At 53.2% G+C, this 1,104,729-nt stretch overlaps 20 protein-coding genes, 2 long non-coding RNA genes, 192 other non-coding genes and 4 pseudogenes across 229 annotated transcripts in view; 118 read left to right on the top strand and 100 right to left on the bottom strand.

The window, feature by feature from the left end:
- LOC102449828 (uncharacterized) overlaps window positions 1-11,857 on the top strand; it is a 33,856-nt gene extending 21,999 nt beyond the window's left edge. Inside the window, exons 4-6 of the mRNA XM_089773351.1 lie at window positions 1,096-1,296; window positions 2,508-2,603; window positions 2,887-11,857. Coding sequence (XP_089629477.1) covers window positions 1,096-1,296; window positions 2,508-2,603; window positions 2,887-5,063 — 2,474 coding nt within the window. The 3' untranslated portion in view covers window positions 5,064-11,857. The remainder of the gene's footprint in view (window positions 1-1,095; window positions 1,297-2,507; window positions 2,604-2,886) is intronic.
- A 19,813-nt stretch (window positions 11,858-31,670) lies between these two features.
- On the bottom strand, window positions 31,671-36,211 carry LOC142820497 (uncharacterized). The gene is made up of 3 exons (XR_012897716.2): window positions 36,066-36,211; window positions 34,932-35,066; window positions 31,671-32,209 (listed from the first exon to the last, which is right to left on the bottom strand). It is a non-coding gene; the product is annotated as an uncharacterized LOC142820497 (long non-coding RNA).
- Window positions 36,212-36,348: 137 nt separating this feature from the next.
- Window positions 36,349-52,781, top strand: LOC102454163 (E3 ubiquitin-protein ligase TRIM11-like). 2 transcript variants are annotated; one of them, XM_075909487.2, is made up of 7 exons: window positions 36,349-36,518; window positions 37,902-38,338; window positions 39,465-39,560; window positions 41,865-42,095; window positions 42,615-42,637; window positions 42,736-42,839; window positions 48,207-49,170. In XM_075909487.2, exons 2-7 carry the CDS (start codon window positions 37,922-37,924, stop codon window positions 48,497-48,499), a joined length of 1,164 nt encoding a protein of 387 aa, XP_075765602.2. In that variant the 5' UTR covers window positions 36,349-36,518; window positions 37,902-37,921; the 3' UTR covers window positions 48,500-49,170. The 2 variants fall into 2 exon arrangements, with proteins under 2 accessions (XP_075765602.2, XP_075765601.2); XM_075909486.2 differs by lacking the exon at window positions 48,207-49,170 and adding an exon at window positions 50,660-52,781 and having other exon boundaries at window positions 36,407-36,518.
- Window positions 52,782-56,047: 3,266 nt separating this feature from the next.
- On the top strand, window positions 56,048-56,121 carry TRNAI-AAU (transfer RNA isoleucine (anticodon AAU)). Its single transcript has one exon. It is a non-coding gene; the product is annotated as a tRNA-Ile (tRNA).
- A 2,170-nt stretch (window positions 56,122-58,291) lies between these two features.
- Window positions 58,292-58,363, top strand: TRNAE-CUC (transfer RNA glutamic acid (anticodon CUC)). The gene has a single exon. It is a non-coding gene; the product is annotated as a tRNA-Glu (tRNA).
- Window positions 58,364-59,628: 1,265 nt separating this feature from the next.
- LOC149521690 (small nucleolar RNA U3) lies at window positions 59,629-59,844 on the bottom strand. The gene has a single exon (XR_016347867.1). It is a non-coding gene; the product is annotated as a small nucleolar RNA U3 (small nucleolar RNA).
- Window positions 59,845-60,771: 927 nt separating this feature from the next.
- On the bottom strand, window positions 60,772-60,844 carry TRNAA-AGC (transfer RNA alanine (anticodon AGC)). The gene has a single exon. It is a non-coding gene; the product is annotated as a tRNA-Ala (tRNA).
- Window positions 60,845-61,511: 667 nt separating this feature from the next.
- On the bottom strand, window positions 61,512-61,727 carry LOC149521688 (small nucleolar RNA U3). Its single transcript, XR_016347865.1, has one exon. It is a non-coding gene; the product is annotated as a small nucleolar RNA U3 (small nucleolar RNA).
- A 2,987-nt stretch (window positions 61,728-64,714) lies between these two features.
- Window positions 64,715-64,788, top strand: TRNAT-CGU (transfer RNA threonine (anticodon CGU)). Its single transcript has one exon. It is a non-coding gene; the product is annotated as a tRNA-Thr (tRNA).
- Window positions 64,789-66,759: 1,971 nt separating this feature from the next.
- Window positions 66,760-66,875, top strand: LOC142824524 (U5 spliceosomal RNA). Its single transcript, XR_012899382.2, has one exon. It is a non-coding gene; the product is annotated as a U5 spliceosomal RNA (small nuclear RNA).
- Window positions 66,876-70,528: 3,653 nt separating this feature from the next.
- LOC142824500 (U1 spliceosomal RNA) lies at window positions 70,529-70,680 on the top strand (annotated as a pseudogene).
- Window positions 70,681-73,963: 3,283 nt separating this feature from the next.
- Window positions 73,964-74,045, bottom strand: TRNAS-AGA (transfer RNA serine (anticodon AGA)). Its single transcript has one exon. It is a non-coding gene; the product is annotated as a tRNA-Ser (tRNA).
- A 3,416-nt stretch (window positions 74,046-77,461) lies between these two features.
- TRNAF-GAA (transfer RNA phenylalanine (anticodon GAA)) lies at window positions 77,462-77,534 on the bottom strand. The gene has a single exon. It is a non-coding gene; the product is annotated as a tRNA-Phe (tRNA).
- Window positions 77,535-79,163: 1,629 nt separating this feature from the next.
- On the bottom strand, window positions 79,164-79,237 carry TRNAM-CAU (transfer RNA methionine (anticodon CAU)). The gene has a single exon. It is a non-coding gene; the product is annotated as a tRNA-Met (tRNA).
- Window positions 79,238-80,032: 795 nt separating this feature from the next.
- Window positions 80,033-80,105, top strand: TRNAK-CUU (transfer RNA lysine (anticodon CUU)). The gene has a single exon. It is a non-coding gene; the product is annotated as a tRNA-Lys (tRNA).
- Window positions 80,106-81,267: 1,162 nt separating this feature from the next.
- On the top strand, window positions 81,268-81,349 carry TRNAS-GCU (transfer RNA serine (anticodon GCU)). The gene has a single exon. It is a non-coding gene; the product is annotated as a tRNA-Ser (tRNA).
- A 3,567-nt stretch (window positions 81,350-84,916) lies between these two features.
- TRNAT-UGU (transfer RNA threonine (anticodon UGU)) lies at window positions 84,917-84,990 on the bottom strand. Its single transcript has one exon. It is a non-coding gene; the product is annotated as a tRNA-Thr (tRNA).
- A 5,525-nt stretch (window positions 84,991-90,515) lies between these two features.
- On the top strand, window positions 90,516-90,588 carry TRNAR-CCU (transfer RNA arginine (anticodon CCU)). Its single transcript has one exon. It is a non-coding gene; the product is annotated as a tRNA-Arg (tRNA).
- A 3,119-nt stretch (window positions 90,589-93,707) lies between these two features.
- Window positions 93,708-93,779, top strand: TRNAC-GCA (transfer RNA cysteine (anticodon GCA)). Its single transcript has one exon. It is a non-coding gene; the product is annotated as a tRNA-Cys (tRNA).
- A 455-nt stretch (window positions 93,780-94,234) lies between these two features.
- On the top strand, window positions 94,235-94,306 carry TRNAE-UUC (transfer RNA glutamic acid (anticodon UUC)). The gene has a single exon. It is a non-coding gene; the product is annotated as a tRNA-Glu (tRNA).
- A 2,594-nt stretch (window positions 94,307-96,900) lies between these two features.
- On the top strand, window positions 96,901-96,982 carry TRNAS-GCU (transfer RNA serine (anticodon GCU)). Its single transcript has one exon. It is a non-coding gene; the product is annotated as a tRNA-Ser (tRNA).
- A 2,287-nt stretch (window positions 96,983-99,269) lies between these two features.
- Window positions 99,270-99,343, bottom strand: TRNAI-AAU (transfer RNA isoleucine (anticodon AAU)). The gene has a single exon. It is a non-coding gene; the product is annotated as a tRNA-Ile (tRNA).
- Window positions 99,344-101,264: 1,921 nt separating this feature from the next.
- Window positions 101,265-101,346, top strand: TRNAS-AGA (transfer RNA serine (anticodon AGA)). Its single transcript has one exon. It is a non-coding gene; the product is annotated as a tRNA-Ser (tRNA).
- A 1,327-nt stretch (window positions 101,347-102,673) lies between these two features.
- Window positions 102,674-102,747, bottom strand: TRNAT-AGU (transfer RNA threonine (anticodon AGU)). Its single transcript has one exon. It is a non-coding gene; the product is annotated as a tRNA-Thr (tRNA).
- Window positions 102,748-104,962: 2,215 nt separating this feature from the next.
- Window positions 104,963-118,137, top strand: LOC102450800 (E3 ubiquitin-protein ligase TRIM11-like; annotated as a pseudogene). Its single transcript, XR_016347857.1, has 7 exons — window positions 104,963-105,784; window positions 106,609-107,155; window positions 108,417-108,512; window positions 110,590-110,820; window positions 112,841-112,863; window positions 112,962-113,065; window positions 116,093-118,137. The product of XR_016347857.1 is annotated as an E3 ubiquitin-protein ligase TRIM11-like (transcript).
- A 9,712-nt stretch (window positions 118,138-127,849) lies between these two features.
- On the top strand, window positions 127,850-127,923 carry TRNAT-UGU (transfer RNA threonine (anticodon UGU)). Its single transcript has one exon. It is a non-coding gene; the product is annotated as a tRNA-Thr (tRNA).
- A 778-nt stretch (window positions 127,924-128,701) lies between these two features.
- Window positions 128,702-128,806, bottom strand: TRNAR-UCU (transfer RNA arginine (anticodon UCU)). The gene is made up of 2 exons: window positions 128,770-128,806; window positions 128,702-128,737 (listed from the first exon to the last, which is right to left on the bottom strand). It is a non-coding gene; the product is annotated as a tRNA-Arg (tRNA).
- Window positions 128,807-131,218: 2,412 nt separating this feature from the next.
- Window positions 131,219-131,291, top strand: TRNAA-CGC (transfer RNA alanine (anticodon CGC)). The gene has a single exon. It is a non-coding gene; the product is annotated as a tRNA-Ala (tRNA).
- A 32,426-nt stretch (window positions 131,292-163,717) lies between these two features.
- On the bottom strand, window positions 163,718-172,978 carry LOC112545764 (zinc finger protein RFP-like). Its single transcript, XM_075909483.2, has 7 exons — window positions 172,402-172,978; window positions 168,559-168,654; window positions 167,908-168,138; window positions 167,575-167,597; window positions 166,772-166,887; window positions 165,758-165,817; window positions 163,718-164,864 (listed from the first exon to the last, which is right to left on the bottom strand). The coding sequence occupies exons 1-7, from the start codon at window positions 172,816-172,818 to the stop codon at window positions 164,347-164,349; spliced, it is 1,461 nt and encodes a 486-aa protein (XP_075765598.2). The 5' UTR covers window positions 172,819-172,978; the 3' UTR covers window positions 163,718-164,346.
- Window positions 172,979-189,979: 17,001 nt separating this feature from the next.
- On the top strand, window positions 189,980-206,566 carry LOC142821490 (uncharacterized). Of its 2 annotated transcripts, XM_089773352.1 has the most exons (10): window positions 189,980-190,430; window positions 190,836-191,293; window positions 194,619-194,714; window positions 195,266-195,496; window positions 195,799-195,821; window positions 196,511-196,623; window positions 197,188-197,247; window positions 199,185-199,385; window positions 202,913-203,026; window positions 203,323-206,566. In XM_089773352.1, exons 2-10 carry the CDS (start codon window positions 190,922-190,924, stop codon window positions 204,480-204,482), a joined length of 2,370 nt encoding a protein of 789 aa, XP_089629478.1. In that variant the 5' UTR covers window positions 189,980-190,430; window positions 190,836-190,921; the 3' UTR covers window positions 204,483-206,566. The 2 variants fall into 2 exon arrangements, with proteins under 2 accessions (XP_089629478.1, XP_089629479.1); XM_089773353.1 differs by lacking the exon at window positions 202,913-203,026.
- A 7,144-nt stretch (window positions 206,567-213,710) lies between these two features.
- On the top strand, window positions 213,711-213,784 carry TRNAI-GAU (transfer RNA isoleucine (anticodon GAU)). Its single transcript has one exon. It is a non-coding gene; the product is annotated as a tRNA-Ile (tRNA).
- Window positions 213,785-217,069: 3,285 nt separating this feature from the next.
- Window positions 217,070-217,141, top strand: TRNAE-CUC (transfer RNA glutamic acid (anticodon CUC)). Its single transcript has one exon. It is a non-coding gene; the product is annotated as a tRNA-Glu (tRNA).
- Window positions 217,142-218,628: 1,487 nt separating this feature from the next.
- Window positions 218,629-218,710, bottom strand: TRNAF-AAA (transfer RNA phenylalanine (anticodon AAA)). Its single transcript has one exon. It is a non-coding gene; the product is annotated as a tRNA-Phe (tRNA).
- A 511-nt stretch (window positions 218,711-219,221) lies between these two features.
- Window positions 219,222-219,293, bottom strand: TRNAG-UCC (transfer RNA glycine (anticodon UCC)). The gene has a single exon. It is a non-coding gene; the product is annotated as a tRNA-Gly (tRNA).
- Window positions 219,294-222,952: 3,659 nt separating this feature from the next.
- TRNAE-CUC (transfer RNA glutamic acid (anticodon CUC)) lies at window positions 222,953-223,024 on the bottom strand. Its single transcript has one exon. It is a non-coding gene; the product is annotated as a tRNA-Glu (tRNA).
- Window positions 223,025-234,460: 11,436 nt separating this feature from the next.
- On the top strand, window positions 234,461-236,628 carry LOC149521681 (uncharacterized). Its single transcript, XM_089773379.1, has one exon. The coding sequence runs from the start codon at window positions 234,547-234,549 to the stop codon at window positions 235,918-235,920; it is 1,374 nt and encodes a 457-aa protein (XP_089629505.1). The 5' UTR covers window positions 234,461-234,546; the 3' UTR covers window positions 235,921-236,628.
- A 12,022-nt stretch (window positions 236,629-248,650) lies between these two features.
- On the top strand, window positions 248,651-248,724 carry TRNAM-CAU (transfer RNA methionine (anticodon CAU)). Its single transcript has one exon. It is a non-coding gene; the product is annotated as a tRNA-Met (tRNA).
- Window positions 248,725-266,428: 17,704 nt separating this feature from the next.
- On the top strand, window positions 266,429-266,501 carry TRNAF-GAA (transfer RNA phenylalanine (anticodon GAA)). Its single transcript has one exon. It is a non-coding gene; the product is annotated as a tRNA-Phe (tRNA).
- An 8,270-nt stretch (window positions 266,502-274,771) lies between these two features.
- On the top strand, window positions 274,772-274,844 carry TRNAQ-UUG (transfer RNA glutamine (anticodon UUG)). The gene has a single exon. It is a non-coding gene; the product is annotated as a tRNA-Gln (tRNA).
- Window positions 274,845-277,821: 2,977 nt separating this feature from the next.
- Window positions 277,822-287,683, bottom strand: LOC102452274 (uncharacterized). The gene is given in 5 exon segments (XM_089773363.1): window positions 277,822-279,588; window positions 279,591-281,120; window positions 281,409-281,522; window positions 282,741-282,934; window positions 285,680-287,683. Coding segments are annotated over 5 exon segments (2,022 nt in total). The 5' UTR covers window positions 285,832-287,683; the 3' UTR covers window positions 277,822-279,556.
- A 16,168-nt stretch (window positions 287,684-303,851) lies between these two features.
- On the top strand, window positions 303,852-311,688 carry LOC142821529 (uncharacterized). Its single transcript, XM_075912723.2, has 5 exons — window positions 303,852-304,842; window positions 305,451-305,651; window positions 307,578-307,640; window positions 308,942-309,082; window positions 309,394-311,688. The coding sequence occupies exons 1-5, from the start codon at window positions 304,839-304,841 to the stop codon at window positions 309,930-309,932; spliced, it is 948 nt and encodes a 315-aa protein (XP_075768838.2). The 5' UTR covers window positions 303,852-304,838; the 3' UTR covers window positions 309,933-311,688.
- Window positions 311,689-317,503: 5,815 nt separating this feature from the next.
- Window positions 317,504-317,575, top strand: TRNAE-UUC (transfer RNA glutamic acid (anticodon UUC)). The gene has a single exon. It is a non-coding gene; the product is annotated as a tRNA-Glu (tRNA).
- An 8,296-nt stretch (window positions 317,576-325,871) lies between these two features.
- On the bottom strand, window positions 325,872-325,980 carry TRNAA-UGC (transfer RNA alanine (anticodon UGC)). The gene is made up of 2 exons: window positions 325,943-325,980; window positions 325,872-325,917 (listed from the first exon to the last, which is right to left on the bottom strand). It is a non-coding gene; the product is annotated as a tRNA-Ala (tRNA).
- Window positions 325,981-327,396: 1,416 nt separating this feature from the next.
- Window positions 327,397-327,468, bottom strand: TRNAC-GCA (transfer RNA cysteine (anticodon GCA)). Its single transcript has one exon. It is a non-coding gene; the product is annotated as a tRNA-Cys (tRNA).
- Window positions 327,469-329,480: 2,012 nt separating this feature from the next.
- Window positions 329,481-329,585, bottom strand: TRNAR-UCG (transfer RNA arginine (anticodon UCG)). The gene is made up of 2 exons: window positions 329,549-329,585; window positions 329,481-329,516 (listed from the first exon to the last, which is right to left on the bottom strand). It is a non-coding gene; the product is annotated as a tRNA-Arg (tRNA).
- A 2,468-nt stretch (window positions 329,586-332,053) lies between these two features.
- TRNAS-ACU (transfer RNA serine (anticodon ACU)) lies at window positions 332,054-332,135 on the top strand. Its single transcript has one exon. It is a non-coding gene; the product is annotated as a tRNA-Ser (tRNA).
- Window positions 332,136-333,324: 1,189 nt separating this feature from the next.
- On the top strand, window positions 333,325-333,396 carry TRNAE-UUC (transfer RNA glutamic acid (anticodon UUC)). Its single transcript has one exon. It is a non-coding gene; the product is annotated as a tRNA-Glu (tRNA).
- A 4,197-nt stretch (window positions 333,397-337,593) lies between these two features.
- Window positions 337,594-337,667, top strand: TRNAT-UGU (transfer RNA threonine (anticodon UGU)). The gene has a single exon. It is a non-coding gene; the product is annotated as a tRNA-Ile (tRNA).
- A 3,742-nt stretch (window positions 337,668-341,409) lies between these two features.
- Window positions 341,410-341,483, bottom strand: TRNAT-AGU (transfer RNA threonine (anticodon AGU)). The gene has a single exon. It is a non-coding gene; the product is annotated as a tRNA-Thr (tRNA).
- A 1,733-nt stretch (window positions 341,484-343,216) lies between these two features.
- On the bottom strand, window positions 343,217-343,310 carry TRNAI-UAU (transfer RNA isoleucine (anticodon UAU)). The gene is made up of 2 exons: window positions 343,273-343,310; window positions 343,217-343,252 (listed from the first exon to the last, which is right to left on the bottom strand). It is a non-coding gene; the product is annotated as a tRNA-Ile (tRNA).
- Window positions 343,311-347,524: 4,214 nt separating this feature from the next.
- Window positions 347,525-347,598, top strand: TRNAT-UGU (transfer RNA threonine (anticodon UGU)). The gene has a single exon. It is a non-coding gene; the product is annotated as a tRNA-Thr (tRNA).
- Window positions 347,599-353,607: 6,009 nt separating this feature from the next.
- Window positions 353,608-353,689, bottom strand: TRNAS-GCU (transfer RNA serine (anticodon GCU)). The gene has a single exon. It is a non-coding gene; the product is annotated as a tRNA-Ser (tRNA).
- A 1,153-nt stretch (window positions 353,690-354,842) lies between these two features.
- Window positions 354,843-354,915, bottom strand: TRNAK-CUU (transfer RNA lysine (anticodon CUU)). The gene has a single exon. It is a non-coding gene; the product is annotated as a tRNA-Lys (tRNA).
- Window positions 354,916-358,273: 3,358 nt separating this feature from the next.
- Window positions 358,274-358,346, bottom strand: TRNAK-CUU (transfer RNA lysine (anticodon CUU)). Its single transcript has one exon. It is a non-coding gene; the product is annotated as a tRNA-Lys (tRNA).
- A 1,599-nt stretch (window positions 358,347-359,945) lies between these two features.
- On the top strand, window positions 359,946-360,017 carry TRNAC-GCA (transfer RNA cysteine (anticodon GCA)). Its single transcript has one exon. It is a non-coding gene; the product is annotated as a tRNA-Cys (tRNA).
- A 731-nt stretch (window positions 360,018-360,748) lies between these two features.
- Window positions 360,749-360,830, top strand: TRNAS-UGA (transfer RNA serine (anticodon UGA)). Its single transcript has one exon. It is a non-coding gene; the product is annotated as a tRNA-Ser (tRNA).
- Window positions 360,831-380,845: 20,015 nt separating this feature from the next.
- TRNAS-AGA (transfer RNA serine (anticodon AGA)) lies at window positions 380,846-380,927 on the bottom strand. Its single transcript has one exon. It is a non-coding gene; the product is annotated as a tRNA-Ser (tRNA).
- Window positions 380,928-383,576: 2,649 nt separating this feature from the next.
- On the bottom strand, window positions 383,577-383,651 carry TRNAR-CCU (transfer RNA arginine (anticodon CCU)). The gene has a single exon. It is a non-coding gene; the product is annotated as a tRNA-Arg (tRNA).
- Window positions 383,652-384,377: 726 nt separating this feature from the next.
- Window positions 384,378-384,459, top strand: TRNAS-AGA (transfer RNA serine (anticodon AGA)). The gene has a single exon. It is a non-coding gene; the product is annotated as a tRNA-Ser (tRNA).
- Window positions 384,460-390,034: 5,575 nt separating this feature from the next.
- TRNAI-UAU (transfer RNA isoleucine (anticodon UAU)) lies at window positions 390,035-390,128 on the top strand. Its single transcript has 2 exons — window positions 390,035-390,072; window positions 390,093-390,128. It is a non-coding gene; the product is annotated as a tRNA-Ile (tRNA).
- A 2,553-nt stretch (window positions 390,129-392,681) lies between these two features.
- TRNAR-UCU (transfer RNA arginine (anticodon UCU)) lies at window positions 392,682-392,786 on the bottom strand. Its single transcript has 2 exons — window positions 392,750-392,786; window positions 392,682-392,717 (listed from the first exon to the last, which is right to left on the bottom strand). It is a non-coding gene; the product is annotated as a tRNA-Arg (tRNA).
- A 9,509-nt stretch (window positions 392,787-402,295) lies between these two features.
- On the bottom strand, window positions 402,296-413,907 carry LOC112545380 (uncharacterized; annotated as a pseudogene). The gene is made up of 9 exons (XR_016347856.1): window positions 413,346-413,907; window positions 411,889-411,984; window positions 411,068-411,298; window positions 410,843-410,865; window positions 410,024-410,139; window positions 409,405-409,464; window positions 407,299-407,499; window positions 405,093-405,206; window positions 402,296-404,812 (listed from the first exon to the last, which is right to left on the bottom strand). The product of XR_016347856.1 is annotated as an uncharacterized LOC112545380 (transcript).
- An 11,698-nt stretch (window positions 413,908-425,605) lies between these two features.
- On the top strand, window positions 425,606-430,330 carry LOC142820491 (zinc finger protein RFP-like; annotated as a pseudogene). The gene is made up of 5 exons (XR_016347835.1): window positions 425,606-425,896; window positions 426,205-426,227; window positions 426,946-427,061; window positions 427,260-427,358; window positions 429,491-430,330. The product of XR_016347835.1 is annotated as a zinc finger protein RFP-like (transcript).
- On the bottom strand, window positions 430,331-450,813 carry LOC102454544 (zinc finger protein RFP-like). 2 transcript variants are annotated; one of them, XM_089773354.1, is made up of 10 exons: window positions 450,694-450,813; window positions 449,045-449,498; window positions 447,566-447,670; window positions 446,748-446,978; window positions 446,416-446,438; window positions 445,244-445,359; window positions 444,469-444,528; window positions 442,329-442,529; window positions 439,398-439,511; window positions 430,331-439,104 (listed from the first exon to the last, which is right to left on the bottom strand). In XM_089773354.1, the coding sequence occupies exons 1-10, from the start codon at window positions 450,795-450,797 to the stop codon at window positions 438,212-438,214; spliced, it is 2,301 nt and encodes a 766-aa protein (XP_089629480.1). In that variant the 5' UTR covers window positions 450,798-450,813; the 3' UTR covers window positions 430,331-438,211. The 2 variants fall into 2 exon arrangements, with proteins under 2 accessions (XP_089629480.1, XP_089629481.1); XM_089773355.1 differs by having other exon boundaries at window positions 438,968-439,104; window positions 439,282-439,511.
- Window positions 433,190-433,263, bottom strand: TRNAT-AGU (transfer RNA threonine (anticodon AGU)). The gene has a single exon. It is a non-coding gene; the product is annotated as a tRNA-Thr (tRNA).
- A 464-nt stretch (window positions 450,814-451,277) lies between the features above and the next one.
- Window positions 451,278-828,249, top strand: LOC142824458 (uncharacterized). Its single transcript, XM_089773350.1, is given in 10 exon segments — window positions 451,278-451,735; window positions 451,925-452,343; window positions 454,180-454,275; window positions 712,251-712,481; window positions 715,088-715,110; window positions 821,723-821,838; window positions 822,412-822,471; window positions 824,418-824,618; window positions 826,636-828,081; window positions 828,084-828,249. Coding segments are annotated over 10 exon segments (2,955 nt in total). The 5' UTR covers window positions 451,278-451,404; the 3' UTR covers window positions 828,116-828,249.
- LOC102456062 (uncharacterized) lies at window positions 454,180-464,882 on the top strand. Its single transcript, XM_089773364.1, is given in 8 exon segments — window positions 454,180-454,275; window positions 454,867-455,095; window positions 455,405-455,427; window positions 456,116-456,231; window positions 456,921-456,980; window positions 461,610-461,723; window positions 462,030-463,428; window positions 463,430-464,882. Coding segments are annotated over 7 exon segments (1,914 nt in total). The 5' UTR covers window positions 454,180-454,275; window positions 454,867-454,972; the 3' UTR covers window positions 463,509-464,882.
- LOC142820495 (uncharacterized) lies at window positions 469,122-473,640 on the top strand. Its single transcript, XR_016347849.1, has 3 exons — window positions 469,122-470,533; window positions 470,909-470,985; window positions 471,218-473,640. It is a non-coding gene; the product is annotated as an uncharacterized LOC142820495 (long non-coding RNA).
- Window positions 471,857-471,930, bottom strand: TRNAT-AGU (transfer RNA threonine (anticodon AGU)). The gene has a single exon. It is a non-coding gene; the product is annotated as a tRNA-Thr (tRNA).
- On the top strand, window positions 473,796-473,885 carry TRNAY-GUA (transfer RNA tyrosine (anticodon GUA)). Its single transcript is given in 2 exon segments — window positions 473,796-473,832; window positions 473,850-473,885. It is a non-coding gene; the product is annotated as a tRNA-Tyr (tRNA).
- Window positions 477,213-477,284, top strand: TRNAE-CUC (transfer RNA glutamic acid (anticodon CUC)). The gene has a single exon. It is a non-coding gene; the product is annotated as a tRNA-Glu (tRNA).
- TRNAI-AAU (transfer RNA isoleucine (anticodon AAU)) lies at window positions 478,194-478,267 on the bottom strand. Its single transcript has one exon. It is a non-coding gene; the product is annotated as a tRNA-Ile (tRNA).
- Window positions 481,338-481,419, top strand: TRNAS-UGA (transfer RNA serine (anticodon UGA)). Its single transcript has one exon. It is a non-coding gene; the product is annotated as a tRNA-Ser (tRNA).
- Window positions 484,214-484,296, top strand: TRNAL-UAA (transfer RNA leucine (anticodon UAA)). Its single transcript has one exon. It is a non-coding gene; the product is annotated as a tRNA-Leu (tRNA).
- TRNAL-CAA (transfer RNA leucine (anticodon CAA)) lies at window positions 488,882-488,990 on the top strand. The gene is made up of 2 exons: window positions 488,882-488,919; window positions 488,945-488,990. It is a non-coding gene; the product is annotated as a tRNA-Leu (tRNA).
- Window positions 490,536-490,608, bottom strand: TRNAV-AAC (transfer RNA valine (anticodon AAC)). Its single transcript has one exon. It is a non-coding gene; the product is annotated as a tRNA-Val (tRNA).
- Window positions 493,108-493,223, bottom strand: LOC142824523 (U5 spliceosomal RNA). Its single transcript, XR_012899381.2, has one exon. It is a non-coding gene; the product is annotated as a U5 spliceosomal RNA (small nuclear RNA).
- On the bottom strand, window positions 495,198-495,271 carry TRNAT-AGU (transfer RNA threonine (anticodon AGU)). Its single transcript has one exon. It is a non-coding gene; the product is annotated as a tRNA-Thr (tRNA).
- Window positions 502,173-502,255, top strand: TRNAL-UAA (transfer RNA leucine (anticodon UAA)). Its single transcript has one exon. It is a non-coding gene; the product is annotated as a tRNA-Leu (tRNA).
- On the bottom strand, window positions 503,251-503,323 carry TRNAR-CCG (transfer RNA arginine (anticodon CCG)). The gene has a single exon. It is a non-coding gene; the product is annotated as a tRNA-Arg (tRNA).
- On the top strand, window positions 504,620-504,835 carry LOC142820571 (small nucleolar RNA U3). The gene has a single exon (XR_012897798.2). It is a non-coding gene; the product is annotated as a small nucleolar RNA U3 (small nucleolar RNA).
- Window positions 507,073-507,154, top strand: TRNAS-CGA (transfer RNA serine (anticodon CGA)). Its single transcript has one exon. It is a non-coding gene; the product is annotated as a tRNA-Ser (tRNA).
- TRNAM-CAU (transfer RNA methionine (anticodon CAU)) lies at window positions 509,817-509,890 on the bottom strand. Its single transcript has one exon. It is a non-coding gene; the product is annotated as a tRNA-Met (tRNA).
- TRNAK-CUU (transfer RNA lysine (anticodon CUU)) lies at window positions 514,453-514,525 on the bottom strand. Its single transcript has one exon. It is a non-coding gene; the product is annotated as a tRNA-Lys (tRNA).
- TRNAR-CCU (transfer RNA arginine (anticodon CCU)) lies at window positions 516,516-516,588 on the top strand. The gene has a single exon. It is a non-coding gene; the product is annotated as a tRNA-Arg (tRNA).
- TRNAR-UCU (transfer RNA arginine (anticodon UCU)) lies at window positions 519,901-520,005 on the bottom strand. The gene is made up of 2 exons: window positions 519,969-520,005; window positions 519,901-519,936 (listed from the first exon to the last, which is right to left on the bottom strand). It is a non-coding gene; the product is annotated as a tRNA-Arg (tRNA).
- On the top strand, window positions 526,134-526,215 carry TRNAS-AGA (transfer RNA serine (anticodon AGA)). Its single transcript has one exon. It is a non-coding gene; the product is annotated as a tRNA-Ser (tRNA).
- On the bottom strand, window positions 527,209-527,281 carry TRNAF-GAA (transfer RNA phenylalanine (anticodon GAA)). The gene has a single exon. It is a non-coding gene; the product is annotated as a tRNA-Phe (tRNA).
- On the bottom strand, window positions 528,960-529,033 carry TRNAM-CAU (transfer RNA methionine (anticodon CAU)). Its single transcript has one exon. It is a non-coding gene; the product is annotated as a tRNA-Ile (tRNA).
- Window positions 535,863-535,971, bottom strand: TRNAL-CAA (transfer RNA leucine (anticodon CAA)). Its single transcript has 2 exons — window positions 535,934-535,971; window positions 535,863-535,908 (listed from the first exon to the last, which is right to left on the bottom strand). It is a non-coding gene; the product is annotated as a tRNA-Leu (tRNA).
- TRNAC-GCA (transfer RNA cysteine (anticodon GCA)) lies at window positions 537,406-537,477 on the bottom strand. The gene has a single exon. It is a non-coding gene; the product is annotated as a tRNA-Cys (tRNA).
- On the bottom strand, window positions 541,028-541,143 carry LOC149521660 (U5 spliceosomal RNA). Its single transcript, XR_016347864.1, has one exon. It is a non-coding gene; the product is annotated as a U5 spliceosomal RNA (small nuclear RNA).
- On the bottom strand, window positions 543,140-543,213 carry TRNAT-AGU (transfer RNA threonine (anticodon AGU)). The gene has a single exon. It is a non-coding gene; the product is annotated as a tRNA-Thr (tRNA).
- Window positions 550,349-550,420, top strand: TRNAE-CUC (transfer RNA glutamic acid (anticodon CUC)). The gene has a single exon. It is a non-coding gene; the product is annotated as a tRNA-Glu (tRNA).
- Window positions 554,739-554,821, bottom strand: TRNAL-UAA (transfer RNA leucine (anticodon UAA)). Its single transcript has one exon. It is a non-coding gene; the product is annotated as a tRNA-Leu (tRNA).
- Window positions 561,865-561,938, top strand: TRNAR-CCG (transfer RNA arginine (anticodon CCG)). The gene has a single exon. It is a non-coding gene; the product is annotated as a tRNA-Arg (tRNA).
- On the bottom strand, window positions 564,901-564,982 carry TRNAS-GCU (transfer RNA serine (anticodon GCU)). Its single transcript has one exon. It is a non-coding gene; the product is annotated as a tRNA-Ser (tRNA).
- On the top strand, window positions 566,304-566,408 carry TRNAR-UCU (transfer RNA arginine (anticodon UCU)). Its single transcript has 2 exons — window positions 566,304-566,340; window positions 566,373-566,408. It is a non-coding gene; the product is annotated as a tRNA-Arg (tRNA).
- TRNAI-UAU (transfer RNA isoleucine (anticodon UAU)) lies at window positions 569,877-569,970 on the top strand. Its single transcript has 2 exons — window positions 569,877-569,914; window positions 569,935-569,970. It is a non-coding gene; the product is annotated as a tRNA-Ile (tRNA).
- On the top strand, window positions 571,171-571,243 carry TRNAV-GAC (transfer RNA valine (anticodon GAC)). Its single transcript has one exon. It is a non-coding gene; the product is annotated as a tRNA-Val (tRNA).
- TRNAR-UCU (transfer RNA arginine (anticodon UCU)) lies at window positions 572,409-572,513 on the bottom strand. The gene is made up of 2 exons: window positions 572,477-572,513; window positions 572,409-572,444 (listed from the first exon to the last, which is right to left on the bottom strand). It is a non-coding gene; the product is annotated as a tRNA-Arg (tRNA).
- On the bottom strand, window positions 578,243-578,315 carry TRNAR-CCU (transfer RNA arginine (anticodon CCU)). The gene has a single exon. It is a non-coding gene; the product is annotated as a tRNA-Arg (tRNA).
- Window positions 580,198-580,302, top strand: TRNAR-UCU (transfer RNA arginine (anticodon UCU)). The gene is made up of 2 exons: window positions 580,198-580,234; window positions 580,267-580,302. It is a non-coding gene; the product is annotated as a tRNA-Arg (tRNA).
- On the top strand, window positions 585,366-585,439 carry TRNAT-UGU (transfer RNA threonine (anticodon UGU)). Its single transcript has one exon. It is a non-coding gene; the product is annotated as a tRNA-Thr (tRNA).
- TRNAT-AGU (transfer RNA threonine (anticodon AGU)) lies at window positions 588,586-588,659 on the bottom strand. The gene has a single exon. It is a non-coding gene; the product is annotated as a tRNA-Thr (tRNA).
- TRNAF-GAA (transfer RNA phenylalanine (anticodon GAA)) lies at window positions 594,147-594,219 on the bottom strand. The gene has a single exon. It is a non-coding gene; the product is annotated as a tRNA-Phe (tRNA).
- Window positions 600,078-600,186, top strand: TRNAL-CAA (transfer RNA leucine (anticodon CAA)). Its single transcript has 2 exons — window positions 600,078-600,115; window positions 600,141-600,186. It is a non-coding gene; the product is annotated as a tRNA-Leu (tRNA).
- Window positions 601,678-601,750, top strand: TRNAQ-CUG (transfer RNA glutamine (anticodon CUG)). Its single transcript has one exon. It is a non-coding gene; the product is annotated as a tRNA-Arg (tRNA).
- TRNAY-GUA (transfer RNA tyrosine (anticodon GUA)) lies at window positions 603,488-603,577 on the bottom strand. Its single transcript is given in 2 exon segments — window positions 603,488-603,523; window positions 603,541-603,577. It is a non-coding gene; the product is annotated as a tRNA-Tyr (tRNA).
- TRNAS-GCU (transfer RNA serine (anticodon GCU)) lies at window positions 604,724-604,805 on the bottom strand. Its single transcript has one exon. It is a non-coding gene; the product is annotated as a tRNA-Ser (tRNA).
- TRNAR-UCU (transfer RNA arginine (anticodon UCU)) lies at window positions 607,246-607,318 on the top strand. The gene has a single exon. It is a non-coding gene; the product is annotated as a tRNA-Arg (tRNA).
- TRNAR-UCG (transfer RNA arginine (anticodon UCG)) lies at window positions 612,118-612,190 on the top strand. Its single transcript has one exon. It is a non-coding gene; the product is annotated as a tRNA-Arg (tRNA).
- On the bottom strand, window positions 614,435-614,508 carry TRNAT-AGU (transfer RNA threonine (anticodon AGU)). Its single transcript has one exon. It is a non-coding gene; the product is annotated as a tRNA-Thr (tRNA).
- Window positions 617,634-617,716, top strand: TRNAF-AAA (transfer RNA phenylalanine (anticodon AAA)). Its single transcript has one exon. It is a non-coding gene; the product is annotated as a tRNA-Leu (tRNA).
- Window positions 619,340-619,412, bottom strand: TRNAR-CCG (transfer RNA arginine (anticodon CCG)). The gene has a single exon. It is a non-coding gene; the product is annotated as a tRNA-Arg (tRNA).
- LOC142824519 (small nucleolar RNA U3) lies at window positions 621,038-621,253 on the top strand. The gene has a single exon (XR_016347866.1). It is a non-coding gene; the product is annotated as a small nucleolar RNA U3 (small nucleolar RNA).
- TRNAE-CUC (transfer RNA glutamic acid (anticodon CUC)) lies at window positions 622,575-622,646 on the bottom strand. The gene has a single exon. It is a non-coding gene; the product is annotated as a tRNA-Glu (tRNA).
- On the top strand, window positions 624,660-624,731 carry TRNAG-UCC (transfer RNA glycine (anticodon UCC)). The gene has a single exon. It is a non-coding gene; the product is annotated as a tRNA-Gly (tRNA).
- TRNAI-AAU (transfer RNA isoleucine (anticodon AAU)) lies at window positions 630,434-630,507 on the top strand. Its single transcript has one exon. It is a non-coding gene; the product is annotated as a tRNA-Ile (tRNA).
- Window positions 636,822-636,895, top strand: TRNAT-AGU (transfer RNA threonine (anticodon AGU)). The gene has a single exon. It is a non-coding gene; the product is annotated as a tRNA-Thr (tRNA).
- Window positions 642,702-708,381, bottom strand: LOC142820484 (uncharacterized). The gene is made up of 6 exons (XM_089773369.1): window positions 708,194-708,381; window positions 704,732-704,847; window positions 704,114-704,173; window positions 648,993-649,211; window positions 645,808-645,921; window positions 642,702-645,516 (listed from the first exon to the last, which is right to left on the bottom strand). Exons 4-6 carry the CDS (start codon window positions 649,195-649,197, stop codon window positions 644,108-644,110), a joined length of 1,728 nt encoding a protein of 575 aa, XP_089629495.1. The 5' UTR covers window positions 649,198-649,211; window positions 704,114-704,173; window positions 704,732-704,847; window positions 708,194-708,381; the 3' UTR covers window positions 642,702-644,107.
- Window positions 649,567-657,309, top strand: LOC142824461 (uncharacterized). Of its 4 annotated transcripts, none has more exons than XM_089773365.1 (5): window positions 649,569-650,395; window positions 651,785-651,844; window positions 653,796-653,996; window positions 655,262-655,375; window positions 655,609-657,309. In XM_089773365.1, the coding sequence occupies exons 3-5, from the start codon at window positions 653,810-653,812 to the stop codon at window positions 657,135-657,137; spliced, it is 1,830 nt and encodes a 609-aa protein (XP_089629491.1). In that variant the 5' UTR covers window positions 649,569-650,395; window positions 651,785-651,844; window positions 653,796-653,809; the 3' UTR covers window positions 657,138-657,309. The 4 variants fall into 4 exon arrangements, with proteins under 4 accessions (XP_089629492.1, XP_089629494.1, XP_089629491.1 ...); XM_089773367.1 differs by having other exon boundaries at window positions 653,796-654,028; XM_089773366.1 differs by lacking the exon at window positions 655,262-655,375 and having other exon boundaries at window positions 649,567-650,395.
- TRNAI-AAU (transfer RNA isoleucine (anticodon AAU)) lies at window positions 669,400-669,473 on the bottom strand. Its single transcript has one exon. It is a non-coding gene; the product is annotated as a tRNA-Ile (tRNA).
- TRNAT-CGU (transfer RNA threonine (anticodon CGU)) lies at window positions 672,604-672,677 on the bottom strand. The gene has a single exon. It is a non-coding gene; the product is annotated as a tRNA-Thr (tRNA).
- LOC142824517 (small nucleolar RNA U3) lies at window positions 674,760-674,975 on the top strand. Its single transcript, XR_016347870.1, has one exon. It is a non-coding gene; the product is annotated as a small nucleolar RNA U3 (small nucleolar RNA).
- LOC149521653 (uncharacterized) lies at window positions 691,569-703,695 on the bottom strand. The gene is given in 4 exon segments (XM_089773356.1): window positions 691,569-695,825; window positions 697,453-697,653; window positions 700,962-701,021; window positions 701,589-703,695. Coding segments are annotated over 4 exon segments (2,262 nt in total). The 5' UTR covers window positions 701,725-703,695; the 3' UTR covers window positions 691,569-693,960.
- Window positions 718,505-724,225, top strand: LOC149521652 (uncharacterized). The gene is given in 3 exon segments (XM_089773370.1): window positions 718,505-721,259; window positions 721,566-722,961; window positions 722,963-724,225. Coding segments are annotated over 3 exon segments (1,650 nt in total). The 5' UTR covers window positions 718,505-721,090; the 3' UTR covers window positions 723,048-724,225.
- TRNAF-GAA (transfer RNA phenylalanine (anticodon GAA)) lies at window positions 729,429-729,501 on the top strand. The gene has a single exon. It is a non-coding gene; the product is annotated as a tRNA-Phe (tRNA).
- TRNAT-AGU (transfer RNA threonine (anticodon AGU)) lies at window positions 731,542-731,615 on the bottom strand. Its single transcript has one exon. It is a non-coding gene; the product is annotated as a tRNA-Thr (tRNA).
- On the top strand, window positions 736,946-737,035 carry TRNAY-GUA (transfer RNA tyrosine (anticodon GUA)). Its single transcript is given in 2 exon segments — window positions 736,946-736,982; window positions 737,000-737,035. It is a non-coding gene; the product is annotated as a tRNA-Tyr (tRNA).
- Window positions 740,194-740,265, top strand: TRNAE-CUC (transfer RNA glutamic acid (anticodon CUC)). Its single transcript has one exon. It is a non-coding gene; the product is annotated as a tRNA-Glu (tRNA).
- TRNAR-UCU (transfer RNA arginine (anticodon UCU)) lies at window positions 744,858-744,962 on the bottom strand. The gene is made up of 2 exons: window positions 744,926-744,962; window positions 744,858-744,893 (listed from the first exon to the last, which is right to left on the bottom strand). It is a non-coding gene; the product is annotated as a tRNA-Arg (tRNA).
- TRNAR-UCU (transfer RNA arginine (anticodon UCU)) lies at window positions 746,321-746,425 on the top strand. The gene is made up of 2 exons: window positions 746,321-746,357; window positions 746,390-746,425. It is a non-coding gene; the product is annotated as a tRNA-Arg (tRNA).
- TRNAE-UUC (transfer RNA glutamic acid (anticodon UUC)) lies at window positions 749,007-749,078 on the top strand. Its single transcript has one exon. It is a non-coding gene; the product is annotated as a tRNA-Glu (tRNA).
- TRNAR-UCU (transfer RNA arginine (anticodon UCU)) lies at window positions 752,583-752,687 on the top strand. Its single transcript has 2 exons — window positions 752,583-752,619; window positions 752,652-752,687. It is a non-coding gene; the product is annotated as a tRNA-Arg (tRNA).
- Window positions 753,784-753,857, top strand: TRNAI-AAU (transfer RNA isoleucine (anticodon AAU)). The gene has a single exon. It is a non-coding gene; the product is annotated as a tRNA-Ile (tRNA).
- Window positions 756,858-756,951, top strand: TRNAI-UAU (transfer RNA isoleucine (anticodon UAU)). Its single transcript has 2 exons — window positions 756,858-756,895; window positions 756,916-756,951. It is a non-coding gene; the product is annotated as a tRNA-Ile (tRNA).
- On the top strand, window positions 759,726-759,799 carry TRNAT-UGU (transfer RNA threonine (anticodon UGU)). Its single transcript has one exon. It is a non-coding gene; the product is annotated as a tRNA-Thr (tRNA).
- Window positions 763,895-763,968, top strand: TRNAI-AAU (transfer RNA isoleucine (anticodon AAU)). The gene has a single exon. It is a non-coding gene; the product is annotated as a tRNA-Ile (tRNA).
- Window positions 767,311-767,392, bottom strand: TRNAS-GCU (transfer RNA serine (anticodon GCU)). The gene has a single exon. It is a non-coding gene; the product is annotated as a tRNA-Ser (tRNA).
- On the top strand, window positions 770,946-771,018 carry TRNAC-GCA (transfer RNA cysteine (anticodon GCA)). The gene has a single exon. It is a non-coding gene; the product is annotated as a tRNA-Cys (tRNA).
- Window positions 772,893-772,974, bottom strand: TRNAS-UGA (transfer RNA serine (anticodon UGA)). The gene has a single exon. It is a non-coding gene; the product is annotated as a tRNA-Ser (tRNA).
- Window positions 773,703-773,774, bottom strand: TRNAC-GCA (transfer RNA cysteine (anticodon GCA)). The gene has a single exon. It is a non-coding gene; the product is annotated as a tRNA-Cys (tRNA).
- On the top strand, window positions 775,942-776,013 carry TRNAK-UUU (transfer RNA lysine (anticodon UUU)). The gene has a single exon. It is a non-coding gene; the product is annotated as a tRNA-Glu (tRNA).
- Window positions 780,771-780,852, top strand: TRNAS-ACU (transfer RNA serine (anticodon ACU)). The gene has a single exon. It is a non-coding gene; the product is annotated as a tRNA-Ser (tRNA).
- Window positions 785,332-785,404, bottom strand: TRNAK-CUU (transfer RNA lysine (anticodon CUU)). Its single transcript has one exon. It is a non-coding gene; the product is annotated as a tRNA-Lys (tRNA).
- Window positions 796,159-1,080,362, bottom strand: LOC142826104 (uncharacterized). Its single transcript, XM_089773349.1, is given in 10 exon segments — window positions 796,159-797,414; window positions 797,416-799,147; window positions 799,451-799,564; window positions 802,726-802,926; window positions 804,213-804,272; window positions 805,855-805,970; window positions 806,669-806,691; window positions 807,006-807,236; window positions 807,824-807,919; window positions 1,079,809-1,080,362. Coding segments are annotated over 10 exon segments (3,030 nt in total). The 5' UTR covers window positions 1,080,181-1,080,362; the 3' UTR covers window positions 796,159-797,329.
- Window positions 842,084-842,165, top strand: TRNAL-UAA (transfer RNA leucine (anticodon UAA)). Its single transcript has one exon. It is a non-coding gene; the product is annotated as a tRNA-Ser (tRNA).
- Window positions 842,152-851,619, bottom strand: LOC102461618 (zinc finger protein RFP-like). 4 transcript variants are annotated; one of them, XM_089773372.1, is made up of 8 exons: window positions 850,276-851,600; window positions 849,911-850,006; window positions 848,953-849,183; window positions 848,600-848,622; window positions 847,745-847,857; window positions 846,989-847,009; window positions 846,658-846,684; window positions 842,152-843,453 (listed from the first exon to the last, which is right to left on the bottom strand). In XM_089773372.1, exons 1-8 carry the CDS (start codon window positions 850,690-850,692, stop codon window positions 842,906-842,908), a joined length of 1,476 nt encoding a protein of 491 aa, XP_089629498.1. In that variant the 5' UTR covers window positions 850,693-851,600; the 3' UTR covers window positions 842,152-842,905. The 4 variants fall into 4 exon arrangements, with proteins under 4 accessions (XP_089629498.1, XP_089629501.1, XP_089629500.1 ...); XM_089773374.1 differs by lacking the exon at window positions 842,152-843,453 and adding an exon at window positions 843,708-845,644 and having other exon boundaries at window positions 846,882-847,009; window positions 850,276-851,619; XM_089773373.1 differs by lacking the exon at window positions 842,152-843,453 and adding an exon at window positions 843,708-845,644 and having other exon boundaries at window positions 846,867-847,009; window positions 850,276-851,618.
- Window positions 853,485-853,556, bottom strand: TRNAC-GCA (transfer RNA cysteine (anticodon GCA)). The gene has a single exon. It is a non-coding gene; the product is annotated as a tRNA-Cys (tRNA).
- Window positions 854,917-855,010, top strand: TRNAI-UAU (transfer RNA isoleucine (anticodon UAU)). Its single transcript has 2 exons — window positions 854,917-854,954; window positions 854,975-855,010. It is a non-coding gene; the product is annotated as a tRNA-Ile (tRNA).
- Window positions 856,358-856,431, top strand: TRNAT-AGU (transfer RNA threonine (anticodon AGU)). Its single transcript has one exon. It is a non-coding gene; the product is annotated as a tRNA-Thr (tRNA).
- Window positions 859,267-859,429, top strand: LOC142824501 (U1 spliceosomal RNA). Its single transcript, XR_012899361.2, has one exon. It is a non-coding gene; the product is annotated as a U1 spliceosomal RNA (small nuclear RNA).
- Window positions 860,513-860,594, bottom strand: TRNAS-AGA (transfer RNA serine (anticodon AGA)). The gene has a single exon. It is a non-coding gene; the product is annotated as a tRNA-Leu (tRNA).
- On the top strand, window positions 861,340-861,412 carry TRNAR-CCU (transfer RNA arginine (anticodon CCU)). The gene has a single exon. It is a non-coding gene; the product is annotated as a tRNA-Arg (tRNA).
- Window positions 864,047-864,128, top strand: TRNAS-AGA (transfer RNA serine (anticodon AGA)). The gene has a single exon. It is a non-coding gene; the product is annotated as a tRNA-Ser (tRNA).
- On the top strand, window positions 866,375-866,448 carry TRNAM-CAU (transfer RNA methionine (anticodon CAU)). The gene has a single exon. It is a non-coding gene; the product is annotated as a tRNA-Met (tRNA).
- TRNAM-CAU (transfer RNA methionine (anticodon CAU)) lies at window positions 866,947-867,020 on the bottom strand. The gene has a single exon. It is a non-coding gene; the product is annotated as a tRNA-Met (tRNA).
- Window positions 871,502-871,583, bottom strand: TRNAS-GCU (transfer RNA serine (anticodon GCU)). The gene has a single exon. It is a non-coding gene; the product is annotated as a tRNA-Ser (tRNA).
- TRNAA-AGC (transfer RNA alanine (anticodon AGC)) lies at window positions 873,687-873,759 on the top strand. The gene has a single exon. It is a non-coding gene; the product is annotated as a tRNA-Ala (tRNA).
- On the top strand, window positions 873,879-873,983 carry TRNAR-UCG (transfer RNA arginine (anticodon UCG)). The gene is made up of 2 exons: window positions 873,879-873,915; window positions 873,948-873,983. It is a non-coding gene; the product is annotated as a tRNA-Arg (tRNA).
- Window positions 875,995-876,066, top strand: TRNAC-GCA (transfer RNA cysteine (anticodon GCA)). Its single transcript has one exon. It is a non-coding gene; the product is annotated as a tRNA-Cys (tRNA).
- TRNAE-UUC (transfer RNA glutamic acid (anticodon UUC)) lies at window positions 876,524-876,595 on the top strand. Its single transcript has one exon. It is a non-coding gene; the product is annotated as a tRNA-Glu (tRNA).
- Window positions 883,217-883,290, top strand: TRNAT-UGU (transfer RNA threonine (anticodon UGU)). The gene has a single exon. It is a non-coding gene; the product is annotated as a tRNA-Ile (tRNA).
- On the bottom strand, window positions 883,901-883,973 carry TRNAR-UCG (transfer RNA arginine (anticodon UCG)). The gene has a single exon. It is a non-coding gene; the product is annotated as a tRNA-Arg (tRNA).
- Window positions 889,749-889,820, bottom strand: TRNAC-GCA (transfer RNA cysteine (anticodon GCA)). The gene has a single exon. It is a non-coding gene; the product is annotated as a tRNA-Cys (tRNA).
- TRNAE-UUC (transfer RNA glutamic acid (anticodon UUC)) lies at window positions 891,937-892,008 on the top strand. The gene has a single exon. It is a non-coding gene; the product is annotated as a tRNA-Glu (tRNA).
- TRNAS-UGA (transfer RNA serine (anticodon UGA)) lies at window positions 896,235-896,316 on the top strand. Its single transcript has one exon. It is a non-coding gene; the product is annotated as a tRNA-Ser (tRNA).
- On the top strand, window positions 899,336-899,407 carry TRNAE-UUC (transfer RNA glutamic acid (anticodon UUC)). Its single transcript has one exon. It is a non-coding gene; the product is annotated as a tRNA-Glu (tRNA).
- Window positions 901,722-901,830, top strand: TRNAL-CAA (transfer RNA leucine (anticodon CAA)). Its single transcript has 2 exons — window positions 901,722-901,759; window positions 901,785-901,830. It is a non-coding gene; the product is annotated as a tRNA-Leu (tRNA).
- TRNAA-UGC (transfer RNA alanine (anticodon UGC)) lies at window positions 905,277-905,349 on the bottom strand. The gene has a single exon. It is a non-coding gene; the product is annotated as a tRNA-Ala (tRNA).
- On the bottom strand, window positions 911,045-911,152 carry TRNAL-CAA (transfer RNA leucine (anticodon CAA)). Its single transcript has 2 exons — window positions 911,115-911,152; window positions 911,045-911,083 (listed from the first exon to the last, which is right to left on the bottom strand). It is a non-coding gene; the product is annotated as a tRNA-Leu (tRNA).
- Window positions 921,548-921,629, top strand: TRNAS-AGA (transfer RNA serine (anticodon AGA)). The gene has a single exon. It is a non-coding gene; the product is annotated as a tRNA-Ser (tRNA).
- TRNAE-CUC (transfer RNA glutamic acid (anticodon CUC)) lies at window positions 924,574-924,645 on the top strand. Its single transcript has one exon. It is a non-coding gene; the product is annotated as a tRNA-Glu (tRNA).
- Window positions 925,950-926,165, bottom strand: LOC142821709 (small nucleolar RNA U3). The gene has a single exon (XR_012898395.2). It is a non-coding gene; the product is annotated as a small nucleolar RNA U3 (small nucleolar RNA).
- Window positions 927,830-928,045, bottom strand: LOC142821714 (small nucleolar RNA U3). Its single transcript, XR_012898401.2, has one exon. It is a non-coding gene; the product is annotated as a small nucleolar RNA U3 (small nucleolar RNA).
- On the top strand, window positions 930,114-930,187 carry TRNAT-AGU (transfer RNA threonine (anticodon AGU)). The gene has a single exon. It is a non-coding gene; the product is annotated as a tRNA-Thr (tRNA).
- On the bottom strand, window positions 931,371-931,452 carry TRNAS-AGA (transfer RNA serine (anticodon AGA)). The gene has a single exon. It is a non-coding gene; the product is annotated as a tRNA-Ser (tRNA).
- TRNAI-AAU (transfer RNA isoleucine (anticodon AAU)) lies at window positions 933,413-933,486 on the top strand. Its single transcript has one exon. It is a non-coding gene; the product is annotated as a tRNA-Ile (tRNA).
- Window positions 936,216-936,287, bottom strand: TRNAE-UUC (transfer RNA glutamic acid (anticodon UUC)). The gene has a single exon. It is a non-coding gene; the product is annotated as a tRNA-Glu (tRNA).
- On the bottom strand, window positions 937,466-937,547 carry TRNAS-GCU (transfer RNA serine (anticodon GCU)). Its single transcript has one exon. It is a non-coding gene; the product is annotated as a tRNA-Ser (tRNA).
- On the top strand, window positions 941,914-941,985 carry TRNAC-ACA (transfer RNA cysteine (anticodon ACA)). Its single transcript has one exon. It is a non-coding gene; the product is annotated as a tRNA-Cys (tRNA).
- TRNAE-UUC (transfer RNA glutamic acid (anticodon UUC)) lies at window positions 942,443-942,514 on the top strand. The gene has a single exon. It is a non-coding gene; the product is annotated as a tRNA-Glu (tRNA).
- On the bottom strand, window positions 952,504-952,577 carry TRNAI-AAU (transfer RNA isoleucine (anticodon AAU)). The gene has a single exon. It is a non-coding gene; the product is annotated as a tRNA-Ile (tRNA).
- On the top strand, window positions 955,043-955,115 carry TRNAA-AGC (transfer RNA alanine (anticodon AGC)). The gene has a single exon. It is a non-coding gene; the product is annotated as a tRNA-Ala (tRNA).
- On the top strand, window positions 955,962-956,034 carry TRNAA-AGC (transfer RNA alanine (anticodon AGC)). Its single transcript has one exon. It is a non-coding gene; the product is annotated as a tRNA-Ala (tRNA).
- TRNAQ-CUG (transfer RNA glutamine (anticodon CUG)) lies at window positions 957,497-957,568 on the bottom strand. Its single transcript has one exon. It is a non-coding gene; the product is annotated as a tRNA-Gln (tRNA).
- Window positions 959,627-959,709, bottom strand: TRNAL-UAA (transfer RNA leucine (anticodon UAA)). Its single transcript has one exon. It is a non-coding gene; the product is annotated as a tRNA-Leu (tRNA).
- Window positions 961,168-961,249, bottom strand: TRNAS-AGA (transfer RNA serine (anticodon AGA)). Its single transcript has one exon. It is a non-coding gene; the product is annotated as a tRNA-Ser (tRNA).
- Window positions 963,049-963,120, top strand: TRNAG-UCC (transfer RNA glycine (anticodon UCC)). The gene has a single exon. It is a non-coding gene; the product is annotated as a tRNA-Gly (tRNA).
- TRNAT-AGU (transfer RNA threonine (anticodon AGU)) lies at window positions 971,748-971,821 on the bottom strand. The gene has a single exon. It is a non-coding gene; the product is annotated as a tRNA-Thr (tRNA).
- TRNAT-AGU (transfer RNA threonine (anticodon AGU)) lies at window positions 973,363-973,436 on the top strand. The gene has a single exon. It is a non-coding gene; the product is annotated as a tRNA-Thr (tRNA).
- On the bottom strand, window positions 975,313-975,394 carry TRNAS-AGA (transfer RNA serine (anticodon AGA)). The gene has a single exon. It is a non-coding gene; the product is annotated as a tRNA-Ser (tRNA).
- On the bottom strand, window positions 980,445-980,660 carry LOC149521633 (small nucleolar RNA U3). The gene has a single exon (XR_016347871.1). It is a non-coding gene; the product is annotated as a small nucleolar RNA U3 (small nucleolar RNA).
- On the bottom strand, window positions 983,677-983,759 carry TRNAL-UAA (transfer RNA leucine (anticodon UAA)). Its single transcript has one exon. It is a non-coding gene; the product is annotated as a tRNA-Leu (tRNA).
- LOC112545506 (U5 spliceosomal RNA) lies at window positions 987,556-987,671 on the top strand. The gene has a single exon (XR_003088985.3). It is a non-coding gene; the product is annotated as a U5 spliceosomal RNA (small nuclear RNA).
- Window positions 990,935-991,098, top strand: LOC149521631 (U1 spliceosomal RNA). Its single transcript, XR_016347873.1, has one exon. It is a non-coding gene; the product is annotated as a U1 spliceosomal RNA (small nuclear RNA).
- TRNAR-CCU (transfer RNA arginine (anticodon CCU)) lies at window positions 994,651-994,723 on the top strand. The gene has a single exon. It is a non-coding gene; the product is annotated as a tRNA-Arg (tRNA).
- Window positions 996,720-996,793, top strand: TRNAM-CAU (transfer RNA methionine (anticodon CAU)). Its single transcript has one exon. It is a non-coding gene; the product is annotated as a tRNA-Met (tRNA).
- On the top strand, window positions 997,813-997,885 carry TRNAV-AAC (transfer RNA valine (anticodon AAC)). Its single transcript has one exon. It is a non-coding gene; the product is annotated as a tRNA-Val (tRNA).
- On the bottom strand, window positions 999,449-999,557 carry TRNAL-CAA (transfer RNA leucine (anticodon CAA)). Its single transcript has 2 exons — window positions 999,520-999,557; window positions 999,449-999,486 (listed from the first exon to the last, which is right to left on the bottom strand). It is a non-coding gene; the product is annotated as a tRNA-Leu (tRNA).
- Window positions 1,003,484-1,003,555, bottom strand: TRNAQ-CUG (transfer RNA glutamine (anticodon CUG)). Its single transcript has one exon. It is a non-coding gene; the product is annotated as a tRNA-Gln (tRNA).
- Window positions 1,005,083-1,005,165, bottom strand: TRNAL-UAA (transfer RNA leucine (anticodon UAA)). Its single transcript has one exon. It is a non-coding gene; the product is annotated as a tRNA-Leu (tRNA).
- TRNAS-UGA (transfer RNA serine (anticodon UGA)) lies at window positions 1,007,957-1,008,038 on the bottom strand. Its single transcript has one exon. It is a non-coding gene; the product is annotated as a tRNA-Ser (tRNA).
- Window positions 1,010,540-1,010,644, top strand: TRNAR-UCU (transfer RNA arginine (anticodon UCU)). The gene is made up of 2 exons: window positions 1,010,540-1,010,576; window positions 1,010,609-1,010,644. It is a non-coding gene; the product is annotated as a tRNA-Arg (tRNA).
- TRNAK-CUU (transfer RNA lysine (anticodon CUU)) lies at window positions 1,011,758-1,011,830 on the bottom strand. Its single transcript has one exon. It is a non-coding gene; the product is annotated as a tRNA-Lys (tRNA).
- Window positions 1,012,505-1,012,598, bottom strand: TRNAI-UAU (transfer RNA isoleucine (anticodon UAU)). The gene is made up of 2 exons: window positions 1,012,561-1,012,598; window positions 1,012,505-1,012,540 (listed from the first exon to the last, which is right to left on the bottom strand). It is a non-coding gene; the product is annotated as a tRNA-Ile (tRNA).
- On the top strand, window positions 1,015,288-1,029,487 carry LOC102444447 (E3 ubiquitin-protein ligase TRIM39-like). Of its 2 annotated transcripts, XM_089773376.1 has the most exons (6): window positions 1,015,288-1,016,613; window positions 1,017,876-1,017,971; window positions 1,019,998-1,020,228; window positions 1,021,373-1,021,395; window positions 1,021,494-1,021,597; window positions 1,028,343-1,029,487. In XM_089773376.1, exons 1-6 carry the CDS (start codon window positions 1,016,197-1,016,199, stop codon window positions 1,028,903-1,028,905), a joined length of 1,434 nt encoding a protein of 477 aa, XP_089629502.1. In that variant the 5' UTR covers window positions 1,015,288-1,016,196; the 3' UTR covers window positions 1,028,906-1,029,487. The 2 variants fall into 2 exon arrangements, with proteins under 2 accessions (XP_089629502.1, XP_075772591.2); XM_075916476.2 differs by lacking the exon at window positions 1,017,876-1,017,971 and having other exon boundaries at window positions 1,015,289-1,016,613.
- On the top strand, window positions 1,040,474-1,040,545 carry TRNAQ-UUG (transfer RNA glutamine (anticodon UUG)). The gene has a single exon. It is a non-coding gene; the product is annotated as a tRNA-Gln (tRNA).
- Window positions 1,046,118-1,046,190, top strand: TRNAA-UGC (transfer RNA alanine (anticodon UGC)). The gene has a single exon. It is a non-coding gene; the product is annotated as a tRNA-Ala (tRNA).
- TRNAI-AAU (transfer RNA isoleucine (anticodon AAU)) lies at window positions 1,051,251-1,051,324 on the bottom strand. The gene has a single exon. It is a non-coding gene; the product is annotated as a tRNA-Ile (tRNA).
- Window positions 1,054,019-1,054,090, top strand: TRNAG-UCC (transfer RNA glycine (anticodon UCC)). Its single transcript has one exon. It is a non-coding gene; the product is annotated as a tRNA-Gly (tRNA).
- On the top strand, window positions 1,054,602-1,054,683 carry TRNAF-AAA (transfer RNA phenylalanine (anticodon AAA)). Its single transcript has one exon. It is a non-coding gene; the product is annotated as a tRNA-Phe (tRNA).
- On the bottom strand, window positions 1,056,103-1,056,174 carry TRNAE-CUC (transfer RNA glutamic acid (anticodon CUC)). The gene has a single exon. It is a non-coding gene; the product is annotated as a tRNA-Glu (tRNA).
- On the bottom strand, window positions 1,057,077-1,057,149 carry TRNAA-AGC (transfer RNA alanine (anticodon AGC)). The gene has a single exon. It is a non-coding gene; the product is annotated as a tRNA-Ala (tRNA).
- LOC102457051 (uncharacterized) lies at window positions 1,067,380-1,079,712 on the bottom strand. Its single transcript, XM_089773273.1, has 9 exons — window positions 1,079,708-1,079,712; window positions 1,076,359-1,076,554; window positions 1,075,560-1,075,772; window positions 1,075,229-1,075,251; window positions 1,074,456-1,074,571; window positions 1,073,846-1,073,905; window positions 1,072,135-1,072,335; window positions 1,069,407-1,069,520; window positions 1,067,380-1,069,110 (listed from the first exon to the last, which is right to left on the bottom strand). Exons 1-9 carry the CDS (start codon window positions 1,079,710-1,079,712, stop codon window positions 1,067,990-1,067,992), a joined length of 2,049 nt encoding a protein of 682 aa, XP_089629399.1. The 3' UTR covers window positions 1,067,380-1,067,989.
- Window positions 1,080,363-1,082,136: 1,774 nt separating the features above from the next.
- Window positions 1,082,137-1,090,156, top strand: LOC102461210 (zinc finger protein RFP-like). Of its 3 annotated transcripts, XM_089773383.1 has the most exons (7): window positions 1,082,451-1,083,032; window positions 1,084,966-1,085,061; window positions 1,085,474-1,085,704; window positions 1,086,009-1,086,031; window positions 1,087,144-1,087,259; window positions 1,088,133-1,088,192; window positions 1,089,046-1,090,156. In XM_089773383.1, the coding sequence occupies exons 1-5, from the start codon at window positions 1,082,616-1,082,618 to the stop codon at window positions 1,087,199-1,087,201; spliced, it is 825 nt and encodes a 274-aa protein (XP_089629509.1). In that variant the 5' UTR covers window positions 1,082,451-1,082,615; the 3' UTR covers window positions 1,087,202-1,087,259; window positions 1,088,133-1,088,192; window positions 1,089,046-1,090,156. The 3 variants fall into 3 exon arrangements, with proteins under 3 accessions (XP_089629507.1, XP_089629508.1, XP_089629509.1); XM_089773381.1 differs by having other exon boundaries at window positions 1,082,137-1,083,032; window positions 1,085,474-1,087,259; XM_089773382.1 differs by lacking the exons at window positions 1,088,133-1,088,192; window positions 1,089,046-1,090,156 and having other exon boundaries at window positions 1,082,137-1,083,032; window positions 1,085,474-1,086,031.
- An 11,959-nt stretch (window positions 1,090,157-1,102,115) lies between these two features.
- LOC149521625 (zinc finger protein RFP-like) overlaps window positions 1,102,116-1,104,729 on the bottom strand; it is an 8,808-nt gene continuing 6,194 nt past the window's right edge. Inside the window, exon 8 of the mRNA XM_089773371.1 lies at window positions 1,102,116-1,102,818. Coding sequence (XP_089629497.1) covers window positions 1,102,259-1,102,818 — 560 coding nt within the window. The 3' untranslated portion in view covers window positions 1,102,116-1,102,258. The remainder of the gene's footprint in view (window positions 1,102,819-1,104,729) is intronic.

The raw sequence follows: 1,104,729 nt of genomic DNA, 5'->3' as shown, positions 1-1,104,729 counted from the left end.
CAGCCACTTTTGGGGATGTCCCACGGGGCTGTGGGGGAAGCCGAGGAGCCTGCCTCAGAGTCTCTGCTGTCTCTGCCAGCCAGATTTGGTGACTTGGAGGGCCAGATCCAGCCCATAGCCTGGCTTTAAGAGCTATAGAATGCCTGTTTGGTTTCTGTGCCTGCTTAAAGCTGACTGGCTCACACTGTAAAACAGGAGCAGGGAACCTTTGGCCTGAAGAGCTGGATCTGGCCCCTGAAGCTCAGGGAACCCTCGATATTGGGGAGCCTGCTCTGGTCCCCAACACAAAAAAGATTCCTTTTTTAATCCCTTTTCAAATAAAGCCAGAAACAGTTTACACTTAGCAATGTCTAGATTGCAGCAAAGCTATGCATCTAAGGAACACGTCCGAAAAAGCGGATATGTTCTTCCACCATCCTTTAAACCTCATTTCAGGAGGAAGAAGGGATGGCTCGAAAGATAAGGTTTTTACGAAATTTGGTGCTATGGGGTAATAGAGCTCTATGCCTGGCTAGCTGGGCCAAGTGTAATGGCTTGTGTCACAGACGGGGTCAGACTGCAGGGCTAATATTCCTCTTGGATAGTGTAAATCTATAAATGTTAGGGTCTCATCCTGCAAACGCTCACCAAATGTGTTTAATAATAAACATTCGACTGGCATTAACTTCATTTCATCTCTGTTGTGGGGAGGGGTAATAAAGTCTCTGTTGGTTTAGTCCCTATGAAAGGACCTGACTCTGTACTACAAGTATATGGAGGAAAACTAGGTATTTTAGCTGCAGGAACCTAAATTTAGATCCCTTCACAGGCAGCATAATTAGTGGATTGTTTCTGAAAAACACTGGGTGCTCAGGATTGAATGCAATTGTTGCAGGTGCAGTAATGTTGAAACTCAAGCTAGGTATTGAGAGAAATGAATGTGGATTTGGGATCTAACTCATGTGTTGTCTTTATGAAATATCTAGACTCAGCATTTGCCCATAAGGGCAGAGTCTAGCATATGTGTAACCAGGGACACAGTTTGGGCAGAATGGGGGTGTGGAAAGGAATAAAGCCTTTCTGAAATGTCTCCAATTGCCCTTCACCCCCTAACAGGCTGCAGAACACCCATGTCTGTCTCCAGCTCAGCCCCTGGCCTGCAGAGCCAGGGACAGGAAATGGCCGTGGCGAAGCCAGTGACCTTCAAGGAGGTGGCTGTGTATTTCTCTGAGGAGGAATGGGCTCTGCTGGACCTGGGCCAGAGAGCCCTCTACTGGGATGTGATGCAGGAGAATTATGAGGCAGTGAGCTGGCTGGGTAAGGATTCTTGTCCCCTTGTGTAACAGAAGCTGGGTGGGCTCTGGAGCAGCTTGGTTGGGTTTGGTTCAGGGTCCCTCATTGCCCCCATCCCTAACGTCAGGAGTATCCACCCCAGTAATCCTGGCTCCTGTGAGAGAGACTGTCCCCTCTGCGACCCCTCCTAGGAGAAGCAGGTTCAGGGACATAACAGTGGTGCTGCTCTTCCCACAGCCAAGGTTTCCATGGACTTCCCATCATCTTGCCTATGTTTTACCTTGGCCAGAGGTGTCAGTGGAAGGGCCCAGACAAGAACAGCAGGTACTAGAGTTGTGGGGCTGGGTGTGACTCCTCTTAGGTCCTGCAGGCTCTCCTTGTGCCGGTGGCCAGAGCCCCTGGGAGGACAGTGCAATCTCAGAATCCTTTTCTGCTTCTGGTAGATTGTTTCCAGCCCAGAGGGGCACCAAATGGCTGGCCTGACTGACCACAAGAGAGAGGCTGGGAAACCCCAAAAAGGCTGTACCTGGGGAGCTGAGCTGCAGGAACACCCTGACACCCTGTGGAAGCAGCAGCTATTGTGGGCAGCTGGCAGGGACCACCGAGGCACAGGCATCAGGAGCATGGAGCTTAGGCAGTGCCTGAAGCAATCAGCCAAGGGTTCATTTTGCGGCTGGGACAACTTTACCTGCCTCCTTCTGGCCCAAGTAGAACATCTGAGCCAAAGAACAGGGTGAGCCAAGCCCCCCAGCAAGGAGCTTTGTAGACAGAGCCCTTGGGCACCTAGAGCTCTGCTGAGTCCTTTCTCTCCAAGTCCTAGTGACCTGCCATGTGCAGCTACAGTCTGTACCCTGCCTGGGGGCCTCGGTGTCAGACCTGCCAGCCCTCACTATAGCGCCCCTTCTGAGCAGTGGGGTCCTGTCCTGTCCTGGGGAGGGAGGGATGGAAAGGGCCATGGGGGAGACTTAGATGTACTTTAGAGAGTGCAGTAGAGTGCTCCGCTCCCCTGGGGAATCATCTGGGCCATTCCAGAGGAAGAGGGGATGCATCTTTACTGCAGGTTAGTGTGTTCTGGGATCTTGTACCAGCCAGAGCCCAGTCTCTGCAAGGTGGGGAAGGTGCCTCTCTTAGAGGGCGACTCAGATCCTGACTCTGGAAGGAGTAATGGCACAGACCTTAATAAACAAGATCAACTCTTTTAATTGCTCCCCAAACTGTATTTCCTGTCTCCAAAGCTCATGTGATCTCCTGGGAGGAGCAGGAAGAGGAGCTACAGATCCCATATCTCCAGGGCTGTGAGAGAGGGGAGATCATCAGTAACACCCACACAGGTGAGCAATTAGCTAAACTGACTCAGAATCTAATTTCTGTGTCCTCATAGCAGATTTCAGTTGTGCATTTTCATAAAATCTGACTGACCCTTCAGCCTCTCTTGAACACCAATTGGAGGGTGCTGGGTGGGCAAAAGGGTTTGGGGGAAGGAGGGTGAACTTAGCTCATGATTATTCAATCTTTCCAGCCATTTTTGGGGTGTTGTCCTCCTTTTCTATTCCCCTTTTATAGTTTTCTTTCAGCAAACTGAGTGATTTCTGTCTGGATTCTCTTTCCCAACAGATGATGGGAGGCTGAGTGAGGACCATGACAAAAGTCTTCAGGAGGAAAGACCAGAGCGAATGGCTCCATGTGGGATTATGTTGGGAATATCTGAAGGGCATGTTTCTCAGAGTCCTAAGCAAGGAGAGACCTGTAAGAGACAGCATAGCCCACAAAGGCATCAGGGAAACCATCCAGGAGTGGGACAAGGTAAATACAGTCTCAGAAGCAGGAGGTTAAAAACAAACACAGAAATTGTTCAACAGAAAATCCCCCATCAAGAGTCACCCTGTGCAACTCTTATAAAACATGGAAGAGCCCACACAGGAGAGAAACCCTTCATCTGCTCTGCCTGTGGGAAAGGCTTCAGTCGAAGGTCGCACCTTTCTAGACATAAAAAAATCCACACAGGAGAGAAACCCTTCATCTGCTCTGCCTGTGGGAAAGGCTTCAGTCGAAGGTCGCACCTTGCTAGACATAAAAAAATCCACACAGGAGAGAAACCCTTCAGCTGCTCTGCCTGTGGGAAAAGCTTCAGGGAGAGTTCAGCCCTTGTTGCACATAGGAGAACCCACACAGGAGAGAAACCCTTCAGCTGCTCTGACTGTGGGAAAATCTTCAGTGCAAGTTCATACCTTGCTAGACATAAAAAAATCCACAGAGGAGAGAGAACCTTCAGCTGCTCTGCCTGTGGGAAAAGCTTCATTCAGAGCTCACACCTTGTCATCCATAGAAAAATCCACACAGGAGAGAAACCCTTCAACTGCTCTGCCTGTGGGAAAAGCTTCATCTGGAGGTCACACCTTACTAGACATAAAAAAATCCACACTGAAGAGAAACCCTTCAGCTGCTCTGACTGTGGGAAATGCTTCAGTAAGAGGTCACAGTTTGTTAGACATAGGAGAAGCCACACGCAGGAGAAACCCTTCAGCTGCTCTGACTGTGGGAAATGCTTCAGTAAGAGGTCACAGTTTGTTAGCCATAGGAGAACCCACACAGGAGAGAAACCCTTCAGCTGCTCTGACTGTGGGAAAAGCTTCAGTACGAGTTCACACCTTGCTAGACATAAAAAAATCCACACAGGAGAGAGAAACTTCAGCTGCTCTGCCTGTGGGAAAAGCTTCAGTCAGAGCTCATACCTTGTCATCCATAAAAAAATCCACACAGGAGAGAAACCCTTCAGCTGCTCTGCCTGTGGGAAAAGCTTCAGTCGGAAGTCACAACTTGTTTTGCATGGAAAAATCCACACAGGAGAGAAACCCTTCAGCTGCTCTGCCTGTGGGAAAAGCTTCAGGGAGAGTTCAACCCTTGTTGCACATAGGAGAACCCACACAGGAGAGAAACCCTTCAGCTGCTCTGACTGTGGGAAATGCTTCAGTAACAGGTCACCGTTTGTTAGCCATAGGAGAGCCCACACAGGAGAGAAACCCTTCAGTTGCTCTGACTGTGGGAAATGCTTCAATAACAGGTCACAGTTTGTTAGCCATAGGAGAGCCCACACAGGGGAGAAACCCTTCAGCTGCTCTGACTGTGGGAAAAGCTTCAGTCACAGGTCAAACCTTGTTAGGCATAGGAGAACCCACACAGGAGAGAAACCCTTCAGCTGCTCTGCCTGTGGGAAAAGCTTCAGTCGGAAGTCACAGCTTGTCATCCATAGAAAAATCCACACAGGAGAGAAACCCTTCAGTTGCTCTGACTGTGGGAAATGCTTCAATAACAGGTCACAGTTTGTTAGCCATAGGAGAGCCCACACAGGGGAGAAACCCCTCAGCTGCTCTGACTGTGGGAAAAGCTTCAGTCAGAGGTCAAACCTTGTTAGGCATAGGAGAACCCACACAGGAGAGAAACCCTTCAGCTGCTCTGACTGTGGGAAAAGCTTCAGTCGGAAGTCACACCTTGTCATCCATAGAAAAATCCACACAGGAGAGAAACCCTTCAGCTGCTCTGCCTGTGGGAAAAGCTTCAGTCGGAAGTCACACCTTGTCATCCATAGAAAAATCCACACAGGAGGGAAATCCTTCAGCTGCTCTGCCTGTGGGAAAAGCTTCAGTCGGAAGTCACACCTTTTCTTGCATGGAAAAATCCACACAGGAGAGAAACCCTTCAGCTGCTCTGAGTGTGGGAAAAGCTTCAGGTTGAGTTTAACCCTTGTTGCACATAGGAGAACCCACACCAGAGAGCTGCTTCAGCTGCTCTGACTGTGGGAAATGCTTCAGAAACAGGTCACAGTTTGTTAGAGATAGGAGAAGCCACACAGGGAGAAACCCTTCAGTTGCTCCGACTGTGGGAAATGCTTCAGTAACAGGTCAGTTTGTTAGACTTAAGAGAATCCACACAGGGGAGAAACCCTTCAGCTGCTCTGACTATGGGAAAAGCTTCACTCGGAGGTGACACCTTGTTAGGCATAGGAGAACCCACACAGGAGAGAAACCTGTCAGCTGCTCTGACTGCAGGGGAATACTTCAGTGTGAGTTCAAGCCTTGTGGCACATAGGAAAACCCACATAGGGGAGAAACTCTATATTAGAGGTGGGCAAAAGCCTCTCAATGGGCAGAATCGAGCCCACTTAAAGTTTTGATTCTGTCTGCTAATGGGCACGTGCTGCTAGGGAATGAGCTCAGCCCCATTCCCCTTCCTGTCATGCAGACACTGGAGAGGAGGCAGCAATGGGGCTGAGGCTTCACTGCATGATCTAGAGCCAGCCCCAGAGCCTGAGGGCACTGCTACCCCAGCAGCTCTGCCTTCTAAGGCTGACTCATGGCCACAGCAATGGTATCTGTGTCACCAGAGCCATGTGGCCATGGCAGGGTGCCTCTGAAGTGGCTCTGGGCTGCATGGCTGTGGCAAGAGCCCCTCTGGCCCCAGGCCATGTGGCTGCAACAGCTATGCCTCTGGTCTCCAGGGCTGACCCACAGCTGCATGGCTGTGGCAGTGTTGTCTCCAGCCTGTGGTGTCCTCTGCAGCAGATGGGACAGCATTGCTTCAGATGTTGCTGTAAGGGAGCACAAGTCAGGTAATGTTCCCCTTCATTCCCAGAACCCCCATTCCATTCCCTTCAATTCCCTCCCCCCAACACCCAGCACCCCCAGCTTGCTCTGACACCCTCCCTTGTTCTTGCACCCTCTACTTGGCCACACGCTGCACTTTCCCTTGTTCCTGCTTCCTCCATCTGGCCAGACACTCTACACGCAGCCTGCTTCTGCACTCCAGCTCTCTCCCAGCTCTTGCACCCCATCCCTATTCTGTTTGCTATCAGTCTTGCCTCACACAGTATCCCTCATTTTTGTACCTATCCCAGAGCCTAATGGTGTTTGTAAAATCCACTAACTCCAGAACCCCAGAAAAGTAAATCTGGTCTATGGTAAGCCCTGAACCTCAGTCCCCCTTCCTTTCTCCTCACCCTATGAGGCTGGGGCAGCAGAGGAGTGAGGTGCCTCAGTTGGGCCACATCAGTGAGTTTTTGGGGGGGGGGTGGAGGAGTTTTTTGGCTTCTCACTTGTGTGGTCACCAACTGATTTTTCTGTGGGTCAGTGATCCCCAACTCAAAATTGGTTCTTCACTCTTGCCTTAAAGAAAACATTGAAGCTTTTTATGTTAGTTGTAATGTTCTTCTTATTTGAAATGAAGTTTTACTAAGTAACATGAGAAACTCAAAATGCTTAATCTGTTTTATAATGTAAATTAAACTGATCTCCCCAGCTGCAGTACTAGCAAAATAATGAAAGTGTAATTATATAATTAACCATGAGTGTCCATTAGCAACTGGTAGTCCATGAAAAGGTTTGCATTCACCCACGTGGCCTACAGGGTGTGTGGCGGAAAGAGCCCCTCCCACTCTCCCTGGAGAGTCCATGGCCCCAGAGAGGCAGGTTAAATCTTTGTACACCCCTTTGGAACTGCTGACTCCTGTTGTTCTTCTAAACTACTGGCTGAGCAATCCCTAAGCAGGGCTGTGGGTCTGTAGCTCATCGGAGGGCACTCTATTCTGATCAGTCAGGGTGCGAAACTCCAGATTGATGGTGAGTTGCAAAATTAGGGCTTCTGGGTCCTATTCCTAGTGTTGTTCCAGACTGGCTGTGTGATGTCAGACAAGGCCCTTTGCCTTTCTCAGCCTTCGTGCCTCCCTCTGTCAGTTGGATGTAATGATTCTCCTGCCTGCCCCATGGCAGGGGCAGCTGGGGAGCTGTAAGGAGACATGTAAGAGAGTTACTATCAGCAGTGAATAATAGGAGGTGCGCTATCACCTGGAGTCAGTACAGATACTGGGGTAGTGCGCTGCCCCGCACTAGAGGTGGCCCTGGACTGTGGGCTGGAGATCAGGAGGGGCATCTGCACGGCCAGAAGCAGCTGGTGGTGCCGCAATCGCAAACCGCTGGGCAAACACGGCGCGACCAGATGATGCCGCCGGTGACATCACATGTGAGCCCCGGAGGGATGGGATGGGGAGCGCGGGGGCGGGGCCGGCAATAGATGCCGAGGCAGGCAGTTTAAAAGGGGCAAGGAGCCCCGATGAAGGGGGTGGTGAGCCGGAGCGAGGCAACACACACCTCAGGAGGAGAGGGATGGTACGTCTGGCTCTGCACTGGGAGCCATAGGAGTTGGGGAAGAAGTGGCCCAGGGCAGGGCCGTGGAACCCGTGAGTGGAGGGTTTAGGGGCTACAGCCCCCTCCACCGAGTAGGGACAAGAGTCCCTGCCTTAGGGGCCGGGGCTAGGAGAGAGGAAGGGCCCAAGCCCCCTTCCCTGACCTGGGGGTCCATTTACGCTGAACCCCTAGGGGCTCTTGCAAACACAAACACAGTCCAGAGTAGGACCGGTCAGAGAGAACCACGTGTAGGTGCCTAATGCCATAGACATTTTCCGTCTCATATGGGTGAAGTCTGGGACAATTTGTGGGAACTGTTGATGCCCCCTTCCATTGTTCAGCATCCCATGTGAACCCCCCCCCCAACCAGTGCACACAGGGCCAGAAGCAGGCAAGTCTTCTTGTGACCACTAGATGGTTCTGCAACATCCCAATCTGATTATCTGGATATTTGATGATCTGATCTGGGCTCATCCTAATTCAATATGGCTCATGGGGCTCTACCCTGTAACAGCTGCTACCGCCAATGGTATTGCTATTGTATTGTGTGTCAGGGGACTGCTGGCACCTCACTAAAACTGATCAGGACAGGGTGGGTTAAATATCCCCCAGCACCAACAGGTAGAGGAAGGGTTGATGGGAATCAGGGCCTTTAAACAGCTGACAGTTCCTGGGGGCCAATGAGGGAAGGCCAAGGCTACAGGGCAGCATGATGGATAAGGGGGACAGCTAATAAGGGAGCCAAGATGCTGGAGTAGGGTCATATCCTCTATATGAGCTGCAATTGCTCAGATCGGGTTCAGACAAAGTGGGGCTGAGCTAGAGAGAGAGCAGAGCCCAAGCTGAGCTAGGGAGCAGGGTTGGGTGAGCCAGAGAGAGACAGAAAGCAGCCAGGCAGCATGACAGTGCTGGGTGCAGAAGCAGCCCAGACAGCTCTCCTGTGCACAGAGCAGGCTGCAGGCACCAGAGTGGGGAAAGAAGCAGCCCAGAGGCTGGGAGGCAGACCAGCATCAGTTTGGCAGCAGAATGGGGCTATTGTTGGAGCAATTCAGAGCTGGGAGCAGCTAGGCAGAGCGAGCGGGAATCCTGGGTTGAGGGCCTGGCACTAGGAGATCCCACCAGTCCAAAGGCCTGGCGAGCCATTCTTGGAGGGAATCATTACCCTGATGCTGAGAGGGGAAGGGTTGACACTGATGAGGAGGGTTCTGCCACCTAGCACCTGAAGGCCTATGGCCACCACCAGAGCAATTGTCTGACACACAGCAGAGCTGAGCACTGGAAAGGAAGCTTGGGGCAGTCTCTGAACTTCCCATAGGTATATCAGATAGGTGTGTGTGATGTCCTCAAGCCACACAGCATGACTGTGTGTTTTCTTTTAACCTTTCTCATTTTCCCTTTCCTTAATTGCTATTTAATAAATGGCCCTTGCTCTGACCTGCATGTAGCCATAGAATCATAGAACTTGAAGGGAACTGGACCATTGAGTTCAGTTCCCTGCATTCATGACTGGACTAAGCACCATCTAGACCATGCCTGATGGGTATTCGTCTAATCACCTCTTTAAAATCTCCAGTGATAGGGTCAGGTCTGTTCCCCATTCTGGCACTCTGAGTGCAGAAGGTGAGGGCCCACAAGAGACCTTAAAAATACTTTGCCTCTCTAGGCTTCTGCGTAAAAGCTCCCCAAGGTCACAGATTCTCTGCCCTTTGGAGACAGGCTGCTACCACCATGTGAAAACCTCTTTTTCTCTTGAACCCAGGACGAAGCATTTAGAACTTCTTCTAGATGCCACATGAGATCTTGGGGGGCAGGGGAGGGGAAGAATACCTGTAATGTCTGATTACATGCTTAAGACTGAGAGGTCAGCTTACACAGAACTCCTATTTCCTTCTAGGACACAAGAATCAAATCATCACCTTCAAAAAAGGTGATTTTATTAACAAAACAAAAAGTTATACTTGATAAAGCATACTTGGTTGCTAGGTGTTTTAATGCAACTGAGAAAAGAACATTAATAGCAAAGCGAAATTCATCCCTGGGATTCATCGTAAGGTTACAGTGGAGGGGAAGGGGGAGAGGGACCATTGACTTAGCACAGAGAAGTTTAACCAAACAACCAAACAAATCAAATAATCTTATTATATCTAAATAGATATTTCCAGTCTACTCATACCTGTGCTTTCAAGGTCCAGTCTATTTCCGTGCCCTGTATTCTTTGTAGGTAAGGTAATTCTGCCTGGTTCAATTCATCTTGTTCCTCCAGCTCCTGACTTAAAACTCACACAAAGGAACATAGGTGGATTTCTCTTCCAAGTCAAATGCCAATACTTTATTTTTGGTTCTGGCTTCCTGCCCACATTTTCTAGCTACCTCGATTGAACTCTTTTAGTTACTGAATATGGAGATGTTTAGAAAAGGTCAGCACTCCTCTCCATCACACACCTCTCAAATCACAGACTGGGCCAGACGGGCGGTCCATACTGGCTGTGATTTTTTTTCTGGCTGTTTAGGCGAAAACATAATATACCTGCTCACAATAAATTCACTGCTGAATATACAAAGAACTAAACAAGATCCCCATGCATGCCCAGAATACAATGACTTAGATATAGGGAGAGTTTTAACTGGCTTAGTCCAGAAAACTTTCATGGGAGTGTGCATCAGCCACTTTGTTAGAAGCTCCTGAGATGTGTTGTATGTCAAAGACAAAGTCTTGGGGAGCCAAACTCCACTGCAGGAGTATCCTGTTAGTCTCTTTGACCGTGTGAAATCATTTCAGAGCAGAATGGTCAGTCTGTAGATGAAAGTGCCATCTCCAAATACATGGCTTCTCTAGAGTGTATATGCATTCCTTCTCGGAGACAGACCAGTGGCTTTCCAGCTCTAAGAGCTTTTTATGGAGGAACACAACAGGGTGGAAATATTGATCTGGCCAGTATGAAACCCTCTCTCAGTTCCTACCCCAGACATGTGTGTTTCTTTTTCTGATTTATCTTTGCATAGGACTGTGGTTTTACATGAAGGGTAAGCAGAGCTCAAAGCTGTGCAGAGGTCTTGCCAAGGGCACATCTGCTTCTCCACAGTCCATGGCTGCTCAGCAGCTTTTGTAACTCTGACCAAGCACCTTACCAAACTGTCTTACTTCAGAGGCTGGACCAGCCAGACTCTGCTTTCAGGTTTGGAGGGTAAGTAGGAAGAAACAAATAGCTTAATGCAAATAAATGCAAGATGTGTTAGATATTACAGGTGATATAAAAAGAAAAGACAAGAGAAGGCTTATAACATCCCTTTGGCTTGTTGGTGACTCCTGACTCCCAGAGCTTGGGGACAGTGTGAGAGTATCATAGTTGAGCCATAGGGTTCAGCATCAAACCAGCCCCCACCTGTGGGATGTGTAATTGTGCTGGAATCTGGTTATTCTTGTCTGTGGACAACAGGAAACAGTCTGATGGTCCACACGGAGAATCCTTTTGGAATGATGTAGAGCAGTGGTCTCCAACCTTTTTACTCCCAAGATCTGTTTAAATCTCAGCACAGGCGAAGATCTACCGCCCCGCCCTTTCTATTCTCCTCCTGTCCATCACTTGCTATCCCCAGCCCTTACTTACACCCTCTGATAAAGTTTATTTTTAAATTATGCGATACATACAATTAAAATCACGTGTTTATAGTTATGAAATAAATGGTCTGTTTTTTATACATGCTATTTAAATCTAAAATGAAGCATTTATAATTATACATTTTGTGGGGACAGAGTAATGCGGCTGGGGGCAGGGGAGAGGGAACAGGGTGCTGGGAGGGCAGAGGACAGGGTTCTGCAGCAGGGGACAGAGTGCCAGTGGGGACAGGTTTCTGCAGCTGGGGACAGGGTGCCAGTGGGGACAGAGTTCGGGGAGTGGGGACGGGAATAGGGACAGAGTTCTGTAGCTGGGGATAGGAGAGTGGGGACAGAGTTCTGTAGTTGAGGACGGGAGTGGGGACAGCATTCTGTAGCTGGGGACAGGGGAGTGGGGATGGGAGTGGGAACAGCGTTCTGTAGGTGGGGACAGCGTTCTGTGGCTTGGGAGTGGGGGCTGGGGAGTGGGGTGCCAGTGGAGGCAGAGAGTCCCTTGTATCTCCCTCCTCCCAGCATTCTCCGCCCCCCAGGGAAACCAGCGCATCCCTGCACAGCAAAGCCCCACACGCGCGCGCCTGCCCAGGGGGCCAACCCCCCCCATGCAGGGAAGCCCCGTGCTGGGAAGCCCCGCGTGAACACCTGCCCCGGGGCCAACACCCCCCCCTGCGCGCACTAGGAAACCCCCTGTGTGCCTCTCGCGGGGCTGACTCACCCCTCCTGTGCAGTTCAGGGGGCTAGCAGAGCAGCGAGCGCACTTCTGGAATTGCCAAAAGTGGCACTAAGCTGCGGGACTTCTGAAGCCAACACTACTTCCGTTTTCTCTTGAGGTAAGTAGTGGGGCTTCTGGGGGGTGGGAGGGAAATGGGGGCGGGGTGGACAGGACGCCTCACGAGCGACTGGTCGAGGCCTCGAGATCGACCAGTAGCTCGCGATCGATCTGTTGGTGACCACAGATGTAGAGGCAACTGAGGGCTCTGTTTTGCTGCCTACAGCAAATCCTCCAGGAACTGCATGGTACTGGGTGGAAATAGTGTCACTTGTGCAGCAGCACAGAGTAGTTTGCATATTAAACTCTGATGCCAAATGAATACTTGGAGAAAGCGGCTCCTGATTACATATTCAGTGTTCAATACCACAAGATTCATAAGGACTGTGGTTGGTTCTTTGATTTGAGGCAAAGGGCTTGTTCTCACTGCCTAGGTGCTCTGGAAATGAGACTCTGCACAGCCAGGAAAATCAGCTTTTTTCCTTCCTTTACTCTCACTGTGGCATTAATGAAAGCCACAGTGGTGCCCAGCCCAGCAGGTTCTGCTCACAGTGGGTCACCTAGCCCAGCCAGCTTCTTAAGGTTCCAATTCACTTGAATTCATGGTCCCACAAATGTGGCATCGAATTTGTGGCTCACACACATGCACAAACCCAAAGCCAAACTCCAAAGCCGGCTCTGCTGCAAGAGCTGCCCAGGGACCCTCCTTTGGCCCAGCAGGGACTCAGGGATTCAGCCGGATTGTCCCTCAGGGACACAGCGACCCAGACTCACCTTTGGTTTTTGAACAGACACTTGAAGGCACAGGAGACCTGGGGCCCAGCAGCTTCCTGCCCTGCCAGGTCTGACTTTAAGAGGTCCGGTGGGAAGAAGGAAGGGCCACTTGAGGGGCTTAGCCCCTGGCTGGCTCTGCCTGTGAACAGCAGGAAAGAGACACCCCTGCCCCTGCGGAATGTGGCTCTGGGCACGAGTCCCAATGCTCCCCATGCAAAGAGAAAATGAAGGGGAGGGGCTCCCAGGCTCTGCTCTTGCAGAATCACCCACCTGGGAGAACAAAATTGATTTGTGGCACATTGTGCACAATGAGGAATGCAAATGTGACGGGAGAAGCTGTGGAAGGCAGAGACCCAGCATATCCCCTGCCTCCTTACGTGTCACTAGAAACACTCTGCTGTATTACCCAGGAACTCAGTAATGACAATGACATTAATAGAATTTACACTAGGATCTGATCTTGATTTTGATTTTGTTCCTGACACCAGAAGCACAGGTCCCTGACATTGTATCTCTCACCAGTGGATTCTTATGGCCCCAATAAAAACACAACTCAAATATAAATTTAACCAGGCTATTAAAAGAATGTGAACAATACACAGCATATGACAACACAGAAATTAACCCCAATACAACCGGTAAACCAGCCCCACACCCTCGAACCAGAAGAGAAAGAAGATAGAAAAGAATCCCCCAATATAGCAAGGTAAGTTAAAACACTTTACAGGTGTCTGGCTTAGATGGGAGATGACACTTGGCAGATGGAGGGAAAGATTCAAGCAGCCTAGGACCTTCTACCATTCAGCAGGTAATCTGCTGTCTGGGAGGAACGCTAGGTGATCCCACACTGCTATTCAGGGCTCCAGGCCAATCACAGACTCCTTGAGCTTCCAAGGGCTTTCACCACAAGGATCAAGATCCAGGGTGAGTGGAAGGAACCAGAGAACCCTGCTGAGTGTCCCCTAAACACAAGTCCCCACACCCTTTGGTGGAGGCTGTGAAGGGAGGTGCCCACAGTGATTCAAAGATTCCTGTCACTCAGGCAGCTTCTTTACTGTGGCTGGATCTGTAGGCCTCACTCCTAGCCTTCACCATGAAGAGAGCAGAACCACACACGCTGTCAGGTGGATGACCACGAAGCAGTAGCCAAGTGTTCAGGAGGAGCAGCTCCACCCCTCAGACTGACAGTTCTTTTCATAGCAGCAAGGGGGTTGAGTACACTGTCTCTGTGCCATGTGCAAAATGTCCTGTGGCTTGTGCAGCATTGTGCACCCCTGAGGTAATTTTCAGGTTTGACATGAAGAACCAGATGGAGCTGGTTTTCCAGTGCAGGGCACAATCCAAGATGGAGTTTAGTAAGACAAAATGGAGTCCATCATACTAATAAAGAGTCTTTAGTCCTTACAGTATCTGCCTAAGGATTGCCTGTTCTGTAAAAGCTGCACCCTGGAAATGAGAAAGCAGCTAAAGTGACCCTGGTGGGATTTGAACCCATAGTCTTTGAACAATTGGCCTGGCTCATACTTATAAATACAGCACAGAATACCAATATGCTTTTAATCGCATTACAGAATCTGATGAGCTTGCTATCTCTGTTCTCTTCTTTGCAGCATGGCAATTGCTGGGGGAAAAGAAAGGGGAGCTGGGTCTGTCTTTTTTGGGAGAGCAAGTAGGAAGAGACAGGGGCCACTGAGCTGCCCTGACAGCAACAACAAGTGAGGAGGTTAGGTCTGCAATTGGAGAACATGGGCATCAATCCCACTGTCTCTTGTGTGCTAAATGAGTACTCTACCACTTGAGCTAATTCCCCTGCTTGCTAGCTTTTCTTCTGCCCCACCTCTCTTGTTTCCCAGCCGACAACATTCCTGTGGCTGCTGGAGGCTCCTTTCTGAAAGGGCCACTGATGAGACTGACACCCGTGGGCCGGCTATCTCAGAGGTGTAGAACGTGGTGCTCATATGACACAGATGCGTCTTAAGAACAAGCCCCTAATTTCAAACCATAATGGGCTCGCTATTCCGATGTCCCTGCAAACCTCATGGCACGAGGAGTGAGGGACGTTTTGGAACAGCAATTTATTTCGAAAGGAGTGCGTAGCCAGGGCCGCATTACAGAATAAGCTATTTCAACATTGACTGGAAATAAGCTACACAATTGTATCGCTTATTTTGAGCTATGTAATGCACCCCTAGTGATTTAGAGCCCAGCTCTGCCCCCAGCTCTGTACCCCACCCACCAACCTGCTGACTTACTCGCTGCCAGGGATCTGTTTGCATTGGCCTCTTCTGTCTGGAACCAGGTTTAAGCCATGACTGAGACTCTGAGCAAGGGGGGGGGGGGGGTCTGAGTGTGGTAGGGAGTGTGTGGGTTTCTCTTGCTCAGCTCTTCTCCCCCAGCAATTGCTCTGTTGCAAAGCAGAGAAGGAGGGACAGGTGCATTGCTGGGCTCTGGTGCAGTGGAAAGTGTGTTGGAGTTGTAAGCAGATGTGCTCAGGGTGAGCTCAGATTAGTCATTCAAAGGTGGTTGGTTCAAATCCCACCAGAGTTGCTTTAGCTGCTCTATGATTTCCACAGGAGCTTTTACAATACAGGCTGGACCTGCTCCTGTTGCATGATGGGAGTGACAGGGAGGTTGTGACCCCAGGACCTCTGTGTGAGACTCCTGGGTGGGGTCACAGTACACAAGAGAGAGTCCTTGAGTACCACATGCTGGCCACCAAGTCCTTCTCCATGGTTGTCTGAGTGCAAGAGATGTGCCTCTAACTCCCTGGTCGGGGAGGGGACAAACACAGGGCCAGTTGAAAGGGGCTCTGACACTCCAGCAGCGGGGATGTCCGGCCCTTCAGCCGGATTCAGACCAGGCCGGTCAGAGCCTTTGGCGCTGGCTAAGGGGGATTCGTCACTTGCTTCCTTGGGAGCCAGGGTCACATTGCAGAACTCCCCAGGGCTGTCCCACGGCACTGCCAGGCCAGACCCAGCCTCTCTCCCATGTCCTCAGCAACGTGGCTGCATTTTATCCTTCCCCTTCAGTAACAACCGGCCATTCCCTGCCAGCCCCAGCCACTGTGGGTCCTGCTCCCTTCATCAGGAGCAGCATGAGCACCAGCATAGCTCCCTGCTGAGGCTGCAGCTGTGGGAGACAAGATGTCAAGACTTCAATTTTCGCCCAGGACTCTGAGCCAGCTGCACATACCTACTGAGAACTGATTTTCATAGAAGGTGTCAGTCCTTCCTGTGTATCTGACTTCTTCAAAGGGGCTGTATCAGGCACCTAAAAGTTAAGGAAAGAACATTTAGGAGGGTGAATTTCTGTTACTATTTCCTGTGTTCCCTAGTGGCCTAATGGACAAGGCACTGGTTTCTTACACCAGCAATTGTGGGTTCAAATCTCACCTGGGGTTGAGAGTTTCCCAATCATAAGTCTTCATTGAGACAATTGGCAAGTATGCTCTGCAGGAGCTGTTCAAGTCCTTTACTAGAAAATGCTGACACTGGTGTTAGGGGTGTGTGTGGGAGCAGGGCTGGCCTTAGGCAGATTGGACTGATTCCCTGTAATCAGGCCCTGCACCTAAGGGGGCCCTTTGTCCCTGAACCTGGAAGTGCTGGTGAGTGACTATTCAGAGCTGGGGCCCTGCTCCAGCAATATGGGGAGCTGGGTCTCTCCCCTGGCTTTGCCTGGAGTGGGCCCAGGCCCCCCCTGTGTGTCCTCCCACCCTACCCCCAGAGCATCCCCTTTGCCCCTGGACTGTCCCTGCCATGTGTAGTTCAGTGCAACTCCCCCTTGCTGGCTGCTCCTGCCATGTGCAGTTACAGGTGTGCGGGGAGAATGCTGGGGCATGATGTGATGTCACCACCCAGGATTTTAAAACTTCTGGGAGGCACATTGCGGGGCATGGCTGGCTCCGGGTTCAGCCTCCGGGGCCTGAGTGCAGACTCCGGCCCCGCAAAGTGGAAGGCAGAAGGTAGGGAAGGGGCCTGTGCGGAGGGGAGGCCAGAGGGGAAAGGGCTGGGGGGGAAGGCACCAAGAAATGGTGGAGGAGAGACAAAAGGCAGGGGGCCAAGTGCAGACAATGAGGGAACAGGCAGGAGGGGAGGTGTCAGTGGGAGGGGGACAGGGTGATCCTGGGAGAGGAGAGGCGAGGAGAGGGGAAGGGCATTGAGGGCTAGAGGGGGAGGGAGAGGTGCTGGGAGAAGGCGTGAAAGAAGGGGTGGGCATGAGAAAGGTGGAGATGGGGAAAGGCATGTGTGGGAGCACAGGGGGCAGGAGGGGAATGGGTGCAGAGAGTGGTGTGAGGGTGGTCATCAGGGATAAAGAGAGCAAAGGGGGAAGGGGCAGTGAGAGAAGGGGGAGGCGCCAGAAGTGTGCAGGGCTAAGGGAAGGTGCAGGTGCCAGGGGATTTTGGGGTGAAGCAGAAGGGCAGACACCTGCAGAGGAGGGAACAGCACCAGAGGAGAGAAGCAGGGAAGGTGTGTAGAAGGAGGTGTTAGAAGAAGGGTAGCTCACCTGATCAGAGTGGGGCTACTGGAGGAGTGGGCACAGGGGGGAGAGAAGGGCTGGTGGAGGGGGGCAGGTCGCAGGAGGGCTGAGGGCAGTGAGAAGGGCAGGAGTCAGGACAGCAGAGGAGAGTGAGGAGTTGGGGGGCAGCAGGCACCAAGGAAGATGATGGAGCAAGGGGAAGAGACATGGCAGTAGAGAGAAAAGGTGAAGATTTATAAAATATTTATTAATAACTTGGTATGCTGCCCATGGCCAGTTTGTTTGCGCCCTGCAGTGCAGTTTGGGTTTATGTGCGGATCAACACGTGGCTGGCGAGTGGGAGTCAAAACAAAAAAGTTGTCAGTGTAATGATCTTCTGTTGATATGTGTTTTAGTAGTTAAATTCTTGGACTGTCATTGCTCATGAAAAGTGCTGACACATGGGCAGATATCGGGTAAATATTGCATTTTATTAATATCAGCAGAACTGACTTAAATGGGGCCTGTGTATTGTGTAGTCTTGCCTTAATCTTTGTATTCATGCCTGTCAGTGTGAGAGAAGCGATTTGTATATATTTGCTTACATATGCAACCACGCTTAAGCTGAGGCCCTCAGCGTGTTCTGTAAGTATCAGTGTGGCCCCTGGGGCTTCCAAGGTTGAGTTGCCCTAGCTCATCCCTGACAGGTGTCTGTCTAACATGGTCTTAAATATCTCCAGTGATGGAGATTCCACAATCTCAATAGGCAATTTATTCCAGTGTTTAACCACCCCGACAGACAGGAAGTTTTCCCTAATGTCCAACCTAAACTTCCCTTGCTGCAATTTAAGCCCATTGCTTCTCGTCCTAACCTCAGAAGCCAAGCAGAACAATTTTTCTTCCTCCTCCTTATGATACTCTTTTAGATACTTGAAAGCTGCTCTCATGTCCCTTTTTGGTCTTCTCTTTTCCAAGGTAAACAAGGCCAATTCCTTCAGCCTTGCCTCAGATCTCATATTCTCTAGACCTTTCATCATTTGTGTAGATCTTCTCTGGACTTTCTCCAGTTTCTCCACGTTTCCTGAAATGTGGCACCCAGAACTGGACATGATACTCCAGCTGAGGCCTAATGTAGATGGCTCATTCCCTGCCTAGGGGACGTGAGATTGGGCAGGTTAATTTCCAGTCCTCCTGTTTATTCTTTTCCAAAGCCAGGAGGGCACAGTAGTTCTGATGGGGGCTCTGCAGGAAGGCAGCCTGGACTGCCCCCCTGCCTGAAACCTTGTGCAGTTTTTAAACAGCTGTCCAGCCCACCCTAGAGGTGACTGCATTTCAGCGTGCCTGAAGCAACACTGCACCAGTAATGGACAGGAGAATGGTCCCGGGCATGGCTTGCTCATGACTGCTTCAGTCCCATCGATGGACCTCAGCCTCTTTCCTTCCACTCCCCCGCTTTGCAATGGGGCTGTAGACTCTGGGGGAGAGGGCTGGAGACAGGCAGAGGTGTCTCCCTGCAGCAGATGTAGACACGTCTCTGTATTAATCATTCTCTCATTGAAGTTATTAGCTTTGTAGTGAGTCCTTTTACATGGAAACTTTGTATTATGTCTTGGTAGACTAGTCCCTAGGACAAGTGAGGCAGAGACTGTCCCTGTGGGGTGAATGAGGTGGGAATGGATAAGGTGGAAGGTGAGTACCTCTGGGCAGTTACAAAGGTTGGAGTGGGGATGGAAGACCAATGAGCCCTGGGAAGTGGGCCCATTGAAAGGAGACTGAACCTGTGGATGCCGTGGCGGTCAGCAGCAAGGGCCTGCTTTGGGAAGCCCCCTCTCTGGAGGTAAATGTGGCAGCATTGAGACACAACCCAGAAGCAGGCTCCACAGACACTAATTGCAGAATCATGGGATGGCTCTCACAGCTCTTGCACATGCACAAGATGTTAGATCTGCAGAAGGGGGGGCAGTGGCACAGTGAGGGGGCTGGAGGAGTCAGTTGCCCTTGGGAGAAAAATAATATGAAATTTAGTTTAAAATATATGTCACACATTTCTAAAAGGAATACCATATCTCCTGCCTTTTTTCTATTTTTGTCTTTTTAGACCCCCCAGTTAACATTTTCAAAAGCACTTGAGTGACTAAAGTCATTTTTGAAAATTGGACTTGGAAATCTAAGCTCAGATTTTCAAAGATAATTAAGCTCCTAAAGAGACAGTTGCCAACTCGGATCTTCAAAGATATCTATCTGATCTTTACACACCTTTGAAAATCTGGTCAAAAGTGTCCTAGTCAGTTCTGAACGTGAGATGTAGGAGCCCAGGCCTAATTCCTTCAGGCTTTTTTTTTTTTAATTTGAACATTTATTTACACTAATTCCCCTCCTTTCTCTTTCACTATCCAATAAATGCATGGATCAAATTTATAGGTGCTTTGTGAATATGCTGACTTGAGAGTGGAAAGATTTCATATTTTTATGTATGATTCCTGGTAACCCAGCTCAAATATGAAAAACTAGGTTGATACATGTTCATATCAGGAGCTGTTGAATTGAGTTCACCATTTGCAGTATCTTATTAGGATGTTTAGTGGAGAAGATTTTATTTATACTGTGGGCAAAGCATGGTCTCACAAGAATTCCTCCATTGTTTTACCATGAGTCTCAAAACATTTGGTGAGAGAAATGTAGCCGTGTTAGTCTGGTGTAGCTGAAACAAAATACAGGACTATGGAGTACTTTAAAGACTAACAAGATGGTTTATTAGGTGATGAGCTTTCGTGGGCCAGACCCACTTCCTCAGATCAAATAGTGAAAGAAAATTGTCACAATCATATATACCAAAGGATACAATTAAAAAAATGAACACATATGAAAAGGACAAATCAAATTTCAGAACAGAAGGAGGATGGGGGGGCAAAGGTAAATGTCTGTGAGCTAATGATATTAGAGGTGATAACTGGGGAAGCTATCTTTGTAATGGGTAAGATAATTAGATTCTTTATTCAGACTCAGATGTAAAGTGTTGAATATTTCCTAAAGGCCTAGAGTCAATTGATTATGTAGGAATCTCAGCTTTCATTTAAAAAAAGTTCTCTATACTTCTGGTCCTTACAGCTAAGGAGGAAAGCTTTAAAACATGAACCCTAAATACTCAAGAAACAAAAGGCCAATAAAAATCCAACATGTTTTAGTTTCAAAAAATCTTATGATTCTCATAACTTTGTATAGGCATTCCTTATGATTTTTGGGTTGGCAATACTGCTCTTTGATTGGTGAATTTAGAGAGGTCTCTCCCTTCAGTTTCTCTTTCCACCCTCCTTTTTTGTCACAGGTCATCAGAGAATCATAGAGACAATGGGGAGTAGGGTGAGCCCATGACTATGGTTAATGACTGGTCAGGGTGACTAACTATTATCAGCCAGTGGTCCGAATGAGCTATCTACTGCCATCTGTTAATCAACTGTAGGAAAAGGCTTCACGAGCAGACCTTATTTATATAGACATACCTATTTTGCCACAGAGATCAGTAGACACACTTGCTGTGTCAAGGTGATCAATTTTGGCTGTTTTGGGTTGAAATTCACTTAAGACTTGGAGCTAGGAGAATGAAATGTTGTTATCCATATTGTATGATTAAAAGGTAAAAGACCTGAACTTAATATGACCTGGCTTAGGGTCTACCATAACTTGAACACTAAGCAGAGGATAGTGAGTCACATCTAACTGAAAATCACAGAAGATGGAAACAGGTTTTATTTCTGGTGGTGTAGAGTCTATTTGGGAGTCTGCAATTATATCTGACACTTTACATCCAGGCTGTGTCTACATTGGCACCCTTTTCTGGAAAAGGGATGCTAATGAGACCAGTCGGAATTGCAAATGCCCTGGGGATTTAAATTTTCCCCATGGCATTTGCAATTCCGACTGGTCTCATTAGCATCCCTTTTCCGGAAAAGGGTGCCAGTGTAGACACAGCCCCAGTGTTTAAAGGCAGAGCTGACTAGAATCAATTGAGAGTCCTTGTCTTGTCTCAGTGATTGCTTGAGCAAAAATCTTTGATAAAATCTTATCTTGGTCCTTATCTTGATAAACTCAACATGCAGGCAGTGTGTTGAAGGGCAGTGCAAAGGAGGCAATGGTGGGGAGGTACCATATTACTTAGTGAAATCATTGGGGCTGAAATCACTAAGGGCTGGAATTTGACCACAGAACTGACACTTTCTTAACAAAGACTCAATTTTTGCTATTTAAAAGTAAATCAATGTAACAGAAAACTGCAACGCTCTCTGGTAACTTTTTAAAAATCAAACTTTAAACTTTATTGAAAAGATTGGCTAGTTTGCAATTGAAAATATTTGACCTACACTTAAGGCAGCTGATTTAATTTTGTGTAAAATTTTGCATAATAAAGGATGGCATTTTTTAAAAATGTTCAACTATATTGATACACATTTTGATCAGCTCTACTTCTGATGTGATATTTGTGTGTGGTTGTGGTTTGTTGTGTGGGTGGGTTTTTTTTTCCTCAACAAAGAATCCCGGGTGGTGGGGCCCCGCCAAAACTGTTTGAATTGGGCCCTGCACTTCCTAAAGCCGGCTCTGTGTGGGAGGAGGGGCAGTGTTTGCTATAACACTGCTATTTACTGTTGAAGGATTCTGTGAGATACTGTTTATATGAATGAGATACAGTGTTAAGGTCATCATCAGAGCCAGATGGCTGGGGGAGAATGTGAGGTGAAGACTTACTGTCAGGCTATGTCTACATTGGCAAGATTTTGCGCAAATATTTTTAACACAAGAGTTTTTGCATTAAAGTATTTTCGCAAGAGAGCATCTACACTGGCATGTGCTTTTGCGCAAAAGCATCCGTGCCAGTGTAGATGCTCTCTTGTGCAAGAAAGCTCCGAGAGCCATTATAGCCATTGGGCTTTCTTGCACAAGAAATTCATGTTGCCTGTCTACACTGGCCGCTTGTGCAAGAACAGTTGCACAAGAGGGCTTCTTTCTGAGTAGGAGCATCATAGTTCTTATGCAAGAAACACTGATTTCACACATTAGAACGTTAGTGTTCTTGTGCAAGAATTCCCTGCCAGTGTGGACAGGCAGCATGTTTTTGTGCAAAATCATGCCAATGTACACACAGCCTCAGTGTGTAGCCATTGTCAGGGTACACACATTTTTCCTATTCCACATGGGGATAGGAAAAAGGTGAGCAAAGGCTGCACTTGTAGTTGAACCCAGGATCTCCTGTTTACAAGGCAAGTGCTTTAGCCAGCTAAGCCATCACACTCTCCTTAAGCAAGGCTTTAAACTGTTCTACTTTATGGTTCCAGACAACTTCATTGCCTCCCAAAGTTTGGTCATTTCCCATTTCCCACCAGCCTTCCAGCCCTGGCGGTGTCTGGCTCCCTGGGCACAGAAAGCTACAGCTCAGTGGGCAGAGGCTCTAACATGTATATCTACCCCACCTGTCTGGACTGTAGAGTTGGCCTTGAGGTTTGGCAGGGTTGTGTGGAGGAAGAAGTGCAGCAAATGTTGAGCATCTGGATTGTAAACTCCTGGTTCTCCGGGTTTGGGATGGAGCCCTCAGGGACCTAGCCTCCTTTGATTTGGTTCCTTCCTCAGGGCACAAAATTGACAACAGAGAATTCCCCTGCAGCAATTTGTGTTGGCCAAACAGTTAGCCACCGAATATTTGCCCAAGTGTAAGTAGAGCAACTGAAGAAAGCAGTTAGTGTGGTGTAGTGGTTCTCACCTTTGCCCGATAGACACAAAGTCCTTGGTTTGAAACCAGTCAGAAAAACAACATTCCTTCTTATTGGGGCTCCCCTTGATGCCCACAAGGCAGTTCCAGTGCAGAGATGAACAGCTTCAGGCATGTGTTGTGTGCTGGTAGACAGCTCAGCAGGTTAGGCTGAGATTGGAGGAGGCAGGGCTAGGGCTGAGACTTCTCAGTGGTGCCTTGCCTGGGACCAGGTCATTGGGGCCACACAGTCCAGGGCCCACCCTGGAAGTGCCACTACTTTGGCTGTGCACCTTTTGGGCATTATGGCCATTGCCTTTGCTGCAAGAGGACACTAATCCACATAAGGTCCTGCCTTATGCCCAGACCCCACCCACTCCAATCCTCTCGCTTTGCTCTCCCCCAACACCCTGCACCCCCAGTTTGCTCTGACACCCTCCCTTGTTCCTGCTCCCTCTCTCCTCACCTGCTCCTTTATCCATGTTCCTTTTGCACCCTCTCTCCTGGCCACATACAGCTCTTTGGCACTTCTCAAGCCAGGCCCCACAGGTAACCACTGGTCCAGGAACCAGCTCTTGGAGCTCAGCTTGCACTGGAAATGGCAGTTTCCCACCACATCTTGCCTGAGAAGAGGTGACTTATTCCCCTTACTTCTTACCTTACATCTCCACTCCCTTCAAAGGTCAGTATCTGTCTCCTTAGGGTGCTGCCCCTCTGCCACTGGGCTGGGAGTGGGCGACCACAGTTTCTGCTATTGGGCTGAGAAGTCTCATCAGACTCTTCCATTCATGGTGTTAGTTGGCCTGCGCTGCCCGAGAGGGAGCTTTCCCAGTGTCCATTGGTCTTTCCTGAGGCTCTGTGTAGGGGGATTGGGCTTGGCCATCGTTTCTGCAGGAAATGCCTCTTCTTAGGTACAGCAGCTCCCAGGAGTTCATGTAACTTCTTCTCAGATTGGGAAAGGGTTGACTAAGGGGCATTGGGACAGAGGCTTATGTAATGAGAAGAGGGGTGCAGAAAGTAAATAAGATTTTTTTCTCTTACTCAAGAACCAGGGTGACAGAATGAAACTTGTAAGTAATCAAGTTAAAAATAAACCAAAAGGAAGCATTTTTGCACCCAGTGAAACTCCTTGAAGGTGAAATCTACCTGAAGGTCCAAAAAAGAACTGGATAATTTAATGCAGGAAAGGTCAATCAATGGCATTTAACGAGGATGGACAAGGCAGGTGTCCCTAGCTAGTGTATTCCAGAAGTTAGGAATGGGTGATGGGAGGGATCATGTAATAATTGTCTGTCCTGAGGATTCCCTAGGAACAGAGAAATTGGCTGCTGTGGTGGGACAGGATCCTGGGCTAGATGGACACCTGGCATGGCCCAGTCTGGCTGTTTTGTCTGGTTTCTGTTCTTGCCCCCTCAGGGAAAGGGAGAATGGACCCCCATCTTGAAGGGGACAGAAAGTCTGCGAAAGGCTAGTGTAAGTGAGCAAAGAAACAGCTTTTAGCCATCCCTGGTGGTCTAGTGGTTAAGATTCAGCCCTTTCACTGTTGAGGGCTGGGTTTGATTCCCAGTCAGGGAAACCTGCCTGAGGGTTTCCCATGACAACTGCTTAGCCAGTTCTCTTACCTCATGGTAACAGCTGTGACCCAAGAGGTTATTTCAAGGCCCCTTCCCACCTCTCTCTGCCAAGACAGCACCTGTCATTTTCACAAACTTTTCAGAAGGGCCAGAGCTGGGTGACTCAAACTGCCCCTCCCCTCTCTCACATGGGCAGTGCTGCAGAAAGCTCTGTGGCACAAACAGCATTCGCCCATACACAGTCCTAGCACAGCACTAGCTCAGCACAAGATCCATTGGTTCAGTTTGGTTGTTGAAGGAGACAACCCAGAACTGGCTCCAGCCCCCACTCAGTAACCTGGGGAAATGACCCACCAGGCCTGGGCCCCTTGGAGAGGCAACGATTCCCCACTGGCCAGGGCAGAGCCTCCCTCTGACACAGTCATGGAGCCTTCTCCCCCTGGGCCTGCCTCCCCCTTCACTCAGCTCACTGCTTCATGCTGCCAGGGAGGGGCCTCACTGCGAGAGCCGCCTGGGCAGGTTGTTGCCACAGAGACACGTCCCAGAGCAGGAGGGATGCTCTGACCGACACTGAGTGTTGCTCAGCACTGGGGTGAGACAGGGAAGGACAAAAGGGTCAAATGGCGCCTGCAGCATTTCAGAACAGCCCCCAGCCCCACCCCTACGTACCAGCCCTTCACTCAGCCCTTGCTGGGCTCCACTGGGTGTTTCCTGGACTCAGGCCTCTTCGGTGCCGGCCTAAGGGCTCTAGGGAAGACATGGCAGCTCCGTGGGCAGAGTCCTGAGCCCCTGGCTGGGCAGGGCTCATTAAGCAGCTGTGGCACTGGGCTATGACTTTTGGTGGGGAACAGCTCCCAGGGCTGCATGTTTCCATGCTATTAATGGAGGAGGTGGGGGTCTGGGATGGAGGTTAGGTGTAGCCAGGAGCTTGGGGCAGGGGATTGGCATGCAGGAATGGGTGCAGGGGTTTGCGTTGTGACCTGGGGCAGGAGATTGGGGTGCAGGATCTGGGAGGGGTGTGGGTTTAGGGGGGCAGAGGGTTTGGTTTACGTGGGGTACCAGTGGGTTGAGGGAAGGGAGGGGTTGGGGTGTCAGATGCAGGCTCTGGTTGGGAGACTTACCTGGATCACTCCTTGCCAACAGCCCAGCACATTTCTCTGGCAGCCTGCCCTACCCCCACACAGGCTACAGGGGCCATAAATAAGTGCCTGGGTGGACCAGGGATGGTGCTTCACGCAGCCAGAAACCAGCCAATGGGATTGTGCTGGGAGCAGGGGCGGCTCATGAGCTTATGCAGACTAGGCGGTCCCCTAGGGTGCACGTCACAGCCATTGACGGCCATGCAGGTGGGGGCACTGATCGTGCCTTCCGCCTGGGGTGCCAGCTACCACAGCCGGCCTCAAGCCACTCCTGGCTGGGAGCAGGGACACTAACGGCCCAGCAGTCCCTATTCTCAGCAGCGTGTGAGGGTGGGGCAAGGCATGACTTGATGGGCTGGATCCAACCCACTGGCCTATATTGCCCAGGCCTGGCGTAGAAGGAACCTTGGCTCTGGGGGAAGGGCGCTGTGGAAAGGCCAGTCCTGCCTTCCCGAGCAGTGCATGACAACATCCATTTTGAGTGGCAAAGCCGCCAACTTCCAGACAGAGAATTAGAGGACAGAGAGGCCTTTTGCAACAGCTAAAGTAGCTCAGTTAGGATAGCGTTAGACTGGTTCCCTGGTTCAATCCCAGGCTTTGGCATATAGCAGCACGTGGCAAGGACTTCTCTAGTAACCTGGAATTGCTCCTGTGTTTGACCAGTGTGTTATGCTTTTTCAACCACTGCTTTTTACTGACAAATCATATTAATCTGATTAGCCCCTCCTCCTTCCCAACTTTTCTTTGGTGTTGCTGCTTCCTTAGCTAACACCCAACCAGTGCAGGCTCTAGATATGGGAACAAGGGCTGTGGGTCAGGGTGATGTGCTGATGAGGGCACATTTGGATAGTCTCATGGGAACTTCCCTGGGGTCAGGCAGCTAGGCAAGAGGGAAACTCAGCAGCCAGGTCAGGTGGGGCTGGAGAACAGAGAAACTCACTCACTTGTCTCAGCTGGAGACCACAGGTAGCAAGAATTTGGGTCATCAATTAAATCAGTGAATTGGTCACAAGACATGAACCTCTTCTCCTGCCACAGGGGAAGGTAGTTGGGCCAAGGGCCTAAGTCCCTTTCAGCTTCCAGGAGAAGGAGGGAGCTGAGAGGAGCAGGAAGGTGGTTTACAGATTATTTCAGAAGGGTTTTCTCATGAAATAACCGCACTGCACCTGCATAGCTGCCCTTGCTCCATGTGCCCAGAGGAGGGAAGGTGGGTTGGGGGCCTTGACTATTGAGCCTGGCCCTGCTACTCTTCCCTGGAGGCAAGAGGAGCAACCTGGCAGTGGCTGATACAGGGACCAAATGTGGGTGTTGGGTGAAGCAGCACAATACACAACCTCAGCCCCCCTCCATCTCTAGCCAGGCTTTTACCTTCTAGGCCCCAGCTTGCAGCAGCCTCCCCACTGACCCAGCCAGGCCAGACCCTAATTCTAGTGGGCCCCAGTCACTGAGCAGGGAGGGAATAAAGACTATACTGCTCATTCTTGCGCAACAAATCCCCTCTTGCGCAGATCCGTTCTGCTGCTTATTTTCAGGCAGAACGGCTCTGCACAAGGGGGGTGTTTTTGCTCAAGAAGGAGCAGTGTAGACAGCAGTGTAGATAGCTCCTTTTTGCACAAAAGCCCATGCTGCAAAAATGGTGTCTCATTAGGTATGCAAATGAGGCATGATGATAGTCATCTCTGCACCTCATTTGCATATCTTATTGCACAACAATGTGCAGTGTAGACATAGCCCAACTGATTTCATGCAGGATCAGTCTGACCTTCCTGGTCTGTAGACCAAGCCCAAAAGTGCTATGAACGAGATCTACAGACTGTGCAGTGTTTGTTTGGAGCTGAGGGCTGTGTCATTGAACAGCTCTCTGCTTCTGCTATTCTCCTGACAAGAAGCCTTCACTTTGAGAAATTAAAACATTTTCTGCTAGTTTGGGATCGCATCCTCTGTGATTTGGAGGCCTTTTCCTGCAGAAGTAAAAGGAAGCCAAAGCACATGGAGGGTGAAAATCCAGGAGCTACCAGACCCACCCTAGCAGGTCCCACTGGCTGTGTCTACACTGGGCCACTTATTCCGGAAAATCAGCCGCTTTTCCGGAATAAGCTGCGAGCTGTCTACACTGGCCCTTGAATTTCCGGAAAAGCAACGATGCTCTACTGTACAAAATCAGCCGCTATTCCAGAAAAGCTATTCTGCTCCCGCTCGGGCATAAGTCCTTATTCCGGAACACTGTTCTAGAAAAGGGCCAGTGTAGACAGCCCAGTAGTCTTTTCCGGAAAAAAGCCCCGATCGCGAAAATGATGCTCGGGGCTCTTTTCCGGAAAATCGCGTTGGCCACAGACGCTTTTCCGGAAAAAGGGCTTTTCCGAAAAGCAGCCTGCCAATGTAGATGCTCCTTTTCCGGAAACACTGAAAACGGAATAGTATTCCGTTTTAAGCAGTTCTGGAAATTCATGCCAGTGTAGACACAGCCACTGAGATTTCAACTCAGATTGTGGGATTCAGAGTGCTGCCCACTACACCATTGGACCTGTGGTGTGAAAGTAGGGTGGGCACCTCTCACTCTCAGCTCTCAGGCTGGCCTCTGCTCTCGTGGCTTCCCTCCAGCTGCTTCATCTCTCAGGCATCTTTGTCCTGCCCCAGCTCTGCTGCTTGCACAACAAATTCCTTGTTAGGACCACTCAAAATCTGGGGGCAGTGAGGTCCATCCCACCTGAGATGTCTGTTGTACAAAAGCCTCTTATTCCCTATCAGTTTCTAACACTGGATCAGACACAATAACATTTGCTACATTGTCTGCTGTCCCTGCTGGGAGAGAGCTGTCCCCTACCTGCAGTTCATCTCAGGAGCTCTGGACACTGACACCCCCAGGGAATCACAAGGGAGTGTCCCGCTGGCTCTCCTGTCCCAGCAATTGCAGTCAGAGCCCTGCCTTGCCAGTGCCAGTCACAGCAGCTTCTGCGCCTGCTCCAGGCTTGTGGTTTCCTTCATCCCAATGCTCTTCTCCAACCAGCCTTTTCCTAAACCAGCAGTTCCATGGGTGGCCAGGGGAGGCCTCTCCTGTGTCCCAGAAGAACTTAGGAAAATGTGAGCCAAGGCTACAGCAAGGCACCACTGGGAGTTGAACCAAGGCAAGTTCTTTAGTCAGCTAAGCCATGGTGCCCTTTTTAGTTAGGGCTATAATACAGAGGTTTTCTGAGATACCTCTTGTATCCCTGAAAAACTCCACCATGTCCAGGGAACAGGTCCACTTTTTTGGATCAGTTTTCAAAAAAGTGGGCATGTTATTTCAGAAGCCCTGTATTCTTCATTTTATTAGGAATAAGGGCTTTTCTGAAAGAGGAGGTTTTTTCCACATTTGGGCTCATGTAGATGGGCCAAATGTCAGAAAAGCCTCTTCTGAAAAATGAAAAGTGTCTCTAACACTGTTCTACTTTATGGTCCCAGACCACACCTTTGATTTCCAAAGTGAAGCCATTTCTCATTTCCTTTCAGCCATGGGGGTGGGTCTCAAGGCCTGTGTGGCCCAAGAAATGTGATTGGCAGCTGGTACCCACAAACTTTTTGTCAATTGCAGTGCAGGACTCTGAAGACATAGACCCAAGGTAACCTTGAGCTAAAGCTCAGCTGGAAGAAAAAGAACTTCTTTTTCAAGCTTGAGTTAAACCAGCGATCAAAGAATCATTTACCAAACACACACGACAGTTTGCCGCTCTACCAGCTGCGTCATTGAAGGGTGCCTGAGTGATGCTGGTTTGTCCAGGTTGGCCCTTCCACTAGTGTCAGGGCAAGTGCTCCCCCATGTGGATGACATCGCAGGTGAAGGGCAGAAGAACCCAGAAGCACAGGGGTTGTCACGGGTACTTCACATGCAGAAGGACCCCTGAGTCAAACCTGAGCTAGATCCATCCATGTCACAGCAAAAGGAAGAAAGTTGGGTTCTTCTCATGTGTCTTCTTTGTTCCAGAGTTTCTAGGGGCGTAGGAGGTGCAGGTCCACAAAAAACAAACCACTTAAGTGAATCTTGGTCTAGTCTCTCACTTGTGCCTGCTCCTGAGACTCCCTTCCTTTAACACCAGCGGCCAATAGGCAGAGCCTGGCAGCTGCTGGGACTAGATGTGAGACCATCAGGGGAAGCAGCGATAAACACAAACTCATCCCCCTGCATCTCTAGCCAGGCTGGTAGGTTCCATGGGCCCAGCCTCCCAGGCCAAAGACCAAGCTCCAGTGGGCATTAGACACCCACCAGGGGGCACAAAATTATTATATTTTTACCAGCCTGAGGACAAAGAAGCCAAAGCACATGAAGCGGGAGAGTTTTGCAACAACGAGCACAGGCAGATCCCACTGAGAAGAGACCTCACGCTGTAGACTTCAGAGCCTTGAGTGCTGTGATCTCATCTCTCAGGCTGCCGCGGCTCTCCTCCTGGCTTCCCTCCAGCTGCCCCATCCCAGCTGCTTGTTTATCTTTTGTGTTTTATTTAATACCCAGCTCTAGTAGAAGCCGTGTGACACTCTCCCCTCCCCCATCATGGCAAGCACAGGTCGCTGCCCCCAACCAAACTCTGAAATGACCCCCGTGCTTTTCCCCCCAGCAGGAACCCAAAGAGAGCAAAGAGCAGAAGTACTGGAAGCTGGTGGGGGTGCCCTCTGGTTTTGGAATAGGGTGTGTCTACACTTGATTCCTCCTTCAAGGGAGGGATGCAAATGTAGACATCTGAAATTGCAAATGAAACGGGGATTTAAATATCTCATGCTTCATTTGCATAATCGGACTTCTTCATTTCCATAATAGAGCTATTTCGGGACCTCAAATTCAGTCCCCTTGGGGTTATTTTAAGAGAAAACCCTTCCCTCAAAATAACCCTTATGACCTAGAAGACAGATGTCCCTAGGGAGAAGATAAGAGCCTCCAAGAGAACCACCCCTCTACTATAGTAGGGGAATTAGCTCAAGTAGTAGAATGCTTGATTAGTATGCAAGAGGCAGGAGGATTGATAACCACACTCTACACTGGTGGGGGAATCCACCTCTTCCTTTTCAGAGGCAGAGCCAGCCAGGGGGCTAAACATCTCCAGTAGCCTCTTCCTACTTCCTCTGCCCAAAAGCCAACCATAGTGGGGCAGCATGCTGCTGGGTCTGAAGCTCTCATTGCCTAGCAGTGACAGAAGCGATGAAGACAGGCTCCAGAGGGGCAGAGTGGCCCTGCTGGGAAAGTGCCTGCTACACAGGAGACAGGCAAATTATACACCTTATTTCTAGTTTAGAGTGCTGTGTAGATGCACCCTCAGACATTGCTGAGCTGCACAAATACAAATAAATGAATAAAATCTGCAGAAGGATTTCATCCGTCAGCCTTCCCACAGAGCTGAACCTGCCCCACCTTTGAAGAAGGAAAGATTTGAGATATGGAAACAACTGAAAGATTTAAAACCCTGTTTCCTAGATAACAGGGAACAGTATAAGAACATAAGAATGGCCGTACTGGGTCAGACCAAAGGTCCTTCTAGCCCAGTATCCTGTCTGCCGACAGTGGCCAGCACCAGGTGCCCCAGAGAGGATGGACCAAAGACAACGATCAAGCAATTTGTCTCCTGCCATCTCTCTCCAGCCTCTGACAAACAGAGGCCAAGGACACCATTTTATCCCCTGGCTAATAGTCTTTTATGGACCTAACCTCCATGAAATTATCTAGCTTCTCTTTAAACTCTATTATAGTCCTAGCCTTCACAGCCTCCTCTGGCAAGGAGTTCCACAGGTTGAATACACGCTGTGTGAAGAAGAACTTTCTTTTATTGGTTTTAAACCTGCTACCCATTAATTTCATTTGGTGTCCTCTAGTTCTTCTATTTAGGAAACTAATAAATAACTTTTCTTTATCGGCCCTCTCCACACCACTCATGATTTTATAGACCTCTATCATATCCCCCCTCAGTCTCCTCTTTTCTAAACTGAAAAGTCCCAGTCGCTTTAACCTCTCCTCATATGGGACCCATTCCAAACCCCTAATCATTTTAGTTGTCCTTTTCTGAACCCTTTCCAAGGCCAAAATATCTTTTTTGAGGTAAGGAGACCACATCTGTATGGGCTCAAACAGTGCTCCGCACCGAGCCCATTAAATAACATAGTATTAAATTTCAAGCATAAAGTGTAACAACCATTTCATGTCATGTATCCATACAAATCATCATATTTTATTTGCTAAATCAAGAAGATGGACAATTTTCTTTTATGCCTCAAAGGAACAGATACGTATAAGAAGCAAATGGCAACTGAAGAAATTGCAATGTTAATGTTCTTAGTATTTGATTTCATAATAAATAAAGTCACGAACCTTGTTAATTATCCCTTGTTTCAGTATTTTTTCTTCAAAAACAATCTAAAAATATCTCTAGCTTAGCTGTTTGTTAGCAATCAGTGGGCACCAAGCCAGGATGGTGCACATCCGCACAAGCACACACGACCTCACTAGGAGTTCACATTATGAAACTTACAACACCCATGGATAGAAAATCTCAGAGGCAGCACAGCTGTCTGCCCATCTTCTTCTCCTCCATTTGCAGCCACAGCCCCTTTCAGCCACTGGAACACCCCAGGAAAAGCAGCAGGAATGGAGCCAAGTAGAGAGTCAGGTTGGGGGTGGGGGACAGGCAAAGCTCATCTTGCCTTTCAGGGCCACTGGCAACAGCTTCTCTCTTGTGTGCTGCTGCGGAGAAAAACATGCCTGAGAGAAGTGGTTGTCTCAAAAACACTAAGACAGTTGCCAAAGTAGCTTGTTTGGGCCAATATTTGTCTAAAGATCCCTGATTCAATCCCATGTTTTGGCAGAAGCCTTTGCCCGTGTGGCTTAGTCTGTTTTGGCATCTCTCCATCTCTGTTAAATAAACATCTGGGCTACGTCTACACTGGCATGATTTTCCGGAAATGCTTTTAACGAAAAAGCACTTTTTTGCGGAAAAGCGTCCGTGGCCAATCTAGACGCGCTTTTCCACAAATAAGCCCCGATCGCCATTTTCGCGATCAGGGCTTTTTGTGGAAAACAAATCTCTGCTGTCTACAGTGGCCCTTTTGCGCAAAAGTTTTTCGGAAAAAGACTTGCCCAAACGGGAGCAGCATAATATTTCCAGAAAAGCACTGATGATTTTACATGAGATCGTCAGTGCTTTTCCGGAAATTCAAGCCGCTAGTGTAGACAGCTAGCAAACAGTGAGATGATGATCAAACACAAGAGCAAGTCTGGGTTGGCAGAGAGATCCCTGCTATAGCCTGGGATTGAACACAGGACCGTTACATTTTCAGTCTAATGTTCTCCCAACTGAGCTACTTTGGCTGCTGCAAAAGGCTGGGGGGGGGGAGAAGGGGTGCGTCTGGACTCTAATTCTCTGTCTGGGATGTTTGGCAGCCGTGCCGCACAAAATGAACGTCGTCATACCCTGCCCAGGAAGGCAAGACTGGCCTTTCCACAGCACCCCTCCCCCACAGCCCAGAGCCAAGGTTCCCTCTAAGCCAGGCCTGGACAATACAGGCCAAAGGTCTGGATCTAGCCCATCAAGCCATCGGATCTGGCCTGCAAACGCAGCAAGAAGCCTCAGGCAGATTCCCTGCTTCCCCCATCCCCACACACCAGTGAGAAAAGGGTTTCATAGCGGTAGGGAAGGGGCTTCATGTGCTGTCCCTGCTCCTAAGTCTCCCAATCAGAGCCTGCCTGTGTCACCCCAGCCCTTCCCTTCCTCCACCCACTGGCACTCCTCATGTGTGAGGAAGTGGGGACTTTTGGGGGTTGAAAAGGGGGTGTTGCATACAGGGGGGCACTCAGTGCCTGGAAGTTACTGGATGAATGTGACAAAGGTGGGGAGTTTGTTGTTTCAGAGAACAGCCCAGAGTTGGAGCCGTGGTGTCTGGGACCCTGGTAACCCCAACCCTGCTCAGAGGACACAGCGGGTTCTGGCCAGATGACAGACAATGGGCTGCAGAGAGGGACCCTGGCAACCGGCCCAGCTGAGCCCAGCAAGGGGAGAACATTGGACCGACAAGAGGTGGTGGAGGAAAGAGGGGCCAGGCGACCCTCTCACCTGGGGAGAAGACAATGAACTGGGGAGGTTTGTTGCTGGGGATATTGGAGGCTCTGCTGGGAGACTGGGACCTGTTTCTCTGGGGACTCAGAGCAGAGCAGGCAGGGCTGAGGGCCCAGGTCTACTGGTCTGATAAATCCTTTGCTGTGTTCAAAGCTCAATAGACCCTCCTATTTGGTGCTGGCTGAGAGTTGCTCTGGTCTAGAGAACAGGATAGCGCTATTCCTTCTGGGAGCGGAGGCCCTGGGGGTCCAGAGGGAGTGGACCCCCCGAAGGACCTCACAGTGGAGGCAGGCGATCAAAGGTCCTGAGAGGCACTGTCCTGGAGGTGGAGGGGCAGATCCCTAAGGTGAGAGTGGGCCTCCCTCATGACAGGGGGACCACACTAGAGGAGACTCCCTGAGAAGGGGCTGCCACACTAGCAAGGCAGGTTCCACCCAGAAGCCAAGCGTGGGCTTGACCTGTGAGCTCTGACATGATGATGAAAGAGCACAGACGTAGCAGATTTCATAAACACTCTAACCAACTGATCTAGCTGGCCTATCAGAGCCTTCCTCACATGTGACCCTTTCAAAAAGGTGCCTTAGGCAGCAGCAAGAACTGGCAATTCCAGGGGCTCAAACACTTCACAGCTGCCATGGCAAAAAGGAAGCCAAAGAGACTTTGCATCTGCTAGGAAACATCTCAATTGTCACCCCAGATGAGACTTGAACCCACAGTCCCTGACTTAGGAAGCCAATGCCTTGTCAATCAGGCCACTGGAGCACACTAGGGGCAGTAAAAAGCCACAAATTCCCTTTTACAAATGCATATTCCTCTACTTTTAGCTGCCAGATTCAAGCCCTTGCAAAGAGACAGAAACACAGGAAGGATTGATCACACCCCTCCAAAAATCAGCTCTCAGGAGGCACCTCCAGCTGCCCCAGAGTGTGGGTCACCGCACACTAGCCATGGGTGAAAATTCATGCCTTGATGTCTCGTCTCCCACAGCTGCAGCTTTAACAGGGAGCTGTGCTCATGCTGCTCCTGGGGAAAGGAGCAAGTCCCACAGGGGCTGGGGGGGGGGGGGGGGAAATGGCCGGTTGTTACTGAAGGGGAAGGATAAAACACCGGTTGTCAGTGAAGGGGAAGCCTGGCAGCATCATGGGACAGCTTTGGCATGTGACCTGGCTCCCAAGGCTGCCATTGCAGAATCCCCCTCAGCAAGTGCAACAGGCTCTGCCCGGCCTGGTCTGAATATAGCTGAAGGGCTGGACGGCCCAACTGCTGGAGTGTCAGAGCCCCTGTTAATTGGACTTGTGTTTGTTCCCTTCCGAACCAGGCAGAGCAGGGCCCACACTCTCAGCAGGGACTTACAGGCACATCTCTCACACCCACAGCACTGGGCCAACTATGGAGTAGGACTCACAACAACAGGAAAGCGAGGACAAGAATCACAGAATGGGGGTTCCACAACCTCAGCTTTGGATCAGCAGTTTCTTGCCAGATGACCTGCGTGGAAGGGGGGTGTCACGGCATGATGAATGCAGAAGTGGGGGCCAGCAAGTGTACCCCAAAGCCTTATCTACCAGTCTTTGGTATAAAACTTCCCCCAAAATCTTAAAAACCTAGATCTTGGGAATAAAACTTCCGCTGCCACCATCCAAATGTTGCTAAAGAAACCAGGGGAAAGATCATTTGGGAAATCTCACCCCTAAAATAAAAATCAGGGCACACTATTAACCAATGCCAGGTTAATAAAAAGAAAGGAAAGAACTTTTATTATTACAACAATATTCCTGTTGCAAGCATAATGACTAGATAGGAAGGTAACAAAATATACTCATGGAGAAACTCCATGGGCCTAGAACTTAGTTACAAAGAAAAGCCAAACCATCTTTTAGGCAGTGCCAGATCTCAGATCCCATACCCAATCCTTAAAACAATAAAACCTAACGAGACTACCTAAACTTTACCCTACTTACAGAAAATGAAGAATGGTGCCTTGCAGAGAGAGAGAGAGAGAGACATGCTTGTCCCTCTCTGTAGCTGCAGAGAACTCTCTCCCCGAGACAAAAGGAGAAAGGGAAAAACCCAAATTCCTTTGTCCCAGGTTGAAAGTCCCACCTACGTTCCTATTGGTCACTCCACCTGGCTAGGTGTAGTTAACCCCTTAATCCCCAGGCTGCTGGATAACCCCCATAATCATGACAGGGGGACTTGCGGGGGGACTTGCGGGATCCGAAGAGGCAGGGAGGAGGCAGCAAGGGGGCAGGGAAAGGGCTGATGGGGGCAGCAGAGGGAACAACCCACCGGCTGCCCCGCCCCCACCTTGTCAGTTTTATCCTGGGGAGCAGCTCGCCACACACCACCGGTGTCGCTGTCACGTGATCTCTACCTTCCACCCCCCCCAAGTCCCTGATTTGGGGGGAGGGGGGCAAAAGCTATTTATCTGCCCCGCCCCCATCTGATATGTCATCTGCTCTGCCCGCATCCGCCCGCCCACTTCACCTCAGCGCCTCCGATTCCTCTTGCCCTGCACGCCACTGACCGGATGTCGAACCAGGCGCGCGGCGAGTAACGGCCCCAACGGCTCCTTCAGAATTCGCGCCACAGAGTCAGACACTGCAGCAGGCCCCGCCCACATGGGCGGGGCAGGGAGTGACTGGCGGGGAAGGACGCACTGAAAACCCGGCCGGCGCGCGGCAGAAGAAGGGGGGAGGGGTCGGACCGCGCGTGCGCAGCGGGTGGGTGACTCCGGTCTGGGATCCGCGCCCGGGCTTAGCTCTAACCCGGAGCTGCCTGGCCCCGCCTCCGCCTCGCACGATTGGGCGCCCGGGCCGGGCGGCAGCAGCGAAGGCAGGGGGCGGGGCCGGCACCGCGTGTCACGACGCGGGGGGTTCCGCACGTGCCGCGGAGCCGGAGCGCTGCTGCGAGTTCGGCCCGGCGGGGCCTTTCCCCGGGGTGAGAGCGGGGCGGGACCTTGGTCTGATGGGGGGGGGGCCCCCAAAGCGGGTCACAGCCCGTGTCAGAAGGGGGCAGCTGGGGGGCACAGAGCGACTCTGGTACCTGGGGGGGTAGGGCGGGTCGGACAGAAAAGGGAAAACGGGGAGTCGGATCAGCCTCTGACCCAGGCAGCAGGGTGCCCCGGGGGGACACTGTCACGGTGGGGGGGGGGGAGATGGAGCCAGAAGTCTCCAGGGCAGTTGGGGGAACCGCAGCGGGGGAGGGGCAGCAGCTGGGACGGGTAGAGTGGGGCTGAGTCTCGGGGGGTGACTCTGCCCTCGACCCCAGTGACCCAGCCGTGCCCTGTCGCTGGCACAGAACAGCCACGTACCCGCCCAGGCCCTGGCTGTGTCTGAGCAAGGGGGGCAGCCCCCTAGAGCCCATGGTCCTGAGCTTGTGGGGCCAGAGGGGAGGGGAACATGAGGGCCTGGAGCAGGTGTCTGTGGCCACTCTGGGTCCTGCCCTGGGGTGGTGGGGGCCCTTATCACCCCCATTCTCCTCCCCACCTGGGGCAGTAGAACACCCTGTTGGGGGGGCCACCCCTGCCTTAGCTGCTGGGGGACACTGGTCCCCAAATGGGACCCTGTCTCTGATGATCATTAATGATGGGATGAGTCACGTGCCTCAGCAGCACCCCAGTATGATTGAGTGCAAAGGGGAACAGAATTTGATTGTGAAACATGAGGGGTAAATGGGGGTGATTAATCCCACTGCCCCTTCTGGCTCCCAACAAGGAGAGAGACTCAGGGCAGCATCTTCCTTCCAGAAAGGAGATGATGCTGCAATTAAAAGCTGTGAGGAAAAGCCCCAGACCTGAGAGGATTTTTGCTCAGTAACTGACAGTGGCCGTGGGACCAGCCCGTTGATGACACTGAGCAAAATCCCACTGCATCCGCCAGACAGTGACACACCTAAGCAAAGTAGGAGCAAACAATTTGTATAGATGCCCCAGGATCCCTCTCCAGTCCCAGCTCGCTGTAAGGGACGCAGTACTTCAGCTTCTGCCTAGGCCTATTAACTGGACCAGTGCCAGCTTCTGGGTGCCTTAAGAAACACCTGGCCCTGTAGCATCAGAGAGACTAGCAAAAAATCTGGAGAATGTCATGAGCTTCTGTGGCACAACCCACTGCCTCAGATGGCAAACACGGAGCAGTGGGCGGTACCCACTAAAACTCATTGGTTTTTAAGCTTCTTTTAGTTACAGACTAACACGGCTCCCCCCAGAGACTTTTAAACAGGCAAGGTTCTGTGTGTCTGTAACTGCCTAAGTTGTCTTAGGTACCTTGGTACTTGTTTGGGGCATTTCTGGGGCTCTGACTTTGGCGGGTTTTTTTCTTTCAGGGCCGGGTTGCGGAGAGGTCATGGCTGCCAGCGACCTGGCCAGGAGCTTCCAGGAGGAGGTGACGTGTCCCATCTGCCTGGAGTATTTCACAGACCCGGTGTCTATCGAGTGTGGGCACAACTTCTGCCGGGCCTGCCTCAGCCAGTGCTGGGGGGAGTCGGAGCCCAACTTCTCCTGCCCCCAGTGCAGAGAGACAATCACACAGAGACACCTGCGGCCCAACCGCCAGCTGGGGAACCTGGTGGAGCTGGTGAAATGCCTGCGGCTCCCGATGGGGCCAGCACTTGAGGGGCAGCCAGGGTGCGAGAAGCACCAGGAGGCCCTGAAGCTCTTCTGCCGGGAGGATCAAGCTCCCATCTGCGTGATCTGCAGAGAGTCCTGGGCGCACCAAGCGCACAAGGTGCTGCCCATCGAGGATGCTGCCCAGGAGTACAAGGTAGGGACCAGGCTCTGCAGGGCGGGTTCTGGGCCTTGGCGCTCACTGTGGTGTTAGGGTGACATGGGCAGCTCACATAAACTTAATTATATCGGTGCTGACTCTACAGCCAGTGCTGTCCCCAAAAGGACATGAGATCTAGGGCACCCTCCCCACCCTCAGCTGCATCCAGCCTCTGCTCCACCCCTTCCCCCAATTCCAACTCCTGCTCCACCCCATTGTCCCCTGACATGAACCAGGTGTCACTGGGTGGTCTGATGTGGGGCAACAGCAGGGGTCGGCCGCCATTCCTGCTCTTCCTGTGGTGGCGGGATCTGAAGTGGACCGGCAGCCTGCTCTGCCCTGCCACCCTCTCAGCTGGGGCCCCCCCCTTCTCCATGGTACAGCGAAGTGAAGTAACCGTGGCTGGGGACGCTCTGCTACCGCGGTGACATTGGGCACAGCTATCCAGAAGACCATGGCTCAGCAGAGTTGGAGCAGGGACGTCCTCAGCGTCCCGGCTGGAGCAGCCTCTGTCCCTGGCGGGCCTGGGAGCGCAGAGGCAGGAGCCAGCAGTGAGGTCCCACGTAGTCCGGTTAACTGGCCAAGCATTAGGTTAACTGGATGTTTGTCTGGTTAGTGGGGATTTTGCAGCCCTCGCACGGCACGGTGCTGCGCTGGGCGAATGAATCTCTGCCCAAGGAGATGAGAACGCCGGGTTTCCACAGCCCAGGAGCGGTTACAATTACAGGTGTCTGCTCCCCCAGACCCAGGGCTCCCTTGTCCCTCCCTTTGCTGTGAGGGAGGCCCCCAGGGGCTGCGGGAGAGGAGAGTGTGAATCTGGTGTCCAGGTCTAGAGTGCGGTGTAGCAATGTTCCCGCCCCAGCTCCTCTGACCCACTGGCTGGAGGGACGTGACACCTGAGCTAACACGCTGGGTGGAGTTGCCCTGAGTGGCTGCGGGAGGCAGAGCCCCTGCTCGGAGCCGGGCATCTCTGCCTCCACGGTGCCTTTGGGGCTGGCAGAGCTGAGCGGTTGCCTCCTTCCAGGCTGGCTCCCTGCGTGCGCGGGGAAGGCTGGTGTGTGAGGTGCTCGCCATCCCTCGGACAGGCAGATAACAGCTGTTTGTCATCCACGATGCCCTGCAGGAGAAACTCCAGGGGGCCCTGGGCCCGCTCAGGAAGCAGCTGGAGGAGGCCCAGGCGCTGACGTCTAAAGAGGAGGAGAAAACGACAGAGTGGCAGGTGGGTGTCTGGGTTTCTCTCCCAGGGGTGAGAGGCCGTAAAGCTCTAGGGCGCGGGTGTGAAGCTTCTCTGGTTCCTTGCCCTGTAACACAGGAGTGGTGCCAGCAGCATCAGGCTGTGTCGCTGGTGGGGGTCTCAGCACAGCAGCTCCTGACCCTGGTGGGGTGATGCAGACCCACTCCTGTGCGCTCTGATAGGGTCACACTAGCAATAGTGGGCGCAGTGTTTTCATTATATCACGGATCTCACTTCACTCCCGCAGGTGCAGGGGGCACAGAGGCTGTTTCAGCCCGTGGGGTTCAGGGGCCTCCATGAAATAGCTCCACGGTGTCTTTGCAGCCTGGAGGACACAGGGGTTGTTCCTTTCCCCTCCTCCACCCACAAAGCCTGCAGTGCATCTGTCCAGGGCCTGGGCCAGACACTAGAGCTGGGCAGAGGATTCACCCCCCTGAGAGAGGTTCAGAATCACTCGGCCAGTTGGCTGGGGCATGCTGGGAGCTGAGCTCTTCTGAGCATTGAACCAGCTGCTCTTTGTGAAATCTGTGTTATGCTTCAAGAAAGCACACAAGATCTTTTATAGGGGAAAAGGCAGTACGCCGCATTGAGTGAGAACACAACAATTGCATATGCTTTTCAGTCACTCACACTCCCGCCAGACGATGTCATAGTTATCAGTCCAGAGTCTGGATCAATGTAATGGCCAGTTAGATCGATCACAGAGGGAGAGCAGGGCCTTTGTTGGTCGATCGATCCGATGCTCCTCTGGAGGTGGTAGCAAGATGAACCCAAGGTTCCATAGCAAAGCACCCTGCATTTATAACCCTTTTCTCTGTTGAAGTCTGGAATTCTGCTGTGTCAGAGAGTGTTCTCTGGTGTTCTCTTGGTTATGTCAGTAGTTCCCAAAACATCTCCAAAGGCTCATCCTGTAATCAATCGTCTTTCAGGGGTGCTAGCTCTGCTTTGATGCTGTCCATCTGCCAATAACCCAATCATTCTGTGACTAGGGGTGCGCACGGATGGTTAGGAATGGTCCTTCTGACGCCAGTGAGTCTGTTTTCACCCAGGCTCCATCCCTCTTTGCTTGGCCATCTGGTTCTGAGCCACAACTTTCACATCTTTATCCCGATACATACATAACTCTTCCACACACAAACAAACTTTTACAAGCCCTTGCAAAGAAAAGCATAATACATCAATATGAACAAAGCATCTCATATTGGGCAAAGCAAAGGACATTGTAAATCAAACAATTAAGACTTCAACCTTCAACATTTCTCTGATCTTATTAACATAGACATAATACCAACACTCCTTCTCTCTACTTTCTAAACTCACTACACTTTAAAACCAAGGGATATATATCTTACTAAAGGGCTTAATTTAATAAAATGATAATTGGTTACCTTACATTGCTACGTTATTAAACCTAACATACAAATATAGAAAGAATAAAACTTTAAATCCTAACATCTGCCTCAGGGTGCGTCTGTGCAGGGCACCCACAGCCAGCTGGGCCTAGCACCTGAATCATTGCCCAGGGGCCTGGGTGGGCTTATCCAGCCACTGCTGCTGCAACTCCCCTGCTACCAGCACCCGAGCTAGCTAGATCAAGACTAGCTGGGGTGTATCTGCACATGGTGCTATCACACCTCCACTGCAGCCAGGACACCGCTGAAGGAGCAGAGCTGGGTGGCGGGTTAGTGTGAAGCCAGGCAGAGCGTGGTCACCTCACAACCTCTGCTGCCATCATGTGGCCACCTCATCCCAGTCACCTGCTGCTGCTCCTGTGACCGTCGTTGGCCTTGTCTGTATCCCGGGGATGAACCCCTGGGGCAAAATGGGTGTGTGTGAGACACACCAGCAGCCGGGGTGAGAGGAGAAAAGGGTGTCTCACTAGCCAGGTAGAAATGGCTTTTTACAAGGGCTGAAATGCGCAGAGCTGGGTGCCTCTGGTTCTGCATCTGATGCTGTATTCAGAGCCCTGCGGCTGGGGACTGATTTGTAGACGACTGACCCACAGGCATTCCTGTGGCCTGCACCTGGAGCCCCCTGTAAATCTCTCCTGTTCCCCCCATTTCTTCCCATTCCCCTGTGTGCATCCCATGGCACCTGCAATAACACACTGCAGCTTTCCCTAGCACCCTGGATAACCCCATTGACCAAACCCAAAAACGTTATGGTACGTTTCCCAAAGAAGGAAATATACCTACAAACCAGACACTGATCTAACATTCCCTGTGCCATGGACTGAGGCCCCGTCTGTATCTGTAACTCAGCATCTGACCTGTGTTTTCCTTTCTCCAGAGGAAAGTGCAGGCGAAACGGGAGACAATTGCCGCTGAATTTAACAATCTGCACACGCTGCTGAGGGAGGAGGAGCAGCTGCTTCTGCAGAGGCTGGCGGAGGAGGAGCGGGAGACTCTGCAGCGGCTACAGGAAAATGTCTCCAAACTCTCCCAGCAAAGTGCCTCCCTGCAGCAGCTGATCTCAGAGATCGAGGGGAAGTGTCAGCAGCCGGTTACTGAGCTGCTGAAGGTGAGAAGGCGTCAAAACTCTGCCTCCAGCCAGAATCACAGCTCGGATCCATGGGTTTGGAGCCCAGGAGTGAGAGTAAATGTGCTATGTGCGGTGCTCACAGGCGATATCCGGCCAAGGGCTCCATCAGCTCCAAACATTACAGCTCGTGTAGGAGGGGAATTCTGATTATGGAGATCCAGGGAGGTGATGGGAAATTAAATGGATGATGCAAAATGATACGGGGCTAAACCCATCCCTTCTGTGAGTCCAGAACAATGAGCTCAGCACAGTCGCTAAACACAGATACGGATGGGCTGGGTCCCTAGGAAGGAAAGCTACTGAGCTACATTCCTGCCTCACTTATGGAAGTGGAACAAGTGCTAATGCAAAATGGTGGAGGAGATTTTACCATCAAAACAATGAAGCCCCAAAGTGTTAATCTATTTTCTACATGAAAAGTTGGTGCCCAGAATGGAAAATGCTCCATTTCATGCCCCCAGTGCTAATACAGAGCATCGATTCTCTTTCTCCTTTCAGGATGCGAAAAGCACATTGAGCAGGTGCGTGTCCCGTTTTCACTGCCCTCCTATTCTTGGTGGGGGCCCTGTGGTGATGCCGGCACAGAGCAGCTGATGATGCTGAGACGTTTGCTTCCTAGGAGTGAAAACATGAAACTCCAGGGACCTGAAGCCATTTCTGCCGACCTGCAGCGCGGGTATAAAATTTGTCTTGATATGAGGGAAGCTCTGAACAGATTTGCAGGTGAGTGGAGCCCCTGGGACATCGAGCTGTTTGGTGCGGGGGGCTCTGGGCAGAGCCTGGGGCCCCTGGTCCCAGCTGGCAGGCTGTGAGCTGTGCAGTAGCTGGAGGCTGATGGGCTCAGTGCTGGGGAGTTTTTCTGCTGCTCACACCCACCTGCTGGCTCTTGCCCAGGGACCGGTACTGGCCCCATTACCCTAACATCCTGACCCTCCATGGCTGGGGGTCATTGCTGCCACTGAGCAGGTGCTGTGAGGCCTGGCCTGGCCCCATGTGCTGAGGGCTGCACAGATGGGTCCCAGGGCGTGTCTGTGCCTCTCTCCTGGCACATGGTGAGGGCTGGCCGAGCTCCTTGGTCCGGGGAGGGGCCGGTCTAGCTGCTGCGCCCTGGCCTGGGCGATTTGCTGCTCAGTGATTTGCTGCTCGGTGGGTGAGACTCCCTCTCCAGTGCGACCCTGTTGCTGTCTGAGCCTGAGCTGCCCCCGTCCAGACCCCCCAGAGCCCAGCACAGAGACCCAGGGCAAAGGCAGACACATGGCAGCGAGGGGGGCAGAGAGGAAGCTCCAGCAGAGGGAGGGGAGCTGGGAGGGGTCAGAGAGCTCTGGCTGGGAGTGATGCTCAGGCCCCTTCATCCTACCCCTGCTGCTTTGCCCTCCCCACCGCCCTCCAGCAGGGGCAATGGAAGGGGCCCCGCCAGGTTTGTGTGTCCAGGTTGATGGAGGCTGCACAGTCGATGCCGGCTGCAGGGCCAGGAGCTCTGGGGAGCAGGAGGCCCAGGCTGTGGGGGAAGCAGCTGGGAGCGATTCTGGTCTCCACCTGCTGCTGCTCCTCCGGGGTCAGGCTCCTTGGCCAGGGGTCTTGGCCGTTCCAGCTGCCGCTTGCTCCGTGTGGGGCGGTGCCAGGCACCTGGTCCGTGTGGGAGCCGTGGGTGTCTCCTGCGTGTGGGTGATCTCACCAGACCCCGGCTCACACAGGTGCTGGAGCTTTGTTGCCGTGGCTGCCGGGCCTCTGGGGCGCTGGAGCAGAATTTCTTCTGCTGACCCCCTGGGCCTTTGTCAGTGTCTTGGCCTGACTGCTCTCCAGAGCCACACGCTGGGGGCTTCTGTCCTGCTCTGCCAGTGGCCCCTGTAGACGGTCACTGGGCTACTCTACTTGCTTGGGCAGGGTTGTTAAGAACCCCGCACCTGGGCCTACAAATGGCAGAGCTGTTCACTAGCCCAGTCCAAGCGCTTCACATCCCCTCCTGGGAACCCCCAGAAATGCTGAATCCCATTTAGCGTCTGCCCCAGCGCCCTGGCCCAGAGCCGGCTGTGCCCTAGTGCCGCTGGCTGTATCATTTCCCTGGGGCGTCCTTTCAGGGTCCCGCAGGGAGCCGCTCCAGCGCCCCAACTGCCAAGCTATGAGTCTGGGGGTGCGGCTCAGGTATCACAGATAAGCCGTGGGGCGTCTGAAACCCCTGGCTGGTCTCTCCCTCTGACCCTCCTCCGTGCAGTGTGCTGGGTTCATGGCCAGACACCCATTTGGGAGAGCGAATGTCCCACGGGCTGGAGTGTGTCTGGGCCGTGCTGCCGTCAGCCTCCTTGGCGAGCCACAGAGCCGGCAAGATGGACACCAGCTGGTGGGGTTTGTCCTGCAGCATTAAACACAGCTGGGTAGATGCTGGGGTTAGGGCCGGAGCCTGGGTTTGAACTTCCCCTGCAGTCCCCGGGCTTCAGAGCCCCCGCTCCAGCCTGAGCCGGAAGGTCTTTACGGCTGGTTTTGTGCTGTAGCAGGAGCCCCACAAACCTTGGTCTGCCCGCCCCCTCCGGCTCTGGGAGGTGCTGCCTGGCTGTGTAGCCGAACCTGCTGTGCCTGCAGAGCCGGGTGTGAGACCCCCAGTGCGTCTGCTCCAGGGCTGGGCAGGAGGAGCCGGGGGAGGCTGGGGCAGTTGCTAGCTGGGGACACCTGCGCCCCTGGGCTCTGGGGGGGCTCTGTGGCCAGTGCCGGTGCTGGGAGACGCTGGGGCAGCGGCAGAGGGTCTGTGCCGCTCGCAGGGCCCAGGGGACACGTCGCTCTGGGCAGAGAGTTCAGGCTGGAGCCGAGTCTCCACTGGCAGCCGGGTCTGTGGGCTGAGATCAGGGCTGGGGGGATTTTCCTGGCCAGGGCACATTTCACAGCCGCTCTGGAGTGTCCAGCTGGTGCCCTGAGCCCGGCCTGCCTGTCACTGTCAGCTGCTCAGGCAGGTTTGCAGAGGGGCTGGGCAATCGGGTGCTAATGGTTCATCGGCAGAACAATTCGATTTGGGGTCCAGTGAAACGGTTCCTGGCCCCAGGCTGAGTTTGCTGGCGAGTGTCCATGGACAGAGCCAGGTGCCGCCGCTTCCCTTCCAGCCTGTAGCCCAGGGGCTGGGACCCAGCTGGGAGCCCCAGGTCCCTTCCCTGTGTGGGGCGGGGCAGGGATGGGAATGTGGGTCCCCCCTCAGGTGGGGGCTGGAACCGCTGGGCTCCGGGGGTCTGACGTGGGGTCCCTCAGTCTCTGCTGCTGCAGATGCTCCCCTGGGTCTAAACACGGCCCAGGGCCCTGGGCAGAGCGTGGGGGTGAGACTGGCTCTGCAGCACAGTGGGGCAGCCCCACCTGGGAGCCCAGAGTCCACCCCAGTGACCTGCAGTTACTGACCCATAACTCAGTGAGGGGAGGGGCGCGGCCCCGGCACAGCAGCGTCTGAGGGAGCCGGGTTCCCTTGCACCGATGCAGCTGCCCCCGTGCAAACCCCCAGTGCAGCCACGTGGTGTGAACTGGGACTGGCCCCAGTGCAGCTTCTCCAAGGAGGAGGGGGCAGGAAGTGGGGAATTGCCCCTCCCCTCCCCCGTACCACCCTCATTGGCAACAGCCCATTGGTTTGCAGTTGCACCCCCCTCCCATCCTCCACTGCCCTGCCCCTCCTAGGATCCCTAGGGAAGGGGCTGGGAGAGGGAAATGACGGCCTGTCCCACGTCTACCCTCCTCTTCCTATGTCCGTCCTTACGCTCCACCCCCTCGATCTCCTGCCCTTCCCCTTCCCCTCCCCACACCTTCCTGCTGCCTCCCCCTTCCCTCACTGCCCTCCAATGCCTGCCCAAACCTCCTTCTTCTGTGCCCAGCCCCTCACCGCCCTCTGCCCCGGTTCTCCTCATGCCCCTCTGCCACCTCACATGTGACTGGCCCCACCCCCCACCTTCCTCATGCCCCCCTCCTTTCACCCCCTCTGTCCTGGCACCCACCTCCCTCCCCTCCCCTTTCCTTTTGTCTGCCCCTCCCTTCCCCCTTCTGTCCCCTGGCACCTGCCCCTCCCCCTGCCTTCTGGTGCCCTCCCTTCCCTTGCCCCCTTCAACCTCCAATAGCTGTCTCCTTGTTGGCCCTGGGGCCTGTCCCACTCCAGGCTGCACCCCTGAGCCCCGGCACCTGCCCTTTCTCCTGCTCCTTGTGCCCGCTAGCCCCAGGCATCTGCCCCACCTAGGCCTCAGCATGAGCCCTTCCCTCACACTGCCCCTTGCCTCACACTCCTGCCTACCCCCCTCCACCTTCCCCTTAGTTCTGCCCCTCCCCTCCTCCCTGCCTCCGGACACCTGCACCGTCCCCAAACCACTGGTGCCAGCCCTTTTGTGCTCCCCTCCCCTGGCCTCCTGGGCCCACCTCTCCCATCTGCCAGCCTGGTGCAAGTCCCTGCCCTTGACCCCTTTGTGCCCCCAGATGTTTGCTCCTTCCCTTCCCTCCTCCTCTAGCCCATTGGTGTCCTCCCCTCCCCTTCTCACCTCCCAACCTCTGGGTCCCACCCCTCTATTCACTTTCCTCTGCCCCCCTTGTGCCCTGCCTTCTCCACACCAACTCTCCCCCCCGTGCTGCCCTGCTCCCTTGTCCCCACTCTGCCCCCTGGTGCCTGCCCCTCTGTTCTCTGCCCTGCTTGTCTCTGCCCCTCTGCTCAGCCCCCTCCCTCATGAGAGACTGCTCCTTCCCTTGCCCATCTCTGTTCTCCTGGCACCTGCCCCTCATGACCCTCCCCCTTGATAACAGCCCTCCCCTTGCCACCCTTTTGCCCCTTGGGGTCTGCCCCCCAACCCCTTCTCACCTCTCTCTTTCCCTTTGTCACCTGCCCCATCTCCCACCCCCTCCTTGCCCCTGGGGCCACGTGAGGCCTGGAGAATGTGGGCAGGAGAGACCGTGAGTCAGGAAGTGTCATTTCCCCTTCACCGCACACAGGAGCCAGGGGCACCCAATGACGTGACCAGGCAACAAGACTGACCCACATAAAGGCAGCGTTTCGTCAGGCAGCGCAGTCGGCCGGCGGGGCTCTGCCGGGGGTGGGGTGAAGGCCAAAGTCACAGCATGGTCAGAAAGGGCAAGATCCGTTCACGGAGGGTCGCTCCGTCAGTGGCTCTGAGCCAGGATGGGCAGGGATGTGCCAGCCTGATCTGAGTGTCCCCAGTCTCTGGGGACCGGACACTGGGAGTGGGCGACAGGTTGGATAGTGGGGGAGGTCTGGAGAAAAGTCTTTGACACACAGTCCCACAGACCCATGTTCTGGCTGCTGCTGTTTCTAAGCCACCGTTCCCTCTACTGCTCCGTCCCCAATCGCCCGGCCCCGGCACCTTCTGCTCGCCTCCCTCCCCCCGATGCCCTCAGCCCATCCCTCAAGGTCCCACCAGCTCTGAGAGGGCAGCTCTGAGTGGGGAACCATGTGGCTAGTGCAGGCCAGGCTTACCCCTCTCTTCCTTCCCCCTCCTCCCCCCCACACACTGTCCCCAGAAGTGCTCAGCTCTGAGAGCTCTGTGACTGCACCTCCAGTCATAACTGAACCAAGCCAAAGTCTCTATCTGGCCCAGGTGACAAGGAGTCCTGTGGCACCTTATAGACTAAACAGATGTATTGGAGCATAAGCGAAGGCCCACGAAATCTTATGCTTATGTTCCAATACATGTTAGTCTATAAGGTGCCACAGGACTTCTTGACTCTTTTGCAGATCCAGCACAAACTCTGTTATCTGTCCCAGGCAGCTCTGTCTCTGCACGGGAGAGAGGGGCCAGCAAACCGGGCCTGTGGGGCTAGCAAACCCCTGGGCCACCTGCCCTCTCCTCACCAGCACCCGGCAGCCCCACACTGCTCCCCAGCACAGAGCGGCTGGGGGTGGCCAGGGCTTTACCTGTCACCGGAGAGGGGCTGGGCTCCAGCACGTTTGTTACTTTCCCAGCTGATGAGTCAAGCCCAGAGGTGCCAGGGCTGGGAGCCGCCGGGCCCAGTGGTCTCAGAGGGGGCCACATGAGTTAGTATCTTTAAAAAGCCTCAAAAACCAACAAGTGGTCCTGTAGCACCTGAGAAACCAACAACAACTCTAGTCGTCTCTCTGTTCGTCTGTAGGCGCTGCAGGAATTTGTGAGCCCAGAGGTGCCAGGGCTGGGACGAGCCCGGATTCGGTGCTGAGGGTGCCTCCCCCAGGCAGGCCCAGCCCAGCTCTGCTGCTGCCCGTCACTCAGACACTAAAAGGGTCCCGGCATTTCATGACCCCACATGGCACCTCAGTGGTTTGTGCCCAGCCCCAGACAGAACGGATCCCGGGCTCTGTAGGCCGGGCCCCAGGCAGGGCAGGCGTGTCCCTGGCAATACAGGCTGGGCCTGGTGCCTCCCCCACTCATCTCCTCACGAGCTGTTAGGGGGGGGGGGTGCTCCTTCAGACCCGGTTTACACACTAGTGGGTTGGCCAGAGCAGCCGGACCAGCCCCGTTGACACCAGCACAGAGAGCAGCCGGGAGAGCTCGTCTGGGCCCTGCTGTCACACCTGCTCTGCGCGCTCGGAAGAGTCAGGAGCCACCCAGTGGACCAGCAGAGCGTTCACGTGGCCACAGCCCGTGTGTCTCCTGGGTGCGCCTCAGTGCACGTCATAAAATGTATTCCGCACACAGCTAGGAACAGTTGGAGGGAGCACTGGTGTACACCCCCCTGGGTGTCCTAGGGAAACCCCAGCTGGAACCTGCCCCTCCCTTCACCCCCCCTCTGTTCTCATGGTGCCTGCTTCTCTTGCCCTCATGGCCCCCCTTCTGCTCCTCTCATCTGCCCCTCCCTTTCCCTCTCTGAGCATCATCCTGTCCCCTACCGCCCACCCCACCCCACCCCACCAACACCTTCCCAGCCTTCCCCCGCTCCTCCTGCCCTTTCCCCTCACTGTCTCCCCTTGGCTCCTATTAGCCCTGGTACCTGCCCCTCCTCCTGCCCCACTGCTGCCCGTCTGCCTGCTCCTCCTCTGCCCTCTGCCTTTCACCCCTCCCCCGGTACCTCTCTAGCCCCCTGGCACTCACCCTTCCCCCGCCTTCCCACCCACTGAGGATCAAACCTGCCACCACCACCCCCATCTGCTCTGGTGCCTTCCCCATCCCTGTCCCCCAGCATTTGTCTCCCCTCTTCCACTCTGCCCCTTCTTGCTTCCCCTTTCTCCTCCTGCCCCACCCCTCTCCCCTCAGCACAAACTCCTTTCCCCTCCCCCATCCCCACTCTGGTACCTCACATTCCCTCCTCCTTCTGCTTTGTTCTCCCCTGCCCCTCGCCCTCTGCCTCCCTGATCCTGCATCTCATCCCCTCTAGCCCCTGGTACCAGCCCCTCTGGTCACTTCTCCAGCTCCCTGAGGCCCCTCTCTGCCTTCACCTTCATCAGAATCACAGAACTGGCAGGGAACTCGAGAGTCATCGAGTCCAGTCCCCTGCCCTCACGGCAGGGCCAAGCACCATCCAGACCATCCCTGACAGGTGTGTGTCCAACCTGCTCTTCAAGAGCCCCAGGGATGGAGACTCCACAACCCCCCAGGCAACTTATTCCAGTGTCTCACCCCCAACAGGCAGGAAGTTTTTCCTAATGTCCAAACTCAATCTCCCTTGCTGCAGTTTCAGCCCATTGCAGCTTGTCCTGTTCTCAGATGTCAAGTAGAACAACTTCCCCCCCTCCTCTTTGTGACGCCCTTTTAGATACTTGAAAACCGCTCTCATGTCCCCTCTCAGTCTGCTCCTTTCCAAACTAAACAAGCCCAATTCCTTCAGCCTCCCCTCCTAGCTCATGTTCTCTTGACCTTTCATCATTCTTGTTGCTCTTCTCTGGACCTTCTCCAATTTCTCCACCTCTCTCCTGAAATGTGGGGCCCAGAACTGGACACAAGACTCCAGCTGAGGCCTGATCAGCGCAGAGCAGAGCGGAAGGACGATTCCTCGTGTCTCGCTCACAGCACTCCTGGGAATCTGCCTCCCTGGTGCCTGCTCTTCCCTTTGCCCCTCGGCCTGCCTGGGGTCTCCTCCCTGGGCCCCCCTTTGGGTCCTCTGGGCCCCACCCCATCTCTGCCGCACTGGTGCCCACATCTCCTCCCCCCTCTGCCTTCCTAGGGCCTGCCCTTCCCCACACCCCTCTGTCCACACCCCTTCTGCTCCCTTCCTCCCCCTCTGCCCTCCTTGCATCTGCCCCTCCACCCAGCCCTCCTGGGGACTGCCCCTTCCCTCAGCCTTCTGTCCCCTTGTGCCTGCTCCTCTTGCCCCACATTGGCCCTCCGGTTGCTCCCTCCCCTCCAGCCCTCCCCCTCTGCCCCATCATCTGCCCCTCCCCTTTCCTCTCCCAGCATTATCCTGCCCCTCCCCCCAGTGACAGCTTCCCACCGCTCCCCCGCTCCTCCTGCTCTTTTCCCGCTCTTTTCCTCACCGGCAGAGGGGCCCTGACTCCCCTCAGACAATAACACCCCCCCCACACACAGCGATTAACGGGGGGGGCAGGTTAATTTCCCACTGACCCCAGGGATCCGCCCCTGCCCCCGGCCCTGACTCTGTGACTCTCTCCCCAGTGGACGTGAAGCTGGATCCAGACACGGCTCATCCCAACCTCGTCCTGTCTGAGGATCGGAAAAGTGTGAGACTCGGAGACACGCACCAGGATCTGCCTGACAACCCGGAGAGATTTGAGAAATATCCCATTGTGCTGGGCGCCGAGGGGTTTGTGGGCGGGAGGCGTTACTGGGAGGTGGAGGTGGGAGACAAGACTAAGTGAGACTTGGGGGTCTGCAGGGAATCTACGAGCAGGAAGGGGGAGTTCACCCACAAAGACTACTGGAGACTCACGCTGAGGAATGGGAATCAATACTCTGTCTCTCCTACTACCCTCCCCATGAGCACCAGGCCCAGCCGGGTGGGGGTTTTCCTGGACTACGAGGCGGGCGAGGTCTCGTTTTACAATGTGACTGACAGGTCCCATCTCTTCACCTTCATCGACACCTTCTCTGGGACGCTCCGCCCGTATTTCTACCCTGGGGGCACCAACGCGGCTCCCCTGACCATCTGCCCGGTGCCAGCCCAGGCCAGAGGGAATCCTTGCCCCTGATACTGACCCTGCGGCACCGACTGGCCCCTCCCAGCGCTGCTGTTCCTCCCTCCAGTAATGGGAGCTGGATACTGCAGGTACCTGGATGTTTTGTGCCAACCGGTCACTGCCCCTTTCCCTTTGTAACTGGAGCCTCCAGTGGAAAACCGGACACCTGGCAGCCCAGCCCAGGCTGGGTGAATAGGACTCCCTGGCTGGAAAGAACCCAGGCTGCCTTTCCCCCCGCCCTGGCTTTGCTCCACCCCAGCACAGGGTGAAACTGCTGCGAAATGTGGTCAGACAGTGCTGCCCTCACCTTGCCCCATCCCCTACCCCAGAGGGAGCAGATGGTGGGGGAGGGAGAAGGGGACTTTCACTCTTGTCCGAATTTTCTAACGCTGTGACATCTCAATGTCAAATATGAAGGGAAAAAATGGATGCGGAACCTTTTCTTTTACATTTCAGCAGCTTTTTATTAAAAATCTATTTTTAGAAATGGAATGATTGACCTTTATTCTTCCCTCATGTCGATATCAACGTTTGACGTGTTTACATTTGTATACAGTGTGTGTATTTCAGCTGCGGCACTTTGAGAAATCCAAAACATTTCTTCGCACCCAATTCATTATGGCATTGTCAGACTGTTCAGTGACAATGTCCATGTGTCATAACCAGCACAGCGACATGTGTGTGCAGCTGCTCCCTCGCTCTCTTGTCTTGACTGGCTTTCTCTAGAAAGCAGGGCTCATACACCCCCTCCTGCGCTGTGCCTTCAAACATTCATAGGTGAAAAAAACCACAGAATGAATTAACCAATCTAATTAGATCCACGTGATTTCATAACATTCTTTGGGCTTTTGGCTGCATTAATTCATGCGATTTTCAACTTTCTAATACATATCATTAGTAATTGAGATATGACCCCTCCCTGCCTGCTCCTGCATCAATTAATACCACACAGTCCCCAACCTCACATCCTGTCTTCCTCTCCATAGAAATCTCTGCTGCAATAACCTCTTTTTAGTTTATTTTATTCACAGCCGATGTACTGTCAGTGTCCGCTGTTGATTTCAGTGAAGTGTTGGGCTCTTCATGTCCTTGGTTATAAAGACACAACAAATGTAGTTCGGTAAAGAAACAGAGAAGGGATCCTTTTACTGAGTCATCACAAATTAACTTAATTGTATTGAAGACACTGGCACATAATGACAAATAACATGGAATTTGGTGAAGCTTGCTTTCTTCCCAGCCATAAATCAATGGAAAGGATGATACTTTTGTTGTCATACCATACGTTTAGAGTATGTCTACACCGCAGTGTTATTTTGACATGTCGAAATGATGGTGAGCTGGAGGACTTCCTACTCCAACTCCTGTAACCTTCGTTTTAGGAGGCATAAGGGAAGTCAGAGGAAGAGAGCTCTTTCTCACACTTCCTCCTGCTGTGCAGACAGCGCCAAAACCTGAGTGAAGTGATTGAGACTGCAGCAACACAATTGACATAGCTCAAGTTGTGTCGCTGAATTCGGCTCTAGTCCTGCTGTGCAGATCTGCCCTTAGTACAGGGGTGGGCAATCATTTTTGATGGGGGGGGGGGGGCACTCTAAGATTTTGGAAAGTGGTCGAGGGCTGCACTTTTCCATGCTATTAATGGAGGAGGTGCAGGGTCCGGGATGGAGGTGCGGTGCACAAGGGAACTTGGGGTGAGGGATTGGGGTGCAGGAGGGAGACGATTCTGGGAGGGAGTTGGGATGAGACAGGTAGTTGTGATCTAGGACAAGGGACTGGAGTGCAGGGGTTTGGGATGTGACCTGGGTCGAAGGGGATTGTGACTGGGACAGGAGATTGGAGTACCAGATCTGGGAGGGGGTGTGGGTGTAAGAGGGGGACAGAGGGTTTGGGTATGTTGGGGGGGCAGAGAGTTGGGGCAGGAAAGGGCGGGGGTCCCAGATGCAGGCTGTGGCCAAGAGACTTACTTGCCAGCTGCCAAACTGGCCTGCCAGCCTGCAGAGCTTAAAATGCTTCCCAGCCAGCTGGCTGGCCTGCCTGGCCATGTGCTTCATAAATAACTGAGCCCAGGAAAAGGGGCGCACTTCTGCTTGGCTGCCTGTTACTCCAACAAACAGCTCCCATTGGCCGGTTTCTGCCTGAAACTGGCCAATGGGAATGTGCTGGGGGGCAGGCCAACTCCTAAAACTTCCCCCCTCTCCTCCAGTTTTAAATAGAAACAGAGCCCTGCACGGCAAGGGGCAAGCTGGGGAGTCTGCCTGGGGCTCCGTGCTGCTTCCGCAGGCTGGATCCAGAGCCTTGGCGGGCTGTATCTGGCCTGCAGTTCGTATTTTGCCCAGGCCTGCCTTAGTGTGGTGGTGAGTTGTGTGGTGCATCACACAGCAGCAACAGTTACAAGGCGCTCTCTCCTGTGGCCTCCCCAGGCTTTATGAAAATCAGCTTCTGACTATGAACATGCATAACCCAAAGATGCTTTAGACTCGGTGCCTCCCGTTACAGATCGATCTGACACTTGCGACCTGCGGAATCAGTGTGTCCTCTGTGTGTGCCTGTATCATTCTTGAATGTGAAGCTAGACAGATGAAATGTGAATCTGGTTTTAATTCTCAATGTGCTAATGAAGAAAGAAAGAAAGAAAGAAAGAAAGAAAGAAAGAATTGGGTTCTTCCCATGTGCTTTTTTGTCCCAGCGTCTCTAGGGGAGCAGGAGGTGCAGAGCCACAAAAAACAAACCACTTGCGTGAATCTTGATCCAGCTCACGGTGAGCAATCGAGGAGAAAGTTACCCAAATTCACCTTTGTTTTTTAAACACAAATCTTGAAGGGAAATGAGGGCTGGGGCCCAGCAGCTTTCTGCCTCAGCAGGGCTGGCTTTTGGGGAGAGCAAATAGGCGGGGAGGGAGGGCCCTTAGCCCCTTGGGGAAAAGGGAAAGAGGGGATCCTCCATCACTGGAGAACATGGGTATCAATCCCCCGGCCTTCTAAGCAAGCACTCTGCCACTTGAGCTAATTCCTCCCCCTGTGAGCAGTGCTCCTGTCCCACCCACCTTTTTCCAGAGCCCACAATGTCCCTGCAGCTGCCCCATGTTCCTTTCTGAGACGGCCACTTGTGGAGCTGTTTGCTGTGGGCCGGCGAGCTTGAGCGTGGTGTTTATCATGTCAGGGTGGTGGGTTTGAGTGCTGGCCACTGGACACTCTCAGCAACCCAGCCTGTCTTCATTCAGCTGACTGCCATGTCCAGCTGGCCCCAAACAGAGACAGGTTAAGTGGTTTGTAGAGAGCAGTATGGGTGGGACTAGGGCCTAGGATGTGCAGGGCCAGCCTGCGAGGAGGGGGCTCTGGCCTCCTCCTTTCCTCCCTCTCTCAGCTACTTTTTTCAGTGGGGGCTAGCCAGCTGCCTTCCCCAGTAGCAGGCACAACTCTTGTCCTGCCTCCACTGTCCCCAGTGGGGTGACCTGATGGCCCAAATTCATGCTCCTGCTGTCTCTACCCCAGTGCGCCCTGTGGGGGGCCAGTTCCCCAGCCCAAGCCACAGAGGGAGGCTCCATGATTACTCCCTCAGGCTAAGGGAGAGCCATAAGAGGGGGCCTGGGCCTTCCCTGGACACCAGCTGCCCAATGCACAGAACCAGTCCCACCCCACCCCCAACACCTCCCACAGGCAGGAGCAGCAGGACAATGCCCCCAAGGTACCAGCTCTCCTGTTGCCCTGGGACGCAGTAACGATTAATTTAAATCTAATATTAGATGCGCCCTGACTTGTAGTGCAGATGGTAAATATCCCAAGTCCTAGAAGACGGTATTGCCGATGACTCGTGGCCGTATCTATCACCGGCGCGTGGTTTTCCAAATAAAACTCCGAGTCACAGTTTGGGGCCAAACCATATATTATAAATTTAAGATACAGAACAGCATGTAACAATAACTCTATAATCCTCCCTATCCCTGAAGACAAAGTAGATAGTAAAGACCCCTAAACAATAGGACTATACATTACATTCACGTGGCCTAGAACAGCTGAGGCGCTCACGACCTCTAGGCCTTGGCTAGTTGCAAGCCGAGGCAGAGGAACAGTGAGGGGATCCCTCGATGTCACTTCAGGATCAGACCCTCTGGTTTGATGATGGATGGGATATGGACTATAAAGTCGAAGGCCTTCCGCTCTCCGGTAATAATCCAATGGGGTCCAAATGGTTGTCACCCAGGAAGTCTCCACAGGCATAAAAAACCCAAAAATAGAACCCACCACACTCACACAAACACTACACTGACTAAGCTCACACTCTCTCACTCATTCTACCATTTACGCTACCACAGAGAGACATTCTACAGAACCAAACGCAATCAGGAACCCAGCAAGAAAAAGGAAACCTGAACCGCTACTGAACTGGGGTATTTAAGCACTCTCCGGCGGGAAGATTCCAAAGGTGCTGAGTGCACTCTTTTGGGGGTGAGGTGCATAACATTTTGAATCGTGTACAACTGTTTTGAGCCGAGTGCAGAACAATTTGGTACCAAGTGCAAAAAATTAGAATGGGGTGCAGAGCACTAGTACCATGTGCAATTTGGAAAGGCAGGAAACTTCCAACTGGCAAACTTCCTTGGTTCGAACTAAGATAGATGGTTCGAACCAACTGCCTGAGTCTGGTTTAATCAGGACTCATAACACACTACTTCACCATTTCCCATCCACACAACCAATAAACATACAAGCTGAGGTAACATCAGTGCGCCATGCCGGCCACCAGCCACCTTGACCAAACCTCAAAGCGTCTGGACTAGTGAGCCCACATCACAATGTGCTGCTAGTGGCCCTGTCAGAGAAGAGGCACCTTTCTGAAAGGCCCATTTGTGAGCTCAGCTCCTGAAGGCCGGCTAGCTCAGTTGGTTAGAGTGTGGTGCTAATAATGCCAAGGTCGTGGGTTCAAGCCCCATGTTGGCCACATAGTTGTTTGCTGTTGTGACTACTCTCCCTCCCCCCCAGGCACACACTCTAGCTGCCTGCTATGGACAGGGAAGCAGAAACAGGCAAAAGGCTGAGAGCTTTGCAGGCCTGAGGCCAGAGAACTGGTAGGAGGAGGATGCAGCCTGCACAGACCCAGTGGCTAAAAGGGTCTGGCCAGCTTTCCCCTAATGGCAGGGAAAACTCTTCTCTTCCCTCCATTGTCCCCAGTGGGGTGACCTGATCCCAAATTCCTGCTGCTGCAGTGGCTGGCCCAAGGCTCCTCAGGCCCAAGCCACAGAGGGAGGCTCCATATGTCCAGGTGATGGGACCATGTGCCCAGCCCACAGAGCTGCTGCCAACCACCTAGTCACCTGCTTCAGTGGCCCAGCAGCCCCTCCCCCAAAACCTGCTCCTGCTCAAGGCCCCCCTGAACCCACCCAGGCTCCTGCTCCTCTGACTCTGACTTCTGCACTAGCCAGCCCACATCTCAGTGAGTCGCCCGTTGCCCCATCAGAGACGAGCTCGTGGCAGCGGCAGAGACGTCCCTGCACTGCCTGTGGGGTCTTTCCCAAAGGGCCCCTTGTGGGCTGCTGGCTCAGCTGTTTAGAGCTTGATGCTGATAACGCCCAGGTCGTGGGTTCAAGCCCCATGCTGGCCACAGGGGTGTCTGGTTTGGTGACAGGGAAGGAGACAGAAGCCCTGGGAGGTGAAGCAGCAGGAGGGAAGCGAGGAGCAGAGTGTCAGCTGCCAGCCGAGAGTCACAGGTGCCCTCTGCCTCGGTGCCCTCTGCCTCCTGGGACCGCCCCTCCCTGAGCCGCCAGCCCCCTGTCTCTCACTGTGGGCCCCGTGGGGAGTCCACTCGCTCTGGGCTCCGGGGGCCTCCCGCTCCCACAGGGAATGACACAGCCCTGTGCCCTCGCCCAGAGCCACTCCCAGCCCGTGTGAAACAGGAGGGTTCATTGAGCGTCTGACACAGCACAGGGACCCAGGCAGGCAGCAGGGGCTGCGGGTGAGGAGTGAGGGCACCAGAGGGGGCAGGGAAACAAGTAGCACCAAGACTCTTGCCACCAGGGTCTGGCCACCCGACTCCCTGCCCAGGCTGCTGGGCCCCCGACCACTTCAGCTGCCAGGTCAGCCCGGGAGCTAAGGCAGGAATGGGGGGAAGGAGCCAGTCAAACTGCAGGTGGCAGGAAACACCAGTCGCACCTTCCTGGGCCGGGCACGACGGCATCATGTTAGTGACACGGCTGCCAGACATCCCGGACAGTTAATAACCAGCTAGAGGGGTTTATGGGTAGCTCAGTGTGGGGAGCCTAAGATGAAACATTTAAAGGTCCCTGGTTCAATCCCAGGCTTTGCCATGTCTCTCAGTGCAGCAGGGCCCTCTCTGGTCCCCTTGCCGTGCTAGTGCCCTGTGACATCCCCGCATCCATCTTAGCCACAGCCCAGCACTGGAAACTCCCGTCCATCTGATTAACCCCCTTCACTTCCAACCCTGCCTCAGAGTCCTTGCTTTCTTGGCTAAAGTCCCCTCCCTTGTGCGTGTGGCTGGCAGTGGTTACTAGATGGATCCATTTACATGTAGCTTCACTGAAACCCCCCTTGTTGGCCTGCGCCCAGGTCAGTCCATGTCACTGGCTCAGGGGTTTCTCCCCCCAGCACACTGCAGAGAAAGCCCTGGTGTGTGAAAGGGCCTCAGGGAGCCCAGAAACCAAGTTAAAAATAAACCAAAAGGAAATATTTTTGTGCCCAGTGGAACTCCTCGCCATAGGATGTTGTGAAGGTGAAATCTACAAGAAGGTCCAAAACAGAACTGGACAATTTAATGCGGGAAAGGTCAATCAATGGCATTTAAGCAGGATGGACAGGGCAGGTGTCCCTAGCTGGTGTATAACAGAAGCTGGAAATGGGCAACAGGAGGGATCACTTGACAATTGTCTGTCCTGAGGATTCCCTCGGGACAATGAAATTGGCTGCTGTTGTGAGACAGGATCCTGGGCTAGTTGGACAACTCACATGACTCAGTCTGGCTGCTTTGATGTTCTGTTTGGTTTCTGTTCTTGTCGCCTCTGGGCAAGGGAGAATGGACCTGCCCCCCCATCCTCAACTGGACAGAAAATGGCCTATGAAAGGCTAGTGTAGGTGAGCAAAAAGGCAAGTTTCATGAGTCCCTGATGGTCTAGTGGTTAGGATCCAGCACTCTCACTGCTGTGGCCTGGGTTCGATTCCCAGTCAGGGAAACCAGCATGCAATTTCATGTGACAACTGCCTAGTCACTTTTCTCACCTCAGTGTCACATGTGACAGCAGCTGTGATACAAAAGGTTACATCAGGCTCCTTCCCACTTCTCTGGCACTGCTAAGACAACACTTGTCATTTTCAGAAGGGGCAGAGTTGGGTCACTCAAACTTCCTCTCCCATGTGGGCAGCACTGGAGGAAGCTCTGTGGCACACACAGCACTAGTCCATTGGTTCAGTTTGGTTGTTGAAGGAGACAACACAGAACTGGCTCCAGCCCCCGCTCAGTAACCTGGGGAAATGACCCACCAGGCCTGGGCCCCTCGGAGAGGCAACGATTCCCCACTGGCCAGGGCAGAGCCTCCCTCTGACACAGTCCTGGAGCCTTCTCCCCCTGTTTTTACCTCTCCCCCACAACTCAGCTCTCACTGCTCGTCAGTGTTCCTGTTCCAGGAGCAGGTGAGTTTTGTCTTGTGAACCAATATTGAGGTCGTGTGTCTCTGTTCGGGGGTGAGCCCCCGCGGCGCCTGCCAGTTACTAACAAATATCTTAGCTACACGTTATGGGAGAAAGACACTAACCCAAGGGATAATTAACTCTGGGCTGCAGCTAGTCTCTGCCTCCCGCATGGCCACTAGGGAACAGATGGGAGACAAGGCATGAGGCAGATCCAAGGGGCTGGCTAAATCCAGAGTGAGAAGCAAATGGAAAAAGACCCAGCAGCAGGTGAGAGAACAGCATGAAGACATCAGGATCAGGACCAGAGCAGTTCGGCTATGTCTACATTGGCAAGATTTTGCGCAAAATCTTGCCGCCTGTCTACATTGGCCGCGAGTATTTACGCAAGAACACTGAGTTTGTAATGTACAAAATCAGTGGTTCTTGCGCAAATACTCTGACGCGCCCACTCACAGATAAGCCCTCTTGTCAAGTATTCTTGCGCAAGAGGGCCAGTGTAGACAGCAACGTTAATTTCTTGCACAACAAAGCCCAATGGCTAAAATGGCCATCGAATCTTTCTTAAACAAGAGAGCATCTGCATTGGCACGAATGCTTTTGCGCAAAAGCACATGCCAGTAGAGATGCTCTCCTGTACAAATGCTTTAATGCAAAAATTCTTGCATTAAAAATATTTGCACAAAGTCATACCAGTGTAGATGTAGCCTACAAGTAAATCCAGGAATTAAACAAAAACCAAGACAAAACAAAGTGAAATCCCCATTCCTCTCTACTGCAAAACTAATGTTGAACTTTTTGACAGTAGCTAACCACTCAGCCTGTGCTCTCTTCCTCCAGTTTCCCCACAGGAAAGAAAGAACAATCATCAACAACAGACAGCATTTAAACTAAAGCAACACTGTCTGCTTGCTTCATGCTCAGAAGAGAACACTGTCACTCATCTTCATGGACAGCAAGACCAACCACTTTCAGCTGTATTTCTCTAGTTACCAACTATAGAAATGATCCCTGAAAGTACAGTCTTATTAACACCTGCTGCCCCACACACCCACACTTGTGTGCATTCACTTTCTCCTCATGAGGAATGTTTTCACACAACACTTAGAAAACTAAAGAACAGAAATAATCTCAGCAAAGTGCTTGTCCCATTCAAACACGCTCCACCAGGTTTAGAAATCTGCATATTAGAATATGCTCCATGTCCCTGTTTACAGAAACACGCCTCCTGATTAGCATGTGGAGCACCTGGCAGCCAATCAAAATTTCCTGGGCTACGTCTACACTGGCACCCTTTTCCGGAAACACAACCCTTTAGTCCAGAGAACACATCTGCTCTTCTGAATTTTATGAAGAGATGTTCCAAAAAAAAAAGGTTGTTTTTTTTCTGACATTTGGCCCAGTGTAGACAGGCCAAATGTTGGAAAAGCCTCTTCTGAAAAAAGAAGCAGAAAAAGCTACGCAAATTGGGGTTTGCAATATGTCTACAGTGAGGTGTAGACATAGCCTGAGTGTTGGTCAGTGCTGGTAGGAGACAGGGAGGGACAAAAGTATCTAAAGGCACCTGCAGCCTTTCAGAACAACCCCCAGCCCAACCCCAAGTACAAGCCCTTCCCTCCACCCCTGTTGGGATCTACTGGGAACTGTCTGGACTCAAGCCCACTCCGGTGTGAGCCTAAGGATTGCCTGTTCTGTAAAAGCTGAACCCTGGGAATCAGTAAGCACCTAAAATGACTCTGGTGGGATTTGAACCTATAAGTTTTGAATGATCAGCTTGGTTTATATTAACCACTGTAGCTTAAAAGTCCAACAGGCTTTCTATTGCACCACAGAGTGGTAGTCTTGCTATCTCTGCAGCATGGCAATTGCTGGGTGGAAAGAAAGGGGACCCAAGTCTTTCTTTTTCCAGGAGAACAGAGCCACTGAAAGTAAGGGGTGAGAACTAAGCTGCAGTTGGAGAATGTGGGCATTGATCCCACTACCTCTCGCATGCTAAGCGAGCGCTCTACCACTTGAGCTAATTCCCCTGCTTGCAAAAGCCTCTCCTGCCCCACCTACCTTGTTCCAGAGCCCACAACATCCCTGTGGCTGCCCAAGGCTCCTTTCTGAAAGGGCCACTTGTGAGACTGACACCCGTGGGCCGGCTAGCTCGAAGGTTTAGGACGTGGTGCTCATATCACACAGACGTGTCTTAAGAGCAAGCCCCTTATTTCAAACCATAACGGGCTCGCTATTCTGACGTCCCTGTAAACCTCATGGCACAAGGAGGGAGGGGCGTTTCGGAATTGCGATTTATTTTGAAATAAGCGCTGTGTAGTCAGCACCGAATTACAAAATAAGTTATTTCAAAATTGACTCGAAATAAGCTACATAATTTGCATCACTTATTTTGAGCTGTAGGACGCACCCCAAGGCCTCGTCTAGACTGGCATGATTTTCCGCAAATGCTTTTAACAGAAAAGTTTTCTGTTAAAAGCATTTGCAGAAAAGTGTCTGTGCCACTCTAGATGCGCTTTTGCACAAAAAAGCAGCCACTTTTGTGCAAGATCACTCCAATGTCCACATAGCCCAGGATCAGGACCAGAGTAGTAGAAGTAAAACCAGGAACTCAAGAAAAGCCAGGACAGGGTGATAAAGGGAAATCCCTCCTTCTCTCTACTTCAAAACTAATTTTGAACTTTTTGACAGTAACCAACCACTCAGCCTGTGCTCTCTTCCTCCAGCTTTTCAACAGGAAAAAAGGAACAATCATCAATAGCAGACAGCAATAACATTAAAGCAACACTGTCTGCTTGTTTCATGTTCAGAAGAAAACATTATCACTCATCCTCATGGTTACCAAGACCAACCACTTTCAGCTGCATTTTTCTAGTTACCAACTATAGAAATGATCCCTGAAAGTACAGTCTTAGGCGGGCCCTGCTCGCTACACACCCACCCTCATGTGCATTCACTTTCTCCTCATGGGGAATGTTTTCACACAACACTTAGAAAACTAAAGAACAGAAATAATCTCAGCAAAGTGCTTGTCCCATTCAAACACGCTCCACCAGATTTAGAAATCTGCATATTAGAATATGCTCCGTGTCCCATTTTACAGAAATATGCCTCTTGATTAGCATGTGGAGCACCTGGCACCCAATCAAAATCTCTTGCTGTTTCTTCCTGAAACTGCAGTTCCTGGGGCTCCTTTAAGTCAGGGGTAAGTCTGTGGACCAGCTGGGTCCAGGAAGCTTTGCCTGCCGGGCTGAGGTGGAAAGTGACTAAGTAGAAATACTTGATTACGCTACTCAAGACCTTTTTTGGGTATTTGTACTTTACTCAAGTTATTTATTTTTGTCACACTTTGACTTTTAATCAAGTTGGGTTTTTTAGACAATATTGTACTTTTTACTCCACTCCCATTTCCAGAGGCGCTGGGTTGCTCACGACTTGCATCCTTCTGATTTGCTAAAGCCCAGCTGCATGTGCAAGCACCAGTCATCCAAAAAACAGCCAATCCACAAGCACAATGCCCCTGCCAAGGAAGAAGCCTTTTAATAGCTGCTCCAACACCTTGGCTACGTCTACACTGGCCCCTTTTCCGAAAGGGGCATGCTAATTTTCAACTTCAGAATAGGGAAATCCATGGGGGATTTAAATATCCCCCACGGGATTTAAATAAACATGGCCACCGCTTTTTTTCGGCTTGGGGAAAAGCCGGAAAAAAACGTCTAGACTTGCGCGATCCTCCGGAATAAAGCCCTATTCTGGAGGATCTCTTATTCCTACTTTGAAGGCTTATTCATCTGTCCCTGACGGTCTAGTGGCTATAATTCAGCACTTTCACTGCTGGGGCCTGGGTTCAATTCCCAGTCATGGACACCATGGCTTTCACCTGACATGTGTCTATTAATTCATGTTACCTTATTGTTACAGCAGCTGTGCCCCAAGGCAGTGTGGACACAGGACAGGGGTTTCAGCACTGCCATGGATGCTCCTGCTCAGAAGCACAGCTCACACATGGTAGCATGGATGTTTCTTGCACCAGGAACTGCCCCTGCAGACATCGCCAAAGGGACCTTTGGAGCTGAAATCCAGTCCCCCTCCTAACAGCAGGACAGAACCCCACCCACATTACTGTTTCTCCAAATCAAGTATCTACCTGGAGCAGGGTTTAAACCCACCCAGACAAACATCTATTGGATTTTAAGTCCAACACCTTAACCACTCGGCCATCCTAGTGGAGTGAAGTCACCCAGAAGGGTGAAAGGTCTCTCTCCAAACAGCCCAGGCAGCCCAGGGACTGCCTCAGAGCATCTGCCCATCCCAACTCTGTGCCAGGGCTTCCCACTGAGAGGCTGAGAGAGCCGCCCCCTCCGTGCCAGTGAGGAGGGAAGCAGGGAAAAGGGAAACCAAACAAGACAAAACCCAACCTCTGCGGGGATTCCGAGGGACAAAGTCCTGGTGGGAAAAATCCCCCCCCACACACACGCAGACCTTCACCCAGTATTTTCCCCACCTTGCATTGGGCCAGCCCCCCATGGATCAAGCCAATATTTCCAGCCTTTGTTTTTACAGCATGGACAGCCAAACCCATTCACAAACTTTTGCCAGACCAGTAGCATTACAGTTCCATGTCTGCAGGGCTTGCCAAGGGGCTGCGAACCCCGCTCGCCAGCCGCGCAGAATCGCACACTGCGCATGCGCAGACTGCACTGAGCACCGCACCGGGCTAAAGTCTACTCACCACGGGCAGATTGCCCTAATTGCCGAGCCCTGCAGATCTGCATACACATTATGCAAATAAGTGTAGATATCTGCAAACACTGATCTGCTCGCTCCCCCAACCTCGCACGTGCTGGGAGCAGTTTCCCTGGACCCAGGCTGGGATCAAACCCCCTCTGCTGGGAACAGCCCTGGGCCAGATTCTCCTCCTACAGCCCCGGGGCAGCTACTCTCTGGGGAAGGGGGGGGGTCTCTCTTACCTGCCCCCGCAATGGGCAGGGACTGGGCTGGGGGCACTGCCCTGGGAGAGGTTCCTGAGGAGAAGCTTTCCCCCTCCTGGCAGCCGACACTGGGGGAGCTCTGAGACTCCAGGGCAAAGGCCTCCGGCCCCCCAGGCCCTGGGGTTAGGTGGCCCTGGAACCAGGCCCCGTGGAGTAGCATTGTGGCTGGGGGGCTCTGACCCACAGGGGGGCTGGCCCCAGAGCCCAGGGCCCGGGAGGCTGGTCAGCAAGTGAAACTCGCCCGTCAGTCCAAGCTACTTTCTCCCCAGCTGCTGTTCCTGCCTGTCCCGTGCCAGCGCCGCACGCAGGCCAGTGGGGCAGGACGGGGGGTGTCAGTGGGGCCCTGCTCTTAGTCTGCCAGGGCAGCAAGGGGAGCTGCAGGGAGCGAGACGCGACGTTTCTGCCTGGATCACTCAAGGGTCCTTCTGCGGGTGAAGCGCCTGTGACACCCCTGTGCTGCTGGGTTCCTCTGCCCCTCCCCTGGGAGGCCGTCCCCTTCGGGGGATCTTGCCCTGGCACTCGTCCAAGGGCAAACTGGGCAAAGCAGCCTGCCCCAGGCACCTTCCATAGCTCAGCTGGCAGAGCAGAGGCCTGTAGCGGGTGCTCGGCAAGTGCCCTTAGGTGGCTGATTCAACTCCAGCTGAAAGGAGAGATTCTTCTCCCTCCCCCTGGCTGCAGGCCCGGCCTTAGGACCAGGCGGCTGCCTTGGGTCTGTCCCTTTGGGGCCTGGTGCTACAATTGACAAAAAGGTTTTGGGTTCCAGCTGCTGATGAAATGTCTTGGGCTGCGCAGGCCTTGAGTCATGGCAAGAGCAAGAGCTGGAGGGGAATGGGGAACGGCTGCACTTTGGAATGGGAAGGGGGTGTCTGGCACCATAAAGTAGAACAGTTTTAAGGTTGCTTCAAGGAGGGTACCATGGCTTAGTTGGCTAAAGCACCTGCCTAGTGAATAGGAGATCCTGGGTTCAACTCCCAGTGGTGCCTTGTTGCCAGGTCAATGGGTCTTTTCTTCCCACCATTCTTCAACATGTACCTGGAGTTGGTTTTACCTTCAGCTGAGCTTGGTGGTGCCCTCACAGTGGGAGTAGAATAATAGCAAAGAGCAGGAGGTGTCCTAGGGGTTTGATTTTGTGAGGCTAAGCTAGACTTGCTAAATCAAGCTCTGGAAGATGGATTGCAGCAGCGATCTCCACCAGAGTGAAGACATGGCCTAATGGTGCAATTAGTTAGATGCCAACACTAATAGCCCCACTGCTGGTAACTCACTGGCTATGTCTAGACTGGCAAGTTTTTCCGCAAAAGCAGCCACTTTTGCGGAAAAACTTGCCAGCTGTCTACACTGGCCGCTTGAATTTGCACAAGAACACTGACGATCTAATGTAAGATTGTCAGTGTTCTTGCACAAATACTATGCTGTTTCCGTTGGGGAAAAAGCCCTCTTGCGCAAATGTATTTGCACAAGAGGGCCAGTGTAGACAGCTCAGGACTGTTTTGTGCAAAAGAGCCCCGATGGCGAAAATGGCGATCGGGTCTTTCTTGTGGAAAACCGCATCTAGATTGGCACGGACGCTTTTCTGCAAAAGGTGCTTTTGCGCAAAAGCGTCCGTGCCAATCTAGATGCTCTTTTCCGCAAATGCTTTTAACGGAAAAACTTTTCCTTAAAATCACTTGTGGAAAAACATGCCAATCTAGACGTAGCCACAGAGGCGACATCTACACTTAAAGTTTTCTCCTTAAAAAATATGTTAATGAGGGACTCAATTGCATGAGTCACCATCTCATTTGCATATTTTCTGCCAATGGGATTTTTGTGCAAAAACAAGCAGTGTGAACACTTTTTTGGCACAAAACCCCCTTTTCCCAAAAGATTCTTATGCCCCCCCAAAAGAGGTATATTGATCTTTCAGAAAAAGGGGGTTTTGTGCAAAAAGAAAACTTCCATACTGCTTGTTTCTGCACAACAACCCCAGCGCAAAATCAGTTTGCCAGAAAATATGCAAATAAGATCATGACTCATGCAAATGAGACCCTAATTAGCACCTTCTTTTGCTGAGAAAACTCGTTGTGTAGATAATGCAATAGAAGCACAGCATGTCAAAGAATTGTTCCAGTGACGCTCCCAGACGAGGGGGTTACAAACCCCACGCTAGACCCCATGCCAGGGTTTCGTCACCTGCATGGCTATTCCTGTTCTGTTCCGTGCTGTGAACGTTCCTGAGAAGGTTGGAACCAACCCGGCTCCTTTAGGGAGTGGAAGCTCCTAGGGGCGGAGACTGAGGTGTTTAAACAGCGCGAGCAAACCGGGGGCAGCACCAGCCAGGAGAATCGCACTCAGGTGTCCCGGGGTCTGGCTCGATCACAGCGGGTGGGCTACCGAGAAGGGCCACAGGTGCAAGCTGCAGCGTTGGAGGCTGGGGACAAGCCACTGACTTTGCTGTCGCGGGGTGGGCTGGATCCTCTGAAGGCTCCGTGGCTGACCCACCCTCCCCCAGGGCAGTTCAGCGGCAGCGACCAGAGCCCCAAGCCCGCCTGCCCCTCCCGAGGGAAGCGCGGAGCCCAGCACCCCCAAGCTCCCCCCGAGGGCCCGCGGGGAACCAGCACGCGGCCTGCGCCCGGAACAGCGGTGGGACCGGCAGCAGCTGCCCAGCCCGGCCCGCGGCAGTGAGCTAGGGGATGCAGTGGCAGCTCGGAGATCTGGGCTCCTCCTCGCACTCGGGTGTACCCAGGGGTGCTCATTTACATACTCATGATGCATTGTGCACAGTGATTCGCCACCCACGTCCATGGGGCAGAGTTTGCTCCTAAAGCCCTTGGATCCCACACAAAACTCGGGGTATCAGCGGGCAGAGCAATAGGCTGCAGAAGGGGTGGGGATTTGCAGACGGTCCGGTGTAGCCACCGTGAGTTGAGAAACAGACGCCGTTTTTCTGGAAGCGCCTCTGCAGCAACTGCAGTATATTCTGGTTTCTCTTCAGATTGTATAAATCTTTTGCCTTTTACTAAAGATTTCTGTGGAAAGGAACATTTATGAGTTTGTACTCAATTTTTTGAGGCTTCACTCCAGTGAAGCTACCCAATGGTGTAAAAAAACAGAACTGAACTGTTAGTTTTTGTAGTGAGGCCTGTAGGTGCCTGTGTCTATTTGAAAATGTTGTTGTACCTTATGGTGCACTACCTTTTATAATAGTAGTTGTTGTGTTAGTCTAGTCCAGCTAAAACAAAAAATAGAACTATGCAGTGCTAACAAGAGGGGCTATGTCTAGACTGGCATGATTTTCCAGAATGCTTTTGGTGGAAAAGAACTTTTGGCGGAAAATCGTCCGTGCCAATCTAGACACGCTTTTCCGCAAAAAAGCCCTGATCACCATTTTCGCGATCGGGGCTTTTTGGGGAAAACAAATCTGAGCTGTCTACACTGGCCCTTTTGCTCAAAAGTTTTGCGCAAAAGGACTTTTGCCCGAACCGGCGCAGCATAGTATTTCCGCCAGAACACTGACAATCTTACGCGAGATCGTCAGTGCTTTTGCCTAAATTTAAGCTGCCAGTGTAGACAGCTGGCAAGTTTTTCTGGAATAGTGGCTGATTTTCCAGAAAAACTGGCCAGTCTAGACACAGCCTTCCGTTAAAAGCATTTGTGGAAAATCATGCCAGTCTAGACGTAGCCAAGGGATACAATCAAAAAAAGTGAACACCTATAAAAAAGACAAATCAAATTTCAGAACAGAGGAGAGATGGGACGGGGGAAGTAAATGTCTGTGAGCTAATGATATTAGAGGTGATAATTGGGGAAGCTATCTTTGCAATGGGAAAGATAATGTATATAACTGGACAAATGTCTCAGATGCTTCGCCAAAGAATCAATGCACACAAAAGGGATATCAGACAGTATCACAAAGAAAAACAGTGTTTTGCCATTTCAACCAGTAATGGCATTGTCTCAATGACTGATCACCTGCATTCTGCTTGACTACATCTACGCTGGCATGATTTTCCGAAAATGCTTTTAACGGAAAAGTTTTCCTTTAAAAGCATTTTCGGAAAAGCACATCTAGATTGGCAGGATGCTTTTCCGCAAAAGCTCTTTTTGCAGAAAAGCGTCTGTGCCAATCTAGACGCGGTTTTCCACAAAAAAGCCCCGATCGCCATTTTCGCGACTGGGGCTTTTTTGCGGAAAACAGTACTGTGCTGTCTACACTGGCCCTCTTGCGCAAATGATTTGTGCAAGAGGGCTTTTGCACGAACGGGAGCAGCACAGTATTTCCGCAAGAACACTGACGATCTTATATGAGATCGTCAGTGTTCTTGCGGAAATTCAAGCGGCCAGTGTAGACAGCTGGCAAGTTTTTCCACAAAATCATCTGATTTTGTGGAAAAACTTGCCAGTCTAGACACAGCCCTTCAAAGACATTTTACCACCAGACTTGAAAGAGAAACCTCTGAATTGTCATTCATGCTTAAATTTGACGCTTTACACCCAGGCTGCGTTTAGATTGGCATGATTTTCTGGAAATGCTTTTAACGGAAAAGTTTTCCTTTAAAAGCATTTTCGGAACAGAGCGTCTAGATTGGCACAGACGCTTTTCTGTAAAAGCACTTTTTGTGGAAAAGCGTCTGTGGCCAATCTAGACGTGCTTTTGTACAAAACAAAACAAACCTCCGGGCTATGTCTACACTGGCATGAATTTCCGGAAATGCTTAAAACAGAATAGTTTTCGTTATAAGTATTTCCAGAAAAAGAGCGTCTACATTGGCAGGCTGCTTTTCCGGAAAAGCCCTTTTTCCGGAAAAGCATCTGTGGCCAATGTATACGTGCTTTTCCAGAAAAGAGCCCCGATCGTCATTTTCGCGATTAGGGCTTTTTTCCGGAAAAGACTACTGGGCTGTCTACACTGGCCCTTTTCCGGAACAGTGTTCCGGAATAAGGACTTATGCCCGAGCGGGAGCAGCGTAGCTTTTCCGGAATAGCGTCTGATTTTGTACAGTAGAGCGTCGTTGCTTTTCCGGAAATTCAAGGGCCAGTGTAGACAGCTCGCAGCTTATTCCGGAAAAGCGGCTGATTTTCCGGAGTAAGTGGCCCAGTGTAGACACAGCCCCCCTGTCTACACTGGCCCTTTTGCGCAAAAGAGACTTTTGCCCAAACGAGAGCAGCATAGTATTTCCGCAAAAAGCACTGATTTCTTAGAATAGGAAGTCAGTGCTTTTGCAGAATTTCAAGCGGTCAGTATAGACAGCTGGCAAGTTTTTCCAAAAAAGCGACTGATTTTCCAGAAAAACTGGCCAGTCTAGACACAGCTCTGCAGGGGAGGGACCAGCACCAGAGGAGAGAGGCAGGGCAGGTGTGTAGAGGGAGGTGTTAGGAGAGGGGATGAGGAGTGGTAGCTCACATGATCAGTGTGGGGCTACTGGAGGAGTGAGCACGGGGGTGGGACGACCCCTTTTTTCTATTTTTCTCCCAAGAGGGGGCCCCGCGATATCGTGCTGCCCTGGGCCCCGCAAAAGTCTCATCCGCCCCTGCTGCCAGGGAGGGAACCTGATCAGCCCCGTTTTGCCAAAGGGAGAAGAGAGGCCCAGAAGAGCCGGGGTGACGTGCCCAGGGTTAGCCAGGAGGGCTGGAGGAGTGGGGCGTGTGTGTGTGCGGGAGGGGGAGGGGAGGGGGAGCAGAAAGGGTGGATGCTGCTCCTAGTGGGAGGGGGAAAGATTCCTGTGCCTCCCCGGAAGGCTCCTGCCTTCTCCCCCACACCCCACACCCGCTTTCTTCTTGCCCCCCTAGTGTGCTCCGGGGCTTCGTCTACACTGGCATGATTTTCCAGAAATGCTTAAAACGGAACAGTTTTCCATTATAAGTATTTCCGGGAAAAGCGCGTCTACATTGGCAGGATGCTTTTCCGGAAAAGCACTTTTTCCGGAAAAGCGTCCGTGCCAATGTAGATGTGCTTTTCCGCAAAAAAGCCCCGATCGTCATTTTCGCGATCGGGGCTTTTTTGCAGAAAACACTACTGTACTGTCTACACTGGCCCTTTTCTGGAACAGTTTTCCGGAAAAAGGACTTTTGCCTGAACAGGAGCAGCATAGTATTTCCGGTAAAGTGGCTGATTTCTTACAGTAGATCCTCAGTGCTTTTCTGGAAATTCAAGGGGCCAGTGTAGACAGCTGGCAAGTTATTCCGGAAAAGTGGCTGATTTTCCGGAATAAGTGGCCAGTGTAGACACAGCCCGGATGCGCCCAGCTACGCAGGGCGACGGGCCCAGCTGGACCGGGGGTATCGGGGCGAGAGCGGAAGCCGCACGGACCCGGTGCCTCCTGAGTGGCGGCTCCTCTCCGAGCCAGCTCCTGCTGGGTGTGCGGGCCGCAGCCGGGGAGAGTGCCGGTGGGGTCGGGAGTCGGGGTGCAGCAGCACCGCCAAAGCAGGGCTCAGGCCGGAGAGGAGAGAGAGCTCCGGGCTCGGGGAAGACAGGCAGGCAGGGGTGTGTCCCAGGGGGAGAGGCGGAGGGGCGTGAGTACGTATGCAGATGTGGGCGCGAGCGGAGGCTTGTGGGAGCGGGAGCGGGCTGGCGAGCGGGGCCCGCCTTGGGCAAGCGGGGCTCGGTGTTGGTGTCGGGGGCGGCTTGGGGGCGGGTGCGGGCAGTAGGGGAGTGTTTGGGGCGCAGCAGTGTGGGTGCGCAAGGCGGTGTCCCCTGTGATGTGAGAGGCTTTGGGCGGTGGAGGGCAGGCGGTGGTTGTGCAAGTGGAACTCATACCATGATCATGAAGGTGGTTTTCTCAGGGTGAGTCTCATCCATTGCACTGCAAGTGTACTGACCCCTGTGATTTGCCTAAATGTGGGAAACTCAACTGCATGATTTGTGGTAGTGGGGGACTGCGTTCGCGCTTTCCCCTGGCGCTCGCTGTGAACAATAGACTGACAGATGACCAAAACAAACAGAGAAGAAATGTTGCTGCTTCTGTTTTTGCTCTTTTCTCTCTCTGTAGCGAGCATTGCTAGGTTTTTGCATTTTTCTCTGCTCGGTCCCTGTTCTGTGCTAAGGCTTGGCTGGTCCCTGGGGGGGGGGTCTCTTTTTTCTGCTTCTTCTGCCATCTCCCGGGAAGCACATTGCTTTCCTAGGCCATTGATGCCCCTCTTCAGCCACCCTGCTTGCCTTACAGGAAGTTTCCCCTAATGGCCTGCTGGCCCTCGCTGCAGCCCCAGCCCCTTGCTTCTCGTCCTGGCCTCCTCCCCCCCCCTCCGCCCCCCGAGCTTCAGAAGAACCAGAAGTTCTCTCTTGTCTGCCTAGCAGTCTTTTATGGCCCTGAAAACTCTTAGCAGCTCCCCTCTAGCAGACTCCCTTCCAATCTTCTACACCCCGCACAGTCAGTTTCTCTTGCATTTTTCTGCATTCCCTGTCTCTGATTTGTATGAGTCTTCCTCCCTTCCCACCCACAGGGCACAATGCTCCAGCTAGGCCTAATCCTCACCTTGTAGAGCGGAAGAATTACTTTTCCTGTCTTGCGCACGACGTTGCTGCTTCCGCTAACGCGCCCCAGAACGATGTTCGCTGCTCTGGCAACCCGTTTACCGCTCTCAACTCCCGTTTACCTCGTGGTCTGCTGTGACAGCCAGCCTCTCTCTGGCCCTCTCCCCTGCTGTGCCGATTCTTGTCCACAGTATTCCTTCCTAGACAGCCATTTCCCATTCTCTCTCTCTCTCTGTCTCTCTCTCTCTGCCACCGTGCACGTGGGCGCAAGCAACGGTTCGATCATTCGTAAGCGGAGTACTTTGCATTTGGCCTTATTGAACTTCATTGTAGTCTCTCCAAACCATTTCTCCGCTTTGTCCAGATCATTCCGAATTGTGAGGAACCCGTCCTCCACAGCACCTGCAACCCCCTCCCAGCTCGGGGTCCTCCGCAGTCTTGATAAGCGTACTCTCTACGCCGCCCATCCGAATGGCCGAGGAAGGGAACCGGGCCCACAAGGAATCCCTGCCGGACCCCCGCTCATTACACTCTTCCAGCGAGACTGGGCACTACGGCGATAACTATTCCCTGGGAACGGTATCTCTGACCCTTTAGCAACACCCTGACGGTAGCTCCGTCTAGCTTGCGTTTGGCTAGCGAGCGCGTTCGTGCGCAAGTCACGTGAGACGGTACCCACAGCTTTCCTTAAGACAGCAGATATACCCTTTTGATAGGTTGCCCCTTCCCCCTCTTCGGGAATCTCTCCCACCTGCCGCGAGTTTTCTGAAATAATCCTCCATATCTCAGATGTCACCCCAGTCAGCTCCTTGAGTACGGGGGGGAGGGGCCCCAACTCAGCGGCTGCCGGGAAACAGATTACTGGGGCTACATCTACACTGTCACCCTTTTCCGGAAATGCTTAAAATGGAACAGTTTTCTGTTATAAGTATTTCTGGAAAAAGCGCGTCTACATTGGCAGAATGCTTTTCTGGAAAAGCACTTTTTCCGAAAAAGCGTCCGTGGCCAATGCAGCCACGCTTTTCCGCAAAAAAGCCCCGATTGTCATTTTCGCGATCGGGGCTCTTTTGCGGAAAAGACTACTGGGCTGTCTACACTGGCCCTTTTCCAGAACAGTTTTTCCGGAAAAGGACATTTGCCCGAATGGGAGCAGCATAGTTTTTCCGGAAAAACACTGACGATTTTACATTAGATCGTCATTGCTTTTCTGGAAAAGCAAGCGGCCAATGTAGACAGCTGGCAAGTTATTCTGGAAAAGCGGCTGCTTTTCCGGAATAAGTGACCCAGCGTAGACACAGCCCAGGGCTGTGTCTACACTGGGCCACTTATTCCGGAAAATCAGCCACTTTTCCGGAATAAGCTGCGAGCTGTCTACACTGGCCCTTGAATTTCCGGAAAAGCAACGACGCTCTACTGTACAAAATCAGCCTCTATTCCGGAAAAGCTACGCTGCTCCCGCTCGGGCATAAGTCCTTATTCCGGAACACTGTTCCGGAAAAGGGCCAGTGTAGACAGCCCAGTAGTCTTTTCCGGAAAAAAGCCCCGATCGCGAAAATGATGATCGGGGCTCATTTCCAGAAAAGCGCGTCTACATTGGCCACAGATGCTTTTCCGGAAAAAGGGCTTTTCCGGAAAAGCATCTGTGGCCAATGTAGACGCTCTTTTTCTGGAAATACTTATAACGAAAACTATTCTGTTTTAAGCATTTCCGGAAATTCATGCCAGTGTAGACACAGCCCAGGGGTTTGTAGTAATCTCTGCACATCAGAAATGCAGAGTGAGATGCGAAGGTTTCAAAGAAGTTGATCAACCTTTCAGGGGGTACTTGGAGTTGAAACAGGGACCCTTTTGCCTATAGTCAAACACTTTACCACTGAGCTACACCCCCATTACACTTGCTTCTTTGCATCCAGTGTTAGTGCCTGGGGCTGTGTCTAGACTGGCCAGTTTTTCTGGAAAATCAGCCACTTTTCCGGAAAAACTTGCCAGCTGTCTACACTGGCCGCTTGAATGTTCACAAAAGCACTGACGATCTCATGTAAGATTGTCAGTGTTTTTGCAGAAATACTATGCTGCTCCCTTTTGGGCAAAAGTTTTTTTCCGAAAAACTATTGCGCAAAAGGGCCAGTGTAGACAGCAGAGATTTGTTTTCCGCAAAAAAGCCCCGACTGCGAAAATGGCGATCGGGGCTTTTTTGCAGAAAAGCGCATCTAGATTGGCCACAGACACTTTTCCGCAAAAAGTGCTTTTGCGGAAAAGCATCCTGCCAATCTAGACGCGCTTTTCCGAAAATGCTTTTAACAGAAAACTTTTCCGTTAAAAGCATTTCTGGAAAATCATGCCAGTCTAGACGTAGCCTGGGGCTGTGTCCACACTGGCCACTTATTCCAGAAAAAGTTTGAAGTAGGAATAAGCGATCCTCCGGAAAAGGGCTTTTTTCCAGAGGATCGGGACCAGTGTAGACGCTCTTTTCCGGCTTTTCTAAAAGCCGGAAAAAAGCGGCGGACATTTTTATTTAATTGCCGCGGGGGATATTTAAATCCCCCGTGGATTTCCCTATTACGACCTGTAAAATTAGCATGCCCCTTTCAGAAAAGGGGCCAGTGTAGACGAGCCCCAGGTGTCCTTTCTGATGGGACAGGCCACGTTCTTCTCAGGGTTTGGGTACCATGTTGCTCTAGAAAGGCTTATGGCCAAAACACAGACCTCGCTGTGAGCAGGATTTGAACCTGCGCAGGGAAACCCTATTGGATTTCTAGTCCAACACCTTAACCACTCGGCCATCACAGCTCTAAGTAACAGTAAACTGGGAAACTGGTAAATAATCTCAGTGCCAAGGCCTGACGTCACCTGACCCACAGAATTCACACTGCAAACCATTTCAATGGTCATGCAGAGGGGTCCTGGCTGCTCTGGTCTGAGGCTGCCTTAGAGGTGAGTTCAAGGGGAAACTTCACAAAGGAGATTCCAGGCAGCCAGGCCATGGGGGTCTCTGAGATTGCCCCTGTCCCGCCTGGCTGTTGCCATGGCCCCTCTGTGAGGTCACTGCCTCCCAGCCAATAAGCTGAGGTGCTGTAAAAGTTCCTTGTGATGTCACTGCTGCTTGGCAGGCTCATGTCCTGCCCCTGGCCAGCCCCTTGGCATGTGTGAGCTGCTCCCCCTCTGCCCCTGTCACTCAGGGCTGGTTCTGGGGCTCACACACGGAACATCAGAGGCTGCCAGGGGCCCTCCTGTGGGGCTGTGAGTGTTGCTCCCCCTGCTGTACAGACAGGGCCATAGAGCATCAGGAGGCTGCAGGAGCAGGAGACACTTCCCTGGATTCGGGAGGGAGACGAGATGTCAAGACCCATGACTTGGAGCCAGCTGCCTATACCCATGGAAAGCTGATTTTCAGAGGGGTGTGATCAGCCCTTCCTGTGTATCTGGCTTCTTCAAAGGGGATTCATTAGGAGCTAAAAGTTGAAGAAGGGCCATTTAGAAGGGTGAATTTCTTTCCCTGGCCGGCTTTTCTGTGTCCCCCAGTGGCCTAATGGACAAGGCACTGGCCTCCTAAGCCAGGGATTGTGGGTTCAAGTCCCACTTGCGGTGACAGTTTCCTTGTTGTTCACTAACAAATAGTTTGCATTCCTTTGCTCTCTGAAATAGTTGGCAAGGATGCCCTGCAGTTACTGTCTCCCTTGATGCAGAAGCTGTCCAGACTCCTCACTAGCTTGTGTTAGGTGCAGATCTGGTTGCTAAAACCCCAGGTATTCAAAGTCAGAATGAAGAGGCACTTTTTACTCTAGAAGGCCCAGGAGTGACAGACAGCAAGAGGTGGCTGTAGCAGGGTCTGTCTGGAGACAAAGCGAAGCCTGAGGATGAGAAGGCCCATGAGAGGCAGAGACTCCAGAGCAGTGGGGTGGTTAGTTATTTGGTCTGGCAAACTGACAGAAAATCCCCAGGCCCTGAGCATGGTGCGGGCGAGGCCCATGGGGCAGTTTGCCTGGTGGGGTTTGGGGTGGAGAAGCTGTGAAGCTCTATGAGTGGATAAGGTCCCTGGCTGCGCTGAGCTGCGCCACCTGCCATGTGTGTGACTCAAACTGTCCCTCGTCCCCTTTTGTGTGTCTGTTGCACTTCCAGCGTCTTTCCTCAGGCACGTTCATCCGGCAAAGACCCCCCCCCCCCCAGGGACCTTGTATCTTCCTTTGTGCGGCTCAGCCGCAGACACAGCCAGGGCTGGAAGGAAATTGCTTCACTTTGGGAGTCAAAGGTGTTGTCTGGGACCACAGAGCAGTTTTACCCAACAGCTTGAGGGGGGCACCATGGCTTAGCTTGCTCCGTCTAAACAGAAGAGCCTGGGTTCAACTCCCAGTGGTGCCTTGTTGCTTCCTTTGCTCACATTTTCCCAGGTCCTTCTGGGACACAGAAGAGGCCTCCCCTGGCCACCCATGAAACTGCTTGGCTGACCCAGGGCCTGAAAGGGGCCATTAGGCAAAAACCAGAAGGGGTGACGCTGGGGTAGTGGCTGCCCTGCGCTCTCCGTGGTGTGAGGAGCTGGGCAGGAGAGGAGTCCCAGAGGTGGTTGGGTGGGAGAGTAGAGTTTATCAGACTTTGGGCTAAGCTCTAGAGCAGCCAAGGGAGAGGTGGGGAAGTGGCTTCTGGATACTCTGTGTGGCCCGGGGATGTGGACCAAGAGCCGTCCTTGTGTTTTTTGCCATAAAGTGTTGTTTCTGGGTCCTTTCCCTAAGATGGAGCACATCTGCCTTCCGGAGAGCCATGTCACAGGCACAAGCCCCCAGAGACCCCTTCAGGGACACATCACAGGACCAAGCAAGGGGCAGAAACACTGGGCACTGTCAGCGTCTGGGCCAGAGATAAAGACCCTCTTGGAGCTGTGATCCGAGGGGGAGTCTCTGCAGGCCCGGCAGTCCAGGTGGATGAATGCAGACATCTATAAACATAAGAACGGCCGTACTGGGTCAGATCAAAGGTCCGTCTAGCCCAGTAGCCTGTCTGCCGACAGTGGCCAGCACCAGGTGCCCCGGAGGGGGTGGACCGAAGACAATGATCAAGCGATTTGTCTCCTGCCATCCAACTCCAGCCTCTGACCAACAGAAGCCAGGGACACCATTTTATCCCCTGGCTACTAGGGTTTCCCTGCACAGGTTCAAATCCTGCTCACAGTGAGGCCTGTGTTTTGGCCACACCCCTAACCAGGGCAACAAGCTGCACAACCCCTGAGCCACTCTCCCTGTCCCCAGTCAATCCCTTTCTGCGCCTTCCGAGAGAGACAGGGGCATGGTGCCTTGTTATGGGTCCCTGGGCTCTAGGGAAACTCTCAGCTCCTGCAGCCTCTGCCCCTTGCTCAGCACCCCATGGCTCAGTCCTACCCCGGGGGCTGCCCTGCTCTAGAGTGTGATAGGAGTTGAGTGAGAGGATGAAACATCTGGGCCTGCCCCCATAGATCCATCCATGAAGGGCAGAAATGTTGGGGATATGATGTGGGTCACTCCTCCCGAGGCACACAGCCCCCCCCCCCACCCTGTGTTGGGAGCAAAGGGTCTAGAGAAGTATTGGGGGGGGGGGAGTCTTGTTCCCTGCTCTTGCTCTGCCTTGGGCAAAGAATTAGTAACAGAATATTTGTCCAAGTTTATGTACAGAAAAAAACTGACAAGCATGTTTCTGTGGGGTAGCGGTTAGCTTGTTTGCTTAATGTGCAAAAGGCTCCTGGTTCAAAGCCAAGCAGAAAGTGGGAACAGGGGCTTCTGCTTCTATTTGTGTCTCCCCAGGTAAACACAGCCCCTGCTGCTTGGGGATAAGCCCAACTCCCAGGTTGAGTAAAGCAAGGAACAGCAGGAGCCCTGTCCTAGAAAGGGAGGGGCCAGTGTGTGTGAGTGCATGGCCCAGACAGACAGCCCCAGGGTGCAAGGGCAGAGCTTCTGGACATCTCTAGTGGCCCTGAGGGGGGGAGACATGGGTGTTAGCAACATGCTCATGTGGTGCCATGTTCCAGCACTGCCAACAGGGGGTGTTTTTTGTGGTGTCACCTGATTCCCCCCAACTGTAGCCCTTGTACCTGCCCTGTGGCAGGATAGAGACCCAGGGCCAAGAGAAAGCAGGAAGAGCCCCAGGATGCAGCTCATCTCCCCTTTCCTCCTGCAGTGCAGGTTGTGAGAACAGCTCTAAGCAAAACCATCAACCTGAAGTAATTAGCCCCTATGGGAGCATGCCAAAGCCTGGGATTGAACCAGGGACCTTTAGATCTTTGGTCTAACACTCTCCCAATTGAGTTACTTTGGCTGTGGTAAAAGGCCTGTCTGGCCTGTAATTCTCTGTCCAGGATGTTTTGCCGCATGTCGTCATGCCCTGCCCAGGAAGGCGAGACTGGCCTTTCCACAGCGCCCCTCCCCCACAGCCAGAGCCAAGGTTCCCTCTAAGCCAGGCCTGGGCAATACAGGCCAGCGGGCTGGATCCAGCCCATGAAGCCACCCAACATGGCAGCAAGAAGCCTCAGGCAGATTCCCTGCTCGCCCTGCCCCCACGCACAGCTGAGAGAAGGGGCTGCTGGGCCCTTTGTGTCTCTCAGCTGCCGAGGAAAAGGCTTCAGGCCTGGTCCCTGCTCCAGGCTTGTTTGTGGCCAATGGGAGCTGCCTGCTTGAAGCCCTGGCCAGTCCCCACAAGCTCTTATTCACCCAGGCGTGTGACCTGTGCCCCCTGCGCAGGGAAGGGGCTGCCTGAGAAATGTGCTTGGCTGCTGGGAGTGTCTGGCACCCCAGCCCCTCCCTGTGATGGAAAAGGGCAAAGACTTGGCAGATTTCATGAGTACAGATGAAGCTGGTTTCCCTGACTGGGAATTGAACCCAGGCCTCACTAGTGAAAGTGCTGAAGCCTAACCACTAGACCATCAGGGACACAGGAACATGGGTCTCTCCTTAACTACACTAGCCTTTCACAGGCCACTTTCTGTCCCCTTCGGGACGAGGCTCCATTTTCCATTGCCCAGAGGGGACAAGAACAGAAACCAAACAGAACATCAGAACAGCCAGACTGGGCCATGCCAGTTGCCAAATGACAGCAGCCATGACAGCAGCCAATTTCATTGCCCAGTGGGAATCCTCAGGACAGACAATTGTTAAGTGATCCCTCCTGTCGCCCATTCCCAGCTTCTAGAATACACCAGCTAGGGACACCTGCCCCGTCCATCCTGGTTAAATGCCATTGATTGACCTTCCCTGCATTAAATTATCCAGTTCTGTTTTGGATCAAATGTCTTGGGCTGCGCAGGCCTTGAGTCATGGCAAGAGCTGGAGGGGAATGGGGAACGGCTGCACTTTGGAATGGGAAGGGGGTGTCTGGCACCATAAAGTAGAACAGTTTCAAAGCCCCTTTCAAGGAGGGCACCATGGCTTAGCTGGCTAAAGCTAAAGCACCTGCCTTATAAACAGGAGAGCTTGGGTTCAACTCCCAGTTGTGCCTTATTGTAGCCTTTGCTCACATTTACTTATGCCCTTCTGGGACACAGAAGAGGCCTCCCCTGGCCACCCATGGAACTGCTGGTTCAGGAAAAGGCTGATTGGGGAGGGGTGTTTGGAAGAAGGAAACAAGTGAGAAGCACCTGATGCCCACAGACCCTGACTCTCTATGTCTGCAGGAGCTGCAGAGGTTACACCCTCAGGCTCTCTAGGCCCTGACCCCCTGAGGGAATCACAAGGGAGTGTGGTGCTGGCTCTCCTGTCTCAGCAATTGCAGTCAGAGCCCTGCCTTGCCAGTGCCAGCAGCTTCTGCAGGGGCTCCAGGTTTGTGGTTTCCTTCTTCCCAATACCCCTCCCCAATCAGCCTTTTCCTGAACCAGCAGTTCCATGGGTGGCAAGGGGAGGCCTCTTCTGTGTCGCAGAAGGGCATAAGTAAATGTGAGCAAAGGTTACAACAAGGCACCACTGGGACTTGAACCCAGGATCTCCTGTTTATGAGGCAGGTGCTTTAGCCAGCTAAGCCATGGTGCCCTCCTCCAAAGTATCTTTAAAATGGCTCTTTATGTTTCCAGACAACACTTTTGACTCCCAAAGTGCAGCCGTTCCCCACTTCCCTCCAGCCATCGAGCCCCTGGGCACAGAAAGCTACAGCTCAGTGGGCAGGAGGCTTTGGCTTCCTTGCCCATGGGATGCTGTTGCAGGAAGGGCTACTCAGCAGCGCTGGGGTTCACCTGTCGAGGAAGGGAAGAGTATTTGGGTGCAGACTGGCTAACCTAGTGAGGAGGCTTTAAACTAGGTTTGATGGGGGCAGGTGCCCAAAGCCCACAGGTAAGTGAACAACATGGACACCTGGGGGATACCAGGGCACAGGCAGGAGAAGATGGGAGTGAATCCTGCTACCTCTGCCATGGCTTGGCCCAGGAGGGCTGGGGTCTAGCAGCTTTTCACCCTAGATTTGTGGGAGGCCAAGTAGGAAGGAGCCTCTGGAGGCTTATAGCCCCCTGGCCTGCTGTGTCTGTGGAAAGGGGAGAAGAGGACACAAACTTGTCACTGGGGAACAGGGCGCATGGATCCCACTTGTTCCTGCAGAAAATGAAACATTTTTCAGAGAACAGGCCAGAGCCCTTCTCCTGTCCCTGGAGAGATGGAAATGGGTCTGTTCCTTGTGGGGAAAGAAGTGGGTGTGTTGGGAGTGGGGATCGAGTTCAAACCTCTCCACAGACCAGAACCCCACATTAGGGGCAAGAAAGAGCCTTGAGTCAGCCAGTGGAGAACACTTGGCTCCTGTTATGCTGTGACCAGACAGTAGGAAATGCTTCACAGAGAGCCTGGCTAGCTCAGTTGGTAGAGCATGAGACTCTTAATCTCAGGGTCATGGGTTCAAGCCCCATGCTGGGCGGTGCCCTTCCTTAACTCACTTTCTCAGTCTGTGAGCAATTGGCTCTCAGTTTTCATCAGGGTTTTAAAAAGAAAAAGTCTAGTCTTGGGGTTCAGCTTTAGTAGAACCAGAGAGAGAACCAACTGCAATTTTCATCTTCTGAGGAGAAGGGAAGAGGATTTTCTTCTCCTCAGTTCTAGCCACATCAGCCCAGGGGGGAGAAAAAATAACCCTCCGCCCGCTGATTGTCCCCTGCACCTTCTGGCGCAAGAACCTCTTCCACAACAACGGTGGCTCATTAGATATGCAAATGAGGCTCACCCTCTCCGTTGGCCACTTGCCGCTGCTCCTACCGGCCGCCCGCCAGCCACTCCCTCCAGCCACCCCATCCATGCTGCTGTGGGTGCCAGTGTCTCACCACACTGTGAAATCAGACCAGAGACGGACACTGTCAGTAAACACTCATATCGGAAACGCTCCTCTGGATGCTGGGCCCACCAGAGCCGTGTGCCGCTGCCATCTGCCTGCTCCGTGGACGTCTTCCCATTGCAGAGCGCGCCGAGCCAGACTGTGACTAGACAGCCCCTCTCTGGGCACCCAGGGGCTACGTCTACACTGCAGGCTTCTTCCTCAAGAATGGCAGTTCTTGTGCAAAAACTTGAGGAACATCTACACTGCACGCGCGTTCTTGTGCAAGTAAATTACAGCAAAATGAAGGAAAAGGGCTTCTTGGGCAAGAGTTATTCCTCTCCCCATGAGGAATCAACCCTCTTGTACAAGAGCTCTTGCACAACAAGGTAGTATGAATGGGCAACAGGGTTTTTTTGTGAAAGAAATCCCTATGGCTAAAATGGCCATCAGAGCTTTCCAGCACAAGAGAGTGTGCACACTGCCACGGACATTCTTGCACAAAAGCACATGGCAGTGTGGACGTGCTCTTGCACAAGACATTTTGCGCAGGAACTCTTGCACAAAACAGTTCTTGTGTAAGAAGCCTGCAGCGTAGATGTAGTCAAGGGTTGTTTGGGTTTGTTACGAGCACTGAGTTTTGTACAACAGCCCAGGGAACATTGTGAAAAGCCAAAACCTTCCTACCCTGGGTGTCCCTGGCCAGCCAGCGAGTGGCACAAAGGTTCCTGGAAGTGACGGCTTTGGGTAATTGGTAACAAAGCCCAACAGCTCAGATGAGGTAGCCGAGTGGTTAAGGCAATGGACTGCTAATCCATTGTGCTCTGCATGCATGGGTTCAAATCCCATCCTCATCGGATGTTTGCAGCCCTTCCTCTTGCTTCTCCCAGATCTCTCTTCAGTTCAGTGCCAGCCCCTCCCACTGCAGCCTGGGGAAAGGGGAAATCTCCAGAGACACTCCCAGCTGGGACCCTCAATCCCTTCTGCCCTCAAGGGGAAACCTCACAAAGGAGATTCCAGGCAGCCAGGCCAGGGGGGTCTCTGAGATGCCCCTGCCCTGCAGCCTGTCCCACCTGGCTGTTGCCCTGGTCCCTCTGTGAGGTCACTGCCTCCCAACCAATGAGCTGAGGAATGAGCTGAGGTCATGTAAAAGTTCCTTGTGATGTCACTGCTGCCTGGCAGGCTCATGTCCTGCCCCTGGCCAGCCCCTTGGCATGTGTGAGCTGCTCCCTCTCTGCCCCCGTCACTCAGGGCTGGTTCTGGGGCTCACACAGGGAACATCAGAGGCTGCTCAGGGGGCCACGTGCCCCCAAGGGCACCTTTTAAATGTCAGGGCAAGCCAGGATCTATCCCGTCCCTTCCCCAAAACCCCACCCCTTTGCTGAGCCCCTGCCCGCCCCAAACCTTTCCATGGACTCTTGGTTACTAATGGACACTTGCCACTAATGACATAATCACACCCCAGCCATTTTGCTAGGGCTGCAGCTGGGGAGAAAAGTTTCAATTAAATCATTAAATGATTAAGCGTTTGAACTGTCTCATGTTAGTTGATCAAACTTCATTTTAAATAAAGGAAAACATTACGGCCAGCACAAAAGGTTTCGGTGCCGCACCCCTAGAGACTCTGGAACAAAGAAGACACATGAGAAGAACCCAACTTTCTTCCTTTTGCTGTGACATGGATGGATCTAGCTCAGGTTTCACTCAGGGGGTCTGTCTGCATGTGAAGTACCTGTGACAGCCCCTGTGCTCCTCTGCCCCTCATCAGCAATGCCATCTACTTGGAGGAAAAGTTGTTCTGGGACTTACAGAAGGGACAACCTGGACAAACTTACACTGCTCAGGCACCTTCAATAGCTCAGCTGGCAGAGTGGAGGACTATAGCGTGTGTTTGGCCAGTGATCCTTAGGTTGCTGGATCGAAGGAGGGATTCTTTTCCCTCCAGCCTGGCCTTAGCAGAAAGCAACACACAAAAGTTCTTTTGGAACAATGGCCGTTATTCCACAATAACAATGCAAGAGTCTACACAGCAATTCCATTATTTTGAAATGATTCTGAAGTATCAGACGGTTTATTCTGACTTCTGCAAACCTCATTCTACGAAGAATAACTCCTGTTCCAAATTAGCTATTTCGAAATAAGGCCTGTGTAGCTGCGCCACTGCTGCTAGTTTGAACTAGTCCCTCCCCAGGGCATTCTAAGTTATTCTTCCCAGGGCTCTAAATCGAGAAAGCTCGTCTACACTGGGGAGCCTGCCTCGGACTACTCTGAGGTTTCCCTGCAGTGTAGACGTGCTAGTTCGAAATAAGCTATTTTGGAATCACTATTCGAGACCAGCTTATTCCAAAATAAATGAGCCATGTAGTTGTAGCCAGAGAGATGAAGTAGCAAGAGGGAAACCAGAAGTGCAGAGGCCAGCCAGAAAACTGAGTATCCCAGGTACCCACACGTGTTGTACCATGTTGGCCCCATGATGTAAGGGGCAGCTCTCCCGACTTTGTATTCTGCAATCTGAGTTCAAATCTCAATAGAACATGCTGGGGTGGGCTTGTTGTTGTGAGGTTTTTTGCACTGCATGTCTATGGTCTCTGCTGTGGGCTTTTTGCACAAGAATGGCTGTTCTTGTGCAAAAACTAGCGGAGTGTTTACCCTGCATGTGCATTCTTGCACAAGAAAATGTACAGTAAACCATTGGAAAAGATGGCTAAAACAGCCATTAGAGCTTTCTTGCACAAGAGATTGTCCATGCATGCTCTTTATAAGGAGATAAACCACCTCATAGAGCTGGAAGGAGCCTTGAGAGGTCAGCTAGTCCTGTCCCTGTGCTCCTGGAAGGTCCAAGAACCATCCCTGACAAATTTGCCCCAGATCTTTAAATGGTTACCTCATGGATTGAGCTCATTACCCTGGATTTAGTAAACTAACATTCAAACAACTAAGCTATCTCGCCTTGTTTTGGGGATGAAGCGAATAGCAGTGTGGATGTGCTCTTGGACAAAAACTTTTCCCCAAAACAGTTCTTGAGCAAGAATCCTGCAGTGCAGATGGAGCCTAAAGTTTTTCATATTTTTTGTTTTAAAAATATTTCAAACAGTTGTTCAATGTGCCCCAGGCCTGGAATTGTGCTGCAGCCGCCTCCCTCGCTACCGTCGCTGGCTCCATGTGCACTGGCCTTCTGTCTGGGTGCTGGCAGGGGGTTGAGACGTGGCAGGTACCGATGGGTAACAGGTGCCAAGGCGCAGACAGAGACGCCAGCGTCAGCATCTCTGCAAGTGACCTCACTGTGCACACCTCAGCTTTTAGCAAACACTCTCCTCCTGTCTGCGTCTAACACCAGTGTCACTGTCTGCTCCTGAGGGGTCCTGGCCCGGGGAAAATGGGAATTCCTGAGGACACTTGCCCAGTGTTGAAACATCTCACAGATAATATGGCAAAGAGGAAGCCAAATAGACTCTACATCTACAGGGAAACATCAAAACTGTCAAGCCAAATAGGACTTGAACCCACTGCTTTTTCCATTAGGCTACTGGGGGACACCAAGGATGAGAAAGAGACAGAAATTCGCTCTTTCAAATGCACATTCCTCAATTTTAGGTGCCAGATTCAAGCCCTTGGAAGGAGCCAGAAACACAGGAAGGGCTGATCACACCCCTCTGAAAACCAGCTCTCAGGAGGCACCTCCAACTGCCCCGAGAGTGTGAGTCACCCCCACACTAGCCATGGGTGAAACTCAACACCTTGACATCTCGTCTCCCTCCCAAAGCCAGGGGCTTGTTCCCACAGCCGCAGCCTCAGCAGGGAGCCACACTGGCGCTCACTGCTCGTGGGGAAGGGAGCGGGTCCCACAGGATCTGGGGCTGGCGGGGAATGGGCAGTTGTCACTGAAGGGGAAGGATAAAATGCAGCCACGTTGCCGAGGGCAGGAGACATTGTGAGACAGCCCTGGGGGAGCTCTGCAATGTGACCCTGGCTCCCAAGGCAGCAAGTGCAGAATTCCCCTTGGTGAGCGCGAGAGGCTCCGACCGGCCTGGTCTGAATCCGGCTGACAGGCTGGACAACCCCAATGCTGGAGTGTCAGAGCCCCTGTCAACCGGCCTGTGTTTGTCCCCTCTCCCACCAGGCAGGGCAGGGTCCACGCTCCCAGCAGGGAGTTACAGGCGTGTCTCTCACAGACAGAGCACTGGGACGACCATGGAGCAGGACTCACTGGCCAGTGTGGGGTACCCAGGGACTTACAGTGGGAGTCAGAGCCCTGCCTGGCCAGTGCCAGTCACCTCTGCACCCGCTCCAGGTCTCTGGTTTCCTTCTCCCTAACAAGCCTCTCAAATCAGCCTTTTCCTGAATCAGCAGTTCCATGCGTGGCCTGGGGAGGCCTCTTCTGTGTCCCAAGAGGACATAGGAAAATGTGAGTGAAGGCCACAGCAAGGCACCACTGGGAGTTGAACCCAGGATCCTCTGTTTACAAAACAGATACTTTAGCCAGCTAAGCCATGGTGCCTTCTACAGGACAGCACCTAAAACTGATCTATTCTATGGTCCCAGACAACACCTTTGACTCCCAAAGTGCAGCCAATCCCCATTTCCCCTGGCGGTGTCTGGCTCCCTAGGCACAGAAGGCTACAGCTCAGTGGGCAGAGGCTCTAACATGCTCATCTCCCCCAGCCGCTGGGACTGTGGAGTTGGCCTTGAGATTTAGCGTTGCTCAGGGGAGGGAAAAGTGCAGCAAACACTAATCGTCTGGATTGTAAGCCCTTGGGTCTCACAGTTTGGGTTGGAGACCCCAGGTGGGGGCCCGGCCTCCTTTAGGTTGGTCCCTTCCTGAGGGCACAGAATTAAGAGAGAATTCCTTTGCCTTGTAGCCATCTGAGTTGGCCAAAGATCAAGTAACAATTTTTTTGTTCACAGATAAATATAAGTGAAGCTTTCCCGTAGTAATGATGGCCAAGTGGTTAAGCAGTTGGCTTAGAAATCCAAAAGTGTTTCATTGTGCAGGCATGAATCCTGCTCACAGTAAGGCCTGTGTTTTGATCACACTCCTAACAATGGCAACAAGCTTGGCTGCCAGCTGTTTGCACATCTGGAACCAGAAATATCCTGAGCCTTGGTTCTGACAGCCAGTTTCTTTTCAGCTCACTGCAAACTGCCTCCCAGCTGTAGGTGAGGCTGAGTGTGTTTGAAACCAGCGGTGCCTGACCAATGTGCCTGCTTTTCCTACCATCCTCAATATGTACCTGGAGTCGGCTTCCTTCAGCTGAGCTTGGCCATGTCCCCACAGCAGGAAGCCAAAGGGAGCAAAGAGCAGAAGTGAAGGATGCTGGTGGGAGTGCCCTCCGGGTTTGATTTAGTGGGTCTTAGGGTGTGTCTAGACTACCTAGTTTTGTCGACAAAAGTAGACTTTTGTCAACAAAACTATACCAGCGTCTACACTACCGCTGAGTTCTGTCGACATAACGTTGACAGAACTCAGCAGTTTTGTCGACGCTGGTATACCTCATTTTACGAGGCATAACACCTTCTGTTGACAGAACTCTGTCGACAGAAGGTGTTATTGCCTATAACACTGCGTCCAGACTACGGAGTTCTGTCGACAAAGCAGCTTGCTTTGTCGACAGAACTCAATGTGTCTGGACGCTCTTTGTCAACGGAAGTTTTGTCGACAGTATCTGTCGACAAAACTTCCGTCGACAAAACGCGGTAGTCTAGACGTACCCTTAGTTAGACTGGCTGAATCAAGTTCCAGAAGATTGATCACAGCAATTCCTCTCCAGCTGGACGTGGTTCTTGTTCTTCTGTACAGAACAGCCAATGGGCGTTCAGATCTCAGCCTTGCTCAACTGATGGGAATAGAAACCAGACACCCAGCAGGTTTGAACTTGTTTCAGTTGAGGGACCCGTCTGCCTGGTTTATGTGCATTGGCACAAGAACACATGAGGGGTTTGCTGACATTTTAAGAATCCCTGTGCAATAGAAATCCATGACTGACACACCTGGAGGTGCAAATGTTTCACTTAGGATAATCAGCTTATTAAGGGGGCACTTGACATTGGACCAAGGACCTCTACAATCGGCACTCAAACACTACCACTGCGTTACACCCAGCAGTGGTTGTATGGTTCAGCCCAGTTTTGGGAACTTAGCCCCTGGCAGCACTGTCTGCAGGAGCAGGTGGTACCTCGCACATATGGCCATCAGCCACTGGGCCATAAATGTCCGCATTCCACCACCTGCACTTCAGGGCCTGCAGAGACTCCTCCTTCGACCACAGCTCCAAGAGGGACTTTATCTGTGGCCCAGACCTTGACAGTGCCTGGCGTTTGCTGCTCTTTTCTTGGTCCTGGGACGTGTTCCTGGAGGGCCAGAGGGGGCTTGTGCCTGTGACATGGCTCTCTGAGAGGCAGGAAATGCTCAGGCTTAGCCAAATGGCCAAGAAGCAACGCTTTACGGCAAAAAACATGAGGACAGCTCTTGGGCCGGATCCCCGGGTGATGCAGAGCAGCCACTTTCCCACCTCCCTAATTTTCCCACAAGCTGCAGCCGCATGCATTGGTCATGTAGTGGTGAACATAGCTGCTTTCCAACAAGTTGATCTGGCTTTAATTCCCAGCCAATGCGATGTGGGGAGGAAGCAGCAAGGTTCTACTTTGCTCTCGGAAAATGGGCACAAGTGGATCCTGCAGCCAAGGTCTCCCTCTCACTGCTTTTTATCCTCTCTGAGACGCAGGAATCACTCAGTCTTAGCCAAACAGCCAAGAAGCAACGTTTTACAGCAAAAAACACGAGGACAGCTCTTGGTCCAGATCCCTGGGCCAGCTACACTTTTCCAGTTAAGCTAATTCTGCTCCACCTGCAACTTGTCTCCAGTCAGTGCTTCTGCCACGGCCAGGCCCAGGAGGGCTGGGGCCCAGTCGCTTTTCACCACAACTTCATAGGAGGTCAAACAGGAAGGGTGTTAGCCCCCTGGCCTACTGTGCTTAGCCCCCTGGCCTACTGTGTCTATGGAAAGGGGACAAGAGGACACACACTTGTCACTGGGGAACAGGGCGCATGGATCCCACTCGTTCCTGCAGTAAATGAAACAGGCTGAGCATTTTGCAGAGAACAGGTCAGAATCCTGCTGGGAGAGGCTCCATCATGCACAGACTCTGCGCAGGGCCAGACTGCTGGGAGGAGGCTCTGGCCATGGACTTTCCTCCCCTCTCTGTTACGTCCTGCACCTGGGGCTGAAAGGGACGTGGGCTGCAGGCTGGTCCTGCCCAGCTGCCTTCCCCAGTGGGAGGAGAAAATGCTCATGGAAGGGCTCACACGTCCCCAAACATTGGCCTGAGGGCCTGAATTCTTGCTGCCCCTGGGTGCAACCAAATGCCCCTTCTGGGGGGCAGGCTCCCCAGCTCACACCCCTCCTGTCACACTTGGTGCCAGAAGAACAAAGCTTGCAAAGGGACTTGAATTCCCTCCATCTCCCCTTGCTGCTGCACTAAAAGAAATCCTGAAACCGGCCCCTTCTCCTGTCACAGGAGAGATGGAAATGGGGCCGTTCCTTGTGGGGAAAGAAGTGGGTGTGTCAGGAGGGGGATTTGAGCTTAAACCTCCTCAAAGACCAGAACCCCACATTAGGGGCAAGAAAGAGCCTTGAGTCAGGCACTTGAGAACACTTGGCTTGTTCTATGCTGTGATGGGGGTGTGAGAAGGTTTATTGCATACATCCTTGCTAGCTCAGTTGGTAGAGTGTGACACTCTTAATCTCAGGGTCATGAGTTCAAGCCCCATGCTGGGCGATGCTCTTCTTCAACTCACATTCTCAGTCTGCAAGCAATTGGCTCTCAGCTTTCACCAGGGCTTTAGGAAAAAAAAAAAAAAAAAAGTCTAGTCCTGGGGTCCAGCTTGAGGAGAACCAACTGCAATTTCCATCTTCTGAGGAGAAGGGAAGAGGATTTTCTTCTCCTCAGTTCTAGCCACATCAGCCCAGGGAGGAGAAAAAATAACCCTCTGCCTGCTGATTATCCCTGTCAGCTTCTGTAGCTTCACCTCCTGCCACAGCAGCTCCAGCTTTGAGCTACAAATCTCAAGGGGCTGGTGAGGAAATGAGGAGCTGGCAGCTCGGGTTAGTGGCTTCCCTGAGAACAAGAGGTGGAGTGTTCACAAGGTGCATTCCCCTCCCCTGCAGAGCAGGGTGTTAGACAGAGCCAGGAACAGAATAGTCAGCCAAGTTCCACCAGAGCCAAAGAGTGTTTCTGTTTCTGTGGTTATCACAGTTGCCTAACATGCAAAAGGTCCCTGATTTGAAACACAGGTTCTGCTCTTATTGCTGCTCCCCTGGGTGCCCAGGTACGTGCAGCTGCTGCTGACCAACCTGTTGATGAGCCCAACTCCCACGTGACAGAGTGGGGTGACATCAGCTGAGAATGCCCCTTGGTGCCAGCCTGGGGAAGGGAGATGAATCAGGGCAGGCAGCTGCTGGAGGCTTGTGCCTTGGCCTCCCCTGCCCTGGGAGGCTGGTGCATTGGGCCGGCTCTGCCTGCTGCCTCCCTTGTGTGACTTGCCCAGTGTAACAGGCCAAATGTCAGAAAAGCCTCTTCCAAAAAAAGCAGAAGAAAAAGCTGCACAAATTGGGTTTTGAAATGTGCGTAGGTTTCCCAGAAGAGCAGTGTAGGGCAGACACAGCCTGAGTGTTGCTCAGCACTAGTAGGAGACAGGGAAGGACAAAATGGTCTAACGGCACCCGCAGCCTTTCAGAACCACCCCCAGTCCCAACCCCAAGGACCAGCCCTTCCCTCCACCCTCACTGGGGTCTGCTGGGAACTATCTGGACTCAAGCCCACCCCCATGTCAGCCTAAGGATTGCCTGGCCTGTAAAAGGTGCCCTGGAAATGAGCTAAAGTGACACTCATGGAACTTGAACCCACAACTTTTGAATAACTAGCTAGGCTCATATTATTCACTACAGCTTAAAAGTCCAACATGCTTTCCATTGCACCACAGAGCCTGATGCCTTGTGGAGCTGGATATCACCACTGTCTGCTTTGCAACATGGCAATTGCTGGGGGAAAAGAAAGGGGAGCCAGGTCTGTCTCTTTTGGGAAAGCAGGTAGGAAGAGGGAGGGGGCCACTGAGACCCTAACACTTAAAATAAGGCATAAGAACTGAGCTGCATTTGGAGAACATGGGTATCAACCCCACTGCCACTCATATACTAAGCAAGCACTCTACCACTTGAGCTAATTCTGCTGCTTGCAAAAGACTTGCTTGCCCCACTCACCTTGTTCCAGAGCCCACAACTTTGGGGCTCCGTGGCATAGCAGAAAGCATGTTGGGTGTCTAAGCAGTGGTGCTTGGTGTGCGTTAGGCCAATCATTCAACAGTTCTGGGTTTGAATCCCACTGCAGTCGCTCTTAGCTGCTCTCTGATTTCCAGAGCAGCTTTCACAGAACAGGCTGGACCTGCCCCTGTTGCATGATGGGAGTGGCAGGGAGCTTGTGACAGGACCTCTCTGGGTACAAGAGATGTGCCTGTAACTCTAGTGTCTGGCTCAGACACTCCAGCAGTGGGGCCGTCCAGCCCGATTCAGACCAGGCCACTCGGAGCCTCTTGCGCTTGCCGAGGGAGATTCTGCACTTGCTGCCTTGGGAGCCAGGGTCACATTGCAGAGCTCCCCCAGGGCGTCACCAGGCCGGCCTCCCGCGCCCTCGGCAATATAGCTGTGTTTTATCCTTCCCCTTCAGTAACAACCAGCCATTCCCCACCCAGCCCCAGCCACTGTGGGACCCATTCCCTTCCCCAGGAGCAGTGTGAGCACCAGCGCGGCTCCCTGATGAGACACTTCCCTGGTTTCGGGAGGGAGACGAGACGTCAAGGCCCATGACTCGGAGCCAGCTACAGATACCCATGGAAAGCTGATTTTCAGAGGGGTGTGATCAGCCCTTCCTGTGTATCTGGCTTCTTCAAAGGGGTTTCATCAAGAGCAAAAAGTTGAAAAAGGGCCATTTAGAAGGGTGAATTTCTGTCTCTGGGGGTGCCTTCTGTGTGCCCCAGTGGCCTAATGGATAAGGCACTGGCCTCCTAAGCTAGGGATTGTGGGTTCAAGTCCCACCTGGGGTGACAGTTTTCTCTCACTGCCAAAGAGCTTACCTTCTTCTGCTCTCTGAGACAGCTGGTAAGGATGCTCCCAAGTGGCTCTCTCCCTTGCTCCACAAAACCTGTTCAGGCCCCTCACGAGCCAATGCTGGTGTGAGTGCTAAAAGCCCAGGTATCCAAAATCAGAATGAAGGGGAACATTTTGCTCCAGAAGGCCCAGGAGTGACAGACAGAGGGAGGAGGCTGTAGCAGAGCAGGGTCTGTCTGGAGACAAAGCGGAGCCTGAGGATGAGAAGCACATCCTGGCTATCCTGCTGCCCTTGGGCTCCGTGGCTTTGCTCTGCTTTGCTCCTCGTCCCCCTGGTCTGCAGACCGGAGGGAGGGGGAGCAGAGCAGAGCAAAGCAAAGCCGCGGAACACGCGGCCAGCTGACAGCCCAGACGCATCTGCTTTGCTCTGCTCTGCATCTGCTGGGCTGTCAGCTGGCCGCGTGTTCCGCCGCTTTGCTTCCTCTCCCTGGAGACCAGGGAGAGGAAGGGCCCCGTTTGTAACTGCGGATCCGACATAAGTCGGATCCGCGTAACTCGGGGACTGCCTGTATTTTGAAATAGCTTATTTTGTAATTTGGGGCTGGCTACACAGCACTTCGAAATAAATCCGCATGCAGGGACGTCGGAATAGCGAGCCTGTTATAGCTTGAAATAAGGGGCTTGCTCTTAAGACGCGTCAGTGTGATATGAGCACCACGTCCTAAACCTCCGAGCTAGCCGACCCACAGGTGTGAGTCTCACAAGTAGCACTCGCAGGGATGTTGTGGGCTCTGGAACAAGGTGGGTAAGGCAGCAAAGCCTTTTGCAGGCAGGGGAATTAGCTCAAGTGGTAGAGCGCTTGCTTAGCCTGTGAGAGGCAGTGGGATCGATGCCCACATTCTCCAATTACAGCTTTATCCTTTAATTTCAGTGGCCCCCTCCCTCTTCCTACCTCCTCTCCCAAAAGAGACAGACCCTCCAGCAATTGCCATGCTGCAAAGCAGAGAGTGGAGATATCCAACTCACCAGCCCATGAGGCTCTGGGGTGCAATGGAAAGCATGTTGGACTTCTAAGCTGTAGTGGTTAATGTGAGTCCAGCAAGACATTCAAAGGTTGTGGGTTTAAGTCCTACCAGAGTCACTTTTACAGACCAGTCAATCCTTAGGCTGACACTGGGGTGGGCTGGCATCCAGGCAATTCCCAGAAGACCCCAGTAAGGATGGAGGGAAGGGCTGGTCCTTGGGGTTAGGGCTGGGGGTTGTTCTGAAAGGACCAGTTTGTCCCTCCCTGTCTCCTACTAGTGCTGAGCAACACTCAGGCTGTGACACGGCTGCCAAACATCCTGGACAGTTAATAATGAGCCAGACGGGTTTGTTGGCAGCTCAGTGTGCGGAGCCTTAGATGAAACATTTAAAGGTCCCTGGCTCAATCCTAGGCTTTGGCATGTCTCTCGGTGCAGCAGGGCCCTCTCTGCTCCCCTTGTCATGCTCGTGCCCTGTGACATCCCCTCATCCATCCTGGCAGCAGCCCATCTTTGCTTCTAAACCTCCCTCAGAGTGGCTGCTTCTGCTTCCTTGGCTAAAGTCCCTCCCCCTGTGCGTGTGGCTGGCAGGGATTTCTAGAGGGATCCATTTACATGTAGCTTCACTGAAACCCCCCTCATTGGCCTGCGCCCAGGTCAGTCCATGTGTGTTAAAGGGCCTCAGGGAGCACAGAGCAGAGGGATCCCCTCGACACACACACACAGTCCCAGCCCCAAGCCTCCCCCATATCCCAGATCCTGTGCCCTGACTTCTCTACCCTCCCACATCCTCACCCCTGCCCTGAGCCCCCCCGTCACACACTCCCCAAATCCCTGCCATGAGCCTCCCACACTCCACATTTTAATTCTTACAGGTACTGTCCTATCACAACCCCTCCCCCAACTTCCTGCCTTGAGCCTCCCCCTCCCTCCTGCCCAGCCCAAGGGGTGGTGCCCAATAGAACAGGCCCTGTAAGAAATGTGTCACTTTCACCCTGGGAGCAGCTCAGCCATGCAAAGGGGCTGCCTGGGGCAGGACATTAGCCCTGGAGGGCAGCGGTGGGTGTGGCAGTGACATCACAAGGGCCTTTTGCAGCCCCTCTGCTTATTGGCTAAAGGAGGTTGGGAGGTGATGACCTCACAGAGAGTCCATGACAGTGGCCAGGTGGGACAGGCTGCAGGGCAGGGGCCATCTCAGAGCCCCCCCATGGCTTTGCTGCAGGGAGTCTCCTTGAGATCTGCCCTTGTGGCCTTTTCGGAGCCTTCTCCTTTCCCAGGACTAACTGACCTAGAAGGCCGACGTCTCTGTGGAGAAGGGAAGAGCTTCCAAGAAGACCATTATTCATGAAACAGGGGAATTAGCTCAAGTGGTAGAGTGCTCGCTTCGCATGTGAGAGGTAGTGGGATCAATGCCCACATTCTTCAATGGGGGTAGAAATTTCCAATTTTTCTTTTACCAGCAGAGCCAGCCGGGGGCTAAGTGGCTCCAGTAGCCCCCCCCCTCAGCCCCCCGCCCCGGCCCCCACTTCCTACTTGCTTTCCCCCAAACCAGCCACGTTGGGGCAGAGAGCTGCTGGACACCAGCCCTCCTGGGCCAGACAGTGGCAGGAGCACTGGAGACAGGTTGCAGGTGGGGCAGAATTAGCTCCATTGGAAAAGTGCTGCCTTTGCGCATGAGAGGTAGCAGGATTCACTCCCATCTTCTCCCACCGGCTCGCTGGTGCTGAGGGGCCGGCCCCTTTCCTGCTGCCCCAACTCTTATTCCCACAATGCGCTTTGTGCAGGGGCCGCTGGTCTTTCTGCCAAGGTGCGTGGCTGGGAGCCAGGACTCAGGACCCTTCCTAAAATATACAAATCCCCGCCCCCCACGACCCTCTGTTCCACTCACACTGTCTGGCTGCTGCCCACATGGAGCTGAGGGGCCAGGTGGGTGACTTGCCTTGCAGCTGTGACAGCATCAGACCCCTGCTACCCACCTGCTCAGTGTGGAGACCAAGCCCAAGGGTGGCACCTGGGATGTGAGTTACACAAAAGCCTCTTGTCTCTTGTTCCTCGTCCAGTTCCCAACATTAGCTGCAGATGCCAATTTCTGTGGGGGTGTAGCTCAGTGGTAGAGTGTTTTACTGCAGATCAAGTGGTCCTTGGTTCAAATACAAGTGCCCCCTTGGAAAATTTCCTTCTAGTGGAAATATTTTCCTTTCCAGTTCCATCACAATCTGGCTTTACATTGTTTGAGGTTCTTGACATTAATAAGAACCCTTAATGCAGAGCTACTCAACTTTGGAAGACCTGGTGGCCACAATGAATGGCATTTCACCAGGATGGACAGGGCAGGTGTCCCTAGTTGGTGTATTCCAGGAGCTGGGAATGGGTGACGGGAGGGATCACTTAATAACTGTCTGTCCTGAGGATTCCCTCGGGACAATGAAATTGGCTGCTGTTGTGAGACAGGATCCTGGGCTAGTTGGGCAACTGGCATGGCCCAGTCTGGCTGCTTTGATGTTCTGTTTGGTTTCTGTTCTTGTCCCCTCTGGGCAATGGAAAATGGACCCATGTCCTGAAGGGGACAGAAAGTGGCCTGTGAAAGGCTAGTGTAGGTAAGGAAAACCTTGTTTGTGTCTCCCTGATGGTCTAGTGGTTAGGATTCAGCCTTTTCACTGCTGAGGCCTGGGTTCAATTCTCAGTCAGGGAAACCAGCCTCAGTTTTCACCTGACATCTGCCAAGTCATTTATCTTACCTCATTGTTACAGCAGCTGTGACCCAAGAGGTTCACTCAGGGCCCCTTTCCCACCTCTCCCTCACTGCCAAGACAGCACCTGCCATTTTCACAAGCCCTTCAGAAGGGGCAGAGCTGGTGACTCAAACTGCCCCTCCCCTCTCCCATGTGGGCAGCCCTGCAGGAAGCTCTGTGGCACACACAGCACGAGCCCAGCGCAGTGTCAGGTCGGCACAAGATCCATTGGTTCAGTTTGGTTGTTGAAGGAGACAACCCAGAACTGGCTCCAGCCCCCACTCAGTAACCTGGGGAAATGACCCACCAGGCCTGGGCCCCTCAGAGAGGCAACGATTCCCCACTGGCCAGGGCAGAGCCTCCCTCTCACACAGTCATGGAGCCTTCTCCCCCTGGTCCTGCCTCCCCCTTCACTCAGCTCTCACTGCTCGGTGCTGCCAGGGAGGGGCCTCCCTGCGAGAGCCGCCTGGGCAGGTTCCTGCCACAGAGACACGTCCCAGAGCAGGACGGATGCTCAGACCGACACTGAGTGTTGCTCAGCGCTGGGGTGAGACAGGGAAGGACAAAAGGGTCTAACGGCGCCTGCAGCCTTTCAGAACAGCCCCCGGCCCCACCCCAAGTACCAACCCTGCTCAGGATCCCTAAGGGCACTGACACAGACTCCCTGGCACAGGACAATCCCAGGCCTAGGTTCTACCAGCCAGCGGTTTACCCTCTTCTGTTTCCTGTCAGCTCCCTGTAAAACACCTCACAACGGTAGGTGAGGGTGAGTGGGGATAAACCCAGCTGTGCTGTAGAGCGGCTGTTAGGTGGGGAAAGAGAGGTGCTCCCTTTGCCTCCCCGAGCAACTCACACATGTAAGAAAACTTTGGTTGAATACTTTTGCACAGTTGTCAGAATGGCCGAGTGGTCTAAGGCGCCAGACTCAAGGTTCTGTCTTTCCCTCAGTTTGGGTGTTCTGGTCTCTGAATGGAGGCGTGGGTTCAAATCCCACTCTTGTCATCTCTTCCTTTTTATATCTAGAGAAGTGACCTCATTTCAATGGCTCCCCTGGCATTGCAGGAGCCCTTGCTCAGCATTTCTCTGAGGCTGCATCTACACAGCAGCGTTCCTTGGGCATAACGGCCATTACACTGCAATGACAATGGGAGCGTCAACACAGCGATTCCATTATTCCGACTTCTGTAACGCTCCATCCAGACCAGTGGCCTGAGGAGCCAGGAGGTTTCCAGGCTGCAGACAGACAAGCCCACAGGCAAAGACAAAGTGGAGTCGTTGGGACTTCAGCCCAGCAGGGTCTCCGTGTGGCTACCAGACCTTTTGTTTCCCATTTCCAGGGGCAAACATTCAGCAACACTCACAGGCCCCACAGGAGGGGGCTGGTTTGATGCTTCACCCCACGGCCCAGCAACGGGCCCCCAAACTTCCCCTGTTCTAAGAGCCCAGTTTGCTGTGTGAATTTTGTGTAGCAGGTGACATCAGGCCTGGGCATTGGGATTATCTGCCAGTTCCCCTGGCCCTGGGGCTTTGCTGTCTTCACATCTGTGGTGGCCAAGTGGTCATGGTGTTGGACTAGAAATCCAATAGGGTTTCCCTGAAAAAGTTCTAAGCCTGCCCATAGCGAGGCCTTTGCTTTGGTCACTCCCCCTGCTAGTGTATCTCTTCTGCTAGCTAGTGCTGGCAGCAGCCAGGGCTGGGTTCGATGTCTAGGGGGTTTCTCTTCTTTCATCTCACGCAAAAGTGGCTTGAGCCCCCACCCAGCAGCCTGGGAAATCCACCCCCCCGTCTGAGTACCTCAGGGAGGTGATGCTTCCCCACTTGCCAGCACAGAGTCTGAATGTAGAAAAGAAACTCTTAATGAAAGAGGGTGAGAAGTAACGTGGCATTCGCCTGGGGTTCAGAACCAACCCACAAATAAGTCTCGGCTCAAGTGGCTTGAGCAGTGTCCTTTGCCAGCAATAAGTCCAGCAATGTACGTGTCCCATTCACATGCCCAAACTTTCTCTGTACCTCACTCCCAGTTGCTGCCCTTCCTCAGGGCAGATAAGAGCTCAGGCGTGATTTTCAGAGCTCACCTCCCACTCTTGGAGGGAGTGGGCATAGGAGGCATCTCACCCTCTCCCCATGAGGAATAAGCCCTCTTGTGCAAGAGCTCTTGCACAAGAAGGTAGTATGAATGGGCAACAGGGTTTTTTTCATGCAAGAAACCCCTATGGCTAAAATGGCCATCAGAGCTTTCCAGCACAAGAGAGCGTGCACACTGCCACGGACATTCTTGCCCAAAAGCACATGGCACTATGAACGTGCTCTTGCACAAGATGTTTTGCACAAGAACTCCTGCACAAAACAGTTCTTGTGTAAGAAGCCTGCAGGGTAGATGTAACCAAGGGGTGTTTGGGTTTGTTACCAGCACTGAGCTTTGTACAACAGCCCAGGGAACATTGTGAAAAAACAAAAGCTTCCAGCCCTGGGTGTCCCCGGCCAGCCTGCGAGTGGCACAAAGGTTCCTGGCCGTGCTGGCTTTGGGTAGTTTGAAACTAACCTCCCCAGCTCAGGTGAGATGGCCGAGTGGTTAAGGTGATGGACTGCTAATCCATTGTGCTCTGCATGCATGGGTTCAAATCCCATCCTCATCGGGTGTTAGCAGCTTTCTCTCTTGCCTCTCCCAGATTTCTCTTCAGTACAGTGCCAGTCCCTCCTGTACCCCTGCCTGCCCCAGCCCCTCCCACTGCAGCCTGGGGAAAGGGGAAATCTCCACAGAGACACTCCCAGCTGGGACCCTCAATCCCTTCTGCCCTCAAGGGGAAACCTCACAAAGGAGATTCCAGGCAGCCAGGCCATGGGGGTCTCTGAGATGTCCCACCTGGCTGTTGCCATGGTCCCTCTGTGAGGTCACTGCCTCCCAACCAATGAGCTGAGGTTCTGCAAAAGTTTCTTGTGATGTCACTGCTGCCTTGTAGGCTCATGTCCTGCCCCTGGCCAGCCCCTTGGCATGTGTGAGCTGCTCTCCCTGCCCCTGTCACTCAGGGCTGGTTCTGGGACTCAAGCAGGGAACATCAGAGGCTGCTCAGGGGGCCACATTGCTAGGCCAGGGGCCCTCCTGTGGGGCTGTGAGTGTTGCTGTCCCTGCTGTACAGACAGGGCCATAGAGCCTCAGGAGGCTGCAGTGGTGATAGACACTTCCCTGGTTTCAGGAGGGAGACGAGATGTCAAGGCCCATGACTTGGAGCCAGCTACCGATACCCATGGAAAGCTGATTTGCAGAGGGGTGTGATCAGCCCTTCCTGTGTATCTGGCTTCTTCAAAGGGGCTTAATCAGGAGCTAAAAGTTGAAGAAGGGACAGTTAGAAGGTGAATTTCTGTCTCTGGCACTGTCCCACCTGACAAAGAATTTACATTCCTCTGCTTTCTGAGACAGTTGGCAAGGATGCTCCACAGTGGCTGTCTCTCTCTCGCCCTCTCTGCAGAAGCTGTTCAGACCCCTCACTAGCCAATGCTGGTGTCAGGTGCAGCTCTGAGTGCTAAAATCCCAGGTGTGCAAAGTCAGAATGAAGGGGATGCATTTTGCTCTAGAAGTGACAGCGACAGCCGGAGGGAGGTGGCTGCAGCAGAGCAGGGTCTTTCTGGAGAAAAAGCGGAGCCTGAGGATGAGAAGGCCCATGAGAGGCAGAGACTCCAGAGCGGGGGGGGGGGGGGGGGGGGGCTAGTTATTTGGTCTGGCAAACTGACATGGCCCAGTCTGGCTGCTTTGATGTTCTATTTGGCTGTTCTTGTCCCCTCTGGGCAAGGGAGAATGGACCCTCCCCGCATCCTGAAGTGGACATTAAATGGCCTGTGAAAGGCTAGTGTAGGTGAGCAAGGAGATGTGCTTTATGTGTCCCTGATGGTCTAGTGGTTAGGATCCACTACTTTCGTTGCTCTGGCCTGGGTTCAATTCCCAGTCAGGGAAGCCCCTGTCAACTTTTACCAAACAACTCCATAGTCAACTTTCATGGCCTTAGTCAACTTTCTTGCCACATGTTACAGCAGCTGTGACCCAAGAGGTTAACTCAGGGCCCCTTTCCCACCTCTCCCTCACTGATAAAAAAAGGGTCTAATGGTGCCAGCAGCCTTTCAGAACATCCCCCAGCCCTTCCCTCCCCCTTGGCTGGGCACTGCCTGGGCTCAGGCCTCCCCAGTGCCAGCCTAAGGGCTCTGGAGAGGACAGGGCAGCTCCAGGGGCAGAGTCCTTTTTTCTGCAGTAGCTCAAACCCAGCCCCTTGGTTCCAACTAACTTTACTCCTCATTTTTTGCCCTCTGTGTCTCCCCCGCAACACACACCCTTTCCCACTCTCCCCCCCGCTGGTAACACAATCAGGACTTTTCCCTTGAAAGAACAAACTCTCTGGTTTTTATGTGGGGAATGTAGAACCGGGGAGGGGCTGGGGAAAGACCCTGGGAGGGGGGTGGAGGCTGGGAGGAAGGGCTAAGGCTGGCACCTTCCTCTGATGGTCCCACTGCTTCATATCAGGGGCCTCAGCAGCGCTGGGGGGTGGCTCCAGGGGGAGAAGCTGGTTCAGGGGAATGTGAGCTGCTGGGCCACTGAAGCAGGCCCCCAGCAGCAGCCTCTGTGCAGGGCTCACACGCTCCAGGCCTCCCGGTCATATTGAGTCTCCCCATGTGGCTTGGGCTCCAGAGCCTGCCCCCCAGCTGGTGCCTTGAGGTAGCCACTGCAGCAGCAGGAATTTGGGCATCAGTTGCCCTGCTTTTGGGGACAGGAAGCCAGGCCAAGGCCCTTTTAGCCACTGGAGCTGTACAGGCTGGAGCCTCCCCCTACCAGATCTCTGCCCTGCTTCCTGCAAAGCTCACATTTTTGCTTTTTTCTGCTTCCCTGTCCATAGCAGGCAGCTAAAGGAAGGGAAGTCACCAAACCAAACACCACTGTGGCCAGCATGGGGCTTGAACCCATCACCTTGGCGTTATTAGCACCACGCTCTAACCAGCTGAGCTAGCCAGCCTATGAAAGGGCAGTTTACCAGTGGCCCTTTAAAGAAAGGCACCTCCGGCAGCTGCAGGGACGTCTTTGAAGCTTCCAATGGCTCTTCTCTGACAGGGCCACTAGCGACTCACTGTGATGTGGGCTCACTAGTCCAGCTGGTTTGAGGTTTGGTCAAGGTGGCTGGTGGCCGGCAGACCCAGGGCAAAGAGGCAGCCAGAATCTCCTGCTGCCAGCACCTTGCCTCCCAGCTTCTTCCCTGTCAGCAGCAGCCTCAGCCCCTTTTGGCCACTGGGAAGAGAAGCAGGAATGGGGCCAAGTAGCGAGTCAGGCTGAGGGGGGCAGGCAAAGCTCATCTTGCCTTGCAGGGCCACTGGCAACAGCTTCTCTCTTGTGCGCTGCTGAGGAGAAAAACACCCTGAGAGGGACCAGAAAGACCCATTTAAAAGATTGTTTGGGGGGGGTACCTGCTAGCGCCAGGCGGGCAAGAGTCAGAGCCTGGCAGCTCCTGGGGACCACACAAGAGACCACAAGGGTAAGCAGCAAGCTCCAGGCAGGTTAAGTTTTAGGGCCCAGCCCATCTCAGCCAGGCAGATCACAGCATCAGACTGAGCTCCAGGGGGCATTGGACACAAAACTCTCTCTCTGGGGAGCTTGTAGATAAGGAGCCCAAAGCTCATAAAGCCAGAGGGTTTTGCAGCAACCAACCCAGCCCCAGCGAGTCCCACTGAGCTTTGAACTCAGATCACAGGATTCAGACTCTGAGCGCTGCCCCTTACACCATGGGACCTACATGAGCCAGCAGTGACTCAATTACGCTGAACTGGAGCCTCAGCTCATGCCCACTGGGACCAGCTTTGCTTGTTTCCTTCCACCCAGAGCCCCCTTCTTCTCCTGGGCTGCAAGGAGCCTCCCTGGGACGCCCTGAGACAGGCACAGGACTCTGCCTCCCCATAACCAGCCCCGCCCCACCCAACCAGCTTTGGTAGAACAAAGGGGGGGGCTAGCTAGACCGCTCCCTTCTTACACACTTCAAAAAGTCCATTTGTAAACAGGCCAAGACCGTGTGGCCTAAAAGATAAAGCATCTGACGTTGGGTTGGAAGACTACAGGGTTTGAGTTCCTTTGCAGTTGTGTTGACTGTGCTTGTGGGTTCTGGTATCTCGTGCTTGGAAAGGTTCTTCGTAACGATATGTATCCATTGGAAGGCCTCTAGCTATTCAGCAAATCTAACCTTTACCATTCTGCAGAGAGGCAGCAATTAACTGTAAAGCCTGGGCTCACATTCCATCTAAATGGCATTTCAATAGGGTCACACTAGGCTGTGAGAAGGTGCTTGGATCCTAAGGACACCCACTGTCACCAAGTAAGAAACAGATCTCAGGATGGGTAGAGAAAACTTAGTTAACAGCATTTTGTCTGGCAAAAAACTGCTTATCAGTGTTTGTGCAATTGGCATTCTATGATTATTCTCCTCACTTTCCTATTGTTTGTCTGTGTGATCGCTGTCTGGTTTGTAACTGTTTCTCTCTGCTGTATCATTAATGTTGCTGGGGGGAAATCAACAAAGGTGGTGCAGTATGATTGGTTAGGTAAATCATAATAGTATGTTAGCTTTGGTTAGTAACATTAAACTAAAATAATTGGTTAAGCAGGACTCAATTTTCACTCTATAAACTGGGGTCCAAGAAGGAGACCAGGGAGAAGAAGGAAAAGGGGAAAAGAGAAGAGGAAGAAGGAGGAAAAGGGAAAGGAAGGGAGAAGACCAAGAAGGAGGAGGGAGACCTGGAAGCAGAACTCACCTCCGAGGCAGCCTCAGACCAGAGCGCCCAGGACCCCTCTGTACAACCGTTGAAATGGTTTGCTGTGTGAATTCTGTCAGGTGACGTCAGGCCTGGGCACTGGAATTATTTACCAGTTTCCCTGAGCTGTTAAGTCTCAGAGCTGTGATGGCTGAGTGGTTAAGGTGTTGGACTAGAAATCCAATAGGGTTCCCCTGCGCAGGTTCAAATCCTGCTCACAGCGAGGCCTGTATTTTGGTCACACCCCTTCCTAGGCCAACAAGGTACCCAAACTCTGAGACCCAGGAGAAGAACCTGCCAGTCCCATCAGAAGGGACACCTGGGCTATGTCTACACTCACAGCTTCTTCCATGAGTAATATGCAAATGAAGCTAAGTTTGGAATATTACTGAGCCTCATTTGCATAGCTAATGAGCCACCATTTTTTTCCAAAGAGACTCTTGCACCAGAAGGAGCGTCTACACTGCCCCTTCTTGCGCAAGAAAAACCCTCTTGCGCAACGCCGTTACACCTATTACTTTTCACTAAACACCATTATCAGACTACTCGGTGCACATTCCTACCTTCCTTTGTGCACACAACATACATGGGGCTCTAATTACTGGCCACCTGCCTTTCACACAGATCATTGATCCTTGTGACTTTCAGGTACATTCACATGGCAGCTGTTTAAACATAATGTGCTTCTATTGCATGATCAGCACCAGAGTCTCCGGTTGTGTCTACACTGTGAGTTTTTTCAGCAAAAGATGTGCTAATGAGCAGGGCTTGCCAAGCAGCGGGGAGCTCTGCTCGCCAGGCACGTGGTTTGCAATGGTTCTGCGCTCAGCGCACACGCAGATCGTTCTGCGCATGTGCAGATCGCTCTGCTCCAGCTCTTCCAGGATGTAATTATTTACATTCATGGGTGAGTAGATTACATTATTTGCTGAGCCCTGCTAATGAGGGTCTCTTTTACATGAGTCATGATCTCATTTGCATATTTTCTGACAAACTGGTTTTGCGCTGGGGTTGTTGTGCAAAACAAGTAGTATGGAAGTTTTCTTTTTGTGCAAAACCCCCTTTTTCTGCAAGATCAGGATACCTCTTTTTGGGAGCATAAGAATCTTGTGGGAAAAGGGGAATTTGTGAAAAAATGTTCACACTGCTTGTTTTTGCACAGCAATCCCATTGGCAGAAAATATGCAAATGATATCATGACTCATGCAATTGCGTCCCTCATTAACATATTTTTTACAGAGCAAACTTCTAGTGTAGATGTAGCCTCTGCGAGTCACCAGCAGTGGGGCTGTTAGTGTCGGCATCTTACTAATTGCACCATTAGGCTATGTCTTCACTCAGGTGGAGATCCTGGCTGCAATCCATCTTCCAGAACTTGATTTAGCAAGTCTAGCTAAGCCTCACTAAACCAAACCCCTAGGGCACCTCCTGCTGTTTGCTACTATCCTACTTCCACTGTAAGGGCACCACCAAGCTCAAATGAAGGTAAAATCAACTCCAGATCCATGTTGAAGAATGATGGGAAAAAAAGACCCATTGACATGGCAACAAGGCACCACTGGGAATCAAACCCAGGATCTCCTGTTTACTAGGCAGGCACTTTAGCCAACTAAGCCATGGTGCCCTCCTTGAAAGCAATCCTAAAACTGTTCTACTTATGGTTCCAGAAGCACAAAGTGGAATTGAAGTTTCTGCTTGTGCTCTTGTTCTTTCTTTTCACAGGCAGAGCCAGGGGGCTCCGTGCATCCAGAGACCCCCTCTCTCATCCTCCCTGGTCTCTGAAATAACCCACCCTAGTGGGGCACAAAGCTGCTAGAGATGAGTTGCACGTGGGTTAGTGCTCCCTTTGCACGTGAGAGGTAGCAGGATTCACTCCCATCTTCTCCCACCTGTTCGCTGGTGCTGAGGGGCCGGCCCCTTTCCTGCTGCCCCAACTCTCATTCCCACAATGCACTTTGTGCAGGGACCATTGGTCTTTGTTCCAAGGCATGTGGCTGGGAGCCAGGAGTATACAACCCAAAGTATACAACTCCCCCGCCCCCTGTTCTGCTCACACTCTCTGGCTGCCTCCAGCATGGGCTGAGCTCAGGGGTCAGATGGGCAACCTGCCTTGCAGCTGTGATGACATCAGTCACCTGAGCACAAGTCTGCTCACGAATCTCTACTGGGCCTCAGACAAGCAAAACCCCCCCTTAGTGAACCTCAAGACAAGGAAACAAAAAAGCCTGGAGCACAAGGACCTCCCAACAACCACCCCAGCCCGTCCCACTGAGATATAAACTCAGATTGGAGGATTCAGAGTCATTAGTGCTGCCCCTTACACCATGGGACCTAGACAGAAGGTCTGGGGTAGACACCTGGGACACTCAGGTCTCAGACTGGCCTCTGCTCTCCTGGCTTCCCTCCAGCTGCTTCATCTCTCAGGACTCTCTGGCTACGTCTACAAGGCACGTTTATTTTGGAATAAGCTCTTCTGGAACAGTTTATTTGAAAATAGCACGTCTACACTGCAGGGAAACCTCAAAATGAGTCCGAGGAGGCTTCCCTAATGTAGACGTGTTACCTTGATTTAGAACCCCAGGTTGAATAACTTAGAATGGGGAGGGGATATTTTGAAATAGCAGAAGTGGAGCATGTACACACGCCTCATTTTGAAATAGCTATTTCAGAATAGGCATTTTTCTGCATACAGTGAGGTCTACAGAAGTTGGAATTAGCCTTCCGTTATTTCGGAGTTATTTCAAACTAACGGAATTGCTGTGTAGACTCTTGCATTGTTATTTGGAATAACGGCCATTGTTCCAAAAGGACTTTTCCGTGTGGACAGAACCTCTGTCCTGCCCCAGTTCTGCTGCTTTCAGGACAAAGTCCTTGTTAGGACCAGTCACAATCTGGGGTCAGTGAGGGTCCATCCCAGCTGAGATGTGTGTTACACAAAAGTCTCTTGTTCACTACCCACTTCTCAATACTGGCTGTAGACAGTGCTCTCACATGGGGGTGTAGCTCAGTGGCAGAGTGTTGACTGCAGATCAAGTGGTCCTTGGTTCAAATCCAAGTGCCCCCTGTGAGAGTGTTGATTCAATGAAGACATTCACCTGTCTTGGATTTCCATTGTATGTGAACTGTTTAAATCTGTGGTCACCAACAGGTTGATGGCAAGGCCTTGAGCAGTGGCTTGCAAGGTGTCCTGTCTGCCCTGCCCCCATTTCCCTCCCACCCCCAAGAAGCTCCACTACTTACCTCCAGTGAAAATGGAGGTAGTGGGGGCTAACCTGGGGATGGACAGAAATCCTACAGCTCAGTGCCACTGTGGGAGATTCCAGAAGTGCACTGGGTGTACTGCAGGAGGGAGCATGGGCTCCCTGCACTGCACAGGAGGCGTGAGTCAGCCCTGCAGGAGGCTTCCCTGTGCTGAGGGGTTGGTGGCTGAGGGGTTGGTCCCAGGGCAGGCAGGCCCTGGTTTCTCTTGGGGGAGAATCCTGGCAGAAGGGAGATGTAGGGGACTCACTGGCTCCCCAGCTGCAGAACTCTGTCCCCACAACATGTATAATTAGATTAATAAAAACCAGACCGTTTATTTCAGAACTATAAACACATGATTTTATGCATCGCATAATTTAAAAATAAACTGTTCATCAGAGGGTGTAAGTAAGGGCTGGGGATAGCAAGTGATGGACAGGAGGAGAACAGAGAGGGCGGGGCTTCAAGGAAGGGGCGGGGCGGTAGATCTTCACCTGTTCAGAGATTTAAAAAGTGATCTTGAGTGTGAAAAGGTTGGGGACCACTGCTCTAGTAGCACCTTAAACACTAAGAAAACATGTCGATGGGATCTGAACGTTCGTGGGCACAGCCCCTTCTTCAGATGACCGGAGTATTAGAGTCTAGATCCAAGAATAAATAAGGCAGGGGAAGAAAAAAGGAGGGAAAAAAGAGAGACGCTACGTCTATACTACACCCTTTTCCCACAAAAGCTTATGCAAATGAAGCACAGCTTCATTTGCATAATTAATTAGGGACCACTTTGGCACAAGAGGTTTTTTTTCCTGAAAAACTGAGAAAGAGCCGCTCCTGCACAAGAGGGTCCCAGGCGGAGCCAGCCAGAGGCCGAGGCTCTTCCCAACAGGCCGGGGGCTGGGCTCTGGGTGTCACGTTGCCTCACATGCAGCAGCTCCTAGGCCAAGTGCAGCCTGTAACCCCCCATCTGACACTTCACCTCAGCGCCTCCGAGTCCTCCTGCCCCGCCCCCCGCGCGGCGCTGACCGGAAGCCGAACCAGGCGCGCGGCGAGTAACGGCCCCAACGGCTCCTTCAGAATTCGCGCCACAGAGTCAGACGCCCAGGCGGGCGGGGCAGGGAGCGGCGGGCGGGACGCACTGAAAACCCGGCCGGCGCGCGGCAGAAGAAGGGGGGGAGGGGCCGGACCGCGCGTGCGCAGCGGGTCAGTGACTCCGGTCTGGGATCCGCGCCCGGGCTTAGCTCTAACCCGGAGCTGCCTGGACCCGCCCCCGCCTCGCGCGATTGGGCGCCCGGGTCCGGGCGGCAGCAGCGAATGCAGGGGGCGGGGCCGGCACCGCGTGTCACGACGCGGGGGGTTCCGCACGTGCCGCGGAGCCGGAGCGGGGGCGCTGCTGCGAGTTCGGCCCCACGGGGCCTTTCCCCGGGGTGAGAGCGGGGCGGGACCTTGGTCTGATGGGGGGGGCCCAAAGCGGGTCACAGCCTGTGTCAGAAGGGGGGGGCACAGCAGCTGGGGGGGCACAGAGCCCCCTGGGGCCCATGGTCCTGAGCTTGTGGGGCCCGAGGGGAGGGGAACACGCGGCCTGGAGCAGGGTCTGTGGCCGCTCTGGGTCCTGCCCTGGGGTGGGGGGGCCCTTGTCACCCCCATTCTCCACCCCCCCTGGGGCAGTAGAACACCCTGTTGGGGGGGAGAGGGGGGCAGCCCTGACTTAGCTGGGACCCTGGCTCTGATGATCATTAATGAGGGGGCGAGTCACGTGCCTCAGCAGCACCCCAGTATGATTGGGGGCAAAGGGGAACAGAATTTGATTGTGAAACATGAGGGGTTATAGGGGGGGATTAATCCCACTGCCCCTTCAGAGTCCCTCCCCAGGCCCCGCTCGCTGTAGGGGACACAGTCCTTCAGCTCCTGCCTATGCCTATAAACGGGAGCAGCGCCGGCTTCTGGGTGCCCTAAGAAACCCCTGGCCCTGTAGCATCTGAGAGACTAGCAAAAAATCAGGAGAGTGTCATGAGCTTTTGTGACACAGCCCACTGCCTCAGACGGCAAACCCAGAGCAGTGGGCGGTGCCCATGAAAACTTGTTGGTTTTTAAGCTTCTTTTAGTTACAGACTAACACGGCTCCCCCTGAGACTTTTCACCAAGCAAGGTTCTGTGTGTCTCTAACTGCCTGGGAGTTTTCTTGCGTAGCTTGGTGCATTTCTGGGGGCTGACTTCTGTGGTGTTTTCTTCTTTCTTCATTTCCGTCCAGCAAGTGTGATTGGCTCCCAGTTGTGCATCTTGCTTAGAGGGGGGGAAAAAAACCAAAAACCAAACAGCTGGAACAGGCTACGCTGCTTCCTCCATTTGATCGGGAAACAAAACCAACCCTCAGGGACGAGTTGCAGAGAGGCCATGGCTGCCGGGGACCTGGCCAGGAGCTTCCAGGATGAGGCGACGTGTCCCATGTGCCTGGAATTTTTCACAGATCCGGTGTCTATCGAGTGTGGGCACAACTACTGCCGGGCCTACCTCAGCCAGTGCTGGGGGGAGTCGGAGCCCAAGTTCTCCTGCCCCCAGTGCAGAGTCACCATCCTGCAGAGACACTTGCGGCCCAACTACCAGTTGGGGAACCTGGTGGAGCTGGTGAAACGCCTGCGTCCCCCGGCCGGGGGCAGCCAGGGTGCAAGAGACACCAGGAGTCCCTGAAGCTCTTCTGCCAGGAGGATCAAGCCCCCATCTGTGTGGTGTGCGACAGGTCCCAGGAGCACCGCGCACACACGGTGGTGCCTATCGAGGAGGCTGCCCAGGAGTACAAGGTAGGGACCAGGCTCTGCAGGGCAGGTCCTGGGGCTTGGTTCACACTGTGGTGTTAGGGCGACATGGGCAGCTCACGTCAACCTAATTATGTCAAGTGCTGATGCTACAGCCAGGGCTGTCCCCAAGGGGGTATAGGATCTAGAGCAAGCCCCCCCTCCCCTCCTGGATGGGATCTAGGGCAACCTCCCCTACCCCCCAGCTGCACCCTACCTCTGCTTCACCCCTCCCCCCATCCCAATTCCTGCTCCACCCCATTGTACCCTGACATGAACCAGTGTCACTGGGTAGCCTGATGTGGGGCAACAGTAGGGGTTGGCCCCCATTCCCACACTTGGTATGGTGGTGGGATCTGAAGTGGCCCAGCAGCCTGCTCTGCCCCGCCGCCCTTCTCCATGGTACGGGGAAGTGAAGTAACCTGGACCCGGGTCGCTCTGCTACCACAGCGAAGCTGGGCACCACCATCTGGAAGACGATGGTGCAGTAAAGTTGGAGCATGGACTTCCTCGGCATCCTGGCTGGAGCAGCCTCTGTTCCCGGCGGGCCCAGGAGCGCAGGGGCTGGAGCCAGCAGTGAAGTCCTGTGTAGTCCGGTTAACTGGCGAAGCGTTAGGTTAACTGGATGTTTGACGGGTTAGCAGGGATTTTGCAGCCCTCGCTCGGCACGGTGCTGCGCTGGGCGAATGAATCACAGGCTGCTCAAGGGGGCGAGAACGCCAGGTTACCTCTGCCCAGGAGCAGTTACAATTACAGGTCTTTGCTCCCCCAGACCCAGGGCTCCCTTGTCCCTCGCCGGTCTCCAGCCACGTCACAGCCTGCTGCACGGGTAATGAGGCTGCGCTGGTGAGAGGCTTTTGCTGTGAGGGAGGCCCCCTGGGAGCCTGGGCACACACAGGAGAGCAGAGTGGGGAGCTGGGGTTGGGTCTGGGGCACGGTGCAGTGAGGTTCCTGCCCCAGCTCCTCTCAACCTCTAGCTGGAGGGATCATTCAGAGGCTCCCCAGCCATTTTCCTTCTGGCCCATGTGTAGGGACATGACACCTGCACTAACATACCAGGGCGGAGTTGCACTGAGTGGCTGCAGTAGGCAGAGCCCCTGCTCGGAGCTGGGCATCTCTGCTCCCAGGATGCCTTTGGGGCTGGCAGAGCCGAGTGGCTGCCTCCTTCCAGGCCGGGTCCCTCGTGTGTGTACGGCCGGTGTGTACAGCGCTCGCCGCCTGCCAGACAAGCAGATAACGGCTGTTTGTCGCCCCGGATGCCCTGCAGGAGAAACTCCAGGGAGCCCTGGGCCTGCTCAGGGAGCAGCTGGAAGAGGCCCTGGGGCTGAGAAGTGAAGAGGAGGAGAAAACCGCAGAGTGGCAGGTGGGTATCTGGGTTAATCTCCCTGGCTACATCTACCCTTCAGGCTTCTTTTAGAAGAGCCATTTTTCGGAAGAGATCTTCCAAGAAATCCTCTTCTGAAAGAGATCGCCTGCAAACAAAAGCACATCGAAAAAGCGATCTGCTTTTTCAAAAGAGAATGTCCAGACTGAATGGATGTTCTCTCGTGTGTCAGCTGTGATTGCTATGGACGGAGTGGCCACCAGGGCTTTTTCCTCTTTCCTCTTCTTCTGAAAGAACACCACCTTCCCCGTCCACACACACGTTTTTGTGAAAGCTCTTTTGCAAAAAGTCTTCTTCCTCGTAGAATGAGGATTATCAGTGCTGGGAAAAACCCCTCTGTTCGTTCGATTTAATTTAGAAAGAATGCGATTGCAGCATGGATGTAACTGGAGGTTTTTCAGAAAAATGGCCGTTTAAAAACAAAAAATCTCTCTGCAGCGTAGACATAGTCTCTGAGCCTTTTCCCCTGCAGCACTTCCAGGCATGAAGTAGCTGAAAGGTCCAGGATGAGGTTATGAACCTGCTCTGGTAAATCAAAACTAGCTGGGGTATGTCTGCACATGGTGCACTCGGCACCCCACTGCAGCGGGGACACCCCCTGAGTGAGCAGAGCTGGGGTCAAGTCAGAGTAAACCCAGGCAGAGGTCGGCCACTTCATAGCCTCTGCTGCCACATGGCCATCTCATCCTGGTCACCTTCTGCTGCTCCTGTTACTGTCCCAATGAGACATACAGAGGCAATAAGACAGAGAATACCTTATGGCCTTTGTATAAAACCATGGGACGCCCACAGCTTGAATTCTGCATGCAGATGTGGTCGCCTTATCTCAAAAAAGATCTCTTGGCACTGGAAGAGGTTCAGAAAAGGGGCAACAAAAACGATGAGGGGTTTGAAACAGGTCCTGCATCGAGCGATGAAAAAGACTGGGACTTTTGAGCTTAGAAAAGAGGAGACTAAGGCGGGATATGATAGAGGTCTATAAAATCATGAATGATGTGGAGAAAGTGAGTAAGGAATAGTTATTTACTTGTTCCCATAACGTAAGAACTTGGTGTCACCAAATAAATGAATAGGTAGCAGGTTTAAAACAAACAAAAGGAAGTTTTTCTTCATGCAGCACACAGTTAACCTGTGGAACTCCTTGCCAGAGGATGCTGTGAAGAGCAGGACTTTAATAGAGTATAAAAAAGAACTAGATCGATTCATGGAGGTTAGGTCCATCAATGGCTGTTAGCCAGGAAGGGTAGGAATGGTGTGTCTAGCCTCTGTCAGAGCTGGGAATGGGTGACGAGAGGGATCACTGGATGGTTCCCTGTTCTGTTGACTCCCTCTGGGGCACTTGGCATTGGCCCCTGTCAGCAGAGAGGACCCTGGGCTAGTTGGAATTTAGGTCTGGCCCAGCCTGGTTGTTCTTATGTCCCGGGCTTGTCTGTTGCTGGGAGATGAACCCAGGGGCCAACACGTCCGTTCTGGTTCCCTTGCCTGTTACAGTGAGATCCCCGCTGAGGGTGTAGGGTGTGACAGGGATACTGGCTGGTCGCTGGGCACATGGGCATGGGGCTCATGGTCAGGCTGGGTGAGGCCAAAGCCAGTCCTGGCAATGCTGCGAGGGCCCAATGCCCATGTGAGCCCCAGGACGGCACCCACGGGGCTGTTGGCACCAGCCCTCGATGCTGAACATGCAGCCCTTGGAGCAGGTTGTCAAGAATGAGCATCGCCCACATCTTGCTATGACAGGACCCCGGGGGGGCAGAGGAGAGAGTGTCCAGCCCTGTGTCCCCCCCCCCCCCCCCCAGTACATCTCTCCTTTTCTCTCAATTTCTTTCCTCTCCCCTGTGCCCATCCCATGTCGCCTGCTATAACAGTCTGCAGCTTTACCTAGCACCCTGGACAACCTCCCCACAGGACTGGCCCTGTTCACTCTGAGCTAAAACCAGCCCTTTATGGTACATTTCCCAGACTTTACACTAACCTCACAGTCCCTGCTTCACGGGCAGAGGCCCCGTTTGTAACTTGGGACTGGCCTGTGGGTTCCTCTCTCCTTTCCTTTCTCCAGAGGACAGTGCAGGCGAAGCGGGAGATGATTGCGGGTGAATTTAACAAGCTGCACACGCTGCTGAGGGAGGAGGAGCAGCTGCTTCTGCAGAGGCTGGCGGAGGAGGAGCGGGAGACGCTGCAGCGGCTACAGGAAAATGTCACCAAACTCTCCCAGCAAAGCGCCTCCCTGCAGCAGCTGATCGCAGAGATCGAGGGGAAGTGTCAGCAGCCGGTTGCTGAGCTGCTGAAGGTGAGACGGCGTCAAAACTCTGCCTCCAGCCAGAATTACAGCTCGGATCCATGGGCCTGGAACCCAAGAGTTAGAGCAGGGGTGGGCAAAAGCGCCTCTGCGAGCCGGATTCGACCCACCAAGCGGGTTGATCCGCCCTGCAGAGGCCCTGCTGCTCACCTGATGCTAGGCCATTTAGAGCCTGGGGGCGAGGGGAGCGTGCAAAGTTTCCTCCACCCTCCCCACTCCCCATCCTGCGACAAGCACATGGCACTTCAAAGTGCCGTATACTCACGCAGAGCGGGAGGAGAGTGAAGGAAGCTTTGCACAGCTACCCCACCCCCTGGCCCTGACTGGTCTGGGGGCAGTGAAGTGCGCGAAGCCTCCTCCTGCCCTGCAAGGAGCATGTGGCACTTTGAAGTGCCGCGTGCTCCTTGCAGGGCAGGGGTGGAGCAGGAGGAGGCTTCACATGCTCCCTTCGCCCCCATGCCAATCAGGCCTGGAGGTGGGGAAGTGTGTGAAGCCTCTTCTCGCCCTGGCATGGGTGCCTAGTGGGAAAGGGAGGCAAAGGGTCTCCCCTACCCATGGAGCAATAATGGTCTGTGGGTAGGAAGCCCAGAAGCATCATGGCCTGGTCCTGCCCTTCCAGTTTAGGCCCCGTCCCTTCTGGGGCAGCCTGAGGACACTTCAAATATTTTTGAAGTGGGCCCCAGCCAAAAATTATTACCCACCCTGGACTTAGAGTAAACTTGTTCTGTGGGCTCCTGACTGACAATATCGGGCCAAGGGCTCCCTCAGTGCCAGACGCTGCAGTTTGGGTGGGAGGGGAATCGTGGAGACCATCCAGGGGAGCCCTGCGAGATTAAATGTTTGGTGCAAAAATGATACTGGGCTAAGCCCATCCCTGCTGTGACTCCAGAGCATTGGCCTCAACCAGTCGCTAAACACGGACATGGGGGCGGGGTCCCTAGGAGGAAGAAACATTTAACTAAATTCCCGTCTGACCTACAAACAATAAATTAAGTGTAAATGCAAAGCGGTGCAGGAGGTTTTGCCGCAGAACAGTGAAGCCTGGGAGGGTGAATCCATTCTCTAGATCAGGGGTCTCCAAACTACGGCCCGCGGGCCGGATGCAGCCCGCGAGGCCCTCTCATCCGGCCCGTGGAGACTGTGACGGGGAAGAAACTCCCCACACTGACAGCCCCTCCCCCGGAGAAGCGCCGAGCGGTGCAGCGCAGCGGAGCCCAGGGGAAAGCCCACGGGGAGGGGAGCGAGGGCGCACAGCCGCAGGCGCAGCAGGCGAGGAAGGCGGCAGGACCCAGGAGGAGAAGGGGCAGGGACGCCAGGGTGAGCGGCACGCCCCGTGCGTGCTGGCTCAAAAGGGGGAGGGGCCGGAAGGACAGGGGCGGCCGGCACTCACTTTCTTTTGGGCAGGCAGCCAGGAGAGGGAAGCCGGAGGAGCCAGCGGGACGGAGGAGGGACTCTGGACCCGCGCAGCCCTTGCCCTGGGCAGTGAGACTCCCCGGCCGGGGGTGCGGGGGATCGGAGCCGCCAACGGAGGGCCACACGCCCTGCGGACCGACGGCCGAGCCCGGGCTCTGCGCGTCCCTCACAGCAAGAGGGGTTGGGACTTGGCGTGGACAATTGCTCCCTATTGGCCAGTGTGTTCTTATCCTATTGGCTAGCTCTCTCATGAGGTCACTAGTGGGCTGGGCTCTATTTTGGCAGCCAGGAAACAATTTCACCATTCACACTAATACAGGTGTTCATGTGTAGTGTATCAATGTGTTATTAAATAATAACTGAATAAAATAATATTAAATAAATAATTAAAAACAACATCCATGTTTTGATTGTTTTTTATTTGGACCTCAAGTGTGTAGTCGGCCCCCGAACTGCTGTTTGATAGTTAATGCGGCCCTCGGGCTGAAAAGTTTGGAGACCCCTGCTCTAGATGAAAGGCTGCTGCCCAGATCGGGAATTGCTCTGGCTTCTGCCCCCCGGTGATCACACAGAGCATCGATTCTCTTTCTCCTTTCAGGACGTGAAAAGCACATTGAGCAGGTGCATGTCCCATTTTTGCTGCCCTTGTATTCCTGGTTGGGGCCCTGCGGCAATGCCGGCGCAGGGCAGCTGATGATGCTGGGACGTTTGCTTCCTAGGAGTGAAAACATGAAACTCCAGGGACCTGAAGCCATTTGCACTGACCTGCAGCGAGGGTAAAAAATTTGTCTTGATCTGAGGGAAGCTCTGAACAGATTTGCAGGTGAGTGGAGCCCCTGGGACGTGCAGCTGTTTGGGGCTGGGGGCTCTGGGCAGAGCCTGGGTCCCCAGGTCACACGTGGACCCAGCTGGGAGCTGGGCGGGAGCTGGAGGCTGATGCACTCAGTGCTGGGGAGTTTGCCTGCTGCTCCCACCCACCTGCTGGCTCTTGCCAGGGATCTGACCCGACCCCATCACCCCGACACCGTGACCGCTTGCTGCCTGGTGCCACTGAGCAGGTGCTGGGAGGCCTGGCCTGGGCCCATGTGCTAGGGGCTGCACAGATGGGTCCCAGGGAACAGGTCTGTGCTTTTCTGCAGGTGCACGTGGTGGGTGGCCTCCCTCAGCATTGACACAGCCCCGTTAGCCCAGGCCAGCCGAGCTTTCTGGGTTGGGGAGGGGCCTGGCCCGTGTGTTACTGGGGGCCCCTTGACTGCCCAGTGTGAGGCTAGGTTAGTGATTTGCTGAGTGTGACTCTATTACCATCTGACCCTGATCTTCCCCCGCTGAACCCCCTCTTTCCTCCCCCAAGAGCCCAGCGCGGAGCCCAGGGGCAAAGGCAGACACGTGGCAGTGAGGGGAGCAGGGAGAGGAAACTACGGCGGAGGCAGAGGGGGGCTGGGAGAGGTCAGAGAACTCTGGCTGGGAGCGTTGCTCAGGCCCCTTCATCCTACTCCCGCTGCTCCACTGTGGGGCAGGAACCAGGGCTCCCTGCACCCCATTGTCCCCGTGTGCAGTGGGGAGGGTCCTGCAATGTTACTCAGCCCTTCGGCCAGATGAGCCCTCCGACCCCTGAGACTGCCAGATCTGGCCTGTGGACACAGCGGGGAGCCTCAGGCAGATTCCCTGTCTGCCGCTGCCAAGAAAAGAAGCCATTGTGACCTTGAGGGGTGTGACGGCGTGTCGAGTACCCCCTGATCCTGCAGCCCGTCTGCAGCAAGAACAGACTCCGCCAGCCAGTAGAATAGAGGGTTTATTGCTTCTCCAGGATACAGCACAGACGTGATGTGGTTACAGGAGCCAGGGCCAGGATGCCTCAGCCCCCTTGGGTTAGGGGTCTATCACCCCTAGCCCTCAGCTTAGGTTGGTCCTTTCATGTTTCCCAGCCAGAAACTGCCCCTTCCCCGGAAACCTGGTGTTGGTCTGGGCCTCCCTCCCTTTGTCTCTCCTCCTGGGAGGCTCAGCCTAGGTGTCTGGGTTAATACACACGTGGGTGAGTCAGTGGGAATCTCACATCACAACGCAGGGGACACCGGGTTACAGAGCAGACAGCCTCCCCACTGCGCCACAAGGGGCTCCATTTGAACAGCTGTGAGCCTGGGTATGGGGGGTCGAGGTGCTCCTTCTCTCCCCAGCACAATCCCATTAGTCAGACACCGGCCAATGGGAGCTGCCTGTAGGCAACATGCTGAGGAAATTCAGGGCAGTTACACCCTACTGGAAGGGTCTAGGAACCTGCCCCTCCCTTCACCCATCCTGTAGTCTCATGGTGCCTGCTCCTCTTGTTCCCATGGCCTCCTGTTCCTGTCACTTGCCCCTCCCCTTTCCTCCCCAGCATCAGCCTGCCCCTCTCCCTTCCCCTACCTATCCCCCACTCTGCCCTCTTCTCCTGCCTTGGTCCCCTCTGCACACGACCCTTCCCTATCCTCCCCACCTCCATCCACCCACTGGTGCCTGCCCCTTCCTTGCAACTTTCCCCTTGCCACCTTCCCCTCCTGCCCCTCTAGTCCCCTAGTGTGAGCTCCCTGCCTCTCTGGAGCCTGCCCCCTCTTCTGCCTTTCTGCCTGCCTGAGTCCTTTCCCTGCCCCCCTTTGGGCCCTGTGGTTTAGGCCCTTTCCCCACCCCATCTCTGCCTCACCCCTCTGCCTCCCTAGGGCCTGCCCTTCCACACTCCCCTCTCTTGGCTCCCTTCCTCCCCCTCTGCCTCCTGGTGCCCGCCCCTCTCCTCTCTGCTCTCCTTGCAGCTCTCCCTCCACCCAGACCCCCTGGAGACTGCTTCTTCCCTTGCCCGTCTCTGTCTTTCTGGCACTCACCTATCATGCCCCTCCTCCTTGATAACTACCCCTTCCCTCACTGCCCTGGTGTCTTCTGGGGTCTGCCTCGCCTCCCCCCCCCCCATACCCACTAGCACCTGCCCTACCCCTCAACCCTCTTTGTATCCTTGTCACCTGCACCTTCTCCTGGTGCCAGCCCCTCCTCTCTCCCTGCTCTGTGCCTCGCTGCCCACCCCTTCTCCTCCCCCTCTTTGATCTCTGATGCTCCTCCGCCTTTGTCTCTCCCCCATGGCCTTGGTGCCTGGCCTTCCTTTCCCTCTTAACTTCCCCCTGTGCCCACCCCTCCCATTACCCCATTTTGCCCCCCAGCATCTGCCCCTTCCTCACCCCCCTGCAGCCATCTGGCACCTGCCCCTTCTCTTTCCCTTCCTTGCCCCAGCCAGCCCCTCTTACCCAGGTCTCCTGCCTCACTCTGTGCTGCCTGTGGCTACCTACTCTCTTCTCCCCCCCCCCCCCCGGCATGGTCCTGGCACCTGTCCCACTGCTCATCTCCTGGGCCCTATCACCTGTCCCTCTGATCTCTGCCCCATTGGAACTCCCCCATTGCCTCTCACCCCTTAGTTCCCCAGTGCCTGACCTTACCCTGGCTTCCCTGTGCCCGTGGGGTCTGTCCCCTTCTCCTCAATGCCTGCCCCTCCCCTCACCCCCCGCAGCCCCCTCCCTTCATCCTCCTCTGTCCTCATGTAGCCGACTCCTCTTGTCCCTCATTGTACTTGTGCCTGCCCCTCCCCTCTGCCCCATTACCTGCCCCTCCTCTTTGTTCTCCCAGCAGCAGCCTGTTCCCTCCCCTCCCGCACTGTCTCCTTCCCGCTCCACCCCCTCCTGCCCTGACCCTGCTCATTGACCCCTCACAGGCAGAGGGGGGCCTCACTTCCCTCAGACAATACTCCGCCCAGTGATTAATGGGGGGCAGGTTACTTTCCTTCTGACCCCAGGGATCAGCCCCTGTCCTACTCTGACTCTGTGACTCTTCCCAGTGGACATGACTCTGGATCCAGACACAGCAAATCCCTGGCTCGTCCTCTCTGAGGATCGGAAACGTGTGAGAGATGGAGACACGCGCCAGGATCTGCCCGACAACCCGGAGAGATTTGACACTTCTGTCTGTGTGCTGGGTGCCGAGGGGGTCATGGGCGGGAGGCGTTACTGGGAGGTGGAGGTGGGAGACAAGACTGCCTGGGACCTGGGGATCTGCAGGGAATCTGTGAGCAGGAAGGGGGAGGTCACATACACACCTGAGAATGGATACTGGGTTGTGTTGCTGAGGGATGGGGAATACGAGGCTGGCACCTCCCCCCTGCTCCCCCTCCCCGTGAGCGCCAGGCCCAGCCGGGTGGGGGTTTTCCTGGACTACGAGGCGGGCAAGGTCTCGTTTTACAATGTGACTGACAGGTCCCATCTCTTCACCTTCACCGGCACCTTCTCCGGGATGCTGTGCCCTTTCTTCAGTCCTGGTCTCGATGATGGTGCAAACACGGCTCCCCTGACCATCTGCCCAGCCCCGGCCCACGCCGGAGGGAATGGCGGTACAATGAGCTGGGACTCCTCTCCAGCTGCCCTGGGAGGGGGTATTGCAGGGGCTGCACCATGTGGGGTCAGTGGGAGGGGTCTTCACTGCACCCCCTAAATCCACTGCTGAGGGGTTAATCTCAGAGCATGGGCCCAGGCTGTCATGTAGATGGAACTAGTGACTCCCCTCCCCCCCCCCCCAGTACAGACTGTCCCCTCCCAGCACCGACCCTAGGCCTGTTCCCATGGAGATGACCAGAGACATCACCTGCTTCCCCCCCCCCCCCGCCCTTCCTCTCTGTTCCCGGCCCCAGGCCAATGAGCTGTGGGAGGGGAGAGGGTCAGATAAGGGCGGGAGAGTCAGCAGCAGTGGTAGTGGAAGCGAAGGCTGCTGACTGCGGGGACTGTAGGTCAGGGGTACAGCAGGTGTGGGCTGTGTGTGCAGTGGGGCTGGGAAGAGGGGTGCAAGCTGTGGGGTAAAGGGCAGAAGGAGTGCAGACTAGGGCAGGGGGGATGCAAACTGTGGGGCAGGGGCGGTAGGGTGCAGGCTGTGGAGTGCAGGGACAAGAGAAGTGTGGATACAATGTCAGGGTAACTACAGTGGCCAGGGATGGGGAGTGGGTACAGCAGCAGGAATGGAAGAGCCCAGATCACAAGGGGATGGAGGATTAATGAAGGGGCAAGAGAGAAGCCCCAAAGTGGAGGAGCCCAGTGAGTTCCGTGCGAGAGGGCAGTGCCCTGGCATCTCCTGCCCTGAGGGAATTTCCGCCCATGGAGGGGACTCAGTCACAGGGGCAGGAGTGCCAGGTCTGTGGCCTTGTTGCAGGGGCTGCTCTGTGCTGCGAACTATCCTGTGTCGGGAACCTGTTCCCAACACAATGTAGGGAGGGAAGGGGTGAGCTGGTGAAGGGGGGCCCTAGCCTCAGGGCTGTGTGAGGGATGGGCCCAGGCTGGGTGACTGGAGTCCCCACTCATGGGACAGAGCCTGGCAGATTTTCTCCTCCCCTTTTTACAGGCTGTTTTGTTCTGCCCCATCCACATTTTCTGCCTGTTTCCTTTCCTCACCCCCTGGCTCAGGGCAGCAAATGGTGACAAACTGGGACCCTCCAGTCAGAATGTTCTACCCCTGTGAGATCCCCGTGTACCACACAGACAAATAACCATGGTCCCGGTTATAAAATATTGCTGTCACAAGGTAACAAGATGGTTATTTAGTGCACAAAGAAAATAAAACATCTAAAACAAATTCATCCAGATTGCTCGGGTCCCACCTACTTGGCTTCCCACAAAGCTGGGGTGAAAAGCTGTTAGACCCCAGCCCTCCTGGGCCAAGCCATGGCAGAGGTAGCAGGATTCACTCCCATCTTCTCCTGCCCGTGCCCTGGTGCTGAGGGGCCGGCCCCTTTCCTGCTGCCCCAACTCTTATTCCCACAATGCACTTTGTGCAGGGGCCGTTGGTCTTTGTGAAAAGGTGTGTGGCTGGGAGCCAGGACTCAGGACCCTTCCCCCCTCTGACCCGCTCACACTGTCTGGCTGCCTCCAGCACCGGCTGAGCTCAGGGGCCAGGTGGGTGACCTGCCCTGCAGCTGTGATGGCATCAGGCCCTTCCCGCCCGCCTGCTCAGTCTGGAGATGGAGCTCCAGGGGCCTCAGACACCCAGCAAGAGGAACAAAACTCTCTTATTGAACCTCAGTGCATGGAAGCTGAAGCACCTGAACCTTGTCACAACCAGCTGAGCCCCAGCAGGTCCCACTGAGATTTGAACTCAGATTGCAGGATTCAGAGTCTTGAGTGCTGCCCTTACACCATGGGACCTGTGGTGGGAAAGTGCAGTGGGCACCTCTGACTCTCAGCTCTCAGGCTGGCCTCTGCTCTCCTGGCTTCTCTCCAGCTGCTTTGTCTCCCAGGACTCTCTGTCCTGCCCCAGCTCTGCTGCTTTCAGGGCAAATCCCTTGTTAGGACCAGTCACACTCTGGGGGTCAGTGAGGGCCCCTCCTACCTAAGATGTGTGTTACACAAAAGCCTCGTTTCCTGCTCAGTTCCCAACACTGGATGCAAACACATGGTTGCAATGGGGGTGTAGCAAGTGCCCCCTTAAAAAGCTCATCAATTGAAATGAAACTTTTACATCTCCAGCTGTGTCACACTTTGGATTTCTATTGAACAGGGATTCTTCAAATGACCACAAACCCCTAATGTGCTCTAGTGCCAATGCACATAAACCAAACAAACCCGTCCCTCAGCTGGAACCAATTCAAACCGGCTCTGTGTGTGTGTCTGGTTTCTGTTTCCATCCATTCCACAAGGGTGTGATCTGATCTGGATGCCCATTGGCTCATCCTTACTCTCCTTTGGCGGTGTCCTGCAGAAGAACAAGGACCACGTCCAGCTGGGGATGAATGGCCACAATCGATCTTACAGCGTTTGATTTAGCAAGTCCAACTAAGACTCACTAAATCAAACCCAGAGGCCACCCCCACCAGCTTCCAGCACTTCTGCTCTTTGCCCCCTTCGCCTTCCTGCTGTGGGACATGGCCAACTCCAGCTACGTAGGGAGGGATGGCTGGGAGAGCAGACACATTGGCCAGGCACCACTGGGAGCTGCCTCCCTCACCTCCCCCACACCCAGCAGCTGCTTGGCCAGCTTAGTCATGGGGCTGCTCTCTGGGACTTCTCTCCCAGCTCCGCCACCTGTTGCCATTGCCCATCCCAAGGGAGGGGGGACGAGAGTCACTCTCCATGACTGCAGGAGCTGCAGAGGTTGCACTTTTGGGAAAGGCTTTATTTTTTGAAAGATCAGCGTCTAGACTGAAACTTTTCTCCAACAAAAAGAGTGGCAGCCATTTTTATGCTAATGAAGCGCGGGAGATTTAAATCCCCGCTTCATTAGCAATTGCGATACATCTAATTTACATCCCTTTTCTGAAAAAGGGATGTAGTCTAGACATAGCCAAGAAGTTTTACAGTAACGCGTGGTAAGAAAGGGCTTCTTGTGCAAGAGCTTCGCTCTTTTCTAACAGGTGTAAGTCCTCTTGCTCAAGAGCTCTTGCATAAGAGGGCAGTGTGGACACAGGACAGGTGTTTCTTGTGCAAGAAAGCCCTAGGGCTAAAATGGCCATCAGATCTTTCTTGAACAAGAGAGCATCCACACTGCCATGGATGCTGTTGCCCAAAAGCACATCTTGCACATGGCAGGGTGGACGTGTTCTTGCATAAGAACCCTTGCTCAAGATACCGCCAGTGCAGACATAGCCAAAGGGACCTTCAGAGATTGAGGGTACGTCCAGACTACATGCCTCCGTCGATGGAGGCATGTAGATTAGCCAGATAGGCAGAGGGAAATGAAGCCGCGATTAAAATAATCGCGGCTTCATTTAAATTTAAATGGCTGCCCCGCTCTGCTGATCAGCTGTTTGTCGGCAGATCGGGGCAGTCTGGACGTTCCCCTGTCGCCAGAAAACCCTTTTGTCGACCGCCCCGTTATGCCTCGTGGGATACATCTATTAGAGCTTAAGTGCAACGCCTTAACCACTCGGCCATCCTGGTGGAATCTAGAAGGCTGGAAGGGTGAAAGTTCTCTCCACAAACAGACCAGGGACTCGCTCTCAGAGCATCTGCCCATCCCATATCTGTGCCAGGACTTTCCACTGCAAGGGCGAGAGAATCGCCCCCTCACTCCAGTGAGGAGGGAAGAAGGAAAACCAAACAAGACAAAACCCAGCATCCCCAAGGATTCCGAGGGACAAAGGCCTGGTGGGGAAAATACCATCCCCCTTCACCCAGGCTGCGTCTAGATTGGCATGATTTTCCGGAAATGCTTTTAACGGAAAACTTTTCCGTTAAAAGCATTTTCGGAACAGAGCGTCTAGATTGGCACGGACGCTTTGCCACAAAAGCACTTTTGCAGAAAAGCGTCCGTGCCAATCTAGACGCACTTTTCCGCAAAAAAGCATTGGGAAGAAGGAAACCACAAGCCTGGAGCGGGTGCAGAGGCTGCTGTGACTGGCACTGGCAAGGCAGGGCTCTGACTGCACTTGCTGGGACAGGAGAGCCAGCGCCAAGTGCCCTTGTGATTCCCTGGGGGTGTCCGTGCTCAGAGAGCCTGAGGGTGCAACCTCTACAGCTCACAGCTCCTGCAGCCATGGAGAGTGAGAGTCTGTGGGCATCAGGTGCTTCTCGCATGTGGTTTCCTTCTTCCCCACATTCCTCCCCAATCAGCCTTTTCCTGAACCAGCAGTTCTATGGGTGGCCAGGGGAGGCCTCTTCTGTGCAACAGAAGCGCAACAGACACACAAAAGGGGACGTGGGACAGTTTGAGTCACACACACGGCAGGGGGCACAGCTCAGCCAGGGACCTTATCCACTCACAGAGCTTCACAGCTTCTCCACCCCCCAAATCCCACCAGGCAAACTGCTCCATGGGCCTCGCCCGCACCATGCTCAGGGCCTGGGGATTTTCTGTCAGTTTGCCAGACCAAATAACTAGCCCCCCCCACTCCGGAGTCTCATAAGAACAGCTGTACTGGGTCAAACCAAGGGTCCTTCTAGCCCAGTATCCTGTCTATCGACAGTGGCCAGCACCAGGTGCCCCAGAGAGGGTGGACCGAAGACAATGATCGAGCGATTTGTCTCCTGCCATCCCTCTCCAGCCTCTGACAAACAGAGGCCAAGGACACCATTTTATCCCCTGGCTAATAGCCTTTTATGGACCTAACCTCCATGAAATTATCTAGCTTCTCTTTAAACTCTATTATAGTCCTAGCCTTCACAGCCTCCTCTGGCAAGGAGTTCCACAGGTTGACTACACACTGTCTGTCATGTGCCTTCTCATCCCCCAGCTCCACTTTGTCTCCAGGTAGACCCTGCTCTGCCACAGCCACCTTTCTCTGCCTGTTACTCCTGGGTCTTCTAGGGCAAAACATTCCCCTTCACTCTGAATACCTGGGCTTTTAGTGCTCAGATCTGCACCCAACACCAGCATTTGCTAGTGAGGGGTCTGAACAGCTCCTGTAGAAAGGGAGACAGCAACTGTGCAGCATCCTTGCCAATTACTTCAGAAAGCAGAAGAAGGTAAACTCTTTGTCACCACAGACAGGACTTGAACCCACAATCCCCAACTTAGCAGGCCAGTGCCTTGTCCATTAGGCCACTGAGGCACATAGAAAAACATGCCAGGGTACAGAAAGAAGAGGACAATGCAAACAGCCCCATGGCAGTGAGGGAGTCAGTATGTGGGTGGGTGAGGCAGGGAGCTGGGGGCAGAGCTGGGCTCTAACTCACTAGGGGTGTGTTCCATAGCTCAGAATAAGCGATGCAATTGGGTAGCTTATTTCAAGTCAATTTTGAAATAGCTTATTTTGTAATTTGTGTAATTTGGCACTGGCTACACAGGGACCTTTTGCATGTTAGGCAACTGTGAAAATCACTACACCACAGAAACACACATTAGTGGGGGTGGAACTTGTCTGACTGTTCTGTTCCTGGCTCTTTCTAACACCCTGCTCTGCGGGGTAGGGGAATGCACCTTGTGAACTCTCCATCTCTTGTTCTCAGGGAAGCCACTAACCCGACCTGCCAGCTCCTCATTTCCTCACCAGCCCCTTGAGATTTGCAGCTCAAAGGTGGAGCTGCTGTGGCAGGAGGTGAAGCTACAGAAGCTGACGGGGGACAATCAGCAGGCGGAGGGTTATTTTTTCTCCTCCCTGGGCTGATGTGGCTAGAACTGAGGAGAAGAAAATCCCCTTCCCTTCTCCTCAGAAGATGGAAATTGCAGTTGGTTCTCTCTCTGGTTCTACTAAAGCTGGGCCCTAGGACTAGACTTTTTCTTTCTAAAAGCCTCCTGAAAGCTGAGAATGTGAGTTAAAGAAGGGCATCACCCAGCATGGGGCTTGAATCTAGGACCCTGAGACTAAGAGTCTCATGTGCTACCAATTAAGCTAGCCAGGCTGTGTACAACAGCTTTCCTAATATGCCATCATAGGGTAGCAGGAAACGAGAGTTCTCAAGTGCCCGACTCAAGGCTCTTCCTTGCCCCTAATGGGGGGTTCTGGTCTGTGGGGAGGTTTGAGCACAAATCCCCCTCCAGACACACCCACTTCTTTCCCCACAAGGAACGGCCCCATTTCCATCCCTCCAGCGACAGGAGAAGGGGCCAGTTTCAGGATTTCTTTTACTGCTGCAGCAAGGGGAGATGGAGGGAATTCAAACTCCTTTGCAAGCTTTGTTCTTCTGGCACAAAGTGTGACGGGAGGGGTGACATGCCATGCTGACAGCCAGCCACCGTGACCAAGCCTCTGAGAAGGAAAATGTATTTTGTTAAAAGGAACAAAGTGAAGTGTGTGTGCAACTGACTGAACGTGACCTTGCGTTGTGTGTGAGAGATAGTGAACCTACTAAAACCAGCCTGATCTAGCTTTTCTGCTGCAAGGATGAGACTAACACCCATGTAACTAAGTTTATCTCTGCATATTGAGATAAAAGTAGCTTTAAGCATTAAGCCAATAGTAACGCTGTCACTAGCTTATGTGATGTCTATTCTATTTTGTGTGCAACCATGAATGTATATAAGGTTACCATGGACATTTGATTTTGGAAGTCTTTCTTTTGAAACTTCCCACAGCTCTTAATAAAAGTGTTTTTCTCCTTCCAACCCTGAGTCTGGATTTCCGTGACACCTCAAACCAGCTGGACTAGCCAGCCCACATCACAGTGAGTCACTAGTGGCGCTGTCAGAGAAGAGCCATTGGCAGCTCCAGTCATCCCGGCAACTGCTGGAGGTGCCTTTCTGAAAGGGCCATTTGTGAGCTTAGTCTTGGCATGCCGGCTAGCTCAGTTGGTTAGAGCGTGGTGCTAATAAAGCCAAGCTCATGGGTTCAAGCCCCATGCTGGCCACTGAGATATTTGCTGTGGTGATTGTCCTCACCCACCCTTTAGCTGCCTGCTATGGACAGGGAAGCAGACACACAAAAGGCTGAGACCTTTGCAGGAAGCAGAGCAAAGAGCACATAGGAGGAGGCTCCAGCCTGCACAGCCCCAGTGGCTAAAAGGGCCTTGGCCAGGCCTGCTTTCCCTAATGGCAGGGAAAACCCTTCTCTTCCCTCCATTGCCCCAGTGAGGTGACGGGATTCCCAAATTCCTGCTGCTGCAGTGGCTGGCCCAAGGCTCCCTGCAGGGGGCAGGTTCCTCCAGCCCAAGCCACAGAGGGAGGCTCCATATGTCCAGGAGGCCTGGGGCATGTGCCCGGCCCACAACACTGCTGCCAACCACCTGGTCACCTGCGTCAGCAGCCCTATGTGGCCGTGTTCTTGTGCAAGAAGCCGCCAGTGCAGACAGAGCCTTCGTGTGCAGAGCCGTTCCGCTGCTTATTGTCACGGGGGTTCCTTGTGCATGAAGGAGCAGTGTGATAGTCCACACTTAGCCTCATTGGCATATTGCTTGCTCAAGAACCCGTCAGTGTAAACATGGCCCCTGTGCTTTCTGTCTAAGCTTAAAAAATGTTGTGCAAAGCAGGAAGATTCTAGAGCCTTCCTCGGCAAGTGAGTCTGAATCCTGCACCACGACCTCAGTGGGACCCGCTGGCGAAATACTGGTTTGCTGCAAATCCTTGGTAATGCCAGGGTTTGGCTTCCTTGGCTATGTCTGCACCGCACATTGTTGTGCAATAAGATACGCAAATGAGGTGTGGGGATGAATATTGCCACACCTCATTTGCATACCTAATGAGACATCATTTTTGCAGCAGAGACTTTTGTGCAAGAAGAAGCTGTCTACACTGCTCCTTCTTGCACAAAAAAACCCTCTTGTGCAGAGCTGTTCCGCTGCTTATTTTCAGGAATCCTCGTGCCAGTTGGCAGAAAAATCCAGTTCTGACCAGTCTCTGAGTGGCCGGTGCCTGAGGGGATCCAACATGGATCCCTAGGTTACAGGTCACAAGCACCATTTAGTGGCCCCAGTTACTGACCTAAACACCATCATAACACGATGTCTACGTCTACACTGCAGCCTTCTTGTGTAAGAACTGTTTTACGTAAGCGTTCTTGTGCAAAAGATCTTCCACAAGAGCACGTCCACACTGCCAAGTACTTTGCACAAGAGATGTGCTTTTGTGCAAGACCGTCCATGGCAGTGTGGTTGCTCTCTTGTGCAAGAAAACTCTGATGGGCATTTTAGCCTTATGGGTTTATTGCACAAGAAATTCATGTTGCCTGTCTACACTGCCCTCTTGTGGAAGAGCTCTTGTGCAAGAGGGCTTATTCCTCATGGGGAGAGGAATAACTCTTCTGGAAGAAGCACTGTTTTCCAACGCTGTAGTGCAAATTTACTTATGCAAGAACACTCGTGCTGTGCTCTGCACGTTTTTGTGCAAGAACATTGAGCAAAAACCCTGCCATATAGATGTAGCCTTCAGGTTTGTATTCATTCAAAGAGTTCACATACAAAGGAAATGTCTCTGTTAAATAGACACTCTTGCAGGGGGCACGTGGATTTGAACCAAGGACCATGTGATCTGCAGTCAATCACTCTGCCACTGAGCTACATGCCCATATAAAAAAAAGTGTCTGCAGCCAGTATTGAGAAGTGGGTGGGGAACAGGAGGCTTTTGTAGAACACACATCTCAGGTGGGACGGACCCTCACTGACCCCAGATTGTGACTGGTCCTAACATGGAGTTTGTCCAGAAAGCATCAGAACTGGGGCAGGACAGAGGTTCTGTCCACACAGAAAAGTTATTTTGAAACAATGGCCGTTATTCCAAAATAACAATGCCAGAGTCTACACAGCAATTCCGTTATTTTGAAGTAACTCTGAAATAATGGAAGGCTAATTCCAACTTCTGTAGACCTCACTGTACGCAGAAAAATGCCTATTCTGAAATAGCTATTTCAAAATGAGGCGCGTGTACATTCTCCACTTCTGCTATTTCAAAATATCCCCTCCCCAGGGCCATTCTAAGTTATTCCCCCTGGGGCTCTAAATCAAGGTAACACGTCTACATTAGGGAAGCCTCCTCGGACTCATTTTGAGATTTCCCTGCAGTGTAGACGTGCTATTTTCAAATAAACTGTTCCAGAAGAGCTTATTCCAAAATAAACGTGCCTTGTAGACGTAGCCAGAGAGTCCTGAGAGATGAAGCAACCAGAGGGAAGCCAGGAGAGCAGAGGCCAGTCTGAGACCTGAGTGTCCCAGGTGTCTACCCCAGACCTTCTGTCTAGGTCCCAGGTGTAAGGGGCAGCACTAATGACTCTGAATCCTCCAATCTGAGTTTATATCTCAGTGGGACGGGCTGGGGTGGTTGTTGGGAGGTCCTCGTGCTCCAGGCTTTTTGGCTTCCTTGCTCCGAGGTTCACTAAGGGGGGTTTTGCTTGTCTGAGGCCCATTAGAGCTTTGTGAGCAGACTTCTGCTAAGGTGCCTGATGCCATCACAGCAGCCAGAGAGCGTGAGCAGAACGGGGGGGGCGGGGGAGTTGTATACTTTGGGAAGGGTCCTGGCTCCCAGCCACATGCCTTGCAACAAAGACCAACGGTCCCTGCACAAAGTGCATTGTGGGAATAAGAGATGGGGCAGCAGGAAAGGGGCCGGCCCCTCAGCACCAGCGAGCAGGTGGGAGAAGATGGGAGTGAATCCTGCTACCTCTCACGTGCAAAGGGAGCACTTACCCACGTGCAACTCATCTCTAGTGCTCTGGCCTCCAGCAGCTTTGTGCCCCACTAGGGTGGGTTATCTCAGAGACCAGAGAGGAAGAGGGAGGGGTCTCTGGATGTGCGGAGCCCCCCGGCTCCGCCTGTGAAAAGAAAGAACAAGGGCTCAGCAGAAACTTCAATTCCACTTTCTGAGTCTTGACTTTTTCAATCTAAGGACTTTGAAGAAGAATTTCAAATATCTGTTCCAGTGGCGCAATGGGTCAGCGCACAGTACTTATAAGGCAGTACTTGTAGGAGACATGCTGAGCTTGTGAGTTCAAACCTCACCTAGAGCACTCACTTTTAGTCCCTGCTGGGTCGTCACCTTGCAGTGGTTCCCAAACTTTTCAGCATCACGCCCCCTGACGGAGAATTTAATCCGAGGGTTCGGATGGGGGCCCAAAACCCCTACCAAATCAATTCCAGACACCCTTCTGCAGCAACCAGCTTTATTCAGGAATGCATTCCAGGGCAAAAACCTCCAGGATACTCAGGAGAAAAAAAGTTTCTGCAAAGCTTCTGCCAATGCCCAAACAAAAGGCAAGGTCTTTTGTACTTTCTTACATGGTAATTACCCCCCTTTGACTGAACACTTACAATTGCATATACAGGTCATGCCCCTTTGCACCAAATTCCCTCCAATCATCATTTGTCCCCTCACAGTCCTTTTGCAGGCCTTACAACAGGTTCAAACCAGTTTCACCTGTCCCCTCCTTTTGTATCCCTGTGTTCAAGCACGTACCTCTTTACAAAGACCAGACTTTAACAGCAGGGGACGTACTGACAACAGTTAAGTTTATCCTTCACCCCCCTTTTTGATTTGTGAAAAACCCTCATGCCCCTGCCCCCCAAATAGCAGCAAAACTTGTTGAGCAAAAAAGAAAAAAAATGATGGGGGGAGGGCTGGGTCACCTCATGCCCACCTGGAATTTCTTCACACCCCCTCTCCTCCCCACCCGGGCTGGCCCCAGAGCCCAGGGGTCTGGTCAGCAAGTGAGACTCGCCCGTCAGTCCAAGCTGCTTTCTCCCCGGCTGCCGTTCCTGCCTGTCCCGTGCCAGCGCCGCACGCAGGCCAGTGGGGCAGGACGGGGGGTGTCAGTGGGGCCCTGCTCTCAGTCCATCCCTCACAGGCCCTGAGGGCTGCTCGAGGGCTGAGCCCGTCGCCCAGGCCTGGCGCGGGGATGGAACATGGGGCACGTTTCCCCCTGTGAGCGTGTGCGGGGGCAGGAGGGAGCCACACGGGCCGGGTGAAGATTTTGTGCTGAGACTGGAGGCTTGAGCCCGAGCTGTCGGCCTCAGCGGGACTTGCTCCTCCCCCCTCTCCTGCCTTGCTGCCTCCTTTGGCCAGCAGCGCTCAGGGGCAGCCGGGAGAGCCGGCACCAAGGGCAGAGGAGGCCGAGGCACAAGCCCCTCAGAGGGGACAGGCCTGAGGCCTCTGGCTTGCCCAGGCTCACACCAAGGGGCTTTCTGTGGTGCCGGGCGGGGAGCAAGGCCAGGCCCAGGCCAGTGGGAGAAGGGGCAGCACCTGCCAGGGCAGCAAGGGGGGCACCATGGCTTAGTTGGCTAAAGCACCTGCCTTGTAAGCAGGGGATCCTGGGTTCAACTCCCAGTGGTGCCTTGTTGCCAGGTCAATGGGTCTTTTCTTCCCACCATTCTTCAACATGTATCTGGAGTTGGTTTTACCTTCAGTTGAGCTTGGTGGTGCCCTCACAGTGGGAGTAGGATAGGAGCAAAGAGCAGGAGGTGCCCTAGGGGTTTGATTTAGAGAGGCTTAGGTAGACTTGCTAAATCAAGCTCTGGAAAATGGATTGCAGCAGTGATCTCCACCTGAGTGAAGACATGGGCTAATGGTGCAATTAGTTAGATGCCGACAATAACAGCCCCACTGCTGGTAACTCACAGAGGCTACATCTACACTAAGGCTGTATCTAGACCGCATCCCTTTTCCATAAAAGGGATGCAAATTAGACACATCGCAATTGCTAATGATGCGGGGATTTAAATACCCCTCGCTTCATTTGCATAAAAATGGCTTCCGCTTTTTTCCAGCTTGGAGCTTTGCCGGATCTTTCAGAAAATAAACCCTTAAAATAAGGATTGAGGGATCTTTTGGAAAAGGTTTTATTTTCCAAAAGATCCACACCTAGACTGGTGCTTTTTTCCAGCAAAGCACCAAGCCTGCGTGTTGCACAGCACTGGTAGGAGACATGGAGGGTCTATTGGCACCTGCAGCCTCTCAGAACAACCCCCATCCTAACCCCCAAGTCCTAGCCCTTCCCTCCACCCTTAATGGGGGGTCTGCTGGGAATTGCCTGGATGCCAGCCCACCCCAGTGTCAGCCCAAGGACTGACTGGTCTGTAAAAGCTGCACCCTGGAAATGAGGAAGCAGCTAAAGTGACTCTGGTGGGACTTGAACCCACAGCCTTTGAATGTCTAGCTGGGCTCACATTAACCAATGCAGCTTAGAAGTCCAACATGCTTTCCATTGCACCACAGAGCCAGATGGACTGTTGCTGTTGATATCTCCACTCTCTGCTTTGCAGCATGGCAATTGCTGGGGGAAAAGAAAGGGGAGCCAGGTCTGTCTCTTTTGGGAGAGTAGGTAGGAGGGCCACTGAGCCCCCAGCAGTGAAAACTAGGAACCAGGACAAAGCTGCAGTTGGAGAACATGGGCATCAATCCCACTACTTTTTGCACACAAAGTAAGGGGTTTCCCATTTGAGCTAACTCCCCTGCATGGGAGCACATCCCCTGCTCCACCCATCTTCTTCTAGACCCCACAAGGTCTCTGTGGCGGCCTGAGGCTCCTTTCTGAAAGGGCCACTTGTGGGACTGACACCCGTGGGCCGGCTACTTCGGAGGTTTAGGGGACGTGGTGCTCATATCACACAGACACATCTTAAGAGCAAGCCCCTTATTTCAAACCATAACGGGCTCACTATTCCGACGTCCCTGCAAACCTCATGGCGCGAGGAGTGAGGGGCATTTTGGAACAGCGATTTATTTGGAACTAAGTGCTGTGTAACCAGCGCCAAATTACAAAATAAGCTATTTCAAAATTGACTTGAAATAAGTTACCCAATTGCATCACTTATCTTGAGCTATGGGACACACCCCTAGTGAGTTAGAGCCCAGCTCTGCCCCCAGCTCTCTGCTCCACCCACCCACGTACTGACTCCCTTGCTGCCATGGGGCTGTTTGCATTGGCCTCTTCTCTCTGTAGCCAGGCTTCAGCCAGGACTGAGACTCAGGCAGGAGAATGTGACCCGGCTCCCTGCACCTGGGCCCTGCATTTCTCATCCCTTCAGAGACACTTGTCAGTGGAGGAATAAATCACAGTCACATGAGTGTAGATTATGAAATGTTGTTGTTGCCTTGGAAACTCCCCACAGACCTTCCCCTGGGGGACCAGGCAGCCGCTCATATTGCACAGCTCACTTCTAGGTGAGGGTGCTGTGTAGACGTGCCCGTCCTGTTGAGGACCAGCCTGCTGGGGGGAGGCTCTGGCCACTTCCTTTCCTCGTGTCTCTCAGACTATGTCTACAGTTCAGGGCTACGTCTACACTGCAGGCTTTTTGTGCAGGAGCAGATGTTCTTGCGCAAAAACTTGCACAGCGTCTACACTGCACGTACGTTCTTGCACGTGTACATTTATAGTACAGCATCAGAAAACAGGGCTTCTTGCACAAGAGTTATTCCTCTCCCCACGAGGAATAAGCCCTCTTGCCCAATAACTCATCCACAAGGAGGCAGTGTGGAGAGCCAAGAGGGGTTTCTTGCTCAAGAAAGCCCTATGGCTAAAATGCCCATCAGAGCTTTCCTGCGCAGGAGAACGTCCACACTGCCATGGGCGCTCTTACAGAAAAGCACTTCTCCTGTGCAACAGCACATGGGAGTGTGGACACACTGTTGTGTAAGACCTTTTGCACAAAACAGTTCTTGAGCAAGAAGTCTGCAGGGTAGGTGTAGCCAGCCCCTCTCTCCAGGGAACTGCAGCCCCTCGGGCCAGACAGCTCCTCCCAGCATTCAGGAGGCACCAGGCCGAGAAGAAACCATCTGATATGGTGCTGCCAAGGAGGGGCCTCACTGCTAGTCACTGTTCCTGTTCTAGGAGCAGAGCGAGTTTTGTCCTGGGCACCGTTATTGAGGGCGTGTGCCCCTGTGTGTGTGTGAGCCCCCATTGGCTCCTGCAGGGGGGTGGAGGGTCCCCTGGTGCCATAGCTCCTCCTGGGGAGGGGTGGAGGGACCCCTTGTCCAGTATTTCCTGCTATGGAGAAGTAGAGGTAGCCCATTTCCTATAGCTTCTGCTGGGGGGGACCCTGGCCCCTTATCTCCTGATGTGGTTTCAGGTTTCCCTGGCGGGATGCTCCAGACATGAGGGATGCCAGCGCACTGGCCCAGCCCGGGCCGGCAGTGATGGTTTTTACATATGCAGGGAAATGCCCCAGCTTCTCCCCCTCAGAGAGCTGCTGCCTCTCCGGGAGGCGGATGAACTGCAGGTGCGGGACAGCTCCCTGCCAGCAGGGACAGCAGCCAAGGCACCAAATATCGCTGGGTCTGCAGCCAGTGTTGGGAACTGGGCAGGGAACAGGAGGCTTTTGTGTCACACACGTCTCAGGTAGGACGAACCCTCACTGAGCCCAGACTGTGACTGGTCCTAGCCAGGAATGTTTCGGGGGCTGGTTTGTGACACTCTCAGGCCGTGTCTACACTGGGCGTAAGAGCGACGCTGCCGCGGTCGATGTTCCGGGCTCTAGGGAAGACCGGCTGATTGGAACTGAGCTGTGCAGAGTCTTGTAAAGGGAACCGCAACTTCTCTGGATATTTGCCGAGTTTTATATGAGGGTTTATCAGAAGGGACATTGTGAGCTCTGGAACAAGGTGGATGGGGCACTAATATTCTTCACAGGTAGGGGAATTAGCTCAAGTGGTAGAGCGCTCGCTTCGCATGTGAGAGGCAGTGGGATCAATACCCACATTCTCCAGCGCTAGATGTTTGCTGCTTTCTCTTTTTCACAGGCCGAGCCAGCCAGGGGCTAAGTGTTTCCCGGGGCTCCTTTCCTCTTCCATAAGGCAACGGGCTGGTTTCTGCAGTGCAGGGGGTGTCACGTTTGCCTCACAGTGAGCAGTTCCCTGGCTAAAAGTCAGGCAGGCAAAGTCCAGCCTGTAACACCCAGCGGAGGGGATTCACCTGCCTGGGGAGGGCAGGAACAGACCAGCACTTGGGAACTTGGCTGCCAGCTGCTTAGCACATCTGGACACAGAAGAATCCCAAGACTTGGTTCTTCCAGGCTCCAGTTTCCCCTCTTCTGTTTCTTTTCAGCTCCCTGCAAACTGCCTCCCAGCTGTGGGTGAGGCTGAGTGTGTGTGAAACCAGCTGCACTTTGGATGATTTTGTTAATTGTTTAAAAAGCCTCAGGCACCTCTTCTGCCTGGGGAGGCGGCTGTAACCATCCTTCCCGTGTGTCTATACCAGAGTCTAAGACACAGATTAGAGTTTACTTTTCAGTGGTGCCGCGTCCCTCCTTTATCTCTGCGGTTACAGCCCCTGCTCTCTCCCATTTCTAACCAATCTCCCGGGTTTCCATGTTGTTCACTTACCTGTGGGCATTGGGCACCTGCCCCCATCAAACCTACTTTAAAGCCTCCTCACTAGGGCTATGTGTACACTCGTGGCTTGTTGCGCAAGTAATATGCAGCCAAGTGGAATATCACCAAGCCTCATTTGCATACCTAATGAGCCACCATTTTTTTCAGAAGAGGCTCTTGAGCAAGAAGGAGCATCTACACTGCCCCTTCTTGTGCAAGAAAACCCCTCTTGCGCAATGCCGTTACACACATTACTTTTCAGGAAGAACGGCATTGTGCAAGAGGTTTTTCTTGTGCAAGAAGGGGCAGTGTAGACGCTCCTTCTTGCGCAAGAGCCTCTTCTGAAAAAATGCAAATGAGGCTCAGTGATATTCCACGCTTAGCCGCATTTGCATATTATTTGCGCAACAAGCCGCGAGTGTAGACATAGCCTAGGTTAGCCAGTCTGCATACAAATCCTCTTCCCTTCCTCAACAGGTGAACCCCAACCCTGCTGAGCAGCCCTTCCTGCAACAGCATCCCATGGGCAAGGAAGCCAAAGCCCCCTGCCCACGGAGCTGTAGCTTTCTGTGCCCAGGCGGCCAGATCCCACCAGGGCGGGAAGGCAGGAGAGAAGTGGGGAATGGCTGCATTTTGGGAGTCAAAGGTGTTGTCTGGAAACATACAGAACCATTGTAAAAATGTTTTGGCGGAGGGCACCATGGCTTAGCTGGCTAAAGCACTTGCTTCATAAACAGGCGATCCTGGGTTCAACTCCCAGGGGTGTCTTATTGCAGCCTGTGCTTGCATTTTCCTATGTCCTTCTGGGACACAGAAGAGGCCTCCCCTGGCCACCCATGGAACTGCTGGTTCAGGAAAAGGCTGAGTGGGGAGGAGTGTTGGGAAGAAGGAAACCACAAGCCTGCAGCGGGTGCAGAGGCTCCTGTGACTAACACTGGCAAGGCAGGGCTCTGACTGCAATTGCTGGGACAGGAGAGCCAGCACCACACACCCTTGTGATTCCCTGGGGGTGTCCGTGCTCAGAGAGCCTGAGGGTGAAACCTCTTCAGCTCCTGCAGCCATGGAGAGTGAGGGTATGTGGGCATCAGGTGCTTCTCGCCTGTGGTGGAGAAACCTCTTGGGACTTGTGGTTTCCTTCTCCCTCACACACCTCTCCACTCAGCCTTTTCCTGAGCCAGCAGTTCCATGGGTGGCCAGGGGAGGCCTCTTCTGTGTCCCAGAAGGGCATAAGTAAATGTGAGCAAAGGCTGCAGCAGTAACTGAGCCCAGGAGCTGCTGTTTATTAGGCAAGTGCTTTAGCCAGCTAAGCCACTGGGCCCTACTCAGACCCACCTCTAAACTGTTCTACTGTATGGTCCCAGACAACACCCTTGTCTGGCGAAGTTCAGCCATTCCCCATTTCATTCCTGCCTTCCCACCCTGGTGGTGTCTGGCTCCCTGGGAACAGAAGGCGACAGCTCAGTGGGCAGAGGCTCCTGTGGTGGGAAGAACACCTCAGCAGTCCAGCACCCTGGCATTTAATTTCAAAAAGGGGAATTACGCAAAAATGAGGAGGTTAGTTAAACAGAAATTAAAAGGCACAGTGACTAGAGCCAAATCCCTGAAAGCTGCCTGGAAACTTTTTAAAGACACCATAATAGAGGCCCAACTTAAATGTATACCCCAAATTAAAAAACATAGCAAGAGACCTAAAAAAGAGTCACTGTGGCTTAACCACCATGTAAAAGAAGCAGTGAGGGACAAAAAGGTATCTTTTAAGAAGGGAAGTCCAATCCTAGTGAGATAAATAGAAAGGAGCATAAACACTGTCAAATCAAGTGTAAACATGTAATAAGAAAAGCAAAAAAAGATTTTGAGGAACAGCTAGCCAAAAACTCAAAAAGAAATAACAAAATGTTTTTTAAGTACATTAGAAGCAGGAAGCCTGCTAAAAAGCCTGTGGGTCCCCTGGATGATCGAGCTATAAAAGGAGCAATCAAGGACGATAAAGCCATTACGGAGAAACTAAATGATTTCTTTGCTTCAGTCTTCACGGCTGAGGACGTTGGGGAGATTCCCGAATCTGCACCGTCCTTTGTGGGTGATGAATCTGAGGAACTGTCCCGGATTGAAGTGTCATTAGAGGAGGTTTTGGAACAAATAGAAAAACTTCATGTTAACAAATCTCCGGGACCAGATGGCATTCATCCAAGGGTTCTAAAAGAACTTAAATGGGAAATTGCTGAGCTATTATCTGTGGTTTGTAACCTATCCTTTAAATCGGCTTCCGTACCTAATGACTGGAAGGTAGCCAACGTGACACCAATATTTAAAAAGGGCTCTAGAGGCGATCCTGGCAATTACAGACCGGTAAGTCTAACTTCAGTACCGGGCAAATTAGTCGAAACAATAGTAAAGAATAAAATTGTGAAGCATGTAGAAGAACATAATTTGTTGGACAAAAGTCAACATGGTTTCTGTAAAGGGAAATCCTGTCTTACTAATCTCTTAGAGTTCTTTGAAGGGGTTAACAAACATGCGGACAAGGGGGATCCAGTAGATATAGTATACTTGGATTTTCAGAAAGCCTTTGACAAGGTCCCTCACCAAAGACTCTTGTGTAAATTACATGGCCATGGGATAAGAGGATAAGAATCCTTTCTTGGATTGAGAACTGGTTAAAAGACAGGAAACAAAGGGTAGGAATAAATGGTACATTTTCAGATTGGAGAGGGGTAACTAGTGGTGTACCCCAAGGGTCAGTCCTGGGACCAATCCTTTTCAACTTATTCATAAATGATCTGGAGAAAGGGGTAAGCAGTGAGGTAGTAAAGTTTGCGGATGATACCAAACTGTTTAGGATAGTCAAGACAGAAGCAGACTGTGAGGGACTCCAAGAAGATCTCACCAGACTGAGTGATTGGGCAACAAAATGGCAAATGAAATTTAATGTGGATAAGTGTAAAGTAATGCACATCGGGAAAAATAACCCCAACTATATGTACAGTATGATGGGGGCTAATTTGGCTACAACAAATCAGGAAAGATCTTGGAGTTATCATGGACAGTTCTCTGAAAACTTCCACACAGAGTCCAGCGGCGGTCAAAAAGTCAAATAGGATGCTAGGAATTATTACGAAAGGGATAGAAAATAAGACCCAGAATATCTTACTGCCCCTGTATAAAACTATGGTACGCCCACATCTTGAATATTGTGTACAGATGTGGCCTCCTCACCTCAAAAAAGGTATTTTGGCCTTGGAAAGGGTTCAGAAAAGGGCAACTAAAATGATTAGGGGTTTGGAACGGGTCCCATATGAGGAGAGGTTAAAGCGACTGGGACTTTTCAGTTTAGAAAAGAGGAGACTGAGGGGGGACATGATAGAGGTCTATAAAATCATGAGTGGTGTGGAGAGGGCTGATAAAGAAAAGTTATTTATTAGTTCCCATAATAGAAGAACTAGAGGACACCAAATGAAATTAATGGGTAGCAGGTTTAAAACTAATAAAAGGAAGTTCTTCTTCACACAGCGTGTTGTCACCCTGTGGAACTCCTTGCCAGAGGGGGCTGTGAAGTCTAGGACTATAATAGAGTTTAAAGAGAAGCTGGATAAATTCATGGAGGTTAGGTCCATAAAAGGCTATTAGCCAGGGGATAAAATGGTGTCCTTGGCCTCTGTTTGTCAGAGGCTGGAGAGGGATGGCAGGAGACAAATCGCTTGATCATTGTCTTCGGTCCACCCTCTCTGGGGCACCTGGTGCTGGCCACTGTCGGTAGACAGGATACTGGGCTAGATGGACCTTTGGTCTGACCCAGTACGGCCGTTCTTATGTTCTTATGTTCTTTGGCTGTGTCTACACTGGCCACTTATTCCGGAAAATCAGCTGCTTTTCCGGAAAAACTTGGAAGCTGTCTACACTGGCCCCTTGAATTTCCGGAAAAGCACTGACGATCTACTGTAAGAAATCAGCCGCTTTTCCGGAAATACTATGCTGCTCCCATTCGGGCAAAAGTCCTTTTTCCGGAAAACTGTTCCGGAAAAGGGCCAGTGTAGACAGCACAGTAGTGTTTTCCGCAAAAAAGCCCCAATCGTGAAAATTGGCCACGGACGCTTTTCCGGAAAAAGTGCTTTCCTGCCAATGTAGACGCGCTTTTTCCGGAAATACTTATAACGGAAAACTGTTCCTTTTTAAGCATTTCCGGAAAAGGGTGCCAGTTTAGATGTAGCCTTAATCTCAAGATCATGGGTTCAAGCCCCATGCTGGCCTGTACCCTTCCTTAACTTACATTCTCAGTCTACTAGCAAATTCCCTCTCAGCTTTCATGAGGGTTTTAGGGAAAAAAAGTCTTATCCTGGGTTCCAGCTTTAGGAGAACCAACTGCAATTTCCATCTTCTGAGGAGAAGGGAAGAGGATTTTCTTCTCCTCAGTTCTAGCCACATCAGCCCTGGGAGGAGAAAAAATAACCCTCTGCCCGCTGATTGTCCCCTGTCAGCTTCTGTAGCTTCACCTCCTTCCACAGCAGCTCTGGCTTTGAGCTACAAATATCAAGGTGTGGGGGCCTGAAAGTTTATTCTTTTGATATTTGTATTTTAGGTTTAGTAATGTAGCCATTTAGGTATCTATCTCCTCTATTTCCTTGTTTAAAAGTGTAGTGATGAAAATAGTAGAGTTTTGCTATTGTGTCTGTGTTAATGAGACTAGAGGAATAGCAGGTTATTTCAATATTTCGTTTTGTATAGACACCAAAGCATTTTCGAAATAAGCTCAAAATGACAACTTCTGTAGCTCAAATTGTGTATCATATTGCAACCCTCTGTCTACGCTGCACCCTAAGCTTGAAAAAAGATGCCACATCAGGGCTCTCTCTACACTAGAGAGACAAGATTTTAGTCCAGAGAACAGAGCTTCTCTTCCGACGTGCTTTTTGGGCATCCTTTTGTAGCTCATTTTATGAGGAAGAAGGGATGTTCCAAAAAAAGGGTTTTTCCCCCCAACATTTGGCTCAGTGTAGACAGGCCAAATGTTGGAAAAGCCTCTTCTGAAAAAAGAAGCAGAAAAAGCCACGCAAATCGGGGTTCACAATTTGCGTAACTTTTTCCAGAAGAACAGTGTAATGTAGACATAGCCTGAGTGCTGCACAATACTGGTACGAGACAGGGAGGAACAAAATAGTCCAACGGCACCTGCAGCATTTTAAAACAATCCCCACCTACCAGCCCCTGCCCTCATTGGGGACTGCAGGGAACTGTCTAGACTCAAGCACACCGCAGTGTCAGCCTAAGGATTGCTTGTTCTATAAGAACTGCCCTGGAAATCAGTGAGCAGCTGAAGTGACTGCAGTGGGATTTGAACCCACAATTTTTGAATTGACTTGGCTCATACAGAGCACCCAAGCTTAGATAGCCAACACACTGGCTATTATACCACAGAGCAGGACGGACTCCTAGCCTGGCTATCTCTGCTCTCTTCTTTGCAGCATGGCAATTGCTGGGGGGAAAGAAAGGGGAAACTGGTATGTCTTTTTCAGGAAAGCAGAGAAAGGAGCCACTGAGCCCCCTCATAGTGAAAATGACTCATCTGCAGTTGGAGAATGTGGTATTGATCCCACTGCCTCTCGCAGGCTAAGGGAGCGCTCTACCACTTGAGCTAATTCCCCTGCCTGTAAGGACTTCCCCTGCCTCACCTCCCTCAGCCCAGAGCCCACAATGTCCCCACAGCAGCTGCCCAAGGCTCCTTTCTGAAAGGGCCACTTGTGAGACTGAGGGCTAGCTCGGAGGTTTGGAACATGGTGCTCGTATCACACAGATGCATCTTAAGAGCAAGCCTCTTGTGTCAAACCATAACGGGCTCGCTAAGCCATGGTCCCCTCCTCACCAGTGGGCTGTAAAACTGTTCTACTCTATGGTCCCAGAAAACACCTTTGACTCCCAATGAGCGACCATTCCCCATTTCCCTCCAGCCCTGGCGGTGTCTGGCTCCCTGGGCACAGAAGACTACAGCTCAGTGGGCAGAGGCTCTGACATGCACGTCTCCCCCAGCCACTGGGACTGTAGAGTTGGCCTTGAGGTTTGGTACAGTTGAGTGGAGGGAAAAGTGCAGCAAACATTGATCATCTGGATTGTCAACCCCCTTGGTCTCAGGGTTTGGGTTGGAGTCCCCAGGTGGGGGCCCGGCCTCCTCGGATTTGGTCCCTTCCTGAGGGCACAGAATTAACAAGAGAGAATTCCTTAACCCCACAGCAATCGGAGTTGGCCAAGGCGTTAGTAACAGAATTTTTCTCCACATTTCCATACAAGAGACAAGCTTCTCAAAGCTGTGGTGGCTGTGCGGTTAAGGCATTGGACTAGAAATCCAATGGGTTTTCCTGCGTAGGTTCAAATCTTGCTCACAGCAATCTTTGTATTTTGGTCACACTCCTTCCTAGGGCAACAAGTTACCCAAGTCCTGAGACACCCTCCCCTTCTGCTCCTGTCAGAGAGAGGCCTGGGATGGTCCCTCATGCTGGATTCCTGAGGTCTCAGGTAAACTCTTGGCTCCTGCCACCCTACTCCTGGGGGCTGCTCTGCTCTGGAGTGTGAGAGGTTGGGGAGTCTGGGTCTGTCCCCAAAAGTCCATCCCTGCAGGGGGGCAATGCTGGGGATGTGACTCATAGACTCATAGACTTTAAGGTCAGAAGGGACCATTATGATCATCTAGTCTGACCCCCTGCACAGTGCAGGCCACAGATTCTCGCCCACCCCTCTTAGAATAATCCTCTCACCTATGTCTCAGATATTGAAGCCTTCAAATACTTTGAAGGCCCCAACATGCAGAGAGTCCTTCAGCTGTGATCTGTGCCCAATGCTACAGAGGAAGGCGAAAAACCTCCAGGGCCTCTGCCAATCTACCCTGGAGGAAAATTCCTTCCTGACCCCAAATATGGCGATCAGCTAAACCCTGAGCATGGGGGCAAGACTCACCAGCCAGTCACCCAGAAAGTTCCCTATAGCAACTCCTATCATCCCTCCATTGACCTATTTCCAACTGGTAATGAATGGTCAATTAGTTACCAAGATCATGTTATTTCATCCAACCATCCCCTTATCATAGAATCAGAACTGGAAAAGACCTCAGAAGGTCGTCAAGTCCTGCCCTCCGCTCTAGGCAGGACCAATCCCATCTAAATCAACCCGGCCAGGGCTTTGTCAAGCCGAGACTTAAACACCTCTAGGGATGGAGACTCCACTACTTCCCTAGGTAACCCATTCCAATGCTTCACTACCCTCCTAGTAAAATAGTTTTTCCTAATATCCAATCTGGACCTCTCCCACCACAACTTGAGACCATTGCTCCTTGTTCTGCCATCTGTCACTACTGAGAACAGCCTCTCTCCATCCTCTTTGGAACCTCCCTTCAGGAAGTTGAAGGCTGCTATCAAATCCCCCCTCACTCTTCGCTTCTGCAGACTAAACAGACCCAAGTCCCTCAGCCTCTCCTCGTAGGTCATATGCTCCAGACCCCTAATCATTTTGGTTGCCCTCCGCTGGACCCTCTCCAATGCGTCCGCATCCTTTTTGTAGTGGGGGGCCCAGAACTGGACACAGTACTCCAGATGTGGCCTCACCAAAGCCGAATAAAGGGGAATAATGACATCTCTGGATCTGCTGGCAATACTCCTCTTAATGCAGCCTAATATGCCATTAGCCTTCTTGGCTACAAGGGCACACTGTTGACTCATATCTAGCTTCTCATCCACTGTAACCCCCAGGTCCTTTTCTGCAGAACTACTACTTAACAGGTTGGTCCCCAGCCTGTAACTATGCTTGGGATTCTTCCATCCCAAGTGCAGGACTCTACACTTGTCTTTGTTGAATCTCATGAGATTTCTAGTGGCCCAATCCTCCAATTTGTCTAAGTCACTCTGGACCCTATCTCTGCCCTTAAGCGTATCTACCTCTCCCCCTAGCTTAGTGTCATGGGTCACCCCTCCTGCATCACAAAGCCCCTGCCACCTTCCCAGTATTGGGAGCAAAGGTCTAGAGAACTAGCGGGGTGGAGGGCGGGTGTCTTATTCCCTGCTCTTGCTTGGCCTTTTCCCCCAAGCATTGGCCAAGAGTTAGTAACAGAATATTTGTCCAAGTTTAAGTCCAGCAGAACTTAAGTCCTTCATAGGTGTTTCTGTGGTGTAGTGGTTATCACAATTGTCTAACGCACAAAAGGTCCCTGGTTCAAAGCCAGGCAGGAACACTGGCTCTCCTCTTGGTGCCCAGGTAAGCGGAGCTCCTTCTGCCAGACCTGTGCCTGGGATGAGCCCAACTCCCACGTGACAGAGGGGGGTGACATCAGCTGAGAATGCCCCTGGGTGCCAGCCTGGGGAAGCCAGATGAGTCAGGCCAGGCACCTGTTGGAGGCTTTGCAGGAAGCAGGCCAGAGATCTGGTAGGAGGAGGCTCCAGCTTGCACAGACCCAGTGGCTAAAAGGGTCTTGTCCTGGCCTTCCTCCCCTGACCTGTTGGCAGCAGCTCAGGGGCAAGTGTCTTAGATTAAACAGCTGAATCCCTGGTTCTATCCAGGCTGTGGCATGTCTGGAAGAGCAGCAGGGCCTCTCTCTACCTCTTGATGTGCTAGTGTCTGTGACGTCCCCTCGTCCATTTCTGCACGGCCTTGGACACTCATGTTCCTCTGATTAGCCCCCAACCCTTCCTCAGAGTCACTGCTGCCTTGGCTAAAGGCCCCTGTGGCTGCTAGATGGATCTAGTCACATGTAGATTGACTGAACACACATACACCCTCTTGGTTGCTTGGAACCAGATCAGTCCATGTCACTGGCTCAGGGGTTTCTCTCCTCAGTGCAGTGCAGAGAAATCCCTTGCTTGATAACAGGCCTCAAGGAGCCCAGAGCAGAGGGAGCTGGGATTCTAGTCCCCTTAGTCCCCTCAGTCCTCAGCCTGAATCCTGACTTCTGTATTCTGAGCCCTACCTCACCCATATGCCCCCCAAATCCCTTCCCTGAGCCTCCCACTCCACTCTGTAACGTCTTACAGGTACTGTCCTATCACAACCCCTCCCACCACTTCCTGCCTTGAGCCTCCCTATGCCCAAGAATTGGTGCCCAATAGAACAGTCCCTGTGAGAAATGTGTCACTTTCACCCCTGGGAGCAGCTCAGCCATGCAAAGGGGCTGCCTGGGGCAGGACATTAGCCCTGGAGGGCAGGGGTGGGGGTGGCAGTGACATCACAAGGGCCTCCTGCAGCCCCTCAGCTTATTGGCTAAAGGAGGTTGGGAGGTGATGACCTCACAGAGACTCCATGACAGTGGCCAGGTGGGACAGGCTGCAGGGCAGGGGCCATCTCAGAGCCCCCCCATGGCTTTGCTGCAGGGAGTCTCCTTGAGATCTGCTCCTGAGGCCAGAGAGAGAATGAGGGTCACAAGCACGAGTGTGAGGAGGAGCCTCATTGGAGCCTTTTCCTTTCCCACAACTAATTGACCTAGAAGACAGACGTCCCTGTGGAGAAGGGAAGAGTCACCAAAAGAGTTAGCCCTGAGCAAGTGGAAGAATTAGCTTGAGTGGTAGAGCACTTGCTTAACATGCGAGAAGCAGTTGGATCAATAGCTGCATTCTCCATTGATGGGGGGGTCCCTGTTTTTCTTTTCCCAGACAGAGCCACCCAGAGAGCCAAGTGACTCCAGTGACCCCTCCCTCTTCCTACTTGCTCCCCTCAAAAGCCAGTCACGGCTTAGTTCCAGATCTGTAAACCTCATTGCAAGAAGAATAACGCCTTTTCCAAAATAGCTATTTCAAAACACCCGGAGTGTGGATGCTCCACTATTTTGAAATAGCTCCTGCCTAGGGCCTTTCAAAGTAATTACTCCCTGGGGCTTCCTGGGGCTCTAAATCAAGGTAGCGCATCCACCTTAGGGGAATCTTGCTCGGACTAATTTTGAGGCTTCCCCCTACTGTGGATATGCTGTTTTGAAACAAGCTATTTAAATTTTTTTCAAAATAGCGGTTTTTGAAATAAACGTGCTTTGCAGGTGTACCCAGAGGCTACGTCTGGACTGCAGGCTTCTTTCGGAAGAAGCTTTTTTCGGAAGGGATCTTCAAAAAAAAAAAACTTCTTCCAGAAGAGAGCGTCCACACTGCAAAAGTGCATTAAAAAAGTGATCTGCTTTTCCGAAAGAGAGAGTCCAGACTGAATGGACGCTCTCTTGCATGTAAGCTGGGATTGCTATGGACGGAATGGCCACCAGGGCACCTGGGCTTTTCTCCCTTTCCTCTTCTTCTGAAAGAACTTTCTTCTCCAACCACACATGCGTTTTTCCAAAAGAGCTCTTCTGCAAAAAGGCTTCTTCCTTGTAGAATGAGGATCACCAATGCCAGAGAAACCCCTCTGTTCTTTCCATTTTCTTGCAGAAGACGGGAAAACTCTGTCATGTCGACATACCCTGAGAGCTCAGAGAAGGGGAGGGAGGCAGGACCAGGGGGAGAAGGCTCCATGACAGTGTGAGAGGGAGGCTCTGCCATGGCCAGTGGGGAATCGTTGCCTCTGTCAGGGACTCTAGCCCAGACGGCTCGGTTCGTTGTCTGACCGCAAAGAGACAGGCAACACCAGCAAAGTCCAGTCACAAGCTCTTTACTGAAGAGTGCGCACAGCAATAGAGAGCGGCCCGTCTCCAAAGAGAACAGAGCTGCAGGGAAGCCAGGAGCACAGAGTGTCGGCCGCCAGCCCAGAGTCCCAGGTGCCCTGAGAGCAGCCTCCCTGCAGGTCCCATGGTGTGTGCTCTGTGGCAGCATCACAAGCTGCCTGACAATCAGGGCCAATCCCCCAGTGGTGTGTCTGCCCATGGCCACGCGAGGCTCCTTTGGGGGTGGGGCAGCACAACCTACCCCTGGGGGGGCCAAGGCTGGGGGTGAGAGGGTTGCGGTAAAACAGCATCTGTAAGAAAGCTACGTGTGGGGGCGCAGGATGGGAGGCTCAGGGCAGTGTGTGGGGATGACAGAGGAGGGCCGGGGGCTGGGGACGCAGAACCGGGGTGTGTGTGTGTGGATACGTGTCTGTCTCACTCCCACGTCCCAGACACATAATGTGGCACAAAGACCAGCAACAACCAATGGTCCCTGCACAAAGTGTGTCCCAGGGATAAGCGTTAGCCCCGGGAACAAGCATCGCCCTGCAGAGGAGACACCCCTGGAGTGGAGCCAACAAGCCCAGGAGCCACCCAGCTCAGGATCCCCAAGGGCACTGACACAGACTCCCTGGCACAGGAGAATCCCAGGCCTCAGTTCTGCCGGCCAGCGGTTTCCCTCTTCCGCTTCTTGTCAGCTCCCTGCAAAACACCCCACAAGGGTGAGTGGGGATAAACCCAGCTGTGCTGTAGAGCGGCTGTTAGGTGGGGAAAGAGAGGGCCCCCCTCGGCCTCCCTAAGCAACTCACACATGTACAAAAACTGCACTTGAAGCTATCAATACGGGTGTCAGGATCAGCTTGCTTTGTCGACAGAACTGAAAGTGTCTAGACGCTCTATGTCGACAAAACTTCCGTCGACAAAACCCTGTAGTCTAGACGTACCCCCACTCTTGACATGCCCTCTTTTTGATAGCTAGAGAAGTGACCTCATTTTCCTGTCTCCTCTGACATTGCAGGTGCACTTGCACAGCATTTCTCTGAGGCTGCATCTACACAGCAGCGTTCCTTGGGCATAACGGCCATTATTCTGCAATAACAATGGGAGCGTCTACACAGCAATTCCATTCTTCTGACGTCTGTAACGCTCCATCCAGACCAATCGTCTGAGGAGCCAGGAGGTCTCCAGGCTGCAGACAGACAAGCCCACAGGCAAAGACAAAGCAAAGTCCCAGCCACTTCCTGCTCAGCCCAGTGGGGTCTCTGTGTGGCCCCCAGACCTTTTGTTTGCTGTTGTCCAGGCTTGGGGCCCAGTTTCAGCAGCACTCACAGGCCCCACAGGAGGGGGCTGGTTTGATGCTTCACCTCACGGCCCAGCAATGAGCCCCCAAACTCCCCCTGTGCTCTGAGAGCCCCATTTGCTGTGTGAATTCTGTGGGGCAGGTTATGTCAGGCCTGGGCACAAGGAGGGTTCAGAACCAACCCACAAGTAAGTCCCCGCTCAAGGGGATTGGGCAATGTCCTTTGCCAGCAATGTAAGTCCAGCCATATAAGTGTCCCACTCACATGCCCAAACTTTCTCCATACCCCACTCACAGTTGCTTCCCTTGCTCAGGGCAGATAAGAGCTCACAGGTGGTTTTCAGAGCTCACCTCCCACTCTTGGGGGTGGGTTGGGGATAGGAAGCATCTCACCCACTCCGTTGGCCACTTGCCACTGCTCCTACCAGCCGCCCGCCAGCCGCTCCCTCCAGCCACCCCGTCCATGCTGCTGTGGGTGCCAGTGTCTCACCACACAGTAAAATCAGACCAGAGACAGACACTGTCAGTAAACGCTTCTCTAGGAAACGCTCCTCCGGATGCTGGGCCTCCCTCCCCAGCCCACCAGAGCCGTGTGCCGCTGTCATACACCTGCTACATGGACATCTTCCCATTGCAGAAAGTGCTCCGAGCCAGACTGTGACTAGCCAGCCTGTCTCTGGGCACCCAGAGGCTACGTCTACACTGCAGGCTTCTTACGCAAAACTTGAGGAGCATCTATAATGCACGCGCATTCTTGTGCAAGTAAATTTATGGCAAAATGTAGGAAAGGAGGGCTTCTTGCGCAAGAGTTATTCCTCTCCCCATGAGGAATAAGCCCTTTTGTGCAAGAGCTCTTGCACAAGAAGGCAATATGGATGGGCAACAGGGGTTTCTTGCATGAGAGCGCGTTTACACTGCCATGGATGTTCTTGCACAAAAGCACATGGCAGTGTGGATGCACTGTTGCACCTAACAGTTCTTGCGCAAAAAGCCTTCAGGGTAGATGTAGCCAGGGGGTGTTTGGGTTTGTTACCAGCACTGAGCTTTGTACAACAGCTCAGGGAACATTGTGAAAAGCCAAAACCTTCCAGCCCTGGGTATCCCTGGCCAGCCAGAAAGAAAGGGAATTTCAGTTTCTGTAACATCACTCACATGCCCCAGTGGCCTAATGGACAAGGCATTGGCTTCCGGAGCCAGGGATTGTGGGTTCAAGTCCCATCTGGGTTGACACTTGTGATAATTCCTAGTGGAGTCTCTTTGGTTTCCTCTTTACCATGTTAGCTGTGTGGATCCCCTGGAATTGCCATTTTCCCCCAGACAGGACCCCTCCGGAGCAGACACTGACACTGGTGTTAGGCGCAGACAGGAGGAGAGTGTTTGTTAAAAGCTGAGGTGTGCACAGTGAGGTCACTTGAAGAGATGCAGGCGCTGGCTTCTCTGTATGCGCCTTGGCACCTGTTACCCATCGGTACCTGCCACCTCTCACTCCCCTGCCAGCACCCAGACAGAAGGCCAGTGCACATGGAGCCAGCGACCGTAGCGAGGGAGGCGGCTGCAGCACAATTCCAGGCCTGGGGCACATTGAACAACTCTTTGAAATATTTTTAAAACAAAAAATATGAAAAACTTTAGGCTCCATTGACACTGCAGGCTTCTTGCCCAAGAACTGTTTGTGCAAGAGTTCTTGTGCAAGAGCACGTCCACACATCCATGTGCTTTGGCACAACAGGGAGGGAGAGCTGAGTGGTTTGAGTATTAACTTGCTAAACCCAGGATTCTGAATTCAATCCTTGAGGGGGCCATTTAGAGAGCTGGGGCAAATCTGTCAGGGAGGGTTCTTGTGCTTGCTATGACGGTAGGGGGCTGGACTATCTGACCTCTCAAAGTCCCTTCCAGCTCTATGAGGTTGTTTATCTCCTCCTAAGGAGCATCTACAGCAGCATAGATTCTCTCTTGTGCAAGAAAGCTCTAATGGCTATTTTAGCCTTAGGGGTTTCTGGTGCAAGAAATCCCTCTTGCCTGTGCACACTGCCTTCTTGTGCAAGAGGGCTTATTCATTATGGGGAGAGGAATGACTCTTGCACAAGAAGCCCTCTTTTCCAATGGTTTACTGTACATTTTCTTGCACAAGAATGCACATGCAGGGTAGACACTGTGCTAGTTTTTGCACAAGAACTGCCATTCTTGTGCAAGAAGCCTGCAGCATAGCCAGGCAGTGTGAAAAACCTCACAACAATAAGCCCCAACTCAGGAGGTGCTACTAAGATTTGAACTCAGATTGCAAGATTCAAAGTCCTGCCCCTTACACCATGGGACCTAGACAGGTGACTGTGTGTAGCCATATGGAACACTGAGCTTTCAGACTGGCCTCTGGACTCCTGGCTTCCCTCCTGCTGCTTCATCCCTCTGGCTACGACTACACGGCACATTTATTTTGGAATAAGCTGGTATTGAATAGTGATTCCAAAATAGCTTATTTCGAACTAGCACGTCTACACTGCAGGGAAACCTCAGAATAGTCCGAGGCAGGCTCCCCAGTGTGGATGAGCTACCTCGATTTAGAGCCCCAGGAAGAATAACTTAGAATGGCCCCGGGGAAGGGATAGTTCAAACTGGCAGCAGTGGCGCATCTACACAGGCCTTATTTTGAAATAGCTAATTTGGAAAAGGCGTTACTCTTCATAGAATGAGGTTTGCAGAAGTCGGAATAAGCCGTCTGATACTTCAGAATCATTTCAAAATAACGGAATTGCTGTGCAGACTCTTGCATTGTTGTTGTGGAATAACGGCCATTGTTCCAAAAGAACTTTTGTGTGTGGACAGAACCTGCACAGCCCAAGAAATGTGATTGGTAGCTCATCCCCACAATCCTTTCGCCAATTGAAGTGCAGGGCTCTGCAGACATGGACCCAAGGTAACCACCTTGGTTGCTTTCTGCTAAGGCCACGCTGGAGGGAAAAGAATGGCTCCTTCAAGCCAGAGTTGAACCAGCAACCTAAGAATCACTTACCAAACATACACTACACTCCTCTACTCTACCAGCTGAGCAATTGAAGGGCGTCTGAGCAGCATTAGTTTTTCCAGGTTGTCCCTTCTGCAAGTCTCAGGGCAACTGCTCCCCCAAGTAGATGGCATTGCTGATGAGGGGCAGAGGAGCACAGGGGATGGGAAAGGGGCGAGTCAGAGAACAGAGACAGGGGAGCAGTAAAGAACATCCACAAACCCAGCCTAACTCCTTGGCCGGCTGCCATGCGAACCGCTACTCCATCTGCAGCCAGCCCACAGCGCTTTCCCCGCCCAGCCCCACAGCTGCTCACTGAGCCCTGTCTAGTCAGGGGCTCAGGACTCTGCCCACAGAGCTGCCATGTCTTTTCCAGGGCCCTCCAGCATTTCAACGGGCACAGAGAGGAGCCTGCTGCACCTAGAGAAATGCCAAAACACAGGACTGAAGCTGGGCCCTTTAGATTTCCAGGCCAATGTTCACTGAGCTGAGCTACTGTGGCTGCTACAAGCTGGTTTTCTTGGCCTCTAATTCTCTTTCCCAGGTGCTTGGCAGCCCTGCCCCACACAAGAGCTGTCGCCGTGCACTGCCCAGGAAGGCAAGACCAGCATTTCTCTCCCCCCACATATGACTCGCTCTCTCCCCCGTTTTGTGCCTTAGCTCCTGGGCTGACCCAGTGGCTGAAGTGGTCGGCATGGTGGGGAGGAAATTGGGCAGCTAAACCCTGTTGGGAAAACTCCTGGAGCGACTCGCTTCCCTGCCAACTGAGCCCTCTGGGGCCTTCACTCCTCATGTGCAGCCCCCTGCTCCCTGCCTGGGCACCTCCAGGATCCATGATTCCCGTGACTCCTGTTGTGCAGCCCCTGCCAGCCTGGCCCTGTGGTGCCCTTGCTCCTGAGTTGCAGCCCCTGCCATCTGCCTGGGTCCGGCAGGAGTAAGAGTTTCATATCTGTTTACATTTGTATTTCTGGTTTAATGATGTAGCAATGTGGGATTTCTGTTAAGGCAGGGATAGAGTTTTAGGCCTTTGGTTCAATATCTATTTCTTTGTTCTAAGGTTTAGTAAGTGAGAGACAGAATCTTGTCTTGTGTCCATGTTAACGAGATTAGAGGAATGCTGGAGTGTGATTTGTTTGATTAGGGCTTAATTTACAAGGCCTTGTGCTTTTCCTCAATATAAAACACAGGAGCAGGTGCAGGAGCTACAGAGGTTACATTTGCAGGATCTCTGGGTGGAGCTGACACCCCCAGGGAATCACAAGGGCACTTGGCGCTGGCTCTCCTGTCCCAGGAATTGTAGCCAGAGCCCTGCCTTGCCAGTTGCCTCTGCACTCACTCCAAGCTTGTGGTTTCCTTCTTCCCAATGTTCCTATCCAACCAGCCTTTTCCTGAGCCAGCAGTTCCATGGGTGGCCAGGGGAGGCCTCTTCAGTGTCCCAGAAGGACACAGGAAAATGTGAGCAAATGCTACAACAAGGCACCACCAGGAGTTGAACCCAGGATCTTCTATTTAGGGGGTAGGTACTTTAGCTAGCTGAGCCATGGTGCCCTCCTTAGTTAAGTCTACATTACAGAGTTTTTCCAGGATAACTCTCTTAGCCCAGGAAAACTCTGCCACATCCAGGGAACAGGTCCGCTTTTTCAAATCACTTTCCAAAAAAGTTGGCATGTTCTTTCAGAAGACCTGTATTCCTCATTTTATTAGGAATAAGGGCTCTTCTGAAAGAGGAGGTTTTCCCCATGGATTGGCTCCGTGTAGATGGACCAAATGTTGGAAAAGTCTCTTCTGAAAAAAGTCTCTCTAAAACTGTTCTAATTTATGGTTGCAGACAACACCTTTCAATTCCAAAGTGCAGCCATTCCCCATTTCCCTGCAGCCCTGGCAGGGTCTCAAGGCCTGTGTAGTCCAAGAAATGTGATTGGCAGCTGGTACCCACAATCCTATTGTCAGTTGCAGTGCAGGGCTCTGACAGTTTGTACCCAAGGCAGCCATCTTGCTAGCCTTGCACTAAAGCTGGGCTGGAGGGGAAAGACTCTCTTCTTCAAACTAGAGTTGAACCAGCAACCTAAAACTCACTAGCCAAGCACACACTACAGTTCTCTGCTCTGCCAGCTGAGCTACCAATGGAAGCTTGAGAGATGCTGGATTGTCTAGCTTGGCCCTTCTACAAGTGTCAGGGCAAGTGCTCACCCAGGTGGGCAGCATCACAGGCCAGGGGCTGAAGAACCCAGGAGTACAGGGGCTGTCACAGGTATGTCTCATGGAAAAGGACCCCTGAGTGAAACCTGAGCTAGATCCATCCATGTCACAGCAGAAGATAAAATGTTGGGCTCCTATCGTGGGTCCTTTTTGTTCCAGGATCTTTAGGGGTGCTGGAGGGGCAGAGCCACAAAAAACAAACCACTTGAGTGAATCTTGGTCCAGCCTCTTACTTATGCTGCTCCCTCTCCCAGACAGTTCCTACGCCCAAGGCAATAGCTCCGCAGCCAAATGTATGTTGTGGCGATTTCCCTCAGCCTAGAGCCAGCGTAGGGAGTAGAACAGGTTTCTTCACCTCTCTCAGAAGCAGGGAACACACATTCCCTGAGGCCTGGGCCTGAGACTGCCTGCCTTTCGTGCCGGGGGCAATAGGGAGAGCCTGGCAGCTGCTGGGACCAAACATGAGGGCATCAGGGGAAGCAGCAAGACTTGTCCCACTGTATCTCTAGCCAGGCTGGTAGGTTCCATGGCCCCAGCACATCCCAGCCTCCTGCTGAGCCAGCCAGACAAGACTCCAAGTGCCACTGGGCATTAGACACCCAGCAAGAGGCACAAAAATCTCTTCTCACTAGCCTGAGGCCCAGGAAGGTTCTGCAGGAACAAGCCCAGGGCCCAGCCGGAGCCAAGAGGGTTTCCAGGCTGAAGATGGCAGGGCCCCAGGCACAGCAAAGCCGCTGCCATGGAACTCAAACCCTCAGGCTTCTGATCGCAAGTCAGATCCCTTCTCCCTCAGGCCATGCAGCCCCTGTTCCCTCAGGCAGCCCTTAGGAAGCACCATGGAGGCTCAGACCCACAGTAAATGGCCTGGAACATGCAGTATCCAGCAGGCAGGAAGGGCTGTGGGGCCGGGGGCTGAGGAAGCCAGGGGAGGAGAGGGGGAGTTCTGGGAAACCCAGCGGCTGTGGGGAAGTGTAGTGGGGTCTATTTGAAAACATGGGATGGTGGGCGGGCTTCGCCCGCCCACCTTCTAAAAGCCCCTCCCCAGCCTTATGGGAGGGACACTGGACCCATGTCCAACTAATTGCTTGGGACAAATAATGAATAAAGGATCAAGGAGTGCGGGTTAGAGGTTCAAAATAAGGGAGCCGGATGGGGACACCGAGCAGAGAACCCCGGACAGCGCCCACTGCTCCTCAAAGCTGTCGATGGAGCCAGTGGACGCCGCCCAGAGGAACTCTGCCCGGATTCGTGACACAAGGGAGGAGCGGAAATAGGCCCCACAGTCGCAGAGAACCCCCTCGTCTAGCATCCTCCTCCTGGTATTGTAGATGGTGCTCTTAGCTAGAGCCAGGAGGAGGTTGACGAGGAGGTCTCGCGACTTTGTGGGGCCACGGATAGGGTGTGCGTAAATGAATAGGTGGGGGGAAAAGTGCAGCCAGAACCTCAATAAGAGGTTCTGGAGGAGCCGGAATAGGGGCTGCAACCTGGCGCATTCGAGGTAGGCGTGCGCCAGGTTCTCCCTCACGCCGCAGAAGGGGCAGGTGTCTGGAATGGGGGTAAACCGCGCCAAGTACACGCCCGTGCTCACGGCTCCGTGAAGGAGCCGCCAACTGATGTCCCCGATGGGCCGCGGAATCAGATCGGAATAGACGCTGGCCCACCGGGGTTCCCCACCCTCTACGGGTCTTAGATAGTCCCGCCATTTGGTATCAGGGCAGGACACGAGGGTGGGGAAATGCAGGGTGTGGAGCACGAGCGTGTACAGATGTTGCCTTGGCGCGGCTTGGAAACAGACCGGCTGCAGATTTTGCAGCCGGCTGGGGGTCCAGGGGTGGGGAGGCCGGGGGGGCCCGTGGAACAGGGGCCCAATAATAAGGGACGGAGGCTTTGCAGGAGGGGAGGGGCAGGGTGTACCCTCTCGCAAGGACCGCTGCAGGAAGTCGAGAGCGGGCCGCGGCAAAGCCGCCTTCACCTCCTGGAGTAGGCGCAGAGGGGTTCGGGGGGTGGAGAGCCCCATGCGCCGAGCGAGCGCTCGGGGATCCACCCAGTCCCCCCTGTCGTAGTCCAGGAGGTCTCCGACCATGGTGGTTTCTGCCAGGATCAGCCTCCGGCGCACCGAGGGAGACTCCGCCACCTGCACGCACAAGGCTGGATTGTGGAGCAGGGGCTCCGCGAGGAGGTCTGCCCCCTCGGAGGCCACAACGGACCTGGTCGCCGAGAACAGCTTCCAGGTCTGGAGGAGGTCCTGGTAGAATTCCGGCAGCTCTGAGAGGTCTCGCGGAAGACCCCTCGGGTGGATAAAAAAGAGCTGCCGGTCGTATCGGAGCCCTCGGAGGCGGCGGAGGAAAGCGCGCGCCAAGGTGCCCCATGCCGGACTACCTGCACTGAAGAGGAGTCTCTGCAGGGCCTGGAGGCGGAAGGTCAGGACCCGGCCGCGTATGCAGACCAGGCCCTGACCCCCCTCCTCCAGGGGGAGGGACAGGACCCCTGCAGAGACCCAGTGCAGTCCTGGCCAAAAGAACCCCAAAGCTGCCCTCTGGAGCTTGGCCAGGACCTCCAGGGCCGGGCGCAGGGTGTTGAGCCGGTGCCAGAGCATGGACAGGACCAGCTGATTGAGTACCAGCGCTCTCCCGCGAAGGGAGAGACACCGGAGCAGTCCCGTCCATCTCCGCAGCCGCTCACCCACCCTGGCCTCCAAACCTTGCCAGTTTTCCGGCGGAGAAGGATGCGTGGCGGATAAATAAACGCCCAGATAGAGCAGCGGACCCGCACTCCACCTGATGGCCTGAAGCGCGGGTGGGAGGGAGCCGGCCTGCCACCCGTCCCCGACCACCAGGCCAGAGCTCTTGACCCAGTTGACCCGGGCGGAGGAGGCTGCCGAGTAGACGGCTTGGCAAGCCTCCACCCGCGCCAGGTCGCCCGGGTCCTGGACCACGAGGAGCACGTCATCGGCGTACGCCGACAGGACCAGCCGCAGCTCCGGCTCCCGAAGCACCAACCCCGTCAACCTCCTACGGAGGAGACAGAGGAAGGGCTCGATCGCCAGAGCGTACAGCTGGCCCGACAGCGGACACCCCTGACGTACCCCCCGCCCGAAGCTGACCGGCTCGGTCAGGGTCCAGTTGAGCCTGACCAAACACTCCGCGAGGGCGTACAGCACCCGGAGAAAACCCACAAACCGGGGCCCGAAGCCGAAGGCCTGCAGGGTGCCCAGGAGATACCCGTGGTCCATCCTGTCGAACGCCTTCTCCTGGTCCAGGGACAGGAGGGCGAACGACAAGCCGTCCCTACACCCGAGCTCCAAGAGATCCCGGACCAAATACAAGTTATCAAATATACTACGGCCCGGGACGGTGTAGGTCTGGTCGGGATGGATCACGTCCGCCAGCACGGACCGCAGTCGCAGCGAGATGGTTTTCGCTACGATCTTGTAGTCCGTGCTGAGGAGCGAGACGGGACGCCAATTCCGTAGGTCGCGGAGGTCCCCCTTCTTTGGCAGTAAGGCGAGCACCGCTCGCCTGCACGACAGAGGGAGGACCCCGCTCTCCAGGGACTCGGCCCAGACGGTGACGAGGTCCGGGCCGAGGACGTCCCAGAACACGCGGTAGAACTCCACGGTCAGCCCGTCCATGCCCGGGGTTTTGTTGTTGGGCATGAGACGGAGGGCTTCCGAGAACTCGGCCAGAGTGAGAGGCAGCTCCAGCCGGTCTCGGTCGCCCGCGCTGACCGTCGGGAGCTCGGTCCAGAGCGCCCTGCAGGCGTCGGCTTCGGTCGGATCCGGGGAGAACAAACTGGCGTAGAAGGCCCTGGCCCTTCCACGCATCTCCACCGGATCCGTGAGGGGGGTGCCGTCCTCCGCCAAGAGGCAGGTGACGTGCTTTTTTGCCCCCCTCCTTTTCTCCAGGGCATAGAAGAAGCGGGAGCCGCGATCCATCTCCCGAAGGAGGTGGATGCGGGATCGGACAAAAGCGCCCCGGGCCCTGTGATCTTCCAGGGCTCGGAGCTCCTCCCGCTTCTCCCGGCACGCCTCGCGGAGGAGTGGATCCTCGGGGGCGGACGCCAGGCGCCTCTCAAGCTTCAAGACCTCCCGCTCCAGCTGCTCTATCGCCGCATCCCTCCGCCGGCTGGCGCCCCGGGAGTAGTCACGGCAGAAGAGCCGGGCGCGCACCTTCCCCACATCCCACCATCGCCGCGCCGAGGGAAAGGCGGGCCGCTGCCCCCGCCAGGCCTGCCAGAACTCCCGGAAGGACGCCACGAAGCCCACGTCCTCCAGCAAGCTATTGTTAAAATGCCAATAGGCCGGCCCCAGCCTCTCCAAAGTCAGAGAGGCCTTCACGGACACCAAATGGTGGTCCGTGAACGGGGCCGGCCGGATGCTGGAGGAGTGGGCTCGTGCCAGATGGAATCGTGAGAGGTAAATGCGATCCAACCGGGAGTGGCTCGACCGTGTTTTCCCCACCCGGACGTAAGTGAAGGTGGTACTGTCGTCCGGGTGGTGGTCTCGCCAGACGTCCACCAGGGAGTGATGTTCCACGATCTCCCTGAGGACGTCCGCCGCGGCCTGGCAGTTCGCGAGTCCTACACGGTCCCGGTCATCGAGGGTGGTGTTGAAGTCCCCGCCCAGGACCAGGCCCTCGCGAGGATCCAGAGTGCCGAGGAAGGTGGCCGCCTGCCGATAAAAGGTGACCTGGTCCGGGCCCGCGTTCGGGGCATAGACGTTGACCAGGTTCAACGTCCGCCCCTCCACGCGGGCCCGGACGTGCAGCAGGCGGCCCGGGACAACCTCGGCGGTCCCCAGCACCTCGGGCCGTAGGGCAGGGGAGAACAGGGTGGCCACCCCGGCCGAGCGGGCGCCGAGGTGGCTAAAATACACCCCGTCCCCCCACTCCAGCCGCCAGCCAGCCTCGACGGCTGGAGTCGTGTGGGTCTCCTGCAGGAAAACCACCGAGTACCCCCCCTCCCGGAGGAAGGAGAGCACCCGGTTCCTGCGGAGACCCGCCCTACAGCCCCGGGCATTCAATGTTGCAAAGATGGTAGAATTCATAATGAGGGCTGGGGTAGATCCTCGCGGGCAGGCGAGTCGGCAGCCTCACGCAGACCCCACAGCAGACCGCTCCCCGACCCGAAGGTCAGGAGAGCGTCCCGAAACCTGCGGGTCTGACGGTAGGCCGCGTCGTCCTGCCTACTGGTCCCTCTCCCCTCCTGCAACAAGGCTCTAGTGGCCTGGAGGATGGAGTGGAAGTCCCCCCAGCGCTGGAGGGCGAGCTGCACCTTTCCTTTCGCCCCGCGGTTATCCGCGAGGAATTGGCGCAGCTCGCCCTTCAGCACCGAGGGGGAACCAGGATTCTCCTCCGTCCGGGCCCCCGGATGAAGCTCACGGGCCACGGAGACCGACAAACAGGGATCCGATCCCCGACGCGGCGCCGTTACTGCTGGCGCCGCGCTGCCCGCCCCCGACCCCGGCAGGGAAGGAGGCGGCGGAGGGAACAAGGCAGCCCCCAACGGGTTGGGGACCGGGGATACAAAAACGACCCCCGAAGGGCCGCCCGCAGCTAGCGGGAACGAGACGGCCCTCGTGGGGGTGGCACTGGCGGATGTTTGGGGGGGCGGTAGGGACGGATCGGGCAACATGACGGGGACCAGGATGGGAAAAGAAAGGGGGGACGGCGAGGGAGGGGTTACCTCCACGGCAGAGCCGGGGGGAGGGGTAGGTTCAGGGCCGGACAGTGGGTCGGGGACAGGGAATGGGGCAGAGGTAGGGGTAGGGAAGGGATCGGGAACAGGGGAGGACTCGGGGCTGGAGATGGGTTCGTAAAGGGCGGAAGCGGGAGTAGGGGGAGGATCGGGACGTGGGAGGGAATTGGGATCCTGGACGGGGTCTGGGAAAGGGTCCCCTGTGGCAATCCCACCGGGCTGCGGCGCCTCCCGAATGGAAAGTTGGGGGTCGGGAACAGGAAGGGGGCCCGCGCCGACGCCGGGCTCAGGTGGAGAGGCAAGTGTTAATGCCTCGGCGTCGGCCTGGATGGCATTTTCTGCTGGGCCCCCAACGGGAAAGGGGGATGACTGACCGACGAGCTCGGGATCCACCCAGTCCCCCCTGTCGTAGTCCAGGAGGTCTCCGACCATGGTGGTTTCTGCCAGGATCAGCCTCCGGCGCACCGAGGGAGACTCCGCCACCTGCACGCACAAGGCTGGATTGTGGAGCAGGGGCTCCGCGAGGAGGTCTGCCCCCTCGGAGGCCACAACGGACCTGGTGGCCGAGAACAGCTTCCAGGTCTGGAGGAGGTCCTGGTAGAATTCCGGCAGCTCTGAGAGGTCTCGCGGAAGACCCCTCGGATGGATAAAAAAGAGCTGCCGGTCGTATCGGAGCCCTCGGAGGCGGCGGAGGAAAGCGCGCGCCAAGGTGCCCCATGCCGGACTACCTGCACTGAAGAGGAGTCTCTGCAGGGCCTGGAGGCGGAAGGTCCGGACCTGGCTGCGTATGCAGACCAGGCCCTGACCCCCCCCCTCCAGGGGGAGGGACAGGACCCCTGCAGAGACCCAGTGCAGTCCTGGCCAAAAGAACCCCAAAGCTGCCCTCTGGAGCTTGGCCAGGACCTCCGGGGCCGGGCGCAGGGTGTTGAGCCGGTGCCAGAGCATGGACAGGACCAGCTGATTGAGTACCAGCGCTCTCCCGCGAAGGGAGAGACACCGGAGCAGTCCCGTCCATCTCCGCAGCCGCTCACCCACCCTGGCCTCCAAACCTTGCCAGTTTTCCGGCGGAGAAGGATGCGTGGCGGATAAATAAACGCCCAGATAGAGCAGCGGACCCGCGCTCCACCTGATGGCCTGAAGCGCGGGTGGGAGGGAGCCGGCCCGCCACCCGTCCCCGACCACCAGGCCAGAGCTCTTGACCCAGTTGACCCGGGCGGAGGAGGCTGCCGAGTAGACGGCTTGGCAAGCCTCCACCCGCGCCAGGTCGCCCGGGTCCTGGACCACGAGGAGCACGTCATCGGCGTACGCCGACAGGACCAGCCGCAGCTCCGGCTCCCGAAGCACCAACCCCGTCAACCTCCTACGGAGGAGACAGAGGAAGGGCTCGATCGCCAGAGCGTACAGCTGGCCCGACAGCGGACACCCCTGACGTACCCCCCGCCCGAAGCTGACCGGCTCGGTCAGGATCCAGTTGAGCCTGACCAAACACTCCGCGAGGGCGTACAGCACCCGGAGAAAACCCACAAACCGGGGCCCGAAGCCGAAGGCCCGCAGGGTGCCCAGGAGATACCCGTGGTCCATCCTGTCGAACGCCTTCTCCTGGTCCAGGGACAGGAGGGCGAACGACAAGCCGTCCCTACACCCGAGCTCTAAGAGATCCCGGACCAAATACAAGTTATCAAATATACTACGGCCCGGGACGGTGTAGGTCTGGTCCGGATGGATCACGTCCGCCAGCACGGACCGCAGTCGCAGCGAGATGGTTTTCGCTACGATCTTGTAGTCCGTGCTGAGGAGCGAGACGGGACGCCAATTCCGTAGGTCGCGGAGGTCCCCCTTCTTCGGCGGTAAGGCGAGCACCGCTCGCCTGCACGACAGAGGGAGGACCCCGCTCTCCAGGGACTCGGCCCAGACCGTGACAAGGTCAGAGAGGCCTTCACGGACACCAAATGGTGGTCCGTGAACGGGGCCGGCCGGATGCTGGAGGAGTGGGCTCGTGCCAGATGGAATCGTGATAGGTAAATGCGATCCAACCGGGAGTGGCTCGACCGTGTTTTCCCCACCCGGACGTAAGTGAAGGTGGTACTGTCGTCCGGGTGGTGGTCTCGCCAGACGTCCACCAGGGAGTGATGTTCCACGATCTCCCTGAGGACGTCCGCCGCGGCCTGGCAGTTCGCGAGTCCTACACGGTCCCGGTCATCGAGGGTGGTGTTGAAGTCCCCGCCCAGGACCAGGCCCTCGCGAGGATCCAGAGTGCCGAGGAAGGTGGCCGCCTGCCGATAAAAGGTGACCTGGTCCGGGCCCGCGTTCGGGGCATAGACGTTGACCAGGTTCAACGTCCGCCCCTCCACGCGGGCCCGGACGTGCAGCAGGCGGCCCGGGACAACCTCGGCGGTCCCCAGCACCTCGGGCCGTAGGGCAGGGGAGAACAGGGTGGCCACCCCGGCCGAGTGGGTGCCGAGGTGGCTAAAATACACCCCGTCCCCCCACTCCAGCCGCCAGCCAGCCTCGACGGCTGGAGTCGTGTGGGTCTCCTGCAGGAAAACCACCGAGTACCCCCCCTCCCGGAGGAAGGAGAGCACCCGGTTCCTGCGGAGACCCGCCCTACAGCCCCGGGCATTCAATGTTGCAAAGATGGTAGAATTCATAATGAGGGCTGGGGTAGATCCTCGCGGGCAGGCGAGTCGGCAGCCCCACGCAGACCCCGCAGCAGACCGCTCCCCGACCCGAAGGTCAGGAGAGCGTCCCGAAACCTGCGGGTCTGACGGTAGGCCGCGTCGTCCTGCCTACTGGTCCCTCTCCCCTCCTGCAACAAGGCTCTAGTGGCCTGGAGGATGGAGTGGAAGTCCCCCCAGCGCTGGAGGGCGAGCTGCACCTTTCCTTTCGCCCCGCGGTTATCCGCGAGGAATTGGCGCAGCTCGCCCTTCAGCACCGACGAGCGTCCAGCCCTCCGAGGTGGAAGTGGAGGGCCGGTCAGCGAGGGCAAGGCCGGGGGGCACTTTTGGGGTTCGGGGACGGCGTTGTGGCAAGGGTGGGAAGGAAGGGGATACCTCCACCCGGGGAGGGCCCTCTCCCTCGCCCTGCGGCAACCGCGCCACCCTCTCCTCCTCGGGCCCCGCAGTGACTGACCTAATAGAGGTGGGGCCCGCCTTCCCGCTCGGGCACGCCAGGGGGGACGCCTCTGGCTCCCGAGCAGGGCCGTCGGTTGGAGGAGGGGCGGCCGCGGATCCCGGACTACCAGGGGGGCCGGCGGTGGTGGGGCCGGCGCCCTTACGGGCCCCGGGGGGCCCGGATGCCTCCTCCGACCGGGCCAAGGGACAGTCCCTCCGGACGTGCCCCATCGCCCGGCAGAGGAAGCACCGGGTCTCCCCCGAGGAGTAATGAATCCGATAATGGGCCCCCTGGTAGGGCACCATGAAGGACCCCTCGAGTGCCTCCCCGCCACGCGCCGCCGGCGGCAGCTGCAGCTGTACCTGCCGGCGGAAGGATAGGACGTGGCGGAGGGCGGGGTCCTTACAGCCCAGCGGGAGAGGGCTGATGGTCGAAATGGGCTTCCCCAGGGTGGAGAGGGAAGGTAACAGGGCGGCATTAGGGAGGAAGGGCGGGACGGAGGTGAGCACCACCCGTACGCCCAGGTCCTCCAGAGGTTCGAGGGGCACGTGCACGCCCCCCACCGCCAGGCCCCTCTCCACCGCCTCCTGGGCGGCGGCCTCCGAGGCAAGGAAGAAGACCGCCTTGCCGTACATCTTGGAGGCCGCCACCACGGCCGAGGCCCCCACCACCCTCGCCATCGCCCGCACGTAGGTTTCCATGTGGGGCGAGGCGGCAACCAGGAGGCAGCGGACGCCGTGCCTCCTGGTCATGGTGGGAAAGGGGCCGCGGCCGCCAGGGATGGAGCTGGAGGCGGCAGTCGGGGCTGATGACGGGGCAGGTGAGGGGGTAGCAGCGGCCACCTGGGCGTACGCTCTGGGGGTCTTGATTGTGTCACCCCCAGAGCTGGTGGAGGGGACAGCAGGGGAAGGAGGGGCTATGGAGGGCGGGGCGGCTTTGGCCGTGGTGGATTTGGCCTTTGGGGCTGGGCTTTTGCCCTTTTTCTTCCCCCCGCCCTTTTTTCCGGCCGAGGTGATGGTTGCTCCCGTGTCTGAGGGAGCGGTGGCCGTGGCGGCGGTGGAGCTCGGGCCTGGGGTCGGGAGGTCAGCCGCAGCAGTTGTCGGGCCTGGTGGTAGCGAGGGGGGCGTGGTAGGGACTGCCTCCATCATGGAAGGGGGGGGTAGGAAGGAGGCACAGATAAGAGGAAGGGGAGCAAGGGTTCACCGCTCCTCCCCACGAGACAGCAGGCGAGGGAGGAGGGTGTCTGAAATGGAGGGGGTGGGGGAGAGGGAGGGTGTTGGTTTTGGGGAGGGCAACTGAAGATATGGGGGGGGGGAGTTAGCAGCCTCACCTCCCTGCTGAGACTGTAGCAGAGGAGGAGGGCGCTAATACGGGGGCGGGGGCACGCAAGGGAAGGGAAGGGTGGGGGGGGCGTATAATTGGGAGGGAAGGGGAGAAGGGGAAAAAGGGGGGGCAACTACTCCCTCCCGCCGACTGGTTGCTGGGAGGGAGAGAACCAAAAGGGGCGGATAGAGCAGGGGAACCGAGGGGCCAGCAACCACTCCTCCCCGCAAGGCTGGAGCGGAGGAGGAGGGTGCCGGCAGGGCAGGCAGGGGGCAAGGTAACGGGTACAGGGCGGGGGCCGGCTCCTCCGGCTGCACTGGTATACGGGGGGGGGGGGGGGTTGTGGGGCCGTTGGGGAGGTGCAGTGAACAAGGGGGCTAACTAAAAGGGGGGGCACAAGCGCTCAGGGCAGGGAGGGGGCGAGGCAAATCAGGTGGTGCTCAAGGGCTGGGGGGGCTGGGGGGTGGCTGGGGGGGATAAAATGGAAGCAAACAACAGCTGGGTGGGGCGGGGCACACACTCTTGGGCTGGCTGGGGCAGGGGCATGGCAGATGACTTTGGGAGCAGGTGTGGTGGGTAAGTGGATTTGGGAAGGGAGGGAAGGAACCAAACTAAGCTAACAGGGAGGGGCAGGCAGTGGGGGAAAAAACCAAGCTGCTGGGGTAGGGTGGGTGACCGGGGGTAAGGGTGGCCCCCCAGCCAGATGTAGCTGAGGGAGGGGGGCCAAGTCCAGAAGAGGGGGGAGGGAGCACACCCACGAGCGCTGTGTGGGGCTCAACCTCGCCCACCGCTGCAGCAGAGTCCCAGGTGGCAGGCAGGGCAGCAAACCCCACCAGGGGGAGAAGAGACAGTCCAGATGGTAAGGGGTGGTGGAGGGGGCGTTGGGGGTGGTGGGAGCGGGTGGGGTGGGGGGGGCAACTGGACTGGGGGGAGGGCTCTGAGCCTCTCCCCCAGCCCCCCTTTTAACAGTTCAATTCACCACCACCCCGGAGCGGATTGAAAAAGCTCAGTTTGTGAACAAACCCCCTCCACAGTTCTTGATGGTGCTGATCTCTTCTTCTCCCCCTCAGCGGGGTGCAGCAGCAGCAGTAGGCAGGCAGCAGTGGAAGGCCTCCGGGTGGTGGGTGCTGGTGGGGTGGTCCTCCTCCTCTGGAGCAGTGGTGGAGGGGAGAGGGAGGGCAGCTGGCAGGCCCGCCCTCTCCCCCCAGGCAGCAACAGCAGCAGGTGGTGGTGGTAGCGGTGGTGATGGTGGTGGGGTGCAGTGACGTCCGGGGAGCAGGTCTCAGCAGGCGGGCAGGCAGATGGGTGGGGAGAGCTCCGGCTGGTGCAGGAGCAGGAACCAGGAACCAGCGGGGTGGGGGGAGAAGGAAGAGGGCAGCCCCTGCACCCTGCTGCCTCTTCTCCTTCTCACAAGTGGAGTGGGGGTAAGGAATGGCCACCCACTGAGCCGGAGGCGGAGGAACCCCTCTGGCGGCCATTTTGGGCCCGGCCTAGCCCCGCCCCCTCACCTGACCGGAAGTCAGGGGGTGGGACTAGGACTATAAGAAGGTTGCCTGGGAGCTCAGTCAGGGCCCAGCCTCCGAGGGAGCTGGAGGCCTGGCTGGAGCTCCTGCCTGGGGAGGCTAAGACCCGGGCTAGGCCGCCCTCAGCCACCTTCCCAGAGGCCGGCCAGGGCCTCCCTGCCCGGGCTACTAAGGCCTGGTCGGGCCCGCCAGCTGAACCACTCGCGGACCCAGAGGACGGGACCGAGCCGCTGGACCAGCTGGACCCCCGGTGGGTACGAGAACGCCGGGCCGGACCGGCCCCGCGGAACACCCCAGAGCTCCGACCTCTTGACCCCTGGATTGGGCCGCCGGCCCCTGCGGAGACGACGCGGGCTTCAACTCCCCGACCTCTTGACCCCTGGATTGGACCACCGGCCCCTGCGGAGACGATGCGGGCGTCAACTCCCCGACCGGCTGCTGGGGCTACAGGTACTGGGGAAGAGGGAAGGGGGAGACAAGAGGCGGTCCAGGGGGTAGCGTGGGCTGAGAACCGCCCTAGGCCAGCACGTTGCGGGCTGGAGCCCCTGCTGAGCCCGTAGCAGCTGAACGGCTGCATCCAGGGCCCCTGGGCCGGGGCGCAGTGGAGTGGGTGGGCCTGCGCCCCTGCCACCCACCAACCGGGTGGCAGTCTCTCCCCCCCCCCTTGCCACAGCTGCAGCTGCCCTGCGTGCCCCGCCCTTGAACTAGGAACTCCTACAGACCTGTGGGTTTGTTTGCGGCCCGCCTTGCGTTGGGGGCCTGGCCGCCAGCTGCTGCCCTGCCCTGCTCGAGGGCCTGGGCGTCCGTATGAGGGGTTTGGCACTCGGCCACGATCCGGATCAGACCTTTAAAGGGCCAGGACTCGGACTACTTTAAGGCCCAGTAGGGCCATAGGACGGGCTAGCCATCCACTGTACCAGGGCGGAGGATCCGCCTCCTAAAGGCCTGCCGGCCTACAACGAACCATCCCCCCCCCGGAAGGGGACAGCTTAGAGGCTATGGTTGTCACTGCCGGAGGGCAGTGACCAAAAGGGCGACGAGAGCCACACGCTACAGGAAGCAATAAGGGCCGAGCGCCTGGCAGCCGCCTGAGGGGAAAGGTGCCCAGAGAGAGCAGAGCCAGCCAGGCCACCGGTGTCACGTCAGCCCTCAGGGCTCCTCCTCCTGCCCCCTGAGCTCAGACCTCCCTGGGCCCTCCTGGGGCTGCCTTAGCCTCCGGCAAAGCCCTAAAGTTCTGGCTGGGCTACTCCTCCCTCTCCCCCCCCAGGCCCAAATGACTCAGGCCCTAGAGCCAGGGCTCAGGGCAGCTGGCCTGAGGGGACAAGCGCAGGGGCTGTACCCTGGAGCCCTGATGCGTGTATGAGTAGGAGTGTGGGGAGGGGAAGCTCTGGGGCAGCCTCCCTGCAAATGCCATTTCTCTCCCCTGCCCTGTCGCAGAGGCTGCTGGTCTCAGGGCTTGGCTGCATCCCAGCTCCCTGGCTCCCATCAGCACTGGGCCTAGGGCGATGCACGTTCAAACCCTGCTCCCAGGCACAGACTGTTCTCCCGGCCCCAGAGGGGCAGCACGTGGCCGGGTTTGTATCACACACAAAATGTTGCGCTGCCCCTGCCTGTCAGTGTCTGAGCCTAAAGGTTTGTTCTCAAGGGGAGAAAGGCCCAAGCAGGGCGACGTTCAATGGCCAGTCACAGACACACAGAGACGTCAGACCCACCCGATTCCCAGCAGTGCGGGGGAATCTGCAGGCGTGAGAGTCCCCCTGACACCCACCACTCGGCTGGGCCACTCGGCTTTCGGCTTTAGCCCTGCCATGTAGACATACCAACAGTGAAGGACAAAAGGGTGAAATGGTGCCTGCAGCCTTTCAGAACGACCCCCGGCCACCACCACCAAGTACCAACGTCACTGCTTATTAGAGAAGATCTCCTCACACAGCCGTAGCCAGTGGAGTGTTCTCGCGAGAGACACTGGAGGAAAAGGGTCCCCACTCAGGTCCCAGTGATGGTGTATTCACCGTTCAGTCTGGCCTCAGGACGTGTTTGAACCGAGGAGAGTAAAAACCCCTCGGGGATGGAGGACGTGGCTCAGCTGATTCTCAGCCGTCTAGGAACAGCCTGTTCCTAAACTCAGCATTTTTCTACTGTGTTGAAACAAATAAACAAAACACAGTTTCCCTCCAGCTCTACCTCAAAGAGCATTTGGAAGAGGTGACCTAAGTCCCTGTAAATACCTTGCAAAACAAGCCAATCTCCAGTGAGATGACCAGGCCACACCAGGTGCAAGCTCCGTTGCTGTCCAGCACAGTGGGCCCGTCAGGATTTCCCTGTGGTGGAGTGTGGCCGTGCCTTCCTGCTACAGGAGTCCAGTGGGGACATGCTACACGTTATCCTTTGGGAAGTGTCTCGTGTATAGTACAACACTAACAGCCTGTTGCCCCTGTTCTTACTTTGTATTGGAGGAGTTTGTGGATCAACATGGGGGGGTGCTGTTATATTTGTGTTATAGATCTGTAGTATGTAAAATGAAAAGCCCCGTTTTAAATACAAATATCTGGACCACATTGCAGATCTCCTGTAAAGTTTTAGGGTGCATCTACACAGCACTCTTAATTCAAAATAAGCTACGCAATATGTGCTAAGCTATTTCAAAATACCTTATTTCATAATTTAGCACAATCTACACAGTGCCAAATTTTGAAATAACTTGCTACTCTGAAACACCCCTTAACGCTTGTGGAAGGAGTGTTACCAGGATGTCAGAATAAGCCACATGTTATTTTGAAATCTATTTCAGAATAATGGGCTGCTTCAATAGATGCAGAATAGCTATTTCGGGATAGCTGCAGGATCCTGAAATAGCTCCTCCGTGTAGACGTACCCTTAGAAAGCAGCAAGAATTAAAGTAAGCCCTCAGCAGGGGAGAGGAAACTGAGACTTGCATTTTGTGGTACATGTGGGGCTTGGACAAAAGCTATTGGTGTTGTTTTGGAACATGTCACAGCTTAGGAAATCTAACAGCAGTATTCTCCAAAGGAACTTCAATGAAAATGCCCATATTAAGGGAAATACCCACATGGACTCAGGGAGACAGGCTGAAAGTCGTGTTCCATACTCAATAGAAACAAATAACATTTTCTTCAAAAGTTGTTTGTACAGAAGTAACAAGACTCATGTTTAAATATGAATCTTCATAGCACACGTCCCAACAAGCACCCATGACCTCAGTGTTGGTGCATGAGACCAAACTCCCTCTGCTCATGGATGAAAACTCTTAGTGAGACACTAGTTACAAGTGCTGCCGGCTGCCCCACAGTCACAGGGGAAGGCAACTATGGCTCCTGTGGCGGGAGCTCTGGCTGGAGACCCCAATGAGATTACAGGACACAGACTGGTACAAATCGCTCCCTGCTGCTGACCAGCTTATCCCCAATCACCTCCCCCGGTCCCCAAACTCTGATTGGTTAATTCTGTGTCCTACCACACCCACCTCCACCTGTCCCCAGCCCGGCTGTTAGTTCTGCCCCTGCCCAGCCCCCGTCTCTGCCCATTTGCTCCTCCTGCAGCCCCAGGGGTTCTTCCCCTTCCCATCCCTGGGACTGCAGCGAGGGAGGGGGAGAAGCTTTCAGGCATCATAGAGATGAGGAGCCAGGGGCTGGGTGAGGGGAGTCCTGTGAGGTCTCAGAGACTGGGCTGTGTGAGGTCAGAGAGGCTGATTTCAGGGGCACAGGCTGAGCGAGGATCCCAGCCCCACCCAGAGCCAGGGTCGGATTCTCTCCCCAGGGAGGGAGCCCGGTGGGAAAGTGAAGATCGGGGCCTCATCACCAGCATCGATAAATGTCACCTGCCCCCGGTCACAGTCCAGACAAACCCGGATCCTGCGGGGGGGGGGGGGGCTCAGGGACAGGGGGGTCACAGGGGAGGTGAGAGCCTGGAACTGACCCCCCCACCGCTGCACAGCCCAGATCCCCCCCTCAGGGCTACGGCTGATCCCTCCCTTCCTGCTCACAGACTCTCTGGCCACCCCCACAGCCCAGTGTCGCCCATCCCCCACCTCCACCTCCCAGCAATGTCTCCCCGAGGTGAATCCCTCACAGCCCAGCACACAGGGCCGAGTGTCAAATCTCTCCGGGTTGTGGGGCAGTTGCTGCCGTGTGTCTGCCCATCTCACACGTTTCCCATCCTCAGACAGGACGAGGTGGGGATGAGCCGTGTCTGGATCCAGAGTCACCGTCGCTGGGGAGAGAGAATCAGGGTGTGAGGGGCAGAGCTCAGCCCTGGGGGCGGCTGGGGCCATTTCTCACCCTCCCCAGCAGCCCTGTTGTGGCTGGGACAGGCCTGGGCCCCAGGGAGCTGCCTCTGCCCTGGGCCCTGAGACTGAGCCGAGCTGTCACTGCAGCGCCTCAGCCTGGGCAATGGGACCCGCTTCGTCAGCTTCTCATTTGTGTGCAGAGGCTGCAGCCTCCTGCCCCCAGCTCGGGCTGCTCCACCCCCAGGGCCAGACCCAGAGCAGGAGGGCTCAGTGGGGGCGGGGGGGACAGAGCAGGCAGGTTCCAGCTTTAACCCCCAGAGGGAAACTCCCTCCCCTGCTGCAGCCTCCACCCCCCGCCCAGGGCACAGAGGGGAGGGGGCAGCGCGGGGGAAGAGCCGCCTCACCCCAGACAGCAGGGCCTGGGCATTAGTCACCCCAGGGCAGTGGAGGGTCCAGGGCTCCTCAGGGCAGCCGGGCTCAGTGGGAGGAGCCCAGCTCTGGCTTCTGGCCTGGCTGGGGGCAGGGCTCTGGGGAAGGGGATCTGGGGTGGGGTCACTGGGAGGGGCCAGCCCAGGGCAGAGGCTGGTGCCCAAGGAGGGGTTGTGCTGATCAGCTGCCCCAACACAAAGCGCAGCCCCTGCCTGCAAAGCCCCCTGCCCGCAAACTGTGCCCATAGTGGGAAATGGGGGGGTCCGACCATCCCATTGCTTAAAGGGGGCAGGACATCACCCGTCGTCCTTCTGATCTAGTGCCCCTGGGGCGCCTCACCGCTCATTGGGCAGGTTTGGGCTCTGCCTGTCGTGGTCACTGGGGGTTTGGTCGGTGACTTGAGCTACGCGCTCAGGAAGGTGTTTTCAGTCTCCACTTGAAACCTCACCCTGTCTGAAAGCTCCCAGGGACTTTCCTCTTGCTCTCTCCAGTGCAGAGGGCAGCGTGTCTGGTGAGGGAAGGGAGAAGAGAGGTGAGACTTCAGGAGTCCGTATTGCCCACGATATCCCCAATCCTAACACACAGACCTGGGTTTTCGTTACAGCAGAGACACACTTGGGTACGTCTACACTGCAGAGAAGATGGAGGCTGCGCCTGTTGATCTCCCAGGGCTTGAATTAGCAGTTGAGTGAAGACAGCTAATCAAACTGAGGGGTGCTTGTGTCAGTGCTCGTAGCCCTCAATTCATGAGGAGTAAGGGAAGTCGGACGGAGAATGCTCTTCCCTTCTCTGTCTGCTGGCAACAGCCAAGTTAAGCTACATCAACTTCAGCTGCTCAATTAACGTAAATTGTGTAGATGCACCCTCAGGTATTTAATATAAAAGGGTCTGAATCCTCCTACTTCATCCTTCACTCAGGCCTCTCCCAGCAAAGGAACCAACGTCCCTGCAGCCTCACAACCAGCCCAGGACAATGTGTGAAGAGATTCGCTTTCTCCTCAACATCCCTCCTGCCCTTCAGACTCCACAGGTTTTGGCTCATTCACTTCCTGATATTTGTCACAGCCTAAGCCCAAATCCTGCCAAGACTTTGGCCTCCAAGTAACTTCATCCACTTGGGTCCTTTGACACTAGCGGGAGGTTCAGAGTTTGTGAACTCCTGGCTCTACCTGTGAGCCGTGGGGTCTGTGTACTCAGCGTCTCTGCAGAGAGCAGCACGGAGCTGGGCGTGTTTCTGTCCGTGTGTCGTCCATTTTGTGCTCCAACAGTTGCTGTTATTACAAAGTGGCTTTTGGAACAAATAAGGTTCAACCCAAGTGTCTGGGACGGCAAGTGGGTGCCATTCTCACCTCACAATTCAACAGAAGCCTCATCTAACAGGGAACCAAATGACCAGAATCGGTCTCTTTCCTTGGCTTCAGACACGTCACTCACTCTCCCCTCCCCCGTCCCTTCTCGGTACCTGTGAACTGCCTCAGTGTCTCTGACAGCGCAGTCGTTTGCCGGGAGAAACCTCTGACTCGCTCGTCCAGTTCAGGAGAAATCTCCTCTGGCGGCTGGAACGGCCCCGTCTCACACCTGGGGAGAGACAACATCACATGGTGACACTGCACCGAGTGACTCAGTTCCCCAGCTCTGGCCAGTGAGTCGCTGCTCTGCTGGGCCTGGAGTTCGAATCCTCCAGTTCTCCCAACCCGAGAGCAGGGGCAGCGCAGCCCTTGGCCCTGCAACGTCCCCTCAAAGGTCCCATGAACAGTCTGCAGCTCTGGCTGGGGGGACAAAAGGGGAACTCACCCCTTGGCCTCCAGGCGCTGAGGGGCAGGAGGTTCCCAGGGGAAGGGCTGTAGGAATCTGCCCACTAGGGACTAGACAGAAACACCAGCTCCCCCCTCCCCAGCCCATTCCCACAGGTCTCCAAACAGCCCTCGGGTGGGACAGACTCTGGGTCCCTGCTGCCCTGGGCTGAATGTGCCCAGTGCCCAGCAGTGACAGGCCCATGTCCCACCCCACAGCCCTGAGGCAGCCAGTCCCCAGGGAGGTGACAGCTCCAGGAAACACTTGAGCTCAGACTGTGCCCTGAATGGGGAATCCCAGAGTCTGCTGGGCCAGGGGAGAGCCGCAGGCTGACGCTGATCAGAGATTTGTGCCCAGCCTGTCACCTTCCCCTCACATCCGGCTGCAGGGCCCTGGGGAGATGTGGTGCCAGCATCAGCTCCAAGCTCTTTCCCTGCACTGAGCAGTGTGAGGGGAGCAAGAGACACCTACCTGCTCAGGGTGCGTCTCACGTCCTAGAGGGAAGAGAGAGAAAAGAATCTCAGCCCCATTCGACACTTACAGGGGACCTCAGGGAAAGTATTTTGCAAACCTGGGAAGAGAGGCCCTGCCCTGGCCCCAGGGCCATGGATCCCCTGAGCGAATGGGGCTTTGCCATCTCTAGTAGCTCTGTGCCTGTGACTCTGCAAAGCACAACAGGCACTCACATGGCAGCAATGCACCCGCCGAGTTACACCCAGATCTGACGGCTGGACCCCAGCGCTTGTGATTCAGGAGCCTCCCTTCCCTGTGTGAGGAGCTGGGACGTTTCTCTCCCAGTCTCACCTGCAGGAATTCACTGGCTGGCTTCTGACACGTCCCCTCCAGCTCACCGATCTGCTCGCTGAGATGGGAAATCTGTGCAGAGAGTTTCCTGACAGTGTCAGTCTGGAGCCTCCCAATCTCCTCATCCAGCTTCTCCAGCCAGGCCAGCAGGAGTCGCTCTTGTTCCTCCAGGAACTGCCGCAGCTGCTGAAACTCGGCCACAATCTTCTGCCTCTCGGCTTGTGTCTGTTTCTGTGTGAAAACAGGGAAAGGGCTGGTCAGGGTCGTGGGCAGAGCCTGAGAACCTGTAATAACATCTCTGGGTTCTAGGCTGAAGCATCCCTCAGTCTCCTGTTTGTCCCCTGTATCCCTCTGAAAGGGATGATTCCCTGCCTGCCATGGGCAGCAAGTTCTTTTATTCTTGGGCTCTGGGAAATCACACCCAGAGCTGCAGGGGACAGAACTCAGCACCAGTGTTCTCTTTAATCTTCTCCATCCATGTGTGGAATAAATTTGTCAATGTGCACTGATACATGTACATGTGCACCACCAATTGAAACATAATCCAGCTGTGAACATTCTTCTAATCAGATGGGCACCATCTGAATCTCTCCTGAGCTGCTGCCCAACATTCAGACCTCCCCCTGCCGGTCCATAGCCACAGGCACCTACCAGATACTCCTGACTTCTCCCCTCCCCCGTCGCTTTCCATCCCAGCAGCTTTTCTCTCTCTTCCCTCAGAGTCTTCAAATGGGCCTGGATTTTCCCCTGAGGAAACAGAAATGAGCTGGGAGGTTTCATTGTGAGGCTGAGAGGGGTGGGGAACGGGGCATTTTCCCACCCACAGCCCCAGTGACTGTTGGTCCCAGTCGCTGTGTGACATCAGGGCCCCCAAGCAGATGAAACCTTATTAATACAGCCTGGGAGTGTGTCAGAATCTGACTGTTACCGAGGCAGGTTGAGTCTGTTTAGTGGTTAGAGAGAGAGCTCAGTTATCAGCGCGCGTTGTTGGTGTGTGTGAAAAGATTGGCAGCGCAGCCCGGGACCGGCCCTGACTCGCACTGGGGGTGAATCAACACATCTCTGTGTGAGGGGATTGAAATAGCGAAGTGATGCCAAACCCAGGAGCCACCAGGGCTTACACAGGGGCTGGGAGCTCAGCTCTGGGGGCTGCCCTGGTTGGACACAGCTTGACTTGGCCCCAGGGCCAGCCTATTAGTTGTAGGGAGGCTCAGCAGAGCAACGTCAACGGGCCCCTGGGCAGATCACCAGGCTCTTCTGTCTCCCCCCCTTCCCCGTCTGAGGGCCTGAGGAGGCCTTTTGTCCAGCTTTACGCTGCACAGTCCCAGTTCTGTGGGGCTCTGTCCTGCCCGGTGGGGACTCAGCCCTGGCCGTGGCTTTGTCTGGTGAGAAAGGGACAAGGGGAGACTGAGGCTGCAGCAAGAGGGGGTGGCACCTCCACGCAGAATGACGTAGGTGGGGATGGTCTGACCGAGGCAGGGACAGGCCCACAGAGGCCGACCAAGCGTTGAGGGTGGGCCTGGGCAGGTAGATGTGAGCATGTCCTGTGCTCTGGGGATGGGTCAGTGGCCCCCATAATTAAACAGGCTGATTTGTAGTAAGTAGGGTTCAGGTTTGCCCCAGCGCTGCCTTAAACCCTTTTTAGAGCAACGCCCTCTGGGCAGGTACCCGCTGCCCCAGTCCCTGGTACAGCTCCCGGCAGCAGTGCATTCTGGGAGATTCCCACAGGCTGCCTGGTGGGACTAACGGAACCTTGCTGGCTGGTCTGTGCCCAGGTACCCACTGGCACAGGTCAGACCGGCACCGGGCAGCTCCAGCCTGGGGGTAGTTCTGCTCCAACCCAGTCTGATCCCAGTGGTGCCTGGCACGGCCCTGCACTGCCTGTAGCCCTGTTGTGGGTGGATTCAAGGCACTCGGGATCCCACACAGTGTCCAGCCCTGTGATCTCATGTAGTGCTGGCTGCAGCATCTGAGTTTAACCCCTCATGGAGCAGCCCAGGAGTTCAGCAGCCCAGTGGGAAACCTCCCCTCCCTGCTGGGCCTGGGCCCGTAGCAAGGCGTCTTTCCCTCCTAACTCACACATTTCATCACTGAGATAGCAACACGGCCTAGTGGTTAAGCTCATGGACTGGGTCTGGAATTCTATGCTGAACTCAGCCACTGACTCACTGAAGTATGTCAGGTGGTTTCTTAATTTCTTGGATAGTGTGAGACTCACTGAGTGACTCCTGAGCCTTTGTGCCTCAGTTTCCCTCTCCACGTTTTGTCTACCTAGACCAGTGTTTCCCAAATGGTGCTCCACAGAACCCTGGGGTTCCGTGAAGTGGAACTCAGGGTTCCATGAAAAAATTCTACTCCCCTGCCCGCTACAGAACCCGTAGGCAGCTCCCATTGGGGCTTTGCCGGCCAATCAGGCTTCTGGGGGCATGCGGCTTTGGCCCTCCACCACCCACTGCGGCTGCCCCATCCCTGCACATGACGCAGCCCCTCCTCACCCCATAGGACTGCCCTGTCCCAGTGCCTTGCAGCCTCCTCCTCCTTGTGTGCAGGCGGCAGCTTTTACAGTGACTGCTACTGCTGGGAGGGGGAGCGGTGGCCAGAGCTGAGGAGCTGCTCCTAGACCTTGGCGTTTTTAAACTGCCATCTGCGTGGAACCTGGCTTGGGCTCTGCTGCCCTCCCCACCCACCTGGGGTGTGCTTGGGCTCACTGCCCCCCATGTGCTGCTGCTCTCTCTCCCCTGAGCCCCTCCCCAGCCTGCTGAGAAAGTGGCAGAGTTTGATCTGGCAGGGAAGGTTGGGGTTTCTACACCCTCCCCGCCTGTCAGCAGGAAGCAGGTGCTGCAGCTGCACTGGGTTCCCTGCTGCATGGGCAGGAGAGGGGGAAACTGAGCTCCCCCCCCCCCCGAGGAACAAGAGCATGCTGCCTGGAGACTTTCCCTGCTGTAGCAGGGTGCCAAGCCAGGTATGCATCCCCCCTCATGCCCAGACCCTGCACCCATATCCCCCTCACTACCCTTCCCCCACCAAGAGTCCACATTCCCAACTTGCTCTGACACCCTGCCCCCAAGTCCCCTCCTGTACTCTCCCTTCTGGCCAGACATCCTGCCACAAGACCCTCCTGTACCTTCCCTCCTGGCCAGACACCCTGTCCCAAGACCTTCCTGGCCACACACCCTGCCCCAAGACCCCCTCCTGGCCAGACATCCTTCCTCAAGACCCCTCCTGTACCCTCTCTCCTGGCCAGACACTCCGCCGCAAGCATTCTCCTGTACTCTTCCTACTGGCCAGGACATTGCAGATCATCTTTGTGATTTATACACAAACATTATGAAGTATTTTCCAACCATAAATGACAACAATAACTGGATTTGAAATCCATTAAGTATAACAGGAAAGACAGTCAGTTTTTCTATGAAAGATTATGAAAACCTAATCAAAATCACTTCAGATGCCCAATTAATACAAAAATGTAAAGACGTTTCTCTGATTACATTTTGGGGTGGCTTTTGTCAAGAATATTCAGCTTTATCAAGACATGCACTTCGTCAGTTGTTACCCTTCACCAGCACATACTTGTGTGAAACTGGGTTCTCAAATTATGCGCAACAAAAACAAAATACAGAAATCGACTGAATGCACCTCCAGATATGCAAATCCAACTTTTTAGAATAAAATCAAATATAAAAATAATTTGCCAAGAAAAAAAGAAAAACCACTCTTCACATTGAAAACTGCCAATATAATTCATATTAGTTTTTTAGCTTTATTTTTTGTACACATTAAATGTGATTTTTGTTTTTAAATATGTCCAATTAAACTAAATGTTGATCTCATGACCTTATTTAGCATGTATTCATTATTATTATCCTTACTTATTTGTGGTCTACTTTTTCAGCTCCATATACCAGAGACTAGACTGTCTTCTTGGGGGGAGAAGGGGGATTGTGTTTTTTTTCCCCTTGGGTACCCTAGGCCCAGCTGGAGGGGTTCTGAGTTTAAAAGGGTTACGTGGCCAAATAAAATTGGGAGACACTGACCTAGACTGTAAACTGCTCAGGGCAGGGATTGTCCCTGGCTGGGTTTTGTGCAGAGCCCGGATCTCATGTGGGGTCTGTCAGGGCGACTGATGCAAACAAGTAATAACCATAAATTCTAGTCCTCAAATCTGTAGTAACAGCCGCTTGTAACCCCCCTTCTCCAGTCTGAAGGCAGCACATTCCCATAGCCAGCCTGCTGCTGACCCATACCCCTCCCATTGGGTAACGGCCCCTCATTTCCTCTGCGGGGGAGGGGGAGCTGGGTCTAAAACGATTCCGCTGAGCATCTTAGAGAAGTTTCTCTCAGCCGGTGTCTCTAATAACTTGCTCTGTTGCCTCAGTTGCCCCTTGGCCAGAGCATTTCTTTTGTCACAGCCTCTTCCAGGAACAGTCAGGGAAATTAGCCAGTGAGTAAAACCCAGAGTAATTACCAGCAGACAGGGCATCAGTTCCCTACCTTGTACTCCTGGGCAGCCTCAGCTATGGGCAGCACCGTGTGCGCGCGGTGAGCCCGGGACCTGTCGCAGACCACGCAGATGGGGGCTTGATCCTCCTCGCAGAACAGCTTCAGCGCCTCCTGATGCTCCTCACACACCCCACCCCTGCCCGCCCCCTTCACTGCCTGCAGGCTCAGCTGTTTGACTAGTTCTACCATGTTTGCCAGTGGCCTGTTGGGCCGGAGGGGGCCCTGCTGCACCGGGTCCCTGCACTGCGGGCAGGAGGCAGCTGGGTTGGGTCCCTCCCAGCACTGGCTGAGGCAGGCGCGGCAGAAATTGTGCCCGCAGGCTGTGACCACCGGGTCTGTGAAATACTCCAGGCAGAGGGGACACGTCGCTTCCTCCTGCAGGCTTTTCACCGGGCTCGCTGCAGCCATGGCTCCTCTGGGCTGGGGAACAGGGTTAGTTTCAATTTCCTGAGCTCAGCCTTTGCCCCGCCTCCAGCTACAACTGGCTGTGCCCCTCCCTGGAGCTGACTCAGGCTGTTTGCTGGATTGGAAGGAGCCAATGAGGACAACACAGCCCTGGAGGCTTTGTGAGCAATGTCCCACTAGGGCTCTGGCCCTGGCACCCACCCCTGGGCTGGTGTGGAGGGTCCCTGGGGCATCACAGGTTCCCCGGAATCCACCAGGCTGGGCTGATCAGCTCCCAGAACTGTGCGTGTAAGGAGCGAGAGTGAGGCTTGTGCAGAATTCATTGTGTGATGTGGACACACAAAGTAATAGTTGAGTATTTGTGTGTATCTACTTACATGCTCCCAGTTGCACAGTTTTACCATGTTCAATTTTCACAGCAGTGGGAAAAGTTAGGGGGAGGGGCAGGCAATATTTGGCTCAGACAGTAACTATTCAGTGACAGACACTGAGATTCAAAGAGTAAACCACAAATTGTCAATGTGACTCCCAAAACAGACTAAGTCAAGTCCTTGAACTCTAAGAAGTTCTCAGGCAGCCTCTGCTCTTTCTGGGCCTGTGTGTAACTTTCAGTTACTATGAATGGAAAGATTTGTCCCTCACTTTGTGAGTGGACAGTGAAATCGAGGTTCCCTGGCATCTAAGAACAAAGGTCTGCTCCCTTCAAGCCCAGTGACACCCAATTCTCAGGCCAAACGCTTATTCCAGCTGAAATCCATGTTTCAAGGGCCTGATTCTGACGTGCGCTAAGGCTGCTCTGGCTCCTTCTAAAGGAGCGTCAGTGTCAATAACCCTGCTGATATTAATGACTTTACGGGTCTCATGCACACAGGAGCGGCCAGGCTGGGTCAGACAAAGGCCCCTCCAACCCAGTGTCCTGTCTGCCGGCAGTGGGCAATGCGGGTGCCCCAGAGGGAATGAACAGAACAGGGAACCCCAAGTGAGAGCCCAGGACACTTCAGTGCTGAGATTTGTAGGATATTGGGGTGTCTGTCAAAGCCCCGTGGGATGAAGTGGGAGGTTCGGAGGGTTGTGGGGGGCCCATAGGGACGATTGTAAGGGACTTGCAGGAGAGGTTGTGGGGGGCTCGCAGGGGGGTGTCACGATCGCAGGGAAGGTTGTGGGGGGCTCACGGGGGGGTGTCACGGTCGCAGGGGAGGTGGCAGGGGGGTTGCAGGGGGTGTCGGTCGCAGGGAGGGTTGTGGGGGGTTCGCAGGGGGGTGTCATGGTCGCAGGGGAGGTGGCGGGGGGGTCGCAGGGGGTGTCACGGTCACAGGGGAGGTTGTGGGGGCTTGCAGGGGGGTGTTACGGTCACAGAGGAGGTTGTGTGGGCTCGCAGGGGGGTGTCACGGTCGCAGGGAGGTTGTGGGGGTGGTCGCAGGGGGTGTCACGGTCGCAGAGGAGGTTGCGGGAGTGGTCGCAGGGGGGTGTCACGGTCGCAGGGAGGTTGCGGGAGTGGTCGCGGGGGGTGTCACGGTCGCAGGGAGGTTGCGGGGGTGGTGGCAGGGGGGTGTCACAGTCGCAGGGGAGGTTGCGGGAGTGGTCGCAGGGGGGTGTCACGGTCGCAGGGAGGTTGCGGGAGTGGTCGCGGGGGGTGTCACGGTCGCAGGGAGGTTGCGGGGGTGGTGGCAGGGGGGTGTCACGGTCGCAGGGGAGGTTGCGGGAGTGGTCGCAGGGGGGTGTCACGGTCGCAGGGGAGGTTGCGGGAATGGTCGCAGGGGGGTGTCAGGGTCGCAGGGGAGGTTGTGGGAGTGGTCGCAGGGGGGTGTCACGGTCGCAGGGGAGGTTGCGGGAGTGGTGGCAGGGGGGTGTCACGGTCACAGGGAGGTTGCGGGGGTGGTGGCAGGGGGGTGTCACGGTCGCAGGGAGGTTGCGGGGGTGGTGGCAGGGGGGTGTCACGGTCGCAGGGGAGGTTGTGGGAGTGGTCGCAGGGGGTGTCACGGTCGCACGGGAGGTTGCGGGGGTGGTGGCAGGGGGGTGTCACGGTTTCAGGGGAGGTTGTGGGGGCTCGCAGAGGGGTGTCACGGTCGCAGAGGGGTTGGGGGGGCTCGCAGGGGGGTGTCACGGTCGCAGAGGGGTTGTGGGGGGCTCGCAGGGGGGTGTCACGGTCGCAGGGAGGTTGCGGGGGTGGTGGCAGGGGGGTGTCACGGTCGCAGGGGAGGTTGTGGGAGTGGTCGCAGGGGGTGTCACGGTCGCACGGGAGGTTACGGGGGTGGTGGCAGGGGGGTGTCACGGTTTCAGGGGAGGTTGTGGGGGCTCGCAGGGGGGTGTCACGGTCGCAGAGGGGTTGGGGGGGCTCGCAGGGGGGTGTCACGGTCGCAGAGGGGTTGTGGGGGGCTCGCAGGGGGGTGTCACGGTCGCAGGGAGGTTGCGGGGGTGGTGGCAGGGGGGTGTCACGGTCGCAGGGGAGGTTGTGGGAGTGGTCACAGGGGGTGTCACGGTCACAGGGGAGGTTGCGGGGGGCTCGCAGGAGGGAGTCACGGTCGCAGGGGAGGTTGCGGGGGGGCTCGCAGGGGGTGTCACGGTCACAGGGGAGGTTGCGGGGGGCTCGCAGGGGGTGTCACGGTCGCAGGGGAGGTTGCGGGGGGCTCGCAGGGGGTGTCACGGTCGCAGGGGAGGTTGCAGGGGGCTCGCAGGGGGTGTCACGGTCGCAGGGGAGGTTGCGGGGGGCTCGCAGGGGGTGTCACGGTCGCAGGGGAGGTTGCGGGGGGCTCGCAGGGGGTGTCACGGTCGCAGGGGAGGTTGTGGGAGTGGTCGCAGGGGGTGTCACGGTCGCACGGGAGGTTGCGGGGGTGGTGGCAGGGGGGTGTCACGGTTTCAGGGGAGGTTGTGGGGGCTCGCAGGGGGGTGTCACGGTCGCAGAGGGGTTGGGGGGGCTCGCAGGGGGGTGTCACGGTCGCAGAGGGGTTGTGGGGGGCTCGCAGGGGGGTGTCAGGGTCGCAGGGAGGTTGCGGGGGTGGTGGCAGGGGGGTGTCACGGTCGCAGGGGAGGTTGTGGGAGTGGTCGCAGGGGGTGTCACGGTCGCACGGGAGGTTGCGGGGGTGGTGGCAGGGGGGTGTCACGGTTTCAGGGGAGGTTGTGGGGGCTCGCAGGGGGGTGTCACGGTCGCAGAGGGGTTGGGGGGGCTCGCAGGGGGGTGTCACGGTCGCAGAGGGGTTGTGGGGGGCACGCAGGGGGGTGTCACGGTCGCAGGGAGGTTGCGGGAGTGGTCGCAGGGGGTGTCACGGTCACAGGGGAGGTTGCGGGGGGCTTGCAGGGGGTATCACGGTCACAGGGGAGGTTGCGGGGGGCTCGCAGGAGGGAGTCACGGTCGCAGGGGAGGTTGCGGGGGGGCTCGCAGAGGGTGTCACGGTCACAGGGGAGGTTGCGGGGGGCTCGCAGGGGGTGTCACGGTCGCAGGGGAGGTTGCGGGGGGCTCGCAGGGGGTGTCACGGTCGCAGGGGAGGTTGCGGGGGGCTCGCAGGGGGTGTCACGGTCGCAGGGGAGGTTGCGGGGGGCTCGCAGGGGGTGTCACGGTCGCAGGGGAGGTTGCGGGGGGCTCGCAGGGGGTGTCACGGTCGCAGGGGAGGTTGCGGGGGGCTCGCAGGGGGTACCACGGTCGCAGGGGAGGTTGCGGGGGGATTCGCGGGGGGGTGTCACGGTCGCAGGGGAGGTTGCGGGGGGGCTCGCAGGGGGGTGTCACGGTCACAGGGGAGGTTGCGGGGGGCTCGCAGGGGGGTGTCACGGTCACAGGGGAGGTTGCGGGGGGCTCGCAGGGGGGTGTCACGGTCACAGGGGAGGTTGCGGGGGGCTCGCAGGGGGTGTCACGGTCACAGGGGAGGTTGCGGGGGGGCTCGCAGGGGGTGTCACGGTCGCAGGGGAGGTTGCGGGGGGGTTCGCAGGGGGTGTCACGGTCACAGGGGAGGTTGCGGGGGGGCTCGCAGGGGGTGTCACGGTCACAGGGGAGGTTGCGGGGGGCTCGCAGGGGGTGTTACGGTCACAGGGGAGGTTGCGGGGGGCTCGCAGGGGGTGTCACGGTCACAGGGGAGGTTGCGGGGGGCTCGCAGGGGGTGTCACGGTCGCAGGGGGGGTTGCGGGGGGCTCGCAGGGGGTGTCACGGTCACAGGGGAGGTTGCGGGGGGGCTCGCAGGGGGGAGTCACGGTCGCAGGGGGGTTGCGGGGGGCTCGCAGGGGGTGTCACGGTCGCAGAGGGGTTGTGGGGGTGGTGGCAGGGGGGTGTCACGGTCGCAGGGGGGGTTGCGGGGGGCTCGCAGGGGGTGTCACGGTCGCAGGGGAGGTTGCGGGGGTGGTGGCAGGGGGGTGTCACGGTTGCAGGGGAGGTTGCGGGGGGCTCGCAGGGGGTGTTACGGTCGCAGGGGAGGTTGTGGGGGGCTCGCAGGGGGGTGTCACGGTCACAGGGGAGGTTGCGGGGGGCTCGCAGGGGGTGTCACGGTCGCAGGGGAGGTTGCGGGGGGGCTCGCAGGGGGTGTCACGGTCACAGGGGAGGTTGCGGGGGGCTTGCAGGGGGTGTCACGGTCACAGGGGAGGTTGCGGGGGGCTCGCAGGGGGTGTTACGGTCACAGGGGAGGTTGCGGGGGGCTCGCAGGGGGTGTCACGGTCACAGGGGAGGTTGCGGGGGGCTCGCAGGGGGTGTCACGGTCGCAGAGGTTGCGGGGGGCTCGCAGGGGGTTTCACGGTCACAGGGGAGGTTGTGGGGGGGCTCGCAGGGGGAGTCACGGTCGCAGGGGGGTTGCGGGGGGCTCGCAGGGGGTGTCACGGTCGCAGGGGAGGTTGCGGGGGGCTCGCAGGGGGTGTCACGGTCGCAGGGGAGGTTGCGGGGGGCTCGCAGGGGGTGTCACGGTCGCAGGGGAGGTTGCGGGGGGCTCGCAGGGGGTGTCACGGTCACAGGGGAGGTTGTGGGGGGGCTCGCAGGGGGTGTCACGGTCGCAGGGGAGGTTGCGGGGGGCTCGCAGGGGGTGTCACGGTCGCAGGGGAGGTTGCGGGGGTGGTGGCAGGGGGGTGTCACGGTCGCAGGGGAGGTTGCGGGGGGCTCGCAGGGGGTGTCACGGTCGCAGGGGAGGTTGCGGGGGGCTCGCAGGGGGTGTCACGGTCGCAGGGGAGGTTGCGGGGGGCTCGCAGGGGGTGTCACGGTCGCAGGGGAGGTTGCGGGGGGGCTCGCAGGGGGTGTCACGGTCACAGGGGAGGTTGCGGGGGGCTCGCAGGGGGTGTCACGGTCGCAGGGGAGGTTGCGGGGGGCTCGCAGGGGGTGTCACGGTCGCAGGGGAGGTTGCGGGGGTGGTGGCAGGGGGGTGTCACGGTCGCAGGGGAGGTTGCGGGGGGCTCGCAGGGGGGTGTCACGGTCGCAGGGGAGGTTGCGGGGGGCTCGCAGGGGGTGTCACGGTCGCAGGGGAGGTTACGGGGGGCTCGCAGGGGGTGTCACGGTCGCAGGGGAGGTTGCGGGGGTGGTGGCAGGGGGGTGTCACGGTCGCAGGGGAGGTTGCGGGGGGCTCGCAGGGGGTGTCACGGTCGCAGGGGAGGTTACGGGGGGCTCGCAGGGGGTGTCACGGTCGCAGGGGAGGTTGCGGGGGGCTCGCAGGGGGTGTCACGGTCACAGGGGAGGTTGCGGGGGGCTCGCAGGGGGGTGTCACGGTCGCAGTGGAGGTTACGGGGGGCTCGCAGGGGGTGTCACGGTCGCAGGGGAGGTTGCGGGGGGCTCGCAGGGGGTGTCACGGTCGCAGGGGGGTTGCGGGGGGCTCGCAGGGGGTGTCACGGTCGCAGGGGAGGTTGCGGGGGGCTCGCAGGGGGAGTCACGGTCGCAGGGGGGGTTGCGGGGGGCTCGCAGGGGGTGTCACGGTCGCAGGGGAGGTTGCGGGGGGCTCGCAGGGGGAGTCACGGTCGCAGGGGGGGTTACGGGGGGCTCGCAGGGGGTGTCACGGTCGCAGGGGAGGTTGCGGGGGGCTCGCAGGGGGAGTCACGGTCGCAGGGCGGGTTGCGGGGGGCTCGCAGGGGGTGTCACGGTCGCAGGGGAGGTTGCGGGGGGCTCGCAGGGGGTGTCACGGTCACAGGGGAGGTTGCGGGGGGCTCGCAGGGGGTGTCACGGTCGCAGGGGAGGTTGCGGGGGGCTCGCAGGGGGTGTCACGGTCGCAGGGGAGGTTGCGGGGGGCTCGCAGGGGGTGTCACGGTCGCAGGGGAGGTTGCGGGGGGCTCGCAGGGGGTGTCATGGTTGCAGGGGAGGTTGCGGGGGGCTCGCAGGGGGGTGTCACGGTCGCAGGGGAGGTTGCGGGGGTGGTGGCAGGGGGTGTCACGGTCACAGGGGAGGTTGCGGGGGGCTCGCAGGGGGTGTCACGGTCGCAGGGGAGGTTACGGGGGGCTCGCAGGGGGTGTCACGGTCGCAGGGGAGGTTGCGGGGGTGGTGGCAGGGGGGTGTCACGGTCGCAGGGGAGGTTGCGGGGGGCTCGCAGGGGGTGTCACGGTCGCAGGGGAGGTTACGGGGGGCTCGCAGGGGGTGTCACGGTCGCAGGGGAGGTTGCGGGGGTGGTGGCAGGGGGTGTCACGGTCGCAGGGGAGGTTGCGGGGGGCTCGCACGGGGTGTCACGGTCACAGGGGAGGTTGCGGGGGGCTCGCAGGGGGGTGTCACGGTCGCAGTGGAGGTTACGGGGGGCTCGCAGGGGGTGTCACGGTCGCAGGGGAGGTTGCGGGGGGCTCGCAGGGGGTGTCACGGTCGCAGGGGGGTTGCGGGGGGCTCGCAGGGGGTGTCACGGTCGCAGGGGAGGTTGCGGGGGGCTCGCAGGGGGAGTCACGGTCGCAGGGGGGGTTGCGGGGGGCTCGCAGGGGGTGTCACGGTCGCAGGGGAGGTTGCGGGGGGCTCGCAGGGGGAGTCACGGTCGCAGGGGGGGTTACGGGGGGCTCGCAGGGGGTGTCACGGTCGCAGGGGAGGTTGCGGGGGGGCTCGCAGGGGGAGTCACGGTCGCAGGGCGGGTTGCGGGGGGCTCGCAGGGGGTGTCACGGTCGCAGGGGAGGTTGCGGGGGGCTCGCAGGGGGTGTCACGGTCACAGGGGAGGTTGCGGGGGGCTCGCAGGGGGTGTCACGGTCGCAGGGGAGGTTGCGGGGGGCTCGCAGGGGGTGTCACGGTCGCAGGGGAGGTTGCGGGGGGCTCGCAGGGGGTGTCACGGTCGCAGGGGAGGTTGCGGGGGGCTCGCAGGGGGTGTCACGGTCGCAGGGGAGGTTGCGGGGGGCTCGCAGGGGGTGTCACGGTTGCAGGGGAGGTTGCGGGGGGCTCGCAGGGGGGTGTCACGGTCGCAGGGGAGGTTGCGGGGGTGGTGGCAGGGGGTGTCACGGTCACAGGGGAGGTTGCGGGGGGCTCGCAGGGGGTGTCACGGTCGCAGGGGAGGTTGCGGGGGGCTCGCAGGGGGTGTCACGGTCACAGGGGAGGTTGCGGGGGGCTCGCAGGGGGTGTCACGGTCGCAGGGGAGGTTGCGGGGGGCTCGCAGGGGGTGTAACGGTCGCAGGGGAGGTTGCGGGGGGCTCGCAGGGGGTGTCACGGTCGCAGGGGAGGTTGCGGGGGGCTCGCAGGGGGTGTCACGGTCGCAGGGGAGGTTGCGGGGGGCTCGCAGGGGGGTGTCACGGTTGCAGGGGAGGTTGCGGGGGGCTCGCAGGGGGTGTCACGGTCGCAGGGGAGGTTGCGGGGGGCTCGCAGGGGGGTGTCACGGTTGCAGGGGAGGTTGTGGGGGGCTCGCAGGGGGTGTAACGGTCGCAGGGGAGGTTGCGGGGGTGGTGGCAGGGGGGTGTCACGGTCGCAGGGGAGGTTGCGGGGGTGGTGGCAGGGGGTGTCACGGTTGCAGGGGAGGTTGCGGGGGGCTCGCAGGGGGTGTCACGGTCGCAGGGGAGGTTGCGGGGGGCTCGCAGGGGGTGTCACGGTCGCAGGGGAGGTTGCGGGGGGCTCGCAGGGGGTGTCACGGTCGCAGGGGAGGTTGCGGGGGGCTCGCAGGGGGTGTCACGGTCGCAGGGGAGGTTGCGGGGGGCTCGCAGGGGGTGTCACGGTCGCAGGGGAGGTTGCGGGGGGCTCGCAGGGGGTGTCACGGTTGCAGGGGAGGTTGCGGGGGGCTCGCAGGGGGTGTCACGGTCGCAGGGGAGGTTGCGGGGGGCTCGCAGGGGGTGTCACGGTTGCAGGGGAGGTTGCGGGGGGCTCGCAGGGGGTGTCACGGTCGCAGGGGAGGTTGCGGGGGGCTCGCAGGGGGTGTCACGGTTGCAGGGGAGGTTGTGGGGGGCTCGCAGGGGGTGTTACGGTCGCAGGGGAGGTTGCGGGGGTGGTGGCAGGGGGGTGTCACGGTCGCAGGGGAGGTTGCGGGGGTGGTGGCAGGGGGTGTCACGGTCGCAGGGGAGGTTGCGGGGGGCTCGCAGGGGGTGTCACGGTTGCAGGGGAGGTTGCGGGGGGCTCGCAGGGGGTGTCACGGTCGCAGGGGAGGTTGCGGGGGGCTCGCAGGGGGTGTCACGGTTGCAGGGGAGGTTGCGGGGGGCTCGCAGGGGGTGTCACGGTCACAGGGGAGGTTGCGGGGGTGGTGGCAGGGGGGTGTCACGGTCGCAGGGGAGGTTGCGGGGGGCTCGCAGGGGGTGTCACGGTCGCAGGGGAGGTTGCGGGGGGCTCGCAGGGGGTGTCACGGTCGCAGGGGAGGTTGCGGGGGGCTCGCAGGGGGTGTCACGGTTGCAGGGGAGGTTGCGGGGGGCTCGCAGGGGGTGTCACGGTCGCAGGGGATGTTGCGGGGGGCTCGCAGGGGGTGTCACGGTCACAGGGGGGTTGCGGGGGGCTCGCAGGGGGGTGTCACGGTCACAGGGGAGGTTGCGGGGGGCTCGCAGGGGGGTGTCACGGTCACAGGGGAGGTTGCGGGGGGCTCGCAGGGGGTGTCACGGTCACAGGGGAGGTTGCGGGGGGCTCGCAGGGGGGTGTCACGGGTCACAGGGGAGGTTGCGGGGGGCTCGCAGGGGGTGTCACGGTCGCAGGGGAGGTTGCGGGGGGCTCGCAGGGGGTGTCACGGTCGCAGGGGAGGTTGCGGGGGGCTCGCAGGGGGAGTCACGGTCGCAGGGGAGGTTGCGGGGGGCTCACAGGGGGTGTCACGGTCACAGGGGAGGTTGCGGGGGGCTCGCAGGGGGTGTCACGGTCACAGGGGAGGTTGCGGGGGGCTCGCAGGGGGTGTCACGGTCACAGGGGAGGTTGCGGGGGGCTCGCAGGGGGTGTCACGGTCACAGGGGAGGTTGCGGGGGGCTCGCAGGGGGTGTCACGGTCGCAGGGGGGGTTGCGGGGGGCTCGCAGGGGGTGTCACGGTCGCAGGGGAGGTTGCGGGGGGGCTCGCAGGGGGAGTCACGGTCGCAGGGGGTTGCGGGGGGCTCGCAGGGGGTGTCACGGTCGCAGAGGGGTTGTGGGGGTGGTGGCAGGGGGGTGTCACGGTCGCAGGGGGGGTTGCGGGGGGCTCGCAGGGGGTGTCACGGTCGCAGGGGAGGTTGCGGGGGTGGTGGCAGGGGGGTGTCACGGTCGCAGGGGAGGTTGCGGGGGGCTCGCAGGGGGTGTCACGGTCACAGGGGAGGTTGCGGGGGGCTCGCAGGGGGTGTCACGGTCGCAGGGGGGGTTGCGGGGGGCTCGCAGGGGGTGTCACGGTCACAGGGGAGGTTGCTGGGGGGCTCGCAGGGGGTGTCACGGTCACAGGGGAGGTTGTGGGGGGGCTCGCAGGGGGTGTCACGGTCGCAGGGGACGTTGCGGGGGGCTCGCAGGGGGTGTCACGGTCGCAGGGGGGGTTGCGGGGGGCTCGCAGGGGGTGTCACGGTCACAGGGGAGGTTGCTGGGGGGCTCGCAGGGGGTGTCACGGTCACAGGGGAGGTTGCGGGGGGCTCGCAGGGGGTGTCACGGTCGCAGGGGAGGTTGCGGGGGTGGTGGCAGGGGGGTGTCACGGTCGCAGGGGAGGTTGCGGGGGGCTCGCAGGGGGTGTCACGGTCGCAGGGGAGGTTGCGGGGGGCTCGCAGGGGGTGTCACGGTCGCAGGGGAGGTTGCGGGGGGCTCGCAGGGGGTGTCACGGTCGCAGGGGAGGTTGCGGGGGGCTCGCAGGGGGTGTCACGGTCGCAGGGGAGGTTGCGGGGGGCTCGCAGGGGGTGTCACGGTAACAGGGGAGGTTGCGGGGGGCTCGCAGGGGGTGTCACGGTCGCAGGGGAGGTTGCGGGGGGCTCGCAGGGGGTGTCACGGTCGCAGGGGAGGTTGCGGGGGTGGTGGCAGGGGGGTGTCACGGTCGCAGGGGAGGTTGCGGGGGGCTCGCAGGGGGGTGTCACGGTCGCAGGGGAGGTTGCGGGGGGCTCGCAGGGGGTGTCATGGTCGCAGGGGAGGTTACGGGGGGCTCGCAGGGGGTGTCACGGTCGCAGGGGAGGTTGCGGGGGTGGTGGCAGGGGGGTGTCACGGTCGCAGGGGAGGTTGCGGGGGGCTCGCAGGGGGTGTCACGGTCGCAGGGGAGGTTACGGGGGGCTCGCAGGGGGTGTCACGGTCGCAGGGGAGGTTGCGGGGGGCTCGCAGGGGGTGTCACGGTCACAGGGGAGGTTGCGGGGGGCTCGCAGGGGGGTGTCACGGTCGCAGTGGAGGTTACGGGGGGCTCGCAGGGGGTGTCACGGTCGCAGGGGAGGTTGCGGGGGGCTCACAGGGGGTGTCACGGTCGCAGGGGGGTTGCGGGGGGCTCGCAGGGGGTGTCACGGTCGCAGGGGAGGTTGCGGGGGGGCTCGCAGGGGGAGTCACGGTCGCAGGGGGGGTTGCGGGGGGCTCGCAGGGGGTGTCACGGTCGCAGGGGAGGTTGCGGGGGGGCTCGCAGGGGGAGTCACGGTCGCAGGGGGTTACGGGGGGCTCGCAGGGGGTGTCACGGTCGCAGGGGAGGTTGCGGGGGGGCTCGCAGGGGGGAGTCACGGTCGCAGGGGGGGTTGCGGGGGGCTCGCAGGGGGTGTCACGGTCGCAGGGGAGGTTGCGGGGGGCTCGCAGGGGGTGTCACGGTCGCAGGGGAGGTTGCGGGGGGCTCGCAGGGGGTGTCACGGTCGCAGGGGAGGTTGCGGGGGGCTCGCAGGGGGTGTCACGGTCGCAGGGGAGGTTGCGGGGGGCTCGCAGGGGGGTGTCACGGTCGCAGGGGAGGTTGCGGGGGTGGTGGCAGGGGGTGTCACGGTCGCAGGGGAGGTTGCGGGGGGCTCGCAGGGGGTGTCACGGTCGCAGGGGAGGTTGCGGGGGGCTCGCAGGGGGTGTCACGGTCACAGGGGAGGTTGCGGGGGGCTCGCAGGGGGTGTCACGGTCGCAGGGGAGGTTGCGGGGGGCTCGCAGGGGGTGTAACGGTCGCAGGGGAGGTTGCGGGGGGCTCGCAGGGGGTGTCACGGTCGCAGGGGAGGTTGCGGGGGGCTCGCAGGGGGGTGTCACGGTTGCAGGGGAGGTTGCGGGGGGCTCGCAGGGGGTGTCACGGTCGCAGGGGAGGTTGCGGGGGGCTCGCAGGGGGGTGTCACGGTTGCAGGGGAGGTTGTGGGGGGCTCGCAGGGGGTGTAACGGTCGCAGGGGAGGTTGTGGGGGTGGTGGCAGGGGGGTGTCACGGTCGCAGGGGAGGTTGCGGGGGTGGTGGCAGGGGGGTGTCACGGTCGCAGGGGAGGTTGCGGGGGTGGTGGCAGGGGGTGTCACGGTTGCAGGGGAGGTTGCGGGGGGCTCGCAGGGGGTGTCACGGTCGCAGGGGAGGTTGCGGGGGGCTCGCAGGGGGTGTCACGGTTGCAGGGGAGGTTGCGGGGGGCTCGCAGGGGGTGTCACGGTCGCAGGGGAGGTTGCGGGGGGCTCGCAGGGGGTGTCACGGTTGCAGGGGAGGTTGCGGGGGGCTCGCAGGGGGTGTCACGGTCACAGGGGAGGTTGCGGGGGTGGTGGCAGGGGGGTGTCACGGTCGAAGGAGAGGTTGCGGGGGGCTCGCAGGGGGTGTCACGGTCGCAGGGGAGGTTGCGGGGGGCTCGCAGGGGGGTGTCACGGTTGCAGGGGAGGTTGTGGGGGGCTCGCAGGGGGTGTAACGGTCGCAGGGGAGGTTGCGGGGGTGGTGGCAGGGGGGTGTCACGGTCGCAGGGGAGGTTGCGGGGGTGGTGGCAGGGGGGTGTCACGGTCGCAGGGGAGGTTGCGGGGGTGGTGGCAGGGGGTGTCACGGTTGCAGGGGAGGTTGCGGGGGGCTCGCAGGGGGTGTCACGGTCGCAGGGGAGGTTGCGGGGGGCTCGCAGGGGGTGTCACGGTTGCAGGGGAGGTTGCGGGGGGCTCGCAGGGGGTGTCACGGTTGCAGGGGAGGTTGCGGGGGGCTCGCAGGGGGTGTCACGGTTGCAGGGGAGGTTGCGGGGGGCTCGCAGGGGGTGTCACGGTCGCAGGGGAGGTTGCGGGGGGCTCGCAGGGGGTGTCACGGTCACAGGGGAGGTTGCGGGGGTGGTGGCAGGGGGGTGTCACGGTCGCAGGGGAGGTTGCGGGGGCCTCGCAGGGGGTGTCACGGTCGCAGGGGAGGTTGCGGGGGGCTCGCAGGGGGTGTCACGGTCGCAGGGGAGGTTGCGGGGGGCTCGCAGGGGGTGTCACGGTCGCAGGGGAGGTTGCGGGGGGCTCGCAGGGGGGTGTCACGGTTGCAGGGGAGGTTGTGGGGGGCTCGCAGGGGGTGTAACGGTCGCAGGGGAGGTTGCGGGGGTGGTGGCAGGGGGGTGTCACGGTCGCAGGGGAGGTTGCGGGGGTGGTGGCAGGGGGTGTCACGGTTGCAGGGGAGGTTGCGGGGGGCTCGCAGGGGGTGTCACGGTCGCAGGGGAGGTTGCGGGGGGCTCACAGGGGGTGTCACGGTTGCAGGGGAGGTTGCGGGGGGCTCGCAGGGGGTGTCACGGTTGCAGGGGAGGTTGCGGGGGGCTCGCAGGGGGTGTCACGGTCGCAGGGGAGGTTGCGGGGGGCTCGCAGGGGGTGTCACGGTCGCAGGGGAGGTTGCGGGGGGCTCGCAGGGGGGTGTCACGGTTGCAGGGGAGGTTGTGGGGGGCTCGCAGGGGGTGTAACGGTCGCAGGGGAGGTTGCGGGGGTGGTGGCAGGGGGGTGTCACGGTCGCAGGGGAGGTTGCGGGGGTGGTGGCAGGGGGTGTCACGGTTGCAGGGGAGGTTGCGGGGGGCTCGCAGGGGGTGTCACGGTCGCAGGGGAGGTTGCGGGGGGCTCGCAGGGGGTGTCACGGTTGCAGGGGAGGTTGCGGGGGGCTCGCAGGGGGTGTCACGGTTGCAGGGGAGGTTGCGGGGGGCTCGCAGGGGGTGTCACGGTCGCAGGGGAGGTTGCGGGGGGCTCGCAGGGGGTGTCACGGTCGCAGGGGAGGTTGCGGGGGTGGTGGCAGGGGGGTGTCACGGTCGCAGGGGAGGTTGCGGGGGTGGTGGCAGGGGGGTGTCACGGTCGCAGGGGAGGTTGCGGGGGGCTCGCAGGGGGTGTCACGGTCACAGGGGAGGTTGCGGGGGCTCGCAGGGGGTGTCACGGTCGCAGGGGAGGTTGCGGGGGGCTCGCAGGGGGTGTCACGGTCGCAGGGGAGGTTGCGGGGGGCTCGCAGGGGGGTGTCACGGTCGCAGGGGAGGTTGCGGGGGGCTCGCAGGGGGGTGTCACGGTCGCAGGGGGGTTGCGGGGGGCTCGCAGGGGGTGTCACGGTCACAGGGGGGTTGCGGGGGGCTCGCAGGGGGTGTCACGGTCGCAGGGGAGGTTGCGGGGGTGGTGGCAGGGGGGTGTCACGGTCGCAGGGGAGGTTGCGGGGGTGGTGGCAGGGGGGTGTCACGGTCACAGGGGAGGTTGCGGGGGTGGTGGCAGGGGGGTGTCACGGTCACAGGGGAGGTTGCGGGGGGCTCGCAGGGGGTGTCACGGTCACAGGGGAGGTTGCGGGGGTGGTGGCAGGGGGGTGTCACGGTTGCAGGGGAGGTTGCGGGGGGCTCGCAGGGGGTGTCACGGTCACAGGGGAGGTTGCGGGGGTGGTGGCAGGGGGGTGTCACGGTTGCAGGGGAGGTTGCGGGGGGCTCGCAGGGGGTGTCACGGTCGCAGGGGAGGTTGCGGGGGGCTCGCAGGGGGTGTCACGGTCGCAGGGGAGGTTGCGGGGGGCTCGCAGGGGGGTGTCACGGTTGCAGGGGAGGTTGTGGGGGGCTCGCAGGGGGTGTAACGGTCGCAGGGGAGGTTGCGGGGGTGGTGGCAGGGGGGTGTCACGGTCGCAGGGGAGGTTGCGGGGGTGGTGGCAGGGGGTGTCACGGTTGCAGGGGAGGTTGCGGGGGGCTCGCAGGGGGTGTCACGGTCGCAGGGGAGGTTGCGGGGGGCTCGCAGGGGGTGTCACGGTTGCAGGGGAGGTTGCGGGGGGCTCGCAGGGGGTGTCACGGTTGCAGGGGAGGTTGCGGGGGGCTCGCAGGGGGTGTCACGGTCGCAGGGGAGGTTGCGGGGGGCTCGCAGGGGGTGTCACGGTCGCAGGGGAGGTTGCGGGGGTGGTGGCAGGGGGGTGTCACGGTCGCAGGGGAGGTTGCGGGGGTGGTGGCAGGGGGGTGTCACGGTCGCAGGGGAGGTTGCGGGGGGCTCGCAGGGGGTGTCACGGTCACAGGGGAGGTTGCGGGGGGCTCGCAGGGGGTGTCACGGTCGCAGGGGAGGTTGCGGGGGGCTCGCAGGGGGTGTCACGGTCGCAGGGGAGGTTGCGGGGGGCTCGCAGGGGGGTGTCACGGTCGCAGGGGAGGTTGCGGGGGGCTCGCAGGGGGGTGTCACGGTCGCAGGGGGGTTGCGGGGGGCTCGCAGGGGGTGTCACGGTCACAGGGGGGTTGCGGGGGGCTCGCAGGGGGTGTCACGGTCGCAGGGGAGGTTGCGGGGGTGGTGGCAGGGGGGTGTCACGGTCGCAGGGGAGGTTGCGGGGGTGGTGGCAGGGGGTGTCACGGTCACAGGGGAGGTTGCGGGGGTGGTGGCAGGGGGGTGTCACGGTCACAGGGGAGGTTGCGGGGGGCTCGCAGGGGGTGTCACGGTCACAGGGGAGGTTGCGGGGGTGGTGGCAGGGGGGTGTCACGGTTGCAGGGGAGGTTGCGGGGGGCTCGCAGGGGGTGTCACGGTCACAGGGGAGGTTGCGGGGGTGGTGGCAGGGGGGTGTCACGGTTGCAGGGGAGGTTGCGGGGGGCTCGCAGGGGGTGTCACGGTCGCAGAGGGGTTGTGGGGGTGGTGGCAGGGGGGTGTCACGGTCACAGGGGAGGTTGCGGGGGGCTCGCAGGGGGTGTCACGGTCACAGGGGAGGTTGCGGGGGTGGTGGCAGGGGGGTGTCACGGTTGCAGGGGAGGTTGCGGGGGGCTCGCAGGGGGTGTCACGGTCACAGGGGAGGTTGCGGGGGTGGTGGCAGGGGGGTGTCACGGTTGCAGGGGAGGTTGCGGGGGGCTCGCAGGGGGTGTCACGGTCGCAGGGGAGGTTGCGGGGGTGGTGGCAGGGGGGTGTCACGGTCTCAGGGGAGGTTGCGGGGGGCTCGCAGGGGGTGTCACGGTCTCAGGGGAGGTTGCGGGGGTGGTGGCAGGGGGGTGTCACGGTTGCAGGGGAGGTTGCGGGGGGCTCGCAGGGGGTGTCACGGTCACAGGGGAGGTTGCGGGGGGCTCGCAGGGGGGTGTCACGGTTGCAGGGGAGGTTGCGGGGGGCTCGCAGGGGGTGTCACGGTCACAGGGGAGGTTGCGGGGGTGGTGGCAGGGGGGTGTCACGGTTGCAGGGGAGGTTGCGGGGGGCTCGCAGGGGGTGTCACGGTCACAGGGGAGGTTGCGGGGGTGGTGGCAGGGGGGTGTCACGGTTGCAGGGGAGGTTGCGGGGGGCTCGCAGGGGGTGTCACGGTCGCAGGGGAGGTTGCGGGGGTGGTGGCAGGGGGGTGTCACGGTCACAGGGGGGTTGCGGGGGGCTCGCAGGGGGTGTCACGGTTGCAGGGGAGGTTGCGGGGGGCTCGCAGGGGGTGTCACGGTCGCAGGGGAGGTTGCGGGGGGCTCGCAGGGGGTGTCACGGTTGCAGGGGAGGTTGCGGGGGGCTCGCAGGGGGTGTCACGGTCGCAGGGGAGGTTGCGGGGGGCTCGCAGGGGGTGTCACGGTTGCAGGGGAGGTTGCGGGGGGCTCGCAGGGGGTGTCACGGTCGCAGGGGAGGTTGCGGGGGTGGTGGCAGGGGGGTGTCACGGTTGCAGGGGAGGTTGCGGGGGGCTCGCAGGGGGTGTCACGGTCACAGGGGAGGTTGCGGGGGGCTCGCAGGGGGGTGTCACGGTTGCAGGGGAGGTTGCGGGGGGCTCGCAGGGGGTGTCACGGTCACAGGGGAGGTTGCGGGGGTGGTGGCAGGGGGGTGTCACGGTTGCAGGGGAGGTTGCGGGGGGCTCGCAGGGGGTGTCACGGTCACAGGGGAGGTTGCGGGGGTGGTGGCAGGGGGGTGTCACGGTTGCAGGGGAGGTTGCGGGGGGCTCGCAGGGGGTGTCACGGTCGCAGGGGAGGTTGCGGGGGTGGTGGCAGGGGGGTGTCACGGTCACAGGGGGGTTGCGGGGGGCTCGCAGGGGGTGTCACGGTTGCAGGGGAGGTTGCGGGGGGCTCGCAGGGGGTGTCACGGTCGCAGGGGAGGTTGCGGGGGGCTCGCAGGGGGTGTCACGGTTGCAGGGGAGGTTGCGGGGGGCTCGCAGGGGGTGTCACGGTCGCAGGGGAGGTTGCGGGGGGCTCGCAGGGGGTGTCACGGTTGCAGGGGAGGTTGCGGGGGGCTCGCAGGGGGTGTCACGGTCGCAGGGGAGGTTGCGGGGGTGGTGGCAGGGGGGTGTCACGGTCACAGGGGAGGTTGCGGGGAGCTCGCAGGGGGTGTCACGGTTGCAGCAGGGTTGCGCGGGGGGGGGGTCCCAGGAGCTGCCTGCCCCGGCCCAGGGCCCGGCCCCCCCGCACGTGCCGCGTGTCTCGGCCCAGCCGGGGTGACACGTTCTGGGCCCGGGCTCCGGGTCGGGGCGGGGGGCGGGGCCCGAGCTCGCGCGCTCCCGCCGCAGGGTCCCGAGCGGCGGGTCTGTGTCACGCGCCAGGAGGCGGGGCCCGTGACGTCGCTGTGGCTCCGCGCTCTGATTGGTTCATGGAGCCCCGGATCCGGCCCCCTTCCGAATCCCTCGCCCCCCGCCCTCAGTGTCTCAGGCCCAGCCCGTCACTCCCGGCGCGGCAGCTGGGCAGGGGAATCCCTGTCACCCGGGCGGGAGAGCAAGGGGCGGGGCAATCAACGTCATTGATGACGCCATACGGGGGCGGGGAAATCGCACGTCACTCGGGCCTGACAGCCGGGGGTTCGCTTGTCACTCGGGCTTCAGAGCAAGGGGCGGAGCGAACAACGTCACTGAGGGGAGCCCCTCGGTCTGAGCTAAGCCCTGGCGCTGGATTCTCATCGGAGTCATTGACTGCTGCGCATGCGCGGTCTGACCGCGCCCGCCCCATTCCCTGCGTTCCCGGCCGTGCTCTGGCCCCGCGCCGCGCGCCCTGAGGCGGGAGCCGTTGGAAGGGGCCGTTGGTGCCGTTACTCGCTGAGGGGCTGGCCGCAGCGCAGCGCGAGGGAGCTGGGGGAGGGGCTGCGACCCCCCCGGCCTGCGCTGCGGGTAGGTCCGGCGCTGGGGATCGGCCCCCTCGGGCTCTCGGCCCCTCCTGATGCTCCCGCCGGGCGGGGGGTGCGCGAGGGACTGTGGGGGGGATTTGAACACGGGGGGGCCTGGCTGGGCAGCGGGCTGAGGGGCGCAGGGGAGGCCCTGTGAGGGGGCAGGAGGGGGGGGCCTGGCTGGGCAGCGGGCTGAGGGGCGCAGGGGAGGCCCTGTGAGGGGGCGGGGGGGGGCCTGGCTGGGCAGCGGGCTGAGGGGCGCAGGGGAGGCCCTGTGAGGGGGCAGGAGGGGGGGGGCCTGGCTGGGCAGCGGGCTGAGGGGCGCAGGGGAGGCCCTGTGAGGGGGCAGGGCGGGAGCGAAGCTTTTGGGGGTTTTTTGGTTTTTAATTTTGATTTTTTGTATTCTCAGTGCTGGTGCCTCAGGCCCCCCCCCCCCCCGGACTTACCCCCCCATTGCCGAGCGCAGGGAAGCGGCTGCCCAGCCCAGAGGCAGCCATGGCTGCAGAGAGCCCCGTGGAAAGTGTCCGGGAGGAAGCGCCGCGTCCCGTCTGCCTGGAGGATTTCACAGCCCCTGTCGCTCTGGAGTGTGGGCACAATTCCTGCCAGGCCCCCCTCAGCCCTCAGGGCAGAGACACTGAGCAGCAGGGACCCCTCCGGCCCAACCGGCAGCTGGCAAACGTGGTGGAACTAGCCAAGCCACTGAGTTTCCAGGCAGCAAAGAGACCAAGATGGGACGGGGTGTGTGGGGAGCACCAGGAGGCTCTGAAGCTGTTCTGTGAAGAGGATCAAACTCCCATCTGTGTGGTGTGTGACAGATCCTGGGATCTAACGATGGCGCCTGTACAGGAAGCTGCCCAGGAGTACAAGGTACAGAGTGGCTGTCCAGTGTGATGGGAAATAACATTGGGTTTTAATTACAGGCTAATTTCACTGACTGTTACCGGGCACAGGTGTGGCACAGCTCTGTAAAGCCTTCATGGTACAAGTGATGCTGTAAAAAGTAAACGCTCTGGCTTTGTGGCAACTTACATCAAGTCTTTACAGATACCTGATGTGGGAAATGTTTCTCTGAGGCTCTGAATCCTGAAACCCAGCCCTCACTGGTGACAGGAGGGGTGTTTGCACAAGGGAAGTTGTTAACAATCAGAGAGGTTTAGATCACAGGAGCAACAGGCCACTCGGTCAGTGAGCTGCCTTGGGACTGGAGAAGAGGAGGTTACACACTGTTACTGATTGGAGGAACAGGACTAATAATCTGGCATTTGCCTTATAGACCCGCAGTGGCATCTGGGCCCTGCACAACACCCAGCAAGGGAAAATCCCTGCCCTAACTGGTAGGGACCTAGCTCCCTGCCCCTCAGCATCACTGAACAGTGAAGTGTGGCCCTTATGAGGGAAAGATGCCTTGATAAAGCCCCAGGCCCCGGAGGGAGAGGAGGTTTCCCGCTAAGATGCTGAACTCCTGGGCTGCTCCATGAGGGGTTAAACTCTGATGCAGCAGCTGGGCACTAGATGAGGTTGCTGGGCTGGATGCTGTGTGGGGCCCCGAGCGCCTTCACTCCACCCATAGCAGGGTTTCAGGAAGCACAGGTCTATGCCAGGCAGAACTGGGATTCAACTGGATTGTAGCAAGAGTTCAAACTGGTTAACTGATGAGCTAATGGTTATTGGTGCCAGTTACTGGTTAAACTTCCCACTGTCCCAGCAGTGCCCACTTGCCTCTGGCAGCTACTGTCAGTCTGCAGCTGCTGGGAGTTCCTATTGGCCAGCAGTTATTGTGGCTGCCCCCAGCAGACCTTGTGAGAGATCCCCGATACCAGGAGAGCCTATTTCCACTACCAGCCCTGCCTGTCAGCAGGTTAAAAAATACTGTCATTGATAAAATTGTAATCGGTTACATGATTAGTATTCAGTATCAGAGGGGTAGCCGTGTTAGTCTGAATCTGCAAAAGCGGCACGGAGTCCTTATAGACTAACTGAAGTGTAGGAGCATAAGCTTTCATGGGCAAAGACCCACTTCGTCAGATGCATGTAGTGGAAATTTCCAGAGGCAGGTATAAATATGCAGGCCAGAATCAGGCTGGAGATGACGAGGTTGTGATTAGTATTGTTAAGCATTTTTACCTCCCTAATCCCCACCTGCAACGTTCTTTAGGAAGGTGCCACCACTGATCCGTTCTCAACCGTTACAGGTGTCCTCCTGCATCCTCAGAGTATGTCTACACCACAGCGTTAATTTGAGTTATCTTAATTCGAAATAGCTTAATTCAAATTAACTAACTCGAATTAACGCGTGTACACACAAAATGCAGTCTGAATTAGCGTTTTGCTAATTTGAACTACTGCATCCACACTGAGTGGACACAGAATTGGATTTAAGGCCGGCTGGAACCAGGTCAGGGGTATCTTTGTGTGGCTGTTGCCTGAGGCTGAGGCTTGTGCTTAAGGGGACACACACATAACCCCCCTTCCCCCCCTCCCCAGGCAGCCAATGCTCAGGTGTCCCTGCTTGATTTCCTGCCTTGCTGCGGGACAGCAAAGCATTTGTGTCTCGGAGTGCTCTGGTTGCTCTCATTCAAGACACCCTGGCACTCTGCAACATGGAGCCAGAGCAGCCCCAGGGCACTCGGGTGCATCTTGTGGATGCGTTGCTATCAGCCTGGCTGCACCTGCTGCAGGCTGCCATCCAGGATATCTATTGGGGGGGCTGTCAGTATCCAGGAGGCCCTGCGGGAGAGCATCCACCCTGAGGAGCACTCAGCCTCCCTGGTCTGCCCCACTGGGGGCTTGTGCCTCATTCCTCCCTCATGTCCTTCCGCTTACCCCTCCTTAACCCCCCTTCCTGATGTCCAATAAAATACCTGTATTTTCATGAACAAAAGCTCTTTATTTAACAAAACTGGGGGGGATGAAACCCTGGTGAGAGTTGGGAAAGGAGGCTGGAGAGGGGAGGAGGGAGAGGGACACCTGGGAGGAAGGATCTGGAAGGGGAAGGCAAGGAGAAGAAGGGGGAGGAGAACCTCAGGGTTGGGGGTCTTCCCGGCCCTCCTGTCTCCCAGCACTGCGTGTGGGGGGGCCTTGGCGTCCCCGAGGGGGCGGGAGGGGGAACAGGTGGCAGGGGAGGAAGAAGAAGCGGGGAGGGGGAGCAGGAGTCGGAGGAGGAGCGATAGCTGGGGCAGCCACAGGGGCTGGAGCGGCAGCCGGCACCAGTCTCTGCACCAGGGTCTACAGGTTGTCGTGGATGGCACGGCCCTGCTCCAGCAGCTCCTGCAAGCCCTCCTGCTGCAGCTGCAGGTCTTCCTCCACCCAGCGCTCCTGGCAGCAGACCTGCCTGACATATAGTGCCAGGTGCTGCCAGTGGTACTCCTCCAGGTGCCGGGTCATCCTGCTGGCCCGGGTGCGGGAGGCTGTCCTGGGCGGGGTGCTGCGCCCTGCACTCGCAGCTGGTGCGCCCTGCACTCGCAGCTGGTGCAGCTGTGGAGAAACGAGACCTGCTCAGTTATCCCTGGGGACACAGTGGGTGAAACCCTGCCCCACTCTGCAAGGTGAGGACGGCAGGTCTCCGCACCATCATGTCCTGCTATCCCTGGGAGTGTGAGCTGGCCCAGGACTGCACCCATGCCCCTGTGTTGTATATTGTGTGGGGGAGTGGTGGCAGGGGAGGGGAGATGTGCCCTGCCTCTGCATAGAGGGAGCTTCTGGAGAGAGGGCATTGTGCAGTGTCTGTCCCCGGGGTCAGGAGCATGTCATGTGCCTTCATACATATATTCGTGTGGGTAACAGGCCAGGGCCCCTGTGTGGCACATGCACAGGTTGCTGCATGATCTGTGGTCAGCAAGGACCACACGCGCAGTCCCTAGGTCCCCCCCCCACATAAGGGGACAGTGATGGCACTCACATGTCGAGGCCTCCCTGGCCTTGGACGACACTGGCGACAAGCTTGCTGGCATGTCTCTGGGTGCCCGGGGTGCATGGCAGGCTCCCTCCAAGCTGTGATTCCAAATTAACTTTGCTGTGTAGACATACCCTCAGTCTTTTCCTGTCTCTTTTTCTATGGACAAACCCACGTCCAGGGCTGAGTCCCTGCTGGACAAGGGCAGAGTTCCACAAAATTGGGACTCTCTTAAAGGCAGATAAATGGGCTCCCAACATCTAATGGGGTTTGCCCTCGTGCTTACATCTGCTTCCTCAGGACAAATTGGAGACTCATTTGAAGACTCTGAAGAAGGAGAGAGAAAAGCTGCTGAGAAGGAAAACAACAGCAGAAGGGAAAAGCCAGGAGTATCTGGTAAGTGCTTGTGGCTATGGACCAGCAGGGACTGGCAGTGGGAGGGCTGTGATAGGAGGCAGACTCCTGTGTGGCCTTGGTGAGGTTGGGCTTGTTTGTGTTTCTCCTGGATCATGGATTGCTGGCTGAGATCCATGTGTAGGCAGGCCCTGAGCATCCATGTCAGCATGAGTTCGTGTCCAGCCTTTGTGGCTTTCCCAAGTGAGCTGAATGTCCCCTGAAGGTCTGTCTGCTCACTTGGTGCATTAACATGTTTGCTTCTTTTTCCTCTCTGGGTATCTCTGTCAGGCTGGTGCTGAGTCCTGCCTCCTGCTGCTCTGGGTCTGAATTCCCAGAGCCCATGAATGACAGAAGATGTTGCCCATGACTAAGGGACATGGGTCAAAGGAGATGCTGGGAGAGTCGCCTCTGCCGAGTAATCACAAAGTAGAGTCAAATGTCACACATTTTAGGGTTTTCCAAGAAATTCTTGCTGCTGCGCACTGTTCCCCATGAAAGAGCTCTGGGCTCTGTCCATGCCCCTCACCAGCCCTTTCCCTGTTTTCACACAGAAATGGACCCAAGCAGAGAGGCAGATGATTGTGGCCGAGTTTCAGCAGCTGCAGCTGTTCCTGGAGGAACAAGAGCGACTCCTGCTGGCCCAGCTGGAGAAGTTAGATGAGGAGATTGGGAGGTTCCAGACTGACACTATCAGGAACCTCTCCATGCAGATTTCCCGCCTCAGTGAGTGGATCGGTGAGCTGGAGGGGAAGTGTCAGAAGCCAGCCAGTGAATTCCTGCAGGTGAGACTGAGGGAGAAACATCCCAGCTCCTCACACAGGGAAGGGAGGCTCCTGAATCACAGGTGCTGGGGTCCAGCTGTCAGATCTCAGTATAATACCTTGCGCATTGCTGCCATGTGGGTGACTCTTGTGCTTTGTAGAGTTACAGGCACAGAGCTATTAGAGATGGCAAAGCCCCATTCACTCAGGGGATCCATGTTCCTGGGGCCAGGGCAGGGCCTCTTCCCATGTTTGCAAAATCCTTTCTGTGAGGTCCCCTGTGGGTGTCCAATGGAGCTGAGATTCTTTGTCTTTTTTTCTAGGACGTCAGAAGCGCCCTGAGTAGGTACGTGGCTCTCACTCTCCTCACACTGCAGAGCGCAGGGAAAGGGCTTGGAACTGATGTTAGCACCACATCTCCACAGGGCTCTACAGCCAGGTGTTAGATACAAATATCTCTGACTCATTTAATTCTGAGGGTCTCATCCTCGCACTTTAGACTCTGGAATTCCCCATTCAGGACACAGTCTGACCTCAGGTGTTTCCTAGAGCTCTCACCTCCCTGGGGACTGGCTACTTCAGGACTGTGGGGTGGAACATGGGCCTGTCACTGCTGGGCACATTCAGCCCAGAGCAGCAGGGACCAAGAGTCTGTCCCACCTGAGGGCTGTTTGGAGACCTGTGTGAAGGAGCGTGGGAGGGGGGAGCTGGTGTCTCACTGTAGTCCCTAGTGGACAGATTCTTTCAGCCCTTCACCTGGGAACCTTCTGTTCCTCGGTGCCTGGGCCAAGGAGTAAGTTGGCCGCAGAGACTCAATTCCCCTTTAGTCCTCCAGCCAGTCTCCCCAGACCAGAAGTGAAGAACAGCAATGGGACCTTTGAGGGGAAGGTTGCACGGCCATGGGATGTGTTGTCCCTGCTCTCAGGCTGGGAGAATTGGAGGATTCTAACCCCAGGCCTGTTAGAGCTGAGACTTACTAGCCAGAACTTATCAGCAGTAAACTAAATACAATCACATGGAATTGTTTCTGTCCAGGTGTGAGACGGGGCAGTTCCAGCTGCCAGAGATTTCCCCTGAACTGGAAGAACAAGTCAGCAGTTTCTCCCAGAAAACGATTGCTCTGTCGGAGACTCTGAGGCAGTTCAAAGGTACCTGGAAGGGATGGATGAGGGGAAAGTGGTTCAAGTATCTGAGATTATTGAATCTGGACTCTGAAGCCAACCTTCCCCTGCCTCAATTCCCACATGGAGAATGACGGCCACATCACTCTGCTCTCCTTAGAGACACTGAGCGAACAGACCCAAGTGCTTGCAGATAGAGCCAGGGGTTTGCAAACACTGAACCTCCCATTCAGAGATCAAAATGGCCAAAGTTACTGTGATGGCCACGTGTCCCACCACCACCGCTCCAGGATATGATAAGAGGCAGTGAGTGAATGAGAAACCAAGTGGGAGGGGGTGAGGAGGGAAGAGTAAGTCTCACTTACAGCTTCTCTCTCCTGGGATGGGTGTGAGGCTGCAGGGATGTTGGATGCATGGCTGGGAGGTGCCCGAGTGAGAGAGGAAATGAAAGTTTCAGACTCTTTTATACTAAATACCTGAGTGTGTGTGTATCTGGTCTCTGATACAATTGAAATGCAGAGTTCAGAGTGGGGACATTGTTATAAAGAGGAGAACCTAGAATCTCACCTCTCTTATCCCTTCGCCCACTAGACACTCTGTCCTCTGCACTGGAGAGAGGAAGATTAAAATCCCTGGGAGCTTTCAGACAAGGTGAGTTTGCAGGTGGAGATTCTTTAAATGATGAGAAAATTCCTGTGAAAACATCTTAATGGGATTGTCATTGAAGTTACCAACCAAACCCAGCGACCACGGTGCACACAGCCCTAAATCTCACCCACTGATCAGTGAGGAGCCCCAGGGGTGCTGCATGGGGACCTGTGGACACTTTGAGAAACACTGGTCTGTGAGTTTGTGATGCTAAAGGGGTGAAGTTAAAGCACACAATGGACGGCACCTTCAGGCTCAGATTTCACTGCTCAGTCAGTTTCAATCTGGGGTTGGTTTCAAACAATGAATAGGCTGAAAGGCTTGTAGCTGACTGGCTTCCACTGTATCAGTTTGTTCAAGGCAAGAAACTGCTGGATCCCCAAGGGCTGTTAAGTCTAGTGCAGGCCTGGGTAAAATACAGCCCATGGGCCAGATCCACCCCACGAAGCCATTGGATCCAACCCACGGATGCCACTCCCCATCTGCAAGTCATTCAGAAAGTGACTGTGAACCCAGAGGGGAGGGGAGAAGGCTTCAGGTGCTGCTTCTACCCCCAGGACAATCTCATTGGCTGGTTTCTGGCCAGAAACAAAGCACCGTGCCCCCTCCCCTCTGGATTATAATTATTCACACATGCACATGGCCCTGCAGCCAATGAGAGGGTCGGGCAGGCTCCCTGCCTGCCTACGATGCTTGGGCTCTGGCCAGGAGTCACTCAGATAAGTCTCCTATCCAGAGCTTGCCTCTGCCACCCCAACCTCTCCCTTCCCCTCCTAATCTCTGCTCCCCACTCCTGCCCTCTGCTCTGCATACCCAAACTCTGTCCTCCTCCTGCAGCTATATATGCAAGAGCTCTCAGTGGTCAGAAACCCACAGCCCCTTATTAGTCCACCAAGTCATTTCTCTAAATTAAAGTTACTTTAAATATCTAATGAGTAGTTGGCTAATCCAGTGTCCTAGATCACAGCCTGCCTCCTTCACCCAAACTCCCTCCTAGACCCCTCTACCTGTCCTGCATCCCACACCATTATCCCAAGCTTCCTTCTTCTCCCAATGTCCATCCCAGACCCTGCATTTTGTGCATTAATGTCATGGAAGAGTGCAGCTCTCAGCCACTTTCCATTTGCCCCCCATCAAAATGTATTGCCCACCCCATCGGGTGGATACGGCTCAGTGAGAGCCAATAAGTGAAAGCTGAAGCCAGACTATTTTAGGCTAGAAAAGAGGCACAAATGTTTGATAGGGAAGCAGATTAGCTACTGAAACAAATGAACAAAGAACTGGTGGATTCTCCCATCTCTTGATGTCTTCAAATCACTGGGGGACTTTCTTGAAAGTACACTGTGGGGAATCAGAGCTTTGTGCCTGGGTAACCGGACTAAGTGTAATGGCTTGTGCCACAGAGGGGGATTGCATGACTAAGGGTATCTTCTGATCCCATGAATCCATGAATTTTAAGAGCTCTTCCTGCAAACACTCAGCACACGTGTTTAATAATAAGCATCTGAATGGTGGTGTTAACTTCACTGACTCTCTGTTGTGGAAAGGGTTTATAACGTCTCTGTCAGATGAGAGAGCAAAGTTTATGCTGCAAATCTGTGAATGAAGACTAAGGGTTTTAAATACAGCAGTCTGCATTTGGCCTATGTCCATGTTCAGGCAGATGAATATGTGGCTTGTTATCAGAAACACTGGGTGCTGAGAACTAAATCCCATTGTTGCAGACGCAGTAATGTTGTAACTCACGCCAGGTACAGAGAGAAATGAATATGGATTTGGGATCTAACTTCTGTTTCTGGAATATCTAGACTAAAACTTTTACCCACAATGGCAGAGTCTAGCATGTGTCTCACCACGGACAGAGTCTGGGCAGAATGGGGGTGTGGAAAGGATTAAAGCCCCTTCTAAAATGTCTCTAATTCACCTTCTCCCCCTGCCAGGCTGCAGAACACCCATGTCTGTCTCTAGCTCAGCTCCCAGCCTTCAGAGCCAGGGACAGGAAATGGCCGTGGCGGAGCCTGTGAGCTTCGAGGAGGTGGCTGTGTACTTCTCTGAGGAGGAATGGGCTCTGCTGGACCCGGGCCAGAGAGCCCTCTACAGGGATGTGATGCAGGAGAATTATGAGGCTGTGAACTGGCTGAGTAAGGATTCCTGTCCCCTTGGGTAACAGCAGGTGGGTGGGCTCTGGAGCATCTGGGTTGTGTTTGGTTCAGGGTTATTCATTGCCTCTGCCCCCAATGTCAGGAGTATCTGCCATAATAATCCTGGCTCTTGTGTGAAAGACTGTCCCCTCCATGCTCCCTCCCAGGGAAGGCAGGTTCAAGGATATAACAATGGCTCTTCCCACACCTAAGGTTTCGCTGCACTTCCCCCGCTATCTTGCCCATCTTGTATTTTGACCAGACGTGTGAGTGGAAGGGCTCAGGCAGGAACAGCTGGTACCAGAGGTCTTGATCTGGCTGCTGTTAGTGGATTCAGGGTCCCCGTGCAGCAGTGTGCTCAGCGATTGGAAGGAGGGTGCGGTTCCCAGAGTCCCTCCCTGCCTGTAGCTAATCTCTGTGACATGCTGGTATTTGTCAGTGGGAGGGGCTGGATGCTGGCGCTGAGGGAGGATGGATGAGGCAGTTGACGCTCTGCGAGTATTTTGTCTGAGGTAGCTCTGTAGTAGAGAAACGTGAGCAGAGCTGTCCTTGCATTTCAGGCACAGGCTGGGTTTCCTTTCAAAAGTTCAGCTTCATTCTCTCTGGGGTTCACTTGCCTCTCTGTGCAGCGGAGATAAATCAGGTCACCTGTCTTGTCTTTTTATATCTTCAGGTAGGAACTTTTTCTTCCTGTGTGAATGTCTGGCTTCATGCTCAGGAGACCTGTGTTCAGTTCTCTGCCTCTGTCATAGACTTCCTGTGTGACCTTGATCAAGTCCCTTAGACTCTCTGTGTGCGGTCGCCTCTCTCTGTAATAGCTATTATAGTGTGTCCTTGTTTCTCAGGACTGGGAAGGATACCTACACTAAAGAGGGGTGATGCTTAACTCCATATGAGCATCCCAATAGCACAGTGGGGTCCTGATTTACACCAGAGTTCCCAGGTGCTGCTGGGTTTGATAATTTTGCTTCCCATAGCGACTGCAGTGCCCTATGAATTGCTGCTAGCGCCACAGAGCATCGTTACAGCTGTTCAGGGTGGGTGGCTCTTTCTGGAGCCTTGATGCCAGCAGCACTGTCAGAGCGTGCAGCTTATCCAAGCAGCACACCACAGGGTTACTGCTAAGAAAGACCCATGCTCCATTCAGAGGCTAAGGCACTCGGCCAGGTTTATTGTGAAAGGAGCAGGGTGCTAGTGTCCCAGCACCTCAGGCACAGGTATAATGAGACTTGTTCCAACCCAATAATGATACCAGCTCAGTCAGCAGCTAGAACACTGCCCCTCAGCCAGTATCAACATGCCCCTTCTGTGACTTCTTTTCTCACATTGACACAAACAAAATTAATGTTGCATTCAATGTGTTGCTATCCCCCTTGGCCTTCTCCCTGTTTGTTTGAACAAAACATCCATATCCATTATCCCCTCATCCCGTTCATGTGCACAAGGGTCAGTGAGCTATTTGGTAGGACTGTGTGTTTGCAGTCCCTGCAGAGAGCGGTGTTGATTGCCCTCTTCCTGCTCAGGAATGTGATTTCTTGATTAGTTGATAGCAGTGCTCCACCATTCTGCCAAAGCCTGGCTTGTTTTAATTAAAAAATAATGGACATAAACAAGATAATCCTAGTCATCAGATCAGAATTTTCCCATTGACTCGGCACACAGCAAAGCTGAGGGGAAGGCGCTCACAAGGTGCAAATGTGGTAGATTGTGTGTCTCCCTGGAGCGGCCCGAAATCAAAGGCCAGGCTCACCGGAAGAGGCAGGCTGGGAAACCACACAAAGGCTGCTGCTGGCAGAGTAGTACCAAGGCTACAGACGAGGAGCTGAGTAACAGCCACAAGCATCAGAGAAGCAGCATGGCCCAGCTTCACCCTGGCTGGTTGCTGGAGAAGCCTAGCGCCACCCTGGGCAGCCACAGGAACGGCAGCTGTTGTGGGCAGCTAGCAGGGCTCACCCAGACACAGGTAGTTGGGATCAGGGCTCAAGAGCATAGGCAGGGCCTGAAGCAGCCTGCCAAGGATTCACTTAGCTGCTCAGGCAACTTCCTCTGTCTTAGAATCATAGAATCATAGAATAATAGGACTGGAAGGGACCTCAAGAGGTCATCGAGTCCAGCCCCCCGCCCTCAAGGCAGGACCAAGCACCGTCTACACCATCCCTGCCAGATGTCTATCTAACCTGTTCTTAAATATCTCCAGAGAGGGAGATTCCACCACCTCCCTTGGCAATTTATTCCAATATTTGACCACCCTGACAGTTAGGAATTTTTTCCTAATGTCCAATCTAAACCTCCCCTGCTGCACTTTAAGCCCATTACTCCTTGTCCTGTCCTCAGAAACCAAGAGGAACAAATTTTCTCCTTCCTCCTTGTGATACCCTTTTAGATATTTGAAAACCGCTATCATGTCCCCCCTTAATCTTCTTTTTTCCAAACTAAACAAGCCCAGTTCATGAAGCCTGGCTTCATAGGTCATGTTCTCTAAATCTTTAATCATTCTTGTCGCTCTTCTCTGTACCCTTTCCAATTTCTCCACATCTTTCTTGAAATGTGGCGCCCAGAACTGGACACAGTACTCCAGCTGAGGCCTAACTAGTGCAGAGTAGAGCGGCAGAATGACTTCACGAGTTTTGCTTACAACACACCTGTTGATACAACCTAGAATCATATTTGCTTTTTTTGCAACAGCATCACACTTTTGACTTATATTCAACTTGTGGTCCACTATGACCCCTAGATCCCTTTCTGCCATGCTCCTTCCTAGACAGTCGCTTCCCATCTTGTATGTATGGAACTGATTGTTCCTTCCTAAGTGGAGCACTTTGCATTTCTCTTTATTAAACCTCATCCTGTTTACCTCTGACCATTTCTCTAACTTGCTAAGGTCATTTTGAATTATGTCCCTATCCTCCAAAGAAGTTGCAACCCCACCCAGTTTGGTATCATCTGCAAACTTAATAAGCGTACTCTCTATCCCAATATCTATCTTGGGCCTTCTTCTGGCCCAAGTAGAACATCTGAGCCAAAGAGCAGGGGGAGCCCAGCCCACCAGCCAGGAGCTTTGTGGACAGAGCCTTGGGGAGCTAGAGCTAGTCCTTCTTCTCCAAGTCCTAGTGACCTGGCATGTGGCCGCTACAGTCTGAGCCCTGTCTGGGGGCTTTGGTGTCAGACCTGCCAGCCCTCCCTAGGGCTTCCCTTCTGAGCAGTGTGTCCCTGTCCTGCCCTGAGATACTGGGGATGAGGGGGATGGAATGGGCTTTGAGGGGGACTGAGTTGTACCCTAGAGAGTGCAGCGGAGTGCTCAGCTCCCCTGGGGAAAGAGCTGGGCCATTCTCAAGGTGGGGGGAGGGGATGCACCTGTACTGCAGTTGTGTGCGTGTCCTTGGCTCTTGTACCAGCCAGATCCCAGTCTCTGCAAGGTGGGGAAAGGAGCCTCTCTGGATGGGTGACTCAGATCCTGACTCTGGAAGCAGGAATGGCAGAGACCTTAATGAACAAGATCAGCACTTGATTAATTACTCTGCAAACAGGATTTCCACTCTCTGAAGTTCATGTGATCTCCTGGGTGGAGAGAGAGGAGGAGTTGCAGGTCCCAGATCACCAGAGCTGTGAGGAAGGGGAGATCATCAGTGGCATCCACACAGGTGAGCAATCAGTTAAATTTCCTCAGAAACCAGCTTATAGCAGGTGTTACTTGTGTGTTTTCATGAAGTCTGTCTGATTCTTTAGCCTGTCTTCAACTTGAGCCAGAGTGTGGTGGATGAGGAAAGGCTGGGTTTTCTCTTCTGTGGAAGAGTTCTGAAGAAGGAGGGTGAACTCAGCTCATGATAATTCAATCATTATTTGAGCGCGTGTCCCCTTTTCTATTCCTCTTTCAGAGTTTTCTTTCAGCTCATCATAGAGAATAACTCCTGTCTGTATTATTTCTCTATCCCAACAGGTGATGGGATGCTGCCTGAGAACCGTGATCTTGTGCAGCAGGAGGGATCGGAGCAAGTGTCTCCATGTGGGATGTTACTGGGAAGACCTGAAGGGCATGTTTCCCAGATACGTGAGCAGGGAGAGACTTGTGAGAGTCAGCATAGCCCAGAAAGGCAGCATGGAAACCATCCAGGAGGGGGACAGGATAAATCAAGTCACAGGAGCAGAGGAGAGAAAAGAAACACAGAAACCATTCAACAGAAAATCCCCCATCGACAGTCACCCTGCACTTGTAGTGACTGTGAAACTCCTATTGAACATCAAAGAGCCCACACAGGAGAGAAGCCATTCAAGTGCTCCGACTCTGGGAAAAGCTTCAGTCAGCACTTGCGCTTTACGAACCATCAGATACTACATATAAGAGAGACACCCCATAACTGCTCTGACTGTGGGAAAAGCTTTAGTAGAAGTGAACACCTTGTTAGACATAGGAGAACCCACACAGGAGAGAAACCTTTCAATTGCTCTGACTGTGGGAAAAGCTTTCTGAGCAGCTCACACCTTGTTACACATAGGAGAGCCTGTACGGGGGAGAAACCCTTCAACTGCTCTGACTGTGGGAAAAGCTTCCATCAGAATTCATGCTTTGTTAACCATAGGAGGACCCACTCAGGAGACAAACCTTTCAATTGCTCTGAGTGTAGGAAAAGCTTCAGTAGAAGTGAACACCTTGTTAGACATAGGAAAACCCACACGGGAGAGAAACCTTTCAATTGCTCTGACTGCGGGAAAAGCTTCAATGAGAATTCAGAGCTTGTTATCCATAGGAGGATCCACACAGGGGAGAAACCTTTCAATTGCTCTGACTGTGGGAAAAGCTTCAGGAAGAAGTCAAACCTTGTTACACATAGGAGGAGACACACAGGAGAGAAACCTTTCAATTGCTCTGACTGTGGGAAAAGCTTTATCGGGAGATCAGACCTAGTTCTCCATAGGAGAACTCACACAGGAGAGAAACCTTTCAATTGCTTTGACTGCGGGAGATGCTTCAGTCAGAAGTCAGTGCTTGTTAGACATAGAACAACCCACACAGGAGAGAAACCTTTTACTTGCTCTGACTGTGGGAAAAACTTCAGTAGAAGCTCACACCTTGTTAGACATAGGAGAACCCACACATGAGAGCTACCCTTCACCTGCTCTGACTGCAGGGAAAGCTATAGTCGGTGCTCCTGCCTTACTAACCATCAGATAAAACATACAAGAGAGTTGCCTCATAACAGCTCTGATTGCAGAAAAGGTTTCAAACACAGGTCAAACATTAACATAAGAACGGCCATACTGAGTCAGACCAAAGGTCCATCTAGCCTAGTATCCTGTCTTCCAACAGTGGCCAGTACCAGGTGCCCCTGAGGCAGTGGACCGAAGATCATGCTCAAGCAATTTTTCTCCTGCCATCCTTCTCCAGCCTTTGACAAACAGAGGGCGAGGGGCACCATTGCTTACCCCCTCGCTAATATCCTTTTATGGGGGACCTAATCTCCATGATTTTATGTAGCTCTTTTTTAACCTCTGTTACAGTCCTAGCCTTCACAGCCTCCTCTGGCAAGGAGTTCCACAGGTTGACTGTGTGCTGTGTGAAGAAGAACTTTCTATTATTACACTGCTTTACAGCCAAAATGCTTCTGAAATAACTGTAGTCAAACTTTACTAATTCTGGGTCACAGAACGAAAATGATGCTTAAAATTGTTGATTGGCTCTAGTTTTCAAGATATGCTATTGGGTCAGTATATACGACCCTTGACTTGCGAATGGCGGAGGATAAGTGAGTTATAAAGGGAAGGGATCTCAATTTAAACCAGAAATGACTAAAATACACCTTTGACTGGATCTATGAATAAATCTATGACTGGGTTTGGACAGTACTTGCTTTTTAGGCAAAACAATGAATGATGCAATCTGAAGCTGGTATTGCGTCATACATTATATGAATTTCATCATGTTATTCCTAGAAGTCATGGATGTTTGGCTGCATAATGGCAATGTTTTGCCATCAATTCCTGCTGGTCATGTAGTCCATATGAAGGAAACCTATGACAACATGAAACAACTTTTGAGGTGCATAAACTATGACCAACATCAGTGGCAGCTTTGTGGCGATTTGAAGGATGTTGCTCTCTTGCTTGGTCTGCAGACTGGATACACAAACTTTCAAGTACCTCCGTAGAAAATTTTCAAGGTTAAGTGAAGCTAAGATAAAGGAAGGTGTCTTTGTTGGTCCTCAGATTCGTGAACTTCTTTGAGATGGTGCATTTGACCATGCACTGCATGGCAAGGAAAAAATGGCATGGAAAGCCTTCCAGTTAGTGGCAATAAATTTTCTCAGAAACAACAAGGCAGACAACTACAGGTTGTTGGTGGAAAACCTCCTCAAGGCATACAAAAGCCTTGGTTGCAACATGTCACCAAAGATACATTTTTTGCACTCTGTTAGATTTTTTTCCACTGAACTGCGGAGCAGTGAGCAATGAGCACGGCAAGCGATTTCACCAGGACATTGCAACAATGGAGAAACGCTATTAGGGCAAATGGAGCCCATCAATGCTTGCAGACTATTGCTGGACAGTGACAAGAGATGGTCCATTTAATGAATACAAGAGACAAGCCAAGAAACGCCATGTAGACACTGAATAGGACTAAACTATGTACATAATAGTTTTTTGCTTTTTGTTTCATAATAAATTTTATTTATATAACCCTTTTGCTGATTTTTAAAGTGTTACATAAAAAGGACAGGTGAAATATTATCATGTAAAGCAAACAAATGCATGAAAAGACCTAGGTTTACAATTTATGATTAAAACTCTACTATCTACACAATATACATAGACATAAAATGTAAAAACTTAACTATCTTGGAAACAGAAGCCAATCAGTTGTTTTAATTGTCATTATTGAATTTAGCACATCAAAATACATAATAAATAGCACATTTTATCTCTGAAGCAGATGACTTCTTAAAAAATTGTAGACCAGTGTTAGTTTTAAACCTGCTACCCACTAATTTCATTTGGTGTCCTCTAGTTCTTATATTATGGGAACAAGTAAATAGTTTTTCTTTATTCATCCTTTCCCCATCACTCATGATTTTATACACCTCTATCATATCCTCCTCAGGCCCTTCTTTCTGAACTGAAAAGTCTCAGTCTCTTTAGCCTCTCCTCATATGGGACCCATTCCAAACCCCTAATCATTTTAGTTGCTCTTTTCTGAACTATTTTAATGCCAAAATATCTTTTTTGAGGTGAGGAGACCACATCTGTTCACAGTATTCAAGATGTGAGCGTGCTGTAGATTTATATACGGGCGGTAAGATATTCATCTTATTTTCTGTCCCTTTTTTAATAATTCCTAGCATCCTATTTGTTTTTTTGACTGCCGCTGCACACTGAGGTCACTTTCAGAGAACTATCCACGATAACTCCAAGATCTCTTTCCTGATTAGTTGTAGCTAAATTAGCCCCCATCATATTGTATGTGTAGTTGGGTTTATTTTTTCCAATGTGCATAACTTTACACTTATCCACATTAAATTTCATTTGCCATTTTGTTGTCCAGTGACTCAGTTTGGTGAGATCTTTTTTTGAAGTTCTTCATAGCCTGCTTTGGTCTTGACTATCTTGAACAGTTTAGTAACGTCCGCAACCTGGCTACCTCACTGCTCACCCCTTTCTCTAAATCATTTATTAATAAGTTGAATAGGATTGGTCCTAGGACTGACTCTGGGGGAACACCACTGGTTACACCTCTCCATTCTGAAAATTTACCGTTTATTCCTACCCTTTGTTTCCTGTCTTTTAACCAGTTCTCAATCCATGGAAGGATCTTCCCAATTATCCCATGATAACCTAATTTCCACAAGAGCCTTTTGTGATGTACCCTGTCAAGGCTTTTTGGAAATCTAAGTACACTATATCTACTAGATTCCCCCTTGTCCACGTGTGTGTTAAACATAAGACAACCTACAGACGAGAGAGAACTATTCAGCTGCTCTGACTGTGGGGAAAGCTTCAGTCAGAGCTCAACTCTTGTTAGCCATTGGAGAACCTACAGTGGGAAGAAACCTAGAACCTGAGTTCCCTGTAAGCTATGTGGCTAGGTGGCTGTGCCTCAGCCTATTAAATGCCATATGAGCTTATAGGGCTTTGGTGGGGAGAGATACCTCTACCCACTGGTCTCAACCCCAGCCCAGTCCTGCTGTGGCTAGAGGACAGTTGGCTATCCCATGGCCCCAGGGCCAGAGTTACCATGGCAGGGAGAGGTGGGTCTCCCTCCTCCCCCTTCACAGTAACACGTGTGCTGGGGCAGCGAGAGCTCGTGGGAGTCTTTTCTCCTTGATGTAGCCTTTCAGTGGCCTACATGTCAGTCCCCTCCATCTTTAAGATCACAGCCCCAGCTAGAGCCTTCAACCAGTAGTCCTAAGATTTTCCATCCATGAGTAGAGTGAGTTTTTTCTTGTGCACAAAGAGTGACATCCTGTGCACTTGTTCAGATGTGTGCCTACATGGCACCCATGAGTTAATGAGTTTTACACACACACACACACACACACACACACACACACACACACACACACACACATGCAATTTAAATTATGGAAGAAATATACTAAACCAAAGGATAATTAGCAAGGTGCGTGACCCTGCACACATGCACCCTGAAAACGTACCAGTTTGGCACCCAGTCTCATTCCCACCCAGCCTTGCTCTATTTTTCCTGCATCCATGAGCTCCCCATCTCCTGCACCCCCATCCTGTGCACCCTTTGCCACCAACCCTGCCTTGTGCCCCTAACTTCTGCAGTGTCCCCTTCATCCGAACCCCTGCACTTTCCTCCCAGTCTAATCTAGTCATAGTGTAGTAATTTGTAAAGGATAAAAAATGAATGCACCATCCCTAGCCATTGACTCTAAAGCTCATTCTGCAGCTGCAAGTTAATGACATTCAGAAGATGAATTTAGGGATATCACCAGAAAACTTTATCCAGCTCTTTTTCTTCAGACCACATTACTTCACTGTATATAGGACACAATCTAATTATAGATTGTATTTCTTATAGTATCTGCATGCTTTAGACCCATCAGTCATAGAAAAGTCCCTTTAATATATCATCAATTGCATATTGATTTAGCATCAATAGAAGATAATCAACAGCATTAAAGTTTTAGTTGCCTCTACATAGTGCACGTGTGTGTGTGAGAGTGAGAGAAATAACTTCCACGGGGACAAAAATAATCATTGGCACAATCAACACTATTGATGTGATTGATGCCTTCACAAATGACAAGAATATTGAGGGTCAGAGAGAATTGTTCTCCTTGACATGATTTAGGCTGTTAAATATGAACAGGGCGCAGAACATTTCTCTAGTCATCTGCCATCTATTTTATCCCTCAGATAACCTGCAGATTTACCTTTGAGATCCCAAGGTGGCGATCTTTAATGAAGTGGAGTTGGAACCAGACCTCTACCACATGGCCCCAGTCTCTAGAGCAGCCAGTCCCTCACCACTCTGGGTCCTTGGCTTTGGCTACTGGAGCAGCTGCTGGAGTGAGCCCCCCCACCACATGGCTCTGGGCCGGGGCTGCTGAAGCCCTCACTGCCTGTGATGCTGCTGCGGCTCAGACCCTGGCCAAGTCTGTCAAAGTATGCAGTACCCACAACACAGCTATGGCTGAAGCAGGCCCCCATTGTGGCTCTGGCTCTGCCACTGTCCAGGACTGCTAGAATAAGCACCGTCTGCCGCACAGCCCACCCTGGAGCAGTTGAGTACTCACTGTGTGGCTCTGCTTTGGAGGTGGGTGGGCTTCAGCCTGAGGGAACCCTGCCCTCAACCCTCCACACTGCAAACCTCATCCCTGAGGCTCTCATCCCTAGCCCCACCCCAGAGCCAGACCTCACACCTTTGTTCTCCAACTCTTTGCCCCAACCCTAAGTCCCTTCCCACAATCCAAATCCCCTGAGCCTCACTCTGGCCACATGAGCTAACTTTTTTGTACCAATACAGAGATTGTGTGTCATACATTCCCTCCCTGTGGGTACCCTGTCACACAGTCAGGCTGAGCCCAAGCTGTGTCCTGGAATCCCCGAAAAACAAATCCTAATATCCTGTTTCCAATTGTCCAGCAGAGGCCCTTTTATTAATGAAACCCAGCCCCTTAATTAACAGAAGCATCACCACCTCAGCTGAGGTCTATGAATAGAGTCCTTGATTAACACAAGCCTCGCCTTCTCCAGGCTGGGGCTCCCCAGTGAGGGGTTTGGATCAACAGAAACACAGCCTTCCAGGCTAAGGTCCTGCAAGAAATGTCCTTACTTAGCAAGTGCACAGCCTTCTCGGCTCAAGACCAATGACAGGGAACTCTTAGCGTGGGCTAGCAAAGTGGTCGGCCCCTGGGTTGGAGATAGCGGGACCCAGGCCCTCTTCCTCCACTGGGTCCCAAATCAGAGCCCTAAGCGCAGGGAAACATTCCACTGACTGGGTTGCTGCGAACGAGCCAAAACTCACCAACCCCCACAGGGTCATTCAAGTATTCCCTCCCTGAGCCACTTTCTTCTATACAGCAGCTGCCCTACCTGGGCTGGGGCCACCGAAGAACTCGGTGCCCATGATGCCACCAGGAGCCCATTGGGGGCTTGTATCTCCAAGAGGCTCTGGAGGAGAGTTTCAGACAAGGACACCTGTGAGACTCTCCCCTGGGCATCCCCACAAGGGGCCTCTACATTGCCCTCTGTGCCTCTCTCCCCCTCCCCCACCTTTCCCCTGCTCTCCTTTCCCACTTTCCTCTCCCCCTGCCGGTAAAACAAACTTGACTTTTCCCTGCTGAAAGAACGAACTGTGGTTTTCATGTGGGGAATGTAGAAGTGGGGAGGGGCTGTGGGGAGGGGCTGGGTAAAGAACCTGGGAGGGAGGAGGAGGCTGGTGAAGAGGTGAGGAAGGGAGAGGTGGGGCTCAAAGATGGGGCTGGAACTGGCGCCTGCCTCTGGTGGCCCCACTGCTTCATGGGCGGGGGCCTCAGTAGCCATGGAATGGCTCCAGGGGAAGAAGCCAGAGGAGCAGGGGCAGCTGCAGGCTCAGAGGGAACTGGAGCGGGAGTGAGTTTGGGTTGGGGAGGGCCAGCTGCCAGGCCACTGAAGCAGACAACCAAGCAGTTGGCAGCAGCACTATGTGCCTAGTACATGCTCCAGGCCACCTGGAAATATTGAACCTTTCTCTGGCTTGGGTGCCTCCTCCCTGCAGGGAGCCTTGGGATAGCCACTGTGGCAGCAGGAATTTGGACATTGTCACTCCATTGGGAACAATGGAGGGAGGAGAAGAGTTTCCCTGCTATTGGAGAAAGCAGGCCAGGCCAAGGCCCTTTTAGCCACTGGGTCGGTGCAGGCTGGAGCATCCCCCCACCAGTTCTCTGGCCTACCTGCAAAGCTCTCAGCCTTCTCTTGTTTCTGCTTCCCTGTCCATAGCAAGCAGCTAAACAAGGGCATGTCACCAAACCAAACAGCCCTGTGGCTAGAAACCACAACCTTGGTGTTATTAGCACCACTCTCTAACCAACTGCACTCACCAGCCTACGGAAACCTACCTCGTAAGTAACACTTTCAGGGGGGTATCGCAGGCAGCTGCAGGGATGTCTCTGCAGCTGCTAAGGGCTCTTCCCTGGCAGAGACACTAGTGACTCACTGTGATGTGGGCTGGCTAGTCCAGATGCTTTGAGGTTTGGTCAAGGTGGCTGGTGGCCAGCATGGCGCGCTGAGACCCAGGGCAAAGAGGCAGCCAGAATCTCTTGCTGCCAGCACCTTGCCTCCTGGCTTCTTCCCTGTCAGCAGCAGCTGCAGCCCCTTTCAACCACATGGTCAGGCCAGGAAGGGAGGCAGGAATGGGGCCAAGTAGCGAGTCAGTCTGAGGAAGGCAGGAAAATCTCGTCTTGCCTTGCAGGGCCGCTGGCAACAGCTTCTCTCTTGTGCGCTGCTGAGGAGAAAAATGCACTGAAAGGGACCATAAAGACCAATTTAGATGAGCACTTAGAGGTGGGCACCTGTTAGCGCCATCGGGACAAGAGTTGGAGTCTTGCAGCTGCTGGAACCACACGTGAGAACATCAGGAGAAGCAGCAAGCTCCAGCCAGATTGTAAGTTCCAGGGCCCCTCCGAACCAGAGACTGAGCTCCGGGTGCGTCAGACACCCGGCCTGTGGAAAAGGAAGTCAAAGCACAGGAACTAGAAGGGCTTACACTTGTCAGAAAAGAGCGTAGCTGTTGCACAAGAAGCCCTGTCTTCTGATGCCGTACTGTAAATCTTCTTGCGCAAGAGTAGGTGGGCGGTATGGACGCTCTGAGGATTCTTGCGCAAGAACAGCCATTCTTGAGCATGAGCCCTCCAGTGTAAACCTAACCTTTGTGTGTTAGGCAAATGTGAGAACCACTACGCCACAGAAACACCTATAAATCCATTTTCTGATGGACTTCAACTTGGACAAATATTCCACAAGGTTCTCCAATACTCCAATAGGTTCCCGGCCTCACTCATCTCTCTTCCCCAGGCTGGCACCAAGACTCTTGGTAACTGGGGGCAAAAAAAAGACTTGTCAGGCAGTGGTGAACACTTGGCTCCTGATACCCTGTAATGGGGTGTGAAAAGGCTTTTTGGCACCCAACCTGGTTAGCTAAGTGGGTTGAGCATGAGTCTCTTAATCTCAGGGTCATGGGTTCAAGCCGTATGCTGGGTGATGCCCTTCAAGTCACATTCTCAGTTTGAAAACAATTCACTCTCAGCTTTCATCAGGGTTTTAGAAAAAAAAAAAAGTATAGTCCTGGGGTTCAGCTTTGAGAGAACCAACTGCAATTTCCATCTTCTGAGGAGAAGGGAAGAGGATTTTCTTCTCCTCAGTTCTAGCCACATCAACCCAGGGAGGAGAAAAAATAACCCTCCGCCTGCTGATTGTCCCTGTCAGCTTCTGTAGCTTCACCTCCTTTCACAGCAGCTCCAGCTTTGAGCTACAAATCTCAAGGGGCTGGTGAGGAAATGAGGAGCTGGCAGCTCGGGTTAGCGGCTTCCCTGAGAACAAGAGGTGGAGTGTTCACAAGGTGCATTCCCCTCCCCCGCAGAGCAGGGTGTTGGAAAGAGACAGGAACAGAACAGTCAGCCAAGTTCCACTCCTCCCCCCCCCCCTTGAGTTATGTTTCTGTGGTGTAGTGGTTGTCACATTTGTTTAACATGCAAAAGGTCCCTGGTTCAAAACCAGGCAGAAACACAGGTTTTTCCTCTTATTGCTGCTCCCCTGGGTGCCCAGGTACGTAAAGCTGCTGCTGACCAGCCTGTATCTGGGATGAGCCCAACTCCCCACGTGACAAAGGGGGGAACAGAACAGTCAGCCAAGAGCTAGGAACAGAACAGTCAGCCAAGTTCCACCTCTACCAATGTGTGTTTCTGTGGTATAGTGGCCATCATGGTTACCTAACATACAAAAGGTCTCTAGTTCAAAGCCAGGTAGAAACACAGGGTCTTCTCTTATTGCAGCTCCCCTTGGTGGCCAGGTAAGTGCAGCTCCTGCTGCCAGGCCTGTGCCTGAGATGAGCCCAAATCCCATGTGACAGGGGAGTGACATCAGCTGAGAATGCCCCTTGGTGCCAGCCTGGAGAAGCCAGATGGGTCAGGCTGGGGGCTTGTGGCTTGGCCTCCCCTGCCCTTGGAGGCTGGCGTATGGGGCTGGCTCTTCCCGCTGCCTCCCTTGTGTGACTGGCCCAAAGAGGAAATGAGGCAGGAATGGGGCAGAGGAGGGAAGCCAAGCTGAGGGGGGCAGGGCACGAGCTCAGCACCTCTGTGGGATTCAGTGGGGTGAGCAGAGCCCCTCCCCTCCGTTCTGCCAAAGCCTTTGGGGTGGGGCCGACTGTGGGGAGGCAGAGTCCTGTGCCTGTCCCAGGGAATCCCAGGGACGCTCCTTGCAGCCCAGGAGAAGAAGTCGGAAGGAAAACAAGTAAAGCAGGTCCCCGTGAGCATGACCTGGGGCACCAGTTTGGCCCAGTTGAGTGAGGGGTGGTTGGTTCAGGTCCCATGGTGTCAAGGGCAGCGCTCAGGACTCTGAATCCTGCAATCTGAGGCCCCATTCCTGCCTCCCTTCCCGGGCTGACCCAGTGGCCGAAAGGGGCTGCAGCTGCTGCTGACAGGGAAGAAGCTGGGAGGCAAGAGATTCTGGCTGCCTTTTTACCCTGGGTCTCAGTGCGCCGTGTCAACCGCCAGCCACCTTGACCAAACCTCAAACCAGCAGGACTAGCCAGCCCACGTCACAGTGAGTCGCTAGTGGCCCCATCAGAGAAAAGCCATTGGCAGCTGCAGAGACATCCTGGCATCTAGCTGAGGCTGACTAGCTCAGTTGGTTAGAGTGTGGTGCTGATAACACTAAGGTTGTGGGTTCAAGCCCCATGCTGGCCATTGGGATGTTTGGTTTGGTGACTTCCCTTCATTTAGCTGCCTGCTATGGACAGGGAAGCAGAAACAAGCAAAAATGGGAGCTTTGCAGGAAGCAGGGCAGAGAACTGGTAGGAAGATCCAGCCTGCACAGATCCAGTGGCTAAAAAGGGCCTTGGCACCTGTCTTCCTTTCCTGAAAAGCAGGGGAACTGATGCCCAAATTCCTGCTGCTGCAGTGGCTACCTCAAGGCACCAGCTGGGGGGCAGGCTCTGAGCCCAAGCCACACAGGAAGACTCAATATGACCGGGAGGCCTGGAGCGTGTGTGCCCTGCACAGAGGCTGCTGCTGGTGGCCTGCTTCAGTGGCCCAGCAGCTCAAGTTCCTCTGAACCAGCTTCTCCCCCTGGAGCCACCCCCCAGCGCTCCTGAGGCCCCTGACATAAGGCAGTGGGATCACTAGAGGAAGGTGTCAGTCCTAGCCTTAGCCCTGAGCCCCACCTCCCCTTCCCCCCCAGCCTCCACCCTCCTCCCAGGTTCTTTCCCCAGTTCTACATTCCCCACATTCCCCAGAGAGTTTGTTCTTTCAACAGGGAAAAGTCCTGTTTGTGTTACCAGTAGGGAAAGGGGGAGAGGAAAGTGGGGAAGGGGTGTGTTGGGGACAGGTGGGGGGGGGATTGGGGTATGTTGGGGGGGAGGCACAGAGGGCAAAAAATGAAGAATCACATTAGTTCAAACCAAGGGCCTTGAACTAGCAGCCCCAGACGCCCTTTCACTTTCAAAACAGCACATGGGTAAGAGTATGCAAATGAAGCACATGCTATTTAAATCCCTGCTTCATTTGCAACTCTGGTGTCTCTACTTTCTCTACTTTGCATTCTTAGCTAGAAATAACAACACAGTCTAGACCAGTGGTCCCCAACCTTTTGGAGCTTCTCAGCGCCCTGGGGCAGGGCCATACATGCACCCAGGGCAGAGCCACGCCCACACCCAGGGGAAGAGCCACCCTTACATCATGTGTCCAGGGCCAGTACCACCCATGCACCACACCCCCAGGGCTGGCACCACCCCTGTGCCATGCACCCAGGGCCAGCACCACACCCATACACCATGTGCCCAAGGCCAGCTCAGCACTTGCTCTATGCACCTGGGGGCAGGGTCAGCCTCAGTCACTCGGCAGGCACACATAAATGGCCCAGCAGGCGCCATGGCACCCACAGGCACTACGAGTATAGATAGACCCACACAAGGACTCAGCCACAGGAGCACCACCAAGATTTCTACCAAGGACGGGGATTGAGCCAGGGACTCTTAACTCTTCACACTAATGCACTCCTCCCTAAACTGCTTCAGCAGCTGCAGTGAGTACATTGATGGCACTGGTTCTCCATCAGGGATGCTTTACTCAACAGCAGCGCACAGGAGAGATGCTGTTACTGGTGGCCCTGCAAGGCAAGATGAGCTTTGCCTGCCCCTCACAGCCTGACTCGCTACTTGGCCCCATTTCCTGCCTCCCTTCCTGGGCTGACCTAGTGGCTGAAAGGGGCTGTGGCTGCCGATGGTGGGAAGATGGGTGGTGGGACCCTGATGCCAAGAGGGCCCACCCGCCTCTTTCCTGCTTGGGCCTGGCTCTCAGCATGGGGCAGGTGGAGGTACCCTAAGATACGAAGCAGCAGAAGGGAAGCGAGGAACAAAGTGTCAGCTTCAGCCGAGCCAGGTGAGTAACAAAGGCTGCATGTGCCCTGACTTCTGTACCCTCCCACATCCTCACCTCTGCCCTGATGCCCTTACCACTCTCACATGCTCCCCAAATCCCTGCCCTGAGCCTCCCACACTCCACACTTTAATTTCTTACAGGTACTGTCCTATCACAACCCCTCCCCCAACTTCCTGCCTTGAACCTCCCCCCGGCCCAAGGGGTGGTGCCCAATAGAACAGGCCCTGTAAGAAATGTGTCACTTTCACCCCTGGGAGCAGCTCAGCCATGCAAAGGGGCTGCCTGGGGCAGGACATTAGCCCTGTAGGGCAGGGGTGGGTGTGGCAGTGACATCACAAGGGCCTTTTGCAGCCCCTCAGCTTATTGGCTAAAGGAGGTTGGGAGGTGATGACCTCACAGAGAGTCCATGACAATGACCAAGTGGGACAGGCTGCAGGGCAGGGGCCATCTCAGAGACTTTGCCCCCTCCTCCCCCCCATGGCTTTGCTGGAAGGAGTCTCCTTGCTGAGAGTTGCCCTTGTGGCCTTTTCGGAGCCTTCTCCTTTCCCACGACTAACTGACCTAGAAGACAGACGTCCCTGTGGAGAAGGGAAGAGCCTCCAAGAAGGCCAAACTTAACACAGCAGGGGAATTAGCTCAAGTGGTAGAGCGCTCGCTTTGCATGTGAGAGACAGTGGGATCGATGCCCACATTCTCCAGTGTTCAGGGAGATTATCATCATCTTTTTACTGGCAGAGCCAGCCAGGGGCTATAGCCCCCCCTACTTCCTAGTTGCTCTCCCCAAAAGCCAGCCACACTGAGGCAGAGAGTTGCTGGACACCAGCCCTCCTGGGCCAGGCAGAGCCAGAAACGCAGGGGGCAGGTGGGGCAGAATTAGCTCCATTGGAAAAGTGCTGCCTTTGTGCCCGAGAGGGAGCTTTCCCAATCTCCACTGGTATTTCCTGGGGTGCTGTGTAGGGGATTGGGCTTGGCATCTCCTCTGCTGGAAATGCCTCTTCTTTGGAACAGCAGCTCCCAGGAGCTCATGGAACTTCTTCTTCTCAGCTTGGGAAGGGACAAGCAAGGGGCGACAGGACAGGGGTTTATGTGATGATGACGGGTGCAGAAATTATTTTTTCTCCTACTAAAGAACCAGGCTGACAGAATGAAACTGATAAGTAATCAAGTTAAAAATAGACCAAAAGGAAGCATTTTTGCACCCAGTGGAACTCCTTGCTACAGGATGTTGCAAAAGTGAAATCTGCAAGAAGGCCCAAAACAAAACTGGATAATTTAATTCAGGGAAAGTCAATCAATGGCATTTAACCAGGATGGACAGGGCAGGTGTCCCTAGCTGGTGTATTCCAGAAGCTGGGAATGGGAGATGGGAAGAATCACTTAATAACTCTGTCCTGAGGATTGAAATTGGCTGCTGTCCTGAGACAGGATCCTGGGCTAGTTGGACAACTGGCCTGGTCCAGTCTGGTTGCTTTGATGTTCTGTTTGGCTGTTCTTGTCCTTCTGGACAAGGGACAATGGTCCCCCTGGCCTGAAGTGGACAGAAAATGGCCTGGGAAAGGCTAGTGTAGATGAGAAAGTGGTATGTTTCATGTATCCCTGGTGGTCTAGTGGTTAGGATCCAGCACTCTCACTGCTGTGGCCTGGGTTCGATTCCCAGTCAGGGAATGTAGCCTCAATCTTCATATGACAACTGCCTAGCCAGTTTTCTTACTATCACCTGTTACAGCAGCTGTGACCCAAGAGGTTACTTCAGGATCCTTCCCATCTCTCCCTCACTGCTAAGACAACACCTGCTCTTTTCAGAAGGGGCAGAGCTGGGTGACTCAAACTGCCCTCCTCTCTGGTGCATGGGCAGCGCTACAGGAAGCTCTGTGGTGCACACAGCACTAGCCCATTAAGTCAGTAGTAACAAACTGCCAGTCTGCAGACCAGCAAGGGGCCAGGAACCCCTGCGTGCTGGGCAGAGGTGGAAAATAACTAAGTAGAAATACTTGATCACACTGCTCAAGACCTTTTTGGGGGGTTTTGTACTTTACTCAAGTAATTTATTTTTGTCTCACTGATTTTTATTCAAGTTATTTTATTTTTTTTAGACAATATTGTACTTTTTACTCCACTCCCATTTCCAGAGGCGCTGGGTTACTCACGACTTGCATCGTTCTGATTTGCTAAAGCCCAGCTGCATGTGCAAGCACCAGCCATCCAAGAAATAGCCAATCCATAAGCACCATGACCCTGCCAAGGAAGAAGCCTTTTAATAGCTTCCCCAACACCTTGTCATTCAAACCCAGTATCCCTGCAGGCCCTGCCAGCCTGAGACCTGAGCGAGCAGGGCAGCTGTCCAGGGCTCTGTGCTGAGGGGGGGTGATATGAGCAGTCTCATGTGACCTTACCTGGGGCCAGGCAGCTAAACTGGAGGGAACCCAGCAGCCGGGGTCAGGGGGGACAGAGGCACTTACTTGTGTCGGGTGAGTCCTCTGCTCTGGGGGGAGCAGCAGCAGGGTGGGTGGGTGCCGGGGGCAGGGGCTCCCCATTCCCACTGGGACAGAGGCCCCTGTGGAAGCCCTGTGGGAGGGGGCAGGCTGTGCTGGAAGAGGCTGGGGTGGGTGGCTGAGGGGGGTGGGGATTGAAGAAGCGTCTGTGTGGGCACTTGGGCAGCCAGCTCGCCAGTGAGCAGCAGAGCACACGGGCCCGTCGCCCCACAGCCGAGCCCCCCAGCTGCTCTCCCAGGGCTGTGGCCGACCAGTCTGCACTGCTGCCAGCCCGGGCTCAGCTCTGCCAGTGACCTGCCCAGTCGCCTCCCTGCCAGGGGCTGCAGACGTGTCTTCTGGGGTAGAGAGGAGGGACGTGTCTGCCCAGCCAATGTGAGGGGTGCGCCTTTGGGACAGAGAATTTCTGTCCTTTCTCTTTGTTTCTTGCTTGGGGAAAGGTGCTGCTGACAGGTGCTGTGGAGGTTAATGCAGCCCCAGCCCTTGGGCAGCTGCTGGGAGCTGCTGCAGCCTGCCAGAAATCAGGCACGCAGTACCTGATGGCAGCTGCCCCTCTAGCTCACCCCTTAATCCAGTCCTGATGCCAACAGTAACAGCCCCACTGCTGGTAACTCACAGAGTCCCTTGCTGCCCAAGGAAGAGGTGTGGGCAAAACACAGACCTCGCTGTGAGCAGGATTTGAACCTGCGCAGGGAAACCGTATTGGATTTTTAGTTTAACGCCTTAACCACTCGGCCATCATAACTCCAGGCGAAGTAGAGTCAGGGAAACTGGTAAATAATCCCAGTGCGCAGGCCTAACTTCACCTGCCATAGAATTCACACAGCAAACCATTGCAACAGCTGTGCAGAGGAGTCCTGGCTGTTCTGGTCTTAGGTTGCCTTGGAGGTGAGCTCTGCTTCAAGGTCTTCTCTCCTCCTTCTTGGTCTTCCTTTCCCTTTTCCTTCCTCTACTCTTCTCCCCTTTTCTTCTTCTTGCTGGTCTCCTTCTTGGACCCCAGTGTACAAAGAGAAATTCAAGTACCGCTTAGTTCTACCTTAACCAATTATTTTAGTATAATTTCATTATCCAGTCATAACTTACTGTAACAGAATTACCTAAAAGGCGTTGCTTCTTGGCCGTTTGGCTAAGATTGAGCACTTCCTGCCTCTCAGAGAGGAATAAAAGTGGCAAGAGGCAGCAGGACCCACTTGTGCCTGTTGTTTCAGGGTTAAAGTAGAAGCTCTGCAAAGAATGGTGCAGCTACCTCCCCACATTGCATTGGCTGGGAATTGAACCCAGGTCAACTGCTTGGAAGGCAGCTATGCTTACCACTATACCACCAATGCCTGTGTTAAGCCTGTTTGTAAAAATTAGTGAGGGAAGTCCACTCTGCCATGAAGCACACTTGAGGGAAGAGGGTGCCCCTGTGGTCTGGGGTAAAGCATAACCTCTTGCCCGATTGGCTAAAATCGGGGGGGGGGGGGTGATGTTGGGCAGTAACAGCCTTGTGGCTCTCTGTGGTGTGAGGGATTGGGTGGCATAGGAGTAGCAGAGGTTTCTGGGTGGGCGAGTACAGCTTCTCGGCTCTTGGGCTAAGTTCAAGAGCAGCAAAGGGAGAGGCAGGGAAGTGGCTGCCGGACACTCTGCATGGCCTAGAGGTACAGACCAAGAGCTGTCCTCATGTTTTTTGTCATAAAGATGGAGCGCTTCCTGCCTCTTGGAGAGCCATGTCACAGGCACAAGCCCCCAGAGATCCCTCTGGCCCTTCCATGGACACATCACAGGACCAAGCAAGTGGCAGCAAGTGCTGGGCACTGTCATGGTCCAGGCCAGAGATAAAGCTTTGGTCCAAGGAGGAGTCTCTGCAGGCCTGGAAATCCAGGCGGAGGAATGCAGATATTTATGGCCAAATGGCTGATGGCCTTGCAAAGAAAGGCCACCTCCCCCCTCCCCAGACCAAGTCAGAGCCATGGTCAAGGAATTGCAGGAGGGCTACATGAGGACCCGTGAGCACAGCTCCCACTCTGGGGAAGCACCATAGCACCGTGCATACTGTGAGGAACTGGACCAAGTCCTGAGGGTTGGGGAACCCTGTCTCCAGGGACAGTTGTGGAGTCTGGGATGAAGACACCTGGGCAGCAGCGGCCGCAGCTTCAGGACGACAACCCTGCTGACCAGCAGCTCCAGGATAAGGAGGAGGATTCCAGGAATGTTGTGACCCTCCCCCTGGAACCGGTCCCCCAGATACAGGAGGCCTCCCAAATGTCTTCGGGCACCGGGGAGGGAACATCAGGTGAGTGCTGTGAGGCTGCAACACACACAGGGCAGGCGGGAGTACAGGGGATGATGTGTTATTGTGATGTGTCATGCTGATCGTAGGTTGGGGGACACCACACATGTCTGACCCCATAGAGGGCCGTTCCCCCCCACCATGTGTGCAAGGCACCACCTGCTCCTGCAGAATGTGCTGCCAGCGGCTAATTTCCTAACACTGGATGCAAGCAAGCAAGTGTAATGGGGTGTAGCTCAGTGGTAGAGTGTTTGACTACAGGCAAAGCGGCCTCTGGTTCAATTCCAAGTGCCCCCTGAATGGTTGATTAACTTCATTGAAACTCCTGTATCTCCAGTTGTATCACAGTCTGGATTTCTGCTGTGTAGAGATTCCTAAAATTACTACAAACCCCTAATGTGTTCCTGTGTCAATGCACATAAACCAGGCAAACCCATCTCAACTGAAACAAGTTCAAATCTGCTGTGTTTCTGTTTCTATTCCCATCAGTTCAGCAAGGGTGTGATCTGAAGGTCCTTGGTCTACCTGGGCTGTGCTGTGCAGAAGAACAAGAATCACACCCAGAGGGGGAGGAATGGCCACTATCTTTCAATCTTCTGGAGTTTGATTTAGCAAGTCCAACTAAGACTCACTAAATCAAATTCAGAGGGTACCCCACCAGCTTCCAGTACTTCTGCTCTTTGCTCCCTTTGGGTTCCTGAAGTAGGGACACAGCCAGGCTCAACTGAAGGAAGCCAACTCTCACTACTTAGGGTATGTTTACACTTGCACCCTCTTTCCAAGAAGGGATGCAAATGTAAAGACTGAAAACTGTAAATGAAGCCACCAGGGACACATACAATGGGCCTGCAGAAAAATGAACCAGCTGAGCACTTTGCAGAGAACAGGCCATCGCCCTGCTGGGAAAGGCTCCATCATGCACAGACTCTGCGCAGGGCCAGACTGCTGGAAGGAGGCTCTTGCCACGGACTTTCCTCCCCTCTCTGTTACCTCCTGCACCTGGGGCTGAAAGGGACGTGGGCTGCAGGCTGGTCCTGCCCAGCTGCCTTCCCCAGTGGGAGCAGAAAATGCTCATGGAAGGGCTCACACATTGTCCCCAATGCATTCGCCCGGGGGCCTGAATTCTTGCTGCCCCTGGGTGCACCCAAATGCCCTTCTGGGGGGGCAGGCTCCCCAGCTCACACCCCCCCTGTCACACAAAGCTTGCAAACGGGGTTGATTTTCCGCCATCTCCCCTTGCTGCTGGGCTAAAAGAAATCCTGAAACCAGCCCCGTCTCCTGTCACCGGAGAGATGGCCCCATGCTGGGATATGAGAAACCATCCCAGTGATGCTTCTCGCAGCCCAGGAGAAGAAGGGGGCTCTGGGAGGAAGGAACCCAAGTAAAACAGGTCCCAGTGGGCATGAACTGGGCACCAGCTTGGCCCAGTTGAGTGAGGGGAGGTTGGTCCCATGGTGTCAAGGGCAGCGCTCAGGACTTTGCTGCTGCTGGCAGGGAAGAAGCTGGGAGGCAAGGTGCTGGCAGCAAGAGATTCCGGCTTCTCTTTGCCCTGGGTCTGCCGGCCGCCAGCCACCTTGACCAACCCTCAAACCAGCTGGACTAGCCAGCCCACGTCACAGTGAGTCACCAGTGGCCCTGTCAGAGAAAAGCCATTGGCAGCTTCAGAGACGTCCCTGCAGCTGCCTGAGGCGCCTCTCTTGAAAGGGCCACTGGTGAGCTGTACTTTCGTAGGCCGGCTAGATCAGCTGGTTAGAGCATGGTGCTAATAACACCAAGGTCATGGGTTCAAGCCCCATGCTGGCTAAAGGGATGTTCTGTTCAGTAACTTCCCTTTCTTTAGTTACCTGCTACAGACAGGGAAACAGACACAAGCAAAAGGCTGAGAGCTTTGCAGGAAGCAGGGCAAAGAGCTGGTAGGGGGAGGCTCCAGCCTGTACAGCTCCAGTGGCTAAAAGGGCCTGGGCCTGGCTTCCTGTCCCCAAAAGCAGGGGACCTGATGCCTAAATTCCTGCTGCTGCAGTGGCTACCTCAAGGCACCAGCTGGGGGGCAGGCTCTGGAGCCCAAGCCACACGGGGAGACTCAATATGACCGGGAGGCCTGGAGCATGTGAGCCCTGCACAGAGGCTGCTGCTGGGGTCCTGCTTCAGTGGCCCAGCAGCTCATGTTCCTCTGAACCAGCTTCTCCCCCTGGAGCCACCCCCCAGCGCTGCTGAGGCCCCTGACATGAGGCAGTGGGACCACCAGAGGAAGGTGCCAGCCTTAGCCCTTCCTCCCAGCCTCCACCCCGTCCCAGGTCCTTTCCCCAGCCCCTCCCCAGTTCTACATTCCCCACATAAAAACCAGAGAGTTTGTTCTTTCAACAGGGAAAAGTCCTGTTTGTGTTACCAGCAGGGGGAGGGGGGAGAGGGAGAGGGAAGGGGATGTGTTGGGGTATGTTGATGTTGGGAGGGAGGCACAGAGGGCAAAAAATGAGGAGTAATGTTAGTTAGTTGGAACCAAGGGGCTGGGTTTGAGCTACTGCAGAAAAAAGGACTCTGCCCCTGGAGCAGCCCCGTCCTCTCCAGAGCCCTTAGGCTGGCACTGGGGAGGCCTGAGTCTAGGCAGTGCCCAGGCAAGCAGGAGGGGTTAGTGTTAGCCCCATGCTAGGTCCCAGCTGCTGTAACATGTGGCAAGAAGATTGACAAGGGACATGTTTTGGGAAAGTTGCAGCTGGTTTCCCTGACTGGGAATCGAACCCAGGCCACAGCAGTGAGAATGCTGGATCCTAACCACTAGACCATCAGGGACACATGAAACAAGTCACCTACACTAGCCTTTCGCAGGCCATTTTCTGTCCACTTCAGGATGAGGGGGGGTCCATTCTCCCTTGCCCAGAGGGGACAAGAACAGCCAAATAGAACAGCAAAGCAGCCAGATTGGGCCATGCCAGTTGTCCAACTAGCCCGGGATCCTGTCTCACAACAGCAGCCAATTTCATTGTCCCGAGGGAATCCTCAGGACAGACAGTTATTAAGTGATCCCTCCATTCCCAGCTTCAGATATACATCAGCTAGGGACACCTGCCCTGTCCATTCTGTTGAAATGCCATTGATTGACCTTTCCTGCATTAAATTATCCAGTTCTTTTTTGGACCTTCTTGTAGATTTCACCTTCACAACATCCTCTGGCAAGGAGTTCCACTGGGTGCAAAAATGGTTCTTTTTTAACTTGGTTATTTACCAGTTTCATTCTGTCACCCTGGTTCTTAAGTAGGCGAAAAAATAATTTCTTATTTGCTTTCTTCACCCCTGTCATCATCACATAAACCCCTGTCCCGTCGCCCCTTGCTTGTCCTTGTCCCAAGCTGAGAAGAAGAAGTTCCATGAACTCCTGGGAGCTGCTTTCCAAAGAAGAGGCATTTCCAGCAGAGAAGATGCCAAGCCCAATCCCCTACACAAAGCCCCAGGAAATACCAGTGGAGATTGGGAAAGTTCCCTCTCGGGCAGCGCTACGGAATGGATCCGGCTGGCCATCGGGCTGACTAACCCATCAACAGACGAGTCCCAGTGAGACTTCTCAGCCCAAGTGCAGAGACTATGGGGTCTTCCACTCCCAGCCCAGTGGCAGAGGGGCAGCGCCCTGAGGAGGCGGGTCCTGAGGCAGTGAAGACCTTTGAAGGGAACAGAGACAAGGGAGACGTGAGGTGAGAAGAAGGGGAACAAGTCGCCTCTTCTCAAGGGAGACATGGTGGGAAACTGCCGGTTCCGGTGCAAGCCGAGCTCCAAGGGCTGGTTCCTGCCCCGGTGGCTCCTTGCAGGGCCTGGCTTGAGACGCACCAAGAAGTGCCGTGTGTGGCCAGGAGAGAGGGTGGGGAGAACGGAAGGTGTTGGAGCAAGCTGGGGCTGCTGGGGGATTTGAGCATCAGGGGGGAACCTTACCTGGTTTTGTGTCCCCTTGCAGCAGAGGCTACAGATGTCCCAGAGGCTGGAGGTGCTGCCATTGGCCTTGGGTTATGTGGCTGCAATGCCCTCATCTCTGCCAAGTACCACTGAGGAGCCTCAACCCCAACGCTGCCTCCTCCCATCTCAGCCTAACCTGCCCAGCTGTCTCCTCTGTGCTCCTGACAATCAGCACACACATACCGCCCTGCACTGGGGGCAGGCCCTGGAACTGCCTCGTGGGTACCAAAGGGAGCCACAATAGGAGAAGATTTTTTGTTTCTGCCTGGCTTTGAGTCAGTGACTTTCTGCCCATTAAGCAAACGTGAAAGCCACGACACCACAGAAACAGCCATAAGTGCCCCTTCTCCTGTACTTCAATGTAGATAAATATTCTGTTACTGAGGGTCTGTCTGCACTTGATTAGGCCTTCGAGAGAGGAATGCAAATGTAGACATCCAAAGTTGCAAATGAAGTGGGGATTTAAATATCCCGTGTTTCATTTGCATAATTGCAGACCAGTACTATTGCGAAATAGCGCTATTGCGAGAGAAAAAACGGGGATATTCCGAGGGAAAATCCTTCCCTCAAAATAACCCTTACTCCTCAAAACATGAGGTTTCTAAGGAGTAAAGAGTCTAAAGAGTTCAGGTGCCTTCAATGGAATGTTTGGAGCCATGTGCTGGTACCGTTCACAGCCGCTCTGCACACAGGCCCCAGCGCCTGGAGGGACACACCCGCGGCTCCAGTGAGATTCAGGACTTTACCCTCCACCCTGCTAGATTTATTCCCCTCATTCTGTGGGAGGGAAAGGCTAGAGCAGAGGTCTGGGGGGGTGCCTGGCTCCAGGGGAGGGTTAGAGCCAGGAACTGGGTGTTCAAACTTCTGAAGTCTTTCCTTCCCTGTGGGTGGGCCGTGGGTGTATTGGTCAGATTTGGGGCTTCCAGTCTCTGCCCTGTGAGGATTGTGGGAGCTGGTGTTTGGTGGGGCGGGCGGGGAAAGGAAGCGATTCTGGGAAGCAGGATTCCTGGGTTTCTTTTCTAGCCAGGCCACCTCTCCCCCCAGTGCCTTTAACTCCACGTTGTTTACTTGTATTTCAGTAAATATCGTATGGGCAGTTTTGTTTGCTTTGTTAACATTGTGAAGCCAATATCTGCTGAGATGTGTTTTAATAGTTAAATTCCTGGACTGCCCTTGCTCATTAAAAGTGCTGTCATATGGTTGGAAATGGGGAAAATATTGCATTTTATTAACATCATCAGAACTGACTTACATAGGGCCTGTGTGTTGTGTAATCTTGCCTTAATCTTTGTATTCATGCCCATCAACGTGAAAGAAGATATTTGCATATATATTTGCATATACAGACAACTGTGGATAATTCCCAGTAATATTATCACTCTCATGTAACTTTGTATTAAGATCGTCTCCTTTTAGATATATCTCTACGTGTTCTTATAGAATCTCTGTAACATTTCTTCTACAACTTTGTATTAAGAGAAACTTTCCTTTTTAAGAAAAAAATGTCTTTTGAGCTCTCTCCTTTCCTTTATTGCCCTGTTGAAATGAATGAGGTGTGAATGGAGAATGAAAGGGGGGCACCTCCAGCAGCAGTTGCCAGGGTGGCGAAGGTCTGGAAGCCAGACCCAAGACAATACCTGTGCAGTGAGCTCATTAAGAAGACTGGACATACAGACTCCTTGGGAGTCAAGCAGCAAGTGCCTGCCCATGGAAGAACTCTCTCTGAAGCAGCATTAGGAAAGGCGAGGTGATGACTAATTGACTGCATGAGAGGGATAAATAGGAGGGATAAGAGGGAAGGTCCTGTCTTGGATTGAGAACTGGTTAAAAGACAGGAAACAAAGGGTAGGAATAAATGGTACATTTTCAGATTGGAAAGGGGTAACTAGTGGTGTCCCCTAAGGGTCAGTCCTGGGACCAATCCTTTTCAACTTATTCATAAATGATCTGGAGAAAGGGGTAAGCAGTGAGGTGGTAAAGTTTGCAGATGATACAAAACTGTTTAGGATAGTCAAGACAGAAGCAGACTGTGAGGGACTCCAAGAAGATCTCACCAAACTGAGTGATTGGGCAACAAAATGGCAAATGAAATTTCAAGTGGATAAGTGTAAAGTAATGCACGTCAGGAAAAATAACCCCAACCATACGTACAGTATGATGGGGGCTCATTTGGCTACAACAAATCAGGAAAGAGATCTTGGAGTTATCATGGACAGTTCTCTGAAAACTTCCATGCAGTGTGCAGCGGTGGTCAAAAAGGCAAATAGGATGCTAGGAATTATTAGGAAAGGGATAGAAAATAAGACCCAGAATATCTTACTGCCCCTGTATAAAACTATGGTACGCCCACATCTTGAATACTATGTACAGATGTGGTCTCCTCACCTCAAAAAAGATATTTTGGCCTTGGAAAGGGTTCAGAAAAGGGCAACTAAAATGATGAGGGGTTTGGAACGGGTCCCATATGAGGAGAGGTTAAAGCGACTGGGACTTTTCAGTTTAGAAAAGAGGAGAGTGAGGGGTGATATGATAGAGGTCTATAAAATCATGAGTGGTGTGGAGAGGGCCACTAAAGAAAAGTTATTTATTAGTTCCCTAAATAGAAGAACTAGAGGACACCAAATGAAATTAATGGGTAGCAGGTTTAAAACTAATAAAAGAAAGTTCTTCTTTACACAGCGTGTAGTAAACCTGTGGAACTCCTTGCCAGAGGAGGCTGTGAAGGCTAGGACTATAATAGAGTTTAAAGAGAAGGTAGATAATTTCATGGAGGTTAGGTCCATAACAGGCTATTAGCCGGGGGATAGATATGGTGTCCCTGGCCTCTGTTTGTCAGAGGCTGGAGAGAGATGGCAGGAGACAAATTGCTTGATCGTTGTCTTCGGTCCACCCTCTCTGGGGAACCAGTGCTGGCCACTGTCGGCAGACAGGCTATTGGGCTAGAAGGACCTTAGGTCTGACCAAGTACGGCCGTTCTTATGTTCTTATGAGGAGTCTTGCAGAGGGACCCTGGGTTTTCGTCTTGTCAATATGGGAGCATTGATCCGGTTGGGCAGAAGTGCAGTTCCACCTCCCTCACCCCCCCATCTAACTCACTTGGCCAGTGCAGTAAGGGGGAGAAGCTTTTGGTAACAACAAGACGGAGTGTGCTTGTGTGTATGTGTGAGTGCATGAGTGTGATGTGTTATATGCATATGATAAATATTGATTAATCTATGTATGGTCAATAAATGTGGCATGTTGCCTTATCCTCCTGAAAAAGATCCTGGCGCTTTTTTAAAGCATAATACAACCACACTTAAGTTGTGGCATGTGCTGTGAGTATCATTGTGGCTCCTGTGTGAGCAGAACAGAGGATTGCAGGCGGGGGGCGGAATTCGTATATTTTGGGAAAGGGTCCTGAGTCCTGGCTCCCAGCCAGGGGCAGCAGGAAAGGGGCCGGCCCTGCAAGCAGGTGGGAGAAGATGGAGCTAATTCTGCCCCATCTGCAACCTGCCTCCAGTGCTCCAGCCACTGCCTGGCCCAGGAGGGCTGGTGTCCAGCAGCTCTCTGCCCCAACGTGGCTGGTTTTGGGGGAGAGCAAGTAGGAATTCGGGGAGGGAGGGGAGGGTCTGGACCCTCTTAGCCCCCTGGGTGGCTCTGCCAGTAAAAAGTAGAATGAGACTTGCACCTATCACTGGAGAATACAGATATCAATCCCACTGCCTCTCGCAGGCTAAGCAAGCGCTCTACCACTTGAGCTAATTCCCCTTCCACGTTAGAGGCAGTCTTCTTGGAGGCTCTTCCCTTCTCCACAGGGATGTCTGACCTCTAGGTCAGTCAGTCGTGGGAAAGGAGAAGGCTCCAAAAAGGCCTCAAGGGCAACTCTCATGGAGACTCCCTGCAGCAAAGCCATGGGGGGGGGGAGAGGGGCTCTGAGATGGCCCCTGCCCTGCAGCCTGTCCCACCTGGCCATTGTCATGGACTCTCTGTGAGGTCATCACCTCCCAACCTCCATTAGCCAATAAGCTGAGGGGCTGCAAAAGGCCCTTGTGATGTCACTGCCACACCCACCCCTGCCCTCCAGGGCTAATGTCCTGCCCCAGGCAGCCCCTTTGCATGGCTGAGCTGCTCCCAGGGGTGAAAGTGACACATTTCATACAGGTCCTGTTCTATTGGGCACCACCCCTTGGGCATAGGGAGGTTCAAGGCAGAAACGAGGGGGGTTTCAGTAAAGCTACATGTGAATGGGTCCATCTAGCAACCCCTGCCAGCCACACGCACAGGGGGAGGGACTCTAGTCAAGGAAGCAGCAACTCTCAGGAAGGGCTGGAAGTGAAGGGGGTTAATCAGATGGATGTCCATCATGGCAGGAACAGAATCCGGGACTCACCCAATCAGGCCGGTGCCCAGTAACCCCAGACAGACGTGCACATCCGCACGCTGGCAGCAGCTCTTGTGGGACTCTGCAAATCCACCACTAGACCTGAGTCCCCACATGCCAGGCAGCCCAAGGGAGGGCTCTGGGGTCTCAAGCAACCAGAGTCTGAGGCAGGGGTGGAGGGTCTCAGGAAACAGGGTTCTCAGAGCACAAAGGGAGTTGGGGGGCTCGTTGCTGGGCCGTGGGGTGAAGCAGCAAACCAGCCCCCTGCTGTGGGGCCTGTTAGTGTTGCTGAATCTGGGCCCCTGTGTCTGGACAATGGCAAACAAAAGGTCTGGGGGCCACACAGAGACCCCGCTGGGCTGAGCAGGAAGTGGCTGGGATTGCGCTGTGTCTTTGCCTGTGGGCTTGTCTGCTGCAGCCTGGAAACCTCCTGGCTCCTCAGACCACTGGTCAGAATAACGGAATAATCCTCAGAAGTCAGAATAATGGAATTCCTGTGTAGATGCTCCCATTGTTATTGCAGTGTAATGGCCGTTATTCCCAAGGAACACTGCTGGGTAGATGCAGCCTCAGAGAAATGCTAAGCAAGCGCTTCTACAATGTCATGGGAGAGAGGGAAATGAGGTCACTTCTCTAGATACAAAATGGAGGATGTGTCTGGAGTGGGATTTGAACCCACGTCTCCATTCAGAGACCAGAACACTCAACTAAGGGAAGGACAGACCCTTGAACCTGGTGCCTTAGACCACTTGGCCATCCTGACTCCCATGCAAACAACTTCAACTGCAGTTTTTTTACATGTGTGAGTTGCTCAGGGAGGCCAAAGGAGCCCATTAATTTCCACACCTAACAGCCGCTCTACAGCACAGCTGGGTTTATCCACACTCAGCCTCACCTACCCTTGTGGGGTGTTTTGCAGGGAGCTGACAAGAAGCGGAAGAGGGGAAACCGCTGGCCGGCAGAAGTGAGACTTGGGATTCTCCTGTGCCAGGGAGTCTGAGTCTGTGTCAGTGCCCCTGGGGATCCTGAGCTGTGCGGCTCCTGGGTTTGTTGGCTCCAGACCAGGGGTGTCTCTTCTGCAGGGCTGTGCTTGTTCCTGGGGCTAACGCTTATCCCTGTGACACACTGGCTGTGTCTAGACTGACAAGTTTTTCTGCAAAATCAGATGATTTTGTGGAAAAACTTGCCAGCTGTCTTCACTGGCCGTTTGAATTTCCGGAAAAGCACTGACGATCTCATGTAAGATCGTCAGTGCTTTTCCGGAAATACTATGCTGCTCCTGTTCAGGCAAAAGTCTTTTTCCAAAAGACTTTTGCGCAAAAGGGCCAGTGTAGACAGCACAGTACTGTTTTCCACAAAAAAGCCCCGATTGCGAAAATGGTGATCGGGACTTTTTTGCAGAAAACCACGTCTAGATTGGCCATGGATGCTTTTCCACAAAAAGTGGTTTTGCGGAAAAGCACCCTGCCAATCTAGACATGCTTTTCCGAAAATGCTTTTAACGGAAAAGTTTTCCGTTAAAAGCATTTTCGGAAAAGCATGCCAGTGTAGATGTAGCCACTTTCTGCAGGGACCCTTCCTCTTTGTGCCACAGTACGTGTCTGGGACGTGGGAGTGAGGAACCTGCCTCAAGGAGACATGTGCCCCCCCCCAGTGTTCTGCTTGAGACCCCGGAGCCAGCTAAGCCACGGTGCCCCCTTCACATACAGGTGTAAAATTGTTCTACTTTAAGGTTCCAGACAACACCTTTGACTCCCAACATGCAGCCATTTCCCTCCAGCCTTCCCGCCCTGGCAGTGTTTGGCTCCCTGGGCACAGAAAGCTACAGCTCAGTGGGCAGGGAGCTTTGGCTTCCTTGCCCATGGGATGCCGTTGCAGGAAGGGCTGCTCAGCAGGGCTGGGGTTCACCTGTCGAAGAAGGGAAGAGTATTTGGGTGCAGACTGGCTAACCTAGTGAGGAGGCTTTAAACTAGGTTTGATGGGGGCAGGTGACCAAAGCCCCCAGGTGAGTGAATCACATGGACACCTGGGAGATGGGCCAGAAATGGGAGAGAGCAGGGGCTGTAACTGCAGAGATAAAGGAGGGACGCGGGACCACTGGGAAGCAAAATCTAATCTGTGTCTTAGATGCTGGTATAAACACACAGGAATGATGGGTAATAAGCAGGAATAAGTTGGTATCACAAGGTCTTGGTGGGATAACACATGACTGGAATATTGGCACAGAAGGGTACAGCTTGCTCGGGAAGGATTGGCAGGGAAAAAGAGAGGAGGCGTTTCCTCAGATATGAAATCATGCACACACTGGGACTGAGGTGGAGAAGGACACAGGAGACAGACTTGTCAGGAGCCTCTGAGTGAGGTTACAAGGGGTTTCTAATCAAACTCCTTAACCAATTGGCCACCACTACTGTGGGAGACTGATCTCCTGTACTTGTATGTGAACAAAACATTTGTTACTTATTCTTCAGCCAACTCAGTTTGTGCAGGGTAAAGGAATTCTCTCTTAATTATTGGAAGTATTTCAAAGGGACGTTGTTAAGGGCCCAAAAGCAAACAATTCCGCTGTGTAGGAAAGATAGAAAATATGGCAAAAGACCAGCTTGGCTTAACAAGGAGATCTTGCACGATCTCAAAATAAAAAAGGAGTCATATAAAAAATGGAAACTAGGACAACTAACAAACGATAAATCTAGGCAAGCAACACGGGAATGCAGGGGCAAGATTAGAAAGGCAAAGGCACAAAATGAGATCAAACTAGCTACAGGCATAAAGGGAAACAAGAAGACCTTTTATAAATACATTAAAAGCAAGAGGAAGACCAAGGACAGGGTAGGCCCACTGCTTAGTGAGGAGGGAGAAGCAGTAACAGGAAACTTGGAAATGGCGGAGATGCTCAATGTCTTCTTTGTTTCGGTATTCACCGAGAAGTCTGGAGGTGTGCCTAACGTAGTGAATACAAGCAGAGAGAGGGTAAGTTTAAACGATAGGATACACAAAGAACAAGTTAAAAATCACTTAGGAAAGTTAGATGTCAGCAAGTCACCAGGTCCTGATGAAATGCATCCCAGGATACTCAAGGAGCTGATAGAGGAGGTATCTGAGACTTTAGCTATGATCTTTGAAAAATCATGGCATTCAGGGGAGATTCCAGAAGACTGGAAAAGGGCAAATATTGTGCCCATCTATAAAAAGGGGAATAAGAACAACCCAGGAAACTATAGACCGGTCAGTTTAACGTCTGTCCCAGGGAAGATAATGGAGCAGGTAATTAAGGAAATCATATGCAAACACTTGGAAGGTAATAAAGTGATAGGGAATAGCCAGCATGGGTTTGTGAAGAACAAGTCATGCCAAACTAATCTGATAGCTTTCTTTGATAAGATAACGAGCCTTGTGGATAAGGGAGAAGCGGTGGATGTCATATACCTAGACTTTAGTAAGGCATTTGATACGGTCTCGCATGATATTCTTATTGATAAACTAGGCAAATATAACTTAGATAGGGCCACGATAAGGTGGGTGCATAATTGGCTGGATAACCGTAGTCAGAGAGTTGTTGTTAACGGTTCTAAATCCTGCTGGAAAGGGATAACAAGTGGATTTCCTCAAGGGTCTGTTTTGGGACCCGTACTGTTCAATATCTTCATCAATGATGTAGATATTGGGATAGAGAGTACGCTTATTAAGTTTGCAGATGATACCATACTGGGTGGGGTTGCGACTTTCTTTGGAGGATAGGGACTTAATTCAAAATGACCGTAGCAATTTAGAGAAATGGTCAGAGGTAAACAGGATGAGGTTTAATAAAGAGAAATGCAAAGTGCTCCACTTAGGAAGGAACAATCAGTTCCATACATACAAGATGGGAAGCGACTGTCTAGGAAGGAGCATGGCAGAAAGGGATATAGGGGTCATAGTGGACCACAAGTTGAATATGAGTCAACAGTATGATGCTGTTGCAAAAAAAGCAAATATGATTCTAGGTTGTATCAACAGGTGTGTTGTAAGCAAAACTCGTGAAGTCATTCTGCCGCTCTACTCTGCACTAGTTAGGCCTCAGCTGGAGTACTGTGTCCAGTTCTGGGCGCCACATTTCAAGAAAGATGTGGAGAAATTGGAAAGGGTGCAGAGAAGAGCGACAAGAATGATTAAAGGTTTAGAGAACATGACCTATGAAGCCAGGCTTCATGAACTGGGCTTGTTTAGTTTGGAAAAAAGAAGATTAAGGGGGGACATGATAGCGGTTTTCAAATATCTAAAAGGGTGTCACAAGGAGGAAGGAGAAAAATTGTTCCTCTTGGTTTCTGAGGACAGGACAAGGAGTAATGGGCTTAAAGTGCAGCAAGGGAGGTTTAGATTGGACATTAGGAAAAAATTCCTAACTGTCAGGGTGGTCAAATATTGGAATAAATTGCCAAGGGAGGTGGTGGAATCTCCCTCTTTGGAGATATTTAAGAACAGGTTAGATAGACATCTGTCAGGGATGGTGTAGATGGAGCTTGATCCTGCCTTGAGGGCGGGGGGGCTGGACTCGATGACCTCTCGAGGTCCCTTCCAGTCCTATGATTCTATGATTCTATGATTAATTCTGTGCCCTCAGGAAAGGGCCAACCTGCAGGAGGCCGGGCCCCCACCTGGGTCTCCAGCCCAAACCCTGAGAGCCAGGGGTTTACAATCCAGACAATCAATGTTGGCTGCACTTCTCCCTCCCCTCAGTGATGCTAAAGCTCAAGGCCAACTCCCCAGGCCAAGCAGCTGGTGGAGATGTGCATGTCAGAGCCTCTGCCCGCTGAGCTGTAGCTTTCTGTGCCTAGAGAGCCAGACACTGCCAGGGCGGGAGGGAAATGGGGACTGGCTGCACTTTGGGAGGCAAAGGTGTTGTCTGGGACCATAGAGTAGAACAGTTTCACCAGGATCATTCAGGAAGGCACCATGGCTTAGCTGTGTTGGGACCAGGAAAACAAGGCCTGGTCAACGTTATGCTAAGGAAAGTTAGCAAAGGCTAATCACGGAGGCCTCTGGGTATTTTTGACCAGAAGCAGAAATGTGGTTCAAACAGAGGCGCACCCTCCATGCTGGCTTAGGTTATAAAGTAAGATGAGTGATAAATTATATATTTGTACCTACTGTAAGTAGAATGGCTTGCTTTGGGAACTGGTCAGTAACTCTCTGTTTCGGTTCCTCTTCGCTAATCTTACCTCCCTATTTTTGCCCTTTGTTTGTACCCGACTCCTTTGTCCCCTTGTTCCTGGTACCTGCCTTTTGTGATTGATAAGAAAGTTACTGATGCATTATGAAGCGCTTTTGGCCACAATGTATATAGTTGGCTAAGATATGCATAGATATTAAAAGTTTCTAGAAAGGGGGGTAAGTGGCTTGGGTGAAGAGCTTATGACGCGACGGAACTGTCTTTATAAGCCTACCTGTTACTAAAATCGGGGCTGGTTCTCTTTGGAGACGGGCCGCTCTCTATTGTTGTGTGCACTCTTCAATAAAGAGCTTGTGATTGGACTTTGCTGGTGTTGCCTGTCTCTTTGCGGTCAGACAACGAACCGAGCCGTCTGGGTTAGAGTCCCTGACAAATTTGGCACCCCAGATGGGACTCGTCTGACTCTCCGGTGCAGGATCGGACTCCGATGCAATGCAGCGCGCATCCTCCAGTTTTGAGGAGCCTTGCCCGGTGAACTGATCCCTGCATCGGCGATAAGGCGTGTCCTGTGAACCAGCCAGAGCCCGTAGAAATCCAGCAACGTCGACCTACCCGTTGAGTAGGATCCAGGTCTTCGGGGTTAGAGTCCCTGGAGTGTTCGGGGTTAGAGTCCCTGGAGTGTTCGGGGTTAGAGTCCCTGGACAGGTAAGTGAGCGCTCGGGTTAGAGGGTTAGAGTCCCTTAACCGTGGGAAATGGGATAGGCTGGCAGCTCATGCCCGGGGGACGCCCCGTTGTCCCTGATACTCAGAGATTGGAAGGGTATCTCTGGAACAACCGGTTTAGCTAAGTCCAGGATGAAAGATTTATGCCAAATTCAGTGGCCTTCCCTTACCGCTCATTTGTCCCCGGATAATGATTGGCCAGATTGCGGAACCTTTTCCGTAGAAAGAATGAATGCCCTTAGGGATATATTGGTTAATCTTAGGCCCGGACAAATGGCGTATCTATTTGTATGGTACAATTATAACCCAAAAGAGAGGGAAGTGGCCTTGCAGGCTGTTAGTATGGGGGGACCTATCAAGCTCCCTCCACCTTATGCCCCTGAGACCCAGTCGGAGGAAGACTGGTATCGTCCGATGCGGATACCACGGAGACAAAGTCCCAGGTTACAAGAGGAGGATGGGAAAATGGGGGAGACCTCCTCTGGGACTGGTTCGGGAAAAACAGAGGGGGCTGGAGAGTCCTCTCAGTATCCGCTTCGAGCTTATCCCATTCCCCAGAATAATGGGCAAGCTACATTTGTATATACTCATGCCCCATTTTCAACTGCTGATTTACTAAATTGGCAGTGCTCTCTGCCACGCCTCCGGGATAACCCAGAGGCGGTGGAAAGAACTTTCCGTACTATTTTCTCTACCCACTTACCAAACTGGGCTGTTGTGAATCAGTTACTAGACACTCTCCTCACTGAAGACGAGAGACAGAAGGTTAAGGAAAAGGCGAGAACATATTACCAAGATCAGGCATGGGGAACCTTGCCCAGTGCTGAACCTAATTGGGATCCTAATAATGATGGGGGAAGGGGAAATTTGAGTCGTTATCGACAAGCTATTTTGCATGGAATAAAAGCGGCAGGGGAAGTAACCCCTAATTGGGGCAAAGTAACAGCTTGTATTCAGTTTCCCAATGAACATCCTTCTGATTTTTGTACTCGATTAACAAATGAGATCCGGAAGCATGGTAGCTTAGATCCTGATACAGAGCATGGAAGGGAGATGATAAAAATGGTTTTTATGGCACAGTGTGCAGAGGATATTGCAAAAAGGTTTAGGGAACATCCGGATGGTATGCAAGGGAAAACCCTACCTGAAATAGTTAGCATTGCGACGCGGGTTTATAATGGAAGAGAGGAAAGGAGGGAGAGAGAGAGAAGGAAAGAAAAACAAAAGGATATGAGGGATCAGGTGTCCTTGTTGGCAGTAGCTGTTTCAGGGGTGAGAGGGGGAGAAGGACGCGGGTGGAATCGTGGAAATAAAAGAGGTTTCCTTGGAAAAGGTAGGGGTGGGGTAACTAGGGACCGAGGTCGTGAAATCTGTGGTGTGAATTCTAGTTGTAGTGAATGTCACTACTGTGGTAAAGAAGGACATTGGAAAAGAGAATGTCCACTGAAACCAAAGTCTGACTACAAACCTAAAACTGCAGGTCAGTTTTCTGCAAGTCAGGAATGAAGGGAGGCGCCGCTCCCCTGGGGTCCCGAGGTTTATGAGGCTGGAACGGTACAATTTAAATGTGATGCGCGATTTCCGGTGGTTCCCCTTAAAATAGGGCAAAAGACTTTTGAGTTATTAGTGGACACGGGGGCAACCCACTCGGCAATACCTGAGGGAGCGGCACCAAAAAGTCGAGAGGAGAAAAATGTAGTGGGAGTCATTGGAAAATCTGAACGTCATTTCATGACTACTGCGTGTATGGCCACACTAGGCCCTATTGCAGTTAGGCATTCCTTTTTGTTAATGAATGGTCCTGTAAATTTGCTGGGAAGAGATCTGTTGTGCAAACTACATGCACAGATTTTCTGCACTCCCGAAAGTATTACCCTCAAATTTCCATTAGAAAAAGCTTATTTGTTAGCCCAGGTGACCAGCGGGGATTGTGAAATGCTTCCCCTGCGGGTACAAAATGAAGTTAATCCTATAGTGTGGGGAGGAAAACATGATGTGGGCTTGGTAAAATCTGCCTCACCCTTGAGTCCAGTAGTAAAGAGCAATGTGCCTCCTCCTGCTCAGAGACAGTACCCTCTAAAACCTGAGGCAATACAAGGACTTGAGCCCCTGGTACAGAGTCTTAGGAGTAAGGGGATTTTGGTGCCATGTGTTTCTCCCTGTAATACCCCCATTCTGGCTATAAAGAAACCCCAGCCTGGGCCTGATGGAAAACCTGCCTATAGAATGGTACAGGACTTGAGACTTATTAATCAATATGTGATTCCAGAACATCCTGTGGTACCAAACCCAAGTACCATTTTGGCAATGGTGCCGCCGGATGCAGAATGGTTTACTTGTATGGATTTGACAAATGCTTTTTTCTCTGTACCGGTGGCCCCGGACAAGCAATATCTTTTCGCATTTACATGGGGGGTCCCTGGTACTGTTGGGAAAAGGGGTGAAGGATCTGGACCTCCTGGACAACTCACTTGGACTAGAATGCCCCAAGGATATGTGGAAGCACCAGGAGTATTTGCAAGGGTTCTAGCCGAGGATCTAAAAGATGTTCAGTTGCCAGCCGCCTCTACTTTAGTGACTTATGTTGATGATATTTTAATAGCCTCAAGGACTCGAGAGGATAATGAAAGAGACTCTGTATATTTGCTTAATCAGCTAGCGCTTAAAGGACATAAGGTTAGCCCTACAAAGTTGCAATGGGCTCAACAGGAGGTAAAATACCTGGGGTATACGTTGAGTCCCGGGGTACGCCGTTTGGACTTAAAACGAATTGAAACCATAGTTAACATTGCATTTCCTACAACTAAGCGGGGTATGCGTGGGTTTATTGGTATGATTGGATTTTGTCGTCCGTGGATTATTTCAGCTGGAGAATTGCTTAAGCCTTTACATGAATTAACAAAAGAAGGGGCTGAAGAGCCCCTGCATCCTAATCCCGAGCAGTTAAAAGCCTTTGAGGCATTAAAGAAGTCCCTTATACAAGCTCCAGCATTAGGACTGCCAAATTATAATAAGCCCTTTGACTTGTATGTGCATGAGGTCAAGGGAGTGGCATCGGGAGTACTTACACAACCCTTTGGAAATGCTCCTAGACCCATTGCATACTTCTCAGGACAATTGGATCCGGTAGCAAAGGGACACCCAGGCTGTCTCAGAAACGTAGCAGCGGCTGCACTATTAGTGGAAAAGGCCCAAAAAATTGTCCTAGGACATCCTTTAACAGTGCATACTCCACATGCTGTAGCCAGCTTGTTAAATTCTCAGCAGCATAAACATTTGACTAACCAGAGACTGTCCAAGTATGAGGTAACCTTATTAATGACTCATGGGATTACCCTACAGAGGTGTGCAAATTTAAATCCAGCTTCTTTGTTACCTCATGAAGTAAGGCAGGAGCAAATACATGACTGTTTGCAAATTTTGGATCAGGTATCTACTCCTCGACCTGATCTGACAGATGTTCCTTTGTCAAATCCGGAATTAGAACTGTTTGTGGATGGATCTGCTTTCGTTCGAAATGGAATCAGGTATTCTGGGTATGCTGTTACCAGTGGTAACATAGTCTTAATAGGAAAATCTCTGCCGCCTGGAACAAGCGCTCAGTCAGCCGAGTTACAAGCGCTTACAGCCGCTTGTCTATTTGCCAAAGACAAAAAGGTTAATATTTATACTGATTCCAAATATGCTTTTGGTGTGTGCCATGCTACCGGGGCAATTTGGAAGGAAAGAGGATTTATTACTTCTTCGGGATCACAAATTGCTCATGGGAAAGAGATAGCTGAACTGTTGCAAGCTATCCAAGCTCCTAAGGAAATTGCAGTTATGCATTGCAAGGCTCACACCAAGCAAGCTGACTCTGTGTCTGTAGGGAACAGGTTTGCCGACGAGGCTGCTAAAGCTGCTGCTTTACAAGGTACTCAATTAGAATTATGCCCTCCTCTCTTAACCTGGCAACAGCAAGCTCCAGATACTGAGAAAGAAATCTGGGAGAAATGGGGGGCACGTCCCAATTCCTCAGGAATCTGGGAATGTGATAATCGTATGGTTTTGCCTAAAAGTCACCAGAGGGAATTGGTGCAACAGGTTCATAAAAATACCCATTTAGGAGCGACCAAAGTAGCCCAAATTATTTTGAGACAGTTTGTTTCCCCAGGACTCCATGAAGTAGCCAGAAGGGTGGTGGAAAAGTGTGTCCTATGCCAGCAATGTAATTCGAAAGGGGTCATTAAACAAACACCAGCGCCTGGAGGACGTCAATGGGCTCACAGACCTATGCAGCATTTACAGATTGATTTTACTGATTTACCTCCCTCTGGAGGGAAACGGCATTTGTTAGTTCTAGTGGACCAGCTCACTGGCTGGGTGGAGGCATTTCCCACGGCCCGTGCTACTGCAACTGTGGTATGCAAGGTATTACTTAATGAAGTGATACCATGGTTTGGCCCCCCTGAAATAATTGACTCTGATCAAGGTACTCATTTCACTGCAAAGATTTGTAAAGAACTTACTGAGGCTGTGGGAACTAAGTGGGCCTTTCATGCTCCCTGGCACCCCCAAAGTTCGGGCCAAGTGGAGCGTATGAACGGTACCTTAAAGGGTCTTTTAACAAAGTTATGCCAAGAGCTTAGTCTAAAATGGACTAAAGTCCTCCCTCTCGCTCTCTACATTATCCGGACAACTCCAAGCGTAAGGACTGGGCTGGCACCGTATGAAATCTTGCTGGGACATGTACCACCAACCTTCTCTCCTTTGATCTCAATTCCTCATGACACTGATTTAACAAGAGATACGGAAACTTATGTAAAAAGGTTGCAGCAGCATCTAGTGACATTGCAACAATACTCCGCGCTATCTCAATCCTTACCATTGTGGGAAGCTGTTCATTCTATTTTACCAGGTGATCCTGTGTGGGTAAAAACGTATAAGAAGATTCCGCTTCGACCTCAGTGGTTGGGTCCTTTTGAGACTCTCCTGGTAAGCCCTACCGCCATTCGGGTTAAAGAACTTCCCACCTGGATTCATCATACCAGGGTCAAGAGGAGCACCGCCAGGGAATCTGACCAGGTAAAGGGTTCCTCAGAAGCAGACGACGTCGGACATCGAAGGAGCCGCGCTAGTTCACCCCACCGCGAAACGGGTGAACCAGAAGCAGACGATTTTAGCTCCCAAGGCAAATGGACTGCCACCCCTTTGGGCGACCTGAAGCTTCAGCTGAAAAGGACTTAGATCGGTGGTGCCCCTTTGCTGAAAAATGGCATGGTTATATTTACGGGGTCCTCTGTGTGTTACTTTGTCTTTTATTTGTTGCCTTGCTCTTTTGGTGGTATGGAATATAAGGGAATCAGAGGCTAATACCTTCCTACATTTTGCTCATGAAATGAAAACTCGCATGCCTGCATTACATAACTTATCTTGCTGGGTATGCTCCTTAATGCCAACCGATAGTCAAAAGGGCCTTCTCATGATTCCCATTGCCCTTAGCGCAGCAAATATGACTTGGACTCCTTCATGGAAAGATCCCTTAGGCACTCAGAATATAACTTGGGCAAATGCCGGAATCCATACCGGTAACTACCTGTTGGTCTGGCAACGACCCGGTAAATGGTGCCTCCTTCGGGGATCCCCTACAGTCAATACTTTATGGGTTGGTGAAAGTCAGTGTGAAATCTATTATAATACCTCACATATTGGGTACCAATTTAAAAGGATAGAAATACAATACAATATCTCCCGTCACGGGAATCAGGTTGAAAGAAAGAAATCAAAATATCTGATCCCCAATGGAATCTCTATTTCACTTCTCCCTACATGGATGACAATAGACCCTTCCTTGTGTGTCCCGACTCAGGCAAATTACTCTTATAACTGCTCTCCCTTAAATTGCACTCACTGTGATCAGGGACCTGGTCACCGATTGCTTTGTGCTTGTTATTTTCCTGATAGTCTCCTAGCACCAGTTGCTCCTCGTAGTTGGGCACCATGGAACACTCCCTTATTTGGAGTATACTGGGTGTGTGGAGATAAGGCCTACCTGATTCTCCCCCACTCCTGGACTGGATCCTGCTACCTAGCGTGGTTAGAGCCCCCAATAGTATATCGGTCTCACCTCCCCATAGGAAAGATCAGAAACATGCGAGATGCAGAGACCGATGCTAAAGAATCTCGCCCTCTTACTTGGCGAGCATTAAATGATTGGACAGGGGCCTGTGCAGGATTTCCCCTTGCTTGTGGGGGAGCCACCTGGAGGTTAGGAGAGGGAATAATGAGGCTTCAAGGGATTCTGGAAATAATGGCAAATACCACTGCTGATGCGTTAACTGATTTGGCTACTGAACAGAAAAAAATCCGGCAAATGGTTCTCCAGAATCGCTTAGCGCTGGACATTCTGCTAGCCTCTCAGGGAGGAACATGTGCCTTGATAGGACAAGAGTGTTGTGTGTACATTCCTGATGTCTATAACGCGACTTGGGACAGAGCAAAGCACCTTGTGCAAGTGGCGAGGGATCATGGAGGAGAAAAAGGAGATTCCTGGTGGAGTAGCTTATTTAACTGGTTTCCAAACATAGGGGGCTGGCTCCATAATTTGATTCGTAGTGCTGTAGTTATTATTTGTGGGTTACTTGTGCTGTATGTTATGATCCGCTGTGGATGCTGGATTGGTACCAAATTGTGTACCATTAAAAAGTAGGTACCGATTATTCTGGGTGTCCCAGGAGTCCCATAGGGAACTCCAGGGACAAAGGGGGGATTGTTGGGACCAGGAAAACAAGGCCTGGTCAACGTTATGCTAAGGAAAGTTAGCAAAGGCTAATCACGGAGGCCTCTGGGTATTTTTGACCAGAAGCAGAAATGTGGTTCAAACAGAGGCGCACCCTCCATGCTGGCTTAGGTTATAAAGTAAGATGAGTGATAAATTATATATTTGTACCTACTGTAAGTAGAATGGCTTGCTTTGGGAACTGGTCAGTAACTCTCTGTTTCGGTTCCTCTTCGCTAATCTTACCTCCCTATTTTTGCCCTTTGTTTGTACCCGACTCCTTTGTCCCCTTGTTCCTGGTACCTGCCTTTTGTGATTGATAAGAAAGTTACTGATGCATTATGAAGCGCTTTTGGCCACAATGTATATAGTTGGCTAAGATATGCATAGATATTAAAAGTTTCTAGAAAGGGGGGTAAGTGGCTTGGGTGAAGAGCTTATGACGCGACGGAACTGTCTTTATAAGCCTACCTGTTACTAAAATCGGGGCTGGTTCTCTTTGGAGACGGGCCGCTCTCTATTGTTGTGTGCACTCTTCAATAAAGAGCTTGTGATTGGACTTTGCTGGTGTTGCCTGTCTCTTTGCGGTCAGACAACGAACCAAGCCATCTGGGTTAGAGTCCCTGACAGCTAGCTAAAGCACTTGGCTAGTAAACAGGAGATCCTGGGTTCAACTCCCAGTGGTGCCTTGTGGTGGACTTTGTTTACTTTTTCCTATGTCTTTCTGGCCTCTGACACTCCAGCACTGGGGCACTTGAGCCCTTCAGTCGGATTCAGACCAGTCTGGTCAGAGTCTCTCGTGCTCATCGAGGGGGATTCTGGACTTGCTGCTTTGGGAGCCAGGGTCACATTGCAGAGCTCCCCCAGGGATGTCCCACGGTGCCACCAGCTGCTCTCCCTGCCCTCAGCAATGTGGCTGCATTTTATACTTCCCCATCAGTGACAACTGCCCATTCCCCGCCAGCTCCAGCCCCTGTGGGACCCGCTCCTTTCCCCAGGAGCAGCGTGAGCACCAGTGCGGTTCCCTGCTGAGGCTGCAGCTGTGGGAGACAAGCCCCTGGCTTTGGGTGGGAGACGAGATGTCAAGGTGTTGAGTTTCGCCCATGGCTAGTGTGGGGTGACCCACACTCTGGGGGCAGCTGGAGGTGCCTCCTGAGAGCTGATTTTCAGCCCTTCCTGTGTTTCTGGCTCCTTCCAACAGCTCGAATCTGCCATCTAAAAGTCGAGGAATGTGTATTTGGAAGAGGGAATTTCTGTCATTTTAGTGCCACTACTGTGGCCTAATGGACAATGCATTGGTGTCCTAATGACAGGATTGTGGGTTCAAGTCCCATTGAAGGTGGTAGTTGTGATGTTTCCTAGTAGGTGCAAGTCTTTCTGGCTTCCTTCTTGCCATGTTATCTGTGAGATGTTTGAACACTAGACAAGTGTCCCCTGGAACTGCCATTTCCCCCCAGACAGGACCCCTCAGTAGCTAACACTGGTGTTAGGCACAGATAGGAGGAGAGTGTTTCTGAAAAGCTGAGGTGTGTAAAGTGAGGTCACTTGCAGAGATGCAGTAGCTGGCTTCTCTGTATGCGCCTTTGAACCTGTTACCCATCGGTACCTGCCACCTCTCACCCCCCTGCCAGCACCCAGATAAAAGGCCAGTGCACAGGGAGCACTGTTCTTGGCACGAGTTCTTGCTCAAGAGCACATCCACGCTGCCACGCAGTTTGGTCCAAGAAGGTGAAATAGTTCAGTGGTTTGAGCCTTGGCCTGTTAAACCCAGGGTTATGAGTTTAATCTTTGAAAGGGCCATTTAGAGACATCTGAGACAAACCTGTCAGGGATGGCTCTTAGCCCTGCCATGAGCGTGGGGACTGGACTAGATGACCTCTCAAAGTTCCTTCCAGATCTATGAAATGGTTTATCTCCTTATAAAGAGCATCTGTGGACACTCTCTTGTGCAAGAAAGCTCTAATGGCTGTTTTAGGTACAAGAAATCCCTCTTGCCTGTGCACACTGCCTTCTTGTGCAAGAAGCCCTCTTTTCCAATGGTTTACTGCACATTTTCTTGTGCAAGAATGCACATGCAGGGTAAACACTCGGCTAGTTTTTGCACAAGAATGGCCATTCTTGCACAAAAAGCCTGCAGTATAGACATAGCTGTGCAGTGTGAAAAAACCTCACAATAACAAGCTCAAACCAGCAGGTCCCACTGAGACTTGAACTCAGATTGCAGGATTCAAAGTCCTGAATGCTGCCCCTTACACCATGGGCCCTACACACTGATTGCTTCATGGGCATTGGGGACACTCAGTTTTCTGGCTGGCCTCTGCACTCCTGGCTTTCCTCCTGCTGCTTTATCCCTCTGGCTATGACTACACATAGTGATTCCAAAATAGTTTATTTCGAACTAGCACATCTACACTGCAGGGAAACCTCAGAACAGTCCGAGGCAGGCTCCCCAGTGTAGACAACCTGTCTCAGAAGAATAAGTTAGTATGTCCACAAGAAGGGGCTAGTTCAAACTAGCAGCAGTGGCGCATCTACACAGACCTTATTTTGAAATAGCTAATTTGGAATAGGCGTAGAATGAGGTTTGCAGAAGTCGGAATAAGCCGTCTGATACTTCAGAATTATTTCAAAATGACGGAATTGCTGTGTAGACTCTTGCATTGTTGTTGTGGAATAACGGCCATTGTTCCAAAAGAACTTTTGTGCGTGGACAGAACCTGCACAGCCCAAGAAACGTGATTGGCAGCTCCTCCCCACCATTATTTTGTCAATTGCAGTGCAGCGTTCTGAAGACATGGACCCAAGGTAACCACCTTGGTTGTCTTCTGCTAAGGCCAGGCTGGAGGGAAAAGAACAGCTCCTTTGAGCCAGAGTTGAACCAGCGACCTAAGGATCACTTGCCACACATACAATACAGTCCTCCGCTCTGCCAGCTGAGCTATCAAAGGGTGCCTGAGTACTACTTCTTTGTCCAGGTTGTCCTTTCTGCAAGTCTCCCCCAAGTAGATGTCATTGCTGATGAGGGGCAGAGGAGCACAGGGGCTGTCACAGGTACTTCACACGCAGACAGACCCCTTCAGTGAAACCTGAGCTAGATCCATCCATGTCACAGCAAAAGGAAGAAAGTTGGGTTCTTCTCATGTGTCTTCTTTGTTCCAGAGTCTCTAGGGGTGTGGAAGGGTCAGGTCCACAAAAGAACAAACCACTTGAATGAACCTTGGTCTAGAAACACCCCTGAGGGTTTCCTTCTATCTTTGGCCTGGAAAGGTCATCTGTAACAATGTGGTTTTTCTGTAACCCTATTGGAAGGCCTGTCGCTATTCAGTAGGTCTAAACTAAAGCCTTCTTCTGCAGCCAGACTCAAGAGCAGCAGCAATTAGCTGTAAAGCCCACCGACGTGCTGACTCCCTCTCTGCCATGGGGCTCTTTGCATTGGCCTCTTCTCTCTGAAACCAGGTTTAAGCCACAGCTGAGACTCTGGGCAGGGGACTGGGTATGGGGGGGTCTGAGTGTGGGAGGGGAAGCGTGTGTTCCTCTGGCTCAGCTTTTCCCTTTCTTCTACCCCAGCAATTGCCCTGCTGCAAAGTTGAGAGCGAAGATGAGGCTTTATCTGCTCATCAGGTCTGTGTGGCCCAATGGCAAGTGTGCTGGTCATCTAAGTAGTGGTGCTTGATATGGGCCAGGCCAATCATTTGAAAGCTGTGGGTTCAAATCCCACCACAGTCACTTTCAGCTGTTCTTTGATTTCCAGTGAGGCTCTTATAGAACAGGCTAGACCTGCCCCTGCGCCTGTCCCATTATGGGAGTGACAGGAGCTCTCTAGGTGCAAGAGATGTGCCTGTAACTCTAATGTCTGGCTATGACACTCTAGCAGTGGGGCTGTCCAGCCTGATTCAGGCCAGTTGGAACCTCTTGTGCTCATCAAGGGGGATTCTGCACTTGCTGCCTTGGGAGTCAGGGTCACATTGCAGAGCTCCCCCAGGGAATCACCAGGCGGGCGTCCTGCCCCCTCAGAAATGTGGCTGCATTTTATCCTTCCCCTTCAGTAACAACCAGCCCAGCCCAGCCCATTCCCTGATGAGGCTGCAGCAGTGGGAGATACTTCCCTGGTTTCAGGAGGAAGACGAGATGTCAAGGCCCATGACTCGGATCCAGCTACCGATAACCATGGAAAGCTGATTTTCAGAGGGGCTTAATCAGGAGCAAAAGTTGAAGAAGGGACATTTAGAAAGGTGAATTTCTGTCTCTGGCAGTGTTTTCTTGGTGCACTAGTAACCTAATGGGAAAAGCACTGGCCTGCTAAACCAGGGATTGTAGGTTCAAGTTCTGTGTGGGGTGACAGTTGGCTCTGACAAAAAATAGTGTGCTCTTAGAGAGTTGGCAAGAATGCTCCACAGGGGCTGTCTCTTTCTCTACAGAAACTGTCCAGACCCCTCCCTAGTGAGCACTGGTGTTAGGGTAGATCTGGGTGCTAAAAGCCCAGGTATTCAAAGTCAGAGAGAAGGGGCACTTTTTGCTCTAGAAGGCGGAGGAGTGACAGACAGAGGGAGGTGGCTGGAGACAAAGCGGAGCCTGAGGATGAGAAGGCCCATGAGAGGAAGAGACTCCGGGGGGTGGGGCTAGTTATTTGGTCTGGCAAACGGACAGAAAATCCCCAGGCCCTGAGCATGGTGCAGGCGAGGCCCATGGGGCAGTTTGCCTGGTGGGGTTTGGGGGGTGGAGAAGCTGTGAAGCTCTGTGAGTGGATAAGGTCCCTGGCTGAGCTGCGCCACCTGCCGTGTGTGTGACTCAAACTGTCCCTCGTCCCCTTTTGTGTGTCTGTTGCGCTTCCAGCGTCTTTCCTCAGGCACGTTCATCCGGCAAAGACCCCCCCGCAGGGATCTTGTATCTTCCTTTGTGCCGCTCAGCCACAGACACAGCAGAAGGGTTTTCCTGCAGCCACCGGTTCCAGCCCCTCTCTCCAGGGAACTGCAGCCCCTCGGACCAGGCAGCTGCTCCCAGCATTCAGGAGGCACCAGGCCAAGAAGAAACCGTCTGACACGGTGCTGCCAGGGAGGGGCCTCACTGCTAGTCGCTGTTCCTGTTTCAGGAGCAGAGCAAGTTTTGTCCTGGGCACCAATATTGAGGGCACCTGTGTGTGTGTGAGCCCCCATGGCACCTGCCAATTCGGGTTAGGGGATGAAGGGTCCCCTGGCCCCATAGCTCCTGCTGGGGAGAAGTGGAGGGACCCCTGGTCCTATATTTCCTGTTGGAGAGGAGTGGAGGAACCCCAAGCCCTATAGCTCGCCTGGAGAGACCCTGACTCCTTATCTCCTGATGCAATTTCAGTTTTTCCCTGGTGGGATGCTCCAAACACCGGCCCAGCCTGAGCCGGCAGTGATGGTTTTTACACATGCAGGGAAATGCCCCAGCTTCTCCCCCCTTGAACATCCCCCCCACATACACCCAGCGCTTCTCCCCGTCACAGAGCTGCTGCCTCTCCAGGAGGTGGATGAACTGCAGGTGCGGGACAGCTCCCTGCCAGCAGGGACAGCAGCCAAGGCACCAAATATCTCTGGGTCTGCAGCCAGTGTTGGGAACTGGGCAGGGAACAGGAGGCTTTTGTGTCACACACGTCTCAGGCAGGACGGACCCTCACTGAGCCCAGACTGTGACTGGTCCTAGCCAGGAATGTTTCGGGGGCTGGTTTGTGACACTCTCAGGCCGTGTCTACACTGGGCGTAAGAGCGACGCTGCCGCGGTCGATGTTCCGGGCTCTAGGGAAGACCGGCTGATTGGAACTGAGCTGTGCAGAGTCTTGTAAAGGGAACCGCAACTTCTCTGGAGATTTGCTGAGTTTTATATGAGGGTTTATCAGAAGGGACGTTGTGGGCTCTGGAACAAGGTGGGTGGGACAAGGAACATGCTCAAAGGCAGGGGAATTAGCTCAAGTGGTAGAGCACTTGCTTTGAATGTGATGCCCACATTCTCCAGTAGAAGAAGTGGTCTTTTTCCTTTGTTTTATAGGCAGAGACAACAAGGGGGCTAAATGCTTCTAGCGGCCTCTTTGCAAAAGGCAGTGGACTGGTTTCTACAGTGCAGTGGGTGTCATGTTTGCCGGGCATAGAAAAGTTCCCTGGCTAAAAGCCAGACAGGCAAAATCCAGCCTGTAACACCCAGAGGAGGGGATTCACTTGCCTGGGGAGGGCAGGAACAGACTAGCACTTGGCTGCCAGCTGTTTGCACATCTGGACACAGAAGCATCCTCAGCCTTGGTTCTACCAGGCAGTTTCTTTTCAGCTCACTGCAAACTGCCTCCCAGCTATGGGTGAGGCTGAGTGTGTGTGAAACCAGCTGCGCTTTGGATGATTTTGTTAATTGTTTAAAAAGCCTCACGCACCTCTTCTGCCTGGGGAGGTGTCTGGAATAGACGCTTGGGGTGTGTCTAGACTACCTAGTTTTGTCGACAAAAGTGGACTTTTGTCAACAAAACTATACCAGCGTCTACACTACTGCTGAGTTCTGTCGACAGAACGTCGACAGAACTCAGCAGTTTTGTCGACACTGGTATACCTCATTTTACGAGGCATAACACCTTCTGTCGACAGAACTCTGTCGACAGAAGGTATTATTGCCTGTAACGTTGCGTCCAGACTACGGAGTTCTGTCGACAAAGCAGCTTGCTTTGTCGACAGAACTCAATGTGTCTGGACGCTCTTTGTCGACGGAAGTTTTGTCGACAGTATCTGTCGACAAAACTTCCGTCGTCAAAACGCGGTAGTCTAGACGTACCCTTAGAGACATCACCCTGGGGTTTTACCCCTTTAACCTAACCCAGAGACTCCTGAGAAGTCTGCTCCTGTGTCCATCTCTGTCTCAAGCCAAGTGTTCGCATGTTTCATAGATAAGGAAACTCCTCCTACCTTTTTCCCTGCCAATGCTTCCCAAGCAAGCTGAACCCTTCTCTGCCAATATTCCAATAAAGTGTATTATCCCACCATGTCCCTGTGATACCAACTTCTTCCTGCTTATCACCCATGGTCCTGTGTGTCTGTACCAGCATCTAAGACACAGATTAGATTTTGCTTCCCAGTGGTCCCGCGTCCCTCCTTTATCTCTGCAGTTACAGCCCCTGCTCTCTCCCATTTCTGGCCCATCCCCCAGGTGTCCATGTTGTTCACTTACCTGTGGGCTTTGGGCACCTGCCCCCATCAAACCTAGTTTAAAGCCTCCTCACTAGGTTAGCCAGTCTGCACCCAAATACTCTTCCCTTCCTCCACAGGTGAACCCCGTCCCTGCTGAGCAGCCCTTCCTGCAACAGCATCCCATGGGCAAGGAAGCCAAAGTCCCCTGCCCACAGAGCTGTAGCTTTCTGTGCCCAGGAGGCATGACACTGCCTGGGCTCGATGGCTGGAGGGAAGTGGGGAACGGCTGCACTTTGGGAGTCAAAAGTGTTCCCTGGAAACATAAAGAGCCATTTTAAAAAGATGTTTGGGGGCAGGCACCGTGGCTTAGTTGGCTAAAGCACCTGCTTCATAAACAGGAGATCCTGGGTTCAAGTCCCAGTGGTGCCTTGCTGTAACCTTGCTCACATTTACTTATGCCCTTCTGGGACACAGAAGAGGCCTCCCCTGGCCACCCATGGAACTGCTGGTTCAGGAAAAGGCAGATTGGGGAGGAGCATTGGGAAGAAGGAAACCACAAGCCTGGAGCGGGTGCAGAGGCTGCTGTGACTGGCCCTGTCAAGGCAGGGCTCTTGCTGCAATTGCTGGGACAGGAGAGCAAACACCACACACCCTCATGCTGGGACTGTGGAGTTGCCTTTGAGGTTCTGCAGGGTTGTGGGAGGGAGAAATGGAGCAAACTTTGATTATCTGGCTTGTAAACCCCTTAGTCTCAGGGTTTAGGTTGGAGTCTCCCGCTCCCAGGAAGTGGCTGGAACTTTGCTTTGTCTTTGCTTGTGGGCTTGTCTGTCTGCAGCCTGGAAACCTCCTGGCTCCTCAGACCAAGGGTCTGGATGGAGCGTTACAGACGTCGGAATAATGGAATTGCTGTGTAGACGCTCCCATTGTTATTGCAGTGTAATGGCTGTTATGCCCAAGTAACACTGCTGTGTAGATGCAGCCTGAGAGAAATGCTGAGGAAGGGCTCCTACAACGTCAGGGGAGATGGGGAAATGAGGTCACCTCTCTAAATATAAAACAGAGGATGTGCCAGGAGTAGGATTGGAACCCACAGCTCCATTTGGAGACCAGAACACCCAACTTAAGGAAAGACAGGTCCTTGAGTCTGGCACCTTACACCACTCTGCAGTCCTGACACCCATACAAATACCTCAAATGCAGTTTTCTTACATGTGTGAGTTGCTCGGGGAGGCGGCAGGAGCACCTCTCTTTCCCCACCTAACAGCCGCTCTACAGCACAGCTGGGTTTATCCACAGTCGCCATTGTGGGGTGTTTTGCAGGGAGCTGACAAGAAGCAAAAGAGAGGAAACTGCCGGCCGGCAGAACTGAGGCTTGGGATTCTCCTGTGCCAGGGAGTCTGTGTCAGTGCCCTTAGGGATCCTGAGCTGGGCGGCTCCTAGGCTTGTTGGCTCCAGACCAGGGGTGTCTCCTTTGCAGGGCGATGCTTGTTCCCGGGCTAACGCTTATCCCTGTGACACACTTTGTGCAGGGACCGTTGGTCTTTGTGCCACAGTACGTGTCTGGGACATGGGAGTGAGGAACCTGCCTCAAATAGACATGAATCCGCCCCCTCCTCCCGCCCCCGCAGTGCTCTGCTTGAGACTCCAGAGCCCTGGCTTTGACTGGTGCCTGGCACGTGGGGAATTAGATCTAGGGGGAGATTTCTAGAGTCCCTCAACAGCTGCTGCTCACATGCAGATGTGCACATCTGTCTGGGGTTACTGGGCACCTGGCCTGCTTTCTGTCCCTGCCAACCTGGGCAAAGCGGCATCTCTGGCTCAGGGGTTCCTCTCCTCAGTGCGCTGCAGAGAAAGCCCTTGTGTGTTAAAGGGCCTCAGGGAGCCCAGAACAGAGGGAGCTGATATTCTAGTCTCATTGATCCCCTCAACACACACACATAGTCCCAGCCCCAAGCCCCCCCACATCCCTAATCCTGTGCCCTGACTTCTCTACCCTTCCACATCCTCACCCCTGTCCTGAGCCCCACCCCCAACACACAATCCCCAGATCCCTGCATGAGCCTCCCACACTCCACTCCACACTGTAATTTCTTACAGGTACTGTCCTATCACAACCCCTCCCCCAACTTCCTGCCTTGAGCCTCCCTATGCCCAAGAATTGGTGCCCAATAGAACAGTCCCTGTAAGAAATGTGTCACTTTCACCCCTGGGAGCAGCTCAGCCAGGCAAAGGGGCTGCCTGGGGCAGGACATTAGCCCTGGAGGGCAGGGGTGGGTGTGGCAGTGACATCACAAGGGCCTTTTGCAGCCCCTCTGCTTATTGGCTAAAGGAGGTTGGGAGGTGATGACCTCACAGAGAGTCCATGACAGTGGCCAGGTGGGACAGGCTGCAGGGCAGGGGAAACCTCAGAGACTTTGCTGCAGGGAGTCTCAGAGCCCCCCATGGCTTTGCTACAGGGAGTCTCCTTCTGGAGATCTGCCCTTGAGGCCAGAGAGAGAATGAGGGTCACAAACATGAGTGTGAGGAGGGGCCTCCTTGGAGCCTTTTCCTTTCCCTCCATTAGCTGAACTAGAAGACAGACGTCCCTGTGGAGAAGGGAAGAGCCTCCAAGAGGAGCTTTGTTTCTATGGCAGGGGAATTAGCTCAAGTGGTAGAGCGCTCGCTTAGTATGTGAGCGGCAGTGGGATTGATACCCACATTTTCCACTGATGGGAAAAATCCCCCTCCCAAGGAACTTTTGCAGCACCTCAGCTCATTGTGGGTGGGCAGGGAGCTGGTGGCAGAACTGGGCTCTAACTCACTAGGGTGCATCCCATAGCTCAGAATAAGCGATGCAATTGGGTAGCTTATTTCAAGTCAATTTTGAAATAGCTTATTTTGTATTTTGGCGCTGGCTACACAGCACTTGTTTCCAAATAAATCACAATTCCGATCCCTCACTCCTCACTCCTCGCGCCATGAGGTTTGCAGGGACGTCGGAATAGCGAGCCCGTTATGGTTTGAAATAAGGGGCTTGCTCTTAAGATGTGTCTGTGTGATATGAGCACCACGTCCTAAACCTCCGACCTTGCCGGCCCACAGGTGTCAGTCTCACAAGTGGCCCTTTCAGAAAGAAGCCTTAGGCAGCCACAGGGACGTTATAGCGGCCAGGAGTCCTGTGGCATCTTATAGACTAACTGAAGTGTAGGAGCATAAGCTTTCATGGGCAAAGACCCACTTCGTCAGATGCATGTAGTGGAAATATCCAGAGGCAGGTATAAATATGCAGGCCAGGATCAGGCTGGAGATGACGAGGTGGATCCAATCAAGGAGGATGAGGCCCACTTCTAGCAGCTGATCTGGAGGTGTGAATTCCAAGAGAGGAGAAGCTGCTTTTGTAGTTAGCGAGCCATTCACAGTCTTTGTTTAATCCTGAGTTGATTGTGTCAAACTTGAAGATGAAGTGTAGCTCAGCAGTTCCTCTTTGAAGTCTGGTCCTGAAGTTTTTTTGCTGCAGGGACGTTATGGGCTCTGGAACAAGGTAGGTGAGGTAGCAGAGCCTTTCATAGGCAGGGGAATTAGCTCAAGTGGTAGAGCGCTTGCTTAGCATGCGAGAGGCAGTGGGATCGATGCCCACATTCTCCAACTGTAGCTTTGTTCTCATCTCTTATTTTCACTGTTAGGGGCTCAGTGGCCCCCTTCCTCTTCCTACCTGCTCTCCCAAAAGAGGCAGACCTCTTGCTGTGATTTCTTTTCTCCCAGCAATTGCCATGCTGCAAAGCAGACAGCAGGGATAGCAGGCTCTGTGGTGCAATGGAAAGCATGTTGGACTTTTAAGCTGCAGTGAATCATGTGAGCCCAGCTAACCATTCAAATGTTGTGGGTTCAAGTCCCACAAGTGTCACTTGAGCTGTTTTCTCATTTCCAGGATGCAGCTTTTACAGACCAGAGAATCCTTAGGGTGAAACCAGGGTAGGTTTGAGTCCAGACTGTTCCCAGCAGACCCCAGTGAGGGTGGAGGGAAGGGCTGGTTCTTGGGGTTGGGTCTGGGCGTTGTTTTGAAAGGCTGCAGGTGCCGTTAGATCATTTTGTCCCTCCCTGTCTCCTACTAGTGCTGAGCAACACTCAGGCTGTGTCTACACTGCACTGTTCTTCTGCAAAAAGCTACGCAAATTTCAAAACTTTCTAGCACCCTGCTCTGCACCTTGTGAACACCCCACCTCTTGTTCTCATGGAAGCGACTCACCCGAGCTGCCAGCTCCTCATTTCCTCACCAGCCCCTTGAGATTTGTAGCTCAAAGCTGGAGCTGCTGTGGCAGGAGGTGAAGCTACAGAAGCTGACGGGGACAATCAGCGGGCGGAGGGTTATTTTTTCTCCTCCCTGGGCTGATGTGGCTAGAACTGAGGAGAAGAAAATCCTCTTCCCTTCTCCTCAGAAGATGGAAATTGCAGTTGGTTCTCTCTCTGGTTCTACTAAAGCTGGATCCCAGGACTAGACTTTTTCTTTCTAAAACCCTGGTGAAAACTGAAGGTGAATTGTTTGCAAACTGAGAATGTGAGATAAAGAAGGGCTTCACCTAGCAAGGGGCTTGAACCCTTTCCACAGACACAGCAGGCCAGGGGGTTGTGCACCTGCAGTGCCCCCTTCCTACTAGGCTTCCCACAAAGCTGGGGTGAAAAATTGCTAGACCCCAGCCCTCCCGGGCTAAGCCATGGCAGAGGTAGCAGGATTCACTCCCATCTTCTCCTGCCTGCGCCCTAGTACTGAGGGGCCGGCCCCTTTCCTGCTGCCCCAACTCTTATTCCCACAATGCACTTTGTGCAGGGGCCATTGGTCTTTGTGACAAGGTGCATTGCTGGGAGCCAGGACTCAGGACCCTTCCCCCAATCCTCCCTCTGACCCGCTCACACTGTCTGGCTGCCTCCAGCACAGGCTGAGCTCAGGGGCCCGGTGGGTGACCTGCCCTGCAGCTGTGATGGCATCAGGCCCTTCCTGCCCACCTGCCCAGTCTGGAGATGGAGCTCCAGTGGCCTCAGACACCCAGCAAGAGGAACAAAACTCTCTTTGTTGATCCTCAGTGCATGGAAGCTGAAGCACCTAAACCTTGTAACAACCAGTTGAGGCCCAGCAGGTCCAACTGTGATTTGAACTCAAAATTGCAGGATTCAGAGTCCTGAGTGCTGCCCCTTACACCATGGGACCTATGGTGGGAAAGTGCAGTGGGCACCTCTGACTCTCAGCTCTCAGGCTGGCCTCTGCTCTCCTGGCTCCCTCCAGCTGCTTCATCTCTCAGGACTCCCTGTCCTGCCCCAGCTCTGCTGCTTTCAGAGCAAATTCCTTGTTAGGACCAGTCACACTCTGGGGGTCAGTGAGGGTCCCTCCCACCTGAGATGTGTCACACAAAAGCCTCGTTTCCTGCTCCGTTCCCAACACTGGATGCAAACACATGGTTGCTCTGGGGGTGTAACAAGTGCCCCCTTAAAAAGCTCATCAATTTAAATGAAACTTTTACATCTCCAGGTGTGTCACACTTTGGATATCTATTGAACAGGGATTCTTCAAATGGCCACAAACCCCTCACGTGCTCTAGTGCCAAAGCACATAAACCAAACAAACCCGTCCCTCAGCTGGAACCAATTCAAACCGGCTCTGTGTGTGTGTGTCTGGTTTCTGTTTCCATCCATTCAACAAGGGTGTGATCTGATCTGGATGCCCATTGGCTCATCCTTACTCTCCTTTGGCCGTGTCCTGCAGAAAAACAAGGACCATGTCCAGCTGGGGATGAATGGCCACAATCCATCTTACACCGTTTGGTTTAGCAAGTCCAACTAAGACTCACTAAATCAAACCCAGAAGCCACCCCCACCAGCTTCCAGCACTTCTGCTCTTTGCCTCCTTCGGCTTCCCGCTGTAGGGACATGGCCAACTCCAGCTACGTAGGGAGGGATGGCAGGAATAGCAGACACATTGGCCAGGCACCACTGGGGGCTGCCTCCTTCGCCTCCCCCATACCCAGCAGCTGCTTGGCCAGCTTAGTCATGGGGCTGCTCTCTGGGACTTCTCTCCCAGCTCCTCCACCTGTTGCCATTGCCCATCCCAAGGGAGGGGGGACGAGAGTCACTCTCCACGGTTGCAGAAGCTGCAGAGGTTGCACTTGCAGGGTCTCTGGGCACTGACACCCCCAGGGAATCACAAGGGCACTTGGCGCTGGCTCGCCTGTCCCAGTAATTGCAGTCAGAGCCCTGCCTTGCCAGTGCCAGGCACAGCAGCCTCTGCACCTGCTCCAGGCTTGTGGTTTCCTTCTATGCAATGTTCCTCCCCAATCAGCCTTTTCCTGAACCAGCAGTTGCATGGGTGGCCAGGGGAGGCCTCTCCTGTGTCCCAGAAGGAAATTGAAGAATGTGATCAAAATCTACAAGATGGTACCAGTGGAAGTTGAACCCAAGATTTCTTAATTGCAGCACAGGTGTTGTAGCAAGCTAAGCCAGGAGGACTTTTCCCCTTCTTTAATTCACATTTTCAGCCTGTGAGCAATTGGCGCTCAGTTTTCACCAGGGTTTTAGAAAGAAACAGTCTAGTTCTGGGGTCCAGCTTTAATAGAAGCAGAGAGAGAACAAACTGCAATTTCCATCTTCTGAGGAGAAGGGAAGAGAATTTTCTTCTCCTTAGTTCTAGCCACATCAGCTTAGGGAGGAGAAAAAAATAACCCTCTGCCCGCTGATTGTCCCCCTTCAGCCTCTGTAGCTTCACCTCCTTCCAGCAAATTGAAGAAGGCCGGGTCCCCTCCTGGAGACTCCAACCCAAACCCTAGGACCAAGGGATTTACAAGCCAGATGATCAATGTTTGCTGCACTTTTCCCTCCCACAAACTATGCCAAACCTCAAAGGTAAATTCTACAGCCCCAGCAGCTGGGGGAGATGGCATGTCAGAGCCTCGGCCCGCTGAGCTGTAGCCTTCTGTGCTCAGGGAGCCAGACACCACCAGGGCTGGAGGGAAATGGGGACTGGCTGCACTTTGGGAGTCAAAGGTGTTGTCTGGGATCATAGAGTAGAACAGTTTCACCAAACTCCCTGAGGAGGGCACCATGGCTCAGTTGGCTTTTCCTGAACCAGCAGTTCCATGGGTGGCCAGGGGAGGCCTCTTCTGTGTCCCAGGAGGACCTAGGAAAATGTGAGCTGCCACCGCACATGAAGCCCTCGCCACTGCTGGAGCCACTCCCTATGCTCAGCATCCAGCTGCTAGCATGTGCAGGCTGGGATGCTGTGCGGAGGCAGCCTGCACGTGCAGGATATGATGTAGTGCACTGTGAGCGGAATGGCGAGGCCCCATTCTCGCCTCCCTTCCCGCGCTGACCCAGTGATCGAAAGGGGCTGTGGCTGCTGCTGACTGGGTAGGAGCTGGGAGGCAAGATGCCGGCAGCAAGAGATTCCGGCTGCTTGTTTCCCCTGGGTCTCAGTGCACCATGTCAACCGCCAGCCACCTTGACCAAACCTCAAACCAGCTGGACTAGCCAGCCCCCATCACAGTGAGTCACTAGTGGACCTATCAGAGAAGAGCCCTCGGCAGCTGCAGAAATGTTGCTGCAACTGTCTGAGGCGCCTTTCTTGAAAGGGCCACTTGTGACATGGATTTTGGTAGGGCTGACTAGCTCTGTTGGTTAGATTGTGGTGCTAATAACGCCAAGGTTGTGAGTTCAAGCTCCATACTGGCCACAGGGGTGCTTGGTTTGGTAACTTCTCTTCCTTGTGTCACACAGTCAGCTGTCCCTGTGGAGAAAGGTTGTTTGATTTATTGACTTGCTCTGATTCTGCCTCTTGCTATGGACAGGGAAGCAAAAACAAGGGGAAAGGCTGAGAGCTTTGCAGGACTCGGGCCAGAGAGCTGAGCTTATGCTCACAACTATTCTGGAGGCCACCGCAGGCCACCACCAATTGGGGATGGTGGACTTGCCAAGGTCCAGCCAGAGGAGGAGCTGGGGTGCCAGAGGCAGGGTCTGGCTGGGAGACTCACCTGAGGGATACAAATGTAGGTGACTGAAATTGCTAATGAGGCAGGGATTTTAATGTCCCATGCTTCATTAGCAAGATCTCGCCTGGCACACTAGATTGAATCACACCTGATTCGAACCATGAAGTGCGCACTGGGACGCAGTAGTTCGAACCAAAGCCAATTGTCGAAGCAAACGCCTCACTCAGTTTACGCGGCTAAACAGACAGTTTTATTGGCCAATAAAAGCAAAGTGAGCCAAACGTGGTCTCAGCAAAGCCTGGGTCCAGTAAGGCTACCTAATACAATCAATCTTAGTATCTTTATACCCTTAACCAAACAGTCTGACGTCAGGGCATCCAATTACAGAAATAATCAATTAGACTAGGAAAAACAAAGCCTTATCAACATGATGGCGGACAGGTACGAGGGAGTACCTCTCCTCTCTGAACCAGCCCAATTAACACATTCCAATAGCACATCTGTCTTGGCCTGGTGGATGGGGTGATAGAAAGTTCACTCTGGTCTACGTGCAAAGACAAAAAGCTGAAATGGTTTCTGTTATACAAGATGGCTTCTAGCTAAGCATAAACTAGCTTCATCAACTCCCCCCTTTTAGCTTTTTAAAGGCTAACCATGAAACCATTTTACATCTCCATTTTCATCAAAGCCTTTATATACATTTCTTGTTCCTCTCTCTGCTCATCATATTTTAACATCATTACTTCCACATTCTCTTTAGTAAGGGTCTGTCCCTTGTTTTCTCGAATACAAGAAATACAGCATTTGATTAACAAGAAACAAAAATAAGCACAAAAGAATATAGCTAATACTAAAACTACACCTTGCAAAATCCAAGTTCCCACATGTCCAAACCAGCCTCTTAACCAATCCCAGAGGGTCCAGTCTTCCCCCTGCCTTAAGCGTTCCACAGCTTTTTCAATCTCTGAGGCATCTTCCTCCACTTCTTTGCTGGTGTCGGTGATATACACACAGCATTCTTTTCCTACTAAGGCACAAACCCCGCCCTTACTAGCTAGGACATAGTCTAGGGCCATCCGGTTCTGGAGAACCATTTGTCTCACTTCTCCTAGTTCCATATTAATGGCACGGAGAGCTTTGGTTGTGGCATTAGCTACTTTCTCGAAAGCTACTTCCAGCCTCCGAATTTCTCTTACTGCATAGGCCACACCCAATCCTGGGAACGCAATTCCCCAAAACCGCTGTGTTTCTGTTCTCTCTCGGTAATTTCGGATTCTACTCCCAGGGAGATGGTTAGTGATTCGAATGGCTGGGAAGGCTGCTCCAATGTAGCAGGTTCCACTCTAGCCCTTGGGCAGTGTTTTGTATGCTTGGCGACCACATATAAAGTAATGGCCAACCTTTGCTGTTAAGGTCCTTTGGCATTGGGGCTTCATCATCCATTGCAAATAGTACCCATCGATTCCAAAGTCATAAGGGCCTTTGTTATTTTCCCAGGTGTTATTTCTGTTCCATACTCCATTCAGGACAATGTTTACTTCACACCTGCTTTTCCCCACTCGGGCTCCTGTACCATTACATGTCCAGCAGTATTCTCCAACTGGTGTCAGAGCTAGGCGGATGTACCCTGGGCTAGTAAACCCTTTATCCTGCCAGGTATCATTTGGCTTTAGCTCATTAAACAATGGGCCATTCATTTGAGTGTTGTTCAGTGGAACTGGAATCATTGGGATGCCTCCTTCTGAATGCACAGGACTGTGAGCACATATCCAGCAACCTGTGGAATTAAATTCTTGGGAAACTTGGTTCATTAAAAGCATAAACACATTTGAACCATATAGGTTATAACTACTAGGTATTAAAAACAAAACTAAGCATAAGCTCAACATGAATTGTTTGTCCAGCCTCATGCTGGCTGTTCTTCAGGACTTCGTAGTTTGCTTCACCTATCGCTGGCAGGTCCTTCTGGGCCGCAGCTGGTACCTTGGCCTCGGTCTTTCAGGATCATCTGCTTCAGGGCTTGGATTGCCGGTACCAAGCCTGGGCTGATCCTCGTCTGCTTCTGGACCTGGGTCTCCGGTACCAGGTCTGCGGTGCTCCTTGTTGGGGCCGACTTCTGTAGGGGCCAGGACGGGTTTGCAGTGGGATGCGTGAATCCAGGTGGGCAATCCTTCGCACTTTACAGCAGTATGGGTGGTCAGAAGGACTTGGTAGGGACCCTTCCACCTGGGTTCCAGGGCAGTCTTTCGCTGGTGAACTTTCACGCAAACCCAGTCTCCTGGTTGTAGTTTATGGCACGGCTCAGTCGGGGCCTCTTGGAAGGCGTCCTTAACCTGTGAATGATAGGACTGTACACACCTCATAAGTTCCTGACAATACTTGACTATGCTTCCTTTAATGAGTATGGCATCAGCCAAGTTAATGTCTGGGCTGCTTAACAGTCTCATAGGTCGGCCACATGCAATCTCATGTGGACTGAGTCCAGTTTTCCGATTAGGAGTGGCTCTCATGCTCATTAGGGCAATCGGGAGTGCTTCTACCCATGTTAAACCAGAGTCCTCACATATCTTAGCAAGTTTGTTCTTTAAAATCCCGTTACGTCTCTCTACTGCTCCTGCGCTCTCCGGGTGTCGCGGGCAGTGCAGTGCTTGTCTGATAGAGTAGTACTTTGTCAGCTTTTGAACAATTTGTCCAGTAAAGTGGGTACCTCTATCACTGGAGATCACCAGGGGTATTCCCCATGATGGGATGTAATGATTTAGAAGTTTCTTAGCTACTGTGATGGCATCCGCTTTCCTGCAGGGATAAGCTTCTACCCATCCCGAAAACAAACAAACAATAACCAGCATATATTCAAAGGATTGACATTTAGGCAATTGAATAAAGTCCATTTGTAAATTCAGAAATGGTCCTAAAGGCGGAGGTCTGGTTGCCAGAACTGTCTTTACAGGTTTACCCACGTTGTGGGCTTGGCAGACAGGGCAAGCCAGACAGTAATCTTTTGCTGCTTGGGAGAATTTGGGAGCAAACCAATTTTGCTTTAGGATTGCCACCATCCCCCCTTTGCCAACGTGCGACAATCCATGGAGCACGGAGGCAAGGTGAGGTAGCAAGACCACTGGGGCAACAATGCGGCCGTCAGAGCTGCGCCACAAATGATCTGGGTGCAAGGTGCACCCTGCCAGTCTCTATTCTTGCTTTTCTGATTCTGGGGCTTGGTCCTGCAGGAGGGCCGGTTCTGACAGAGATGGCAAAGGAGCTGGCGGTGGTGGGAAAGAAGGGTACAATGCTTCAGCCCGAGGAGGACATAGGGCAGCTGCCTTAGCAGCCCGATCGGCCATGTCATTTCCTAATGCAACTTCATTAGAGGAAGAGGAATGACCTACACACTTAACAATAGCAAGAGCCGAAGGTAAAAGTACTGCATCAAGTAAAGCGGCTACATAAGGCCCATTCTTTATAGAGTGGCCAGAGGAAGTAAGGAAACCTCGCTGCTTCCAGAGCGTACCAAAATCATGAACTACGCCAAAAGCATACCGGGAGTCAGTGTAGATAGTAGCAGATGCTCCTGCGGCAATGTGACAAGCCCTTGTTAGAGCTATTAATTCTGCCACCTGTGCGGAAGAAACAGCAGGTAGAGGAGCAGATTCTATGACATCCCAGACAGAACAAACTGCATAGCCTGCTACTAAAACTCCACTAGAATTATAAAAGCAAGAACCGTCTGTATACAGTATAAAATCATGGTTATCTAAAGGCATTTCAAACAGGTCTGGTCTTGGAGAGGTGACGGCTTGCACAACTTGCAAACAGTCATGAGGCTCCTTCTCATGGGGTGCAGGGAGCAGTGTAGCGGGATTTAAAGAGTCACAGCGAATTACAGAGACCTTGGGAGAAGCAAAGAGAAGCCGTTCATATTTAACAAGACGGGCATTAGAAAGGTGCTGGGTTTTCCCTTTTAAAAGTAATGCTGACACCGAATGAGGAACAGCCAGTGTTAATGGAGATTGTAAAACCAAAGGTTCTGCTTGCTCTAAAATCCGTGCTGCTGCCGCAATTGCACGGAGGCACGGTGGAAATGAGGCCGCAATGGGGTCAAGATAGGTGCTGTAATAAGCAAGAGGGCGGTATTTATCACCATGTTTCTGCACTAGTACACCTAAAGCACATCTTTCTTTTTCATGACAGAACAAAGTGAAATGACGGGAGTAATCGGGCAAGCCCAGAGCTGGAGCAGAAGCTAGTGTTTGTTTCAAAGACGAGAAAGCAGTGTCTTGCTGAGATCCCCACGGTATAGGGGAAGGGGTTGCATTACGGGTGAGCTCTTGGAGCGGTTTGGCTAGCTGAGAAAAGTTGGGAATCTATTGTCTGCAGTAGCCAGCTATACCGAGGAAAGAGCGGACTTGGGAGGGGGTAGTGGGTTTAGGGGCAGAAAGGATTGCCTGGATTCTATCAGCAGAGAGGTGACGGCTCCCTGCCAAGAGGTCATGGCCCAAATACCGAACCGTGGGCTTGCAGAGCTGAAGTTTTTGTTTAGACACTTTATGACCCTTATTAGCTAAAGCAGTGAGAAGTACAACAGAATCTGATCTGCAGGCCTCAAGGGAAGCGCTACAAAGAAGCAAATCGTCTACATATTGAATAAGAGTAGAGCCAGAAGGGAATGTAATGTCAGAGAGATCCTGCCGTAGAATTTGTGAAAAGTAGGTGGGAGAATCTCTAAACCCTTGTGGCAGAACGGTCCAACAGTATTGCTGTCCTTTATAAGTAAAAGCAGTAAGATATTGGCAATCAGGGTGGAGGGGAACACTGAAAAAGGCGGAGGAGAGATCAACGACAGTAAAATGGGTGGAATCTGGTGGGATAGAGGAGAGAATAGTGGTCGGGTTAGGCACAACAGGAAATTGAGAGATGACAATAGCGTTAATAGCTCGAAGGTCCTGGACGAAACGATAGGTGTCCCTTCCTGGTTTCTTTATAGGCAGTATAGGAGTATTACACTCACTTGTACAGCGAACAAGAACACCTTGTGCCAAGAGATCAGAAATAACAGGCTGAATTCCTGCCTCAGCTGCAGGATTCAGTGGGTATTGGGTAATACGGGGCAGACGCTTAGTTTTGTCAACAGAAATGTAAACGGGATCTACTGATATCCTGCCTACTTCGTTTGGGGTGGTGGCCCACAAACAGTTGGGGACCTGGGACAAAAGATCAGCATCCGAATCAGGAATTAAGGGAAATAGTTCAGTGTCAGGACCCTGCAGCAGGTCCTCCACCTCCTGTCGGGTCTGTGCAGGCACTTCAAGATAAACCCCATCAGGAGTACAGAAAATAGTGCAACGTAATCTGCACAATAAATCTCTTCCTAATAGATTCACAGGGGAAGTAGGACTTAGGAGAAAGGAATGATGCTCAGAAATAGGTCCTAGTACAAGAGGCACGGGTTTAGAAACAGGGTGAGGCACGACTTGATTAGAAATACCAACTGCATTAACAACCTGGTTAGAAATAGGAATAGAGAAAGAAGACGCTTGGAGAGTGGACCTGCTAGCACCTGTGTCCACTAAAACCTGGGTGTTTTGTCCAGCAACTTGGCAAGTGAGGGTGCTGTCAGAATTCAGGGGAATAAGCGGAGATAAAAGGGTGAAGTTGCAATCCTCCTCTGGGCACCCCTATTGACTCTCAGCCGTTGCTAAAGTAAACTGACCCTGCGGGGGTCTGAAAGCTACAGGCTCTGGCTGCATGGGGCGGTTTGGGCACTGGCTTTTCCAGTGTCCTGGCTGTTTGCAATAGTGACAAGTGTTTGCATTTATCCTGGGGTTGCCACGGCCGGCAGAATTTCCAGACCAGGGTGAGCCCCGGGACTGTCGTTCTATGGGACACCCCCGACCCCTGCCTGTTTTAGTAGGCAGTGATTGCAGAACCATAAGCTTAGGTTCTTTGTCCTGCTTAGCCTTTATACACTGTCTGCAGTGGTTTGCCACTGTCAGAAGCTCCTCTAAGGGTTTAGTTTCCCAGCCAATGGTTATCTGTTTTAACAGGGTCTGGATAGCTGGATCCAGTCCAGTAACAAAAGCGGCACCCAGCGCTTGCTTGGCAGTGTCAGCTGGGTTTTCAATGCCAGAGTGCCTTTCAAACACTTTAGTAAGCCTTTCTAAATAGGCACCTGGTGATTCATTTTCTTCCTGTTTGCAGGTGCTAATTTTAGCCCAATTCGGAAGTTTGGGAAAGACTTGAAGGATACTATCAAGCAGTCCATTTCTAGCTCGGGTGAGAGCCTCTTTATTAGCTGCTAAATCGGGGTCTCCTGAAATAGGTCCAGGTGGCCAGCCTGCCTTCTTTAAAATCTTTTTACGCTTATCATCAGGCAGAATCACCCTCAAAAGCAGATCAAGGTCTTGCCAGTTAGGATCATAAGACCGTATTACTAGTGCCAGTTCTGCTTTAAATTTTACCGGGTCCTCTTCTACTGAGGGAAAATCTTTGGCCATGGCGTGTAATTCGGTTTTGGTCCAGGGTTGGTAAACCCGCATACGCCCTCCTTGTGGGTTTGGGACTTCCTGTAAAGGATAAGCGGCGACGGGGCTATTATTCCCCGACTCAATACGTGCCACTGATCGTTGTCCCTTAGGAGTTGCTGGCTGGAGGAGAATAGTGCTTCCCCCAGAAATCTTATATGTAATCGGGAACACCCCTGTTCCTTGTTTTTCATTCTCAGTCACAGCCTGGCTTCCTGAAACTACTTGGGGCTCGGGAGCTGAAAGTGGGTCTGGTACTGGCGGGGGATTCCACGCAGGGCACAGGACATCATTCATGTCATCTTGTGAATCGGGGTTTGGGAGACAAGGATACAATTGCCCAACAGGTGGTGCACTAGGCTTAGTTATCACTGCTTTTGATTGAGTGCTAGCCTCTTTCTTCAGTTTAATCTGTGTTTGCAGTTTTTCCTAAGTATCTTTAAAGCTTCTTAATTGAGATTCTTTCTGCCTTTTAAAAGTTTTTTCATACCATGGTAGATAGGCAGACCATTGCAGATCGGGAGTTTTCGCTCCACGACCCTCAAGAGCCTCCCTTAAATGTAAAATTTTAGTTACATCAAAAGTCCCTTTCAATGGGAATTGCAATTTTGGGTCATTTTGAGTATACAAATTCCACTTATCCAGAAACTTGCAAGTATTTTTCCCATAGTGGGTATACATAAAGAAAGCCGGACTGTCCTTAGAAGGCACTGGAATTCCTGTAGACTGACCTACCCCCATTTTCTGCGCGCGCGCTTAATTCTGTAAGACACCGAACCAAAGTCCGCCTGCTTACACCATATTCTGCAAGTCACCGAATCAGGATCCGCCTGCTCGCTCTGCAAGTCACCGAATCAGGATCCGCCTGCTCGCTCTGCGAGTCACCGAATCAGAATTCGCCTGCTTGCTCTGCAAGTCACCGAATCAGAATTCGCCTGCTTGCTCTGCAAGTCACCGAAACAGGATTCGCCTGCTTGCTCTGCGAGTCACTGAATCAGGATCCGCCTGCTCGCTCTGCGAGTCACCGAATCAAGAATTCACCTGCTCGCACTGGTCCCCCCCCTTTTTGTTGCGAAGCACTGGACTCAAAGTCCACCTGCCTCGCAGGGGTTTCCGGCACCTGCCCCAGCCCAGCAGAACACCACGTCCTGGCGCCTGGAGACAGCCTGGCGGAATGGGGCACTATGGCCTGGGGTTAGCCTCAGAGGTCAGTACTACGCCCACAAATAACAGAGAGACAACAAAGCTTCCCCACAGTTCCGTGTGCCGAGAGAGAGTAATGGCACCACACCAGCTTTTAGCGTCCGAACACAGAGGGTCTAGCGCATGGCTGCCTCACTAGAGACACCGGTGTGCCCTTTTGGAACTGTGACACATAAGACAGGCCTAATAGACAAAGACAGACACAGACAGACAAAAATGTTAGCCGCTCCACAAAATTGAATTCCGTAGCTCCCCTTACCCCGATGGCCGGCCGTCACTCCAAATCCCAAGCCCTCACTAGGAGATTTTGTAACAGGTATCTCCTTACCTTCTATTGAGCGCTCTGAGAGGTTTGGAAGTGGAGTGCCGGTCCATCCATACGGGCAAGTGGCGCGTTAGGAATCTCGGTGGAACCTCCAAATTGTCGAAGCAAACGCCTCACTCAGTTTACGCGGCTAAACAGACAGTTTTATTGGCCAATAAAAGCAAAGTGAGCCAAACGTGGTCTCAGCAAAGCCTGGGTCCAGTAAGGCTACCTAATACAATCTATCTTAGTATCTTTATACCCTTAACCAAACAGTCTGACGTCAGGGCATCCAATTACAGAAATAATCAATTAGACTAGGAAAAACAAAGCCTTATCAACATGATGGCGGACAGGTACGAGGGAGTACCTCTCCTCTCTGAACCAGCCCAATTAACACATTCCAATAGCACATCTGTCTTGGCCTGGTGCATGGGGTGATAGAAAGTTCACTCTGGCCTACGTGCAAAGACAAAAAGCTGAAATGGTTTCTGTTATACAAGATGGCTTCTAGCTAAGCATAAACTAGCTTCATCACCTTGGTTCAAACTAACGTTACACCTCATTTTTTGGTTAAAAGGTGTTGTCCTGGACCATAAACCGAGCAACCCTGTCCGGGGAGGGCACCATGGCTCAGCTGGCTAAAGCACCTGCCTTGTGAACAGGAGATCCTGGGTGCAACTCACAGTGGTACCTTGTTGTAGCCTTTGCTCACATTTTCCTAGGTCCATCTGGGACAAAGAAGAGGCCTCCCCTGGCCACCCATGGAGCTGCTGGTTCAGGAAAAAGCTGATTGGGGAGGAGTCAACCACAAGCCTGGAGTGGCTGCAGAGGCCACTGTGACTGGCAAGGCAGTGGGAGAGTTTGAACTCCCTGGATTTCATGCTGGAGCTCTGCTTAAAGCTGCAGGATCTGACTCCAGAGGTTGCTCTTAAATGCAACAGAGTTTGAGCTGCTTGCAGCTCTGCCTTTGGGACAGGGAGTTTGTACTAGAAAGAGGCAGGCTGGGTGACTAAGAACAAGAGGCTGGGCATTCCCATCATTGAAGGGTTGTTAGATCATTGTGAGAACGTTGCCCGGTACGCCACTTAATAGATGGGGCGGCAGGGAAGAGTAGGAATGAGACTGGCAGGGGGCTGAAGCAGCAGGGTGGTGTGACCAGGCCAGCTGTGCCGGGGGCAGGAATGTCTCCGCCTGGTTCTCACAACTATTCTGGAGGACACTTGGGTGGTGTTTGACTCGCCAAGGTCCAGCCAGGGGAGCAGACAGTGGAACCGCCCTTTGAGGGGCCCAAAGGCGCTTCCACACCAATGCAGGCCCTGCTGAGCCTGCCTGGGAAACGTTCCTGGCTATAGGGCTGCCCTGTGTAGGGCTTCATCAGCCCAGGTAGCAAAGGGAGGCGCACCGCCCATGATGCACAGGGGCAGGGCCACGTGTCTGGCCCTGAGAATTAGTGTAGCTGAGCATACACATCAGGTACTTATCTCCCTTGTGGTCTAGTGGCTAGGATTCAGCACTTTTACTACTCTGGCCTGGGTTCAGTTGCCAGTCAGAAAAACTAACTTCATCTGTATTAATGAAATCTGCCATGTCTTTGCCCTTTTCCATCACAGGGAGGGCCAGTGAGTTGAGGGAAGGTAGGGGCTGGGGTGCCAGAGGCAGGCTCTGCTTGGGAGACACTCCCAGCAGCCAAGAACATTTCTCAGGCAGCTCCTTCCCTGTGCAGGGGATACAGGTCCTACGCCTGGGTGAATAAGAGCTTGTGGAGACTGGCCAGGGCTTCAAGCAGGCAGCTCCCATTGGCCACAAACAAGCTGGGAGCAGGGACCAGGCCTGAAGCCTTTTCCTCTACAGCTGTGACACACAAAGGGCCCAGCAGCCCCTTCTCTCAGCTGAGCGTGGGGGCAGGGCGAGCAGGGAATCTGCTTGAGGCTTCTTGCTGCCATGTTGGGTGGCTTCATGGGCTGGATCCAGCCCGCTGGCCTGTATTGCCCAGGCCTGGCGTAGAGGGAACCTTGGCTCTGGGCTGTAGGGGAGGGGCGCTGTGGAAAGGTCACTCTGGCCTTCCTGGGCAGGGCACGACGACGTCCACTTTGTGCAGCACGACTGCCAAACATCCCAGACAGAGAGTTATAGGCCAGAGAATTCCATGCACATCAGCCAAAGTAGTTCAGTGGGGAGAGTGTTAGACTGAAAATCTAAAGGTCCCTGGTTCAAACCCAAGCTTTGGCAGGTGCCAACAGGTGGCAGGAGCCTTCCTGGGTTTGGTCCTTACCTCACCCTGCTTGGCATTGACAAATCAAGATCATCTCATTAGCCCTGCCTCTGATTCGCTGCCTCCTTGACCACTGCCCACCCAGTGCTGGCCCTAGATATGGAACTGGGCTCATGGGGATGTGTTTGGATAATCTCATGTGACTTTACCTGGGGCTAAGCAGGAGGGACATGGCAACGTTTCTCCTTCCTCTGCTGGAGAGGGAGCGAGCCAGCTCATGCCCATGAGCTCACATACAGATGGGGCAGGGTCTGGAGAGGTGATGCAGCTGAATGGAAGAAACAAGGCCATCAGTGTACCAGCTGAGAACCTCAAGTATAGAGCCATGTGATGGTCCCATAGGGGAAGGGATCAGAGGTTTGAAGCTTACAAGCTGAGTTCAAATCTCAGTGGGACCTGCTGGGGGATTGTTGGTTTGTGTAAATCTTTGAGTATTGATCTTCTTGCCCCTCTGGCTCAATTCTACTTTGTGCTTCTTCACTTGCTTCTTCACTTTCTCTATGCAAGGACTTTGGAGAAAAACTCTCAAACCTCTGCTCCAGTGGTGCAATGGGTCAGTGCACAGTATTTATAAAGCAGTGTGTATAGGAGACATGCTGAGGTTGTGAATTCAAACCTCACCTGGAGCAGTGGTTTCTAGTTCCTACTGGGCTGCCCCTTTCCACTGATTGCTGTGGGAGCTGGAATTTCAGCTCAAAGGAATCTGTCAGTCAAAATTCCCCCTTTACATATTATGGCCTCATCAGAGTGAATGGTGGGTGGCCAGTATCTAAGGCCAAGTGGTGTCCAGGGCCTTGGTGCCCATTTTCTCCCCTTACCCAGCAGCAGCTGCTGTCCCTTTCAGCCATTGGGTCAGCTCAGGCAGGGAGGCAGGAAATGGGGCAAAGGAGCCGGACAAGCTGAGGGAGGCGGGGAAATTCTGATCTCTGCATCTCCCCTATGTGAGGGTTTGTCTACACGTCATTCCTCTTCCCAGAGAGCAATGCAAATTCTTCTGAGTGAAAGTGCAAATGAAGCGGAGATTTGCATAATCACGTCTGGCTGCTATTTCGAAATAACCTATTTTGAACTAACAGGTGCTGTCTAGACAGTTCTTTGGAAAGAAAACCCTTCATTCTAAATCACCCTTACTCCTTATGAAATGAGGTTTAAGGGTTAGTTCTGACTAAGGGTTTTCTCCCACAATAAGCGTATCTCAACAGAGTTTTTTATTTCAAAATAAAGTACAGTATTTCGAAATAGCACCGGTCTTTGAATATGCAAATGAAGTGCAGGATATTTAAATCCCAGCTTCATTTACAATGTTGAGTGTCTACATTTGCATCCCTCGTAGGTTCTCTGGGCACTGACACTCCCAGGGAATCACAAGGGCACTTGGCGCTGGCTCTCCTGTCCCAGCAATTGCAGTCAGAGCCCTGCCTTGCCTGTGCCTGTCACAGCAGCCTCTGCACCTGCTCCGGGCTCGTGGTTTTCTTCTTCCCAACATCCCTCCCCAATCAGCCTTTTCCTGAACCAGCAGTTCCATGGGTGGCCAGGGGAGGCCTCTTCTGTGTCCCAGAAGGGGACAGAAAAACATGAGCAAAGGGGACAGGAAAACATGAGCAAAGGCTATAGCAAGGCACCACTGGGATTTGAATCGAGGATCGCTTGCTTACAAGACAGGTGCTTTAACCAGCTAAGCCATGGTGCCCTTCTGGGCTACAGCCCTAATATAGAGCTTTTTCAGGATAACTTTTGTATCTGGGAAAAACTCTGCCCCGTCCATGGAACAGGTCAACTTTTTTAGATCAGTTTCCAAAAAAGGTGATGAAGACCCGAAGCGCTTGTGCCAGTACTTCTCCTGTCTCCTCCACCTGTGCCTGTATCCAGACAGAGAACCTGAGCATGGATGCCTCTACCCAGGTCCTGGTGTGGTCTTGCTGTATTTGTGGCTTGCAATTCCCACTGAGTGATCTCCAGGCTGGGGGAGACAACCATTGTGAAAGGTGCCTGCTGGTGGAATCTCTCAGGCAGCAGGTGGGAGAGCTACAGGAGGAGATGGCCAGGCTGAGGTGCATTCGAGGCCATGAGGAATTCCTGGACAGTATTCCTGTGGAGTCCACGGAGGTCACTGTCCTAGGATGTGGGACTGTTGACCAGCCACTTATGGAGGAGGCAGTGGTGCAGGGTGAGACCTGGCAGCTGGTTACTTCCGGCAGCAGGCAGTGTTCCACCCCTGCTCCTAACCCTCCCACTGTGTTGTTACATAACCGTTACACTTTACTTTCAGCAGGAGACAAGGAGTCACCCCCCACAGTGGAGGAGACCAGGCCTTGCACCACCAAGGTTGAGCTGTCTCCTGCCACCACTGCGAGGAGGAAACGTAGGGTAGTGGTGGTTGGAGACTCTCTTCTGAGGGGAACGGAGGCACCCATCTGTCGCCCTGACAGCTCATCTTGAGAGGTATGCTGTCTGCCAGGGGCCCGTATCCGAGATGTTACGGAGGCATTGTCGAGGATTATCCAGCCCTCTGACTACTACCCCATGCTACTCATCCACGTGGGCACAAATGATACTGCCAGGTGTGACACTGAGCGGATCAAGTGTGACTACAGGGCTTTGGGAGTACTGGTGAAGGAGTTTGGAGCGCAGGTGGTATTCTCTTCTATCCTTCCTGTCAAAGGTAGGGGCCCGGGCAGAGAGAGGTGCATCCTGGAGGTGAATGCCTGGCTGCGACGATGGTGTCACCAGGAGGGATTCGGCTTCATTGATCACGGGGTGCTCTTCCAGGAAGGACTGCTTGGCGGAGATGGAGTTCACCTTTCCAGGAGCGGGAAGGCCTTGTTTGGACACAGACTGGCTAACCTTGTGAGGAGGGCTTTAAACTAGGTTTGTCGGGGGCAGGTGAGCAAAGCCCACAGGTAAGTGCTGAATGTGCGGGACTGGGAGATGGGTTGGAAATGGGGGGGTCTACGGCCTATAATGGCAAGGAGAAAGGAGGGTCAGGGCACAACAGGGAGGCAAGATCAAATCAGTATCTTAGATGCCTATATACAAATGCGAGAAGTATGGGAAATAAGCAGGAAGAACTGGAATTGCTAACCAATAAATACAACTATGATATCATTGGTATTACAGAAACCTGGTGGGATGGGACGCATGATTGGAATATTGGTATGGAAGGGTACGGCTTGCTCAGGAAGGACAGACAGGGAAAAAAGGGAGGAGGGGTTGCCTTGTATATTAAAAATGTACACACTTGGACTGAAGTGGAGATGAACGTAGGAGATAGCCATGTAGAGAGTCTCTGGGTTAAGCTAAAAGGGGTAAAAAACGAGGGTGATATCATGCTAGGAGTCTACTACAGGCCACCTAGCCAGGTGGAAGAGGTGGATGAGGCCTTTTTTAAACAATTAACAAAACTATCCAAAGCCCAAGATTTGGTGGTGATGGGGGACTTCAACTATCCAGACATATGTTGGGAAACTAACACAGCGAGGCACAGGCTATCCAATAAGTTTCTGGACTGCATTGGAGACAACTTTCTGTTTCAGAAGGTTGAAAAAGCTACCAGAGGAGAAGCTGTTCTGGATTTGGTTTTAACAAATAGGGAGGAACTAGTTGAGAACTTGAAAGTAGAAGACAGTATAGGGGACAGTGATCACGAAATAATAGAGTTCATGATCTTAAGGAAAGGTAGAAGGGAGACCAGCACAATTGAGGTAATGGATTTCAGGAAGGCAGATTTTGATAAGCTCAGAGAACTTGTAGGTAAGGTCCCATGGGAAGCAAGACTGAAGGGAAAAACAACTGAGGAGAGTTGGAAGTATTTCAAAGGGACGTTGTTAAGGGCCCAAAAGCAAACAATTCCGCTGTGTAGGAAAGATAGAAAATATGGCAAAAGACCAGCTTGGCTTAACAAGGAGATCTTGCACGATCTCAAAATAAAAAAGGAGTCATATAAAAAATGGAAACTAGGACAACTAACAAAGGATGAATATAGGCAAGCAACACGGGAATGCAGGGGCAAGATTAGAAAGGCAAAGGCACAAAATGAGATCAAACTAGCTACAGGCATAAAGGGAAACAAGAAGACCTTTTATAAATACATTAAAAGCAAGAGGAAGACCAAGGACAGGGTAGGCCCACTGCTTAGTGAGGAGGGAGAAGCAGTAACAGGGAACTTGGAAATGGCGGAGATGCTCAATGACTTCTTTGTTTCGGTCTTCACCGAGAAGTCTGGAGGTGTGCCTAACGTAGTGAATACAAGCAGAGAGAGGGTAAGTTTAGAAGATAGGATACACAAAGAACAAGTTAAAAATCACTTAGGAAAGTTAGATGTCAGCAAGTCACCAGGTCCTGATGAAATGCATCCCAGGATACTCAAGTCGCTGATAGAGGAGGTATCTGAGCCTTTAGCTATGATCTTTGAAAAATCATGGCAGACAGGGGAGATTCCAGAAGACTGGAAAAATGCAAATATTGTGCCCATCTATAAAAAGGGGAATAAGAACAACCCAGGAAACTACAGACCGGTCAGTTTAACGTCTGTCCCAGGGAAGATAATGGAGCAGGTAATTAAGGAAATCATATGCAAACACTTGGAAGGTAATAAAGTAATAGGGAATAGCCAGCATGGGTTTGTGAAGAACAAGTCATGCCAAACTAATCTGATAGCTTTCTTTGATAAGATAACGAGCCTTGTGGATAAGGGAGAAGCGGTAGATGTCATATACCTAGACTTTAGTAAGGCATTTGATACGGTCTCGCATGATATTCTTATTGATAAACTAGGCAAATATAACTTAGATAGGGCCACGATAAGGTGGGTGCATAATTGGCTGGATAACCGTAGTCAGAGAGTTGTTGTTAATGGTTCTAAATCCTGCTGGAAAGGGATAACAAGTGGAGTTCCTCAAGGGTCTGTTTTGGGACCCGTACTGTTCAATATCTTCATCAATGATGTAGATATTGGGATAGAGAGTACGCTTATTAAGTTTACAGATGATACCAAACTGGGTGGGGTTGCGACTTCTTTGGAGGATAGGGACATAATTCAAAATGACCTTAGCAAGTTAGAGAAATGGTCAGAGGTAAACAGGATGAAGTTTAATAAAGAGAAATGCAAAGTGCTCCACTTAGGAAGGAACAATCAGTTCCATACATACAAGATGGGAAGCGACTGTCTAGGAAGGAGCATGGCGGAAAGGGATCTAGGGGTCATAGTGGACCACAAGTTGAATATGAGTCAACAGTGTGATGCTGTTGCAAAAAAAGCAAATATGATTCTAGGTTGTATCAACAGGTGTGTTGTAAGCAAAACTCGTGAAGTCATTCTGCCGCTCTACTCTGCACTAGTTAGGCCTCAGCTGGAGTACTGTGTCCAGTTCTGGGCGCCACATTTCAAGAAAGATGTGGAGAAATTGGAAAGGGTGCAGAGAAGAGCGACAAGAATGATTAAAGGTTTAGAGAACATGACCTATGAAGCCAGGCTTCATGAACTGGGCTTGTTTAGTTTGGAAAAAAGAAGATTAAGGGGGGACATGATAGCGGTTTTCAAATATCTAAAAGGGTGTCACAAGGAGGAAGGCGAAAATTTGTTCCTCTTGGTTTCTGAGGACAGGACAAGGAGTAATGGGCTTAAAGTGCAGCAGGGGAGGTTTAGATTGGACATTAGGAAAAAATTCCTAACTGTCAGGGTGGTCAAATATTGGAATAAATTGCCAAGGGAGGTGGTGGAATCTCCCTCTCTGGAGATATTTAAGAACAGGTTAGATAGACATCTGTCAGGGATGGTGTAGATGGAGCTTGATCCTGCCTTGAGGGCGGGGGGCTGGACTCGATGACCTCTCGAGGTCCCTTCCAGTCCTATTATTCTATGATTCTATGATTCTAAGTGGGCGTGTTCTTTCGGAAGCCCTGTATTCCTCATTTTGGTAGGAATAAGCACTCTTCCCAAAGAGAAGGTTTTCCCCACATTTGGACCCGTGTAGATGGGCCAAATGTCAGAAAAGCCTCTTCTGAAAAAAAAAGTGTCTCCGAAACTGTTCTAATTTATGGTCCCAGACAACACATTTGAATTCCAAAGTGCAGCCATTCCCCATTTCTCTCCAGCCTTGAAGGGGTCTCAAGGCCTGTGCAGCCCAAGAAATGTGATTAGCAGCTCACACCCACAATCTTTTTGTCAATTGCAGTGCAGCCTAAGGGTTACGTACCAAGCACACAGGACAGTCCACCACTCTACCAGCTGAGCTATCGAAGGGGGCCTGAGTGCTGCTGGTTTGTCCATGTTGGCCCATCTACAAGTGTCAGGGCATGTGCTCTCCCAAGTGAGTGGCATCGCAGAAGAACCCAGGAGCACTTCCCATGCAGAAGGACCCCTGAGCTAGATCCATTCGCGTCTCAGCAAAAGAAAAATAGCTGGGTTCTTCTCATGGGTCTTTTTTTGTTTCAATGTCTCTAGGGCTGTGTCCAGACTCCATGCCTCCGTCGACGGAGGCATGTAGATTAGCCAGATCGGAAGAGGGAAATGAAGCCGCGATTAAAATAATCGCGGCTTCATTTAAATTTAAATGGCTGCCCCGATCTGCCGATCAGCTGTTTGTCGGCAGATCGGGAGAGTCTGGACGCGATGCCCCGACAAAGAAGCCTTTCTTCATCGACACAGGTAAACCTGGTTTCAAAAGAAAAATAGCTGGGTTCTTCTCATGGGTCTTTTTTTGTTTCAATGTCTCTAGGGGTGCAGAAGGGGCAGATCCAAAAGAACCAAACCGGTTGAGTGCATCTTGGTCCAGCCTCTCACTTGTGCTGCTCGCTCTCCCAGACAGTTCCTACGCCCAAGGCAATAGCTCCACACCCAATGGATGGGTTAGCAGAGGCAAGGGGGCAATAGGCAGAGCCTGGCAGCTGCTGGGACCGGACCTGAGGGCATCAGGGGAAGCGGCAACAAACACAAACACAGCCCCCTGCGTCTCTAGCCAGGCTGGTAGGTTTCATAGCCCCAGCTCATCTGAGCCAGCAAGATGAGCAGTCGAGCACCAGTGGGCACCAGATGCCCGGCAGAAGGCAGAAAATCTCTTCTCACCAGCCTGAGAACAAGAAACCTAAAGCGGAAGGGTTTTGTAACAACCAGCCTGGGAAAATCCCACTGACAGTTGAGCTCAGATTGCAAAGTTCAGAGCCCTGAGTACTGCCCCTTGCAGCATGGGACAAACAGCTGATGTTTTTGGTGGGCACCTGGGACTCTCAGCTCTCAGGCTGCCTCTGCTCTCCCGGCTCCCTCCAGCTGCCCCATCCCAGCTGCTTGTTTATTTTTGTTTTAACTTAAGTACCAGCTCTAGTAGAAGCCATGTGACACTCTCCCCTCCCCCATCATGGCATGGACAGGTCGCTGCCCCCAACCAAACTCTGAAATGGCCCCCTGCATTTCCCTGGCCCCATGGGGCTGGCAGGAAAGAGGCCCAGGGCCAGGCTAGAGCCAGGGGAAGCAGGAGGCAGGGAGATCCCCAGTCTACACAGCTTCTTTTTGTGCAAAGCCTCGTGTATAAAAACGGACCCAATTAATTATGCAAATGAGCATGGCAATATGCTAATCTGTGCTACATTTGCATGAGCTTTTGGGGAAGAGAGGTGCAGTATGGAGATAATCTAGGTGGGAGATAGCCGTGAAGTAACATAGACTCAGGAAAAATCCCTGGGCTGCAATCCTTAGTTACACACAATAAGAATAATTCACCAGCTCAGACGTGATTTCTAAACCCCCAAACAAGGAAAATAATAAAACCTGATGGACTAGGGCAATGGTCCCCAATGCCATACACACAGGTGCCATGGTGCCTACTGCCATTTATATGTGCTCGTGGAGCAATCTGGTCTGGCCCCGGCCCCGGGCGTGCGGCAGGTGCCAGCCCCAGGAGCATGGGCGGCCCCTGCCTGGGGTCGCGGCACATGCCGGTGCCAGCCCCAGGCACACGGCACCTGGAAAGCCCCTGCTTGGGGTCGAGGCACATGCTGCTGCTGGTCCTGGTTCCAGGGTCGTGGCAGAATCCGGGGTCGGCCCCGGGCGCATGGCGCATGCTTGGCCCCGCCCCCAGGCATGTGGCCCATGAGCGGCCCCGCCCCTGGACGTGTGGTGCGTAAGCGGCCCCGCCCTTAGGCACTGAGCAGCCCCAAAACATTGGGGACCACTGGACTAGGGAGACTTTTCCCTACCCACACATTGCAAGAAATCCAATTCTCTGCAAGTCAAGACTGTGTGGCCTAATGGATAAGGCATCTGACTTTGGATCAGAAGATTGAGGGTTCGAGTCTCTTCACAGTTGCATTTACCTTCCTTTGTCTGAGCTCATGGATCCAGATGTTGCTGTCCTGGAAAGGTCCTATGTGACAATGTGGTTTTTCTATAACCCCATTGGAAGGCCTGTAGCTGTTCAGGCTGTTCAGTAGGTCTAAACTATGGGGGATATTGCAGGGAGTGTTACTGGCTTGTGAAAGCAGGGCTGGTGGTTCCAGGAGAGAAGCGGCAAGCTGGGCTGGGCTGGCCTGGCCTGGCGGGGGGGGGGGGGGCAGAGAGAATGAGACAGCAGGGAGTGGGACTGATCAGGGTGTGCACAGATCCTGAATAAAAATTAAAAGCAATGCCTTTTAAATATCCCCACTGCTGCCAGTGCCAGTGAGGTTTAAGGCACTTCCATGTGTCAGAATGGAGAGAGCCTGGTGCATTCACCATCCACAATGAGAATATGGATAAAAAATTCCAAAGATGGTATCGGCTTTCTGAAAATAAATGAGCCCCTTTTCAGCACACGATGTGGTGGTGCAGGGCTTATTGGGTTATTCTGGTTCTGCTGGTGGAAGCAGGGCTGGCTGGGGGGAGAGGGAGCAGTGGGGCTGGCTGGGAAAGATTGGGGGGAACTGACAGGAGGAAGCAGGGCTGGTGTGGGCAGCAGGACTGGCAGGGGAAATCAGGAGGAGAAGCGGGGGAGAACCACCAGGCCGACAGAGGGTGGGGGTGAGCGGGGATGTCCAGGGGGAAAACAGGGGGAAGAGAATCGGCCGGTGGGGAGAGGGACTGATCCTAGGGCGCTGCCCGTCCCGTGCATGGTCCTGGTGAAGCACGAAGGAGTCTGGCCTCCTAGATTCCATTTTGCCACCCCCTCGAGTAGTGTTGTTTGTCCATGTTCCATGTTCCTTGTTCAGGTAGGAATAAGAGATCCTCCGGAAAAGGGCTTTATTCCGGAGGATCGCGCCAGTCTAGATGCTTTTTTCCGGCTTTTCCCCAAGCCGGAAAAAAAGCGGTGGACATGTTTATTTAAATCCTGCGGGGGATATTTAAATCCCCCGCAGATTTCCCTATTCCAAAGTTAGAAATTAGCATGCCTCTTCCGGAGAAGGGGCCAGTCTAGACGTAGCCATAGGGAAAACCGTGGACCATGCCGTAACACCTTACTCTGAAGCACTCAACCAGGAAGTAGAGGTCAAATCTATAATCATGGGCAGTGCCTTTACTGGTGACAAAATATCTTGGGGATGGATTTGAGTAGTGTTTTGCCAAATCATGTGGCGAGTTTAGATTATAACAGTTATATAGTACTGGTGCTGTACCAGCGCTTCCAAAGTAAATTAAAACCCCTGAAATTGTTGTATTTTATCTGGTGGGTTAAAGAACCCTAAACCCAAGAGGAGGGAACTGTAGGGGTAAACTGAGGCAGTCCATGGTATCTTGCTGAAAAATGAGAACTCAAATCCTAAATCATTAGGCCAGGCCTGGGAAGCACACAGACAGTAGCTACCATGAACCTGGCTCCCTTGGCAACCACATTCCAAGTGGGCTTCCCTTTGATAAGGCTGGTACCAAAGAACTCTGCAGGATTGTTTTTCACTGTCTTCTTTATTCCTAGAAAATAAGCCTGAGGCCTTAGACTGCGCTAACCCAAGGCAATATCACCCCTGCAGTAGACGCATTATATTTCTGGCTGAAAGAGTTACCATCCACATGCCTCTGTTTATGTTGGCTCATTTTGCTTGTTAGGAATAATTACCTGTATTATTGATAAGATGTTTAATTGGTGATGGGCAGGGATCCTGTGTAACCTTGTAGTCCATTGGCTTATGTGCTCATAATGTTTCCACTGCTAGACCTATCAAATCACTTCTCCTCTGACCACCTGTTGAATGTGTAATCTAATGTTTGTTTTGGTTAAGTTAGTGCTCACCAGGTTAAAAAAAAAGTCCACTAACTCTGGAACCCCAGGAAAGTAAATCTGGCCTATGGGAAGCCCTGAACTTCAGTCCTCCCTGTCTCTTCCCCTCACCCTGTGAATGCCAGAAGTGTGAGGTGTCTCAGTCGGGGGCCACATCTTTGAGTGTTCTCCAACTGATTTTTCTGTGGGTGAGTGGCCCCCAATACAAAAAAGGTTCTCTACCCCTACAATAAGTAAAAACATTGATTTTTTCTGGTATGTATTGGACATAAATATTTTACATAATATACAATAAAGTTTGATTAACTAACATGAGAAAGTTAAAAGGTTTAATCTCTTCAGTAATTTAAATTCAACTCCCCAGATGCAGCCCTAGCAAAATGGCTTGACTAATTATGTAATTAACAGTGAGTTTCCATGAGCAACAGTAGTCGGCAGCTGTGTCTAGACTGGCAAGTTTTTCCGCAAAATCATCTGCTTTTGCGGAAAAACTTACCAGCTGTCTACACTGGCCACTTGAGTTTCTGCAAAAGCACTGACGATCTCATGTAAGATTGTCAGTGCTTTTGCGGAAATACTATGCTGCTTCCATACGGGCAAAAGTCTTTTTCCAAAAAACTTTTGCGCAAAAGGGCCAGTGTAGACAGCAGAGATTTGTTTTCCACAAAAAAGCCCCGATCGCAAAAATGGCAATCGGGGCTTTTTTGCGGAAAAGTGCGTCTAGATCCCCCACGGACACTTTTCCGCAAAAAGTGCTTATGCAGAAAAGCGTCCTGCCAATCTAGATGCTCTTTTCCGAAAATGCTTTTAACGGAAAAGTTTTCCGTTAAAAGCATTTCCGAAAAATCATGCCAGTGTAGACATAGCCTACAGGTTTGGAGAGGGCTGGGCTGGGTCTGGGCACTGCTGAGGGAATCCACTCAGGTCAAATTGCTCAAAACCAGGACTGCTTACAGCCCTTGACTGGAGACCTTTCCAAAATAGGCCACAAACCAGTCATACAAAGCACTTTATCTGCCAGTCCACCCACAGGAAGCTTCATAAGTAAAACCTCTCAGATACCCCAGCTCTTCCTGTGCCGCAATCAGCCCTGGTCTTACACAAAGGTGAGGGGTTATAGAGCCCAATCTCTCCAACCCAGAACAGATCCACCCAGTTCCAAAGAACCAGTGATCAATCTCTGGTCAATTTATACTTTAGATCTTACCCACAAGATCACAACGGACCAATCCTTTAGAATCTAAAGGTTTATTAATAAAAGAAAGAAAAGGTTGAGAGTAAGGTTGTTAAGGAGAATACATTATATACATCAATCGGCAAATTCTTGATGCAGGATCTTAGTGGAGATGTTACAAACTGCTAGCATAAAAGTCTTTGGAGTACATCATATACCAGGATGGGTCAGCACTCATTCCTCTTGTCTCTGTCCTTAGCAAGGCTTCATCTGGGATAAGTAGCGAGACTGAAGACAAGATGGAGCCCCCCTCATGGTGTTTGATATTCATTCCCGGTGTCTCCCAAGCTGGACCTAGTCACATGGTCAAGTGACCTGTTTCATATGCCAGCAGCCATTGTAACCTGGCTGCTTTGCAGCTTACCACATGCATTCCTCAGCTGTGTATTGGCCACCCGGAGAGCCATTGTCCTTGGATTCGTACTGATTAGCATAGTCACTCATTGGACATTCTTTCCCCATGACAGGCAGTCCATACATAGCATCAACAGAGCCCATAGTCATAACTTTCCATACAAACTCCAAAAGAGGACATGAATACCATACATAGAATCAACACAATCTCAGCTTTCATTTGATACCTCACATGGCCCACTTTGTACCAAATTTGAGGCAAACAGTTCCCCATGATCACAGCAAGTGATCTGTATGCTCACCTTAAAATCCAATAATGTAACAGGGGGCTCAAAAAAGGGTTGGGGTCTGGAGAAAGGATCTGGGATGCAGAAGCAGGCAGCTATCTGGCCAGGGGGAGGGTGCAGTGTGGGGCCAGGAGAGAGGGTGCAAGAAAAAAGGAGGGTGTCAGTGCAAGCTGGGGGTGCTGGCTCCCAGGGGAAATGGAATTGAGGAGATTGGGAGGGAAAGCAAATATTACCTGGCTTTGGGCCCCTTGCAGCAACATATTCAGCCACACTGTCCTGGACACGTCGGAGGGAGGCTCTGCTGTTGCAGCAGCAACCACACAGACCAGGACCAGCCCCGGACACCAGAGGCATCACTGCTGCACCCATTCAGTCCAGGGCCAGAGATGCTACTGCTGCAGCCATCCAGAGGCACCCCTAACATGGCCATGTAGCCCTGGAGGCCAGAAGTGCAGTGGAAGCAGTGCCTCTAATGCCAGCCTCAGGTTGTGTGGCAAAGACTCAGCCTAGTGCTGCCTCCTCTCTAGAAGCTACACAACACGAAGAGGGAGTGGGGCTAAGCTCCTTCCCCCTCAGCACATGCTCATTTGGAGGTGGGGCCTGGTATTACCTTGTGGACAGAATCAAAGCCTTAGGCAGGCTAGATTGTGCCAACAGAGAAAATTTTGCTCACCACCACTATAGGGTTTCTCATATGTGTGGCTTCAAGGCTTGAAATCTCACAATAACATTTCCCAAAGTCAGGGCAGTTGAAGGATTTCACTCTTGTGAGAGTTCTCTTATGGATAACAAACTGTGACCTCTGACTGCAGTCAGAACAGTTGAATGTTTCCTACAGTCGAATGTTTTCTTGCATGTGGGTTTTCCTATGTTTAACCAGGCGCAACCTCTGACTGAAGCTCTTCCCACAGTGAGAGCAGCTGAAGGGTTTTTACCCTGTGTGGGTTCTCCTATGTCTAACAAGGTGTGACCTCTGACTGAAGCTTTTCCCACAGTCAGAGCAGCTGAAGGGTTTCTCCCCTGTGTGGGTTCTCTTATGGATAACAAGTTGTGACCTCTGACTGAAGCTTTTCCCACAGTCAGAGCAGCTGAAGGGTTTCTCTCCTGTGTGGGCTCTCCTATGATTAACAAGGTGTGACCTCTGACTGAAGCTTTTCCCACAGTCAGAGCAGCTGAAGGGTTTCTCTCCTGTGTGAGCTCTCCTATGGCTCACAATGTATGACCTGTCACTGAAGCATTTCCCACAGTCAGAGCAACTGAAGGGTTTCTCCCCTGTGTGGGTTCTCTTATGGATAACAAGGTGTGACCTCTGACTGAAGCTTTTCCCACAGTCAGAGCAGCTGAAGGGTTTCTCTCCTGTGTGGGTTCTCCTATGACTAACAAGGTGCGACCTCTGACTGAAGCTTTTCCCACAGTCAGAGCAGCTGAAGGGTCTCTCTCCTGTGTGGGCTCTCCTATGGCTAATAAAGTATGACCTGTAACTGAAGCATTTCCCACAGTCAGAGCAGATGAAGGGTTTCTCCCCTGTGTGGGCTCTCCTATGGATAACAAGGTGTGACCTCTGACTGAAGCTTTTCCCACAGTCAGAGCAGCTGAAGGGATTCTCTCCTGTGTGGGCTCTCCTATGTATAACAAGGTGTGACCTCTGACTGAAGCTTTTCCCACAGTCAGAGCAGCTGAAGGGGTTCTCTCCTGTGTGGGCTCTCCTATGGCTAACAAAGTATGACCTGTGACTGAAGCTTTTCCCACAGTCAGAGCAGCTGAAGGGTTTCTCTCCTGTGTGGGCTCTCCTATGGCTAACAAGCTGTGACCGCCGACTGAAGCTTTTCCCAAAGTCAGAGCAGCTGAAGGGTTTCTCTCCTGTATGGGCTCTCCTATGCCTAACAAGGTGAGACCTCCGTTTGAACCTTTTCCCACAGTCAGAGCAGCTGAAGGGTTTCTCTCCGGTGTGAACTCTGCTATGGTTAACAAAGCTTGACCTCTGACTGAAGCTTTTCCCACAGTCAGAGCAGCTGAAGGGTTTCTCTCCTGTGTGGGTTCTCCTATGGTTAACAAGCTGTGACTTCTGACTGTAGCTTTTCCCACAGTCAGAGCAGCTGAAGGGTTTCTTTCCTGTGTGAACTCTCCTATGGCTAACAAGGTTTGACCTCCGACTGAAGCTTTTCCCACAGTCAGAGCAGCTGAAGGGTTTCTCTCCTGTTTGGGCTCTTTCACGTTTAATAAGAGCTGCACAGTCACAGCAAGGACAAGGTGAATGTTGATGGGGAATTTTTGTTTGAACAGTTTCTGTATTTGTTTTCAACCTTCTGCTCCTGTCACTGGATTTATCCTGTCCTGTTCCAGGATGGTTTCCCTGCTGCCTTTGTAGGTTACACTGTCTGTCACAAGTCTCTCCTTGCTCAGGACTCTGAGAAACATGCCCTTCAGATCTTCCCACTAACATCCCACATGGAGCCATTCGCTCAGGTCCTTCCTCCTGAAGACTCCTCTCACTGTTCTCATTCAGCATCTCATCACCTGCTGGGATAGAAAGAGAAACCACACAGGAGTCATTCTCTGTGCTGAGCTGAAAGAAAAATTCTGAATGATGAACAGAAAATGGGGGGGAGGACACCCAAAGAATGACTGGAAAGATACAATAATCATGAGCTGAGTTCACCCTGCTCCCCCATCAGTCTTTCCCCACACAGCACTCTCAGACTAGAGTTAAAGACAGGCTGAAAGGCCAGTCAGACTTGATGAAAACACACAACCAACACCTGCTATGAGAACACAGAAATTGGTTTGAGTCAGTTTAGCTGATCTCACCTGTGTGTGTGTCACTGATGATCTTCCCTTCCTCAGAGCCTTGGAGATCCACGATCTGCAGCTCTTCCCTTTGCTCCATCCAGGAGAGCACATGAGCTTTGGGGACTGGAAATCCTATTGGGAGAGAAATTAACCAAGTGCTGATCTTTTTGATTAAGGTCTGTGCCATTGTTGCTTCCAAAGCCAGGATCTGAGTTTCCTACCCAGAAAGGCTTCTTCTCAGCCTTCCAGAGACTGGTCTCTGGCTGGTACAAGATACCAGGACATACTAATTCTCCCCTCCTCCCACTAACATGTTGGGAATAGCCCAGCTGATTCTCATGGGGAACTGAGCGCTCTGCTTCACTCTCCAGGATACAACTCAGTCTCCCTTAGGGCCTGTTCCATACTTGGGCAGGACAGGAACACACTGCTCATAAGGGGAGAGCTCTAGGATGCTCAGGATTGACAGACACCCCTAGCCAGGACTCATATTTGAGCTGCCACATGTGAGGTCACTAGGGCTGGGAGAGAAAGGACCTAGCAGAGCTCTAGAGCCCTATGGGCTCTGCCCACAAAGCTCTTGGCTGGGGGCTGGACTTGCCCTGCTCTTGGGCTCAGGTACTCTACTTGAGCCAGAAGGAGGCAAGGGAAGTTGTCTGATAAGGAAAATGAATCCTTGTCTGGCCACTTCAGGCCCTGCCTATGCTCCACACTCCTGATACTGACTGACTGTGCCTGGGTGTGCCCTGTGAGCTGCACAGAACAGCAGTCAGTCCTGCAGACAGCCAGGGCAGTGCCGGGATGTTCCTGTGGCCAGCCAAGGTGGCTGTGCTGCTTCTCTGCTGCTCTTAGATGCTCCTGCAGCTCAGCTCTCCTTCTGCAGCCTTAGATCTACTCTGCCAGCAGCAGCAGCCCTCCTCTTGTGGCCAGTCGGGCCTGCCGTTTGGTGCCCCTCTGGCTTGCACAGAATCTACCAGAAGCAGGGAAGGACTCTGAGTTGGTGCCTTCCTTCCAGGGGCTCAGCACAATAGCACAAGGGGACTCTGCAGATGCTAAGAAAAGCTGCACCCAGCTCCACTACTCAGGTTCCTGCCTGGGCCCTTCCACTGATGCCTCCGGCCAAGGCACAACATGGGCAAGAAGGTGGGAACCACGAGACCTTGGCTGTGGGAAGAGAAGCACCAGTATTATGTCACTGAACCTCCTCTCACACAGGAGCCAGGATTACTGGGGCACATACTGCTGATATTGGGGGTTCGGGCAATGAGGGACCCTGAACCGAACCAAACCCAACCCAGCTGCTCCAGAGCCCACCCAGCTTCTGTTACACAAGGGGACAGGAATCCTCACCCAGCCAGCACACAGCTTCGTAATTCTCCTGCATCACATCCCTGTAGAGGGCTCTCTGGCCCAGGTCCAGTAGAGCCCATTCCTCTTCAGAGAAATACACAGCCACCTCCTCGAAGCTCACTGGCTTCGCCACAGCCATTTCCTGTCCCTGGCTCTGCAGGCCAGGCGCTGAGCTGGAGTCAGACATGGGTGTTCTGCAGTCAGAAGGAGAAGGGGAATTGGAGACATTTCAAAAAGAGCTTTAATCCTTTCCACACCCCAATTCTGCCCAGACTCTGTCCTTGGTGAAAAACATGCTGGACTCTACGCTGAGTCTAGATATTCCATAAACACCACACACAAGTTAGATCCAAAGGCCGTATTTATTTCTCTCAATACCTGGCTTGAGTTACATTAGTTTGCCTGCAACAATGGGATTCAGTTTTCAGCATCCAGTTGTTTCTGCTAACAAGCCACATATTCATCTGCCTGAACATGGACATAGGTTTAATTTAATTTGGGCTGCAATATTTATAATCCTTAGTCTTCATGCATTGATTTGCAGCCCAAACTTTGGTTCTCTCCTCTGACACAGACTTCCATAACAGAGAGGAAGTGAAGTTAATATGAGTATTCATATACATATTATTAAACACGTGTGCTGAATGTTTTCAGGATAAGACCTTAAAATTAATGGATTCATGGCATCACAAAATATCCTTAGCCATGCAGTCTGTCCCCTCTGTGGCATAAGCCATTACACCTATCCGAGCTACTTAGGCACAAAGTTCTGTTTCCCCACAGCATATTTTCTAGAAAGTCGTCCAGTGTTGATATGAAGACATCAAGAGATGGAGAATCCATCAGTTCTTTGCTCATTTGTTTCAGCAGCTAATTCTCTTACCCATCAAACATTTGTGCCTCCTCTCTAGCCTGAAATTGTCCAGCTGCAGCTTTCAGTTATTAACTCTCACTGAACTGTATCCACTAGACCAGGGGTGGGCAATTCATTTGATGGGGGGGGAGGGGAGAGACTCCAAGATTTTGGAAAGTGGTTGAGAGCTGCACTCTTCCAAGACATTAACCAGGAAATACAGCGTATGAGATGGACACTGGGAGAAGAAGGGAGCTTTGAGAGAGGCTTTGGAATGCAGGAGGGAAAAAGGGGTCTGGGAAGGAGTTTGGGTGAAGGAAGCAGGTGTGATCTGGGGCACTGGATTAGCCAACTACTCATGAAATATTTAAAGTAAAGTTAATTTAGAAAAGTGGCTGAGTGGACAAATAAGGGTGAGGGTTTCTGACCATGAAGAGATTCTTGCATACGTGGATGCAGGAAGAGAGAGTGTGGATATGTGGAGCGGGAGGCAGGAGTGGGGGGCAGAGAATTAGGAGGGGAAGGGAGAGGTTGGGGTGCCAGAGGCAAGCTTTGGCCAGGAGACTTACCTGAGTGACTCCCGACCAGCAGCCAAGCACCTCTCTGAGGCAGGTAAGGAGCCTGTCCAACCCTCGCACAGGCTGCGGGGCCATGTGTGTGAGAATACCTATGAGCTGGAGGGGAGAGGGCACGGTGCTTCCTTTCTGGCCAGAAACCAGCCAATGAGATTGTCCTGGAGGTGGAAGCAGTGCCTGAAGCCTTTCCCCTTAACCTCCAGGTCACTCTCACTTTCTGAGTGGCTTGCAGGTGGGAAGTGGCAAGTACAGAAGTAGCCCATTGCTCTCCAAGCATCAGTGGGCCGGATCAGATGGCCTGGTGACCTGGATCCGGCCCATGGGCTGTATTTTGCTCAGGGCTGCACTAGACCGAAGAGCCCTTGCGTATCCGGCAATTTCTCGCCATGAACACACTGATACCATGGAAGCCAGTCAGCTCTCAGCCTTTCAGCCTATTTATTGTTTGAAACCAACCCCAGATTGAAACTGACTGAGTAGTGAAAACTGAGCCTGAAGGTGCCGTCCGTTATGTGCTTTAACTTCATCCCTTTAGCATCACAAACCCATAGACCAGTGTTTCTCCAAGTGTTCACAGGTCCCCATGCAGTGCCCCTGGGACTCCTCACTGATCAGTGAGTGAGATTTAGAGCTGTGTGCAAAGACGCTGCCATGACATTAACTTTACCTATTTTGATTCCTTGACACCAACAGGAGGCTCAGAATTTGCAAACCCCTGGCTCTATTTGCAAGCAGTTGACTCTGTTTGCTCAGTGCCTCTAAGGAGAGCAGCATGATGGGGCCGTCATTCTCTATGGGGGAATTGAGGCAGGGGATGGTTGGCTTCAGAGGCCAGGTTCAATAGTTTCTAATACTTAAACAACTTTCCCCTACTCCATCCCTTCTAGGTACCTTTGAATTCCCTCAGGGTATGTCTACACTACCCCCCTAGTTCGAACTAGAGGCGTACAGCTAGTTTGGATTAGGAAGCCTAATCCGAACTAGCTTGTCCGTGCCGCGTGGCACGGAGTCCGAACTAGCCGGCATTTAAAAATGGCGCCGGCCGGCTTTATGCAAATTAAGCCCGGGAAATTCAAATCCCGGGCTTCATTTGCAACTCCGAATGACTACATTACCCCACTAGTTCGAACTAGGGGGGTAGTGTAGACATACCCTCAGAGTCTCCGACAGCGCAATTGTTTTCCAAGAAAAAGCATTGACTTGTTCTTCCAGTTCAAGGGAAATCTCCTCTGTCAGCTGGAACTGCCCCGTCTCACACCTGGACAGAAACAATTCCATGTGATTCTATTTCATTTACAGATGATAAGATTTGGCTAGGAAGTCTCAGCTCTAACAGGCCTGGAGTTAGAATTCCTTGAATTTCCCCAGCCTGAGAGCAGGGGCAACACAGCCCATGGCAGCAATGCACACACCGAGTTACACCCAGATCCGACAGCTGGATCCCAACGCTTGTGATTCAGTAGGCTCCCTTCCCTGTGTGGAGAGCTGGGATGTTTCTCCCTCAGTCTCACCTACAGGAATTCACTCGCTGGCTTCTGACACTTCCCCTCCCAGCTTCTCCAGCTGGGCCAGCAGGAGTCGTTCTTGTTCCTCCAGGAACTGCCGCAGCTGCTGAAACTCGGCCACAATCTTCGGCCTCTCGGCTTGTGTCGAGCGTGAGCATCCGGAAGCACTAACAGCCAGACACGGACGGGCGGACGGGCCCTGCGCTAAATGTGCAACTTCAACCACAGAGGGGGCAGCAGCGAGCGGCCTGAGGCCCCTGCCCCGCCAGAGCAGCCCCCCACAGGCAGCACAGGAAGGTGGGTCACAGCCCCTCCCCCAGCCCAGCTGTGCCCCTCCCCCAGCCCAGCTGTGCCCCTCCCCCAACTCCCACAAGAGAGCTGCACCCCCCCTCCCGGCCTGGCCAGCCCAGCCCAGCCTCCCCTCAGCCTGTTTGAGCCCCTCCCACAAACCCTCCCCACTAAGGCCGTGCCCCACAACCCCCCCCGCTTCGCAGGGGCGCACCCAGCAGCAGCTGCTCCACAGACATGTGGGGGGGAAGGAGGCGGGTCAGGAGCGAGGGGCGGGGCCTCCGGCAGCCGTCTGGCCCGCCCACGAAACTCGCGCATGTGCAGCGCGGGGCTAACCGCCGGGAGCAGCGGGAGCGCCCGGCAGCCAATGAGGCGCCGCGGAGGGAAATAAACAAACAAACATCCCCGCCCCCTGGCCACACTGAGCCCCGCCCCCAGGGTCCTGCCCCCAGCGTTAACTACCCGGCCCCACCCACCTCGCTCTGCTCCCTGCTCCCCCGAAGCAGCGCGGCGAGTAACAGCAGCAAGAACTGGCTGAGGGTGTGCGGCACATGTGCAGTGGCGGCAACGGAGTCAGACACTGCTGAGGGCGCGCGGCGGGGAGTGACGGGCGGGAAAGCACAAAAACCCGGCCACGGCCATACGGAATGGAGGGGCCCTGTGAGATCGCGCATGCGCAGAAGGTCAGTGACTCTGCTGGCAGTCCAGCGCCAGGGCTTAGCTCAGACCAGGAGTTTCCTGGCCACGCCCCAGTCCCAAGCGGGCAGGCGGGGGGGGGGGGGGCATTTGCCTGACGCGCAGCAACAGGGGGGCGGGGGCGTTTCCTGCTGGGCTGGGGCCGGGCCGGGGCATTTCTCATAACCCGGGGCGGGGGAGGCGTGTCACTTCCCAGCACCCCGCTCGCGCGAACCCGCAACAGCCTCCCCCGCCCCCTGCGCAGTCACGTGGGGCCTGCGCTGGTCCCTGCAGCCCCCGCCCCGACTGGCCGCGGCGCTACAGCCCTGCCCCAAGGGGAACGGAGGGGCTGGTCACATGTCACCTCCGTCACGCACGGGGGGGGCTCCGCCCCCGAACCTCCCAACCCCGGTCCCCGCCCCCAAACTCCCCCTTGTTACCCGCGCGGAGGAGCCGGGGGCTTCACTGCTCCCCCAGCTCAGAAACATTCCCCCACCCGCTCCACAGCCCCGCCCCCCCGGCTCCCACAGCCCCGCCCCTTCACCCCCCACCCCTCTTCCTGGCAAGTCCCTGGTTGCTTCGCCTGGCGTCCCCAGCTCCTCACGCTGCATCTTCCCCCCCCATGGGCCATGGCACCAGCTCCCCTGCCCCAAACCCTGTCAGGACAGCCTCAGTGACAGACACCTGCTCCGTCCCCAAGCCCCCGACACTCTGGTTTCTGCCCATCCCAAAGGAGCGTTTGCCCCAAGTCACTGGCACCTCCCGGCTGAAAGCAAACCCGGCGCCTGCAGCTAGTCCTATGGCACCGTCACCAGCGATTTACTAGCCCAGAGAAGGGAAGGAGAGTTACTCACAGGGCAAATGCAGCAGCCACACACACACCCGGCGCTCTCCTGCCTGGCCCAAGGGAATGGAGGCGCCTCGCTGTGCCCTGTAGCCCCAGCCTGCGCCAGGGCACTGCACATTCCTCAGTTTGGGTATGTCTACACTACCCCGCTAGTTCGAACTAGCGGGGTAATGTAGGCATACCGCACTTGCAAATGAAGCCCAGGATTTGAATTTCCCGGGCCTCATTTACATAAGCGGGGAGCCGCCATTTTTAAAACCCCGCTGGTTCGAACCCCGTGCAGCACAGCTACACGGGGCACGAACTAGGTAGTTCGAACTAGGCTTCCTGGTTCGAACTACCGTTACTCCTCGTGAAATGAGGAGTAACGGTAGTTCGAACCAGGAAGCATAGTTCGAACTACCTAGTTCGTGCCCCGTGTAGCTGTGCTGCACGGGGTTCGAACCAGCGGGGTTTTAAAAATGGCAGCTCCCCGCTTATGCAAATGAAGCCCGGGAAATTCAAATCCCGGGCTTCATTTGCAAGTGTGGTATGCCTACATTACCCTCCTAGTTCGAACTAGGAGGGTAGTGTAGACATACCCTTTGTGCCTAACCCTCCCCCCACTGCCATCCCCCTCCCCCTGTCTAAGCCTGGGAGAGAAAGTTCTTTCCACCCTGGCTCGTCCTTCCCTCCCCAGAGCTCACACTGATAAGAGGGTTTGGGTCCAGTTACACCTCTTTTGGCCCTGCAGCCACTTGTGGGATCTCCCCACCCACATGGTCAGTTTGGCCCCTCACAGACTTTCTCTCTCTTCCCTGCAATTTCATGCATCATCTTCCCTCCACAAACTGGGGGGGAGGGGGCTTTTTTGGGTCAGGGGCCACACACAGGCACTAAGTGAGAAGCAAGAAAAACCCCTCACTGATATGGCCCACACGCCAGCTGGAGTGGTGGGAGGGAGGGAAGTGGGGAGGGGTGGCTAGGAAGCCGGTGCAGGCTCCCCAATATCGGGGGGTTCCTGAAGCTTCAGGGGCCACATCCAGGCAAGTCCTGAGCCGTAGGTTCTCTGCTCCTGCTTTACAGTGTGAGCCAGGCAGCTTTAAGCAAACACGGACACCGAACAGGGATTCTCCGGGCCCTAGAGCCAAGCTGGGCCACGCGGGTTTGCAGGAGGCTGCAGCTAAAATGTTTCCCTGCGTCCTGTCCCTGGCTCTGCAGGCCGGGGGCTGAGCTGGGGACAGACATGGGTGTTGCAGCCTGGCAGGGGAGAGGGGCCATTGGAGACATGTCAGAGGGGCTTTAACCCTTTCTGGAGAGGTTAAATTACTATTGCTCAGCGAATGGAGCAGTAGATGCAGGGCTACTCAACCCGGTTTTTTAAGGCGAGACCTTTTATTAAGTTCTGTTCAGAGACGGACAAGCTCTGGAGCGGAGGGGGCTCTTCCACAGGCCTTGCCCAGTTGGTCACATTCTGTCTCCAGGCCACAGCTCCAATGCTGTCCCTGGAGTGGGCCCGAGGGGGCCCATGCAAAGGGCTGGGGCTGCAGACAATCATTAGGAGGCCCCCGCAGGCTGCCCGTCCCTCAGCTCGGTAAGTCTGTCTGGGTGCAACAGGCAACAGACTCTACCGCCCCCCCTGCCAATCACCTGCTGATGTGGGATTCATGGGGGGGGCTCGCTCTCCCGCTGCCCCCGCCCTGCTGACCCGCACAGGAGCAGCCCGAGGTGCGGGTGTTTCCACGGGAGGTGGCAGGGGGCGGGCACCAGAGGGGACAGGAGCAGCTCCACGGGTGTGGGGTCCCCGCTGTGTCACCGTCCCCCCCGAAACGCATAAGCGCCAAGGGGGAGGCGCAAACCCGCAACAGCCTCCTACCCGCAGCCACGTGGGGCCCACGTGAGTCCCTGCAGCACCAGCCCCGCCCCTCAGACCAGACTGACTGGCAAAGAGACGGGGGCTGGTCATGTGTCCGCACCGTCACATGTGGGTTGGCGGGGGAGACGCCGCAAGTCCTAGCGCGGGAGGCGAATAGCAACGCGCGGCGGCCCCGCCCCCGAGCCCCATCCCGCGGCACGTGGCGCTGCCTCCCCAGCCCGGCAGTGAGGACCCCCCCATTGTTACAGAGCCGAGATGGGGGCGGGGCTAGAGAGTCGGGGGCCCAATCTCACCAGCAGCCGCCGGACCGGACCCTCGTGTGGGGGGTGTTTGCAGGGGCCGCACCCAGCGGGGGGAGGGCTGGGTCCATTTCACACCCCAGTTCCCCCGGCTCCATCCCTGCAGACACACTCCGGGCTCGGCTGCTCAGTCTGCTCCCCCGCACCCCAATCCCCCGCGCCCTCCAGCGCCCCAAAGGCCACAGACCCTCCCCCTGGCATCCACAGCCCCGCCCCCTTCACACGCACCCCGCCGGCTCCCCTTCTCCAGGGCGGGGGGGAAGGCGCAGGGTCTGCGAGGAGCGAGGGCGCCTGCACGTCCCCACCTGAGGCCAGGCTGCAGGAGTGGGGCTGCTCCGCCCGACACCCCCTGGGTCCTAGCGCCCTGCCAGGCTGCTCCCCCAACAGGCCATGCAGCTGCCAGGGCGATGGCTCCAGCTCCCGAGTTCTTGTGGAGTCGGATTAACCCGCTCCCAGGCTGTAGGAACCGCCCCCCCTCAGTTCCTCGCCCCCCCGACCCTCTGCTGCAGCGGTTGCTGCTGGGGTCTGGTATCACATCTGCCCCCCCGACCTTGGCTGATTCCGCTGGTCACCACACCCTTCAATCCCTGGCAGTGCGCTGGGAGCAGGGACATACCCACCCCAGTGGGGCCCCTCTCCCCACTGACTGGCCCAGGGGTACAGGCTGGGAGGGGGTGTGTGTGTGTCAGTTTCCCCTCCGGCCTATCTCCAGCCTTTGCTCCAGGACTGGGAGGTGCTGGTGTCTGGGACATTCCCAGCCCCATGTGCTGCTGCCCCTCCCTTGCACCGCCCCTCCCCCGCCTGTCACGAGCCCCTAGAGCAGGAGTGCAATATTGCCATGCATATACAGGATACACCTGTCACAATGAGCAACCTCTACCTTTGCCCATCCCCCTCAGGGGGTGTCACATTACTGAATTGGAGGGAAGCAGCCAGATCGATGCTGCACCCCTAGGTGGGGGTGTTGGCCCCAGAAATTGGTATAAAAGGGAGCCATGTGGGGTATTGAATGGGAGCTTATTGTTTGTTGATCTTATGTACGCTATTTATGTGAATATATAATGTCTGTGTGTGTAGGTAGGAATCTGTAATCTGTGTGGAAGCTGAATATTTCTCTGGATGTGGTTAAGCATTGCTATGGACAGGCTGTGTAGCGAAGCCCTGTGGGACAATGGCTCTCAATGGGCTATGGACACACCCAAAGAATGGGGTTTGACACCTGAGGGCAGCCAGCAGGGAACACAGAGATTGGCCTCTGACCAGGTGACTTGCTGCATACAAGACGAGGCCAGGAAGGAGGTATAAAGAGGCCATGCGGTCGATGCCATTTTGTTCTCAGCTCAGCACTTCATCCCAGAGGCAGCACTGCAGGGATTGAAGAGCCCGGAAGACCTGTGAACCCATCCTGACCTTAGGATGTGCAATAAGAACTTTTAAACCAGCAGCTGCAACATCTCTGCTAGAGCCTGCATCGAGAACTGGGAGATTCAGTGCATGTAACGTACTGTACTTTAATAACCTTACTCTCATGCTTTTCTTTCCTGTAATAATAAACCTTTAGATATAGATTCTAAAGGATTGGCCCAGCGTGATTTGTGGGTAAGGTCCAGAGGGTAAATTGACCAGGGATCTGTGGCTGGTTTCTTGGAACCGGACAGAACTTGTTCGGGGTAGGTGGGATTGGGTGCTAGGACCCCCCACCTGTGTATGAGGCCCAGGGCCATCTGGGGCACGGATATTGCTGGGGTGTCGGAGGGGTTTTGCTCGGGAGGCTTCAGGCAGGTTGCTGAAGCGCTCAGAGGGACTGGTTTGTGGCCTGTGTGGAGAGGTCACCAGTCGGGGGCTGTAAGGAGCCTCGGATTCAAGCAATTCGCCCTCAGCTGTGCCCAGACACGGCCCGGTCCGTCACAGGGGGCACCAGAACAGGAGGCCAAGGGCCCCTCCCACTGTTGAAAGTGGGCAGATTTGACCTGGCCTCTTTTCTCATCAGTTGCCCCCTACTCTTCCCCATTCCCCCGGGCTCTGCCCCCCACCCTGGCCAGAATATGGACCTTGCCCAAGGAGGAGAAGCCCTGGGGTGCCAGTGCAGCTGGGGCCATCACAGACCCATCCACCTGGGGATCGGGGACTCGAAAGCTGCCGCTGGCTGATGGGCCAGCCCTAGTACCCCTGCCCAGGGCAGATGGAGGGTCCATGGATCCCCCACTGCCCAGACAGTTCTTACTGTGACATGAATGGGGTAAGAACCACAAGGGCAGTTGTGGGGAGCTTCAGACTCTCCACCTGCCCTGGATGGGGGTGGGGACATAGGCTGGGGCTGCTCATGGGCCCCCCCCACCAGTGTTCCCTGTAAGCTGAGTGCTTGGGCAGCCATCCAGGACAAATTCAGGCACCGCCCAGGTGATTAGCAGAACCAGCCCGCGCCCGCCCCCCAGGCGGCAGCCTGTTTCTATGTGTGGTGCACATCTGCACCTGCCTTGGTGCACAGAATGACATTTCTTCCACCAATAAATGGAATCAATTCGAGGGAACCCTCCCCCACAGGACAGCCTGAGTGACAGACACCTGCTCCCTCCCCAAGCCCCACAACACTCTGGTTTCTGCCCATCCCAAAGGAGCGTTTGCCCCAAGTCACTGGCACCTCCTGGCTGAAAGCAAACCCAGCACCTGCAGCCAGTCCTATGGCACCATCATGAATGATTTACTGGCCCAGAGAAGGGAAGGAGAGTTACTCACAGTGAACGCAGCAGCGAGACACACACACACGGTGCTCTCCTGCCTGGCCCAAGGGAATAGAGGCTCTGGAGAGCCAGCTCCCTGTGTCCTGTAGCACCAGCCCACCAGCTGCAGATTCCTCAGTTTGTGCTTAACCCTCCCCCCACCATCATCCCTCTCCCTCCCTGCCCCACCCCCAGCATCTAAGCCTGGCAGAGAGAAAGTTCTTCCTACTGCTGGCTCGTCCTTCCCTCCCCCAGAGCTCACACTGATAAGAGGGTTTGGGGCCTGGCTCCTCTTCAAGGGCACAAGGAGGAGGGGAGCAGCCAACAGAGTCTTTTGCCCACAATGCTCCACAGTGGCTTGTCTGGTGTCTCGAGCTTCCTGTGCCAGGCAGGAGATGCCCCTCCCCCCTCCCCGCCCCGGACACACCAGGGTCTCACACTTGGCTCTGCTCCTTTCCTGGTCTTGGGCTGCTCCTGAAGTCACAACAAACCCTTGTCCAGCCCCTGAGCAACACTGAACCATCACCCAGCACCACAGGCACAGCCAGTCCCAGGGGGTCAGCACCTGCAGCAACCCCCAGCATTTCCCAGAGTCCAGCCCCTACCCCTGTCTCTGCCAGTCCAATGCCTGTTTTAATCACACACAGACCCCAGGGAGCCAGCTGGCTGCTGGCGCGGCATGTGCTAGTGCCCAGGAGGTCTGGGGTGTGGGCATGAGCTGGCACCAGGTTGGGTAGGGTCACATGTCTATGGTGAGCAGTTGTGCAATGCACACTGACCGTCATGGGGAGCCCTGTCACAGTGCTGGATGGGCTCATGAATCCCTGGGGTGTGAGATCCTCGTCCACTCCTGTGCCTGTCTGATGGGGTACTGAGACAGGGCAGAAGTTAGGAAGGGTGGGAGAGGGGAGCTGTGAGGGTATGGAGGCAGGGCGAGGGGGAGAGGGGAGAGGGGAGAGGGAGGCAGGTGTCCAGTTTGGGACCGGAAGCCCCTGGCCCAACAGTCTCCTGGAGATGCCAGGCAGCGCCACTGGCCCAGGCTGTCCAACATCCAGTTTGCGGCTCCACAGGCTCCCTGCCAGCCCCTGTGCAGCCCGTGGGGAAGCCCCTGAGTCGGCATGCCTGGCTCTTAGCATTGGAGCAACGGGGGGAGGGGGGGCAATCAGCTGGGCCAGGGCAGAGCAAGAACTGCTCTTGGGCAGCAGAGTGAGCAAGGCTGGCCACTGACCAGGCTCCCTAACCTAAGCCCCTCCCCTTTTGCCCCCCCTCTCACCCAGTTCCTCCAGAGCCTGGCTGGAACGGCTGCGCCACTGCCAGCCCTGCTGTTTGGCATGGTGCAGTCATGGGGCCAAGGGCAGGGGAGTCCTCAGGTGTGGAGAGCAGCTGGGGGCTGGATGGGGGGCCTGGAGTGTAGGGAACAGGAGAGAGGGATGGGACAGAAGATGTCTGGCTCGGTGGGGGAGGGTGTCACAGCTTCCCCCAGGCTCCCCTCAATGTATTGTTCCCAGCATGGTATATCAGTTGGGGGACACATTAATGTGGCTTCGGGTTTTTTTGGGTGGGGAGGGGAGGAGGTGTCTCTCAACTGTGTTTTCAACAACAGGGTTTCATGTTGATAAGCTGAATTTCAGAAAACTGAAGACATCCCGGACAGAGATAACAGCTGTGAATAAATTGTACCAAAACACCAACATTGAGCCTGCCACTTGTAGAACCTAGTTTCATTTATAGATGTGGTACAGGGAGAATCAAATGACACCTAAGAAGAGATGGCCAGGTCCAATTTTGCCAGATGCTAGCCACTATGAAATAAAATTGAACACTCAGCAATTGGAGTAAAAATGGTGGAAGCAGAACGCAAGCCCCAGTGCATTTGGCCAAGCCAGAAAAGATGGAACTCTGTGTTCATGGCTGTGGAGATAATTTGGGGAATATTGAATGAACAAGGAGAAGGGTCCATGAGAAATGTGTTCCCAGGACTCCAAATTAGTATGCAAGAAGCAGTTCTTCACTTTATGCTTTTCTTTTTGTTAAAAACACGAACCCTGATCATTCTGTATTTTTATTAACATTATGTATTGACTGTACGACAGGCTGAATCCAGCAGAGCTGGTTTTATTGACAGAATATGCCATGGTTATGGGCCCAGTGGTGAAAGCACTAAATAGTATCCAAGCAGAGACAAGCACACTAATGGAATGGATGCTCTGTAAATTATACCAGCTTCAAGGCGTAGCTGAGTTCATTGTTTTTTAAGTTTATCCTGTACAAACTAATGGTCTGGTAGCACTTTATAGACAACAAAACATATAAATGGTATCACGAGCTTTCGTGGGCACAGCCCACCTCTTCAGATGACTGGAGTTTTGAGTTTAGGATGTGCAGAGCCAAAATAAATAGGTCTGCACATCCTAAACTCAAAACTCCGGTCATCTGAAGAAGTGGGCTGTGCCCACAAAAGCTCATGATACCATCTATGGCTGTGTCTAGATTAGCATGATTTTCTGGAATGCTTTTTTAGTATACACATTGTCATGTTAATGGCAGAGCTTCTCCCATCAACTTAGGTATCTCTTTGTAGCATCCAAGCACCTTTGCTAAAGAGCTACTGATGCAACCACTGGTGCAAAACAAAATTTTTCTACCAGACAGAGGGCACGAAAACCGGACACCTGGCAACCTTAGGACCAAGCTGGGAGCAAAGGGGAAGGCAGCAGAGCCTGCTCTACAAAGCAACGGCCTGCTACCAAAAGCAGAGAGACCGACCCCAGGTCAACACAATGGCAGGGCGGGGGGACGATGGTTAGGAAGGTGACTCCCGCATAGCCAGGCCTTTGGGTGTCCCAGTGGGAAGAAGCAAAAATTCCACCCCAGTTTTGGCTGAGAGCCCATGGAAGGCACCTAAACTCCACTACAAAGCACCTGAGAGCTTCTCTCGTGGATGAGGATGCCACAAGGCACTTCAGCAGCGCTCAGGAGCAAGGACAGGGCCTCTCTAATTGTGTCCGAGGAGGAGCGATGCCTTGGGGAGGAGGAGGGCTCCCAACGCCCTTTGCACCAATCCCCACCCTGCCTCCCAGCTGGGAGCCTGTGGTCACTTACAGAAGCCTAGAGGGGAGGGGCGTAGGGGGGCTCCCAGCCACTTCCCCCTGCCCAGCGTCTGCAGTGACCACAGGCTCCCGGCTGCTCCCCTGCTTCCAGCCGGCGCTCAGCCAGAGAACGGGAAATAACGAACATGACACGTGTCCGGGATTTTCTTAACTTTTCTACGGACAGAGAGGACACAAACCGGCCACCTGGCAACCCTGGGCCAGTGGGGGCTGCCTGCAGGCGCTGCACGTGGAACAGAGCCCCAGTCGCGGTCGTTGCACGTGCTGAGGCGGGAATTGCGAAGGAGCCGTTGGGGCCGTTACTCGCCGCGCGCAGGAGCCGAGGTGGGGGCGGGGCCTCCCCCCCCCTTGGATCCTTCTCCCTGCCTAGGGGGAAATGAACCAGGAAAGTACCGACCCTCCCGTTCGTCCACCCCTGCCCAGAGCCTGCACCCCCCATCAGTGAGACCCGCTCCCCCCGCCCCGGGCGCGACCCCTGCACAGGGCCCCCCAGGGACTGGGCGGGCCGCGTGGGGAGCTGCACGGGGATCACCCACCCCGGTCTGCAGGGGCTGCTCCGGCCCCGCCCCAGCTGCTGCCGCGTGGTTACCCGTGAGATTAGGCTGGGGAGGGGGAACTGGGGCACGGAGCATGCGCAGTGGCGCTCCTGTCGTACAGCAGCGAGTCCGGACGCTGGTACCGCGTCTCCCTGCAGGGCCCCCGGCGCGTGTCCGACCGGGGCGCCTCCCGCCGGCCCGAGGGAACCCCCGAGGGGAGGAGGGGGGGGGACATGCCAAGCGGCCTCACCCCGCCCTAAATAGCAACGGGCCGGGGGACAGAACCGGGCTCCCGCCGCCTTCGCTTCCCCGCGCCGAGCCCGGGCCCCGCCCCTACCTCGGCTCCTGCGCGCGGCGAGTAACGGCCCCAACGGCTCCTTCGCAATTCCCGCCTCAGCGCGTGCAGCGACCGCGACTGGGGCTCGCGCGGAGTCTCTGCTGCGGGCTCCGCCCAGGGGCCAATGGCAGCGGGGGGCGGGGCCTGGGCACGGCAGAGGCGATGCAGCGAATCGCGGGAGGGGTGACACTGCGCATGCGCGGCGGGTCAGTGACCCGGTACCGGCCTCTCGGGCCTGCCGGGCTGCAGGCGAGGCGGCTCCGGCCCAGGGACTCCGAGATTTCCCTGGACAACTCCGGGCGGGCCGGTGCGGACATGTGACCAGCCCCAGCCTCGCTGCGTTACTCTGGGGGGCGGGGCTCTAGCACCTGCCGGGCTCTGAGGGGGGCGGGACCACACGTGGCTGCGTGAGGGAGGTGGGGGGTGAACGGCTGGTCCCCACCTGACAGGCACCTGATCTTGGGCACCCTAGTAGGAACCCAACAGTTTCTTCCCTCCCCCCCCCACAAGCTGGTGCTGGGGGAGCTGGCTGGAAAGCAGGTCCTTCTCCCAGCACCAGCTCCACCCTTAGGCTATGTCTAGCTGCAGGCTTCTTGCGCAAGAACTGTTTTGTGCAAAAGGTCTTGTGTAAGAAGTGTCCACGCTGCCATGTGCTTTTCCGCAAAATATGTGCCATAGGAGCAGAAGAAACAGGAAGCAGCAGAAAGGAGAAGCAGAACAATAAGTAGTAGCAGAAGCAGAAGCAGCAACATTAGAAAAAACAGCAGCAGAAGTACCAGCAGAAGAAGACACAATGGAAAACCGTATCAGCAGCAAGAGAAACTTCAGCAGTCAAAGAAATAGCAACTGAAGAAACAGCAGCAAAATAAGAAGAATTAATAAGGTGCAGCAGCAGAAGAAACAGGAAGTAGTAGTAGCAGCAGCAGAATAAAGAGCAGCAGAAGAACCAGCAAAAGAAGCAGCAGCACAAACAAAAGAAGAAAAAGCAGAAAAAAAAGTAGGAGCAGGAGAAGCAGCTGCAACAGAAGAAGAGGCAGCAGTAGAAGAAGCCAAAAAAGAAGTAGCAGCAGCAACCTCACAAGAAGCAGATGTGGAAGAAGTAGCAGCAGCAGCCATAGATGCTACATCTGAAGAAGCAGCAGAATAAGAGGAAGATGTAGAAGAAAGAGGCGGTAACAGAAGCAGTGGCAGAAGAAGAAAAGTAGTAGCAGCAACAAAGGAAACAGGAGCAAAAGCAGAAGAATCAACAGAAGAAGCAGCAGATTGAAGCTTCAGAAGAAGTAGAAAAACAAGCAGGAGAAGGAGGAGCAGCAGCAAGGGAAGAAAAACAGCAGACGAATCAGAAGCAGAAGAATCAGACACAGTGGAAAAAGCAGCAGCAGCAGATGCAAAGAGCAGTGATAGCACTAAAAGAAGCAGCAGCAAAAGAAGAAACCAAAAAGGAAGAAGCAGAAGTAGTAGCAGCATCAATAGAAAAATGGAAACAGCAGAAGAAGAACAGAGGAAGGGTCAACAGCAACAGAAAGAGCAGCAGGATGAGAAGGGAAGAAAAGAGGCAAAAGCAGAAGAAATAGAAGAAACCTCAGCTGAAATAGAAGCATCAGATCAGAAGAACAAGCAGCAGAAGAAGAAACATCAGAAGAAGAAGCAGAATAAAAGAGGCAGGAACAGCAGCAGAAGAAATTGCAGCAGGAGAAGCAGCAGCAACCAAAGCAGCAGCAGCAGAACAACAATAATAAGTCACAGGAAGTAGCAGCAGCAGGAAAAGAAACATAGAAGGAGCAACAGAAGTGGCAGTAGCAGAAGGAGCAGCAGATTTAAGCAGAAGGAGACGCAGAAAAACAAGTAGAAGCAGGAGAAGGAGCAGAAGAAACAGCAGCAGCGGTGCAAGAAGTAGCAGCATCAGAAGCAGATGAAGTAGCAGCAGCAGATGAAAAATCAGCAGCAGTAGAAGCCATCGACAGAAGAAGAAACGAGAGGAAAAAGCAAGCAGCAGCAATAGAAACAAAAGAAGGAGCAACAGAAGAACAAGCAGAAAGCAGCGGCACCCAAAGAAGTAAAAGCAGCAGAAAGACAAGTACAGAGAAGCAGCTGCAACTGAAGCAGTAGCAGCAGCAAAAACAGCACAATCCCTCCTCCCCACCACGCCCGATTTATAGTTTGCGTTAAAAACAGATTCTACCCCGGATGCCGGGCTGGGGGAGCTGCCAGTGTCTGTCTCATCTCCCCCCCCCCCCAGGCTGCGCTTGCTCCCATGTTCCCCTTCCAACCCCTCCCCCGCATCCTCTGCGCTTCCCTTCACCTCCCCCTGTCCCAGCGCTGCCCCAGAATTCTCCCCACTGCCCCTTCTGCGCCCCACGCCCCCCCCTCACTGCCCCGCTCAGGCTCCCCACATGGGGCTGCTCCGCCCCAGCGCACAGGCTGGGAACAGCGCTCGCAGGAGGAGGCAGCGGTCACCTGTTCCGAGGGGGGGGGGCTGCAAGGAGCGCCCGGCCCCTGGGTCCTAGCGCGAGGACTGTCTCTGGGGGGGGGGGGGCTGCAAGGAGCGCCCGGCCCCTGGGTCCTAGCGCGAGGACTGTCTCTGGGGGGGGGGCTGCAAGGAGCGCCCGGCCCCTGGGTCCTAGCGCGAGGACTGTCTCTGGGGGGGGGGGGGGCTGCAAGGAGCGCCCGGCCCCTGGGTCCTAGCGCGAGGACTGTCTCTGGGGGGGGGCTGCAAGGAGCGCCCGGCCCCTGGGTCCTAGCGCGAGGACTGTATCTGGGGTAGGGGCACGTGGCTTCCAGCCGGAGACTTTCCCAGGGGTCGCTGCGGCCTCGGTCCCACTGGACGGGGCGCTCCTGGGGCAGCTGCAATGTCCCCCCGCCCCCAGCCACACCCGGCTGCGCCTGGCCCGGGGCGGGTTTAGGGCCCCGATTCCACTCCCGCCCCGGGTCCCCGAAAGCGCAGACAGTGCCCCGCCCCGCTCTGCAACCAGCCAATAGGGGCAGCAGAGGGCGGGGCCTCTTGGGCGCCCCGCGGGTCCAGCAGCAGGTGAGCGCCCCCCCCCAGCCCTTTGCACGGATCAGGAGCCACGTGGGTCTTCTTAGAGTGACCGGGCACCGCCCCACGTGGGGACCCGCCGCCTGTGGGAAGGGGGGCGTGAGGAGAGGCGCGTCTCAGGCGAAGGGGGGGGGCGGTATTTGCGCTGAGCCCGGCGGGAGATTGGCAGGGACAAGAGTTGATGCAGCGTCACAAACACCAGACCCCCCCCCCCGTCTGCTGGGCCCTTTGGTTTCTTCCGCGCCCAGTCCCCTCGGCTCCGCGCCCCACAGCGGGTAGCGGCACCAACGGCTCCTTCACAGGGCCCATCGCAGAACGCGCGGCGCATGCGCAGTCAGACGCTCCTGCAGGCTCCGCTCCGTGGCTCCCCAACAGCCTGACCCGCAGTGGGGTGGGCGGGGCATGACCGGCGGGGACGCGCTGAAACCCCCACCGGCGCGCGCGAGCCACAGAGCACGAGGTCCCGGCATCCAGCGGGTGAGAAAAGCGCTTCCCTGGCTCCGGCCCAGCCCTAGAGAGTCACGTGATGCGGGGCAGTGGGAGCCAGGGCTGGGGCCTGCTCCCTCCGCTCTCCCGGGGCCAGGCTGCAGCACGGGGGGGGAGGGGCTGTGAGCAGGGGGCAGGGGAGAATGCTGGGGGGCAGGGCTGAAGGAAGCAGAGAGGCTGTGGGGGAGGGGCAGGGGAGAGCTCTGGGGCTGGGGGGCCGAGGGGAAGCCGAGAGGATGGGGGGGGGCAGGGGCTGTAGGAGGGTGAAGGTTTCACAAGTTGTCAACTTCTGGGGCTGGGGAGGCTTCTCCCCTCAGCAGGGTCAGGCTCTTCGGGAGCACAGCCAGGCCCCTGCGCGCTTTGGTGGCTTCCTCTGCAGTGAGAGCAGAGCAGCTTTTCCTTCTGTTTTATCCAACACTGGACTTGCTGGAACCCCCTTCTCCTGGGGGAACAGGTTCTCCCAGGGCAGAGGGACCGAAGAACCGGAGGGTTTATTTTTTTCCTAAGTCTGGTTCCCCTTGAGAGAAAAGTCCTGGTTCTCTGGGCCTGGTTCAGTTCTGGCGACTCCAGCTGGGCCAATGGAATTCACATCTGCTGAGCTGTCCCTGGGGGCTGTGGGGCAACCTGAGGTGGCTCGTGAATAAGGCAAGATTCAGAGAGAATTCAGTTCTCACAGTCTGAGCGTTTGCAGGGTTTCTTTCCATTGAGATTTGTCTGCTGGGCTGGACTTTCCTTAGGATCCATGGATCTTCCTCTACATTTGCTGGATTCTTCCAGTTTTCTACTTAGATTGTTCTCCAGCTGTCTCTCTGTCCTGTGTGGATTCCCCCAGGCTTTCTGCTGCTCTACACATGGGGGGAATCCCCTTCAAGAAATGTTCCCTCTGAGTCTACAATTCCAGGATCTTCCTGCTGTCTATTTTCCTGAGTGTTCTCCCTCACTGTCCTTGCACCTGCTGGGGGAGAGAGAACCTAAGCAGGACTCACTGTCTGTGCTGGAGACAAATGACCGACATGGGACTGGCAAAGACAGAAAACAACACAATAATAATTTGGGAAACAGACATTGGATTCTGCTTTCACACTGCACCCAAACACCCCCAAAGAAGGATATGTAGAGAGGAAACTCCTAACAGGATGGCTGGGGAGTTGTGACAGGTACTTGCCAGGATAATACCTGTAGCCCTACATGGGGCAGAAGTGGGGGCTCTTCCTCCCTCCCTATTCATTTTTGGGAGCCTCAGCTTTTTCCTACATTCTCTGGATAGTTTGTGTCAGTTTCCCTGACTCCTTACCTGTGTGGGTGCCTCTCAGGATCTCCATTTCTTTGGAGGGCTGTAGATCTGGGAAGCTGGGGAAAGGCTGTGGGATGAGCTGTGGAGGGTGGAAGTGAGTCTCACTGGCTTAGGAGGAAGAAATGGGCAGAGGGGAAGGCTCTGGGCCCCCTTCTACCTGAGATGGATTGTACTGAATGCTCCTGGTTCCTGTGCTAAGAAGTGTGTGTGTGAGTGAGATTTTTGTGTTACATCCCTGTGAGCTAATAAACCTTCTATTCTATCTGTCATCTGAGAGTTGTCTGGCTGCTGATGGGGTTGCAGGGCCTGATGACTCCACACCCCTTGGTGACAGAGGGTGTTGTCATGCCTCTCTAGGGGTTGTAATGATCTGAGGGCTTGGGGACTACATTTACACTGCAGACTTTATGCAAGAATAGCTGTTCTTACACAAAAAACTTGCAGAGCATCTACACTGCACACACATTCTTGTGCAAGTAAAGCATCAGAAAAAGTCTTCTTGCGCAAGTTATTCCTCTCTTGAGGAATAAACCCTCGTGCAAGAACTCTTCCATAAGGAGCAGTAAAGACAGGCAACAGGGCTTTCTTGCTCAAGAGCGTCCACCCTGCCATGGATGCTCTTGTGCAAAAGCTCATGGCAGTGTGCTTGTAGGGTACGCTGGGACCATTTCAAAAATCTGTGCAGTAGCCCCCTTTAAAAACTATTGCCCACCTCTGCTCTAATCCAACAGGCTAGATCCAGATGCTCTAGGCTGTGCCATGCTGGAAAACACTCAATTGTGCTACAATACAGACCTGACACCTTCCACTGGGCTCTTTTACACCAGCCCTGGGATAAATGCTGAGACAAATGCTTAGAAAAGGGCAGAAGTTCCAAACCTGCCTCTGAGGGGATTCCCTGACCTTGTCCCTGAGGACAGGAAGCCCCCCACCCTGGTCACATGGGGACAGGGAGGAGCAGGAACTGGCTTTTCCTTTCCTTCCCCTGGTTCCCAGGATGAGTGAATGAACGGGGCTGGGAACCTCTCTTCCTACACCTGCTGCCCCTACTGCTCTCCCGCCCTCTCCCCTCCGCTGGGAGCACTGGTGCCTATCCTGTGTCCATGAGCATTTGCTCTCTAATGGGAGCCTGGCTTTGTCACTGAAGCAGCAGCTCTGGGACCCACAGAGACTCCTCCCCTTTAACTCAAACTCAGGCTGGAAGAGGCTGGTTTGGCTGAGTCACTTTCCTGCCCCTCCCAATCGTTGTCTCCATGTCTCTCCATCACCTGGAGCTGATGCCAGCAGAGACTGTGGCTGCCCCAAAGGGTGAGTAACAGGCATCAGGGAGGCTATGTCTACAGTGGTGGGTACACACTGCCTGCCTGCTCTTGCGCAATAAGTTTTACAGTAAAGCATGGTAAGAAAGCTTCTTGCACAAGAGCTAAGCTCTTTTCTTACAAGTATAAGCTCTCTTGTGCAAGAACTCTGTGTAAGAGGGCAGTGTGGATGCGTGGCAGGGGTTTCTTGAGCAAGAAAGCCCTATGGCTAAAATGGCCATCAGAGCACTCTTGCACAAGAGAGCATCAACACTACTAGGGGCACTTCTGTTCAAAAGCACATTGCGCACTTGGCAGTGTGGATGTGTTCTTGTGCAAGGAGGGGTCAGTGTAGATATAGCCAGAATGTCCCCAGCCAGGGTGGGCCCAGAGGGACCACAGTGAACATTTCCCTGCCACAGACCTGCTGCTCAGCCTGGGCTTCTAGATTACGATGTTGGGAGTTAGCAGCCTCTGACCCAGGAAGCTCAGCCAGCTCTAGGGCTCTGTACCCTGAGCTGAGACAGACACCAGCCGCCTCTGCCTGTGCAGCAGCCTCTACCCCTCCTCAAATACCTGAGCTGCCTCTAGGCTGCCTCTCAGCCACCAAGGACAGCTCAGTAGATGCAGCTTCCAGCTGGAATCACTAGACCTGAACCCGGCCCAGAGAACCAGGCTTTTTAAGTGACCAGGAACCAGCCTACAACGGGCCTTCGTCCTGTAACTCAATGGATCTGAACTGAACGGGGCGATCCCAGCCCAGCAGTGACTCTGGGGGGAGACCCGATCCCGGGCGCCACTCAGCCCAGCAGCCGCCCCGCCCCCTCCGGCCCCCGAATGCTGAGACGGGTTTTAACGGGGACGTTAATTGGGAGCCGTCTGCTGGGGGGAGGGGGGAGGCTGCCCCGGGTATTTGCCTCCCGACTGCTGAGCCCTTAGACCCAGAGCTCCCTTGGCTGGGGGAGCTGCCAGTCCCACCCCCCCCGCAGTCACAGCCCCGCCCCTCCCCCGCAACCCTCTCTGCGTCTCTTCACCCCCCCATAGTGTCCCGACCCCAGCTCTGCCCTCCCCAAATTCTTGCCCCGCCCCCCGGGCGGGGGCGTGGCCTGGCAGCTCCCGCTCTGAACCTAGCTCTGGCCCGGAGTCACTGACCCGCTGCGCACGCGCGGCCTGACGCCCCTCCCCCCAGTCAGTGCACCCGCCCCTGCTCCGGCCCCGCCCATCCCCGCACGCGGCAGGGGGAGGCCGCAGGTGCCGCTGTAGACGCTGCCCCGCGCCGAGGGAACCGTTGGGTCCGTCACTCGCTGCGCTGCAGCTTCCGCTTCCGGGCAGAGGCGCCGCCGAGCGCGGGGCGGGGCTGGAGGCATCGGAGGAGCCGAGGTGGGGCGGGGCGTGCGGGTGCGGGCGGGGCAGCCGATGTGTGAGGGGGCGCGGAGGCCGGGGCAGATAAATCGGCGGGCGGTTTTGCCCTGGGAAGGCTCCACGATCGTGACACGGACCCCACCTGCCAACCGTTTCCAACGGCTCGTGGCGGGGGCATCCCAGTGCGCATGCGCCGTGTAAGACCGGGAGGCCGTTGGAGACGTTGGGGGTCGCTCCTAGACGGGGCCCCAGGACCCCTCCCATCCTGCCCGGGCAGCGCCCGCCCGCCGCCCCGAGCCCGCCCGGGAACGAGATTTCCTAGAGCGGGGGCCCCGCGGGCCGGATCCAATCAGGGCCTGGGGGCGGGGCGAGCCCAGGGCCCCTCTGCTCCCGCCCCCTGTCCCCGGCCAGTCAGCGCTTGGGGCGGGGGCGTCTCCCTGCGAGCAGCGGGCGGCGCTTTGAAGCCTCTTCCCGCCCTGCCAGGGGCGCGGTGCCTAGTGGGAGGGGAGGCAAAGGGGGGTCCCCTCCAGACGGGCTGTGCTCTGGGGGTGGGAAAGCCCAGAGGCGCTCTGGCCCCGCCCTGGCTGGATTAGGCCCCGCCCCTTCCGGGCCAGCCAGGGGCCACTGTAAGAAATGTATGAAGTGACCCGGGGCCAAAAATTGTTGCCCACCCCTGTCCTAGGTGTCGTGTGCGTCAGTCCCTGCTGGCTGACAGCGATATTGCTCCATTGCGTGTGGGGGCTGCTAGAAGGAGCCTCAGTGCTCTTCAGTGCAGAGCTTGTGGCAATGAGAACCCCTTAGTCCATGTATCTGTTGAAGCAGCTTATCCCATAGCGTGTAAACTCATGCTCCACCTCGTGCGATGGCCCCGCATCTAATGTGAAGAAGTGGACCATCCCACGCTCGTCAGCTGGAGCATGTATAAAGTGGACAGGTGGAACTGAACCTGGGACTGCATTAGTCCCTTGCATGGCCTGGACTTCCAGGATCCACGCTTGGCTCTGAGCCTGGATCTGCTTTAATGGGTATGTCAAAGTGTCCCAATTTATCCAGGTAGGTTCAGGTATCGCTTTAGTTCAATCAGTGGGCACCATTAGGTGTCTGATTAAATACATGAAATAATGATCCTGCCTGATTATGTGAATCTCTGAGTCTTAGAATCTCATCCTGCAAATGTTCAGCAGCTGCATTTAATTTTAAGCATCTGAATGGTCCCCTTGACATCACTTAACTTCTGCTAATTGAGTTCTGACAAGAGCACCTAAGTCTGTGCTGCAAATAAATGGATGAAGACTAGGGGTTTGAAATATAGGAGCCTCAATGTAGGCACCTACATCCATGTTCAGGCAGTTGAATATGGGGCTTGTTTTTCAGAACTCCTGGGTGCTCAGAATCAAATCCCATTGCTGCAGGTGTAGGAATGTTGAAACTCAAACCATGTATTGAGAGAAATGCATATGGCTTTTGGGCTCTAACTTGTGTGTGTTGCTTATAGAATATCTAGACTCAAGCTTTTGCCCAAAATGGCAGTATCTGGCATGTCACCAGGGATAGAGTCTGGGGAGAATGGGGGTGTGGAAAGGCTTGCAGCCCCTTCGGAAATGTCTCCCAATTTTCCTCCTCCCCCTGCCAGGCTGCAGAACACCCATGTCTGTCTTCAGCTCAGCCCCTGGCCTACAGCGCCAGGGACAGGAAATGGCTGTGGTGGAGCCGGTGAGCTTCAAGGAGGTGGCTGTGTATTTCTCTGAGGAGGAATGGGCTCTGCTGGACCTGGCCCAGAGAGCTCTCTATGGGGATGTGATGCAGGAAAATTATGAGGCTGTGAGCTGGCTGGGTAAGGAGCCCTAATAAAATGTTAAGTAGCATGTTTATTTGCATTTTGTTTACCCCTTCTGCAATATACATTGCATACATGACAGAAAAATGCACACTCCTTTTAGAGTTTAATGTTATGAAAGTTAGCCATATACATTTTTGTATAAAATAGAACTATTTCCTTTGTGTTCACAGTGGTTTTCATATACTGTTATCAAAATAATTGTCTGGTTATCAGCCACTTTATGGCTCAGTGTTTCTAACATTGCTGGGTTTTTTTTATTCTTTTACTAAGGCTCTTATTTGCTATTTTACCAAGAAAAAAAATGCAGAATCTCTTTCATTCTCCTGGTTCTGGCTGCCCCATGTAACAGCCACAACTTGTCTAATAAAAAGATATTGAACTTCATACCTTTAAGATTAAATGCTAAATACCAAAAATGAAGCAATGCTAGTTACCCGTGTATGGCAAGAAAGTGTCTTGTCAGTTTTACAATTTGAAATGAAATGGCGTTATTAAAAACCAATTCATTTCAAGCTTTCAGAACAGAATTTTACAAATCATGATTGCAGGTTAAATTCTAAAACCCTTGCATATTTACACTACGTTATTGTGTGTATACGTGATATATACGCATGCATGCACCTTAGATTGTCTCCTTCCCTGGATTATTTACAGACATTTCTTTGGGAAGGGCCCATTTTTCCATCAGAATAGCTGCAAAAAAAACAAGAATTCTTTTCCTATAACAATTTAACTCAATAGCATTTACACAATATTCAGCCGCTCAGTTCCTCCCCACGCTCTGCAGACTTAACTTCTCACTTGCTTTTTCCTTAAATTGCTTGCTTTATCTCCCAAAATGACTCTTGCTATAGCTCCCACGATAACCATACCAAGTTCCCTCCATTCACAGGGATCTGAATTCCCTGGCCTTGTACTCTTTTTCTGTACTCCTCTCACTATGCTTCCCCCTGTCTGCCAGTTGTTAAAGTTTACCTGTTGTGTGCCAACTTGTCTGGGCCTCAGTTGTATTTCTTGTGCTGAATGATACCCTTCCATGGACACGGGCTTATTTCAATACCCATTTAGCAAGGAGAATGGCCCTCTCAACTAGCCTCCACATCTCCTGGCCCTTAAGAAATTTTTAAATGCCCTATTTTTGTATACCTCTGTTGGGGGAGGGAAGTGGAAAGGCATTTTTCTTTAATGTGCCTGCTTGACCCTTCAGAGGCAGATTCTCTGACTTAAGGCAATTAAAAGTCCATCCACTTCTCGGTCATTCTGGCTGCCAGCACACACTGATGGGTAACAGCGTGCTGCTTTTCTTCAGCAATTTGCTGCATAATTTCTATTTTACTTCTAAGATTAGTAACTTCCTCCCGCAAGCCTGCCAGGCCCTCACACAGAGCCTGTATCAGCCAGCCACTTTCTTCTCCTGGGAAATTGTGAATGAAAGAGAGCATTCTACCCATCCCTGATTGGCCAGCCAATCCTGACATTCCCCAGAGGAACACTCAAAAGGTCCCCCTGTTTTCCTGTTAACTTTATGATAAAATTCCTAACAGTTGTTGCAGACTTACCCAAGCAATCTGTCAAGATGGGATCAGGCATGACTGTCCCCTATAATCCTGTTTGTAATACCAGATGTTAAAGAAGAAACAGGATACTCAGGAGTGGATTGGGTATACACCTCTTTATTGCAGATACTTTCGTCTTAGGCACCCAACATGCTCTTGTGAGTGAGCAGTGTTTTGGCACCAGTTACACTCCTTTATCCATTTTATTATGTTAATTCACTTGTCTATCGCTACTTCCCCATAGACCTTATTCAGTAATGTTAACTCCCATATGATGAATATTAATAGGCAGGTGATCTATATTATTATACCCGCTCCTGTTTACAGGATTTTTCAGTTAGATCAGCACTTTTCTGTATTACAGACTTCCCATGTCAGAAGGTAGCAGAGGTTACAAAGGATGTGACCCTGAAGGTATTTTTAGAGAGTAAGTAAAAATAAGCAAGAGACAAAACAAGACACTGTTGGCTGTGTATAGACTGGCCAGCTTTTCCGGAAAATCAGCTGCTTTTCTGGAAAAACTTGCCAGCTGTCTACACTGGCTGCTTGAATTTCCGCAAAAGCACTGACTTCCTACTGTAAGAAATCAGTGCTTCTTGCGGAAATACTATGCTGCTCCCATTCGGGCAAAAGGGCCAGTGTAGACAGCTCAGATTTGTTTTCCACAAAAAAGCCCTGATCGCGAAATGTTCTTCCAGCCTAGAAAGACAGTTGTACTGAACAGGCTACGTCTAGACTGGCATGATTTTCCGGAAATGCTTTTAACGGAAAACTTTGCCATTAAAAGCATTTTCGGAAAAGCACGTCTAGATTGGTATGGACGCTTTACCACAAAAGCACTTTAAGTCTAGGCTTGTGTTTTGGAAGCAGCAAGGGGAGGAGGGGCAGGAGCCGGTGCTGTTAGAGGCAGCTGAGTGGGTGGTGGCACCAGGAGAGGCTGCTTCAAAGCATCTCTGCCTACGGTCTCTAGGACTGCCCCACAGAGAAGCGCTGCTGGACCCAGCAAAGGGAAGGACTGAGTAAGCCCAACTCAGCTCAGCCCAACTTCTACAACATTTAATCTACAGCGAGGGTAGCTCTTGAACACAATGTGAGCTGGGACTGAGTGCATCTTCCCTTATCGACTAATAGTGTACTCGATAACAATTCTGTCAACTACACTAAGTTAAATACCCACTTCTTAACAAGTCTGTTCTAGGGATGTTAGCACAGGACCCAAGAGCAGTCGGTACAATCCATGTTAGGGAGAAGGAGGCCTAGAGCCAAAGACCCTGCTCCTCATCTCTGACCACAAGTAAGGGCAATTCACTTCCTGCTGCCACTGCTCATCCCTGGCTGCAGCCAGCCCTGTCTCAAGCCTTTCTCTAGCTTCACAAAGGTGTCTGGTCACACCCCGCACCCAGGCTCAGATTACCGTGAGCCTGGGCAGTTGTGAATATGCTGGCTTGGGCATTGTCCCACAGTGAGTCACCCCCATCTAGATAGTGTTGCAGTGCCCAGGGAAACTGAGGCACACAGAGGGTTACCATAATACAGTAGAAATCACATGCAACATAACTCTCTCACAGTCCTCACCCTCCTTCTGCCCAACAAGTCTGTTGCTCTCAAGTTGTCTGAGTTACCACAGTTTTCTTTAGACTTGGTTTGAGCACAGGGAATCTTCCTTGTGACACATACTCTACCCAGATTCCATGTGCCTTCACCGTACCTGATTTCTCCCCTGTGCAGGATTCTCCATTCTCAAACCTGACCTGATTCTCTGGCTGGAACGAGGGGAAGTGCCGTGGGCCTTGATTCTCAAAGAAACAGAGCTCCTGAGACAAACTGGTGCAGTTGAGGAGTCAGGGAAACTGAGCCAGAAACTATCCGGTGAGTGCAGGAAGAAGCTGGGTTTCCCCAAAATGAGCAGTGAGTGAGAGACCTGACTTCGACCCCATGTCTCCCAGGTAGGGCTGCAGGTGTTATCCTGGCAACCACCTGTCACAACTCCTCAACCATCATGTTAGCTGTCAGGAGTTTCCTCCATTGGGGATGTTTGGGTGGGGTGTGGAAGCAGAATCCAATGTTTCACTTTCCCAAACTATTATTGTTTTGTGCTTTCTGTCTTTGCCATTCCCCTGTGGGTCCTTTCTCCCCAGTACAGACAGTGAGTCCTGCCTCGATTCCCTCTCCCCTTGCAGGTGCGAGGACAGTGAGGGAGAACAATGAGAATCAACAGCAGGACAGTCCTGGCACCATAGAATCACAGGGAATGTTTCTGGAAGGAGATGAAGGGGATGTTTCCCAGTGTGTGGAACAGAGGGAAACCTGGGGAAATCAACACAGGGCAGAAAGGCAATTGGAGAACAATCCAAGCAGGAAAGCAGAGGAATCCGTGGAATGTGGAGGAGAATCCAAGGATCCCAAGGAAATTTTAGCCCAGCAGACAAATCACAATGGAAAGAAATGCTGTGATGAAAGCTCAGATTGTGAGAAAATATTAAGTGAGAAGTCAGGCCTTATTCTGCCCCAGCGAGGGCACACAGGAGAAAGACTCTGCAAATGCCTGGAGTGTGGAAAAAGTTTGATTGATCTGTCATCACGTATTGAACCTGAGGTTACCCCCATGGGAGAGAAATCCCATAAATGCTCTGAGTGTGGGAAAAGTTTCACTTTCAGATCACATCTTAGTAGCCATCAGAAAACCCACATTGGAGAGAGACCATATAGATGCCTGTAATGTGGGAAAAGCTTCAAACAGAAGTCAAGCCTTATTGTACATCAGAGAATCCACACAGGGGAGAGACCATATAAATGCCCTGAGTGTGGAAAAGATTTCACTGAACGATCAACCCTCAGTAGGCATGAGAGAACCCACACAGGAGAGAGACCATATAAGTGTTTCCATTGTGGGAAAAGTTTCCGATTCAGTTCAAACCTTTTTATCCATCAGAGAGTGCACACGGGAGAGAGGCCGTATAAATGCCAGGAGTGTGGGAAAGCTTTCGCTGTACACGGGTACCTCCTTAACCACAAGAGAACACACACAGGAGAGAGACCATATAAATGCCACGAGTGTGGGAAAGGATTCACTGAACGATCAGCTCACTATAGACATGAGAGAACCCACATCAGAGTGAGACCATATAAATGCCAGGAGTGTGGGAAATGTTTCCTTTCCCAATCAGATCTTATTAAACATGAGAGAACACATACGGGAGAGTCACCATATAAGTGCCATGAGTGTGGGAAAGGTTTCACTATACAATCAGCCCTCAGTAGACATGAGAGAACCCACACGGGCGAGAGACCATATAAATGCCATGAATGTGGGAAAAGTTTTGCTGAACAATCAGCCCTCATTAGACATGAGAGAACCCACACAGGGGAGAGACCATATAAATGCCATGAGTGTGGGAAAGGTTTCACTGTACGATCAGACCTCATTAGACATGAAAGAACCCACACAGGAGAGAGACCATATAAGTGCTTCCATTGTGGGAAAAGCTTCAGTGTGAGTTCATACCTTTTTGTCCATCAGGGTGTGCACATGGGAGAGAGGCCGTATAAATGCAATGAGTGTGGAAAAGATTTCACTTTTCAATCAGCCCTTAGTAAGCATGAGAAAACCCACATGGGAGAGAGACCATGTAAGTGCTTTGACTGTGGAAAAAGGTTCAAAGAGAGGTCACACCTTGTAAGCCATCAGAAAGTGCACAAGCGAGAGAGAGAGAGACCCTATAAATGTCAGACACTTCAGGGGGTAGCTGAATGAGTCTGCACAGCAGGGATGACCAACCCATTAGAGACAAAAAGCCAAAATAGAGGTGGTGGTGGTGGTGGGGCACTGTTGAGTGAAAAGACCCCAAAGACTTGCACTGGGAGACAATAGGTGCTGATATGCTGTCCTGTGACATGCCATCACAAAAAACGCACTGGGAAGGGGTGAGAGGAGCAAGCTCTGGGAGGGAATTTGGGTGCAAAAGGAAGTAGAGAGGATGCTGGGTCAGAGAGGGGGTTCCAGGCTGGAGAGTGTTGGGGTCAGGTGGAGGGTTGGGGTTCTGCGCAAGCTGAAGGCTTGTGGCGATGAGGGTGCAGGAGTTTGGGCTGGGGTGCATGTGGGGCTCAAGGAAGGGAGGCGGGGAGTATAATGGGCTCGGGACAGGTTTGCTGTGTGTGGATGGTGCAGGGATGTTGTGGCAGAAGATTGGGGATGTGGGGGTGCAGGAGTTTGGGGATGTGAGAGGCTCAGGATGGGGGATTCCAGTGTATGAGAGGGATTCCAGTGTATGGGATCTGGGAGGTTGCAGGAGTGTTATGATGCTGTGACCAGATGGGGGCTTGGTGGCCAGGCTTCATTTTTAAATAAAATATGTCAAACACAAAAGATTTCAGTGTTGTCTTTATTTATGAGGGGGGCGGGGAACCTCTTTTGAGTCATGGGTCACTGACCCACAGAAAAATCAGTCAGGGCCACAAAAGTGAGATGCAAAACAACCACCCGTCCAAAAAAACCCCTAACTCTCACTAATGTGGCCCCAACTGTGTTGGTGGGGGCAGGGGAACAGGTTGCTGGGGCACGGTGCTGAGGGTGCTGTGGCAGGAGGCTGGGACAGGATGCTGGTGGGTACTGGGGCAGGGGGTTGGTGGGGTCTGGGGCAGGGTACTCAGTGGGGGTCTGGCCAGGGGGAAGGTACAGAGACAGCTGGGGATGTTCTTCCCTTCCCCTCCGTTCCCTTCTCCTAAACAACTGGTGCACGTCCTGAAATGCCTGGTCTGTTGCTCTGCCGGGATCTTCCTGCTGCCTCCCTGTGCAGGGTGTGTGTGTGTGTAGGAGTCTGAGGACTGCATGCCAGCTCCAACTTCTCAGGAAGCGTACACTTCCTCTGTTTCCCATAACAGCTGTATGCTTCCTGAGAAGTTGAGCTGTCATGCAGTCCTGGAATTCCTATTCCTTTCCCCCCCTCTGCTCCCTGCACAGGCAGGCAACGGGGAAAAGTCCGCGTAGTATGACAGCAACGTCATTTCAGGAAGCGTGCCAGCTGTTTAAGGGAGGGGAAGGGCAGCCTGTGCTCTTCTTGAGACACAGGACCTAGTTTGTAGCTGTGAGACTTCTCCCTGCTCGCCACAGGAAGCCAGTGTGCTACCTCCATTTTCACTGGCAGTAGCATCAGCGAGGGCTTTTTGGGCATGGGAGGGAATTGGGGGGGCTGGAACACCTCACAATCAACTGGTCATGCCCCTGCAGTCGACAAGTTGATCGCTATTGACAGGCTGGTGACCACGGCTCTAAATTCAATCCTCCTTTCCCCTAGAGCCAGGCCCACCGCTCTAATTCAGTCCCCCTCCCCTTTCTCAGAGCCAGGCACAACTCCCTCGTCTCCCCCCCCACTCTAACTCAATCCCCTTCCCCAGAGCCAGGTACCCCCCCACTCTAACCCAATTCCCCTCCTCTTCCCCAGAGTGAGGCACCCCCCCGCTCTAACCCAATCCCCCCCAAGCTAGACACCTCCCCTCCCTTCTCTAACCCACTTCTTCTCCCCCCACTTTCCCCCAACCTTATGCTCAGGTCCCGGAGCCCTTGCCACTGCCACCACGTGCACCTGGGATGCCGTGTGCACCCCCGCACACACCTGATCCCCCCCTCCCTTCTCCAAAGCCAGGCATCTCCCCCCCCTATAACCCAATTTCCCTCCCTCCCAAACTTATGCCCAGATCCCAGAGCCGCTACTACACCTGAAGCCCTCGCCACTGGTGGAGCCCCTGTTGGAGTCACTAGGGGTGTGTCTAGACTACATGCCTCCGTCGACGGAGGCATGTAGATTAGCCAGATCGGCAGAGGGAAATGAAGCCGCGATTAAAATAATAATATGCCTCGTGAAACCAGGTTTACCTGTGCCGATCAAGAAAGGCTTCTTTGTCGGCGCGGCGTGTCCAGACTGCCCCGATCTGCCGACAAACAGCTGATCGGCAGAGCGGGGCAGCCATTTAAATTTAAATGAAGCCGCGATTATTTTAATCGCGGCTTCATTTCCCTCTGCCGATCTGGCTAATCTACATGCCTCCGTCGACGGAGGCATGTAGTTTAGACGTACCCTACCTGTGCTGGGATGCAGACTGGGATCTGTGTGCAGCCCAGCCTGCATGTGCAGGAGATGATGCAGTGCTCTGTGAGTGGAATGGCATGGGCCATGAGCACACATGCGGCTCAGAGCATCCCAACCGTGAGCGTGGTTAACCTGAGCAGTTCTGGGTTCCAACCCGATTCCATCAGGAGCTGCGATTTCTTTCTTCATGAGCCATGGGTTGGCCACCGCTGCTGAACAGGCTAAACAAAAAACAACCACAAGCGGTCTGGTAGCATTTTATAGACTAAGGCTACATCTATGCTGCAGCCTTCTGCAAAAGCTTATGCAAATGAAGTGTGGAGTAGAATATTGCTTTGTTTCATTTGCATACTTAATTAGCAAGCTGTTTTTGTACAAAAGGCTTTTGTACAAAAAGGAGCCATGTCTTCAAAAAGTGAAACAGCTGAGCACTCTGCAGAGAACAGGCCATAGCGCTGCTGGGAGAGGCTCCATCATGCACAGACTCTGCGCAGGGCCAGACTGCTGGGAGGAGGCTCTGGCCATGGACTTTCCTCCCCTCTCTGTTACCTCCTGCACCTGGGGCTGAAAGGGACGTGGGCTGCCAGACAGTCCTGCCCAGCTGCCTTCCCCAGTAGGGCTCACACATTGTCCCCAATTGTAGACAGACAGGAACCCCCCTTGTAACATCCATTTTTGCTTGCCTGGAGCATACAGGGCACGCAGAGCAGAAGGCCCAGGCTGTGTGACCGTGAATGGCTGTAAACAGAGATACACCAATTGCTGACCAAGAGGCTGCCAAGGAGTGTCCTTGACTTAACCTATATTGATACGAACTCACAGCCGTCCGTGGGGGGAGGAATCTCTCACCCAGTAAAAAAATGTCTAGTACTCACAATTTAGTTCTCTCTCTTGCAAGTGTAAATTAATTTGAAACTTGCTTGTAAGAACTGGCGCCATAAAACAGACCAGTACAATTCGGCATCTTAGATAAGAAAGAGGATACGGGCCCCCAGGGGTATATAGATGGGTCCAGCAGCGCATTTTCTCTGAGTGTCAATCTACCATCTATCTGCTGGTCGGGTTAGGTGTTTGATCTCCCGAGGTTCCAGAGGGGACGCCCACCTCGTATTCGTCTTTCCTAGGAATTGAGAGACCAGCCCTGGCCTGACACGCTGGAGTCGAGAGGCACAGAAAGGGGTAAAAATTGTACCTGGATGTGGTCTTTTGTTTAAGTATATATATACATAGTGTTAGAGCTCTTTAAAGATTAAGCTGTCACTTGGTACCATTATTTCTATTTTCTATCTTTATTTTCTTTGTAACCATTTTTAAAATCTGTATTTGTTAACAGTTAAGAAAGAGAGCAATAGCCATTGTAATCATATGTTTTTATAAGTCTTTTAATAAACCTGTAACTGTTTAAGCTTTAACCTGACTCCTTCAGTTGCTGTAATAGAACCAAGCACAATTTAAAAGAACTTCAGCCGGTCATAAAGGGACAGACATAGGGAGAGCTTGGGCGTTTGGATCTGTGTCACTCCCAGGTGACAAGATCCGTTGGGGCACCTTTTCAGCCTTTCCTAGGCTGCCCGCTGCGAAGGAACCCCTGTGTTCTAGCAGCTAAAATCTAAGGTGTAATAAGCTCTTCCTATATAACGGGGCGTGTGTTGGCCTGCTGGCCACCCTCTGCGATGGGACCCCGGTCCTAGCAGTAAAGACACGGACGTTAAACCTTTTCTCGGAAACATACACACACACACTGCCCTGACTGTCGGCTGACACCAATGCACTGGCCTCGGCCTGAATTCTTGCTGCCCTTGGGTGCAACCAATGCCCCTTCTGCGGGGTGGGAGGCTCCCCAGCTCACACCCCTCCTGTCACACTTGGTGCCGTGAGAACAAAGCTTGCAAAGGGGTTTGATTTTCCTCCATTTCCCCTTGCTGCTGCGCTAAAAGAAATCCTGAACCCGGACCCTTCTGTCGCTGGAGAGATGGAAATGGGGCCCTTCTTTAACTCACATTCTCCATCTACAGGCAATTCACTCTCAGCTTTCACCAGAGTTGTAGAAAGAAAAAGTCTAGTCCTGGAGTCCAGCTTTAGTAGAACCAAAGAGAGAACCAACTGCAATTTCCATCTTCTGAGGAGAAGGAAAGAGGATTTTCTTCTCCTCAGTTCTAGCCACATCAGCCCAGGGAGGAGAAAAAATAACCCTCCGCCCGCTGATTGTCCCCTGTCAGCTTCTGTAGCTTCACCTCCTTCCACAGCAGCTCCAGCTTTGAGCTACAAATCTCAAGGGACTGGTGAGGAAATGAGGAGCTGGCAGCTCGGGTTAGTGGCTTCCCTGAGAACAAGAGGTGGAGTGTTCACAAGGTGCATTCCCCTCCCCTGCAGAGCAGGGTGTTAGAAAGAGCTGGGAACAGAATAGTCAGCCAAGTTCCACCCCCCCTCCCCTCCCCTCCCCTCCCCTCCCCCTAAGTATGTTTCTGTGTTGTAGTGGTTATCACATTTGCTTAACATGTATAAGGTCCCTTGTTCAAAGCCAGGTACAAACACAGGGTCTGCTCTTACTGCTTCTTCCCTGGGTGCCTAGGTAAGTACAGCTGCTTCTGACCAGCCTGTGCCTGGGATGAGCCCAACTCCCACATGACAGAGAGAAGTGACATCAGCTGAGAATGCCCCTGGGTGCCATCCTGGGGAAGTGAGATAAATCAGGCCAGGCAGCTGCTTGTGGCTTGGCCTTACCTGCCCTGGGAGGCTGGTGCATTGGTCCGGCTCTGTCTGCTGCCTCCCTTGTGTGACTTGCCTAATGCACACAGGCCAAATGTCGGAAAAGCCTCTTCCAAAAAAAGCAGAAGAAAAAGCTACACAAATTGGGTTTTGAAATTTGCGTAGCTTTTTCCAGTAGGTCAGTGTAGTGTAGACATATCCTGAATGTCGCTCAGCACTAGTAGGAGACAGTGAGGGACAAAATGGTCTAACAGCACCTGCAGCCTTTCAGAACAACCCCCATCCTCAACCCCAAGAACCAGCCCTTCCCTCCACCCTCACTGGGGTCTGCTGGGAACTGTCTAGACTCAAGCCCACCCCCAGTGTCAGCCTAAGGATTGCCTGTGTCAGTGACATCACTAGGGGCTTTTGCAGCACCGCATCTTATTGGCTAATGGAGTTTGAGAGGCAGTTACCTCACAGAGAGTCCATGACAATGGCCAGGTGGGACAGGCTGCAGGGCAGAGGCAATCTCAGAAACCCCCCATGGCTTTGCTGCAGGGAGTCTCCTTCCCTAGTGTTGCCCTTGTGGCCTTTTTGGAGAATTCTCATTTCCCAGGACTAACTGACCTAGAAGGCAGACGTCCCTGTGGAGAAGGGAAGAGCCTCCAAGAAGGCCACACTTTATACAGCAGTGGAATTAGCTCAAGTGGTAGAGTGCTCGCTTTGCATGCGAGAGGTAGTGGGATCGATGCCCACATTCTCCAGTGTTGGGAGAAATCCCTGTTTTCCTTTTTACTGTCAGAGCCAGCCGGGGGCTAAGTGGCTCCAGTAGCCCCCTCCCGCTCCCCACCATTTCCTACTTGCTGTCCCCAAAAGCCAGCCACACTGGGGCAGGGAGCTGCTGGACACCAGCCTTCATGGAACTTCTTCTCAGCTGGGGAAAGGGACAAGCAAGGGGCGATGGGACAGAGGTTTATGCGATGACGACAGAGGTGCAGAAAGCAAATAAATTATTTTTTCTCCTACTCAAGAACCAGGATGACAGAATGAAACTGATCAGTAACCAAGTTAAAAATAAACCAAAAGGGAGCATTTTTGCACCCAGTGGAACTCCTTGCCAGAGGATGTTGTGAAGGTGAAATCTACAAGAAGGTCCAAAAAAGAACTGGATAATTTAATGCAGGAAAGGTCAATCAATGGCATTTAACCAGGATGGACAGGGCAGGTGTCCCTAGCTGGTGTATTCCAGTAGCTGGGAATGAGCGACTGCAGGGATCACTTAATAACTGTCTGTCCTGAGGATTCCCTCCGGACAATGAAATTGGCTGCTGTCCTGAGACAGTATCCTGGGCTAGTTGGACAACTGGCATGGCCCAGTCTGGCTGCTTTGATGTTCTGTTTGGCTGTTCTTGTCCCCTCTGGGCAAAGGAGAATGGGCCCGCAATCCTGAAGTGGACAGAAAATAGCCTGCGAAAGGCTGGTGTAGGTGAGCAAAAAAAGTATGTTTCAGGTGTCCCTGATGGTCTAGTGGTTAGGATACAGCACTTTCACTGCTGTGGTTTGGGTTCGATTCCCAGTCAGGGAAACCAGACTGAAATTTCACATGGCCGTTGCCTTGTCATTTTTCTCACCTCATTACCACATGTTACAGCAGCTGAGACCAGAGAGGTTACTTCAGGCTCCTTCCAACCTCTCCCTCACTGCTAAGACAGCACCTGCCATTTTCAGAAGGGACAGAGCTGGTGACTCAAACTGCCCCTCCCCTCTCCCATGTGGGCAGCCCTGCAGGAAGCTCTGTGGCACACACAGCACTAGCCCAGCGCAGTGTCAGGTCGGCACAAGATCCATTGGTTCAGTTTGGTTTTTGAAGGAGACAACCCAGAACTGGCTCCAGCCCCCACTCAGTAACCTGGGGAAATGACCCACCAGGCCTGGGCCCCTCGGAGAGGCAACGATTCCCCACTGGCCAGGGCAGAGCCTCCCTCTCACACAGTCATGGAGCCTTCTCCTCCTGCTCCTGCCTCCCCCTTCACTCAGCTCTCACTGCTCGGTGCTTCCAGGGAGGGGCCTCACTGCGAGAGCCGCGTGGGCAGGTTCCTGCCACAGAGACACGTCCCAGAGCAGGACAGATGCTCAGACCGACACTGAGTGTTGCTCAGCGCTGGGGTGAGACAGGGAAGGAGAAAAGGGTCTAACGGCGCCTGCAGCCTTTCAGAACAGCCCCCGGCCCCACCCCCAAGTACCAGCCCTTCCCTCTGCCTCTGATGGGCTCCACTGGACACTGCCTGGACTCAGGCCTTGCCGGTGCCAACCTAAGGGCTCTGGAGAAGACAGGGCAGCTCCAGGGGCAGAGTCCAGAGCCCCTGGCTGGGAAGGGATCAGTAAGCAGCTTTGAGGCTGGGCTGCTGCACAGTTTAGGCAGGGGTGGGCAATGACTTTTGATGGGGAACCACTCCCAAGCCTCCACTTTTCCATGCTATTATCGGAGGAGGTGGGGGTCTGGGATGGAGGCTGGGTGCAGACAGGAGCCTGGGTCAGAGGACTGGGGTGCAGGAATGGTTGCAGGGTGTTGGGTTGTGACTTGGGGCAGAGGATTGGGGTGCAGGATCTGGGAGGGGTGTGGGTTCAGGTGGGAGGAGAGGGTTTGGTTTACGTGCGGTACCCGGGGGTTGAGGGAAGGGAGGGGCTGGGGTGTCAGTCAGGCTCTGGCTGGGAGACTTACCTGGCTCACTCCCGGCCAGCAGCCCAGCACATTTCTCAGGCAGCCTGTCTGCCTTGTCCCCACACAAGCTGCAGGGGCCATCTGGGTCGATGAATAAGAGCCTGAATGGAGGGGGGATGACGCTTCATATGGCCAGAAACCAGCCAATGGGATTGTGCTGGGAACAGGGACACTAACTGCCCAGCAGTCCCTGCTCTCAGCAGCTTGCGGGGGTGGGGCAAGCAGGGAGTGTCTTGATGGGCTAGATACAGCCTGCTGGCCTGTATTGCCCAGGCCTGGCTTAGAGGGAACCTTGGCTCTGGGGGAGGGGCGCTGTGGAAAGGCCAGTCTTGCCTTCCTGGGCAGGACATGGTACCTGCAGCCTTTCAGATCAACCCTCAGCCAACAACCCAAGAACCAGCCCTTCCCTCCACCCTCACTGGGGTCTGCTGGGAACTACCTGGACTGAAGCCCACCCCAATTTCAGCATTAAGAATTGCCTGGAAATGAGAAAGCAGCTAAAGTAACACTGGTGGGACTTGAACCCACAGCCTTTGCCTGTCTAGTTGGGTTCACACTAGCCACTACAGCATAAATTCCCAACAGGCTTTCCATTGTACCACAAAGCTTGACGGATTGCTGAGTTTGTTATCTCCACTCTCTGCTTTGCAGCACGGCAATTGCTGGGGGAAAAGAAAGGGGAGCCAGGTCTGTCTCTTTTGGGAGAGCAGGTACCAAGAGGGAGGGGGCCACTGAGCACCCAACAGTGAAAATAAGGGATAAGAACTGAACTACAGTTGGAGAATGTGGCCATGGATCCCACTGCCTCTCGCATGCTAAGCAAGCGCTCTACCTCTTCAGCTAATTCCCCTGCCTACAAAAGCTTTTGCTACCTCCCCTACCTTGTTCTGGAGCCCTCAACCCCACTGCCACTGCCCAAGGCTCCGTTCTGAAAGGGCCACTTGTGAGACTGACACCCGTGGGCCAGCTAGCTCGGAGGTTTAGGACGTGGTGCTCATATCACACTGACGCGTCTCAAGAGCAAGCCCCTTGTTTCAAACCATAATGGGCTCGCTATTCCGACGTCCCTGCATGGCAGGAGGAGGGAGGGACGTTTTGGAATAGTGATTTATTTCGAAGTAAGTGCTGTGTAGCCAGCCCCAAATTACAAAATACGCTATTTCAAAATAGGCGCATCGATTATTTTGAACTATGGGACTCACCCCAAGTGAGTTAGAGCTGAACTCTGCCCCCAGCTCCCTGCTTCACCCACCCACCTACCTACTGACTCCCTCGCTGCCATGGGGCTGTTTGCATTGGCCTCTTCTCTCTGTAGCCAGGCTTCAGCCAGGACTGAGACTCAGGCAGGAGAATGTGACCCGGCTCCCTGCACCTGGGCCCTGCATTTCTCATCCCTTCAGAGACACTTCTTAGTGGAGGAATAAATCACAGTCACATGAGTGTAGATTATGAAAGTTTGTAGTTGTTGCCTTGGAAACTCCCCACAGACCTTCCCCTGGGGTCCCAGGCAGCCGCTCACACCGCACAGCTCACTTCGAGGTGAGGGTGCTGTGTAGACGTGCCCGTCCTGTTGAGGGCCAGCCTGCCGGGGGGAGGCTCTGGCCACTTCCTTTCCTTGTCTCTCTCAGGCTGTCTCTACACTGCAGGGCTACGTCTACACTGCAGGCTTTTTGTGCAAGAGCAACTGTTGTTGTGTAAAAACTTGCAGAGCGTCTACACTGCACGCATGTTCTTGCGCAAGTAAATTTATAGTGCAGCATCAGACAACAGGGCTTCTTGCACAGAAGTTATTCCTCTCCCCACGTGGAATAAGGCTTCTTGCGCAAGAACTCGTCCACAAGGAGGCAGTGTGGACGGGCAACAGGGGTTTCTTGCTCAAGAAAGCGGAATATCTAAAATGCCCATCAGAGCTTTCCTGCGCAGGAGAGAGTCCGCACTGCCATGGGCACTCTTGCAGAAAAACACTTCTCTTGTGCAACAGCACATGGCAGTGCGGAGACACTGTTGTGCAAGACCTTTTGCACAAGAACTCTTGCACAAAACAGTTCTTGAGCAAGAAGCCTGCATGGTAGATGTAGCCAGGGGGTGTTTGGGTTTGTTACCAGCACTGAGCTTTGTACACCAGCCCAGGGAACATTGTGAAAAGTCAAAACCTTCCTACCCTGGGTGTCCTTGGCCAGTCAGCAAGTGGCAGAAAGGTTCCCTGAAGTGCTGACTTCAGGTGATAGCAAGCTTCTGCAGCTCATATGAGGTGGCCGAGTGGTTAAGGTGATGGACTACTAATCCATTGTGCTCTGCATGCATAGGTTCAAATCCCATCCTTGTTGGGTGTTTCTAGCCTTTTCTCTTGCTTCTCCCAGAACTTCAGTGCCAGCCCCTCCTGTTACCACTGCCTGTCCCAGCCCCTCCCACTGCAGCCTGGGGAAAGGGGAAATCTCCACAGAGACACTCCCAGCTGGGACCCTCAATCCCTTCTGCCCTCATGGGGAAACCTCACAAAGGAGATTCCAGGCAGCCAGGCCATGGGGGTCTCTGAGATGCCCCAGCCCTGCAGCCTGTCCCACCTGGCTGTTGCCATGGCCCCTCTGTGAGGTCACTGCCTACCGGCCAATGAGCTGAGGTGCTGCACAAGGCCCTTGTGATGTCACTGCTGCCTTGCAGGCTCATGTCCTGCCCCTGGCCAGCCCCTTGGCATGTGTGAGCTGCTCTCCCTGCCCCTCTCACTCAGGGCTGGTTCTGGGGCTCAAGCAGGGAACATCAGAGACTGCTCAGGGGGCCACATTGCTAGGCCAGGGGCCCTCCTGTGGGCCTGTGAGTGTTGCTGTCCCTGCTGAACGGACAAGGCCATAGTGTCTCAGCAGGCTGCACCTGTGGGAGCCACTTCCCTGGTTTCGGGAGGGAGACGAGACGTCAAGGCCCATGACTCGGAGCCAGCTACAGATACCCATGGAAAGCTGATTTTCAGAGGGGTGTGATCAGCCCTTCCTGTGTATCTGGCTTCTTCAAAGGGGCTTAATCAGTTGCTAAAAGTTGAAAAAGGGACAATTAGAAGGGTGAATTTGTCTCTGGGACTGTTTTCTGTGTTCTCCTGTTTCCTGATGGACAAGGCACTGGCCTTATTAGCCATGTGTTGTGGGTTCAAGTCCCACCTGGCATGGCAGCTTCCTCTCACTGACAAAGAATTTATCTTCCTTTGCTTTCTGACACAGTTGGCAAGGATGCTCCATAGTGGCTGTCTCTCTCTCTCTACAGAAGCTTTTCAGACCTCTCACTAGCAAATGCTGGTGTTAGGTGCACATCTGAGTGCTAAAAGCCCAGTGCTGTCTAGACTGGCATGATTTTCTGCAAATGCTTTTACGGAAAAGCGTCCATGCCAATCTAGATCAGTTTTGCAGAAGAAAGCCCCGATCACCATTTTCCCTGCCTCCCTCAGCTTGTCTGACTACTTTGCCCCATTTCCTGCCCCCCTGCCTGAGCTGACAGAATGGCTGAAAAGGACAGCAGCTGCTGATGGATAAGGGGTGGGGGAGAAGACCAGCAACAATACCCTGGAAGCAAGAAGGACCTTCTCTGGCCACCCACCATTCAGTCTGACAAGTCTGAAGGGGGAATTTGACTGACAGACTCTTCTGAGCTAGAATTCCAGCTCCCACAGCGTTCACAGGAATGGGGCAGCCCAGTAGGGACTGAAAACCACTGCTCCAGGTGAGGTTTGAATTCACCTCAGCATGTCTCCTATACACACTGTGTATAAATACTGTGCACTGACCCATGGCACCACTGGAGTAGATGTTTGAGAGTTTTCTCCAAAGTCCTTACATTGAGAAAGTGAAGAAGCACAAAGTAGAATTGAGCCAGAGGAGCAAGAAGATCAATTCTCAAGGATTTACACAAACCAACAATTCCCCAGCACATCCCCATCAGCCCATAGACCTGTTCCATATCTTGGGCCAGCAGTCAAAGGGTGTGTCTAGACTACCTAGTTTTGTCGACAAAAGTGGACTTTTGTCGACAAAACTATACCAGTGTCTACACTACCGCTGAGTTCTGTAGACATAACGTCGACAGAACTCATCAGTTTTGTCGACGCTGGTAAACCTCATTTTACGAGGCATAACACCTTCTGTCGACAGAACTCTGTCGACAGAAGGTGTTATTGCCTGTAACATTGCGTCCAGACTACGGAGTTCTGTCGACAAAGCAGCTTGCTTTATCAACAGAACTCAATGTGTCTGGATGCTCTTTGTCGACTGAAGTTTTGTCGACAGTATCTGTCGACAAAACTTCCATCGACAAAACGCGGTAGTCTAGACGTACCCAAAGAGGCAGCGACTCACAGGAAGAAGTCTGGGGTTGGGCTAATGAGATGATCTTGTTTTGTCAATGCCAAGCTGTGACCAAAAACAGTGAGATAAGGATCAGACACCAGTGAGGTTCCTGTCACATCCCAGCACCTGCCAAAGCCTGGGATTGACTCAGGGACCTTTAGATGTTTAGTCTGACACTCTCCCCACTGAGCTACTTTGGCTGCTGGACATTGAGTTCTCTGGCCTGTAATTCTCTGTCTGGGATGTTTGGCAGCCGGGCTGCACAAAGTTGACATAGTCATGCCCTGCCCAGGAAGCCAAGACTGGCCTTTCCACAGTGCCCCTCCCCCACATCCCCTTGGCCAACTCAGCTTGCTGCGGGGGAAGGAATTCTCTCTTGTTAATTCTGTGCCCTCAGGAAGGGACCAAACCAAGAGAGGCCGGGCCCCACCTGGGGACTCCAACCTAAACCCTGAGACCAAGGGGTTTACAAGCCAGATAATCACTGTTTGCTGCACTTCTCCTTCCCACAACCCTGCAGAACCTCAAAGGCCACAGTCCCAGCGGCTGGGGGAGCCGTGCACTCCTCTCCAATCAGCCTTTTCCTGAGCCAGCAGTTCCATGGGTGGCCAGGGGAGGCCTCTTCTGTGTCCCAGGAGGAGATAGGAAAATGTGAGCAACCACCACAGCAAGGCACCACTGGGAGTTGAAGCCAGAACCTCCTGTTCACAAGGCAAGCACTTTAGTCAGCTAAGCCATGGTGCACTCCTCAGCCCTGTAGAACAGTTCTCCTCTATGGTCCGAGATAAGCCACAGTGCCCACCCTCAAAGCCCCTTTAAAACTGTTCTAATTTATGGCACCAGACAAGACCTTTGACTCTCAAAGAGCAACCAGTCCCCATTTCCCTCCAGCTTTCCCAACCTGGCGGTGTCTGGCTCCCTGGGCACAGAAGGCTACAGCTCGGTGGGCAGAGGCTCTGACATGCACATCTCCCCTAGCTACTGGGACTGTGGAATTGGCCTTGAGGTTGAGCAGGGTTGAAGGAAGGCAGCAAACATTGACTACCTGAATTGTTAACCCCTTTGTTTCAGGGTTTGGGTTGGAGTCCCCGGAGGGGGCCCAGCCTTCTTCAATTTGCTCCCTTCCTGAGGGCACAGAATTAACAAGAGGGTATTTTGTAACCCCAGAGCAATCAGAGTTGGCCAAGGAGTTAGCAACAAAATTTTTGTCAACATTTAAGTGGAGGCAAGGAAACCCTCAGTGGTGTTTCTGTGTGTTTGTAGGCCAAGGTTCATTCAAGTGGGTCTGTTTTTCAATGGACCTGCCCCTACTGCACCCCTAGAGACTCTGGAACAAAGAAGACACACGAGAAGAACACGACTTTCTTCCTTTTGCTGAGACATGGAAGGATGTAGCTCAGGTTTCACTCAGGGAGTCTGTCTGCCCCTCATCAGCAATGTCATCTACTTGGGGGAGCAGTTGCACTGAGACTTGTGGAAGGGACAACTTGGACAAAGCAGCACGTGTCAAGCACCCTTCGATAGCTCAGCTAGTTCCACCTTGGTTGCTTTCTGCTAAGGCCACGCTGGAGGGAAAAGAATGACTCCTTCAAGCCACAGTTGAACCAGCAACCTAAGGATCACTTGCCAAACACACATTACAGTCCACCGCTCTACAAGCTGAGCTATCGAAGGTGCCTGAGCAGCCTTAGTTTATCCAGGTTGTCCCGAGATGCCTCCAATGCCCTCTCCCCCCAAGAGTGGGAGGTGAACTCTGAAAATCACACCTGAGCTCTTATCTGCCCTGAGCATGGGCAGCAACTGTGCGTGGGGTACAGAGAAAGTTTGGGCATGTGAATGGGACACGTACATTGCTGGACTTACATTGCTGGCAAAGGACATTGCTCAAGCCACTTGAGCCGAGACTTATTAGTGGGTTGGTACTGAACCCAGCTTGTGGTATTTTCCCAGGCGAATGCCACGTTACTTCTCACCCTCTTTCATTCAGAGTTTCTTTTCTACATTCAGACTCTGTGCTGGCAAGTGGGGAAGTATCACCTCCCCTAGGTACTCAGGGCGGTGGATTTCCCAGGCTGCTGGGTGGGGGCTCAAGCCACTTTTGTGTGAGATGAATGAAGAGAAACCCCTAGACATCGAACCCAGCCCTGGCTGCTGCCAGCACTACCTGGCAGAAGAGATACACTAGCAGGGGGACTGACCAAAGCACAGGCCTCGCTATGAGCAGGCTTAGAACTTTTTCAGGGAAACCCTATTGGATTTCTAGTCCAACACCATGACCACTCGGCCATCACAGATGTGAAGACAGCAAAGCCCCAGGGCCAGGGGAACTGGCAGATAATCCCGATGCCCAGGCCTGATGTCACCTGCTACACAAAATTCACAGCAAACTGGGCTCTTGGAACAGGGGAAGTTTGGGGGCTCGTTGCTGGGCCGTGGGGTGAAGCATCAAACCAGCCCCCTCCTGTGGGGCCTGTGAGTGTTACTGAATGTTTGCCCCTGGAAATGGGAAACAAAAGGTCTGGGAGCCACACAGAGACCCTGCTGGGCTGAAGTCCCAACGACTCCACTTTGTCTTTGCCTGTGGGCTTGTCTGTCTGCAGCCTGGAAACCTCCTGGCTCCTCAGACCACTGGTCTGGATGGAGCGTTACAGATGTCGGAATAATGGAATCGCTGTGTAGACGCTCCCATTGTTATTGCAGTGTAATGGCCGTCATGCCCAAGGAACGCTGCTGTGTAGATGCAGCCTGAGAGAAATGCTGAGCAAGGGCTCCTACAATGTCAGGTGAGACATTGAAATGAGGTCACTTCTATAGATATAAAGGGGAAGAGATGTCAGGAGTGGGATTTGAACCCACATCCCCATTTAGAAACCAGAACACCCAACTGAGGGAAAGACAGAACTGCAAGTCTGGCTCCTTAGACCACTTGGCCATCCTGACAAGTGTGTAAAGATATTCACCCACAGTTTTCTTACATATGTGAGTTGCTCCGGGAGGCGGCAAGAGCACCTCTCTTCCCCCACCTAACAGCCGCTCTACAGCACAGCTGGGTTTATCCCCACTCACCCTCATCTACCGTTGTGAGGTGTTTTACAGGGAGCTGACAGGAAACAGAAGAGGGTAAACCGCTGGCTGGCAGAACCGAGGCCTGGGATTGTCCTGTGACAGGGAATCTGTGTCAGTGCCGTTGGGGATCCGGAGCAGGGTTGGTACTTGGGGTGGGGCCGGGGGCTGTTCTGAAAGGCTGCAGGCACCGTTAGACCCTTTTGTCCTTCCCTGTCTCACCCCAGCGCAGAGCAACACTCAGTGTCGGTCTGAGCATCCGTCCTGCTCTGGGACGTGTCTCTGTGACCAGAACCTGCCCAGGCGGCTCTCGCAGTGAGGCCCCTCCCTGGCAGCACCGAGCAGTGAGAGCTGAGTGAAGGGGGAGGCAGGACCAGGGGGAGAAGGCTCCATGACTGTGTCAGAGGGAGGCTCCGAGGGGCCCAGGCCTGGTGGGTCATTTCCCCAGGTTACTGAGTGGGGGCTGGAGCCAGTTCTGGGTTGTCTCCTTCAACAACCAAACTGAACCAATGGATCTTGTGCCGACCTGACACTGCGCTGGGCTAGTGCTGTGTGTGCCACAGAGCTTCCTGCAGGGCTGTCCACATGGGAGAGGGGAGGGGCAGCTTGAGTGACCCAGCTCTGCCCCTTCTGAAGAGCTTGTGAAAATGGCAGGTGCTGTCTTGGCAGAAAAGAGGCCCTGAGTGAACCTCTTGGGTCACAGGTGATGTCACAATGAGGTAAGATGAAAGACTTGGCAGATGTCAGGTGAAAACTGAGGCTGGTTCCCCAACTGGGAATTGAACCCAGGCCGCAATAGTGAAAGGGCTGAATCCTAACCACTAGACCATCAGGGACACATGAACAAGGAATTTTCCTTACCTGCACTAGCCTTTCACAGGCCACTTTCTCTCCCCTTCAGGACATGGGTCCATTTTCCATTGCCCAGAGGGGACAAGAACAGAAACCAAACAGAACATCAAAGCAGCCAGACTGGGCCATGCCAATTGCCCAACTAGCCCAGGATCCTGTCTCACAACAGCAGCCAATCTCATTGCCCAGTGGGAATCCTCAGGACAGACATTTGTTAAGTGACCCCTCCTGTCGCCCATTCCCAGCTTCTAGAATACACAAGCTAGGGACACCTGCCCTGTCCATCCTGGTTAAACGCCATTCATTGTGGCCCCCAGGGCTTCCAAAGTTGAGTAGCTCTGCATTGAGGATTCTTATTAATGTCAAGAACCTCAAGCAATGTAAAGCCAGAGTGTGCTGGAACTGGAAAGGAAAACATTTCCACTGGAAGGAAATTTGCCAAGGGGGCACTTGGATTTGAACCAAGGACCACTTGATCTGCAGTCAAACACTCTACCACTGAGCTACACCCCCACAGAAATTGTCATCTGGAGCCAATGTTGGGAACTGGACAAGGAGCAAGAGACAAGAGGCTTTTGTGTAACTCACATCCCAGGTGCCATCCTTGGGCTTGGTCTCCACACTGAGCAGGTGGGTAGCAGGGGTCTGATGCTGTCACAGCTGCAAGGCAAGTCACCCACCTGGCCCCTGAGCTCCATGTGGGCAGCAGCCAGACCGTGTGAGTGGAACAGAGGGTCGTGGGGGGCGGGGATTTGTATATTTTAGGAAGGGTCCTGAGTCCTGGCTCCCAGCCACGCACCTTGGCAGAAAGACCAGCGGCCCCTGCACAAAGCGCATTGTGGGAATAAGAGTTGGGGCAGCAGGAAAGGGGCTGGCCCCTCAGCACCAGCGAGCCGGTGGGAGAAGATGGCAGGGAATCCTGCTACCTCTCATGCGCAAAGGCAGCACTTTTCCAATGGAGCTAATTCTGCCCCACCTGCAACCTGTCTCCAGTGCTTCTGCTACTGTCTGGCCCAGGAGGGCTGGTGTCCAGCAGCTCTCTGCCCCAACGTGGCTCGTTTGGGGGAAAGCAAGTAGGAAGTGAGGGCCGGGGCGGGGGGGCTACTGGAGCCACTTAGCCCCCGGCTGGCTCTGCTGGTAAAAAGAAAAACTGGAAATTTCTCTCCTCATTGGAGAATGTGGGCATCGATCCCACTACCTCTCGCATGCTAAGCAAGTGCTCTACCACTTGAGCTAATTCCCCTGCTTCATTTACAGAGGCCTTCTTGGAAGCTCTTCCCTTCTCCACAGAGACGTCGGCCTTCTAGGTCAGTTAGTCCTGGGAAAGGAGAAGGCTCCAAAAAGGCCTCAAGGGCAGATCTCAAGGAGACTCCCTGCAGCAAAGCCATGGGGGGAGGGGGGGATTCTGAGATGGCCCCTGCCCTGCAGCCTGTCCCACCTGGCCATTGTCATGGACTCTCTGTGAGGTCACCACCTCCCAACCTCCATTAGCCAATAAGCTGAGGGGCTGCAAAAGGCCCTTGTGATGTCGCTGCCACACCCACCCCTGCCCGCCAGGGCTAATGTCCTGCCCCAGGCAGCCCCTTTGCCTGGCTGAGCTGCTCCCAGGGTGAAAGTGACACATTTCTTACAGGGCCTGTTCTATTGGGCACCACCCCTTGGGCTGGGCAGGAGGGAGGGGGAGGCTCAAGGCAGGAAGTTGGGGGAGGGGTTGTGATAGGACAGTACCTGTAAGAAATTAAAGTGTGGGTGACTCATGGCAGGGATTTGGGGAGTGTGTGACGGGGGGGCTCAGGGCAGGGGTGAGGATGTGGGAGGGTAGAGAAGTCAGGACACAGGATCTGGGATATGGTGGAGGCTTGGGGCTGGGACTGTGTGTGTGTGTCGAGGGGATCCCTCTGCTCTGTGCTCCCTGAGGCCCTTTAACACACATGGACTGACCTGGGCGCAGGCCAATGAGGGGGGTTTCAGTGAAGCTACATGTAAATGGCTCCCTCTAGCAATCCCTGCCAGCCACACGCACAGGGGGAGGGACTTTAGCCAAGGAAGCAGAAGCAGCCACTCTGAGGGAGGTTTAGAAGCAAAGATGGGCTGCTGCCAGGATGGATGAGGGGATGTCACAGGGCACGAGCATGACAAGGGGAGCAGAGAGGGCCCTGCTGCACCGAGAGACATGCCAAAGCCTGGGATTGAGCCAGGGACCTTTAAATGTTTCATCTAAGGCTCCGCACACTGAGCTGCCAACAAACCCGTCTGGCTCATTATTAACTGTCCAGGGTGTTTGGCAGCCGTGTCACAGCCTGAGTGTTGCTCAGCACTAGTAGGAGACAGGGAGGGACAAAATGGTCTAACGGCACCTGCAGCCTTTCAGAACAACCCCCAGTCCCAACCCCAAGGACCAGCCCTTCCCTCCATCCTTACTGGGGTCTGCTGGGAATTGCCAGGATGCCAGCCCAGCCCAGGGTCAGCCTAAGGATTGACTGGTCTGTAAAAGCTGCATCCTGGAAATGAGGAAGCAGCTAAAGTGACTCTGGTGGGACTGGAACCCACAATCTTTGAATGTCTAGCTGGACTCACATTAACCACTACAGCTTCGAAGTCCAACATGCTTTCCATTGCACCACAGAGCCTCATGGGCTGGTGAGTTGGATATCTCCACTCTCTGCTTTGCAGCATGGCAATTGCTGGGGGGTCTGTCTCTTTTGGGAGAGGAGGTAGGAAGAGGGAGGGGGCCACTGAAATTAAAGGATAGAGCTGTAATTGGAGAATGTGAGCATCGATCCCACTGCCTCTCACAGGCTAAGCAAGTGCTCTACCAGTTGAGCTAATTCCCCTGCCTGCAAAAGGGTTTGCTGCCTCACCCACCTTGTTCCAGAGCCCACCTCATCCCTGCGAGTGCTACTTGTGAGACTCACACCTGTGGGTCGGCTAGCTCGGAGGTTTAGGACGTGGTGCTCATATCACACTGACGCGTCTTAAGAGCAAGCCCCTTATTTCAAGCTATAACAGGCTCGCTATTCCGACGTCCCTGCATGGGGATTTATTTCCAAGTGCTGTGTAGCCAGCCCCAAATTACAAAATAAGCTATTTCAAAATACAGGCAGTCCCCGAGTTACGCGGATCTGACTTATGTCGGATCCGCAGTTACGAACGGGGCCCTTCCTCTCCCTGGTCTCCAGCAGACCAGGGAGAGGAAGCAAAGCGGCGGAACACGCGGCCAGCTGACAGCCCAGACGCGTCTGGGCTGTCAGCTGGCCGCGTGCTCCGCTCTGCTCCCCCTCCCCCTGGTCTGCAGACCAGGGGTTAGGGGTAGCAGAGCAGAGCAGAGCAAAGCCACGGAGCACGCGGCCAGCTGACAACCCAGATGCGTCTGGGTTGTCAGCTGGCTGCGTGTTCCACGGCTTTGCTCTGCTCTGCTCTGCTCTGCTCCCCCTCCCCCCGGTCTGCAGACCAGGGGGACGGGGAGCAGAGCAGAGCAAAGCCGCGGAGCCCGAGGGCAGCAGGATAGCCACGGGGCGTCTGGGCTGTCCCGCTGCCCGTGTGTTCCGCTGCTTTGCTCCCCGTCCCCCTGGTCTGCAAACCAGGGGGACGGGGAGCAAAGCAGAGCAAAGCCACGGAGCCCAAGGGCAGCAGGATAGCCACAGCGCGTCTGGGCTGTCCCGCTGACCCCGTGCTCCGCGGCTTTGCTCTGGACGCCTGTGGTACAGCAGCTGGGGCGCTGCCGGTTGGTCCTGTAGTGCCGCTCTGGGCGCCACTGGACCAACCCAGCAGCACCCCAGCTGCTCTGCCCCAGGTGTCCCCAAGTCAGCAGCTGCTGAAAATGACCAGTGGCTGACTACAGGAAGCCCCTGCCCCGGGCTTCCTGGAATCAGCCGCTGATCAGTTTCAGCAGCAGCTGACTTGGGGATGCCTGGGGTTCTTAAGTTGAATCTGTATGTAAGTCAGAACTGGCGTCCAGATTCAGCCACTGTTGAAACTGATCAGCAGCAGCTGAATCTGGACGCCAGTTCCGACTTACATACAGATTCAACTTAAGAACAAACCTACAGTCCCTATCTTGTACGTAACCCGGGGACTGCCTGTAGGCGCATTGATTATTTTGAACTATGGGACGCACCCCTAGTGAGTTAGAGCTGAACTCTGCCCCCAGCTCCCTGCTCCACCCACCCACCTACCTACTGACTCCCTCGCTGCCATGGGGCTGTTTGCACTGGCCTCTTCTCTCTGTAGCCAGGCTTCAGCCAGGACTGAGACTCAGGCAGGAGAATGTGACCCGGCTCCCTGCACCTGGGCCCTGCACTTCTCATCCCTTCAGAGACACTTGCCAGTGGAAGAATAAATCACAGTCACGTGAGTGTAGATTATGAAACTTTGTAGCTGTTGTTGCCTTGGAAACTCCCCACAGACCTTCCCCTGGGGTCCCGGGCAGCCCACTCACACTGCACAGCTCACTTCGAGGTGAGGGTGCTGTGTAGACGTGCCCGTCCTGTTGAGGGCCAGCCTGCTGGGGGGAGGCTCTGGCCACTTCCTTTCCTTGTCTCTCTCAGGCTGTGTCTACACTGCAGGGCTATGTCTACACTGCAGGCTTTTTGTGCAAGAGCAACTGCTCTTGTGTAAAATCTTGCAGCGCGTCTACACTGAAGGCACATTTTTGCGCAAGTAAATTTATAGTGCAGCATCAGACAACAGCGCTTCTTGCACAGAAGTTATTGCTCTCCCCACGAGTAATAAGCCCTCTTGTGCAAGAACTCGTCCACAAGGAGGCAGTGTGGACGGGCAACAGGGGTTTCTTGCTCAAGAAAGCCAAATATCTAAAATGCCTGTCAGAGCTTTCCTGCGCAGGAGAAGCACTTCCCTTGTGCAACAGCACATGGCAGTGTGGACACACTGTTGGGCAAGACCTTTTGCACAAAACAGGGTAGATGTAGCCAGGGGTGTTTGGGTTTGTTACGAGCACTGAGCTTTGTACAACAGCCCAGGGAACATTGTGAAAAGCCAAAACCTTCCCACCCTGGGTGTCCTTGGCCAGTCAGCAAGTGGCAGAAAGGTTCCCTGAAGTGCTGACTTCAGGTGATTTGAAGCAAATTGTAACAGCTCAGATGAGGTGGCCGAGTGGTTAAGGCGATGGACTGCTAATCCATTGTGCTCTGCACGCATGGGTTCAAATCCCATCCTCATCGGGTGTTTGCAGCCCATCCTCTTGCCTCTCTCAGAGGTTCAGTGCTAGACTCTCCTGCAACCCTGCCTGCCCCACAGGGGAAATCTCCACAGAGACACTCCCAGCTGGGACCCTCAATCCCTTCTGCCCTCAAGGGGAAAACTTCACAAAGGAGATTCCAGGCAGCCAGGCCATGGGGGTCTCTGAGATGTCCCACCTGGCTGTTGCCATGGTCCCTCTATGAGGTCACTGCCTCCCAGCCAATGAGCTGAGGTGCTGCAAAAGTTCCTTGTGATGTCACTGCTGCCTTGCAGGCTCATGTCCTGCCCCTGGCCAGCCCCTTGGCATGTGTGAGCTGCTCTCCCTGCCCCCGTCACTCAGGGCTGGTTCTGGGACTCAAGCAGGGAACATCTGAGGCTGCTCAGGGGGCCACATTGCTAGGCCAGGGGCCCTCCTGTGGGGCTGTGAGTGTTGCTGTCCCTGCTGTACAGACAGGGCCATAGAGCCTCAGGAGGCTGCAGCGGTGGGAGACACTTCCCTGGTTTCAGGAGGGAGACGAGATGTCAGGGCCCATGACTTGGAGCCAGCTACCGATACCCATGGAAAGCTGATTTTCAGAGGGGTGTGATCAGCCCTTCCTGTGTATCTGGCTTCTTCAAAGGGGCTTAATCAGGAGCTAAAAGTTGAAGAAGGGACATTCAGAAGGGTGAATTTCTGTCTCTGGCACTGTCCCACCTGACAAAGAATTTACATTCCTCTGCTTTCTGAGACAGTTGGCAAGGATGCTCCACAGTGGCTGTCTCTCTCTCGCCCTCTCTGCAGGAGCTGTTCAGACCCCTCACTAGCCAATGCTGGTGTTAGGTGCAGCTCTGAGTGCTAAAATCCCAGGTGTGCAAAGTCAGAATGAAGGGATGCATTTTGCTCTAGGAGTGACAGCCGGAGGGAGGTGGCTGGAGCAGAGCAGGGTCTGTCTGGAGACAAAGAGGAGCCTGAGGATGAGAAGGCCCATGAGAGCCAGAGACTCCAGAGCGGGGGGGCTAGTTATTTGGTTTGGCAAACTGGCATGGCCCAGTCTGGCTGCTTTGATGTTCTATTTGGCTGTTCTTGTCCCCTCTGGGCAAGGGAGAATGGACCCTCCCCGCATCCTGAAGTGGACATTAAATGGCCTGTGAAAGGCTAGTGTAGGTGAGCAAGGAGCCATGCTTTATGTGTCCCTGATGGTCTAGTGGTTAGGATCCAGCACTTTCACTGCTGTGGCCTGGGTTCAATTCCCAGTCAGGGAGGCCCCTCGCAACTTTTACCAAACAACTCCATAGTCAACTTTCATGGCCTTAGTCAACTTTCTTGCCACATGTTACAGCAGCTGTGACCCAAGAGGTTAACTCAGGGCCCCTTTCCCACCTCTCCCTCACTGATAAAAAAAGGGTCTAATGGTGCCAGCAGCCTTTCAGAACATCCCCCAGCCCTTCCCTCCCCCTTGGCTGGGCACTGCCTGGGCTCAGGCCTCCCCGGTGCCAGCCTAAGGGCTCTGGAGAGGACAGGGCAGCTCCAGGGGCAGAGTCCTTTTTTCTGCAGTAGTGCAAACCCAGCCCCTTGGTTCCAACTAACGATACTCCTCATTTTTTGCCCTCTGTGTCTCCCCCCCAACCCCCCCCCCCCCGCTGGTAACACAAACAGGACTTTTCCCTGTTGAAAGAACAAACTCTCTGGTTTTTATGTGGGGAATGTAGAACTGGGGAGGGGCTGGGGAAAGACCCTGGGAGGGGGGTGGAGGCTGGAAGGAAGGGCTAAGGCTGGCACCTTCCTCTGATGGTCCCACTGCCTCATGTCAGGGGCCTCAGCAGCGCTGGGGGGTGGCTCCAGGGGGAGAAGCTGGTTCAGGGGAACTTGAGCTGCTGGGCCACTGAAGAAGGCCCCCAGCAGCAGCCTCTGTGCAGGGCTCACATGCTCCAGGCCTCCCGGTCATATTGAGTCTCCCCATGTGGCTTGGGCTCCAGAGCCTGCCCCCCAGCTGGTGCCTTGAGGTAGCCACTGCAGCAGCAGGAATTTGGGCATCAGGTCCCCTGCTTTTGGGGATAGGAAGCCAGGCCCAGGCCCTTTTAGCCACTGGGGCTGTACAGGCTGGAGCCTCCCCCTACCAGATCTCTGCCCTGCTTCCTGCAAAGCTCACATTTTTGCTTCTTTCTGCTTCCCTGTCCATAGCAGGCAGCTAAAGGAAGGGAAGTCACCAAACCAAACACCCCAGTGGCCAGCATGGGGCTTGAACCCATGACCTTGGTGTTATTAGCACCACGCGCTAACCAACTGAGCTAGCCGGCCTACAAAAGTGCATTTCACCAGTGGCCCTTTCAAGAAAGGCGCCTCAGGCAGCTGCAGGGACGTCTCTGCAGCTGCCAATGGCTCTTCTCTGACAGGGTCACTAGTGACTCACTGTGACGTGCGCTGGCTAGTCCAGCTGGTTTGAGGGTTGGTCGAGGTGGCTGGCGGCCGGCAGACCCAGGGCAAAGAGGCAGCCGGAATCTCTTGCTGCCAGCACCTTGCCTCCCAGCTTCTTCCCTGCCAGCAGCAGCCGCAGCCCCTTTCGGCCACTGGGTCAGCCTGGGAAGGGAGGCAGGAAAGGGGCCTCAGATTCCAGGGTTCTGAGTCCTGAGCACTGCCCATGACACCAACCACCCCTCACTCAACTGGGCCAAACTGGTGCCCAGTTCATGCCCACTGGGACCTGCTTTACTTGGTTTATTTCCACCCAGAGCCCCCTTCTTCTCCTGGGCTGTGAGGAGCATCACTGGGATACTCTCATATCCCAGCACAGGGCCATCTCTCCAGTGACAGGAGACGGGGCTGGGCTTCTGACCTGCTCCACCGACACCTCCCGTCAGTCTGCTCCATCACTCAGGGCATGCTAGGGAGCTGAGTGATTGTGCCCTTGAGTGGCATTCTCAGCCAGCCAATCAGCTTTGTGAGGAGGTTCATGGAGGCGGGGCAAAGAGCTCTCTTGTTAGGCCAGCAAGGAAGCAGCCAAGGCCCCACCCCCAGGGAGCCGGCTGGAGACCATGTGGAGGGAGAAGCTGCCTCTCCCCTGTGTAGCAGGCACTTTCCCAGGGGGCAACTCCCAGGGGGAGAGGAATAGCTGTTGCTCAAGAAGCCCCGTTTTCTGATGCAGTGTAGATGCTCTGCAAGTTTTTGAACAGCTGCTCTTGCACAAAAAGCCTGCAGTGTAGACGCAGCCTGAGAGAGACGAGGAAAGGAAGTGGCCAGAGCCTCCCCCCTGCAGTCTAGTACACAACAGGGCGGGTGCATCTACACAGCACCGTCAGCTTATAAGCTGTGCAGAGTGAGCAGCTGCCCAGGACCCCAGGGGAAGGTCTGTGGGGAGTTTCCAAGGCAACAACAGCTACAAAGTTTCATAATCTACACTCATGTGACTGTGATTTATTCCTCCACTAACAAGTGTCTCTGAAGGGATGAGAAATGCAGGGCCCAGGTGCAGGGAGCCAGGTCACATTCTCCTGCCTGAGTCTCAGTCCTGGCTGAAGCCTGGCTACAGAGAGAAGAGGCCAATGCAAACAGCCCCATGGCAGCGAGGGAGTAAGTACATGGGTGGGTGGGGGGGGAGGGAGGGAGGGAGCTGGGCTCTAATTCACTAGGGGTGCATCCCATAGCTCAGAATAAGCAATGCAATTGTGTAGCTTATTTCAAGTCAATTTTGAAATAGCTTATTTTGTAATTTGGCGTTGGCTGCACGGCACTTATTTCAAAATAAATTGCTATCCTGAAACATCCCTCCCTCCTCGTGCCATGAGGTTTGCAGGGACGTCGGAATAGTGAGCCCATTATGGCTTGAAACAAGGGGCTTGCTCTTAAGATGCGCCAGTGTGATATGTGCACCATGTTCCATACCTTCAAGTTAGCCGGCCCACGGGTGTCAGACTCACAAGTGGCCCTTTCAGAAAGGAGCCTTGGGCAGCCATAGGGATGTTGTGGACTCTGGAACAAGGTGGGTGGGGCAGCAAAGGCTTTTGAAGGCAGGGGAATTAGCTCAAGTTGTAGAGCGCTTGCTTAGCATGCAAGAGGCAGTGGGATCGATGCCCACATTCTCCAACTGCAGTTCAGTTCTTGTCCTTTATTTTCAGTGGCCCCCTCCCTCTTCCTACCTGCTGTCCCAAAAGAGACAGACCTGGCTCCCCTTTCTTTTCCCCCAGCAATTGCCATGCTGCAAAGCAGAGAGTGGAGATATCAAACTCAACAATCTGTCAGGTTCTGTGGTGCAATGGAAAGCATGATGGACTTTTAAGCTGCAGTGGTTATGGTGAGCCAAGTTTGACATTCAAAGGTTGTGGGTTCAAGTCCCACCAGAGTCACTTTAGCTGCTTTTTCATTTCCAGGGCACCTTTTACAGACCAGGTAATCCTTAGGCTGACACCGGGGTGGGCTTGAGTCCAGACAGTTCCCAGCTGACCCCAGTGAGGGTGGAGGGAAGGGCTGGTTCTTGGGGTTGGGTTTGGGGGTTGTTCTGAAAGGCAGCAGGTGCCGTTAGATCTCTCTACTAGTGCTGAGCAACACTCAGGCTGTGTCTACACTGCACTGTTCTTCTGGAAAAACCTACACACATTTCAAAACCAAATTTGTGCAGCTTTTTCTTCTGCTATTTTTGGAAGAGGCTTTTCCGACATTCGGCCTGTTACACTGGGCAAGTCACACAAGGGAGGCAGCAGGCAGAGCCGGCCCAATGCACCAGCCTCCCAGGGCAGGGGAGGTCAAGCCACAAGCCTCCAGCAGGTGCCTGGCCAGATTCATCTCACTTCCCCAGGCTGGCACCAAGGGGCATGATCAGCTGATGTCACCCCCTCTGTCATGTGGGAGTTGGGCTCATCCCAGGCAGCAGGACCTGTGCTTACCTGGACACCCAGAGGAGCGGTAATAAAGAAGAGACTATGTTTCTACCTGGCTTTTGCGCAAAGAGGAGCTGTGCAGACTGGGGCTCTTCCTGCCTCCTGCTTCCCCTGGCTCCAGCCTGACCCTGGCCTGTAGTGCCTGCTTGGCAAGGAATCCTTAGGTTGCTCTGCAATTGACAAAAAGTTTGTGGGTATGAGCTGTCGATCACACTTCTTGGCTGCACAGGCCTTGAGACCCCTCCAAGGCTGGAGGGAAATGGGGAATGGCTGCACCTTGGAATTCAAAGGTGTTGTCTGGGACCATAAATTGGAACAGTTTTGTAGACACTTTTCTTTTTTCAGAAGAGGCTTTTCTGACATTTGGCTCATCAAAACAGGCCCAAATGTGGGGAAAACCTCCTCTTTCAGAAGAGTCCTTATTCCTAATACAATGAGGAATGCAGGGCTTCTGAAAGAACACAGCCACTTTTTTGGAAACTGATCTAAAAGAGTCGACCCATTCCATGAACACAGCAGAGTTTTTCACAGACACAAAAGGTATCCTGGAAAAGCTCTATATTGGGGGGAGAAAAGGTAACCAAAAAGGGCACCATGACTTAGCTGGCTAAAGCACCTGCCTTATAAGCAGGAGATGCTGGGTTCAAATCCCAGTGGTGCCTTGTTGCCTTTGCTCATGTTTTCCTGTGTGCTTCTGAGACAGAGAAGAGGCCTCCCATGGAGCTGCTGGTTCAGGAAAAGGCTGATTGGGGAGGAGTGTTGGGAAGAAGGAAACCACAAGCCTGGAGCGGGTGCAGATGCTGCTGACTGGCACTGGCAAGGCAGGGCTCTGACTCCAATTGCTGGGACAGGAGAGCCAGCACCATGTGATGCCCTGGGGGTGTCAGTGCCCAGAGAACCTGCGAGGGATGCAAATGTAGACACTCAACATTGGAAATGAAGCTGGGATTTAAATATCCTGCACTTCATTTGCATATTCACAGACTGGTGCTATTTCGAAATACTTTATTTTGAAATACAAAACGCTGTTGAGATTCGCTTATTGCGGGAGAAAACCCTTCGTCAGAACTAACCCTTAAACCTCATTTCACAAGGAGTAAGGGGGATTTTGAAAGAAGGGTTTTCTTTCCAAAGAGCTGTGTCTAGACAGCGCCTGTTAGTTCAAAATAGGGTATTTCGAAATAGCGGCCAGACATGATTATGTAAATCTCCGCTTCATTTGCAATGTCACTCAGCTGAATTTGCATTGCTCTCTGGGAAGAGGAATGACGTGTAGACAAACCCTCACATAGGGGAGATGCAGAGATCAGAATTTCCCCGCCTCCCTCAGCTTGTCTGGCTCCTTTGCCCCATTTCCTGCCTCCCTCCCTGAGCTGACCCAATGGCCGAAAGGGACAGCAGCTGCTGCTGGGTAAGGAGTGGGGGGGAGAAGACCAGCAACAAGACCCTGGAAGAAAGAAGGACCTTCCCTGGCCACCCACCATTCAGTCTGACAAGTCTGAAGGGGGAATTTGACTGACAGTCTCCTCTGAGCTAGAATTCCAGCTCCCACAGCGATCACTGGAAAGGGGCAGCCCAGTAGGGACTGAAAACCACTGCTCCAGGTGAGGTTTGAATTCACACCCTCAGCATGTCTCCTATGCACAGTGCTTTATCAATACTGCGCACTGACCCATGGCACCACTGGAGCAGACATTTCAGACTTTTCTCCAAAGTCCTTACATTGAGAAAGTGAAGAAGCACAAAGTAGAATTGAGCCAGAGGGGCAAGAAGATCAATTCTCAAGGATTTACACAAACCAACATTTCCCCAGCACATCCCCATCAGCCCACAGCCCTGTTCCATATCTTGGGCCAGCACTGGGTGGGCAGTAGTCAAAGAGGCAGCGACTCACAGGAAGAAGTCGGGGGCAGGGCTAATGAGATGATCTTGATTTGTCAATACCAAGCTGTGACCAAAAACAACACGGTAAGGATCAAACACCAGGGAAGTTCCTGCCACATGCCAGCATCTACCAAAGCCTGGGATTGAACCAGGGACCTTTAGATCTTCAGTTAAATGCTCTCTCCACTGAGCTACTTTGGCTGTTGATGATAGATCTCTCTAGCCTGTAATTCTCTGTCTGGGATGTTTGGCAGCCGTGCTGCACACAGTGGACATCGTCATGCCCTGCCCAGGAAGGCCAGACTGGCCTTTCCACAGCGCCCCTCCCCCACAGCCAGAGCCAAGGTTCCCTCTAAGCCAGGCCTGGGCAATACAGGCCAGCGGGCTGGATCCAGCCCATGAAGAAGCCACCCAACATGGCAGCAAGAAGCCTCAGGCAGATTCCCTGCTCGCCCTGCCCCCACGCACAGCTGAGAGAAGGGGCTGCTGGGCCCTTTGTGTCTCTCTGCTGTAGAGGAAAAGGCTTCAGGCCTGGTCCAAGCTTGTTTGTGGCCAATGGGAGCTGCCTGCTTGAAGCCCTGGCCAGTGCCCACAAGCTCTTATTCACCCAGGCATGTGACCTGTGCCCTCCGCCCCAGGAAGGAGCTGCCTGAGAAATGTGCTTGGTTGCTGGGAGTGTCTTCCAGTCCCACCCTTCCCTCAGCCCACTGGCCCTCCTTGTGATGGTAAAGTGCAAAGTCTCGGCAGGTTTCATGAATATAGAGGAGGCTGGTTTCCCTGACTGGGAATCAAACCCAGGCCACAGGAGTGAAAGTGCTGAATCCTAGCCACTAGACCACCAGGGAGATGCCTTTGGGCCCCTCAAAGGGAGGTTCCTCTGTCTGCCCTCCTGGCTGGACCTTGGCGAGTCGAACATCTCCCAAGAGTCACCCAGAATAGTTGTGAGCACAAGGCGGAGACGATCCTGCCAGGGTGGGGGCCAGAGGCTGAGCAGCTCACAAGGGTCATTCAGCAGCAGCACACGGCTGCCATCCCCCAGCCCATCGTGGGCTTGTGCGTCTCCCCCTCCCACCGCCCTGCTGGGAACACAAACAGGACTTTTCCCTGTGGAAAGAACAAACTCTCTGGTTTCTCTGTGGGGAATGTAGAACTGGGGAGGGGCTGAGGGAAGAGCCTGGGAGGGGGAGGAGGTGGGTGAAAAGGGGAGGAAGGGGGAGGGGGACTCGGGGATGGGGCTGGGGCTGGCACCTGCCTCGGATCATCCCACTGCCGCATGCGCAGGGACCTCGGCAGCCGTGGGGCGCGTCAGGGAGAGAAGCTGGAGGAGCAGGAGCAAGTTTGGGTTCAGGGGGCAGCTGCTGGGCCACTGAAGCAGGCGACGAGCAGTTGGCAGCAGCTCTCTGTGCTGGGCACGTGCTCCAGGCCTCCTGGAGATATTGAGCCTCCCTCTGTGGCTGGGCTGGGGAGCCAGGCCCCTGCAGGCAGTCTGGGAGCAGCAGGAATTTGGGCATCAGGTCACCCTGTTGCATAAATTGCTGGTTTCGTCCCCTTGGAGGCTAGTCTGATTTACCCCAAGAAGAGAGTCACACTTTCAGGCTGGGTCCAACTCAAGTTTATTGGTTGCAACCAAGGTACGGCTAAGGAACTCAATGTTCAAAGCAGAGCCGACCCCCAACATCTCATAGGCAGGGGTTTTTATAGGGTTCACATCTTTCCTGGTTTAGGTGCCTTAACATGATAGGTTACTTCATCTTTGACATTTAGCATTCCTATAGGTCAGGTTAATTTTCCAAACGAGGTTAAATACAGTGCCTACTTGCTGACTTTGCAGTTACAGCTGTGTTATATTCATTCACTTTTGCTGAACAATGGGCGAGCCATACTTCCCTTTTCCCTTTCCTGCTTGAGCCGGTCACAAGTTTAAAGGATGTGGAATCTATCCATATCTCTACTTAACAGAAGACTGGTTTCACCTCCCCTCGTCTCCTTATTATAAGTTATTACCTGTGACAGGCCTTGACCTTTGTCATGTCTTACTCCTATACAAATAGCAAATATATCTAAGCATTAGCAATGTATGTATATTGTACGTGCCCCTCATAGGGGAATCAATAGCTCCGGGGGATTTGACTTCCCTTTTACACATCAACCCCATTAGGGTGAACAAACATTTTGTTACTAACTCTTTGGCCAACTCAGCTTCCTGCGGGGGAAGGAATTCTCTCTTGTTAACTCTGTGCCCTCAGGAAGGGACCAAACCAAATAGGGGCCGGGCCCCACCTGGGGACTCCAACCTCAATCCTGAGACCAAGGGGTTTACAAGCCAAATAATCAAAGTTTGCTTCACTTCTCCTTCCCACAACCCTGCAGAACCTCAAAGGCCACAGACCCAGCGACTGGGGGAGCCGTGCACTCCTCTCCAATCAGCCTTTTCCTGAACCAGCAGCTCCACGGGTGGCCAGGGGAGGCCTCTTCTGTGTCCCAGAAGGACCTAGGAAAATGTGAGCAAAGGCAGCAATAAGGCACCACTGGAAGTTGAACCCAGGATCACCTGTTTACTAGGCAGGTGCTTTAGCCAGCTAAGCCATGGTGCCTTCCTCAGGCAATTTGGTGAAACTGCTCTATGGTCCCAGACAACACCTTTCCTTCCCCTGCCGGCGTCTGAAAGCAACAGCTCAGTGGAGAGGGGCTCTAACGTGCACATCTTCCCCAGCCACTGGGCCTGTAGAGTTGGCCCTGAGGTTTGGCACAGTTGGGGACAGGGAGAAGTGCAGCAAACATTGATCATCTGGCTTGTAAACCCCTGTGTCTCAGGGTTTGGGTTGGAGTTGTGGAAACCATTTCATATTTAGCTAGAAGCCATCTTGTATAACAGAAACCATTTCAGCTTCTTGCTTCTGCACGTAGACCAGAGTGAACTTTCTGTCACCCGGTGTGAGAGGCCTACAGGCTGGGCTACTGGAATGTGTTAATTGTGCTGGTTGAGAGAGACGCTTCACTCCCTCACACCTGCCCTCTATCTTGCTGAGAACAGTTTCGCTTTTCCAAGTTTCATAGATGATTTCTGTAATTGGATGCCCTGACGTCAGACTGTTTGGTTAGGGGTATTAAGATACTGGGGTTGATTGTATTAGCAGCCTTACTGGGCCCGGCTCTGCTGGGAACACGTTTGGCACTTTGTGCCTTATTGAGCAATAAAGCTGTTTATTAGCCGCCGAACCAGAGAGGAGCTTTTGCTTCAACAGAGACCCCGGGGGGCCGGCCTCCTTTGGTTTGGTCCCGTCCAGAGGGCACAGAATGAACAAGAGAGAATTCCTTCCCCCGCAGCAAGCTGAGCTGGCCAAAGGGTTAGTAACGGAATAGTTTCCCAAGTTTAAGTTCAGGCCAAAAAAAAAAAAAACCCTCTGTGGTGTTGCGGTTATTGTGTTTTCTTAACATGCAGCAAGTCCTTAGTTCAAAGGCAGGTAGAAACACGGGCTCTTGAGGTTCCTTGCTGATGGGACAGGCATGTTCTACTCTGAGCCAGGGGGCTTGGGTAGCTTGTGTCTGTAGTTAGAGTTGTGCAAAGGAGTTCTGGTTGGAGGGGAGTTCTTCTTCCACTTCTCGTTTCCCCTTTTCCTTCTTCTTGCTGGTCTCCTTCTTGGACCCCAGTTTATATAGTGAAAATTGAGTTCTGTGAGTTCAAACCTCACCTGGAGCAGTGGTTGTTAGTCCCTGCTGTGTTGCACCCTTGTATTGGTTCCCAGAGTCTTTGGAATCATGCCCCCCCCCTTTTTGATTTTTAAATAACCCTCACACCCCCCCCCCCAGCCAAAAAAAAAAAAAGAACGTGATGGGGGGAAGGGCTGAGTCACCTAATGCCCCCCCTAGAATTTCTTCAGGCCTCCTAGTTTGGGACCCCATGCCTTGCAGTGAACGCTGGGAGAGCTGGGATTCCACCCCAGATGATGGGATCAGTGAAAATTCCCACTTCACATATTATGGCCCCATCACAGTGAATGTTGGGTGGGCAGGATCTGAGGCCAAGGGGCACAGAGAGGGTTGGACCCTTGACCCACTTTCTGCCAGGGTCTTGTTGCCCATCTTCCCCACCCCTGTCGGCAGCTGCAGCCCCTTTCAGCCACTGGGTCAGCCCAGGAAAAGAACCAGGAAATGGGACAAAGTAGCCCGTCTCTGTTCATGAGCTTCTCCAGTGGCTGAAAGGGACAGTGGCTGCTGATGGGAGCGGGGGGAAGAAAATGGGCAACAAAGACCCTCCTCTTAGCTGGAATCCCAGCTCCCCCAGCGTTCACTGGAAGGGGCCAGCCCAGCAGGGACTAAAAATCACTACTCCAGGTGAGGTTTGAACTCACAACCTCAGCATGTCTCCTACAAGTACTGCCTTATAAGTACTGTGCGCTGACCCATTGCGCCACTGGAGCAGGTCTTGAAAATGCTTTTTCAAAGTCCTTAGATTGAGAAAGTCAAGAAGCATAAAGTGGAATTGAACAAGTGGGGCTGGAAGCTCAGTTCCGAAGGATGAGAGAGGCGAAGGGAGAGTCAGAGAAGCGGCTGCCAGATGCTCTGCGTGGCCCAGGGATCCGGACAAAGAGCTGTGCTCATGTTTTCTGCCATAAAGCTTTGCTTCTGGGCAGTTTGGCTACGATCGAGGCCTTCCTGCCTCCAGGAGAGGATGGGAAGCAGTGCAAGGCAGCCTGCAGCTGCAGGACCCACTCAGGCCCATTTTGGGGGGGTTAAAGGGAAACCTCCCTGAGAAGCTTTGCTGCTTCCTCCTCAGAGTGCACTGGTTGGCAATTGAATGCAGGTCAACTGCTTGGAAGGGAGCTATGCTCACCACTGCACCACCCATGCCTGCACCTTTGTGCTCTAGGCGAGAGGGTGCCTGCGTGGTTTGGGGTAAAGCATAACTTCTTGGCCATTTGGACAAGATCGGAAGTGATGATGGGGGGAGTGGCTTCCTTGCACTCTCCGTGACGTGAAGAACTGGGAGGGAGAGAAGTCCCAGAGGTTTCTGGGTGGGAGAGTGCAGCTTCTTGCCTCTTGAGCTAAGTTCAAGAGCAGCAAAGGGAGAGTCAGGGAAGTGGCTAATGGGCACTCAGAGTGACCTGGGGATCCAGCCCAAGAGCTGTTCTCGTATTTTTTGCCATAAAGCGTTGCTCCTCGTCCATTTGGTTAAGATCGAGCGCCTCCTGCCTCTTGGACAGCCATGTCACAGGCACAAGCCCCCAGAGTCTACACAGCAATTCCGTTATTTTGAAATAATTCTGAAGTAACAGACGGCTTATTCCGACTTCTGCAAACCTCATTCTATGAAGAATAAAGCCTGTTCCAAATTAGCTATTTCAAAATAAGGCGCCTGTAGATGCTTCACTGCTGCTATTTTAAAATAACCCCTCTCTAGGGCAATTGCAAGTTATTCCTCCTGCAGCTCTTACTTGAGATAACTCTTCTATATTAGAGGAGCCTTCCTCGGACTATTCTGAGGTTTCGCTGCAGAGCAGATGTGCTAATTTCGAAAGACGTGATCTTGGAATAACTATTCCAGAATAGCCTATTCCGAAGTAAATGTGCCATGTAGACGTAGCCTGAGAGATGAAGCAGCTGGATGGAAGCCAGGAGAGCAGAGGCCAGTCTGAGACCTGAGGGCCCCAGGTACCCAACACAGGTTCCCTGTCTTTGCCTGTGGGCTCAGCTGTCTGCAGCCTGGAAACCTCCTGGCTCCTCAGACCACTGGTCTGGATGGAGCGTTGCAGAAGTCAGAATAATGGAATTGCTGTGTAGACACTTCCATTGTTATTTTGGAATAATCGCTGTTATTCCCAAGGAACGCAGCTGTGTAGATACAGCCTAAGAGAAATGCTGAGCAAGTGCTCCTGCTATGTCAGGGGAAAGAGGGAAACGAGTTCACTTCCATAGTTACAAAGCAGAGAACATGTCAGGAGTGGGATTTGAACCCACACCTCCATTTGGAGACCAAAACACCCTACTGAAGGAAAGACAGAAGCTTGATTCTGGTGCCTTAGACCACTTAGCCATCCTGACACACACACAAATGGCTTCAACTACAGTTTTCTAATGAGCGTGAATTGCTCAGGGAGGCCAAGGGGGCCCCTCTCTTTCCCCGCCTAACAGCTGCTCTACGGCACAGCTGGGTTTAGCCCCACTCACCCTCACGAGGTGTTGTGCAAGGAGCTAACGAGAAACAGAAGAGGGGAAACCGCTGTCTGGCAAAACTGAGGCTTGGGATTCTCCTGTGCCAGGGAGTCTGTGTCAGTGCCTGGGGATCCTGAGCTGGATGGCTCCTGGGTTTGTCGGCTCCAGACCAGGGGTGTCTCTTCTGGAGGGCGGTGCTTGTCTCCAGGGCTAATGCTTATCCCTGTCACACGCTTTGTGCAGGGACCCTTGCAAGGCTACATCTACACTGGCATGATTATGCACAAGCACTCTTTTGCGGAAGAGTTCTTGTGCAAAAACTCTTCCAGAAGAGAGCGTCTACACTGGCATGTGCCTTTGCAGAAGAGATATGCTTTTGCGCAAGAGCATCCATGCTACTGTAGATGCTTTCTTGCGCAAGAAAGCTCTGATGGCTATTTTAACCATAGGGCTTTCTTGAGCAAGAAATTCATGTTGCCTATCTACACTGGCCTCTTTTGCAAGAACAGGTGCACAAAAGGGCTTATTCCTGAGCGGGAGCATCATAGTTCTTGCACAAGAAGCCCTGATTTCACACATTAGAATGTCAGTGTTCTTGTGCAAGTACTTGCAGCCAGTGTAGACAGATGGCAGCAAGTTTTGCGCAAAAGGGGCTGCTTTTGCAGAATATCATGCCAGTGTAGACGTAGCCTTGCTCTTCATGCCACAGTACGTGTCCGGGACGTGGGAGTGAGGAACCGGCCTCAAATAAACACGTATCCATCCCCTGCAGGGTTCTGCTTGAGACCTCAGAGCCCTGGCGTGACTGGCGCCTGGCACGTGGGGAATTAGATCTAGGGGGAGATTTCTAGAGTCCCACAACAGCTGCTGCTCGCATGCAGATGTGCACATCTGTCTGGGGCTACTGGGCACCTGGCCTGCTTTCTGTCCCTGCCAAACTGGGTAAAGCGGCATCACTGGCTCAGGGGTTCCTCTCCTCAGCGCGCTGAAGAGAAAGCCCTTGTGTGTTAAAGGGCCTCAGGGAGCCAGGATTCTAGTCCCATTGATCCCCTCAACACACACACAATCCCAGCCCCAACCCCCGCCTCATGCCACAAACACATACACACACAATCCCAGCTCCAGCCCCCACATCCCTAAACCTGTTCCCTGACTTCCTACCCTCCCACATGCTACTTTTCAATCTCTTTTGAAGGACTCCTTTATGGCAGTGGTCACCAACCAGTCAATCAGGGGTAAAATATCAGAAATATGAGTTAAGGCTGCAACAAGGCACCACTGGGAGTTGAATGCTGAATCTCCTTGTTAGAAGGCAAGTGCTTTAGACAGCTAAGCCATGATGCCCTCCCCGCACAGTTGTGTAAAATTGTTCTACTTTAAGGTTCCAGACAACACCTTTGACTCCCAACATGCAGCCACTTCCCTCCAGCCTTCCCGCCCTGGCAGTGTCTGGCTCCCTGGGCACAGAAAGCTCCATGGGCATGGGGCTTTGGCTTCCTTGCCCATGGGATGCTGTTGCAGGGAGGGCTGCTCAGCAGGGACGGGGTTCACCTCTTGAGGAAGGGAAGAGTATTTGGATACAGACTGGCTAACATAGTGAGGGGGCTTTAAACTAGGTTTGATGGGGGCAGGTGCCCAAAGCCCCCAGGTAAGTGAACAACATGGACACCTGGGGGATGGGCAAGAAATGGGAGAGAGCAGGGGCTGTAACAGCAGAGATAAAGGAGGGACAAGGGACCACTGGGAAGCAAAATCTAATCTGTGTCTTAGATGCTGGTACAGACACACAGGACCATGGGTGATAAGCAGGAAGAAGTTGGTATCACAGGGACTTGGTGGGATAATACACGACGGGAACTTTGGCACAGAAGGGTTCAGCTTCCTCGGGAAGGATTGGCAGGGAAAAGGGAGGAGGAGTTCCCTCAAATACAAAATAATGCACTCGCTGGGACTTAGGTGGAGAGGGACACAGAAGACAGACTTGTTGGGGGTCTCTGGGTGAGGTTACAAGGGGTTTCCTTGGATCGCTTGGCCATCACTACTGTGGGAGACTGATCTCCTGTACTTGAATGTGAACAAAACATTTGTTACTTACTCTTTGGCCAACTCAGATGGCTACAGGGCAAAGGAATTCTCTCTTAATTCTGTGCCCTCAGGAAGGGACCAACCCAAAGGAGGCCAGGCCCCTACCTGGGTCTCCAACCCAAACCCTGAGAGCCAGGGGTTTACAATCCAGACAATCAATGTTTGCTGCTCTTCTCCCTGCCCCCAGCAATGCTAAATCTCAAGGCCAATTCTACAGTCCCAGCGGCTGGGGGAGATGTGCATGTTAGAGCCTCTGCCCACTGAGCTGTAGCCTTCTGTGCCCAGGGACACAGACACCACCAGGGCAGGAGGGAAATGGGGAATGGCTGCACTTTGGGAGTCAAAGGTGTTGTCTGGGACCATAGAGTAGAATAGTTTCATCATACTTTCTGAGGAGGGCACCATGGCTTAGCTGGCTAAAGCGCCTGTTTTGTAAACAGGAGATTCTGGGTTCAACTCCCAGTGGTGCCTTGCTGTGGATTTTGTTTACTTTTTCTTATGTCTTTCTGGCCTCCCCTGGCCACCCATGGAACTGCTGGTTCAGAAAAAGGCTGATTGGGAAGAAGGAAACCACAAGCCTGGAGCTGGTGCAGAGGTGACTGGCACAGGCCAGGCAGGGCTCTGACTCCCACTGTGAGCCCCTGGGTACCACACACTGGCCACTCAGTCCTGCTCCATGGTTGTCCCAGTGCTAGGGGTGCAAGCGACGGGCCTGGAACTCCCTCCTGGGACTCCTAGTGGGAGCATGGGCCTTGCCCTGCCTGCTGAGGGAGGGGACAAACCTGGGGCCGGTTGACAGGGGCTCTGACACTCCAGCACTGGGCATTTGAGCCCTTCAGCCAGATTCAGAACAGGCCGGTCAGAGCCTCTCGCGCTCATCAAGGGGGATTCTGCACTTGCTGCCTTGGGAACCAGGGTCACATTGCAGAGCTCCCCCAGGGATGTCCCACGGCGCCACTAGCCCAGCACCAGCTGCTCTCCCTGCCCTCGGCAACGTGGCTGAATTTATCCTTCCCCTTCAGTGACAACTGCCCATTCCCCACCAGCCCCAGCCTCTATGGGACCCGCTCCTTTCCCCAGGAGCAGCGTGAGCACCAGCGCAGCTCCCTGCTGAGGCTGTGGCTGTGGGAGACAAGCCCCTGGCTTTGGGTGGGAGACGAGATGTCAAGGTGTTGAGTTTCACCCATGGCTAGTGTGGGGTGACCCACACTCTGGGGGGCAGCTGGATGTGCCTCCTGAGAGCTGATTTTCAGCCCTTCCTGTATTTCTGGCTCCTTCCAACAGCTCGAATCTGTCATCTAAAAGTTGAGGAATGTGTATTTGGAAGAGGGAATTTCTGTTTTGCAGTGTCATTACAGTGGCATAGTGGACAAAGCATTGGTTCCCTAATTTAGGGATTGTGGGTTTCAGTCCTATCTGAGGTGGTAGTTGTGATGTTTCCTAGTAGGTGCAAGTCTCTTTGGCTTCCTTTTTGCCATTTTATCTGTGAGATGTTTCAACACTGGACAAATGTCCCCTGGAACTGCCATTTCCCCTCAGACAGGACCCCTCAGTTGCAAACTCTAACACTGGTGTTAGGCTCAGACAAGAAGAGTGTTTCTGAAAAGCTGAGGTGTGCACAGTGAGGTGACTTGCAGAGATGCAGGCGCTGGCTTCTCTGTCTGCACCTTGGCACCTCTTACCCATCGGTACCCGCCAATTCTCACCCCCCTGCCAGCACCCAGACAGAAGGCCAGTGCACATGGAGCACGGTTCTCGGCACGAGTTCTTGATCAAGAGCACATCCACACTGCCAGGCAGGTTACTCCAAGAGGAAGGAATAGCTCAGTGGTTTGAGCCTTGGCCTGCTAAATTGACAGCTCTGAGTTTAATCCTTCAAAGAGACATTTGAGGCAAATCTGTCAGGGATGGTTCTAGGCCCTGCCATGAGCATGGAGACTGGACTGGATTGGACGACCTCTCAAAGTTCCCTCCAGCTCTATGAAATGGTGTATCTCCTTATAAAGAGCATCTGTGGACACTCTCTTGTGCAAGAAAGTTCTAATGGCTGTTTTAGGCACAAGAAATCCCTCTTGCCTGTGCACACTGCCTTCTTGTGCAAGAAGCCCTCTTTTCCAATGGTTTACTGTACATTTTCTTGCGCAAAAATGCACATGCAGCGTAAACACTCCACTAGTTTTTGCATAAGAACAGCCATTCTTGTGCAAAAAGCCTGCAGCATAGACAGAGCTGTGCAGTGTGAAAAACCCTCACAATAACAAGCTCAAACCAGCAGGTCCCACTGAGTCTTGAACTCAGATTGCAGGATTCAAAGTCCTGAGTGCTGCCCCTTACACCATGGGACCTACCCAGGGACCAGGGCATGGGCATTGGGGACACTCAGTTTTCTGGCTGGCCTCTGCGCTCCTGGCTTTCCTCCTGCTGCTTCATCCCTCTGGCTACGACTACACGGCCCATTTATTTTGAAATAAGCTGGTCTCGAATAGTGATTCCAAAATAGTTTATTTCGAACTAGCATGTCTACACTGCAGGGAAACCTCAGATTAGTCCAAGGCATGCTCCCCAGCGTAGACGAGCTGTCTCAGAAGAATAAGTTAGAATGTCCCCAGGAAGGGGCTCGTTCAAACTAGCAGCAGTGGCGCATCTACACAGGCCTTATTTTGAAACAGCTAATTTGGAACAGGTGTTATTCTTTGTAGAATGAGGTTTGCAGAAGTCGGAATAAGCCGTCTGTTACTTCAGAATTATTTCAAACTAACGGAATTGCTGTGTAGACTCTTGCATTGTTGTTGTGGAATAACGGCCATTGTTCCAAAAGAACTTTTGTGTGTGGACAGAACCTGCACAGCCCAAGAAATATGATTGGCAGCTCCTCCCCACCATTGTTTTGTCAATTGAAGTGCAGGCCTCTGAAGACATGGGGACCCAAGGCAACCACCTTGGTTGCCTTCTGCTAAGGCCAGGCTGGAGGGAAAAGACTCACTCCTTTGAGCTGGAGTTGAACCAGCAACTTAAGGATCACTTGCCAAGCACACGCTACAGTCCTCCGCTCTGCCAGCTGAGCTATCGAAGGGTGCTTGACAAATGCTGGTTTGTCCAGGTTATCCCTACTGCAAGTCTCATGGCAACTGCTCCCCCAAGTAGATGGCATTGCTGATGAGGGGCAGAAAAGCACAGTGGTTGTCACAGGTACTTCACACGCAGACAGACCCCTTCAGTGAAACCTGAGCTAGAGCCATCCATGTCACAGCAAAAGGAAGAAAGTTGGGTTCTTCTCATGTGTCTTCTTTGTTCCAGAGTCTCTAGGGGTGCGGAAGGGCCAGGTCTACAAAAAAACAAACCAATTGAATGAACCTTGGTCTAGAAACACCCCTGAGGGTTTCCTTCTATCTTTGGCCTGGAAAGGTCATCTGTAACAATGTGGTTTGTCTGTAACCCTATTGGAAGGCCTGTAGCTATTCAGTAGGTCTAAACTAAAGCCTTCTTCTGCAGCCAGACTCAAGAGCAGCAGCAATTAGCTGTAAAGCCTGGAGTCACATGCTCATATTCCAGCTAAATGACACTGAAATAGTGTCACACTAGGCTGTGAGAAGGGGATCCTGTCCTAATGGCACCCACTGGTACCAGATAAGAAACAGATCTCAAGATGGGTAGAGAAAACTTAGTTAAACACCATTTTGTCTGGCAAGAAACTGCTTATCAATAGTTGTGGTTGTGCAATGGGCATTCTATGATTCTTGTCCTCCCTTTCCCATTGTTTGTCTGTGTGGTCGCTGTCTGGTTTGGATCTGTTTCTGTCTGCTGTATAATTAATTTTGCTAGGTGTAAATCAACTAAGGTGGTGGAGTACGATTGGTTCGGTAAATCACAATAGTATCTTATGACTGGTTAGCAAAATTATACTAAAATAATTGGTTAAGATATTGTTAAGCAGGACTCAATTTTCACTATATAAACTGGGGTCCAAGAAGGAGACCAGCAAGAAGAACTCGCCTGTGAAAGAGCCTTCGACCAGAGCTTCCAGGACACCTCTGCACAACACTGAGTAGGGCAACAAGGTACCCAAGCCCTGAGACCCCCCAGACCCCCAGCTCACGGTAGAACATGCCTGGCCCATCAGAGAGGACACCTCAAGAACCTGTGTTTCTATAGGGCTTTGAACTAAGGAGCTGCTGTATGTTAAACAAACACAGTGATGGCTACACCACGGAGGCTTTTCTTTCCTCAATTTAAACTTGGGCAAATATTCTGTTACTAACTCTTTAGCCAACTCAGATTGCTGCAGGGGAAGGAATTCTCTCTTGTTAATTCTCTGCCCTCAGGAAGGGACCAAACCCCCCTTCCCTGTCCCAAGGACTCCAACCCAAACCCTGAGACCCAAACCCTGCCCTGGGGGAGCTCTGGGGGAGCTCTGCAATGTGACCCTGGCTCCCAAGGCAGCAAGTGCAGAATCCCCCTTGGTGAGCGCAAGAGGCTCCGACCGGCCTGGTCTGAATCCAGCTGAAAGGCTGGACAGCCCCGCTGCTAGAGTGTCACAGCCCCTGTCAATCAGCCCTGTGTTTGTCCCGTCTCTTTCAAGGAAGGGCAGGGCAGGGCCCACACACCCACCAGGAGTCTCAGGCACGTCTCTTGCACACAGCTGACCATGGAGCAGGTCTCCGTGGCCCATGTGTGGTACCCAGGGACTCTCTCCTGTGAGCCCCCCCAGGGGAGTCTCACACAGAGGTCTTGGGATCACAAGCTTCCTGACACTCTCATCATGCAACAGGGGCAGGTCCAGCCTGGTCTGTAAAAGCTGCTCTGGAAATCAGAGAGCAGCTGAAAGTGACTAGAGTGGGATTTGAACCCACAACCTTGGAATGACTAGTCTAGCTCACACTAATAGCTACAGTTTCAAAGTCCAAGACCCTGACTATTGCACCACAGCTCACAGCAACCCTCATCTCTTGACTCTGCTTTGCAGCAGGGTAATTGCTGGGCTAGAATAAAGGGAAAAGCTGAACCAGAGGAACACACGCTCCCCCTCCCACACTCAGACCCCCCATACCCAGCCTCCTGCCCAGAGCCTCAGCTGTGGCTTAAACCTGGTTCCAGAGAGAAGAGGCCAATGCAAATAGCCCCCTGGCAGCGAGGGAGTCAGCACGTCGGTGGGTGGGGCAGGGAGCTGGGGGCAGATCTTGGCTCTAACTCGCTAGGTGGCCTTGGCCTGTTCAGGGAATCTCTCCCTGTCTCCATGGCCCTGTCTGTAAAGCAGGGACAGCAACACTCACAGCCCCACAGGAGGGGGCTGGTTTAATGCTTCACCCCACAGCCCAGCAATGAGCCCCCAACTCCCTCTGTTCTCGGGGAGCCAGGTTTGCTGTGTGAATTCTGTGGGGCAGGTGCCGTCAGGCGTGGGCACTGGGATTATTTACCAGTTTCCCCGAACCTCTGACACTGCTAAGATCAGAGCTGAGGCGGCTGAGTGGTTCAGGTTTTCGATTAGAAAGCCAATAGATTAAGCAGGTTCACAAAATCCACTAGTTCTGTAGCCCCAGAAAAGTAAATGTGAACCTCAGTCCTGCCTGTCCCTTCCCCTCATGCCATGGGGCTGGAACGCCAGAGGAGTGAGGTGTCTTAGTTGGAGGCCACATCACAGAGGGCTGGGGGCCTTTGGAGGAGTTTCTTTGTGTCTCACTTTTGTGGTCCCTGATTTTTCTGTGGGTCAGTGGCTCCCGACCCAGAAAAGGTTCCCCGCCCCTGCCATAAATAAAGCAACATTGAAACCTTGTGTGCTGGCCGTAATGTTTTCCCTTTCTTTAAAATGAAGTTTGATCAACTAACATGAGACAGTTCAAACGCTTAATCTATTTAATTATTTAAATTAAACTGTTCTCCCCAGCTGCAGCCCTAGCAACATGGCTGGGGTGTGATTATGTCATTAGTGGCGAGTGTCCATTAGTAACCAAGAGTCCATGGAAAGGTTTGGGGAGGGCAGGGGCTCAGCAAAGGGGCGGGATAGATCCTGGCTTGCCCTGACATTTAAAAGGTGACCTTGGGGGCATGTGGCCCCCTGAGCAGCCTCTGATGTTCCCTGTGTGAGCCCCAGAACCAGCCCTGAGTGACGGGGGCAGAGGGGGAGCAGCTCACACATGCCAAGGGGCTGGCCAGGGGCCGGACATGAGCCTGCAAGGCAGCAGTGACATCACAAGGAACTTTTGCAGAACCTCAGCTCATTGGCTGGGAGGCAGCGACCTCACAGAGGGTCCATGGCAACAGTCAGGTGGGACAGGCTGCAGGGTCGGGGCATCTCAGAGACCCCCATGGCCTGGCTGCCTGGAATCTCCTTTGTGAGGTTTCCCCTTGAGGGCAGAAGGGATGGAGGGTCCCAGCTGGGAGTGTCTCTGTGGAGATTTCCCCTTTCCCCAGGCTGCAGTGGGAGGGGCTGGCACTGAACTGAAGAGAGATCTGGGAGAAGCAAGAGGAAAGGCTGAAAACGTCCGATGAGGATGGGATTCGAACCCATGCATGCAGAGCACAATGGATTAGCAGCCCATCACCTTAACCACTCGGCCACCTCATCTGAGCTGTAAGGATTTGTTACCAATTACCCAAAGCCATCACTGCCAGGAACCTTTGTGCCACTCACTGGCTGGCCAGGGACACCCAGGGTAGGAAGGTTTTGGCTTTTCACAATGTTCCCTGGGCTGTTGTACAAAGCTCAGTGCTCATAACAAACCCAAACAATCCTTGACTACATCTATGCTGCAGGCTTCTTACACAAGAACTGTTTTGTGCAAGAGTTCCTGCGCAAAATGTCTTGTGCAAGAGCACGTCCACACTGCCATGTGCTTTTGCGCAAGAATGTGCACACTCTCTTGTGCTGGAAAGCTCTGATGGCCATTTTAGCCATAGGGATTTCTTGCACAAAAAAACCCTGTTGCCCATTCATACTACCTTCTTGTGCAAGAGCTCTTGCACAAGAGGGTTTATTCCTCATGGGGAGAGGAATAACTCTTGCCCAAGAAGCCCTTTTCCTTCATTTTGCTGTAAATTTAGTTGCTCAAGAACGCGCGTGCAGTGTAGATGCTTCTCAAGTTTATGCACAAGAACGGCCATTCTTGAGCAAGAAGCCTGCAGTGTAGATGTAGCCCCTGGGTGCCCAGAGACAGGCTGTCTAGTCACAGTCTGGCTCGGCGCGTGCTCTGCAATGGGAAGATGTCCACGGAGCAGACAGATGGCAGCGGCACACTGCTCTGGTGGGCCCAGCATCCAGAGGAGCGTTTCCGATATGAGTGTTTACTGACAGTGTCCATCTCTGGTCTGATTTCACAGTGTGGTGAGACACTGGCACCCACAGCAGCATGGATGGGGTGGCTGGAGGGAGTGGCTGGCGGGCGGCCGGTAGGAGCAGCGGCAAGTGGCCAATGGAGAGGGTGAGCCTCATTTGCATATCTAATTAGCCACCATTGTTGTGGAAGAGGCTCTTGCGCCAGAAGGTGCAGGGGACAATCAGCGGGCGGAGGGTTATTTTTTCTCCTCCCTGGGCTGATGTGGCTAGAACTGAGGAGAAGAAAATCCTCTTCCCTTCTCCTCAGAAGATGGAAATTGCAGTTGGTTCTCTCTCTGGTTCTACTAAAGCTGAACCCCAAGACTAGACTTTTTCTTTTTAAAACCCCGATGAAAACTGAGAGCCAATTGCTCACAGGCTGAGAAAGTGAGTTAAGGAAAGGCACTGCCCAGCATGGGGCTTGAACCCATGACCTTGAGATTAAGAGTCTCATGCTCTACCAACTGAGCTAGCAAGGGTCTCTGTGAAGCATTTCCTACTATCCCGTCACAGCATAACAGGAGCCAAGTGTTCTCCACTGGCTGACTCAAGGCTCTTTCTTGCCCCTAATGTGGGGTTCTGGTCTGTGGAGAGGTTTGAACTCGATCCCCACTCCCAACACACCCACTTCTTTCCCCACAAGGAACGGCCCCATTTCCATCTCTCCAGGGACAGGAGAAGGGCTCTGGCCTGTTCTCTGCAAAATGCTCAGCCTGTTTCATTTTCTGCAGGAACAAGTGGGATCCATGCGCCCTGTTCCCCAGTGACAAGTGAGTGTCGTCTTCCCCCCTTTCCACAGACACAGCAGGCCAGGGGGCTATGAGCCTCCAGAGGCCCCTTCCTACTTGGCCTCCCACAAAGCTGGGGTGAAAAGCTGCTAGACCCCAGCCCTCCTGGGCCAAGCCATGGCAGAGGTAGCAGGATTCACCCCCATCTTCTCCTGCCTGTGGCCCTGGTGCTGAGGGGCCAGCCCCTTTCCTGCTGCCCCAACTCTTATTCCCACAATGCACTTTGTGCAGGGGCCCTTGGTCTTTCTGCCAAGGTGTGTGGCTGGCAGCCAGGACTCAGGACCCTTCCCCCAATGCCCCCTCTGACCCGCTCACACTGTCTGGATGCCTCCAGCACAGGCTGAGCTCAGGGGTCAGGTGGGTGACCTGCCCTGCAGCTGTGATGGCATCAGGCCCTTCCCGCTGACCTGCTCCGTCTGGAGATGGAGCTCCAGTGGCCTCAGACACCCAGCAAGAGGAACAAAACTCTCTCCGTTGAACCTCAGGGCATGGAAGCCAAAGCACCTGAACCTTGTAACAACCACCTGAGTCTCAGTAGGTCCCACTCTGAAATATGAACGCACATTGCAGGATTCAGAGTCCTGAGTGCTGCCCCTTACACCATAGGACCTGTGATGTGAAAGTGCAGTGGGCACCTCTGACTCTCAGCTCTCAGGCTGGCCTCTGCTCTCCTGGCTTCCCTCCAGCTGCTTCATCTCCCAGGACTCCCTGTAAGAAATGTGTCACTTTCACCCCTGGGAGCAGCTCAGCCATGCAAAGGGGCTGCCTGGGGCAGGACATTAGCCCTGGAGGGCAGGGGTGGGTGTGGCAGTGACATCACAAGGGCCTTTTGCAGCCCCCTCAGCTTATTGGCTAAAGGAGGTTGGGAGGTGATGACCTCACAGAGAGTCCATGACAGTGGCCAGGTGGGACAGGCTGCAGGGCAGGGGCCATCTCAGCGCCCCCCCCCCCCCTCCCGCCATGGCTTTGCTGCAGGGAGTCTCCTTGAGAGTTGCCCTTGAGGCCTTTTCGGAGCCTTCTCCTTTCCCACGACTAACTGACCTAGATGACAGACGTCGCTGTGGAGAAGGGAAGAGTCTCCAAGAAGGCCTCTGTAAATGCAGTAGGGGAATTAGCTCAAGTGGTAGAGCGCTTGCTTAGCATGCAAGAAGCAGTGGGATCGATGCCCACATTCTCCAACTGTGGCTCAGCTCTTATCCCTTATATTCACTGTCAGGGGCTCAGTGGCCCCCTCCCTCTTCCTACCTGCTCTCCCAAAAGAGACAGACCTGGCTCCCCTTTCTTTGCTACCAGCAATTGCCATGCTGCAAAGCAGAGAGTGGAGATATCAGGCTCTCTGGTGCAATGGAAAGCATGTTGGACTTTTAAGCTGCAACAAAATACAGGACTATGTAGCACTTTAAAGACTAACAAGATGGTTTATTAGATGATGAGTTTTCGTGGGCCAGACCCACTTCCTCAGATCAAATAGTGGAAGAAAATTGTCACAACCATATATATCAAAGGATACAACTAAAAAAAATGAACACATATGAAAAGGACAAATCAAATTTCAGAACAGAACGGGGATGCGGGGGGGAAGGTAAATGTCTGTGACCTAATGATATTAGAGGTGATAATTGGGGAAGCTATCTTTGTAATGGGTAAGATAACTAGAGTCTTTGTTAGGACCCCGCCGTAAAGTGTCAAATTTTAGCATGAATAACAGTTCAGAGGATTCCCTTTAAAGTGCAGTTTTAAAAGGCTTTTGAAGCAGGATGCAGGTAATTAAGTCATTGAGATAATGTCCTTTCTGGTTGAAATGGCAAGAAACTGGTTTTTTTTTGTATTTTGTTTCAGCTACCCTAGACTAACATGGCTACTTTTCTATCACTATTTTAAGCTGCAGTGATTCATGTGATCCCAGCTAGAAATTCAAAGTTTGTGGGTTCAATTCCCACAAGCGTCACTTTAGCTGCTTTCTCATTTCTAGGGCGCAGCTTTTACAGAACAGGCAATCCTTAGGGTGAAACTGGGGTGGGCTTGAGTCCAGACAGTTCCCAGCAGACCCCAGTGAGGATGGAGGGAAGGGCTGGTTCTTGTGGCTGGGGCTGGGCGTTGTTCTGAAAGGCTTCAGGTGCCATTAGATCGTTTTATCCCTCCCTGTCTCCTACCGGTGCTGAGCAACACTCAGGCTATGTCTGCCCTACACTGCTCTTCTGCGAAAAGCTACGCAAATTTCAAAACCCAATTTGTGCAGCTTTTTCTTCTGCTTTTTCTGGGGGGAGGGGGGAAGAGGCTTTTCCGACATTTGGCCTGTTACACTGGGCAAGTCACACAAGGGAGGCAGCAGGCAGAGCTGGCCCAATACACCAGCCTCCCAGGGCAGGGGAGGCCAAGGCACAAGCAGCTGCCTGGCCTAATTTATTTGGCTTCCCCAGGTTGGCACCCAGGGGCATTATCAGCTGACCTTACCCCCCTGCAGTCACATGAGCGTTGGGTTCATCAACAGGCTGGTCAGCAGCAGCTGCAGTTACCTGGGCACCGCAATAAAAGAAGACCCTGTGTTTCTGCCTGGCTTTGAAGCAGGGACCTTTTGTGTGTTAGACAAACATGATAACCACTTCACCACAGAAACACATTTCAAGGGATGGAACTTATCTGACTGTTCTGTTCCTGGCTCTTTCTAACACCCTGCTCTGCAGGGGAGGGGGATGCTCCTTGTGAACACTCCACCTCTTGTTCTCAGGGAAGCGCCTAATTTCCTCACCAGCCCCTTGAGATTTGTAGCTCAAAGCTGGAGCTGCTGTGGCAGGAGGTGAAGCTACAGAAGCTGACGGGGAACAATCAGCGGGCGGAGGGTTATTTTTCTCCCCCCTGGGCTGATGTGGCTAGAACTGAGGAGAAGAAAATCCTCTTCCCTTCTCCTCAGAAGATGGAAACTGCAGTTGGTTCTCTCTTTGTTTCTAGTAAAGCTGGACCCCAGGACTAGACTTTTTCTTTCTAAAACCCTGGTGAAAACTGAGAGCCAATTGCTCACAGACTGAGAATGTAAGTTAAGGAAGGGCACCGCCCAGCATGGGGCTTGAACCCATGACCCTGAGATTAAGAGTCTCATGCTCTACCAACTGAGCTAGCCAGGCTGCATAAGAAAAGTTTCCTAATATCCCATCTCAGAGTAACAGGAGCCAAGTGTTCTCCACTGCCTGACTCAAGGCTCTTTCTTGTCCCTAATGTGGGGTTCTGGTCTGTGGAGAGGTTTGAACTCGAACCCCACTCCCGACACACCCACTTCTTTCCCCACAAGGAACGGCCCCATTTCCATCTCTCCAGGGACAGGAGAAGGGCTCTGGCCTGTTCTCTGCAAAATGCTCAGCCTGTTTCATTTTCTGCAGGAATGAGTGGGATCCATGCACCCTGTTCCCCAGTGAGAGGTATGTGTCCTCTTCTCCCCTTTCCACAGACACAGTAGGCCAGGGGGCTATGAGCCTCCAGAGGCCCCTTCCTACTTGGCCTCCCACAAAGCCGGGGTGAAAAGCTGCTAGACCCCAGCCCTCCTGGGGCAGGCTATGGCAGAGGTAGCAGGATTCATTCCCATCTTCTCCTGCCTGTGCCCTGGTACTGAGGGGCCAGCCCCTTTCTTGCTGCCCCAACTCTTATTCCCACAATGCACTTTGTGCAGGGGCCCTTGGTCTTTGTGCCAAGGCGCATGGCTGGGAGCCAGGACTCGGGACCCTTCCCCAAATATTCAACCCCCTCCCCGCCCAAACCCTGTGTTCAGCTCACACTGTCTGGCTGCCTCCAGCATGGGCTGAGCAGGTGACCTGCCCTACAGCTGGGAGAGCATCAGGCACCTGAGCACAAGTCTGATCAGTCTGGGGACCAAGCTCCATTGGGCCTCAGACACCCAGCACAGGAATGAAACTGCCCCTGGGGAACCTCAGCACAAGGAATGTAAAACCCACAGAGCACGAAGAGCTCACAGCAACCAGCCCAAGCAGTTCCCACAGAGACTTCAACTCACATTGCAGGATTTAGCATCCTGACTGCTGCCCCTTATACTATGGGACCTATATACACAGGTGCTGGTGGGGACCTGGGACACTCAGGTCTCAGACTGGCCTCTGCTCTCCTGGCTTCCCACCAACAGCTTCATCTCTCAGGACTCTCTGGCTACATCTACACGGCACATTGATTTTGGAATAAGCTGGTCTTGAATAGTGATTCCAAAATAGCTTATTTTGAACTAGCACGTCTACACTGCAGGGAAACCTCGGAACAGTCCGAGTTGGGCTCCCCTAATGCAGACAAGCTACTGATTTAGAGCCCTGGGAGAAATAACTTAGAATGGGCCTAGGGAGGGGCCATTTTGAAATAGCGGAAGTGGCGCATCTCCACAAGCATTATTCTGAAATAGCTAATTGGGAACAGGCATTATTCCTCGTAGAGTGAGGTTTGCAGAAGTTGGAATAACCCGTCTGTTACGTCAGATTATTTCACATTAACGGAATTGCTGCACAGACTTTGGCATTGTTATTCTAAATGGCCATTATTCCAAAATAACTTTTCTGTATAGACATAACCTCTGTCCTGCCCCAGCTCTGCTGCATTCAGGACAAATTCCTCGTTAGGGTCCATCACAATCTGGGGTCAGTGAGGGTCCATCCCAGTGCCTAACAGGGGCTGAAGGCATATGTTCCCTGCCTAGTGCACAACACGGGCTACAGGTATCTATTTTGTGTGGGGGTGTAGCTCAGTGGTAGAGTGTTTGACTGCAGATCAAGTAGTCCTTGGTTCAAATCCAAGTGCCCCCTTGAAAAATCTTCTTTCAATAGAAACAGTTACCTCTCCAGTTCTATTGCATCCTGGATTTCTGTTGTATGTGCCTGCTTTAAAAGAATACAAACCCTTAATGTTTTCTGGCACCAATACGCATAAAGCAGGCAAACTTGTCCCTCAGCTGAAACCAGCTCAAACCCGCTGTGTGTGTGGTTTCTGTTTCCATCAATTCAACAAGGGTGTGATGTAGATGCCCATTGGCACGTCCTTGGTCTCCATGGGCTGGGCTGTGCAGAAGAACAAGAACGACACCCAGCTGGGGAGGACGGGCTGCCATCAACCTTCTGGAGTTCGATTTAGTGAGTCCAACTAAGACCAGAGAGCACCTGACTAGTGGCCAGAAGTCTGCTCTTGCTGCCTTTGGCTTCCCGCCGTGGGGATATGGCCAAGCTCAACTGAAGGAAGCCGACTCCAGCTACATAAGGAGGGATGGTGGGAAGAGCAGACACATTGGCCAGGTACCACTGGGGGCTGCCTCCCTCACTTCCCCCGGACCTGGCAGGTATCTGGGCCAGCTTAGCCATGGGGCCGCTCTCTGGGACAGCAAACACGGACACAAGGCAGGATTCTCTCATTCTAGGACCATTTGTTGGTTTTTAACCTTTCACAGCTACAGACTAACAGCCCCCCCCAAGGGAGCGACTATGTGGCCCCCTCCCCCCTGAGATCTTTTGTTTGCTGTTGCCCAAACACTACTAAGTTCACAGCTGTGATGGCCGAGTGGTTAAGGCATTGGACTTGAAATCCAATAGGGTTTCCCTGCACAGGTTCAAATCCTGCTCACAGCGAGGCCTGTGTTTTGGCCACACCTCTAACGAAAGCAACAAACCCCTGAAACACTCTCCCCATCCCCTGTCAATCCCCTTCTACTTCTTTCAGTGGCTACGTCCAGACTGAAGAGGACGCTCTTTCTACGAGGCAGAAGGGACGTGTCCAGAGAACAGGGTTTTCCAAAATTTTGTGCCATGTAGCCGCAGATGGCAGGAGCCAAAGAGGCTTGACAGCCTGTTCCATCCCAGCGCGCCGCCCTCCCAGCCTGCTGCTGCTCCAGGAGGGGTGTCAAGCCATGTGCATCAGGGCTTTCGTGATGTCACGTGTGATACCAACACACAAAGCCCTGCCCCCCACCCCAGGAGCTACTGGCAGATGGGCACAGACCCTCTGTCCTCACCACTACAACCAGCTGTTCCCAAGAGGGTGAGTCTGGGCAGAAGGTGATTCCAGGATTCTGTTCCTGCCCTTGTGGACAGAGACACCTGGACAGAGAAGCACCCCCAAAAGGCCCCTCCATAGCTCAGCTTATAGAGCAGAGGACTGGAGCAGCTGCCCCTAAGTGGCTGCTTTCACTCCACCTCTAAGGAGAGTTCTTTCCCCCTCACCTGGCTGAGGCAGAGCAGACAAGGGCCTTCTAGGGGGAACAGACAGGTTCTCTACAGAAAGTCGAACTGATGACAGTTCAGCCACAGGGACAACTGTTTCTGCCTAAGCCTGGAATTAAACAAAGGACCTTTAAATCTTCAGTTTAACACTGTCCCCACCAAACTAGTTCAGCAGCTGTCAGGGAAGCTTTTCTCCACAGCAGCACACAAGAGAGCAGCTGTTGCCAGTGGCCCTGTAGGGCAAGATGAGCTTGACCAAGCCTCAAACCAGCTGGACTAGCCAGCCCACATCACAGTGAGTCACTAGTGGCCCTGTCAGAGAAGAGCCATTGACAGCAGCAGAGACATCCCTGCAGCTGCCTGTGGTGTCTTTTCCAAAGGGGCACTTGTGGGCCTGCTGGCTCAGGTGTTTAGTGCTTGATGTTAATAATGCCAAGGCTGTGGGTTCAATCCCTGTGCTTGCCCCAGGGTTGTCTGGTTTGGTGTTTTGCTTTTGTGTAGCTGCCTGCTATGGACAAGGAAGGAGAAACAAGCCCTGAGAGATGAAACGGCAGAAGGGAACCATGTCAGCTGTCAGCCCCTCTTCCTCTTCCTGTAGCGCTGCCCATGCAGGAGAGAGAAGGGGCAGTTTGAGTCACCAGCTCTGCCCCATGTGAAAATGGCAAGTGTTGCCTTAGCAGCGAGGGAGAGGTGGGAAGGAGCCTGAAGTAACCTCTTGGGTCACAGCTGCTGTAACATGTGACAATGAGGTGAGAAAAATGACTAGGCAGTGGCCATGGGAAACATCAGGCTGGTTTCCCTGAGTGGGAATCAGACCAGCAAGAGTTTTGTATCCTAGCCACTAGACCACCAGGGACACAGGACACATGCTTCTTTGCTCACCTGCACTAGCCTTTCACAGGATGAGGGGTCCCTTCTCCCTTGCCCAGAGGGGACAAGAACAGAAACCAAACAGAACATCAAAGCAGCCAGACTGGGCCATGCCAGTTGTCCAACTAGCCCAGGATCCTGTCTCACAACAGCAGCCAATTTCATTGTCCCGAGGGAATCCTCACACAGATGGTTATTAAATGATCCCTCCTGTCACCCATTCCCAGCTTCTGGAATTCACCAGCTAGGGACACCTGCCCTGTCCATCCTGGTTAAATGCCATTGATTATGGCTGCCAGGGATCCCAAAGTTGAGTAGTTCTGCATTAAGGATTCTTATTAATGTCAAGAACCTCAAGCAATGTAAAGCCAGAGTGTGATGGAACTGGAAAGGAAAATGTTGACACTAGAAGGAATTTTTTCCAAGGGGGCACTTGGATTTGAACCCAGGACTACTTGATCTGCAGTCAAAGACACTACCACTGAGCTACACCCCCATGAAAGTTGATATCAGCAGCCAATGTTGGGAACTGGACAGGGAACAAGAGGCTTTTGTGTAACACACAAGCCAGGTGCTACCCTTGGGCTTGGTCTGCACACTGAGCAGACGGGTGGGAGGGGTCTCATGCTGTCACATATGCAAGGCAAGTTACCCACCTGGCCCCTGAGGCGGGCGGGGGATTTGTATATTTTAGGAAGGGTCCTGAGTCCGGGCTCCCAGCCATGCACCTTGGCAGAAAGACCAACGGCCCCTGCACAAAGCGCATTGTGGGAATAAGAGTTGGGGCAGCAGGAAAGGGGCCAGCCCCTCAGCACCAGCGAGCCGGTGGGAGAAGATGGGAGTGAATCCTGCTACCTCTCACTTGCAAAGGCAGCACTTTCCCAGTGGAGCTAATTCTGCCCCACCTGAAACCTGCCTCCAGTGCTCCTGTCTGGCCCAGGAGGGCTGGTGTCCAGCAGCTCTCTGCCCCAACATGGCTGGTTTTGGGGACAGCAAGTAGGAAGTGGGGGCTGGGGCGAGTTAGGGAGCCACTTAGCCCCATGGCTGGCTCTGCTAGTGAAAAGAAAAATTGGAAGCTGCCCTCCTGAGTGGAGAATGTGGGCATCAATCCCACTGCCTCTCGCATGCTAAGCAAGCGCTCTCCCACTTGAGCTAATTCCCCTGCTGCATTTACAGAGGCCTTCTTGGAGGCTCTTCCCTTCTCCACAGCGACGTCTGTCATCTAGGTCAGTTAGTCGTGGGAAAGGAGAAGGCTCTGAAAAGGCCTCAAGGGCAACTCTCAAGGAGACTCCCTGCAGCAAAGCCATGGGGGGGGGGGGCGGGCTCTGAGATGGCCCCTGCCCTGCAGCCTGTCCCACCTGGCCATTGTCATGGACTCTCTGTGAGGTCAGCACCTCCCAACCTCCTTTAGCCAATAAGCTGAGGGGCTGCGAAAGGCCCTTGTGATGTCACTGCCACACCTACCCCTGCTCTCCAGGGCTAATGTCCTGCCCCAGGCAGCCCCTTTGCCTGGCTGAGCTGCTCCCAGGGGTGAAAGTGACACATTTCTTACAGAGATTCCTGGGAGATGAAGCAGCTGGAGAGAAGCCAGGAGAGCAGAGGCCAGCCTGAGAGCTGAGAGTCAGAGGTGCCCATGAAACGGGCTGACCATTTTGCAGAGAACAGGCCAGAGCCCTTCTCCTGTCCCTGGAGAGATGGAAATGGGGCCGTTCCTTGTGGGGAAAGAAGTGGGTGTGTCAGGAGTGGGGTTTGAGTTCCAACCTCTTCACAGACCAGAACCCCACATTAGGGGCAAGAAAGAGCCTTGAGTCAGGCAGTGGAGAACACTTGGCTCCTGTTATGCTGTGATAAATTAGGCCAGGCAGCTGCTTCTGCCTTGGCCTCCTCTGCCCTGGGAGGCTGGTGCATTGGGCTGGCTCTGCCTGCTGCCTCCCTTGTGTGACTTGCCCAGTGTAACAGGCCAAATGTCGGAAAAGCCTCTTCTAAAAAAAATAAGCAGAAGAAAAAGCTGCACAAATTGGGTTTTGAAATGTGCGTAGCTTTTCCCAGAAGAGCAGTGTAGGGCAGACATAGCCTGAGTGTTGCTCAGCACTGGTAGGAGACAGGGAGGGACAAAACGATCTAATGGCACCTGAAGCCTTTCAGAACAACTCCCAGCCCCAACCGCAAGAACCAGCCCTTCCCTCCATCCTCACTGGGGTCTGCTGGGAACTGTCTGGACTCAAGCCCACCCCAGTTTCACCCTAAGGATCCCTGGTCTGTAAAAGCTGCACCCTGGAAATGAGAAAGCAGCTAAAGTGACACTCGTGGGACTTGAACCCACAAACTTTGAATGTCTAGCTGGGCTCACATGAATCACTGCAGCTTAAAATAGTGATAGAAAAGTAGCCATGTTAGTCTAGGGTAGCTGAAACAAAATACAGAAAAATACCAGTTTCTTGCCATTTCAACCAGAAAGGACATTATCTCAATGACTTAATTACCTGCATCCTGCTTCAAAAGCCTTTTAAAACTGCACTTTAAAGGGAATCCTCTGAACTGTTATTCATGCTAAAATTCGACACTTTACGGCGGGGTCCTAACAAAGACTCTAGTTATCTTACCCATTACAAACATAGCTTCCCCAATTATCACCTCTAATATCATTAGCTCCCCATTCTGTTCTGAAATTTGATTTGTCCTTTTCATATGTGTTCATTTTTTTTAATTGTATCCGTTGATATATATGGTTGTGACAATTTTTTTCCACTATTTGATCTGAGGAAGTGGGTCTGGCCCACGAAAGCTCATCATCTAATAAACCATCTTGTTAGTCTTTAAAGTGCTACATAGTCCTGTATTTTGTTGCAGCTTAAAGTCCAACATGCTTTCCATTGCACCAGAGAGCCTGATATTTCCACACTCTGGTTTGCACCATGGCAATTGCTGGTGGCAAAGAAAGGGGAGCCAGGTCTGTCTCTTTTGGGAGAGCAGGTAGGAAAAGGGAGGAGGCCACTGAGCCCCTGACAGTGAAAATGACGGATAAGAGCTGAGCCACAGTTGGAGAATGTGGGCATCAATCCCATTGCTTCTTGCATGCTAAGCAAGCGCTCTACCACTTGAGCTAATTCCCCTGTCTGCAAAAGCTGCTCCTGCCCCACCCACCTTGTTCCAGAGCCCACAACATCTCTGGGGCTGCCCAAGGCTCCTTTCTGAACGGGCCACTTGTGAGACTGACACCCGTGGGCCGGCTAGCTCAGAGGTTTAGGACGTGGTGCTCATATCACACTGACACGTCTTAAGAGCAAACCCCTTGTTTCAAACCATAACGGGCTCGCTATTCCGACGTCCCTGCAAACCTCATGGCAGGAGGAGTGAGGGGCGTTTCGGAATAGTGATTTATTTGGAACTAAGTGCTGTGTAGCCAGCGCCAAATTACAAAATAAGCTATTTCAAAATTGACTCAAAATAAGCTACTGAATTGCATTGCTTATTCTGAGCTATGGGACACACCCCTAGTGAGTTAGAGCCCAGCTCTGCCCCCAGATCCCTGCTCCACCCACCCACTGCTGCCTTGCAGGGTCATGTCCTGCCCCTGGCCAGCCCCTTGGCATGTGTGAGCTGCTCTCCCTGCCCCCGTCACTCAGGGCTGGTTCTGGGGCTGAAGCAGGGAACATCAGAGGCTGCTCAGGGGGCCACGTTGTTAGGCCAGGGGCCCTCCTGTGGGGCTGAGAGTGTTGCTGTCCCTGCTGTACAGACAGGGCCATAGAGTCAGGGAGAGATTCACTTATCAGGCCAAGGGCACTCAGTGAGTTAGAGCCCAGCTCTGCCCCCAGCTCCCTGCCCCACCCACCGACGTGCTGACTCCCTCGCTGCCATGGGGCTGTTTGAATTGGCCTCTTCTCTCTGGAACCAGGTTTAAACCACAGCTGAGACTCTGGGCAGGGGGCTGGGTATGGGGGGGTCGGAGTGTGGGAGGGGGAGCGTGTGTTCCTCTGGTTCAGCTTTTCCCTTTCTTCTACCCCAGGAATTGCCCTGCTGCAAAGCAGAGGGAGAAGATGAGGATCTATCTTTACTTTGGGGCCCTGTGGCACAACGGTAAGCATGTTAGCCATCTAAACAGTGGTCCTCAGAATCAGCCAGCCCAGTAATTCAAAGGTTCTGGGTTCAAATCCTGCCACTGTCACTGTTATCTGATTTCCAGAGCAGCTTTTACAGAAGAGGCTGGACCTGCCCCTGTTGCATGATGGGAGTGGCAGGGAGCTTGTGACAGGACCTTTCTGGGTACAAGAGATGTGCCTGTAACTCTAGTGTCTGGCTATGACACTCCAGCAGTGGGGCTGTCCAGCCCTATTCAGACCAGGCCGGTTGGAACCTCTTGTGCTCATCGAAGGGGATTCTGCACTTTCTGCCTTGGGAGCCTGGGTCACATTGCAGAGCTCCCCCAGGGCAGTCCCATGGCGTCACCAGGCCGGCCTCCCGCACTCTCGGCAATGTAGCTGTGTTCTATCCTTCCCCTTCAGTAACAACCGGACATTCCCCACCCAGCCACTGTGGGACCCCTAAGAGCAGTGTGAGCACCAGTGTAGCTCCCTGATGAGACACTTCCCTGGTTTCGGGAGGGAGACGAGACGTCAAGGCCCATGACTCGGAGCCATCTACAGATACTCATGGAAAGCTGATTTTCAGAGGGGTGTAATCAGCCCTTCCTGTGTATCTGGCTTCTTCAAAGGGCCTTAATCAGGAGCTAAAAGTTGAAGAAGGGACATTTAGAAGGGTGAATGTCTGGTTCAGGGGGAGAGGAGTGGCCACTGCCCTTCTAAGCCAGGAATTGTGGGTTCAAGTTCCCCCTGGGGTGATCGTTTCCTTTCAGTCATAAAGAACTTACCTTTCTCTGCTCTTTGACAGAGTTGGCAAGGCTGCTCCACAGTGGCTGTCTCCCTTTCTGTGGAAGCTGTTCAGACCCCTCACTAGCCAATGCTGGTGTTAGGTGCAGATCTGAGTGCTAAAAGCCCAGGTATTCAAAGTCAGAATGAAGGGGTGTGTTGTGCTCTAGAAGGCCCAGGAGTGACAGCCTGAGGGAGGTGGCTGTGGCAGAACAGAGTCTATCTGGACACAAAGCAGAGACTGAGGAGGAGAAGGCCCATGAGAGGCAGAGACTCCAGATCAGGGGGGGCTAGTTATTTGCTCTGGCAAAGGGACAGAAAATCCCCAGGCCCTGAGCAGGGTGTGGGTGAGGCCCATGGGGCAGTTTGCCTGGCGAAGTTCGGGGCGTGGAGAAGCTCTGTGAGTGGATAAGGTCCCTGGCTGAGCTGCGTCCCTGCCGTGTGTGTGACTCAAACTGTCCCTCATCCCCTTTTATGTATCTATTGCGCTTCCAGCGTCTTTCCTCAGGCACGTTCATCCGGCAAATACCCCCCCACACACACCCAGCAGAAGGGTTTTCCTGCAGCCACCGGCCCCAGCCCCTCTCTCCAGGGAACTGCAGCCCCTCGGGCCAGGCAGCTGCTCCCAGCATTCAGGAGGCACCAGGCCGAGAAGAAACCGTCTGACACGGTGCTGCCAGGGAGGGGCCTCACTGCTAGTTGCTATTCCCGTTCCAGGAGCCGAGCGAGTTTTGCCCTGGGCACCGATATTGAGGGCGTGTGCCCCTGTGTGTGTGTGAGCCCCCATGGCACCCATTGGCTCCTGCTGGGGGAGACCCCTGACACTATAGCTCCTTCTAGAGAGGGGTGAATGGACCCCAAGTCCTATAGCTTCTGCCAGGAGAGACCTGACCCCTTATCTCCTGATGTGGTTTCAGTTTTACCCTGACGGATGCTCCAGACAGGAGAGATGCCAGCGCACTGGCCCAGCCCGGGCCGGCAGTGATGGTTTAAATTCCCCGGCTTCTCCCCCTCACAGAGCTGCCGCCTCTCCGGGAGGCGGATGAACTGCAGGTGCGGGACAGCTCCCTGCCAGCAGGGACAGCAGCCAAGGCACCAAATATCGCTGGGTCTGCAGCCAGTGTTGGGAACTGGCAGGGAACAGGAGGCTTTTGAGTCACACACGTCTCAGGTAGGACTGTGACTGGTCCAAGCAAGGAATGTGTCTTGGGGCTAGTTTAGTGACACCCCAAGGCCGTGTCTACACAATGGCTGTGTCTAGATTTCATCCCTTTTCTGTCAGAGGTGGGGGAATTAGCTCAAGTGGTAGAGCGCTTGCTTTGCATGTGAGAGGCAGTGGGATCAACACCCACATTCTCCAGGGATAGATATTTGCTTTTTCCTTGTTTTACAGGCAGAGACAACAAGGGGGCTAAGTGCTTCTAGGGGCCTCTTTGCAAAAGGCAGGGGACTGGTTTCTGCAGTGCAGTGGGTGTCACGTTTGCCGGGCATAGAAAAGTTCCCTGGCTAAAAGCCAGACAGGCAAAGTCCTGCCTGTAACACCCAGAGGAGGGGATTCACTTGCCTGGGGAGGGCAGGAACAAACCAGCACTTGGCTGCCAGCTGTTTGCACATCTGGACACAGAAGTATCCTGAGCCTTGGTTCTACCAGCCAGTTTCTTTTCAATTCACTGCAAACTGCGTCCCAGCTGTAGGTGACGCTGAATTCACCTGCCTGGGGAGGGCGGGAACAGACCAGCACTTGGGAGCTTGGCTGCCAGCTGCTTAGCACATCTGGACACAGAAGAATCCCAAGACTTGGTTCTGCCAGGCTCCAGTTTCCCCTCTTCTGTTTCTTTTCAGCTCCCTGCAAACTGCCTCCCAGCTGTGGGTGAGGCTGAGTGTGTGTGAAACCAGCTGCACTTTGGATGATTTTGTTAATTGTTTAAAAAGCCTCAGGCACCTCTTCTGCCTGGGGAGGTGTCTGTAATAGATGCTTAGTGTGACATCACCCTGGGGTTTTACCCCTTTAACCTCACCCAGAGACTCCTGACAAGTCTCCTGTGTCCATCTCCGCCTCAGGCCAAGTGTTCGCATGTTTCATATCTAAGGAAACTCCTCCTCCCTTTTTCCTGCCAGTCCTTCCCGAGCAAGCTGAACCCTTCTGTGCCAATATTCCAATAAAGTGTATTATCCCACCACGTCCCTGTGATACCAACTTCTTCCTGCTTATCACCCATAGTCCTGTGTGTCTGTACCAGCATCTAAGACACAGATTAGATTTTGCTTCCTAGTGGTCCCGCGTCCCTCCTTTATCTCTGCAGTTACAGCCACTGCTCTCTCCCATTTCTGGCCCATCCCCCAGGTGTCCATGTTGTTCACTTACCTGTGGGCTTTGGGCACCTGCCCCCATCAAACCTAGTTTAAAGCCTCCTCACTAGGTTAGCCAGTCTGCACCCAAATACTCTTCCCTTCCTCCACAGGTGAACCCCGTCCCTGCTGAGCAGCCCTTCCTGCCACAGCATCCCATGGGCAAGGAAGCCAAAGTCCCCTGCCCACTGAGCTGTAGCTTTCTGTGCCCAGGGGTCAGACACCGCCTGGGCTCGATGGCTGGAGGGAAGTGGGGAACGGCTGCACTTTGGGAGTCAAAAGTGTTGTCTGGAAACATAAAGAGCCATTTTAAAGCAACTTCAGAGGAGGGCACCATGGCTTAGCTGGCTAAAGCACCTGCCTCATAAACAGGAGATCCTGGATTCAAGTCCCTGTGGTGCCTTGTTGTAACCTTTGCTCACATTTACTTATGCCCTTCTGGGACACAGAAGAGGCCTCCCCTGGCCACCCATGGAACTGCTGGTTCAGGAAAAGGCTGATTTGAGAGGGGTATTGGGAAGAAGGAAACCACAAGCCTGGAGCCCCTGCAGAGACTGCTGGCGCTGGCAAGGCAGGGCTCTGACTGCAATTGCATTGACAGGAGAGCCAGCACCACACGTCCTTGTGATTCCCTGGGGGTGTCCGTGCTCAGAGAGCCTGAGGGAGCAACCTTTGCAGCTCCTGTAGCCATAGAGAGTCAGGGTATGTGGGCATCAAGTGCTTCTCACTTGTGGTTTCCTTCTTCCCAACACTCCTCCCCAATCAGCCTTTTCCTGAGCCAGCAGTTTCATGGGTGGCCAGGGGAGGCCAGCTAAGCCATGGTGCCCTCCTTGAAAAGGGCTTTGAAACTGTTCTACTTTATGGTCCCAGACACCCCCTTCCCATTCCAAAGTGCAGCCGTTCCCCATTCCCCTCCAGCTCTTGCCATGACTCAAGGCCTGCGCAGCCCAAGACAGTTGATCCAAAACAGAAGTGGATCATTTAATGCAGGGAAGGTCAATCAATGGCATTTAACCAGGATGGACAGGGCAGGTGTCCTGAGCTGGTGTATTCTAGAAGCTGGGAATGGGCGACAGGAGGGGTCACTTAACAATTGTCTGTCCTGAGGATTCCCACTGGGCAATGGAATTGGCTGCTGTTGTGAGACAGGATCCTGGGCTAGTTTGGCAACTGGCATGGCCCAGTCTGGCTGTTCTGATGTTCTGTTTGGTTTCTGGTCTTGTCCCCTCTGGCCAATGGAAAATGGAGCCTCGTCCTGAAGGGGACAGAAAGTGGCCTGTGAAAGGCTAGTGTAGGTAAGGAGTGTAGAAGCTATTTCATATTTAGCTAGAAGCCATTCTGTATAACAAAAAGCCATTTCAGTTTCTTGTGTCTGCACGAGGGAGTGAACTGGCCTTCACCGAGGTGGGGAGAGACCAGAGGGATGCGCTGTTGGAATGTGTTAATGAACTATTTTGAGCTGAAGCTCGAACTCCCTTTTAACCTGTTTCTTTCTATGCTGATAATAATTCCTCTTTGAAGTTCTCTTTGATTTCTTGCCCTGACATCAGACTTGTTTAGTTAAGGGTATAAAATACTAGGATTGATTGTATTAGCCAGCCTTACTGGACCCGGCTTTGCTGGGACCACGTTTGGCTCACTTTGCTTTTATTGGCCAATAAAACTGTCTGTTTAGCCGCGTAAACTGAGTGAGGCGTTTGCTTCAACAATTTGGAGGTTCCACCGAGATTCCTAACGCGCCACTTGCCCGTATGGATGGACCGGCACTCCACTTCCAAACCTCTCAGAGCGCTCAATAGAAGGTAAGGAGATACCTGTTACGAAATCTCCTAGTGAGGGCTTGGGATTTGGAGTGACGGCCGGCCATCGGGGTAAGGGGAGCTACGGATTTCAATTTTGTGGAGCGGCTAACATTTTTGTCTGTCTGTGTCTGTCTTTGTCTATTAAGCCTGTCTTATGTGTCACAGTTCCAAAAGGGCACACCGGTGTCTCTAGTGAGGCAGCCATGCGCTAGACCCTCTGTGTTCGGACGCTAAAAGCTGGTGTGGTGCCATTACTCTCTCTCGGCACACAGAACTGTGGGGAAGCTTTGCTGTCTCTCTCTGTTATTTGTGGGCGTAGTACTGACCTCTGAGGCTAACCCCAGGCCATAGTGCCCCATTCCGCCAGGCTGTCTCCAGGCGCCAGGACGTGGTGTTCTGCTAGGCTGAGGCAGGTGCCGGAAACCCCTGCGAGGCAGGTGGACCTTGAGTCCAGTGCTTCGCAACAAAAAGGGGGGGGGACCAGTGCGAGCAGGTGAATTCTTGATTCGGTGACTCGCAGAGCGAGCAGGCGGATCCTGATTCAGTGACTCGCAGAGGAAGCAGGCGAATCCTGATTCAGTGACTCGCAGAGCGAGCAGGCGGATCCTGATTCGGTGACTCGCAGAGCGAGCAGGCGGATTCTGATTCGGTGACTTGCAGAATATGGTGTAAGCAGGCGGACTTTGGTTCGGTGTCTTACAGAATTAAGCGCGCGCGCAGAAAATGGGGGTAGGTCAGTCTACAGGAATTCCAGTGCCTTCTAAAGACAGTCCAGCTTTCTTTATGTATACCCACTATGGGAAAAATACTTGCAAGTTTCTGGATAAGTGGAATTTGTATACTCAAAATGACCCAAAATTGCAATTCCCATTGAAAGGGACTTTTGATGTAACTAAAATTTTACATTTAAGGGAGGCTCTTGAGGGTCGTGGAGCGAAAACTCCCGATCTGCAATGGTCTGCCTATCTACCATGGTATGAAGAAACTTTTAAAAGGCAGAAAGAATCTCAATTAAGAAGCTTTAAAGATACTCAGGAAAAACTGCAAACACAGATTAAACTGCTAAAAGAGGCTAGCACTCAATCAAAAGCAGTGATAACTAAGCCTAGTGCACCACCTGTTGGGCAATTGTATCCTTGTCTCCCAAACCCCGATTCACAAGATGACATGAATGATGTCCTGTGCCCCGCGTGGAATCCCCCGCCAGTACCAGACCCACTTTCAGCTCCCGAGCCCCAAGTAGTTTCAGGAAGCCAGGCTGTGACTGAGAATGAAAAACAAGGAACAGGGGTGTTCCCGATTACATATAAGATTTCTGGGGGAAGCACTATTCTCCTCCAGCCAGCAACTCCTAAGGGACAACGATCAGTGGCACGTATTGAGACGGGGAATAATAGCCCCGTCGCCGCTTATCCTTTATGGGAAGTCCCAAACCCACAAGGAGGGCGTATGCGGGTTTAACAACCCTGGACCAAAACCGAATTACACGCCATGGCCAAAGATTTTCCCTCAGTAGAAGAGGACCCGGTAAAATTTAAAGCAGAACTGGCACTAGTAATACGGTCTTATGATCCTAACTGGCAAGACCTTGATCTGCTTTTGAGGGTGATTCTGCCTGATGATAAGCGTAAAAAGATTTTAAAGAAGGCAGGCTGGCCACCTGGACCTATTTCAGGAGACCCCGATTTAGCAGCTAATAAAGAGGCTCTCACCCGAGCTAGAAATGGACTGCTTGATAGTATCCTTCAAGTCTTTCCCAAACTTCCGAATTGGGCTAAAATTAGCACCTGCAAACAGGAAGAAAATGAATCACCAGGTGCCTATTTAGAAAGGCTTACTAAAGTGTTTGAAAGGCACTCTGGCATTGAAAACCCAGCTGACACTGCCAAGCAAGCGCTGGGTGCCGCTTTTGTTACTGGACTGGATCCAGCTATCCAGACCCTGTTAAAACAGATAACCATTGGCTGGGAAACTAAACCCTTAGAGGAGCTTCTGACAGTGGCAAACCACTGCAGACAGTGTATAAAGGCTAAGCAGGACAAAGAACCTAAGCTTATGGTTCTGCAATCACTGCCTACTAAAACAGGCAGGGGTCGGGGGTGTCCCATAGAACGACAGTCCCGGGGCTCACCCTGGTCTGGAAATTCTGCTGGCCGTGGCAACCCCAGGATAAATGCAAACACTTGTCACTATTGCAAACAGCCAGGACACTGGAAAAGCCAGTGCCCAAACCGCCCCATGCAGCCAGAGCCTGTAGCTTTCAGACCCCCGCAGGGTCAGTTTACTTTAGCAACGGCTGAGAGTCAATAGGGGTGCCCAGAGGAGGATTGCAACTTCACCCTTTTATCTCCGCTTATTCCCCTGAATTCTGACGGCACCCTCACTTGCCAAGTTGCTGGACAAAACACCCAGGTTTTAGTGGACACAGGTGCTAGCAGGTCCACTCTCCAAGCGTCTTCTTTCTCTATTCCTATTTCTAACCAGGTTGTTAATGCAGTTGGTATTTCTAATCAAGTCGTGCCTCACCCTGTTTCTAAACCCGTGCCTCTTGTACTAGGACCTATTTCTGAGCATCATTCCTTTCTCCTAAGTCCTACTTCCCCTGTGAATCTATTAGGAAGAGATTTATTGTGCAGATTACGTTGCACTATTTTCTGTACTCCTGATGGGGTTTATCTTGAAGTGCCTGCACAGACCCGACAGGAGGTGGAGGACCTGCTGCAGGGTCCTGACACTGAACTATTTCCCTTAATTCCTGATTCGGATGCTGATCTTTTGTCCCAGGTCCCCAACTGTTTGTGGGCCACCACCCCAAACGAAGTAGGCAGGATATCAGTGGATCCCGTTTACATTTCTGTTGACAAAACTAAGCGTCTGCCCCGTATTACCCAATACCCACTGAATCCTGCAGCTGAGGCAGGAATTCAGCCTGTTATTTCTGATCTCTTGGCACAAGGTGTTCTTGTTCGCTGTACAAGTGAGTGTAATACTCCTATACTGCCTATAAAGAAACCAGGAAAGGACACCTATCGTTTCGTCCAGGACCTTCGAGCTATTAACGCTGTTGTCATCTCTCAATTTCCTGTTGTGCCTAACCCGACCACTATTCTCTCCTCTATCCCACCAGATTCCACCCATTTTACTGTCGTTGATCTCTCCTCCGCCTTTTTCAGTGTTCCCCTCCACCCTGATTGCCAATATCTTACTGCTTTTACTTATAAAGGACAGCAATACTGTTGGACCGTTCTGCCACAAGAGTTTAGAGATTCTCCCACCTACTTTTCACAAATTCTACGGCAGGATCTCTCTGACATTACATTCCCTTCTGGCTCTACTCTTATTCAATATGTAGACGATTTGCTTCTTTGTAGCACTTCCCTTGAAGCCTGCAGATTAGATTCTGTTGTACTTCTCACTGCTTTAGCTAATAAGGGTCATAAAGTGTCTAAACAAAAACTTCAGCTCTGCAAGCCCACAGTTCGGTATTTGGGCCATGACCTCTCGGCAGGGAGCCGTCACCTCTCTGCTGATAGAATCCAGGCAATCCTTTCTGCCCCTAAACCCACTACCCCCTCCCAAGTCCGCTCTTTCCTCGGTATAGCTGGCTACTGCAGACAATAGATTCCCAACTTTTCTCAGCTAGCCAAACTGCTCCAGGAGCTCACCCGTAATGCAACCCCTTCCCCTATACCGTGGGGATCTCAGCAAGACACTGCTTTCTCGTCTTTGAAACAAACACTAGCTTCTGCTCCAGCTCTGGGCTTGCCCGATTACTCCCATCATTTCACTTTGTTCTGTCATGAAAAAGAAGGATGTGCTTTAAGTGTACTAGTGCAGAAACATGGTGATAAATACCGCCCTCTTGCTTATTACAGCACCTATCTTGACCCCGTTGCGGCCTCATTTCCACCGTGCCTCCGTGCAATTGCGGCAGCAGCACGGATTTTAGAGCAAGCAGAACCTTTGGTTTTACAATCTCCATTAACACTGGCTGTTCCTCATTCGGTGTCAGCATTACTTTTAAAAGGGAAAACCCAGCACCTTTCTAATGCCCGTCTTGTTAAATATGAACGGCTTCTCTTTGCTTCTCCCAAGGTCTCTGTAATTCGCTGTGACTCTTTAAATCCCGCTACACTGCTCCCTGCACCCCATGAGAAGGAGCCTCATGACTGTTTGCAAGTTGTGCAAGCCGTCACCTCTCCAAGACCAGACCTGTTTGAAATGCCTTTAGATAACCCTGATTTTATACTGTATACAGACAGTTCTTGCTTTTATAATTCTAGTGGAGTTTTAGTAGCAGGCTATGCAGTTTGTTCTGTCTGGGATGTCATAGAATCTGCTCCTCTACCTGCTGTTTCTTCCGCACAGGTGGCAGAATTAATAGCTCTAACAAGGGCTTGTCACATTGCCGCAGGAGCGTCTGCTACTATCTACACTGACTCCCGGTATGCTTTTGGCGTAGTTCATGATTTTGGTACGCTCTGGAAGCAGCGAGGTTTCCTTACTTCCTCTGGCCACTCTATAAAGAATGGGCCTTATGTAGCCGCTTTACTTGATGCAGTACTTTTACCTTCGGCTCTTGCCATTGTTAAGTGTGTAGCTCATTCCTCTTCGTCTAATGAAGTTGCATTAGGAAATGACATGGCCGATCGGGCTGCTAAGGCAGCCGCCCTATGTCCTCCTCGGGCTGAAGCATTGTACCCTTCTCTCCCACCACCGCCAGCTCCTTTGCCATCTCTGTCAGAACCGGCCCTCCTGCAGGACCAAGCCCCAGAATCAGAAAAGCAGGAGTGGAGACTGGCAGGGTGCACCTTGCACCCAGACCATTTGTGGCGCAGCTCTGACGGCCGCATTGTTGCCCCAGTGGTCTTGCTACCTCACCTTGCCTCCGTGCTCCATGGATTGTCGCACGTTGGCAAAGGGGGGATGGTGGCAATCCTAAAGCAAAATTGGTTTGCTCCCAAATTCTCCCAAGCAGCAAAAGATTACTGTCTGGCTTGCCCTGTCTGCCAAGCCCACAACGTGGGTAAACCTGTAAAGACAGTTCTGGCAACCAGACCTCCGCCTTTAGGACCATTTTTGAATTTACAAATGGACTTTATTCAATTGCCTAAATGTCAATCCTTTGAATATGTGCTGGTTATTGTTTGTTTGTTTTCGGGATAGGTAGAAGCTTATCCCTGCAAGAAAGCGGATGCCATCACAGTAGCTAAGAAACTTCTAAATCATTACATCCCATCATGGGGAATACCCCTGGTGATCTCCAGTGATAGAAGTACCCACTTTACTGGACAAATTGTTCAAAAGCTGACAAAGTACTACTCTATCAAACAAGCACTGCACTGCCCGCGACACCCGGAGAGCGCAGGAGCAGTAGAGAGACGTAACGGGATTTTAAAGAACAAACTTGCTAAGATATGTGAGGACTCTGGTTTAACATGGGTAGAAGCACTCCCGATTGCCCTAATGAGCATGAGAGCCACTCCTAATCGGAAAACTGGACTCAGTCCACATGAGATTGCATGTGGCCGACCTATGAGACTGTTAAGCAGCCCAGACATTAACCTGGCTGATGCCATACTCATTAAAGGAAGCATAGTCAAGTATTGTCAGGAACTTATGAGGTGTGTACAGTCCTATCATTCACAGGTTAAGGACGCCTTCCAAGAGGCCCCGACTGAGCCGTGCTATAAACTACAACCAGGAGACTGGGTTTGCGTGAAAGTTCACCAGCGAAAGACTGCCCTAGAACCCAGGTGGAAGGGTCCCTACCAAGTCCTTCTGACCACCCATACTGCTGTAAAGTGCGAAGGATTGCCCACCTGGATTCACACATCCCACTGCAAACCCGTCCTGGCCCCTACAGAAGTCGGCCCCAACAAGGAGCACCGCAGACCTGGTACCGGAGACCCAGGTCCAGAAGCAGACGAGGATCAGCGCAGGCCTGGTACCGGCAATCCAAGCCCTGAAGCAGACGATCCTGAAAGACCGAGGCCAAGGTACCAGCTGCGGCCCAGAAGGACCTGCCAGCGATAGGTGAAGCAAACTACGAAGTCCTGAAGAACAGCCAGCATGAGGCTGGACAAACAATTCATGTTGAGCTTATGCTTAGTTTTGTTTTTAATACCTAGTAGTTATAACCTATATGGTTCAAATGTGTTTATGCTTTTAATGAACCAAGTTTCCCAAGAATTTAATTCCACAAGTTGCTGGATATGTGCTCACAGTCCTGTGCATTCAGAAGGAGGCACCCCAATGATTCCAGTTCCACTGAACAACACTCAAATGAATGGCCCATTGTTTAATGAGCTAAAGCCAAATGATACCTGGCAGGATAAAGGGTTTACTAGCCCAGGGTACATCCGCCTAGCTCTGACACCAGTTGGAGAATACTGCTGGACATGTAATGGTACAGGAGCCCGAGTGGGGAAAAGCAGGTGTGAGGTAAACATTGTCCTGAATGGAGTATGGAACAGAAATAACACCTGGGAAAATAACAAAGGCCCTTATGACTTTAGAATCGATGGGTACTATTTGCAATGGATGATGAAGCCCCAATGCCAAAGGACCTTAACAGCAAAGGTTGGCCATTACTTTATATGTGGTCGCCGAGCATACAAAACACTGCCCAAGGGCTAGAGTGGAACCTGCTACATTGGAGCAGCCTTCCCAGCCATTCAAATCACTAACCATCTCCCTGGGAGTAGAATCCGAAATTACCGAGAGAGAACAGAAACACAGCGGTTTTGGGGAATTGCGTTCCCAGGATTGGGTGTGGCCTATGCAGTAAGAGAAATTCGGAGGCTGGAAGTAGCTTTCGAGAAAGTAGCTAATGCCACAACCAAAGCTCTCCGTGCCATTAATATGGAACTAGGAGAAGTGAGACAAATGGTTCTCCAGAACCGGATGGCCCTAGACTATGTCCTAGCTAGTAAGGGCGGGGTTTGTGCCTTAGTAGGAAAGGAATGCTGTGTGTATATCACCGACACCAGCAAAGAAGTGGAGGAAGATGCCTCAGAGATTGAAAAAGCTGTGGAACGCTTAAGGCAGGGGGAAGACTAGACCCTCTGGGATTGGTTAAGAGGCTGGTTTGGACATGTGGGAACTTGGATTTTGCAAGGTGTAGTTTTAGTATTAGCTATATTCTTTTGTGCTTATTTTTGTTTCTTGTTAATCAAATGCTGTATTTCTTGTATTCTAGAAAACAAGGGACAGACCCTTACTAAAAGGAATGTAGAAGTAATGATGTTAAAATATGATGAGCAGAGAGAGGAACAAGAAATGTATATAAAGGCTTTGATGAAAATGGAGATGTAAAACGGTTTCATGGTTAGCCTTTAAAAGGCTAAAAGGGGGGAGATTGTAGAAGCTATTTCATATTTAGCTAGAAGCCATTCTGTATAACAAAAAGCCATTTCAGTTTCTTGTGTCTGCACGAGGGAGTGAACTGGCCTTCACCGAGGTGGGGAGAGACCAGAGGGATGCGCTGTTGGAATGTGTTAATGAACTATTTTGAGCTGAAGCTCGAACTCCCTTTTAACCTGTTTCTTTCTATGCTGATAATAATTCCTCTTTGAAGTTCTCTTTGATTTCTTGCCCTGACGTCAGACTTGTTTAGTTAAGGGTATAAAATACTAGGATTGATTGTATTAGCCAGCCTTACTGGACCCGGCTTTGCTGGGACCACGTTTGGCTCACTTTGCTTTTATTGGCCAATAAAACTGTCTGTTTAGTCGCGTAAACTGAGTGAGGCGTTTGCTTCGACAGGAGAGACCCATGTTTATGTGTCCCTGATGGTCTAGTGGCTAGAATTTGGCACTTTCACTGCTGAGGCCTGGGTTTGATTCCCAGTCAGAAAAACCAGCCTCATCTGTATTAATGAAATCTGCCTGGTCTTTGCCCTTTTCCATCACAGGGAGGGCCAGTGGGCTGAGAGAAGGGAGGGGCTGGGGTGCCAGAGGCAGGCTGTGACTGGGAGACACTCCCAGCAGCCAAGCACATTTCTCAGGCAGCCCCTTCCCTGCGCAGGGGGCGCAGGTCACACGCCTGGGTGAATAAGAGCTTGTGGGGACTGGCCAGGGCTTCAAGCAGGCAGCTCCCATTGGCCACAAACAAGCCTGGAGCAGGGACCAGGCCTGAAGCCTTTTCCTCTACAGCAGAGAGACACAAAGGGCCCAGCAGCCCCTTCTCTCAGCTGTGCGTGGGGGCAGGGCGAGCAGGGAATCTGCCTGAGGCTTCTTGCTGCCATGTTGGGTGGCTTCATGGGCTGGATCCAGCCCGCTGGCCTGTATTGCCCAGGCCTGGCTTAGAGGGAACCTTGGCTCTGGCTGTGGGGGAGGGGCGCTGTGGAAAGGCCAGTCTGGCCTTCCTGGGCAGGGCATGACGACATGCAGCCAAACATCCCAGACAGAGAATTACAGGCCACACAGGCCTTTTACCACAGTCAAAGTAACTCAATTGGGAGAGTGTTAGACCGAAGATCTAAAGGTCCCTGGTTCAATCCCAGGCTTTAGCATGTGTTAGTAGTGGCTAATAATTTCAAGTTAATGGGTTTGTTTAGAGCTGCCCTCACAAACTGCCTGGTAGAATGAAAGCTGAGCTACAGCCTGGGGCTCTATTCTTCCAGGGGGCAGTTACAAGGGCTGCACTTGCAGGAAATCAGGTGACACCACAAGAAACACTCTGTGTGGGCCTGGCTGGAATGTGGCATCACATGAGCATGTTGTTAGCACCAATGTGCCCTCCCAGGGGCTGAGGAGCATTAGAGCTGTTGGGCAGCTCTGCTCTCCCAGCCTGGGGCTGTCTGTCTGGGCCATGTACACACACACACTGGTCCCTACCTCTCTTTCTAGGACAGGGCTCCTGCTGTTCCTTGGTTTACTCAGCCTGGGAGTTGGGCTTATCCCAAGCAGCAGGAGCTGTGTTTATCTGGGGAGACACAAATCAGAGCAGAACCTTCCTGTCCCCCATTTCTGCTTGGCTTTGAACCAGGAGCCTTTTGCATATTAAGCAAACACGATAATCACTACCCCACAGAAACATGCTTAAGTTAGTTTTTGTCTGTACATAAACTTGGACAAATATTCTGTTACTAATTCTTTGGCCAAGGCAGAGAAAGAGCAGGGAACAAGACTCCCCCCTCCCCCCCCAATACTTCTCTAGACCCTTTGCTCCCAACACAGGGTGGGGGGGGGGCTGTGCACCTCGGGAGGAGTGACCCACATCATATCCCCAGCATTTCTGCCCTTCATGGATGGACCTATGGGGGCAGGCCCAGATGTTTCATCCTCTCACTCAACTCCTATCACACTCTAGAGCAGGGCAGCCCCCGGGGTAGGACTGAGCCATGGGGTGCTGAGCAAGGGGCAGAGGCTGCAGGAGCTGAGAGTTTCCCTAGAGCTCAGGGACCCATAATGAGGCACCATGGCCCCTGTCTCTCTCGGAAGGTGCAGAAAGGGATTGACTGGGGACAGGGAGAGTGGCTCAGGGGTTGTGCAACTTGTTACCCTGGTTAGGGGTGTGGCCAAAACACAGGCCTCGCTGTGAGCAGGATTTGAACCTACGCAGGGAAACCCTATTGGATTTCTAGACTAACGCCTTAACCACTCGGCCACCACAGCTGTGAGCTTAGCAATGCCCCAGGGCCAGAGAAACTGGTAACTAATCCCAGTGCCTAGGCCTCACCTCACCTGCCCCACAGAATTCACAAGGCAAACCTGGCTCCCAGAACACAGGGGGAGCCTGGGGGCTCCTTGCTGGGCCATGGGGTGAAGCATCAAACCAGCCTCCTCCTGTGGGGCTGTGAGTGTTGCTGTCCCTGCTGTACAGACAGGGCCATGGAGGCAGGGAGAGATTCACTGAATGGGCCAAGGGCACCCAGTGAGTTAGAGCCCAGCTCTGCCCCCAGCTCCCTGTCCCACCCACCGACGTGCTGACTCCCTCGCTGCCAGGGGCTGTTTGCATTGGCCTCTTTTGCTGTCTTTTCTGCTGTGAGACATTGGGACAGTTGGCCAGGGCGTCCCGCAGTTGCCATCTCCCTCTGTGCAGGTGCTGTCCAGAGCCCCGACTAGCAAACGCTGACACTGCTGTTAGGTCCAGACCAGAGGGGAGTGTTTAAGGGTTATTTCAGAAGAAGGGTTTTCTCCCAAAATAACTGCATCTAAACAGTGTTTTTTATTTCATAATAAAGTATTTCGAAATAGCACCCAGATACGATTATGCAAATATAGCACGGGATATTTAAATCCTGGTTCCATGTAGAATTTCGAATGTCTCCATTTGCATCCCTTTCTGGAAAGAGGATGCAAGTGTCGACATGTCCTGTGTGTTGCAACCTCCCAGCACTCACCTGATGTTCCCTCCCCGCTGCCTGAAGCCGTTTGGGAGTCCTCCTGCGTCTCCTGGAGTGGCAGCCCATCAGCGTTGTCATTCTGAAGCTGCAGCTGCTGCTTCCCAGGTGTCTCCATCCCAGACTCCACAACTCTCCCTGGAGACAGGGGCTCCCCACACCCCGGGATTCGGTCCAGTTCCTCACAGTATGCACAGCGCTGCGGTGCTTCCCCAGAGCGGGACCTGCCCTCACGGGCCCTCACATACCCCTCCCGCAATTCGTTGACCTTGGCTCTGACTTGGTCTAGGATGCAGGAGGGGGGAGGTGGCCTTTCTCTGCAAGGCCATCAGCCATTGGACCATATGTTACATAATTTCATGAAGGTTAGGTCCATAAAAGGCTAGTAGCCAGGGGATAAAATGGTGTCCCTGGCCTCTGTTTGTCAGAGGCTGCAGACGGATGGCAGGAGACAAATCGCTTGATCATTGTATTCGGTCCACCCCCTCCGGGGCACCTGGTGCTGGCCACTGTCGGCAGACAGGACACTGGGCTAGACGGACATTTGGTCTGACTCAGTACGGCCGTTTTTATGTTCATAAATGTCTGCATTCCTCCGCCTGGACTGCCGGGCCTGCAGAGACTCCCCCTCGGATCACAGCTCCAAGAGGGTCTTTATCTCTGGCCCAGACGCTGACAGTGCCCAGTGTTTCTGCCCCTTGCTTGGACCTGTGATGTGTCCCTGAAGGGGGTCTCTGGGGGCTTGTGCCTGTGACATGGCTCTCCGGAAGGCAGACGTGCTCGATCTTAGGCAAACGACCCAGAAACAACACTTTATGGCAAAAAACACAAGGACGGCTCTTGGTCCGCATCCTCAGGCCACACAGAGTATCCAGAAGTCACTTCCCCACCTCTCCCTTGTCTGCTCTAGAGCTTAGCCCAAAGTCTGATAAACTCTACTCTCCCACCCAACAACCTCTGGGACTCCTCTCCTGCCCAGCTCCTCACACCACGGAGAGTGCAGGGCAGCCACTACCCCAGCGTCACCACTTCTGGTCTTTGCCTAATGGCCCCTTTCAGGTCCTGGGTCAGCCAAGTAGTTTCATGGGTGGCCAGGGGAGGCCTCTTCTGTGTCCCAGAAGGACCTGGGAAAATGTGAGCAAAGGAAGCAACAAGGCACCACTGGGAGTTGAACCCAGGCTCTTCTGTTTAGACGGAGCAAGCTAAGCCATGGTGCCCCCCTCAAGCTGTTGGGTAAAACTGCTCTGTGGTCCCAGACAACACCTTTGACTCCCAAAGTGCAGCAATTTCCTTCCAGCCCTGGCTGTGTCTGTGGCTGAGCCGCACAAAGGAAGATACAAGATCCCTGGTGGGGTCTTTGCCGGATGAACATACCTGAGGAAAGACGCCGGAAGTGCAACAGACACAGAAAAGGGGACGAGGGACAGTTTGAGTCACACACATGGCAGGTGGCGCAGCTCAGCGCAGCCAGGGACCTTATCCACTCACAGAGCTTCACAGCTTCTCCACCCCAAACCCCACCAGGCAAACTGCCCCATGGGCCTTGCCCGCACCATGCTCAGGGCCTGGGGATTGTCTGTCAGTTTGACAGACCAAATAACTAACCACCCCACTGCTCTGGAGTCTCTGCCTCTCATGGGCCTTCTCATCCTCACACTCCTCTTTGTCTCCAGGCAGACCCTGCTCTGCTATAGCCACCTCCCTCTGGCTGTCACTCCTGGGCCTTCTAGAGTAAAATGTGCCTCTTCATTCTGACTTTGAATACCTGGGGTTTTAGCAACCAGATCTGCACCTAACACAAGCTAGTGAGGAGTCTGGACAGCTTCTGCCATGAGGGAGACAGTAACTGCAGGGCATCCTTGCCAACTATTTTGGAGAGCAAAGGAATGCAAACTATTTGTCAGTGAACAACAAGGAAACTGTCAGCCCAGGTGGGACTTGAACCCACAATCCCTGGCTTAGGAGGCCAGTACCTTGTCCATTAGGCCACTGGGGAACAAAAAAAAGCCTGCCAGGGAAAGAAATTCACCCTTCTAAATGTCCCTTCTTCAACTTTTAGCTCCTAATGAATCCCCTTTGAAGAAGCCAGATACACAGGAAGGGCTGATCACACCCCTCTGAAAATCAGCTTTCCATGGGTATAGGCAGCTGGCTCCAAGTCATGGGTCTTGACATCTCGTCTCCCTCCCGAATCCAGGGAAGTGTCTCCTGCTCCTGCAGCCTCCTGATGCTCTATGGCCCTGTCTGTACAGCAGGGGGAGCAACACTCACAGCCCCACAGGAGGGCCCCTGGCAGCCTGTGATGTTCCGTGTGTGAGCCCCAGAACCAGCCCTGAGTGACAGGGGCAGAGGGGGAGCAGCTCACACATGCCAAGGGGCTGGCTAGTGGCACGACATGAGCCTGCCAGGAAGCAGTGACATCACAAGGAACTTTTACAGCACCTCAGCTTATTGGCTGGGAGGCAGTGACCTCACAGAGCAACCTTGGCAACAGCCAGGTGGGACAGGGGCAATCTCAGAGACCCCCATGGCCTGGCTGCCTGGAATCTCCTTTGTGAAGTTTCCCCTTGAACTCACCTCTAAGGCAGCCTCAGACCAGAGCAGCCAGGACCCCTCTGCATGACCATTGAAATGGTTTGCAGTGTGAATTCTGTGGGTCAGGTGACGTCAGGCCTGGGCACTGAGATTATTTACCAGTTTCCCTGGCCTACTGTTACTTAGAGCTGTGATGGCCAAGTGGTTAAGGTGTTGGACTAGAAATCCACTAGGGTTTCCCTGCGCAGGTTCAAATCCTGCTCACAGCGAGGTCTGTGTTTTGGCCACAAGCCTTTCTAGAGCAACATGGTACCCAAACCCTGAGAAGAACGTGGCCTGTCCTGTTAAAAGCATTTCTGGAAAATCACGCCAGTCTAGACGTAGCCTGGGGCTGTGTCCACACTGGCCACTTATTCTGGAAAAAGTTTGAAGTAGGAATAAGAGATCCTCCGGAAAAGGGCTTTTTTCCGGAGGATCGGGGCCAGTGTAGACGCTCTTTTCCGGCTTTTCTAAAAGCTGGAAAAAAGCGGTGGACATTTTTATTTAAATGCCGCAGGGGATATTTAAATCCCCCGCGGATTTCCCTATTACGACCTGTAAAATTAACATGCCCCTTTCGGAAAAGGGGCCAGTGTAGACGTAGCCACTGTGTCTACACTGCACGGCTCTTCTGGAAAACCTACGCACATTTCAAAACCCAATTTGTGTAGCTTTTTCTTCTGCTTTTTTTGGAAGAAGCTTTTCTGACATTTGGCCTGTGGACACTGGGCAAGTCACACAAGGGAGGCAGCAGGCAGAAGCTGCCCAATGCACCAGCCTCCCAGGGCAGGGGAGGCCAAGCCACAAGCCTCCAGTAGCTGCCTGGCCTGATTCATCTCCCTTCCCCAGGCTGGCAGCAAGGGGCAGTCTCAGCTGATGTCACTCCTCTGTCACATGGGTGTTGGGCTCATGAACAGGCTAGTAAGCAGCAGTTGCACTTACCTGGGCACCCAGGGGAGCAGCAATAAGAGCAGAGCCTGTCTTTCAACCAGGGACCTTTTGCATGTTAGGCAACAGCGAAAATCACTGCACCACAGAAACACACTTTGGCTTTGGTGGAACTTGTCCGACTGTTCTGTTACTCAGTCCTTCTAACACCCTGCTCTGCGGGGGAGGGGATGCACCTTGTGAACACTCCACCTCTTGTTCTCAGGGAAGCCACTAACCCGAGCTGCCAGCTCCTCATTTCCTCACCAGCCCCTTGAGATTTGTAGCTCAAAGCTGGAGCTGCTGTGGAAGGAGGTGAAGCTACAGAAGCTGACAGGGGAAAATCAGCAGGCTGAAGGTTATTTTTTCTCCTCCCTGGGCTGATGTGGAGAAGAAAATCCTCTTCCCTTCTCCTCAGAAAACGGAACTTGCAGCTTGTTTTTTCTCTGCTTTTACTAAAGCTGGACCCCAGGACTAGACTTTTTCTTTCTAAAACCCTGGTGAAAGCTGAGAGTGAATTGCTTGTAGGCTGAGAATGTGAGTTAAAGAAGGGCATCACCCAGCATGGGGATTGAACCCATAACCCTGAAATTAAGAGTCTCATGTTCTACCAATTGAGCTAGCCAGGCTGTGTGCAACAGCTTTCCTAATATGCCATCATAGGGTAGCAGGAACCGAGAGTTCTCAAGTGCCTGACTCAAGGCTCTTTCTTGCCCCTAATGGAGGGTTCTGGTCTGTGCGGAGGTTTGAGCACAAATCCCCCTCCTGACACACCCACTTCTTTCCCCACAAGGAACGGCTCCATTTCCATCTCTCCGGCGACAGGAGAAGGGGACGGTTTCAGGATTTCTTTTACCGCTGCAGCATGGGGAGATGGAGGGAATTCACACTCCTTTGAAAGCTTTGTTCTTCTGGCACCAAGTGTGACAGGAGGGGTGACATGCCATGCTGACGCCAGCAACCATGACCAAACCTCTGAGAAGGAAAATGTATTTTGTTAAAAGGAACAATGTGAAGTGTGTATGCAACTGACTGAACGTGACCTTGCGTTGTGTGTGAGGGTGTGTCTAGACTACTGAGTTTTGTTGACAAAAGTGGACTTTTGTCGACAAAACTATACCAAGGTCTACACTACCGCTGAGTTCTGTCGACATAAAGTCGACAGAACTCAGCAGTTTTGTCGACGCTGGTATACTTCATTTTACGAGGCATAACACCTTCGGTTGACAGAGTTCTCAATGTGTCTGGACGCTCTTTGTCGACAGAAGTTTTGTCGACAGATACTGTCGACAAAACTTCTGTCGACAAAACCCGGTAGTCTAGACGTACCCTGAGAGATAGTGAACCTACTAAAACCAGCCTGACCTAGCTTTTCTGCTGCAAGGATGAGACTAACACCCATGCAACTAAGTTTATCTCTGCATATTGAGATAAAAGTAGCTTTAAGCATTAAGCCAATAGTAACGCTGTCACTAGCTTATGTGATGTCTATTCTATTTTGTGTGCAACCATGAATGTATATAAGGTTACCATGGACATTTGATTTTGGAAGTCTTTCTTTTGAAACTTCCCACAGCTCTTAATAAAAGTGTTTCTCTCCTTCCAACCCTGAGTCTGGATTTCCGTGACACCTCAAACCAACTGGACTAGCCAGCCCACGTCACAGTGAGTCACTAGTGGCGCTGTCAGAGAAGAGCCATTGGCAGCTCCAGTCATCCCGGCAACTGCTGGAGGTGCCTTTCAGAAAGGGCCATTTGTGAGCTTAGTCTTGGCAGGCTGGCTAGCTCAGTTGCTTAGAGCGTGGTGCTAATAACGCTAAGGTCATGGATTCAAGCTCCATGCTGGCCCCTGAAATGTTTGCTGTGGTGATTGTCCTCACCCAGCCTTTAGCTGCCTGCTATGGACAGGGAAGCAGAGACACACAAGAGGCTGAGACCTTTGCAGGAAGCAGAGCAGAGAGCTCATAGGAGGAGGCTCCAGCGTGCACAGCCCCAGTGGCTAAAAGGGCCTTGTCCTGGCCTGCTTTCCCTAATGGCAGGGAAAACCCTTCTCTTCACTCCATTGCCCCAGTGGGGTGACGTGATTCCCAAATTCCTGCTGCTGCAGTGGCTGGCCCAAGGCTCCCTGCAGGGGGCAGTTTCCTCCAGCCCAAGCCACAAAGGGAGGCTCCATATGTCCAGGAGGCCTGGGGCATGTGCCCGGCCCACAACACTGCTGCCAACCACCTGGTCACCTGCGTCAGCAGCCCTGTGTGGCCGTGTTCTTGTGCAAGAAGCCGCCAGTGCAGACAGAGCCTTCGTGTGCAGAGCCGTTCCGCTGCTTATTGTCACGGGGGTTCCTTGTGCATGAAGGAGCAGTGTGATAGTCCACGCTTAGCCTCATTGGCATATTGCTTGCTCAAGAACCCGTCAGTGTAAACATGGCCCCTGTGCTTTCTGTCTAAGCTTAAAAAATGTTGTGCAAAGCAGGAAGATTCTAGAGCCTTCCTCGGCAAGTGAGTCTGAATTCTGCACCACGACCTCAGTGGGACCCGCTGGCGAAATACTGGCTTGCTGCAAATCCTTGGTAATGCCAGGGTTTGGCTTCCTTGGCAATGTCTGCACCGCACATTGTTGTACAATAAGATACGCAATTGAGGTGTGGGGATGAATATTGCCACACCTCATTTGCATACCATATGAGCCATCATTTTTGCAGCAGAGACTTTTGTGCAAGAAGAAGCTGTCTACACTGCTCCTTCTTGCACAAAAAAACCCTCTTGTGCAGAGCTGTTCCGCTGCTTATTTTCAGGAATCCTCGTGCCAGTTGGCAGAAAAATCCAGTTCTGAGCAGTCTCTGAGTGGCCGGTGCCTGAGGGGATCCAACATGGATCCCTAGGTTACATGTCACAAGCACCATTTAGTGGCCCCAGTTACTGACCTAAACACCATCATAACACGACGTCTACGTCTACACTGCAGCCTTCTTGTGTAAGAACTGTTTTACGTAAGCGTTCTTGTGCAAAAGGTCTTCCACAAGAGCACGTCCACACTGCCAAGTACTTTGCACAAGAGATGTGCTTTTGTGCAAGAGCGTCCATGGCAGTGTGGTTGCTCTCTTGTGCAAGAAAACTCTGATGGGCATTTTAGCCATACGGGTTTATTGCACAAGAAATTCATGTTGCCTGTCTACACTGCCCTCTTGTGGAAGAGCTCTTGTGCAAGAGGGTTTATTCCTCGTGGGGAGAGGAATAACTCTTCTGGAAGAAGCACTGTTTTCCAACAATGTAGTGCAAATTTACTTATGCAAGAACACTCGTGCTGTGCTCTGCACATTTTTGTGCAAGAACATTGAGCAAAAACCCTGCCATGTAGATGTAGCCTACAGGTTTGTATTCATTCAAAGAGTTCACATACAAAGGAAATGTCTCTATTAAATAGACACTCTTGCAGGGGGCGCTTGGATTTAAACCAAGGACCATAGGATCTGCAGTCAAACACTCTGCCACTGAGCTACACCACCATATGAGAAAAAGAGTCTGCAGCCAGTATTGAGAAGTGGGTGGGGAACAGGAGGCTTTTGTAGAACACACATCTCAGGTGGGACGGACCCTCACTGACCCCAGATTGTGACTGGTCCTAACATGGAGTTTGTCCAGAAAGCATCAGAACTGGGGCAGGACAGAGGTTCTGTCCACACAGAAAAGTTATTTTGAAACAATGGCCGTTATTCCAAAATAACAAGGCAAGAGTCTACACAGCAATTCCGTTATTTGAAGTAACTCTGAAATAACGGACGGCTAATTCCAACTTCTGTAGACCTCACTGTACGCAGAAAAATGCCTATTCTGAAATAGCTATTTCAAAATGAGGCGCGTGTACATTCTCCACTTCTGCTATTTCAAAATATCCCCTTCCCAGGGCCATTCTGAGTTATTCCCCCTGGGGCTCTAAATCAAGGTAACACGTCTACATTAGGGAAGCCTCCTCAGACTCATTTTGAGGTTTCCCTGCAGTGTAGACGTGCTATTTTGAAATAACTGTTCCAGAAGAGCTTATTCCAAAATAAACGTGCCGTGTAGACGTAGCCAGAGAGTCCTGAGAGATGAAGCAGCCGGAGGGAAGCCAGGAGAGCAGAGGCCAGACTGAGAACTGAGTGCCCCAGCTGTCTACCTCAGGCCTTCTGTCTAGGTGTAAGGGGAAGCACTAATGACTCTGAATCCTCCAATCTGAGTTTAAATCTCAGTGGGACGGGCTGGGGTGGTTGCTGGGAGGTCCTTGTGCTCCAGGCTTTTTGGCTTCCTTGCCTTGAGGTTCACTAAGGTGGTTCTGCTTGTCTGAGGCCCATTAGAGCTTCGTGAGCAGACTTGTGCTCAGGTGCCTGATGCCATCACAGCGTCAGGGCAGGTCGCCCATCTGACCCCTGAGCTCAGCCCATGCTGGAGGCAGCCAGAGAGCGTGAGCAGAACGGGGGCGGGGGAGTTGTATACTTTGGGAAGGGTCCTGGCTCCCAGCCACACGCCTTGACCATGACCATCGGTCCCTGCACAAAGTGCATTGTGGGAATGAGAGTTGGGGCAGCAGGAAAGGGGCGGGCCCCTCAGCACCAGCGAGCAGGTGGGAGAAGATGGGAGTGAATCCTGCTACCTCTCATGTGCAAAGGGAGCACTAACCCACGTGCAACTCATCTCTAGTGCTCTGGCCTCCAGCAGCTTTGTGCCCCACTAGGGTGGGTTATCTCAGAGACCAGAGAGGAAGAGGGAGGGGTCTCTGGATGTGCGGAGCCCCCTGGCTCTGCCTGTGAAAAGAAAGAACAAGGGCACAGGCAGAAACTTCAATTCCACTTTCTGAGTCTTGACTTTTTCAATCTAAGGACTTTGAAGAAGAATTTCAAATATCTGCTCCAGTGGCGCAATGGGTCAGCGCACAGTACTTATAAGGCAGTACTTGTAGGAGACATGCTGAGGTTGTGAGTTCAAACCTCACCTGGAGCCCTCTCGTTGAGTCCCTCCTGGGTCGTCACCTTGCAGTGGTTCCCAAACTTTTCTGCATCACGCCCCCTGACGGAGAATTTAATCCGAGGGTTCAGATGGGGGCCCAAAACCCCTACCAAATCAATTCCAGACACCCTTCTTCAGCAACCAGCTTTATTCAGGAATGCATTCCAGGGCAAAAACCTCCAGGATACTCAGGAGAAAAAAAGTTTCTGCAAAGCTTCTGCCAATGCCCAAACAAAAGGCAAGGTCTTTTGTACTTTCTTACATGGTAATTACCCCCCTTTGACTGAACACTTACAATTGCATATTCAGGTCATGCCCCTTTGCACCAAATTCCCTCCAATCATCATTTGTCCCCTCACAGTCCTTTTGCAGGCCTTACAACAGGTTCAAACCAGTTTCACCTGTCCCCTCCTTTTGTATCCCTGTGTTCAAGCACGTACCTCTTTACAAAGACCAGACTTTAACAGCAGGGGTCGTACTGACAACAGTTAAGTTTATCCTTCACCCCCCTTTTTGATTTGTGAAAAACCCTCATGCCCCTGCCCCGCAAATAGCAGAAAAACTTGTTGAGCAAAAAAGAAAAAAAATGATGGGGGGAGGGCTGGGTCACCTCATGCCCACCTGGAATTTCTTCACACCCCCTCTCCTCCCCACCCGGGCTGGCCCCAGAGCCCAGGGGTCTGGTCAGCAAGTGAGACTCGCCCGTCAGTCCAAGCTGCTTTCTCCCCGGCTGCCGTTCCTGCCTGTCCCGTGCCAGCGCCGCATGCAGGCCAGTGGGGCAGGACGGGGGGTGTCAGTGGGGCCCTGCTCTCAGTCCATCCCTCACAGGCCCTGTGGGCTGCTCGAGGGCTGAGCCCGTCGCCCAGGCCTGGCGCGGGGATGGAACGTGGGGCACGTTTCCCCCTGTGAGCGTGTGCGGGGGCAGGAGGGAGCCACACGGGCCCGGCTGAAGGTTTTGTGCTGAGGCTGGAGGCTTGAGCCCGAGCTGTCGGCCTCAGAGGGACTTGCTCCTCCACCCCCTCCCTCCTGCCTTGCTGCCTCCTTTGGCCAGCAGCGCTCAGGGGCAGCCGGGAGAGCCGGCACCAAGGGCAGAGGAGGCCGAGGCACAAGCCCCTCAGAGGGGACAGGCCTGAGGCCTCTGGCTTGCCCAGGCTCACGCCAAGGGGCTTTCTGTGGTGCCGGGCGGGGAGGGAGGCCAGGCCCAGGCCGGTGGGAGAAGGGGCAGCGCCTGCCAGGGCAGCAAGGGGAGCTGCAGGGAGCGAGACGCAGCGTTTCTGTCGGGATCACTCAAGGGTCCTTCTGCGGGTGAAGCGCCTGTGACACCCCTGTGCTGCTGGGTTCCTCTGCCCCTCCCCTGGGAGGCCGTCCCCTTTGGGGGGCTCTTGCCCTGGCACTCATCCAAGGGCCACCTGGGCAAAGCAGCCTGCCCCAGGCACCTTCCATAGCTCAGCTGGCAGAGCAGAGGCCTGTAGCGGGTGCTCGGCAAGTGCCCTTAGGTGGCTGATTCAACTCCAGCTGAAAGGAGAGATTCTTCTCCCTCCCCCTGGCTGCAGGCCCGGCCTTAGGACCAGGCGGCTGCCTTGGGTCTGTCCCTTTGGGGCCTGGTGCTACAATTGACAGAAAGGTTTTGGGTTCCAGCTGCCAATCAAATGTCTTGGTCTGCGCAGACCTTGAGTCATGGCAAGAGCAGTTGTTTCCAAGGAGGGCACCATGGCTTAGTTGGCTAAAGCACCTGCCTAGTAATCAGGGGATCTTGGGTTCAACTCCCTGTGGTGCCTTGTTGCCAGGTCAATGGGTCTTTTCTTCCCACCATTTTTCAACATGTATCTGGAGTTGGTTTTACCTTCAGCTGAGCTTGGTGGTGCTCTCACAGTGGGAGTAGGATAGTAGCAAAGAGCAGGAGGTGCCCTAGGGGTTTGATTTAGTGAAGCTTAGCTAGACTTGCTAAATCAAGCTCTGGAAGATGGATTGCAGCAGCAATCTCCACCTGAGTGAAGACATGGCCTAATGGTGCAATTAGTTAGATGCCGACAATAACGGCCCCACTGCTGGTAACTCACAGAGGCTACATCTACACTAAGGCTGTGTCTAGACTGCATCCGTAAAAGGGATGCAAATTAGACACATCGCAATTGCTAATGATGCGGGGATTGAAATACCCCTCGCTTCATTTGCATAAAAATGGCTTCCGCTTTTTTCCAGCTTGGAGCTTTGCCGGATCCTTCAGAAAATAAACCCTTAAGATAAGTATTAAGGGATCTTTTGGAAAAGGTTTTATTTTTCGAAAGATCCGCGTCTAGACTGGTGCTTTTTTCCAACAAAGCTCGGAGCCTGCGTGTTGCACAGCACTGGTAGGAGACATGGAGGGTCTATTGGCACCTGCAGCCTCTCAGAACAACCCCCATCCTAACCCCCAAGTCCTAGCCCTTCCCTCCACCCTTAATGGGGTCTGCTGGGAATTGCCTGGATGCCAGGCCACCCCAGTGTCAGCCTAAGGACTGACTGGTCTGTAAAAGCTGCAGCCTGGAAATGAGGAAGCAGCTAAAGTGACTCTGGTGGGACTTGAACCCACAACCTTTGAACATCTAGCTGGGCTCACATTAACCAGTGCAGCTTAGAAGTCCAACGTGCTTTCCGTTGCACCACAGAGCCAGATGGACTGTTGTTGTTGATATCGCCACTCTCTGGGACCAATGCAAACAGCCCCATAGCAGTGAGGGAGTCAGTACACGGGTGGGTGGAGCAGAGAGCTGGGGACAGAGCTCAGCTCTAACTCACTAGGGGTGTGCACCTGTGTGTGTGTGAGCCCCCATGGCACCCATTGGTGCCTGCTGGGGGGTGGAGGGTCCCCTGGTGCCATAGCTCCTCCTGGGGAGGGGTGGATGGACCCCTGACCCAGTATTTCCTGCTGGGGAGAAGTAGAGGTAGCCCATTCCCTATAGCTCCTGCCAGGAGGGACCCTGACCTCTTATCTCCTGATGTGGTTTCAGTTTTTCCCTGGCGGATGCTCCAGACATGAGGGATGCCAGCGCACTGGCCCAGCCAGTGATGGTTTTATACACAGCAGGGAAATTCCCCGGCTTCTCCCCCTCACAGAGCTGCTGCCTCTCTGGGAGGTGGATGAACTGCGGGTGCGGGACAGCTCCCTGCCAGCAGGGACAGCAGCCAAGGCACCAAATATCGCTGGGTCTGCAGCCAGTGTTGGGAACTGGGCAGGGAACAGGAGGCTTTTGTGTCACACACGTCTCAGGTGGGACAGACCCTCACTGAGCCCAGACTGTGACTGGTCCTAGCCAGGAATGTGTCTGGGGCTGGTTTGTGACACTCTCAGGCCGTGTCTACACTGGGCGTAAGAGCGACGCTGCCGCGGTCGATGTTCCAGGCTCTAGGGAAGACCGGCTGATTGGAACTGAGATGTGCAGAGTCTTGCAAAGGGAACCGCAACTTCTCTGGAGATTTGCTGAGTTTTAGATGAGGGTTTATCAGAAAGGACATTGTGGGCTCTGGAACAAGGTGGGTGGGGCAGGAAAAGCTACGTACAGGCAGGGGAATTAGCTCAAGTGGTAGAGCGTTTGCTTTGCACGTGAGAGGCAGTGGGATCGATATCCATGTTCTCCAGTAATAGATGTTTGCTGCTTCCTCTTTTCCACAGGCAGAGCCAGCCAGGGGCTAAGTGCTTCCTCAGATTAGTTTTTGCTTCCCAGTGGTCCCTCGTCCCTCATTTATCTCTGCGGTTACAGCCCCTGCTCTCTCCCATTTCTGGCCCATCCCCCAGGTGTCCGTGTTGTTCACTTACCTGTGGGCTTTGGGCACCTGCCCCCATCAAACCTAGTTTAAAGCCTCCTCACTAGGTTAGCCAGTCTGCACCCAAATACTCTTCCCTTCCTTGACAGGTGAACCCCAACCCTGCTGAGCAGCCTTTCCTGCAACAGCATCCCATGGGCAAGGAGGCCAAAGCCCCCTGCCCACTGAGCTGTAGCTTTCTGTGCCCAGGAGGCCAGAAACCACCTGGACTCCATGGCTCGAGGGAAATGGGGAACGGCTGCACTTTGGGAGTCAAAAGTGTTGTCTGGAAACATAAAGAGCCATTTTAAAGAGACTTTGGAGGAGGGCACCATGGCTTAGCTGGTTAAAGCAGCTGCCTCATAAACAGAAGATTCTGGGTTCAACTCCCAGTGGTGCCTTGTTGTAACCTTTGCTCACATTTACTTATGCCCTTCTGGGACACAGAAGAGGCCTCCCCTGGAACTTCTGGTTCAGGAAAGGCTGACTGGGGAGGGATGTTGCGAAGAAGGAAACAACACGCCTGGAGGCAGTGCAGGGGCTGCTGTGACTGGCAATAACAGGGCTCTCACTGCAATTACTGGGACAGGAGAGTCAGCACCACACACACTTGTGAATGCGTGAAGGAGTCAGGGCCTAGAGAGCCTGAGGGTGCAACCTCTGCAGCTCCTGCAGCCATGGAGAGTCAGGGTCTGTGGGTATCAGGAGCTTCTCACTTGAGGGGGAGAAACCTCTTGGGACTTGTGGTTTCCTTCTTCCCAACACACCTCTCCAATCAGCCTTTTCCTGAACCAGCAGTTCCATGGGTGGCCAGAGGAGACCTCTTCTGTGTCCCAGAAGGGCTTAAGTAAATGTGAGCAAAAGCTGCAACAAGGCACCAATGGTAACTGAACCCAGGAGCTGCTGTTTATTTGGCAAGTGCTTTAACCAGCTCAGCCACGGTGCCCTACTCAGATGCACCTCTAAACTGTTCTCCTCTATGGTCCCAGACAACACCATTGTCTCGCAAAGTTCGGCCATTCCCCATTTCCCTCCTGCCTTCCCACCCTGGCAGTGTCTGGCTCCCTGGGCACAGAAAGCTACAGCTCAGTGGGCAGAGGCTCTAACATGCACATCTCCCCCAGCCGCTGGGCCTGCAGAGTTGCCTTTGAGGTTCTGCAGGGTTGGGGGAGGGCAAAATGAAGCAAACTTTGATTCTCTGGCTTGTAAACCCCTCGGTCTCAGGGTCTAGGTTGGAGTCCCCAGGTGGGGGCCCGGCCTCCTTCAGTTTGGTCCCTTCCTGAGGGCACAAAATTGACATCAGAGAATTCATTTGCCCTGCAGCAATCTCTGTTGGTTAAAGGGTTAGCAACTGAATATTTGCCCAAGCTTAAGTGCAGTAGCAGAAAACACTATTGAGTGTGTTTCTGTGGTGTAGTGGTTATTACATTTGCCTAACACACAAAAGGTCCCTGGTTCAAAGCCAGGCAGAAACACAGGGTCTGCTCTTATTGCACTTCCCCTGGATACCCACAAGGCAGTTCTAAGGCCTGTCTCCTGGTGCAGGGATGGGTGGCCTCTGTGCTGGCTTTCAGGAGCATGTGGGAGACAGCTCAGCAGGTTAGGCTGAGATAGGAGGATGCAGGGCTGGGGCTGAGACTTCTCAGCTGTGCCTTGCCTGGGACCAGGTCACTGCAGCCACACAGTGCAGGGCCCACCCTGGAAGTGCCAATGCTGTGCACCTTCAGGGCAGTGTGGCTGTGGCCTTTGGTGCAAGTGGACACAAAGCCACATAATGCCCAGCCATCCTGTTCCCCTGGCTTTCTTCCCCCCCCAGCTCACCCAGCACCCCCAGCTTCAGCACCCCCAGCTTCCTTTGACACCCTCCCTTGTTCCTTGTTCCTGCTTCCCCACCCTGCTCCTTCATCCATATCCCTTATGCTCCCTTTCTCCTGGCCACACACGGAACTACTTGGCGCTTCTCAAGCCAGGCCCTGCAAGGAGCCACCAGGCAGGAACCAGCCCTTGGAGCTCAGCTTGCACTCAATCTGGGAGTTTCCCACCACATCTCACCTGAAAAGAGGTGACTTGTTCTCCTTCCATCTGACCTTACGTCTCCGCTCTACGTCTTCGCTCCCTTCAAAGGTCTCCGCTGCCTCGGGACCCGCCTCCTCAGGGCGCTGCCCCTCTGCCACTGGGCTGGGAGCGGGAGACTCCACAGTCTCTCTGCACTTGGGCTGAGAAGTCTCACGGGGACTCGTCTGTTGATGGGTTAGTCAGCCCGATGGCCAGCCAGATCCATTCCGTAGCGCTGCCCGAGAGGGAGCTTTACAAGTGCCCAGTGTCCATTGGTATTTTCTGGGGCTCTGTGTAGGGGATTGGGCTTGGCCATCTTTTCCACGGGAAATGCCTCTTCTTTGGAACAGCAGCTCCCACAAGTTCATGGAACTTCTTCCCAGCTTGGGAAAGGGACGACTAAGGGGTGATGGGAAAAATATTTGTGCTGTGAAAACAGCAGGGGCCCCAGGAAAACTCAGGCCTGATGTTACCTGCCCCCACACAATTCACACGGCAAACCTGACTCCCCGAGCACAGGGCAAGTTTGGGGGCTCATTGCTAGGCCATGGGGTGAAGCATCAAACCAGCCTCCTCCTGTGGGGCCTGTGAGTGTTGTAGAAACTGGGCCCCTGCGACTTGGCAACAGCAAACAAAAGGTCTGGGGGCCACACAGAGACCCTGCTGAGCTAAGCAGGAAGTGGCTTTGTCCTTGCCTGTGGGCTTGTCTGTCTGCATCCTGGAAACCTCCTGGCTCCCCAGACCACTGGTCTGGATGGAGCATTACAGAAGTCGGAATAACGGAATTGCTGTGTAGATGCTCCCATTGTTATTTCGGAATAATGGCTGTTATTCCCAAGGAACGCTGCTGTGTAGATGCAGTCTAAGAGAAATGCTGAGCAAGGGCTCCTACAATGTCAGGGGAGATGAGGAAATGAGGTCACCTCTCTAGATATAAAATAGAGGACATGTCAGGAGGGGGATTCGAACCCACGCCTCCATTGGGAGACCAGAAAACCCAACTAAGGGAAAAACACATCCTTGAGTCTGGTGCCTTAGACCACTCTGCCACCCATGCATACACCTCTAATGGCAGTTTTCATACATGTGTGAGTTGTTCAGGGAGGCTGAAGGGAACCCCTCTCTTTCCAAATCCCTACCTTGAGCCTCCCACACTCCACTCCTCACTTTAATTTCTTACAGGTACTGTCCTATCACAACCCCTCTCCCAACTTCCTACCTTAAGCCTCCCCCCGCCCAAGGGGTGGTGCCCAATAGAACAGGCCCTGTAAGAAATGTGTCACTTTCACCCCTGGGGGCAGCTCAGCCATGCAAAGGGGCTGCCTGGGGCAGGACATTAGCCCTGGAGGGCAGGGGTGGGTGTGGCAGTGAAATCACAAGAGCCCTGAGCAAGCAGACTTCCAAAGGGGCACATGACACAGTGAGAGACAGGCAGCTGGTGTCTCAGGGAGGGGCGGTCTCCACAGCAAATATCTCTGTAGCCAGCATAGGGCTTGAACCCATGACCATTATTAGCACCACACTCTAACCAACTGATCTAGCTGACCTATCAGACTAACTCACAAATGGCCCTTTCAGAAAGGTGCCTCCGGCAGCTGCAGAGCTGTCTCTGCAGCTGCCAATGGCTCTTCTCTGATCAGACCACTAGCAACTCACTGTGGCTACGTCTAGACTACAGGCTTCTGTCGACAGAAGTTTTGTCGACGGATACTGTCGACAAAACTTCTGTCGACACAGAGCATCTAGACTACATTGAGTTCTGTCAACAAAGCAAGCTGCTTTGTCGACATGGTAGTGTAGACGCAAAGGACAGTTTACATGCAATAACACCTTCTGTCGACAGAAACTCTGTCGACAGAAGGCGTTATGCCTCGTAAAATGAGGTTTACCAGCGTCGACAAAACTGCTGAGTTCTGTCGACGTTATGTAGACAGAACTCAGCGGTAGTGTAGACGCAGGTATAGTTTTGTTGACAAAAGTCCACTTTTGTCGACAAAACTCTGTAGTCTAGACACACCCTGTGACGTGGGCTGTCTAGTCCAGATGGTTTGAGGTTTGGTCAACGTGGCTGGTGGCCGGCATGGCGCACTGAGACCCAGGGCAAAGAGGCAGCCGGAATCTCTTGCTGCCAGCACCTTGCCTCCCAGCTTCTTCCCTGTCAGCAGCGGCCGCAGTCCCTTCGGCCACAGGGTCAGCCCAGGAATGGAGGCGGGAATGGGGCCAAGTAGGGAGTCAGGCTGAGGGGTCAGGCAAAGCTCATCTTGCCCTGCAGGGCCACTGATGACAGCTTCTCTCTTGTGCACTGCTGAGGAGAAAAATGCCCTGAGAGGGCCCATAGAGACCAATTTAAAAGAGAATTTAGATGGAGGCACCTGTTAGTGCCAGGGTGGCAAGAGTCAGAGCCTGGCAGCTGCTGGGACCACACAGGAGGGTATCGGGGAAGCAGCAAGCTCCAGCCAGGTTGTAAGTTCCAGGGCCCAGCCCATCTCACCCACCCGCTGAGCCAGACAGACCACAGCATAGATACAAAATTCTCTCTGGGGAGCCTGCAGATAAGGAAGCCAAAGCACATCCCAACAAGCTCTTATTCACCCAGCCATACAACCTGTGCTGCCCACGCAGGGAAGGAGCTGCCTGAGAATTGTGCTTGGCAGGTCTCCCAGCTACAGCCTGCCTCTGGCACCCCAGCACCTCCACCTCCCTTCCCTCAACCTACTGGCACTCCCTGTGATAGAAAAGGGCAAAGACCAGACAGGTTTCATGACAAGGCTGGTTTCCCTGACTGGGAATCGAACCCAGGGCACAGCGGTGAAAGGGCTGTATTCTATCTGTATCCTAGCCCCTAGACCATCAGGAAGACAAGCACCTGCATGGCTTGCTCAGCTACACTAGCTCTTCTCAGGCCCCTTTCTGTCCCTTTCAGGACATGGGTCCATTCTCAGAGAAGACACGTGATGCCAACGTATTTTGCAGCTCCAGGTTCTACCAGAAGGTGCCTCCCAGCACTTTTCCCCAACCGCACTCTCAGGGCCGGAGACGTGGACCTGCCCCTGTGCATCGTTGGGGATGCCGCCTGCCCTTTGCTCCCTGGGCTGATGAAGCCCTACACAGGATAGCCCTAAAGCAAGGATTGTTTCTCACGCAGGCTCAGCAGGGTCTGTATTGGTGTGGAGGAGCCTTTGCGTCCTTTAAAGAGAGATTCCGCTGTCCGCTCCCCTGGCTGGACCTTGGCGAGTCGAACGTCCCCCAATGTCCTCCAGAATAGTTGTGAGAACAAAGCAGAGACATTCCTGCCCCCTGCACAGCTGGCCTGGTCACTCCAACCCTGCTGCTTTAGCCCCCTGCCAGTCTCATTCCTACTCTTCCCTGCCGCCCCATCTTTTAAGTGGCATCCCGGGCAATGTTCTCACGATGATCTGACAACCCTTCAATGACGGGAATGCCCAGCCTCTTGTTCTTAGTCACCCAGCCTGCCTCTTTCTAGTACAAACTCCCTGTGCCAAAGGCAGAGCTGCAAGCAGCTCAAACTCTGTTGCATTTAAGAGCAGCCTCTGGAGTCAGATCCTGCAGCTTTAAGCAGAGCTCCAGTATGAAATCCAGGGAGTTCAAACTCTCCCACTGCCTTGCCAGTCACAATGGCCTCTGCAACCACTCCAGGCTTGTGGTTTCCTTCTTCTCAAAATTCCTCCCCAATCAGCCTTTTCCTGAACCAGCAGTTCTATGGGTGGCCAGGGGAGGTCTCTTCTGTGTTTCAGAAGGACTTAGGAAAACATGAACAAAGACTACAACAAGGTACCAGTGAGAGTTGCATCCTAGATCTCTTGTTCACAAGGCAGGTGCTTTAACCAGCTAAGCCATGGTGCCTTCCCTGGACAGAGCTGTTCTGGTTTATGGTCCAGGACAACACCTTGGACTCAAAAAATGAGGAGTAACATTAGTTCGAACCAAGGGCTTTGGTTTGAACTACTGTGTCCAGGCACGCACTTACTGGTTCAAATCAGCTGTGATTTGGACTAGCGAGCCAGGCAAGATCTTGCTAATGAAGCAGGGGATATTTAAATCTCCGCTTCATTAGCAATTTTGGTCACCTACATTTGCATCTCTAGTCCAAACTAGGGAGCAAATGTAGATGTACCCAAACAGGACTCCGAACTGAGATAATTAAATAACAGAATATTTAATTTCCATCATAAAGTGTAACAACGATTTCATTTCATGTAGCAATATGAATCATCATAGCTTGTTTGCTAAATCAAGAAGATGGACAATTTTGTTTTATGCCTCAAAGGAACAATCCCCGTAAGATACGAAATAGCTATGGAATGTGTTGCAACATTAATGTTCTTTTTGATTTCATACTAAATATATGAAGTCATGTACCTTGTTAACTATCCCTTGTTTCAGAATTGTTTCTTCTATCAAATTATAAAACTATATTTAGCTAAGCTCTTTGAGAGTAACTGGTGGGTACCACAGTAGCACACATCTGCACAAGCGCAAACGACCTCACTAGCGGTGCACATTATGAAACTCACTCTGCCCATTGGTAGCCACTGGAACACCCTGAGAAAAGTGGCAGGAATGGGACCAAGTGCGAGTCAGGCAGAGGGGGGCAGGCAAAACTCATCTTGCCTTGCAGGGCCACAGAAAGCAGCATCTCTCTTGTATACTGCCACAGGAAAAAAACGTGCCTGAGAGAAGCGTCGGCCTTAGACAGCTGCAGACAGTTGCCAAAGTAGCTCAGTTGAGAGAGTGTTAGACTGAAGATTTGAATGGTCCTGGTTCAATCCCTGGCTTTGGCAAAAGCCTTTCTCGAGATGGCTTAGTCTATTTTGGCATCTCTGGTAAGCAAACATCTGGGCTATGTCTACACTTTCGGGTTCTTGTGCAAGAAGTTTTGCACAAGAACACATCCACACTGCCATGTGTGAGCTGTGTTTTTGTGCAAGTGCATCCAAGGCGGTGTGGATGCTCCCTTGTGCAAGAACTTTCCAATGGCCATTTTAGCCATAGGGCTTTCTTGCACAAGAAACCCCTGCCGAGCGTCCACATTGCCCTCTTGTTCAAGAGCCCCTGTGCAAGAGGGCTTACACCTGTTAAAAAAAGAGCATAGCTCTTGCACAAGAAGCCCTCTCTTACCACGCCGTACTTTAAATCTTCTTGCACAGGAACAGGTGGGCAGCGTGGACGCTCTGCGGATTCTTGCACAAGAACAGCCATTCTTGCACAAGAACCCGCCAGTGTAGACATCTCTGCAGTCAGAGTTCAAAGGCTGTATCAAGAGGCCAGGAATGACATCATGAAGATGATATTTCAGGGTTAGAAACTGGAGAGGGGATTTTATGCCACCTCAGAGATTGTTGACACAGTAGAACAGGGCTCTTGGCTTCGGCTGCTCCCAGCTGTCATGAAATAAACACACGCTAGCTTTAGGGTTCAAGACAGACAAAACCAAATTAATAACCCAGCTGTGGGGGAGGGGGTTGTCACAGATGGCAGGGAGTCATCCCTTACCAATACAAGCCCCTTCCTCACACTCAAATGCCTGAGATATTTATACCTTCTTACAAAGTCACAGTGGAAATTTACAGAGAAAAGAGAACAGAAGGCACTTTATCCTTAAATGGTAATCTCTACTTGACCAGATAACAAATTACAAGCAGTGCGATTTTGTTTGTTTGTTTAACAGCATTGTGGTTTCATGCTCAACTTGCTTAGGAAGCTCGCTTCTGACGCAGGACGCACTGTGTACGGTTCAGTCTTTGGCCAGGCTAGCGAGGCCTACCTCCACAGTATGTATTGGACATAAATATTTTACTTAATTTAAAATAAAGTTTGATCAACTAACATGAGAAAGTTAAAAGGTTTAATCTCTTTAATAATTTAAATGCAACTTCCCAGATGCAGCTCTAGCAAAATGGCTTGACTAATTATGTAATTAAGTGAGTTTCCATTAGCAACAGTAATCTACAGAAGGCTTGGAGAGGGCAGGGCTGTGATTGGCCGGGCCAGGCCAGGCCTGAGCACCGCTGAGGGAATCCACTCAGGGGAAATTGCTGACAGCCCTTGACTGGAGACCTTTCCAAAACAGGCCACAAACCAGTTACACTGAGTACTTCAGCTGCCAATCCAGCCTGCAGGAAGCCTCATGAGCAAAATCCCTCAGATACCCCAGCTCTTCCTGTGCCACACTCAGCCCTGGGCTTACACACAGGTGAGGGGTTATACAGCCCAATCTCTCCAACCCAGAACAGATCCACCTGGTTCCAAAGAACCAGGCATGAATCCCTGGTCAATTTATACTTTCCATCTTACCCACAAGATCACAGTGGACCAATCCTTTATTAATAAACCTTTCGATTCTAAAAGAAAGAAAAGGTTGAGAGTAAGGCTATTAAGGAGAATACATTGTATACATCAATCAGCAAGTTATTGATGCAGGATCTTAGCAGAGATGTTACAAACTGCTAGCATAAAAGTCTTTGGCATACATTGTATATCAGGATGGGTCAGAAATCCTTCCCGTGTCTCTGTACTTAGCAAGGCAGATGGAGCCCCCTCAGGGCATTTGATATTCATTTCTGGTGTCTCCCAAGCTGGAGCTAGTTACATGGTCAAGTGACCTGTTTCATATGCCAGCAGCCATTGTGCCCTGGCTGCTTTGCAGCTTTCCACACGCATTCCTCAGCTGTGTATTGGCCACCCTGAGAACCATTGTCCTTGGAGCCATACAGATTAGCATAGTAACTCATTGCACATTCCTTCCTCATGACAGGCAGTCTATACGCAGCATCAGCAGAGCCCATAGTCTTAACTTCCCATGCAAACTCCAAACAAGTACATGAATACCACACATAGAATCAGCACAACATCAGCTATCATTTGACACCTCGCATGACCCAATCTGTACAAAATTTGGGGCAAACAGTTTCCCGTGAGTACAGCAATGATCTTAAGGTGAGTATGTTCACCTTAAAATCCAATAACGTGACAGGGGCCTCAAGAAAGGGTTGGGGTCTTGAAGAAGGATCTAGGATGCAGAAGCAGGCAGGTGTCTGGCCTGGGGGAAGGTGCAGTGTCTGGTCAGGAGACAGGGTGCAAGAAAAAAGGAGGGTGTCAGTGCAAGCTGGGGGTGCTGGCTGCCGGGAAAAAGGGAATTGAGGATATTGGGAGGGAGTGTCTGGGAAGGACAGCAAATATTACCTGGCTTTGGGACCCCTTGCAGCAACATCTCCAGCCACACTGTCCTCGTCACCCCAGAGGGAGGCTCTACTGCTGCAGCAGCAGCCACACAGACTAGGACCAGACACCGGACACCAGAGATACCACTACTGCTCCCATTCAGTCCAGGACTGGAGGTGTTGCTGCTGCAGCCATGCAGCCCAGGAACAGCCCCAGAGGCACCCCTGACATGGCCATGTGGCCCTGGAGGCCAGCAGTGCAGTGGCAGCAGTGCCTCTACTGCCGGCCTCAGGTTGGGTGGCAAAGACTCAGCCTAGCGCTGCCTCCTCTCTAGTGGCTACAAAGCATGAAGAGGGGCTGGGGCTAAGCTCCTTCCCCCTCAGTACATCTTCATTTGGAGGTGGGGCCTGGCACTGCCTTGTGGACAGGATCAAAGTCTTAGGAAGGCTGGATTCTGCCAACAGAGAACATTTTGCTCACCCCCACTATAGGGTCTCTCACCTGTGTGGGTTCAACTATATGCAACAAGGCTTGAACTCTCATAGCATTTCCCAAAGTCAGAGCAGTTAAAGGATTTCTCTCCTGTGAGAGTTCTCACGGATAACAAGGTGTGACCTCTGACTGCAGCATTTCCTACAGTGAGAGCAGGTGAATAGCTTCTTCAGTATGGGTTTTCCTATGTCTAACAAGGTGTGACCGCCGACTGAAGCTTTTCCCACAGTCAGAGCAGCTGAAGGGTTTCTCTCCTGTGTGGGCTCTCCTATGGATAACAAGGTTTGACCTCCGACTGAAGCTTTTCCCACAGTCAGAGCAGCTGAAGGGTTTCTCTCCTGTGTGGGCTCTCCTGTGGATAACAAGGGTTGAGGTCTGACTGAAGCTTTTCCCACAGTCAGAGCAGCTGAAGGGTTTCTCTCCCGTGTGAACTCTCCTATGGATAACAAGCTGTGACCGGTCACTGAATCTTTTCCCACAGTCAGAGCAACTGAAGGGTTTCTCTCCCGTGTGGGATCTCCTATGGATAACAAGGTGTGACCTCCCACTGAAGCTTTTCCCACAGTCAGAGCAGCTGAAGGGTCTCTCTCCTGTGTGGGCTCTCCTGTGGATAACAAGGGTTGAGGTCTGACTGAAGCTTTTCCCACAGTCAGAGCAGCTGAAGGGTCTCTCCCCCGTGTGGGCTCTCCTATGGATAACAAGCTGTGAGAGGTCATTGAATCTTTTCCCACAGTCAGAGCAGCTGAAGGGTTTCTCTCCTGTGTGAGCTCTCCTATGTCTAGAAAGGCCTGACCTGTGACTGAAGCTTTTCCCACAGTCAGAGCAGCTGAAGGGTTTCTCTCCTGTTTGGGCTCTTTCATGTTTAATAGGAGTTGCACTGTCACTGCAAGCACAAGGTGAATGTTGATGGGGGATTTTCTTTTGAACAGTTTCTGTGTTTGTTTTCAACCTTCTGATCCTCTGACTGGATTTATCCTGTCCTGCTCCTGGATGGTTTCCCTGCTGCCTTTGTAGACTACGCTGACTCTCACAAGTCTCTCCTTGCTCAGGACTCTGAGAAACATGCCCTTCAGATCTTTCCACTAATACCCCACATGGAGCCATTTGCTCAGGTCCTTCCTCCTGAGGACTCCTCTCACTGTTCTCATTCAGCATCCCATCACCTGCTGGGAGGGAGAGAGAAACCACACAGGAGTCATTCCCTGTGCTGAGCTAAAAGAAAAATTCTGAATGGTGAACAGAAAATGGGGGACAAACCCAAAGAATGGCTGGAAAGATTCAATAATCATGAGCTGATTTCATCCTGCTCCCCCATAACTCTTTCCCCACCCAGCTCTCTCAGACTGGAGTTGAGACAGGCTGAAGGGCCAGTCAGACTTGATGAAAACACACAATCAACATCATGAGAACACAGAAATTGGTTTGAGTCAGTTTAGCTGATCTCACCTGTGTGGGTGTCACTGATGATTTCCCCTTCCTCACAGCCTTGGAGATCCGGGATCTGCAGCTCTTCCCTTCGCTCCACCCAGGAGAGCACATGAGCTTTGGAGACTGGAAATCCTATTTCGGGAGCAATTAACCAAGTGCTGATCTTGTTCATTAAGGTCTGTGCCATTCCTGCTTCCAAAGCCAGGATCTGAGTCTCCTACCCAGACAGGCTCCTTCCCCACCTTCCAGAGACTGGTCTCTGGCTGGTACAAGATCCCAGGACATACTAATTCCATCCTCCCCCTACCCTACCACCATATTGGGAATAACCCAGCAGACTCCCATGGGGAACTGGGCGCTCTGCTGCACGCTCCAGGATACAACTCAGTCTCCTTTAGGGCCTATTGCATACTTGGGCAGGAGAGGAACACACTGCTCATAAGGGGAGAGCTCTAGGGCTTTCAGGAATGACAGACACCTCTAGCCAGGACTCAGATTTGAGCTGCCACATGAGGTCACTAGGGCTGGGAGGGAAAGGATCCAGCAGAGCTCTAGAGCCCTGTGGGCTCTGCCCACAGAGCTCTTAGCTTGGGGCTGGACTTGTCCTGCTCTTGGGCTCAGATGCTCTACTTGAGCCAGAAGGAGGCTGGGGAATTGTCTGATCAGGAGAATGAATCCTTGGTTGGCCACTTCAGGCCCTGCCTATGCTCCATATTCCTGATCCTGACTGACTGTGCCTGGGTGCCCACAACAGCTGTCAGCCCTGCAGACAGCCAGGGCAGTGCCGGCCTGTTCCTGTGGCCAGCCAAGGTAGAGACAGGCTGGGCTGCTTCTCTGCTGCTCCTAGATGCTCCTGCTGTTCAGCTCCTTCTGCAGCCTTGGTTTGACTCTGCCAGCAGCACCAACCCTCCTTTTGTGGCCAGTCGGGCCTGTCATTTGGTGCCCCTCTGGCTTGCAGAGAATCTACCAGAGGCAGGGAAGGACTCTGAGTTGGCGCCTTCCTTCCAGGGGCTCAGCACAAGGGGTCCTGCAGCCACAGAGGCTGTGTCTAGATTGGCCAGTTTTTCCAGAAAATCAGCCACTTTTCCAGAAAAACTAGCCAGCTGTCTACACTGGCCGCTTGAATTTCTGCAAAAGCACTGACTTCCTACTGTAAGAAATCAGTGCTTTTTGCGGAAATACTATGCTGCTCCCGTTCGGGCAAAAGTCCCTTTTGCACAAAAGGGTCAAGGTAGACAGCTGAGTTTTGTTTTGCGCAAAAAAGCCCCGATCGCGAAAATGGCAATCGGGGCTTTTTTGCGCAAAAGCGCGTCTAGATTGGCCATGGACGCTTTTCCGCACAAAGTGGTTTTGCCGAAAAGCATCCGTGCCAATCTAGACACTTTTCCGAAAATGCTTTTAACGGAAATCTTTTCCGTTAAAAGCATTTCTGGAAAAACATGCCAGTCTAGACGTAGCCTAAGGGTGTGTGTAAACTACATGACTCCGTCGATGGAGCCATGTAGATGAGGCTGATCGGCCAAGGGAATTGAAGCCGCGATTTAAACAATTGCGGCTGTTACGACGCATCGGGGTTTCCCCGACTGCTGCCCCCCCTTAGTGGCACAAACAGACTCCACCAGCCAGTAGAATAGAGGGAGTATATTGCGTCTCCAGGATACAGTACAGCATAGATGTAATCGGGTTACAGGGCAGGCCTAGGATGCCTCAGCCCCCCTAGAGATGGGGGAGATTGGGCCCCTAAATTCCAGCCCCTTCCCTAGGCTGCCTCCATCATCCCCAACAGAAACTACTTGACTCTCCTCCAGCCCTGCCCCGCCGCCAGGGCTGACTTCGCCCTCCTTCCTTTGTTCCACTCCCTGGGAGGTAACTGGTCAGACAGGTTCAGAGCCCCTTGCATAATAACTCACCCCCTACCCTGTAGTTTAGACGCACCCTAAGAGCAGCTGCAGGTACCTGCCGTTCCTGCCTGGGCCCTTCCACTGACACCTCCGGCCAAGGCACAACATGGGCATGATGGTGAGAACCACAATGAGACCTTGGCTGTGGGAAGAGCAGCACCACTATTATGTCGCTGGACCTCCTCTCACACAGCAGCCAGGATTACTGGGGCAGATACTGCTGATACTGAGGGTTCGGGCAATGAGGGACCCTGAACCAAACCCAACCCAGCTGCTCCAGAGCCCACCCAGGTTCTGTTACACAAGGGGACAGGAATCCTTACCCAGCCAGCTCACAGCCTCGTAATTCTCCTGCATCACATCCCTGTAGAGGGCTCTTTGGCCCGGGTCCAGCAGAGCCCATTCCTCCTCAGAGAAGTACACAGCCACCTCCTCGAAGCTCACCGGCTCCGCCACGGTCATTTCCTGTCCCTGGCTCTGCAGGCCAGGGGCTGAACTGGAGTCAGACATGGATGTTCTGTAGCCTGGCAGGGGGAGAAGGGGAATTGGAGACATTTCAGAAGGGGCTTTAATCCTTTCCACACTTCCATTCCACCCAGACTCTGTCCCTGGTGACACATGTGCTAGAGTCTGCCATTGTGGGCAAAAGCTTTAGTCTAGATATTCCATGATTAGGAGTTAGATCCCAAATCCACATTCATTTCTCTCTGTACCTGACTTGAATTACATTACTGCATCTGCAACAATGGGATTTAGTTCTCAGCACCCAGCGTTTCTGATAAGCCACATATTCATCTGCCTGAACATGGACATAGGCTAAATGCAGGCTGCTGTATTTAAAACCCTTAGTCTTCATTCATGGATTTGCAGCACAAACTTTGCTCTCTCATCTGACAAAGATGATATAAAGCCTTTTCACAACAGAGTCAGTGAAATTACCACCACTATTCAGATACTTATTAAACACGTGCGCTGAGTGTTTGCAGGATGAGATCTTAAGATTCATGGGATCAGAAGATATCCTTAATCATGAAGTCGGACCCCCCGAGTGGCACAAGCCATTACACTCAGTCCATTTCCCCAGGCACAAGGCTCCATTTCCCCAAAGTGTATTTTCTAGAAAGTCCCCGTGATTTGAAGACATCAAGAGATGGAGAATCCACCAGTTCTTTGCTCATTTGTTTCAGCAGCAAATCTTCTTCCCTATCAAACATTCGTGCCTCTTTTCTAGCCTGAAATAGTCTGGCTTCAGCTGTCCCTTATTGGCTCTCACTGAGCCTTATCCACTCGAGAGCGTGGGTAATACATTTTGATGGGAGGCCAAATGCAAAGTGGCTGAGAGCTGCACTCTTCCATGACATTAATGCAGGAAATGCAGGGTCTGGGACGGATGCTGGGATGAAGAGGAAATTTGGGGCAAGGGTTTGGGATGGAAGACAGAGGGGTCTAGGAGGGAGTTTGGGTGAAGGAGGCAGGCTGTGATCTAGGACACTGGATTAGCCAACTATTCATTATCTAAATTAAAGTTAGATATTTAAAGTAAGTGGTTGAGTGGACAAATAAGAGGCTGTGGGTTTCTGACCACAGTGAGCTCTTGCATTTATAGCTGCAGCAGGAGGACAGAGTTTGGGTATGCAGAGTGTGGGGCAGTAGTGGGGAGCAGAGATTAGGAGGGGAAGAGAGATGGTTGGGGTGTCAGAGGCAAGCTCTGGACAGGAGCCTTATCTGAGTGACTCCTGGGCAGAGGCCATGCACCTCAGGCAGGCAGGGAGCCTGCTCGACCCTCTCACAGACTGCAGGGCCATGTGGGTGTGTAAATACTTGACCCAGAGGGGAAGGGGCGCAGTGCTTTGTTTCTGGCCAGAAACCAGCAAGTAAGATTGCTCTGGGGGTGGAAGCAATGTCTGAACCCTTTCCTCCTCCCCTCTAGGCTCACAGTTTTTTTCTGAGTGGCTTGCAGATGGAGAGTGGCATCTGTGGGCTAGATCAAATGGCTTGGTCGGGTGGATCAGACCCATGGACTCTTATTTTGCCCATGCTTCCACTAGACTAACAGCCCTTGGGAATCCAGCAGTTTCTCGCCTTGAACTACCTGATATAGTGGAAGCCTGGCAGCTCTCAGCCTTTCACCCTATTTATTGTTTGAAACCAACCCCATGTTGAAACTGAGCAGTGAAATCTGAGCCTGAAGGTGCCATCCTATGTGTGCTTTAGCTTCACCCCTTTAGCATCACAAACCCAGACTAGTGTTTTTCCAACTATCCACAGGCCCCCATACAGTGCCCCTGGGGCTCCTCACTGATCAGTGTATGTGATTTAGGTCTGAGTCCACTATGGTTGCCGTTGTTGGTAACTTTAATGAAAACCCCATGAAGATGTTTCCACTGGAATTTTTTCATCATTTAAAGACTCTCCACCTGCAAACTCACCTTGTCTGAGAGTTCCCAGGGATTTTCCTCTTGCTCTCTCCAGTGCAGAGGGCAGAGTGTCTGGTGGGGGAAGGGATAAGAGAGGGGAGATTCCAGGCTCTCCTGTTTATAACCATGTCCCCATGCTGAACTCTGCATTTCAATTGTATCAGAGACCAGAGACAATCACATTGAATTGTTTCAGGAATTTAATATGAAAGTCTAAACTTTCATTTCCTTTCTCACTCGGGCACCTCCCAGCTATGGAGCCAACATCCCTGCAGCCTCACACCCGTCCCAGGAGAGAGACGCTGTAAATGAGATTTACTCTTCTCTCCTCACCCCCTCCCACTTGGTTTCTCATTCACTTACTGCTTCTTATCATAACCTGGCAGAACACATGGCCATCACAGTAACTTTGGCCATTTTGGTCTCTGAATGGGAGGTTCAGAGTTTGCAGATCCCTGGATTTATCTGCAATCAGTTGGGTCTGTTCACTCAGTGTCTCTAAGGAGAGCAGAGTGATGGGGCCATCATTCTCCACGTGGGAATTGAGGCAGGGGAAGGTTGGCTTCAGAGGCCAGATTCAATGGTCTCAGATACTTGAACCACTTTCCTTTCATCCATCCCTTCTAGTTACCTTTGAACTGCCTCAGAGTCTCCGACAGAGCAATCGTTTCCTGGGAGAAACCTCTGACTTGTTCTTCCAGTTCAGGGGAAATCTCCTCTGGCAGCTGGAACTGCCCCATCTCACACCTGGACAGAAACAATTCAATGTGATTGTATTTCATTTACTGCTGATAAGTTCTGGCTAGTGAGTCTCAGCTCTAACAGGCCTGGAGTTAGAATCCTCCAATTCTCCAAGCCTAAGAGCAGGGACAACATATCCCATGGCCATGAAACCTTCCCCTGAAAGGCCCCACTGCAGCAGTTCTTCAGTTCTGGCCTGGGGAGACTGGCTGGGGGACAAAAGGGGAATTGAGTCTTCATGGCCAACTCACTCCTTGGCCTCCAGACACTGAAAGACAAGAGGTTCCCAGGTGAAGGGGTGAAGGAATCTGTCCACTAGGGACTAGAATGAGACACCAGCTCCTCCCTCCCCAGCTCCTTCCACACAGGTCTCCAAACAGCCCTCAGTTGGGACAGACTCTTGGTCCTTGCTGCCCTGGGCTGACTGTGCCCAGTGCCCAGCAGCAACAGGCCCACGTTCTACCTCACAGTCCTGAGGTAGCTAGTCCCCAGGGAGGTGACAGCTCCAGGAAACACTTGAGGTCAGACTGATCCCTGAATAGGGAATCCCAGAGTCTGCTGTGCGACGGTGAGACTCTCAGAATTCAATGAGTCAGAGATATTCGTATCTAACATCTGCCTCTTAGAGCCCTATGGAGATGTGGTGCTAACATCAGCTCCAAGCTCTTTCCCTGTGCTGTGCAGCGTGAGGGGAGTGAGAGCCACGTACCTACTCAGGGTTCTTCTGACGTCCTAGAAAAAAAAAAGACACAGAAAAGAATCTCAGCCCCACTGGACACACACAGAGGACCTCAGGGAAGGGATTTTGCAAACATGGGAAGAGAGCCCCTGCCCTGGAGTTACACCCAGATCTGACAGCTGGACCTCAGCACTTGTGATTTAGGAGCCTCCCGTCCCCGTGTGGGGAGCTGGGATGTTTCTTCCTCAGTCTCACCTGCACGAATTCACTCGCTGGCTTCTGACACGTCCCCTCCAGCTCACTGATCCCCTCACTGAGACGGGAAATCTGCACAGAGAGTTTCCTGACAGTGTCAGTCTGGAGCCTCCCAATCTTCTCATCCAGCTTCTCCAGCTGGGCCAGCAGGAGTCGCTCTTGTTCCTCTAGGAACTGCCGCAGCTGCTGAAACTCAGCCACAATCATCTGCCTCTCGGCTTGCATCCATTTCTGTATGAAAGCAGGGAAAGGGCTGGTCAAGGGCATGAATGGAGCCCAGGGCCCTTTCATGGAGAACTGAGTGCGCAGCAGGGAGACTTTCTTGGAAAACCCTAAAATGTGTGACATTTGACTCTACTTTGTGGTTAGTAGGCAGAGGTGGCTCTCCCAGCATCTCCTTTGGGCCCTGTGTCCCTCTGAAAGGGATGTTCCCATGTCTGTCATGGGCAGTAACTTTTATTATTCATGGGCTCTGGAAATTCAGACCCTGAGCAGCATGAGGCAGGACTCAGCACCAGCCTGATAGAGATAACCAGGAAGGAAAAAGGAGGAAACATGTTAATACTCCAAGTGATCAGACAGCCCTTCAGAGGGACATTCAGCTCACTTGGGGAGGATGTCTGGGAAAACCACAAAGACTGGACATTAACTCATGCACTGACATGGAAGCTCAGGGCCTGTCTACACATGGATCTCAGCCAGCAATTCATGATCCAGGAGAAACACAAACAAGCCCAACGTCACCAGGGCCAAAACAGGAGTCTGCCTGCTAACAGCCCTCCCACGGCCAGTCCCTGCTAGTTCAAAGCACAGGCACCTACCAGATACTCTTGGCATTTCCTTTCTGCTGTTGCTTTCCTTCCCAGCACCTTTTCTCTCTCTTCCCTCAGAGTCTTCAGATGGGCCTCCAATTTTTCCTGAAGAAACAGATATAAGCACAAGGGCAAACCCCATTAGATTTCGGGAGCCCATTTGTTTGCCTTTAAGAGAGTCCCAGTTTTGTGGAGCTCTGCCCCTGTCCAGCAGGGACTCAGCCCTGGACTTGGTTGTGTCCATAGAAAAAGACACAAGAAGAGACTGAGGATGCAGCAGGACACCTACGAGGGTAAGGGAAGGATCAGTGGTGGCACCTTTATAAAGAATGATGCAGGTGGGGAATAGGGAGGTAAAAATGCTTAACAATACTAATCATGTAACTGATTATAATTTTATCAGTAAAAGGATTTTTTTAACCTGCTGACAGGAAAGGCTGGTAGCAGAAATGGGCTCTCCTGGGCCGAGGATCTCTCGCGAGGTCTGCCGGGGGTGGCCACAAGGACTGCTGGCTAATGGGAACTCCCAGCAGGTGCAGACTGACGTTAGCTGCCAGAGGGAAGCAGGCTCTGCTGGGGCAGTGGGGAGTTTAACCAGTAACTAGCACTGATAAGCATTAGCTCTTCAGTTAACCAGTTTGAACTCTTGCTACAATCCAGTTGACTCCTAGTTGTGTCTGGCATGGACCTGAACTTCCTGAAGTCCTGCTATGGGTGGCGTGAAGGCGCTCGGGGCCCCATACAGCATCCAGCTCAGCAACCTCATCTAGTGCAGGCAGCTGCATTGGAGTTTAACCCCTCATGGAGCACCTCAGAAGTTCGGAATCCCTATTAGAAACCTTCACTCCCTGCTGGATCTAGGGCTTTATCAAGGCATCTTTCCCTCCTAAACGGCCACACTTTATCACTGTTCAGTGATGCTGAGGGGCAGGGAGTAGTGTAAGTCTAACAGGGTACGGTGCTAAACTCTATCCCTGACGTGCCTGGCGACTATGAGCGACTAGGTGCTGCCCCACCTTCACTTCCCACAGTTTATCTAACTGGACTGTGACCTGCTCAGAGAAGGGACTGTCCCTTGCTGGATGTTGTGCAGGTCTCAGCTGCCATTGCAGGTCTAGAAGGCAAATGACAGATTGTTCCACCGATCAATAACAGCCTGTAACCTCTTCTTCTCCAGTCCCAAGGCAGCTCACTGATAGGTTTAGATCACAGGAGGTACAGGCCACTCTTTCTGATTGTTAACACCTTCCCTTGTGCAAACACCCAGAGAGGGCTGGGTTTCAGGATTCACAGCCCCAGAGAAACCTTTCCCACATGGGGTATCTTGACGTAAGTTGCCACAAAGCCAGAGCATTTACTTTTTACAGCATGTCTTGTAGGCTTTACTGAACTGTGTCACAACTGTGCCCAGTAACTGTTCGTGAAATAACGCTGTAATTAAAACACATTGGACAGTAACTCTGTACCTTGTACTCCTGGGCACCTTCCTGTATGAGCACCACCGTGTGAGCCTGAGATCTGTCAGACACCACACAGATGGGAGTTTGATCCTCTTCACAGAACCACTTCAGAGTCTCCTGGTGCTCCCCGCACACCCCGTCCCATCTTGCTCTCTGTGCTGCCTGGAAACTCAGCGGCTTGGCTAGTTCCATCACATTTGCCAGCTGCCACTTGGGCCAGAAGGGTCCCTGCTGCTCAGTGTCTCTGCCCTGAGGGCTGAGGGGGGCCTGGCAGGAATTGTGCCCACACTCCAGAGCGACAGGGGCTGTGAAATCCTCCAGACAGACGGGACGCGGCGCTTCCTCCCGGACACTTTCCACGGGGCTCTCTGCAGCCATGGCTGCCGCTGGGCTGGGGACCGGGGCCGGGTCACTTCCCTGAGCTCAGCAGTGGGGGGGCAGGTCCGGGGGCCATGAGGCACCAGCACTGAGGATACAAAAAAAAAATCACAATTAAAAACTGAAAAAGCCCCCAAATCTTCTCTCACTCCCCTCCCCCCCCGCCAGACCCCCCCCCCCGGGCCCCTCAGTCACCTGCCCCAGCCAGACCCCCCGCCCGGTCTCTGCGCCCCTCAGACCAGGGCCCCCCGTGTTAATATCCCCCCCCCCCCCGCACACTCTGCAGCCCCCTCCCAGCCCCTCTGTGCGCCCCCGGCCCGCGCCCCCAGACACCCCGAGCCCGGCGGGAGAATCAGGGAGCCCGACGGAGGGACCGCAGGGATGGGGGCGCCGACTCCCCCCCCCTCAGCTCCCCCGCGCCAACGGCCCCTCACAACGGCTCCAACCTCGCGCCGCGTGACGTTACTGCGGCCGCCGCGCAGGGGGCGGGGCCTAAGCAGGGCGGGGAGTGACGGGCGGGGACGCACTAAAATCCCGGCTGCGGGGTGTAGAATGGGGCGGGCGCGCTCAGACCGCGCATGCGCACCGGGCTAGTGACTCCGCTCGGAATCCAGCGCCCGGGGTTTAGCTCAGCCCGCGAGCTGCCCGGCCACGCCCCCAGCGCCGCGGGGCCCCACGTGGCTTCCGCCTGTGGGAGCCAGGCCGGGGCGAGATTCTCCAGGCCCCGGGGCAGCCGCTCCCCGCGTGTCTGTGCCGAGAGCAGCTCCCCTGGGGCGGGCACCGGCTCTGCGGGGGGAGCCTCCCGCGGGACAGCGGAGCGGCCCGACCCAGCTGCTGCGCCGGGGGGAGGGTCCAGAGCCCCGCGGTGGGGCCAAGGGCGCTGCAGATGAGGAGCCACCGCGGACTCGCCCGCTCCCCCTCTGCCCCCCCCCCTGCAGCGCCCGCAACCCCTGCCCCTCCCCCCGCCTCCTCCATCGCCCCCAGCACGCCCCGTGGCAGCCACTGGCCCCAGCCGGAGCCCAACGGACCCCGCCCCCCACTGTGACGTTGCTTGCTCCGCCCCTTGCTCTCGCTCCGATTGACAGGGGTTCCCCGGGCTGTCTCGCCCCAGTGACGCACAATTGCCCGCCCCCGTGGCCGCATCATCAGTGACGTACATTGCCCCGCCCCTTGCTCTCCCGCCCGGGTGACGGGGATTCTCCTGGCCCCGCTGTCCGGCGGGGCAGGGACTCGGAAGGGGGCGGGGCCGGGGCTCCACCAACCAATGAGAGCGCGGAGCCCAGTGACGCGCCTGCGCGCTGCCCCCTGCCCCCTCCGGCGCGAGACACGGACCCGCCTCTCGGGCCCCTGGGGCGGGAGCGCGCGGACTCGGCCGGGCCCGGGCCCCGGAACGTGTCACCTGCGGGGGGGGGGCGGGTCCTCGCCCTGGGCAGGCAGCTCCCCCCCCCCGCCCCTGGGCTCTGTTTGCAGGACGCTGGGAGCGGGCCGCAGGGGGCGGGTCACTGGGGATCCCTGTTCTGTTCCCGCCCCCTGGGGCACCCGCACTGGGCACGGGGCTGGGGGGCCTTTGTCTGACCCGGCCTGGCCGCTCCTGTGCGGGACCCGTAAAGTCAGTAACATCGGCAGCGCCTTGACACTGCGGCTCCTTTAGAACGAGCCGAGCAGCCTGAGCGCACGTCAGGATCGGGCCCCGAAACATGGATTCCAGCGGGGATAAGTGTTTGGCCTGAGAATTGGGTGTCACTGGGCTGGAGGGAGCAGATGCCAGCGAACCTCGATTTCACTGTCCACTCGCAAACCGAGGGGAAAATCTTTCCCTTCATAGGAACTGAAAGTTCCACACAGGCCCAGGAAGAGCCGGGCTGCTTGAGAACTTCTTATCCTTGAAGGACTTTCACTTGGTCTGTTTTGAGAGTCACATTGACAATTTGTGGTTTAATAATAAAGATTTTCCTCTTTGAATCTCAGTGTCTGTCACTGAATAGTAACTGTCTGAGCCCAGTACTGCCTGCCCCTCCCCCTAGCATTTCCCACTGCTGTGAAAATTGAACATGGTAAAACTGCAACTGAGAGCATGTAACTAGATACACATAAATAATCAACTGTTACTTTATCTGTCAACATCACAAGTCAAACACAATGAATTCTTCACAAGCCTCATCCTCACTGCTTACACACACAGGTCTGGGAGCTGATCAGCCCAGCCTGGTGGATTCTGGGGTCCATGTGATGCCCCAGGGCTCCTCCACACCAGCACAAGGGCGGGTGTCAGGGCCACAACCAGAGTGTGGGACGTTTCTCACCAAAGCCTCCAGGGCTGGGGTGTCTCCTGCTGGCTCTTCCCCTTCCAGGAAACAGCCTGAGTCAGCTCCAGGGAGGGGAACAGCCGGTTGTTGCTGGAGGCAGGTAGAGCCTGCGCTCAGGAAATTGAAACTGATGCTGTTCCCCAGACCAGAAGGAGCCCTGGCCACAGTGAGCCTGTACTAAGCCTGCAGGAGGAAGCATCTTGTTCTGTCTGCCTGGAGGGTTTCACAGCCCCTGTCACTCTGGAGTGTGGGCTCAATTTCTGCCAGGCCTGCATCAGCCAGTGCTGGGAGCGACCCGGCCCAGCCGCCTCCTGCCTGCAGTGCAGGGATCCTGTGCAGCAGGGACCCTTCCGGCCAGTGAAGGAAGCAGGAGGGGACGGGCTGTGCGAGGAGCATCAGGAGGTGCTGAAACTGTCCTGTGAGAAGGATCAAGCCCCCATCTGCGTGATGTGTGACAGGTCCCAGAAGCACCGCACGCACACGGCGCTGTCCATAGCGGAGGCTGCCCAGGAGTACAAGGTAGGGAGCTGCTGCCCTGTCTGCTGGGGAATTATTCTGGGTTTTAGTCACTGGCTAATTTGCCTGACTCTTCCCTTGCCCCGTGCGACTCAACAGCCGGCTAAAGCCTGCCTGGCCTGGGACAGGCTGTAACAAAAGAAATCAAATGGGAGGTGGACGCAGTCAATGTCAGGCTGGCCTCTGGAAATGTGCTGCCTTCAGACTGGAGAAGGGGGGGTTACAAGTGGCTGGTGTTACAGATCTGATGACTAGAATTTGTTTTTATTACTTGTATTTGCATCACAGTCGCCCTCACAGACCCCATGTGAGATCCGGGCTTTGTGCAAAACACAGCCAGGGACAGTCCGTGCCCTGAGCAGTTTATAGTCTAGAGATAGACAAAAGGTGAAGAGGGGAACTGAGGCACAAAGCAGGGGAGTTAATCACCCAGTAGGTCAGTGGCTGAGCTCAGCACAGAATCCCAGTTTCTCCAGATGAAGTCCATGGTCCTAACCACTAGGCCATGCTGCCACCTCAACCACATCGTGAAATGTGTCAGTTAGATGGGAAAGGCACCTTGTTCGAGGCCCAGCAGGGACAGAAGGTTTCCCACTGAGATGCTGAACTCTTGGGCTGCTCCAGGAGGGGTTAAACTCAGATGCTGCGGCCAGCACTAGAGGAGGTCACTGAACTGGATGCAATGTGGGACCCCGAGTGCCTTGAGTCCACCCACAGCAGGACTCCAGGCAGTGCAGGGCTGTGCCAGGTACCACTGGGATCAGACTGGGATGGAGCAAAACTACCCCCAGGCTGGAGCTGCCCGGTGCCGGTCTGACCTGTGCCAGTGGGTACCTGGGCACAGACCAGCCAGTGAGGTTCCGTTAGTCCCACCAGTCAGCCTGTGGGAATCTCCCACAATGCACTGCTGCCGGGAGCTGTACCAGGGACTGGGGCAAACCCCAACCATCCTGAACAGAAATCAGCCTGTTTAATTAGGGAGTCACTGACCCATCCCCAGAGCACAGGACATGCCCACGCCTGCCTGCTGGGCCCTCCTTCAACGCTTGGTCGGCCTCTGTGGGCCTGTCCCTGCCTCTGTCAGACCATCCCCACCTACGTCATTCTGTGTGGAGGTGCCACCCCCTCCTGCTGCAGCCTCAGTCTCCTCTTGTCCCTTTCTCACCAGACAAAGCCACGGCCAGGGCTGAGTCCCCACCAGGCAGGGACAGAGCCCCACAGAACTGGGACTGTGCAGACAAATGGCCCCCAGGCCCTCAGACAGTGGAGAGGGGGGGAGACAAAGGGCAGCTTCCCTGGGGTCTGCTGATTAAATCACTGCTGCAGTGCACTGGGTGGCTGTGAGGGCTGCCGGGGGCGGGAGGAGGGGGTGGGGGGGCAGGGAAGAGGACATGGTTCAGCGCGCTCCATGTGGTGCTGAGGGCTGACTGCCCTCATCCCTGCCCCTTCCGCCTGAGGCCCTGCCCCTCCAGGGAGCGTGGAGCCTCCCCCACTCCCTCCACTTCACCGAGCAGCAGCCCAGTGATGCTCTTGCTCCTCTGAGCCTCCCTGTAACTAATGGGCTTGCCCTGGTGCTTAGCCCAGCTCTGTCCTACCAGCGCAGTCCCCAGGCCTCAGGGCTGAGCTCCCAGCCCGTTTAAACCCTGGTGGCTCCTGGGATTGGCATCACTTAGGCTATGTCTGCACTGCAGGCTTCCTGCGCAAGAAGATTTTTGCAGAAGGGATCTTCCGCAAAAACGTCTTGTGCAAGAACGCGTCCACCCTGCAAAAGCACATCGGAAGAGCGATGCGCTTTTGCGCAAGAGAGCATCCAGACTGCATGGACACTCTCTTGCAAGAAAGCTCTGATTGCTATTCACAGCATAGCCTGTGCTTTTTTCCAGTAGCACTTTTTGCACAAAAAACCCTGTTGCCCATCCACACACACCTTTTTGCACAAGAACTCTTGCACAAAAAGGAGTTATTCCTCATAGAAAGAGGAATACCTATGCCACAAAAAGCTCTCTGTTCTGCCGATCTGCTGCACATTTTCTTGCACAAAAATGCTCTTGATGTTAGGACGCTCCACGCGCTTTTGTAAAAACAGCAAATGCTGATCCGATAGTCAGTCAACTAGTTGATTTCCACCCCCCCCCATCAGACAAAGGCAGCAAAGGGGGGAAGAAGGGGTACTTGAAAGCGGCAGTGCCACACAGCTGAGCCTGGGATCAGCTGTGCAGCACTGCTGCTTTGAAACACCATGGTGGTGTTCAAAGGGGCAGCACTGCACAGCTGATCCCAGCTTGGCATTTCAAAGGGGCAGTGCTGCACAGCTGATCCCAGCTTGGCATTTCAAAGGGGCAGTGTGTGGTGCTGTGTATGTGGAGCCTGGGGTCAGCTGAAGACTTCCCAACTGATCCCGGCTCCTCATGACATTTCAAAGCAGCAGGGCAGCATGGAGCCCAGGGTCAGCGGGGGACTCTGACTCCCACTGGGAATTCTTGTGCATTTCAAAGCTGGTACCCACATGCAGCCCGGAGTCAGCGGGACTTCCCGCTGGCCCTGGGCTGTGAGGGGGAAATCTCGCTCCCCTGGGGTACAGAGCCCCCAGAAGGGTTCGAGGCCGGAGGTCAAATCAGTGACGCAGGAGAGAAACCTAGAAGAGAAAACTTTATGATGCATGCATGCAGGCTGTCACTTCCAAGAGTGAAGCAGCAGCCCTGACAGACAGATTCAGGGAATCTTTATACAGTATGTTCAGACAGCTCAGGTGTGGATTGTTTTTCTTTAACATATCAAAGTCTCAGCAGAAGCACTCTGAGACTTCTGTTCACCCCAGGAGTGCTAGAAGTAAATTTTACAGAACAAAGCCACATGAGAACTTGAGTGGAGGAGTCTACAAGGCAAACTGTGACAAAGATAAGGGTTTACATGACAAATTGTGACAGACTAGGAGTATCCATGAATTTGAGATAGTCATTTGTAAGGGTCTTTGATTAGAGTTAATTTGATTCTCTCTGTTACAGGGAGAGAGGCCTGGAAAACTTTTTAACCCTTACAGCAGTTTTCTTTTAGAAAGTTATGATTTCTGCACAGTCTCCCCTTAGACACAATTGGAGTTATTTGATTTTTCTCCCACAATTCCCCCCTTTAATACTCCTATTGGAGTATTACTCAAAGTTATTTTAGACATTCTTAAGTATTCTTCTTTTGCTAGGATGAATTCTTATCTTAGAGGGAGGTTTTCTTTATCAGTTGGGTAAATGATCCACTGCCCATTCACCCCCAGATCTTTACCAGTGCCAATATTGCTTTTAAAACATAAGGGAAACATAAGGGAAGCATTCCCTGATGGATGTAATGCTTGAGTAAGGGGAATCCCTGAGGCAATCAGATTTTTATGCCAAATCTGCCTGTTCCCCCCCATGACTATGTACTTCTGGTACAGTGTTATCATTCTGGGCATCTACCCACTCCCGCTCTCCTGTAGAGTACTGACTACCAGTAGATCTGAATTTTAGGGGTCTGGTCCACAGGGAGGCAGGAGTTGGGATAAACTGTAATGGTAAAAGGCCTTCAGAGCCTTTTATAAGCTGTTCACATATCCAACAGTCACTTGTATCACTTGTATTGGTGAGGGACACAACCTTTTGCAGGGCTTCCCAATAAGGGTGGGGAAAGTTATATACTAAGGCTATTCTGACTACTAAAAGAAGGAAAACAATCCTTATCCTATTATAGTATCTTAAATTTCTAAAGTAGAAAGGATAATAATAATATAGTAATTATCTAGCAACTAGCAAAGCAGTCTTTTAACTAAACTTAATCAGTTAGTATTGTTTGGCTTGCCTCTGCAGGCACTCTTCGAGATTTCGTAGTCTCTTAGTTCACTCAATACTGGAATGGCTTCCCCTTTGTGAGAGCTATGGGGCGCCAGGCTCACCTGTAGGTCTTTTCTGGCACAGTCCTACCTCTCAGGTTGTACCTCGAAGCTCCTGGTGGAGGCCGGTTTGGTAACAGTCTGGTTTGAGAGTGCCACCTCGGTCCGCTGAACCTTGTCCTCAGGTGATTCCTCCAGGGAGGGGTCCTGGGTGACGGGGTCAATCAGCTCTGTTGGATCTGCAGTTCGGCGTACATGACTTGCGTGGATCCACGAGGGGCGCTCCTTCACCTTTACTGCTGTGTGGGTGATGAGCAGCAATTGGAACGGTCCTTCCCACCGGGCTGTCAGGGAATTCTTTTTGCGATGTTCCTTCACGAACACGTAGTCGCCTGGTTGGATGTTGTGGCACGGCACATCAGTAGGTGCTGGGAGGGCTTCCTTTACCTGCAGGTGCAAGCTCTCCTAACCGTCATTTTATGTCTAGGTTTCTTCTTTCTGTGTGGCTGCTAGCCTGTGGGCCTCCTGCAACATTAAACTGCTTACAAATCACACATGAATTAGATATTCTTGACAGCTTCTAGGTGCACGCCTGGGGCGTACCATTGTTTTGGGATTTGTGAGGCCACCCCCCTTTTGCTCATGTGTGTCATTTGATGAGACACCTGAGCAAGCTGCCGTGTGAGAGATTTTTGGGGCGACTGGGCAGCCATCAGGTGCAACCATTATCCCAGCTGGGGATAAGGAGCAGCCTGCTTTCTCCCAAAGGTTTTTCTCTGCAGGTTGAGCAGCTTGCTGTAGTTCTATCAGGTCCTGCAAAGAAACAGGGAGGGAAAGAGAGACCAGAATCTGAAAGGGAGCCAGAGGTCCATGTGCTGCTGAACGTCTGGCCGCTGCATCAGCATTCCCATTACCCAGAGAAACAGGATCAGTGGCACCTGTGTGGGCCGGGCAATGGGTAATAGAGAGGGATGTGGGTAGCTGAATAGCATCAAGGAGTTGGGAGATAAGGGGACCATGAGAGATAGCGGAGCCAGAGGAGGTAAGGAAACCTCGTTGTTTCCAAATTTGTCCTGTGGCATGACAGAGAAAGCATAGTTTGAATCAGTATAAATGGCAGCAGACTGTCCGGAAGCTAAAAGGCAAGCACGAATTAAAGCGATGAGCTCAGCAGCCTGAGCTGATTTTGGTTCCTGGAAGAGACAAGGCCTCTAAAACATTATTATCTGAGACCACTGCATATCCAGCCTTTAGTTTACCAACTGAATTTCTTTTATATGAGCCATCAGTATACAATACAAGATTTGCATTTTCCAGCTGTTGATCAGACAAATCTTTGGGGAGGTTTTACACAGTGTTCAAGCAATTCTTCACAGTTATGGGTATGTGCTTTACCATTAGAGGGTAAAGGAGAAAAAGTAGCTGGGTTAAGTACATTACATCTTTGAATTACCACATTTGGGGAAGAGAGGATAACATTCTCATACAGGGTTTGTCTCTGAACAGATAGGTGCTGGGTGCGGTATCACTGTAAGAGAGCAGAGACAGCATGAGGGACCTGTAAGATAATGCTGTGGCCTAATGTGACAGGTTGGGCCTTTTTAAAGTAATTCAGCAGTAGCTGCAACTGCCCTCAGACAAAGTGGGAACCCACGGGCTACTGAGTCCAGTGTTGCAGAAAAATAAGCTACTGGACGAGGTGTGTGTCCAAGGGGTTGACAGAGAGCTCCAGCTGCAATTCCATCCTGTTCATGACAAAACAGAGTAAAAGGCTTGCTATAATTAGGTAAGCCTAGAACAGGTGGCTGTGAGAGAAGAGTTTTAAGGGAAAGGAAAGCAGATTCACATTCTGGGGACCAGGTCACTGGGTCAGGAGCTAAGATTAAGAGTAGAAATAGTAAGGGGCCTGGTGAGTCCAGAAAAGTTAGGAATCCATTGTCTGCAATATTTTGCAGTACCCAGAAATTTGTGTACCTGACTTTGGTGAAAGGGTGAGGAATGGAAAAAACATGTGAGATTCGCTCAGGTGTTAACTGGCGGCCATCTCCTGAAAGTAAATGTCCTTAAGTACTGAACTCTTTGTTTTACAAACTGCAATTTGGCTTTGGAAGCCTTGTGACCCTTTTTAGCAAGACACTTTAACACATAGGAGGTATCAGTTTTACATCTTTCCTTAGTTTTACTAGCAATTAGCACATCATCAACATACTGAACTGCAGGGAAGAGAGAGAGAGTTAAGGTCAGCTTTTTAAAAACTGAGAAAACAGAGTAGGGCTTTTACAATAACTTTACAAAAACATGTCCAGGTTAATTGATTATCCTGAAAGGAAAAGGCAAAGAGAAATTGGGAATTCTTATGCACTGGAATAGAAAAGAAGGCAGAACATAAATCTATTACAGAAAACCAGGTTAGGTACTACTGGAAATCTAGGGATTACAAACTTATTAGTGGCTCTTAGGTCTTCTACAAATCTATGGATTTGCTTTTTCACAGGTAGTATAGGTGTATCACATGGTGAAGTTGTATAAACAAGTATCCCTTTTTCAAGGAGGGAAGAGATTACAGACTTAATGCCCTCTTGTGCCTCCCTAGCCAATAGATACAGGGCTACCCTTGGGAAAGGCTTGTTGTGTCTGTATGTTATTTGCACGGGTGTTGCAGAGGCTAGCAACCCCACTTCATTCACATGGGCTGCCCACAATGTCTCTGGGACATCTGAGAGGTCCAGGAGGGGTGTATATCCTGAGGTCTCATCAGATTCCTCTGAGAGTAGTAATGCCATCAATTTTGGAGCCTGATAGGGGGGAAGGTCAACAAATATCCCTTCCTCTCTACAGAGAAGGTTTGCACCCAATTTACACAACAAGTCAGGTCCCATAAGGTTTACAAGAGAAAAGGGAGATAACAGGAAAGAATGTTCAGCTGACAAGGGTCCAAAGGGGGTGGGGGTGCAGATGGCACATCTGGGGAATCAAGCTGTTTAGAGAAGCCAATTCTTGCTGCAGCTTTTCAATAGAATCTTTTTTGCTAGCCATAGTGCTCTGATTATTTTTTTTTTACTGCCACATCCTCCCAGAGGCACCAATATTCCATCTGGTTAGGATGTTTTTCCTCGAGGAAAACTCTAAGATAAGCAAGCTTTTGTAAGTCAAAGTTCTAGTTGCCATGTATTCTGGGAATTCCCCTGAGTATAGCCATTCCAAATGCTCAATAATTCCTTAAGTCTCCTTAGTTTCAAACCTGCAGGCAATTCCTAGCTGACTGATCATCTGAGACAAGGGAGTCCCAGGCTGTGAGAAACCTTTTCTCTCAGTAGGAGACAGACTTGAGGGAGCAATCTTATCCATGTTAGCACTGTCTTGTCCAAGGACAGCGCAGGAGCCCAACAGTACTACCCTCTCCAAGGATAGTACAGGCGTCCAGCAGCACTACCCTCTCCAAGGATAGTGTGGGAGTCCACACAAACTGTCAGCTTCACTCATACTCCTTATGTGCCGGGGGAAACCGCCCTTGCTTTCAGCAGCTGTGCAGTGACACTGACAGCACTGGTGCGGCTGCAGTCCCCCTCCGGACTTCACTCACTCAAAACCATGCGCTTGGACTCGCCACCAATCAGTCAGCAACAACAACAACAACAACAACAAAATCCAACCCCTATTTGGCTATACCCAGTGTTTTCGTTTTAAGTTTCCCTCAAGCCTCTTAAAAAAAAAATTTAAGTAAAAGATGACTCTTACCGCCAGCCGGTCCAGCTGGTGACGAGAACAGGGAGGCGGACTGGGGGATTTTAAATGGATCCCTTACCCTCCAGATGCGCGCTGTAGTCCGTTCCCATTCCCCGTCATCAGCCTTTCCAACTGGAGTTCCAAGCCATCCCACTTCTGACACCAAATTGAGGGGGAAATCTCGCTCCCCTGGGGTACAGAGCCCCCAGAAGGGTTCGAGGCCGGAGGTCAAATCAGTGACGCAGGAGAGAAACCTAGAAGAGAAAACTTTATGATGCATGCATGCAGGCTGTCACTTCCAAGAGTGAAGCAGCAGCCCTGACAGACAGATTCAGGGAATCTTTATACAGTATGTTCAGACAGCTCAGGTGTGGATTGTTTTTCTTTAACATATCAAAGTCTCAGCAGAAGCACTCTGAGACTTCTGTTCACCCCAGGAGTGCTAGAAGTAAATTTTACAGAACAAAGCCACATGAGAACTTGAGTGGAGGAGTCTACAAGGCAAACTGTGACAAAGATAAGGGTTTACATGACAAATTGTGACAGACTAGGAGTATCCATGAATTTGAGATAGTCATTTGTAAGGGTCTTTGATTAGAGTTAATTTGATTCTCTCTGTTACAGGGAGAGAGGCCTGGAAAACTTTTTAACCCTTACAGCAGTTTTCTTTTAGAAAGTTATGATTTCTGCACAGTCTCCCCTTAGACACAATTGGAGTTATTTGATTTTTCTCCCACAGCTGCATGCGGAATTCTGCATTCCTCCTTTGAAATGTACAAGGAGGAATAGGGACGTGTATATCAACTAGTCAAGTAGTCAATGGAAATTCCATCGACTACTTGACTAGTCAATTAATCGCTAGTTAACATCCTCAGTTTCGCCATGATCTTGGGTTGCTGGATTAGATTCATATCTGCACAGGCCCTGAGCTTCCATGTCAGGGGATGAGTTCATATCCAGCCTTTGTGGCTTTCCCATAAATCCTCCTCCAGTTACCTGAATGTCCCGGGGAAGGGCTGTCTGCTGGGTCTGCTCATTTCCAGCTAATGGGTTTGCTTCTGTCCTCTCCCTGGGTATCTGTGTCAGTGTGGGGCCAAGCAGTGTTCCCAGTACACTGAGTGCTTGGGCGGCAGCTCAGGAGAGTTTCAGATGCTCCCCAGCCAATTGGCAGAATGTCAACAGCTAGGTGTTTCAGCTGGTGGTGCATATTTACACTTGCCTCAGTGCACATAGAAAAAATATTCCACACATTGATGAAGAAGTTTAAAGAGAATCTGGGTGTTAAGTCCTGCCCCCTACTGCTCTGGATGTGAATTCCCAGAGCCCATGGATAGCAGAAGATGCTGCCCATGACAGACACGGGGGTCTCCCTTTCAGAGGGAAACAGGGGCCAAAGGGAAAACGGACCCACAGAGCAGAGTCAAATGTCAGAAATCTGAGGGTTTTCCAAGAAGTTCTCTTTGCTGCACACTCAGATCCCCATGAAAGGGCCCCGGGCTCCATCCATGCCCCTGACCAGCCCTTTCCCCATTTTCATACAGAAACAGACACAAGCCGAGAGGCAGAAGATTGTGGCCGAGTTTCAGCAGCTGCGACAGTTCCTGGAGGAACAAGAGCGACTCCTGCTGGCCCAGCTGGAGCAGTTGGATGAGGAAACTGGGAGGCTCCAGACTGACACTGTCAGGAAACTCTCCGCACAAATTTCCCATCTCAGAGAGCGGATCAGTGAGCTGGAGGGGACGTGTCAGAAGCCAGCGAGTGAATTCCTGCAGGTGAGACTGAGGGAGAAACGTCCCAGCTCCCCACACAGGGAAGGGGGGCTCCTGAATCACAAGCGCTGGGGTCCAGCCGTCAGATCTGGGTGTAACTCGGCGGGTGCATTGCTGCCATGTGAGTGACTGTTGTGCTTTGCAGAGTCACAGGCACAGAGCTACTAGAGATGGCAAAGCCTCATTCGCTCAAGGGATCCATGTTCCTGGGGCCAGGGCAGGGCCCCTTGTTCCCATGTTTGCAAAATTCTTTCACTGAGTCCCTTGTGTGTGCCCAATGGGACTGAGATTCTTTTCTCTCTCTCCTCCAGGACGTGAGAAGCACCCTGAGCAGGTAGGTGTCTCTCGCTTCCCTCACACTGCCCAGCGCAGGGAAAGGGCTTGGAGCTGATGTTGGCACCACATCTCCCCAGGGCCCTGCAGCCGGATGTGAGGGGAAGGTCACAGGCTGGGCACAAATCTCTGATCAGCGTCAGCCTGCGGCTCTCCCCTGGCCCAGCAGACTCTGGAATTCCCCATTCAGGGCACAGTCTGACCTCAGGTGTCTCCTGGAGCTGTCACCTCCCTGGGGACTGGCTGCCTCAGGGCAGTGGGGTGGGACATGGGCCTGGCACTGCTGGGCACTGGGCACATTCAGCCCAGGGCAGCAGGGACCCAGAGTCTGTCCCACCCGGGGGCTGTTTGGAGACCTGTGGGAATGGGCTGGGGAGGGGGGAGCTGGTGTCTCAGTCGAGTCCCTAGTGGGCAGATTCCTCAAGCCCTTCCCCTGGGAACCTCCTGCCCCTCAGTGCCTGGGGGCCAAGGGGTGAGTTGGCCGTGGAGACTCAATTCCCCTTTTGTGCCCCAGCTGGTCTCCCCAGGCCAGAGCTGCAGACTGTTCATGGGACCTTTGAGGGGACGTTGCAGGGCCAAGGGCTGCGCTGCCCCTGCTCTCAGGCTGGGAGAACGGGAGAATTCGAACTCCAGGCCCAACAGAGCAGCGACTCACTGGCCAGAGCTGGAGAACTGAGTCACTCGGTGCAGTGTCCCCATGTGATGTTGTCTCTCCCCAGGTGTGATACGGGGTCGTTCCAGCCGCCAGAGGAGATTTCTCCTGAACTGGGCGAGCGAGTCAGGGGTTTCACCCAGCAAACGAATGCACTGTCGGAGATGCTGGGGGTGTTCACAGGTACCGAGAAGGGACGGGGGAGGGGAGAATGAGTGACGTGTCTGAGGCCATGGAAAGAGACCGATGCTGGTCATTTGGCTCCTCGTTAGATGAAGTTTCTGTTTAATTGTGAGGTGAAAATGGCCCCACTTGCCGTACCAGACACTCAGGTTGATAAATTGAATTTTATTTGTTCCAAAAGCCACTTTGTAATTACAGTGACGTCAGAGCATGAAATGGCCGAAAAAGACAGAAACACGGCCAGCTCCGTGCTGCTCTCTGCAGAGACGCTGAGTACACAGACCCCATGGCTCACAGGTAGAGCCAAGAGTTCGCAAACTCTGAACCTCCTGCTCGTGTCAAAGGGACCCAACTGGATGAAGTTACTTAGAGGCCAAAGTCTTGGCAGGATCTGGGCCTAGGCTGTGACAAATGTCAGGAAGTGAATGAGCCAAACCCAGTGGAGTCTGTAGTGGGGGAAGGGATGTTGAGGAGAAAGCGAATCTCTTCACAGATTGTCCTGGGCTGGCTGCGAGGCTGCAGGGACGTTGGTTCCTTTGCTGGGAGAGGCCTGAGTGAGAGAGGAAGTAGGAGGATTCAGACCTTTTTATATTAAATACCTGAGGGTGCATCTACATAACTTATGTTAATTGAGTAGCTGAAGTTGATGTAGCTTAACTTGGCTGTTGCCAGCAGACAGAGGAGGGAAGAGCATTCTCCATCCTACTTCCCTTACTCCTCATGAAATGAGGGCTACGAGCACTGACAGGAGCACCCCTCAGTTCGATTAGCTGTCTTCACTCAACTGCTAATTCAAACCCTGGGAGATCAACAGGCACAGCCTCCATCTTCTCTGTAGTATAGACGTACCCAAGTGTGTCTCTGCTACAATGAAAACCCAAGTGTGTGTGTTAGGATTGGGGATGTCATGGGCAATATGGACTCCTGAAGTCTCACCTCTCTTCTCTCGTCCCCCACCAGACATGCTGCTGTCTGCACTGGAGGGATCAGGAGGAAAGTCCCTGAGGATATGTCTACACTACCACCCTAGTTCGAACTAGGGTGGTTAATGTAGGCAACCGGAGTTGCAAATGAAGCCCGGGATTTGAATTTCCTGGGCTTCATTTGCATGTTACCGGGCGCCGCCATTTTTAAATGTCTGCTAGTGCGGACTCCGTGCCCGCGGCTACACATGGCACGGACTAGGTAGTTCGGACTAGGCTTCCTATTCTGAACTACCTGTACACCTACAGGTACCTGTATACCTACCTGTACACCTACAGGTAGTTTGGAATAGGAAGCCTAATCCGAACTACCTAGTTTGTGCCACGTGTAGCTGCGGGCATGGAGTCCGAACTAGCGGACATTTAAAAATGGCGGCGCCCGGCAACATGCAAATGAAGCCCAGGAAATTCAAATCCCGGGCTTCATTTGCAACTCCGGTTGCCTACATTAACCACCCTAGTTCAAACTAAGGTGGTAGTGTAGACATACCCTGGGAGCTTTCAGACAGGGTGAGGTTTAACGTGGAGACTGAAAACACCTTCCTGAGCTTGTAGCTCAAGTCACCAACCAAACCCCCAGCGACCACGACAGGCAGAGCCCCAAATCTGCCCACTGAGCGGTGAGGCGCCCCAGGGGCACTGGATCAGAAGGACGAGGGGCCGTGTCCTGCCCCTTAAGCAATGGGATGGTCAGACCCCCCACTTCTCACTATGGGCACAGTTTGCAGGCAGGTGGCTTTGCAGGCAGGGGCTGCGCTTTGTGTTGGGGCAGCTGATTAGCGCAGCCCCCCCCCCTTGTGGGACACCAGCCTCTGCCCTGTGCTGGCCCCTCCCAGTGACTCCACCTCAGATCCCCTTCCCCAGAACCCTGCCCCCGGCCAGGCCAGAAGCCAGAGCTGGGCTCCCCCCATTGAGCCCGGCTGCCCTAAAGAGCCCTGGGCCCTACACTGCCCTGGGGGCGACTAATGCCCAGGCCCTGCTCTCTGGGGTGAGGCGGCTCTTCCCCCGCGCTGCCCCCTCCCCTCTGTGCCCTGGGCGGGGGGTGGAGGCTGCAGCAGGGGAGGGAGTTTCCCTCTGGGGGTTAAAGCTAGAATCTGCCTCCTCTGCCCCTCCCCCTCCACTGAACCCTCCTGCCCTCGGCCTGAAATTTCTGAAATTTGGCTCACCTACATGGAATGAAATGAGGAATGCAGGTCATCAAATAGTGCGCATCTGCTCTTCCGACAAAAGCATCAGAAGAGCAGACCTGTTTCCTGGATGCGGTGGAGATTTTCCGGGATAGAAAAACTCCATAGTCTAGACATAGCCTGGGGACCCAGGTCAGATACAGCTCCCTGAGGCCCAGGTCTGTCCCAGCCACAACAGGGCTGCTGGGAGGGTGAGAAATGGCCCCAGCCGCCCCCAGGGCTGAGCTCTGCCCCTCACGCCATGATTCTCTCTCCCCAGCGATTGTGACTCTGGATCCAGATACAGCTCATCCCGACCTCGTCCTGTCTAAGGATCGGAAACGTGTGAGATGGGAACATGCACGGCAGCGACTGCCCGACAACCGGGAGAGATTTGACTCTGTGTACTGTGTGCTGGGCTGTGAGGGATTCACCTCCGGGAGACATTGCTGGGAGGTGGAGGTGGGGGATGGGAAAGATTGGGCTGTGGGGGTGGCCAGAGAGTCTGTGAGCAGGAAGGGACGGATCAGCCGTAGCCCTGAAGAGGGGATCTGGGCTGTACAGTGGTGGGGGGGTTTCTTCCAGGCTCTCACTGACCCTGAGGTGACCCCACTGGAACTGAGCCCCCCCCTGCAGGATCCAGGTTTATCTGGACTGTGACCAGGGGCAGATGACATTTATCGATGCTGATGCTGAGGCCCCGATCTTCACTTTCCCACCGGGCTCCCTCCCTGGGGAGAGAATCCGACCCTGGTTCTGTGTGGGGTTTAAATCCCAGCTCCGACTGTCCCTGAGATCAGCCTCTCTAGGCCTCACACAGCCCAGTCTCTAGAACCATGGAGTCCCATCTGCCTAGCCCCTGCTCCTCATCTCTATGACATCTGGAAGCTGCTCCCCTCCATCCCTGCAAGAGAAGACCCCCTCGGGCTCCAGGAGGAGCAGAGGAGCAAAGGTGGGGGCTGGGCAGGGGCAGAACTAACAGCCGGGCAGGGGACAGGCAGAGGTTGTAACAAGATGATTTTTCAGTAGCCATACTGGAAAGCCTGTAGCTATTTGGTAGGTCTAGACTACCGCCTTCTTCTGCAGCCAGACTGAAGAGCAGCAGCCATTAGTTGTAAAGCCAGGAGCCACATGCTCACATTCTGTCTAAAAGTTATGCTATTATCAATAGTTGTGGTTGTGGAATCCTCATTCTATTATTCTTGTGCTCACTTTCCTATTGTTTGTCTGTGTGGTATCTGTCTGGTTTGGATCTGTTTCTTTCTGCTGTATAGTTAATTTTGCTAGGTGAAAATCAACCAAGGTGGTGGAGTGTGATTGGTTAGGCAATTCTGTTACCGTATGTTATTATTGGTTAGTAAAATTATACTAAAATAATTGGTTAAGGTAAGCAGGATTCAGATTTCACTATATAAACTGGGGTCCAAGAAGGAGACAAGCAAGCAAAAGTAATAGAAGCAAAAGGACAGAAGAAGAAAGGGGTAAAGCAAGAAAAGCAAAAGGGAAACAAGAACAGAAAGGAACACCAAGAAGAAGGGGGAAGACCTGGAAGACGAACTCCCCTCCAAGACATGGCATCTAAGATGCGGTGGGCAAACATTTTTTGCCTCGGGCCACATCTGAAGGGCTGGGGCCTCAAGCAGAAGGGTCAGGATACTTCCCTGCTTCCCCATCCACAGACTATGATTGGTCTGGGGATGGGGGAGAGCATAAAGTCTTTGCCCTCCCCCCGCCCGAGGTTCCCCTAGGCACCCATTTCCCTGAGTGGGAGGAGACTTCACGCACGCCCCCTTCTGCCCTCAGGCCAATCAGGGCTTGGGGGCAGGGGAGCATGCAAAGACTCCTCCCATCCTGCCAGGAGCACGTGGTGCTTCTAAGCGCTGCACGCTCCTGACATGGGGAGGAAATTTCGTGTGCTTCCCTCATCCCCAAGTCCTGATTGGCCTGGGGGCAGGGGAGCAGCAGGGCCTCTGTGGGCCAAATCAACCCACTTGGTGGGCTGTATCTGGCCCACAGGAGCCCTTTGGCCCACACCTGACCTAAGACCAAACTGCCAGGATTCTGCTGCACAACCGCAACATGTAGCAGCTAAGATCCAGAGCAACTGACCTTGCCTGGCCAACAGGGGAAGTCTGCCTGCCTGTACCAGGAATGGTGAGCATGACACTGTACTCTGCTTGCTTGAGAATTGTCAATAAATAGAGGATAAGGATATTACTCTGTAAGGCTCTTTCAGTGGTAAAAGATTCTGCAAATCCGCAGGAAGTTCCACCCATCACCCTGAGTGAGGGTGGGTGTGTAAATAAACAGGGTTGCACCTTTATCACATTATTGGATTTTAAGGGGAGCAGCCAGATCACTGCTGCGCCCACAGTGGGGTATTTGCCCCAAAGTCTGTACAAAGGGGGCCATGTGAGGTGTCAAATAAAAGCTTCTGTTCTGATTCTATGTGTGCTCTTCATGTGCTTATATGATCTCTGTATGCGGAGTTATGAATATGCTCTCTGTGCTGGTATTGGGCCTGGATTGCCTGTCATGAGGAAGGAATGACCAATGAATGATGATGCTAACTAGCACAACCGTAAGCACAATGGCTCTCAAGATGCCCAATACACACCTGAGGAATGCATCTGGGAACGTGCAAACCAGCCAGGGCATAATGGATGCCAGTATGTGAAACAGACAGCTGGCAGTATGTGTTGTAGATATAGATCTTGTTGTTATAGTAACTGAGTTAGGTCACTGGGGTCAGCCCAGCTGGTTTGGGCTTGTTCTAGTTAGTTCTGTGCTATGCAATAAAATGGACACTCGCAACTACTCAAGCTCTCTGTATTTCCACTGATCTTAGTTTCAGTTTGCAGAGTGTAGCCGTCAGTTCTTACCCCCACCTTCCAGAATAGCCAAAAAAATGTTTGTTTTCTTACATGGACTTCTACTTTTTTGTTGCTGAAGGCAGCACAGGTATCCCACCCTTGTTGCCACTTGTTACGTTGTGTGGAGTTTCACAAAATAGGAAGAAATCAGTGGAAATACAGAGAACTTGAGTAGTTGCTAGTGTTAGTAGTTGCCTATGGAAATACAGCTCACAAGTGGCCCTTTCAAGAAAGGTGCCTCAGACAGCTGCAGAGACATCTCTGCAGCTGCCAAGGGCTCTTCTCTGACAGGGCCACTAGTGACTCACTGTGATGGGGGCTGGCTAGTTCAGCTGGTTTGAGGTTTGGTCAAGGTGGCTGGCGGTCGACATGGCGCACTGAGACCCAGGGGAAACAAGCAGCCAGAATCTCTTGCTGCCAGCATCTTACCACCCAGCTTCTGCCCAGTCAGCAGCAGCCACAGCCCCTTTCGGCCACTGGGTCAGCGCAGGAAGGGAGGCAGGAATGGGGCCTCGCCATTCCGCTCACAGCGCACTACATCATATCCTGCACGTGCAGGCTGCCTGCACACAGCATCCCAGCCTGCACATGCTAGCAGCTGGCCACTGAACACAGGGAGTGGTTCCGGCAGCAGCGAGGGCTTCATGTGTGGTGGCAGCTCACATTTTCCTAGGTCCTCCCGGGACACAGAAGAGGCCTCCCCTGGCCACCCATGGAACTACTGGTTCAGGAAAAGGCTGATTGGGGAGGAGTGTTGGGAAGAAGGAAACCACAAGCCTGGAGCAGGTGCAGAGGCTGTTGTGACTGGCACTGGCAAGGCAGGGCTCTGACTGCAATTACTGAGACAGGAGAGACAGCACCACATGCCCTTGTGATTCACTGGGGGTATCAGCACCTAGAGAGCCTGAGGGTACAACCTTTGCAGCTCCTGCAGCCATGGAGAGTGAGGGTCTGTGGGCATCAGGTGCTTCTCACTTGTGGTTTCCTTCTTTCCAACACTCCTCTCCAATCAGCCTTTTTCTGAACCAGCTGTTCCATGGGTGGACAGGGGAGGCCTCTTCTGTGTCCTAGAAACACATAGGAAAATGTGGTAAAAGGGTATCAGAAGGCACCACTGGGAGCTGAACCCAGGATCTCCTGTTTACTACACAGATGCTTTAGCCAACTGAGCCATGGTGCCCTCTGCAGGTAGATTGGTGAAACTGTTCTATTCTATGGTCCCAGACAACACCTTTGACTCCCATTCCCCTCCAGCCCTGGCAGTGTCTGGCTCCCTGGGCACAGAAAGCTACAGCTCAGTGGGCAGAGGCTCTAACATGCACATCTCCCCCAGCTGCTGGGGCTGTAGTTGCATTTGAGGTTTGGCATAGTTTGGGGGAGGGAGAAGTGCAGTAAACATTGGTCATCGGGCTTGTAAATCCCTTGGTCCTAGGGTTTGGGTTGGAGTCCCCAGGAGGGAACCTGGCGTTCTTCAATTTGCTCCCTTCCTGAGGGCACAGAATTAAGGAGAGAGAATTTCTTAACCCCACAGCAAACTGAGTTGGCCAGGGAGTTAGCAACAAAATTTCTGTCAACATTTAAGTAGAGTCAAGGAAATCCTCAGGGGTGTTTCTATGTGTTTGTAGACCAAGGTTCATTCAAGTGGTTTGGTTTTTTGTGGACCTGCACCGACCACACCCCTAGAGACTCTGGAACAAAGAAGACACATGAGAAGAACCCAACTTTCTTCCTTTTCCTGTGACATGGATGGATCTAGCTCAGGTTTCACTCAAGAGGTCTGTCTGCATGTGAAGTACCTGTGACAGCCCCTGTGCTGCTCTGCCCCTCATCAGCAATGCCATATACTTGGGGGAGCATTTGCCCCAAGACTTGTAGAAGGGACAACCTGGACAAGCCAGTGTTAGGCACCCTACAATAGCTCATCTGGCAGAGCGGAGGACTGTAGTGTGTGATTGGCAAGTGATCTTTAGGTTGCTGGTTCAACTCTGGCTCGAAGGAGTGATTCTTTTCCCTCCAGCCCGGCCTAGCAGAAGGCAACCAATGTGGTTGCCTTGGGTCCATGTCTTCAGAGCCTTCCACTGAAATTGACAGAAAGCTTGCAGCCAATCACATTTCTTGGACTGTGCAGGTTCTGTCCACACACAAAAGTTCTTTTGGAACAATGGCCGTTATTCCACAATAACAATGCAAGAGTCTACACAGCAATTCCGTTATTTTGAAATAATTCTGAAGTAACAGACGGCTTATTCCAACTACTGCAAATCTCATTCTACGAAAAATAACACCTATTCCAAATTAGCTATTTCAAAATAAGGCCTGTGTAGCTGTGCCACTGCTGCTAGTTTGAACTAGTCCCTCCCCAGGGCCATTCTAAGTTATTTTTCCTGGGGCTCTACATCGAGATAGCTCATCTACACTGGGGAGCCTGCCTCAGACTATTCTGAGGTTTCCCTGCAGTGTCGCGGTGTTATTTCGAAATAAGCTATTTTAGAATAACTATTCAAGAAAAGCTTATTCCAGAATAAATGGTCAGTGTAGTCGTAGCCAGAGAGATGAAGCAGCAGGAGGGAAGCCAGGAGTGCAGAGGCCAGCCTGAGAGCTGAATACCCCAGGTGCCCCACACACAGTCCGCTCTATGGGTCCCATGGTGTAAGGGGCAGCACACAGAACTTTGAATCCTACAATCTGAGTTCAAATTTCAGTGGGTCCTGCTGGTGGGGGGCTTGTTGTTATGAAGTTTTTCACACTGCATGACTATGTCTATGCTGCATGCTTTTTGCACAAGAACCGCTGTTCGTGTGCAAAAACTTGTGGAGTGTTTACCCTGCATGTGCATTCTTGTGCAAGAAAATATAAACCATTGGAAAAGAAGGCTTCTTGTGTAAAAGTTATTCCTCTCCCCATAATGAACAAGCCCTTTTGCACAAGAAGGCCAGGCAGTATGGACAGGCAACAGGGATTTCTTACACTAGAAACCCCGATGGCTAAAATGGACTTGAGAGGTTTCTTGCCCAAGAGAGCATCCACACTGCCATGGACGCTCTTTATAAGGAGATATACCACCTCTGGAGAGGACCTTGAGGGATCATCTAGTCCAACGCCCTGCACTCATGGCAGGGTTAATGACCATTCTTGACAGATTTGCCACATATGCCTCAATGGCTCCCTCAAGGGCTGAGCTCACAACCCTGGGTTTAGGAAGCTAATGGTCAAACCACTCAGCTCTCCCTCCCTCTTGGGGGAAAGTATATGGCCGTGTGGACTTGCTCTTGCACAAGAACTCTTGCCCAAAACAGTTCTCATGCAAGAAGCCTGCAGTGTAAATGGAGCCTAAAGTTTTTCATATTTTTTTAAAAAATAATTCAAACAGTTGTTCAATGTGCCCCAGGCCTGGAATTGTGCTGCAGCCACCTCTCTCGCTACAGTCGCTGGCTCCGTGTGCACGGGCCTTCTGTCTGGGTGCTGCCGGGGGGTGAGAGTTGGCGGGTACCGATGGATAACAGGTGCCAAGGCGCATACAGAGAAGCCAGTGCCTGCATCTCTGAAAGTGACCTCACTGTGCACACCTCAGCTTTTAGGAAACACTCTCCCCATCTGCGCCTAACACCAGTGTCAGTGTCTGCTCCTAAGGGGTCCTGTCTGGGGGAAAATGGCAATTCCAGGGGACACTTGCCCAGTGTTCAAACATCTCTCAGATGCCATGTCAAAAAGGAAGCCAAGGAGAGTTTGCATCTGCTGGGGAATATCACAACTGCCACCCTAAACAGAACTTGAACCCACAATCCCTGGCTTAGAAAGCCAATGCCTTGACCATTAGGCCACTGGGGCACTCCTTTGACAGTAAAGAGTCAGAAATTCCCTCTTCCAAATGCACATTCCTCAGCTTTTAGGTACCAGTTTTGAGCCCTTAGAAGGAGCCAGAAACACAGAAAGGGCTGATCCCACCCCTCTGAAAATCAGTTCTCAGGAGGCACCTCCAGCTGCCCCCAGAGTGTGGGTCACCCCACACTAGCCATGGGCGAAACTCAACACCCAGACATCTCGTCTCCCTCCTGAAGCCAGAGGCTTGTCTCCCATAGCTGCAACCTCAGCACTCTGGCACTCACGCCGCTCCTGGGGAAGGGAGCAGGTCCCACAGGGGATGGGGTTGGGTGGGGAATGGCCAGTTGTTACTGAAGGGGGAGGATAAAATGCAGCCACATTGCTGAGGGCAGGGAGAGCAGCTGGGGCTGACCTGGTGGTGCCATGGGACATCCCTGGGGGAGCTCTGCAATGTGACCCTGGCTCCCAAGGCAGCAAGTGCAGAATCCCCCTTGGCAAGCGTGAGAGGCTGCGACTGCCCTGGTCTGAATCCGGATAAGGGGTGCAAGTGCCCCCCTGCTGGAGTGTCAGAGCCCCTGTCAATCGGCTCTGTTTGTCCCCTCCCCCACGAGGCAGGGCAGGGCCCACCCTCCCACCACTGAGTTACAGGCACGTCTCACGCACCCAGAGCACTGGGATGATCATGGAGCAGGACTCAGTGGTCAGTGTATGGTACCTAGGGACTTAGAGTGGGATTCAGAACCTTGCCTTGCTGGTGCCAGTCACAGAAGCCTCTGCACCCGCTCCAGGCTTCTGGTTTCCTTCTCCCTAAGGAGCCTCCCCAATCAGCCTTTTCCTGAACCAGCAGGGCCAGAGGAGGCACAGGAAAATGTGAGCAAAGGGCCACAGCAAGGCACTACTGGGAGTTGAACCCAGGATCTCTTGTCTATGCAGGAAAGAAGGGGCTGGGGGGTTAGAGGCAGGGTCTGACTGGGAGACACTCACAGCAGCCAAGCACATTTCTCAGGCAGCTCCTTCCCTGCGCAGGCAGTACAGGTCACACGCCTGGGTGAATAAGAGCAATGTAGACATAGCCCTTGAGTTGACTATCCAGGACAGATGTTCAGAAGCAAAAAATGAAACAGGCTAGTATTTTGAAGAGAACAGACCAAAGTCCTTCTGGGAAAGGCTCCAACATGCACAGACTCTGTGCCGGGTCAGCCTGCTGGGAGGAGGTTCTATCCACAGCCTCTCCTCCCCTCTCAGTCACATCCTGCACCTGAGGCTGAAAGAGACTTGGGCTGCAGGCTGGTCCTGCCCAGCTACCTTCCCCAATAGGAGGAGAAAATGCTTATAGAAGAGCTCACACATTGACCCCAATACACAGGCCTGAACTTACTGTGAAAGGGTCACTAGCCAAATGAGTATCAATACTTGACTGACAATGCACCTCAAATAGCATCAATTCACAGCTGAAGAGTTTGATGTGTAACTTCAGACCAGCATGTAAGGCATGGCTACTTGCCTAAAAGGACTGAGTCATGCATGGACAGATGACTTGCTTCTGTGACAAACTCAATTTTCAGAGTTACATTCATACAGTGAGAACAATGGAATTATCTCCCCGTGGTCAAGGGTATAAAGAGATCCCTGGGGGTTCCTCCATCTTCATTCCAGCTCATCACTTCAGGAACATCTTTGCTATGAATTGAGCCCAGAAGGACTGGTGACCCACCCTAACAAAGGGATGTGCTCCAGCGAGATTTAAAATAGCCTTTTTTCATCATTGCTACAACCCCGCACCAGGAACAGTGCAATTAGTGTATTCAATTTGTTTCCTTTAACAATTTTACTCTCAATATTTTCTCTTTTGTTATTAATACATGTTTGCTTTTAGATTCTAAAGGACTAGCACAGCGTGCTCTTTCAGGCAGGATCTAAAGCATAAATTGACCTGAAAATATGGCAGATTCTTTGGGATCATAAGAACTTATTTGGAGTTGATGCAATTGATTTTTATAGCCTTCATATGTATAAGGTGTGGTACCAGTCATGGCACAAGAGAAGCTGAAGGATTGCTCTTCAGTGTAGATTCTCCTGTCTAATAAGTTCTGAACTCTCACTGAAGGTTTTCACACATTCAGGTCAGTTACGCACATTGTTCCATTGAATTTTTGCCAGGGCCTGAGCCTGAGCTACAGTGGCATCATAGACACTGAGTTCTTTGGCAAATGAAGGGTTTCTCTCCAGTGTGGATTCTCCAATGTCTAACAAGGACAGACTTCTCCCTGAAGCATTTCCCAGTTAGAGCAGTTGAAGGGTTTCTCTCATGTGTGGGTCCTCCTATGTTTACCAAGGTCTGAACTTATACTGAATCTTTTCCCACAGTCAGAGCAAGTAAAGGGTTTCTCTCCTGTGTGGGTTCTCCTATGTCTCACAAGGTGTGATCTACAAATGAAGCTCCTCCCACAGTCCGAGCAGGTAAAGGGTTTCTCTCCTGTATGGGTCCTCCTATGATTACCAAGATTTGAACTTGTACTGAAGCTTTTCCCACAGTCAGAACAGGTAAAAGGTTTCTCCCCTGTGTGGGTCCTCCTGTGTTTACAAAGGTCTGAACTCATACTGAAACTTTTCCCACAGTCAGAGCAAGTAAAGGGTTTCTCTCCTGTGTGGGTTCTCCTATGTTTACCAAGCTGTGATCTACAAATGAAGCTCTTCCCACAGTCCGAGCAGGTAAAGGGTTTCTCTCCTGTATGGGTCCTCCTGTGACTACCAAGATTTGAACTTGTACGGAAGCTTTTTCCACAGTCAGAGCAATTGAAAGGTTTTTCTCCTGTGTGGATCCTCCTATGGGTAACAAGTTGTGAGTTGCTACTGAAGATTTTCCCACAGTCAAAGCAACTGAAAGGTATCTCTCCTGTGTGGGCTCTTCGATGTTCAATAAGAGTTTCATAGTCACAACAAGTGCAGGGTGACTGCTGATTGGGGATTTTCTGTTGAACAGTTTCTGTGCTTTTTTTCTCCCCTCTGCTCCTATGACTGGATTTACCCTGTCCCTCTCCTTGATGGTTTCTGTGCTGACTCTCGCAGGTCTCTCCCTGCTCACATATCTGGGGAACATGCCTTTCAGGTCTTCCCAGTAACATCCCACATGGAGCCACTTGCTCCAGTCCTTCCTTCTGAAGACTCTTCTCATGGTTTTCAGTCAGCATCCCATCACCTGTTGGGATAGAGAAATAATCCAGACAGGAGTTATTCTCCATGATGATCTGAAAGAAAACTCTGAAAGAGGAATAGAAAAGGGGACACATACTCAAATAATGGTTGAATTATCATGAGCTGAGTTCATCCTCCTTTACAATGCTTCCACAGAGGAGAGAACCCAGCCTTTCCTCACCTACCACACTCTGACTTGAGTTGAAGACAGGCTGAACAGGCAGACAGACTTCATGAAAACACACAGGTTACACCTGCGATAAAGTGGTTTCTGAGTCAATTTAGCTGACTGAGCACCTGCATGGGTGTTGTTGATGATCTCTCCTTCCTTACAGCTCTGGGGATCTGGGACCTGCAACTCCTCCTCTTGCTCCACCCAGGAGATCTCATGAGCTTCAGAGACTGGAAATCCTGTTTGGAGAGCAATGAACCAGATCTTGTTCATTAAGGTTTGTACCATTACTGCTTCCAGAGCCAGGATCTGAGTCACCCACCCAGAGAGGCTCCTTCCCCACCTTAGAGAATGGGATCTGGCTGTACGAGAGCACAGGACACATTTACCTGAGGAAAGGTGCATCCCCCCCTTTCACTTTGGGAATGGCCCGGCTCTTTCCCCAGGGGAGCTAAGCACTCTGCTGCACTCTAGGGTACAACTCAGCCCCCCTCACAGCCCATTCCAACCCCCTGGCATCCCAGGACAGGAACACACTGCTCAGAAGGGGAGCTCTAGCAGATCTGACACCGAGGCCCCCAGGCAGGGCTCAGATTGCAGCTGCCACATGGCAGGTCACTAGGGGCATGTCTAGACTACATGGCTCCATTGACAGAGCCATGTAGATTAGGTTTGTAGGCAAAGGGAAATGAAGCGGCGATTTAAATAATCACCGCTTCATTTAAATTAAAATGGCTGCCGCGCTGTGCCGATCAGCTGTTTGTCGGCACAGTGCGATAGTTTGGACGCTCTGCAGACAACATCAAAGCCCTTTGTCGACCTCCCCAGTAAACCTCATCCCACGAGGCATATAAAGTCAAATAAACTGAAGTTGAACCCAGATAAGACTGAGGTCCTGTGGATCAGGAGGCCATCTGTTCAGGAATGTGGCATGGCACCTGTTCTAAATGGGTTTACTCTCCCCCTGAAAGAACAGGTACACAGCTTGGGAGTCCTCCTGGACCCTTTTTTAACATTTGAAAATCAGATTTCTTCGATGGCCAGGACTTCATTTGATCCGCCAGCTGCGACCCTTACTGAACAAGCATGACTGGGCCACAGTGATCCATGCTCTTGTTACATCCCGACTGAATTACTGTAATGCACTTTATGTGGGGCTGCCTCTAAAGAGCCTTCGGAAAATTCAACTGCTCCAGAATGCGGCTGCTCGAGTTTTAATTAACACTAGTTATACAGAGCACATTATGCCAGTGCTTTGGCAGCTGCACTGGCTTCCAGTATGTTTCTGGGCACAAATTAAGGTTTTAGTTATGACCTATAAAGCCTTAAATGAGTTGGGTCCGGGATTTCTGAAGGACCGTCTTCTCCCATATGAACCTGCCCGGGGATTGAGGTCAGCTGGGGAGGCTTTGCTTCGTGTTCCCCCACTTGTGGAGAGAAGATCAACATCTACACGGAACAGGGCCTTCTCAGTTTTTGCTCCCAGGCTGTGAAATTCTCTTCCTCGGTATATTTGCATGGCGCCAATGCTAGCGTTGTTTCGGCATCAGGCTAAAGCCACCCTTTTTATTCGTGCTTTTATTAATGTTTGAGTTTGTATGTGTGTGTTCCTCCTCTCTATGTTTTTAGCTGGTTATGTCACTCTGGGGTCTCATATTTTAAATTTTTACATATATTTGTATTGTGGTTTTTTTGGTAAGCTGCATTGAATATTTTAAATAGAAAGACAGGGTAAAAATAGTTAAATAAACAAACACATGGAATGCAACAGGCATCTTGTTTGTGTCAATGTAGGAGAGAAGTCACAGGAGGGGCATGTTGATGCTGACTGCAGACTGAACTGGTACCATTACTGGGTTGGGACAAGTCTCACTATACCTGAGGAGCTTGGACACTAGTACTCTGCTCCTTTCCCAATAAACCTGGCCGAGCGCCTTAGACTCAAAATGGAGCCTGGGTCTTTCTTAGTGGCAACCCTGAGCTGTGCTGCATGTGCACGACACATGCTCTGCCAGTGCCGCTGGCATCAGAGCTCCAGAAAGAGCCGCCCTGAATAGCTGTAATGACGCTCTGTGGTACTAGCAGCAATTCATATAGCACTGCAGTCACTATGGGAAACAAAATGATCAATCACAGCAGCACCTGGGAACTCCGGTGTAAATCAGGACCCCACTGTGCTATCGGGGTGCTGATATGGAGCTAAGCATCACCCCTCTTTAGTGTACGTATCCTTCCCCCCACCCTGTGACACAGGGACACTCTGTAAAAGCTAGTAAAGAGAGAGGTGACCACACACACAGAGTCTAAGAGACTTGATCAAGGTCACACAGGAAACGTGTGATGGGCAGAGAACTGAACACAGGTCTCCTGAGCATGAAACCAGACATTTCCCACAGGAATAAAAAGTCCCCACCCGAGGATATTTAACTCTGAAAAGACAAAATACATTACATGATTTATCTCCACTGGACACAGAGGCAAGTGAGCCCCAGAAAGAATGAAGCTGAACTTTTGGAAGGAAACCCAACCTGTGCCTGAAATGCAAGGAGAGCTCTGCTCACATTTCTCTACTACAGAGCTACCTTGGACAAAATACTCCCAGAGCGTGAACTGCCTCATCCACCCTCCCTCAACCCCAGCATCCAGCCCCTCCCACTGGCTGGAACAGCATGTCACAGAGACTAGCTACAGGCAGGAAAAGACTCTGGGAACTGAACCCTCCTTCTAGTGGCTGAGCACTTCCACAGGGGACCCTTCAGGTACTAAGAGTAGCCGGACCCAGAACTCTGGTACCTGCTGTTCCTGCCTGAGCCCTTCTACTCACACCTCTGGTCAACGCACAAGATGGGCAAGACGGGGGGAAGCGCAGTGAGACCTTAGCTGTGGGAAGAGCAGCACCATTGTTATGTCACTGAACCTGCTTTCCCTGGGAGGGGCTATGGAGGGGACAGCCAGGATTATTGGGGCAGAAGCAATGAACAACCCTGAACCAAACCCAACCCAGCTGCTCCAGAGCCCACCCAGCTTCTGATACCCAAGGGGACAGGAATCCTTACCCAGCCAGTTCACAGCCTCATAATTCTCCTGCATCACATCCCTGTAGAGGGCTCTCTGGCCCGGGTCCAGCAGAGCCCATTCCTCCTCAAAGAAATACACAGCCACCTCCTCGAAGCTCACCAGCTCCGCCACGGCCATTTCCTGTCCTTGACTCTGCTGGCCAAGGGCTGAGCTGGAGACAGACATGGGTGTTCTGCAGCCTGGCAGGAGGAGAAGGGGAATTGGAGACATTTCAGAAGGGGCTTTAATCCTTTCCACACCCCCATTATCCCCAGACTGTTCCTGGTGACATATGTGCTAGACTCTGCTATTGTGGGAAAAAGTTTTAGTCTAGATATCCCATAAACAGTGCACACAAGTTAGATCCCAAATCCATATTCATTTCTCTCCATACCTGGCTTGAGTTACAACATTACTGTGTCTGCAACAATGGGATTTAGTTCTCAGCACCTAGTGTTTCTGATAACAAGCCACATATTCATCTGCCTGAACATGGATATAGGTTAAATACAGACTGTTGTATTTAAAACCCCTACTCTTCATTCATGGATTTGCAGCACAAACTTCGCTCTCATCTGACAGAGACGTTATAAACCCTTTCCACAACAGAGAGTCAGTGATGTTAACACCACCATTCAGATGCTTATTATTAAACACGTGTGCTGAGTGTTAGCAGGATGAGATCTTAAAATTCACGGATTCATGGGATCAGAAGATATCCTCAGTCATGCAGTCTGACCCCCTCTGTGGCACAAGCCATTACACTTACTCCAGTTACCCAGGTACAAAGCTCTGTTTCCCCACAGTGTATTTTCTAGAAAGTCCCCTGGTGACTTGAAGACATCAAGAGATTGAGAATCCACCAGTTCTTTGCTCATTTGTTTCAGCAGCTAATCCTCTTCCCTATCAAACATTTGTTCCTCCTTTCTAATCTGAAAGAGTCTGGCTTCAGCTTTCACTTATTGGCTCTCACTGAGCCATATCCACTCAACAGGGTGGGAAATTCATTTTGATCGGGGGAGGGGGGGGGAAGTGGCAAACAGAAAGTGGCTGAGAACTGCACTCTTCCATGACATTAATGCAGGGTCTGGGATGGGTACTGGGAGGAGGAGGATGCTTGGAGTAACGGTTTGGGATGCAGGACGGATAGAGGGGTCTAGGAGGGAGCTTGGGTGAAGGAGACAGGCTGTGATCTAGGACACTGGATTAGCCAACTATGCATTAGATATTTAAAGTAACTTTAATTTAGAGAAGTGACTTAGTGGCTGTGGGTTTCTGACCACTGAGAGCTCTTGCATATATGGCTACAGGAGGAGGACAGAGTTTGGGTATGCAGAGTGCAGGGCAGGAGCGGGGAACAGAGATTACGAGAGGAAGGCAGAAGTTGGGGTGTCAGAGGCAAGCTCTGGATAGGGGACATATCTGAGTGACTCCTGGGCAGAAACCAAGCACCTCAGGAAGGCAGGGAGCCTGCCCAGCCTTCTCACAGGCTGCAGGGCCATGTGGGTGTGTGAATAATTATGATCCAAAGGGGAGGGGATGCAGTGCTGTTTCTGGTCAGAAATTGGCAAATAAGATTGCCCTGGAGGTGTAAGCAGCACCTGAAGCCTTCCCCCCTCCCCTCCGGGTTCACAGTCACTTTCTGAGTGGCTTGAAGATGGGGAGTGGCATCCATGGGCTGGATCCGATGACTTGGTGGGGTGGATCCAGCCCATGGGGTGTATTTTGCCCAGGTCTGCACTAGACTTAACAGCTCTTGGGGATCCAGTAGTTTCTCGCCATGAACAAATTGATACCATGGAAGCCAGTCAGCTCTCAGACTTTCAGCCTATTTATTGTTTGAAACTAACCCCATATTGAAACTGACTGAGCAGTGAAATGTGAGCCTGAAGGTACCGTCCATTGTGTGCTTTAACTTCACCCCTTTAGCATCACAAACCTATCGACCAGACTTGTTTCTCCAAGTGTCTAAAGGTCCCCATGCAGCACCCCTGCGGCTCCTCACTGATCAGTGGGTGAGATTTAGTGCTGTGTGCACCGTGGTCGCTGGGTTTGGTTGGTAACTTCAATGACAATCCCATGAAGATGTTTTCACAGGAATTCTCACATCACTTAAAGAATTTCCACCAGCAAACTCACCTTGTTTGAAAGCTCCCAGGGATTTTCCTCTTGCTCTCTCCAGTGCAGAGGGCAGAGTGTCTGGTGGAGGAAGGAATCAGAGAGGTGAGATTCCAGGCTCTCCTATTTATAACCAGGGCTCGACAATTAGGGCAATCTACTTGCCCGTGGCGAGTAGATTTTAGCCCAGCGCGGCCATGCAGCGCGGTCAGCGCATACACAGCGCGGTCTGTGCAAGCGCAACGTGCGATTCCATGTGGCTGGTGAGCAGGGCTCACCACCACTTGGCGAGCCCTGTTTATAACAATGTCCATCTCTGAACTCTGTGTTTCAATTGAATCAGAGACCAGACAGAGAGACACAGGTATTTATTATGAAAGTCTGAAACTTTCATTTCCTCTCTCGGGCACCTCAAAGTGATACAGCCAATATCCCTGCAGCCTCAAATCCGTCCCAGAAGAGACAAGCTGTAAATGAGAGTTATTCTTGCCTCCCACTTGGTTTTTCATTCACTTACTGCCTCTTATCAAAACCTGGAGCTGTGGTGGCAGAACACATTGCCATCACAGTATCTTTAGCCATTTTGATCTCTGAATGGGAGGTTGAGAGTTTTCAAACCCCTGGCTCTATCTGCGAACAGTTGGGTCTGTTCGCTCAGTGTCTCTAAGGAGAGCAGACTGATGGGGCTGTCATTCTCCATGTGGGAATTGAGGCAGGGGAAGGTTGGTTTCAGAGGCCAGATTCAATAGTCTCAGATACTTGAACCACTTTCCCCATATCCATCCCTTCCAGGTACCTTTGAACTCCCTCAGTCTCCCCAACAGAGCAATCGTTTTCTGGGAGAAACCTCTGACTTGTTCTTCTAGTTCAGGGGAAATCTCTTCCGGCAGCTGGAATTGCCCCATCTCACACCTGGACAGAAACAATTCAATGTGACTGTATTTCATTTACTGCTGGTAAGTTCTGGCTAGTAAGTCTCAGCTCTAACAGGCCTGGAGTTAGAATTCCTCCAATTCTCCCAGCCTGAGAGCGGGGACAACACATCCCATGGCCATGCAACCTTCCCCTCAAAGGTCCCACTGCTGTTCTTCACCTCTGGCCTGGGGAGACTGGCTAGGGGACAAAAGCGGAATAGAGTCTCCATGGCCAACTCACTCCTTGGCCTCCAGACACTGAGGGTATGTCTCCACTAGCTCGTTAGTTCGAGCTAGGTAGGCAAATGAGGGCAACTGGAGTTGCAAATGAAGCCCGGGATTTAAATATTCCGGGCTTCATTTGCATGTTCCCGAGGAGTAACATTCCATGAGGAGTAACAGGTAACTCGAACTAAGGAGTTAGTTCGAATTAACGTTTAACTACCACGTCTAGCCACGGGCAGTTAGTTTGGACTAAGGGGGATTGAAAAATGGTGGCGCCCAGGAACATGTAAATGAAGCACGGGATATTTAAATCCCGGGCTGCATTTGCAACTCCGGTTGCCCTCATTTGCCTACCTAGCCCGAACTAAGGAGCTAGTGGAGACATCACGTGGGAACCTTCTGTCCCTCAGGGTAAAGGGCTGAAGGACTCTGTCCACGGGAGACTAGACTGAGACACCAGCTCCCCTCTCCCCAGCTCCTTCCACACAGGTCTCCAAACAGCCCTCGGATAGGAAAGACTCTGGGTCCCTGCTGCCCTACGCTGAATGTGCCCAATGCTCAGCATTGACAGGCCCATGTTCCACCCCACAGTACTGAGGCAGCCAGTTCCCAGGGAGGTGACAGCTCCAGGAGACACTTGAGGTCAGACTGTGCCCTGAATGGGGAATTCCAGAGTCTAAAGTGCGAGGATGAGACCCTCAGAATTAAATGCATCAGAAATATTCATGTCTAACATCTGGCTGTAGAGCTCTGGGGAGATGTGGTGCTAACATCCGCTCCAAGCCTTTTCCCTGCTCTGTGCAGTGTGAGGAGAGAGAGAGCCACGTACCTACTCAGGGTGCTTCTGACGTCCTAGAAAAGAAAAGACAGAAAGGAATATCAGCCCCATTGGACACACACAGGGGACCTCAGGGAAGGGATTTTGCAAACATGGGAAGAGAGGCCCTGACCTGGCCCCAGAAACGTGGATCCCCTGAGCAAATGGGGCTTTGCCATCTCCAATAGATCCGTGCCTGTAACTCTACAAAGAACAGGAGTCACTCGCATGGCAGCAATGCACAAGGTGTTACACTGAGATCTGACAACTGGGACCCAGCACTTGTGATTCAGGAGCCTCCCTTCCCTGTGTGGGGAGCTGGGATGTTTTTCCCTCATTCTCACCTGCAGGAATTCACTTGTTGGCTTCTGACACGTCCCCTCCAGTTCACTGATCCCCTTGCTGAGGCAGGAAACCTGCACGGAGAGTTTCCTGACAGTGTCAATCTGGAACCTCCCGAACTCCTCATCTAGCTTTTCCAGCTGGCCTACGAGTCGCTGCTCTTCTTCCTCCAGGAACTGCCGCAGCTGCTGAAACTCAGCTACAATCATGTGCCTCTTGGCTTGGGTCCATTTCTGTGTGAAAACAGGGAAAGGGCTGGCCAGGGGCATGAATGGAGCCCACGGCCCTTTCACGGGGAGCTGAGTGCGCAGTAGGGAGAATATCTTGGAAAACCCTAAAATTCGTGACATTTGACTCTTTGTGATTACTAGGCAGAAGCATCTCTCCCAGCATCTCCTTTTGCCTGTGTGTCCCTTTGAAAGGGATGCTCCCATGTCTGTCATGGGCACCATCTTTTGTTATTCATGGGCTCTGGGAATTCAGACCCAGAGCAGCAGGAGGCAGGACTCAGCACCAGCCTGACAGATACCCAAGGAGAAAAAAGAAGGAAACGTGTTAATGCACCAAGTGAGCAGACAGCCCTTCAAAGGGACATTCAGCTCACTTGGGGAGGATGAGTGGGAAAGCCACAAAGGATGGACATTAACTCATGCACTGACACAGATACTCAAGGCCTTTCTACACGTGGATCTCACCCTGCAATCCATGATCCAGGAGAAACACAAACAAGCCCAACCTCACCAAGGCCACACAGAAGTCTGCTTCCTAACACAGCCCTCCCACTGCCAGTCCCTGCTGGTCCATAGCCACAAGCACTTACCAGATACTCCTGGCTTTTCCCTTCTGCTGTTGTTCTCCTTCTCAGCAGCTTTTCTCTCTCCTCCCTCAGAGTCTTCAAATGAGCCTCCAATTTTTCCTGAAGAAACTGAAATAAGCACAAAGGCAAGCCACATTAGATGTTGGGAGCCCATTTATCTGCCTTTAAGAGAGTCCTAGTTTTGTGGAGCTCTGCCCCTGTCCAGCAGGGACTCAGCCCTGGACATGGCTTTGTCCATAGAAAAAGACACAGGAGGAGACTGCGGATGCAGCAGGACACCTACGAGCATGGGGGACAGATTGGTGGTGGCACCTTTGTAAAGAATGATGCAGGTGGTTAACAATACTAATCATGTAACCGATTACAATTTTATCAGTGACAGTATTTTTTAACCTGCTGACAGGCAGGGTTGGTAGCGAAAATGGGTTTCTTGGGGCCAGGGAACTCTTGCGAGGTCTGCCGGGGTGGCCACAAGAACTGCTGGCCAATGGGAACGCCCAGCAGCTGCAGACTGACTGTAGCTGCCAGAGCAAGTGGGCACTGCATGGGCAGTGGGGAGTTTAAGTGGTAACTGGCACCGAGAAACATTAGCTCATCAGTTAACCAGTTTGAACTCTTGCTACACTCCAGTTGAATCCCAGTTCTGCCTGGCATGGACCTGCACTTCCTGAAACTCTGCTATGGGTGGAGTGAAGGCGCTCGGGGCCTCACGTAACAGCCAGCCCAGCAACTTCATCTAGTGCCCAGCTGCTGCATCTGAGTTTAACCCCTCATGGAGCATCCCAGAATTTCAGCATCCCTGAGAGAAACCTCGTCTCCCTGCTGGGCCTAGGGCTTTATTAAGACATTTTTCTCTCCTAAGGGCCACACTTCATCACTGTTCAGTGATGCTGAGGGGCAGGGAGCAGTGCAGTCTAACAGTTGGACCAGGGTTCCAGGCTAAACTCTATCACAGACGTGCTTGGTGACTATGAGCAACTTGCTGCCCCACCTTCTCTTCCCACAGTTTGTCTAACTAGACTGTGACCTGATCAGGGCAGGGACTGACCCTTGCTGGGTGTTGTGCAGGGCCCAGATACCATTGTGGGTCCATAAGGCAAATGACGGATTATTATTCCTGCTCCTCCAATCAGTAACACCTCCTCTTCTTCAGTCCCAAGGCAGCTCACTGACCGAGTGGCCTGCAGTTCCTGTGATCTAAACCTCTCTGATTGTTAACTTCCTTTGTGCAAACATCCCTCCTGTCACCAGTGAGGGCTGGGTTTCAGGATTCAGAGCCTCAGAAAAACATTTCCCACATCAGGTATCAGTAAAGACTTGTCTTAAGTTGCCACAAAATCAGAGAATTTACTTTTTACAACATCTCTTGTACCACGAAGGATTTACAGTTGTTTCACACCTGTGCACAGTAACAGTTAGTGAAATTAGCCCGTAATTAAAACCCAATGTTATTTCCCATCACAAGGGACAGCCACTCTGTACCTTGTACTCCTGGGCAGCTTCCTGTAAGGGCACCAGCATGTGAGCTTGGGATTTGTCATACACCACACAGATGGGAGTTTGATCCTCTTCACAGAACAGTTTCAGAGCCTCCTGGTGCTCCCCGCACACCCCGTCCCATCTTGCTCTCTTCGATGACTGGAAACTCATCTGCTTGGCTAGTTCCACCATGTTTACCAGCTGCCAATTACCCTGCTGCTCAGTGTCTCTGCCCTGAGGGCTGAGGGGGGCCTGGCAGGAATTGTGCCCACACTCCAGAGCGACAGGGGCTGTGAAATCCTCCAGACAGACGGGACGCGGCGCTTCCTCCCGGACACTTTCCACGGGGCTCTCTGCAGCCATGGCTGCCGCTGGGCTGGGGACCGGGGCCGGGTCACTGTCCTGCGCTGAGCAGTGGGGGGGCAGGTCTGGGGGGCAGGGGCCTGCGGTACCAGCACTGATAGAAAAAACTCAAATTTAAAAACCAAAAAAGCCCCAAAAGCTTCCTTCAGCCCCCCCCCCCCCCCCCACGTCTCCCCTGGGCCCCTCAGCACCCTGCCCAGCCAAACCCCGCCCCCCGTCTCTGTGCCCCTCAGGCCAGGGCCCCGCCTCACCCTATGTTCAACCCCCCCTTCCCTCCGCTCACTCTGCAGCCCCCTCACAGGCCCCCGGCACCACCCAGAGATCAGAGGCCTCCCAGCCCAGGGCAGCGTGAGCGTCAGGAAGCGCCAAGAGCCCGAGAGAGGGAGCGACACTGGCGTGGCTGAGAGGCGGGGCGAGGCAGCCCGCGGGGAGCCCATTGCCCAGCCGGAGCCGGCCGCCCCGATCCCGAAAGCCGGACCCACCAGCAGCCCCTCCCCCCGCCGTGCCAGCCTCGCAGCGAGTAACGGTCCCAACGGCCCGTCAGAACGGCTCGCGGCTCAGGGCGCGCAGCCCGCAGGCCGCCGCGGGGTGGGCGGGGCCTGAGCACGGTCGGGAACGCGCTGAAAACCCGGCCGTGGAGTTTGGAATGGGGCGGCCGCGGTCAGACCGCGCATGCGCAACGGGTCAATGATTCCGATCGTTCTCCAGTGCCAGGGCTTGCCTCAGACCGAGAGATGCCGGGCCACGCCCCCATTCCCGCGGGGTGGGGCTCCTCGGGACAGATGTTGCTTCCGCCTCTGGGCGCCCACAAGTCCGATCTCCAGGGAGCGCGCCCGTAGCAAACAGGCGGCACCGTCCTACCCGCAGCAGCGCCACGTGTCCGTGCCGAGAGCGGCTCCCTGGGGGCCGTGACAGTCTCTCAGGTGGGAGCTTCCTACGGGACCCCGGAGCGCGGAAACACGCTCCGGCCTTAAACCTGCTGCTGCGCTGGGGGCCCAAGAGGCGCTGCAGATGATGAACCACGCGCGGACCCGCGCTCCCTGCCGGGTCCCCCCCACGGACCCACCCGGGCAGAGGTGATCGCGCGGCGCTGGGGGAAGCGGGGCAAAGGAAAGTGCCGCGTCTGCAACGGGAACTTGTACCCCCCCCCCCCCCGCGCAACTTCCCCCCGATCCTACCCCGTACCCCTCAGCCCCATGACCCCCGCAGCGAAACCCCTGCCCCCGCCTCCTCCATCAACTCCCTCCTGCCCCCACATCCCTGGGCCCCCAGCGCCGCCTGGTTCTCACCCCGCCCCCACCGCGACCCAGCGGCAGAGCCGGTACAGCGCCGCTCGGGACACCGCCTGCACGTACGCATGCGTCAGCCAGGCTCCGCTCCCCTGCAACCTCATCAGTGACGTTGCTTGCTCCGCCCCTTGCTCTCAGGCCCGGAGTGAGACGGGAACCCTCGGCTGTCAGGCCCGAGTGACGTATGGCGTCGTCAATGACGTTGATTGCTCCGCCCCTTGCTCTCGGGCCCGGGTGACGGGGTTTCCCTGACCCAGCTGTCGCGCCGGGAGGCCCCAGAGACACTATGGGGGGGGGGGGGCAGATTCGGAAGGGGACCGGGTCCGGGGCTCCACGAACCAATCAGAGCGCAGAGCCCAGTGACGCACCTGTGGGCCGGCTCCCACAGCGACGGGCAGAGAGACGGGCCAGGGCTGAGAACAGAACCGGAAAAAAGGGCCGGTCCCAGCGTGGGGCCCAGAGCGAACCTGCAACCCCAGCAGCGCGCGCCGGCCCCGCCCACCTGGGGACACGCCTCCCGCTCCCCGCCCGGCAGGGAGGGAATCCCCCGGGTCGCTCCACGCGCTGCAAAAGCCCCGCCCCACCTGCGAGCCGGCCCGGCCTCCGAGAAGCGGAAGTAGCCTCTGGCCGGGGGGGGGCGGGGCCGAGCAGCGCCCGGTCTGAGCTAAGCCCTGGCGCTGGAGTCTGGTCGGAGTCACGGACCTGCTGCGCATGCGCGGTCTGACGGGCCGCCCCGTTCTACTCCGCCCCGGTCGGGTTTTCGGCGGGTCCCGACCATCGCTCCGCGCGCGGGCAGGGAAAGGGACCAGACTGCGCCCCGGTTACTGCGCATGCGCCGCGCTCCCTGGGCCGGAAGCCGTTGTGAGGGGCCGTTGGGGCCGTTACTCGCTGCGGGGCGGGGGAAGGGCTGTGACCCGCCGTCCTGCGCTGCTGATGGGTCCGGCGCTGGGTATCGGGGCGCTGGGGGCGGGTCCGGCTGGGCAATGGCCTCCCCCGCCGCTGCGGTCGCCCCCCCCTTGGGCTGTTGGCGCTTCCTGTTGCTGTGAGGGGGCTGCAGAGTGTGCGGGGGGGGGGGGTATTTGAACACAGAGTGGGGAGGGGCCCTGGCCTGAGGGGCGCAGCGATGGGGGGGGCGGTTCTGGCCGGGGCAGTTAGCGGGGGAAGCCCAATGGACCCTGCAGGGGGGAGCAAAGCTTTTCGGGCTTTATGGTTTTTTTTTTTTTGTCCTCAGTGCTGGTGCCTCTCGCTCCCGCCCCGGTCCCCAGCCCAGAGGCAGCCATGGCTGCAGAGAGCCCCGTGGAAAGTGTCCGGGAGGAAGCGCCGCGTCCCGTCTGCCTGGAGGATTTCACAGCCCCTGTCGCTCTGGAGTGTGGGCACAATTCCTGCCAGGCCCCCCTCAGCCCTCAGGGCAGAGACACTGAGCAGCAGGGACCCCTCCGGCCCAACCGGCAGCTGGCAAACGTGGTGGAACTAGCCAAGCCACTGAGTTTCCAGGCAGCAAAGAGACCAAGATGGGACGGGGTGTGTGGGGAGCACCAGGAGGCTCTGAAGCTGTTCTGTGAAGAGGATCAAACTCCCATCTGTGTCGTGTCTGACAGATCCCAGGCTCACATGGTGGTACCCTTACAGGAAGCTGCCCAGGAGTACAAGGTACAGAGTGGCTGTCCAGTGTGATGGGAAATAACATTGGGTTTTAATTACAGGCTAATTTCACTGACTGTTACCGGGCACAGGTGTGAACCAACCAGTGTAAAGCAGTGGTCTCCAGCCTTTTAAAGTATCACTTTTTGAATTTAAGTGTAATCCAGGATCTACCTCAAACCCAAATACCCTTGCCCCACCTCCTTTGTGACCCTTTTCCGAGGCCCCGCCTCTGCTCACTGCATCCCTTCTCCCTCCCCCATCCTTTCTGCCTTTCATCAGGCAGGGGCAGAGGGTTGGGGTGCAGGAGGGGGTTCACGCTCTGTAAGGCAGTTTGAGCTCAGGGGGCTCAGGGTTAGAGAAGAGGCTTGGGGTGCAGGAGAGGTACATGACTAGAACAGGGATTCAGGATACAGGCTCCAGCTGAACACTGCTCACCACAGGTGGCTCCTCTGTGGTGGTGCAGTGGGGCTAAGGAAGGCTCACACCTGCTCCACTCTCAAAAGCAGCCTACAGACTCCCTCTGTTTGTGGAGATAGAATGCAGGGTGGGAGAAGGAAACAGCTCCAAGGCAAAGGGCAGGAGATATGCAGCAGCGGGGAGAGGGGGCAGCTGAAGTGCTGCACTTGATAGCCTCTTAGCCAAATCAGTCAAGATCACCTGTCAGAGGCTCCAAGATCTACCTGTAGCCTCATGATTCAAGAGATGCAGTAAAAAGTAAATGTTCTGGCTTTGTGGCAACTTATGTCAAGTCTTTACAGATACTTGATGTGGGAAATGTTTCTCTGAGGCTCTAAATCCTGAAACCCAGCCCTCACTGGTGGGAGGAGGGGTGTTTGCACAAGGGAAGGTGTTAATAATCAGAGAGATTTAGATTACAGGAGCTATAGGCCACTCTGTCAGTGAACTGCTTTGGGACTAGAGAAGAGGAGATTACAAGCTGTTACTGATAGAATGAACAGGAATAATAAGCTGTCATTTGCCTTATAGATCCGCAGTGACCCTGCACAATACCCAGCATGGGAAAGTCCCTGCTCTGAGCAGGTCACAGTCCAGTTAGACAAACTGTGGAAAGGGAAGGTGGGGCAGCAAGTTGCTCATAGTCGCCAAACACATCAGGGATAGAGTTTGGTCCTGAACCCTGGTCCAGTTGTTAGACTACACTGCTCCCTGTCCCTCAGCATCACTGAACAGTGCTGAAGTGTGGCTGTTAGGAGAGAAAGATGCCTTGATAAAGCCCTGGGCTCAGCAGGGAGAAGAGGTTTCCCACTGGGATGCTGAACTTCAGGGCTGCTCCGTGAGGGGTTAAACTCTGATGCAGCAGCTGGCACTAGATGAGGTTGCTGGGCTGGATGCTGTGTGGGGCCCCGAGCACCTTCACTCCACCCATAGCAGGGTTTCAGGAAGCACAGGTCTATGCCAGGCAGAACTGGGATTCAACTGGATTATAGCAAGAGTTCAAACTGGTTAACTGATGAGCTAACGTTTATCGGTGCCAATTACCGGTTAAACTCCCCACTGCCCCTGAAGTGCCCACTTGCCTCTGGCAGCTATCGTCAGTCTGCAGCTGCTGGGCTTTCCCATTGGTTACGTGATTAGTATTATTAACCACCTGCATCATTCTTTATGAAGGTGCCACTACCGATCTGTCCACCATGCTCGTTGGTGTCCTGCTGCATCCGCAGTCCCCTCCTGTGTATTTTTCTATCGACAAAGCCATGTCTAGGGCTGAGTCCCTGCTGGACAAGGGCAGAGTTCCTCAAAACTGGGACTCTCTTAAAGGCAGATAAATGGGCTCCCAACATCTAATGTGGTTTGCCCTCGTGCTTATATCTGTTTCTTCAGGAAAAATTGGAGACTCATTTGAAGACTCTGAGGGAGGAGAGAGAAAATCTGCTCAGAAGGAAAACAGCAGCAGAAGGGAAAAGCCAGGAGTATCTGGTAGGTGCTTGTGGCTATGGACCAGCAGGGACTGGCAGTGGGAGGGCTGAGTTCGGAGGCAGACTCCTTTGTGGCCTTGGTGAGGTTGGGCTTGTTTGTGTTTCTCCTCGATCATGGATTGCTGGGTGAGTTCCATGTATAAAAAGGCCTAGAGCATCCATGTCCGTGCATGAGTTAATGTCCATCCTTTGTGGCTTTCCCAGACATCTTCCCCAGGTGAGCTGAATGTGCCCCTGAATGTGCCCCTGTCTGCTCACTTGGTGCATTTATATGTTTGCTTCTTTTTCCTCCCTGGGTATCTCTGTCAGGCTGGTGCTGAGTCCTGCCCCCTGGTGCTCTGGATATGAATTCCCAGAGCCCATGAATAACAAAAGATGCTGCCCATGACAGACATGGGAACATCCCTTTCAGAGGGACACGGGGCAAAGGAGATGCTGGGAGAGACATATCTGCCTAGTAATCACAAAGAGTCAAATGTTGCAAATTTTAGGGTTTTCCAGGAAATTCTCCCTACTGCACACTCAGCTCCCTGTGAAAGGGCCGTGGGCTCCATCCATGCCCCTGACCAGCCCTTTCCTTGTTTTCACACAGAAATGCACCCAAGCCAAGAGGCAGATGATTATAGCTGAGTTTCAGCAGCTGCTGCAGTTTTTGGAGGAACAAAAGCAGCGACTCCTAGCCCAGCTGGAGCAGTTAGATGAGGAGATTGGGAGGTTCCAGATTGACACTGTCAGGAACCTCTGTGCAGATTTCCCGTATCAGCGAGGGGATTGGGGAGTTGGAGGGGACATGTCAGAAGCCAGCAAGTGAATTCCTGCAGGTGAGACTGAGGGACAAACATCCCAGCTCCTCACACAGCGAAGAGGGGCTCCTGAATCACAAGGTCTCGGTCCCAGTTGTCAGATTTCAGTGTAACACCTTGTGCATTGCTGCCATGTGAATGACTCTTGTGCTTTGTAGAGTTACAGGCACAGATCATTTAGAGATGGCAACGCCCCATTCACTCAGGGGATCCCTGTTCCTGGGGCCAGGGCAGGGCCTCTCTTCTTAGGTTTGCAAAATCCCTTCTCGGAGGTCCCCTGTGTGTGTCCAATGGGGCTGAGATTCTTTTCTGTGTCTTTTTTTCTAGGACGTCAGAAGCGCCCTGAGTAGGTACGTGGCTCTCACTCCCCTCACACTGCACAGAGCAGGGAAAAGGCTTGGAGCGGATGTTAGCACCACATCTCCCCAGAGCTCTACAGCCAGATGTTAGACATGAATATCTCTGATACATTTAATTCTGAGGGTCTCATCCTCGCACTTTAGACTCTGGAATTCCCCATTCAGGATCAAGTGTTTCTTAGAGCTGTCACCTCCTTGGGGATTGGTTGCAGCAGCACTGTGGGGTGGAACATGGGCCTGTCACTGCTGGGCACTGAGCACATTCAGCCCAGGACAGCAGGGATCAAGAGTCTGTCCCACTCGAGGGCTGTTTGGAGACCTGTGTGGAAGGAGCTGGGTTGAGGGGAGCTGGTGTCTCAGTCTAATCCCTACTGTACAGATTCCTTCAGCCCTTCACGTGGGAACCTTCTGTCCCTCAGCATCTGGAGGCCAAGGAGTGAGTTGGCCATGAAGACTCTATTCCCCTTTACTCCCCCAGCCAGTCTCCCCAGACCAGAAGTGAAGAACTGAAATGGGATCTTTGAGGGGAAGTTTTCATGGCCATGGGATGTGTTGCCCCTGCTCTCATGCTGGGAGAATTGGAGGAATTCTAACTCCAGGCCTGTTAGAGCTGAGACTTACTAGCCAGAACATATCAGCAGTAAATGACATACAATCACATTGAATTGTTTCTGTCTAGGTGTAAGATGGGGCAATTCCAGCTGCCGGAAGAGATTTCTCCTGAACTAGAAGAACAAGTCAGAGGTGTCTCCCAGAAAACGATTGCTCTGTCGGAGACTCTGAGGGAGTTCAAAGGTACTTGGAGGGGATGAATGAGGAAAAGTGGTTCAAGTATGTGAGACTATTGAATCTGGGCTCTGAAGCCAACCTTCCCCTGCCTCAATTCCCACATGGGGAATGACGGCCCCATCAGTCTGCTCTCCTTAGAGACACTCTGGAGATATTTAAGAACAGGTTAGATAGACATCTGTCAGGGATGGTGTAGACGGAGCTTGGTCCTGCCTTGAGGGCGGGGGGCTGGACTCGATGACCTCTCGAGGTCCCTTCCAGTCCTATTATTCTATGATTCTATGACTGAGCGAACAGACCCACCTGCTTGCAGATAGAACCAGGGGTTTGCAAACTCTGAACCTCCCATTCAGAGATCAAAATGGCTAAAGTTACTGTGATGGCCCCGTTCCGCCACCACAGCTCCAAGTTATGATAAGAGGCAGTAAGTGAATGAGAAACCAAGTGGAAGGGGATGAGGAGGGAAGAGTAAATCTCACTTACAGCTTCTCTCCTGGGACAGGTGTGAGGCTGCAGGGATATTGGCTCCATTGCTGGGAGGTGCCTGAGTGAGAGAGGAAATGAAAGTTTCAGACTCTTTCATACTAAATACCTGAGTGTGTGTCTGATAGAATTGAAACGCAGAGTTCAGAGTGGGACATTGTTATAAATAGGAGAGCCTGGAATCTCACCTCTCTTATCCCTTCCCCCACTAGACACTCTGCCCTCTGCACTGGAGAGAGCAAGAAGAAAATCCCTGGGAGCTTTCAGACTAGGTGAGTTTGCTGGTGGAAATTCTTTAAGTGATGTGAGAATTCCTGTGAAAACATTTTCATGTGATTGTCATTGGAGTTACCAACCAAACCCAGTGACCCCTGTGCACACAGCCCTAAATCACCCAGTGATCAGTGAGGAGCCCCAGGGGTGCTGCATGGGGACCTGTGGACATTTGGAGAAACACTGGTCTATAGGTTTGTGATGCTAAAGGGGTGAAGTTAAAGCACACAACGGACGGCACCTTCAGGCTCAGATTTCACTGCTCAGTCAGTTTCAATATGGGGTTGGTTTCAAACAATAAAGGCTCCTTCACCCAAACTCCCTCCTAGACCCCTCTATCTGTCCTGTATCCCAAACCGTTACCCCAAGCATCCTCCTCCTCCCAGTGCCCATCCCGGATCCTCCATTTCCTGCATTTATGTCATGGAAAAGTGCAGCTCTCAGACCCTTTCTATTTGCCCCTCCACCCCCGAAAATGAATTACCCACCCTGTCGAGTGTGTACGGCTCAGTGAGAGCCAGTAAGTGAAAGCTGATGCCAGACTATTTCAGACTAGAGAAGAGGCATAAATGTTTGATAGGGAAGCGGATTAGCTGCTGAAACAAATGAACAAAGAGCTGGTGGATTCTCCCATCTCTTGATGTCTTCAAATCACTGGGGGACTTTGTAGAAAATACACTGTGGGGGAAACAGCTTTGTTCCTGGGTAACTGGACTAAGTGTAATGGCTTGTGCCACTGAGGGGGTCAGACTGCATGACTGAGGATATCTTCTGATCCCGTGAATCTTAAGATCTCATCCTGCAAACACTCAGCACAAGTGTTTAATAATAAGCACCCGTATTTTATATTAACACCACCATTCAGATGCTTAACTTCACTGATTCTCTATTTTGGAAAGGGATTATAACGTCTCTGTGAGATGAGAGCAATGTTTGTTGCTGCAAATCTGTGAATGAAGACTAAGGGTTTTAAATACAACAGCCTGCATTTAACCTATGTCTATGTTCAGGCAGGTGAATATGTGCCTTATCAGAAACACTGGGTGCTCAGAACTAAATCCCATTGTTGCAGATGCAGTAATCTTGTAACTCAAGCCAGGTGCAGAGAGAAATGATTATGGATTTGGGATCTAAGTCCCGTGTGCTGTTAATGGAATATGTAGACTAAAACTTTTGTCCACAGTGGCAGAGTCTAACGTGTGTCACATCAGTAGGGACAGAGTGTGGGGAGAATGGGGGTGTGGAAAGGATTAAAGCCCCTTCTGAAATGTCTTTAATTCGCTTTCTCCCCTTGCGAGGCTGCAGAACACCCATGTCTGTCTCTAGCTCAGCCCCCAGCCTTCAGAGCTAGGGACAGGAGATGGCCATGGCGGAGCCGGTTAGCATCCAGGAGGTGGCTGTGTATTTCTCTGAGGAGGAATGGGCTTTGCTGGACTCAGGCCAGAGAGCCCTCTACAGGGATGTGATGCAGGAGAATTATGAGGCTGTGAACTGGCTGAGTAAGGATTCTTGTCCCCTTGGGTAACAAAAACTGAGTGGGCTCTGGAGCAGCTGGGTTGGGTTGGGTTTGGTTCAGGGTCATTCATTGTCTTTGCCCTCAATGTCATGAGTATCTGCCCCAATAATCCTGGCTCTTCTGTGAAAGACTGTCCCATCCGTGGCCCTTCCCAGGGAAAACAGGTCCAGGGACTTAACAGTGGAGCTGCTCTTCCCACAGCTAAGGTCTCGCTGCGCTTCCTCCCTATCTTGCCCATCTTGTTCCTTGACTGGAGGTGTGAGTAGAAGGGCTCAGGCAGGAACAGCAGGTACCAGAGGTCTGGCTCTGGATCTGGCTGCTGTTAGTGGCTGCAGGTTCCCCTTGTGGCAGTGGGCTGAGCCAGTGGAAGGTGGGTGCAGTTCCCTAAGTCCTTTCTTTCTGTAGCTAATCTCTATGACATGCTGTTCTTGCCAGTGGGAGGGGCTGGATGCTGGGGCTGAGGGAGGGTGGGTGAGGCAGTTCACGCTCTGTGAGTATTTTGTCCAAGGTAGCTCTGTAGTAGAGAAACGTGAGCAGAGCTCTCCTTGCATTTCAGGCACAGGTTGGGTTTCCTTTCAAAAGTTCAGCTTCACCCTCTCTAGGGCTCACTTGCCTCTGTGTGCAGTGGAGCTAAATCACATCATCTGTGTTGTCTTTTTAGAGCGAAATATCTTTGCGTAGAGACTTTTTCTTCCTGTGTGAATGTCTGGCTTCATGCTCAGGAGACCTGTGATCAGTTCTCTGCCCATCACAGTGTTCCTGTGTGACCTTGATCAAGTCCCTCAGACTCTCTGGCTGTGTCTAAACTGGCAAGATTTTGCACAAAAGTGGTTGCTTTTGCGCAAAAACTTGCCAGCTGTCTACACTGGCTCCTTGAATTTGCCCAAGAACACTGACGATCTAATGTATGATTGTCAGCTTTCTTGCGCAAATACACTGACACTCCCGCTCGGGAAAAAGCCCTCTTGCACAAATGCTGTTGCGCAAGAGGGCCAGTGTAGATAGGTAAAAACTGTTTTACGCAAAAAAGCCCCAATGGCGAAAATGGCCACCGGAGCTTTCTTGCGCCAAACCGCGTCTAGGTTGGCACTGATGCTTTTGCACAAAAGCATCCATGCCAATCTAGATGCTCTTTTCTGCAAATGCTTTTAACGGAAAAACTTTTCCGTTAAAAGCATTTGTAGAAAATCATGCCAGTCTAGACGCAGCCTCTGTGTGCAGTCACCTCTCTCTCTTCAATAGCTATTATAGAGTGTCCCTGTTTCTCAGGGCTGGGAAAGATACCTACATTAAAGAGGGATAATGCTTAGCTCCATATGTGCACCCCAATAGCACAGTGGGGTCCTGATTTATACCAGAGTTCCCAGGTGCTGCTGTGATTGATAATTTTGCTTCCCACAGCGACTGCAGTGCCATTAGAATTGCTGCTAGCGCCACAGAGTTGTTATGGCTGTTCAGGGTGGCTCTTTCTGGAGCTCTGATGCTAGCAGCACTGGCAGAGCCTGCAGCTTATCCATGCAGCACAGCTCAGGGTTGCCGCTAAGAAAGATCCGGGCTCCATTTGGAGGCTAAGGCACTCAGCCAAGTTTATTGTGAAAAGGAGCAGGATGCTAGTATCCCAGCTCCTTAGGCATAGGTATAGTGAGACTTGTGCCAACCCAATAACGGTACCAGTCAGTCAGCAGTGAGAATGCTGCCCCTCAGCCAGCATCAACATGCCCCTCCTGTGACTTCTCATACATTGACACAAACAAGATGCATGTTCCATGTGTTCTACCCCCTTAGCCTCCTGACTTTTTCGTTGAACAAAACATCCGTATCCATTATCCTCTCATCCCGCTCTTGTGCACAAGGGTTGGTGTCTTTCTGAGCCATCTCTTAGGCCCGTGTTTGCAGCTGCTGTGGAGATGTGTATTGATTAGCCTTTTCCTGCTCAGGAATGTGCTTTTCTGGTTAGTTGGTACCAGTGCTGCACCATTCTTCCAAAGCCCAGCCTGTTCTGGTTCAAAAAGAATGGACATATACAGCTGCAATAAACCTTTTGCGAAGTGTGCTGGGTGCCATGTCAATGGGAATGTTCTGATGTGATGACTATGATTATTTTATTTAACAGCAGTAGCACAGTGATCTCCATGGTCATGTCACAGGTGGATCGTCTGAACAGAAAATGAAGTTCCAAGAAGGGGTGGGGCCAAAGCTGAGGGAAACACACTCACAAGGTGTAAAGGTGATAGATTCTGTGCAGCCCTGGAGGGGCACCAAATCAAAGGCCAGGCTGGCCACAAGAGCCAGACTGGGAAACCACACAAAGGCTGCTTCTGGCAGAGTAGAACGGAGGCTGCAGAGGGGGAGCTGAGCAACTGCCACAAGCACTGGAGAAGCAGCACGGCCCAGCTCCGCCCTGGCTTGCCATTCGCATGGCTGCCCAGGGTGGCGCTGGGCTTCTGTTGGGGCAACTGTTGTGAGCAGCTGGCAGGGCCCACCCAGACACAGGCAGTTGGGATCAGGAGTGTGGCACATAGGTAGGGCATGAAGCAAGCAGCCAAGGATTCACTTAGATGCTTAGGCAACTTCCTCTGCCTCCTCCTGGCCCAAGTGGAACATCTGAGCCAAAGATCAGGGCAAGCCCAGCCCACCAGCCAGGGGTTTTGTGGACAGAGACTTGGGGAGCTAGACATCTGCTGGGTCCTTCATCTCCAAACCCTAGTGACCTGCCATGTGGCAGCTGCTGTCTGAGACCTGCCCGGGGACCTTGGTGTCACACCTTCATGCCCTCACTAGAGCTCCCCTTCTGAGCAGTGTGTTCCTGTCCAGCTGTGGGATTCCGGGCGGATGGACCGGGCTGTGAGGGGGTCTGAGTTGTACCCTAGAGAGTGCAGCAGAGCACTTAGCTGCCCTGGGGAATGAGCTGAGCCATTCCCAAGGTGGGGGAGTGATGCATCTTTACTGCAGGTGAGTGTGTCCTGGGATCTTGTACCAGCCAGAGCCCAGTCTCTGCAAGGTGGGGAAAGGAGCCTCTCTGGGTGGGGGACTCGGATCCTGGCTCTGGAAGCAGTAATGGGAAAGACCTTAATGAACAAGATCAGCACTTGGTTCATTGCTCTCCAAACAGGATTTCCAGTCTCCGAAACTGATGTGCTCTCCTGGGTGGAGCGAGAGGAGGAGCTGCAGGTCCCAGATCCTCTGAGCTGTGAGGAAGGGGAGATCATCAGCAATACCCAGACAGGTGAGCAATCAATTATAAGGAGACAGAAATTGGTTTCTGAGTCAGTTTAACTGATGTAACTTGTGTGTTTTCATGAACTCTGACTGATTGTTCAGCTTGTCGTCAACTCCAGTCAGAGTGTGGTCGGCGAGGAAAGGCTGGGTTCTCTTCTCTGTGGAAGGGTTGTAAAGGAGGACAACGAACTCAACTCATGATAATTTGACCATTATTTGAGCGTGTGTCCCCTTTTCTATTCCGCTTTTAGAGTTTCCTTGCAGTTCATCGTGGAGAATAACTCCTGTCTGGATCATTCCTCTGTTCCAACAGGTGACAGGACACTGACCGAGAACCATGAGAAGGGTCTTCAGCAGGAAGGACTAGAGCAAGTGTCTCCATGTGGACTATTACTGAGACGATCTGAAGGACATGTTTTCCAGATTCGTGAGCAAGGAGAGAGCTGTGAGAGTCAGTATAGCCCAAAAAAGCAACAGGAAAACCATCTAGGAGAGGGACAGGGTAACTCCAGTAGCAGAAGCACAGGGGAGAAAAACACAGAAACCGTTCAACAGGAAATCCCCCATCAACAGTCACCCTGCACGTGTAGTGATTGTGAAACTCTTCTTGAACATCAAAGGGTCCATACGGGAGAGAAGCCCTTCAAGTGCTCTGACTCTGGGAAAAGCTTCAGTGAGCACTCACACTTTACAAACCATCAGAAAATACATACAAGAGACGCACCCCATAACTGCTCTGACTGTGGGAAAAACTTCAGTAAAAACTCACACTTGGTTATGCATAGGATGACTCACACAGGAGAGAAGCCTTTCAATTGCTCTGTGTGTGGGAAAAGCTTCAGTCAGAAGTCAAACCTTGTTGCCCATCGGAGGACACACACAGGAGAGAAACCTTTCAATTGCTCTGACTGTGGGAAAAACTTCAGTAGTAGCTCAGAGCTTGTTACCCATAGGAGGAGCCACACAGGGGAGAAACCTTTCAATTGCTCTGACTGCGAGAAAAGCTTCAGTCAGATTTCACACCTTGTTAGACATAGGAGGACCCACACAGGGGAAAAACCCTTCTACTGCTCTGACTGCGGAAAAAGCTTCGGTAGTAACGGAGAACTTATTGCCCATTGGAGGATCCACACAGGAGAGAAACCTTTCAATTGCTCTGACTGCGGGAAAAGCTTCAGTCAGAAGTCAAACCTTGTTACTCATAGGAAGAGCCACACAGGAGAGAAACCTTTCCATTGCTCTGACTGTGGACAAAGCTTCAGTATCAGCACTAACCTTGTTAGTCATAGGATGACCCACACAGGAGAGAAACCCTTCCACTGCTCTGACTGTGGGAAAAGCTTCAGTAGAAGCTCACACCTTGTTAGACATAAGAGAACCCACACAGGAGAGAAACCCTTCTACTGCTCTGACTGTGGGAAAAGCTTCAGTAGAAGCTCACACCTTTTTGACCATAGGAGGACCCACACAGGAGAGAAATCTTTCAATTGCTCTGACTGCAAGAAAAGCTTCAAAAGAAACTCAGACCTTGTTATCCATAGCAGGATCCACACAGGAGAGAAACCTTACAATTGCTCTGACTGCGGGAAAAGCTTCAGTCACAGCTCAAGCCTTTTATACCATAAGAGAACCCACACAGGAAAGAAACTTTTCAATTGCTCTGACTGCGGGAAAAGCTTCAGTCAGTGCTCCTGCGTTACTAGCCATCAGAATACATACAAGAGAATCGCCTTATAAAAGCTCTGATTGCAGAAAAGGCTTCAAACACAGGTCAGACTTTGTTAAACATTAGACAGTCCACAGAGGGGAGAAAACTATTCAGTTATTCTGACTGTGGGGAAAGCTTCAGTCGGAGCTCAAATCTTCTTAGCCTTTGGAGGAGCCACAGAGGGGAGAAATATATACCCTGAGTTCCCTTTAAGCTGCCTGGCCAAGTGGCTGTGGTCCCAGAAGACCTCTTGGGGAGGGCCTCCTGGGGTACTGACCTGGACACTGCCACTCACCTTTCTACTCTCTTGGGCTTCTCACCACCCGGTCCTGCTGGGGCAGCTCCTTAGTCTCCCCTGACCAAGGCCCTGAGCTGAGATTCCTGTCCCCACACCCACCCCCACCTCTGAGCATTGGTACAGATGCTGAACCTCTTCAGGTCTGAGGAGAGAGCAGTTTAGGGCCCAGCTTCCTGGGATAGCACTCCCCAAATGGGATCAAACCCCAAAGAATGGGGTAAACCCCATTTAGCAATGAAAGCGGAATGTGCACACTGCTCTCATAGGTAGTAATTGTTTACACTGGGCTTGATAGTAAGTAAAAGTGGTTTTATTAAGTACAAGCTGTAGGATTTAAGTGGTAATAAGTGAGAACAGGCAGAGCAAAGCAGATTACAAACTCAAAGGTAACAAAAAATGTTTTGTTAGTGCTCCACTGAAACTTCAGTACAAACTTTTACAAACTCCCCCTAAAACCTCTTTCCCAGCTGCCCCTCCAAACCAGGGCTCTCCCCCACCCTGGGTCTTTGGCTTCTTCCTTCAGATGCAGCCCAGCCAAAAGACCAAGTTCTCCAGGTGGATGTTATTTCCAAATAACGGCTTGCGGTGTAGACATGCACTGTAATTCCGAAATAAGGCTGCTGTGTAGATGCACCCCAAGGGTCACTGACCAGTGGCCTGGGCTCCCCATACTCAGGAATCCCAGTGTGGTTTCTGTGGTCCTAAGTCCGGCTTCTGAGGGCTGCAGGAGAAAGACCCGGTGTGGACAGGGAAATCCCAATGAACCTCCCAGCAGAGCGTGACTGGTCCCATCTCAGAGCCCTGGTTCCGTCTCTGGGTATAGTTCCTGCTGGGCTTTTCTGTACTACTCCAGATCATTTGTTCAGGTGAACTTGTGTTTTTGTTTTAATACAATGACATATAGAACTTTTAAACTAACACAGACATGTAATGAGGCAAGAAATAAAGCAGGTTTAGCCACTGCAGAAGAAAATGAGTAAGTTTATTTATTTCCTAGATTCTGAGGCTTAAAAGATTTCCTTATGTTTCACTCTTATAAATGTGAACGTGTTGAATAACCTACCCTGTGTTGTGGGTTTTCTCTCTCTGTGAAGGCCATTGGGTCATGCACTTTGATCTCTGGTTAGTTAGATGTGCAGACGACACAACACAAGTGAGAACTTACCAGAATAAAAGCGGCGAGGAGTCCTGTGGCACCTTATAAACTAACTGAAGTGTTGGAGCATAAGCTTTCGTGGGCAAAGACCCACTTCGTCAGATGCATCTAACCAAGTGGGTCTTTGCCCACGAAAGCTTATGCTCCAACCATTCAGTTAGTCTATAAGGTGCCACAGGACTCCTCGCCGCTTTTGCAGATTCAGACTAACACGGCTACCCCTCTGATAACTTACCAGAATGTTCATTGTATTTTAACCATATGCTAGCCTTTGCCACAAGCTCTGTGTGCAGTTTAAGCAATGACAATGGTCAGTATCTCTCAGCGGTGGGGCTGGAGCAAAGGAAGATGGGGGGGCATGACAGTTGCCCTGACATGGTGACATCCCCCCCACCTCCCACAGATGCCCCTGTCTGTAGGTTTCTAATCTCCCAACCAAAGCCCTCCAGGCCAGGTACAGCTGAGCTGGGCCAGCTACAGCCTGGCCACCGGGCTGCTATCTCAGTGCAGACATACCCAGAGCGATTCCTTTTGAGTTGGTGTCTCAGGGAGTCTGCACTTTCCTGCCCCCCATATGTGATTGCTGCTCTCTGGGGGTGCCTGGGAGAGTTGGGCTGGTTGCAGGGCCAGCCCAAGCCATTCTTGCACCCTGGGCAGCGGGCGCGTGCTGCATGCACATCTCTGCCCCAGGGTGGCAACCTATGGGGGTACCTGATGCGGCATCCCGAATGGTTGGAGCACTTCAATCAGGCATGGGCTAGCCGGGCAGCTGCCCGGGGCGCCTGATATAAGGGGTGCTGTGCCCCCTTACAGCTGATAACTGCCATCAGGCACCACGTGCCCGTATCGCGAGCTGCAGCAGCTCCCACCAGCCACCCTGCAGCGGTTGCCCGAGGCAGGGGCTGTGTTAACCCCTGCAGCGCTGGCCAGCAGCACCTTCCCCCCGCGGCTGTGGGGCCCTGCATGGCCAGCCTCAGCCTGCTCCCAGCGGCACCAGGCTGAGCACCAGCGGCGGTGGCCAGGCAAGGCACATGCCTCCTGCCTCTGCCAGCTCCTTGCGCCCTCCCCCACATTCTGGGCAGGGGCTGGGCCACGCATGTGCCCTTCCCCAGCCTAGGGCGCCGGAATGGCTCGGTCTGGCCTGAGGAAACCCCCTCCAAGGGGAAGCAGGGATGCTGCTGTGGTGTCCCTGAGAACAGTCAACCCACTCATCTGTTGACCCAGGGGGCAGCTGCCTGTGGCTCATTTCCTCTTCCTCACCTGGGTGGGGACACAGCTGGGAGTGAGGGTGTCCTGTTTCTGAGGGGGCTCTGACCAGTGGGCTGGGACCGGGCTTGGCAGAAATCTTTCCCAGAGACACACAGGCTGGAGAGATGTTTGTGGGGAAGCATTTTGTAAATGTCGATGGATGTAAACTGTTCCTGCAAGTGGGGGGGTTGAAGCTTTCGTTTAAAAATGTCCTCTGTCCTGTTGTTTCTGCTCCGTGGTGTTATCCCATTTGTCTGCCATGCAAAAGGTCTGTGTCAAACCCAGGCGGAAAGAGCCCCCCTCTTTCTCCATTCAATTCCTTCTCTGCCTGCTCCGGTCTCTCTCAGCCCCAGCTGCTTTGCCTTCTGCCCTGGTGTGTACCCTTCCCTGGCACTGTAATACCATGGGAAGGGATCCTTTGCCAGCTTCTTAACTAGTAGCTCATTTAGGGCATGTTTACACAGCAGGGCAAAAGTCAAACTAAGATACACAACTTCAACTACTTGTTTGTGTAGCTGAAGTCAAAATAGCTTAACTTGGCTTTTGGTGCTATGGACAGCAGGTAGTGGAAGGAAGAGAACTCTCCCTTTGACTTCCCTTACTCTTCATGAAATGGAGGTTACTGGAGTCAGAGTAGGAAGTCTGCCAACTTGTACTTAATTAGAAATAACAGCTTGCTGTGTAGACAGGCACTTTATTTCCAAATAACACTTCAGTGTAGACATGCTCTTATTGTCCCATCACAGAGCTGATGCTGAAGGACAGGAAGCTACAGAGTGCTGAAGGGGAGCAATCAGATACTGAGGGGTTTTTCTCCCTTCTTTCTTGGTTGGGAGAATTTGCTTCTGCTCTCCTCTGAGGCTGGAAGTGTCAGTTAGAACCCCAGAGATTTTTCCTATCTGAGAGCTGGAGAAAGCTAAGACTGAATTGCCTTGGTTGCAGAGCACGTAATTGAAGGGAGGGCATTGTCTAGCATGGGCTTGAACCTATGATTCTGAAATTGAGTCTCATACTCTACCGACTGAGCTAGCCACTCTGTGTGCAGTGTCCCTCCCGCACTACCCTGTCACAGGATAGAGGATCAGCGTGTTCTCAAATGCTTGATTCAAGGCTCTGTCCTGTCCCCAGTGGGGCGCTCTGGTCTGTGTGGGGAGGCCTAGGCACACTGGCCTCTTTTACCACAAGAATGGCCCCATTTCAGTCTCTCAAGTAACAGGAGAAGAGTCCGTAGCAGCAAGGGAAGGTCCCCTGAGTGAAACCAGGCAGAAACGCCATGTCTCACGTTCTGCAGCAAGCCTTTCTGCCCTGGCAGGCACTGCCCCTTCTCACACTGGCCTGGGCCTGGCATCCCTCTCCTCCCAGCACCACATAAAACCCCTTGGCGTGAGCCTGGGAAAGCTAGAGGCCTCAGTCCTGTTGCCTCTGAGGGGCTTGTGCCTTGGCCTCCTCGGCCCATGGCAGCCGGCTCTCCCGGCTGCCCCCTGAGCGCTGCTGGCCAAAGGAGGCAGCAAGGCAGGAGTAGGGAGAAGCAGCAAGTCCCACTGAGGCCGAGAGCTGGGGCTTAAGCCTCCAGCCCCAGCAGAAAACCTTCAGCCCGGTCTCTGTTGCTCCCTCCTCAGAGGGGAGGAGGAAGCCCTGTTGCCTCAGGCCGGGGGAGGTGACAGGAGGCCTCCTCTCACAGCCTTACGCTTTGCTTCCATGCTGGCTAGGGTTGCCAGGTGTCCAGTTCTGAACCGAGCTGTCCAGTATTTGAGCTTTCTGTTCGGGAAACAAACTGAGAAAGTGTAAATGAGGAAATAGAAATGTCGGGTATTTTCTAAATAAGCTGGAATGTCGATTGTGAGGTAGTGTCAAGTGAGTCCAGTATTTCTGTTGAATCATCTGGCAACCCTAATGCCTGCAATCGCAGGGGCCAGGGAGCTCCCTGGCTGGCCGCAGCCTCAGCCACTTCCTGTTTCATGACCCAGGTCCAGGTGGGTCTCTGTGGGGCCCTGAGACATTTTGTTTGCTGTTGTCCAGGTGCAGGAGGCCCAGATTCTGCAACACTCACAGGCCCTACAGGAGGGATCTGGTTTGATGCTTCACCCCACGGCCCGGCAACAAGCTCCCAAACTCCCCCTATGTTCTGAGAGCCCCGTTTGCTGTGTGAATTCTGTGGGGCAGGTTATGTCAGGCCTAGGCACAAGCAGGGTTCAGAACCAACCCACAAGTAAGTCCCTGCTCAAGAGGATTGAGCAGTGTCCTTTGCCAGCAATGTTAGTCCAGCCATATAAGTGTCCCACTCACGTGCCCAAACTTTCTCCATACCCCACTCACAGTTGCTGCCCTTGCTCAGGGCAGAGAAGATCTCAGGGGTGGTTTTCAGTCCCAGGGACTCCAACCCAAACCCTGAGACCCAGGGGTTTATAATCGAGAGGATCAATGTTTGCTTCACTTTTCCCTCCCCCCAGCAACACTAAATCTCAAGGCCAACTCTACAGTCCCAGCGGCTGGGGGAGATGTGCATGTCAGAGCCTCTGCCCACTGAGCTGTAGCTTTCTGTGCCCAGGGAGTCAGACATCACCAGGGCTGGAGGGAAATGGGGAATGGCTGCACTTTGGGAGTCAAAGGTGTTGTCTGGGACCATAGAGTAGAACGGTTTCACCAGACTTCCTGAGGAGGGCACCATGGCTTAGCTGGCTAAAGTGTTTGTCTAGTAAACAGGAGATCTTTGGTTCAACTCCCAGTGGTACCTTGGTGTAGCCTTTGCTCACATTTTCTTATGTCTTCCTGGGACACAGAGGAGTCCTCCCCTGGCCACCCCTGGAACTGCTGGTTCAGGAAAAAGCTGATTGGGGAGGAACATTGGGAAGAAGGAAACCACAAGCCTGGAGTGGGTACAGAGGCTACTGTGACTGGTACTGGCAAGGCAGGGCTCTTGCTGCAATTGCTGGGACAGAAAAGCCAGCAGCACCTGCCCTTGTGATTCCCTTGGGTGGGTGGGTGGGTGGGTGGGGGTCAGCACCCAGAGATCCTGCAAGTGCAAAGCTCCTACAGCTATAGTAGCTGCTCCAGTGGTGCAAAAGGCCTGGGCATAGTACTTATAAGGCAGTACTTGTGGGAGAAGTGCTGAGGTTGTGAGTTCAAACCTCCCCTGGAGTAATGGTTTCTACTCCCTGCTGCTCTGGCCCCTTCCAGTGAATGCTGTGATTCCAGTTCAGTGGAGGGTCTTTGTTGCCCATTTTCTCCTCTTGCCTTCAGCCATTGGAGAAGCTCATGAACAGAGACAAGCTACTTTGTCCCATTTCCCACTTCTTTTCCTGGGCTGACCCAGTGGCTGAAAGGGGCTGCGGCTGCTGACGGGGGTGGGGAAGATGTGCAACAGGACCCTGGCCACCCAGCATTCACTCTGATGAGGCCATAATATGTGCAGTGGGAATTTTCACTTATCCCATCCTCTGGGATGGAATCCCAGCTCCCCCAGCGTTCACTGCAAGGCCTGGGTTCCCAAACTGGGGCGGGGGATGCTCCCCCGAGTAGGCATGAAGAAATTTCAGGGGGGGGAAGGAGGTGACCCAGCTGTTTTTTTTTCTTTTGTTCCTCAAGTTTTGCTGCTATTTTGGATATTTGCTCAGATCCTTTGAGGCAGTTGCCAAAGTAGCTCAGTTGGGAGAGCATTAGACTGAAGATCTAAAGGTTCCTCATTCAATCCCAGGCTTTGGCAGAAACCTTTGCCAGTATGGCATAGTCTGTTTTGGCATCTCTCCATCTCTGGTAAGCAAACATCTGCAGTCAGAGTTCAAAGCTGAACCAAGAGGCAGGAATTACATCATAAAGATGATCATATTTCAGGGATAGAAACTAGAAAGGGGATTTCATGACACCTCAGAGGTTGTTGACACAGGAGAACAGAGCTCTTGGCTTCAGCTGCTCCCAGCTTTGCAACTCTGTTTTTAATTCCATGCCCCCAGAAAGGAACAGTAACAGAGCCTGCCTAGGACTAATTCTGAGGCTTCCCCATACAGAGGACACACTATTTCTGTTTTCTTAGACTGTAAGTTATTAAGTTGATTTAAGCAATTTCAAAATAGTTTCCAAGTATAGACATGCCCTTATAGTCCTGGTCTTCACAACATCTGCTGGCAAGGAGTTCCACAGGTTGACTGCGCTTGTGTGAAGAAATTCTTCCTTTTGTTTGTTTTCAACCTGCTAATATCATGGCGCACCCTTAGTTCTTCTATTATGGGAACAAGAAAAATACCTTTCCTTATTTACAGTCTCAACAACAGCCATGATGTATAGACCTCTATCTTATCTCCCCTTGTCTCCACTTTTCTAAGGTGAAAAGTCCCAATCTCTCCTCATGTGGCAGCTGATCCAAACCTTTCATCATTTTTCTTGTGCTTTTCTGAAGTTTCCAATGCCAAGGTATGGTTTTTTGGGGGGCAGGGGATAAGGCAACCACATTTCCAGTCAGTGCTCAAGTTGTGGGCACCGCCTGGATTTATAGAGATGTAATATGATAGTCACTGTCTTCTTGTCAAGGCCTTTTAAACTAATTTCTAACATCACATTTGTGGCTGCACATGGAGTGGATGTTTTCAGAGATGTCTCCAGCTGTGACTTGTTGTAGCATATTCGCTTTCATTTAGTATGTGTGTTACTAATTGTTTATACTAACTATGGCAGCTGATTCAAACTTTCATAATTTTTGTCGTGCTTTTCTGGACTGTTTCCAATGCCAATGGCAGCTGCCTGCATGAAGCCCTCCCCCCTCCTCCACTCAGGCTCTTATTTCCCCAGGCACCTGACATCTGCAGCCTGTGCAGGAAAGGAGCTACCTGGGAAATGTGCTGGGGTGTTGGCCAGGACTCAGCCAGGTGAGTCTCCCAGCCAGAGCCTGCCTCTGGCACCCCAGCCCCTCCCTTCCCATGCTGAAAGAGCAAAGACTTGGCAGAATTCATGAATATAGAGGAGGCTATTTCCCCTGACTGGGAGCCCAACCCCGGCCGCAGCAGTGGAAGTGCTCAATCCTAGCCACTTGACAGACACAAACCTGCAGTGTTGGCTCAGCTACACTAGTCATCCCAAGTCACTTTCTCTCCCTTTCAGGACGTGGGTCTGTTCTCGGAGAAGGCGCGTGATGCTCCCCAGCACTTCTCCCCTGGCTGCACCCTCAGGGCCGGAGATGTGGACCTGCCCCTCTGCATCATGGGGGATGCTGCCTGCCCTTTGGTCCCGGGCTGATGAAGCCCTAGACAGGACACGTTGCCTAAAGCCAGGAACGTATCCCAGGTGACAGCTCACATTTTCCTAGGTCCTCCTGGGACACAGAAGAGGCCTTCCCTGGCCACCCATGGAGCTGCTGGTTCAGGAAAAGGCTGATTGGGGAGGAACATTGGGAAGAAGGAAACCACAAGCCTGGAGTGGGTGCAGAGGCTGTTGTGACTGGCACTGACAAGGCAGGGCTCTGACTGCAATTGCTGGGACAGGAGAGCTAGCACCACATGCCCTTGTGATTCCCTGAGGAGGGTCAGCACCTAGAGAGCCTGAGGGTGCAACCTCTGCAGCTCCTGCGGCCATGGAGAGTGAGGGTCTGTGGGCAGCAGGTGCTTCTCACTTGTGGTTTCCTTCTTTCTAAAACTCCTCTCCAATCAGCCTTTTTCTGAACCAGCAGTTCCATGGGTGGCCAGGGAAGGCCTTTTCTGTGTCCCAGAAACACATAGGAAAATGTGATTAAAGGGTGTCAAAAGGCACCACTGGGAGTTGAACCCAGGATCTCCTGTTTACTAGACAGGTGCTTTAGCCAACTGAGCCATGGTGCCCTCCTCAGGAAGTCTGGTGAAACTGTTCTATTCCATGGTCCCAGACAACATCTTTGACTGCCAAAGTGCAGCCAATCCCAATTTCCCTCCAGCCCTGGGGGTGTCTGGCTCCCTGGGCACAGAAAGCTACAGCTCAGTCGGCAAAGGCTCTAACATGCTCATCTCCCCCAGCCGCTGGGGCTGTAGAGTGGCCTTTGCGGTTTGGCCCAGATGTGGGGAGGGAAAAGTACAACAAATATTAATCAGCTGGCTTATAAATCCCTTGGTCCTAGGGTTTGGGTTAGAGCCCCAAGGAGGGGGCCTGGCCTTCTTCAATTTGCTCCCTTCCTGAGGGCACAGAATTAACAAGAGAAGATTTCTTAACCCCACAGCAATCAGAGTTGGCCAGGGAGTTAGCAACAAATTTTTTGTCAACATTTAAGTAGAGGCAAGGAAACCCTCAGGGGTGTTTCTGTGTGTTTGTAGACCGAGGTTCATTCAAGTGGGGTTTTTTTTTTTTTGTGGACCTGCCCTGACCGCACCCCTAGAGACTCTGGAACAAAGAAGACACATGAGAAGAACCCAACTTTCTTCCTTTTGCTGTGACATGGATGGATCTAGCTCAGGTTTCACTCAAGGGGTCCGTCTGCATGTGAAGTACCTGTGTAGGGATAACATATAAATGTGTTAAAAATGATTCCCCCAAGTGGAAGTGACGCCCCATAATTTGTTCCCGACAACTTAAAGTGTTTAGATTTATTATTATTATTATTATTTGTTAAGATTGTTAAATGTTTAGATTTATAATTATTGCCCCTCTAGAATATAATTTGTTAGGAATGTAATATTAGGTCATGTAACTTAAAACTGTTAAAAATATAATACCATGTAGCCAGAAACAGCTCTTCTCTCTGTGTCCCAGGGCACACTCAAACTTATTGTTACACAATTGACGCCCATTCTCTTCAAAGCATTGTAAAGCAATTAACCCTAATCGCAAAGTGAAACATTGTAACTATAACAGTAACTAACTCAGCACTCAGAGAGAGAATGTTTTAAGAAATGCCACCCAGAAACCTGTGACTTTTTGTAACTACAACTCTTGTATATGTAAAGTTATTATTATACAAAATACTGTATGGGAAACATTAATTAGGGAATGTATGTAAGAGAGAGAGATTGCTTGGACGATGAATGAATGGTTTTGAGAGGTGCCAGCCTGAGAATGCAGCAACAAAGGGCTGAAGAAGGCGTCAGGTGCCAGGGCAACCAAAAGGTGTCAAGTGGAGAAAACCAAGTACTGGAGGCCAACCCTATGAGATCATTGATGAGCACCTGACCGCCACCCTGAACGTGATGCAGCAATTCCCATAGACTGGCATAGGAAGAAATTCCTATAAGAACTGGACTAAAAGACTATGGAGTCAGAGTCCAACGTTCTGCTGCCAGCCCACCAGGAGCTTCAGATGCGCATCTGATCAGGACTTCGCTCCCCACTACCCTCACTTGTGTACAGAATACCTGGCCAGTATTCTGTCACAAGCAACTTCCAGGCTGGTAACTATAACAACTACACAGAACCTGGATGAATGATTGAATGAATGTTTATATATATATATATAAAAGGGTTAAGTAGTGATAGGAATAAGTAGTTAAACAACGTTGTTTGCTTCTATCTTTTCTTTATTCTTTATTATTATCTTTACAATAAATGTGTCTTTTTGCCTTATCCCCCTCATAAGATCCTGCTTGCTTTTATTGGTACAACACCTGTGACAGCACCTGTGCGCTTCTGCCCCTCATCAGCAATGCCATATACTTGGGGGAGCACGTGCCCCGAGACTTATAGAAGGGTCTACCTGGACTAGCCAGTCTTAGTCAGGCTCCCTTTGATAGCTCAGCTGGCAGAGCGGAGGACTGTAGTGTGTGCTCGGCAAGTGATCCTTAGGTTGCTGGTTCAACTCCAGCTTGAAGGAGTGATTGTTTTCCCTCCGGCCTGGCCTTAGCAGAAGGCAATCAAGGTGGTTGCCTTGGGTCCATGTCTTCGGAGCTCTCCACTGCAATTGAGAGAAAGATTGTGGGTACAAGCTGCCAATCACATTTCTTGGGCTGCGCAGGTTCTCTACACACAAAAGTTCTTTGGGAACAATGGCCGTTATTCCACAATAACACTGCAAGAGTCTACACAGCAATTCCGTTATTTTGAAATAATTCTGAAGTAACAGATGGCTTATTTCGACTTCTGCAAACCTCATTCTACAAAGAATAATACCTGTTCCAATTAGCTATTTTAAAAAAAGGCCCATGTAGCTGCGCCACTGCTGCTAGTTTGAACTATCCCCTCCCCGGAGCCATTCTAAGTTATTCTTCCAGGGGCTCTAAATCAAGACAGCTCGTCCACACAGGGGAGCCTGCCTCGGACTATTCTGAGGTTTCCCTGCAGTGTAGACGTGCTAGTTTGAAATAAGATATTTTGTAATAACTATTCAAGACCAGCTTATTCCAAAATAAATGTGCCGTGTAGTCGAAGCCAGAAGGATGAAGCAGAAGGAGGGAAGCCAGAAGTGCAGAGGCCAGCCTGAAAACTCAGTATTCCATATGGCTACACACAGAGATTTGTAGCTCAAAGCTGGAGCTGCTGTGGAAGGAGGTGAAGCTACAGAAGCTGACGGGGGACAATCAGCGGCCGGAGGGTTATTTTTTCTCCTCCCTGGGCTGATGTGGCTAGAACTGAGGAGAAGAAAATCCTCTTCCCTTCTCCTCAGAAGATAGAAAATGCAGCTTGTTCCCCTCTCTCTGGTTCTACTAAAGCTGGATCCCAGGGCTAGACTTTTTCTTTCTAGAACCCTGGTGAAAGCTGAAAATGAATTGCTTGTAGACTTAGAATGTGAGTTAAAGAAGGGCATCACCTAGCATGGGGCTTGAACCCATGACCTGAGCTAGCCAGGTTCCATGTTGCAGTATACCCCAATCACAGGGCCATCTTTCCAGTGACAGGTAAAGAGGCCTGTTTCAGGATTTCTTTTAGCGCAGCAGCAAGGGGCGATGGAGGAAAATCAACCCCCTCTCCAAGCTTTGTTCTCACGGCACCAAGTGCGCTGCAGAAAAAGCCCATGTGTGTTAAAGGGCGTCGGGGAGCCCAGAGCAGACGGATCACCTCAACACACAAACACAGTCCCAGCCCCAAGACTCCCCCCATCCCGAATCCTGTGCCCAGACTTCTCTACCTTCCACATCCTCACCCCTGTCTTGCACAAGAGAGCGTCCACACTGCCAAGAGAGCTCTTGCACAAAAGCACAGCGTGCATGTGGAAGTGTGGACGTTTTCTTGCGCATGACTTGTTCCACAAGAACCCTTGCGCAAGATGTTCTTGCGCAAGAAGCCGCGAGTGTAGACATAGCCTTAGAGATATATCTAAAAGGAGATGTTAATACAAAGTTATAGGAGAGTGATAATATTACAGGGAATTATCCACAGTTGTCTGTATATGCAAATATATATGCAAATATCTTCTTTCACATTAATGGGCACGAATACAAAGATTAAGGCAAGACTACAGAACACACAGGCCCTATGTAAATCAGTTCTGCTGATGTTAATAAAATGCAATATTTTCCCCATTTCCAACCATATGACAGCAGTTTTAATGAGCAAGGGCAATCCAGGAATTTAACTACTAAAACACATCTCAGCAGAAATTGCGGAAGAGGCTCTTGCGCAAGAAGGAGCTGTCTACGCTGCCCCTTCTTGTGCAAGAAAAACGCTTTTGTGCAATGCCGTTACATCTATTACCTTTCAGGAAGAACGGCCTTGCACAAGAGGGTTTATTTTGTGCCAGAAGGGGCCATGTAGATGCTCCTTCTGGCACAAGAGCCTCTTCTGAAACAAATGGTGGCCCATTAGGTATGTAAATGATGCTCAGCGATATTCCATGCTTAGCCTCATTTGCGTATTACTCACGCAAAAAGCCATGAGAGTAGACATAGACCTAGGCAGGTTAGGCTGAGATGGGAGGAGGCAGCGCTGGGGTTGAGGCTCCTCAGTGGTGCCTTGGCAGGGACCAAGGCATTGCAACCACATTGGGCAAGGTCAATGGCAACACCTCCAGCCTCTGGGACGTCTGTAGCCTTTGCTGCAAGGGGACACAAAACCAGGTAAGGTTCCCCCTGATGCCCAGATCCCTCACGACCCAGCAGCCCCAGCTTGCTCCAACACCTTCCGTTCTCCCCACCCTCTCTCCTGGCCACACATGGCACTTCTTGGTGCGTGTCAAGCCAGGCCCTGCAAGGAGCCACTGGGGCAGGAACCAGCCCTTGGAGCTCGGCTTGCACTGGAACCGGTAGTTTCCCACCATGTCTCCCTTGAGAAGAGGCGACTTGTTCCCCTTCTTCTCACCTCACGTCTCCCTTGTCTCTGTTCCCTTCAACGGTCTCTGCTGCCTCAGGACCTGCCTCCTCAGGGCGCTGCCCCTCTGCCACTGGGCTGGGAGTGGGAAACTCCACAGTCTCTGCACTTGGGCTGAGAAGTCTCACGGGGACTCGTCTGTTGGTGGCGTTAGTCACCCCAGTGGCCAGCCGGATCCATTCCGTAGCGCTGCCCGAGAGGGAGCTTTCCCAATCTCCACTGGTATTTCCTGGGGCTTTGTGTAGGGGGATTGGGCTTGGCATCTTCTCTGCTGGAAATGCCTCTTCTTTGGAAAGCAGCTCCCAGGAGCTCATGGAACTTCTTCTTCTCACCTTGGGAAAGGGACAAGCAAGGGGCGACGGGACAGGGGTTTATGTGATGATGACAGGGGTACAGAAAGCAAATAAGAAATTATTTTTTCACCTACTTAAGAACCAGGGTGACAGAATGAAACTGGTAAGTAACCGAGTTAAAGAGGAAGCATTTTTGCACCCAGTGGAACTCCTTGCCAGAGGATGTTGCAAAGGTGAAATCTACAAGAAGGTCCAAAAAAGAACTGGATAATTTAATGCAGGAAAGATCAATCAATGGCATTTCACCACAATGGACAGGGCAAGTGTCCCTAGCTGATGTATACCTGAAGCTGGGAATGGAGGGAGCACGTAATAACTGTCTGTCCTGAGGATTCCCTCCGGACAATGAAATTGGCTGCTGTTGTGAGACAGGATCCTGGGCTAGTTGGACAACTGGCATGGCCCAGTCTGGCTGCTTTGATGTTCTATTTGGCTGTTCTTGTCCCCTCTGGGCAAGGGAGAATGGACCCCCCCTCATCCTGAAGTGGACAGAAAATGGCCTGCGAAAGGCTAGTGTAGGTGAGCAAAGAGACTTGTTTCATGTGTCCCTGATGGTCTAGTGGTTAGGATCCAGCACTCTCACTGCTGTGGCCTGGGTTCAATTCCCAGTCAGGGAATCCAGCTGCAACTTTCCCAAAACATGTCCCTAGTAAATCATCTTGCCACATGTTACAACAGCTGAGACCTAGCATGGGGCTAACACTAACCCCTCACCCTTGGCTGGGCTCTGCCTGGACTCAGGCCTCCCCTGTGCTAGCCTAAGGGCACTGGAGAGGACAGGGCAGCTCCAGGGGCAGAGTCTTTTTTTCTGCAGTAGTTCAAACCCAGCCCCTTGGTTCCAACTAACTAATATTACTCCTCATTTTTTGCCCTCTGTGCCTCCCTCCCAACCCCAACATACCCCAGCACATCCCCTTCCCTCTCCCTCTCCCCCTCCCCTTGCTGGTAACACAAACAGGACTTTTCCCTGTTGAAAGAACAAACTCTCTGGTTTTTATGTGGGGAATGTAGAACTGGGGAGGGGCTGGGGAAAGACCCTGGGAGGGGGGTGGAGGCTGGGAGGAAGGGCTAAGGCTGGCACCTTCCTCTGGTGGTCCCACTGCCTCATGTCAGGGGCCTCAGCAGTGCTGGGGGGTGGTTCCAGGGGGAGAAGCTGGTTCAGAGGAACTTGAGCTGCTGGGCCACTGAAGCAGGCCCCCAGCAGCAGCCTCTGTGCAGGGCACACACGCTCCAGGCCTCCCGGTCATATTGAGTCTCCCCGTGTGGCTTGGGCTCCAGAGCCTGCCCCCCACCTGGTGCCTTGAGGTAGCCACTGCAGCAGCAGGAATTTGGGCATCAGTTCCCCTGTGTTGGGGACAGGAAGCCAGGCCCAGGCCCTTTTAGCCACTGGGGCTGTGCAGGCTGAGTCTTCCCCTACCAGATCTCTGCCCTGCTTCCTGCAAAGCTCTCAGCCTTTTGCTTCTTTCTGCTTCCCTGTCCATAGCAGGCAGCTAAAGGAAGGGAAGTTACCAAACCAAACACCACTGTGGCCAGCATGGGGCTTGAACCCATGACCTTGGCGTTATTAGCACCACGCTCTAACCAGCTGAGCTAGCCAGCCTACAAAGAAGTATGTCACCAGTGGCCCTTTCAAGAGAGGCGCCTCAGGCAGCTGCAGGGACGTCTCTGAAGCTGCCAATGGCTCTTCTCTGACAGGGCCACTAGCGACTCACTGTGACGTGGGCTGGCTAGTCCAGCTGGTTTGAGGGTTGGTCAAGGTGGCTGGTGGCCGGCAGACCCAGGACAAAGAGAAGCCGGAATCTCTTGCTGCCAGCACCTTGCCTCCCAGCTTCTTCCCTGCCAGCAGCAGCAGAGTCCTGAGCTCTGCCCTTGACACCATGGGAGCAACCTCCCCTCACTCAACTGGGCCAAGCTGGTGCCCAGTTCACGCCCACTGGGACCTGTTTTACTTGGTTTCCTTCCACCCAGAGCCCCCTTCTTCTCCTGGGCTGCAACGAGCATCACTGGGATGCTCTCATATCCCAGCACAGGGCCATCTCTCCAGTGACAGGAGACGGGGCTGGTTTCAGGATTTCTTTTAGCCCAGCAGCAAGAGGAGAAGCAGGAAAATCAACCCCATTTACAAGCTTTGTGTGACAGGAGGGGTGTGAGCTGGGGAACCTGCACCCCCAGAAGGGCATTAGGGTGAACCCAGGAGCAGCAAGAATTCAGGCCCTCAGGCGAGTGCATTGGGGACAATGTGTGAGCCCTTCCATGAGCATTTTCTGCTCCCACTGGGGAAGGCAGCTGGGCAGGACCAGCCTGCAGCCCACGTCCCTTTCAGCCCCAGGTGCAGGAGGTAACAGAGAGGGGAGGAAAGTTCATGGCCAGAGCCTCCTCCCAGCAGGCTGGCCTGGCACAAAATATACATGATGGAGCCTCTCCCAGCAGGGCGATGGCCTGTTCTCTGCAAAGTGCTCAGCTGGTTCATTTTTTTGCAGGCCCATTGTATGTGTCCCTGGTGGCTTCATTTACAGTTTTCAATCTTTACATTTGCATCCCTTTTTGGAAAGAGGGTGCAAGTGTAAACATACCCTATGTAGCTAGAGTTGGCCTCCGTCAGTTGAGCCTGGCTGTGTCCCTACTTCAGGAACCCAAAGGGAGCAAAGAGCAGAAGTACTGGAAACTGGTGGGTACCCTCTGCATTTGATTTAGTGAGTCTTAGTTGGACTTGCTAAATCAAACTCTGGAAGATTGAAAGATAGTGGCCATTCCTCCCCCACTGGGTGTGATACTTGTTCTTCTGCACAGCATAGCCCAGGTAGACCAAGGACTTTCAGATCACACCCTTGCTGAATTGATGGGAATAGAAACCAGACACAGCAGATTTGAACTTGTTTCAGTTGAGATGGGTTTGCCTGGTTTATGCGCATTGACACAGAAACACATTAGGGCTACGTCTACACTGGCACCCTTTTCCAGAAATGCTTAAAATGGAACAGTTTTCCATTATAAGGATTTCCGGAAAAAGCGCGTCTACATTGGCAGGATGCTTTTCCAGAAAAGCACTTTTTCCGGAACAGCGTCCGTGGCCAATGTAGACGCGCTTTTCCGGAAAAAAGCCCCGATTGTCATTTTTGCAATCGGGGCTTTTTTGCGGAAAAGACTGTCTACACTGGCCATTTTCCGGAACAGTTTTTCCGGAAAACGACTTTTGCCCGAACAGGAGCAGCATAGTTTTTCTGGAAAAACACTGACAATTTTACAGTAGATCGTCATTGCTTTTCTGGAAAAGCAAGCGGCCAATGTGAACAGCTGGCAAGTTATTCTGGAAAAGCGGCTGCTTTTCCAGAATAAATGACCCAGCGTAGACACAGCCCAGGGGTTTGTAGTAATCTCTGCACATCAGAAATGCAGAGTGAGATGCAACTGGAGATGCAAAGGTTTCAAATAAGTTGATCAACCTTTCAGGGGGCACTTGGAGTTGAAACAGGGACCCTTTTGCCGATAGTTAAACACTTTACCACTGAGCTACACCCCCATTACACTTGCTTGTTTGCATCCAGTGTTAGGAAATTAGCCGCTGGCAGCACTGTCTGCAAGAGCAGGTGGTGCCTTGCACACATGGCGGGGGGAGGACGGCCCTCTATGGGGTCAGACATGTGTGGTATCCCCCCACCTACAATCAGCATGACACGTCACAATAGCACATCATCCCCTGTGCTCCCGCCTGCCCTGTGTGTGTTGCAACCTCACAGCACTCACCTGATGTTCCCTCCCCGGTGCCTGAGGACATTTGGGAGGCCTCCTTCATCTGGGGGACCGGTTCCAGGGTGAGGGTCACGACGTTCCTGGAATCCTCCTTCTCCTCATCCTGGAGCTGCTGGTCATCTGGGTTGTCATCCTGAAGCTGCAGCTGCTCCTGCCCAGGTGTCTCCATCCCAGACTCTGCAACTGTCCCTGGAGACAGGGTTCCCCAATCCCCAGGACTTGGTCCAATTCCTCACAGTATGCACAGTGCTGCGATGCTTCCCCAGTGCGGGAACTGCGCTCACAGGCCCTCACATACCCCTGCCGCAATTCCTTGACCTTGGCTCTGACTTGGTCTGGGGTGGGTGGAGGTGGTCTTTCTTTGCAAGGCCGTCAACCATTCAGCCATAAATATCTGCATTCCTCCGCCTGGACTGCAGAGACTCCTCCTGGGACCACAGCTTTATCTCCAGCCCCTACCATGAGAGTGCCCAGCACTTGCTGCCACTTGCTTGCTCCTGCGATGTGTCCCTGGAAGGGCCAGAGGGGTCTCTGGGGGCTTGTGCCTGTGACATGGCTCTCCAAGAAGCTGGAAGTGCTCGATCTTAGCCAACTGGATAGTGAAATTATACTAAAATAATTGGTTAAAATGGAACTAAGCGGTACTTTAATTTCTCTTTATAAACTGGGATCCAAGAAGGACACCAGCAAGAAGAAGAAAAGGGGAGAAGAGAAGAGGAAGGAAAAGGGAAAGGAAGACCAAGAAGGAGGAGAGAAGACCTTGAAGCAGAACTCACCTCCAAGACAGCCTAAGAGCAGAACGGCCGGGACTCCTCTGCACAGCTGTTGCAATGGTTTGCTGTGTGAACTCTGTGGCAGGTGATATTAGGGCTGTGCACTGGGATTATTTACCAGTTTTCCTGAATCCTTTTTTTCCCAGAGCTGTGGTGGCCGAGTGGTTAAGGCGTTGGACTTGAAATCCAATAGGGTTTCCCTGTGCAGGTTCAAATCCTGCTCACAGCGAGGTCTGTGTTTTGCCCACACCTCTTCCTGGGGCAGCAAGGGCCTCTGTGAGTTACCAGCAGTGGGGCTGTTACTGTTGGCATCAGGACTGGATTAAGGGTTGAGCTAGTGGGGCAGCTGCCATCAGGCACTGCCTGCCTGGCTCCTGGCAGGCTGCAGTTCCCTGGGGCTGCATTAACCTCCACAGCACCTGTCAGCAGGGCCCTTCCCCATGCAGCTGTGGGGCTCTGCATGGCCTGCCCCAGGGGACCCTGGGTTGCACGCCAGCAGTGGTGGCAGGGCCAGGCTGTGCAGCACAAGAGCATCCTGCCACCACAAGCTCCATGCATGGAGGGGGAGGGGCTGTATATGCACTGTGCACCCAGGGTGGAGCCGCACATGCACCATGAGCCGGGGGGCAGTGCCACATGCCCGGGGTACTAGAATGGCTCAGACTGGCTGTGGTCAGCATCTAACTAATTGCACCATTAGGCAATGTCTTCACTCAGATGGAGATTTCTGCTGCAATCCATCTCCCAGAGTTTTATTTAGCAAGTCTAGATAAGACTCGCTAAATCAAACTCAGGGGGTACCTGCACCAGCTCTTTGCTGCCATCCTACTTCCACTGTTAGGACACCAGCAAATGGTAAAACCAACTCCAGATATGTGTTGGGATATGGTGGAAAGAAGAGACACATTGGCCTCACCACAAGGCATCACTGGGAGTTGAACCCAGGATCTTGTGCTTACAAGGCAGCTGCTTTAGCCAACTAAGCCATGGTGCCCTCCTTGAAAGTAGCCCTCAAACTGTTCTACTTTATGGTTCCAGAGAACATGTTCCCATTCCAAAGTGCAGCCGTTCCCCATTCCCCTCCAGCTCCTGCCGTGTCTTGAGGTCTACGCGGCCTAAGACGTTAGATTGGCAGCTGGAACCCAAAACCTTTTTGGCAATTGTAGCCCCAGGCCCCAAAGGGACAGACCCAAGGCAGCCGCCTGGTCCTAAGGCCGGGCTTGCAGCCAGGGGGAGGAAGAAGAATCTCTCCTTTCAGCTGGCGTTCATTCAGCAGCCCAGCTAGCTCAGTTGGTTAGAGCCTGGTGCTAATAATACCAAGGTCATGGGTTCAAGCCCATGCTGACTACAGAGATGTTTGGGGAGGGATAGCTCAGTGGTTTGAGCATTGGCCTGCTAAACCCAGGGTTGTGAGTTCAATCCTTACAGAGGCCTTTTAGGGCAAAAAAATTCATCAGGGGTGGTACTTGGTCCTGCTAAGAAGTCAGGGAACTGGACTTGATGACCTTTCAAGGTCCCTTCCAGTTCTACAAGATAGGCAATCTCCATTATCTTTTTTTTTAAAAAAAGGCAACCTAAGGGCCTTTGCTGATCCCTAGCCACAGGCCTCTGCTCTGCCAGCTGAGCTTTGGAAGGGGGCCTGGGGCAGGCTGCTTTGCCCAGGTGGCTCTTGGGTGAGTGTTGGGGCAGGAGAACCCAGCAACACAGGGGGCTCTAATGGGCGCTTCACCTGCAGAAGGACCCTTGAGTGAAACCAGGCAGAAACACAGTGTCGTGCTGCCCCTTCTCCTGCCTGGGCCTGGCCTCCCTCCCCTGCTCGGCACCACAGAAAGCCCCTTGGCAGAAGCCAGAGGCCTCAGGGCCCTCTGAGGAGCTTGTGCCTTGGCCTTGGCCTCCTCTGCCCTTGGTCCTGGCTCTCCCGGCTGCCCCTGAGCGCTGCTGGCCAAAGGAGGCAGCAAGGCAGGAGAGGGGGGAGGAGCAAGTCCAGCAGAGGCCGACAGCTCGGGCTCAAGCCTCCAGCCCCAGCACAAAACCTTCAGCCGGGCCCGTGTGGCTCCCTCCTGCCCCCACACACACTCACAGGGGGAAACGTGCCCCATGTTCCATCCCCGCGCCAGGCCTGGGCGACGGGCTCAGCCCTCCAGCAGCCCACAGGGCCTGTGAGGGACAGACTGAGAGCAGGGCCCCACTGACACCCCCCATCCTGCCCCACTGGCCTGCGTGTGGCGCTGGCACGGGACAGGCAGGAACGGCAGCCGGGGAGAAAGCAGCTTGGACTGACGGGCGAGTCTCATATGCTGACCAGACTCCCAGGCCCTGGGCTCTGGGGCCGGCCCCCCTGTGGGTTAGAGCCCCCCGGCCACAATGCTACTCCAGGGGGCCTGGTTCCAGGGCCACCTAATCCCAGTGCCTGGGGGCTGGAGGCCTTTACCCTGGAGTCTCAGAGCTCCCCCAGTGTCGGCTGCCGCTGGCCTGAATGGTGCTGGATGCTCCTGCTCCCCTCCCAGCAGGCTGGCCCTGCGCAGGCTCTGTGCTCGCTGGAGCCTCCTCCTGCCAGGTCCCTGGCCTGCTCCCGGCAAAGCCTCAGCCTGGCTCCTTTCCTGGCCTCTGCTTGCAGGGCCCCTGGAAAGAAGGGGCAGTGTAGATGCTCCTTCTGGCTCAAGAGTCTCTTCTGCAAAAATGGTGGCTCATTAGGTACGGAAATGAGGCTCGGCGATATTTGACGCTTAGCCTCATTTGCATATTTCTTGTGCAAGAAGCTGGGAGTGTAGACATAGCCTAGGTGAAGGTGGGGGGGGGGTATTTTCCCCACCAGGCCTTTGTCCCTCGGAATCCCTGGGGACATTGGGTTTTATCTTGTTTAGTTTCCCTTTTCCCTGCTTCCCTCCTCACTGGAGGAAGGGGACGGCTCTCTCACCCTTTCGGTGGGAAGCCCTGGTACAGAGATGGGACGGGCAGATACTCTGAGAGCGAGCCCCTGGGGTATTTGGGGAGAGAACTTGCAGCTCTGCTTTTTCTCCATCACCAGGATGGCCGAGTGGTTAAGGTGTTGGACTTAAGATCTAATAGATGTTTGTCTGTGTGGGTTCAAACCCCACTCCTGGTAGCTTCCTGTTTTGGCATCCATCTAGATGGTGCTTTGTTCTGCTGTGAGGCAGGGAACTAGACTTCATCTCTGAAAGTCCCTTTGGCCGTGGCGGCATGTTGCGCAAGAACACGTCCCCCCTGCAATGTGCGAGATGTGCTTTTGCTCAAGAGCATCCATGGCAGTGTGGACACTCTCTTATGCAAGAAAGCTCTGATGGCCATTTTAGCCATTGGGTTTTCTTGCACAAGAAACACCTGTCCCGTGTCCACACTGCCCTCTTGTGCAAGAGCTCTTGTGCAAGAGGACTTACACCTGTTAGAAAAGAGAGTAGCTCTTGCACAAGAAGCCCTCTCTTACCACACTTTTACAGTAAACCTTCTTGCACAAGAGCAAGTGGGCAGTGTGGCCCTTCTTGCACAATAACACGCCAGTGTGGACACAGTCTTCCAGTTCTAGTCCCAGTTCTGATTGGCTGAGCAGGGGCCAGTCACAGGGAGGAGACTCAGGACTTTGTTGTTCTCCTTAAGTCCCAGCAAACGAGCCAGAACCAATCGACTGCTTGGGGAATTGTTCTGCTTCTCGCCAGTGGTTGTCTCTGAGCAGCTCCTGAGTCTCTCTGTGTCCTGGTGCTTCTAACCCACTGGCTGAGCCATCCCTAGGCCGGGCTGTGGGGCTGTAGCTCCTTTGAGACACTTTTTTCTCATCCGTCAGGGTCTGATCTGAGGGTGAGCTTCAGCATCAGGCTTCTGGGTCCTGTTCTTCAATCCCCACCCCCCTCAGTCGCCCACCCCCAGCCTCTTCCAGCACAGCCTGCCCCACCCCCTCCCCACAGGGCTTCTACAGGGGCCTCTGTCCCAGGGGGAATGGGGAGCCCCTGCCCCCGGCAGCCACCCACCGTGCTGCTGCTCCCACCAGAGCAGAGGATTTACCCGGCACAAGTAAGTGCCTCTGTCCCCCCTGACCTTGGCTGCTGGGTTCCCTCCTGTTTAGCTGCCAGGCCCCAGGTAAGGTCATATGAGACCTTTCTTCCCACCCAGCCCCTGCCCTGCTCCCCCCCCACCCTCTCTCTGGGGCTTGCTTTGACACCCTCCCTTGTTCTTGCTCCTTCATCCATGTTCCTTCTGGACATGCACATGCACAGCACTCCTTGGTGCTTCTCAATCCGGGACCTGCAAGGAGGAACCAGCCCTTGGAGCTCGGCTTACACCGGATCTGGTAGTTTCCCACCACATCTCACCTGGGAAGAGTTGACTTGTTCTCCTTCCTTCTTACCTTACGTCTCCGCTCCCTTCAAAGGTCTCCGCTGCCTCGGGACCCACCTCCTCAGGGTGCTGCCCCTCTGCCACTGGGCTGGGATTGGGAGACTCCACAGTCTCTGCACTTGGGCTGAGAAGTCTCACGGGGATTCGTCTGTTGATGGCGTTAGTCAGCCCGATGGCCAGCCGGATCCATTCCGTAGCGCTGCCCGAGAGGGAGCTTTACAAGTGCCCAGTGTCCATTGGTATTTTCTGGGGCTCTTTGTAGGGGATTGGGCTTGGCCATCTTTTCCACGGGAAATGCCTCTTCTTTGGAACAGCAGCTCACATGACTTCATGGAACTTCTTCTTCTCAGCTTGGGAAAGGGACGACTAAGGTGCGATGCGACAGAGTTTTGTGAAATGATGACAGGGGTGCAGAAAGCAAATAAGAATTTTTATTCTCCTACTCAAGATCCTGGGTGACAGAATGAAACTGGTAAGTAACCAATTTAAAAGTGAATCAAAAGGGAGCATTTTTGCGCCCAGTGGAACTCCTTGCCAGAAGATGTTGTGAAGGTGAAATCTACAAGAAGGTCCAAAACAGAACTGGATAATTGAATGCAGGATGGACAGGGCAGGTGTCCCTAGCTGGTGTATTCCAGAAGCTGGGAATGGGCGACAGGAGGCATCACTTAATTGTCTGTTCTGAGGATTCCCACTGGGCAATAGAATTGGCTGCTGTCGTAAGACAGGATCCTGCGCTAATTGGACAACTGGCATGGCCCAGTCTGGCTGTTCTGATGTTCTGTTTGGTTTCTGTTCTTGTCCCCTCCGGACAATGGAAAATGGACCCATGTCCCGAAGGGGAGAGAAAGTGGCCTGTGAGAGGCTAGTGCAGGTAAGGAAAGACCCCGTGTGCAGGTGTCCCTGATGGTCTAGTGGTTAGGATTCACTGCTGAGGCCTGGGTCCAATTCCCAGTCAGAGAAACCAGCCTCACTTGACATCTGCCAAGTCCTTCATCTTACCTCATGGTTACAGCAGCTGTGACCCAAGAGGTTCACTCAGGGCCCCTTTCCCACCTCTCCCTCACTGCCAAGACAGCACCTGCCATTTTCACAAGCCCTTCAGAAGGGGCAGAGCTGGTGACTCAAACTGCCCCTCCCCTCTCCCATGTGGGGAGCCCTGCAGGAAGCTCTGTGGCACACACAGCACGAGCCCAGCGCAGTGTCAGGTCGGCACAAGATCCATTGGTTCAGTTTGGTTGTTGAAGGAGACAACCCAGAACTGGCTCCAGCCCCCACTCAGTAACCTGGGGAAATGACCCACCAGGCCTGGGCCCCTCGGAGAGGCAACGATTCCCCACTGGCCAGGGCAGAGCCTCCCTCTCACACAGTCATGGAGCCTTCTCCCCTGGACCTGCCTCCCCTTCACTCAGCTCTCACTGCTCGGTGCTGCCAGGGAGGGGCCTCACTGCGAGAGCCGCCTGGGCAGGTTCCTGCCACAGAGACACGTCCCAGAGCAGGACGGATGCTCAGACCGACACTGAGTGTTGCTCAGCGCTGGGGTGAGACAGGGAAGGAAAAAAGGGTCTAACGGCGCCTGCAGCCTTTCAGAACAGCCCATGGCCCCACCACCACATCCCAGCTCTTCCCTCTGCCCTCGCTGGACTCTGCTGGGCACTGTCTGGACTCAGTCCTCCCCGGTGCCAGCCTAAGGGCTCTGGAGAAGACATGGCAGCTCCATGGGCAGAGTCCTGAGCCCCTGGCAGGGCAGGGCTCATTAAGCAGTTGGGGGGGGGGGGACTGGGTTGCTGCACAGGTTAGGGCTGGCCTGGGCAATGACTTTTGATGTGGAACCACTCCCAGGGCTGCACTTTTCCATGCTATTAATGGAAGAGGAGGGGGTCTGGGATGCAGGTTGGTGCAGACAGGAGCTTGGGGCAGAGGACTGGGGTGCAGGAACAGTTCCAGGAGGTTGGGTTGTGACCTGGGGCAGAGGATTGGGGTGCAGGATCTGGGAGGGGTGAGGGTTCAGGATGGGGGCAGAGGGTTTGGTTTACGTGGGGTACCAGTGGGTTGAGGGAAGGGAGGGGCTGGGGTGCCAGAGGCAGGCTCTGGCTGGGAGACTTACCTGGCTCACTCCCGGCCAGCAGCCCAGCACATTTCTCAGGCAGCCTGCTCTGCCCCCGCACAGGCTCTAAACCTCCATTAGCCTATAAGCTGAGGGGCTGCGAAAGGCCCTTGTGATGTCACTGCCACACCTACCCCTGCCCTCCAGGGCTAATGTCCTGCCCCAGGCAGCCCCTTTGCCTGGCTGAGCTGCTCCCAGGGGTGAAAGTGACACATTTCTTACAGGGACTGTTCTATTGGGCACCACCCCTTGGGCTGGGCAGGAGGGAGGGGGAGGCTCAAGGCAGGAAGTTGGGAGAGGGGTTGTGATAGGACAGTACCTGTAAGAAATTCAAGTGTGGAGTGGAGTGTGGGAGGCTCAAGGTAGGTACTTGGGGAGCGTGTCAGTGGGGGGTGGGGCTCAGGGCAGGGGTGAGGATATGGGAATCAGGGCACAGGATTAGGGCTGTGGGGTGCTTGGGGCTGGGATTGTGTGTGTGTGTTGAGGGGATCAATGGGACTAGATTCCCAGCTCCCTCTGCTCTGGGCTCCCTGAGGCCCTTTAACACACAAGGGCTTTCTCTGCAGTGCACTGAGGAGAGGAACCCCTGAGCCAGTGATGCCGCTTTGCCCAGGTTGGCAGGGACAGAAAGCAGGCCAGGTGCCCAGTAACACCAGACAGATGTGCACATCTGCATGAGAGCAGCAGCTGTTGTGGGACTCTAGAAATCTCCCCCTAGATCTAATTCCCCACATGCCAGGCACCAGTCAAAGCCAGGGCTCCGGGGGTCTCAAGCAGAACACTGCGGGGGGCGGATACGTGTCTATTTGAGGCAGGTTCCTCACTCCCACGTCCCAGACACGTGCTGTGGCACAAAGACCAACGGTCCCTGCACAAAGTGTGTCCCAGGGATTAGCGTTAGCCCTGGAAACAAGCATCGCCCTGCAGAAGAGACACCCCTGGTCTGGAGCCAACAAGCCCAGGAGAGACCCAGCTCAGGATCCCCAGGCGCATTGACACAGACTCTCTGGCACAGGAGAATCCCAGGCCTCAGTTCTACCGGCCAGAGTTTTCTCCTCTTCTGTTTCTTGTCAGCTCCCTGCAAAACACCTCACAACGTTAGATGAGGGTGAGTGGGGATAAACCCAGCTGTGCTGTAGAGCGGCTGTTAGGTGGGGAAAGAGAGGTGCTCCTGCTGCCTCCCCGAGCAATTCACACATGTAAGAAAACTGCCATTGAAGGTGCCTGTATGGGTGTTGGGATGGCCGAGTGGTCTAAGGCGCCAGACTCAAGGACTTGTCTTTCCCTTAGTTGGGTGTTCTGGTCTCCAAATGGAGATGTGGGTTCAAATCCCACTCCTGACATATCTTCTGTTTTATATCTAGAGAGGTGACCTCATTTCCCCATCTCTCCTGACATTGTAGGAGCCCTTGCTCCTCCCACATGCTCATGAAAGCATTTCTCTTAGGCTGCATCTACACAGCAGCGTTCCTTGGGCATAACGGCCATTATACTGCAATAACAATGGGAGCGTCTACACAGCAATTCCATTATTCCGACGTCTGTAACGCACCATCCAGACCAGTGGTCTGAGGAGCCAGGAGGTTTCCAGGCTGCAGACAGCCAAGCCCACAGGCAAAGACAAAGCAAAGTCCCAGCCACTTCCTGCTCAGCCCAGCGGGGTCTCTGTGTGGCCCCCAGACCTTTTGTTTGCCGTTACCCAGGTGCAGGGACCCAGATTCAGCAACACTCACAGGCCCCACAGGAGGAAGCTGGTTTGCTGCTTCACCCCACGGCCCAGCAATGAGCCCCCAGACTCGCCCTGTGCTCTGGAAGCCAGGTTTGCCGTGTGAATTGTGTGGGGGTAGGTAACATCAGGCCTGGGCACTGGGATTATTTACCAGTTTCCCTGGGGGCCCTGCTGTTTTCACAGCACAAATATCTTTCCCATCCCCCCTGAGTCGTCCCTTTTCCCAAGCTGAGAAGAAGAAGTTCCATGAACTCCTGGGAGCTGCTGTTCCAAAGAAGAGGCATTTCCCGTGGAGAAGATGGCCAAGCCCAATCCCCAACACAGAGCCCCAGAAAATACCAATGGACACTGGGCGCTTGTAAAGCTCCCTCTCGGGCAGCGCTACGGAATGGATCCGGCTGGCCATCGGGCTGACTAACGCCATCAACAGACGAATCCCCGTGAGACTTCTCAGCCCAAGTGCAGAGACTGTGGAGTCTCCCGCTCCCAGCCCAGGGGCAGAGGGGCAGCGCCCTGAGGAGGCGGGTCCCGAGCAGCAGAGACCTTTGAAGGGAACGGAGACGTAAGGTCAGAAGGAAGGAAAAAAAGTCACCTCTTCCCAGGTGAGATGTGCTGGGAAACTACCAGTTCCGGTGCAAGCTGAGCTCCAAGGGCTGGTTCCTCCTCCTGGTGGCTCCTTGCAGGGCCTGGCTTGAGAAGTGCCAAGGAGCCGTGTGTGGCCAGGAGAAAGGGGGCAGAAGGAACGTGGATGAAGGAGCAGGGTGGGGGAGCAGGAACAAAGCAAGCTGGGGGTGCTGGGTGAGAAGAAAGCGAGGGGAATGGGGTGGCTGGGGGCTGGGCATGAGGCAGGACATTATGTGACTTTGTGTCCACTTGCACCAAAGGTGACAGTCACACTGCCCCGAAGGTGCACAGCCACAGCAGTAGCACTTCCAGGGTAGGCCCTGGACTGAGTGGCCGCAATGACCTGGTCTCAGGCAAGGCACCACTGAGAAGTCTCAGGCCCCCCCTCCACGTTCTCCTATCTCAGCCTAACCTGCTGAGCTGTCTCCCACATGCTCCTGAAAGCCACACACATGCTGCCAAACCCTGCACCAGGTGGCAGGCCCTGGAACTGCCTTGTGGGCACCCAGGGGAACTGCAATAAGAGCAGACCCTGTGTTTCTGCCTGGTTTTGAACCAGGGACCTTTTGCCTGTTAGGCAAATGTGATAACCACTACACCACAGAAACACACACAATAGTATTTTCTGCTACTGCACTTAAGCTTGGGCAAATATTCGGTTGCTAACCCTTTGGCCAACAGAGATTGCTGCAGGGCAAAGGAATTCTCTGATGTCTATTTTGTGCTCTCAGGAAGGGACCAAACTGAAGGAGGCCGGGCCCCCACCTGGGGACTCCAACCTAGACCCTGAGACCAAGGGGTTTACAAGCCTAATAATAAAAGTTCGCTGCATTTCTTCCTCCCACAACCCTGCAGAACTTCAAAACCTACAGTCCCACAGGAGATGTGCATGTTAGAGCCTCCGCCCACTGAGCTGTAGCCTTCTGTGCCCAGGGAGCCAGACACCGCCAGGGTGGGAAGGCAGGAGGGAAATGGGGAATGGCCGAACTTTGTGAGGTAATGGTGTTATCTGGGACCGTACATAGAACAGTTTACAAGTGGGTCTGAGTAGGGCACCATGGCTTGGCAGGCTGAAGCTTTGTGTAATAAACAGGGTATCCTGGGTTCAATTTCTGGAGTTGCCTTGTTGCAGCCTTTGCTCACATTTTCCTACACCCTTCTGGGACACGGAAGAGGCCTCTCCAGTCACCCATGGAACTGGTGGTTCAGGAAAAGGCTGATTGAGGAGGATTGTTGGGAAGAAGGAAACCACAGATGAGAAGCACCTGACACCCACAGACCCTGACTCTCCATGGCTGCAGGAGCTGCAAAGGTTTCACCCTCAGGCTCTCTAGGTGCTGACACCACCAGAGAATCACAAGGGCGTGTGGTGCTGGCTCTCCTGTCCCAGCAATTGCAGTCAGAGCCCTGCCTTGCCAGTGCCAGTCACAGCAGCCTTTGCACTCACTCCAGGCTTGTGGTTTCCTTCTTCCCAACACTCCTCCCCAATCAGCCTTTTCCTGAACCAGCAGTTCCATGGGTGGCCAGGGGAGGCCTCTTCCGTGTCCCAGAAGGACCTAGGAAAATGTGAGCAAAGGTTACAGCAAAGTAAGAATAAGACCCTCCGGAAAAGGGCACTTTTTCCGGAGGATCGGGGCCAGTCTAGACGCTCTTTTCCGGCTTTTTTAAAAGCCGGAAAAAAGCGGCGGACATTTTATTTAAATGCCGCGGGGGATATTTAAATCCCCCGCGGATTTCCCTATGACGACTCGTGAAATTTACATGCCCCTTCCGGAAGAGGGGCCAGTGTAGACGTAGCCCTTGAATTTCCGCAAGAACACTGACAATCTCATGTAAGATCGTCAGTGTTCTTGCGGAAATACTGTGCTGCTCCCATTTGGGCAAAAGCCTTCTTGCACAAATCATTTGCGCAAGAGGGCCAGTGTAAACAGCACAGTACTGTTTTCCGCAAAGAAGCCCCAATCGCGAAAATGGCGATCGGGGCTTTTTTTATGGAAAACCGCATCTAGATTGGCCATGGACACATTTCTGCAAAAAGTGCTTTTGCGGAAAAGCATCCTGCCAATCTACATGTGCTTTTATGAAAATGCTTTTAACGGAAAACTTTTCAGTTAAAAGCATTTTCGGAAAATCATGCCAGTGTAGACGTAGCCAAGCAGTATGCAGGTAATCAAGTCGTTGAGACAATGCCATTTCTGGTTGAAAAACACTGTTTTTCTTTGTGATACTGTCTGATATCCCTTTTGTGTGCATTGATTCTTTGGCGAAGCATCTGAGACGTTTGTCCAGTTATATACATTATCTTTCCCATTGCAAAGATAGCTTCCCCAATTATCACCTCTAATATCATTAGCTCACAGACATTTACCTCCCCCCTCCCATCTCTCCTCTGTTCTGAAATTTGATTTGTCTTTTTTATAGGTGTTCACTTTTTTTGATTATATCCCTGGGCTACGTCTAGACTGGCATGATTTTCCACAAATGCTTTTAACGGAAGGCTGTGTCTAGACTGGCCAGTTTTTCCAGAAAATCCGCTGCTTTTCCAGAAAAACTTGCCAGCTGTCTACACTGGCAGCTTAAATTTAGGCAAAAGCACTGATGATCTCGCATAAGATTGTCAGTGTTCTTGCGGAGATACTATGCTGCTCCGGTTCGGGCAAAAGTCCTTCTGCGCAAAACTTTTGAGCAAAAGGGCCAGTGTAGACAGCCCAGATTTGTTTTCCGCAAAAAAGCCCCGATCGCGAAAATGGCTATCGGGGCTTTTTTGTGGAAAAGCGCGTCTAGATTGGCACGGACGCTTTTCCGCAAAAAGTGCTTTTGGGGAAAAGTGTCCGTGCCAATCTAGATGCTCTGTTCCACAAATGCTTTTAATGGAAAACTTTTCCATTAAAAGCATCCTGGAAAATCATGTCAGTCTAGACGCAACCCCTCTTATTAACACTACATAGTCTAGTCTAGCTAAAACAAAAAATAGAACTAACACAACTACTACTATTAAAAAAGGTAGCCCAACATAAGGTACAACAACATTTTTAAATAGACACAGGCATCTACAGGCCTCACTACAAAAACTAATGGCTCAGTTCTGTTTTTTCACACCATTGGGTAGCTTCACTAGAGTGAAGCCTCAAAAAATTGAGTGCAAACTCATAACCGTCACTCTCTACAGAAATCTTTAGTAAAAGGCAAAAGATTTATACAATCTGAAGAGAAACCAGAGTATACCACAGTAGCTGCAGAGGCACTGCCAGAAAAACGGCGTCTGTTTCTCAACTCACAATGTCTACACCGGACTGTCTGCAAATCCCCACTCCTTCTGCAGCCTGTTGCTCTGCCGTGCTGATAGCCCGAGTTTTGCATGGGAGCCAGGGGCTTTAGGAGCAAACTCTGCCCCATGGACGCGGGTGGTGAATCACTATGCGCAATGCATCGTGGGTATGTAAATGAGCACCCCTGGGTACACCCGAGCACACGGAGGAGCCCAGATCTCCGAGCTGTGGCTGCAGCCCCTAGCTCGCTGCCGTGGGCCGGGCTGGGCAGCTGCTGCCGGTACCACCGCTGTTCCGGGTGCAGGCCGCGTGCTAGTTTCCCGCGGGCCCTTGGGCCGGTAGCTTGGGGGTGCCGGGCTCCGCACTTCCCTTGGGAGGGGCAGGCGGGCTTGGGGCTCTGGTCGCTGCCGCGTGTAAGGGCCAGGGCACGAGCCGCTGAACTGCCCTGGGGGAGGGTGGGTCAGCCACGGAGCCTACAGAGGATCCAGCCCGCCCCGCGACAGCAAAGTTGGCGGCTTGTCCCCAGCTTCCAACTCTGCAGCCTGCATCTGTGGCCCTTCTCCGTAGCCCGCCCGCTGTGATCGAGCCAGACCCCGGGACACCCGAGTGCGATTCTCCCGTCTGGGCCGGCTGGTGCTGCCCCCGGTTTGCTCGCACTGTTTAAACACCTCAGTCTCCGCCCCTAGGAGCTTCCGCTCCCTAAAGGAGCTGGGTTGGTTCCAACCTTCTCAGGAACGTTCACAGCGCGGAACAGAACAGGAACAGCCGCGCTGGTGACGAAACCCTGGCACGGGGTCTAGCGCGGGGTTTGTAACCCCCTCGTCTGGGAGCGTCACTGGAACAATTCTCTGACACGCTGTGCTTCTATTGCATTATCTACACAACGAGTTTTCTCAGCAAAAGAAGGTGCTAATTAGGGTCTCATTTGCATGAGTCATGATCTTATTTGCATATTTTCTTGCAAACTGATTTTGCACTGGGGTTGTTGTCCAAAAACAAGCAGTATGGAAGTTTTCTTTTTGCACAAAACCCCCTTTTTCTGAAAGAGCAATATACCTCTTTTGGGGAGGCATAGGAATCTTTTGGGAAAAGGGGGTTTTGTGCCAAAAAAGTGTTCACGCTGCTTGTTTTTGCACAAAAATCCCATTGGCAGAAAATATGCAAATGAGATGGTGACTCATGCAATTGAGTACCTCATTAACATATTTTTTAAGGAGAAGTGTAGATGTAGCCTCTGTGGCTACGTCTAGATTGGAATGATTTTCCGCAAATGATTTAAACGGAAAAGTTTTTCCGTTAAAAGCATTTGCGGAAAAGAGCATCTAGATTGGCACGGACACTTTTGCGCAAAAGCACTCTTTGCAGAAAAGCGTCCATGCCAGTCTAGACGCGGTTTTGCAGAAGAAAGCCCCAATCGCCATTTTCGCCATCGGGGCTTTTTTGCACAAAGCAGTCCTGAGCTGTCTACACTGGCCCTCTTGCGCAAATACATTAGCGCAAGAGGGCTTTTTCCCGAACGGGAGCAGCATAGTATTTGCGCAAGAACACTGACAATCTTACATTAGCTCGTCAGTGTTCTTGCGCAAATTCAAGCGGACAGTGTAGACAGACTTTTGCGGAAAAACTTGCTAGTCTAGACGTAGCCAGTGAGTTACCAGCAGTGGGGCTGTTAGTGTTGGCATCTAACTAATTGGATTATTAGGCCATGTCTTCACTCTGGTGGAGATGGCTGCTGCAATCCATCTTCCAAAGCTTGATTTAGGAAGTCTAGCTAAGCCTCACAAAATCAAACCCCTGGGGTACCTCCTGCTCTTTGCTACTATCCTACTCCCACTGTGAGGGCACCACCAAGCTCAGCTGAAGGTAAAACCAACTGCAGATACATGTTGAAGAATGGTGGGAAGAAAAGACCCATTGACCTGGCAACAAGGCACCACTGGGAGTTGAACCCAGGATCCCCTGATTACTAGGCAGGTGCTTTAGCCAACTAAGCCATGGTGCCCTCTTTGGAAGCAGCCTTAAAACTGTTCTACTTTATGGTTCCAGACACCCCCTTCCCATTCCAAAGTGCAGCCGTTCCCCATTCCCCTCCAGCTCTTGCCATGACTCAAGGCCTGCGCAGTCCAAGACATTTGATTGGCAGCTGGTACCCAAAACCTGTTTGTCAATTGTAGCACCAGGCACCTGTGACGGCGCATTGGGGGTCCCCCATCTCCTGCACCCCGAAATGGCACAAACAGACTGCACCAGCCAGTGGAATAGAGGAAGTTTATTGCCTCTCCAGGTTACAGCACAGCACAGATGTAATCTGGTCACAGAGCTGGGCTAGGATGCCTCAGGCCCCCTTGAGATGGGGGAGACCGGGCCCCTAAACTCCAGCCCCTTTCCCTAGGCTGTCTCCTCCATGCTCCCAGCCAGCCACTAACTAACTCTCTTTCAGCCCTGCCCCCCAGCCAGGGCAGCATTCCACCTTCCTTTGTTCCTCTCCATGGGGAGTGTCTGGCCACTGGTTTGCATAGTGACTCATCCTGTTTTGCTGGGTCGTGGTACCCACGGCAGCCAGTGGGGGTTACCCCAGAGCCAGCAGCATAGAAACCAGCCAGGTACCCCCACTACGTCACAGTTCTCCCCCCTCCGAGAGCGAACTGAGTAGGGTCACTCCGCTCGTGACCTAGGGAAGTTCGGGTCCTCTGCGTGGGAACCCGCCCTGGGGACATGGGTGCTCCCCTTGACTCGGGCCGGCCGTGGTGAGGCCCCACATGAGCTGGCTTCCCTCTGTCCACTTGCCGCCCCGCTCCAGGGCGACTGGCATGGGCCTGTCCTCGGGGGTCACACCCACCCTTCCGCTGGCCTTGATCTCTGGCCAGGGTCTCTTGGGCCGGGGCCATGAGCCCAGCGAGCCTTCTCTGGACAGCCAGGGCGGCTTCCACCCCCGATGCTCCATCCAGGGAGGTCTTCCCTTCCCATAGCTCTCTCAGCAAGCCCAGAGGGTTCTCTATCTGGGGTAGAGACCCCCAAGCCGCTTTCCTACTGTCTTGGGCCTTCCCGCCCCTCTGGCAGGAGTCACAGGACCGGCAGTACTGCTGCACGGCTGTAAAGATTCCCGGCCAATAGAAGTGCTGGAGCAGCCTCAGCCGGGTGCTCTGGATCCCCCGGTGGCCCCCAACGGGGACGTCGTGGGCCAAATACAGCAGCTTGAGGCAATATTTTTGGGGGATGACCAGCTGCCGCTGGACCCCCCATGCCCTCACCTTCCTGGGGGGAAGCCATTCCCGGAACAGGAGTCCACGCTCCCGCTAGAATCTCTCCTGGCCACCTCTCCCCCAGGGCTGAGCTGCACGGAGGCCAGCCTGGTCCCTCAGCCTCTGCAAGGAGGGGTCTGCCTGCACCTCAGCCTGGAATTCAGCTGCTGAGGCAGGGATCGGGACCTGTTCTCCACCTTTACCTAGGTCCGGAGTCCCAGCCTAGCTGGACCCCGTGTCCACTGGGATGGGACCCTGAGGATGCTGCCAGGAGTCCTTCCCTGGACCCACGTTGTCAGCCCCCCACTGGCTCTGGCTCCGGGTAGTGACTAGAGCCCGCTGGGATTCATGGGGCCACTCCTCTAGGTCATTCCCCATCAGCACCTCGGTGGGCAAGTGCGGGTGCACCCCCACTTCCTTGAGGCCTTCCTTCGCCCCCCATTACAGATGCACCCGGGTTACAGGCACCTTAAACGGGGACCCGTCTATGCCCTTCAGGGTCAGCTGGGTGTGGGGTAGTATCCGCTCTGGGGCCACTATATCGGATCGGGCCAGAGTCACCTCCCCCCCCGTGTCCTAGAAGACCGTCACCTTCCTACCATCCACCTCCAGGGGTATGAGGCACTCGCTCCGCAGGGGCCATCCTGCCCCCACCCGGTACACGGAGAAATCCGCCTCCTGAGAATCAGACCTCCCAGGGGAGGTGCACTGAGCATCCTTCCCCTCTCTCTGAGCTGAGGTTTGCCTGCCAGCCCCTGCCTCTGGGGCAGCCTGCCCTTCCTCCCACCCCAGTCAGTCAACCCTGGAAAGTCCCCAGTCCTGGGAACTGGTGCACTGAGCCCTCTTGTGGCCTTTTTGCCCACAGCGATGGCAAGTTAGGCTTTGGGCTGTCTCTGTCCAGGCCCTGGCTGGTTCTCTGGGGCACAGACGACCTGTTCCTTGGTCTCGCCCCGTAGTTGACTCCCTCCGTCGCTCAGCCGAGATCCGGTCTCTGCACGGTTCCCTTTCTCTCCGGGACTCCCGTTCACACCCGGACCGGCTCTCCGTGAACTCATCTGCCAGCCTCCCGGCCTCCTGGGGGTTCTCTGGTCTCCGGTCCTTGAGCCACAGCCTCAGTTTGGGTGGGCACGCTTCATAGAACTGCTCCATCAGGACCAGCTTGAGCAACTCCTCTGCGGTCTGGGCTCCGACTCCAGACACCCACTTGCGGCCGTATTGCGACAGGCGGGAGGCCAGATCCACATAGGTCTCCCGTGGCCCTTTCTGTACCCCCCAGAACTTCTTCCTGTACATCTCGGGGGTCAGCCTGAACTTGTGCAGCAGGGCCTCCTTGACTCGGTTGTAATCCCCTGGCTGTAGGTCCTCCAGCTGACTGAGCACTCCGGCTGCCTCCTGGCTCAGTGCGGGGACGAGCTCCTGCAGCCAGTCATCTGGGGGGACCCATTGCAGTCCACAGGCCCTCTCAAAGGCACTGAGGAACCCGTCTATGTCACTCATGTCCTCCAATTGGGCCACCACGAGCCTCTCCAAGTGTCTGGCAGTCCTGGGACCCTGGGGCCCATCCGCACTTGGCGCAGCCGGGGCCCCACCGGTTCTCCGCTCTGCCATGGCCAACTCATGCTGTCGCTGCCTCTCTCGGTCCTGGCGGTCCCTTTCTCGATCTGGCGCTCCTTCTCTCGGTCCTGGCGGTCCCTCTCTCGGTCCTCTACTTCCAATTCCTTGATCCGCAGCTGGATCTCCAGCCGCCGCAGCTCCGCTGGGCTGGCCCCTGCCCTAGATGGGCTACAGCTTGCAGGCCTCCCGGGAGACACTGTCTCATCTCTCCGGTGGGTTCCAGCGCTCCTCCCCCTCTCTGAGCCTGACACACTCTCAGGGGGGGTCTGGCTGCTTTCCCTGGGGACAAGATCCTGGTCCTGTGGCTGGTCATTCTCTTCCAGCTGAGCACTCAGCTGGGCCTTGGTTACTTTCCGCACAGGCAAGCCCCTCTCTCTGCACAGCTCCACCAGCTCTGCCTTCAAGAGTCGGGCGTAGGCCATCTGCCCGCTGGTCCCCTCGGTGCAGACTCACCAGTCTAGTGCTGCAGCGCCCCAAGATTCCCAGGAACCGCTTCGCTCTGTCTCCAGCACGCCTGGCTCCAGGGCTCTTGCTTCTACTGCGCCTTGTCGCTCGCCGCTGGGAGCTCCATCCACAGGGTGCAGTGCATCCCACCCCTGACACCAGTGTGACGGCGCGTTGGGGGTCCCCCATCTCCTGCACCCCGAAATGGCACAAACAGAGTGCACCCGCTGGTGGAATAGAGGAAGTTTATTGCCTCTCCAGGTTACAGCACAGCACAGATGTAATGTGGTCACAGAGCTGAGCTAGGATGCCTCAGGCCCCCTTGAGATGGGGGAGACTGGGCCCCTAAACTCCAGCCCCTTTCCCTAGGCTGTCTCCTCCATGCTTTCAGCCAGCCACTAACTAACTCTCTTTCAGCCCTGCCCCCCAGCCGGGGCAGCATTCCACCTTCCTTTGTTCCTCTCCATGGGGGGTGTCTGGCCATACTGGTTTGCATAGTGACTCATCCTGTTTTGCTGGGTCGTGGTACCCACAGCAGCCAGTGGGGGTTACCTCAGAGCCAGCAGCATAGAAACCAGCCAGGTACCCCCACTACGTCACACCCCAAAGGGACAGGCCCAAGGCAGCCGCCTGGTCCTAAGGCCGGGCCTGCAGCCAGGGGGAGGGAGAAGAATCTCTCCTTTCAGCTGGAGTTGAATCAGCAACATAAGGGCCCGATCCCTGGCTACTGTCTGCTCTGCCAGCTGAGCTACATAAGGGTGTCTGGGGCAGGCTGCTTTGCCCAGGTGGGGCTTTTTGATGAGTTCCAGGGCAAGATCCCCCGAAGGGGATGGCCTCTTAGGGGAGGGGCAGAGGAGGCGCTTCACCCGCAGAAGGACCCTTGAGTGATCCAGGCAGAAACGCCGCGTCTCGCTCCCTGCAGCTCCCCTTGCTGCCCTGGCAGGCGCTGCCCCTTCTCCCACTGGCCTGGGCCTGGCCTCCCTCCCCCGCCCGGCACCACAGAAAGCCCCTTGGCGTGAGCCTGGGCAAGCCAGAGGCCTCAGGCCTGTCCCCTCTGAGGGGCTTGTGCCTCGGCCTCCTCTGCCCTTGGTGCCGGCTCTCCCGGCTGCCCCTGAGCGCTGCTGGCCAAAGAAGGCAGCAAGGCAGGAGAGGGGGGAGGAGCAAGTCCCGCTGAGGCCGACAGCTCGGGCTCAAGCCTCCAGCCCCAGCACAAAACCTTCAGCCGGGCCCGTGTGGCTCCCTCCTGCCCCCGCACACGCTCACAGGGGGAAACGTGCCCCATGTTCCATCCCCGCGCCAGGCCTGGGCGACGGGCTCAGCCCTCGAGCAGCCCACAGGGCCTGTGAGGGACGGACTGAGAGCAGGGCCCCACTGACACCCCCCATCCTGCCCCACTGGCCTGCGTGCGGCGCTGGCACGGGACAGGCAGGAACGGCAGCCGGGGAGAAAGCAGCTTGGACTGACGGGCGAGTCTCACTTGCTGACCAGACTCCCAGGCCCTGGGCTATGGGGCCAGCCCCCCTGTGGGTCAGAGCCCCCCGGCCACAATGCTACTCCAGGGGGACTGGTTCCAGGGGCACTTAATCCCGGGGCTGGGGGGCTGGAGGCCTTTGCCCTGGAGTCTCAGAGCTCCCCAGTGTCGGCTGCCGCTGGCCTGAATGGTGCTGGATGCTCCTGCTCCCCTCCCAGCAGGCTGGCCCTGCGCAGGCTCTGTGCTCGCTGGAGCCTCCTCCTGCAGGTCCCCGGCCTGCTCTCTGCAAAGCCTCAGCCTGGCTCCTTTCCTGCCCTCTGCTTGCGGGGCCCCTGGCAGCAGCTCCGGGCGAATCCGTGAGCACCAGCATTGGGTGCAGCACTGCTGGGCCCCCGGAGCCCGGGCTTCAGCCAGGAGGGGGAATCTCCTGCAGGGCTGGTGGGATGTAGAAAGCTGCTCCCTGGGAACCTTTCCCACGGCAGCGCCCCCAGCCTGAACAGCCCCTGCCCGGCCTGGCCCCCAGCCTGGCCCCCACCCCAGGGTGGGCAGGATTTGTGGGGGCAGATAGGAGAGGCCCTCCTTCCCTTCCCAGAGAGCAGACCCCCCCCCCCACGGTGGCAGTGTGGGGATCTGGCCCAGGGCTGCTCTCAGCAGAGGGGGCTGTGATCCCAGCCTGGGGCCAGGAAAGCTGCTACCAGCTCGTGCGAGGCGGGGAGAGCCATCCCAGAGAGGGTGGAGAGGGGGATCAAGAGGGGTGGGGCAGATAGGAGAGGTGAAGGGGAACAGGGATGTGTGAGGTGGGGCAGGAAGGGGAGGCAGGAGGTGCTGAAGGGAGGTTGGGGGGATCATGCCAGACGTGGGGTGGCTGGGAGCAGGGGTGCAATGGAGGGAAAATTGGGGGGGTCACAGGAAGGGAAAGGGGGCAGGGGAGGTTGGGAGGAGACTGGGGGAGCAAGAGCAGCCTGGCAGAGGAGGGGGGAGACACAGGGCAGGGCTTGTACAGAAGGAGAGGGGGGAGATACAACGGCAACTCCCCCACCCCCATCGGGCAGGAGGGGGGGCAGAGGTGCCTGGTGGTGGCACTTGTGGGCACCAACTGCTCTGCCCCTGACAAAATTTCTGAAGTTTATAACCAGGGTGTCCCAAATGCCCCCTGCCTCTGTGGGTGCCTCTCCCTGCGCCCCTCCCTCTGCAGGCTCCAGTCCCCCCGGGGGAGGAGCTGCCCCCTCCAGCAGCCTGAGGGGAATTTCTTCTGTGAATTTTTTTAAGTGTAGATATCTGCAATCACTGATCTGTAGGGACTGGCAACAGTTTATTTCCATATTTGCAGATTTGTTATTTGCATAATGGATATGCAGATATGTAAATGTGATGTTACCGGTCTGGGAAAAGTTTGTGAATGGGTTTGGCTGTCCATGGTATAAAAAAAAGGTTAGTAATCACTGGCCTGATCCATGGGGGGTGGCCAAATGCAAGGCAGGGAAAACACTAGGGCTCTGTCTACACTCACGGATTCTTGCATGAGAAATATGCAAATGAGGCTAAGCATGGAATAGCGCTGAGCCTCATTTGCATGCCTAATGAGCTGCCATTCTTGCAAAAGAGGCTCTTGCTCCAGAGGGAGCTGTCTACACTGCCCCTTCTTGCACAAGGAAAACTCCCTCTCGTGCAATGCCGCTACGACGATTATTTTCAGGAATAGTGACATTGCACAAGAGGGGTTTTCTTGCGCAAGAAGGGGCAGTGTAGACAGCTCCTTCTAGCACAAGAGCCTCTTCTGCAAAAATGGTGGCTCGTTAAGTATGTAAATGAAGCTCCATGATATTCCACGCTTAGGCTTATTTGCATATTTCTCGTGAAAGAAGCTGGGAGTGTAGACATAGCCCGGTGAAGGTGGGGGGGGCGGATTTTCCCCACCAGGCCTTTGTCCCTTAGAATCCCTGGGGACGTTGGGTTTTCTCTTGTTTGGTTTCCCTTTTCCCTGCTTCCCTCCTCACTGTGGGGGAGGGGGCGGCTCTCTCACCCTTTCGGTGGGAAGCCCTGGCACAGGGATGGGCCGGGAAGATGCTCTGAGAGTGAGCCCCTGGGCTATTTGGGGAGAGAACTTGCACACGTCTAGCCTTTCCTCTGTCACCAGGATGGCCGAGTGGTTAAGATGTTGGACTTAAGATCCAGTAGATGTTTGTCTGCGTGGGTTCAAACCCCACTTCTGGTAGCTTCCTGTTTTGGACAGACATCCATCTGGATGGTGATTTGCCCTGCTATGAGGGCAGAGGATGGACTTCCTTTCTGAAGGTCCCTTTGGCTATGTGCTTTTGTGCAAGAGGATCCATGGCAGTGTGGATGCTCTCCTGTGCAAGAAAGCTCCGATGGCCATTTTAGCTATAGGGCAAGAAACCCTTGTCCCGCATCCACACTGCCCTCTTGCACAAGAGGACCTACACCTGTTAGAAAAGAGCGGTGAGGAGTGGTGTGAGGGTGTTGCTAGCAGCAGTGAGTACTGGGAGGTGTCCTGTCACCTGGGCTCCATGTAGGGCTGCCAGATGGTTTCTACAAAAATACGGGACACACTTGACATGACATCACAGTCGACATTATTGTTATTTAGAAAATACCGGACATTTCTATTTCTATTTTCTCAGTTTGTTTCCTGATCAGAAAGCTCAAATACTGGACTGTCTAGTTAAAAACTGGATACCTGGCAACCCAGCTCCATGCAGGGACATGCAGTCGAACACCTCCCCCCATATGCTGGCCCAGCCTTGTGCCTGCTGGTGGGGCTGCCTCCCCCCACATCAGTGGGGCCTCCTGCCCCTGTGCTGCTGCAGCAACTGCCAGTCTGCCCACACAGAGGCCTGGCAGCCATGTCTTCTGGGGGCAAGAGCAGGGAGAACGGCACCTTCCTAGCCCAGCATGGCCCCCTTATCCCATCGCTGAGGGAACTTTCCCCCAATGCCAGCCCCATGCTCAAGGGCTTTGTAAAAGGGCCAGGCCAAAGTAGCTCCCCCCTTGCTCCTACTGAGCCTCTGCCCTGTCACCAGACAGACCCTGCTCTGCTCCAGCCCCCTCGCTCTGTCTGAGTCACTCCTGGAGCTGGTGGGACTAGACAGCTGCTGTCCTATGTGATGTGGCATTTCTTGGGGAACCATTTCTCATGGGGAAAAAAGCAACCCAAAGCTTCCAATCAACTCTCAGAAGAACACAGTTCTATACCCCAGGTGGGACTTGAACCCACAACCCCTGGCTCCGGAGGCCAGCGCCTTGTCCATTAGGCCACTAGGGCTAGACAAGAAACAGGGAGATGGGACAGAAATTCTCTGTCCCAAAGGCGCACTCCTCACATTGGCTGGGCAGACACGTCCCTCCTCTCTACCCCAGCAGACACGTCTGCAGCCCCTGGCAGGGAGGCAGCTGGGCAGGTCGCTGCAGGGCTGAGCCCGGGCTGGCAGCAGTGCAGGCTGGTCGGGCACAGCCCTGGGAGAGCAGCTGGGGGGCTCGGCTGTGGGGCGATGGGCCCGTGTGCTCTGCTGCTCACTGGCGAGCTGGCTGCCCAAGTGCCCACACAGACGCTTCTTCAATCCCCACCCCCCTCAGCCGCCCACCCCCAGCCTCTTCCAGCACAGCCTGCCCCCCCCCCCAGGGCTTCCACAGGAGCCTCTGTCCCAGGGGGAATGGGGAGTCCCCGCCCCAGGAACCCACCCATCCTCCTGCTACTCCCAAGAGCAGAGGATTCACCCGGCACAAGTAAGTGCCTCTGACCCCGGCTGCTGGGTTCCCTCCTGTTTAGCTGCCTGGCCCCAGGTAAGGTCACATGAGACTGCTCATATCCCCCCCTCAGCACGGAGCCCTGGGCAGCCGCCCTGCTCGCTCAGGTCTCAGGCTGGCAGGGCCTGCAGGGATACTGGGTTTGAATGACAAGGTGTTGGAGCAATTATTAAAAGGCTTCTTCCTTGGCAGGGGCATTGTGCTTGTGGATTGGCTATTTCTTGGATGCCTGGTGCTTGCACATGCAGCTGGGCTTTAGCAAATCAGAACGATGCAAGCCATGAGTAACCCAGCGCCTCTGGAAATGGGAGTGGAGTAAAAAGTACAATATTGTCTAAAAAAATAAAATAACTTGAATAAAAATCAAAGTGTGACTAAAATAAATGACTTGAGTAAAGTACAAACACCCAAAAAAGGTCTTGAGTAGTGTGATCAAGTATTTCTACTTAGTTATTTTCCACCTTTCCCCAGCAGTCAGGGGTTCCTGGCCCCTTGCTGGTCTGAAGACTGGCAGTTTGTTACCACTGACTTAGAGGAACCCCAGGATCTGCAGTTTCAGGAAGAAACAGCAGGAGATTTTGATTGGCTGCCAGGTGCTCCACATGCTAATCAGGAGGCGTGTTGCTGTAAACAGGGCCTGGGAGCATATTCTAATATGCAGATTTCTAAACCTGGTGGACTGTGTTTGAATGGGACAAGCACTTTGCTGAGATTATTTCTGTCCTTTAGTTTTCTAAGTGTCGTGTGAAAACATTCCTCATGAGGAGAAAGTGAATGCACATGAGTGTGGGTGTGTAGCGAGTCGGGACCTGCTAAGACTGTACTTTCAGAAATTGTTTTTAAAGTTGGTAACTCAAAAAATGTAGTTGAAAGTGGTTGGTCTCGCTAGCTATGAGAGTGAGTCACAATGTTCTTTTCTAAGCATGAAGCAAGCAGACAGTATTGTTTTAATGTAATTACTGTTTGCTGTTAATGATTGTTCCTTTTTTCCTGTTGGGAAGCTGGAGGCAGAGAGTACAGGCTGAGTGGTTGGCTACTGTCAAAAAGTTCTAAATTAGTTTTGAAGTTGAAAGGAGCAGCGATTTCACTTTATCATCCTGTCCTGGCTTTTCTTGAGTTCCTGGTTTTACATGTGCTACTATGGTCCTGATCCTGATGTTTTCATGCTGTTCTCTCACCTGCTTTTGGGTCTTTTTCCATGTGCTTCTTACACTGGGTTTAGCCAGCCCCTTGGATCTGCTTCACGCCTTGTCCCTCATCTGTTCCCTAGTGGCCCTGGGGGAGAGAGATACTAGCCACAGCCAGGAGTTAATTATCCCTTGGGGTAGTGTCTTTCTCCCATAACATGTAGCTAAGATATTTGTTAGTAACTGGCAGACGCCGCGGGGGCTCCCCCCTAAACAGGTGCCCACAAACTCAATATTGGTGCACAAGACAAAACTCACCCTGCTCCTGGAACGGGAACACTGACGAGCAGTGAGGCCCCTCCCTGGCAGCACCGAGCAGAACCAGGGGGAGAAGGCTCCATGACTGTGTCACAGGGAGGCTCTGCCCTGGCCAGTGGGGAATCGTTGCCTCTCCGAGGTGCCCAGGCCTGGTAGGTCATTTCCCCAGGTTACAGAGTGGGGGCTGGAGCCAGTTCTGGGTTGTCTCCTTCAACAACTAGCTGGGCTAGTGCTGAGTGCACCACAGAGCTTCCTGCAGGTGGGGAGGGAGAGGCTGGGAAGGGAACTCGAAGTAACCTGTTGGGTCACAGCTGCCATAACATCTTTCAGTGATGACAGAGCCATACTTCGTCGTTTTCCTGGAAAAAGTCAGAGCTCTTGCGCAAAAAGGCTTATTCCTCATAGAAAGAGGAATAACTCTTGCACAAAAAGCCCTCTCTTCTGATGAGCTGTAAATTTACTTGTGCAAAAACACGCTCATAGGCTGTGTCTAGACTGGCATGAGTTTCCGGAAATGCTTTTAATGGAAAAGGTTTCCATTAAAACCATTTTCGGAACAGAGCATCTAGATTGGCATGGACACTTTTGCGCAAAAGCGTCCGTGGCCAATCTAGACGCGCTTTTGCTCAAAAAAGTCCTGATCGCCATTTTTGCTATCGGAGCTTTTTTGCAGAAAATAAATCTCACCTGTCTACACTGGCCCTTTTGCACAAAAGTTTTGCGGAAAAGGGACTTTTGCCCGAACAGGAGCGTCATAGTATTTCCACAAAAAGCACTGATTTCTTACAGTAGGAAGTCAGTGCTTTTGCGGAAATTCAAGCGGCCAGTGTAGACAGCTGGCAAGTTTTTCCGGAAAAGCGGCTGCTTTCCGGAATAAGTGGCCAGTCTAGACACAGCCATAGTGCAGATGCTCCAAGGCCATGTCTACACTGCAGGCTTTTTGAACAAGAACACCTGTTCTTGCCCCAAAACTTGCAGAGCATCTACACTGCATGAGCGTTCTCTCCCCTGTGGCTACGTCTACACTGGCATGATTTTCCGCAAGAACTCTTTTGCGGAAGAGTTCTTCTGCAAAAACTCTTCCAGACAAGAGCACCTACACTGGCATGTACCTTTGTGCAAGAGATGTGTTTTTGCACAAGAGCATCCATGCCAGTGTAGACACTCTCTTGTGCAAGAAAGCTCTGGTGGCCATTTTAATCATAGGGCTTTCTTGTGCAAGAAATTAATGGTCCTTGTCTATACTGGCCTCTTGCGCAAGAACAGTTGCACAAGAGGGCTTATTTCTGAGTGGGAGCATCATAGTTCTTGTGCAAGAAGCACTGATTTCACACATTAGAACGTCAGTGTTCTTGTGCAAGAGCTCCCCACCAGTGTAGACAGGCAGCAAGTGTTGTACTTAAAAGAAGTACTAGGGATCTTTTTCAGAGGGATAAGGCAACACGCCACATTTACTGAACGCACATAGAATAATCAGTACTTATGATATGCATATGATATATATATATATATGTGTCACTCCTGCACTCACACACACACAGGCTGGCTGTGTCTACGTTGGCACCCTTTTCTGGAAAAGGGATGCTAATGAGACCAGTGAATCTATGGCCCTGTCTGTATAGCAGGGACAGCAACACTCACAGGCCCACAGGAGGTGGCTGCTTTGATGCGTCACTCCATGGCCCAGCAATGAGCCCCCAGGCTCCCCCTGTTCTCGGGGAGCCAGGTTTGCTGTGTGAATTCGGTGGGGGAGGTGATGTCAGGTCTGGGCACTGGGATTAGTTACCAGTTTCCCTGGCCCTGGGGCACTACCGCCTTCATAGCTGTGATGGCCGAGTGGTTAAGGCGTTGGACTCGAAATCCAATAGGGTTTCCCTGCGCAGGTTCAAATCCTGCTCACAGCGAGGCCTGTGTTTTGACCACACCCCTAAGCAGACAACAAGCTGCACAACCCCTGAGCCACTCTCCCCAGTCAATCCCTTTCTGCAGCTTCCGAGAGAGACACGGGGCCTGGTGCCTCGTTGTGGGTCCCTGAGCTCTAGGGAAACTCTCAGCTCCTGCAGCCTCTGCCCCTTGCCCAGCACCCCATGGCCCAGCCCTACCCCATGGTGCTGCCCTGCTCTAATGTGTGATAGGAGTTGAGTGAGAGAATGGAGCGTCTGGGCCTGCCCCCAAAGGTCCATCCATGAAGGGCAGAAATGTTGGGGATATGATGTGGGTCACTCCTCCAGAGGCACATAGCCCTCCCCCCCCCCCCGTGTTGGGAGCAAAGGGTCTAGAGAAGTATTGGGGGGGGGGGGGGGGGGTGTCTTGTTCCCTGCTCTTGCTCTGCCTTGGCCAAAGAATTGGTAACAGAATATTTGTCCAAGTTTATGTACAGAAAAAAACTGGCAAGCATATTTCTGTGGGGTTGTGGTTATTGTGTTTGCTTAATGTGCAAAAGGCTCCTGGTTCAAAGCCAAGCAGAAAGTGGGAACAGGGGGTTCTGCTCCTATTTGCGTCTCCCCAAGTAAACACCTGGCTTCTTGGGATAAGCCCAACTCCCAGGCTGAGTAAACCAAGGAACAGCAGGAGCCCTGCCCTAGAAGGGGAGGGGCCAGTGTGTGGCCCAGACAGCCAGCCCCAGGCTGGGAGAGCAGAGCTGCCTAACAGCTCTAGTGCTCCTCAGGCCCAGGGGGGCACATTGGTGCTAACAACATGCTCATGTGGTGCCAGGCCTATAGGGAGTGTTTCTAGTGGTGTGGTCTGATTTCCTGCAAGTGCAGCCCTAGGAGAATAGAGCCCCAGGCTGCAGCTCAGCTTCCCTCTTACCAGGAAACTTGTGACGACAGCTCTAAGCAAACTCACCAACTTGAAGTTATTAGCCCCTATTAGCACCTGCCAAAACCTGAGACTGAACCAGGGACCTTTAAATCTTCAGTCTAACGCTCTCCCCACTGAGCTATTATGGCTGTTGTAAGCAACCTGTGTGGCCTGTAATTCTCTGTCTGGGATGTTTTGCTGCATGTCGTCATGCCCTGCCCAGGAAGGCCAGACTGGCCTTTCCACAGCGCCCCTCCCCCACAGCCCAGAGCCAAGGTTCCCTCTAAGCCAGGCCTGGGCAATACAGGCCAGCGGGCTGGATCCAGCCCATGAAGCCACCCAACATGGCAGCAAGAAGCCTCAGGCAGATTCCCTGCTCGCCCTGCCCCCACGCACAGCTGAGAGAAGGGGCTGCTGGGCCCTTTGTGTCTCTCAGCTGCAGAGGAAAAGGCTTCATGCCTGGTCCCTGCTCCAGGCTTGTTTGTGGCCAATGGGAGCTGCATGCTTGAAGCCCTGGCCAGTCCCCACAAGCTCTTATTCACCCAGGCGTGTGACCTGTGCCCCCTGCGCAGGGAAGGGGCTGCCTGAGAAATGTGCTTGGCTGCTGGGAGTGTCTCCCACTCAGAGCCTGCCTCTGGCACCCCAGCCCCTCCCTTCTCTCAGCCCACTGGCCCTCCCTGTGATGGAAAAGGGCAAAGACTTGGCAGATTTCATTAATACAGATGAGGGTGGTTTTTCTGACTGGGAATCAAACCCAGGCCTCAGCAGTGAAAGTGCCAAATCCTAGCCACTAGACCATCAGGGACACATGACCATGGGTCTCTCCTTACCTACACTAGCCTTTCACAGGCCACTTTCTGTCCCCTTCAGGACACGGGTCCATTTTTCATTGCCCAGAGGGGACAAGAACAGAAACCAAACAGAACATCAGAACAGCCAGACGGGGCCATGCCAGTTGTCCAACTAGCCCAGGATCCTGTCTCACAACAGCAGACAGTTTCATTGCCCAGTGGGAATCCTCAGGACAGACAATTATTAAGTGATCCCTCCTGTCGCCCATTCTCAGCTTCTAGAATACACCAGCTAGGGACACCTGCCCTGTCCATCCTGGTTAAATGCCATTGATTGACCTTCCCTGCATTAAATGATCCAGTTCTGTTTTGGATCAACTGTCTTGGGCTGCGCAGACCTTGAGTCATGGCAAGAGCTGGAGGGGAATGGGGAACGGCTGCACTTTGGAATGGGAAGGGGGTGTCTGGGACCATAAAGTAGAACAGTTTCAAAGCCCTTTTCAAGGAGGGCACCATGGCTTAGATGGCCTCCCCTGGCCACCCATGAAACTGCTGGCTCAGGAAAAGGCTGATTGGGGAGGAGTGTTTGGAAGAAGGAAATCACAAGTGAGAAGCACCTGATGCCCACATACCCTGACTCTCTATGGCTACAGGAGCTGCAAAGGTTGCTCGCTCAGGCTCTCTGAGCACGGACACCCCCAGGGAATCACAAGGGTGTGTGGTGCTGGCTCTCCTGTCCCAGCAATTGCAGTCAGAGCCCTGCCTTGCCAGTGCCAGTCACAGCAGCCTCTGCATTCACTCCAGGCTTGCCAGTGCCAGCAGCTTCTGCAGGGGCTCCAGGCTTGTGGTTTCCTTCTTCCCAATACCCCTCTCAAATCAGCCTTTTCCTGAACCAGCAGTTACATGGGTGGCCAGGGGAGGCCTCTTCTGTGTCCCAGAAGGGCATAAGTAAATGTGAGCAAAGGTTACAACAAGGCACCACTGGGACTTGAACCCAGGATCTCTTGTTTATGAGGCAGGTGCTTTAGCCAGCTAAGCCATGGTGCCCTCCTCCAAAGTTGCTTTAAAATGGCTCTTTATGTTTCCAGACAACACTTTTGACTCCCAAAGTGCAGCCGTTCCCCACTTCCCTCCAGCCATTGAGCCCAGGCGGTGTCGGACCCCTGGGCACAGAAAGCTACAGCTCAGTGGGCAGGGGACTTTGGCTTCCTTGCCCATGGGATGCTGTGGCAGGAAGGGCTGCTCAGCAGGGACGGGGTTCACCTGTCGAAGAAGGGAAGAGTATTTGGGTGCCGATTGGCTAACCTAGTGAGGAGGCTTTAAACTAGGTTTGATGGGGGCAGGTGCCCAAAGCCCACAGGTAAGTGAACAACACGGACACCTGGGAGATGGGCCAGAAATGGGAGAGAGCAGGGGCTGTAACTGCAGAGATAAAGGAGGGACAAGGGACCACTGGGAAGCAAAATCTAATCTGTGTCTTAGATGCTGGTACAGACACACAGGACTATGGGTAATAAGCAGGAAGAAGTTGGTATCACAGGGACGTGGTGGGATAATACACTTTATTGGAATATTGGCACAGAAGGGTTCAGCTTGCTCGGGAAGGACTGGCAGGAAAAAGGGAGGAGGAGTTTCCTTAGATATGAAACATGCGAACACTTGGCCTGAGGCGGAGATGGACACAGGAGACTTGTCAGGAGTCTCTGGGTGAGGTTAAAGGGGTAAAACCCCAGGGTGATGTCACACTAGGCGTCTATTACAGACACCTCCCCAGGCAGAAGAGGTTCCTGAGGCTTTTTAAACAATTAACAAAATCATCCAAAGCGCAGCTGGTTTCACACACACTCAGCCTCACCCACAGCTGGGAGGCAGTTTGCAGGGAGCTGAAAAGAAACAGAAGAGGGGAAACTGGAGCCTGGCAGAACCAAGTCTTGGGATTCTTCTGTGTCCAGATGTGCTAAGCATCTGGCAGCCAAGCTCCCAAGTGCTGGTCTGTTCCCACACTCCCCAGGCAGGTGAATTCAGCGTCACGTACAACTGGGACGCAGTTTGCAGTGAATTGAAAAGAAACTGGCTGGTAGAACCAAGGCTCAGGATACTTCTGTGTCCAGATGTGCAAACAGCTGGCAGCCAAGTGCTGGTTTGTTCCTGCCCTCCCCAGGCAAGTGAATCCCCTCCTCTGGGTGTTACAGGCAGGACTTTGCCTGTCTGGCTTTTAGCCAGGGAACTTTTCTATGCCCGGCAAACGTGACACCCACTGCACTGCAGAAACCAGTCCCCTGCCTTTTGCAAAGAGGCCCCTAGAAGCACTTAGCCCCCTTGTTGTCTCTGCCTGTAAAACAAGGAAAAAGCAAATATCTATCACTGGAGAATGTGGGTGTTGATCCCACTGTCTCTTACATGCAAAGCAAGTGCTCTACCACTTGAGCTAATTCCCCCACCTCTTACAGAAAAGGGATGAAATCTAGACACAGCCATTGTGTAGACACGGCCTTGGGGTGTCACTAAACTAGCCCCAAGACACATTCCTTGCTTGGACCAGTCACAGTCCTACCTGAGACGTGTGTGACTCAAAAGCCTCCTGTTCCCTGCCCAGTTCCCAACACTGGCTGCAGACCCAGCGATATTTGGTGCCTTGGCTGCTGTCCCTGCTGGCAGGGAGCTGTCCCGCACCTGCAGTTCATCTGCCACCCGGAGAGGCAGCAGCTCAGTGAGGGGGAGAAGCCGGGGCATTTCCCTGCATGTGTAAAAACCATCACTGCCGGCACGGGCTGGGCCAGTGCGCTGGCATCCCTCATGTCTGGAGCATCCACCAGGGAAAAACTGAAACAGTATCCTGCCAGGCGGGACTCTGACCCGCTATAAGGCTTGGGGTCCCTCCAAGCCTCCCCAGCAGGAAATACCGGACCAGAGGTTGCTCCACTCCTCCCCAGGAGGAACTATGGGGCCAGGGGACCCTCCACCCCCCAGCAGGAGCCAATGGGCGCCATGGGTGCTCACACACACACAGGTGCCCTCAATATTGGTACCAGGGCAAAACTCGCTCTGCTCCTGCAACGGGAACAGTGACTAGCAGTGAGGCCCCTCCCTGGCAGCACTGTGTCAGACGGTTTCTTCTCGGCCTGGTGCCTCCTGAATGCTGGGAGCAGCTGCCTGGTCCGGGGGTTTGAGGGGCTGCAGTTCCCTGGAGAGAGGGGCCGGGGCCAGTGGCTGCAGGAAAACCCTTCTGCTGTGTCTGTGGCTGAGTGGCACAAAGGAAGATACAAGATCCCTGGGGGGGTCTTTGCCGGATGAACGTGCCTGAGGAAAGACGCTGGAAGTGCAACAGACACACAAAAGGGGACGAGGGACAGTTTGAGTCACGCACATGGCATGTGGCGCAGCTCAGCCAGGGACCTTATCCACTCACAGAGCTTCACAGCTTCTCCACCCCCCAAACCCCACCAGGCAAACTGCTCTAACTCTCTAGGAGTGTGTCCCATAGCTCAGAATAAGCAATGCAATGCAGTAGCTTATTTTGAGTCAATTTTGAAATAGCTTATTTTGTAATTTGGAGCTGGCTACACAGGACTTATTTCGAAATAAATCGTTATTCTGAAACGCCCCTCACTCCTCGCGCCATGAGGTTTGAAGGGACGTCGGAATAGCGAGCCCGTTATGGTTTGAAATAAAGGGCTTGCTCTTAAGACACGTTTGTGTGACATGAGCATCACGTCCTAAACCTCCGAGCTAGCCGACCCACGGGTGTCAGTCTCACAAGTGGCCCTTTCAGAAAGTGGCCTCCTCCCTCTTCCTACCTGCTCTCCCAAAAGAGACAGACCTGGCTCCCCTTTCTTTGCCACCAGCAATTGCCATGCTGCAAAGCAGAGAGTGGAGATATCAGGCTCTGTGGTGCAATGGAAAGCATGTTGGACTTTTAAGCTGCAACAAAATACAGGACTATGTAGCACTTTAAAGACTAACAAGATGGTTTATTAGATGATGAGCTTTCGTGGGCCAGACCCACTTCCTGAGATCAAATAGTGGAAAAAAATTGTCACAACCATATATATCAACGGATACAATTAAAAAAACCAAACACATATGAAAATGACAAATCAAATTTCAGAACAGAATGGGGATGTGGGGGGGAAGGTAAATGTCTGTTAGCTAATGATATTAGAGGTGATAATTGGGGAAGCTATCTTTGTAAGGGTAAGATAACTAGAGTCTTTGTTAGGACCCCGCCGTAAAGTGTCAAATTTTAGCATGAATAACAGTTCAGATGATTCCCTTTAAAGTGCAGTTTTAAAAGGCTTTTGAAGCAGGATGCAGGTAATTAAGTCATTGAGATAATGTCCTTTCTGAGTTAAAATGGCAAGAAACTGGTTTTTTTCTGTATTTTGTTTCAGCTACCCTAGACTAACATGGCTACTTTTCTATCACTATTTTAAGCTGCAGTGATTCATGTGAGCCCAGCTAGAAATTCAAAGTTTGTGGGTTCAAGTCCCACGAGTGTCACTTTAGTTGCTTTCTCATTTCCAGGGCGCAGCTTTTACAGAACAGGCAATCCTTAGGGTGAAACTGGGGTGGGCTCGAGTCCAGACAGTTCCCAGCAGACCCCAGTGAGGATGGAGGGAAGGGCTGGTTCTTGCTGTTGGGGCTGGGAGTTTTTCTGAAAGGCTGCAGGTGCCATTAGATCGTTTTATCCCTCCCTGTCTCCTACCAGTGCTGAGCAACACTCAGGCTGTGTCTGCCCTACACTGCTCTTCTGGGAAAAGCTACGCAAATTTCAAAACCCAATTTGTGCAGCTTTTTCTTCTGCTTTTTTTTTTTTTTGGAAGAGGCTTTTCCGATATTTGGCCTGTTACACTGGGAAAGTAACACAGGGGAGGCAGCAGGCAGAGCCAGCCCAATGCACCAGCCTCCCAGGGCAGGGGAGGCCAAGGCACAAGCAGCTACCTGGCCTAATTTATCTGGCTTCCCCAGGTTGACACCCAGGGGCATTATCAGCTGACGTTCCCCTCCCCCCCGTCACATGAGCGTTGGGCTCATCAACAGGCTGGTCAGCAGCAGCTGCAGTTACCTGTGCACCACAGTAAGAGAAGACCCTATGTTTCTGCCTGGCTTTGAACCGGGCTTGGGGGTCCCATGTTTTGCATGTTAGGCAAACGTGCTAACCACTACACCACAGAAACACATTTCAAGAGATGGAACTTGTCTGACTGTTCTGTCCTGGCTCTTTCTAACACCCTGCTCTGCAGGGGAGGGGGATGCTCCTTGTGAACACTCCACCTCTTGTTCTCAGGGAAGCGCCTAATTTCCTCACCAGCCCCTTGAGATTTGTAGCTCAAAGCTGGAGCTGCTGTGGAAGGAGGTGAAGCTACAGAAGCTGACAGGGGACAATCAGCGGGCGGAGGGTTATTTTTTCTCCTCCCTGGGCTGATCTGGCTAGAACTGAGGAGAAGAAAATCCTCTTCCCTTCTCCTCAGAAGATGGAAATTGCAGTTGGTTCTCTCTCTGGTTCTACTAAAGCTGGACCCCAGGACTAGACTTTTTCTTTCTAAAACCCTGGTGAAAACTGAGAGCCAATTGCTCCCAGGCTGAGAATGTGAGTTAAGGAAGGGCACCGCCCAGCATGGGGCTTGAACCTATGACCCTGAGATTAAGAGTCTCATGCTCTCCCAACTGAGCTAGCCAGGCTGCATAGGAAAAGTTTCCTAATATCCCACCTCAGAGTAACAGGAGCCAAGTGTTCTCCACTGCCTGACTCAAGGCTCTTTCTTGCCCCTAATATGGGGTTCTGGTCTGTGGAGAGGTTTGAACTCGAACCCCACTCCCGACACACCCACTTCTTTCCCCACAAGGAATGGCCCCATTTCCATCTCTCCAGGGGCAGGAGAAGGGCTCTGGCCTGTTCTCTGCAAAATGCTCAGCCTGTTTCATTTTCTGCAGGAACGAGTGGGATCCATGCGCCCTGTTCCCCAGTGAGAGGTGTGTGTCCTCTTCCCCCCTTTCCACAGACACAGCAGGCCAGGGGGCTATGAGCCTCCAGAGGCCCCTTCCTACTTATCCTCCCACAAAGCTGGGGTGAAAAGCTGCTAGACCCAAGCCCTCCTGGGCCAAGCCATGGCAGAGGTAGCAGGATTCACTCCCATCTCCTCCTGCCTGTGCCCTGGTGCTGAGGGGCCGGCCCCTTTCCTGCTGCCCCAACTCTTATTCCCACAATGCACTTTGTGCAGGGGCCATTGGTCTTTCTGCCAAGGTGCGTGGCTGGGAGTCAGGACTCAGGGCCCTTCCTAAAATATACAAATCCCCCGTCCCCCCCAGGGGCCAGTTGAGTGACTTGTCTTGCATATGTGACAGCATCAGACCCCTCCCACCCGCCTGCTCAGTGTGCAGATCAAGCCCAAGGGTAGCATCTGGGTTGTGTGTTACACAAAAGCCTCTTGTTCCCTGCCCTGTTCCCAACATTGGCTGCTGATGCTAACTTCCATGGGGGTGTAGCTCAGTGGTAGAGTCTTTGACTACAGATCAACTGGTCCTTGTCTCAACTCCAAGTGCCCCCTGGGAAAAAATTCCTTCTAGTATAAACATTTTCCTTTCCAGTTCCATCACACTCTGGCTTTACATTGCTTGAGGTTCTTGACATTAATAAGAACCCTTAATGCAGAGCTACTCAACTTTGGGAGCCCTGGCAGCCATAATCAATAGCATTTAACCAGGATGGACAGGGCAGGTGTCCCTAGCCGGTGTATTCCAGAAGCTGGGAATGGGTGACGGGAGGGATCATTTAATAACTGTCTGTGTGAGGATTCCCTCGGGACAATGAAATTGGCTGCTGTTGTGAGACAGGATCCTGGGCTAGTTGGGCTACTGGCATGGCCCAGTCTGGCTGTTCTGATGTTCTGTTTGGTTTCTGTTCTTGTCCCCTCTGGGCAAGGGAGAAGGGACCCCTCATCCTGGGAAAGGCTAGTGCAGGTGAGCAAAGAAGCATGTGTCCTGTGTCCTATATTGTATTATTGTAGTAATAAACCTTTAGATGTTAGATGCTAAAGGATTGGCTCAGCATGATTTGTGGGTAAGGTCCAGAGGGTAAATTGACCAGGGATCTGGCTTAGAGGTGAGTTCAAGGGGAAACTTCACAAAGGAGATTCCAGGCAGCCAGGCCATGGGGGTCTCTGAGGTTGCTCTGTGAGGTCACTGCTTCCCAGCCAATGAGCTGAGGTGCTGTAAAAGTTCCTTGTGATGTCACTGCTGCCTTGCAGGCTCATGTCCTGCCCCTGGCCAGCCCCTTGGCATGTGTGAGCTGCTCTCCCTGCCCCCCTCACTCAGGGCTGGTTCTGGGGCTCACGCAGGGAACATCAGAGGCTGCTCAGGGGGCCACATTGCTAGGCCAGGGGCCCTCCTGTGGGGCTGTGAGTGTTGCTGTCCCTGCTGTACAGACAGGGCCATAGAGCCTCAGGAGGCTGTAGCAGTGGGAGACACTTCCCTGGTTTCGGGAGGGAGACGAGACGTCAAGGCCCATGACTTGGAGCCAGCTATAGATACCCATGGAAAGCTGATTTTCAGAGGGGTGTGATCAGCCCTTCCTGTGTATCTGGCTTCTTCAAAGGGGCTTCATTAGGAGCTAAAAGTTGAAGAAGGGCCATTTAGAAGGGTGAATTTCTTTCCCTGGCAGAGTTTTCTGTGTGCCCCAGTGGCCTAATGGACAAGGCACTGGCCTCCTAAGCTAGGGATTGTGGGTTCAAGTCCCACCTGGGGTGATTTCTTTCATTGACAATGAGTTTACTCTCCTCTGCTCTCTGAAACAGTTAGCAAGGATGCTGCACAGTTGCTATCTTCCTCCCTGCTAGTCACTGTTCCAGGGACAAAGTGAGTTTTGCCCAGGGCACCAATATTGAGGGTGTGTGCACCTGTTTGTGTGTGAGCCCCCCTGGCACCCATTGGTTCCTGCTGAGGGGTGGAGGGTCCCCTGGCCCCATAGCTCCTCCTGGGAAGGGGTGGAGGGACCTCTGGTCTGGTATTTCCTACTGGGCAGGGTTGGAGGGACCCCAAGCCCTATAGCGGGTCAGAGTCCTGCCTGGCAGGATACAGTTTCAGTTTTTCCCTGGTGGATGCTCCAGACATGAGGGATGCCAGCGCACTGGCCCAGCCTGGGCCGGCAGTGATGGTTTTTATACATGCAGGGAAATGCCCCGGCTTCTCCCCCTCACAGAGCTGCTGCCTCTCCGGGAGGCGGATGAACTGCAGGTGCGGGACAGCTCCCTGCCAGCAGGGACAGCAGCCAAGGCACCAAATATCGCTGGGTCTGCAGCCAGTGTTGGGAACTGGCAGGGAACAGGAGGCTTTTGAGTCACACACGTCTCAGGTAGGACTGTGACTGGTCCAAGCAAGGAATGTGTCTTGGGGCTAGTTTAGTGACCCCCCGAAGGCCGTGTCTACACAATGGCTGTGTCTAGATTTCATCCCTTTTCCATAAAAAGTGGGGAATTAGCTCAAGTGGTAGAGCGCTTACTTTGCATGTGAGAGGCAGTGGGATCAACACCCACATTCTCCAGTGATTGATATTTGCTTTTTCCTTGTTTTACAGACAGAGACAACAAGGGGGTGTGACGTAGTCGGGGTACTTGCTGGGCTGTGGTGACTTCTGCTGTCTGGAGCAAGACCCAGCAGGGAAAACCTCACTATGCAAAGGTAATGCCAAACTTGTTGAACCAGACACCCCCCATGGAGAGGAACAAAGGAAGGTGGAATGCTGCCCTGGCTGGGGGGGCAGGGCTGGAAGAGGGTTAGTTAGTTGCGGTCTGAGAGCATGGAGGAGAGCCTAGGGGAAGGGGCTGGAGTTTAGGGGCCCAGTCTCCCCCATCTCAAGGGGGCCTGAGGCATCCTAGCCCAGCTCTGTGACCAGATTACGTCTGTGCTGTGCTGTATCCTGGAGAGGCAATAAACTTCCTCTATTCCACCGGCTGGTGGAGTCTGTTTGTGCCATTTCGGGGTGCAGGAGATGGGGGACCCCCAACGCGCCGTCACACTGGTGTCAGGGGTGGGAAGCAGTGCACCCCGTGGATGGAGCTCCCAGCGGCGAGCGACAAGGCGCCATAGAAGCAAGAGCCCTGGAGCCAGGCGTGCTGGAGACAGAGCGAAGCGGTTCCTGGGAATCGTGGGGTGCTGCAGCACTAGACTGGTGAGTCTGCACCGAGGGGACCAGCGGGCAGATGGCCTACGCCCGACTCTTGAAGGCAGAGCTGGTGGAGCTGTGCAGAGAGAGGGGCTTGCCTGTGCGGAAAGCAGCCAAGGCCCAGCTGATTGCCCAGCTGGAAGAGAATGACCAGCCACAGGGCCAGGATCTTATCCCCAGGGGAAGCAGCCAGACCCGCCCTGAGAGTGTGTCAGGCTCAGAGAGGGGGAGGAGCGCTGGAACCCACCGGAGAGATGAGACAGCGTCTCCTGGGAGGCCTGCAAGCTGTAGCCCATCTAGGGCAGAGGCCAGCCCAGCGGAGCTGCGGCGGCTGGAGATCCAGCTGCGGATCAAGGAATTGGAAGTAGAGGACCGAGAGAGGGACCGCCAGGACCGAGAGAAGGAACGCCAAGATCGAGAAAGGGACCGCCAGGACCGAGAGAGGCAGCGACAGCATGAGCTGGCCATGGCAGAGCGGAGAACCGGCGGGGCACCGGCTGCGCCAAGTGCGGATGGGCCCCAGGGTCCCAGGACTGCCAGACGCTTGGAGAGGCTCGTGGTGGCCCAATTGAAGGACATGGGCGACATAGACGGGTTCCTCAGCTCCTTTGAGAGGGCCTGTGGACTGCAACGGGTTCCCCCAGCTGACTGGCTGCAGGAGCTCATCCCCGCACTGAACCAGGAGGCGGCCAGAGTGCTCAGTCAGCTGGAGGACCTACAGCCAGGGGATTACAACCGAGTCAAGGAGGCCCTGCTGCACAAGTTTGGGCTGACCCCCGAGATGTACAGGAAGAAGTTCCGGGGGGTACAGAAAGGGCCACGGGAGACCTATGTGGATCTGGCCTCCCGCCTGTCGCAATACGGCTGCAAGTGGGTGTCTGGAGTCGGAGCCCAGACCCCAGAGGAGCTGCTCAAGCTGGTCCTGATGGAGCAGTTCTATGAAGCATGCCCGCCCAAACTGAGGCTGTGGCTCAAGGACCGGAGACCAGAGAACCCCCAGGAGGCCGGGAGGCTGGCAGATGAGTTCACGGAGAGCCGGTCCGGGTGTGAACGGGAGTCCCGGAGAGAAAGGGAACCGCGCAGAGACCGGTTCTCGGCTGAGCGACGGAGGGAGTCAACTACGGGGCGAGACCAAGGAACAGGTCATCTGTGCCCCAGAGAACCAGCCAGGGCCTGGACAGAGACAGCCCAAAGCCTAACTTGCCATCGCTGTGGGCAAAAAGGCCACAAGAGGGCTCAGTGCACCAGGTCCCAGGACCGGGGACTTTCCAGGGTTAACTGGCTGGGGCGGGAGGAAGGGCAGGCTGCCCCAGAGGCAGGGGCTGGCAGGCAAACCTCAGCTCAGAGAGAGGGGAAGGATGCTCAGTGCACCTCCCCTGGGAGGTCTGATTCTCAGGAGGCGGATTTCTCCGTGTACCGGGTGGGGGCAGGACGGCCCCTGCAGAGTGAGTGCCTCATACCCCTGGAGGTGGATGGTAGGAAGGTGACGGGCTTCTAGGACACGGGGGCGGAGGTGACGCTGGCCCGATCCGATATAGTGGCCCCAGACCAGATACTACCCCACACCCAGCTGACCCTGAAGGGCATAGACGGGTCCCTGTTTAAGGTGCCTGTAGCCAGGGTGCATCTGAAATGGGGGGCGAAGGAAGGCCTCAAGGAAGTGGGGGTGCACCCGCACTTGCCCACCGAGGTGCTGATGGGGAATGACCTAGAGGAGTGGCCCCATGAATCCCAGCGGGCTCTAGTCACTACCTGGAGCCCAACCCCAAGAACCAGCCCTTCCCTCCACCCTCACTGGGGTCTGCTGGGAACTGCCTGGACTCAAGCCCACCCCGGTGTCAGCCTAAGAATTGCCTGGTCTGTAAAAGGTGCCCTGGAAATGAGAAAGCAGCTAAAGTGACTCTGGTGGGACTTGAACCCACAACCTTTGAATGTCTTGCTGGGCTCATGTTAACCACTACAGCTTAGAAGTCCAACATGCTTTCCATTGCACCACAGAGCCTGCTGGTTGGCTGAGTCTGAAATCTCCACTTTGCAGCATGGCAATTTCTGGGAGGAAAGAAAGGGGGAGGCAAGTCTGTCTCTTTTGGGAGAGCAGGTAGGAAGAGGGAGGGGGCCACTGAGCCCCTGACCCTTAAAGTAAGGGATAAGAACTGAGCTGCAGTTGGAGAATGTGGGCAACAATCCTACTGCCCCTTGCATGCTAAGCGAGCACTCTACCACTTGAGCTAATTCCCCTGCTGTGACAAACAGAAAGCTCTCCTGCCCGACGCACATTGTTCCAGAGCCCACAAGGTTCCTGCAGATGCCCAAGGCTTCTTTCGGAAAGGGCCACTTGTGATTTATTTCGAAGTAAGTGCTGTGTAGCCAGCCCCAAATTACAAAATAAGCTATTTCAAAATAGGCGCATTGATTATTTTGAACTATGGGATGTACCCCTAGTGAGTTAGAGCCCAGCTCTGCCCCCAGCTCCCTGCTCCACCCACCCACGTACTGACTCCCTCGCTGCCATGGGGCTGTTTGCATTGGCCTCCTCTCTCTGTAGCCAGGCTTCAGCCAGGACTGAGACTCAGGGGAAACCTCACAAAGGAGATTCCAGGCAGCCAGGCCATGGGGGGCTCTGAGATGCCCCAGCCCTGCAGCCTGTCCCACCTGGCTGTTGCCATGGTCCCTCTGTGAGGTCACTGCCTCCCAGCCAATGAGCTGAGGTGCTGCACAAGGCCCTTGTGATGTCACTGCTGCCTCCCAGGGCTCATGTCCTGCTCCTGGCCAGCCCCTTGGCATGTGTGAGCTGCTCTCCCTGCCCCCCTCACTCAGGGCTGGTTCTGGGGCTCAAGCAGGGAACATCAGAGGCTGCTCAGGGGGACATATTGGGGCCTGTGAGTGTTGCTGTCCCTGCTGTACAGACAGGGCCATAGAGCCTCAGGAGGCTGCAGCGGTGGGAGACACTTCCCTGGTTTCGGGAGGGAGACGAGACGTCAGGGCCCATGACTCGGAGCCAGCTACAGATACTCATGGAAAGCTGATTTTCAGAGGGGTGTGATCAGCCCTTCCTGTGTATCTGGCTTCTTCACAGGGGCTTAATCAGGAGCTAAAAGTTGAAGAAGGGCCATTTAGAAGGGTGAATTTCTTTCCCTGGCAATTTTTTTCTGTGTGCTGCATGGGCTTAATAGGCAAGGCACTGGCCTCCTGAGTCAGGAATTGTGGGTTCAAGTCCCAGCTGGGGTGACAGTTTCCTTTCACTGACAAAGAGTTCTTCTGCTCTCTGAAGTAGTTGGCAAGGATGATGGGCAGTTGCTGTCTCCTTCTCTACAGAAACTGTTCAGACCCCTCATTAGCGAGTGCTGGTGCTAGGTGCAGATCTGGTTGCTAAAAGCCCAGGTGTCGGAATGAAGGGGCACATTTTGCTCTAGAAGGCCCAGGAGTGACAGCCAGATGGGGGTGGCTGTAGCAGGGTCTGTCTGGAGACAAAGAAGAGTCTGAGGATGAGAAGGCCCATGAGAGGCAGAGACTCCAGAGCGGGGGGGCTAGTTATTTGCTCTGGCAAATGGACAGACAATCCCCAGGCCCTGAGCATGGTGCAGGCAAGGCCCATGGGGCAGTTTGCCTGGTGGGGTTTGGGCGGTGGAGAAGCTGTGAAGCTCTGTGAGTGGATAAGGTTCCTGGCTGAGCTGCGCCACCTGCCGTGTGTGTGACTTAAACTGTCCCACGTCCCCTTTTGTGTGTCTGTTGCGCTTCCGGCATCTTTCCTCAGGCACGTTCATCCGGCAAAGACCCCCCCCCCCCCCCCCCCAGCGATCTTGTATCTTCCTTTGTGCAACTCAGCCGCAGACACTGCCAGGGCTGGAAGGAAATTGCTGCACTTTGGGAGTCAAAGGTGTTGTCTGGGACCATAAACGAGATTCACCCAACACCCTGAGAAGGGTACCATGGCTCAGCTGGCTAAAGTGCTTGTTTCATAAACAGAAGATTCTGGGTTCAATGCCTGGTGGTCCCTTATTGCAGCCTGTGCTTGCATTTTCCTATGTCCTTCTGGGACACAGAAGAGGCCGCCCCTGGCCACCCATGAAATTGAGGGTTCAGGAAAATGCTGATGTGGGAGGAGTGTTGGGAAGAAGGAAACCACAAGTGAGAAGCACCTGATGCCCTAAGACCCTAACTCTCCATGGCTGCAGGAGCTGCAGATGTTGCACCCTCAGGCTCTCTGAGCACGGACACCCCCAGGGAATCACAAGGGCGTGTGGTGCTGGCTCTCCTGTCAATGCAATTGCAGTCAGAGCCCTGGCTTGCCAGTGCCAGTCACAGCAGCCTCTGTACCTGCTCCAGGCTTGTGGTTTCCTTCTTCCCAACACTCCTCCCCAATCAGCCTTTTCCAGCAGTTCCATGGGTGGCCAGGGGAGGCCTCTTCTGCGTCCCAGAAGTTGCCAGGCTCTGACTCTTGTCCCCTTGGTGCCCTCGTCTAAATTCTCTTTTAAATTGGTCTTTATGGTCCTGCTCAGGGTGTTTTTCTCCTCAGCAGCGCACAAGAGAGAAGCTGTGACAGTGGCCCTGCAAGGCAAGATGAGCTTTGCCTGCCCCCCTCAGCCTGACTCCCTACTTGCCCCCATTCCTGCCTCCCTTCCTGGGCTGACCCAGTGGCCGAAAGGGGCTGCGGCTGCTGCCGACAGGGAAGAAGCTGGGAGGCAAGGTGCTGACAGCAAGAGATTCCAGCTGCCTCTTTGCCGTGGGTCTCAGTGCACCATGCCGGCCGCCAGCCACCTTGACCAACCCTCAAACCAGCTGGATGAGCCAGCCCACATCACAGTGGCCCTGTCAGAGAAGAGCCATTGGCAGCTGCAGAGACAGCCCTTCAGCTGCTGGACGTGCCTTTCTGAAAGGGCTATTTGGAACCTATGTTTTGGTTGGCTGGCTAGCTCAGTTGGTTAGTGCATGGTACTAGTAATGCCAAGGATTCAATCCTTGTGCTGGCCACAGATATGTTTGCTGTGGTGACTGTTCTACCCCTGCCCCTCTACTTTAGCTGCCTGCTATGCACAGGGAAGCAGAAACAGGCAAAAGGCTGAGAGCTTTTCAGGAAACAGTCCAGAAAATTGGTAGGCGGAGGCTCCAGACTGAGTGGCTGAAAGGCCTTTGACCTGGCTGGCTTTCCCCAATAGCAGGGAAAACTCTTCTCTTCCCTCTATTGTGGGGCTACTCATGGGCCTGCTGGCTCAGCTGTTTAGAGCTTGATGCTAATAATGCCCATGTCACGGGTACAAGCCCCATGCAGACCCCACAACAGCTGAATTAGTTTTGTTTGAGCTGCTCCCCACGAAAAGCGGTGAGAGGGAGCCCTTGGCTGTGGGACCCACTTGTGCCTGTGGTTCAGGGTTAAATAAGATCTCCCCCAGGAAGTTGCCTGTTCCCTTCCCACCTTGCATTGGCTGGGGATCAAATCAAGCCAGGGGCAGCAAACGTCAGGCACTGTCATTGTCTGGGCCACAGATACGGACCGTCTTGGAGCTGTGGTCGGAGGAGGAGTCTCTGCAGTCCATGCGGAGGAATGTGGACATTTATGGCAGAATGGCCAATTGTCTAGCAAAGAAAGGCCACCTCCCTGAGCACCCTAGAGCCAAGGTCAAGGAATCACAGCAGAGGTATGTGAGGGAGGAACCACATTACTGTGCATGCTCTTGGAGAGGATAAAGAGCTGTGAGAGGAAGCCCTCAGCTGCAGGACCCATTTGTGCCTGTTTTTTCAGGGTTCAAGTAAAACCCCAGCAAGGAGTTTTGATGCTCTCTCTTTACATTGCATTGGCTGGGACTCAAACTCAGGTCAACTGCTTGAAAGGCAGCTATGCGCACCACTATACCACCAATGCCTGCCTGTAAAGGTGCTGGGAAAATTAGTGAGGGAAGCCCATGTCTGCCATGAGGCTGGCCAGAGGCCAGAGGCGAGAGGGTGCCTGTGTGGTTTGGGTAAAGCAGAACTTCTTGGCCATTTGGCAGAGACCAGAAGTGGTGACGCTGGGGTAGTGGCTGCCCTGCGCTCTCCGTGGTGTGAGGAGCCGGGCGGGAGAGGAGTCCCAGAGGTTGTTGGGTGGGAGAGTAGAGTTTATCGGACTTTGGGCTAAGCTCTAGAGCAGCCAAGGGAGAGGTGGGGAATTGACTTCTGGATACTCTGTGTGGCCCGGGGATGCGGATCAAGAGCCGTCCTTGTGTTTGTTGCTGTAAAGTGTTGTTTCTGGGTCCTTTGCCTAAGATGGAGCACGTCTGCCTTCCGGAGAGCCATGTCACAGGCACAAGCCCCAGAGACCCCTCCAGGGACACATCACAGGCAGGGCCGGACCGAGCCATTCCGGTGCCCCGGGCTGACAGTTCAATTGCGCCCCGGGTTGGGGGAGGGCGCATGCATGTAGCTGGCGGTGGCAGGATGCACGTGCCTGGCCCAGCCCGGCTACCGCTGCTGGTGGGCAGCCTTAGGGCACCTGGGGCAGGCTGAGCTTGGCCATGCAGGGCCCCACAGCCATGGGGGGAGGGAGCTGCTGGCCAGCGCTGCAGGGGTTCACGTGGTCCCCGCCCCGGGCAGCCTCTGCAGGGTGGCTGCTGGGAGCTACTGCAGCCCGCAATCCAGGAGTCGGGCACGCGGCGCCTGATGGCATCTATAAAGGGCGGCTGCCCGGCTAGCCCAGGCCTTAATCTGGCCCTGGTCACAGGACCAAGCAAGGGGCAGAAACACTGGGCACTGTCAGTGTCTGGGCCAGAGATAAAGACCCTCTTGGAGCTGTGATCCGAGGGGGAGTCTCTGCAGGCCCGGCAGTCCAGGTGGATGAATGCAGACATCTATGAACATAAAAACGGCCGTACTGAGTCAGATCAAAGGTCCGTCTAGCCCAGTGTCCTGTCTGCCGACAGTGGCCAGCACCAGGTGCCCCGGATGGGGTGGACCGAAGACAACGATCTAGCGATTTGTCTCCTGCCATCCGTCTCCAGCCTCTGACAAACAGAGGCCAAGGACACCATTTTATCCCCTGGCTAATAGCCTTTTATGGACCTAACCTCCATGAAATTATCTAACATATGGCCCAATGGCTGATGGCCTTGCAGAGAAAGGCCACCTCCCCCCTCCTGCATCCTAGACCAAGTCAGACCCAAGGTCAACGAATTGCGGGAGGGGTATGTGAGGGCCCGTGAGGGCAGGTCCCGCTCTGGGGAAGCACGGCAGCACTGTGCATACTGTGAGGAACTGGACCGAATCCCGGGGTGTGGGGAGCCCCTGTCTCCAGGGATAGTTGTGGAGTCTGGGATGGAGACACCTGGGAAGCAGCAGCTGCAGCTTCAGGATGACAACGCTGATGACCTGCAGCTCCAGGGGAGGCAGGAGGACTCCCAAACAGCTTCATGCAGCGGGGAGGGAACATCAGGTGAGTGCTGGGAGGTTGCAACACCCAGGACATGTCGACACTTGCAGTCTCCTTCAGGAGAGGGATGCAGATGGAGACATTCAAAATTGTAAATGAAACCGGGATTTAAATATCCCGCGCTACATTTGCATAATCGTGTCCGGGTGCTGTTTCAAAATACTTTATTATGAAATAAAAAACAACGTTTAGATGCAGTTATTTGGGGAGAAAACCCTTCTTCCGAAATAACCCTTAAACACTCCCCTCTGGTCTGGACCTAACAGCAGTGTCAGCGTTTGCTAGTCGGGGCTCTGGACAGCACCTGCACAGAGGGAGATGGCAACTGCGGGACGCCCTGGCCAACTGTCCCAATGTCTCACAGCAGAAAAGACAGCAAAAGAGGCCAATGCAAACAGCCCCTGGCAGCCAGGGAGTCAGCACGTCGGTGGGTGGGGCAGGGAGCTGGGGGCAGATTTTGACTCTAACTAGCTGGGTGACCTTGGCCCATTCAGTGAACCTCTCCCTGCCCCCATGGCTCTGTCTGTACAGCAGGGACAGCAACACTCACAGGCCCCGCAGGAGGGGGCTGGTTTGATGCTTCACCCCAGGGCCCAGCAATGAGACCCCAGGCTCCCGCTGTTCTCGGGGAGCCAGGTTTGCTGTGTGAATTCTGTGGGGCGGGTGAGGTCAGGCCTGGCACTGGGATTATTTACCACTTTCCCTGATCCTAGGACTCTGCTGACTTCACAGCTGTGGTGGCCGAGTGGTTAAGGCGTTGGACTTGAAATCCAATAGGGTTTCCCTGCGCAGGTTCAAATCCTGTTCACAGCGACGCCTGTGTTTTGGCCACACCCCTAACCAGGCAACAAGCTTCACAACCCCTGAGCCACTCTCCCTGTCCCCAGTCAATCCCTTTCTGCGCCTTCCGAGAGAGACACGGCGCATGGTGCCTCATTATGGGTCCCTGGGCTCTAGGGAAACGCTCAGCTCCTGCAGCCTCTGCCCATGGCTCAGCCCTACCCTTGGGGGCTGCCCTGCTCCAGTGTGTGATAGGAGTTGAGTGAGAGGATGGAGCGTCTGGGCCTGCCCCCAAAGGTCCATCCATGAAGGGCATATGATGTGGGTCACTCCTCCCGAGGCGCACAGCCCCCCCATGTTGGGAGGAAAGGGTCTAGAGAAGTATTGGGGGGGGGTCTTGTTCCCTGCTCTTGCTCTGCCTTGGGCAAAGAATTAGTAACAGAATATTTGTCCAAGTTTATGTACAGAAAAAAACTGACAAGCATGTTTCTGTGGGGTGGTGGTGATCGTGTTTGCTTAATGTGCAAAAGGCTCCTGGTTCAAAGCCAAGCAAAAAGTGGGAACAGGGGGTTCTGCTCCTATTTGTGTCTCCCAAGGTAAACACAGCCCCTGCTGCTTGGGATAAGCCCAACTCCCAGGTTGAGTAAAGCAAGGAACAGCAGGAGCCCTGCCCTAGAAAGGGAGGGGCCAGTGTGTGTGAGTGCATGGCCCAGACAGACAGCCCCAGGGTGCAAGGACATCTCTAGTGGCCCTGAGGGGGGGAGACATGGGTGTTAGCAACATGCTCATGTGGTGCCATGTTCCAGCCAGGCCAACAGGGAGTGTTTTTTGTGGTGTCACCTGATTCCCCCCAACTGTAGCCCTTGTACCTGCCCTGTGGCAGGATAGAGACCCAGGGCCAAGAGAAAGCAGGAAGAGCCCCAGGATGCAGCTCATCTCCCCTTTTCTCCTGCAGTGCAGGTTGTGATAACAGCTCTAAGCAAAACCATCAACTTGAAGTAATTAGCCCCTATGGGAGCATGCCAAAGCCAAAGCCTGGGATTGAACCAGGGACCTTTAGATCTTCAGTCTAACGCTCTCCCCACTGAGCTACTTTGGCTGTGATAAGAGCCCTGTGTGGCCTGTAATTCTGTGTCCAGGATGTTTTGCCGCATGTTGTCATGCCCTGCCCAGGAAGGCCAGACTGGCCTTTCCACAGCGCCCCTCCCCCCCAGCCCAGAGCCAAGGTTCCCTCTAAGCCAGGCCTGGGCAATACAGGCCAGCGGGCTGGATCCAGCCCATGAAGCCACCCAACATGGCAGCAAGAAGCCTCAGGCAGATTCCCTGCTCGCCCTGCCCCCACGCACAGCTGAGAGAAGGGGCTGCTGGGCCCTTTGTGTCTCTCAGCTGGAGAGGAAAAGGCTTCATGCCTGGTCCCTGCTCCCAGCTTGTTTGTGGCCAATGGGAGCTTCCTGCTTGAAGCCCTGGCCAGTCCCCACAAGCTCTTATTCACCCAGGCGTGTGACCTGTGCCCCCTGCGCAGGGAAGGGGCTGCCTGAGAAATGTGCTTGGCTGCTGGGAGTGTCTCCCACTCAGAGCCTGCCTCTGGCACCCCAGAGCCTCCCTTCCCTCAGCCCACTGGCCCTCCCTGTGATGGAAAAGGGCAAAGACTTGGCAGATTTCATTAATACAGTTAAGGCTGGTTTCCCTGACTGGGAATTAAACCCAGATCTCAGAAATGAAAGTGCTGAATCCTAGTCACTAGACCATCAGGGACACATGAAGATGCCTGTTTGCTCACCTACACTAGCCTTTCACAGGCCACTTTCTGTCCCCTTCAGGACATGGGTCCATTCTCCCTTGCCCAGAGGGGACAAGAACAGAAACCAAACAGAACATCAGAACAGCCAGACTGGGCCATGCCAGTTGCCCAACTAGCCCAGGATCCTGTCTCACAACAGCAGCCAATTCCATTGCCCAGTGGGAATCCTCAGGACAGACACTTGTTAAGTGATCCCTCCCGTCACCCATTCTCAGCTTCTAGAATACACCAGCTAGGGACACCTGCCCTGTCCATCCTGGTTAAATGCCATTGATTGACCTTCCCTGCATTAAATGATCCAGTTCTGTTTTGGATCAAATGTCTTGGGCTGCGCAGACCTTGAGTCATGGCAAGAGCTGGAGGGGAATGGGGAACGGCTGCACTTTGGAATGGGAAGGGGGTGTCTGGGACCATAAAGTAGAACAGTTTCAAAGCCCTTTTCAAGGAGGGCACCATGGCTTAGCTGGCTAAATCACCTGCCTCATAAACAGGAGATCCTGGGTTCAACTCCCAGTGGTGCCTTATTGTAGCCTTTGCTCACATTTACTTATGCCCTTCTGGGACACAGAAGAGGCCTCCTCTGGTCACCCATGGAACTGCTGGCTCAGGAAAAGGCTGAGTGGGGAGGTGTGTTTGGAAGAAGGAAACAACAAGTGAGAAGCACCTGATGCCCACATACCCTGACTCTCTGACTCTCTATGGCTGCAGGAGTTACTCCCTCAGGCTCTCTAGGCCCTGACCTGACCCCCTGAGGGAATCACAAGGGTCTGTGGTGCTGGCTCTCCTATCCCAGCAATTGCAGCCAGAGCCCTGCCTTGCCAGTAGCTTCTGCAGGGGCTCCAGGCTTGTGGTTTCCTTCTTCCCAATACCCCTCTCAAATGAGCCTTTTCCTGAACCAGCAGTTCCATGGGTGGCCAGAGGAGGCCTCTTCTGTGTCCCAGAAGGGCATAAGTAAATGTGAGCAAAGGCTACAATAAGGCACCACTGGGAGTTGAACCCAGGATCTCCTGTTTATAAGGCAGGTGCTTTAGCCACCTAAGCCATGGTGCCCTCCTCCAAAGTTGCTTTAAAATGGCTCTTTATGTTTCCAGACAACACTTTTGACTCCCAAAGTGCAGCCGTTCCCCACTTCCCTCCAGCCATCGAGCCCAGGTGGTATCTGGAACCCTGGGCACAGAAAGCTACAGCTCAGTGGGCAGGGGACTTTGGCTTCCTTGCCCATGGGATGCTGTGGCAGGAAGGGCTGCTCAGCAGGGACGGGGTTCACCTGTGGAGGAAGGGAAGAGTATTTGGGTGCAGACTGGCTAACCTAGTGAGGAGGCTTTAAACTAGGTTTGATGGGGGCAGGTGCCCAAAGCCCACAGGTAAGTGAACAACACGGACACCTGGGAGATGGGCCAGAAATGGGAGAGAGCAGTGGCTGTAACCACAGAGATAAAGGAGGGACAAGGGACCACTGGGAAGGAAAATCTAATCTGTGTCTTAGATGCTGGTACAGACACACAGGACCATGGGTAATGAGCAGGAAGAAGTTGGTATCACAGGGGCTTGGTGGGATAATACAGGACTGGAATTTTCACACAGAAGGGTTCAGATTGTTCAGGAAAGGTAGGCAGGACAAAAGGGAGGAGGAGTTTCCTTCGATATGAAACATGCGAACACTTGGCCTGAGGCGGAGATGGACACACACTCAGCCTCACCCACAGCTGGGAGGCAGTTTGCAGGGAGCTGAAAAGAAACAGAAGAGGGGAAACTGGAGCCTGGCAGAACCAAGTCTTGGGATTCTTCTGTGTCCACATGTGCTAAGCAGCTGGCAGCCAAGCTCCCAAGGGCTGGTCTGTTCCTGCCCTCTCCAGGCAGGCAAATCCCCTCCACTGGGTGTTACAGGCTGGACTTTGCCTGCCTGACGTTTAGCCTGGGAACTGCTCCCTGTGAGGCAAACGGGACACCCCATGCACTGCGGAAACCAGCCCATTGCCTTATGGGAAGAGGGAAGGAGCCCCTGGAAGCACTTAGCCCCTGGCTCACTCTGTGTGTGATAAAAAGGAGCAAATGACTATCACTGGAGAATGTGGGTATCGATCCCACTGCCTCTCACATGCAAAGCAAGCGCTCTACCACTTGAGCTAATTCCCCCACCTGGGTGAAGTTTTCCTGCCCCCACCCACTTTGTTCCAGAGCCCACAACGTCCCTTCTGATAAACCCTCATATAAAACTCAGCAAATCTCCAGAGAAGTTGCGGTTCCCTTTACAAGACTCTGCACAGCTCAGTTCCAATCAGCCGGTCTTCCCTAGAGCCCGGAACATCGACCGCGGCAGCGTCGCTCTTACGCCCAGTGTTGACACGGCCTGAGAGTGTCACAAACCAGCCCCAGACACATTCCTGGCTAGGACCAGTCACAGTCTGGTCTCAGTGAGGGTCTGTCCTACCTGAGACGTGTGTGACACAAAAGCCTCCTGTTCCCTGCCCAGTTCCCAGCACTGGCTGCAGACCCAGTGATATTTGGTGCCTTGGCTGCTGTCCCTGCTGGCAGGGAGCTGTCCCGCACCCGCAGTTCATCCACCTCCCGGAGAGGCAGCAGCTCTGTGAGGGGGAGAAGCCGGGGCATTTCCCTGCATGTGTAAAAACCATCACTGCCGGCCCGGGCTGGACCAGTGCGCTGGCATCCCTCCTGTCTGGAGCATCCACCAGGGAAAAACTGAAACAGCGTCAGGAGATGAGGGGTCAGGGTCCCCCCCGGCAGAAGCTATAGGGGATGGGGTCCCTCTACTTCTCCACAGCAGGAAATACTGGACCAGGGGTTCCTCTACCCCTCCCCAGGAGGAGCTATGGGGCCTGGGGACCCTCCACCCCCCAGCAGGAGCCAATGGATACCAGGGGGGCTCACACACACACAGGTGCACACGCCCTCAATATCGGTGCCCAGGGCAAAACTCGCTCCGCTCCTGGAACGGGAATAGCAACTAGCAGTGAGGCCCCTCCCTGGCAGCACCGTGTCAGACGGTTTCTTCTTGGCCTAGTGCCTCCTGAATGCTGGGAGCAGCTGCCTGGTCCGAGGGGCTGCAGTTCCCTAGAGAGAGGGGCTGGGGCCGGTGGCTGCAGAAAAACCCTTCTGCTGTGTCTGTGGCTGAGCTGCACAAAGGAAGATACAAGATCCCTGGGGGGGGGGGTCTTTGCTGGATGAACGTGTCTGAGGAAAGACGCTGGAAGCGCAACAGACACACAAAAGGGGCGCGAGGGACAGTTTGAGTCACACACACGGCAGGGGGCGCAGCTCAGCCAGGGACCTTATCCACTCACAGAGCTTCACAGCTTCTCCACCGCCCAAGCGCCACCAGGCAAACCAAGTAACTAACCCCCCACTGCTCTGGAGTCTCTGCCTCTCATGGGCCTTCTCATCCTCAGGCTCCACTTTGTCTCCAGACAGACCCTGCTCTGCTACAGTCACCTCCCTCTGGCTGTCACTCCTGGGCCTTCTAGGGCAAAATTTGCTGTTTCATTATGATGCGTGGGCTTTTAGCACTCAGATCTGCACCTAACACCAGCATTGTCTTGTCAGTTTCTGTAGAGAATCCTTGCCAATTGTCTCAGAGAGTAGAGGAAAGTAAATTCTTTGTCACTGAGAGTAAACTGTCACCCCAAGTGGGACTTGACCCCACAATCCCTGGCTTAGGAGGCCAATGCCTTGTCTATTAGGCCACTGGGGCACACAGGAAAGACTCCCAGAGACAGAAATTCACCTTCTAACTGTCCCTTCTTCAACTTTTAGCTCCTGATTAAGCCCCTTTGAAGAAGCCAGATACACAGGAAGGGCTGATCACACCCCTCTGAAAATCAGCTTTCCATGGGTATCAGCAGCTGGCTCCAAGTCATGGGCCTTGACATCCTGTCTCCCTCTTGAAACCAGGGAAGTGTCTCCCACCGCTGCAGCCTCCTGAGGCTCTATGGCCCTGTCTGTACAGCAGGGACAGCAACACTCACAGCCCCACAGGAGGGCCCCTGGCCTAGCAATGTGGCCCCCTGAGCAGCCTCTGATGTTCCCTGCTTGAGCCCCAGAACCAGCCCTGAGTGACGGGGGCAGGGAGAGCAGCTCACACATGCCAAGGGGCTGGCCAGGGGCAGGACATGAGCCTGCAAGGCAGCAGTGACATCACAAGGACCTTTTTCAGCACCTCAGCTCATTGGCTGGGAGGCAGTGACCTCACAGAGAGTCCACGGCAACAGCCAGGTGGGACAGGCTGCAGGGCTGGGGCATCTCAGAGACCCCCATGGCCTGGCTGCCTGGAATCTCCTTTGTGAGGTTTCCCCTTGAGGGCAGAAGGGATTGAGGGTCCCATCTGGGAGTGTCTCTGTGGAGATTTCCCCTTTCCCCAGGCTGCAGTGGGAGGGGCTGGGGCAGGCAGGGTTACAGGAGGGGCTGGCACTGAACTGAAGAGAGATCTGGGAGAAGCAAAATGGCTGGGGTGTGATTATGTCATTAGTGGCAAGTTTCCATTAGTAACCAAGGTTTAGGGAGGGCAGGCCACCTCATCTGAGCTGCTGGGATTGGTTACCAATTACCCAAAGCCAGCACTGCCAGGAACCTTTGTGCCACTCGCTGGCTGGCAGGGGACACCCAGGGCTGGAAGGTTTTGGCTTTTCACAAAGTTCCCTGAGCTGTTGTACAAAGCTCAGTGCTCGTAACAAACCCAAACACCCCTTGGCTACATCTACCCTGCAGGCTTCTTACACAAGAATTGTTTTGTGCAAGAGTTCTTGTGCAAAATGTCTTGTGCAAGAGCACGTGCACACTGCCATGTGCTTTTGGGCAAGAATGTCTGTGGCAGTGTGCACACTCTCTTCTGCAAGAAAGCTCTGATGGCCATTTTAGCCATAAGGGTTTCTTGCAGAAATAAACCCTGTTGCCCATTCATACTATCTTCTTGTGCAAGAGCTCTTGCACAAGAGGGTTTATTCCTCATGGGGAGAGGACTAACTCTTGCCCAAGAAGCCCTCTTTTCCTACGTTTTGCCGTAAATTTAGTTGCTCAAGAACACGCGCGCAGTGTAGATGCTCCTCAAGTTTTTGTGCAAGAACGGCCATTCTTGAGCAAGAAGCCTGCAGTGTAGATGTAGCCCCTGGGTGCCCAGAGACGGGCTGTCTAGTCACAGTCTGGCTCGGCGCGCTCTGCAATGGGAAGATGTCCACGGAGCAGGCAGATGGCAGCGGCACACGGCTCTGGTGGGCCCAGCATCCACAGGAGCGTTTCCGATATGAGTGTTTACTGACAGTGTCCGTCTCTGGTCTGACTTCACAGTGTGCTTCCCTCACATCCCCCTGCCGCAATTCCTTGACCTTGGCTCTGACTTGGTCTAGGATGCGGGGGTAGGAGGGAGGTGGCCTTTCTTTGTAAGACCATGGGCCATGTGGCCATAAATGTCCACATTCCTCCGCATGGACTGCAGGGCCTGCAGAGACTCCTCCTTGGACCACAGCTCCAAGATGGTCTTTATTTGTGCCCCAGAACATGACAATGCCTGGCGTTTGCTGCCCCTTGCTTGATTTGATTCCCAGCCAATGCAAAGTGGGAAGGGAACAGGCAGCCTCCTGGGCAAGATCTTATTTAACCCTGAACAACAGGCACAAGTGGGTCCCACAGCCAAGGGCCCCCTCTCACTGCTTTTCATGGGGAGCAGCTCAAACACTCTGTAGTGTGTATTCTCAGATTGTCCCTGTCCCACCGGGCTGTTGTCTTGGACCCTCTGTGAGGTCACTGCCTCCCAACCAATGAGCTGAGGTGCTGCACAAGGCCCTTGTGATGTCACTACTGCCTTGCAGGGCTCATGTCTGCTACTGGACAACCCTTTGGCCTGTTTGAGCTGCTCCCCCTGTATCACCCCCACTCACTCAGGGTATGTCTGCACTGCAGAAGTAAACAGGGTCTCAACCACTGCTTCCAATTCAGCCAGCTGAAAGGGGAGAGCAGTCCTAGGTGTGGAGACACTCCTTCAGTTGTTTAACCCTGCAAGATACTCAACTGTTGATATGGAAATACAGCTCATGCTGGGCTGGGAAAGGAATTCGGGCTGTGGCTATGTAAATCCAGTTCAGCCAGTGCTATAGGCCTGATGGAGGATCTGTTGTGAGAATGGAATGTGGAGTATTGTAACTAATTTGGCTGTTGTGGGATCACAAACCATTTTATCTCTAAGTGTAGGAATTGTAAAATATGACACCAATGCTTGCAGGAGAGACACTATCATTGAAAAAAGTCTGGGATGGACGAGCCTTCCCCTTCCAGACTCAAGTGGAGTGGACTTTGGGTGTGGGGGGAAGGAGCGTGAACCAGCAGCCCACATGTCCTCCAGCCATGAGCTATGAGACGGGTTCATTCTGTCTCTCCCTCCCCCACTACCCATTCTAAGGATAGACCTAGAACAGACTCCTTAAGGAATCTCTTTGTTATTTTGAAATATTATTCCAGTGGGGGCTGGAATCTTTTGTCCAGCCTAGGTGGGGGGCCAAGAGCTGAAATCACCAAGGAAACTGAAAAAGAGCAGAAATCACTGGGTTTATCCCAGAGACAGACCGATCCCGATCGTAGAAGCAGCAGCTGGCAGGAGCAAGCAGCCAGCAGGGTGAATGGTAGGGTCAAGAGCAGGTAGTTGGTGGGTGGCCAGTAGGAACAGTGGCAGGTGGCCAGCAGGGTAGCTGGTGGGAGTAGCTGGTGGCAAGCCAGTAGGAGGAGTAGTGGGTGGCCAACGGAGTGGGTGAGATGCCTCCTATGCCCACTCCCTCCAAGAGTGGGAGATGAACTCTGAAAATCACGCCTGAGCTCTTATCTGCCCTGAGCAAGGGCAGTAACTGGGAGTGGGGTACAGAGAAAGTTTGGGTAAGTGAATGGGACACGTACATTGCTGGACTTACATTGCTGGCAAAGGACATTGCTCAAGCCACTTGAGCCGAGACTGATTTGTGGGTTGGTTCTGAACCCTGCTTGTGGTATTTTCCCAGGCGAATGCCACGTTACTTCTCACCCTCTTTCATTAAAAGTTTCTTTTCTACATTCAAACTCTGTGCTGGCAAGTGGGGAAGTATCACCTCCCCTAGGTACTCTGGAGGTGTGTGTATTTCCCAGGCTGCTGGGTGGGGGCTCAAGCCACTTTTGTGTGAGATGAATGAAGAGAAACCCCTAGACATCGAACCCAGCCCTGGCTGCTGCCAGCACTACCTGGCAGAAGAGTTACACTAGCAGGGGGACTGACCAAAGCACAGGCCTCGCTATGAGCAGGCTTAGAACTTTTTCAGGGAAACCCTATTGGATTTCTAGTCCAACAGCTTGACCACTCGGCCATCACAGATGTGAAGACAGCAAAGCCCCAGGGCCAGGGGAACTGGCAGATAATCCCAATGCCCAGGCCTGATGTCTCCTGCCACACAAAATTCACAGCAAACCAGGCTCTTAGAACAGGGGAAGTTTGGGGGCTCGTTGCTGGGCCGTGGGGTGAAGCATCAAACCAGCCCCCTCCTGTGGGGCCTGTGAGTGTTGCTGAATGTGTGCCCCTGGAAACGGGAAACAAAAGGTCTGGGAGCCACACGGAGACCCTGCTGGGCTGAAGTCCCAACGACTCCACTTTGTCTTTGCCTGTGGGCTTGTCTGTCTGCAGCCTGGAAACCTCCTGGCTCCTCAGACCACTGGTCTGGATGGAGCGTTACAGAAGTCAGAATAATGGAATTGCTGTGTAGACGCTCCCATTGTTATTGCAGTGTAATGGCCATTATGCCCAAGGAACGCTGCTGTGTAGATGCAGCCTCAGAAAAATGCTGAGCAAGGGCTCCTGCAATGTCAGGGGAGTCATTGAAATGAGGTCACTTCTCTAGATATAAAAAGGAAGAGATGTCAGGAGTGGGATTTGAACCCACATCCCCATTTAGAAACCAGAACACCCAACTAAGGGAAAGACAGAACCTTGAGTCTGGCACCTTAGACCACTCGGCCATTCTGACAACTGTGCAAAGATATTTAACCGCAGTTTTCTTACATGTGTGAGTTGCTCGTTGCTCGGGAGGCAAAGGGAGCACCTCTCTTTCCCCATCTAACAGCAGCTCTACAGCACAGCTGGGTTTATCCCCACTCACCCTCATCTACCGTTGTGAGGTGTTTTACAGGGACCTGACAGGAAACAGAAGAGGGGAAAACTCTGGCCGGCAGAACCGAAGCCTGGGATTGTCCTGTGCCAGGGAATCTGTGTCAGTGCCCCTAGGGATCCTGAGCAGGGTTGGTACTTGGGTTAGTACTTGGGGTGGGGCCGGGGCTGTTCTGAAAGGCTGCAGGTGCCCTTAACCCCTTTTGTCCTTCCCTGTCTCACCCCAGCGCTGAGCAACACTCAGTGTCGGTCTGAGCATCCGTCCTGCTCTGGGACGTGTCTCTGTGGCAGGAACCTGCCCAGGCGGCTCTCGCAGTGAGGCCCCTCCCTGGCAGCACCGAGCAGTGAGAGCTGAGTGAAGGGGGAGGCAGGACCAGAGGGAGAAGGCTCCATGACTGTGTGAGAGGGAGGCTCTGCCCTGGCCAGTGGGGAATCGTTGCCTCTCCGAGGGGCTCAGGCCTGGTGGGTCATTTCCCCAGGTTACTGAGTGGGGGCTGGAGCCAGGTCTGGGTTGTCGCCTTCAACAACCAAACTGAACCAATGGATCTTGTGCCGACCTGACACTGCGCTGGGCTAGTGCTGTGTGTGCCACAGAGCTTCCTGCAGGGCTGCCCACATGGGAGAGGGGAGGGGCAGTTTGAGTCACCAGCTCTGCCCCTTCTGAAGAGCTTGTGAAAATGGCAGGTGCTGTCTTGGCAGTGAGGGAGAGGTGGGAAAGGGGCCCTGAGTGAACCTCTTGGGTCACAGCTGCTGTAACAATGAGGTAAGATGAATGAGTGGGCAGATGAAAACTGAGGTTGGTTTCCCTGACTGGGAATTGAACCCAGGCCTCAGCAATAAAAGTGCCGAAGCCTAGCCACTAGAACATCAGGGACATGTGAACAAGGCTCTTTCCTTACCTACACTAGCCTCTCACAGGCCACTTTCTGTCCCCTTCAGGACATGGGTCCATTTTCCATTGTCCAGAGGGGACGAGAACAGAAACCAAACAGAACATCAGAACAGCCAGACTGGGCCATGCCAGTTGCCCAACTAGCTCAGGATCCTGTCTCACAACAGCAGCCAATTCCATTCTCCCAAGGGAATCCTCAGGACAGACATTTGTTAAGTGACCCCTCCCGTCACCCATTCTCAGCTTCTAGAATACACCAGCTCAGGACACCTGCCCTGTCCATCCTGGTTAAATGCCATTCATTGTGGCCACCAGGGCTTCCAAAGTTGAGTAGCTCTGCATTAAAGCCACATTGTGCTGGAACTGGAAAGGAAAATATTTCCACTGGAAGGAAATTTTCCAAGGGGGCACTTGGATTTGAACCAAGGACCACTTGAGCTGCAGTCAAACACTCTACCACTGAGCTACACCCCCACAAAAATTGCCCTCTGGAGCCAATGTTGGGAACTGGACAAGGAGCAAGAGACAAGAGACTTTTGTGTAACTCACATCCCAGGTGCCACCCTTGGGCTTGGGCTTGGTCTCCACACTGAGCAGGCGGGTGGCAGGGGTCTGATGCTGTCACAGCTGCAAGGCAAGTCACCCACCTGGCCCCTGAGCTCCATGTGGGCAGCAGCCAGACAGTGTGAGTGGAACAGAGGGTCGTGGGGGGCGGGGATTTGTATATTTTAGGAAGGGTCCTGAGTCCTGGCTCCCAGCCACGCACCTTGGCAGAAAGACCAGCGGCCCCTGCACAAAGCGCATTGTGGGAATAAGAGTTAGGGCAGCAGGAAAGGGGCCGGCCCCTCAGCACCAGCGAGCTGGTGGGAGAAGATGGGAGTGAATCCTGCTACCTCTCATGCGCAAAGGCAGCACTTTTCCAATGGAGCTAATTCTGCCCCACCTGCAACCTGTCTCCAGTGCTCCTGCCACTGTCCGGCCCAGGAGGGCTGGTGTCCAGCAGCTCTCTGCCCCAGCGTGGCTGGTTTTGGGGAAAGCAAGTAGGAAGTGGGGGACGGGGCGGGGGCGGGGGGGGGGGGGGGCTACTGGAGCCACTTAGCCCCCTGGCTGGCAAAAAGAAAAATCGGAAATTTCTCTCCTCATTGGAGAATGTGGGTATCGATCCCACTACCTCTCACATGCAAAGCAAGCGCTCTACCACTTGAGCTAATTCCCCTGCTACATTTACAGAAGGCTTCTTGGAGTCTCTTCCCTTCTCCACAGAGACGTCGGCCTTCTAGGTCAGTTAGTCCTGGGAAAGGAGAAGGCTCCGAAAAGGCCTCAAGGGCAACTCTGAAGGAGACTCCCTGCAGCAAAGCCATGGGGGGGCTCTGAGATGGCCCCTGCCCTGCAGCCTGTCCCACCTGGCCATTGTCATGGACTCTCTGTGAGGTCATCACCTCCCAACCTCCATTAGCCAATAAGCTGAGGGGCTGCGAAAGGCCCTTGTGATGTCACTGCCACACCCACCCCTGCCCGCCAGGGCTAATGTCCTGCCCCAGGCAGCCCCTTTGCATGGCTGAGCTGCTCCCAGGGGTGAAAGTGACACATTTCTTACAGGGACTGTTCTATTGGGTACCACCACTTGGGCAGGGGGAGGATCAAGGCAGGAAGTTGGGGGAGGGGTTGTGATAGGACAGTACCTGTAAGAAATTAAAGTGTGGGTGACTCAAGGCAGGGATTTGGGGAGTGTGTGAGAGTGGGGGGGGGGCTCAGGGCAGGGGTGAGAATGTGGGAGGGTAGAGAAGTCAGGGCACAGGATCTGGGATATGGGGGAGGCTTGGGGCTGGGACTGTGTGTGTGTGTCGAGGGGATCCCTCTGCTCTGTGCTCCCTGAGGCTCTTTAACACACATGGGCTTCGTCTACACTGGCCCCTTCTTCGGAAGAGGCATGCTAATTTCTAACTTTGGAATAGGGAAATCCGTGGGGGATTAAAATATCTCCCGCGGGATTTAAATAAACATGGCCATTGCTTTTTTCCGGCTTGGGGAAAAGCCAGAAAAGAGCGTCCAGACTGGCACGATCCTCTGGAATAAAGCCCTTTTCCGGTGGATCTCTTATTCCTACTTCAGGAAGGCGAGACTGGTGTTTCCTGCCCCCTACATTTGACTTGCTCCTTCCCCACCTTAGTTCCCAGGCTGGGCTGACCTGGCAGCTGAAGTAATTCAGGGGCCCAGCAGCCTGGTGGGCAGACCCTGGTGGCAAGAGTCTTGGTGCTACTTGTTTCCCTGCCCCCTCTGGTGCCCTCACTCCCCACCCACAGCCCCTGCTGCCTGCCTGGGTCCCTGTGCTGTGTCAGACGCTCAATGAACCCTCCTGTTTCACACGGGCTGGGCATGGCTCTGGGCTAGGGCACAGGGCTGTGTCATTCCCTACGGGAGTGGGAGGCTCCTGGAGCCCTGAGCAAACAGACTCCCCAAGGGGCACACAACACAGTGAGAGACAGGCGGCTGGTGTCTCAGGGAGGGGCGGTCTCCACAGCAAACATCTCTGTAGCCAGCACAGGGCTTGAACCCATGACCATTATTAGCACCACACTCTAACCAACTGAGCTAGCTGACCTATCAGACCCCAACTCACAAATGGCCCTTTCAGAAAGGCGCCTCCGGCAGCTGCAGGGCTGTCTCTGCAGCTGCCAAGGGCTCTTCTCTGACAGGGCCACTAGCGACTCACTGTGACGTGGGCTGGCTAGTCCAGATGGTTTGAGGTTTGGTCAAGATGGCTGGTGACCGGCATGGCGCACTGAAACCCAGGGCAAAGAAGCAGCTGGAATCTCTTGCTGCCAGCACCTTGCCTCCCAGCTTCTTCCCTGTCAGCAGCAGCCGCAGTCCCTTCGGCCACAGGGTCAGCCCAGGAAGGGAGGCGGGAATGGGGCCAAGTAGGGAGTCAGGCTGAGCGGTCAGGCAAAGCTCATTTTGCTCTGTAGGGCCACTGGTAGATCCTGCCAATCTAGATGTGCTTTTCCGAAAATGCTTTTAACGGAAAACTTTTCCATTAAAAGCATTTTTGGAAATCATGCCAGCGTAGATGTAGCCAAGCAGTATTCAGGTAATCAAGTCGTTGAGACAATGCCATTTCTGGTTGAAATGGCAAGACACTGTTTTTCTTTGTGATACTGTCTGATATCCCTTTTGTGTGCATTGATTCTTTGGAGAAGCATCTGAGACGTTTGTCCAGTTATATACATTATCTTACCCATTACAAAGATAGCTTCCCCAATTATCACCTCTAATGTCATTAGCTCACAGACATTTACCTCCCCCTTCCCATCTCTCCTCTGTTCTGATATTTGATTTGTCTTTTTTATAGGTGTTCACTTTTTGTGATTGTATCCCTTGGCTACATCTAGACTGGCATGATTTTCCACAAATGCTTTTAATGGAAGGCTGTGTCTAGACTGGCCAGTTTTTCCGGAAAATCAGCTGCTTTTCCAGAAAAACTTGCCAGCTGTCTACACTGGCAGCTTAAATTTAGGCAAAAGCACTGACGATCTCGCGTAAGATTGTCAGTGTTCTTGAGGAAATACTATGTTGCTCCTGTTCGGGCAAAAGTCCTTCTGCGCAAAACTTTTGAGCAAAAGGGCCAGTGTAGACAGCCCAGATTTGTTTTCCGCAAAAAAGCCCGGATCGCGAAAATGGCTATCGGGGCTTTTTTGCAGAAAAGCGCGTCTAGGTTGGCATGGACACTTTTCCACAAAAAGTGCTTTTGGGGAAAAGTGTCCGTGCCAATCTAGATGCTCTGTTCCAAAAATGCTTTTAACGGAAAACTTTTCCATTAAAAGCATTTCCAGAAAATCATGCTAGTCTAGACGTAGCCCCTCTTGTTAGCCCTACATAGTTCTGTTTTTTGTTTTAGCTAGACTAGACTAACACAACTACTACTATTAAAAGGTAGCACATCATAAGGTATAACAACATTTTCAAATAGACACAGGCATCGCTATAAAACCTAATAGTTCAGTTCTGTTTTTTCACACCATTGAGTAGCTTCACCAGAGTGAAGCCTCAAAAAATTGAGTACAAACTCATAAATGTTCCACTCCACGGAAAACTTTAGTAAAAGGCAAAAGATTTATACAATCTGAAGAGAAACCAGAGTATACTGCAGTAGCTGCAGAGGCGCTGCCAGAAAAACGGCATCTGTTTCTCAACTCACGGTGGCTACACCGGACCGTCTGCAAATCTCGACCCCTTCTGCAGCCTGTTGCTCTGCCATGCTGATAGCCCGAGTTTTGCATGGGAGCCAGGGGCTTTAGGAGCAAACTCTGCCCCATGGACGCGGGTGGTGAATCACTGTGCGCAATGCATCGTGGGTATGTAAATGAGCATTCCTGGGTACACCAGAGCGCGCGGAGGAGCCCAGATCTCTGAGCTGCGGCTGCAGCCCCTAGCTCGCTGCTGCGGGCCGGGCTGGGCAGCTGCTGCCGGTCCCACCACTGTTCCGGGCGCAGGCCGCGTGCTGGTTCCCCGTGAGCCCTTGGGCCGGTAGCTTGGGGGTGCCGGGCTCCGCACTTCCCTCGGGAGGGGCAGGTGGGCTTGGGACTCTGGTCGCTGCCAGAGCACGAGCCTCTGAACTGCCCCGGGGGAGGGTGGGTCAGCCACGGATCCTACAGAGGATCCAGCCCGCCCCGCGGCAGCAAAGTTGGCGGCTTGTCCCCAGCTTCCAACGCTGCAGCCTGCACCTGCGTTCCTTCTCAGTAGCCCACCCGCTGTGATCGAGCCAGACCCCGGGACACCCGAGTGCGATTCTCCCGTCTGGGCGGGCTGGTGCTGCCCCCGGTTTGCTCGCACTGTTTAAACACCTCAGTCTCCGCCCCTAGGAGCTTCCGTTCCCTAAAGGAGCCGGGTTGGTTCCAACCTTCTCAGGAACGTTCACAGCGCGGAACAGAACAGGAACAGCCGTGCAGGTGACGAAACCCTGGCACGGGGTCTAGCGCGGGGTTTGTAACCCCCTCGTCTGGGAGCGTCACTGGAACAATTCTTTGACATGCTGTGCTTCTATTGCATTATCTACACAACGAGTTTTGTCAGCAAAAAAAGGTGCTAATTAGGGTCTCATTTGCATGAGTCATGATCTTATTTGCATATTTTCTGGCAAACTGATTTTGCGCTGGGGTTGTTGTGCAAAAACAAGCAGTATGGAAGTTTTCTTTTTGCACAAAACCCCCTTTTTCTGAAAGATCAATATACCTCTTTTGGGGGGGGCATAAGAATCTTTTGGGAAAAGGGGGTTTTGTGCCAAAAAAGTGTTCACACTGCTTGTTTTTGCACAAAAATCCCATTGGCAGAAAATATGCAAATGAGATGGTGACTCATGCAATTGAGTCCCTCATTAACATATTTTTTAAGGAGAAAACTTTAAGTGTAGATGTCGCCTCTGTGGCTACGTCTAGATTGGCATGTTTTTCCGCAAGTGATTTTAAGGAAAAGTTTTTCCGTTAAAAGCATTTGCGGAAAAGAGCATCTAGATTGGCACGGACGCTTTTGTGCAAAAGCACCTTTTGCAGAAAAGCGTCCGTGCCAATCTAGATGCGGTTTTGCACAAGAAAGACCCGATCGCCATTTTCGCCATCGGGGCTCTTTTGCACAAAACAGTCCTGAGCTGTCTACACTGGCCCTCTTGTGCAAATACATTTGCGCAAGAGGGCTTTTTCCCCAACGGAAACAGCATAGTATTTGCGCAAGAACACTGACAATCTTACATTAGATCGTCAGTGTTCTTGCGCAAATTCAAGTGGCCAGTGTAGACAGCTGGCAAGTTTTTCCGAAAAAGTGGCCGCTTTTGCGGAAAAACTTGCCAGTCTAGACATAGCCAGTGAGTTACCAGCAGTGCGGCTATTAGTGTTGGCATCTAACTAATTGCACCATTAGGCCATGTCTTCACTCTGGTGGAGATCGCTGCTGCAATCCATCTTCCAGAGCTTGATTTAGCAAGTCTAGCTAAGCCTCACAAAATCAAACCCCTAGGACACCTCGTGCTCTTTGCTACTATCCTACTCCCACTGTGAGGGCACCACCAAGCTCAGCTGAAGGTAAAACCAACTCCAGATACATGTTGAAGAATGGTGGGAAGAAAAGACCCATTGACCTGGCAACAAGGCACCACTGGGAGTTGAACCCAGGATCCCCTGCTTACTAGGCAGCTGCTTTAGCCAACTAAGCCACGGTGCCCTCCTTGAAACAACCTTAAAACTGTTCTACTTTATGGTGCCAGACACCCCCTTCCCATTCCAAAGTGCAGCCGTTCCCCATTCCCCTCCAGCTCTTGCCATGACTCAAGGCCTGCGCAGCCCAAGACATTAGATTGGCAGCTGGTACCCAAAACCTTTTTGTCAATTGTAGCACCAGGCCCCAAAGGGACAGACCCAAGGCAGCCGCCTGGTCCTAAGGCTGGGCCTGCAGCCAGGGGGAGGGAGAAGAATCTCTCCTTTCAGCTGGAGTTGAATCAGCAACCTAAGGGCACTTGCCGAGCACCCGCTACAGGCCTCTGATCTGCCAGCTGAGCTATGGAAGGTGCCTGGGGTGGGCTGATTTGCCCAAGTGGCCCTTGGACGAGTGCCGGGGCAAGAGCCCCCCGAAGGGGACGGCCTCCCAGGGGAGGGGCAGAGGAACCCAGCAGCACAGGGGTGTCACAGGCGCTTCACCCGCAGAAGGACCCTTGAGTGATCCAGGCAGAAACGCCGCGTCTCGCTCCCTGCAGCTCCCCTTGCTGCCCTGGCAGGCGCTGCCCCTTCTCCCACCGGCCTGGGCCTGGCCTCCCTCCCCGCCCGGCACCACAGAAAGCCCCTTGGCAGTATATAAACTGCTTCATAATTGCTTGTATTCGAAGATCTGCCTCGGAGAAGGGGGGCTTCCCCCCCTGTCCGAACCAGTTTTTCCCTTGCTGCAGCTCGTAATAAAACTGCCTCTGGCTACTTGTTGCTTACAAACGCAGAGTGAGGACAATGTTTTCTTCCACAGCCCCTTGGCGTGAGCCTGGGCAAGCCAGAGGCCTCAGGCCTGTCCCCTCTGAGGGGCTTGTGCCTCGGCCTCCTCTGTCCTTGGTGCCGGCTCTCCCGGCTGCCCCTGAGCGCTGCGGCCAAAGGAGGCAGCAAGGCAGGAGGGGGGAGGAGCAAGTCCCGCTGAGGCCGACAGCTCGGGCTCAAGCCTCCAGCCCCAGCACAAAACCTTCAGCCGGGCCCATGTGGCTCCCTCCTGCCCCCGCACACGCTCACAGGGGGAAACGTGCCCCATGTTCCATCCCCGCGCCAGGCCTGGGCGACGGGCTCAGCCCTCCACTCGCCTGCGCGCGGCGCTGGCACAGGACAGGCAGGAACGGCAGCCGGGGAGAAAGTAGCTTGGACTGACGTGCGAGTCTCACTTGCTGACCAGCCTCCCGGGCCCTGGGCTCTGGGGCCGGCCCCCCTGTGGGTCAGAGCCCCTTGGCCACAATACTACTCCAGGGGTCCTGGTTCCAGGGCCTCCTAATCCCAGGACCTGGCGGGCTGGAGGCCTTTGCCCTGGAGTCTCAGAGCTCCCCCAGTGTTGGCTGCCAGGAGGGGGAAAGCTTCTCCTCAGGAACCTCTCCCAGGGCAGTGCCCCCAGCCCAGTCCCTGCCCATTGCGGGGGCAGGTAAGAGAGACCCCCCCCCTTCTCCAGAGAGCAGCTGCCCCGGGGCTGTAGGAGGAGAATCTGGCCCAGGGCTGTTCCCAGCAGAGGGGGTTTGATCCCAGCCTGGGTCCAGGGAAACTGCTCCCAGCACGTGCGAGGTTGGGGGAGCGAGCAGATCAGTGTTTGCACATATCTACACTTATTTGCATAATGCGTATGCAGATATGCAGGGCTCGGCAATTAGGGCAATCTGCCCGTGGTGAGTAGACTTTAGCCCGGTGTGGTGCTCAGTGCAGTCTGTGCATGCGCAGTGTGCGATTCTGCGCGGCTGGCGAGCGGGGTTCGCAGCCCCTTGGCAAGCCCTGCAGACATGGAACTGTAATGCTACTGGTCTGGCAAAAGTTTGTGAATGGGTTTGGCTGTCCATGCTGTAAAAACAAAGGCTGGAAATATTGGCTTGATCCATGGGGGGCTGGCCCAATGCAAGGTGGGGAAAATACTGGGTGAAAGTCTGTGTGTGTGGGGGGGGATTTTTCCCACCAGGACTTTGTCCCTCGGAATCCCCGCAGAGGTTGGGTTTTGTCTTGTTTGTGTAAGGGGACTGTTACCCCTTACTAAAACTCTGTGGGAGTTTTTTGGTTTACCAGCTTCAGAAGGGGAAGGGTTCATGAGACTGACAGACCCCAGAGACAATGGAAAGCAGTCAACACTCCAGCTCAGCCTGACTGACAGGTTGTAAGTGGGATTGTTCTGGCTCTGTCTCTGAACAAACAAGCTGTGTGCAGAAGAGGTCCTGCAAAGACAGAGAGCTGAAAGAGGAGTACGAGAAGAAGTCCTGCAGCGACAGAACCAGACACAGACAGGCCAAGCAGTGCAGACCCTGTGTTGAGCAGCAGACTGGCAGTGCTCAGAAAGCCAAAAGGAACAGAGAAACAACACAAGGAGCTGGAACTGGCCAAGCAGCACAGCCTGCAGCTGGATGTGGTGAGCTACTGGGACCTGCAAAGTGTGGGGAAAGGCTCTGGACTGGGAGAGGGGTCTGGCCACTTAGAGACTGAGGCTGTGTGGTCACTGCCAGTGCAAGCGTGTCCAGCCTGCAGTCCCTTGCAGCACATCCAGGGCTTCTAAGGAAGAGACTGTGAACTGTCCTTACACTCTGCAGACTGCTGTGTTGATGTCCCTGTGCTACAGAGCAGGACTGTGTGTTCCCATTTAACCAGTCTCATTGTTTCTTATTCTATTCTCTTTAATCAGTTGATGTTTAATAAATTGTATTTGCTTTGAACCTTATGAAGTGGTCACTGGGCCAAGAAGGCCTGCAGTGTAAAGAGAGCACCTCGGAGTGGGGACACCCTAACTCCTGCCCCTAGTGACTACAAGGTCAGGGATTAAGCCCCAGGAAACCTGGGCCCAGCCTTGTTGGGGTTTCAAGGGCTCTGCTACTCAGGAGAGTGGAGAGGGAGCCCTCAGGATCAGGGAGCCGTGGGGTAAAGGAAGTGGGAGCGGGGACTCAGATCCTTTCGCTGGTTCATTTCACCGGGGTGTATAGAAGCCAGGAAAGTTCCCCACAAGAGCGGGACCATTCCCCCGCTTACATTTGCTTTCCCTTTTCCCTGCTTCCCTCCTCACTGGCACGGAGGGGGCGGCTCTCTCAGCCTCTCAGTGGGAAGCCCTGGCACAGAGATGGGATGGGCAGATGCTCTGAGAGGCAGTCCCTGGGCTGTCTGGAGAGAGACCTTTCCCCCTTCTGGATTACTTCATTCCACTAGGATGGCCGAGTGGTTAAGGTGTTGGACTTAAAATCTAATAGATGTTTGTCTGGTAGATGGTAGATACTTGATTTGGAGAAACAGTAATGTGGGTGGGGTTCTGTCCTGCTGTTAGGAGGGGGACTGGATTTCAGCTCCAAAGGTCCCTTTGGCTATGTCTGCAGTGGCAGTTCCTGGTGCAAGAAACATCCATGCTACCATGTGTGAGCTGTGCTTCTGAGCAAGAGCATCCATGGCAGTGCTGATACTCTCTTGTGCAAGAAACCCCTGTCCTGTGTCCATACTGCCTTGGGGCACAGCTGCTGTCACATAGGTGAGAAAAGAGACTAGGGCAGCTGTCACATGACACTGCAGGCTGGTTTCCCTGACTGGAAATTGAACCCAGGCCACAACAGTGAGAGTGGTGGATCCTAACCACTAGACCACCAGAGACACACAAAATATGCCTTTTTGCTCACCTACACCAGCCTTTCACAGGCCATTTTCTGTCCACTTCAGGATGGGGTGGCAGGTCCATTTTCCCTTGCCCAGAGGTGACAAGAACAGAAACCAAACAGAACATCAAAGCAGCCAGACTGGGTCATGCCAGTTGTCTAGCTAGCCCAGGATACTGTCTCACAACAGCAGCCAATTTCATTCACAGTTATTAAGTGATCCCTCCCGTCACCCATTCCCAGCTTCTGAGTCCAGGCTTTTTCCAAAAGACTTTTGCGCAAAAGGGCCAGTGTAGACAGCAGAGATTTCTTTTCTGCAAAAAAACCCCAATCGAGAAAATGGCGATCGGGGCTTTTTTGCAGAAAAGCGCATCTAGTGCTTTTGCAGAAAAGTGTCCTGCCAATCTAGACGCTCTTTTCTGAAAATGCTTTTAACGGAAAACTTTTCCGTTAAAAGCATTGCTGGAAAAACATGGCAGTCTAGGGGTGTGTCTAGACTACCTAGTTTTGTTGACAAAAGAGGACTTTTGTCGACAAAACTATACCAGCATCTACACTACCGCTGAGTTCTGTCGACATAACGTCGACAGAACTCATCAGTTTTGTCGACGCTGGTAAACCTCATTTTACGAGGCATAACACCTTCTGTCGACAGAAGGTGTTATTGCCTGTAACATTGCGTCCAGACTACGGAGTTCTGTCGACAAAGCAGCTTGCTTTGTCGACAGAACTCAATGTGTCTGGACGCTCTTTGTCGACAAAACGCGGTAGTCTAGATGTAGCCATGGTGTAAGAGGCAGCACTCAGACTCTGAATCATGTGATCCGAGTTAAAATCTCAGTGGGACTTGCTGGGGTTGGGATGGTTGCTGCAAAACCCTCCAACTTTATGAGCTTTGGGCTCCTTATCTGCAGGCTCCCCAGAGAAAGAGTTCTGTGCCTCCTGCTGGGTGTCTGATGCCCCCTGGAGCTCAGTCTGATGCTATGGTCTGCCTGGCTGAGATGGGCTGGGCCCTAAAACTTAACCTGCCTGGAGCTTGCTGCTTACCCTTGTGGTCTCTTTTGTGGTCCCCAGGAGCTGCCAGGCTCTGACTCTTGCCCCCTGGCACTAGCAGGTGCCCCTCCCCCCAAACAATCTTTTAAATTGGTCTTTCTGGTCCCTCTCAGGGTGTTTTTCTCCTCAGCAGCAGCGCACAAGAGAGAAGCTGTTGCCAGTGGCCCTGCAAGAGAAGATGAGCTTTGCCTGCCCCCCTCAGCCTGACTCGCTACTTGGCCCCATTCCTGCCTCTCTTCCCAGTGGCCAAAAGGGGCTGCGGCTGCTGCCAACAGGGAAGAAGCTGGGAGGCAAGGTGCTGGCAGCAAGAGATTCCGGCTGCTTCTTTGCCCTGGGTCTGCCGGCCGCAAGCCACCTTGACCAAACCTCAAAGCATCTGGACTAGTGAGCCCACGTCACAGTGAGTTGCTAGTGGCCCTGTCAGAGATGAGGCGCCTTTCTGAAAGGGCCATTTGTGAGCTCAGCTTCTGAAGGCCGGCTAGCTCAGGTGGTTAGAGCGTGGTGCTAATAACACCAAGGGCATGGGCTCAAGCCCCATGTTGGCCACATGGTTGTTGACCGCAGTGACTACTCTTTCTCTGCCCCCCCCCCCCCAGACACACACACTTTAGCTTTGCAGGACTGAGGCCAGAGAACTGGTAGGAGGAGGATCCAGTCTGCAAAGACCCAGTGGCTAAAAGGGTCTGGCCAGCTTTCCCCTAATGGCAGGGAAAACTCTTCTCTTCCCTCCATTGTCCCCAGTGGGGTGACCTGATCCCAAATTCCTGCTGTAGCAGTGGCTGGCCCAAGGCTCCTCAGGCCCAAGCCACAGAGGGAGGCTCCATATGTCCAGGTGATGGGACCATGTGCCCAGCCCACAGAGCTGCTGCCAACCACCTGGTCACCTGCTTCAGTGGCCCAGCAGCCCCTCCCCCAAAACCTGCTCCTGCTCAAGGCCCCCCTGAAGCCACCCAGGCTCCTGCTCCTCTGACTCTGCACTAGCCAGCCCACATCTCAGTGAGTCGCCCGTGGCCCCATCAGAGACGAGCTCGTGGCAGCGGCAGAGACGTCCCTGCAGCTGCCTGTGGGGTCTTTCCCAAAGGGCCCCTCGTGGGCTGCTGGCTCAGCTGTTTAGAGCTTGATGCTGATAACGCCCAGGTCGTGAGTGCAAGCCCCATGCTGGCCACAGGGCTGTCTGGTTTGGTGACTTGCCTTTGTGTAGCTGCCTGCTATGGACAGGGAAGGAGAAAGAAGCCCTGGGAGGTGAAGCAGCGGGAGGGAAGCAAGGAGCAGAGTGTCAGCTGCCAGCCGAGAGTCACAGGTGCCCTCTGCCTCCTGGGACCGCCCCTCCCTGAGCCGCCAGCCCCCTGTCTCTCACCGTGGGCCCCTTGGGGAGTCCATTCCCTGCCCAGGCTGCTGGGTCCCCGACCACTTCAGCTGCCGGGTCAGCCCGGGAGCTAAGGCAGGAATGGGGGGAAGGAGCAAGTCAAACTGCAGGTGGCAGGAAACACCAGTCTCGCCTTCCTGGGCCGGGCACGACGGCATCATGTTTGTGACACGGCTGCCAGACATCCCGGACAGTTAATAACCAGCTAGAGGGGTTTATGGGTAGCTCAGTGTGGGGAGCCTAAGATGAAACATTTAAAGGTCCCTGGTTCAGTCCCAGGCTTTGCCATGTCTCTCAGTGCAGCAGGGCCCTCTCTGGTCCCCTTGCCGTGCTAGTGCCCTGTGACGTCCCCTCATCCATCTTAGCCACAGCCCAGCACTGGAAACTCCCGTCCATCTGATTAACCCCCTTCACTTCCAACCCTGCCTCAGAGTCCTTGATTTCTTGGCTAAAGTCCCCTCCCCTGTGCGTGTGGCTGGCAGTGGTTACTAGATGGATCCATTTACATGTAGCTTCACTGAAACCCCCCTTGTTGGCCTGCGCCTAGGTCAGTCCGTGTCACTGGCTCAGGGGTTTCTCCCCCCAGCACACTGCAGAGAAAGCCCTTGTGTGTGAAAGGGCCTCAGGGAGCCCAGAAACCAAGTTAAAAATGAACCAAAAGGAAACATTTTTGCGCCCAGTGGAACTCCTTGCCAGAGCATGTTGTGGAGGTGAAATCTACAAGAAGGTCCAAAACAGAACTGGACAATTTAATGCAGGAAAGGTCAATCAATGGCATTTAACCAGGGTGGACAGGGCAGGTGTCCCTAGCTGGTGTATAACAGAAGCTGGAAATGGGCAACAGGAGGGATCACTTGACAATTGTCTGTTCTGAGGATTCCCTCGGGACAATGAAATTGGCTGCTGTCATGAGACAGGATCCTGGGCTAGTTGGATAACTCACATGACTCAGTCTGGCTGCTTTGATGTTCTGTTTGGTTTCTGTTCTTGTCGCCTCTGGGCAAGGGAGAATGGACCCTCCCCCCATCCTGAAGTGGACAGAAAATGGCCTGTGAAAGGCTGGTGTAGGTGAGCAAAGAGGTATGTTTCATGTGTCCCTGATGGTCTAGTGGTTAGGATCCAGCACTCTCACTGCTGTGGCCTGGGTTCGATTCCCAGTCAGGGAAACCAGCCTGTCATTTCATGTGACAACTGCCTAGTCACTTTTCTCACCTCAGTGTCACATGTTACAGCAGCTGTGATGCAAGAGGTTACCTCAGGCTCCTTCCCACCTCTCTGGCACTGCTAAGACAACACTTGCCATTTTCAGAAGGGGCAGAGCTGGGTCACTCAAACTTCCCCTCCCCTCTCCCATGTGGGCAGCACTGGAGGAAGCTCTGTGGCACACACAGCACTAGCCCAGCAGTTGGCTTTAGTTGTAGAAGGAGACAACACAGAACTGGCTCCAGCCCCCACTTAGTAACCTGGGGAGACATAGAGCTAGAAGAGACCTTAGAAGGTCATCAGGTCCAGTCCCCTGCTCCAGGCAGGACCAATCCCAACTAAATCAACCCTGCCAGGGCCTTGTCAAAGGGAGACTTAAACACCTCTAGGGGTGGAGACTCCACTACTTCCCTAGGGAACCCATCCCATCCAACCTGGACTTCTCCCACCACAAGTTGAGCCCATTGCTCCTTGTTCTGCATCCGTCACTACTGAGAACAGCCTCTCTCCATCCTCTTCATCCTCTTTGGAACCTCCCTTCAGGAAGTTGAAGGCTGCTCTCAAATCCCACCAGGCTGGGCCCCTCGGAGAGGCAACGATTCCCCACTGGCCAGGGCAGAGCCTCCCTCTGACACAGTCATGGAGCCTTCTCCCCCTGGGCCTGCCTCCCCCTTCACTCAGCTCTCACTGCTCGGTGCTGCCAGGGAGGGGCCTCACTGCGAGAGCCGCCTGGGCAGGTTCCTGCCACAGAGACACGTCCCAGAGCAGGACAGATGCTCAGACCGACACTGAGTGTTGCTCAGCGCTGGGGTGAGACAGGGAAGGACAAAAGGGTCTAACGGCGCCTGCAGCCTTTCAGAACAGCCCCCGGCCCCACCCCAAGTACCAGCCCTTCCCTCCACCCTTGCTGGGCTCCACTGGGCACTGCCTGGACTCAGGCCTCAGCCTAAGGGCTCTGGAGAAGATACATCTTAAGCAAACATGGTAACCACTACCCCACAGAAACATGCATAAACTTGCACAAATATTCTTGTTACCAATTCTTTGGCCAAGGCCTTGGGGGAAGAGGCAGAGCAAGAGCAGGGAACAAGGCCCCCCTCCCCCCCGTACTTCTCTAGACCTTTGCTCCCAACAGTGGGAGAGCGGGGCGGGGGGGGGGGGGGAGGCGGGGGCTGTGTGCCTGAGGAGGAGTGACCCACATCATATCCCCAACATTTTACGGATGGACCTTTGGTCCTTTGGATCAACTCCTATCCCACTCTAGAGCAGGGCAGCCTCCGGTGGTAGGGCTGAGCCATGGGGCCCTCGGCAAGGGGCAGAGGCTGCAGGAGCTGAGAGTTTCCCTAGAGCTCAGAGATCCACAATGAGGCACCAGGCCCGTGTCTCTCTTGGAAAGGTGCAGAAAGTGTTTGACTGGGGACAGGGAGAATGTCTCAGGCGTTATGTAGCTTGTGGCCTTGGTTGGGGTGTGGCCAAAACTCTGCCCTCGCTGTGGGCAGGATTTGAACCTGCACAAGGAAACCCTATTGGATTTCTAATCCACCACCTTAACCACTCGGCCACCACAGCTGTAAGTACAGCAGTGCCCCAGGGCCATGGAAATGGTAACTAATCCCAGTGCCCAGGCCTGACGTCACCTGCCCCACAGTATTCACACAGCAAACCTGGCTCCCAGAGCACAGAGGGAGCTTGGGGGCTCCTTGATGGGCCGTGGGATGAAGCATCAAACCAGCCCCCTCCTGTGGGGCTGTGAGTGTTGCTGTCCCTGCTGTACAGACAGGCCCATGGGGGCAGGGAGAGGTTCACTGAATGGGCCAAGGTCACCCAGTGAGTTAGAGCCCAGCTCTGCCCCCAGCTCGCTGCCCCACCCACTGACGTGCTGACTCCCTCACTGCCAGGGGCTGTTTGCATTGGCCTCTTTTGTTTTCTTTTCTGCTGGGAGACATTGGGACAGTTGGCCAGGGCGTCCTGCAGTTGCCATCTCCCTCCGTGCAGGTGCTGTCCAGAGCCCCGACTAGCAAATGCTGACACTGCTGTTAGGTCCAGACCAGAGGGGAGAGTTTAAGGGTTATTTCGGAAGAAGGGTTTTCTCCCAAAACAACTGCATCTAAACAATGTCTTTTATTTCAAAATAAAGTATTTCGAAATAGCACCCGGACGTAATTATGCAAATGTAGCGCAGGATATTTAAATCCTGGTTTCATTTACAATTTCTAATGTCTCCATTTGCATCCTTCTCCTGAAGGAGACTGCAAGTGTAGACATGTCCTGGGTGTTGCAACCTCCCAGCACTCACCTGATGTTCCCTCCCCGCTGCCTGAAGACGTTTGGGAGTCCTCCTGTGTCTCCTGGAGCTGCAGGTCATCAGCGTTGTCATCCTGAAGCTGCAGCTGCTGCTTCCCAGGTGTCTCCATCCCAGACTCCACAACTATCCCTGGAGACAGGGGCTCCCCACACCCCGGGATTCGGTCCAGTTCCTCACAGTATGCACAGTGCTGCCGTGCTTCCCCAGAGCGGGACCTGCCCTCACGGGCCCTCAAATACCCCTCCCGCAATTCGTTTACCTTGGGTCTGACTTGGTCTAGGATGCAGGATGGGGGAGGTGGCCTCTCTCTGCAAGGCCATCAGCCATTGGGCCATATGTTAGATAATTTCATGGAGGTTAGGTCCATAAAAGGCTAGTAGCCAGGGGGTAGAAATGGTGTCCCTGGCCTCTGTTTGTCAGAGGCTGCAGACGGATGGCAGGAGACAAATCGCTTGATCGTTGTCTTCAGTCCACCCCCTCCGGGGCACCTGGTGCTGGCCACTGTCGGCAGACAGGACACTGGGCTAGACGGACCTTTGGTCTGACCCAGTACGGCCGTTCTTATGTTTTTATGTTCACAAATGTCCACATTCCTCCACCTGGACTGCCGGGCCTGCAGAGACTCCCCCTCGGATCACAGCTCCAAGAGGGTCTTTATCTCTGGCCCAGACACTGACAGTGCCCAGTGTTTCTGTCCCTTGCTTGGTCCTGTGACCAGGGCCAGATTAAGGCCTGGGCTAGCCGGGCAGCCGCCCTTTATAGCTGCCATCAGGCGCTGCGTGCCTGGCTCTTGGATTGCGGGCTGCAGTAGCTCCCAGCAGCCACCCTGCAGCGGCTGCCCGGGGCGGGGGCCACGTGAACCCCTGCAGCGCTGGCCAGCAGTGCCCTCCCCCCATGGCTGCGGGGCCCTGCATGGCCAAGCTCAGCCTGCCCCAGGTGCCCTAAGGCTGCCCACCAGCAGCGGTAGCCGGGCTGGGCCAGGCACGTGCATCCTGCCACCGCCAGCTACATGCATGCGCCCTCCCCCAACCCGGGGCGCAATTGAACTGTCAGCCCGGGGCACCGGAATGGCTCGGTCCGGCCCTGCCTGTGATGTGTCCCTGAAGGGGTCTCTGGGGGCTTGTGCCTGTGACATGGCTCTCCGGAAGGCAGAAGTGCTCGATCTTAGGCAAATGACCCAGAAACAACACTTTACGGCAACAAACACAAGGACGGCTCTTGATCCGCATCCCCGGGCCACACAGAGTATCCAGAAGCCACTTCCCCACCTCTCCCTTGGCTGCTCTAGAGCTTAGCCCAAAGTCTGATAAACTCTACTCTCCCACCCAACAACCTCTGGGACTCCTCTCCCGCCCGGCTCCTCACACCACGGAGAGCGCAGGGCAGCCACTACCCCAGCGTCACCACTTCTGGTCTCTGCCAAATGACCAAGAAGTTCTGCTTTACCCAAACCACACAGGCACCCTCTGGCCTCTGGCTAGCCTCATGGCAGACATGGGCTTCCCTCACTAATTTTCCCAGCACCTTTACAGGCAGGCATTGGTGGTATAGTGGTGCGCATAGCTGCCTTCCAAGCAGTTGATCTGAGTTCGATTCCTAGTCAATGCAATGTAAAGAGGGAGCATCAAAACTCCTTGCGGGGGTTTTACTTGAACCCTGAAAAAACAGGCACAAATGGGTCTGAGGAAGCTGAGGGCTTCCTCTCACAGCTCTTTATCCTCTCCAAGAGCATGCACAGTAATGTGGTTCCTCCCTCACATACCTCTGCTGTGATTCCTTGACCTTGGCTCTAGGATGCTCAGGGAGGTGGCCTTTCTTTGCTAGACAATTGGCCATTCTGCCATAAATGTCCACATTCCTCAGCAGCGCAATTGGCACTAAAAGTTGAAGGGACCTTCAGAGATGAAATTCCAGTCCCCTACCCTCATCGCAGGGCAAAACACCATCCAGATCAACATCTTTCCAAAGCAGGGAACTACCAGGAGTGGGATTTGAACCCACATAGCCAAACATCTATTGGATCTTAAGTCCAACACCTTAACCACTCAGCCATCCTGATAGTACTATAGAGAGCGGAAGGGTGAAAGGTCTCTCGCCAAACAGCCCAGGGACTCGTTCTCAGAGCATCTACCCATCCCATCTCTGTGCCAGGGCGAGAGCTGCCCCCTCCCCACCGCACAGGAGGGAATCAGGGAAAAGGGAAACCAGACGAGACAAAACCCAACGTCCCCAGGGATTCTGAAGGACAAAGGCCTGGTGGGGAAAATATCCCTCCCATTCACCCAGTGTTTTGCCTGCCTTGCATTTGGCCAGCCCCCATGGACCAGGCCAGTGTTTCCAGCCTTTGTGTTTATACCATGGACAGGCAAACCCATTCACAAACTTGAGCCAGACCAGTAACATTATATTTACATATCTGCATATACATTATGCAAATAACAAATATGCAAATATGGAAATAAACTGTTGCCAGTCCCTAATAGATCAGAAGAAATTCCCCTCAGGCTGCTGGAGGGGGCAGCTCCTCCCCCGGGGGGACTGGAGCCTGCAGAGGGAGGGGCGCAGGGAGAGGCACCCACAGAGGCAGGGGGCATTTGGGACACCCTGGTTATAACCTTTAGAAATTCTGTCAGGGGCAGAGGAGTTGGTGCCCCCAAGTGCCACCACCAGTCACCTCTGCCCCCCCTCCTGCCCGATGGAGTGAGGGAGCTGCCATTGTATCTCCCCCCTCTCCTTCTGTACAAGCCCTGCCCTGTGTCTCCCCTTCTCTAGCCAGGCTGCTGGGGCTGGAGGCTTAAGCCCGAGCTTTCGGCCTCAGCAGGACTTGTTCCTTCCCCCCTCTCCTACCTTGCTGCCTCCTTTGGCCAGCAGCGCTCAGGGGCAGCCGGGAGAGCCGGCACCAAGGGCAGAGGAGGCCGAGGCACAAGCCCCTCAGAGGGGATAGGCCTGAGGCCTCTGGCTTGCCCAGGCTCACGCCAAGGGGCTGTGGAAGAAAACATTGTCCTCACTCTGCGTTTGTAAGCAACAAGTAGCCAGAGGCAGTTTTATTACGAGCTGCAGCAAGGGAAAAACTGGTTCGGACAGGGGGGGAAGCCCCCCTTCTCCGAGGCAGATCTTCGAATACAAGCAATTATGAAGCAGTTTATATACTGTCTATTAAATATAATAACAATAACAATTAGTCTCCTTCCCATTACAAACACCAATGGCTAACAGTTATTTAGTTCCACCCAGATGCTCCTTCTCTCAAGGTCCCTGCCAGAGTCAGCATTCTATCCTTATCTCCGTATGGAGGCGAGAGGCGAAGGCAGCGTCTAATTCCAGATCTCGCGTTGTCAGGCCACAGACTTAGCCTGACTCTTGCTCTCTTGTTAACAAGACCAAGATGGCTGCACACAAATTCCCTTATTCCCTTTTCCTGCCTCCACAGGGCTTTCTGTGGTGCCGGGCGGGGGAGGGAGGCCAGGCCCAGGCCGGTGGGAGAAGGGGCAGCGCCTGCCAGGGCAGCAAGGGGAGCTGCAGGGAGCGAGACGCGGCGTTTCTGCCTGGATCACTCAAGGGTCCTTCTGCGGGTGAAGCGCCTGTGACACCCCTGTGCTGCTGGGTTCCTCTGCCCCTCCCATTCGGGGGGCTCTTGCCCTGGCACTCATGGGAGGGCCAACATAGGCAAAGCAGCCTGCCCCAGGCACCTTCCATAGCTCAGCTGGCAGAGCAGAGGCCTGTAGCGGGTGCTCGGCAAGTGCCCTTAGGTGGCTGATTCAACTCCAGCTGAAAGGAGAGATTCTTCTCCCTCCCCCTGGCTGCAGGCCCGGCCTTAGGACCAGGCGGCTGCCTTGGGTCTGTCCCTTTGGGGCCTGGTGCTACAATTGACAAAAAGGTTTTGGGTTCCAGCTGCCAATCACGTGTCTCAGGCTGCGCAGACCTTGAGTCATGGCAAGAGCTGGAGGGGAACGGGGAACGGCTGCACTTTGGAATGGGAAGGGGTGTCTGGAATGATAAAGCAGAACATTTTTAGGGTTGTTCCCCAGGAGGGTACTGTGGCTTACTTGGTTAAAGTGCCTGTCTAGTAAGTAGAAGATCCTGCGTTCAACTCCCAGTGGTGCCTTGTTGCCAGGTCAATGGGTTTTTCCTTCAACATGTATCTCGAGTTGGTTTTACCTTCAGTTGAACTTGGTGGTTCCCTCACAGTGGGAATAGAATAGTAACAAAGAGCAGGAGGTGCCATGAGAACAAAGCTTGCAAAGGGGTTTTTTTTTCCTCCATCTCCCCTTGCTGCTGCGCTAAAAGAAATCCTGAACCCAGACCCTTCTCCTTCCACTGGAGAGATGGAAATGGGGCCGTTCCTTGTGGGGAAAGAAGTGGGTGTGTCAGGAGGGGGATTTGAGCTCAAACCTCCCCATAGACCAGAACCCTCCATTAGGGGCAAGAAAGAGCCTTGAGTCAGGCAATGGAGAACACTTGGCTTCTGCTATGCTATGAAAGGGTGTCAGAAAAGCTATTGGGTGCAGCCTGGCTAGCTCAGTTGGTAGCTGTAAGACTTTTAATTTCAGGCTCATGGGTTCAAGCCCCATGCTGGGTGATGCCCTTCTTTAACTCACCTTCTCAGCCTACAGTCAATTCACTCTCAGCTTTCACCAGGGTTTTAAAAAGCAAAAGTCTAGTCCTGGGGTCCAGCTTTAGTAGAACCAGAGAGAGAATCAACTGCAATTTCCATCTTCTGAGGAGAAGGGAAGAGGATTTTCTTCTCCTCAGTTCTAGCCACATCAGCCCAGGGAGGAGAAAAAATAACCCTCCGCCCGCTGATTGTTCCCCGTCAGCTTCTGTAGCTTCACCTCCTGCCACAGCAGCTCCAGCTTTGAGCTACAAATCTCAAGGGGCTGGTGGGGAAATGAGGAGCTGGCAGCTCGGGTTAGTGGCTTCCCTGAGAACCAGAGGTGGAGTGTTCACAAGGTGCATTCCCCTCCCCTGCAGAGTAGGGTGTTAGAAAGAGCCAGGAACAGAACAGTCAGCCAAAATCCACCAGAGCCAACGTGTGTTTCTGTGGTGTAGTGGTTATCATGTTTGCCTAACATGCAACATCTGCTCTTACTGCTGCTCTACTGGGTGCCCTGTTAAGCATAGCTGCTGATGATGTGTGTGTGCCTGGGATGAGCCCAACTCCCTTGTGAGAGAGAAGGGTGACATCAGCTGATAATGCCCCTGGGTGCTAGTCTGGGGAAGGGAGATGAATCAGGCCAGGCACCTGCTGGGGCCTTGGGGCTTGGTCTCCCCTGTGCTGGGAGGCTGGTGCATTGGGCTGGCTCTGTCTGCTGCCTCCCTTGTGTGAGTTGCCCAGTGTTCACAGGCCAAATGTCGGAAAAGCCTTTTCTGAAAAAGCTACTCAAGTTGGCTAAGTCTACACTGGCATGATTTTCTGGAAATGTTTGTGAGACTGACACCCGTGGGCCGGATAGCTCGGAGGTTTAGGACGTGGTGCTCGTATCACACAGACGCGTCTTAAGAGCAAGCCCCTTGTTTCAAGCCGTAACGTGCTTGCTATTCTGACATCCCTGCAAACCTCATGGCATGAGGAGTGAGGGGCGTTTTGGAATTGTGATTTATTTTGAAAAAAGTGCTGTGTAGGCAGCACCAAATTACAAAATTAGCCCTCTTACGCAGGAACTCGTCCACAAGGAGGCAGTGTGGACAGGCAACAGGGGTTTCTTGCCCAAGAAATCCCTATGGCTAAAATGGTCATCAGAGGTTTCTTGACAGGAGAGCGTCCACACTGCCATGAGCACTCTTGCAGAAAAGCACTTTTCTTGTGCAAAAGCACATGGCGGTGTGGACACACTGTTGTGCAAGACCTGCGCACAAGAACTGTTGCACAAAACAGTTCTTGTGCAAGAAGCCTGCAGGGTAGATGTAGCCTGGGGGTGTTTGGGTTGGTTGCAAAAGGTCTGGGGGCCACATAGTCGCTCCCTTCAGAGGGGGGCCCTTTTAGTCTGTAGCTGTGACAGATTAAAAACCAACAAATGGTCCTAGAACCAGAGAACCCTGCCTTATGTCTGGCACAGACCACCTTGGTGCTGCTCAGAGACTTGGAGTCCTGTGGCATCTTATAGACTAACTGAAGTGTAGGAGCATAAGCTTTTGTGGGCAAAGACCCACTTCATCACATGCATCTGACGAAGCGGGTCTTTGCCCACGAAAGCTTATGCTCCAACACCAGTCTATAAGGTGCCACAGGACTCCTCGCTGCTTTTGCAGATTCAGACTAACACGGCTACCCCTCTGATACTCAGAGACTTGTTGCTCCAGGGAGCAGCCCTGTGTCTTTTCCCTTGTCCTGGGCCCCTTTGGCCACTTTCAAGGGGTGGCCTGTTCTGTAAAAGCTGCCCTGCCAATTACAAAGCAGTTCAAGGATTTGAACCCACAAGCTTTCAACAACTGGGCTGGCTCACACAGAGCACCACAGTTTAGACGTGCAACCGACTTCCCACTGCACAATAGAGCCCTGGGGGTAGCCCCCTCCCACATCTCCTCTCTCCGCTTTGCAGCGTGGCCACTGCTGGGGTAGAAGGGAGGGCAGAGCTGGGCCAGCGCCTGGGTTGGCTGGGCCAAGTCAAAGAGGGTTTTGTTTTGTTTTTCCACTTGTCCCCTGTGTTCAGCCCCCAGCTGATTTCCACCCAGCTGAGAAAAGGTTCCCACCCCAGAGCTGGACCCCAGGGCTGCAGGGAAGCCAGGAGCGCAGAGTGTCAGCCGCAAGCCCAGAGTCCCGGGTGCCCTGAGAGCAGCCTCCCTGCAGGTCCCATGGTGAGTGCTCTGTGGCAGCATCACAAGCTGCCTGACAACCAGGGCCAATCCCCCGGTGGGGTCTCTGCCCATGGGCACACGAGTGCTCCTTTGGGGGGTGAGGCAGCACAATCTACCCCCTGGGGAGCCGAGGCTGGCGTGAGAGGGTTGCGATAAAACAGCATCTGTAAGAAAGCTACGTGTGGGGGCGCAGGATGGGAGGCTCAGGGCAGTGTGTGGGGCTGACAGAGGAGGGCCGGGGACGCAGAACTGGGGGGTGGTGTGTGGATACGTGTCTGTTTTGGGCAGGTTCCTCACTCCCACGTCCCAGACACATAATGTGGCACAAAGACCAGCAACGGTCCCTGCACAAAGTGTGTCCCAGGGATAAGTGTTAGCCCCGGGAACAAGCATCGCCCTGCAGAGGAGACACCCTTGGTATGGAGCCAACAAGCCCAGGAGCCACCCAGCTCTGGATCCCCAAGGGCACTGACACAGACTCCCTGGCACAGGAGAATCCCAAGCCTCAGTTCTGCCGGCCAGCAGTTTCCCCTCTTCCGCTTCTTGTCAGCTCTTTGCAAAACACCCCACAAGGGTGAGTGGGGATAAACCCAGCTGTGCTGTAGAGCGGCTGTTAGATGGGGAAAGAGAGGTGCCCCCTTGGCCTCCCTGAGCAACTCACACATGTATGAAAACTTCACTTGAAGGTCTCAACATGGGTGTCAGGATGGCCGAGTGGTCTAAGGCACCAGATGCAAGGTCCTACCTTTCCCTCAGTTGGGTGTTTGGGTTTCTGAATGGAGATGTGGGTTCAAATCCAACTCCTGACATGTCCCATTTTTGATAGCTAGAGAAGTGACCTCATTTCCCTGTCTCCCCTGCCATTGTAGAAGCACTTGCTCAGCATTTCTCTTAGGCTGCATCTACACAGCAGCGTTCCTTGGGCATAACGGCCATTACACTGCAATAACAATGGGAGCGTCCACACAGCAATTCCATTATTCCGACTTCTGTAACGCTCCATCCAGACCAGTGGTCTGAGGAGCCAGGAGGTTTCCAGGCTGCAGACAGACAAGCCCACAGGCATAAATGAAGTGAAATCCCAGCCACTTCCTGCTCAGCCCAGCGGGGTCTCTGTGTGGCCCCCAGACCTTTTGTTTGCCGTTACCCAGGTGCAGAGGCCCAGATTCTGCAACACTCACAGGCCCTACAGGAGGGGTCTGGTTTGATGCTTCACCCCACGGCCCAGCAACGAGCCCCCAAACTCCCCCTGTGCTCTGAGAGCCCCGTTTGCTGTGTGAATTCTGTGGGGCAGGTTATGTCAGGCCTGGGCACAAGCAGGGTTCAGAACCAACCCACAAGTAAGTCCCTGCTGAAGGGGATTGAGCAGTGTCCTTTGCCAGCAATGCAAGTCCAGCCATATAAGTGTCCCATTCACATGCCCAAACTTTCTCCATACCCCACTCACAGCTGCTGCCCTTGCTCAGGGCAGATAAGAGCTCACAGGTGGTTTTCAGAGCTCACCTCCCACTCTTGGGGGTGGGTTGGGGATAGGAGGCATCTCACCCACTCCGTTGGCCACTTGCCACTGCTCCTACCAGCCACCCGCCAGCCACTCCTTCCAGCCACCCCGTCCATGCTGCTGTGGGTGCCAGTGTCTCACCACACTGTGAAATCAGACTAGAGACAGACACTGTCAGTAAAAGCTTCTCTTGGAAACGCTCCTCTGGATGCTGGGCCTCCCTCCCCAGCCCACCAGAGCCGTGTGCTGCTGTCATACGCCTGCTCCATGGACATCTTCCCATTCCAGAGAGTGCTCCGAGCCAGACTGTGACTAGACAGCCCCTCTCTGGGCACCCAGGGGCTATGTCTACACTGCAGGCTTCTTACACAAAACTTGAGGAGCATCTGTAATGCACGCGCATTCTTGTTGCAAGTAAATTTATGGCAAAATGTAGGAAAGGAGGGCTTCTTGCGCAAGAGTTATTCCTCTCCCCATGAGGAATAAGCCCTTTTGTGCAAGAGCTCTTGCACAAGAAGGCAATATGGATGGGCAACAGGGGTTTCTTGCATGAGAGAGCGTTTACACTGCCATGGACGTTCTTGCGCAAAAGCACATGGCAGTGTGGACGCGCTGTTGCACCTAACAGTTCTTGCGCAAGAAGCCTTCAGGGTAGATGTAGCCAGGAGGTGTTTGGGTTTGTTACCAGCACTGAGCATTGTACAACAGCCCAGGGAACACTGTGAAAAGCCAAAACCTTCCAGCCCTGGGTATCCCTGGCCAGCCAGAAAGAAAGGGAATTTCGGTTTCTCTATCATCACTCATGTTCCCCAGTGGCCTAATGGACAAGGCATTGGCTTCCGGAGCCAGGGATTGTGGGTTCAAGTCCCATCTGGGGTAACACTTGTCATGTTTCCTAGTGGAGTCTCTTTGGTTTCCTCTTTACCATGTTAGCTGTGCGGGTCCCCTGGAATTGCCATTTTCCCCCAGACAGGACCCCTCAGGAGCAGACACTGACACTGGTGTTAGGCGCAGACAGGAGGAGAGTGTTTGCTAAAAGCTGAGGTGTGCACAGTGGTATCACTTGCAGAGATGCAGGCGCTGGTGTCTGTGTATGCGCCTTGGCACCTGTTACCCATCGGTACCTGCCACCTCTCACTCCCCTGCCAGCACCCAGACAGAAGGCCAGTGCACATGGAGCCAGCGACCGTAGCGAGGGAGGCGGCTGCAGCACAATTCCAGGCTTGGGGCACATTGAACAACTCTTTGAAATATTTTTAAAACAAAAAATTATGAAAAACTTTAGGCTCCATCTGCACTGCAGGCTTCTTGCCCAAGAACTGTTTTGGGCAAGAGTTCTTGTGCAAGAGCACGTCCACACATCCATGTGCTTTGGCACAACAGGGAGGGAGAGCTGAGTGGTTTGAGTATTAACTTGCTAAACCCAGGATTCTGAATTCAATCCTTGAGGGGGCCATTTAGAGATCTGGGGCAAATCTGTCAGGGAGGGTTCCTGTGCTTGCTATGAGGGTAGGGGGCTGGACTATCTGACCTCTCAAAGTCCCTTCCAGCTCTATGAGGTGGTTTATTTCTTCATAAGGAGCATCTACAGCAGCATAGATGCTCTCTTGTGCAAGAAAGCTCTAATGGCTATTTTAGCCATAGGGGTTTCTGGTGCAAGAAATCCCTCTTGCCTGTGCACACTGCCTTCTTGTGCAAGAGGGCTTATTCGTTATGGGGAGAGGAATAACTCTTGCACAAGAAGCCCTCTTTCTTAACGGTTTACTGTACATTTTCTTGAAGAAGAATGCACATGCAGGGTAGACATTGTGCTAGTTTTTGCACAAGAACTGCCATTCTTGTGCAAGAAGCCTGCAGCATAGCCAGGCAGTGTGAAAAACCTCACAACAATAAGCCCCAACCCAGGAGGTCCTACTAAGATTTGAACTCAGATTGCAAGATTCAAAGTCCTGCCCCTTACACCATGGGACCAAGACAGGTGACTGTGTGTAGCCATATGACTGTGTGTAGCCATACTGAGCTTTCAGACTGGCCTCTGGACTCCGGGCTTTCCTCCTGCTGCTTCATCCCTCTGGCTACGACTACACGGCACATTTATTTTGGAATAAGCTGGTCTGGAATAGTGATTCCAAAATAGCTTATTTCGAACTAGCACATCTACACTGCAGGGAAACCTCAGAATAGTCCGAGGCAGGCTCCCCAGTGTAGACGAGCAACCTCGATTTAGAGCCCCAGGAAGAATAACTTAGAATGGCCCTGGGGAGGAGCTAGTTCAAACTAGCAGCAGTGGCGCAGCTACAGACACATTATTTTGAAATAGCTAATTTGGATTATGTGTTATTCTTCGTAGAATGAGGTTTGCAGAAGTCGGAATAAACCGTCGGTTACTTCAGAATTATTTCAAAATAACGGAATTGCTGTGTAGACTCTTGCATTGTTATTTTGGAATAACGGCCATTGTTCCGAAAGAACTTTTGTGTTTGTGGATATAACCTGCGCAGCCCAAGAAATGTGATTGGCAGCTCCTCCCCACAATCTTTCTGTCAATTGCAGCAGAGGGCTCTGAAGACACGGACCCAAGGCAACCACCGTGGTTATCTTCTGCTAAGGCCAGGCCGGAGGGAAAACAATTGCTCCTTCAAGCCGGAGTTGAACCAGCAACCTAAGGATCACTTGTCAAACACACACAACAGTCCTCTGCTCTGCCAGCTGAGCTATCAAAGGGAGCCTGATTGATGCTGGTTTGTCTAGGTTGTCATTTCTACAAGTCTCGGGGCACGTGCTCCCCCAAGTAGGGTGGCATTGCTGATGAGGGGCAGAGAAGCACAGGGCCTGTCACAGGTACTTCACATGCAGACGGACCCCTTGAGTGTAACCTGAGCTAGATCCATCCATGTCACAGCAAAAGGAAGAAAGTTGGGTTCTTCTCATGTGTCTTCTTTGTTCCAGAGTCTCTAGGGCTGCGGTTGGGGCAGGTCCACAAAAAAACAAACCACTTCTCACGTGTCTCCTCACGTGTCTTCAGCAGGGCAGGCGGGAGCAGAAAGTGGGAAGGGCGGGCAGGGGAAGGGTGTGTGTGCGGTGGTGGTGGGGGAGGCACAGAGGGGAAATACAGAAGGCCCTTGTGGGGGCACCCAGGGGAGAGTCTCACAGGTGTCCTTGTCTGGAACTCTCCCTCAGGGCCTCTCAGATGCACAAGCCCCTGGAAGGGCCTGCTGGATGGCAGCCGTGTGCTGCTGCTGAAGGGCCTTTTGCGGAAAAGGGATGCAGATTAGACACAGCGCAATTGCAAATGAAGCAGGGATTTAAATCTCCCCTGCTTCATTTGCATGAACATGGCTGCTGCTTTTTTTCCGGCTCAGGGCTTTGCCAGGAAAAAGCACCAGTCTAGACTGGATCTTTTGGAAAATAAAACCTTGTCCAAAAGATCCCTTATTCCTAGCAATGTGGCCCCCTGAGCAGCCTCTGAGGTTCCCTGCTTGAGCCCCAGAACCAGCCCTGAGTGACGGGGGCTGAGGGGGAGCAGCTCACACATGCCAAGGGGCTGGCCAGGGGCAGGACATGAGCCCTGGGAGTCAGCAGTGACATCACAAGGAACTTTTTCAGCACCTCAGCTCATTGGCTGGGAGGCAGTGACCTCACAGAGGGACCATGGCAACAGCCAGGTGGGACAGGCTGCAGGGCTGGGGCATCTCAGAGACCCCCATGGCCTGGCTGCCTGGAATCTCCCTTGAGAGGTTTCCCCCTGAGGAGATTTCCCCTGGCTGTAGTGGGAGGGGGGTGGGGCAGTCAGGGCTGCCACTAAACCTCTGGGAGAGGCAAGAGAGAAGTCTACTAACACCCGATGAGGATGGGATTTGAACCCATGCGTGCAGAGCACAATGGATTAGCAGTCCATCGCCTTAACCACTCGGCCACCTCATCTGAGCTGCTGGGGCTTGTTTCAAATCATCTGAAGTCAGCTCTTCAGGGAATCTTTCTGCCACTTGCTGACTGGCCAAGGACACCCAGGGCGGGAAGGTTTTGGCTTTTCACAATGTTCCCTGGGCTGTTGTACAAAGCTCAGTGCTGGTAACAAACCCAAACACCCCACGGCTACATCTACCCTGCAGGCTTCTTGCTCAAGAACTGTTTTGTGCAAAATGTCTTGCCCAACAGTGTGTCCACACTGCCATGTGCTGTTGCACAAGAGAAGTGCTTTTCTGCAAGCGCGCCTATGGCAGTGTGGACGCTCTCCTGCTCAGGAAAGCTCGGATGGCCATTTTAGATACATGGCTTTCTTGAGCAAGAAACCCCTGTTGCCCATCCACACTGCCACCTTGTTGACGAGTTCTTGCACAAGAGGACTTATAAGTGGGGAGAGCAATAACTTCTGTGCAAGAAGCCCTGTTGTCTGATGCTGCACTATAAATTTACTTACACAAGAACGTGCCTGCACTGTAGACGCTCTACAAGTTTTTACACAAGAGCAGTTGCTCTAGCACAAAAAGCCTGCAGTGTAGATGTAGCCCTGCAGTGTAGACACAGCCTGAGAGAGACAAGGAAAGGAAGTGGCCAGAGCCTCCCCCCAGCAAGCTGGCCCTCAACAGGACGGGCACGTCTACACAGCACCCTCACCTCGAAGTGAGCTGTGCAATGTGAGCGGCTGCCCGGGACCCCAGGGGAAGGTCTGTGGGGAGTTTCCAAGGCAACAACAATTACAAAGTTTCATAATCTACACTCATGTGACTGATTTATTCCTCCACTAGTTTGGGGCTGGCTACACAGCACTTATTCCAAATAAATCGCTATTGCGAAACATCCCTCCCTCCTCCTGCCATGCAGGGACATCAGAATAGTGAGCCCGTTATAGCTTGAAATAAGGGGCTTGCTCTTAAAACGTGTCAGTGTGATATGAGCACCACGTCCCCTAAACCTCTGAGCTAGCCGGCCCACGGGTGTCAGTCTCACAAGTGGCCCTTTCAGAAAGGAGCTTTGGGCAGCCGCAGGGATGTTGTGGGCTCTGGAACAAGGTGGGTGAGGCAGCAGCTCTTTTTGCCAGCAGGGGAATTAGCTCAAGTGGTAGAGCGGTTGCTTAGCATGTGAGAGGCAGTGGGATCAATGTCTCCATCTGCAGCTCAGCTCTTATCCTTTAATTTCAGTGGCTGCCTCCCTCTTCCTACCTCCTCTCCCAAAAGCGACAGACCCCCAGCAATTGCCATGTTGCAAAGCAGAGAGTAGAGATATCAAACTCAGTAGTCTATCAGGCTCTGTGGTGCAATGGAAAGCACGTTGGACTTCTAAGCTGCACTGGTTAATGTGAGCCCAGCTAAACATTCAAAGACTGTGGGTTCAAGTACCACCAGAGTCACTTTAGCTGCTTCCTCATTTCCAGGATGTGGCTTTTACAGACCAGTCAATCCTTAGGCTGACACTGGGGTGGGCTGGCATCCGGGCAATTCCCAGCAGACCCCAGTGAGGGCGGAGAAAAGGGCTGGTCCTTGGTGCTGGGGCTGGCAGTTGTTCTGAAAGGCTGCAGGTGCTTTTAGACTGTTTTGTCCCTCCCTGTCTCCTACGAGTGCTGAGCAACACTCAGGCTGTGTCTACACTGCACTGTCCTTCTGGAAAAACCTACGCAAATTTCGAAACCCAATGGCTGTGTCTACATTGGCACTCTTTTCTGGAAAAGGGATGCTAATGAGACAGTTCGGAATTGCAAATACCATGGGGATTTAAATTTTCCCCACGGCATTTGCATGAATATGGCTGCCGCTTTTTTCCAGCTTGGGGCTTTGCCCGAAAAAAGCGCCAGTGTAGACAGGGATCTTTCAGAAAATAAACCTTTTCCGGAAGATCCCTTATTCCTCTTAACATCAGGACCTTATTGCTGCTCCCCTGGGTGCCCAGGTATGTGCAGGTGCTGCTGACCAGCCTGTACCTAGGATGAGCCCAACTCCCATGTGACAAAGGGAGTGTGACATCAGCTGATAATGCCCCTGGGTGCCAGCCTGGGGAAGCCATGACTTGGAGCCAGGTACAGATACCCATGGAAAGCTGATTTTCAGAGGGGTATGATCAGCCCTTCCTGTGTATCTGGCTTCTTCAAAGGGGCTTCATTAGGAGCTAAAAGCCAAGGAAGGGACATTTAGAAGGGTGAATCCCTGGCACTATTTTCTGTGTTGCCCCCTGGCCTAATGGACAAGGTATTGGCCTTTTAAGCCAGGGATTGTGGGTTCAAGTCCCACCTGAGGTGACAGTTTCTTCTCATTAACAAATTATTTGCCTTCCTTGGCTCTCTGAGACAGTTGGCAAGGATGATCCATGGTGGCTGTCTCTCTCTCTATAAAAACTGTTCAGACCCCTCCCTAGCAAATACAGGTGTATTTCCTAAAAGCCCATGTATTCACAGGCAGAACAAAGGGGCATTTTTTGCACTTGAAGGCCCAGGAGTGACAGCGAGAGAGAGGTGCCTGTAGCAGAGCAGGGTCTGTCTGGAGACAAAGCGGTGCCTGAGGATGAGAAGGCCAATGAGAGGCAGAGACTCCAGAGCAGTGGGGGTAGCTAGTGATCTGGTCTGGCAAAGTGACAGAAAATCCCCAGGCCCTGAGCATGGTGCGGGCGAGGCCCATGGGGCAGTTTGCCTGGTGGAGTGTGGGGGGGGGTGGAGAAGTTGTGAAGCTCTGTGAGTGGATAAAGTCCCTGGATGAGCTGCGCCACCTGCCGTGTGTGCGACTCAAACTGTCCCTCGTCCCCTTTTGTGTGTCTGTTGCGCTTCCAGCTTCTTTCCTCAGGCATGTTCATCCGGCAAAGACCCCCCCCCCCCCCAGGGATCTTGTATCTTCCTTTGTGCAGCTCAGCCGCAGACACAGCAGAAGGGTTTTCCTGCAGCCACCGGCCCCAGCCCCTCTCTCCAAGGAACTGCAGCCCCTCGGGCCAGGCAGCTGCTCCCAGCATTCAGGAGGCACCAGGCCAAGAAGAAACCGTCTGACACGGTGCTGCCAGGGAGGGGCCTCACTGCTAGTCACTGTTCCTGTTCCAGGAGCGGAACGAGTTTTTCCCTGGGCACCAATATTGAGGGCATGTGCACCTGTTTGTGTGTGAGCCCCCATGGCACCCATTGGCTCTTTCTGGGGGGTGGAGGGTCCCCTGGCTCCATAGCTCCTCCTGGAGACGGGTGGAGGGACCCCGTCCAGTATTTCCTGCTGTGGAAAAGTAGAGGTAGCCTATTCCCTATAGCTCCTGCTGGGGGGGACCCTGGCCCCTTATCTCCTGATACGGTTTCAGTTTTTCCCTGGCGGATGCTCCAGACAGGAGGGATGCCAGCGCACTGGCCCAGCCCGGGCCGGCAGTGATGGTTTTTACACATGCAGGGAAATTCCCCGGCTTCTCCCCCTCACAGAGCTACCTCCTCTCCGGGAGGCAGATGAACTGCAGGTGCGGGACAGCTCCCTGCCAGCAGGGACAGCAGCCAAGGCACCAAATATCTCTGGGTCTGCAGCCAGTGTTGGGAACTGGGCAGGGAACAGGAGGCTTTTGTGTCACACACGTCTCAGGTAGGACGGACCCTCACTGACCCCAGATTGTGACTGGTCCTAACATGGAGTTTGTCCAGAAAGCATCAGAACTGGGGCAGGACAGAGGTTCTTTCCACACAGAAAAGTTATTTTGAAACAATGGCCGTTATTCAAAAATAACAAGGCAAGAGTCTAGACAGCAATTCTGTTGTTTTGAAGTAATTCTGAAATAACGGAAGGCTGATTCCAACTTCTGTAGACCTCACTGTACGCAGAAAAATGCCTATTCTGAAATAGCTATTTCAAAATGAGGCGCGTGTACATGCTCCACTTCTGCTATTTCAAAATATCCCCTCCCCAGGGCCATTCTAAGTTATTCCCCCTGGGGCTCTAAATCAAGGTAACACGTCTACATTAGGGAAGCCTCCTCAGACTCATTTTGAGGTTTCCCTGCAGTGTAGACGTGCTATTTTGAAATAACTGTTCCAAAATAAACGTGCCGTGTAGACGTAGCCAGAGAGTCCTGAGAGATGAAGCAGCCGGAGGGAAGCCAGGAGAGCAGAGGCCAGACTGAGAACTGAGTGTCCCAGGTGTCTACCCCAGACCTTCTGTCTAGGTGTAAGGGGCAGCACTAATGACTCTGAATCCTCCAATCTGAGTTTATATCTCAGTGGGACGGGCTGCGGCAGTTGCTGGGAGGTCCTTGGGCTCCAGGCTTTTTGGCTTCCTTGCTCCGAGGTTCACTAAGGGGGGTTTTGCTTGTCTGAGGCCCATTAGAGCTTCGTGAGCAGACTTGTGGTCAGGTGCCTGATGCCATCACAGCGTCAGGGCAGGTCGCCCATCTGACCCCTGAGCTCAGCCCATGCTGGAGGCAGCCAGAGAGCGTGAGCAGAACGGGGGCGGGGGAGTTGTATACTTTGGGAAGGGTCCTGGCTCCCAGCCACACGCCTTGACCATGACCATCGGTCCCTGCACAAAGTGCATTGTGGGAATGAGAGTTGGGGCAGCAGGAAAGGGGCTGGCCCCTCAGCACCAGCGAGCAGGTGGGAGAAGATGGGAGTGAATCCTTCTACCTCTCATGTGCAAAGGGAGCACTAACCCACGTGCAACTCATCTCTAGTGCTCTGGCCTCCAGCAGCTTTGTGCCCCACTAGGGTGGGTTATTTCAGAGACCAGGGAGGAAGAGGGAGGGGTCTCTGGATGTGCGGAGTCCCCCGGCTCTGCCTGTGAAAAGAAAGAACAAGGGCTCAGCAGAAACTTCAATTCCACTTTGTGCGTCTTGACTTTTTCAATCTAAGGACTTTGAAGAAGCACTGCAAATATCTGCTCCAGTGGCGCAATGGGTCAGCGCACAGTACTTATAAGGCAGTATGTGTAGGAGACATGCTGAGGTTGTGAGTTCAAACCTCACCTGGAGCACTCCTTTTGAGACCCTGCTGGGTCATCCCCTTGCAGTGGTTCCCAAACTTTTCAGCATCACGCCCCCCCTTTTTGATTTTTGAAAAACCCTCATGTCCCCCCCCAAAATAGAAGCAAAACTTGTTTTAGCAAAAAAGAAAAAAAATTGATGGGGGGAGGACTGGGTCACCTCTTCCCCCTCCCCTAGAATTTCTTCACACCCCCTCTCCCTCCTGCCCCGGGCTGGCCCCAGAGCTCAGGCCCTGGGAGTCTGATCAGCAAGTGAGACTCGCCCGTCAGTCCAAGCTGCTTTCTTCCCGGCCACGTAGGAAGGGGCCACTGCAGGTGCACAACCCCCTGGCCTGCTGTGTCTGTGGAAAGGGGGGAGAGGACACACACTTGTCACTGGGGAACAGGGCGCATGGATCCCACTTGTTCCTGCAGAAAATGAAACAGGCTGAGCATTTTGCAGAGAACAGGCCAGAGCCCTTCTCCTGTCCCTGGAGAGATGGAAATGGGGCCGTTCCTCGTGGGGAAAGAAGTGGGTGTGTTGGGAGTGGGGTTAGAGTTCAAACCTCTCCACAGACGAGAACCCCACATTAGGGGCAAGAAAGAGTCTTAAGTCAGGCAGTGGAGAACACTTGGCTCCTGTTATGCTGTGATGGGATATTAGGACACTTTTCGCACACAACCTGGCTAACTCAGTTGGAAGAACATGAGACTCTTAATCTCAGGGTCATGGGTTCAAGCCCCATGCTGGGCGATGCCCTTCTCTAACTCACATTCTCAGTCTGCAAGCAATTGGCTCAGCTTTCATTAGGGCTTTGGAAAGAAAAAGTCTAGTCCTGGGGTCCAGCTTTAGTAGAACCAGAAAGAGAACCAACTGCAATTTCCATCTTCTGAGGAGAAGGGAAGAGGATTTTCTTCTCCTCAGTTCTAGCCACATCAGCCCAGGGAGGAGAAAAAATAACCCTCCGCCCGCTGATTGTCCCCTGTCAGCTTCTGTAGCTTCACCTCCTTCCACAGCAGTTCCAGCTTTGAGCTACAAATCTCAAGGGGCTGGTGAGGAAATGAGGAGCTGGCAGCTCGGGTTAGTGGCTTCCCTGAGAACAAGAGGTGGAGTGTTCACAAGGTGCATCCCCTCCCCTGCAGAGCAGGGTGTTGGAAAGAGCTAGGAACAGAACAGTCAGACAAGTGCCATTCTCTGAAGAACAGTTGTGTGTTTTTGTGGTGTAGTGCTTATCACATTTGCCTGACATGCAAAAGGTTCCTGGTTCAAAACCAGGCACAAACACAGGGTCTTCTCTTATTGCTGCTCTCCTGGGTGCCCGGGTAAGTGCAGCTCCTCCTGCCTGGGATAAGCCCAACTCACATGCGACGGGGGGGGAGTGACGGGGGGGAGCAACAGGGGGGAGCAACAGGGGGGAGAGGGGGTGACATCAGCTGAGAATGCCCCTTGGTGCCAGCCTGGGGAAGCCAGAGGGGTCAGGCCAGGCACCGGATGGACACTTGTGTCTCAGCCTCCCCTGCCCTCGGAAGCAGGTGTATGGGGCCAGCTCCTCCTGCTGCTTCCCTTGTGTGACTTGCCCAAGGAGGAAGTGAGGCAGGAATGGGGCAGAGGAGGGAGGCCAAGCTGAGGGGGGCAGGACAAAAGCTCAACGTCTCAGTGGGACTCAGTAGGGTGAGCAGAGACCCCCCCCCCTTGTTCTGCCAAAGCCTGTGGGTGGGGCTGGCTGTGGGGAGGCAGAGCCCTGTGCCTGTCTCAGGGCATCCCAGTGAGGCTCCTTTCAGCCCAGGAGAAGAAGGGGACTCTGGGTGGAAGGAAAACAAGCAAAGCTGGTCCCAGTGGGCCTAGGCCAGGGCTCCAGTTTGGCCCAGCTGAGTCACAGGTGCCTTGTGTAGGTCCCATGGTCTAAGAGGCAGCACTAAGGACTCTGAGTCAACCCTCTATCTATGCTGCACCTAAACCTGAAATAAGATGTTACATCAGGGCTCTGTCTACACTACAGAGACAACGCTTTAGTCCAGAGAACACAGCTGCTGAATTTTTTTCGGAAGAGCAGACGTGCGTTTTTGGTGCCTCTGTGAACCTCATTTTATGAAGAAGAAGAAATGTTACAAAAAAAAAAGTTTTTTTCCCCACATTTGGCCCAGTGTAAACAGGCCAAATGTTGGAAAAGCTTCTTCCAGAAAAAGCTATGCAAACTTAGGGTTCACGATTTACCTAGCTTCTTCAGAAGAACAGTGTAGTGTAGACATAGCTTGAGTGATGCACAGCACTGGTAGGTGACATGGAGGGACAAAAGGGTCTGGTGGCACCTGCAGCCTTTCAGAGCAGCCCTTGCTTCCCCCCTCGCTGGGGTCTCCTGGGAACTGTCTGGACTAAAGCCCATCCTGCTGTCAGCCTAAGGATTTCCTGTTCTGTAAAAGCTGCTCTGGAAATGAGGAAGCAGCTAAAGTGACTCTGGTGGGATTTGAACCCACAACCTTTGAATGACCCACCTAGGTCACAGTGAGCACCACAGCTTAGAAGTCCAACACGCTTTCCATTGCGCCACAGAGCCTTGTGGATTGAGACCTTTGCTGTCTCTTGTAACCCTTCTGCCGGGTAGGCCTGGCAGTAACCAGGGCTGGGATCAATATCTTGGGGCCATCACACATAGAACCGGCTCGAGCCCCCACCCAGTAATCTGGGAAATTCATGCACCCCTGGGCGCCTCTGAGAGGCAATGCTTCCCCACTCGCAAGCACCGAGTCTGAGGTAGGAAAGAAACATTTAATGAAACAGAAAGGCTGTGTCTACACTGGGCCACTTATTCCGGAAAATCAGCCGCTTTTCCGGAATAAGCTGCGAGCTGTCTACACTGGCCCTTGAATTTCCGGAAAAGCAACGACGTTGAACTGTACAAAATCAGCCGCTATTCCAGAATAACTATTCTGCTCCCGCTCGGGCATAAGTCCTTATTGCGGAACACTGTTTCGGAAAAGGGCCAGTGTAGACAGCCCAGTAGTCTTTTCCGGAAAAAAGCCCCGATCGCGGAAATGACGATCGGGGCTCTTTTCCGGAAAAGCACGTCTACATTGGCCACGGACGCTTTTCCGGAAAAAGGGCTTTTCCGGAAAAGCATCTTGCCAATGTAGACGCTCTTTTTCTGGAAATACTTATAATGAAAACTATTCTGTTTTAAGCATTTCCGGAAATTCATGCCAGTGTAGACACAGCCAAAGAGAAGTCATACGGCATTAACATGAGCCAAGCCCCCACCCCAGCCAAGAATCGCCCGAAGTCCAAAAAGTCTGACACCCCAAAGGTCTCTGTCCTTGGTCCGTGCCACCGAGAGTCCCAAAGTTCACCCACAGGGTTTCACTTCCCAACCTGGGTATAAATGGGGTTGGGAGGGGATAGATAGGGAGCACCTTATACGAAACTCCACCACGCTCCACCAGCTGTCTCGTTCCACGCCTCTGGACGCTCCACTGGGCACCAGCCACCGCTCCACGCCATGCAGCTTATGGCCGCTCCTCATCTGCCGCCACTCCTCGCTATGCCTCTGGTCGCCGCTCCTCACCTGCTGCCGCTCCACGCCACGCCGCTGGTGGCTGCTCCTCGCCTGCCACTGCACCGCTCCACGCCGCTGGTGGCCGCTTTTCGCCTGCCGCCGATCCACGCCACACCACTGGCTGCCACTACTTCACTGGGGCAACAGGTCTGGTACTCAGCCAAACCAGTGATTTCAGCTCTCAGTGATTTCAACTCTTTAGCCACCAGCTGGACTAGCAAATGAATCCAGCTTTCACTGGACTAGCAACAGAAATGACTCTTCAGGGAGTCTGGTTTAAGTCTATCTTTAAAACAAAGGGAGAAAGGCACAGATTGGGCCAGTCTTATAGCTCACAGCTGGCAGGTGTAAAACAAGCTGACTCAAATCTTTTAACCATTTCCCCCAGCTCTAGCCACTCAATTCTGGAAGGGGGGAGGCTTGTTCTTCCGAGACCTCTTACCATGATGGTGGTGTCTCTCCTGCGAGCACTGGTGGCATGTTTTACAGTTCCCACATTTAGGGGTAGCATGATTAGTGACCCCCACAACAGTCCCAAATTATATACAATTCTCCACATTCCATTCCAACACTGACCCTCCATCAGCCCTGGCTGAATGGGATTTACACAGCCACACCTCGGATTCTCTCCTGAGCAGTATTTACATGTCAACAGTTAACAGTTAATTACCTTGTAGAGCTAAACAACTGTAGTGGGCACACCCACCCCTCCTTTTAGCTGGCTGACAGCAAGCAGCAGTTCAGCCCCTGCTTACACTCTGATATCTGCTTTGCAGCATGGCAATTGCTGGGGGAAAAGAAAGGGGAGCCAGGTCTGTCTCTTTTGGGAGAGCAGGTAGGAAGAGGGAGGGGCCACTGAGCCCCCTGACAGTGAAAACAATTGGGCTATGTCTACGCTGGCAGATTCTTGCACCAGAAATATGCAAATGAGTCTAAGCGTAGCGGCATTGCACAAGAGGGTTTTTCTTGCACAAGAAGGGGCTGTGTAGATGCTCCTTCTGGCACAAGAGCCTCTTCCACAACAATGGTGGCTCATTAGAAATGCAAATGAGGCTCACCCACTCCCTTGGCCACTTGCCGCTGCTCCTACCGGCCGCCCGCCAGCCACTCCCTCCAGCCGCCCCATCCATGCTGCTGTGGGTGCCAGTGTCTCACCACACTGTGAAATCAGACCAGAGACGGACACTGTCAGTAAACACTTGTGTCGGAAACGCTCCTCTGGATGCTGGGCCCACCAGAGCCCTGTGCCGCTGCCATCTGCCTGCTCCGTGGACGTCTTCCCATTGCAGAGCGCGCGCCGAGCCAGACTGTGACTAGACAGCCCCTCTCTGGGCACCCAGGGGCTACGTCTACACTGCAGGCTTCTTGCTCAAGAATGGCTGTTCTTGTGCAAAATCTTGAGAAGCATCTACACTGCACGCGCGTTCTTGAGCAACTAAATTTACGGCAAAACGTAGGAAAAGAGGGCTTCTTGGGCAAGTGTTAGTCCTCTCCCCATGAGGAATAAACCCTCTTGTGAAAGAGCTCTTGCACAAGAAGGTACAGGAAGTCCCCGGGTTATGTACAAGATAGGGACTGTAGGTTTGTTCTTAAGTTGAATTTGTACGTAAGTTGGAACTGGTACATATTGTAGGGGAAACTCTAGCCAAACATTTCTCCAGAGCTCAGTTTTATTCTCCCACACCTCACTTCCCTCAGTCCTTTATTCTCAAGCTGAGGTGTCTGCTGAGAAAAGCCATTCCGCGTCTCCCTGGTCTGCTGGGGGGAAGCAGACAAGGGAGATGCGGAGCGGCTTTTCTCACTGCGGAGGACGCGGGCGGCGAGACCGCAGCACGTCTCGGCGGTCTGCTGGGGTGGGGGACGCAGCTAGTGCGGTGTTGCCTCACCCTGCTTGTAAGTAGGGATCCGATGTAAGTCGGATCCATGTAAGCCGGGGACTGCCTGTAGTATGAATGGGCAACAGGGTTTTTTCGTGCAAGAAATCCCTATGGCTAACATGGCCATCAGAGATTTCTTGCACAAGAGAGTGTGCACACTGCCACTGACATTCTTGCACAAAAGCACATTGCAGTTTGGACATGCTCTTGCACAAGACATTTTGCACAAGCACTCTTGCACAAAACAGTTCTTGTGTAAGAAGCCTGAAGGGTAGATGTAGCCAAGGGGTGTTTGGGTTTGTTACAAGCACTGAGCTTTGTACAACAGCCCAGGGGACATTGTGAAAAGCCCAAACCTTCCAGCCCTGGGTGTCCTTGGCCAACCAGGAAGTGGCACAAAGGTTCCTGGCAGTGCTGGCTTTGGGTAGTTTGAAACAAACCTTGCAGGCCAAATGAGGTGGCTGCGTGATTAAGGCGATGGACTACTAATCCATTGTGCTCTGCATGCATGGGTTCAAATCCCATCCTTGTTGGGTGTTTGCAGCCCTTCCTCTTGCTTCTCCCAGATCTCTCTTCAGTTCAGTGCCAGCCCCTCCCACTGCAGCCTGGGGAAAGGGGAAATCTCCAGAGACACTCCCAGCTGGGACCCTCAATCCCTTCTGCCCTCAAGGGGAAACCTCACAAAGGAGATTCCAGGCAGCCAGGCCATGGGGGTCTCTGAGATGCCCCAGCCCTGCAGCCTGTCCCACCTGGCTGTTGCCATGGACCCTCTGTGAGGTCACTGCCTCCCAGCCAATGAGCTGAGGTGCTGAAAAAGTTCCTTGTGATGTCACTGCTGCCTTGCAGGCTCATGTCCAGCCCCTGGCCAGCCCCTTGGCATGTGTGAGCTGCTCTCCCTCTGCCCCCGTCACTCAGGGCTGGTTCTGGGGCTCACACAGGGAACATCAGCTGCTGCTCAGGGGGCCACATGCCCCCAAGGTCACCTATTAAATGTCAGGGCAAGGCAGGATCTATCCTGTCCCTTCCGCAAGACCCCACCCCTTTGCTGAGCCCCTGCCCTCCCCAAACCTTTCCATGGACTCTTGGTTACTAATGGACACTCGCCACTAATGACATAATCACACCCCAGCCATTTCGCTAGGGCTGCAGCTGGGGAGAAAAGTTTAATTTAAATCATTAAATGATTAAGTGTTTGAACTGTCTCATGTTAGTTGATCAAACTTCATTTTAAATAAAGGAAAACATTACGGCCAGCACAAAAGGTTTCGGTGCCGCACCCCTAGAGACTCTGGAACAAAGAAGACACATGAGAAGAACCCAGCTTTCTTCCTTTTGCTGTGACATGGATGGATCTAGCTCAGGTTTCACTCAGGGGGTCCGTCTGCATGTGAAGTACCTGTGATAGCACCTGTGCTCCTCTGCCCCTCATCAGCAATGCCATATATTTGGGGAAGCAGTTGCCCTGAGACTTTTAGAAGGGACAACCTGGACAAATTAATGCTGCTCAGGCTCCTTCGATAGCTCAGCTGGCAGAGCGGAGGACTGTAGTGTGTGTTTGTTAAGTGTTCCTTAGGTTGCTGGTTTAACTCTGGCTCGAAGGAGCCATTCTTTTCCCTTCAGCGTGGCCTTAGCAGAAAGCAACCAAGGTGGTTACCTTGGGTCCATGTCTGCAGAACCCTGCACTTCAATTGACAAAAGGATTGTGGGTATGAGCTGCCAATCACGTTTCTTGGGCTGGGCAGGTTCTGTCCACACACAAAAGTTCTTTTGGAGCAATGGCCGTTATTCCACAATAACAATGCAAGAGTCTGCACCGGAACCGGCAGTTTCCCACCACGTCTCACTTGAGAAGAGGCGACTTGTTCCCCTTCCTCTCACCTCACATCTCCCTTGTCTCCGTTCCCTTCAAAGGTCTCCTCCGCCTCAGGACTCGCCTCCTCAGGGTGCTGCCCCTCTGCCACTGGGCTGGGAGTGGAAGACCCCACAGTCTCTGCACTTGGGCTGAGAAGTCTCACTGGGACTCATCTGTTGATGGGTTAGTCAGCCCGATGGCCAGCCGGATCCATTCCGTAGCGCTGCCCGAGAGGGAGCTTTCCCAATCTCCACTGGTATTTCCTTGGCCTTTGTGTAGGGGATTGGGCTTGGCCATCTTCTATTTTGGAAATGCCTCTTCCTTGGAAAGCAGCTCCCAGGAGTACATGGAACTTGTTCTTCTCAGCGTGGGAAGGGGCAAGCAAGGGGCGACGGGACAGGGGTTTATGTAATGATGACAGGGGTGCAGAAAGCAAATAAGAAAATATTTTTTCGCCTACTTAAGAACCAGGGTGACAGAATGAAACTGGTAAGTAACCGAGTTAAAAAGGAAGCATTTTTGCGCCCAGTGGAACTCCTTGCCAGAGGATGTTGCAAAGGGAAAATCTACAAGGTGTAAGATCCACGCCCCCAAACCTCACCAGGCAAACTGCCCCATGGGCTTTGCCCGCACCATGCTCACGGCCTGGGGATTTTCTGTCACTTTGCCAGACCAAATAACTAGCCCCCCGTGCTCTGGAGTCTCTGCCTGTCATGGGTCTTCTCATCTTCAGGCTCCGCTTTGTCTCCAGACAGACCCTGCTCTGCTACAGCCACCTCCCTCTGTCTGTCACTCCTGGGCCTTCTGGAGGAAAATGTGCCCCTTCACTCTTACTTTGGATACCTGGGCTTTTAGCACCCAGATCTGCACCTAACACCAGCATTGGCAAATGAGGGGTCTGAACAGGTTCTGTGGAGTAAGAGAGAGACCCACTTGGGAGCATCCTTGCCAACTGTCGCAGAAAGGAGAGGAAGGTAAGCTCTTTGGCAGTGAAAGGAAACTGTCACCCCAGGTGGGACTTGAACCCACAACGCCTGGTTTAGGAGGCCAGTGCCTTATCCATTAGGCCACTGGGGCACACAGAAAACAACGCTAGAGATATTCACCCTCCTAAATGGCCCTTTTCCATTTTTCACTCCTGATTAAGCCCCTTTGAAGAAGCCAGATACACAGGAAGGGCTGATCACACCCCTCTGAAAATCAGCTTTCCATGGGTATCGGTAGCTGGTTCCGAGTCATGGGCCTTGACGTCTTGTCTCCCTCCCAAAGCCAGGGAAGTGTCTCATCAGGGAGCCGCGCTGGTGCTCACACTGCTCCTGGGGAAGGGAGCGGGTCCCACGGTGGCTGGGGCTGGTTGGGGAATGGCTGGTTGTTACTGAAGGGGAAGGATAAAATGCAGCCACATTACCGAGGGCGCAGGAGGCCGGCCTGGTGACACCCTGGGATGGCCCTGGGGGAGCTCTGCAATGTGACCCTGGCTCGCAAAGCAGCAAGTGAAGACTCCCCTTGATAAGCACGAGAGGCTCCGAGCGGCCTGGTCTGAATCGGGATGGACGGCCCCACTGCTGGAGTGTCAGAGCCAGACACTAGAGTTACTGGCACGTCTCTCACACCCACAGAAGTCCTGTCACAAGCTCCCTGTCACTCCCATCATGAGCTAAAAGTGACGGGGGTGGGATTTGAAACCACAACCTTCGAATGATTAGCCTGGCTCACACCAAACACCACTGCTTAGACAGCCAACATGGCTACAGTTGCAGTACAGTGCACAAAATCTCAGCTAGCTCCTCATCCTCTCCTTCTGCTTTGCAACAGGGCAATTGCTGGGGTAGAAGAAAGGGAAAAGCTGAGCCAGAGGAACACACGCTCCCTCTCCCACACTCAGACCCCCCATACCCAGCCTCCTGCCCAGAGCCTCAGCTGTGGCTTAAACCTGGTTCCAGAGAGAAGAGGCCAATGCAAACAGCCCCCTGGCAGCGAGGGAGTCAGTACGTCGGTGGGTGGGGCAGGGAGCTGGGGGCAGATCTTGGCTCTAACTCACTGAGTGACCTTGGCCTGTTCAGTGAATCTCTCCCTGGCTCTATGGCCCTGTCTGTACAGCAGGGACAGCAACACTCACAGCCCCACAGGAGGGCCCCTGGCCTAGCAATGTGGCCCCCTGAGCAGCCTCTGATGTTCCCTGCTTGAGCCCCAGAACCAGCCCTGAGTGACGGGGGCAGGGAGAGCAGCTCACACATGCCAAGGGGCTGGCCAGGGACAGGACATGAGCCTGCCAGGCAGCAGTGGGTGGGTGGGTGGAACAGGGAGGGAGCTGGGGACAGAGGTGGGCTCTAGCTCACTAGGGGTGTGTCCCATAGCTCAGAATAAGTTATACCAGTGTGTAGCTTATTTTGAGTCAATTTTGAAATAGCTTATTTTGTAATTTGGTGCTGGCTACACAGCACTTAGTTCCAAATAAATCACTATTCCGAAATGCCCCTCACTCCTCGTGCCATGAGGTTTGCAGGGACGTCGGAATAGCGAGCCTGTTATGGTTTGAAACAAGGGGCTTGCTCTTAAGATGAGTCAGTGTGATATGAGCATCACGTCCTAAACCTCCGAGCTAGCCGGCCCACGGGTGTCAGTCTCACAAGTGGCCCTTTTAGAACGGAGCCCTGGGAAGCCGCAGGGACGTTGTGGGCTCTGGAACAAGGTGGGTGGGGCAGGAGAGACTTTTACCAGTAGGGGAATTAGCTCAAGTGGTAGAGCACTTGCTTCGCATGCAAGAGGCAGTGGGATCAATGCCCACATTCTCTATCTACTGCTCTGCTCTTATTCCTTATTTCCACTGTTAGGGGCTCCATGGCCTGCTTCCTACCTGCTGTCCCAAAAGAGGTGGACCTGGCTCCCCTTACTTTTCCCCCAGGCATAGACATGCTGCAAAGCAGAGAGTGGAGATATCAAGCTCTGTAGCCCATCAGGCTCTGTGGTGCAATGGAAAGCATGTTGGACTTCTAAGCTGCAATGGTTAGTGTAAGCCCCACTAGACATTCAAAGGCTGTGGGTTCAAGTCCCACCAGAGTCACTTTAGCTGGTTCCTCATTTCCTGGACACCTTTTACAGACCAGGCAATTCTTAGGCTGACAGTGGGGTGGGCTTGAGTCCAGACAGTTCCCAGCAGACCCCAGTGAGGATGGAGGGAAGGGCTGGTTCTTGGGGTTGAAGCTGGGGGTTGTTCTGAAAGGCTGCAGGTGCCATTAGATCGTTTTGTCCCTCCCTGTCTCCTACCAGTGCTGAGCAACACTCAGGCTGTGTCTACACTGCACTGCTCTTCTGGGAAAAGCTACGCAAATTTCAAAACCCAATTTGTGCAGCTTTTTCTTCTGCTTTTTTTGGAAGAGGCTTTTCCAACATTTGGCCTGTTACACTGGGCAAGTCACACAAGGGAGGCAGCAGGCAGATCTGGCCCAATGCACCAGCCTCCCAGGGCAGGGAAGGTCAAGCCACAAGCCTCCAGCAGCAGCTGCCTGGCCTGTTTCATCTCCCTTCTCCAAGCTGGCACCCAGGGGCATTCTCAGCTGATGTCACCCCACTCTATCACATGGTAGTTGGGCTCATCCAGGGCACAGGCTGGTTAGCAGCAGCTGCACTTACCTAGGCACCCAGGGGAGCAGCAATAAGAGATGGGGCTCTGTTTTCACCTGGCTTTGAACCACAGCCCTTTAATTTGTTACACAACTTTGATAACCACCACACCACAGAAACACACTTTGGCAGAGATGGCACTTGGTTCGCTGTTCTGTTCCCAGCTCTTTCTAACACCCTGCTCTGTGGGGGAGGCAAATGCACCTTGTGAACACTCCACCTCTTGTTCTCAGGGAAGCCACTAACCCGAGCTGCCAGCTCCTCATTTCCTCACCAGCCCCTTGAGATTTGTAGCTCAAAGCTGGAACTGCTGTGGAAGGAGGTGAAGTTACAGAAGCTGACGGGGGACAATCAGCGGGCGGAAGGTTATTTTTTCTTCTCCCTGGGCTGATGTGGCTAGAACTGAGGAGAAGAAAATCCTCTTCCCTTCTCCTCAGAAGATGGAAATTGCAGTTGGTTCTCTCTCTGGTTCTACTAAAGCTGGACCTCAGGACTAGACTTTTTCTTTCTAAAACCCTGGTGAAAGCTGAGAGCAAATTACTTGTAAGCTGAGAATGTGAGTTAAAGAAGGGCACCGCCCAGCATGGGGCTTGAACCCTGAGATTAAGGGGTGTGTCTAGACTACTGAGTTTTGTCGACAAAAGTGGACTTTTGTCAACAAAACTATACCAGTGTCTACACTACCGCTGAATTCTGTCAACATAATGTTGACAGAACTCAGCAGTTTTGTCGTCGCTGGTATACCTCATTTTACGAGGCATAACACCTTCTGTCGACAGAGTTCTGTTGACAGAAGGTGTTATTGCCTGTAGGGTTGCATCTAGACTACCGGGTTCTGTCGACAAAGCAGTTTGCTTTGTCGACAGAACTCTATATGTCTGGATGCTCTTTGTCAACAGAAGTTTTGTCGACAGAAACTTCTGTCGACAAAACCCGGTAGTCTAGACGTACTCTAAGAGTCTCCTGCTCTAGCAACTGAGCTAACCAGGCTGTGTGCAAAAAGTTTCCTAATATCCCAACACAGGATAACAGGAGCCAAGTGTTCTCCACTGCCTGACTCAAGGCTCTTTCTTGCTCCTAATGTGGGGTTCTGGTCTGTGGGGAGGTTTGAACTCGAACCCCACTCCCCACACACCCACTTCTTTCCCCACTAGGAACGGTCCCATTTCCATCTCTCCAGGGACAGGAGAAGGGCTCTGGCCTGTTCTCTGCAAAATGCTCAGCCTGTTTCATTTTCTGCAGGAACGAGTGGGATCCATGCGCCCTGTTCCCCAGTGACAAGTGTGTGTCCTCTTCCCCCCTTTCCACAGACACAGCAGGCCAGGGGGCTATGAGCCTCCAGAGGCCCCTTCCTACTTGGCCTCCCACAAAGCTGGGGTGAAAAGCTGCTAGATCCCAGCCCTCCTGGGCCAAGCCATGGCAGAGGTAGCAGGATTCACTCCCACCTTCTCCTGCCTGTGGCCTGGTGCTGAGGGGCCGGCCCCTTTCCTGCTGCCCCAACTCTTATTCCCACAATGCACTTTGTGCCAGGGCCATTGGTCTTTCTGCCAAGGTGTGTGTCTGGGAGCGAAGACTCAGGGCCCTTCCCCAAATACACAAATCCCCCCCTCTTACCTGCTCACACTGTCTGGCTGCCTCTAGCACCAGCTGAGCTAAGGGGCCAGGTTGGCTACTGAGCCCCCAACAGTGAAAATAAGGGATAAGAACTGAGCTGCAGTTGGAGCATCCATTGTGCTCTGCATGCATGGGTTCAAATCCCATCCTCATCAGGTGTTTGCAGCCTCTCTCTTCAGTTCAGTGCCAGCCCCTCCTGTGCCCCTGCCTGCCTCAGCCCCTCCCACTGCAGCCTGGGGAAAGGGGAAATCTCCACAGAGACACTCCCAGCTGGGACCCTCAATCCCTTCTGCCCTCAAGGGGAAACCTCACAAAGGAGGCTCCAGGCAGCCAGGCCATGGGGGTCTCTGAGATGCCCCAGCCCTGCAGCCTGTCCCACCTGGCTGTTGCCATGGACCTTCTGTGAGGTCACTGCCTCCCAGCCAATGAGCTGAGGTGCTGCACAAGGCCCTTGTGATGTCACTGCTGCCTTGCAGGCTCATGTCCTGCTCCTGGCCAGCCCCTTGGTGTGTGTGAGCTGCTCTCCCACTCTTGGGCTCTCAGTGCGGGTTCTTGCTATGTCCATTGTCACAGAAAAATGAGTCGTCCTGTAGCTCCTGTAGCACCTTAGGGACTAACAAGTAGGTGTATTGGGAGCTTTCGTGGGCCCAACTCACTTCGTCTGATGAGCAGGGCGATGGAGTTTATTTCCCTCTGCTCAACTGATATGAGGCTTCAGCAGTTTCGTTTTGTCACTTTGTGACAGATCTCCACCCCTTTAATTTAAGTTTCATGAAATTGATTTATGGGTATAAATATGCAGAACTCGAAGATGCTTTGGGCAAATTACCTCATGTGACCAATCAAACTGAATGGCACAATCTGCTGGATCTTTCTCTTTTTGGTGTATGTATCGCTCGTGTGTGTCAAGTTAGAAATATGGGGCAGGGAATGCATTATGATTTTAAAAGTACAAATGAAAGACAAATGAGGGCGTTTCCCTCAGGCTACGTTTACACTGCAGGCTTTTTGCACAGGAACTGTTTTGCGCAAGAGTTCTTGTGCAAAAGGTCTTCCACAAGAGAGTGTCCACACTGCCATGTGCTTTTGTGCAAGAGATGTGCTTTCGCACAAGAGTGTCCATGGCAGTCTGGATGTTCTTGCACAAGAAAGCTGATAGACATTTTAGCCATAGTGCTTTCTTGGGCAAGAAACCCTTGTTGCCTGTTTACACTGCCTTCTTGCTGAAGAGCTCTTGTGCAAGAGGACTTATTCCTTGTGGAGAGAGGAATAACTGTTGTGCAAGAAGCCCTGTTGTCTGATGCTTTACTGTAAATTTACTTGCGCAAGAACACACATGCAGTGTAGATACCCTGCAAGCTTTTGCTCAAGAACAGCTGTTCTTGCGCAGAAAGCCTGCAGTGTAGACGTAGCCTCAGTGTCTGGGTGATCACTTGTAAACAGCCTCTTTTGTCCATTATGTCTTAGCACCGTGGTCACCAACCAGTAGATCGTGAGCTACTGGTAGATCTCAGGGGCTCTAAGAGTAGCTCTTGAGCCCTCTCTGAACTGTGCACCTGCGCAGTACATTTACATTAGATTTCCTCATTTGAGGAGCAGCTACTCACCGAGCAACAACACAGGTGAGTAGTTGCGAGGAATGGTGGGAGCTGGGAGGTCGGGAGGGCTGAAACTCCCCAGCCAGCTGACTGTGGCTTTCACAGCTGGAGCTAGGCGCAGCCTCCCTGGGCTGAGCGCAGGGCAGCCGGGCTGGAGGGAGAGAAGCAGCTGCCCAGCCAGCTGGCCATGGTGCTCAGCCAGGGAGCACCACGCTCCACGTGGGCTGGCATAGAGGAGAAGCTGCCTGGCCTGCTGGCTGTGGCGTTCAGCCCAGAGGAGGCTGAACTGCGCTCCAGCTGATTGGGCGGCTTCCCCTCTGCGCCTGCCCACGTGGAGCGTGGTGCACCCTGGCTGAGCGCCATGGCCAGCTGGCCGGGCAGCCGCTTTTCTTCGCTCCAGCCAGGCTGCCCTGCGGTCAGTCCGGAGGGAGCACGGGTCGGAGGCTTCCCTCCGTGGCTGGTGTAGGGAACTCCCTGCCCCCCACCTTGTTTCCTCTCCTCTGCCCCAAACTTGTCCCCCGCCCTCCTGGCCCCCTGTTCCTTCTCCCTTGCCCCCCCGGCGCCGCTCCAGAAACCTTCCCCCCCTGCAGAAACCAGTTCCTTCTGGCACCCTGTCTCCTACTACAGAAACCTGTCCCTCTGCTCCCCTCTGCAGAAACCTGGCCCCCCCAGCACCCTGTCCCCTGCTGCAGAAACCTGTCCTGGCACCCTGCCCCCTCTCCCCTGCCCTCACTGGCACCCTGTTCCCTGCTCCAGAACCCACTAGCACCTCTCCCCAGTACTGTGTCTCCTGCTCCCAAATGACTTTTCTATGCGTCAGTGACCCCTGACTCAAGGCAGGTTCCCTGCCATTCTCATAAATAAAGACAATGCAGAAACCGTGTGTGTTTAACATAGTATTCTATTTAAAAATGAAGCCTGGCCAACAAACCCACAATTGGGGCCAAGCCCCCATCTGGCCACAACCACTCCTGCCCTCCCCCTTCCCCAGACCCTAGATCTGAGCCTATCAAACACTGGAACCCCCTGCCCTGAGCCCCTCACATACCCCAACCCAAATTCCGGCACCCTCACATCCACAAGCCTGTGGCTTGCTTAGTATCCCAACACCGCCCAGCCTGGAGCCCCCTTCCCGAGCCAGTGTCCCCTTCTCCACCTCCTCCTCCATCCAGATTTCCTCCCAGAGCTTGCACCTCTCACCCCTTCCCACACCCAAATCCCTCATTCCCACCCCAGAGACTATACAGCCTGTCTCAACACAGGGGAGGGGGAGGGGAAGATCGCCAAAAAGGGCACCATGGCTTAGCTGGCTAAAGTTCCTGTCTTGTAAGCAGGAGATCCTGGGTTCAAATCCCAGTGCTGCCTTGTTGTAGCCTTTGCTCATGTTTTCCTGTGTGCTTCTGAGACAGAGAAGAGGCCTCCCATGGAACTGCTGGTTCAGGAAAAGGCTGATTGGGGAGGAGTGTTGGGAAGAAGGAAACCACAAGCCTGGAGCAGGTGCAGAGGCTGCTGTGACTGGCACTGGCAAGGCAGGGCTCTGACTCCAATTGCTGGGACAGGAAAGCCAGCACCACATGCCCTTGTCATTCCCTTGGGGTATCACTGCCCAGAGAACCTGTGAGGGATGCAAATGTAGACACTCAACATTGGAAATGAAGCTGGGATTTAAATATCCTGCACTTCATTTGCATATTCACAGACTGGTGCTATTTGAAAATACTTTATTTTGAAATACAAAACGCTGTTGAGATTCGCTTATTGCGGGAGAAAACCCTTCGTCAGAACTAACCCTTAAACCTCATTTCACAAGGAGTAAGGGGGATTTTGAAAGAAGGGTTTTCTTTCCAAAGAGCTGTGTCTAGACAGCGCCTGTTAGTTCAAAATAGGTTATTTCGAAATAGCAGCCAGACATGATTATGTAAATCTCCGCTTCATTTGCAATGTCACTCAGCTGAATTTGCATTTCTCTCTGGGAAGAGGAATGACGTGTAGACAAACCCTCACATGGGGGAGATGCAGAGATCAGAATTTCCCCGCCTCCCTCAGCTTGTCTGGCTCCTTTGCCCCATTTCCTGCCTCCCTCCCTGAGCTGACCCAATGGCCGAAAGGGACAGCAGCTGCTGCTGGGTAAGGAGTGGGGGGGAGAAGACCAGCAACAAGACCCTGGAAGAAAGAAGGACCTTCCCTGGCCACCCACCATTCAGTCTGACAAGTCTGAAGGGGGAATTTGACTGACAGTCTCCTCTGGGCTAGAATTCCAGCTCCCACAGTGATCACTGGAAAGGGGCAGCCCAGTAGGGACTGAAAACCACTGCTCCAGGTGAGGTTTGAATTCACACCCTCAGCATGTCTCCTATGCACACTGCTTTATCAATACTGCGCACTGACCCATGGCACCACTGGAGCAGAGGTTTCAGACTTTTCTCCAAAGTCCTTACATTGAGAAAGTGAAGCAGCACAAAGTAGAATTGAGCCAGAGGGGCAAGAAGATCAATTCTCAAGGATTTACACAAACCAACATTTCCCCAGCACATCCCCATCAGCCCACAGCCCTGTTCCATATCTTGGGCCAGCACTGGGTGGGCTGTAGTCAAAGAGGCTGCGAGTAACAGGAAGAAGTCGGGGGCAGGGCTAATGAGATGATCTTGATTTGTCAATACCAAGCTGTGACCAAAAACAGCAAGGTAAGGATCGAACACCAGGGAAGTTACTGCCACATGCCAGCACCTGCCAAAGCCTGGGATTGAACCAGAGACCTTTAGTCTAATGCTCTCTCCACTGAGCTACTTTGGCTGTGGGACATGGATCTCTCTAGCCTGTAATTCTCTGTCTGGGATGTTTGGCAGTCGTGCTGCACACAGTGGACGTCGTCATGCCCTGCCCAGGAAGGCCAGACTGGCCTTTCCACAGCGCCCCTCCCCCACAGCCCAGAGCCAAGGTTCCCACTAAGCCAGGCCTGGGCAATACAGGCCAGCGGGCTGGATCCAGCCCATGAAGCCACCCAACATGGCAGCAAGAAGCCTCAGGCAGATTCCCTGCTCGCCCTGCCCCCACGCACAGCTGAGAGAAGGGGCTGCTGGGCCCTTTGTGTCTCTCAGCTGCAGAGGAAAAGGCTTCATGCCTGGTCCCTGCTCCCAGCTTGTGTGTGGCCAATGGGAGCTGCCTGCTTGAAGCCCTGGCCAGTCCCCACAAGCTCTTATTCACCCAGGCGTGTGACCTGTGCCCCCTGCGCAGGGAAGGGGCTGCCTGAGAAATGTGCTTGGCTGCTGGGAGTGTCTCCCAGCCACCACCTGCCTCTGGCACCCCAGTGCCTCCCTTCCCTCAACCTGCTGGGCCTCTCTGAGATGGAAAAGGGCAGAGACTTGGCAGAGTTCATTAACACAGATGAGGTTGGCTTCCCTGACTGGGAATCGAACCCAGGCCACAGCAGTGAGCGTGCTGAATCCTAGCCACTACACCACCAGGGAGATGCCTCTGGGCCCCTCAAAGGGAGGTTCCTCTGTCTCCTCCCCTGGCTGGGCCTTGGTGAGTCGAACGTCCCCCAAGTGTCCCCCAGAATAGTTGTGAGCACAAGGCGGAGACGATCCTGCCAGGGTGGGGGCCAGAGGCTGAGCAGCTCACAAGGGTCATTCAGCAGCAGCACACGGCTGCCATCCCCCAGCCCATCGTGGGCTTGTGCGTCTCCCCCTCCCACCGCCCTGCTGGGAACACAAACAGGACTTTTCCCTGTGGAAAGAACAAACTCTCTGGTTTCTCTGTGGGGAATGTAGAACTGGGGAGGGGCTGAGGGAAGAGCCTGGGAGGGGGAGGAGGTGGGTGAAAAGGGGAGGAAGGGGAAGGGGGACTCGGGGATGGGGCTGGGACTGGCACCTGCCTCGGATGATCCCACTGCCGCATGCGCAGGGACCTCGGCAGCCGTGGGGTGCGTCAGGGAGAGAAGCTGGAGGAGCAGGAGCAAGTTTGGGTTCAGGGGGTGGCTGCTGGGCCTCTGAAGCAGGCGACAAGCAATTGGCAGCAGCTCTCTGTGCTGGGCACGTGCTCCAGGCCTCCTGGAGATATTGAGCCTCCCTCTGTGGCTGGGCTGGGGAGCCAGGCCCCTGCAGGCAGTCTGGGGGCAGCGGGAATTTGGGCATCAGGTCACCCCATTAGGGTGAACAAACATTTTGTTACTAACTCTTTGGCCAACTCAGCTTCCTGCGGGGGAAGGAATTCTCTCTTGTTAACTCTGTGCCCTCAGGAAGGGACCAAACCAAATAGGGGCCAGGCTCCACCTGGGGACTCCAACCTCAATCCTGAGACCAAGGGGTTTACAAGCCAAATAATCAAAGTTTGCTGCACTTCTCCTTCCCACAACCCTGCAGAACCTCAAAGGCCACAGACCCAGCGACTGGGGGAGCCGTGCACTCCTCTCCAATCAGCCTTTTCCTGAACCAGCAGCTCCACGGGTGGCCAGGGGAGGCCTCTTCTGTGTCCCAGAAGGACCTAAGAAAATGTGAGCAAAGGCAGCAATAAGGCACAACTGGGAGTTGAACCCAGGATCACCTGTTTACTAGACAGGTGCTTTAGCCAGCTAAGCCATGGTGCCCTCTGGATGCTGTTTGGTAAAACTGTTCTATTCTATGGTCCCAGACAACACCTTTGACTCCCAAAGTGCAGCCAATCCCCATTTCCCTCCTGCCCTGGCACTGTCTGGCACGCTGGGCACAGAAACCTACAGCTCAGTGGGCAGAGGCTCTAACGTGCACATCTCCCCCAGCTGCTGGGACTGTAGAGTTGGCCTTGAGGTTTGGCACAGTTGGGAGAGGGAGAAGTGCAGCAAACATTGATCATCTGGCTTGTAAACCCCTGTGTCTCTGGGTCTGGGTTGGAGTTGTGGAAACCATTTCATATTTAGCTAGAAGCCATCTTGTATAACAGAAACCATTTCAGCTTCTTGCTTCTGCACATAGACCAGAGTGAACTTTCTGTCACCCGGTGTGAGAGGCCTACAGGATGGGCTACTGGAATGTGTTAATTGTGCTGGTTGAGAGAGACGCTTCACTCCCTCGCACCTGCCCTCTATCTTGCTGAGAACGGGTTCACTTTTTTAAGTTTCATTGATGATTTCTGTAATTGGATGCCCTGACGTCAGACTGTTTGGTTAGGGGTATAAAGATACTAGGGTTGATTGTATTAGCAGCCTGACTGGGCCCGGCTCTGCTGGGAACACGTTTGGCACTTTGTGCCTTATTGAGCAATAAAGCTGTTTATTAGCCGCCGAACCAGAGAGAAGCTTTTGCTTCAACAGAGACCCCGGGGAGGCCGGCCTCCTTTGGTTTGGTCCCGTCCAGAGGGCACAGAATGAACAAGAGAGAATTCCTTAACCCCACAGCAAGCTGAGCTGGCCAAAGGGTTAGTAACAGAATAGTTTCCCAAGTTTAATCTCAGGCAAAAAAAAAAACCCTCTGTGGTGTTGTGGTTTTTGTGTTTTCTTAACATGCAGCAAGTCCTTAGTTCAAAGGCAGGTAGAAACACGGGCTCCTGAGCTATCGTTTCTGATGGGACAGGCATGTTCTACTCTGAGCTGGGGCTCTTAGGGCTTGGGTAGCTTTCCTTCTTCTTGCTGGTCTCCTTCTTGGACCCCAGTTTATATAGTGAAAATTGAGTCCTGCTTAGCAATATCTTAATCAATTATTTTAGTATAATTTTACTAACCAGTCATAAGATACTATTGTGATTTACCGAACCAATCGTACTCCACCACCTTAGTTGATTTACATCTAGCAAAATTAATTATACAGCAGACAGAAACAGATCCAAACCAGACAGCGACCACACAGACAAACAATAGGAAAGGGAGGACAAGAATCATAGAATGCCCATTGCACAACCACAACTATTAGTAAGCAGTCTTTTGCCAGTCAAAACGGTGTTTAACTAAGTTTTCTCTACCCATCTTGAGATCTGTTTCTTATCTGGTACCAGTGGGTGCCATTAGGAGAGAATCCCCTTCTCACAGCCTAGTCTGACACTATTTCAGTGTCATTTAGCTGGAATATGAGTATGTGACTCCAGGCTTTACAGCTAATTGCTGCTGCTCTTGAGTCTGGCTGCAGAAGAAGGCTTTAGTTTACACCTGCTGAATAGCGACAGGCCTTCCAATAGGGTTACAGCAGAACCATATTGTTACAGATGACCTTTCCAGGCCAAAGATAGAAGGAAACCCTCAAAGGTGTTTCTAGACCAAGGTTCATTCAAGTGATTTGTTTTTTTGTGGACCTGCCCCGACCGCACCCCTAGAGACTCTGGAACAAAGAAGACACACGAGAAGAACCCAACTTTCTTCCTTTTGCTGTGACATGGATGGATGTAGCTCAGGTTTCACTCAGGGGGTCCGTCTGCATGTGAAATACCTGTGACAGCCCCTGTGCTCCTCTGCCCCTCATCAGCAATGCCACCTGCTTGGGGGAGCAGTTGCCTTGAGACTTGCAGAAGGGACAACCTGGACAAAGGAGTATTCTTCAGGTACCCTTCAATAGCTCAGCTGGCAGAGCGGAGGCCTGTAGTGTGTGCTTGGCAAGTGATCCTTAGGTTGCTGGTTCAACTCCAGCTCAAAGGAGCGATTGTTTTTCCCTCCAGCCTGGCCTTAGCAGAAAGCAACCAAGGTGGTTGCCTTGGGTCCATGTCTTCAGAACCCTACACTGCAATTGACAAAACAATGGTGGGGATGAGCTACCAATCACATTTCTTGGGCTGTGCAGGTTCTGTCCACACACAAAAGTTCTTTTGGAACAATGGCCGTTATTCCACAATAACAATGCAAGAGTCTACACAGCAATTCCGTTATTTTGAAATAATTCTGAAGTAACAGACAGCTTATTCTGACTTCTGCAAACCTCATTCTACGAAGAATAACACCTGTTCCAAATTAGCTATTTCAAAATAAGGTCTGCGTAGCTGCGCCACTGCTGCTAGTTTGAACTAGCCTCTTCCTGGGGACATTCTAACTTATTCTTCTGAGACAGCTCGTCTACACGAGTGACAGATGGCAGAACAAGGAGCAATGGTCTCAAGTAGTGGTGGGAGAGGTCCAGGTTGGATATTAGGAAAAACTATTTCACTAGGAGGGTGGTGAAGCACTGGAATGGGTTACCTAGGGAAGTAGTGGAGTCTCCATCCCTAGAAGTGTTTAAGTCTCGGCTTGACAAAGCCCTGGCCTGGTTGATTTAGATGGGATTGGTCCTGCCTGGAGCGAGGGGCTGGACTTGATGACCTTCTGAGGTCTCTTCCAGTTCTATGATTCTATGATAAGGGGATGGGTTGATGAGATGATATGATCTTGGTAACTAATTGACCATTCATTTTCAGTGGGAAATAGGTCAATGGAGGGATTATAGGAGTTACTACAGAGAATATCTGGGTGTCTGGCTGGTGAGTCTTGCCCACATGCTCAGGGTTTAGCTGATCGCCATATTTGGGGTCGGGAAGGAATTTTCCTCCAGGGTAGATTTGCAGAGACCCTGGAGGTTTTTCGCCTTCCTCTGTAGCATGGGGCGCAGATCACAGCTGGAGGATTCTCTGCATTTTGAGGCCTTAAAAGTATTTGGAGGCTTCAATATCTGAGATATAGGTGAGAGGATTATTCTGGGAGGGATGGGTGAGATTCTGTGGCCTGCACTGTGCAGGGGGTCAGACTAGATGATCATAATGGTCCCTTCTGACCTGAAAGTCTATGAGTCAATGAGTACACTGGGGAGCCTGCCTCGGACTATTCTGAGGTTTCCCTGTAGTGTAGACATGCTAGTTCGAAATAAGCTATTTTGGAATCACTATTCGATACCAGCTTATTCCAAAATAAATGTGCCGTGTAGTCGTAGCCAGAGGGGTGAAGCAGCAGGATGGAAGCCAGAAGTGCAGCGGCCAGACGGAAAACTGAGTATCCCAAGTACCCACACACACTGTACCATGGTGTAAGGGGCAGCACTCAGGACTTTGAATCCTGCAATCTGAGTTCAAATCTCAGTGGGACCTGCTGGTTTGAGCTTGTTAATGTGAGGTTTTTCACACTGCTATGTCTATGCTGCAGGCTTTTTGCACAAGAACAGGAGATCAGTCTCCCAAAGTAGTGATGGCCAATTGGTTAAGGAGTTTGATTAGAAACCCCTTGTAACCTCACTCCTGTAACAAGTCTGTCTCCTGTGTCCCTCTCCACCTCAGTCCCAGTGTGTGCGTGATTTCATATCTGAAGAAAGTCCTCCTCCCTTTTCCCCTGCCAATCCTTCCCTAGCAAGCTGTACCCTTCTGTGCCAATATTCTAGTTGTGTATTATCCCACTAAGTCCCTGTGATACCAACTTTTTCCTGCTTATTACCCATAGTCCTGTGTGTCTGTACCAGCATCTAAGACACAGATTAGATTTTGCTTCCCAGTGTTCCCGCGTCCCTCCTTTATCTCTGCAGTTACAGCCCCTGCTCTCTCCCATTTCTGGCCTATCTCCCAGGTGTCCATGTGATTCACTTACCTGTGGGCTTTGCCCCCATCAGACCTACTCTAAAGTGTCCCCACTAGGTTAGCCAGTCTGCACCCAAATACTCTTCCCTTCCTCAACAGGTGAATCCCACCCCTGCTGAGCAGCCCTTCCTGCGACAGCATCCCATGGGCAAGGAAGCCAAAGTCCCCTGCTCACGGAGCTGTAGCTTTCTGTGCCCAGGGGGCCAGACCCTGCCAGGGCGGGAAGGCTGAAGGGAAATGGCTGCATGTTGGGAGTCAAAGGTGTTGTCTGGAACCTTAAAGTAGAACAATTTTACAGCAGTGTGAGAGGGGGATGCCAGGCTTAGCTGGCTAAAGCACTTGCCTTATAAACTAGAGATCCTGAGTCCAACTCTCAGTGGTGCCTTATTGTAGCTTCTTCCACTTCTTGTCAGCTCCCTGCAAATTACCTCACAACGGTCAGTGAGGGGGAGTGTGGATAAACCCAGCTGTGCTGTAGAGCGGTTGTTAGGTGTGGAAATTGATGGGCTCCTTTGGCCTCCCAGAGCAACTCACACATGTAAGAAAACTGCAGTTGAAGGCGTTTGCATGGGAGCCAGGATGGCTGAGCGGTCTAAGGTACCCGACTCAAGGTTCTGTTTTTCCCTCAGTGGTGTGTTCTGGTCTCTGAATGGAGATGTGGGTTCAAATCCCACTCCTGACACATCCTCCATTTTGTATCTAGAGAAGTGACCTCATTTCCCTCTCTCCCCTGCTATTGTAGGATCCCTTGCTCAGCATTTCTCTTAGGCTGCATCTACACAGCAGCGTTCCTTGGGCATAACGGCCATTACACTGCAATAACAATGGGAGCGTCTACACAGCAATTCCATTATTCCGACGTCTGTAGCGCTCCATTCAGACCTGTGGTCTGAGGAGCCAGGAGGTTTCCAGGCTGCAGACAGACAAGCCCACAGGCAAAGACAAAGCAAAGTCCCAGCCACTTCCTGCTCAGCCCAGCAGGGTCTCTGTGTGGCCCCCAGACCTTTTATTTGCTGTTGCCAAGTCACAGGGGCCCAGATTCTGCAACACTCACAGGCCCCACAGGAGGGGGCTGGTTTAATGCTTCACCCCACGGCCCAGCAACAAGCCCCCAAACTCCCTCTGTGCTCTGAGAACCCAGTTTGATGAGAGTCCTGCTGCCTGAAACTCTGTTTGGTTGAGACCCCAGAGCCCTCCCTTGGGCTGCCTGGCATGTGGGGACTCAGGTCTAGTGGTGGATTTGCAGAGTCCCACAACAGCTGCTGCCAGCCTGTGGATGTGCACGTCTGTCTGGGGTTACTGGGCACCAGCCTGACTGGGTGAGTCCCGGATTCTGTCCTGCCAGGATGGACAAAGCAGCAGGGAGAGAGGAGCTTCACTAGCTCAGCAAGGGCAGGTGTTCTGAGGGGGCTGGCTTGATGCTGCTCTAAGGAGAGCTCCTTTTTCTGTCTCCAGTAGAGGAGAGGCAGGACTTGCTGGCTCCAAGGTGGAGCAGCAGGGCAGACAAGGCCCTTCTACGATGCACACCTGGGCTCTTCACAGAGGAGCCAAAGAAGGGACAAGACTCAAGAACAAAGGCTTTTGCCAAAGCCTGGGGTTGAACCAGGGACCTTTAGATCTTCAGTCTAACGCTCGGCCCACTGAGCTACTTTAGCACCTCAGCTAACTACTTTCCCGCCCACCTGTCAGCTCACCTGCCCCCCCAGTATGTCTCCACTGCAAATTTTGCTTGCACAAAAAACTCCCCCCGTGCGTGTGGCTGGCAGTGGTTGCTAGATGGATCCATTCACATGTAGCTTTACTGAAACCCCCCTCGTTTCTGCCTTGAGCCTCCCCCCGCCCAATGTGTGTTGCCCAATAGAACAGTCCCTGTAAGAAATGTGTCACTTTCACCCCTGGGAGCAGCTCAGCCAGGCAAAGGGGCTGCCTGGGGCAGGACATTAGCCCTGGAGGGCAGGGGTGGGTGTGGCAGTGACATCACAAGGGCCTTTTGCAGCCCCTCAACTTATTGGCTAATGGAGGTTGGGAGGTGGTGACCTCACAGAGAGTCCATGACAATGGCCAGGCGGGACAGGCTGCAGGGCAGGGGCCATCTCAGAGACCCCCCCCCCCCATGGCTTTGCTGCAGGGAGTCTCCTTGAGATCTGCTCCTGAGGCCAGAGAGAGAATGGGAGTCACAAGAATGAGTGTGAGGAAGAGGCTTGTTGGAACCCTCTCCTCCCCCATCAACTAACTGACCTAGAAGACAGATGTCCCTGTGGAGAAGGGAAGAGTCACTAAAATGTCTAAAAGCTTGACAGCAGGGGCATTAGCTCAAGTAGTGGAGGGCTTGCTTAGTATGTGAGAGATAGTGGGCTTGATACCCCCAGTGATTAGCAGGTTCCTTTTTGTTTTTGCAAGCAGAGGGCCAAGTGGATGCAATGACCCCTCCCTCTTCCTACTCACTCACCCCAAAAGCCACCACGGCTTAGCTCCGAATCTGTAAACCTCATTGCCTGAGGGATAACGCCTCTTCCGAAATAGCTATTTTGCTATAGCCGGAGTGTGGCTGCTCCACTGCTGCTATTTCAAAATAGCTCCTCCCCAGGGCCATTCAAAGTCATTACTCTCTAGGGCCTCTTGGGGCTCTAAGTTGAGGCTTCCCTGCAGTGTGGACGTGCTACTTTTGAAACAAGCTATTGAAAAACAAGCACACTGTGTAGACGAACCCTGAGAGCTGAGTGAAGCTGTTAGTGTCCCTGCTCCTGGCACAATCCCATTGGCTGGTTTCTGGCCATGTGAAGCACCATTCCCCCTCTATTCAGGCTCTTATTCACCGACCCACATAGCCCCTGCAGCCTGTGTGGGAGCAGGGCAGGCTGCCTGAGAAATGTGCTGGGCTGCTGGCGAGGAGTCAGCCAGGTAAGTCTCCCAGCCAAAGCCTGCCTCTGGCACCCCATCCCCTCCCTTCCCTCAACCCTGTGGTACCCCACATAAACCAAACCCTCTGCCCCCCTCCTGAACCCACACCCCTCCCAGATCCTGCAGCCCAGTCCTCTGCCCCAGGTCACAACCCAACCCTCTGCAACCATTCCTGCAGCCCAGTACTCTGCCCCAAACTCCTGTCTGCAGCCAGCCTCCATCCCAGACCCACACCTCCTCTGTTAATAGCATGGAAAAGTGCAGCCCTGGGAGTGGTTCCCAATTCTTGCCCACCCCTGCTCTAAGCTGTGCAGCAGCCCAGCCCTACAGCTGCTTAATGAGCCCTGCCCAGCCAAGGGCTCAGGACTCTGCCCACGGAGCTGCCATGTCATCTCCACACACCAGGGAGACCTGAGTCAAGATAGTGCCCAGCAGAGCCCAAGGGAAGGGCTGGTATTTGGGGGTGGGACTCACAGCTGTTCTGAAAGGCTGCAGGCGCCGTTAGACCCTTTTGTCCTTCCCTGTCTCATCCCAGCGCTGAGCAACACTCAGTGTCGGTCTGAGCATCCGTCCTGCTTTGGGACGTGTCTCTGTGGCAGGAACCTGCCCAGGCGGCTCTCGCAGTGAGGCCCCTCCCTGGCAGCACCGAGCAGTGAGAGCTGAGTGAAGGGGGAGGCAGGACCAGGGGGAGAAGGCTCCATGACTGTGTCAGAGGGAGGCTCTGCCCTGGCCAGTGGGGAATTGTTGCCTCTTCGAGGAGCCCAGGCCTGGTGGGTCATTTCCCCAGGTTACCAGTTCTGTGTTTTCTCCTTCAACAACAAAACTCAGCAAGTCACCAAACCAAACAACCCATGGCCAGCATGGGGCTTGAACCGACTAGCTTGGCATTATAAGCACCATGCTCTAATCAACTGAGCTAGCCTACCCATGCAAATGCACTTCACCCATGGCCCTTTCAGCAGCTAAAGTGTATGTTTGGCAGGGGTGGAAGTAGTCATCCCAGCAAACATTTCTGTGGCTAACATGAGGCTTAAACTCATGACCTTGGCGTTATTAGCACCATGCGCTAACCAACTGAGCTAGCCGGCCTATGCAAGTGCAGTTCACCAGTGGCCCTTTCAAGAAAGGTGCCTCAGACCACTGCAGCGATGTCTCTGCAGCTGCCAATGGCTCTTCTCTGACAGGGCCACTAGCGACTCTCTGTGATGTTGGCTGACTAGTCCAGCTGGTTTGAGGTTTGGTCAAGGTGGCTGGCGGCCGGCATGGCACATGGAGACCCAGGACAAAGAGGCAGCCGGAATCTCTTGCTGCCAGCACCTTGCCTCCCAGCTTCTTCCCTGCCAGCAGCAGCCACAGCCCCTTTTGACCCCTGGATCAGATGCACTTTTCCAGTTGAGCTAATTCTGCTCCACCTACAACCTGTCTCCAGTCAGTGCTCCTGCCATGGCCAGGCACAGGAGGGCTGGGGCCTAACAGCTTTTCACCCCAGTTTTGTTGGAGGCCATGTAGGAAGGGGCCACTGCAGGTGCACAACCCCCTGGCCTGCTGTGTCTGTGGGAAGGGGGGAGAGGACACACACTTGTCACTGGGGAACAGGGCGCATGGATCCCACTCGTTCCTGCAGAAAATGAAACAGGCTGAGCATTTTGCAGAGAACAGGCCAGAATGCTGCTGGGAGAGGCTCCATCATGCACAGACTCTGTGCAGGGCCAGCCTGCTGGGAGGAGGCTCTGGCCATGGACTTTCCTTCCCTCTCTGTTACCTCCTGCACCTGGGGCTGAAAGGGACGTGGGCTGCAGGCTGGTCCTGCCCAGCTGCCTTCCCCAGTGGGAGGATAAAATGCTCATGGAAGGGCTCACAGGTTGTCCCCAATGCACTGGCCCGAGGGCCTGAATTCTTGCTGCCCCTGGGTGCACCCAAACGCCCCTTCTGGGGGGCAGGCTCCCCAGATCACACCCCTCCTGTCACACTTGGTGCCATGATAACAAAGCCTGCAAAGGAGTTTGAATTCCCTCCATCTCCCCTTGCTGCTTCACTAAAGAAATCGTGATATCGACCCCTTCTCCTGTCCCTGGAGAGATGGAAATGGGGCTGTTCCTTGTGGGGAAAGAAGTGGGTGTGTCAGGAGGGGGATTTGAGCTCAACTCTCCCAACAGACCTGAACCCCTCATTAGGGGCAAGAAAGAGCCTTGAGTCAGGAACTTGAGAACACTTGGCTTGTTCTATGCTGTGATGGGGTGTGAACAGACTTATTGCACAGAGTCTGGCTCAGTTGGTAGAGCATGAGACTCTTTGGCTGTGTCTACACTGGCCACTTATTCCGGAAAATCAGCTGCTTTTCCGGAATAACTTGCCAGCTGTCTACACTGGCCCCTTGAATTTATGGAAAAGCACTGACAATCTACTGTAAGAAATCAGCCGCTTTTCCGGAAATACTATGCTGCTCCCGTTCGGGCAAAAGTCCTTTTTTCCGGAAAACTGTTCCCGGAAAAGGGCCAGTGTAGACAGCACAGTAGTGTTTTCTGCAAAAAAGCCCCGATCGTGAAAATTGGCCATGGACGCTTTTCCGGAAAAAGTGTTTTTCCGGAAAAGCATCCTGCCAATGTAGACGCACTTTTTCCGGAAATACTTATAACAGAAAACTGTTCCGTTTTAAGCATTTCCGGAAAAGGGTGCCAGTTTAGATGTAGCTTTAATCTCAAGATCATGGGTTCAAGCCCTATGCTGGCCTGTACCCTTCCTTAACCTACATTCTCAGTCTACTAGCAAATTCCCTCTCAGCTTTCATGAGGGTTTTAGGGGGAAAAAAAGTCTTATCCTGGGTTCCAGCTTTAGGAGAACCAACTGCAATTTCCATCTTAGTTCCAAATCTGTAAACCTCATTGCAAGAAGAATAACGCCTCTTCCAAAATAGCTATTTCAAAACACCCGGAGTGTGGATGCTCCACTGCTGCTATTTTGAAATAGCTCCTGCCCAGGGCCATTCAAAGTAATTACTCCCTGGTGCTTCCTGAGGCTCTAAATCAAGGTAGCGCATCCACCTTAGGGGAACGTTCCTTGGACTAATTTTGAGGCTTCCCCCTAGTGTGCATATGCTGTTTCGAAACAAGCTATTTAATTTTTTTTCAAAATAGCGTTTTTTGAAATAAGCGTGCTTTGCAGATGTACCCAGAGGCTACGTCTGGACTGCAGGCTTCTTTCGGAAGAAGCTTTTTTTGGAAGGGATCTTCAAAAAAAAACTTCTTCCAGAAGAGAGCGTCCACACTGCAAAAGTGCATTAAAAAAGTGATCTGCTTTTCCGAAAGAGAGAGTCCAGACTGAATGGACGCTCTCTCGCATGTAAGCTGGGATTGCTATGGACGGAATGGCCACCAGGGCACCTGTGCTTTTCTCCCTTTCCTCTTCTTCCAAAAGAACTTTCTTCTCCAACCACACATGCGTTTTTCCAAAAGAGCTCTTCTGCAAAAAGGCTTCTTCCCTGTAGAATGAGGATCACCAATGCCAGAGAAACCCCTCTGTTCTTTCCATTTTCTTGCAGAAGACGGGAAAACTCTGTCATGTCGACATACCCGGAGAGCTTAGAGAAGGGGAGGGAGGCAGGACCAGGGGGAGAAGGCTCCATGACTGTGTCAGAGGGAGGCTCTGCCATGGCCAGTGGGGAATCGTTGCCTCTGTCAGGGACTCTAGCCCAGACGGCTCGGTTCATTGTCTGTCCGCAAAGAGACAGGCAACACCAGCAAAGTCCAGTCACAAGCTCTTTACTGAAGAGTGCGCACAGCAATAGAGAGCGGCCCGTCTCCAAAGAGAACAGAGCTGCAGGGAAGCCAGGAGCGCAGAGTGTCGGCCGCCAGCCCAGAGTCCCAGGTGCCCTGAGAGCAGCCTTCCTGCAGGTCCCATGGTGAGTGCTCTGTGGCAGCATCACAAGCTGCCTGACAACCAGGGCCAATCCCCCGGTGGGGTCTCTGCGCATGGCCACACAAGGGCTCTTTTGGGGGTGGGGCAGCACAATCTACCCCCTGCGGGTCCGAGGCTGGTGTGAGAGGGCTGCGATAAAACAGCTTCTGTAAGAAAGCTACGTGTGGGGGTGCAGGCTGGGAGGCTCAGGGCAGTGTGTGGGGCTGACAGAGGAGGGCCGGAGTCCGGGGACGCAGAACCGGGGGGTGCTGTGTGGATACGTGTCTGTTTTGGGCAGGTTCCTCACTCCCACGTCCCAGACACGTACTGTGGCACAAAGACCAGCAACGGTCCCTGCACAAAGTGTGTCCCAGGGATAAGCGTTAGCCCCAGGAACAAGCATCGCCCTGCAGAGGAGACACCCCTGGTATGGAGCCAACAAGCCCAGGAGCCACCCAGCTCAGGATCCCCAGGCACTGACACAGACTCCCTGGCACAGGAGAATCCCAAGTCTCTGTTCTGCCGGCCAGCGGTTTCCCCTCTTCCGCTTCTTGTCAGCTCCTTGCAAAACACGCCACAAAGGTGAGTGAGGGTGAGTGGAGATAAACCCAGCTGTGCTGTAGAGCGGCTGTTAGGTGGGGAAAGAGAGGGGCCCCCTCGGCCTCCCCAAGCAACTCAAACATGTACGAAAACTGCACTTGAAAATGCTAACACAAGTGTCAGGATGGCCAAGTGGTCTAAGGTGCCAGACTCAAGGTCCTGCCTTTCTCTCAGTGGGGTGTTCTGGTCTCTGAATGGAGATGTGGGTTCAAATCCCACTCCTGACATGTCTTCTTTTTGATAGCTAGAGAAGTGACCTCATTTCCCTGTCTCTCCTGACATTGCAGGAGCACTTGCTCAGCATTTCTCCTACGCTGCATCGACACTGCAGCGTTCCTTGGGAATAACAGCCATTATACTGCAATAACAATGGGAGCATCTACACAGCAATTCCATTATTCCGACGTCTGTAACGCTCCATCCAGACCAGTGGCCTGAGGAGCCAGGAGGTTTCCAGGCTGAAGACAGACAAGCCCACAGGCACAAACGAAGTGAAATCCCAGCCACTTTCTGCTCAGCCCAGCGGGGTCTCCGTGTGGCCCCCAGACCTTTTGTTTGCCAATGCCTAGGTGCAGAGGCCCAGAGTCAGCAACACTCACAGGCCCCACAGGAGGGGGCTGGTTTGATGATTCACCCCATGGCCCAGCAACGAGCCCCCAAACTCCCCCTGTGCTCTGAGAGCCCCATTTGCTGTGTGAATTCTGTGGGGCAGGTTATGTCAGGCCTGGGCACAAGCAGGGTTCAGAACCAACCCACAAGTAAGTCCCCGCTCAAGAGGATTGAGCAGTGTCCTTTGCCAGCAATGCAAGTCCAGCCATGTAAGTGTCCCATTCACATGCCCAAACTTTCTCCATACCCCAGTTGATGCCCTTGCTCAGGACAGATAAGAGCTCACAGGTGGTTTTCAGAGCTCACCTCCCACTCTTGGGGGTGGGTTGGGGATAGGAGGCATCTCACCCACTCTGTTGGCCACTTGCCACTGCTCCTACCAGCCGCCCGCCAGCCACTCCTTCCAGCCACCCCATCCATGCCGCTGTGGGTGCCAGTGTCTCACCACACGGTAAAATCAGACCAGAGACAGACACTGTCAGTAAAAGCTTCTCTTGGAAACGCTCCTCTGGATGCTGGGCCTCCCTCCCCAGCCCACCAGAGCCGTGTGCTGCTGTCATACGCCTGCTCCATGGACATCTTCCCATTGCAGAGCCCGCACCGAGCCAGACTGTGACTAGCCAGCCCCTCTCTGGGCACCCAGGGGCTATGTCTACACTGCAGGCTTCTTACACAAAACTTGAGGAGCATCTATAATGCACGCGCATTCTTGCACAAGTAAATTTATGGCAAAACGTAGGAAAAGAGGGCTTCTTGCACAAGAGTTATTCCTCTCCCCATGAGGAATAAGCTCTTTTGTGCAAGAGCTCTTGCACAAGAAGGCAATATGGATGGGCAACAGGGGTTTCTTGCACAAGAGAGCGTTCACACTGCCATGGACGTTCTTGCACAAAAGCACATGGCAGTGTGGACGCGCTGTTGCACCTAGCAGTTCTTGCGCAAGAAGCCTGCAGGGCAGATGTAGCCAGGGGGTGTTTGGGTTTGTTACCAGCACTGAGCTTTCTACAACAGCCCAGGGAACATTGTGAAAAGCCAAAACTTTTCCGCCCTGGGTGTCCCTGGCCAGCCAGAAAGAAAGGGAATTTCGGTTTCTGTGTCATCACTCATGTGCCCCAGTGGCCTAATGGACAAGGCATTGGCTTCCGAAGCCAGGGATTGTGGGTTCAAGTCCCATCTGGGGTGACACTTGTGATGATTCCTAGTGGAGTCTCTTTCTCTTTACCATGTTAGCTGTGTGGGTCCCCTGGAATTGCCATTTTCCCCCAGACAGGACCCCTCCGGAGCAGACACTGACACTGGTGTTAGGCGCAGACAGGAGGAGAGTGTTTGTTAAAAGCTGAGGTGTGCACAGTGAGGTCAGATGCAGGCGCTGGCTTCTCTGTATGCACCTTGGCACCTGTTACCCATCGGTACCTGCCACCTCTCACTCCCCTGCCAGCACCCAGACAGAAGGCCAGTGCACATGGAGCCAGCGACCGTAGCGAGGGAGGTGGCTGCAGCACAATTCCAGGCTTGGGGCACATTGAACAACTTTTTGAAATATTTTTAAAACAAAAAATATGAAAAACTTTAGGCTCCATCTACACTGCAGGCTTCTTGCCCAAGAACTGTTTGTGCAAGAGTTCTTGTGCAAGAGCAAGTCCACACGGCCATGTGTTTTGGCACAACAGGGAGGGAAAGCTGAGTGGTTTGAGTATTAACTTGCTAAACCCAGGATTCTGAATTCAATCCTTGAGGGGGCCATTTAGAGAGCTGGGGCAAATCTGTCAGGGAGGGTTCTTGTGCTTGCTATGAGTGTAGGGGGCTGGACTATCTGACCTCTCAAAGTCCCTTCCAGCTCTATGAGGTGGTTTATCTCCTCCTAAGGAGCATCTACAGCAGCATAGATGCTCTCTTGTGCAAGAAAGCTCTAATGGCTATTTTAGCCATAGGGGTTTCTGGTGCAAGAAATCCCTCTTGCCTGTGCACACTGCCTTCTTGTGCAAGAGGGCTTATTCGTTATGGGGAGAGGAATAACTCTTGCACAAGAAGCCCTCTTTTCCAATGGTTTACTGTTTTTCTTGCACATGAATGCACATGCAGGGTAGACACTGTGCTAGTTTTTGCACAAGAACTGCCATTCTTGTGCAAGAAGCCTGCAGCATAGCCAGGCAGTGTGAAAAACCTCACAACAATAAGCCCCAACCCAGGAGGTCCTACTAAGATTTGAACTCAGATTGCAAGATTCAAAGTCCTGCCCCTTACACCATGGGACCAAGACAGGTGACTGTGTGTAGCCATATGACTGTGTGTAGCCATACTGAGCTTTCAGACTGGCCTCTGGACTCCGGGCTTTCCTCCTGCTGCTTCATCCCTCTGGCTACGACTACATGGCACATTTATTTAGGAATAAGCTGGTCTGGAATAGTGATTCCAAAATAGCTTATTTCGAACTAGCACGTCTACACTGCAGGGAAACCTCAGAATAGTCCGAGGCAGGCTCCCCAGTGTAGACGAGCTACCTCGATTTAGAGCCCCAGGAAGAATAACTTAGAATGGCCCTGGGGAGGGGCTAGTTCAAACTAGCAGCAGTGGCGCAGCTACAGACACATTATTTTGAAATAGCTAATTTGGATTACGTGTTATTCTTCGTAGAATGAGGTTTGCAGAAGTCGGAATAAGCCACCTGTTACTTCAGAATTATTTCAAAATAATGGAATTGCTGTGTAGACTCTTGCATTGTTATTTTGGAATAACGGCCATTGTTCTGAAAGAACTTTTGTGTTTGTGGATATAACCTGCGCAGCCCAAGAAATGTGATTGGCAGCTCCTCCCCACAATCTTTCTGTCAATTGCAGTAGAGGGCTCTGAAGACACGGACCCAAGGCAACCACCTTGGTTACCTTCTGCTAAGGCCAGGCTGGAGGGAAAAACAATCGCTCCTTCGAGCTGGAGTTGAACCAGCAACCTAAGGATCACTTGCCAAGCACACGCTACAGTCCTCTGCTCTGCCAGCTGAGCTATCGAAGGGTGCCTGATTGATGCTGGCTTGTCTAGGTTGTCATTTCTATAAGTCTCGGGGCACGTGCTCCCCCAAGTAGGTGGCATTGCTGATGAGGGACAGAGAAGCACAGGGGCTGTCACAGGTACTTCACATGCAGACGGACCCCTTGAGTGAAACCTGAGCTAGATCCATCCATGTCACAGGAAAAGGAAGAAAGTTGGGTTCTTCTCATGTGTCTTCTTTGTTCCAGAGTCTCTAGGGCTGCGGTCGGGGCAGGTCCACAAAAAAACAAACCACTTCTCACGTGTCTCCTCACGTGTCTTCAGCAGGGGAGGCGGGAGCAGAAAGTGGGAAGGGCGGGCAGGGGAAGCGTGTGTGTGGGTGGTGGGGGAGGCACAGAGGGGAAATACAGAAGGCCCTTGTGGGGGCACCCAGGGGAGAGTCTCACAGGTGTCCTTGTCTGGAACTCTCCCTCAGGGCCTCTCAGATGCACAAGCCCCCGGAAGGGCCTGCTGGATGGCAGCCGTGTGCTGCTGCTGAAGGGCCTTTTGCGGAAAAGGGATGCAGATTAGACACAGCGCAATTGCAAATGAAGCGGGGATTTAAATCTCCCCCGCTTCCTTTGCATGAACATGGCTGCTGCTTTTTTCCGGCTCGGGGCTTTGCCAGGAAAAAGCACCAGTCTAGACGGGATCTTTTGGAAAATAAAACCTTGTCCAAAAGATCCCTTATTCCTAGCAATGTGGCCCCCTGAGCAGCCTCTGATGTTCCCTGCTTGAGCCCCAGAACCAGCCCTGAGTGACGGGGCAGAGGGGGAGCAGCTCACACATGCCAAGGGGCTGGCCAGGGGCAGGACATGAGCCTGCAAGGCAGCAGTGACATCACAAGAAACTTTTTCAGCACCTCAGCTCATTGGCTGGGAGGCAGTGACCTCACAGAGGGACCATGGCAACAGCCAGGTGGGACAGGCTGCAGGGCTGGGGCATCTCAGAGACCCCCATGGCCTGGCTGCCTGGAATCTCCTTTGTGAGGTTTCCCCTTGAGGGCTCCATCTGGGAGTGTCTCTGTGGAGATTTCCCCTGGCTGCAGTGGGAGGGGCTGGAGCTGGCAGGGTTACAGGAGGAGCTGGTACTGAACTTCTGGGAGAAGCAAGAGGAAGGGCTGCAAACACCCGATGAGGATGGGATTTGAACCCATGCGTGCAGAGCACAATGGATTAGCAGTCCATCGCCTTAACCACTCGGCCACCTCATCTGAGCTGTTACAATTTGTTTCAAATCACCTGAAGTCAGCACTTCAGGGAACCTTTCTGCCACTTGCTGACTGGCCAAGGACACCCAGGGCTGGAAGGTTTTGGCTTTTCACAATGTTCCCTGGGCTGTTGTACAAAGCTCAGTGCTGGTAACAAACCCAAACACCCCCTGGCTACATCTACCCTGCAGGCTTCTTGCGCAAAATCTGTTTTGTGCAAAATGTCTTGCCCAACAGTGTGTCCACACTGCCATGTGCTGTTGCACAAGAGAAGTGCTTTTCTGCAAGCGCGCCTATGGCAGTGTGGACGCTCTCCTGCTCAGGAAAGCTCTGATGGCCATTTTAGATACATGGCTTTCTTGAGCAAGAAACCCCTGTTGCCCATCCACACTGCCACCTTGTTGACGAGTTCTTGCACAAGAGGGCTTATTCCTTGTGGGGAGAGCAATAACTTCTGTGCAAGAAGCCCTGTTGTCTGATGCTGCACTATAAATTTACTTGCACAAGAACGTGTCTGCAGTGTAGACGCTCTGCAAGTTTTTACCCAAGAGCAGTTGCTCTTACACAAAAAGCCTGCAGTGTAGACGTAGCCCTGCTGTGTAGACACAGCCTGAGAGAGACAAGTAAAGGAAGTGGCCAGAGCCTCCCCCCAGCAGGCTGGCCCTCAACAGGACGGGCACGTCTACACAGCACCCTCACCTCGAAGTGAGCTGTGCAGTGTGAGCGGCTGCCCGGGACCCCAGGGGAAGGTCTGTGGGGAGTTTCCAAGGCAACAACAGCTACAAAGTTTCATAATCTACACTCATGTGACTGTGATTTATTCCTCCACTAACAAGTGTCTCTGAAGGGATGAGAAATGCAGGGCCCAGGTGCAGGGAGCCGGGTCACATTCTCCTGCCTGAGTCTCAGTCCTGGCTGAAGCCTGGCTAAAGAGAGAAGAGGCCAATGCAAACAGCCCCATGGCAGCGAGGGAGTCAGTACGTGGGTGGGTGGAGCAGGGAGCGGGGGGCAGAGTTCAGCTCTAACTCACTAGGGGTGCGTCCCATAGTTCAAAATAATCAATGCGCCTATTTTGAAATAGCTTATTTTGTAATTTAGGGCTGTCTACACAGCCCTTATTTCCAAATAAATCGCTATTCTGAAACATCCCTCCCTCCTCCTGCCATGCAGGGACATCAGAACAGCGAGCCCGTTATAGCTTGAAATAAGGGGCTTGCTCTTAAAACACGTCAGTGTGATATGAGCACCACGTCCCCTAAACCTCCGAGCTAGCCGGCCCACGGGTGTCAGTCTCACAAGTGGCCCTTTCAGAAAGGAGCTTTGGGCAGCCGCAGGGATGTTGTGGGCTCTGGAACAAGGTGGGTGAGGCAGCAGGCTTTGTTGCAGGCAGGGGAATTAGTTCAAGTGGTAGAGCGCTTGCTTAGCATACAAGAGGTAGTGGGATCAATCTCTCCGTGCTCAGCTCTTATCCTTTAATTTCAGTGGCTGCCTCCCTCTTCCTACCTCCTCTCCCAAAAGCGACAGACCCCCAGCAATTGCCATGCTGAAAAGCAGAGAGTGGAAATATCAAACTCAGTAGTCGATCAGGCTCTGTCATGCAATGGAAAGCACGTTGGACTTCTAAGCTGTAATGGTTAATGTGAGCACAGCTAGACATTCATGCAGCTTTTACAGACCAGTCAATCCTTAGGCTGACACTGGGGTGGGCTGGCATCCAGGCAATTCCCAGCAGACCCCAGTGAGGGTGGAGGGAAGGGCTGGTCCTAGGGGTTGGGGCTGGGGGTTGTTCTGAAAGGCTGCAGGTGCTTTTAGACTGTTTTGTCCCTCCCTGTCTCCTACCAGTGCTGAGCAACACTCAGGCTGTGTCTACACTGCACTGTCCTTCTGGAAAAACCTACACAAATTTCGAAACCCAATGTCTGTGTCTACATTGGCACCCTTTTCCAGAAAAGGGATGCTAATGAGACACTTTGGAATTGCAAATGCCGTGGGGATTTAAATTTTCCCCATGGCATTTGCATGAACATGGCCTCCGCTTTTTTCCGGCTTGGGGCTTTGCCGGAAAAAAGCGCCAGTCTAGACAGGGATCTTTCAGAAAATAAACCTTTTCCGGAAGATCCCTTATTCCTTATTCCTCTTAACATCAGGACCTTATTGCTGCTCCCCTGGGTGCCCAGGTACGTGCAGGTGCTGCTGCTGACCAGCCTGTACCTGGGATGAGCCCAACTCCCACGTGACAAAGCTGATAATGCCCCTCGGTGCCAGCCTGGGGAAGCCATGACTTGGAGCCAGCTACTGATACCCATGGAAAGCTGATTTCAGAGGGATGAGATCAGCCCTTCCTGTGTATCTGGCTTCTTCAAAGGGGCTTAATAAGGAGCTAAAAGCCAAGGAAGGGACATTTAGAAGGGTGAATTTCTGTCCCTGGCACTGTTTTCTGTGTACCCCAGTGGCCTAATGGACAAGGTACTGGCCTTCTAAGCCAGGGATTGTGGGTTCAAATCCCACTTGGGGTGACAGTTTCCTCTCATTTACAAATAATTGGCTTTCTTTGGCTCTCTGAGACAGTTATCAAGGCTGATCCATGGTGGCTGGTGTGCTCTCTCTCTGCAAAAACTGTTCAGACCCCTCCCTAGAAAATGCAGGTGTGTTTGCTAAAAGCCTGTGTATTCAAAGTCACAATGAAGAGGCACATTTTGCTCTAGAAGGCCCAGGAGTGACAGCCAGAGGGAGGTGGCTGTAGCAGAGCAGGGTCTGTCTGGAGACAAAACGGAGCCTGAGGATGAGAAGGCCCATGAGAGGCAGAGACTCCAGAGCAGTGGCAGGAGGACTAGTTATTTGGTCTGGCAAAGGGACAGAAAATCCCCAGGCCCTGAGCATGGTGCAGGCGAAGGCCATGGGGCAGTTTGCCTGGTGGGGTTTGGGGGGTGGAGAAGCTGTGAAGCTCTGTGAGTGGATAAGGTCCCTGGCTGAGCTGTGACACCTGCCGTGTGTGTGACTCAAACTGTCTCTCGTCCCCTTTTGTGTGTCTGTTGCGCTTCCAGCGTCTTTCCTCAGGCACGTTCATCCGGCAAAGACCCCCCGCATGGAACTTGTATCTTCCGAGAAGAAACCGTCTGACACGGTGCTGCCAGGGAGGGGCCTCACTGCTAGTCACTGTTCCTGTTCCAGGAGTGGAGCGAGTTTTGTCCTGGGCACCAATATTGAGGGCTCCAGACATGAGGGATGCCAGCGCACTGGCCCAGGCCGGGCCGGCAGTGATGGTTTTTACACATGCAGGGAAATTCCCCGGCTTCTCCCCCTCACAGAGCTACCTCCTCTCCCGGAGGCAGATGAACTGCAGGTGCGGGACAGCTCCCTGCCAGCAGGGACAGCAGCCAAGGCACCAACTATCACTGGGTCTGCAGCCAGTGTTGGGAACTGGGCAGGGAACAGGAGGCTTTTGTGTCACACACGTCTCAGGCAGGACGGACCCTCACTGAGCCCAGACTGTGACTGGTCCTAGCCAGGAATGTGTCTGGGGCTGGTTTGTGACACTCTCAGGCCCTGTCTACACTGGGCGTAAGAGCGACGCTGCCGCGGTCGATGTTCCGGGCTCTAGGGAAGACCGGCTGATTGGAACTGAGCTGTGCAGAGTCTTGTAAAGGGAACCGCAACTTCTCTGGAGATTTGCCGAGTTTTACATGAGGGTTTATCAGAAAGGATGTTGTGGGCTCTGGAACAAGAGGGGTGGGGCAGGAAAACTCTTCACAGGGAAGGGTATTAGCTCGAGTGGTAGAGCGCTCGCTTTGCATGTGAAAGACAGTGCCATCAATACCCATTTTCTCCAGTGATAGATGTTTGCTGCTTCCTCTTTTCCACAGGCAGAGCCAGCCAGGAGCTAAGTGCTTCCTCAGGCCTCCTTCCCTCTTCCATAAGGCAACGGGCTGGTTTCCGCAGTGCTGGGGGTGTCCCTTTTGCCTCACAGGGAGCAGTTTAGAGTTTACTTCCCAGTGGTCCCTTGTCCCTCCTTTAGCTCTGCTGTTACAGCCCCTGCTCTCTCCCATTTCTATCCCGGGTGTCCATGTTGTTCACTTACCTGGGGGCTTTGGGCACCTGACCCCCTCACACCTACTTGAAAGCCTCCTCACCAGTCTGCATCCAAATACTCTTCCCTTCCTCGACAGGTGAACCCCGTCCCTGCTGAACAGCCCTTCCTGCAACAGCATCAAGGAGGCCAAAGGCCCCTGCCCACGGAGCTGTAGCTTTCTGTGCCCAGGGGGCCAGACCCCACCAGGGCGGGAAGGCAGGAGAGAATTGGGGAATGGCTGCACTTTGGGAGTCAAAGGTGTTGTCTGGAAATATAAAGAACCGTTGTAAATAGGTTTTGGAGGAAGGTACCATGGCTTAGTTGGCTAAAGCCTTATAATAGAAGATCCTGGGTTCAACTCCCAGTGGTGCTTTATTGCAGCCTGTGCTGGCATTTTCCTATGTCCTTCTGGGGCACAGAAGAGACCTCCCCTGGCCACCCATGGAACTGCTGGTTCAGGAAAAGGCTCATTGGGGAGGAGAGTTGGGAAGAAGGAAACCACAAGCCTGGAGTGGGTGCAGAGGCTGCTGTGAGTGGCACTGGCAAGTCAGGGCTCTGACTGCAATTGCTGGAACAGAAGAGCCAGCACCACACGCCCTTGTGATTCCCTGGGGGTGTCAGTGCCTAGAGAGTCTGAAGGTGCAACCTCTTCAGCTCCTGCAGCCATGGAGAGTCAGGGTCTGTGGGCATCAGGTGCTTCTCACTTGTGGTTTCCTTCTTCCAAACACTCCTCTCCAATCAGCCTTTTCCTGAACCAGCAGTTCCATGGGTGGCCAGGGGAGGCCTCTTCTGTGTTCCAGAAGCACATAGGAAAATGTGAGCAAAGACTACAACAAAGCATCCAGGGGAGTTGAATCCGGGATTTCCCATATACGAGGAAGGTGTTTTAGCCAGATGAGCCATGGTACCCTACTTAGCTGGGTTTATATTACTGAGTTTTTCCAGGGTACCTCTCGTGTCCTTGAAAAACTCTGCCGCATCCAGGAGATCGGTCCCCTTTTTCAGGTCACTTTCCAAAAAAAATGGGCATTTTTTTGGAAGGCCTGTATTCCTCATTTTATTAGGAATAAGGCTCTTCCCAAAGATAAGTTTTTCCCCACATTTGGGCCCGTGTAGATGGGCCAAATGTCAGAAAAGCCTCTTCTGAAAAAAGAAAAGTGTCTCTAAAACTGTTCGAATTTATGGTTGCAGATAACATCTTTAAATTCCAAAGTGCAGCCATTCCCCATTTCCCTCCAGCCTTCCAGGGTCTCAAGGCCTGTGCAGCCCAAGAAACGTGATTGGCAACTGGTACCCACAATCTTATTGTCAATTGAGCGCAGGGCTCTGAAAACATGGACTCAAGGGAACCAGCTTGTGCTAAGGGTGGGCTCTAGAGAAAAGGCTCTTCTTCAAACCAGAGTCAAAGCAGCAGCCTAACAATGACTTACCAAGCACACACTACAGCCTTCCACACTACCAGCTAAGCTATCAGAAGGGGGCTGAGAAATGTTGGTTTGTCCAGACCGGTCCTTCTACAAGTGTCAGGGGACCTGCTACCCCAAGTGGGCGGCATCGTAGATGAGGGTCAGAGTAACCCAGCAGTACAGAGGCTGTCACAGGTACTTCTCATGCAGAAAGAACCCAGAGTGAAATCTGAGCTAGATCACAAGGAAAGAAAGTTGAATTCTTCTCATGTGTCTTTTTTGTTCCAGAGTCTCTAGGGGAGCAGATGGGGCAGAGCCATGAAAAACAAACCACTTGAGTGAACCTTGGTCTAGCCTCTCACTTGTGCTGCTCGCTCTCCCAGACAGTTCCTACGCCCAAGGCAATAGATCCACAACCAAGGTGTGTTGAGTCGATTTCCCTCAGCCTAGAGCCAGCGCAGGGAGTAGAACAGGTTTCTTCACCTTTCTCAGAAGCAAGGAAAAAGGCCCACATTCTCTGAGGCCCAGGCTTGAGACTCCCTCCCTTTAGCGCCAGGGAGCACTAGGCAGAGTCTGGCAGCTGCTGGGAAAAGACATGAGAACATCAGCGAGAAACACAAACTCAGCCCCCTGCATCTCTAGTCAGGCTAGTGGGTTTCATGGCTTCAGCTCTTGTGAGCCAGCCAGATGAGAGACCAAGCGCCAGTGGGCACCAGACACCCAGCAGAAGGCACAAAAATCTCTTCTCACCAGCCTAAGAACAAAAAATCTAAAGCAGGAGGGTTTTGCAACAACCAGCCCAGGAAAATCCCACTGACAGTACAACTCAAGTTGCAAAGTTCAGAGCCCTGAGCGCTGCCCCTTGCACCATGGGACAAACAGCTGATGTCATTGGTGGGCACCTGGGACTCTCTGCTTTCAGGCTACCTGTGCTCTCTGGGCTCCCTCCAGCTGCCCCATCCCAGCTGCTTGTTTATTTTTTGTTTTTATTTAAATACCAGCTCTAGTAGAAGCCGTGTGACACTCTCCCCTCCCCCATCACGGCATGGACAGGTCGCCGCCCCCAACCAGACTCTGAAATGGCCCCCTGCATTTCCCTGGCCCCATGGGGCTGGCAGGAAAGAGGCCCAGGGCCAGGCTAGAGAAGCAGGAGGCAGGGAGATCCCCAGTCTACACAGCTCCTTTTTGTGCAAAAGCCTCTTGTGTAAAAACGGACCCCAATTAATTATGCAAATGAGCATGGCAATATGCCAATCTGTGCTACATTTGCATGAGCTTTTGCGGAGGAGAGGTGCAGTATGGAGATAGCCTAGGAGGTAGAGAGTCGTGAAGTAAAAAATCCCTGGGCTGCAATCCTTAGTTACACACAATAAGAATAATTCACCAGCTCAGACGTGATTTCTAAACCCCCAAACAAGGAAAATAATAAAACCTGATGGACTAGGGCAGTGGTCCCCAACGCGATGCCCACGGGCGCCATGGCGCCCCCTGGGCCATTTATGTGTGCCTGCGGAGCAATCTGCGCTGGCCCCGCCCCCGGGCTCATGGGCGGCCCCTGCCCCGGGGTCACAGCACATGCCGGTGCCGGCCCCAGGCTCACGGCGCCTGGAAAGCCCCTGCCTGGGGTTGCGGCACAGTCCGGTGCCGGCCCCGGGCGCGTGGTGCATGCTTGGCCCCGCCCCCAGGCATATGGCCCATGAGCGACCCCACCCCTGGATGTGTGGTGCATGAGCGGCCCCGCCCCCAGGCGTCCGGCAGCCTCAAAACGTTGGGGACCACTGGACTAGGCAGACTTTTCCATAACCACACATTGCAAGAAGTCCAATCATTAGCAAGTCAAGACTGTGTGGCCTAATGGATAAGGCGTCTGACTTCGGATCAGAAAATTGAGGGTTCGAGTCCCTTCACAGTTGCATTTACCTTCCTTTGTCTGTGCTCATGGATCCTGATGTTGTTTCCCTGTAAAGGTCCAATATGACAATGTGGTTTTTCTATAACCCCATTGGAAGGCCTGTAGCTGTTCAGTAGGTCTAAACTATGGGGCTGTGTCTACACTGGCATGAACTTCTGGAAATGCTTAAAATGGAATACTATTCCGTTTTCAGTTATTCTGGAAAAGGAGCGTCTACATTGGCAGGCTGCTTTTCCGGAAAAGCATCTGTGGCCAATGTAGATGCGCTTTTCCGGAAAAGAGCCCTGATCGTCATTTTCGCGATCGGGGCTTTTTTCCAGAAAAGACTACTGGGCTGTCTACACTGGCCCTTTTCCAGAACAGTGTTCCGGAATAAGGACTTATGCCAGAGCGGGAGCAGAATAGTTTTTCCGGAATAGTGGCTGATTTTGTACAGTAGAGCGTCGTTGCTTTTCCGGAAATTCAAGGGCCAGTGTAGACAGCTCGCAGCTTATTCCGGAAAAGCGGCTGATTTTCTGGAATAAGTGGCCCAGTGTAGACACAGCCTGGGGGTATTGCAGGGAAGGGGGGTTACTGGCTGGTGAAAGCAGGTCTGGTGGTGCCAGGAGAGAAGTGGCAGCCTGGCCTGGTGGGAGGAGAGAATCAGCCAGCAGGGCAGGGGACTGATCAAGGTGCACACAGATCCTGAATGCAAATGTAAAAGCCTTTAAAATATCCCCGCTGCTGCCAGTGCCAGTGAGGTTTAAGGCACTGCCATGTGTCGGAATGGAGAGAGCCTGGTGCATTCACCATCCAGAATGAGAATATGGAGAAAAAACTCCAAAGATGGTGTCGGCTTTCTGAAAATATACCAGCCCCTTTCCAGCACACGATGTGGTGGTGCAGGGTTTATTGGATTACTCTGGTGCTGCTGGTGGAAGCAGGGCTGGCTGGCCAGGAAAGATGGATGCAATTGTGTAGCTTATTTCAAGTCAATTTTGAAATAGCTTATTTTGTAAAAACCTCCAAGCTAGCCGGCCCCCGAGTGTCAGTCCCACAAGTGGCTCTTTCAGAAAGGAGCCTCAGGCCGCCACAGAGACCTTGTGGGGTCTAGAACAAGGTGGGTGGAGCAGGGGAGGTGTTTACATGTGGGGGAGTTAGCTCAAATGAGAAACCCCTTGCTTTGTATGCAAAAAGTAGTGGGATTGATGCCCATGTTCTTCAACTGCAGCTTTGTCCTGGTTCCTAGTTTTCACTGTTGGGGGCTCAGTGGCTCCTCCCTCTTCCTACCTCCTCTCCCAAAAGAGACAGACCTGGCTTCCCTTTCGTTTCCCCCAGCAATTGCCATGCTGCAAAGCAGAGACTGGAGATGTCAAACTTAATCCAAGCAGTCCATCTGGCTCTGTGGTGCAATGGAAAGCATGTTGGACTTCTAAGCTGTAATGGTTAATGTGAGCCCAGCTAGACATTCAAAGGTTGTGGGTTCAAGTCCCACAAGAATCACTTTAGCTGCTTCCTCATTTCCAGGATGCAGCTTTTACAGACCAGTCAGTCCTTAGGCTGACACTGGGGTGGGCTGGCATCCAGGCAATTCCCAGCAGACCCCAGTGAGGGTGGAGGGAAGGGATAGGACTTGGGGGTCGGGACGGGGGTTGTTCTGAGAGGCTGCAGGTGCCAATAGACCCTCCATGTCTCCTACCAGTGCTGTGCAACACGCAGGCTCGGAGCTTTTCTGGAAAAAAGCACCAGTCTAGACGCGGATCTTTCAGAAAATAAAACCTTTTCCAAAAGATCCCTTAATCCTTATTTTAAGGGTTTATTTTCTGAAAGATCCGGCAAAGCTCCGAGCCGGAAAAAAGCGGAAGCCATTTTTATGCAAATGAAGTGGGGGGGATTTAAATCCCCGCATCATTAGCAATTGCGATGTGTCTAATTTGCATCCCTTTTATGGAAAAGGGATGCAGTCTAGACACAGCCTTAGTGTAGATGTAGCCTCTGTGAGTTACCAGCAGTGGGGCTGTTAGTGTCGGCATCTAACTAATTGCACCACTAGGCCATGTCTTCACTCAGGTGCAATCCATCTTCCAGAGCTTGATTTAGCAAGTCTAGCTAAGCCTCACTAAATCAAACATCTAAGGTACCTCCTGCTCTTTGCTCCTATCCTAATCCCACTGTGAGGGCACCACCAAGCTCAACTGAAGGTAAAACCAACTCCAGATACATGTTGAAGAATGGTGGGAAGAAAAGACCCATTGACCTGGCAACAAGGCACCACAGGGAGTTGAACCCAGGATCTCCTGCTTACTAGGCAGGTGCTTTAGCCAACTAAGCCACAGTGCCCTCCGTGGAAGCAGCCCTAAAACTGTTCTACTTTATGGTGCCAGACACCCCTTCCCATTCCAAAGTGCAGCCGTTCCCCATTCCCCTCCAGCTCTTGCCATGACTCAAGGTCTGCGCAGCCCAAGACATTTCATCAGCAGCTGGAACCCAAAACCTTTTTGTCAATTGTAGCACCAGGCCCCAAAGGGACAGACCCAAGGCAGCCGCCTGGTCCTAAGGCCGGGCCTGCAGCCAGGGGGAGGGAGAAGAATCTCTCCTTTCAGCTGGAGTCAAATCAGCCACCTAAGGGCCCTTGCCGATCCCCAGCCACAGTCCTCCGCTCTGCCAGCTGAGTTATGGAAGGTGCCTGGGGCTTTTGATGAGTATCAGGGCAAGAGCCCCCCGAAGGGGACGGCCTCCCAGGGGAGGGGCAGAGGAACCCAGCAGCACAGGGGTGTCACAGGCGCTTCACCCGCAGAAGGACCCTTGAGTGATCCAGACAGAAACGCCGCGTCTCGCTCCCTGCAGCTCCCCTTGCTGCCCTGGCAGGCGCTGCCCCTTCTCCCACCGGCCTGGGCCTGGCCTCCCTCCCCCGCCCGGCACCACAGAAAGCCCCTTGGCCTGAGCCTGGGCAAGCCAGAGGCCTCAGGCCTGTCCCCTCTGAGGGGCTTGTGCCTCGGCCTCCTCTGCCCTTGGTGCCGGCTCTCCCGGCTGCCCCTGAGCGCTGCTGGCCAAAGGAGGCAGCAAGGCAGGAGAGGGGGGAGGAGCAAGTCCCGCTGAGGCCGACAGCTCGGGCTCAAGCCTCCAGCCCCAGCACAAAACCTTCAGCCGGGCCCGTGTGGCTCCCTCCTGCCCCCGCACACGCTCACAGGGGGAAACGTGCCCCATGTTCCATCCCCGCGCCAGGCCTGGGCGACGGGCTCAGCCCTCGAGCAGCCCACAGGGCCTGTGAGGGACGGACTGAGAGCAGGGCCCCACGGACACCCCCCGTCCTGCCCCACTGGCCTGCGTGCGGCGCTGGCACGGGACAGGCAGGAACGGCAGCCGGGGAGAAAGCAGCTTGGACTGACGGGCGAGTCTCACTTGCTGACCAGACTCCCAGGCCCTGGGCTCTGGGGCCAGCCCCCCTGTGGTCAGAGCCCCCCGGCCACAATGCTACTCCAGGGGGCCTGGTTCCAGGGCCACCTAACCCCAGTGCCTGGAGTCTCAGGGCTCCCCCTGTGTCGGCTGCCACTGGCCTGAATGGTGCTGGATGCTCCTGCTCCCCTCCCAGCAGGCTGGCCCTGCGCAGGCTCTGTGCTCGCTGGAGCCTCCTCCTGCCAGGTCCCCGGCCTGCTCCCTGCAAAGCCTCAGCCTGGCTCCTTTCCTGCCCTCTGCTTGCGGGGCCCCTGGAAATGGCTCCGGGCGGATCCCTGAGCCCCAGCATTGGGTGCAGCACTGCTGGGCCCCCGGAGCCCGGGCTGCAGCCAGGAGGGGGAATCTCCCGCAGGGCGGGTGGGATGTAGAACGCTGCTCCCTGGGAACCTTTCCCACGGCAGCGCCCCCAGCCTGGACAGCCCCTGCCCGGCCCAGCCCCCGCCCCAGGATGGGCAGCGCTTAGGGGGGCAGGTAAGAGAGACCCCCCTCCCCTTCCCAGAGAGCAGCCCCCCCCAGGGCTGCAGTGGGAGGATCTGGCCCAGGGCTGCTCTCAGCAGAGGGGGCTGTGATCCCAGCCTGGGGCCAGGGAAGCTGCTACCAGCTCGTGCGGGGCAGGGGGAGCCATCCCAGAGAGTGTGGGGAGGGGGATCAAGAGGGGTGGGGCAGATAAGAGAGTTAAAGGGGAATAGGGACGTGTGAGGTGGGGCAGGAAGGGGAGGCAGGAGGAGCTGATGGGAGGTTGGGGGGATCATGCCAGTCAGGGGGTGGCTGGGAGCAGGGGTGCAATGGAGGGAAACTTGGAGGGGTCACAGGAAGGGAAAGGGGGCAGGGGAGGTTGGGAGGAGACTGGGGGAGCAAGAGCAGCCTGGCTGGGGAAGGGGGAGACACAGGGCAGGGCTTGTACAGAAGGAAGGGGGGAGATACCATGGCAGCTCCCCCACCCCCGTGGGGCAGGAGGGGGGGCAGAGGTGCCTGGTGGTGGCACTTGGGGGCACCAACTCCTCTGCCCCTGACAAAATTTCTGAAGTTTATAACCAGGGTGTCCCAAATGCCCCCTGCCTCTGTGGGTGCCTCTCCCTGCGCCCCTCCCTCTGCAGGCTCCAGTCCCCCCGGGGGAGGAGCTGCCCCCTCCAGCAGCCTGAGGGGAATTTCTTCTGTGAATTTTTTTAAGTGTAGATACCTGCAAACACTGATCTGTAGGGACCGGCAACAGTTTATTTCCTTTTGCAGATTTGTTATTTGCATAATGGATATGCAGATATGTAAATATAATGTTACCGGTCGTTCAAAAATTTGTGAATGGGTTTGGCCATCCATGGTATAAAAAAAAAGATTTGGAAACACTGGCCTGATCCATGGGGGTGGCCAAATGCAAGGCAGGGAAAACACTAGGGCTCTGTCTACACTCTCAGATTCTTGCATGAGAAAAATGCAAATGAGGCTAAGCGTCGAATATCGCCGAGCCTCATTTGCATACCTAATGAGCGACCTTTTTTGCAGAAGATGCTCTTGCTCCAGAGGGAGCTGTCTACACTGCCCCTTCTTGCCCAAGAAAAACCCTCTCGTGCAATGCCGCTACGACGATTATTTTCAGGAATAGCGGCATTGCAAACGAGGGGATTTCTTGCACAAGAAGGGGCAGTGTAGACAGCTCTCTCTGGTGCAAGAACCTCTTCTACAAAAACGGCAGCTCATTAGGTATGCAAATGAGGCTCCATTATATTCTAAACTTAGGCTCATTTGCATGGGAGTGTAGACATAGCCTAGGTGAAGGTGGGGGGGTATTTTCCCCACCAGGCCTTTGTCCCTCGGAATCCCTGGGGACGTTGGGTTTTGTCTTGTTTGGTTTCCCTTTTCCCTGCTTCCCTCCTCACTGGGGGGGAGGGGACGGCTCTTTCACCCTTTCGGTGGGAAGCCCTGGCACAGGGATGGGCCGGGAAGATGCTCTGAGAGTGAGCCCCTGGGGTATTTGGGGAGAGAACTTGCACACGTCTAGCCTTTCTTTTATCACCAGGATGGCCGAGTGGTTAAGGCGTTGGACTTAAGATCCAATAGATGTTTGTCTGTGTGGGTTCAAACCCCACTCCTGGTAGTTCCCTGTTTTGGACAGACATCCATCTGGACGGTGATTTGCCCTGCTATGGACTGGACTTCATCTCTGAAGGTCCCTTTGGCTACGTCTGGTGGCATGTGTGAGATGTGCTTTTGTGCAAGAGGATCTATACTCTCCTGTGCAAGAAAGCTCTGATGGCCATTTTAGCTATAGGGCTTTCTTGCACAAGAAACCCTTGTCCCGCATCCACACTGCCCTCTTGCGCAAGAGGACTTACACCTGTTAGAAAAGAGCGTAGCTCTTGCGCAAGAAGCCCTCTCTTACCACACTTTACTGTAAAACTTCTTGCACAAGAGCGAGTGGGCAGTGTGGATGCTCTGCAGAAGAACGGCCCTTCTTGCACAATAACCCGCCAGTGTAGACACAGCCCATCAGTGTGGACACAGCCTTCCAGTTCTAGTCTGTTCTGATTGGCTGAGCTGGGAGGAAGTCACAGGGAGGTGACTCAGGACTTCCTTGTTCTCCTTAATTCCCAGCAAATGAGCCAGAACCAATCGTCTGCTCGGGGAATTGTTCTGCTTCTCGACAGTGCTTGTCTCTGAGCAGCTCCTGAGTCTCTCTGTGTCCCGGTGCTTCTAACCCACTGGCTGAGCCATCCCTAGGCCGGGCTGTGGGGCTGTATCTCACTGGAGGTCACGTTATTCTGATCAGTCAGGGTGGGAAACTCCAAACTGAGGGGGACTTTCAGCATCTAGGTCCTGTGCCCAGCGCTGCCCCAGACTGGCTGCGTGAGGTCAGACAAGGCCCTTTGCCTTTCTCAGCCTTTGTCCCTCCCTCTGTCAGTTGGGGGGAACAATCCCCTCCTGCCTGCCCCATGGCGGAGGAGTGTGTGAGGGTGTTGCTAGCAGTAGTGAGTACTAGGAGGTGTCCTGTCACCTGGGCTCCATGTAGGGTTGCCAGATGGTTTCTACAAAAATACCAGAGACACTTGACATGACATCACAATCGACATTATTGTTATTTAGAAAATACCGGTCATTTCTATTTCTATTTTCTCAGTTTGTTTCCTGATCAGAAAGCTCAAATACTGGACTGTCTGGTTCAAAACCAGACACCTGGCAACCCAGCTCCATGTCAGCAGGGAAACGCAGTCGAACACCTCCCCCCATATGCTGGCCCAGCCTTGTGCCTGCTGGTGGGGCTGACTCCCCCCACATCAGTGGGGCTTCCTGCCCCTGTGCTGCTGCAGCAACTGCCAGTCTGCCCGCACCCAGGCCTGGCAGCCATGTCGTCTGGGGGCAAGAGCAGGGAGAATGGCGCCTTCCTAGCCCAGCCAGCCCCCCATCCCATCACTGAGGGAACTTTCCCCCAATGCCAGCCCCATGCTCAAGGGCTTTGGAAAAGGGCCAGGCCAAAGTAGCTCTCCCCTTGCTCCTACTGAGCCTCTGCCAGAGCTGCCCCTCCTCAGGCTCTGCCCTGTCACCAGACAGACCCTGCTCTGCTCCAGCCACCTCCCTCTGTCTGAGTCACTCCTGGAGCTGGTGGGACTAGACAGCTGCTATCCTATGGGATGTGGCACTTCTTGGGAAACCATCTCTCAGTTCCCATGGGGAAAAAGCAAGCCTGTACTTCCCAATCAACACTCAGAAGATCATTGTTCTATACCCCAGGTGGGACTTGAACCCACAACCCCTGGCTTCGGAGGCCAATGCCTCGTCCATTAGGCCACTGGGGCCAGACAAGAAATAAAGAGAAGGGACAGAAATTCTCTGTCCCAAAGGCGCACCCCTCACATTGGCTGGGCAGACACGTCCCTCCCCTCTACCCCAGCAGACACGTCTGCAGCCCCTGGCAGGGAGGCGACTGGGCAGGTCGCTGCAGAGCTGAGCCCGGGCTGGCAGCAGTGCAGGCTGGTCGGCCACAGCCCTGGGAGAGCAGCTGGGGGGTTCAGCTGGGGGGGACGGGCCCGTGTGCTCTGCTGCTCACTGACGAGCTGGCTGCCCAAGTGCCCACACAGACGCTTCTTCAATCCCCACCGCCCTCAGCCACCCACCCCCAGCCTCTTCCAGCACAGCCTGCCCCACTTCCCCCCACAGGGCTTCTACAGGGGCCTCTGTCCCAGGGGGAATGGGGAGCCCCTGCCCCCGGCAGCCACCCACCCTGCTGCTGCTCCCCCCAGAGCAGAGGATTCACCCGACACAAGTAAGTGCCTCTGTCCCCCCTGACTCCGGCTGCTGGGTTCCCTCCTGTTTAGCTGCCTGGCCCCAGGTAAGGTCACATGAGACTGCTCATATCACCCCCTCAGCACGGAGCCCTGGGCAGCCGCCCTGCTCGCTCAGGTCTCAGGCTGGCAGGGCCTGCAGGGATACTGGGTTTGAATGACAAGGTGTTGGAGCAGCTATTAAAAGGCTTCTTCCTTGGCAGGGGCATTGTGCTTGTGGATTGGCTGTTTCTTGGATGACTGGTGCTTGCACATGCAGCTGGGCTTTAGCAAAGCAGAACGATGCGAGTCGTGAGTAACCCAGCGCCTCTGGAAATGGGAGTGGAGTAAAAAGTACAATATTGTCTAAAAAAATAAAATAACTTGAATAAAAATCAAAGTGTGACTAAAATAAATGACTTGAGTAAAGTACAAACACCCAAAAAAGGTCTTGAGCAGTGTGATCAAGTATTTCTACTTTATTACTTTCCACCTCTGCCCGGCAGGCAGGGGTTCTTGGCCCCTTGCTGGTCTGCGGACTGGCCGTTTGTTACCACTGACTTAGAGGAGCCCCAGGAACTGCAGGTTCAGGAAGAAACAGCAGGGCTGTGTCTACTCTGGCACCCTTTTCCGGAAAAGAGATGCAGATTAGCCAAGTCAGAATTGCAAATGCAGCGGGGATTTAAATTTTCCTGATTTTAAGAGGAATAAGGGATCTTCTGGAAAAGGCTTTATTTTCCGAAAGATCCCGTCTAGACTGGCGCTTTTTTCCGGCAAAGCTCCGAGCCGGAGGAAAGCTGCAGCCATGTTCATACAAATGCAGCGGGGAAAATTTAAATCCCCGCTGCATTTGCAATTCTGACTTGGCTCATCTGCATCCCTGTTCCGGAAAAGGGTGCCAGTGTAGACGTAGCCCAGGAGATTTTGATTGGCTGCCAGGTGCTCCACATGCTAATCAGGAGGCGTGTTTCTGTAAACAGGGACATGGAGCATATTCTAATATGCAGATTTCTAAACCTGGTGGAGTGTGTTTGAATGGGACAAGCACTTTGCTGAGATTATTTCTGTTTTTTAGTTTTCTAAGTGTTGTGAGAAAACATTCCTCATGAGGAGAAAGTGAATGCACACAAGTGTGGGTGTGTAGGGACATGGGTGCTAGTAGGACTGTACTTTCAGGGATCATTTCTATAGTTGGTAACTAGAGAAATGCAGCTGAAAGTGGTTGGTCTCGCTAGCCATGAGGATGAATGACAGTGTTTTCTTCTGAGCATGAAGCAAGCAGACAGTGTTGCTTTAATGTAATTGCTGTCTGTTGTTGATGATTGTTCTTTCTTTTCTGTTGGGAAGCTGGAGGAAGAGAGTACAGGCTGAGTGGTTAGCTACTATCAAAAAATTTAAAATTAGTTTTGCATTTGAGAGGAATGGGGATTTCACTTTATTCTTTTGTCTTGGTTTTTGTTTAATTCCTGGATTTACTTGTAGGCTACATCTACACTGGTATGACTTTGTGCAAATACTTTTAATGCAAGAGTTTTTGCATTAAAGCATTTGTACAGGAGAGCATCTACACTGGCATGTGCTTTTGTGCAAAAGCATTCGTGCCAGTGTAGATGCTCTCTTGTTTAGGAAAGGTTCAATGGCCATTTTAGGCATCGGGCTTTGTTGAGCAAGAAATAAACGTTGCTGTCTACACTGGCCCCCTTGTGCAAGAATACTTGACAAGAGGGCTTATCCGTGAGTGGGCGCGTCAGAGTGTTTGCGCAAGAACCACTGATATTGTACGTTACAAACTCAGTGTTCTGACGCAAATACTCGCAGCCAGTGTAGACAGGCGGCAAGATTTTGCGCAAAATCTTGCCAATGTAGACATAGCCGAACTGTTCTGGTCCTGATCCTGATGTTTTCATGCTTTTCTCTCACCTGCTGCTGGGTCTTTTTCCATTTGCTTCTCACACTGGATTTAGCCAGCCCCTTGGATCTGCCTTATGCCTTGTCCCCCATCTGTTCCCTAGTGGCCCTGCGGGAGCCAGAGACTAGCCGCAGCCCAGTGTTAATTATCCCTTGGGTTAGTGTCTTTCTCCCATAACGTGTAGCTAAGATATTTGTTAGTAACTGGCAGGTGCTGCGGGGGCTCACCCCCAAACAGAGACACACGACCTCAATATTGGTGCACAAGACAAAACTCACCTGCTCCTGGAACAGAAACACTGACTAGCAGTGAGGCCCCTCCCTGGCAGCACCGAGCAGTGAGAGCTGAGTGAAGGGGGAGGCAGGAACAGGGGGAGAAGGCTCCATGACTGTGTGAGAGGGAGGCTCTGCCCTGGCCAGTGGGGAATCGTTGCCTCTCCGAGGGGCCCAGGCCTGGTGGGTCATTTCCCCAGGTTACTGAGTGGCGGCTGGAGCCAGTTCTGGGTTGTCTCCTTCAACAACCAAACTGAACCAATGGATCTTGTGCCGACCTGACACTGCGCTGGGCTAGTGCTGTGTGTGCCACAGAGCTTCCTGCAGGGCTGCCCACACAGCAGAGGGGAGGGGCAGTTTGAGTCACCCAGCTCTGCCCCTTCTGAAAATGGCAACTGTTGTCTTAGCAGTGCCAGGGAGGTGGGAAGGAGCCTGATGTAACCTCTTGGGTCACAGCTGCTGTCACATAGGTGAGAAAAGAGACTAGGCAGCTGTCACATGACACTGCAGGCTGGTTTCCCTGACTGGGAATCGAACCCAGGCCACAGCAGTGAGAGTGCTGGATCCTAACCACTAGACCATCAGGGACACATGAAACATACCTCTTTGCTCACCTACACTAGCCTTTCACAGGCCATTTTCTGTCCACTTCAGGATGGGGGGCAGGTCCATTCTCCCTTGCCCAGAGGCGACAAGAACAGAAACCAAACAGAACATCAAAACAGCCAGACTGAGTCATGTGAGTTGTCCAACTAGCCCAGGATCCTGTCTCATGACAGCAGCCAATTTCATTGCCCAGTGGGAATCCTCAGGACAGACAGTTGTTAAGTGATCCCTCCTGTCGCCCATTCCCAGCTTCTAGAATACACCAGCTAGGGACACCTGCCCTGTCCATCCAGGTTAAATGCCATTGTTTGACCTTTCCTGCATTAAATATTCCAGTTCTGTTTTGGACCTTCTTGTAGATTTCACCTTCACAACATCCTCTGGCAAGGAGTTCCACTGGGTGCAAAAATGTTTCCTTTTAGTTTATTTTTAACTTGGTTTCTGGGCTCCCTGAGGCCCTTTCACACACAAGGGCTTTCTCTGCAGCGCGCTGGGGGGAGAAACCCCTGAGCCAGTGACACGGACTGACCTGGGCGCAGGCCAACAAGGGGGGTTTCAGTGAAGCTACATGTAAATGGATCCATCTAGTAACCACTGCCAGCCACCCCGGGATTCGGTCCAGTTCCTCACAGTATGCACAGTGCTGCGGTGCTTCCCCAGAGCGGGACCTGCCCTCACAGGCCCTCACATACCCCTCTGTGGAAGAAAACAAGCCTTCACTCTCCGTTGTGTTTAAGCAACAAGTTGCCAGAGGCAGTTTATTCGAGCAATATTGCAAGGGAAGATATCCATAAGCGGATCTTCAAATACAAAACAATTAAAAGCCAATATATATACCTTTCTATTACATATTAAATTAAACAATTACTTCCCTGCCCACTCAGTTCCCATAGGACACTGTCTTATCTCAAGGCTCTCACTGAGGTAAGCATTCCACTCTTATCAATATGGGAGAGACAGAAAGGCGAACACAGCGCGTTAGCAGGAGTCAGAGTGACCCAGACTCTTGCTCTGCTACTGACAAACCCTGAATGGTCACCCAAATCCCCTTTCCCTTAGTCCTGCTTCCACACCTCCCACAATTCGTTGACCTTGGGTCTGACTTGGTCTAGGATGCAGGAGGGGGGAGGTGGCCTTTCTCTGCAAGGCCATCAGCCATTGGGCCATATGTTAGATAATTTCATGGAGGTTAGGTCCATAAAAGGCTAGTAGCCAGGGGATAAAATGGTGTCCCTGGCCTCTGTTTGTCAGAGGCTGCAGACTGATGGCAGGAGACAAATCGCTTGATCATTGTCTTCGGTCCACCCCCTCCGGGGCACCTGGTGCTGGCCACTGTCGGCAGACAGGACACTGGGCTAGACGGACCTTAGATCTGACCCAGTACGGCCGTTCTTATGTTTTTATGTTTATAAATGTCTGCATTCGTCCACCTGGACTGCCGGGCCTGCAGAGACTCCCCCTCGGATCACAGCTCCAAGAGGGTCTTTATCTCTGGCCCAGACACTGACAGTGCCCAGTGTTTCTGCCCCTTGCTTGGTCCTGTGATGTGTCCCTGAAGGGGTCTCTGGGGGCTTGTGCCTGTGACATGGCTCTCCGGAAGGCAGACGTGCTCGATCTTAGGCAAAGGACCCAGAAACAACACTTTACGGCAAAAAACACAAGAACGGCTCTTGGTCCACATCCCCGGGCCACACAGCGTATCCAGAAGTCACTTCCCCACCTCTCCCTTGGCTGCTCTAGAGCTTAGCCCAAAGTCTGATAAACTCTACTCTCCCACCCAACAACCTCTGGGACTCCTCTCCTGCCCAGCTCCTCACACCACGGAGAGCGCAGGGCAGCCACTGCCCCAGCGTCACCACTTCTGGTCTTTGCCTAATAGCCAAGAAGTTCTGCTTTACCCAAACCACACAGGCACCCTCTGGCCTCTAGCCTCTGGCTAGCCTCATGGCAGATGTGGAATTTCCTCATTAATTTTCCCAGCAGCTTTGCAAGCAGGCATTGGTGGTATAGTGGTGAGCATAGCTGCCTTCCAAGCAGTTGACCTGGGTTCAATTCCCAGCCAATGCAATGTAAAGAGGGGGCATCAAATCTTCTTACTGAGGTTTTACTTGAACCCTGAAAAACAGGCACAAATGGGTCCTGCAGCTGTGGGCTGCCTCTCACCGCTCTTCATCCTCTCCGAGAGCATGCACAGTAATGCGGTTCCTCCCTCACATACCCCTGCCGCAATTCCTTGACCTTGGCTCTGACTTGGTCTAGGATGTGGGGGTAGGAGGGAGGTGGCCTTTCTTTGCTAGACCATTGGCCATTTGGCCAAAAATGTCGGCATTCCTCCGCATGGACTGCAGGGCCTGCAGAGACTCCTTCTGGGATCACAGCTCCAAGAGGGTTTTTATCTGTGGCCCAGACAATGACAGTGCTTGGTGTTTGCTGCCCCTTGCTTGATTTGATTCCCAGCCAATGCAAGGTGGGAAGGGAACAGGCAACCTCCTGGGGGAGATCTTATTTAACCCTGAACAACAGGCACAAGTGGGTCCCACAGCCAAGGGCTCCCTCTCACCACTTTTTGGGGGTTGCAGCCCAAACAAAACTAATTTGGCTGTTGTGGGGTCTGCATGGGGCTTGTACCCGTGACCTGGGCATTATTAGCATCAAGCTCTAAACAGCTGAGCCAGCAGGCCCAGGAGTAGACTCACAATAGAGGGAAGAGAAGAGTTTTCCCTGCTATTGGGGAAAGCAGGCCAGGCCAAGGGCCTTTTAGCCCCTGGGTCTGTGCAGATTGCAGCCTCCTCCTACCAACTCTCTGCCCTGCTTCCTTTTGCCTGTTTCTGCTTCCCTGTCCATAGCAGGCAGCTAAAAGGAGGTAGAACAGCAAACAACTCCGTGGCCAGCATGGGGCTTGAATGCATGACTTTGGCATTATCAGCACCATGCGCTAACCTACTCAGCTAGCCAGCCAACCAGAACACAGCTCACAAACGGCCCTTTCAGAAAGGCGCCTCCAGCAGCTGAAACCTGTCTCTGCAGTTGCCAATGGCTCTTCTCTGATAGGGCCACTAGCGACTCACTGTGATGTGGGCTGGCTCGTCCAGGTGGTTTGGTCAAGGTGGCTGGCGGCTGGCATGGTGCACTGAGACCCAGGGCAAAGAGGCAGCTGGAATCTCTTGCTGTCAGCACCTTGCCTCCCAGGTCCTTCCCTGTCAGCAGCAACCGCAGCCCCAGACAAACCTGGGTTCAACTCCCAGTGGTGCCTTATTACAGCCTTTTCCTGAACCAGCAGTTCCATGGGTGGCCAGGAGAGGCCTCTTCTGTGTCCCAGAAACACACAGGAAAATGTGAGCAAAGGCTGTAAAAAGGCACCACTGGGAATTGAACCCTGGTTTGCATGTTTACAAGGCAGGTGCTTTAGCCACCTAAGCCATGCTGTCTTCCTTGGCGTGATAAGTGTAATTGCTCTACTCTATGGTCCCAGACAACACCTTTGACTCCCAAAGTGCAGCAATTTCCTTCCAGCCCTGGCAGTGTCTGCGGCTGAGATGCACAAAGGAAGATACAAGATCCTTGGTGGGGTCTTTGCCGGATGAACGTGCTTGAGGAAAGACACTGGAACTGTAACAGACACACAAAAGGGAACGAAGGACAGTTTGAGTCACACACACGGCAGGCGGCGCAGCACAGCCAGGGACCTTATCCACTCCCAGAGCACCCCAGCTTCTCCACCCCACCAGGCAAACTGCCCCATGGGCCTCGCCCGCACCATGTTCAGGGCCTGGGGATTTTCTGTCACTTTGCCAGACCAAATATCTAGCCCCCCCTCCACTGCTCTGGAGTCTCTGCCTCTCATGGGCCTTCTCATCCTCAGGCTCCGCTTTGTCTCCAGACAGACCCTGCTCTACTACAGCCACCTTCCACTGACTGTCACTCCTGGGCCTTCTAGAGCAAAATGTGTCCCTTTGTTCTGACTTTGAATACCTGGGCTTTTAGCACTCACATCTGCACCTAACACCAGCATTGGCTAGTGAGGGGTCTGAACAACTTCTGCTGGGAGGGAGACAACTGTGGAGAATCCTTTCTGAGAGCAAAAGGATGTAAACTCCTTGTCAGTGAAAGGAAACTGTCATCCCAGGTGGGACTTGAACCCACAATCCCTGGCCTAGGAAGCCAGTACCTTGTCCATTAAACCACTGGGGCAAAAAAAAAACATTGTCAGGGAAAGAAATTCACCCTTCTAAATGTTCCTTCTTTAACTTTTAGCTCCTGATTAATCCCCTTTGAAGAAGCCAGATACACAGGAAGGGCTGATCACACCCCTCTGAAAATCAGCTTTCCATGGGTATCTGTAGCTGGCTCCGAGTCATGGGCCTTGACATCTCGTCTCCCTCCCGAAACCAGGGAAGTGTCTCCCACCGCTGCAGCCTCCTGAGACTCTATGGCCCTGTCTGTACAGCAGGGACAGCAACACTCACAGCCCCACAGGAGGGCCCCTGGCCTAGCAATGTGGCCCCCTGAGCAGCCTCTGATGTTCCCTGCGTGAGCCCCAGAACCAGCCCTGAGTGAGGGGGGCAGGGAGAGCAGCTCACACATGCCAGGGCCAAGGGCAGGAGTGACATCACAAGGGCCTTGTGTAGCACCTCAGCTCATTGGCTGGGAGGCAGTGACCTCACAGAGGTCCATGGCAACAGCCAGGTGGGACAGGCTGCAGGGCTGGGGCATCTCAGAGACCCCCATGGCCTGGCTGCCTGGAATCTCCTTTGTGAGGTTTCCCCTTGAGGGCAGAAGGGATTGAGGGTCCCAGCTGGGAGTGTCTCTGTGGAGATTTCCCCTTTCCCCAGGCTGCAGTGGGAGGGGCTGGGGCAGGCAGGGTTACAGGAGGGGCTGGCACTGAACTTCTGGGAGAGGCTAGAGAGAGGGCTGCAAGCACATTGTGAGAATGGGATTTGAACAGTCCATCGCCTTAACCACCTCTCAGGTGCGGGGGTTTGTTTCAAATTAGCTGAAGTCAGTTCTTCAGGGAACCTTTGTGCCATTTGCTGACTGGCCAGGGACACCCAGGGCTGGAAGGTTTTGGCTTTTCACAATGTTCCCTGGGCTGTTGTACAAAGCTCAGTGCTGGTAACAAACCCAAACACCCCCTGGCTACATCTGCCCTGCAGACTTCTTGTGCAAGAACTGTTTTGTGCAAGAATTTTTGTGCAAAAGGTCTTGTGTAACAGTGCGTCCACACTGCCATGTGCTTTTGCACAAGAGAAGTGCTTTTCTGCAAGCATGCCCATGGCAGTGTGGATGCTCTCCAGCCAAGAAAGCTCTGATGGGCATTTTAGCTATAGGGCTTTCTTGAGCAAGAGACCCCTGTTTCCTCTCCACAGTGCCTCCTTGCGGATGAGTGATTGCGCAAGCGGGCTTATTTCGCGTGGGGAGAGGAATAACTCTTGCGCAAGAAGCCCTGTTGTCTGATGCTGAACTATAAATTTACTTGAGCAAAAACGTGCCTGCAGTGTAGACACACTGCAACATTTTGGGCAAGAACAACTGCTCTTGCACAAAAAGCCTGCAGTGTAGACGTAGCCCTGCAGTGTAGACAGTCTGAGAGAGACACGGAAAGGAAGAGGCCAGAGCCTCCCCCCAGCAGGCTGGTCCTCAACAGGCTGGGTGTGTCTACACAGCACCCTCACCTCGAAGTGAGCTGTGCAATGTGAGCGGGCTGCCAGGGCCCCCAGGGGAAAGTCTGTGGGGAGTTTCCAAGGCAACAACAACAACAACATTTCATAATGTACAGTCATCTGTCTCTGAAGGGATGAGAAATGCAGGGCCCAGTCTTGGCTGAAGCCTGGTTGCCGAGAGAAGAGGCCAATGCAAACAGCCCCATGGCAGCGAGGGAGTCAGTACGTGGGTGGGTGGAGCAGGGAGCTGGGGGCAGAGCTGGGCTCTAACTCACTACGGTTGCGTCCCATAGCTCAGAATAAGCGATGCAATTGTGAAGCTTATTTCGAGTCAATTTTGAAATAGCTTATTTTGTAATTTGGCGCTGGCTGCACAGCACTTAGTTCCAAATAAATTGCTCTTCTGAAATGCCCCTCATTCCTCGCGCCATGAGGTTTGCAGGGACGTCGGAATAGCGAGCCCGTTATGGCTTGAAACAAGGGGCTTTCTCTTAAGATGCATCTGTGTGATACGAGCACCACGTTCTAAACCTCCCAGCTAGCCGGCCCACGGGTGCCAGTCCCACAAGTGGCCCTTTCAGAAAGGAGCCTCGGGCAGCTCTGGAACAAGGTAGGTGAGGCAGATAGATCTTTCACAGGCAGGGGAATTAGCTCAGCAGGTAGAGTGCTTGCTTAGCATGCAAGATGCAGTGGGATCAATACGCACATTCCCCAGGTGCAGGTCAGTTCTTCTCTCTTATTTTCTCTGGTGGGGGCTCAGTGGCCCCCTCCCTCTGTCTACCTGCTCTCCTAAAAGAGACAGACCTGCTTCCCCTTTCTTTTCCCCAGCAATTTACATGCTACAAAGCAGAGTGGAGATATCAATCCCAGTAGCCCACCAAGCTCTGTAGTGCTACAGAAAGCATGTTGGACTTTGAAACTGCAGCGAGCTGGTGTAAGCATACCTAGATACTCAAAGGTTGTGGGTTCAAGTCCCATCAGAGTCACTTTAACTGCTTCCTCATTTCCAAGGCAGCTTTTATAGACCAGCAATCCTTAGGCTGACACTGGGGTGGGCTGGAATCCAGACAGTTCCCAGCAGCAGGCCTGGCCTGTGTGGGGCCTGCGTCTGTGGGGGGAGAGCATTGCTGGCCTGCACCACAGGGATGCGGGTAAGAAGGTGCTGTGGGAGCTGGGCACACGATGCCTGATGGCAGCTGTAAGGGATGCATCTGCCATCAGGCACCCCACATTGATTGGCACCCTAGGCAGCTACCGGGCTCGCCCATGCCTGCATCTGGACCTGTCCAGCAGATCCCAGTGAGGGTGGAGGGAAGGGCTGGTTCTTGGGGTTGGGGCTGGGGGTTGTTCTGAAAGTCTGCAGGTGCCCTCCCTGTCTCCTACTAGTGCTGAGCAACACTCAGGCTGTGTCTACACTCGCCTGAGGGACTGAATTCTTGCTGCCGCTGGGTGCAACTAAACGCACCTTCTGCAGGGCAGGCTCCCCAGCTCACACCCCTCCTGTCACACAAAGCTTGCAAATGGGGTTGATTTTCCTGCATCTCCTCTTACTTGCTGCTGCGCTAAAAGAAATCCTGAAACCAGCCCCAACTACTGTCACTGGAGAGATGGCCCTGTGCTGGGATATGAGAGAGGATCCCAGTGATGCTCCTCGCAGCCCAGGAGAAGAAGGGGGCTCTGGGTGGAAGGAAACCAAGTAAAACAGGTCCCAGTGGGCATGAACTGGAGCACCAATTTGGCCCAGTTGAGTGAGGGGTGGTTGGTGTTAAGAGCAGCGCTCAGGACTCAGAACCCTGCAATCTGAGGCTCAATTCCTGCCTCCCTTCCCGGGCTGACCCAGGGGCCGAAAGGGGCTGCAGCTGCTGCTGGCAGGGAAGAAGCTGGGAGGCAAGATGCTGGCAGCAAGAGATTCCGGCTGCCTCTTTGCCCTGGGTCTGCCGGCCGCCAGCCACCTTGGCCAACCCTCAAACCAGCTGGACTAGCCAGCCCATGTCACAGCGAGTCACTAGTGACCCTGTCAGAGAAGAGCCATTGGCAGCTGCAGAGAAGGCCCAGCAGCGGTCTCAGGTGCCTTTCTTGAAAGGGCCACTGGTGAGCTGTACTTTTGTAGGCCGGCTAGCTCAGTTGGTTAGAGCGTGGTGCTAATAACACCAAGGTCATGGGTTCAAGCCCCATGCTGGCCACAGGGGTGTTTGGTTTGGTGACTTCCCTTCCTTTAGCTGCCTGCTATGGACAGGGAAGCAGAAACAAGCAAAAGACTGAAAGCTTTGCAGGAAGCAGGGCAGAGATTGGGTACGGCCCAGCCTTAGCCACTGCACAGCCCCAGTGGCTAAAAGGGCCTTGGCCTGGCTTCCTGTCCCCAAAAGCAGGGGAACTGATGCCCAAATTCCTGCTGCTGCAGTGGCTACCTCAAGGCACCAGCTGGGGGGCAGGCTCTGGAGCCCAAGCCACACAGGGAGACTCAATATGACCGGGAGGCCTGGAGCGTGTGAGCCCTGCACAGAGGCTGCTGCTGGGGGCCTGCTTCAGTGGCCCAGCAGCTCAAGTTCCTCTGAACCAGCTTCTCCCCCTGGAGCCACCCCCCAGCGCTGCTGAGGCCCCTGACATGAGGCAGTGGGACCACCAGAGGAAGGTGGCAGCCTTAGCCCTTACTTATTCCTACTTGAAAGTAGGAATAAGGGATCTTCCGGAAAAGGGTTTATTTTCCACAAGATCCCGTCTAGACTGGCGCTTTTCTCTGGCTAAACCCCGAGCCGGAAAAAAGCGGCAGCCATGTTCATGTAAATGCCGCGGGGGATATTTAAATCCCCCGCGGCATTTGCAATTCCGAAGTGTCTCATTAGCATCCCTTTTACGGAAAAGGGTGCCAATGTAGACACAGCCAGAGAGTTTGTTCTTTCAACAGGGCAAAGTCCTGTTTGAGTTACCAGCAGGGGAACGGAGAGAAGAAAGTGGGAAGGGAGTGTGTTGGGTGTGTTCGGGGGGGGGGGGAGGCACAGAGGGCAAAAAATGAGGAGTAATGTTAGTTCAAACCAAGGGGCTGGTTTTGAACTACTGCAGAAAAAAGGACTCTGCCCCTGGAGCTGCCCTGTTCTCTCCGGAGCCCTTAGGCTGGCACCGGGGAGGCCTGAGTCCACACAGTGCCCAGCCGAGGAGGAGGGAAGGGCTGGTACTTGGGGGTGGGGGTAGGGGTGGGGGGGTTGTTCTGAAAGGCTGCTGGTGCCATTAGACCCATTTTTAGCAGTGAGGGAGAGGTGGCAAAGGGGCCCTGAGTTAACCTCTTGGGTCTCAGGTGCTGTAATGTGGCAAGAAAATTGACTAGGGACGTGTTTTGCAAAAGTTGCAGCTGGTTTCCTTGACTGGGAATTGAAACCAGGCCACAGCAGTGAGAGTGCTGGAGCCTAACCACTAGACCCTCAGGGACACATAATGCAAAGCTCTTTGCTCACCTACACTAGCCTTTCACAGGCCCTTTTCTGTCCACTTCAGGATGGCGGGTGGGGGGGGGGGGGGGAAGGGTCCATTCTCCCTTGCCCAGAGGGGGACACTAACAGCCAAATAGAACATCAAAGCAGCCAGACTGGGCCATGCCAGTTGTCCAACTAGCCCAGGATCCTGTCTCACAACAGCAGCCAATTTCACTGTCCCGAGGGAATCCTCAGGACAGACAGTTATTGAGTGATCCCTCCATTCCCAGATTCTGCACCCCTGTCATCATCACATAAACCCCTGTCCCGTCACCCCTTGCTTGTCCCTTTCCCAAGCTGAGAAGAAGAAGTTCCATGAGCTCCTGGGAGCTGCTTTCCCAAGAAGAGGCATTTCCAGCAGAGAAGATGACAAGCCCAATCCCCCTACACAAAGCCCCAGGAAATACCAATGGAGATTGGGAAAGCTCCCTCTCGGGCAGCGCTACGGAATGGATCCGGCTGGCCATCGGGCTGACTAACGCCATCAGCAGACGAGTCCCAGTGAGACTTCTCAGCCCAAGTGCAGAGACTGTGGAGTCTCCCAATCCCAGCCCAGTGGCAGAGGGGCAGCGCCCTGAGGAGGCGGGTCCTGAGGCAGTGGAGACCTTTGAAGGGAACAGAGACAAGGGAGACGTGAGGTGAGAAGAAGGGGAACAAGTCGCCTCTTCTCAAGCGAGACGTGGTGGGAAACTGCCGGTTCCGGTGCAAGCCGAGCTCCAAGGGCTGGCTCCTGCCCCGGTGGCTCCTTGCAGGGCCTGGCTTGAGATGCACCAAGAAGTGCCATGTGTGACCAGGAGAGAGGGTGGGGAGAACGGAAGGTGTTGGAGCAAGCTGGGGCTGCTGGGTCTGCTGGGGGATTTGAGCATCAGGGGGGAACCTTACCTGGTTTTGTGTCCCCTTGCAGCAAAGGCTACAGACGTCCCAGAGGCTGGAGGTGCTGCCATTGGCCTTGTCATATGTGGTTGCAATGCCCTGGTCCCTGCCAAGGCACCACTGAGGAGCCTCAACCCCAGCGGTGCCTCCTCCCATCTCAGCCTAACCTGCCTAGAGCTATGTCTACACTCGCGGCTTCTTGTGCGAGTAATATGCAAATGAGGCTAAGCGTGGAATATCGCTGAGCCTCATTTGCATACCTAATGAGCCACCATTTTTTTCAGAAGAGTCTCTTGTGCCAGAAGGAGCATCTACACTGCCCCTTCTGGCACAAGAAAAACCCTCTTGTGCAATGCCGTTCTTCCTGAAAAGTAATAGATGTAACGGCATTGCACAAAAGCGTTTTTCTTGCGCAAGAAGGGGCAGCGTAGACAGCTCCTTCTTGCGCAAGAGCCTCTTCTGCAATTTCTGCTGAGATGTGTTTTAGTAGTTAAATTCCTGGATTGCCCTTGCTCATTAAAACTGCTGTCATATGGTTGGAAATGGGGAAAATATTGCATTTTATTAACATCAGCAGAACTGACTTACATAGGGCCTGTGTGTTGTGTAGTCTTGCCTTAATCTTTGTATTCATGCCCATTAGTGTGAAAGAAGATATTTGCATATATATTTGCATGTACAGACAACTGTGGATAATTCCCTGTAATATTATCACTCTCATATAACTTTGTATTAACATCTCCTTTTAGATATATCTCTAAGGCTATGTCTACACTCGTGGCTTCTTGTGCAAGTACATCTTGCGCAAGGGTTCTTGTGCAACAAAGTCGTGCGCAAGAAAACGTCCACACTTCCACGTGCGCACTGTGCTTGTGCGCAAAAGCTCTCATGGCAGTGTGGACGCTCTCTTGTGCAAGACAGGGTGAGGATGTGGAAGGTAGAGAAGTCAGGGCACAGGATTCGGGATTGGGGGAGTCTTGGGGCTGGGACAGTGTTTGTGTGTCGAGGGGATCCCTCTGCTCTGGGCTCCCCGATGCCCTTTAACACTCAAGGGCTTTCTCTGCAGCGCACTTAGTGCCATGAGAACAAAGCTTGGAAAGAGGGTCGATTTTCCTCCATCTCCCCTTGCTGCTGCGCTAAAAGAAATCCTGAAACGGGCCTCTTTACCTGTCACTGGAGAGATGGTCCTGTGATGGGGGAACACTGCATCATAAAGTCTGACTAGCTCTGTTGGCCGAACATGCGACTTTTAATCTCAGGTTCATGTGTTCAAGCCCCATTCTTTAACTCACATTCTAAGTCTACAAGCAATTCACTCTCAGCTTTCATCAGGGTTTTAGAAAGAAAAAGTCTAGTCCTGGGGTCCAGCTTTAGTAGAACCAGTGAGGGGGAAGAAGCTGCATTTTCTATCTTCTGAGGAGAAGGGAAGAGGATTTTCTTCTCTTCAGTTCTTGCCACATCAGCCCAGGGAGGAGATAAAATTAACCATCCGCCCGCTGATTGTCCCCCGTCAGCTTCTGCAGCTCCACCTCCTTCCACAGCAGCTCCAGCTTTGAGCAACAAATCTGTGTGTGTAGCCATATGGAATACTGAGTTTTCAGGCTGGCCTCTGGACTCCTGGCTTCCCTCCTGCTGCTTCATCACTCTGGCTACGACTACACGGCACATTTATTTTGGAATAAACTGGTCTCGAATAGTGATTCCAAAATAGTTTATTTCAAACTAGCAGGTCTACACTGCAGGGAAACCTCAGACTAGTCCGAGGCAGGCTCCCCTGTGTAGATGAGCTACCTCGATTTACAGCCCCAGGAAGAATAACTCAGAATGCCATGGGGAGGGGCTAGTTCAAACTAGCAGTGGTGGTGCAGCTACACAGGCCTTTTTTTAAAATAGCTAATTTGGAACAGGAGTTATTCTTCGTAGAATGAGGTTTGCAGAAGTTGGAATAAGCTGTCTGTTTCTTTAGAATTATTTCATAATAACGGAATTGCTGTGTAGACTCTTGCATTGTTGTTGTGGAATAACGGCCATTGTTCCAAAAGAACTTTTGTGTGTGGACAGAACCTGCGCAGCCCAAGAAATGTGATTGGCAGCTCATACCCACAAGCTTTCTGTCAATTGCAGTGGAGAGCTCTGAAGACATAGACCCAAGGTGACCACCTTGATTGCCTTCTGCTAAGGCCAGGCTGGAGGGAAAACAATCATTCCTTTGAGCTGGAGTTGAACCAACAACCTAAGGATCACTTGTCAAACACACACTACGGTCCTACGCTCTGCCAGCTGAGCTATCAAAGGGAGCCTGACTAAGGGTGGCTAGTCCAGGTTGTCCCTTCTATAAGTCTCGGGGCACGTGCTCCCCCAAGTATATGGCATTGCTGATGAGGGGCAGAGGCGCACAGGTGCTGTCACAGGTGTTGTACCAATAAAAGCAAGCAGGATCTTATGAGGGGGATAAGGCAAAAAGCCACATTTATTGTAAAGATAATAATAAAGAATAAAGAAAAGATAGAAGCAAACAACGTTGTTTAACTACTTATTCCTATCACTACTTAACCCTTTTATATATATATATATATAAACATTCATTCAATCATTCATCCAGGTTCTGTGTAGTTGTTATAGTTACCAGCCTGGAAGTTGCTTGTGACAGAATACTGGCCAGGTATTCTGTACACAAGTGAGGGTAGTGGGGAGCGAAGTCCTGATCAGATGCGCATCTGAAGCTCCTGGTGGGCTGGCAGCAGAACGTTGGACTCTGACTCCATAGTCTTTTAGTCCAGTTCTTATAGGAATTTCTTCCTATGCCAGTCTATGGGAATTGCTGCATCACGTTCAGGGTGGCTGTCAGGTGCTCATCAGTGATCTCATAGGGTGGGCCTCCAGTACTTGGTTTTCTCCACTTGACACCTTTTGGTTGCCCTGGCACCTGACGCCTTCTTCAGCCCTTTGTTGCTGCATTCTCAGGCTGGCACCTCTCAAAACCATTCATTCATCGTCCAAGCAATCTCTCTCTCTTACATACATTCCCTAATTAATGTTTCCCATACAGTATTTTGTATAATAATAACTTTACATATACAAGAGTTGTAGTTACAAAAAGTCACAGGTTTCTGGGTGGCATTTCTTAAAACATTCTCTCTCTGAGTGCTGAGTTAGTTACTGTTATAGTTACAATGTTTCACTTTGCGATTAGGGTTAATTGCTTTACAATGCTTTGAAGAGAATGGGCGTCAATTGTCTAACAATAAGTTTGAGTGTGCCCTGGGACACAGAGAGAAGAGCTGTTTCTGGCTACATGGTATTATATTTTTAACAGTTTTAAGTTACATGACCTAATATTACATTCCTAACAAATTATATTCTAGAGGGGCAATAATTATAAATCTAAACATTTAACAATCTTAACAAATAATAATAATAATAATAATAATAATAAATCTAAACACTTTAAGTTGTGGGGAACAAATTATGGGGAGTCACTTCCACTTGGGGGAATCATTTTTAATACATTTATATGTTATCCCTACACAGGTACTTCACATGCAGACGGACCCCTTGAGTGAAACCTGAGCTAGATCCATCCATGTCACAGCAAAAGGAAGAAAGTTGGGTTCTTCTCATGTGTCTTCTTTGTTCCAGAGTCTCTAGGGGTGCGGTCGGGGCAGGTCCACAAAAAAAAAAAAAACACTTGAATGAACCTCGGTCTACAAACACACAGAAACACCCCTGAGGGTTTCCTTGCCTCTACTTAAATGTTGACAAAAAATTTGTTGCTAACTCCTTGGCCAACTCTGATTGCTGTGGGGTTAAGAAATCTTCTCTTGTTAATTCTGTGCCCTCAGGAAGGGAGCAAATTGAAGAAGGCCAGGCCCCCTCCTTGGGGCTCTAACCCAAACCCTAGGACCAAGGGATTTATAAGCCAGCTGATTAATGTTTGTTGTACTTTTACCTCCCCACATCTAGGCCAAACCGCAAAGCCCCAGCGGCTGGGGGAGATGTGCATGTTAGAGCCTCTGCCGACTGAGCTGTAGCTTTCTGTGCCCAGGGAGCCAGACACCCCCAGGGCTGGAGGGAAATGGGGATTGGATGCACTTTGGCAGTCAAAGATGTTGTCTGGGACCATGGAATAGAACAGTTTCACCAGCCTTCCTGAGGAGGGCACCATGGCTCAGTTGGCTAAAGCACCTGTCTAGTAAACAGGAGATCCTGGGTTCAACTCCCAGTGGTGCCTTTTGACACCCTTTAATCACATTTTCCTATGTGTTTCTGGGACACAGAAGAGGCCTTCCCTGGCCACCCATGGAACTGCTGGTTCAGAAAAAGGCTGATTGGAGAGGAGTTTTAGAAAGAAGGAAACCACAAGTGAGAAGCACCTGCTGCCCACAGACCCTCACTCTCCATGGCCGCAGGAGCTGCAGAGGTTGCACCCTCAGGCTCTCTAGGTCCTGACCCCCCTCAGGGAATCACAAGGGCATGTGGTGCTGGCTCTCCTGTCCCAGCAATTGCAGTCAGAGCCCTGCCTTGTCAGTGCCAGTCACAACAGCCTCTGCACCCACTCCAGGCTTGTGGTTTCCTTCTTCCCAATGTTCCTCCCCAATCAGCCTTTTCCTGAACCAGCAGCTCCATGGGTGGCCAGGGAAGGCCTCTTCTGTGTCCCAGGAGGACCTAGGAAAATGTGAGCTGTCACCTGGGATACGTTCCTGGCTTTAGGCAACGTGTCCTGTCTAGGGCTTCATCAGCCCAGGAGCAAAGGGCAGGCAGCATCCCCCATGATGCAGAGGGGCAGGTCCACATCTCCGGCCCTGAGGGTGCAGCCAGGGGAGAAGTGCTGGGGAGCATCTATGCTGGCATCACGCGCCTTCTCCGAGAACGGACCCACGTCCTGAAAGGGAGAGAAAGCGACCTGGGATGACTAGTGTAGCTGAGCCAACACTGCAGGTTTGTGTCTGTCAAGTGGCTAGGATTGAGCACTTCCACTGCTGCGGCCAGGGTTGGGCTCCCAGTCAGGGGAAATAGCCTCCTCTATATTCATGAATTCTGCCAAGTCTTTGCTCTTTCAGCATGGGAAGGGAGGGGCTGGGGTGCCAGAGGCAGGCTCTGGCTGGGAGACTCACCTGGCTGAGCCCTGGCCAACACCCCAGCACATTTCCCAGGTAGCTGCTTTTCTGCACAGGCTGCAGATGTCAGGTGCCTGGGGAAATAAGAGCCTGAGTGGAGGAGGGGGGAGGGCTTCATGCAGGCAGCTGCCATTGGCATTGGAAACAGTCCAGAAAAGCACGACAAAAATTATGAAAGTTTGAATCAGCTGCCATAGTTAGTATAAACAATTAGTAACACACATACTAAATGAAAGCGAATATGCTACAACAAGTCACAGCTGGAGAGATCTCTGAAAACATCCACTCCATGTGCAGCCACAAATGTGATGTTAGAAATTATTTTAAAAGGCCTTGACAAGAAGACAGTGACTATCATATTACATCTCTATAAATCCAGGCGGTGCCCACAACTTGAGCACTGACTGGAAATGTGGTTGCCTTATCCCCTGCCCCCCAAAAAACCATACCTTGGCATTGGAAACTTCAGAAAAGCACAAGAAAAATGATGAAAGGTTTGGATCAGCTGCCACATGAGGAGAGATTGGGACTTTTCACCTTAGAAAAGTGGAGACAAGGGGAGATAAGATAGAGGTCTATACATCATGGCTGTTGTTGAGACTGTAAATAAGGAAAGGTATTTTTCTTGTTCCCATAATAGAAGAACTAAGGGTGCGCCATGATATTAGCAGGTTGAAAACAAACAAAAGGAAGAATTTCTTCACACAAGCGCAGTCAACCTGTGGAACTCCTTGCCAGCAGATGTTGTGAAGACCAGGACTATAAGGGCATGTCTATACTTGGAAACTATTTTGAAATTGCTTAAATCAACTTAATAACTTACAGTCTAAGAAAACAGAAATAGTGTGTCCTCTGTATGGGGAAGCCTCAGAATTAGTCCTAGGCAGGCTCTGTTACTGTTCCTTTCTGGGGGCATGGAATTAAAAACAGAGTTGCAAAGCTGGGAGCAGCTGAAGCCAAGAGCTCTGTTCTCCTGTGTCAACAACCTCTGAGGTGTCATGAAATCCCCTTTCTAGTTTCTATCCCTGAAATACGATCATCTTTACAATGTAATTCCTGCCTCTTGGTTCAGCTTTGAACTCTGACTGCAGATGTTTGCTTACCAGAGATGGAGAGATGCCAAAACAGACTATGCCATATTGGCAAAGGTTTCTGCCAAAGCCTGGGATTGAATGAGGAACCTTTATATCTTCAGTCTAATGCTCTCCCAACTGAGCTACTTTGGCAACTGCCTCAAAGGATCTGAGCAAATATCCAAAATAGCAGCAAAACTTGTTGAGGAAAAAAAGAAAAAAAACAGCTGGGTCACCTCATTCCCCCCCCTGAAATTTCTTCATGCCTACTCGGGGGAGCATCCCCCACCCCAGTTTGGGAACCCAGGCCTTGCAGTGAACGCTGGGGGAGCTGGGATTCCATCCCAGAGGATGGGATAAGTGAAAATTCCCACTGCACATATTATGGCCTCATCAGAGTGAATGCTGGGTGGCCAGGGTCCTGTTGCACATCTTCCCCACCCCCGTCAGCAGCCGCAGCCCCTTTCAGCCACTGGGTCAGCCCAGGAAAAGAAGTGGGAAATGGGACAAAGTAGCTTGTCTCTGTTCATGAGCTTCTCCAATGGCTGAAGGCAAGAGGAGAAAATGGGCAACAAAGACCCTCCACTGAACTGGAATCACAGCATTCACTGGAAGGGGCCAGAGCAGCAGGGAGTAGAAACCATTACTCCAGGGGAGGTTTGAACTCACAACCTCAGCACTTCTCCCACAAGTACTGCCTTATAAGTACTATGCCCAGGCCTTTTGCACCACTGGAGCAGCTACTATAGCTGTAGGAGCTTTGCACTTGCAGGATCTCTGGGTGCTGACCCCCACCCACCCACGGGAATCACAAGGGCAGGTGCTGCTGGCTTTTCTGTCCCAGCAATTGCAGCAAGAGCCCTGCCTTGCCAGTACCAGTCACAGTAGCCTCTGTACCCGCTCCAGGCTTGTGGTTTCCTTCTTCCCAATGTTCCTCCCCAATCAGCCTTTTCCTGAACCAGCAGTTCCAGGGGTGGCCAGGGGAGGACTCCTCTGTGTCCCAGGAAGACATAAGAAAATGTGAGCAAAGGCTACACCAAGGTACCACTGGGTGTTGAACCAAAGAACTCCTGTTTACTAGGCAAACACTTGACTCCCATGCTAGACAATGTCCTCCCTTTAGTTACATGGCATTCAGTCTTAGCTTTCTCCAGCTCTCAGGTAGGAAAAGTCTCTGATTTCTCTAGTAGGAGGGAGGACACTAACTGACATCTCCAGCCTCATAGGAGAACAGAAGCAAATTTCCCCCAACAAAGAAAGGGGAGGGAAAAAAATACTTCAGTATCTGATTAGTCCCCTTCAGCACTCTGTAGCTTCCTGTCCTTCAGCATCAGCTCTGTGATGGGACAATAAGAGCATGTCTACACTGGAGTGTTATTTGGAAATAAAGTGCCTGTCTACACAGCAAGCTGCTATTTCAAATTAAGTACAAATTGGCAGTCTTCCTACTCTGACTCCAGTAACCCCCATATCATGAAGAGTAGGGAAAGGTCTCTTCCTGCCAAAAGCCAAGTTAAGCTACTTCAGCTACACAAACAAGTACCCGAGGTTGTGTATCTCAGTTTGACTTTTGCCCTGCTGTGTAAACATGCCCTAAATGTGCTACTAGTTAAGAAGCTGGCAAAGGATCCCTTCCCATGGTATTATAGTGCCAGGGAAGGGTACACACCTGGGCAGAAAGCAAAGCAGCTGGGGCGGAGAGAGAGAGACAGGAGTGGGCCTGAGGGAGCAGAGAAGGAATTGAATGGAGAAAGAGGGGGGCTCTTTCCGCCTGGGTTTGACACAGACCTTTTGCATGGCAGACAAATGGGATAACACCACAGAGCAGAAACAACAGGACAGAGGAAATTTTTAAATGAAAGCTTCAACCCCCCCACTTGCAGAAACAGTTTACATCCATCGACATTTACAAAATGCTTCCCCACAAACATCTCTCCAGCTTGTGTGTCTCTGGGAAAGATTTCTGCCAAGCCCGGTCCCAGTCCTGTGGTCAGAGCTCCCTGAGAAACAGGACACCCTCACTCCCAGCCATGTCCCCTCCCAGGTGAGAAAGAGGAAATGAGCCACAGGCTGCTGTCCCCTGGGTCAACAGATGAGTGGGTTGACTGTTCTCAGGGACACCACAGCAATATCCCTGCTTCCCCCTCGGAGAGGGTTTCCTCAGGGCCAGAACAAGCCATTCCGGTGCCCTGGGCAGACAGCTTAATTGCACCCTGGGTTGGGGAAAGGCACATGCATGGCCCAGCCCCCACCTGGAACGTGGGAGAAGGCGCATGGAGCTGGCAGCAAGGCACATGCCTCCTGCTGCCCGGCCACCGCCACTGGTGCTCAGCCTGGTGCCGCCGGGAGCAGGCCAAGCAGGGTCCCGCAGCCGCAAGGGGAAGGGTGCTTCTGGCCAGCGCTGCGGGGGTTAACGCAGCCCCTGCCTTGGGTGGTCACTGCAGGGTGGCTGGTGGGAGCTGCTGCAGCTTGCGATACAGACACGTGGTGCCTGATGGCAGTTATCAGCTGTAAGGGGCACACAGCACCCCTTATATCAGGCGCCCCGGGCAGCTGCCCGGCTAGCCCATGCCTTAATGCAGCCCTGGGTTTCCTGCATAGAACGACCGAAGCCCCACAGATCAGGAGAAGGGTTCCCAGCTGGGGATCTCCGGCAGCAGCCATGAGAAGGGTTCCCAGCTGGTGGGAGCCAGTTATTGCAGGACAAAGGACACCAGGGCTATGTCTACATTCGCGGATTCTTAGCAAGTACAGCCGTTCTTGGCAAGAATCCATAGAGCGCCCACACTGGCCACCAGCTCTTGCTCAAGGAAATTTACAGTATGGCGTGGTAAGAGAGGGCTTCTTGCACAAGAGCTACGCTCTTTTTTAACAGGTGTAAGCCCTCTTGCGCAGGAGCTCTTACGCAAGAGGGCAGTGTGGATGCTCGGCAGGGATTTCTTGCGCAAGAAAGCCCTATGGCTAAAATGGCCATCAGAGCTTTCTTGCGCAAGAGAGCGCCTACGCTGCCATGGGCGCTCTTGCACAAAAGCACAGAGCGCACATGGCAGTGTGGACGTTTTCTTGCGCAAGACTTCTTGCACAAGAACCCTTGAGCAAGAAGGCATGAGTGTAGACATAGCTCACGAGTGGGACAAACTAATCATCTGCTTTATGGGCAAAGGAGAAACAAAGACAAACCCCATCCCGCTCTGCCTGGCACTTTGCACCCCCAGCCAGGGCTAGATTAAGGCATGGGTGCCAACCTATGGAAGCACCTGATTGAAGTGGTAAGGGATGCTGCATCAGGTGCCCCCATAGGTTGCTTTCTTGGGGCATAGGCGTGCATGCAACATGCGCCCGCTGCCCAGGGTGCAAGAATGGCTCGGGCCGGCCCTGCCCCCAGCCCAACTCTTCCAAACACCCCTAGAAAGCAGCACTCACACATGGGGGGCTGGAAAGTGGAGAGACTACCACTCAAAAGGAATCACTCTGGGTAGGTCTGCACTGAGATAGCAGCCCGGTGGCCAGGCTGTAGCTGGTCCAGCTCAGCTGTACCTGGCCTGGAGGGCTTTGGTTGGGAGATTAGAAACCTGCAGTCAGGGGCATCTCTGGAGGGCGGGGGAGGATGTCACAGTGTCAGGGCAAGTGTGATGCCCCCCCATCTTCCTTTGCTCCAGCCCCACTGCTGAGAGATACTGACCATTGTCATTGCTTAAACTGCACACAGAACTTGTGGCAAAGGCTAGCATATGGTTAAAATACAATGAACATTCTGGTAAATTATCAGAGGGGTGGCCGTGTTAGTCTGAATCTGCAAAAGCGGCGACGAGTCCTGTGGCACCTAATAGACTAACTGAAGTGCATCTGACCAAGTGGGTCTTTGCCCACGAAAGCTTATTCTCCAACACTTCAGTTAGCCTATAAGGTGCCACAGGACTCCTCGCCGCTTTTATTCTGGTAAGTTCTCATTTGTGTTGTGCTGTCTGCACATCTAACTCACCAGAGATCAAAGTGCATGACCCAATGGCCTTCACAGAGAGAGAAAACCCACAACACAGGGTAGGTTATTCAACACGTTCACATTTATAAGAGTGAAACATAAGGAAATCTTTTAAGCTTCAGAATATAGGAAATAAATAAACTTACTCGTTTTCTTCTGCAGTGGCTAAACCTGCTTTATTTCTTGCCTCATTACATGTCTGTGTTATAGAACTTTTTAACTATGTCATTGTACTAAAACAAAAACACAAGTTCACCTGAACAAATGATCTGGAGTAGTCCAGAAAAGCCCAGCAAGAACTATACCCAGAGACGGAACCAGGGCTCTGAGATGGGACCAGTCACGCTCTGCCAGGAGGTTCATCGGGATTTTCCTGTCCAAACCAGGTCTTTCTCCTGCAGCCCTCAGAAGCCGGACTTAGGACCACAGAAACCACACTGGGATTCCTGAGTATGGGGAGCCCAGGCCACTGGTCAGTGACCCTTGGGGTGCATCTACACAGCAGCCTTATTTCGGAATTACAGTGCATGTCTACACAGCAAGCCGTTATTTGGAAATAACATCCACCTGGAGGACTTGGTCTTTTGGCTAGGCTGCATCTGAAGGAAGGAGCCAAAGACCCCAGGGTCGGGGAGAGCCCTGGTTTGGAGGGGCAGCTGGAAAAGAGGTTTTAGGGGGAGTTTGTAAAAGTTTGTACTGAAGTTTCAGTGGAGCATTAACAAAGCATTTTTTGTTACCTTTGAGTTTGTAATCTGCTTTGCTCTGCCTGTTCTCACTTATCACCACTTACATCCTACAGCTTGTACTTAATAAAACCACTTTTACTTACTATCAAGCCCAGTGTAAACAATTACTACCTATGGGAGCAATCGGTGTGCACATCCCCCTTTCATTGCTAAATGGGGCTTACCCCATTCTTTGGGGTTTGATCCCATTTGGGGAGTGCTATCCCAGGAAGCTGGGCCCTAAACTGCTCTCTCCTCAGATCTGAAGAGGTTCAGCATCTGTACCACTGCTCAGAGGCGGGGGTGGGGGCGGGAATCTCAGCTTGGGGCCTTGGTCAGGGGAGACTAAGGAGCTGCCCCAGCAGGACTGGATAGTGAGAAGCCCCAGAGAGCAGAAGGGTGAGTGGCAGTGGCCAGGTCAGTACCCCAGGAGGCCCTCCCCAAGGGGTCTTCTGGGACTACAGCCACCTGGCCAGGCAGCTTTAACAAAGTCTGACCTGTGTTTGAAGCCTTTTCTGCAATCAGAGCTTTTATAAGGTGACTCTTCTATGTATTCTTATGGCTAGTAATGCAGGAGCACTGACTGAAGCTTTTCCCGCAGTCAGAGCAATTGTAAGGTTTCTCTCCTGTGTGGATCCTGCTATGGGTAACAAGGTTTGAGTTTGTTTTGAAGCTTTTCCCGCAGTCAGAGCAATAGAAAGGTTTCTCTCCTGTGTGGGTCCTCTTATGGTTAAGAAGGTGTGAGCTTCTACAGAAGCTTTTCCCACAGTCAGAGCAGCTGAAGGGTTTCTCCCCTGTGTGGGTCATCCTATGTCTAACAAGGTTTGTGCTGAAACTGAAGCTTTGTCCACAGTCAGAGCAATTGAAAGGTTTCTCTCCTGTGTGGCTCCTCCTATGGGTAATAAGTTCTGCGTTGCTACTGAAGCTTTTTCTGCAGTCAGAGCAGTAGAAGGGCTTTTCCCCTGTGTGGGTCCTCCTATGTCTAACAAGGTTTGACTTCTGACTGAAGTTTTTCTCGCAGTCAGAGCAATTGAAAGGTTTCTCTCCTGTGTGGCTCCTCCAATGGGTAATAAGGTCTGTGTTGCTTCTGAAGCTTTTTCCGCAGTCAGAGCAGTAGAAGGGTTTTTCCCCCGTGTGGGTCCTCCTATGTCTAACAAGGTGTGAAATCTGACTGAAGCTTTTCTCACAGTCAGAGCAACTGAAAGGTTTCTCCCCTGTGTGGCTCCTCTTATGGGTAAGAAGGTATGAGCTACTACTGAAGTTTTTCCCGCAGTCAGAGCAATCGAAAGGTTTCTCTCCTGTGTGGGTCCTCCTATGGTTAAAAAGGTGTGAGCTTCTACTGAAGCTTTTCCCGCAGTCAGAGCAATTGAAGGGTTTCTCTCCTGTGTGGCTCTTCCAATGGGTAACAAGGTTTGACTTCTGACTGAACCTTTTCCCACACGCAGAGCAATTGAAAGGCTTCTCTCCTGTGTGAGCCATCCTATGGATAACAAAGTGTGAGTTTGCACTGAAGTTTTTCCCACAGTCAGAGCAGTTATGGGGTGTGTCTCTTGTATGTATTTTCTGATGGTTTGTAAAGTGTGAGTGCTCACTGAAGCTTTTCCCAGAGTCAGAGCACTTGAAGGGCTTCTCTCCCGTACGGACCCTTTGATGTTCAGGAAGAGTTTCACAGTCACTAGACGTGCAGGGTGACTGTTGATGGGGGATTTCCTGTTGAACGGTTTCTGTGTTTCTTTTCTCCCCTGTGCTCCTACTACTGGAGTTCCCTTGTCCCTCTCCTAGATGGTTTCCCTGCTGCTTTTTAGAGCTATGCTGACTCTCACAGCTCTCTCCTTGCTCACGTATCTGGAAAACATGTCCTTCAGTTTGTCTCAATAATAGTCCACATGGAGACACTTGCTCCAGTCCTTCATGCTGAAGACTCTTTTCATGGTTCTCAGTCAGTGTCCCGTCACCTGTTGGAATAGAGGAATGATCCAGACAGGAGTTATTCTCCACGATGAACTGCAAGGAAACTCTAAAAGAGGAGTAGAAAAGGGGACACACGCTCAAATAATGGTCAAATTATCATGAGCTGAGTTGGTTGTCCTCCTTCACAACCCTTCCACAGAGAAGAGAAACCACCACATTCTGACTAGAGTTGAAGACAAGCTGAACAGTCAGTCAGACTTCATGAAAACACACAAGTTACATCTGCTATAAGGAGACAGACACTGGTTTCTGAGTCAGTTTAACTGATTGCTCACCTGTCTGGGTGTTGCTGATGATCTCCCCTTCCTCACAGCTCAGCGGATCTGGGACCCGCAACTCCTCCTCTCGCTCCACCCAGGAGATCACATCAGTTTCAGAGACTGGAAACCCTGTTTGGAGAGCAATGAACCAAGTGCTAATCTTGTTCATTAAGGTCTTTGCCATTATTGCTTCCAGAGCCAGGATCCGAGTCACTCACCCACAGAGGCTCCTTTCCCCACCTTGCAGAGACTGGGCTCTGGCTGGTACAAGATCCCAGGACACACTCCCCTGCAGTAAAGATGCATCACTCCCCCACCTTGGGAATGGCTCAGCTCATTCCCCAGAGCAGCTAAGTGCTCTGCTGCACTCTCTAGGGTACAACTCAGCCCCCCTCACAGCCCGGTCCATCTGCCCGGAATCCCACAGCTGGACAGGAACACACTGCTCAGAAGGGGAGCTCTAGTGAGGGCATGAAGGTGTGACACCAAGGTCCCCAGGTAGGGCTCAGACAGCAGCTGCCACATGGCAGGTCACTAGGACTTGGAGATGAAGGACCCAGCAGATCTCTAGCTTCCCACGCCTGTCCACAAAACCTCTGGCTGGTGGGCTGGGCTTGCCCTGCTCTTTGGCTCAGATGTTCTACTTGGGCCAGGAGGAGGCAGAGGAAGTTGCCTGAGCATCTAAGTGAATGCTTGGTTGGTTGCTTCACGTCCTGCCTATGTGCCACACTCCTGATCCCAACTGCCTGTCTCTGGGTGGGCCCTGCCAGCTGCCCACAATAGTTGCCATTCCCATGGCTGCCCAGGGTGGCGCTGGGCTTCTGTTGGAGCAAGCCAGGGCGGAGCCGGGCAGTGCTGCTTCTCTCGTGCTTGAGGCAGTTGCACAGCTCCCCCTTTGCAGCCTCCGTTCTACTCTGCCAGCTGCAGCCTTTGTGTGGTTTCCCAGTCCAGCTCTGGTAGCCAGCGTGGCCTTTGATTTGGTGCCCCTCCAGGGCTGCACAGAATCTATAACCTTTCCACCTTGTGAGCGTGTTTCCCTCAGCTTTGGCCCCACCCCTTCTTGGAACTGCATTTTCTGATCAGAAGATCCACCTGTGACATGACCATGGAGATCACTGTGCTACTGCTGTTAAATAAAATAATCATAGTCATCACATCAGAACATTCCCATTGACGTGGCACCCAGCACACTTCGCAAAAGGTTTATTGCAGCTGTGTATGTCCATTCTTTTTGAACTAGAACAGGCTGGGCTTTGGCAGAATGGTGGAGCACTGGTACCAACTAACCAGGAAAGCACATTCCTGAGCAGGAAGAGGCCAATCAACACACATCTCCGCAGTAGCTGCAAACACGGTCCTAAGAGATGGCTCAGAAAGACACTGGCCCTTGTACACAAGAGTGGGATGAGGGGATAATAGATACGGATGTTTTGTTCAAAATAAACAGGCAGGAGGCTAAGGGGGTAGAACACATGGAACATGCATCTTGTTTGTGTCAACATATGAGAGAAGCCACAGGAGGGGCATGTTGATGCTGGCTGAGGGGCAGCATTCTCACTGCTGACTGACTGGTACTGTTATTGGGTTGGGACAAGTCTCACTATACCTGTGCCTGAGGTGCTGGGACACTAGCACCGTGCTCCTTTTCACAATAAATTTGGCCGAGTGCCTTAGCCTCCAAATGGAGCCCGGATCTTTCTTAGCAGCAACCCTGAGCTGTGCTGCATGGATAAGCTGCAGGCTCTGACAGTGCTGCTGGCATCAGAGCTCCAGAAAGAGCTACCCTGAAAAGCCATAACACCACTCTGTGGCCCTAGCAGCAATTCTAATGGCACTGCAGTTGCTGTGGGAAGCAAAATTATCAATCACAGCAGCACCTGGGAACTCTGGTATAAATCAGGACCCCACCGTGCTAAGCATTATCCCTCTTTAATGTAGGTATCTTTCCCAGCCCTGAGAAACAGGGACACTCTATAATAGCAATTGAAGAGAGAGGTGACTGCACACAGAGGCTGCGTCTAGACTGGCATGATTTTCCGCAAATGCTTTTAACGGAAAATTTTTTCCGTTAAAAGCATTTGCGGAAAAGAGCGTCTAGATTGCGCAAAGCATCTGTGCCAAAAGCATCCGTGCCAATCTAGACGCGGTTTGGTGCAAGAAAGCGCCGGTGGCCATTTTTGCCATCAGGGCTTTTTTGTGCAAAACAGTTTTTACCTATCTACACTGGCCCTCTGGCGCAAAAGCATTTGTGCAAGAGGGCTTTTTCCCGAGCAGGAGCGTCGGTATATTTGCGCAAGAACGCTGAAAATCATACATTAGATAGTCAGTGTTCTTGTACAAATTCAAGCGGCCAGTGTAGACAGCAGGCAAGTTTTTGTACAAAAGCAGTTGCTTTTGTGCAAAATCTTGCCAGTCTAGACACAGCCAGAGAGTCTTAGGTCACACAGGAAGATTGTGATGGGCAGAGAACTGAACACAGGTCTCCTGAGCACGAAGCCAGACATTCACACAGGAAGAAAGAGTCCCTACTCGAAGATATTTCACTTTAAAAACACAACACAGATGATGTGACTTATCTCCACTGCACACAGAGGCAAGTGAGCCCCAGAGAGAATGAAGCTGAACTTTTGAAAGGAAACCCAGCCTGTGCCTGAAATGCAAGGAGAGCTCTGCTCACGTTTCTCTACTACAAAGCTACCTCGGACAAAATACTCACAGAGCGTGAACTGCCTCATCCATCCTCCCTCAGCCCCAGCATCCAGCCCCTCTCACTGGCAAGAACAGCATGTCACAGAGATTAGCTACAGGCAGGAAAGACTTCGGGAACTGCACCCACCTTCCACTGGCTCAGCCCACTGCCACAAGGGGAACCTGCAGGCACAAAGATCAGACAGACAAAGAGCCAGACCTCTAGTACCTGCTGTTCCTGCCTGAGCCCTTCTACTCACACCTCCAGTCAAGGCACAAGATGGACAAGATGGGGGGAAGGGCACTAAGACCTTAGCTGTGGGAAGAGCAGCTTCACTGTTAAGTCCCTCAACCTGCTTTCCCTGGGAAGGGACACGGAGGGGACAGTCTTTCACAGAAGAGCCAGGATTATTGGGGCAGATACTTGTGACATTGAGGGCAAAGACAATGAATGATATTGAACCAAACCCAACCCAGCTGCTCCAGAGCCCACCTAGGGGAGCTTTTATTACCCAAGGTGACAAGAATCTTCAGCCAGTTCACAGCCTCATAATTCTCCTGCATCACATCCCTGTAGAGGGCTCTCTGGCCCGGGTCCAGCAGAGCACATTCCTCCTCGGAGAAATGCACAGCCACCTCCTCGAAGCTCACCGGCACTGCCATGGCCATTTCCTGTCCCTGGCTCTGAGGGCTGGGGGCTGAGCTAGAGACAGACATCGGTGTTCTGCAGCCTGGCAGGGGGAGAAGGTGAAGTGGAGACATTTCAGAAGGGGCTTTAAGATCTTAAGATTCCTGGGATCAGAAGATATCCTCAGGCATGCAGTCTGACCCCCTCAGTGGCACAAGCCATTACACTTAGTCCGGTTACCCAGGCACAAAGCTCTGTTTCCCCAACGGTGTATTTTCTCCGGTCATCTGAAGCAGTGGGCTGTGCCCACGAAAACTCATGATACCATCCATGTTTTGTCGTCTATAAAGTGCATCTTGTTCCTTTGCAGTTTTGAAACCATCAAGTATAATTTAAACTTAAAAAACAACAAATGGCCTGGTAGCACTTTATAGACGACAATTTTAACGTATAGTGCTTAGCATCTGGCAAAAGTGGGCCTGGCCATCTTTTGTTAGGGGTCATTTGATTCTTCTTGTACCACATCTATAAATGAAACTAGATTCTGCAAGTGGCAGGCTTAATGTTGGTGTTTTGGTTCAATTTATTCACGATTGTTATCGCTGTCAGGGACATCTTCAGTTTTGTGAAATTCAGCTTATCAACATGAAACCCTGTTGTTGAAAACACAGTTGAAAGACACCTCCTTCTCCCCCCCCAAAAAAAACCCAAGCCATATTAATATGTCCCGCAATTGATATACCATGCTGGTAACAATACATTGAGGGGATCCTGGGGGAAGCTGTGACTCAACCCCCCAGCCAGACATCCTCTGGTCCATCCCTCTCTCCTGCCCCCTGCACTCCAGGCCCCCAGCTGCTCTCCACACCTGAGGATTCCCCTGCCCTTGGCCCCATGACTGCACTATGCCAAGTAGCAGGGCTGGCAGTGGGGCAGCCGTTCCAGCCAGGCACTGGAGGAACTGTGTGCGAGGGGGGGCAGAAGGGAAGGGGCTTGGATTAAAGTTAGGGAGCCTGGTCAGTGGCCAGCCCTGTTCACCGTGCTGCCCAAGAGTGGTTCTTGCCCTGCCCTGGCCCAGCTGATCTCCCCCCCCCCCGCCCCGCCCCAGTTGCTCCAATGCTAAGAGCCGGATATGCTGACTCAGGGACTTCCCCACGGGCTGCACAGGGCTGGTAGGGAGCCTTCCCTGTGTGTGTCCAGTGCAAAATGCCTTCCCTGTGTATGTCCAGTGCAGCTGAGATTCTTTTCTGTCTCTTTTCTCTAGGACGTAAGAAACACCTTGAGCAGGTAGGTGGCTCGCACTTCTATCATACTGCACAGCGCAGGGAAAGAGCTTGGAGCTGATGTTGGCACCACATCTCCCCAGGGCCCTACAGCCAGATGTTGGATAGAAATGTCTCTGACTCACTTAATTCTGAGGGTCTCACCCTTGCACAGCAGACTCTGGAATTCCCCATTCAGGGGCACAGTCTGACTTCAGATATTTCCTAGAACTGTCACCTCCCTGGGGACTGGCTGCCTCAGGACTGTGGGGCTGGAATATGGGTTTGTCACTGCTGGGCACTAGGCACATTTAGACCAGGGCAGCAGGGACCCAGAGTCTGTCCCACCTGAGGGCTGTTTGGAGACCTGTGTGGAAGGAGCAGGGGAAGGAGGAGCTGGTGTCTCAGTCTGGTTCCTAGTGGGCAGATTCCTGCAGCCCTTCACCTGGGAACATCCTGTCCCTCATCACCTGGAGGCCAAAGAGTGAATTGGCCATTGAAACTCAATTCCACTTTTGTCCCCAGCTGGTCTCTCTTGGCCAGAGGTGAGGAACAGCAGTGGGACCTTTCAGGGGAAGGTTGCATGGCCATGGACTGTGTTGCCCCTGTTCTCAGGCTGGGGGAATTCAAGGAATTCTAACTCCAGGCCTGTTAGAGCTGAGACTCACTAGCTAAATCTTATTATCTGTAAATGAAATAGAATCACATGGAATTGTTTCTGTCCAGGTGTGAGACGGGGCAGTTCCAGCTGCCAGAGGAGATTTCCCCTGAACTGGAAGAACAAGTCAATGCTTTCTCCCAGGAAACGATTGCGCTGTCAGAGACTCTGAGGGAATTCAAAGGTACTTAGAAGGGATGGAGGAGGGGAAAGTTGTTTAACTATTAGAAGCTATTGAATCTGGCCTCTGAAGCCACCTTCCCCTGTCTCAGTTCCCACATGGAGAGTGACGGCCCCATTATGCTGCTCTCCTTAGAGGCACTGAGCAAACAGAGTCAACTGCTTGCAAATAGAGCCAGGGGTTTGCAATCTCTGAGCCTCCCGTTGGTTTCAAGGTATCAAAATAGGTAAAGTTAATGTCATGGCAGCGTCTTCGCACCAGCACAGCTCTAGGTTATGACAAGAGGTGGTTAGTGACTGAGAGAAACCAGGTGAGAGGGGATGAGGAGGGAAAAGTAAATTTCACTTTCAGTTTGTGTCTCCTGGGGCAGGGATGAGGCTGCAGAGATGTTGGCTCCATTGTTGGGAGGTGCCCAAGCGAGATAGGACACAGAAGGTTTCAGACCTTTTCATACTAAACACTTGAGTGTGTGTCTGTCTGGTCTCTGATACAAGTGAAATGTAGTTTTCAGCATGGGGACATTATTGTAAATAAAAGAGCCTGGAATCTCACCTCTCTTATCCCTTCCCCACCAGACACTCTGCCCTCTGCACTGGAACGAACAAGAGGAAAATCTCTGGGAGCTTTCAGACAAGGTGAGTTTGCTGGTGGAAATTCTTTAAATGATGAGAAAATTTCTGTGAAAACATCTTCATGTGATTGTCATTGAAGTTACCAACCAGACCCAGCGACCACGGTGCACACTGTCCTAAATCTCACCCACCGATCAGTGAGGAGCCCCAGGGGCACTGCATGAGTACCTGCAGACACTTTGAGAATCACTGATCTACAGGGTGTGATGCTATAGGGGTGAAGTTAAGCACACAACGGACAGCACCTTCAGGCTCAGATTTCACTGCTCAGTCAGTTTCAATATGGGGTTTGTTTCAAACAATAAATTGGCTGAAAGGCTGAGAGCTGACTGGCTTCCACGGTATCAGTTTGTTTATGGCGAGAATCTTCTGGATACGCAAGGCCTCTTCAGTGTAGTGCAGGCCTGGGCAAAATACAGCCCATGGGTCAGATCTAGCTCGCCAGGCTATCGGATGCGGCCCACTGATGCTTGGCGAGCCAGGGACTAGTTCCATGCTTGCAACTTCCCACCTGCAAGCCACTCAGAAAGCGAAAGTGAGCCTGGAGGTGAAGGGGGAAGGCTTCAGGCACTGCTTCCACCCCCAGGACAATCTCATTGGCTGGTTTCTGGCCAGAAAGGAAGCACTGTGCCCCCTCCGCTCCGGCTCATAGTTATTCACACACCCACATGGCTCCGTAGCCGGTGTGAGGGTTGAGCAGGCTCCCTGCCTGCCTCAGAGAGGTGCTTGGCTGCTGATCGGGAGTCACTCAGGTAAGTCTCCTGGCCAAAGCTTGCCTCTGGCACCCCAACCTCTTTCTTCCCCATCTAGTTCTCTGCCTCCCACTCCACATACCCAAACTCTCTGTTCTTTTCCTGCATCCAAGTAACCCTCATCCCCTTATTTGTCCACTTAGCTGCTTCTCTAAATTAACTTTATTTTAAATATCTCATGAGTAGTTGGCTAATCCAGTGCCCCAGATCATACTTGCCTCCTTCACTCAAACTCCTTCCCAGAACCCTCTTTCACTCCTGCATTCCAACCCCTCACCCAAAGCTCCCATCTTCTCCCAATGTCCATCCCATACACTGTATTTCCTACTTAATGTCTTGGAAGAGTGCAGCTCTCAACCACTTTCCAAAATCTTGGAGTCTCTCTCCCTCCTCCCCAAACAAAATGAATTGCCCACCCCTGGTCTAGTGGATACAGTTCAGTGAGAGTCAATAACTGAAAGCTGCAGTCAGAGAATTTCAGGCTAGAGAAGAGGCACAAATATTTGATGGGTAAGAGGATTAGCTGCTGAAACAAATGAGCGAAGAACTGATGGGTTCTCCATCTCTTGATGTCTTCATATCAACACTGGGCGACTTTCTACAAAATATGCTATGAGGAAACAGAGCTTTGTGCATGGGTAGCTGGGGTACGTGTAATGGCTTGTGCCATAGAGGGGACAGACTGCATGACTAAGGATATCTTCTGATGCCATGAATCCATGAATTTTAAGGTCTTATCCTGTAAACATTCAGCACACGTGTTTAATAATATGTATCTGAATGCTCATATTAACTTCACTTCCTCTCTGTTGTGGAGAGAATTTATAAAGTCTGTGTCAGATGAGAGAACCAGGGCTGCAAATCAATGTAGGAAGATGAAGGATTATAAATACTGCAGCCCAAATTAAATTAAATCTATGTCCATGTCCAGGCAGATGAATATGTGGCTTGTTTAGTAGAAACACTGGGTGCTGAGAACTGAATCCCATTGTTGCAGGCAAAGTAATGTAACTCAAGCCAGGTATTGAGAGAAATAAATACGGCTTTCGGATCTCACTTGTGTGTGGTGTATATGGAATATCTAGACTCAGCGTAGAGTCCAGCATGTTTTCCACCAGGGACAGAGTCTGGGCAGAATTGAAGTATGGAAAGTATTAAAACCCTTTTTGAAATGTCTTCAGTTCCCCTTCTTCCCCTGACAGGCTGCTGAACACCCATGTCTGACTCCAGCCCAGCCCCTAGTCTGCGGAACCAGAGACAGGAAATGGCCGTGGTGGAGCCAGTGAGCTTCGAGGAGGTGGCTGTGTATTTCTCTGAGGAGGAATGGACTCTGGTAGACCCGGGCCAGAGAGCCCTCTACAGGGATGTGATGCAGGAGAATTACGAAGCTGTGAGCTGGCTGGGTGAGGATTCCTGTCCCCTCGTGTAACAAAAGGTGGGTGGGATCTGGAGCAGCTGGGTTGGGTTTGGTTCAGGGTCCTTTATTGCCCGAACCCCCAATATAAGCAGTATATGCCTCAGTAATCCTGGCTTCTGCGTGAGAGGTGGCTCAGAGACATAATAGTGGTGCTGCTCTTCCCACAGCCAAGGTCTCATTGTGGTTCCAACCATCTTGCCCATGTTGTGCCTTGGCCGGAGGTGTTAGTGGAAGGGCCCAGGCAGGTACCAGAGTTGTGGGGCTGGGTGCAGCTGCTCTTAGCATCTGCAGGGTCCCCTTGTGCTATTGTGCTGAGCCCCTGGAAGGAAGGTACCAACTCAGAGTCCTTCCCTGCCTCTGGTAGGTTCTGTGCAAGCCAGAGAGGCACCAAACGGCACGCTCAACTGGCCACAAGAAGAGGGCTGCTGCTGCTGGCAGAGTAGAGCCAAGGCTGCAGAAGGGGAGCTGAGCTGCAGGAGCATCTACAAGCAGCAGAGAAGCAGCCCATCCTGTCTCCACCTTGGCTGGCCACAGGAACAGGCGGGCACTGCCCTGGCTGCCTGCAGGACTGACACTCCTGATCCTGTCTGACTGTGCCATGGTGGGCCCTATCAGCGTTCTGGGCCGCAGATAGGGCCCACCATGGCACAGTCAGACAGGATCAGGAGTGTGGGCCATAGGCAGGGCTTGAAGTGGCCAGCCAAGGATTCATTTTCCTGATCAGACAATTCCCCTGCCTCCTTCTGGCTCAAGTAGAGCACCCGTGCCCAGGAGCAGGGCAATTCCATCCCCCAGCCAAGAGCTTTGTGAGCAGAGCCCATAGGGCTCTAGAGCTCTGCTAGATCCTCTCCCTCCCAGCCCTAGAGACCTGACGTGTCAGCTGAAATATGAGTCCTGGCTAGGGGCGTCTGTCAGTCCTGAAAGTCCTAGAGCTCTCCCCTTATAAGCAGTGTGTTCCTGTCCTGCCCAAGTATGGAACAGGCCCTAAAGGAGATTAAGTTGTATCCTGTAAGAGTGCAGCAGAGCGCTCAGTTCCCCATAGGAGTCAGCTGGGCTATTCCCAACATGGTAATTGTACAGGGGGAGTATGGAATTAGCGTGTCCTGGGATCTTGTTCGAGCTAGAGACCAGTCTCTGGAAGATGGGGAAGGAGCCTCTCTGGGTAGGAGACTCAGATCCTGGCTTTGGAAGCAGGAATGGCACAGACCTTAGTGAACAAGGTCAGCACTTGGTTAATTGCTCCCTGAATAGGATTTCCAGTCTCCAAAGCTCATGTGCTCTCCTGGGTGGAGCGAGGGGAAGAGCTGCCGATCCCGGCTCTCCAAGGCTGTGAGGAAGGGGAGATCATCAGTGACACCCACACAGGTGAGAAATCAGCTAAACTGACTCAAACCAATTTCTGTGTTCTCATAGCAGATGTTGGTTGTGTGTTTTCATCAAGTCTGACTGGCCCTTCAGCCTGTCTTCAACTCCAGTCTGAGAGTGCCTGATGGGGAAAGAGTTATGGGTTGTCCCCCATTTTCTGTTCACCATTCAGAATTTTTTCTTTCAGCTCAGCAGAGAGAATGACTTATGTGTGGTTTCTCTCTCTATCCCAGCAGGTGATGGGATGCTGAATGAGAACAGTGAAAGGAGTCTTCAGGAGGAAGGACCTGACCAAATGTCTACATGTGGGGTGTTAGTGGAAAGATCTGAAGGGCATGTTTCTCGGAGTCCTAAGCAAGGGGAGACTCGTGAGAGTCAGTGTAGTCTACAAAGGCAGCAGGGAAACCATCCAGAAGCAGGACAGGATAAATTCAGTCAGAGGAGCAGAAGGTTGAAAACAAACAAAGAAACTGTTCAAAAGAAAATCCCCCATCAACATTCAACTTGTGCTTGGAGTGACTGTGCAACTCCTATTAAACATGAAAGAGCCCAAACAGGAGAGAAACCCTTCAGCTGCTCTGACTGTGGGAAAAGCTTCAGAAAGACCTCAACCCTTGTTATCCATAGGAGAGCTCACACAGGGGAGAAACCCTTCAGCTGCTCTGACTGTGGGAAAAGGTTCAGTCACAGGTCAAACCTTTTTAGACATAGGAGAGCCCACACGGGAGAGAAACCCTTCAGCTGCTCTGACTGTGGGAAAAGCTACAGTCAGAAGTCACACCTTGTTAACCATAGGAGAGCCCACACAGGAGAGAAACCCTTCAGCTGCTCTGACTGTGGGAAAAGCTTCAGTTACAGGTCATACCTTGTTAACCATAGGAGAGCCCACTCAGGGGAGAAACCCTTCAGCTGCTCTGACTGTGGGAAAAGCTTCAGTCACAGGTCAAACCTTGTTAGGCATAGGAGAGCCCACACAGGGGAGAAACCCTTCAGCTGCTCTGACTGTGGGAAAAGCTTCAGTCACAGGACAACCCTTGTTAGGCATAGGAGAGCCCACACAGGAGAGAAACCCTTCAGCTGCTCTGAATGTGGGAAAAGCTTCAGTGACACCTCAACCCTTTTTATCCATAGGAGAGCCCACACAGGGGAGAAACCTTTCAGCTGCTCTGACTGTGGGAAAAGCTTCAGCCAGAGGTCACACCTTGTTATCCATAGGAGAGTTCACACGGCAGAGAAACCCTTCAGCTGCTCTGACTGTGGGAAAAGCTTCAGCCAGAGGTCATACCTTGTTACCCATAGGAGAGCCCACACAGGAGAGAAACCCTTTAGCTGCTCTGACTGTGGGAAAAGATCCAATGACCGGTCACAGCTTGTTATCCATAGGAGATTTCACACGGGAGAGAAACCCTTCAGCTGCTCTGAATGTGGGAAAAGCTTCAGTCACAGTTCACACCTTGTTATCCATAGGAGAGTTCACACGGGAGAGAAACCCTTCAGCTGCTCTGACTGTGGGAAAAGCTTCAGTCACAGTTCACACCTTGTTAGACATAGGAGAGTTCACACAGGAGAGAAACCCTTCAGCTGCTCTGACTGTGGGAAAAGCTTTAGTCACAGTTCACACCTTGTTAGACATAGGAGAGTTCACACGGGAGAGAAACCCTTCAGCTGCTCTGACTGTGGGAAAAGCTTCAGTCAGACCAAAACCCTTGTTAGACATAGGAAAACCCATATGGAACAAGCTATTCAGCTACTCTCACTGTAGGAAATGCTGCAGTCAGAGGTCACACCTTGTTATCCATGAGAACTCTCACAGGAGTGAAATCCTTTAACTGCTCTGACTTTGGGAAATGCTATAGCGAGAGTTCAAGCCTTGTTGTATATAGTTGAACCCACATAGGTGAGAAACCCTATAGTAGTGGTGAGCAAAATGTTCTCAGTTGGCAGAATCCAGCCTTCCTAAAACTTTGATCCTATCCACAAGGCAGTGCCAGGCCCCACCTCCAAATGAGCATGTGCTTAGGGGGAAGGAGCTTAGCCCCACCCCTCTTCGTGCTTTGTAGGCATGAGAGAGGAGGCAGCGCTTGGCTGAGTCTTTGCCAAACAACCTGAGGCCAGCACTAGAGGCACTGCTGCCACTGCACTGCTGGCCTCCAGGGCCACATGGCCATGACTGGGCTGCCTTTGGGGCTGGTCCTGGGCTGCATGGCTGCAGCAGTAACACCTCCAGCCCTGGACTGAATGGGAGCAGTAGTGGTGCCTCTGATGTCTGGGGCTGGTCCTAGTCTGTGTGGCTGCTGCTGCAGCAGTAGAGCCTCCCTCCGGGGTGACCAGGACAGTGTGACTGGAGATGTTGCTTCAGGGGGGCCCAAAGCCAGGTAATATTTGCTGTCCTTCACAGACACTCCCTCCCAATCACCTCAATTCCCTTTCCCCCCAGCAGCCTTTCACTGACACACTCCTTTTTTCTTGCACCATCTCTCCTGGCCACACATTGCTTCTTCCCCCAGGGCAGACACCTGCCTGCTTCTGCATCCTAGATCCTTCTTCAAGACCCCAACCCTATCTTGAGGCCCCTGTCACATTATTGGATTTTAAGGTGAGCATACAGATAACTGCTGTGATGATGGGAACTGTTTGCCCCAAATTTGGTACAAAGTGGGCCGTGTGAGGTGTCAAACGAAAGCTGATATTGTGCTGATTCTATGTATGGTACTTATGTACTTGTTTCGAGTTTGTATGTGGAGTTATGACTATGGGCTCTGCTGATGCTGTGTATGGACTGCCTGTCATGAGGACGGAATGTCCAATGAGTGACTATGCTAATCAGTATAGCTCTAAGGACAATGGTTCTCAGAGTGGCCAATACACACCTGAAGAATGCGTGTGGAAAGCTGCAAAGCAGCCAGAGCACAATGTCTGCTGGCATATGAAACAGGTCACTTGATCATGTAACTAGCTCCAGCTTGGGAGACACCAGAAATGAATATCAAATGCCATGAGGGGGGCTCCATCTTGTCTTCAGTCTTGTTACTTATCCCAGATGCAGCGTTGCTAAGGACAGGGACACGGGAAGGACTGCTGACCCATACTGACATACGATGTACCCCAAAGGCTTTTATGCTAGCAGTTTGTGACATCTCCGCTAAGATCCTGCATCAAGAACTTGCTGATTGATGTATATAATGTATTCTCCTTAACTGCCTTACTCTCAACCTTTTCTTTTATTAATAAACATTTAGATTCTAAAGGATTGGTCCAATGTGATTTTGTGGGTAAGATCTAAAGCAGTGGTCCCCAACCTTTTCAGGTTGGCGGGCGCCAGGGGGTGTGGCCGTTCGCCCACCGGGCGCCAGGGGGCGGGGACACTTTCCCGCCCGGGGGCGGCCCCCTCCAGCCGCATGCCCGGGGGCGGGGCCCCCCCATAGCCACGCGCCCGGGGAAGGCGCCCCCCGGCAAGCGCCGCGCGCCTGGGGCCGGTGCTCCCCCCGTAAGAGCCGCAGGGCCAAGGCCGGGGCCGTGGCCAGGGCACGCGCGGCACCCCCGGCGCCGGAGCCGGCAAGGGCATGCGCAGCGCCCCCGGGGGCGGGGCCAAGGCCGGCGCCGGAGCCAGCAAGGGTACGTGCGGCGCCCCCGGGGCCGGGACCGGCCATGCGCCCGGGGCTGGCACCTGCCAGCCCAGATTGCTCCACGGGCGCATGTAAAGAGCCCGTGGGCGCCATGGCGCCCGTGGGCACCGGGTTGGGGACCACGGATCTAAAGTATAAATTGACCAGGGATTCATGGCTGGTTGTTTGGAACTGGGTGCGTCTGCTCAGGGTTGGAGAGATTGGAGCCTCATCTGTGTGTAAGCCCAGGGCTGATTGTGGCATAGAAAAACTAAAATTGCAGCAACCCTCCCCCCCCCCCACTGTGGGGACCCTTTGTGAATTTACAAATGGATTTTGTACAAATGCCTACATCTTGTGGATATGAGTACATTCTTGTAATCATTAATATGTTTTCGGGATGGGTAGAAGCTTATCCTTATAAACATGCTGATGCCTTATAAACATATGGTTGCCAAGAAACTCCTCAGAGAATTAATTCCCCCGGTTCGGAGTGCCTCTTTCTTTAGACAGTAACTGGGCAACTCGTTTCACAAGACAAGTAGTTCAACTGGACTGTGGATAGTACACACAGTGTAAATGCTGTTGTCTTGTTAAATGAGTTACCCAGTTGTAAATTCACAAAGGGTCCCCACAGTGTGGGGTGGAGGGTGCTGCAATTTTAGTTTTTACCCTTTGTCCAATGTTATGAGCTAAACAGATAGAGCAAGTACTGTGCTGCCACAGCAGGAAAATGTGGGGTGAACCAAACCTGTTGCACCACTGCAATCATCCCCCCTGTGCTCGTGTGGGCCACCGATTGGGGCACCATGAGCAAGGGTAGAGCAGGAGGGCTTGAGGCACAACCAGGCAGCTGGAGCGAGTTGAGGTGTGATTTCTGTCGCCAAGGTGATCCTGACCCATCACTACCCAGGCATCATCTCACGATTTCTGTCGCCGAGGTAATCCTGACCCCCCCCCCCCCGGTAACAGGATGTAGCTAGAGACAGGGACGGGTAAATGGGTTAGTCACCACTGAGACCTCATACCATCCGAGACTTTAACTGCTAGAGCTGGTTGCTCATTCGCAGCGGGCAGCCAGGGTGGCTGACGGATGCCCCAGGAGTCTCTCCCAGGGAGGTGACAAGACTCAATCCTCCCTCACATCCTTAATCCTGTGCCCTGACTTCTCTACCCTTCCACATCCTTACCCCTGCCCTGATCCCCCCACCACACTCACATGCTCCCCAAATCCCTGAGCCTCCAACACTCCAATCCACATTTTCTTACAGGTACTGTCCTATTACAACCCCTCCCCCAACTTCGTGCCTTGAGCCTTCCCCCACCTGAAGGGTGGTGCTCAATAGAACAGTCCCTGTAAGAAATGTGTCACTTTCACCCCTGGGAGCAGCTCAGCCAGGCAAAGGGGCTGCCTGGGGCAGGACATTAGCCCTGGAGGGCACGGGTGAGTGTGGCAGTGACATCACAAGGGTCTTTTGCAGCCCCTCAGCTTATTGGCTAAAGGAGGTTGGGAGGCGGTGACCTCACAGAGAGTCCATGACAATGGCCAGGTGGGACAGGCTGCAGAGCAGGGGCCATCTCAGAGACCCCCATGGCTTTGCTGCAGGGAGTCTCCTTGAGAGTTGCCCTTGTGGCCTTTTCGGAGCCTTCCCCTTTCCCACAACTAACTAACCTAGAAGGCAGATGTCCCTGTGGAGAAGGAAAGAGTCTCCAAGAAGGCCCCTACTAATGCAGCAGGGGAATTAGCTCAAATGGTAGTGTGCTCTGTTAGCATGTAAGAGGTAGTGGGATCAATGCTAGGGGAAATCCTTGTGTGTCTTTCTCTGGCAGAGCCAGCCAGCGGGCTAAGTGGGTCCAGTAGCCCCACTTCCTACTTGCTGTCCCCAAAAGCCAGCCACGCTGGGGCAGAGAGCTGCTGGACACCAGCCCTCCTGGGCCAGGCAGTGGCAGGAGCACTGGAGACAGGTTGCAGGTGGGGCATAATTAGCTGCATTGGAAAAGTGCTGCCTTTGCAAGTGAGAGGTAGCAGGATTCACTCCCATCTTCTCCCACTGACTTGCTGGTGCTGAGGGTGTCACATTACCGAATTGGAGGGAAGCAGCCAGATTGCTGCTGCACCCCTAGGTGGGGGTGTTGGCCCCGGAGATCTGTATGAGGGGGAGCCATGCGGGGTATTGAATGGGAGCTTGGTGTTTTCTGATCCTGTGTACACTGTTTATGTGAGTATATAATGTCTGTGTGTGTAGATCTGTAATCTGTGTGGAAACTGAAGATTTCCCTGCATGTGGTTAAGCATTGGGCAGGGCCGAGCCTGTGGAGCCTGTGGACATGCTAATTACCTGTGGGACAATGGTTCTCAATGGCCCAAAGACACACCCAAAGAATGGGGGCTGTCCTGAGAGCAGCCAGCAGGGAACACAGAGAGGCTGAGGACCAGGTGACCTGCTACATACTAGAAGAGGCCAGGAAGGAGTATAAAGAGGCCATGTGGTCGATGCCATTTTGTTCTCAGCTCAGCACTTCATCCCAGAGGCAGCACTGCAGGGATTGAAGAGCCCGGAAGACCTGTGAACCCATCCTGATCGTAGGATGTGCAATAAGAACTTTTAAACCATCAGCTGCAACATCTCTGCTAGAGCCTGCAGCGAGAACTGGGAGATTCAGTGCATGTAACGTAATGTACTTTAATAACTTTACTCTCATGCTTTTCTTTCTTGTAATAATAAACCTTTAGATATAGATTCTAAAGGATTGGCCCAGCGTGATTTGTGGTAAGGTCCAGAGGGTAAATTGACCAGGGATCTGTGGCTGGTTTCTTGGAACCGGACAGAACTTGTTCGGGGTAGGTGGGATTGGGTGCTAGGACCCCCCACCCGTGTATAGGCCAGGGGCCATCTGGGGCACGGATATTGCTGGGGTGTCGGAGGGGTTTTGCTTGTGAGGCTTCAGGCAGGCAGCTGAAGCGCTCTGTGGGACTGGTTTGTGGCCTGTTTGGAGAGGTCACCAGTCAAGGGGGCTGTAAGGAGCCCCGGATTTGAGCAATTCGCCCTGAGCGGATGCACTCAGCTGTGCCCAGACACGGCCCGGTCTGTCACAGTGGCGTAGTCGGCAGGATCCACAGATCTTGGTCAATTGAGCTTTGGGATCAGGACCCCACGCTGTCTAAATTTGATTTTTGGTGTTGAGAGTTTGGTTGATTAAAGAGCCGCTGAAATGAACCCGGAATTATATGAGAGCCTGAGCAAAAGTGCTCTGAAGGATTTGTGCTTGGGGAGAGGCATTGCCTTTAGGAAAAGGGCCTCTAAACTAGATCTGGTAGTGTTGTTACTAACCAGAGATGTGGATGAAAGGGATCAGAAGCGAGCCAAGGAAGCTGCTGAAAGAAGGCAGAAGGCAGATGAAGAAATTGCTAAGAGACAGAAGGAGCTGGATCGGGAACTTGAGATGAGAAAAGCAGAACATGCAGAGAGAATGGCAGAGTATGCAGAGAGAAGGGCAGAGAGGGCCAGATGTCAGCTTAAGGAAATGGCGGAGCATGCAGAGAAGATGGCCCTAGCCAAGGAGGAAAATGCTAGACTTGACCTCCAGCTTAAGAGACTAAGAGAACGAGAGAGACTGTATCCTCCTGAAGGTTCAATGTATAACTCTGCGGGTATGCGGTGTGCTTATGATATGGCAGACGTATTTTGCCCAGCTGATGTGATGACCCAACCCCAAAGCATGTGTGAATGCAAACCTTTTGTGGTACCTGTAGCTAACAGGGAGGTTTGGGAAGGGGGTGCATGTGGGTATGGAAAGTTTTCTGGAGCTGGTCAGTCTCCCTGTAACCAAGGGGAAAGTGTCTCTACATGTGAGCCTGTGGGTGAGGGCCCGTCTGATGCCTCAGAGGTGAGGCTGGAATCAGAACCAGGGCAGGAAGAGCCCAGAAGTCAGGGAAATGTTTCTCTGGGGCAGTCTGGAGTGGCTGGCCAGAGTGAAGTTTTAGTTGAGGAGTTGGTGGCTGGTGAGGTTTGTGGAATTGAACCTGCACAAGCTGAAAGTGATTTGTGTGAAGAAGCACAGTGGGTGCAAGCTGGCAATTTGGAGGGTGGAAGTAGCTATGGGGAAGTGAAGGAAGCTGTCCCAGTGGCTAGCTGTATGCCTGAGATTAGCCAGGGGTGTTGGGACAAGGGAGAAGCTGTCTCTGGTTGTCTGGCTGTGTGTGGGGAAGAGTTTCTTCCTTTGTCTGAGGAAGGTGCCCCACAGCCTGTGAAGGCTGAGAGCAGTGTTGTTGTCCCAGAGTTGGGTCTGGATATGGCTAAGGCCCAGGAAGGGGGTGGCCCAAGGTTTGTGTCTGCTGGGGAGAGGGATGAGGTGACTCAGGTAGAGTCAGTCAGTGTTTTACCAGAACCCCAGAGACCAGACAGTGGTGACCCTGATATTGTGCCTGATGCTGCTGTGTTGCTGGCAGAGGGGGGAGCGACTCTGTGGGAGCAGGGAGACCCCTTAGCCCGAGCACAAGGAGAGAATGAGGGTGTGTTAACTCTGGTGCCTAATGATGGTGTGGACGTTTACAGCCATCTAGAGAGTTGCACAGGGAGTGAAGGTGCCTCTGACCCTGTCTCTTGTGGGTCTGTCTGTGTGCCCAAGAGGGGATTGTCTGTGAATCCACCTGAGGGGCCAGAGATGACTCAGGGAGTAAGGGAATTGCAGGAGGAGTTGGTTGTGGCTCAGCAGGGCAAGGCTGCTGCAGAGCCAGAGACGGGTGAACTGCTGCTTAAGGAAGCTCATAGGGAGGAGAGTCCTGGCAGTGCTTGTAGCAAGCAGTTTGCTGTGACTGAGGGAGGTGACAGGACCTTGCTTGGAAAAGGAATTCAGGAGAAAGCTCTGCCTGTAAAAGGCAGCAGCTTCTTGTGTGAGGCACTTGTTTTGGTGCCTGACAGACAGAATTTGTCTGTTAGCAGTGACTCCACTGACTTGGGTTCAGGGAAACCCAGGGTGGATGGTGTTGGAGAAGTCTCAGAGGGACTGAGGGTTGTTCCAGATGAGGCAGGAACAGCCAGAGAATTGGAACAGGATTGTTCCCAGGTGAGTGAGGAGAGTGGGAAGTTAGTGTCTCAGATTCAGGAGAAGGACAGTGTAGCTAAGTATGCAGAGCAGAACAGCTGTGTGGTCACTCTCCCTAGGAGGCAGGAGATGGCAGTTATGCTCCCATCTCTAGACACTGTGGACACTCGTAATCAATCAGGGAGGTTGATATCTGGTTCCATGTGGAAACAGAGGTTAGAGAGGGACAGAGGAGAGACTTGGGAGTCTACAGCTCACTGCTGTTACCCCACTGAGTGGGGGAAGGGGGAGAATTCCAGGGCCATTGTGAGCCAGGGAGTCACACCCAGCCAGCCCTTTGTCTTGGTCTGGCCAGAGGTTTCAGGCCTGGAGCCCAGAGGACAAGGGGGAGGGGTAGGACTTGCTTTGGCCAAGAAGATTTGCAGTTTAAACCTGAAGGGCCAAAACTGCAATGGTGTGGGGCCAGAGAAGGGGCCTGATGGAGAATTTCAGTATACACCTGATATAGGATTGTTCTTGTTACTGATGTTAATTCTTGTAACCGATGTATTATTGTTGCAGAGAATTGTAACGGTATACAGTGTGCATGAGCTTATGAAAATACCATGTAATCTGTCTGGAGATGTACCAAACGACAGACGGTATGTAAGGGGACATTGTAATGTTGCTATTTCGTGGTTAACACTTGTAACTGGTCTTGGAACTTCCTACAGGACAAAAAGGGTTCCAGCCAGAAGGTCCTGTGTAAGAAGGGAAACTGAGGCACACCACCATTTGGTTGGGGAGGCCTGTGATGCCCTCAGTGATGTTACTGGCATCACTTCCTGCATCAATTTTGCGTTGGGGGTGTCACATTACCGAATTGGAGGGAAGCAGCCAGATTGCTGCTGCACCCCTAGGTGGGGGTGTTGGCCCCGGAGATCTGTATGAGGGGGAGCCATGCGGGGTATTGAATGGGAGCTTGGTGTTTTCTGATCCTGTGTACACTGTTTATGTGAGTATATAATGTCTGTGTGTGTAGATCTGTAATCTGTGTGGAAACTGAAGATTTCCCTGCATGTGGTTAAGCATTGGGCAGGGCCGAGCCTGTGGAGCCTGTGGACATGCTAATTACCTGTGGGACAATGGTTCTCAATGGCCCAAAGACACACCCAAAGAATGGGGGCTGTCCTGAGAGCAGCCAGCAGGGAACACAGAGAGGCTGAGGACCAGGTGACCTGCTACATACTAGAAGAGGCCAGGAAGGAGTATAAAGAGGCCATGTGGTCGATGCCATTTTGTGCTCAGCTCAGCACTTCATCCCAGAGGCAGCACTGCAGGGATTGAAGAGCCCGGAAGACCTGTGAACCCATCCTGATCGTAGGATGTGCAATAAGAACTTTTAAACCAGCAGCTGCAACATCTCTGCTAGAGCCTGCATCGAGAACTGGGAGATTCGGTGCATGTAACGTACTGTACTTTAATAACCTTACTCTCAGGCTTTTCTTTCTTGTAATAATAAACCTTTAGATATAGATTCTAAAGGATTGGCCCAGCGTGATTTGTGGGTAAGATCCAGAGGGTAAATTGACCAGGGATCTGTGGCTGGTTTCTTGGAACCGGACAGAACTCGTTCGGGGTAGGTGGGATTGGGTGCTAGGACCCCCCACCCGTGTATAGGCCAGGGGCCATCTGGGGCACGGATATTGCTGGGGTGTCGGAGGGGTTTTGCTCGTGAGGCTTCAGGCAGGCAGCTGAAGCGCTCTGTGGGACTGGTGTGTGGCCTGTTTGGAGAGGTCACCAGTCAAGGGGGCTGTAAGGAGCCCCGGATTTGAGCAATTCGCCCTGAGCGGACGCACTCAGCTGTGCCCAGACACGGCCCGGTCTGTCACAGAGGGGCCGGCCCCTTTCCTGCTGCCCCAACTCTTATTCCCACAATGCGCTTTGTGCAGGGGCCATTGGTCTTTGTGCCAAGACGCGTGGCTGGGAGCCAGGACTCAGGATCCTTCCCCAAATATACAACCCCCCTTCCAGCCCAAACCCTCTGTTCAACTCACACTGTCTGGCTGTCGCCCACATGGGCTGAGCTCAGGGGCCAGGTGGGTGACCTGCCCTGCAGCTGTGACGGCATCAGACCCCTCCCACCCACCTGCTCAGTCTGGAGACCAAGCTCCAGTGGCCTCAGACACCCAGCAGGAGGAACAAAATTGTCTCCATTGTCCCTAAAGCAAGGAAACCAAAGCACATGAAGCGCAAGGACCTTGCAGTAACCAGCCCAGCCAGTCCCACTGAGACTTGAATTCATCTTGGAGGATTCAGAGTCCCGAGTGCTGCCCCTTGCACCATGGCACCTACAGCTGACAGCCCACGGGGGCACCTGGGCCTCTCAACTCTCAGGCTGGCCTCTTCTCCTGGCTTCCCTCCAGCCCCTTCATCTCCCAGGACTCTCTGTCCTGCCCCAGCTGTGCTGCTTTCAGGGCAAATCCCTTGTTAGCACCAGTCACAATCCTGGGTCAGTGAGGGTCCCTCCCACCTGAGAGGTGTGTTGCAAAAAAGCCTCTTGTTCCCTACCCAATTCCCAACACTGGCTGCAGCTCTCTACTTTTGCAAGGGTGTAGCTCAGTGGTAGAGTGTTTGATGGCAGATCAAGTAGTCTTTGGTCCAACTCCAAGTACCCCCTTGGAAAAAGTTCCTTCTACTAGCAATATTTTCCTTTCCAGTTCCATCACACTCTGGCTTTACATTGCTTGAGGTTCTTGACATTAATAAGAACCCTTAATGCAGAGCTGCTCAACTTCGGAAGCCCGAGGGGCCACAATGAATGGCATTTCACCAGGGTGGACAGGGCAGGTGTCCCTTGCTGGTGTATTCCAGGAGCTGGGAATGGGTGACAGGAGGGATCATTTAATAACTGTCTGTCCTGAGGATTCCCTCGGGACAATGAACTTGGCTGCTGTCCTGAGACAGGATCCTGGGCTAGTTGGGCAACTGGCATGGCCCAGTCTGGCTGCTTTGATGTACTATGTGGTTGTTCTTGTCCCCACTGGGCAAGGGAGAATGGACGCCCCTCCCCCCACCACCCATCCTGAAGTGGACAGAAAATGGCCTGTGAAAGGCTAGTGGAGGTGAGCAAAGAAGCACATTTCATGTGTCCCTGGTGGTTTAGTGGTTAGGATACAGCACTCTCACTGCTGTGGCCTGGGTTAGGAAACCAGCCTCAACTTTCACATGACAACTACCTAGTCATTTTTCTTGCCTCACTGCCACGTTACAGCAGCTGTGACCCAAGAGGTTACTTCAGACTCCTTCCCACCTCTCCCTCACTGCTAAGACAACACCTGCCATTTTCAGAAGGGGCCGAGCTGGGTGACTCAAACTGCCCCTCCCCTCTCCTGCATGGGCAGCACTGCAGGAAGCTCTGTGGCACACACAGCACTAGCCCAGCGCAGTGTCAGCTCAGCACAAGATCCAATGGTTCGCTTTGGTTGTTGAAGGAGACAACACAGAACTGGCTCCAGCCCCCACTCAGTAACCTGGGGAAATGACCCACCAGGCCTGGGCCCCTCAGAGAGGCAACGATTCCCCACTGGCCAGGGCAGAGCCTCCCTCTCACACAGTCATGGAGCCTTCTCCCCCTGGTCCTGCCTCTCCCTTCACTCAGCTCTCACTGCTCGGTGCTGCCAGGGAGGGGCCTCACTGGGAGAGCCGCCTGGGCAGGTTCCTGCCACAGAGACATGTCCCAGAGCAGGACGGATGCTCAGACCGACACTGAGTGTTGCTCAGCGCTGGGGTGAGACAGGGAAAGAGAAAAGGGTCTAACGGCGCCTGCAGCCTTTCAGAACAGCCCCCGACCCCACCCCCAAGTACCAGCCTTTCCCTCCACCTTTGCTGGGTTCTGCTGGGAACTGTCTTGACTCAGGCCTCCCCAGTGACAGCCTAAGGCTGGCCAGGGCTCATTAAGGAGATGTGGGGCTGGGTGGGGAAAGCACGGCGGGCTAGCTACAAATGGAGTTGTGGTTCGCATGGCAGCAGCTGGCCAAGGAGTTAGGCTGGGTTTGTGGATGTTCTTTACTGCTCCCCTGTCTCTGTTCTCTGACTCGCCCCTTTCCCGTCGCCTGGTCCTGCCCAGCTCTGACTCCTGCCTGGCTACCTCCTGCATGAGCTGAGCTCAGGGGCCGGGCTGGTGACCTGCTCCACTGACACCTCCCATCACTCTGCTCTGTCACTCACGGAGCAGCTGAGCGATTGTCCCCTTGAGTGGCATTCTCAGCCAGCCAATCAGCTTTGTGAGGAGTTCATGGAGGCAGGGCACAAAGATCTCTTGTTAGGCCAGCAAGGAAGCAGCCAAGGCCCCACACCCAGGGAGCCGGCTGGAGACCATGTGGAGGGAGCCGCTGCCTCTCCCCCTGTGTAGCCGGCACTTTCCCAGGGGGGCAACTCTGCCCCCTGGGGCCTGTCTCCATCGCTTCTGTCACCGCCAGGCAATGGGAGAGCAAGTGGACTCCCCACGGGGCGCACAGTAAGAGACAGGGGGCTGGCGGCTCAGGGAGGCGTGGTCCCAGGAGGCAGAGGGGCACCTGTGACTCTCGGCTGGCAGCTGACACTCTGCTCCTTGCTTCCCTCCTGCTGCTTCACCTCCCAGGGCTTCTTTCTCCTTCCCTGTCCATAGCAGGCAGCTACACAAAGGCAGGTCACCAAACCAGATACCCCTGTGGCCAGCATGGGGCTTGTACCCACGACCTGGGCGTTATCAGCATCAAGCTCTAAACAGCTGAGCCAGCAGGCCCACAAGAGGCGCTTTGGAAAAGACCCCACAGGCAGCTGCAGGGACGTCTCTGCCGCTGCCACGAGCTCGTCTCTGATGGGGCCATGGGCGACTCACTGAGATGTGGGCTGGCTAGTGCAGAAGTCAGAGGAGCAGGAGCCAGTGTGGGTTCAGAGCGGCCTTGCACAGAAGCAGGTTTGGGGGAGGAGCTGCTGGGCCGCTGAAGCAGGTGACCAGTGGTTGGCAGCAGCGCTATGGGCTGGGCACATGGTCCCATCACCTGGACATATGGAGCCTCTCCCCTACAGGGAGCCTTGGGCCAGCAGCTGCAGCAGCAGGAATTTGGGCATCAGGTCACCCCATTGGGGACAATGGAGGGAAGAGAAGATGCTATTGGGGAAAGCAGGCCAGGCCAAGGCCCTTGTAGCTCCTGGGTCTGTGCAGGCTGGAGCCTCCTCCTACCAGTTCTCTGGCCTGAGTCCTGCAAAGCTCTCAGCCTTTTGCCTGTTTCTGCTTCCCTGTCTATAGCAGGCACTTTCCCTGGGGCCTGTCTCCATTGCTTCTGTTACTTTAGGCAGCTAAAGTGTGTGTTTGGCAGGGGCAGAAGTAGTCACCACAGCAAAAAACTCTGACCAACATGGGGCTTGAACCCATGACCTTGGCGTTATTAGCACCACGCTCTAACCAACTGAGCTAGTCAGCCTTCAGGAGTTCAGCTTACAAATGGGTCCTTTCAGAAAGACACCTCCAGCACCTGCAGCACCTCTGCAGCTGCCGAGGGCTCTTCTCTGACAGGGCCACTAGCAACTCACTGTGATGTGAGCTGGCTAGTCCAGCTGGTTTGAGGTTTGGTCAAGGAATCTCTTGCTGCCAGCAACTTGCCTCTCAGCTTCTGCCCTGTAGGCAGCAGCCGCAGCCCCTTTTGGCCACTGGGTCAGCCTGTGAAGGGAGGCAGGAATGGGGCCAAGTAGCGAGTCAGACTGAGGGGGGCAGGCAAAGCTCATCTTGCCTTGTAGGGCCACTGGCACCAGCATCTCTCTTGTGCGCTGCTAAGGAGAAAAATTCCGAGAGAGACAAGAAAGACCAATTTAGAAGAGTGTTTGGAGAGGGGCACCTGTTAATGCCAGGGGGGCAAGAGTCAGAGCCTGGCAGCTCCTGGGGACCACAAGGGTAAGCAGCAAGCTCCAGGCAGGTTAAGTTTTAGGGCCCAGCCCATCTCAGCCAGGCAGACCATAGCATCAGACTGAGCTCCAGACACCCAGCACTCTCCCTGGGGAGCCTGTAGCTAAGGAGCCCAAAGCTCATAAAGTGGGAGGGTTTTGCAGCAACCAGCCCAACCCCAGCAAGTCCCACTGAGATTTCAACTCAGATCACAGGACTCAGGGTCCTGAGTGCTGCCCCTTACAACGTGGGACCTACGTGAGCCAACAGTGACTCAATTAGGCTGAACTGGAGCCTCAGCTCATGGCCACTGGGACCAGCTTTGCTTCTTTTCCTTCCACTCAGAGCCCCCTTTTTCTCCTGGGCTGCAAGGAGCATCCCTGGGACGCCCTGAGACAGGCACAGGACTCTGCCTCCCCATAACCAGCCCCACCCCACCCAACTGGCTTTGGCAGAACAAAGGGGGGGCGGGGGGGTAGCTAGACTGCTCCCTTCTTACACACTTCAAAATGTCCATTTCTAAACAGGCCAAGACTGTGTGGCCTAAAAGAGAAGGCATCTGACTGTGGGCCAGAGGACTGAGAGTCCCTTTGCAGTTGTGTTGACTGTGCTTGTGACTCCTGGTATCTTATACCTGGAAAGGTTCTGTAACAATATGGATCCATGGGAAGGCCTCTAGCTATTCAGCAGATCTAAACTAAAGCCTCTTGCAGAGAGGCAGCAATTAGCTGTAGAGCCTGGGCTCATATTCCATCTAAATGGCATTTCAATAGGGTCACACTAGGCTGTGAGAAGGGGCTTGGATCCTAATGACACCCACTGTCACCAAGTAAGACACAGACCTCAAGGTGGGTGGAGAAAACTTAGTGAACAGCATTTGCCTGGCAAAAAACTGCTTATCAGTGTTTGTGCAATTGGCATTCTATGATTATCATCCTCACTTTCCTATTATTTGTGTGATCGCTGTCTGGATTGTAACTGTTTCTGTCGGCTGTATCATTAATTTTGCTGGGGGGAAATCAACAAAGGCGGTGCAGTATGATTGGTTAGGTAAATCATAATAGTATGTTAGCATTGGTTAGTAAATTTATACTAAAATAATCGGTTAAGCAGGACTCAATTTTCACTCTATTAACTGGGGTCCAAGAAGGAGACCAGGGAGAAGAAGGAAAAGGGGAAACGAGAAGAGGAAGAAGGAGGGAAAGGGAAAGGAAGGAAGAAGACCAAGAAGGAGGAGGGAGACCTGGAAGCAGAACTCACCTCCAAGGCAGCCTCAGACCAGAGCAGCCAGGACCCCTCTGCATGACCGTTGAAATGGTTTGCTGTGTGAATTCTGTCAGGTGATGTCAGGCTTGGGCACTGGGATTATTTACCATTTTCCCTGACTGGATAGGACTCAGAGCTGTGATGGCCGAGTGGTTAATGTGTTGGACTAGAAATCCATTAGGGCTTCCCTGAGCAGGTTCAAATCCTGCTCACAGTGAGGTTTGTCTTTTGGTCACACCACCCCTTCCTAGGGCAACAAGGTACCCAAGTCCTGAGACCCCTGAGAAGAACCTGCCAGTCCCAGCAGAAGGGACACCTGTGCTATGTCTACACTTGCAGCTTCTTGCATGAGTAATATGCAAATGAGGCTAAGTGTGGAATATTGCTAAGCCTCATTTGCATAGCTAAGGAGCCACCATTTTTTTCCAAAGAGACTCTTGCACCAGAAGGAGCGTCTACACTGCCCCTTCTTGCACAAGAAAAACCCTCTTGCGCAATGCGATTACACCTATTACTTTTCACTAAACACTGTTATCAGACTGCCCGGTGCACATTCCTACCTTCCTTTGTGCGCACACCATACCTGGGGCTCTAATTACTGGCCACCTGCCTTTCACAGAGATCATTGATCCTTGTGACTTTCAGGTACATTCACACGGCAGCTGTTTGAACATAATGTGCTTCTATTGCATGATCAGCACCAGAGTCTCCGGTTGTGTCTACACTGTGAGTTTTCTCAGCAAAAGATGTGCTAATGAGCAGGGCTTGCCAAGCAGCGGGAGCTCTGCTCGCCAGCCACGCGGTTTCGCATGGTTCTGTGCTCTGCGCACACGCAGATCGTTCTGCTCCAGCTCTTCCGGGATGTAATTACTTACATCCATGGGCGAGTAGATTACATTATTTGCAGAGCCCTGGTAATGAGGGTCTCATTTACATGAGTCATGATCTCATTTGCATATTTTCTGACAAACTGGTTTTGTGCTAGGGTTGTTGTGCAAAAAACAAGCAGCATGGAAGTTTTCTTTTTGTGCAAAACCCCCTTTTTCTGCAAGATCAGGATACCTCTTTTGGGGGGCATAAGAATCTTGTGGGAAAAGGGAAATTTGTGCAAAAAAAATGTTCACACTACTTGTTTTTGCACAGCAATCCCATTGGCTGAAAATATGCAAATGAGATTGTGACTCATGCAGTTGAGTCCCTCATTAACATATTTTTTACAGAGAAAACCTTTAGTGTAGCTGTAGTCTCTATGAGCCTCACTAAATCAAACCCCTGGGGCACCTCCTGCTCTTTGCTACTATCCTACTCCCACTGTGAGGGCACCACCAAGCTCAACTGAAGGTAAAACCAACTTGAGATACATGTTGAAGAATGGTGGGAAGAAAAGACCCATTGACCTGGCAACAAGGCACCACTGGGAGTTGAACCCAGGATCTCCTGCTTACGAGGCAGGTGCTTTAGCCAACTAAGCCACGGTGCCCTCCTTGGAAGCAACCCTAAAACTGTTCTACTTTATGGTGCCAGACACCCCCTTCCCGTTCCAAAGTGCAGCCGTTCCCCATTCCCCTCCAGCTCTTGCTCTTGCCATGACTCAAGGTCTGCGCAGCCCAAGACATTTGATTGGCAGCTGGAACCCAAAACCTTTTTGTCAATTGTAGCACCAGGCCCCAAAGGGACAGACCCAAGGCAGCCGCCTGGTCCTAAGGCCGGGCCTGCAGCCAGGGGGAGGGAGAAGAATCTCTCCTTTCAGCTGGAGTTGAATCAGCCACCTAAGGGCACTTGCCGAGCACCCGCTACAGGCCTCTGCTCTGCCAGCTGAGCTATGGAAGGTGCCTGGGGCAGGCTGCTTTGCCTATGTTGGCCCTCACATGAGTGCCAGGGCAAGAGCCCCCCGAATGGGAGGGGCAGAGGAACCCAGCAGCACAGGGGTGTCACAGGCGCTTCACCCGCAGAAGGACCCTTGAGTGATCCAGGCAGAAACGCCGCGTCTCGCTCCCTGCAGCTCCCCTTGCTGCCCTGGCAGGCGCTGCCCCTTCTCCCACTGGCCTGGGCCTGGCCTCCCTCCCCCGCCCGGCACCACAGAAAGCCCCTTGGCGTGAGCCTGGGCAAGCTTAGGCCCTGGGCTCTGGGGCCAGCCCCGTTGTGTGTCAGAGCCCCCTATCCACAATGCTACTCCAGGGGGCCTGGTTCCAGGGCCTCCTAATCCCAGGCCTGGGGGGCTGGAGGCCTTTGCCCTGGAGCCTCAGAGCTCCCCAGTGCCACCTGCCAGGAGGGGGAATCTCCCGCAGGGCTGGTGCAATGTAGGAACCTCTCCCAGGGCAGTGCCCCTAGCCCAGTCTCTGCCCCTTGTGGGGGCAGGTAAGAGATACCCCCTCCCCTTCCCCAGAGAGCAGCCCCCCAGGGCTATAGGGGGCAGATCTGGCCCAGGGCTGCTCCCAGCAGAGGTGGCTTTGATCCCAGCCTGGGTCCAGGGAAACTGCTCCCAGCTCCCAGCATGTGCGAGGTTGGGGGAGTGAGCAGATCAGCGTTTGCAGATATTTACACTTATTTGCATAATGCGTATGCAGATATGCAGGGCTCGGCAATTAGGGCAATCTGCCCGCCCGTGGTGAGTAGATTTTAGCCCGGTGCGGCGCTCAGTGCAGTCTGTGCATGCACAGTGATATGTAAATAAAATGTTACTGGTCTGGCAAAAGTTTGTGAATGGTTTGTCTGCCCATGGTATAAACGCAAAGGCTGGAAACACTGGCCTGATCCCTGGGGGCTGGCTGAATGCAAGGCAGGGAAAACACTGGGTGAAGGGGGGGATATTTTCCCCACCAGGCCTCTGTCCCTCGGAATCCCTGGGGATGTTGGGTTTTGTCTCATTTTTCTTCCCTTTTCCCTGCTTCCCTCCTCGCTGTGAGGAGGGGGCAGCTCTCGCCCTCGCGGTGGGAAACCATGGTACAGGGATGGGATGGGCACATGCTCTGAGAGCGAGTCCCTGGGCTGTTTGGGGAGAGAACAGTCTCATGTCTGCTCTCCTCCACACCACCAGGATGGCCGAGTGGTTAAGGTTAAGGTCTCCCATTTCCATAGCTATTACGGGTTATGTGGCCAGTGTAGACACAGCCAAAGTGTGACAAAAATAAATTACTTGAGTAAAGTACAAAAACTCCAAAAAGGTCTTGAGTAGTGTGATCAATTATTTCTACTTAGTTACTTTCCACCTCTGCTCGGCAGGCAGGAGTTCCTGGACCCTTGCTGGTCCACAAACTGGCAGTTGGTTACCGCTGACTTAGAGGAGCCCCAGGAACTACAGTTTCAGGAAGAATCAGCAAGAGATTGTGATTGGCTGCAAGGTGCTCCACATGCTAATCAGGAGGCATATGGCTGTAAACAGGGACATGGAGCATATTGTAATATACAGATTTTTAAATCTGGTGGAGTGTGTTTTAATGGGACAAGCACTTAGCTAAGATTATTTCTGTTCTTTAGTTTTCTAAGTGTTGTGTGAAAACATTCCCCATGAAGAGAAAGTGAATGCACATGAGTGTGGTTGTGTACTGAGCCTAGCCCTGCTAACACTGTATTTTCAAGGATCATTTCTATAGTTAATAATTAGAGAAATGCAGCTGAAAGTGGCTGGTCTTGCTAACTATGAGAATGAGTAATAGTGTTCTTTTCTGAGTATTAAGTGAGCAAATAGTGTTACTTTAATGTAATTGCTGTCTGCTCTTGATGGTTGTTTCTTCTTTCCTGTTGGGAAGCTGGAGGAAGAGAGCACAGGGTGAGTGGTTGGCTACTGTTAAAAAGTTCAATATTAGTTTTGAAGTAGGGAGGAGCAGGGACTTCACTTTATCATCTTGTCCTGGCTTTTCTTTAATTCCTGGTTTTATTTGTACTGCTCTGGTCCTGATGCTGGGCTATGTCTACATTGGCATGATTTTATGCAAAAGCAAACATTTTTGCTGCAAAACTTGCTGCCTGTCTACACTGACAAGGAGTTCTTGCACAAGAACACTGACGTTGTAATGTATGAAATCAGGGCTTCTTGCGCAAGAACTATGATGCTCCCGCTCAGGAATAAGCCCTCTTGCGCAACTGTTCTTGCGCAAGAGGCCATGTAGACAGGCAACATGAATTTCTTGAGCAAGAAAGCTCTATGGTGAAAATGGCCATTAGGGCTTTCTTGCACAAGAGAGCATCTACACTGGCATGGATGCTCTTGCACAAAATCATGCCAGTGTAGACGTAGCCTAAGAGTTTTCTCCCATGAGGAGAATGAATTTTGTGTTGTGCACCAGTACTGAGATCATGTGGCTTGTTTGGATGTGCCACTGTGGCACCCAAGTTATTAATAAATATCTTATAAACCTTTACCTTTCCCCTCTGCTGCCATGTCTCCTCCCCTTGCTCCATCCGCTCCCCTGGTGCCTGCTGCCCCCCAACTCCTCACCCTCCTCTGCTGTCCTGACTCCTGCCCTTCTCACTGCCCTCAGCCTTCCTGAGACCTGCCCCCTCCACCAGCCCTTCTCTCTCCCCTGTGCCCACTCCTCCAGTAGCCCCACTCTGATCAGGTGAGCTACCCCTCCTCATCCCCTCATCTAACACCTCCCTCTTCATACTTGTCCTGCCTCTCTCCTCTGGTTCTGGCCTCTCCCCTGCAGGTGTCTGCCCTTCTGCTTCACCTCCAGAATCCCCTGACACCTGCACCCTCCCTTAGCCCTGGACCTTCCTGGTGCCTTCCCCTTTCTCCTCTTTTTTCCTGATGCCCACCCCCTCACCACTCTCTGCCCCATTCTCCTCCTGCCCCTCTGTGCCCTCACACATGCCTTGCTCCATCCCCACCTTTCTGATGCCTACCACTTCTTTTAAGCCTTCTCCCCAGCACCTCCCCCTCCAGTTCCCAATGCCCTCTCCTCTCCTCTCCCAGCATCACCCTGTCCCCCCCAATGACACCTCCCCTCCTGCCCTTTTCCTTATTGTCTGCACTTGCCCCCCCCCCCCCACATTAGTCTCTCCTGCACCCCAACCCCTTGGTGTCTTCCCCTTTCTTCTCCTGACCTGCCCCCTCCCATCTGCACAAGCCCCTTCCTCTCCCACCCCTCGCCTCGCCTCACCTCGCCTACCTTTTGCCTTCCCGTTTGCAGGGCTGGAGTCTGCTGCGATTGGGCCCCAGAAGTCCCCACAGCCTGGGCTCCAGACCACGTGCCAGAGCCAGGCCGCTCAGTGCTCACAGCCCCAGCCCATCACAAGATGACAGTCCCACCTCTAGCGAGGCTCTACGCCCCTGCGCCTTGCTCGGCGCATCTCCTGCCAAGGCGCGGCTTGGCTGTTTTTAAAAATGGCACTGCAAAACCAAGCCGCACGTGACCCCGCCACCTCCGGCTCAGCGTGTGTGACCCCACCCCCAGCGCAGCCCCAGCTCCTCCCAACAATGCCGCCCAGGCTGTTAAGTCTCGGTTTGACAAAGCCCTGGCCGGGTTGATTTAGTTGGAATTGGTCCTGCCTAGAGCAGGGGGCTGGACTTGATGACCTTCTGAGGTCTCTTCCAGTTCTATGATTCTATGATTCTATGACAACTCTCCTTCCCCAGCTGGGGTCAGCTTGCCGGCCTTCTCGCCGGAATCCCTAGGCCCGGTGGGATCTTCTGGTGGGGCCGTAAGAGCCAGCAGCACCCCTACTGGCTCTGGTGCAGCACCCCTACTGGCTCTGGTGCAGCACGCACACGTATGCTTCCCCTCCATGCTGGGCTGGCAGAGTGGTGCCCCAGAAAGTGTGGTGCCCTACGCGACTGCGTACTCCACGTATGCCTAAGGACGGCCCTGGCAACAACCTTTGCGCTAAAGAGTATTTGCACAAGATCATGCAAATGTAGACGTAGCCCTGATGTCTTCCTGCTGTTCTCTCACCTGCTTCTGAGTATTTTTCCATGTGCTTCTCACACTGGAGGTAGCCAGCCTCTTAGATCTGCCTCATGGTTTGTCTCCCATCTGTTTCCTATTGGCCCTGGGGGAGGCAGAGACTAGCCGCAGCCCAGTGTTAATTATCCCTTGGGTTAGTGTCCTTCTCCCATAACATGTAGCTAAGATATTTGTTAGTAACTGGCAGGTGCCATGGGGGCTTACCCCCGAATAGACTCACATGACCTCATCTTGGCTCACAAGACAAAATTCACCCTGCTCCTGGAACAGGAACACTGACTAGCAGTGAGGCCCCTGCCAGGTACAACCAATCAGTGAGAGCTGAGTGAAGTGGGGGAGGCAGGACTGGGGGGAGAAGGCTCCATGACTGTGTGAGAGGGAGGCTCTGCCCTGGCCAGTGGGGAATCGTTGCCTCTCCGAGGGGCCCAGGCCTGGTGGGTCATTTCCCCAGGTTACTGAGTGGGGGCTGGAGCCAGTTCTGTGTTGTCTCCTTCAACAACCAAACTGAACCAATGGATCTTGTGCCAACCTGACACTGCGCTGGGCTAGTGCTGTGTGTGCCACAGAGCTTCCTGCAGGGCTGCCCACATGGGAGACGGGAGGGACAGTTTGAGTCACCCAGCTCTGCCCCTTCTGAAGGGCTTGTGAAAATGGCAGGTGCTGTCTTGGCAGTGAGGGAGAGATGGGAAAGGGGCCCTGAGCGAACCTCTTGGGTCACAGCTGCTGTAACAATGAGTAAGATGAATGAGTAGGCAGTAGTCATGTGAAAACTGAGGTTGGTTTCCCTGACTGGGAATGGAACCCAGCCCGCCATAGTGAAAGTGCTGAATCCTAGCCACTAGACCATCAGGGACACATTAATAGATATTTTTCCAGTTTCTGTCCCCTTCATGACATGCCCACAGGGGATAAGAACAGAAACCAAAGAGAACATCAGAACAGCCAGACGGGGCCATGCCAGTTGCCCAACTAGCCCAGGATCCTGTCTCATGACAGCAGCTGATTTCATTGCCCAGTGGGAATCTACTTCAAAGTAAGAATAAGACCCTCCGGAAAAGGGCGCTTTTTCCGGAGGATCGGGGCCAGTCTAGACGCTCTTTTCCGGCTTTTTTAAAAGCCGGAAAAAAGCGGCGGCCATGTTTATTTAAATGCCGCGGGGGATATTTAAATCCCCCGCGGATTTCCCTACGACGACTGCTGAAATTTACATGCCCCTTACGGAAGAGGGGCCAGTGTAGACGTAGCCTGAGAGGCTGCTGTGCCTGGCACTGGCAAGGCAGGGCTCTGACTGCAATTGCTGGGACAGGAGAGCCAGCGCCAAGTGCCCTTGTGATTCCCTAGGGGTGACAGTGCCCAAAGATCCTGTAAGTGCAACCTCTGCAGCTCCTGCAACTGTGGCTGGACTCTGCACTCCTGGCTTCCCTCCTGCTGCTTCATCTCCCTGGCTACGACTACACGGCACATTTATTTTGGAATAAGCTGTTCTTGAATAGTGATTCCAAAATAGCTTATTTCAAACTAGCAGGTCTACACTGCAGGGAAACCTCAGAATAGTCCGAGGCAGGCTCCCCAATGTAGATGAGCTATCTCGATTTAAAGCCTCAGGAAGAATAACTTAGAATGGCTCTGGGGAGGGGCTAGTTCAAACTAGCAGCAGTGGCTCATCTACACAGGCCTTTTTTAAAAATAGCTCATTTGGAATAGGTGTTATTCTTCGTAGAGTGAGGTTTGCAGAAGTCGGAATAAGCCGTCTGTTACTTCAGAATTATTTCAAAATAACGGAATTGCTGTGTAGACTCTTGCATTGTTATTGTGGAATAACGGCCATTGTTCCAAAAGAACTTTTGTGTGTGGACAGAATCTGCACAGCCCAAGAAATGTGATTAATGGCTTGTACCCACAATCTTTCTGTCAATTGCAGTAGAAGGCTCTGAAGACATGGACCCAAGGCAACCACCTTGGTTGCCTTCTGCTAAGGCTAAGCCAGAGACGAAATAATCACTCATTCAAGCCGGAGTTGAACCAGCAAGCAATCTAAGGATTGCTTGCCAAGCACACACTGCAGTCTTCCACTCTGCCAGCTGAGCTATCAAAGGGTGTTTAATTAATGATGGCTGGTCCAGGTTGTCTCTTCTACAAGTCTCGGGGCATCTGCTCCCCCAAGTATATGGCATTGCTGATGAGGGGCAGAGGAGCACAGGTGCTGTCACAGGTACTTCACATGCAGACGGACCCTTTGAGTGAAACCTGTGCTAGATCCATCCGTGTCACAGCAAAAGGAAGAAAGTTGGGTTCTTCTCATGTGTCTTCTTTGTTCCAGAGTCTCTAGGGGTGCGGTCAGGGCAGGTCCACAAAAAAACAAACCACTTGAATGAACCTCGGTCTACAAACACACAGAAACACCTCTGACGGTTTCCTTGCCTCTATTTAAATGTTGACAAAAATTTCTTGCTAACTCCTTGGCCAACTCAGATTTCTGGGGGGTTAAAAAATTCTCTCTCCTTAATTCTGTGCCTTCAGGAAAGGAGCAAATTGAGGCAGGCTAGGTCCCCTCCTGGGGACTCCAACCGAAACCCTATGACTAAAGGATTTACAAGCCAGATGATCAGTGTTTGCTGCACTTCTCCTTCCCCTCAACTATGCCAAACCTCAAAGGCAACTCTACAGCCCCAGTGGCTGGGGGAGATGTGCATGTTAGAGCCTCTGCCCATTGAGCAGTAGCCTTCTGTGCCCAGGGAGCCAGACACCGCCAGGGCTGGAGGGAAATGGGGATTGGTGGCACTTTGGGAGTCAATGATGTTGTCTGGGACCATAGAATAGAACAGTTTCACCAAATTTCCTGAGGAGGGCACCATGGCTCAGTTGGCTTAAAGCACCTGTCTAGTAAACAAAAGATTCTGGGTTCAACTCCCAGTGGTACCTCATGATGCCCTTTTATCACATTTTCCTATGTGTTTCTGGGTCACAGAAGAGGCCTCCCCTGGCCACGGGTAGAACTGCTGGTTCAGAAAAAGGCTAAATGGGAAGGAGTGTTGGAAAGAAGGAAACCACTACTGCAGAGAGAAACATGCCTGAGAGAAGAGTTGGCCTCAGAAAGCTGCAAACAGTTGTCAAAGTAGCTCATTTGGGAGCGTATTAAACTGAAAATTTGAAGGTCTCTGGCTCAATCCCTGGCTTTGGCAGGAGCCTTTCTCAATATGGCTTAGTCTATTTTGGCATCTCTCCATCTCTGGTAAGCAAACATCTTGGCTACGTCTAGACTGGCCACAAATTCCGGAAAAGGGATGCAAATCAGGTAAGTCAGCATAGGGAAATCCGCGGGGGATTTAAATATCCCCAGCGGATTTAAATAAACATGTCTGCCGCTTTTTTTCCAGCTTGGGGAAAAGCCGGAAAAAAAGTGTCTAGACTGGCGCGATCCTCCAGAATAAAGCCCTTTTCCGGAGGATCTCTTATTCCTACCTTCCGCAAGAGTGGGCGGGCAATGTGGATGCTCTGCAGATTCTTGCACAAGAACAGCCATTCTTGCACAAGAACCCGCCAGTGTAGACATAGCTCTGCAATCAGAGTTCAAGGGCTGTATCAAGAGGCCGGGAATGACATCCTAAAGATGATGTTATTTCAGGGTTAGAAACTGGAGAGGGGATTTCATGCCACCTCAGAAATTGTTGACACAGTAGAACAGGGCACTTGGCTTCGGCTGCTCCCAGCTGTCGTGGAGTAAACACATGCTAGCTTTAGGGTTCAAGACAGACAAAACCACCTTAATAACCCAGCTGGGAGGGAGGTTGTCACAGACGACAGGGAGTCACCCCTTACCAATACAAGCCCCTTCCTCACACTCAAATGCCTGAGATATTTATACCTTCTTACAAAGTCACAGTGGAAATTTACAGAGAAAAGAAGAAGTAAGGCACTTTGTCTTTAAATAGTAACCTCTGCTTGACCTGATAACAAATAGTAAGCAGTGTGTTTTTTTGTTAGTTTGTTTAACAGCATTGTGGTTTCTTGCTCAACTTGCTCAACCGATGCAGGACGCACTGCGTACGGTTCAGTCTTTGGCCAGGCTAGCGAGGCCTACCTCCACATTCCCCCCTTTATAATCTCACACTTTCATCAGTCCAAGAGTGCAGTAGACAAGCTGCAGACGTCCCTCTCATGACTCGTTATCCAAAGATCAATCACTGAATAGACCGTGCTGTCTCATCACCTGCTTTTGCCTCTTAGGATTGTCCTTTAACCAGCATTAGGCTTTGTATTTCTTTGTCAATGTCTTCTTCCTTTTGCTGCATTTTCAGATACATAGGTTGAATTTATCGTGACATTGTAGGGCTAAGTGCCTTTGCGGTGGTTATACATAATTTGGTTATTAAAACTTTAAGCAAGTGAATAACAATGATAATTACGCAAAAAAATTCTTACCCCCTATAATATCTATTGTAACATTTTCTGTCCCCATGAGCTTATGTTAGCCGTGGCCCATTCCCACAATGACCAACTATGGAGGTTATTTACCTTTTAGGAGATTTTTCTAATGCTTTTAATGATGCTGGTCAAGTTACCAGAATTGTTGGGAATATATGTACAGCATGGTCCTCTTTTAATTAAGGCACATACGCCTCCTTGTTCGGCTAGCAACTAATCTAATGCTAGTCGGTTTTTTAATGTCATTTCCTGATTTTGCTTAGCTTCTTCCATAATAAGTTCAAATCCTTGGGCTGTGTCATTTGCCACTGTTTCTAATGCAAGTGCTAACTGATTTATTTGGGCCTCAAGTTTCAACGGTGCAGCGGGAGACAGGTTAATAAAAACATTTTTTAAAGTTTTTTTTATCCAAGATGGAATTTGGAGCCCCCACTTTTGTTCATGGGACCACTGCTGGGGCAGTTCTTTTGTTCTAAATATTGCGTTGGGCATTAATAGAGCACTTTCAACTGCACACCAACGATGCCAATATTTTGGCAAGTTGGTATGGCCATGCAGCCCGCACAATAGGAGATGCCCTGGGTTAGTGTGTTTAACAGTTGTAAATCCTCTTTGATCCCAGTGACTAGCATATTTCCCACAGAGCTGGCCTCAGCTTTTTGTACCAGTTATGTTTCAACCCCATCTCTGTCTTCCTCTAAGCATTGGACCAAGCAAATACCAATGATAGGGAACACTAGAGAGGCTTTTTGTGGTAGGGTCCCAAGGTAGAAACTCAGAATAAGTTTCATTGGTGATTTGGCAAGCGTTATAAGTGGTTCTATGAAAGGACCATCCCTCTTATTCCATGGCAATGTAATTTACACAAGAGCCTTTGGTGAGGGACCTTGTCAAAGGCTTTCTGAAAATCTAAGTATACTATATCTACTGGATCCCCCTTGTCCGCATGTTTGTTAACCCCTTCAAAGAACTCTAAGGGTATGTCTACACTACCCCGCTAGTTCGAACTAGTGGGGTAATGTAGGCATACCGCACTTGCAAATGAAGCTCGGGATTTGAATTTCCTGGGCTTCATTTGCATAAGCCGGGTGCCGCCATTTTAAAATCCTGGCTGATTCGAACCCCGTGCCGCGCGGCTACACGTGACACGAACTAGGTAGTTCGAACTAGGCTTCGTAGTTCGAACTACCATTACTCCTCATTCCACGAGGAGTAACGGTAGTTCGAACTAGGAAACCTAGTTCGAACTACTTAGTTCGTGCCGCGTGTAGCCGCGCGGCACGGGGTTCGAACCAGCCGGGATTTAAAAATGGCGGCGCCCGGCTTATGCAAATGAAGCCCGGGAAATTCAAATCCCGGGCTTCATTTGCAAGTGTTGTATGCCTACATTACCCCACTAGTTCGAACTAGGAGGGTAGTGTAGACATACCCAAATAGATTAATAAGACATGATTTCCCTTTACCGAAACCATGTTGACTTTTGCCCAACCAATTATGTTCTTCTACGTGCCTCACAATTTTATTCTTTACTATTGTTTCAACTAATTTGCCTGGTACTTAAATTAGACTTACCGGTCTGTAATTGCCAGGATTGTCTCTAGAGCCCTTTTTAAATATTGGTGTCACATTAGCTACCTTCCAGTCATCAGGTATGGAAGCCGATTTAAGGGATAGGTTACAAACCACAGATAATAGTTCAGCAATTTCCCATTTGAGTTCTCTTAGAACCCTTGGATGAATGCCATCCAATCCCGGAGATTTGTTAACATTAAGTTTTTCTATTTGTTCCAAAACCTCCTCTAATGACATTTCAATCCCGGACAGTTCCTAAGATTCATCACCCACAAAGGACGGTGCAGATTTGGGAATTTCCCTAAAGTCCTCAGCCGTGAAGACTGAAGCAAAGAAATCATTTAGTTTCTCCACAATGGCTTTATGGTCCTTGATTGCTCCTTTTATATCTCAATCATCTAGGGGACCCACAGGTTTTTTAGCAGGTTTCCTGCTTCTAATGTACTTAAAAAACATTCTGTTATTTCTTTTTGAGTTTTTGGCTAGCTGTTCCTCAAAATCTTTTTTTGCTTTTCTTATTACAGTTTTACACTTGATTTGACAGTGTTTATGTTCCTTTCTATTTCTCTCACTAGGATTGGACTTCCACTTCTTAAAAGATGCCTTTTTGTCCCTCACTGCTTCTTTTACATGGTGGTTAAGCCACAGTGACTCTTTTTTAGGTCTCTTGCTATGTTTTTTAATTTGGGGTATACATTTAAGTTGGGCCTCTATTATGGTGTCTTTAACAAGTTTCCATGCAGCTTGCAGGGATTTGGCTCTAGTCACTGTGCCTTTTAATTTCTGTTTAACTAACCTCCTCATTTTTGTGTAATTCCCCTTTTTGAAATGAAATGCCAGGGTGCTGGACTGCTGAGGTGTTCTTCCCACCACAGGAATGTTAAATGTTATTATGTTATGGTCACTATTCCCAAGCGGTCCTGTAATGGTTATTTCCTGGACCTGATCCTGCGCTCCACTCAGGACTAAATCGAGAATTGCCTCTCCCCTTGTGGGTTCCTGTACCAGCTGTTCCAAGAAGCAGTCATTTAAGACACTGAGAAATTTTATCTTAGCTTCTCTTCCTGAGGTGACATGTATCCAGTCAATATGGGGATAATTAAAATCCCCCATTATTATAGACTTCTTTATTTTGGTAGCCTCTCTAATCTCCCTCAGCATTTCAATGTCAGTATCGCTGTCCTGGTCAAGTGGTTGATAATATATCCCTACTGCTAATTTCTTATTATTGGAGCATGGAATTACTATCCATAGCGATTCTATTGAACCTATTGCTTCATTTAATATTTTTATTTCATTTGATTCTACATTATCTTTCACATACAGTGCCGCTCCACCATCCACCTGGCTTGCTCTATCCTTCCGATATATTTTATACCCCGGTATGATTGTGTCCCACAGATTTTCCTCATTCCACCAGGTTTCACTGATGCCTATTATGTCAATCTCCTCCTTTAATATGAGGTACGCTAGTTCACCCATCTTATTAGTCAGACTCCTAGCATTTGTGTAGAAGCACTTTAAAAATTTGCCACTGCTTATTTGTCTGCCCTTCCCTGATGCATTGGATTCCTTTATATGCAGTTGCTTGTCTACTCTGGCCCATGGCTTGTCCTCTCCCCTCCTTCTTTCTGACTACAGCTTAGATAATCTCTATCAACGGATTCTCCTCTAAGAGAAGTCTCCATCCGATTTATGTGCATCTCCGCACCAATCGGCTTTCCCTCATCTCTTACTTTAAAAACTGCTCTACGGCCTTTTTAATGTTTAGTGCCAGAAGTCTGGTTCCACCTTGGTTTACATATTATATGGCATCAGCATGTTTATAAGGCATCAGCATGTTTATAAGGATAAGCTTCTACCCATCCCGAAAACATATTAATGATTACAAGAATGTACTCATATCCACAAGATTTAGGCATTTGTACAAAATCCATTTGTAAATTCACAAAGGGTCCCCAAAGTGTGTGTGTGGGGGGTTGCTGCAATTTTAGTTTTTACCCATTGTCCAATGCTATAAACTAAACAGTACTGCAGTACTGTGCCACCACAGCAGGAAAATGTGGGGCGAACCAATCCTGCTGCACCACTGCAATCATCCCCCCTGTGCTCGTGTGGGCCACCGAGTGGGGCACACGAGCAAGAGCAAGGTAGAGCAGGAGGGCTTGAGGCACAACCAGGCGGCCGGAGCAAGTCGGGGTGCATCAAGAATCCCCGCCGCAGCCAGTCTGCTTTTTCAGTCTCAGGTGCCTTGCCTCGTAGCACAGCTGGGCTACAGAAGGGCAGACAAGAACATGTTTAGGAGCCTGAGGGCCAGAAAGGGCTGCATTCTTTGCTGATTGATCAGCAAAGGCATTTTTATAGGTAACTTCGTCAGAAGGGGCCAAGTGTGCTTGACACTTGACAATAGACAAGGAGGAGGGTAAAGGAAAACACAAAGTACATTTACATAACAGCTATTGTAGATGGGGAAACCAGCGAAAGTAAGGAAGCCACGTTGCTTTCACAACTGTCTACAATTATGGACAACGCCAAAGGCATATCGGGAGTAAGTATAAATATTGGCAGACAGTCCTTTAACTAAAATGCAGGCGTGAGTTAGTGCAGTCAAGAGAACAAGGGAATCTTATTTACAACCTTTAAGGGTAGGAAAGGCGAGCAAAAGATCATTTAATTTAATTATTTTTTTAGGCCTTTTAAGGTGCCCGGCACCAATGAATAGCAGGGCAAGTGGCCATTATTGCAATGGTGGGGTTACTAGTTTCTTCATTGTATTTAAATATTTTGATGTCTCACTTGCCCGTGTTGTGTTACTTACAGATTCTTTGTCATCTCTGGCTAAACCACTTTTATAATTAGTGTTCAAGTTGCAAAAGCTAAATATTTCCTTAGTATGGCAATTTAAGCAAAGCGACCCCAGTGGAAGGGGATTGGTACCCCACTTTCAAGCCTCCTTTTCACAGTGCAAATTTTGCTTTTTTCCTTCAGCTCCATAAGAGTAGCAGGAGCAGTGGAGACATTGTTACATTCTTTTAACTTAAACAATTTTTATACTATTATTTTTTACTACATTTTGAGTTGCCAATTGATTGGGCCCAATTATTAATTTTGTTTTGTTTAAAGTTACACTTTTGCTTTACTTAAATTATTTTTTATTTAAAAACAATATTCTATGCAATTTGCAAAACATATTAAAACAACACAAAACACCATCAGAACATAAGAACGGCCGTACTGGGTCATAAGAACATAAGAACAGCCGTACTGGGTCATAAGAACGGCCGTACTGGGTCAGACCAAAGGTCCATCTAGCCCAGTATCCTGTCTGCCGACAGTGGCCAGCACCAGGAGCCCCAGAGAGGGTGGACCGAAGACAATGATCAAGCGATTTGTCTCCTGCCATCCCTCTCCAGCCTCTGACAAACAGAGGCCAAGGACACCATTTTATCCCCTGGCTAATAGCCGTTTATGGACCTAACCTCCATGAAATTATCTAGCTTCTCTTTAAACTCTATTATAGTACTAGCCTTCACAGCCTCCTCTGGCAAGGAGTTCCACAGCTTGACTACACGCTGTGTGAAGAAGAACTTTCTTTTATTAGTTTTAAACCTGCTCCCCATTAATTTCATTTGGTGTCCTCTAGTTCTTCTATTATGGGAACTAATAAATAACTTTTCTTTATTGGCCCTCTCCACACCACTCATGATTTTATAGACCTCTATCATATCCCCCCTCAGTCTCCTCTTTTCTAAACTAAAAAGTCCCAGTCACTTTAACCTCTCCTCATATGGGACCCGTTCCAAACCCCTAATCATTTTAGTTGCCTTCTTCTGAACCCTTTCCAAGGCCAAAATATCTTTTTTGAGGTGAGGAGACCACGTCTGTACACAGTATTCAAGATGTGGGCGTACCATAGTTTTATACAGGGGGCAGTAAGATATTCTGGGTCTTATTTTCTATCTCTTTCCTAATAATTCCTAGCATCCTATTTGCCTTTTTGACCGCCGCTGTACACTGCGTGGAAGTTCTCAGAGAACTGTCCACGATAACTCCAAGATCTCTTTCCTGATTTGTTGTAGCCAAATTAGACCCCATCATACTGTACGTATAGTTGGGGTTATTTTTCCCGATGTGCATTACTTTACACTTATCCACATTAAATTTCATTTGACATTTTGTTGCCCAATCACTCAGTTTGGTGAGATCTTCTTGAAGTCCCTCACAGTCTGCTTCTGTCTTGACCATCCTAAACAGTTTTGTATCATCTGCAAACTTCACTACCTCACTGCTTACCCCTTTCTCCAGATCATTTATGAATAAGTTGAAAAGGACTGGTCCCAGGACTGATCCTTGGGGGACACCACTAGTTACCCCTCTCCAATCTGAAAATTTACCATTTATTCCTACCCTTTGTTTCCTGTCTTTTAACCAGTTCTCAATCCAAGAAAGGACCTTTCCTCTTATCCCATGGCCATGTAATTTAAACAAGAGGGACCTTGTCAAAGGCTTTCTGAAAATCTAAGTATACTATATCTACTGGATCCTCCCTGTCTGCATGTTTGTTAACCCCTTCAAAGAACTCTAAGGGTACGTCTACACTACAGCGCTAATTCGAACTAACTTAGTTAATTCGAACTAAGCTAATTCGAACTAGCATGTCCACATTGAGTGGACCCTGAACAGGGCTTAAGGATGGCCGGAAGCAGTGACTGCAGGGCATCAGAGGAGGACTTAGAGCATGGAGATGCTGTCTCAGGCTAGCCGAGGGCTGCGCTTAAAGGGACCCGACCCCCACCCCGGACAGACAGTTCTCAGGGGTGCCCCGCTTGCAAATCAGTCCTGGCTTGGAGTGCCCGGAGTACCCACACTGGGCACATCACAGCACTCGGCCATCAGCTCGGCTGCACTTGCCGCAGGCTGCCATCTGGGGAGAGGGGGTAATTGGGGGGCTGCAGGAGAGCTTCCACACCCAGAAGCCCGCAGAGCCAGCCCAGTCCTCCTCATCGGGGGCTCGTGCCCCATTCCTCCCTCACCTCCTTCCACTTACCCCTCCCTAGCCCCTCTTCCTGATGTACAAAATAAAGGACAATTGTATTCAAAAATGGAATCTGTCTTTATTGAACAAAACTGGGGGAGACTGGGAAAAGGAGGTGGGAGAGGGGAAGAGAGAGGGTGGGAGAGGGGAGGGCAACTACAATGATCAGGGGTTGGGAACAGGTCCCATATGAAGAGAGGCTAAAGAGACTGGGACTTTTCAGCTTAGAAAAGAGGAGACGGAGGGGGGACAGGATAGAGGTCTCTAAAAGCAGGAGTTGGGTGGAGAGGGTGCATACAGAAAAGTTCTTCATTAGTTCCCATAAAGAAGGACTAGAGGACACCAAAGGAAAGGAATGGGTAGCAGGCTTCAAACTAGTAATAGAAAGTTGTTCTTCACAAAGCAAAGAGTCAACCTGTGGAACTCCTTGCTGCAGGAGGCTGTGAAGGCTACAACTAGAACAGAGTTTAAAGGAACGTGAGATCAAGTCATGGAGGTTGGGTCCATAGAGTGGTATTAGCCAGGGGTAGGAGTGGTGTCCCTGCCCAAGGTTTGTGGAAGGCTGGAGAGGGATGGCACGAGATAAATGGCTTGGTCACTGTCTTCGGTCCATTCCCTCCAGGGTCCCTAGGGTTGGCTGCTGTTGGCAGACAGGCTACTGGGCTAGATGGACCTTTGGTCTGACCCAGGACGGCCATTGTAAGCTCAGGGCTCAGGGTTGGGGGTCTCAGTGGACCCCCTTGATTTTCATGCACACCTGCTCCTGGGTGGCCAGGCTGGCAGCTCTCCTGCCCTAGCTGGCCACTTTCCTGTGCCTAGTGCGGAGATCGTGGACGAGGTCCACGATGTCCGCACTAGCCCAGGCGGGTGCCCGCCTCTTGCGGTCCCGGGCAAGCACCTGGGAGCCGCCAGCCTGGTCCCGGGAAGAGGGGGGGGGGCTGGGGGGCATTGGGTGGGTGGCTCGATCCGTGCCAGGTGCAGGGTCTGCTGGCTGGGTGCTGGCAGGCTTGCACCTGGCACGGGCACCGTAGCCAGCCCGTGCCCCTTTAAAGGGTTCGGGGCCAGGAGGGGGGCAGACGAGTTTCCCTGGTGTTGGCCAGAGTGGCCACCAGGGAAACCTGGGGAGGGCTAGCCTCCCACTAGTTCGAATTAAGGGTCTACACAGCCCTTAATTCGAACTAGTAAGTACGAACTAGGCTTAAGCCTCGTGGAATGAGGATTACCTAGTTCGAACTAAGCGCTCCGTTAGTTCGAATTAAGTTCGAACTAGCGGAGCGCTAGTGTAGCACCTATGAAAGTTAGTTCGAACTAACGTCCGTTAATTCGAACTAACTTTGTAGTGTAGACATACCCTAACAGATTAGTAAGACAGGATTTCCCTTTACAGAAACCATGTTGACTTTTGTCCAACAAATTATGTTCTTTTACATGGTTCACAATTTTATTCTTTACTATTGTTTCGACTAATTTGCCCAGTACTGAAGTTAGACTTACCACAAAAACAACATTATGTCATGACAGAAAACCATGGTTGTTGCTTTTTTTTTTTTAAGTTGGTACCAGTGCTTTTTGATGTTCTGAAGGAGAAAGAAAATATTTCTACCTCCGTGGGGGTGGCACATTATATTTTAGTATACTTTACAGATGTCTTCGCTAATTTTGATTCGCCTGCTGTTACTCAATGGTATGCTTCTGTTTTGCACACCAGTTTTAGAGGGTTTGAATGGATTACTTTATTGTTCGATTATTAAGTTCAAGGTGGCATGTTTGAATTTCTCTCTTGTACTGCTGATTAGGGTTTTTAACATGTGAAGCGTTACATTATTGTGATGAGAGAATTTTCTGCTAGAAACTTTTTTAAAACAAGGCATTTGCTAGTTACTTTTCCAGCAATCAAAAAGATTTTTTTTCTGGAAAAGAATCATATACAATGTTACAAGCTTACTTATGGGGGACAGCGGACCCCACATTCTTCTGAACTAAACAGGCAGTTTGTTATTCATACAACCTTGGATCTGAAAGCAAGCCAAAAGTGTATGATTTGTTTTCTTAGAGAGCAAATTTAACCTTTAAGGGTGCAGCTTTTACAATAAATTTACAATGTATACATTCCATTCTTTTATGCAGTTAACCAGTTAAGGGTTAATAGAATTTATCTCTTTTTTTTAGTAGATTTAACAAAGTATCTGTAGCCAAATGTTTATTTGATTGTTTTAAAAGATTTCAATTGACTTTATAATTTTTGGGGGGAGTCCTTTAGACTCCTTACCTGGGATTTATTTAAGCGCTTGGACGTTTTCTTATACCACTGCAGATTGGATTTCAAGAAATAGCCAATTTTTCTTGATTTGTTTTAAATGTAATTTAAGATTTTTTTTATTTTTGTTTTTTTGTTTTTTGCAAGTCTTTTAGACTCCTAATTTGAAATTCAGTTTTCCTTTTAGACACCACCTCATACTAATTGAAAAAGGCATCCCATTGAATCTGGGGTATCTTAGATCTTCTGGATTCCAAGGCACCCTTCAAGTGCACTATTTTACCTATATTAAAAGTACCATTCACCAGAAACTGTCTAGATGAATCATTTTATGTGTACACATCCCACTGATCCAGAAACTTGCAAGTTTTAGGAGAGCAATGCACATACATATAGTATGCTGGAGTCCCCTTAAGGGGGAATGGGAATCTCCTTTGACTGTCAAGTACCTATTACCTCATTTACACAGGGAAACACAGGTACACTAGTGGGGAAGTCTGCACTGTCCAGGCATCATCCCGCGATTTCTGTCTCCGAGGTGATCCTGACCCATCACTACCCAGGCATCATCTCACGATTTCTGTCGCCGAGGTGATCCTGACCCCCCCGGTAACAGGATGTAGCTAGAGACAGGGAGGGGTAAATGGGGTTAGTCACCACTGAGACCTCATACCATCCGAGACTTTAACTGCTAGAGCTGGTTGCTCCTTTGCAGCAGGCAGCCAGGGTGGCTGACGGATGCCCCAGTAGTCTATCTTAGGGAGGTAACAAGACTCAATGCTCATTTCTCAGGAATCATGCATTCAGTCAGATACATTCACACACTCAACAAACGCATGATTTAACAACCGGACTTATATACCAGACTCTCCCTCCAGAATATTCTTATTTCCAAATTCCTGACAGAACTGTGGGGTTTTTTTAAGCAGGCACACTGGTTTTGAACTGACCTGAGTTTAAAGGTTCGGATCCAGCAATTCCACCAAGCACCTGAAGCCAACTGGAAGCCCTCTACTGATTCTGAAAGTAGGGATTTAAAAGGCTCCTCACCTTGCTTGTGGTGCCTGGAGTTAGGTAGGGAGTGGCCCATGGTTTTTCCCGAGCGAAAAGCAGGATGTGTGGATCTGAGTCACGGCACCAGAATTGTCGTGAAATAAACACACACTAGGTTTAGGGTTCAAGTAAGACAAAATCATTTTAATAACCCAGCTGGGGGTGGTGGTGTTGCAGATGGAAGGGAGTTACCCCTTACCAATACAAGCCTCTCCTCACACTCAAACGTCTGAGATATTTATACCTTCTTACAAAGTCACAGTGGAAATTTACAGAGAAAAGAGGAAGTAAGGCACTTTACTCTTAGATGGTAACATCTGCTTGACCCGATAAACAGCAAGCAGTACGATTTTTTTTGTTTTTTTGTTTGTTTAACAGCATTGTGGTTTCTTGCTCAACTTGCTTAGGAAGCTCACTTCTGACGCAGGATACACTGCGTACAGTTCAGTCTTTGGCCAGGCTAGTGAGGCCTACCTCCACAGTATGTATTGGACATAAATATTTTACTTAATTTAAAATAAAGTTTGATCAACTAACATGAGAAAGTTAAAAGGTTTAATCTCTGTAATAATTCAAATGCAACTGCCCAGATGCATCCCTAGCAAAATGGCTTGACTAATTATGTAATTAACAGTGCGTTTCCATTAGCAACAGTAATCTACAGGTTTGGAGAAGGCCGGGCCTGAACACTGCCGAGAGAATCCACTCAAGGCAAATTGCTCAAAACCAGGGCACCTGACAGCCCTTGACTGGAGACCTTTCCAAAATAGGCCACAAACCAGTCACACTGAGCACTTCAGCTGCCAATCCAGCCTGCAGGAAGCCTCATGAGCAAAACCCCTCAGATACCCCAGCTCTTTCTATGCCACAATCAGCCCTGGGCTTACACACAGGTGAGGGGTAATACAGCCCAATCTCTCCAACCCAGAACAGACGCATCCGGTTCCAAAGAACCAGCCATAAATTCCTCGTCAATTTATACTTTAGATCATACCCACCAGATCACAGTCGACCAATCCTTTAGAATCTAAATGATTATTAATAAAAGACAGAAAAGGTTGAGAGAAAGGCTGCTAAGGAGAATACATTATATACATCAATCAGCAAATTCTTGATGCAGTATCTTAGTGGAGATGTTACAAATTACTAGCATAAGTCTTTGGGGTACATCGTATGTCAGGATGGGTCAGCAATTCTTCCCATGTCTCTGTCCTTAGCAAGGCTGCATCTGGGATAAGTAGCAAGACTGAAGACAAGATGGAGCCCCCCTCATGGCATTTGATATTCATTTCTGGTGCCTCCCAAGCTAGAGCTAGTTACATGGTCAAGTGACCTGTTTCATATGCCAGCAGCCATTGTGCTCTGGCTGCTTTGCAGCTTTCCACACGCATTCTTCAGGTGTTTATTGGCCACCTTGAGAACTATTGTCCTTGGAGATATACTGACTAGCATAGTCACTCATAGGACATTCCGTCCTCATGACAGGCAGTACATACACAGCATCAGCAGAGCCCATAGTCAGAACTCCCCATACGAACTCCAAACATGTACAAGAATACCATACACAGAATCAGCACAATATCAGCTTTTGTTTGACACCTCACACGGCCCACTTTGTACCAAATTTGGGGCAAACAGTTCCCCGTGATCACAGCAGGAATCTGTATGCTCACCTTAAAATCCAATAACGTGATGGGGCCTCAAGAAAGGGTTGGGGTCTTGAGGAAGGATCTGGGATGCAGAAGCAGGCAGGTGTCTGGCCGGGGGAAGATGCAATGTGTGGCCAAGAGAGAGGGTGCAAGAAAAAAGGAGGGTGTCAGTACAATCTGGGGGTGCTGGCTGCTGGGGGAAAGGGAATTGAGGTGATTGGGAGGGAGTGTCTGGGAAGGACAGCAAATATTACCTGGCTTTGGGTCCCCTTGCAGCAACATCTCCAGTCACACTGTCTTGGTCACCCCAGAGGGAGGCTCCACTGCTGCAGCAGCAGCCACACAGAATAGGACCAGCCCCAGAGACCAGAGGGACCACTACTGCACCCATTCTATCCAGGGCTGGAGGTGTTGCTACTGCAGCCATGCAGCTCAGGAACAGCCCCAGAGGCACCCCTGACATGGCTATGTGGTCCTGGAGGCCAGCAGTGCAGTGGCAGCAATGCCTCTAGTGCCGGGCTCAGGTTGTGTGGCAAAGACTCAGCCTAGCACTGCCTCCTCTCTAGTGGTTACAAAGCACGAAGAGGGGATGGGGCTAAGCTCCTTCACCCTCAGCACATGCTCATTTTGAGGTGGGGCCTGGCACTGCCTTGTGGACAGGATCAAAGTCTTAGGAAGGCTGGATTCTGCTAACAGAAAATTTTGCTCACCCCCACTATAGGGTTTCTCATCTGTGTGGGATCAACTATATGCAAAAAGCCTTGAACTCTCGCTATAGCATATCCCAAAGTCAAAGCAGTTAAAGAATTTCTCTCCTGTGAAAGTTCTCATGGATAACAAAGTGTGACCACTGACTAAAAGATTTCCTACAGTGAAAGCAGGTGAATAACTTCTTCCGTATGGGTTTTCCTATGTCTTACAAGGGTTGAGGTCTGACGGAAGCTTTTCCCACTATCAGAGCAGCTGAAGGGTTTCTCTCACGTGTGAACTCTCCTATGGATAACAAGGTGTGACCTCCGACTGAAGTTTTTCCCGCAGTCAGAGCAGCTGAAGGGTTTCTCTCCCGTGTGAACTCTCCTATGGATAACAAGCTGTGACCGGTCACTGAATCTTTTCCCACAGTCAGAGCAACTGAAGGGTTTCTCTCCCGTGTGAACTCTCCTATGGATAACAAGGCATGACCTCTGACTGAAGCTTTTCCCACAGTCAGAGCAGCTGAAAGGTTTCTCCCCTGTGTGGGCTCTCCTATGGATAACAAGGTGTGACCTCCGACTGAAGCTTTTCCCACAGTCAGAACAGCTGAAAGGTTTCTCCCCTGTGTGGGCTCTCCTATGGATAACAAGGTGTGACCTCTGACTGAAAGTTTTCCCACAATCAGAGCAGTTGAAGGGCTTCTCTCCTGTGTGGGCTCTCCTATGGCTAATAAGATATGACCGGTCAGTGAAGCTTTTCCCACAGTCAGAGCAGCTGAAGGGTTTCTCTTCTGTGTGGACTCTCCTATGTCTAACAAGGTATGACCCGTGACTGAAGCTTTTCCCACAGTCAGAGCAGCTGAAGGGTTTCTCTCCCGTGTGAACTCTCCTATGTATAACAAGGTGTGACCTCTGACAGAAGCTTTTCCCACAGTCAGAGCAGCTGAAGGGTTTCTCTCCTGTGTGGGCTCTCCTATGGACAACAAGGTGTGACCTCCGACTGAAGCTTTTCCCACAGTCAGAGCAGCTGAAGGGTTTCTCTCCCGTGTGAACTCTCCTATGGATAACAAGCTGTGACCGGTCATTGAATCTTTTCCCACAGTCAGAGCAGCTGAAGGGTTTCTCTCCCGTGTGAACTCTCCTATGGATAACAAGGCATGACCTCCGACTGAAGCTTTTCCCACAGTCAGAGCAGCTGAAAGGTTTCTCCCCTGTGTGGGCTCTCCTATGGATAACAAGGTGTGACCTCTGACTGAAACTTTTCCCACAGTCAGAGCAGCTGAAGGGTTTCTCTCCTGTGTGGGTTCTCCTATGGATAGCAAGCTGTGACCTCCGACTGAAGCTTTTCCCACAGTCAGAGCAGCTGAAGGGTTTCTCTCCTGTGTGGGCTCTCCTATGGATAACAAGGTGTGACCTCTGACTGAAGCTTTTCCCACAGTCAGAACAGCTGAAGGGTTTCTCTCCCGTGTGAACTCTCCTATGGATAACAAGCTGTAACCGGTCATTTAATCTTTTCCCACAGTCAGAGCAGCTGAAGGGCTTCTCTCCTGTGTGGGCTCTCCTATGCCTAACAAGGTGTGACCTCCGACTGAAGCTTTTCCCACAGTCAGAGCAGCTGAAGGGTTTCTCTCCCGTGTGAACTCTCCTATGGATAACAAGCTGTGACCGGTCATTGAATCTTTTCCCACAGTCAGAGCAGCTGAAGGGTTTCTCTCCTGTTTGGGCTCTTTCATGTTTAATAGGAGTTACACAGTCACTGCAAGCACAAGGTGAATGTTGATGGGGGATTTTCTTTTGAACAGTTTCTGTATTTGTTTTCAACCTTCTGCTCCTCTGACTGGATTTATCCTGTCCTGCTTTTGGAGGGTTTCCCTGCTGCCTTTGTAGACTACGCTGACTCTCATGAGTCTCTCCTTGCTCAGGACTCTGAGAAACATGCCCTTCACATCTTTCCACTAACACACCACATGGAGCCATTCGCTCACGTCCTTCCGCCTGAAGACTCCTCTCACTGTTCTCATTCAGCATCCCATCACCTGCTGGGATAGAGAGAGAAATCACACAGGAGTCATTCCCTATGCTGAGCTGAAATAAAAATTCTGAATGGTGAATAGAAAATGCAGGATAAACCCAAAGAATGGCTGGAAAGATACGATAATCATGAGCTGAGTTCACCCTGCACCGCCATAACTCTTTCCCCACCCAGCACTCTCAGACTGGAGTTGAAGACAGGCTGAAGGGCCAGTCAGACTTGATGAAAACACACAACCAACATCTGCTATGAGAACAGAGACATTGGTTAGAGTCAGTTTAGCTGATTTCTCACCTGTGTGGGTGTCACTGATGATCTCCCCTTCCTCACAGCCTTGGAGATCCGGGATCTGCAGCTCTTCCCATTGCTCCACCCAGGAGAGCACATGAGATTTGGAAATAGGAAAACCTATTCAGGGAGCAATTAACCAAGTGCTGATCTTGTTCAGTAAGGTCTGTGCCATTCCTGCTTCCAAAGCCAGGATCTGAGTCTCCTACCCAGACAGGCTCCTTCCCCACCTTCCAGAGACTGGTCTCTGGCTGGTACAAGATCCCAGGATACACTAATTCCATACTCCCCCTGTACAACTACCATGTTGTACAACTACCAGCTGACTCCCATGGGGAACTGAGCGCTCTGCTGCACTCTTACAGGATACAACTCAATCTCCTTTAGGACCTGTTCCATACTGGGGCAGGACAGGAACACACTGCTCATAAGGAGAGAGCTCTAGGACTTTCAGGACTGACAGACGCCCCTAGCCAGGACTCATATTTAAGCTGCCACATGTCAGGTCTCTAGGGCTAGGAGGGAAAGGATCCAGCGGAGCTCTAGAGCCTTATGGGCTCTGCCCACAAAGCTCTTGGCTGGGGGATGGAATTGCCCTGCTCTTGGGCTCAGATGTTCTACCTGAGCCAGAAGGAAGCAGGGGAATTGTCTGATCAGGAAAATGAATCCTTAGCTGGCCACTTCAAGCCCTGCCTATGGTCCACACTCCTGATCCTGACTGACTGCCATGGTGGGCCCTGTCAGCTGCCCACAACAGCGGTCAGTCCTGCAGACAGCCAGGAGAGTGCCGGCCTGTTCCTGTGGCCAGCCAAGGTAGAGACAGGTTGGGCTGCTTCTCTGCCACTCATAGATGCTCCTGCAGCTCAGCTCCCCTTCTGCAGCCTTGGTTCTACTCTGCCAGCAGCAGCAGCCCTCCTCTTGCGGCCAGTCGAGCCTGCCATTTGGTGCCCCTCTGGCTTACACAGAATCTACCAGAGGAAGGGAAGGACTCTGAGTTGGCACCTTCCTTCCAGGGGCTCAGCACAATAGCACAAGGGGACCCTGCAAATGCTAAGAGCAGCTGCACCCAGCCCCAGAACTCTGGTACCTGCCTGGGCCCTTCCACTAACACCTCCGGCCAAGGCACAACATGGGCAAGATGGTTGGAACCACAATGAGACCCTGGCTGTGGGAAGAGCAGCACCACTATTATGTCACTGAGTCACCTCTCATGCAGGAGCCAGGATTACTGGGGCAGATACTGCAGATATTGGGGGTTTGGGCAATAAAGGACCTTGAACCAAACCCAACCCAGCTGCTCCAGAGCCCACCTAGCTTTTGTTACACAAGGGGACAGGAATCCTCACCCAGCCAGCTCACAGCCTCGTAATTCTCCTGCATCACATCCCTGTAGAGGGCTCTCTGGCCCGTGTCCAGCAGAGCCCATTCCTCCTCAGAGAAATACACAGCCACCTCTTCGAAGCTCACTAGCTCCACCACGGCCATTTCCTGTCCCTGGCTCTGCAGGCCAGGGACTGAGCTGGAGTCAGATATGGGTGTTCTGCAGCCTGTCAGGGGGAGAAGGGGAATTGAAGACATTTCAAAAAGTGTTTTATTCCTTTCCACACCCAATTCTGCCCAGACTCTGTCTCTGGTGGAAAAGATGCTGGACTCTCTGCTGAGTCTAGATATTCCATAAACACCACACACAAGTTAGATCCAAAAGCCGTATTTATTTCTCACAATACCTGGCTTGAGTTACATTACTTTGCCTGCAACAATGGGATTTGGTTCTCAGCACCCTGTGTTTCTGCTAAACAAGCCACATATTCATCTGCCTGGACATGGACATAGATTTAATTTAATTTGGGCTGCAGTATTTATAATCCTTCATTGATTTGCAGCCCAAACTTTGGTTCTCTCATCTGACACAGACTTTTGTCACATTACCGGATTGGAGGGAAGCAGCCAGATCGCTGCTGCACCCCTAGGTGGGGGTGTTGGCCCCAGAAATCTGTATGAAAGGGAGCCATGTGGGGTATTGAATGGGAGCTTGGTGTTTTCTGATCCTGTATACACTGTTTATGTGAGTATATAATGTCTGTGTGTGTAGATCTGTAATCTGTGTGGAAACTGAAGATTTCCCTGCATGTGGTTAAGCATTGGGCAGGGCCGAGCCTGTGGAGCCTGTGGACATGCTAATTACCTGTGGAACAATTGTTCTCAATGGGCCAAAGACACACCCAAAGAATGGGGGCTGTCCTGAGAGCAGCCAGCAGGGAACACAGAGAGGCTGAGGACCAGGTGACCTGCTACATACTAGAAGAGGCCAGGAAGGAGTATAAAGAGGCCATGTGGTCGATGCCCTTTTGTTCTCAGCTCAGCACTTCATCCCAGAGGCAGCACTGCAGGGATTGAAGAGCCCGGAAGACCTGTGAACCCATCCTGATCGTAGGATGTGCAATAAGAACTTTTAAACCAGCAGCTGCAACATCTCTGCTAGAGCCTGCATCGAGAACTGGGAGATTCGGTGCATGTAACGTACTGTACTTTAATAACCTTACTCTCAGGCTTTTCTTTCTTGTAATAATAAACCTTTAGATATAGATTCTAAAGGATTGGGCCAGCGTGATTTGTGGGTAAGGTCCAGAGGGTAAATTGACCAGGGATCTGTGGCTGGTTTCTTGGAACCGGACAGAACTCGTTCGGGGTAGGTGGGATTGGGTGCTAGGACCCCCCACCTGTGTATAGGCCCGGGGCCATCTGGGGCACGGATATTGCTGGGGTGTCGGAGGGGTTTTGCTCGGGAGGCTTCAGGCAGGCTGCTGAAGCGCTCTGTGAGACTGGTTTGTGGCCTGTTTGGAGAGGTCGCCAGTCAGGGGGACTGTAAGGAGCCCCGGATTTGAGCAATTCGCCCTGAGCGGACGCCCTCAGCTGTGCCCAGACACGGCCCGGTCCGTCACAACTTTATAAACTCTCTCCACAACAGAGAGGAAGTGAAGTTAATATGAGTATTCATATACATATTATTAAACACGTGTGCTGAATGTTTACAGGATAAGACCTTAAAATTCATGGATTAATGGCATCAGAAGATATCCTTAGCCATGCAGTCTGTCCACTCTGCGGCACATGCCATTACACCTAGCCCAGCTACCCATGCACAAAGCTCTGTTTCCCCACAGCATATTTTGTAGAAAGTTACCCAGGATACGTCTACACTGGCCCCTTTTCCGGAAGGGGCATGTTAATTTCATCTATCGTAGTAGGGAAATCCGCGGGGGATTTAAATATCCCCCGCGGCATTTAAATAAAAATGTCCGCCGCTTTTTTCCGGCTTTTAGAAAAGCCGGAAAAGAGCGTCTACACTGGCCCCGATCCTCCGGAAAAAGTGCCCTTTTCCGGAGGCTCTTATTCCTACTTTGACATGCTGGACTCTATATACCTCTTTGAAGTAGGAATAAGATCCTCCGGAAAAGGGCGCTTTTTCCGGAGGATCGGGGCCAGTGTAGACGCTCTTTTCCGGCTTTTCTAAAAGCCGGAAAAAAGCGGCGGACATTTTTATTTAAATGCCGCGGGGGATATTTAAATCCCCCGCGGATTTCCCTACTACGATAGATGAAATTAACATGCCCCTTCCGGAAAAGGGGCCAGTGTAGACGTAGCCCCAGTGTTGATATGAAGACTCTCACTGAACTGTATCCACTAGACCAGGGGTGGGCAATTCATTTTGTTTGGGGAGGGGGGGGGAGAGACTCCAAGATTTTGGAAAGTGGTTGAGAGCTGCACTCTTCCAAGACATTAAGTAGGAAATACAGTGTATGGGATGGACACTGGGAGAAGAAGGGAGCTTTGGGTAAGGGGTTGGGATGCAGGAGTGAAAGAGGGTTCTGGGAAGGAGTTTGAGTGAAGGAGGCAGGTGTGATCTGGGGCACTGGATTAGCCAACTACTCATGAGATATTTAAAATAAAGTTAATTGAGAGAAGCAGCTAAGTGGACAAATAAGGGGATGAGGGTTACTTGGATGCAGGAAAAGAACAAAGAGTTTGGGTATGTGAAGTGGGAGGCAGGAGTGGGGGGGCAGAGAACTAGATGGGGAAGGGAGAGGTTGGGGTGCCAGAGGCAAGCTTTGGCCAGGAGACTTACCTGAGTGACTCCCGACCAGCAGCCAAGCACCTCTCTGAGGCAGGCAGGGAGCCTGCTCAACCCTCACACCAGCTACGGAGCCATGTGGGTGCGTGAATAACTATGAGCCAGAGCGGAGGGGGCAAAGTGCTTCCTTTCTGGCCAGAAACCAGCCAATGAGATTGTCTTGGGGGTGGAAGCAGTGCCTGTCGCCTTCCCTCTTCACCTCTGGGCTCACCTTCGCTTTGAGTGGCTTGCAGGTGGGAAGTGGCAAGCATGGAACTAGCCCATAGCTCGCTAAGCATCAGTGGGCTGCATCTGATGGCCTGGCGAGTTAGATAGGCTGTATTTTGCCCAGGCCTGCACTAGACCGAAGAGCCCTTGTGTATCCAGAAGTTTCTCGCCATAAACAAACTGATACCGTGGAAGCCAGTCAGCTCTCAGCCTATTTATTGTTTGAAACCAACCCCATATTGAAACTGACTGAGCAGTGAAATCTGAGCCTGAAGGTGCCGTCCGTTGTGTGCTTTAACTTCACACCCTTAGCATCATACCTTGTACATCAGTGTTTCTCAAAGTGTCTGCAGGTCCCCGTGCAGTGCCCCTGAGGCTCCTCACTGATCACTGGGTGATTTAGGGCTATGTGCACTATGGTCACTGGGTTTAGTTGGTAACTTCCAAGATAATCCCATGAAGATGTTTTCACAAGAATTTTCTCATCATTTAAAGAATTTCTACCAGCAAACTCACCCTGTCTGAAAGCTCCCAGGGATTTTCCTCTTGCTCTCTCCAGTGCAGAGGGCAGAGTGTCTGGTGGGGGAAGGGATAAGAGAGGTGAGATTCCAGGCTCTCCTCTTTATACTAATGTCCCCACGCTGAACTCTGCATTTCACTTGTATCAGAGACCAGACAGATACACTCAAATGTTTAGTATGAAAAGGTCTGAAACTTTCCATGTCCACTCTTGCTTCGGCACCTCCCAGCAATGGAGCCAACATCTCTGCAGCCTCATCCCCGCCCCAGGAGACACAAACTGAAAGTGAGATTTACTTTTCCCTCCTCATCCCCTCCCACCTGGTTTCTCTGTCACTTACCACCGCTTGTCATAACCTAGAGCTGCGCTGGGGGAAGACGTTGCCATGACATTAACTTTACCTATTTGGATCCCTTGAAACCAACGGGAGGCTCAGAGTTTGCAAACCCCTGGCTCTATTTGCAAGCAGTTGACTCTGTTTGCTCAGTGCCTCTAAGGAGAGCAGCATGATGGGGCCGTCATTCTCCATGTGGGAATTGAGGCAGGGATGGTTGGCTTCAGAGGCCAGATTCAATAGTTTCTAATAGTTAAACAACTTTCCCCTACTCCATCCCTCTAGGTACCTTTGAATTCCCTCAGAATCTCCAACAATGCAATCGTTTTCTGGGAGAAACCTCTGACTTGTTCTTCCAGTTCAGGGGAAATCTCCTCTGGCAGCTGGTACTGCCCCGTCTCACACCTGGACAGAAACAATTGCATGTGATTCTGAAAGGTCCCATTGCTGTTCTTCACCTCTGGCCCAGAGAGACCAGCTGGGGACAAAAGTGGAATTGAGTCTCAATGGCCAATTCACTCTTTGGCCTGCAGGTGATGAGGGACAGGATGTTCCCAGGTGAAGGGCTGCAGGAATCTGCCCACTAGGAACCAGACTGAGACACCAGCTTCTCCCTCCCCTGCTCCTTCCACACAGGTCTCTAAACATCCCTCAGGTAGCACAGACTCTGGGTCCCTGCTGCCCTGGTCTAAATGTGCCCAGTGCCCAGCAGTGACAGACCCATATTCCAGTCCCACAGTCCTGAGGCAGCCAGTCCCTAGGTAGGTGACAGCTCTAGGAAATATCTGAAATCAGACTGTGCCCCTGAATGGGGAATTCCAGAGTCTGCTGTGCAAGGGTGAGACCCTCAGAATTAAATGAGTCAGAGACATTTCTATCCAACATCTAGCTGTAGAGCCCTGGGGAGATGTGGTGCCAACATCAGCTCCAAACTCTTTCCCTGCGCTGTGCAGTGTGACAGGAGTGCAAGCCACCTACATGTTCAAGCTGTTTCTTACGTCCTAGAGAAAAGAGACAGAAAAGAATCTCAGCTGCACTGGACACACACAGGGAAGGCAATTTGCAAATATGAGGAAGAGACGCCCTGACCTGGCCCCAGGGCCATAGATTCTGTGACCTAATGGGGCTTTGCCATCTCTAATAGCTCTGTGCCTGTGACTCTGCAAAGCACAACAGTCACTCGCATGGCAGCAATGCACACGCCGAGTTACACCCAGATCGGATGGCTGGACCCCAGCACTTGTGCCTGCATAGTGGGTCTCCCTAGCTGAGGAGCAGAAGTTATGAGGAGTGGGAGAGGGGAGCTGTGAAGGGATGGGGGAAGGGAGAGAGGGGGAGGGATGAGGGAGGCAGGTGTCCAGTTTGGGACTGGAAGACCCTGGCTCAACAAGCTCCTGGAGATGCCAGGGAGCAACACTGGCCCAGGCTGTCGAATACCCAGTTTGCGGCTCCACAGGCTCCCTACCAGCCCCTGTGGAGCCTGTGGGGAAGTCCCTGAGTCGGCATATCCGGCTCAGCATTGGAGCAACTGGGGCGGGGCGGGGGGGGGGAGATCAGCTGGGCCAGGGCAGGGCAAGAACCACTCTTGGGCAGCACGGTGAACAGGGCTGGCCACTGACCAGGCTCCCTAACTTTAATCCAAGCCCCTTCCCTTCTGCCCCCCCTCGCACACAGTTCCTCCAGTGCCTGGCTGGAACGGCTGCCCCACTGCCAGCCCTGCTGGTGCAGTCATGGGGCCAAGGGCAGGGGAATCCTCAGGTTTGGAGAGCAGATGGGGGCTGGAGTGCAGGGGGCAGGAGAGAGGGATGGACCAGAGGATGTCTGGCTGGGGGGTTGAGTCACAGCTTCCCCCAGGATCCCCTCAATGTATTGTTCCCAGCATGGCATATCAATTGGGGGACATATTAATGTGGCTTGGGGGGTTTTTTTGGGGGGGAGGAGGAGGTGTCTTTCAACTATGTTTTCAACAACAGGGTTTCATGTTGATAAGTTTAGGCACGTGCGGAACCGAGCGGTGCAAAAGTGTTGCAGATGGGCCTTTGGTCTGACCCAGGACGGCCATTGTAAGCTCAGAGTCAGGGGTCTCAGTGGACCCCCTTGATTTTCATGCACACCTGCTCCTGGGTGGCCAGGCTGGCAGCTCTCCTGCCCTAGACGGCCACTTTCCTGTGCCTAGTGCGGAGATCGTGGACGAGGTCCACGATGTCCGCACTAGCCGAGGCGGGTGCCCGCCTCTTCTGGTCCCGGGCAAGCTCCCGGGAGCCGCCAGCCTGGTCCCTGGAAGAGAGGGAGGGCTGGGGGGCATCGGGTGGCTAGCTCGAGCCGTGCCAGGTGCAGGGTCTGCTGGCTGGGTGCTGGCAGGCTTGCACCTGGCACGGGCAGCGTAGCCAGCCCGTGCCCCTTTAAGGGGTCCGGGGCCGGGAGGGGGGCAATAGAGTTTCCCTGGTGTTGGCCAGAGTGGCCACCAGGGAAAGCTGGGGAGGGCTAGCCTCCCACTAGTTCGAATTAAGGGGCTACACACCCCTTAATTCGAACTAGCTAGTTCGAACTAGGCTTAATCCTCGTAAAATGAGGTTTTCCTAGTTCGAACTAAGCGCTCCGCTAGTTCGAATTAAGTTCAAACTAGCGAAGTGCTAGTGTAGTGCCTATGAAAGTTAGTTCGAACTAACTCTGTAGTGTAGACATACCCTGGGTGATTTAGGGCTGTGTGCACCGTGGTCACTGGGTTTGGTTGGTAACTTCAATGACAATCCCATGAAGATGTTTTCACAAGAATTTTCTCATCATTTAAAGAATTTCCACCAGCAAATTCACCTTGTCTGAAAGCTCCCAGGGATTTTCCTCTTGCTCTCTCCAGTGCAGAGGGCAGAGTGTCTGGTGGGGGAAAGGATGAGAGGTGAGATTCCAGGCTCTCCTCTTTATTATAATGTCCCCACGCTGAACTCTGCATTTCACTTGTATCAGAGACCAGACAGATACACTCAAATGTTTAGTATGAAAAGGTCTGAAACTTTCCGTGTCCTCTCTTGCTTGGGCACCTCCCAGCAATGGAGCCAACATCTCTGCAGCCTCATCCCCGCCCAAGGAGACACAAACTGAAAGTGAGATTTACTTTTCCCTCCTCATCCCCTCCCACCTGGTCACTTACCACCGCTTGTCATAACCTAGAGCTGCGCTGGGGGAAGACGTTGCCATGACATTAACTTTACCTATTTGGATCCCTTGACACCAACGGGCGGCTCAGAGTTTGCAAGCCCCTGGCTCTATTTGCAAGCAGTTGACTCTGTTTGCTCAGTGCCTCTAAGGAGAGCAGCATGATGGGGCCGTCATTCTCCATGTGGGAACTGAGGCAGGGATGGTTGGCTTCAGAGGCCAGATTCAACAGTTTCTAATAGTTAAACAACTTTCCCCTACTCCATCCCTTCTAGGTACCTTTGAATTCCCTCAGAGTCTCCGACAGCGCAATCGTTTTCTGGGAGAAAGCATTGACTTGTTCTTCCAGTTCAGAGGAAATCTCTTCTGGCAGCTGGAACTGCCCCGTCTCACACCTAGACAGAAACAATTCAATGTGATTCTATTTCATTTACAGATGATAAGATTTGGCTAGTGAGTCTCCGCTCTAACAGGCCTGGAGTTAGAATTCCTTGAATTCCCCCAGCCTGAGAGCAAGGGCAACACAGTCCATGGATATGCAACCTTCCCCTGAAAGGTCCCACTGCTGTTCTTCACCTCTGGCCCGGAGAGACCAGCTGGGGACAAAAGTGGAATTGAGTCTCAATGGCTAATTCTCTCTTTGGCCTCCAAGCGCAGAGGGACAGGATGTTCCCAGGTGAAGGGCTGCAGGAATCTGCCCACAAGGAACCAGACTGAGACACCAGCTCCTCCCTCCCCTGCTCCTTCCACACAGGTCTCCAAACAGCCCACACGGGGAAGGCAATTTGCAAATATGGGGAAGAGATGCCCTGACCTGGCCCCAGGGCCATAGATTCCGTGAGCTAATGGGGCTGTGCCATCTCGAATAGCTCTGTGCCTGTGACTGCAAAGCACAACAGTCACTCACATGGCAGCAATGCACACGCCGAGTTACACCCAGATCGGATGTCTGGACCCCAGCACTTGTGCCTGCATAGTGGGTCTCCCTAGCTGAGGAGCAGAAATTATGAGGGGTGGGAGAGGGGAGCTGTGAGGGGATGGGGACAGGGCGAGAGGGGGAGGGTTGAGGGAGACAGGTGTCCAGTTTGGGACTGAAAGCCCCTGGCCCAACAGGCTCCTGGAGATGCCAGGGAAAGCCACTGGCCCAGGCTGTCGAACACCTAGTTTGCGGTTCCACAAGCTCCCTACCAGCCCCTGTGCAGCCCACGGGGAAGTCCCTGAGTCGGCATATCCAGCTCTTAGCATTGGAGTAACTGGGGGGAGGGGGGGGAGATCAGCTGGGCCAGGGCAGAACAAGAACCACTCTTGGGCAGCACGGTGAACAGGGTTGGCCACTGACCAGGCTCCCTAACTTTAATCCAAGCCCCTTCCCTTCTGCCCCCCCCTCGCACCCAGTTCCTCCAGTGCCTGGCTGGAACGGCTGCCCCACTGCCAGCCCTGCTGCTTGGCATGGTGCAGTCATGGTGCCAAGAGCAGGGGAATCCTCAGGTGTGGAGAGCAGCTGGGGTCTGGATGGGGGACCTGGAGTGCAGGGGGCAGGAGAGAGGGATGGACCAGAGGATGTCTGGCTGGGGGATGGAGTCACAGCTTCCCCTAGGATCTCCTCAATGTATTGTTCCCAGCATGGTATATCAATTGGGGGACATATTAATGTGGCTTGGGGTTTTTTCTTGGGGGGGGGGGGGGGAGGAGATGTCTTTCAACTGTGTTTTCAACAATAGGGTTCCATGTTGATAAGCTGAATTTCAGAAAACTGAAGACGTCGCTGACAGCGATAACAACCGTGAATAAATTGTTCTAAAACACCAACATTGAGCCTGCCACTTGCAGAATCTAGTTTCATTTATAGATGTGGTACAAGAAGAATCAAATGACCTCTAAAAAAAGATGGCCAGGCCCACTTTTGCCAGATGCTAAGCACTATAAATTAAAATTGAACACTCAGCAATTGGAGCAAAACTGGTGGAAGCAGAACGCAAGCCACAGTTCATTCGGCCATGCCAGAAAGGACGGAACTCTGTGTTCATGGCTGTGGAGAGAATTCGGTGCATACGGAATGAACAAGAAAGATCCATGAGAAATGGGGTCCCAGGACTCCACATTCAGTATGCAAGAAGCAGTTCTTTGTGTTATGCTTTTCTTTTTGTTAACACCCCCCCCCCCCCGCTGATCAGTCTGTATTTTTATTAACATTATGTATTGGCTGGTCAAAAGGCTGAATCGAGCAGAGTTGGTTTTATTGGCAGAATATGCCATGGTTATGGGCCCATTGGTGAAAGCACTAAATATTATCCAAGCACAGATAAGTACACTAATGGAATGGAGTGCAGCTGCATAAATTATACCAGCTTCAGGGGGTAGCAGAGAATTTTTTTTCAGTTTATCCTGTACAGACTAACAGTCTGGTAGCACTTTATAGATTAACAAAACATATATGTGGTATCACGAGCTTTCGTGGGCACAGCCCACTTCTTCAGATGACTGGAGTTTTGAGTTTAGGCTGTGCAGAGCCAAAATAAATACATCTGTACAGCCTAAACTCAAAACTCCGGTCACCTGAAGTAGTGGGCTGTGCCCACGAAAACTCATGATACCATCCGTATATTTTGTTGTCTATCAAGTGCTACCAGACCATTTGTTGTTTTTTAAGTTTAAATTATACTTGATGGTTTCAAAACTGCAAAGGAACAAGATGCCCTCTTGACGCCCCTGGTAGATGGACTTCAGTACACCATTCAGAAATGTTTTGGGAAAGCAATTCTGAGAGTCCCAGGAATAAGATAAGAGAAAAGTTATGAGACTCTGTCTTGTCTATAGTGTTCTTTTTACATTTTAAACACCTTTAAAATGCAGTGAGAACAAACATACAGCTAGAGTAGGCAGGGCGAAGTGCAGGGGGGTCTCTGCAGCCCTCCTTAGCCTGCTCAGCCCCTCCGAGTTGCATATAGTATTACAATAAATGTTTAAGCAAATAAAAAGGCCCCTTACCAGGGCCACTGGGGAAACTGCTTTAACCACCAGGAGCGGATGAGAGTTTTGCAGGGCTCAGGGCAGCACAATATTGTGGCCTCTCCCCCCTCCCCCATTTGGAGAAAAACCAGAAAAAAGGGGTGTGTCCCCCTGTGCCCACTCCTCCAGTAGCCCCACGTTGATCATGTTAGGAGAGGGGATGAGGAGGGGGTAGCTAACACCTCCCTCTACAAACCTGCCCTGCCTCTCTCCTCCTGGTGCTGGTCCCTCCCCTGCAGGTGTCCGCCCTTCTGCTTCACCCCCAGAATCCCCTGGCACCTTCACCTTCCCTTCCCCCTGCACCCTCCTGGTGCCTCCCCCTTCCCTCACTGCCCCCGCCCCCTTTGCCCTCTTTTTCCCTGATCCCCACCCCCCACCACCCTCTGCCCCCCTTTCCCTCATGCCCCTCTGCCCTCACACACGTGGCTCCATCCCCGCCCGCCTCACGCCCGCCCCTCCTTCCAGCCTTCTCCCAGCACCTCCCCCTCCCCCCTCCTCTCCCTGCATCCCCCTCCCCCTCCTCTCCCAGCACCTCCCCCTCCCCCAATGCCCTTACCCCCTCCTCTCCCTGCATCCCCCTCCCCCTCCCCTCAGCACAAGCCCCTCCCTCTGCCCCTTCTCCCTTCCAGTGCGCAGGGCGGCCCGGCCCAGGCTCCAGGCCACGTGCCAAACGCTGGCGCGGGGCATATTGAAGCCTCCCCGAGTCCCCGCTCGCCCCTCCCCCCACCAGACCTAAGTCCACGTGGAGCCGCGTCCCCTCGGGACACTCGCAGCGCGCGGGCAGAGACGGGCCAGGGCGGCGCCAGAACCGCTGCGCATGCGCAGTGCCCGGGCAGGAGCCCGCAGTGGCACCGGCTCTCAGGTGAGCATCCCCCGCCCCCCTCCGCGCGCCGCCCCGGGACCCACCAGACGCGCTGGGCAGAAGCCGGGACTGGCCCACGTGGGCATCTCTCGGCCCCGCCCCCGCAACAAAGGGCCGGTCCCAGCGCCCCCGCCGCAGCCTCCCCCCGCCCGGGCAGCCACGTGGGGCCCAGAGCGAACCTGCAACCCCAGCAGCGCGCGCCGGCCGCACTCCCAGCCCGGCAGGGAGGGAATCCCCCGGGTCGCTCCACGCGCTGCAAAAGCCCCGCCCCACCTGCGAGCCGGCCCGGGCTCCGAGAAGCGGAAGTAGCCTCTGGCCGGGGGCGGGGCCAAGCAGCGCCCGGTCTGAGCTAAGCCCTGGCGTTGGAGTCTGGTCGGAGTCACGGACCTGCTGCGCATGCGCGGTCTGACGGGCCGCCCCGTTCTACTCCGCCGCGGTCGGGTTTTCGGCGGGTCCCGCCCATCGCTCCGCGCGCGGGCAGGGAAAGGGACCAGACTGCGCCGCGGTTAATGCGCATGCGCCGCGCTCTCTGAGCCGGGAGCCGTTGTGAGGGGCCGTTGGGGCCGTTACTCGCTGCGGGGAGGAGCCGCCAGAGCGTGAGGGGCTGGGACCCGCCGTCCTGCGCTGCGGGTGGGTCCGGCGCTGGGCGATGGCCTCCCCCTCGGGCTGTTGCTTCCTGTTGCTGTGAGGGGGCTGCAGAGTGGGGAAGGGCCCTGCCATGAGGGGCACAGCGATGGGGGGCGGGGGAGGCCCAATGGACCCTGCTGGGGGGTTTTTTTGTCCTCAGTGCTGGTGCCTCAACCCCCCCTCCCCCCCCCGGACCTGCCCCCCCACTGCTGAGCTCAGGACAGTGACACGGCCCCGGTCCCAGCCCAGCGGCAGCCATGGCTGCAGAGAGCCCCGTGGAAAGTGTCCGGGAGGAAGCGCCGCGTCCCGTCTGCCTGGAGGATTTCACAGCCCCTGTCGCTCTGGAGTGTGGGCACAATTCCTGCCAGGCCCCCCTCAGCCCTCAGGGCAGAGACACTGAGCAGCAGGGACCCCTCCGGCCCAACCGGCAGCTGGCAAACGTGGTGGAACTAGCCAAGCCACTGAGTTTCCAGGCAGCACAGAGAGCAAGACGGGACGGGGTGTGTGGGGAGCACCAGGAGGCTCTGAAGTGGTTCTGTGAAGAGGATCAAACTCCCATCTGTGTCGTGTCTGACAGATCCCAGGCTCACATGGTGATGACCAAACAGGAAGCTGCCCAGGAGTACAAGGTACAGAGTGACTGTCCAGAGTGATGGGAAATAACATTGGGTTTTAATTACAGGCTAATTTCACTGACTGTTACCGGCCACAGATGTGAACCAACCAGTGTAAAGCAGTGGTCTCCAGCTTTTTAAAGTATCGCTTTTTGAATTTAAGTGCAATCCAGGATCTACCTCAAGCCCACATACCCTTGCCCCACCTCCTTTGTGATCCTTTTCCGAGGCCCCGCCTCTGCTCACTGCATCCCTTCTCCCTCCCCCATCTTATCTCCCTTTCATGAGGCAGGGGCAGAGGGTTGGGGTACAGGAGGGGATTCAGGCTCTGTAAGGGAGTTTGAGTTCAGGGGGCTCAGGGTTAGAGAAGGGGCTTGGGGTGCAGGAGAGGTACATGACTAGAACAGGGATTCAGGATACAGGCTCCAGCTGCACACTGCTTGCTACAGGTGGCTCCTCTGTGGTGGTGCAGTGGGGCTGAGGAAGGCTCGCCCCTGCACCACTCTCAAAAGCAGCCTACAGACTCCCTCTGTTTGTGGAGATAGAATGCAGGGTGGGAGAAGGAAACAGCTCCAAGGCAAAGGGCAGGAGATGTGCAGCAGCAGGGAGAGGGGGCAGCTGAAGTGCTGCACTTGATAGCCACTTAGCCAAATCAGTCAAGATCACCTGTCAGAGGCTCCAAGATCTACCTGTAGATCCCGATCTACTGGTTGGTGACCACTTCTGTAAAGCCTTCATGATTAAAGAGATGCAGTAAAAAGTAAATGTTCTGGCTTTGTGGCAACTTATGTCAAGTCTTTACAGATACCTGATGTGGGAAATGTTTCTCTGAGGCTCTAAATCCTTAAACCCAGCCCTCACTGGTGGCGAGAGGGGTGTTTGCACAAGGGAAGGTGTTAATAATCAGAGAGGTTTAGATTACAGGAGCTACAAGCCACTCTGTCAGTGAGCTGCCTTGGGACTGGAGAAGTGGAGATTACAAGCTGTTACTGATTGGATGAACAGGAATAATAAGCTGTCATTTGCCTTACAGATCCGCAGTGACCCTGCACAATACCCAGCACGGGAAAGTCCCTGCTCTGAGCAGGTCACAGTCCAGTTAGACAAACTGTGGGAAGGGAAGGTGAGGCAGCAAGTTGCTCATAGTCTCCAAACACATCGGGGATAGAATTCGGTCCTGAACCCTGGTCCAATGGTTAGACTACACTGCTCCCTGTCCCTCAGCATCACTGAACAGTGCTGAAGTGTGGCTCTTAGGAGAGAAAGATGCCTTGTAAAGTCCTAGGCTCAGCAGGGAGAAGAGGTTTCCCACTGGGATGCTGAACTTCAGGGCTGCTCCGTGAGGGGTTAAATTGTAATGCAGCAGCTGGCACTAGATGAGGTTGCTGGGCTGGATGCTGTGTGGGGCCCTGAGCGCCTTCACTCCACCCATAGCAGGGTTTCAGGAAGCACAGGTCTATGCCAGGCAGAACTGGGATTCAACTGGATTGTAGCAAGAGTTCAAACTGGTTAACTGATGAGCTAACGTTTATCGGTGCCAATTACCGGTTAAACTCCCCACTGCCCCTGACGTGCCCACTTGCCTCTGGCAGCTAACGTCAGTCTGCAGCTGCTGGGCATTCCCATTGGCCAGCAGTTGTTGTGGCCACCCTGGCAGACCTCGCAAGAGATCCCTAGCTCCAAGAGAGCCCATTTCCGCTACCAATCCTGCCTGTCAGCAGGTTAAAAAATACTGTCACTGATAAAATTGTAATTGGTTACGTGATTAGTATTATTAACCACCTACATCATTCTTTCTGAAGATGCCACCACCGATCTGTCCCTAGGCTCGTAGGTGTCCTGCTGCATTCGCAGTCTCTTCCTGTGTATTTTTCTATGGACAAAGCCATGTCCAGGGCTGAGTCCCTGCTGGACAAGGGCAGAGTTCCTCAAAACTGGGACTCTCTTAAAGGCAGATAAATGGGCTCCCAACATCTAATGGGGTTTGCCCTCGTGCTTATATCTGTTTCTTCAGGAAAAATTGGAGACTCATTTGAGGACTCTGAGGGAGGAGAGAGAAAAGCTGCTGAGAAGGAAAACAACAGCTGAAGGGAAAAGCCAGGAGTATCTGGTAAGTGCTTGTGGCTATGGACTAGCAGGGACTGGCAGTGGGAGGGCTGAGTTTGGAGGCAGACTCCTGTGTGGCCTTGGTGAGGTTGGGCTTGTTTGTGTTTCTCCTGGATCATGAATTGCTGGGTGAGATCCATGTGTAAAAAGGCCTTGAGCATCCATGTCCGTGCATGAGTTAATGTCCATCCTTTGTGGCTTTCCCAGACATCTTCCCCAGGTGAGCTGAATGTGCCCCTGAAGGACTGTCTGCTCACTTGGTGTATTTATATGTTTGCTTCTTTTTCCTCCCTGGGTATCTCTGTCAGGCTGGTGCTGAGTCCTGCCCCCTGGTGCTCTGGATATGAATTCCCAGAGCCCATGAATAACAAAAGATGCTGCCCATGACAGACATGGGAACTTCCCTTTCAGAGGAACACGGGGCAAAGGAGATGCTGTGAGAGACGCATCTGCCTAGCAATCACAGAGGCAAACTTTAGAGTTTTCCAAGAAATTCTCCCTACTGCGCACTCAGCTCCCTGTGAAAGGGCCGTGGGCTCCATCCATGCCCCTGACCAGCCCTTTCCCTGTTTTCAAACAGAAATGGACCCAAGCCAAGAGGCAGATGATTGTGGCTGAGTTTCAGCAGCTGCAGCAGTTTCTGGAGGAACAAACGCAGCGACTCCTAGCCCAGCTGGAGAAATTAGATGAGGAGATTGGGAGGTTCCAGATTGACACTGTCAGGAACCTCTCTCTGCAGATTTCCCGTATCAGCGAGAGGATTGGGGAACTGGAGGGGACATGTCAGAAGCCAGCAAGTGAATTCCTGCAGGTGAGACTGAGGTACAAACATCCCAGCTCCTCACACAGCGAAGAGGGGCTCCTGAATCAGAAGTGCTCGGTCCCAGTTGTCAGATCTCAGTGTAACACTTTGTGCATTGCTGCCATGTGAATGACTCTTGTGCTTTGTAGAGGTACAGGCACAGATCTATTAGGGTATGTCTACACTACAAAGTTAGTTCAAACTAATGGACGTTAGTTCGAACTAACTTTCATAGATGCTACACTAGCGCTCCGTTAGTTCGAATTTAATTCGAACTAACGGAGCGCTTAGTTCGAACTAGGTAATCCTCATTCCACGAGGATTAAGCCTAGTTCGAATTTACTAGTTTGAATTAAGGGCTGTGTAGATCCTTAATTCGAACTAGTGGGAGGCTAGCCCTCCCCAGGTTTCCCTGGCGGCCACTCTGGCCAACATCAGGGAAACTCTTCTGCCCCCCTCCCGGCCCCGGACCTCTTAAAGGGGCATGGGCTGGCTACGGTGCCCGTGCCAGGTGCAAGCCTGCCAGCACCCAGCCAGCAGACCTTGCACCTGGCATGGATTGAGCCACCCACCTGATGCCCCCCCAGCCCTCCCCCTCTTCCCAGGACCAGGCTGGCGGCTCCCGGGAGCTTGCCCGAGACCGCAAGAGGCGGGCACCCGCCTGGGCTAGTGCAGACATCGTGGACCTCGTCCACGATCTCCGCACTAGGCACAGGAAAGTGGCCGTCTAGGGCAGGAGAGCTGCCAGCCTGGCCAACCAGGAGCAGGTGTGCATGAAAATCAAGGGGGTCCACTGAGACCACCCGACCCTGAGCTTACAATAGCCGTCCTGGGTCAGACCAAAGGTCCATCTAGCCCAGTAGCCTGTCTGCCGACAGCGGCCAACCCTAGGGACTCTGGAGGGGATGGACCGAAGACAGTGACCAAGCCATTTGTCTCATGCCATCCCTCTCCAGCCTTCCACAAACCTTGGGCAGGGACACCACTCCTATCCCCTGGCTAATACCACTCCATGGACCCAACCTCCATGACTTGATCTCACTTCCCTTTAAACTCTGTTCTAGTTGTAGCCTTCACAGCCTCCTGCAGCAAGGAGTTCCACAGGTTGACTCTTTGCTTTGTGAAGAACAACTTTCTGTTACTAGTTTGAAGCCTGCTACCCATTCCTTTCCTTTGGTGTCCTCTAGTCCTTCTTTATGGGAACTAATGAAGAACTTTTCTGTATGCGCCCTCTCCACCCCACTCCTGCTTTTAGAGACCTCTATCCTGTCCCCCCTCCGTCTCCTCTTTTCTAAGCTGAAAAGTCCCAGTCTCTTTAGCCTCTCTTCATATGGGACCTGTTCCAAACCCCTGATCATTTTAGTTGCCCTCCCCTCTCCCAGCCTCTCTCTTCCCCTCTCCCACCTCCTTTTCCCAGTCTCCCCCAGTTTTGTTCAATAAAGACAGATTCCATTTTTGAACACAATTGTCCTTTATTTTGTACATCAAGAAGAGGGGCTAGGGAGGGGTAAGTGGAAGGAGGTGAGGGACTGTGACGTAGTGGGGGTACTTGCTGGGCTGTGGTGACCCCTGCTGTCTGGAGCAAGACCCAGCAGGGAAAACCTCACTATGCAAAGGTAGTGCCAAACTTGTTGAACCAGTGGCCAGACACCCCCCATGGAGAGGAACAAAGGAAGGTGGAATGCTGCCCTGGCTGGGGGGCAGGGCTGGAAGGGAATTTAGTTAGTTACTGTGAGAGAGCATGGAGGAGAGCCTAGGAGAAGGGGCTGGAGTTTAGGGGCCCAGTCTCCCCCATCTCAAGGGGGCCTGAGGCATCCTAGCCCAGCTCTGTGACCAGACTACATCTGTGCTGTGCTGTATCCTGGAGAGGCAATAAACTTCCTCTGTTCCACCGGCTGGTGAAGTCTGTTTGTGCCATTTTGGGGTGCAGGAGATGGGGGACCCCCAATGCGCCGTCACAGGGACGAATGGGGTACGCGCCCCTGAAGGGGAGGACTGGGCTGGCTCTGCGGGCTTTTGGGGTGGAAGCTCTCCTGCAGCCCCCCAATTGCCCCCTTTCCCCAGATGGCAGCCTGTGGCAAGTGCAGCCGGTCTGATGGCCGAGTGGTGTGATGTGCCCAGTGTGGGTACTCCGAGCACTCCAAGCCAGGACTGCTTTGCAAGCGGGGCACCCTGAGAACTGTCTGTCTGGGGTGGGGGTCGGGACCCTTTAAGCACAGCCCTCGGCTAGCCTAAGATAGCATCTCCACGCTCTAAGTCCTCCTCTCATGCCCTGCCGGCACTGCTTCCGGCCATCCTTAAGCCTGGTTCAGGGTCCACTTAATGTGGACGCGCTAGTTCGAATTAGCAAAACGCTAATTCGAACTAGTTTTTAGTTCTAGATGCGTTAGTTCGAATTAGCTTAGTTCGAATTAACTAATTCGAACTAAGTTAGTTCGAATTAATGTTGTAGTGTAGACGTACCCTCAGGAATGGCAAAGCCCCATTCACTCAGGGGATCCATGTTCCTGGGACCAGGGCAGGGCCTCTCTTCCTAGGTTTGCAAAATTCCTTCTCAGAGGTCCCCTGTGTGTGTCCAATGGGGCTGAGATTCTTTTCTGTGTCTTTTTTTCTAGGACGTCAGAAGCACCCTGAGTAGGTACGTGGCTCTCACTCCTCTCACACTGTACAGAGCAGGGAAAAGGCTTGGAGCAGATGTTAGCACCACATCTCCCTAGAGCTCTACAGCCAGATGTTAGATATGAATATCTCTGATGCATTTAATTCTGAGGGTCTCATCCTCGCACTTTAGACTCTGGAATTCCCCATTCAGGGCACAGTCTGAGCAAGTGTTTCTTAGAGCTGTCACCTCCCTGGGGATTGGTTGCCGCAGGACTGTGGGATGGAACATGGGCCTGTCACTGCTGGGCACTGAGCACATTCAGCCCAGGACAGCAGGGATCAAGAGTCTGTCCCACTCAAGGGCTGTTTGGAGACCTGTGCGGAAGGAGCTGGGGAGAGGGGAGCTGGTGTCTCAGTCTAATCCCTAGTGGACAGATTCCTTCAGCCCTTCACATGGGAACCTCCTGTCCCTCAGCATCTAGAGGCCAAGGAGTGAGTTGGCCATGGAGACTCTATTCCCCTTTACTCCCCCAGCCAGTCTCCCCAGGCCAGAAGAACAGAAATGGGATCTTTGAGGGGAAGGTTGCATGGCCATGGGATGTGTTGTCCCTGCTCTCAGGCTGGGAGAATTGGAGGAATTCCAACTCCAGGCCTGTTTAGAGCTGAGACTTACTAACTTATCAGCAGTAAACGACATACAATCACATTGAATTGTTTCTGTCCAGGTGTGAGACGGGGCAATTCCAGTTTCCGGAAGAGATTTCCCCTGAACTGGAAGAACAAATCAGAGATTTCTCCCAGAAAACGATTGCTCTATCGGAGACTCTGAGGGAGTTCAAAGGTACCTGGAAGGGATGGATGAGGGAAAAGCAGTTCAATTATCTGAGACTATTGAATCTGGCCTCTGAAGCCAAACTTCCCCTGCCTCAATTCCCACGTGGAGAATGATGGCCCCGTCTGTCTGCTCTCCTTAGAGACACTGAGCAAACAGACCCAACTGCTTGCAGATAGAACCAGGGGTTTGCAAACACTGAACCTCCCATTCAGAGATCAAAATGGCTAAAGTTACTGTGATGGCCACGTGTTCCACCACCACAGCTCCAGTTTATGACAAGAGGCAGTTAAGTGAATGGGAAACCAAATGAATGAGGAGGGAAGAGTAAATCTCATTTACAGCTTCTCTCTCCTGGGACAGGTGTGAGGCTGCAGGGATATTGGCTCCATTGCTGGGAGGTGCCCGAGTGAGAGAGGAAATGAAAGTTTCAGACTTTCATACTAAATACCTGAGTGAGTCTCTGATAGAATTGAAACGCAGAGTTCAGAGTGGGACATTGTTATAAATAGGAGAACCTGGAATCTCACCTCGCTTATCCCTTCCCCCACTAGACGCTCTGCCCTCTGCATTGGAGAGAGCAAGAGGAAAATCCCTTGGAGCTTTCAGACAAGGTGAGTTTGCTGGTGGAAATTCTTTAAGTGATGTGAGAATTCCTGTGAAAACATCTTCATGGGATTGTCATTGGAGTTAACCACCAAACCCAGCGACCATGGTGCACACAGCCCTAAATCACCCAGTGATCAGTGAGGAGCCCCAGGGGTGCTACTTGGGGATCTGTGGACATTTGGAGAAACACTGGTCTATAGGTTTGTGATGCTAAAGGGGTGAAGTTAAAGCACAAAACGGACGGCACCTTCAGGCTCAGATTTCACTGCTCAGTCAGTTTCAATATGGGGATGGTTTCAAACAATAAATAGGCTGAAAGACTCCCTCACCCAACCTCCCTCCTAGTCCCTTCTATCTGTCCTGCATCCCAAACCGTTACCCCAAGCATCCTCCTCCTCCCAATGCCCATCCTGGATCCTCCATTTCCTGCATTTATGTCGTCAAAAAGTGTAGCTCTCAGCCACTTTCCATTTGCCCCTCCCCCCATGAAAATGAATTACCTGCCCTGTCGAGTGGATACGGCTCAGTGAGAGCCAATAATTGAAAGCTGAAGCCAGACTATTTCAGACAAGAAAGAGGCACAAATGTTTGATAGGGAAGAGGTTTAGCTGCTGAAACGAACAAAGATCTGATGGATTCTCCCATCTCTTGATGTCTTCAAATCACTGGGGGACTTTGTAGAAAATACACTGTTGGGAAACAGCTTTGTGCCTGGGTAACTGGACTAATTGTAATGGCTTCTGCCACTGAGGGGGTCAGACTGGATGACTGATGATATCTTAAGATTCATGGGATCAGAAGATCTCATCCTGCAAACACTCAGCACTAGTGTTTAATAATAAGCACACATATTTAATAATAACACCACCATTCAGATGCTTAACTTCACTGATTCTCTGTTGTGGAAAGGGTTTATAACGTCTCTGTGAGATTAGAGCAAAGTTTGTGCTGCAAATCCGTGAATGAAGACTAAGGGTTTTAAATACAACAGCCTGCATTTAACGTATGTCCATGTTCAGGCAGGTGAATATGTGCCTTATCAGAAATACTGGATGCTGAGAACTAAATCCCATGGTTGCAGATGCAGTAATCTTGTAACTCAAGCCAGGTGCAGAGAGAAATGAATATGGATTTGGGATCTAAGTCCCGTGTGCTGTTAATGGAATATGTAGACTAAAACTTTTCTCCACAGTGGCAGAGTCTAACGTGTGTCACGTCACTAGAGACAGAGTGTGGGTAGAATGGGGGTGTGCAAAAGATTAAAGCCCCTTCTGAAATGTCTCTAATTCGCCTTCTCCCCCTGCCAGGCTGCAGAACACCCATGTTTGTCTCTAGCTCAGCCCCCAGCCTTCAGAGCCAGGGACAGGAGATGGCCATGGCGGAGCCGGTTAGCGTCCAGGAGGTGTCTGTGTATTTCTCTGAGGAGGAATGGGCTTTGCTGGACCCGGGCCAGAGAGCCCTTTACAGGGAAGTGATGCAGGAGAATTATGAGGCTGTGAACTGGCTGAGTAAGGATTCTTGTCCCCTTGGGTAACACAAACTGGGTGGGCTCTGGAGCACCTGGGTTGGGTTTGGTTCAGGGTCATTCATTGTCTTTGCCCTCAATGTCATGAGTATCTGCCCCAATAATCCTGGCTCTTCTGTGAAAGACTGTCCCCTCCGTGGCCCCTCCCAGGGAAAACAGGTTCAGGGACTTAACAGTGGAGCTGCTCTTCCCACAGCTAAAGTCTCGCTGCGCTTCCTCCTTATCTTGCCTGTCTTGTGCCTTGACTGTAGGTGTGAGTTGATGGGCTCAGGCAGGAACAGCAGGTACCAGAGGTCTGGCTTTGGATCTGGCTGCTGTTAGTGGCTGCAGGTTCCCCTTGTGGCAGTGGGCTGAGCCAGTGGAAGGTGGGTGCAGTTCCCAAAGTCCTTTCTTCCTGTAGCTAATCTCTATGACATGCTGTTCTTGCCAATGCGAAGGGCTGGATGCTGGGGCTGAGGGAGGGTGGGTGAGGCAGTTCACGTTCTGTGAGTATTTTGTCCGAGGTAGCTCTGTAGTAGAGAAACATGAGCAGAGCTCTCCTTGCATTTCAGGCACAGGTTGGGTTTCCTTTCAAAAGTTCAGCTTCACTCTCTCTGGGGCTCACTTGCCTCTGTGTGCAGTGGAGCTAAATCACATCGTCTGTGTTGTCTTTTTAGAGTGAAATATCTTTGGGTAGGGACTTTTTCTTCCTGTGTGAATGTCTGGCTTCATGCTCAGGAGACCTGTGTTCACTTCTCTGCCCGTCACAGTCTTCCTGTGTGACCTTGATCAAATCCCTTAGACTCTCTGGCTGTGTCTAGACTGGCAAAATTTTGCACAAAAGTGGCTGCTTTTGCGCAAAAACTTGCCAGCTGTCTACACTGACTCCTTGAATTTGCCCAAGAACACTGACGATCTAATGTATGATTGTCAGCTTTCTTGCGCAAATACACTGACACTGCCGCTCGGGAAAAAGCCCTCTTTTAGAAATGCTGTTGCGCAAGAGGGCCAGTGTAGATAGGTAAAAACTGTTTTGCGCAAAAAGCCCCAATGGCGAAAATGGCCACCGGAGCTTTCTTGCGCCAAACCGCGTCTAGGTTGGCACTGATGCTTTTGCACAAAAGCATCCGTGCCAATCTAGATGCTCTTTTCCGCAAATGCTTTTAACGGAAAAACTTTTCCGTTAAAAGCATTTGTAGAAAATCATGCCAGTCTAGACGCAGCCTCTGTGTGCAGTCACCTCTCTCTCTTCAATAGCTATTATAGAGTGTCCCTGTTTCTCAGGGCTGGGAAAGATACCTACATTAAAGAGGGATAATGCTTAGCTCCATATGTGCACCCCAATAGCACAGTGGGGTCCTGATTTATACCAGAGTTCCCAGATGCTGCTGTGATTGATAATTTTGCTTCCCACAGTGACTGCAGTGCCATTAGAATTGCTGCTAGCGCCACAGAGTTGTTATGGCTGTTCAGGGTGGCTCTTTCTGGAGCTCTGATGCCAGCAGCACTGGCAGAGCCTGGAGCTTATCCATGCAGCACAGCTCAGGGTTGCCGCTAAGAAAGATCCGGGCTCCATTTGGAGGCTAAGGCACTCGGCCAAGTTTATTGTGAAAAGGAGCAGGATGCTAGTATCCCAGCTCCTTAGGCATAGGTATAGTGAGACTTGTGCCAACCCAATAACGGTACCAGTCAGTCAGCAGTGAGAATGCTGCCCCTCAGCCACCATCAACATGCCCCTCCTGTGACTTCTCATACATTGACACAAACAAGATGCATGTTCCATGTGTTCTACCCCCTTAGCCTCCTGACTTTTTTGTTGAACAAAACATCCGTATCCATTATCCCCTCATCCCGCTCTTGTGCACAAGGGTTGGTGTCTTTCTGAGCCATCTCTTAGGCCCGTGTTTGCAGCTGCTGTGGAGATGTGTATTGATTAGCCTCTTCCTGCTCCGGAATGTGCTTTTCTGGTTAGTTGGTACCAGTGCTGCATCATTCTGCCAAAGCCCAGCCTGTTCTGGTTCAAAAAGAATGGACATATACAGCTGCAATAAACCTTTTGCGAAGTGTGCTGGGTGCCATGTCAATGGGAATGTTCTGATGTGATGACTATGATTATTTTATTTAACAGCAGTAGCACAGTGATCTCCATGGTCATGTCACAGGTGGATCGTATGAACAGAAAATGAAGTTCCAAGAAGGGGTGGGGCCAAAGCTGAGGGAAACACACTCACAAGGTGTAAAGGTGATAGATTCTGTGCAGCCCTGGAGGGGCACCAAATCAAAGGCCAGGCTGGCCACAAGAGCCAGACTGGGAAACCACACAAAGGCTGCTTCTGGCAGAGTAGAACGGAGGCTGCAGAGGGGGAGCTGAGCAACTGCCACAAGCACTGGAGAAGCAGCACGGCCCAGCTCCGCCCTGGCTTGCCATTCGCATGGCTGCCCAGGGTGGCGCTGGGCTTCTGTTGGGGCAACTGTTGTGAGCAGCTGGCAGGGCCCACCCAGACACAGGCAGTTGGGATCAGGAGTGTGGCACATAGGTAGGACATGAAGCAAGCAGCCAAGGATTCACTTAGATGCTCAGGCAACTTCCTCTGCCTCCTCCTGGCCCAAGTGGAACATCTGAGCCAAAGATCAGGGCAAGCCCAGCCCACCAGCCAGGGGTTTTGTGGACAGAGACTTGGGGAGCTAGAGATCTGCTGGGTCCTTCATCTCCAAACCCTAGTGACCTGCCATGTGGCAGCTGCTGTCTGAGACCTGCCCGGGGACCTTGGTGTCACACCTTCATGCCCTCACTAGAGCTCCCCTTCTGAGCAGTGTGTTCCTGTCCAGCTGTGGGATTCCGGGCGGATGGACCGGGCTGTGAGGGGGGCTGAGTTGTACACTAGAGAGTGAAGCAGAGCACTTAGCTGCCCTGGGGAATGAGCTGAGCCATTCCCAAGGTGGGGGAGTGATGCATCTTTACTGCAGGTGAGTGTGTCCTGGGATCTTTTACCAGCCAGAGCCCAGTCTCTGCAAGGTGGGGAAAAGAGCCTCTCTGGGTGGGGGACTCGGATCCTGGCTCTGGAAGCAGTAATGGCAAAGACCTTAATGAACAAGATCAGCACTTGGTTCATTGCTCTCCAAACAGGATTTCCAGTCTCCGAAACTGATGTGCTCTCCTGGATGGAGCGAGAGGAGGAGCTGCAGGTCCCAGATCCTCTGAGCTGTGAGGAAGGGGAGATCATCAGCAATACCCAGACAGGTGAGCAATCAATTATAAGGAGACAGAAATTGGTTTCTGAGTCAGTTTAACTGATGTAACTTGTGTGTTTTCATGAACTCTGACTGATTGTTCAGCTTGTCGTCAACTCCAGTCAGAGTGTGGTCGGCGAGGAAAGGCTGGGTTCTCTTCTCTGTGGAAGGGTTGTAAAGGAGGACAACGAACTCAACTCATGATAATTTGACCATTATTTGAGCGTGTATCCCCTTTTCTATTCCGCTTTTAGAGTTTCCTTGCAGTTCATCGTGGAGAATAACTCCTGTCTGGATCATTCCTCTGTTCCAACAGGTGACAGGACACTGACCGAGAACCATGAGAAGAGTCTTCAGCAGGAAGGACTAGAGCAAGTGTCTCCATGTGGACTATTACTGAGACGATCTGAAGGACATGTTTTCCAGATACGTGAGCAAGGAGAGAGCTGTGAGAGTCAGTATAGCCCAAAAAAGCAACAGGAAAACCATCTAGGAGAGGGACAGGGTAACTCCAGTAGCAGAAGCACAGGGGAGAAAAGAAACACAGAAACCGTCCAACAGGAAATCCCCCATCAACAGTCACCCTGCACGTGTAGTGATTGTGAAACTCTTCTTGAACATCAAAGGGTCCATACGGGAGAGAAGCCCTTCAAGTGCTCTGACTCTGGGAAAAGCTTCAGTGAGCACTCACACTTTACAAACCATCAGAAAATACATACAAGAGACGCACCCCATAACTGCTCTGACTGTGGGAAAAACTTCAGTAAAAACTCACACTTGGTTATGCATAGGATGACTCACACAGGAGAGAAGCCTTTCAATTGCTCTGTGTGTGGGAAAAGCTTCAGTCAGAAGTCAAACCTTGTTGCCCATCGGAGGACACACACAGGAGAGAAACCTTTCAATTGCTCTGACTGTGGGAAAAACTTCAGTAGTAGCTCAGAGCTTGTTACCCATAGGAGGAGCCACACAGGGGAGAAACCTTTCAATTGCTCTGACTGCGAGAAAAGCTTCAGTCAGATTTCACACCTTGTTAGACATAGGAGGACCCACACAGGGGAAAAACCCTTCTACTGCTCTGACTGCGGAAAAAGCTTCGGTAGTAACGGAGAACTTATTGCCCATTGGAGGATCCACACAGGAGAGAAACCTTTCAATTGCTCTGACTGCGGGAAAAGCTTCAGTCAGAAGTCAAACCTTGTTACTCATAGGAAGAGCCACACAGGAGAGAAACCTTTCCATTGCTCTGACTGTGGACAAAGCTTCAGTATCAGCACTAACCTTGTTAGTCATAGGATGACCCACACAGGAGAGAAACCCTTCTACTGCTCTGACTGTGGGAAAAGCTTCAGTAGAAGCTCACACCTTGTTAGACATAAGAGAGCCCATACAGGAGAGAAACCCTTCTACTGCTCTGACTGTGGGAAAAGCTTCAGTAGAAGCTCACACCGTTTTGACCATAGGAGGACCCACACAGGAGAGAAACCTTTCAATTGCTCTGACTGCGGGAAAAGCTTCAAAAGAAACTCAGACCTTGTTATCCATAGCAGGATCCACACAGGAGAGAAACCTTACAATTGCTCTGACTGCGGGAAAAGCTTCAGTCACAGCTCAAGCCTTTTATACCATAAGAGAACCCACACAGGAAAGAAACTTTTCAATTGCTCTGACTGCGGGAAAAGCTTCAGTCAGTGCTCCTGCGTTACTAGCCATCAGAATACATATAAGAGAATCGCCTTATAAAAGCTCTGATTGCAGAAAAGGCTTCAAACACAGGTCAGACTTTGTTAAACATTAGACAGTCCACAGAGGGGAGAAAACTATTCAGTTATTCTGACTGTGGGGAAAGCTTCAGTCGGAGCTCAAATCTTCTTAGCCTTTGGAGGAACCACAGAGGGGAGAAATATATACCCTGAGTTCCCTTTAAGCTGCCTGGCCAAGTGGCTGTGGTCCCAGAAGACCTCTTGGGGAGGGCCTCCTGGGGTACTGACCTGGACACTGCCACTCACCTTTCTACTCTCTGGGGCTTCTCACCACCCGGTCCTGCTGGGGCAGCTCCTTAGTCTCCCCTGACCAAGGCGCTGAGCTGAGATTCCTGTCCCCACACCCACCCCCGCCTCTGAGCATTGGTACAGATGCTGAACCTCTTCAGGTCTGAGGAGAGAGCAGTTTAGGGCCCAGCTTCCTGGGATAGCACTCCCCAAATGGGATCAAACCCCAAAGAATGGGGTAAGCCCCATTTAGCAATGAAAGCGGAATGTGCACACTGCTCCCATAGGTAGTAATTGTTTACACTGGGCTTGATAGTAAGTAAAAGTGGTTTTATTAAGTACAAGGTGTAGGATTTAAGTGATAATAAGTGAGAACAGGCAGAGCAAAGCAGATTACAAACTCAAAGGTAACAAAAAATGTTTTGTTAATGCTCCACTGAAACTTCAGTACAAACTTTTACAAACTCCTCCTAAAACCTCTTTCCCAGCTGCCCCTCCAAACCAGGGCTCTCCCCCACCCTGGGGTCTTTGGCTTCTTCCTTCAGATGCAGCCCAGCCAAAAGACCAAGTTCTCCAGGTGGATGTTATTTCCAAATAACGGCTTGCGGTGTAGACATGCACTGTAATTCCGAAATAAGGCTGCTGTGTAGATGCACCCCAAGGGTCACTGACCAGTGGCCTGGGCTCCCCATACTCAGGAATCCAAGTGTGGTTTCTGTGGTCCTAAGTCCGGCTTCTGAGGGCTGCAGGAGAAAGACCTGGTGTGGACAGGGAAATCCCAATGAACCTCCCAGCAGAGCGTGACTGGTCCCATCTCAGAGCCCTGGTTCCGTCTCTGGGTATAGTTCCTGCTGGGCTTTTCTGGACTACTCCAGATCATTTGTTCAGGTGAACTTGTGTTTTTGTTTTAGTACAATGACATATAGAACTTTTTAACTAACACAGACATGTAATGAGGCAAGAAATAAAGCAGGTTTAGCCACTGCTGAAGAAAATGAGTAAGTTTATTTATTTCCTAGATTCTGAGGCTTAAAAGATTTCCTTATGTTTCACTCTTATAAATGTGAACGTGTTGAATAACCTACCCTGTGTTGTGGGTTTTCTCTCTCTGTGAAGGCCATTGGGTCATGCACTTTGATCTCTGGTTAGTTAGATGTGCAGACGACACAACACAAGTGAGAACTTACCAGAATAAAAGCGGCGAGGAGTCCTGTGGCACCTTATAAACTAACTGAAGTGTTGGAGCATAAGCTTTCGTGGGCAAAGACCCACTTCGTCAGATGCATCTAACCAAGTGGGTCTTTGCCCACGAAAGCTTATGCTCCAACCATTCAGTTAGTCTATAAGGTGCCACAGGACTCCTCACCGCTTTTGCAGATTCAGACTAACACGGCTACCCCTCTGATAACTTACCAGAATGTTCATTGTATTTTAACCATATGCTAGCCTTTGCCACAAGCTCTGTGTGCAGTTTAAGCAATGACAGTGGTCAGTATCTCTCAGCGGTGGGGCTGGAGCAAAGGAAGATGGGGGGGCATGACAGTTGCCCTGACATGGTGACATCCCCCCCACCTCCCAGAGATGCCCCTGTCTGTAGGTTTCTAATCTCCCAACCAAAGCCCTCCAGGCCAGGTGCAGCTGAGCTGGGCCAGCTACAGCCTGGCCACCAGGCTGCTATCTCAGTGCAGACATACCCAGAACGATTCCTTTTGAGTTGGTGTCTCAGGGAGTCTCCACTTTCCTGCCCCCCATATGTGATTGCTGCTCTCTGGGGGTGCCTGGGAGAGTTGGGCTGGTTGCAGGGCCGGCCCAAGCCATTCTTGCACCCTGGGTAGCAGGCGCGTGCTGCATGCACATCTCTGCCCCAGGGTGGCAACCTATGGGGGTACCTGATGCGGCATCCCGAATTGTTGGAGCACTTCAATCAGGCATGGGCTAGCCAGGCAGCTGCCTGGGGCGCCTGATATAAGGGGTGCTGTGCCCCCTTACAGCTGATAACTGCCATCAGGCACCACGTGCCCGTATCGCGAGCTGCAGCAGCTCCCACCAGCCACCCTGCAGTGGTTGCCCGAGGCAGGGGCTGTGTTAACCCCTGCAGCGCTGGCCAGCAGCACCTTCCCCCCGCGGCTGCCGGGCCCTGCATGGCCAGCCTCAGCCTGCTCCCAGCGGCACCAGGCTGAGCACCAGCGGCGGTGGCCAGGCAAGGCACATGCCTCCTGCCTCTGCCAGCTCCTTGCGCCCTCCCCCACATTCTGGGCAGGGGCTGGGCCACGCATGTGCCCTTCCCCAGCCCAGGGCGCCGGAATGGCTTGGTCTGGCCTGAGGAAACCCCCTCCAAGGGGAAGCAGGGATGCTGCTGTGGTGTCCCTGAGAACAGTCAACCCACTTATCTGTTGAGCCTGTGGCTCATTTCCTCTTCCTCACCTGGGTGGGGACACGGCTGGGAGTGAGGGTGTCCTGTTTCTGAGGGGGCTCTGACCAGTGGGCTGGGACTGGGCTTGGCAGAAATCTTTCCCAGAGACACACAGGGTACGTCTAGACTACCGCGTTTTGTCAACGGAAGTTTTGTCGACAGATACTGTTGACAAAACTTCCGTCGACAAAGAGCATCCAGACACATTGAGTTCTGTCGACAAAGCAAGCTGCTTTGTCGACAGAACTCCGTAGTCTGGATGCAATGTTACAGGCAATAACACCTGTATAAGGTATTATGCCTCGTAAAATGAGGTATACCAGCGTCGACAAAACTGCTGAGTTCTGTCGACGTTATGTCGACAGAACTCAGCGGTAGTGTAGACGCTGGTATAGTTTTGTCGACAAAAGTCCACTTTTGTCGACAAAACTAGGTAGTCTAGACACACCTACAGTCTGGAGAGATGTTTGTGGGGAAGCATTTTGTAAATGTCGATGGATGTAAACTGTTCCTGCAAGTGGGGGGGTTGAAGCTTTCGTTTAAAAATTTCCTCTGTCCTGTTGTTTCTGCTCTGTGGTGTTATCCCATTTGTCTGGCATGCAAAAGGTCTGTGTCAAACCCAGGCGGAAAGAGCCCCCCTCTTTCTCCATTCAATTCCTTCTCTGCCTGCTCTGGTCTCTCTCAGCTCCAGCTGCTTTGCCTTCTGCCCTGGTGTGTACCCTTCCCTGGCACTGTAATACCATGGGAAGGGATCCTTTGCCAGCTTCTTAACTAGTAGCTCATTTAGGGCATGTTTACACAGCAGGGCAAAAGTCAAACTAAGATACACAACTTCAACTACTTGTTTGTGTAGCTGAAGTCAAAATAGCTTAACTTGGCTTTTGGTGCTATGGACAGCAGGTAGTGGAAGGAAGAGAACTCTCCCTTTGACTTCCCTTACTCTTCATGAAATGGAGGTTACTGGAGTCAGAGTAGGAAGTCTGCCAACTTGTACTTAATTGGAAATAGCAGCTTGCTGTGTAGACAGGCACTTTATTTCCAAATAACACTCCAGTGTAGACATGCTCTTATTGTCCCATTACAGAGCTGATGCTGAAGGACAGGAAGCTACAGAGTGCTGAAGGGGAGCAATCAGATACTGAGGGGTTTTTCTCCCTTCTTTCTTGGTTGGGAGAATTTGCTTCTGCTCTCCTCTGAGGCTGGAAGTGTCAGTTAGAACCCCAGAGATTTTTCCTATCTGAGAGCTGGAGAAAGTGAAGACTGAATTGCCTTGGTTGCAGAGCACGTAATTGAAGGGAGGGCATTGTCTAGCATGGGCTTGAACCTATGATTCTGAAATTGAGTCACATACTCTACCGACTGAGCTAGCCACTCTGTGTGCAGTGTCCCTCCCGCACTACCCTGTCACAGGATAGAGGATCAGCGTGTTCTCAAATGCTTGATTCAGGGCTCTGTCCTGTCCCCAGTGGGGCGCTCTGATCTGTGTGGGGAGGCCTAGGCACACTGGCCTCTTTTACCACAAGAATGGCCCCATTTCAGTCTCTCAAGTAACAGGAGAAGAGTCCGTAGCAGCAAGGGAAGGTCCCCTGAGTGAAACCAGGCAGAAACGCCATCTCTCACGTTCTGCAGCAAGCCTTTCTGCCCTGGCAGGCACTGCCCCTTCTCACACTGGCCTGGGCCTGGCATCCCTCTCCTCCCAGCACCACATAAAACCCCTTGGCGTAAGCCTGGGAAAGCTAGAGACCCCAGGCCTGTTGCCTCTGAGGGGCTTGTGCCTTGGCCTCCTCGGCCCATGGCAGCCGGCTCTCCCGGCTGCCCCCTGAGCGCTGCTGGCCAAAGGAGGCAGCAAGGCAGGAGTAGGGAGAAGCAGCAAGTCCCACTGAGGCCGAGAGCTGGGGCTTAAGCCTCCAGCCCCAGCAGAAAACCTTCAGCCCGGTCTCTGTTGCTCCCTCCTCAGACAGGAGGAAGAAGCCCTGTTGCCTCAGGCCGGGGGAGGCAACAGGAGGCCTCCTCTCACAGCCTTACGCTTTGCTTCCATGCTGGCTAGGGTTGCCAGGGGTCCAGTTCTGAACCGAGCTGTCCAGTATTTGAGCTTTCTGTTCGGGAAACAAACTGAGAAAGTGTAAATGAGGAAATAGAAATGTCGGGTATTTTCTAAATAAGCTGTAATGTCGATTGTGAGGTATTGTCAAGTAAGTCCAGTATTTCTGTTGAATCATCTGGCAACCCTAATGCCTGCAATCGCAGGGGCCAGGGAGCTCCCTGGCTGGCCGCAGCCTCAGCCACTTCCTGTTTCATGACCCAGGTCCAGGTGGGTCTCTGTGGGGCCCTGAGACATTTTGTTTGCTCTTGTCCAGGTGCAGGAGGCCCAGATTCTGCAACACTCACAGGCCCCAGAGGAGGGGGTCTGGTTTGATGCTTCACCCCATGGCCTGGCAAGAAGCCCCCTAACTTCCCCTGTGCTCTGAGAGCCCCGTTTGCTGTGTGAATTCTGTGGGGCAGGTTATGTTAGGCTTAGGCACAAGCAGGTTTCAGAACCAACCCACAAGTAAGTCCCTGCTCAAGAGGATTGAGCAGTGTCCTTTGCCAGCAATGTTAGTCCAGCCATGTAAGTGTCCCGCTCACGTGCCCAAACTTCCTCCATACCCCACTCACAGTTGCTGCCCTTGCTCAGGGCAGATAAGATCTCAGGGGTGGTTTTCAGTCCCGGAGACTTCAACCCAAACCCTGAGACCCAGGGGTTTATAATCGAGAGGATCAATGTTTGCTTCACTTTTCCCTCCCCCCAGCAACACTAAATCTCAAGGCCAACTCTACAGTCCCAGCGGCTGGGGGAGATGTGCATGTTAGAGCCTCTGCCCACTGAGCTGTAGCTTTCTGTGCCCAGGGAGCCAGACACTGCAAGGGCTGGAGGGAAATGGGGAATGGCTGCACTTTGGGAGTCAAAGGTGTTGTCTGGGACCATAGAGTAGAACGGTTTCACCAGACTTCCTGAGGAGGGCACCATGGCTAAGCTGGCTAAAGTGCTTGTTTAGTAAACAGGAGATCTTTGGTTCAACTCCCAGTGGTACCTTGCTGTAGCCTTTGCTCACATTTTCTTATGTCTTCCTGGGACACAGGAGAGGCCTCCCCTGGCCACCCATAGAACTGCTGGTTCAGGAAAAGGCTGATTGGGGAGGAACATTGGGAAGAAGGAAACCCCAAGCCTGGAGTGGGTACAGAGGCTACTGTGACTGGTACTGGCAAGGCAGGGCTCTTGCTGCAATTGCTGGGACAGAAAAGCCAGCAGCACCTGCCCTTGTGATTCCCTCCTGTGGGTGGGGGTCAGCACCCAGAGATCCTGTAAGTGCAAAGCTCCTACAGCTATAGTAGCTGCTCCAGTGGTGCAAAAGGCCTGGGCACAGTACTTATAAGGCAGTACTTGTGGGAGAAGTGCTGAGGTTGTGAGTTCAAACCTCCCCTGGAGTAATGGTTTCTACTCCCTGCTGCTCTGGCCCCTTCTAGTGAACACTGGGGTAGCTGGGGGTCATAATATGTGCAGTGGGAATTTTCACTTATCCCATCCTCTGGGGTGGAATCCCAGCTCCCCCAGTGTTCACTGCAAGGCCTGGGTTCCCAAACGGGGGAGGGGGGGAGGAGGGAGATGCCCCCCGGAGTGGGCATGAAGAAATTTCAGGGGGGGGGAATAAGGTGACCCAGCTGTTTTTTTTTCTTTTTTTTCCTCAACAAGTTTTGCTGCTATTTTGGATATTTGCTCAGATCCTTTGAGGCAGTTGCCAAAGTAGCTCAGTTGGGAGAGCATTAGACTGAAGATCTAAAGGTCCCTGGTTCAATCCCGGGCTTTGGCAGAAACCTTTGCCAATATGGCATAGTCTGTTTTGGCATCTCTCCATCTCTGGTAAGCAAACATCTGCAGTCAGAGTTCAAAGCTGAACCAAGAGGCCAGGAATGATGTCATAAAGCTGATGGTATTTCAGGGATAGAAACTAGAAAGGGGATTTCATGACACCTCAGAGGTTGTTGACACAGGAGAACAGAGCTCTTGGCTTCAGCTGCTCCCAGCCTTGCAACTCTGTTTTTAATTCCATGCCCCCAGAAAGGAACAGTAACAGAGCCTGCCTAGGACTAATTCTGAGGCTTCCCCATACAGAGGACACACTATTTCTGTTTTCTTAGACTGTAAGTTATTAAGTTGATTTAAGCAATTTCAAAATAGTTTCCAAGTATACACATGCCCTTATAGTCCTGGTCTTCACAACATCCACTGGCAAGGAGTTCCACAGGTTGACTGTGTGTTGTGTGAAGAAATTCTTCCTTTTGTTTATTTTCAACCTGCTAATATGACGCACCCTTAGTTCTTCTATTATGGGAACAAGAAAAATACCTTTCCTTATTTACAGTCTCAACAACAGCCATGATGTATAGACCTCTATCTTATCTCCACTTTGTCTCCACTTTTCTAAGGTGAAAAGTCCCAATCTCTTCTTATGTGGCAGCTGATCCAAACCTTTCATCATTTTTCTTGTGCTTTTCTGTGCGTTTCCAATGCCAAGGTATAGTTTTTTGGGGGGCAGAGGATAAGGCAACCACATTTCCAGTCAGTGCTCAAGTTGTGGGCACCACGTGGATTTATAGAGATGTAATATGATAGTCACTGTCTTCTTGTCAAGGCCTTTTAAAATAATTTCTAACATCACATTTGTGGCTGCACATGGAGTGGATGTTTTCAGAGATGTCTCCAGCTGTGACTTGTTGTAGCATATTCGCTTTCATTTAGTATGTGTGTTACTAATTGTTTATACTAACTATGGCAGCTGATTCAAACTTTCATCATTTTTGTCATGCTTTTCTGGACTGTTTCCAATGACAATGGCAGCTGCCTGCATGAAGCCCTCCCCCCTCCTCCACTCAGGCTCTTATTTCCCCAGGCACCTGACATCTGCAGCCTGTGCAGGAAAGGAGCTACCTGGGAAATGTGCTGGGGTGTTGGCCAGGGCTCAGCCAGGTGAGTCTCTCAGCCAGAGCCTGCCTCTGGCACCCCAGCCCCTCCCTTCCCATGCTGAAAGAGCAAAGACTTGGCAGAATTCCTGAATATAGAGGAGGCTATTTCCCCTGACTGGGAGCCCAACCCCGGCCACAGCAGTGGAAGTGCTCAATCCTAGCCACTTGACAGACACAAACCTGCAGTGTTGGCTCATCTACACTAGTCATCCCAGGTCGCTTTCTCTCCCTTTCAGGACGTGGGTCCGTTCTCGGAGAAGGCGCGTGATGCCAGCATAGATGCTCCCCAGCACTTCTCCCCTGGCTGCACCCTCAGGGCCGGAGATGTGGACCTGCCCCTCTGCATCATGGGGGATGCTGCCTGCCCTTTGCTCCTGGGCTGATGAAGCCCTAGACAGGACACGTTGCCTAAAGCCAGGAACGTATCCCAGGTGACAGCTCACATTTTCCTAGGTCCTCCTGGGACACAGAAGAGGCCTTCCCTGGCCACCCATGGAGCTGCTGGTTCAGGAAAAGGCTGATTGGGGAGGAACATTGGGAAGAAGGAAACCACAAGCCTGGAGTGGGTGCAGAGGCTGTTGTGACTGGCACTGACAAGGCAGGGCTCTGACTGCAGTTGCTGGGACAGGAGAGCCAGCACCACATGCCCTTGTGATTCCCTGAGGAGGGTCAGCACCTAGAGAGCCTGAGGGTGCAACCTCTGCAGCTCCTGCGGCCATGGAGAGTGAGGGTCTGTGGGCAGCAGGTGCTTCTCACTTGTGGTTTCCTTCTTTCTAAAACTCCTCTCCAATCAGCCTTTTTCTGAACCAGCAGTTCCATGGGTGGCCAGGGAAGGCCTCTTCTGTGTCCCAGAAACACATAGGAAAATGTGATTAAAGGGTGTCAAAAGGCACCACTGGGAGTTGAACCCAGGATCTCCTGTTTACTAGACAGGTGCTTTAGCCAACTGAGCCATGGTGCCCTCCTCAGGAAGTCTGGTGAAACTGTTCTATTCCATGGTCCCAGACAACATCTTTGACTGCCAAAGTGCAGCCAATCCCCATTTCCCTCCAGCCCTGGGGGTGTCTGGCTCCCTAGGCACAGAAAGCTACAGCTCAGTCGGCAGAGGCTCTAACATGCTCCTCTCCCCCAGCCGCTGGGGCTGTAGAGTGGCCTTTGCGGTTTGGCCCAGATGTGGGGAGGGAAAAGTACAACAAACATTAATCAGCTGGCTTATAAATCCCTTGGTCCTAGGGTTTGGGTTACAGCCCCAAGGAGAGGGCCTGGCCTTCTTCAATTTGCTCCCTTCCTGAGGGCACAGAATTAACAAGAGAAGATTTCTTAACCCCACAGCAATCAGAGTTGGCCAAGGAGTTAGCAACAAATTTTTTGTCAACATTTAAGTAGAGGCAAGGAAACCCTCAGGGGTGTTTCTGTGTGTTTGTAGACCGAGGTTCATTCAAGTGGGTTTTTTTTTTTTGTGGACCTGCCCCGACCGCACCCATAGAGACTCTGGAACAAAGAAGACACATGAGAAGAACCCAACTTTCTTCCTTTTGCTGTGACATGGATGGATCTAGCTCAGGTTTCACTCAAGGGGTCCGTCTGCATGTGAAGTACCTGTGTAGGGATAACATATAAATGTGTTAAAAATGATTCCCCCAAGTGGAAGTGACTACCCATAATTTGTTCCCCACAACTTAAAGGCTACGTCTACACTGGCCCCTTTTCCGGAAGGGGTATGTAAATTTCACCAGTCGTCGTAGGGAAATCCGCGGGGGATTTAAATATCCCCCGCGGCATTTAAATAAAAATGTCCGCCGCTTTTTTCCGGCTTTTAAAAAAGCCGGAAAAGAGCGTCTACACTGGCCCCGATCCTCCGGAAAAAGTGCCCTTTTCCGGAGGGTCTTATTCCTACTTCAAAGTCGGGGCCAGTGTAGACGCTCTTTTCCGGCTTTTTTAAAAGCCGGAAAAAAGCGGTGGACATTTTTATTTAAATGCCGCGGGGGATATTTAAATCCCCCGCGGATTTCCCTACGACGACTGGTGAAATTTACATGCCCCTTCCGGAAAAGGGGCCAGTGTAGACGTAGCCAAAGTGTTTAGATTTATTATTATTATTATTATTTGTTAAGATTGTTAAATGTTTAGATTTATAATTATTGCCCCTCTAGAATATAATTTGTTAGGAATGTAATATTAGGTCATGTAACTTAAAACTGTTAAAAATATAATACCATGTAGCCAGAAACAGCTCTTCTCTCTGTGTCCCAGGGCACGGTCAAACTTATTGTTAGACAATTGACGCCCATTCTCTTCAAAGCATTGTGAAGCAATTAACCCTAATCGCAAAGTGAAACATTGTAACTATAACAGTAACTAACTCAGCACTCAGAGAGAGAATGTTTTAAGAAATGCCACCCAGAAACCTGTGACTTTTTGTAACTACAACTCTTGTATATGTAAAGTTATTATTATACAAAATACTGTATGGGAAACATTAATTAGGGAATGTATGTAAGAGAGAGAGAGTGCTTGGACGATGAATGAATGGTTTTGAGAGGTGCCAGCCTGAGAATGCAGCAACAAAGGACTGAAGAAGGCGTCAGGTGCCAGGGCAACCAAAAGGTGTCAAGTGGAGAAAACCAAGTACTGGAGGCCCACCCTATGAGATCACTGATGAGCACCTGACAGCCACCCTGAACGTGATGCAGCAATTCCCATAGACTGGCATAGGAAGAAATTCCTATAAGAACTGGACTAAAAGACTATGGAGTCAGAGTCCAACGTTCTGCTGCCAGCCCACCAGGAGCTTCAGATGTGCATCTGATCAGGACTTCGCTCCCCACTACCCTCACTTGTGTACAGAGTACCTGGCCAGTATTCTGTCACAAGCAACTTCCAGGCTGGTAACTATAACAACTACACAGAACCTGGATGAATGATTGAATGAAATGTTTTTATATATATATATATATATATATATATATATATATAAGGGTTAAGTAGTGATAGGAATCATAGAATCATAGAATAATAGGACTGGAAGGGACCTCAAGAGGTCATCGAGTCCAGCCCCCCGCCCTCAAGGCAGGACCAAGCTCCACCTACACCATCCCTGACAGATGTCTATCTAACCTGTTCTTAAATATCTCCAGAGAGGGAGATTCCACCACCTCCCTTGGCAATTTATTCCAATATTTGACCAACCTGACAGTTAGGAATTTTTTCCTAATGTCCAATCTAAACCTCCCCTGCTGCACTTTAAGCCCATTACTCCTTGTCCTGTCCTCAGAAACCAAGAGGAACAAATTTTCTCCTTCCTCCTTGTGACACCCTTTTAGATATTTGAAAACCGCTATCATGTCCCCCCTTAATCTTCTTTTTTCCAAACTAAACAAACCCAGTTCATGAAGCCTGGCTTCATAGGTCATGTTCTCTAGACCTTTAATCATTCTTGTCGCTCTTCTCTGTACCCTTTCCAATTTCTCCACATCTTTCTTGAAATGTGGTGCCCAGAACTGGACACAGTACTCCAGCTGAGGCCTAACTAGTGCAGAGTAGAGCGGCAGAATGACTTCACGAGTTTTGCTTACAACACACCTGTTGATACAACCTAGAATCATATTTGCTTTTTTTGCAACAGCATCACACTGTTGACTCATATTCAACTTGTGGTCCACTATGACCCCTAGATCCCTTTCTGCCATGCTCCTTCCTAGACAGTCGCTTCCCATCTTGTATGTATGGAACTGATTGTTCCTTCCTAAGTGGAGCACTTTGCATTTCTCTTTATTAAACCTCATCCTGTTTACCTCTGACCATTTCTCTAACTTGCTAAAGTCATTTTGAATTATGTCCCTATCCTCCAAAGAAGTCGCAACCCCACCCAGTTTGGTATCATCTACAAACTTAATAAGCGTACTCTCTATCCCAATATCTACATCATTGATGAAGATATTGAACAGTACGGGTCCCAAAACAGACCCTTGAGGAACTCCACTTGTTATCCCTTTCCAGCAGGATTTAGAACCGTTAACAACAACTCTCTGACTACGGTTATCCAGCCAATTATGCACCCACCTTATCGTGGCCCTATCTAAGTTATATTTGCCTAGTTTATCAATAAGAATATCATGCGAGACCGTATCAAATGCCTTACTAAAGTCTAGGTATATGACATCCACCGCTTCTCCCTTATCCACAAGGCTCGTTATCTTATCAAAGAAAGCTATCAGATTAGTTTGGCATGACTTGTTCTTCACAAACCCATGCTGGCTATTCCCTATCACTTTATTACCTTCCAAGTGTTTGCATAGGATTTCCTTAATTACCTGCTCCATTATCTTCCCTGGGACAGACGTTAAACTGACCGGTCTATAGTTTCCTGGGTTGTTCTTATTCCCCTTTTTATAGATGGGCACAATATTTGCCCTTTTCCAGTCTTCTGGAATCTCCCCTGTCTGCCATGATTTTTCAAAGATCATAGCTAAAGGCTCAGATACCTCCTCTATCAGCTCCTTGAGTATCCTGGGATGCATTTCATCAGGACCTGGTGACTTGCTGACATCTAACTTTCCTAAGTGACTTTTAACTTGTTCTTTGTGTATCCTATCTTCTAAACTTACCCTCTCTCTGCTTGTATTCACTACGTTAGGCACACCTCCAGACTTCTCGGTGAAGACCGAAACAAAGAAGTCATTGAGCATCTCTGCCATTTCCAAGTTTCCTGTTACTGCTTCTCCCTCCTCACTAAGCAGTGGGCCTACCCTGTCCTTGGTCTTCCTCTTGCTTTTAATGTATTTATAAAAAGTCTTCTTGTTTCCCTTTATGCCTGTAGCTAGTTTGATCTCATTTTGTGCCTTTGCCTTTCTAATCTTGCCCCTGCATTCCCGTGTTGCTTGCCTATATTCATCCTTTGTTAGTTGTCCTAGTTTCCATTTTTTATATGACTCCTTTTTTATTTTGAGATCGTGCAAGATCTCCTTGTTAAGCCAAGCTGGTCTTTTGCCATATTTTCTATCTTTCCTACACAGCGGAATTGTTTGCTTTTGGGCCCTTAACAACGTCCCTTTGAAATACTTCCAACTCTCCTCAGTTGTTTTTCCCTTCAGTCTTGCTTCCCATGGGACCTTACCTACAAGTTCTCTGAGCTTATCAAAATCTGCCTTCCTGAAATCCATTACCTCAATTGTGCTGGTCTCCCTTCTACCTTTCCTTAAGATCATGAACTCTATTATTTCGTGATCACTGTCCCCTATACTGTCTTCCACTTTCAAGTTCTCAACTAGTTCCTCCCTATTTGTTAAAACCAAATCCAGAACAGCTTCTCCTCTGGTAGCTTTTTCAACCTTCTGAAACAGAAAGTTGTCTCCAATGCAGTCCAGAAACTTATTGGATAGCCTGTGCCTCGCTGTGTTAGTTTCCCAACATATGTCTGGATAGTTGAAGTCCCCCATCACCACCAAATCTTGGGCTTTGGCTAGTTTTGTTAATTGTTTAAAAAAGGCCTCATCCACCTCTTCCACCTGGCTAGGTGGCCTGTAGTAGACTCCTAGCACGATATCACCCTAGTTTTTTATCCCTTTTAGCTTAACCCAGAGACTCTCTACACAGCTATCTCCTACATTCATCTCCACTTCAGTCCAAGTGTGTACATTTTTAATATACAAGGCAACCCCTCCTCCCTTTTTTCCCTGTCTGTCCTTCCTGAGCAAGCCGTACCCTTCCATACCAACATTCCAATCATGCGTTCCATCCCACCAGGTTTCTGTAATACCAATGATATCATAGTTGTATTTATTGGTTAGCAATTCCAGTTCTTCCTGCTTATTACCCATACTTCTCGCATTTGTATATAGGCATCTCAGATACTGATTTGATCTTGCCTCCCTGTTGTGCCCTGACCCTCCTTTCTCCTTGCCATTATAGGCCGTAGTCCCCCCCATTTCCAACCCATCTCCCAGTCCCGCACATGCAGCACTTACCTGTGGGCGTTGCTCACCTGCCCCCAACAAACCTAGTTTAAAGCCCTCCTCACAAGGTTAGCCAGTCTGTGTCCAAACAAGGCCTATAATGTTAAACAACGTTGTTTGCTTCTATCTTTTCTTTATTCTTTATTATTATCTTTACAATAAATGTGGCTTTTTGCCTTATCCCCCTCATAAGATCCTGCTTACTTTTATTGGTACAACACCTGTGACAGCACCTGTGCGCTTCTGCCCCTCATCAGCAATGCCATATACTTGGGGGAGCACGTGCCCCGAGACTTATAGAAGGGACTACCTGGACTAGCAATCCTTAGTCAGGCTCCCTTCGATAGCTCAGCTGGCAGAGCGGAGGACTGTAGTGTGTGCTTGGCAAGTGATCCTTAGGTTGCTGGTTCAACTCCAGCTCGAAGGAGTGATTGTTTTCCCTCCGGCCTGGCCTTAGCAGAAGGCAATCAAGGTGGTTGCCTTGGGTCCATGTCTTCGGAGCTCTCCACTGCAATTGAGAGAAAGATTGTGGGTACAAGCTGCCAATCACATTTCTTGGGCTGCGCAGGTTCTCTACACACAAAAGTTCTTTTGGAACAATGGCCGTTATTCCACAATAACATTGCAAGAGTCTACACAGCAATTCCGTTATTTTGAAATAATTCTGAAGTAACAGATGGCTTATTTCGACTTCTGCAAACCTCATTCTACAAAGAATAATGCCTGTTCCAATTAGCTATTTTAAAAAAAGGCCTGTGTAGCTGCGCCACTGCTGCTAGTTTGAACTATCCCCTCCCCGGGGCCATTCTAAGTTATTCTTCCTGGGGCTCTAAATCGAGGTAGCTCGTCTACACTGGGGAGCCTGCCTCGGACTATTCTGAGGTTTCCCTGCAGTGTAGACGTGCTAGTTTGAAATAAGATATTTTGTAATAACTATTCAAGACCAGCTTATTCCAAAATAAATGTGCCGTGTAGTCGAAGCCAGAAGGATGAAGCAGAAGGAGGGAAGCCAGAAGTGCAGAGGCCAGCCTGAAAACTCAGTATTCCATATGGCTACACACAGAGATTTGTAACTCAAAGCTGGAGCTGCTGTGGAAGGAGGTGAAGCTACAGAAGCTGACGGGGGACAATCAGCGGGCGGAGGGTTATTTTTTCTTCTCCCTGTGCTGATGTGGCGAGAACTGAAGAGAAGAAAATCCTCTTCCCTTCTCCTCAGAAGATAGATAATGCAGCTTGCTCCTCTCTCTCTGGTTCTACTAAAGCTGGATCCCAGGGCTAGACTTTTTCTTTCTAGAACCCTGGTGAAAGCTGAAAGTGAATTGCTTGTAGACTTAGAATGTGAGTTAAAGAAGGGCATCACCTAGCATGGGGCTTGAACCCATGACCTGAGCTAGCCAGCTTCCATGTTGCAGTATACCCCCATCACAGGGCCATCTCTCCAGTGACAGGTAAAGAGGCCTGTTTCAGGATTTCTTTTAGCACAGCAGCAAGGGGCAATGGAGGAAAATCAACCCCCTCTCCAAGCTTTGTTCTCACGGCACCAAGTGCGCTGCAGAAAAAGCCCTTGTGTGTTAAAGGGCATCGGGGAGCCCAGAACAGAGGGATCCCCTCAACACACAAACACAGTCCCAGCCCCAAGACTCCCCCCATCCCGAATCCTGTGCCCAGACTTCTCTACCTTCCACATCCTCACCCCTGTCTTGCACAAGAGAGCGTCCACACTGCCATGAGAGCTCTTGCACAAAAGCACAGCGTGCATGTGGAAGTGTGGACGTTTTCTTGCGCATGACTTGTTCCACAAGAACCCTTGCGCAAGATGTTCTTGCGCAAGAAGCCGCGAGTGTAGACATAGCCTTAGAGATATATCTGAAAGGAGATGTTAATACAAAGTTATAGGAGAGTGATAATATTACAGGGAATTATCCACAGTTGTCTGTATATGCAAATATATATGCAAATATCTTCTTTCACACTGATGGGCATGAATACAAAGATTAAGGCAAGACTACACAACACATAGGCCCTATGTAAATCAGTTCTGCTGATGTTAATAAAATACAATATTTTCCCCATTACTAACCATATGACAGCAGTTTTAATGAGCAAGGGCAATCCAGGAATGTAACTACTAAAACACATCTCAGCAGAAATTGCAGAAGAGGCTCTTGCGCAAGAAGGAGCTGTCTACGCTGCCCCTTCTTGCGCAAGAAAAACGCTTTTGTGCAATGCCATTACATCTATTACTTTTCAGGAAGAACGGCATCGCAAAAAAGGGTTTTTCTTGTGCCAGAAGGGGCAGTGTAGCTGCTCCTTCTGGCACAAGAGCCTCTTCTGAAACAAATGGTGGCTCATTAGGTATGTAAATGATGCTCAGCAATATTCCATGCTTAGCCTCATTTGCATATTACTCACGCAAAAAGCTGCGAGAGTAGACATAGACCTAGGCAGGTTAGGCTGAGATGGGAGGAGGTGCCGCTGGGGTTGAGGCTCCTCAGTGGTGCCTTGGCAGGGACCAGGGCATTGCAACCACATTGGGCAAGGTCAATGGCAGCACCTCCAGCCTCTGGGACGTCTGTAGCCTTTGCTGCAAGGGGACACAAAACCAGGTAAGGTTCCCCCTGATGCCCAGATCCCCCAAGACCCGGCAGCCCCAGCTTGCTCCAACACCTTCTGTTCTCCCCACCCGCTCTCCTGGCCACACATGGCACTTCTTGGTGCGTGTCAAGCCAGGCCCTGCAAGGAGCCACCAGGGCAGGAACCAGCCCTTGGAGCTCGGCTTGCACCGGAACCGGCAGTTTCCCACCACGTCTCCCTTGAGAAGAGGTGACTTGTTCCCCTTCCTCTCACCTCACGTCTCCCTTGTCTCCATTCCGTAGCGCTGCCCGAGAGGGAGCTTTCCCAATCTCCACTGGTATTTCCTGGGGCTTTGTGTTGGGGGATTGGGCTTGGCCATCTTCTCTGCTGGAAATGCCTCTTCTTTGGAAAGCAGCTCCCAGGAGTTCATGGAACTTCTTCTTCTCAGCTTGGGAAAGGGACAAGCAAGGGGCGACGGGTCAGGGGTTTATGTGATGATGACAGGGGTGCCAAAAGCAAATAAATTATTTTTTCGCCTACTTAAGAACCAGGGTGACAGAATGAAACTGGTAAGTAACTGAGTTAAAGAGGAAGCATTTTTGCACCCAGTGGAACTCCTTGCCAGAGGATGTTGCGAAGGTGAAATCTACAAGAAGGTCCAAAAAAGAACTGGATAATTTAATGCAGGAAAGGTCACTCAATGGCATTTCACCAGAATGGACAGGGCAGGTGTCCCTAGCTGGTGTATACCTGAAGCTGGGAATGGAGGGATCACTCAATAACTGTCTGTCCTGAGGATTCCCTCCGGACAATGAAATTGGCTGCTGTTGTGAGACAGGATCCTGGGCTAATTGGACAACTGGCATGGCCCAGTCTGGCTGCTTTGATGTTCTATTTGGCTGTTCTTGTCCCCTCTGGGCAAGAGAGAATGGACCCCCCCTCATCCTGAAGTGGACAGAAAATGGCGTGCGAAAGGCTAGTGTAGGTGAGCAAAGAGCCTTGTTTTATGAGTCCCTGATGGTCTAGTGGTTAGGATCCAGCACTCTCACTGCTGAGGCCTGGGTTCAATTCCCAGTCAGGGAAACCAGCTGCAACTTTCCCAAAACATGTTCCTAGTCAATCTTCTTCCCACATGTTACAGCAGCTGAGACCTAGCATGGGGCTAACCCTAACCCCTCCCCCTTGGCTGGGCACTGCCTGGATTCAGGCCTCCTAAGGGCTCTGGAGAGTACAGGGCAGTTCCAGGGGCAGAGTCCTTTCTTCTGCAGTAGTTCAAACCCAGCCCCTTGGTTTCAACTAACTAACATTACTCCTCATTTTTTGCCCTCTGTGCCTACCTCCCAACCTCAACATACCCCAACACCCCCCCTTCCCTCTCCCTCTCCCCCTCCCCTTGCTGGTAACACAAACAGGACTTTTCCCTGTTGAAAGAACAAACTCTCTGGTTTTTATGTGGGGAATGTAGAACTGGGGAGGGGCTGGGGAAAGACCCTGGGAGGGGGAGGAAGCAGGGAGGAAGGGCTAAGGCTGGGGCTGGGGCTGGCACCTTCCTCTGATGGTCCCACTGCCTCATGTCAGGGGCCTCAGCAGCAAGAAGCAAGAAGCAGGTTCAGAGGAACTTGAGCTGCTGGGCCACTGAAGCAGGCCCCCAGCAGCAGCCTCTGTGCAGGGCTCACACGCTCCAGGCCTCCCGGTCATATTGAGTCTCCCCGTGTGGCTTGGGCTCCAGAGCCTGCCCCCCAGCTGGTGCCTTGAGGTAGCCACTGCAGCAGCAGGAATTTGGGCATCAGTTCCCCTGCTTTTGGGGACAGGAAGCCAGGCCCAGGTCCTTTTAGCCACTGGAACTGGACAGGCTGGAGCTTCCCCCTACCACATCTCTGCCCTGCTTCCTGCAAAGCTCTCAGCCTTTTGCTTGTTTCTGCTTCCCTGTCCATAGCAGGCAGCTAAAGGAAGGGAAGTCAGCGAACCAAACACCCCTGTGGCCAGCATGGGACTTGAACCCATGACCTTGGCGTTATTAACACCACACTCTAACCAACTGAGCTAAGCGGCCAATGAAAAGGCTGCTCACCAGTGGCCCTTTCAAGAAAGGCGCCTCAGTCAGCTGCAGGGACGTCTCTGAAGCTGCCAAGGGCTCTTCTCTGACAGGGCCACTAGCGACTCATTGTGATGTGGGCTGGCTAGTCCAGCTGGTTTGAGGGTTGGTCGAGGTGGCTGGCGGCCGGCAGACTCAGGGCAAAGAGGCAGCCAGAAGCTCTTGCTGCCAGCACCTTGCCTCCTAGCTTCTTCCCTGCCAGCAGCAGCTGCAGCCCCTTTCGGCCACTGGGTCAGCCCGGGAAGGGAGGCAGGAATGGGGCCTCAGATTCCATGGTTCCGAGTCCTGAGTGCTGCCCATGACACCAACCACCCCTCACTCAACTGGGCCAAACAGGTGCCCCAGTTCATGCCCACTGGGACCTGCTTTACTTGGTTTCCTTCCACCCAGAGACCCCTTCTTTTCCAGGGCTGCAAGGAGCATCTCTTAGATGCTTTCTCATATCCCAGCACAGGGCCATCTCTCCGGTGACAGGAGACAGGGCTGGTTTCAGGATTTCTTTTAGCGCAGCAGCAAGCAAGGGGAGATGGAGGAAAATCAACCCTGTTTGCAAGCTTTGTGTGACAGGAGGGGTGTGAGCTGTGGAGCCTGCCCCCCCAGAAGGGGCATTTCGGTTCACCCAAGGGCAGCAAGAATTCAGGCCCTTAGGCGAGTGCATTGGGGACAATGTGTGAGCCCTTCCATGAGCATTTTCTGCTCCTACTGGGGAAGGCAGCTGGGCAGGACCAGCCTGCAGCCCACGTCCCTTTCAGCCCCAGGTGCAGGAGGTAACAAGAGGAAACAGAGAGGAGAGGAAAGTCCATGACCAGAGCCTGCTCCCAGCAGTCTGGCCCTGCGCAAAATCTACGCATGATGGAGCCTCTCCCAGCAGGGCGACGGCCTGTTCTCTGCAAAGTGCTCAGCTGGTTCATTTTTTTGCAGGCCCATTGTCTGTGTCCCTGGTGGCTTCATTTACAGTTTCCAATCTTTACATTTGCATCCCTTTTTGGAAAGAGGGTGCAAGTGTAAACATACCCTATGTAGCTAGAGTTGGCCTCCGTCAGTTGAGCCTGGCTGTGTCCCTACTTCAGGAACCCAAAGGGAGCAAAGAGCAGAAGTACTGGAAGCTGGTGGGGTACACTCTGAATTTGATTTAGTGAGTCTTAGTTGGACTTGCTAAATCAAACTTCAGAAAATTGATTGTGGCCATTCCTCTCCTGCTGAGCGCGGTTCTTGTTCTTCTGCACAGAACAGCCCATGGAGACCAAAGACCTATCAATGGGCATTCAGATCACACCCGTTTTGGGAATAGAAACCAGACACAGCAGGTTTGAACTTGTTTCAGTTGAGAAGGGTTTGCCTGACTTCCCTGCATTGACACAGGAATTGTAGTAATTTTAGGAATCCTTGCACAATAGAAATCCAGAATGCGACACAACCAGAGATGCAAAGGTTTCATTGAAGTTGATCAACCTTCCAGGGAAGCACTTGGAGTTGAACCAAGGACCACTTCACCTGCAATTAAACACTTTACCACCAAGCTATACCCCCATTACACTTAGGTGCTTACATCCAGTGTTAGGAAATTGGCTGCAGGCAGGACTTTCTGCAGGAGCAGGTGGTGCCTTGCACACATGGTGGGGGGAGGACGGCCCTCTATGGGGTCATACATCTGTGGTGTCCCCCAACCTATGATCAGCATGATGCGTCACGATAGCGCATCATCCCCTGTGCTCCTCCCTGCCCCATGTGTGTTACAACCTCACAGCACTCACCTGATGTTCCCTCCCCGGTGCCTGAAGACATTTGGGATGCCTTCTGTATCTGGGGGACCGGTTCTAGGGTGAGGGTCACAACGTTCCAGGAATCCTCCTTATCCTTATCCTGGAGCTGCTGGTCAGCAGGCCGCTGCTGCCCAGGTGTCTCCATCCCAGACTCCACAACTGTCCCTGGAGACAGGGGTTCCCCAGGACTAGGTCCAGTTCCTCACAGTATGCATGCAGAGTATCCAGCAGCCACTTCCCTGCCTCTCCCTTTGCTGCTCTTGAACTTAGCCCAAGAGCCGAGAAACTATGCTCACCAACTCAGAAACCTCTGGGACTCCTCTGCCACCCAATCCCTCATGCCACAGAGAGCTACAGAGCTGTTTCTACCCGCACATCACCCCCCCTGATTTTAGCGAATCGGGCAAGAAGGTATGCTTTACCCCAAACCATACGGGCACACTCTTGCCTCAAGTGCGCTTCATGGCAGATGTGGACTTCCCTCACTAATTTTCACAAAGGTGTTCAGCGTAGATAGTGGTGAGCATAGCTGCTTTCCAAGCAGTTGACCTGGGTTTGATTCCCAGCCGATGCAATGTGGGGATGTAGCAGCATGGCACTTTGCAGAGCTTTTACTTTAACCCTGAAAAAACAGGCACAAGTGGGTACTGCTGCCTCTCACGGCCTTTATTCCTCTCCAAGAGGCAGGAAGTGCTTGATCTTAGCCAAACAGCGGAGAAGCAACGCTGTAAGGCAAGAAACGCAAGGACAGTTCTTGGTTCAGCTCCTGGGGCCATCCTGAGTGTCTGGCAGCCACTTCCCCTCCTCTCCCTTTGCTGCTCTTGAACTTAGCTCAGCAGCTGAGAATCTGCACTCACACACCCAGACACCTCTGTGACTCCTCTCCCCCCAGCTTCTTTGTGAACCCTCACTCAAGGGTTTCTAGGTGGGAGCTTCTAGGAACTGGCATTCCCATCTGTAGGGTGGGTCTGGGAGCCTCCAGCCTTTGGATCCATGTGAGACGTGATCCCAGGGGAACCATCTCCTGGAGCTTCTCCTTGTCCCATGGAGCTCAGGGCCGGGGTCTGTATGCTGCCAACGGGTGTAAGACATGGCAACATTTCTCCTTCCTCTGCCGGAGAGGGAGCCAGATAGTTCCCTTGAGACCACATACAGATGGGGCAGGGTCTGGAGAGGTGAAGCCACTGAATGGAAAAAGCCAGGAGAGCAGAGTATCAGCTACCATCTGAGATACCCAAACATGTGGCAGTGTGATGGTCCCATGGGCTACGTCTAGACTGGCATGATTTTCCGAAAATGCTTTTAATGGAAAAGTTTTCCGTTAAAAGCATTTTCGGAAAAGCACGTCTAGAATGGCACGGACGCTTTTCCGCAAAGGCACTTTTTGCGGAAAAGCGTTCATGGCCAAGCTAGACACGCTTTTGCACAAAAAAGCCCCAATCACCATTTTCGCGATCGGGGCTTTTTTGCGCAAAACAAATCTTAGCTGTCTACACTGGCCCTTTTGTGCAAAAGTTTTGCGCAAAAGGGACTTTTTCCCGAACGGAAGTAGCATAGTATTTCTGCAAAAAGCACTGATTTCTTAAAGTAGGAAGTCAGTGCTTTTGCGGAAATTCAAGTGGCCAGTGTAGACAGCCAGCAAGTTTTTCCAGAAAAGCGCAGTGTGGGCCAGCAATGCCCTCCTCCCATGACTGCGGGGCCCCACACGGGCCGGCCCTGCTTCTGGGAACTGTCTGGACTCAAGCCCACCCCAGTTTCACCCTAAGGATTGCCTGTTCTGTAAAAGCTGCGCCCTGGAAATGAGAAAGCAGCTAAAGTGACTCTGGTGGGACTTGAACCCACAGCCTTTGAATATCTAGCTGGGCTCATATTAGCCACAGTAGTTTAGAAGTCCAACGTGCTTTCCATTGCACCACAGAGCCTGACAGACTGCAACACTTGATATCTCCACTCTCTGCTTTGCAGCATGGCAATTGCTGGGGGAAAAGAAAGGGGAGCCAGGTCTGTCTAATTTGGAAGAGCAGATAGGAAGAGGGAGGGGGCCAATGAGCCCTCACCATGGAAAATAAGGGCTAAGAACTGAGCTATAGCCATCAATATCACTGCCTCTTGCATGCTAAGAAAGCACTCTACCACTTGAGCTAATTCCCCTGCCTGCAAGAAGTGCATCTGCCTCACCCACCTTGTTCCAGAGCCCACAACATCGCTGCGGCTGCCCGAGGCTCCTTTCTGAAAGGGACACTTGTGAGACTGACACCCGTGGGCCGGCTAGCTCGGAGGTTTAGAACATGGTGCTCATATCACACAGACGCGTCTTCATAGCAAGCCCCTTGTTTTAAACCATAACGTGCTCACTAAACCTCATGGCGCGAGGAGTGAGGGGCATTTCAGAATAGCGATTTATTTGGAACTAAGTGCTGTGTAGCCAGCGCCAAATTACAAAATAGGCTATTTCAAAATTGACTCAAAATAAGCTACACAATTGCATCGCTTATTCTGAGCTATGGGATGCAACCGTAGTGAGATAGACCCCAGCTCTGCCCCCAGCTCCTCTCCCAGCTCCCTGCCCCACCCACCGTCATGCTGACTCCCACACTACCATGGGGCTGTTTGCATTGGCTCTTCTCTCTGGATCCAGGTTTAAGCCATGGCAGGGGGCTGGGTATAGGGGAATCTGAGTGTGGGAGGGGGAGTGTGCGTTCTTCTGGCTCAGCTTTTCCCTTTCTTCTACCCCAGGAATTGCCCTGTTGGAAAGCAAACAGAGGCGATAAAGGAAGGGTGGTGTTGAGATGAGTTGGAGGGCTTTGTGAAGCAATAGAAAGCATGTTGGACTTTTAAGCTGTAGTGCTCAGTGTGAGCCAGGCCAGTCATTTAAAGGTTGTGGGTTAAAATCCCCCCAGAGTCACTTTAGCTGCTCTCTGATTTCCAGCCTGGATTTTACAGAACAGGCTGGACCTGCGCCTGTTGCATGATGGGAGTGACAGGGAGCTTGTGATCCCAAGACCTCTGTGTGAGACTCCCCTGGGGGGGGTCACAGCTCACAGGAGAGAGCCCCTTCTCTCCCCTGGCCACCCATAGAACTGCTGGTTCAGGAAAAGGCTGATTTGGGAGGAGTGTTGGAAAGAAGTTATTTTCCATGGCGGGGGCTCAGTGGCCCCTCCCTCTTCCTACCTGCTCTCCCAAAAGAGGCAGACCTGGCTCCCCTTTCTTTCCCCCCAGCAATTGCCAGGCTGCAAAGCAGAGAGTGAAGATATCAACACCCCCCATCCCCAATCCGTCAGGCTCTGTGGTGCAATGGAAAGCATGTTGGACTTCTAAGCTGCTATGGCTAATATGAGCCCTGCTAGACATTCAAAGGCTGTGGGTTCAAGTCCCACCAGAGTCACTTTAGCTGCTTTCTCTTTTTCAGGGCACCTTTTACAGAACAGGCAATCCTTAGGCTGACACAGGGGTGGGCGTGAGTGCAGACAGTTCCCAGCAGCAGGGCCGGCCCCTGTAGGGAACCGCGGTCGTGGGAGGAGGGCATTGCTGGCCCGCAGGGATGTGGGCAGGCTGGGGCTGCGGGAGCCAGGCACACAACACCTGATGGCAGCTGTAAGGGATGCCACACGCCCCTTACATCTGCCATCAGGCGCCCCCATTGGTTGGAGCTCTTGGCAGCTTCCCAGCTCGCCCATGCCTCCCTCTGGCCCTGCCCAGCAGACCCCAGTGAGGGTGGAGGGAAGGGCTGGTCCTTGGGGTGGTTCTGAAAGGCTGCAGGTGCTGTTAGACCATTTTGTCCCTCCCTGTCTCCTACTAGTGCTGAGCAACACTCAGGCTGTGTCTACACTGCACTGCTCTTCTGCACTGCTCTTCTGGAAAAAGCTACACAAATTTTGAAACCCCAATTTCTGTAGCTTTTCCAACATTTGGCCTGGGTGCAGTGGGCAAGTCACACAAGGGAAGCAGCAGGCAGAAACAGCCCAATGCACCAGCCTCCCAGGGCAGGCAAGGCCAAGCAGCTGCCTGGCCTGATTCCTCTCATTTCCCCAGGCTGGCACCAAGGGGCATTCTCAGTTCATGTCACTCCCCTCTGTCATATGGGATTTGAGGTCATCCCAGAAAGAGGCTGGTCAGTAGCAGCTGCACTTACCTGGGAGCAGCAATGGGAGACATAGCTCTTGTGTTTCTGTCTGGCTTTGAACCAGGGATCTTTTGGGTGTTAGGCAAATGTGATAACCACTACACCACAGAAGCACTCTATAATGATAGAGCTTGGCTGACTGTTCTGTTTCCAGCTCTATCTAACACCCTGCTCTGCAGGGGAGGGGATGCACCTTGTGAACACTCCACCTCTTGTTCTCAGGGAAGCCACTAACCCGAGCTGCCAGCTCCTCATTTCCTCACCAGCCCCTTGAGATTTGTAGCTCAAAGCTGGAGCTGCTGTGGCAGGAGGTGAAGCTACAGAAGCTGACGGGGGACAATCAGCAGGCGGAGGGTTATTTTTTCTCCTCCCTGGGCTGATGTGGCTAGAACTGAGGAGAAGAAAATCCTCTTCCCTTCTCCTCAGAAGATGGAAATTACAGTTGGGTCTCTCTCTGGTTCTACTAAAGCTGGACCAAGGAGCAGCCCTAGGTGGGCTGCAGCAGCTGGTGTCCCAGGCAAAATGCAGTATCAGCACCCCCCCCCCCCACACACACACACAGCCATCAATGAGGTGACATCATCATCAGGCACCCCATGATGTCAGCCTATAGCCACAGGCTGCCCCTGGCTGAACTCCATGACTAGACTTTTTCTTTCTAAAACCATGGTGAAAGCTGAAAGGCTTTTGGATTGTGAGTTAACAAAGGGCATGGTCCAGCATGGGGCTTAAACCCATGACCCTGAGATTAAAACTCTCATGCGCTACCAACTGAGCTAGCCAGGCTACATGGTGCATTGCTCTCCATTACAGGGCCAGCTCTCCTGTGACAGGCGAAGGGGCTGGTTTCAGGATTTCTTTAGTGCAGCAGCAAGGGGCAATGGAGGAAAGTCAACCCTCTTTTCAAGCCTTGTTCTCATGGCACCAAATGTGCTGCAGAGAAAGCCCTTGGCTGTGTCTAGACTGGCAAGTTTTTCCGCAAAATCATCTGCTTTTGCGGAAAAACTTGCCAGCCGCTTAAATTTCCGGTGAAGCACTGACGATCTCATGTAAGATTGTCAGTGCTTTTGTGGAAATACTATGCTGCTCCCGTTTGGGCAAAAGTCTTTTTCCGAAAAACTTTTGCGCAAACGGGCCAATGTAGACAGCAGAGATTTGTTTTCCTCAAAAAAGCCCCAATCGTGAAAATGGCGATCGGGGCTTTTTTGCGGAAAAGCGCATCTAGATTGGCACGGATGCTGAGGGAGGGAATGCTGGGCGGAGCACAGTCTAGATGTAGTCTAGACTCATGGGCGAAGGGACAGCGTTTCATGTAATAATGACGGGTGCAGAAAGCAAGAAGAATTTTTTTCTCCAACTCAAGATCCCGGATGACAGAATGAAACTGGTAAGTAGCCAAATTAAAAATAAACAAAAAAGAACCATTTTTGCGCCCAGTGGAACTCCTTGCCAGAGGATGTTATGAAGGTGAAATCTACAAGAAGGTCCAAAACAGAACTGGGTAACTTAATGCAGGAAAGATCAAACAAAGGCATTTCACCAGAATGGACAGGGCAGGTCCTGAGCTGGTGTATTCTAGAAGCTGAGAATGGGCGACAGGAGGGATCACTTGACAATTGTCTGTCCTGAGGATTCCCACTGGGCAATGGAATTGGCTGCTGTTGTGAGACAGGATCCTGGGCTAGTTGGGCAACTGGCATGGCCCCGTCTGGCTGTTCTGATGTTCTGTTTGGTTTCTGTTCTTGTCCCTTCTGGGCAATGGAAAATGGACCCATGTCCTGAAGGGGACAGAAAGTGGCCTGTGAAAGGCTAGTTTAGGTAAGGAAAGAGCCTTGCTTATGTGTCCCTGATGGTCTAGTGGTTAGGATTCAACACTTTCACTGCTGAGGCCTGGGTTCAATTCCCTGTCAGGGAAACCAGCCTCATCTCTATTAATGATATCTGCCAAGTTGTTGCCCTTTTCCATCACAGGGAGGGCCAGTGGGTTGAGGGAGGGGAGGGGCTGGGGTGCCAGAGACACTCCCAGCAGCCAAGCACATTTCTCAGGCAGCTCCTTCCCTGCGCAGGGGGCACAGGTCACACGCCTGGGTGAATAAGAGCTTGTGGGGACTGGCCGGGGCTTCAAGCAGGCAGCTCCCATTGGCCACACACAAGCTTGGAGCAGGGACCAGGCATGAAGCCTTTTCCTCTACAGCTGAGAGACACAAAGGGCCCAGCAGCCCCTTCTCTCAGCTGTGCGTGGGGGCAGGGCGAGCAGGGAATCTGCCTGAGGCTTCTTGCTGCCATGTTGGGTGGCTTCATGGGCTGGCCTGTATTGCCCAGGCCTGGCTTAGAGGGAGGGGCATGATGACATGCAGCCCGGCTGCCAAATATCCTGGACAGAGAATTACAGGCCATACAGGTCCCTATCATATCCCCAACATTTCTGCCCTTAATAGATGGACCTTTGGGGGCAGGCCCAGACGCTTCATCCTCTCACTCAACTCCTATCACACACTCGAGCAGGGCAGCCCCCAGGGGTAGTGCTGAGCCATGGGGTGCTGGGCAAGGGGCAGAGGCTGCAGGAGCTGAGAGTTTCCCTAGAGCTCAGGGACCCCTAATGAGGCACCAGGCCCCTGTCTCTCTCAGAAGGTGCAGAAAGGGATTGACTGGGGACTAGGAGAGTGGCTCAGGGGCTGTGCAGCTTGTTGCCTTGGCGAGGGGTGTGGCCAAAACTCAGGCCTCACTGCGAGTTGGATTTGAACCTGTGCAGGGAAACCCTATTGGATTTCTAGTCCAACACCTTAACCATTCAGCCATCACACCTGTGAGCATTGCCCCAGGGCCAGGGAAACTGGTAACTAATCCCAGTGCCCAGGCCTCACCTCACCTGCCCCACAGAATTCACACAGCAAACCTGGCTCCCGGCTACTTTCATAATAAAGTATTTTAAAACAGCGCCCGGACACGATTATGCAAATGTAGCGCGGGATATTTAAATCCCGGTTTCATTTACAATTTCGAATGTCTCCATTTGCATCCCTCTCCTGAAGGAGACTGCAAGTGTCGACATGTCCTGGGTGTTGCAACCTCCCAGCACTCACCTGATGTTCCCTCCCCGCTGCCTGAAGACGTTTGGGAGTCCTCCTGCATCCCCTGGCGCTGCAGGTCATCAGCGTTGTCATCCTGAAGCTGCGGCCGCTGCTTCCCAGGTGTCTCCATCCCAGACTCCACAACTCTCCCTGGAGACAGGGGCTCCCCACACCCCGGGATTCGGTCCAAATCCTCACAGTATGCACAGCGCTGCGGTGCTTCCCCAGAGCGGGACCTGCCCTCACGGGCCCTCACATACCCCTCCCGCAATTCGTTGACCTTGGGTCTGACTTGGTCTAGGATGCAGGAGTGGGGAGGTGGCCTTTCTCTGCAAGGCCATCAGCCATTGGGCCATATGTTAGATAATTTCATGGAGGTTAGGTCCATAAAAGCTATTAGCCAGGGGATAAAATGGTGTCCCTGGCCTCTGTTTGTCAGAGGCTGCAGACGGATGGCAGGAGACAAATCGCTAGATCATTGTCTTCAGTCCACCCTCTCTGGGGCACCTGGTGCTGGCCACTGTCAGCAGACAGGACACTGGGCTAGACGGACCTTTGATCTGACCCAGTACGGCCGTTCTGATGTTTTTATGTTTATAAATGTCTGCATTCATCCACCTGGACTGCCGGCCTGCAGAGACTCCCCCTCGGATCACAGCTCCAAGAGGGTCTTTATCTCTGGCCCAGACACTGACAGTGCCCAGTGTTTCTGTCCCTTGCTTGGTCCTGTGACCAGGGCTGGATTAAGGCCTGGGCTAGCTGGGCAGCCGCCCTTTATAGATGCCATCAGGCGCTGCGTGCCTGGCTCTTGGATTGCGGGCTGCAGTAGCTCCCAGCAGCCACCCTGCAGCGGCTGCCCGGGGCGGGGGCCACGTGAACCCCTGCAGCGCTGGCCAGCAGCGCCCTTCCCCCCAATGGCTGCGGGACCCTGCATGGCCAAGCTCAGTCTGTTCCGGGCGGCCTCGGGCTGCGCACCAGCGACGGTAGCCGGGCTGGGCCAGGCACGTGCATCCTGCTGCCACCAGCTCCGCCCATGCGCCCTCCTCCAACCCAGGGCGCAATTGAACTGTCAGCCCGGGGCACCGGAATGGCTCGGTCCGGCCCTGCCTGTGATGTGTCCCTGGAGGGGTCTCTGGGGGCTTGTGCCTGTGATAAGGCAGAAGTGCTCAATCTTAGGCAAAGGACCCAGAAACAACATTTTACAGCAACAAACACAAGGACGGCTCTTGGTCTTCATCCCCGGGCCACACAGAGTATCCAGAAGCCACTTCCCCGCCTCTCCCTTGGCTGCTCTAGAGCTTAGCCCAAAGTCTGATAAACTCTACTCTCCCACCCAACAACCTCTGGGACTCCTCTCCTGCCCAGCTCCTCACACCACGGAGAGCGCAGGGCAGCCACTACCCCAGCATCTCCACTCCTGATCTTTGTCTAATGGCCAAGAAGTTCTGCTTTACCCAAACCACACGGGCACCCTCTCACCCCCGGCTAACCTCATGGCAGACGTGGGTTTCCCTCACTAATTTTGCCATGTCTTTACAGGCAGGCATTGGTGGTATAGTGGTGAGCATAGCTGCCTTCCAAGCAGCTGAGAGCCCTGAGAGGCAGCAGTGACATCACAAGGGCCTTGTGCAGCACCTCAGCTCATTGGCCGGGAGGCAGTGACCTCACAGAGGGACCATGGCAACAGCCAGGTGGGACAGGCTGCAGGGCTGGGGCATCTCAGAGACCCCCATGGCCTGGCTGCCTGGAATCTCCTTTATGAGGTTTCCCCTGAGTCTCAGTCCTGGCTGAAACCTGGCTACAGAGAGAAGAGGCCAATGCAAACAGCCCTATGGCAGCGAGGGAGTCAGTACCTGGGTGGGTGGAGCAGGGAGCTGGGGGCAGAGCTCAGCTCTAACTCACTAGGGGTGCGTCCCATTGTTCAAAATAATCAATGCGCCTATTTTGAAATAGCTTATTTTGTAATTTGGGGCTGGCTACACAGCACTTACTTCGAAATAAATCACAAGTGGCCCTTTCCGAAAGAAGCCTTGGGCATCTGCAGGAACCTTGTGGGCTCTGGAACAATGTGCGTGGGGCAGGAGAGCTTTCATTTTGTCTCAGCAGGGGAATTAGCTCAAGTGGTAGAGCGCTCGCTTAGCATGCAAGCGGCAGTGGGTTTGATACCCATATTCTCCAACTGCAGCTCAGTTCTTATCCCTTACTTTAAGGGTGAGGGGCTCAGTGGCCCCCTTCCTCTTCCTACCTGCTCTCCCAAAAGAGACAGACTTGGCTCCCCCTTTCTTTCCCCCCAGCAATTGCCATGCTGCAAAGCAGAGAGTGGAGATTTCAGACTCAGCCAGCCAGCAGGCTCTGTGGTGCAATGGAAAGCATGTTGGACTTCTAAGCTGTAGTGGTTAACATGAGCCCAACAAGCCATTCAAAGGCTGTGGGTTCAAGTCCCACCAGAGTCACTTTAGCTGCTTTCTCATTTCCAGAGCACCTTTTACAGACCAGGCACCTTTTCTCCTCCCTGGGCTGATGTGGAGAAGACTTTTTCTTTCTAAAACCCTGGTGGAAGCTGAGTGAATTGCTTGTAGGCTGAGAATGTGAGTTAAAGAAGGGCATTGCCCAGCATAGGGCTTGAACCCATAACCCTAAAATTAAGGGTCGCACGCGCTACCAACTGAGCTAGCCAGGCTAGTGCAATAGCGTTCCTAATATGCCATCATAGGGTAGCAGGAACCGCGAGTTCTCAAGTGCCCAACTCTAGGCTCTTTCTTGCCCCTAATGGGGGGTTCTGGTCTGTGGGGAGGTTTGAGCACAAATCCCCCTCCTGACACACCCACGTCTTTCCCCACAAGGAACGGCTCCATTTCCATCTCTCCGGCGACAGGAGAAGGGGACGGTTTCACGATTTCTTTTACCGCTGCAGCATGGGGAGATGGAGGGAATTCAAACTCCTTTGCAAGCTTTGTTCTTCTGGCACCAAGTGTGACAGGAGGGTGACATGCCATGCTGGCCGCCAGCCACCGGGACCAAGCCTCTGAGAAGGAAAATGTATTTTGTTAAAAGGAACAATGTGAAGTGTGAATGCAACTGACTGAATGTGACCTTGCGTTGTGTGTGAGAGATAGTGAACCTACTAAAACCAGCCTGATCTAGCTTTTCTGCTGCCAGGATGAGACTAGCACCCATGTAACTAAGTTTATCTCTGCATATTGAGATAAAAGTAGCTTTAAGCATTAAGCCAATCGTAACGCTGTCACTAGCTTATGTGATGTCTATTCTATTTTGTGTGCAACCATGAATGTATATAAGGTTACCACGGACATTTGATTTTGGAAGTCTTCCTTTTGAAACTTCCCACAGTTCTTAATAAAAGTGTTTCTCTCCTTCCAACCCTGAGTCTGGATTTCCGTGACACCTCAAACCAGCTGGACTAGCCAGCCCACGTCACAGTGAGTCACTAGTGGCGTTGTCAGAGAAGAGCCATTGGCAGCTCCAGTCATCCCAGCAACTGCTCTAGGTGCCTTTCTGAAAGGGCCATTTGTAAGCTTGTTCTTGGCAGGCCGGCTAGCTCAGTTGGTTAGAGCGTGGTGCTAATAACGCCAAGGTCATGGGTTCAAGCCCCATGCTGGCCACTGAGATGTTTGCTGTGGTGATTGTCCTCACCCCTCCTTTAGCTGCCTGCTATGGACAGGGAAGCAGAGACACACAAGAGGCTGAGACCTTTGCAGGAAGCAGAGCAAAGAGCTCATAGGAGGAGGCTCCAGCCTGCACAGCCCCAGTGGCTAAAAGGGCCTTGGCCTGGGCTGCTTTCCCTAATAGCAGGGAAAACCCTTCTCTTCCCTCCATTGCCCCAGTGGGGTGACGTGATTCCCAAATTCCTGCTGCTGCAGTGGCTGGCCCAAGGCTCCCTGCAGGGGGCAGGTTCCTCCAGCCCAAGCCACAGAGGGAGGCTCCATATGTCCAGGAGGCCTGGGGCATGTGCCCGGCCCACAACACTTCTGCCAACCACCTGGTCACCTGCGTCAGCAGCCCTGTGTGGCTGGTTCTTGCGCAAGAAGCCGCCAGTGCAGACAGAGCCTTCGTGTGCAGAGCCGTTCCGCTGCTTATTGTCACGGGGGTTTCTTGTGTGTGAAGGAGCAGTGTGATAGTCCACGCTTAGCCTCATTGGCATATTGCTTGCTCAAGAACCCGTCAGTGTAAACGTGGCCCCTCTGCTTTCTGTCTAAGCTTAAAAATTTTTGTGCAAAGCAGGAAGATTCTAGAGCCTTCCTCGGCAAGTGAGTCTGAATTCTGCACCACGACCTCAGTGGGACCCGCTGGCGAAATACTGGTTTGCTGCAAATCCTTGGTAATGCCAGTGTTTGGCTTCCTTGGCTATGTCTGCACCGCACATTGTTGTGCAATAATATACGCAAATGAGGTGTGGGGAAGAATATTGCCACATCTCATTTGCATACCTAATGAGCCATCATTTTTGCAGCAGAGACTTTTGTGCAAGGAGCTGTCTACACTGTTCCGCCGCTTATTTTCAGGAATCCTCGTGCCAGTTGGCAGAAAAATCCAGTTCTGACCAGTCTCTGAGTGGCCGGTGCCTGAGGGGATCCAACATGGATCCCTAGGTCACAGGTCAAAAGCACCATTTAGTGGCCCCAGTTACTGACCTAAACACCATCATAATACGACGTCTACGTCTACACTGCAGCCTTCTTGTGTAAGAACTGTTTTGCGTAAGCGTTCTTGTGCAAAAGGTCTTCCACAAGAACACGTCCACACTGCCAAGTGCTTTGCACAAGAGATGTGCTTTTGTGCAAGAGCGTCCATGGCGGTGTGGTTGCTCTCTTGTGCAAGAAAACTCTGATGGGCATTTTAGCCATATGGGTTTATTGCACAAGAAATTCATGTTGCCTGTCTACACTACCCTCTTGTGGAAGAGCTCTTGTGCAAGAGGGCTTATTCCTCGTGGGGAGAGGAATAACTCTTCTGGAAGAAGCACTGTTTTCCAACGATGTAGTGCAAATTTACTTATGCAAGAACACTCGTGCTGTGCTCTGCACGTTTTTGTGCAAGAACATTGAGCAAAAACCCTGCCATGTAGCTGTAGCCTACAGGTTTGTATTCATTCAAAGAGTTCACATACAAAGGAAACGTCTCTATTAAATAGACACTCTTGCAGGGGGCACTTGGATTTGAACCAAGGACCATGTGATCTGCAGTCAAACACTCTGCCACTGAGCTACAGCATCATATGAAAAAAAAGTGTCTGCAGCCAGTATTGAGAAGTGGGTGGGGAACAGGAGGCTTTTGTAGAACACACATCTCAGCTGGGATGGACCCTCACTGACCCCAGATTGTGACTGGTCCTAACATGGAGTTTGTCCAGAAAGCGTCAGAACTGGGGCAGGACAGAGGTTCTGTCCACACAGAAAAGTTCTTTTGAAACAATGGCTGTTATGCCAAAATAACAAGGCAAGAGTCTACACAGCAATTCCGTTATTTTGAAGTAATTCTGAAATAACGGACGGCTAATTCCAACTTCTGAAGACCTCACTGTACGCAGAAAAATGCCTATTCTGAAATAGCTATTTCAAAATGAGGCACGTGTACATGCTCCACTTCTGCTATTTCAAAATATCCCCCCACCCCAGGGCCATTCTAAGTTATTCCTCCTGGGGCTCTAAATCAAGGTAACACGTCTACATTAGGGAAGCCTCCTCGGACTCATTTTGAGGTTTCCCTGCAGTGTAGACATGCTATTTTGAAATAACTGTTCCAGAAGAGCTTATTCCAAAATAAACGTGCCGTGTAGACGTAGCCAGAGAGTCCTGAGAGATGAAGCAGCCGGAGGGAAGCCAGGAGAGCAGAGGCCAGTCTGAGACCTGAGTGTCCCAGGTGTCTACCCCAGGCCTTCTGTCTAGGTCCCAGGTGTAAGGGGCAGCACTAATGACTCTGAATCCTCCAATCTGAGTTTAAATCTCAGTGGGACGGGCTGGGGTGGTTGCTGGGAGGTCCTTGTGCTCCAGGCTTTTTGTCTTCCTTGTCCTGAGGTTCACTAAGGTGGTTTTGCTTGTCTGAGGCCCATTAGAGCTTTGTGAGCAGACTTGTGCTCAGGTGCCTGATGCCATCACAGCGTCAGGGCAGTTCGCCCATCTGACCCCTGAGCTCAGCCCATGCTGGAGGCAGCCAGAGAGCGTGAGCAGAACGGGGGCGGGGGAGTTGTATACTTTGGGAAGGGTCCTGGCTCCCAGCCACATGCCTTGCAACAAAGACCAACGGTCCCTGCACAAAGTGCATTGTGGGAATGAGAATTGGGGCAGCAGGAAAGGGGCCGGCCCCTCAGCACCAGCGAGCAGGTGGGAGAAGATGGGAGTGAATCCTGCTACCTCTCACGTGCAAAGGGAGCACTAACCCACGTGCAACTCATCTCTAGTGCTCTGGCCTCCAGCAGCTTTGTGCCCCACTAGGGAGGGTTATTTCAGAGACCAGAGAGGAAGAGGGAGGGGTCTCTGGATGTGCGGAGCCCCCTGGCTCTGCCTGTGAAAAGAAAGAACAAGGGCTCAGCAGAAACTTCAATTCCACTTTCTGAGTCTTGACTTTTTCAATCTAAGGACTTTGAAGAAGAATTTCAAATATCTGCTCCAGTGGCGCAATGGGTCAGCGCACAGTACTTATAAGGCAGTACTTGTAGGAGACATGCTGAGGTTGTGAGTTCAAACCTCACCTGGAGCACTTGCTTTGAGTCCCTGCTGGGTTGTCCCCTTGCAGTGGTTCCCAAACTTTTCAGCATCACCCCCCTGATGGAGAATTTAATCCGAGGGTTCAGATGGGGGCCCAAAACCCCTACCAAATCAATTCCAGACACCCTTCTTCAGCAACCAGCTTTATTCAGGAATGCATTCCAGGGCAAAAACCTCCAGGATACTCAGGAGAAAAAAAGTTTTTGCAAAGTTTCTGCCACTGCCCAAACAAAAGGCAAGGTCTTTTGTACTTTCTTACATGGTAATTACCCCCCTTTGACTGACCACTTACAATTGCATATACAGGCCATGCCCCTTTGCACCAAATTCCCTCCAATCATCATTTGTCCCCTCACAGTCCTTTTGCAGGCCTTACAACAGGTTCAAACCAGTTTCACCTGTCCCCTCCTTTTGTATCCCTGTGTTCAAGCACGTCCCTCTTTACAAAGACCAGACTTTACCAGCAGGGGTCGTACTGACAACAGTTCAGTTTATCCTTCACCCCCCTTTTTGATTTGTGAAAAACCCTCATGCCCCTGCCCCGCAAATAGCAGAAAAACTTGTTGAGCAAAAAAGAAAAAAAAATGATGGGGGGAGGGCTGGGTCACCTCATGCCCACCTGGAATTTCTTCACACCCCCTCTCCTCCCCGCCTGGGCTGGCCCCATAGCCCAGGGCCTGGGAGTCTGGTCAGCAAGTGAGACTCGCCCGTCAGTCCAAGCTGCTTTCTCCCCGGCTGCCGTTCCTGCCTGTCCCGTGCCAGCGCCACACGCAGGCCAGTGAGGCAGGACGGGGGGTGTCCGTGGGGCCCTGCTCTCAGTCCGTCCCTCACAGGCCCTGTGGGCTGCTGGAGGGCTGAGCCCGTCGCCCAGGCCTGGCGCGGGGATGGAACATGGGGCACGTTTCCCCCTGTGAGCGTGTGTGGGGGCAGGAGGGAGCCACACGGGCCCGGCTGAAGGTTTTGTGCTGGGGCTGGAGGCTTGAGCCCGAGCTGTCGGCCTCAGCGGGACTTGCTCCTCCCCCCTCTCCTGCCTTGCTGCCTCCTTTGCCCAGCAGCGCTCAGGGGCAGCCGGGAGAGCCGGCACCAAGGGCAGAGGAGGCCGAGGCACAAGCCCCTCAGAGGGGACAGGCCTGAGGCCTCCGGCTTGCCCAGGCTCACGCCAAGGGGCTTTCTGTGGTGCCGGGCGGGGGAGGGAGGCCAGGCCCAGGCCGGTGGGAGAAGGGGCAGCGCCTGCCAGGGCAGCAAGGGGAGCTGCAGGGAGCGAGACGCGGCGTTTCTGTCTGGTTTCACTCAAGGGTCCTTCTGCGGGTGAAGCGCCTGTGACACCCCTGTGCTGCTGGGTTCTCCTGCCCCTCCCCTGGCACTCAGGGAAGGGCCAACCTAGGCAAAGCAGTGTGACAGACTGGGCTGTGTCTGGGCACAACTGAGGGCGTCCGCTCAGGGCGAATTGCTCAAATCCGGGGCTCCTTACAGCCCCCAGACTGGTGACCTCTCCACACAGGCCACAAACCAGTCCCACAGAGCGCTTCAGCTGCCTGCCTGAAGCCTCACCAGCAAAACCCCTCCGACACCCCAGCAATATCCGTGCCCCAGATGGCCCCGGGCCTATACACAGGTGGGGGGTCCTAGCACCCAATCCCACCTACCCTGAATAAGTTCTGTCCGGTTCCAAGAAACCAGCCACAGATCCCTGGTCAATTTACTCTCTGGATCTTACCCACAAATCACGCTGGGTCAATCCTTTAGCATCTAACAACTAAAGGTTTATTAACACAAGAAAGAAAAGCATGAGAGTAAGGTTGTTAAAGAATAGTACGTTACATGCACCGAATCTCCCAGTCCTCGATGCAGGCTCTAGCAGAGATGTTACAGCTACTGGTTTAAAAGTTCTTGTTGCACATCCTATCATCAGGATGGGTTCACAGGTCTTCCAGGCTCTTCGATCCCTGCACTGCTGCCTCTGGGATGAAGTGCTGAGCTGAGAACAAAATGGCATCGACCACATGGCCTCTTTATACCCCCTTCCTGGCCTCTTCTGGTCTCAGCCGGTCACCTGGTCCTCAGCCTCTCTCTGCTGGCATCTCTTGGGTCTCCGCCCTCCTGCTTTAGGTGTGTCCTTGGGCCATCAAGTGCCATTGTTCCACAGGGCTTCACTACTCAGCCTGTCCATAGCAATGCTTAACCACATTCAGAGAAATATTCAGCTTCCACACAGATTACAGATTCCTATCTACTCACACAGACATTATATACTCACATAAATAGCATACACAGGATCAGCAAACAACAAGCTCCCATTCAATACTCTACATGGCTCCATTTTATACCAATTTCTGGGGCCAACACCCCCACCTAGGGGTGCAGCAGTGATCTGGCTGCTTCCCTCCAATTCGGTAATGTGACAAGCAGCCTGCCCCAGGTACCGTCCATAGCTCAGCTGGCAGAGCAGAGGCCTGTAGCCGGGGATTGGCAAGTGTCCTTAGGTTGCTGATTCAACTCCAGCTGAAAGGAGAGATTCTTCTCCCTCCCACTGGCTGCAAGCCCGGCCTTAGGACCAGGCGGCTGCCTTCGGTCTGTCCCTTTGGGGCCTGGTGCTACAATTGACACAAAGGTTTTGGGCACCTGCTGCCAATCAAATGCCTTGGGCTGCGCAGGCCTTGAGTCATGGCAAGAGCTGGAGGGGAATGGGGAACGGCTGCACTTTGGAATGGGAAGGGGGTGTCTGGGACCATAAAGTAGAACAGTTTTAGAGATGCTTCCAAAGAAGGCACCATGGCTTAGTTGGCTAAAGTGCCTGCCTTGTAAGTAGGAGATCCTGGGTTCAACTCCCAGTGGTGCCTTGTTGTAAGGTCAATGAGTCCTTTCTTCCCACCATTCTTCAATATGTGTCTGGAGTTGGTTTTACCTTCAGTTGAGCTTGGTGGTGCTCTCACAGTGGGAGGAGGTTAGTAGCAAACAGCAGGAGGTGCCCTAGGGGTTTGGTTTAGTGAGGCTTAGCTAGACTTGCTAAATCAAGCTCTGGAAGATGGATTGCAGCAGCGATCTCCACCAGAGTGAAGACTAATGGTGCAATTAGTTAGATGCCAACACTAACAGCCTCACTGTGGGTAACTCACAGAGGCTACATCAACACTAGAAGTTTTCTCTGTAAAAAATATGTTAATGAGGGACTCAATTGCATGAGTCATGATCTCATTTGCATATTTTCTGCCAATGGGATTGTTGTGCAAAAACAATCTGTGTGAACATTTTTTTGCACAAATCCCCCTTTTTCCACAAGATTGTTATGCTCCCAAAAGAGAGGTGTCCTGATCTTGCAGAAAAAGGGGGTTTTGCACAAACAGAAAACTTCCATGCTGCTTGTTTTTGCACAACCCCAGCACAAAACCAGTTTGTCAGAAAATATGTAAATGAGATCATGACTCATGTAATTAAGACCCTCATTAGCAGGGCTCAGCAAATAATGGAATCTACTCGCCCATGGATGTAAGTAATTACATCCCGGAAGAGCTGGAGCAGAGCGATCTGCACATGCGCAGAATGATCTGCGCGTGCGCAGAGCGCAGAACCATGCGAAACCGCGTGGCTGGCGAGCAGAGCTCCCCGCTGCTTGGCAAGCCCTGCTCATTAGCACATCTTTTGCTGAGAAAACTCACAGTGTAGACACAACCGGAGACTCTGGTGCTGATCATGCAATAGAAGCACATTATGTTTAAACAGCTGCCATGTGAATGTACCTGAAAGTCACAAGGATCAATGATCTGTGTGAAAGGCAGGTGGCCAGTAATTAGAGCCCCATGTACGTTATGTGCACAAAGGAAGGTAGGAATGTGCACCGAGCAGTCTGATAATGGTGTTTAGTGAAAAGTAATAGGTGTAATGGCATTGCGCAAGAGGGTTTTTCTTGCACAAGAAGGGGCAGTGTAGACGCTCCTTCTGGTGCAAGAGCCTCTTCGGAAAAAAATGGTGGCTCATTAGCTATGCAAATGAGGCTCAGCAATATTCCACACTTAGCCTCATTTGCATATTACTCATGCAAGAAGCTGCAAGTGTAGACATAGCCCAGGTGTCCCTTCTGCTGGGACAGGCACGTTCTTCTCAGGGGTCTCAGAGTTTGGGTACCTTGTTGCCCTAAGAAGGGGTCTGACCAAAACATAGGCCTCCCTGTGAGCAGGATTTGATTTGTTATTTGACTTATTGGATTTCTAGTCCAACAGCTTAATCATTCAGCCACCACAGCTCTGAGTCCTAGCAGCTCAAGGAAAATGGTAAATAATCTCAGTGCCCAGGCCTGATGTCACCTGACACAGAATTCACACAGCAAACCATTTCAACGGTCATAAAGAGGGTCCTGGTTGCTCTGGTCTGAGGCTGGCTTAGAGGTGAGTTCTGCTTCCAGGTCTTCTCTCCTCCTTCTTGGTCTTCTTCCTTCCTTTCCCTTTTCCTCCTTCTTCCTCTTCTTGTTTCCCCTTTTCCTTCTTCTCCCTGGTCTCCTTCTTGGACCCCAGTTTATAGAGTGAAAATTGAGTCCTGCTTAACCAATTATTTTAGTTTAATTTTACTAACCAAAGATAACATACTATTATGATTTACCTAACCAATCATATCCCACCACCTTTGTTGATTTTCCTCCAGCAAAATTAATGATACACCAGACAGAAACAGTTACAATCCAGGCAGTGATCACACAGACAAACAATAGGAAAGTGAGGATGATAATCAAAGAATGCCAATTGCACAAACACAACTATTGCTAAGCAGTCTTTTCCCAGACAAATGCTGTTCACTAAGTTTTCTCCACCCACCTTGAGGTCTGTTTCTTACTTGGTGACAGTGGGTGTCATTAGGATCCAAGCCCCTTCTCACAGACTAGTGTGACCCTATTGAAATGCCATTCAGATGGAATGTGAGCCCAGGCTCTATAGTTAATTGCTGTCACTCTTCAGTCTGGCTGCAGAAGGCTTTAGTTTAGATCTGCCAAATAGCTAGAGGCCTTCCCATGGAGCCATATTGTTACAGAACCTTTCCAAGCATGAGATACGAGAAGCCACAAGCACAGTCAACACAACTGCAAAGGGACTCAAACCCTGAGTCTTCTGACCCAAAGTCAGACGCCTTATCTTTTAGGCCACACAGTCTTGGCCTCTTTAGGACTGGACATTTTGAGGTGTGTAAGAAGGAAGCAGTCTAGCTAGGCCCCCCTCCTTTGTTCTGCCAAAGCTGGTTGGGTGGGGCTGGTTATGGGGAGGCAGAGTCCTGTGCATGTCTCATGGTATCCCAGAGATGCTCCTTGCAGCCCTGGAGAAGGGGGCTCTGGGTGGAAGGAAAAAAAGCAAAGCTGGTCCCAGTGGGCATGAGCTGAGGCTCCAGTTCAGCCTAATTGAGTCACTGCTAGTTCACTTAGGTCCCATGGTGTAAGGGGCAGCACTCAGGACCCTGAGTCCTGTGATCTGAGTTGAAATCTCAGTGGGACTTGCTGGGGTTGGGCTGGTTGCTGCAAAACCCTCCTGCTTTATGAGCTTTGGGTTCCTTATCTACAGGCTCCTCAGAGAGAGTGCTGGGTGTCTGGAGCTCAGTCTGATGCTATGGTCTACCTGGCTGAGATGGGCTGGGCCCTAAAACTTAACCTGCCTGGAGCTTGCTGCTTACCCTTGTGGTCCCCAGGAGCTGCCAGGCTCTGACTCTTGCCCCCTGGCACTAACAGGTGCCCCCGTCTAAAAACTCTTCTAAATTGGTCTTTCTTGTCTCTCTCAAGGCATTTTTCTCCTCCGCAGCGCACAAGAGAGATGCTGGTGCCAGTGGTCCTGCAAGGCAAGATGAGCTTTGCCTGCCCCCCTCAGCCTGACTCGCTATTTGTCCCCATTCCTGCCTCTCTTCACAGGCTGACCCACTGGTTGAAAGGGGCTGCGGCTGCTATGGACAGGGAAGGAGAAAGAAGCCCTGGGAGGTGAAGCAGCGGGAGGGAAGCAAGGAGCAGAGTGTCAGCTGCCAGCCGAGAGTCACAGGTGCCCTCTGCCTCCTGGGACCGCCCCTCCCTGAGCCGCCAGCCCCCTGTCTCTCACCGTGCGCCCCTTGGGGAGTCCACACTCTCTCCCATTGCCTGGCGGTGACAGAAGCGATGGAGACAGGCCCCAGGGAGCAGAGTTGCCCCCCTGGGAAAGTGCCTGCTACACAGGGGAGAGGCAGCGGCTTCCTCCACATGGTCTCCAGCCGGCCCCCTGGGGGTGGGGCCTTGGCTGCTTCCTTGCTGGCCTAACAAGAGAGCTCTTTGCCCCACCTCCATGAACCTCCTCACAAAGCTGATTGGCTGGCTGAGAATGCCACTCAAGGGCACAATCACTCAGCTCCCTGGGATGCCCTGAGTGATGGAGCTGACTGACGGGAGGTGTCGGTGGAGCAGGTCAGAAGCCCAGCCCCGTCTCCTGTCACTGGAGAGATGGCCCTGTGCTGGGATATGAGAGTATCCCAGTGATGCTCCTCACAGCCCAGGAGAAGAAGGGGGCTCTGGGTGGAAAGACACCAAGTAAAGCAGGTCCCAGTGGGCATGAACTGGGCACCAGTTTGGCCCAGTTGATTGAGGGGTGGTTGGTGTCATGGGCAGCGCTCAGGACTCAGAACCCTGGAATCTGAGGCCCCTTTCCTGCCTCCCTTTCCAGGCTGACCCAGTGGCCGAAAGGGGCTGCGGCTGCTGCTGGCAGGGAAGAAGCTGGGAGGCAAGGTGCTGGCAGCAAGAGATTCCGGCTGCCTCTTTGCCCTGGGTCTGCCGGCCACCAGCCACCTTGACCAACCCTCAAACCAGCTGGACTAGCCAGCCCACGTCACAGTGAGTCGCTAGTGGCCCTGTCAGAGAAGAGCCATTGGCAGCTGCAGAGACGTCCCTGCAGCTGCCTGAGACGCCTTTCTTGAAAGGGCCACTGGTGAACTGCACTTTTATAGGCCGGCTAGCTCAGTTGGTTAGAGCGTGGTGCTAATAACGCCAAGGTCATGGGTTCAAGCCCCATGCTGGCCACTGGGGTGTTTGGTTTGGTAACTTCTCTTCCTTTAGCTGCCTGCTATGGACAGGGAAGCAGAAAAAAGCAAAAATGTGAGCTTTGCAGGAAGCAGGGCAGAGATCTGGTAGGGGGAGGCTCCACCCTGCACAGACCCAGTGGCTAAAAGGGCCTTGGCCTGGCTTCCTGTCCCCAAAAGCAGGGGACCTGATGCCCAAATTCCTGCTGCTGCAGTGGCTACCTCAAGGCACCAGCTGGGGGGCAGGCTCTGGAGCCCAAGCCACATGGGGAGACTCAATATGACTGGGAGGCCTGGAGCGTGTGAGCCCTGCACAGAGGCTGCTGCTGGTGGCCTGCTTCAGTGGCCCAGCAGCTCAAGTTCCCCTGAACCAGCTTCTCCCCCTGGAGCCCCCTCCCAGCGCTGCTGAGGCCCCTGACATGAGGCAGTGGGGCCACCAGAGGAAGGTGCCAGCCTTAGCCCTTCCTCCCAGCCTCCTCCCCCTCCCAGGGTCTTTCCCCAGCCCCTCCCCAGTTCTACATTCCCCATGTAAGCGGGGGAATGGTCCCGCTATTGTGGGGAACTTTCCTGGCTTCTATACACCCCGGTGAAATGAACCAGCGAAAGGATCTGAGTCCCCGCTCCCACTTCCTTTACCCCACGGCTCCCTGATCCTGAGGGCTCCCCCTCCACTCTCCTGAGTAGCAGAGCCCTCGAAACCCCAACAAGGCTGGGCCCAGGTTTCCTGGGGCTTAATCCCTGACCTTGTAGTCACTAGGGGCAGGAGTTAGGGTGTCCCCACTCCGAGGTGCTCTCTTTACACTGCAGGCCTTCTTGGCCCAGTGACCACTTCATAAGGTTCAAAGCAAATACAATTTATTAAACATCAACTGATTAAAGAGAATAGAATAAGAAACAATGAGACTGGTTAAATGAGAACACACAGCCCTGCTCTGTAGCACAGGGACATCAACACAGCAGTCTGCAGAGTGTAAGGACAGTTCACAGTCTCTTCCTTAGAAGCCCTGGATGTGCTGCAAGGGACTGCAGGCTGGACACGCTAGCTCTGGTAGTGACCACACAGTCTCAAGCTCGAAGTGGCCAGACCCCTCTCCCAGTCCAGAGCCTTTCCCCGCACTTTGCTGGTCCCAGGTGCTCACCACATCCAGCTGCAGGCTGTGCTGCTTGGCCAGTTCCAGCTCCTTGTGTTGCTTCTCTGTTCCTTTTGGCTCTGAGCACTGCCAGTCTGCTGCTCAACACAGGCTCTGCACTCCCTGTGCTGTGTATGCCTGGCTCTGCTGCTGCAAAAACTGCCCCTCAGCACAGCTTGCACTCCTCTTAGCAGTGTCTCAGCTCTCTGTTCCTTTTGCAGGACTCCTTCATACAGCTTGCACTGCTCTTTTTAGCTCTCTGTCTTTGCAGGACCTCTTCTGCACACCGCTTGTTTGTTCAGAGAGAGAGAACAATCCCCACTTACAACCTGTCAGTCAGGCTGAGCGGGAGTGTTGGCTGCTTTCCATTGTCTCTGGGGTCTGTCAGTCTCATGAACCCTTCCCCTTCTGAAGCTGGTAAACCAAAAAACTCCCACAGAGTTTTAGTAAGGGGTAACAGTCCCCTTACACCCACATAAAAACCAGAGAGTTTGTTCTTTCAAGGGAAAAGTCCTGATTGTGTTACCGGGGGGGGGGGGGGGGGGGGGGGGGAGTGGGAAAGGGGGTGTGTTGGAGGGGAGACACAGAGGGCAAAAAATGAGGAGTAAAGTTAGTTGGAACCAAAGGGCTGGGTTTGCACTACTGCAGAAAAAAGGACTCTGCCCCTGGAGCTGCCCTGTCCTCTCCAGAGCCCTTAGGCTGGCACCGGGGAGGCCTGAGCCCAGGCAGTGCCCAGCCAAGGGGGAGGGAAGGGCTGGGGGATGTTCTGAAAGGCTGCTGGCAGCATTAGACCCTTTTTTTAGCAGTGAGGGAGAGGTGGGAAAGGGGCCCTGAGTTAACCTCTTGGGTCACAGCTGCTGTAACATGTGGCAAGAAAGTTGACTAAGGCCATGAAAGTTGACTATGGAGTTGTTTGGTAAAAGTTGCGAGGTGCCTCCCTGACTGGGAATTGAACCCAGGCCACAACAGTGAAAGTGCTGGATCCTAACCACTAGACCTTCAGAGACACATAAAGCAACTTTCCTTGCTCACCTACACTAGCCTTTCACAGGCCATTTAATGTCCACTTCAGGATGCGGGGAGGGTCCATTCTCCCTTGCCCAGAGGGGACAAGAACAGCCAAATAGAACATCAAAGCAGCCAGACTGGGCCATGCCAGTTTGCCAAACCAAATAACTAGCCCCCCCGCTCTGGAGTCTCTGCCTCTCATGGGCCTTCTTATCCTCAGGCTCCTCTTTGTCTCCAGACAGACCCTGCTCTGCTCCAGCCACCTCCCTCCGGCTGTCACTTCTAGAGCAAAATGCATCCCTTCATTCTGACTTTGCACACCTGGGATTTTAGCACTCAGAGCTGCACCTGACACCAGCATTGGCTAGTGAGGGGTCTGAACAGCTCCTGCAGAGAGGGAGAGAGAGAGACAGCCACTGTGGAGCATCCTTGCCAACTGTCTCAGAAAGCAGAGGAATGTAAATTCTTTGTCAGGTGGGACAGTGCCAGAGACAGAAATTCACCTTCTAACTGTCCCTTCTTCAACTTTAGCTCCTGATTAAGCCCCTTTGAAGAAGCCAGATACACAGGAAGGGCTGATCACACCCCTCTGAAAATCAGCTTTCCATGGGTATCTGTAGCTGGCTCCAAGTCATGGGACTTGAAATCTCATCTAGCTCCTGAAACCAGGGAAGTGTCTCTCACCACTGCAGCCTCCTGAGGCTCTATGTCCCTGTCTGTACAGCAGGGACAGCAACACTCACAGCCCCACAGGAGGGCCCCTGGCCTAGCAATGTGGCCCCCTGAGCAGCCTCTGATGTTCCCTGTGTGAGCCCCAGAACCAGCCCTGAGTGACGGAGGCAGAGGGGGGAGCAGCTCACACATGCCAAGGGGCTGGCCAGGGGCAGGACATGAGCCTGCAAGGCAGCAGTGACATCACAAGAAACTTTTGCAGAACCTCAGCTCATTGGCTGGGAGGCAGTGACCTCATAGAGGGACCATGGCAACAGCCAAGTGGGACAGGCTGCAGGGCTGGGGCATCTCAGAGACCCCCATGGCCTGGCTGCCTGGAATCTCCTTTGTGAGGTTTCCCCTTGAGGGCAGAAGGGATTGAGGGTCCCAGCTGGGAGTGTCTCTGTGGAGATTTCCCCTGTGGGGCAGGCAGGGTTGCAGGAGAGGCTGGCACTGAACCTCTGAGAGAGGCAAGAGAAAGGGCTGCAAACACCCGATGAGGATGGGATTTGAACCCATGCGTGCAGAGCACAATGGATTAGCAGTCCATCGCCTTAACCACTCGGCCACCTCATCTGAGCTGTTACAATTTGCTTTAAATCACCTGAAGTCAGCACTTCAGGGAACCTTTCTGCCACTTGCTGACTGGCCAAGGACACCCAGGGCGGGAAGGTTTTGGCTTTTCACAATGTTCCCTGGGCTGTTGTACAAAGCTCAGTGCTGGTAACAAACCCAAACACCCCTGGCTACATCTACCCTGCATACTTCTTGCTCAAGAACTGTTTTGTGCAAAAGGTCTTGCCCAACAGTGTGTCCACACTGCCATGTGCTGTTGCACAAGAGAAGTGCTTTTCTCTAAAAGCAGCCATGGCAGTGTGGACGCTCTCCTGTGCAGGAAAACTCTGATGGGCATTTTAGATATTCGGCTTTCTTGAGCAAGAAACCCCTGTTGCTGGTCCACACTGCCTCCTTGTGGACGAGTTCTTGCACAAGAGGGCTTATTCCTCATGGGGAGAGCAATAACTTCTGTGCAAGAAGCCCTGTTGTCTGATGCTGCACTATACATTTACTTGCGCCAAAATGTGCCTTCAGTGTAGACGCTCTGCAAGTTTTTACACAAGAGCAGTTGCTCTAGCACAAAAAGCCTGCAGTGTAGACGTAGCCCTGCAGTGTAGACACAGTCTGAGAGACACGAGGAAAGGAAGTGGCCAGAGCCTCCCCCCAGCAGGCTGGCCCTCAACAGGACGGGCACGTCTACACAGCACCCTCACCTCGAAGAAAGCTGTGCAGTGTGAGCGGCTGCCCGGGACCCCAGGGGAAGGTCTGTGGGGAGTTTCCAAGGCAACAACAGCTACAAAGTTTCATAATCTACACTCACGTGACTGTGATTTATTCCTCCACTGGCAAGTGTCTCTGAAGGGATGAGAAATGCAGGGCCCAGGCGCAGGGAGCCGGGTCACAGTCCTGGCTGAAGCCTGGCGACAGAGAGAAGAGGCCAATGCAAACAGCCCCATGGCAGCGAGGGAGTCAGTAGGTGGGTGGGTTGAGCAGGGAGCTGGGGGCAGAGTTCAGCTCTAACTCACTAGGGGTGCATCCCATAGCTCAAAATTATCAATGCGCCTATTTTGAAATAGCTTATTTTGTAATTTGGGGCTGGCTATACAGCACTTCGAAATAAATCCGCATGCAGGGACGTCGGAATAGCGAGCCTGTTATAGCTTGAAATAAGGGGCTTGCTCTTAAGACGCGTCAGTGTGATATGAGCACCACGTCCTAAACCTCCGAGCTAGCCGGCCCACAGGTGTGAGTCTCACAAGTAGCACTCGCAGGGATGTTGTGGGTTCTGGAACAAGGTGGGTGAGGCAGCAAAGCCTTTTGCCAGCAGGGGAATTAGCTCAAGTGGTAGAGCGCTCGCTTAGCATGCGAGAGACAGTGGGATCGATGCCCATATTCTCCAATTACAGCTCTATCCTTTAATTTCAGTGGCCCCCTCCCTCTTCCTACCTCCTCTCCCAAAAGAGACAGACCCCCCAGCAATTGCCATGCTGCAAAGCAGAGAGTGGAGATATCCAACTCACCAGCCCATCAGGCTCTGAGGTGCAATGGAAAGCGTGTTGGACTTCGAAGCTGTAGTGGTTAATGTGAGTCCAGCTAGACATTCAAAGGTTGTGGGTTCAAGTCCCACCAGAGTCACTTTAGCTGCTTCCTAATTTCCAGGATGCAGCTTTTACAGACCAGTCAGTCCTTAGGCTGACACTGGGGTGGGCTGGCATCCAGGCAATTCCAAGCAGACCCCAGTAAGGGTGGAGGGAAGGGCTTGTCCTTGGGGTTAGGGCTGGGGGTTGTTCTGAAAGGACCATTTTGTCCCTCCCTGTCTCCTACTAGTGCTGAGCAACACTCAGGCTGTGACACGGCTGCCAAACACCCTGGACAGTTAATAATGAGCCAGACGGGTTTGTTGGCAGCTCAGTGTGCGGAGCCTTAGATGAAACATTTAAAGGTCCCTGGCTCAATCCCAGGCTTTGCCATGTCTCTGGGTGCAGCAGGGCCCTCTCTGGTCCCCTGGCCATGCTCGTGCCCTGTGACATCCCCTCATCCATCCTTGCAGCAGCCCATCTTTGCTTCTAAACCTCCCTCAGAGTGGCTGCTTCTGCTTCCTTGGCTAAAGTCCCTCCCCCTGTGCGTGTGGCTGGCAGGGATTGCTAGAGGGATCCATTTACATGTAGCTTCACTGAAACCCCCCTCATTGGCCTGCGCCCAGGTCAGTCCATGTGTGTTAAAGGGCCTCAGGGAGCACAGAGCAGAGGGATCCCCTCGACACAAACACACAGTCCCAGCCCCAAGCCTCTCCCAGATCCCAGATCCTGTGCCCTGACTTCTCTACCCTCCCACATCCTCACCCCTGCCCTGAGCCCCCCCCACTCTCACACACTCCCCAAATCCCTGCCTTGAGCCTCCCACACTCCACATTTTAATTTCTTACAGGTACTGTCCTATCACAACCCCTCCCCCCACTTCCTGCCTTGAGCCTCCCTCTTGCCCAGCCCAAGGGGTGGTGCCCAATAGAACAGCCCCTGTAAGAAATGTGTCACTTTCACCCCTGGGAGCAGCTCAGCCATGCAAAGGGGCTGCCTGGGGCAGGACATTAGCCCTGGAGGGCAGGGGTGGGTGTGGCAGTGACATCACAAGGGCCTTTTGCAGCCCCTCAGCTTATTGGCTAAAGGAGATTGGGAGGTGGTGACCTCACAGAGAGTCCATAACAATGGCCAGGTGGGACAGGCTGCAGGGCAGGGGCCATCTCAGAGCCCCTCTCCCCCCATGGCTTTGCTGCAGGGAGTCTCCTTGAGATCTGCCCTTGAGGCCTTTTCGGAGCCTTCTCCTTTCCCACGACTAACTGACCTAGATGACAGACGTCGCTGTGGAGAAGGGAAGAGCCTCCAAGAAGGCCTCTGTAAATGCAGCAGGGGAATTAGCTCAAGTGGGAGAGCGCTTGCTTAGCATGCGAGAGGCAGTGGGATTGATGCCCACATTTTCCACTCAGGAGGGCAGCTTCCAATTTTTCTTTTCACTAGCAGAGCCAGCCATGGGGCTAAGTGGCTCCCTAACTCGCCCCAGCCCCCACTTCCTACTTGCTGTCCCCAAAACCAGCCATGTTGGTGCAGAGAGCTGCTGGACACCAGCCCTCCTGGGCCAGACAGGAGCACTGGAGACAGGTTGCAGGTGGGGCAGAATTAGCTCCATTGGAAAAGTGTTGCCTTTGCGCATGAGAGGTAGCAGGATTCACTCCCATCTTCTCACACTTACTCGCTGGTGCTGAGGGGCCGGCCCCTTTCCTGCTGCCCCAACTCTTATTCCCACAATGCACTTTGTGCAGGGGCCGCTGGTCTTTCTGCCAAGGTGCGTGGCTGGGAGCCAGGACTCAGGACCCTTCCTAAAATATACAAATCCCCTGCCCGCCTCAGGGTCCAGGTGGGTGACTTGCCTTGCATATGTGACAGCATGAGACCCCTCCCACCCGCCTGCTCAGTGCTGAGACGAAGCCCAAGGGTAGCACCTGGCTTGCGTGTTACACAAAAGCCTCTTGTTCCCTGTCCAGTTCCCAACATTGGCTGCTGATGCTAACTTCCATGGGGGTGTAGCTCAGTGGTAGAGTCTTTGACTGCAGATCAAGTGGTCCTTGGTTCAAATCCATAGTGCCCCCTTGGAAAAAATTCCTTCTAGTGTAAACATTTTCCTTTCCAGTTCCATCACACTCTGGCTTTACATTGCTTGAGGTTCTTGACATTAATAAGAATCCTTAATGCAGAGCTACTCAACTTTGGGATCCCTGGCAGCCATAATCAATGGCATTTAACCAGGATGGACAGGGCAGGTGTCCCTAGCTGGTGAATTCCAGAAGCTGGGAATGGGTGACAGGAGGGATCATTTAATAACCGTCTGTGTGAGGATTCCCTCGGGACAATGAAATTGGCTGCTGTTGTGAGACAGGATCCTGGGCTAGTTGGACAACTGGCATGGCCCAGTCTGGCTGCTTTGATGTTCTGTTTGGTTTCTGTTCTTGTCCCCTCTGGGCAAGGGAGAAGGGACCCCTCATCCTGCGAAAGGCTAGTGGAGGTGAGCAAAGAAGCATGTGTCCTGTGTCCCTGGTGGTCTAGTGGCTAGGATACAAAACTCTTGCTGGTCTGATTCCCACTCAGGGAAACCAGCCTGATGTTTCCCATGGCCACTGCCTAGTCATTTTTCTCACCTCATTGTCACATGTTACAGCAGCTGTGACCCAAGAGGTTACTTCAGGCTCCTTCCCACCTCTCCCTCGCTGCTAAGGCAACACTTGCCATTTTCACATGGGGCAGAGCTGGTGACTCAAACTGCCCCTTCTCTCTCCTGCATGGGCAGCGCTACAGGAAGAGGAAGAGGGGCTGACAGCTGACATGGTTCCCTTCTGCCGTTTCATCTCTCAGGGCTTGTTTCTCCTTCCTTGTCCATAGCAGGCAGCTACACAAAAGCAAAACACCAAACCAGACAACCCTGGGGCAAGCACAGGGATTGAACCCACAGCCTTGGCATTATTAACATCAAGCACTAAACACCTGAGCCAGCAGGCCCACAAGTGCCCCTTTGGAAAAGACACCACAGGCAGCTGCAGGGACATCTCTGCTGCTGTCAATGGCTCTTCTCTGACAGGGCCACTAGTGACTCACTGTGATGTGGGCTGGCTAGTCCAGCTGGTCTGAGGCTTGGTCAAGCTCATCTTGCCCTACAGGGCCACTGGCAACAGCTGCTCTCTTGTGTGCTGCTGTGGGGAAAAGTTTCCCTGACAGCTGCTGAACTAGCTTGGTGGGGACAGTGTTAAACTGAAGATTTAAAGGTTTAATTCCAGGCTTAGGCAGAAACATTTGTCCCTGTGGCTGAACTGTCAGTTGGTCTTTCTGTGGAGAACCTGTCTGTTCCCCCTAGAAGGCCCTTGTCTGCTCTGCCTCAGCCAGGTGAGGGGGAAAGAACTCTCCTTAGAGGTGGAGTGAAAGCAGCCACTTAGGGGCAGCTGCTCCAGTCCTCTGCTCTATAAGCTGAGCTATGGAGGGGCCTTTTGGGGGGTGCTTCTCTGTCCAGGTGTCTCTGTCCACAAGGGCAGGAACAGAATCCTGGAATCACCTTCTGCCCAGACTCACCCTCTTGGGAACAGCTGGTTGTAGAGGTGAGGACAGAGGGTCTGTGCCCATCTGCCAGTAGCTCCTGGGGTGGGGGGCAGGGCTTTGTGTGTTGATATCACGTGACATAACGAAAGCCCTGATGCACATGGCTTGACACCCCTCCTGGAGCAGCAGCAGGCTGGGAGGGTGGCGCGCTGGGATGGAACAGGCTGTCAAGCCTCTTTGGCTCCTGCCATCTGCGGCTACATGGCACAAAATTTTGGAAAACCCTGTTCTCTGGACACGTCCCTTCTGCCTCGTAGAAAGAGCGTCCTCTTCAGTCTGGACGTAGCCACTGAAAGAAGTAGAAGGGGATTGACAGGGGATGGGGAGAGTGTTTCAGGGGTTTGTTGCTTTCGTTAGAGGTGTGGCCAAAACACAGGCCTCGCTGTGAGCAGGATTTGAACCTGTGCAGGGAAACCCTATTGGATTTCAAGTCCAATGCCTTAACCACTCGGCCATCACAGCTGTGAACTTAGTAGTGTTTGGGCAACAGCAAACAAAAGATCTCAGAGGGGAGGGGGCCACATAGTTGCTCCCTTGGCGGGGGGGGGGGGCTGTTAGTCTGTAGCTGTGAAAGGTTAAAAACCAACAAATGGTCCTAGAATGAGAGAATCCTGCCTTGTGTCCGTGTTTGCTGTCCCAGAGAGCGGCCCCATGGCTAAGCTGGCCCAGATACCTGCCAGGTCCGGGGGAGGTGAGGGAGGCAGCCCCCAGTGGTGCCTGGCCAATGTGTTTGCTCTTCCCACCATCCCTCCTTATGTAGCTGGAGTCGGCTTCCTTCAGTTGAGCTTGGCCATATCCCCACGGTGGGAAGCCAAAGGCAGCAAGAGCAGATTTCTGGCCACTCGTCAGGTGCTCTCTGGTCTTAGTTGGACTCACTAAATCGAACACCAGAAGGTTGATGGCAGCCCGTCCTCCCCAGCTGAGTGTGGTTCTTGTTCTTCTGCACAGCCCAGCCCATGGAGACCAAGGACGTGCCGAGGGGCATCTACATCACACCCTTGTTGAATTGATGGAAACAGAAACCACACACACAGCTGGTTTCAGCTGAGGGACAAGTTTGCCTGGTTTATGCGTATTGGTGCCAGAAAACATTAAGGGTTTGTATTCTTTTAAAGCAGGCACATACAACAGAAATCCAGGATGCAATAGAACTGGAGAGATAAAGGTTTCTATTGAAAGAAGATTTTTCAAGGGGGCACTTGGATTTGAACCAAGGACCACTTGATCTGCAGTCAAACACTCTGCCACTGAGCTACACCCCCACACAAAACAGATACCTGTAGCCCGGGTTGTGCACTAGGCAGGGAACATATGCCTTCAGCCCCTGTTAGGCACTGGGCAGGGAACAAGAGGCTTTTGTGTGACACACATCTCAGGTGGGATGGACCCTCACTGACCCCAGATTGTGATGGACCCTAACGAGGAATTTGTCCTGAAAGCAGCAGAGCTGGGACAGGACAGAGGTTCTGTCTACACAGAAAAGTTATTTTGGAATATGGCCATTTAGAATAACAACGCCAAAGTCTGTGCAGCAATTCCGTTAATGTGAAATAATCTGAAATAACAGACGGGTTATTCCAACTTCTGCAAACCTCACTCTACGAGGAATAACGCCTGTTCCCAATTAGCTATTTCAGAATAATGCGTGTGGAGATGCTCCACTTCTGCTATTTCAAACTGGCCCCTCCCTAGGCCCATTCTAAGTTATTTCTCCCAGGGCTCTAAATCAGTAGCTTGTCTGCATTAGGGGAGCCTGACTCGGACTATTCTGAGGTTTCCCTGCAGTGTAGACGTGCTGGTTCGAAATAAGCTATTTTGGAATCACTATTCGAGACCAGCTTATTTCAAAATCAATGTGCCGTGTAGACGTAGCCAGAGAGTCCTGAGAGATGAAGCTGTTGGTGGGAAGCCAGGAGAGCAGAGGCCAGTCTGAGACCTGAGTGCCCCAGGTTCCCACTAGAAGCTATGTATGTAGGTCCCATGGTATAAGGGGCAGCACTCAGGACTCTAAATCCTGCAATCTGAGTTCAAGTCTCAGTGAGACTGGCTGGGCTGGTTGATGTGAGAGCCTCATGCTCTGTGGGTTTTACATTCCTTGTCCTGAGGTTCCCCAGGGGCAGTTTTACTCCTGGGCTGGGTGTCTGAGGCCCAATGGAGCTTGGTCCCCAGACTGATCAGACTTGTGCTCAGGTGCCTCATGCTCTCCCAGCTGTAGGGCAGGTCACCTGCTCAGCCCACGCTGGAGGCAGCCAGACAGTGTGAGCTGAACAGAGGGTTTGCGGTGGGGAGGGGGTTGTATATTTGGGGAAGGGTCCTGAGTGCTGGCTCCCAGCCACGCACTTTGGCACAAAGACCAACGGCCCTGGCAAAAAGTGCATTGTGGGAATAAGAGTTGGGGCAGCAGGAAAGGAGCCGGCCCCTCAGCACCAGCGAACAGGCAGGAGAAGATGGGAGTGAATCCTCTTACCTCTCGTGTGCAAAGGGAGCACCAGCCCCTCTCCCAACACTCCACCAGGCCCAGCAGCTCCGTGCCCACTAGGTGGGGTTTTTCGGAGACCAGGAAGGAAGAGGGAGGGGTCTCTGGGTGCTCAGAGCCCCCCAACTCTGCCTCTGAGAAGAAGGAAGGAGAACACCACAGACACTGAGGAATGTGGCTATTGATCCCACTGCCTCTCACATGCTAAGCGAGGGCTCTGCTACCGGAGCTAATTCCCCCGGCTGTGAGCAGTTTTCCTGCCCCACCCACCACGGGTGGGCTACACGGGACCAAATATCGGAAAAATCTCTTCTTCAAAAAGGATCAGCAGATTTACATTTCTTCTGCGGGAGGGGATGTTACAGGGAGCACAGTCTAGATGTAGTCTAGACTCATGGGCGATGGGACAGAGTTTCATGTAATAATGACAGGGGTGCAGAAAGCAATACGAATTTTTTTCTCCAACTCAAGATCCCGGGTGACAGAATGAAACTGGTAAGTAGCCAAATTAAAAATAAATGAAAAAGAAGCATTTTTGTACCCAGTGGAACTCCTTGCCACAGGATGTTGTGAAGGGGAAATCTACGAGAAGGTCCAAAACAGAACTGGATAATTTAATGCAGGAAAGGTCAATCAATGGCATTTAAACAGGATGGACAGGGCAGGTGTCCCTAGCTGGTGTATTCTAGAAGCTAGGAATGGGCGATGGGAGGGATCACTTAACAATTGTCTGTCCTGAGGATTCCCACTGGGCAATGAAATTGTCTGCTGTTGTGAGACAGGATCCTGGGCTAGTTGGGCAACTGGCATGGCCCCGTCTGGCTGCTTTGATGTTCTATTTGGTTTCTGTTCTTGTCCCCTCTGGGCAATGGAAAATGGACCCATGTCCTGAAGGGGACAGAAAGTGGCCTGTGAAAGGCTAGTGTAGGTAAGGAAAGAGTCTTGTTCACATGTCCCTGATGGTCTAGTGGTTAGGATTCAGCGCTTTCACTGCTGTGGCCTGGGTTCAATTCCTAGTCAGGGAAACCAACCTCAGTTTTCACATGATAACTGCCCACTCATTCATCTTACCTAATTGTTACAGCAGCTGTGACCCAAGAGGTTCACTCAGGGCCCCTTTCCCACCTCTCCCTCACTGCCAAGACAGCACCTGCCATTTTCACAAGCCCTTCAGAAGGGCAGAGCTGGGTGACTCAAACTGCCCCTCCCCTCTCCCATGTGGGCAGCCCTGCAGGAAGCTCTGTGGCACACACAGCACTAGCCCAGCGCAGTGTCAGGTCGGCACAAGATCCATTGGTTCAGTTTGGTTGTTGAAGGAGACAACCCAGAACTGGCTCCAGCCCCCACTCAGTAACCTGGGGAAATGACCCACCAGGCCTGGGCCCCTCGGAGAGGCAACGATTCCCCACTGGCCAGGGCAGAGCCTCCCTCTCACACAGTCATGGAGCCTTCTCCCCTGGACCTGCCTCCCCTTCACTCAGCTCTCACTGCTCGGTGCTGCCAGGGAGGGGCCTCACTGCGAGAGCCGCGTGGGCAGGTTCCTGCCACAGAGACACGCCCCAGAGCAGGACGGATGCTCAGACCGACACTGAGTGTTGCTCAGCGCTGGGGTGAGACAGGGAAGGACAAAAGGGTCTAACGGTGCCTGCAGCCTTTCAGAACAGCCCCCGGCCCCACCCCAAGTACCAACCCTGCTCAGGATCCCCAAGGGCACTGACACAGACTCCCTGGCACAGGACAATCCCAGGCCTAGGTTCTACCAGCCAGCGGTTTACCCTCTTCTGTTTCCTGTCAGCTCCCTGTAAAATACCTCACAACGGTAGGTGAGGGTGAGTAGGAATATACCCAGCTGGGCTGTAGAGCGGCTGTTAGGTGGGGAAAGAGAGGTGCTCCTGCCGCCTCCCCGAGCAACTCACACATTTAAGAAAACTGCGGGTGAATATCTTTACATACTTGTCATGATGGCCAAGTGGTCTAAGGTGCCAAACTCAAGGTTATGTCTTTCCCTCAGTTGGGTGTTCTGGTCTCCAAATGGGGATATGGGTTCAAATCCCACTTCTGACATGTTTTCCTTTTTATATCTAGAGAAGTGACCTCATTTCAATGACTCCTCTGACATTGCAGGAGCCCTTGCTCAGCATTTCTCTGAGGCTGCATCTACACAGCAGCGTTCCTTGGGAATAACGGCCATTATACTGCAATAACAATGGGAGCGTCTACTCAGCAATTCCATTATTCCGACTTCTGTAATGCTCCATCCAGACCACTGGTCTCAGGAGCCAGGAAGTTCCCAGGCTGCAGACAGACAAGCCCGCAGGCAAAGACAAAGTGGAGTCGTTGGGACTTCAGCCCAGCAGGGTCTCTGTGTGGCTCCCAGACCTTTTGTTTCCCATTTCCAGGGGCAAACATTCAGCAACACTCACAGGCCCCACAGCAGGGGGCTGGTTTGATGCTTCACCCCACGGCCCAGCAACGAGCCTCCAAACTTCCCCTGTTCTAAGAGCCCTGTTTGCTGTGAATTTTGTGTGGCTGGTGACATCAGGCCTGGGCATTGGGATTATCTGCAGGTTCCCCTGGCCCTGGGGCTTTGCTGTCTTCACATCTGTGGTGGCCAAGTGGTCATGGTGTTGGACTAGAAATCCAATAGGGTTTCCCTGAAAAAGTTCTAAGCCTGCTCATAGCGAGGCCTGTGCTTTGGTCAGTCCCCCTGCTAGTGTAACTCTTCTGCCAGGTAGTGCTGGCAGCAGCCAGGGCTGGGTTCGATGTCTAGGGGTTTCTCTTCATTCATCTCACACAAAACTGGCTTGAGCCCCCACCCAGCAGCCTGGGAAATCCATCTCCCCACCCGGGCACCTCGGGGAGGCGATGCTTCCCCACTCGCCAGCACAGAGTCTGAATGTAGAAAAGAAACTTTTAATGAAAGAGGGTGAGAAGTAACATGGCATTCGCCTGGGAAAATACCACAAGCAGGGCTCAGAACCAACCCACAAATAAGTCTCGGCTCAAGTGGCTTGAGCAGTGTCCTTTGCCAGTAATGTAAGTCCAGCCATGTACGTGTCCCATTCACCTGCCCAAACTCTCTCTGTACCCCACTCCCAGTTGCTGCCCTTGCTCAGGGCAGATAAGAGCTCAGGCGTGATTTTCAGAGTTCACCTCCCACTCTTGGAGGGAGTGGGCATAGGAGGCATCTCACCCACTCGGTTGGCCACCTGCCACTGCTCCTACTGGCTTGCCGCCAGCTACTCCCACCAGCTACCCTGCTGGCCACCTGCCACTGTTCCTACTGGCCACCCACCAACTACCTGCTCTTGCCCCTATCGTTCACCCTGCTGGCTGCTTGCTCCTGCCAGCTGCTGCTTCTACGATCGGGATCGGTCTGGCTCTGGGATAAACCCAGTGATTTCTGCTCTTTGTCAGTTTCCTTGGTGATTTCAGCTCTTGGCCCCCCACCTAGGCTGGACAAAAGTTTCCAGCCCGCACTGGAATAATATTTCAAAATAACAAAGAGATTCCTTAAGGAGTCTGTTCTAGGTCTATCCTTAGAATGGGTAGTGGGGGAGGGAGAGACAGAATGAACCCGTCTCATAGCTCATGGCTGGAGGACATGTGGGCTGCTGGTTCACGCTCCTTCCCCCCACACCCAGAGTCCACTCCACTTGAGTCTGGAAGGGGAAGGCTCGTCCATCCCAGACTTTTTTCAATGACAGTGTCTCTCCTGCAAGCACTGGTGTCATATTTTACAATTCCTACAGTTAGAGATAAAATGGTTTGTGATCCCACCACAGCCAAATTAGTTACAATACTCCACATTCCATTCTCACAACCGATCCTCCATCAGGCCTACAGCACTGGCTGAACTGGATTTACATAGCCACAGCCCGGATTCCTTTCCCAGCCCAGCATGAGCTGTATTTCCATATCAACAGTTGAGTATCTTGCAGGGCTAAACAACTGAAGGAGTGTCCCCACACCTAGGACTGCTCTCCCCTTTCAGCTGGCTGTATTGGAAGCAGTGGTTGAGACCCTGTTTACTTCTGCAGTGCAGACATACCCTGAGTGAGTGGGGGTGATACAGGGGGAGCAGCTCAAACAGGCAAAAGGGTTGGCCAGGAGCAGGACATGAGCCCTGCAAGGCAGCAGTGACATCATAAGCGCCTTGTGCAGCACCTCAGCTCATTGGTTAGGAGGCAGTGACCTCACAGAGGGTCCAAGACAACAGCCCGGTGGGACAGGGGCAATCTGAGAATACACAGTACAGGGTGTTTGAGCTGCTCCCCATGAAAAGCGGTGAGAGGGGGCCCTTGGCTGTGGGACCCACTTGTGCCTGTTGTTCAGGGTTAAATAAGATCTCCCCCAGGAGGTCGCCTGTTCCCTTCCCACCTTGCATTGGCTGGGAATCAAATCAAGCAAGGGGCAGCAAACGCCAGGCACTGTCATTGTCTGGGCCACAGATAAAGACCCTCTTGGAGCTGTGGTCGAAGAAGGAGTCTCTGCAGGCCCTGCAGTCCATGCGGAGGAATGTGGACATTTATGGCCAATGGTCTTACAAAGAAAGGCCACCTCCCTCCTACCCCCACATCCTAGACCAAGTTAGACCCAAGGTCAAGGAATTGCAGCAGGGGTATGTGAAGGAAGCTCACTGAGAAATCAGACCAGAGACGGACACTGTCAGTAAACACTCATATCGGAAATGCTCCTGTGGATGCTGGGCCCCCCAGAGCAGTGTGCCGCTGCCATCTGCCTGCTCCGTGGACATCTTCCCATTGCAGAGCGTGCGCCGAGCCAGACTGTGACTAGACAGCCCATCTCTGGGCACCCAGGGGCTACGTCTACACTGCACACAAGTTCTTAAGCAACTAAATTTACGGCAAAACATAGGAAAAGAGGGCTTCTTGGGCAAGAGTTAGTCCTCTCCCCATGAGGAATAAACCCTCTTGTGCAAGAGCTCTTGAACAAAAATGTAGTATGAATGGGCAACAGGGTTTATTTCTGCAAGAAACCCCTATGGCTAAAATGGCCAGCAGAGCTTTCTTGCACAAGAGAGCGTGCACACTGCCACGGACATTCTTGCCCAAAAGCACGTGGCAGTGTGGACGTGCTCTTGCACAAGACATTTTGTGCAAGAAAGCTTGCACAAAACAGTTCTTGTGTAAGAAGCCTGCAGAGTAGGTGTAGCTAGGGGGTGTTTGGGTTTGTTACCATCACTGAGCTTTGTACAACAGCCCAGGGAAAAGCCAAAACCTTCCAGTCCTGGGTGTCCCCAGCCAGCCAGCGCGTGGCACAAAGGTTCTTGTCAGTGCTGGCTTTGGGTAATTGGTAATAAATCCCAGCAGCTCAGATGAGGTGGTCTGCCCTCCCCAAACCTTTCCATGGACTCTTGGTTACTAATGGACACTCGCCACTAATGACATAATTACACCCCAGCCATTTTGCTAGGGCTGCAGCTGGGGAGAAAAGTTTAATTTAAATCATTAAATGATTAAGCATTTGAACTGTCTCATGTTAGTTGATCAAACTTCATTTGAAATAAAGGAAAACATTACGGCCAGCACAAAAGGTTTCGATGCCGCACCCCTAGAGACTCTGGAACAAAGAAGACACATGAGAAGAACCCAGAGGTGTTTGGGTTTGTTATGAGCACTGTGCTTTTTACAACAGCCCAGGGAACATTGTGAAAAGCCAAAACCTTCCTGCCCTGGGTGTCCCTGGCCAGCCTGCAAGTGGCACAAAGGTTTCTGGTAGTGCTGGATTTAGGTAGTTTGAAAAAAACTCCTGCAGCTCAGATGAGGTGCCTGAGTGGTTAAGGCGATGGACTACTAATCCATTGTACTCTGCACGCATGGGTTCGAATCTCATCCTCATCGGGATCCTACAACCCTTCCTCTTGCTTCTCCCAGATCTCTCAAGTTCAGTGCCAGCCCCTCCTGTACCCCTGCCTGCCCCAGCCCCTCCCACTGCAGCCTGGGGAAAGGGGAAATCTCCACAGAGACACTCCCAGCTGGGACCCTCAATCCCTTCTGCCCTCAAGGGGAAACCTCACAAAGGAGATTCCAGGCAGCCAGGCCATGGGGGTCTCTGAGATGCCCCAGCCCTGCAGCCTGTCCCACCTGGCTGTTGCCATGGACCCTCTGTGAGGTCACTGCCTCCCAACCAATGAGCTGAGGTGCTGCAAAAGTTCCTTGTGATGTCACTGCTGCTTTGCAGGCTCATGTCCTGGCCCTGGCCAGCCCCTTGGCATGTGTGAGCTGCTCCCCCTGCCCCCCTCACTCAGGGCTGGGTCTGGGGCTCACACAGGGAACATCAGAGGCTGCTCAGGGGGCCACATTGCTAGTCCAGGGGCCCTCCTGTGGGGCTGTGAGTGTTGCTGTCCCTGCTGTACAGACACGGCCATAGAGCCTCAGGAGGCTGCAGCGGTGGGAGACACTTCCCTGGTTTCAAGAGGGAGACGAGATGTCAAGGCCCATGACTCGGAGCCAGCTACCGATACCCATGGAAAGCTGATTTTCAGAGGGGTGAGATCAGCCCTTCCTGTGTATCTGGCTTCTTCAAAGGGGCTTAATCAGGAGCTAAAAGTTGAAGAAGGGACATTCAGAAGGGTGAATTTCTGTCTCTGGGAGTCTTTCCTGTGTACCCCAGTGGCCTAATAGACAAGGCACTGGTCACCTGAGCCAGGGATTGTGGGGTCAAGTCCCACTTGGGGTGACAGTTTACTCTCAGTGACAAAGAATTTACTTTCCTCTACTCTCTGAGACAATTGGCAAGGATTCTCTACAGAAACTGACAAGCCAATGCTGGTGTTAGGTGCAGATCTGAGTGCTGAAAGCCCAGGCATCATAATGAAACAGCAAGTTTTGCCCTAGAAGTCCCAGGAGTGACAGCCAGAGGGAGGTGGCTGTAGCAGAGCAGGGTCTGTCTGAAGACAAAGCGGAGCCGGAGGACGAGAAGGCCCATGAGAGGCAGCGACTCCAGAGTAGTGGGCGGTTAGTTACTTGGTTTGCCTGGTGGGGTTTGGGGGGTGGAGAAGCTGGGAAGCTCTGTGAGTGGATAAGGTCCCTGGCTGAGCTGCGCCCCCTGCCGCTGTGTGTGACTCAAACTGACGTTACAGACGGAATAATGGAATTGCTGTGTAGACGCTCCCATTGTTATTACAGTGTAATGGCCGTTATGCCCAAGTAACACTGCTGTGTAGATGCAGCCTAAGAGAAATGCTGAGGAAGGGCTCCTACAATGTCAGGGGAGATGGGGAAATGAGGTCACCTCTCTAAATATAAAACAGAGGATGTGCCAGGAGTGGGATTGGAACCCATGCCTCCATTTGGAGACCAGAACACCCAACAAACAGAAAGACAAGTCCTTAAGTCTGGTACCTTAGACCACTCAGCCATCCTGACACCCATGACACAGAGAGTCCATGACAATGGCCAGGTGGGACAGGCTGCAGGGCAGAGGAAACCTCAGAGACTTTGCTGCAGGGAGTCTCAGAGCCCCCCATGGCTTTGCTGCAGGGAGTCTCCTTCTGGAGATCTGCCCTTGAGGCCAGAGAGAGAATGAGGGTCCCAAGCACGAGTGTGAGGAGGAGCCTCCAAGAGGGACTTCGTTGCTACAGCAGGGGAATTAGCTCAAGTGGTAGAGTGCTCACTTAGTATGCGAAAGGGGATGGGGTTGATGCCCATGTTCTCTACTGATGGGAAAAATCCCCTTCCCAAGGTACTTTTGCAGCACCTAAGCTCATTGTGGGTGGGCAGGATACTGGGGGCAGAGCTGGGCTCTAACTCACTAGGGTGCATCCCATAGCTCAGAATAAGCGATGCAATTGGGTAGCTTATTTCAAGTCAATTTTGAAATAGCTTATTTTGTATTTTGGCGCTGGCTACACAGCACTTATTTCCAAATAAATCACAATTCCGATCCCTCACTCCTCACTCCTCGCGCCATGAGGTTTACAGGGACGTCGGAACAGCGACCCCGTTATGGTTTGAAATAAGGGCCTTGCTCTTAAGATGTGTCTGTGTGATATGAGCACCACGTCCTAAACCTCCGACCTTGCCGGCCCACAGGTGTCAGTCTCACAAGTGGCCCTTTCAGAGAGAAGCCTTAGGCAGCCGCAGGGACGTTATAGCGGCGAGGAGTCCTGTGGCACCTTATAGACTAACTGAAGTGTAGGAGCATAAACTTTCGTGGGTAAAGACCCACTTCGTCAGATGCATGTAGTGGAAATATCCAGAGGCAGGTATAAATATGCAGGCCAGAACCAGGCTGGAGATGACGAGGTGGATCCAATCAAGGAGGATGCGGCCACTTCTAGCAGCTGATCTGGAGGTGTGAATTCCAAGAGAGGAGAAGTTGCTTTTCTAGTTAGCGAGCCATTCACAGTCTTTGTTTAATCCAGAGTTGATTGTGTCAAACTTGAAGATGAAGTGTAGCTCAGCAGTTCCTCTTTGAAGTCTGGTCCTGAAGTTTTTTTGCTGCAAGGACGTTAGGGGCTCTGGAACAAGGGAGGTGAGGTAGCAGAGGTTACCAGGGACAGGGGAATTAGCTCAAGTGGTAGAGTGCTCGCTTAGCATGTGAGAGGCAGTGGGATCAATGCCCACATTCTCCAACTGTAGCTTTGTTCTCATCTCTTATTTTCACTGTCAGGGGCTCAGTGGCCCCCTTCCTCTTCCTACCTGCTCTCCCAAAAGAGACAGACCTGGCTCCCCTTTCTTTTCCCCCAGCAATTGCCATGCTGCAAAGCAGACCCTGGTGATACCAGGCTCTGTGGTGCAATGGAAAGCATGTTGGACTTTTAAGCTGCAGCAATTCATGTGAGCCCTGCTAACAATTCAAAGGCTGTGGGTTCAAGTCTCACGAGTGTCACTTCAGCTGCTTTCTCATTTCCAGGACACAGCTTTTACAGACCAGGGAATCCTTAGGGTGAAACCGGGGTAGGTTTGAGTCCAGACAGTTCCCAGTGAGGGTGGAGGGAAGGGCTGGTTCTTGGGGTTGTGTTTGGAGGTTGTTCTGAAAGGCTGCAGGTGCCGTTAGATCGTTTTGTCCCTCCCTGTCTCCTACTAGTGCTGAGCAACACTCAGGCTATGTCTACACTGCACTGTTCTTCTGCAAAAAGCTACGCAAATTTCAAAACTTTCTAGCACCCTGCCCTGCACCTTGTGAACACTCCACCTCTTGTTCTCATGGAAGCGACTCACCCGAGCTGCCAGCTCCTCATTTCCTCACCAGCCCCTTGAGATTTGTAGCTCAAAGCTGGAGCTGTTGTGGCAGGAGGTGAAGCTACAGAAGCTGACAGGGGACAATCAGCGGGCGGAGGGTTATTTTTTCTCCTCCCTGGGCTCATGTGGCTAGAACTGAGGAGAAGAAAATCCTCTTCCCTTCTCCTCAGAAGATGGAAATTGCAGTTGGTTCTCTCTCTGGTTCTACTACAGCTGGACCCCAGGACTAGACTTTTTCTTTCTAAAACCCTGGTGAAAGCTGAAGGTGAATTGTTTGCAAACTGAGAATGTGAGATAAAGAAGGGCATCGAACCCTTCCCACAGACACAGCAGGCCAGGGGGTTGTGTACCTGCAGTGGCCCCTTCCTACTTGGCTTCCCACAAAGCTGGGGTGAAAAATTGCTAGACCCCAGCCCTCCCGGGCTAAGCCATGGCAGAGGTAGCAGGATTCACTCCCATCTTCTCCTGCCTGCGCCCTGGTGCTGAGGGGCCGGCCCCTTTCCTGCTGCCCCAACTCTTATTCCCACAATGCACTTTGTGCAGGGGCCATTGGTCTTTGTGCCAAGGTGCGTGGCTGGGAGCCAGGACTCAGGACCCTTCCCCCAATCCGCCCTCTGTCCCGCTCACCCTGTCTGGCTGCCTCCAGCACAGGCTGAGCTCAGGGGCCAGGTGGGTGACCTTCCCTGCAGCTGTCATGGCAGCAGGCCCTTCCCGCCCCCCTGCTCAGTCTGGAGATGGAGCTCCAGGGGCCTCAGACACCCAGAAAGAGGAACAAAACTGTCTTTGTTGAACCTCAAGGAAAGGAAGCCGAAGCACCTGAACCTTGTAACAAGCAGCTGAGTCTTAGTAGGTCCCACTAACAAGGCTGCAGATACCCATGTATCAAGCTACAGAAGCTGACGGGGGACAATCAGCGGGCAGAGGGTTATTTTTTCTCCTCCCTGGGCTGATGTGGCTAGAACCAAGGAGAAGAAAATCCTCTTTCCTTCTCCTCAGAAGATGGAAATTGCAGTTGGTTCTCTCTCTGGTTCTATTAAAGCTGGGCCCCAGGACTAGACTTTTTCTTTCTAAAACCATGGTGAAAGCTGAGAGTGAATTGCCTTTAGATGGAGAGTGTGAATTAAAAATGGGCCTTGCCCAGCATGGGGCTTGAACCCATGACCCTGAGGTTAAGAGCCTCATGTTCTACCAACTGAGCTAGCCAGGCTGCATGCAACAAGTCTCCTCATACCCCATCACAGCATAACAGGAGCCAAGTGTTCTCCACTGCCTGACTCAAGGCTCTTTCTTGCCCCTAATGGGGGATTCTTATGTGTGGGGAGGTTTGAGCTCAAATCCCCCTCCTGACACACCCACTTCTTTCCCCTCAAGGAACGGCCTCTTTTCCATCTCTCCAGTGACAGGTGAAGGGGCCGGGTTCAGGGTTTCTTTTAGCGCAGCAGCAAGGGGAGATGGAGGGAATTCAAACCTCTTTGCAGGCTTTGTTCTCATGGCACCAAGTGTGACAGGAGGGATGTGAGCTGGGGAGGATGCCCCCCCTGCCCAGAAGGGGCATTTGGGTGCACCCAGTGGCAGCAAGAATTCAGGCCCTCAGGCCAGTGCCTTGGGGACAATCTGTGAGCCCTTCCATGAGCATTTTATCCTCCAATTGGGGAAGGCAGCTGGGCAGGACCAGCCTGCAGCCCACGTCCCTTTCAGCCCCAGGTGCAAGCAGTAACAGAGAGGGGTGGAAAGTCCATGGCCAGAGCCTCCTCCCAGCAGTCTGGCCTTGCACAGAGTCTGTGCATGATGGAGCCTCTCCCAGCAGGATTCTGGCCTGTTCTCTGCAAAATGCTCAGCCAGTTTCATTTACTGCAGGAACAAGTGGGATCCATGCGCCCTATTCCCCAGTGAGAGGTCCGCCTTTCCTTCCCTTCCTACGTGGCCTCCTACAAAGTCAGGGTGAAAAGCTGTTGGGTCCCAGCCCTCCTGGGCCAGGCCGTGGCAGGAGCACTGACTGGAGACAGGTTGCAGGTGGAGCAGAATTAGCTTAAGTGGAAAAGTGCAGCCTACCCAGTGGTTGAAAGGGGCTGCAGCTGCTGCTATCAGGGAAGAAGCTGGGAGGCAAGGTGCTTTCAGCAAGAGATTCCGGCTGCCTCTTTGCCCTGGGTCTCAGTGCGCCATGTCAACTGCCAGCCAACTTGACCAAACCTCAAACCAGCTGGACTAGCCAGCCCACATCAGAGTGAGAAGATCCATTGGCAGCTGCAGTTATCCCAGCAGCTGCCGTAGGCGCCTTTCTGAAAGGGCCATTTGTGACCTAGTTTTTTGTGCACCAGCTAGCTCGGTTGGTTAGAGTGTGGTGCTAATAACACCAAGGTCATGGGTTCAAACCCTATGTTACCCACCCCTTAGCAGCCTGCTATGGACAAAGAGGCAAAAGGCTGAGACCTTTGAAGGAAGCAGGCCAGAGAGCTGGTAAAAAGAGGCTCCAACCTTCACAGCCCCAGTAACAAAAATGGCCTTGTCTTGGCTGGCTTTCCCTAATGGCAGAATTCTTTTCTCTTCCCTCCATTGTCCCCAATGGGGTGACCTGATGCCCAAATTCCTGCTGCTGCAGTGGCAGGCCCAAGGCTCCCTGCAGGGGGCAGGCTCCTCCATCCCAAGCCACAGAGACAGATTCAATGGCTGTGTCTAGACTGGCAAGTTTTTCCAGAAAATCAGCTGCTTTTCTGGAAAAACTTGTCAACTGTCTACACTGGCCACTTGAATTTCCAGAAAAGCAATGATGATCTCATGTGAGATTGTCAGTGATTTTCCAGAAATACTATGCTGCTCCCATTCGGGCAAAAGTCTTTTTCCGAAAGACTTTTGTGCAAAAGGGCCAGTACTGTTTTCCGCAAAAAAGCCCCGATCGCTAAAATGGCGATCAGGGCTTTTTTGCGGAAAAGCGCGTCTAGATTGGCCACGGACACTTTTCCGCAAAAAGTGCTTTTGCAGAAAAGCATCCTGCCAATCTAGACGCGCTTTTCCGAAAATGTTTTTTAACATAGCCAATATGTCCAGGAGGCTGGGCCCACAGCACTGCTGCCAGTCACCTGTGTGAGTGTGGCCATGTTCTTGCGCAAGAAGCCGCCAGTGTAGACAGAGCCTTCGTGTGCAGAGCCGTTCCGCTGCTTATTGTCACGGGGGGTTTCTTGTGCGTGAAGGAGCAGTGTGATAGTCCATGTTTAGCCTCATTTGCATATTGTTTGCACAAGAGCCCGCTAGTGTAAACGTGGCCCCTGTGCTTTCTGTCTAAGCTTAAAAAATTTTCTGTGAAGCAGGGAGATTCTAGAACCTTCCTAGGCAAGTGAGTCTGAATCCTGAACCACGACCTCAGTGGGACCTGCAGGTGAAATGTTGGTTTGCTGCAAATCCTTGGTAATGCCAGTGTTTGGCTTCCTTGGCTGTATCTACACTGCACATTGTTGCGCAATAAGATATGCAAATGAGGCATGGGGATGAATATTGTTGCACCTCATTTGCATACCTAATGAGCCCTCCTTTTCGCAGCACAGGTTTTTGTGCAAGAAGGAGCTGTCTACACTGCTCCTTCTTGCACAAAAATACCTTCTTGTGCAGAGCCGTTCCTCTACTTATTTTCAGGAATCTTCATGCTACTTGGCAGGAAAATCCAGTTCTGACCAGTCTCTGAGCAGCTGGTGCCTGAGGGGATCCAACACGGATCCCTAGGTCACAGGCTCCATTTAGTGGCCCCAGTTATTGACCTAAACACCGTCATAACACGATGGCTACATCTACACTGCAGCCTTCTTGTGTAAGAACTGTTTTGTTCAAGAGTGCTTGTGCAAAAGTCTTTCACAAGAGCACGTCCACACTGTCATGTGCTTTTGCACAAGAGATGTGCTTTTGTGACAGAGCCTCCATGGCGTTATGGACTCTCTTGCGCAAAAAAAACTCCGATGGACATTTTAGTCATATGGGTTTCTTGCACAAGAAATTCATGTTGCCTGTCTACACTCCCCTCTTGTGGAAGAGCTTATTGCTCATGGGGAGAGGCATAACTCTTCTGGAAGAAGCCCTGTTTTCCAATGCTGTACTGTAAATTTACTTGTGCAAGAACAGTCGTGCAGTGTAGATGATGTGCACATTTTTGTGCAAGAACAGTTTTTCTCAAGAAACCTGCAGTGTAGATGTAGTTTAAGGGTTTATATTCATTTAAGGGTTCACGTACAATGGAAGTCCAGGAAAGGTGAATGTCTCCATTAAATAGACACTCATACAGGGGGCACTTGGATTTAAATCAAGGACTACTTGATCTACAGTCAAACACTCTAACACTGCGCTACACCCTCATGCGAAACATATGTCTGCAGCCAGTATTGAGAACTGGGCAGGGAACAAGAGGCTTTTGTAGACAACACATCTCAGGTGGGAGGGACCCTCACTGACCCCAGGTTGTGACTGGTCCTAACAAGGAGTTTGTCCTGAAAGCAGCAGAGTTGGGGCAGGACAGAGGTTATGTCCACACAGAAAAGTTCTTTTGGAACAATGGCCGTTATTCCAAAATAACAATGCAAGAGTCTACACAGCAATTCCCTTCTTTTGAAATAACTCTGAAATAACAGACGGCTAATTCCAACTTCTGTCAACCTCATTGTACGAAGAAAAATAGCTATTTCAAAATGAGGCCTGTGTAGGTGCTCCACTTCTGCTATTTCAAAATAGCCCCTTCCCAGGGCCATTCTAAGTTATTCTTCTTGGGGCTCTATAATGGAGAAAACTTGTCTACATTAGGGAAGCCTCCTCGGACTCATTTTGAGGTTTCCCTGCAGTGTAGATGTGCTATTTTGGACTAACTATTCCAGAGGAGCTTATTCCAAAATAAATGTGCCGTGTAGACGTAGCCAAAGAGTCCTGAGAAATGAAGCAGCCAGAGGGAATACAGGAGTGCAGAGGCCAGGCTGAGACCTGAGTGTGCCAGATGTCCACAGCACCCCCCTCCCCCCTCAACATCTAGGTGCCGTGGTGTAAGGGGCAGCACTCAGGACTCTGAATCCTGCAAGCTGAGTTCAAATCTCAGTGGGACCTGCAGGGGCTGGGGTGGTTGCTGGGAGGTCCTCAGGCTTTTCTGCTTCCTTGTCCTGAGGTTCACCAAGGGCAGTTTTCTTCGTCTCAGGCCCAATGGAGCCTTGTGCTCAGGTGCCTGATGCCATCACAGCTTCAGGGCAAGTCGCCCATCTGACCCCTGAGCTCAGCCCATGCTGGAGGCAGCCAGAGAGTGTGAGCAGAACAGGGGAGGGAGGGAGGATTTGTATATTTTGGGAAGGGTCCTGGCTCCCAGCCACATCCCTTGGGACAAAGACCAACAGCCCCTGCACAAAGTGCATTGTGGGAATAAGAGTTGGGGCAGCAGGAAAGGGGCCGGCCCCTCAGCACCAGCAAGCAGGTGGGAGAAGATGGGAGTGAATCCTGCTACCTCTCAAGTGCAAAGGGAGCACTAACCCATGTGCAACTCATCTCTCGTGCTCTGGCCTCCACCAGCCCCAGCAGCTTTGTGCCCCACTAGGGTGGGGTTTGTCAGAGACCAGGGAGGAAGAGGGAGGGGTCTCTGGATGCGCGGAGCCCCTGGCTCTGCCTGTGAAAAGAAAGAACAAGGGCTCAGCAGAAACTTCAATTCCACTTTGTGCGTCTTGACTTTTTCAATCTAAGGACTTTGAAGAAATGTTTCAAATACTTGTTCCAGTGGTGCAATGGGTTTGCTCACAGTACTTATGTGACAGTATTCATAGGAGATATGCAGAGCTTGTGAGTTCAAACCTCATCTAGAGTAGTTGTTTTTAGTCCCTCCTGGGTTGTCCCCTTGCAGAGGTTCCCAAACTTTTTGGCATCACGCCCCCCCCCTTTTTGATTTTTGAAAAACCTTCATGCCCCCCTCCAAAATAGCAGCAAACTTGTTGAGCAAAAAAAACCCCCCACCAACTTCATGTGGGGAGGGCTGGGCCACCTCATGCCCCCCCTGGAATTTCTTCATGACCCCCAGTTTGGGAACCCATGCCTTGCAGTGAACTCTGGGAGAGGTGGAATTCCACCCCAGAGGATGGGATCAGTGAAAATTTGCACTTCACATATTATGGCCTCATCACAGTGAATGCTGAGTGGCCAGTACTTGGTTCAATGTCATGTGCCTCCTTAAAAAGTTGATTATCCTAAGTGAAGCATTTGCACCTCCAGGTGTCATGTCTTAGCTTTCGATTGAACAGGGATTGTTAAAATGTCAGCAAACCCCTCGTGTGCTCTTGTGCCAATGAACATAAACCAGGCAGACGGGTCCCTCAACTGAAACCAATTCAAACCTGCTGGGTGTCTGGTTTCTATTCCTGTCAGTCGAGAAAGGGGGAGATCTGAACACCCATTGGCTGTTCTGTACAGAAGAACAAGAACCACGTCCAGCTGGAGAGGAATTGCTGTGATCAATCTTCTGGAACTTGATTCAACGAGTCAAACTAAGACTCACTAAATCAAACCCAGAGGGCACCCCCACCAGCTTCCAGTACTCCTGCTCTTTGCTCCCTTTGGCTTCCCGCTGTGGGGACATGGCCAAGCTCAACTGAAGGAAGCCGACTCCAGGTACATATTGAGGGATGGTAGGAAAAGCAGACACATTGGCCAGACACCACTGGGGGCTGCCTCCCCCATACTTGGCAGGTGCCTTGACCAGCTTAGCCATGGGTCTTTTCTCCCAGCTGCTCCACATGTTGCCATTGCCCATCCCTTGGGAGGGGAGAAGAGTCACCCTCCATGGCTGTAGCAGCTTTGCACTTACAGGATCTCTGGGCGCTGACCCCCACCCACCCCAGGGCATCACAAGGGCATGTGTTTCTGGCTTTTCTGTTCCAGCAATTGCTGCAAGAGCCCTGCCTTGCCAGTGCCAGTCACAGCCACAGCAGCCTCTGTACCCGTTCCAGGCTTGTGGTTTTCTTCTTCCCAATGCTCCTCCCCAATCAGCCTTTTCCTGAACTGGCAGTTCCCTGGGTGAACAGGGGAGGCCTCTTCTGTGTCCCAGGAAGACATAAGAAAATGTGAACAAAGGTCACAGAAAGGGACCAATGGGAGTTGAACCCAGGATCTCCTGTTTACTAAACAAGCACTTTAGCCAGCTAAGCCATGGTGCCCTCCTTGGAAAGTTTGGTGAAACTGTTCTAATCTATGGTCCCAGACAACACCTTTGACTCCCAAAGTGCAGCCATTCCCCATTTCCCTCCAGCCCTTGCAGTGTCTGGCTCCCTGGGCACAGAAAGCTACAGCTCAGTGGGCAGAGGCTCTGACATGCACATCTCCCCCAGCCGCTGGGACTATAGAGTTTACCTTGAGATTTAGTGTTGCTGGGGGGAGGGAAAAGTGAAGCAAACATTGATCCTCTGGATTAGAAACCCCTGTGTCTCAGGGTTTGGGTTGAAGTCTCCGGGACTGAAAACCACCCCTGAGATCTTATCTGCCCAGAGCAAGGGCAGCAACTGTGAGTGGGGGTCAGAGAAAGTTTGGGCACGTGAGTGGGACACTTACATGGCTGGACTAACATTGCTGGCAAAGGACACTGCTCAATCCTCTTGAGCGGGTACTTACTTGTGGGTTGGTTCTGAACCCTGCTTGTGCCCAGGCCTGACATAACCTGCCCCACAGAATTCACACAGCAAATGGGGCTCTCAGAACATAGGGGAAGTTTGGGGGCTTATTTCCGGGCTGTGGGCTGAAGCATCAAACCAGCCCCCTCCTGTGGGGCCTGTGAGTGTTGCAGAATCTGGGCCCCCTGTGCCTGGACAACAGCAAACATGTCTTGGGGCCCCACAGAGACCCACCTGGACTGCCTGGGCCTGGGCCATGAAGCACGAAGTGGCTGAGGCTGCGGCCAGCCTGGGAGCTCCCTGGCCCCTGCGATTGCAGGCATTAGGGTTGCCAGAGGGTTCCACAGAAATACTGGACTCACTTGACAATACCTCACAATCGACATTCCAGCTTATTTAGAAAATACCCGACATTTCTATTTCCTCATTTACACTTTCTCAGTTTGTTTCCTGAACAGAAAGCTCAAATACTGGACAGTCCGGTTCAGAACTGGACACCTGGCAACCCTAGCCAGCATGGAAGCAAAGCGTAAGGCTGTGAGAGGAGGCCTCCTGTCACCTCCCCCGGCCTGAGGCAACAGGGCTTCCTCCTCCCCTCTGAGGAGGGAGCAACAGAGACCGGGCTGAAGGTTTTGTGCTGGGGCTGGAGGCTTAAGCCCAAGCTGTCGGCCTTAGTGGGACTTGCTTCTTCTCCCCACTCCTGCCTTGCTGCCTCCTTTGGCCAGCAGCGCTCAGGGGGCAGCCGGGAGAGCCGGCCGCCATGGGCAGAGGAGGCCAAGGCACAAGCGTCTCGGGGGCGACAGACCTGAGGCCTATAGCTTTCCCAGGCTCATGCCAAGGGGCTTTCTGTGGTGCTGGTAGGAGAGGGATGCCAGGTCCAGACCAGTGGGAGAAGGGGCAACGCCTGCCAGGGCAGAAAGGGTTGCTGCAGAATGTGAGACATGGCGTTTCTGCCTGGTTTCACTCAGGGGACCTTCCCTTGCTGCTATCGACTCTTCTCCTGTTACCTGAGAGACTGAAATGGGGCCATTCTTGTGGTAAAAGAGGCCAGTGTGCCTAGGCCTCCCCACACAGACCAGAGCACCCCATTGGGGACAGGACAGAGCCTTGAATCAAGCATTTGAGAACACGCTGATCCTCTATCCTGTGACAGGGTATTGCAGGAGGGACTCTGCCCACAGAGTGGCTAGCTCCATTGGTAGAGTATGTGACTCTTAATTTCAGAGTCCTAGGTTCAAGCCCCATGCTAGACAATGCCCTCCCTTCAGTTACAGTCTCTACATACAAGGCAATTCAGTCTTAGCTTTCTCAAGCTCTCAGGTAGGAAAAGTCTCTGATTTCTCTAGTAGAACCCAGGAGGAAGGACACTAACTAACATTTCCAGCCTCATAGGAGAGCAGAAACAAATTTCCCCCAAGAAAGAAGGGGGGGAAAAACCCCTCTCAGTATCTGATTGCTCCCCTTCAGCAGTCTGAAGCTTCCTGTCCTTTGGCATCAGCTCTGTGATGGGACAATAAGAGCACGTCTGGACTGGAGTGCTATTTGGAAATAAAGTGCCTGTCTACACAGCAGAATAGTGATAGAAATGTAGCCGTCTACACAGCAAGCTGTTATTTCTAATTAAGTACAAGTTGGCAGGCTTCCTACTCTGACTCCAGTAACCCCCATTTCATGAAGAGTAAGGGAAGTCAAAGGGAAAGGTCTCTTCCTGTCAATAGCACCCAAAGCCAAGTTAAGCTATTTTGACTTCAGACTTCAGCTACACAAACAAGTAGCTGAAGTTGTGTATCTTAGCTTGACTTTTGCCCTGCTGTGTAAACATGCCCTAAATGAGCTACTAGTTAAGAAGCTGGCAAAGGATCCCTTCCCATGGTATTATAGCACCAGGGAAGGGTACACACCGGGGCAGAAGGCAAAGCAGCTGGGGCTGTGTGAGAGACTGGAGTGGGCCTGAGGGTGCAGAGAAGGAATTGAATGGAGAAAGAGGGGGTGGGGCTCTTTCCGGCTGGGTTTGACACAGACCTTTTGCATGGCAGACAAATAGGATAACACCACAGAGCAGAAACAAAAGGCAGAGGAAATTTTTCAATGAAAGCTTCAAACCCCTCACTGGCAGGAACCGTTTACATCCATCGACATTTACAAAATGCTTCCCCACAAACATCTCTCCAGCCTGTGTGTCTCTGGGAAAGATTTCTGCCAAGCCCGGTCCCAGCCCATTGGTCAGAACCCCCTCAGAAACAGGACACCCTCACTCCCAGCCATGTCCCCGCCCAGGTGAGGAAGGTGAAATGAGCCAGAGGCTGCTGCCCGCTGGGTCAACAGAAGAGTGGGTTGACTGTTCTCAGGGACACCACAGCAACATCCCTGCTTCCCCCTCGGAGGGGGTTTCCTCAGGGCCAGACAGAGCCATTCCAGCACCCTGGGTAGTCAGGTTAATTGCACCCTGCGTTGGGGAAGGGCGCAAGCATGGCCCAGCCCTTGCCCGGAATGTGGGAGAGGGCGCACGGAGCTGGCGGTGGCCGGAGGCATGTGCCTTGCCTGGCCACTGCTGCTGGTGCTCAGCCTGGTGCCACAGAGAGCAGACCGAGCCTGACCGTGCAAGGGCCTCGTAGCCGTGGGGGGAAGGGTGCTGCTGGCCAGTGCTGCGGGGGTTAAAGCGGCTCCTGTCTCAGGCGGCTGCTATAGGGTGACTGGTGGGAGCTACTGCAGCTTGCAATACGGGCACGTGGCACCTGAAGGCAGTTATCAGCTGTAAGGGTTGCACAGCACCCCTTATATCAGGTGCCCCAGGCAGCTGCCCAGCTAGCCCATGCCTTAATCCGGCCCTGGATTTCCTGCATAGAACGGCACAAGCCCCAGCCTCCAGAAGAGGGGTTCCCAGTTGGGGATCTCCAGTAGCAGCCATGGGATGGTGGGAGCCAGTTACTGCAGAACAAAGGACACCAGGGCTATGTCTACACTCGTGGCTTCTTGCACAAGTACAGCCGTTTTTGGGCAAGAATCAGCAGTGTCCACACTGCCTGCCTGCTCTTGCTCAAGGAAATTTACAGTACCGCGTGGTAAGAGAGGGCTTCTTGCGCAAGAGCTACGCTCTTTTTTAACAGGTGTAAGCCCTCTTGCGCAGGAGCCCCTACTCAAGAGGGCATTGTGGATGCTCGGCAGGGATTTCTTGTGCAAGAAAGCCCTATGACTAAAATGACCATCAGAGCTTTCTTGCGCAAGAGAGCACCTACACTGCCATGGGCGCTCTTGCACAAAAGCACAGCTCGCAGATGGCAGTGTGAATGTTTTCTTGCACAAGAACCCTTGCACAAGATGTTCTTGTGCAAGAAGCCATGAGTGTAGACATAGCTCAGGAGTGGGAGAAACTAACCATCTGCTTTATTTGCAAAGGAGAAACAAAGACAAACTCTTGTCCCCATCCCCACCCCGCTCAGCCTGGCACTTTGCACCCCCAGCCAGGGCCGGATTAACGCATGGGCTAGCAGGGGTGCCAACCTATGAAAGCACCTGACTGAAGTGGTAAGGGATGCCGCATCAGGTGCCCCCATAGGTTGCCACCCTGGGGCAGAGGCGTGCATGCAGCACGCGCCCGCTGCCCAGGGTGCAAGAATGGCTTGGGCCGGCCCTGCCCCCAGCCCAACTCTCCCAGGCACCCCCAGAGAGCAGCATTCACATATGGGGGGCAGGAAAGTGGAGAGACTCCCTGAGACACCAACTCAAAAGGAATCACTCTGGGTATGTCTGCACTGAGATAGCAGCCCGGTGGCCAGGCTGTAGCTGGCCCAGCTCAGCTGCACCTGGCCTGCAGGGCTTTGGTTGGGAGATTAGAAACCTACAGACAGGGGCATCTCTGGGGGGTGGGGGGGATGTCACCATGTCAGGGCAACTGTCATGCCCCCCCATCTTCCTTTGCTCCAGCCCCACCGCTGAGAGATACTGACCATTGTCATTGCTTAAACTGCACACAGAGCTTGTGGCAAAGGCTAGCATATGGTTAAAATACAATGAACATTCTGGTAAGTTATCAGAGGGGTAGCCGTGTTAGTCTGAATCTGCAAAAGCAGCGAGGAGTCCTGTGGCACCTTATGCTCCAACACTTCAGTTAGACTATAAGGTGCCACAGGACTCCTCGCCGCTTTTATTCTGTTAAGTTCTCGTTTGTGTTGTGCTGTCTGCACATCTAACTAACCAGAGATCAAAGTGCATGACCCGATGGCCTTCACAGAGAGACAAAACCCACAACACAGGGTAGGTTATTCAACACGTTGACATTGATAAGAGTGAAACATAAGGAAATCTTTTAAGCCTCAGAATCTAGGAAATAAATAAACTTACTTTTCTTCTGCAGTGGCTAAACCTGCTTTATTTCTTGCCTCATTACATGTCTGTGTTAGTTAAAAAGTTCTATATGTCATTGTACTAAAACAAAAACACAAGTTCACCTGAACAAATGATCTGGAGTAGTCCAGAAAAGCCCAGCAGGAACTATACCCAGAGACGGAACCAGGGCTCTGAGATGGGACCAGTCACACTCTGCTGGGAGGTTCATTGGGATTTCCCTGTCCACACCTGGTCTTTCTCCTGCAGCCCTCAGAAGCCGGACTTAGGACCACAGAAACCACACTGGGATTCCTGAGTATGGGGAGCCCAGGCCACTGGTCAGTGACCCTTGGGGTGCATCTACACAGCAGCCTTATTTCAGAATTACAGTGCATGTTTACACCGCAAGCCGTTATTTGGAACTAACATCCACCTGGAAGACTTGGTCTTTTGGCCAGGCTGCATCTGAAGGAAGGAGCCAAAGACCCCAGGGTGGGGGAGAGCCCTGGTTTGGAGGGGTAGCTGGGAAAGAGGTTTTAGGGGGAGTTTGTAAAAGTTTGTCCTGAAGTTTCAGTGTAGCATTAACAAAGCATTTTTTGTTACCTTTGAGTTTGTAATCTGCTTTGCTCTGCCTGTTCTCACTTATCACCACTTAAATCCTACAGCTTGTACTTAATAAAACCAATTTTACCTACTATCAAGCCTAGCGTAAACAATTACTACCTATGGGAGCAATCGGTGTGCATATTCCCCTTTCATTGCTAAATGGGGCTTACCCCATTCTTTGGGGTTTGATCCCAACTGGGGAGTGCTATCCCAGGAAGCTGGGCCCTAAACTGCTCTCTCCTCAGACATGAAGAGGTTCAGCGTCTGTACCGCTGCTCAGAGGCGGGGGTGGGGGCGGGAATCTCAGCTCGGGGCCTTGGTCAGAGGAGAATAAGGAGTTGCCCCAGCAGGACCAGGTGGTGAGAAGCCCCAGAGAGCAGAAAGGTGAGTGGCAGTAGCCAGGTCAGTACGCCAGGAGGCCCTCCCCAAGTGGTCCTCTGGGACCACAGTCACCTGGCCAGGCAGCTTAAAGGGAACTCAGGTTATACATTTCTCCCGTGTGGGTCCTCCAAAGGCTAAGAAGATTTGAGCTCCTACTGAAGCTTTCCCCACAGTCAGAATAACTGAATGGTTTTCTCCCATTTGTGGACTGTCTAATCTTTAACAAAGTCTGACCTGTGTTTGAAGCCTTTTCTGCCATCAGAGCTTTTATAAGGCGACTCTTTTGTATGTATTCTGATGGCTAGTAATGCAGGAGCATTGACTGAAGCTTTTCCCGCAGTCAGAGCAATTGAAAGGTTTCTCTCCTGTGTGGCTCTTCCTATGGGTAACAAGGTTTGACTTCTGACTGAAGCTTTTCCCGCAGTCAGAGCAATTGAAAGGTTTCTCTCCTGTGTGGATCCTCCAATGGGTAAGAAGGCTTGAGCTATTACTGAAGTTTTTCCCGCAGTCAGAGCAATTGAAGGGTTTCTCTCCTGTGTGGCTCTTCCTATGGGTAAGAAGGTTTGACTTCTGACCGAAGCTTTTCCCACATGCAGAGCAATTGAAAGGTTTCTCTCCTGTGTGGGTGGTCCTATGGTTAAAAAGGTATGAGCTTGTACTGAAGCTTTTCCCACAGTCAGAGCAACTGAAGGGTTTCTCTCCTGTGTGGGTCATCCTATGTCTAACAAGGCTTGTGCTGAAACTGAAGCTTTGTCCACAGTCAGAGCAATTGAAAGGTTTCTCTCCTGTGTGGGTCCTCCTATGGTTAATAAGGTCTGCATTGCTACTGAAGCTTTTTCCGCAGTCAGAGCAGAAGAAGGGTTTTTCCCCTGTGTGGGTCCTCCTATGTCTAACAAGGCTTGACTTCTGACTGAAGCTTTTCTCACAGTCAGAGCAATTGAAAGGTTTCTCTCCTGTGTGGATCCTCCTATGGCTAATAAGGTCTGCATTGCTACTGAAGCTTTTTCTGCAGTCAGAGCAGAAGAAGGGTTTTTCCCCTGTGTGGGTCCTCCTATGTCTAACAAGGTATGAAATCCGACTGAAGCTTTTCTCGCAGTCAGAGCAATTGAAAGCTTTGTCCCCTGTGTGGCTCCTCCTATGGGTAACAAGGCTTGACTTCTGACTGAAGCTTTTCCCGCAGTCAGAGCAATTGAAAGGTTTCTCTCCTGTGTGGATCCTCCAATGGGTAAGAAGGCTTGAGCTATTACTGAAGTTTTTCCCGCAGTCAGAGCAATTGAAGGGTTTCTCTCCTGTGTGGCTCTTCCTATGGGTAAGAAGGTTTGACTTCTGACTGAAGCTTTTCCCACACACAGAGCAATTGAAAGGTTTCTCTCCTGTGTGGGTGGTCCTATGGTTAAAAAGGTATGAGCTTCTACTAAAGCTTTTCCCGCAGTCAGAGCAATTGAAGGGTTTCTCTCCTGTGTGGCTCTTCCTATGGGCAACAAGGTTTGACTTCTGACCGAAGCTTTTCCCACACACAAAGCAACTGAAAGGCTTCTCTCCTGTGTGAACCATCCTATGGATAACCAAGTGTGAGTTTGTACTGAAGCTTTTCCCACAGTCACCACAGTTATGGGGTGCATCTCTTGTATGTATTTTCTGATGGTTCATAAAGTGTGAGTGCTCACTGAAGCTTTTCCCAGAGTCAGAGCACTTGAAGGGCTTCTCTCCCGTATGGACCCTTTGATGTTCAGGAAGAGTTTCACAGTCACTACACGTGCAGAGTGACTGTTGTTGGGGGATTTCCTGTTGGACGGTTTCTGTGTTTCTTTTCTCCCCTGTGCTCCTGCTACTGGAGTTACCCTGTCCCTCTCCTAGATGGTTTCCCTGCTGCTTTTCTGGGCCATGCTGACTCTCACAGCTCTCTCCTTGCTCACGTATCTGGAAAACATGTCCTTCAGATCGTCTCAATAATATTTCACATGGAGACACTTCCTCCAGTCCTTCCTGCTGAAGACTCTTTTCATGGTTCTCAGTCAGTGTCCCGTCACCTGTTGGAATAGAGAAATGATCCAGACAGGAGTTATTCTCCATGAAGAACTGCAAGGAAACTCTAAAAGAGGAATAGAAAAGGGGACACACGCTCAAATAATGGTCAATTATAATGAGCTGAATTCATTGTCCTCCTTCACAACCCTTCCACAGACAAGAGAACCCAGCCTTTCCTCACCCACCACACTCTCACTAGAGTTGAAGACAAGCTGAACAGTCAGTCAGACTTCATGAAAACACACAAGTTACATCTGCTATAGATGCAGAAATTGGTTTCTGAGACAGTTTAATTGATTGCTCACCTGTGCAGGTGTTGCTGATGATCTCCCCTTCCTTGCAGCTCGGAGGATCTGGGACCCGCAACTCCTCCTCTCGCTCCACCCAGGAGATCACATCAGTTTCGGAGAGTGGAAATCCTGTTTAGAGAGCAATGAACCAAGTGCTGATCTTGTTCATTAAGGTCTTCGCCATTACTGCTTCCAGAGCCAGGATCTGAGTCCCCCACCCAGAGAGGCTCCTTTCCCCACCTTGCAGAGACTGGGCTCTGGCTGGTACAAGATCCCAGGACACTCTCTCCTGCAGTAAAGATGCATCACTCCCCCACCTTGGGAATGGCCCAGCTCATTCCCCAGGGCAGCTAAGCGCTCTGCTGCACTCTCTAGTGTACAACTCAGCCCCCCTCACAGCCCGGTCCATCCGCCTGGAATCCCACAGCTGGACAGGAACACATTGCTCAGAAGGGGAGCTCTAGTGAGGACATGAAGATGTGACACCAAGGTCCCCAAGCAGGGCTCAGACAGCAGCTGCCACATGGCAGGTCACTAGAACTTGGAGATGAAGGACTCAGCAGTTCTCTAGCTCCCCAAGCCTCTGTCCATAAAACCCCTGGCTGATGGGCTTGCCCTGCCCTGATCTTTGGCTCAGATGTTCTAATTGGGCCAGGAGGAGACAGAGGAAGTTGCCTGAGCATCTAAGTGAATCCTTGGCTGCTTGCTTCACGCCCTGCCTATGTGCCACACTCCTGATCCCAACTGCCTGTGTCTCATAGACTCATAGACTTTAAGGTCAGAAGGGACCATTATGATCATCTCAGGCACAGTGCAGGCCTCAGAATCTCACCCACCCCTCTTAGAATAATCCTCTCACCTATATCTCAGATATTGAAGCCCTCAAATACTTTGAAGGCCCCAAGATGCAGGGAATCCTCCAGCTGTGATCTGCGCCCCATGCTACAGAGGAAGGCAAAAAACCTCCAGGGCCTCTGCCAATCTACCCTGGAGGAAAATTCCTTCCCGACCCCAAATATGGCGATCAGCTAAACCCTGAGCATGTGGGCAAGACTCACCAGCCAGACACCCAGAAAGTTCTCTATAGTAACTCCTATCATCCCTCCATTGACCTATTTCCCACTGATAATGAATGGTCAATTAGTTACCAAGATCATGTTATCTCATCATAGAATCATAGAACTGAAAGAGATCCCAGAAGGCCATCAAGTCCAGCCCCCTGCTCTAGGCAGGACCAATCCCAACTAAATCAACCCGGCCACAACAGCTGCCATTGCCATGGCTGCCCAGGGTGGTGCTGGGCTTCTGTTGGGGCAAGCCAGGGCGGAGCTGGGCCGTGCTGCTTCTCTGGTACTTGTGGCTGTTGCTCAGCTCCCCCTCTGCAGCCTTCATTCTACTCTGCCAGCAGCAGCCTTTGTGTGGTTTCCCAGTCTGGCTCTTGTGGCCAGCCTGGCCTCTGATTTGGTGCCCCTCCAGGGCTGCACAGAATCTATCACCTTTACACCTTGTGAGGGTGTATCCCTCAGCTTTGGCCCCACCCCTTCTTGGAACTTCATTTTCTGTTCAGAATATCCACCTGTGACATGACCATGGAGATCACTGTGCTACTGCTGTTAAATAAAATAATCATAGTCATCACATCAGAACATTCCCATTGACATGGCACCCAGCACACTTTGCAAAAGGTTTATTGTAGCTGTGTATGTCTTTTTGAACTAGAACAGGCTGGGCTTTGGCAGAATGGTGGAACACTGGTACCAACTAACCAGGAAACCACATTCCTGAGCAGGAAGAGGCCAATCAACACACATCTCTGCAGTAGCTGCAAACACAGTCCTAAGAGTTGGCTCAGAAAGACACTGACCCTTGTGCACAAGAGTGGGATGAGGGGATAATGGATACGGATGTTTTGTTCAAAGAAACAGGCAGGAGGCGAAGGGGGTAGAACACATGGAATATGCATCTTGTTTGTGTCAATGTATGAGAAGTCACAGGAGGGGCATGTTGATGCTGGCTGAGGGGCAGCATTCTCACTGCTGACTGACTGGTACCATTATTTGGTTGGGACAAGTCTCACTATACCTATGCCTGAGGAAGTAGGACACTGGCACCGTTCTCCTTTTCACAATAAACTTGGCCGAGTGCCTTAGCCTCCAAATGGAGCCTGGATCTTTCTTAGCAGCAACGCTGAGCTCTGCTGCATGGATAAGCCACAGGCTCTGCCAGTGCTGCTGGCATCAGAGCTCCAGAAAGAGCCACCCTGAGCAGCCATAACAACGCTATGCAGCAATTCTAATGGCATTGCAGTCACAGCGGGAAGCAAAATTATCGATCATAGCAGCACCTGGGAACTCTGGTGTAAATCAGGACCCCACTGTGCTACTGTCGTGTACATATTGAGCTAAGCCTCACTGATCTTTAGTGTTGATATCCTTCCCAGCCCTGAGAAACAGGGACACTCTACAATAGCTATTAAAGAGAGAGGTGACTGCACACAGAGTCTAGGGGACTTGATCACGGTCACACAGGAAGACTGTGATGGGCAGAGAACTGAACACAGGTCTCCTGAGCACGAAGCCAGACATTCACACAGGAAGAAAAACTCCCTACTCGATATCTCACTCTAAAAACACAACACAGATGATGTGATTTATCTCAACTGCACACAGAGGCAAGTGAGCCCCAGAGAGAATGAAGCTGAACTTTTAAAAGGAAACCCAGCCTGTGCCTGAAATGCAAGGAGAGCTCTGCTCATCTTTCTCTACTACAGAGCTACCTCCGACAAAATACTCACAGAGCGTGAACTGCCTGACCCACCCTCCCTCAGCCCCAGCATCCAGCCCCTCCCACTGGCAAGAACAGCATGTCACAGAGATTAGCTACAGGCAGAAAGGACTTTGGGAACTGCACCCACCTTCCAGTGGCTCAGCCCACTGTCACAAGGGGAGCCTGCAGGCGCAAAGATCAGCCAGACCCAGATCCAGACCCCTAGTACCTGCTGTTCCTGCCTGAGCCCTTCTACTCACACCTACAGTCAAGGCATAAGATGGGCAAGATAGGGAGGAAGCGCAATGAGACCTTAGCTGTGGGAAGAGCAGCTCAACTGTTAAGTCCCTCAACCTGCTTTCCCTGGGAGGCGGTATGGAGGGGACAGTCTTTCACAGAAGAGCCAGGATTATTGGGGCAGATACTCATGACATTGGGGGCAAAGACTGATCCTGATCCAAACCCAACCCAGCTGCTCCAGAGCCCACCCAGCTTCTGTTACCCAAGAGGACAAAAATCCTTACTCAGCCAGTAAACAGCCTCATAATTCTCCTGCATCACATCCCTGTAGAGGGCTCTCTGGCCCGAGTCCAGCAAAGCCCATTCCTCCTCAGAGAAATACACAGCCACCTCTTCAAAGCTCACCGGCTCCACCACGGCCATTTCCTGTCCCTGGCTCTGAAGGCTGGGAGCTGAGCTAGAGACAGACACGGGTGTTCTGCAGCCTGGCAGGGGGAGAAGGTGAATTAGAGACATTTTAGAAGGGGCTTTAATCCTTTACACACCTTCATTCTCCCCAAACTCTGTCCCTAGTGACGTGACACACGTGTTAGACTCTGCCACTGTGGACAAAAGCTTTAATCTAGATATTCCATGAACAGCGTTCGGGAGTTAGATCCCAAATCCATATTCATTTCTCTCTGCACCTGGCTTGAGTTACAAGATTACTGTGTCTCCAACAATGGGATCTAGTTCTCAGCACCCAGTGTTTCTGATAAGCCACATATTCACCTGCCTGAATGGACATAAGTTAAATGCAGGCTGTTGTATTTAAAACCCTTAGTCTTCATTCACAGATTTGCAGCACAAACTTTGCTCTCATCTCAGAGACGTTATAAACCCTTTCCACAACAGAGAATCAGTGAAGTTAAGCATCTGAATGGTGGTGTTATTATTAAATATGTGTGCTTATTATTAAACACTTGCGCTGAGTGTTTGCAGGATGAGATCTTAAGATTCATGGGATCAGAAGATATCCTCAGTTATGCAGTCTGACCCCCTCAGTGGCACAAGCCATTACACTTAGTCCGGTTACCCAGGCACAAAGCTGTTTCCCCACAGAGTATTTTCTACAAAGTCCCCCAGTGATTTGAAGACATCAAGAGATGGGAGAATCCACCAGTTCTTTGTTCATTTGTTTCAGCAGCTAATCCGCTTCCCTATCAAACATTTGTGCCTCTTCTCTAGTCTGAAATAGTCTGGCTTCAGCCTTCAATTATTGGCTCTCACTGAGCTGTATCCATTCGAAGAGGTGGGCCAAATTTTCATGGGGGGTCCAAATAGAAAGTGGCTGAGAGCTGCACTTCTCCATGACATAAATGCAGGAAATGGAGGATCCAGGATGGGCATTGGGAGGAGGAGGATGCTTGGGGTAACCATTTGGGATACAGGACAGATAGAGTGGTCTAGGAGGGAGTTTGGGTGAAGGAGCCTTTCAGCCTATTTATTGTTTGAAACCAACCTCATATTGAAACTGACTGAGCAGTAAAATCTGAGCCTGAAGGTGCTTTAACTTCACCCCTTTAGCATCACAAACCTATAGACCAGTGTTTCTCCAAATGTCCACAGATCCCCATGCAGCACCCCTGGGGCTCCTCACTGATCACTGGGTGATTTAGGGCTGTGTGCACCATGGTCGCTGGGTTTGGTTGGTAACACCAATGACAATCCCATGAAGCTGTTTTCACAGGAATTCTCACATCACTTAAAGAATTTCCACCAGCAAACTCACCTTGTCTGAAAGCTCCAAGGGACTTTCCTCTTGCTCTCTCCAGTGCAGAGGGCAGAGTGTCTAGTGGGGGAAGGCATAAGAGAGGTGAGATTCCAGGCTCTCCTACTTATAACAATGTCCTCATGCTGAACTCTGCGTTTCAATTCTATTAGAGACCAGACAGATTCACACTCAGGTATTTAGTATGAAAGAGTCTGAAACTTTCATTTCCTCTCTCACCCAGGCACCTCCCGGCAATGGAGCCAATATCCCTGCAGCCTCACACCTGTCCCAGGAGAGACAAGCTGTAAATAAGATTTACTCTTCCCTCCTCACCCCCTCCCACTTGGTTTCTCATTCACTTACTGCCTATTATCATAACCTGGAGCTGTGGTGGTGGGACACGTTGCCATCACAATAACTTTAGCCATTTTGATCTCTGAATGGGAGGTGTCACGTTACTGGATTTTGAGGGGAGCAGCGAGATCACTGCTGCACCCATGGGGGGATGTTGGCCCCCGAAGTGGCAAAAAGGGGGGCCATCTAAGGTGTCAAATAGAAGCCTACTTTCTTCTGATTTCATATATGCTATTCATGTGATTGTATAATGTTGGTATGTGAAGTTATAAGCATGTACTTTGTGTGGATACCAAATGTTTCTCTATATGTGGTTGAACTATACGCAAAGCTAACAAGCAAAGCTCTGGAATAATAGCCCTCTGTAGGCCAAGGACACACCTCAGGAGTGATGACTCATACCTAGGGGCTACCAGCAGGGAACACAGGGATAGGCCATGGGCCAGGTGACCTGCTGTAGCCAAGAAGAGATGAGGAAGGAGGGATAAATAAGCCATATGGCTGACTCCATCTTGGTACTCAGCTCAGCCCTTCATTCTAGATGCAGCAGTGCAGGGATTGAAGGGCCGGAAAGAACTGTGGACCCATCCTGATCCTAGGATGCGCAACAAGGACTTAAGCCAGCAGCTGTAACATCTCTGCTAGAGCCTGCATCGAGAACTGGAAGATCCAATGCATGTAACGTATTATCCTTTAACAACCTTACTCTCATGCTTTTCTTTATTGTAGTAATAAACCTTTAGATGTTAGATGCTAAAGGACTGGCTTAGCGTGAATTGTGGGTAAGATCCAGAGGGTAAATTGACCAGAGATCTGTGGCTGGTTTCTTGGAACTGAACAAAACTTGTTCGGGATAGGTGGGAAGGGGTGTTAAGACCCCCCACCTGTGCATGAGGCCTGGGGCCATCTGGGGCACGGATATTGCTGGGGTGTCAGAGGGGTTTTGCTCGTGAGGCTTTAGGCAAGCAGCTGAAGCGCTCTGTGGGACTGGTTTGTGGCCTGTTTGGAGAGGTCACCAGTCTGGGGACTGTAAGGAGCCCCGAAGTTGAGCAATTCCCCCTAAACGGATGCCCTAAGCTGTGCCTAGACACAGCCCGGTCCGTCACAGGGGGTTCAAAGTTTGCAAACCCCTGGCTCTCTCTGCAAGCACTTGGGTCTGTTCGCTCAGTGTCTCTAAGGAGAGCAGACTGATGGGGCCGTCATTCTCCACGTGTGAACTGAGGCAGGGGAAGTTTGGCTTCAGAGGCCAGATTCAATAGTCTCAGATACTTGAACCACTTTCCCCTCATCCATCCCTTCCAGGTACCTTTGAACTCCCTCAGAGTCTCTGACAGCACGATCGTTTTCTGGGAGAAACCTCTGACTTGTTCTTCTAGTTCAGGGGAAATCTCTTCCGGCAGCTGGAATTGCCCCATCTCACACCTGGACAGAAACAATTCAATGTGATTGTATGTCGTTTACTGCTGATAAGTTCTGGCTAGTAAGTCTCAGCTCTAACAGGCCTGGAGTTAGAATTCCTCCAATTCTCCCAGCCTGAGAGCAGGGGCAACACATCCCATGGCCATGCAACCTTCCCCTCAAAGATCCCATTTCAGTTCTTCACTTCTGGCCTGGGGAGACTGGCTGGGGGAGTAAAGGGGAATAGAGTCTCCATGGCCAACTCACTCCTTGGCCTCTAGATGTTGAGGGACAGGAGGTTCCCATGTGAAGGGCTGAAGGAATCTGTCCACTAGGGATTAGACTGAGACACCAGCTCCCCTCAACCCAGCTCCTTCTGCACAGGTCTCCAAACAGCCCTCCAGTGGGACAGACTCTTGATCCCTGCTGTCCTGGGCTGAATGTGCTCAGTGCCCAGCAGTGACAGGCCCATGTTCCACCCCACAGTCCTGTGGCAACCAATCCCCAAGGAAGTGACAGCTCTAAGAAACACTTGGTCAGACTGTGCCCTGAATGGGGAATTCCAGAGTCTAAAGTGCGAGGATAAGACCCTCAGAATTAAATGCGTCAGAGATATTCATGTCTAACATCTGGCTGTAAAGCTCTGGGGAGATGTGGTGCTAACATCCGCTCCAAGCCTTTTCCCTGCTCTGTGCAGTGTGAAGAGAGTGAGAGCCACGTACCTACTCAGGGTGCTTCTGACGTCCTAGAGAAAAAAAAAAAAAGACACAGAAAAGAATCTCAGCCCCATTGGACACACAAAGGGGACCTCTGAGAAGGGATTTTGCAAACCTAGGAAGAGGGGCCCTGCCCTGGACCCAGGAACATGGACCCCGAGTGAATGGGCTTTGCCATCTCTAATAGATCTGTGCCTGTAACTCTACAAAGCACAAGAGTCATTCACATGGCAGCAATGCACAAAGTGTTACACTGAGATCTGACAACTGGGACCCAGCACTTGTGATTCAGGAGCCTCCCTTCGCTGTGTGAGGAGCTGGGATGTTTGTCCCTCATTCTCACCTGCAGGAATTCACTTGCTGGCTTCTGACATGTCCCCTCCAGCTCCTCGATCCCCTCACTGATACGGGAAATCTGCACAGAGAGGTTCCTGACAGTGTCAATCTGGAACCTCCCAATCTCCTCATCTAATTTCTCCAGCTGGGCTAGGAGTCGCTGCTTTTGTTCCTCCAGAAACTGCTGCAGCTGCTGAAACTCAGCCACAATCATCTGCCTCTTGGCTTGGGTGCATTTCTGTTTGAAAACAGGGAAAGGGCTGGTCAGGGGCATGGATGGAGCCCACGGCCCTTTCACAGGGAGCTGAGTGCGCAGTAGGGAGAATTTCTTGGAAAACCCTAAAATTTGCAACATTTGACTCTTTGTGATTACTAGGCAGATGCGTCTCTCCCAGCATCTCCTTTGCCCTGTGTCCCTCTGAAAGGGAAGTTCCCATGTCTGTCATGGGCAGCATCTTTTGTTATTCATGGGCTCTGGGAATTCATATCCAGAGCACCAGGAGGCAGGACTCAGCACCAGCCTGACAGAGATACCCAGGGAGGAAAAAGAAGCAAACATATAAATACACCAAGTGAGCAGACAGTCCTTCAGGGGCACATTCAGCTCACCTGGGGAAGATGTCTGGGAAAGCCACAAAGGATGGACATTAACTCATGCACGGACATGGATGCTCAAGGCCTTTTTACACATGGATCTCACCCAGCAATTCATGATCCAGGAGAAACACAAACAAGCCCAACCTCACCAAGGCCACACAGGAGTCTGCCTCCAAACTCAGCCCTCCCACTGCCAGTCCCTGTTGGTCCATAGCCACAAGCACCTACCAGATACTCCTGGCTTTTCCGTTCTGCTGCTGTTTTCCTTCTCAGCAGCTTTTCTCTCTCCTCCCTCAGAGTCTTCAAATGAGTCTCCAATTTTTCCTGAAGAAACAGAGATAAGCACAGGGGCAAACCACATTAGATGTTGGGAGCTGTTACCCACCAGCTCTGTGATTCTTGGGGAACCAGAACATGGTCGCCTGTCAGCCTTGTGCTCTTGGGGAGTCAGGGAGTGACATTCATGGAAAACCATCCCCCTCCCTCAGGCCTCTCCTAGAATCAAAGACAAAGCAAAGAAAAGGCCGGGGAAGACACACCTAGCTGCTTCAGACAAGGGTGATACAATTAAGGAAACACCCCAACCTCATTTACATTAAAGATGGAACAGAGGGACATCTCATTAGCATACAGAATGGAGAGCAGCTCTTCCAAGGCAGGAACCGCACTGAACTATGGGACACCGAAAGCAGAGAAGCACTGCCTGATGGGAAATCCCTGCTCCAGATGCTAATGAACCTAGGCCTGCTCACACCCAGATTAGTCATTATCAGACCAATTCTAGTAACCATCCTATTGACATCTAAAATACTGAAACTGCCTAGTTGCATTGTGAGCTCGTTCAAGGAACATCACCCATAACCAGGGGTGATCAATCTCTATTGTCTCCTCTCTTTCTCTTTGAACTATCCCTATAAAAACTCCTATCCTTGCCCCAAGAAAACTGTTCTGATACCTGGACTTAAACTGCATCAGTTCCATTGAGACTTCTTCATCTCCTGTCTGATCGTGCTGGGGGCTCTGTCCTGCTTTTCTCCTGCCCTCTGGACCCCCGGCTCCCATCATCATCTGGGAACCCCGATCAGTGCAAGCTCCGTGGAGTGGTGAGATCTCTCTCTCTCTTTCTCTCTCTCAACTAGCTCTCTAAGCATAGCCTCCTGACCCTGCCCTGTGTAAACTGTTATATGGTTACCTAACGTTTGTAATCAGCTTCAATTTAGATTTAATATTGTAATTGTTAGATTGTTTGATATCTATTCACTACTCAGAAATAAATCACTTTCATTGTTAAACTGGTTGCCTCTCTCTCTTTCTTTCTCTTTTGCTCACTCTTCCTTAAGGGGTGTGGTTTTGGCTTCCCCATTCGCTCTGCAACAACGCTTCTTGTACCCAAGCAAAAGATCCCTGTAGTGCCCAAAATCCTGTGGGGTTTGCTCATCGTGTGGTTTACCTGTGAATGACTGTGGTGTGAAAGTGGGGATAGGGGGTGCTGAACCTGGGGGCTTATGAGGATGGCAGCTTAAAGTGCTGTTTAATCCAGCCCACGGAGTCCAAAGGCACATGAGGGTGCAGTGTGGCATTGCTGTTAAACCCAGCCAGCTGAGTCCAGGGACATATGAGGGGGTCAGCTTGTGAGTGCTGAGTACCCAGTCCTCTCAGACGTGCTCTGATTAGTGGGTGTGAGTGTCTGTGTGTGTTGCTAAGGTGGGAAGAATCCCATCCTGAGGAACCTAGTTCCTGCAGGAGAGCTCCAGTGGGAGGGGGAATTGGCAGCAGGGAGAATTCAGCTCCATATCAGAGCCCAAGTAAGCACCAACAGCACACTGATAGAACTGTTAACCTTCCCCCAGTCCCATAAGGGTATCCCTGATAAATGAGCATACCCCAGAGTATTGGACAAATCTGGTAACAGAGCCAATTTGTCTGCCTTTAAGAGAGTCCCAGTTTTGAGGAGCTCTGCCCCTGTCCAGCAGGATCTCAGCCCTGGAAATGGCTTCGTCGATAGAAAAATACACAGGAGGAGACTGCAGACGCAGCAGTACACCTACGAGCATTGGGGACAGATCGGTGGTGGCACCTTCATAAATAATGATGCAGGTGGTTAATACTACTAATCACGTAACCGATTACAATTTTATCAGTGACAGTATTTTTTAACCTGCTGACAGGCAGGGTTGGTAGCAGAAATGGGCTCTCCTGGGGCCAGGGATCTCTTGCGAGGTCTGCCAGGGTGGCCACAAGAACTGCTGGCCAATGGGAACACCCAGCAGCTGCAGACTGATGTTAGCTGCCAGAGGCAAGTGGGAACTTCAGGGGCAGTGGGGAGTTTAACCGGTATTTGGCACCGATAAACATTAGCTCATCAGTTAACCAGTTTAAACTCTTGCTAAAATCCAGTTGAATCCCAGTTCTGCCTGGCATAGACCTGTGCTTCCTGAAACCCTGCTATGGGTGGAGTGAAGGTGCTCGGGGCCCCACACAGCATCCAGCCCAGCAACCTCATCTAGTGCCAGCTGCTGCATCAGAGTTTAACCCCTCACAGAGCAGACCAGAAGTTCAGCATTCCAGTGGGAAATGTCTGCTCCCTGCTGAGCCTAGGGCTTTATTAAGGCATCTTTCTCTCCTAAGAGCCACACTTCATCGCTGTTCAGTGATGCTGAGGGACAGGGAGCAGTGCAGTCTAACAATTGGACTAGGGTTCAGGACCAAACTCTATCCCTGATGTGTTTGGCGACTATGAGCAACTTGCTGCCCCACCTTCCCTTCCCACAGTTTGTCTAACTGGACTGCGATCTGCTCAGAGCAGGGACGTTCCCATGCTGGGTATTGTGCAGGGCCCAGATGTCATTGTGGATCTATAAGGCAAATGACAGATTATTATTCCTGGTCATCCAATCAGTAACAGCTTGTAACCTCCTCTTCTCCAGTCCTAAGGCAGCTCACTGACAGAGTGGCCTGTAGCTCCTGCAATCTAAACCTCTCTGATTATTAACACCTTCCCTAGTGCAAACACCCTTCCTGTCACCAGTGAGGACTGGGTTTCAGGATTTAGAGCCTCAGAGAAACATTTCCCACATCGGGTATCTGTAAAGACTTGACATAAGTTTCCACAAAGCCAGAACATTTACTTTTTACAGCATCTCTTGGATCATGAAGGCTTTACAGAAGTGGTCACCAACCAGCCACCAATCAGCTGCCCCCTCTCCCTGCTGCTGCATATCTCCTGCCCTTTGCCTTGGAGCTCTTTCCTTCTCCCACCCTGCATTCTATCTCCACAAACAGAGGGAGTCTGTAGGCTGCTTTTGAGAGTGGTGCAGGGGCGAGCCTTCCTTAGCCCCACTGCACCACCAAAGAGGAGCCACCTGTGGTAAGCAGTGTGCAGCTGGAGCCTGTATCCTGAATCCCTGTTCTAGTCATGTACCTCTCCTACACCCCAAGCCCCTTCTCTAACCCTGAGCCCCCTGAACTCAAACTCCCTTACAGAGCCTGAATCCCCTCCTGTACCCCAACCCTCTGCCCCTGCCTGATGAAAGGGAGATAAGATGGGGGAGGGAGAAGGGATGCAGTGAGCAGAGGCGGGGCCTCGGAAAAGGATCACAAAGGAGGTGGGACAAGGGTATGTGGGCTTGAGGTAGATCCTGGATTGCACTTAAATTCAAAAAGTGATACTTTAAAAGGCTGGAGACCACTGCTTTACACTGGTTGGTTCACATCTGTGTCTGGTAACAGTCAGTGAAATTAGCCTGTAATTAAAACCCAATGTTATTTCCCATCACTCTGGACAGCCGCTCTGTACCTTGTACTCCTGGGCAGCTTCCTGTTTGGGCACCACCATGTGAGCCTGGGATCTGTCACACACCACACAGATGGGAGTTTGATCCTCTTCACAGAACAGCTTCAGAGCCTCCTGGTGCTCCCCGCACACCCCGTCCCATCTTGCTCTCTGTGCTGCCTGGAAACTCAGCGGTTTGGCTAGTTCCACCACGTTTGCCAGCTGCCGGTTGGGCCGGAGGGGTCCCTGCTGCTCAGTGTCTCTGCCCTGAGGGCTGAGGGGGGCCTGGCAGGAATTGTGCCCACACTGCAGAGCGACAGGGGCTGTGAAATCCTCCAGGCAGACGGGACGCGGCGCTTCCTCCCGGACACTTTCCACGGGGCTCTCTGCAGCCATGGCTGCCGCTGGGCTGGGGACCGGGGCCGTGTCACTGTCCTGCGCTGAGCAATGGGGGGGCAGGTCCGGGGGGGGGGGGGGTCTGAGGCACCAGCACTGAGGACAAAAAACCCATCAAAATTAAAAACCGAAAAAGCCCCAAAAGCTTCGCTCCCCCTGCAGGGCCCATTGGGCCTCCCCCGCTAACCGCCCCGGCCAGAACCGCCCCCCATCGCTGCGCCCCTCAGGCCAGGGCCCCTCCCCACAACTCTGCAGCCCCCTCAGCCCCGCTGTGCGCCCGGCACCACCCAGCTCCCCACCCCGCCAGGCCGGCGCGAGAATCAGGAAGCGCCCCGATACCCAGCGCCGGACCCACCAGCAGCGAGTAACGGCCCCAACGGCCCCTCACAACGGCTCCCGGCTCAAGGAGCGCGGCGCATGCGCAGTAACCGCGGCGAAGTCTGGTCCCTTTCCCTGCCCGCGGCGGAGTAGAACGGGGCGGCCCGTCAGACCGCGCATGCGCAGCAGCTCCGTGACTCCGACCAGACTCCAGCGCCAGGGCTTAGCTCAGACCGGGCGCTGCTTGGCCCCGCCCCCCCGGCCAGCGGCTACTTCCGCTTCTCGGAGGCCGGGCCGGCTCGCAGGTGGGGCGGGGCTTGTGCAGCGCGTGGAGCGACCCGGGGGATTCCCTCCTCGCCGGGCTGGGAGCTGGGGGTTCCCGAGGTGGGCGGGGCCGGCGCGCGCTGCTGGGGTTGCAGGTTCGCTCTGGGCCCCACGTGGCTGCGCGGGCGGGGGGAGGCTGCGCCGGGTGCGCGCGCGGGGCGCTGGGACCGGCCCTTTGTTGCGGGGGCGGGGCCGAGAGATGCCCACGTGGGCCAGTCCCGGCTTCTGCCCAGCGCGTCTCGTTGGTCCCGGGGCGGCGCGCGGAGGGGGGCGGGGGATGCTCACCTGAGAGGCGGTGCCACTGCGGGCTCCTTCCCGGGCACTGCGCATGCGCAGCGGTTCTGGCGCCGCCCTGGCCCGTCTCTGCCCGCGCGCTGCGAGTGTCCCGAGGGGACGCGGCTCCACGTGGACTCAGGTCTGGTGGGGGGAGGGGCGCCAGGTAAACTCTGCAACACCGAGAGCGAAGCCCCAGCGGGGGGGGGGGGGTTAAAGCAGCTTCCCCAGTGCAAAGGCTGAGGGGAGGGGGCCGGTCACGGGGCCATGTGGAGACACTGAGGAAAGGGCAGGAGGGAGGTGTTAGTGGGTGATGCTGCGAGAGGCGAGGGGAAGGGCATTGGGGGCTGGGGGGGGAGGTGCCGGGAGAGGGGAAGGGCATTGGGGGCTGGGGGGGGAGGTGCCGGGAGAGGGGAAGGGCATTGGGGGCTGGAGGGGGAGGTGCCGGGAGAGGGGAAGGGCATTGGGGGCTGGGGGGGGAGGTGCCGGGAGAGGGGAAGGGCATTGGGGGCTGGAGGGGGAGGTGCCGGGAGAGGGGAAGGGCACTGGGGGCTGGAGGGGGAGGTGCCGGGAGAGGGGAAGGGCATTGGGGGCTGGGGGGGGGGGGAGGTGCCGGGAGAGGGGAAGGGCATTGGGGGCTGGAGGGGGAGGTGCCGGGAGAGGGGAAGGGCATTGGGGGCTGGGGGGGGAGGTGCCGGGAGAGGGGAAGGGCATTGGGGGCTGGGGGGGGGGGGAGGTGCCGGGAGAGGGGAAGGGCACTGGGGGCTGGGGGGGGAGGTGGGGGCTGGGCTGGGGGGGGAGGTGCCGGGAGAGGGGAAGGGCATTGGGGGCTGGAGGGGGAGGTGCCGGGAGAGGGGAAGGGCATTGGGGGCTGGAGGGGGAGGTGCCGGGAGAGGGGAAGGGCATTGGGGGCTGGGGGGGGGGGAGGTGCTGGGAGAGGGGAAGGGCATTGGGGGCTAGAGGGGGAGGTGCTGGGAGAGGGGAAGGGCATTGGGGGCTGGAGGGGGAGGTGCCGGGAGAGGGGAAGGGCATTGGGGGCTGGAGGGGGAGGTGCCGGGAGAGGGGAAGGGCATTGGGGGCTGGAGGGGGAGGTGCCGGGAGAGGGGAAGGGCATTGGGGGCTGGAGGGGGAGGTGCTGGGAGAGGGGAAGGGCGCTGGGGGCTGGAGGGGGAGGTGCCGGGAGAGGGGAAGGGCATTGGGGGCTGGAGGGGGAGGTGCCGGGAGAGGGGAAGGGCATTGGGGGCTGGAGGGGGAGGTGCCGGGAGAGGGGAAGGGCATTGGGGGCTGGAGGGGGAGGTGCCGGGAGAGGGGAAGGGCATTGGGGGCTGGAGGGGGAGGTGCCGGGAGAGGGGAAGGGCATTGGGGGCTGGAGGGGGAGGTGCCGGGAGAGGGGAAGGGCATTGGGGGCTGGAGGGGGAGGTGCTGGGAGGAGGGTGGATAGGAGGGGTGGGTGTGAGGAAGGCGGGGATGCAGCAAGGCATGTGTGAGGGCGCAGGGGCGTGAGGGGAACGGGGGCAGAGGGTGGTGAGGGGGTGGGCATCAGGGAAAAAGTGCGGGACAGGAGGGTTAAAGCAGCTTCCCCAGGGGGATGAGGCGCGAGTCAGAGAGTGGCCCTGGCCAGGGGCCTGTTTATTTGCTTCAACATTTATTTTAATCCCTTATTCACCTGGGAGGCGCTGAGCAGGCTCAGGAGGCTGCAGACCCCACCCCCCCCCCGCACTGCGCCCGGCCCACTCGAGTGTATGTTTGTGCTGCTGCATTTTAAAAGTGTTTACAATGTAAAAACGGAGCTAAAGACAGGACAGAGTCTCATCACTTTTCTCTTGTCTTATTCCCGGGACTCGCAGAATTGCTCTCCTGTCTCTGCAGCCCATTTTCATTGTTTTATTCTGTGCAAATGCAATGCCTTGTACTGTCACTACTCTGTGCAATGCAACTCAAAGTCCTGCTACTTTGAAACAAATGTAAGTAAAAATCAAAGTAATCTTCTGTAAAACTACTTCAGTGAAAGTACAAAAGTATCCTATCTTAATTGTACTGAAGTATGCAAAAGTAAAAATTAGTTGTCCTATGGAACCCTATGCTTAACCACCTGAGTTCTTGCAGGTCACCACTAACACACACATGCTATATTAACTCTTATAATAATTCTATGTTATATGTACACCTATACTATACATTTTTCAGTGATGGAATTTAATGATAGTCACTGCCTTCATTTATAAAGATGAAGAGGGACCAAATTAAATACAAGTCGGATTACAGAAATGTATTTATTTTGTCCACATTCGCAGTGTGCATTTTTCCATTGTAATTATTAATTTCCAAAATGTTTGTTCAACCATAGGAGCATCTTTTTTCAAATTGACTAGTCCTTGCTTGTCTATGAAAAATGAGTCCATCACACGGAAGAATCTCTCACAGGCAGCTGATGGAGACAGAGGTCTGTTGGCCCTTGTGCACAGCTCCCTAATTCTAGAAAAAGAGTGCAGCAGCTCCATGGTCTCTCCTGAAGACGCCAAATACCCATCAAGCTTCCTTGTAGTTTCATTTGTCTAAAATGACAGTCTTACCTTTTCTAATCCCAGTTTCATGCGTGTTCCAAGTGGTCCTAATATTTGGCATCAAGATGTCCGTTGCTATTAGCTTCAGGTCCTCAATTATTTCACCAAAACATTTCTGAATGCTGCACTGGAATCTATCTACCAGTGGCCTCAAGAGGGCATCTTGTTCCTTTGCAGTTTTGAAACCATCAAGTATAATTTAAACTTAAAAAGCAACAAATGGTCTGGTAGCACTTTATAGACAACAAAACATATAGATGGGATTATGAGCTTTCGTGGGCACAGCCCATTACTTCAGATGACCAGAGTTGTGAGTTTAGGCTGTACAGCCTAAACTTACAACTCTGGTCATCTGAAGAAGTGGGCTGTGCTCACGAAACCTTGTGATACCACATATATGCTTTGTTAATCTATAAAGTGCTACCAGACTGTTAGTCTTTACTGCATAAAGTGAAAAAAACAAACTGCTACCCCCTGAAGTTGGTATAATTTACGCAGCATCCATTCCATTAGTGTGCTTATCTGTGCTTGGATAATATGTAGTGCTTTCACCAATGGGCCCATAACCATGGCATATTCTGCCAATAAAACCAGCTCTGCTAGATTCAGCCTATCGAACAGCCAATACGTAATGTTAATAAAAATACAGAATAACATAACATAAGAACGGCCGTACTGGGTCAGACCAAAGGTCCTTCTAGCCCAATATCCTGTCTACTGACAGTGGCCAGCACCAGGTGCCCCAGAGAGGGTGGACTGAAGACAATGATCAAGCCATTTGTCTCCTGCCATCTCTCTCCAGCCTCTGACAAACAGAGGCCAAGGACACCATTTTATCCCCTGGCTAATAGCCTTTTATAGACCTAACCTCCATGAAATTATCTAGCTTCTCTTTAAACTCTATTATAGTCCTAGCCTTCACAGCCTCCTCTGGCAAGGCGTTCCACAGGTTGACTACACGCTGTGTGAAGAAGAACTTTCTTTTATTAGTTTTAAACCTGCTACCCATTAATTTAATTTGGTGTCCTCTTCTTCTTCTATTTAGGGAACTAATAAATAACTTTTCTTTATCGGCCCTCTCCACACCACTCATGATTTTATAGACCTCTATCATATCCCCCCTCAGTCTCCTCTTTTCTAAACTGAAAAGTCCCAGTCGCTTTAACCTCTCCTCATATGGGACCCGTTCCAAACCCCTAATCATTTTAGTTGCCCTTTTCTGAACCCTTTCCAAGGCCAAAATATCTTTTTTGAGGTGAGGAGACCACATCTGTACACAGTATTCAAGATGTGGGCGTACCATAGTTTTATACAGGGGGGCTGTGTCTACACTGGGCCACTTATTCCGGAAAATCAGCTGCTTTTCTGGAATAAGCTGCGAGCTGTCTACACTGGCCCTTGAATTTCTGGAAAAGCAACGATGCTCTACTGTACAAAATCAGCCGCTATTCCAGAAAAACTATTCTGCTCCTGCTTGGGCATAAGTCCTTATTCTGGAACACTGTTCCGGAAAAGGGCCAGTGTAGACAGCCCAGTAGTCTTTTCCGGAAAAGCGCTTCTACATTGGCCACAGACGCTTTTCCAGAAAAAGGGCTTTTCCGGAAAAGCAGCCTGCCAATGTAGACGCTCCTTTTCCGGAAAAACTGAAAACGGAATAGTATTCCGTTTTAAGCAGTTGCGGAAATTCATGCCAGTGTAGACACAGCCGGGCAGTAAGATATTCTGGGTCTTATTTTCTATCCCTTTCCTAATAATTCCTAGCATCCTATTTGCCTTTTTGACCACCACTGCACACTGCGTGGAAGTTTTCAGAGAACTGTCCACGATAACTCCAAGATCCCTTTCCTGATTTGTCGTAGCCAAATTAGCCCCCATCATACTGTATGTATAGTTGGGGTTATTTTTCCCGATGTGCATTACTTTACACTTATCCACATTAAATTTCATTTGCCATTTTGCTGCCCAATCACTCAGTTTGGTGAGATCTTCTTGGAGTCCCTCACAGTCTGTTTCTGTCTTAACTATCCTAAACAGTTTGGTATCATCCACAAACTTTACTACCTCACTGCTTACCCCTTTCTCCAGATCATTTATGAATAAGTTGAAAAGGATTGGTCTGAGGACTCACCCTTGGGGGACACCATTAGTTACGCCTCTCCAATCTGAAAATTTACCATTTATTCCTACCCTTTGTTTCCTGTCTTTTAACCAGTTCTCAGTCCAAGAAAGGACCTTCCCTCTTATCCCATGGCCATGTAATTTATACAAGAGCCTTTGGTGAGGGACCTTGTCAAAGGCTTTCTGAAAATCCAAGTATACTATATCTACTGGATCCCCCTTATCCGCATGCTTGTTAACCCTTTCAAAGAACTGTAATAGATTAGTAAGACAGGATTTCCCTTTACAGAAACCATGTTGACTTTTGTCCAACAAATTATGTTCTTCTACATGCTTCACAATTTTATTCTTTACTATTGTTTCAACTAATTTGTCCCTTACTGAAGTTAGACTTACTGGTCTGTAATTGCCAGGATCGCCTCTAGAGCCCTTTTAAAATATTGGTGTCACGTTGGCTACCTTCCAGTCATTAGGTACGGAAGCTGATTTAAAGGATAGGTTACAAACCACGGATAATAGCTCAGCAATTTCCCATTTGAGTTCTTTTAGAACCCTTGGATGAATGCCATCCGGTCCCGGAGATTTGTTAACATTAAGTTTTTCTATTTGTTCCAAAACCTCCTCTAATGTCACTTCAATCTAAGACAGTTCCTCAGAATCATCACCCACAAAGGATGGTGCAGATTCGGGAATCTCCCCAACATCCTCAGCCGTGAAGACTGAAGCAAAGAAATAATTTAGTTTCTCCGCAATGGCTTTATCGTCTTTGATTGCTCCTTTTATAGCTCTATCATCTACAAAGACCCACAGGTTTTTTAGCAGGCTTCCTGCTTCTAATGTACTTAAAAAACATTTTGTTATTTCTTTTTGAGTTTTTGGCTAGCTGTTCCTCAAAATCTTTTTTTGCTTTTCTTATTACATTTTTACACTTGATTTGACAGTGTTTATGTTCCTTTCTATTTATCTCACTAGGATTGGACTTCCACTTCTTAAAAGATACCTTTTTGTCCCTCACTGCTTCTTTTACATGGTGGTTAAGCCACGGTGACACTGTTTTAGGTCTCTTGCTATGTTTTTTAATTTGGGGTATACATTTAAGTTGGGCCTCTATTATGGTGTCTTTAAAAAGTTTCCATGCAGCTTTCAGGGATTTGGCTCTAGTCACTGTGCCTTTTAATTTCTGTTTAACTAACCTCCTCATTTTTGTGTAATTCCCCTTTTTGAAATTAAATGCCAGGGTGCTGGACTGCTGAGGCGTTCTTCTCACCACAGGAATGTTGAATGTTATTATATTATGGTCACTATTCCCAAGCGGTCCTGTAACGGTTATTTCCTGGATCTGATCCTGCGCTCCGCTCAGGACTAAATCGAGAATTGCCTCTCCCCTTGTGGGTTCCTGTACCAGCTGCTCCAAGAAGCAGTCATTTAAGCCATTGAGAATTTTTATCTCTGGTTCTCTTCCTGAGGTGACATGTATCCGGTCAATATGGGGGTAATTAAAATCCCCCATTATTATAGAGTTCTCTATTTTGGTAGCCTCTCTAATCTCCCTCAGCATTTCCATGTCCATATCGCTGTCCTGGTCAGGTGGTCGATAATATATCCTACTGCTAATTTCTTATTATTGGAGCATGGAATTACTATCCATAGCGATTCTATGGAACATGTTGATTCACTTAATATTTTTATTTCATTTGATTCTACATTGTCTTTCACATACAGTGTCACTCCGCCACCCACCCGGCCTGCTCTATCCTTTCTATATATTTTATATCCCGGTATGATTGTGTCCCACAGATTTTCCTCATTCCACCAGGTTTCAGTGATGCCTATTATGTCAATCTCCTCATTTAATACGAAGTACTCCAGTTCACCCATCTTATTAGTCAGACTCCTAGCATTTGTGTACAAACACTTTAAAAATTTTCCACTGCTTGTTTGTCTGCCCTTCCCTGATGCATTGGATTCCTTTGTATGCGGTTGTTTATCTGCTCTGGCGCTTGGTTTGCCCTCTCCCCTCCTCTCTTTCTGACTACAGCTTAGAGAATCTCTATCAATGGATTCTCCTCCAAGAGAAGTCTCTCTCCGATTTACGTGCATCTCCGCACCAATCGGCTTTCCCCCATCTTTTAGTTTAAAAACTGCTCTACGGCCTTTTTAAAGTTTAGTGCCAGCAGTCTGGTTCCACCCTGGTTTAGGTGGAGCCCATCCTTCCTGAATGATCAGTGTTTGTTTGTTTTTTTTTAACGAAAAGAAAAGTATAAAGTGAAGAACTGCGCCTTACATACTAATTTGGAGTTCTGGGAACACATTTCTTATGGACCCTTCTCCTTGTTCATTCAGTATGCACCGAATTCTCTCCACAGCCATGAACACAGAGTTCCATCCTTTCTGGCATTGCCGAATGAACTGTGGCTTGCATTCTGCTGCCACCATTTTTGCTCCAATTGCTGAGTGTTCAATTTTAATTTATAGTGCTTAGCATCTGGCAAAAGTGGGCCTGGCCATCTTTTGTTAGGTGTCATTTGATTCTTCTTGTACCACATCTATAAATGAAACTAGATTCTGCAAGTGGCAGGCTCAATGTTGGTGTTTTGGTACAATTTATTCACGGTTGTTATCGCTGTCAGGGACGTCTTTAGTTTTCTGAAATTCAGCTTATCAGCATGAAACCCTGTAATTGAAAACACAGTTGAAAGACACCTCCACTCCTCTCCCCCCCCCCAAAAAAAACCCAAGCCACATTAATATGTCCCACAATTGATATACCATGCTGGGAACAATACATTGAGGGAATCCTAGGGGAAGCTGTAACTCCGCCCCCGAGACAGACATCCTCTGGTCCATCCCTCTCTCCTGCCCCCTGCACTCCAGCCCCCATCTGCTCTCCAAACCTGAGGATTCCCCTGCCCTTGGCCCCATGACTGCACCAGCAGGGCTGGCAGTGGGGCAGCCGTTCCAGCCAGGCACTGGAGGAACTGGGTGCGAGGGGAGGCAGAAGGGAAGGGGCTTGGATTAAAGTTAGGGAGCCTGGTCAATGGCCAACCCTGTTCACCATGCTGCCCAAGAGTGGTTCTTGCCCTGCCCTGGCCCAGCTGATCTCCTCCCCCCACCCCCATTTGCTCCAATGCTAAGAGCCGGACATGCCGACCCAGGGTCTTCCACACGGGCTGCACAGGGGCTGGTAGGGAGCCTGTGGAGCTGCAAATTGGGTGTTTGACAGCCTGGGCCAGTGACGCTGCCTGGCATCTCCAGGAGCCTGTTGGGCCAGGGGCTTCCAGTCCCAAACTGGACACCTGCTTCCTTCATCCCTCCGCCTCTCGCCCTGCCCCCATCCCCTCACAGCTCCCCTCTCCCACACCTCATAACTTCTGCCCCTCAGCTAGGGAGACCCACTATGCAGGCACAAGTGCTGGGGTCCAGCCATCCGATCTGGGTGTAACTTGGCGTGTGCATTGCTGCCATGCGAGTGACTGTTGTGCTTTGCAGAGTCACAGGCACAGAGCTATTAGAGATGGGAAAGCCCCATTAGGTCACAGAATCTATGGCCCTGGGGCCAGGCCAGGGCGTGTCTTCCTCATATTTGCAAAATGCCTTCCTTGTGTGTGTCCAGTGCAGCTGAGATTCTTTTCTGTCTCTTTTCTCTAGGGCGTCAGAAACAGCTTGAACAGGTAGGTGGCTCGCACTCCTGTCATATTGCACAGCGCAGGGAAAGAGCTTGAAGCTGATGTTGGCACCACATCTCCCCAGGGCTCTATAGCCAGATGTTGGATAGAAATGTCTCTGACTCACTTAATTCTGAGGGTCTCACCCTTGCACAGCAGACTCTGGAATTCCCCATTCAGGGGCACAGTCTGACTTCAGATATTTCCTAGAGCTGTCACCTCCCTGGGGACTGGCTGCCTCAGACTGTGGGGCTGGAATATGGGTCTGTCACTGCTGGGCACTGGGCACATTTAGACCAGGGCAGCAGGGACCCAGAGTCTGTCCTACCTGAGGGCTGTTTGGAGACCTGTGTGGAAGGAGCAGGGGAGGGAGAAGCTGGTGTCTCAGTCTGGTTCCTAGTGGGCAGATTCCTGCCGCCCTTCACCTGGGAACATCCTGTCCCTCATTGCCTGGAAGTTAAAGAGTGAATTAGCCATTGAAACTCAATTCCACTTTTGTCCCCAGCTGGTCTCTCCGGGCCAGAGGTGAAGAACAGCAGTGGGACGAATGTTGCATAGCCATGGACTGCATTGCCCCTGCTCTCAGGCTGGGGGAATTCAAGGAATTCTAACTCCAGGCCTGTTAGAGCTGAGACTCACTAGCCAAATCTTATCATCTGTAAGTGAAATAGAATCACATGGAATTGTTTCTGTTCAGGTGTGAGATGGGGCAGTTCCAGCTGCCAGAAGAGATTTCCCCTGAACTGGAAGAACAAGTCAATGCTTTCTCCCAGAAAAAGTATGCGCTGTCTGAGACTCTGAGGGAATTCAAAGGTACCTAGAAGTGATGGAGTAGGGGAAAGTTTTTCAACTATTAGAAACTATTGAATCTGGTCTCTGAAGCCAACCATCCCCTGCCTCAATTCCCACATGGAGAATGACGGCCCCATCATGCTGCTCTCCTTAGAGGCACTGAGCAAACAGAGTCAACTGCTTGCAAATAGAGCCAGGGGCTTGCAAACTCTGAGCCTCCCGTTGGTGTCAAGAGATCCAAATAGGTAAAGTTAATGTCATGGCAATGTCTTTCCCCAGCGCAGCTCTAGGTTATGACAAGAGGTGGTAAGTGACTGAAAGAAACCAGGTGGGAGGGGATGAGGAGGGGAAAGTAAATCTCACTTTCAGTTTGTGTCTCCTGGGACGGGGACGAGGCTGCAGAGATGTTGGCTCCATTGCTGGGAGGTGCCCAAGTGAGAGAGGACACGGAAGGTTTCAGACCTTTTCATACTAAACATTTGAGTGTGTCTCTCTCTGGTCTCTGATACAATTGAAACACAGAGTTCAGAATGGGGACATGATTATAAATAGGAGAGCCTGGAATCTCACCTCTCTTATCCCTTCCCCCACGAGACACTCTGCCCTCTGCACTGGAGAGAGCAAGAGGAAAATCCCTGGGAGCTTTCAGACAAGGTGAGTTTCTTGGTGGAAATTCTTTAAATGATGAGAAAATTCCTGTGAAAACATCTTCATGGGATTGTCATTGAAGTTACCAACCAAACCCAGTGACCACGGTACACACAGCCCTAAATCACCCAGTGATCAGTGAGGAGCCCCAGGGGTGCTGCATGGGGACCTGCAGACACTTTGAGAAACACTGATCTTCAAGGTGTGATGCTAAAGGGGTGAAGTTAAAGCACACAACGGACGGCACCTTCAGGCTCAGATTTCACTGCTCAGTCAGTTTCAATATGGGGTTGGTTTCAAACAATAAATAGGCTGAGAGCTGACTGGCTTCCACGGTATCAGTTTGTTCATGGCGAGAAACTTCTAGATACACAAGGGCTCTTCGGTCTAGTGCAGGCCTGGGCAAAATACAGCCTATCTAGCTCACCAGGCCATCGGATGCAGCCCACTGATGCTTAGCGAGCTATGGGCTAGTTCCATGCTTGCCACTTCCCACCTGCAAGCTACTCAAAGCGAAGGTGAGCCCAGAGGTGAAGAGGGAAGGCGACAGGCACTGCTTCCACCCCCAGGACAATCTCATTGGCTGGTTTCTGGCCAGAAAGAAAGCACTGTGTCCCCTCCCGTCTGGCTCATAGTTATTCACACACCCACATGGCCCCGCAGCCGGTGTGAGGGTTGAGCAGGCTCCCTGCCTGCCTCAGAGAGGTGCTTGGCTGCTGGTCGGGAGTCACTCAGGTAAGTCTCCTGGCCAAAGCTTGCCTCTGGCACCCCAACCTCTCCCTTTCCCATCTGGTTCTCTGCCCCCCCACTCCTGCCAGCCACTCCACATACCCAAACTCTTTGTTCTTTTCCTGCATCCAAGTAACCCTCATCCCCTTATTTGTCCACTTAGCTGCTTCTCTAAATTAACTTTATTTTAAATATCTCATGAGTAGTTGGCTAATCCAGTGCCCCAGATCACACCTGCCTCCTTCACTCAAACTCCTTTCCAGAACCCTCTTTCACTCCTGCATCCCAACCCCTTACCCAAAGCTCCCATCTTCTCCCAATGTCCATCCCATACACTGTATTTCCTACTTAATGTCTTGGAAGAGTGCAGCTCTCAACCACTTTCCAAAATTTTGGAGTCTCTTCCCTCCCCAAACAAAATGAATTGCCCACCCCTGGTCTAGTGGATACAGTCCAGTGAGAGTCAATAACTGAAAGCTGCAGTCAGAGAATTTCAGGCTAGAGAAGAGGCACAAATATTTGATGGGTAAGAGGATTAGCTGCTGAAACAAATGAGCAAAGAACTGATGGGTTCTCCATCTCTTGATGTCTTCATATCAACACTGGGCGACTTTCTACAAAATATGCTGTGTGGAAACAGAGCTTTGTGCATGGGTAGCTCGGCTAGGTGTAATGGCTTGTGCCGCAGAGTGGACAGACTGCATGGCTAAGGATATCTTCTGATGCCATGAATCCATGAATTTTAAGGTCTTATCCTGTAAACATTCAGCACGCGTGTTTAATAATATGTATATGAATACTCATATTAACTTCACTTCCTCTCTGTTGTGGAGAGAGTTTATAAAGTCTGTGTCAGATGAGAGAACCAAAGTTTGGGCTGCAAATCAATGTAGGAAGATGAAGGATTATAAATACTGCAGCCCAAATTAAATTAAATCGATGTCCATGTTCAGGCAGATGAATATGTGGCTTGTTTAGCAGAAACACTGGGTGCTGAGAACTGAATCCCATTGTTGCAGGCAAAGTAATGTAACTCAAGCCAGGTATTGAGAGAAATAAATACGGCTTTCGGATCTAACTTGTGTGTGGTGTTTATGGAATATCTAGACTCAGCATAGAGTCCAGCATGTTTTCCACCAGAGACAGAGTCTGGGCAGAATTGGGTGTGGAAAGGATTAAAACCCTTTTTGACATGTCTTCAATTCCCCTTCTCCTCCTGACAGGCTGCAGAACACCTATGTCTGACTCCAGCTCAGCCCCTCGCCTGCAGAGCCAGGGACAGGAAATGGCCGTGGTAGAGCCAGTGAGCTTCGAGGAGGTGGCTGTGTATTTCTCTGAGGAGGAATGGGCTTTGTTGGACCCGGGCCAGAGAGCCCTCTACAGGGATGTGATGCAGGAGAATTACGAGGCTGTGAGCTGGCTGGGTGAGGATTCCTGTCCCCTTGTGTAACAAAAGCTGGGTGGGCTCTGGAGCAGCTGGGTTTCGTTTGGTTCAGGGTCCTTTATTGCCCAAACCCCCAGTGTCAGCAGTATGTGCCCCAGTAATCCTGACTCCTGTGTGAGAGGAGGTTTAGTGACATAATAGCGGTGCTGCTCTTCCCACAGCCAAGGTCTCATTGTGGTTCCAACCATCTTGCCCATGTTGTGCGTTGGCCGGAGGTGTCAGTGGAAGGGCCCAGGCAGGTACCAGAGGGCTGGGTGCAGCTGCTCTTAGCGTCTGCAGGGTCCCCTTGTGCTATTGTGCTGAGCCCCTGGAAGGAAGGCACCAACTCAGTCCTTCCCTGCCTCTGGTAGATTCTGTGTAAGCCAGAGGAGCACCAAATGGCAGGCTCGACTGGCCACAAGAGGAGGGCTGCTGCTGCTGGCAGAGTCGAACCAAGGCTGCAGAAGGGGAGCTGAGCTGCAGGAGCATCTATGAGCAGCAGAGAAGCAGCCCAACCTGTCTCCACCTTGGCTGGCCACAGGAACAGGCCAGCACTGCCCTGGCTGTCTGCAGGACTGACTGCTGTTGTGGGCAGCTGACAGGGCCCACCATGGCACAGTCAGTCAGGATCAGGAGTGTGGACCATAGGCAGGGCTTGAAGTGGCCAGCCAAGGATTCATTTTCCTGATCAGACAATTCCCCTGCCTCCTTCTGGCTCAAGTAGAGCATCTGAGCCCAAGAGCAGGGCAATTCTATCCCCCAGCCAAGAGCTTTGTGGGCAGAGCCCATAGGGCTCTACTGGATACTTTCCCTCCCAGCCCTAGAGACCTGACATGTGTCAGCTCAAATATGAGTCCTGGCTAGGGGCGTCTGTCAGTCCTGAAAGTCTTAGAGCTCTCCCCTTATGAGCAGTGTGTTCCTCTCCTGCCCACGTATGGAACAGGCCCTAAAGGAGATTGAGTTGTATCCTGTAAGAGTGCAGCAGAACGCTCAGTTCCCCATGGGAGTCAGCTGGGCTATTCCCAACATTGTAGTTGTGCAGTGAGAGGATGGAATTAGTATCCTGGGATCTTCTAGCAGCCAGAGACCAGTCTCTGGAAGGTGCAGAAGGAGCCTCTCTGGGTAGGAGACTCAGATCCTGGCTTTCGAAGCAGGAATGGCACAGACCTTAATGAACAAGATCAGCACTTGGTTAATTGCTCCCCGAATAGGATTTCCAGTCTCCAAAGCTCATGTGCTCTCCTGGGTGGAGCGAGGGGAAGAGCTGCAGATCCCAGATCTCCAAGGCTGTGAGGAAGGGGAGATCATCAGTGACACCCACACAAGTGAGAAATCAGTTAAACTGACTGTGAGGGGGTTCACTCACCAACCGTAGCCCCCCTGCCGTTTGTCCTCAGGAATTGGCTCCCTCGGCGGGTATGGTGCCTTCTCTGGGGTGGTGTTTCCCCTCTTTACTCCAGGCCGCAGCATCCTCTTCGCCACACTGCCCTCCGGCAGTGCCCAAGTCCGTCTCTGAGCCCCCCTTCCGGGGGTAGTTGTTCCTTCATCAGGTCTTCCTTCAAGCCCTGCAGTCTGGGGACTTGCTGGCCAGAGCTCCCTCCTGGCCTCCCCAGCCCTGCCCTCTGTTATAGCTCCCAGCTGGGCCCTAATGAACTACTACAGGCTCAGCTGGGGCTAAACTCCCCGGCCCTGCTTCAGGCTGGGGTTTGCCCTTAAAGGGCCAGTGCAGGGCAAATGCCCTGTCACACTGACTCAAACCAATTTCTGTGTTTGCATAGCACATGTTGGTTGTGTGTTTTCATCAAGTCTGACTGGCCCTTCAGCCTGTCATCAACTCCAGTCTGAGAGTGCTGGGTGGGGAAAGAGTTATGGGGGAAGCAGGGTGAACTCAGCTCATGATTATTGTATCTTTCCAGCCGTTCTTTGGGTTTGTCCCCCATTTTCTGTTCACCATTCAGATTTTTTATTTCAGCTCAGCACAGGGAATGACTCCTGTGTGGTTTCTCTCTCTATCCCAGCAGCTGATGGGATGCTGAATGAGAACAGTGAGAAGAGTCTTCAGAAGGAAGGACCTGAGCAAATGGCCCCATATGGGGTGTTAGTGGAAAGATGTGAAGGGCATGTTTCTCAGAGTCCTGAGCAAGGAGAGACTTGTGAGAGTCAGCGTAGTCTGCAAAGGCAGCAGAGAAACCATCCAGGAGCAGGACAGGATAAATCCAGTCAGAGGAGCAGAAGGTTGAAAACAAACACAGAAACTGTTCAAAAGAAAATCCCCCATCAACGTTCACCTTGTGTTTGCAGTGACTGTGCAACTCTTATTAAACATGAAAGAGCCCAAATGGGAGAGAAACCCTTCAGCTGCTCTGACTGTGGGAAAACCTTCAGAAAGACCTCAACGCTTGTTTTCCATAGGAGAGTCCACACAGGAGAGAAACCCTTCAGCTGCTCTGACTGTGGGAAAAGCTTCAGTCAGAGGTCACACCTTGCTAGCCATAAGAGAATCCACACAGGAGAGAGACCCTTCAGCTGCTCTGACTGTGGGAAAAGCTTCAGTCGGCGGTCACACCTTGTTACCCATAGGAGAGCCCACACAGGAGAGAAACCTTTCAGCTGCTCTGACTGTGGGAAAAGCTTCAGCGACCGGTCACACCTTGTTAGACATAGGAGAGTCCACACAGGACAGAAACCCTTCAGCTGCTCTGACTGTGGGAAAAGTTTCAGTCAGACCTCAGCCCTTGTTATCCATAGGAGACTCCACACAGGAGAGAAACACTTCAGCTGCTCTGACTGTGGGAAAAGCTTCAGTCAGAGGTCACACCTTGCTAGCCATAAGAGAACCCACACAGGAGAGAGACCCTTCAGCTGCTCTGACTGTGGGAAAAGCTTCAGTCGGCGGTCACACCTTGTTACCCATAGGAGAGCCCACACAGGAGAGAAACCTTTCAGCTGCTCTGACTGTGGGAAAAGCTTCAGTGACCGGTCACACCTTGTTATCCATAGGAGAGCCCACACAGGACAGAAACCCTTCAGCTGCTCTGACTGTGGGAAAAGTTTCAGTCAGACCTCAGCCCTTGTTATCCATAGGAGACTCCACACAGGAGAGAAACCCTTCAGCTGCTCTGACTGTGGGAAAAGCTTCAGTCAGAGGTCACACCTTGCTAGCCATAAGAGAACCCACACAGGAGAGAGACCCTTCAGCTGCTCTGACTGTGGGAAAAGCTTCAGTCGGCGGTCACACCTTGTTACCCATAGGAGAGCCCACACAGGAGAGAAACCTTTCAGCTGCTCTGACTGTGGGAAAAGCTTCAGTGACTGGTCACACCTTGTTATCCATAGGAGAGCCCACACAGGACAGAAACCCTTCAGCTGCTCTGACTGTGGGAAAAGTTTCAGTCAGACCTCAGCCCTTGTTATCCATAGGAGACTCCACACAGGAGAGAAACCCTTCAGCTGCTCTGACTGTGGGAAAAGCTTCAGTCACAGGTCAAACCTTGTTAGACATAGGAGAGCCCACACAGGACAGAAACCCTTCAGCTGCTCTGACTGTGGGAAAAGCTTCAGTGACAGGTCACACCTTGTTAGACATAGGAGAGCCCACACAGGACAAAAACCCTTCAGCTGCTCTGACTGTGGGAAAAGCTTCAGTGACAGGTCACACCTTGTTAGACATAGGAGAGCCCACACAGGACAAAAACTCTTCAGCTGCTCTGACTGTGGGAAAAGCTTCAGTGACAGGTCAGACCTTGTTAGACATAGGAGAGTCCACACAGGAGAGAAACCCTTCAGCTGCTCTGACTGTGGGAAAAGCTTCAGTCAGACCTCAGCCCTTGTTAGACATAGGAGAGTCCACACAGGAGAGAAACCCTTTAGCTGCTCTGACTGTGGGAAAAGCTTCAGTCAGACCTCAGCCCTTGTTATCCATAGGAGACTCCACACAGGAGAGAAACCCTTCAGCTGCTCTGACTGTGGGAAAAGCTTCAGTCGGCGGTCATACCTTGTTACCCATAGGGGAGCCCACACAGGAGAGAAACCTTTCAGCTGCTCTGACTGTGGGAAAAGCTTCAGTCAGACCTCAACGCTTGTTAGACATAGGAAAACCCATATGGAAGAAGCTATTCACCTGCTCTCACTAGGAAATGCTGCAGTCAGAGGTCACACCTTGTTATCCATGAGAACTCTCACAGGAGAGAAATCCTTTAACTGCTCTGACTGTGGGAAATCCTGTAGCGAGAGTTCAAGCCTTGTTGCATATAGTTGAACCTACACAGGTGAGAAAACCTATAGTGGGGGTGAGCAAAATGTTCTCTGTTGGCAGAATCCAGCCTTCCTAAGACTTTGATCCTGTCCACAAGGCAGTGCGAGGCCCCACTTCCAAATGAGCATGTGCTGAGGGTGAAGGAGCTTAGCCCCATCCCCTCTTCATGGTTTGTAGCCACTATAGAGGAGGCAATGCTAGGCTGAGTCTTTGCCACACAACCTGAGGCCAGCACTAGAGGCACTGCTGGCCTCCAGGGCCACATGGCCATGTCAGGGGTGCATGGCTGCAGTAGGAACACCTCCAGGCCTGGACTGAATGGGAGCAGTAGTGGTGCCTCTGGTGTCCGGGGCTGGTCCTAGTCTGTGTGGCTGCTGCTGCAGCAGTAGAGCCTCTCTCTGCGGTGACCAAGACAGTGTGGCTGGAGATGTTGCTGCAAGGGATCCCAAAGCCAGGTAATATTTGCTGTCCTTCCCAGACACTCTCTCCCAATCTCCTCAATTCCCTTTCCCCTGGCAGCCAGCACCCCCAGCTTGCACTGACACCCTCCTTTTTTCTTGCACCCTCTCTCCTGGCCACACATTGCTCATTCCCCCAGGACAGACACCTGCCTGCTTCTGCATCCCAGATCCTTCTTCAAGACTCCAACCCTTTCTTGATGCCCCTGTCATGTTATTGGATTTTAAGGTGAGCATACTCACCTTAAGATCATTGCTGTGCTCATAGGAAACTGTTTGCCCCAAATTTGGTACAGTGTGGGCCATGTGAGGTGTCAAATGCAAGGTGATATTGTGCTGATTCTATGTGTGGTATTCATGTACTTGTTTGGAGTTTGTATGGGGAGTTATGACTATGGGCTCTGCTGATGCTGTGTATGGACTGCCTGTCATGAGGAAGGAATCTCCAATGAGTTACTATGCTAATCCGTATGGCTCCAAGGACAGTGGTTCTCAGGGTGGCAAATACACACCTGAAGAATGCATGTGGAAAGCTGCAAAGCAGCCAGGGCACAATGGCTGCTGACATATGAAACAGGTCACTTGACTATGTAACTAGCTCCAGCTTGGGAGACCCAGAAATGAATATCAAATGTCATGAGGGGGGGCTCCATCTTGTCTTCAGTCTTGCTACTTATCCCAGATGCAGCCTTGCTAAGGACAGAGACGCGGGAAGGATTGCTGACCCATCCTGACATACAATGTACACCAAAGACTTTTATGCTAGCAGTTTGTAACATCTCTGCTAAGATCCTGCATCAGAAATTTGCTGATTGATGTATGCAATGTATTCTCCTTAACAGCCTTACTCTCAACCTTTTCTTTCTTTTATTAATAAACCTTTAGATTCCAAAGGATTGGTCCACTGTGATCTTGTGGGTAAGATCTAAAGTATAAATTGACCAGGGATTCATGGCTGGTTCTTTTGAACCCGGTGGATCTGTTCTGGGTTGGATAGATTGGGCTCTATAACCCCTCACCTGTGTGTAAGCCTAGGGCTGATTGTGTCTTAGGAAGTGCTGGGGTATTTGAGGGGTTTTCCTCATGAGGCTTCCTGCAGGCTGGATTGGCAGCTGAAGTGCTCAGTGTGACTGGTTTGTGGCCTATTTTGGAAAAGTCTCCAGTCAAGGGCTGTAAGCAGTCCTGGTTTTGAGCAATTTGCCCTGAGTGGATTCCCTCAGCGGTGCTCAGGCCTGGCCCGGCCCAGCTAATCACAGCCCTGCCCTCTTCTGTAGATTACTGTTGCTAATAGAAACTCACTATTAATGACATAATTAGTCAAGCCATTTTGCTAGGACTGCATCTGGGCAGTTGCATTTGAATTATTAAAGAGATTAAACCTTTTAACTTTCTCATGTTAGTTGATCAAACTTTATTTAAAATTAAGTAAAATATTTATGTTCAATACATACTGTGGAGGTAGGCCTCACTAGCCTGGCCAAAGACTGAACCGTACGCAGTGCATCCTGCGTCAGAAGCGAGCTTCCTAAGCAAGTTGAGCAAGAAACCACAATGCTGTTAACAAATTGCAAGCAGTGCGATTTTTTTGTTTGTTTATCGGGTCAAGCAGAAATTACCATTTAAGGATAAAGTGCCTTACTTCCTCTTTTCTCTGTAAATTTCCACTGTGACTTTGTAAGAAGGTATAAATATCACAGACATTTGAGTGTGAGGAAGGGGCTTGTATTGGTAAGGGGTGACTCCCTGCCATCTGTGACAACCCCCCCCCCCAGCTGGATTTTTAAGGTGGTTTTGTCTGTCTTGAACCCTAAAGCTAGCGTGTGTTTATTCCACGACAGCTGGGAGTAGCTGAAGCCAAGAGCCCTGTTCTACTGTGTCAACAATCTCTGAGGTGGCATAAAATCCCCTCTCCATTTTCTAACCCTGAAATATCATCGTCTTTTTGATGTCATTCCCGGCCTCTTGATACAGCCTTTGAACTTGACTGCAGAGCTATGTCTATACTTTTGGGTTCTTGTATGAGTATGGCTGTTCTTGTGCAAGAATCCGCAGAGTGTCCATGCTGCCCGCCTTCTCTTGCACAAGAAGATTTATTGTACTGTGTGGTAAGAGAGGGCTTCTTGTGCAAGAGCTATGCTCTTTTTTTAACAGGTGTAAACCCTCTTGCACAAATGGGCAGTGTGGAGGCTCGGGAGGGGTTTCTTGTGCAAGAAAGCCCTATGGCTAAAATGGCCATTGGAAAGTTCTTGCACAAGAGAGCATCCACACCGCCATGGATGCTCTTGCACAAAAGCACAGCTCACACATGGCAGTGTGGACGTGTTCTTGCGCAAAACTTGTGTAGACATAGCCCAGATGTTTGCTTACCAGAGATGGAGAGATGCCAAAATAGACTAAGCCATCTCGAGAAAGGCTTCTGCCAAAGCCAGGGACTGAACCAGGACCCTTCAAATCTTCAGTCTAACACTCTCCCAACTGAACTACTGTGGCAACTGTCTGCAGCTTTCTAAGGCCGATACTTCTGTGATGTAATGGGGGTACCTTGCTGGTTGCTATGCTGGGTAGTGGGCTGTGGGTGACCTCCACTGGCTGCTGTCTGTAGCATGGCCCAGCAGGGCAGGGGGTGAGTCATTATGCAAAAAGGGTCTTTCAACCTGTCCGACCAGCTACCCCCCAGGGAGAGAAACAAAGGAAGGTGGAATGCCGCCCCTGGCTGGGGGTGAGGGCTAGAAGAGAGTTAGTTAGTTTCTGTCTGGGATCATGGAGGAGACAGCCTAGTGAAAGGGGCTGGAATTTAGGGGCCCAGTCTCCCCCATCTCAAGGGGGACTGAGGCACCCTAGCCTCAGTTCCTGTAACCAGATTACACCTGTGCTGTGCTGTATCCTTGAGGAGCAATAAACTCCCTCTATTCTACTGGCTGGTGGAGTCTGTTCGTGCCACTACAGGGGTGCAGGAGATGGGAAAACCTCAATGCATCATCACACTGGTGTTAGAAGTGGGATGCCCTGCACCCTGTGGATGGAGCTTCCAGTGGCAAGCGACAAGGCGCAATAGAAGCAAGAGCCCTGGAGCCAGGCATGCTGGAGACAGAGCAAAGCAGTTCCTGAGAATCGTGCGGCACTGCAGCACTAGACTAGTGAGTCTGCACTGAGGGGACCAGCAGGGAGATGGCCTATGCCCAACTCTTGAAGGCAGAGCTGGTGAAGCTGTGCGGAGAGAGGGGACTGACTGCCTGTGCAGAAAGCAACCATGGCCCAGCTGATTGCCAGGCTGGAGGAGAATGACCAGTCACAGGGCCAGGCTCTTGTGCCTGTGGGAAGCAGCCAGACCCCACCTGGAAGCATCTCAGGCTCAGAGAGGGGGCGGAGCACTGGAGCCCGCCAGAGAGATGGGACAGCTTCCCAGGGAAGCCCTGCAAGCCGTAGTCTACATAGGGCAGGGTGCATCCCAGCAGAGCTGAGGCGACTGGAGATCCAGCTGCAGATGAAGGAATTGGAAGTAGAGGACCGAGAGAAGGAGAGCCAAGATCGAGAAAGGGACTGCCAGGACCAAGAGAGGCAGTGACAGCATGAGTTGGCCATGGCAGAGCGGAGAACCGGTGGGGCCCCGACCGCGCTGAGTGCGGATGGGCCCCAAGGTCCCAGGGCTGCCAGATGCTTGGAGAGGCTCGTGGTGGCGTAATTGAAGGATATGGGAGACATAGACGGGTTCCTCAGCTCCTTTTAGATGGCCTGTGGACTTCAACGGGTCCCCCCAGCTGACTGGCTGCAGGAGGTCATCCCCGCACTGAACCAGGAGGCTGCCGGAGTGCTCGGTCAGCTGCAGGACCTACAGCCAGGGGATTACAACCGAGTTAAGGAGGCCCTGCTGCACAAGTTCAGGCTGATCCCCGAGATGTACAGGAAGAAGTTCCAGGGGGTGCAGAAGGAGCCACGGGAGACCTATGTGGACCTGGCCTCCCACCTGGCGCAATACTGCCGCAAGTGGGTGTCTGGAGTCGGAGCTCAGATCGCAGAGGAGCTGCTCAAGCTGGTCATGACGGAGCAGTTCTATGAAGCATGCACACCCAGACTGAGGCTATGGCTCAAGGACCAAAGACCAGAGAACCCTCAGGAGGCTGGCGGATGAGTTCACAGAGAGCCGGTCCAGGTGTGAACAGGAGTCCCGGAGTGAAAGGGAATTGCGCAGAGACCGGTTCTCGGCTGAGCGATGGAGAGAGGCACCTCCGAGGCAGGGACCAGGACCAGTCATCGATGCCCCAGAAAACCAGTCAGGGCCTGGACAGAGGTGGAGGAAGGACAGGCTGCCCCAGAGGCAGGGGCCGGCAGGCAAACCTCAGCTCAGAGAGGGGAAGGATGCTCAGTGCACCTCCCCTGGGAGGTCTGATCCTCAGGAGGCGGATTTCTCCATGTACCGGGTGGGGACAGGACGGCCCCTGCGGAGCGAATACCTCATACCCCTGCAGGTGGGCAGCAAGTTGGTGACAGGTTTCTGGGACACGGGGGCGGAGGTGACGCTGGCCCGGTCCGACATAGTGGCCCCAGACATGGTACTACCCCCCACTGAACTGATCCTGAAGGGCATAGATGGGTCCCCATTTAAGGTGCCTGTAGCCAGGGTGCATCTGAAATGGGGGGCCAAGGAAGGTTTCAAGGAAGTGGGAGTGCACCTGCACTTGCTCACTGAAGAGCTGATGGGGAATGACCTAGAGGAGTGACCCCATGAATCCCAGTGGGGGGCTGCCAACCTGGATCCAGGGGAGGACTCCCAGCAGGGTCCCATCACAGTGGACACAGGGTCCAGCCAAGCTGGGACTCTGGACCTAGGCAAAGGTGGGGAACAGGTCCCGATCCCTGCCCCAGTGGCTGAATTCCAGGCTGAGGTGCAGGCAGACCCCTCCTTGCAGAGGCTGAGGGACCAGGCTGGCCTCCATGCAGCTCAGCCCCTGGGGAGAGGTGGCCAAGAGAGATTCCTGTGGGAGTGGGGATTCCTGTTCCAGGAATGGCTTCCCCCCAGGAAGGTGAGGGCATGGGGGGTCCAGTGGCAGCTGGTAGTCCCCTGAAAGTATTGCCTCAAGCTGCTGTATTTGGCCCACAACGTCCTCTTTGGGGGCCACCGGGGGATCCGGAGCACCCGGCTGAGGCTGCTCCAACACTTCTACTGGCCAGGGATATTTGTGGCCGTGCAGCAGTACTGCCGGTCCTGTGACTCCTGCCAGAGGGGCGGGAAAGCTGAAGACGGGAGGAAAGCTGCTTGGGGGCTCCTACCCCATATAGAGGCCCCCCCTGGGCTTGCAGGGCCTGCTGCGGCCTGGGTTCGATTCCCTGTCAGGGAAACCAGCCTTGTCATGAAACCTGCCTGGTCTTTGCCCTTTTCTATCACAGAGAGTGCCAATGGGTTGAGGGAAGGGGGGTGCCAGAGGCAGGCTCTGACTGGGAGACCTGCAGAGCACAACTCTCAGGCAGCTCCTTCCCTGCATGGGCAACACAGGTTGTATGCCTGGGTGAGTAAGAGCTCGCGGGGAGGTGCCAGGGCTTCAAGCAGGCAGTTCCCATTGGCCACAAGCAGGGACCAGGCATGAAGCCTTTTCCACTACAGCTGTGAAATCTTGCTGGTTATGGCCACAGCTTGGCAAAGACAAATCAAGATCATCTCATTAGCCCTGTCTCTCTCCCTGACTTCTTCCTGTGAGTTGTTGCCTCCTTGATTAATGCCCACCCACTGCTGGCCCTAGATATGGAACAGTGGCTATGGGGATGTATTTGGATAATCTCATGTGACCTTATCTGGGGCCTGCCAGCTAAGTAGGAGGGACAGGGCAATATTTCTCCTTCTTCTGCAGAGAGGGAGCCAGCTCATTCCCATGAGGCTGCATACAAATGGAGCAGGGTCTGGAAGGGTGAAGCAGCTGAATGGAAAAAGCAAGGACAGTAGAGTACCAGCTGAGAACCTCAAGCACACAGTGGTGTGTTGGTCCCATAGTGTAAGGGGCAGGGTTCAGGAGTTTGAATTCTACAAGCTGAGTTCAAATCTCAGTGGGTCCTACTGGGGAAATGTTGGTTTGTGTAAATCCTTTAATATTGATCTTCTTGCCTCTCTCACTCAGTTCTACTTTGTGCTTCTTCACTTTCTCAATGTAAGGACTTCGGAGAAAACTCTCAAACATCTGTTCCAATGGCGCAATGGATCAGCACGCAGTACTTAAAAGGCAGTGCACATAGGAGACATGCTGAGGTTGTGAATTCAAATGTCACCCAGAGCAGTGGTTTTCAGTCCCTACTGGGCTGTCCCCTTCCAGTGAACCCTGTGGGAGTTGGGATTCCAGCACAGAGGAGACTATCAGTCAAAATTTCCCCTTCACAGATTATGGCCTCATCAGAGTGAATGCTGGGTGGCCAGGATCTAAGGCCAAGTGGCACAGAAAGAGTTGAACCTTGGTCCATTTTGCTTCCAGCGTCGTGTTGCCCATCTTCCCTTTTGTATCTGGGAAAAACTCTGTTCTTTTGGAAGGCCTGTACTCCTCATTTTATTAGGAATGAGGGCTCTTACCAAAGAGGAGGTTTTCCCCACATTTGGGCCCGTGTAGATGGGCCAAATGTCAGAAAAGCCTCTTCTGAAAAAAGAAAAGTGTCTCCAAAACTGTTCTAATTTATGGTCCCAGACGACACCTTTCAATTCCAAAGTGCAGCCATTCCCCATCAGTCTGGGAGGGGTCTCAAGGCCTATACAGCCCAAGATATGCGATTGGTAACTCGTACCCACAATCTTTTTGTCAATTGCAGTGCAACCTATGGATAACTTGCTAAGCACACACTACAGTCTGCTGTTCTACCAGCTGAGCTATTGAAGGGTGCCTGAGTGCCACTGGTTTGTCCATGTTGGCCCATCTACAAGTGTCAGGGCAAGTGCTCCCCCAAGTGGATGGCATCACAGGCGAGGGGGCAGAAGAACCCGGGAGCACAGAGGTGCTTCCCATGCAGAAGGACCCCTGAGCTAGATCCATTCATGTCACAGCAAAAGTAAAATACCTGGGTTCTTCTCCTGTGTCTTTTTTTGTTTCAATGTCACTAGGGGTGCAAGAGGGGCAGATCCACAAAAAAAAATAATAAAAAAAAAAAAAATGGATTGAGTGAATCTTGGGCCAGCCCCTCACTTGTGCTGCTCGCTCTCCCAGACAGATCCCAAGGCAATAGCTCCACACCCAATGGATGGGTGAGCAGAGGCCAGGGGGCAATAGGCAGAGCCTGGCAGCTGCTGGGATCAGACCTGAGGGCATCAGGGGAAGCAGCAAGAAACACAAACTCAGCCCCCTGCATCTCTAGCCAGGCTTGTAGGTTTCATGGCCCCAGCTCATCTGAGCCAGCCGGATGAGAGACCGAGCGCCAGTGGGCACCAGACATCCAGAAGAAGGCACAAAAATCTCTTCTCACCAGCCTGAGGACAAGAAATCTAAAGCAGGAGGGTTTTGCAACAACCAGCCTAGGAAAATCCCACTGACAATAGAACTCAGGTTGCAAAGTTCAGAGCCCTGAGTGCTGCCCCTTGCAGCATGGGACAAACAGCTGATGTTTTTGGTGGGCACCTGGGGCTCTCAGCTCTCCAGCTGCCTCTGCTCTCCCAGCCCCTCCAGCTGCCCCATCCCAGCTGCTTGTTTATTTTTTGTTTTTATTTAAGTACCAGCGCTAGTAGAAGCCGCCACTCTCCCCTCTCCCATCACGTGATGGACAGGTCACTGCCCCCAACCAGACTCTGAAATGGCCCCCTGCATTTCCCTGGCCCCGTGGAAGAGGCCCAGGGCCAGGATGGAGCCAGGGGAAGCAGGAAGAGCCCTAGTCTACACAGATCCTCTTTGCACAAAAGCCTCTTGTGCAAAAACAGTCCCCAATTAATTATGTAAATGAGCATGGCAATATGCTAATCAGTACTTCATTTGTATGAACTTTTGCAGAAGAGAGGTGCAGTATGGAGATAGCCTAGGTGGTAACATAGGTTCAGGAAAAATCCCTGATCTGCAATCCTTAGTTACACACAATAAGAATAATTCACCAGCTCAGACGTGATTTCTAAACCACCAAACAAGGAAAATAAAACCTGATGGACTAGGGAGACTACTCCCTACTTACACATTTCAGGGAGTCCAATCGTAGCCGACACAAGAGTGTGTGCCCTAAAGAATAAGGTGTCTGATTTTGGATCAAAAGATGAAGGGTGTGAATCCCTTCGCAGTTGTATTTACCTCCATTTGTCTGTGCTTGTGGATCCTGCTATCTTTGGCTTGTAAAGGTCCTATGTAGCAATGTGGTTTTTCTGTAACCCTATTGGAAGGCCTGTAGGTATTCAGTAGGTCTAAACTGAAGCCTTCTTCTGCAGCCAGACTGAAGAGCAGCAGCAATTAGTTGTAAAGCCTAGGGTCACATGCTCATATTCCAGCTATATGTCATTTAAATAGTGCTACACAAGGCTGGAGGGGGGGTCACTTATCCTAGTGGCACCCACTGTCACCAGGCAGGAAACAGATCTCACAGTGAGTAGAGAAAACTTAACAGCATTTTGTCTGGCAAAAGACTGCTTACCAATAGTTGTGGTTGTGCAATGGGCATTCTATGATTCTTGTCCTCACGTTCCTGTTGTTTGTCTGTGTGATCACTGTCTGGTTTGGATCTGTTTCTGTCTGCTGTATAATTGATTTTGCTAGGTGTAAATCAGCTAAGGCGGTGGGGTATGATTGGTTAGGTCATTCTGTTACAGTATGTTATGTTTGGTTAGTGAAATTATACTAAAATAATTGGTTAAGGAAGAACTAAGCAGTATTGAGTTTCTCTATATAAACTGGGGTCCAAGAAGGAGACCAGCAAGAAGAAGGAAAAGGGGAGAAGAGAAGGGAAAGGAAGAGGAGAGAAGACTGTGACGTAGTGGGGGTACTTGCTGGGCTGTGGTGACCCCTGCTGTCTGGAGCAAGACCCAGCAGGGAAAACCTCGCTAGGCAGAGGTAATGCCAAACTTGTTGAGCCAGGGGCCAGACACCCCCCATGGAGAGGAACAAAGGAAGGTGGAATGCTGCCCTGGCTGGGGGGCAGGGCTGGAAGTTAGTGAGTTGGTTGCTGGCTGTCGGAGGGCATGGAGGAGAGCCTAGGGGAAGGGGCTGGAGTTTAGGGGCCCAGTCTCCCCCATCTCAAGGGGGCCTGAGGCATCCTAGCCCAGTTCCTGTAACCAGATTACATCTGTGCTGCGCTGTGCTGGAGAAGCAATAAACCACCCTCAATTCCACTAGCTGGTGCAGTCTTTTTGTGCCATTTCGGGGTGCAGGAGACGGGGAACCCCCAACGCGCCGTCACACTGGTGTCAGGGGTGGGATGCACTGCACCCCGTGGATGGAGCTTCCAGCGGCAAGCGACAAGGCGCAGTAGAAGCAAGAGCCCTGGAGCCAGGCGTGCTGGAGACAGAGCGAAGCGGTTCCTGGGAATCGTGGGGCGCTGCAGCACTAGACTGGTGAGTCGGCACCAAGGGGACCAGCGGGCAGATGGCCTACGCCCGACTCTTGAAGACAGAGCTGGTGGGGCTGTGCAGAGAGAGGGGCTTGCCTGTGCAGAAAGCAACCAAGGCCCAGCTGATTGCTCAGCTAGAAGAGAACGACCAGCCACAGGGCCAGGATCTTGTCCCCAGGGGAAGCAGCCAGACCCCCCCTGAGAGTGTGTCAGGCTCAGAGAGGGGGAGGAGTGCTGGAACTCACCGGAGAGATGAGACAGCTTCCCCCAGGAGGCCTGCAAGCTGCAGCCCATCTAGGGCAGGGGCCAGCCAAGCAGAGCTGCGGCGGCTGGAGATCCAGCTGTGGATCAAGGAATTGGAAGTAGAGGACCGAGAGAGGGACCGCCAGGACCGAGAAAGGGATCGCCAAGATCGAGAGAGGCAGCGGCAGCATGAGCTGGCCATGGCAGAGCGGAGAACCAGCAGGGCACCGGCTGCACCAAGTGCGGATGGGCCCCAAGGTCCCAGGACTGCCAGACGCTTGGAGAGGCTCGTGGTGGCCCAATTGAAGGACATCGGCGACATAGACGGGTTCCTCAGTGCCTTTGAGAGGGCCTGTGGACTGCAACGGGTTCCCCCAGCTGACTGGCTGCAGGAGCTCATCCCCGCACTGAACCAGGAGGCGGCCGGAGTGCTCAGTCAGCTGGAGGACCTACAGCCAGGGGATTACAACCGAGTCAAGGAGGCCCTGCTGCACAAGTTCGGGCTGACCCCCGAGATGTACAGGAAGAAGTTCCGGGGGGTACAGAAAGGGCCACGGGAGACCTATGTGGACCTGGCTGCCCGCCTGGCGCAATACTGCCGCAAGTGGGTGTCTGGAGTCGGAGCCCAGACCGCAGGGGAGCTGCTCAAGCTGGTCATGATGGAGCAGTTCTATGAAGCGTGCCCACCCAAACTGAGGCTGTGGCTCAAGGACCGGAGACCAGAGAACCCCCGGGAGGCCGGGAGACTGGCGGATGAGTTCACGGAGAGCCGGTCCGGGTGTGAACGGGAGTCCCGGAGAGAAAGGGAATCGCGCAGAGACCGGATCTCGGCTGAGCGACGGAGGGAGTCAACTACGGGGCGAGACCAAGGAACAGGTCGTCTGCGCCCCAGAGAACCAGCCAGGGCCTGGACAGAGACAGCCTAAAGCCTAACTTGCCATCGCTGTGGGCAAAAAGGCCACAAGAGGGCTCAGTGCACCAGGTCCCAGGACCGGGGACTTTCCAGGGTTAACTGGCTGGGGCGGGAGGAAGGGCAGGCTGCCCCAGAGGCAGGGGCTGGCAGGCAAACCTCAGCTCAGAGAGAGGGGAAGGATGCTCAGTGCACCTCCCCTGGGAGGTCTGACCCTCGGGAGGCGGATTTCTCCGTGTACCGGGTGGGGGCAGGGCGGCCCCTGCGGAGCGAGTGCCTCATACCCCTGGAGGTGGATGGTAGGAAGGTGACGGGCTTCTGGGACACGGGGGCGGAGGTGACTCTGGCCCGATCCGACATAGTGGCCTCGGAGCGGATACTACCCCACGCGCAGCTGACCCTGAAGGGCATAGACGGGTCCCCGTTTAAGGTGCCTGTAGCCAGGGTGCATCTGAAATGGGGGGCCAAGGAGGGCCTCAAGGAAGTGGGGGTGCACCCGCACTTGCCCACCGAGGTGCTGATGGGGAATGACCTAGAGGAGTGGCCCCATGAATCCCAGCGGGCTCTAGTCACCGCCCGGAGCCAGAGCCAGCGGGGGGCTGACAACCTGGGTCCAGGGAAGGACTCCGGGCAGCGTCCTCAGGGTCCCATCCCAGTGGACACGGGGTCCAGCCAGGCTGGGACTCCGGACCTAGGCAAAGGTGGGGAACAGGTCCCGATCCCTGCCTCAGCAGCTGAATTCCAGGCTGAGGTGCAGGCAGACCCCTCCTTGCAGAGGCTGAGGGACCAGGCTGGCCTCCGTGCAGCTCGGCCCCGGGGGAGAGGTGGCCAGGAGAGATTCCTGCGGGGGCGTGGACTCCTGTTCCGTGAATGGCTTCCCCCCACGAAGGCGAGAGCATGGGGGGTCCAGCGGCAGCTGGTCGTCCCCCGAAAGTATCGCCTCAAGCTGCTGTATTTGGCCCACGATGTCCCCGTTGGGGGCCACCGGGGGATCCGGAGCACCCGGCTGAGGCTGCTCCAGCACTTCTATTGGCCGGGAATCTTTACAGCCGTGCAGCGGTACTGCCGGTCCTGCGACTCCTGCCAGAGGGGCGGGAAGGCCCAAGACAGGAGGAAAGCGGCTTGGGGGTCTCTACCCCAGATAGACCCTCTGGGCTTGCTGAGAGAGTTATGGGAGGGGAAGACCTCCCTGGATGGAGCTTCAGGGGTGGAAGCCGCCCTGGCTGTCCAGAGAAGGCTCACTGGGCTCATGGCCCCGGCCCGAGAGACCCCGGCCAGAGATCAAGGCCAGCGGAAGGGTGGGTGTGACCCCCGAGGACAGGCCTGGGCCAGTCGCCCTGGAGTGGGGTGGCGAGTGGACGGAGGGAAGCCAGCTCATGTGGGGCCTCGCCACGGCCGGCTCGAGTCAAGGGGAGCACCCATGGCCCCAGGGCGGGTTCCCACGCAGAGGACCCGAACTTCCCTAGGTCACAAGCGGAGCGACCCTGCTCAGTTCGCTCTCGGAGGGGGGAGAACTGTGACGTAGTGGGGGTACTTGCTGGGCTGTGGTGACCCCTGCTGTCTGGAGCAAGACCCAGCAGGGAAAACCTCGCTAGGCAGAGGTAATGCCAAACTTGTTGAGCCAGGGGCCAGATACCCCCCATGGAGAGGAACAAAGGAAGGTGGAATGCTGCCCTGGCTGGGGGGCAGGGCTGGAAGTTAGTGAGTTGGTTGCTGGCTGTCGGAGGGCATGGAGGAGAGCCTAGGGGAAGGGGCTGGAGTTTAGGGGCCCAGTCTCCCCCATCTCAAGGGGGCCTGAGGCATCCTAGCCCAGTTCCTGTAACCAGATTACATCTGTGCTGCGCTGTGCTGGAGAAGCAATAAACCACCCTCAATTCCACTAGCTGGTGCAGTCTGTTTGTGCCATTTCGGGGTGCAGAAGACAGGGAACCCCCAACGCGCCGTCACAAAGACCTTGAAGCAGAACTCACCTCCAAGGCAGCCTAAGACGAGAACAGCCAGGACTCCTCTGCACAGCTGTTGAAATGGTTTGCTGTGTGAATTCTACAGCAGGTGATGTTAGGACTGTGCACTGGAATTATTTACCAGTTTCCCTGGTCCCCCCAGTACATGCAGCTGTGATGGCCGAGTGGTTAAGGCGTTGGACTCGAAATCCAATAGGGTTTCCCTGTGCAGGTTCAAATCCTGCTCACAGCGAGGCCTGTGTGTTGGCCATACCCCTTCCAATGTGTGTGGCCGTGCTGGTTATGACACATGGACATTGTCACTGAACAGTCTGACAATGCCATAATGAATTGAGGTTGGAGAAATGTTTTGGATTGCTTGAAGTGCTGCAGCTGAAATACACACGATGTATACAAATGTAAACACGTCAAACGTCGATATCGACGTGAGGGAAGAATAAAGGTCAATCATTCCATTTCTAACAATAGTTTAATAAAAAGCTGGTGAACTGTAAAGGGAAAGGTTCCTGCACAGACACCTTGTTACAACAGTTTCTAATTAGCATCCATTTTTTTCCATCATATTTGACATTGAGATGTCACAGCGTTAAAAAATTCTGACAGGAGTGAAAATCCCCTTCTCCCTCCCCCACCATCTGCTCCCCCTGGGGCAGGGGAGGGGGCCAGGTGGGGCAGCAAACCCCACCCACTGTCTGGCCGCATTTCGTACCAGTTTCACCCTGTGCTGGGGTGGAGCAAACCTGGGGAAGGGGGGAAAGGCAGCCTGGGTTCTTTCCAGCCAGGGGGTCCCATTCACCCGGCCTGGGCTGGGCTGCCAGTTGTCCAGTTTTCCACTGGAGGCTCCAGTTGCAAAGGGAAAGGGGCAGCGACCGGTTGGCACAAAATGTTCAGGTACCTGCAGTAACTGGCTCCCATCACTGGGGAAAGGAACAGAAGTGCTGGGAGGGGCCTGTCGGTGCCACAGGGTCACTGTCAGGGGCAGGGATTCCCTCCGGCCTGGGCCGGCACCGGGCAGATGGTCAGGGGAGTCACGTTGGTGCCCCCAGTGTAGAAATAGGGGTGCAGCGTCCCAGAAAAGGTGCCGGTGAAGGTGAAGAGATGGGACCTGTCAGTCACATTGTAAAACGAGACCTCGCCCGCCTCGTAGTCCAGAAAAACCCCCACCCGGCTGGGCCTGGCGCTCACGGGGAGGAGGGTGCTGGGGGAGGTGCCGGCCTTGTATGCCCCGTTCCTCAGCCACATGAACCAGTATCCATTCTTAGGTGAGAATGGGAACTTCCCCTTCCTGCTCACAGATTCCCTGCAGACCCCCACAGTCCACTCGGTCTTGTCTCCCACCTCCACCTCCCAGTAACGCCTCCCACCCACGAACCCCTCGGCGCCCAGCACTTCAGGGTAACTATCAAATCTCTCGGGGGTGTCGGGCAGATCCTGGCGCGTGTCTTCGTGTCTCACACTTTTCCGATCCTCAGACAGGACGAGTTTGGAATGAGCCGTGTCTGGATCCAGCGTCACGTCCACTGGGGAGAGAGTCACAGAGCCAGGGGCCTCGATGACTCTCGAGGTCCCTGCCAGTTCTGTGATTCTGATAGAGGTGAAAGCAGAGAGGGGCCTCAAGGAGGCAGAGGAGCAGTGACCAGAGGGGCTGGTCCCAAGGGCTAGAGGGATGCAGGGCCAGGGGGCAGAAGGTGGAGGGAGTGTGAGGGGAGGGGGCAGGCAGGAGGGGTGAGGGGAGGGAGGTGGGGCAGGAGGAGAAAGGGGAAGCACCAAGGGGCAGCGTGTGGGGGGGGGGAGAAAAATGCCAGAGGACAGGGATGGGGAAGGCACCAGGACAAATGGGGGTGGTGACGGTGACAGGTTTGATTCTCAGTGGGTGGGAAGGGAAGGGTGGGTGCCAGGGGCCTAGAGAGGTACCAGGGGAGGGGTGAAAAATGAGAGACTGAGGAGGAGCAGATGGGCTGGCAGCAATGGGGCAGGTGGAAAGGTGTCAGTGGGGGTGGGGGAAGATTAGAGGAGCAGAAGGGAGGCCATGGGGGCAAGAGGAACAGGCACTATGAAAACCGAGGGGCTGAAGGGAGGGGCAGGTTCTAGCCGGGATTTCGCTAGGACCGCGGGGGGTGTACACCAGTGCTCCCTCCAGCTGTTCCTAGCCATGTGCGGAATAAATTTTATCACGTGCATTGAGGCACACCCAGGAAACACAGGCTGTGGCCATATGAACGTTCTGCTAATCTGCTGGGTGGCTCCTGAATTTCCCCTGAGCGCGCAGGGTGGGTGTGACAGCAGGGCCCAGCCGAGCTCTCCCAGCTGCTGTCTGTGCCAGTGTCAATGGGGCTGCTCCGGCCAACCCACTAGTGCAGTGGTCTCCGACCTTTTTACACCCAAGATCACTTTTTAAGTCTCAGAACAGGCAAAGATCTACTGCCCCGCCCCTTCCTTGAAGCCCCGCCTACATTACATGAGGAAATCTAATGTAAATGTACTGTGCAGGTGCGCAGTTGAGAGGGCTCAAGAGCTACTCTTAGAGCCCCTGAGATCTACCGGTAGCTCGCGACCTACTGGTTGGTGACCACGGCACTAGTGTGTCATCAGGGCCTGAGTGAGCCCTTCCAACAGCTTGGGAGGAACCAGGTGGGGGAGGCGGCAGCTCCAACCTACATTGCCAGGGACACGCCTGCCCTGCCTGGGGGCCTGGCCCCCAGAGTTGGGCTGCCTGGGGATCCGTTCTGCCTGGAGCTGGGCACAAACCACTGAGGTGCCATGTGAGGTCAGGAAATGTCGGGACCCTTTTAGTGTCTGAGTGACAGGCAGCAGCAGGGCTGGGCTGGGCCTGCCTGGGGGAGGGACCCTCAGCACCAAATCTGTGCTAGGCCCCTCTGTGCTCATCAGTTCCCAGCCCCAGCGGGCTTACAAAGTCCTGCAGCGCCCACAGACTAACAGGTTCTCAAACTTGTGATACTGCGACCCCCCCCCCAAGTTGCTCGTGACCCCCCAGGGCCTCGGGACCCACAGTTTGAGAAATGCTGGACTAACAAATAGATTTGTTGTGGGTTTCTCAGCTGCTACAGGACCACTCATGGGTTTTTTAGAATAGACTAACTTGGTCCCCTCTGAGACCTCAGGGCCTGGCGGTTCCCAGCCCCGGCCCTTGTGTTCTTGCTGCATCAGCTGGGAAAGTAACAAAAATGCTGGAGCCCGGCACCTCTCCGGTGACACGTTAAGCACTGACCCGTCCCAGTCGCCCTGCGCTGGGGAGGAGGGGTTTGCTGGGTGCTGGTGAACAGAGGGCGGGTGGCCCAGGGGTTTGCTGGCCCCACAGGCCCGGTTTGCCTGCCCCTCTCTCCCATGCAGAGACAGAGCTGCCCAGGCCAGACTGAGCCTTTGGCTTGGGTCAGTGACAGCTGGAGCTGCAGTCACTGTCCCCAGCAGGGCTCAGCCCTGGAAGCTCCGTATGTGGGGAGGAGGCAGCCTGGCCTGCCTTAGCCGCAAGGTTCCCCACTCAGAGCTGCCATCGCCCAGAGCTGGTGGAACCTCAAGGGACAGGACAAGGTCATTCGGGGGAGGGGCGGGGGGCAGGAGAAGGTGCCAGGGCCGGGCCATTGGGGATGGAGCAGTAGAGGGAATGGTGGCACAGAAACAGCAGCAGCCAGAACATGGCTCTGTGGGACTGTCAGTGACTTCGCTCCAGCACCCTGCTTTGTGCCTAGGAACCTGGTAGAAAAACACATTTCCTAGGAGGCCAAGACTTTGAAAATTCACTATTTGCCAGGGGCATTGCGTTAACATCATCGCTAGCTCAACAGGCCAGTGTCTGGGGGAGTTTCTCTTCAACTTTTTATTTTTATAATGAATTTTTATGCAAAACAGCCATATTGGGCCAGACCTCGGTCCCTCTGCCCAGTGTCCTGCCTCCTGCCACTGCAGTGCCTGGAGCAGCCAGAGGGAATCATCTAGTGATCCCTGCCCTGTCATAGAATTATAGAGCTGGAAGACACCACAGGAGCCATCAAGTGGAAGCATGAAATATTGCTGCACCTCGTTTGCATAATTAATGAGCGGCCGCTTTCTGTACAAGAGACTTTTGTGCAAAAAGGAGCGGTGTAGACGGTGCCTTTTTGCACAAAAACCTCTGGTGCAAAAATGGAGCCTAATTAATTATGCAAATGAGGCATGGCAATATTCCATGCTTTGCCTCATTTGCATATTTCTTGCACAAAACAATGCAGTATTGACATAGCCATTGTGTTTAAACAGGAATTGGGGCCCAAAGCCAGACCCTGGATTTGCCCTGGGCCCAGCCCCACTGGCTGGACACTCCTGGAGTTTTCTCCCCAGGCTGCAGCGTGCTGAGAGGACCCTGCCAGGAAGTGGTTTCCTGCCCCAGGCTGTGAGGGGGGGGGGGGGGGGATGAGCAGGGTTAAGGTGGGAAGCGTCTCCTGGCCTTAGATCTGGAGCCACAACCCGGCTCCATAACACCCCCCAGCTGCTCCCCGGGCTCCAGCTTTGCCAGCAGGGTGTGTGAGGCCCCCTGGCTCCCAGCCCCTGCCTCTGGGGTCTCTGCACAGGGGTGGGCCCGAGGATCTGGGGTTACTGCTCCCCCAAGGGCCGGGATCATCTCCCAGGCCTAGGGCACAGGCATGGTGCTGGAGGGGGAAAGGGTGGGTGAGCCAGTCTCTCCCCAGGGCAGGAGCTGGAGTCACTGACACCAGTGCAAGGCCAGTTACCTGCGAATCCTCGGGCTCGCCTGAGTCCTGGAACAAGTAGAGAGAGAGAGAGAGAGAGAGAGAGAGGTGAGAATTCCCACCGCAGAGCCCCCGGAGCAGGAGCAGGGATGTCCCAACTCCTCCCGCCGCCCCCAGCTCTGCCCTGGCTCCACAGAGCAGGGTCCCACAGCCTCTGTCTCCCCTCGGCTGCTCTGTCCCACGCTCCTTGCCTGTGCCCCCCGCACCGCGCCGATCCTCGCGCGCCCGCCCAGCCCAGGGGTTGCTCCGGGCGGGGGAACAGGCTCCCAGCAGCTGCTGTGCCCGGTCCTAGGGCAGCACCCGGGATCCTCACCTCTCTCCGCAGCCAGCACCCCTGGAGGGGAAGAGAAAACCCATCAGTGGGGGGGGGGGGGCCGTGCCCAGGGCTCACGGCCCAGCTCTGCCCCGCGCTGCCAGAGGGGCCCTGGGGAGCAAGGCCCCGGAACCAGCTTCTCTCAGATGTTTCCACCCCCAGCCACACAGCCCCTGGGATTTCACACGCACAAGAACAGGGGAGGTGCCCAACTCCTATGGGCACCAGTGGGAGTTACGGGCCCAGCTGCTCTGGGGCTGCTGAAACTCCCGCCAGGCCCGTGTGACTTGCCGGGCACCTGCCCAGCTCTGAGCGTCTGGCCCAAGGGGTTCAGACACCGGGCTCAGGCGCGCGGCTGGTGTCAGCCAGAGAGGCTCCACAAACGTCCAGGGAGCTGGGACTCAGGCCCCGAGTCTGTGACATCTCCCACAGCAACAAGCTCCCAGCGTCCCCAGAAACCTCCCCCTGCCCCTCGGCCCGCGCAGGCTGGGCTGGGGGACCCTTTGCTTGGCAGCAGGAGAGGGCGGCCGCAGGGACTGGGGCAAAGGGGGAGGCACCTTCACCGCCTGCCCCTGTTCTCCACCATCCACATCCCTCTGGGATCCTGCCGTTCTGCTCAGAGCAGCCTCCAGGCTCAGGAACCCGCCAGCCCCCCAGGAGCAGACCCTGGGGCCTCAGGGACCCAGCTGGGCCTTTCCACGCCCCTCCCCACACCCGCATAGAGAAAGAGGAGCCCCCAGCAGCGCCGCCCCGTACCCAGGAATCCTGTCACGGCCCCCTGGAGACTGTTCTCTCCTGGGAAGTCCCGGATTCTCCGCTCCAGCTCCGGGCACTTGGGCGCAGGATGCGGCGACGTCGCCTCCTCGCCCCTGCAGAGACACGAGGGTGTTATTGGTCTCCCACCTCAGCTCTCCCCCCCCCAAGCCAGACAGGGGAGCGGGTGGGGGCTGGGCCACAGGCAGAGCTCACAGGGCCCTGACCTCGGCTGCCCAGGGAGTTTTTCCTGCCGTGCCTGGCCTGGGGCCTCTCTCCAGCCAGAGGGAAAACAGCCCAGGCAACACCAGGCCCAGCTCCCGCACACCCGGCCCAGCCCATGTGCCCCAAACAGGCCTGGCTGGGCCGCTCCCATGGCTGAGAGAGGGGCCCGTTCTCCAGACCCAGCTGCTCCTCAGCTTCTCCGCTCAGCCCCCAGGGGCCGGGTCACTCCCCATGGAGTGGGGGCTCTGGGATGGGGACACTCCCCCCAAGGCCTAGCCTGGGACATTCAGCTCTTTCCCCTCAGCTCCCCCTTCCCCCCACGAGCTATGCCAAAGCTGGGGGCAGGTCCCAGCTGGGCCCTTGGGGTGACCAGCCTCAGCTCTATTAATATTCCCCTGAGCCAGCGCAGCCCCCAGGGAGGGTTCCCCAGCCCAGAACTTTGGGGGCAGTACCCTCCCAGGGTGCCTCACACTCGCACAGTGGCAGTGGCACCCCGGGCGGTGGGTACAGAGGGGGCAGGGTTCAGAGGGTGAGACAGGCCCATGGTGAGGGGCTGTGGCTGGATTCACAGCCTGTCCTCTGAGCCTGCTCCCAGCATGATGGGGGTGAGGGGCAGATGGAGCCCGGACGTACCTGCTCACGGCGCTTCTCACACCCTAGAGGGGAAGGAGACAGAGCAGAGAGTCAGTGCCCATGGCCCAGCCTGGCCCCCTGCCCCAGAGGGGTCACGCTGCTCCCCCACTCCGCAGGCTGCTCCCCCAGGTGGGAGACCCACTGAAGGGCTGTGCTAGGGGGAGCCGAGCCCCTTTTACATCAGCTGCTTTGCAGGGGGGCCAGGTCCACTTTTTCACCAGCCTTCCTAATGGGCCAAACTCCTGCATCTCTGCAGCCCTGGCCCTGCAGCTGCCCCGGGCCCTGCTCCCTACCCCGAGTTACCCTGTGAGCCCCCAGTGACTGGGCTCCGAGCATGTCTGACCCAGTCTCACCTGCAGCAATTCCAGCGCCGGCTGCCGACACTTCTCCTCCAGCTCCGAGATCAGGGCGCTGAGCCGGGAAATGTCCTCGCCCAGGCGGGTGGCGTGTTCCTCCCTTCTCCTCCCAATCTCCTTGTCCAGCTCTCCCAGCCGGGCCAGCAGGAGGCGCTCTCGCTCTGCCAGGAACTTCCGCAGCCGCTCGCACTCCCAGCCCACCAGCTGCCGCTCCACGTCCGTCTGCCTCTGGGGGCGCAGAGCAGGCGGGGCCGGGACGCGACGCGGGTGAGCGGGGCTGTGCGAAGTGGCAGGGCCTTGTCCGGGCTGCGCAGAGCGTTTCACTCCGTGTCTTTGCCAGGTTGGCTGGGTCTCGCCCAGGGCTTGTCCCAGGGCAAAAGTGTCACCAAAAATCACCCCAACCCCCATCACTGCACCAACAGACTGAGGTGCAGCCCGGGCCTTGGGAAATGGGGCCCAAACCAGCCGCTGGCATCCCTGGGGTGTCTGACACTCACACCTGGGGGTCAGCACAGATCTCCCCTCAGCCTGACCCTGCCACAGCTGGGCACATGCAGCAGTTTGACAGGCCTCACCGCTGCCCCTCACGGGAGAGAAGCAGAGCCAGAGGCTGCTTGCAGGCAGCCTGGGGTGAACTCACTGACCTCAGTTGGAACTAACACCAGCGTCCCCCAAGAGTCTGACCCGAACCCCACCGACTCCAGTGGGAACTAGCACCAGGGTAACAGAGGAGCCTGACCTGAACCCCAGTGGAGTCACTCTTGATTTATAGCCAGGTAGCTGTGAGCGGAGGCCGCCCCACACTGAAGTGACCCTGAGCTGTGTCCCTGCATTAACCCTGGAAACCCTTTAACCTTCTGAAGGACCCAAACACCAGCCAGCACAGAGACCCGCCTGATGCTGTCACTGCTCCTCCCCCACCATGCAAAGCTGCTGGGCAGGGCCGTGCACTTACCAGGAGCCTCTCGCTCTCCTCGGCCCAGTCGGATTCCAGGCCCCAGAGCGCATCTCTCCTCTCCCGCAGACGCTGCAGGCAGCTCAGGATTTGCTCCTGCAAACACAGACAGCGGCTCTGGGGGCTGCTTGGAGCCATTGGCTCGTGCCCAGCGAGAACAGCGCCACAGAGCAGTGAGGCTGGGGGAGCAGGTCCCCCCCTCTCCAGCCCTTGGTAACTGCCCAGCAGCGCTGCTGGGCCTGGCCCAGCTCCATGTGGCTGGGTTGTGTTCCCAGGCAGGCCCCTGGCTCTACCCAGGGCAGGTCAGACACATGCAGGGGGCTCTGGCACTGCAGAGAAATTGCCCCTGTAAGTCTGGTCCCTACCTTGCACTCTTGGGCAGCCTCCTCGATGGGCACCACCGTGTGCGCGCGGTGAGCCCGGGACCTGTCGCACACCACACAGATGGGGGCTTGATCCTCCTGGCAGAAGAGCTTCAGGGCCTCCTGGTGCCTCTCGCACTCTGGTTGCCCCTCGGGCACTGGCCCCGCTGGGAGCTGCAGGCGTTTCACCAGCTCCATGAGGTTCCCCAGCTGGTAGTTGGGCCGCAGGTGTCTCTGCAGGATGGTCTCTCTGCACTGGGGGCAGGAGAAGTTGGGCTCCGACTCCCCCCAGCACCGACTGAGGCAGGCCCGGCAGAAGTTGTGCCCACACTCAATAGACACCGGGTCTGTGAAATACTCCAGGCAGACGGGACATGTCACCTCATCCTGGAAGCTCCTGGCCAGGTTCCCGGAAGCCATGGCCTCTCTGCAACCCCGCCCTGCGGGTTGGTTTTGTTTCCCGATCAAAGGAAGCAGCGTAGCCTGTTCAAGCTGTTTTATTTTTTTCTAAGCAGGTTGTACAACTCGGAGCCAATCACACTTGCTGGATGGAAATGCAGAAATTAAAAAACCGCCACAGAAGTCAGACCCCCAGAAATGCCCCAAATAAGCACCAAGCTACCTAAGAAAACTCCCAGGCAGACACACAGAACCTTGCCTGGTGAAAAGGGGGAGCTGTGTTAGTCTGTAACTAAAAGAAGCTTAAAAATCAATGAGTTTTCGTGGGCACCGCCCACTGCTCTGGGTTTGCTGTCTGAGGCAGTGGGCTCATGACACTCTCCAGATTTTTTGCTAGTCTCTCTGATGCTACAGGGCCAGGGGTTTCTTAGGGCACCCAGAAGCCGGCGCTGCTCCCGTTTATAGGCGTAGGCAGGAGCTGAAGGACTGTGTCCCCTACAGCGAGCGGGGCCTGGGGAGGGACTCTGAAGGGGCAGTGGGATTAATCCCCCCCTATAACCCCTCATGTTTCACAATCAAATTCTGTTCCCCTTTGCCCCCAATCATACTGGGGTGCTGCTGAGGCACGTGACTCGCCCCCTCATTAACCATCAGCAGAGCCAGGGCCCATTTGGGGGCCAGTGTCCCCCAGCAGCTAAGTCGGGGTGGCCCCCCCCCCAGCAGGGTGTTCTACTGCCCCAGGGGGGGTGGAGAATGGGGGTGATAAGGGCCCCCCCACCCCAGGGCAGGACCCAGAGCGGCCACAGACCCTGCTCCAGGCCCTCGAGTTCCCCTCCCCTCGGGCCCCACAAGCTCAGGCCCATGGGCCCCAGGGGGCTGCCCCCCTTGCTCAGACACAGCCCCCCAGGTACCAGACTCGCTCTGTGCCCCCCAGCTGCCCCCTTCTGACACGGACTGTGACCCGCTTTGGGCCCCCCCGTCAGACCACGGGCCCCGCCCCGCTCTCACCCCGGGGAAAGGCCCCGCTCCGGCTCCGCGGCACGTGCGGAACCCCCCGCGTCGTGACACGCGGTACCGGCCCCGCCCCCTGCATTCGCCGCTGCCGCCCGGCCCGGGCGCCCAATCGCGCGAGGCGGGGGCGGGGCCAGGCAGCTCCGGGTCAGAGCTAAGCCCGGGCGTGGATCCCAGACCGGAGTCACTGACCCGCTGCGCACGCGCGGTCCGACCCCTCCCCCCCTTCTTCTTCTGCCGCGCGCCGGCCGGGTTTTCAGTGCGTCCCGCCCGCCGCTCCCTGCCCCGCCCGCCTGGGCGTCTGACTCTGTGGCGCGAATTCTGAAGGAGCCGTTGGGGCCGTTACTCGCCGCGCGCCTGGTTCGGCTTCCGGTCAGCGCCGCGCGGGGGGAGGGGCAGGAGGACTCGGAGGCGCTGAGGTGAAGTGGGCGGGTGGAGGCGGGCGGAGCAGGTGACGTGTCAGATGGGGGCGGGGCAGATACATCGCTGCGGGGCAGCGTGGGGAGCTTGGGGCGGGTAGAGATCACGTGACACCGAGGCCGGATAAAACTGACAAGGTGGGGGCGGGGCAACTGGTGAGTTCTTCCCTCTGGACCCCCCCCCCAGCTGTGCCAGGCTCCCCAGTGCGGGTCTGTCCCCGCCCCCCCGGGCAGGCGAGTCCCCCCGCGGGGGTTACAGGCTGCACTTGGCCTAGGAGCTGCTGCGTGTGAGGCAACGGGCCCCCCAGAAACCCGCCCCCGGCCCTTGGGAAGAGCCTCGGCCTCTGGCTGGGCCCCTCCTGTGCGGGAGCGGCTCTTCCTCAGCTTGCAGGGAAAACCTCTTGTGCCAAAGTGGCTTCATTTGCATGAGCCGTTGTGGGAAAGGGGTGTAGTGTAGACGTAGCGTCTCTCTTTTTCCCTCCTTTTTTCTTCCCCTGCCTGATTTATTCTCCCAACAGGGGAAGATCCACCGCCCCGCCCCTGCCTTGGAGCCCCGCCCTCTCTATTCTCCTCCTGTCCATCACTTGCTAGCCCCAGCCCTTACTTACACCCTCTGGTGAACAGTTTATTTTTAAACTATGCGATACATAAAATCATGTGTTTATAGTTCTGAAATAAATGGATAAATGGTCTGTCAATGGTCTGTCTGTTTTCTGTTTTTTATGCATGAATCATGCTATTTAAATCTAAATCTATAATGAAGCATTTATATATACATACATATACACTACATATACATTTTGGGACTACATATACATTTTGGGGGGGGGGGAACAGAGTTACAGAGTTCTGCAGCTGGGGAGCAAGTGGAGGCAGAGGCAGAGAGTCCCCTACATCTCATCTCCTTTCTCCAAGGATTCTCCCCCCCACCCCCCCATTCTCCCCCCCACCCCCCCAGGGAAACCAGTGCTTGCCTGCCCTGGGGCCAACCCCCCAGTGCAGTGCAGGGAAGCCTCCTGCCTCCTGCAGGGTTGACTCACCCCTCCCTCCTGTGCAGTGCAGGGAGCCCATGCTCCCTCCCTCCTGCAGTACACTACACCCAGCAGCAGAGCAGCCAGGGCACTTCTGGAATCTCCCAAAGTGGCACTGAGCTGTAGGACTTCTGTCCATCCCCAGGAAGCCCACACTGCCTCCATTGTCACTGGAGGGAAGTAGTGGAGCTTCTTGGGGGTGAGAGGGAGCAGGGCAGACAGGACACCTTGCAAGCCACTGCTCAAGGCCTTGCCATCAAGCATCAACCTGTTGGTGACCACAGATTTAAACAGTTCACATACAATGGAAATCCAAGACAGGTGAATGTCTTCATTGAATCAACACTCTCACAGGGGGCACTTGGGTTTGAACCAAGGACCGCTTGATCTGCAGTCAAACACTCTGCCACTGAGCTACACCCCCACATGAGAACAGTGTCTACAGCCAGTATTGAGAAGTGGGTAGTGAACAAGAGACTTTTGTGTAACACATCTCAGCTGGGATGGACCCTCACTGACCCTAGATTGTGACTGGTCCTAACAAGGAGTTTTCCTGAAAGCAGCAGAACTGGGGCAGGACAGAGGTTCTGTCCACACGGAAAAGTTCTTTTGGAACAATGGCCGTTATTCCAAAATAACAATGCAAGAGTCTACACAGCAATTCCGTTAGTTTGAAATAACTCTGAAATAACGGAAGGCTGATTCCAACTTCTGTAGACCTCACTGTACGCAGAAAAATGCCTATTCTGAAATAGCTATTTCAAAATGAGGTGCGTGTACATGCTCCACTTCTGCTATTTCAAAATATCCCCTCCCCAGGGCCATTCTAAGTTATTCAACCTGGGGCTCTAAATCAAGGTAACACGTCTACATTAGGGAAGCCTCCTTGGACTCATTTTGAGGTTTCCCTGCAGTGTAGACGTGCTATTTTCAAATAAACTGTTCCAGAAGAGCTTATTCCAAAATAAACGTGCCGTGTAGATGTAGCCAGACAGTCCTGAGAGATGAAGCAGTTGGAGGGAAGCCAGGAGAGCAGAGGCCAGTCTGAGAGCTGAGTGTCCCAGATGTCTACCCCAGGCCTTCTGTCTAGGTCCCGTGGTGTAAGGGGCAGCACTAATGACTGTGAATCCTCCAATCTGAGTTTATATCTCAGTGGGACGGGCTGGGTGGTTGCTGGGAGGTCCTTGTGCTCCAGGCTTTTTTGCTTCCTTGTCTTGAGGTTCACTAAGGGGGGTTTGCTTGTCTGAGGCCCAGTAGAGATTCGTGAGCAGACTTGTGCTCAGGTGACTGATTCCATCACAGCTGCAGGGCAGAGAGTGTGAGCAGAATGGGGGGTGGGGGAGTTATATACTTTGGGAAGGGTCCTGGCTCCCAGCCACATGCCTTGGAACAAAGACCAATGGTCCCTGCACAAAGTTCATTGTGGGAAAAAGAGTGGGAATAAGAGATGGGGCAGCAGGAAAGGGGCCGGCCCCTCAGCACCAGCGAGCAGGTGGGAGAAGATGGGAGTGAATCCTGCTACCTCTCATGTGCAAAGGGAGCACTAACCCACGTGCAACTCATCTCTAGTGCTCTGGCCTCCACCACTCCCAGCAACTTTGTGCCCCACTAGGGAGGGTTATTTCAGAGACCAGAGAGGAAGAGGGAGGGGTCTCTGGATGCACGGAGCCCCCTGGCTCTGCCTGTGAAAAGAAAGAACAAGAGCACAAGCAGAAACTTCAATTCCACTTTGTGCTTCTTGACTTTTTCATTTTAAGGACTTTGAAGAAATACTTTAAATATCTGCTCCAGTGGCGCAATGGGTCAGCGCACAGTACTTATAAAGCAGTACTTGTAGAAGACATGCTGAGGTTGAGAGTTCAAACCTCACCTGGAGCACTCACTTTTAGTCCGTGCTGGGTCATCCCCTTGCAGTGGTTCCCAAACTTTTCAGCATCACTCCGCCCCCTTTTTGATTTGTGAAAAACCCTCATGCCCCCCCCCCCCCCAAATAGCAGCAAAACTTGTTGAACAAAAAAGAAAAAAAGTTGACGAGGGGAGGGCTGGGTCACCTCTTCCCCCTCCCCTGGAATTTCTTCACACCCCCTCTCCTGCCCCCCTGGGCTTGCCCCAGAGCTCAGGGCCTGGGAGTCTGGTCAGCAAGTGAGACTCGCCCGTCAGTCCAAGCTGCTTTCTCCCCGGCTGCTGTTCCTGCCTGTCCCGTGCCAGCGCCGCACGCAGGCCAGTGGGGCAGGACGGGGGGTGTCAGTGGGGCCCTGCTCTCAGTCCGTCCCTCACAGGCCCTGTGGGCTGCTGGAGGGCTGAGCCCGTCGCCCAGGCCTGGCGCGGGGATGGAACATGGGGCACGTTTCCCCCTGTGAGCGTGTGCGGGGGAAGGAGGGAGCCACACGGGCCCAGCTGAAGGTTTTGTCCTGGGGCTGGAGGCTTGAGCCCGAGCTGTCGGCCTCAGCGGGACTTGCTCCTCCCCCCTCTCCTGCCTTGCTGCCTCCTTTGGCCAGCAGCGCTCAGGGGCAGCCGGGAGAGCCGGCACCAAGGGCAGAGGAGGCCGAGGCACAAGCCCCTCAGAGGGGACAGGCCTGAGGCCTCTGGCTTGCCCAGGCTCACACCAAGGGGCTTTCTGTGGTGCCGGGCGGGGGAGGGAGGCCAGGCCCAGGCCGGTGGGAGAAGGGGCAGCGCCTGCCAGGGCAGCAAGGGGAGCTGCAGGGAGCGAGACGCGGCGTTTCTGCCTGGATCACTCAAGGGTCCTTCTCCGGGTGAAGCGCCTGTGACACCCCTGTGCTGCTGGGTTCCTCTGCCCCTCCCCTGGGAGGCCGTCCCCTTCGGGGGGCTCTTGCCCTGGCACTCGTCCAAGAGCCACCTGGGCAAAGCAGCCTGCCCCAGGCACCTTCCATAGCTCAGCTGGCAGAGCAGAGGCCTGTAGCGGGTGCTCGGCAAGTGCCCTTAGGTGGCTGATTCAACTCCAGCTGAAAGGAGAGATTCTTCTCCCTCCCCTGGCTGCAGGCCCGGCCTTAGGACCAGGAGGCTGCCTTGGGTCTGTCCCTTTGGGGCTGGTGCTACAATTGACAGAAAGGTTTTGGGTACCAGCTGCCAATCAAATGCCTTGGGCTGTGCAGGCCTTGAGTCATGGCAAGAGCCGGAGGGGAATGGGGAACGGCTGCACTTTGGAATGGGAAGGGGGGGTCTGGGACCATAAAGTAGAACAGTTTTAGGGCTGTTTCCAAGGAGGGCACCATGGCTTAGTTGGCTAAAGCAGCTGTCTAGTAAGCAAAAGATCCTGGGTTCAACTCCCAGTGGTGCCTTGTTGCCAGGTCAATGGGTCTTTTCTTCCCACCATTCTTCAACATGTATCTGGAGTTTGTTTTACCTTCAGCTGAGCTTGGTGGTGCCCTCACAGTGGGAGTAGGATAATAGCAAAGAGCAGGAGGTGTCCTAGGGGTTTGATTTTGTGAGGCTTAGCTAGACTTGCTAAATCAAGCTCTGGAAGATGGATTGCAGCAGCGATCTCCACCAGAGTGAAGACGTGGCCTAATGGTGCAATTAATTAGATGCCGACACTAATAGCCCCACTGCTGGTAACTCACTGGCTATGTCTAGACTGGCAAGTTTTTCCGCAAAAGCGGCCAGTTTTGCGGAAAAACTTGCCAGCTGTCTACACTGGCCACTTGAATTTGCGCAAGAACACTGACGATCTAATGTAAGATTGTCAGTGTTCTTGCGCAAATACTATGCTGTTTCCGTTGGGGAAAAAGCCCTCTTGTGCAAATGTATTTGCACAAGAGGACCAGTGTAGACAGCTCAGGACTGTTTTGTGCAAAAAAGCCCCGGGGGCGAAAATGGCGATTGGGTCTTTCTTGTGCAAAACCGCATCTAGATTGGCATGGACGCTTTTCTGCAAAAGGTGCTTTTGCGCAAAAGCGTCCATGCCAATCTAGATGCTCTTTTCTGCAAATGCTTTTAATGGAAAAACTTTTCCTTAAAATCATTTGCGGAAAATCATGCCAGTTTAGACGTAGCCACAGAGGCTACATCTACACTAGAAGTTTTCTCCTTAAAAAATATGTTAATGGGGGACTCAATTGCATGAGTCACCATCTCATTTGCATATTTTCTGCCAATTGGATTTTTGTGCAAAAGCAAGCAGTGTGAACACTTTTTTGGCACAAAACCCCCTTTTCCCAAAAGATTCTTATGCCCCCCCCAAAAGAGGTATATTGATCTTTCAGAAAAAGAGGGTTTTGTGCAAAAAGAAAACTTCCATACTGCTTGTTTTTGCACAACAACCCCAGCGCAAAATCAGTTTGCCAGAAAATATGTGAAGTAACCCAATGATGTAAAAAAACAGAACTGAACTATTAGTTTTTGTAGTGAGGCCTGTAAGTGCCTGTGTTTATTTGAAAATGTTGTTGTACCTTATGTTGTGCTACCTTTTATAATAGTAGTTGCTGTGTTAGTCTAGTCCAGCTAAAACAAAAAATAGAACTATGCAGTGCTAACAAGAGGGGTTATGTCTAGACTGGCATGATTTTCCAGAATGCTTTTGGTGGAAAAGAATTTTTGGCGGAAAAGCGTCCGTGCCAATCTAGACACGCTTTTCCGCAAAAAAGTCCCGATCGCCATTTTCGCGATCGGGGCTTTTTGGGGAAAACAAATCTGGGCTGTCTACACTGGCCCTTTTGCTCAAAAGTTTTGCGCAGAAGGACTTTTGCCCAAACCGGAGCAGCATAGTATTTGCGCAAGAACACTGACAATCTTACACGAGATCGTCAGTGCTTTTGCCTAAATTTAAGCTGCCAGTGTAGACAGCTGGCAAGTTTTTCTGGAAAAGCGGCTGATTTTCCGGAAAAACTGGCCAGTCTAGACACAGCCTTCCCTTAAAAGCATTTGTGGAAAATCATGCCAGTCTAGACGTAGCCCAGGGATACAATCAAAAAAAGTGAACACCTATAAAAAAGACAAATCAAATTTCAGAACAGAGGAGAGATGGGAGGGGGGAGGTAAATGTCTGTGAGCTAATGATATTAGAGGTGATAATTGGGGAAGCTATCTTTGTAATGGGTAAGATAATGTATATAACTGGACAAATCTCTCAGATGCTTCACCAAAGAATCAATGCACACAAAAGGGATATCAGACAGTATCACAAAGAAAAACAGTGTCTTGCCATTTCAACCAGAAATGGCATTGTCTCAACGATTTGATTACCTGCATACTGCTTGGCTACGTCTACACTGGCATGATTTTCCGAAAATGCTTTTAACAGAAAAGTTTTCCTTTAAAAGCATTTTCGGAAAAGCACATCTAGATTGGCAGGATGCTTTTCCGCAAAAGCATTTTTTGCAGAAAAGCGTCCGTGCCAATCTAGATGCAGTTTTCCGCAAAAAAGCCCTGATCACCATTTTCGTGATCAGGGCCTTTTTGCGGAAAACACTACTGTGCTGTCTACACTGGCCCTTTTCCGGAACAGTTTTCCGGAAAAAGGATTTCTTACAGTAGATCGTCAGTGCTTTTCCGGAAATTCAAGGGGCCAGTGTAGACAGCTGGCAAGTTATTCCAGAAAAGCGGCTGATTTTCCTGAATAAGTGGCCAGTGTAGACACAGTCCGGATGCACCCGGCTCCGGAGGGCGACAGGCCCGGCTGGGCCAGGGGTGTCGGGGCGAGAGCGGAAGCCGCACGGACCCGGTGCCTCCCGAGTGGCGGCTCCTGCCCGAGCCAGCCCCTGCTGGGTGTGCGGCCCGCAGCCGGGGAAAGCGCCAGCGGGGTCGAGAGTCAGGGTGCAGCAACGCCGCCAGGCTCCTTGCCGCCGAAGCGGGGCTCAGGCCGGAGAGGGGAGAGAGTGCCGGGCCCAGGCAGAAAGTCAGGTGGGGGCATGTCCCAAGCGGAGAGGCGGAGCGGCTTGAGCACGTATGCAGATGTGGGCACGAGCGGAGGCTTGTGGGAGCGGAAGCGGGCTGGCGAGCGGGGCCCACGTTGGGCAAGCGGGGCTCGATGTGGGTGTTGGGGGTGGCTTGGAGGCAGGGGCGGGCAGTAGGGGAGCATTTGGGGCACGGCGGTGTGGGTGCACGAGGTGGCATCCCCCATGATGTGAAAGAGTTTGGACGGTGGGGGGCAGGCGGTGGTTGTGCACGTGGAACTCATACTTACTTGGTAGGGAAGATATCATGATCACAAAGGTGGTTTTCCCAGGGTGAGGCTCATCCATTGCACTGTAGGTGTGCTGGTCCCTGTGATTTCCCCAAATGTGGCAAACTTGACTGCATAATTTGTGGTAGTGAGGATCTGCGTTTGTGCTTTCCCCTGGCGCTTGCTGTGAAAAATAGACTGACAGATGACCAAGACAAATGGAGAGGGAATGTTGCTGCTTCTGTTTTCACTCCTTTTTCTCTCTGTAGCGAGCATTGCTAGTTTTCTGTGTTTTTCTCTGCTTGGTCCCTGTTCTATGCTCCGGCTTGGCTTGGCTTGGCCCGGCCCACGGGGGGGGGGGGGGTTCTTTTTTTGCTTTTTCTGCCATCTCCCGGGAAGCACATCGCTTTCCTAGGCCATTGATGCCCCTCTTCAGCCACCCTGCTTGCCTTCAGGAAGTTTCCCCTAATGGCCGGCCAGCTGGACAGAGACAGAGGCATGTTGTCTAGACGTACCCTTAAGGCTACGTCTACACTGGCACCCTTTTCCGGAAATGATTAAAACAGAACAGTTTTCCGTTATAAGTATTTCCGGAAAAAGCACGTCTACTTTGGCAGGATGCTTTTCCGGAAAAGCCCTTTTTCCGGAAAAGCGTCCATGGCCAATGTAGACGCGCTTTTCCGGAAAAAAGCACCGATCGCCATTTTCGCAATCAGTGCTTTTTTGCGGAAAAGACTACTGGGCTGTCTACACTGGCCCTTTTCCGGAACAGTTTTTCCGGAAAAGGACTTTTGCCCGAACGGGAGCAGCATAGTTTTTCCGGAAAAACACTGACAATTTTACAGTAGATCATCATTGCTTTTCCGGAAAAGCAAGCGGCCAAGCGGCCAGTGTAGACAGCTGGCAAGTTATTCTGGAAAAGCAGCTGCTTTTCCGGAATAAGTGGCCCAGTGTAGACACAGCCTTGGATTTGAAGTAATGCTCATATAATTTGTAGTCTATCACTGAGCTACTCTCCCTGATGTTTGCACTGTTAGGAGTTGAGAAGGGGACAAGAGGCTTTTGTAGCCCACACACCCCTGGGCCTGTCTCCATCACTTCTGCCTCTGCCAGGTGAAGGGAGGCCTCTGGGCCCAGCATATTTCTCCCCAACCAGGGCTGGCTTTTGCAGGTGTCCTTTCTGATGGGACAGGCCACGTTCTTCTCAGGGTTTGGGTACCATGTTGCCCTAGAAAGGCTTGTGGCCAAAACACAGACCTCGCTGTAAGCAGGTTTTGAACCTGCAGAGGGAAACCCTATTAGATCTTAAGTCCAACACCTTAACCACTCAGCCATGACAGCTCTCAGTAACAGCAGGCCAGGGAAACTGGTAAATAATCTCAGTGCCCAGGCCTGACGTCACCTGACCCACAGAATTCACACGGCAAACCATTTCAGCAGTCATGCAGAGGGGTCCTGGGTGCTCTGGTCTGAGGCTGGTTTAGAGGTGAGTTCAAGGGGAAACCTCACAAAGGAGATTCCAGGCAGCCAGGCCATGGGGGTCTCTGAGATTGCCCCATCCCACCTGGCTGTTGCCATGGTTGCTCTGTGAGGTCACTGCCTCTCAGCCAATAAGCTGAGGCGCTGTAAAAGTTCCTTGTGATGTCACTGCTGCCTGTCATGCTCATGTCCTGCCCCTGGCCAGCTCCTTGGCATGTGTGAGCTGCTCTCCCTGCCCCCCTCACTCAGGGCTGGTTCTGGGGCTCACACAGGGAACATCAGAGGCTGCTCAGGGGGCCACATTGCTAGGCCAGGGGCCCTCCTGTGGGGCTGTGAGTGTTGCTGTCCCTGCTGTACAGACAGGGCCATAGAGCCTCAGGAGGCTGTAGCCGTGGGAGACACTTCCCTGGTTTCGGGAGGGAGACGAGACGTCAAGGCCCATGACTCGGAGCCATCTACCGATACCCATGGAAAGCTGATTTTCAGAGGGGTGTGATCAGCCCTTCCTGTGTATCTGGCTTCTTCAAAGGGGCTTCATTAGGAGCTAAAAGTTGAAGAAGGGCCATTTAGAAGAGTGAATTTCTTTCTCTGGCAGGCTTTTCTGGCTGCCCCAGTGGCCTAATGGACAAGGCACTGGCCTCCTAAGTCAGGGATTGTGGGTTCAAGTCCCACCTGGGGTGACAGTTTCCTTTCACTGACAAAGAGTTTGCATTCCTCTGCTCTCTGAAATACTTGGCAAGGATGCTCTGCAGTTACTGTTTCTTTCTCTGAAGAAGCTCACTAGCCAATGCTGGTGTTAGGTGCAGATCTGGTTCCTAAAACCCCAGGTATTCAAAGTCAGAATGAAGGGGCACATTTTACTCTAGAAAGCCCAGGAGTGACAAACAGCAAGAGGTGGCTGTAGCAGAGCAGGGTCTGTCTGGAGACAAAGAGGAGTTTGAGGATGAGAAGGCCCATGAAAGGCAGAGACTCCAGAGGAGCACGGGGTAGTTATTTGCTCTGGCAAAAGGACAGAAAATCCCCAGGCCCTGAGCATGGTGCGGGCGAGGCCCATGGGGCACTTTGCCTGGTGGGGTTCGGGGCGTGGAGAAGCTGTGAAGTTCTTTGAGTGGATAAGGTCCTTGGCTGAGCTGCGCCACCAGCCTTGTGTGTGACTCAAACTGTCCCTCGTCCCCTTTTGTGTGTCTGTTGTGCTTCCAGCTTCTTTCCTCAGGCACGTTCATCCGGCAAAGACCCCACCAGGGATCTTGTATCTTCCTTTGTGCAGCTCAGCCGCAGACACTGCCAGGGCTGGAAGGAAATTGCTGCACTTTGGGAGTCAAAGGTGTTGTCTGGGACCACAGAGCAGTTTTACCCAACAGCTTGAGGGGGGCACCATGGCTTAGCTTGCTTCTTCTAAACAGAAGAGCCTGGGTTCAACTCCCAGTGGTGCCTTGTTGCTTCCTTTGCTCACATTTTCCCAAGTCCTTCTGGGACACAGAAGAGGCCTCCCCTGGCCACCCATGAAACTGCTTGGCTGACCCAGGACCTGAAAGGGGCCATTAGGCAAAGACCAGAAGTGGTGACGCTGGGGTAGTGGCTGCCCTGCACTCTCCGTGGTGTGAGGAGCCGGGCGGGAGAGGGGTCCCAGAGGTTGTTGGGTGGGAGAGTAGAGTTTATCAGACTTTGGGCTAAGCTCTAGAGCAGACAAGGGAGAGGTGGGGAAGTGACTTCTGGATACTCTGTGTGGCCTGGGGATGCGGATCAAGAGCCGTCCTTGTGTTTTTTGCCGTAAAGTGTTGTTTCTGGGTCGTTTGCCTAAGATCGAGCATGTCTGCCTTTTGGAGAGCCATGTCTCAGGCACAAGCCCCCAGAGACCCCTCCAGGGACACATCACAGGTCCAAGCAAGGGGCAGAAACACCGAGCACTGTCAGTGTCTGGGCCAGAGATAAAGACCCTCTTGGAGCTGTGATCCGAGGGGGAGTCTCTGCAGGCCCGGCAGTCCAGGTGGAGGAATGCAGACATCTATAAACATAAAAACATAAGAACGGCCGTACTGGGTCAGATCTAAGGTCCGTCTAGCCCAGTGTCCTGTCTGCCGACAGTGGCCAGCACCAGATGCCCCAGAGAGGGTGGACCGAATACAATGATCAAGCGATTTGTCTCCTGCCATCCGTCTCCAGCCTCTGACAAACAGAGGCCAGGGGCACCATTCCTACCCCCTGGCTACTAGCCTTTTATGGACCTAACCTCCATGAAATTATCTAACATATGGTCCAATGGCTGATGGCCTTGCAGAGAAAGGCCACCTCCCCCCTCCTGCATCCTAGACCAAGTCAGACCCAAGGTCAACGAATTGCGGGAGGGGTATGTGAGGGCCCGTGAGGGCAGGTCCCGCTCTGGGGAAGCACCGCAGCACTGTGCATACTGTGAGGAACTGGACCGAATCCCGGGGTGTGGGGAGCCCCTGTCTCCAGGGAGAGTTGTGGAGTCTGGGATGGAGACACCTGGGAAGCAGCAGCTGCAGCTTCAGGATGACAACGCTGATGGGCTGCCACTCCAAGAGACGCAGGAGGACTCCCAAATGTCTTCAGGCAGCGGGGAGGGAACATCAGGTGAGTGCTGGGAGGTTGCCACACACAGGACATGTCGACACTTGCATCCTCTTTCCAGAGAGGGATGCAAATGGAGACATTCGAAATTCTAAATGGAACCAGGATTTAAATATCCTGCGCTATATTTGCATAATCGTATCTGGGCGCTATTTCGAAATACTTTATTATGAAATAAAAAACACTGTTTAGATGCAGTTATTTTGGGAGAAAACCCTTCTTCCAAAATAACCCTTAAACACTCCCCTCTGGTCTGGACCTAACAGCAGTGTCAGCGTTTGCTAGTCGGGGCTCTGGACAGCACCTGCACAGAGGGAGATGGCAACAGCGGGACGCCCTGGCCAACTGTCCCAATGTCTCACAGCAGAAAAGACAGCAAAAGAGGCCAATGCAAACAGCACCCTGGCAGCGAGGGAGTCAGCACGTCGGTGGGTGGGACAGGGAGCTGGGGGCAGAGCTGGGCTCTAACTCACTGGGTGCCCTTGGCCCATTCAGTGAATCTCTCCCTGGCTCTATGGCCCTGTCTGTACAGCAGGGACAGCAACACTCAGGAGGAGGCTGGTTTGATGCTTCACCCCATGGCCCAGCAAGGAGCCCCCAGGCTCCCCCTGTGCTCAGGGAGCCAGGTTTGCCTTGTGAATTCTGTGGGGCAGGTGAGGTGAGGCCTAGGCACTGGGATTAGTTACCAGTTTCCCTGGCCCTGGGGCTTTGCTAAGCTCACAGCTATGGTGGCCGAGTGGTTAAGGCATTGGACTAGAAATCCACTAGGGTTTCCCTGCGCAGGTTCAAATCCTGCTCACAGCGAGGCCTGTGTTTTGGCCACACCCCTAACCAGGGCAACAAGCTGCACAACCCCTGAGCCACTCTCCCTGTCCCCAGTCAATCCCTTTCTGCGCCTTCCGAGACAGACAGGGGCCTGGTGCCTCATTATGGGTCCCTGAGCTCTAGGGAAACTCTCAGCTCCTGCAGCCTCTGCCCCTTGCTCAGCACCCCATGGCTCAGTCCTACCCCGGGGGCTGCCCTGCTCTAGTGTGTGATAGGAGTTGAGTGAGAGGATGAAACATCTGGGCCTGCCCCCATAGGTCCATCCATGAAGGGCAGATATGCTGGGGATATGATGTGGGTCACTCCTCCCGAGGCACACAGCCCCCCCCCCCCCCCCCCCCGCGGCCTGTGTTGGGAGCAAAGGGTCTAGAGAAGTATTGGGGGGGAGAGAGAAGGGGGGGGGGTCTTGTTCCCTGCTCTTTCTCTGCCTTGGCCAAAGAATTAGTAACAGAATATTTGTCCAAGTTTATGTACAGACAAAAACTAACTTAAGCATGTTTCTGTGGGGTAGTGATTATCATGTTTGCTTATTGTGCAAAAGGCTCCTGGTTCAAAGCCAAGCAGAAATGGGGGACAGGAAGGTTCTGCTCTGATTTGTGTCTCCCCAGATAAACACAGCTCCTGCTGCTTGGGATAAGCCCAACTCCCAGGCTGAGTAAACCAAGGAACAGCAGGAGCCCTGTCCTAGAAAGAGAGGTAGGGACCAGTGTGTGTATGGCCCAGACAGACAGCCCCAGGCTGGGAGAGCAGAGCTGCCCAACAGCTCTAGTGCTCCTCAGCCCCCAGGAGGGCACATTGGTGCTAACAACATGCTCATGTGATGCCACATTCCAGCCAGGCCCACACAGAGTGTTTCTTGTGGTGTCACCTGATTTCCTGCAAGTGCAGCTCTTGTACCTGCCCCCTGGAAGAATAGAGCCCCAGGCTGTAGCTCAGCTTTCATTCTACCAGGCAGTTTGTGAGGGCAGCTCTAAACAAACCCATTAACTTGAAATTGTTAGCCCCTACTAGCACATGCTAAAGCCTGGGATTGAACCAGGGACCTTTAGATCTTCGGTCTAACACTCTCCCAATTGAGTTACTTTGACTGTGGTAAAAGGCCTGTGTGGCCTGTAATTCTCTGTCTGGGATGTTTGGCTGCATGTCGTCATGCCCTGCCCAGGAAGGCCAGACTGGCCTTTCCACAGCGCCCCTCCCCCACAGCCAGAGCCAAGGTTCCACCTAAGCCAGGCCTGGGCAATACAGGCCAGCGGGCTGGATCCAGCCCATGAAGCCACCCAACATGGCAGCAAGAAGCCTCAGGCAGATTCCCTGCTCGCCCTGCCCCCACGCACAGCTGAGAGAAGGGGCTGCTGGGCCCTTTGTGTCTCTCAGCTGCAGAGGAAAAGGCTTCAGGCCTGGTCCCTGCTCCAGGCTTGTTTGTGGCCAATGGGAGCTGCCTGCTTGAAGCCCTGGCCAGTACCCACAAGCTCTTATTCACCCAGGCATGTGACCTGTGCCCCCTGCTCAGGGAAGGGGCTGCCTGAGAAATGTGCTTGGCTGCTGGGAGTGTCTCCCACTCAGAGCCTGCCTCTGGCACCCCAGCCCCTCCCTTCTCTCAGCCCACTGGCCCTCCCTGTGATGGAAAAGGGCAAAGACTTGGCAGATTTCATTAATACAGATGAGGCTGGTTTCCCTAATTGGGAATTGAACCCAGGCCTCAGCAGTGAAAGTGCTGAATCCTAGTCACTAGACCATCAGGGACACATGAAGCCTTTTTGCTCACCTACACTAGCCTTTCACAGGCCACTTTCTGTCCCCTTCAGGACATGGGTCCATTTTCCATTGTCCAGAGGGGACAAGAACAGAAACCAAACAGAACATCAGAACAGCCAGACTGGGCCATGCCAGTTGCCAAATGACAGCAGCCATGACAGCAGCCAATTTCATTGCCCAGTGGGAATCCTCAGGACAGACAATTGTTAAGTGATCCCTCCTGTCGCCCATTCCCAGCTTCTAGAATACACCAGCTAGGGACACCTGCCCTGTCCATCCTGGTTAAATGCCATTGATTGACCTTCCCTGCATTAAATGATCCAGTTCTGTTTTGGATCAAATGTCTTGGGCTGCGCAGGCCTTGAGTCATGGCAAGAGCTGGAGGGGAATGGGGAACGGCTGCACTTTGGAATGGGAAGGGGGTGTCTGGGACCATAAAGTAGAACAGTTTCAAAGCCCTTTCCAAGGAGGGCACCATGGCTTAGCTGGCTAAAGCACCTGCCTCATAAACAGGAGATCCTGGGTTCAAGTCCCAGTGGTGCCTTGTTGTAACCTTTGCTCACATTTACTGATGCCCTTCTGGAACACAGAAGAGGCCTCCCCTGGCCACCCATGGAACTGCTGGTTCAGGAAAAGGCTGATTGGGGAGGAGTGTTGGAAAGAAGGAAACCACAAGTGAGAAGCACCTGCTGCCCACAGACCCTCACTCTCTATGGCTGCAGGAGCTGCAGCAGTTGCTCCCTCAGGCTCTCTAGGCCCTGACCTGACCCCCTGAGGGAATCACAAGGGCATGTGGTGCTGGCTCTCCTGGCCCAGCAATTGCAGTCAGAGCCCTGCCTTGCCAGTGCCAGCAGCTTCTGCAGGGGCTCCAGGCTTGTGGTTTCCTTCTTCCCAACACTTCTCCCCCAACACTTCTCCCCAATCAGCCTTTTCCTGAACCAGCAATCAGCCTTTTCCTGAACCAGCAGTTCCATGGGTGGCCAGGGGAGGCCTCTTCTGTGTTCCAGAAGGGCATCAGTAAATGTGAGCAAAGGTTACAACAAGGCACCACTGGGACTTGAACCCAGGATCTCCTGTTTATGAGGCAGGTGCTTTAGCCAGCTAAGCCATGGTGCCCTCTGCCAAAGGACCTTTAAAATGGCTCTTTATGTTTCCAGACAACACTTTTGACTCCCAAAGTGCAGCCGTTCCCCACTTCCCTCCAGCCATTGAGCCCAGGTGGTGTCTGGCCCCCTGGGCACAGAAAGCTACAGCTCAGTGGGCAGGGGGCTTTGGCTTCCTTGCCCATGGGATGCTGTTGCAGGGAGGGCTGCTCAGCAGGGCTGGGGTTCACCTGTGGAGGAAGGGAAGAGTATTTGGGTGCAGACTGGCTCACCTAGTGAGGAGGCTTTAAACTAGGTTTGATGGGGGCAGGTGCCCAAAGCCCAGAGGTAAGTGAACAACATGGACACCTGGGGGATACCAGGGCACAGGCAGGAGAAGATGGGAGTGAATCCTGCTACCTCTGCCATGGCTTGGCCCAGGAGTGCTGGGGTCTAGCAGCTTTTCACCCCAGCTTTGTGGGAGGCCAAGTAGGAAGGGGCCTCTGGAGGCTCATAACCCCCTGGCCTTCTGTGTCTGTGGAAAGTGGGGAGAGGACACATACCTCTCACTGGGGAACAGGGCGCATGGATCCCACTCGTTCCTGCAGAAAATGAAACAGGCTGAGCATTTTGCAGAGAACAAGCCAGAGCCCTTCTCCTGTCCCTGGAGAGATGGAAATGGGTCTGTTCCTTGTGGGGAAAGAAGTGGGTGTGTTGGGAGTGGGGTTCGAGTTCAAACCTCTCCACAGACCAGAACCCCACATTAGGGGTAAGAAAGAGCCTTGAGTCAGGCAGTGGAGAACACTTGGCTCCTGTTACCCTGAGATGAGATATTAGGAAACTTTTCCCATGCATCCTGGCTAGCTCAGTTAGTAGAGCATGAGACTCTTAATCTCAGGGTCATGGGTTCAAGCCCCATGCTGGGCAGAGCCTTTCCTTAACTCACATTCTCAGCCTGTGAACAATTGGCTCTCAGTTTTCACCAGGGTTTTAGAAAGAAAAGGTCTAGTCCTCGGGTCCAGCTTTAGTAGAACCAAAGAGAGAACCAACTGCAATTTCCATCTTCTGAGGAGAAGGGAAGAGGATTTTCTTCTCCTCAGTTCTAGCCACATCAGCCCAGGGGGGAGAAAAAATAACCCTCCGCCTGCTGATTGTCCCCCGTCAGCTTCTGTAGCTTCACCTCCTTCCACAGCAGCTCCAGCTTTGAGCTACAAATATCAAGGGGCTGGTGAGGAAATGAGGCATTTCCCTGAGAACAAGAGGTGGAGTGTTCACAAGGAGCATCCCCCTCCCCTGCAGAGCAAGGTGTTAGAAACAGCTAGGAACAGAACAGTCAGACAAATTCCATCTCTTCAAATGTGTTTCTCTGGTGTAGTGGTTATCATGTTTGCCTAACGTGCAAAAGGTCCCTGGTTCAAAACCAGACAGGAACACAGGGTCTTCTCCTATTGGGGTGCCCAGGTAACTGCAGCTGCTGTTGACCAGCCTGTTGATGAGCCCAATGCTCATGTGACAGGGGAGGGGGTAACCTGGGGAAGCCAGATAAATTAGGCCAGGCAGCTGCTTGTGCCTTGGCATCCCCTGCCCTGGAAGGCTGGTGCATTGGGCTGGCTCTGCCTGCTGCCTCCCTTGTGTGACTTGCCCAGTGTAACAGGCCAAATGTCAGAAAAGCCTCTTCCAAAAAAAAAAAAAAGCAGAAGAAAAAGCTGCACAAATTGGGTTTTGAAATGTGCGTAGCTTTTCCCAGAAGAGCAGTGTAGGGCAGACACAGCCTGAGTGTTGCTCAGCACTGGTAGGAGACAGGGAGGGACAAAATGATCTAATGGCACCTGCAGCCTTTCAGAACAACTCCCAGCCCCAACCGCAAGAACCAGCCCTTCCCTCCATCCTCACTGGGGTCTGCTGGGAACTGTCTGAACTCAAGCCCACCCCAGTTTCACCCTAAGGATCCCTGGTCTGTAAAAGCTGCGCCCTGGAAATGAGAAAGCAGCTAAAGTGACACTCGTGGGACTTGAACCCACAAACTTTGAATGTCTAGCTGGGCTCACATGAATCACTGCAGCTTAAAATAGTGATAGAAAAGTAGCCATGTTAGTCTAGGGCAGCTGAAACAAAATACAGAAAAAAACCAGTTTCTTGCCATTTTAACTCAGAAAGGACATTATCTCAATGACTTAATTACCTGCATTCTGCTTCAAAAGCCTTTTAAAACTGCACTTTCAAGGGAATCCTCTGAACTGTTATTCATGCTAAAATTTGACACTTTGCGGCGGGGTCCTAACAAAGACTCTAGTTATCTTACCCATTACAAAGATAGCTTCCCCAATTATCACCTCTAATATCATTAGCTCACAGACATTTTCCTTCCCCCCCCGCATCCCCGTTCTGTTCTGAAAATTGATTTGTCCTTTTCATATGTGTTTGGTTTTTTTAATTGTATCCATTGATATATATGGTTGTGACAATTTTCTTCCACTATTTGATCTGAGGAAGTGGGTCTGGCCCACGAAAGCTCATCACCTAATAAACCATCTTGTTAGTCTTTAAAGTGCTACATAGTCCTGTATTTTGTTGCAGCTTAAAAGTCCAACATGCTTTCCATTGCACCACAGAGCCTGATATCTCCACTCTCTGCTTTGCAGCATGGCAATTGCTGGTGGCAAAGAAAGGGGAGCCAGGTCTGTCTCTTTGGGGAGAGCAGGTAGGAAGGGGGGGGGGATCACTGAGCCCTTGACAGTGAAAATAAGGGATAAGAGCTGAGCTGTAGTTGGAGAATGTGGGCATCAATCCCACTGCCTCTCGCATGCGAAGCAAGTGCTCTACCACTTGAGCTAATTCCCCTGTTGTGTTTACAAAAGTCTTCTTGGAGGCTCTTCCCTTCTCCACAGGGACGTCTGTCATCTAGGTCAGTTAGTCGTGGGAAAGGAGAAAGCTCCGAAAAGGCCTCAAGGGCAACTCTCAAGGAGACTCCCTGCAGCAAAGCCATGGGGGGCGGGGCTCTGAGATGGCCCCTGCCCTGCAGCCTGTCCCACCTGGCCACTGTCATGGACTCTCTGTGAGGTCATCACATCCCAACCTCCTTTAGCCAATAAGCTGAGGGGCTGCAAAAGGCCCTTGTGATGTCACTGCCACACCCACTCCTGCCCTCCAGAGCTAATGTCCTGCCCCAGGCAGCCCCTTTGCATGGCTGAGCTGCTCCCAGGGGTGAAAGTGACACATTTCTTACAGGGCCTGTTCTATTGGGCACCACCCCTTGGGCAGGGGGATGCTCAAGGCAGGAAGTGGGGGGAGGGGTTGTGATAGGACAGTACCTGTAAGAAATTAAAATGTGGAGTGTGGGAGACTCAAGGCAGGGATTTGGGGAGTGTGTGAGAGTGGGGGGGCGGGGGGGCTCAGGGCAGGGGAGAGGATGTGGGAGGGTAAAGAAGTCAGGGCACAGGATCTGGGATATGGGGGAGGCTTGGGGCTGGGACTGTGTGTGTGTGTCGAGGGGATCCCTCTGCTCTGTGCTCCCTGAGGCCCTTTAACACACATGGACTGACCTGGGCGCAGGCCAATGAGGGGGGTTTCAGTGAAGCTACATGTAAATGGATCCCTCTAGCAATCCCTGCCAGCCACATGCACAGGGGGAGGGACTTTAGCCAAGGAAGCAGAAGCAGCCACTCTGAGGGAGGTTTAGAAGCAAAGATGGGCTGCTGCAAGGATGGATGAGGGGATGTCACAGGGCAGGAGCATGATAAGGGGAGCAGAGAGGGCCCTGCTGCACCGAGAGACATGGCAAATCCTGGGATTGAACTAGAGACAGAAATTCACCTTCTAACTGTCCCTTCTTCAACTTTTAGCTCCTGATTAAGCCCCTGTGAAGAAGCCAGATACACAGGAAGGGCTGATCACACCCCTCTGAAAATCAGCTTTCCATGGGTATCTGTAGCTGGCTCCAAGTCATGGGCCTTGACATCTCGTCTCCCTCCCGAAACCAGGGAAGTGTCTCCCACCGCTGCAGCCTCCTGAGGCTCTATGGCCCTGTCTGTACAGCAGGGACAGCAACACTCACAGCCCCACAGGAGGGCCCCTGGCCTAGCAACGTGGCCCCCTGAGCAGCCTCTGATGTTCCCTGCTTGAGCCCCAGAACCAGCCCTGAGTGACGGGGGCAGAGGGGGAGCAGCTCACACATGCCAAGGGGCTGGCCAGGGGCAGGACATGAGCCTGCAATGCAGCAGTGACATCACAAGAAACTTTTGCAGCACCTCAGCTCATTGGCTGGGAGGCAGTGACCTCATAGAGGGACCATGGCAACAGCCAGGTGGGACAGGCTGCAGGGCTGGGGCATCTCAGGGACCCCCATGGCCTGGCTGCCTGGAGCCTCCTTTGTGAGGTTTCCCCTTGAGGGCAGAAGGGATTGAGGGTTCCAGCTGGGAGTGTCTCTGTGGAGATTTCCCCTGTGGGGCAGGCAGGGTTGCAGGAGAGGCTGGCACTGAACCTCTGAGAGAGGCAAGAGGATGGGCTGCAAACACCCGATGAGGATGGGATTTGAACCCATGCGTGCAAAGCACAATGGATTAGCAGTCCATCGCCTTAACCACTCGGCCACCTCATCGGAGCTGTTACCATTTGCTTCAAATCACCTGAAGTCAGCACTTCAGGGAACCTTTCTGCCACTTGCTGACTGGCCAAGGACACCCAGGGCTGGAAGGTTTTCGCTTTTCACAATGTTCCCTGGGCTGCTGTACAAAGCTCAGTGCTCGTAACAAACCCAAACACCCCTGGCTACATCTACCTTGTTTTGTGCAAAAGGTCTTGCCCAACAGTGTGTCCACACTGCCATGTGCTGTTGCACAAGAGAAGTGCTTTTCTGTAAAAGCAGCCATGGCAGTGTGGACGCTCTCCTGCGCAGGAAAGCTCTGACGGGCATTTTCGATATTTGGCTTTCTTGAGCAAGAAACCCCTGTTGCCCGTCCACACTGCCTCCTTGTGGACGAGTTCTTGCACAAGAGGGCTTATTACTCGTGGGGAGAGCAATAACTTCTGTGCAAGAAGCCCTGTTGTCTGATGCTGCACTATAAATTTACTTGCGCAAAAATGTGCCTTCAGTGTAGACGCGCTGCAAGATTTTACACAAGAGCAGTTGCTCTTGCACAAAAAGCCTGCAGTGTAGACGTAGCCCTGCAGTGTAAACACAGCCTGAGAGACACGAGGAAATGAAGTGGCCAGAGCCTCCCCCCAGCAGGCTGGCCCTCAACAGGACGGGCACGTCTACACAGCACCCTCACCTCGAAGTGAGCTGTGCAATGTGAGCGGCTGCCCGGGACCCCAGGGGAAGGTCTGTGGGGAGTTTCCAAGGCAACAACAACTACAAAGTTTCATAATCTACACTCACGTGACTGTGATTTATTCCTCCACTGGCAAGTGTCTCTGAAGGGATGAGAAATGCAGGGCCCAGGTGCAGGGAGCCGGGTCACATTCTGCTGCCTGAGTCTCAGTCCTGGCTGAAGCCTGGCTACAGAGAGAAGAGGCCAGTGCAAACAGCCCCATGGCAGCGAGGGAGTCAGTAAGTGGGTGGGTGGAGCAGGGAGCTGGGGGCAGAGTTCAGCTCTAACTCACTAGGGGTGCGTCCCATACTTCAAAATAATCAATGCGCCTACAGGCAATCCCCGGGTTACGTACAAGATAGGGACAGTAGGTTTGTTCTTAAGTTGAATCTGTATGTAAGTCGGAACTGGCGTCCAGATTCAGCTGCTGCTGAAACTGATCAGTTTCAACAGTGGCTGAATCTGGACGCCAGTTCTGACTTACATACAGATTCAACTTAAGAACCCCAGGCATCCCCAAGTCAGCTGCTGCTGAAACTGATCAGCGACTGATTCCAGGAAGCCTGGGGCAGGGGCTTCCTGTAGTCAGCCACTGGTCATTTTCAGCAGCTGCTGACTTGGGGACACCTGGGGCAGAGCAGCTGGGGTGCTGCTGGGTTGGTCCAGTGGCACCCAGAGCGGCGCTACGGGACCAACCGGCAGCACCCCAGCTGCTGTACCACAGGCGTCCGGAGCAAAGCCGCGGAGCACAGGAGCAGCGGGACAGCCCAGACGCGCTGTGGCTATCCTGCTGCCCTTGGGCTCCTTGGCTTTGCTCTGCTTTGCTCCCCGTCTCCCCGGTCTGCAGACCGAGAGGTGGGGGGGGGAACAGAGCACAGGAGAGCAGAGCAAAGCCGCGGAACACACGGCCAGCTGACAGCCCAGACGCATCTGGGCTGTCAGCTGGCCGCGTACTCCGCGGCTTTGCTCTGCTCTGCTCTGCTCCCCCTCCGCCTGGTCTGCAGACCAGGGGGAGGGGGAGGGTGAGCAGAGCGGAGCACGCGGCCAGCTGACAGTCCGCCGCTTTGCATCCTCTCCCTGGTCTGCTGGATCCGCGTAAGTCGGATCCGCGTAACTCAGGGACTGCCTGTATTTTGAAATAGCTTATTTTGTAATTTGGGGCTGGCTACACAGCACTTCGAAACAAATCCGCATGCAGGGACGTCGGAATAGCGAGCCTGTTATAGCTTGAAATAAGGGGCTTGCTCTTAAGACGTGTCAGTGTGATATGAGCACCACGTCCTAAACCTCCGAGCTAGCCGGCCCACAGGTGTGAGTCTCACAAGTAGACTCGCAGGGATGTTGTGGGCTCTGGAACAAGGTGGGTGAGGCAGCAAAGCCTTTTGCCAGCAGGGGAATTAGCTCAAGTGGTAGAGCGCTCGCTTAGCATGCGAGAGACAGTGGGATCGATGCCCACATTCTCCAATTACAGCTCTATCCTTTAATTTCAGTGGCCCCATCCCTCTTCTTACCTTCTCTCCCAAAGAGACAGACCCCCCAGTGGCAAAGCAGAGAGGGGAGATATCCAACTCACCAGCCCATCAGGCTCTGTGGTGCAATGGAAAGCATTTTGGACTTCGAAGCTGTAGTGGTTAATGTGAGTCCAGCTAGACATTCAAAGATTGTGGGTTCAAGTCCCACCAGAGTCACTTTAGCTGCTTCCTAATTTCCAGGATGCAGCTTTTACAGACCAGTCAATCCTTAGGCTGACACTGGGGTGGGCTGGCATCCAGGCAATTCCCAGCAGACCCCAGTAAGGGTGGAGGGAAGGGCTGGTCCTTGGGGTTAGGGCTGGGGGTTGTTCTGAAAGGACCATTTTGTCCCTCCCTGTCTCCTACTAGTGCTGAGCAACACTCAGGCTGTGACACGGCTGCCAAACATCCTGGACAGTTAATAATGAGCCAGACGGGTTTGTTGGCAGCTCAGTGTGCGGAGCCTTAGATGAAACATTTAAAGGTCCCTGGTTCAATCCCAGGCTTTGGCATGTCTCTCGGTGCAGCAGGGCCCTCTCTGCTCCCCTTGTCATGCTCGTGCCCTGTGACATCCCCTCATCCATCCTTGCAGCAGCCCATCTTTGCTTCTAAACCTCCCTCAGAGTGGCTGCTTCTGCTTCCTTGGCTAAAGTCCCTCCCCCTGTGCGTGTGGCTGGCAGGGATTGCTACAGGGATCCATTTACATGTAGCTTCACTGAAACCCCCCTCATTGGCCTGCGCCCAGGTCAGTCCATGTGTGTTAAAGGGCCTCAGGGAGCACAGAGCAGAGGGATCCCCTCGACACACACACACAGTCCCAGCCCCAAGCCTCCCCCATATCCCAGATCCTGTGCCCTGACTTCTCTACCCTCCCACATCCTCACCCCTGCCCTGAGCCCCCCCCCACTCTCACACACTCCCCAAATCCCTGCCCTGAGCCTCCCACACTCCACATTTTAATTTCTTACAGGTACTGTCCTATCACAACCCCTCCCCCCACTTCCTGCCTTGAGCCTCCCCCTCCCTCCTGCCCAGCCCAAGGGGTGGTGCCCAATAGAACAGTCCCTGTAAGAAATGTGTCACTTTCACCCTGGGAGCAGCTCAGCCATGCAAAGGGGCTGCCTGGGGCAGGACATTAGCCCTGGAGGGCAGGGGTGGGTGTGGCAGTGACATCACAAGGGCCTTTTGCAGCCCCTCAGCTTATTGGCTAAAGGAGGTTGGGAGGTGATGACCTCACAGAGAGTCTATGACAATGGCCAGGTGGGACAGGCTGCAGGGCAGGGGCCATCTCAGAATCCCCCCCTCCCCCCATGGCTTTGCTGCAGGGAGTCTCCTTGAGAGTTGCCCTTGAGGCCTTTTCGGAGCCTTCTCCTTTCCCACGACTAACTGACCTAGAAGGCCGACGTCTCTGTGGAGAAGGGAAGAGCCTCCGAGAAGGCCTCTGTAAATGCAGCAGGGGAATTAGCTCAAGTGGTAGAGCGCTTGCTTCGCATGTGAGAGGTAGTGGGATCGATACCCACATTCTCCAATGAGGGGAGAAATTTTCAATTTTTCTTTTTACCAGCAGAGCCAGCCAGGGGGCTAAGTGGCTCCAGTAGCTCCCCCCCCCCTGGCCCCCACTTCCTACTTGCTCTCCCCAAAAGCCAGCCACGTTGGGGCAGAGAGCTGCTGGACACCAGCCCTCCTGGGCCAGACAGTGGCAGGAGCACTGGAGGCAGGTTTCAGGTGGGGCAGAATTAGCTCCATTGGAAAAGTGCTGCCTTTGCGCATGAGAGGTAGCAGGATTCACTCCCATCTTCTCCCACCTGCTTGCTGGTGCTGAGGGGCCGGCCCCTTTCCTGCTGCCCTAACTCTTATTCCCACAATGCGCTTTGTGCAGGGGCCGCTGGTCTTTCTGCCAAGGTGCGTGGCTGGGAGCCAGGACTCAGGACCCTTCCTAAAATATACAAATCCCCGCCCCCCACGACCCTCTGTTCCACTCACACTGTCTGGCTGCTGCCCACATGGAGCTCAGGGGCCAGGTGGGTGACTTGCCTTGCAGCTGTGACAGCATCAGACCCCTGCCACCCGCCTGCTCAGTGTGGAGACCAAGCCCAAGGGTGGCACCTGGGATGTGAGTTACACAAAAGCCTCTTGTCTCTTGTTCCTTGTCCAATTCCCAACATTGACTCCAGAGGGCAATTTCTGTGGGGGTGTAGCTCAGTGGTAGAGTGTTTGACTGCAGATCAAGTGGTCCTTGGTTCAAATCCACGTGCCCCCTTACAAAATTTCCTTCTAGTGGAAATATTTTCTTTTCCAGTTCCATCACACTCTGGCTTTACATTGCTTGAGGTTCTTGACATTAATAAGAACCCTTAATGCAGAGCTACTCAACTTTGGAAGCCCTGGTGGCCACAATGAATGGCACTTAACCAGCATGGACAGGGCAGGTGTCCCTAGCTGGTGTATTCTAGAAGCTGGGAATGGGTGACGGGAGGGATCACTTAACAAATGTCTGTCCTGAGGATTCCCACTGGGCAATGAGATTGGCTGCTGTTGTGAGACAGGATCCTGGGCTAGTTGGGCAAGTGGCATGGCCCAGTTTGGCTGTTCTGATGTTCTGTTTGGTTTCTGTTCTTGTCCCCTCTGGGCAATAGAGAACGAACCCACATACCAAAGGGGACAGAAAGTGGCCTGTGAGAGGCTAGTGTAGGTAAGGAAAGAGCCTTGTTTATGTGTCCCTGATGGTCTAGTGGTTAGGATTCAGCACTTTCACTTCTGAGGCCTGGGTTCAATTCCCAGTCAGGGAAACCAGCCTCAGTTTTCACCTGACATCTGCCAAGTCATTCATCTTACCTAATTGTTACAGCAGCTGTGACCCAAGAGGTTCACTCAGGGCCCCTTTCCCACCTCTCCCTCACTGCCAAGACAGCACCTGCCATTTTCACAAGCCCTTCAGAAGGGGCAGAGCTGGGTGACTCAAACTGCCCCTCCCCTCTCCCATGTGGGCAGCCCTGCAGGAAGCTCTGTGGCACACACAGCACTAGCCCAGCGCAGTGTCAGGTCGGCACAAGATCCATTGGTTCAGTTTGGCTGTTGAAGGAGACAACCCAGAACTGGCTCCAGCCCCCACTCAGTAACCTGGGGAAATGACCCACCAGGCCTGGGCCCCTCAGAGAGGCAACGATTCCCCACTGGCCAGGGCAGAGCCTCCCTCTGACTCAGTCATGGAGCCTTCTCCCCCTGGACCTGCCTCCCCTTCACTCAGCTCTCACTGCTCGGTGCTGCCAGGGAGGGGCCTCACTGCGAGAGCCGCCTGGGCAGGTTCCTGCCACAGAGACACGTCCCAGAGCAGGACGGATGCTCAGACCGACACTGAGTGTTGCTCAGCGCTGGGGTGAGACAGGGAAGGACAAAAGGGTCTAACGGCGCCTGCAGCCTTTCAGAACAGCCCCCGGCCCCACCCCAAGTACCAACCCTGCTCAGGATCCCTAAGGGCACTGACACAGACTCCCTGGCACAGGACAATCCCAGGCCTCGGTTCTGCCAGCCAGCGGTTTACCCTCTTCTGTTTCCTGTCAGCTCCCTAAAACACCTCACAACGGTAGATGAGGGTGAGTAGGAATATACCCAGCTGGGCTGTAGAGCGGCTGTTAGGTGGGGAAAGAGAGGTGCTCCCGCCGCCTCCCCGAGCAACTCACACATTTAAGAAAACTGCAGGTGAACATTTTTACACACTTGTCATGATGGCCAAGTGGTCTAAGGCGCCAGACTCCAGGTTATGTCTTTCCCTCAGTTGGGTGTTCTGGTCTCTGAATGGAGGTGTGGGTTCAAATCCCACTCCTGACATGTCTTCCTTTTTATATCTAGAGAAGTGACCTCATTTCAATGACTCCCCTGACATTGCAGGAGCCCTTGCTCAGCATTTCTCTGAGGCTGCATCTACACAGCAGCGTTCCTTGGGCATAACGGCCATTACACTGCAATAACAATGGGAGCGTCTACACAGCGATTCCATTATTTCGACTTCTGTAACGCTCCATCCAGACCAGTGGCCTGAGGATCCAGGAGGTTTCCAGGCTGCAGACAGACAAGCCCACAGGCAAAGACAAAGTGGAGTCATTGGGTCTTCAGCCCAGCAGGGTCTCTGTGTGGCTCCCAGACCTTTTGTTTCCCGTTTCCAGGGGCCCAGATTCAGCAACACTCACAGACCCCACAGCAGGGGGCTGGTTTGATGCTTCACCCCTTGGCCCAGCAACGAGCCCCCAAACTTCCCCTGTTCTAAGAGCCTGGTTTGCTGTGAATTTTGTGTGGCAGGAGACATCAGGCCTGGGCATTGGGATTATCTGCCAGTTCCTCTGGCCCTGGGCTTTGCCGTCTTTACATCTGTGATGGCCGAGTGGTCAAGCTGTTGGACTAGAAATCCAATAGGGTTTCCCTGAAAAAGTTCTAAGCCTGCTCATAGCGAGGCCTGTGCTTTGGTCAGTCCCCCTGCTAGTGTAACTCTTCTGCCAGGTAGTGCTGGCAGCAGCCAGGGCTGGGTTTGATGTCTAGGGGTTTCTCTTCATTCATCTCACACAAAACTGGCTTGAGCCCCCACCCAGCAGCCTGGGAAATCCACCCGGGCACCTCGGGGAGGCGATGCTTCCCCACTTGCCAGCACAGAGTCTGAATGTAGAATAGAAACTTTGAATGAAAGAGGGTGAGAAGTAACGTGGCATTCGCCTGGGAAAATACCACAAGCAGGGCTCAGAACCAACCCACAAATAAGTCTCGGCTCAAGTGGCTTGAGCAGTGTCCTTTGCCAGCAATGTAAGTCCAGCAATGTACGTGTCCCATTCACATGCCCAAACTTTCTCTGTACCCCACTCACAGTTGCTGCCCTTGCTCAGGGCAGATAAGAGCTCAGGCGTGATTTTCAGAGTTTACCTCCCACTCTTGGAGGGAGTGGGCATAGGAGGCATCTCACCCACTCCGCTGGCCACCTGCCACTGCTCCTACAGGCCATCCACCAACTACCTGCTCTTGCCCCTACCCTTCATCCTGCTGGCTGCTTGCTCCTGCCAGCTGCTGCTTCTATGATCGTGATCGGTCTGGCTCTGGGCTAACCCCAGTGATTTCTACTCTTTGTCAGTTTCCTTGGTGATTTCAGCTCTTGGCCCTCCACGTAGGCTGGACAAAAGTTTCCAGCCCCCACTGGAATAATATTTCAAAATAACAAAGAGATTCCTTAAGGAGTCTGTTTTAGGTCTATCCTTAGAATGGGTAGTGGGGGAGGGAGAGACAGAATGAACCCGTCTCATAGCTCATGGCTGGAGGACATGTGGCCTGCTGGTTCACGCTCGTTCCCCCACACCCAGAGTCCACTCCACTTGAGTCTGGAAGGGGAAGGCTCGTCCATCCCAGACTTTTTTCAATGACAGTGTCTCTCCTGCAAGCACTGGTGTCATATTTTACAATTCCTACAGTTAGAGATAAAATGGTTTGTGATCCCACAACAGCCAAATTAGTTACAATACTCCACATTCCATTCTCACAACCGATCCTCCATCAAGCCCATAGCACTGGCTGAACTGGATTTACATAGCCACAGCCCGGATTCCTTTCCCAGCCCAGAATGAGCTGCATTTCCATATCAACAGTTGATTATCTTGCAGGGCTACACAACTGAAGGAGTGTCCCCACAGCTAGGACTGCTCTCCCCTTTCAGCTGGCTGTATTGGAAACAGTGTTTGAGACCCTGTTTACTTCTGCAGTGCAGATATACCCTGAGTGAGTGGGGATGATACAGGACGAGCAGCTCAAACAGGCCAAAGGGTTGGCCAGGGGCAGGACATGAGCCCTGCAAGGCAGCAGTGACATCATAAGCGCCTTGTGCAGCACCTCAGCTCATTGGTTGGGAAGCAGTGACCTCACAGAGGGTCCAAGGCAACAGCCAGGTGAGACAGGGGCAATCTGAGAATACACAGTACAGGGTGTTTGAGCTGCTCCCCATGAAAAGCGGTGAGAGGGGGCCCTTGGCTGTGGGACCCACTTGTGCCTGTTGCTCAGGATTAAATAAGATCTCCCCCAGGAGGTTGCCTGTTCTCTTTCCACCTTGCATTGGCTGGGAATCAAATCAAGCCAGGGGCAGCAAACGCTAGGCACTGTCAGTGTCTGGGCCACAGATAAAGACCCTGTTGGAGCTGTGGTCCCAGGAGGAGTCTCTGCAGTCCATGCAGAGGAATGTGGACATTTATGGCCGAATGGCCAATTGTCTTACACAGAAAAGCCACCTCCTTCCTACCCCCACATCCTAGACCAAGTCAGAGCCAAGGCCAAGGAATTGCAGCAGGGGTATGTGAAGGAAGCTCACTGTGAAATCAGACCAGAGACGGACACTGTCAGTAAACACTCATATCAGAAAAGCTCCTCTGGATGCTGGGCCCACCAGAGCCGTGTGCCGCTGCCATTTGCCTGCTCCGTGGACGTCTTCCCATTGCAGAGCGCGCGCCGAGCCAGACTGTGACTAGACAGCCCGTCTCTGGGCACCCAGGGGCTACGTCGACACTGCAGGCTTCTTGCTCAAGAATGGCCGTTCTTGCGCATAAACATGAGGAGCATCTACATTGCACACAAGTTCTTAAGCAACTAAATTTACAGCAAAACATAGGAAAAGAGGGCTTCTTTGGCAAGAGTTAGTCCTCTCCCCATGAGGAATAAACCCTCTTGTGCAAGAGCTCTTGCACAAAAATGTAGTATGAACGGGCAACAGGCTTTTTTTGTGCAAGAAATCCCTATGGCTAAAATGGCCATCAGAGATTTCTTGCACAAGAGAGCCTGCACACTGCCACGGACATTCTTGCAGAAAAGCACATGGCAGTGTGGACGTGCTCTTGCACAAGTCATTTTGCGCAAGAACTCTTGCACAAAACAGTTCTTGTGTAAGAAGCCTGAGGGGTAGATGTAGCCAGGGGGTGTTTGGGTTTGTTACCAGCACTGAGCTTTGTACAACAGCCCAGGAAACATTGTGAAAAGCCAAAACCTTCCTGCCCTGGGTGTCCCTGGCCAGCCAGCAAGAGGCACAAAGGTTTCTGCTAGTGCTGGCTTTGGGTAGGTTGAAACAAACCCTTGCAGATGAGATGGCCGAGTGGTTAAGGGGATGGACTGCTAATCTGTTGTGCTCTGCACGCATGGGTTCAAATCCCATTCTCATTGGGATCCTGCAACCCTTCCTCTTGCTTCTCCCAGATCTCTCTTCAGTTCAGTGCCAGCCCCTCCTGCAACCCTGCAGGTCCTTGTGATGTCACTGCTGCCTTGCAGGCTCATGTCCTGCCCCAGGCCAGCCCCTTGGCATGTGTGAGCTGCTCCTCCTCTTCCCCCATCACTCAGGGCTGGCTCTAGGGCTCAAGCAGGGAACATCAGAGGCTGCTCAGGGGGCCACATTGCTAGGCCAGGGGCCCTCCTGTGGGGCTGCTGTACAGACACAGCCATAGAATCTCAGGAGGCTGCAGCGGTGGGAGACACTTCCCTGGTTTCAAGAGGGAGACAGGACTTCCAGGCCCATGTCTCTGAGCCAGCTACAGATTGAGGGCATGTGCACCTGTTTTTGTGTGAGCCCCTATGGTGCCCATTGGCTCATGCTGGGGGGTGGAGGGTCCCCAGGCCCCATAGCTCCTCCTGGGGAGGGGTAGAGGAACCCCTGGTCCAGTATTTCCTTCTGTGGAGAAGTAGAGGGACCCCATCCCCTATAGCTTCTGCCGGGGGGGACCCTGACCCCTCATCTCCTGACGCTGTTTCAGTTTTTCCCTGGTGGATGCTCCAGACATGAGGGATGCCAGCGCACTGGCCCAGCCTGGGCCGGCAGTGATGGTTTTTACACATGCAGGGAAATGCCCCGGCTTCTCCCCCTCACTGAGCTGCTGCCTCTCCGGGAGGTGGATGAACTGCGGGTGCGGGACAGCTCCCTGCCAGCAGGGACAGCAGCCAAGGCACCAAATATCGCTGGGTCTGCAGCCAGTGTTGGGAACTGGGCAGGGAACAGGAGGCTTTTGTGTCACACACGCCTCAGGTAGGACGGACCCTCACTGAGCCCAGACTGTGACTGGTCCTAGCCAGGAATGTGTCTGGGGCTGGTTTGTGACACTCTAAGGCCGTGTCTACACTGGGCGTAAGAGCGACGCTGCCGCGGTCGATGTTCCGGGCTCTAGGGAAGACCGGCTGATTGGAACTGAGCTGTGCAGAGTCTTGTAAAGGGAACCGCAACTTCTCTGGAGATTTGCTGAGTTTTATATGAGGGTTTATCAGAAGGGACGTTGTGGGCTCTGGAACAAGGTGGGTGAGGGCAGGAAAACTGCACCCAGGTGGGGGAATTAGCTCAAGTGGTAGAGCGCTTGCTTTGCATGTGAGAGGCAGTGGGATCGATACCCACATTCTCCAGTGATAGTCATTTGCTCCTTTTTATCACACACAGAGTGAGCCAGGGGCTAAGTGCTTCCAGGGGCTCCTTCCCTCTTCCCATAAGGCAACGGGCTGGTTTCCGCAGTGCATGGGGTGTCCCGTTTGCCTCACAGGGAGCAGTTCCCAGGCTAAACGTCAGGCAGGCAAAGTCCAGCCTGTAACACCCAGTGGAGGGGATTCGCCTGCCAGGGGAGGGCAGGAACAGACCAGCCCTTGGGAGCTTGGTTGCCAGCTGCTTAGCACATCTGGACACAGAAGAATCCCAAGACTTGGTTCTGCCAGGCTCCAGTTTCCCCTCTTCTGTTTCTTTTCAGCTCCCTGCAAACTGCCTCCCAGCTGTGGGTGAGGCTGAGTGTGTGTCCATCTCCGCCTCAGGCCAAGTGTTCGCATGTTTCATATCGAAGGAAACTCCTCCTCCCTTTTTTCCTGCCTACCTTTCCTGAACAATCTGAACCCTTCTGTGTGAAAATTCCAGTCCTGTATTATCCCACCAAGCCCCTGTGATACCAACTTCTTCCTGCTCATTACCCATAGTCCTGTGTGTCTGTACCAGCATCTAAGACACAGATTAGATTTTGCTTCCCAGTGGTCCCTTGTCCCTCCTTTATCTCTGCAGTTACAGCCCCTGCTCCCTCCCATTTCTGGCCCATCCCCCAGGTGTCCATGTTGTTCACTTACCTGTGGGCTTTGGGCACCTGCCCCCATCAAACCTAGTTTAAAGCCTCCTCACTAGGTTAGCCAGTCTGCACCCAAATACTCTTCCCTTCCTCCACAGGTGAACCCCGTCCCTGCTGAGCAGCCCTTCCTGCAACAGCATCCCATGGGCAAGGAAGCCAAAGCCCCCTGCCCACAGAGCTGTAGCTTTCTGTGCCCAGGGTTCCAGATACCACCTGGGCTCGATGGCTGGAGGGAAGTGGGGAATGGCTGCACTTTGGGAGTCAAAAGAGTTGTCTGGAAACATAAAGAGCCATTTTAAAGAGAGTTTGGAGGTGGGCACCATGGCTTAGCTGGCTAAAGCACCTGCCTTATAAACAGGAGATCCTGGGTTCAACTCCCAGTGGTGCCTTGTTGTGCCTTGTTGTAACCTTTGCTCACATTTACTTATGCCCTTCTGGAACACAGAAGAGGCCTCCCCTGGCCACCCATGGAACTGCTGGTTCAGGAAAAGGCTGATTGGGGAGGAGTGTTGGGAAGAAGGAAACCACAAGCCTGGAGTGAATGCAGAGGCTGCTGTGCCTGGCACCGGCAAGGCAGGGCTCTGACTGCAATTGCTGGGATAGGAGAGCCAGCGCCAAGTGCCCTTTTGATTCCCTGCAGGGTGTTAGCACCTAGAGAGCAACCTCTGCAGCCATATAGAGTGAGGATATGTGGGCATCAGGTGTTTCTTTCTTTTGGTTTCCTTCTTTCTAACACTGCTTTTACCTTTTTACTCAGGATCTGTGCACACCCTGATCAGCCCCCCCCCTGCTGGCTCATTCTCTCCCCCTCCCTGCGCTTTTTTCCTGGCACCACCAGCCCTGCTTTCACCAGCCAGTAACACCCCCCCCCCCATAGTTTAGACTTACTGAACAGCTACAGGCCTTCCAATGGGGTTATAGGAAAACCACATGGTCACCCAGCACATTTCCAGGGTAGCAACATCAGGATCCATGAGCACAGACAAAGGAAGGTAAATGCAACTGTGAAGGGACTCGAACCCTCCATCTTCTGATCCGAAGTCAGACGCCTTATCCATTAGGCCACACAGTCTTGACTTACAGAAGATTGGACTTCTTGCAATGTGTGGGTAGGGAAAAGTCTCCCTAGTCCAGTGGTCCCCAACGTTTTGGGGCTGCCGGGTGCCTGGGGGCGGGGCCGCTCACGTACCACACGTCCGGGGGGGGGGACCGCTCATGGGCCACATGCCTGGATGCGGGGCCAAGCATGTGCCACGCTCTCGGGGCTGGCACCGGCGTGTGCCACAACCCCGGGGCAGGGCCGCCCATGTTCCTGGGCCTGGCACCTGCCACACGCCCAGGAGTGGAGCCAGCCCAGATTGCTCCCCGGGCGCACATAAATGGCCCAGCGGGCACCATTCTCTGAAGAACAGTTGTGTGTTTTTGTGGTATAGTGGTTATCACATGCAAAAGGTTCCTGGTTCAAAACCAGGCACAAACACAGGGTCTTCTCTTATTGCTGCTCCCCTGGGTGCCCGGGTAAGTGCAGCTCCTCCTGCCTGGGATAAGCCCAACTCCCATGCAACAGAGGGGGGTGACATCAGCTGAGAATGCCCCTTGGTGGCAGCCTGGGGAAGCCAGAGGGGTCAGGCCAGGCACCTGATGGACACTTGTGTCTCAGCCTCCCCTGCCCTCGGAAGCAGGTGTATGGGGCCAGCTCCTCCTGCTGCTTCCCTTGTGTGACTTGCCCAAGGAGGAAGTGAGGCAGGAATGGGGCAGAGGAGGGAGGCCAAGCTGAGTGGGGCAGGACAAAAGCTCAACAACTCAGTGGGACTCAGTAGGGTGAGCAGAGACCCCCCCCTTGTTCTGCCAAAGCCTGTGGGTGGGGCTGGCTGTGGGGAGGCAGAGCCCTGTGCCTGTCTCAGGGCATCCCCCAGGAGCCTCCTTGCAGCCCAGGAGAAGAAGGGGGCTCTGGGTGGAAGGAAAACAAGCAAAGCTGGTCCCAGTGGGCCTGGGCCAGGGCTCCAGTTTGACCCAGCTGAGTCACAGGTGCCTTGTGTAGGTCCCATGGTCTAAGAGGCAGCACTAAGGACTCTGAGTCAACCCTCTATCTATGCTGCACCTACACTTGAAATAAGATGTTACATCAGGGCTCTGTACACTACAGAGACAACGGTTTAGTCCAGAGAACACAGCTGCTGAATTTTTTTCAGAAGAGCAGACGTGCGTTTTTAGTGCCTCTGTGAACCTCATTTTATGAAGAAGAAGGGATGTTACAAAAAAAGTTTTTTTTCCCACATCTCGCCCAGTGTAAACAGGCCAAATGTTGGAAAAGCTTCTTCCAGAAAAAGCTATGCAAACTTAGGGTTCACGATTTACCTAGCTTCTTCAGAAGAACAGTGTAGTGTAGACATAGCTTGAGTGATGCACAGCACTGGTAGGTGACATGGAGGGACAAAAGGGTCTGGTGGCACCTGCAGCCTTTCAGAGCAGCCCTTGCCTCCCCCCTCGCTGGGGTCTCCTGGGAACTGTCTGGACTAAAGCCCATCCTGCTGTCAGCCTAAGGATTTCCTGTTCTGAAAAAGCTGCTCTGGAAATGAGGAAGCAGCTAAAGTGACACTGGCAGGATTTGAACCCAAAACCTTTGAATGACTGACACATGTTGAGCACTAACGATTAGAAGTCCAACAAACTTTCTGGTACAAGAGCCTCTTCCACAACAATAGAAGCTCATTAGATATGCAAATGAGGCTCACCCACTCCCTTGGCCACTAGCTACTGCTTCTACCGGCCGCCCACCTGCCAGCCAGCCACTCCCTCCAGCCACCCCATCCATGCTGCTGTGGGTGCCAGTGTCTCACCACACTGTGAAATCAGACGAGAGATGGACACTGTCAGTAAACACTCATATCGGAAACGCTCCTCTGGATGCTGGGCCCCCCAGAGCCTGCTCCGTGGACGTCTTCCCATTGCAGAGCGCGCGCCGAGCCAGACTGTGACTAGACAGCCCCTCTCTGGGCACCTAGGGGCTTCCTCTACACTGCAGGCTTCTTGCTCAAGAATGGCCGTTCTTGTGCAAAAACTTGAGGAACATCTACACTGCATGCGCGTTCTTGAGCAATTAAATTTATGGCAAAATGTAGGAAAAGAGGGCTTGCTGGGCAAGAGTTATTCCTCTCCCCATGAGGAATAAACTCTCTTGTGCAAGAACTCGTGCACAAGAAGGTAGTATGAATGTGCAACAGGGTTTTTTTGTGCAAGAAATCCCTCTGGCTAAAATGGCCATCAGAGATTTCTTGCACAAGAGAGTGTGCACACTGCCACGGACATTCTTGCGCAAAAGCACATGGCAGTGTGGACATGCTATTGCACAAAATATTTTGTGCAAGAACTCTTGCACAAAACAGTTCTTGTGTAAGAAGCCTGAGGGGTAGAAGTAGCCAGGGGGTGTTTGGGTTTGTTACCAGCACTGAGCTTTGTACAACAGCCCAGGGAACATTGTGAAAAGCCAAAACCTTCCCGCCCTGGGTGTCCTTGGCCAGCCAGCGAGTGGCACAAAGGTTCCTGGCAGTGATGGCTTTGGGTAATTGGTGACAAATCCCAGCAGCTCAGGTGAGGTGGCCGGGTGGTTAAGGTGATGGACTGCTAATCCATTGTGTTCTGCATGCATGGGTTCAAATCCCATCCTCATTGAATGTTTGTAGCCCTTCCTCTTGCTTCTCCCAGATCTCTCTTCAGTTCAGTGCCAGCCCCTCCTGTAACCCTGCCTGTCCCAGCCCTTCCCACTGCAGCCTGGGAAAAGGGGAAATCTCCACAGAGACACTCCCAGCTGGGACCCTCAATCCCTTCTGCCCTCAAGGGGAAACCTCACAAAGGAGATTCCAGGCAGCCAGGCCATGGGGGTCTCTGAGATGCCCCAGCCCTGCAGCCTGTCCCACCTGGCTGTTGCCATGGACCCTCTGTGAGGTCACTGCCTCCCAGCCAATGAGCTGAGGTGCTGCACAAGGCCCTTGTGATGTCACTGCTGCCTCCCAGGGCTAATGTCCTGCCCCTGACCAGCCCCTTGGCATGTGTGAGCTGCTCCCCCTCTGCCCCCGTCACTCAGGGCTGGTTCTGGGGCTCAAGCAGGGAACATCAGAGGCTGCTCAGGGGGCCACATGCCCTCAAGGTCACCTTTTAAATGTCAGGGCAAGCCAGGATCTATCCCGTCCCTTCCCCAAGACCCCAACCCTTTGCTGAGCCCCTGCCCTCCCCAAACCTTTGCATGGACTATCCATTGCTAGTGGACACTCATCACTAATGACATAATTACAGCTGGGGAGAACAGTTTAATTTAAATTATTACATACATTAAGCATTCGAACTGTCTCATGTTAGTTGATCAAATTTCATTTTAAATAAAGGAAAACATTACGGCCAGCACAAAAATTTTCGGTGTTGCTTTATGTGTGGCAGGGGTGGGGAACCTTTTTTGGTTGGAGCCACTGACCCACCGAAAAATCAGGGGCCACAAAAGTGAGAAACAAAAAAAACTCTTCAAAAGGCCCTCAGCAGTTCCATGGGTGGCCAGGGGAGGCCTCTTCTGTGCCCCAGAAGGGCATAAGTAAATGTGAGCAAAGGCTGCAACAAGGCACTCCCAGTAATTTAACCCAGGATCTCCTGTTTAGTAGGCAAGTGCTTTAGGCAGCTAAGCTATGGTGCCCTATTCAGAGCCACCTGTAAACTGTTCTACTGTACGGCCCCAGACAACACCATTGTCTCGCAAAGTTCGGCCATTCCCCATTTCCCTCCTGCCTTCCCACCCTGGCGGTGTCTGGCTCCCTGGGCACAGAAGGTTATAGCTCAGTGGGCAGAAGCTCTAGCATACACATCTCCCCCAGCTGGCATTGTAGAGTTGCCTTTGTAGGGTTTTGGGTGGGACAAATGCAGCAAACTTTGATTATCTGGCTTGTAAACCCCTTGGTGTCAGGGTTTAGGTTGGAGTCCCAGGTAGGAGCCCGGCCTCCTTCAGTTTGGTCTCTTCCTGAGGGCACAAAACTGACAACAGAGAATTCCTTTGCCCTGCAGCAATCTCTGTTGGCCAAAGGGTTAGCAACCGAATATTTGCCCAAGTTTAAGTGCAGCAGCAGAAGAGGGCATTAAGCATCTTTCTGTGGTGTGGTGTAGTGGTTAGCACATTTGCCTAACATACGGCAGGTCCCTGCTTCAAAGCCTCACACAAACATGGTGTCTTGTCTTATTGCTGTTCCCCTTAATGCTCACAAGGCAGTTACAGGGCCTGTTCTCTGGTGCACTGGTGGATGGAATGTGTGCTGGCTTTCAGGAGCATGTGGGAGACAGCTAAACAGGTTAGGCTGAGATGGGAGGCACTGGGGCTGAGACTTCTCAGTGGTGCCTTGCCTGGGACCAGGTCGCTGCAGACACACAGGGTGTGTCTAGACTACCTAGTTTTGTCGACAAAAGTGGACTTTTGTCAACAAAACTATACCAGCGTCTACACTACCGCTGAGTTCTGTAGACATAACGTCGACAGAACTCAGCAGTTTTGTCGACGCTGGTATACCTCATTTTACGAGGCATAACACCTTCTGTCGGCAGAACTCTGTCGACAGAAGGTGTTATTGCCTGTAACGTTGCGTCCAGACTACGGAGTTCTGTCGACAAAGCAGCTTGCTTTGTCGACAGAACTCAATGTGTCTGGACGCTCTTTGTCGACAGAAGTTTTGTCGACAAAATGCGGTAGTCTAGACGTACCCACAGTCCAGGGCCCACCCTGGAAGTACCACTTCTGTGGCTTTGCAACTTTGGGGCAGTGTGGGAGTCCCCTTTGCTGCAAGGGGACATAAATCCACATAACGTCCCGCCTCATGCCGACCCCAGCCATCCCATCAACTTCCTTTGACACCCTCTCTTGTTCCTGCTCCCTCTATCCTGGCCAGACACCCAACCTTGCTCCTTCATCCACCTTCCTTCTGCTCCCTTTCTCCTGGTCACACACGGCTCCTTGTTGCTTCTCAAGCTAGGCCCTGCAAGGAGCCACCAGGCAGGAACCTGCCCTTGGAGCTCGGCTTGCACCGGAACCGGCAGTTTCCCACCACGTCTCCCTTGAGAAGAGGTGACTTGTTCTCCTTCCTTCTTACCTTACATCTCTGTTCCCTTCAAAGCTCTCCTCTGCCTCGGGACCCGCCTCCTCAGGGCGCTGCCCCTCTGCCACTGGGCTGGAAGCGGGAGATTCCACAGTCTCTGCACTTGGGCTGAGAAGTCTCACTGGGACTCGTCTGTTGATGGGTTAGTCAGCCCGATGGCCAACTGTACGGCCCCAGACAACACCATTGTCTCGCAAAGTTCGGCAAGAAGAATTTTTTTCTCCTACTCAAGATCCCGAGTGACAGAATGAAACTGGTAAGTAACCAAATTAAAAATAAACCAAAAGGAAGCATTTTTGCACCAAGTGGAACTCCTTGCCAGAGGATGTTGTGAAGGTGAAATCTATAATGTCCAAAAAAGAAGTGGATAATTTAATGCAGAAAAGGTCAATCAATGCAGAATCTGAGCCCCTGCATCTGGGCAACAGCAAACAAAAGGTCTGGGGGCCACATAGTCTCTCCCTTCGGGGGGGGGCTGTTAGTCTGTAGCTGTGACACATGAAAAACCAACAAATGGTCCTAGAATGATAGAATCCTGCCTTGTGTCCATGTTTGCTGTCCCAGAGAGCTGCCCCATGGCTATCGGATTTTGCCCGGTTTATGTGTATTGGTACCAGAAAACATTAAGGGTTTGTATTCTTTTAAAGCAGGCACATACAACAGAAATCCAGGATGCAATAGAACTGGAGAGGTAACTGTTTCTATTGAAGGGAGATTTCCCAAGGGGGCACTTGGGTTTGAACCAAAGATCACGTGATCTGCACTCAAACACTCTACCACTGAGCTATACCCCCACACAAAACACATGCCTGCAGCCCATGTTACGCAGTGGGCAGGGAACAAGAGGCTTTTGTGTGACACATCTGAGGTGGGACAGACCCCTCACTGACCCCAGATTATGATGGACCCTAACAAGGAATTTGTCCTGAACACAGCAGAGCTCGGTCAGGACAGAGGTTCTGTCCACACAGAAAAGTTATTTTAGAATAATGGCCGTTTAGAATAACAATGCCAAAGTCTGTGCAGCAATTCCGTTAATGGGAAATAATCTGAAGTAACAGACGGGTTATTCCAACTTCTGCAAACCTCACTCTACGAGGAATAACGCCTGTTCCCAATTAGCTATTTCAGAATAATGCGCGTGGAGATGCTCCACTTCCGCTATTTCAAAATGCCCCATCCCTAGGCCCATTCTAAGTTATTTCTCCCAGGGCTCTAAATCAGTAGCTCATCTGCATTAGGGGAGCCTGACTCGGACTATTCTGAGGTTTCCCTGCAGTGTAGACGTGCTGGTTCGAAATAAGCTATTTTGGAATCACTATTCGAGACCAGCTTATTCCAAAATCAATGTGCCGTGTAGACGTAGCCAGAGAGTCCTGAGAGGTGAAGCTGTTGGTGGGAAGCCAGGAGAGGAGAGGCCAGTCTGAGACCTGAGTGTCCCAGGTCCCCACCAAAAGCTGTATATGTAAGTCCCATGGTGTAAGGGGCAGGACTTGCAATCTGAGTTCAAGTCTCTGTGGGACCTGCTGGGCTGGTTGCTGTGAGCTCCTCGTGCTCTGTGGGTTTTACATTCCTTGTGCTGAGGTTCCCCAGGGGCAGTTTTACTCCTGTGCTGGGTGTCTGAGGCCCAATGGAGCTTGGTCCCCAGACTGATCAGACTTGTGCTCAGGTGCCTGATGCTCTCCCAGCTGTAGGGCAGGTCACCTGCTCAGCCCACGCTGGAGGCAGCCAGACAGTGTGAGCTGAACAGAGGGTTTGGGTGGGGAGGAGGGTTGTATATTGGGGGAAGGGTCCTGAGTCCTTGCTCCCAGCCACGTGCCTTGGCACAAAGACCAATGGTCCCTGCACAAAGTGCATTGTGGGAATAAGAGTTGGGGCGGCAGGAAAGGGGCCGGCCCCTCAGCACCAGTGAGAAGGCAGGAGAAGATGGGAGTAAATCCTGTTACCTCTCGTGTGCAAAGGGAGCACTAGCCCCTCTCCCATCACTCCACCAGGCCCAGCAGCTCCGTGCCCCACTGGGTGGGGTTTTTCAGAGACCAGGGAGGAAGAGGGAGGGGTCTCTGGATGCTCAGAGCCCCCGACTCTGCCTGTGAGAAGAAGGAAGGAGAACACCACAGACACTGAGGAATGTGGCTATTGGTCCCACTGCCTCTCACGTGCTAAGCGAGGGCTCTGCCACCGGAGCTAATTCCCCCGGCTCTGAGCAGTTTTCCTGCCCCACCCACCACGGGTGGGCTACACGGGGCCAAATATCGGAAAAATCTCTTCCTCAAAAAGGATCAGCAGATTTGCATTTTTTCTGCAGGAGGGGATGTTGGGGAGAGCACAGTCTAGGTGTAGTCTAGACTCAGAGGCGATGGGACAGAGTTTCATGTAATAATGACAGGGGTGCAGAAAGCAAGAAGAATTTTTTTTCTCCAACTCAAGATCTTGGGTGACAGAATGAAACTGGTAAGTAGCCAAATTAAAAATAAATTAAAAAGAAGCATTTTTGCACCCAGTGGAACTCCTTGCCACAGGATGTTGTGAAGGTGAAATCTACATGAAGGTCCAAAACAGAACTCGATAATTTAATGCAGGGAAGGTCAATCAGTGGCATTTAACCAGGATGGACAGGGCAGGTGTCCCTAGCTGGTGTATTCTAGAAGCTAGGAATGGGCAACAAGAGGGATCACTTAACAATTGTCTGTCCCGAGGATTCCCACTGGGCAATGAAATTGGCTGCTGTTGTGAGACAGGATCCTGGGCTAGTTGGGCAAGTGGCATGGCCCAGTCTGGCTGTTCTGATGTTCTGTTTGGTTTCTGTTCTTGTCCCCTCTGGGCAATAGAGAACAAACCCACATACCAAAGGGGACAGAAAGTGGCCTGTGAGAGGCTAGTGCAGGTAAGGAAAGACCCCATGTGCAGGTGTCCCTGACGGTCTAGTGGTTAGTATTCAGCACTTTCACTGCTGAGGCCTGGGTTCAATTCCCAGTCAGGGAAACCAGCCTCAGTTTTCATATGACAACTGCCTGCTCATTCATCTTACCTCATTGTTACAGCAGCTGTGACCCGAGAGGTTCACTCAGGGCCCCTTTCCCACCTCTCCCTCACTGCCAAGACAGCACCTGCCATTTTCACAAGCCCTTCAGAAGGGACAGAGCTGGTGACTCAAACTGCCCCTCCCCTCTCCCATGTGGGCAGCCCTGCAGGAAGCTCTGTGGCACACACAGCACTAGCCCAGCGCAGTGTCAGGTCGGCACAAGATCCATTGGTTCAGTTTGGTTGTTGAAGGCGACAACCCAGAACTGGCTCCAGCCCCCACTCAGTAACCTGGGGAAATGACCCACCAGGCCTGGGCCCCTCGGAGAGGCAACGATTCCCCACTGGCCAGGGCAGAGCCTCCCTCTGACACAGTCATGGAGCCTTCTCCCCCTGGTCCTGCCTCCCCCTTCACTCAGCTCTCACTGCTCGGTGCTGCCAGGGAGGGGCCTCACTGCGAGAGCCGCGTGGGCAGGTTCCTGCCACAGAGACACGTCCCAGAGCAGGACGGATGCTCAGACCGACACTGAGTGTTGCTCAGCGCTGGGGTGAGACAGGGAAGGACAAAAGGGTCTAACGGCGCCTGCAGCCTTTCAGAACAGCCCCCGGCCCCACCCCCACGTACCAGCCTTTCCCTCCACCTTTGCTGGGTTCTGCTGGGAACTGTCTTGACTCAGGCCTCCCCAGTGACAGCCTAAGGCTGGCCAGGGCTCATTAAGGAGCTGTGGGGCTGGGTGGGGAAAGCACGGAGGGCTGGCTACAAATGGAGTAGCGGTTCGCATGGCAGCCGGCCAAGGAGTTAGGCTGGGTTTGTGGATGTTCTTTACTGCTCCCGTCTCTGTTCTCTGACTCGCCCCTTTCCCGACCCCTGGCCCTGCCCGGCTCTGACTCCTGCCTGGCTGCCTCCCGCATGAGCTGAGCTCAGGGGCTGGGCTGGTGACCTGCTCCACTGACACCTCCCGTCAGTCTGCTCTGTCACTCAGGGAGCAGCTGAGCAATTGTCCCCTTGAGTGGCATTCTCAGCCAGCCAATCAGCTTTGTGAGGAGTTCATGGAGGCGGGGCAAAGAGATCTCTTGTTAGGCCAGCAAGGAAGCAGCCAAGGCCCCACCCCCAGGGAGCCGGCTGGAGACCATGTGGAGGGAGCCGCTGCCTCTCCCCTGTGTAGCCGGCACTTTCCCAGGGGGGAAACTCTGCTCCCTGGGGCCTGTCTCCATCGCTTCTGTCACCGCCAGGTAATGGGAGAGTGCGTGGACTCCCCAAGGGGCGCACGGTGAGAGACAGGGGGCTGGCGGCTCAGGGAGGGGCGGTCCCAGGAGGCAGAGGGCACCTGTGACTCTCGGCTGGCAGCTGACACTCTGCTCCTCGCTTCCCTCCCGCTGCTTCACCTCTCAGGGCTTTTTTCTCCTTCCCTGTCCATAGCAGGCAGCTACACAAAGGCAAGTCACCAAACCAGACACCCCTGTGGCCAGCATGGGGCTTGCACCCACGTCCTGGGTGTTATTAGCATCAAGCTCTAAACAGCTGAGCCAGCAGCCCACGAGGGGCCCTTTGGGAAAGACCCCACAGGCAGCTGCAGGGACGTCTCTGCCGCTGCCACGAGCTCGTCTCTGATGGGGCCACGGGCGACTCACTGAGATGTGGGCTGGCTAGTGCAGAAGTCAGAGGAGCAGGAGCCTGGGTGGGTTCAGGGGGGCCTTGAGCAGGAGCAGGTTCGGGGGAGGGGCTGCTGGGCTACTGAAGCAGGTGACCAGTGGTTGGCAGCAGCTCTGTGGGCTGGGCACAGGGTCCCAGTCTCCTGGACATACGGAGCCTTGGGGCAGCCACTGCAGCAGCAGGAATTTGGACATCAGGTCACCCCATTGGGGACAATGGAGGGAAGAGAAGAGTTTTGCCTACTCTTGGAGAAAGCCAGCCAGGTCAAGGCCCTTTTAGCTACTGGGTCTGTGCAGGCTGGAGCCTCCTCCTACCAATTCTCTGGCCTGAGTCCTGCAAAGCTCTCAGCCTTTTGCCTGTTTCTGCTTCTCTATCCATAGCAGGCAGCTAAAGGAAGGGAAGTCACCAAACCAAACACCCCTGTGGCCAGCATGGGGTTTGAACCCATGACCTTGGCGCTATTAGCGCCACACTCTAAAGCATGTGTTTGACAGGGACAGAAGTAGTCACCACAACAAACAACAGTGTGGCTAATATGGCACTTGAACCTGTGACCTTGGCATTATTAGCACCACACGCTAACCAACTGAGCTAGCCAGCCTTCGAGAGTTGCGCTCACAAATGGCCCTTTCAGAAAGGCACCTCCAGCAGCTGACGGGATGTTTCTGCAGCTGCTGAGGGATCCTCTCTGACAGGTCCACTAGCGACTCACTGTGATGTGGCTCACTACCCCAGCTGGTTTGAGGTTTGGTCATGGTGGCTGGCGGCCGGCATGGCGCGCTGAGACCCAGGGCAAAGAGGTCGTCAGAATCTCTTGCTGCCAGCACCTTGCCTCCCAGCCTCTTCCCTGTCAGCAGCAGCCGCAGCCCCTTTCAGCCAGTGGGTCAGCCTGTGAAGAGAGGCAGGAATGGGGCCAAGTAGCGAGTCAGGCTGAGGGGGGCAGGCAAAGCTCATCTTGCCTTGCAGGGCCACTAGCAACAGCTTTTCTCTTGTGTGCTGCTGAGGAGAAAAATGCCGAGAGAGAGACAAGAAAGACCAATTTAGAAAAGTGTTTAGAGGGGGGTGCCTGTTAGTGCCAGGGGAGCAAGAGGCAGAGCCTGGCAGCTGCTGGGGACCACACAAGAGAAAGCAGCCAGCTCCAGGCAGGTTAAGTTTTAGGGCCCAGCCCATCTCAGCCAGGCAGACCATAGCATCAGACTGAGCTCCAGGGGGCATCTGACACCCAGCAGGAGGCACAGAACTCTTTCTCTGGGGAGCCTGTAAACAAGGAGCCCAAAGCTCATAGAGTGGGAGGGTTTTGCAGTAACCAGCCCAGCCCCAGCAAGTCCCACTGAGATTTGAACTCAGCTCACAGGATTCAGAGTCCTAAGTGCTGCCCCTTACACCATGGTACCTACAGGAGCCAGCAGTGACTCAATTAGGCTGAACTGGAGCCGCAGCTCATGCCCACTGGGACCAGCTTTGCTTGTTTTCCTTCCGCCCAGAGCCCCCTTCTTCTCCTGAGCTGCAAGGAGCATCCCTGGGACGCCCTGAGACAGACACAGGGCTCTGCCTCCCCATTATCAGCCCCACCCAACCCAACCGGCTTTGGCAAAACAAAGGGGGGGGAGGGGCTAGCTAGACGACTCCCTTCTTACACACTTCAAAATGTCCATCCTTCAATAGGCCAAGACTGTGTGACCTAAAAGCTAAGGCCTCTGAGTCCCTTTGCAGTTGTGTTGACTGTGCTTGTGGGCCCTGGTATCTTATACTTGGAAAGGTTCTGTAACAATATGGATCCATAGGAAGCCTCTAGCTATTCAGCAGATATAAACTAAAACCTTCTGCAGGCAGAGTGGCAGCAATTAACTGTTGAGCCAGGGCTTGCATTCCATCTAAATGGCATTTCAATAGGGTCATGCTAGGCTGTGAGAAGGGGGTTGGATCCTAATGACACCCACTGTCGACAAGTAAAAAACAGATCTCAGGGTGGGTGGAGAAAACTTAGTTAACAGCATTTGTCTGGCAAAAAACTGCTTAGCAATAGTTGTGTTTGTGCAGTCGGCATTCTTTGATTATCATCCTCACTTTCCTATTGTTTGTCTGTGTGATCACTGCCTGGTTTGTAACTGTTTCTGTCTGCTGTATCATTAATTTTGCTGGGGGAAAATCAACAAAGGCGGTGAAGTATGATTGGTTAGGTAAATCATAATAGTATGTTATCTTTGGTTAGTAAAATTATACTAAAATAATTGGTTAAACAGGACTAAATTTTCACTATATAAACTGGGTCCAAGAAGGAGACCAGGGAGAAGAAGGAAAAGGGGAAAAGAGAAGAGGAAGAAGGAGGGAAAGGGAAAGGAAGGAAGAAGACCAAGAAGAAGGAGGGAAGACCTGGAAGCAGAACTTACCTCCGTGGCAGCCTCAGACCAGAGCAGCCAGGACCCCTCTGCATGATGGTTGAAATGGTTTGCTGTGTGAATTCTGTGGCAGGTGATGTCAGGCCTGGGCACTGAGATTATTTACCAGTTTCCCTGAGTTACTAGCACACAGAGCTGTGATGGCCGAGTGGTTAAGGCGTTGGACTTGAAATCCACTAAGGTTTCCCTGTGCAGGTTCAAATCCTGCTCACAGCGAGGCCTGTGTTTTGACCACACCCCTTCCTAGGCCAGCAAGATACCCAAACTCTGAGACCCCTGAGAAGAACGTGCCTGTCCCATCAGAAGGGACACCTGGGCTATGTCTACACTTGCAGCTCCTTGCATGAGTAATATGCAAATGAGGCTAAGTGTGGAATATTGATGAGCCTCATTTGCATAGCTAATGAGCCACCATTTTTTTCCAAAGAGACTCTTGCACAAGAAGGAGCTTCTACACTGACCCTTCTTGCACAAGAATAACCCTCTTGCGCAATGCCGTTACACCTATTACTTTTCACTAAACACTGTTATCAGACTACCCGGTGCACATTCCTACCTTCCTTTGTGCACATAACATACATGGGGCTCTAATTACTGGCCACCTGCCTTTCACACAGATCATTGATCCTTGTGACTTTCAGGTACATTGACAGGGCAGCTGTTTGAACATGGGGGCTACGTCTAGACTGGCCACATAAGACAGAATAGGCATGCAAAGCAGGCAAGTCAGAATAGGAAATCCGCGGGGGATTTAAATATATCCCGCGAGATTTAAATAAACATGTCCGCCGCTTTTTTTCCGGGTTGGGGAAAAGCCGGAAAAGAATGTCTAGACTGGCGCGATCCTCCGGAATAAAGCCCTTTTCCGGAGGATCTCTTATTCCTACTGGTCTGGCAAAGGTTTGTGAATGGTTTGTCTGTCGATGGTATAAACACAAAGGCTGGAAACACTGGCCTGATCCCTGGGGGCTGGCCGAATGCAAGGCAGGGAAAACACTGGGTGAAGGGGGGGGGGGGTATTTTCCCCACCAGGCTTTTGTCCCTCGGAATCCCTGGGGATGTTGGGTTTTGTCTTGTTTGGTTTCCCTTTTCCCTGCTTCCCTCCTCACTGGGGGGGAGGGGGTGGCTCTCTCACCCTCTTGGTGGGAAGCCCTGGTACAGGGATGGGATGGGCAGATGCTCTGAGAGCGAATCCCTGGGCTGTTTGGGGAGAGAACTTTCTCATGTCTACTTTCCCCAATGCCACCAGGTTGGCCAAGCGGTTAAGGTGTTGGACTTAGGATCCAATGGGCATTTGTCTCTGTGGGTTCAAACCCCACTCCTGATAGCTTTCCTTCTTTGGCGAGACACTGACCTGGATGGTGTTTAGTCCTGCTGTGAGGTGGGGGTGGGGACTGGACTTTGTCTCTGAAGGTCCCATGGGCTATATCTGCACCAGCAGGTTCTTGTGCAAGAGCACATGCATGCTGCTGTATGTGAGCTGTGCTTCTGTGCAAGAGCATCCATGGCAGTGTGGACACTCTCTTGTGCAAGAAACCCCTGTCCTGAGCTCTTGTGCAAGAAGACTAACACCTGCTAGAAAAGAGAAGAGCTCTTGCACAAGAAGCCCTTTCTTACTACACTTTACTATAAAACTTCTTGCACAAGAGCAAGTGGGCAGTGTGGCCCTTCTTGTGCAATAACCCACCAGTGTGGACACAGTGTTCCAGTTCTAGTCCCAGTTCTGATTGGCTGAGCAGAGGCCAGTCACAGGGAGGAGACTCAGGACTTCCTTGTTCTCCTTAAGTCCCAGCAAATGAGCCAGAACCAATCGTCTGCTCGGGGAATTGTTCTGCTTCTTGCCAGTGCTTGTCTCTGAGCAGCTCCTGAGTCTCTCTGTGTCCCGGTGCTTCTAACCCACTGGCTGAGCCATCCCTAGGCTGGGCTGTGGGGCTGTAGCGCCTTTGAAACACTTTATATGGATCTGTCAGGGTCTGATCTGAGGGTGAGCTTCAGCATCAGGCTTCTGGGTCCTGTTCTTCAATCCCCACCCCACTCAGCTGCCCACCCCCAGCCTCTTCCAGCACAGCCTGCCCCACCCCCTCCCCACAGGGCTTCTACAGGGGCCTCTGTCCCAGGGGGAATGGGGAGCCCCTGCCCCTGGCACCCACCCACCGTGCTGCTGCTCCCACCAGAGCAGAGGATTCACCCGGCACAAGTAAGTGCCTCTGCCCCCCCTGACCCCGGCTGTTGGGTTCCCTCCTGTTTAGCTGCCTGGCCCCAGGTAAGGTCACGTGAGACCTTTCCTCCCACCCAGACACTGCCCTGCCCCCCAGCAATCCCCCCCCCCCCCCCGGAGCTTGCTTTGACACCCTCCCTTGTTCCTGCTCCTTCATCCATGTTCTTTCTGGACATGCGCATGCACAGCACTGCTTGGCGCTTCTGAAGCTGGGCCCTGCAAGGAGGAACCAGCCCTTGGAGCTGGGCTTGCACCGGATCTGGTAGTTTCCCACCACATCTCACCTGGGAAGAGGTGACTTGTTCTCTTTCCTTCTTACCTTACGTCTCCGTTCCCTTCAAAGGTCTCCGCTGCCTCGGGACCCGCCTCCTCAGGGCGCTGCCCCTCTGCCACTGGGCTGGGAGTGGGAGACTCCACAGTCTCTGCACTTGGGCTGAGAAGTCTCACTGGGACTCGTCTGTTGATGGCGTTAGTCAGCCCGATGGCCAGCCGGATCCATTCTGTAGCGCTGCCCGAGAGGGAGCTTTACAAGTGCCCAGTGGCCGTTGGTATTTTCTGGGGCTCTGTGTAGGGGATTGGTCTTGGCCATCTTTTCCACGGGAAATGCCTCTTCTTTGGAACAGCAGCTCCCAGGAGTTCATGGAACTTCTTCTTCTCAGCTTGGGAAGGGAACAACTAAGGGACAATGGGACAGAGTTTTATGGCATTTAACCAGGATGGACAGGGAAGGTGTCCCTACCTGGTATATTGTAGAAACTGGGAATGGGTGACAGGAGGGATCACTTAACAATTGTCTGTCCTGAGGATTTCCACTGGGCAATGGAATTGGCTGCTGTTGTGAGACAGGATCCTGGGCTAGTTGGGCAACTGGCATGGCCCAGTCTGGCTGCTTTGATGTTCTGTTTGGTTTCTGTTCTTGTCCCCTCTGGGCAATGGAAAATGGACCCATGTCCTGAAGGGGACAAAAAATTTCCTGTGAAATACCAATGTAGGTAAGGGAAAAGGCCTCTTCATGTGTCCCTGATGGTCTAGTGGTTAGGATTCAGCACTTTCACTGCTGAGGCCTGGGTTCAATTCCCAGTCAGGGAAATCAGCCTCAATTCTCACATGATAACTGCCCACTCATTCATCTTACCTCATTGTTACAGCAGCTGTGACCCAAGAGGTTCACTCAGGGCCCCTTTCCCACCTCTCCCTCACTGCCAAGACAGCACCTGCCATTTTCACAAGCCCTTCAGAAGGGGCAGAGCTGGTGACTCAAACTGCCCCTCCCCTCTCCCATGTGGGCAGCCCTGCAGGAAGCTCTGTGGCACACACAGCACTAGCCCAGCGCAGTGTCAGGTCGGCACAAGATCCATTGGTTCAGTTTGGTTGTTGAAGGAGACAACCCAGAACTGGCTCCAGCCCCCACTCAGTAACCTGGGGAAATGACCCACCAGGCCTGGGCCCCTCGGAGAGGCAACGATTCCCCACTGGCCAGGGCAGAGCCTCCCTCTCACACAGTCATGGAGCCTTCTCCCCCTGGTCCTGCCTCCCCCACTTCACTCAGCTCTCACTGCTCGGTGCTGCCAGGGAGGGGCCTCCCTGCGAGAGCCGCCTGGGCAGGTTCCTGCCACAGAGACACGTCCCAGAGCAGGACGGATGCTCAGACCGACACTGAGTGTTGCTCAGCGCTGGGGTGAGACAGGGAAGGAGAAAAGGGTCTAACGGCGCCTGCAGCCTTTCAGAACAGCCCCCGGCCCCACCCCCACGTCCCAGCTCTTCCCTCTCCCTGTGCTGGGCACTACCTGGACTCAGGCCTCCCCGGTGTCAGCCTAAGGGCTCTGGGGAGACATGGTAGCTTTGGGGCTGGGCTGCTGCACAGCTTAGGGCAGGGGTGGGCAATGACTTTTGATGTGGAACCACTCCCAGGGCTTCACTTTTCCATGCTATTAATGGAAGAGGAGGGGGTCTGGGATGCAGGTTGGTGCAGACAGGAGCTTGGGGCAGAGGACTGGGGTGCAGGAACAATTGCAGGAGGTTGGGTTGTGACCTGGGGCAGAGGATTGGGGTGCAGGATCTGGAAGGGGTGAGGGTTCAGGACGGGGGCAGAGGGTTTGGTTTACGTGGGGTACCAGTGGGTGGGGGAAGGGAGGGGCTGGGGTGCCAGAGGCAGGCTCTGGCTGGGAGACTTACCTGGCTCACTCCCGGCCAGCAGCCCAGCACATTTCTCAGGCAGCTACTTCCCTGCCCCCACACAGGCTCTCAACCTCCGTTAGCCAATAAGCTGAGGGGCTGCAAAAGGCCCTTGTGATGTCACTGCCACACCCACCCCTGCCCTCCAGGGCTAATGTCCTGCCCCAGGCAGCCCCTTTGCCTGGCTGAGCTGCTCCCAGGGGTGAAAGTGACACATTTCTTACAGGGACTGTTCTATTGGGCACCACCCCTTGGGCTGGGGAAGGCTCAAGGCAGGAAGTTGGGGGAGGGGTTGTGATAGGACAGTACCTGTAAGAAATTACAGTGTGGAGTGGAGTGTGGGAGACTCAAGGTAGGTACTTGGGGAGCGTGTCAGTGGGGGGTGGGGCTCAGGGCAGGGGTGAGGATGTGGGAGTCAGGGCACAGGATTAGGGATGTGAGGGTGCTTGGGGCTGGGACTGTGTGTGTGTGTTGAGGGGATCAATGGGACTAGATTCCCAGCTCCCTCTGCTCTGGGATCCCTGAGGCCCTTTAACACACAAGGGCTTTCTCTGCAGTGCACTGAGGAGAGGAACCCCTGAGCCAGTGATGCCGCTTTGCCCAGGTTGGCAGGGACAGGAAGCAGGCCGGGTGCCCAATAACCCCAGACAGATGTGCACATCTGCATGTGAGCAGCAGCTGTTGTGGGGCTCTAGAAATCTCCCTCTAGATCTAATTCCCCACGTGCCAGGCACCAGTCAAAGCCAGGGCTCCGGGGTCTCAAGCAGAACCCTGCGGGGGGGGGGGGGATACGTGTCTATTTGAGGCAAGTTCCTCACTCCCACATCCCAGACACGTACTGTGGCAGAAAGACCAATGGTCCCTGCACAAAGTGTGTCTCAGGGATAAGCGTTAGCCCCGGGAACAAGCATCGCCCTGCAGAAGAGACACCCCTGGTCTGGAGCCAACAAGCCCAGGAGACACCCAGCTCAGGATCCCCAGGCGCACTGACACAGACTCCCTGGCACAGGAGAATCCCAAGCCTCAGTTCTACCGGCCAGAGTTTTCTCCTCTTCTCTTTCTTGTCAGCTCCCTGCAAAACACCTCACAACGGTAGATGAGGGTGAGTGGGGATAAACCCAGCTGTGCTGTAGAGCAGCTGTTAGGTGGGGAAAGAGAGGTGCTCCCGCCGCCTCCCCGAGCAACTCACACATGTAAGAAAACTGCCATTGGAGGTAGCTGCATGGTAGTTAGGATGGCTGAGTGGTCTAAGGCGCCAGACTCAAGGACTTGTCTTTCCCTTAGTTAGGTGTTCTGGTCTCCAAATGGAGGTGTGGGTTCAAATCCCACTCCTAACACATCGTCTCTTTCATGTCTAGAGAGGTGACCTCATTTCTCCTGACATTGTAGGAGCCCTTGCTCCTCCCACATGCTCATGAAAGCATTTTTCTGAGGCTGCATCTACACAGCAGGGTTCCTTGGGCATAACGGCCATTATACTGCAATAACAATGGGAGTGTCTACACAGAAATTTCATTATTCCAATGTCTGTAACGCTCCATTCAGACCTGTGGTCTGAGGAGCCAGGAGGTTTCCAGGCTGCAGACAGACAAGCCCACAGGCAAAGACAAAGCAAAGTCCCAGCCACTTCCTGCTCAGCCCAGCGGGGTCTCTGTGTGGCCCCCAGACCTTTCGTTTGCCTTTCCCCAGGTGCAGGGGCCCAGATTCAGCAACACTCACAGGCCCCACAGGAGGAGGCTGGTTTCCTGCTTTACCCCACGGCCCAGCAATGAGCCCACAGACTCCCCCTGTGCTCTGGAAGCCAGGTTTGCTGTGTGAATTGTGTGGGGGTAGGTAACATCAGGCCTGGGCACTGGGATTATTTACCAGTTTCCCTGGGGGGCCTGCTGTTTTCACAGCACAAATATCTTTCCCATCACCCCTTAGTCATCCCTTTCCCAAGCTGAGAAGAAGAAGTTCCATGAACTCCTGGGAGCTGCTGTTCCAAAGAAGAGGCATTTCCCGTGGAGAAGATGGCCAAGCCCAATCCGCTACACAGAGCCCCAGAAAATACCAATGGACACTGGGCACTTGTAAAGCTCCCTCTCAGGCAGCGCTACGGAATGGATCCGGCTGGCCATTGGGTTGACTAACGCCATCCACAGACGAGTCCCCGTGAGACTTCTCAGCCCAAGTGCAGAGACTGTGCAGTCTCCCACTCCCAGCCCAGTGGCAGAGGGGCAGCGCCCTGAGGAGGCGGGTCCCGAGCAGCAGAGACCTTTGAAGGGAGCGGAGACGTAAGATCAGAAGGAAGGGGAACAAGTCACCTCTTCTCAGGTGAGATGTGGTGGGAAACTACCAGTTCCGGTGCAAGCCAAGCTCCAAGGGCTGGTTCCTGCCCTGGTGGCTCCTTGCAGGGCCTGGCTTGAGAAGTGCCAAGGAGCCGTGTGTGGCCAGGAGAAAGGGTGGAGAAGGAACGTGGATGAAGGATCAGGGTGGGGGAGCAGGAAGAAGGGAGGGTGTCAAAGGAAGCTGGGGGTGCTGGGTGAGCTGGGGGGGAAGAAAGCAAGGGGAACGGGGTGGCTGGGGTCTGGGCATGAGGCAGGACATTATGTGGCTTTGTGTCCACTTGCACCAAAGGCCACAGCCACACTGCCCTGAAGGTGCACAGCATTGGCACTTCCAGGGTGGGTCCTGGACTGTGTGGCTGCAATGACCTGGTCCCAGATAAGGTACCGCTGAGACGTCTCAGCCCCAGCCCTGCATCCTCCTATCTCAGCCTAACCTGCTGAGCTGTCTCCCACATGCTCCTGAAAGCCAGCACACAGGCCACCCATCCCTGCACCAGGAGGCAGGCCTTAGAACTGCCTTGTGGGCACCCAGGGGAAGTGCAATAATAGAAGATGCTGTGTTTCTGCCTGGCTTTGAACCAGGGACCTTTTGCATGTTAAGCAAATGTGATAAACCCTACACCACAGAAACACACTGAACAGTATTTTCTGCTGCACTTAAACTTGGGCAAATATTCGGTTGCTAACCCTTTGGCCAACAGAGATTGCTGCAGGGCAAAGGAATTCTCTGTTGTCAGTTTTGTGCCCTCAGGAAGGGACCAAACTGAAGGAGGCCGGGCCCCCACCTGGGGACTCCAACCTAAACCCTGAGGCCAAGGGGTTTACAAGCCAGAGAATCAAAGTTTGCTCCATTTCTCCCTCCCCCAGCCCTGTAGAACCTCAAAGGCAACTCTACAGTCCCAGCGGCTGGGGGAGATGTGCATGTTAGAGCCTCTGCCCACTGAGCTGTCGCCTTCTGTGCCCAGGGAGCCAGACACCGCCAGGGTGGGAAGGCAGAAGGGAAATGGGGAATGGCCGAACTTTGCGAGACAATGGTGTTGTCTGGGACCGTACATAGAACAGTTTAGAGGTGGGTCTGAGTAGGGCACCGTGGCTTAGCTGGCTAAAGCACTTGGCTAATAAACAGCAGCTCCTGAGTTCAGTTACCATTGGTGCCTTGTTGCAGCTTTTGCTCACATTTACTTAAGCCCTTCTGGGACACAGAAGAGGTCTCCTCTGGCCACCCATGGTACCACTGGTTCAGGAAAAGTGCTTTAGCCAACTAAGCCATGGTGCCCTCTTCCACAGTTTCTTTAAAATGGTTCTTTATGTTTCCAGACAACACTTTTGACTCCCAAAGTGCAGCCGTTCCCCACTTCCCTCCAGCCATGGAGTCCAGGCAGTTTCTGGCCTCCTGGGCACAGAAAGCTACAGCTCCGTGGGCAGGGGGCTTTGGCTTCCTTGCCCATGGGATGCCGTTGCAGGAAGGGCTGCTCAGCAGGGGTGGGGTTCACCTGTCAAGGAAAGGAAGAGTATTTGGGTGCAGACTGGCTAACCTAGTGAGGAGGCTTTAAACTAGGTTTGATGGGGGCAAAGCCCACAGGTAAATGACTCACATGGACACCTGGGAGATGGGCCAGAAATGGGAGAGAGCAGGGGCTGTAACCACAGAGATAAATGAGGGACGAGGGACCACTGGGAAGCAAAATCTAATCTGTGTCTTAGATGCTCATATAGACACATGGAAACGATGGGTAATGAGCAGGAAGAAGTTGGTATCACAGGGACTTGGTGGGATAATACACTTTATTGAAATTTTGGCACAGAAGGGTAGAGCTTGCTCGGGAAGGACTGGCAGGAAAAAGGGAGGAGGAGTTTCCTTCGATATGAAACATGAGAACACTTGGCCTGAGGCAGAGATGGACACAGGAGACTTGTCAGGAGTCTCTGGGTGAGGTTAAAGGGGTAAAACCCCAGGGTGATGTCACACTAGGCATCTATTCCAGACACCTCCCCAGGCAGAAGAGGTGCCTGAGGCTTTTTAAACAATTAACAAAATCATCCAAAGTGCAGCTGGTTTCTCACACTCAGCATCACCCACAGCTGGCAGGCAGTTTGCAGGGAGCTGAAAAGAAACAGAAGAGGGGAAACTGGAGCCTGGCAGAACCAAGTCTTGAACCAAGTCTTGGGATTCTTCTGTGTCCAGATGTGCTAAGCAGCTGGCAGCCAAGCTCCCAAGTGCTGGTCTGTTCCCGCCCTCCCCAGGCAGGTGAATCCCCTCCGCTGGGTGTTACAGGCTGGACTTTGCCTGCCTGACTTTAGCCAGGGAACTGCTCCCTGTGAGGCAAACATGACACCCTCTGCCCTGCGGAAACCAGCCCCTTGCCTTATGGAAGAGGGAAAGAGCCCCTGGAAGCACTTAGCCCCTGGCTGGCTCTGCCTGTGGAAAAGAGGAAGCAGCAAACATCTATCACTGGAGAATGTGGGTATCGATCCCACTGCCGCTTGCATGCAAAGCAAGCGCTCTACCACTTGAGCTAATTCCCCTGCCTGTTAGTAGCTTTTCCTGTCCCACCCACCTTATTCCAGAGCTCACAACGTCCCTTCTGATAAACCCTCATCTAAAACTCAGCATATATCCAGAGAAGTTGCGGTTCCCTTTACAAGACTCTGCACAGCTCAGTTCCAATCAGCCGGTCTTCCCTAGAGCCCGGAACATCGACCGCGGCAGCGTCGCTCTTACGCCCAGTGTAGACACGGCCTGAGAGTGTCACAAACCAGCCCCGGACACATTCCTGGCTAGGACCAGTCACAGTCTGGGCTCAGTGAGGGTCCGTCCTACCTGAGACGTGTGTGACACAAAAGCCTCCTGTTCCCTGCCCAGTTCCCAACACTGGCTGCAGACCCAGCGATATTTGGTGCCTTGGCTGCTGTCCCTGCTGGCAGGGAGCTGTCCCGCACCTGCAGTTCATCCACCTCCCGGAGAGGCAGCAGCTCTGTGAGGGGGAGAAGCCGGGGCATTTCGCTGCATGTGTAAAAACCATCACTGCCGGCCCAGGCTGGACCAGTGTGCTGGCATCCCTCATGTCTGGAGCATCTGCCAGGGAAAAACTGAAACAGCGTCAGGAGATGAGGGGTCAGGGTCCCCCCCGGCAGAAGCTATAGGGGATGGGGTCCCTCTACTTCTCCACAGCAGGAAATACTGGACCAGGGGTTCCTCTACCCCTCCCCAGGAGGAGCTATGGGGCCTGGGGACCCTCCACCCCCCAGCAGGAGCCAATGGGCACCATAGGGGCTCACACAAAAACAGGTGCACATGCCCTCAATATCGGTGCCCAGGGCAAAACTCGCTCCGCTCCTGGAACGGGAATAGCAACTAGCAGTGAGGCCCCTCCCTGGCAGCACCGTGTCAGACGGTTTCTTCTTGGCCTAGTGCCTCCTGAATGCTGGGAGCAGCTGCCTGGTCCGAGGGGCTGCAGTTCCCTAGAGAGAGGGGCTGGGGCCGGTGGCTGCAGAAAAACCCTTCTGCTGTGTCTGTGGCTGAGCAGCACAAAGGAAGATACAAGATCCCTGGGGGGGTCTTTGCTGGATGAACGTGTCTGAGGAAAGATGCTGGAAGCGCAACAGACACACAAAAGGGGCGCGAGGGACAGTTTGAGTCACACACACGGCAGGGGGCGCAGCTCAGCCAGGGACCTTATCCACTCACAGAGCTTCCCAGCTTCTCCACCCCCCAAACCCCACCAGGCAAACCAAGTAACTAACCGCCCACTACTCTGGAGTCGCTGCCTCTCATGGGCCTTCTCGTCCTCCGGCTCCGCTTTGTCTCCAGACAGACCCTGCTCTGCTACAGTCACCTCCCTCTGGCTGTCACTCCTGGGCCTTCTAGGGCAAAATTTGCTGTTTCATTTTGATGCGTGGGCTTTTAGCACTCAGATCTGCACCTAACACCAGCATTGGCTGGTCAGTTTCTGTAGAGAATCCTTGCCAATTGTGTCAGAGAATAGAAGAAAGTAAATTCGTTGTCACTGAGAGTAAACTGTCACCCCAAGTGGGACTTGAACCCACAAACCCTTGCTTAGGAGGCCAATGCCTTGTCTATTAAGCCACTGGGGTACACAGGAAAGACTCCCAGAGACAGAAATTCACCTTCTAAATGTCCCTTCTTCAACTTTTAGCTCCTGATTAAGCCCCTTTGAAGAAGCCAGATACACAGGAAGGGCTGATCACACCCCTCTGAAAATCAGCTTTCCATGGGTATCAGCAGCTGGCTCCAAGTCATGGGCCTTGACGTCTCGTCTCCCTCTTGAAACCAGGGAAGTGTCTCCCACCGCTGCAGCCTCCTGATGCTCTATGGCCGTGTCTGTACAGCAGGGACAGCAACACTCACAGCCCCACAGGAGGGTCCCTGGCCTAGCAATGTGGCCCCCTGAGCAGCCTCTGATGTTCCCTGCTTGAGCCCCAGAACCAGCCCTGAGTGACGGGGGCAGAGGGGGAGCAGCTCACACATGCCAAGGGGCTGGCCAGAGGCAGGACATGAGCCTGCAAGGCAGCAGTGACATCACAAGGAACTTTTATAGCACCTCAGCTCATTGGCTGGGAGGCAGTGACCTCACAGAGGGACCATGGCAACAGCCAGGTGGGACAGGCTGCAGGGCTGGGGCATCTCAGAGACCCCCATGGCCTGGCTGCCTGGAATCTCCTTTGTGAGGTTTCCCCTTGAGGGCAGAAGGGATTGAGGGTCCCAGCTGGGAGTGTCTCTGTGGAGATTTCCCCTTTCCCCAGGCTGCAGTGGGAGGGGCTGAGGCAGGCAGGGGCACAGGAGGGGCTGGCACTGAAATGAAGAGAGATCTGGGAGAAGCAAAATGGCTGGGGTGTGATTATGTCATTAGTGGCAAGTGTCCATTAGTAACCAAGGTTTAGGGAGGGCAGGACACCTCATCTGAGCTGCTGGGATTGGTTACCAATTACCCAAAGCCAGCACTGCCAGGAACCTTTGTGCCACTCGCTGGCTGGCCGGGGACACCCAGGGCTGGAAGGTTTTGGCTTTTCAGAATGTTCCCTGGGCTGTTGTACAAAGCTCAGTGCTCGTAACAAACCCAAACACCCCCTGGCTACATCTACCCTGCAGGTTTCTTACACAAGAACTGTTTTGTGCAAGAGTTCTTGTGCAAAATGTCTTGTGCAAGAGCACGTGCACACTGCCATGTGCTTTTGGGCAAGTATGTCTGTGGCAGTGTGCATGCTCTCTTGTGCAAGAAAGCTCTGATGGCCATTTTAGTCATAGGGGTTTCTTGCAGAAATAAACCCTGTTGCCCATTCATACTACCTTCTTGTGCAAGAGCTCTTGCACAAGAGGGTTTATTCCTCATGGGGAGAGGAATAACTCTTGCCCAAGAAGCCCTCTTTTCCTACGTTTTGCCATAAACTTAGTTACTCAAGAACATGCGTGCATTGTAGATGCTCCTCAAGTTTTTGTGCAGGAATGGCCATTATTGGCCCATGGGTGCCCAGAGACGGGCTGTCTAGTCAAAGTCTGGCTCGGCGCGCTCTGCAATGGGAAGATGTCCATGGAACAGGCAGATGGCAGCGGCACACGGTTCTGGTGGGCCCAGCATCGACAGGAGCGTTTCCGATATGAGTGTTTACTGACAGTGTCCGTCTCTGATCTGATTTCACAGTGAGCTTCCCTCACATACCCCTGCCGCAATTCCTTGACCTTGGCTCTGACTTGGTCTAGGATGCGGGGGTAGGAGGGAGGTGGCCTTTCTTTGTAAGACCATTGGCCATTCGGCATAAATGTCCACATTCCTCCGCATGGACTGCAGGGCCTGCAGAGACTCCTCCTTGGACCACAGCTCCAAGAGGGTCTTTATCTGTCGCCCAGACAATGACAGTGCCTGGCGTTTGCTGCCCCTTGCTTGATTTCATTCCCAGCCAATGCAAGGTGGGAAGGGAACAGGCGACCTCCTGGGGGAGATCTTATTTAACTCTGAACAACAGGCACAAGTGGGTCCCACAGCCAAGGGCTCCCTCTCACCGCTTTTCGTGGGGAGCAGCTCAAACACCCTGTACTGTGTATTCTCAGATTGCCCCTGTCCCACCGGGCTGTTGTCTTGGACCCTCTGTGAGGTCAATGCCTCCTAACCAATGAGCTGAGGTGCTGCACAAGGCCCTTGTGATGTCACTGCTGCCTTGCAGGACTCATGTCCTGCTCCTGGCCAACCCTTTGGCCTGTTTGAGCTGCTCCCCCTGTATCACCCCCACTCACTCAGGGTACGTCTGCACTGCAGAAGTAAACAGGGTCTCAACCACTGTTTCCAATACAGCCAGCTGAAAGGGGAGAGCAGTCCTAGCTGTGGGGACACTCCTTCAGTTGTTTAGCCCTGCAAGATACTCAACTGTTGATATGGAAATACAGCTCATGCTGGGCTGCAAAAGGAATCCGGGCTGTGGCTATGTAAATCCAGTTCAGCCAGTGCTGTAGGCCTGATGGAGGATCGGTTGTGAGAATGGAATGTGGAGTATTGTAACTAATTTGGCTGTGGTGGGGTCACAAACCATTTTATCTCTAACTGTGGGAATTGTAAAATATGACACCAATGCTTGCAGGAGAGACACTGTCATTGAAAAAAGTCTGGGATGGACGAGCCTTCCCCTTCCAGACTCAAGTGGAGTGGACTCTGGGTGTGGGGGGAAGGAGCGTGAACCAGCAGCCCACATGTCCTCCAGCCATGAGCTATGAGACTGGTTCATTCTGTCTCTCCCTCCCCCACTGCCCATTCTAAGGATAGACCTAAAACAGACTCCTTAAGGAATCTCTTTGTTATTTTGAAATATTATTCCAGTGGGGGCTGGAAACTTTTGTCCAGCCTAGGTGGGGGACAAGAGCTGAAATCACCAAGGAAACTGAAAAAGAGCAGAAATCACTGGGGTTTAGCCCAGAGCCAGACCGATCCCGATCGAAGAAGCAGCAGCTGGCAGGAGCAAGCAGCCAGCAGGGTGAATGGTAGGGTCAAGAGCAGGTAGTTGGTGGGTGGCCAGTAGGAGCAGTGGCAGGTGGCCAGCAGGGTAGCTGGTGGGAGTAGCTGGCGGCAAGCCAGTAGGAGCAGTGGCAGGTGGCCAGCGGAGTGGGTGAGATGCCTCCTATGCCCACTCCCTCCAAGAGTGGGAGGTGAACTCTGAAAATCACGCCTGAGCTCTTATCTGCCCTGAGCAAGGGCAGCAACTGTGGATGGGGTAAGGAGGAAGTCTGGGCACGTGAATGGGACATGTACATTGCTGGACTTACATTGCTGGCAAAGGACACTGCTCAAGCCACTTGAGCCGAGACTTATTTGTGGGTTGGTTCTGAACCCTGCTTGTGGTATTTTCCCAGGCGAATGCCACGTTACTTCTCACCCTCTTTCATTCAAAGTTTCTTTTCTACATTCAGACTCTGTGCTGGCGAGTGGGGAAGTGTGTGTGTGTGGATTTCCCAGGCTGCTGGGTGGGGGCTCAAGCCACTTTTGTGTGAGATGAATGAAGAGAAACCCCTAGACATCAAACCCAGCCCTGGCTGCTGCCAGCACTACCTGGCAGAAGAGATACACTAGCAGGGGGACTGACCAAAGCAAAGGCCTCGCTATGAGCAGGCTTAGAACTTTTTCAGGGAAACCCTATTGGATTTCTAGTCCAACACCATGACCACTTGGCCACCACAGATGTGAAGACAGCAAAGCCCCAGGGCCAGGGGAACTGGCAGATAATCCCAATGCCCAGGCCTGATGTCACCTGCTACATAAAATTCACACAGAAAACCGGGCTCTTAAAACAGGGGAAGTTTGGGGCTTGTTGCTGGGCCGTGGGGTGAAGCATTAAACCAGCCCCCTGCTGTGGGGCCTGTGAGTGTTGCTGAATGTTTGCCCCTGGAAATGGGAAACAAAAGGTCTGGGAGCCACACAGAGACCCTGCTGGGCTGAAGTCCCAACGACTCCACTTTGTCTTTGCCTGTGGGCTTGTCTGTCTGCAGCCTGGAAACCTCCTGGCTCCTCAGACCACTGGTCTGGATGGAGCATTACAGAAGTCAGAATAATGGAATTGCTGTGTAGACGCTCCCATTGTTATTGCAGTGTAATGGCCGTTATTGCCAAGGAACGCTGCTGTGTAGATGCAGCCTCAGAGAAATGCTGAGCAAGGGCTCCTGCAATGTCAGAGGAGTCATTGAAATGAGGTCACTTCTCTAGATATAAGAAGGAAGCCATGTCAGGAGTGGGATTTGAACCCACACCAACATTCAGAGACGAGAACACCCCACTGAGGAAAGACAGAACCTTGAGTCTGGCACCTTAGACCACTCGGCCATCCTGACAACTGTACAAAGTTTTTCAACCGCAGTTTTCTTACATGTGTGAGTTGCTCAGGGAGGCGGCGGGAGCACCTCTCTTTCCCCACCTAACAGCTGCTCTACAGCACAGCTGGGTTTATCCCCACTCACCCTCATCTACCGTTGTGAGGTATTTTACAGGGAGCTGACAGGAAACAGAAGAGGGTAAACCGCTGGCTGGCAGAACCGAGGCCTGGGATTGTCCTGTGCCAGGGAGTCTGTGTCAGTGCCCTTGGGGATCCTGAGCAGGGTTGGTACTTGGGGTGGGGCCGGGGGCTGTTCTGAAAGGCTGCTGGCACCGTTAGACCCTTTTGTCCTTCCCTGTCTCACCCCAGCGCTGAGCAACACTCAGTGTCGGTCTGAGCATCCGTCCTGCTCTGGGACGTGTCTCTGTGGCAGGAACCTGCCCAGGCGGCTCTCGCAGTGAGGCCCCTCCCTGGCAGCACCGAGCAGTGAGAGCTGAGTGAAGGGGGAGGCAGGACCAGGGGGAGAAGGCTCCGTGACTGTGTCAGAGGGAGGCTCTGCCCTGGCCAGGGGGGAATCGTTGCCTCTCCGAGGGGCCCAGGCCTGGTGGGTCATTTCCCCAGGTTACTGAGTGGGGGCTGGAGCCAGTTCTGGGTTGTCTCCTTCAACAACCAAACTGAACCAATGGATCTTGTGCCGACCTGACACTGCGCTGGGCTAGTGCTGTGTGTGCCACAGAGCTTCCTGCAGGGCTGCCCACGTGGGAGAGGGGAGGGGCAGTTTGAGTCACCCAGTTCTGCCCCTTCTGAAGGGCTTGTGAAAATGGCAGGTGCTGTCTTGGCAGTGAGGGAGAGGTGGGACAGGGGCCCTGAGTGAACCTCTTGGGTCACAGCTGCTGTAACAATGAGGTAAGATGAATGAGTGGGCAGATGAAAACTGAGGTTGGTTTCTCTGACTGGGAATTGAACCCAAACCTCAGCAGTGAAAGTGCTGAATCCTAACCACTAGACCAGGGGTCTCCAAACTACGGCCCGCGGGCTGGATGCGGCCCGTGAGGCCCTCTCATCCAGCCCGTGGAGACCTTTTTGTCTGGCCCCGCCTTCTTCCGCGTGCACCAACCGGAGCCAATCAGGCGGAGGGTGGCTGCGGCGGTGGAAGGAGAGAGCTTGAGTCCGAGCATTGGTGTCAGCAGGAGAAACGGATTCGCAGGCGGCTGCGCGAGGCCCCAGCGCGCGCACGGGACAGCAGGTAGCCCAGGTCAGGGACGGCTCCGCGTGCCGCTTGGCCGGGCGGGCGAAAAAGGGGAGTCTCGAAGGCGGGCTCCGGATCAGACCCGGCGGCAGAGGATCGCGGGAGGCTGGACGGAGGGGAGGAAACCCGACGGTGGTTTCTCAGGGGCTAGGAGAGAGGGGCTACTTCTCCGGGGGCGGGGCTGAGGAGCTGGTGCCCATTGCAGGAGGCGATCTGGTTGCTGTGGCACAGCCTCTGGGTGACGCTGTGCCGTGCCTAGCGCGCTGCCCTGGTCCCTGCAGTGTGCCCTGAAGAAACAGCCCTCTCCCTTCCACGTCTGATCTCTCTCATCCACAACCCAGAGCAGCACCGCCCTGCCGGGTATCAGTCTGTGGGAGCGTTGGGCACTGCTTTCCAACTTCCTTTACCAAGTGATAACGTGTCTGCTTTCAAACCAGCTTTTCCCATTAAAATGCATGCCCCTTGTTCCATGGGGCTATGTTACAAATTGTCACCTCATTCCCAGCATGATAGGAGAGCGATCACATCTCTTCAAGTGTGAGTGTCTTAGGCTGAACATATTGCCAGGATTATGTTGCTTACAATTTTCATCACATTGCGCAGGTGGAAATGAGTTCTCAGCAGTTTCCCCGTTCTGGAGCCCCTCCTGCAGGTCTAGGACAAGCACCACCCCCAATTTCAAACAGTGATTTCTAAAGCCAGAAATGTCTGCTATTTTGGCATCCAGGAAACAATTTCACCATTCACACTAATACAGGTGTTCATGTGTAGTGTATCAATGTGTTATTAAATAATAACTGAATAAAATAATATTAAATAAATAATTAAAAACAACATCCATGTTTTGATTGTTTTTTATTTGGACCTCAAGTGTGTAGTCGGCCCCCGAACTGCTGTTTGATAGTTAATGCGGCCCTCGGGCTGAAAAGTTTGGAGACCCATGCACTAGACCATCAGGGGCACATGAACAAGGCTCTTTCCTTACCTACACTAGCCTTTCACAGGCCACTTTCTGTCCCCTTCAGGACACGGGTCCATTTTCCTTTGCCCAGAGGGGACAAGAACAGAAACCAAACAGAACATCAAAGCAGCCAGACTGGGCCATGCCAGTTGCCCAACGAGCCCAGGATCCTGTCTCACAACAGCAGCCAATTTCATTGCCCAGTCGGAATCCTCAGGACAGACAATTAATAAGTGACCCCTCCCATCGCCCATTCCCAGCTTCTAGAATACACCAGCTAGGGACACCTGCCCTGTCCATCCTGGTTCAATGCCATTGATTGACCTTTCCTGCATTAAATTATCCAGTTCTGTTTTGGACCTTCATGTAGATTTCACCTTCACAACATCCTGTGGCAAGGAGTTCCACTGGGTGCAAAAATGCTTCTTTTTAATTTATTTTTAATTTGGCTACTTACCAGTTTCATTCTGTCACCCAGGATCTTGAGTTGGAGAAAAAAATTCTTCTTGCTTTCTGCACCCCTGTCATTATTACATGAAACTCTGTCCCATCGCCTCTGAGTCTAGACTACACCTAGACTGTGCTCTCTCCAACATCCCCTCCCTCAGAAGAAATGCAAATCTGCTGATCCTTTTTGAGGAAGAGATTTTTCCGATATTTGGTCCCGTGTAGCCCACCCGTGGTGGGTGGGGCAGGGAAACTGCTCAGAGCCGGGGGAATTAGCTCCGGTGGCAGAGCCCTTGCTTAGCATGTGAGAGGCAGTGGGACCAATAGCTACATTCCTCAGTGTCTGTGGTGTTCTCCTTCCTCCTTCTCACAGGCAGAGTCGGGGGGCTCTGAGCATCCAGAGACCCCTCCCTCTTCCTTCCTGGTCTCCGAAAAACCCCACCTAGTGGGCACGGAGCTGCTGGGCCTGGTGGAGTGCTGGGAGAGGGGCCAGTGCTCCCTTTGCGCACAAGAGGTAGGAGGATTCACTCCCATCTTCTCCTGCCTGCTCGCTGGTGCTGAGGGGCCAGACCCTTTCCTGCCACCCCAACTCTTATTCCCACAATGCACTGTGTGCAGGGGCCATTGGTCTTTGTGCCAAAGTGGGTGGCTGGGAGCCAGCACTCAGGACCCTTCCCCAAATATACAACCCCCCTCCCCACCCAAACCCTCTGTTCAGCTCACACTGTCTGGCTGCCTCCAGCATGGGCTGAGCAGGTGACCTGCCCTACAGCTGGGAGAGCATCAGGCACCTGAGCACAAGTCTGATCAGTCTGGGGACCAAGCTCCACTGGGCCTCAGACACCCAGCACAGGAGTAAAACTGCCCCTGGGGAACCTCAGGACAAAGAACATAAAACCCAGACAGCACAAGGAGCTCACAGCAACCAGCCCAGCAGGTCCCACTGAGACTTGAACTCAGACTGCAGGATTCAGAGTCCTGAGTGCTGCCCCTTACACCATGAGACAGCTGCTGATGGGGACCTGGGGCACTCAGGTCTCAGACTGGCCTCTGCTCTCCTGGCTTCCCACCAACAGCTTCATCTCTCAGGACTCTCTGGCTACGTCTACACGGCACATTGATTTTGGAATAAGCTGGTCTTGAATAGTGATTCCAAAATAGCTTATTTCGAACTAGCACGTCTACACTGCAGGGAAACCTCAGAATAGTCCGAGTCAGGCTCCCCTAATGTAGGCGAGTTATCTCGATTTAGAGCCCTGGGAGAAATAACTTAGAATGGGCCTAGGGAGGGGCCATTTTGAAATAGCGGAAGTGGAGCATCTCCACACGCATTATTCTGGAATAGCTACTTGGGAACAGGCATTATTCCTCGTAGAGTGAGGTTTGCAGAAGCTGGAATAACCCGTCTGTTACTTCAGATTATTTCCCATTAACGGAATTGCTGCACAGACTTTGGCATTGCTATTCTAAACGGCCATTATTCCAAAATAACTTTTCTGTGTAGACAGAACCTGTGTCCTGCCCCAGCTCTGCTGCGTTCAGGACAAATTCCTCGTTAGGGTCCATCACAACCTGGGGTCAGTGAGGGGAGGGGTCTGTCCCACCTGAGATGTGTCACACAAAAGCCTCTTGTTCTCTGGCCAGTGCCTGACACCAGCTGCAGGTATGTGCTTTGCATGGGGGTGTAGCTCAGTGGCCAAGTGTTTGACTGCAGATCAAGTGGTCCTTGGTTCAAACCCAAATGCCCCCTTGAAAAATCATCCTTTAATAGAAACATTTACCTCTCCAGTTTTATTGCATCCTGGATTTCCATTGTATGTGGACTCTTTAAATGAATACAAACTGTTACATTTTTCTGGCACCAATGCACATAAACCAGGCAAACTGATCCCTCAGCTAGAAGATCCTCAAATCAGCTGTGTCTGGTTTCTGTTTCCATCCATTCAACAATGGTGTGATCTGAATACCCATTGGCAGGTCATTGCTCTCCGTGGGCTGGGCTGTGCAGAAGAACAGGTGATTGCTAACAGGGAGTTTTGAGAGGGAGTTCTCCAGGTGAAGGAGAAGCAGATACAGGACTCTTGAGGGAAGTGTGTTTTGTTATTGGGGCTTTCTTAGTGTGTGCAGAGCTTGTGTTTGTTTGGTGTGTGGTGGTTTGTGGGGGTTTTTTTTTCCTTTCCCTCCTCCCCCCCAGTTTGAGTGAGGCTTTAGAGGGGGAGTTCTCCAGGTAGAGGAGAAGTAGATACAGGAGTCTTGGGAGAAGTGGGTGTTGTGCTTGGGGCTTTCTTGCTGTGTGCTGAGCTTGTGTTTGTGAGTAAGGGTTGTGTGTGTTCTTTTTTGTTTGTTTATTTATTTATTTTCCCCTGTGTTTGAGAGTGAGGTTTTTTTTTTTCCTTCCCCCCTCCCCTTGATAGAGTTTGTGCTGTGATTGGTAGGGGCTGTGATTGGCAGGTGGAAACCGTTGGCTTCTAATTAATGTTGAATTCTAGAAGCCTCTGCTGATTGGCTGAGCCTTGGTAGGGGGAGGGGCTTTATAAGGCAGTGGGCAAGCGACCAAAGAGCTTGCGAACAGGTGATTGCTAACAGGGAGTTTTGAGAGGGAGTTCTCAAGGGGAGAGGGAAGGGCGGGAGGTTCTCTTGTCTGTCTTTTTAAATCCCTTCTCCAGGACAGCAGCGATGGTTGATGATGCGTCTGCTGCTGTTGTTACCTGCACGGCGTGTGCCATGTTTGTCTTCCTCCCGGAAGAAAGAACGGATTTCATCTGCACGAAGTGCAAGCTGGTCGAGATTTTGGAAGAAAAAATTAGAGGACTGGAGGCCCAAGTGTCGACCTTACGCTTGATCAGAGAGGATGAAGACTTCCTCGATAGAAGGCAGCAATTGATCCTTCAAGCACGGCAGGCAGAGGAGCCAGAGAGGGCAGTACGCGACCAAGAAGAGAACTGGCAGCATGTAACTTCTAGAAGGGGAAAAAGGCCAGCACGGGATTCCCCCGATGCTATAGAGGTAAGCAATCGCTTTCAAGCTCTCTCCACAGGCTCTGCAGTGCTGAAAGCTCTGGAAGGGACCTCACAAGGTAGAAACCAGAAGGGAGCACCATCTACTGAAAGGCATGGGATGCGTAGTCCTAGGGATGGGGGTTCCACGGCCACCACCCCCAAAAGGAAACGACGGGTGGTGGTGGTCGGGGACTCCCTCCTAAGAGGGACTGAGCCATCCCTCTGCCGTCCGGACCTGGAATCTCGAGAGGTGTGCTGCTTACCGGGAGCTCGCATTCGGGATGTCACTGAGAGGCTTAGCAAGCTGATCAAACCTTCAGATCGCTACCCCTTCCTGCTTCTCCATGTAGGAACGAATGATACTGCCAAGAATGACCTTGAGCGGGTTGCTGCTGATTATGTAGCGCTGGGAAGAAGGATCCAAGACTTTGGAGCGCAAGTGGTGTTCTCGTCCATCCTCCCTGTTGAAGGGAAAGGACTGGGCAGGGATCGTCGAATTGAGGACGTAAATGCGTGGTTGCGCAGGTGGTGTCGCAGAGAGGGCTTTGGTTTCTTCGACCATGGGACTCTGTTCCGGGCGCAAGGATTGTTAGGAAGAGATGGGATCCACCTAACCAAGAGAGGAAGGAGCATCTTCGCGGGCAGGCTTGCGAACCTAGTGAGGAGGGCTTTAAACTAGGTTCGTCGGGGTACGGTGACCAAAACCCTGAGGGGAGTGGGAAAGTCAGATACCGGGAAGAAATGCATAGAGCAAGGAGCGAGAAAGGAGGACCCCAGTTTCGAATGGAGAAGATAGTGCAATCAACTGGTTACCTGAAGTGTTTGTACACTAATGCGAGAAGCCTGGGCAACAAGCAGGAAGAACTGGAGGCCCTGGCCCAGACCAAGAAATATGATTTAATTGGGATAACAGAGACTTGGTGGGATGACTCACATGACTGGAGCGCTGTCATGGAAGGGTATAGATTGTTCAGGAAGAACAGGCAGGGGAGAAAAGGAGAAGGAGTTGCACTATATGTAAGAGAGCACTACGATTGCTCTGAACTCCAGTATAAAGAGGGAGAAAAACTTGTTGAAAGTCTATGGGTCAGGTTTAAAGGAGCAAACAGCAGTGATGTGGTTGGTGTCTGCTACAGGCCACCGAACCAGGTGGATGAGGTAGATGAGGCTTTCTTCGGACAACTGAGCGAAGCTTCCAGATCGCAGGCCCTGGTTCTCATGGGGGACTTTAATCACCCTGACATCTGTTGGGAAACCAATACGGCAGTACACAGGCAATCCTGGAAGTTTTTGGAGAATGTTGGGGATAACTTCTTGGTACAAGTGCTGAAGGATCCGACCAGGGGCCGTGCACAGCTTGACCTTCTCCTCACAAACAGGGAGGAACTAATAGGGGACGTAGAGGTGGGTGACAACCTGGGAAGCAGTGATCATGAGATGGTAGATTTCAGGATCCTGATCAAAGGAAGGAAAGAGAGTAGTAAAATACACACCTTGGACTTCAAAAAAGCAGATTTTGACTCCCTCAGAGATCTGATGGAAAGAATCCCCTGGGATGTTAACATGAAGGGGAAAGGAGTCCAGGACAGCTGGCAGTATTTTAAAGAAGCCTTATTGAAGGCACAGAAAGAAACCATCCCGATGCGTAGCAAGAGAGGCAAACCTGGTAGGAGACCGGATTGGCTTACAGGGGAAATCCTTGGTGTACTTAAGCACAAAAAGGAAGCTTACAGAAAGTGGAAACTTGGACAAATGACTAGGGAGGAGTTTAAATGTATAGTTCGAGAATGCCGGGGGGTTATCAGGAAGGCGAAAGCGCAAATGGAGTTGCGACTAGCTAAGGATGTAAAGGATAACAAGAAAGGTTTCTACAGGCATGTCAACAAGAAGAAGGTGATCAGAGAGGGTGTGCAGTCCCTAATGGATGAAAGAGGTAACCTAGTGACAGAGGATGTGGGGAAAGCTGAAGTACTCAATGCTTTCTTTGCCTCTGTATTCACGGACAAGGTCGGCTCCTGGACTTCTGTGCTAAGCGACGCAAGATGGGAAGAAGATGGACAGCCCTTGGTGGGTAAAGAACAGGTTAGGAACTATTTAGAAAAGCTAAACGTACATAAATCCATGGGTCCAGACTTAATGCACCCAAGGGTACTGAAGGAGTTGGCAAATGTCATTGAGGAGCCTTTGGCCATTATCTTTGAAAAGTCGTGGAGATCGGGCGAAATCCCGGATGATTGGAAAAAGGCAAATGTAGTGCCCATCTTCAAAAAAGGGAAGAAGGACGATCCAGGGAACTATAGGCCGGTCAGTCTTACCTCGGTTCCTGGAAAAATCATGGAAGGGATCCTAAAGGAATCCATTTTGAGACACTTGAATGAGAGGAAAGTGATCAGGAATAGTCAGCATGGATTCACAAAGGGCAAGTCGTGCTTGACCAATCTGATTAGCTTCTATGATGAGGTAACTGGCTCAGTGGACATGGGGAAGTCAGTGGATGTTATATACCTTGACTTTAGCAAGGCTTTTGATACGGTCTCCCACAATATTCTTGCCAGCAAGTTAAGGGAATGCGGATTGGATAAATGGACGGTAAGATGGATAGAAAGATGGCTAGAAGGCCGGGCCCAGCGGGTAGTGATCAATGGCTCGATGTCAGGATGGCGGTCGGTTTCTAGTGGAGTACCCCAAGGTTCGGTTCTAGGACCAGTTTTGTTCAATATCTTTATTAATGACCTGAATGAGGGGATGGATTGCACCCTCAGCAAGTTTGCAGATGACACTAAGCTAGGGGGAGAGGTAGATACGCTTAAGGGCAGAGATAGGGTCCAGAATGACTTAGACAAATTGGAGGATTGGGCCACTAGAAATCTCATGAGATTCAACAAAGACAAGTGTAGAGTCCTGCACTTGGGACGGAAGAATCCCAAGCATAGTTACAGGCTGGGGACCAACCAGTTAAGTAGTAGTTCTGCAGAAAAGGACCTGGGGGTTACAGTGGATGAGAAGCTGGATATGAGTCAATAGTGTGCCCTTGTAGCCAAGAAGGCTAATAGCATATTAGGATGCATTAAGAGGAGCATTGCCAGCAGATCCAGAGATGTCATTATTCCCCTTTATTCGGCTTTGGTGAGGCCACATCTGGAGTACTGTGTCCAGTTCTGGGCCCCCCACTACAAAAAGGATGCGGACGCATTGGAGAGGGTCCAGCGGAGGGCAACCAAAATGATTAGGGGTCTGGAGCATATGACCTACGAGGAGAGGCTGAGGGACTTGGGTCTGTTTAGTCTGCAGAAGCGAAGAGTAAGGGGGGACTTGATAGCAGCCTTCAACTTCCTGAAGGGAGGTTCCAAAGAGGATGGAGAGAGGCTGTTCTCAGTAGTGACAGATGGCAGAACAAGGAGCAATGGTCTCAAGTTGTGGTGGGAGAGGTCCAGATTGGATATTAGGAAAAACTATTTTACTAGGAGGGTAGTGAAGCATTGGAATGGGTTACCTAGGGAAGTAGTGGAGTCTCCATCCCTAGAGGTGTTTAAGTCTCGGCTTGACAAAGCCCTGGCCGGGTTGATTTAGATGGGATTGGTCCTGCCTAGAGCGGAGGGCTGGACTGGACGACCTTCTGAGGTCTCTTCCAGTTCTATGATTCTATGATAAGGGGATGGTTGGATGAAATAACATGATCTTGGTAACTAATTGACCATTCATTATCAGTTGGAAATAGGTCAATGGAGGGATGATAGGAGTTGCTATAGGGAACTTTCTGGGTGTCTGGCTGGTGAGTCTTGCCCACATGCTCAGGGTTTAGCTGATCGCCATATTTGGGGTCAGGAAGGAATTTTCCTCCAGGGTAGATTGGCAGAGGCCCTGGAGGTTTTTCGCCTTCCTCTGTAGCATTGGGCACAGATCACAGCAGAAGGACTCTGCATGTTGGGGCCTTCAAAGTATTTGAAGGCTTCAATATCTGAGACATAGGTGAGAGGATTATTCTAAGAGGGGTGGGCGAGATTCTGTGGCCTGCACTGTGCAGGGGGTCAGACTAGATGATCAGAATGGTCCCTTCTGACCTTAAAGTCTATGAGTCTATGAGTCTATGAGAACAAGAACCACACTCAGCTGGGGAGGAAGGGCTGTGGTCAACCTTCTGGAGTTCGATTTAGTGAGTCCAAGTAAGACCAGAGAGCACCTGACTAGGGGCCAGAAATCTGCTCTTTGCTGCCTTTGGTCTTGCTGTGAGGACATGGCCAAGCTCAACTGCAGGAAGCCGACTCCAGCTACGTAAGGAGGGATGGTGGGAAGAGCAGACACATTGGCCAGGCACCACTGGGGGCTGCCTCCCTCACCTCCCCCGGACCTGGCAGGTACCTGGGCCAGCTTAGCCATAGGGCTGCTCTCTGGGACAGCAAACACGGACACAAGGCAGGATTCTCTCATTCTAGGACCATTTGTTGGTTTTTCACCTGTCACAGCTACAGACTAACAGTCCGTCCCCACCGACGGGAGAGACTATGTGCCCCCCCCCCCCCGGACCTTTTGTTTGCTGTTGCCCAGATGCAGGAGGCCCAGATTCTGCATCACTCACTGGCCCCGCAGGAGGGGGCTGGTTTGATGCCTCACCCCACAGCCCAGCAACGAGCCCCCAAACTTCCCCTGTGCTCTGAGAGCCAGGTTTGCTGTGTGAATTCTGTGGGGCAGGTGACGTCAGGCCTGGGCACTGGGATTAGTTACCAGTTTCCTGGGCTGTGGGGTACAGCATGGCTCACAGCTGTGGTGGCTGAGTGGTTAAGGCGTTGGACTTGAAATCCAATAGGGTTTCCCTGTGCAGGTTCAAATCCTGCTCACAGTGAGGCCTGTGTTTTGGCCACACCCCTTCCTAGGGCAACAATGCTAGTTAACCCCTGATATGCTCTCCACACCCTCCCCATCCCTGGTAGATCCCCTTCTGCTCGTTTCGGAGACTACGCAGTGGAGACTCTTTCTATGAGACAGAAGGGCCGTGTCCAGAGAACAAGTTTTTTCCATAATTTGGTGCCATGTAGCAGCAGATGGCAGGAGCCAAAGCGGCTTGACAGCCTGTTCCATCCCAGCGCGCCGCCCTCCCAGCCTGCTGCTGCTCCAGGAGGGGGTGTCTGGCCATGTGTGTCAGGGCATTGTGATGTCACGTGTGATACCAACACACGACGCTCTGCTGCAGCGTTCTCACCCTGCCACCCACCCCAGGAGCTACTGGCAGGCGGCACCGACCCTCTGTCCTCACCTCTACAACCAGCTGTTCCCAAGGGGGTGAGTCTGGGCAGAAGGTGATTCCAGGATTCTGTTCCTGCCCTTGTGGACAGAGACACGGGGACAAAGCAGCAGCCCCAAAAGGCCCCTCCATACCTCAGCTTACAGAACAGAGGCCTGGAGCAGTTGCTCAGCAAGGCTATGTCTACACTGCCCCTGCTTGTGCAAAAAAATATGCAGATAAGGCAAAGCGTGCAATATCGCTGTGCTTCATTTCCATAATTAATGAGGCTCCGTTTTTGCCCAAGAGGCTTTTTAGCAAAAAGGAGCCGACTACACAGCTCCTGTGTGTGCACAACCCAGCAATAGTCCACGCTTTGCCTCATTTGCAATTTTTTTTGCACAAGAAGGGGGGCAGGGGAGACATAGCCCATGTGTCCCTGCTTGGCTGGTTTTACTCCAGCTCTAAGGGGAGCTTCTTTTCCCTCCCCTGGCTGAGGCAGGCCTCCATGGCCGCTAGGTGGAGCAGCAGGGCAGGCAAGGACCTTGCAGGGGGCACAGCCAGGCTCTCCAAACAAGGGCTCAGCCGCAGGGGCTAACAAAGCTTGGGATTGAACCAAGGACCAGTAGATCTTCAGTGCAACTAACAATGTTAAGAGGAATAAGGGATCTTTCAGAAAAGGCTTTATTTTCCGAAAGATCCGCGTCTAGACTGGCGCTTTTTTCTGGTAAAGCTCCATGCCGAAAAAAAGCAACAGCCATTTTTATGCTAATGAAGTGGGGGAGATTTAAATCCCCACTTCATTAGCAATTGCGATATGCCTAATTTGCATCCCTTTTACGAAAAAGGGATGCAATCTAGATGTAGCCAGAATGTTTTTCTCTTCAGCAGTGGACAAAAGAGAAGCTGTTTCCAGCTTTGCCTGCCCCCGTCAGCCTGACTCGCTACTTTGCACCATTTCCTGCTTCCCTTCCCGGGCTGACCCACGGGCCAAAAGGGGCTGCAGCTGCCAATGGCAGGAAGAAGATGGGGGGTGAGACCCTGGCGTCAAGAAGTTCCCGCTGCCTCTTTGCTGCTTGGGCCTGGCTCTCAGCACAGGGCAGGCGGGGGCACCCTGAGAGGTGAAGCAGCGGGAGGGAAGCAAGGAGCAGAGTGTCAGCTGCCAGCCGAGAGTCACAGGTGCCCTCTGCCTCCTGGGACCGCCCCTCCCTGAGCCGCCAGCCCCCTGTCTCTCACCGTGCGCCCCTTGGGGAGTCCACTCGCTCTGGGCGCCGGGGGCCTCCCGCTCCCGCAGGGAATGACACAGCCCTGTGCCCTCGCCCAGAGCCACTCCCAGCCCGTGTGAAACAGGAGGGTTCATTGAGCGTCTGACACAGCACAGGGACCCAGGCAGGCAGCAGGGGCTGCGGGTGAGGAGTGAGGGCACCAGAGGGGGCAGGGAAACAAGTAGCACCAAGACTCTTGCCACCAGGGTCTGGCCACCCGACTCCCTGCCCAGGCTGCTGGGCCCCCGACCACTTCAGCTGCCGGGTCAGCCCGGGAGCTAAGGCAGGAATGGGGGGAAGGAGCCAGTCAAACTGCAGGGGGCAGGAAACACCAGTCGCGCCTTCCTGGGCCGGGCACGACGGCATCATGTTTGTGACACGGCTGCCAGACATCCCGGACAGTTAATAACCAGCTAGAGGGGTTTATGGGTAGCTCAGTGTGGGGAGCCTAAGATGAAACATTTAAAGGGTCCCTGGTTCAGTCCCAGGCTTTGCCATGTCTCTCAGTGCAGCAGGGCCCTCTCTGGTCCCCTTGCTGTGCTAGTGCCCTGTGACATCCCCTCATCCATCTTAGCCACAGCCCAGCACTGGAAACTCCCGTCCATCTGATTAACCCCCTTCACTTCCAACCCTCCCTCAGAGTCCTTGCTTTCTTGGCTAAAGTCCCCTCCCTTGTGCGTGTGGCTGGCAGGGGTTACTAGATGGATCCATTCACATGTAGCTTCACTGAAACCCCCCTTGTTGGCCTGCGCCCAGGCCAGTCCGTGTCACTGGCTCAGGGGTTTCCCCCCCAGCACGCTGCAGAGAAAGCCCTGGTGTGTGAAAGGGCCTCAGGGAGCCCAGAAACCAAGTTAAAAATAAACCAAAAGGAAACATTTTTGCGCCCAGTGGAACTCCTCGCCAGAGGATGTTGTGGAGGTGAAATCTACAAGAAGGTCCAAAACAGAACTGGATAATTTAATGCAGGAAAGGTCAATCAATGGCATTTAACCAGGATGCACAGGGCAGGTGTCCGTAGCTGGTGTATTCTAGAAGCTGGAAATGGGCACCAGGAGGGATCACTTAATAACTGTCTGTCCTGAGGATTCCCTCGGGACAATGAAATTGGCTGCTGTCATGAGACAGGATCCTGGGCTAGTTGGACAACTCACATGACTCAGTCTGGCTGCTTTGATGTTCTGTTTGGTTTCTGTTCTTGTCCCCTCTGGGCAAGGGAGAATGGACCCCCCCCCATCCTGAAGTGGACAGAAAATGGCCTGTGAAAGGCTAGTGTAGGTGAGCAAAGAGGTATGTTTCATGTGTCCCTGATGGTCTAGTGGTTAGGATCCAGCACTCTCACTGCTGTGGCCTGGGTTTGATTCCCAGTCAGGGAAACCAGCCTGCAGTTTCCTGTGACAGCTGCCTAGTCTCTTTTCTCACCTCAGTGTCACATGTGACAGCAGCTGTGATGCAAGAGGTTACATCAGGCTCCTTCCCACTTCTCTGGCACTGCTAAGACAACGCTTACCCTTTTCAGAAGGGGCAGAGCTGGGTCACTCAAACTTCCCCTCCCCTCTGCCATGTGGGCAGCACTGGAGGAAGCTCTGTGGCACACACAGCACTAGTCCATTGGTTCAGTTTGGTTGTTGAAGGAGACAACACAGAACTGGCGCCAGCCCCCACTCAGTAACCTGGGGAAATGACCCACCAGGCCTGGGCCCCTCGGAGAGGCAACGATTCCCCACTGGCCAGGGCAGAGCCTCCCTCTCACACAGTCATGGAGCCTTCTCCCCCTGTTTTTACCTCTCCCCCACAACTCAGCTCTCACTGCTCGGTGCTGCCAGGGAGGGGCCTCACTGCTCGTCAGTGTTCCTGTTCCAGGAGCAGGTGAGTTTTGTCTTGTGCACCAATATTGAGGTCGTGTGTCTCTGTTCCGGGGTGAGCCTCCGCGGCGCCTGCCAGTTACTAACAAATATCTTAGCTACACGTTATGGGAGAAAGACACTAACCCAAGGGATAATTAACACTGGGCTGCGGCTAGTCTCTGCCTCCCGCAGGGCCACTAGGGAACAGATGGGAGACAAGGCATGAGGCAGATCCAAGGGGCTGGCTAAATCCAGTGTGAGAAGCAAATGGAAAAAGACCCAGCAGCAGGTGAGAGAAAAGCATGAAAACATCAGGATCAGGACCAGAGCAGTTCGGCTATGTCTACATTGGCAAGATTTTGTGCAAAATCTTGCCGCCCGTCTACACTGGCCGCAAGTATTTGCGCAAGAACACTGAGTTTGTAATGTACAAAATCAGTGGTTCTTGCGCAAACACTCTGACGCGCCCACTCACGGATAAGCCCTCTTGTCAAGTATTCTTGCGCAAGAGGGCCAGTGTAGACAGCAACGTTAATTTCTTGCGCAACAAAGCCCAATGGCTAAAATGGCCATCGAACCTTTCTTAAACAAGAGAGCATCAATACTGGCACGAATGCTTTTGCGCAAAAGCATATGTCAGTATAGATGCTCTCCTGTACAAATGCTTTAATGGAAAAATTCTTGCGTTAAAAATATTTGCACAAAGTCGTACCAGTGTAGATGTAGCCTACAAGTAAATCCAGGAATTAAACAAAAATCAAGACAAAACAATAAAGTGAAATCCCCATTCGTCTCTACTGCAAAACTAATTTTGAACTTTTTGACAGTAGCTAACCACTCAGCCTGTGCTTTCTTCCTCCAGCTTCCCAACAGGAAAGAAAGAACAATCATCAACAACAGACAGCAATTACACTAAAGCAACACTATCTGCTTACTTCATGCTCAGAAAAGAACACTGTCACTCATCCTCATGGCTAGCGAGACCAACCACTTTCAGCTACATTTCTCTAGTTACCAACTATAGAAATGATCCCTGAAAGTACAGTCTTATTAGCTCCCCCTTCCCTACACACCCACACTTGTGTGCATTCACTTTCTCCTCATGAGGAATGTTTTCACACAACACTTAGAAAACTAAAGAACAGAAATAATCTCAGGAAAGTGCTTGTCCCATTCAAACACGCTCCACCAGGTTTAGAAATCTGCATATTAGAATATGCTCCATGTCCCTGTTTACAGAAACACGCCTCCTGATTAGCATGTGGAGCACCTGGCAGCCAATCAAAATCTCCTGGGCTACGTCTACACTGGCACCCTTTTCCGGAAACACAACCCTTTAGTCCAGAGAACACATCTGCTCTTCTGAATTTTATGAGGTTGTTTTTTTTCTGACATTTGGCCCAGTGTAGACAGGCCAAATGTTGGAAAAGCCTCTTCTGAAAAAAAGAAGCAGAAAAAGCTATGCAAATTGGGGTTTGCAATTTGCGTAGTTTTTTTTCAGAAGAACAGTGAGGTGTAGACATAGCCTGAGTGTTGGTCAGTGCTGGTAGGAGACAGGGAGGGACAAAAGCATCTAATGGCACCTGCAGCCTTTCAGAACAACCCCCAGCCCAGCCCCAAGTACAAGCCCTTCCCTCCACCTCCGTTGGGATCTACTGGGAACTGTCTGGACTCAAGCCCACTCCGGTGTGAGCCTAAGGATTGCCTGCTCTGTAAAAGCTGAACCCTGGGAATCAGTGAGCACCTAAAATGACTCTGGTGGGATTTGAACCTATAACTTTTGAATGATCAGCTTGGTTTATATTAACCACTGTAGCTTAAAAGTCCAACAGGCTTTCTATTGCACTACAGAGTGGTAGTCTTGCTATCTCTGCAGCATGGCAATTGCTGGGTGGAAAGAAAGGGGACCCAAGTCTTTCTTTTTCAGGAGAACAGGGCCACTGAAAGTAAGGGGTGAGAACTAAGCTGCAGTTGTAGAATGTGGGCATTGATCCCACTACCTCTCCCATGCCAAGCGAGCGCTCTACCACTTGAGCTAATTCCCCTGCTTGCAAAAGCTTCTCCTGCCCCACCTACCTTGTTCCAGAGCCCACAACATCCCTGTGGCTGCCCAAGGCTCCTTTCTGAAAGGGCCACTTGTGAGACTGACACCCGTGGGCCGGCTAGCTCGAAGGTTTAGGACGTGGTGCTCATATCACACAGATGCGTCTTAAGAGCAAACCCCTTATTTCAAACCATAACGGGCTCGCTATTCCGACGTCCCTGTAAACCTCATGGCACAAGGAGGGAGGGGCGTTTTGGAATTGCGATTTATTTTGAAATAAGCGCTGTGTAGTCAGCACCGAATTACAAAATAAGTTATTTCAAAATTGACTCGAAATAAGCTACATAATTTGCATCACTTATTTTGAGCTGTAGGACGCATCCCTAGGCCTCGTCTAGACTGGCATGATTTTCCGCAAATGCTTTTAACAGAAAAGTTTTCCGTTAAAAGCATTTGCGGAAAAGTGTCCGTGCCACTCTAGATGCACTTTTGCACAAAAAAAGCGGCCACTTTTGTGCAAGATCGTGTCAATGTCCACATAGCCCAGGATCAGGACCAGAGTAGTAGAAGTAAAACCAGGAACTCAAGAAAAGCCAGGACAGGATGATAAAGGGAAATCCCTCCTTCTCTCTACTTCAAAACTAATGTTGAACTTTTTGACAGTAACCAACCACTCAGCCTGTGCTCTCTTCCTCCAGCTTTCCAACAGGAAAAAAGGAACAATCATCAATAGCAGACAGCAATAACATTAAAGCAACACTGTCTGCTTGTTTCATGTTCAGAAGAAAACACTGTCACTCATCCTCATGGTTAGCGAGACCAACCACTTTCAGCTGCATTTTTCTAGTTACCAACTATAGAAATGATCCCTGAAAGTATAGTCTTAGGCTGGCCCTGCTCGCTACACACCCACCCTCATGTGCATTCACTTTCTCCTCATGGGGAATGTTTTCACACAACACTTAGAAAACTATGTGTCTATTAATTCATCTTACCTTACTGTTACAGCAGCTGTGCCCCAAGGCAGTATGGACACAGGACAGGGGTTTCTTGCACAAGAGAGTATCAGCACTGCCATGGATGCTCTTGCTCAGAAGCACAGCTCACACATGGCAGCTTCTTGCACAAGAAGCTGCCACTGCAGACATAGCCAAAGGGACCTTTGGAGCTGAAATCCAGTCCCCCTCCTAACAACAGGACAGAACCCCACCCACATTACTGTTTCTCCAAATCAAGTATCTACCAGAAGCAGGGTTTGAACCCACCCAGACAAACATCTATTAGATTTTAAGTCCAACACCTTAACCACTCGGCCATCCTAGTGGAATGAAGTAATCCAGAAGGGGGAAAGGTCTCTCTCCAGACAGCCCAGGGACTGCCTCTCAGAGCATCTGCCCATCCCATCTCTGTGCCAGGGCTTCCCACTGAGAGGCTGAGAGAGCCGCCCCCTCCGTGCCAGTGAGGAGGGAAGCAGGGAAAAGGGAAACCAAACAAGACAAAACCCAACCTCTGCGGGGATTCCGAGGGACAAAGTCCTGGTGGGAAAAATCCCCCCCCCCACACACAGACCTTCACCCAGTATTTTCCCCACCTTGCATTGGGCCAGCCCCACATGGATCAAGCCAATATTTCCAGCCTTTGTTTTTACAGCATGGACAGCCAAACCCATTCACAAACTTTTGCCAGACCAGTAGCATTACAGTTCCATGTCTGCAGGGCTTGCCAAGGGGCTGCGAACCCCGCTCGCCAGCCGCGCAGAATCGCACACTGCGCATGCACAGACTGCACTGAGCGCCGCACCGGGCTAAAGTCTACTCACCACGGGCAGGTAGATTGCCCTAAGTGCCGAGCCCTGCATATCTGCATACACATTATGCAAATAAGTGTAAATATCGGCAAACGCTGATCTGCTCACTCCCCCAACCTTGCACGTGCTGGGAGCAGTTTCCCTGGACCCAGGCTGGGATCAAACCCCCTCTGCTGGGAGCAGCCCTGGGCCAGATCCTCCTCCTACAGCCCAGGGGGGGGCTGCTCTCTGGGGGAGGGGAGGAGGGGGTCTCTCTTACCTGCCCCCGCAAGGGGCAGGGACTGGGCTGGGGGCACTGCCCTGGGAGAGGTTTCTACATTGCACCGGCCCTGCGGGAGATTCCCCCTCCTGGCAGGTGGCACTGAGGGAGCTCTGAGGCTCCAGGGAAAAGGCCTCCAGCCCCCCAGTCCCTGGGATTAGGAGGCCCTGGAACCAAGCCCCCTGGAGTAGCATTGTGGCCAGGGGGCTCTGACCCACAACGGGGCTGGCCCCAGAGCCCAGGGCCTAAGCTTGCCCAGGCTCACGCCAAGGGGCTTTCTGTGGTGCCGGGCGGGGAGGGAGGCCAGGCCCAGGCCAGTGGGAGAAGGGGCAGCGCCTGCCAGGGCAGCAAGGGGAGCTGCAGGGAGCGAGACGCGGCGTTTCTGCCTGGATCACTCAAGGGTCCTTCTGCGGGTGAAGCGCCTGTGACACCCCTGTGCTGCTGGGTTCCTCTGCCCCTCCCCTGGGAGGCCGGCCCCTTCGGGGGGCTCTTGCCCTGGCACTCGTCCAAGAGCCACCTGGGCAAAGCAGCCTGCCCCAGGCACCTTCCATAGCTCAGCTGGCAGAGCAGAGGCCTGTAGCGGGTGCTCAGCAAGTGCCCTTAGGTGGCTGATTCAACTCCAGCTGAAAGGAGAGATTCTTCTCCCTCCCCCTGGCTGCAGGCCCGGCCTTAGGACCAGGCGGCTGCCTTGGGTCTGTCCCTTTGGGGCCTGCTGCTACAATTGACAAAAAGGTTTTGGGTTCCAGCTGCCAATCTAATGTCTTGGGCTGCGCAGGCCTTGAGTCATGGCAAGAGCTGGAGGGGAATGGGGAACGGCTGCACTTTGGAATGGGAAGGGGGTGTCTGGGACCATAAAGTAGAACAGTTTTAGGGCTGCTTTCAAGGAGGGCACCATGGCTTAGTTGGCTAAAGCACCTGCCTTGTAAGCAGGAGATCCTGGGTTCAACTCCCAGTGGTGCCTTGTTGCCAGGTCAATGGGTCTTTTCTTCCCACCATCCTTCAAAATGTATCTGGAGTTGGTTTTACCTTCAGTTGAGCTTGGTGGTGCCCTCACAGTGGGAGTAGGATAGTAGCAAAGAGCAGGAGGTGCCCCAGGGGTTTGATTTAGTGAGGCTCATAGAGACTACAGCTACACTAGAAGTTTTCTCTGTAAAAAATATGTTAATGAGGGACTCAACTGCATGAGTCACAATCTCATTTGCATATTTTCAGCCAATGGGATTGCTGTGCAAAAACAAGTAGTGTGAACATTTTTTTTGCACAAATTTCCCTTTTTCCACAAGATTCTTATGCCCCCCAAAAGAGGTATCCTGATCTTGCAGAAAAAGGGGGTTTTGCACAAACAGAAAACTTCCATGCTGCTTGTTTTTGCACCACAACCCCAGCGCAAAACCAGTTTGTCAGAAAATATGCAAATGAGATCATGACTCATGTAAATGTGACCCTCATTACCAGGGCTCTGCAAATAATGGAATCTACTCGCCCATGGATGTAAGTAATTACATCCCGGAAGAGCTGGAGCAGAACGATCTGCGTGTGCGCAGAGCGCAGAACCATGCGAAACCGCGTGGCTGGCGAGCAGAGCTCCCGCTGCTTGGCAAGCCCTGCTCATTAGCACATCTTTTGCTGAGAAAACTCACAGTGTAGACACAACCGGAGACTGGTGCTGATCATGCAATAGAAGCACATTACTTTTAAACAGCTGCCATGAGAATGTACCTGAAAGTCACAAGGATCAATGATCTGTGTGAAAGGCAGGTGGCCAGTAATTAGAGCCCCAGGTATGGTGTGTGCACAAAGGAAGGTAGGAATGTGCACCGGGTAGTCTGATAATTGTGTTTAGTGAAAGTTAATAGGTGTAATCGCAGTGCGCAGGAGGGTTTTTCTTGTGCAATAAGAGGCAGTGTAGAGGCTCCTTCTTGTGCAAGAGTATCTTCTGAAAAAAGTGGTGGCTCATTCGCTATGCAAATGAGGCTCAGTAATATTCCAAACTTAGCTTCATTTGCATATTACTCATGGAAGAAGCTGTGAGTGTAGACATAGCCCAGGTGTCCCTTCTGATGGGACTGGCAGGTTCTTCTCCGGGGTCTCAGAGTTTGGGTACCTTGTTGGCCTAGGAAGGGGTGTGACCAAAACACAGGCCTCTCTGTGAGCAGGATTTGAACCTGCACAGGGAAACCCTATTGGATTTCTAGTCCAACACCTTAACCACTCGGCCATCACAGCTCTGAGATTTAACAGCTCAGGGAAACTGGTAACTAATTCCAGTGTCCAGGCCTGACGTCACCTGTCAGAATTCACACAGCAAACCATTTCAACAATCATGCAGAGGAGTCCTGGCTACTCTGGTCTGAGGCTGCCTTGGAGGTGAGTTCTGCTTCCAGGGCTTCTCTCCTCCTTCTTGGTCTTCTCCCTTCTTTTCCCTTTTCCTCCTTCTTCCTCTTCTCTTTTCCCCTTTTCCTTCTTCTCCCTGGTCTCCTTCTTGGACCCCAGTTTATAGAGTGAAAATTGAGTCCTGCTTAACCAATTATTTTAGTTTAATGTTACTAACCAAAGTTAATATACTATTATGATTTACCTAACCAATCATACTGCACCACCTTTGTTGATTTCCCCCCAGCAACATTAATGATACAGCAGACAGAAACAGTTACAATGCAGACAGCGAACACACAGACAAACAATAGGAAAGTGAGGAGAATAATCATAGAATGCCAATTGCACAAACACTGATAAGCAGTTTTTTGCCAGACAAAGTGCTGTTAACTAAGTTTTCTCTACCCACCCTGAGATCTGTTTCTTACTTGGTGACAGTGGGTGTCCTTAGGATCCAAGCCCCTTCTCACAGCCTAGTGTGACCCTATTGAAATGCCATTTAGATGGAATGTGAGCCCAGGCTTTACAGTTAATTGCTGCCTCTCTGCAGAATGGTAAAGGTTAGATTTGCTGAATAGCTAGAGGCCTTCCAATGGATACATATCGTTACGAAGAACCTTTCCAAGCACGAGATACCAGAACCCACAAGCACAGTCAACACAACTGCAAAGGGACTCAAACCCTGTAGTCTTCCAACCCAACGTCAGATGCTTTATCTTTTAGGCCACACGGTCTTGGCCTATTTACAAATGGACTTTTTGAAGTGTGTAAGAAGGGAGCAGTCTAGCTAGCCCCCCCCTTTGTTCTACCAAAGCCGGTTGGGTGGGGTGGGATGGGGTGGGATGGGGCTGGTTATGGGGAGGCAGAGTCCTGTGCCTGTCTCAGGGCGTCCCAGGGAGGCTCCTTGCAGCCCAGGAGGAGAAGGGGGCTCTGGGTGGAAGGAAACAAGCAAAGCTGGGCCCAGTGGCCATGAGCTGAGGCTCCAGTTCAGCCTAATTGAGTCACTGCTGGCTCATGTAGGTCCCATGGTGTAAGGGGCAGCACTCAGAGTCTGAATCCTGTGAGCTGAGTTCAAATCTCAGTGGGACTTGCTGGGGTTGGGCTGGTTGCTGCAAAACCCTCCCACTCTATGAGCTTTGGGCTCCTTATCTACAGAGTCCCCAGAGAGAGAGTTTTGTGTCTGATGCCCCCTGGAGCTCAGTCTGATGCTGTGATCTGCCTGGCTGAGATGGGCTGGGCCCTAAAACTTAACCTGCCTGGAGCTTGCTGCTTACCCTTGTGGTCTCTTCTGTGGTCCCCAGGAGCTGCCAGGCTCTGACTCTTGCCCGCCTGGTGCTAACAGGTGCCCCCTCTAAACAATCTTTTAAATGGGTCTTTCTGGTCCCTCTCAGGGTGTTTTTCTCCTCAGCAGCAGCGCACAAGAGAGAAGCTGTTGCCAGTGGCCCTGAAAGGCAAGACGAGCTTTGCCTGCCCCCCTCAGCCTGACTCGCTACTTGGCCCCATTCCTGCCTCTCTTCACAGGCTGACCCACTGGCTGAAAGGGGCTGCAGCTGCTGCTGACAGGGAAGAAGCTGGGAGGCAAGGTGCTGGCAGCAAGAGATTCTGACGACCTCTTTGCCCTGGGTCTCAGTGCGCCATGCCGGCCGCCAGCCACCTTGACCAAACCTCAAACCAGCTGGGGTAATGAGCCCACATCACAGTGAGTCGCTAGTGACCCTGTCAGAGAAGAGCCATTGGCAGCTTCAGAGACATCCCTGCAGCTGCCGGAGGTGCCTTTCTGAAAGGGCCATTTGTAAACTCAGCTCCTGAAGGCCGGCTAGCTCAGTTGGTTAGAGCGTGGTGCTAATAACACCAAGGTCATGGGTTCAAGCCCCATGTTGGCCACACAGTTGTTTGCTCTGGTGACTACTTCTGTCCCTGCCAACCACACGCTTTAGCTGCCAGCTATGGACAGAGAAGCAGAAACAGGCAAAAGGCTGAGAGCTTTGCAGGACTCAGGCCAGAGAACTGGTAGGAGGAGGCTCCAGCCTGCATGGCCCCAGTGGCTAAAAGGGCCTTGACCTGGCCTGCTTTCTCCAAGAGTAGGCAAAACTCTTCTCTTCCCCCCATTGTCCCCAGTGGGGTGACCTGATGCCCAAATTCCTGCTGCTGCAGTGACTGGCCCAAGGCTCTGTATGTCCAGGAGACTGGGACCATGTGCCCAGCCCACAGAGCTGCTGCCAACCACCTCGTCACCTGCTTCAGTGGCCCAGCAGCCCCTCCCCCAAAACCTGCTCCTGCTCAAGGCCCCCCTGAACCCACCCAGGCTCCTGCTCCTCTGACTCTGCACTAGCCAGCCCACATCTCAGTGAGTCGCCCGTGGCCCCATCAGAGACAAGCTCGTGGCAGCGGCAGAGATGTCCCTGCAGCTGCCTGTGGGGTCTTTCCCAAAGGGCCCCTCGTGGGCTGCTGGCTCAGCTGTTTAGAGCTTGATGCTGATAACGCCCAGGTCGTGGGTGCAAGCCCCATGCTGGCCACAGGGCTGTCTGGTTTGGTGACTTGCCTTTGTGTAGCTGCCTGCTATGGACAGGGAAGGAGAAAGAAGCCCTGGGAGGTGAAGCAGCGGGAGGGAAGCGAGGAGCAGAGTGTCAGCTGCCAGCCGAGAGTCACAGGTGCCCTCTGCTTCATGGGACCGCCCCTCCCTGAGCCGCCAGCCCCCTGTCTCTCACTGTGGGCCCCGTGGGGAGTCCACTTGCTCTCCCATTGCCTGGCGGTGACAGAAGCGGTAGAGACAGGCCCCAGGGAGCAGAGTTGCCCCACTGGGAAAGTGCCGGCTACACAGGGGGAGAGGCAGCGGCTCCCTCCACATGGTCTCCAGCTGGCTCCCTGGGGGTGGGGCCTTGGCTGCTTCCTTGCTGGCCTAACAAGAGAGCTCTTTGCCCTGCCTCCATGAACTCCTCACAAAGCTGATTGGCTGGCTGAGAATGCCACTCAAGGGCACAATCGCTCAGCTCCCTGGCATGCCCTGAGTGATGGAGCTGACTGACGGGAGGTGTCGGTGGAGCAGGTCAGAAGCCCAGCCCCATCTCCTGTCACTGGAGAGATGGCCCTGTGCTGGGATATGAGAGTATCCCAGTGATGCTCCTCACAGCCCAGGAGAAGAAGGGGGCTCTGGGTGGAAAGACACCAAGTAAAGCAGGTCCCAGTGGGCATGAACTGGGCACCAGTTTGGCCCAGTTGATTGAGGGGTGGTTGGTGTCATGGGCAGTGCTCAGGACTCGGAAACCTGCAAACTGAGGCCCCTTTCCTGCCTCCCTTTCCAGGCTGACCCAGTGGCCGAAAGGGGCTGCGGCTGCTGCTGGCAGGGAAGAAGCTGGGAGGCAAGGTGCTGGCAGCAAGAGATTCCGGCTGCCTCTTTGCCCTGGGTCTGCCGGCCGCCAGCCACCTTGACCAACCCTCAAACCAGCTGGACTAGCCATCCCACGTCACAGCGAGTCGCTAGTGGCCCTGTGGCCCTGTCAGAGAAGAGACCTTGGCAGCTGCAGAGACGTCCCTGCAGCTGCCTGAGGCGCCTCTCTTGAAAGGGCCACTGGTGACATACTTCTTTGTAGGCTGGCTAGCTCAGCTGGTTAGATCGTGGTGCTAATAATGCCAAGGTTGTGGGTTCAAGTCCCATGCTAGCCACAGGGGTGTTTGGTTTGCTGACTTTCCTTCCTTTAGCTGCCTGCTATGGACAGGAAAGCAAAACAAAGCAAAAATGTGAGCTTTGCAGGAAGTAGGGCAGAGATCTGGTAGGGGGAGGCTCCAGCCTGTACAGCTCCAGTGGCTAAAAGGGCCTGGGCCTGGCTTCCTGTCCCCAGAAGCAAGGGACCTGATGCCCAAATTCCTGCTGCTGCAGTGGCTATCTCAAGGCACCAGCTGGGGGGCAGGCTCTGGAGCCCAAGCCACACGGGGAGACTCAATATGACCGGGAGGCCTGGAGCGTGTGAGCCCTGCACAGAGGCTGCTGCTGGGGGCCTGCTTCAGTGGCCCAGCAGCTCAAGTTCCCCTGAACCAGCTTCTCCCCCTGAAGCCACCCCCCAGCGCTGCTGAGGCCCCTGACATGAGGCAGTGGGGCCACCAGAGGAAGGTGCCAGCCTTAGCCCTTCCTCCCAGCCTCCTCCCCCTCCCAGGGTCTTTCCTTAGCCCCTCCCCAGTTCTACATTCCCCACATAAAAACCAAAGAGTTTGTTCTTTCAACAGGGAAAAGTCCTGATTGTATTACCAGCAGGGGAGGGGGAGACACAGAGGGCAAAAAATGAGGAGTATCGTTAGTTGGAACCAAGGGGCTGGGTTTGAACTACTGCAGAAAAAAGGACTCTGCCCCTGGAGCTGCCCTGTCCTCTCCAGAGCCCTTAGGCTGGCACCGGGGAGGCCTGAGCCCAGGCAGTGCCCAGCCAAGGGGGAGGGAAGGGCTGGGGGATGTTCTGAAAGGCTGCTGGCAGCATTAGACCCTTTTTTTAGCAGTGAGGGAGAGGTGGGAAAGGGGCCCTGAGTTAACCTCTTGGGTCACAGCTGCTGTAACATGTGGCAAGAAAGTTGACTAAGGCCATGAAAGTTGACTATGGAGTTGTTTGGTAAAAGTTGCTGGGGGCTTCCCTGACTGGGAATTGAACCCAGGCCACAGCAGTGAAAGTGCTGGATCCTAACCACTAGAACATCAGGGACACATAAAGCTTGTCTCCTTGCTCACCTACACTAGCCTTTCACAGGCCATTTAATGTCCACTTCAGGATGAGGGGGGGTCCATTCTCCCTTGCCCAGAGGGGACAAGAACAGCCAAATAGAACATCAAAGCAGCCAGACTGGGCCATGCCAGTTTGCCAGACCAAATAACTAGCCCCCCCGCTCTGGAGTCTCTGCCTCTCATGGGCCTTCTCATCCTCAGGCTCCTCTTTGTCTCCAGACAGACCCTGCTCTGCTGCAGCCACCTCCCTCCGGCTGTCACTTCTAGAGCAAAATGCATCCCTTCATTCTGACTTTGCACACCTGGGATTTTAGCACTCAGAGCTGCACCTGACACCAGCATTGGCTAGTGAGGGGTCTGAACAGCTCCTGCAGAGAGGGAGAGAGAGAGACAGCCACTGTGGAGCATCCTTGCCAACTGTCTCAGAAAGCAGAGGAATGTAAATTCTTTGTCAGGTGGGACAGTGCCAGAGACAGAAATTCACCTTCTAACTGTCCCTTCTTCAACTTTTAGCTCCTGATTAAGCCCCTTTGAAGAAGCCAGATACACAGGAAGGGCTGATCACACCCCTCTGAAAATCAGCTTTCCATGGGTATCGGTAGCTGGCTCCAAGTCATGGGACTTGACATCTCGTCTCCCTCCCGAAACCAGGGAAGTGTCTCCCACCGCTGCAGCCTCCTGAGGCTCTATGGCCGTGTCTGTACAGCAGGGACAGCAACACTCACAGCCCCACAGGAGGGCCCCTGGCCTAGCAACGTGGCCCCCTGAGCAGCCTCTGATGTTCCCTGCTTGAGCCCCAGAATCAGCCCTGAGTGACAGGGGCAGGGAGAGCAGCTCACACATGCCAAGGGGCTGGCCAGGGGCAGGACATGAGCCTGCAAGGCAGCAGTGACATCACAAGAAACTTTTGCAGCACCTTAGCTCATTGGCTGGGAGGCAGTGACCTCATAGAGGGACCATGGCAACAGCCAGGTGGGACATCTCAGAGACCCCCATGGCCTGGCATCTCCTTTGTGAGGTTTCCCCTTGAGGGCAGAAGGGATTGAGGGTTCCAGCTGGGAGTGTCTCTGTGGAGATTTCCCCTGTGGGGCAGGCAGGGTTGCAGGAGAGTCTAGCACTGAACCTCTGAGAGAGGCAAGAGAAAGGGCTGCAAACACCCGATGAGGATGGGATTTGAACCCATGCGTGCAGAGCACAATGGATTAGCAGTCCATCGCCTTAACCACTCGGCCACCTCATCTGAGCTGTTACAATTTGCTTCAAATCACCTGAAGTCAGCACTTCAGGGAACCTTTCTGCCACTTGCTGACTGGCCAAGGACACCCAGGGCGGGAAGGTTTTGGCTTTTCACAATGTTCCCTGGGCTGTTGTACAAAGCTCAGTGCTCGTAACAAACCCAAACACCCCTGGCTACATCTACCCTGTTTTGTGCAAAAGGTCTTGCCCAACAGTGTGTCCACACTGCCATGTGCTGTTGCACAAGAGAAGTGCTTTTCTGTAAAAGCAGCCATGGCAGTGTGGACGGTCTCCTGCGCAGGAAAGCTCGGACGGGCATTTTAGATATTTGGCTTTCTTGAGCAAGAAACCCCTGTTGCCCGTCCACACTGCCTCCTTGTGGACGAGTTCTTGCACAAGAGGGCTTATTACTCGTGGGGAGAGGAATAACTTCTGTGCAAGAAGCCCTGTTGTCTGATGCTGCACTATAAATTTACTTGCGCAAAAATGTGCCTTCAGTGTAGACGCTCTGCAAGATTTTACACAAGAGCAGTTGTTCTTGCACAAAAAGCCTGCAGTGTAGACGTAGCCCTGCAGTGTAGACACAGCCTGAGAGACACGAGGAAATGAAGTGGCCAGAGCCTCCCCCCAGCAAGCTGGCCCTCAACAGGACGGGCACGTCTACACAGCACCCTCATCTCGAGGAAAGCTGTGCAGTGTGAGTGGGCTGCCCGGGACCCCAGGGGAAGGTCTGTGGGGAGTTTCCAAGGCAACAACAGCTACAAAGTTTCATAATCTACACTCATGTGACTGTGATTTATTCCTCCACTGGCAAGTGTCTCTGAAGGGATGAGAAGTGCAGGGCCCAGGTGCAGGGAGCCGGGTCACATTCTCCTGCCTGAGTCTCAGTCCTGGCTGAAGCCTGGCTACAGAGAGAAGAGGCCAGTGCAAACAGCCCCATGGCAGCGAGGGAGTCAGTAGGTAGGTGGGTGGGTGGAGCAGGGAGCTGGGGGCAGAGTTCAGCTCTAACTCACTAGGGGTGCATCCCATAGTTCAAAATAATCAATGCGCCTACAGGCAGTCCCCGGGTTACGTACAAGATAGGGACTGTAGGTTTGTTCTTAAGTTGAATCTGTATGTAAGTCGGAACTGGCGTCCAGATTCAGCTGCTGATGATCAGTTTCAACAGTGGCTGAATCTGGACGCCAGTTCTGACTTACATACAGATTCAACTTAAGAACCCCAGGCATCCCCAAGTCAGCTGCTGCTGAAACTGATCAGCGGCTGATTCCAGGAAGCCCGGGGCAGGGGCTTCCTGTAGTCAGCCACTGGTCATTTTCAGCAGCTGCTGACTTGGGGACACCTCGGGCAGAGCAGCTGGGGTGCTGCTGGGTTGGTCCAGTGGCACCCAGAGCGGCGCTACGGGACCAACCGGCAGCGCCCCAGCTGCTGAACCACAGGCGTCCAGAGCAAAGCCGCGGAGCACGGGGGCAGCGGGACAGCCCAGACGTGCTGTGGCTATCCTGCTGCCCTTGGGCTCCGTGGCTTTGCTCTGCTTTGCTCCCCGTCCCCCTGGTCTGCAGACCAGGGGGAGGGGGAGCAGAGCAGAGCAAAGCCGCGGAACACGTGGCCAGCTGACAGCCCAGACGCATCTGCTCTGCTCTGCTCTGCATCTGCTGGGCTGTCAGCTGGCCGCGTGTTCCGCCGCTTTGCTTCCTCTCCCTGGTCTGCTGGAGACCAGGGAGAGGAAGGGCCCCGTTCGTAACTGCGGTTCCGACATAAGTCGGATCCGCGTAACTCGGGGACTGCCTGTATTTTGAAATAGCTTATTTTGTAATTTGGGGCTGGCTACACAGCACTTCGAAATAAATCCGCATGCAGGGACGTCGGAATAGCGAGCCTGTTATAGCTTGAAATAAGGGGCTTGCTCTTAAGACGCGTCAGTGTGATATGAGCACCACGTCCTAAACCTCCGAGCTAGCCGGCCCACAGGTGTGAGTCTCACAAGTAGACTCGCAGGGATGTTGTGGGTTCTGGAACAAGGTGGGTAAGGCAGCAAAGCTTTTTGTAGGCAGGGGAATTAGCTCAAGTCGTAGAGCGCTTGCTTAGCATGTGAGAGGCAGTGGGATCAATGCCCACATTCTCCAATTACAGCTCTATCCTTTAATTTCAGTGGCCCCCTCCCTCTTCCTACCTCCTCTCCCAAAAGAGACAGACCCCCCAGCAATTGCCATGCTGCAAAGCAGAGAGTGGAGATATCAAACTCACCAGCCCATGAGGCTCTGGGGTGCAATGGAAAGTGTGTTGGACTTCTAAGCTGTAGTGGTTAATGTGAGTCCAGCTAGACATTCAAAGATTGTGGGTTCAAGTCCCACCAGAGTCACTTTAGCTGCTTCCTAATTTCCAGGATGCAGCTTTTACAGACCAGTCAATCCTTAGGCTGACACTGGGGTGGGCTGGCATCCAGGCAATTCCCAGCAGACCCCAGTAAGGGTGGAGGGAAGGGCTGGTCCTTGGGGTTAGGGCTGGGGGTTGTTCTGAAAGGACCATTTTGTCCCTCCCTGTCTCCTACTAGTGCTGAGCAACACTCAGGCTGTGACACGGCTGCCAAACATCCTGGACAGTTAAAAATGAGCCAGATGGGTTTGTCAGTAGCTCAGTGTGCGGAGCCTTAGATGAAACATTTAAAGGTCCCTGGCTCAATCCCAGGCTTTGGCATGTCTCTCGGTGCAGCAGGGCCCTCTCTGCTCCCCTTATCATGCTCCTGCCCTGTGACATCCCCTCATCCATCCTTGCAGCAGCCCATCTTTGCTTCTAAACCTCCCTCAGAGTGGCTGCTTCTGCTTCCTTGGCTAAAGTCCCTCCCCCTGTGCGTGTGGCTGGCAGGGATTGCTAGAGGGATCCATTTACATGTAGCTTCACTGAAACCCCCCTCATTGGCCTGTGCCCAGGTCAGTCCATGTGTGTTAAAGGGCCTCAGGGAGCACAGAGCAGAGGGATCCCCTCGACACAAACACACAGTCCCAGCCCCAAGCCTCCCCCATATCCCAGATCCTGTGCCCTGACTTCTCTACCCTCCCACATCCTCACCCCTGCCCTGAGCCCCCCCCACTCTCACACACTCCCCAAATCCCTGCCATGAGCCTCCCACACTCCACATTTTAATTTCTTACAGGTACTGTCCTATCACAACCCCTCCCCCCACTTCCTGCCTTGAGCCTCCCCCTCCCTCCTGCCCAGCCCAAGGGGTGGTGCCCAATAGAACAGCCCCTGTAAGAAATGTGTCACTTTCACCCCTGGGAGCAGCTCAGCCAGGCAAAGGGGCTGCCTGGGGCAGGACATTAGCCCTGGAGGGCAGGGGTGGGTGTGGCAGTGACATCACAAGGGCCTTTTGCAGCCCCTCAGCTTATTGGCTAATGGAGGTTGGGAGGTGATGACCTCACAGAGAGTCCATGACAATGGCCAGGTGGGACAGGCTGCAGGGCAGGGGCCATCTCAGAGACCCCCCCGCCCTCCTCCCCCATGGCTTTGCTGCAGGGAGTCTCCTTGAGAGTTGCCCTTGAGGCCTTTCTGGAGCCTTCTCCTTTCCCACGACTAACTGACCTAGAAGGCCGACGTCTCTGTGGAGAAGGGAAGAGCCTCCGAGAAGGCCACTGTAGCTAGAGCATGGGAATTAGCTCAAGTGGTAGAGCGCTTGCTTTGCATGTGAGAGGTAGTGGGATCGATACCCACATTCTCCAATGAGGAGAGAAATTTCTGATTTTTCTTTTTGCCAGCCGGGGCCTAAGTGGCTCCAGTAGCCCCCCCCCCGCCCCGGCCCCCACTTCCTACTTGCTTTCCCCAGAACCAGCCACGCTGGGGCAGAGAGCTGCTGGACACCAGCCCTCCTGGGCCGGACAGTGGCAGGAGCACTGGAGGCAGGTTTCAGGTGGGGCAGAATTAGCTCCATTGGAAAAGTGCTGCCTTTGCACATGAGAGGTAGCAGGATTCACTCCCATCTTCTCCCACTGGCTCTCTGGTGCTGAGGGGCCAGCCCCTTTCCTGCCGCCCCAACTCTTATTCCCACAATGCGCTTTGTGCAGGGGCCGCTGGTCTTTCTGCCAAGGTGCGTGGCTGGGAGCCAGGACTCAGGACCCTTCCTAAAATATACAAATCCCCGCCCCCCACGACCCTCTGTTCCACTCACACTGTCTGGCTGCTGCCCACATGGAGCTCAGGGGCCAGGTGGGTGACTTGCCTTGCAGCTGTGACAGCATCAGACCCCTGCCACCCGCCTGCTCAGTGTGGAGACCAAGCCCAAGGGTGGCACCTGGGATGTGAGTTACACAAAAGCCTCTTGTCTCTTGTTCCTTGTCCAGTTCCCAACATTGACTGCAGATGACAATTTCTGTGGGGGTGTAGCTCAGTGGTAGAGTGTTTGACTGCAGATCAAGTGGTCCTTGGTTCAAACCCAACTGCCCCCTTAGAAAATTTCCTTCTAGTGGAAATATTTTCCTTTCCAGTTCCATCACAATCTGGCTTTACATTGCTTGAGGTTCTTGACATTAATAAGAACCCTTAATGCAGAGCTACTCAACTTTGGAAGCCCTGGTGGCCACAATGAATGGCATTTCACCAGGGTGGACAGGGCAGGTGTCCTGAGCTGATGTATTCTAGAAGCTGAGAATGGGTGACGGGAGGGGTCACTTAACAAATGTCTGTCCTGAGGATTCCCACTGGGCAATGGAATTGGCTGCTGTTGTGAGACAGGATTCTGGGCTAGTTGGGCAACTGGCATGGCCCAGTTTGGCTGTTCTGATGTTCTGTTTGGTTTCTGTTCTCGTCCCCTCTGGGCAATGGAAAATGGACCCATGTCCTGAAGGGGACAGAAAGTGGCCTGTGAAAGGCTAGTGTAGGTAAGGAAAGAGCCTTGCTCATGTGTCCCTGATGGTCTAGTGGTTAGGATTCAGCACTTTCACTGCTGAGGCCTGGGTTCAATTCCCAGTCAGAGAAACCAGCCTCAGTTTTCACCTGACATCTGCCAAGGCATTCATCTTACCTCATTGTTACAGCAGCTGTGACCCAAGAGGTTCACTCAGGGCCCCTTTCCCACCTCTCCCTCACTGCCAAGACAGCACCTGCCATTTTCACAAGCCCTTCAGAAGGGGCAGAGCTGGGTGACTCAAACTGCCCCTCCCCTCTCCCATGGGGGCAGCCCTGCAGGAAGCTCTGTGGCACACACAGCACTAGCCCAGCGCAGTGTCAGGTCGGCACAAGATCCATTGGTTCAGTTTGGTTGTTGAAGGAGACAACCCAGAACTGGCTCCAGCCCCCACTCAGTAACCTGGGGAAATGACCCACCAGGCCTGGGCCCCTCGGAGAGGCAACGATTCCCCACTGGCCAGGGCAGAGCCTCCCTCTGACACAGTCATGGAGCCTTCTCCCCCTGGTCCTGCCTCCCCTTCACTCAGCTCTCACTGCTCGGTGCTGCCAGGGAGGGGCCTCACTGCGAGAGCCGCCTGGGCAGGTTCCTGCCACAGAGACACGTCCCAGAGCAGGACGGATGCTCAGACCGACACTGAGTGTTGCTCAGCGCTGGGGTGAGACAGGGAAGGACAAAAGGGTCTAACGGCGCCTGCAGCCTTTCAGAACAGCCCCCGGCCCCACCCCAAGTACCAACCCTGCTCAGGATGCTCAGGATCCCCAAGGGCACTGACACAGATTCCCTGGCACAGGACAATCCCAGGCCTCGGTTCTGCCAGCCAGAGTTTTCCCCTCTTCTGTTTCCTGTCAGCTCCCTAAAACACCTCACAACGGTAGATGAGGGTGAGTGGGGATAAACCCAGCTGTGCTGTAGAGCGGCTGTTAGGTGGGGAAAGAGAGGTGCTCCCGCCGCCTCCCTGAGCAACTCACACATGTAAGAAAACTGCGCTTGAAAAGCTTCGCACAGTTGTCAGGATGGCTGAGTGGACTAAGGCACCAGATGCAAGGTGCTATTGTTCCCTCAGTGGGGTGTTCTGGTCTCTGAATGGAGACGTGGGTTCAAATCCCACTCCTGACATGGCTTCCTTTTTATATCTAGAGAAGTGACCTCATTTCAATGACTCCCCTGACATTGCAGGAGCCCTTGCTCAGCATTTCTCTCAGGCTGCATCTACACAGCAGCGTTCCTTGGGCATAACGGCCATTACACTGCAATAACAATGGGAGCGTCTACTCAGCAATTCCATTATTCCGACGTCTGTAACGCTCCATCCAGACCAGTGGTCTGAGGAGCCAGGAGGTTTCCAGGCTGCAGACAGACAAGCCCACAGGCAAAGACAAAGTGGAGTCGTTGGGACTTCAGCCCAGCAGGGTCTCTGTGTGGCTCCCAGACCTTTTGTTTCCCGTTTCCAGGGGCAAACATTCAGCAACACTCACAGGCCCCACAGGAGGGGGCTGGTTTGATGCTTCACCCCACGGCCCAGCAACGAGCCCCCAAACTTCGCCTGTTCTAAGAGCCCTGTTTGCTGGGTGAATTTTGTGTGGCTGGTGACATCACGCCTGGGCATTGGGATTATCTGCCAGTTCCCCTGGCCCTGGGGCTTTGCTGTCTTCACATCTGTGATGGCCGAATGGTCAAGGTGTTGGACTAGAAATCCAATAGGGTTTCCCTGAAAAAGTTCTAAGCCTGCTCATAGCGAGGCCTGTGCTTTGGTCACTCCCCCTGCTAGTGTAACTCTTCTGCCAGGTAGTGCTGGCAGCAGCCAGGGCTGGGTTCGATGTCTAGGGGTTTCTCTTCATTCATCTCACACAAAACTGGCTTGAGCCCCCACCCAGCAGCCTGGGAAATCCACCCCCCCGTCCGAGTACCTCGGGGAGGCGATGCTTCCCCACTCGCCAGCACAGAGTCTGAATGTAGAAAAGAAACTTTGAATGAAAGAGGGTGAGAAGTAACGTGGCATTCGCCTGGGAAAATACCACAAGCAGGGCTCAGAACCAACCCACAAATAAGTCTTGGCTCAAGTGGCTTGAGCAGTGTCCTTTGCCAGCAATGTAAGTCCAGCAATGTACGTGTCCCACTCACGTGCCCAAACTTTCTCTGTACCCCACTCACAGTTGCTGCCCTTGCTCAGGGCAGATAAGAGCTCAGGCGTGATTGGAGGGAGTGGGCATAGGAGGCATCTCACCCACTCCGTTGGCCTCCCGCCACTGCTCCTACTGGCCACCCATCAACTACCTGCTCTTGCCCCTACCGTTCACCCTGCTGGCTGCTTGCTCCTGCCAGCTGCTGCTTCTACGATTGAGATCGGTCTGGCTCTGGGATAAACCCAGTGATTTCTGCTCTTTGTCAGTTTCCTTGGTGATTTCAGCTCTTGGCCCCCCGCCTAGTCTGGACAAAAGATTCCAGCCCCCACTGGAATAATATTTCAAAATAACAAAGAGATTCCTTAAGGAGTCTGTTCTAGGTCTATCCTTAGAATGGGTAGTGGGGGAGGGAGAGACAGAATGAACCCGTCTCATAGCTCATGGCTGGAGGACATGTGGCCTGCTGGTTCACGCTCCTTCCCCCACACCCAGAGTCCACTCCACTTGAGTCTGGAAGGGGAAGGCTCGTCCATCCTAGACTTTTTTCAATGACAGCGTCTCTCCTGCAAGCACTGGTGTCATATTTTACAATTCCTACAGTTAGAGATAAAATGGTTTGTGATCCCACAACAGACAATTTAGTTACAATACTCCACATTCCATTCTCACAACCGATCCTCCATCAGGCCTACAGCACTGGCTGAACTGGATTTACATAGCCACAGCCCGGATTCCTTTCCCAGCCCAGTATGAGCTGTATTTCCATATCAACAGTTGATTATCTTGCAGGGCTACACAACTGAAGGAGTGTCCCCACACCTAGGACTGCTCTCCCCTTTCAGCTGGCTGTATTGGAAGCAGTGTTTGAGACCCTGTTTACTTCTGCAGTGCAGACATACCCTGAGTGAGTGGGGGTGATACAGGGGGAGCAGCTCAAACAGGCCAAAGGGTTGGCCAGGAGCAGGACATGAGCCCTGCAAGACAGCAGTGACATCACAAGGGCCTTGTGCAGCACCTCAGCTCATTGGTTAGGAGGCAGTGACCTCACAGAGGGTCCAAGGCAACAGCCAGGTGGGACAGGGGCAATCTGAGAATACACACTACAGGGTGTTTGAGCTGCTCCCCATGAAAAGCGGTGAGAGGGGGCCCTTGGCTGTGGGACCCACTTGTGCCTGTTGTTCAGGGTTAAATAAGATCTCCCCCAGGAGGTTGCCTGTTCCCTTTCCACCTTCAATTGGCTGGGAATCAAATCAAGCAAGGGGCAGCAAACGCTAGGCACTGTCATTGTCTGGGCCACAGATAAAGACCCTCTTGGAGCTGTGTTCCAAGGAGGAGTCTCTGCAGGCCCTGCAGTCCATGCGGAGGAATATGGACATTTATGCCGAATGGCCAATGGTCTTACAAAGAAAGGCCACCTCCCTCCTACCCCCGCATCCTAGACCAAGTCAGAGCCAAGGCCAAGGAATTGCGGCAGGGGGATGTGAGGGAAGCTCACTGAGAAATCAGACGAGAGACGGACACTGTCAGTAAACACTCATATCGGAAACGCTCCTGTGGATGCTGGGCCCACCAGAGCCGTGTGCTGCTGCCATCTGCCTGCTCCATGGACGTCTTCCCATTGCAGAGTGCGCCGAGCCAGACTGTGACTAGACAGCCCCTCTCTGGGCACCCAGGGACTACATCTACACTGCAGGCTTCTTGCTCAAGAATGGCCGTTCTTGCGCAAAAATTTGAGAAGCATCTACACTGCATGCGCGTTCTTAAGCAACTAAATTTACGGCAAAATGTAGGAAAAGAGGGCTTCTTGGGCAAGAGTTATTCCTCTCCCCATGAGGAATAAACCCTCTTGTGCAAGAGCTCTTGCACAAGAAGGTAGTATGAATGGGCAACAGGGTTTATTTCTGCAAGAAACCCCTATGACTAAAATGGCCATCAGAGCTTTCTTGCACAAGAGAGCGTGAACACTGCCTCGGACATTCTTGCCCAAAAGCACATGGCAGTGTGGACGTGCTCTTGCACAAGATGTTTTGCACAAGAACTCTTGCACAAAACAGTTCTTGAGCAAGAAGTCTGCAGGGTAGATGTAGCCAGGGGTTGTTTCGGTTTCTTACCAGCACTGAGCTTTGTACAACAGCCCAGGGAACATTGTGAAAAGCCAAAACCTTCCTGCCCTGGGTGTCCCCGGCCAGCCATCAAGTGGCACAAAGGTTCCTGGTAGTGCTGGCTTGGGGTAGGTTGAAACAAACCCACATAATTCAGATGAGGCGGCCGAGTGGTTAAGGGGATGGACTGTTAATCCCTTGTGCTCTGCATGTAGGGGTGCGAATCCCATCCTCATTGAATGTTTGCAGCCCTTCCTCTTGCTTCTCCCAGATCTCTCTTCAGTTCAGTGCCAGCCCCTCCTGTACCCCTGCCTCCCCCAGCCCCTCCCACTGCAGCCTGGGGAAAGGGGAAATCTCCACAGAGACACTCCCAGCTGGGACCCTCAATCCCTTCTGCCCTCAAGGGGAAACCTCCCAAAGGAGATTCCAGGCAGCCAGGCCATGGGGGTCTCTGAGATGCCCCAGCCCTGCAGCCTGTCCCACCTGGCTGTTGCCATGGTCCCTCTGTGAGGTCACTGCCTCCCAGCCAATGAGCTGAGGTCATGTAAAAGTTCCTTGTGATGTCACTGCTGCCTTGCAGGCTCATGTCCTGCCTCTGGCCAGCCCCTTGGCATGTGTGAGCTGCTCCCCCTCTGCCCCCGTCACTCAGGGCTGGTTCTGGGGCTCACACAGGGAACATCAGAGGCTGCTCAGGGGGCCACATGGCCCCAGGGTCACCTTTTAAATGTCAGGGCAAGCCAGGATCTATCCCGTTACTTCCCCAAAACCCCACCCCTTTGCTGAGCCCCTGCCCGCCCCAAACCTTTCCATGGACTCTTGGTTACTAATGGACACTCGCCACTAATGACATAATCACACCCCAGCCATGTTGCTAGGGCTGCAGCTGGGGAGAACAGTTTCATTTAAATCATTAAACGATTAAGTGTTTGAACTGTCTCATGTTAGTTGATCAAACTTCATTTTAAATAAAGGAAAACATTACGGCCAGCACAAAAGATTTCGGTGCCGCACCCCTAGAGACTCTGGAACAAAGAAGACACATGAGAAGAACCCAACTTTCTTCCTTTTGCTGAGACATGGATGGATCTAGCCCAGGTTTCACTCAGGGGGTCCGTCTGCATGTGAAGTACCTGTGACAGCCGCTGCGCTCCTCTGCCCCTCATCAGCAATGCCATCTACTTGGGGGAGCAGGTGGCCTGGGACTTGCAAAAGGGACATCCTGGGCAAACTAATGCTGCTTAGGGACACTTTGATAGCTCAGCTGGCAGAGCAGCAGACTGTAGCATGTGTTTGGTAAATGGTCCTTAGGTCGCTGGTTCAACTCTGGCTTGAAGGAGCCATTCTTTTCCCTCCAGCGTGGCCTTAGCAGAAAGCAACCAAGCTGGTTACCTTGGGTCCATGTCTTCAGAGCCCTGCACTTCAATTGACAAAAGGATTGTGGGGAGGAGCTGCCAATCACGTTTCTTGGGCTGGGCAGGTTCTGTCCACACACAAAAGTTCTTTTGGAACAATGGCCGTTATTCCACAACAACAATGCAAGAGTCTACACAGCAATTCCGTTATTTTGAAATAATTCTGAAGTAACCGGCGGCTTATTCCGACTTCTGCAAACCTCATTCTACAAAGAATAACACCTGTTCCAAATTAGCTATTTCAAAATAAGGCCTGTGTAGCTGCGCCACTGCTGCTAGTTTGAACTAGCCCCTCCCCGGGGCCATTCTGAGTTATTCTTCCCAGGGACTAAATCGAGACAGCTCGTCCACAGTGGGGAGCCTGCCTCAGACTATACTGAGGTTTCCCTGCAGTGTAGACGTGCTAGTTCGAAATAAGCTATTTTGGAATCACCATTCAGGACTTAGAAACCTGCAATGTGAGTTCATATCTCAATGGGACCTCCTGGGGTGCACTTGTTGGTGTGAGGTTTTTCACACTGCAAGCTTTTTGCACAAGAATGGCCGTTCTTATGCAAAAACTAGCGGAGTGTTTACCCTGCATGTGCATTCTTGCACAAGAAAATATACAGTAAACCATTAGAAAAGATGGCTTCTTGCACAAGAGTTATTCCTCTCCCCATAATTAATAAGCCCTCTTGCACAAGAAGGCAGTGTGCACAGGCAAGAGGGATTTCTTGCGCCAGAAACCCCTATGGCTAGAGCTTTCTTACACAAGAGAGTGTCCACAATTCTCTTTATAAGGAGATAAACCACCTCATAGAGCTGGAAGGAGCCTTGAGAGGTCAGGTAGTTCTGTCCTTGCGCTAATGGAAGCTCCAAGAACCATCCTTGACAGATATGCCCCAGATACCTAAATGGTTATCTCAAGGATTGACTTCATAACCCTGGGCTTAGCAAACTAACATTCAAATAACTGAGCTATCCTGCCTTGCTTTTAGGGATAAAGCATACAGCAGTGTGGACTTGCTCTTGCACAAGAACTCTGGCCCAAAACCGTTTTTGGGCAAGAAGCCTGCAGTGTAGATGGAGCCTAAAGTTTTTCATATTTTTTTGTTTTAAAAATAGTTCAAACAATTGTTCAATGGGCCCTAGGCCTGGAATTGTGCTGCAGCCGCCTCCCTCGCTATGGTCACTGGCTCCATGTGCACTGGCCTTCTGTCTGGGTGCTGGCAGGGGAGTGAGAGGTGGCAGGTACCGATGGGTAACAGGTGCCAAGGCGCATACAGAGAAGCCAGCGTCTGCATCTCTGCAAGTGACCTCACTGTGCACACCTCAGCTTTTAACAAACACTCTCCTCCTGTCTGCGCCTAACACCAGTGTCAGTGTCTGCTCCTGAGGGGTCCTGTCTGGGGGAAATGGCAGTTCCAGGGGACACTTGCCCAGTGTTGAAACATCTCACAGATAGCATGGCAAAAAGGAAGCCAAAGAGACTCTACATCTGCCAGGAAACATCACAACTGTCAACCCAGATGGGACTTGAATCCACAATCCCTGGTTTAAGAAACCATTGCTTTGTCCATTAAGCTGCTGGGGCACACTAAAGATAACAGGGACAGAAATTCCCTCTTCCAAATGCACATTCCTCAATTTTTAGGTGCCAGATTCAAGCCCTTGGAAGGAGCCAGAAACACAGGGGGGGACTGATCACACCCCTCTGAAAACCAGCTCTCAGGAGGCACCTCCAGCTGCCCCCAGAGTGTGAAACTCAACACTTTGACATCTCATCTCCCTCCCAAAACCGGGGCTTGTCTCCCACAGCCGCAGCCTCATCAGGGAGCTACCCTGGCGCTCACTGCTCGTGGGGAAGGGAGCGGGTCCCACGGTGGCTGGGGCATGCGGGGAATGGCCAGTTGTTACTGAAGGGGGAGGATAAAACGCAGCCACATTGTGGAGGGTGCAGGAGAGTGGCTGGGGCTGCCATAGGACGTCCCTGGGGGAGCTCTGCAATGTGACCCTGGCTCCCAAGGCAGCAAGTACAGAATCCCCCTTGGCGAGAGCAGGAGGCTCCAACCGGCCTGGTTTAAATTCGTCTGACGGGCTGGACGACCCCGATGCTGGAGTGTCAGAGCCCCTGTCAACCAGCCTGTGTTTGTCCCCTCCCTCACCAGGCAGGGCAGGGCCCACGCTCCCAGCAGGGAGTTACAGGCACGTCTCTCGCACTCAGAACACTGGGACCACCATGGAGAAGGACTCACTGGCCCATTTGTGGTACCCAGGGACTTACAATGGGAGTCAGAGCCCTGCCTGGCCAGTGCTAGTCATCTCTGCACCCGCTCCAGGTTTCTGGTTTCCTTCTCCCTAACCAGCCTCCCCTGAACCAGCAGTTCCATGGGTGGCCAGGGGAGGCCTCTTCTGTGTCCCAGAAGGACATAGGAAAATGTGAGCAAAGGCCACAGCAAGGCACCACTGGGAGTTGAACCCAGGATCTCCTTTTTTACAAGGCAGGTGCTTTAGCCAACTAAGCCATGGTGCCCTCTGCAGTGCAGCACCTAAAACTGTTCTATTCTATGGTCCCAAACAACACCTTTGACTCCCAAAGTGCAGCCAATCCCCATTTCCCTCCAGCCCTGGCAGTGTCTGGCTCCCTGGGCACAGAAGGCTACAGCTCAGTGGGCAGAGGCTCTAACATGCACATCTCCCCCAGCCGCTGGGACTGTAGAGTTGGCCTTGAGATTTAGAATTGCTGGGGGAAGGGAAAAGTGCAGCAAACACTAATCGTCTGGACTGTAAGCCCTTGGGTCTCACAGTTTGGGTTGGAGACCCCAGGTGGGGGCCCAGCCTCCTTGGGTCTGTCCCTTCCTGAGGGCACAGAATTAAGGGAGAATTCCTTTGTCCTGTAGCAATCCGAATTGGCCAACGAGCAAGTCACAAATTTTTTGTTCACATATAAGTATAGTTGAATGGTCTCTTACAGTAATGATGGCCAAGTGGTTAAGGAGTTGGCTTAAAAATCCAAAAGTTTTTCCCTGTGCAGGGTTGATCTTTCTCACACTGAGGCCTGTGTTTTAGTCATAGCCCTAACAAGGGCAACAAGGCTGACTGCCAGCTGTTTGCACATCTGGACCCAGAAATATCCTGTTAGCCAGTTTCTTTTCAGCTCACTGCAAACTGCCTCCCAGCTGTAGGTGAGGCTGAGTGTGCATGAAACCAGCGGTGCCTGACCAATGTGTCTGCTTTTCCTACCATCCCTCCATCTCTACCTGGAGTTGGCTTCCTTCAGTTGAACTTTGCCTTGTCCCCACAGCAGGAAGCCAAAGGGAGCAAAGAGCAGGAGTACTGGAAGCTGGTGGGGGTGCCCTCTGGGTTTGATTTAGTGAGTCTTAGTTTGACTCGTTGAATCAAGTTCCAGAAGATTGATCACAGCAATTCCTCTCCAGCTGGACGTGGTTCTTGTTCTTCTGTACAGAACAGCCAATGGGCGTTCAGATCTCAGCCTTGCTCAGTTGATGGGAATAGAAACCAGACACCCAGCAGGTTTGAACTGGTTTCAGTCGAGGGACCCGTCTGCCTGGTTTACATGCATTGGCACAAGAACACACGAGGGGTTTGCTGACATTTTAAGAATCCCTGTACAATAGAAATCCATGACTGACACACCTGGAGGTGCAAATGTTTCACTTAGGATAATCAACTTTTTAAGGGGGCACTTGAGATTGAACCAAGGACCTCTACAATCGGCACTCAAACACTACCACTGAGTTACACCCGACAGTGGTTGTACTTTTCAGCCCAGTGTTGGGAACTTAGCACCTGGCAGCACTGCCTGCATGAGCAGATTGTCATCCTGAAGCAGGAAGACCAGGGACTGGCTCCAAGGCAGGGTTACGACACTGCTAGAATCCTCCTCCTCGTCCTGGAGCTACAGGTCATCAGCGTTGTCATCCTGAAGCTGCAGCTGCTGCTGCCCAGGCGTCTCCCTCACAAACTCCACAACCATCCTTGGACAAAGCCTTGGACAAAGCCCTGGTCCCACAGACTCATGTCAGGGGCCTCAGCAGCGCTGGGGGGTGGCTCCAGGGGGAGAAGCTGGTTCAGGAGAACTTGAGCTGCTGGGCCACTGAAGCAGGCCACCAGCAGCAGCCTCTGTGCAGGGCTCACATGCTCCGGGCCTCCCGGTCATATTGAGTCTCCCTGCCCCCCAGCTGGTGCTTTGAGGTAGCCACTGCTGCAGCAGGAATTTGGGCATCAGGTCCCCTGCTTTTGGGGACAGGAAGCCAGGCCAAGGCCCTTTTAGCCACTGGGGCTGTGCAGGCTGGAGCCTCCCCCTATCAGATCTCTGCCCTGCTTCCTGCAAAGCTCTCAGCCTTTTGCTTGTTTCTGCTTCCCTGTCCATAGCAGGCAACTAAAGGAAGGGAAGTCACCAAACCAAACATCCCTATGGCCAGCATGGGGCTTGAACCCATGACCTTGGCGTTATTAGCATCATGCTCTAACCAGCTGAGCTAGCCGGCCTACAAAAAAAAAGCAGCTCACCAGTGGCCCTTTCAAGAAAGGCGCCTCAGGCAGCAGCAGGGACGTCTCTGCAGCTGCCAATGGCTCTTCTCTGACAGGGCCACTGGCGACTCGCTGTGACGTGGGCTGGCTAGTCCAGCTGGTTTGAGGGTTGGTCAAGGTGGCTGGTGGCCAGCAGACCCAAGGAAAGAGGCAGCTGGAATCTCTTGCTGCCAGCACCTTGCCTCCCAGCTTCTTCCCTGCCAGCAGCAGCAGAGTCCTGAGCGCTGCCCTTGACACCATGGGACCAACCTCCCCTCACTCAACTGGACCAAGCGTTTGCCCAGCTCATGCCCACTGGGACCTGTTTTACTTGGTTTCCTTCCACCCAGAGCCCCCTTCTTCTCCTGGGCTGTGAGGAGCATCACTGGGATCCTCTCTCATATCCCAGCACAGGGCCATCTCTCCAGTGACAGGAGACGGGGCTGGTTTCAGGATTTCTTTTAGCACAGCAGCAACCAAGGGGAGATGGAGGAAAATCAACCCCATTGGTAAGTTTTGTGTGACAGGAGGGTTGTGAGCTGGGGAGCCTGCCCCCCCCCAGAAGGGGCATTTGGGCCTGCTGGCTCAGCTGTTTAGAGCTTGATGCTGATAACGCCCAGGTCGTGGGTGCAAGCCCCATGCTGGCCACAGGGGTGTCTGGTTTGGTGACTTGCCTTTGTGTAGCTGCCTGCTATGGACAGGGAAGGAGAAAGAAGCCCTGAGAGGTGAAGCAGCGGGAGGGAAGCGAGGAGCAGAGTGTCAGCTGCCAGCCGAGAGTCACAGGTGCCCTCTGCCTCCTGGGACCGCCCCTCCCTGAGCCGCCAGCCCCCTGTCTCTCACTGTGGGCCCCGTGGGGAGTCCACTCGCTCTGGGCTCCGGGGGCCTCCCGCTCCCGCAGGGAATGACACAGCCCTGTGCCCTCGCCCAGAGCCACTCCCAGCCCGTGTGAAACAGGAGGGTTCACTGAGCGTCTGACACAGCACAGGGACCCAGGCAGGCAGCAGGGGCTGCGGGTGGGGAGTGAGGGCACCAGAGGGGGCAGGGAAACAAGTAGCACCAAGACTCTTGCCACCAGGGTCTGGCCACCCGACTCCCTGCCCAGGCTGCTGGGCCCCCGACCACTTCAGCTGCCAGGTCAGCCCGGGAGCTAAGGCAGGAATGGGGGGAAGGAGCCAGTCAAACTGCAGGGGGCAGGAAACACCAGTCGCGCCTTCCTGGGCCGGGCACGACGGCATCATGTTAGTGACACGGCTGCCAGACATCCCGGACAGTTAATAACCAGCTAGAGGGGTTTATGGGTAGCTCAGTGTGGGGAGCCTAAGATGAAACATTTAAAGGTCCCTGGTTCAATCCCAGGCTTTGCCATGTCTCTCGGTGCAGCAGGGCCCTCTCTGGTCCCCTTGCTGTGCTAGTGCCCTGTGACATCCCCGCATCCATCTTAGCCACAGCCCAGCACTGGAAACTCCCGTCCATCTGATTAATCCCCTTCACTTCCAACCCTCCCTCAGAGTCCTTGCTTCCTTGGCTAAAGTCCCCTCCCTTGTGCGTGTGGCTGGCAGGGGTTACTAGATGGATCCATTCACATGTAGCTTCACTGAAACCCTTGTTGGCCTGCACTCAGGTCAGTCCGTGTCACTGGCTCAGGGGTTTCTCCCCCCAGCGCACTGCAGAGAAAGCCCTTGTGTGTGAAAGGGCCTCAGGGAGCCCAGAGCAGAGGGAGCCGGGATTCTAGTCTCATTGATCCCCTCAACACACACACACAGTCCCAGCCCCAACCCTCCCCCATCCCTAATCCTGTGCCCTGACTTCTCCACCCTTCCACGTCATCACCCCTGCCCTGAGCCCCCCACCACTATCACACACTCCCCAAATCCCCACCTCGAGTTGCCCACATTTTAATTTCTTACAGGCACTGTCCTATCACAACCCCTCCCCCAACTTCCTGCCTTGAGCCTCCCCCCACCCAAGGGGTGGTGCCCAATAGAACAGTCCCTGTAAGAAATGTGTCACTTTCACCCCTGGGAGCAGCTCAGCCATGCAAAGGGGTTGCCTGGGGCAGGACATTAGCCCTGGAGGGCAGGGGTGGGTGTGGCAGTGACATCACAAGGGCCTTTTGCAGCCCCTCAGCTTATTGGCTAAAGGAGGTTGGGAGGCGATGACCTCACAGAGAGTCCATGACAGTGGCCAGGTGGGACAGGCTGCAGGTCAGAGGAAACCTCAGAGACTTTGCTGCAGGGAGTCTCAGAGCCCCCCATGGCTTTGCTGCAGGGAGTCTCCTTCTGGAGATCTGCCCTTGAGGCCAGAGAGAGAATGAGGGTCACAAGCACGAGTGTGAGGAGGAGCCTCCTTGGAGCCTTTTCCTTTCCCTCGACTAGCTGAACTAGAAGACAGACGTTCCTGTGGAGAAGGGAAGAGCCTCCAAGAGGGGCCCTGTTGCTACAGCAGGGGAATTAGCTCAAGTGGTAGAGCGCTTGCTTAGCATGCGAGAGGCAGTGGGATCGATACCCACATTCTCCACCGATAGGCAAATCCTCCTCACAAGGAACTTTTGCAGCACCTCAGCTCATTGTGGGTGGGTGTAGGGAGCTGGTGGCAGAGCTGGGCTCTAACTCACTAGGGTGCGTCCCATAGCTCAGAATAAGCGATGCAATTGGGTAGCTTATTTCAAGTCAATGTTGAAATAGCTTATTTTGTATTTTGGCGCTGGCTACACAGCACTTGTTTCCAAATAAATCACAATTCCGATCCCTCACTCCGCACTCCTTGCACCATGAGGTTTGCAGGGACGTCGGAATAGCGAGCCCGTTATGGTTTGAAATAAGGGCCTTGCTCTTAAGATGTGTCTGTGTGATATGAGCATCACGTCCTAAACCTCCGACCTTGCCGGCCCATGGGTGTCAGTCTCACAAGTGGCCCTTTCAGAGAGAAGCCTTAGGCAGTCGCAGGGACGTTATAGCGGCGAGGAGTCCTGTGGCATCTTATAGACTAACTGAAGTGTAGGAGCATAAGCTTTCGTGGGCAAAGACCCACTTCGTCAGATGCATGTAGCGGAAATATCCAGAGGCAGGTATAAATATGCAGGCCAGAATGAGGCTGGAGATGACGAGGTGGATCCAATCAGGGAGGATGAGGCCACTTCTAGCAGCTGATCTGGAGGTGTGAATTCCAAGAGAGGAGAAGCTGCTTTTCTAGTTAGCGAGCCATTCACAGTCTTTGTTTAATCCAGAGTTGATTGTGTCAAACTTGAAGATGAAGTGTAGCTCAGCAGTTTCTCTTTGAAGTCTGGTCCTGAAGTTTTTTTGCTGCAGGGACGTTACAGGCTCTGGAACAAGGTAGGTGAGGTAGCAGAGGTTGCCAGGGATAGGGGAATTAGCTCAAGTGGTAGAGCGCTCGCTTAGCATGCGAGAGGCAGTGGGATCGATGCCCACATTCTCCAACTGTAGCTTTGTTCTCGTCTCCTATTTTCACTGTTTGGGGCTCAGTGGCCCCCTTCCTCTTCCTACCTGCTCTCCCAAAAGAGGCAGACCTGGCTCCCCTTTCTTTTCCCCCAGCAATTGCCATGCTGCAAAGCAGAGAGTGGTGATACCAGGCTCTGGGGTGCAATGGAAAGCATGTTGGATGTTTAAGCTGCAGCAATTCATGTGAATCCTGCTAGCCATTCAAAGGCTGTGGGTTCAAGTCCCACGAGTGTCACTTTAGCTGCTTTCTCATTTCCAGGACGCAGCTTTTACAGACCAGGGAATCCTTAGGGTGAAACCGGGGTAGGTTTGAGTCCAGACAGTTCCCAGCAGACCCCAGGGAGGGCGGAGGGAAGGGCTGGTTCTTGGGGTTGGGGCTGGGGTTGTTCTGAAAGGCTGCAGGTGCCGTTAGATCGTTTTGTCCCTCCCTGTCTCCTACTAGTGCTGAGCAACACTCAGGCTATGTCTACACTGCACTGTTCTTCTGCAAAAAGCTACGCAAATTTCAGCACTTTCTAGCACCCTGCTCTGCACCTTGTGAACACTCCACCTCTTGTTGTCAGGGAAGCCACTATCCCGAGCTGCCAGCTCCTCATTTCCCCACCAGCCCCTTGAGATTTGGAGCTCAAAGCTGGAGCTGCTGTGGCAGGAGGTGAAGCTACAGAAGCTGACAGGGGACAATCAGCGGGCGGAGGGTTATTTTTTCTCCCCCCTGGGCTCATGTGGCTAGAACTGAGGAGAAGAAAATCCTCTTCCCTTCTCCTCAGAAGATGGAAATTGCAGTTGGTTCTCTCTCTGGTTCTACTACAGCTGGACCCCAGGACTAGACTTTTTCTTTCTAAAACCCTGGTGAAAGCTGAAGGTTAATTGTTTGCAAACTGAGAATGTGAGATAAAGAAGGGCTTCACCTAGCAAGGGGCTTGAATCCTTCCCACAGACACAGCAGGCCAGGGGGTTGTGCACCTGCAGTGGCCCCTTCCTACTAGGCTTCCCACAAAGCTGGGGTGAAAAATTGCTAGACCCCAGCCCTCCCGGGCTAAGCCATGGCAGAGGTAGCAGGATTCACCTCCATCTTCTCCTGCCCGTGCCCTGGTACTGAGGGGCCGGCCCCTTTCTTTCTGTCCCAACTCTTATTCCCACAATGCACTTTGTGCAGGGGCCATTGGTCTTTGTGCCAAGGTGCGTGGCTGGGAGCCAGGACTCAGGACCCTTCCCCCCATCTAATCCACTCACACTGTCTGGCTGCCTCCAGCACAGGCTGAGCTCAGGGGCCAGGCGGGTGACCTGCCCTGCAGCTGTGATGGCATCAGGCCCTTCCTGCCCGCCTGCTCAGTCTGGAGGTGGAGCTCCAGTGGCCTCAGACACCCAGCAAGAGGAACAAAACTCTCTTTGTTGAACCTCAGTGCATGGAAGCTGAAGCACCTGAACCTGAGTCTTAGTAGGTCCCACTGAGATTTGAACTCAGATTGCAGGATTCAGAGTCCTGAGTGCTGCCCCTTACACCATGGGACCTGCGGGGTGAAAGTGCAGTGGGCACCTCTGACTCTCAGCTCTCAGGCTGGCCTCTGCTCTCCTGGCTCCCTCCAGCTGCTTCATCTCCCAGGACTCTCTGTCCTGCCCCAGCTCTGCTGCTTTCAGAGCAAATCCCTTGTTAGGACCAGTCACACTCTGGGGTCAGTGAGGGTCCCTCCCACCTGAGATGTGTGTCACACAAAAGCCTCGTTTCTTGCTCCGTTCCCAATGCTGGATGCAAACACATGGTTGCAATGGGGGTGTAGCAAGTGCCCCCTTAGAAAGCTCATCAATTGAAATGAAACTTTTACATCTCCAGGTGTGTCACACTTTGGATTTCTATTGACCAGGGATTATTCAAATGACCACAAACCCCTCACATGCTCTAGTGCCAATGCACATAAACCAGACAAACCCGTCCCTCAGCTGGAACCAATTCAAACCGGCTCTGTGTGTGTGTCTGGTTTCTGTTTCCATCCATTCCACAAGGGTATGATCTGATCTGGATGCCCATTGGCTCGTCCTTACTCTCCTTTGGCCGTGTCCTCCAAAAGAACAAGAACCACGTCCAGCTGGGGATGAATGGCCACAATCGATCTTACAGCGTTTGATTTAGCAAGTCCAACTAAGACTCACTAAATCAAACCCAGAGGCCACCCCCACCAGCTTCCAGCACTTCTGCTCTTTGCCCCCTTCGGCTTCCTGCTGTGGGGACATGGCCAACTCCAGCTACGTAGGGAGGGATGGCAGGAATAGCAGACACATTGGAAAGGTACCACTGGGGGCTGCCTCCCTCACCTCCCCCATACCCAACAGCTGCTTGGCCAGCTTAGTCATGGGGCTGCTCTCTGGGACTTCTCTCCCAGCTCCTCCACCTGTTGCCATTGCCCATCCCAAGGGAGGGGGGACGAGAGTCACTCTCCACGGTCGCAGGAGCTGCAGAGGTGGCACTCGCAGGGTCTCTGGGCACTGACACCCCCAGGGAATCACAAGGGCACTTGGCGCTGGCTCGCCTGTCCCAGCAATTGCAGTCAGAGTCCTGCCTTGCCAGTGCCAGGCACAGCAGCCTCTCAGGGGTTAGGTTGGAGTCCCCAGGCTGGGGCCCGGCCTCCTTTAGTTTGGTCCCTTCCTGAGGCCACAAAACTGACAACAGGGAATTCCTTTGTCCTGCAGCAATCTCTGTTGGCCAAAGGGTTAGCAACCGAATATTTGCCCAAGGTTAAGTGCAGCAGCAGAAGACAATGGGATGACTGTTTCTGTGGTGTAGTGGTTATCACATTTGCCCAACCTGTGAAAGGTCTCTGGTTCAGAAACAGTGGGTCTTCTCTTATTGCAGTTCCCTTTGATACTCCCCAAAGCAGTTTCTATGCCCTGCTCTCTGGTGCAGAAAGAGACAGCTAAACAGGTTAGGCTGAGACTGGAGGAGGCAGGGCTGGGGCTGAGACTTCTCAGTGGTACCTTGCCTGGCATCAGGTCATTGCAGCCTCACAGTCCAGGGCCCACCCTGGAAGTGCCTCATTTCAAGAGGGATAAGGGATCTTTTGGGAAAGGCTTTATTTTTCAAAAGGTCAGCGTCTAGACTGGCGCTTTTCTCCGACAAAAAAAGTGGCAGCCATTTTTATGCTAATGAAGCACAGGAGATTTAAATCCCCGCTTCATTAGCAATTGTGATACATCTCATTTACATCCCTTTTCTGAAAAAGAGATGTAGTCTAGACGTAGCCAAGAAGTTTCACAGTAAAGCGTGGTAAGAGAGGGCTTCTTGCATAAGAGGGCAGTGTGGACATGGGACAGGTGTTTCTTGTGCAAGAAAGCCCAATGGCTAAAATGGCCATCAGAGCTTTCTTGCACAAGTGAGCGTCCACACTGCCATGGATGTTCTTGCTCAAAAGCACATCTCACACATGGCAGGGTGGACGTGTTCTTGCATAAGAACCCTTGCGCAAGATACCGCCAGTGCAGACACAGCCAAAGGGACCTTCAGAGATGAAGTCCAGCCCCCTGCCTCACAGCAGGACAAAGCACCATCCAGATTGATGTCTCTCCAAAACAGGAAACTACCAGGAGTGGGGTTTGAACCCACGCAGACAAACATCTATTGGATCTTAAGTCCAACGCCTTAACCACTCGGCCATCCTGGTGATCCTTGGGCAGCTGGAAGGGTGAAAGTTCTCTCCCCAGACAGCCCAGGGACTCACTCAGAGCATCTGTCCATCCCATCTCTGTGCCAGGACTTCCTGCCGCGAGGGCGAGAGAGTCGCCCGCTCCCCCCAGTGAGGAGGGAAAAAGGGAAACCAAACAAGACAAAACCCAGCGTCCCCAGGGATTCCGAGGGACAAAGACCTGGTGGGGAAAATCTCCCCCCCCCCGCCTTCACCCAGGCTGCGTCTAGATTGGCATGATTTTCCAGAAGAGCTTTAACGACATGCGGCCCCACTGCCAAACATCCTGGACAGAGAATTACAGGCCAGACAAGCCACTTATCACAGCCAGAGTAGCTCAGTTGGGAGAGTGTTTGACTGAAGCTCTGAGGGTTCCTGCTTTAATCCCAGACTTTGGTGTAGGCTTAATAACTTCAAGTTTTGGGTTTGCTTAGAGCTGTCATCACAAGCTGCCCTGTAGGAGAAAAGCTGAGCTGCAACCTGGGGCTCTGTTCTGCCAGGGGGCAGGTACAAGGGTTAAGCTGGGGGGGGGGAAATCAGCTGACTCCACAAGAAACACTCCCTGTTGGCCTGGCTGAAAGATGGTACCACATTAGCAGGTTGTTAGCACCAATGTGCCTGCTCCCCCCCCCCCCCCCCCCCCGCCCGCAGCACTAGAGATGTCAGGCAGCTCTGTCCTCCCAGCCTGGGGCTGTCTGTCTGGGAGACACCCTCACACACACTGGCCCCTGGCTTTCTAGGACTGTTCCTTGGTTTACTCAGCCTAGGAGTTGGGCTCATCCCTATCCCCAAGCAGCAGGAGCTGTGTTTACCTGGGGAGCCACAAATCAGAGCAGAACCCACTTTCCTGTTCCCAGTTTCTGCTTGGATTTGAAGAAGGGGCATTTTCACATTAAGCAAACAGGATAACCACCCCCCCCCCCCCCCCAGAAACATGCTTGACAGTAGACAAACTTGGACAATTATTCTGTTACTAATTCTTTGGCCAAGGCAGAGCAAGAGCAGGAAACAAGAACCCCCCCCTCCCCCCCCCAAACAATACTTCTCTAGACCCTTTGCTTCCAACACAGGGAAGGGGGGCGGGGCTGTGTGCCGGGAGAGGAGTGACCCACATCATATCCCCAGCATTTCTGCCCTTCATGGATGGATCTTTGCGGGCAGGCCCAGACACTCCATCCTCTCACTCAACTCCTATCACACACTGGAGCAGGGCAGCCCTCAGCAGCCCCCAGGGGTAGGGCTGAGCCATGGGGTTCTGGGCAAGGGGCAGAGGCTGCAGGAGCTGAGAGTTTCCCTAGAGCTCAGGGACCCATAATGAGGCACCAGGCCCCTGTCTCTCTCGGAAGGCGCAGAAAGGGATTGACTGGGGACAGGGAGAGTGGCTCAGGGGTTGTGCAGCTTGTTGCCTGGTTAGGGCTGCAGCCAAAACTCAAGCCTCGCTGTGAGCAGGATTTGAACCTGCGCAGGGAAACCCTAGTGGATTTCAAGTCCAACGCCTTAACCACTCAGCCACCACAGCTGTGAAGTTACCAGGGCCCCAGGGCCAGGGAAACTGGTAAATAATCCCAGTACCCGGCCTGACATCACCTGCCCCACAGAATTCAAAGGGCAAACCTGGCTCCCAAAACACAGGGGGAAGCTTGGGGGCTCATTGCTGTGCCATGGGGTGAAGCATCAAACCAGCCCCCTCCTGTGGGGCTGTGAGTGTTGCTGTCCCTGCTGTACAGACAGGGCCATGGAGGGAGGGAGAGATTCACTGAATGGGCCAAGGTCACCCAGCGAGTTAGAGCCCAGCTCTGCCCCCAGCTCCCTGCCCCACCCACCAACGTGCTGACTCCCTCGCTGCCAGGGGGCTCTTTGCATTGGCCTCTTTTGTTTTCTTTTCAGCTGTGAGACATTGGGACAGTTGGCCAGGGCGTCCCGCAGTTGCCATCTCCCTCCGTGCAGGTGCTGTCCAGAGCCCCGACTAGCAAACGCTGACACTGCTGTTAAAGTATTTTGAAACAACACCCAGATGTGATTATGCAAATGTAGAGCAGGATATTTAAATCCCGGTTTCAGTTACAATTTCGAATGTCTCCATTTGCATCCCTCTCCTGAAGGAGACTGCAAGTGTCGACATGTCCTGGGTGTTGCAACCTCCCAGCACTCACCTGATGTTCCCTCCCCGCTGCCTGAAGCCGTTTGGGAGTCCTCCTGCCTCCCCTGGAGCTGCAGGTCATCAGCGTTGTCATCCTGAAGCTGCAGCTGCTGCTGCCCAGGTGTCTCCATCCCAGACTCCACAACTCTCCCTGGAGACAGGGGCTCCCCACACCCCGGGATTCGGTCCAGTTCCTCACAGTATGCACAGTGCTGTGGTGCTTCCCCAGAGCGGGACCTGCCCTCACGGGCCCTCACATACCCCTCCCGCAATTCGTTGACCTTGGCTCTGACTTGGTCTAGGATGCAGGAGGGGGGAGGTGGCCTTTCTCTGCAAGGCCATCAGCCATTGGACCATATGTTAGATAATTTCATGGAGGTTAGGACCATAAAAGGCTAGTAGCCAGGGGATAAAATGGTGTCCCTGGCCTCTGTTTGTCAGAGGCTGGAGACGGATGGCAGGAGACAAATCGCTTGATCATTGTCTTCGGTCCACCCCCTCCGGGGCACCTGGTGCTGGCCACTGTCGGCAGACAGGACACTGGGCTAGACGGACCTTCGGTCTGACCCAGTACGGCCGTTCTTATGTTTTTATGTTCATAGATGTCTGCATTCCTCCACCTGGACTGCCGGGCCTGCAGAGACTCCCCCTCGGATCACAGCTCCAAGAGGGTCTTTATCTCTGGCCCAGACACTGACAGTGCCCAGAGTTTCTGCCCCTTGCTTGGTCCTGTGATGTGTCCCTGAAGGGGTCTCTGGGGGCTTGTGCCTGTGACATGGCTCTCCGGAAGGCAGAAGTGCTCGATCTTAGGCAAAGGACCCAGAAACAACACTTTACAGCAACAAACACAAGGACGGCTCTTGATCCGCATCCCCAGGCCACACAGAGTATCCAGAAGCCACTTCCCCACCTCTCCCTTGTCTGCTCTAGAGCTTAGCCCAAAGTCTGATAAACTCTACTCTCCCACCCAACAACCTCTGGGACGCCTCTCCCGCCCGGCTCCTCACACCACGGAGAGTGCAGGGCAGCCACTGCCCCAGCGTCACCACTTCTGGTCTTTGCCTAATAGCCAAGAAGTTCTGCTTTACCCAAACCACACAGGCACCCTCTGGCCTCTGGCTAACCTCATGGCAGATGTAGGATTTCCTAACTAATTTTCCCAACATCTTTGCAGGCAGGCATTGGTGGTATAGTGGTGAGTATAGCTGCCTTCCACACAGTTGACCTGGGTTCGATTCCCAGCCAATGCAATGTAAAGAGGGAGCATCAAAGCTCCTTGCTGAGCTTTTATTTGAACCCTGAAAAAACAGGCACAAATGGGTCCTGCAGCTGCGGGCTGCCTCTCACCGCTCTTCATCCTCTCCGAGAGCATGCACAGTAATGCGGTTCCTCCCTCACATACCCCTGCCGCAATTCCTTGACCTTGGCTCTGACTTGGTAGGATGCGGGGGTAGGAGGGAGGTGACCTTTCTTTGCTAGACCATTGGCCATTTGGCCAAAAACGTCGGCATTCCTCCGCATGGACTGCAGGGCCTGCAGAGACTCCTCCTGGGATAGCTCCAAGACGGTCCGTATCTGTGTCCCAGACTATGATGGTGCCTGGCGTTTGCTGCCCCTTGCTTGATTTGATCCCCAGCCAATGCAAGGTGGGAAGGGAACAGGCAGCCTCCTGGGGAAGAACTTATTTAACCCTGAACAACAGGCACAAGTGGGTCCCATAGCCAAGGGCTCCCTCTCACTGCAACAGACACACAAAAGGGGATGTGGGACAGTTTGAGACAGTTTGAGTCGCACACAAGGCTGGTGGCGCAGCTCAGCCAGGGACCTTAGCCACTCACAGAGCTTCACAGCTTCTCCACGCCCCGAACCCCACCAGGCAAACTGCCCCATGGGCTTCGCCCGCACCATGCTCAGGGCCTGGGGTTTTTCTGTCCTTTTGCCAGACCAAATAACTAACCACCCCACTGCTCTGGAGTCTCTGTCTCTCATGGGCCTTCTCATCCTCAGGTCCACTTTGTCTCCAGACAGACCCTGCTCTGCCACAGGCTGTCACTCCTGGGCCTTCTAGAGCAAAATGTGCCTCGTTATTCTGACTTTGAATACCTGGGCTTTTAGCAATAAGATCTGTGTCTTACACCAGCATTTGCTAGTGCAGGGTCTGAACAACTTCTCCAGAGAGGGAGAGAGCAACTGTGGAGCATCCATGCTAATTGTTTCAGAGAGCAGAGGAATGTAAACTCTTTGCCAGTGAGAGAAACTGTCACCCCAGGTGGGACTTCAACCAACAATCCCTGGCTTAGGAGGCTAGTGTCTTGTCCATTAGGCCACAGGGGCACACAGAGAAGACTGCCAGGGAAAGAAATTCACCCTTCTAAATGTCCCTTCTTCAACTTTTAGCTCCTAATGAAGCCCCTTTGAAGAAGCCAGACACACAGGAAGGGCTGATCACACCCCTCTGAAAATCAGCTTTCCATGGGTATCGGTAGCTGGCTCCGAGTCATGGGCCTTGACGTCTCGTCTCCCTCCCGAAACCAGGGAAGTGTCTCCCACCGCTGCAGCCTCCTGAGGCTCTATGGCCCTGTCTGTACAGCAGGGACAGCAACACTCACAGCCCCACAGGAGGGCCCCTGGCCTAGCAATGTGGCCCCCTGAGCAGCCTCTGATGTTCCCTGCTTGAGCCCCAGAACCAGCCCTGAGTGACGGGGGCAGAGGGGGAGCAGCTCACACATGCCAAGGGGCTGGCCAGGGGCAGGACATGAGCCTGCCAGGCAGCAGTGACATCACAAGAAACTTTTACATGACCTCAGCTCATTGGCTGGGAGGCAGTGACCTCACAGAGCAACCTTGGCAACAGCCAGGCAGGGCTGGGGCAATTTCAGAGACCCCCATGGCCTGGCTGCCTGGAATCTCCTTTGTGAGGTTTTCCCTTGAACTCTATGATTATTCTCTTCACTTTCCTGTTGTTTGTCTGTGTGATCGCTGTCTGGATTGTAACTGTTTCTGTCGGCTGTATAATTAATTTTGCTGGGGGAAAATCAAAGGTGGTGGAGTATGATTGGTTAGGTAAATCATAATAGTATGTTAGCTTTGGTTAGTAAAATCATATTAAAATAATTGGTTAACATAAGAACATAAGAACGGCCGTACTGGGTCAGATCAACGGTCCTTCTAGCCCAGTATCCTGTCTGCCGACAGTGGCCAGCACCAGGTGCCCCAGAGGGGGTGGACCGAAGACAATGATCAAGCGATTTGTCTCCTGCCATCCCTCTCCAGCCTCTGACAAACAGAGGCCAAGGACACCATTTCTATCCCCTGGCCTTTTATGGACCTAACCTCCATGAATTTATCCAGCTTCTCTTTAAACTCTATTATAGTCCTAGCCTTCACAGCCTCCTCTGGCAAGGAGTTCCACAGGTTGACAACACGCTGTGTGAAGAAGAACTTTCTTTTATTAGTTTTAAACCTGCTACCCATTAATTTCATTTGGTGTACTCTAGTTCTTCTATTATGGGAACTAATAAATAATTTTTCTTTATCAGCCCTCTCCACACCATTCATGATTTTATAGACCTCTATCATATCCCCCCTCAGTCTCCTCTTTTCTAAACTGAAAAGTCCCAGTCTCTTTAGCCTCTCCTCATATGGGACCCGTTCCAAACCCCTAATCATTTTAGTTGCCCTTTTCTGAACCCTTTCCAAGGCCAAAATATCTTTTTTGAGGTGAGGAGACCACAACTGTACACAGTATTCAAGATATGGGTGTACCATAGTTTTATACAGGGTCAGGAAGATATTCTGGGTCTTATTTTCTATCCCTTTCCTAATAATTCCTAGCATCCTATTTGCCTTTTTGACCGCCGCTGCACACTGTGTGGAAGTTTTCAGAGAACTGTCCACGATAACTCCAAGATCTCTTTCCTGATTTGTTGTAGCCAAATTAGCCCCCATCATACTGTACGTATAGTTGGGGTTATTTTTCCCGATGTGCATTACTTTACACTTATCCACATTAAATTTCATTTGCCATTTTGTTGCCCAATCACTCAGTTTGGTGAGATCTTCTTGGAGTCCCTCACAGTCTGCTTCTGTCTTGACTATCCTAAACAGTTTGGTATCATCTGCAAACTTTACTACCTCACTGCTTACCCCTTTCTCCAGATCATTTATGAATAAGTTGAAAAGGATTGGTTAAGTAGGACTCAATTTTCACTATATAAACTGGGGTCCAAGGAGACCAAGGAGAAGAAGGAAAAGGGGAAACGAGAAGAGGAAGAAGGAGGGAAAGGGAAAGGAAGAAGACCAAGAAGGAGGAGGGAGACCTGGAAGCAGAACTCCCCTCTAAGGCAGCCTCAGACCAGAACAGCCAGGAGTCCTCTGCATGACCATTGAAATGGTTTGCTGTGTGAATTCTGTGGGTCAGGTGATGTCAGGCCTGGGCACTGAGATTATTTATGAGTTTCCCTGGCTTGGTGTTACTTAGAGCTGTGCTGGCCGAGTGGTTGAGGCGTTGGCCTTAAAATCCAATAGTGTTTTCCTGTGCAGGTTCAAATCCTGGTCACAGCAAAGCCTGTATTTTGGTTACACCCCTTCCTAGGGCAACATGGAACCCAGACCCTGAGAAGAACATGCCTGTCCCATCAGAAGGGACACCTGCAGAAGGCAACAGAGGCTACAAAAGCAGGAGAGAACATGGGTTGCAGGGTCTTGCCTAACAATAGGAAAACCAGTCTGGCTTTCAGCAGAGCCACCTCCCCATGGACACAGCCAGGGGACCAAGTGCCTCCAGTGGCCCCTCCCTCTCCCCAAAAGCCAGCCCTGGTTGGGTAGAAAGATGCTGGGCCCAGCGGCCTCCCTTCACCTGGCAGAGGCAGAAGTGATGGAGACAGGCCCAGGGGTGTGTGGGCTACAAAAGCCTCTTGTCCCCTTCTCAACTCCTAACAGTGCAAACATCAGGGAGAGTAGCTCAGTGATAGACTACAAATTATATGAGCATTACTTCAAATCCAACTGACCATTCAATGGAAAAATTTATCTCTCCAATTCCCTTACATTCTAGGTTTCTATTTTTTGGATTCTATAAATGAATACGAACCCTTACTGCTGTCCTGTGCCAATGCCCATTGTGACGTAGTGGGGGTACTTGCTGGGCTGTGGTGACCCCTGCTGTCTGGAGCAAGACCCAGCAGGGAAAACCTCACTAGGCCAAGGTAGTGCCAAACTTGTTGAACCAGTGGCCAGACACCCCCCATGGAGAGGAACAAAGGAAGGTGGAATACTGCCCTGGCTGGGGGGCAGGGCTGGAAGTTAGTTAGGGAGTTGCTGGCTGGAAGGCAGAGAAGAAGGAGCTGGGGAGGGGGCTGGGGCTCCCCTATTTCAAGGGGGGCATTGAGACCTCTTAGCCCCCAGTTCCTGTAACCAGATTACATCTGTGCTGTGCTGTGCTGTGCTGGAGGAGCAATAAACCACCCTCAATTCCATTGGCTGGTGCAGTCTGTTTGTGCCATTTCGGGGTGCAGGAGACGGGGAACCCCCAATGCGCCGTCACACTGGTGTCAGAAGTGGGATGCACTGCACCCCGTGGATGGAGCTTCCAGCGGTGAGCGACAAGGCGCTGTAGAAGCAAGAGCCCTGGAGCCAGGCGTGCTGGAGACAGAGCGAAGCGGTTCCTGGGAATCGTGGGGCGCTGCAGCACTAGACTGGTGAGTCTGCACCGAGGGGCCCAGCGGGCAGATGGCCTACGCCCAACTCTTGAAGGCAGAGCTGGTGGGGCTGTGCAGAGAGAGGGGCTTGCCTGTGCAGAAAGCAACCAAGGCCCAGCTGATTGCCCAGCTGGAAGAGAATGACCAGCCACAGGGCCAGGATCTTGTCCCCAGGGGAAGCAGCCAGACCCCCCCTGAGAGTGTGTCAGGCTCAGAGAGGGGGAGGAGCGCTGGAACCCACCGGAGAGATGAGACAGCGTCTCCTGGGAGGCCTGCAAGTCATAGCCCATCTAGGGCAGGGGCCAGCCCAGCGGAGCTACGGCGGCTGGAGATCCAGCTGCGGATCAAGGAATTGGAAGTAGAGGACCGAGAGAGGGAGCGCCAAGATCGAGAGAAGGAACGCCAAGATCGAGAGAGGCAGCGGCAGCATGAGCTGGCCATGGCAGAGCGGAGAACCGGCGGGGCACCGGCTGCGCCAAGTGCGGATGGGCCCCAAGGTCCCAGGACTGCCAGACGCTTGGAGAGGCTCATGGTGGCCCAATTGAAGGACATGGGCGACATAGACAGGTTCCTCAGCTCCTTTGAGAGGGCCTGTGGACTGCAACGGGTCCCCCCAGCTGACTGGCTGCAGGAGCTCATCCCCGCACTGAACCAGGAGGCGGCCGGAGTGCTCAGTCAGCTGGAGGACCTACAGCCAGGGGATTACAACCGAGTCAAGGAGGCCCCGCTGCACAAGTTCGGGCTGACCCCCGAGATGTACAGGAAGAAGTTCCGGGGGGTACAGAAAGGGCCACGGGAGACCTATGTGGATCTGGCCTCCCGCCTGGCGCAATACTGCCGCAAGTGGGTCTCGGGAGTCAGAGCCCAGACCGCAGAGGAGCTGCTCAAGCTGGTCATGATGGAGCAGTTCTATGAAGCGTGCCCACCCAAACTGAGGCTGTGGCTCAAGGACCGGAGACCAGAGAACCCCCAGGAGGCCGGGAGACTGGCGGATGAGTTCACGGAGAGCCGGTCCGGGTGTGAACGGGAGTCCCGGAGAGAAAGGGAACTGCGCAGAGACCGGATCTTGGCTGAGCGACGGAGGGAGTCAACTACGGGGCGAGACCAAGGAACAGATCGTCTGCGCCCCAGAAAACCAGCCAGGGCCTGGACAGAGACAGCCCAAAGCCTAACTTGCCATCGCTGTGGGCAAAAAGGCCACAAGAGGGCTCAGTGCACCAGGTCCCAGGACCGGGGACTTTCCAGGGTTAACTGGCTGGGGCGGGAGGAAGGGCAGGCTGGCCCAGAGGCAAGGGCTAGCCGGCAAACCTCAGCTCAGAGTGGAGGGAAGGATGCTCAGTGCACCTCCCCTGGGAGGTCTGACCCTCGGGAGGCGGATTTCTCCGTGTACCGGGTGGGGGCAGGACGGCCCCTGCGGAGCGAGTGTCTCATACCCCTGGAGGTGGATGGTAGGAAGGTGACGGGCTTCTGGGACACGGGGGCAGAGGTGACTCTGGCCCGATCCGACATAGTGGCCCCAGAGCGGATACTACCCCACACCCAGCCGACCCTGAAGGGCATAGACGGGTCCCCGTTTAAGGTGCCTGTAGCCAGGATGCATCTGAAATGGGGGGCGAAGGAAGGCCTCAAGGAAGTGGGGGTGCACCCGCACTTGCCCACCGAGGTGCTGATGGGGAATGACCTAGAGGAGTGGCCCCATGAATCCCAGCGGGCTCTAGTCACCACCCAGAGCCAGCGGGGGGCTGACAACGTGGGTCCAGGGAAAGACTCCTGGCAGCAGCCTCATGGTCCCATCCCAGTGGACACGGGGTCCAGCCAGGCTGGGACTCCGGACCTAGGCAAAGGTGGGGACAGGTCCCGATCCCTGCCTCAGCAGCTGAATTCCAGGCTGAGGTGCAGGCAGACCCCTCCTTGCAGAGGCTGCGGGACCAGGCTGGCCTCCGTGCAGCTCAGCCCTGGGGGAGAGGTGGCCAGGAGAGATTCCTGCGGGAGCGTGGACTCCTGTTCCGTGAATGGCTTCCCCCCAGGAAGGTGAGGGCATGGAGGGTCCAGCGGCAGCTGGTCGTCCCCCGAAAGTATCGCCTCAAGCTGCTGTATTTGGCCCATGATGTCCCCCTTGGGGGCCACCGGGGGATCCGGAGCACCCGGCGGAGGCTGCTCCAGCACTTCTATTGGCCGGGAATCTTTACAGCCGTGCAGCGGTACTGCCGGTCCTGTGACTCCTGCCAGAGGGGCGGGAAGGCCCAAGACAGTAGGAAAGCAGCTTGGGGGTCTCTACCCCAGATAGAGGACCCTCTGGGTTTGCTGAGAGAGTTATGGGAGGGGAAGACCTCCCTGGATGGAGCATCAGGGGTGGAAGCCGCCCTGGCTGTCCAGAGAAGGCTCACTGGGCTCATGGCCCCGGCCCGAGAGACCCTAGCCAGGGATCAAGGCCAGTGGAAGGGTGGGAGTGACCCCCGAGGACAGGCCTGTGCCAGTCGCCCTGGAGCGGTGCGGCGAGTGGACAGAGGGAAGCCAACTCATGTGGGTCCTCGCCACGGCCGGCCTGAGTCAAGGGGAGCACCCATGTCCCCAGGGCGGGTTCCCGCGGAGAGGACCCGAACTTCCCTAGGTCACGAGCGGAGTGACCCTGCTCAGTTCGCTCTCGGAGGGGGGAGAACTGTGACGTAGTGGGGGTACTTGCTGGGCTGTGGTGACCCCTGCTGTCTGGAGCAAGACCCAGCAGGGAAAACCTCACTAGGCCAAGGTAGTGCCAAACTTGTTGAACCAGTGGCCAGACACCCCCCATGGAGAGGAACAAAGGAAGGTGGAATGCGGCCCTGGCTGGGGGGCAGGGCTGGAAGTTAGTTAGGGAGTTGCTGGCTGGAAGGCAGAGAAGAAGGAGCTGGGGAGGGGGCTGGGGCTCCCCTATCTCAAGGGGGGCATTGAGACCTCTTAGCCCCCAGTTCCTGTAACCAGATTACATCTGTGCTGTGCTGTGCTGTGCTGTGCTGGAGGAGCAATAAACCACCCTCAATTCCACTGGCTGGTGCAGTCTGTTTGTGCCATTTCGGGGTGCAGGAGACGGGGAACCCCCAACGCGCCATCACAACCATAAACCAGGCAAACCCGTCCCTCGGCTGGAGCCAGCTCAAACCCGCTGTGTGTCTGGTTTCTGTTTCCATCCGTTCAACAAGGGTGTGATTTGGAAGCCCAATGGCAGGTCCTTGGTCACCATGGGCTGTGCTGTGCAGAAGAACAAGAACCACACCCAGCTGGGGAGGAACGGCCTAGTGTGTATTGCAATTGGTGGAGGAGTTGCCCAAATCTACCGGAGATGGGCAGGAGCCTGTTACAAACACACAGTAAACACCATTATCAGACTGCCCGGTGCACATTCCTACCTTCCCTTGTGCACACAACATACCTGGGGCTCTAATTACTGGCCACCTGCCTTTCACACAGAGCATTGATCCTTGTGACTTTCAGGTACATTCATACGGCAGCTGTTTAAACATACTGTGCTTCTATTGCATGATCAGCACCAGAATCTCCGGCTATGGCTACACTACGAATTTTCTCAGCAAAAAAGGTGCTAATGAGGGTCTCATTTGCATGAATCATGATCTTATTTGCATATTTTCTGACAAACTGATTTCGCGCTGGGGTTATTGTGCAAAAACAAGCAGTGTGGAAGTTTTCCTTTTGTGCAAAACCCCCTTTTTCTGCAAGATCAGGATACCTCTTTTGGGGGGCATAAGAATCTTGTGAAAAAAGGTGGTTTTGTGCAAAAAAAATGTTCACACTGCTTGTTTTTGCACAGCAATCCCATTGGCTGAAAAACTACAAATGAGATCGTGACTCATGCAATTGAGTCCGTCGTTAACATATTTTTTAAGGAGAAAATTTCTAGTGTCGATGTAGCCTCTGTGAGTTACCCGCAGTGAGGCTGTTAGTTTCGGCATCTAACTAATTGCACCATTAGGCCATGTCTTCACTCTGGTGGAGATTTCTGCTGCAATCCATCTCCCAGAGTTTGATTTAGCCAGTCTAGCTAAGCCTCACTAAATCAAACCCCTAGGGCACCTCCTGCTCTTTGCTACTATCCCACTCCCACTGTGAGGGCACCACTAAGTTCAACTGAAGGTAAAACCAACTCCAGATACATGTTGAAGAAAAGACCCATTGACCTGGCAACAAGGCACCACTGGGAGTTGAACCCAGGATCTCCTGCTTACTAGGAAGGCACTTTAGCCAACTAAGCCATGGTGCCCTCCTTAAAAGCAGCCCTAAAACTGTTCTACTTTATGGTGCCAGACCCCCCCTTCCCATTCCAAAGTGCAGCCGTTCCCCATTCCCCTCCAGCTCTTGCCATGACTCAAGGCCTGCGCAGCCCAAGACATTTGATTGGCAGCTGGTACCCAAAACCTTTCTGTCGATTGTAGCCCCAGGCCCCAAAGGGACAGACCCAAGGCAGCCGCCTGGTCCTAAGGCCGGGCCTGCAGCCAGGGGAGGGAGAAGAATCTCTCCTTTCAGCAGGAGTTGAATCAGCCACCTAAGGACACTTGCCGAGCACCCGCTACAGGCCTCTGCTCTGCCAGCTGAGCTACATAATGGTACCTGCAGCAGGCTGCTTTGCCCAGGTGGGCTTTTTGACGAGTGTCAGGGCAAGAGCCCCCGAAGGGGACGGCCTCCCAGGGGAGGGGCAGAGGAACCCAGCAGCACAGGGGTGTCACAGGCGCTTCACCCGCAGAAGGACCCTTGAGTGATCCAGGCAGAAATGCCGCGTCTCGCTCCCTGCAGCTCCCCTTGCTGCCCTGGCAGGCGCTGCCCCTTCTCCCACTGGCCTGGGCCTGGCCTCCCTCCCCCGCCCGGCACCACAGAAAGCCCCTTGGCGTGAGCCTGGGCAAGCCAGAGGCCTCAGGCCTGTCCCCTCTGAGGGGCTTGTGCCTCCGCCTCCTCAGGCGACGGAGCCTGCTGGGAGGGGAGCAGGAGCATCCAGCACCATTCAGGCCAGCGGCAGCCGACACTGGGGGAGCTCTGAGGCTCCAGGGCAAAGGCCTCCAGCCCCCCAGTCCCTGGGATTAGGAGGCCCTGGAACCAGGCCCCCTGGAGTAGCACTGTGGCCGGGGGGCTCTGACACACAACGGGGCTGGCCCCAGAGCCCAGGGCCTAAGCTTGCCCAGGCTCAAGCCAAGGGGCTCTCTGTGGTGCCGGGCGGGGGAGGGAGGCCAGGCCCAGGCCAGTGGGAGAAGGGGCAGCGCCTGCCAGGGCAGCAAGGGGAGCTGCAGGGAGCGAGACGCGGCGTTTCTGCCTGGATCACTCAAGGGTCCTTCTGTGGGTGAAGCGCCTGTGACACCCCTGTGCTGCTGGGTTCTCCTGCCCCTCCTCTGGGAAGCCGGCCCCTTCAGGGGCTCTTGCCCTGGCACTCGTGGAAGGGCCACCTGGGCAAAGCAGCCTGCTCCAGGCACCTTCCATAGCTCAGCTGGCAGAGCAGAGGCCTGTAGTGGGTGCTTGGCAAGTGCCCTTAGGTTGCTGGTTCAACTCCAGCTGAAAGGAGAGATTCTTCTTCCTCCCCCTGGCTGCAGGCCCGGCCTTAGGACCAGGTGGCTGCCTTGGGTCTGTCCCTTTGGGGCCTGCTGCTACAATTGACAGAAAGGTTTTGGGTACCAGCTGCCAATCAAATGTCTTGGGCTGCACAGGCCATGAGTCATGGCAAGAGCCGGAGGGGAATGGGGAATGGCTGCATGTTGGAATGGGAAGGGGGTGTCTGGCACCATAAAGTAAAACAGTTTTAAGGTTGCTTTCAAGGAGGGCACCGTGGCTTAGTTGGCTAAAGCACCTGCCTAGTAAGCAGGGGATCCTGGTTTCAACTCCCAGTGGTGCCTTGTTGCTAGCCCAATGTGTCTTTTCTTCCCATAGTTCTTCGACATGTATCTGCAGTTGGTTTTACCTTCAGCTGAGCTTGGTGGTGCTCTCACAGTAGGATAGTAGCAAAGAGCAGGAGTTTCCCTAGGGGTTTGATTTAGTGAGGCTTAGCTAGACTGGCTAAATCAAGCTCTGGAAGATGGATTGCAGCAGCCATCTCCACCTGAGTGAAGACATGGCCTAATGGTGCAATTAGTTAGATGCCGACACTAACAGCCCCACTGCTGGTAACTCACAGAGGCTATATCTACACTACAAGTTTTCTCCTTAAAAATATGTTAATGAAGAACTCAATTGCACGAGTCACGATCTCATTTGTAGATTTTCTTCCAATGGGGATTGTTGTGCAAAAACAAGCAGTGTGAACATTTTTTTTGCACAAAGCCCCCATTTTTCACAAGATTCTTATGCCCCCCCAAAAGAGGTATCCTGATCTTGCAGAAGAAGGGGGTTTTGCACAAAAAGAAAACTTCCATACAGCTTGTTTTTGCACAACAACCCCAGTGCAAAATCAGTTTGCCAGAAAATATGCAAATAAGATCATGACTCATGCAAATGAGACCCTCATTAGCATATTTTTTGCTGAGAAAATTTATAGTGTAGACATAGCCGGAGATTCTGGTGCTGATCATGCAATAGAAGCACATTATGTTTAAACAGCTGCCATATGAATGTACCTGAAAGTCACAAGGATCAATGATCTGTGTGAAAGGCAGGTGGCCAGTAATTAGAGCCCCAGGTATGTTGTGTGCACAAGGGAAGGTAGGAATGTGCACCAGGCAGTGTGATAACGGTGTTTAGTGTGTGTTTGTAACAGGCTCCTGCAATAAACACTAGGCCGTTCCTCCCCAGCTGGGTATGGTTCTTGTTCTTCTGCACAGCACAGCCCATGGAGACCAGGGACCTGCCATTGGGCTTCCAAATCTCACCCTTGTTGAATGGATGGAAACAGAAACCAGACACACAGCGGGTTTGAGCTGGCTCCAGCCGAGGGACGGGTTTGCCTGGTTTATGTGCATTGGCACAGGACAGCAGTAAGGGGTAGTATTCATTCATTTAAAGAATCCAAAAAATAGAAACCTAGAATGTAATGGAATTGGAGAAATAAATGTTTCCATTGAATGGTCAGTTGGATTTGAAGTAACGCTCATATAATTTGTAGTCAAACACTCTACCACTGAGCTACACTCCCTGATGTTTGCACTGTTAGGAGCTGAGAAGGGAACAAGAGGCTTTTGTAGCCCACACACCTCAGGTAGGACAGATCCTCACTGTTCGCCAGATTGTGACTGGTCCTAACAAGGGATTTGCCCTGAAAGCAGCAGAGCTGGGGCAGGACAGAGAGTCCTGAGATGAAGCTGATGGAGGGACGGCAGGGGAGCAAGACACCAGCTGTAGGTCTCTTATGGTGAAATATGCTGCTGCCACTTTGCCACCTCTGCCTCTCACTGACATTCACGGGTGTTCTTTTGTGCTGCCCAGTCTCTGTTCCCCACATGAACTCCACGGCCCCCTGGGCCTGTCTCCATCACTTCTGCCAGGTGAAGGGAGGCCGCTGGGCCCAGCATCTTTCTACCCAACCAGGGCTGGCTTTTGGGGAGGGCAAGTGGCCACTGGAGCTGCTTGGCCCCCTGGCAGTGTCCATGGGGAGGTGGCTCTGCTGAAAGCCAGACTGGTTTTCCTGTTGTTAGGCAGGACCCTGCAATCCATGTTCTCTCCTGCTTTTGTAGCCTCTGTTGCCTTCTGCAGGTGTCCCTTCTGATGGGACAGGCATGTTCTTCTCAGGGTCTGGGTTCCATGTTGCCCTAGGAAGGGGTGTGGCTAAAACTCAGGCCTCGCTGTGAGCAGGATTTGAACCTGCGCAGGGAAACCCTATTGGATTTCTAGTCCAACGCCTTAACCACTCGGCCACCACAGCTGTGAGAAAAAATGAGCCCGGGAAACTGGTAAATAATCTCAGTGCCCAGGCCTGACGTCACCTGACCCACAGAATTCACACAGCAAACCATTTCACCGGTCATGCAGAGGGTCCTGGAAACTCTGGTCTGAGGCTGGCTTGGAGGTGAGTTCTGCTTCCAGGTCTTCTTCCTTCCTTTTCCTTCTTCCTCTTCTCTTTTCCTCTTTTCCTTCTTCGCCCTGGTATCCTTCTTGGACCCCAGTTTATAGAGTGAAAATTGAGTCCTGCTTAACCAATTCTTTTAATATGATTTTACTAACCAAAGCTAACATACTATTATGATTTACCTAACCAATCATACTCCACCACCTTTGATTTTTCCCGAGCAAAATTAATTATATAGCAGACAGAAACAGTTACAATCCAGACAGCGATCATACAGACAAACAATAGGAAAGTGAGGACAATAATCATAGAATGCCGATTGCACAAACACAACTATTGATAAGCAGTTTTTTGCCAGACAAAATGCTGTTAACTAAGTTTTCTCCACCCACCTTGAGATCTGTTTCTTCCTTGGTGACAGTGGGTGTGATTAGGTCTAGTGTGACGCTATTTAAATATCATTTAGATTGAATGTGACTCTATGTTTTACAGCTCATTGCTGCCGCTCTTCAGTCTGGCTACAGAAGAAGGCTTTAGTTTAGGCTCACCAAATAGTTACAAGCCTTACAAGAGGACTATAGAAAAACCATATTGTTACAGGTACAAGGTAGCAGGACCCCAAGCACACAAAACACAACTGCAAAGGGGCACAAACCCTCAATCTTCTGATTCAAAGTCAGCTGCCTTATCCATTAGGCCACACAGTATTAGCAACAGACAGCTTGACATGTGTAAGTAGGGAGTAGTCTAGAGAGTCCATCCGGTTTTATTATTTTCCTTGTGTGGGGGCTTAGAAATCATGTCTGAACTGGTGAATTATTTTTAATTGGTGTAACTAAGGATTGCAGCCCAGGGATTTTTCCTGAGTCTATGTCTCTTCATGGCTATCTACCACCTAGGCTATCTCTATACTGCACCTCTCTTCCACAAAAGCATATGGAAATGAAGCGCTGATTAGCATATTGCCATGCTTTAGTTGCATAATTAATTAGGGTCCATTTTTGCACAAAAAGTAGCTGTGTAGACTTGGGCTCTTCCTGCTGCCTGCTTCCCCTGACTCCAGTTTGCCCCGGGCCTCTTCACTTTACGGGCTTGCTGTTGGTCCCATGGTGTATGGGCAGCATTCAGGACTCCGAATTCTACAATCTGAGTTCAAATTTAATTGGGACTTTCATTGTCTGGTTGCTCCCATTCCATGTGCTTTAGCTTCCTTGCCCTCAGGCTGGTGAGAAGAGAATTTTGTGCCTCCTGCTGGGTGTCTAATGCCCAGTGGCACTTGGAGTCTTGTCTGGCTGGCTCAGCAGGAGGCTGGGATGTGCTGGGGCCATGGAACCTACCAGTCTGGCTAGAGATGCAGGGGGCTGAGTTTGTGTTTCTCGCTGATGTTCTCATGTCTGTTCCCAGCAGCTGCCAGACTCTGCCCAGTGCTCCCTGGCACTAAAGGGAGGGAGTCTCAGGACTGGGCCTCAGAGAATGTGGGTTCCCTGCTTCTGAGAGAGGAAAAGAAACCTGTTCTACTCCCTGCGCTGGCTCTAGGCTGAGGGAAATCGACTCAACACACCTTGGTTGTGGAGCTATTGCCGTGGGCGTAGGAATTGTCTGGGAGAGCGAGCAGCACAAGTGAGAGGCTAAACCAAGGTTCACTCAAGTGGTTTGTTTTTTGTGGCTCTGCTCCATCTGCTCCCCTAGAGACTTTGGAACAAAAAAGACACATGAGAAGAACCCAACTTTCTTTCCTTGTGCTCTAGCTCAGTTTTCACTCCGGGTTCTTTCTGCATGAGAAGTACCTGTGACAACCTCTGTACTGCTGGGTTCTTCTGACCCTCATCTACGATGCTGTCCACTTGGGGTAGCACATGCCCTGACACTTGTAGAAGGACTGGTCTGAACAAACCAACGTTTCTCAGACCCCTTTCGATAGCTCAGCTGGTAGTGTGGAAAGCTGTAGTGTGTGCTTGGTAAGTCACCCTTAGGTTGCTGCTTTGACTCTGGCTTGAAGAAGAGAGCCTTTTCCCTAGAGCCCACCCTTAGCACAAGCTGGTTCTCTTGAGTCCATGTTTTCAGAGCCCTGAACTCAATTGACAATAAGATTCTGAGTACCAGTTGCCAATCACGTTTCTTGGGCTGCACAGGCCTTGAGACCCTGGAAGGCTCGCGGGAAATGGGGAATGGCTGCACTTTGGAATTTAAAGATGTTATCTGCAACCATAAATTCGAACAGTTTTAGAGACACTTTTCTTTTTTCAGAAGAGGCTTTTCCGACAATTGGCCCATCTACACGGGCCCAAAGGTGGGGAAAACCTCCTCTTTCGGAAGAGCCCTTATTCCTAATAAAATGAGGAATACAGGCCTTCTGAAAAAACACGCCCATTTTTTTGGAAAGTGATCCGAAAAAGGGGACTGATTCCCTGGATGTGGCAGAGTTTTTCCAGGACACGAGAGGTATCCTGGAAAAACCCAATAATATAAACCCAGCTAAGTAGGGCACCATGGCTCATCTGGCTAAAACACCTTCTTCATATATGGGAAATCCTGGATTCAACTCCCATTGATGCCTTGTTGTAGTCTTTGCTCACATTTTCCTAGGTCCTTCTGGGACACAGAAGAGGCCTCCCCTGGCCACCCATGGAACTGCTGGTTCAGGAAAAGGCTGATTAGAGAGGAACATTGGGAAGAAGGAAACTACAAGGCTTGAACTGGTGCAGAGGTTGCTGTGACTGGCACGAGCAAGGCAGGGCTCTGACTCCCACTCTGAACCACAAACTGGCCACTGAGTCCTGCTCCATGGTCGTCCCAGTGCTCTGGGAGCAAGCGATATGCCTGTAACTCCCTGCCTCCCCCCGCCCAAGGGGTGGTGCCCAATAGAACAGTCCCTGTAAGAAATGCGTCACTTTCACCCCTGGGAGCAGCTCAGCCAGGCAAAGGGGCTGCCTGGGGCAGGACATTAGCCCTGGAGGGCAGGGATGGGTGTGGCAGTGACATCACAAGGGGCTTTTGCAGCCCCTCAGCTTATTGGCTAAAGGAGGCTGGGAGGTGATGACCTCACAGAGAGTCCATGACAATGGCCAGGTGGGACAACACTTGCTGCCTGTCTACACTGGTGGGGAGTTCTTGCGCAAGAACACTGACGTTCTAATGTGTGAAATCAGTGCTTCTTGCACAAGAACTATGATGCTCCCACTCAGAAATAAGCCCTCTTGTGCAACTGTTCTTGCGCAAGAGGCCAGTATAGACAAGGACCATTAATTTCTTGCACAAGAAAGCCCTATGATTAAAATGGCCATCAGAGCTTTCTTGCACAAGAGAGTGTCTACACTGGCATGGATGCTCTTGTGCAAAAACACATCTCTTGCGCAAAGGTACATGCCAGTGTAGATGCTCTTGTCTGGAAGAGTTTTTGCAGAAGAACTCTTCCGCAAAAGAGTTCTTGCGGAAAATCATGCCAGTGTAGACGTAGCCACAGGGGAGAGAACGCTCATGCAGTGTAGATGCTCTGCAAGTTTGGGGGCAAGAACAGGTGTTCTTGTTCAAAAAGCCTGCAGTGTAGACATGGCCTTGGAGCATCTGCACTATGGCTGTGTCTAGACTGGCCACTTATTCCGGAAATCAGCCGCTTTTCCGGAAAAACTTGCCAGCTGTCTACACTGGCCGCTTGAATTTCCACAAAAGCACTGACTTCCTACTGTAAGAAATCAGTGCTTTTTGCGGAAATACTATGATGCTCCCGTTCAGGCAAAAGTCCCTTTTCCGCAAAACTTTTGTGCAAAAGAGCCAGTGTAGACAGATGAGATTTATTTTCTGCAAAAAAGCCCCGATCGCGAAAATGGCGATCGGGACTTTTTTGCGCAAAAGCGCGTCTAGATTGGCCAGGGACGCTTTTGCGCAAAAGTGTTCATGCCAATCTAGATGCTCTGTTCCGAAAATGGTTTTAATGGAAACCTTTTCCATTAAAAGCATTTCCGGGAAATCATGCCAGTCTAGACACAGCCTATGAGCGTGTTTTTGCACAAGTAAATTTACAGCTCATCAGAAGAGAGGGCTTTTTGTGCAAGAGTTATTCCTCTTTCTATGAGGAATAAGCCTTTTTGCGCAAGAGCTCTGACTTTTTCCAGGAAAACGACGAAGTATGGCTCTGTCATCACTGAAAGATGTTATGGCAGCTGTGACCCAACAGGTTACTTCGAGTTCCCTTCCCAGCCTCTCCCTCCCCACCTGCAGGAAGCTCTGTGGTGCACTCAGCACTAGCCCAGCTAGTTGTTGAAGGAGACAACCCAGAACTGGCTCCAGCCCCCACTCTGTAACCTGGGGAAATGACCCACCAGGCCTGGGCACCTCGGAGAGGCAACGATTCCCCACTGGCCAGGGCAGAGCCTCCCTCTGACACAGCCATGGAGCCTTCTCCCCCTGGTCCTGCCTCCCCCTTCACTCAGCTCTCACTGCTCGGTGCTGCCAGGGAGGGGCCTCACTGCTCGTCAGCGTTCCCGTTCCAGGAGCAGGGTGCGTTTCGTCTTGTGCACCAATATTGAGTTTGTGGGCACCTGTTTGGGGGTGAGCCCCCGCGGCGTCTGCCAGTTACTAACAAATATCTTAGCTACACGTTATGGGAGAAAGACACTACTCCAAGGGATAATTAACACCTGGCTGCAGCTAGTATCTGTCTCCCCCAGGGCCACTAGGGAACAGATGAGGGACAAGGCGTGAAGCAGATCCAAGGGGCTGGCTAAACCCAGTGTGAGAAGCACATGGAAAAAGTCCCAAAAGCAGGTGAGAGAACAGCATGAAAACATCAGGATCAGGATAGCACATGTAAAACCAGGAACTCAAGAAAAGCCAGGACAGGATGATAAAGTGAAATCGCTGCTCCTTTCAACTTCAAAACTAATTTAGAACTTTTTGACAGTAGCCAACCACTCAGCCTGTACGCTCTTCTTCCAGTTTCCCAACAGGAAAAAAGGAACAATCATCAACAGCAAACAGCAATTACATTAAAACAACACTGTCTGCTTGTTTCATGCTCAGAAGAAAACATTGTGACCCACTCTCATAGCTAGCAAGACCAACCACTTTCAACTACATTTTTTGAGTTACCAACTTGAAAAACAATTTCTGAAAGTACAGTCTTAGCAGGTCTCTGCTCACTACACACCCACACTCACGTGCATTCACTTTCTCCTCATGAGGAATGTTTTCACACAACACTTAGAAAACTAAAGGACAGAAATAATCTCAGCAAAGTGCTTGTCCCATTCAAACACACTCCACCAGGTTTAGAAATCTGCATATTAGAATATGCTCCATGTCCCTGTTTACAGCAACACGCCTCCTGATTAGTATGTGGAGCACCTGGCAGCCAATCAAAATCTCCTGCTGTTTCTTCCTGAAACTGCAGATCCTGGGGTTCCTCTAAGTCAGTGGTAACAAACTGCCAGTCCGCGGACCAGCAAGGGGCGGAGAACCCCTGCGTGCCGGGCAGAGGTGGAAAGTAATAAAGTAGAAATACTTGATTAAACTACTCAAGACCTTTTTTGGATATTTGTACTTTACTCAAGTTATTTATTTTTGTCACACTTTGATTTTTATTCAAGTTATTTTATTTTTTTAGACAATATTGTACTTTTTACTCCACTCCCATTTCCAGAGGCGCTGGGTTGCTCACGACTCGCATCGTTCTGATTTGCTAAGGCCTAGCTGCATGTGCAGGAAACGAGTCATCCAAGAAACATCCAATCCACAAGCACAAAGCCCCTGCCAAGGAAGAAGCCTTTTAATAGCTGCCCCAGCACCTTGTCATTCAAACCCAGTACCCCTGCAGGCCCTGCCAGCCTGAGCCCTGAGCGAGCAGGGCGGCTGCCCAGGGCTCCGTGCTGAGGGGGTGATATGAGCAGTCTCATGTGACCTTACCTGGGGCCAGGCAGCTAAACAGGAGGGAACCCAGCAGCCGGCGTCATGGAGGCGCTTGCATGTGTCGGGTGAGTCCTCTGCTCTGGTGGGAGCAGCAGCAGGGTGGGTGGGTGCCGGGGGCAGGGGCAGGGGCTCCCCATTCCCCCTGGGACAGAGGCCCCAGTGGAAGCCCTGTGGGGGGAGGTGGGGCAGGCTGTGCTGGAAGAGGCTGGGGGTGGGTGGCTGAGGGCGGTGGGGATTGAAGAAGCGTCTTTGTGGGCACTTGGGCCCGTGTGCTCTGCTGCTCACTGACGAGCTGGCTGACCATCGCCCCCTAGCCAAGCCCCCCAGCTGCTGTCCCAGGGCTGTGGCCGACCAGCCTGCACTGCTGCCAGCCCGGGCTCAGCTCTGCCAGCGACCTGCCCAGCCGCCTCCCTGCCAGGGGCTGCAGACGTGTCTGCTGGGGTAGAGAGGAGGGACGTGTCTGCCCAGCCAATGTGAGGGGTGCGCCTTTGGGACAGGGAATTTCTGTCCCTTCTCTTTATTTCTTGTCTGGCCCCAGTGGCCTAATGGACAAGGCACTGGCCTCCGGAGTTGTAGGTTCAAGTCACAGCTGGGGTATAGAATTGGGACCTTCTGAGGTTTGATTGGGAAGCCCTGGCTTGATTTTTCCCCATGGGAACTGAGAGATGGTTTCCCAAGAAATGCCACATCCCATAGGATAGCAGCTGTCTAGTCCCACCAGCTCCGGGAGTGACTCAGACAGAGGGAGGGGGCTGGAGCAGAGCAGGGTCTGTCTGGTGACAGGGCAGAGCCTGAGGAGGGGCAGCTCTGGCAGAGGCTCAGTAGGAGCAAGGGGGGAGCGACTTTGGCCTGGACCTTTTCCAAAGCCCTTGAGCATGGGGCTGGCATTGGGGGAAACTTCCCTCAGCGATGGGATGGGGGGCCGGGCTGGGCTAGGAAGGCGCCATTCTCCCTGCTCTTGCCCCCAGATTACATGGCTGCCAGGCCTGGGTGCGGGCAGACTGGCAGTTGCTGCAGCAGCACACGGGCAGGAGGCCCCACTGATGTGGGGGGAGGCAGCCCCACCAGCAGGCACAAGGCTGGGCCAGCATATGGGGGGAGGTGTTGGACTGCGTTTCCCTGCTGACATGGAGCTGGGTTGCCAGGTGTCTGGTTTTGAACTAGACAGTCCAGTATTTGAACTTTCTGATCAGGAAACAAACTGAGAAAATAGAAATAGAAATGTCCGGTATTTTCTAAATAACAATAATGTCGATTGTGACGTCACGTCAAGTGTCTCTGGTATTTTTGTAGAAACCATCTGGCAACCTACATGGAGCCCAGGTGACAGGACACCTCCTAGTACTCACTACTGCTAGCAACACCCTCACACCACTCCTCACAGCTCCCCCCACCATGGGGCAGGCAGGAGGGGATTGTTCCCCCCAACTGACAGAGGGAGGGACAGAGGCTGAGAAAGGCAAAGGGCCTTGTCTGACCTCACGCAGCCAGTCTGGGGCAGCGCTGGGCACAGGACCCAGATGCTGAAAGTCCCCCTCAGTCTGGAGTTTCACACCCTGACTGATCAGAATAACGTGACCTCCAGTGAGATACAGCCCCACAGCCCAGCCTAGGGATGGCTCAGCCAGTGGGTTAGAAGCACCGGGACACAGAGAGACTCAGGAGCTGCTCAGAGACAACCACTGGCAAGAAACAGAACAATTCCCCGAGCCGACGATTGGTTCTGGCTCATTTGCTGGGACTTAAGGAGAACAAGGAAATCCTGAGTCTCCTCCCTGTGACTTCCTCCCAGCTCAGCCAATCAGAACTGGGACTAGAACTGGAAGGCTGTGTCCACACTGATGGGCTGTGTCTACACCAGCGGGTTATTGTGCAAGAAGGGCCGTTCTTCCGCAGAGCATCCACACTGCCCACTCGCTCTTGTGCAAGAAGTTTTACAGTAAAGCGTGGTAAGAAAGGGCTTCTTGCACACGAGCTATGCTCTTTTCTAACAGGTGTAAGTCCTCTTGCGCAAGAGGGCAGTGTGGATGCAGGACAAGGGTTTCTTGTGCAAGAAAGCCCTATAGCTAAAATGGCCATCAGAGCTTTCTTGCACAGGAGAGTATAGATCCTCTTGCACAAAAGCACATCTCACAGATGGCACCAGACATAGCCAAAGGGACCTTCAGAGATGAAGTCCAGTCCATAGCAGGGCAAATCACCATCCAGATGGATGTCTCCCCAAAACAGGAAGCTACCAGGAGTGGGGTTTGAACCCACGCAGACAAACATCTATTGGATCTTAAGTCCAACGCCTTAACCACTCGGCCATCCTGGTGACAGAGGAAAGGCTAGACGTGTGCAAGTTCTCTCCCCAAATAGCCCAGGGACTCGCTCTCAGAACATTTTCCCAGCCCATCCCTGTGCCAGGGCTTCCCACCGAAAGGGTGAGAGAGCCGCCCCCTCCCTCGCAGCGAGGAGGGAAGCAGGGAAAAGGGAAACCAAACAAGACAAAACCCAACGTCCCCAGGGATTCCGAGGGACAAAGGCCTGGTGGGGAAAATCCCCCCCCCCACCTTCACCTAGGCTATGTCTACACTCCCTGCTTCTTGCACTAGAAATATGCAAATGAGCCTAAGTTTAGAATATCATGGAGCCTCATTTGCATACCTAATGAGCTGCCGTTTTTGTAGAAGAGGTTCTTGCACCAGAGAGAGCTGTCTACACTGCCCCTTCTTGTGCAAGAAATCCCCTCTTTTGCAATGCCACTATTCCTGAAAATAATCGTCGTAGCGGCATTGCACGAGAGGGTTTTTCTTGCGCAAGAAGGGGCAGTGTAGACAGCTCCTTCTGGAGCAAGAGCCTCTTCTACAAAAAAGGTCGCTCATTAGGTATGCAAATGAGGCTCGGCGATATTCGACGCTTAGCCTCATTTGCATTTTTCTCACGCAAGAATCTGAGAGTGTAGACAGAGCCCTAGGCTACGTCTACACTGGCCCCGCGGCATTTAAATAAAAAGTAGGAATAAGAGCCTCCGGAAAAGGGCGCTTTTTCCGGAGGATTGGGGCCAGTGTAGACGCTCTTTTCCGGCTTTTTTAAAAGCCGGAAAAAAGCGGCGGACATTTTTATTCAAATGCCGCGGGGGATATTTAAATCCCCCGCGCATTTCCCTACTACGACTCATGAAATTTACATGCCCCTTCCGGAAAAGGGGCCAGTGTAGACGAGCCCCTAGTGTTTTCCCTGCCTTGCATTTGGCCACCCCCATGGATCAGGCCAGTGTTTCCAAATCTTTTTTTTTATACCATGGACAGCCAAACCCATTCACAAACTTTTGCCAGACCAGTAACATTACATTTACATATCTGCATATATATTATGCAAATAACAAATCTGCAAAAGGAAATAAACTGTTGCCGGTCCCTACAGATCAGTGTTTGCAGGTATCTACTCTTAAAAAAATTCACAGAAGAAATTCCCCTCAGGCTGCTGGAGGGGGCAGCTCCTCCCCCGGGGGGACTGGAGCCTGCAGAGGGAGGGGCGCAGGGAGAGGCACCCACAGAGGCAGGGGGCGTTTGGGACACCCTGGTTATAAACTTTAGAAATTCTGTCGGAGGCAGAGGAGTTGGTGCCCCCAAGTGCCACAACCAGGCACCTCTGCCCCCCCTCCTGCCCCATGGGGTGGGAGAGCTGCCGTTGTATCTCCCCCCCTCCTTCTGTACAAGCCCTGCCCTGTGTCTCCCCCTCCCCCAGCCAGGCTGCTCTTGCTCCCCCAGTCTCCTCCCAACCTCCCCTGCCTCCTCTGACACCTCCCCTGAGTTTCCCTGCCTCCTCTGACACCTCCCCTGAGTTTCCCTCCATTGCACCCCTGCTCCCAGCCACCCCATGCCTGGCATGATCCCCCCCAACCTCCCTTCAGCACCTCCTGCCTCCCCTTCCTGCCCCACCTCACACATCCCTGTTCCCCTTCACCTCTCTTATCTGCCCCACCCCTCTTGAACCCCTCCCCACCCTCTCTGGGATGGCTCCCCCCACCCCGCACGAGCTGGTAGCAGCTTCCCTGGCCCCAGGCTGGGATCAAAGCCCCCTCTGCTGAGTGCAGCCCTGGGCCAGATCCCCACACTGCAGCCCTGGGGGGTCTGCTCTCTGGGAAGGGGAGGGGGGATCTCTCCTACCTGCCCCCCCCAAATGCTGCCCACCCTGGGGCCGGGGCTGGGCAGGGACTGGCCAGGCTGGGGGTGCTGCCGTGGGAAAGGTTCCCAGGGAGCAGCGTTCTACATTCCCCCTCCTGGCTGCAGCCCGGGCTCCGGGGGCCCAGCAGTGCTGCACCCAATGCTGGGCCTCAGGGGATCTGCTCGGAGCCAGCCCCCAAAGGCCCCGCAAGCAGAGGGCAGGAAAGGAGCCAGGCTGAGGCTTTGCCGGGAGCAGGCCAGGGACCTGGCAGGAGGAGGCTCCAGCGAGCACAGAGCCTGCGCAGGGCCAGCCTGCTGGGAGGGGAGCAGGAGCATCCAGCACCATTCAGGCCAGCGGCAGCCAACACTGGGGAGCTCTGAGACTCCAGGGCAAAGGCCTCCAGCCCCCCATGCCCTGGGGTTAGGTAGCCCTGGAACCAGGCCCCCTGGAGTAGCATTGTGGCCAGGGGGCTCTGACCCACAGGGGGGCTGGCCCCAGAGCCCAGGGCCTGGGAGTCTGGTCAGCAAGTGAGACTCGCCCGTCAGTCCAAGCTGCTTTCTCCCCGGCTGCCGTTCCTGCCTGTCCTGTGCCAGCCCTTAGCAGGCCAGTGGGGCAGGACGGGGGGTGTCCGTGGGGCCCTGCTCTCAGTCCGTCCCTCACAGGCCCTGTGGGCTGCTCGAGGGCTGAGCCCGTCGCCCAGGCCTGGCGCGGGGATGGAACATGGGGCACGTTTCCCCCTGTGAGCGTGTGCGGGGGCAGGAGGGAGCCACACGGGCCGGGTGAAGGTTTTGTGCTGGGGCTGGAAGCTTGAGCCCGAGCTGTCGGCCTCAGCGGGACTTGCTCCTCCCCCCACTCCTGCCTTGCTGCCTTCTTTGGCCAGCAGCGCTCAGGGGCAGCGGGAGAGCCGGCACCAAGGGCAGAGGAGGCCGAGGCACAAGCCCCTCAGTGCAAAATCAGTTCGCCAGAAAATATGCAAATAAGATCAGGACTCATGCAAATGAGATCCTAATTAGCACCTTCTTTTGCTGAGAAAACTCGTTGTGTAGATAATGCAATAGAAGCACAGCGTGTCAGAGAATTGTTCCAGTGACGCTCCCAGACGAGGGGGTTACAAACCCCACGCTAGACCCCGTGCCAGGGTTTCGTCACCAGCGCGGCTGTTCCTGTTCTGTTCCGCGCTGTGAACGTTCCTGAGAAGGTTGGAACCAACCCGGCTCCTTTAGGGAGCGGAAGCTCCTAGGGGCGGAGACTGAGGTGTTTAAACAGCGCGAGCAAACCGGGGGCAGCACCAGCCGGCCCAGGCGGGGGAGAATCGCACTCGGGTGTCCCGGGGTCTGGCTCGATCACAGCGGGCGGGCTACCGAGAAGGAACGCAGGTGCAGGCTGCAGCGTTGGAGGCTGGGGACAAGCCGCTGACTTTGCTGCCGCGGGGTGGGCTGGATCCTCTGTAGTCTCCGTGGCTGACCCACCCTCCCCCGGGGCAGTTCAGAGGCTCGTGCCCCGGCCCTTACATGCAGCAGCGACCAGAGCCCCAAGCCCACCTGCCCCTCCCGAGGGAAGTGCGGAGCCCGGCACCCCCAAGCTACCGGCCCAAGGGCCCGCGGGGAACCAGCACGCGGCCTGCGCCCGGAACAGCGGTGGGACCAGCAGCAGCTGCCCAGCCCGGCCCGCGGCAGCGAGCTAGAGGCTGCAGCCGCAGCTTGGAGATCTGGGCTCCTCCGCACGCTTGGGTGTACCCAGGGGTGCTCATTTACATACCCACAATGCATTGGGCACAGTGATTCACCACCCGCGTCCATGGGGCAGAATTTGCCCCTGGCTCCCACGCAAAACTCGGGCTATCAGCGTGGCAGAGCAACAAGCTGCAGAAGGGGTGGGGATTTGCAGACGGTCCGATGTAGCCACCGTGAATTGAGAAACAGACGCCGTTTTTCTGGCAGCGCCTCTGCAGCAACTGCGGTATACTCTGGTTTCTCTTCAGATTGTATAAATTTTTCGCCTTTTACTAAAGATTTCTGTGGAGGGGAATATTTAGGAGTTTGTACTCAATTTTTTGAGGCTTTACTCCGGTGAAGCTACCCAATGGTGTGAAAAAACAGAACTGAACTATTAGTTTTTGTAGAGGTTTGTAGATACCTGTGTCTATTTGAAAATGTTGTTGTACCTTATAGTGTGCTACCTTTTTAATAGTAGTAGTCATGTTAGTCTAGTCTACCTAAAACAAAAAGTAAAACTATGCTAACAAGAGGGGCTATGTCTAGACTGGCGTGATTTTTCGGAAATGCTGTTAATTGAAAAGTTTTCTGTTAAAAGCATTTTTGGTACAGAGCATCTAAATTGGCACGGACACTTTTCCCCAAAAGCACTTTTTGTGGAAAAGCGTCCGTGCCAACCTAGACGCACTTTTCCGCAAAAAAGCCCCATCGCCATTTTCGCGATCCGGGCTTTTTTGCGGAAAACAAATCTGGGCTGTCTACACTGGCCCTTTTGCTCAAAAGTTTTGCGCAAAAGGACTTTTGCCCGATCCGGAGCAGCATAGTATTTCTGCAAGAACACTGACAATCCTACGTGAGATCGTCAGTGCTTTTGCCTAAATTTAAGCTGCCAGTGTAGACAGCTGGCACGTTTTTCTGGAAAAGCGGCTGATTTTCCGGAAAAACTGGCCAGTCTAGTCACAGCCTTCCGTTAAAAGCTTTTGTGGAAAATCATGCCAGTCTAGAAGTAGCCAAGGGATACAATCAAAAAAAGTGAACACCTTTAAAAAAGACAAATCAAATTTCAGAACAGAGGAAAGATGGGAGGAGGGAGGTAAATGTCTGTGAGCTAATGATATTAGAGGTGATAATTGGGGAAGCTATCTTTGTAATGGGTAAGATAATGTATATAACTGGACAAACGTCTCAGATGTTTCGCCAAAGAATCAATGCACACAAAAGGGATATCAGACAGTATCACAAAGAAAAACAGTGTCTTGCCATTTCAACTAGAAATGGCATTGTCTCAACGACTTGATTACCTGCATACTGCTTGGCTACGTCTACGCTGGCATGATTTTCCGAAAATGCTTTTAACGGAAAACTTTTCCGTTAAAAGCATTTTCGGAAAAGCACATCTAGATTGGCAGGATGTTTTTCCGCAAAAGCACTTTTTGCAGAAAAGCGTCCGTGCCAATCTAGACGTGGTTTTCCACAAAAAAGCCCCGATCGCCATTTTCGCGATTGGGGTTTTTTTTCCGGAAAACAGTACTGTGCTGTTTACACTGGCCCTCTTGCGCAAATGATTTGTGCAAGAGGGTTTTGCCCGAACGGGAGCAGCACAGTATTTCCGCAAGAACACTGACGATCTTATATGAGATCGTCAGTGTTCTTGCAGAAATTCAAGCGGCCATTGTAGACAGCTGGCAAGTTTTTCCGCAAAATCATCTGATTGTGCGGAAAAACTTGCCAGTCTAGACACAGCCCTTCAAAGCCATTTTACCACCAGACTTGAAAGAGAAACCTCTGAATTGTCATTCATGCTTAAATTTGACGCTTTACACCCAGGCTGCGTTTAGATTGGCATGATTTCCTGGAAATGCTTTTAAGGGAAAAGTTTTCCTTTTAAAGCATTTTCGGAACAGAGCGTCTAGATTGGCACAGACGCTTTTCTGTAAAAGCACTTTTTGTGGAAAAGCGTCTGTGGCCAATCTAGATGTGCTTTTGCACAAAACAAAACAAATCTCCGCTGTCTACACAGGCCCTTTTGCGCAAAAGAGACTTTTGCCCAAAGGAGAGCAGCATAGTTTTTCCGGAAAAAGCACTGATTTCTTACAATAGGAAGTCAGTGCTTTTGCGGAATTTCAAGTGGCCAGTATAGACAGCTGGCAAGTTTTTCCAGAAAAGCGGCTGATTTTCCAGAAAAACTAGCCAGTCTAGACACAGCTCTGCAGGGGAGGGACCAGCACCAGAGGAGAGAGGCAGGGCAGGTGTGTAGAGGGAGGTGTTAGGAGAGGGGATGAAGAGGGGTAGCTCACATGATCAGTGTGGGGCTACTGGACAAGTGGGCATGAGGGTGGGACGACCCCTATTTTCTATTTTTTCTCCCAAGGGGGGGCCCCGTGATATCGTGCATCCCTGGGCCCCGCAAAACTCTCATCCGCCCCTGCTGCCATGGAGGGAAGCCTCATTGGCCCCATTTTGCCAAAGGGAGAAGGGAGGCCCAGAAGAGCTGGGGTGACGTGCCCGGGATTATCCAGGAGGGCTGGAGTAGTGGGGCGTGTGTGTGTGCGGGAGGGGGAGGGCAGGGGGAGCGGAAAGGGCGGATGCTTCTCCTAGTGGGAGGGGGAAAGATTCCTGTGCCTCCACGGAGGGCTCCTGCCTTCTCCCCCCACCCCACACCCACTTCCTTCTTGCCCCCCTAGTGTGCTCCGGGGCTACGTCTACACTGGCATGATTTTCCAGAAATGCTTCAAATGGAACAGTTTTCCGTTATAAGTATTTCCGGAAAAAGCGCGTCTACATTGGCAGGATGCTTTTCCGGAAAAGCACTTTTTCCGGAAAAGCGTCCGTGGCCAATTTTCACGATCGGGGCCTTTTTGCGGAAAACACTACTGTACTGTCTACACTGGCCCTTTTCTGGAACAGTTTTCCGGAAAAAGGACTTTTGCCCGAACGGGAGCAGCATAGTATTTCCGGTAAAGCGGCTGATTTCTTACAGTAGATCATCAGTGCTTTTCCGGAAATTCAAGGGGCCAGTGTAGACAGCTGGCAAGTTATTCCGGAAAAGCGGCTGATTTTCCGGAATAAGTGGCCAGTGTAGACACAGCCCGGATGCGCCTGGCTCCGGAGGACGACGGGCCCGGCTGGGTCGGGGGTGTCGGGGCAAGAGCGGAAGCCGCACGGACCCGGTGCCTCCTGAGTGGCAGCTCCTGCCCGAGCCAGCCCCTGCTGAGTATTCGGGCCGCAGCCGGGGAGAGGCGCTGGCGGGGTTGGGAGTTGGGGTGCAGCAGCGCCACCGGACTCCTTGCCGCCGAAGCGGGGCTCAGGCGGGAGAGGGGAGAGAGCTCCAGGCCCGGGCAGACAGGCAGGCGGGGGCGTGTCCCGGGCAGAGAGGCGGAGCGGCGTGAGCATGTATGCAGATGTGGACGCGAGCGGAGGCTTGTGGGAGTGGGAGCGGGCTGGCAAGCAGGGCCCGCCTTGGGCACGCAGGGCTCGGTGTGGGTGTCGGGGGCGGCTTGGGGGCGGGTGCGGGCGGTAGGGGAGCGTTTGGGGCGCGGCGTTGCGGGTGTGCGAGGAGGCGTCCACCGTGATGTGAAAGGGTTTGGGCGGTGGGGGGCAGGCGGTGGTTGTGCGGTTGGAACTCATACTTACCTGGCAGGGGAAATACCATGATCATGAAGGTGGTTTTCCCAGGGTGAGGCTCATCCATTGCACTGCGGGTGGGCTGACCCCTGCAATTTCCCCAAATGTAGGAAACTTGACTGCATAATTTGTGGTAGTGGGGGGCTGCGTTCATGCTTTCCCCTGGCGCTCGCTGTGAACAATAGACTGACAAATGACCAAGGCAAATGGAGAGGGGACATTGCTGCTTCTGTTCTTGCTCTTTTTTCTCTCTGCAGTGAGCATTGCTAGTTTTCTGTGTTTTTCTCTGCTTGGTCTGTGCTCTGGCTTGGTCCGGCCTGGCCCATGGGGGCGGCTCTTTTTTCTGCTTCTTTTGCTATCTCCCAGGGAGCACATTGCTTTCCTAGGCTATTGATGCCCCTTTTCAGCTACCTTGCTCGCCTTACAGGAAGTTTCCCCTTACTTTGAAGTAAGAATAAGAGCCTCCGGAAAAGGGCACTTTTTCCGGAGGATCGGGGCCAGTCTAGACGCTCTTTTCCGGCTTTTTTAAAAGCCGGAAAAAAGCGGCGGACATTTTTATTTAAATGCCGCGGGGGATATTTAAATCCCCCGCGGATTTCCCTACGACGACTCTTGAAATTTACATGCCCCTTCCGGAAGAGGGGCCAGTGTAGACGTAGCCTTGTTTTCCGAAAAAAAGCCCCGATAGCGAAAATGGCGATTGGGGCTTTTTTGCGGAAAAGCGCGTCTAGATTGGCCACAGACGCTTTTCCGCAAAAAGTGCTTTTGCGGAAAAGCATCCTGCCAATCTAAACATGCTTTTCCGAAAATGCTTTTAACAGAAAACTTTTCCGTTAAAAGCATTTCCGGAAAATCATGCCAGTCTAGACATAGCCTGGGGCTGTGTCTACACTGGCCACTTATTCTGGAAAATCAGCCGCTTTTCTGGAATAACTTGCCAGCTGTCTAAACTGGCCCCTTGAATTTCCAGAAAAGAAACTGACGATCTACTGTAAAATCATCAGTGCTTTTCCAGAAAAACTATGCTGCTCCCATTCGGGCAAAAGTCCTTTTCCGGAAAATTGTTATGGAAAAGGGCCAGTGTAGACAGCACATATTTCTTTTCCGCAAAAAAGCCCCGATCGCAAAAATGACGTCTACATTGGCATGGACGCTTTTCCGGAAAAAGTGCTTTTCCAGAAAAGCATCCTGCCAATGTAGATGCACTTTTTCTGGAAATACTTATAACAGAAAACTGTTCCATTTAAGCATTTCCAGAAAAGGGTGCCAGTGTAGACGTAGCCTGGGTGTTTAAGCACCCTGTGACAACCAGCTCGTCCTGTCCCCTCCCACCCCTCAGAGTTTTGCGAGTTCCCTTCTTAGCTCTTCGCTGCCTGCTTCGGACGAAAGTATCAGGAATCCTTTTGGCACCGTCTGCAACGTTTGCCGCTTTACCCTTTCCCCAGAACACTGACGAACACGTTCCACGGTGCAGGCAAAATAAGCTCTTTCGAAAGATGCTCGAAAGAAGCAGCGCCATTGGCGCGGCTCAAATAGCGTAGCATATTTCGAGCCGTGGCTGTGGCGTAGATGCACCCAACCGGACCAGGAAGGTCGGCCTACGGTCTGCAAAATGCAGTCCTGCCGTGTAAGCCGATCCCGCGGCTACTCGTTTTGTGTTTCTCTTTCCCATGCCGTCAAGTCCGTTCGACGCTGTACGCCTCTGAAGGAATAGGCCTTCCGTTCTACCTGCGGGTCGAGAGTCACATCTGGATGCGGATGGGGAGGGGGGGCGGCGTGGGGCTTTTTTGCGGAAAACACTACTGTGCTGTCTACACTGGCCCTTTTTCGGAACAGTTTTCTGGAAAAAGGACTTTTGCCCGAACAGGAGCAGCATAGTATTTCCGGAAAAGCGGCTGATTTCTTACAGTAGATCATCAGTGCTTTTCCGGAAATTCAAGGGGCCAGTGTAGACAGCTGGCAAGTTATTCAGGAAAAGTAGCTGATTTTCCGGAATAAGTGGCCAGTGTAGACACAGCCATTATGTTTAAACAGCTGCCATATGAATGTACCTGAAAGTCACAAGGATCAATGATCTGTGTGAAAGGCAGGTGGCCAGTAATTAGAGCCCCAGGTATGTTGTGTGCACAAGGGAAGGTAGGAATGTGCACCAGTCAGTCTGATAACGGTGTTTAGTGTCTGTTTGTAACAGGCTCCTGCCCATCTCCGGTAGATTTGGGCACCTCCTCCACCAATTGCAATACACACTAGGCCGTTCCTCCCCAGCTGGGTGTGGTTCTTGTTCTTCTGCACAGCACAGCCCGTGGAGACGAGGGACCTGCCATTGGGCTTCCAAATCTCACCCTTGTTGAACGGATGGAAACAGAAACCAGACACACGGCGGGTTTGAGCTGGCTCCAGCTGAGGGACGGGTTTGCCTGGTTTATGTGCATTGGCACAGGACAGCAGTGAGGGTTCGTATTCATTTAAAGAATAGAAAAAATAGAAACCTAGAATGTAATGGAATTGGAGAGATAAATGTTTCCATTGAATGGTCAGTTGGATTTGAAGTAATGCTCATATAATTTGTAGTCTATCACTGAGCTGCTCTCCCTGATGTTTGCACTGTTAGGAGTTGAGAAGGGGACAAGAGGCTTTTGTAGCCCACACACGCCTGGGCCTGTCTCCATCACTTTTGCCTCTGCCAGGTGAAGGGAGGCCGCTGGGCCCAGCATCTTTCTCCCCAACCAGGGCTGGCTTTTGGGGAGAGGGAGGGGCCACTGGAGGCGCTTGGTCCCCTGGCAGTGTCCATGGGGAGGTGGCTCTGCTGAAAGCCAGACTGGTTTTCCTGTTGTTAGGCAGGACCCTGCAACCCATGTTCTCTCCTGCTTTTGTAGCCTCTGTTGCCTTCTGCAGGTGTCCCTTCTGATGGGACAGGCCACGTTCTTCTCAGGGTTTGGGTACCATGTTGCCCTAGAAAGGCTTGTGGCCAAAACACAGGCCTGGCTGTGAGCAGGATTTGCCAGCCCCTCCTGTACCCCTGCCTGCCCCAGCCCCTCCCACTGCAGCCTGGGGAAAGGGGAAATCTCCACAGAGACACTCCCAGCTGGGACCCTCAATCCCTTCTGCCCTCAAGGGGAAACCTCTCAAGGGAGATTCCAGGCAGCCAGGCCATGGGGGTCTCTGAGATGCCCCAGCCCTGCAGCCTGTCCCACCTGGCTGTTGCCATGGACCCTCTGTGAGGTCACTGCCTCCCAGCCAATGAGCTGAGGTGCTGCAAAAGTTCCTTGTGATGTCACTGCTGCTTTGCAGACTCATGTCCTGCCTCTGGCCAGCCCCTTGGCATGTGTGAGCTGCTCCCCCTGCCCCTGTCACTCAGGGCTGGTTCTGGGGCTCACGCAGGGAACATCAGAGGCTGCTCAGGGGGCCACATTGCTAGTCCAGGGGCCCTCCTGTGGGGCTGTGAGTGTTGCTGTCCCTGCTGTACAGACACGGCCATAGAGCCTCAGGAGGCTGTAGCCGTGGGAGACACTTCCCTGGTTTCGGGAGGGAGACGAGATGTCAGGGCCCATGACTTGGAGCCAGCTACAGATACCCATGGAAAGCTGATTTTCAGAGGGGTGTGATCAGCCCTTCCTGTGTATCTGGCTTCTTCAAAGGGGCTTAATCAGGAGCTAAAAGTTGAAGAAGGGACATTCAGAAGGGTGAATTTCTGTCTCCAGCAGTTTTTTTCTGTGTGCCCCAGTGGCCTAATGGACAAGGCACTGGCATCCTAAGCCAGGGATTGTGGGTTCAAGTCCCACTTGGGGTGATGGTTCTTTTTCAGTGACAAAGAGTTTACCTTCCTCTGCTCACTGAAACAGTTGGCAAGGATGCTCCACAGTTGCTGTCTCCCTCTCTGCAGAAGCTGTTCAGACCCCTCACTAGCAAATGCTGATGTTAGGTGCAGATCTGAGTGCTGAAAGCCCAGGTATTCAAAGTCAGAATGAAGGGGCACATCTTGGTCTAGAAGTGACAGCCAGAGGGAGGCAGGGAGGCAGCTATAACAGAGCAGGGTCTGTCTGGAGACAAAGCGGAGGACGAGAGGCAGAGACTTCAGAGCGGTGGATGGGGACAGCTAGTTATTTGATCTGGCAAATGAACAGAAAATCCCCAGGCCCTGAGCATGGTGCGGGCAAGGCCCATTGAGCAGTTTGGGTTTGGGTGGTGGAGAAACTGGGAAGCTCGATGAGTGGATGAGTGGATAAGGTCCCCTGGCTGAGCTGTGCCACCTGCCGTGAGTGAGACTCAAACTGTCCCTTGTGCCCTTTTATGTATCTATTGCGCTTTCAGCTTCTTTCCTCAGGCACGTCCATCCACCAAGGGATCTTTTATTTTCCTTTGTGCCGCTCAGCCGCAGACACAGCAGAAGGGTTTTCCTGCAGCCACCGGCCCCAGCCCCTCTCTCCAGAGAACTGCAGCCCCTCGGGCCAGGCAGCTGCTCCCAGCATTCAGGAGGTACCAGGCCGAGAAGAAACCGTCTGACACGGTGCTACCAGGGAGGGGCCTCACTGCTAGTCACTGTTCCTGTTCCAGGAGCGGAACGAGTTTTGTCCTGGGCACCAATATTGAGGGCGTGTGCCCCTGTGTGTGTGTGAGCCCCCATGGCTGTGATAGTTTTTACACATGAAGGGAAATGCCCCCCTTGAACACCCCACACCTCCCACACACACGGCACTTCTTCTGAACTGCTGCCTCTCTGGGAGGTGGATGAACTGCAGGTGTGGGAGGAGTTCCCTGGCTAAAAGTCAGGCAGGCAAAGTCCAGCCTGTAACACCCAGAAGAGGGGATTTGCCTGTCTGGGGAGGGTGGGAACAGACCAGCACTTGGGAGCTTGGCTGCCAGCTGCTTAGCACATCTGGACACAGAAGAATCCCAAGACTTGGTTCTGCCAGGCTCCAGTTTCCCCTCTTCTGTTTCTTTTCAGCTCTCTGCAAACTGCCTCCCAGCTGTGGGTGAGGCTGAGTGTGTGTGAAACCAGCTGCACTTTGGATGATTTTGTTAATTGTTTAAAAAGCCTCAGGCACCTCTTCTGCCTGGGGAGGTGTCTGGAATAGACGCCTAGTGTGACATCACCCTGGGGTTTTACCCCTTTAACCTCACCCAGAGACTCCTGAGAAGTCTGTCTCCTGTGTCCAACTCTGCCTCAGGCCAAGTGTTCGCATGTTTCATAGATAAGTAAACTCCTCCTCCCTTTTCCCTGCCAATCCTTCCCGAGTGAGCTCTACCCCTCTGTCCAATATTCCAGTAAAGTGTATTAACCCACCAAGTCCCAGTGATACCAACTTCTTCCTGCTCATTACCCATAGTTCCCGTGTGTCTACACCAGCATCTAAGACACAGATTCGATTTTGCTTCCCAGTGGTCCCGTGTCCCTCCTTTATCTCTGCGGTTACAGCCCCTGCTCCCTCCCATTTCTGGCCCATCTCCCAGGTGTCCATGTTGTTCACTTACCTGTGGGCTTTGGGCACCTGCCCCCATCAAACCTAGTTTAAAGCCTCCTCACTAGGTTAGCCAGTCTGCACCCAAATACTCTTCCCTTCCTCAACAGGTGAACCCCAACCCTGCTGAGCAGCCCTCCCTGCAACAGCATCCCATGGGCAAGGAAGCCAAAGCCCCCTGCCCACGGAGCTGTAGCTTTCTGTGCCCAGGGGGCCAGACACCACCTGGGCTCGATGGCTGGAGGGAAGTGGGGAACGGCTGCACTTTGGGAGTCAAAAGTGTTGTCTGGAAACATAAAGAGCCATTTTAAAGAGACTTTGGAGGAGGGCACCATGGCTTAGCTGGCTAAAGCGCCAGCCTCATAAACAGGAGATCCTGGGTTCAAGTCCCAGTGGTGCCTTGCTGTAACCTTTGCTCACATTTTCCTAGGTCCTTCTGGGACACAGAAGAGGCCTCCCCTGGCCACCCATGAAACTGCTGCTTCAGGAAAAGGCTGATGTGGGAGGAGTGTTGGGAAGAAGGAAACCACAAGCCTGGAGCAGGTGCAGAGGCTGCTGTGACTGGCACTGGCAAGGCAGGGCTCTGACTGCAATTGCTGGGACAGGAGAGCCAGCACCACACACCCTTGTGATTCTCTGGGGGTGTCAGCACCTAGAGAGCCTGAGGGTGCAACCTCTTCACCTCCTGCAGCCATGGAGAGTCAGGGTCTGTGGGTGTCAGGAGGAGCTTCTCACCTGGGGTGGGGGGGGTGGGGGGAGAAACCTCTTGGGGCTTGTGGTTTCCTTCTTCCAAACACCCCTCCCTGATCAGCCTTTTCCTGAACCAGCAGTTCCATGGGTGGCCAGGGGAGGCCTCTTCTGTGTCCCAGAAGGGCATAAGTAAATGTGAGTAAAGGCTGCAACAAGGCAACTCCAGAAATTGAACCCAGGATACCCTGTTTATTACACAAAGCTTCAGCCTGCCAAGCCACGGTGCCCTACTCAGACCCACTTGTAAACTGTTCTATGTACGGTCCCAGATAACACCATTACCTCACAAAGTTCGGCCATTCCCCATTTCCCTCCTGCCTTCCCACCCTGGCAGTGTCTGGCTCCCTGGGCACAGAAGGCGACAGCTCAGTGGGCGGAGGCTCTAACATGCACATCTCCTCTCGGACTGTAGGTTTTGAAGTTCTGCAGGGTTGTGGGAGGAAGAAATGCAGCGAACTTTTATTATTAGGCTTGTAAACCCCTTGGTCTCAGGGTCTAGGTTGGAGTCCCCAGGTGGGGGCCCTGCCTCCTTCAGTTTGGTCCCTTCCTGAGGGCACAAAATAGACATCAGAGAATTCCTTTGCCCCGCAGCAATCTCTGTTGGCCAAAGGGTTAGCAACCGAATATTTGCCCAAGTTTAAGTGCAGTAGCAGAAAAGATTTTTAAGTGTGTTTCTGTGGTGTAGTGGTTATCACATTTGCCTAACACGCAAAAGGTCCCTGGTTCAAAGCCAGGCAGAAACACAGGGTCTTCTCTTATTGCGGTTCCCCTGGGTGCCCACAAGGCAGTTCCAGGGCCTGCCACCTGGTGCAGGGTTTGGCAGCATGTGTGTGGCTTTCAGGAGCTTGTGGGAGGCAGGTTAGGCTGAGAAAGGAGAACGTGGAGGGGGGCCCTGAGACTTCTCAGTGGTGCCTTGGCTGACACCAGGTCATTGCGGCCACACAGTCCAGGGCCCACCCTGGAAGTGCCACAACTGTGGCTGTTCACCTTCGGGGCAGTGTGGCTGTCACCTTTGGTGCAAGTGGACACAAAGCCACATAATGTCCCGCCTCATGCTCAGACCCCAGCCACCCCATACCCCTCGCTTTCTTCTCACCCAGCACCCCCAGCTTGCTTTGTTCCTGCTCCCCCACCCTGCTCCTTCATCCAGGTCCTTCTGCACCCTTTATCCTGGTCACACATGGCTCCTTGGCACTTCTCAAGCCAGGCCCTGCAAGGAGCCACCAGGCAGGAACCAGCCCTTGGAGCTCGGCTTGCACCGGATCTGGAAGTTTCCCACCACATCTCACCTGGGAAGAGGTGACTTGTTCTCCTTCCTTCTGACCTTACGTCTCCATTCCCTTCAAAGGTCTCTGCTGCCTCGGGAAAAGATTTTTATGTGTTAGGCTCCTCAGGGCGCTGCCTCTCTGCCACTGGGCTGGGAGCGGGAGACCCCACAGTCTCTACACTTGGGCTGAGAAGTCTCACGGGGACTCGTCTGTTGATGGGTTAGTCAGCCCGATGGCCAGCCAGATCCATTCCGTAGCACTGTCCGAGAAGGAGCGTTACAAGTGCCCAGTGTCCATTGGTATTTTCTGGGGCTCTGTGTAGGGGATTGGTCTTGACCATCTTCTCCACGGGAAATGCCTCTTCTTTGGAACAGCAGCTCCCAGGAGTTCATGGAACTTTTTCTTCTCAGCTTGGGAAAGGGACGACTCAGGGGGATTGGGAAAGATATTTGTGCTGTGAAAACAGCAGGGCCCCCAGGGAAACTGGTAAATAATCCCAGTGCCCAGGCCTGATGTTACCTACCCCCACACAATTCACACGGCTAACCTGGCTTCCAGAGCACAGGGGGAGTCTGTGGGCTCATTGCTGGGCTGTGGGGTGAAGCAGGAAACCAGCCTCCTCCTGTGGGGCCTGTGAGTGTTGCTGAATCTGGGCCCCTGCACCTGGGGAACGGCAAACAAAAGGTCTGGGGGCCACACAGAGACCCCACTGGGCTGAGCAGGAAGTGGCTGGGACTTCGCTTTGTCTTTGCCTGTGGGCTTGTCTGTCTGCAGCCTGGAAACCTCCTGGCTCCTCAGACCACTGGTCTGGATGGAGCGCTACAGACGTCGGAATAATGGAATTGCTGTGTAGATGCTCCCATTGTTATTGCAGTGTAATGGCCGTTATGCCCAAGGAATGCTGCTGTGTAGATGCAGCCTAAGAGAAATGCTTTCATGAGCATGTGGGAGGAGCAAGGGCTCCTACAATGTCAGGCGAAATGGGGAAATGAGGTCACCTCTCTAGACATAAAAGAGATGATATAAGAAAAGAGGATGTGTCAGGAGTGGGATTTGAACCCACGTCTCCATTTGAAGAGCAGAACACCCAACTAAGGGAAAGACAGGTCCTTGAGTCTGGCACCTTAGACCACTCGGCCATCCTGACATCTATGCAGCTACCTCCAATGGCAGTTTTCTTACATGTGTGAGTTGCTCGGGGAGGCGGCGGGAGCCTCTCTTTCCCCACCTAACAGCCGCTCTGCAGCCCAGCTGGGTTTATCCCCACTCACCCTCATCTACCGTTGTAGGGTGTTTTGCAGGGAGCTGACAAGAAAGAGAAGAGGAGAAAACTCTGGCCGGCAGAACTGAGGCCTGGGATTCTCCTGTGCCAGGGAGTCTGTGTCAGTGCCTGGGGATCCTGAGCTGGGTGGCTCCTGGGCTTGTTAGCTCCATACCAGGGGTGTCTCTTCTGCAGGGCGATGCTTGTTCCCGGGGCTAACGCTTATCTCTGGGACACACTTTGTGCAGGGACCGTTGGTCTTTGTGCCACAGCACGTGTCTGGGACGTGGGAGTGAGGAACCTGCCTCAAATAGACACGTATCCGCCCCCAGCAGTGTTCTGCTTGAGACCCCAGAGCCCTGGCTTTGACTGGTGCCTGGCACGTGGGGAATTAGACCTAGGGGGAGATTTCTAGAGTCCCACAACAGCTGCTGCTCATATGCAGATGTGCACATCTGTCTGGTGTTACTGGGCACCCGGCCTGCTTCCTGTCCCTGCCAACCTGGGCAAAGCGGCATCACTGGCTCAGGGGTTCCTCTCCTCAGTGCACTGCAGACAAAGCCCTTGTGTGTTAAAGGGCCTCAGGGAGCCCAGAGCAGAGGGAGCTGGGAATCTAGTCCCAGTGATCCCCTCAACACACACAGACAGTCCCAGCCCCAAGCACCCCCACATCCCTAATCCTGTGCCCTGACTTCTCTACCCTTCCACATCTTCACCCCTGTCCTGAGCCCCACCCCCAACACACAATCCCCAGATCCCTGCCTTGAGCCTCTCACACTCCACTCCACACTTTAATTTCTGACAGGTACTGTCCTATCACAACCCCTCCCCCCACTTCCTGCCTTGAGCCTCCCCCTCCCTCCTGCCCAGCCCAAGGGGTGGTGCCCAATAGAACAGTCCCTGTAAGAAATGTGTCACTTTCACCCCTGGGAGCAGCTCAGCCAGGCAAAGGGGCTGCCTGGGGCAGGACATTAGCCCTGGAGGGCAGGGGTGGGTGTGGCAGTGACATCACAAGGGCCTTTCGCAGCCCCTCATCTTATTGGCTAAAGGAGGTTGGGAGGTGATGACCTCACAGAGACTCCATGACAATGACCAGGTGGGACAGGCTGCAGGGCAGAGGAAACCTCAGAGACTTTGCTGCAGGGAGTCTCAGAGCCCCCCCATGGCTTTGCTGCAGGGAGTCTCCTTCTGGAGATCTGCCCTTGAGGCCAGAGAGAGAATGAGGGTCCCAAGCACGAGTGTGAGGAGGAGCCTCGTTGGAGCCTTTTCCTTTCCCTCGACTAGCTGAACTAGAAGACAGACGTTCCTGTGGAGAAGGGAAGAGCCTCCAAGAGGGGCCCTGTTGCTATAGCAGGGGAATTAGCTCAAGTAGTCGAGCGCTTGCTTGGCATGTAAGAGGCAGTGGGATCAATACCCATGTTCTCCACTGATGGGAAAAATTCTTCTCCCAAGGAACTTTTGCAGCACCTAAGCTCATTGTGGGTGGGCAGGAAACTGGGGGCAGAGCTGGGCTCTAACTCACTAGGGTGCGTCCCATAGCTCAGAATAAGCGATGCAATTGGGTAGCTTATTTCAAGTCAATTTTGAAATAGCTTATTTTGTATTTTGGCGCTGGCTACACAGCACTTGTTTCCAAATAAATCACAATTCCGATCCCTCACTCCGCACTCCTCGCGCCATGAGGTTCACAGGGACATCGGAACAGCGAGCCCGTTATGGTTTGAAATAAGGGCCTTGCTCTTAAGATGTGTCTGTGTGATATGAGCATCATGTCCTAAACCTCCGACCTTGCCGGCCCACAGGTGTCAGTCTCACAAGTGGCCCTTTCAGAGAGAAGCCTTAGGCAGCCGCAGGGACGTTATAGCGGCGAGGAGTCCTGTGGCATCTTATAGACTAACTGAAGTGTAGGAGCATAAGCTTTCGTGGGCAAAGACCCACTTCGTCAGATGCATGTAGTGGAAATATCCAGAGGCAGGTATAAATATGCAGGCCAGAATGAGGCTGGAGATGACGAGGTGGATCCAATCAAGGAGGATGAGGCCCACTTCTAGCAGCTGATCTGGAGGTGTGAATTCCAAGAGAGGAGAAGCTGCCTTTCTAGTTAGCGAGCCATTCACAGTCTTTGTTTGATCCAGAGTTGATTGTGTCAAACTTGAAGATGAAGTGTAGCTCAGCAGTTCCTCTTTGAAGTCGGGTCCTGAAGTTTTTTGCTGCAGGGACGTTACAGGCTCTGGAACAAGGTAGTTGAGGTAGCAGACTCTTTCAGGGGTAGGGGAATGGAGCGCTCGGTTAGCATGCGAGAGGCAGTGGGATCAATGCCCACATTCTCCAACTGTAGCTTTCTTCTCATCTCTTATTTTCACTGTCAGGGGCTCAGTGGCCCCCTTCCTCTTCCTACCTGCTCTCCCAAAAGAGGCAGACCTGGCTCCCCTTTCTCTTCCCCCAGCAATGGCCATGCTGCAAAGCAGAGAGTGGTGATACCAGGCTCTGTGGTGCAATGGAAAGCATGTTGGACTTTTAAACTACAGCAATTCATGTGAGCCCAGCTAACCATTCAAAGGCTGTGGGTTCAAGTCCCACGAGTGTCACTTTACCTGCTTTCTCATTTCCAGGGCGCAGCTTTTACAGACCAGGGAATCCTTAGGGTGAAACCGGGGTAGGTTTGAGTCCAGACAGTTCCAGCAGACCCCAGTGAGGGTGGAGGGAAGGGCTGGTTCTTGGGGTTGGGTTTGGGGGTCGTTCTGAATGGCTGCAGGTGCCGTTAGATCGTTTTCTCCCTCCCTGTCTCCTACTAGTGCTGAGCAACACTCAGGCTATGTCTACACTGCACTGTTCTTCTGCAAAAAGCTACGCAAATTTCAAAACTTTCTAGCACCCTGCTCTGCACCTTGTGAACACTCCACCTCTTGTTCTCATGGAAGCGACTCACCCGAGCTGCCAGCTCCTCATTTCCTCACCAGCCTCTTGAGATTTGTAGCTCAAAGCTGGAGCTGCTGTGGCAGGAGGTGAAGCTACAGAAGCTGACAGGGGACAATCAGTGGGCGGAGGGTTATTTTTTCTCCTCCCTGGGCTGTTGTGGCTAGAACTGAGGAGAAGAAAATCCTCTTCCCTTCTCCTCAGAAGATGGAAATTGCAGTTGGTTCTCTCTCGGGTTCTACTAAAGCTGGACCCCAGGACTAGACTTTTTCTTTCTAAAACCCTGGTGAAAGCTGAGGGTGAACTGTTTGCAAACTGAGAATGTGAGATAAAGAAGGGCTTCACCCAGCAAGGGGCTTGAACCCTTCCCACAGACACAGCAGGCCAGGGGGCTGTGCACCTGCAATGGCCCCTTCCTACTTGGCTTCCCACAAAGCTGGGGTGAAAAATTGCTAGACCCCAGCCCTCCCGGGCTAAGCCATGGCAGAGGTAGCAGGATTCACTCCCATCTTCTGCCCGTGCCCTGGTACTGAGGGGCCGGCCCCTTTCCTGCTGCCCCAATTCTTATTCCCACAATGCACTTTGTGCAGGGGCCATTGGTCTTTGTGCCAAGGTGCGTGGCTGGGAGCCAGGACTCAAGACCCTTCCCCCAATCCTCCCTCTGACCCGCTCACACTGTCTGGCTTCCTCCAGCACAGGCTGAGCTCAGGGGCCAGGTGGGTGACCTTCCTTGCAGCTGTGAGGGCATCAGGCCCTTCCTGCCCACCTGCTAAGTCTGGAGATGGAGCTCCAGGGGGCCTCAGACACCCAGCAAGAGGAACAAAACTCTCTTTGTTGAACCTTAGTGCATAGAAGCAGAAGCACCAGCACCTTGTAACAACCAGCAGAGTCTTAGTAGGTCCCACTGAGATTTGAACTCAGATTGCAGGATTCAGAGTCCTGAGTGCTGCCCCTTACACTATAGGACCTGTGGTGTGAAAGTGCAGTGGGCACCTCTGACTCTCAGCTCTCAGGCTGGCCCCTGCTCTCCTGGCTCCCTCCAGCTGCTTCATCTCCCAGGACTCCCTGTCCTGCCCCAGCTCTGCTGCTTTCAGGGCAAAGTCCTTGTTAAAACCAGTCACACTCTGGGGGTCAGTGAGGGTCCCTCCCACCTGAGATGTGTGTCACACAAAAGCCTCGTTTCCTGCTCCGTTCCCAACACTGGATGCAAACACATGGTTGCTCTGGGGGTGTAGCAAGTGCCCCCTTAAAAAGCTCATCAATTGAAATGAAACTTTTACATCTCCAGCTGTGTCACACTTTGGATTTCTATTGAACAGGGATTCTTCAAATGACCACAAACCCCTAACATGCTCTAGTGCCAATGCACATAAACCAGACAAACCCGTCCCTCAGCTGGAACCAATTCAAACCGGCTCTGTGTGTGTGTCTGGTTTCTGTTTCCATCCATTCCACAAGGGTGTGATCTGATCTGGATGCCCATTGGCTTGTCCTTACTCTCCTTTGGCCGTGTCCTGCAGAAGAACAAGGACCACGTCCAGCTGGGGATGAATGGCCACAATCGATCTTACAGCGTTTGATTTAGCAAGTCCAACTAAGACTCACTAAATCAAACCCAGAGGCCACCCCCACCAGCTTCCAGCACTTCTGCTCTTTGCCCCCTTCGGCTTCCTGCTGTGGGGACATGGCCAACTCCAGCTACGTAGGGAGGGATGGCAGGAATAGCAGACACATTGGCCAGGCACCACTGGGGGCTGCCTCCCTCACCTCCCCGATACCCAGCAGCTGCTTGGCCAGCTTAGTCATGGGGCTGCTCTCTGGGACTTCTCTCCCAGCTCCTCCACCTGTTGCCATTGCCCATCCCAAGGGAGGGGGGATGAGAGTCACTCTCCACGGTTGCAGGAGCTGCAGAGGTTGCACTTTTGGGAAAGGCTTTATTTTTCGAAAGATCAGCGTCTAGACTGGCGCTTTTCTCCGACAAAAAGAGTGGCAGCCATTTTTATGCTAATGAAGCGCGGGAGATTTAAATCCCCGCTTCATTAGCAATTGCAATACATCTAATTTACATCCCTTTTCTGAAAAAGGGATGTAGTCTAGACATAGCCAAGAAGTTTTACAGTAAAGCGTGGTAAGAAAGGGCTTCTTGCATAAGAGCTACGCTCTTTTCTAACAGGTGTGAGTCCTCTTGCTCAAGAGCTCTTGCATAAGAGAGCAGTGTGGTCATGGGACAGGTGTTTCTTGTGCAAGAAAGCTCTATGGCTAAAATGGCCATCAGAGCTTTCTTGAACAAGAGAGCGTCCACACTGCCATGGATGCTGTTGCCCAAAAACACATCTCGCACATGGCAGGGAAGATGTGTTCTTGCATAAGAACCCTTGCGCAAGATACCACCAGTGCAGACATAGCCAAAGGGACCTTCAGAGATTAAGTCCAGCCCCCTGCCTCACAGCAGGACAAAGCACCATCCAGATTGATGTCTCTCCAAAATATGAAGCTACCAGGAGTGGGGTTTGAACCCACACAGACAAACATCTATTGGAGCTTAAGTCCAACGCCTTAACCACTCGGCCATCTTGGTGGTACTTGGAATGCTGGAAGGGTGAAAGTTCTCTCTCCAAACAGACCAGGGACTCACTCTCAGAGCATCTGTCCATCCCATCTCTGTGCTAGGACTTCCCACCACCAGGGCAAGAGAGTCGCCCCCTCCCCCCAGTGAGGAGGGAAGAAGGAAAACCAAACAAGACAAAGCTCAGCGTCCCCAGGGATTCCGAGGGACAAAGGCCTGGTGGGGAAAATACCCCCCCCCCCCCTTCGCCCAGGCTGCGTCTAGATTGGCATGATTTTCCGGAAATGCTTTTAACGGAAAAGTTTTCCGTTAAAAGCATTTTCGGAACAGAACATCTAGATTGGCACGGACGCTTGCCACAAAAGCACTTTTTGCAGAAAAGCGTCCGTGCCAATCTAGACGCGCTTTTCCGCAAAAAAAGCCCCGATCGCCATTTTTGCAAATCTGAGCTGTTTACACTGGCCCTCTTGCACAAAAGTTTTGCGCAAAAGGGACTTTTGCCTGAATGGGAGCAGCATAGTATTTCCGCAAGAAGCACTGATTTCTTACAGTAGGAAGTCAGTGCTTTTGTGGAAATTCAAGCGGCCAGTGTAGACAGCTGGCAAGTTTTTCTGGAAAAGCGTCTGATTTTCTGGAAAAACTGACCAATGTAAACGCAACCCCGCAGGGGTATTAGCTCAAATGGCAATGTGTTCAGTTAGTATGTGAGAGGTAGAGGGATCAATGCTGGGAGAAATCCTTGTTTGTCTTTTTACTGGCAGAGCCAGCCAGGGGGCTAAGTAGCTGCAGTAGCCCCACAAATTCCTAGTTGCTGTCCCCAAAAGCCAGCCACGCTGGGGCAGAGAGCTGCTGGTCACCAGCCCTCCTGGGCCAGGCAGTGGCAGGAGCACTGGAGAGAGGTTGCAGGTGGGGCAGAATTAGCTGCATTGGAAAAGTGCTGCAGTGAGAGGTAGCAAGGGAGAGGTAGCAGGATTCACTCCCATCTTCTTCCACTACTTGCTGGTGCTGAGGGGTTGTCTCCTTTCCTGCTGCCCCAACTCTTATTCCCACAATGCACTTTGTGCAGGGGCCGTTGGTCTTTGTTCCAAGGCGTGTAGCTGGGAGCCAGGACTCAGGACCCTTCCTAAAATATATGAATTCCCCTCCCCCCACCGACCCTCTGTTCCACTCACACTGTCTGGGTGTCGCCCACATGCTGAGCTCAGGGGCCAGGTGGGTGACTTGTCTTGCAGCTGTGACGGCATCAGACCCCTCCCACCTGCCTGCTCAGTCTGGAGACCAAGCTCCAGTGGCCTCAGACACCCAGCAGGAGGAACAAAATTGTCTCCACTGTCCCTAAGGACAAGGAAGCCAAAGTACATGAAGCGCGAGGACCTTGCAGTAACCAGCCCAGCCAGTCCCACTGAGACTTGAATTCATCTTGGAGGATTCAGAGTCCCGAGTGCTGCCCCTTGCACCATGGCACCTACAGCTGACAGCCCACGGGGGCACCTGGGCCTCTCAACTCTCAGGCTGGCCTCTTCTCCTGGCTTCCCTCCAGCCCCTTCATCTCCCAGGACTCTCTGTCCTGCCCCAGCTCTGCTGCTTTCAAGGCAAATCCCTTGTTAGCACCAGTCACACTCTGGGGTCTGTGAGGGTCCCTTCCACCTGAGAGGTATGTTACAAAAAAGTCTCTTGTTCCCTGCCCAGTTCCCAACACTGGATGCAGGTGTCTACTTTCACAAGGGTGTAGTTCCGTGGTAGAGAGTTTGACAGCAGATCAAGTGGTCCTGGGTTCAACTCCAAGTGCCCCCTTGGAAAAAGTTCTACTAGCGATATTTTCATTTCCAGGTCCATCATACTCTGGCTTTACATTGCTTGAGGTTCTTGACATTAATGAGAACCCTTAATGCAGAGCTATTCAACTTTGGAAGCCACAGGGTTATGCCACAAGAAACACTTCCTGTTGGCCTGGCTGGAACATGGCACCACATGAGCATGTTGTTAACACCCATGTGCCCCTGTGGTCCTGAGGAGCACTAGAGATGTCAGGCAGCTCTGTCCTCCCAGCCTGGGGCTGTCTGTCTGGGCCATGCACTCACACACACTGGCCCCTTTCTAGGGCAGGGCTCCTGCTGTTCCTTGGTTTACTCAGCCTGGGAGTTGGGCTTTTCCCAAGCAGCAGGAGCTGTGTTTACCTGGGGAGCCACAATAAGAGCAGAACCCCCTCACCCCTGTTTCTGCTTGGCTTTGAACCTGGAGGCTTTTGCATATTAAGCAAACATGATAACCACTACCCCACAGAAACATGGGACAGAGACATGCTTGTCAGTTTTTCTCTGTACATAAAGTTGGACAAATATTCTGTAACTAATTCTTTGCCCAAGGCAGAGCAAGAGCAGGGAACAAGACCCCCCCCCCTGTTTCCCCTCCCCAATACTTCTCTAGACCCTTTGCTCCCAACACAGGGAAGGGGGGGAGGGGCTGTGCACCTTGGGAGGAGTGACCCACTTCATATCCCCAGCATTTCTGCCCTTCATGGATGGACCTTTGGGGGCAGGCCCAGATGCTCCATTCTCTCAACTCCTATCACACACGGGAGCAGGGCAGCCCCCAGGGGTAGGGCTGAGCCATTGGGTGCTGGGCAAGGGGCAGAGGCTGCAGGAGCTGAGCATTTCCCTAGAGCTCAGGGACCCACAACGAGGCACCAGGCCCCCTGTCTCTCTCGGAAAGGTGCAGAAAGGGATTGACTGGGGGCAGGGAGAGTGGCGCAGGAGTTGTGCAGTTTGTTGCCTGGTCAGGGGTGTGGTCAAAACACAGGCCTTGCTGTGAGCAGGATTTGAACATGTGCAGGGAAACCCTATTGAATTTCAAGGCCAATGCCTTAACCACTCGGCCATCACAGCTGTGAGCTCAGCAATGCCCCAGGGCCAGGGAAACTGGTAACTAATCCCAGTGCCCAGGCCTGACGGCACCTCCCCCACCGAATTCACACAGCAAACCTGGCTCCCCGAGCACAGAGGGAGCTTGGGGGGGCTCATTGCTGGGCCGTGGGGTGAAGCATCAAACCAGCCCCCTCCTGCAGGGCCTGTGAGTATTGCTGTCCCTGCTGTACAGACAGGGCCATGGAGACAGGGAGAGGTTCACTGAATGGGCCAAGATCACCCAGCGAGTTAGAGCCCAGCTCTGCCCCCAGCTCCCTGCCCCACCCACCGACGTGCTGACTCCCTGGCTGCCATGAGGCTCTTTGCATTGGCCTCTTTTGTTTTCTTTTCTGCTGTGAGACATTGGGACAGTTGGCCAGGGCGTCCCGCAGTTGCCATCTCCCTCTGTGCAGGGGCTGTCCAGAGCCCCGACTAGCAAACGCTGACACTGCTGTTAGGTCCAGACCAGAGGGGAGTGTTTAAGGGTTATTTCGGAAGAAGGGTTTTCTCCCCAAATAACTGCATCTAAACAGTGTTTTTTATTTCATAATAAAGTATTTTGAAACAGCACCCGGACACGATTATGCAAATGTAGCGCGGGATATTTAAATCCCGGTTTCATTTACAATTTTGAATGTCTCCATTTGCATCCCTCTCCTGAAGGAACTGCAAGTGTCGATATGTCCTGGGTGTTGCAACCTCCCAGCACTCACCTGATGTTCCCTCCCCGCTGCCTGAAGCCGTTTGGGAGTCCTCCTGCCTCCCCTGGAGCTGCAGGTCATCAGCGTTGTCATCCTAAAGCTGCAGCCGCTGCTTCCCAGGTGTCTCCATCCCAGACTCCACAACTCTCCCTGGAGACAGGGGCTCCCCACACCCCGGGATTCAGTCCAGTTCCTCACAGTATGCACAGTGCTGCCGTGCTTCCCCAGAGCTTCCCCTCCCCCCCCCCTCTGGAGTCTCTGCCTCTCATGGGCCTTCTCATCCTCAGGCTCCTCTTTGTTTCCATACAGACCCTGCTACAGCCACCTCCATCTGGCTGTCACTCCTGGGCCTTCTAGAGCAGAATGTGCCCCTTCATTCAGACTTTGGATACCTGGGCTTTAAGCAACCAGATCTGCACCCAACACCAGCACTTGCTAGTGAGGGGTCTGAACAGTTTCTGTAGAGAAGGAGACAGCAACTGCCCATCACCCTTGCCAACTACTTCAGAGAGCAGAGGAACTCTTTGTCAGTGAAAGGAAACTGTCACCCCAGCTGGGACTTGAACCCACAACACCTGACTCAGGAGGCCAGTGCCTTGTCCATTAGGCCCATGCAGCACACAGAAAAAGTTGCCAGGGAAAGAAATTCACCCTTCTAAATGACCCTTCTTCAACTTTTAGCTCCTGATTAAGCCCCTGTGAAGAAGCCAGATACACAGGAAGGGCTGATCACACCCCTCTGAAAATCAGCTTTCCATGGGTATCTGTAGCTGGCTCCAAGTCATGGGCCCTGACGTCTCGTCTCCCTCCCGAAACCAGGGAAGTGTCTCCCACCACTGCAACCTCCTGAGGCTCTATGTCCGTGTCTGTACAGCAGGACAGCAACACTCACAGGCCCCAATATGTCCCCCTGAGCAGCCTCTGATGTTCCCTGTGTGAGCCCCAGAACCAGCCCTGAGTGAGGGGGGCAGAGGGGGAGCAGCTCACACATGCCAAGGGGCTGGCCAGGGGCAGGACATGAGCCCTGAGAGGCAGCAGTGACATCATAAGGGCCTTGTGCAGCACCTCAGCTCATTGGCTGGGAGGCAGTGACCTCACAGAGGGACCCTGGCAACAGCCAGGTGGGACAGGCTGCAGGGCTGGGGCATCTCAGAGACCCCCATGGCCTGGCTGCCTGGAATCTCCTTTGTGAGGTTTCCCCTGAGTCTCAGTCCTGGCTGAAGCCTGGCTACAGAGAGAGGAGGCCAATGCAAACAGCCCCATGGCAGCGAGGGAGTCAGTACGTGGGTGGGTGGAGCAGGGAGCTGGGGGCAGAGCTGGGCTCTAACTCACTAGGGGTGCATCCCATAGCTCAAAATTATCAATGCGCCTATTTTGAAATAGCTTATTTTGTAATTTGGGGCTGGCTACACAGCACTTACTTCGAAATAAATCACAAGTGGCCCTTTCCGAAAGAAGCCTTGGGCATCTGCAGGAACCTTGTGGGCTCTGGAACAATGTGCGTGGGGCAGGAGAGCTTTCATTTTGTCCCAGCAGGGGAATTAGCTCAAGTGGTAGAGCGCTCGCTTAGCATGCGAGAGGCAGTGGGATCGATGCCCACACTCTCCAACTGCAGCTCAGTTCTTTCTTATCCCTTACTTTAAGGGTCAGGGGCTCAGTGGCCCCCACCCTTTTCCTACCTGCTCTCCCAAAACAGACAGACTTGGCTCCCCCTTTCTTTCCCCCCAGCAATTGCCATGCTGCAAAGCAGAGAGTGGAGATTTCAAACTCCACCAGCCAGCAGGCTCTGTGGTGCAATAGAAAGCATGTTGGACTTCTAAGCTGTAGTGGTTAACATGAGCACAGCAAGACATTCAAAGGCTGTGGGTTCAAGTCCCACCAGAGTCACTTCAGCTGCTTTCTCATTTCCAGGGCACCTTTTACAGACCAGGCAATCCTTAGGCTGACACAGGGGTGGGCTTGAGTCCAGGCAGTTCCCAGCAGACCCCAGTGAGGGTGGAGGAAAGGGCTGGTTCTTGGGGCTGGGCTGAGGGTGGTTCTGAAAGGCTGCAGGTGCTGTTAGACCATTTTGTCCCTCCCTGTCTCCTACCAGTGCTGAGCAACACTCAGGCTCTGTCTACACTGCACGACTCTTCTGGGAAAACCTACGCAAATTTCAAAACCCAATTTGTGTATCTTTTTCTTCTGCTTTTTTTGGAAGAAGCTTTTCTGACATTTGGCCTGTGGACACTGGGCAAGTCACACAAGGGAGGCAGCAGGCAGAACCTGCCCAATACACCAGCCTCCCAGGGCAGGGGAGGCCAAGTCACAAGCCTCCAGCAGCTGCCTGGCCTGATTCATCTCCCTTCCCCAGGCTGGCAGCAAGTGGCATTCTCAGCTGATGTCACTCCCCTGTCACATGGGTGTTGGGCTCATGAACAGGCTGGTCAGCAGCAGCTGCACTTACCTGGGCACCCAGGGGAGCAGCAATAAGAGCAGAACCTGTCTTTCAACCAGGGACCTTTTGCATGTTAGGCAACATCGAAAATTACTACACCACAGAACCACAGAAACACACTTTGGCGGAACTTGGCTGACTGTTCTGTTATTCAGTCCTTCCAACACCCTGCTCTGCAGGGGAGGGGAATGCACCTTGTGAACACTCCACCTCTTGTTCTCAGGGAAGTGACTTACCTGAGCTGCCAGCTCCTCATTTCCTCACCAGTCCCTTGAGATTTGTAGCTCAAAGCTGGAGCTGCTGTGGAAGGAGGTGAAGCTACAGAAGCTGACTGGGGACAATCAGCGGGCAGAGGGTTATTTTTTCTCCTCCCTTGGCTGATGTGGCTAGAACTGAGGAGGAGAAAATCCTCTTCCCTTCTCCTCAGAAGATGGAAATTGCAGTTGGCTCTCTCTCTGGTTCTACTAAAGCTGGATCCCAGGACTAGACTTTTTCTTTCTAAAGCCCTAATGAAAACTGAGCCAATTGCTTGCAGACTGAGAATGTGAGTTAAAGAAGGGCATTGCCCAGCATGGGGCTTGAACCCATGAACCTGAGATTAAGAGTCTCATGCTCTACCAACTGAGCTAGCCAGGCTGTGTGCAAAAAGTTTCCTAATATCCCATCTCAGCGTAACAGGAGCCAAGTGTTCTCCACTGCCTGACTTAAGGCTCTTTCTTGCCCCTAATGTGGGCTTCTGGTCTGTGGAGAGGTTTGAGCTCAAACCCCACTCCCAACACACCCACTTCTTTCCCCACAAGGAACGGCCCCATTTCCATCTCTCCAGGGACAGGAGAAGGGCTCTGGCCTGTTCTCTGCAAAATGCTCAGCCTGTTTCATTTTCTGCAGGAACGAGTGGGATCCATGCGCCCTGTTCCCCAGTGACAAGTGTGTGTCCTCTTCCCCCTTTCCACAGTCACAGCAGTCCAGGGAGTTGTGCACCTGCAGTGGCCCCTTCCTACGTGGCCGGGAAGAAAGCAGCTTGGACTGACGGGCGAGTCTCACTTGCTGATCAGACTCCCAGGGCCTGAGCTCTGGGGCCAGCCCGGGGCAGGAGGGAGAGGGGGTGTGAAGAAATTCCAGGGGAGGGGGAAGAGGTGACCCAGCCCTCCCCACATCAATTTTTTTTCTTTTTTGCTAAAACAAGTTTTGCTTCTATTTTTGGGGGGGGGGGCGGCATGAGGGTTTTCAAAAATCAAAAAGGGGGGGAGTGATGCTGAAAAGTTTGGGAACCACTGCAAGGGGACAACCCAGCAGGGACTCAAAGTGAGTGCTCCAGGTGAGGTTTGAACTCACAACCTCAGCATGTCTCCTACAAGTACTGCCTTATAAGTACTGTGCGCTGACCCATTGCGCCACTGGAGCAGATATTTGCAGTGCTTCTTCAAAGTCCTTAAATTGAAAAAGTCAAGACGCACAAAGTGGAATTGAAATTTCTGCCTGTGCCCTTGTTCTTTCTTTTCACAGGCAGAGCCAGGGGGCTCCGCACATCCAGAGACCCCTCCCTCTTCCTCTCTGGTCTCTGAAATAACCCACCCTAGTGGGGCACAAAGCTGCTGGAGGCCAGAGCACTAGAGATGAGTTGCACGTGGGTTAGTGCTCCCTTTGCACCTGAGAGGTAGCAGGATTCACTCCCATCTTCTTCCACCTGCTCAATGGGGCTATGGGGTTGGCCCCTTTCCTGCTGCCCCAACTCTTATTCCCACAATGCACTTTGTGGAGGGACCGATGGTCATGGTCAAGGCATGTGGCTGGGAGCCAGGACCCTTCCCAAAGTATACAACTCCCCCACCCCCATTCTGCTCACACTCTCTGGCTGCCTCCAGCATGGGCTGAGCTCAGGGGTCAGATGGGCGACCTGCCCTGACACTGTGATGGCATCAGGCACCTGACCACAAGTCTGCTCACGAAGCTCTAATGGGCCTCAGACAAGCAAAACCCCCCTTAGTGAACCTCAGGGCAAGGAAGCCGAAAAGCCTGGAGCACAAGGACCTCCCAGCAACCACCCCAGCCCGTCCCACTGAGATTTGAACTCAGATTGGAGGATTCAGAGTCATTAGTGCTGCCCCTTACACCTGGGACCTAGACAGAAGGCCTGGGGTAGACACCTGGGACACTCAGCTCTCAGACTGGCCTCTGCTCTCCTGGCTTCCCTCCAGCTGCTTCATCTCTCAGGACTCTCTGGCTACGTCTACACGGCACATTTATTTTGGAATAAGCTCTTCTGGAACAGTTTATTTGAAAATAGCACATCTGCACTGCAGGGAAACCTCAAAATGAGTCCAAGGAGGCTTCCCTAATGTAGAGTGTTACCTTGATTTAGAGCCCCAGGGGGAATAACTTAGAATGGCCCTGGGGAGGGGATATTTTGAAATAGCAGAAGTGGAGCATGTACACGCACCTCATTTTGAAATAGCTATTTCAGAATAGGCATTTTTCTGCGTACAGTGAGGTCTACAGAAGTTGGAATCAGCCTTCCGTTATTTCAGAGTTATTTCAAACTAACGGAATTGCTGTGTAGACTCTTGCATTGTTATTTGGAATAACGGCCATTGTTCCAAAAGAACTTTTCCGTGTGGACAGAACCTCTGTCCTGCCCCAGTTCTGCTGCTTTCAGGAAAACTCCTTGTTAGGACCAGTCACAATCTAGGGTCAGTGAGGGTCCATCCCAGCTGAGATGTGTTACACAAAAGTCTCTTGTTCACTACCCACTTCTCAATACTGGCTGTAGACACTGTTCTCATGTGGGGGTGTAGCTCAGTGGCAGAGTGTTGACTGCAGATCAAGCGGTCCTTGGTTCAAACCCAAGTGCCCCCTGTGAGAGTGTTGATTCAATGAAGACATTCACCTGTCTTGGATTTCCATTGTATGTGAACTGTTTAAATCTGTGGTCACCAACAGGTTGATGGCAAGGCCGTGAGCAGTGGCTTGCAAGGTGTCCTGTCTGCCCTGCCCCCATTTCCCTCCCACCCCCAAGAAGCTCCACTACTTCCCTCCAGTGACAATGGAGGCAGTGTGGGCTTCCTGGGGATGGGCAGAAGTCCTGCAGCTCAGTGCCACTGGGGGAGATTCCAGAAGTGCCCTGGGTGTAGTGCAGGGGGGAGCACGGGCACAGGAGGGGGAGTCAGCCCTGCAGGGGGTGCACTGGGGGGTTGGCCCCAGGCGGGCAGGTGCTGGTTTCCCTGGGGGGAGAATCCTGGGAGAGGCAGGGACTCGCTGGCTCCCCAGCTGCAGAGCTCTGCCCCCCCCCCCCCCACATGTATCAGTGTCGATGAAATAGCAGGAATAAACCGGACCATTTATTCATAGCTAGGAACACGTGATTTTAGTGGCATGTTTGGCAGAATTTAAAAATAAACTGTCAGAGTGTGTCAGTGGGGGCTGGGGACAGCAAGTGACGGACAGGAGGAGCATAGAGGGGGCGGGGCTTTGAGGAAGGGGCGGGGCGGTGGATCTTCGCCTGTTCGGGGTGGGGAGGCGGCAAAACCTCCCCACGTTGCCCCGCAGCGATGTATCTGCCCCGCCCCCATCTGACACGTCACCTGCTGCGCCCGCCCACTTCACCTCAGCGCCTCCGAGTCCTCCTGCCCCTCCCCCCGCGCGGCGCTGACCGGAAGCCGAACCAGGCGCGCGGCGAGTAACGGCCCCAACGGCTCCTTCAGAATTCCCGCCACAGAGTCAGACGCCCAGGCGGGCGGGGCAGGGAGCGGCGGGCGGGACGCACTGAAAACCCGGCCGGCGCGCGGCAGAAGAAGAAGGGGGGGGGAGGGGCCGGAACGCGCGTGCGCAGCGGGTCAGTGACTCCGGTTTGGGATCCGCGCCCGGGCTTAGCTCTAACCCGGAGCTGCCTGGCCCCGCCCCCGCCTCGCGCGATTGGGCGCCCGGGCCGGGCGGCAGCAGCGAAGGCAGGGGGTGGGGCCGGTACCGCGTGTCACGACGCGGGGGGTTCCGCACGTGCCGCGGAGCCGGAGCGGGGCCTTTTCCCGGGGTGAGAGCGGGGCGGGGCCCGTGGTCTGACGGGGGGGCACAAAGCGGGTCACAGTCCGTGTCAGCGAGGAGGAGGAGGGGGCACAGAGCCCCCTGGGGCCCATGGGCCTGAGCTTGTGGGGCCCGAGGGGAGGGGAACTCGAGGGCCTGGAGCAGGGTCTGTGGCCGCTCTGGGTCCTGCCCTGGGGTGGGGGGGCCCTTATCACCCCCATTCTCCACCCCCCCTGGGGCAGTAGAACACCCTGCTGGGGGGGGGCCACCCCGACTTAGCTGCTGGGGGACACTGGCCCCCAAATGGGCCCTGGCTCTGCTGATCGTTAATGAGGGGGCGAGTCACGTGCCTCAGCAGCACCCCAGTATGATTGGGGGCAAAGGGGAACAGAATTTGATTGTGAAACATGAGGGGTTATAGGGGGGGGATTAATCCCACCGCCCCTTCAGGGTCCCTCCCCAGGCCCCGCTCGCTGTAGGGGACACAGTCCTTCAGCTCCTGCCTACGCCTATAAACGGGAGCAGCGCCGGCTTCTGGGTGCCCTAAGAAACCCCTGGCCCTGTAGCATCAGAGAGACTAGCAAAAAATCTGGAGAGTGTCATGAGCTTCTGTGGCACAGCCCACTGCCTCAGACGGCAAACATGGAGCAGTGGGCGGTGCCCATGAAAACTCGTTGGTTTTTAAGCTTCTTTTAGTTACAGACTAACACGGCTCCCCCTGAGACTTTTCACCAAGCAAGGTTCTGTGTGTCTGTAACTGCCTGGGAGTTTTCTTGGGTAGCTTGGTGCATTTCTGGGGTCTGACTTCTGTGGTGTTTTTTTCTTTCTTCATTTCCATCCAGCAAGTGTGATTGGCTCCCAGTTGTGCATCTTGCTTAGAGGGGGGGAAAAAAACCAAAAAACAAACAGCTGGAACAGGCTACGCTGCTTCCTCCATTTGATCGGGAAACAAAACCAACCCTCAGGGACGAGTTACAGAGAGGCCATGGCTGCCGGGGACCTGGCCAGGAGCTTCCAGGATGAGGCGACGTGTCCCATCTGCCTGGAATTTTTCACAGATCCGGTGTCTATTGAGTGTGGGCACAACTACTGCCGGGCCTACCTCAGCCAGTGCTGGGGGGAGTCAGAGCCCAAGTTCTCCTGCCCCCAGTGCAGAGAGACCATCCTGCAGAGACACCTGCGGCCCAACTACCAGCTGGGGAACCTGGTGGAGCTGGTGAAATGCCTGCAGCTCCCAGCGGGGCCAGCGCCCAAGGGGCAGCCAGGGTGCGAGACACACCAGGAGTCCCTGAAGCTCTTCTGCCAGGAGGATCAAGCCCCCATCTGTGTGGTGTGCGACAGGTCCCGGGAGCACCGCGCACACACGGTGGTGCCTATCGAGGAGGCTGCCCAGGAGTACAAGGTAGGGACCAGGCTCTGCAGGGCAGGTCCTGGGGCTTGGTTCACACTGTGGTGTTAGGGCGACATGGGCAGCTCACGTCAACCTAATTATGTCAAGTGCTGATGCTACAGCCAGGGCTGTCCCCAAGGGGGTATAGGATCTAGAGCAAGCCCCCCCTCCCCTCCTGGATGGGATCTAGGGCAACCTCCCCTACCCCCCAGCTGCACCCTACCTCTGCTTCACCCCTCCCCCCATCCCAATTCCTGCTCCACCCCATTGTACCCTGACATGAACCAGGTGTCACTGGGTATCCTGATGTGGGGCAACTGGGGGCCAACCCCTATTTTCCCGCACTTGGTGTGGTGGTGGGATCTGAAGTGGCCCAGCAGCCTGCTCTGCCCCGCCGCCCTTCTCCATGGTACGGGGAAGTGAAGTAACCTGGACCCGGGTCGCTCTGCTACCACAGCGAAGCTGGGCACCACCATCTGGAAGACGATGGTGCAGTAGAGTTGGAGCATGGACTTCCTCGGCATCCTGGCTGGAGCAGCCTCTGTTCCCGGCGGGCCCAGAAGCGCAGGGGCTGGAGCCAGCAGTGAAGTCCCGTGTAGTCCAGTTAACTGGCGAAGCGTTAGGTTAACTGGATGTTTGACGGGTTAGCAGGGATTTTGCAGCCCTCGCTCGGCACGGTGCTGCGCTGGGCGAATGAATCACAGGCTGCTCAAGGGGGCGAGAACGCCAGGTTACCTCTGCCCAGGAGCAGTTACAATTACAGGTCTTTGCTCCCCCAGACCCAGGGCTCCCTTGTCCCTCGCCGGTCTCCAGCCACGTCACAGCCTGCTGCACAGGTAATGAGGCTGCACTGGTGAGAGGCTTTTGCTGTGAGGGAGGCCCCCTGGGAGCCTGGGCACACACAGGAGAGCGGAGTGGGGAGCTGGGGCTGGGTCCGGGGCACGGTGCAGTGAGGTTCCTGCCCCAGCTCCTCTCACCCTCTAGCTGAAGGGATCATTCAGAGGCTCCCCAGCCATTTCTCTTCTGGCCCATGCGTAGGGACGTGACATCTGCGCTAACATACCAGGGCGGAGTTGCCCTGAGTGGCTGCAGTAGGCAGAGCCCCTGCTCGGAGCCAGGCATCTCTGCTCCCAGGGTGCCTTTGGGGCTAGCAGAGCTGAGTGGCTGCCTCCTTCCAGGCCAGGTCCCTCGTGTGTGTACGGCCAGTGTGTACGGCGCTCGCCGCCTGCCAGACAAGCAGATAACGGCTGTTTGTCGCCCTGGATGCCCTGCAGGAGAAACTCCAGGGAGCCCTGGGCCTGCTCAGGGAGCAGCTGGAAGAATCCCTGGTGCTGAGAAGTGAAGAGGAGAAAAAAACCACAGAGTGGCAGGTGGGTGTCTGGGTTAATCTCTCTGGCTATCCTTCAGGCTTCTTTTAGAAGAACCTTTTTTTGAAAAAGACCTTCCAAGAAATCATCTTCTGAAAGAGATCGCCTGCAAACAAAAGCACATCGAAAAAGCGATCTGCTTTTTCAAAAGAGAATGTCCAGACTGAATGGATGTTCTCTCATGTGTCAGCTGTGATTGCTATGGACGGAGTGGCCACCAGGGCTTTTTCCTCTTTCCTCTTCTTCTGAAAGAACGCCCTCTTCCCCGTCCACACATGCCTTTTTCTGAAAGCTCTTTTGCAAAAAGGCTTCTTCCTCATAGAATGAGGATTACCAGTGCTGGGAAAAACCCCTCCGTTCATTCGATTTAATTTAGAAAGACTGCGATTGCAGCGTGGATGTAACTGGAGTTTTTTTTCGGAAAAATGGCCGTTTTAAAAAAAAAATCTCTCTGCAGCATAGACATAATCTCTGAGCCCTTTCCCCGGCAGCGCTCCCAGGCATGAAGTAGCTGAAAGCTCCAGGATGAGGCTATAAACCTGCTCTGGTAAATCAAAACTAGCTGGGGTATGTCTGCACATGGTGCACTTGGCACCCCACTGCAGCTGGGAAACCCCCTGAGTGAGCAGAGCTGGGGGCAGGTCAGAGTAAACCCAGGCAGAGCTCGGCCACTTCACAGCCTCTGCTGCCACATGGCCATCTCATCCCGGTCACCTTCTGCTGCTCCTGTTACGGTCCCAATGAGACATACAGAGGCAATAAGACAGAGAATACCTTATGGCCTTTGTATAAAACCATGGGACGCCCACAGCTTGAATTCTGCATGCAGATGTGGTCGCCTTATCTCAAAAAAGATCTCTTGGCACTGGAAGAGGTTCAGAAAAGGGGCAACAAAAACAATGAGGGGTTTGAAACAGGTCCTGTATCGAGTGATGAAAAAGACGGACTTTTGAGCTTAGAAAAGAGGAGACTAAGGTGGGATATGATAGAGGTCTATAAAATCATGAGTGATGTGGAGAAAGTGAGTAAGGAATAGTTATTTACTTGTTCCCATAACGTAGGAACTTGGTGTCACCAAATAAATGAATAGGTAGCAGGTTTAAAATAAACAAAAGGAAATTTTTCTTCATGCAGCACACAGTTAACCTGTGGAACTCCTTGCCAGAGGATGCTGTGAAGAGCAGGACTTTAATAGAGTATAAAGAATTAGATCGATTCATGGAGGTTAGGTCCATCAATGGCTGTTAGTCAGGATGGATAGGAATGGTGTGTCTAGCCTCTGTCAGAGCTGGGAATGGGTGACGAGAGGGATCACTGTTCTGTTGACTCCCTCTGGGGCACTTGGCATTGGCCCCTGTCAGTAGAGAGGACCCTGGGCTAGTTGGAATTTAGGTCTGGCCCAGCCTGGTTGTTCTTATGTCCTGGGCTTGTCTGTAGCTGGGAGATGAACCCAGGGGACAACACGTCCGTTCTGGTTCCCCTTCCTGTTACAGTGAGCTCCTCGCTGAGAGTGTAGGGTGTAGGCACATGGGCATGGGGCGCATGGTCAGGCTGGGTGAGGCCAAAGCCAGCCCTGGCAATGCTGCGAGGGCCCAACGCCCATGTGAGCCCCAGGATGGCACCCACGGGGCTGTTGGCACCAGCCCTCAATGCTGAACATGCAGCCCTGGGAGCAGGTTGTCAAGAATGAGCATTGCCCACACCCTGCTGTGACAGGACCCCGGGGGGCAGAGGGGAGAGTGTCCAGCCCTGTGCGCCCCCCCCCCCCGGTACATCTTTCCTTTCCCTCGATTTCTTCCCTCCCCCCTGTGCCCATCCCATGTCGCCTGCTCTAACAGTCTGCAGCTTTACCTAGCACCCTGGGCAACCCCACCATGGGACTGGCCCTGTTCACTCTGAGCTAAAACCAGCCCTTTATGGTACATTTCCCAGACTTCACACTGACCTCACAGTCCCTGCTTCACAGGCAGAGGCCCCATTTGTAACTCGGCGCTGGCCTGTGGGTTCATCTCTCCTTTCCTTTCTCCAGAGGGAGGTGCAGGCAAGGCGAGAGATGATTGCGGGTGAATTTAACAAGCTGCACATGCTGCTGAGGGAGGAGGAGCAGCTGCTTCTGCAGAGGCTGGCGGAGGAGGAGCGGGAGACTCTGCAGAGGCTCCAGGAAAATGTCACCAAACTCTCCCAGCAAAGCGCCTCCCTGCAGCAGCTGATCGCAGAGATCAAGGGGAAGTGTCAGCAGCCGGTTGCTGAGCTGCTAAAGGTGAGACGGCGTCAAAACTCTGCCTCCAGCCAGAATTTCAGCTCGGATCCATGGGCCTGGAACCCAAGAGTTAGAGCAGGGGTGGGCAAAAGCGCCTCTGCGAGCTGGATTCAGCCTGCCAAATGGGTTGATCTGGCCCGCGGAGACTCTGCCGCTCCCCCAACCCCAGGCCATTTAGAGCCATGGGGTAAGGGGAGTGTGCAAAGTTTCCTCCGCCCTGCGACAAGCACATGGCACTTCAAAGTGCCGTATGCTCGCACAGGGTGGGGGCAGGATGAAGGAAGCTTTGCGCAGCTCCCCCGCCCCCTGGCCCTGACTGGCCTGGGGGCAGGGAAGCATGCGAAGCCTCCTCCTGCCCTGCAAGGAGCACGTGGCACTTTGAAGTGCCGTGTGCTCCTTGCAGGGCAGGGGTGGAGCAGGAGGAGGCTTCACATCCCCCCTTCGGCCCCCATTCCAATCAGGGCCTGGGGGTGGGGGCGTGTGTGAAGCCTCTTCTCGCCCTGGCATGGGTGCCTAGTGGGAAGGGGAGGCAAAGGGTCTCACCCACCCCCAGACCAATTATGATCTGTGGGTTGGAAGCCCAGAAGCATCATCTCCCGGCCCTGCCCTTCCAGTTTAGGCCCCGTCCCTTCTGGGGCAGCCTGGGGACACTTCAAATATTTTTGAAGTGGGCCCCGGCCAAAAATTATTACCCACCCTGGACTTAGAGTAAACTTGTTCTGCGGGCTCCTGACCAACCGTGTCGGGCCAAGGGCTCCTTCAGTTCCAGATGGTGCTGTTTGGGTGGGAGGGGAATTGTGGAGGTCCAGGGGCGCCCTGCGAGATTAAATGTTTGATGCAAAAATGATACTGGGCTAAGCCCATCCCTGCTGTGACTACAGAGCATTGGCCTCAACCAGTCGCTAAACACGGATATGGGGGCGGAGTCCCTGGGAGGAAGAACCATTTAACTAAATTCCCGTCCGACCTACAAACAATGAATCGAGTGTAAATGCAAAACGACGCAGGAGGTTTTGCCGCAGAACAGTGAAGCCTGGGAGAGTGAATCCATTCTCTAGATGAAAGGCTGCTGCCCGGCTGGGGAATTGCTTCGGCTTATGCCCCCGGTGTTCACACAGAGCATCGATTCTCTTTCTCCTTTCAGGACGTGAAAAGCACGTTGAGCAGGTGCGTGTCCCGTTTTCACTGCCCTCGTATTCCTGGTGGGGGCCCTGTGGCGATGCCAGTTCAGGGCAGCTGCTGATGCTGGGACGTTTGCTTCCTAGGAGTGAAAACATGAAACTCCAGGAACCCAAAGCCGTTTGCACCGACCTGCAGTGCAGGTATAAAATTTGTCTTGATATGAGGGAAGCTCTAAACAGATTTGCAGGTGAGTAGAGCCCCTGGGACATCGAACTGTTTGGTGCGGGGGACTCTGGGCAGAGCCTGGGGCCCCAGGACACACGTGGACCCAGCTGGGAGCTGTGCAGTAGCTGGAGGCTGATGGGCTCAGTGCTGGGGAGTTTGCCTGCTGCTCCCACCCACCTGCTGGCACTTGCCAGAGATCTGACCTGGCCCCATCACCCTGACCCTCCCTGACTGGGTCAATGGGGCCACTGAGCAGGTGTTGGGAGGCCTGGCCTGGGCCCATGTGCTGGGGGCTGCCCAGACGGGTCATGGGGGCATGTCTGTGTCTCTCTCCAGGCGCATGGGAGGCTCTGCCCGGATGTGTAGCCAAACCTGCCGTGTCTGCAGAGCCTGGTGTGAGGGTCTCCAGGTTGTCTGCTCCAGGTCTGGGTGGAGGGAGCCAGGGGGAGGCTGGAGCATTCGCTAGCTGGGGACACCTGCACCCCTGGGGCTCTGGGAGGGTCTGTGTGGCCAGGTCCCGCGCTGGGAGACGCTGGGGCAGCAGCAGAGGGTCTGTGCCACTCGCAGGGCCCAGGGGACACGTCGCTCTGGGCAGAGAGTTCAGGCTGGAGCCGAGTCTCCACTGGCAGCCGGGTCTGTGGGCTGAGATCAGGGCTGGGGGGATTTTCCTGGCCAGGGCACATTTCACAGCCGCTCTGGAGTGTCCCAGCTGGTGCCCTGAGCCCGGCCTGCCCGTCACCCGCTGGGGCTGGGGACAGTCCCTCCCTGCTGGTCACGGGGGCCTGGGCGCCTCAGCTGCTCAGGCAGGTTTGCAGAGGGGCTGGGGAATCGGGTGCTAATAGTTTATTGGCAGAACAATTCGATTTGGGATCCAGTGAAACTGCTCCCGGCCCCAGGCTGAGTTTGCTGGTGAGTGTCCATGGACAGAGCCAGGTGCCGCCGCTTCCCTTCCAGCCTGTAGCCCAGGGGCTAGGACCCAGCTGGGAGCCCCAGGTCCCATCCCTGTGTGGGGCAGGGCAGGGATGGGAATGTGGGTCCCCCCCTCAGGTGGGGGCTGGAACTGCTGGGCTCCGGGGGTCTGACGTGGGGTCCCTCAGTCTCTGCTGCTGCAGATGCTCCCCTGGGTCTAAACACGGCCCTGAGCCCTGGGCAGAGCGTGGGGGTGACACTGGCTCTGTAGCACAGTGGGGCAGCCCCACCTGGGAACCCAGAGTCCACCCCAGTGACCTGCAGTTACTGACCCATAACTCAGTGAGGGGAGGGGCACGGCCCCGGCACAGCAGTGTCTGAGGCCGTGGGAGCCGGGTTCCCTAGTGCAGCCACCTGGGTGTGAACTGGGACTGGCCCCTGTGCAGATTCTCCCAGGTGGAGGGGGCAGGAAGTGGGGAATTGCCTCTCCCCTTCCCACTGCCCTCATTGGCAACAGCCCATTGGCTTGCAATTGCACCCCCCTCCCATCCTCCACTGCCCTGCCCCTCCTAGCAGCCCTGGGGGAGGGGCTGGGCCGGAGAAGTGGAGACCTGTCCTTCCCCTACCCTTCCCTTCCTATGTCTCTCCTTACGCTCCATCCCTTGATCGCCCTGACACCTGCCCTTCCCCTTCCCCTCCCCACATCCTCCTGGTGCCTCCCCCATCCCTCACTGGCCTCCCAACGCCTGACCCCCCACCTCCTTCTCTGCACCCACCCCCTCACCGCCCTCTGCCCCGGTTCTCCTCATGCCCCTCTGCACCCTCACATGTGACTTGCATCGTGTCCCCCCCTTTTCACCCCGTCTGACCCGGCACCCACCCCTCCCTCGCCTCCCCCCTCCCTTTTGTCTGCCCCTCCCTTCCCCCTTCTGTCCCCTGGCACCTCCCCCCCCCCGCCCTCTGCTGCCGTCCCTTCCCTTGTCCCCTTCAACCTCCAGTAGCTGCTTCACACCTGGCCCCTTGTTGGCCCTGGTGCCTGTCCCACTCCAGGCTGCACCCCTGTGCCCTGGCACCTGCCCCTCCTCCTGCCCCTTGTGCCCGCTAGTCCCTGGCATCTGCCCCACCTAGGCCTCATCATGAGCCCTTCCCTCACCACCACCACCACCCCGCCTGCCCCTTGCCTCTCACTCCCTCCCCCTTCCACCTTCCCCTTAGTTCTGCCCCTCCCCTCCCCTCCCCTCCCCTCCCCTCTGCCTCCCGACACCTGCACCCCTCCTCCGCAAACCACTGGTGCCAGCCCCTTTGTGCTCCCCGCCCCTGGGCCCACCTCTCCCCGCTGCTTGCCCCATGTAAGTCCCTGCCCTTGGCCCCTTTTGAGCCCCCTGATGTTTGCCCCTTCCCCTCCCTCCTCCTCTAGCCCATTGGTGCCCTTCCCTCCCCTCTGGGTCCTGCCCCTCCCCTCCCCTTCTCCTAACCTCTGGGTCCTGCCCCTCCACTCACCTTTCCTCTGCCCCCCTTGAGCTCTCCCTTCTCCACACACAACTCTCTGCCCCCCTGTGCTCCCCTGTTCACTTGTCCCCACTCTGCCTCCTGGTGCCTGCCCCTCTGCTCTCTGCCCTGCTTGCCTCTGACCCTCTGCTCAGCCCTTCCCCCGGGACTGCTCCTTCCCTTGCCCATCTCAGTTCTCCTGGCACCCGCCCTGCATGCCCCTCCCCCCTTGATAACCTCCTCTCCTTGCTGCCCTTTTGCCCTCTGGGGTCTGCCTCCCATCCCCCTCACCTCTCTCTTTCCCCTTGTCACCTGCACCATCGCCCACCCCCTCCTTGCCCCTGGGGCCACGTGAGGCCTGGAGAATGTGGGCAGGTGTGGAGAACGTGAGTCAGGAAGTGTCATTTCCCCTTCACCGCACACAGGAGCCAGGGGCACCCAGTGACGTGACCAGGCAGCGAGACTGACCCACACAAAGGCAGCGTTTCCTCATGCAGCGCAGTCGGCCGGTGGGACTCTGCTGGGGGTGGGGTGAAGGCCACAATTACAACATGGCTCAGAAAGGGCAAGATCCGTTCACGGAGGGTTGCTCCGTCACTGGCTCTGAGCCAGGATGGGCAGGGATGCGCCAGCCTGCTCTGTGTGCTGGACGCTGGGAGTGGGCGACAGGGCAGGGATCACTAGACGATTCCGTCCTCTGCTCATTCCCTCTGGCTGCTCCAGGCGCTGCAGTGGCAGGAGGCAGGACACTGGGCAGAGGGACCAGAGGTCTGGCCCAATATGGCTGATTTTGCATAAATATTAATTATAATAATAACAACACAGTCAACACAGAAACTCCCCCAGCTACTGGCCTGTCGCACTAGCGATGTCGTGACACAATGACCTTGGCAATTAATGGATTTGAAAAGTGTTGACCTCCTAGGAAACATTTTTCTACCAGGTTCCCAGGCACAAAGCAGGCGCTAGAGTGAAGTCACTGAAATAGTCCCACAGACCCATGTTCTGGCTGCTGCTGTTTCTAAGCCACCGTTCCTCTACTGCTCCGTCCCCAGTGGCCCGGCCCCGGCACTTTCTGCTGCTCCCCTCCCCGTGCCCTCGGCCCATCCCTCCAGGTCCCACCAGCTCTGAGCGATGGCAGCTCTGAGTGGGGAACCTTGCAGCTAGAGCAGGCTGGGCTGCGCTCCCCGCCCAGCCCCGCACACTGTCCCCAGCAGGGCTTAGCCGTCACTGAACCAAGCCAAAGGCTCCGTCTGGCCCAGGCAGCTCTGTGTGCACGGGAGAGAGGGTCCCCCCTGGGCCACTCACCAGCACCTGGCAGCCCCAGCCCTGCTCCCCAGTGCAGGGCATGTGGGGTGGCCAGAGCTTAACGTGTCACTGGAGAGGGGCCGGGCACCAGCACTTTTGTTGTTTTCCCAACTGATGGGCTGAGCCGAGAGGTGCCAGAGGGGGGCCAATTGATTCTGTATCTTAAAAAAACCCTCAAAAAGCGACGAGTGGTCCTATAGCACCTGAGCAACCAACAACAAATCTAGTCATCTCTCTTAGTCTGGAGGGCGCTGCAGGAATTTGTGAGCCCAGAGGTGCCAGGGGTGGGAACGGACGATCCCAGAGGGGCCGGAGCTGAGCCCTGGGCAAGCCCTAGCACAGATTTGGTGCTGAGGGTCCCCTCACCCAGGCAGGCCCAGTCCAGCTCTGCTGCTGCCCGTCACTCAGACACTCAAAGGGCCCCAACATTTCCTGACCCCACATGGCACCTCAGTGGTTTGTGCCCAGCCCCAGGCAGAACGGATCCCCGGGCAGCCCAGCTCTGTGGGCCAGGCCCCCAGGCAGGGCAGGCGTGTCCCCGGCAATACAGGCTGGGCCTGGCATCATCCCAACCTGGCTCCTCACGAGTTGCTGGGGGGGGGGGGCTCCCTCAGACTCTGTATACACACTAGTGGGTTGGCCAGGGCAGCTGGACCAGCTCCACCGGCACAGACAGCTGCCAGGAGCGTTCGTCCGGGCCCTGCTGTCACACCCGCCCTGAGCTCTCAGGGGAGAGTCAGGAGCTGCGCAGCGGATTAGCAGAGCCCACAGCCTGTGTGTGTCCTGGGTGCACCTCAGTGCACGTTATAAAATGTATTCCGCACACGGCTAGGAACAGTTGGAGGGAGCACTGGTGCACACCCCCTCTGGGGGTCCTAGGGAAATCCTGGCTGGAAGCTGCCCCTCCCTTCACCCCCCTCTGTCCTCATGGTGCCTGTTCCTATTGCCCCCATTGCCCCCCTTCTGCCCCTCTCATCTGCCCCTCCCCTTCCCTCTCATGGCATCAACCTGTCCCCTCCCCCCAGCCCCACTGACACCTTCCCACCCCTCCCCGACTCCTCCTGTGCTTTCCCTTCACTGTCTTCCCCTTGACCCCTGTTAGCCCTGGTGCCTGCCCCTACCCCATTGCTGCCTGCTCCTCCTCTGCCCCCTGCCTTTAACCCCTCCCCTGGTACCTCTCTAGCCCCCTGGCACCCACCCTTCCCACCCACTGAGAATAAAACCTTCCTTCCCCCCCATCTGCCCTGGTGCCTTCCCCATCCCTGTCCCCCGGCATTTGTCTCTCCCCCACCCTGCCCTTCTTGCTTCCCCTTTCTCCTCCTGCCCTGCCCCCTCCATTCAGCATAAGCTCCTTTCCTCTCCCCCACCCCCACCCTGGTACCTGCCCCCTCCTCTCACATTTCCAACACCTTCCCCTTAGTTCTCCCTGCCCCTCTCCCTCTGCCCCCCGACCCTGCATCCCTCATCCCCCTCTAGCCCCTGGTACTAGCCCCTCTGCTCCTTTGCCTTCCTGAGACCCCTCTCTGCCTTCACCTCCTTCCAACCCATTGGGGATCAAACCTTCCCTCTCCCCCCACCATCTGCCCTGGTGCCTTCCCCATCCCTGTCCTCTGGCATCTGTCTCTCCCCCACTCTGCCCCTTGGTGTCTTTCCCTTTCTCCTCCTGCCCTGCCCCCTCCCCTCAGCACAAGCCCCTTTCCTTTCCCCACCCCACCCTGTACCTGCCCCCTCCCCTCTCACCCCTCCCACCTTCCCCTTAGTTCTCCCCTACCCCTGCCCTCTGCCCCCCATAACCTGGGCCCCTCATTCCCCTGTAACCGCTGGTGCCAGCTCCTCTGGTCACTGCTCCTCTGCCTCCCTGAGGCCCCTCTCTGCCTCTGTCAAAATCACAGAACTGGCAGGGACCTCTAGAGTCATCGAGTCCAGTCCCCTGCCCTCCCGGCAGGACCAAGCACCATCCAGACCATCCCTGCCAGGTGTGTGTCCAACCTGCTCTTCAATATCTCCAGGGATGGAGACTCCACAACCCCCTCAGGCAACTTATTCCAGTGTCTCACCCCCGACAGGCAGAAAGTTTTTCCTGATGTCCAACATCAACCTCCCTTGCTGCAGTTTAAGCCCCATTGCTCCTTGCCCTGTCCTCAGAGGACAAGGAGAACAATTTCCCCCTCCTCCTTGTGACACCCTTATAGGTTCTTGAAAACTGCTGCCAAGTCCCCTCTCGGTCTTCTCCTTTCCAAACTAAACAAGCCCAATTCCTTCAGCCTCCCCTCCTAGCTCATGGTCTCTAGGCCTTTCATCGTTCTTGTTGCTCTTCTCTGGACCCTCCAATTTCTCCACCTCTCTCCTGAAATGTGGGGCCCAGAACTGGACACAGGACTCCAGCTGAGGCCTGATCAGCGCAGAGCCGGGGATGACTCCTCATGTCTTGCTCATGGCGCTCCTGGGAATCTGCCTCCCTGGTGCCTGCTCTTCTCTTTGCCCGTCGGCCTGCCTGGTGTCTCTTCCCTGGGCCCCCCTTTGGGTCCTGTGGTGTAGGCCCCACCCCATCTCTGCCGCACTGGTGCCCACATCTCCTCCCCCCTCTGCCTCTCTAGGGCCTGCCCTTCCCCACACCCCTCTGTCTGCCTCTGTGCCCCTCTGCTCCCTTCCTCCCCCTCTACCCCCCCGTGTCCACCCTTCCCTCTCTGCCCTTCTTGCATCTGCCCCTCTCCCCAGCCCTCCTGGGGACTGCCCCTTCCCTCACCCCTCTGTCCCCTTGTGCCTGCTCCTCTTGCCCCACATTGGCCCTATGGTGGCTCCCTCCCCCTCTCTCCCATCATCTGCCCCTCCCCTTTCCTCTCCCAGCATTACCCTGCCCCTCCCCCCACTGACAGCTTGCCACCCCTGCCCCGCTCCTCCTGCCCTTTTCCCGCTCTGTCTCTCCTCACGGGCAGAGGGGCCCTGACTCCCTTCAGACAATAACGCCTCCCCCCCGCACAGCAATTAACGGGGGCACAGCTTAATTTCCCGTTGACCCCAGGGACCCACCCCCAGCCCTGACTCTGTGACTCTCTCCCCAGTGGACGTGACGCTGGATCCAGACACGGCAAATCCCTACCTCGTCCTGTCTGAGGGGCGGAAACGTGTGAGACACGGAAACAGGCGCCAGGCTCTGCCCAACAACCCCGAGAGATTTGATAAAGGCCCCAATGTGCTGGGCGCCGAGGGGTTCGCGGGTGGGCGGTGTTACTGGGAGGTGGAGGTGGGAGACAAGACAGGCTGGGACCTGGGGGTCTGCAGGAAATCTGTGAGCAGGAAGGGGACAGTTGCACTCACAACCAAACAAGGATACTGGGCTATGAGTCTGAGGAATGGGGATAAATACACAGTCTCCACCTCCCCCTCGACTCCCCTCCCCATGAGCACCAGGCCCAGCCGGGTGGGGGTTTTCCTGGACTACGAGGCGCTCGAGGTCTCGTTTTACAATGTGACTGACAGGTCCCATCTCTTCACCTTCACCGGCACCTTCTCCGGGATGCTCCGCCCTTTCTTCAGTCCCTGTGTCAACACTGGGGGCGCCAACGCGGGTCCCCTGACCATCTGCCCAGTGCCGGCCCAGTCCGGAGAGAATCTCAGTCCCTGACAGTGACCCCCCGGCACCGACTGGCCCCTCCCAGCGCTGCGGCTCTTCCTCCAGGGGCAGGGCTGGTCACTGCAGGTACCTGGACGTTTAGTACCAACCGGTCACTGCCCCTTTCCCTTTGCAACTGGAGCCTCCAGTGGGAAACCGGACACCTGGCAGCCCAGCCCAGGCCAGGTGAATGGGACCTTCTGGCTGGAAAGAACCCAGGCTGCCTTTTCCCTCTGCCCCGGGTTTGCTCCATCCCAGCACAGGGTGAAACTGGTACAAAACACGGCCAGACAGCGGGTGGGGTTTTCTCCCCTCACCTTGCCCCATCCCCTGCCCCAGATGAGGGGGGAGGGGACTTTCACTCCTGGCAGAGTTTTCTACTTCTGTGAAATCTCAGTGTCAAATATGAAAGAAAAAGTGTCTTCTAATTTAGAATCAGAGGGGTAGCCGTGTTAGTCTGAATCTGCAAAAGCGACGAGGAGTCCTGTGGCACCTTATAGACTAACTGAAGTGTAGGAGCATAAGCTTTCGTGGGCAAAGACCCACTTCGTCAGATGCATGTAGTGGAAATTTCCAGAGGCAGGAATAAATATGCAGGCCAGGATCAGGCTGGAGATGATGAGGTGATCCAATCAAGGAGGATGAGGCCCACTTCTAGCAGCTGATCTGGAGGTGTGAATTCCAAGGGAACAGAAGCTGCTTTTGTAGTTAGCAAGCCATTCACAGTCTTTGTTTAATCCATGCAAGGCACTGCATTTAGCCGTATGGAGTGGAAATCTATCAACCTCATGAAGAAACTTGCACAAGTACAAACAGATATCATCTTTCTCTCCAAATGCAAACGGATGGACATTATACCAAATGGACTGAAGGTGAAAAATCCATTGCAATCAACATACTGCACAGACTACAGTGAGAGATTATGCCATATACTATCCAGAAAACTGAGGAACCACCTGATCAGCATCCTGTACAGCAAACAGGAAAACATCAAAAAAGAGCTCTCAAATCTGGAGTCTCTCATAAAACACCAACCTTCTGCACAAGTGGACTTTACTAAAATAAGACAGGAGATCTACATTACACACTTCTCTTCTCTACAGAGGAAAAAGGACTGTAAGCTGTCTAAAATCCTACCTGCCACATGGGGCCACAACAATGGTACCCCTAACTCACCCAGCAATATCGTCAATCTCTCCAACTACACACTCAGCTCGGCAGAAGAATCTGTTCTATCTCGGGGACTCTCTTTTTGCCCCGCCACACCCACTAACATGATTCAGTTCTGCGGTGATCTGGAAGCCTACTTTCGCCGTCTCCGTCTCAAGGAATACTTCCAACACGACACTGAACAGTGCACTGACACACAGATACCTTCCCACCAACAGCACAAGAAGAAGAACTCCACATGGACTCCTCCTGAGGGCCGAAATGGCAGTCTGGACCTCTACATAGAATGCTTCCGCCGACGTGCACAGGCAGAAATTGTGGAAAAACAGCATCGCTTGCCTGGTAACCTCAGTCGTGCAGAACGCAATGCCATCCACAGCCTCCGGAACAACTCTGACATAATAATCAAAGAGGCTGACAAAGGAGGTGCTGTTGTCATCATGAACAGACCTGACTACCTAAAGGAGGCTGCCAGACAACTCTCCAATACCAAATTCTACAGGCCACTTTCCTCAGATCCCACTAAGGAATACACTAAGAAACTGCACCATCTGCTCAGGACACTCCCTAAACAAACACAGGAACAAATCGACACACCTTTAGAGCCCCGACCAGGGTTGTTCTATCTATTACCCAAGATCCACAAACCTGGAAATCCCGGACGCCCCATCATCTCGGGCATTGGCACTCTTACTGAAGGACTGTCTGGCTATGTGGACTCTCTGCTCAGACCCTACGCCACCAGCACTCCCAGTTACCTTCGTGACACTACGGATTTCCTGAGAAAACTACAATGCATAGGTGATCTTCCAGAAAACACCATCCTAGCCACCATGGATGTAGAGGTTCTCTACACAAACATCCCACATGCAGATGGAGTACAAGCTGTCAGGAACAGTATTCCTGATGATGCCACAGCACAACTGGTGGCTGAACTCTGTGAATTTATCCTCACACACAACTATTTCAGATTTGGTGACAACATATACCTCCAGACCAGTGGCACTGCTATGGGCACCCGCATGGCCCCACAATACGCCAACATTTTTATGGCTGACCTGGAACAACGCTTCCTCAGCTCTCGTCCACTTACACCCCTTCTCTACCTACGCTACATCGATGACATCTTCATCATCTGGACCCATGGGAAGGAGACTCTGGAAGAATTTCACCATGATTTCAACAGCTTCCACCCCACCATCAACCTCAGCATGGACCAATCTACACGGGAGGTCCATTTCCTGGACACCACGATACAATTAAGTGACGGTCATATCAATACCACCCTATACCGAAAACCTACCGACCGCTATACTTACCTACATGCCTCCAGTTTCCATCCCGGACACACCACACGATCCATTGTTTACAGCCAAGCACTGAGGTACAACCGCATATGCTCCAACCCCTCAGACAGAGACCTACACCTACAAGATCTTCAACAAGCATTCTGTAAACTGCGATACCCACACGAGGAAGTGAGGAGACAGATTGAGAGAGCCAGACGTGTACCCAGAAGCCTCCTGCTACGGGACAAGCCCAAGAAAGAAACCAACAGAACACCACTGGCCATCACCTACAGTCCCCAGCTAAAACCTCTCCAACGCATCATTAGTGATCTTCAACCCATCCTGGACAATGATCCCTCGCTTTCACAGGCCTTGGGAGGTAGGCCGGTCCTTGCCCACAGACAACCCGCCAACCTGAAGCATATTCTCACCAGCAACTACACACCGCACCATAATAACTCGAACTCAGGAACCAATCCTTGCAACAAACCTCGGTGCCAACTCTGCCCACATATTTACACCAGCAACACCATCACAGGACCTAACCAGATCAGCCATACTGTCACTGGTACATTCTCCTGCACATCCACCAACGTAATATATGCCATCATGTACCAACAATGCCCCACTGCTATATACATCGGCCAAACAGGACAGTCCCTACGTAAAAGAATCAATGGACACAAATCTGATATTAGGAATGGCAACATACAAAAACCTGTAGGGGAACACTTCAATCTTCCTGGACACACAATTGCAGATCTAAAAGTAGCCATCCTGCAGCAAAAAAACTTCAGGACCAGACTTCAAAGAGAAACTGCTGAGCTACACTTCATCTTTAAGTTTGACACAATCAACTCTGGATTAAACAAAGACTGTGAATGGCTTGCTAACTACAAAAGCAGCTTCTGTTCCCTTGGAATTCACACCTCCAGATCAGCTGCTAGAAGTGGGCCTCATCCTCCTTGATTGGATCACCTCATCATCTCCAGCCTGATCCTGGCCTGCATATTTATTCCTGCCTCTGGAAATTTCCACTACATGCATCTGACGAAGTGGGTCTTTGCCCACGAAAGCTTATGCTCCTACACTTCAGTTAGTCTATAAGGTGCCACAGGACTCCTCGTCGCTTTTTCTAATTTAGAAACTTGTTATTGTAACAAGGTGTCAGCACAAGAACCTTTTCTTTTACAGTTCACCAGCTTTTTATTAAAAATCTATTTTTAGAAATGCAATTTTTGACCTTTTTCTTCCCTTACATCTATATCGATGTTTGACTTATTTACAGGGCATTGTGTGTATGTCACCTGCAGCACTTCAAGCAATCCAAAACATATCTGCGAATGCAATTCATTATGGCATTGTCAGACTGTTCAGTGACAATGTCCATGTGTCATAACCAGTGCAGCCACACACGTGCAGCTGCTCCCTCACTCTCTTGCCCTGACCAGCTCTCTCTAGAAAGCAGGGCTCATACACCCCATACTGCGCTGCACCTTCGAACATTCATAGGTGAAAAAAAACATAGAATGAATTAACCAATCTCATTAGATTCACGTGATTTTATAATATTCTTTGAATTTCTGGCTGCATTATCTCCTGCGATTTTCAACTGTCTAGCTACAAGATCTCTGGTAATCAAGATATGGCCCCTCCCTGCCTGCTCTTGCATCATTTAACACCGCTCTGTCCTCAACCTGACATCCTGCCTTCCTCTCCATAGAAATCTCTGCTGCAACGTCGTCTTTAGTTTATTTTTCTATAGAAATATTCGCAGCCAGTGTGCATTGATTTCAGTGCAGTGTTGGGCTTTTCATGTCCTTGGTTATAAAGACACAACAAATGCAGTTTGGTAAAGAAATAGAGAAGGGATTCTTTTACCGAGTCACAACAAATTAACTTAATTGTATTAAAGATGCTGGCACATAATGACTCCTAACATGGAGTGTGGTGAAGTTTGCTTTCTTCCCAGCCACAAATCAATGGAAAAGATCACAGTTTTGTTTGTCATACATTTAGGGGATGTCTGCACAGCAGCGTTATTTCAGAATAACTGACTTTATTTCGAAATAACATGCGCATTGCAACAGCGAGCCGTTACTTCGAAGTAATGTCGAGCGGGGGGGCCGTGTCTCTTGTGGCGGTGGTTTGCTAGGCCAGTGTGGACACCCCGGGCGTTAAAGGGGTGGGATCCTATAATCTGTGCAATCACGGGCCAGGGTAGATGTGGCAGAGCTGGTATTGCAAAGGCCACAAAGAGATTTACGTGTCCTTGGAACACGTGTCCTGCACTCGAAGGGATTCTCTACCCTGGCTGAGGGACAGCGCTGAAAAGTGCCGGGCAGTGTTCCCTCTAAGGTGTGCACCTGCACAGCCGCGCACAAAAAATTCTCCACCCACCTCCTTCCCTCCTCCACAGAGGTGAGTGGTGCTCTCGCGGGCGGGGGCTGCTGTGGCCCTCATGGTGGGGGGTAGGGGGAAATGGGGGGGCCTGGTCCAGAGACTGAGGCCTACATTGAGGTCACATGGTGGCAACCTGCTCCGGCCATGTGGTGAAGGGGCCAGGGCCTGCTCTGGCAGCTGGGGCTTGCTGGGGGGCTAGTGCCTGCTGCGTGGTGGGGAGGTTTGCTCTGGTGGGGAGCCAGGGGCTGCTGCATGGAGGTGTGGGGGGGGCTGCTCCAGTGAGGATCCAAGGGCTGCTGCATGGCGGGGGGCTGGGGCCTGCTCTGATGGGGGCCCAGGGCATACCACATGGTGGGGGTGGGAGGTGTTTCTCAGGCAGGGAGCCAGGACATGCTGCATGGTGAGGGGGCTACTCGGGTGGGGCTGGGGAAACCAGGGTCTGCCACAGGGCGGGGGAGCTACTCAGGTGGGGAGCCAGGGCCTGCTGTGTGGTGAGGGCTACTCTGGGGGGCGGGGGAGCCAGGGCCTGCTGTGTGGTGAGGGCTACTCTGGGGGGCGGGGGAGCCAGGGCCTGCTGTGGCCACATAGTGAGGGGAAGGGGGGGGGGAGCCAGGGCCCACTCTGGCAGCCAGAGCCCTGGTCCAGTGGCTGGAGGCCTGTGCTGAGGCCACGTGTTGTGGGGCACAGGGCCGGCTTTAGGAAGTGGGGGGGCCCAATTCGAATAGTTTTGGCAGGGCCCCACCACCCAGAATTTTTTGTAGAGCAAAAAAAAAAAGAGCACAACCACACCCAAATATCACATCAGAAATAGATGTGATCTAAATGTATATCAATATAGTTGAACACTTTCCAAAAAAAAATGCCATCCTTTATGATGCAAAATTTTACACAAAATTAAATCAGTTGCCTTAAGTGTAGGTCAAATATTTTCAATTGCAAACTCTCCAATCTTTTCAATAAAGTTTAAAGTTTGATTTTTTAAAAAGTTACCAGAGAGCGTTGCAGTTTTCTGTTATATTGATTTACCTTTTAAATAGCAAAAATGGAGTCTGTTAAGAAAGTGTCAGTTCTGTGGTCAAATTCCAGCCCTTAGTGATTTCAGCACCAATTTCACTAGGTAATATGGTACCTCACCGCCACTGCCTCCTTTGCACTGCCCTTTAACACATATTGCCTGCATGTAGAGTCCAAGGTCAGTCTACACAAGATTTTATCAATGATTTTTGCTCAAGCAATCACTGAGACAAGACAAGGACTCTCAATTGATTCTAGTCAGCTCTGCCTTTAAACATGGTGGCTGCGTCTAGACTGGCATGATTTTGCGGAAATGCTTTTAACGGAAAAGTTTTTCCTTTAAAAGTATTTCCGCAAAAGAGCGTCTAGATTTTGTGCAAAGGCACCTGCGGCCAGTCTAGACGCGATTTTGCGCAAGAAATCCCCGATCACCATTTTGCGAATTGGGGCTTTCTTACGCAAAAAATTCCTTCCCTGTCTACACTGGCCCTCTTGCGCAAGTATTATTTAAATCGCCGCTTCATTTTCCTATGTCGGGTAGCCTAACCTACATGCCTCTGATGACAGAGGCATGTAGTCTAGACGTACCCTGGCACAAGAGCCTCTTCCACAACAATGGTGGCTCATTAGATATGCAAATGAGGTTCACCCACTCCGTTGCCCACTTGCCGCTGCTCCTACCGGCCGCCCGCCAGCTACTCCCTCCAGCCGCCCCATCCATGCTGCTGTGGGTACCAGTGTCTCACCACACTGTGAAATCAGACCAGAGATGGACACTGTCAGTAAACACTCATATCAGAAACGCTCCTGTGAATGCTGGGCCCACCAGAGCCGTGTGCCGCTGCCATCTGCCTGCTCCGTGGACATCTTCCCATTGCAGAGATTGCGCCAAGCCAGACTGTGACTAGACAGCCCATCTCTGGGCACCCAGGGGCTACATCTACTCTGCAGGCTTCTTGCTCAAGAATAGCCATTCTTGCGCAAAAACTTGAGGAGCATCTACACTGAATGCACGTTCTTGTGCAAGTAAATTTACGGAAAAACGTAGGAAAAGAGGGCTTCTTGTGCAAAAGTTATTCCTCTCCCCATGAGGAATAATCTCTTGTGCAAGAGCTCTTGCACAAGAAGGTAGTATGACTGGGCAACGGGTTTTTTGTGCAAGAAACCCCTATGGTTAAAATGCCCATCAGAGCTTCCTTGCACAAGAGAGCGTGCACACTGCCACGGACATTCTTGTGCAAAAGCACATGGCAATGTGGATGTGCTCTTGCGCAAGACGTTTTGCACAAGAACTCCTACACAAAACAGTTCTTGTGTAATAGCCTGCAGGGTAGATGTAGCCAAGGGGTATTTGGGTTTGTTACTAGCACTGAGCTTTTTACAACAGCCCAGGGAACATAGTGAAAAGCCAAAACCTTCCAGCCCTGGGTGTCCCTGGCCAGTCACTGACTGGCACAAAGGTTCCTGGCAATGCTGGCTTTGGGTAATTGGTAACAAATTCTAGTAGCTCAGAGAGGTGGCCGAGTGGTTAAGGTGATGGACTGCTAATTTATTGTGCTGTGCAGGCATGGGTTCGAATCTCATCCTCATCGGGTGTTTGCAGCCCTTCCTCTTGCTTCTCTCAGATCTCTCTTCAGTTCAGTGCCAGCCCCTCCTGTACCCCTGCCTGCCCCAGCCCCTCCCACTGCAGCCTGGGGAAAGGGGAAATCTCCAGAGACACTCCCAGCTGGGACCCTCAATCCCTTCTGCCCTCAAGGGGAAACCTCACAAAGGAGATTCCAGGCAGCCAGGCCATGGGGGTCTCTGAGATGCCCCAGCCCTGCAGCCTGTCCCACCTGGCTGTTGTCATGGTCCCTCTGTGAGGTCACTGCCTCCCAGCCAATGAGCTGAGGTTCTGCACAAGGCCCTTGTGATGTCACTGCTGCCTGGCAGGCTCATGTCCTGCCCCTGGCCAGCCCCTTGGCATGTGTGAGCTGCTCCCCCCTCTGCCCCCGTCACTCAGGGCTGGTTCTGGGGCTCACGCAGGGAACATCAGAGGCTGCTCAGGGGGCCACATGGCCCCAAGGGCACCTTTTAAATGTCAGGGCAAGCCAGGATCTATCCCGTCCCTTCCCCAAAACCCCACCCCTTTGCTGAGCCCCTGCCCTCCCAAACCTTTCCATGGACTCTTGGTTACTAATGGACACTCGCCACTAATGACATAATCACACCCCAGCCATGTTGCTAGGGCTGCAGCTGGGGAGAACAGTTTAATTTAAATAAACAGATTAAGCGTTTGAACTGTCTCATGTTAGTTGATCACACTTCATTTGAAATAAAGGAAAACATTGCAGCCAGCACACAAAGTTTCAATGTTGCTTTATTTATGGCAGGGGCGGGGAACCTTTTCTGGGTCGGGAGCCACTGACCCGCAGAAAAATCGGGAACCACAAAAGTGAGACACAAAAAAACTCCTCCAAAGGCCCCCAGCCCTCTCTGATGTGGCCCCCAACTCAGACACCTCCCTCCTCTGGCGTTCCAGCCCCATGGCATGAGGGGAAGGGACAGGCAGGACTGAGGTTCACATTTACTTTTCTGAGGCAGCAGAACTAGTGGATTTTGTGGACCTGCTTAGTCTATTGGCTTCTACTCGAAAACCTGAACCACTCAGCCGCCTCAGCTCTGATCTGAGCAGTGCCAGAGGGCCGGGAAAATTGGTAACTAACCCCAGTTCCCAGGCCTGACGGCACCTGCCCCACAGAAGTCACACAGCAAACCTGGCTCCCAGAGCACAGGGGGAGTTGGGGGCTCATTGCTGGGCCATGGGGTGAAGCATTAAACCAGCCCCCTCCTGTGGGGCTGTGAGTGTTGCTGTCCCTGCTGTACAGACAGGGCCATGGAGACAGGGAGAGATTCACTGAACAGGCCAAGGTCACCTAGCGAGTTAGAGCTAAGATCTGCCCCCAGCTCCCTGCCCCACCCACCGACGTGCTGACTCCCTCGCTGCCAGGGGGCTGTTTGCATTGGCCTCTTCTCTCTGGAACCAGGTTTAAGCCACAGCTGAGGCTCTGGGCAGGGGGCTGGGTATGGGGGGTCTGAGTGTGGGAGGGGGAGCGTGTGTTCCTCTGGTTCAGCTTTTCCCTTTATTCTAGCCCAGCAATTGCCCTGCTGCAAAGCAGAGTGAAGAGATGAGGGTTGCTGTGAGCTGTGGTGCAATAATCAGGGTCTTAGACTTCTAAGCTGTAGCCATTAGTGTGAGCTAGATTAGTCATTTGGAGGTTGTGGGTTCAAATCCCACCAGATTCACTTTAGCTGCTCTCTGATTTCCAGAGCAGCTTTTACAGAACAGTAAAAGAGTGTCAGGAAGCTTGTGATCCCAAGACTTCTGTGTGAGACTCCCCTCGGGGGGGCTCACAGGAGAGAGCCCCTGGGTATCACACATGGGCCACAGAGACCTGCTCCATGGTCAGCTGGGTGCGAGAGACGTGCCTGAGACTCCTGGTGGGTGTGTGGGCCCTGCCCTGCCCTTCCTTGAAAGAGATGGGACAAACACAGGCCGGTTGACAGGGGCTCTGACACTCCAGCAGCGGGGCTGTCCAGCCTTTCAGCTGGATTCAGACCAGGCTTGTCAGAGCCTCTTGCGCTCACCAAGGGGGATTCTGCACTTGCGGCCTTGGGAGCCAGGGTCACATTGCAGAGCTCCCCCAGGGCAGGGTTTGGGTCTCAGGGTTTGGGTTGGAGTCCCTGGGATGGGGGAGGGGGGTTTGGTCCCTTCCTGAGGGCACAGAATTAACAAGAGAGAATTCCTTCCCCCGCAGCAATCTGAGTTGGCTAAAGAGTTAGTAACAGAATATTTTCCCAAGTTAAAATTGAGGAAAGAAAAGCCTCTATGGTGTAGCGATCACTGTGTTTGTTTAACATACAGCAGCTCCTTACAAAGCCCTATAGAAACACAGGTTCTTGAAGTGTCCTCTTTGATGGGCCAGGCATGTTCTATTCTGAGCTGGGGGTCTCAGGGCTTGGGTCCCTTGTTGCCCTACTCATGGTTGTGCAGAGGTGTCCTGAAAGCTCTTTCACAGGCAAGTTCTTCTTGCTGGTCTCCTTCTTGGACCCCAGTTTATATAGTGAAAATTGAGTCCTGCTTAGCAATATCTTAACCAATTATTTTAGTATAATTTTGCTAACCAGTCATAAGATACTATTGTGATTTACCGAACCAATCGTACTCCACCACCTTAGTTGATTTACACCTAGCAAAATTAATTATACATCAGACAGAAACAGATCCAAACCAGACAGCGACCACACAGACAAACAATAGGAAAGGGAGGACAAGAATCATAGAATGCCCATTGCACAACCACAACTATTGCTAAGCAGTTTCTTGCCAGACAAATCGGTGTTTAACTAAGTTTTCTCTACCCATCTTGAGGTCTGTTTCTTATCTGGTACCAGTGGGTGCCATTAGGACAGGATCCCCTTCTCACAGCCTAGTCTGACACTATTTCAGTGTCATTTAGCTGGAATGTGAGTATGTGACTCCAGGCTTTACAGCTAATTGCTGCTGCTCTTCAGTCTGGCTGCAGAAGAAGGCTTTAGTTTAGACCTGCTGAATAGCTTCAGGCCTTCCAATAGGGTTACAGAGAAACCACATTGTTACAGATGACCTTTACAGGCCAAAGATAGAAGGAAACCCTCAGGGGTGTTTCTAGACCAAGGTTCATTCAATTGGTTTGTTTTTTTGTAGACCTGACCCTTCCGCACCCCTAGAGACTCTGGAACAAAGAAGACACATGAGAAGAACCCAACTTTCTTCCTTTTGCTGTGACATGGATGGATCTAGCTCAGGTTTCACTCAGGGGGTCTGTCTGCGTGTGAAGTACCTGTGACAGTCCCTGTGCACCTCTGCCCCTCATCAGCAATGCCATATACTTGGGGGAGCTCTTGCCCTGAGACTTGCAGAAAGGACAACCTGGACAAAGAAGAAATACTCAGGCACCCTTTGATAGCTCAGCTGGCAGAGTGGAGGTCTGTAGCGTGTGCTTGGCAAGTGATCCTTAGGTTGCTGGTTCAACTCTGGCTCAAAGGAGTGATTCTTTTCCCTCCAGCCTGGCCTTAGCAGAAGACAACCAAGGTGGTTACCTTGGGTCCATGTCTTCAGAACCCTGCACCGCAATTGACAAAACAATGGTGGGGAGGAGCTGCCAATCACATTTCTTGGGCTGTGCAGGTTCTGACCACACACAAAAGTTCTTTTGGAACAATGGCCGTTATTCCACAATAACAATGCAAGAGTCTACACAGCAATTCCGTTATTTTGAAATAATTCTGAAGTATCAGACGGCTTTTTCCAACTTCTGCCAACCTCATTCTACAAAGACTAACTCCTGTTCCAAATTAGCTTTTTCAAAATAAGGCCTGTGTAGATGCGCCACTGCTGCTAGTTTGAACTAGCCCCTTCTTGTGGACATACTAACTTATTCTTCTGAGACAGGTCGTCTGCACTGGGGAGCCTGCCTCAGACTATTCTGAGGTTTCCCTGCAGTGTAGACGTGCTAGTTCAAAATAAACTATTTTGGAATCACTATTCAAGGACACCTTATTCCAAAATAAATGTGCCGTGTATTCATAGCCAGAGGGATGAAGCAGCAGGAGGAAAGCCAGGAGTGCAGAAGCCAGCTGGAAAACTGAGTGTCCCCAATGCCCATGCACAGGTCACTGGGTAGGTCCCATGGTGTAAGGGGCAGCACTCAGGACTTTGAATCCTGCAATCTGAGTTCAAGTCTCAGTGGGACCTGCTGGCTTGAGCTTGTTATTGTGATGTTTTTTCACACTGCACAGCTATGTCTGTGCTGCAGGCCTTTTGCACAAGAATAGCCATTCTTGTGCAAAAACTAGCGGAGTGTTTACCTAGCATGTGCATTCTTGTGCAAAAAAATTTACAGTAAACCATTGGAAAAGAGGGCTTCTTGCACAAGAAGGCAGTGTGCACAGGCAAGAGGGATTTCTTGTGCCTAAAACAGCCATTAGAACTTTCTTGCACAAGAGAGTGTCCCCAGATGCTCTTTATAAGGAGATACACCATTTCATAGAGCTGGAGAGAACTTTGAGAGGTCATCTAGTCCACTCCCCATGCTCATGGCAGGGCCAAGAGCCATCCCTGACAGATTTGCCTCAGACGTCTCTAAATGGCTCCTTCAAGAATTAAACTCATAACCCTGGAATGGCAGTTCCAGGGGACACTTCTCCGGTGTTCAAACATCTAACAGATAATATGGCAAAGAGGAAGCCAAAGAGAATTGCACTTACTAGGAAATGTCATAACTATCACCTCAGATGGGACTTGAACCCACAATTCCAAGAGGAGGAGACCAATGCTTTGTCCACTAGGCCACACTACTGACACTGAAAAGACAGAAATTCCCTCTTCCCAATACACATTCCTCAACTTTTAGATAGAGTCCAGCTGTTGGAAGGTACCAGAAACACAGGAAGGGCTGAAAATCAGCTCTCAGGAGGCACCTCCAGCTGCCCCCCAAGTGTGGGTCACCCCACACTAGACATGGGCGAAACTTAACACCTTGACATCATGTCTCCCTCCCAAAACCAGGGGCTAGTCTCCCGCAGCCTCAGCAGGGCGCTGCGCTGGTGCTCACGCTGCTCCTGGGGAAAGGAATGGGTGCTACAGGGGCTGGGGCTGGCAGGGAATGGCCGGTTGTCACTGAAGGGGAAGGATAAAACGCAGCCACGTTGCTGAGGGCAGAGAGAGCAGCTGGTGCTGTGCTGGTGGCACCGTGGGACGGCCCTGGGGGAGCTCTGCAATGTGACCCTGGCTCCCAAAGCAGCAAGTGCAGAATCCCCCTCGATGAGCGCGAGAGACTCCGACCGGTCTGGTCTGAATCCGGCTGAAGGGCTCAAGTGCCCCAGTGCTGGAGCGTCAGAGGCCAGAAAGACATAAGAAAAAGTAAAAAAAAAAACCTCAGCAAGGCACCACTGGGAGTTGAAACCAGGGTCTCCTGTTTACAAAACAAGAGCTTTAGCTAGTTAAGCCATCATGCCCTCCTCAGACATGTTGGTGGAACTGTTTTACTCTATGGTCCCAGACATCATCTTTGACTCCCAAAGTGCAGCCATTCCCCATTTCCCTCCCGCCCTGGCAGTGTCTGGCTCCCTGGGCACAGGAGGCTACAGCTCAGTGGGCAGAGGCTCTGACATGCACATCTCCCCCAGCCACTCGGCCTGGGGAGTTGGCCTCAAGATTTAGCATTGCTGAGGGGAGGGTGAAGTGCAGCAAACATTGATGGTCTGGTTTGTAAACCCCTGGCTCTCAGGGTTTGGGTTGGAGACCCGGGTGGGGGCCTGGCCTCCTGCGGGTTGGTCCCTTCCTGAGGGCACAGAATTAAGAGAGAATTCCTTTGCCCTGCACAAACTGAGGGTACGTCTAGACTACCGCGTTTTGTCGACAGATACTGTCGACAAAACTTCCGTCGACAAAGAGCGTCCAGACACATTGAGTTCTGTCGATAAAGCAAGCCGCTTTGTCGACAGAACTCCGTAGTCTGGATGCAGTGTTACAGGCAATAACACCTTCTGCCGACAGAAGGTGTTATGCCTCGTAAAATGAGGTATACCAGCGTCAACAAAACTGCTGAGTTCTGTTGACGTTATGTCGACAGAACTCAGCGGTAGTGTAGACGCTGGTATAGTTTTGTCGACAAAAGTCCACTTTTGTCGACAAAACTAGCTAATCTAGACACACCCTGAGTTGGCCAAAAGGTAAGTAACAAAATTTTTATTCAGATACAAGTACAGGAGATCGGTCTCTCACAGTACTGATGGCCAATTGGTTAAGGAGTTTGATTAGAAACCCCTTGTAACCTCACTCAGAGGCTCCTGACAAGTCTGTGTCCTGTGTCCCTCTCCACCTCAGTCCCAGTGTGTGCACAATTTCATATCTGAGGAAACTCCTTTAACCCTGCCAATCCTTCCTGAGCAAGCTGTACCCTTCTGTGCCAATATTCCAGTTGTGTATTATCCCACCAAGTCCCTGTGATACCAACTTCTTCCTGCTTATTACCCATCATTCCTGTGTGTCTATACCAGCATCTAAGACACAGATTAGAGTTTTCTTCCCAGTGGTCCCGCGTCGCTCCTTAATCTCTGCAGTTACTGCCTGTGATCTCTCCCATTTCTGGCCCATCTCCCAGGTGTCCAAGTTATTCACTCACCTGGGGGCTTTGGTCACCTGCCCTCATTAAACCTAGTTTAAAGCCTCCTCACTAGGTTAGCCAGTCTGCACCCAAATACTCTTCCCTTCTTCGACAGGTGAACCCCAGCCCTGCTGAGCAGCCCTCCCTGCAACAGCATCCCATGGGCAAGGATGCCAAAGCTCCCTGCCCACTGAGCTGTAGCTTTCTGTGCCTAGGGTGCCAGACACCGCCAGGGCAGGAAGGCTGGAGAGAAATGGCTGCATGTTGGGAGTCAAAGGTGTTGTCTGGAACCTTAAAGTAGAACAATTTTACACCTGTATGTGAGGGGGGCACCGTGGCTTAGCTGGCTCCAGAGTCTCAAGCAGAACACTGGGGGGGGGGCACATGTCTCCTTGAGGCAGGTTCCTCACTCCCACATCCCAGACACGTGCTGTGGCACAAAGAGGAAGGGTCCCTGCAGAAAGTGGCTACATCTACACTGGCATGATTTTCCGAAAATGCTTTTAACAGAAAACTTTTCCGTTAAAAGCATTTTCGGAAAAGCATGTCTAGATTGGCAGGATGCTTTTCCGCAAAAGCACTTTTTGCGGAAAAGCGTCCGTGGCCAATCTAGACGTGGTTTTCTGCAAAAAAGCCCCTATCGCCATTCTCGCGATTGGGGCTTTTTTGTGCTGTGCTGTCTACACTGGCCCTTTTGCGCAAAACTCTTTCGGAAAAAGACTTTTGCCTGAACAGGAGCAGCATAGTATTTCCGGAAAAGCACTGACGATCTTACATGAGATCATCAGTGCTTTTCCGGAAATTCAAACAGCCAGTGTAGACAGCTGGCAAGTTTTTCCGCAAAATCACATGGTTTTGTGGAAAAACTTGCCAGTCTAGACACAGCCGGTGTGTCACACGGATAAGCGTTAGCCCCAGGAACAAGCACAGCCCTGCAGAAGAGACACCCCTGGTCTGGAGCCAACAAACCCAGGAGCCGCACAACTCAGGATCCCCAAGGGCACTGACACAGACTCAGACTCCCTGGCACAGGAGAATCCCAAGCCTCACTTCTGCCGGCCAGCGGTTTCCCCTCTTCCGCTTCTTGTCAGCTCCCTGCAAAACACCCCACAAGGGTAGGTGAGGCTGAGTGTGGATAAACCCAGCTGTGCTGTAGAGCGGCTGTTAGGTGTGGAAATTGATGGGCTCCTTTGGCCTCCCTGAGCAACTCACACATGTATGAAAACTGCAGTTGAAAGTGTTTGCATGGGAATCAGGATGGCCGAGTAGTCTAAGGGTACGTCCAGACTACATGCCTCCGTCGACGGAGGCATGTAGATTAGCCAGATAGGCAGAGGGAAATGAAGCCGTGATTAAAATAATCGCGGCTTCATTTAAATTTAAATGGCTGCCCCGCTCTGCCGATCAGCTGTTTGTCGGCAGATCGGGGCAGTCTGGACGTTCCCCTGTCGCCAGAAAACCCTTTTGTCGACCGCCCCGTTATGCCTCATCCCACGAGGCATAACGGGGCGGTCGACAAAAGGGTTTTCTGGCGACAGGGGAACGTCCAGACTGCCCCGATCTGCCGACAAACAGCTGATCGGCAGAGCGGGGCAGCCATTTAAATTTAAATGAAGCCGCGATTATTTTAATCGCGGCTTCATTTCCCTCTGCCTATCTGGCTAATCTACATGCCTCCGTCGACGGAGGCATGTAGTCTGGACGTACCCTAAGGCACCAGACTCAAGTTTCTGTCTTTCCCTCAGTTAGGTGTTCTGGTCTCTGAATGGAGATGTGGGTTCAAATCCCACTCCTGACACATCCTCCATTTTGTATCTAGAGAAGTGACCTCATTTCCCTCTCTCCCATGACATTGTAGAAGCGCTTGCTCAGCATTTCTCTGAGGCTGCATCTACCCAGCAGCGTTCCTTGGGAATAACGGCCATTACACTGCAATAACAATAGGAGCATCTACACAGGAATTCCGTTATTCTGACTTCTGAGGATTATTCCGTTATTCTGACCAGTGGCCTGAGGAGCCAGGAGGTTTCCAGGCTGCAGACTGACAAGCCCGCAGGCAAAGACAACGCAAAATCTCAGCTACTTCCTGCTCAGCCCAGCGGGGTCTCTGTGTGGCCCCCAGACCTTTTGTTTGCCACTGCCCAGGCACAGAGGCCCAGATTCAGCAACACTCACAGGCCCCACAGGAGGGGGCTGGTTTGATGCTTCACCCCACGGCCCAGCAACGAGCCCCCCAACTCCCTTTGTGCTCTGAGAGCCCAGTTTGCTGAGAACCTCCACCCCTGCCTCAGACTCTGGTTGCTTGAGACCCCAGAGCCCTCCCTTGGGCTGCCTGGCATGTGGGGACTCAGGTCTAGTGGTGGATTTGCAGAGTCCCACAAGAGCTGCTGCCAGCGTGCGGATGTGCACGTCTGTCTGGGGTTACTGGGCACCGGCCTGATTGGGTGAGTCCCAGATTCTGTTCCTGCCAGGATGGACATCCATCTGATTAACTCCCTTCACTTCCAGCCCTTCCTGAGAGTTGCTGCTTCCTTGACTAGAGTCCCTCCCCCTGTCCGCCTGTCAGCTTGCTTGCCGCCTCCCCTTCCCCCCCAGTTTGTCTCCACTGCATGTTGTGCTTGCACAAAAACCTCCCCCTGTGCATGTGACTGGCAGGGGGTTGCTAGATGGATCCATTCACATGTAGCTTTACTGAAACCCCCCTCGTTTCTGACTTGAACCTCCCCTTGCCCAAGGGGTGGTGCCCAATAGAACAGGCCCTGTAAGAAATGTGTCACTTTCACCCCTGGGAGCAGCTCAGCCATGCAAAGGGGCTGCCTGGGGCAGGACATTAGCCCTGGAGGGCAGGGGTGGGTGTGGCAGTGACATCACAAGGGCCTTTCGCAGCCCCTCAGCTTATTGGCTAAAAGAGGTTGGGAGGTGATGACCTCACAGAGAGTCCATGACAATGGCCAGGTGGGACAGGCTGCAGGACAGGGGCCATCTCAGAGACCCCCCCCCCCTCCCCCTTCATGGCTTTGCTGCAGGGAGTCTCCCTCTTGAGAGTTGCCCTTGAGGCCTTTTCGGATCCTTCTCCTTTCCCACGACTAACTGACCTAGAGGTCAGACGTCCCTGTGGAGAAGGGAAGAGCCTCCAAGAAGAGCGTTTCTAACGTGGAAGGGGAATTAGCTCAAGTGGTAGAGCGCTCGCTTTGCATGCGAGAGGCAGTGGGATCGATACCCACGTTCTCCAGTGATGGGTGCAAGTCTCATTCTACCTTTTACTGGCAGAGCCACCCGGGGGCTAAGCGGGTCCAGACCCCCCCTCCCCTACTTGCTTTCCCCAAAACCAGCCACGCTGGGGCAGAGAGCTGCTGGACACCAGCCCTCCTGGGCCAGGCAGTGCCAGGAGCACTGGAGGCAGGTTGCAGGTGGGGCAGAATTAGCTGCATTGGAAAAGTGCTGCCTTTGCGCATGAGAGGAAGCAGGATTCACTCCCATCTTCTCCCACCTGCCTGCGGGGCCGGCCCCTTTCCTGCTGCCCCTGGCTGGGAGCCAGGACTCAGGACCCTTTCCCAAAATATACGAATTCCGCCCCCCGCCTGCAATCCTCTGTTCTGCTCACACAGGAGCCACAATGATACTCACAGCACATGCCACAACTTAACTGTGGTTGTATTATGCTTTAAAAAAGCGCCCAGGATCTTTTTCAGGGGGATAAGGCAACATGCCACATTTACTGACCATACATAGATTAATCAATATTTATCATATGACACATCACACTCATGCACTCACACACACACACAAGCACACTCCGTCTTGTTGTTACCAAAAGCTTCTCCCCCTTCCTGCACTGGCCAAGTGAGTTAGATGGGGGGGGGGGGCGGGTGAGAGAGGTAGAACCAGGCTTCTGCCCAACAGGATCAATGCTCCCATATTGACAAGACGAAAACCCAGGGTCCCTCTGCAAGACTCCTCATAAGAACATAAGAATGGCCGTACTGGGTCAGACCAAAGGTCCTTCTAGCCCAGCAGCCTGTCTGCCGACAGTGGCCAGCACCAGGTGCCCCAGAGGGACTGAAGACAACGATCAAGCAATTTGTCTCCTGCCATCCCTCTCCAGCCTCTGACAAACAGAGGCCAAGGACACCATTTCTATCCCCTGGCTAATAGCCTTTTATGGACCTAACCTCCATGAAATTATCTAGCTTCTCTTTAAACTCTATTATAGTCCTAGCCTTCACAGCCTCCTCTGGCAAGGAGTTCCACAGGTTTACTACATGCTGTGTGAAGAAGAACTTTCTTTTATTAGTTTTAAACCTGCTACCCATTAACTTCATTTGGTGTCCTCTAGTTCTTCTATTTAGGGAACTAATAAATAACTTTTCTTTGTCTGCCCTCTCCACACCACTGATTTTATAGACCTCTATCATATCCCCCTCAGTCTCCTCTTTTCTAAACTGAAAAGTCCTAGTCGCTTTAACCTCTCCTCATATGGGACCCATTCCAAACCCCTAATCATTTTAGTTGCCCTTTTCTGAACCCTTTCCAAGGCCAAAATATCTTTTTTGAGGTGAGGAGACCACAACTGTACACAGTATTCAAGAAGTGGGCGTACCATAGCTTTATACAGGGGCAGTAAGATATTCTGCGTCTTATTTTCTATCCCTTTCCTAATAATTCCTAGCATCCTATTTGCCTTTTTGACCACCGCTGCACACTGCGTGGAAGTTTTCAAAGACTTCCTTTCCCTGCCCGCCACACCAAACACCAAACACCAGCTCCCACAGTCCTCACTGGGCAGAGACTGGAAGCCCCAAATCTGACCAAATCTGACCAATACACCCACAGCCCACCCACAGGGAAGGAAAGACATCACAAGTTTGAACACCTGGTTCCTGGCTCTAATCCTCCCCTGGAGCCAGGCACCCCCCAGACCCCTGCTCTAGCCTTTCCCTCCCGCAGAGCAAGGGGAATAAATCTAGCAGGGCAGAGGGTAAAGCCCTGAATCTCCCTGGAGCCGCGGGTGTGTCCCTCCAGGCGCTGGGGCCTGTGTGCAGAGCGGCTGTGAACGGTACCAGCACATGGCTCCAAACATTCCATTGAAGGCACCTGCACTCTTCAGACAGACTTTGGACTCTTTACTCCTTAGAAACCTCATGTTTTGAGGAGTAAGGGTTATTTTGAGGGAAGGATTTTCCCTCGGAATATCCCCGTTTTTTCTCTCGCAATAGCGCTATTTCGCAATAGCGCCGGTCTGCAATTATGCAAATGAAACACGGGATATTTAAATCCCCACTTCATTTGCAACTTTGGATGTCTACATTTGCATTCCTCTCTCGAAGGCCTAATCAAGTGCAGACAGACCCTTAGTAACAGAATATTTATCTACATTGAAGTACAGAAGAAGGTGCAGTTAAGGCTGTTTCTGTGATGTCGTTTGCTTCATGGGCAGAAAGTCACTGACTCAAAGCCAGGCAGAAACAAAAAATCTTCTCCTATTGCCGCTCCCTTTGGTACCCACAAGGCCTTTCCAGGGCCTGCCCCCAGTGCAGGGTGGCATGTGTGTGCTGATTGTCAGGAGCACGGGGGAGACAGCTAGGCTATGTCTACACCCATGGCTTCTTGCGTGAGTAATATGCAAATGAGGCTAAGCATGGAATATTGCAGCGCCTCATTTGCATACCTAATGAGCCACTATTTTTGTGGAAGAGGCTCTTGCGCAAGAAGGAGCGTCTACACTGCCCCTTCTTGCGCAAGAAAAACCCTCCAGCACAATGCACTTACACCTATTACTTTTCAGGAAGAACGGCGTTGTGCAAGAGGTTTTTCCTGCACAAGAAGGGGCAGTGTAGACGCTCCTTCTGGCACAAGAGCCTCTTCTGAAAAAAATGGTGGCTCATTAGGTATGCAAATGAGGCTCGGCGATATTCCATGCTTAGCCTCATTTGCATATTATTTGTGCAAGAAGCCGCGAGTGTAGACATAGCTCTAGGCAGGTTAGGCTGAGGTGGGAGGAGGCAGCGCCGGGGTTGAGGCTCCTCAGTGGTGCCTTGGCAGGGACCAGGGCATTGCAGCCACATAGGCCAAGGCCAATGGCAGCACCTCCAGCCTCTGGGACGTCTGTGGCCTTTGCTGCAAGGGGACACAAAACCAGGTAAGGTTCCCCCTGATGCCCAGATCCCCCAAGACCCGGCAGCCCCAGCTTGCTCCAACACCTTCCGTTCTCCCCACCCGCTCTCCTGGCCACACACGGCACTTCTTGGTGCTTCTCACGCCAGGCCCTGCAAGGAGCCACCGGGGCAGGAACCAGCCCTTGGATCTCGGCTTGCACCGGAACCTGCAGTTTCCCACCATGTCTCGCTTGAGAAGAGGCGACTTGTTCCCCTTCCTCTCACCTCACGTCTCCCTTGTCTCTGTTCCCTTCAAAGGTCTCCTCTGCCTCAGGACCCGCCTCCTCAGGGCGCTGCCCCTCTGCCCCTGGGCTGGGATTGGGAGACTCCACAGTCTCTGCTCTTGGGCTGAGAAGTCTCACGGGGACTCGTCTGCTGATGGCGTTAGTCAGCCCGATGGCCAGCCGGATCCATTCCGTAGCGCTGCCCGAGAGGGAGCTTTCCCAAGCTCCACTGGTATTTCCTGGGGCTTTGTGTAGGGGGATTGGGCTTGGCATCTTCTCTGCTGGAAATGCCTCTTCTTTGGAAAGCAGCTCCCAGGAGCTCATGGAACTTCTTCTTCTCAGCTTGGGAAAGGGACAAGCAAGGGGCGACAGGTCAGGGGTTTATGCGATGATGACAGGGGTGCAGAAAGAAAATAAGAAAATATTTTTTTCTCCTACTCAAGAACCAGGGTGACAATGAAACTGGTAAGTAACCGAGTTAAAAAGGAAGCATTTTTGCGCCCAGTGGAACTCCTTGCCAGAGGATGTTGCGAAGGTGAAATCTACAAGAAGGTCCAAAAAAGAACTGGATTATTGAATGCAGGAAAGGTCAATCAATGGCATTTAACCAGAATGGACAGGGCAGGTGTCCCTACCTGGTGTATTCCAGAAGCTGGGAATGGGCGACGGGAGGGATCACTTAATAACTGTCTGTCCTGAGGATTCTCTCGGGACAATGAACTTGGCTGCTGTTGTGAGACAGGATCCTGGGCTAGTTGGACAACTGGCATGGCCCAGTCTGGCTGTTCTGATGTTCTGTTTGGTTTCTGTTCTTGTCCCCTCTGGGCAAGGGAGAATGGACTCCCCCCCCCCCCCCCCCCTCAGCCTGAAGTGGACAGAAAATGGCCTGCGAAAGGCTAGTGTAGGTAACTTATTTCAAGGCTAGTGTAGGTAACTGATGGTCTAGTGGTTAGGATCCAGCACTCTCACTGCTGTGGCCTGGGTTCAGTTCCCAGTCAGAAAAACCAGCTGCAACTTTCCCAAAACATGTCCCTAGTCAATCTTCTTGCCACATGTTACAGCAGCTGAGACCTAGCATGGGGCTAACCCTAACCCCTCCTGCTTGCCTGGGCACTGCCTAGACTCAGGCCTCCCCAGTGCCAGCCTAAGGGCTCTGGAGAGGACAGGGCAGCTCCAGGGGCAGAGTCCTTTTTTCTACAGTACTTCAAACCCAGCCCCTTGGTTCCAACTAACTAATATTACTCCTCATTTTTTGCCCTCTGTGCCTCCCTCCCAACCCCAACATACCCCAACACATCCCCTTCCCTCTCCCTCTCCCCCTCCCCTTGCTGGTAACACAAACAGGACTTTTCCATGTTGAAAGAACAAACTCTCTGGTTTTTATGTGGGGAATGTAGAACTGGGGAGGGGCTGGGGACAGACCCTGGGAGGGGGAGGAGGCTGGGAGGAAGGGCTAAGGCTGGCACCTTCCTCTGGTGGTCCCACTGCCTCATGTCAGGGGCCTCAGCAGCGCTGGGGGGTGGCTCCAGGGGGAGAAGCTGGTTCAGAGGAACATGAGCTGCTGGGCCACTGAAGCAGGCCCCCAGCAGCAGCCTCTGTGCAGGGCTCACACGCTCCGGGCCTCCCGGTCATATTGAGTCTCCCCGTGTGGCTTGGGCTCCAGAGCCTGCCCCCCAGCTGGTGCCTTGAGGTAGCCACTGCAGCAGCAGGAATTTGGGCATCAGGTCCCCTGCTTTTGGGGACAGGAAGCCAGGCCCAGGCCCTTTTAGCCACTGGAGCTGTACAGGCTGGAGCCTCCCCCTACCAGCTCTTTGCCCTGCTTCCTGCAAAGCTCTCAGCCTTTTGCTTGTGTCTGTTTCCCTGTCTGTAGCAGGTAACTAAAGAAAGGGAAGTTACTGAACAGAACATCCCTTTGGCCAGCATAGGGCTTGAACCCATGACCTTGGCATTATTAGAACCACGCTCTAACCAGCTGAGCTAGCCGGCCTATGAAAGTGGAGCTCACCAGTGGCCCTTTCAAGAGAGGCGCCTCAGGCAGCTGCAGGGACGTCTCTGAAGCTGCCAATGGCTCTTCTCTGACAAGGCCACTGGTGACTCACTGTGACGTGGGCTGGCTAGTCCAGCTGGTTCGAGGGTTGGTCAAGGTGGCTGGCGGCCGGCAGACCCAGGGCAAAGAGAAGCCGGAATCTCTTGCTGCCAGCACCTTGCCTCCCAGCTTCTTCCCTGCCAGCAGCAGCAGAGTCCTGAGCGCTGCCCTTGACACCATGGGACCAACCTCCCCTCACTCAACTGGGCCAAGCTGGTGCCCAGTTCATGCCCACTGGGACCTACTTTATTGGGTTCCTTCCACCCAGAGCCCCCTTCTTCTCCTGGGCTGCGAGGAGCATCACTGGGATCCTCTCTCATATCCCAGCACAGGGCCATCTCTCCAGTGACAGGAGACGGGGCTGGTTTCAGTATTTCTTTTAGCCCAGCAGCAAGGGGAGATGGAGGAAAATCAACCCCGTTTGCAACCTTTGTGTGACAGGAGGGGTGTGAGCTGGGGAACCTGCCCCCCCAGAAGGGCATTTGGGTGCACCCAGGGGCAGCAAGAATTCAGTCCCTCAGGCGAGTGCATTGGGGACAATGTGTGAGCCCTTCCATGAGCATTTTCTGCTCCCACTGGGGAAGGCAGCTGGGCAGGACCAGCCTGCAGCCCACGTCCTTTTCAGCCCCAGGTGCAGGAGGTAACAGAGAGGGGAGGAAAGTCCGTGGCAAGAGCCTCCTTCCAGCAGTCTGGCCCTGCGCAGAGTCTGTGCATGATGGAGCCTCTCCCAGCAGGGCGATGGCCTGTTCTCTGCAAAGTGCTCAGCTGGTTCATTTTTCTGCAGGCCCATTGTATGTGTCCCTGGTGGCTTCATTTACAGTTTTCAGTCTTTACATTTGCATCCCTTCTTGGAAAGAGGGTGCAAGTGTAAACATACCCTAAGTAGTGAGAGTTGGCTTCCTTCAGTTGAGCCTGGCTGTGTCCCTACTTCAGGAACCCAAAGGGAGCAAAGAGCAGAAGTACTGGAAGCTGGTGGGGTACCCTCTGAATTTGATTTAGTGAGTCTTAGTTGGACTTGCTAAATCAAACTCCGGAAGATTGAAAGATAGTGGCCATTCCTCCCCCACTGGGTGTGATTCTTGTTCTTCTGCACAGCATAGCCCAGGTAGACCAGTAGACCAAGGACTTTCAGATCACACCCTTGCTGAACTGATGGGAATAGAAACAGAAACACAGCAGATTATAACTTGTTTCAGTTGAGATGGGCTTGCCTGGTTTATGCGCATTGACACAGGAACACATTAGGGGTTTGTAGTAATTTTAGGAATCTCTGCACAGCAGAAATCCAGACTGTGATACAACTGGAGATACAGGAGTTTCAATGAAGTTAATCAACCATTCAGGGGGCACTTGGAATCGAACCAGAGCCCGCTTTGCCTGTAGTCAAACACTCTACCACTGAGCTACACCCCATTACACTTGCTTGCTTGCATCCAGTGTTAGGAAATTAGCCGCTGGCAGCACATTCTGCAGGATCAGGTGGTGCCTTGCACACATGGTGGGGGGGAACGGCCCTCTATGGGGTCAGACATGTGTGGTGTCCCCCAACCTACGATCAGCATGACGCATCAAGATAACACATCATCCCCTGTACTCCCGCCTGCCCTGTGTGTGTTGCAGCCTCACAGCACTCACCTGATGTTCCCTCCCCGGTGCCCGAAGACATTTGGGAGGCCTCCTGTATCTGGGGGACCGGTTCCAGGGGGAGGGTCACAACATTCCTGGAATCCTCCTCCTTATCCTGGAGCTGCTGGTCAGCAGGGTTGTCGTCCTGAAGCTGCGGCCGCTGCTGCCCAGGTGTCTTCATCCCAGACTCCACAACTGTCCCTGGAGACAGGGTTCCCCAACCCTCAGGACTTGGTCCAGTTCCTCACAGTATGCACGGTGCTATGGTGCTTCCCCAGAGTGGGAGCTGTGCTCACGGGTCCTCATGTAGCCCTCCTGCAATTCCTTGACCATGGCTCTGACTTGGTCTGGGGAGGGGGGAGGGGGGAGGTGGCCTTTCTTTGCAAGGCCATCAGCCATTTGGCCATAAATATCTGCATTCCTCCGCCTGGATTTCCAGGCCTGCAGAGACTCCTCCTTGGACCAAAGCTTTATCCCTGGCCTGGACCATGACAGTGCCCAGCACTTGCTGCCACTTGCTTGGTCCTGTGATGTGTCCATGGAAGGGCCAGAGGGATCTCTGGAGGCTTGTGCCTGTGACATGGCTCTCCAAGAGGCAGGAAGCGCTCCATCTTTATGACAAAAAACATGAGGACAGCTCTTGGTCTGTACCTCTAGGCCATGCAGAGTGTCCGGCAGCCACTTCCCTGCCTCTCCCTTTGCTGCTCTTGAACTTAGCCCAAGAGCCGAGAAGCTGTACTCGCCCACCCAGAAACCTCTGCTACTCCTATGCCACCCAATCCCTCACACCACAGAGAGCCACAAGGCTGTTACTGCCCAACATCACCCCCCCCCCCCCCCCCCCGATTTTAGCCAATCGGGCAAGAGGTTATGCTTTACCCCAGACCACAGGGGCACCCTCTTCCCTCAAGTGTGCTTCATGGCAGAGTGGACTTCCCTCACTAATTTTTACAAACAGGCTTAACACAGGCATTGGTGGTATAGTAGTGAGCATAGCTGCCTTCCAAGCAGTTGACCTGGGTTCAATTCCCAGCCAATGCAATGTGGGGAGGTAGCTGCACCATTCTTTGCAGAGCTTCTACTTTAACCCTGAAACAACAGGCACAAGTGGGTCCTGCTGCCTCTTGCCACTTTTATTCCTCTCTGAGAGGCAGGAAGTGCTCAATCTTAGCCAAACGGCCAAGACGCAACGCCTTTTAGGTAATTCTGTTACAGTAAGTTATGACTGGATAATGAAATTATACTAAAATAATTGGTTAAGGTAGAACTAAGTGGTACTTGAATTTCTCTTTATAAACTGGAGTCCAAGAAGGAGACCAGCAAGAAGAAGAAAAGGGGAGAACTGAAGAGGAAGGAAAAGGGAAAGGAAGACCAAGAAGGAGGAGGGAAGACCTTGAAGCAGAACTCACCTCCAAGGCAACCTAAGACCAAAATAGCCAGGACTCCTCTGCACAGCTGTTGCAATGGTTTGCTGTGTGAATTCTATGGCAGGTGACGTTAGGCCTGTGCACTGGGATTATTTACCAGTTTCCCTGACTCTACTTCGCCTGGAGTTATGATGGCCGAGTGGTGAAGGTGTTAAACTAAAAATCCAATAGGGTTTCCCTGCGCAGGTTCAAATCCTGCTCACAGTGAGGTCTGTGTTTTGCCCACACCTCTTCCTCAGGCGGCAAGAGCCTCTGTGAGTTACCAGCAGTGGGGCTGTTACTGTTGGCATCAGGACTGGATTAAGGGGTGAGCTAGTGGGGCAGCTCCCAGCAGCTGCCCCAGGGCTGGGGCTGCATTAACCTCCACAGCACCTGTCAGCAGCGCCTTTCCCCAAGCAAGAAACAAGAGAAAGGACAGAAATTCTCTGTCCCAAAGGCTCACCCCTCACATTGGCTGGGCAGACACGTCCCTCCTCTCTACCCCAGCAGACACGTCTGCAGCCCCCGGCAGGGAGGGGACTGGGCAGGTCGCTGGCAGAGCTGAGCCCGGGCTGGCAGCAGTGCAGGCTGGTCGGCCACAGCCCTGGGAGAGCGGCTGGGGGGTGACGGGCCCGTGTGCTCTGCTGCTCACTGACGAGCTAGCTGCCCAAGTGCCCCCACAGACGCTTCTTCAATCCCTGCCGCCCACCCCCAGCCTCTTCCAGCACAGCCTGCCCCCCCCCACAGGGCTTCCACAGGGGCCTCTGTCCCAGGGGGAATGGGGAGCCCCTGCCCCCGGCACCCACCCACCGTGCTGCTGCTCCCCCCAGAGCAGAGGATTCACCCGACACAAGTAAGTGCCTCTGTCCCCCCTGACCCCGGCTGCTGGGTCCCCTCCTGTTTAGCTGCCTGGCCCCAGGTAAGGTCACATGAGACTGCTCATATCACCCCCTCAGCACGGAGCCCTGGACAGCTGCCCTGCTCGCTCAGGTCTCAGGCTGGCAGAGCCTGCAGGGATACTGGGTTTGAATGACAAGGTGTTGGGGAAGCTATTAAAAGGCTTCTTCCTTGGCAGGGGCATTGTGCTTGTGGATTGGCTGTTTCTTGGATGACTGGTGCTTGCACATGCAGCTGGGCTTTAGCAAATCAGAACGATGCGAGTCGTGAGTAACCCAGCGCCTCTGGAAATGGGAGTGGAGTAAAAAGTACAATATTGTCTAAAAAAATAAAATAACTTGAATAAAAATCAGTGAGACAAAAATAAATTACTTGAGTAAAGTACAAAACCCCCCAAAAAGGTCTTGAGCAGTGTGATCAAGTATTTCTACTTAGTTATTTTCCACCTCTGCCCAGCACACAGGGGTTCCTGGCCCCTTGCTGGTCTGCAGACTGGCAGTTTGTTACTACTGACTTAATGGGGTAGTGCTGTGTGCACCACAGAGCTTCCTGTAGCACTGCCCATGCAGCAGAGAGGAGGGCAGTTTGAGTCACCCAGCTCTGCCCCTTCTGAAAAGGGCAGGTGTTGTTGTCTTAGCAGTGAGGGAGAGGTGGGAAGGATCCTGAAGTAACCTTTTGGGTCACAGCTGCTGTAACATGTGATAGTGAGAAAACTCACTAGGCAGTTGTCAAGTGAAGATTGAGGCTACATTCCCTGACTGGGAATCGAACCCAGGCCACATCAGTGAGAGTGCTAGATCCTAACCACTAGACCACCAGGGACACATGAAACATACCACTTTCTCACCTACACTAGCCTTTCCCAGGCCATTTTCTGTCCACTTCAGGCCGGGGGGACCATTGTCCCTTGTCCAGAAGGACAAGAACAGCCAAACAGAACATCAAAGCAACCAGACTGGACCAGGCCAGTTGTCCAACTAGCCCAGGATCCTGTCTCAGGACAGCAGCCAATTTCAATCCTCAGGACAGAGTTATTAAGTGATTCTTCCCATCTCCCATTCCCAGCTTCTGGAATACACCAGCTAGGGACACCTGCCCTGTCCATCCTGGTTAAATGCCATTGATTGACTTTCCCTGAATTAAATTATCCAGTTTTGTTTTGGGCCTTCTTGCAGATTTCACTTTTGCAACATCCTCTGGCAAGGAGTTCCACTGGGTGCAAAAATGCTTCCTTTTGGTCTATTTTTAACTTGGTTTCTTATCAGTTTCATTCTGTCATCCTGGTTCTTTAGTAGGAGAAAAAATAATTTCTGCACCCCTGTCATCATCACATAAACCCCTGTCCTGTCACCCCTTGCTTGTCCCTTCCCAAGCTGAGAAGAAGAAGTTCCATGAGCTCCTGGGAGCTGCTGTTCCAAAGAAGAGGCATTTCCAGCAGAGAAGATGGCCAAGCCCAATCCCCTACACAGCGCCCCAGGAAATACCAGTGGAGATTGGAAAAGCTCCCTCTCAGGCACAAAGGCAGCACCTTTCCAATGGAGCTAATTCTGCCCCACCTGCCCCCTGCCTCCAGTGTTCCTGGCACTGCCTGGCCCAGGAGGGCTGGTGTCCAGCAGCTCTCTGCCCCAGTGTGGCTGGCTTTTGGGGAGAGCAACTAGGAAGTAGGGGAGGCTATAGCCCCTGGCTGGCTCTGCCAGTAAAAAGATGATGATCTCCCTGAACACTGGAGAATGTGGGCATTGATCCCACTGCCTCTCGCATGCTAAGCGAGTGCTCTACCACTTGAGCTAACTCCCCTGCTGTGTGAAGTTTGGCCTTCTTGGAGGCTCTTCCCTTCTCCACGGGGACGTCTGTCTTCTAGGTCAGTTAGTCCTGGGAAAGAAGAAGGCTCCAAAAAGGCCACAAGGGCAACTCTCAGCAAGGAGACTCCCTGCAGCAAAGCCATGGGGGGGGGGGGGGTCTCTGAGATGGCCCCTGCCCTGCAGCCTGTCCCACCTGGCCACTGTCATGGACTCTCTGTGAGGTCATCACCTCCCAACCTCCTTTAGCCAATAAGCTGAGGGGCTGCAAAAGCCCCTTGTGATGTCACTGCCACACCCACCCCTGCCCTCCAGGGCTAATGTCCTGCCCCAGGCAGCCCCTTTGCATGGCTGAGCTGCTCCCAGGGGTGAAAGTGACACATTTCTTACAGGGGCTGTTCTATTGGGCACCACCCCTTGGGCTGGGCAGGAGGGAGGGGGAGGCTCAAGGCAGGAAGTTGGGGGAGGGGTTGTGATAGGACAGTACCTGTGAGAAATTAAAATGTGGAGTGTGGGAGGCTCAGGGCAGGGATTTGGGGAGTGTGTGAGAGTGGGGGGGGGGGCTCAGGGCAGGGGTGAGGATGTGGAAGGGTAGAGAAGTCAGGGCACACGTAGCCTTTGTTACCCACCTGGGTCGGCTGGCAGCTGACACTCTGTTCCTCGTTTCCCTTCTGCTGCTTCATATCTTAGGGTGCCTCCACCTGCCCCGTGCTGAGAGCCAGGCCCAAGCAGGAAAGAGGCGGGTGGGCCCTCTTGGCATCAGGGTCTCACCCCCCATCTTCTTCCCACCATCGGGTGGCTCCTTTCAGCCACTGGGTCAGCCCAGGAAGGGGGCAGGAAATGGCCAAGTAGCGAGTCAGGCTGTGAGGGGCAGGCAAAGCTCATCTTGCCTTGCAGGGCCACCAGCAACAGCATCTCTTGTGCGCTGCTGTGGAGTAAAGCATCCCTGATGGAGAACCAGTGCCATCAATGTACTCACTGCAGCTGCTGAAGTAGTTTAGGGAGGAGTGCATTAGTGAGAAGAGTTAAGAGTCCCTGGCTCAATCCCCATCCTTGGTGGAAATCTTGGTGGTGCTCCTGTGGCTGAGTCCTTGTGTGGGTCTATCTATGCTAGTAGTGCCCGTGGGTGCCATGGCGCCTGCTGGGCCATTTATGTGTGTCTGCCGAGTGACTGAGGCTGGCCCTGCCCCCAGGTGCATAGAGCAAGTGCTGAGCTGGCCCTGGGCACATGGTGTAAGGGTGTGGTGCTGGCCCTGGGTGCATGGCACAGGGGTGATGCCAGCCCTGGGGGTGTGGTGCATGGGTGGCACTGGCCCTGGGCACATGGGCTGTGTCTACACTGGCCACTTATTCCGGAAAATCAGCCACTTTTCCGGAATAACTTGCCAGCTGTCTACACTGGCCCTTGAATTTCTGGAAAAGCACTGACGATCTAATGTAAAATCATCAGTGCTATTCCGGAAAAACTATGCTGCTCCCATTCGGGCAAAAGTCCTTTTCCGGAAAACTGTTCTGGAAAAGGGCCAATGTAGACAGCCCAGATTTCTTTTCCGCAAAAAAGCCCTGATCGCGAAAATGATGATCGGGGCTTTTTTGCGGAAAAGTGCATCTACATTGGCACAGACGCTTTTCCACAAAAAGTGCTTTTCCAGAAAAGCGTCCTGCCAATGTAGACGCGCTTTTTCCGAAAATACTTTTAACGGAAAACTTTTCTGTTAAAAGCATTTCCGGAAAATCATGCCAGTGTAGACTTAGCTCTGCCCCTGGGTGTGGGCGTGGCCCTGCCCTGGGTGCATGTGTGGCCCTGCCCCAGGGCGCTGGGCTGCTCCAAAAGGCTGGGGACCACTGGTCTATGCTGTGTTGTTATTTCTAGCAAAGAATGCAAAGTAGAGAAAGTAGAGACACCAGAGTTGCAAATGAAGCCGGGATTTAAATAGCATGTGCTTCATTTGCATACTCTCACCCATGTGCTGTTTTGAAAGTGAAAGGGCGTCTGGGGCTGCTAGTTCAAGGCCCTTGGTTTGAACTAACGTGATTCTTCATTTTTTGCCCTCTGTGCCTCCCCCCCAACATACCCCAATCCCCCCCACCTGTCCCCAACACACCCCTTCCCCACTTTCCTCTCCCCCTTTCCCTACTGGTAACACAAACAGGACTTTTCCCTGTTGAAAGAACAAAATCTCTGGGGAATGTGGGGAATGTAGAACTGGGGAGGGGCTGGGGAAAGAACCTGGAAGCAGGGTGGAGGCTGGGGGGGAAGGGGAGGTGGGGCTCAGGGCTAAGGCTAGGACTGACACCTTCCTCTGGTGGCCCCACTGCCTCATGTCAGGGGCCTCAGCAGCGCTGGGGGGTGGCTCCAGGGGGAGAAGCTGGTTCAGGGGAACTTGAGCTGCTGGGCCACTGAAGCAGGCCACCAGCAGCAGCCTCTGTGCAGGGCTCACACGCTCCAGGCCTCCCAGTCATATTGAGTCTCCCCGTGTGGCTTGGGCTCAGAGCCTGCCCCCCAGCTGGTGCCTTGAGGTAGCCACTGCAGCAGCAGGAATTTGGGCATCAGGTCCCCTGCTTTTCAGGAAAGGAAGACAGGTGACAAGGCCCTTTTAGCCACTGGATCTGTGCAGGCTGGAGCCTCCCCCTACCAGATCTCTGCCCTGCTTCCTGCAAAGCTCCCATTTTTGCTTGTTTCTGCTTCCCTGTCCATAGCAGGCAGCTAAAGGAAGGGAAGTCACCAAACCAAACACCCCAGTGGCCAGCATGGGGCTTGAACCCATGACCTTGGCGTATTAGCACCACGATCTAACCAGCTGAGCTAGCTGGGCTCAGATAGATGCACGAATGTTTCTGCAGCTGCCAATGGCTCTTCTCTGACAGAGCCACTAGTGACTCACTGTGATATGGGCTGGCTAGTCCAGATGCTTTGAGGTTTGGTCAAGGTGGCTGGCAGCCGGCATGGTGCACTGAGACCCAGGGCAAAGAGGCAGCCGGAATCTCTTGCTGCCAGCACCTTGCCTCCCAGCTTCTTCCCTGTCAGCCGCAGCCCCTTTCAGCCACTGGGTCAGCCTGGGAAGGGAGGCAGGAATGGGGCCTCAGCTTGCAGGATTCAGAGTCCTGAGCGCTGCCCTTGACGCAATGGGAGCTGAACCAACCACCCCTCACTCAACTGGGCCAAACTGGTGCCCCAGTTCATGCCCACGGGGACCTGCTTTACTTGTTTTCCTTCCGACTTCTTCTCCTGGGCTGCAAGGAGCCTCCCTGAGATGCCCTGAGACAAGCAAAGGACTCTGCCTCCCCACAGTCGGCCCCACCCCACAGGCTTTGGCAGAACAGAGGGGCTCTGCTCACCCCCCTAAATCCCACAGAGGTGCTGAGCTCATGCCCTGCCCCCCTCAGCTTGGCTTCCTTCCTCTGCCCCATTCCCTCCTTGGGCCAGTCACACAAGGGAGGCAGCAGGAGGAGCCAGCCCCATATGCCAGCCTCCCAGGGCAGGGGAGGCCAAGCCACAAACTCCCAACCTGACCCATCTGGCTTCCCCAGGCTGGCAACAAGGGGCATTCTCAGCTGATGTCACTCCCCTCTGTCACATGTCACATGGGATTTGGGATCCTCCCAGACACAGGCCTGGCAGCAAGAGCTTCACTTACCTGGCCACCATGGGGAGTTGCAATAAGAGAAGACTCTGTGTTTCTACCTCACTTTAAACTAGAGACCTTTTGCATGTTACACAACCATGATAACCACTACACCACAGAAACACACATGGGGGGGGGGCGTGGAACTTGTCTGACTGTTCTGTTCCTGGCTCTTTCTAACACCCTGCTCTGCAGGGGAGGGGGATGCACCTTGTGAACACTCCACCTCTTGTTCTCAGGGAAGCGACTAACCCGAGCTGCCAGCTCCTCATTTCCTCACCAGCCCCTTGAGATTTGTAGCTCAAAGCTGGAGCTGCTGTGGAAGGAGGTGAAGCTACAGAAGCTGACAGGGGACAATCAGCAGGCGGAGGGTTATTTTTTCTCCTCCCTGGGCTGATGTGGCTAGAACTGAGGAGAAGAAAATCCTCTTCCCTTCTCCTCAGAAGATGGAAATTGCAGTTGGTTCTCTCTTTGGTTCTACTAACGCTGGCCCCCAGGACTAGACTTTTTCTTTCTAAAACCCTGGTGAAAGCAGAGAGTAAATTGCTTGCAAACTGAGAATGTGACTTGAAGAAGGGCATCGCCCAGCATAGGGCTTGAACCCATAACCCTGAGATTAAGAGACTCATGCTCAACCCACTGAGCTAGCCAGTTTGGGTGCCAAAAAGCCTTCTCACACCCCATTACAGGGCATCAGGAGCCAAGTGTTCGCCACTGCCTGACAAGTCTTTTTTTTGCCCTCAGTGACCAAGAGTCTTGGCGCCAGCCTGGGGAAGAGAGATGAGTGAGGCCAGGAACCTATCGGAGAACCTTGTGGAATATTTGTCCAAGTTGAAGTCCATCAGAAAATGGATTTATAGGTGTTTCTGTGGCGTAGTGGTTCTCACATTTGCCTAACACACAAAGGCTAGGTTTACACCGGAGGGCTCTTGCTCAAGAATGGCTGCTCTTGCGCAAGAATCCTCAGAGCATCCATACCGCCCACCTACTCTTGCGCAAGGAGATTAACAGTACGGCATCAGAAGACAGGGCTTCTTGTGCAACAGCTACGCTCTTTTCTGACAAGTGTAAGCCCTTCCAGTTCCTGTGCTTTGACTTCCTTTTCCAGAGGCCGGGCGTCTGATGCACCCGGAGCTCAGTCTCTGTAAGTTCCAGGGCCCATCCGAACCAATCTGGCTGGAGCTTGCTGCTTCCCCTGATGTTCTCACGTGTGGTTCCAGCAGCTGCAAGACTCCAACTCTTGCCCCCATGGCGCTAACAGGTGCCCACCTCTAAGTGCTCATCTAAATTGGTTTTTATGGTCCCTTTCAGTGCATTTTTCTCCTCAGCTGCACACGAGAAGCTGTTGCCAGCGGCCCTGCAAGGCAAGACGAGCTTTTCCTGCCTTCCTCAGACTGACTCGCTACTTGGCCCCATTCCTGCCTCCCTTCCTGGCCTGACCATGTGGTTGAAAGGGGCTGCGGCTGCTGCTGACAGGGAAGAAGCCGGGAGGCAAGGTGCTGGCAGCAAGAGATTCCGGCTGCCTCTTTGCCCTGGGTCTCAGCGCGCCATGCTGGCCGCCAGCCACCTTGACCAAACCTCAAAGCATCTGGACTAGCCAGCCCACATCACAGTGAGTCACTAGTGTCTCTGCCAGGGAAGAGCCCTTAGCAGCTGCAGAGACATCCCTGCAGCTGCCTGAGATGCCCCCCTGAAAGTGTTCCTTACGAGGTAGGTTTCTGTAGGCTGGTGAGTGCAGTTGGTTAGAGAGTGGTGCTAATAACACCAAGGTTGTGGTTTCTAGCCACAGGGCTGTTTGGTTTGGTGACTTGCCCTTGTTTAGCTGCTTGCTATGGACAGGGAAGCAGAAACAAGAGAAGGCTGAGAGCTTTGCAGGTAGGCCAGAGAACTGGTGGGGGGATGCTCCAGCCTGCACCGACCCAGTGGTTAAAAGGGCCTTGGCCTGGCCTGCTTTCTCCAATAGCAGGGAAACTCTTCTCTTCCCTCCATTGTTCCCAATGGGGTGACGATGTCCAAATTCCTGCTGCCACAGTGGCTATCCCAAGGCACCCTGCAGGGAGGAGGCACCCAAGCCAGAGAAAGGTTCAATATTTCCAGGTGGCCTGGACCATGTGCTTGGCACATAGTGCTGCTGCCAACTGCTTGGTTGTCTGCTTCAGTGGCCTGGCAGCTGGCCCTCCCCAACCCAAACTCACTCCTGCTCCAGTTTCCGCTGAGCCTGTAGCTGCCCCTGCTCCTCTGGCTTCTTCCCCTGGAGCCATTCCATGGCTGCTGAGGCACCTGCCCATGAAGCAGTGGTGCCACCAGAGGCAGGCGCCAGTTCCAGCCCCATCTTTGAGCCCCACCTCTCCCTTCCTCACCTCTTCACCAGCCTCCTCCTCCCTCCCAGGTTCTTTACCCAGCCCCTCCCCACTTCTACATTCCCCACATGAAAACCACAGTTCATTCTTTCAGCAGGGAAAAGTCAAGTTTGTTTTACTGGCAGGGGGAGAGGAAAGTGGGAAGGGAGAGCAGGGGAAAGGTGGTTGGGTGGGGGGAAGAGGCACAGAGGGCAATGTAGAGGCCCTTGTGGGGATGCCCAGGGGAGAGTCTCACAGGTGCCCTTGTCTGAGACTCTCCTCCAGAGCCTCTTGGAGATACAAGCCCCCAATGGGCTCCCGGTGGCATCACGGGCACTGAGTTCTTCGGTGGCCCTAGCCAGGTAGGGCAGCTGCTGCATAGAAGAAAGTGGCCCAGGGAGGGAATACTTGAATGGTTTTGGCTTGTTCATACCAACCCGGTCAGTGGACTGTTTCGCTGCCCTTAGGGCTCTGATTTGGGACCCAGTGGAGGAAGAGGGCCTGGGTCCCGCTACCTCCAACCCAGGGGCCGACCCCTTTGCTGGCCCACGCTAAGAGTTCCCTGTCATTGGTCTTGAGCTGAGAAGGCTGTGCACTGGTGAACTAGAGACACTTACCTGTGGACTTGAGCCGAGAAGGCTGTGCACTTGCTAAGTAAAGACATTTCTTGCAGGACCTTAGCCTGGAAGGCTGTGTTTCTGTTGATTCAAACCCCTCACTGGGGAGCCCCAGCCTGGAGAAGGCAAGGCTTATGTTAATCAAGGACTCTACTCATAGACCTTAGCTGAGGTGGTGATGCTTCTGTTAATTAAGGGGCTGGGTTTCAGTAATAAAAGGGCCTCTGCTGGACAATTAGAAACAGGATATTAGGATTTGTTTTTCGGGGATTCCAGGACACAGCTTGGGCTCAGCCCGACTGCGTGACAGGGTACCCACAGGGAGGGAATGTGTGACACAATCTCTGTATTGGTACAAAAAAGTTAGCTCATGTGGCCAGAGTGAGGCTCAGGGGATTTGGATTGTGGGAAGGGACTTAGGGTTGGGGCAAAGAGTTGGAGAAGGTGTGAGGTCTGGCTCTGAGGATAGAAGTTTGCAGTGTGGAGAGTAGGGTTCCCTCTAAGGCTGAGGCCCACCCACCTCCAAAGCAGAGCCACGCAGTGCCTACTCAACTGCTCCAGGGTGGGCTGTGTGGCAGACGGTGCTTATTCTAGCGGTCCTGGACAGTGGCAGGGCCAGAGCCAGAGCCACAATGGGGGCCTGCTCCAGCCGTAGCTGTGTTGTGAGTACTACATGCTTTGACAGACTTGGCCAGGGTCTGAGCCGCAGCGGCATCACAGGCAGTGGGGGGGCTCACTCCAGCAGCTACTCCAGCAGCCCCGGCCCAGAGCCATGTGGTGAGGGGGCTCACTCCAGCAGCCAAGGCCAAAGCCAAGGACCCAGAGTGGTGAGGGACTGGCTGTTCTAGAGATCGGGGCCATGTGGTAGAGGTCTGGTTCTAATTCCTCTTAATTAAAGATCTCCACCTTGGGATCTCAAAAGGTAAATCTGCAGGTTATCTGAGGGATAAAATAGATGGCAAATGACTAGAGAAATGTTCTGCGCCCTGTTCATATTTAACAGCCTAAATCATGTCAAGAACAATTCTCTCTGACCCTCAATATTCTTGTCATTTGTGAAGGCATCAATCACATCAATAGTGTTGATTGTGCCAATGATTATTTTTGTCCCCGTGGAAGTTATTTCTCTCACTCACACACACGTGCACTGTGTAGAGGCAACTAAAACTTTAATGCTGTTGATTATCTTCTATTGATGCTTAAATCAATATGCAACTGATGACATATTAAAGGGACTTTTCTATGATTGACAGGTGTCTAAACCATGCAGATACTATACAAAATATAATCTATAATTAGATTATGTCCTATATACAGTGAAGTAATGTGGTCTGAAGAAAAAGAGCTGGATAGTTTTCTGGTGATATCCCTAAATTCATCTTCTGAATGTCATTAACTTGCAGCTGCAGAATGAGTTTTAGAATCAAGGAGTAGGGATGGTGCATTCATTTTTTATCCTTTACAAATTACTACACTATGGCTACGTGTAGACCGGCATGCTTTTCCGGAAATGCTTCTAATGGAAAAGTTTTCCATTAAAAGCATTTTCGGAACAGAGCGTCTAGATTGGCACGAACGCTTTTCCGCAAAAGCACTTTTTGTGGAAAAGCTTCCGTGGTCAATCTAGATGCGCTTTTCCGCAAAAAAGCCCCGATTGCCATTTTTGCGATAGCTATTTGTTTTCCGCAAAAAAGTCCCTGTCTACACTGGCCCTTTTGTGCAAAAGGGACTTTTGCCCAAACAGGAACAGCATAGTATTTCCACAAAAAGCACTGATTTCTTACAGTAGGAAGTCAGTGCTTTTGCGGAAATTCAAGCGGCCAGTGTAGACAGCTGGCAAGTTTTTCCAGAAAAGCGGCTGATTTTCCAGAAAAACTGGCCAGTCTAGACACAGCCTATGACTAGATTAGACTGGGAGGAAAGTGCAGGGGTTGGGATGAAGGGGACACTGCAGAAGTTAGGGGCACAATGCAGGGCTGGTGGCAAAGGGTGCACAGGGTGGGGGTGGAGGAGATGGGGAGCTCATGGATGCAGGAACAGTAGAGCAAGTCTGGGTGGGAATGAGACTGGGTGCCAAGCTGGTACATTTTCAGGGTGCATGTGTGCAGGGTCACGCACCTTGTTAATTATCCTTTGGTTTAGTATATTTCTTCCATAATTTAAATTGCATGTGTGTGTGTAAAACTCTCAATAACTCGTGGGTGCCACGTAGGCACACATCTGAACAAGCACACGGGATGTCACTCTTTGTGCACAAGAAAAAACTCACTCTACTCATGGATGGAAAATCTTAGGACTACTGGTTGAAAGCTCTAGCTGGGGCTGTGATCTTAAAGATGGAGGGGACTGACATGTAGGCCACTGAAAGGCTACATCAAGGAGAAAAGACTCCCACGAGCTCTTGCTGCCCCAGCACACATGTTACCGTGAAGGGGGAGGAGGGAGACCCACCTCTCCCTGCCATGGTAACTCTGGGTCTGGGGCCATGGGATAGCCAACTGTCCTCTGGCCACAGAAGGACTGGGCTGGGGTTGAGACCAGTGGATAGAGGTATCTCTCCCCACCAAAGCCCTATAAGCTCATATGGCATTTAATAGGCTGAGGCACAGCCACCTGGACACATAGCTTACAAGGAACTCAGGTTCTAGGTTTTTTCCCACTGTAGGTTCTCCAATGGCTAACAAGAGTTGAGCTCTGACTGAAGCTTTCCTCACAGTCAAAGCAGCTGAATAGTTCTCTCTCGTCTGTAGATTGTCTTATGTTTAACACACACGTGAACAAGGGGGAAATCGAGTACATACAGTGTACTTAGATTTCCAAAAAAGCCTTTAACAAGGTCCATCACAAAAGGCTCTTGTGTAAATTAAGTTATCATGGGATAACCAGGAAGATCCTTCCATGGATTGAGAAATGGTTAAAAGACAGGAAACAAAGGGTAGGAATAAATGGTAAATTTTCAGAATGGAGAGGTGTAACCAGTGGTGTTCCCCCAGAGTTAGTCCTAGAACCAATCCTATTCAACTTAATAAATGATTTAGAGAAATGGGTGAGCAGTGAGGTAGCCAAGTTTGCGGACGTTACTAAACTGTTCAAGATAGTCAAAACCAAAGCAGGCTATGAAGAACTTCAAAAAAAGATCTCACCAAACTGAGTGACTGGACAATAAAATGGCAAATGAAATGTAATGTGGATAAGTGTAAAATTATGCATATTGGAAAAAATAAACCTAAGTATACATACAATATGATGGGGGCTAATTTAGCTACAGGAAAGAGATCTTGGAGTTATCGTGCATAGTTCTCTGAAAATGCCCACAGTGTGCAGCGGCAGTCAAAAAACCAAATAGGATGTTAGGAATTATTAAAAACGGGACAGAAAATAAGATGAAGAATATCTTACTGCCCGTATATAAATCTACAGCACGCTCTTATCCTGAATACTGGGTAGAGATGTGGTCTCCTCACCTCAAAAAAGATATTTTGGCATTAAAATAGTTCAGAAAAGAGCAACTAAAATGATTAGAGGTTTGGAATGGGTCCCATATGAGGAGAGGCTAAAGAGACTGAGACTTTTCAGTTCAGAAAGAAGGGACTGAGGGGGATATGACAGAGGTATATAAAATCATGAGTGGTGGGGAGAGGGTGAATAAAGAAAAACTATTTACTTGTTCCCAGAATATAAGAACTAGAGGACACCAAATGAAATTAATGGGTAGCAGGTTTAAAACTAATAATAGAAAGTTCTTCACACAGTACACAGTCAACTTGTGGTACTCCTTGCCAGAGAAGGCTGTGAAGGCTAGGACTGTAACAGGGGTTAAAAAAGAGCTACATAAAATCATGGAGATTAGGTCCATAAAAGGGTATTAGCGAGGGGGTAAGGTATGGTGCCCCTCGCCTCTGTTTGTCAAAGGCTGGAGAAGGATGGCAGGAGACAAAATTGCTTGATCATCATCTTCAGTCCACTGCCTCTGGGGCACCTGGTACTGGCCACTGTTGGAAGACAGGATACTACGCTAGATGGACCTTTGGTCTGACCCAGTATGGCCATTCTTATGTTAAAGTCTGACCTGTGTTTGAAGCCTTGTCTGCAATCAAAGCTGTTATGAGGCGACTCTCTTGTATGTTTTTATGAGGCGACTCTCTAGTATGTTTTATCTCATAGTTAGTAAGGCAGGAGCACCGACTATGCAGTCAGAGCAGGTAAAGGGTAGCTCTCACGTGTGGGTTCTCCTATGTCTAATAAGGTGTGAACATCTACTGAAGCTTTTCCCCACAGTCAGAGCAATTGAAAGGTTTTTCCCCTGTGTGGGTCCTCCGATGGGTAACAAGCACTGAACTTGTACTGAAACTTTTCTCGCAGTCAGAGCAAGGGAAAGGTTTCTCTCCTGTGTGGGTTGTTCTATGTCTAACAAGCTGTGACTTCTGACAGAAGCATCTCCCGCAGTCGAAGCAATTGAAAGGTTTCTCTCCTGTGTGAGTTCTCCTATGGAGAACAAGATTTGACCTCTTCCTGAAGCTTTTCCCACAGTCAGAGCAATTGAAAGGTTTCTCTCCGGTGTGGGTTCTCCTATGTCTAACAAGGTGTGACTTCTCATTGAAGCTTTTCCCGCAGTCAAAGCAATTGAAAGGTTTCTCCCCTGTGTGGCTCCTCCTATGTCTTACAAGGTGTTCGCTTCTACTGAAGCTTTTCCCACACTCAGAGCAATTGAAAGGTTTGTCTCCTGAGTGGGTCTTCCTATGGTTAACAAGGTGTGAATTCTGTCGGAAGCTTTTCCCACAGTCAGAGCAGTTGAAGGGTTTCTCCCCTGTATGGGCTCTCCTATGTGTAACAAGGTGTGAGCTCCTCAGAAAGCTTTTCCCACAGTCAGAGCAATTGAAAGGTTTGTCTCCTGTGTGGGTCCTCCTATGTCTTACAAGGTGATCGCTTCTACTGAAGCTTTTCCCACAGTCAGAGCAGTTATGGCGTGTCTCTCTTATATGTAGTATCTGATGGTTCGTAAAGTGCAAGTGCTGACTGAAGCTTTTCCCAGAGTGAGAGCACTTCAAGGGCTTCTCTCTCATACGGGCTCTTTGATGTTCAATAGGAGTTTCACAGTCACTACAAGTGCAGGGTGACTGTTGATAGGGGATTTTCTGTTGAATGGTTTCTGTGTTTCTTTTCTCCCCTCGGCTCCTGTGACTGGATTTATCTTGTCCCCCTCCTGGATGATTTCCATGCTGCCTTTCTGGGCTATACTGACTCTCGCAAGTCTCTCCCTGCTCACGTATCTGGGAAACATGCCCTTCAGGTCTTCCCAGTAACATCCCACATAGAGACACTTGCTCCGATCCCTCCTGCTGCACAAGATCATAGTTCTCAGTCAGCATCCCATCACCTGTTGGGATAGAGAAATAATCCAGACAGGAGTTATTGTCTATGATGAGCTGAAAGAAAACTCTAAAAGAGGAATAGAAAAGGGGACACACGCTCAAATAATGATTGAATTATCATGAGATGAGTTCACCCTCCTTCTTCACAACTCTTCCACAGAAGAGAAAACTCAGCCTTTCCTCATCCACCATGCTCTGGCTCAAGTTGAAGACAGGCTAAAGAATCAGACAGACTTCATGAAAACACACACCTAACACCTGCTATAAGTTGGTTTCTGAGGCAATTTAACTGATTGCTCACCTGTGTGGATGCCACTGATGATCTCCCCTTCCTCACAGCTCTGGTGATCTGGGACCTGCAACTCCTCCTCTCGCTCCACCCAGGAGATCACATGAACTTCAGAGAGTGGAAATCCTGTTTGGAGAGCAATTAATCGAGTGCTGATCTTGTTCATTAAGGTCTCTGCCATTACTGCTTCCAGAGTCAGGATCTGAGTCACCCATCCAGAGAGGCTCCTTTCCAAGAGCCCAGAACACACACACACACACACACACCTGCAGTAAAGGCGCATCCCCTCCCCCCACCTTGAGAATGGCCCAGCTCTTTCCCCAGGGGAGCTGAGCACTCTGCTGCACTCTCTAGGGTACAACTCAGTCCCCCTCAAAGCCCATTCCATCCCCCTCATCCCCAGTATCTCAGGGCAGGACAGGAACACACTGCTCACAAGGGGAGCTCTAGGGAGGGCTGGCATGTCTGACACCAAGGCCCCCAGACAGGGCTCAGACTATAGCGGCCACATGCCAGGTCATTAGGACTTGGGAGAAGAAGGACTAGCTCTAGCTCCCCAAGGCTCTGTCCACAAAGCTCCTGGCAGGTGGGCTGGGCTCCCCCTGCTCTTTGGCTCAGAAGTTCTACTTGGGCCAGAAAGAGGCAGAGGAAGTTGTCTGAGCAGCTAAGTGAATCCTTGGCAGGCTGCTTCAGGCCCTGCCTATGCTCCCGACTACCTGTGTCTGGGTGGGCCTTGCTAGCTGCCTACAACAGTTGCCTTTCCCGCAGCGGCCCAGGGTGGCGCTGGGCTTCTCCAGCGACCAGCCAGGGTGGAGCTGGGCCGTGCTGCTTCTCTGATGCTTGTGGCTGTTACTCAGCTCCCCGTCTGTAGCCTCGGTTCTATTCTGCCAGCAGCAGCCTTTGTGTGGTTTCCCAGTCTGCCTCTTCTAGTGAGCCTGGCCTTTGATTTGGGGCCGCTCCAAGGAGGCACAGAATCTACCACATTTGCACCTTGTGAGCGCCTTCCCCTCAGCTTTGCCTCCACCCCTTCTCGGACCTGCATTTAGTGTTCGGAAGAGCCACAATAGAGATCATTGTGCTACCACTGTCACACAATCGCAAGAAAGCTTGTGCGAAGTGTGCTGTGTGACGAGTCAATGGGAAAATTCTGATCTGATGACTAGGATTATCTTGTTTATGTCCATTATTTTGGAACTAAAACAAGCCAGGCTTTGGCAGAATGGTGGAGCACTGCTATCAACTAACCAAGAAATCACATTCCTGAGCAGGAGGAAGGCAATCAACTCAACACTCTCTGCAGGAACTGCAAACACACAGTCCTAACAGATAGCTCACTGACCCTTGTGCACAAGAGCAGGATGAAGGGATAATGGATATGCATGTTTTGTTCAAACAAAGAGGCAGAAGGCCAAGTGGGGTAGCAACACATGGAACGCAACATGCATTTTATTTTGGTCAATATGAGAGGAGAAGCCACAGGAGGGGCATGTTGATACTGGCTGAGGGGCAGTGTTCTAGCTGCTGACTGAGCTGGTACCATTATTGGGTTGGAACAAGTCTCACTATACCTGTGCCTGAGGTGCTGGGACACTAGCACCCTGCTCCTTTCACAATAAACCTGGCCGAGTGCCTTAGCCTCCGAATGGAGCCTGGGTCTTTCTTAGCGGCAACCCTGTGGTGTGCTGCATGGATTAGCTTCACGTTCTGCCAGTGCCGCTGGCATCAAGGCTCCAGAAGCCCTGAACAGCCATATCAACGCTCTGTGGTGCTAGTAGCAACTCCTATGGCACTGCAGTCACTGCAGGAAGCAAAATTATCAATCACAGCAGCACCTGGGAACTCTGGTTTAAATCAGGACCACACTGTGCTATTGCAGTGCTCATATGGAGCTAAGCATCACCCCTCTTTAGTGTAAGTATCCTGCCCAGCCCTGAGAAACAGGGACACTCTATAAAAGCTAGTAAAGAGAGAGGTGACTGCACACAGAGAGTCTAAGGGACTTGATCAAGGTCACACAGGAGGACTTTGACAGGCAGAAAACTGAACACAGGTCTCCTGAGCATGAACCCAGACATTCACACAGGAAGAAAAAGTTCCTACCTGATGATATAAAAATACAAGACAGGTGACATGATTTATCTCCGCTGCACAGAGAGACAAGTGAGCCCCAGAGAGAATTAAGCTGAACTTTTGAAAGGAGACGAGCCTGTGCCTGAAATGCATCGAGAGCTCTGCTCACGTTTCTCTACTACAGAGCTACCTCGGACAAAATACTCACAGAGCGTGAACTGCCTCATCCACCCTCCCTCAGCCCCAGCATCCAGCCCCTCTCACTGACAAGTACCAGCATGTCACAGAGATTAGCTACAGGCAGGGAAGGACTCTGGCAACCGCACTCTCCTTCCAGTGCCTGCGCACACTGCCACAAGGGGACCCTGCAGCCACTAACAGCAGACAGACCCAGACCTCTGGTACCTGCTGTTCCTGCCTGAGCCCTTCCACTCACACCTCTGGTCAAAGCACAAGATGGGCAAGATAGGGGGGAAGTGGAATGAGACCTGAACCTGCTTTCCCTGGGAGGGAGCACCGAGGGGAGAGTCTTTCACACAAGAGCCAGGATTACTGGGGCAGATACTCCTGACATTGGAGGCAGAGGCAATGAATAACCCTGAACCAAACCCAACCCAGATGCTCCAGACCCCACCCAGCTGCTGTTACCCAAAGGGACAGGAATCCTTACTCAGCCAGTTCACAGCCTCATAATTCTCCTGCATCACATCCCTGTAGAGGGCTCTCTGGCCTGGGTCCAGCAGAGCCCATTCCTCCTCAGAGAAACACACAGCCACCTCCTCGAAGCTCACAGGCTCCGCCACGGCCATCTCCTGTCCCTGGCTCTGCAGGCCGGGGGCTGAGCTGGAGACAAACATGGGTGTTCTGCAGCCTGGCAGGGGGAGAAGAGGGAGACATTTCAAAAGGGGCTTTAATCCTTTCCACATCCCCATTCTGCACAGACTCTGCCATTGTAGGCAAAAGTTTTAGTCTAGATATGCCATAAACAGCACACAGGAGTTAGATCCCAAATCCATATTTATTTCTGTCTGTACCTGGCGTGAGTTACAACATTACTGCCTCTGCAACAATGGGATTTAGTTCTCAGCACCCAGTGTTTCTTATAACAAGCCACATATTCATCTGCTTGAATATGGACATAGGCTAAATGTAGACTGTTGTATTTGAAACCCTTAGTCTTCATTCATGGATTTGCAGCACAAACTTTGCTCTCTCATCTGACAGAGACGTTATAAACCCTTTCCACAACACAGAGTCAGTGAAGGTAACACCACCATTCAGATGCTTATTATTAAACATGTGTGCTGAGTGTTTCCAGGGTGAGATCTTAAAATTCATGAATTAATGGGATCAGAAGATATCCTCAGTCATGCAGTCTGACCCCCTCAGTGGCACAAGCCATTACACGTAGTCCAGTTTTCCCACAGTGTATTTTCTAGAAAGTCCCCCAGTAACTTGAAGACATCAAGAGATGGAGAATCCACCAGTTCTTTGTTCATTTGTGGACAAATAAGGGACTGTGGGTTTCTGACCAGTGAGAGCTCTTGCATATATAGCTGCAGGAGGAGGACAGAGTTTGGGTATGCAGAGTGCGGGACAGGAGTGGGGAGCAGAGATTAGGAGGGGAAGGGAGAGGTTGGGGTGGCAGAGGCAAGCTCTGGACAGGAGACTTATCTGAGTGACTCCTGGCCAGAGGCCAAGCACCTCAGGAAGGCAGGGAGCCTGCCCAACCCTCTCACAAGCTGCAGGGCCATGTGGGTGTGTGAATAATTATGATCCAGAGGGAAGGGGGCACGGTGCTTTGTTTCTGTCCAGAAACTGGCCAATGAGATTGTCCTGGGGGGTGGAAACAGCACCTGAAGCCTTCCCTCCTCCCCTCCAGGCTCACAGTAGCTTTCTGAGTGACTTGAGATGGGGAGTGGCATCTGTGGGCTGGATCCAATGGCTTGGTAGGGTGGATCCGACCCATGGGCTGTATTTTACCCAGGCCTGCACTAGATGTAACAGCTCTTGGGGATCCAGCAGTTTCTTGCCTTGAACGAACTGATATAGTGGAAGCCAGGCAGCTCACAGACTATTTATTGCTGGAAATCAACCCCATATTGAAACTGACTGAGCAGTGTAATCTGAGCTTGAAGGTGCTGTACATTGTGTGCTTTAACTTCACCCATTTAGCATCATACCTCATAGATCACTGTTTCTCAAAGTGTTTGCAGGTCTCCATGCAGCGCCCCTGGGGCTTCTCACAGATCAGTGGGTGAGGTATAGGGCTGTGTGCACCATGGTCGCTGGGTTTGGTTGGTAACTTCAATGACAATCCCATGAAGATGTTTTCACTGGAATTTTCTCATCATTTAAAGAATCTCCACCTGCAAACTCACCTTGTCTGAAAGCTCCCAAGGATTTTCCTCTTGCTCTCTCCAGTGCAGAGGGCAGAGTGTCTGGTGGGGGAAGGGATAAGAGAGGTGAGATTCCAGGCTCTCCTATTTATAACAATGTCCCACTCTGAACTCTGCATTTCAATTGTATCAGAGACCAGACAGAGACACACTCAGGAATTGAGTATGAAAGTCTGAAACTTTCATTCTCTCTCTCACTCGGGCACCTCCCAGCAATGGAACCAACATCCCCGCAACCTGTCCCAGAAGAGAAGCTGTAAGTGAGATTTACTCTTCCCTCCTCACACTCTCCCACTTGGTTTCTCATTCACTTACTGCCTCTTATTATAACGTGGAGCTGTGGTGGCGGAACACGTGGCCATCACAGTAACTTTAGCCATTTTGATCTCTGAATGGGAGGTTCAGAGTTTGCAAACCCCTGGCTATCTGCAAGCAGTTGGATCTGTTCGCTCAGTGTCTCTAAGGAGAGCAGTGTGATGGGACCGTCATTCTCCATGTGGGAATTGAGGCAGGGGAAGGTTGGCTTCATAGGCCAGATTCAGTGGTCTCAGATACTTGAACTACTTTCCCCTCCGCCATCCCTTCTAGGTACCTTTGAACTCCCTCAGAGTCTCCGACAGAGCAATCGTTTTCTGGGAGAAACCTCTGACTTGTTCTTCTAGTTCAAGAGAAATCTCTTCCGGAACCTGGAACTGCCCCGTCTCACACCTGGACAGAAACAATTCCATGTGATTGTATTTCATTTACTGCTGATAAGTTCTGGTTAGTGAGTCTCAGCTCTAACAGGCCTGGAGTCATAATTCCTCCAATTTTCCCAGCAACACAGTCCATGGCCATGCAACCTTCTCCTGAAAGGTCCCACTGCTGTTCTTCACTTCTGTCCTGGGGAGACTAGCTGGGGGACAAAAGGGGAATTGAGTCTTCATGACCAACTCACTCCTTGGCCTCTAGGCGTTGAGGGACAGGAGGTTCCCAGGTGAAAGGCTGAAGGAATCTGTCTAGTAGGGACTAGACTGAGACACCAGCTCCTTCCACACAGGTCTCCGAACAGCCCTCAGGTGGGACAGACTCTTGGTCCTTGCTGCCCTGGGCTGAATGTGCCCAGTGCACAGCAGTGACAGGCCCATGTTCCACCCCACAGTACACAGGGAGGTGACAGCTCCAGGAAACACTTGAAGTCAGACTGTGCCCTGAATGGGGAATTCCAGAGTCTGCTGTGTGAGGGTGCGACCCGCAGAATTAAATGAGTCAGAGATATTCATCTCTAACATCTGCCTCTTAGCACCCTGTGGAGATGTGGTGCTAACATCAGCTCCAAGCTCTTTCCCTGAACTGTGCAGCGTGAGGGGAGTGAGAGCCACGTACCTACTCAGGGTGCTCCTGACGTCCTAGAAAAAAGACAGAGAAAAGACTCTCAGCCCCTTTGGACACACACAGGGGACCTCAGGGAAGGGATTTTGCAAACATGGGAAGAGAGTCCCTGCTCTGACCCCAGGAACATGGATCCCCTGAGCAAATGGGGCTTTACGATCTCTAGTAGCTCTGTGCCTGTAACTTTACAAAGCATGGCAGTTACTCACATGGCAGCAATGCACATGGAGTTACACCAAGATCTAATGGCTGGACCTCAGCACTTGTGATTCAGGAGCCTCCCTTCCCTGTGTGACGAGCCGAGACATTTCTCCCTCAGTCTCACCTGCAGGAATTCACTCGCTGGCTTCTGACACTTCCCCTTGCTGAGATGGGAAATCTGGGCAGAGAGTTTCCCGACCGTGTCAGTCTGGAGCCTCTCAATCGCCTCGTCCAGCTTCTCTAGCTGGGCCAGCAGGAGTCGCTCTTGTTCCTCCAGGAACTGCCGCAGCTGCTGAAACTCGGCCACAATCTTCTGCCTCTCGGCTTGGGTCCATTTCTGTATGGAAACAGGGAAAGGGTTGGTCAAGGGCATGAATGGAGCCCAGGGCCCTTTCAGGGAGAGCTGAGTGCGAAGCAGGGAGAATTTCTTGGAAAACCCTAAAATGTGTGACATTTGACTCTACTTTGTGGTTAGTAGGCAGAGGTGGCTCTCCCAGCATCTCCTTTGGGCCCTGTGTCCCTCTGAAAGGGATGTTCCCATGTCTGTCATGGGCAGCATCTTTTGATATTCATGGGCTCTGGAAATTCAGACCCTGAGCAGCACGAGGCAAGACTCAGCACTAGCCTGACAGAGATACCCAGGAAGGAAAAAGGAGAAACATGTTAATACACCAAGTGAGCAGACAACCCTTTAGGGGGACACTCAGCTCCCTTGAGGAGGATTTCTGGGAAAGCTACAAAGGCTGGACATTAACTCATGCGCTGACATGGATGCTCAGGGCCTGTCTACACATGGATCTCACCCTGCAATCCACAATCCAGGAGAAACACAAACAAGCCCAATGTCACCAAGGCCACACGAGTCTGCCTCCTAACAGTCCTCCCACTGCCAGTCCCTGCTGTTTCAAACCACAGGCACCTACCAGATACTCCTGGCGTGTCCCTTCTGCTGTTGTTTTCCTTCCTAGCACCTTTTCTCTCTCTTCCCTCAGAGTCTTCAAATGGGCCTCCAATTTTTCCTGAAGAAACAGAGATAAGCACAGGGGCAAACCCCAGCAGATGTCGGGAGCCCATTTGTCTGTCTTTAAGAGAGTCCAAGTTTTGTGGAGCTCTGCCCCTCTTCAGCAGGGACTTCGCCCTGGACATGGTTGTGTCCATAGAAAAAGACACAAGAAGAGACTGAGGATGCAGCAGGACACCTACAAGGGTGGGGGAAGGATCAGTGGTGGCACCTTTATAAAGAATGAAGCAGCTGGGGATTAGGGAGGTAAAAATGCTTAACAATACTAATTATGTAACTGATCACAATTTTATCAGAGACAGGAGTTTTTTAACCTGCTGACAGGTAGGGCTGGTAGCGGAAATGGGCTCTCCTGGGCCGGGGATCTCTCGCGAGGTCTGCCGGGGGTGGCCACAAGGACAGCTGGCTGATGGGAACTCCCAGGAGCTGCAGACTGATGTTAGCTGCCAGAGGGAACCAGGCACTGCTGGGGCAGTGGGGAGTTTAACCAGTAACTAGCACGGATAAGCATTAGCTCTTCAGTTAACCAATTTGAACTCCTGCTACAATCCAGTTGAATCCTAGTTGTGTCTGGCATGGACCTGCACTTCCTGAAGTCCTGCTATGGGTGGAGTGAAGGCGCTCGGGGCCCCGCACAGCATGCAGCTCAGCAACCTCATCTAGTGTCAGTGGCTGCATTGAAGTTTAACCCCTCACGGAGCACCTCAGAAGTTCAGTATCCCTATTAGAAACCTTCACTCCCTGCTGGACCTAGGGCTTTATCAAGGCATCTTTTCCTCCTAAAGGGCCACACTTCATCACTGTTCAGTGATGCTGAGGGGCAGGGAGCAGTGTAGGTCTAACAGGGTACGGGGCTAAACTCTATCCCTGACATGCTTGGCGACTATGAGCGACTAGGTGCTGCCCCACCTTTCCTTCCCACAGTTTGTCTAAGTGGACTGTGACCTGCTCAGAGAAGGGATTTTCCCTTGCTGGATGTTCTGCAGGTCCCTGCTGCCATTGCGGATCTATAAGGCAAATGACAGATTGTTCTTTCAATCATTAACAGCTTGTAACCTCCTCTTCTCCAATCCCAAGGCAGCTCACTGACAGAGTGGCTTGTACCTCCTGCGATCTAAACCTCTCCGAGGGTATGTCTACACTACAAATTTAATTCGAACTAACAGCTGTTAGTTCGAATTAACTTTCATAGGCGCTAGACAGGCAAACCGCTAGTTCGAACTTAATTCGAAACAGCGGAGCACTTAATTCGAACTAGGTAAACCTCATTCTACGAGGATTAACGCCTAGTTCGAATTAAGGGCTGTGTAGCCACTTAATTCGAACTAGTGGGAGGCTAGCCCTTCCCAGCTTGCCCTGGTGGCCACTCTGGGCACCACCAGGGAAACTCATCTGCCCCCCCTCCCGGCCCCGGAGCCCTTAAAGGGGCACGGTCTGGCTACGGTGCCCATGCCAGGTGCAAGCCTCCCAGCACCCAGCCAGCAGACCCTGCACCTGGCATGGCATGAGCCAGCCACCCGCTGCCACCCGGCCCTCCGCCTCTTCCCGGGACCAGGCTGGCGGCTCCCAGGAGTCTGCCCGGGGCTGCAAAAGGTGGGTGCCCGCCTGGTCTAGTGCGGAGATTGTGGACTTCATCCAGGTTTGGGGGGAGGAGTCCAACGTCCACGACCTCCGCACTAGGCACAGGAAAGTGGCCATCTAGGGCAGGACAGCTGCCAGCCTGGCCACCTAGGAGCAGGTTTGCATGAAAATCAAGGTGGTCCAGTGAGACCCGACCCTGAGCTTAGAACATAAGAATGGCTGTACTGGGTCAGACCAAAGGTCCATCTAGCTCAGTACCCTGTCTGCCGACAGCGGCCAACACTAGGTATCCTGGAAGGGATGGACCCAAGACAATGACCAAGCCATTTGTCTCATGCCATCCATCTCCAGCCTTCCACAAACAGAGGCCAGGGACACCATTTCTATCCCCTGGCTAATACCACTCCATAGACCTAATCTCCATGACTTTATCTAACTTCTCCTTAAACTCTGTTATAGTTCTAGCCTGCGGCAAGGAGTTCCACAGGTTGACTATTTGCTTTGTGAAGAAGGTCTGTTATTAGTTTGAAGCCTGCTACCCATTCATTTCATTTGGTGTCCTCTAGGCCTTCTATTATAGGAACTAATGAAGAACTTTTCTTTATGCACCCTCTCCACACCACTCATGCTTTTATAGATCTCTATCATATCCCCCCTCAGTCTTCTCTTTTCTAAGCTGAAAAGTCCCAGTCTTTTTAGCCTCTCTTCGTATGGGACCTGTTCCAAACCCCTGATCATTTTAGTTGCCCTTTTCTGAACCCTTTCCAAGGCCAAAATCTCTTTTCTGGGATGAGATCACATCTGTATTCCCCTCCTCCTTGTTTCCCTGGCTTCCCCCTTCCAGCTCCCTCCTCCCCTCTCCCACCCTCTCTCTTCCCCTCTCCCACCTCCTTTTCCCAGTCTCCCCCAGTTTTGTTAAATAAAGAGAGTTTCTATTTTTGACCACACGTGTCCTTTATTTTGTACATCAGGAAGGGGGGCTAGGGATGGGTAAGTGGAAGGATGTGAGGGAGGAATGGGGTATGAGCCCCCGATGAGGAGGACTGGGGTGGCTCTGCGGGCTCCTCGGGATGGAAACTCTCCTGTAGCCCCCCGATTGACCCCTCTGGATGGCAGCCTGCGGCAAGTGCAGCCGGGCTGATGGCCGAGTGCTGTGATGTGCCGAGTGTGGGCACTCAGGGCACTCCAAGCCAGGACTGCATTGCTGTCCCTCATCGAGGTAGACAAAAAAGCGGGGAACCCTGAACTGTCTGTCCGGGGTGGGGTTCGGGTCCCTTGAAGCACAGCCCTCGGCTAGCCTGAGGAAGCAGTTCCATACTCTTAAGTCCTAACCTGATGCCCTACCGGCACTGCTTCCGGCCAGCCTTAACTTTGGTTCAGGGTCCACTCAATTTGGACATACTAGTTTGAATTAGCAAAATGCTAATTCGAACTAGTTTTTAGATGCACTAGTTCGAATTAGCTTAGTTCAAATTAACTAATTCGAATTAAGTTAGTTCGAATTAGTGCTGTAGTGTAGACATACCCTGATTATTAACACCGTCCCCTGTGCAAACACCCCCCCTGTCACCAGTGAGGGCTGGGTTTCAGGATTCAGAGCCTCAGAGAAACATTTCCCACATGAGGTATCTTACGTAAGTTGCCACAAAGCCACAGCATTTACTTTTTACAGCATCTCTTGTAGGCTTTACTGAGCTGTGTCACAACTGTGCCTGGTAACTGTCAGTGACATAACACTGTAATTAAAACACACTGGACAGTCACTCTGTACCTTGTAGTCCTGGGCAGCTTCCTGTAAGGGCACCACCGTGTGAGCCTGGGATCTGTCAGACACGACACAGATGGGAGTTTGATCCTCTTCACAGAACAGCTTCAGAGCCTCCTGGTGCTCCCCACACACCCCGTCCCGTCTTGCTCTCTGTGCTGCCTGGAAACTCAGCGGCTTGGCTAGTTCCACCACGTTTGCCAGCTGCCGGTTGGGCCGGAGGGGTCCCTGCTGCTCAGTGTCTCTGCCCTGAGGGCTGAGGGGGGCCTGGCAGGAATTGTGCCCACACTCCAGAGCGACAGGGGCTGTGAAATCCTCCAGGCAGACGGGACGCGGCGCTTCCTCCCGGACACTTTCCACGGGGCTCTCTGCAGCCATGGCTGCCGCTGGGCTGGGGACCGGGGCCGTGTCACTGTCCTGAGCTCAGCAGTGGGGGGGCAGGTCCGGGGGGGGGGGGTCTGAGGCACCAGCACTGAGGATACAAAAAAAATCAAAAATAAAAACCAAAAAAGGCCCCCAAAGCTTCGCTCACCCCCCCCTCCGCCTGGCCCCCCCCCCCTCGGGCCCCTCAGCCCCCTGCCCCAGCCAGACCCCCCCCCCGGTCTCTGTGCCCCTCCCCACCCTGTGTTTAAATCCCCCCCCCGCACACTCTGCAGCCCCCTCACAGCCCCGCCCCGCCCCCGCAAACACCCCGAGCCCGGCGGGAGCATCAGGGAGCCCGAGGGGGGGGGGCACGCGCGGGTTGAGTGTTTGTGACGCGCCAATTCCCCGCCCCGCTCCCTCCCCCGCAGCGAGTAACGGCACCAACGGCCCCTTACAACGGCTCCCACCTCAGGGCGCGCGGCGCGTGACGCTCCTGCAGACCGCTGCGAGGTGGGCGGGGCCTGAGCACGGTCGGGAACGCGCTGAAAACCCGGCCGCGGGGTTCGGAATGGGGCGGGCCCGGTCAGACCGCGCATGCGCAACGGGTCAGTAATTCCGATCAGAATCCAGCGCCCGGGCTTAGCTCAGACCGAGACATGCCTGGCCACGCCCCCAGGCCCCCGGGCAGATGCTGCTTCCGCTGCTGGGCGCCGGGCCGGGGCGATGCGCTGCCCTTTCCCACGGGTCCGATCTCCCCCGAGTCCCATGCGCCCCCTCGCAGCCTGACACCCGGCAGCGCCCCCCTCCCCGGCCGCGGTGCAACCCCCGCCCCTCCCCCCACCCCTCCACTGTCTCTGCATCCCGGCGCCCCCAGCGCTCCCGTGGCAGCCCCTGGCCGCAGCTGGTGCCCAACGGACCCCGCCCCCCACTGTGACGTTGCTTGCTCCGCCCCTTGCTCTCGCTCCGATTGACAGGGGTTCCCCGGGCTGTCACGCCCCAGTGACGCACAATTGCCCCGCCCCTTGCTCTGACGGGGATTCCTCTGGCCCCGCTGTCCGGCCGGGAGTGACGGCGCCGCCCAGAGACGCCGAGGGCGGGGCAGGGACTCGGAAGGGGGCGTGGCCGGGGCTCCACGAACCAATGAGAGCGCGGAGCCCAGTGACGCGCCTGCGCGCTGCCCCCTGCCCCCTCCGGCCGAGACACGGACCCGCCTCTCGGGCCCCTGGGGCGGGAGCGCGCGGACTCGGCCGGGCCCGGGCCCCGGAACGTGTCACCTGCGGGGGGGGGCGGGTCCTCGCCCTGGGCAGGCAGCTCCCGCCCCCCCCCCCCGGCTCTGTTTGCAGGACGCTGGGAGCGGGCCGCAGGGGGCGGGTCACTGGGGATCCCTGTTCTGTTCCCGCCCCCTGGGGCACCCGCACTGGGCACGGGGCTGGGGGGCCTTTGTCTGACCCGGCCTGGCCGCTCCTGTGCGGACCCGTAAAGTCAGTAACATCGGCAGCGCCTTGACACTGCGGCTCCTTTAGAACGAGCCGAGCAGCCTGAGCGCCCGTCAGGATCGGGCCCGGAACATGGATTCCAGCGGGGATAAGTGTTGGGCCTGAGAATTGGGTGTCACTGGGCTGGAGGGAGCAGATGCCAGCGAACCTCGATTTCACTGTCCACTCGCAAACCGAGGGGAAAATCTTTCCCTTCATAGGAACTGAAAGTTCCACACAGGCCCAGGAAGAGCCGGGCTGCTTGAGAACTTCTTATCCTTGAAGGACGTTGACTTGGTCTGTTTTGAGAGTCACATTGACAATTTGTGGGTTAAGAATAAAGATTTTACTGTTTGAATCTCAGTATCTGTCTCTGAATAAAATACAGGATTATGTAGCACTTTAAAGACTAACAAGATGGTCTTTAAAGTGCTACATAGTCCTGTATTTTGTTTCAGCTACACCAGACAAACACGGCTACATTTCTATCACTGAATAGTAACTGTCTGAGCCGAGTACTGCCTGCCCCTCCCCCTAACTTTTCCCACTGCTGTGAAAATTGAACATGGTAAAACTGTGCAACCCTGAGCATGTAACTAGATACACATAAATACTCAACTATTACTTTATATGTCCACATCAGACATCAAACACAATGAATTCTGCACAAGCCTCACTTTCACTCCTTATACACACAGTTCTGGGAGCTGATCAGCCCAGCCTGGTGGATTCCGGGGAACCTGTGATGCCCCAGGGACCCTCCACACCAGCCCAGGGGTGGGTGCCAGGGCCAGAGCCCTAGTGGGACATTGCTCACAAAGCCTCCAGGGCTGTGTTGTCCTCATTGGCTCCTTCCAATCCAGCAAACAGCCTGAGTCAGCTCCAGGGAGGGGCACAGCCAGTTGTAGCTGGAGGCGGGGCAAAGGCTGAGCTCAGGAAATCGAAACTATTTCTGTTCCCCAGCCCGGAGGAGCCATGGCTGCAGCGAGCCCGGTGAAAAGCCTGCAGGAGGAAGCGACGTGTCCCCTCTGCCTGGAGTATTTCACAGACCCGGTGGTCACAGCCTGCGGGCACAATTTCTGCCGCGCCTGCCTCAGCCGGTGCTGGGAGGAACCCAACCCAGCCGCCTCCTGCCCGCAGTGCAGGGACCCGGTGCAGCAGGGCCCCCTCCGGCCCAACAGGCCACTGGCAAACATGGTAGAACTAGTCAGACAGCTGAGCCTGCAGGCAGCGAAGGAGGCAGGCGGGGGTGGGGTGTGTGAGGAGCATCAGGAGGCGCTGAAGCTGTTCTGTGAGGAGGATCAAGCCCTCATCTGCGTGATCTGCAGAGAGTCCCGGGCTCACCGCGCGCACACGGTGCTGCCCATAGCGGAGGCTGCCCAGGAGTACAAGGTAGGGAAACTGCTGCCCTGTCTGCTGGGAATTACTCTGGGTTTTACTCACTGGCTAATTTCCCTGACTGTTCCCGGGAGAGGCTGTGACAAAAGAAATGCTCTGGCCAGGGCTAACTGAGGCCACAGAGCAAGTCCTTAAAGACACCAGCTGAGAGAAACGTCTCTGAGATGCTCAGCGGAATCCTTCTGGACCCAGCCCCCCCCCCGGGAAATGAGGGGCCGTTACCCAATGGGAGGGGTATGGGTCAGCAGCAGGCTGGCTATGGGACTGTGCTGCCTTCAGACTGGAGAAGGGGGGTTACAAGAGACTGTTGCTACAGATTTATTGCCAGAATTTATTGTTACTTGTATTTGCATCACAGTCGCCCTGACAGACCCCACGTGAGATCCAGGCTCTGCACAAAACCCAGCCAGGGACAATCTCTGCCCGGAGCAGTTTACAGTCTAGGAGGACAAAATGTGGAGAGGGAAATGGAGGCACAAAGGCTCAGGAGTTAGTGGCTGAGTTCAGCATGGAACCCCAGCTTCTCCAGACCTAGTCCAGGAGCTTAATCACTAGGCCATGTTGCTATCTCAACTGCAGTGATGAAATGTGTGAGTTAGGAGGGAAAGACGCCTTGCTACAGGCCCAGGCCCAGGCCCAGCAGAGAGAAGAGGTTTCCCACTGGGCTGCTGAACTCCTGGGCTGCTCTAGGAGGGGTTAAACTCAGATGCTGCGGCCGGCACTAGAGGAGGTCACTGGGCTGGATACTGTGTGGGACCTGGAGCACCTTGAATCCACCCACAACAGGACTCCAGGCAGCACAGGGTTATGGCAGGCACCACTGGGATCAGACTGGGATGGAGCAAAACTATCCCCAGGCTGGAGCTGCCCAGTGTCGGTCTGACCTGTGCCAGTGGGTACCTGGGCACGGACCAGCCAGCGAGGTTCCATTAGTCCCACCAGGCAGCCTGTGGGAATCTCCCAGAATGCACTGCTGCCGGGAGCTGTACCAGGGACTGGGGCAGCGGGTACCTGCCCAGAGGGCGTTGCTCTAAAAAGGGTTTAGGGCAGCGCTGGGGCAAACCTGAACCCTACTTACTACAAATCAGCCTGTTTAATTATGGGGGCCACTGACCCATCCCCAGAGCACAGGACATGCTCACGTCTACCTGCCCAGGCCCACCCTCAATGCTTGGTCGGCCTCTGTGGGCCTGTCCCTGCCTCGGTCAGACCATCCCCACCTACGTCATTCTGTGTGGAGGAGCCGCCCCCTCCTGCTGCAGCCTCAGTCTCCTCCTGTCCCTTTCTCACCAGACAAAGCCACGGCCAGGGCTGAGTCCCCACCAGGCAGGGACAGAGCCCCACAGAACTGGACTGTGCAGCGTAAAGCCGGACAAAAGGCCTCCTCAGGCCCTCAGACGGGGGAATGGAGGGAGACAGAAGAGCCTGGTGATCTGCCCAGGGGCCCGTTGACGTTGCTCTGCTGAGCCTCCCTACAACTAATGGGCTGGCCCTGGTGCCAAGCCCAGCTGTGTCCAACCAGCGCAGCCCCCAGAGCTGAGCTCCCAGCCCCTGTTTAAGCCCTGGTGGCTCCTGGGTTTGGCATCTCTTAGCTATTTCAATCCCCTCACACAGAGATGTGTTGATTCACCCCCAGTGCGAGTCAGGGCCGGTCCTGGGCTGCGCTGCCAATCGTTTCACACACACCAACAACGCGCGGCGATAACTGAGCTCTCTCTCTAACCACTAAACAGACTCAACCTGCCTGGTAACAGTCAGATTCTGCACATTCCCAGGCTGTATTAATAAGGTTTCATCTGCTTGGGGGCCCTGATGTCACACTGCAACTGGGACCAACAGTCACTGGTGCTGTGGGTGGGAAAACGCTCCGTTCCCCACCCCTCTCAGCCTCACAATGAAACCTCCCAGCTCATTTCTGTTTCCTCAGGGGAAAATCCAGGCCCATTTGAAGACTCTGCGGGAAGAGAGAGAAAAGCTGCTGGGATGGAAAGCGACGGGGGAGGGGAGAAGTCAGGAGTGTCTGGTAGGTGCCTGTGGCTATGGACCGGCAGGGGGAGGTCTGAATGTTGGGCAGCAGCTCAGGAGAGATTCAGATGCTGCCCAGCTGATTCGCAGAATGTTCACAGCTAGATTTTGTTTCAACTGGTGGTGCACATTTACATGCCTTGGTGCACATTGAAAAATTTATTCCACACGTGGATGGAGAAGATTAAAGAGAACACTGATGCTGAGTTTTGTCCCCTGCTGCTCTGGGTGTGATTTCCCAGAGTCCAAGAATAACAGAACTTGCTGCCCATGACAGGCAGGGAATCATCCCTTTTAGACGGATATGGGCCAAACAGGAAAGAGAGGGATGCCTCAGCCTAATACCCACAGATGGTATTACAGGTTCTCAGGCTCTGCCCATGCCCCTGACCAGCCCGGTTTTCATACAGAAACAGACACAAGCCGAGAGGCAGAAGATTGTGGCCGAGTTTCAGCAGCTGCGGCAGTTCCTGGAGGAACAAGAACAGCTCCTGCTGGCCCAGCTGGAGAACCTGGATGAGGAGATTGGGAGGCTCCAGACTGACGCTGACGGGAAACTCTCTGTGCAGATTTCCCATCTCAGTGAGCAGATCGGTGAGCTGGAGGGGACGTGTCAGAAGCCAGCGAGTGAATTCCTGCAGGTGAGACTGAGGGAGAAACGTCCCAGCTCCCCACACAGGGAAGGGAGGCTCCTGAATCACAAGCGCTGGGGTCCAGCCGTCAGATCTGGGTGTAACTCGGCAGGTGCATTGCTGACGTGTGAGTGCCTGTTGTGCTTTGCAGAGTCACAGGCACAGAGCTACTAGAGATGGCAAAGCCCCATTCACTCAAGGGATCATGGCCCTGGGGTCAGGGCAGGGCCTCTCTTCCCATGTTTGCAAAATCCCTTCCCTGGGTTCTGTGTGTGTGGATAGGGGTTGAGATTCTTTTCTCTCTCTCCTCCAGGACGTGAGACGCACCCTGAGCAGGTAGGCGTCTCTCGCTTCCCTCACACTGCACAGTGCAGGGGAAGAGCTGGGATCTGATGTTGGCACCACATCTCCCCAGGGCCCTGCAGCCAGATGTGAGGGGAAGGTCACAGGCTGGGCACAAATCTCTGATCAGCGTCAGCCTGCGGCTCTCCCCTGGCCCAGCAGACTCTGGAATTCCCCATTCAGAGCACAGTCTGAGCTCAAGTGTTTCCTGGAGCTGTCACTGCTGGGCACTGGGCACATTCAGCCCAGGGCAGCAGGGACCCAGAGTCTGTCCCACCCGAGGGCTGTTTGGAGACCTGTGGGAATGGGCTGGGGAGGGGGGAGCTGGTGTCTCAGTCTAGTCCCTAGTGGGCAGATTCCTACAGCCCTTCACGTAGGAACCTCCTGCCCCTCAGCACCTGGGGGCCAAGGGGTGAGTTGGCCGTGGAGACTCAGTTCCCCTTTAGTCCCTGTGGTGTAGTGGTGGTGCTGTCTGCTCTGTAACCCCGTGTCCTCCTGGCTCTCCCAGATGTGTATTCACACTGGCTCTCCCAGATGTGTATTGGCCCAGACACCCAGGCCCAGCCTAAGAAGATAACAAGTCTCTTCCCAGAGGGAGAGACAAAGGAAGGGAGGTGGAGCCCCACACCTGGCTGTGGGGCAGGGCCTGGGAGGGAGGCAGTTGCTGTCTGGGAAACATGGAGAGAACAGCCTAAGCTGGGGGCTAGGGGCGATGGACCCCTAACCTAAGTGGTCTGAGGCATCCTGGCCCTGCCCCCTGTAGCCATATCACGTATATGCTGGGCTGTATCCTGGAGGAACAATAAACCCTCCCTATTCTATGGGCTGGCGGAGTCTGTTCTCGTTGCTATGGGGCTGCAGGATCAGGGGGAACCCCGACTGCGTTGCCACAGTCCCCCAGCTGGTCTCCCCAGGCCAGGGCTGCAGACTGTTCATGGGACCTTTGAGGGGACGTTGCAGGGCCAAGGGCTGCGCTGCCCCTGTTCTCGGGCTGGGAGAACTGGAGGATTCGAACTCCAGGCCCAGCAGAGCAGCGACCCACTGGCCAGAGCTGGGGAACTGAGTCACTCGGTGCAGTGTCCCCATGTGACGTTGTCTCTCCCCAGGTGTGAGACGGGGCCGTTCCAGCCGCCAGAGGAGATTTCTCCTGAACTAGACGAATGAGTCAGGGGTTTCTCCCGGCAAACGACTGCGCTGTCGGAGACACTGAGGGAGTTCACAGGTACCGAGAAGGGACGGGAGAAGGGAGAGTGAGTGTCACCATAGAAAGAGAATGTCAGGAACAGAATCAGACAACGCAGAGCCGTAACAAGGGTAGGACAAGTGGGGCACTCGCCCCATGCACAGTACATGTAGGAGTGCAAAATTAAAAATTAGAAAGTTCAAATATTATTTCATGTATATCTTTACTATCATCTATTTGCAATCTCAAAATATGTGCAATTAACAACATGTGCAATGAATAAAATTCATACAAAAAATTAAGAATGTTATTATTTTGGGGGTGGAAGGTGCAGTTCAGCCACTTGTCCCAGGCACAGAACCCAAGTGGAGTCTGCAGGGTGGGAGAGGATGTTGGGGGAGAAAGCGAGTCTCTTCACACATTGTCCTGGGATGGTTGTGAGGCTGCAGGGATGTTGGTTCCTTTGCTGGGACAGGCCTGAGTGACAGAGGAATCAGGAGGCTTCAGACCTTTTTATATTAAGTACCTGAGGGTGAATCCACACTGTGGGACAAAATCGAATTAAGCTGCACAACTTCCGCTGCATTAATTGCATAGCTGCAGTCGAAGTAGCTGTCCACACAGCGGGCAGTGGAGGGAAAAGCTCTCTCCCTCCGACTTCTCTTACTCCTCGTGCAATGAGGGCTACCGGCATTGACAGAAGCGCCCCTCAGTGCGATTAGCTGTCTTCACTTGACCTCCAAGTCGAACCCTGGAAGATCGATAGCGGCAGCCTCCATCTTCTCTGTAGTGCAGATGCACCCAAGTGTGTCTCTGCTATAACGAAAACCCAGGTCTGTGTGTTAGGATTGGGGATGTCGTGTACAATATGGACTCCTGAAATCTCACCTTTCTTCTCCCTTCCCCCACCAGACGTGCTGCCCTCTGTCCTGGAAGGAGGAGGAGGGAACTTCCTGGGACCTTTCAGACAAGGTGAGGTTTCGAGTGGAGACTGAAAACACCTTCCTGAGCTTGTGGCTCAAGTCACCAACCAAACCCCCAGCGACCACGACAGGCAGAGCCCCAAACCTGCCCACTGAGCGGTGAGGTGCCACAGGGGCACTGGAGCAGAAGGATGAGGGGCCGTGTCCTGCCCCTTTAAGAAATGGGATGGTCGGACCCCCCACTTCTTACTATGGGCACAGTTTGCAGGCAGGGGGCTTTGCAGGCAGGGGCTGCGCTTTGTGTCGGGGCAGCTGATCAGCGCAGCCCCTCCTTGGGCACCAGCCTCTGCCCTGTGCACCAGCCTCTGCCCTGTGCTGGCCAGAAGCCAGAGTTGGGCTCCCCCCATTGAGCCCAGCTGCCCTGAAGAGCCCTGGACCCTCCATTGCCCTGGGGGTGACTAATGCCCAGGCCCTGCTCTCTGGGGTGAGGTGGCTCTTCCCCCGCGCTGCCCCCTCCCCTCTGTGCCCTGGATGGGGGGTGGAGGCTGCAGCAGGGGAGGGAGTTTCCCTCTGGGGTTTGAAGCTGGAACCTGCCGCCTCCTGCCCCCCCCCCCCCCATTGAACCCTCCTGCTCTGGGCCTGGCCCTGGGGGTGGAGCAGCCCAAGCTGGGGGCAGGAGGCTGCAGCCTCTGCACACAAATGAGAGGCTGATGAAGCGGGTCCCATTGCCCAGGCTGAGGCGCTGCAGTGACAGCTCGGCTCAGTCTCAGGGCCCAGGGCAGAGGCAGCTCCCTGGGGCCCAAGCCTGTCCCAGCCACAACAGGCCTGCTGGGAGGGTGAGAAATGGCCCCAGCCGCCCCCAGGGCTGAGCTCTGCCCCTCACACCCTGATTCTCTCCCCAGCGACTGTGACTCTGGATCCAGACACGGCGAATCCCCTGCTCGTCCTGTCTGGGGATCGGAAACATGTGAGATGGGAACCTACACGGCAGCAACTGCCCCACAACCCAGAGAGATTTGACACTTGGCCCAGTGTGCTGGGCCGTGAGGGGTTCACCTCGGGGAGACATTGCTGGGAGGTGGAGGTGGGGGATGGGCGAGACTGGGTTGTGGGGGTGGCCAGAGAGTCTGTGAGCAGGAAGGGAGAGATCAGCCATAGCCCTGAGGGGGGGATCTGGGCTGTGGGGAGGTCGGTTCCGGGCTCTCACCTCTCCTGAAACCTCCCTGCCCCTGAGTCCCCCCCGCAGGATCCGGATTTGTCTGGACTGTGGCCGGGGGCAGGTGACATTTATCGATGCTGGTTCCAAGGCCCCGATCTTCACTTTCCCGCCGGGCTCCCTCCCCGGGGAGAGAATCCGACCCTGGCTCTGGGTGTGGTCAGGATCCCCACTTAGCCTGCACCCCTGAAATCAGCCTCTCTGGCCTCACACAGCCCAGTTTCTGTGACCTCACAGGACTCCCCTCACCCAGCCCCTGGCTCCTCATCTCTATGATGCCTGAAAGCTTCTCCCCCTCCCTCCCTCTAGCCCCAGGGATGGGAGGGGGAAGAACCGCAGGGGCTGCAGGAGGAGCAAATGGGCAGAGGCTGGGTCTGGGCAGGGGCAGAACTAACAGCCGGGCTGGGGACAGACAGAGGTGGGGGTGGCAGGACACAGAATTAACCAATCAGGGTTTGGGGGTGAGGGGAAGCTGGAAGCTGCACAGCAGCAGGGAGCGATTTGTACCAGTCTGTGTCCTGAGATCTCACTGGGGTTTCCAGCCAGAGCTCCAGCCACAGGAGCCAAAGTTGCCTTCCCCTGTGACCGTGGGGCAGTCGGCAGCACTTGTAACCTGTGTCCCCCTAAGATTTTCCCTCCCTAAGCAGAGTGAGTTTGATCTCGTGCACCAACACTGAGGTCACGGGCGCTTGTTGGGCGTGTGCCAGGAAGAATCATATTTAAACAGAAGACTTCTTGCTTCTGTACGGATAACTTTTGAATAAATGTTTTTCAATTCTATTGCATATGAAAAATGACTTTCAGCCTCTCCCTGAGTCCATCTGGGTATTTCCCTTAATATGGGCGTTTTCATTCCTTTGAAGAATGCTGCTATTAGAGATCCTATATTGTGGCATGTTCCAAAACAAAACAAATCACATGTCACCAGTGGATTCCTGTAGCAGGTGGGGCACAGCCACACTCCACCGCAGGGAAATCCTGACGGGCCCACTGTGCTGGTTACCTGGTGTAGTCTGGCCGTCTTGCTGGAGCTTGGCAAGGTATTTACAGGGCCCGAGGTCACCTCTTCAGAATGCTCTTTGCGGTACAGCTGGAGGGAAACTGTTTTTTGTTTGTTTCAACACAGTCGAAAAATGCCGAATTAGAAAAACAGCCTGTTCCTAGATGCCTGAGAATCAGCTGAGCCACGTCCCCCATCCACGAGGGGTTTTTACTCTCCTCGGATCAAACACGTCTCGTTCTGAGTCCAGACTGAACGGTGAATACACCATCAATGGGCCCTGGGCGTGGGCAGCCCCTTTTCCTCCCATGTTTCTCACGAGAACACTCCAGTGGCTACGGTTGTGTGAGAAGATCTATAATAAGCAATGATGTTGAGCAGCAAAACCAAACCGATAACGTGTACTTTGGAGAAAAAAAACACCAAGCCAGTAAAACACACACAGACGAGAGCCCTTGTCCAGCCATCACTTGAAAGTGTGTTAGGCACACTAAGGTGCTGTCCATACACCACAGCCTCAGCTCTGGCCCCAAGAGCAGCCGCCACGTGGGCCTGGCCCCCACGCTCCCACCCAGCCCACCACCTCCAACTTACTTTCCAAGGGAGGGGGGTGCTGCACAGTGGTTCTGCTGAGGAGGTGGGTGGGATTCAAATTCTTTGTGCGCCCCTCTAGAGGGAACTGAGGTTGTGACCTGTCCCTGGGCTCAAGGGGAAACATTGTCATTGTCAGGCAAGGACAAAATCTGGCTCTCGTGGTGGAGGGAGGGTTTTGGAAAGTCTGGCCAATGTTTCTGGAAACTCCTGGGACCATCCCGGCTTTTACCCTTCACTAGAAGCTCAGGAGAACCTGATGAAGCCGGGTCCATTCTCCACTGCCACAGGGGTCAGAACAGGGAGTCAGGGATCCCCCTCTGCTCAGGGTCTGCTCAGAGAGGTCTGGGTCGAAGAGGTGGCCAATGGAAGGGCCTGAACCCAACCAAACCCACTGACACAAACTCCAATTAACCTCCAGATTCATCCACCAGGGTCACAAGACCAACCCAAACAACCCCCTGAGAGGAGCCATTGACCTCTGCTGTCATTTACCTCACAGCAAGTCTCTGTGCTGCTTCTCCTGCCTCTCTAGGGGCTTCTCCAGCAGGGCACATGGAGCCGGCAGGAATTCTCTGCTAGCAGCCAAGGGCATGTCTGGGATACCCCCTTCCCTGAGCCCCCAGGAGTTTGATTCCATGGAAGCCCAGGGAGCCCCACGAGAGTCAGAGAAGGGAGCGGCTCCTTGTCCTGGGAGAGGTTTTCTCTTTCTCCTTCATAGCCACTTACCGTGCAAAACCATCGCAGGGAGCAGTACGGGACCCAGGAGCTCAGAGCTTGTGTGCGCAGCGCTGGAGGAAAAGCAAGAGGTTCCGTGTGACAAGGTGGGATGGAAAAACTGTGATCTGAAAAGGGAAAAGTGATGTTTGTGTGGCTGGTCACAGATCCCCAGGGATTATTTTCTGATTTTAAAAAAATGAAAGAAAAACCAGTTTGCAATGCAAAGGAAGCTCTTCTTGCTTCTGTACCTTGCTACAAACTAGACCAGGGTCAGCAACCTGTCCAAGGTGGAGTGCAGAGATTTGACTTATTCAACTGTATGGACGGGTCCAAGTGCCCGTGATGCTTTTAAAGTCCTGCTTACAGCAGCGTAGTTAATAAATAAATGAAGATGCAGATCTTACCTTTCAGTATGAGCCTCGGCCTTGCCGAGTTCTCCAGTCTCTAGAGCTTTGCTCCCAGCACTGGGAAGGTGGCAGGGAGTGGGGGAGGGGGAGTCACATGTGTCCCCAGAGGAGTGACCTGCCCCATCCCCAGCATTCCCCCAACACAGGTGGCCTATTGGGGGGCTCAGCCTCCCCGGCCTTCTGGCCCAGCTCCTGTCACACTCTAGAGCAGAGCAACCTGGGCTGCCTCATGCCCCTCGGAGCCCCCCTTGCTGCCGCCATGTGTACGGGGAGATTCCGGAGGCTCATACATGAAGCCACTGACATTAGCTACAGACCCCACTTGTCTCAGTCAGCAGCCCGATGGAAAGCTCTGCCCGGCCCCCGGCCTGCTCCCTTGTCTGGCCTCCCGCCCCTCGCAATCAGGGACAGGGAGACTGGCCACCCCAGCAAGACGGTCCCAGGCCAAGTGGGGGGCTGGGCTCGTTCCCAGCATCGCACAGCAGCAAGCTGAGTGAGTCGGCACACAGAGCCTGCGCTCACGAGTGGCCCTCTCCGAAAGGAGCCTCCGGCAGCTTCAGGGACGTTGTGGGCTCTGGAACACAGTGGGGGGGGGGAAGAGAAGAGGAGATTTGCTCACAGGTGGGGGAATTAGCTCAAGTGGCAGAGCACTTGCTGAGGCAGCGGGATTGATACCCACGCTCTCCAGTGGGGGGGAATCCCCATTTCTCCTTTCACAGGCAGAGCCAGCCAGGGGCTAAGGGCCTCCAGTGGCCCCTCCCTCTCCCTACTTGCTCTCCCCAAAAGCCAGCCCTGGTGGGGCAGCAATCTGCTGGGTTCACATGGGGAAGGGAGGGTGCACACACAAGTCCCTGACTCAGAGACTTGTAGCTCCTGGGGCCAGCCTTGTGCTTCTTCCCTTGTTACATGCCCCACTGGCCACATTCAAGGGGTTGCTTCTTTTATAGAAGCTACTGAGACAGCAGGTAGCTAAAGTGAGTCTGGGGAGATCTGAACCCACACCCTGTAGGTAACTGGCCTGGCTCTCACCGAGCACCACAGCTCAGAAGGCCAACACACTTTCCATTGCACCACAGAGCCTGACATTAATGCTCTCTGCTTTGCAACATGGCAGTGGCTGGGGTAAAGAAAGCAGCACCAGGTCTGTCTTTCTGGCTCTGCCAATGAAAAGAAGCAATGCTACCAACCCTTTCACTGGAGAACAAGGGTATTGAGCCTACTACCTCACACCTGCAAAGCAAGCCCTCTGCCACTTAAGCTAACTCCCCTGCACTGTCAATGTTTTCCTGACAACCCATCTCATTCCACTGCGCACTGCAGGCTTGTAGCAAGGTGACCTGTTCTCCTTTAGCTGCCTGCTCTGGGCAGGGAGGCCAGAAAAAGAACCAGGCTGAGCAGCTTGCAAGGAGCAGGCAGGAGTCCTGGTGAGAAGAGGGAGCAGCAGACACCGACCTTGTGCAGCCCCAGCCTGCTGGGAGGGGGCTCTGGCCACCTCCTTCCCTCCCCTCTCTCAGCTCCCTCCTTCTCCTGGGGGCTGAAAGGGACTTGGACCCTTCCCCAGTGGCAGGAGAAGATGCTCATGTCTTGCTCCGATTATCACCAATCCACTCACCTAATGACACACATTCTTGCTGCTTCCAGTGTCCATCAGAGACAAGTGAGTGAGTGTCTCTGTCCTCCAGCCCTGCCTGAGCTCACTGCAGAGTTTCCCTCCTCCTCAGCCAGTTGGCACCCTGTAAGGTCACATGAGAGTATCCAAATGTGCCCCCCTCAGCACATCACCTTGAGCCACAGCCCTTGTACCCCTGTCTAGGGCCAGCATTAGCCAAGGAGGCAGCCACAGGGAGAGGGGGCTAATCACACAAACATGATTTGTCAGTGCCAAGCTGTGGCCAAAATGGGTGAGGTGAAAATCAAATACAGGAGTAAGTCTGGGTTACCAGAAAGATCCCTGCCACCTGTTGGTACATACCAAAGCCGGGATTGAGCTAGGGACCTTTAGTTCTTCAGCTTCACACTCATCCAACTGAGCTACTTTAGCTGCTGCAAAAGGCCGGTCTGGCCTGTAATTCTCTGTCTGGGATGTTTGGCAGCCGTGCTGCACAAAGTGGACGTCGTCATGCCCTGCCCAGGAAGGCCAGACTGGCCTTTCCACAGCGCCCCTCCCCCACAGCCCAGAGCCAAGTTCCCTCTAAGCCAGGCCTGGGCAATACAGGCCAGCAGGCTGGATCCAGCCCCCCACATCTGGCCTGCAAATGCAGCAAGAAGCCTCAAGCAGATTCCCTGCTTTGCCCTTTATGTTTCACACCAGTAGGGGAGCAGGAGAGCAGCTTCACCCACTGTCCCTAGCTTGTTTCTGCCTGCTTGAAGCCCTCCCCCCTCCAGCTCTTATTCACCCACAGCCCCCCCACCCACAAGGAAGGAACTTGTCTGAGAAATGTGCTTGGCTGCAGACCAGAAGTCAACCAGGTGAAACTCTCAGTCAGAGCCTGTCTCCCTCCTCCCACCCACTAGCACTGATGAAAGAACAAAGAGTTGGCAGCTTTCATGGTGAAAGAGGAGGCTGTTTTCCCTGACTGGGAATTGAACCCAGGCCACAGCACTGAAAGCTACTAGACCACCAGGGAGACAGCAACCTGATGTGTTTGCTCAGCTACACGAGCCTTTCACAGGCCACTTTCTGTCCCCTTCAGGACATGGGTCCATTTTCCATTGTCCAGAGGGCAAACAGAACATCGGAACAGCCAGACTGGGCCCTGCCAGACGTCCATCTAACCCAGGATCCTGTCTCACGACAACAGCCAATTCCATTGATCCAGAGGGAATCATCAGAACGGACAGTTATCAAGTGGTCCCTCCCCTGTTATCCATTCCCAGCTTCTGGCAGACGCTGGCTGGGGACACCTGCCCTGTCCATCCTGGCTAAAAGCCATTGATTGACCTTCCCTGCATTCATTATTCCGTTCTTTTTTGAACCCTCTTGTAGATTTCACCTTCACAATATCCTCTGGCACGAAGTTCCACTGGGTGACTGTGTTGGGTGCAAAAATGCTTCCTTTTGGTTTATTGTTGACTTGGTTACTTACCAATTTCATTTTGTCAGCCTGGTTCTTGAGAAGGAGAAAAACAATTTCTGATTTGCTTTCTGCACCCCTGTCATCATCACATAAACCCCTGTCCCGTCGCCCCTTAGTCGTCCCTTTCCAAAGCTGAGAAAATGAAATTCCATGAACTTATGGGAGCTGCTGTAACATGGCCCTAAGGAGACGCATTTCTGGAGTTGCTGCCTGAGGCGGGCTGAGGCTGGCACTTAAAGGGACCCCTCTGTACAGTCGTGCCTCAGGCTCCCACCTTTGCCCACCTCCTTAAGGAACAGCAAACTCCACTTGCTGTGGGCTCTGGTTGCCCTTGCGGACATTACAGGTCTCCTGACAGGGGGCTGGGCTGCTGGAAAGCAGTCACCAGCTCTTACACCTGCTGCCTCACCCCCTAGTGCCATTTTTGCAGCTGCCATTGTGTTGTTTTGTGTGGCAGAGACCTATGGGGGGTTACCCCACTATGGGAAGAGCCACGACAGGATCTCTGGATCGACTGGCCACGCGTGTGCCGTGGCCGTGCCCTGCTTCATGCAGCAGCCATGGAGTAGAGATGGCCTGGGAGGTGCCCAGCCAGGAGAACCGTGCCATGTTTCGGGCCCCAGTTCCACAGTATAAGTGCTTCTGAGCACAAGGTGTGGGAGTGGGCCCCGCCTCACGGTTTCTAACCCCCAATGCAGTGACACTGTCCATGCGCAGTCTCACACGGCTGCTGTGAATGACAGGGAGGAAATGAGCACGAGTGTATCGCACGGCCGCCGTTCTCACACAGCGATGGGGAGACTCTGTCCTTGCTGGGCCACAGCCTCTGATGCTGCAAGTGTGCGCCAGCCTGTGCAGGACGCATCTGTCCTCACTGACATGGACTGGACAAAGCAGCAACCCCCAGACTCCCTTCAATAGTTCAGCTGGAAGAGTGCGGGTGCTCAGCAAGTGTTCTTAGGTGGCTGGTTTGACTCTGGCTCAAAAGAGAGATTCTTTTCCCTTCCTCCTGGCTGCAGGCCCGGCCTTAGGACAAGGTGATCAAGGAGGTTGCCTGGGTCAGTGCCTTCAGGGCCACACACTACAATTGGCTGCCAATCAGATTTCTTGGGCTGTGCAGGCCTTAAGCTGCGCTAACAGTTGTTTGAGCATCGTTTGGCGATTCCACTGTACAGCTACAGGAATATTCAAGGCATGGAAAGGGCCTGAGGAGATTTATTTTTTATTGTTTCTCACTTCACAAACTCTGCAATTTAGCCATGTAGGAGGGAGCCACAGGGCAAGGGTGAGACACACAATTCTGGGCCTTGTGTCTCACTGCCTCAGGCTTTGGGGAGGGAGTGGTTCCAAGCTCACAGCTGTGGTGGCCGAGTAGTTAAGGCGTCAGACTAGAAATCCAATAGAAATCTGGAGACAAGGCAAAGGAGACGTAATGGCAGGCACAAGGCAGAGCACTGAGCTCTGTGCCCCACAGTTGGGGGCAGAAGGGCCTTTCCCAAAGGCTGTTTCCTCTCGCAGGGTCCTGTCTGTGCCCAGAGTCCCTGAGAACATGGTGCCTGCAGGCAGGGGAGAGCTCTGTTTGGCATCTCTCTGACTGGTCAGCTAACACGGCTGAGTTCTGAGGCTGCACCAAGAGTTGTCACAGGACAGGAACCATTAAGCCAAGAGTGTTTCTGGGGTAGGAACTGAGAGAGGGTTTCATGGCTCCTGGGAGGGGGCTGACACAGTGGAACAGGCTCTTGGCTTTAGCTGCCTCCTGCCCTTGCTTCTCTCTTGTTAATTCTGTGCCTCAGGAAGGGGCCAAACCAAAGGAGGCCGGGGACTCCAACCCAAACCCTGAGACCAAGCAGTTTACAAGCCAGATGATCAATGTTCGCTGCACTTCTCCCTCCTCCCAACCCTGCCAAACCTCAAGGCTTGGGTTTGGGCGGGGGGGGGGGCTGGCTCTGAGTGTTGGGTGACTGGTATCCAGGGAAGCCCCAGCCCCTCCTGGCCCGGCCCCCTCTTAAGCTCCCCCCCTTAGCCTGAGGGGGTGACTATGTAGCCTCCTTCTGTGGCTTGGGCTGGGGAGCCAGCCCTCCGCAGGGTGCACTGGGGTAGTGACTGCGTCAACAAGAATTTGGGCCATCAGGTGACCTGTTTTAATTGCAAGGGGATGAGACAAGAGCATCTTCTCCTACCACTGGGGACGGCAGCTGGCCAGGTGGAGCCTGGGGCACAAGTCCCTCTCAGCCCCCCAGCTGAAGGAAGTAGCTGACCGAGGGAGGAAAGGAGGAGGCTGGAGCCTCCTCCCAGCAGGCTGGCCCTGCCCATGCTAGGCCCCAGTCCTACCCTTATCCTAGCCTGCTCCCTGCAAACCACTTAGCCTGCTTCCTTTTGTGGCCACCTGGCCATAGCATTCAGCTAAATGAAGACAGGCTGAGTCATTGAGAGTGCCCTGTGGCCAGCACTTGAACCTACCACCTTGGCATGATTAGAGTGAGCCAGCCCACAGCAAACAGCCTTGTAAATGGCCCTTTTGGAAAGGAGCCTTGGGTAGCTGCAGGGATCATAGAACACTAGGACTGGAAGGGACCTCAAGAGGTCAGAGTCCAGTCCCCTGCCCCCATGGCAGGACCAAATACTGTCTAGACCATCCCTGAGAGACATTTATCTAACCTACTCTTCAATATCCCCAGAGATGGGGATTCTACAACTGCCCTGGGCAATTTATTCCAGTGTTTCACCACCCTGACAGTTAGGAACTTTTTCCTAATGTCCAACCTCAACCCCTCTTGCTGCAGTTTAAGCCCCATTGCTTCTTGTCCTGTCCTCAGAGGCCAACATGAACAAGTTTTCTCCCTCCTCCTTATGACACCCTTTTAGATACCTGAAAACGGCTCTCATGTCCCCCCTCAGTCTTCTCTTTTCTAAACTAAACAAACCCAATTCCTTCAGCCTTCCCTCATAGCTCATGTTCTCTAGACCTTTAATCATTCTTGCTACTCTTCTCTGGACCCTCTCCAATTTCTCCACATCTTTGTTGAAATGGGGTGCCCAGAACTGGACACAAGACTCCAACTGAGGCCTAACCAGCGTAGAGTAGAGCGGAAGAATGACTTCTCGTGTCTTGCTCACAACACACCTGCTAATGCATCCCAGAATCATGTTTGCTTTTTTTGCAACAGCATCACACTGCTGACTCATATTCAGCTTGTGGTCCACTATAACCCCCAGATCCCTTTCTGCCATACTCCTTCCTAGACAGTCACTTCCCATTCTGTATGTGTAAAACTGATTGTTCCTTCCTAAGTGGAGCACTTTGCATTTGTCTGTATTAAACTTCATCCTGTTTACCTCAGACCATTTCTCCAATTTGTCCAGATGTTGTGGGCTCTGGAACAAGGTGGGTGGGGCAGGAGACCTGCATATAGGTGGGGGAATTAGCTTAAGTGGCAGAGGGCTTGCTTAGCATACAGAAGGCAGTGGAATCAATACCACATTCTCCAGTGATGGGGAATCCCCATTTCTCTGCTCACAGGCAGAGCCAGCCTGGGGGATTGAGCGCTTCTAGTGCTCATTCCCTGAAACCCACTAAGCCCCAACCCTCTCTTCCCTTCAAGATTTGTGCTTAAAAAACAAAAGTGAATCTGGGTAATTTTCTACTGGAGTGCCCACCTTGTGCTAGACCAAGATTCACACAGCAGTTTGTTTTCTGAGGCTCTGTACCTCCTGCACCCCTAGAGACGCTGGAACAAAAAAGCACTTGGGAAGAACCCAATTTTCTTTCTTTCTTTCTTTCTTTCTTACATTGAAAATTAAAACCAGATTCGCATTCAAGAATGATACAGACACACAAAGAGGATACACCAATTCCGCAGGCCGTAAGTGTCAGATTGATCTGTTACATGAGGTATTGAGTCAAAAGCATCTTTGGGTTATGCATGTGCATATTCAGAAGCCAAATTTCATAAAGCCTAGGGAGGCTATGAGAGGGGGCTCCTCCTAACTGTTGCTGTGTTGTGATGCACCATACAATTCCACCACCACACTAATGGCATGTCTACACAGCAGGGCTAATGCTGAATTAAGCAACGCAACTCGTTAATTGCAGAGCCGAAGTCGAAATTGCTTAACTCGGCTTTTGGCACTGTCTGCACAGCAGGAGGGAGTCTGAGAAAGAGCTCTCTTCCTCCAACTTCCATTACTTCTCCTAAAATGTAGACGCGGACCATGTTATTTCAGAATAATGTTAGTTACTCTGAAATAACGCTGCTGTATAGATGTCCACTTGGTGGAGGTTCCCGGGCCAGCTGCCTGCTGCTGAATTCCCACAGAGCTCTGCCAGCCAGGGGTTGTGGGACCTGGCAGGGAACCCATTCATAAATTGTTAGAAACAACGCACTGTTAGGTCTTGTCAGATAGGCTACTACTCAACATGACTTTTACTACTTACCAACATATTTTCCCATGTAATAACACCACATGATTGGGTAACAAACCGTTGTAATTACACTTCATTCAGTGAGCAACCAAAAAAGGAAGGCAAATATTTCTGAAGGAAATTTTAGGAGGAAATTATTTATTATTACAGTAACACATCCCTGTGTTTAAAAACTAGGAAAAACACATGGCATCAGCAGGGCTCATGCCGAATTAAGCAATGCAACTTGTCAACTGTGGAGCTGAAGTCAAAATTGCTTAACTCGGCTTTTGGCACTGTCTGCACAGCAGGAGGGAGTCTGAGAAAGAGCTCTCTTCCTCCAACTTCCATTACTCCTCATAAAATGAGGGTTATAGGAGTCGCGTCCTCCAGCTTGACATTATGTCGAAATAACGACTTGCTGTGTAGATGCGCCACCTAGATTCCAGCAGACTGGATGAAACACAGATGAATCCATCACAAGCTAATTTTAGGGCATTTCTTCTCAAATAATCAAGGTAAGTTTAGGGCTCTGCTATGAATGGTGTATTGGGAATCAATCTTCAGATTTGAATTCTTGCATCAAAAATGCTCATCACGCATCACGTTGAAAGTAACAGGTAGGCCTAGCAATGCCATGTGCCTCCCACAGCCAGCTCTTCAAGAAATGCGCTTCAGTCACTGATTTGAAGGCATCGGGCCAATCAATCAGTCACTACTATAACAGAGCCTTCTAGATAGTGGGGGACAGAACCCAGAGGAATTGTGATGAATTTCTTGGAGCAAATTTATCTCTCGGCCCTCAAAGGGCGTGTCTATATAGCAGGCCTAAAATCAAATTAAGCTGCACAACTTCAGCAATATCAATTGTGTAGCTGAAGTCGAAATAACTTAACTCGCCTTTTGGCGCTGTATACGCAGCAGGAAGACAAAGGAAGAGCACTCTCCTTTCGATTTCCCTTACTCCTCGGCTACATCTATACTACTCCCTTGCACAAAAAAATATGCACGAGGCAAAACGTGGAATATTGCCGTGCCTCATCTGCATAATTAATGAAGGTCCATTGTTCCACAAGAGGCTTTTTCTCAAAAAGAAGCCGTCTACACTCTCTTGTTCAAGAGGGAGTTTTTGCACAAAATGGAGCAGTGTAGACCACTCTTTTTTGCACGAAAGCCTCTTGCACAAAATAGAAGCCTCATTAATTATGCAAATGGGGCATGGTGATATTCCATGCTTTGCCTCATTTGCATATTTTTTGTGCAACAGAGGACAGCGTAGACCCTGATGAAATGAGGGTTACAGGAGTTGTAGTAAGAAGTCCTCCAGCTCAACATTATTTTGAAATAGCGGCTTGCTGTGTAGACAAGATCGTTATTTTGGAATAACGCCAGTTATTCCAAAAGAACACTGCTGTGAAAATGTACTCTAAACGTATGACAACAAATGTATCATCCTTTCGACTGATTTATGGCTGGGAAGAAAGCAAGCTTCACCAAACTCCATGGTGTGTGTCATTATGTGCCAGCATCTTCCATACAATTACGTTAATTTGTGATGACTCAGTAAAAGGATCCCTTCTCTATTTTGTCACCAAACTACATTTGTTGTGTCTTTATATCCAAGGACACAAACAGCCCGAGGCTGCACTGAAATCGACAGTGGACACTGACAGTACATTGGCTACAAATACAATTTCTAAAGAAAAATAAACTAAAAATAGGATATTGCAGCAGAGATTTCTATGGTGAGGAAGACAGGATGTGAGATTGGGGACTGTGTGGTATTAATTGATGCAGGAGCAGGCAAGGAGGGGCCATGTCTTGATTACCAATGATATGCAGCTAGAAAGTTGAAAATTGCATGAATTAATGTTCAAAGAATGTTACAAAATTGTGTGAATCTAACAAGATTGGTTAATTCATTCCGTGGTTTTTTCACCTATGAGTGCTCAAAGGTGCAGTGCAGGTGGTGGTGGTGGGGGGGGGTCTATAAGTCTTGACAGAGAGAGCCTGTCAAGGCAAGAGAGCGAGGGAGCAGCCGCACATATGTGTCACTGAACAGTGCAATAATTAATTGGGTTTTGGATAAATGTTTTGGATTTCTTGAAGTGCTGCAGCTGACATACAAAGGATGTACACAAATGTAAACACATCAAATGCTGATATTGATGTGAGGGAAGAATAAAGGTCAATAATTCTATTTCTAAGAATAGATTTTTTTATAAAAAGCTGCTGAAATGTAAAGGAAAAGGTTCTTGTGTGGACACCTTGTTATAACAACAGTTTCTAAACATTTTTTCTTTCATGTTTTACACTGAGATTTGAAACTCTGACAGGAGTGAAAGTCCCCTTCCCCTTCCCGCACCATCTGCTACCCCTGGGGCAGGCTATGGGGCAAGCGGAGGGCAGCAAACCCCCCCGCTGTCAGGCCACGTTTCTTACCAGCATCACCTTATGCTGGACTGGTGCAAACATGGAGCAGGGGAGAAAAGCTGCCTGGGCTGCTTCCAGCCAGGGGATCCCATTCACCCAGTCTGGGCTAAGCTGCCAGGTGTCTCAATTTCTACTGGAGGCTCCAGTTGCAAAGGGAAAGGGGCAGTGACCGGTTGGCACAAAACATCCAGGTACCTGCAGTAACCGGCCCTGCCCTGGGGGAAGAGCCGCAGCGCTGGGAGGGGCCAGTCGGTGCCGCGGGGTCACTGTCAGGGGCAGGGATTCCCTCCAGCCTGGGCTGGCACCGGGCAGATGGTCAGGGGAGCCGCGCTGGTGCCCCCGGCGTTGTTACCAGGACTGAAATACGGGCGCAGCGTCCCGGAGAAGGTGCCGGTGAAGGTGCAGAGATGGGACCTGTCAGTCACATTGTAAAATGAGACCTTGCCTGCCTCATAGTCCAGGAAAATCCCCACCTGGCTGGGCCTGGTGCTCACAGAGAGGCGGGGTGAGGGGAAGGTGAGGGCCTTGTACCCCCCGTCCCTCAGTACCATGACCCAGTATCCATTCTTAGGTGTGCGTGTGATGTTCCCCTTCCTGCTCACAGATTCCCTGCAAACCCCCAGGTCCCAGCCTGTCTTGTCTCCCACCTCCACCTCCCAGTAACGCCTCCCGCCCATGAACCCCTCGGCGCCCAGCACACAGGGACAAGGATCAAATCTCTCAGGGGTGTCGGGCAGATCCTGGCGTGTGTCTCCGAGTCTCACACGTTTCCGATCCTCAGACAGGACGAGTTGGGGATGAGCCGTGTCTGGATCCAGCGTCACGTCCACTGGGGAGAGAGTCACAGAGTCAGGGCCGGGGGCTGGTCTCCGGGATCAATGGGAAATTAACCTTTATCCCCATTAATTGCTCTGCGGGGAGGGGGTGTTATTGTCTGAGGGGAGTCAGGGCCCCTCTGCGTGTGAGGGGACAATGAGGGGAAGGGCAGGAGGAATAGGGGAGGAGTGGGAAGCTGTCAGTGGGGGAGGTGGGAGGGGACTGTAATGCTGGGAGAGGAAAGGGGAGGGGCAGATGATGGGGTGGAGCGGAGGGAGCAACCATAGGGACAATGTGGGCCAAGAGGACAGAGATGGGCAAGGGAAGGGGTAGTTCCCAGGAGGTCTGGGGGGTTGGGTGATGGGGCAGATGCAAGGAGGGCAGAGGGAGGGGTGGGCACCTGGGGACAGAGGGGGAGGAAGGGAGCAGAGGAGCCCAGGGAGCAGAGGGGGAGGTTGGGGAAGGGCAGGCTCTAGGGAGGCAGAGGAGATGTGGGCACCAGTGCAGCAGAGATGAGCTGGGGTTTACACCACAGGACCCAAAGAGGGCCCAGGGAAGAGACACCAGGCAGGCAGAGGGGCAAAGGGAAGAGCAGGCACCAGGGGGGCAGATTCCCAGGAGTGCTGTGAGCGAGACACGAGGAGTCGTCCTTCCGCTCTGCTCTGCGCTGATCAGGCCTCAGCTGGAGTCTTGTGTCCAGTTCTGGGCCCCACATTTCAGGAGAGAGGTGGAGAAATTGGAGGGTCCAGAGAAGAGCAACAAGAACGATGAAAGGTCGAGAGAACATGAGCTAGGAGGGGAGGCTGAAGGAACTGGGCTTGTTTAGTTTGGAAAGGAGAAGACTGAGAGGGGACATGAGAGCAGTTTTCAGGTATCTAAAAGGGTGTCACAAGGAGGAGGGAGGGAAATTGTTCTCCTTGGCCTCTGAGGGCAGGACAAGCAGCAATGGGCTTAAACTGCAGCAAGGGAGGTTTAGGTTGGACATTAGGAAAAACGTCCTGCCTGACTGGGTGGTGAGACACTGAAATAAATTGTCTGGGGGGTTGTGAAGTCTCCATCCCTGGAGATATTGAAGAGCAGGTGGGACAGACACCTGTCAGGGATGGTCTATAACAGTGTTTCTTAAACTTGTTAAGACTGAGGAACACCAAGGATTTTATTGTTAAGCAAAAAAGCCCCCCAGGGAAAAGTTGTTGAGCCTTTTCTTTAAGGGTGGCCATTTTGAATTCTGTTCTCTCTGTGGCACACCTCTGACTGCCTAGCAGCACACCAGTGTGCTGTGAAACACACTTTAAGAAATGCTGGTCTGGATGGTGCTTGGCCCTGCCGTGAGGGCCGGGGACTGGACTCGATGACTCTCGAGGTCCCTGCCAGTTCTGTGATTCTGACAGAGGTGAAGGCAGAGAGGGGCCTCAGGGAGGCAGAGGAGCAGTGACCAGAGGGGCTGGGACCAGGGGCTGGAGGGGGGTGAGGAATGCAGGGTGAGGGAGGCAGAAGGTGAGGCAGAACTAAGGGGAAGGTGGAGGGGGTGTGAGGAAAGGAGACAGGCACCAGGGGTGGGGGTGGAGAAAGGAAAGGGGCTTGTGCTGAAGGGAGGGGGGCAGGACAGGAGGAGAAAAGGAAAGACACCAAGGGGCAGAGTGAGGGAGAGACAAATGTCAGGGGACAGGGATGGGGAAGGCACCAGGGCAGATGGGGGGAGAGGGAAGGTTTGATCCTCAGTGGGTAGGAAGGCGGGGGAAGGGTGGGTACCAGGGGGCTAGAGAGATACCAGGGGAGGGGTTAAAGGCAGAGGGCAGAGGAGGAGCAGATGGTCTGGCAGCAATGGGGCAAGGGGAGGGGCAGGCACCAGGGCTAACAGGGGCCAAGGGGAGACAATGAGGGGAAAGGACGGGAGGAGCGGGGGAGGGATGGGAAGGTGTCA

This window comes from Pelodiscus sinensis, chromosome 25 (assembly GCF_052426305.1).
Source record: "Pelodiscus sinensis isolate ZL-2025 chromosome 25, ASM5242630v1, whole genome shotgun sequence".
Classification (NCBI taxonomy): Eukaryota; Metazoa; Chordata; order Testudines; family Trionychidae; genus Pelodiscus; species Pelodiscus sinensis.
This window is presented reverse-complemented; position numbering and strand designations above follow the sequence as displayed.

What these genes read in the sequence shown, in the direction of transcription:
- LOC142824461 (XM_089773365.1), top strand. Translation starts at nt 653,810, where the DNA reads ATGTCTGACTCCAGCCCAGCCCCTAGTCTGCGGAACCAGAGACAGGAA. An exon ending in CGAAGCTGTGAGCTGGCTGG is followed by an intron (nt 653,997 to 655,261) that starts GTGAGGATTCCT and finishes CTCCCTGAATAG; the next exon opens with GATTTCCAGTCTCCAAAGCT. An exon ending in CATCAGTGACACCCACACAG is followed by an intron (nt 655,376 to 655,608) that starts GTGAGAAATCAG and finishes TCTCTATCCCAG; the next exon opens with CAGGTGATGGGATGCTGAAT.
- LOC142821529 (XM_075912723.2), top strand. An exon ending in TGAGGCTGTGAGCTGGCTGG is followed by an intron (nt 305,652 to 307,577) that starts GTAAGGAGCCCT and finishes TCTGTATTACAG; the next exon opens with ACTTCCCATGTCAGAAGGTA. An exon ending in CCTGAAGGTATTTTTAGAGA is followed by an intron (nt 307,641 to 308,941) that starts GTAAGTAAAAAT and finishes TCCCCTGTGCAG; the next exon opens with GATTCTCCATTCTCAAACCT.
- LOC112545764 (XM_075909483.2), bottom strand. Translation starts at nt 172,818, where the DNA reads ATGGCTGCAGCGAGCCCGGTGAAAAGCCTGCAGGAGGAAGCGACGTGT. An exon ending in CAGCCAGTGAATTCCTGCAG is followed by an intron (nt 167,598 to 167,907) that starts GTGAGACTGGGA and finishes TCTTCCCTCTAG; the next exon opens with GACGTGAGACGCACCCTGAG. An exon ending in GACACTGAGGCAGTTCACAG is followed by an intron (nt 165,818 to 166,771) that starts GTACCGAGAAGG and finishes TTCCCTCACCAG; the next exon opens with ACACGCTGCCCTCTGCACTG.
- LOC102444447 (XM_089773376.1), top strand. Translation starts at nt 1,016,197, where the DNA reads ATGGCTGCCGGGGACCTGGCCAGGAGCTTCCAGGATGAGGCGACGTGT. An exon ending in AGGCTGCCCAGGAGTACAAG is followed by an intron (nt 1,016,614 to 1,017,875) that starts GTAGGGACCAGG and finishes GATGCCCTGCAG; the next exon opens with GAGAAACTCCAGGGAGCCCT. An exon ending in AGCTCTAAACAGATTTGCAG is followed by an intron (nt 1,021,598 to 1,028,342) that starts GTGAGTAGAGCC and finishes CTCTCTCCCCAG; the next exon opens with TGGACGTGACGCTGGATCCA.
- LOC149521681 (XM_089773379.1), top strand. Translation starts at nt 234,547, where the DNA reads ATGAAAGATTTATGCCAAATTCAGTGGCCTTCCCTTACCGCTCATTTG.
- LOC102457051 (XM_089773273.1), bottom strand. An exon ending in CTTGGGAGCTTTCAGACAAG is followed by an intron (nt 1,072,336 to 1,073,845) that starts GTGAGTTTGCAG and finishes TCCCCCTGCCAG; the next exon opens with GCTGCAGAACACCCATGTTT. An exon ending in TGAGGCTGTGAACTGGCTGA is followed by an intron (nt 1,069,521 to 1,072,134) that starts GTAAGGATTCCT and finishes CTCTCCAAACAG; the next exon opens with GATTTCCACTCTCTGAAGTT.
- LOC102454544 (XM_089773354.1), bottom strand. Translation starts at nt 450,797, where the DNA reads ATGAGGTTGCAGGGGAGCGGAGCCTGGCTGACGCATGCGTACGTGCAG. An exon ending in GTCAGAAGCACCCTGAGTAG is followed by an intron (nt 445,360 to 446,415) that starts GTACGTGGCTCT and finishes GTTTCTGTCCAG; the next exon opens with GTGTGAGATGGGGCAATTCC. An exon ending in GAGACTGAGGGAGTTCAAAG is followed by an intron (nt 444,529 to 445,243) that starts GTACCTGGAAGG and finishes TTCCTCCACCAG; the next exon opens with ACACTCTGCCCTCTGCACTG.
- LOC142821490 (XM_089773352.1), top strand. Translation starts at nt 190,922, where the DNA reads ATGGCTGCAGAGAGCCCCGTGGAAAGTGTCCGGGAGGAAGCGCCGCGT. An exon ending in AAGCTGCCCAGGAGTACAAG is followed by an intron (nt 191,294 to 194,618) that starts GTACAGAGTGGC and finishes CTGCTTCCTCAG; the next exon opens with GACAAATTGGAGACTCATTT. An exon ending in TGAGGCTGTGAACTGGCTGA is followed by an intron (nt 199,386 to 202,912) that starts GTAAGGATTCCT and finishes CTCTGCAAACAG; the next exon opens with GATTTCCACTCTCTGAAGTT.
- LOC102454163 (XM_075909487.2), top strand. Translation starts at nt 37,922, where the DNA reads ATGGCTGCCAGCGACCTGGCCAGGAGCTTCCAGGAGGAGGTGACGTGT. An exon ending in AGAAAACGACAGAGTGGCAG is followed by an intron (nt 39,561 to 41,864) that starts GTGGGTGTCTGG and finishes TCCTTTCTCCAG; the next exon opens with AGGAAAGTGCAGGCGAAACG. An exon ending in AGCTCTGAACAGATTTGCAG is followed by an intron (nt 42,840 to 48,206) that starts GTGAGTGGAGCC and finishes GTTCGTCTGTAG; the next exon opens with GCGCTGCAGGAATTTGTGAG.
- LOC102461618 (XM_089773372.1), bottom strand. Translation starts at nt 850,692, where the DNA reads ATGGCTTCCGGGAACCTGGCCAGGAGCTTCCAGGATGAGGTGACATGT. An exon ending in GTGAGAAGCGCCGTGAGCAG is followed by an intron (nt 847,858 to 848,599) that starts GTACGTCCGGGC and finishes GTGTCTCTGCAG; the next exon opens with GGGCGAGGAGGCGACGTCGC. An exon ending in GCGAGCCCGAGGATTCGCAG is followed by an intron (nt 843,454 to 846,657) that starts GTAACTGGCCTT and finishes CTCTCTCCCCAG; the next exon opens with TGGACGTGACGCTGGATCCA.
- LOC142820484 (XM_089773369.1), bottom strand. Translation starts at nt 649,197, where the DNA reads ATGTCTGTCTCTAGCTCAGCCCCCAGCCCTCAGAGCCAGGGACAGGAA. An exon ending in GAAGATTCTTGTCACCTTGG is followed by an intron (nt 645,922 to 648,992) that starts GTAATAAAAGCT and finishes CTCTCCAAACAG; the next exon opens with GGTTTCCAGTCTCTGAAACT. An exon ending in CATCAGCAACACCCAGACAG is followed by an intron (nt 645,517 to 645,807) that starts GTGAGCAATCAG and finishes CTATTCCAACAG; the next exon opens with GTGACGGGACACTGACTGAG.
- LOC102461210 (XM_089773381.1), top strand. Translation starts at nt 1,082,616, where the DNA reads ATGGCTGCAGCGAGCCCGGTGAAAAGCCTGCAGGAGGAAGCGACGTGT. An exon ending in AGGCTGCCCAGGAGTACAAG is followed by an intron (nt 1,083,033 to 1,084,965) that starts GTAGGGAAACTG and finishes CTGTTTCCTCAG; the next exon opens with GGGAAAATCCAGGCCCATTT. An exon ending in GGAGAAGTCAGGAGTGTCTG is followed by an intron (nt 1,085,062 to 1,085,473) that starts GTAGGTGCCTGT and finishes GTTTTCATACAG; the next exon opens with AAACAGACACAAGCCGAGAG.